The sequence below is a fragment of the Schistocerca serialis genome, chromosome 3 (assembly GCF_023864345.2).
Source record: "Schistocerca serialis cubense isolate TAMUIC-IGC-003099 chromosome 3, iqSchSeri2.2, whole genome shotgun sequence".
Taxonomy (NCBI): domain Eukaryota; kingdom Metazoa; phylum Arthropoda; class Insecta; order Orthoptera; family Acrididae; genus Schistocerca; species Schistocerca serialis.
Genome location: NC_064640.1, coordinates 984,186,246 through 985,339,678, shown reverse-complemented (window position 1 = coordinate 985,339,678; position 1,153,433 = coordinate 984,186,246). Strand labels below are relative to the sequence as shown.

Sequence of the window (1,153,433 nt, the reverse complement as noted above, 5' to 3'; positions counted from 1 at the left end):
AAGAACACCGTGAATTCATTGTCCCAGGAAGGGGAAACTTTATTGACACATTCCTGGGGTCAGATACATCACATGATCACACTGACAGAACCACAGGCACATAGACACAGGCAACAGAGCATGCACAATGTCGGCACTAGTACAGTGTATATCCACCTTTCGCAGCAATGCAGGCTGCTATTCTCCCATGGAGACGATCGTAGAGATGCTGGATGTAGTCCTGTGGAACGGCTTGCAATGCCATTTCCACCTGGCGCCTCAGTTGGACCAGCGTTCGTGCTGGACGTGCAGACCGCGTGAGACGACGCTTCATCCAGTCCCAAACATGCTCAATGGGGGACAGATCCGGAGATCTTGCTGGCCAGGGTAGTTGACTTACACCTTCTAGAGCACGTTGGGTGGCACGGGATACATGCGGACGTGCATTGTCCTGTTGGAACAGAAAGTTCCCTTGCCGGTCTAGGAATGGTAGAACGATGGGTTCGATGACGGTTTGGATGTACCGTGCACTATTCAGTGTCCCCTCGACGATCACCAGTGGTGTACGGCCAGTGTAGGAGATCGCTCCCCACACCATGATGCCGGGTGTTGGCCCTGTGTGCCTCGGTCGTATGCAGTCCTGATTGTGGCGCTCACCTGCACGGCGCCAAACACGCATACGACCATCATTGGCACCAAGGCAGAAGCGACTCTCATCGCTGAAGACGACACGTCTCCATTCGTCCCTCCATTCACGCCTGTCGCGACACCACTGGAGGCGGGCTGCACGATGTTGGGGCGTGAGCGGAAGACGGCCTAACGGTGTGCGGGACCGTAGCCCAGCTTCATGGAGACGGTTGCGAATGGTCCTCGCCGATACCCCAGGAGCAACAGTGTCCCAAATTTGCTGGGAAGTGGCGGTGCGATCCCCTACGGCACTGCGTAGGATCCTACGGTCTTGGCGTGCATCCGTGCGTCGCTGCGGTCCGGTCCCAGGTCGACGGGCACGTGCACCTTCCGCCGACCACTGGCGACAACATCGATGTACTGTGGAGACCTCACGCCCCACGTGTTGAGCAATTCGGCGGTACGTCCACCTGGCCTCCCGCATGCCCACTATACGCCCTCGCTCAAAGTCCGTCAACTGCACATGCGGTTCACGTCCACGCTGTCGCGGCATGCTACCAGTGTTAAAGACTGCGATGGAGCTCCGTATGCCACGGCAAACTGGCTGACACTGACGGCGGCGGTGCACAAATGCTGCGCAGCTAGCGCCATTCGACGGCCAACACCGCGGTTCCTGGTGTGTCCGCTGTGCCGTGCGTGTGATCATTGCTTGTACAGCCCTCTCGCAGTGTCCGGAGCAAGTATGGTGGGTCTGACACACCGGTGTCAATGTGTTCTTCTTTCCATTTCCAGGAGTGTATTTATCGTCCATGTTTCACTTCCATACTTTCAGAAACGACTTCCTGACAAATCTAACCTCAATGTTAACAAATTTCTCTTCATCAGAAACGCATTGCCAGTCTACATTTTACATCCTCTCTACTTCGATCATCATAAGATATTTTGCTCTCCAAATAGCAAAACTTATCTACTACTTTAAGTGTCTCATTTCCAAGTCTAATTCCCTCTGCATTACCCGACTTAATTCGACTACGTTCCATTATCCTCGTTTTGCTTTTGTTGATGTTCATCTTATATCCTCCTTTCAAGACACTGTCCATCCCGTTCAACTGCTCTTCCAGGTCCTTTGCTGTCTCTGACAGAATTACAATGTCATCGGCGAACATCAAAGTATTTATTTCTTCTCCATGGATTTTAATTCTTGCTCCGAATTTTTCTTTTGTTTTCTTTTCTGCTTGCTCAATATGCACATTGAATAACATCGGGGTTAGGCTACAACCCTGTCTCACTCCCTTCCCAACAACTGCTTCCCTTTCATGTCCCTCTACTCTTATAACTGCCATCTGGTTTCTGTACAAATTGTAAATAGCCTTTCGCTCCCTGTATTGCACCTCTGCCACCTTCAGAATTTGAAAGAGAGTATTCCAGTCAACATTGTCAAAAGCTTTCTGTAAGTCTACAAATGCTAGATACGTAGATTTGCCTTTCCTTAATCTATCTTCTAAGATAAGTCGTAGGGTCAGTATTGCCTCACGTGTTCCAACATTTCGACGGAATCCAAACTGATCTTCCCCGAGGTCGGCTTCTACCAGTTTTTCCATTCGTCTGTAAAGAATTCGCGTTAGTATTTTGCAATCGTGACTGATTAAACTGATAGTTCGGTAATTTTCACATCTGTCAACAGCTGCTTTCTTTGGGATTGGAATTATATATTCTTCTTGAATTCTGAGGGTATTTCGCCTGTCTCATACATCTTGCTTAAGAGATGGTAGAGTTTTGTCTTGGATGGCTCTCCCAAGGATGTTAGTAGCTCTAAGGGAATGTTGTCTACCCCTTGGGCCTTGTTTCGACTTAGGTCTTTCAGTGCTTTGTCAAATTTTTTACGCAGTATCATATCTCCCTTCTCATCCTCGTCTACGTTGTCTTTCGTTTCCATGATATTGCCCCCAAGTGTATCTATCTCCCTTGTATAAACCCTCTATATACTCCTTCCATCTGCTTCTTTTCTCAGAACTGGGTTTCCATCTGAGTTCTTGATATTCATACAGGTGGTTCTATTTTTTCCAAAGGTCTCTTTAATTTTCCTGTCTCTACTGAGATATGCCTCTACATCCTTACATTTGTCCTCTAGCCATCCCTGCTTAACGATTTTGCATTTCCTGTCAATCTCATTTTTGAGACGTTTGTATTCCTTTTTGCCTGCTTCATTTGCAGCATTTTTATATTTTCTCCTTTCATCAATTAAATTCAATATATCTTCTGTTACCCAAGGATTTCTACTAGCCCTCGTCTTTTTACCTACTTGATCCTCTGCTACCTTCATTATTTCATCCCTTAAAGCTACACATTCTTCTTTTGTTGTATCTGTTTCCCCATTTCTGTCAATCGTCCCCTAATGCTCTCCCTGAAACTATACAACTTTTGCATTTGTCAGTGTATTCAGGCCCAATATTCTTAAATTCTCACCTTTTTGCAGTTTCTTCAGTTTTAATCTACAGTTCATAACCAATAGATTGTGGTCAGAGTCCAAAGCTGCCCGTAGAAATTTCTTACAATTTAAAACCTGGTTCCTAAATCTCTGTCTTACCGTCATATAATCTATCTGAAATCTTCCAGTATCTCCAGGCTTCTTCCATGTATACAACCTTCTTTCATTATTCTTGAACCAAGTGTTAGCTATGATTAAGTTATGCTCTGTGCAAAATTCTATCAGGCATCTTCCTCTTTAATTTCTTACCCCCAGTCCATATTCACCTACTACGTTTCCTTCTCTTCCTTTTCCTACTATCGAATTCCAGTTACCCGTGACTATTAAATTTTCGTCTCCCTTCACTATCTGAATAATTTCTTTTATCTCATCATACATTTCATCAATCTCTTCGTCATCCGCGGAGCTAGTTGGCATATCAACTTGTACTACTGTGGTGGGCGTGGGCTTCGTGTCTATCTTTGCTACAATAATGCGTTCACTATGCTGTTTGTAGTAGCTTACCCGCACTCCTACTTTTTTATTCATTATTAAACCTACTCCTGCATTGCCCCTATTTGACTTTGTGTTTATAACCCTGTATGCACCTGACCAGAAATCTTGTTCCTCCTGCCACCGAACTTCACTAATTCCCACTATATATAACATAAACCTACCCATTTCCCTTTTTAAATTTTCTAATCTACCTGCACGATTAAGGGATCTGACATTCCACACTCAGATCCGTAGAATGCCAGTTTTCTTTCTTCTGATAACGACGCCCTCCTGAGTAGTCCCCGCCCGGAGATCCGAATGGGTGGCTTATTCTACCTCCGGAATATTTTACGCAAGAGGACGCCATCATAATTTAACCATACAGTATAGCTAGATGCCCTCGGGAAAAATTACGGCTGTAGTTTCCCCTTACTTTCAACCGTTCGCAGTACCAGCACAGCAAGGCCGTTTTGATTCGTGTTACAAGGCCAGATCAGTCAATCATCCAGACTGTCCCCCTGCAACTACTGAAAAGGCTGCTGCCCCTCTTCAGGAACCACACGTTTGTCTGGCCTCTCAACTGATACTCCTCCATTGTGGTTGCACCTACGGTACGGCTATCTGTATCGCTGAGGCACGCAAACCTCCCCACCAACGGCAAGGTCCATGGTTCATGGGGGCCCCTAGGCTTACACACTACTTTAATCTAACTTAAACGAACTTACGCTAAGGACGACACACACACATCCATTCCCGAGGGAGGACTCGAACCTCCGACGGGGAGAGCCTTGCGGACCGTGACAAGACGCCCCAGACCGCGCGGCTACCCCGGGGTCTTATAGTTTAGTAACTTTTTTTCCCCTATCCGTAATAAGAAAGTATAGTGTCTGTTCGATGATGGATGCTAACATTTTTCTTACACCAGTCAGCCTGTTAAAAGCAAAATTAATATGTTCATGCACCTTATAGTAATTACTGCTTTTATTTAGGCAGTTTTGGAATGGGTATGAAATATTGGTGGCCGTTTTTCTGCATATTGTGCTGAGTACCAGGCATATTTGGTCAAATTCTTAAAACCTAATAATGCAAACTGACAATGCAGAAATGACTGAAGTTTAACAATACTGTTCCGCTGATAAACCTGAAATGACAATGAGCTATCGGAAATTATGTTCTCTGACAATTTTCTGAAAAACACTTTGCACTACTGAATTTTTTTTATATGGAGGCTAAATCACACTATTACTTCCGGGTGGTATCCGAATTATATTAACAGTCTTTTCGCCGTTCTCCTAAAGACAGAGGTGTCGTTATGTCCAGACAGGTGTGTTTGGTTTTTTTCTTTGTATTAAGAACTTTTCATTGTAAACGACGCCTATGTCCAGATTTCAATTACAAATGGCCATCGATATCATTCTACTCTCGAACCGGCCCGGATAGAACCTTGGGTCGTAATCGTGTGTTTTTTCATTTATATAACGAAGTTATCTTTGTACTTCACACTCTTATCATTGTTCTATTTTGAAAAGTGCACTTAAGTTAACTTGGCACTGTTGTAACTAGTGGTGGCTGCCTGGTGTTCGTCTTTTAGTGGTTTTATTTCACATTAAAATGGTTCAAATGGCTCTGAACACTATGGGACTTAACTTCTAAGGTCATCAGTCCCCTCGAACTTAAAACTACTTTAACCTAACTAACCTAAGGATATCACACACATCCATGGCCGAGGCAGGATTCGGCCCTGCAACCGTAGCGGTCGCGCGGATCCAGACTGTAGCGCCTATAGCCGCTCGGCCACCCCGGCCAGCTTTCACATTAAGATCATATGTTTGTACATCGAACTTTATTTTTTATTGTTCAAGTATGGACGTTGCAGTTACTTTAATATGCCACTTTTGTAACTATTGTTGGCTGTATGATCTTTACAGCCCAAATCCAAAAATAAGGAAATAACAATAACAAAAAATTAAATTCAGAGGACTCTCTCACGTAGATCTCCCCAGTAACAGTGCATTGACTCTCACGAGCAGTTCTAAATCTTTCGAACAGTTTTTTTCCATACTTCTGCGAGTTTCATTTTGGCGCGTATTTCGTTCTTTGTGTATATCTTTCCTCCATTTACACAATTCACATCCAGATTTTAGTAAATGAAAGTGGCTTTGCACACGTCTTAACTTTAAGCAGTTTCTCTCCCCTTTGTTTAACCAAAAAATTGCAGCCTTTTCTTTGTCACTGAAAGCTAATATTGCACCTGTTTTCTTTGCGTTAAGTAGGTAATGTGCTCTTTTTCTGGACTTCAATTAGTACAACAATCATTGTTGGGACCACAATTCACGGACTCTTCAGAACTATTTCCAGTTTCTTTTAATTCTTCTTCGACAGTTTATAACGAAATGTTGACATCACTCGAATGAACGCAAAGAAATAACTAATAAAAAATACACGTACAGGTCTTCAGGAGAACTGCATGATTTCGATTACATGCCACAGCCTTCAGATTTTATATTTGCAAGATTGAAAACATTAACTGGATTCCACATTACTATGAAACTCTGGAATCTGCACAAAGACAAATGCTGGTAACAAACATATACAAAGAAGCACATAGAAAATTAATGGAGTTTTATAGCAACTGTTACCACTTTGCGATACCGCAAAGACAACTGCAAATTATTATGAAAATTGATTTAGTTACATATTCGAGCGATTAACAACTGTCAACAATTGTGTCAGAGAAACTATCAATGGAAACGGGCCGCGTTGCGCCGTGTTATATGTTTATCGATACGCCGTCACCCAAAGGTAAGCGCCTGCTGTGTCGCACGTGCACTATACTATAGCTACTGTAGGGGTGTAGCTGCCTGGCGAGCTATGAATTTGGCTATTTTCAACATCTTTTTTACACACCTGCAGTGCGTCTTAGCAGCTAAAATTTCGAGAGTGTTTTTCTTTCTCTGTATTCTTCCTGTATAAACAAATTCGCGACAGGTAACAAAATGTCAGATTGGACCGTTCCGTCGTCAGTTGTCTCGGCTGTCAGCATACCCAGAAGAGCAAAACAACATGTCACATACTTGCTTGCTCCTCATTCACCAATACCAGCTAACAGGAATTAACAAGTGGTATCAATAAAAGTAGTGAAAGGAAGATCTCTTGCTGACTCTAGAAAAGCCCATGACTCAGTCGATAGGGAGTTACTGTTTGAAATACCAACCAACTGGGTTTAGATAGTAAAACCGCCTAACAGAGCAAACGCTAGCAAACACCCCATCTAAAGTTAAAATTGGAGGTGATATTTCTAGAAGTTTTGAGATTAAAACTGGAGTTGGGTAGGGAGATGGCCTCTTCCCGCGGCTCTTTAACTGTATTCTAGAAAAAGTCGTAAGGGAATACAGAATGTCATTAGGAGAAACCGAAATCAATGAGAGTAAAGAGCTCAGAAATACATTATGCGCCGGCCGATGTGGCCGAGCGGTTCTAGGCGCTTCAGTCTGGAACCGCGCTACCGCTACGGTCGCAGGTTCGAATCCTGCCTCGGGCATGGATGTGTGTGATGTTCTTAGGTTAGATAGGTTTAAGCAGTTCTAAGTTCAAGGGGACTGATGATCTCAGATGTTAAGTCCCATAGTGCTCAGAGCTATTTTTTTTACACTTCATGCAGCAGAATGTTTAAATAAAAAGGCGATGATGGTTGGTTGGTTGATTCGCGTGAGGGGACCAAACGGAGATGTCATCGGTCCCAACGGATTAGGGAAGGAAGTCGGCCGTGCTCTTTCACGGGAAGCACCCCGGCATTCACCTGAAGCGATATAGGGAAATCACAGAAAACCTAAATCAGGATGGTCGGACGTGGGTTTGAACCGTCGTCCTCCCGAATGCGAGTCCAGTGTGCTAACCACTGCGCCATCTCGCCTGGTGGCGATGATGGAAGCACTGGAAACCACAAAGAGAAAAATACTAAGGATAATTTTTGGAACTAGCTAAAGAGCAAACAAAATACACTCCTGGAAATTGAAATAAGAACACCGTGAATTCATTGTCCCAGGAAGGGGAAACTTTATTGACACATTCCTGGGGTCAGATACATCACATGATCACACTGACAGAACCACAGGCACATAGACACAGGCAACAGAGCATGCACAATGTCGGCACTAGTACAGTGTATATCCACCTTTCGCAGCAATGCAGGCTGCTATTCTCCCATGGAGACGATCGTAGAGATGCTGGATGTAGTCCTGTGGAACGGCTTGCCATGCCATTTCCACCTGGCGCCTCAGTTGGACCAGCGTTCGTGCTGGACGTGCAGACCGCGTGAGACGACGCTTCATCCAGTCCCAAACATGCTCAATGGGGGACAGATCCGGAGATCTTGCTGGCCAGGGTAGTTGACTTACACCTTCTAGAGCACGTTGGGTGGCACGGGATACATGCGGACGTGCATTGTCCTGTTGGAACAGCAAGTTCCCTTGCCGGTCTAGGAATGGTAGAACGATGGGTTCGATTACGGTTTGGAAGTACCGTGCACTATTCAGTGTCCCCTCGACGATCACCAGTGGTGTACGGCCAGTGTAGGAGATCGCTCCCCACACCATGATGCCGGGTGTTGGCCCTGTGTGCCTCGGTCGTATGCAGTCCTGATTGTGGCGCTCACCTGCACGGTGCCAAACACGCATACGACCATCATTGGCACCAAGGCAGAAGCGACTCTCATCGCTGAAGACGACACGTCTCCATTCGTCCCTCCATTCACGCCTGTCGCGACACCACCCCCATCACACTCCTGGCCTTGTGACATGGCGAATAATCTTGTTGAACAATGCCACTGCCTTCGTGAAACATGATCGTCATAAAAGGGTTAAGTGGTCTGAATCCAGTGTACGATACTCCTTGGCCGTGATTGTGCCTTGCACGAGCTCCACTGGATCCACGGATGCCAAGGTGAATGTTTTCCAGAGAATTATGGAGCCGCCGCCTGCTTGCCTCCGTCCCGCAGTACAGGTATCAAGGAGCTGTTCCTCTGGAAGACGAAGGATTCGTGCCCTCCCATCTGCACGATGAAGAAGGTATCGGGATTCATCAGACCGTGCAGCGCTCTGGCACTGCGCCAACGTCCAGTCATGATGGTTATGTGCCCATTTCAGTCGTAATTGCTCTTGTCATGGTGTTAACATGCACGGATCGTCGGCTGCGGAGGCCCATCGTAAGGAGTGTTCGGTGAAGTGTGTGTTCAGACACACTTGCACTCTGCCCAGCATGAAAGTCTGATGTTAGTTCCACCACAGTTCATCGCCTGTCCTGTTTTACCAGTCTGCCCAGCCTATGACCTCCGACATCTGTAATGAGGGGTGGTCGCCCAACCCCACGACGTCTGGACCCTGATTTCGTCACGTGTTGAAGACACTCATTACAGCACTCCTCGAGCACACGAGTCGTGTAGTTTTCGAAATGCTCGTGCCGAGCCTGCGGGCCATCACAATCTGTCCTCGGTCAAACTCAGATAGACCGCGTGCCTTCCCCTTTCTACACAAGGACAGCACGCTAACTGATACTACATGCACCGTACGTGTGTCTGACTAGCAGTCATTCCTCGCCAGATGACGCTGGTATCGTCTGGACGGGTTTATATTGATAGTGGATCTATGGTCGTAATGTTCTGGCTGATCGATGTATGTACAAGTCCAGTCATGCACAAGCTAATCGACTGTTTGCATTATGTTCAATACGAATGCGTATGTGGTACATGGATGATGGTTCACTGGTACACTTTCAAGTGGCTTATCGGAAATACGTGCACAAATCTTCGACAACAAGTGTATCAGTCGTGGCTAGCCAATACCATGCTCTGCCAGGTCCCACGACTTGAACCTGAAGAATTTTTTTTGTGTGAGGATATTTAAATTCTTTGGGGTACTCCAGTCCTTTTGATTGTACAAACAATCCTGTTGGAAGAACATCCGCAACTGAACTCTATACCAGAGGATGAAGATACCGCTTCAGTTGTAAATTTATTTTATTATCATGACCGGTTTCGGGTTCTCATAAGCCCTTCCCCAGGTGTCGCAACTGTGCTGTGGCCCCCGAGCGCCACGGTGGACGTGTACTAGGCGCCGTGTGCTACCTATGAGCGCAGAACAGGGGGTCACGCCCTGTTCTGCGCTCGTAGGTAGCGAGGATCCAAACTGCAGATGTACACTTGAGGACAAAACAATTTGAGGGAGGGAACCTCTGGTCGGAGAAGGCAGCATGACGAAATACGGAAGTAAACTTCTCTACCGCTTTGTCTAGCATTACTGTTTTCCAGCTTATTTACGACTAAAATGCGTACAAGTTTACACGTACCGTGCTGTTTATTTACTTGTATATTCTGCATTTCCTGCACGGAAAGGAGGACCACGAATCTGATTACTATGAAGTCATGACGCAGGTTTCGTTTGCTTGTCCGTAAAGTGGCTCTGTTGTATCACATTTACATTGTCCCATGACAGAACGTGCTATGTATCGACGATAAACCCATTCATTACGAGTGTTTATTTCTCCCGATCGACGAATGCGGGAGACGGCAACATGAGGACCACACTAGGGATATTTATCAGGGGGCGTCAGAATCTTGTACGCCGGTGTTATGCTTGCACTGAGGTTGACGGTAGTCAGTTTCAGTACTTCTTGTAAGATACGGTACAAATGGTACGTTCATTGTGTCAGTGATGGTATTTGCAGTAAACTTCAAGTAATGTAGGTAAAAAAAGTACGGTGTAATGTGATTTTATTCCTATTACTTCCACTTCTTGTAAGATACGGTACAAAGGGTACGTTCATTGTGTCAGTGATGGTATTTGCAGTAAACTTCAAGTAATGTAGGTAAAAAAAGTGAGGTGTAATGTGATTTTATTCCTATTATTTCTGTAAGATGGCTTCTCCGCGCCCAGGTTCCCTACCTCAAATTGTTCAGTGGAGTATTTTCTGTGTCCTTGAACGCTTTACGGAAACATCCTGTACAAGCATACCTTATTTCTAGCTTCATATGCCATTATTTACACTGCTGAGGCGACACATTGTGACCATAGCTGCGCAACGTCAACCAAAAAGTTAATTTCGCTAGTCGTTAATCCGTTACTAACGAAGTTGCTTCGTTAAACGTCAAATCATTAATCTTTAGCCCGTATTAGTAAATTTTATCTTGTGGGTGTACTGAAACGTGCAAGTGAATCAAACGTATCACTGTTGTTTAAATAAAAAATATTTTGTTTGGGGAAGTTTAGGTATGACATCGAAGATAAGTAAAAAATAGTTTGATCAGGAGAACTGCCATTCACAAGACTCAGTATTTGACGTAAGATGAATATTTCTCTTCACCAACATGGCGTTTCAAGGCAGATCCGAAACCCGAGCGTTTCGAAGAATATAGAAAGCTACGGAACAGAGTGAAACAATGCATTCGCAATGCTAAAATCAGGCACGCTCGCTCCCTTGTATGCAGCGATCTGACGCCCACGACTCTATGGAAGAATCTCCGTAGCTTGGGGGTCGGAAAGGCAAAATCGGAAACCACTTTTCATGTGTCAGCTAACGAATTAAATGAATTCTTCTCTGCACCTCTAAATACCAGCACGGCTGATAATTACCGTCCACAAGAATCCCCAAACAGCATAACTAACAACGATACCTTCCATCTAAAACATGCAACAACAAATACGGCAAGAAAAGCAATAATGAGAATCTCTTCTGATCCAATAGGCAACGACAGTATCGGTATAACCATGATTAAGAATGTTGCCGATATCTTAGTACCTGTCTTAACTGACATATTTAATTTTCCCTCGTGAACGGAATATACCACACTGCATGGAAAAGAAGCATAATTCGACCCATCCCTAAGATCGAAAACCCGCAACTGCCTAGTGATTACCGACCAATTAGCATACTGCCTGCTGTTTCCAAAGCACTTGAATATATTGTTCATGACCAAATCACTGAACACTTGCTTGAATTCAGCCTATATGACAAATTTCAATCCGGTTTCCGTAAACATTACAGCACAAACACTGCTCTAATTAAAGTAACTGATGACCTGAAATATGCCATCGACAATAGAAAGGCAACAATATTGACGCTACTGGACTTCAGCAAAGCTTTTGACACTGTTAACTTTGACACATTGCTCAGAAAAATGCAACAGCTTAATTTCTCTGATAGTGCAATGAGATGATTTGAAAGCTACTTAAAAGACAGACAGCAATGTGTTGTCTGCGTAAATCAAAAATCTTCCTGGAAATATGTTTCCTCGGGAGTGCCACAAGGATCAGTCTTAGGACCACTTTTGTTTTCTTTACATGTCAACGATATTTCGTCGGTTCTGTCCTCCTGTAAATATCATTTCTATGCCGACGACCTCCAGCTCTCCCCAAGCGTCAGACCTGAAGATGTAAACACTGCAATCGCTCGGATGAATGATGATCTGTCTTCAGTAGTGACATGGGCGAAAAACCTGGGGCTTAAACTAAATGCAAAAAAGACACAAGTAATCTTAATAGCCCATCAGAAATTAATAAGTTCAGATTTCCGCGAACGGCTACGTCCTATTCTGCTCGACGGTACTCTAATACCATATCAGAAAACAGTGAAGAACCTGGGTGTAACTTTGGATGAGCATCTCAACTGGGCGGAGAATACAGTCGCAGTGTGCCGAAAGACATCTGCTTGTCTCTATGCTCTCAGAAAGTTTCGGAACATATTTCCACAGGACTTGAAACTCCAGCTCGTGCAAGCACTCGTTCTACCGAACCTCCACTATTGTGATGTGATTCAACAAGGCATGAGTAGTGAAAACAAAAGACGGCTAGAGCTAACCATGAATGCCTGTGTGCGTTACACCTGCAAAAAAAATGGCTCTGAGCACTATGGGACTTAACAGCTGTGGTCATCAGTCCCCTAAAACTTAGAACTACTAAAACGTAACCAACCTAAGGACATCACACACATCCATGCCAGAGGCAGGATTCGAACCTGCGGCCGTAGCAGTCACGCGGTTCCGGACTGCGCGCCTAGAACCGCGAGACCACCGCGGCCGGCTACACCTGCAACATTCGCCAATATGATCATGTTAGTGCTTCATACTCCGAGCTAGGGTGGCTGCGGCCGGACAAATTGCGTGACTACCACACTCTATGTCTACTTCACCGACTCCTCGTCGCGCAAGCACCCCAGTACCTTGCTTCAGAGATTAAAAACCTGTCATGCCATCATAATCGAAACACGAGGTCACTTTTATTTGGTATCCTAACTTTGCCCACTCACAAAACAAAAACTTTTGCAAACTCCTTCTCAGTTGCCGTTGTCCGCCTCTGGAACAAACTGCCCCTTACCTTGCGCAAAATTCAATCTCCTGCTGCTTTTAAGAAGAAGTTGAAGCATTTCCTACTATCATCCTCATAAAGTTCTCCACAAAATTAATGCACAAGGCCAATCCTCTCATCTGTCAAATAGCAAAGCTAGCGTCTCCTATCTTGCTCCTGAGATGCCTTCCTCTTCATCTATCTCTGTTAGCCACGCAATCTTCTTTTCCTTTATATTTCCTTGATTAAGTTTCATCATGTCTCTCTATTCTTCTCCTCCCTTCACCATGAGTCTCCCTCATACTCCCTGCTGCCAGCACTCCTATCTAAAATCTGCCTCTTCAATAATGTCTAATTATAACAGTACTTATGATCTACGAATATAAACTCTATATGTATATATTTTTCCAGGTGTACCTTTCTAATTGTTTATTTCACTTTTTGTACTAGATGTAGTTTAACATGCCTACTAAAACATATGAATGTAAAATAAGTAGAATGCCTGGTTAGATGTAAGAGAGGGCCTGATGGCCCTAATCTTGCCAGGTTAAATAAATAAATAAATAAAATAAATAAATAAAGTTTTCATCTGAGAGTGAGACTCGTTTAGGAGACAAAGTGTCTTTGTCAGCAGAAAAATTCGTTCGACTGCAGCACTAGAGGGTACAGATGTATTATATGTAATAAACTGAATTAAAACCTTTTCCCCAATAAATATCACATCGTTGAACGAGTCTTTCGATTTCATGTCCAGCCACATTTTTACTTGACTATGGTCTTTACTTTTTACGTATGTGTTACTACTAGGCTTCTCTTAAGACGTAAAAAAGTCTTCCTCTTCATCGTTGCTGCTTCCACCACCACCGCTTAAAGCATTTGTATTCTTTGAACTTTATTCGGCTTCGTGCCTGAAAGCCACATCTGCAAATTTTTCCATTCGTTTACTTACTACTTCCACTCGACTGTTGTCATACATACCCATGTCAACCGCAACTTTGGACGAAAAGCCGCAGAAAGTTGGCATTGTTCACCATCTAGTAGAGGTCCAAACCTTCTATCTATGCCACTTAATAAGCAACAGGTTAAATCTGTGAAATTCACAAGACCCCTAGCCTTTATATTCTTCAATTTAAATACGGTTGCCGCAATTGTCAGCGTGAAGAACCAGAGCCAGGCTTAAGTTTCTCCTTGAATTTGACAAAGGGAGCCACAGAATTTCGTCAGTTGTGGACCAGAATCTGATTCCATGATTTAGTCTCCACAGTCAATCCACTAACAAAAGGTAGTAGTACTGTATTCAACACGTACTTAGTAAACAACAATAAGCAGCCAAAACCTTGTTATATCTGGCGTTTCAAAAGTAAGTTCACATGGTTCAATTGGCTTTAGGCACTATGGGACTTAATATCTGAGGTCATCAGTCCCCTAGACTTAGAAGTACTTAAACCTAACTAACCTAAGGACATCACACACAACCATGCCGGAGGCAGGATTCTAACCTGCGACCGTAGTAGCAGAGCGGTTCCGGACTGAAGCTCCTAGAACCGCTCGGCCACAACGGCCGGCTGCAACTAAGTGTTACAGGGCCTATGCTGTTCCTGATCTATAGAAACGATTTAGGAGACAATCTGGCAGCAGTCTTAGATTTTTGCAGATAATGCTTTCATACACCGTCTTATAAAGTCATCATATGATCAAAACAAATTGCAAAACGATTTAGACAAGATGTCTATTTATGGCAACAATCACGCCGCGCCGCCGACGGGTATAATGTTCTGATGAGTTCAGGTTATGCTGGTGTGAGGCTATTCCGGGGTGCGCGCGATTGGTGCAAACAATCGAGTGCGAACGAGAAGCTCATCTACATCTACACGATTACTCTGCACTTCACAATTGTGCCTAGCAGAGGGTTCATCGAACCACTTTCAAGCTATTTCCCTACTGTTCCACTGTCGAAGAGCGCGCGGGAAAAACCGACAAGTGTTCTTCTTTCTGTGCGAGCTTTGATTACCCGTTTTTTATTGTGATGATCATTCCTTCCTATGTAGGTGGGTGCCAACAAAATATTTTCACACTTCGAGGAGAAAGCTGGCGATTGAAATTTCACGAGAAGCTCCTACCGCCACCAAAAGCACCTTTGCTTTAATGATTACCACCCCAGTTCACATATCGTGTCCACTACACACTCTCTCTTCATTCGCGATAGTACAAAACGAGCTGCCCTTCTTTGAACTCCCATCTTTGTCCTCCATCGGTCATCTCTGGCGCGGATCCCAGGCCGCACAGCAGTACTTCAGAAGAGGATGCACAAGCGAAGTGTAGCAGACACTTCAGTAGACCTTTGCATTTTCTCAGTGTTCTGCCAATAAATCTTAGTCTTTGTTTTGCTTTATCCACACATTATCTACACTGAAGCGCCAAAGAAAATTGTATACGACTGAGTATTCAAATACAGATACATGTTAACAGGCAGAATACGGCGTTGCTGACGGCAACGCCTATATGAGACAAGAGTCTGCCGCAGTTGTTAGATCGCTCACTGCTGCTACAATGGCAGGTTATCAAGAGCTAAGTGAGTTTGTGAACGTGATGTTAGAGTCGGCCAAGAGCGATGGGACATAGCATTTCCGAGGTACGGACTTTCCCGTACGGCCATTTCACGAGTGTACCGTGCATATCACGAATCCGGTAAAACATTAAATCTCTGAGACAGCTGCAGGCGGAAAAAGATCCTGCAAGAACAGGACCAACGACTACTGAAGAGAATCATTCAACGGGACAAAAGTGAAATCCTTCCGCAAATTGCTAGAAATTTCAATGCTGGGCCATCAACAAGTGTCAGCGTGCGAACCATTCAACCAAACATCATCGATATGGGCTTTCGGAGCCGAACGCCCAGTCGTGTACCGTTGATGACTGCACGACACAAAGCTTTACGCCTCGTCTGTGTCCGTCAACAACGACATTTGACTGTCGACCACTGGAAATATGTTGACTGGTCGGACGAGTCTCATTTCAAGTTGTATTGAGCGGGAAGACGTGTATGGGTATGAAGACAACCTCATGAATCCATGGACGCTGTGTGTGTCAGCAGGGGCTGTTCAAGCCGGTATAGGCTATGTGATGGTGTGGAGCATGTGCAGTTGGAGTGAAATGGACCCCTGTTACGTCTAGATACGATTCTGACAGGTGCCACGTACGTAAGCATCGTGTCTGATAATCTGCATCCATTCATGTCCATTGTTCATTGCGGCGGACTTCGGCAATTCCAGAAGGACTAAACGATACCCCACTCATCCACAATTGCTACAGAGTGGCTGCAGGAACACTCTTCTGAGTTTAAACACTTCCGCTGGCCACCAGACTCCCCAGGCATGAAAATTATTGAGCATGTCTGGGATGCCTTGCAAAGTGCTGTTCAGAAGAGATCTCCACCCTCTGTACTCTTAGGGATTTATGGACAGCACTGCGGGATTCATGGTGTCAATTCCGTCCAGCACTACTTCAGACATTAGTCGATCCATGCTATGTCGTGTTGCGGCACTTCTGCGTGCTCGCGGGGGCCCTACACTATATTAGGCAGGTGTGCCAGCTTCTTTGGCTCTTCAGTGTATGTCATCGTTCCCACTGAAGTTATTCGTAGTTGTAATCCCTAAGTATTTAGCTGAATTTACAGCATTTAGATTTGTGTTCTTTATCGTGCAACCGAAATTTAGCGTATGCCTTTCGGTACTCATATGGATGACTTCCCAGTTTTCGTTATTTAGGGTCAAAAAATTGGTACAAATGGCTCTAAGCACTATGGACCTTAACATCACAGGTCATCAGTCCCCTAGATTTAGAACTACTTAAACGTAATCTAACCTGAGGACATCACACACATTCATGCCCGAGGCATGATTCGAACCTGCGACCGCAGCAGCAGCGCGGTTCCGGACTGAAGCGCCTAGAACCACTCGGTCACAGCGGCCGGCTATTTAGAGTCAACTGGCAATTAATAAATTAAGGGCCTTGTGGCCAACTACGATTACGATCATTGCTCACGGTGACACGGAATGCTACCTGCACGCACGTAAGGCACAGCTCGGAGGCTTTTCTGTAAACTAAGAGTGTTGGCAGATCTGATGACGGAGTACAATTCTGGTGCAGGCATACGTGTTTCGAAGTGCATCATTTAGCGCACGTTGCTGAATAAGGCGCTCCGCAGCAAACGACCCCGACGTGATCACACGTTTGCTCAGTGACGTCATCAATTACGGTTGCAATGGGCACGGGATCATCGAGATCAGAACGTGGATAAAAGGAAACGTATAGGTTAGTCGGACGAAAAACGTTTGCTGTTACATCATGTAGATGGTTGTGTTCCAGGAGAACGGCTGAAACGTGCACCGCGCCGTGATCACAGGTGGACATTCACCTGTGCTCCCTTATGAACTGTGGTAATAATCGAAGGCACCGTCACAGCTGTAGACTTGTGAGTGGCCGAGCGGTTCTAGGCGCTACAGTGTGGAACCGCGCGACCGCTACGGTCGCAGGTTCGATTCCTGCCTCGGGCATGGATGTGTGTGATGTCCTTAGGTTTAAGTAGTTCTGAGTTCTAGGGGACTGATGACCTCAGAAGTTAAGTCCCATAGTACTCAAAGCCATTTGAACCATTTTTTGTAGACTTATGGGAATTTTTGCGGACCATTTGCATCCCTTGTTAGGGATGCGTAAAACCGACCGGTTAAGACTGATAACCGTAATTTAGTACTGAGTAACCGGTATTGTTCAGAATTTGTTTCGTCTCTGTGATAACAGGCTTTTTTCACTTTTTAGTAATAACCGGGTAAAAAGCCGGTATATCAGTTTGCCACAGCAGCATCGCTAAAATTGTTGGTTTTGCTAATGTTTTAAAATTGAAATATTGAATTATTGGGAAAACCGACAGCGCTATTTTAATAATAACGCTACAGTTAGGAAGTAGCAACAATTACAAAACGTAAGAAACGGTATAGCATTGCACAGAGAATAATGCGTGTGATGTTGCCGGGTCCAAAAGCAGTATAGCCGGACTCGGCGTCTTGTTTAGCGGGATATTTTGCCCCAAAACGCCGTACTGCCTGCTTGAAATACAAATAGATTCAGTTGGATATTTCCAGTCGCTTACTAATAATCAGATACAATCAGTTTCTGTGAGAACAACCTTAAACGTGCGTAAACTAAAGTATCAGTACACATCCTTATAATTTGCCAATTATGACAGCAACTAAGTTCTCAGTCTTCTTAATATCTGTCTTCTTCGTAAGATAATCTTATATCAAAATAAAATAAAAGCTCTTCAGTAAGCAAAATAAACAATTGCACGTTTTTCTAGGACAGAAGATGGAAAGATATCCAATAACTTTCATTTCATTTATAAACAAATAACAATAATATTTAGATAACTATTAATATTTCTCGTTTGAACCCACTTTATGGAGAACATTTTTCCTGGAAACCATTTCGTGAGACTCTTGACAGGGTAATTTTAAATTACACAACAACAGGATTGTTGTTGTTCTGCCAGTTTGCAAATTATTGCATTCTTTGTCCATTGGACGTTTATGAAACAGAACACCCGTTTGACGTTGGCATTATGCTCTGGAATTGCGAAGTTATATTCTGTCCATTTTAACAATTCCAAATAAAATTCTTCATTAGATACGTAAGGGCGACGAGCGAGTGTGGTGCAGAGGGGCGGGTGGGCATCGGCTGTTCGCCAATTTCCGCTCTGTCCCACTGGCTCTGCGTGTAGTGTGGTTCTGACTGTGTGTTAGGCCCATTCGGCCTACGAAGAAAACAAGACACAGACACGAGAGTAGTACTGGTTGGTATATCTATACTTTCTAACATCTATCGTGCTTACATGATTTTCTTGAAACCCAGGCCCGCGAGACGTACGTCAGAGCACGTGGCACTGCCGGTGTTACGAGTGCCAGCGGGGAGCGAGTAATTATTTCAGGCGAGTTTAATAATTCTTGACTGCGTGTTTAAATGCATGCAAGTCCTCGATAGGCCTTTAGTGGGTATCTCTTAAATTGAAATTGATTTCCCGTGGGCCTTGCACGGAGCCGAGCGTTCGCCAAGTGTGGTGGACAGTCCAACTAGTGTTACGTCCAATCAATCTAAAAGATCCTTACTTAACACATTAGAAGTGACAGAAATTTATGTTCACACGAAAATAAACCCTCATCCATACTCAACGAGCAACTAGACTTCAAAGAAAAATATTTCTATCATCTCCTTGAAGACTTACTATAGAATGTTCCTGCTGTACCGTTCCTTTTCTATCTTACTTTTTATGGAATGTCTTCATGATTGTAATAAACTTCGGGCACTTTATTCTAAACTCTTGCATGCTTAGGTTTTTATACTTTTTACTCAGTTTGTGGGTAGTGCCTCACTTCATACAATATGACGATTGTGCCCTAGGCTAGCTAAAGACCGCTATCTTTCTTTAGTTCGTAATTATTCATCTTTTATTTCTCCAAGTAATAATTGTAACTTCATCCTTATTGCTATTTTACGGACTTTTAGTGACTGTAAACAACTTCAGTCGCAGTATCGTTTAACTTTTGACTGCTTACGCATTTGTTTTAAGTTTGTGACAATTTAGATAGGTCCATGATGCATTATACTGAAGTGTTGTAACCTATATTTCTGTACGTCTGACATTTCGTACGCCTATTTTATGGTATGACTAAACAACTATGTTCAAAATTTTTTCAAACTTCACTTTTCTTATGCTTATTGTTTTATGTCTTGGAGTCAATGAGACTTGGTACCATAATTCTTTTGATGTAACTTACATGTCTTTTTCCCTTTTTGATGCTTTAGGTATCATACTTTGTTATCCTGTTAGTTGCTTGATTAATGTCATCTGGGGGATATGACACACATTACGATAGTCGTGTTACTTGCATGCCAATAGTTGGTAACAACTAGTCGCTGTCACAGCTTTGAAATCGGCTCCTGTGAATCGTTAGCTCCACGTCGCTTCGACGATAACGCCATCGGTCAAGCAGTATTTTCACTGGTATTACGATCCAAGAGCAATAAGCAATCACTTGCATGCATTTCTACATGTCGGCCTGCATGCCAGTACGTATTTGATATCCAGCCTCTGTTACATCTCCCATGTCCTCTCCTGCTGGATGGCACTTATCGACATGGCCACGACGTCTCCGTGGGAACATTTAGCGTCGCCTAACCGTCATATTTGCTGCCACACAATCTACGAGTTTACGATAAATCCTCACTGTTGGCTATCGATGTTCATGATTGGTTCTCTCTTTTATACGTATTTTTATCACAGATTGACGTAATACTGTTTATAGCCGTTACCTTATATAACATGAGGCACCTGTTTCTTTATCTGTTACTAACTTTCGAGTGACGATTTTGTGTATAGTTTATTGTAAAAGCTGTCTGACGCCTTGTATGCTGATGGATTTGGTATGCAGTGGGCGGAGCATCACGTATTTAAGCAACAGCAGCATTGCTTTCCCTAGCAATTAACATTCGTGAAGTCGAAGCGTCTGATCATTTCACAGCCGCCATCTACCATCACGACTACAATTTCTTTTCTTTTTTGTTATGTCAGAGGTATTTTTTTAATATTTTTACATCCCTCTAATTCTATTGTACATACATATTTCAACGTGAGGTCTGAAGATGGTCTAAAACAGACCGTAACCGGTAACCTCATAAAAAGAAGTTTCTTGCGATTGTGACTATTCATGCCAATTTTTAAGTAATAAGAAAGCTGCTGTACTCCAAGAGAAACGTTCTCAAAAAATTGCTAACTGCTGTTAGGTTTTTAATTTATTACTGTTACCATGAATTCGTTCCTCTCATTATTTCATAGAAATGGCAGAGAAATCTTTAATCTTTTAAAGCAAAAGAAACAACATTCTTCATTGCTATTTCCAGACCAGGGTTCGTGCCATTCTGTAACACAACGGGTGTCCGGCGATAACAGCGTGAAACTGCCGAATATACCAGGTGGCCGAGCGGTTCTAGGCGCTGCAGTCTGGAGCCGAGCGACCGCTACGGTCGCAGGTTCGAATCCTGCCTCGGGCATGGATGTGTGTGATGTCCTTAGGTTAGTTAGGTTTAATTAGTTCCAAGTTCTAGAGGACTCATGACCTCAGAAGTTAAGTCCCATAGTGCTCAGAGCCATTTTTCAACAATTTGTTTATAAATACGGTTATACCGCACATATATATGGTACACATATTAAATTTTTGTTCTTTAGCCAGTTCATTTTGTGGTGTCAAGCAAGCCTGTGTACTCGGCTCGCTAGACAAACATTCAAACGAATCTAATTAATGAGTTTTACTGCAAAAAGTAAATTACAATACTTAACTTCTACAACTACGCAGATGTGTCGCAAGCAAAGGGCGACTTATTGTCGTTGTTGTTGTGGTCTTCAGTCCAGAGACTTGTTTGATGCAGCTCTTCATGCTACTCTATCCTGTGCAAGCTTCTTCATCTCCCAGTACCTACTGCAACCTACATCCTTCTGAATCTGTTTAGTGTATTCCTCTCTTGGTCTCCCTCTACGATTTCTGCCCTCCACGCTGCCCTCCAATACTACATTGGTGATCCCTTGATGCCTCACAATATGCCCTAACAACCGATCCCTTCTTCTAGTCAAGTTGTGCCACAAATTTCTCTTCTCCACAATTATATTCAATACTTCCTCATTAGTTATGTGATCTACCAATCTAATCTTCAGCATTCTTCTGTAGCACCACATTTCGAAAGCTTCTATTCTCTTCTTGTCTAAACTATTTATTGTCCACGTTTCACTTCCATACATGGTTACACTCCATACAAATACTTTCAGAAACGGCTTTCTGCAAATCTATACACGATGTTAACAAATTTCTCTTCATCAGAAACGATTTCCTTGCCATTGCCAGTCTACATTTCATATCCTTTCTACTTCTACCATCATCAGTTACTTTGCTCCCCAAATAGCAAAACTCCTTTACTACTTTAAGCGTCTCATTTCCTAGTCTAATACCCTCGGCATCACCCGACTTAATTCGACTTCATTCCATTATCCTCGTTTTGCTTTTGTTGATGTTCATCTTATATCCTCCTTTCAAGACACGGTCCATTGCGTTCAGGTGCTCTTCCAGGTCCTTTACTGTCTTTGACAGAATTACAATGTCATCCGCGAACCTCAAAGTTTCTATTTCTTCTCCATGGATTTTAATTCCTACTCCGAATTTTTCTTGTGTTTCCTTTCCTGCTTGCTCAATATACAGATTGAATAACATCGGGGATAGGCTACAACCCTGTCTCACTCCCTTCCCAACCAGGGCTTCCCTTTCATGCCCCTCGACCCTTATAACTATCATCTGGTTTGAAATTGTAAATAGCCTTTCGCTCCCTCTATTTTTGAAAGAGAGTATTCCAGTCAACATTGTCAGAAACTTTCTGTAAGTCTACAAATGATAGAAACGTAGAAGATAGATTAAGGAAAGACAAATTTAAGATAAGTCGTAGGGTCAAAAAATGGTTCAAATGGCTCTGAGCACTATGGGACTCAACTGCTGTGGTCATAAGTCCCCTTGAACTTATAACTACTTAAATCTAACTAACCTAAGGACATCACACACATCCATGCCCGAGGCAGGATTCGAACCTGCGACCGTAACGGTCGCGAGGTTCCAGACTGTAGCGCCCACAACCGTTTGGCCACTCCGGCCGGCTTCGTAGGGTCAGTATTGCCTCACGTGTTCCAACATTTCTTCGGAATTCAAACTAATCTTCCCCGAGGACGGCTTCTACCAGTTTTTCCATTCGTCTGTGAAGAATTCGTGGTAGTATTTTGCAGCCGTGGCTTATTAAACTGACAGTTCGGTAATTTTCACATCTGTCAACAGCTGCTTTCTTTGGGATTGGAATTAGCATATTCTTCATGAAGTCTGAGGGTATTTCGCCTGTCTCATACATCTTACTCACTAGATGGTAGAGTTTTGTTAGGCCTAGCTCTCCCAAGGCTGTCAGTAGTTCTAATGGAATGTTGTCTACTCCCGGGGCCTTGTTTCGACTAAGGTCTTTCAGTGTTCTGTCAAACTCTTCACGCAGTATCATATCTCCTACTTCATCGTTATCTACATTCTCTTCCATTTCTATAATATTGTCCTCAAGAACATCGCCCTTGTATAGACCCTCTATATACTCCTTCCACCTTTCTGCTTTCCCTCCTTTGCGTAGAACTGGGCTTCCATCTTAGCTCTCGATATTCTTGCAAGTAATTCTCTTTTCTCCAAAGGTCTCTTTAATTTTAATGTAGGCAATATCTCTCTTACCCCTGGTGATATGCGCCTCTACATCCTTACACTTGTCCTCTAGCCATCCCTGCTTAGCCATTTTGCACTTCATGTCGATCTCATTTTGCCTGCTTCATTAACTGCATTTTTATATTTTCTCCTTTCATCAATTAAATTCAATATCTCTTCTGTTACCCAAGGATTTCTACTAGCCCTCGTCTTGTTACCTACTTGATCCTCTGTTAGCTTCACTACTTCATCCCTCAAAGCTACTCATTCTTCTTCTACTGTATTTATTTCCCCCATTCTTGTCAATCGTCCCCTAATGTTCTCCCTGAAGCTCTCTACAACCTCTGGGTCTTTCAGTTATCCAGGTCTCATCTCCTCAAATACCCACCTTTTTGGAGTTTCTTCAGTTTTAATCTACAGTTCATAACTAATAGATTGTGGTTAGTGTCCACATCTGTCCCTGTAAATGTCTTACAATTCCTGAATCTCTGTCTTACAATTATATAATCTATCTGAGACCTTCCAGTATCTCCAGGCTTCTTCCATGTATACAACCTTCTTTTATGACTCTTGAACCAAGTGTTAGCTATGATTAAGTTATGCTCTGTGCAAAATTCTACCAGGCGGCTTCCTCTTTCATTCCTGACTCCCATTCCATATCCACCTACTACGTTTCCTTCTCTTCCTTTTCCGACTATCGAGTTCCAGTCACCCATGACTATTAAATTTTCGTCTCCCTGTACTATTTGAATAATTTCTTTTATCTCATCATACATTTCATCAATCTCTTCGTCATCCGCGGAGCTAGTTGGCATATAAACTTGTACTTCTGTGGCAGGCGTGGGCTTCGTATCTATCCTGGCCACAATAATGCATTCACCATGCTGTTTGTGGTAGCGTACCCGCATTCATATTTTCCTATTGATTATTAAACCTACTCCTGCAATAACCCATATTTGATTTTGTATTTATAAGCCTGTATTCACCTGACCAGAAGTCTTGTTCCTCTTGCCACCGAACTTCACTAATTCCCACAATATCTAACTTTAACCTACCTATTTCCCTTTTTAAATTTTCTAACCTACCTGACCGATTAAGAGATCTGACATTGCACACTCCGATCCATATAACGCCAGTTTTGTTTCTCCTGACATCAACGTCCTCCTGAGTAGTCCCCGCTCGGAGATTAGAATGGGGGACTATTTTACCTCCGGAATATTTTACCCAAGAGGACGCCATAATCATTTAACCATACAGAAGAGCTGCATGCCCTCGGGAAAAATTACGATTGTAGTTTCCCCTTGCTTTCAGCCGTTCGCAGTACCAGCACAGCAAGGCCGTTTTGGTTATTGTTACAAGGCCAGATCAGTCACTCATCCAGACTGTTGCCCCTGCAACTACTGAAAAGGCTGCTGCCCCTCTTCAGGAACCACACGTTTGTCTGGCCACTCAACAGATACCCCTCCGTTGTGGTTGCACCTACGGTACGGCTATCTGTATCGCTGAGGCATGCAAGTCTCCCCACCAATGGCAAGATCCATAGTTCATTGGGGTGGTGGGGAGGGGGGGGGGCAGGGCGACTTACATAATAATAAATCTTCTGTATAAACAATTCCAAGTCTGTGCTACATAGAGAGGACAAGCGAAGTGAATGGAGTTCATGCGGCCATACAAGTGCCTAATCTTGAAGCTGCTATTGAACTGGCCATCGCCACTCTGTCGCGGCGCTTAAATCCTCTTCACACAGGGGCCGCTGCTGTCGCGGTATCGTCGTGGAGAGTGGTCTGTCAGCGTGGGATTGGCTGACGTCTTCCCATCTTCTCACAGCCTTCTCTTCTCTATCGTTCTCGACTGGCGTGCCGGCAGTTGACTTTACGCCGTAACACATTGAACAACAAACATTAACTATATACCATTAGGACACTGTTTTTAATCACCTGCGATTATTTCATCCCTTGCAACGCAGAACTGTTAGTCTTAGAGGGAAAAAAATGAATGGGACCATTTTTGTAGGAAATTTAATGCAGTTTAATTTTGTACAGAGAAACATTTTCGCTAGATGTCACGGATTTCGAGTTATTTAAGAGCTTTTGAGTTGTTCGAGAAAATCAGAGAGATGACTTTTAAAAGCTCTCACTCCCCCCCCTCCCCCCACCCCCCACACGCTCGCAATCCACCTGTCAGAATTTTTAGCACGTTGTTTACAGCACTCCCTCCAATCACCATACAAAAATTTGCACCTGCACTAATTTTTACCCAAATTTTCCTTCGTTGAGTGGATCGTTATTTCCATCAGCCGGACAAGGGCACGTGCTCGACGACTTGGCCGTCGCCCAACCTACAGACGTGGCGTGTATCGCACAGGCTTGCCAGACATCATTCACTTGCTATTATTCTCGGCCGTAATGGCTATGTTTGTGAACCGTGACTGTGTGGGATAATTATTTATTTTTAATTTCTGCTACCAGTCATTTGTTTACTTTATGTTTAATCTAACGTAATACAACAGGTTCGAACACGTTCAGGTCATCTTCAGGTGTTTATACATACAAATATACAGAGAAATGTTACTTAAAATTTTAAGTAACATTTCTCTGTATGATGTATAAACGCCTGAAGATGAACGGAACGTGTTCGAAACGTGTTGTATTATGTTAGATTAAACATAAAATAAAAAAGGTACTGGTAGCAGAAATTAGAAATAAAGAATTGTCATTCACGTGGCTTAATGCCACCTCCATTTACGGCCAGGAGATGCCAGTGAACAGACGGGGGTATTCAGACGTGAAGCGATGAGCTGTCACAGGCACGACTAATAATTAGCCCGTCGCACGCAGACCTGCTTCGCCCGCTACGAAGTATTCCTTGTCTCAGGTCGTCACCGTTGCTACGTCAGCCGCACGGTACAACCAATTCCGATTTAGATGAGGAGTGGGAGGGGTGCCCGCCGTGGCGCCTGTGCGTACTTCATCGACCAGTCAGGCGCGACGGTGGGGCGGTAGTTGTCACAGGGAATGCGAATCTTGACTTAACCTTAACGATCGCGAGGATCAACCTAAACTATCTTTAACACACAAAAGGAGCACTCTCTGTGTGTGCTACGTACCAATTGCTGTTAAGTCGAAAGAATTGTTGATGGCCTACTTCTGGGGCATTTGCGTCACCTCCGTTGCATTGAATTTGTCCGTTTAATATAGAGCTCTGTCTGGATAGACAGTCGTTTGCATAGCTTTTGTGGAAACACGGTTTCCAATTTTCCAAAGAAAAAATTCCGAACTGGATGACTACACAATATGGGAGCAATAACACCTACTCGACATGTATACGAGGTTTATCTCGAAACTAGGATTGTACATTTGTATGTTATTAACCGAATGTCTGCTTCATTATCGATCATAAAATTCTTCCAACAATATAAATAATAAATTACAGAAATATTACTGCGCTGACGGGGCTTTGTATTGCCCAACGACAAGTTCAGCCCATGGAAGGTTTGCTGAAACTGTGTTTCAGTAAAAGATTATTTGGATTACTAAAAAAAAAATAGAGAAAGGGTGGGCAATTGTTTTGGATCAGTGGCCACATTGTGGAAGAGGTGGTTAGCGAAGGGCTGCACCCTTTAAAGTAATTGCATTCATTAGTTAGCTTTACATTTCAGAAAAGGTATAAATATTCCATAAAATCAATAAATGTAAAAAATAAAATAATGAAATTTTTAATCAATTATTTATTGTGCTAATTTCATACCATCTAGAGCCGCAAGCACATTCAAATTTAAAATCAATTTAACTAGCGAAATTTATCTTATCACCCTTTTCTAATTTTTTTTAATAAGCAGTGATATTGATCGTTGGGATTTTCATCACAGCCTGCAGGTTAATGTCTGTCAAAGAGCATCAAGGGGCCTATATTGACCGTTGTTGTTCTTCAAGCTAGAAAACTTTGCTCATAAATATATAAATAAGAGAACATTTCCTAGCAAATTTCTTCATACCTAGAAATTTTTCAGCAGAAAAATATTTGTAAAAGTCGGCTAACGTCTCACACCATTAAATATGTCTTTCACAGTGTGATCTGAATGCATGACAATAAGCAATTAGACAATGCCTTTATGACCGTTCCTATCAGCCACCGCGCCGAGTGTCAACTTTGCTTGTGATATTAGTATCCACACTGCGCAGTCCGCATGTGTATTGACGTGGCCGTCCTAGTAGAAATCCTCGCTCGTGCATAGGGAAGGAAATTTCGGTTCAAGGCTGATTTTTCTAACTGTCTTGGCAGGCCACACACAAAGCCTTAGCGGGCCGCATGTGGCCTGCGGGCTGCCATTTGCCCGCCCCTGAAACAAAGCGATCGCATGAAAAGTTGGTCATCACATAACAGGCTTTCTGAAATCACTGGAACGTCAACGAATTACCAAACTGTTGGCTGAGGTTGGTTGGTTGGTTGGTTGGTTTAAAAGAGGGGAGAAGGGACCAAACTACGAGGCCCGCATGGAAGACTTCCACACATTCGTAGTCTCCTTAGTGACACACAGTTTGTTGTGCGTTCTGTTATGCCATTCCGTCTACCAAAGCCGAAAATCCCTGCTGCGTAAATCAGAACGCAGGTCAGGTTCAGAGACACCCATCCCCAGAAGCAGATTCCACGTTGCCTGTTTGACCAGCCTGTTGGCAGGTTCGTTGCCTGTGATACCGACGTGTCCTAGGGTCCACACAAACACCATTGAACGATGGGACCGATCCATGGTGTACATGGACTCCTGGATGGACGCCACCAAAGGATGGCGAGGGTATCACTGGTCGATAGCTTCTACAAGCTGCTCAAGGAGTCAGTACACAGAAGAAACGACTCCTCAGAGCATGAACGGATATACTGAAGTGCACGAGATATGGACACCATCTCTGCAGAAAATACACTGCAGCCATCGGGCAAGGAATGCTGTTCAATATGGCCTCTGTGGACAAAGGCATAGCCAACATAACCATCAGCTATCGAGCCGTCGGTGTAAACCATTTCAGAGCCCCAGAACACTTCAAGAATCGAGAGAAGACAGCATAGAGCCGCAGCGTTAACGGAGTCCTTAGGGCCACGCAAAAGGTCCAGGCGAAGCTTCGGCCCACAGCTACACCGCGGAGGTGTAGGTGAATGGACCTCGAGGAGAGGTGGTACAGGCAAGGACTCCAGTTCAGACAGAAGCGATCGCACGCGAATCGCAATCGTTGGCCCTGACCTGGGCCGCCTATGAGGGAGGTAAACCGCCGTGGTTGGGAAAAGAAGACGGTAATTAGAATGTTCAGGACAGCTATGAATGTGTGCAACGTAACTGGCGAGCAGTTGGGCACGTCTGGTCTTCAATGGAGGGCATTCAGTACAAATGTCACCGGACTCGTCCTGAATGCTCCTGTCGCTAGTCTAAGTCCGCAGTGGTGCAATGGGTCGAGCAAACGCAATGCTGAGGGCGCCACCGAACCATAAATAAAGCTCCCATAGTCAAGGCGCAATTGAACAAGGGCTCTGTAGAGCTGCAGCAGCGTGAAGCGATCTGCACCCCAGTAGGTGTTACTCAGGCAGAGGCGGGCATTGAGGTGCTGCTAACACTTCCGTTTAAGCTGACGAAGATGAGGAAGTCAACTCAAACTAGCGTCGAAAACCAGACCTAAAAATCGATAGTCTACACTACAGTGATCGTCATTAAGGTAAAGTGCTGCTTCCGGATGAACAGTACGACGAGGACAGAAATGCATGACACACGTCTTCATGGCGGAAAATTGGAAGCTACAGGCTACAGTCCATGACTGCGCCTTATGGATGGCTCCCTGTAGGCGACGCTCAGCAATACCAGTACTAGAGCAGCAGTACGAAATGCACAAGTCGTCTGCATACAGAGAAAGTGAGACAGAGGGCCCGACAGCTGCTGCTAGACCGTTAATGGCCACTAAAAATAGAGAGACACTCAATACAGAGCCCAACAGGACTCCATTCTCCTGGATATGGATGGAACTATGGGAGGAACCAACTTGGACACGCAAAGTACAGAGCGACAGGAGGTTTTGGATAAAAATGGGGAGCAAGCGCTGGAGAGCCCACTCATACAATGTAGCAAGGATATGATGTCACCAGGTCGTGTCGTATGCTTTACGTAAATCAAAAAAGATGGCAACCAGGTGTTGGCGTCTGGAAAACGCTGCTCGGATGGCTGACTCGAGAGACACAAGATTATCAATGGTACAGCGACCCTTGCGGAAGCCATCCTCACACGGAGTCAGCAAGCCATGTGACTCCAGGACCCCAACCAACCCAACCGCCAACACATCTTACGTTCCAGCAGCTTATAAAGAACGTTGGTGAGGCTGATGGACCGATAGCTATCCACATCAAACGGAATTTTACAGGGTTTGAGCACCAGAATAATGATGGTCTGCCGCCACTGCGATGAAAAGACGCCACCGCACCAGATCCAGTTGAAGACGATGAGAAGATCTCGCTTGTAGCCAGATGAGAGGTGTTTAATCATCTGGCTGTGGATCCGATCAGGCCCAGGAGCTGTGTCGGGGCAATGTGCAAGGGCACTGAAGAGCACCCACTCTGTAAATGGGGCATTATAGGATTTAGTGTGGCGTGTAGTGAATGAGAGGACTTTCACTTCCAGCCGCCATTTGAGAGTGCGAAAGGCTGGGGGGTAATTCTCCGATGCAGAGGCTCGAGCATAGTGCTCAGCAAAGTCCTCGGCAATCTCGTCTGCGTCGGTAGATAACACGCCCTTTATGGTAACACCAGGAACACCTGTTGGGGTCTGGTACCCGAAAATACGTTTGATCTTTGCCCAGGCTTGGGAAGGTGACGTATGACACTCAATGGTCCAGACGTATTACTCCCAACATCCCTGCTTCCGTCGTTTGATAAGTTGGCGAACGCGGGCAAGGAGCCGTTTAAAGGCTATGAGGTACTCCAGGGAAGGGTGCTGCTTATGCCGCTGTAGAGCTCGCCGACTCTCCTTCATTGCTTCAGCGACTTGCAGCGACCACCAAGGGACTGCCTTACGCCTCGGGCACCCTAAAGAGAGAGGATCTCGTTTTCTGCCGCAGAAACAATTGTTGTATTCACCTGCTGAACAATCACATCGATGTTACCGTGTGGGGGGATTCAATGGTGACAGCAAAGGTGAAACTTTCCCAGTCCACCTTGTTAAGGCCCATGTGGGACAGTGACAGGAAGATGGGGAAGTGGTCACTACTACACAGGTCGTCATGTGCTCTCCAGTGAATAAATGGGGGAAGTCCTGGGCTGCAAATTGTTAAATCTATGGCCGAGTAACTACCATGAGCCACACTGAAATGTGTGGCAGCCCCAGTATTTAAGAGACAGAGGTCGAACTGAGACAGTAAAGTTTCGACATCTCTGCCTCGGCCAGTAAGCACGGTGCCACCCCACAAGGGGTTATGGGCGTTAAAATTTCCCAAAAGTAGGAAAGGTTTTGGCAATTGATCAATCAGTGCAGCTAATACATTTAAGAGTACTGCACCATCTGGAGGACGATATACATTGCAGATAGTTAGTTCCTGTGTCGTCCTTATTCTGACAGCCACAGCTACCAAAGGGGTTTGAAGCTGCACAGTTTCACTAGAGACTGAGTTTAGGACAAACGCAAACTCCACCTGACACTTGCTTGTAGTCGCTACGGTTCCTGTAATATCCCTTATAGCCATGGAGGGCAGAGGTCCACATTGTCGTGAACCTGGTTTCCTGGAGGGCAATGCAGATAGGAGTTGTAAAGCTTAACAGTTGCCATAGCTCAGCCAGGCGGTGGAAAACACCGCCGCAATTCCACTGGAGGATGAGGTCGTCGTGAGACTGAGAAGGCATGGAACATTCAATAAGGCAGTTTACGCCTCACGGCCACCTACTGCCACCGACTTTTTGCCTGAGCGGTCTATATCCATTGTGTCTGAGGGTCTGGCGACACCTAGGTCCTCAGCAGACGCCAGAATCTCCTCCCCATCCTGAGATGCAGAGCTTGTAGATGGTGGTGTGGGTGCCACCACAATTTCCTTGTTCTTAGGGGTCTTGTTTTTGGATTTCTCTCGCTGCTCCTTGGGTTTTCCTGGTGGGAGGACTTCACTGGCTAAGTATCCAGGACTGAAGATGAGCGTGAAGCCCTACAACCAACTGCTTTTGATCTTCAGCAGCTGGTGGATGTCATCTTTCCCACTAGCAGGAACCTGGGAAGGGAGTGACCCTTCCTAGGGTAGAGAAGCTGAAGAAGACTTATGCTTCTCCAGCTTAGAAGTTCGGACTGACGTCCACGATCGTAGGTGGGATGTTGTTCCCAAAGTAGATGGTGCAGGAGCAACAGGGAGGGAAGTACCCCCCACCATTAGGAGGGCGGGTGTAGTCTTCCAGCTCTGAGAGGTGACTGGGGATTGCGGAGCCGATGGTGCCAGAACTGTTGTAGCAGCAGCATAAGACGATGTCATACGTATGGGATGCAGGCGTTCAAATTTTCTCTTAGCTTCAGTGTAGCTCAGTCTGTCTAGGGTCTTGTACTCCATGATTTTCCTTTCTTTCTGGAGAATCATGCATTCTGGCGAGTGGTGCTCTCTGCAGTTGACACAGTTAAGAGGCGTGACACATGGACTGAAAATGGTTCAAATGGCTCTGAGCACCATGGGACTTAACTGCTGAGGTCATCAGTCCCCTAGAACTTAGAACTAATTATAATTAACTAACCTAAGGACATCGAACACATCCATGCCCGAGGTAGGATTCGAATCTGCGACTGTAGTAGTCGCGCGGTTCCAGACTGTAGCGCCTAGAACTGCTCGGCCACTCTGGACGGCGCACATGGACTACTGGGATTGATGGGCATCCACAAACTCGATGTGTGATGCTGGAAGTACAGCGGTAAGACATATGGCCGAACTTACAGCACTTAAGGCACCGCATCGGGGAGGGATATATGGCCTTACATCACAGTGGTCGAGCATCACCTTGACCTTCTCGGGCAATGTATCACCCTTGAAGGCCAAGATGAAGGCACGGGTGGCCACCTGATTATCCCTCGGACCCCAGTGGACTCGCCAGACGAAATTTACACCTCGCTGCTCATTGTCAGAGTGCAAAAGAAAGTCCCCTGGTACCCTGGACCATATTTAAGCTCTTATGGGGCGTGATGGCTACAGAAAGATCCCCCAGCTTGTTGGTTGGTTGGTTGGTTGGTTTGGGGAAGGAGACCAGACAGCGTGGTCATCGGTCTCATCGGATTAGGGAAGGATTGGGAAGGAAGTCGGCCGTGCCCTTTCAGAGGAACCATCCCGGCATTTGCCTGGAGTGATTTAGGGAAATCACGGAAAACCTAAATCAGGATGGCCGGACGCGGGATTGAACCGTCGTCCTCCCGAATGCGAGTCCAGTGTCTAACCCCAGCTTGGCACAGGCGATTAGCGCCCGTGACTGGACAGAGGATGCTGTTCTGATCAAGACTGACCCAATCCCTCCACCTTCCCAAACTTGTCCTCTAAATGCTTAACAAGAAACTGATGCTTCATCGTCATGAAATATTCTCCATCAGCTATCAAACATACAAGGTACCTGAGTGAATAAGATCCGCTGCCATACTTTGCCTGACGTTCCTCCCATGGTGTGGCCAGGGAGGGGAACGATTTGGGGTCGTACTTCTGGGCGTTGAATTGAGTTTGTGAACGCTTAGAGACTGCTAGTGTTTCACCACCAGAAAGAGATGATGGACTAAGCTACATTGCGTGACATCCGCCCTGATGCCACCCACTCCGACTAGGGGGCCTCCCCACGGGCGCCATTCAGCCACAGCAAAGGCCACCTGGCAGGATGGCCATTGCTGGGAGTCCCGATGCCCCAGGGGGATAGGCATCTACCCCTTGGCATACGTTGGAGTTCACGGCCCAGGCATCAGCTGAGCGATCCCTGTGTGGTCAGGGGGCCACAACCAACAGGGTACATGGCGGCCCCACCATAACAGACTGGCCACCATGCTGGATATCAGGTGCAAAGAAGTCCATGGTCATCGACGACGCAAAAAGCGACACTGCATAGTGCATGGTGGAAAACTCACCCAGAAGGGTGTCCTCGCCAAAGAGATGGAGAATGAGTGGGACTGAAATGCGACGACGAGAAAGTGGGATAAAGATCTCAATGCACAAGAGACACGTTGCACCATGTAAGGCGCCCTTCCCCAGTTGGCTCGTGCTTCGGGAAAATTTTGAAGAATGGTCAAACCCTACAGGTGACCATCACATAAAGGCCAAAACGTGCGAAATTCCTTTTAGTCGCCTCTTACGACAGGCATGAATACATCGGGCCTATACTTACCCCTGGACCTGCAGGGGGGTGTTGGCAGAGGATGCTAACAAGTATCACATTAGGCGAACTGGGTAAGCATCCGATTGCCAAGGAACTTGATCCAGCTCTCAACTACAACAAGGGTGTTTTATCCTGCAGACAGACAATACACATCTTTACCCAAGAATGAAAACGAGACAGAGTTATAGACGTGGAAAATGGTCGATGATGAGCTCTAGACTAAGGCCCTATTTTTACTGACATTATATTCAGCTTTTTTATCTGAACAGGTGAAACTCTACACCATAATCGGATGAACTGTTTGAAGTGTTAGCACAGTGCCATTGCGTATAACATTCACGGTACGTGTGGGAACTGACCAAGCGGCACATACAACAGGAACATTTCGTGAAGCGGCAAACAAGTGCGTAAATAATCTGGTCTATCATGGAGTATGGAATCGAAAATGTAAGACATTCGTCAAAGTAAAGAAGATATAGGAGACCAAAATTAAAACGCGAATCCCGTATATTGAATGTGCTTGCAAGTGTTAATGCAAGAGTGATAGACAACGACGACGACCTAATGGAACCTGGGCAATGACAATATAAAAGTGTCGAAACAGCTTGAGGGCACATCGACGTAGACCGTCAAGGATGAGAATAATTATGATGACAATGATGGGACAGACCTGTAATCTCCTCTGTAACGACCAACATAGGTGAGAGACTAATTCTGACAAACGTCCAACGTAAAGGCAGATGGAGAGCAGACAAGCAAATTACCCCAAACTACAAAGAAACAATCGTCTCCAATGAATGAACACCTAAGCAGAAAGGCAAAGAACACGAAAAAGTCAAATTTAAGGCCATCAGACCACGTTCCACTGGTCTAAACTGAGGTAGAACGTGACCAGTTAGCACGTGACATGGACTTTGAAGTGAACACGAAGGAACCAACAACTCTGACCATGACATTTTCCCAATCTACACGAAAATGATAATACAGGATTAATAGTGCAGACCCTCACCGCTAAGATGGAACGCTTATTATAGTGGACCACAATGTTTCACGATAAACGTGGAGGTCTTGAGACTATTAGCACTGGACAGGCAGAATGTCTGCCTGTGCGAGACACACATTTTAAAGATTCTGATATCACTTTGCTAAGAGGTCGCAGCCTCCACAGAAGGGATGCCTATAGTATTAGGCGGGGGGGGGGGGGGGGGGGGCTTGGAGCTAAAGGAGGAGTGTCCATCTTTGTCGATGATTCATACGACTCCTGACGTCTCCCTGTCACTCCAAATTTACAATCAGTTGTTGTAACTGTAACAGGCTATGTGCATCACAGGGTAGCCACTTGTGCCCCCTGTCTTGTACCATTCATGAACCAGGAGACCAAGTTGCTCTCGCTATCCTCAACAGTCAGTTCCCCTACTAGTTCCTCTTGTGTGCGCATCTTAACACAGTAGTTCTACAGGGCTCCATTTCTGCCTCTCTCCATAGGTCGAGTAGTTCAGTGCATATTTTTATCCATGATTCTATATCTTCAGAATATGGGCAAGAGCACCCACTTCAGTACTGCTATTAGGCTGTTCTTCACCACAGATCGTTCAGTATGCTGGATGCGAAGTGGTCGAGGACCATCTTTTAAACTGACTGATGCTAAGAAAACAAACAAAAAACAAACAATAACAGACATACACACACACACACACACACACACACACACACACACGCACACGCCCGAGGGAGAACTCGCGATGGGCCGCGCAATCCGTCCGTGACATGGCGCCTCTAACCACGCGGCCAACCCGCGCGGCGCTTAGAAGCTTAGTGACCCATTACTTGTCTTAGAAGATGGACTGAAAAAACACAAACTTACTTTCATAGTATGTGTAGATTAACATAAAGCTTTTGAAAATGTTGACTGGAAAACACTCATAGAAATACTGAAGGCAGCAAGGATAAATTAGGAAGACAAACTTTATCCACAACTTGCGTACAAACCAGACTGTTGTTATAACAGGAGAAGGACACAAAATTGAAGCAGCAGTAGTTGAGAAGGAAGTGAGACTAGATTGTACTTAGCACACAGCGTTATTCGGTCTGTGCCTTGAGAAAGCTGTAGAGGGAACCAAAAGGAAATTTGGAAGAGGAATTAAACTTTAAGGAGAAGAAATGAAAGCTTTACAGTGTGCCTATGACATAGTAAATGTGTCAGTTAAATCGAATTGATGGTGTCTAGAAAAGAGATTATGGGATAAATAACAACAAAAGCAATAAGAGTATAGAATGTAGTCTAATTTAATCAGGTGATTCTGAGGAAATTAGGAAACGAGACATTAAATGTAGTAAATGAGTTTTGTTATTTCGGAAGCAAAATAACTGGCGATGGTCGAAATAGAGAGGATGTAAAATGAACACTACCAATGGCAAATAAGTCTCATATAACTAAATTTTCCCTAAGTCTCAACCTTATCTACGATATCTCTTCAGCTTCCGGCATTATCATATCAACCAAAGCGTTTCTGAAGGAGAGAGATCTGTTGACATCTAATATGAATATATGGTCCGGTCACAATGTGACAACCGCATATATTCGACGTCAACGCGCAATGAAAACTCAGAGACGGCAGGTGGCGGTGCCAGCACTAGCCGTGGAGGGTATATAAAGCGCGTCATGGGAACACGGTAAACAGTGCAGTTGTTGTCGTAATGCGGAAACTAAAGTGTTTATATGACGTCCAAAAGGGTATGATCAGTGGCTATAGGGCCAACGAAACGGCTAAGTTTGTAAACAGTTCGCTTGCTGTTGTGGATAAAGTATACGGTACATGGCGAAATGGTGTTACCCATAATTAGTGCCGAGGCAACGGTGGTGCACCACGGACCACAGGTGAAAGGGGTCGACGATGGCTACGGAGGTGTCTATGGGCGAATAGTCGTGCACCTGTTGAGCAGCTGAACGCCCAGATGAACCGAGGGGCTATCGGCAGTGTTTCCTCAAAGGCCGTTCAGCGATCGTTGCTGCGTATGGGCCTCTGCAGCAGGCACCTGATTCGTGCACTCGAGCTGACTGCTGTTCACTGGCGACGAACGCTGGAATTTCCGACCAAATACCGCAACTAGCAAATAGCTTTTGGCGTGTACGGCCCTGAAACAATCGTCGGAAGCTTCCACGTGGGAGGAGAGAGCGGTAAGGTCTGAGGGAAGTTTTCGTGGCATTCGCTTGATGATCTCTCGATTCTGGAAGGCACAACGGGTCAACACAAGAATATATCCATCATTCTGTCCCGTGTCTATCGGCACCATGACATCTACCAATAGCACAATGCAACGTATCACACAGCTCGCAATGTACGTGGGTGGTTCGAAGAGAACCAGGATGACTTTACTGTACTCCCCTGGACACCAAACCCGCCCGGATTTAAACCCAGTTGACAATCTGTGGGACCGCCTCCATCGGACTGTTCCTGCCACGGATCCTCAGACGTGATATCTAGCGTTGTTGGTCACGGCACAAGAGTCGGTATGCTCCAAATCCCTGTCGGTACCTTTCAATTTGTCACAACGTGACTGCACCGTGTATTAATGTAACGAAGTCTTTTTTAAAGGTTTTTGTTTGGAGCGTAGCCTTGGACAGACGTGTGATATGGACAATGAACAGTCCAATCAAGAAGAGTAGAAGCTTTTGAAATGATGTGAAGATCGGATGGGTAGCTCGGATCACCAATGGAAAGGTTTTGGATTTAATTGGTGTGAAAAGAAATTTATGATACAACGTGACTAATTGAAGGTATGGATTGATAGGACACATCCGGAGGCATCACGGAATTTTCAATTTGGTAATTTGGGCAAGCATGGAATTTAAAATTTGTAGAACGATACCAAGGCTTCATTCCAAAAGGCTAAGCAAGTCAAATGGCTGTAGGTTGCTGTAATTATGCAAAGATGGAAGGGCTTTCACAGGCTAGTCTAGCGTGAAGAGGTGCATCAAATCGTTTTTTGGACTGAAAAAATAAATTCGTGCAACGTGTGAAATTCTGTAATCACGGACACGCGTGCGGCTCTGCTGAGAACTTTGCAGTCTTTTAGGTCGTGAGGGCACAATTTCTTCGTATAATTAAGGAGAACAATAACATAACAGGGAGAAATCTTTAACTCTATGTATCTTTCCACCAAATCTTCAAGTATACAAGAACATATCAGGAAGAAATCAAATCATGTGTGAAATAGTATCCTAACAGAGCTAAAATGAGGGACAGTATTCACCAGATCAGGAAAGGACCCACTGCCGGTAACATGACGGAGCATTTCGCTCGGGTGATAGCTAGTGTCAGTCAGCACCCACCTTTTAATTTCCATTGGAAGATCATTGAGGGGAGCACGCTTGTCTCAACGATAAAGTTTATAACTTCTGTTTCTCTGTCGGAGCTGTATTCGAAATTTTATGCAGCACGGATCACGTTCAGCAAGCCTCGACAAAATCCATTACAACATACCGTTACATCTCACCAGAACTTCTGACGAAATTCTCCGCGACCTTTTTAACTTCAGCTATGGAACAGGATAGTTTCCCACTCAGGAGGAAATGAAATTCCTTTCATCGAATCTAGAAAGTATTGTGCGTGCCAAAACAGCTATCGCAATCGCTTCCTCATCGGCCGTATAGGAAAGACCTTGAAGTGATAAACGTCCTGGTTTCCTTGATCTCAGAAACGAAGCAGCTACTTTATCGTATTCAGTCCGGGTTCATGAGATATTCGACTACTGAACACCTGACGCAGTCAAAGTTGGCAGTATGAGAAGCTTATACAATGTGTGGTCTCGATAGTTGGTTGACACTACGAGAGTGGGGGAACTACACCGACCAGAGCTCCCTCTAGCCGACGCTGTGGAGCTCAACGAGCACCGCTCTACTTTCTGCCCAGCTGATCAAAAGCAGACAGCCTGGAAACATCGCTTCAACTTAGCTTGCTATTGAGACTGTGTATTTGCGCAGACCTGGACTTTGGCTGTACTTTACGTGCTCATCAGGTAAAAGTTATGTAGTATGCTTGTATATGTTTATACACCAGTAAAGGTGCTATAACTTTACTTGCAGTACCGAAGTGCTTTACCTCCCCAGCTTTTACTCGCTTCCTTCATTCGGCCTATGTTTCAGATCAAAGGAACAGACCCACGCTCCGCCTTCCAGGCGGGATACAAAAGAAATGGCGACGAGCATGGGATAAAATTTTTTTACTTATCTACGTTTTTTTGCTCTGTACTGCTTTATTTTTTCGTAATTTTCCTTGTGAATCAGTGTATGAGTGCTTCCACCCTTCGCTATAAGACTTTATTTCGTGTCAAAGATAGCTTCGCTACAGGAACAGGCTTCGCTGTCCGATCTTGTAAAGTTTCAGGCTCAGCAAATGACGCAGCTGGTTGCTGGACTGGTCACACTACAAGCTGCAGCTACTACGGTCCCGGCTGTACCACGGCCGAAGCCCACCGCGCTGCCATTTCATGCCTTCAATTCGGACGTCGAACGCTGGCCAGAACACATCGCCCAGTTCGAGGCACACTCCGCTGCATACAACATACCAGGTACAGAGTGGCTTGCCTCTTTCATTGCCAACGCGAGTGTAGTGTTATACCGTGTGCCCAGAGACTAAAACTTAAGCAGAAGTGATTGATGCATTGAACTTCCACTTCCGTGACAGTGTAAATGTAGTAGCTGCACGCTTCAAATTCTTTCGTCTTCGGCATGGTCCTACTCAGTCCAATAAATCTCGGTTAGCGGACCTTCAGGGACTAACATCTGATTGTGACTTTAATCGCTCCTGTGGACGCTCATATGCGTATATCATGATTAGAGACACTTGTGCAGAATGTGGCGGACCATCACACCCGCGAGCAAATCGTAAGATTTAAAAACCCGTCTTTGCAGGAAGTAGTGGACTTGCTAGACAGATAAGATACATTAGATACGGCTACTTCGGCGTTTGACGTGACCGCAGGTGTGTGTACTGTTAGCGCTGCACAACACGTGCCCAGACCCGGCACAGAGCGCCACACCTCGCCACTCGCGCGCAACTAAACAAGTTTCCAACCAGGCACCCACTAAGAAACTGAAATCTTGTCCGAACTGTTTTCGTGCCCACCCACGGAACAGTTGGCCATCCCATCAAGCACAGTGTTCTTTTTGTAATAAGAAACGACATGTACAAGCTGTGTGTAGCAAGAGAAACTCTAATTCACAGCCTGTTTCCCGTTCGCGTGATGCGCGTGGGCATCAGCACAGTGGAAACCGCCGTGATCATGATTCACATCAGCCTATGGACGTTAATGCCATTTATTCAAAGTCTTCTGCTTCACGTGCTTCTACAGCTCGTCGTGTGAATAAACAAGATTCGCCAGACACTTCCTCTCGCATTCAGCACAATGCGAGGAAACTTATTGTGCCTTTGAACATTTGTGGACGTTCTGGTCTAATGCAGCTGGACACTGGTGTGTCTGTTTCTTTACTGAACAGATCAACGTATGACTTGCTTGGTTCGCCCCCGCTTCATCGTTTGCATTCCACGTTGACTGCATTTACTGGACAGGAAATCTCAGTGCTCGGCGTGTGTAGTTTGCAAGCCACGTATGGTGCAACGACACGTACAGTGTCTTTCCATGTGCTCCACTCTAGTGATGCTACGAAAATTTTTGACATGGACGCATTTGAACTTCTTGGCCTCGCAATTCAAGACAATGTACTTTGCATCAACGCTAGTGACCGTGCAGACAGTGTTGGTGCACTATGCGATGATTTTGCTGAACTCTTTTCTGATGGCCTTGGTTGTGCCACGGATTTTGCTGCGCATGTTGTAGTTAAAGACAATGCCATGCCTATTTTGCGGCACGCATGCCCGGTACCACACGCACTGCACTACACCGTAGCTGCTGAACTTAAGCATTTGCAAGACAGTGGTGTCATTGAAACTGTTTCTGCTTCGCACTGGGCTTTGCCTATAGTGTGCGTGAAGAAACCAAACGGTTGTCTCCGTATTTGTGCTGACTTAGAAGTCTACAGTAAATCCACAGACAGTGGTAGCTACGTTTCCCTTACCGCGTCCTGAAGACATTTTTGATAAACTTCGAGCGGGAAAATTCTTTTCCACGATTGACTTGCGGGACGCATACTTTCAAATTCCGCTCGACGAACAGTCGCAGCGCTATTTTGCGATCAACACCCACCTTGGATTGCTCAAGTCCCGTCGCCTTCTGTTCGGTTGTGCTTCAGATCCTGCTATTTTTCAGTCCTACTTGCAGCAGTTGGTTGCCACTGTCCTTGGTTGTTCCGATTATCTGGACGATATTGTCGTATCAGGTCGCACCCCTGACGAACATTTGCAGAATTTGTGTGCCCTATTTACTGTCCTTTTGCCGGCAGGACTCAAGCGTAACAGTAACAAGTGCAAAATTTTTCAAACTGAGATTCAGTATTTAGGACATACGTTTAACGGAGAGGGTATCCACCCCCACCGTCACATCTCCGTGTGATTAGAGACTTGCTACCACCCAGGAACTTGAATCAACTTCAATCTGTGTTGGGTAAAATTACATATTATGTTCGGTATATACCAAATGCGGCGCAGATTGCCGCGCCTTCGCATCGCCTTCGGTGTAAAAACCTTCCTTTTGTTTGGTCTTCGGAATGTGATGCTGCTTTCTGCAAGCTCAAATCTGCTTTGTTGAGTGATCGCTGTTTGATTCCTTCGATCTCCCCAAACCAGTTGTTTTGGCTGTCAGTGCATCTTCTCACGGCGTCTGAGAGGTTGTCTCGCACCGCATTAATTCTGTAGATCACCCGATCGCTTTTGCGTGTAAGTTGCTCAAGTCAGCCCAGCAAAACTATTCTTAAATCGAGAAAGAAGCTTTATCTATTGTATATAGAGTGGCCAAGTTTCACGAATTTTGTACGGTCGCAAGTCCTATTTGGTCACCGACCATAAGCCTTTGAAGTCATCTTGTCACCCGTCAAAGCCAGTTCTAGACCGTAATACACAAAAGTTGCGACGTTGGTCTTTGTTTTTGTCTAACTACAATTATGAAATTCTCTTTCGAGCTACGGCCCAGCATGGCAATGCCGATGCTTTGTCTCGTCTACCTATTGGTCCTGATGACGACTTCGAGTCTTCTGAATTGTCAAGCTCGTTTATTGGTTCGCAAGATAAGGAATTACTTGATGGTTTTCAGGTGGATTTTCGTCGCATTGCTTTCGCGATAGCCGCCGATGCTTCTTTGCAGATTGTTTTAAAGTATGTTCGTACTCACTGGCCTCCGTCTGCTACGCAGATTAGTGATCCCCTTGTTCGACGTTACTTTGCACAACGTCACAACTTGGCTGTACACCGTGGTGTTATTTTGTTACGAACTGACAATGATCAGTCTCGTGTGGTTGTACCTCGTTCATTGCAGTCGGAAATCCTCCGCTTACTGCACGCCGGAACCAGATCCGTTTGTGGCGTCCTCGGTTTTCTGCCACTGGTTGTTTTCCGGCAGAATTGGACGCTTCGCGGCTAGCCCGTGGCCCCACCGACGGCGCCTCCGCCGCCGCTGGCTGTGCCACCGCTGGTCTGGCCTGCTTCTGCCGGCGCCACGGCCCCGCCGCTGTCGCCACGGCCGCCTTCACGTTCCTCCGCAGTGCCGGAGCCGATGTATGCTGAGGCTGAGGCTGCCATCACGCCGCCGCCGCCCACGGAGGTGGTTGCTCCGCCTCCTCATCCGGGCATACCCAGTGGCGGTGCGCGTTCCGGGCACGTTTTCGAAGGGGCGTTTTCCTCGCCCCCTTACGAGCAATTCGGGGACACGGTTGGGCAGCACGGCCCGGCAGTTCCGCTGTCCGCCCCCTCAGTTGCGCCGCTCCTGGGTCCCTCCAGCCGCCGTCGGAAGCCCTATTCCATGAAGGAGCACCGTTTCAGGCGGGGAGGGGTGTGGTATAGATAGCTACAATGTCACGGCGTAGGTTGACACTACGAGAGAGGACGAACTACACCGACCACAGCGCCCTCTAGCCGATGCTGTGGAGCTCGACGGGCGCCGCTCTACTTCCTGCCCAGTTGATCGAGAGCAGACAGCCTGGAAACCTTGGTTCAACTTGTGGTGTCACCGCCAGACACCACACTTGCTAGGTGGTAGCCTTTAAATCGGCCGCGGTCCGTTAGTATACGTCGGACCCGCGTGTCGCCACTATCAGTGATTGCAGACCGAGCGCCGCCACACGGCAGGTCTAGAGAGACTTCGTAGCACTTGCCCCAGTTGTACAGCCGAATTTGCTAGCGATGGTTCACTGACAAATTACGCTCTCATTTGCCGAGACGATAGTTAGCATAGCCTTCAGCTACGTCATTTGCTACGACCTAGCAAGGCGCCACTATCATTTGCTATTTCTCTTGTGATGCATGTACCGTCACACCGATGTTCACCAATTATGGATTAAAGTTAAGTATTCCAGAAGCTACGTACTTTTTTTACTAGACTCAACTCCTTTAACTGTTCCAGACCTCACGCCAGCCTGCGTGAGCTTAAACGCGTGCCTTTCGGCTATCTCATAGTGGCTTGGCTGTCTTGCCAACAGCCGGCCGAAGTGGCCGCGCGGTTCTGGCGCTTCAGTCTGGAACCGCGAGACCGCTACGGTCGCAGGTTCGAATCCTGCCTCGGGCATGGATGTGTGTGATGTCCTTAGGTTAGTTAGGTTTAACTAGTTCTAAGTTCTATGGGACTAATGACCTCAGCAGTTGAGTCCCATAGTGCTCAGAGCCATTTTTTTTGTCTTGCCAAGTCACAACACAACTTAGCATGGTACTGAGACTGTGTATTTGCGTAGACCTGGACTTTGGCTGCACCGTACGTGCTTATCGGGCAAAAGTTACGCAATATGTTTGTATACGATTATACACCAGTAAAGGTGCTATAACTTTAATTGCAGTTCCGAAATGCGTTACCTCACCTGCTGCTACTCGCTTCCTTCATTCGGCCAATATTTCAGATCACAGGAGCAGACGCAGGAGCCGCCTTCCAGGCGAGGTACAAAACGAGGCATAGTATCCCGAAACGGCTCCGAGCATTTGTCTTCTAGACTCATCTTCAGATATTTTAGGATTATTTTAGCTATATTATTGGTAACGTGTTATTAAATCATTTTATTCGAGAGGAATGCGTTCCGCAAAGTGATATTTTAAATGCTTCCCTGTTTTTAATATCTATAGAGAGCATTATGTTCACCTTTCAGTGTTCGTTAATTGTGGATTCGTTTTTGATTTTCTGCTCTTCTTGAAGCCTCTCACCAAACCCACGTCTGTTGCAACGATAAAAATAAGAGACTGTAAGAATAGGAAGGATAGACTGGTTTTAAATTGTATGCCCAAAAAGGAGTGTGTGTCTAACAGTACTCAAGGATAGTCGCACTAGCTGCTGTATCTGATTCCTTGGCAGATGAACCACACGTTCCTGTAACTCTCCCAATGAGACGAAGTCGACCACTCGCCTTCCGTGCCACAGTCCTCACGTGCTCGTTCCATTTCGCATCGCTTGGAAGCGTTATGCACAGATATTGGCTGTGTCAAGCACGACACTAGTAATATAGTATCCGAGCATTACAGGTTCGATGTTCCTACTCGTGCGCATTAACTTAAGTTTTCTACATTTAGGGCTAGTTGCCATTCATCACATAAAATATAAATTTTGTCTACGTCATCCTGTACCATCGTACCATTCATCTTCGAGATTTTCCCGTACACCAATGTGTCATCAGCGAACAAGAGCAGATTTCCGCCAACTCCGTCAGCCAGGTCATTTATGTACATGGAAAACCATAGCGGACCTGTCACACTTCCCTGTGGCAATCCTGACGATTCCCTCGTCTCCGATGAACACTCGACATTGAGGACAACATACTGTGTTCTTTTACTTAAGAAGTCTTCCAGCCGCTCACATATGTGGGAACATATTCCGTATGCTAATACTTCTGTTAACAGTCTACGGTGGTGTACCGTGTCAAATTCTTTTCGGAAATCTAGGAATATTAAATTTGTCTGTTGCACTTCATTCGCAGTTCGCAGTATATCATGTGAGAGAAGGGCAAGATGAGTTTCACAACAGCGATGCTTTCTAAAACCGTGCTGATTCTGGGATACAAGCTCTTCGGTCTCTAGGAAATGTATTATATTCGAACTCAGAACATGTTCTAGGATTCTGCAGCAAACCGATGTTAAGGATGCCGGTCTGTAATTTTTCGGGTCCTTTCTTTTACCCTTCTCATGTACAAGAGTCAGCGGGTTTTTTTGCAGTCGCTTGGGACTTTGCCCTAGGCGAGAGAGTGGTAAGGGACCAATGTCGTTGAGTACTCTTTGTAAAACCGAAATGGGATCTCATCTGTACCTGGTAACTTATTTGTTTTCAACCCTTTCAGTTGTGTCTCTACGCCAGGGATGCTTATTACAATGGCGTCCTTATGGGACTCTGCGCAATGGTCAAACGACGGTATGTATGTACGATTCTCCTGCGTGAATCGTTTCTGAAACGCGGAATCTAAAACTTCAACTTTCGTTTTGCTATCTACAGGGTGAAAAGTATTTAAACCGACAAACTCTGGGAGGTTGTAGGGGACATCAAAGCAAATATTTTTCCCTAATGTCATTTTTTCCTATGAGGAGTATTTAAACCGGTAGAGTAAGATTTCTCTGGCGGCAAATTAATTAAACCAACAAACACTTTTCCATTTTTTATGACCAAGAGACAACACATTAACACAACCCAATTTCAATCACAGTAGATTTTCAAAAATGCCTCCATTGACACGTAAACAAAGGTTACACCGTCGGATCATGTTCTGTCTGACACGGGCAAAAACACCAGGAGTATCCTGAATTGTTCCTGCTGCTGCTACTATCAGGGCAACCACATCCTCTTCTGATGCAACAGGAGTTGCGTAAACAAGGTTGCGCATGTCTCCCTACACAAAAAAATCCAGAGGTGACATATCTGGGGATCGAGCAGGCCATGGTACAGGACCAATTCTGCCAATTCACGTTTCTGGGAACCGTCGGTCCACGAATCGACGCACACGACGACTTAAATGTGCCGGCGCCCTGTAATGTTGGAACAACATGCGTTGTCTTGTAGGGAGCGGCAGGGATTGCCAGCTATTCTGGCAATCCTCTGGCGAGAAAATTGTAATAGTGTCTGCCATTTAATAGCCTAGGTAGCAGATACGGCCCAATTAAGCAGTCCCCAACAACACCGACCCACACATTAACGAAGAACCGCACTTGATGGGCGCTAGTAACCGTGGAATGTGGGTCATCATCACTCCAAACATGCGAATTGTGCATGTTGAAGACTCCATCACGCCCGAACGTTGCTTCATCGGTAAACAACACAGAGGATGGATGTGTAGGATGCATTTCACAGCTGGCAGAAGTGGCCGTGCGGTTCTGGGCGCTGCAGTCTGGAACCGCGAGACCGCTACGGTCGCAGGTTCGAATCCTGCCTCGGGCATGGACGTTTGTGATGTCCTTAGGTTAGTTAGGTTTAACTAGTTCTAAGTTATAGAGGACTAATGACCTCAGAAGTTGACTCCCATAGTGCTCAGAGCCATTTGCACCATTTTTTTGCATTTCACACTGTTCCAGGTACCACTGCGAAAACTGTTCTCTGGGTGGATAATCAACTGGTTCCAGGTTGTGGACACGCTGTACGTGAAATGGACGTAAAAATAGCTCTCGAAGAACTGTTCTCACATTCGTCTAATTCGTCCCCATGTTACGTGCAATTGCACGAGTGCTGATTGAAGAATCTCGCTCCACATGCTCCAAGACAGCTTCCTCAAAAATCAGCGTTCTTACCGTGCGACGGCGTCCCTGTCCAGGTAATCTGCTAAATGACCCGATCTCACGCAGACGTTGGTACACACGTTGGTACACAGCAGCAAAGGTCGTATGATGCGGGATACGGCGATTAGGATATTGTTGTTGATAAACCCGCTGTGCAGCTCGTCCGTTGTGGTGCGCTACGTAGTACGCACCAACCATATCAGTGTACTCACTCCAGGTGTATCGCTCCATTAGTAAACAGAGACAATGCACTACTGCACTGGTGGACAGCAGTTGCCTACAACTGAAGATCGTAATACGGCCTCTAACAACTGAAGAGAATAATGCGGCCTCCACCGGTTTTAATAATCCTCGTAGGAAAAAATGACATTAGGGAAAACTATTTGCTTCGATGTCCCCTACAACCTTCCAGAGTTTGTCGGTTTAAATACTTTTCAACCTGTAGAACAGCCACACCAGATTGGCTAACGAGTGACTGGATGAAGCCTTACACCCGCTTAGCCGGCCGCGGTGGTCTAGCGGTTCTAGGCGCTCAGTCCGGAACCGCGCGACTGCCTATGGTCGCAGGTTCGAATCCTGCCTCGGGCATGTATGTGTTGATGTCCTTAGGTTAGTTAGGTTTAAGTAGTTCTAAGTTATAGGGGACTGATGACCACAGATGTTAAGTCCCATAGTGCTCAGAGCCATTTGAACCATTTGAACACCCGCTTAGCGGTTTTACATAGGACCTTAATTTTGTCGGATTCTCTGGCATATCTTTTACAAAGGTTTTACGGTGGTAGTTGTATGGTTCGCCCATAGATCTTGTCACAGACGCAGAAATCTCTACTAATCTCTGTATGTCGTCATTTGCGTCTTCTGTTTCGAACCGAGAGTGGGATAACGTTTGCTTCTTCATTTTCCCAATTTCGTCACTAAACCATGGTGGGTCTTTTCCGTCCTTGATCCACTTGCTAGGCACATACTTGTCCAGAGCGTGATTTACAATCTGTTTAAACTTTTCCCATAATTCTTCTATGTCTATCATACTGGAAATACATAATTACAATCTAAGTGATATGCTAAACAGATTGTAAATCCAGCTCTGGACAAGTATTAAGGACAGAAAAACCCCAACGTGGTTTAGCAACGAAATTCGGAAAATGCTGAGGAAGCGAAAGTTCAAAAGAGAACGTGCAAATGATGACGGGCAAAGGATAGTAGAGATTCGTCTGCTCTAAATTATCTGAAGGCTTCATTTGCTATGAGGTTCTATCGTGTCACGCCAACAGTACAATGGCAACGCATGATAAAAGTTTTCCGTTTGATTGCTTAGCTTTCATTTTTTCGTAACCAGAGAAGAGTATGAACTGAAAACCACAACGGAAAATCAGTAGATCCGTTTACTGGTAAGCAACTATGGTTTCCACTTAGGTTTGCGAAGTTTACTCACACATTGTTGACCATGTTCGACGTCAGCATTCACACCTCTAGCCACTGTGGAACTGCTAATAGGATAACACAGAATTTGGAGTGCTTTGATCTCCATGTGGCAGCTGACCAATGCATCTCATTCGCAAGTCCGTTAGCACGATTCACTCAGGGATCGTAAACTTACAGTAAGATTAATCAGCGTCTGCGCTGACGCTTATAAACAGTACTTCTCCAACGCCACGCTTTCACGAAAGGAAAAATCACCCTGCGAATAGAAGAAATTGAGCTATGTTTAACTTTATTTGATGAGGGCATTATGGTGTGTGTGTGTGTGTGTGTGTGTGTGTGTGTGTGTGTGTGTGTGTGTGTCTGTATGTTTAGATCTTACGGGCGCACAACAGCGAGGAGAGGTCATCAGCGCCCTTACACTTATCAAACAAACGAATGTGGAGGTACACTAAAATTGTTATACACTCATGCACGCGAAATGACCACACATTCACTGTATCTCGCATGCCTTAAAATCAGTTAGTAGCTATACGAGTACATGAAATTAAAACAGAGAAAAAACAAAACACAGAAGAGCTAAAAGAAAAGCACAGGGAAATGTGACTGGCTGACCACTTACAAAAAACTTGGGTGAGCCAGACACCACTTTGAGACATTAAAAACCATCTCCCTAAACTCTTGTTAAAATGTTTGACAATTCTCGAAACTTTAAAACTTGAACCACATTCGTTTGAACACTGATTAAAATAGACGGCAGATCTGTCGGCAAATCCGCCGCAGTCTGCTGGTCGGAAAATAAAGCACAGTCCCATGAAATGTTGCGTTCAGTGATTTGCACGCCACAAGCACCACACATTGGAGGGTCCTCTGGCCGGAATAAGAATCTACGTGTGATGGGGCTGTGGCCTATGCGAAGACGAGTAAGGGCCCTGTCCAGTCGACGTGGCTGGAAGTAAATAACCCATGGTGGAGTTGTGTTCTTTATTACACGGAGTTTGCTATCGGTCACTTCCAGCCACTCGTCTTCCCAGTGACGCAGGACTTCGTACCTCATTGGCGAGCTGATAGCGTGCAGGGCGATGACACACTGAAATACCTGAGGGTCACGACGCGCCTCCCTGGCTGCTCGATCCGCCCTTTCGTTTCCGGCAATTCCTTTGTGCTCAGGTACCAAGCAAAAAGACACATCTTTCCCCAGTCATAATTGGAGGATGGCACGCTGAATATCCTGGATGACTTTATCTGCTGTTTACAAACATTGTAGAGAGTAAAGGGCGCTCAGAGAACCTGAACAGACAAATTTAGCACTGGTAGAACGTCTCATCTGCTCCAGTGCCCGAAAGACCGCATATAATTCTACGCCGAAAACAGTAAATTCTTGAGGCAGTCGGACCTTGAGGACACGATCCGGGAAAATGACAGAGCAACCAACAGAGTCCCGCTGCTTAGACCCATCAGTAAAGACAGCAACATAGTTGTGATGCCCATATGAAATGTCTGAAAATATGACATTGAAAACAGAAGCAGGAGTGAATCCTCCTCTGTACTGCACTAAGTCTAAAATGATGCTGGGCCGCTGGAGTAACCAGGGTGGCAGACGGTTAAAACCCTCGATCAGGGGTTGTACTTGCTCAACACCGAGTGACTCCAGCAAATGCCCCACGTGGATCCCAAACAGCATTGTTGCTCGTCGACACTTGGAGAAGAGGCGTTCAAGAGGCAGACGAGCAACAGTATAATGTATGGGTGAAGTCGGACCTGCAAGGATCTTGTATGCCTGATACCCCATGAGAAGTTGCCACTGGATGGTAAGTGGCGGTTCCTCGGCATCAGTACAGAGGCTGGGTATGAGACTGGTCCTGCAGGCACCTGTGGCCAGCCGAATTCCCTCGTGGTGGACAGCGTCAATGATCTTCAAGTAAGAAGGCCCCACTGATCCATACACCGTGCACCCATAGTCCAGCCGCGAAAGCACGAAAGCCCTATGAAACTGGAGGAGAGACACCCTGTAAGCTCCTCAAGACGTGTGGCTAAGTCAGTTTAAGAGATTCGATACCCTCAGGGTTCAGGCTTTCAAGTCTCTCATCTGTGGCAACCACGAACATTTCGACTCAAAACTGAAGTCCAGAAACCACAGTGAATCTCTAAAATGTGCAAGCCAAGCAAATTAAAAATACGACGAGAACGATTAAAACGAACACACAAACACACTTAGCATCAGAAAACTGAAAATCCGTCTTTGCAGGCCACTCTTCTAACCTCCACACTGTAATTTGCAACTGATGGTCTGTTGTTGCAACACTGGAAGAGGAACAGAAAACAGCAAAATCGCCCACAAATAAGGAGCACTGTACAAGACTCGTTACCGTAGATGTGATACTGTTTATGGCAAATAGGGTGACACTTAAAACACTGCCCTGAGGGACACCGTTTCCTGCTCTAAACGATCTGACAGCGAGGCACCAACTAGGGTCTGAAAAAACCGTTGAAACAGGAAAGACCGTATGAAGATGGGGAGGTGGCCACGAAAGCCCCACTGACGCAGCTGTGCGAGAATACAGTGTTTCCAAGTAGTATCGTATGCCTCACTGATGTCTAAGAATATACTCATATAGTGATGGTTGTGTAGGAAAGACTGCTGAATAGCCGCCTCCAGCAGGGTCAGGTTATCGACAGTGGACCGAAATCGGAATCCGCACTGAAAGCGGATAAGGGGTTATCTGGTCTCTGACAACCAGACCAGACCAGACGACGATTAACCATTCGATCCAGGTCTTTGCTGCGCAGCTCTTTAAGGTGGTACTCCTGTAACTACAGGGAGATGTACAGTCCTTTCCCAGTTTCAGGAGAGTGATCAGAACCGCCTTCCACCACGAGTTGGGAAAGGTGCCTGTCCGCCTCTTAATATTAAAACATTTGAGAAGGATTCCCTTTGACGCCTCCGGCAAATGGCGAAGAGTGCAGTACCGGATCTGGTCGTGACCGGGTGCAAAATCATGAGTCTCAGACGGTGACGATTCGAGCTCCTACATGGAGGAAGCAGAGCTGTAGACCTCAGAACAGTGCGATCCGATGTCCAACTGGCCCCTTTCTGCAGTTGCACGGTAGCGACGAAATACCGGATCCTGACTTGCATCAGTTGTAGTTTTTGCTCTGGGCGATGTGTCTGGCCGTCATTTGGAGACACCCCTGTTTCAATATAGTTGCTATCGGCAAACGACTATGTTTACAAGAAATCCTCTGCATGGCTTTCCATACTTTTTCAGAACAAGTGGAACGGTTGATGGAGTCCAGGTACACTTGCCATGCTTAATGATGCGTCGAGCCTTGGCTCTCGCGATTCGAAAGGCTGTGTGGTTATTCACTGTTGGGCGGCACGTCTTTCCCAATTCGACGAACGACATTCTTCAGTCCACGAAGGTTCAACTCGCCTCCTAAGAGGACCCAAAGCCTGTGGTATGGATAGGTCAGCGGCATGATGGATCACATGCATGATGTTGGCCACTCATTCCTGGACGCTGTTATCGTGGTCAAACACAGCCAACTGGCTGAACAGCGCCCAGTTAGCCCTGCTGATCATCCATTTTGGTGGCGTCTGTTCCAGCAATCCTCCATCCAGTAGGTGGATCCACAGTGTGAAGTGGTCACTGGAATGAAAGTCATCAGTTACATCCCACTGTGCTGAGCCTCCAAGGGCTGGAGAGCAGAAAGGGAGGTCGATGGTGGAGGATGACCCAGAAGCAGCGGAGTAATGTGTGGGACTTCCTGTGTTAAGACTGTACAGCTCCTGAGCCATCGTGAGGTTCTCCAACATTCAACCCTTGGGGCAAGTATAGTGTGAGCCCCATAACAAACTATGGGCATTGAAATCACCCAGTAGGAGAAATGGGCGGGGGATTTCCTCAATAAGGCCTGCAAGACCCTCAGAGTCTATTGCATCCTGCAGAGGTAAGTACAGGGAGCCGATAGTGATTGCCGGACTCTCAAGAACTGCAATGGATATGGCTTGTACGGCAGTAACTAAGGGAAGAGCAGAAGAGTAGTGTGTGTATTGACAAACACAGAAACACTTCCCTTGGCTTGTTCCCCAGTCAGGTCATCCTTACGGAGGAGGATGTAGCCCTATAGCACAGGGGCATCAGTAGCTTTGAAGTGCATTTCCTGTAAACACAAGCACAGAGATTGGGCCTATGCCAGGAGTTTCAGTTCCTTCATATGAGTAATGAAACCATTGATGTTACACTGCAGTATGAGAGCCATTTGTCATGGTGCTTGGACATTCACCCTGACTTTCAGTTGGGGTGGGAATCCACACAGTTGGAGTTTAAGCTTTGGGGCAATATGGTTGCCCCGGGAAGATTTCACAGTCCATTGGCTCTGAAGCAGAAGCAGCAGGGCCATCAAGTTGAATGACAACATGGTCTGATGGTTTACCGATGTTTTCACCAGTGGCGGAAGCTTCCCATTTGGATTTTTCGACTGGCAGGCAGCGCAACAACCCAGAGGCAGCGCCGGATTTTTTAGAAGACTGCCTTTGGAGGTACCGTGGGCTTCACAGTGGTGGTAACTGTGGCCTTCTCTGATGTTTTCAGAGGGGCTATGGGCTCAGAAACAGCTGCAGCTAGACAAGTAAGCCGGCTGGGGTGGCTGAGCGGTTCTGGGCGCTACAGTCTGGAACCTTGCGACCGCCTCAGGCATGGATGTGTGTGATGTCCTTAGGTTAGTTAGGTTTAAGTAGTTCTAAGTTCTAGGGGACTGATGACCTCAGAGGTTAAGTCCCATAGTGCTCAGAGCCATTTGAACCATTTTAGACAAGTAAACTGACAGATGCAGGTACTAGTACTGACACTAGAAACCTCCATTCGTGTAGAAACGTTGGCTGTCGAAATAGGCTTTTCGAGGGTGAAAGCAAAAGAGGTAGAGAATGTGGGAGGCCACATGGCCTTATAGGTCTTCTCCATATGGGAGGCGTTTGGAAGTCGTAATCTCCTGCATCTTCCGCTTTCCAAGGAAGACACTGCAAGCCTTACTCCCGACAGAGTGATCCCCAGAGCAATTTACACCCTTCGGAGGGGAGAAGCAGCCAACGTCATCATGGGCAGCCTTGCCACATTTACCCCAAGTGGCTTCACCCTTACATCCTAAGGTGGTGTGCCCAATGCACTGGCACTTAAAAAAGCTCATTGGCTTAGGGACATATGGGCATACACTGTTGAAGGTAAGGATTAAGGAGTCAAATTTCATCAGAGCGCCATTTTCAACATATTTTGCAAGTCAGCGATCCCCTTCTGAGCCCAGTCGTCCTTCAATTCCTCCTTGGGAATATCGACAAGATCTCAACAGGTCGCAACATCTTTGCTATAGCTCAAGGTGTTGTGGAGCTCCGTTTCTGTGGCGTATTCACCAAGACATTTAGCTTCCTAGAGGTTTGTTGCCTTTTGAGAATTATCAGTTTCAACCACCAGCGAGCCATTGCACAGTCGTTCGACGGATTTCAGTGAACCTGCGATGCCCTCCAAACCTTTTCGTATATAAAAGGCGAAATTTTGTCGAAACTGTTCTCTTTCCGTTTCACAATTAAAAACCTATTCTGACTGGCAGTATGTGGTCTGTTGCTATGCATGAACAAATTCTGTGTAACACCTGAATCTGGAGTACTGGCTACATGAGCCTTGACAGGGTGACAGTATCTATCTGTGGCCCACCCATTCCACTGGGAGGTGGAAGAGGAAACTTCGAAGGTTCCATCTAGGTCCCACGAACAGCTAGGGAAATAGAAGTCCACTCAGACGTAACGCCACGTGCCTAGGTAAGCCTTATGCAACTGACGTGCTGCAGGTTCCCCAGAGATTGCCCACTAATGACTGTTCCACCTGAACAGCCACGCATCTCATCAGCGGATAGCACACCTTGAGATTGAGTTTTATATACACTCCTGGAAATTGAAATAAGAACACCGTGAATTCATTGTCCCAGGAAGGGGAAACTTTATTGACACATTCCTGGGGTCAGATACATCACATGATCACACTGACAGAACCACAGGCACATAGACACAGGCACCAGAGCACGCACAATGTCGGCACTAGTACAGTGTATATCCACCTTTCGCAGCAATGCAGGCTGCTATTCTCCCATGGAGACGATCGTAGAGATGCTGGATGTAGTCCTGTGGAACGGCTTGCCATGCCATTTCCACCTGGCGCCTCAGTTGGACCAGCGTTCGTGCTGGACGTGCAGACCGCGTGAGACGACGCTTCATCCAGTCCCAAACATGCTCAATGGGGGACAGATCGGGAGATCTTGCTGGCCAGGGTAGTTGACTTACACCTTCTAGAGCACGTTGGGTGGCACGGGATACATGCGGACGTGCATTCTCCTGTTGGAACAGCAAGTTCCCTTGCCGGTCTAGGAATGGTAGAACGATGGGTTCGATGACGGTTTGGATGTACCGTGCACTGTTCAGTGTCCCCTCGACGATCACCAGTGGTGTACGGCCAGTGTTCGAGATTGCTCCCCACACCATGATGCCGGGTGTTGGCCCTGTGTGCCTCGGTCGTATGCAGTCCTGATTGTGGCGCTCACCTGCACAGCGCCAAACACGCATACGACCATCATTGGCACCAAGGCAGAAGCGACTCCCATCGCTGAAGACGACACGTCTCCATTCGTCCCTCCATTCACGCCTGTCGCGACACCACTGGAGGCGGGCTGCACGATGTTGGGGCGTGAGCGGAAGACGGCCTAACGGTGTGCGGGACCGTAGCCCAGCTTCATGGAGACGGTTGCGAATGGTCCTCGCCGATACCCCAGGAGCAACAGTGTCCCTAATTTGCTGGGAAGTGGCGGTGCGGACCCCTACGGCACTGCGTAGGATCCTACGGTCTTGGCGTGCATCCGTGCGTCGCTGCGGTCCGGTCCCAGGTCGACGGGCACGTGCACCTTCCGCCGACCACTGGCGACAACATCGATATACTGTGGAGACCTCACGCCCCACGTGTTGAGCAATTCGGCGGTACGTCCACCCGGCCTCCCGCATGCCCACTATACGCCCTCGCTCAAAGTCCGTCAACTGCACATATGGTTCACGTCCACGCTGTCGCGGCATGCTACCAGTGTTAAAGACTGCGATGGAGCTCCGTATGCCACGGCAAACTGGCTGACACTGACGGCGGCGGTGCACAAATGCTGCGCAGCTAGCGCCATTCGACGGCCAACACCGCGGTTCCTGGTGTGTCCGCTGTGCCGTGCGTGTGATCATTGCTTGTACAGCCCTCTCGCAGTGTCCGGAGCAAGTATGGTGGGTCTGACACACCGGTGTCAATGTGTTCTTTTTTCCATTTCCAGGAGTGTGTATATATATATACACTCCTGGAAATTGAAATAAGAACACCGTGAATTCATTGTCCCAGGAAGGGGAAACTTTATTGACACATTCCTGGGGTCAGATGCATCACATGATCACACTGACAGAACCACAGGCACATAGACACAGGCAACAGAGCATGCACAATGTCGGCACTAGTACAGTGTATATCCACCTTTCGCAGCAATGCAGGCTGCTATTCTCCCATGGAGACGATCGTAGAGATGCTGGATGTAGTCCTGTGGAACGGCTTGCCATGCCATTTCCACCTGGCGCCTCAGTTGGATCAGCGTTCGTGCTGGACGTGCAGACCGCGTGAGACGACGCTTCATCCAGTCCCAAACATGCTCAATGGGGGACAGATCCGGAGATCTTGCTGGCCAGGGTAGTTGATTTACACCTTCTAGAGCACGTTGGGTGGCACGGGATACATGCGTACGTGCATTGTCCTGTTGGAACAGCAAGTTCCCTTGCCGGTCTAGGAATGGTAGAACGATGGGTTCGATGACGGTTTGGATGTACCGTGCACTATTCAGTGTCCCCTCGACGATCACCAGTGGTGTACGGCCAGTGTAGGAGATCGCTCCCCACACCATGATGCCGGGTGTTGGCCCTGTGTGCCTCGGTCGTATGCAGTCCTGATTGTGGCGCTCACCTGCACGGCGCCAAACACGCATACGACCATCATTGGCACCAAGGCAGAAGCGACTCTCATCGCTGAAGACGACACGTCTCCATTCGTCCCTCCATTCACGCCTGTCGTGACACCACTGGAGGCGGGCTGCACGATGTTAGGGCGTGAGCGGAAGACGGCCTAACGGCGTGCGGGACCGTAGCCCAGCTTTATGGAGACGGTTGCGAATGGTCCTCGCCGATACCCCAGGAGCAACAGTGTCCCTAATTTGCTGGGAAGTGGCGGTGCGGTCCCCTACGGCACTGCGTAGGATCCTACGGTCTTGGCGTGCATCCGTGCGTCGCTGCGGTCCGGTCCCAGGTCGACGGGCACGTGCACCTTCCGCCGACCACTGGCGACAACATCGACGTACTGTGGAGACCTCACACCCCACGTGTTGAGCAATTCGGCGGTACGTCCACCCGGCCTCCCGCATGCCCACTATACGCCCTCGCTCAAAGTCCGTCAACTGCACATACGGTTCGCGTCCGCGCTGTCGCGGCATGCTACCAGTGTTAAAGACTGCGATGGAGCTCCGTATGCCACGGCAAACTGGCTGACACTGACGGCGGCGGTGCACAAATGCTGCGCAGCTAGCGCCATTCGACGGCCAACACCGCGGTTCCTGGTGTGTCCGCTGTGCCGTGCGTGTGATCATTGCTTGTACAGCCCTCTCGCAGTGTCCGGAGCAAGTATGGTGGGTCTGACACACCGGTGTCAATGTGTTCTTTTTTCCATTTCCAGGAGTGTATATATAAAGGTCCATTCCAGCCTTGCGATCCGGATGGTCAAGCCAAGATCCCCATTCCCTGAGACACACAACTTTCCATCGCCACGCCGCACGTTGGTCGCTGAAGCATGTCCAGAGCTTAATGTGACAGAGGACTGGCAGCGCTTACCATTCTCCAGCTCAGGAACCCCGGAGTCGCCAAGCCATATCCTGCAAACGAATTCTGAGCCCCTGAGGGATTATCGACGGAGCATGAGCCTGGTTGGAAGAGTGTGGAAGAGGAAATCAAGTGTTGCCTCATCGAGGGAATACTGATGGGATTTCCTTGAAATGATTTAGTGAAAGCACGGGATACATAAATGTCGATAGCCAGACAACAGCGTTAATAAACAATAAAAATAAACAATACAAACAAAAACTGCCTTCTGTTATGCACTCTACATTTCTTTTCAGGGTATATTTCCTGATGCAAGTAAAGACCTGTCTATCAAAACAGGATGTAATTTGATGTACATGCAAATGTCTCGTAATATTGAGAGACCTGGAATTAATCGAAGCATAAGAGCCCAAGCTCGTTTCCATCTCTGTCTCTCGTACTGCCGTTGCAATCAATTTTTGTTGCCCTTCACTAGATGTTTCTTAGTTCGAGTCTCTCTGGTTGGCTGGTTGGTTTAAAAGAGGGGGAAAGGGACCAAACTACGAGATCATCGGTCCTTTGTTCTTAATAAAACAATGCCACAAGTGTGACAATAAAACAGACGATATATATAACACAAAATGGAAAGAAAGCAAGACCACAAGAACGAAGGAAAGGCAACGAAAACTAAAATGAACAAAAGAGGACAAGAAAACAAAAGAGAGGTGCAAGAAACAGTTAGAAGAGAGTAAAACAAGGAAGCAGATTACAGTGGCTGTCAGACCACTCTGCAACACATTAAAGCCTCCACCCTAAAAGCGCTAGGGTGGAGGACACAGAGGGACAAAGGACATGCGCTAAAACACAGATCCAATAATAAAATCAACCCTCACGGAGGAAACGTAAAACCAAATCAGCTGATGAGACGTTGTCTGTTAAAATCAATGATAACGAGTCCGGCAACCGAAGATGAAGTCGCACAGCAGCCAAAGGAGGACAGAACAGAAGAATATGGGCCACTGTCAACTGGGCACCGCACCGACACTGAGGTGGGTCTTCACGGCGCAGGAGGTAGCCGTGAGTCGCCCAGGCATGCTCCCAAAGCTGAAAAACCTTCTGGCGTAGCAACGAACGCAGGTCAGTTGCGGGGATGCTCACCTCTAATAGTGGTTTCTGTGTAGCCTGTTTGGCCAGCCTGTCAGCAAGTTCATTTCCTGGGATTCCTACGTGACCAGGGGTACAGACGAACATCACTGAATGACTGGACCGTTCCAGGGCATAGAAGGACTCCTGTATGGACGCTACCAAAGGATGACAAGGGTAGCACTGGTTGATAGTTGTCAGGCTGCTCAAGGAGTCAGTACATAAAAGAAAAGACTCCTCAGAGCATGAGCGTAGATACTGAAGTGCACGAGAAATGGCCACCAGCTCTGCAGTGAATACACTGCAGCCATCGGGTAAGGAATGCTGTTCAATATGGTCGCCGTGAACGTAGACAAAGCCAACGCGACCACCAGCCATCAAGCCGTCGGTGTAAACCACTTCAGAGCCCCGGAACACTTCAAGAATCGAGAGGAAGTGACAGCAGAGAGCCGCAGCGTTAACGGAGTTCTTAGGGCCACGCCAAAGTTCCGGGCGAAGATTCAGCCTACAGCTACATCACGGAGGTGTACGTGGATGGACCTCGAGGGAGAGGTGGTACAGGCAAGGACTCCAGACAGAAGGGACCGCAAGCGAACCGCAATCATTAGCCCCGACCTGGGCCGCCGATGCGGGAGATGGACTGCAGCGGGCGGGAAAAGGAGACGGTAATTCGGATGCTCAACAGAGCTACGAATGTGTGCCACGTAACTGGTGAGCAGTTGTGCGAGTCTGATTTGTAATGGAGGGACCCCAGCCTCCATCAGTAGGCTGGTCACCAGACTCTTCCTGAAAGCTCCTGTCACTAGTCGAACCCCTCAGTGGTGCACAGGGTCGAGTAAATGCAACGCTGAGGGCGTTGCCGAACCATAAACCACACTCCCATAGTCAATTCGGGATTGGTCAAGGGCTCTGTAGAGCTGCAGCAGTGTAGAGCGATCTGCACCCCAATTGGTGTTGCTCAGGCAACGGAGGGCATTGAGGTGCTGCCAGCACTCCTGCTTAAGCTGACAAATATGAGGAGGCCAAGTCAGTCGAGCGTCGAAAACCAGTCCTAAGAATCGATATGTCTGCACAACAGTGAGTGGATCGTCATAAAGGTGAAGTTCTGGGTCCCGATGAACGGTGCGACGCTGACAGAAGTGCATGACACACGACTGAAAACTGAAAGCCGTGGGCTAGAGCCCATGACTGCGCCTTGTGGATGGCTCCCTGTAGGCCACGCTCAGCGGCACCAGTACTGGAGAAGCAGTACGAAATTCAGAAGTCGTCTGCATACAGAGAAGGTGAGACGGACGAATGTCGCTATGGATCGGAGGAGATTCTCTGTGGTTCACGGCGGCTATCTCAGTTGGTGAGAGCTCACCATCTGCAGCATGGTCGACAGGACCGATTGCGGACCTTTGGTACAGAACCGAGTGGCTGGTCTGAATAAGAGGCTCAGACGGTTCTGCGACCGTGTAGGCTGCAGATTCCTCGACTTGCGCCATAGGGTGGTGGGGTTTCGTGTTGCGCTAAATAGGTCAGGTGTCCACTACACACAGGAGGTGGCTACACGGGTAGCAGGGGCTGTGTGGCGTGGACTGGGCTGTTTTTTAGGTTAGACAGTCTCGGGAAAGATCAAAAAGGGCTCCAGTCTCAAAGGGTACAGGGTAGAGAAACGACGAGAATCAACCAAGCAACAGTCGGCACTGTAGTTGTAAATCATATACAACCGCTCACTTGACGAAAGGTCTGTTACTAAAGACTGGAAAATTGCACAGGTCACACCAGTATTCAAGAAGGGAAATGGAATAACTCATTGAATTACAGAAACGTATCACTGACCTCAATTTGCAGTAGAATTTTGGAGCATACACTGTATTCGAACATTATGAATCACCTTGAAGAAAATGACTTATTGATGCATAAACAACACGGATTCAGAAAATATCATTCTTGTGCAACACAGCTAGCTCTTTCTTCCCATGAAGTAATGAGTGCTCTCGACAAGGGATCTCAGATCGATTCCATATTCCTAGATTTCATGAAGGCTTTTGATACTGTTCTTAACAAGCGACTATTAATCATATTGCGTGCTTATGGAGCATCGTCTCAGTTGTGGGACTGGATTCGTGATTTCCTCTCAGAGAGATCACATTTCGTAGTGATAGACGGTAAATCTTCGAGTAGAACAGAAGTGATATCTGACTTTCCGCAAGGTAGTGTCATAGGCCCTCTGCTGTTCCTGATTTACATAAGTGATCTAGGTGTTAATCTGAGCAGCCCCCTTAGGTTATTTGCAGATGACACTGTAATTTACCGTCTAATAAAATCATCTGACGATCAATTCCAATTACAAAATGATCTAGAGAGAATTTCTGTATGTGACGAAAAGTGGCAGTTGGCACTAAACAAAGAAAAGTGCGAGGTTATCCACAGGGGTACTAAAAGAAATCCGATAAGTCTTGGGTAGACGATAAATAGCACAAATCTAAGTGCTGTCAATTCGACTAAATACCTACGAATTATGAGCACCTTATATTGGAAAGACCACATAGATGATATTGTGGGTAAGGCGAAACAAAGACTGCGCTTTGTTGGCAGAACACTTAGAACATGCGACAAACCCACTAAAGAGACCGCCTACATTACACTTGTCCGTCCTCTGCTGGAATATTGCTGCGCGGTGTGGGATCCTTACCAGGAGGGATTGACGGAGGGCATCGAAAAAGTGCAAGGAAGAGCAGCTCGTTTCGTGTTATCGCGCAAATGGGGTGAGAGTGTCACTGATATGATACGCGAGTTGGGGTGGCAGTCACTGAAACAAAGGCGCTTTTCTTTGCGGCGAGATCTATATACGGAATTTCAATAACCAACTTTCTCTTCCGAATGCGAAAATATTTTGTTGACACCCACCTACTAAGGAGAAATGATCATCATAATAAAATAAGAGAAATAAGAGCTCGAACGGAAAGATTTATGTGTTCCTTTTTCCCACGCGCCATTCGAGACTAGAATGGTGGACAAGTAGTATAAAAATTGTTGAATGAACCCTCTGCCAGGCACTTAACAGTGAATTGCTGAGTAACCATGTAGATGTAGATGTAGACGGATGGCCCGACAGCTGCTACCAGGCCGTTAATGACCACTAAAAATAGAGAGACACTCAATACAGAGCCCTGCAGGACACCATTCTCCTGGATATAGATGGAACTATGGGAGGCACCAACTTGGACACGGAAAGTACAGAGCGACGGGAATTTTGGATAGAAATCGAGAGCAGGCCCCGGAGACCCCACTCATACAATGTGGCAAGGATTTGATGACGCCAGGTCATGTCATATCCTTTTTGTAAATCAAAAAAGACAGCAACCAGGTGTTGGTGTCTGGAAAACGCAGATTCGAAGGACACAAGAGTATCAGAGCGACCCTGGCGGAAGCCGCCCTGGCGTGGAGCCAGTAGGCCACGTGACTCCAGGACCCAACCCAACCGCCGACATACCATACGTTCCAGCAGCTTACAAAGAACGTCGGTGAGGCTGATGGGCCGATAGCTATCCACATCAAGCAGGTTTTTACCGGGTTTGAGCACCGGAATGATGATGCTCTCCCGCCATTGCGATGGAAAGACGCCATCGCACCAGATCCGGTTCAAGATGACGAGGAGATGTCGCTTGTAGTCAGATGATAGGTGTTTAATCATCTGGCTGTGGATCCGATCAGGCTCAGGAGATGTGTTGGGGCAATGTGCAAGGGCATTGAGGAGCTCCCACTCTGTAAATGGGGCGTTACAGGATTCACTGTGGCGTGTAGTGAATGAGAGGATATTCCCTTGTAGCTGCCGTTTGAGGGTGCGAAATGCTGGGGGGTAATTCTCCGACGCGGAGGCTCTAGCATAGTGCTCAGAAAAGTGTTCGGCAATCGCGTTTGCATCCGTAGATAACACGCCATTTATGGTAACACCGGGAACACCTGTTGGGGTCTGGTACCCGAAAAGACGTTTGATCTTTGTGCAGACCTTGGGAAGGTGACGTATGGCACCCAATGGTCGAGACGTATATCTCCCAACACTCCTGCTTCCGTCGTTTGATAAGTTGGCGAACGCGGGCATGGAGCCGTTTAAAGGCTATGAGGTGCTCCAGGGAAGGGTGCCACTTATGCCACTGTAGAGCTCGCCGACGCTCCTTAATTGCTTCAGCGACTTCCAGCGACCACCAAGGGACCACCTTACGCCTCGGGCACCCTAAAGAGAGAGGATCTCGTTTTCTGCCGCAGAAACAATTGTTGTAGTCACCTGCTGAACAATCACATCGATGTTACCGTATGGGGGGATTCAATGGTGACAGCAAAGGTGAAACTTTCCCAGTCCACCTTGTTAAGGCCCATGTGGGCAGGCGTCCATGGGCCTGACGCTGGGACAGTGACAGGAAGATGGGGAAGTGGTCACTACCACACAGGTCGTCATGTGCTCTCCAGTGGATAGATGGGAGAAGTCCTGGGCTGCAAATTGTTAAATCAACGGCCGATTAACTACCATCAGCCACACTGAAATGTGTGGCGGCCCATGTATTTAAGAGATAGAGGTCGAACTGGGACGGTAAAATTTCGACGTCTCTGCCTCGGCCAGTAAGCACGGTGCCACCTCACAAGGGGTTATAGGCGTTAAAATCTCCCAAAAGTAGGAAAGGTTTAGGGAGCTGATCCATCAGTGCAGCTAATACATTCAGGGGTACTGCACCATCTGGAGGAAGATACACTCCTGGAAATGGAAAAAAGAACACATTGACACCGGTGTGTCAGACCCACCATACTTGCTCCGGACACTGCGAGAGGGCTGTACAAGCAATGATCACACGCACGGCACAGCGGACACACCAGGAACCGCGGTGTTGGCCGTCGAATGGCGCTAGCTGCGCAGCATTTGTGCACCGCCGCCGTCAGTGTCAGCCAGTTTGCCGTGGCATACGGAGCTCCATCGCAGTCTTTAACACTGGTAGCATGCCGCGACAGCGTGGACGTGAACCGTATGTGCAGTTGACGGACTTTGAGCGAGGGCGTATAGTGGGCATGCGGGAGGCCGGGTGGACGTACCGCCGAATTGCTCAACACGTGGGGCGTGAGGTCTCCACAGTACATCGATGTTGTCGCCAGTGGTCGGTGGAAGGTGCACGTGCCCGTCGACCTGGGACCGGACCGCAGCGACGCACGGATGCACGCCAAGACCGTAGGATCCTACGCAGTGCCGTAGGGGACCGCACCGCCACTTCCCAGCAAATTAGGGACACTGTTGCTCCTGGGGTATCGGTGAGGACCATTCGCAACTGTCTCCATGAAGCTGGGCTACGGTCCCGCACACCGTTAGGCCGTCTTCCGCTCACGCCCCAACATCGTGCAGCCCGCCTCCAGTGGTGTCGCGACAGGCGTGAATGGAGGGGCGAATGGAGACGTGTCGTCTTCAGCGATGAGAGTCGCTTCTGCCTTGGTGCCAATGATGGTCGTATGCGTGTTTGGTGCCGTGCAGGTGAGCGCCACAATCAGGACTGCATACGACCGAGGCACACAGGGCCAACACCCGGCATCATGGTGTGGGGAGCGATCTCCTACAATGGCCGTACACCACTGGTGATCGTCGAGGGGACACTGAATAGTGCACGGTACATCCAAACCGTCATCGAACCCATCGTTCTACCATTCCTAGACCGGCAAGGGAACTTGCTGTTCCAACAGGACAATGCACGTCCGCATGTATCCCGTGCCACCCAACGTGCTCTAGAAGGTGTAAGTCAACTACCCTGGCCAGCAAGATCTCCGGATCTGTCCCCCATTGAGCATGTTTGGGACTGGATGAAGCGTCGTCTCACGCGGTCTGCACGTCCAGCACGAACGCTGGTCCAACTGAGGCGCCAGGTGGAAATGGCATGGCAAGCCGTTCCACAGGACTACATCCAGCATCTCTACGATCGTCTCCATGGGAGAATAGCAGCCTGCATTGCTGCGAAAGGTGGATATACACTGTACTAGTGCCGACATTGTGCATGCTCTGTTGCCTGTGTCTATGTGCCTGTGGTTCTGTCAGTGTGATCATGTGATGTATCTGACCCCAGGAATGTGTCAATAAAGTTTCCCCTTCCTGGGACAATGAATTCACGGTGTTCTTATTTCAATTTCCAGGAGTGTATATATTGCAGACAGTAATTTCCTACGTCGCCTTATTCTTACAGCCACAGTTTCAAGAGGGGTTTGAAGGGGCACAGTATCACTACAGACTGAGTTTAGAATAAACGCAAACTCCACCTGACACTCGATTATAGTCGCAACGGTTCCTGTAATATCCCTTATAGCCGGAGAGGGCAGGGGTCCGCATTGCTGCGAACCAAGTTTCCTGGAGGGCAAAGCCGATAGCAGTTCAAAAAGATTTCAGGCTTGCAGCCGGTTGTCGTAAACTTCATTGCACGATATTTCGGCTAGACAACTACCAGCCATCTTCAGGTGAGCTGAACGAGGACTGACAAAGGCGCTCTCCACTCCATCTTATACAGTGTGAGTCACCTAACGTTACTGCTGGATATATTTCGTAAACCACATGAAATATTGACGAACCGATTCCACAGACCGAACGTGAGGAGAGGGGCTAGTGTAATTGTTTAATACAAACCATACAAAAATGCACGGAAGTATGTTTTTTTAACACAAATCTACGTTTTTTAAATGGAACCACGTGAGTTCTGTTAGCACATCTGAACATATAAACAATTACGTAATCAGTGCCGTTTGTTGCATTGTAAAATGTTAATTACATCCGGTGATATTGTAACCTAAAGTTGACGCTTGAAACCTCCGACGTTCAGTTGCGTGTTGTAACAAACACTGGCCACGGTCGGCGAGCAGCATCTTCAGGGACATGTTTACGATGACGACCATGTTTACGAGTGTGGCTGTAGTGCACTGTTGTGGTTTGGTCTAGCTCTCGCATGTCCGCATGTGGCGCTTGCTGCTAATGTTATTCTGCATTCGTCTCCGCACGCAGACCAACTGTAGTACACCGTGTTACCAGACGTCTGTGATAGTGTAGTGTTGTAGGAACTATGAACATGGTGTATTCGAACTCTGAAAAGGCGGAGATGATACTCATCTATGGCGAGTGTCGACGAAATGCAGCTGAAGCCCGCAGGGTGTATGCAGAACGGTACCCGGACAGAGAGCATCCAACGTGCTGCACATTGCAAAACATCTACCGCCAACTGTATGCAACAGGTATGGTCGTAGCACGCAAACGGGTCCGTAACAGGCCCGTCACAAAAGAAGCGGGTGCAGTTGGTGTGTTAGCTGCTGTTGCCATGAACCCACACATGAGTACACGGGACATTGCGAGAGCCGGTGGACTGAGTCAAAGTAGTGTCATGCGCATACTGCATCGTCACCGCTTTCACTCGTTTCATGTGTCGCTACATCAGCAATTACATGGTGATGGCTTTAATCATCGAGTGCAATTCTGTCAATGGGCATTAACAGAGAATGCGTTGAAGTTCTACCTGTTTACCGATGAAGCGGGTTTCACAAACCACGGGGCAGTGAATCTACGGAACATGCATTACTGGTCCGTGGACAATACTCGCTGGCTCAGACAGGTAGAGCGACAGCGGCCGTGGACTGTAAATGTATGGTGCGGAATCACTGGCGACCACTTCATTGGTCCTCACTTCATTGCAGGGGCCCAAACAGCTGCAACATACATCGCGTTTCTACAGAATGATCTGACAACGTTGCTCGAAAATGTCCCACTGGAATCGCGTCGACGTATGTGGTATCAGCATGATGGTGCACCTGCACCTTCCGCAATTAACACTAGGCTGACCCTTGACAGGATGCTCGACGGGCGTTTCATAGGACGTGGAGGACGCATAAATTGGCCAGCCCGTTCTCCTGATCTTACACCTCTGGACTTCTTTCTGTGGGGTACGTTAAAGGAGAATGTGTACCGTGATGTGCCTACAACCCCGGAGGATATGAAACAACGCATTGTCGCAGCCTGCGGCGACATTACACCAGATGTACTGCGGCGTGTACGACATTCATTACGCCAGAGATTGCAATTATGTGCAGCAAATGATGGCCACCACATTGAGCATCTATTGGCCTGACATGTCGGGACACACTCTATTCCACTCCGCAATCGAAAACGGAAACCACGTGTGTACGTGTACCTCACCCCTCATGGTAATGTACATGTGCGTCAGTGAAAAACACCAATAAAAAGGTGTTAGCATGTGGACGCAATGTGCTGTTCCAGTCTCTTCTGTACCTAAGGTCCATCAGCGTTCCCTTTGGATCCCTACGTAATTTGGTGCTCTCCGATACACACGATCGAACAGCGGAGGAGTGGTACTCAAGCGTCAACTTTAGGTTACAATATCTCCGGATGTAATTAACATTTTACAATGCAACAAACGGCACTGATTACGTATTTGTTTATATGTTCAGATGTGCTAACAAAACTAACGGGGTTTCATTTAAAAAAACGTAGGTTTGTGTTAAAAAACATACTTCCGTGCATTTTTTTATGTTTTGTATTAACCAATTACATTAGCCCGTCCCCTCACGTTCGGTCTGTGGAATAGATTCGTCAGTATTTGATGTGGTTTACGAAATATATCCAGCGGTAATGTTAGGTGACTCACCCTGTATAGTGCGCTGATAGTACTGCCGCGCAAGCGTTGCTGTTACGGAGACAGAATGGCCACACCGCCCAGCGACAGCGGCCTCGCTAGTGGAACTGCAATACTCAGCTGCCGTCGGTATTGTCGCTGTCTCCGCGACTGCAACGCTTGCGTGGCAATACTATCAGTGCACTATATGAGACGGAGCAGAGAGCGTCTTCGTCAGCCCTCATTCGGATCTCCTGAAGATGGTTGGCAGTTGTCCAGCAGAAATATCGTGCAATGAAGTTTAGGACGACCGGCTGCAAGCCCGAAATCTTATTGAACAGTTCATTCGCTGGGAAAATTTGTAATTTTACAATGCAGATAGTTGTAAAGCGTAGCAGTTGATGTAGATCAGCCAGGCAGTGGAAAACACCGCCACAATTCCACTGGCGGATGACGTCATTGTGAGACTGGGAAGGCATGAAACATTCAATGAGGCTGTTTACGCCTCAGCGTCACCTGCTGCCACCGAAGTTTTGCCTGAGCAATCTATATCCGTTGTGTTTCAGGGTCTGGCGAGATCTAGGTCCTCAGCAGACGCTAGAATCTCCATCCCATCTTCAGACGCAGAGCTCGTAGATGGTGGTGTGGGTGCCACCGCAATTTCCTTGGTCTTAGGGGTCTTCTTTTTGGATTTCTCTCGGTTCTCCTTGGGTTTCCCTGATTGGATGACTTCACTGGCTAAGTCTCCAGGACTGAAGATGAGCGTGAAGCCCTACGACCAGCTGCTTTTGATCTTCAGCCACTGGTGGTTGTCATCTTTCCCACTAGCAGAAACCTGGGAAGGGAGTGACCCAAGTGACCCCTTCCAAGCGAGAGAAGGCGAAGAGCTAACCTTCTCGAGCTTTGAAGTAGGGATGGACGTTCCCGATGGTTGGGGGGGTATTGCTCCTGGAGTAGATGGCGCGACAGCAACAGGGAGGGAAGTGCCCCCCACCATGAAGGGGGCAGATGTAGTCTTCCAGCTCTGAGAGGTGACTGGGGCTGGCGGAGCTGATGGGGCCAGAACTGTTGTAGTGGCGGCATAAGACGATGTGATACGTACAGGATGCAGAAGCTTCTCTTAGCCTCAGTGTAGGTCAGTCGGTCTAGGGTCTTGTACTTCATGATTTTCCTTTCTTTCTGGAGAATCATGCAGTCTGGCTAATGGTGCTCTCGGCAGTTGACACAGTTAAGAGGCGGGGCACATGGACTATTGGGATGTGATGGGCGAACACAATCTCGATGGGTGATGCTGGAAGTACAGCGGGAAGACATATGGCCAAACTTCCAGCACTTAAGGCACCGCATCGGGGGAGGGATATATGGCCTTACATCACAGTGGTAGACCATGACCTTGACCTTCTCGGGCAATGTATCACCCTTGAAGGCCAAGAAGAAGGCACCGGTGGCTACCCTTGGACCCCGGTGGCCACATCAGACGAAATGACCCCTTGCCGCTCTAAATTGGCGCACAGATCCTTGTCAGACTGCAAAAGAAGGTCCCTGTGAAATATGGTACCCTGGACCATATTTAAGCTCTTATGGGGCGTGGTGGTTACAGAAACATCCCCCAGCTTGACACAAGCGATTACTACCCATGACTGTGCAGAGGATGCTGTTTTGATGAAGACTGACCCACATGTCATTTTGGACAATCCATTTACCTTCCCAAACTTGTCCTCTAAATGCTCAACAAAAAACTGAGGCTTCAATGTCATGAAAGATTCCCCATCAGCTCTCAAACATACAAGGTACTGGGCCGAATAAGATCTGCTGCCACCCTTAGCCTGTCGTTCCTCCTATAGTGTGACGAGGGAGGGGAACAGTTTGGGGTCATACTTTTGTGCGTTGAATTGAGTTTGTGAACGCTTAGAGACTGCTGGTGTTTCACCACCAGGAAGAGATGATGGACTACACTTCACTGTGTGTCATACACACTGATGCCACCCGCTCTGACCAGGGGCCCTCCATACGGGCGCCACCAAGCCGCAGCAAAGGTCACCTGGTAGGATGACCATTGACGGGAGTCCTAATGCCCCAGTGGGGTGGGCATCTACCCCTTCGCATACATGGGGAGATAATGGTGCAAGCATCAGCAGAGCGATCCCTGTGTGGTCAGAGGGCTACAACCAGCAGGGTACATGGCACCCCACCACAACTGACTGGCTACTGTGCTGCGTATCAAGTGCAAAGAAGTCCATGGTCATCGTCGATGCAGAAAGCGACACTGCATAGTGCAACGTGGAAAACGCACCCAGAAGGGTGTCCTCGCCAAAGAGATGGAGAATGAGTGGGACTGAAATGCGACGACGAGAAAGTGGGATAAAGATCTCAATACACGATGGACACGATGCTCCATGTAAGGCACCCTTCCCCAGTTGGAAAACTTTTGAAGAATGGAGGTCAAACCCTACAGGGGACCATCACATAAAGGCCGAAAAGTGCGAGACTCCTTTTAGTCGCCTCTTATGACAGGCAGGAATACCTCAGGCCTATTCTAACTCCTGGACCTGAAGGGGGGGGGGGGGGGGTGAGTCTCTCTGCTGGAATGAATGCTACACCTCAGTCTTCACTGATGGTATGGAAGGAAATATGCTGACAGATTGCAATAACTGAAGAGGGTGGGATTGCTATATACTTTTCCTCCTCTCCCTCACTGTTCTCAACTTCAAAATTGTGATCTTATGGCCTGTTCCATACTCAAGTGAGAGCCCACCATTGCACAGTTCGTGTGATGTTTCTTCTACCCACAGCTTCTGCAGGTTGTTCCAGGAATGATTGTCAGTATTCAGTGATACGACCAGAACGATGACGCGAAGCAACGAAGTGCAGTAAACATGGCCTCTAAAATGCATACCCTAAGGGCTACTTCACCTTCGATACTGTGAAACACATCTCTCCCACTGAATAACAGCTCATAGCTGTAAATGTATGCATTTTAGAGCCCACGTTTACTAGACCTTTTTGCTTCGAATCATCTTCTTGTCATATCCCGGAATAATGACCATTTCTCTTCAGACAGCCTGTAGTTCTAAGCTACACTCCTGGAAATTGAAATAAGAACACCGTGAATTCATTGTCCCAGGAAGGGGAAACTTTATTGACACATTCCTGGGGTCAGATACATCACATGATCACACTGACAGAACCACAGGCACATAGACACAGGCAACAGAGCATGCACAATGTTGGCACTAGTACAGTGTATATCCACCTTTCGCAGCAATGCAGGCTGCTATTCTCCCATGGAGACGATCGTAGAGATGCTGGATGTAGTCCTGTAGAACGGCTTGCCATGCCATTTCCAGCTGGCGCCTCAGTTGGACCAGCGTTCGTGCTGGACGTGCAGACCGCGTGAGACGACGCTTCATCCAGTCCCAAACATGCTCAATGGGGGACAGATCCGGAGATCTTGCTGGCCAGGGTAGTTGACTTACACCTTCTAGAGCACGTTGGGTGGCACGGGATACATGCGGACGTGCATTGTCCTGTTGGAACAGCAAGTTCCCTTGCCGGTCTAGGAATGGTAGAACGATGGGTTCGATGACGGTTTGGATGTACCGTGCACTATTCAGTGTCCCCTGGACGATCACCAGTGGTGTACGGCCATTGTAGGAGATCGCTCCCCACACCATGATGCCGGGTGTTGGCCCTGTGTGCCTCGGTCGTATGCAGTCCTGATTGTGGCGCTCACCTGCACGGCACCAAACACGCATACGACCATCATTGGCACCAAGGCAGAAGCGACTCTCATCGCTGAAGACGACACGTCTCCATTCGCCCCTCCATTCACGCCTGTCGCGACACCACTGGAGGCGGGCTGCACGATGTTGGGGCGTGAGCGGAAGACGGCCTAACGGTGTGCGGGACCGTAGCCCAGCTTCATGGAGACAGTTGCGAATGGTCCTCGCCGATACCCCAGGAGCAACAGTGTCCCTAATTTCCTGGGAAGTGGCGGTGCGGTCCCCTACGGCACTGCGTAGGATCCTACGGTCTTGGCGTGCATCCGTGCGTCGCTGCGGTCCGGTCCCAGGTCGACGGGCACGTGCACCTTCCGCCGACCACTGGCGACAACATCGATGTACTGTGGAGACCTCACGCCCCACGTGTTGAGCAATTCGGCGGTACGTCCACCCGGCCTCCCGCATGCCCACTATACGCCCTCGCTGAAAGTCCGTCAACTGCACATACGTTTCACGTCCACGCTGTCGCGGCATGCTACCAGTGTTAAAGACTGCGATGGAGCTCCGTATGCCACGGCAAACTGGCTGACACTGACGGTGGCGGTGCACAAATGCTGCGCAGCTAGCGCCATTCGACGGCCAACACCGCGGTTCCTGGTGTGTCCGCTGTGCCGTGCGTGTGATCATTGCTTGTACAGCCCTCTCGCAGTGTCCGGAGCAAGTATGGTGGGTCTGACACACCGGTGTCAATGTGTTCTTTTTTCCATTTCCAGGAGTGTATAATTGTTCTGCTCTCGAGCGCTTTTGTCGTAAACAAAACCTCCAGTTACTCTTCCTGCTTGCATTTTTAGAATATAGGTTTCTCATTTCTCATTACATTTATTGATGTGTTTATGTAGCCAACTAGTATTACATTGTAAGAAAAAAAACGACGACCCACGAAGGAATTACCCGACTGAGACGGAAATTGGCAGATGTGATGTACTTGTACAGACAAACAAATGATTAAAATTTCAGAAAAATTGGATAATGTATTGAAGAGCAAGAGCTTCACAAATTTACCAAGTCAAATGGTTCAAATGGCTCTGAGCACTATGGGACTTAACTGCTGAGATCATCAGTCCCCTAGAACTCAGAACTAGTTAAACCTAACTAACCTAAGGACATCACACACATCCATGCCCGAGGCAGGATTCGAACCTGCGACCGTAGCGTGACCAAGTCAGTAACCAGTTGGTTCACCTCTGGCCCTTATGCAAGCAGTTATTCGTCTTGGTATGACTGAGTTGTTTGTTGGACGTCCTGTTGAGGGATATCGTGCCAGGCTCTGTCCAATTTGCGCATTATATCGTAAAAATCATGAGCTGGTTGGAGAGCACTGTGCGTAATGCCCCAAACGTTCACAAACGGCGAGAGACGCGGTGATCTTGCAAGACAAGGTAGGGTTTGACAAGCACAAAGACAGGCAGTAGAAACACTCGCCGTGTGCGGACGGGCATTATCTTGCTAAAATGTAGACCTCGGATGGATTGCCATGGAGGGTAACAATATGGGGCGTATAACGCCGTCGATGTACCACTGCGCCGTAAGGGTGCTGCGGATGACAACCAAAGGAGTCTTGCTATGAAAAGAAAAGGAACTCCAGATCATTATTCCTAGTTGTCGGAGCGTATGACGGGCGACAGTCAGGTTTGTATCCCAGTGCTGTCCAGGACGTCTCTCGACACGTCTTCGGCCTGCAATTTCATTGACTGAAGTGGAATTGTTTTCAGTGGTGAGTCCCCTTCGAACTGAACCCCGATGACCAGCTAGGCAATGTCTGGGGACGCTCGGACAGCGGTGGAATACAAAACTGACTGTCGCCTGCCGTATAGGCCGGCAACTAGGAGTTTGGGGGGTGCCATTTCATTTCATAGCAGAACACTGTAGTTTTCATCTAGGACATCCTTACAGCACAGCAGTCGTCTATGATATTCTTGGCCTCGTTTTGTTGCCCTTTACGGTAAGCAATCCTGGGATTACATTTCAGCAAGGTAACGTCCGCCAGCACACGGCGAGGGTTTCTAGCGATTGTCTTCGTGTTTGCCAAACCCTATCTTGCCCAGCAAGATTGTCGGATCTGTTTTCAATTGAGAACGTCTGGAGCACTGTGGGCACGGCCCTCCAGCCACTTCGGGATTTTGACGATCGAACGCGCCAATTGGACAGAATTTTGCACGATATCCCTCAGGATTACGTCCAACAGTTCAGTCAATCAACTGCTTGCGTAAGTGCCAGAGGTGAACCAACGCGTTACTGACTTTCTCAACTTGTGAAGCTCTTTCCCTTGAATAAATAACCGAATTTTTCTGAAATTGTAATCATTTGCTTGTCTGTGCACGTGCATTACGTCGACCGATTTTCGCGCCATTCAGATAATTCAATTTTTCTGAAATTGTAATCATTTGCTTGTCTGTGCACGTGCATTACATCGACCGATTTTCGCACCATTCAGATAATTCCTTTGTGGTGCGTCGTATTCTTTACTTTTTATGGTAAGAATAGAGGTCCAAGCAATGAATTAAAATTTATACCGAGGCAAGGAATTCAAACCAGGTTTCCTGCTCCCTTGAAGATGCGCAGATTACCCTACCATGTCACCCTCCCTAATACAGACTAAAATTCGCGCTTCAGCACATTTAGATGTTCCACTTCTTAACTCAAACTATTATTTCAGTGGCTCACCAACACTGGATTAGAAACTTATCATTGAACGAAATGGGAGTAAATCATTGCTTCATCCTGCACACATAATCACAGATTAAGCTGAGATTAAGTACGTCTCTGGAATGTAAAATTTATCTCTTTTTTATTTTTTAAATTTATTTTTGTCATATAGCTTATTTTTCGTTTTTGGCACATAGCTTCACTGCTGGCGATCTAATAGAAAATCACGATACTCTAAGGCATTTATCCCATGTGCCCTGCTTTGACACAGAGTGAGGTGATGCATTCAGACACAGTGCACATCAAATTCCTCTTCCACTGCCCAAATATATGTTTTCCATAGTGTCGCTAAATCACATATGACGGACGGCATGAGTAGTAGGGTAAGCTGCGTTCAGGTGCATTTTGTTTGTGTTGCATACATTCAGGGGAAGCATACATTAAGGGCAAACTTGGCTGATTTATGACCTTACGCTATTGTTATACTAACTGATTTCTTACTCCCTGGCGGTTGATTTATGATTCCCTGGGCATAATCTCTCCTTCTGGGAAACCTCCCCACACCTCCCCCCACACCCCTCCCCCACTCCCCCTCGCTGATATATGCACACTTTCAGACCTAAGGTATTCGAATAGCACCCTTCCACTATCAATTTGAGTGATTAATTAATTAAATTTATATCCTTTTGCATGGGACAGTTTGCCTTGGTGGATACTGCTCCTTTCTGGAAATATTGATTGAATGGCTATTTGATGGAAATCGATTTCATTGCATGGAATATTGTACGGACAGTTTCTGGTACTCAAGACAATGTGAGGAATATTGTTTATTTAGAAGTTTGTGGGATGAAAGGCAGTGTATGGAATGCAGTTTCTTCAAAAAAGCAATATGGAATATTTAAACAAGTATGGCCCTTTTTTTATTCTGATAACACAAGGAATGCTATCACAAAGTACTCACCACATGTAATTACACTGTCACAGAACGCACTGAACATACCTGAGGAGGGAAAAAAATCTCTCGATCACATCACTGAATGCCAGATCAATCACACAACTTGCCTTCGGTCAGGGACCACTGCACCTGCAGGACTACGTTAATCCTCTGCAAATGGAGCATCAGATAGCGGTAACCCTTTGAAATTTGATACTGGACGCCACCTACCTCTCCATCACCCTCTCCCTATCTCTGTGTGAAGTGGTTACTTGCTGTTTGTGTGAACCAATGTATGTAACCAACACAGACCAAGATGTCCACCCCACATCTCCTCCCTGACACACTCTCCAGCCATGCTGGTAGCTGCACGCCCATCCACCAGCTTTCACACACTCACTGTACCGAATGTTCAGAGGTTGGAGAGGCTGTCACCGAGCAGTCAACCGATCATTTTACATGGAGAGAGTAATCGTCCAGCACAAACACTCATCGTATTGAATCTTCTCACCCACTTCTGTCTCTGCTCTACCAGCTGTTCAGAGGGAGCAGCGACGGCCGCCACCAGGACTTGTCCCCATGGTTGCGGGCAAGAGTCGACTAGCCGACCAGCTGAAACTTTTGCTTTTACCTGCTACTCGCGACAACCTTAAGCCGGAAATTCCCTTTCGTTCCAGTCATTGGCTACCTCTGCTACGCATCCAGACGGCCGGCAGAGTCAGCCTTGGAGAGTAGCCACGTATTTATCAGTGTATTTACAATTAAATGTTACGATTGCAGCCCAAATATCGTGACATTCGACAATGAGCGAAATGTCAGAAATACCTCCTCCTTACGACTGTGGCTCTCGAAATATCAATTGCACACGTGAATCTGTGTCTTCCTTATGGCTGGACAAAATTTTCTGCCACCTGGCGGCAAGTCATTGATATCAGATTGATGGACTAATTAAATTGATCACGAGAATCCCTTTGCATGATGAGTAATTTTTTTCCAGCAGTCAGATTACACTTGCCAGGTAGATCAAATGGGAATCTCTGGTGGGAAGAGGATGTTTTCCAGGAACACTATTGAGAACTGACATTTGAAGCTGACCACAGAAGGGATCTACTGCAGCTAACATACATTTTACATAAGGACAACGAAGATAAGATACGAGAAATGAGCGCTTATAATGAGGCGTACAGGCAGTCCTTTCGCTCGTTCTATTTGCTAGTGGAATAGTATAGGGAATGATAAGTATTGGTACAGGGTACCCTCCACCACACACCGTATGACGGCTTGCGAAGCAAGCATATAGATGTAAATGTACATTTAGAGTACCTATTGAGATGCCACTCCATTTATACACAAACCTCATGGAAAAATATGGTCTCTTATTTATCGTGCTGGTTGTCTCGCGGAAAAAATCTTTGTGACAGATCCTAATTTTCTCATAACAGTCACTTCGCGAGGTGAATGTGAGAGGTTGTAATATATCTGACCACAACACTTAGAAGAAGCGGCATAGAGCTCATCTTTCTTAGAGTCTCGCTCACCTGCCGTATTCTCAAGAATCTTCAAATCTTCGATACATTGCGTTTGAATCTACATGATGTACACAAGTATGAGATGTCCCCCTCCAAGTCAAAACCTCTGCTAATTACCACGTAATCCTATCTGGTTGTGACAGCATTGTTCCATAAGTTAGAAGTTAGAAGGATGTCTAGTCCTCCATCCGTCACTAACTTGGTAGAGGGCTAACACAACAACAAAGATAGCACACTAACGTACAGGGGGGGGGGGGGGGAATCCACAATCATGGAGATTATACGCGGACTGCACAAAGAAATACACAACAATAACACCTATAACTCACTGATATCGAATGATGGTCAATAAATATCACCCTCTACATATCCTGATCTACTTTATCGTATTTCTGTGATTACTACATTAGAAATACGACGGTATAATAGTGTCAGGGACTTCGTCGATCTCTCTCTCTCTCTCTCTCTCTCTCTCTCTCTCTCTCTCTCTCTCTCTCTCTCTCTCTCCCTCCCTCCCCTCCCTCCTTCCCTCCCTCCCCCCCCCCCCCAAACCGCTCGTTGTGTATAACATCCAACGGAGGAAAACTACGAACTACATTCCTGGAAATGGAAAAAAGAACACATTTACACCGGTGTGTCAGACCCACCATACTTGCTCCGGACACTGCGAGAGGGCTGTACAAGCAATGATCACACGCACGGCACAGCGGACACACCAGGAACCGCGGTGTTGGCCGTCGAATGGCGCTAGCTGCGCAGCATTTGTGCACCGCCGCCGTCAGTGTCAGCCAGTTTGCCGTGGCATACGGAGCTCCATCGCAGTCTTTAACACTGGTAGCATGCCGCGACAGCGTGGAAGTGAACCGTATATGCAGTTGACGGACTTTGAGCGAGGGCGTATAGTGGGCATGCGGGAGGCCGGGTGGACGTACCGCCGAATTGCTCAACACCTGGGGCGTGAGGTCTCCACAGTACATCGATGTTGTCGCCAGTGGTCGGCGGAAGGTGCACGTGCCCGTCGACCTGGGACCGGACCGCAGCGACGCACGGATGCACGCCAAGACCGTAGGATCCTACGCAGTGCCGTAGGGGACCGCACCGCCACTTCCCAGCAAATTAGGGACAATGTTGCTCCTGGGGTATCGGCGAGGACCATTCGCAACCGTCTCCATGAAGCTGGGCTACGGTCCCGCACACCGTTAGGCCGTCTTCCGCTCACGCCCCAACATCGTGCAGCCCGCCTCCAGTGGTGTCGCGACAGGCGTGAATGGAGGGACGAATGGAGACGTGTGGTCTTCAGCGATGAGAGTCGCTTCTGCCTTGGTGCCAATGATGGTCGTATGCGTGTTTGGCGCCGTGCAGGTGAGCGCCACAATCAGGACTGCATACGACCGAGGCACACAGGGCCAACACCCGGCATCATGGTGTGGGGAGCGATCTCCTACACTGGCCGTACACCACTGGTGATCGTCCAGGGGACACTGAATAGTGCACGGTACATCCAAACCGTCATCGAACCCATCGTTCTACCATTCCTAGACCGGCAAGGGAACTTGCTGTTCCAACAGGACAATGCACGTCCGCATGTATCCCGTGCCACCCAACGTGCTCTAGAAGGTGTAAGTCAACTACCCTGGCCAGCAAGATCTCCGGATCTGTCCCCCATTGAGCATGTTTGGGACTGGATGAAGCGTCGTCTCACGCGGTCTGCACGTCCAGCACGAACGCTGGTCCAACTGAGGCGCCAGGTGGAAATGGCATGGCAAGCCGTTCCACAGGACTACATCCAGCATCTCTACGATCGTCTCCATGGGAGAATAGCAGCCTGCATTGCTGCGAAAGGTGGATATACACTGTACTAGTGCCGACATTGTGCATGCTCTGTTGCCTGTGTCTATGTGCCTGTGGTTCTGTCAGTGTGATCATGTGATGCATCTGACCCCAGGAATGTGTCAATAAAGTTTCCCCTTCCTGGGACAATGAATTCACGGTGTTCTTATTTCAATTTCCAGGAGTGTATAAAAACTTCACAAGTGTCACCTGGTATAGAATTTGATAAGATATTAAGTACTATCTCTGCCAACTCCCCTCCCTCCACACGTGAAACCGCACGTGCGCCACCCCCACCCCAACCCCAACACACATACACACAAATAGGGCAGTTGCGCTAGGTGTGCACAGCTGTACTACAATTGGAAAAACAATTTTAGAATGCGTGGCAATAAGTGATGTCAAGATCACATGAGCAGAAGTGACAAAATCTGTGAAATTGCAAAAATACTGGAACATACGTATAAATTGCGGGAACATACACCCAGATGCGGAAAAATATATGGAGAATGTGGGAGTACTTCCATGTCTCGTTGCAGAAAAATTCTCAGTATGTGACAGCAAGTGGAATACTTGCTGACATGGAGGTAAAGGGAAGCAGGGAAACCGTTGTTTTTCGTGTACAGCGATAAGACGGCTGGAACAGATTTTTTAACGTCTGGATTACCTCCAAATGTAGAGCATAGATTTATTTATGTCGGATTACAAGCCCAGGTGTGATCCCAGAGTTACTGGTGACCACCTTAGACATATTTATAAAGTGTTGTTAGCTGAAGAGCATTGTATTACAAGCTTAGGGGCTGCAGTATCACAGCTACAGAATGGATCGCATGTTCAGCGTTGTGAAAGACTGCTTACGTGTTTCAAACCCTAACAAATAGTATTTACAATGTGCTCCTCTGTACACACTACCAATCCCAACCGTGGGATGTCAGCTAATAAATACCTTCCGCGAACAGTTGCTGAATTCCTGCTAAAATCATTATGTTTTACATCTTTTGAGGTAATATGGATACATACAAGTTGTCTGCTGCCTTTGACGGTTTCCTGGATACGAGAACCACCTGCTTCTAAATTGACACAGTTCTGCGTTAAAGGACGATAGACATTAGATGGAGTACTCGGTTGAGAGGGGTTATAACGCAACATGATTTAATGGTGGATTGATGACGCATTCTAGAGAGAGCGAGATGTTGGGGCAGGTTATTTATCACACATTCAAGTATTTTTTTCCGTTGTTCTCTCGGGGTGTACCAGTTGTGTGGTATAACCTCTGTTCGACTCGTACACAACTGTGTGTTCCACGTGTAACTTAGAGCGCTATGTACCTGCGACCATTAACAGCAGAGGACCTCCAACGGATGTGTGATGAATCATGTCCACCAAACTTATGGAGACCTGCTTCAGCACCCTGCATTAGACGACGAAAATATCTGTGAAGTACTCCATTCCTCTGCCACATCTTTGACATAAATCGAGTCTTCAGTTTCATAACAGCAATTATTCTAAATTACTGACAGGGATCTGTGAGGTACTGCAATCCCTGTGGATACATTTACTTCATAGACGTCGTGTGTGGATGAGACTTCTGTTAACGGAGTTAGAGCAGCCCGGTTTGTAATTTCACATGCCGAACACCGCTGCTATGCGCTTGTCTATTTTCTCATAAAATGTCGCTGGTTAGTACGCTCCCCCGAATCAATCAACCTCGCAAGATGTTTCATGCATTTTCCGTTGCTGATTATTTTATAGCACTGATGCGAGCATATCATAATTTCAGGGCTGTAACCCGATGTGAACAGTGGGCGCTATATACCTCTGGAAAGCTATGTAGTGCATGGATCGCAAATACTTTCTTCCCTTTGGTGTAGAAGATAGTGGTTTTGTAATCTTAAAGTTTCTCACCATAAAAACTTGTAGGGTGAATATATGTCATTTTTTGGAAATATGTTTCCACCATTGGAGTATTAACACCGTTTCATTGCACGTGACTAATATATCGGAAATCACACTGATTTAACATTATAACATGCTTATGTGCAGAACCGTGTAGCCTTAACAGTTTATGTTTATGTTATACGATCATTTCTCTCTTCCCAGTACCTTCTTGGTATGGAATCAAACACTACAACAAACCTATAGAACTGATAGCGCCAGTGATTTATGTAAAATATTTCAAACTCCTTTTGTCTGCGCCTCCATTATGCATAACTCACAATTTTGTTCATCTTCTTACTCGTCTGTTATAACACCATAATATTCTCAAATGAATCAGGCTCGTATCTACTATACACCAATAAGGAGCGCTAAACTCCTCAGCATCCATGCATCTATAGAGAGCATGACGTGAACAAGATTGGTACGGAACAGTCTTCGCAGAACGGCAGTTACAGTACTGGAATGAGAATACCGGTCTGTATCACTAGCGTCGGTCAGTACAGGTTTAGAACACGTGTTATACTCTTTAAGAAAGCAAAATATTGAAGTGTATTGATGATGTGAAACTCAGCTCTTTCTGTTCCTTCACAAGACATTAAATGTAGTGGCTATAGTACTCTCTTACTTCCGGTCAGTTCCAAATTAAATCGGCGTCTATGTTGCAAGGAGGGTTAGTTAAAGACAGACGAAGAGTTACTAATTGCATAGACATGACCTCTGTTTTGCTCAGGGACCTTAGCCGATAGGTTCAACGAAGCGGTACCCCGGTTCGAAATAGAGGGAAGATTGCTAGATCTCTGATTCTCCGACATTATCCTGCGAATCCCATCCACATAGGGGGAGACGGCAAATCATAAAAAAATCTTACTGAACGTATGTGTAATGTGTTTCGCCTAAGGAACGTAGTTTTTGCACCGTCCCTCTGCTAATGGTTATTTCCTACACTAAGAAATAATGATGTAGGCAGTGTGACAGCGTTCGCAATATGTCCTTATGTATATGACCTTTTACAGAGTTGAGAAGGGGATGGGGTTTAGCAATGATACAAAAAGTGTGTAAGTGTGTAAAATGCGTTAAAATTAGGGAAAACCTGAAAAAATTACGAAAACCGATGCAAAATACGTAAAACTGATGGAACTACTATAAAAAAATGTGGAGGGATGAGAGTACTTAAAATACCTGGGTGTACGAAAATCATTCCATTCCTCCATCGGTGGAATTGACAGTTGATGGTGCATACTATCTGTGCTCTATGAGATACCTCCCTTTTCCACATATGCTTATGCATTATAAGCCATAGAAATAAAAGACGCAGTGTCCAATGAATTGGCGGTCATGATGACCGCCATGTAGGACACCGGAAAGTGATCACATACCTGATTGCAATATGCATCGCCAGTGCGAGGAATCTGTGCTGTGGGTCTCTGTGAAAACAGAACACCGAGACATCTGCTTCCTTGTCTCTGTGGAAGATAAATTAGATATAGAGGCCATGACGTTCAGACAGCTGTTTGGATACGCTCCACAACGCCGCAAACTCCTCCATATTCCGTATATTGCGATGTCTTTCACTTATTTGTCAATAAGAAACACCGCATCTGTCTTTTATTTCAACCATTATGTGTGTTGTGGGAGCAGATTAGTTCACAGTGCGCTATGTTCAGCTTCCTGCAGGAGTCAATGGGTCGAAACGTGTTAACGTCAGTGTGGTTGATAGGCTGTGGGATATGGTCGTCCTACAGCACAGGCGACAAAAATTGATACATGTCTGTGCAAGCGACTTCCATCAGTGGCCATCTCCTCCGATGGACCTATATGTACATATTTAATATGAGCATTGTCCGTAGTTTCACTATGTTGTATAAGGGGAAGGGGGGAGGGGAGGGGGGGAGGAGGGAGGGAAGGACGGAGAGGGAGAGGGGGAGAGAGAGAGAGAGAGAGAGAGAGAGAGAGAGAGAGAGACTGTGCTGTTGGTGAAGTCCCTGACACCACTACACTACCGTATTTCTACAATAGTAGTCATAGGAATACGATAAAGGAGATCACGGAATATAGTGGGTGATATTTATGGACAATCATTCGATATGTAAAAATAATACGTATTATGCTTCCGAAGTTCTTTGTGCAGTCCGCATATGCTGTGCATGGTTGTGAATTTTCTCACTTACTAAATAGATAGAGTGACAGCTTAACAGATAGACTAATTTTATATTTACATCTATATACGTACTTCGCAAGGAATCGTACGGTGTGTGGTGGAGGGTGCTCTGTAGCGCTACAAGTCATTCCGTTTCCTATTCCACTCGCAAATAGAGCGAGGGAGAAAGACTATCTGTATGCTTCCTTATGACCGCTAATTTATCGAGTCTTATCTTCGTGATCCTTATGCACAATGCGTGTTGGTGGCGGTAGATTCCTTCTACAGTAATCTTCAAACGTCGGTTGACGATAGCGTTCCATGAAAAGAAAATTGACTTCCTTCCAGCAATTCCTATTTGATCTACCTGGCAAGTGCAATCCGACTGCTGAAAAAAAAAAAAAATACTCACCGTGCTAAGGGACTCTCATGATCAACTTAATTAATTAGTCAGTCAATCTGATATCAATGACTTGCCACCAGGCGCAGGAAATTATGCCCAGTCATAACGACACAGATTCACGCGGGCAATTTATATTTCGAGAGCCACAGGATATATTTCTGACACGTCACTCATTGTCGAATGTCACGATATTTGGGCTTCAATCGTTACATTTAATTGTAAATACACTGACAAATACCTGGCTGATTTCCTAGGCCGATTCTGCCCGTCGTCTGGGTGCGTGATAGAGGTAGCCAGTGACTGGAACAAATGGCATTTCTGGCTTAACGCTGTCACGAGCAGCAGGTAAAAACAAAAGTTTCAGCTGGCCGGCTAGTCGGCTCTAGGCTGCAGCCGTGGACACAAGTCCTGGTGGTTACCCTCGCAGCTACCTCTGAATAGCTGGTAGCCAGCATGTTAGTAGAGCAGCGACAGAAGTGTATGCATGTGTTGTGTGAGAACATTCAATATAACAGGTGTTAGCACTGGACAATTATTTCCTTCGTGGAAATTTAGCGGTTGACTGCTTGGTACAGTCTGTCGGACCTCTGAGCATTTGGTAAGGTGAGTGTGTGGATGCTGGAGGATGAGCATGCACCTGCTAGCATGGTTGGCGAGCGTGTCAGGGAGGAGATGAGGAGTGGACATCTTGGTCTGGGTGTGTTTACGTACATTGGTTCACACGAACAGGAAGTAAGCACTTCACACATAGAGAGGGAGAGGCAGGAAGTGAGTGTGGTACCAAATTTCAAAGGGATACCGCTATCTTATGCTTCGTTTGTGAATGATTAGCGTGGTTCAGCAAGTGTGGTGGTTCCTGACCAGAGGAACGCCGTGCAACTCATCTGGCAGTCGGTGACGTGATCTGGAGTTTCTTTTCCCCTGAGAGATGTTCAGTGTGATCTGTGACAGTGCAACTAGGTTTCGTGAGTGCTTCATGACAGTATTCCTTGCTCAATCAGAATAAAAAAGCTCCAGAATTGTTTAAATATTCTGATGTGTTGGTAAATGTGCCAACACCTTGTAGATAGAGGCGGCCTAAATGCACGCTATCTAAGGCAGACGGGCGTGAATTCTAGAACAGGATAAGTATTGAATGCTAATAAGAAAAGTATGCAGCTCCTCGAATACTTATCTTTTATTTATCCTTGTGGTACATCGCTCTTGATAATACAAATAAGACTATCTTCAGATACGGTTAATGGCGCCTTGCTAGGTCGTAGCCATGGACTTAGCTGAAGGCTATTCTAACTGTCTCTCGGCAAATGAGAGAAAGGCTTCGTCAGTCTAGTAGCTAGCAAAGTCGTCGTACAACTGGGCGAGTGCTATATCGTATCTCGAGCCTTGCCTTGTGGTGGCACTCGGTCTGCGATCACACAGTGGCGGCACGCGGGTCCGACATGTACTAAATGGAGCGCGGCCGATTTAAGCTACCACCTAGCAAGTGTGGTGTCTGGCGGTGACACCACATTCCTCCCCCGCAAATCGGCGAACGGTTGTGTTATAAGGCTTCCGCCCGCCGTGGGGAGGACCCCATGTTGACGTATGCGATGAGGTGGGGAGCCTAACAACAGGCGAGGCTGTGCCACCCGCACCCGGCCATTCGGTCCGAGGGGAGCTAGGAAACGCCTGAAAACCTAGTCCAGGGTGCACGTCAACATGCGGTGTTTGCGCCCGTACAGAGACAGGAGGGGCCGAAGGGTCGACCTCCATTGCGTCGGGGTACCCGACGCGCGATGACGTCATGCGGTCCGGAGCGGGCAAGAGGTCCATGGCGGAGGACAGTTGGTCACGGGAAGCGATCGGCGGCGCGTGACCCAGGGAGGCGCTTGGCGGCTGCAGCGAAGCGTCGAATGCGGGCAAAATGGAAGGCATCGTCGGTAACACCTGGGGATGAGGCGAGCCAGTAGATGGGTCCCCAGGGCGCTGACCGGACGGCACCGTCGCTGAAAGCAGACGGGGAGCGGCAGAACCCGTGCGACGACAGAGGCGCAGCTGATTGAGATGCCGACGCACCTCGCCAGAGGCCCCCAAAACCAAATACATCGCGCGGCCGAGGCAGCAAAGAATGCGCCCTGCGAGCCAACGCCGTGAACCGCGATAGGTGCGATAGAATACAATGCCGCCTGGAGCAAAAGCAGGAGTCTGCCGCTGCACAGGAACCTGATGCGGCGGATGCAGCAAAGACATCAAGGTTCGATGAGGACGACCGTGGAGCAACTCAGCTGGCGAGCGACCATCTCGGGGCTGAGAGCGATACGAAGACAAAAAGAGCAACAACGCATCCTCCCGAGAATGCGACTCTTTCAACTTCAACATCTGTGACTTGAAAGTCCGGACCAATCGTTCAGCGGTACCGTTTGACTGAGGCGAAAACGGCGCGGATGTCAGATGTTGAATACCATTGGCCTGGCAGAATGCCTGAAATTCTGCGGACATGAATTGTGGGCCATTGTCGGAAACAATAGTCTGCGGAAGACCTTCAATGCAAAAGATAGCAGACAACGCTTGGATGGTGGCAGATGACGTCGTGGAAGACATCCGGACAACAAAAGGAAAATTACTGAAGGCATCTACCAGAACCAACCATCGAGCATTCCAGAATGGACCAGCAAAATCAATGTGCAAGCGCTGCCAAGGGGAAGTGGCTTTTGGCCATGCAAAGACTTTCCGCGGCGGTGTGGATTGTTGTTCGGCACACGCCATGCAAGAAGAGCACATATTCGTAATCGCAGCATCGATTCCGAACCAAGTACAGTGCTGACGAGCAAGTTGTTTCGTTCGCACTATACCCCAATGTCCTTGGTGAAGAAGCCGTAAGACAGAGGACTGTAACGAACGTGGTACCACGACTCTCGACTGATCATTATCAGAACGCAACAACAAAACACCACGTCGTACAAAAAGTCTCTCCTTGTGAGCAAAAAATCGGCGAACCAACGGATCCTCGATCCGAGACTTTGACAAAGGCCATTGCGTAGCAACAAAACGCAAAACGGTAGCAAGGACAGGGTCAGCAGCTGTGGCTGTAGCTACACGACGAAAATCAATCGGAAACGATTCGACCACTTCATCGGTTTCCGCATCAATGAACATGCAAGCAAGTTCGGAAGAATCGAATGCTTTATCCTCAGCAACAGGCAAACGGGACAACGCATCGGCGTTTCCGTGCTTAGCAGTGGACCGATACAAGATATCGTAGCGGTTCTGCGAGAGGAAAATAGACCAGCGAATGAATTTCTGCGCTGTACGCGGAGGTACAGGCTTGTTCGGATGGAAAAGCGACGTCAAAGGTTTGTGGTCTGTGATGATGGTAAAGTGACGACCATACAAGAAATCATGGAACTTTGTAACACCAAAGACGAGAGCCAAAGCTTCTTTCTCTATCTGTGAATAATTTCTTTGCGCAGATGAGAGCAATTTGGACGCAAAGGCAATAGGGCGATCATGCGAGCCAACTTTGTGCGCAAGCACAGCACCGATCCCGAAATCCGATGCATCTACCATCAACAAAAGGGGTTTCTGGGGATCGAATGGCGTAAGGCAAGTATTAGAAAGCAACGCCGATTTCAACTGGCGAAAGGCGCGTTCGCATTCCGTCGTCCAGACGAACGGAACACCCTTACGGCGTAAGCTATGAAGCGGAGCTGAAATAGAAGAGGCATTGCGCAGAAAGCGATGATAATAGTTAATTTTACCCAACACACTCTGTAGCTGTTTCATATTCTGTGGCGAAGGCAATTCTTGTATGGCACGGAGGTGCTCTGGACTCGGATGTATGCCTTGGGCATTGATGACATGCCCCCAGTATGGTAAGTCACGAGCAAAAAACACACATTTGTCCTTCCGCAAGCGAAGACCATGTTGGCGCAATACCTGAAATAATGTTCGTAGGTGTGCTAAATGCTCGTCGGCTGTCTTTCCGGAGATCACAATATCGTTCAGATAGTTCGCAGCAGTAGGGACCGATGCACAAACAGTTTGTAAATATTGCTGAAACAATGCAGGGGCGTATGCACACCCGAATGGCAGTCTTTTGAATCGATACAAACCAAGATGCGTGTTAACCACCAAGACGCGCTGGGATTCGGCGTCCACTGGGATTTGCAAGTACGCATCTGCTAGGTCCAACTTCGAAAAGTATTTACCCGGGCACAGTTTATCAAAAAGATCTTCCGGGCGGGGTAAGGGAAAAGTTGCAATCACGAGTTGTGGATTCACTGTTGCCTTGAAGTCCACACAAAGTCTCAGTTTTCTGGAAGGTTTTGGCAAAATTACTAAGGGTGAGGCCCAGAGAGAAGCTTGCACACGTTCAATTACACCCTGTGATTCTAGATCGTTTAATGTTCTTGCGACCTCATCACACAATGCGTGAGGAACATTGCGCGCTCGGAAAAATTTCGGTTGCGCGTTTACTTTCAGTTCCAAATGTGCTTCATAGTTTTTAGCGCAACCAAGGCCCGGTGCTAAAATATCTGCAAATTCTTCACACAGACGAGAAACACTTTCTGAAGGCACAGTCTGATTCACTGATAGGACCTGATTTACTATAGACATGTTAAACAACTGAAATAAATCTAAACCAAACAAGTTCACTGCAGAAGAAGAACGAAGAACGTAAAATGACACAAGTTTTGTTTGTCCCTTGTATGTTGCAAGAAGGCTGCACTGTCCCAACACAGGGATCTGCTGTCCTGAATATGTTTTTAACTGAACATTTGCGGCACGCAACGGAGGTTTGCCCAGTTGTTTGTACGTGTCGTAATTGAGCAGCGAAACTGCAGCTACGGTATCGAGCTGGAATGGTATGACCTTGCCATTAAAGTCCAAATCTACAAAAAGTTTATTGTCCTGCCGACGACAAGAGCGACTGTCTCGTGCAATTTGAACTGATACAGGCACAGCATCACTCGCTAATTGACGTGATTTCCGGCGACGTCGACGCACACTTTTCGTGGGACGAACACAGTCACTGTTAGAGAGAGTGGCACTGGACGAAGCGGAATTAACTACATGAATGTCCATGGGTGAAGGTCCACGAGCCTGAGTGTCCTTGGTTCGATTCCGGCGCGAAGCAAAGGGCCTGGAATGGTTGTGATTGTCTGATCTGAGCTTTTTCTGGCAAACACTTTGAACATGTCCTTTCTTATTACAGAAAAAGCAAATAGCTTGGCGTGACGGGCAATTGTCACGCGATTGTCTAGTAGAAAACCGCGGGCATGATTTCACTGCATTTGTGGGCTGGCGCGGCACACCTGGTTTAAAGCGTGGCGGCAGCTGTGCGGACGTGCGCGAGGGCAGTTTATCGGGTCGCGCAGCGCGCCCGGCAGGCCGGTTAATGTTACACACGGCTGGCGAAGTTGCAAATGAGTCCTGAGCACAGTCAAGTGTGTCTTGCCTATCCAATATGTCTATCACTTGTTGAAGGGAGGGATTAACTAGTTTCAAAATTTGCTCCCGTATGCGAACATCAGAAACGTTCTGTGCAATTGCATCACGCACCATAGTATCTGAATAAGGAAGGCCACAGTCACATTCAAACGCACAATCCCTAGTAAGGCCTTGCAAAGTTGCAACCCACTCCCTATTAGTTTGACCGGCGGTACGTTTTGTACGAAAGAACGTATACCTTTTTGCAACGACATTAACTGTTTCTTTGAAATAGGCGTCCAATGCCGACAAAATTTCTACGTAGGACAGAGTTGCTACGTCGCGTCGGGGAAACAATTTCACTATCACACGGTACGTTTGCACCCCTACACAAGACAATAAGTGAGGCTGCCGCTCGTTACCTTGAATTCTGTAGGCGGCGAGATGAAATCCAAACTGGCGCGACCACTCAGTCCATGTCTCGTGCGTCGCGTCAAAATCGCGAAACCGCGGTGCAACTGCAGGATGTGGCTGCGGGAGCAGTGAAGCGGCGGCGGCCGCATCGGTTTGCAGCGCACGTTGACCCTGGACGAGCTGTCCAAGGGCATCCAATAACGCCTGCGTCTGCTGATTCTGCAAGCGATAAAATTCGGACAGTACATCTGGAGATTGTGGCGAAGCCATGACACAAATAAATCAGAGCAAGTTACTATCAAAATGACTGCAACGTGGGCGCGTCATCCCATCCTCGTCGCCAATGATGTGTTGGTAAATGTGCCAACACCTTGTAGATAGAGGCGGCCTAAATGCACGCTATCTAAGGCAGACGGGCGTGAATTCTGGAACAGGATAAGTATTGAATGCTAATAAGAAAAGTATGCAGCTCCTCGAATACTTATCTTTTATTTATCCTTGTGGTACATCGCTCTTGATAATACAAATAAGACTATCTTCAGATACGGTTAATGGCGCCTTGCTAGGTCGTAGCCATGGACTTAGCTGAAGGCTATTCTAACTGTCTCTCGGCAAATGAGAGAAAGGCTTCGTCAGTCTAGTAGCTAGCAAAGTCGTCGTACAACTGGGCGAGTGCTATATCGTATCTCGAGACCTGCCTTGTGGTGGCGCTCGGTCTGCGATCACACAGTGGCGACACGCGGGTCCGACATGTACTAAATGGAGCGCGGCCGATTTAAGCTACCACCTAGCAAGTGTGGTGTCTGGCGGTGACACCACATATTCCACATTGCCTTGTCACTCACAAATTGGTTAAAGAAACTGTATTCCATACACTGCCTTTTATCCCATAAATTTTTTAAATAAACAATATTCCCCATATTTCCTTGCCTACCAGAAATTGTTTACACTATATTCCATATGCTGCAGTCGATTTCCCACCAACCAGGCATTCAATAAATATTGACAGAAGAGGTCAGTTTCTACCGAGGCAAATGTCCCACATGCGAGGATATAAATTTAATTAATTAGTCAATCAAATTGATAAATTCGGATGGTGCTATTCGAATAACTTAGGTCCATAAGTGTGCTTGTATCATTGAGGGGAGTAGGGGAGAGGTGGAGGTTTCTCAGAGGAGTGTGGTGGGAGGTGTGGGGAGGTTTCCCAGAAGGAGGGATTATGCCCAGGGTGTCATAAATCAGTTGCCAGGGGGTAATAAATGAATTAGCAAACAATAGGTGAGGTCATAAATCAATCAAGTTTGCCCCTGAATGAATGCATCCTACATTAACAAAATGCACCACAGAAGACTAGTTAGCCTACTACTGCCATGGTGGTGTTTATGAAAAAACACACCGACGAATTCGTTTCACAGGCTTTACCTATCCGAGTTTTTGTTCCAACTCGAACTCATTAGTGCTAGGACATTCAAAGTGTATTTATCTTCAAAACAGATATGTTAGATATTTAGCCACCATTGTGTACTATCGTAGGGAAATGCTATGTTCCATATCACTTGCTAACTTACCTTTCATTTCTGTTTGTATGCTTGTCTCCACTACAAAACATACAGGGTAAACAAAGAGTTATCCTTAACTTTCAACATCCCTTATGCATAGACATATGTGTTGTATGGACATGGGTTCAGAAATGCTTTATTTCCACATTAGAATTCATTTAATACTTCTCCTAATCCCATTAATGGTGGGAAAACGCAGAAACAGAACGTACCAGCACTACATGAAACGTTTTCTTAAATGATTTATTTAAGGACTCTTCTTGGTTATGTTTGGTTAAAATGTAGAGTAACTTGTAATTCTTAGGTTTACCACCAGTGCTTGTTCTTCCAATGTAACGAAGGTAATGTTGACATACGACTCACTTCATTACCTGTCTTGACATGTGACTAACTTCATTGCTCAATTAGAATCAAGTACATGGCATGAACTGTTTTGTGTTCATCATTGACTTGGTTTCCTGCACAGTGTAATGGAAGTATGTTCAAATGTGGAGTTGTCAGATGTCAATTTTGCTATACAGATTAGCATATGATAATGGCTATGGCGCTTAACTTTTGTATAGGGAGCAATTTCCAGAACGACAGTGCCCAGATAAGAGGACATTTGAAACAAATGATTACGTCTTAGGGAGCATGGGACGTTTAAGCCTGATACTCGCGATTTGGCGGACCTAGAAGGACGAAGACATCTCATAGAGGAGGAAGTTCTTCATGCAGTTCACGTTAACTCTAATGTCAGCGCCGGCTGCGGTGGTCTAGCGGTTCTAGGTGCTCAGTCAGGAACCGCGCGATTGCTACGGTCGCAGGTTCGAATCCTGCCTCGGGCATGGATGTGTGTGATATCCTTAGGTTAGTTAGGTTTAAGTAGTTCTAAGTTCTAGGGGACTTATGACCACAGATGTTGAGTCCCATAGAGCTCAGAGCCATTTGAACCATTTTTTTTTTTGTAATGTCAGCATGAGACAATTAGCTGCAACAAGCAGGCCCTAATGCTGACCGCATGGCTGACAGGAAAGCGCTGCTGTATCCATACCATATACAGCGTATGCAGGCACTGTTGGCAGCTGTTTTTCCTGCATAGGAACACTTCTGCGAATAGGTAATTCAGTAATATCTCAGTCCTCACCTTAGTGCAAATGTGCTGTTTACGGAAGAGTTTAAGAGTTGTAGACATTGAATTCTAATACGGAAATGTAGCATTTCTGTACCCATGTCTATGTAATAGATTTTCTTCTTCTACCTATGAGTAGTACTTCCTGGATATTTGGACATGTTTCACACCCTGTATTTAAACATCGCATGTATACTCTCCAGATACGTCTAAACTTCTCAGTGAAACATTAAATAAAAACCAACGGTATTATTATCGTTCCTTAATCATAACAGTAAACATGAAGAATGAGATGACTATGCTGAACTTCGTACACTGATGGAAAAAAGTCAAAGCCAAAAAATAATTAATGTAAAGTAATGAAATTTCGTAACTACATTTGCCAAGGTAACATATTTACATGATTAACATCGCAAGATCACAGGTTAATGTAAGCAGGAGACAAGCCATAGCAAATGTGAAATGCTCTTAAAATTAATAACGGGCAGAATGTTAAATGCAAGCATGCAAACGTGCATGCATTGTGTTGTGCAGCTGCCGCATGTCAGTTTGTGGGGTGGAGTTCCATGTCTGTTGCCCTGGGTCGGTCAGTACAAGGAGGGTTAACACTGTCTGTCGATGGTGCTGGAGTTGTCGTCCGATGATGTCCCATATGTGTTCGATTGGAGACAGAGCTACTGATCGAACAGGACAAGGTAACATATCGATACTCTGACGAGCATGTTGGTTTACAACAGCGGTGTGTGGGCGAGCGTTATACTGTTGGAGAACACCGCCTGGGAGGCTGTTATGAGTGGCAGCACAATAGAGCTAATCATCAGAGTGACGTACTAACTTGCAGTCAGGGTGTGTGGGATAACCACAATGGTGTTCCTGCCGTCATACGAAATCGCACACACAAACCATAGCTCTAAGTGTCGGTCCAGTGTGTCTATCACACACACACAGGTTGACAGCAGGCCCTCAATTGGCCCCCTCCTAACCAACACATGGCCATCACTGCCACTCAGGCAAAAATCAGCTTTCATCAGAAAACACAACAGACTTTTACCCTGCCCTCCAATGAGCTCTCCCTTGACACCACCGAAGCTGCACACAGCTGTTTCGGGGTCGGTGCAATGTACACCGAACACGATGGTTTTCCCTCTCGGTAGTGCCACGTGGCCGACCGTTGCCCAGTCGTCTTGCGACCGTGCTTCTCGTGACTACAGCTGCCAGTAATCTCTGACAGTGGCTACATTCCTGCCAAGTCTTTCTGCAGTATCGCAGCAGGAACATCCAGCTTCTCGTAGCCGTATTACACGCCCTCGTTCAAACTCAGTGAGGTGTTGATAATGACGTCTTTGTCGCCTAGCATCAACTCACCACGTCCAGTCTCAAATGTAACTAAGGCTCAAGACCGTTACAGCGTGTATTTAAAGCAAACCTGATTTTCATCCTCATAGTGGCACTACTAGCGCCGCTCTTATGCGACTGGCGCGAAATCTGAATAGACATCATGGATGTAGAAATACATCTACCGTCTTTCGTTTACGCCGCACAACTTGTTAGTGTTGTGATTTTCATCAACGCATTTTATCACTTGTGCAACGTTTCCCATGCCTCTAGGACTGCCTAAGGTATCGGCAGATAATTCGTGCAGATCCCAGGGTAGTACCTTTTTGTAGTTAGGTGTTTTATAAAGGCCAATGGTTTTCAAGCGCCAATTAAGATATTTTTGTTCTACTCTCAATGTTCCGGGAGTCACTTGGACCACTTTCACTGGTGAGTTAAATTCCTCCCATAAAATAAGATTTTCCAGTTTTTTTATCAGCAATTCTGCTGTCACCAGTGATGGCTATGTCAGCGATCCACACTTTCTACCTACCCACAGTTGCGATGTCTGTTGTACCGTGTTTGTCTGAAGGCACAGGTCCCACACTATTTTGGCGTGCTCGCTTTCGATAACTTTTTCTGTTTTGTGGTCTCACCAGTTCGTTGCCACCGGCACATAGTAACTTTGGCGTACGTTCCAATGGATTATTTGTGCCACAGGGCTGTGCCCCTGCTTCTAACAAATCTCAGTTGTCTTTTTGCAACAGCTCAAGATGTAGTCGATTGTTTCTCAGATTCTATGCAGAGACTGCACTTTGGGGTTCCTTCTGACTTTCCGATTATTACTGTTTTCATTATTTTTGTTTGACATTTTTGGCCATAAAGTCGACTTTCAGTGGTTTATTGCTTTCGTAGGACGAATCATATCGAAAGAACAGTCATTTGAACACTTTATCAGTGCTTTTAATACTTACACACTTTTTATGATAAAGGACTGCTGGTAGATTATATGTGATCAGCTATTTTAAGACATTTTTGGTGGTTTTGAAACATCGTATAATCCTGTATAGCAATTCTGCATAATTCCTGGTGAAGAAGCCTAGATTTCACTTTATGCAGCTCCATATTTTCGGAACCATCCTTAGTGATCTCAGAATAACGTGGGACCACACAAGATTTGCATTTTTCCAGTATCTGTTGTGCGTACCCTGCATACTTTTTGTAGGTACATAATACACATCGAGTATTGTAGTAATTTAATAATACGGACGATCAGTATTCGGAATACATGTTCGACTTTGCTGAGACATTCAAACCTGGTATACATTTTTAATATTTCGATACTGTGAATTCGCTTTACGCCCATTTCTAAAGACGACAGTTAGTTGGGTTTCTATCTTATTAGTTGATTCATTGTAATATACGAATACGTTTATAGTATGAATATATTAGACGGTATCTTCCAACGGATAGCGTTGAGCATTTCTGAAGCTTTCACCAACATAGCTGCAAGAAGGTCCCCTCACACCTGAACTGACTTTTACAAATGTAGAAATAGCTACACTGCCTGACAAAAACAGCAAAGCACCAAGAAGGGGAGACGGAAATGAAATTAACCTTCACAGATTCAAACGGTAAGTGATGATATTTCAGTAATTACATAATGGAGAACAATCAGCTCAGGAGTCCACTCAAAGTGTAAATTGTTGTGAAAACATATTTGACCTCTTAACAACAATTAATCTTGAGCAAATAGGGAGCATCGTGACAGATAGAGGGATTGGTGACCACAAGGTCGTTGTAGCAAGACTGTATACCGTTACATCCAAATCCATCAAAAATAAACGCAAAATATGTCGATTTAAAAAAGCAGGTAAAAATTCACTTGATGCCTTCCTAAGAGACAGTCTCCACTCCTTCCAATCTAACTAGGTAAGCGTAGACTAGATGTGGTTTAGATCCACAGAAATAGTATCGAAACCGATTGAGATGTATCTACCAAATAAATTAATTAGAGATGATACTGATCCCTATGGTACACGAAACAGATCAGAACACTGTTGCAAAAGAACAGAAAAAGCATGCTAAATTTAAAAAAAAATTAAACGGAAAATCCCCGAGAATGGAGAAGTTTTGCAGAAGCTTGAAATTTAGCGCGATCTTGAACGAGAGTTGCTTTTAACAGTTTTTACAACGAAACTGTCTCGAAATCTGATAAAAAACCCAAAGAGATTCTGGTCATATGTAAAGTATACCTGCAACAAGATACAATCAATGTAGTCACTGTGTGGCAGCAATGGTAATATTACTGATGACAGTGCCACTAAAGCAGAGTTACTAAACATGATTTTCTGAAATTCCTTCACCAAGTAAGACATTATAAATATTCCAGCATTCGAATCAAGAACGACTGAAAAACATGAGTAACTTACAAGGGGAGGCCGCCAATTGTGAAATTCAGATTCGATTCATACTGCGCATAATAAAAGCTCATGGCCAGAGGTGTAATGTGGCAAAGCACCAAGATGCACTTCTCAGCCGTTGTCGAGAAAATCGACAGTTAAAAGTAACCGTTGCGGTGAAATACTCTCCGCTTATGCATCTTGGTGAAAGCGGATCGCTCTCCAATCGTACCGCCTCCATTTTTCCGTTTGTTTAACAGGGTGTACCAAAGCTCTCGCGTCCGCACTGATATATATATATATATATATATATATATATATATATATATATATATATATATATAATTCCCGCAATCAGTTGCAACAATTATGCATATAATAAGTTATTGAAAGTCGTTTGTCGTGGAAAAACTGGCGACTTCGAACATCATTATGTTTTCCGCAAACAAAGTTGTATTTCACAAATGTTATTAATTGTCTTCATAATGTTAACCACGTATAGTTAACGGAAGACGTAGAAACGATATTCCGAAACGAATACGTATAGCGTAAGTCAAACGTTCGAATTAGAACAGAGACCCCACGAACATGAATTTGCTGTGGCAGGTATGAAATATAAACTCCGTTACTTGCTCGTTACACTTGAAGGACAGATGTTGAATTGGCCGAAACGAGCCGCCGAGTAATAGCGTAGTTGCCTGCCTACTTCGAAAGAATGTACAGGGTGTTTCAAAAATGACCGGTATATTTGAAACGGCAATAAAAACTAAACGAGCAGCGATAGAAATACACCGTTTGTTGCAATATGCTTGGGACAACAATACATTTTCAGGCGGACAAACTTTCGAAATTACAGTAGTTACAATTTTCAACAACAGATGGCGCTGCAAGTGATGTGAAAGATATAGAAGACAACGCAGTCTGTGGGTGCGCCATTCTGTACGTCGTCTTTCTGCTGTAAGCGTGTGCTGTTCACAACGTGCAAGTGTGCTGTGGACAACATGGTTTACTCCTTAGAACAGAGGATTTTTCTGGTGTTGGAATTCCACCACCTAGAACACAGTGTTGTTGCAACAAGACGAAGTTTTCAACGGAGGTTTAATGTAACCAAAGGACCGGAAAGCGATACAATAAAGGATCTGTTCGAAAAATTTCAACGGACTGGGAACGTGACGGATGAACGTGCTGGAAAGGTAGGGCGACCGCGTACAGCAACCACAGAGGGCAACGCGCGGCTAGTGCAGCAGGTGATCCAACAGCGGCCTCGGGTTTCCGTTCGCCGTGTTGCAGCTGCGGTCCAAATGATGCCAACGTCCACGTATCGTCTCATGCGCCAGAGTTTACACCTCTATCCATACAAAATTCAAATGCGGCAACCCCTCAGCGCCGCTACCATTGCTGCACGAGAGACATTCGCTAACGATATAGTGCACAGGATTGATGACGGCGATATGCATGTGGGCAGCATTTGGTTTACTGACAAAGCTTATTTTTACCTGGACGGCTTCGTCAATAAACAGAACTGGCGCATATGGGGAACCGAAAAGCCCCATGTTGCAGTCCCATCGTCCCTGCATCCTCAAAAAGTACTGGTCTGGGCCGCCATTTCTTCCAAAGGAATCATTGGCCCATTTTTCAGATCCGAAACGATTACTGCATCACGCTATCTGGACATTCTTCGTGAATTTGTGGCGGTACAAACTGCCTTAGATGACACTGCGAACACCTCGTGGTTTATGCAAGATGGTGCCCGGCCACATCGCACGGCCGACGTCTTTAATTTCCTGAATGGATACTTCGATGATCGTGTGATTGCTTTGGGCTATCCGAAACATACAGGAGGCGGCGTGGATTGGCCTCCCTATTCGCCAGACATGAACCCCTGTGACTTTTTCTGTGGGGACACTTGAAAGACCAGGTGTACCGCCAGAATCCAGAAACAATTGAACAGCTGAAGCAGTACATCTCATCTGCATGTGAAGCCATTCCGCCAGACACGTTGTCAAAGGTTTCGGGTAATTTATTCAGAGACTACGCCATATTATTGCTACGCATGGTGGATATGTGGAAAATATCGTACTATAGAGTTTCCCAGACCGCAGCGCCATCTGTTGTTGACAATTGTAACTACTGTAATTTCGAAAGTTTGTCTGCCTGAAAATGTACTGTTGTCCCAATCATATAGCAACAAACGGTGTATTTCTATCGCTGCTCGTTTACTTTTTATTACCGTTTCAAATATACCGGTCATTTTTGAAACACCCTGTAGATGCGGTACCTAGCGCAACTTATAACATCGTCGAAAATCAGTGCAGATGTGAGAGCTTTGGTACATCCTGTTAAACAAACGGAAAAATGGAGACCGTACAATTGGAGAGCGATCCGCCTTCACCAACATGCATAAGCAATTCATTAATGTTTAAATTACAAAAAACTAATAATAAAAAAAATTGCATGGCGCGAGATTCGATCCGGCGACCTTCGGATTACGAACCCGCGCGCTTATCAGAGCACCACGACGCTGTAGGTAAATCATTCGTCGTTGAGAGTATTTCTCCGCAACGGTTACTTTTAACTGTCGATTTTCTCGACAACGGCTGAGAAGTGCATCTTGGTGCTTTGCCACATTACACCTCTGACCATGAGCTTTTATTATGCGCAGTATGAATCGAATCTGAATTTCACAATTGGCGGCCTCCCCTTGTTAGAAGCATATATCCTTGGTGTAGTGAACGAGCTTAAATATATACATATAATAAAACTAGATATGTATATACATCTGAGTGTAGATATGTATGTATAAGTGCTCCTCCCAGGACTCTTGACTGAAGTAAGAAAAATCTGACACACGAACTCCTGCCTCAAGAGGGCCAACTTAAGGCAATTTATAACGCTCTAGTTCTAATATTTGTGGAGATGCAGACATGGGTTTTTAAGTTAATGCCATATAGGCTACCCTTAACGACAGTTGTATTGTTTGGGAATACTATCCACCTGTTTTGCAGCGCAGTTTGCACATCAGGGACAAGAAACTCTTTTCCAGCCCCCTGCAGTGTATGCTAACCAGCACAACAGACGTGTTGTGTTGGAGTAGTATCAGCTTGCTTTATTGGCCTGCTTTGCGTGACAGGCTACATCCCATGGCAAAAAATGGTGTTAAAATGGTGCTGTACCAACCCGCTTTATCGGCAAGGAGATGGGGGGAGAGAGAGAGGGCGAGAGGGATATATATATATATATATATATATATATATATATATATATATATATATATATATATATATGGAGAGGGGAGGATGAGATGGACTGAAGGAGGGGACAGTAGGGGATGGATAGAAAGAGGGATGGGAAGAAGAGATGGGCTGAGAAGTGGGAGGAAGAGATGGACGGATAGCGAAGTGAAGAGGTGACAAATAGAGAGGATTGAAGAATAGATGGACCAAGAGATGCGTGCTTTACATGTGATGTACATGTACACTGGTGAACATGCTGGGAAAAGTCTAGTACATATATATGTATATGTGTATGTGTGTATGTCCAGTATCTCCTCCAAAACCCCTCTATCAATTTCAGGCAAATTTGGCCCGGAAAAAGCAGATCTCACAATTATCATAACTGTGGGGTTTTAACTTCCTAGATCGAAAAAGGAGCAAAGATAAGGGCAGAAACTTGTTTATCATCTGACATGTCAGGGACAAGAAACCGTTTCCCACGCCCCACATGTAGGCTACCCTGCATGACCACTATATCAAGTTGGAGTAGTATCAGACTGCTTTATCGACTTGCTTTACATGGGGGCCTGTACGGCAGGTGCAAATAAATTATTTTCAGGCCTCTGATGTGTAGCCTGTACTGTATGACACAGGTATTGTAGGAATAGTATTGGTCTGTTTTACTGAACTGTATTGCATGGCTAAGCATGCTGATCAGAATGGTTGGTGACAGGTGAAATGTATAGAGAATGGGTTGGACAGAGTGAGAGGGAAGAGGAAATGGACAGAGAGAGGGGGTTGGAGAGATGCATGAGGCAGGAGGAAGATGTAGTTGGGTAGTGGCAGGTGGGAAAAGAGGAGGGGAGACAGACATGGAAAGAGGGGGGGGGGAGGATGATGTAGTGAGAGGCAAGGGGCAGGAAGATATTATCAGACAGAGAGGGTGGAGGAAATGGACAAAGAGAGGGGGAGAATGAAATGAAGAGAGAAGAGGAGTAGGAGGATGAAATACACACAGAGAGGAGGAGGAGGAGGAGGAGGAGGAGGAGGAGGTGAGTTAAAATTAGCAGTTGAATGTATATGTGAGGAAAGCAGCAGGGAAAAGCTAGTACTTATGAATGTAAGAATGTATGTATGTGTAGATGTATGGTCCACATCCCCTCCTAAACCTCAGGACTGATGTCTACCAAACTTGTTACACTTATCACTTACTGCCTGGAAGTCTTAGCTGTCTGGGGGGAAGAACGGCCTACCTATCAAAGTGGTGGGGAGGAAGAAGGTGAAAAAGCAGAGTAGGACACAATATGTGAATACCAATACTTTAGCCATCCAGTATTTGAGAACAAGACCACTTAGACACTTTCAACAACATAATTTCAAACGTTAACAAAACCTTTTCTCGCTAAGAATCCCCACAGAATGACGAAAGGAAAAAAATTTATCACTTACTGCCTTTTCGCTGTTCATACAGAAAGCCTGCCGCTTGAAGCATGTCGTCTTAATTTATTGCTTCTTTATTACTAACTGTATTTGTGACACCTTTTGCAGACAGTATTTGTGTATACCAATAAATGTACCAGGAAAATTGTATCGTTGTAATATACATAGTTCAGGAGATAACATGTCAATCATGTAACAGCGTGAAAATGAAACAGCGGGGCGAAATTCGCTACACACGAAATATGAGTAAAAACACGTGTGAAATTGTTAAATACGTATCAAATACATACGGTCCAGTCGCACTATGTTACCACCGCTTATGTTCGACGTCAACGTGCAATGACCACTCACAGATGGCAGGTGGCAGCAGTAACAGTGAAGGATATACAAAGCGTGTTGGGGGGACGCGAAAGAAGCAAAGAGCCATTGTCGTAATGCGAAAACGGAGCGATTTACCTGACGCCTAAAAGGGCAAGACAATTGGCTTTCGTACTAAGGGTGGCAGCATTTCCGAAACGGCTAGGTTTGTAAACAGTTCGCTTGCTGTAATGGATAAACTATACGGTGCATGGAAAAATGGCGCTACCAGAAACTGGCGCCGAGGCAACTCTGGTGCAGCACAGTCCATAGATGACAAGGATGAGAGATGGCTGCGGAGGGGTGCACAGGCAAACAGACGCGCAACTGTTGAGCAAGATGAACCAAGGGGCTACCAACAGCGTCTTGTCAACAGCAGTTCAGTCAATGTTACTGCGTAAGGGCCTCTGAAGCAGGTGCCTGGTCCATGCACCGTGCTGACTGTTGTTCATCAGCAACCGAGGCTGGAATCTGACGCTAATACTGCAACTGGATGCCCACTGATTGGTCTTTTCAGATGAATCACATTTTATGCTCCATCGGACAGATGCTTGTTTCTCTATATGGCGTGGAACGTCTGAAGGCAAAATGGGAGGACGTATTATGGCCTGGGGAATGTTTTCGTTGTACTCACTGGGTGATCTCGCCATTCTGGAAGGCACAATGGGTCAAAAAGTATGTATCTATCCTTGGGGACCATGTCCACTCCTACACAGAGAAGTTGGCTGGAAACAAATGCCATTGGGGTAAGAACCACAAGTCTGTCATTTGCGTGAGCGTGATAACTTGACGAGAAAAGGGGGCGGGGGAGAATGAGATGGACGGCCAGTGAGGGGGAAGGAGGAGATGGGCGCAGATACGTTGAGGACGAGATGGATAGCCGGAGGGGTGGGGGAAGTGGACAGGGAGATGGTAGAGGAAAACATCGAGAGAGGGAGGGAGGGAGAGAGAGAGAGAGAGAGAGAGAGAGGAAAGAAGAGGGGATGGAGAGAGACAGGGGACGAAGAGACAGGATGCAGAGGGGGAGGAGGAGATGAACAGACAGAAGGGGAGAAGGAAATGGAGAGAGAAAGGAGAGGGGGGACAGGCAGAGAGAGGGGATTGGACAATGTGATCTGAGAAAGAAAACAGGAGGAGAAGAACAGGGAGAGATGAGGAGGAGATGAACAGAGAGGGGAGGGCAGATGGCAATGGGCAGAGAGGGGCTGGAGGAGATAGAGAGGAGAATGAGGAGATGGAATTAGGGAGGAGAGGAGGACATGGACAGGGGGGAAGGAGCAGGTTGATAGAGAGAGGGGGGTAGGAGGGGGTGGACAGAAAGAGGAGGAAATGGACAGGGTGGGGGGGGGATGGAGGGGGCAGGAGATTGAAGGAGAATGGCTGAAGGAGGAAACTGACAGAGAGGGAAGGAGGAGATGGACTAATTGAAGTATGAAATAAATATGTTCTTGTGGTACGCAGCTAGTCACTTAATAAAGGCAAGGTTTGCCATCCAAATTGTGCACCAGTTATGTTCCTCTCAAGTATGCTGATTCCATAGCTCCTTACTTAGCAGCCATAGACAACCACTCGCTCGTCGAAAGATCCGTATCTAAAGACTGGAAAGTTGCAGAAGTCACACCAATACCCAAGAAAGGAAACAGGAGTAATCCACTGAATTACAGACCCATATCATTAACGTCGTTTTGTAGGAAGATTTTGGAACATACACTGTGTTCTAACGTTATGAGTTACATAGAAGAAAAAGATTTATTGACCAATAGCCAACAGATTCAGAAAATACCGATCTTGCCTCCATATTATTAGATTTCCGGAAGGATTTTGACATCGTTCCTCGCAAGGGACTTGTAATCCATTTGCATGCCTACGGACTATCGTCTCAGATTCTTGAGTTCTTGTCGAAGGTCACAGTTCGTAGCAATTGACGAAGGGTCTTCGAGTACGACAGAAGTAGTATCTTTCGCTCCCCATGAAAGTGTAATACGCCCTCTGCTGTTCCTAATCTACAGTACATACCGATTTAGGAGAATCTGGGCAGCCTTCTTAGACTGTTTGCAGATGATGCTGTCACTTACCGTTTTGTACAGACGTCAGATGCTCAAAGCCAACTGCAAATTCATTTAGACAAGGTATATGTGTGATGAGAAAAGTGGCAGTTGAATCTAAATAATGGAATGTATGAATTTATCCACGCGAGCACTCAAAGTAATCCACTAAATTTCGATTATACGATAAACCACGCAGATCTAAAGGCTATGAATTTAGCTATATACTTAGGGACTACAGTTACGAATAACAAACTGGAACGATAACACAGAAAATGTTGTGGGGAAAGTTAACCAAAGACTGCAATTTGCTGGCAAAACATTTATAAAATGCAACAGGTCGACTAAAGAGGCTGTCGACAATGCGTTTGTCTGTCCTCTTGTGAGTATTGCTGCGCGGTATGGGATCCGCATCAGATAGGATTGACGGAGGACATCGAAAAATTTTAAAGAAGGGCAGCTCGTTTTGTATTACCGCGAATTACGGGAGAACTACGGAAATGATACGCGAATTGAGGTGTCAATCATTAAAACAAAGCCGTTTTCATATCACGAAAATTCCATCACCAACTTTCTCCTTCGAATGCGAATGAATCTTGTTGGCGCCCACCTACATAGCAAGAAATGATCTTAATAAAATTTGGGTAATCAGAGGTCGGGGTGTTCAGAATAGAACGGTAGAGTATTAGATTGAAGGTGGCAGTAGATTGCAGAGTAATGACGTAGATGTTGAGTCAAATTTGCAAGAAGTTTCGCATTATGAGCCGCCTTATCAGTAGGAGCTTACGTCCCCTCTAACCTGAAGGCAGCCATTGATACGATCCGGAAGGGTGTCACAAAGCCGTTGTATCCACCCCTGAGGCAAGCTGCTCCACAAATGTTGTAGCAGGTCCGCGATATATCGAATACAAGCACTCGGACAGAGTTGAGGTCACAGAAAGAAATTCGTTATCGAAAACGAGCATGCCAAAATACTGTGGTAGTTCTGACTTTAGACAGATCGAATGTTGTGGCATAGTACAACAGACATCTCAATGCTGGATAAAAAGAAAGCGTGGATCATTGAAATTGTCATACCAGGTAGAAAGCAGAATCGACGAGAATAAACTGGAAAAACTTACCTGATATGAGGACTTGAAAATTTAACTTCTTAAACTCTGGCGTAAACCAGTGATAGATTACCCCTATTACACTGAAAAATTTCTTAGTAGAAAATGTTCATGTAAATATTATTAATAACAAAAATAACGTAAGTGTTACGTAAATTCTGACTTTTGCTCACCTTCAGTGCAGTCATGTGACTAGGGTACTGCAAAGCTGCGAATCGCACTGCTCCGCACTGGCTTGAGCAGTCTCGGACGAAACGATCCCGTGACGTCACCGCACGGGCCGGCTGCCCTCTCAGCCCTTCAAATCACCCCGGCCGACGACGGCTGGCACCGCACTGGAAAATTCATGGAGGTAAGAATAGAGGGAGATGCCGTGACGTCACAGCTGTGAAGCTATGTGAAGCCGAGGGTAGCCATCTCAATCCGACCAAAACTTTGCTGCTGTAAGCTTGTGTGCATAGGCTTGTCGCTCGCTTTTGGAAGGATTTTGCGCTATTATGGTGACTTGTGTGGTGTTCGGATGTACGAATCGTTCTGATTGTGATGCGAACTCGAGGGGAATAACATTTCATGTGTAAGTTGTCTCGTTAAGTGTGATTTTACAACTTCATTGTGAATGAACGTGTGCTACATCGGTAATTGTACTATAGCGTGTTTTTCTCCTGTATGATTTTAGATTTCCTAAAGATGAAAGTCGGAAAGCTCTGTGGGAGAATGCCGTGAGGAGGAAGAATTGGCGTGCGTCTAAATGGAGCACTATATGTTCTCAGCATTTCCGAGAAGAGGACATAAATCGAACTTCCCTTTCAACAGTAAGGCTCCGAGAAAATGCTGTACCATCAGTTTTCCCAACATTTGCAAAAGATATGTTAATTCAAAGAATTAAATTCTTAGTTTTCAAGTTCACGTTTCAGTATAATACGCACGTATCGTCGATAATCGAAGTGTTGAGTAACTCACTTTGTCTTCATCATGTACCAAATTAAAAGCTAACACTACATTAACTGGCGTAAAGTATAGGCCTAAACAGGACACTGTGTAGATTTGCCATTCTATGTACCGTATTTCAGTAAATATTGGTGGTAATGAACAGTGTTTCCCAGTAGTGTAACGTAACTGAAATGTCCCAGTACGTATTACAAACAAGATGTAATTATGGGGCTTTGGAGGGAGGGTATAGCTAACTTAGTTTTCAGTTTCTATTATTTAGTTTGTGATACACGTTTATTACTGAATTAACAAAATTGTATCGTTTACATTGAAGGCTAGCTATTCGTAATATTACATTAAAAACTATTTTTAATCAGAAGAAACGCGGAATTTTGCCTTTACGAGATTTTATTTTAAACAAAAACTTTGAAACAACCAATCTGATGACGTTACATGCGTATATGGTGCAATTTGCGACTGTAATACACGCAGCGCTATAGCACACTGGCAATGTTTTGGTCAGTGTGTCATGGCAGCGAGCCACGCCCCCATGGCTTCAAAACGTAGTACGGCTGGGATACGTAGCGCCATCTCCGCTTATTCTTACCTCCATGGGGAAACTGACTGTCGGACGAAGAGAGACCATGACGTCACTGCGCAGACCCGGCTGTTCCGCACAGTATTTTACCTTTTATTCCTACAACTGGGGACATTTACTTAATTTTATCGCTAATTTATGTAATTCTATTTCACAAATGAAATTTTCTTCAACAATTTAAAAAAAATACATCTACTAGACTTTTTATTAATTTTAGTATACCACGGTTTCTGAAACTACGTATAGTTTTTATAACGTCTGAAGCTAGAATATGACGAAGATGATTGTAAGAAATACTAATGTGGCGTCTTAGGTGTATCTGGATTGAAAAGAATGAAAAAGAAAAAACAGTGTTGGCGTTTGTCATTATGCACTTGTAAATATTTGCTTCTGTTGCCGAAAGTTATAGGTTTGGCCCCGTTTGTATATAGGACTTTAAATAACGATCTTTTTCCCAACGCTGTATGCATTATGGCCAAAGAAAAAATTGTTGAACTCAGTACATAAGACGTGGTTATACGCAATCGCCGGCCGGAGTGGCCGAGCTGTTCTAGGCTCTACAATCTGGAACCGCGCGACCGCTACGGTCGCAGGTTCGAATCCTGCCTCGGGCATGGATGTGTGTGATGTCCTTAGGTTAGTTAGGTTTAAGTAGTTCTAAGTTCTGGGGGACTGATGACATCAGAAGTTAAGTCCCGTAGTGCTCAGAGCCATTTGAACCATATACGCAATCAAATGGTTCAAATGGCTCTGAGCACTATGGGACTTAACTGCTGTGGTCATCAGTTCCCTAGAACTCAGAACTACTTAAACCTAACTAACCTAAGGACATCACACACATCCATGCCCGAGACAGGATTCGAACCTGCGACCGTAGCGGTCCCGCGGTTCCGGACAGTAGCGCCTAGAACCGCTCGGCCACAACAGCCGGCACGCAATCAAATATGTAACATACGAAATATCGCACGGAATGTGAAACAAAGCTAATCTGGCCACAAATAGATAGTGAACATTGCTCATGGTCATTGTTAAAGGACGTCGAATCGATATAGCTGAAAAATTCTTGTTTAAAAAAATAGATGCAGATTCGTTCGGTCAGAAAAATTGATCTCGAAATTCACTACTGTTGACAAAGAGTGAAAGATATTATTTTGGCTTGATTTACGAAATGAGAGTGCCTGCTTTTATCAAATGAAATTATGTTTACTGACGACTCTGTGTCAAAACATCTACAAATATATCCAGATGTATATTTACTTGTGTGCCTACTATGGTGTAGAACTATTATTAATTTCATTAGATGCATCTGGAGCCGTCATTCAATTATAAATCAACCGATTTTATTGCTTCTATGTATACAGTCATACAATAATAGGTTCCCTGTCTTTTATCGATTTTCGTTATCTTTTCTGTGGCAGTTTTCCTCCCACGTACAGATCTGTTCTATTATTTCACGAGCAATCTAGTTCGTTGTCAGACAGACAATCTCTCTTTCACAACGTACTGTGATTTTTGTGTTTTTACGCACAAACATGCGTATTATGTCTGAAACCTTGGAGTCTCACTTTACAGTTTAATCCAAAGGAGCGTACACTTTGCAGACGCACTCGCAGAAAAACTGGCATTCTCTATTTTGCAAAATATTGCTTCTTAATTCGTTGCCCTCTTTCCTCACATGGCCCACTTTATTGCCTTATCTAATGATACTAATCTCCTCGGCCCTTTCCATGCACACAGTTTAAGCTGTTTTCATTCTTGTAACCAGGATGACGGCAGTTGTACGACATTATGACGTCTTCATACTTCTAAAATAGATGCTTTGTAAGACAGCTACTCCAACAAAATCAGTAGCACTAATGAGGCGCGAATCGTTAATAAATTCCAGCAAATTGTTGCAGAAACATTAAATAAGGTCTTTTGTAAAGATGGAAATGGGAATGAAGTCCCATGCTTCTTGACAGAGCGTAGGGGAACGATGCGGGAGACCCGCACCGCCGTATTAGGCAACGTCCTAATGGAGGTAGTTTGCCGTTGCCTTCCTCCGACCGCAATGGGGATGAATGGTGATGATGACGGCACAACACCACCCAGTCATCTCGTAGCAGGTGAAAATCACTGACCCCGCCGGCAATCGCACCCGGGACCTCTAGCTCGGGAAGAGAGAACGCTACCGCAAGACCACGAGCGGCGGACTTTTGCAAAGATACTTTGTTTTATTATGTCCCAAACGGAAGTTATGGTACAAGAGACTTTCATGATTTTCTTACCATATACAGGGTGGTCCATTTATAGTGACCGGGCCAAACATCTCACGAAATAAGCTGCTACTACTACCACTACGTGATCAGGCCCAGTGGACCGCACGCATCTACAAGTTACCTCCTCCACTGTATTCTGTCCATTGCTGCTATCCGCCATTCGTCCACATCTATTGACATTTGTTTTAAATCTTCATGGAGTCCATCCCTCCAACGCTTCTTGGGTCTCCCTGGCGGTCTCTTTCCTGTAGGTGTGATATCCAGGAGCTTCCGAGGCCATCTGTGATCCTCCATCCGGGCCACATGGCCGGCCCACTGTATTCGTTTGGCTTTGACAGTTCCTGCTATGTTGGGCTGCTGGTATAGTTCCTCAAGCTCTTGGTTGTATCTGATCCTCCATTCCCCTGTATCTTTATCCAGAACCGGACCGAAGATCTTCCGAAGCACTTTTCTCTAAAAAACAAGGAGCTTATGTAAGTCATGTTTCCGGATACTCCATGTCTCACAGCCATATAGAACAACAGGCTGGATCAGGGTTTTGTACAGTCGAATCATGAACTGTTTGGAGAGAGATTTGGACCGAAGCAGTTGTGCTAGGCTGTGGTAAGATCGGTTCCCTGCTTGTATTATGGCATTGATCTCTGCTTCACATGACGAGTTCTCAGTGAAAAGTTCAAATGGTTCAAATGGCTCTGAGCACTATGGGACTTAACATCTTAGGTCATCAGTCCCCTAGAACTTAGAACTACTTAAACCTAACTAACCTAAGGACATCACACAACACCCAGCCATCACGAGGCAGAGAAAATCCCTGACCCCGCCGGGAATCGAACCCGGGAACCCGGGCGTGGGAAGCGAGAACGCTACCGCACGACCACGAGATACGGGCTCAGTGAAAAGTGCCCCTAGGTATTTGAATTCTTGCACTCTCTTGTAGGAATGGTCCCCAACCTGCAGTGATTGTAGATGATCAGCAGTCTGACAACGACCAGGCGTCATAACGAGGTACTCTGTCTTAGCTTCGTTTATGTTTAGCCCAAATTTGCTGGCAGCCTCCTTTAGTGCTTTGGTCATTTGCTCCAACTCCTCTTCCGACCTAGAGAGTAAACAGATGTCGTCTGCATAGGCTAAGTATGCCAGTCTCTTTCCTTCGATTTCAATCCCTTCGTTCTCTTGGAAGGTCTCGCGTACGATCTTCTCGAGGGCAAAGTTGAACAGGATAGGGGACAACCCATCTCCTTGCCTGAGTCCTGTCACAATTTCAAATTCCTCAGTTACGCGATTTCCCATCTTCACCTCTGCATGTGTTTCGTTTAGACAGATCTTTATCAGATTGATGAGTTTCTCTGCTATGCCAACCTCCCTTAAACAGTTGAGCAGGCTCTTGCGATGTATGCAATCATAGGCCTTCTTAAAATCAACGAATAAAATATGCAAATCTTTACCATATTCACCCAGTTTCTCAGTGAGCTGCCGGAGACTGAAGATGTGATCTACTGTTGACCGTCCTGGCCGGAAACCTCCCTGGTACTCCCCAATCACCGATTCTGCCACTGGCTGAATTCTATGTATGAGGCAATTGGACAGGATCTTATAGCAGATGTTAAGCAGGGCGATTCCTCGATAGTTGTCACATTTCAGTTTGTCGCCCTTCTTATGTATTGGACAAATCAGAGCTGTTTTCCATTCTCCTGGTAGTTCTTCTTTGGTCCATATTGCCTGTATCAGTCGGTGTATTTTTTCTGCAAGTTTCTCTCCTCCTGCCAGTATCATTTCAGCCTGTATTCCTTAAACAGAATAAAAGGTGTCTGATTCTGGTTTTTATCTCATCCAGGGTAGGTGGGGGATAGTCTGCATCGGCTGTAATTGGGTACTGGAAATCAAACTGCAGTTCGGGTTCATCGCAATTTAGCAGCTGTCGAAAGTACTCTTTCCATCTCTCAGCTATGTCCCTATCGTTCGTCAGGCTCTTATCACGGGAATCTTTGACAAATTTCTGCTAGGCCTGGTGACCTTTGCAGAGGTACTTCACCCTCAGAAACATTTCCCTCGTCTTTTGTCCTCTGAAGTCTGTTTCTGCTTCAGTGATGATATTCCTTATGTATTTCCTCTTTGCTCTTCTCAGAATTGCTTGTGTAGTCTTTCGGACCTCCTCAAATTGTGCTTTGGCCTGTGCCAGATTTGTCCTCTTCAGCCATTTGTTCCTGGCTTCCTTTCTCCTTTCCAGGGATCTGCACATTCCTTTCCAAACCAGATCTTCTTGCCCACTGGGTTTCTCATGAGTGTTGCCTTTGCTGTATCCCTAACTGAGCTCTGGATGTTTCCCCATGTTAGTTCGAGGTCCTCATTCGCGTCCCCTTCACTGAGTGCTTCAAAGCGGTTACTAAGTTGCAACTGGTATCTGGTCTTCGTTGCCTCATCTTTCAGTTTTCCACATGGTACCTTTCCACACTTTTTAACTTAGGGCCCGTTCTTCCTTTACACTGTATGTTTAAATGGCCTCTGACCAGGAAATGATCGAAATAGGCGTCAAACGAAAAAACTACAAAGAACGAAACTCGTCTATCTTGAAGGGGGAAACCAGATGGCGCTATGGTTGACCCCCTAGATGGCGCTGCCATAGGTCAAACGGATATCAACTGGGTTTTCTAACATAGGAACTCCCATTTTTTATTACATATACGTGTAGTACGTAAAGAAATTTGAATGTTTTAGTTGGACCACTTTTTTCGCTTTGTGATAGATGGCGCTGTAATAGCCACAAACTTACGGCCTACAATTTTAGACGAACAGTTGGTAACAGGTAGGTTTTTTAAATTAAAAAACAAAACGTAGGTACGTTTGAACATTTTATTTCGGTTGTTCCAATGTGATACATGTACCTTTGTGAACTTATCATTTCTGAGAACACATGCTGTTACAGCGTGATTACCTGTAAATACCACATTAATGCAATAAACGCTCAAAATGATGTCCGTCAACCTCAATGCATTTGGCAATACGTACAACGACATTCCTCTCAACAGCGAGTAGTTCGCCTTCCGTAATGTTCCCACATGCATTGACAATGCGCTGACGCATGTTGCCAGGCGTTGTCGGTGGATTACGATAGCCAATATCCTTTAACTTTCCCTTTCTCTTTATTCATAGCAACTCCAATATCAGCGAAAACGAATGAAGAAACATGTTGTAAATATTTTTCACACCGTATTTTGTTTTATATTCTCTCTAAATCGATTGTCGATTATTGTATCAGTGCCTTATAGCTTTCACTTATGCAAACTGTTCTCAAATTAGAGTAGGTTTATTGCCGCCAAATGAACGAACCTGTTCCTTTGTTAATTATTATTGCGCTGTAGACATTATGTTGGCAGGTTTTCGTATCACCCCAATTCATCATGTTCTGATGTTAGTGCAGTGACAATTGTTTAATATGAAAACGCGTAATTTAAACAATCCGTTGATATGAAATAGCACTGTGGACCCGGAGTAATGGCATACTCAGTTTTCCTTTAGCACGAAACAAAATGGTCTGGTATGACACTAATCTGCTTATAAGTAAAATTATATATTCAGTACATATTTTATACAGTTGCACATCACTCAGAAGGTTTGTTCTTATTTTAGTTTGCTAGATCGAACTGAATAAACAATGCTGTTTTTGGGCAGGTTCAGACACTGCCAGTGTCAGCACGTCATTATACTACTCAGTTTTCCAATTCGGTTCTGGATGTGTCGAAATCTAGTTTACGTGTCTAACGACCCAGAAATCTATGCGAATACAACTTATCATTTTGCTTAAAATGAAGATATTTAAAGAGTAATCAAATGTATCCAACCAGATATATTAGCAACTGCATGTGCACATTTTAGCAGCAAATTGCATTTCAAAAAATTGCTTCTAACATATTCTAGAGCATTTATTTCGCAATCTTAGCGTAAAATGAATTTCTTTTAACAAAGAAAAATATTTTGGGCCCACCAGTTTCGTGTTAAAGGCTTTTCACGCTATATAGGGAAGTCCCACACAGAGGTGGCCAGAGCATCCCTAGAGCGTTAAAGCTTGGTACGCAGTGCGGGATGTATGTTCGATAGGCGGCGCAGCCATTCCAATTCGGCGGTCTCAGCAGCCCAGTGCTGTGGGCCGACTGTGCGGCCGCGTCAGCTGAGAATATCAGCCCGCGGGCTGGACCGGGCAAGCCCGTGGGCCGCCGTGCGGGACTCCGATGTGAGCGATGTCAATAAATTTTGCCAAGCCTGTTTAACTACGGTGCAAAAGTTCGCTGGTGGGCCCTTACACACCTTCCACACAATCCCTATTCCTCCCCATGCGATTTCCATATTTTGGAGCCTTGAAGAAATAAATTCGACCCCGTCGATTTCCTTCGTTGGAAGAGGTGCTGGTATAATCATGGTTCCGTAACCAACGGCAAACATTCTTCCATGAAGGCACTGACCATCTTGTCTCACTGTGGGATAAATGTATTAACAGTTACGGCAATTATTTTTAAAATAATGATTAGTTTATTTACTTTTTTCCCATATGCCCCTTTTTCAGTTGACTAGCTCTTATATGCACTGACGGAAAACTAAATTCCACAAATAATTACTGTAGAGTAACGAAATTTCGGAAATACATCTGTCTAGGTAACACGTGTAAGTGATTAACATTGCAAGACCACAAGTTCATGTAAGCGTGAGATAAACCATAGCAAATGTGAAATGCGGGTACATTAATAACCACTTTAACCACCAGAATATTGAGTGCAAGCATGCAAAAGTGCATGAATTGTGTTGTAAAGGTACTGGATGTAAGTTTTTGAGGTGGAGTACCATGCCTGTTTCACTTAGTCGGTCAATAAGGGGACGGCGAATGATGTTTGTGAATGACGCTTGAGTTGTCGCTCGATGATGACCCATATGTGCTCGACTAAAGACAGAGTTGGTGACCGAGTAGGCCAAGGAAACATGTCGACGCTCTGTAGAGCATGCTAGGTTACAACAGCGGTATGTGGGCGACGATTATCCTGTTGGAAAACACCGCCTTGAACGCTGTTCATGAGTGGTAGCACTAATCACCAGACTGACGCCCAAATTTGCAACCAGGGTGTGTGAGATAACCACAAGGGTGCTCCTGCCGTCGTACGAAATCGCTCGCCGCTCCCCCCCCCCCCCCCCCCCCCCCCGTACCATAACTCTAGGTGTATGTCCAGTGCGTCTAGCACACAGTCAGGTTGGTTGCAGGCCGTCAACTGGCCCTTAACCAACACATGATACCGAGCAAGAATCAGCTTTCATCAGATAACAATAGACTTCCACTCTGCCCTCCAATGAGCTCTCGCTTGACACCACTGAAGTCGCAAATGACTGTGTTTTGGTGTCAGTGGAATGCACGCTACAAGGCGTCTGCCTCTGAGCGGTTTGCCGGCCGGTTTGGCCGAGCGGTTCTAGGTGCTTCAGTCTGGAACCGCGCGACCGCTACGGTCGCAGGTTCGAATCCTGCCTCGGGCATGGATGTGTGTGATGTCCTTAGGTTAGTTAGGTTTAAGTAGTTCTAAGTCGTAGGGGACTGATGACCTCAGATGTTAAGTCCCATAGTGCTCAGAGCCATTTGAACTATTTTTCTGAGCGGTTTGTTGTGTCACTGTGGTGCCAACAGTAAGATGCTTTAGAGCCATACGCTGAACACGACGGTGTTCCCTCTCGATACTGCCACGTGGCCAACCGGAGCCTGGTCGTCTTGCGACCGTACATTCTCCTAACTACCGCTGCCAAGAATTACGCACAGTGGCTACATTCCTGCCAAGTCTTTCTACAGTATCGCAGAAGGAACATCCAGCTTATCGTAGCCCTATTACACGACCTCGTTCGAACTCAGTGAGGTGTTGATAATGGCGTCTTTGTCGCCTTAAAGGCATTCTTGACCGACATCAACTGACCACGTTCAATCTCGAAGGTAACTAACGCTCACGCTCTTTAACACCGTATATTTAAAGCAAACCTGATTTACATCCACATAATGGTGCGACTAGTGCCACTCTTATGCGACTGTAACAGTGATGGTGTCTCTCCAGCCGTAAAGTATCAACTGAGTTGACAGTTGATGGCTGGAGAGAGACCTGATATCACCCCCCCCCCCCCCCACCTCCCACTTACTACCCCCGAATACCATCGACATCGAACGGCACAATAATCCAAATCTCCTATTATACTTTCAAACATTAATCTAAGGTGAGAGGACGTCCGTATTTTCTGGGGCTAGCCCTCCCTTCAAGTGACGCATGACACATGATATGCGAACACTAAACCAGAGAGACTGATGGAGTTACGGTATCAAGTTGCAACACGAGCGCAAGCCAGCGCTCGACGTAGATGAATCAGAGCCCTGTTTTTTTTTTCGTTTTGTACTCAGTAGCGGCTGCTTCTGTTTTGAGATAAGTAGGGACAATGTGTCTACATTCGTCAAAGTCAGTAAAGATTTATTAAGTTATTGTTCCGTACGCTTTTGGAAACAATTCGGTGTTTTAATTCTTCCTCTCATTTTTCCCCCTTGCTCAATTTTTTCGCTGTTTGATTTGAAATTAAATTTCTGCCTTATACCGTCCCTAAAATTTTGCCGAAATAGGCGGCCGCCTAATCTTGCCTTATGGTGGAAGCGGCCCTGTCAGCTACTATGTTGAAGAGTAGACTTAAGATAAAACACTCACGAAGTTTAAAAAGTTAATACGGCATTGATATAAATGTTACCAGGTATTCTCCCACACCATCTCCTTTTATCCACAAGATTCTGGGTGCAAGTCTGCACCATGGAACGAGATTATATGCAACTGACGTTTACAATTAGGATATACCAAAAGGTGGGATCTTCTAATGAGTAATTAGATGCCTCAAACAATTTCTTCAATATCTGTTTAACATAAAATTAGAAACCACGGTCACTTGTCTACTAGACAAACAGCAACTCACTGTACTTGGATTTTTCAAGTTCTGTCAATCGCTATTATTTGCGACGATGTGGTCTCGGCGTTTAATGATCACCCTAGGCAGAAGACGCTGCACAGGGCGGCGGATCGCGACCCGTCAGTGGATTTAGCATGCGACCGTCATTTGATTGTGGGCAACGACCTGACTTTGATGCAGCAACTAATATTTAACATGGCCTTACGGTTGGCTTATGAAAGCTAAGAGGCTTGTATACATGGCAAACGGGACACGGGTAAGTTGCTGTTGGGGCATGGTGATACGCCAAGAATTCAGAAGACTCAGTTCCTCAATTTATCAGGTGACGGTAGAAGAAGAAGTTAACTCTCGCAGTGCCAAATGAGGGGAAGGACATTACTTTGTGCCCACCTTTTCAAAATATCGTTAATTAGTATGGTACTTTATATTTTAAAATTTTGAAAAATAATTGATTGTTTTCAATGGTTTCTTGTATCATATTCCGCAACTGTTTCAAATTTTTCAGTAAAATTTCACTCAAAAATTTCCGTCTTAGGAGTGAATGTGATTAGTCAGAACAAATGTCATTCATATTTTCAAGTTGAGGCTCTTCTAACTCACATTTATAACATTAGAAGCTATGTTGTGAATGAAAATCAATGACAACGAAATTTGTATTTTTTAATATTTCTTGCGGTGGGCATGAAATACCCATCCACTCGGTCTGAACATTACAGAAACTACGTTGGTGTAGCTAAGATATGCTGAAAGATACTTTCAGGCTCTGTACCCTTCCTACAAATCAGTACGTATTTAAAAAATGTATTCATAAAAGTAAAACACATTCAAAGAAATTTTTTTTTTTTTTTTAGGTTTTTGTGGTGGTGGGCCCAAGTACCCACCCTTGGCGTTACGCGTTACGTAAAATTCGTTGGTATTGCTAGGGTTAAATGATCAACACGTTGCGTGAATCAGCGAGCGAGAGTCGCCCCCCCCCCCCCCCCCCCCCCACCGCCACAAACACACTTTTACTAAGCCTCCAGAAATGTCTACGTTTAGCTAGTGAGTTAATAGAAAATGGTGTAAAAGGCGTACCGTATAACTGCATTTGTTTTCCATCAGTGTGACAGTTCGTCCTTGGGCCTACTTAGTAAATAGTCATGTAGGATTCTTCCTACCCGTTTTGCCGAGAAGCTCTCGAAGTTTGTTCCTCGCAGAAGCAGTATTGGTGCCGTCGGTTTCGCTCTAAAGTGACATTCTACTTCTTGTGATTCTAAGTGATGAAGCAGGAAGCTATATTATTCGGAATATCATTGAAAAGGGACGCTATTATGATATATTTATTTACTAAACACAATTAATAGTGATTAACTGAAAACTAACAATTTCCTGAGAGCTTGGTCTTACGACAGAACTAAATCGGGAGGTACCCTATAGGCCACTGGCGACGATGTTGCGCAGCCTGTACCTCTTGATATTTCGTAGCCATGCGTTTTGTTAGCTTAAGCATCATTCATTTATTTATTAAGATGATCGATTTCTGGCATAAAGACATTGTTGAAAGAAAGTGTTCATTACCTGTAAGCTTCTAATATCTGTATTGGATAAAAGCGACTTTTATTGTCGTTGTTGGTGTGGGCTTCAGTCCAGAGACTGGTTTGATGCTACTCTATCCTGTGCAAGCATCTTCATCTCCCATTACCTACTGCAACCTACATCCTTCTGAATCTGTTTAGTGTATTCATCTCTTGGTCTCCCTCTACGATTTTTACCCTCCGCGCTGCCCTCCAGTACTAAATTGGTGATCCCTTGATGCCTCAGAATAGGCCCTAGCAAACTCTACCTTCTTCTAGTCAACTTGTGCCACAAATTTCTTTTCTCTCCAATTCTATTCAATACTTCCTCGTTAGTTTTGTGATCTACCCATCTAATCTTCAGCATTCTTCTGTAGCCCCACATTTCGAAAGCTTCTATTCTCTTCTTGCGTAAACTTTTTATCGGCCACATTTCACTTCCATACATGGCTACACTCCATACAAATACTTTCAGAAACGACTTCCTGACACTTAAATCTATACTCGATGTTAACAAATTTCTCTTCTTCAGAAACGCTTTCCTCGCCATTGCCAGTCTACATTTTATATCCTCTCTACTTCGACCATCATCAGTTATTTTGCTCCTCAAATAGCAAAACTCCTTTACTACTTTAAGCGTCTCATTTCCTAATCTAATTCCCTCAGCATCACCCGACTTAATTCGACTACATTCCATTATCCACGTTTTGCTTTTGTTGATGTTCATCTTATATCCTCCTTTCAAGACACTGTCCATTCCGTTCAGCTGCTCTTCCAAGTCCTTTGCTGTCTCTGACAGAATTACAATGTCATCGGCGAACCTCAAAGTTTTTATTTCTTCTTCATGGATTTTAATTCCTACTCCGAATTTTTCTTTTGTTTCCTTCACTGCTTGCTCAATATGCAGATTGAATAACATCGGGGATAGGCTACAACCCTGTCTCACTCCCTTCCCAATCACTGCTTCCCTTTCATGTCCCTCGGCTCTTATAACTGTCATTTGGTTTCTGTACAAATTGTAAATTGCCTTTCGCTACCTGTATTTTACCCCCGCAACCTTCAGAATTTACCGAGCGAGGTGGCGCAGTGGTTAGCACACTGGACTCGCATTCGGGAGGACGACGGTTCAATCCCGCGTCCGGCCATCCTGATTTAGGTTTTCCGTGATTTCCCTAAATCGCTTCAGGCAAATGCTGGGATGGTTCCTTTGAAAGGGCACGGTCGACTTCCTTCCCTATCCTTCCCTAATCCGATGAGACCGATGACCTAGCAATTTGGTCTCCCCCCCCCCCCCCCAAATCAACCAACCAACTTTCAGAATTTGAAAGAGAGTATTCCAGTCAACATTGTCAAAAGCTAGATACGTAGGTTTGCCTTTCCTTAATCTATTTTCTAAGATAAGTCGTAGGGTCAGTACTGCCTCACGTGTTCCAGCATTTCTACGGAATCCAAACTGATCTTCCCCGAGGTCGGCATCTACCAGTTTTTCCATTCGTCTGTAAAGAATTCGTGTTAGTATTTGCAGCCGTGGCTTTTTAAACTGATAGTTCGGTAATTTTCACATTTGCCAACACCAGCTTTATTTGGGATTGGGATTATTATATTCTTCTTGAAGTCTTAGGATATTTCGCCTGTCTCATACATCTTGCTCACTAGATAATAGACTTTTGTTAGGCCTGGCTCTTCCAAGGCCGTCAGTAGCTCTAATGGAATGTTATCTACTCCCGGCGCCTTGTTTCGACTTAGGTCTTTCGGTGCTCTGTCAAACTCTTCACTCAGTATCATATCTCCTACTTCATCTTCGTCTACATCCTCTTTCATTTCTATAATATTGTCTTCAAGAACATCGCCCTTGTATAGACCCTCTATATACTCCTTCCACCTTTCTTCTTTCCTTCTTTTGCTTAGAACTAGGCTTCCATCTGAGCTCTTGATATTCATGCAAGTGGTTCTCTTATCTCCAAACGTCTCTTTAATTTTCCGGTAGGCAGTATCTATCTTACCCCTAGTGGTAAGCGCCTCTACATCCTTACATTTGTCCTCTAGCCATCCCTGTTTAGCCATTTTGCGCTTCCTGTCGATATCATTTTTGAGACGTTTGTATTCCTTTTTGTCTGCTTCATTTACTGCATTTTTATATTTTCTCCTTTCATCAATTAAATTCAATATCTCTTCTGTTACCGAAGGATTTCTATTAGCCCTCGTCTTTTTACCTACTTGACCCTCTACTACGTTCACTATTTCATCTCTCAAAGCTACCCATTTTAATTCTACTGTATTTCTTTCCCCCATTCTTGTCCATCGTTCTCTAATGCTCTCCCTGAAGCTCTCTACAACCTCTGGTTCTTTCAGTTTATCCAGGTCCCATCTCCTCAAATTCCCACCTTTTTACAGTTTCTTCAGTTGCAATCTACAGTTCATAACCAATAGATTGTGGTCAGAGTCCATATCTGCCCCAGGAAACGTCTAACAAATTAAAACCTGGTTCCTGAATATCTGTCTTACCATTATATAATCTATCTGAGACCTTCCAGTACATCCAGGCTTCTTCCATGTATACAACCTTCTTTTATGACTCTTGAACCAAGTGTTAGCTATGATTAAGTTATGCTCTGTGCAAAATTCTACCAGGCGGCTTCCTCTTTCATTCCTTAGCCGCATTCCATATTCACCAGTCACCCATGACTATTAAATTTTCGTCTCCCTTCACAATCTGAATAATTTTTTTTTTATCTCATCATACATTTCATCAATCTATTCGTCATCTGCGGAGCTAGTTGGCATATAAACTTGTACTGCTTTGGTAGGCGTGGGCTTCGTATCTATCTTGGCCACAATAATGCGTTCACTATGCTGTTTGTAGTAGCTTACCCGCATTCCTATTTTCCTATTCATTATTAAACCTACTCCTGTATTATCCCTATTTGATTTTGTATTTATAACCCTGTATACACCTGACCAGAAGTTTTGTTTCTCCTGCCGCCGAACTTAACTAATCCCGCTATATCTAACTTTAACCTATCCATTTCCATTTTTAAATTTTCTAACCTACCTGCCCGATTAAGGGATCTGACATTCCACGCTCCGATCCGTAGAACGCCAGTTTTCTTTCTCCTGATAACAACGTCCTCCTGAGTAGTCCCCGCCTGGAGATCCGAATTGGGGACTATTTTACCTTCGGAATATTTAACCAAGAGGACGCCATCATCATTTAACCATACAGTAAAGCTGCATGCCCTCGGGAAAAATTACGGCTGTAGTTTCCCCTTGCTTTCAGCCGTTCGCAGTACCGGCACGGCAATGCCGTTTTGGTTATTGTTACAAGGCCAGATCAGTCAATCATCCAGACTGTTGCCCTTGCAACTACTGAAAAGGCTGCTGCCCCTCTTCAGGAACCACACGTTTGTCTGGACTCTCAACAGATACCCCTCCGTTGTGGTTGCACCTACGGTACGGTTATCTGTATCGCTGAGGCACGCAAGCCTCCCCACCAACGGCAAGGTCCATGGTTCATGGGGGGGGGGGGGGCGACTTTTATTAGCAAATGTTAATTAAGCAAGACTACTTTCTTTGTGTCATAATAACATATCTATTTATTTTTATTTGTTTCTTAAGTAAAGACCAGCTGTCTGTTATTATATAGCAGGTCCTACATTGTGTGATTTTACACGTTCTGTCATACAAATTCAGTTTTTTACTAGCCCATTTCTTTTGATTTGTTGAAAAGTTTATAAAAAATAGGCTGTGCTTTCCCTACGTACCTCGCTGTTGGCGTTACGGGCGTTCTCATGTCTAGCCACAGCGCTTCACAGCACAGTCCACAGACAACGTCATTTGTTTCACCGACTCCAACAACCAGCGTGGTAACTAAAATCTTACTCCTAACTGTTTGCGTTCTGCAGATGCGTTCTATAGTACTGTCACTAGCAGTGCCTGGTACAAATTTTCCACCGTTTCTATTATCTCAGATCCAGTCGAGACAGTACTCATAATTTATTCTTGTGCATTCGCGGAAACCTCTCCTGACCCAAGGTATAGTACAATACAGAAAAAAATTCCTTTCTCTTCTCAGATTCTGGAACCTCTTTCAAGATCGTATAACTCCTATAAACTCCGTTTTTGGAAATTTGTGGTAAGTTCCTATGGGACCAAACTGCTGAGGTCATCGGTCGCTAGCCTTACGCACTAAGGACAACACCGACACCCATGCCAGAGGGAGGACTCGAACCTCCGACGGGGGCAGCCGTGCGAACCGTGGCAAGGCGTCCCAGACTGCACAAACTCCGTTTCCTCAGAGTTTTACCACCCTATGCCTTAGCCACGTAAATACCGACATATTCCCACATTACAATCGTCTTCGTATTCTACTTATCCTATCCTGAATGCGTTATGTCTTCCCAGACCAGGACTCGGTGCTGGTATCTACTCACCCGTAACTGTAGTCTACCAAGTCACGTGGTCTGCGACTCGCATTCAGGGAGGACCGAGCTCCCAATTCCTTTCCAACCACCCGAATTTAGTTTTTCGGTGTTTTTCCTTGTTGTGTAAATCCAAGGCCGAGTGATTCTTTTAAATGATAGGGCCAATTTCCTGCCCCATCTTTGCTCATTATGAACGTGTTCTCCACAAAGGAAGAAAAACCATGCGTCGTATTGTTTACCAGGAGAACACTAGTGATAGGTTCAGTTGGCTACAGGGAAAGGGTCTTCTTCTGCCAACAATGGCCTCTTTCCGGTGGTGGTGGGGAGAGTTGTCTCAGGAGTATCTGTTGGGGCAGGTGTCACGGTTGTGCTGAATGATCACGAAGCAAGAAAGATACAGAAATCCGGTGCTGGTACATAGATTACCCCTCTCGAGTACCGCCAAGAGGGCCGCCGCACTTGACTTCTTCATCCGACAAACGGATCACCGTGAACAGTGCCTGAAAGGTTGCGCCATCTCCTCTCCTCTGCTCTGCTGGTCACATACTTCCCGTGAAAATGTTTTCCACCACTAGAATTCGGAACGAACAGCTCTAGCTTGCATTAGGTGCCTGGGCTATGGGGCCGGGCTCTGTGTTCCATCTCTAACGACATCGTTGTCTGCCGGACATTAAAGACAAATCTTCATTCCTATCCTCCTTGTGAATCAAGGCTTCACTCTCCTGCCCTATTTTGCATTTCGACGAGCCTAATCTTCGTAATCCTTGCACCATTCAATACCATCTATTACGTTCTGCTCACATGCTTCACAAGGTCGAAACACCCTCTGCCTCCTTGTACACATACGAGTAATAATCCACCTAATCATTCTGCATCCATTGGGGGGGGGGGGGGAATCCATTTCTAGGTTTGAAATATATCCTGTCAGAAGTACAGCGGGCTGCGGTCAGCAAAACGCCGCCCCCAGCCTCACCACGTACAAGGCCTTTCAATTTCTGTGGAAAGTAATAGGGACTGCGCAGTAGATAACTTGAGGGGATCCCGAGGGATTCTCCTGCCCCGGCGGCTTGTGTGAACAGGCCAGAACCGCACGCCAATGGCGGACAGGGCGCCAGGATTCGCGTCACGTCTCACATTACGAAGGCCGTCTTTGTGCTGTGGCCTCGCTGAGAGTCATGGGCGGAGACGGCGCCGCATTCAATCGTCTTCCGATGAGTACACCAGGATGACGGGCAGTTTCGCAAGCGGAAGCCACTTGGTAGCAAGATTCCGCTCGCCCAGGAATGCCGCGCAGTGAGAACGCGGTAACAGCAATGGGCGACGCGATAAGCTGGCACGGAATCTTTCTGTTCGCTCTTCGGACGCTATGAATTTTATGGCATGCAATAACATAACTCACAACGACCACAGATTCCTGAAGCTACCGCTCAGCAGCCTGTGTTGACACTAAGCTGGAACTCAGAGTAATGAAAATCTCTCTCTCTCTCTCTCTCTCTCTCCCCCCCCCCTCTCCCTTTCCCTCCCCCCACACCTCCCTCACAGTATTACACGATATCAAGTTACGTGTGAGATATTTCAACAGTGATTCAAAGGACATACGATAACTGCGCCCAGTGAAATTTGCACCTAACCAGAAACCTGTGAAATCTGCACCTAGTTTACCTAGAAACTAGCTGCATCCCAATCCTCGCTCACCCGCTCCCTACGCCCCCAGTGGGGTGCTGTCAACTCCTGTCCGAGCCGTGTCGCCTTGCAAGTGACCAACATAAACAAAATATCCTACTTCCGGAAAAAGGAGCAACAGCGCGATAAAAAATTTTCTACATCATGTTCTATGATATTACCTCTTGCTACGCATATGACCGTTGTTCTATTTATTTTAACTTTTATAACCCAAATTTTCTTCTTTTATGAAGCATATCTACAGTTATATAACTTCTGTAATTCACACTTAATGCCTGGCAGAGGGTTCATCGAACCACTTTCACACTATTTATGTACCGTTTCAGTCTTTAACAACGCGAGGGAAAAATGAAGACCTAAGTCTTCCCGTAAAAGCTCTGATTTCTCGTATTATTACGATGATTATTTCTCCCTATATACGTGAGCGTCAACAAAATGTTTTAGCATTCGGAGGAGAAAGTTGGAGATTTAAATGTCGTGAAAAGATCTTGCCGCAGCGAAGAATACCTTTGTTTCAATGATTGCCACTCCAACTCGCTTATCATATCCGCGACACATTCTCCCCAATTTCGCGATAATACAAAGCGTGATTCTTTGAAATTTTTCGATGTCCTGCATCAATCGCATCTGGTAAGGGTATCATACCGCAAAACAATACTCCATAAGAGGATGGACAGGCAATCTATTTGGTGGATTTGTTCCATGTTCTATGTGTTCTGCCAATAAAACGCAGTCTTTGGGTCGCCTTCCCCACATTATCTATTGGAACGCCAATTTAAGTTGTTTGTAACTCTTATCCTTAGATATTCAGTTGAACTGACAGCCTTTAAAATTGTGTGAGTTATCGTGTAACCTTGTAGTACTAATGTAAATGATTTCACACCTTCACGCGACCTTCCATTAGAGCCAGTTGCAGCTTTTCTAACCAATCAGATACCTCGTCTAAGCCATTTTGTAATTAGTTTTGATCTTCTGATGACCTTACTAGACGGTAAATGACAGTACCACCTGCAAAAAATCTAAGATGGTTGCTCAGATTGTCTCCTAAATCATTTATATAGATTAGGAACAGCAGAACCAATATAACACTTCTTAGAGGTAATTCAAATTCATAATGTTCGAACACAACACTTGCATGGTCTAAAATCCTACTAAAAATCGACGTCAGTGATATAGGTCTGTAATTCAGTGGATTACTCGTATTTCCTTACTTGAGTACTAGTGTGATCTGTTCATCTTTCCTGCCTTTAGGTACGAATATTTCGTCGAGTGAGTGGTTGTATATGATAGCTAAATATGGAGCTATTACATCATCGTACTCTGTAAGGTACCTAACTGAAATGCAGTCTTGCCAGACTTGCCTTTATTGATTCCAGTTGCTTCATTCCACCGAGGGTATTTACTTCTAGGCTAGTCGTGTTGGCAGCAGTTCTTGATTAGAGTACCGGGATATTTACTTCGTCTTCTTTGATAAAGGAATTTCAGAAAACCGTAGTTGAGGACTTTGCTTTTGTAGTACTGTCGTCGGTAGTATCACCATGCAAATTCTATCATAATATGAAAAATAGTTATGCTTTCCCACCTTATAAAAATTTGTTGTGATGTTATGTAAGTTGTGATGCATACTCTTCTTACTTAATATACACTTAATACACTTAATATAAAGTTTTATTTTCCACTTCATAATAACGACGATGATATGTTGAGCTACCCCCGTAGTATTGTGCCTGCACAATTCTCGCAACACTGCAAAGAGAAGTGATAGAGATATTACTGTCGGTGGTGTTGAGAAACAGCTGAAATCGTTAAAGTTTAACAGAGTTTCAGCACCTGATGAAATTCCTGTCATATCCTATTCAATATTTCCGTCTGAGCTACTTCCCCTTTTAACCATAATCTATTACGGATCCCCAGAAGAAAAAACTGCCCAGTGGTGGGGAGAAAGCACCCGGATAAAAGAAGTATATCAGAAGTCAACGACAAAACTAATATTATTGAAATTATTTGTTGTAGAGTTTTAAAACATATGCTTAGCTCAAAAGTAATGAGCTATTTCCTCCATAGCAAACAGCATCGATTTCGAAAACATCGACCTTGTGAAAACTAACTCGCTGTTTTTTTTTTCCATATGACTTCCTCAAAGACATGGATCAACGCAGTCAGGCAAATGCTGTATTTCTCGATTTCGGAAAAGCATTTGTCTCAGTACCTAATCTATATTTACTATAAAAAGTACGATCGTATGGGTTATAAAGCGAAATTTGACTGAATTTAGGAGAGCACGCATTAAGTTATCTTGGATGGAAAGTCAACAGAAGTACAAGCAACTTAGAGTGTGCCTCTGCAAAAGGTATCGGAACCCCTGTTGTCAGTGTTGTATAGTAATGACTTTGCAGACAATATTTCAGTAACCCTAAACTTTTCGCAGATGTAGTTACCTATAATGAAGAAGCAGAAATATTCTGTTAGATCTTGATAGGATTCCAGAGTGATGCAAAGATGGGAAACCTGCTTTAAATCTTCAAGTAAAATTGTGCACTTCACAAAATGAAAACGTGGTATCCTAAGACTACAATATCGGTTCACAGTAGGAATCTGCAACTCATAGCCGCGCGTTCTGAGGCGCAACGATCGACCACAATAAAATGGAGTTTCTTCTAAACATCTATTGGAGACACTTTTTGGGTGGCAGATGTGCCTAATTAACCAACTATTGAACATGCACCTCTCAAAGCAGGCACGGTAGCTCATAGTGCTCGGTCAGAGAGCTGGCTGGTCTCTATAATAAAAAAAACTGAGAGGATCAACAACGAACTTCAACGGATGTCACGTACCGGTTCGCGCGGTTCCCCCCGTCGGAGGTTCGCGTCCTCCTCGGCCATGGGTGTGTGTAGTGGCTTAGCGTAAATTAGTTTAAGTTAGATTAAGTAGTGTGTAAGCCTAGGGACCGATGACCTCAGCAGTTTGGTCCCATAGGAAATTACCACAAATTCCCAAATTTTTGCGACTCATATACGTACCTTTGCGTAACAGTTTTCAGGGGGTATGAAACAGAATGGTCACACAGGCTCAGTCGCAGGTAACGCAGGTGATAGACTTCACTGCATTGGTAGGATACCAGGGAAATACAGCCAGCCTACAGAGGAGACTGAATACAGAAGGCTTGTGACACTCATCCAAGAATATTGCTCCAGTGTGTGAGACCTGTGCCAAACAGGAATAAGAGGAGAATGGAGCGAAAAAGAGAAAGGAACCACTAATGGTCACAGATTGGTTTGACCAGTTGCAGACTGTCACGGAGATGCCGATGAAACTGAACTGGCAAACGCTTTAATGTCGAGCCAAACCATTCCGAGGAAGCATAGTCAGTAAATTTGAAGAACCATCTGTAAATGATGTAGTACAATCGCCACGTATCGGCTCCGTAGGGATTGCGAGGACAGATTTAGACTAATTATAGCGCCCACTGAGTTGTTTAAACAAGCATTCTGAGGAGACTGAATACAGAAGGCTTGTGACACTCATCCAAGAATATTGCTCCAGTGTGTGAGACCTGTGCCAAACAGGAATAAGAGGAGAATGGAGCGAAAAAGAGAAAGGAACCACTAATGGTCACAGATTGGTTTGACCAGTTGCAGACTGTCACGGAGATGCCGATGAAACTGAACTGGCAAACGCTTTAATGTCGAGCCAAACCATTCCGAGGAAGCATAGTCAGTAAATTTGAAGAACCATCTGTAAATGATGTAGTACAATCGCCACGTATCGGCTCCGTAGGGATTGCGAGGACAGATTTAGACTAATTATAGCGCCCACTGAGTTGTTTAAACAAGCATTCTTCACGCGTTCCGTACGTGAATGAAACGTTAAGAAACTTTAATAACCGGTACAGTGGGAAATACATTCTACCACGCACTTCACAGTGGTTTGAACGGTATGGCTGTAGATGTAGAATAATTGTTATAAAGAAAATTGATTTCATATTTGTGAGTCACAGACCAAATCTCCCCCTCCCCCCCTCCCCCACCCACACAGGCAGCGCTAGGAATGGGAGAGGAAGCTACGTACAGCTCATGCAACCTATAGAGGATGAACGAGAAATCCAAACAAAATTTGGAGGTTGTTCAGGGATATTTCCTGAGTGTTTTAGCACGGGGGACCCGTGGTCCCGAGGGTCGTTTCAAAGTAATAACGTGATTATGACTTGTTTGGCTTTGTTACCAGGATTATCTTTGTTTCTATGAAAATACTTTAATAGTGAAAACCCTGTAACATCGAATCAACAAAACGTAATAACGCGAAAGGATCCAGTTATTCGTAGACGCCTATGTACAGATGCTAATCTACTGTTAAGTTGTTGACGTTGCCGCGGGAACAGCTGAACATATCGTCGTCGTGCCGGTTTTCCATTGCATTCAGTGAACAGACAGCAGATGCATATCGGTCTATTCTTCATCAGCAAGCCAACCCATACTGTTGTGTATTACTTAACGTACAAATAACGCTACTGGGAAAACCAATCTGAGATCGGACCGAGCAGTACTGAACTCGAGCTTGAGGGCGCAGAGTAAAGCGGACATTATTGCAATCAACAGCAGGTACCGTGTGATAACAGATCAATTTTATTTTCGACCATGACATACAGCGCACATCGTCATCATTTTCATATTGTGTAGATATTTTCAACGCAATACCGATGTAATGGGTAAGCAATTAAACGGTATGTAATTACTAATTACTCTGCAGCTACCCACTGGAGACAAAGGGTACATTACACCAAAATACTCGGAAAATATCCTTCGACAACTATTGAAATTTTGTCGGTGGAACTCTACTTCACCCTGTATACGTGCATAACGGCCTTTTCGTTAGAATGACAACGCATCTTACGTACATTACACGTACTCCATGCTGCTCCAAGGGTTTCTGCCATATTTTAAACATACTCCATGAACTGGTCGTAAGTAAGGAAAAAACAAATATTGGGTCTGACAAAAAATTTAGAAAAATCATAATTCAGATTGTAAAATGTGGGCGTTACAGTTCTTGTTAGAGCACCTCCATCCTTCCTCATCAACGCATCACATAAGGGCGGACCGTTATGGGTCCTCGGCGCTTCTACATGCCGTGAAAGCCGCAGAGTTGGGACCGGGGATTAGCGGACCCTTCCTGGACCTCATTTAGGTGCGCATTACAGGACACGGATTTAGATTGTGGAATAAGGTTTCCCACAATCTAGGGGCGAATAGTTTCTTTGTGTGGCTACTCCTCATACAGTTGAGTCTCGTGGGATGTTAATACAGCGCGTGCTTGGCAATCTAGAAGTCGAGGAATCGAATCCCGGTCGGACCACGGAAATTTTCAGTCTTCTTTTGACCCAGTGCAACGGACATGGAAGTCCATGCCACAATCCGAAATCTGGCACCTGTGCAACACAATGCATTCACGTTTGCATCCTTGCTTGCAACATTCTGGCGGTTACACCAGTTATTAGTGTACCACCATTTCACATTTGCAGTGGCTCGTATCTCACGTTAAACTGTGATCTTGGAATGTTAATCAGTTAAATATGTTACCTAGACAGATGTATCCCCAAAATATCTTTACTCTACATTAATTTTTGTAAGTGTTGCGATTTATTTCGTCAGTGTACTTTTTACTTGCATGCACACATCACTTTGACGTATTTGCTACAAATACGTTTAGTTTATTTTATTTATTTATTGTTCCGTGGTACCAAATTAAGGAGAAGTCTCCATGGTCATGGAACGAGTCAATATATGAAATTATAACACGATAGTAGAAACAGATGAAATGAAATATTAAAAAAAAAAACATATTCAGGCGACAAGTCGTAAGTTTAAATAAAGAAAATCAACAATGTAACACAGGAATTAGCTTAATTTTTTAGCTCTTCCAGGAGCTCCTCGACAGAATAGAAGGACTGAGCCATGAGGAAACTCTTCAGTTTAGACTTAAAACAGTTTGGGCTACTGCTAAGATTTTTGAGTCCTTGTGGTAGCTTATTGAAAATGGATGCAGCAGAATACTGCACTCCTGTCTGCACAAGATCAAGGAAGTGCATTCCACATGCAGATTTGATTTCTGCCTAGTATTAACTGAGTGAAAGCTGCTAACTCTTGGGAATAGGCTAATATTGCTAACAACAAACGACATTAAAGAAAATATGTACTGTGAGGGCAATGTCAGAATTCCCACACTATTGAATAGGGGACGACAAGAGGTTCTTGAAGTTACACCACATATAGCTCGAACAGCCCGTTTTTGAGCCAAAAATACCCTTTTTGAATCAGAAGAATTACCCCAAAAAATAATACCATACGACATAAGCGAATGAAAATATGCGAAGTAGACTACTTTTCGTGTTGAACTGTCACTTATTTCAGATACTGTTCTAATGGTAAATAAAGCAGCATTTAGTTTCTGAACAAGATCCTGGACATGGGCTTTCCACAACAGCTTATTATCTATCCGAACGCCTAGGAACTTCAACTGTTCCGTCTCGCTTATAACATGCCCATTCTGTCTGATCAAAATATCGGTTCTTGTTGAATTGTGAGTTAGAAACTGTAAAAACTGAGTCTTACTGTGATTTAGCATCAAATTATTTTCCACAAGCCATGAACTTATTTCATGAACTACATTATTTGATACTGTTTCAATATTACACACAAGATCCTTCACTACCAAGCTGGTGTCATCAGCAAACATAAATATTTTTGAATCACCTGTAATACTAGAAGGCATATCATTTATATAAATAAGAAACAGCAGTGGCCCCAGCACCGACCCTTGGGGAATGCCCCACTTAACAGTGCCCCATTGGGACTGAACAACACTACCACTCTCAATATTGCGGAGAATTACATTCTGCTTTCTGTTCTTAAAGTAAGAGGTGAACCAATTGTAAGCTACTCCCCTTACTCCATAATGGTCCAACTTCTGCTGTAATATTTTGTGGTCAACACAGTCAAAAGCCTTCGTTAAATCAAAGAAAACACCTAGCGTTCGCAACCTTTTATTTAATCCGTCCAAAACATCACAGAGAAAAGAGAATATAGCATTTTCAGCTGTTAAACCATTTCTAAAACCAAACTGTACATTTGACAGCAAATTATGTGAATTTAAATGCTCCAGTAACCTTGTATATACAACCTTCTCGATAACTTTAGCAAACACCGATGGCATAGAAATAGGTCTGAAATTGTCAACATTATCCCTGTCTCCCTTTTTATAAAGTGGCTTCACTACCGAGTACTTTAATCGGTCAGATTACCTCTCACAAATGTACGATGTGCTGGCCACCAGATGCACGACAAATATTTACGTAGCAGTCAGACTCGTCCTATATTTTCTTTTCGAGCATGTGTTGGAGGTACTGCGTTCCCTGCTATTGCTGTGTTGCATCGCTGTTCACCCAGAGATGTTGGCAGAGGAGGCACAGAGACCAAGTCCTTAAAAAAAAAAAAAGAAAAAAAAAGCCATGGCGTGAGATGAGACTACCTTGGAGGCCAATGGTGCAGTGCGAAGTCTACATCATCCTTCAGATATCGTGGAGGCAGCTAGAGCGCTCATTGTTAAGAAAAGTTCTTACATGCAGGTGCCATGGTGCTCTGTGCTGTTGAGAAATGAAATCTTCGGCGGGTTCTCGCAATTGTAGCAAAAGGTCTCCAGCGAACGAGATGGCGGCGCCAGGGGATCCCTAATGGCAACCACATGAACCAAAATTTAAATTAAGAAGGAAGTAACAATAGGGTTTAACGTCCCAGTGACATCAGAGTACATTCAAATCCACTCAAAGTTTCTACCTGCATTCATGTAGAAGATAGTCTCGTGAAATCGGACACATCTTTTCGAAAAGGCTTGTATATAACTTGAAAAGAGAGGTATGGTGATGTAGAAGTTAATAATGATTCAAATAAAAGCAATTAAATTAATGCCGCCAGGTTGTGTGGTAAATTTGAAGCTAAACGCTGCTGGTAAGGCAGAATTTCAGTCACATTATGCCATATATAAACCGCAATGGAGGCTACATTCTGCTGGGTTAACTATTCCGGCCTTCGATTTTCGGTTTTCTCCGCATACCTAGTGAATCTAACTGATGTAAACGAGGAACGAACTACATTTCAGAGTCATGTACGATCACGAAACACACCATTCAGTTGAACCTTCAATGGCAACGTTCCTCAAGAATGTGTCCTGATGCGAAACTTACTTCCAGATGTACACTGGCAAGTAGAATACGTCGTCACAGAGGTCTCTATGGACACTTTAAGTTTGTTGTCAACAGCGAAGGGTTGTTTGGCAGCACTTCCTTATCTCTCTCGAAATAAGAATTTCTTGGTTACAAATTGTTTTATCTATTTATTGGCAATGACGCGTTTCGCACTTGTGGAGCATCTTCAGATTAACCTAGGTGTGTAAAATAACGCTGTGAGGCACAAATACATTAAAAACAGGGGGATGGTGGTAGTATGAGGCAAAGTTCCAGGCTGTGTTGCTCAAAGGGCTCTAAGCACTATGGGACTTAACATCTGAGGTCATCAGTCCCCTAGACTTAGAACTACTACAAACTAACTAACCTAAGAACATCACACACATCCATGCCCGAGGCAGGATTCGAATCTGCGACCGTAGCAGCAGCACGGTTCCAGACTGTAGCGCCTAGAACCGCTCGGCCCCAGCGGCCGGCAAACCTGTGTAGCTCTCTCTACAAGTAGCAATAACTGTGAACGTACGTAAGAAGTAATGTAGTGAGCCAACATCTGTCCTTTAATGCCGTAGCATCCTATGGCATTAAGATAAAAATTATAAGGAAACATCGTCATATCGTCATTAGGGAAACAAAAGCGTAAAAGACCTGAAACTGAGAATAAAATGCCAAAGTAAAACTAAAAAAATCTGCTGGAAAGGGGAACTGATGCAAACAAAGAAAAATATTTAAAAGATCTTACTTAATATGGAGCCAGCCGCGTTTCGGTCTAAAAAGCACGGAGCCTTGCGTATAGACGGCGAAACATAAATTTAATGCGGTCGGGAACACACGATACGTCAGACCTCGCAGCCGGCCACAGACAGCCGTAAAGACAAGATTATACCACCGAAGTAACAGACATTGAGGGTAGATGGCGTTGATTAATCAATGAACTTAAGAAAAGCGGTTGCACAGCTAATTCTGTATGCAGGAAACAATAAATTAGGTAAACAGTAAAATTATCAAAATTAGTGAAGACATGGTGATAAAATAAATGCAAAGGCACAAGCTGTGTAGGCGAAATACGTCCTGTATAAGGAATGAAATTGTTAAAACTTGCCTAACAATAAAACTTAAAATGAGAGTCAAACATAACAAGTCCGAACATCAAAACAATTAGAACATAAAGTAATTAATAAGGTAGCATCACATTAGCGGTAAGGAACTATTGATGGGTTAACATAGCGGGCATCATAATGTTGTGGTCTTCAGTCCTGAGACTGGTTTGATGCAGCTGTCCATGCGACTCTATCCTGTGAAAGCTTCTTCATCTCCCATTACCTACTGCAACCTACATCCTCCTGAATCTGTTTAGTGTATTCATCTCTTGGTCCCCCTCTACGATTTTTACCCTCCACGCTGCCCTCCAATACTAAATTGGTGATCTCTTGATGCCTCAGAATATGCCCTACCAACCTATACCTTCTTCTAGTCAAGTTGTGCCACAAACTTCTCTTCTCTCTAATTCTATTCAGTACCTCCTCGTTAGTTATGTGATCTACCCATCTAATCTTCAGCATTCTTCTGTAGCACCACATTTCGAAAGCTTCTATTTTCTTCTTGTCTGAACTATTTATTGGACACGTTTCACTTCCATACATGGCTACACTCCATAGAAATACTTTCAGAAACGACTTCCTGTCACTTGAATCTATACTCGATGTTAACAAATTTCTCTTCTTCAGAAACGCTTTCCTTGCCACTGCCGGTCAACATTTTCTATCCTCTCTACTTCGACCATCATCAGTTATTTTGCTCCCCAAATCGCAAACCTCCTTTACTACTTCAAGTGTCCCATTTCCTAATCTAATTCCCTCAATATCTCCCGACTTAATTCGACTACATTCCATTATTCACATTTTGCTTTTGTTGATGTTCATCTTATATCCTCCTTTCAAGACACTGTCCATTCCGTTCAACTGCTCTTCCAAGTCCTTTGCTGTCTCTGACAGAATTACAATGTCATCGGCGAACCTCAAAGTTTTTATTTCTTTTCCATGGATTTTAATACCTACTCCAAATTTTTCTTTCGTTTCCTTTACTGTTTGCTCAATATACAGATCGAATAACATTGGGGATAGACTACAAACCTGTCTCAATCCCTTCCCAACCACTGCTTCCCTTTCATGTCCCTCGACTCTTCTAACTGCCATCTGGTTTCTGTACAAATTGTAAATAGCCTTTCGCTCCGTGTATTTTACCCTTGCCCCCTTCAGAATTTGAAAGAGAGTATTCCACTCAACATTGTCAAAAGCTTCTACCAGTTTTTCCATTCGTCTGTAAAGAATTCGTGTTAGTAATTTGCAGCTGATAGTTCGGTAATTTTCACATCTGTCAACAGCTGCTTTCTTTGGGATTGGAATTATTATATTCTTCTTGAAGCCTGAATGTATTTCGCCGGTCTCATACATCTTGCTCACCAGATGGTAGAGTTTTGTCAGGACTGGCTCTCCCGAGGTCGTCAGTAGTTCTAATGGAATGTTGTCTACTCCCGGGGCCTTGTTTCGACTCAGGTCTTTCAGTGCTCTGTCAAACTCTTCACGCAGTATCATATCTCCCATTTCATATTCGTCTACATTCTCTTCCATTTCTATAATATTGTTCTGAATATTGCCCTTGTATAGACCCTCTATATACTCCTTCCAGCTTTCTGCTTTCCCTTCTTTGCTTATAACTGGGCTTCCATCTGAGCTCTTGATATTCATGCAAGTGGTTCTGTTTTCTCCAAAAGTCTCTTTAATTTTCCTGTAGTTTTACATACAGGCGCTAAAAAAGAAAGTTGCTTGAAGAAAATGTAACTGCTTTCTGGCATCTGCGGCTGAGCCACTCTTCACTTTTTTCTGTTTTTGCAGCTCTCGAGGGTACGAATCTCTTACATTTTTCCACCTCTTTTGCAGCTGCATTGCTGAAATAAAAAGATTTCTTTTCTGATTTCAGGTGTTTTGCATCAGGAAATACATTCATAGATGTATATTACACATATAGATGTGGAGTTTCCACCATCTTAAGCATAGTAAAGGACACTTGTCAAAATATTTGGAATGTTTTCAACGAGTCTAAATTTTCGATGCTTACTGAAGAGGACTGGTTGAATATTGCAGAAGGTTTGAAGACAAATGCAGATTTTCCAATCTGTATAGGGGCAATAGGTGGTAGACACATGCGTTTGATGAAGGCCCGGCATAGTGGCTCACTTTACTTTAACTACAAACACTTTTTCTCATTTGTGTTATAAGCAGTTTGTGATGCAAATTATAATTTAGTTTACATAGATGTCGGGTCTTATGGCAAAAGTTCAGATTCACAGATCTTCAAAAACATTACGCTATTCAATAAGATAAGAGACAACAAAATGAACATTCCTAGACCGACACCAATATGTGCTGGAGGAGAGCCACTGCCATTTACATTAGTTAGTGATGAAGCATTTGGTTTGACCGAATACATGGAAAAACCCAATGGTGATTTCCACCATTGGGTCTTTGCATATATTCTGTCAAACCAGGTCATCAAAAAGGTATATAATTATCGTTTATCACAAGCGAGACTTTTCATAGAGAGTACATCTGGAATACACAGCAAGAAATGGAGAATATTCCATCGTCCACTCAATGTTTCAATTGATTTGGCCTCAGAAATAATAAAAGCATGCTGCATATTACATAATTTCGTTCGTCGTAGAGATAGGTATACATTCGAAGACACACTGAACATCGCTGGACTACATGGAGTCGAGGAAGCCCAAATGTCGAGAACAGGGAGCAAATCAGCCGCTGTTATGAGAGATAAATTTGCTGAATTCTTTGCAAGTGAAGAAGGTGCAGTTAAATGGCAATTGAACAAAATTCGATCTGGGGACTTCTAAGATTTGTACATAATAATATAACATATTGTACATATACATACCTTTTTGACTTTTCGAATCTGTTGTTTCGTTCGCAAATCCTGCAATAAACAGTTCACACAATTCTTCCCCTGTTCTGCGTTTCACAATCCTGTTGCCGTATTCGCTACATCTAGAGCCCCAAATAGCAGGACGCATTTCTACCTCATAAATGAAACGCTCAGTATCAAAACTCACGGTGCTGTGAGAAAGACTGATACGCTAATAAAACGCCATGTGTGAAAGGTAACAGGTGTGAAAACACCACTGCCAGCAGCGGGGAGCCGCTCTTGCACAGATGGTCGCGCGGTTTCCCCTGCCGCTGGCGTACGAATCGCCACGTGTGTAAATCCCATCTATTTGCATCACGCCGGCCGTTGTGGCTGAGCGGTTCTAGGCGCTTCGGTCCGGAACCGCGCTGCTGCTACGGTCGCAGGTTCGAATCCTGCCTCGGGCATGGATGTGTGTGATGTTCTTAGGTTTAAGTAGTTCTAAGTTTAGGGGACTGATGACCTCAGATGTTAAGTCACATAGTGCTCCGAGCCATTTGAACCGTTTGAGCCATATTTGCCCTATGGAATGCTGACCGCTGCCGCCGCGCTGTTCAGCAGCGCTGCCGGAAACCGCACGTGTGTAAGGGGCATAAGCTCAGAAGAAATCAACTGGGGCAACATCTACGGGGCGCGGGTAACTTTGTGTGAATTCCCAAGGGACCAAACTGCTGAGGTCATCGGTTCCTAGACTTACACACTACTTAAACTAACTTATGCTAAGAACGACACACACACCCGTGCCCGAGGGAGGACTCGATCCTCCGGCGGGAGGGGCCGCGCAATCCGTGACAAGGCGCCTCAAACCGCGCAGCCACTCTGCGCGGCGCGAGGTAAGTAAATTGGCTACAATTCACTTGCGAGAAGTGGGAGGACGCATTAGACTTTAATCTGTAAATCACACGCAGCATTACGGCGCGTCCCCGTGCACGCATTGCGGCAGACGAATTTCGAACGTCCATTCTAGAGTCTGCTGTGATAGTGCAAGGTCATTACAGACGAAACACAAGCTCGGATGATTTTGATGGGGAGAAGGTGCCGAAGGAACCAAACCGGCATTTACCTGGAGAGATTTAGGGAAGTTACGGAAAACCTGAATCTGCATGATCGGAGCGGTTCTGACCCATCATCCCCCCGAATGCCAATCCATTGTGCTAACAACAGCACCCCTCCCCCCGCTCGACCATTGTAACCCATACTTTGTAACTCAGCTGATTTCATGCGATTTTTTTACAGTAACCCTCCGCAATGTTTGACCGTCCTTGTCCGTCAGTGCTTGTTTTGGTTTAGCTTTGATTGTTTCTTCCTGTTTTACCTTCACAATCACATCATCAACAGTAGACTTAGGCACCTAATGGATTTGTCACTCAGGTGACATCCAATAATTAGTCAACGTCCGAAGTCAGTGAGCTCTCCTTACCGTTGTTACTGACGACACAATGCTCTCTGCTTCCTTTTATCTAGCGGGTCCACCTCCCGTCACATCTAGTGGTCAGTTCCACATTACATACAGGTGTCCGAATGCCTTTGATCATATAGTGGATAAGCAATAACCACTCCTTCCATATTTAGCTTTTTCCTGAGGACACTAAGGGGAATACAGCCTACTCTCGAAAAATACCCCCAGATCGTAACATCACCTCCTCCGTACTTCAGACTCCAGCGATTCGCCAAACACAAACCCTTCCATCACATTCGCACTCGGTATAGCGTGATCCATCACTCCAAATCACTCGTTTCTAGCCATCCACTGTCCGGCAGCGTCGCTTTTTACCTCCCTTTAAGCGTTGCTTAACATTGACCACAAATGTGTGAGCCGGCCGCGGTGGTCTCGCGGTTAAGGCGCTCAGTCCGGAACTGCGCGACTGCTACGGTCGCAGGTTCGAATCCTGCCCCGGGCATGGATGTGTGTGATGTCCTTAGGTTAGTTAGGTTTACGTAGTTCTAAGTTCTAGGGGACTGATGACCACAGATGTTAAGTCCCATAGTGCTCAGAGCCATTTGAACCATTTGAACAAATGTGTGACTTATGAGGAGGTGCTAGATCATTGTATCTCACTGTTTTCGGCTCCCTACGCACAGTCATTGCACCAGCGAGTTGTTCTTCTCGCTGATTTCATGCGACGCTCTTGCACAATGTTCGACGTTCCCTGTCCGTCAGTAAAAGAGGTCAGCTGTGGTTGCTGCTTCGCGTTCCACGTCACAGTCACACAGCCAGCTCTCACCTTGGGAAACCTCAGAAGGGCTGAAACGTCGCTGATGGTTTAGGTCCGAATCCTGGTGGAATAAGATTTTTAAACAAAGGTGCATGTTCTATGTGCATTTATGTGAAGCGTAAAAAAAGAAAGAAAAGTATTTAATTTGTAATTTTTTCATTCTACAATTTTGAATAACAATTATTTATACAATCGGTAACTAAGAATTTTTGTTTGCAATGAAAACTGGATTCTTGTGTGGAATATACAAGGTGATCCAGCTGCCCCTGCCAATGTCATTTTATGCAGCCCACACTGTTATATTAGGTCTTCAGAAACCACGCACGAGATTTTCATATGCTCTCGCTAGACGAAAACTATTAGCCCTAAAGAAAAAGTAAACAGGATCTTATTGTAGGAAATTAATTTAGTTAAACATCGTATTGGAATAAGTTTTCGCTATAGGCCGTAGTTTTCGAGTTATTAAAGAAAAACATACATAGGCGACCTTCAAACGCACCTCCACCCCCACACACAGCCCCAACAGAACAGGATTTCTAATATGTTGTTCACGGAACTTCCTCCTACCTCTCTACAAAAATATGCTACTACACGAATTATTTTCCACATTCAATCATTTTTGGTCTTCATCGACTGTCCTTTTACGCCACCGGTTTAGTCAAGCACTTAAACTACTGGCCATTAAAATTGCTACACCACGAAGATGACGTGCTACAGACGCGAAATTTTACCGACAGGAAGAAGATGCTGTGATATGCAAATGATTAGCTTTTCAGAGCATCACATAACGTTGGCGCCGGTGGCGACACCTACAACGTGCTGACATGAGGAAAGTTTCCAACCGATTCCTCATACACAAACAGCAGTTGACCGGCGTTGCCTGGTGAAACGTTGTGATGCCTCGTGTAAGGAGGAGAAATGCGTACCATCATGTTTCCGACTTTGATAAAGGTCGGATTATAGCCTATCGCGATTGCGGTTTATCGTATCGCGACATTGCTGCTCGCGTTGGTCGATATCCAATGACTGTTCGCAGAATATGGAATCTGTGGTGTCACCGCCAGACACCACACTTGCTAGGTGGCAGCCTTAAATCGGCCGCGGTCCGTTAGTATACGTCGGACCCGCGTGTCGCCACTGTCAGTGATTGCAGACCGAGTGCCGCCACACGGCAGGTCTAGAGAGACTTACTAGCACTCGCCCCAGTTGTACAGCCGACTTTGCTAGTGATGGTTCACTGACAAATTACGCTCTCATTTGCCGAGACGATAGTTAGCATAGCATTCAGCTACGTCATTTGCTACGACCTAGCAAGGCACCATTATCATTTGCTATTTATCTTGTGATGCATGTACCGTCAGACCGATGTTAATCAATTATGGATTAAAGTTAAGTATTCCAGAAGCTACGTACCATTTTTGCAAGTATAATTACTTTATCTGTTCCAGACCTCACGCCAGCCTGCGTGAGCTTAAACGCGTGCCTTTCGGCTACCTCCTAGTGGCTTGGCTGTCTTGCCAAGTCACAACAGAATCGGTCGGTTCAGGAGGGTAATACGGAACGCCGTGCTGGATCCCAACGGCGTCGTATCACTAGCAGTCGAGATGACAGGCATCTTATCCGCACGGCTGTAACGGATCGTGCAGCCACGTCTCGATCCCTGCACGAATAGTTCGACGACGTTTGCAGCAGCATGGACTATTAGCTCGGAGACCACGGCTGTGGTTACCCTTGACGCTGCTTCACAGACAGGAGCGCCTGCGATGGTGTAGTCAACGACGAACCTGGGTGCACGAATGGCAAAACGTCATTTTTGCGGATGAATCCAGGTTCTGTTTACAGCATCATGACGGTTGCATCCGTGTTCGGCGACATCGCGGTGAACACACATTGGAAGCGTGTATTCGTCATCGCCATACTGGCGTATCACCCGGCGTGATGGTATGGGGTGCCATTGGTTACAAGTCTCGGTCACCTCTTGTTCACATTGACGGCACTTTGAACAGTGGCGTTACATTTCAGATGTGTCACGACCGGTGACTCTACCCTTCATTCGATCCCTGCGAAACCCTACAGTTCAGCAGGATAATGCACGACCGCATGTTCTCTACGGACCTTTTTGGATACAGAAAATGTTCGACTGCTGCCCTGGCCTGCACTTTCTCCAGATCTCTCACCGATTGAAAACGTCTAGTCAATGGTGGCGGAGCAACTGGCTCGTCACAATACGCCAGCCTCTTGATGAACAGTGGTATCGTGTTGAAGCTGGATGGGCAGCTGTACCTGTACACACCATCCAAGCTCTGTTTGACTCAATGCCCAGACGTATCAAGGCCGTTATTACGGCCAGAGGTGATTGTTGTGGATACTGATTTCTCAGGATCTATGCACCCAAATTGCGGAAAAATGTAATCACATGTCAGTTCTAGTGTAATATATTTGTCCAATGAATATCCGTTTATCATCTGCATTTCTTCTTGGTGTAGTGATTTTAATGGCCAGTAGTGTAAACATTGTAAAATTAACGTTTCTGTAAATTGTACCTAACAGTTTCGTGAATTTTAACAGCATCAAAGAAACAGTTACATTGTTCTACTCCTCAGGCTTTCTGACTACGGAACTATTGTGGTTGTAACGGCTAAGTTTGGATCGAATTATCAACGCAACTAGTTCTACCGGACATTTATTACATTGCCCTCACGGCCACATTTAAATTGATAATGTTAACGAAATAGCCGACTATGCTGGTGTGTAGTAGCCCAATCAATAGAGACGAAACAAGTTCGAATATCGGAACAATTCGGGTAGTCGGAAATATTAGTGAAGTCGTAGGTAGGAGTACAACGAACAATATACTGAAAATTCTGGCTAGTGAGGGATGACTGTGGGGTGGAGGAGGAGTTTGAAAGTCACGTGTATAAGTTTTTCTCGAATAACTCGAAAACTGTGGCCTCCAGCGGAAATGTATCCCAGAACAGAACTTAACTTCATTAAATTTTCTACGAAAAGGTCCTGTTTATTTTTTCTGTAGGGCTAACCGTTTGTGCGTAGGAAGCGAAAGAATATGAAAATGCCGGCCGCGGTGGTCTCGCGGTTCTAGGCGCGCAGTCCGGAACCGCGCGACTGCTACGGTCGCAGGTTCGAATCCTGCCTCGGGCATGGATGTTTGTGATGTCCTTAGGTTAGTTAGGTTTAAGTAGTTCTAAGTTCTAGGGAACTGATGACCACAGCTGTTAAGTCCCATAGTGCTCAGAGCCAATATGAAAACGTCACACGTGATTTTTGAAGGCCAGATGCAACATAGTGAATTGCGTAAAACTACATCGATAGGGCCAGCTGAATCACGTTGCATAATTAGAAATTCAGTGATGCGTAAAAGTCATGAGATACCTCCTGATCGTGTCGGACCTCCTTTTGCCCGGCGTAGTGCAGCGGCATGGACTCAACAAGTCGTTGGTAGTCCCCTGCAGAAATATTGAGCCATGCTGCCTCAAAAGCTACGAGATTTTTACGTACTTTTACTGCAAGCAGTTTAGCTATTTAGTGATGGAAAACGCAATTATAGCTTTTAAGTAACTATAGAAAGGAATTTTGTGAAATTTGACATTGGAAGCCTTGCGAAAGTTGGTAAGTTTATGCTCCACCCATTTAGAGCGGCGATATGTGCAACGACGGACAATCTTTCCTCTGCTCAATGCTACATCATTTAATTCGCTCGAAGTTAAGGAACTGTAGAACTTTTGCAAATGAGTCCGCATATTATAACTAGATTGTCGGGTGTTAGTCATGAGCTACGACCCAGAGCGTAACAAAATTTTTCTTTGTAAAACTTAGTGCAGAACTCCTTAGAAGACACTCAGAAGAGACGCTGCATCCGGAAGCTTTCCGTGGCGAACGGATGGCGCATTCGGTTACAGTAAAAGACGTCACATACTTTTAAAAGATGTGCACGAAATACGAAAACAGCGTTAGCAAGATCTGATTGTAGCTGTTGTTTCAATCGTGGGGTGTATTAAATACAGCTTCACGTTAGTCTGTGTGAGAAACGGACAACAGAGGATAAATGCATTTACTTTACGAACAAAGAATTCACTTTTTTGGAAAGCATTGCGAGTAGTGAAGATATCACCATACGTCCACAGTACAACGAGATGTAGGTCGATGAGGTTATACGGAGAGCTATAAAGGGCGTACAATTTGCAGCTGACACAAACGTAAGGGCTGTGATGTTTGTATGAGTATCAACTAATTTTAGCGTCTGAAGCAGACATACTTCATCTTTATGCAAGATGATGAAACTGCAAAAGTTTAAACAATAAGGATCCTAGCTGGACATTACGAAGATAAAAACATTCTTTATAATAAAGTAGAAAGTGTGTGATCATATTAACTAGAAAATACCTTTTTGAAAGGGACGTGTGTGAACAGCGACTGCAAATGTAAGTGCATGTAAACAGCAAGGAAAACACAATAAAATTCTGTTTCTGGTCGGTGTGGTGAAGTTATGTAACTGTGATTTGGTTTTCATAGGAGAGGAGTGTAGAGTCGTTTTCCAAATTAGTTAAAATGTTCTTTCGGGCTAGATCTGGACCCGAGATCTATGGACATCGTCTAATAAAATTCCAACAACTGAGCTACCATGTAATTGAGGTGTATTTAGATAAAACGGCAATTTTTACTGGAAGTTTAATTTCGTTGAATGACGCTATCCGTCGTTATTACAATGGGAGATAAGTTAATGTTAACAGATTTTGAATTGAGTTAGTGAACTTGTGTGTCGACGTGGTTGCAATTACCCGGTACAGTGGAACTACATTTTACGCACCTTCTCATTCTCTGGAACACTCAAAAACAAGTTTTCAGGAGTTTTTGTAGATGTATTTGTACAATATGTTACTACACGCCATTTGTAACCCATTCCGAAACAAGACGTCGCTCTGTGTGAATTAGCATTACGAGGGTAAGAGCAGCGAGCCAGCGAGCTAGCCTGGCCCGGATCTTGGGGAAAGGGGTCGTGGGGGAGGGGGGGGAGGTTAACCGGGGTATGTTTCCTGGACGGCAATTTCAGCGGCGCCAAATTCATATTCCTGAAGAAAAAAAAACTTGTTTTACAAAGGCCCTAGCATCGAATATTTATATGTTTTTGAAATGAACCCCTTTTGGGTTTTGTACACTGTATAAGTTGATTTCGGAAAGAATCATAAGTTGAATTTTGAATGGGTCTCTGCCAGGGCAATCTTCATTGCATCAAGAAATAAAAAACTTTCCCACAGACAAAAAGGGACTGCGCTATAGGAGCTGAGCGGAATAAATGCAAAAAGATGAACACCAATCGCTGTTTTGTTTATGTGGTTGATTTGGTATGCGAATGATAAGCGTTTTTATAATTATTAGCGAAATCCGTGGTCAGACTACCAGAGTGGAAATAAACGACTCATGGGTATAACAGGTAAGAAAGATTACATATTGTCTTCCCGGTGTATCCAAGAAAATGAAATTTTGACAGAAAATTTTGCCGGAAGGCTACACTACTAAGGACCAATTGTACAGTCGCCGGTTAGCAGCAGCTTAAGTTCTATTCTAGAAATAGCGCGGAAAACGCGTTGTACGAACACGTAATAACGCCTAACCGGGAAATAAACGCCGGGTAACTGAACCGGTGATTCTGGTATGGTTAGTGAAGTTAACCGGAGAATAATTTTTGACAATGGCAGGAATATTTACATAATAAGTGATGACAAGATTGTTTGTTAGAACCAGGAAGGAGACATTACACAAATTACACTCCTGGAAATGGAAAAAAGAACACATTGACACCGGTGTGTCAGACCCACCATACTTGCTCCGGACACTGCGAGAGGGCTGTACAAGCAATGATCACACGCACGGCACAGCGGACACACCAGGAACCACGGTGTTGGCCGTCGAATGGCGCTAGCTGCGCAGCATTTGTGCACCGCCGCCGTCAGTGTCAGCCAGTTTGCCGTGGCATACGGAGCTCCATCGCAGTCTTTAACACTGGTAGCATGCCGCGACAGCGTGGACGTGAACCGTATATGCAGTTGACGGACTTTGAGCGAGGGTGTATAGTGGGCATGCGGGAGGCCGGGTGGACGTACCGCCGAATTGCTCAACACGTGGGGCGTGAGGTCTTCACAGTACATCGATGTTGTCGCCAGTGGTCGGCGGAAGGTGCACGTGCCCGTCGACCTGGGACCGGACCGCAGCGACGCACGGATGCACGCCAAGACCGTAGGATCCTACGCAGTGCCGTAGGGGACCGCACCGCCACCACCGAACAAATTAGGGACACTGTTGCTCCTGGGGTATCGGCGAGGACCATTCGCAACCGTCTCCATGAAGCTGGGCTACGGTCCCGCACACCGTTGGGCCGTCTTCCGCTCACGCCCCAACATCGTGCAGCCCGCCTCCAGTGGTGTCGCGACAGGCGTGAATGGAGGGACGAATGGAGACGTGTCGTCTTCAGCGATGAGAGTCGCTTCTGCCTTGGTGCCAATGATGGTCGTATGCGTGTTTGGCGCCGTGCAGGTGAGCGCCACAATCAGGACTGCATACGACCGAGGCACACAGGGCCAACACCCTGCATCATGGTGTGGGGAGCGATCTCCTACACTGGCCGTACACCACTGGTGATCGTCGAGGGGACACTGAATAGTGCACGGTACATCCAAACCGTCATCGAACCCATCGTTGTACCATTCCTAGACCGGCAAGGGAACTTGCTGTTCCAACAGGACAATGCACGTCCGCATGTATCCCGTGCCACCCAACGTGCTGTAGAAGGTGTAAGTCAACTACCCTGGCCAGCAAGATCTCCGGATCTGTCCCCCATTGAGCATGTTTGGGACTGGATGAAGCGTCGTCTCACGCGGTCTGCACGTCCAGCACGAACGCTGGTCCAACTGAGGCGCCAGGTGGAAATGGCATGGCAAGCCGTTCCACAGGACTACATCCAGCATCTCTACGATCGTCTCCATGGGAGAATAGCAGCCTGCATTGCTGCGAAAGGTGGATATAAACTGTACTAGTGCCGACATTGTGCGTGCTCTGTTGCCTGTGTCTATGTGCCTGTGGTTCTGTCAGTGTGATCATGTGATGTATCTGACCCCAGGAATGTGTCAATCAAGTTTCCCCTTCCTGGGACAATGAATTCACGGTGTTCTTATTTCAATTTCCAGGAGTGTATATGGACGAATATGAAGATTCCAAGTACATATAAAAATTTCTTACTACTACTACTTTTCGATCACATGCATGAGAAACTGGAGCATATGAATGGAATGTGAAACTATTTCCTAACATAAAACTATTTACTTGTAATAAGCCTAATAGGAATTTGATATTGGTACTTCGTGAACTATATTCTGCCGTGTTGTACAGGGCGAGTCACTAACTATTGCCACCAAGAATAACTCCGAAAGGATGATAGGAGCTGAAAAGTTTGTGGGACACAAGTCGCTTAGGACGACGGGGCCGTAATACGACGTTGGTTGTTTGTTGCTAGGTGGGGTCGCGTCAGAGATATGAAGGCCAACTTTGTTTTTTTTTTTTTAAATGGGATGCTTTAATTTGGTACTTATTTTCTGGCAGCGGCTATAGAGCCGAATCCATTTATGTGTAACAGTAAGGTCTTTCAAGGTCAACGAAGGTCATAAAAAATGGTTCAAATGGCTCTGAGCACTATGGGACTTAACTACTGTGGTCATCAGTCCCCTAGAACTTAGAACTACTTAAACCTAACTAACCTAAGGACATCACACACATCCATGCCCGAGGCAGGATTCGAACCTGCGACCGTAGCAGTCGCGCGGTTCCGGACTGCGCGCCTAGAACCGCTAGACCACCGTGGCCGGCTGGTCATAAAAATGGCATGAACGTCCATTTACAGGAGGTGTTCGAAGTTATGACCATGGAATCAATGCAGTGCTGCAATCTTCTTATCATGGATTGAGTGGTATTCCTTATCATTTCGGCACTGACGAAGCACATGCTCTGACAGTTCTGTCTTGCATATTTTCAGGTATAGTTGGAACGTCTTTATAAACAATGTCTTATACGAATCTCCACAAGAAAAAAATCCACAGGCGTCAAGTTCGGCGAACGAGCTGGCCATGACACATCTCCTCCGTGACCAATCCAACGATTTGGGAATTGTCTCTGCAGCTCATTTCTAGCCATCAGCGAAAAATGTGCCGGACACCCGTCTACTTGGTACCACATTCTCTTTCTTGTTCGGGGAGGTACTTCTTCCAATAACAGACGTAATTATTCTTGCAGGAATGTGGTGTACTTCCTACCATTAAGATTTCCTTCGATGAAGTAGGGGCCTATAATTCTGTCCTCCAGAATCCCGCTCCATACATTCACCGACCACGGGTTTTGGTGTGCAACTTGCCGCAGCTAACATGGATTTTCAGTTGCCCAATAATGCATGTTATGCAAATTAACATTTCCATGGTTTGTGATTGTAGCCTCGTCAGTAAATAAAATGAAATTAATGAATGTGCCATCCCTCTGATTCTGAAGTTGATCCCATCGGCAGAATTCAGTGCGACGCATACAATCCGTGTCAGTTAATTCTTGGTAAAGACTGATATGGTAAGGATGATATTTATGGCGATGCAGAACACGAACAACACTTCTCTGGCTCATGCTAGTTTCCCTTGTGATTTGATGCGGACTAAGATAAGGATCTCGAACAACAGTGGCAAGAGTACCAATTTCCGTTTAATCGCTAGTAACTTTCCTATGCCGGATATGTTTCCAATGCGTTAAAGATCCAGTTATTCTAAATTTATCATACACATATTTAAATGTATGATGTGTAGGGTGAGTATGTTGAGGACATCTTTCAGCGTATAAGTCTCTAGCTCTCGCTGAATTTCGTTGGCATTCTCCGAAAATGAGAAGCATATCGATTTGCTCCTCGAAGGAATACATCATTCACATTCGCTTGATTCAACGGTACAAGTCTTACCGTTCCTATCAGTGTTGTGCTGAGAAACCGTCGAATGGTGTTTGCATGTCAATAGCACGTTAGATGGAAACGCCGTAATCGGCGAATATTTACTATTTGCACAATATACGAGAGAGAATTGTCATTGCATGTGCTTCGATAAGTGCCGACGTGAAAAGGAATACCACTCTATCTATGATAAGAAGATTGCGGCACTGCATTGATACCAATGTTATCACTTCGAACACCTTCTGTAAATAGACGTTCATGCCAGCTTTGTGACCTTCGTTGACCTTCAAAGACCTTACTGTTACACGTCACTGGACTCGTCTCGATAGCCGCTATCAGAAAATAAGTACCAGACTATAGCATTCCATTTAAAAAAACAAAGCTGACCTTCATATCTCTGACGTGACCCCACCTAGCAACAAAAAACCAACGTCATATTATGTCCCCCGTTGTCCTATGCAACTTGTCCCACAAACTTTTCAGCTACTATCACCCTTTCGGAGTTATTCTAGGTGGCAACAGTTATTGACTCACCCTATTTCTGTTAATAAGGTAGATAAAAATGACAATTTGTGCGAAAACAGTCACGCTTATTTGGCGTGTGCTACAATTGTGCAATACTAGAAAGGCCTATTTCGTTTTAGCTAGCACACGGTGACAAAATAGACGTAATCAGGTCGAGAAACCACACCACTCTTGGGTACTGTTCGCAATAACAGCTTTTTCGGTATCAGACAACGACATTTTGATTTTTGATGTAGCAAAACGTTTGACGAACTTTGATGAGGTAATAGATTCTTTCACAGAAAGTAAAGCACGAAGTGTAAAGCTGTAGCGAGATTAAAGGGAAAAAATGCTGCGACCTAAGAACTGAAGAAATGTGTACTATCTTCAGAATTAAATTTTCACTCTGCAGCGGAGTGTGCGCTGATATGAAACCTCCTGGCAGATTAAACCTGTGTACTTGACCGTCTTGCTTGTCTCTTGTCTTCACTGGTTTTGTTTCCTATATTTAACTTTGTCACACAGAAGAGAAAGTTATGAGCTAATAGGAAAAGAAGAGTGCAAATTTTCTGAAGAGTTCTTATTCTCCCGTTCACAGATAATGCCACCCAGTATTAACCCTGAGTTTTTTACGGGGGTAGAATGTCAAACCGGCCGACTGGAAGTAGGAGAGACACCATAGGACATTTTAATTTCCACTGTCTTGAATATAGGATTGACGACTTCCATTACAAAATATACACGTTTGAATTCTACAGAGTAAAATACAGTGACGTGGTATGGAAGAATGCTGTGTGAAAGGACGTGGCACAGCAGTTTGGCACACTTAAACCAAATAACATGTCTTATATTTCCTCGAACAAAAAAATGGCTCTGAGCACTATGCGACTTAACTTCTGAGGTCATCAGTCGCCTAGAACTTAGAACTAATTAAACCTAAGTAACCTAAGGACATCACACACATCCATGCCCGAGGCAGGATTCGAACCTGCGACCGTAGCGGTCACTCGGTTCCTGACTGTAGCGCCCAGAACCGCACGGCCACTCCGGCCGGCTTTCCTCGAACATACGTGTTTTATGTATAAAACTCTTCAGAAAGATGTGTGCTACAAAATGAACATATTTTTGAAAAATAAATTTTTTTAAAACTTTTGACGTCCTATCTCAAACGCTCGAGTGGGAGGTGGAGCGTCACTATCAAGTTTGTGCCCCGGTTCGGAAATTCGGTAGATCCGGTGCTGGAGCTATCCAGTGACGTCACAGGCATCACATGACTCGAATGGAGCGTTTTAGCGGCCGTTCAAATTATTTGAATTTCATTTCCGTTTTTATATAAGAATACTGAAATTCAAGAGGAAAAAAGGAAGGAGGAGCATAAAATGACGTAATTAATCATTTAAGACAATTTCCAGAAAAGTCAAATACCCTATTGCGGAAGTGTTTCTGGTGCTGGACATCGTGCATGAACTGATCTCTCGATTATGTCCCATAAATGTTCCATGGGATACATGTTGGGCGATCTGGGTGGCCAAATCATTCGCTCGAACTGTCCAGAATGTTCTTCAAACCAATCACGAACAATTGTGGCCCAGTGACATGGTGCCGGCCGAAGTGGCCGTGCGGTTAAAGGTGCTGCAGTCTGGAACCGCAAGACCGCTACGGTCGCAGGTTCGAATCCTGCCTCGGGCATGAATGTTTATGATGTCCTTAGGTTAGTTAGGTTTAACTAGTTCTAAGTTCTAGGGGACTAATGACCTCAGCAGTTCAGTCCCATAGTGCTCAGAGCCATTTGAACCATTGACATGGTGCATTCTAATCCATAAAAATTCCATCATTGTTTGGGAACATGACGTGCATGAATGGCTGCAAATGGTCTCAAAGCAGCCGAACATCCAGAGGTCCCAGTACGTTCCACGTGAACGCAGCCCACACCACTACGGAGCCACCACCAACTTGCACAGTGCCTTGTTGACAACTTGGGTCCATGGCTTCGTGGGGTCTGCGGCACACTCGAGCCGTATCATCGGCTCTTAACAGCTAAAATCGGGGCTCATCTGATCAGGCTACGGTTTTCCAGTCTCCTGGGGTCCAACCGATATGGTCCCGAGGATAGGAGAGTTGCTGTATGCGATATCGTGCTTTTAGCAAAGGCTCTCGCGTCGGTCGTCAGCTGCAGTAGCCCATTAAGGCCAAATTTTCGCCGCGCTGTTCTAACGGATACGTTCGTCGTACGTCACAAATTGATTTCTGTGGTTTTTCACGCAGTGTTGCTTGACTGTTAGCACTGACAACTCCACTCTAACGCCACTCGTCTCGCTCGTTAAGTGAAGGTCGTCGGTCACTGCCTTGTCCGTATGAAAGGTAATGTCTAAAATTTGGTACTTTTGATACTGTGGATCTCGGAGTATTGAATTCCTTAACGATTTCCGAAATCGAATGTTCTGCGCTTCTATTTCCAACTACCATTCCGCGTTCAAAGTCTGTTAATTTCCATTGGGTGGCCATAATCACGTCGAAAACCTTTTCACATGTATCAGCTAGCTCCGCCACTGCAGTGTCCTTTTATACCTTGTGTACGCAATACTACCGCCATCTGAAATCGTACACATATTCCATGACATTTGTCAAAAATGGCTCTGAGCACTGTGGGACTTAGCTGCTGTGGTCATCAGTCCCCTAGAACTTAGAACTACTTAAACCTAACTAACCTAAGGACATCACAAACACCCATGCCCGAGGCAGGATTCGAACCTGCGACCGCAGCGGTCGCGCGGTTCCAGACTGTAGCGCCTAGAACCGCTCGGCCACTCCGGCCGGCTGACATTTGTCACCTCAGGATAAGTAGACGTGCGTTTCTCACAAAAAAAATAATTACTGAAACAGGACTCGATATAGCGATTGCCAGTCACGTGCGGTTTGAATGTTTTACGCTTCACGGAAGTGCTCTTAGAACATGCACGTATGTCATACAGACTTGGTAGTTAGTCGCACACTTTCCAGTCTTTGGATGAAGATATGTCTACTCCACACCCAGGCAATCAACTGGGAGCGAAGGCTTTGTGCCTTTGTAGCCATACCGTGACTGGACTGAAAGAACTGGTGCTACTTACATATTGAGGAAGGAAAGTGTTCTTTCTTGCCGTAATTTCCATGATTTACGCTTCCTGGTTGCTCAATATGTCTGGAAAATATCTAATTACATTGTCATATGCAATTCAAAGTATTTGTCGTTGATGACATGAAGTAAATACAACTTTATTCAAGATAAGTGGTCATGGAATGCTCTTTCATAACGACGGAGGATAACAGATTTTGTATTACAATGAAATGAGATGATGACCCAGTTCCCGAGCGGAGAAAAGTGGCTAGGTAGCGAACCTGGGACCCCACGATCTAGAAGCAGTGACACTAACCACTTGTCTATTTTGTTTCGATTTGTTATTGCGTTGTTATTTCGTCAGTGGTTCTGTGCAGATGTAGCATGACTTCCTTCAAATTCCAACGATGAGAGTTTCTTCGAGATGTCTTATTACAGAGCGTGGTCAATCCCCTTACCGAATCCGCTGAGCTACTATGGTGGCAAACACCACACCCTCAGCTAGGGACTATGTTAGAGTGAAACGATGAGAGGTGTGTTTATAACATTTCTGAAGCAGGAAGGAAAGTTGGAGGGTAACGCCCCACCGACATTGGAGTGTTTAGAGACGCCACAGTAACTTATTTGGCTGAGTATTGTATGGGAAATCTACCGTGATCTTCTTGGAGGAACCTGAAGTGACATAGGAAAAAAAATTGGGGATGGGTGAACGGGTATTGAAACGCTACTCCTACCTAATACGATAGAAAGAAGGATTTAGCGTATGGTCGATGATGAAGTCATTAGAAACCTTGCACAAATTCAGATTGCGAAAGGGATTTGAAGGTGTACTTCCCAAGGGAACCTTCCCCACACTTACATTTAGAAATTTAGGAAATCCACGCAAAATCTAAATCTGCATGGCCCAAGTGTGTTGGAACCCTTGTCATCCACTGTCGTACCCAGTGAGGCACTTCGTTCGCCCCTTAATGACTTTGCTGGCGGTTGACCACTTTTATCTATTCAAAGCTTAGAGACAGCCGTGAACTCCCGTAGCTCAACGATTTACCCGACAGATTCTGAAAAGAAAATTCTGTTTATGTGATCAGAGGGTTTCATATTTACAGCGAAAGACACAAGTCTTCGACTCAGTACATTTTTAGGAAATAATTTTATTTTGACGTGCAAGTACAAGTGGCGTGGATATGATTTGCAGTTTCTCGTTGACAGAAGTTACATTCGCTTCGCCAGTATCTAATACATGTCAACAATGCACGCACGATATTTTAGTTTCGATCAGGCCTGGTCAACATTTGGGCTCCCACCCAACTCTACTCAGCGCCCCGTTTTCCCCCAACGTTGTGCAATCCGAGCAGATGTGTGAATGAGACTAGTTATATGCTGAAGTCTGCACCGGTGCGAAACTTCGGAAGACGTGTACTGAAACACAGTGCGGCTACTTGTAAGCGGCGAACATTGCAAGACACACTGGAAAGCAAAAGCATTATGTCCAGTGCAGGCTAGTGGCGTTGCAGGCATGTGACGCGGTAGCAAAAGTATGTAAGCGGAGCGAATACTGTCAGCGGATCACCCTAGCGAACACATAGGCTGCAAATGGAGAAATCCATTGAGAGAAGCGACTTTGACAAACGGCAGATTATTATTACGCAGAGTCTGTGAACAAGTATCTCGATAACGGCGAAGCTGGTCGAATGTGCACTTACTACGGCCCTGAGCATCTACAGAAAGAGCTACGGCAGTGACACTACCACTAAGCTCTAAATGGCTGGACGTCTGACTCTTCATACAATGTTGGGAGGATTTTCTGCTCTGTAAAGTAAGCTAGATAGTGATCTGTGGCATCTCTGCCGAAAGAGCACAATGCTGGTGCACGCTCAAATGTTTCGGAGCACACCATCCGTCGTCACTGTTGACCGAGGAGCTCTGCAGCAGACAACCCCTAGGTGTTCACGAGTTGACACAACAACATCGTCCAATACGATTGCAGTGGGCACGGGGCCATCGGTATTCGACCGTCGATCAATGGAAACTTGTCTGCTCTTCGGGTGAATTACATTTTTTCTACACTAGATCGATGGTCGTCTCCATAAACGCTATCTTCAATGTGCAGGGCAGCGCACCTTGGCCACAGGCTGCTGGGAGCAGTATTATGCTTTGGGTGACATTCCCCTGCACTTGCATGGGCTCTATGGTAATATTCGAAGACGCGATGACAGCTGCGAACCACCTGCATCCCTTCATGCCTGAAATCTTCCCCTACGGTGATGTCACCTTTCAGCAGTATGTAAGTGGGCGGCATCTGTGTTGCCAGCGCTGTGTAGCGCTTTGTGTTGCATCTCTGACTGCGCTTTCTTTGTAAGAAACTGTGCCTGGTTGGACTCGTTGTTGGAAGTTAAACGCCAGTAGTGTTCTGCAGTTGGAAGTTAGTCGCCAGGAGTGATGGAAGTACTGTTGGGCAGTTGGAGGTGAACAGCCAGCAGTGATGGATGTTAGATGTGAGAAGTTAGCATTGATGGAGGGTAGAGGTCTGAAGTGTTAGCGTAGGCTAACGATCTGTACATGTTCGACTTGGAGATTGAATATTATTCATGATTATATACCTTTATACTAGATGTCAATGACGATTTATATTCGTGTTTGAACTGTATGTCACATTATTAAGGTAAAAAATACATTATTAGGTTTGCAACAAAATCTTCCCTTTCTAACCACATGCCTATTAGTAGTTAGTGGCTTTAGTAGTTAGAATCTTTTATTTAGCTAGCGGTACTGACGCTCGCTGTTTTGCGGTAGTTCGCGTAATGAAGATTTTTGTGAGGTAAGTGCTCAATCAAATATATAGGTTATTAAGATTTTTTTTTAGTCAGGGCCATTCTTTTGAATTAATTATTTGAAGTCAGGTTGTAATTTTTTCGAGGAGGCAGATTGCGTTGCGCTAGAATATTATTGGTGAGTGTTGGCACGATAAGAAAAAGTAAAGAGAAAGTAGGCTCAGTTCAGTTTTACTCAGCGATTTCAGAATCAAATAACGTAGAAGTTTAATCTTCTCTGTCATTCTGTAATTTGAGTGTAGACACACTAATTTAAGTGAAGTTTCAAGTATAATTGTCCCTGTCTCGGAGACAGAATCGTGCTTCCGTGGTTTGAGGAGCATTATATCGTTGATACCTCGGCGACCAAATTCGCCTGATGTAAATCCATCTGGCTGGCTATCGGGGGTATCATCGCGTAGACAAATCAGCGTGCCATTATTTACTCGAATTACGTGATCTGTGGGCAGACCACAAACCTACTACAAACTGTCGCATCCCTGATATGGAGAATCAGTGATGTGTTTCGTTCCAAAGACGTACAAATAGCCTGTTAAGCAGGTGCTCATCATGTTTTGGCTCATCAACGTGTTTCAACAAGGATGATTTTATCACTCTGGATTTCAACTTTTCAATTTTGCTGCCAAATCAATAAGTTTATACACTTTTCGATTTAAGAATATGTAATGTATTCTAACTATGATTTGTGATAGTCAGGCGCATGGAGTTACGCAGATTAAAATCTGTTAAACTTGAATGATGGTGGAACTTTACTTTCATAATAGAAGAAAAAAGAAAACGCTCGCACCCATCTGTTGAGCCAAACATTGGAATAACTTTAGCGGCTTCTCTGCGCAGTCGAGGATATTGCTCTTGGGTAATATTTTATAAAAGTTATGTAAATTCTTGACAGGTCGTTGCAATGTACGTCTATCAGCTCAGATTGGAAGTAATGAGGAACATCAGCTGTCAAAAGCAAGAAAAGTCTGACATATAAGTCGAAATCTGTCCTCACTCGTGCAATATCTTTGAATCTCTATGGGAACTCATCGTGAAATATTGCATTACAGGCTGAGTATAAGCTCAAATTGGTCACGGATGAAGAAGGAAATCACCTGTGTCCACGTTCAAAGGAACCAATCAAACTACGAAACTACAGAAAACCTAAAACTAGAATCGCTCCATACAGGAGTCAGCGTTCAAGAACGCCTAAAGCATTATATTAGCAAAAACTGTAGTGTGCTCCGTTTATTTCTGTGACCAGAATGAGAAAATCGACCAAAGTATGCAAGGTAAAATCTGAGGGTTATATGAAATTGACGTAGATGAAAATGCTGAGGGGTCAGAAAAATTTGACCAATTGCCTAACAGCGTGCTGGTCCACATTTGGAACGCAATGCAGCAGCAGTTCTATGTGGCATCAATTCCAAAAGTCGTTGCTAGGTTTTAGGCACCAGGTGTCTACTCATTTCCCGTAAATTACCGGCCGGTGTTTCGTCGGCGCGGAGCTCGTTTCCGCTAACGTCTCACATGTTTTTCATAGGCTATAAATCAGACGAATTTCGTGACCAAGACATCAATCTGAGTTCAGTATTAAGTTTCTCAAGCCATTGTAGTACGATTCTATCCCACGCTACAGAACGTCCAAGCGTCCGACCTACACGTTGTGTAATGAGACGTGGACGTTCAATACTTAATAGCATACTTGTGTCAACGCTCGCCATCAATCACTTCCCATAGATTCTCAAGACAGTAGTATCTGTGCAGTCGATGAGCTTCGCCATTTTCGAGTAGCTTGTTTCCAGGTGTCCAAAATTAAAGTTGCGGTTTCAAAACGCTGTAAAAGAACCCCACTGCTCCGAATGACGTCAAATTCTAACAGCATATTATTGACGCATGGGGAAACGTCATGGAAAAAAATTTACAACAGATGGCGCTGTAAGCGTCAGAATAACACCAACAAATTAGTAATTGGATCCTTTTACCGACCACCCAACTCAGATGATACAATTGAAAACTTGAGTTTGATTTCAAACAAGTACCCGACTCATACAACTATATTTGGTGTTGACTTTAATTTACCTTTAATTAAGCCTCGATATGTTGGCGAAAATGCATGTTTAATTCCGGAGGTACGAATAAAACATCATCCGAATTGTCCTAAACGCATTCTCTGGAAATTATTTCGAGCAGTTAGTTGATGAGCCCATGCGAATTGTGAACGGTTGTGAAAACACACTTGAGCTCTTAGCAACAAATAATCCTGAGTTAATAACGAGCATCAAAACGGATAGAGAGATTAGTGAACACAGTGATGTCATAGTGAGACTGAATATTGTAGCCCCCAAATCCACAAAAAATAAACGAGAAATCTACCTATTCACAAAAACAGATAAAAATCCACTTTACGCCTTCCTGAGAGAGAATCTCCACTCCTTCCAAATTAACAATGTAAGCGTAGACCAGATGTGGCTTGAATTCAAAGAAATAGTATCCGCAGCAATTGAGACATTTATACCAAATAAATTAACAAACGACGGAGCTGATCCTCCTTGGTACACAAAACGGGTCAGAACACTGTTGCAGAAACAACGAAAAAAAAAAAAATTTAAACAGACGCAAAATTTCTAAGATAGGCGATCTTTTATAAAAGCTCGAAATTTAGCGCGGTCTTCAATGCGAGATGCTTATAACAGTTTCAACAACGAAACTTCGTCTCGAAACCTGGCAGAAAATACAAAGAGATTCTGGTCGTATGTGAAGTATGCTAGCGGCGAGACACAATCAATGCTTTCTCTGCGCGATACCAATGGAGATACTATCGAAGACAGTGCTGCCAAAGCAGAGTTACTAAACACAGCCTTCCGCAATTCCTTCACCATAGAAGACGAAGCAAATATACCAATATTCGAATCAAGAACAGCTGCCAACATGAGTAACGTACGAGTAGATATCGTCGGAGTACTGAAGCAACTCAAATCACTTAATAAAAGCAAGTCCTCTGGTCCGGACTGTATACCGATTAGGTTCCTTTCAGAGTATGCTGATTGAATAGCTTCATACTTAACAATCATATACAACTGGTCGCTGGACGAAAGATCCGTACCCAAAGACTGGAAAGTTGCACAGGTCACACCAATATTCAAGAAAGGTAGTAGTAGTAATCCACTAAATTACAGGCCCATATCATTAACGTCGATATGCAGCAGGATTTTAGAACATATATTGAGTTCGAACATTATGAATTACTTCGAAGAAAACGGTCTATTGACACACAGTCAACACGGATTTAGTAAACATCGTTCTTGTGAAAAACAACTAGTTCTTTACTCGCATGAAGTGTTGAGTGCTATTGACAAGGGATTTCAAATTGTTCCCCAAGGTAATGTTATAGGCCCTTTTCTGTTCCTTATCTACATAAACCATTTGGGAGACAATCTCAGCAGCCGTCTTAGGTTGTTTGCAGATGACGCTGTCGTTTATCAACTAATAATGTCATCAGAAGATCAAAACAAACTGCAAAAAGATTTAGAAAAAAATATCTGCCTGGTGTGAAAATTGGCAATTGACCCTAAATAACGAAAAGTGTGAAGTCATCCACATGAGTGCTAAAAGGAATCAGTTAAACTTCGGTTACACCACTAATCAGGTAAATCTAGAGGCCGTAAATTCAACTGAGTACCTAGGAATTACAATCACGAACAACGTCAACTAGAAGGAACGCATAGAAAATGTTATGGGGAAGGCTAACCACAGACTGACTTTTATTGGCAGGACAGTTCGAAAATGTAACAGATCTATTAAAGAGACTATCTACACTACGCTTGTCGGTCCTGTTTTAGAAAACTGCCGCGCCGTGTGGGATCCTTACCAGATAGGATTGCCGGAGTGCATCGAGAAAACTTCAAAGAAGAGCAGCACGTTTTGTATTATCGCGAAATAGGGGTGGGAGTGTCATTGAAACGATACAGGATTTGGGACGGATATAACTAAAACATAGGCATTTTCGTTGCTGAGGAATCTTCTCACGAAATTCCAATCACCACCATTCTCTTCTGAATGCAAAAATATTTTGTTGACGCCGACCTACATAGGGAGAAACGACCATCATGGCAAAATAAGGAAAATCAGAGCTCACACGGAAAGATAAAGGAGTTCGTTCTTTCCGCGTGCTATGTGAGATTGGAATAATAGACAATTCTGAAGGTGGTTCGATGAACCTTCTGCCGGTCACTTAAATGTGGTTTGCAGAGTATCCATGTAGATGTAGGTGAACAGAAGCGGGGCACACGGCTGTTCCTTGGTTTGCGTCCGAGACACCAAAAATGACTGTCTCCACAAAAGATGGCGCGCTGCTGTTGATGTTCTTTTACAAGAACGGTGACTCTGCGCCAGTAACCCAGCAGAAGCTGCGGACACTCAAGAGTATGAAAAAAAGGAATGGTCCGATGTCTACTTCGGGTGTGGAAAAATGATAATAAAATTCGAAAACACAGGTTCTTTTGAGGTGCAGTGTGGCAGAGGGAGGAAAGCAATTGATCCGACGTATGTCGAATGCCCGTAGCATTGCAGTAGGGGTCAATGGGTGGTGTGCAAACATGCAGTGCTTGGGAATTCCGTGAATGTTGGACATGCCAGCAAGCAGGACGCATAAAATCCTACGAAGCATCCAGCATTGCCACCCATACTAAATCACCTACGTTCAGGGGTTGGTTCCTGCTGACCTACCACAAACACAAACATTGGCTCTGGAATTTCTTGCTCGCATGGGAGTGGACAATGAATGGCAATGGAACATTCTTTGGACAGACGAAATGCATTTCCATCTCAAGGGACATATCGATAATCAGAAGTTCAGAATAAGGGCAACGGAAAATACTCACGCACATCAACCGGAATCCACTTCATTCTGCAAAGGTGTCTGTGTGGTGCGGGTTGACGGCACCGATTATCGTATGGATGCATTTTTTCGAGAAGATGACTCCTGCGGGTGTTGTTACCCATACTATCAGTAGTAAACGCTGTCAGTCTTTTGCCCACCAATGTCATTCCAATCCTTCAACAGCGCGGATGTGTGGATAAGATAATTTTTATGCGAGGTCGCGCTCTTTTGCACGATGCGCAGCCAGTGAAGCTGTTGCTGCAAGACATTTCGGAATTACTAGAATTATCAGCCGTCATTTCCCTACAACGTAGCAGTCCAGATCATCTGAACTTAATCCGTGTGACTTCTGGCTATGGCGGTTATCTGAAAGTTGTTGTGTTCAGTGCTCCAATTACGAACGTAGCTGAACTGAAGGCACGCACTGAGCAACGCATTCTGAACGTCACCACCGAGACACTCCGATCTGTTGTGGAACATGCTGTTTCTCGATTTCAGAATGTGGAAGAAAACGATGGACAGCATATTGATCAGGCCTTGCGCCGATCTCACGACAACTAGAGCCCAAAATCACTTCGCTTGTTATGCAGTTTCTGGCCTCAGGACAATTATAAACATACACTCCTGGAAATGGAAAAAAGAACACATTGACACCGGTGTGTCAGACCCACCATACTTGCTCCGGACACTGCGAGAGGGCTGTACAAGCAATGATCACACGCACGGCACAGCGGACACACCAGGAACCGCGGTGTTGCCCGTCGAATGGCGCTAGCTGCGCAGCATTTGTGCACCGCCGCCGTCAGTGTCAGCCAGTTTGCCGTGGCATACGGAGCTCCATCGCAGTCTTTAACACTGGTAGCATGCCGCGACAGCGTGGACGTGAACCGTATGTGCAGTTGACGGACTTTGAGCGAGGGCGTATAGTGGGCATGCGGGAGGCCGGGTGGACGTACCGCCGAATTGCTCAACACGTGGGGCGTGAGGTCTCCACAGTACATCGATGTTGTCGCCAGTGGTCGGCGGAAGGTGCACGTACCCGTCGACCTGGGACCGGACCGCAGCGACGCACGGATGCACGCCAAGACCGTAGGATCCTACGCAGTGCCGTAGGGGACCGCACCGCCACTTCCCAGCAAATTAGGGACACTGTTGCTCTTGGGGTATCGGCGAGGACCATTCGCAACCATCTCCATGAAGCTGGGCTACGGTCCCGCACACCGTTAGGCCGTCTTCCGCTCACGCCCCAACATCGTGCAGGCCGCCTCCAGTGGTGTCGCGACAGGCGTGAATGGAGGGACGAATGGAGACGTGTCGTCTTCAGCGATGAGAGTCGCTTCTGCCTTGGTGCCAATGATGGTCGTATGCGTGTTTGGTGCCGTGCAGGTGAGCGCCACAATCAGGACTGCATACGACCGAGGCACACAGGGCCAACACCCGGCATCATGGTGTGGGGAGCGATCTCCTACACTGGCCGTACACCACTGGTGATCGTCGAGGGGACACTGAATAGTGCACGGTACATCCAAACCGTCATCGAACCCATCGTTCTACCATTCCTAGACCGGCAAGGGAACTTGCTGTTCCAACAGGACAATGCACGTCCGCATGTATCCCGTGCCACCCAACGTGCTCTAGAAGGTGTAAGTCAACTACCCTGGCCAGCAAGATCTCCGGATCTGTCCCCCATTGAGCATGTTTGGGACTGGATGAAGCGTCGTCTCACGCGGTCTGCACGTCCAGCACGAACGCTGGTCCAACTGAGGCGCCAGGTGGAAATGGCATGGCAAGCCGTTCCACAGGACTACATCCAGCATCTCTACGATCGTCTCCATGGGAGAATAGCAGCCTGCATTGCTGCGAAAGGTGGATATACACTGTACTAGTGCCGACATTGTGCATGCTCTGTTGCCTGTGTCTATGTGCCTGTGGTTCTGTCAGCGTGATCATGTGATGTATCTGACCCCAGGAATGTGTCAATAAAGTTTCCCCTTCCTGGGACAATGAATTCACGGTGTTCTTATTTCAATTTCCAGGAGTGTATTTTTCCCATCCGATGTGGTAGGAACTCGCCGTGGTAGATGGGGTTGTCTAACTAAGAGCGCCACAACTGTTGACTGCCGAATCTGTGCAGTCATGCACATTTAACTGTACGAATGGTGGGAAACTCAAACCGTAGCCGTCGTACTGCGACTGATCTGTCATTACGTTAAGACGCTTTCAGCGCCATCTATTTGTAAAAATTGCGTTACATTTTTTCTTCCACTACGTTTCTCCCTGCGTCAGTAATATGCTGTCCAAATTTGACGTCATTCCGAGTTGTAGTTCTCTTCTCAGAGCGTTTTGAAACAGGAATTCTCATTCTGGACACCTTGTAAGTACAAATGTTGAAAACGACATTCGATGGCACCCCAGTCTCCTCAGAGCCACCGATACAATCCGAAACGTTAGTAAGTCACGTATGGTTAACGTAAGAGGCTAGTTGGATTGCGTCAGAATTCTAGGCTCTGAGTGTCGCGAGTAAGCAGAGTTCTTAGTGTTGCGGTAGCGTTAGTGTTTAGCAGAGCATCCGGAAATGGCGACGCACGCTGCCGTGTAAGGGACAGCGCTCACAATGCCGAGCCGTTAGACGCTAATCATCTACCAGCCATCACAAGAGGCTCACTGAATGACAAGGAGGAAGCCCGTAAGATAACAAATAAGCTCTGACATCAGACATGTACTCCGCACAAGTGCCCAGAGATCGTCGTTATCTGTTCGTTGGTCGTCCATATAGTAGTCAGTACAGCACCCTGAGTAGTTTATTTCACTTCCCGATCCGTTTTCTCATACCCAGCTCAACCACCACTTCATATCCTATAGAAAACTCTGACCATACCGCTCTACTCACGAACCATTAGGAACTACTTCTTCATACATAGTCTACTTAAGTGGTATATACTTAACGCTCTACACCAACCATCGTAGGTGGTAAAGACAAGAAAATTTATTACTTCTTCACTACTACCTCTGTTCACAAAAAGCTTCACAGACGGTAAGCCCATACACAACTGAATGTACCTGCAAAATTATATTATTTTACGATACACAGTTCAGGAGATACAACGGCGTAAATAATGATCTGCGTCAAAATGAAACTGCAGGGCGAAATTCGCTTGACATATAGGTGAAATGTCCGCATAACCCGCGTCAAATATGTTAAATATATGTGAACATTTTTGAAATGTGCATACGTGGGCAAAGCCACGGGTAAAAAGCTCATCCTAAACCCTTCAAACAATTTCAACCAAATTTAGTACACATATTAGCTATAATCTGAACAGAAATACTGTGGGGTAAGAACCATCAGCTTTTTACTGGGGTGAGGGTATTACGTGGTGAAAGAAAGGGGAGGGAGGAGGTGGACAGACAGCGAGGGGAAAGGAGAAGACGGGAAAAGATAGGGGGGCGGGGGAAGAGGAACTGGACAGAGGGAGAAGGGTGGGGGAATGGGCAGATACAGGGAGAGCAGGAGATGGACAGGGAAGGAAAGACGGGTGGACAGCAAAAGGAAAGAGGAGGAGTTGGACAGAGACAGTGGAAGGAAGAGATAAGCAGAGGGAGGAGCAGATGGACAGAGAAAGGGAAGATGTGGAGATGGACAGACAGGCGGGAGAGGATATGCACAGGGAAAGGAAAGATGAGGAGATGGACAGAGAGAGAGGGTGGAAGAGGTGGAAGACGTGGACAGAGAGAGAGGAGGTGGAAGAGGTGTTTTACACTAGTACACATCCAAGATCCAGATGGTACAGCAACTGAAACCTCATGATCCACAGCAACGTTCTGAATTTGTTCTTCGGTTTCTGGCAAGGATCGAAGTTGATGACATGTGGTTGTGCAATATTCTATGGAGTGACGAGGCTCATTTTACATTGCAGCGTGCAGTGAATACACAGAACTGCCGAATTTCGGGTACCGTCAAACTGCGTGTTGTGCCTGCACTCGCTGTATGTGACTGTGTGGTGCGGATTCAAATGGACATATGTCCATCCGTTCTTCTTTGAAGAGAATACACACTGAGGGCCTGTCAGGTGTACCGATACGTCTGCACTTCATCGAGACCTTTTTGCGCAGGATGCGATTCCTGCATTGGAAGAGAACAACAGTGTGGAAACAGCTGTTCTCGTGGAAGTTAGGGCAACACCTTATGTCGCTCGCCCAGAGAAATATCTGCTAAATGCAACCTTCAACGAAAGCGTTGTCTCCAGAGGTTTTCCAGATAGATAGCCTGCAAGATCACCTGGTCTGAATCCATGTGACTTTGGCCCCTGGGATATCTAAAAGAGTGCGCTTGCCACGGACACGTTTGGTGGCTAGTATAGAGGAACACGTTGCTCAGGTTCCACCGGTACTGCTGCGAGCAACTGTTGATCACGTCGTTTTACGGATCTAGCATCTCGTCGACATCTACAGTGCTTATATTGAACAAATTTTGTAAGAGGTGCTCAATAATAAAGTCAACAGTATGCCTTCCTGTCTTGTTTGACTCTGTCTGCTCACGTCCCGTTAATAAGTCATTACATATGGAATCATTTCTGTGCGTCTTTGTTGCATTCACAGCGCTAGATTTGCAGCTTGTGGCCAAAATTGGAACAAACTTTTTTATAGCGTAAATCGCTTCCGCATTAACGCATGAGCATATCTACCAAGTTTCTCTGCCATACGGTGATTCCAGCCCACACTGGACCTCCGTTAATAGCTGCAACTTTTCTTATAACTACCCGGTACATACCCGGGCAACGCCATGTACTGTGCAAGTCCGTAAATAATCATGCCGACCCTGCGTCGATGCGGGGAAAAGGCACAAGCACTGGCATTCGCGTCAATCTACAATCCTGGAAATGGAAAAAAGAACACATTGACACCGGTGTGTCAGACCCACCATACTTGCTCCGGACACTGCGAGAGGGCTGTACAAGCAATGATCACACGCACGGCACAGCGGACACACCAGGAACCGCGGTGTTGGCCGTCGAATGGCGCTAGCTGCGCAGCATTTGTGCACCGCCGCCGTCAGTGTCAGCCAGTTTGCCGTGGCATACGGAGCTCCATCGCAGTCTTTAACACTGGTAGCATGCCGCGACAGCGTGGGCGTGAACCGTATGTGCAGTTGACGGACTTTGAGCGAGGGCGTATAGTGGGCATGCGGGAGGCCGGGTGGACGTACCGCCGAATTGCTCAACACGTGGGGCGTGAGGTCTCCACAGTACATCGATGTTGTCGCCAGTGGTCGGCGGAAGGTGCACGTGCCCGTCGACCTGGGACCGGACCGCAGCGACGCACGGATGCACGCCAAGACCGTAGGATCCTACGCAGTGCCGTAGGGGACCGCACCGCCACTTCCCAGCAAATTAGGGACACTGTTGCTCCTGGGGTATCGGCGAGGACCATTCGCAACCGTCTCCATGAAGCTGGGCTACGGTCCCGCACACCGTTAGGCCGTCTTCCGCTCACGCCCCAACATCGTGCAGCCCGCCTCCAGTGGTGTCGCGACAGGCGTGAATGGAGGGACGAATGGAGACGTGTCGTCTTCAGCGATGAGAGTCGCTTCTGCCTTGGCGCCAATGATGGTCGTATGCGTGTTTGGCGCCGTGCAGGTGAGCGCCACAATCAGGACTGCATACGACCGAGGCACACAGGGCCAACACCCGGCATCATGTTGTGGGGAGCGATCTCCTACACTGGCCGTACACCACTGGTGATCGTCGAGGGGACACTGAATAGTGCACGGTACATCCAAACCGTCATCGAACCCATCGTTCTACCATTCCTAGACCGGCAAGGGAACTTGCTGTTCCAACAGGACAATGCACGTCCGCATGCATCCCGTGCCACCCAACGTGCTCTAGAAGGTGTACGTCAACTACCCTGGCCAGCAAGATCTCCGGATCTGTCCCCCATTGAGCATGTTTGGGACTGGATGAAGCGTCGTCTCACGCGGTCTGCACGTCCAGCACGAACGCTGGTCCAACTGAGGCGCCAGGTGGAAATGGCATGGCAAGCCGTTCCACAGGACTACATCCAGCATCTCTACGATCGTCTCCATGGGAGAATAGCAGCCTGCATTGCTGCGAAAGGTGGATATACACTGTACTAGTGCCGACATTGTGCATGCTCTGTTGCCTGTGTCTATGTGCCTGTGGTTCTGTCAGTGTGATCATGTGATGTATCTGACCCCAGGAATGTGTCAATAAAGTTTCCCCTTCCTGGGACAATGAATTCACGGTGTTCTTATTTCAATTTCCAGGAGTGTATTTCGGGGAAGAGTGAGAAGTGTAAATTTCAGTGACCGGACGGGAATCTGAGTAGCTCGAATAGAAATTCCGTGCCTCAGTTCCTGCTCCATCCTGGAGTGATTCGAGCGGTCTGTAGCAAACATTGTTGGAGAGGTCCGCACTGCAATTACAAACGGGTTTCGTCGCCTGGAAGAGCCAGATCACCCTTTGCGACACCATGGGCAATTTAACATGTAGCGTGACATGTAGCAAGCAAACACAAAAAGTGCGGTTTAGGAGAAAGTAAGAAACGAGTGCCGGCTGCTTATAGCGCTGAAGCAACGCGAACTAATTAAAACGTATTTCCCGTAGAGGCACAAAATCAACAAAGCTAGCGGGCAGTTTTATGTAATTATAATATACTTTCACGTTTCCATGCGACTGTCTGGCGATACCTGACATTTGCGAAGAAAGCTGCAATACGAAATAATTATTATTCGAATAAATAGTGATGAGCCGGCATCATATCTAAATATCTGGTGGTAACAATTAGACTGCCAAATTAAAAAATAGTAAATCATTACAATAGCCGAAAAATAAGGAAACTTGAAAGTCCAGTGTCCATGTTTGAAGCTCCGTCTGTTATACAAATTGAAATCTGTTAGGGAGATCACTGAAGCCAACATTATGTGGATCTAGTAGGCCTAAGCCCAACACTGACTGCAGAATTTCAGTTTGAATATTTAAACGAAGAGTCTGAACGCAAAATTAAAATGAACGACCGAATGCTACTGAAGTGTCGCAAAAACTTAGAGGATAAATCTGAGTATCAAAGAGGTAAATGGACATGGGGTTCCATTTATTAATGCTTGTGACAGTTGAAAAAGATAGTTTAAATTCACGTGCAGTTTTTATGGCTAACGGAGTTTTTTCGTGTTTATGTAGAGAATCAAGAACCATAAGTTTAAATATTTTTCTGACCGTTTTGTGTTTACAGTTTGTGGAAAGGAACGTATTTTCCGGTTATAAACATTTGCAGTCTTATTTCTAGAGTGTTACTGCCGACTGTCAGCTGAACTGCTGCTAAATATTAGCAGTTAACTACAAGAAGAAATAAGCGCTCTTTTCGGTACCACGCAGAGCTGACGCAATAACTCTGACACTTACGTAATTCATGTGGCAGTTTTACAGGCGTTAGTACCCTACGTACAGTCACCGGCAACTCCCAATGAAAGCAGAGGAAGTTAAAGAAGAGTGAAATAATCGATGGGATTAGTGCCAAGGCGACCTGCACCACATGTGGCTAAATCTAAGAAAAACAAGATTTTTCTGGGAATCGTTTGACAAACAGTGTTATACTCTGTCAGTTCTTAGTTCAATACGTCCTCTACATATCACAAAGAACTTGAAAATACATAAACTGAAAAACATTTTAGATTATTTTTCAACATAAACTTCATTATTAATGAAATAAATCAGTGTTAGAAATGCTGAATTTAGAGACACAATCTTCAAAGTACTGGATAAGCTTTAAAAATAAAAATATGTCCAGTAATAAACTTTATGAGTATGTTCGTTGGAGTCTGAACAGTTTTGTGCTGTTAAAGCATCTTAAAACTTATGATAAATAGTTTCAGATAAAAGATCTCCTAGGTTGCACATCTCATAGTTTCATTTAAGCAATGCTTCTTCCTTTAAAAAACAACGATAGTAGCTCACTGTGGGAATAATATTTACGCTTATTACTTTTAGGTTCATGGTCTGATTGTTCTTGAAGTCTACGTTCTTCATTGATACAATTTATGGCCTTGAAATACATGACTGAATGACTTACATCACTTTCGTCGTTTGTAAATATGACTTTTTAATCTTAATTTTTTTCTCTGTCACACTAAATTCTGCCACTGGATAAGTATGTCTCTACACGAAGAAACAATTTTCGGTACCATCATACAGCTCACGATATAGGTTGAAGAGTGTATTATTTTTGTCCTGTATTGAACACGAATCTGAAAATAAAACCAACTTCCCTTTATGAGTATTGTTTTCTGTTTCCTTCAATACGGTTCACGAGAAGAACGTGGCTTCGGACGACAAAGTGAACGCTTTACTTTCTGGTCGCAACTCCAAAACAATACAGTTCCTTGCTTGAGACGGAATAGAAAACCCGTTAGTATTCAGAACATCTTCTCGTCTGCGAATGGCTACAAACAGGTCCTGTATGGTTTTCAAAGAAATCTTACACTAATCTTCCTACAAAATAGTGGTAAGTGCAGCTAAGTTGATGGAGGTGTATCTGGATACTCACCTTTCTCTCCGAAGTAGGCCACAAATGTTCAACAATATTGACATCTGGCCAGGGGAGTTTCGACAATTCCTCCTCGTGCTCACAAAACCATTCCCGGACGATGCGAGCTGAGCCGGCCGAAGTGGCCGTGCGGTTAAAGGCGCTGCAGTCTGGAACCGCAAGACCGCTACGGTCGCAGGTTCGAATCCTGCCTCGGGCATGGATGTTTGTGATGTCCTTAGGTTAGTTAGGTTTAACTAGTTCTAAGTTCTAGGGGACTAATGACCTCAGCAGTTGAGTCCCATAGTGCTCAGAGCCATTTGAACCATTTTTTTGATGCGAGCTGTGTGAACAGGACCCTCTCCTCTTGGAACACAGCATTACCATTGGGGAACAAACATTGTACCATGGAATGGACGTCACCACTCCAAATGGTCACATAATCCTTGACAGTAATGCGAATTTGCAGAGTAATCGTGGTACAAATGAAATACCACGATAGGCTTGCTCAAGTCATCGCCGAACCCCCGCCGTGTTTCATTCTTCGGAAGTGAATCAGCCAGAAGTTGGAAACAGTGTGAAACTAGACTGATCCGACCAAATAAGTGTCTTGCATTGGTCCATTGCGCAGGTTTTATGGCTTCGGCACGACGTTTTTCTGTTACGGCTGAGTGGTTTTGGAATTCCAGCTCGGCCTGCAAATCCGTGCTTAGCCGTCGGCACACGGACCGTGCTGTCCAACGAGAACGTTGAGTTCAATGTGCTGCTGAATGCTCAGAAACGATGCGACTCGTGCACACGGTACGTGGGCCACAACGTGGTATGCGCGATCGCAACGAGTTCCAGCGGCAATTGTCGGCTGTACCTGGCTCGCAAATCACACTCTTTACGAATAGAGCGCGCGTGAGATTGCTATTGTGGCTCTATTAAAACGTACTTTCATGCCTTGTCCGTATGCTAGTCATCTTGCTCTGTCTGTAATAGATATAAATAAAAACTTCAAAGTCGGTGAAAATGTTATAAGGCAAAAAGGAAAGCACCACGTCCCGCTCAATGAGGACATTGGCTTATACGAGGGCAGTTCAATAAGTAATGCAACACATTTTTTTCCTCGGCCAATTTTGGCTGAAAAAACCGGAAATTTCTTGTGAAATATTTTCAAACATTCCCGCTTCGTCTCGTATAGTTTCATTGACTTCCGACAGGTGGCAGCGCTGTACGGAGCTGTTAAAATGGCGTCTGTAACGGATGTGCGTTGCAAACAACGTGCAGTGATCGAGTTTCTTTTGGCGGAAAACCAGGGCTTCTCAGATATTCATAGGCGCTTGTAGAATGTCTACGGTGATCTGGCAGTGGACAAAAGCACGGTGAGTCGTTGGGCAAAGCGTGTGTCATCATCGCCGCAAGGTCAAGCAAGACTGTCTGATCTCCCGCGCGCGTGCCGGCCGTGCACAGCTGTGACTCCTGCAATGGCGGAGCGTGCGAGCACACTCGTTCGAGATGATCGACGGATCACCATCAAACAACTCAGTGCTCAACTTGACATCTCTGTTGGTAGTGCTGTCACAATTGTTCACCAGTTGGGATATTCAAAGGTTTGTTCCCGCTGGGTCGCTCGTTGTCTAACCGAACACCATAAAGAGCAAAGGAGAACCATCTGTGCAGAATTGCTTGCTCGTCATTTGGCTGAGGGTGACAATTTCTTGTCAAAGATTGTTACAGGCGATGAAACATGGGTTCATCACTTCGAACCTGAAACAAAACGGCAATCAATGGAGTGGCGCCACACCCACTCCCCTACCAAGAAAAAGTTTAAAGCCATACCCTCAGCCGGTAAAGTCATGGTTACAGTCTTCTGGGACGCTGAAGGGGTTATTCTGTTCGATGTCCTTCCCCATGGTCAAACGATCAACTCTGAAGTGTATTGTGGTACTCTTCAGAAATTGAAGAAACGACTTCAGCGTGTTCATAGGCACAAAAAGCTGAACGAACTTCTCCTTCTTCATGACAACGCAAGACGTCACACAAGTCTTCGCACCCAAGAGGAGCTCACAAAACTTCAGTGGACTGTTCTTCCTCATGCACCCTACAGCCCCGATCTCGCACCGTCGAATTTCCATATGTTTGGCCCAATGAAGGACGCAATCCGTGGGAGGCACTACGCGGATGATGAAGAAGTTATTGATGCAGTACGACGTTGGCTCCGACATCGACCAGTGGAATGGTACCGTGCAGGCATACAGGCCCTCATTTCAAGGTGGCGTAAGGCCGTAGCATTCAATGGAGATTACGTTGAAAAATAGTGTTGTGTAGCTAAAAGATTGGGGAATAACCTGGTGTATTTCAATGCTGAATAAAACAACCCCTGTTTCAGAAAAAAAAATGTGTTGCATTACTTATTGAACTGCCCTCGTATAATTTCCATTACAAATAGCGCGATACAAGTTTACATTAATTCTCCGTGTAGGATAAACATTATCTCATCATTCTCACTTTTTAATGAAACCCTAAGGTCACTGTTACTTGATCACTGTTCTTATTCAGTAGCAGAATCTCTACATGTGAATACAAAACCTAAAAAAAAGGGCAGACTATCTTATTGCAATTGGTGCAGGGTGTCCTGTCGATTAAGCCAATCGAACAAACTCATCCCTCAAATATAGTGTCCTTATATTTAATCTAACATCGAATATTATAGTATATACTTATACTAAACTAAGAAGGAAGTATCAGAACCTTCTGAAGAAGTGAAGCTTTGCTACAAAAATTAATACGCTACTCAGTTTTTTATTTTGATGCTCCTAGGCACACGTTCGGAAAATACAACTTACTGCACAGCTTATCCCGATAGCAATGAACTCTTCGCCATTTCTACATTTATCAGACTCATATATGAATTTTTACAAACAATAATGAATTTTCACAAACAATTCGATTCGTAACCTCCAGTCTGAAACAATACACTTAAGTTATTCTGAGAGAACCGTGAAAGTGCTCTAAAAGCCTAACAGACAGATGTTCGCCAGATATACAATACAGCTCAATACAGGTCTTTTTTCACAGAATGACAGACAGTGTATATCTAATTTTAATACAATCATTGTTTCTTTCTTTTCTTTCAGAGTCTGAGACCAGCGAAAGTGAGACGTACTAACTCTCTACATCAGCTGTATGAAACCTAAGCAATGCCAAATGTTTGCGGTCCACAAAAGTTCTGAAAACATATCGAATAATTAAATGAGTAATTAGTTTGTTCTACGTAAGAATGAAAAAATATATAAGGTGCGTTATGAAATGGATTAGCTTTTTGCGAATCTGTATTGACGTCATTTATTTGTCACAAATGAAAATTGATGTAGGACCGGGCCTCGAACCAGGATTTTCCGCTTACCGCAAGTGTTCGTCTCAACCACTTTTTTTTTACAAAGCAAACAAAAATACTCTGGTGTTCTAAAATAAATGACGTCCTTCTGCATAAAATTAAAAAATATATTTGTTGAAAGTGTAAATAAGCATACTTTTTTGATATCAGGCGAAAAATAATGATGTGTAATTACCATCAATAAAACAAAATAAAAAGGGAATTATAGTAATTAAAGGAAACGCCCTCCTGGCAGAACAGACAAAATGGCATCCGCGTCCCGCCAACTTGTGAGTAGTCGCACACTGAATCCCAAGGCAGTCAGGCCTGTTCCAGGCACGTCTTCACGAAGAATATTGCATTTTGCCGGTACATTGGACCGAGTCCTGGTATTACACAATCACACCGAAATCACCTTTCCATACCTGGGACACCTCAGCTGCAGGGCGGATTGAAGAAGGCACTACCCAAAAAGTTGGCATAGCACTGACGGTATCGCGGATGGTGCACGAGAAAAGTAAAGCGATCTTGCAGGAGCGTTCAAAAATCAAGAACACTCTTATCACCTTCACGGAAAAAATAAGAGATCGAGAGGCCTTTTATCCAGATCACAGCATTGGTCTCGGTACGTGGCAAATATGTCTCATATGGGAACAGAAGAGATTTCGGTGTAATGGCATGGGGAGCCGTACGTAGAAGAAAGGCAAGCATCTTCTGAATCAGCTGCCACACCTCTGTAGAAGATCCACACATCAGTCGATGTTCGTCCGTATCGAGCGTGTGACAACGAGGACACAGCGACGAATCTGTCATTTTTATGGCATGTAGACAAAGCTGTGTCACGTATTTTCCATTAACGACCAGACACCAGGTCGCACAAGCGCTCGTGTCCAGGAGGATATGGTGCTCAGAACGCCAAACCACGGGCTGTGCGATCGTAGGATGTCGGCTTTCCACTACATTCCGAGTATAATTTCTCATCATTAGGCGGTAAACATCACGTGCCGTAGGGTTCTTGGTACTAGGCAAGTCGGCACGGACATAACTGTATTCAATGAAAAAGGTCCTGACATGTGTGAGAGAGGGAGAAATATGGGCTACTGCAAAGGGTGCCACTCGAAAGGGTTCGTCAGTCAGGCTTCCCGATAATTCGGTTCGGCGGCAGGTCCACGATTTAACCACCGTACTTACAGAAAGGGCAGCTCCTCTCGCTTGGACGTTGACAAGGCCGAGGCCGCCATCTCGAGGAGGAAGTGTCAGCGTGTCATAGCGGACTTCGAAGATAAGACCCGCGCTTACAAAGTAGCCGAACGCCGCCTGAAGTCTGTGTGCCATTGCCTTTGGCATCGGTAAAATCTGTGCTAAATGGGGTAGTCGCGATACTACGAGGGCCGTTCAGAAAGTAACCTCCGGTTGATTTAAAAAAATACACCAAGTTAAATAAAAATATTTTAATATATACATCTTACAACTACATCTTTGCACTATTTTTCTACGTAGTCTCCATAGCGATTGAGGCACTTATCGTATCTCTTCACAAGCTTTGAAATTCCTTCTGCATAAAAATCCCCCGCTTGTGCCTGGAGCCAGCCTGTGACCGCATCTTTGAGCTCTTCGTCGTCATCAAACCGCTGTGACCCGAGCCATTTCTTCAAATGCATGAAGAGGTGATAATCACTTGGCGCCAGGTCTGGGCTGTAAGGTGGATGGTTGATAACGTCCCACTTGAAGGACTCAAGAAGGGCCGTTGTTCTGCGAGCAGAGTGAGGACGGGCGTTATAGTGCAAAAAAACGATACCGGAAGTCAGCATACCACGGCGTTTGTTCTGTATAGCCCGTCGTAACTTTTTTCTTGTTTCACAGTACACGTCTTGATTAATGGTCGTACCACGTTCCATGAATTCAACCAACAACACCCCTTTGGCATCCCAAAACACCGTTGCCATCAGTTTTCTGGCAGAAAAATCTTGCGAGGCTTTTCTTGGTTTGGTAGGCGAATTTGAATGTGCCTACATCTTTGATTGTTCTTTTGTCTCAGGGTTCACGTACTTAATCCAGGTTTCGTCACCGGTCACGATTCTGTTTAACAATGGTTCTCCTTCGTCCTCATAACGTGACAGAAAGTCTAATGCAGATGCCATTCTTTGAGTTTTGTGGTGGTCGGTAAGAATTTTGGGCACCCATCGTGCACAGAACTTACGGTAACCCAATCTTGCTGTCACTATCTCGTACAAGAGAGTGTGGTGTCACCGCCAGACACCACACTTGCTAGGTGGTAGCTTAAATCGGCCGCGGTCCATTTAGTACATGTCGGACCCGCGTGTCGCCACTGTGTAATCGCAGACCTAGCGCCACCACCAAGGCAGGTCTCGTGATACGAGAGAGCACTCGCCCAGTTGTACGAGAACCTAGCTACCGCCCAGTTGTACGAAGCCTTTCTCTCTCATTAGCCGAGAGACAGAATAGCCATCAGCTAAGTTAATGGCTACGAACTAGCAAGGCGCCATTAGCCATACAGTGATTGTACTTAAAGTCTCCTGTGTATCGTCAAGATCGATGTACCACCATGAGTGAGTAAAGTTAAGTATTAAACCTGCTCCGTACTTTTCTTCCTAACATTAATTACGTATCCTGTTCCAGTACTTCACGCCCGTCTGCGTTAGTCTAGCTTGCCTTTTCAGCCATCCCAACTTCACGGTGTCGGCCCAGATACCGACACAACAGAGAGTATTACAAATCTGTGGAAAACCAGTAGACAACTCCGACATTGAGAAACGTCGATTTTCACGAACTTTTGCATCAACTGTCTGAACGAGTTCGTCAGTCACCAATGATGGTCTACCACTCCTCTCTTCATCATGAACGTTTTCTCGTCCACTTTTAAATAAACGTACCCATTCACGGACAACTCCTTCACTCATAACTCTTGGTCCGTACACGGAACAAAGCTCACGATGAATAGCTGCTGCAGAATATCCTTTGGCTGTAAAAAACCTTATGACAGCACGCACTTCACATTTGGCGGGGTTTTCTATTGCAGCACACATTTCAAACTGCCACAAAAACTAAACTAGCGCAGGTACGACGTTCACTCGACCACGGCTTGATGCCGACTGACCTGTTGAGTGCGTGAACGCACAGATGGCGTCGCTACTCCCCCCACAACCCGCACTGTGACCAATCGGAGGTTACTTTCTGAATCGCCCTCGTAGATGAGTGTTAACAGAAACCGCCCTTTGTAACATGTCCAATGCTCTCAGGAGGTTGCCACGAACGTTCGTGCGGATAGCTTGAAGCAGGCGTTTATAGTTACATAAGATCGTGAGCTGTATATCACACGTGAAGGTGATCCCCAAACATTTGAGCTTGTCCACTAATGGCAATGGAGCCACACTCTCTGCTGGAAGACCCCTACCGACGGACATGGCACTAGATTTCGTCAGGTTCACACGGCTGCCCGCAGCAGTCCCGTACTGGTTGATCCATGCCAGTGCCTCTCGCACTTCATCCTCCGATAGAACCAAGAACACCACGTCATCTGCATAGGCGCGACAGATGGAGGCATTCTCCCTCATTGTTATCCCTGTCAGCCGGCTCCTCAAACCGTGTAACAGTGGCTAAAGGGCGATAGCGAAAAGCAGCATCGACAGCGGACAGCCTTGACGGACCGACCACATGACATCAATAGGGCCCGCCACGCGGCCATTGGCCAGCACTCGCGACGTGGCACCTCGGAGGAGCCGCAAGACGATGTGTATAAACCCGTGGGGAAAGGCCATCCGTCGGAGTACGTTTCCTAGAAAGGCATGCCTCACTCTATCAAAGGCGTGGTCGAAGTCCACTGTCACTAAGGCAGGTCGTGGCCATGGCTATGACGTCACGGTAATCGCTGAGTGCCGTCTGAATGCTGCTGTCACCACCAAAGCACGTTTGATCCAGAGAGATAACTTGAGGAATGACGCGCCGAAGGCGAGCGGCAAGAATCCGGGTAAAAATCTTGAAGTCACAGTTTAACATGGTCAACGGCCCATAATGTCCAACTCCCCGATCTCCCGCCGGTGGCTTGGGGACAGGGATAAGCAAGCCGGATAAGCAAGCCTTCTACGAATTCGCGTGGGAGGGGAAGGTCAGGGTTCATCAGTTCTTCATACATCGCAGTCCAGCGTGAGCCCATGGTGTCGTGGAATGTGCAGTAAAACTCCAGCGGGAACCCGTCTGGACCTGGGGCTTTATTCGCCGCTCCCTTATGAAGAGTATCCGCGACGTCATCAGCCGTAATTGTCGCTGTGAGAATCTCCGCAGCAGCCTCATTCAGGGTACCCGTCGTTGAACAGGGGACATCAGTCGTTACCGCTATGTTCTGGTCCTCTGCTGCATACAACTGGTTGTAGTGATCCACAAAGGCTTTTACGATGTCATTCCGGGACGTCAATCGACGACCATCTGACATGTCGAGGGCGTTGACCAGTTTTGTCTGACACCGCTGCTTCTCTGGGATAACGATGCATGGACGGGGGCTCTCCGAGTACACAATCGTGACATCTTGCGCGTACTATCGTGCTTTCAAGGCGGTGACGCATAAGAGAAATTATTTTCGCCTTAATACGTTGAATTTTAACCTGTTCCTTGAACAGAGGGGGCATCGTTTGAGAGTTCTCGGAGAATTGTGAAATGGTATTCCATGGTACGTCGTTGCCACAGCATTTTGTCGCGACCGTAATTCATCATCGGACGACGTAAACCAGACTTTGTGCAGTCAAACTCAAATGGCTCCAAGCACTATGGGACTTAACATCTGAGGTCATCAGTCCCCTAGAATTAGAACTAATTAAACCTAATTAACCTAAGGACATCACACACATCCGTGCCCGAGGCAGGATTCGAACCTGCGACAGTAGCAGCAGCGCGGTTCCATACTGAAGCGCCTAGAACCGCTCGGCCACAGCGAACGGCTTGGTGCAGTCGATCCACCACCGTAGTGTTGAAGGATACGCTGGAAGGTGTCTCACACTGTTGCTCCACGTCGTTTCGACGACCTGGCTGCATTCCGGGTCCTTGAAATGAGTGACATTCAGCTTCCACAGCCTTTGACCGCGCCAAACCTTCTGCCTCTGAAGCGAAACAGTCCAAATGTAGGCGATATGGTCGGAAAAGGTGGTAGGCCATAACTCAGCGTCAAACGTTGTAATTACGATTCGTTGGGAAACGTAGACACGGTCAAGACGACTTGCTGAATGGCTGGTGACGTACGTATATCCGGGTCGATCACCATGCACACGGGCCCAAGTATCGCTGAGGTTCAGTTCATGCACGAGCAGTTTGAGTTCCTGGCAGATGGTGAAATGAGGATGTTGGTCCTTCTGGGATAACACACAACTGAAGTCGCCGCCAAGAATAATATGGTCGTAGCGGCCTACAAACAAAGGAGCGGCCTGTTCTGAATAGAATCACGACCGTTCTCGTCGCTTGGCCGTGCCCGAGGGAGCGTAAACATTGATGACTCCGACACCGTGGAAAGTCACAGCAAGATCCCTAGCCGATGGTAGGCAAATCACGTCGTCTACCTCAATGCATTCCTGTAAAAGAATAGCTGTCCAACTGCCTCCGTCAGCAGACGGCGTGAGGTAGGAAACATAGCCATATCTATTAGGAAACGTCGCCAGGCGAACTTCCTGCAAAAGGGCAACATCGAGGTCCGACGCCCTCAACATTTCACAGAGCAATTGTAGCATGACAGGGGTGCCAATGGTGTTGACATTGATGGAGCCAATCCTGTAAACTTGTCTTGGAATTCGGACGACTGGGACGCTCATGGAGGCACGAAGAGCAGCAGCGAACAGGAACGTTGTCCCAGTAGGCTACATATCCCCATCCAGTAACCCTGTCGATTAGCAGTCGTGGATTGAAGCAGCAGCATTCGCTGCTGTCGTCATTGTGCTACCACGACAACGAGAATTTCGAGATCATATCTAACATGCTGCAATGTACTACAAGCTTTAATTGTAGCTATGTTACTAATTGAAATTTAATTATAACAAATTGTACCAAGAGGACTCTCACAAAACGGAAGTTACAATAATTCTCTTACCACGAATATGACTAATTCTCTTACCACGAATATGACGTTTCTTATCATTTTATTATAACGAATCATACAATTAACGGAGGGTTTTGGAGACCTCCCCAGTTTTCTGGTGCTCGGAAACGGCATAATACATTCGGGCTTCAACTGGAAGCCAATATGGCGCCTCACAACTCTTCACAGAAGGGAGCTGGCGTGCATGTGACGTACGTGGCGTGCTACTACCTCATTGGTCAACGTTCAACCGCACGTTCAGAATACCTGACATGCCAGATATTGCTCTGCACGTTCGGAAAGACTTCCCAGCGTGCTATTCCCCGCTATGACGTCAGAAACGCGGCGCGCTCGACGCTCAACGTTCGATAGCACTGCCCGTGTGCCTTTATGGAGCACCCTTCCTCTGACTACGACTGCCTCTTGCCTCTTCAACCATTTTTTTTTTTTTTGCGGTGTTACCATATTTTTGTCCAACCCATATAGGTGAAGGCAGTGTTTGCGTTGTACACGTGGATGCCAGGACTGAATTTCCAAAGTTGGTTTAAAGATTATTTCAGGCAATGGCCTTGGAGGTGACCATATTCGTTATAAATCATCCATTACTAAATACGAGGGTCGCTCCAAAAGAAATGAACACTATTTTTGTAAAAATACATTTTTCATTCTGCATGTATGAAAGTTTTACAGTGTGTAGATACATCCATCCCGCTTGTTTTCAAACTTTGTTCAGCCTGTTCCCGTGAGTGGTGCCGTCACAGCATGTCTTCAAGATGGCTGCTACACTTGACGTTCGTCAGAAGCAACGTGCTGTCAAAACGAGACAGTGGGAAACATCCACAAGAGGTTGAAAATGGTGTATGGAGATGCTGCTGTCGATCGCAGAACAGTTAGTCGGTGGGCAAGCAGGTTACGTGATGAAAGCGTGCACTGCAATATTGAGGATTGTCCTCGCAGCGGCAGGCCTCGTACTGCACACACTCCAGACAATGTTCAGAGAGTTAACGAATTGGTGGCTGCTGACAGACGCATCACAGTGAACGAATTGTCACGCTACGTTGGGATAGGGGAAGGAAGTGTTCGCAGAATACTGAAAGTGTTAGCGTTAAAAAAGGTTTGTGCCAGGTGGGTTCCCAGGATGTTGACACAAAACTCGGATGGACAAAACTGAAACACTCGCCTTACAGTCCTGACCTGGCTCCATGTGACTATCATCTCTTTGGGAAACTGAAAGACTCTCTTCGTGGAACAATGTTTGAAGATGATGACTCCCTTGTGCACGCTGCCAAACAGTGGCTCCAACAGGTTGGTCCAGAATCTTACCGTGCGGCTATACAGGGGCTGGCCCAAGGCAGTTGAGAGGGATGGAAATTATGTGGAGAAATGAAAATATTGTTCCTAAAGGATGTATCTACACAATGTAAAACTTTCAAACATGTAAAGTAAAAGATGGATTAAAAAAATAGTGTGCATTTCTTTTGGAGTGACCCTCGTAGTACCCACACTCTTCACTTTTCGTAATCAATTAGAATATGTTGCAAAATGCGTAATCTATATCAGCTTTATCCTTATCAAGTCTCACAGACATATACTTTCGTTTTATTAAGCAATACATTCATTGCATGCTAAGAAGACAAATTTAAATGGAATCCTGAAGTCTAATGCGGAATTAATATATCATTTAAATTACTTTTGTGTGAAACACGGATAGGATACGTATTGTGATGACAGTTTTACACCACCCTCATAACATTCCATTTCATGTAATCGATACATCTCAACTGCTGAATACAAGAGTTTATTATATCTTGTTAGGACAGCCATAGTGAGAATAATCACTGACAGTTTCTTTATCTGATCCCTGATAGACAGCAACATACTTTCAACATTATTGTTATTGAGGTACTGCAACGTTTCGTCTTTTCTCATTGCCAAGATCATCATCATCATCATCTCTAATTTTCCAACCTCCTCGAAGCTCTGTCTCCTTTTGAAATGGTAAGTTTCATTTTGGAAATACCGAAAATGTCGCAAAAATCTTTCATGCGTGCGTTCAACAGTTTGTAGTTGTACGCTATACTCCAAAGAGTTCTTTCGTCTGCCTGTTGAAGAGCCGAGTCAGTCAAGTTTATAACCAAGAGTACACGCGTTCTCTGAAATTAAATCAAGTAAAAATGACTTCTCACTTTTATACTCAGTTACGCAGAAATTTTAAAAATTTTTACTGTTTCTGTGTTCTCGTCGACTCACGTATAACAGCACCGGGGACGGTAGGCATGCATAAATGCCTAAATGCCGCATACGCAACCACAACACTCCTAGAAATATGTTCTTTTGTTGCACACATTATTCATATCCACTATTTCTTTTTCTTTTAGCTATTCGATTTTACAAGATTTTCGTTGCGTTTATCTTTTTTTTCACAGCTTTCTGCATAATTTACATCACTTATCTATTAACATAATATTGAGCTTCGTCCTTTCTAGTGTTTGAATGTTCTAGCTCTCATTAATATAATTAACAACCAGATTACATTACTTTAATGTCATTATCATCATAACTCGCTGTGGTGAGCGTCGTGACCCCATGAACCAAGCGTCTCCATCCCGAACAGTTGCCAGCTTCTCTTAGTGCCTGCTCAATGTATAAGGCCCTAAAATGTTGAAATTGTTACTTATCGTTAAAATTTGATATTACATGTTATAAAATAAATAATCTAATATGTCATTCTGTTTGCAGCGTTTAAATTTACTACCTAGCACCTTCTGATACGTGATAATGCCAATGAACGTCATACAGACTCAAAGTAAGACGTTCCATGTAAATATAGCGCTTGGGACTTGCCACTCTCTACAAACCTCAACATCTGTAGATGACATTAGCTCTTCGAACGTCCCAAAAACTCTTTTTCCCATATGTGTGTGATAGCTGCATCGGGTACTAAGCTTCGAAATTACAGCTGCCTTCATAGCCAACGTCTCAAATGCACGATACGACGACGGCTGATAGCCCGTACGGAACCTGTGCTGACTTTGGCAATGGAGCAGTTTTCATTGCCAGAATTCTGGAGGCGTACAATTCCTGATCACCAGACTGTGCTCCAACGTTCTACAATAATTTCAACATCTCTTCCAAGTTTTCATGGATTACGAACGCGCCGTATGACGTCGTCGGTGGTGATGCGCCTGGCGGATAGAGTCTCTGAGCTGGGAATAGGAAGCCATATTCTAGATGAAGCAGGTTTTGTGACAGTTGTGTGTCTCCTGCAGGACTTTCTTCAAAAAGAAAAAAAAATGTGTGTGAGATCTTATGGGACTTAACTTCTAAGGTCATCAGTCCCTAAGCTTACACACTACTTAACCTAAACCCATGCCCGAGGGAGGGCTCGAACCTCCGCCGGGACCAGCCGCGCAGTCCATGACTGCAGCGCCTAAGACCGCTCGGCTAATCCCGCGCGGTGGACTTTCTTCCTGTTAGAAATTAATCCATAATTACAGAAAAAGAATCTAATGAAGAAACAAACATTGTAATATGCCAAAGATCACAGACACACGTTCGGAAATTTAGAGCAAGGCTGTGACAAGCCATCTACCCTAGGGCGCTGTCTGAGATTCTTGCATTGTTGCCAACGCTCACCGATGTTGACTTGGAACACTTGGCAGTTCGTGTATGTTGATGAACAGGGTTTACCCTTTAGTAGCAAGTCATCAGTCATTGAAACAATCGTGCTGCGAAAATGTCTCATACGTGGAAACTGTTAAATTAATACAGACAAGTGTGACTTCGACCTTTAGATAGAAACAAATGGCGATGAAAACTGTATGACGATATCATATGTTTCTAGTTCCTAAGACTACAATGATAGGCTTCACGACCGCAGATGAGTCGTTTTTACTGATGGTGCGGCTTTAACAGTTACAAACTGTACTGACAAAAGCTTTACGCTTGCGATGTCCACATACAGGGTGAGTCAGCTAACATTACCGCTGGATATATTTCGTAAACCACATAAAATACTGACGAATCGATTCCACAGACCGAACGTGAGGAGAGGGGCTAGTGTAATTGGTTAATACAAACCATAAAAAAATGCACGGAAGTATGTTTTTTAACACAAACCTACGGTTTTTTAAATGGAACCCCGTTAGTTTTGTTAGCACATCTGAACATATAAACAAATACGTAATCATTGCCGTTTGTTGCATTGTAAAATGTTAATTACATCCGGAGATATTGTAACGTAAAGTTGACGCTTGAGTACCACTCCTCCGTTGTTCGATCGTGTGTATCGGAGAGCACCGAATTACGTAGGGATCCAAAGGGAACGGTGATGGACCTTAGGTACAGAAGAGACTGGAACAGTACATTACGTCTGTGGTGTCACCGCCAGACACCACACTTGCTAGGTGGTAGCCTTTAAATCGGCCGCGGTCCGTTAGTATACGTCGGACCCGCGTGTCGCCACTATCAGTGATTGCAGACCGAGCGCCGCCACACGGCAGGTCTAGAGAGACTTCCTAGCACTCGCCCCAGTTGTACAGCCGACTTTGCTAGCGATGGTTCACTGACAAATTACGCTCTCATTTGCCGAGACGATAGTTAGCATAGCATTCAGCTACGTCATTTGCTACGACCTAGCAAGGCGCCATTATCATTTGCTATTTATCTTGTGATGCATGTACCGTCAGACCGATGTTCACCAATTATGGATTAAAGTTAAGTATTCCAGAAGCTACGTACCTTTTTTGTTAGTCTCTATTCCTTTAACTGTTCCAGGCCTCACGCGACCCTGCGTGAGCTTAAACGCGTGCCTTTCGGCTTCCTCCTCCTAGTGGCTTGGCTGTCTTGCCAAGTCACAACAACGTCCACATGCTAACACCTTTTTATTGGTCTTTTTCACTGACGCACATGTACATTACCATGAGGGGTGAGGTACACGTACACACGTGGTTTCCGTTTTCAATTACGGAGTGGAATAGAGTGTGTCCCGACATGTCAGGCCAATAGATGTTCAATGTGGTGGCCATCATTTGCTGCACACAATTGCAATCTCTGGCGTAATGAATGTCGTACACGCCGCAGTACATCTGGTGTAATGTCGCCGCAGGCTGCCACAATACGTTGTTTCATATCCTCTGGGGTTGTGGGCACATCACGGTACACATTCTCCTTTAACGTACCCCACAGAAAGAAGTCCAGAGGTGTAAGATCAGGAGAACGGGCTGGCCAATTTATGCGTCCTCCACGTCCTATGAAACGCCCGTCGAACATCCTGTCAAGAGTCAGCCTAGTGTTAATTGCGGAATGTGCAGGTGCACCATCATGCTGATACCACATACGTCGACGCGATTCCAGTGGGACATTTTCGAGCAGCGTTGGCAGATCATTCTGTAGAAACGCGATGTATGTTGCAGCTGTTTGGGCTCCAGCAATGAAGTGAGGACAAATGAGGTGGTCGCCAATGATTCCGCACCATACATTTACAGTCCACGGTCGCTGTCGCTCTACCTGTCTGAGCCAGCGAGGATTGTCGACGGACCAGTAATGCATGTTCCGTTGATTCACTGCCCCGTGGTTTGTGAAACCCGCTTCATCGGTAAACAGGTAGAACTGCAACGCATTCTCTGTTAACGCTCATTGACAGAATTGCACTCGATGATTAAAGTCATCACCATGTAATTGCTGATGTAGCGACACATGAAACGGGTGAAAGCGGTGACGATGCAGTATGCGCATGACACTACTTTGACTCAGTCCACCGGCTCTCGCAATGTCCCGTGTACTCATGTGTGGGTTCATGGCAACAGCAGCTAACACACCAACTGCACCCGCTTCTCCTGTGACGGGTCTGTTACGGACCCGTTTGCGTGCTACGACCATATCTGTTGCATACAGTTGGCGGTAGATGTTTTGCAATGTGCGGCACGATGGATGCTCTCTGTCCGGGTACCGTTCTGCATACACCCTGCAGGCTTCAGCTGCATTTCGTCGACACTCGCCATAGATGAGTATCATCTCCGTCTTTTCAGAGTTCGAATACACCATGGTCACAGTTCCTACAACACTACACTATCACAGACGTCTGGTAACACGGTGTACTACAGTTGGTCTGCGTGTGGAGACGAATGCAGAATAACAATAGCAGCAAGCGCTACATGCGGACACTGCGACAGCTAGACCAAACCACAACAGTGCACTACAGCCACACTCGTAAACACGGTCGTCATCGTAAACATGTCCCTGCAGATGCTGCTCGCCGACCGTGGCCCGTGTTTGTTACAACACGCAACTGAACGTCGGAGGTTTCAAGCGTCAACTTTAGGTTACAATATCTCCGGATGTAATTAACATTTTACAATGCAACAAACGGCACTGATTACGTATTTGTTTATATGTTCAGATGTGCTAACAAAACTAACGTGGTTCCATTTAAAAATCGTAGGTTTGTGTTAAAAAACATACTTCCGTGCATTTTTGTATGGTTTGTATTAAACAATTACACCAGCCCCTCTCCTCACGTTCGGTCTGTGGAATCGGTTCGTCAGTATTAGATGTGTTTTACGAATTATATCCAGCGGTAACGTTAGGTGACTCACCCTGTATACAGGTGGCGGTCGCATCGCGTACAAAAGGTATAAAACGGCAGAGCATTGGCAGAGCTGTCGTTTGTATTTAAGTGATTCGTGTGAAAAGGTCTCCGGCTCGATTATGGCCACACAACTAAAATTAAGACTTTGAACGGGGAATTGTAGTTTAAGCTAGACGCATGGAACATTCCATTTCGGAAATCGTTACGAAGTTCAGAATTCAAAGATCCACAGTGTCAAGAGTGTGCCGAGAATACCAAATTTCAGGCATTACCTATCAACACGGACAACGCAGTGGCCGACGGCCTTCACTTAACGACCGAAAGGTTGTCAGTGCTAACTGACAAGCAACACTGTGTGAAAAACCACAGAAATGAATGTGAGACGTACGACTCAAGTATCCATTAGGACAGTGCGGCGCAGTTTGGCGTTAATGGTCTATGCCAACAGACAACCGACGCGAGTTCCTTTGCTAACAGCACGACATTGCCTGCACTGCCTCTCCTGTCCTCGTGACCATATCGGTTGGACCATAGGCGGCGCGAAAACCGTGGCCAGGTCAGACGACTCCAGATTTCAGTTGGTAAGAGTTGAGAGTAGATTTAGAGTGTGGCGCAGACCCCACAAAGCCATACACCAATTCAAGTCACTGCGCAGGCCGGTGGTGCCTTCATAATGGTGTGGGCTGTGTTTACACGGAATGGGTTCGGTCCTCTGTATGTTTCGCTACCTGAAGACTATCTGCAGCCACTCGTGGCCGTCATGTTCCTCAACAACGATGGAATTTTTATGAATGACGAACGCCATGTCATCGGGCCCCAGCTGTTCACGATTGGCTTGAAGAACAACATTCTGGACAGTTCGAGTGAATGGTTTGGCCGTCTAAATCACCCGACCTGAATCCCATCTAACATTTATGGAACGTAATCGAGTGGTCAGTTAATGAAAAAATCCTGCACCGGCAACGCTTTTGGAATTGCCGACCGATATAGAGGCAACACGGACTACGTAGGGCAAAAGGAGGTCCCACACGATTTTAGGAGGCATCCCACGACTTTTGTCACATCAGTGTATGGTGTATTTTCGGGTGTTCACCTGAGATGTTGATTCCACTTTTCTGTACATTATTTCGATGAACGATTAAGCCGCCTTCTTCAGGTGCTCAGAATTGTTTTGCTACGCGTGATCGCTGTCTGGAAGTATGCACGTGGATATAATACAGCTCGTAACGCCTGAAGAAGGCGACTGTGGCAGTAGTCGAAATATTGTTGCACAAAAGTGCAGCCAACAACTCGGCTGGCCAACCGAAAGCATACTACATCTATCAGTCAGGTCGTGAAACCCTGAGATATTTTTAAAACGTTATTTATTGTGGAGCTTCATTCCCCTATCGATCGAGCGATCGGCGGGCACAATAGTTTAGGCATTGGATTTTCTATACGATGTTCAGCTCCAGACTGTAAGAAGAAAAATGTAGAAGTATGAGATTAAAATCCCCGTCTGATCATTCAGATTTTGGTTTTTATGAGTTTCCAAAAGCCACCTTACCTCTGCCATCCTCGTCCAGTGAGATGGATAGGTAGATTAAATATTAAAGTGCCATCGACGGTCATATCATTAGAAATGAAGCACAGTCTGTACTGGGGCAAGAAAATGGAAGGAACTTTTCCACGTAATTATACGGGAACTATTCCGGAATTTCCATTGTGCGATTTTAGAAAATTACGGAAAACGTAAATCTGGAAGGACAGACACGGGTTTGAACCCCGCTAAAACCTAGTGCGAGCCCAATACCTTAACTGCGGCGCCATTTTAATCGCTTTTTCCTTTCCGATCTTTCTCTGCGTCTGTAATGATCTGACTGTAGATGCGACGTTAAACCCTAATCCCACACCTTCGGCTCTTCTATTCACGATACTATAAACATTAATGAATACACACTGTTCTGACGGTTCGTAGATGCTACTAGCCAGTGTGATTTTTCAAGCTGTACCCTATATTCCGCTAGAAAATGAAACACCACTCTACAAGCATCCGTCAGTTGCAGCTGTAGTCTTTCCGCTGTGCAGGACAATGGCTGCAGCGTTACACTGATGAGCCATTACCTAATGACCGAAGATCTGCTACAGATATAAAACCGCTTGGGTGATACCACTGTCACCTAGCGAGGAATGACTGCTTGTCACACACACACACACACACACACACACACACACACACACACGATGCATGTACACTGAAGCGCCAAAGAAACTGGTATTGGCATGCGCATTCAAATACACACACCCACACACAAAACAGGCAGATGACGGCGCTGCGGGCGGCAACGCCTTTATATGACAAGTGTCTGGCGCAGTTGATAGATCGGATACTGCTGCTACAATGACAGGTTATCAAGATTTAAGTGAGTTTGAACGTGGTGTTACAGTCGGCACACGAGCGATAGGACACGGCATCTCCGAGGTAGCGATGAAGTGCGGATTTTCCCGTACGACCATTTCACGAGTGTACCGTGAATATCAGGAATCAGGCAAAACATCGAATCTCCGACATCGCTGTGGCCGGAAAAAGATCCTGCAAGAACGGGACCAATGACGACTGAAGAAAATCGTTCAACGTGACAGAAGTGCAACCCTTCCGCAAATTGCTGCAGATTTTAATTCTGGACAATCGACAAGTGTCAGTGTGCGAACTATTCAACGGCACATCACCGATATGGGCTTTCGGAGTCGAAGGCCCACTCGTGACTGCACGACACTAAGCTTTAGGCCTCGCCTGGGCCCGTCAGCACGGACGTTGGACTGTAGATGGCTGGAAACATGTTGCCTGCTTGGACGAGTCTCGTTTCAAATTGTATCGAGCGGATTGACGTGTACGGGCATGGAGACAACCTCATGAATCCATGGACCCTGCATCTCAGAAGGGGACTGTTCAAGCTGGTGGAGGCTCTGTAATGGTGTGGGGTGTGTGCAGTTGGAGTGACATGGGATCCCTCATACGTCTAGATACGACTCTGACAGGTGAGACGTACGTAAACATCCTGCCTGATCACCTGCATTTATTCATGTCCATTGTGCGTTACGACGGACTTGGACAATTCCCGCAGGACAATGCGACACCCCACACGTCCAGAACAGAATTGCTACAGAATGGCTCCAGGAACACTGTTCTGAGTTTAAACACTTCTGTTGGCCACCAAACTCACCAGACATGAACAATATTGAGCATATCTGGGATGCCTTGCAACGTGCTGTTCAGAATAGATCTCCAAATTTATGGACAGCTCTGAAGGATTCATAGTGTCAATTCCCTCCAGTGGGGTCCATGCCACGTCGTGTTGCGGCACTTCTGCGTGCTCGTGGGGGCCCTACACAATATTAGGCAGGTGTATCAGTTTCTTTGGCTCTGCAGTGTATTATCAGTGAGCGTGCTGTCCGTGTGTAGAATGGGGAAGGCGCGCGATCTATCTGAGTTTGACGGAAGGCAGCTTGTGATGCCCTGGATTCTCTGCACGAGTATTTCGGAAGCTGCACGACTTGTCGGATGTTCGAGGAGTGCTGAGGTGTCTGCAACACATGATAAACGTAGATGAAACCACGTCCAGACGTCGTGGGATTGGGCGACCACCCATCATTGCAGATGTTGGACGTTGTAGGCTGGGCAGACTGGAAATACAGTAGAGGCGGCGAACTGTGCCGGAACTAACGTCAGGCTTCAATGTTGGGCATAGTTAAAGTGTGTCTGAACACACAGTGTACCGAATGATACTAACGCTGGACCTCTGCAGACGACGATCCATGCATTTCCCAGTGCCAACACCACATCATCGGCAACTACGACTGAAATGGGCATTTGAACGTCGACACTGGACGTTGGTGCAGTGGCAGAGCGTTGCATGGTCTGATAAATTCCGATACGTTCTTCTTTATGCCGATGGGATGGTGCGAATCGTCGTCTTCCAGGGTAACGGTTCCTTGATACCTGTTCTGTGTGATGGAGACAAGCTGGGGGCGTCTCCATAATGCTTTGGGGATCATGCACGCGGGCATCCGTGGGTCGAGTGGAGCTTGTGCAAGACACAATGACGGCGAAGGAGTATCGTATACTGGTTGCAGGCCAAGTATGCATGTCCCAGTTTCCCTACGACGGTGGCGTTTTTCAACAAGATAATTCGACATGTCATAAGACCTGGAGTGGTTCGAGGAACAAGGTGGCGAGCTCTAAGTGATGTGCAGATCTCCCAACTCGTCAGATCTGAACGCGATCGAACACATCTGGAATGTGACTGATTGTGGCGTCAGAGCTCATTGCGCCCCCTCCCTGGAATTTACGGGAATTAGGTGACCTGCGAGTGCAGATATCGTGGCAGCTCCCTCTAGGGACCTACCAAGGCCCTATTGCTTTCATGCCACAACGCGTCGCCACTGAGATCCGTGCCAAAGGTGGACGTACCGGATATTAGGTAGGTGGTCATAATGTTGTGGCTGATCACTGTTGGTGTTTTGTTAGGCACACACCTTGCCGATGTCTCACATATGAATTGCTAGACCAGTATTGGCACAACTCTGTGCACAAGCATGAAGGTATCGCTGTAGCCATCTTAAAAGAGTCTCAGTGCCCATATTCTCTCTGAAAACCCTACTGGCGCAGAGAAAATTTCTGCATGATACTTTCCCACAGGGCCGGCCGGAGTGGCCGAGCGGTTCTAGGCGCTACAGTCTGGAACCGCGTGACCGCTACTGTCGCAGGTTCGAATCCTGCCTCGGGCATGAACGTGTGTGATGTCCTTAGGTTAGTTAGGTTTAAGTAGTTCTAAGTTCTAGGGGACTGATGACCTCAGAAGTTAAGTCGCATAGTGCTCAGAGCAATTTTTTTCCCCACAGGATATAATGAAAGTCAATAAGCTGTAGGGTCGGCAGAAATAATTTTATGTAAGTGCTGTCTCAATGCTTGTAGTACAGTTTATTTTTCACATAAAAACATAGTAAATACCTATGGTTCAATCTATATTTGGTCGACTTTCAGTATTAGACCTCAGCTGGAAAGCTACATTTTACTGAAAGGATGTATATTGCATTATTAGATTGTTTTCTAGTCTGTTGTCTATGCACGATTGCTGCTTCAGTACAGCCCTTGCATCCAGCTTTCGGACACTACCGGTATTCGAAAGAATACAATCGGTCTCCACAGGACACGCTCAACAACTTTTGTAGAGGTTGAATAGTCAACCCGTAAGACAAACGTGTTGGACGTCCTCTGAATACTTTTTTTAACATGTCGCTGTAGTAAGCCTTATATTTTACGAGTGTTCCCATTCGATAAAACTGAAGTTATAATAATGATATGTTCGACACGTGGGTTGCCAGATCGTCAAATCGTAGGTGAGCGCTGCAGTTACCAGTCATGATGAAGCCAATCTTAATTCCCACAGTATATATCTGTAGAAACCTGCCATCAACCACCAGAGTTTCACTTGAGACAGTATTTATGCAATCGCATCTATTCGAAGTTCTGGTAACAATTATGTGCGATATAAATACGTGTTAGCCTAAGTAGTATCTTCCTCTGTACTTACCCTGTACATGAGAGCATTTCCTGCTTCTAGATCTCACGCTAATAATTATTACATGTTTTTCTTGCTACTTTGAGTTTGCAGCGTCGATTGATACGTCAGTCACACTTCAACCTACATTACATTTTCTTGGAATGGAAGTGCAATATTTTCTGCCACGATTGTAATTGAGGATTTAGCGCAGATAGTAGCCACATCAGTGTCTGCAAGAGATTCAATAAATCCTTATCCTTATGTCAGAAGCACAAAGTGTTACGGTTTCTGTTGCCATCATATACGAATGTCAAACACCTTTGCGATGTTGCTATATCGTCTGTTGCCAAAACTTTTCGGTGTAGCTGGTCTTGTACTATATAAAGGTTGTATAGTATCTTACACATACGCACCACTCGGGAATATCTACGATATACTGATATACCTTAGTTGCGAGATCACTGGATCAGATAGTTAATTACATTTCGGATTTGTGACACGTACACTGGAAAATTTACGTGCAAGAAAAATATAATGTTCTCCAGAAAAGAATATGAAATCTGTACGGCGTAAACATGTCTTACTTACTGTGCTGCTACGTACCTGTATACTCAGAATCCCGCCATTGTTGTTCGTGTGTATTTTAGTGCCTTTCTAAAACGCCATAATTTGGAGAAAAGAATGGAGAGAGAAGCTATATACTCATTGGAATAGATTTTCGAATAACCGCCCACAACGGTTATTAAATTAACTGTAAAAGAAACTAAGTCTCTGTATTCGCGCCTATGCAGGAGCAGCAATGTTACCACTACTAAGTAATAAAAGTACACTCAAATGCTACTGAACTATAATGGTGTGGATACTGTTTGCTCTTTCACTGTGGTTGTTCGGTAAGGAGAAACATCGGATATGACGGTCGTGAATTAAGATTTTTTAGTAGATGACACTGGGGCAAAGAACCTTTCCAATCATTCCTCATATACGCAGTTAGTCAGTGCATAAAAGAAGACTTCCGTGGTGCAATAGCTACTGCGCGGAAAAGTACAACCGACCCCACACTACGTGATTGCTTTGTGGCGGAATATTTATGGCTCGTGAAACGTGATGTAGTGTGACTGAACTTATCTGGGAGGTATCAGAGTGATGCGCTGCTCATCTGCCTCGTATCGGCGCTGTGGTCCCTCTGTGTGCACGAGGGACACTTCCGAGTATTCGCGCCGGTGACTACGCATTTTGTTAATCGGAAGCCGGTCACAGTGCTGAGGTCAACGTACGAAGCCGATGGTATTCGCACCGATGCGGTTTTAGATCCAGGTGAGCGATAGTTTCTGCTTCCTGGGCTGCAAATATAATAGCACTAGACGAGATCATGATCATAAATAATAGGTCTTTAGTGTGTTTAAAAACAATAACATGTTAAAACTTTCACTGACGTAAACGTAAAACGTATTCCTGTAAAACACATACACACACACACACACACACACACACAGCGAAAGTAAATCTTGAAGTGCATCAACTCATAAAACTTAGGATAAAAGCGGAACTATGGTCAATAAACAGATAAAACACTATAGCAGAGGCGTTGTTGACTAGTCACTGTGCCATTTCCAATGTAAAAGTGTGGGTTTGAGTTCAGACCTTACACGACGTTTAAAAAGAAAGGACGATCAAAAAGATTCCGTTTGAGGCCGCTGCTGCAGCGTATATGCAACGTAGTTGCGACTTCGATTCGGGTATACAAGCACCGACATGTGTCTGTCCGAAGTGTGTGCGGTAAATGTGGAAACGTGAACTATGGCGCTGTCATTAACAAATGCGTCCGAGCGGGATAGACATTCATGGGAGAATGAAGAATGTATGGGGCAACATGTCTGTCGAAAACCACCGTTGTTGAATGGTGTGCCAGATTCTGTGCTGGTCGCGCTTCGACACAAGACGCAGGTAGATCTGGGATGTTAGCGTCTTCCATCACGGACTACGCCAACTCGAGTGGGAGACACTTGAGAGTTAAAAGGAATGGGGTACAATAGGTACAATGATCAAGCAGCTTCTCATAAACCACATCACCACATAAACCACGTCACCGGCCTATAGACGACTGGAAAGGAGTAATTTTTGAGTGAGGAATCACGCTATACCCTACGGCAATCCGATGGAAGAGTCTGGTATTGGTGAATGACAGGGGGTCGCCACCTGCCATCATGTGTAGTGCAGATAATGGGGTACACAGATGGTGGTGTTACAGTATGGGATGTTTATGGTGGTTAGGATGTGGTCCCCTTAATGCTCTTACGGGAACGCTAAGTGGGAAACGATGTAAACCTCCTTACAGCATTGTGTAGTGCGCACAGTAGAGGAACACTTCGGAGTCCGTGTTTGTTTGTATCATTACAATGCACCGTGCCACAAAGCAGCATCTGTGAGGCAATGGATGTGGACAATAATATTACTGAAATGGACTTATCTGCCCAGAGACCCGACCTGCTTTTCTCGGTTCGTCAAGCTGTCATAAAGGTGAAGTGTTGACGCACATTGTATTAATGTCCTCCAATAGTTGTTCGTATACTTTGGTGAAGTTTCCGAGATTCCTGCACAAAAGAAGATGAAGTAAATGTTTCAGAATGCGATTCAAGAACTTCCAACTTACAAGTAGATATCCTGGGCATAGCGCAGTAGCTTAAATCGCTTAATGAAGGCTGGGCCTCGGCCCCAGACTGTATACCATTTAGGTTCCTTTCGGAGAATGCTGATACAATCGCTCTCTTCTTAGTTGTCATATACAACTGCTCACTCTACGGAAGATAGGTACCCTAAAGACTGGATAGATGCACAGGTCCCACCAATTCTCAGGAAAGGAAATACGAGTACTCCAGTGAATTACAGAACCCCATCACTAACGTTGGTTTGCAGTATGATTATGGAGCATTTTGTGTGTTCGGACATTATGAATTACCTTGGATAAAATAATTTTTTGACAAACAGCCAACACGGATTTGGAAAATATCGTCCTTGAGAAATGCAACTAGCTCTTTATTCAAACGAAGTAACGAGTGCTGTCGACAGGGCATCTCAAATTGATGCCATGTTTTTAGATTCACGGAAGGCTTTTGACATCGTTCCTCGGAAGTGACGTCTAATAAAGTTGCGTCCCTGTTAGGAAGGACACAGTTCGTAGTACCTGGAGGAAAGTCATTGAGTAAAACGGAAGCTACATCTGGCGTCCCCAAAGGAAGTGTTATAGGCTTCTGCTGTTCCTGATCCGTATAAACGATATCGGAGACAATCTGAGCAGCCTTCTTAGATTGTTTGCAGATGAAACTGCAATTTACCGTTTTGTAAAGTTCTTAGACGACCAAAACCAACTGAAAAATGATTTAGGCAAGATACCTTAATGACGAGAAAAGTAGCAGTTGACTCTAAATAATGAATAATGTGAAGTCATCAACACAAGTAATAAAAGGAATCCGCTAATTTAGATTACATGATAAATTAAATAAATATAAATACTGTGTAGTCAACTGAATGAATACTTTAGGATTACTTAAATTGGAACGATCGCATTGATACTGTTGTGGTGGAAACGAAGCAAAGAATCCGATTATTGGCACAACGCTTAGAAGATGCAACAGGTCTATTAAAGAGAATGCCTGCACTAGGCTTGTCCATCCTCTTTTGGAGTAGTGCTGCGCGGTGTGTTATCAGCATCGGATAGAGTTGACGGAGGATATCGAAAAAGTTCAAAGAAGGGCAGCTCGTTTTGTATTATCACGAAATAGGAGAAAGTGCCACGGATATAACATGCAATTTGGGGTGGCAATCATTCAGACAAAGCCTCTTTTCTTTGCGGCAACATCGTCTCATGAAATTTCAATCACCTACTTTCTCCTCCGAATGCAAAAATATTTTATTGACTCCCACCTACATAGGGAGAAATGAACATTGTAGTAACGGGAGAGAAGTCAGAGCTCGCACAGAAAGACTGAATTGTACGTTTCTTTCGCGCGCTTTTCGTAAATGGAAATGTAGAGAAATAGCTTGAAGATGGTTGGATGAACGTTCTCCCAGGCACTTTATTATGAATTACAGAGTAGCCATGTAGATGTAGATACAGATAGTGTACCATTATTGATAGTCAGCTGTAGTAGTTCGGTTACATTGGGTTTGAGGATTGAGAAAGTTCTTTGTCTCCCTCCATCTATCCTGTGTCCAGAATAACTGAACCGGTATTTGTCTGAGAGATTGACACTTCAGTCCCAATCAAGATGTTCTGTATACCACAGAATTTTGCAATTCCAATGCATACAAGCATTTGAACGCACCACACTAACTTCCGAACTTACTGTCTGATAATGTGTTGACATCGGGAAGTGTTCTTGGTTGTATACAGGATGTTCTAGGTCGAATGGCCGGTATTCATAAATATGACAGGAGCGATTATCTGAAGCAAGAAACTTCGTATGGACATATGATCTATTCAGAGTGGTCTCAGAACGGATCACATTTAATGTAGATTATTATTATTTTCTGTATTATTCAGTATAGTGTCACTGGTATACCACACTAGTCAGTACTATAGCGGAAGTCGAGACGAACAGTTTAATATAGGACACTTGTGGTCTGTCAGTTCGGGGAACTACCTACAGCGAATTCGCGTCGCGCGAGATTTTCAGTATTCTCTCGCTCCTTTCGAGCGAACTATTGGTCGTGGAGAAAAGAATGAACAGGTCGTTTTTGTTGGAAATTGAATGTAGTTTAATTCTGTGATGTGACATGTTTTGGCTAAGGGTACAGTTTTCGAATTATTCAATACAGACGTACAAAAGTTAAATTTAATGTGTTCTGTCTCAGAAACCATTCGGAATAGAGCATATGTCCATATGAAGTTCTTTTCCAAAGGAACATTTGTATAATATCTGTAAGTATTGAACATTCTTCCTGGGACACCCTACTAACGTTTAAAAATCCCGAATCGACGTAGATGACACTGAGAAAAGTAATTTAATATAAGACACATGGGGCCGTAAATGTAGAGGAATACCCCAAAAATGGACGACAAATGTTCAACATGTGCCTTACATCGCCGCTCATGCATCGATCGACAATGCTACACTTCGCTTCTCTGTTTTCATTGTGAATGAAGAAGCTAAAAAACTGTAACGAAGTAAGACCTTTTATTATTTTGAGTTTTATCCATTTGGCCTTTTTTTTACAGACTTTATTTACTAAAGAAAACGTGGGTCATTTACTGGTAACTATGGAGTTCGGAAGCTTATACATATTTACTTGTAACGCACTACGGTAGATTTTTGTCGTACAGTGCCTTGCAGTTAACCATTAGAAAACGGGAGACCAGTACATAAAAAAATAAATCATATCTCAAATTAAACACATAACTGTCTAACGCAATGAAAAAAATTCTTCTTGCCAGCTGCAAGACTCGAATCCTGAGCTCCAAGCGCTGAAGTCACGCAAGTAGGGCCAGAGCCACAACGACGTGAATGCGTGACTGCCGTTGGGATGATCACGTGCCACAGACCGACAGGCCAACAGCAACACGTGCAGCGATGTACGGCATTTGTTGACGTCACATGTTCAACATCTGTCATCCGCTATTTGGATATTTCCCGACATTTGTGGCCCCATGTGTCTTACATCAAATTACTTGTTAGTGTCACTTACATCGCTTCGAGGGGGGCGGGGTTAAATAATGTATGTGTGTGTGTATGTGTGGTGCGCGCGCGCTTGAAACGCTATGTTTAGATCAATTTTTTAAATATTACTTAACAATTACCTGAAGAAAACATTTGAAATGTTTCCCAGCACAGCTCAACAGGCGATCCTCCTGCACAAAGTAACAAACTGAAATTATTTAAGAGTTAAGAAGCGATCACATGCATCAAACAGTGCATTGCAGTGAATGTTATTCCTACCTTTTCACGGGTCAAAAGTTAAGGTTAAAGGTGTTTTTCCTAAAACATCAGAGGCAAATTAATAAATTCTTTTAATGCAGTCTAGTTTCATAGGTTAATAGTTTAGAAATAATGTGATAAGAATTTGTGAAACTGTACTTTGACCTGACGCCTTTCTATGATCGCGCTGTAGCCCTCCTCGAAGGAGACCAGTCTCTTAACACAATGACGGCACACCGGTCTCTTGGAGTTGCGGCCGGTAACTGGTAACCAAAGTTGATTGTTCCGGTTCGCAACAGCTGATTTGACGCTTTCTTTGCTTTTTGACATGCAGCTGACAGATGTTAGGAGTAATTACTCTTCCCGTCTTGCTGCAATTCAAAACACTTACACCTTTACTGGTAGACAATACCCGCATCTGCTACTTTTAATTTGGGATTCCTGTTCTAAACGTATTGTCCGCACTCTTTAGCCCCATACCCTCAAGTTATCTTTGGATAGCTCTTTAGTGTAGCCCTTGTGTCACAAGATACTACAGCTAAAATGTCGACAGTGTGACAATGTTGCTTGGGTTTATTGATGATTCTGATAAGCTCAAGTTATATGATGTTCAGCTAATTGTACACCAAAGTTATTTTAGTTTTCTGCACTGGCCATTCAATCTTCGTTGATGCAACTGACAGAGTGGGTGTAACACTTTAAGAGATTTACTTGTAGTGACTTACACACTTCAAAAACGTGTAGAAACATTATCGACCTAAGAGGTAATTACGTTGAAACAGGAATTTATTTGTTGCTAAAATTCTCAATTTTGGATATTATCTCGATAAACTTTCTTCACGGCCCCGTAATCTAAATACGGAAAAAATTATGTCTGTCAGCTGGCATCTGAAAACACTATGTACACTGAAGTGATGGGATGTCTCCTAGTATCGAACTGCACCGCCTTTTGACCGGCGTGATGCAGCAACTCCAAGTGGCATTGACTCCACAACTTGTTGAAAATCCCCTGCAGAAATACTGAGTCATCCTGCGTCTATAGCCGCTCATAATTGCGAAAATGTTGCCGGTGCCGGATTCTGTGCACGAACTGAGCGCTCGATTATGTCCCGTGAATATTCGATGGGATTCGTGTTGGACGATCTGGGTGGCCAGATCATTCCAAAATGTCCAGAATGTTCTTCAAACCAATCGTGAATAACTGTGGTCCAATGACATGGCACATTGTCATCCATAAAAACCCCATCGTTGCTTGGGAACATGAAGTCTGTAAATGGCTGAAAATGGTCTCCATGTAGCCGAACATAACCATTTCCAGTTCATAATCGATTCGGGTGGACCAGAGGACAATTTCTACGGTTATGTCAGGCAGTGTTGCTCGTCTGTTAGCGCTGACGGCTCTGCGCAAACGCCGTTGCAAGTGAAGACTGTCGGCCACTGCGTTGTCCGTGATGAGAGGCAATGCCTGACATCTGGTATTCTCGGCGCTCTCCTGTCACTGTGGGTCTCGGAATACTGAATTCCCTAATGATATCCGAATTGGAACGTCCCATGCATGTAGCTGCGTTCATAGTCCGTTAATTGCCGTCGTGTGTGCATATTGACATGGTAAACCTTTTCACAGGAACCACCTGAGTACAAACTACAGCTCCTTCAATGCACTGCCGTGCAGTACTACCGCCATCTCTATATGCCCATGCCGCTAATCCATGATTTTGTCACATCTGTATACACTAGCAGTGTTCTTTTTTCTTATTGTTTTTATCCCTTTAAGTTCTTATGGCTTATTTTAATTTTCTGTTATTTGCTTTACTTTTTTCGAAACCTCTTATCAGGCCCTCATGTCTCTTCTATTTTTTCATTGATTCACTCTAGTCACTTAGTTTTTACGTCGGAATGAAAGACTGAAAAAAAAAATTGCTTCTCATTCTGCTGTTCTCTATCTGATTTAAATTCTTGTTCCTGGTTTCTTGTTATTTTCTTTTGCCATAGTACTTAAATGTAAAAGAAATCAAATTTTCCTTTTTTGTCATCAGTGTTTGTGTGTTATGACATACAGAACCAGTACGTTTTGGTATGCAGGCTTCTGTGGTGCTTAGTGAACCTAAAATTTTTCCTTGCATTTCTTTTCTCCTGGTATTTGCAACGTGTTATTTATGGTTTTACATTAAATTTGTCAGTATCTGATAGGTTTCACATGGATTATATAATAGTAAGACAGAGATTTAGGAGCCAGGTTTTAAATTGTAAGAGATTTACACTGGCAGATGTGGACTCTGACCACAATCTATTGGTTATGAACTGTAGATTAAAACTGAAGAAACTGCAAAAAGGTAGGAATTTAAGGAGATGGGACCTGGATAAACTGACTAAACCAGAGGTTGTACAGAGTTTCAGGGAGAGCTTAAGGGAACAATTGACAGGAATGGAGGAAAGAAATACACTAGAAGAAGAATGGGTAGCTTTGAGAGATGAAGTAGCGAAGGCAGCAGAGGATCAAGTAGGTAAAAAGACGAGGGCTAGTTGAAATCCTTGGGTAACAGAAGAAATACTGAATTTAGTTGATGAAAGGGGAAAATACAAAAATGCAGTAAATGAAGCAGGCAAAAAGGAATACAAACGTCTAAAAAATGAGACCGACAGGAAGTGCAAAATGGCAAAGCAGGGATGGTTAGAGGACAAATGTAAGGATGTAGAGGCTTATCTCACTAGGGGTAAGATAGATACTGCCTACAGGAAAATTAAAGAGACCTTTGGAGAAAAGAGAGCCACTTGTATGAATATCAAGAGCTCAGATTGTAACCCAGTTCTAAGCAAAGAAGGGAAAGCAGAAAGGTGGAAGGAGTATATAGAGGGTCTATACTAGGGCGATGTACTTGAGGACAATATTATGGAAATGGAAGAGGATGTAGATGAAGATGAAATGGGAGATACGATACTGCGTGAAGAGTTTCACAGGGCATTGAAAGACCTGAGTCGAAACAAGGCCCCGGGAGTAGACAACATTCCATTAGAGCTACTGACGGTCTTGGGAGAGCCAGTCCTGACAAAACTCTACCATCTGGTGAGCAAGATGTATGAGACAGGCGAAATACCCTCAGACTTCAATAAGAATACAATAATTCCAATTCCAAAGAAAGCAGGCGCTGACAGATGTGAAAATTACCGAACGATCAGTTTAATAAGTCACGGATGCAAAATACCAACGCAAATTCTTTACAGACGAATGGAAAAACTGGTAGAAGCCGACCTCGGGGAAGATCAGTTTGGATTCCGTAGAAATATTGGAACACGTGAGGCAATACTGTCCCTACGACTTATCGTAGAAGCTAGATTAAGGAAAGGAAAACCTACGATTCTAGCATTTGTAGACTTAGAGAAAGCTTTTGACAATGTTGACTGAAATACTCTCTTTCAAATTCTGAAAGTGGTAGGGGTAAAATGTAGGGAGTGAAAGACCATTTACAATTTGTACAGAAACCAGACGCCAGTTATAAGAGTCGAGGGACATGAAAAGGAAGCAGTGGTTGGGAATGGAGTGAGACAGGGTTGTAGCCTCTCCCTGATGTTATTCAATCTGTATATTGAGCAAGCAGTGAAGGAAACAAAAGAAAAATTCGGAGTAGGTATTAAAATCCATGGAGAAGAAATAAAAACTTTGAGGTTCGCCGATGACATTGTAATTCTGTCAGAGACAGCAAAGGACTTGGAAGAGCAGTTGAACGGAATGGACAGTCAATTGAAAGGAGGATATAAGATGAACATCAACAAAAGCAAAACGAGGATAATGGAATGTAATCCAATTACGTCGGGTGATGCTGAGGGAATTAGATTAGGAAATGAGACACTTAAAGTAGTAAAGGAGGTTTGCTATTTGGGGAGCAAAACAACTGATGATGGCCGAAGTACAGAGGATAGAAAATGTAGACTGGCAATGGCAAGGAAAGCGTTTCTAGTGAAGAGAAATTTGTTAACATCGAATATAGATTTAAGTGTCAGGAAGTCGTTTCTGAAAGTATTTGTATGGAGTGTGGCCATGTATGGAAGTGAAACATGGACGATAACTAGTTTGGACAAGAAGAGAATATAAGCTTTCGAAATGTGGTGCTACAGAAGAATGCTGAAGATTAGATGGGTAGATCATATAACTAATGAGGAGGTATTGAATAGGATTGGGGAGAAGAGAAGTTTGTGGCACAACTTGACTAGAAGAAGGGATCGGTTGGTAGGACATGTTCTGAGGCATCAAGTGATCACCAATTTAGTATCGAAGGGCAGTGTGGAGGGTAAAAATCGTAGAGGGAGAGCAAGAGATGAATACACTAAACAGATAGAGAAAGATTTAGGTTGCAGTAGGTATTGGGAGATGAAAAAGTTTGCACGGGATCGAGTAGCATGGAGAGCTGCATCAAACCAGTCTCAGGAATGAAGACCACAACAACAACAACAACATTAAATTTTGTACGAATAAGGTGGGCATCTTTTTTTTAATGATTCAACTGGACGTGTCGCCAGTGTGCTCTTCCTGTACTGTGTCCCTTCCCGTTCGCGCAGCCGTGTTAGCGGACAGGCCGCAGCGCACAAGAAAGCAATGCAGGAGGGAGCGCGTGTCGGGCGCGCCGTGCTGTTAGTATTCGTGCCGTCAATATCGCCAAGAGTCGCCGTTCACGAGATGGCGTCGTATAAATAGTAGTCGCCTATTTCTGTGTCCGCCGGAAGATTAGGCGGCGCTCACGCTGGGCGCTCCTATTCCGCTCGTTGCCTCCCGCAGGGACAATTAGCCTCTACCAACAACACCAGCACCTGCTGCCACGGACACAGCTCTCTTTGTCTACACTCTCCAGCTTCTCAAATTCTACTTTCCGCTTTGCTTTCACAAAGTGTTATTTTATCCGTGTCGAGTCTCAGTTACATCTCTGACTTTTTTTCCATTAATTGTGCCACACTTTCCGGGAGCATACAAGCAATATGTATCTATAGATATTATAAACTGAAGTACCCCGCGCCTTTTCTGTCGGTACGTGAACATTTATTTCAGGATATATTGTGGGATTCCCACTAATAGGTAGATTCATTCACAAGGAAGATTTGCATACACACTGACGGGAAAGAGTCGCAGCACCGAGAATTAGTTAGGCGGCGTAAATGAAGTTGCAAGTGTATTTCTACATCTGAAAAATGATGTCTATTTAAATTTCGCGCCAGTCGCCTAAGGGTAGCTCTAGTAGCGCCACTACGAGGATGCAAATCAGGATTGCTTTAAATACACACTGTAACGGTCGTGAGCGTTAGTTAGCTTTAAGACTGGACGTGGTGAGTAGATGTTCGTCGAGAATGCCTTTAAGGCGACAAAGCCGCCATTATCAACAACTCACTAAGTTTAGACGGTGTCGTTTTATAGGGATACGAGAAGCTGGATGTTCCTTCTGCAATAATGCAGAAAGACGTGGCAGGAATGTATCCACTGTACGTGATTGCTAGCAGCGATGGTCACGGTAATGTACGGTCGCAAGAAGAGTGGGCACCGATTGGCCACGTGGCATTACCGAGACGGAAGAACAACGTGTAAGGCGTATGGCTCTGTCGCATCGCACTGCATCTGCAACAGCAATTTGAGCAGCAGTTGGCACCACAGTGACACAACGAACTGTTACATATCGGTTACTTCGAGGTCAACTCCAACCCAGATTCCAGTGACCCCAAACCAGTGCCATTTGCGATTTCGGTGGTGTCAAGTGACAGCTCATTGGAGGGTAGGGTAGAGGTCTGTTGTGTTTTATAATGAAAGCTGGTTCTGCCTCGGTGCCAGTGATGGCCGTGTGTTGGTTTTTAGCAGGACAATTGAGGAGCTGGAACCAGCCTTTCTGCGTGCTAGACGCACTGGAACTACACCTCGAGTTATGGTCGGGGGTGCGATTTCGTGTGACAGCCGGAGCGCTCTCGTGCTTATCCCATGCAGCCTAACTGCAAATTTGTACGTCAATCTGATGATACGACCTGTTGTGCTGCCATTCGTGGACAGCATTCCAGGAGATGTTTTTCAGCAGGATAACACTCGCCCACACACCGCGGTTGTAACTCAACACGCTCTACAGAGTATCGACATGTTGCTTTGGCATGCTCGATCACCAGATCTGTCTCCAATCGAGCAGGTATGGGACATCATCGGACAACTCCAGCGCCATCCTATCCACCATTAACCGTCCCTGTATTGACCGACTCCATTCCACAAACTGACATCCACCACCTGTACAACACAATGCATGCACGTTTGCATGCTTGCATTCAACATTCTGGCTGTTACACCGGTTATTAATGTAGGAGCATTTCACATTTGCAATGGCTTATCTCGCACTTAACTTAACCTGTGAACTTACAATGTTAATCACTTAAGTATGTTACCTAGGCAAATGTATTCCCGAAGTTTTGTTACTCTACACTATCTTTTGGTGGTGCGATGTTTCTCCGCAAGTGTAGATAGACTGATTGACGAGCAAGGTTTGCATATGTAATTTATAATTACAGTAGTGATGAACGCATAGTATATGTTCTGTACCTAACAGGCGTTTGGAGTGATATCTCACGGCAATGATGTTAGCTACCAGGTGGTCATCTAGAGAAGAGGCAGTATCTGACGGGAAAAGCGGTAAAGTAAACAACCGCCACAACTCCAGAGATCAGCCAAGCTCTTCCAGACACATTACAAATTTGTCTCCCGCCGCGCTTTTCTGCCTGTTTGTGAAGGCTAATCCCGGGACCTACTTGTGGGATTTTGGTACGGTTCTCACTAATCGATCAATTGATTCCAAAGAAGGGTTGCTTATATGGGTAGTATGTAACAGCATGTGCTGCCTTATACACTACCGGTAAAAATTAGTACACTCTTTTCGAGGTTTCCAGTTCAGTCAAGATTTGCTGCAACAGTGCATATCGAGTACATGAAATGATTACTTTTACAGATCAGTGGCAGAAGCCGTTCTGAGGTACCATGTATCGACCCATGTTGTAACACGCATGTTAGTACGTGGTGTAGCCTCCACTGGCGGCAATGCATGTGCTGATTCTGGCATCCAGTCGAACGTACACATGGCCAATATTGTCTTGGGATACGTTTACTACGAGTGCTCGGCCTGTTCACGTAGTTCTGTAAGAGTTGTTGGTTGACGAGTCGCACGAGTGCCTTTTTATCCCATCATATCCCACACGTGCTTGCGTGGGGAGAAGTCCGGAGGTCGTGATGGACAGGGAAATTGATGCACGTCTTGCAGAGCATGTTGAGAGTTTTAATGGCAGTGTGTGGGCGATAATTATCCTGTTGGAACAACACATCACCTTCGTGTTGCAAGAACGGCAAAAGAATTGGTCTAACTGTTGTGTTGGCAGAAGAGCCAACACCGTGTTACGAGAGGAGGTCGAAATGCACGCGATGTCGCTCACGCAGGCTGGCGTGAGGAGGGAAGGACTATACTGACGTGAGGTCTGGAACATGACAAGGAATGAGAATTCAGAAAGCGGACGGAATTAGTTTGATATTAACTTTAATCCATAAATGATGAACGTCGCTCTTGACGGTACGTGAGTCACAATATTATCTGTTCAGAAGACATACTAACTGAATATGACGCCTTGCTAGGTCGTAGCCAATAACGTAGCTGAAGGCTATGCTAAACTGTCGTCTCTGCAAATGAGAGCGTATGTAGACAGTGAACCATCACTAGCAAAGTCGGCTGTACAACTGGGCGAGTGCTAGGGAGTCTCTCTAGAGCTGCCGTGTGGCGGCGCTCGGTCTGCAATCACTGATAGTGGCGACACGCGGGTCCGACGTGTACTAGCGGACCGCGGCCGGTTTTAAGGCTACCACCTAGAAAGTGTGGTGTCTGGCGGTGACACCACTCTAACAACATTCTGAACGTACCAAGCGCTGGTTAGCGTCTCCTCCACAAACATTATAGGTGGATGAGAACTGTAGCTTAACACACCCCAAACCATAACCCCTAGGATAGGGCCAGTGTGTCTTGGACTACACTCAGCAGATCTACGAAGTTAGCGCAAACGATCATCACTGGCGCGCAGGCAGAATCTGCTTTCATCGCTGAAGACCACGGCGTGGCATTCCATCTTCAAAGTCATCTTCTGTCGGCATCAGTCGAGCCATGCACGTGAGTGAAAGACGTGCTAGAGCTGTGCGTGCCCACTGCTGCCCTTACAAAACGACAATGGTGGCGGATGTCTGTGCTGCATGGACGTCCACAACCTCGTCTACGGGTGTGAGAATGTTCGCGTGACCACTAATACCAGCATCGTTGCACAAATGATGCAGCACGTCCAACTTGTGTGGTAATTATCCGAAAGAACAATCCCGCCACATGGATGGCCACAGTTTGACCCCTTTAAAAACTCGCTCAGGTGGCTGTAGGAAGCCCATGGTGCGTCCCCATGGCATGATTACCTGCTTACTTCTTACGTTTGCATCACACTGAACCTTCTGGCTGTGTGCATTCCCTATTAAACGGTCCGGGTTCCCGGGTTCGATTCCCGGCGGGGTCAGGGATTTTCTCTGCCTCGTGATGGCTGGGTGTTGTGTGCTGTCCTTAGGTTAGTTAGGTTTAAGTAGTTCTAAGTTCTAGGGGACTGATGACCATAGATGTTAAGTCCCATAGTGCTCAGAGCCATTTTGAACCTATTAAACGGTAGACACAGATGGCGCTCTGGTAGCTAAGCCGCTAAGCTAACTGTTGGCGGACGACGTTGAAACCATTATCACTACGTCTACTATCCCCCAAAAATCACGTCGCCTTTCCTGGCGTACTAATTTTTTCGGGGAGTGTGATTGTAATTTAGTCCCCCGCTGAGTTTTTCTATTTATGTGTGAAGGCTAATCCCAGGACCTACTGCACTGATTTTGGTACGGTTCTCACGGTTCACGAGGAAAGTTTGCTTACATTGGTACGCATTCGACAGCATGCGCTTCCACGTATGTTACAAAACGCTGTGCATAAAAACTGGATTTTTCCGGGGCTGATTCCTTGGATTCTGTTGGTGATAAAAAGATAGGTTCTGAATAGCTGTTGGGCTAGCGACCATATGTATACCCAAAAGAAGGATCGTCTTACTATAATCATCCTACAAAACAGGTTCAAAGTATGAATAATTACACGCTTCCTCCAGCATAAGACAATTGAGTAAACTGGTTAGTTCTTTTTCGCATTAGATGTGGTCTATGGTCCCATCTTAAGAGGCTTAAGGAGAACCATGTAGTTCAAGGCTGGTTCCTGAGAAACCCAAAAAACGTGATTTTTGGGTACCAAAACCGAGCCGCGGATTCTAGGATGGACATGCATAGAAAATAGTTGTAACTCTTATGATATATTCCTAAGTACCCGATCTCGAAAAAACGTCAAAATTTTCGTGATATCTTCACTTGTTTCTGAGATACAGAGGTTCAAATTTAACCTACTTGTACACTTGAAGTACAACGTAAGATCTAGACTCAGACGAAATCTAAATAATTAATAACCGCAGAAAATTACTCAAATTTTAATGGTATATTCTCTAGGCATTTATCTGGAAACGCCGTCTTCTCGTTATCAAAACTCTTCATCCACTATCGAGACTCAAAATAAAACATAATTTTTGGGAACCAAAACCTAGACGCGGATTCCAAGACGGCTATGGAGAAGTACAGTGAAACTGATATAATATTATGGTGAATAATGCGAAACTAGGTATGTTCTTGTAATCCCAGAGTCTGGAGATGTCTGTAGAAAAGCGAGCAGGTTCGGAGCAGAAATAGTAACTCGTTTGTGCTGAGGGGTACCGATCTCGAATTTGCAGAAGAGTTCAGACATCGACTTCGGTCCACTGAGGGTGCTCTGATGTAAAAGGAATTATTTGGTATGGCGCTGAATGTCACGTGTGTGGAAAGAAAAGGCTAACGGTGCTTCCCTAGGACTGGGAAGCATGGTGGCGTATAGCCTGTGTGAGTGTAGGCATAGCATAATTTTTTTGGGTGCTTACAGATATAAAACATATTTGCACTGTCTGTGTAAAATGTGCATATATTGTAGTGTAAAGTTAATGTGGCTAACGATGTGTATAATGTGTATATATTGCATTGTATAGTTATTATGGCTTATGTTATGGCCTGACTACGGAGGATGACTATGTGGCCTATAGTAAGAGTCTTTCCGCACTTGACGATATGTATGGTAGTTTGTATGATTTAATTGTCAGTGCAATATGGTGATCTGTGCAAAATAGCCCCTGAAAGTCTGGTTTGCAGAAGGAAAAAAGGTGGACAGTCCTTTGATATCGGAGGTATCAGTGATTTGGTGGGTAAATTCGATAAGACCGAATCATAATGCTCGATTGATTGACATCGTTTGTGCTTGGATATAGGAGCCTCTACATAGCGTTGAAGATGTTTGCCTATGTTGAGTGCAGGAAGGGTATCACGTTAGGTGTGCTGGACGAGTGAATTGGATGTTATTTTCATAAACCGGTTCTGTTAGGGTAAGAATTTCGGAGCATTCAAGCTGAGACATGTAGAAAGTGAGCGTTATCTGTTTCTGGGACTTTATACAATGCCCGAGAGGTCTACTTGGCCCTTATTTCTTTTTTTACAAAGCCATGTGACGTAAGAATAACATTAAGAATGTTTTAGATGGCGACTCGCCATGTATTGTTAAACAGGTGTCTCATGTCGCGCTACGAACAATGCACCCTGTGCTATTCTGCCATCGGCGGTAAAGACATCTGCTGCTCAGAGGTGTCTTATGTGAGCGCGTCTTGGAATTCAGTGACGTCAGTATAAGGGTGTGTGTATACACGAAAATATGGGCAGGCAACTTTGACCTGCGTTCGGTGGCGGCTCGAGATTGTGACAGCGCGCACGTCCTTGGCCGGTCGTGCTAGCACATGTGTCTAGGTGAACACGTATTGCGATAGGAATTTCTTTTGTGTCAAATATGAAAAGGGATGAGGCCACCTCATCTTGAGGGACCCGGGCGTGGGCCTGTGCGTGGTTTGACAGCTGACGGCCATGCCCCTTCGTTGGCGTTGTCTGTGCACTCTGTTGGACAGGGGTTGGCGGAGGGTTCCTGCGTGCATTGATTGCATTATTTTGGGAGCGGGCCTGTAGGCTGTGCTATGCGTTATTTGGACAGTTTACGAGTACTGAGCGTGTCTACACATTCCTGTGCTGCATTAGTTAGGATGAGTCTGCAAGTGTGAAATGAGATTATTTGGGAAAATTCGGAGTTGTTTGCGTGTCTGGAGAGCGTGGTTTAGAAGTGGTTTACAGGTGTGTGGACTGTGTGAGATGGGCTGAAGGATGTCTTTTGTATGAGTGTGATAAATAAAATTTCAAAAATAAATAGAGTGCTCTCCTTCCTTACTCTCCCCAGCGGCCCAGCGCAGCCTGAGTCATTCTCGCGCCTTTTTCCCCCTACAGACCACCATCTGGGGTTCTATGATGTAGAATCACGTGACTAATGCAGTAGCCAATAGGAGTGCAGCATTTTAGGGGTGCTACATGATGAATGAATGAGCATTGTGCTCCTATTGGAAAAATGTGAAAATACTCATTTGATAATTGAATATACAAATAGTACATTCATTTATGGAATATAATTAAAATTGAATTGGAATTAAGTTCTTAGGTAATTGATACATTAGATGCGTGATGTGGGTGTCGTATATCTTCAGATACATTCGCTAGGGTATTTGCAGATATCTGTGGCTCGGATATGAAACTGCTGGCTGGAGGTTGTGACGTCAGTAGTCGCGTGCTTGTGGGTCACAGACGCGAGAGAAATAGAACAGACGATCTTGGGACTGTGCAGTGGTTGTGTATCTTAGAGCATATGGTGAAGAAAATGTATGCAGCCATCTTGAATGACGGTACTTGCGTCATGATCCGACGTCACGCTAGCGCCCTCTGGTGGCGATGAGCCAGTTGGGCTCTGGACCTCTTGGTGGACACACTGGGTGGCGCCATCTTGGATAATGGTACTTGCGTCATCACCTGACGACCTGAGAGCGCCCTCTGCTGGTGGCGATCTGAACTAAGCCAGTTGGAGTGCAGACCCAGTGGCGAACATACCTGCTTGAAACTGGTCAAATAATAAAGAAAAGTGCTTTTTTCCAACGAATCCTTAGGTGGAGGAGTCGACTGAGGTTACTACAAGTGTCTTTTCTTTCGCGCCAGCAGCGAAACCCGAAGTAACCTATGTTCCCACCAAAACTGAAACTTGTCCCCAGTTCGTAGAAGGAATTGGCGGTTAGGTGACTTAGGTTAGTTTAGGCTGGCCAAGTGTCCTTTCTTCCCGCGATTTTCTTTCCTTAGTAGAAATAACTGGGGTGTGATGCATTATCTTGTTGGAATTTGAACTTTGTGGCATTTTTCCAGGGGAGGGGGCGTGGCACTTTCCCGCCAAAATTGAAACTTCTCGCCAAAATCCGCCATCTTGAATGACGTCATCCCCGCCACCTTGGAAGACGTCATCGCCGCCATCTTGTATAACAGTACTTTGGAATGGTGCCCCCTTTGTTCCAATATTCATGCCATGTTGTAGGAGGAATAAAGAGTGGAATAAAGAGAAGGAAAAATGAAAGCGGGTGTGAGTCAGTGACGATGAGAGACAGTCTATGAGAGTGTCAACTAGGAATGGAGATATAATGGCACTGAGAAGAGACACTAGCAGTTGGAAGGAACGAATTTGATTGTAGCAGTAAGAGAGAGCAGAATGTGACAGTGACAGTGAGAGGACACAGAATTAGTAGGATAGAACGAAGGAGACTTTGGCTTTGAGACAGGAGACCGCGACAGTTAGAGAGACACGAAGTGATAATGACAGAGTTGGGCTGAATGCGTGAATGAGGTAGAACAAGTGGGAATGGGTGGGTATGAGCGACTTACGGCATTGAAGTAGTGGGTGTAAGCGAGTTACAGTTAGGGGAGTTAGTGGGAGTGAGACGTGAGCCGTATGTTAAAAAAAAGCGAGTATGTTTTCGTGTTAAAATTTTAGGGAAAATTTTCAAAGGTGCCGAGAAGAGTAGATTGAGGCAGCTGGTACCCCACTTTTCAGTCAGTCTTATAATAAACAGGAGCTTTTTTGTGCTCAGATAGGGAAATTCTTCCGCTGGCAAAACACACGTTGCAGTCCTTAACGTGAGCACCACCTACGTTCGACGTTAGTGAGCAATAACCCTTCCAGCTGGCATCACTAACAGTGGGGGGCACATAAAGAGTGTCGAGGATACATAAAATAGTGCATTCATTGTCGTAATGCGGACATGGATCGTTTTATCCGCTGTCCAAAAGGGCACGGTAAATGACTTTCGGGCCAAGGGTGGAAGAATTTCTGAAACAGCAAAGTCTGTATACTGTTTGTATACCGCCGCGATTAAAGTATACCGTGCATGGCAAAATGGCGCTATCCAAAAACGGCGCCGTAGCAACTGTGATGCACTACGGGCCTCAGACGATAGGCGTGAACAATGGCTGCGGGGGTGTGTACGGGGGAACAGACGTGCAACTGTTAAACAGCTGACCGCTCAGATGAATCGAGGGAATACTGACTGTGTCTGTGAACGTTGCTGCAGGCGCCTGCTTCGTGCACCCGTGCTTATTGCTGTTTATCGGCCAATACCGAAACTGGACGCTCACTGAGAGGCGACACGTGGCTCTTTCAGACGAATCACATTTTCTTCTCCATCGGGCAGATGGCAAACACCCTACAACAATCGTCGGAAGAGTCAACTCTGGAGGAAGGAACGATATATTCTGGGGAACGTTTCGTGGCATTCCCTGGGTGATCTCGTCGTTGTGGAAGGCAAAATGGATCAACACGAGCGTGCATCTATCCTTGGGGACCTTGTCAACCCTTAGATGCCATTTGTTTTTTCAGTAGCACGATGGTATCTTCCTTCAGGACAACGCAACGTGTCGCACAGCTCGCAGTATAGTGCCTGGTGTATCCGGATTTAAACCCAATCGAGAAGTGGCGGCACACTCTGGATCGGACTATTCGTGCCATAGATACTCAGCCAAGACATCTAGCGCAGCTCGTCACGGCGCTGGCGATACCGTACGGAACCTCACTGACTCTCTTCCCGCACCTTCCGTCACAAAGCAATAACTTCGTGATGGTTTATTCGGTTCGTTAGCGCAAGTCCTTTTGTTCTGTGAAATTCCTTCACAAGAGTGAAAGAGCACGTAATATACAATCAACAAAACGTACTACGCAAAAAACAGGAATGTAACAGCTCTCAGACGAAACATATGCACGATTACCTTAGTGTGTTCAATCTGTTCATCGTATTGAACGAACGCATACACGACGTGCATATTGGCCAACTCATCAGTAAACCTATCCATACTGAGGGAGGAGAGTAAAGTGGACATTACAATTGCCTACAGCATTCCCGTGAACAGATTTGTTTCCAAACAAGACGTATAGTGCACATCGTTGACATTTACACAGTTGTTCAAATATTTGCAGTACTTTACAAATACAAAGAATAATGGGGCTAAGAGGTCAAACGAAATTGAATTACTCTGTAACGATGTACTGGAGACAAAGGGTTCCTTATACAAAACATTCAGAATACATCCCTGAACAACTTCCAGTTTTTGTCGGTGGACTTTGGGTATGCCCTGTGCATTATTTACGTCTTTTTTTCGATATGAATTTTGCTATCTTTGCTTAGCAGAAAGTCTAAAACATAACTGCATAAATGTGATATTCACAAGTAGCGTGTGTACATGTTGTTAGTCGCCTTCAGTCATAGTGCGTAACTTCTCGAAAATACAGATTACTTATTACAACAGGACTAGAAAATCAGTCTCTGGAAAACGATATTTTAGCACTTCTTTTTCACTTTCTATATCTTCCACTGATGACACACTGAGGAGACAGAAGTTACGGGATAGCAATATGTACATACACTAATCAGCTAGAACATGAGGACCACGTACCTAATAGCCGGTACGTCCACCTTCGGCGTGGATAACGGCGGTCGCAGGTTCGAATCCTGCCTCGGGCATGGATGTATGTGATGTCCTTAGGTTAGTTAGGTTTAAGTAGTTCTAAGTTCTAGGGGACTGATGACCACAGATGTTGAGTCCCATAGTGCTCAGAGCCATTTGAACCATTTTGATAACAGCGGCCACGCGTGGAGGCAAGGAAGCAGTGAGACCTCGGTAGGGAGCTGCCACCGTATCTCCTCACACAAGTCTTCTAATTCCCATAAATCCCGGGGAGAGAGCGATGAGCTCTACGCCACGTTCATTCACATCCCAGATGTTTTCGATCGGGTTCAGATCTGACGAGTTGGGGGCTAGCACATCAGTTGGAACTCGCCACTGTGCTCCTCGAACCACTCCATCACACTCCCGGCCTTGTGAAACGACGCATTATCTTGCTGAAAAATGCCTCTGCTGTCGGCAGGTATGATAGTCACGAATGGGTGTACTCGGTTTGCAGATAGTATACGATGCACCTTGGCCGTCACAGTGCGTTACACGAACTCTATTAGACCCACGGATGCGCACTTGAAAGTTCCCCAGAGCATAATGAAGCCGCCACCAGATTGTCTTCTTCCACAGTACTGGTGTGAAGGAGCTGCTGCCCTGGAAGACGACCGATTCGCGCCCTCCCATCGACTTGTGGTAACGGCAATGCTCTGCCACTGCGCCAACGTCCTGTGCAGACGGCCACGTGCCCATTTCAGTCGTGGTTGCCGATATCGTGGCACGTGAATGGGTCGTCGGCTGCGTAGGCCCATCGTTAGGAGTTTTCGGTACACCGTGTGTTCAGACACACTTGTAGTCTGCCCAGCAATAAAGTCTGATGTTAGTTCCGCCACAGTTTGCCACCTGTTCTGTTTCACCAGTCTGCACAGTCTACGACGTCAGATATCTGTAATAAGGGGTGCCCCCCCCCCCCCCCCCAACCTCTCGACGTCTGGTCGTGGTTTCACCTCGGTTTCGCCACGTGTTGGAGACACCGCAGCTCTCTTCGAACACCTGACAAGTCGAGCATTTTCCGAAATGCTCGTGCCGAGCCTCCGGCCCATCATAGTCTGCCTTCGGTCAAACTCAGAAAGATGATGCGGCTTCCTCATTCATCTCTTCGACAGCACACTCATCGATACTACATGCACCGTGTGTGTGTGACTAGCAGTGAGTCCTCTCCAAGTGACAGCGCCATCGCCTTGGCGGGTTTATATCGATAGTAGGTCGGTGGTCTTTACGTTATGGCTAATCAGTGTATACAGATGACGGTAGCATCGCGTACGCAAGGTACGAAAGTGCAGAGCATTCGTGGGGCAGTCATTTGTACTTAGATGATCCGCCTGAAAAGGTTTCCGGGGTGATTCTGGCCGCACGACTGGATTTAACATACTTTGAACACGGTATGGTAGTTGCAGCTAGACACATGGGAAAATCGGTTTCGGAAATTTTAAGGAATTCAGTATTCACAGTGTGAAGAGTGTGTCGAGAACACCAAATTTCAGCATTACTTCTCACCACGGACAACGCAGTGGCCGTCGTCTTTCACTTACAAACAGAGTGTCGGCGTTTGCGTAGAGTTTTCAGTGCTGACATACATAACACTGACAGAAATAACCCCAGAAATCAATGTGAGACGTACGACGAACGTATCTGTTAGGTGGAGTGCGTCGAAATTTGTCGTTAATGGGCTATGGCAGCAGACGACCGAAGCGAGTTCTTTTACAAGCTGCAAGACATCGTCCTCATCGCCTCACCTCGTCTCGTGACCATATCGGTTAGATCCTCAACGACTGGAAAACCGTGGCCTGGTCACCTGAGCCCTGATTTTAGTTGGTAAGAGCGGATGGTAGGGTTCGAATGTGGCGCAGGTTCCACGAAGCATCGAATCCCAGATGTCAACAAGACACTTTGTGAGCTGATGGTGGTTCCATAATGGTATAGGCTGTGTTTACATGGAATGGACTGGGTCCTTTGGTCCAGCTGAGTCTATCATTGGCTGGAAATGGTTCTGTTCGGTTACTTGGAGGCAATTTGTAGCCATTCATGGAATTCATGTTCCCAAACGACGACGGGAGTTCTATGAACGACAATGCACCTTGACACTGGTCCACAGTTTTTCACGGTTGGTTTGAAGAACGTTCTGGACAATTCAAGCGAATAATGTGGCCACTCACATCGCCCGACATTAATGCCACAGAACATTTGTGGGACATATCCGGGATGTCATTTCGTGCACAAACTTCTAATTTCGCGGAAAGGACTTCAGTCTCAAAGGGTGCACGTAGAGAACAAGAATAACGTAAGTACAGGAACCATTGATATAAGAGTTGTAAATTGCCGTAGTTGTGTTAGGAAGGTACGAGAGCTCCAACAGCTAATTAGACACTGATGCTCAAACTATTGTAGACACTGGAAGTTGGCTAAAGCCGGAGATAAGTTCAGCCGAAAATTTTGCGATGAACGTAATGGTGTTCCGAAAGCACAGGCAGAACACAGTTGGCAGTGGCGTGTTTGTTGCTGTTAGAAGTAGTTTATCTTAAAGCGAAATACAAGTAAATAGTTCCTGTGAGATAGTATGAGCAGAGGTCATTCTTGGCAACCGGAATAAAATAATAATTGGATCCTTTTACCGCTCGCCCCCCCCCCCCCTTACTCCCCAACTCAAATGATGCAATTACTGAAAGGTTAAAGATAACACGAGTATAATTTCAAACTCGTACCCGACTCATACAAGTATAGTTGGTGGTGACTTTAATTTACCCTCGAAATGTTGGCGAAACTACATGATTAAATCACGAGGTATGCATAAAACATCATCCGAAATTGTGCTAAATGCATTCTCTGAAAATTATTTCGACCAGTTAGTTCATGAGGTCACGCGAATAGTATAATATTTGTGAAAACACATTTGACCTCTTAGCATCAAATAATCCTCAGCTATTAACAAGCATCAAAACGGATACAGGGATTAGAGAACACAGAGCCGTCGTAGCGAGACTGAATATTGTAACCCCCAAACCCTCCACATACAAACAAAAATATACTTATTCAATAAAGCAGATAAAAATTCACTTTACGACTTCCTGAGAGACACTCCTTCCAAATAAACACTGTAAGTGTACACCAGATGTGGCTTGAATTCAGAGTAGTAGTATCGACAGCAATTGAAAGCTTTATATCAAATAGATTAACGAAAGACGGAGCTGATCCGCTTTGATACACAAAACATGTCAGAACATTGTTGCAGAAACAAAAAAAAAAAAAAAAAAAAAAAAAGCTTGCCAGATTCAAACGAAGGTAAAATCCCCAAGATTTGTGATCTTTTACAGACGTTCGAAATTTAGCGCGGACTTCAACGTGAGATACTTATAATAGTTTCCACAACGAAATTTTGTCTCGAAACCTGGCAGAAAGTCCAGAGACATTCTGGTCGTATGTAAAGTATGCTAGCGGCAAGTTACAATCAATGCCGTCTATGCGCAATAGCAATGGAAATACTACCGACGACAGTGTTGCCTAAGCAGAGTTATTAAACACAGCCTTGCGAAATTCCTTCACCAAAGAAGACGAAGTAAATATTCCAGAATTCGAACAAAGAACAGCTGCCAACATGAGCAACCTACAAGTAGATATTAGCGGAGTAGTGAAGCAACTGAAATCAGTTAACAAAAGCAAGTCTTCCGGTCCAGACTGTATAGCAATTAGGTTCCTTTCAGAATACGCACTTGCAATAGTTCCATACTTAAAAATCGTATACAACTGCTTCCTCGACGACACAACCAGTTCTCTACTTACACGAAGTGTTGAGTGCTATTGACAAGGTTTTTCAAACTGATTCCGTATCTCTTGATTTCGAGAAGTCTTTTGATACTGTACCACACAAGCGCCATGAAGTGCAATTGCGTGCTCATCAAATATAGTCTCAGTTACGTGACTGGATTCGTGGTTTGCCGGCCGAAGTGGCCGTGCGGTTAAAGGCGCTGCAGTCTGGAACCGCAAGACCGCTACGGTCGCAGGTTCCAATCCTGCATCGGGCATGGATGTTTGTGATGTCCTTAGGTTAGTTAGGTTTAACTAGTTCTAAGTTCTAGGGGACTAATGACCTCAGCAGTTGAGTTCCACAGTGCTCAGAACCATTACCATTCGTGGTTTCCTATGAAAGGTCACAGATGGTAGTAATTGACGGAAAGCCATGTAGTAAAACGGAAGTGATTTCTGGCGTTCCCCAAGATAGTGTTATAGGGCCACGGCTGTTTCTCATCTACACTCCTGGAAATTGAAATAAGAACACCGTGAATTCATTGTCCCAGGAAGGGGAAACTTTATTGACACATTCCTGGGGTCAGATACATCACATGATCACACTGACAGAACCACAGGCACATAGACACAGGCAACAGAGCATGCACAATGTCGGCACTAGTACAGTGTATATCCACCTTTCGCAGCAATGCAGGCTGCTATTCTCCCATGGAGACGATCGTAGAGATGCTGGATGTAGTCCTGTGGAACGGCTTGCCATGCCATTTCCACCTGGCGCCTCAGTTGGACCAGCGTTCGTGCTGGACGTGCAGACCGCGTGAGACGACGCTTCATCCAGTCCCAAACATGCTCAATGGGGGACAGATCCGGAGATCTTGCTGGCCAGGGTAGTTGACTTACACCTTCTAGAGCACGTTGGGTGGCACAGGATACATGCGGGCGTGCATTGTCCTGTTGGAACAGCAAGTTCCCTTGCCGGTCTAGGAATGGTAGAACGATGGGTTCGATGACGGTTTGGATGTACCGTGCACTATTCAGTGTCCCCTCGACGATCACCAGTGGTGTACGGCCAGTGTAGGAGATCGCTCCCCACACCATGATGCCGGGTGTTGGCCCTGTGTGCCTCGGTCGTATGCAGTCCTGATTGTGGCGCTCACCTGCACGGCGCCAAACACGCATACGACCATCATTGGCACCAAGGCAGAAGCGACTCTCATCGCTGAAGACGACACGTCTCCATTCGTCCCTCCATTCACGCCTGTCGCGACACCACTGGAGGCGGGCTGCACGATGTTGGGGCGCGAGCGGAAGACGGCCTAACGGTGTGCGGGACCGTAGCCCAGCTTCATGGAGACGGTTGCGAATGGTCCTCGCCGATACCCCAGGAGCAACAGTGTCCCTAATTTGCTGGGAAGTGGCGGTGCGGTCCCCTACGGCACTGCGTAGGATCCTACGGTCTTGTCGTGCATCCGTGCGTCGCTGCGGTCCGGTCCCAGGTCGACGGGCACGTGCACCTTCCGCCGACCACTGGCGACAACATCGATGTACTGTGGAGACCTCACGCCCCACGTGTTGAGCAATTCGGCGGTACGTCCACCCGGCCTCCCGCATGCCCACTATACGCCCTCGCTCAAAGTCCGTCAACTGCACATACGGTTCACGTCCACGCTGTCGCGGCATGCTACCAGTGTTAAAGACTGCGATGGAGCTCCGTATGCCACGGCAAACTGGCTGACACTGACGGCGGCGGTGCACAAATGCTGCGCAGCTAGCGCCATTCGACGGCCAACACCGCGGTTCCTGGTGTGTCCGCTGTGCCGTGCGTGTGATCATTGCTTGTACAGCCCTCTCGCAGTGTCCGGAGCAAGTATGGTGGGTCTGACACACCGGTGTCAATGTGTTCTTTTTTCCATTTCCAGGAGTGTATATAAACTTTATAGGAGACAATCTGAGCAACCGTCTTGCGTTGTCTGCAGATGATGCTGGCATTTATCGTCTAGTAAACTCATAAGAAATTCAAAACAAGTTGCAAAACGATTTAGAAAAGATATCTGTATGGTGCGAAAATAGGCAATCGGCCCTAAATTACGAAAATTGTGACGTCATCCACATGAGTGCTAAAAGGAATCCGCTAAACTTCGGTTACACGATAAATCAGGCAAATATAAAGGGCGTTAATTCAACTAAATAGGAATTAAAATTACGAACAACGTAAATTGGAAGGAACACATAGAAAATGTTGTGGGGAAAGCTAACCAAAGACTGCGTGTTATTGGCAGGGCACTTAGAAAATGTACCAGATCTACTAAAGAGACTGCCTACACTATCCTTGTCCGTCCTCTTTTAGTATGCTGTTGCGCCATGTGAGGTGCTGTTGCGCCTTACCACCTAGGACTGACGGAGTACATCGAGAAAGTTCAAAGAAGGGCAGCACGTTTTGTATTACCTCGAAATAGAGGAGAGAGTGTCACTGACATGATTCAGGATTTAGAATGAAAATCATTAAAACAAATGCGTTTTTCGTTGCGGCGGTATCTTCTCAAGACATTTAAGTCATCAACTTTCGCGTCTGAATGCGAAAATATTTTGTTGAAATTGAAATTTGTGGTAAGGTCTTACGGGACCAAACTGCTGAGGTCATCGGTTCCTAAGCCTACGCACTACTTAATCTAACTTAAACTAACTTACGCTATGGACAACACACACGCCTCCAAGGGAGGACTCGAACCTCCGACGGGGAGAGCCGCACGGACCGTGACAAGAAGCCCTAGACCGCGCGGCTACCCCGGCGTAAATATTTGTTGACGCCGACCTACATAGGGAGAATCGATCATAAAAATAAAATAAGGGAAATCAGAGTCCGCACGGAAAAATAGTTCGCACGGAAGGATACGCGCTGTTCGAGATTGGAATAATAGAGAATTGCTGTGAATTTGGTTCGATGAAGCCTCTTCCAGGCCCTTAAGTGTGACTTGCACAGTATCGATGTAGATGTAGATGGACGGCTCTAGAGGCAGCATGGCTCAATATTTCTGCAGTGGACTTCCAACGACTTGTTGTGTCTAGCCGAGCGGTCTGAGGCGCTGCAGTCATGGGCTGTGCGGCTGATCCCGGCGGAGGTTCGAGTCCTCCCTCGGGCATGGGAGTGTGGGTTTGTCCTCAGGATAGTTTAGGTTAAGTAGTGTGTAAGCTTAGGGACTGATGACCTTAGCAGGTAAGTCCCATAAGATTTCACACACATTTGAACATTTTGAACTTGTTGCGTACATGTCACGTTGAGTTGTTGCACGAAGCCAGACGAAAGGTTTTCTGACAGGATATTAGGAGGTACCCTATGACTTTTGTCACCTTAGTGTATGTCATACACATATTTAGTTTCTAATAGCTTTTTCATTTCTTTATTATAAATGGTGATACTGACAACATATACATTACCTACTTTCATAATGTAATATTAAGCTCTGTTCCCGTGCCTACAGAAAACAGTGGCTTAAAGAGAGTCCGCCTTTATACAAGAACACAATTTTTGTATTGTTTAATACTCAATCGTGTTTCAGTACAGTTGTGACATCCTCAGAGGCTGTATTTCTTTTAGTGTTCCTGAATTATATACATACATATTTTATGTAGGCTAGGAATATGTTACATCAAAGTTTTTATTTTTCAAATTACGTAAGTACTTTACCATTTTTACATTATGTGTATCCTTATGGCTGCCAGCAGAAATCAGACACAGGCCTAAAAAATACTGTCATCTGCAACACATGGATGTTTGGACAACGGCTCAATTGAATTTTCGTACAAAAGATAATTTCAAGACTATGTATTTCGGTAAAATAGTGGCATATGTCCCTTTGTGCGCTTTTAATTGCTATATTTGTTTTCCTGGGGTTGATTCGGTTTTAATCCGCTTGTAAAATATGTTTTGTGGTTGCTTTTACATTTCAAGTGATCTGTGGTCATCGGTAATCATTTTGTGAAACTTTACTTTGGATACCAACATGGTACGGATTTTAATTTAAAGATTATGATGCGTATTTTAACTGGATGCGCCTATGTTTTCTCCTGCTCTTTGCTGAAATCGTGATTTTTTTATGTTTCAGTGGCTTAAAAACTGCACAATTTGCGTTTCTGGTGAGCTCTTAACAGCTCGTTCCACTCTTTTGTTTTCGATTGGCTATCGTGAAATTTGAGTTTGTTCCAAAGCATTTTCACTTTGTGAGCGATGTGTGTGCGGGTGTGTCTGTGTGAGAGAGAGAGGTAGAGAGAGATAGAGAGCGAGAGAGAGAGAGAGTTCTATTGTACGTTGTTTGGTAGTTCGCTTATAGTTTTGATCAATGTTTTGTTGCTGCGTAGTCTTTGATCCATAATGACATCCAAAAGACTATTAAAAAGGGCAAAAATGTCGTCAATCGCTGCCGCCAATCGAAAAGTAGAGTGACTCAAATGATCTCATAGAGCGCAGCAGTGTCGTACACTGATCAGCCAGAACATTATGACTCCCTACGTAATAGCCGGCATGTCCACCTTTGGCACGGATAACAGTGGCGACGCGTCGTGGCAAGGATGCAGTGAGGCCTTGTTAGGTCGCTGGTGGGAATTGGTACCACATCTCCACACATAAGTCACCTGATTCTTATAAATTCAGGGGAGGGGACGATGAGCTCTGACGCCACATTCAATCACAGCCCAAATGTGTTCGTTGGGGATCAGATCTGACGAGTTGGGGGGGGGGGCTAGCACATCACATCTACTGGAACTCGCCACTGTTTTCCTCGAACCACTACACCACACTGCTGACCTTGTGACAAGGCGCATTATCTTGTTGTAAAATGCCACTGCCGACAGGAAACTTGATCGTCATGAAGGGGTATACTTGGGCTGCAACCAGTGTACGATACTATTTCGCCGTCATGGTGCCTTTCACGGCTCCAATCTCGAATAGACCCGTGGATGCGCACGTGAATGTTCTCCAGAGCATAAAGGAGCGGGCGCCTTCTTCTCTTCGTCCACAGTACAGGTGTCAAGGAGCTGTTACCCTGGCAGGCGACGGATTCGACCTTCCCATGTACATGATGAAGAAGGTATCGGGATTCATCAGACCGTGCAACGCTCTGTCACTGAGCCAACGTATGGTGCCTATGGTCACGTGCCCATCTTAGTCGTAGTTGCCGATGTCGTGATGTTAACATTGGCACACGAATGGGTCGTCGGCTGCGTAGGCCCACCGTTAGGAGTGTTCGGTGCACTATGTGTTCAGACACATTTGTGTTCTGCCCAGAATTAATGTCTGATGTTTGCTCCGCCACAGTTCGTCGCCTGTCCTGTTTTACCAATCTGCCCAGTCTAGGACGTCAAACAGAGTGGTGGCCGTCCAACATGACGTCGCCTGGACGTGGTTTCCCGGTGGCTTCGCCACGTGCTGAAGACGCTCACCACAGCACTCTTCGAACTCCCGACAAGTCGTCGAGTTTCCGAAATGCTCATTCCGAGCCTCTGGGCCATCACAATCGCCCAAGCTCAAACTTAGACAGATCGCGTGCCTTCCCCATTCCACACACGGACAACACGCTCACAGATACTACTCGCACCGTGTGTGTGTCTGACTAGCAGTCATTCATAGGTAGCTGACGCTGCTATCGCCTGGACGAGTTAATATCGATAGTAATCGGTGGTCTTAATGTTCTGGTTGATCAATGTATACAAATGGCGGTACTATCGCGTACACAAGGTACAAACGTGCAGAGATATTTGTACACAGGTTATCCAAGTGAAAATTGTGTAGTGAAATATGCGTCTACGCCACAGCAACCCTAAATTCACCAAGGAGCAGAAGAAAGCGTAAGTAATCGCTATTACAATACGCAGTGAAATATATTAATAAGTATAACAAATAATTATCCAAACCAAAGACACACACAGTTTTAACCAGTGTCCACAAGTCATATAAAAGCGGCAATAAAAACATTTTTAGCAGTAAAAAAAATCCATTTACAGCTCCTGACAAGTCAAATACAGCAATGTTAAACACAAAAAGGGCATATGTCACTATTTTACTGTAATTATAGGTTTAAAAGTAATATTCTATACAAAAATTTAATTTAGATGTTTCTGTAACGTCCCTGTGTTGCAGATGACATAGTGATTTAATGAAGACGTGTGGCTGATTTCTGTTGGCGGCCATAGGACGCACATAACGTAAAAATGCAAAGTACAGGGTGACGATTTTTGAAATATATGAAATACAATGTTCATAACTTCTGAAAGGTTTTGCGTTAGAACGTTCAAACTGCTCGGTTGGCTGCGCATACGCCTTGTTGCTGTCGGCCATTTGCACGTGCAAATGTCACCCTACAGCGTGCCTGCGCGTATAGCGCTTGTGAAGGCCTATTATGCGGGCAGTAACAGCCCAACTGCTGCTCAAAGGAAGTTTGCGACCGAATTAAATCTGAAGACAACCGTTACAAGAGTGCTAACAATCAAGAATTTGATTCGCAAGTTTGAGAGAACGGATAGTGTTTGTTCGTGATGACAATGTTGGCAATGTCGGTGGTCCAAAATGGATGAAAACATCAGAAAACGATGAGAAAATACGCTCTGTGTTTCAAACCGTACAAAATTCGAAGCATTCAGCCATTAAGCCCCAGCGTCATGAAACCGCAGTTGTGTTTCGCCAACACGATTGTCCACAGAATTGACGAACAGGATTTTGGTAGAAATGTGGTATGGTTTAGCGACGAAGACCACGTTCATTTGGATGGGTTTGTCAGTAAGCAAAATTGTCGCATTTGGGGGACTGAGATTCCGTATTTCGCGATCGTGAAGTCTCCTCATCCTCAGCGGGTGACTGTTAAAATAGTGTGCAATGTCCAGTCACGGAGTAATCGGTGCGATATTCCCTGATGGCAAGGTCACTACCGAACGGTATGTGAAGATTTTCGAACATGATTTCATCCCCATTATCCACAGAGACTCTGATTTCGACAAGATGTGTTTCATGCAAGTCGGAGATCGACCCCATCGAAGCATGGGAGTGTTTGAAGTCCTGGAGGATCACTTTGGGGACCGCATTCTGGCTCCTCGGTACCTAGAGGCCACTAGCATGGGTCTCGATTGGCCGCAATGTTCTCCGGATCTGAACACATGCGACACCTTTTTGTGGGGCTATATTAAAGACAAGATGTACAGCAATAACCCCAAAATCATAGCTGAGCTGAAAACCGCCTTTCAGGAGGTCATGGACAGCATCGATGTTCGTACGCTTCAGCAGGTCATGCAGAATTTCGCTGTTCGTCTGCGCCACGTCATCGCCAATGATGGCGGGCATATCGAACGTGTCATAACATAAATTCGAAATCTGTAGTGATGTTTAAATGTTGAACAAAGTGTGTTCACGCTGTAATTTGTAATTAATTCACGTTTTTTTCATATAGTTCAATAATTGTCACCCTGTACATAGTCAATTTAAGTAACAAAGTTTGATGTAACATATTCTTAACATACATAAAATCTGTGTGTACAAAATTCAGGAACAGTAAAAGGAAGGAAATCACTAAGGATACCACAACTGTGGTGAAACTTCTTTGGGTATTAACCAAAATTGTAATTGTGTTCTTACAAAAAGGTGTAACTACTTTAATTCATTATTGTTGATTAATAAATCTAGCAACAGACGGTATGTTGTAGAAACACCAACAATATAACAGATATAAAGATAGCGCTCCCAACCAGTCTGTTGTACAGGACGAACCATTTTAATTCATAATAGGTAATAACTTGGGACTGATGTGAGATACAGGAAAATGTTTGAGATAAAAGTTGTAGGTAGCAAAGAGAGTCACACATTGCTTATAGTGGCCGTGATCTTGAACGTGATTTTCAAGGTGATTTGGAGGTTAAAGAGATTTTTTAAAGTGAGGACCCTAATTTTTGATTTAATGTTTGTAGGAGCGGCAAATTTTACATACAAAAAGATAAATTATTAAACGTTATTGCAAGGTTTAATGAAGCAAATATGTTCTTAGTTGCGGGCCGTAGTGGCCGAGCGGTTCTAGGCGCTACAGTCTGGAGCCGCGCGACCGCTACGGTCGCAGGTTCGAGTCCTGCCTCGGGCATGGATGTGTGTGATGTCCTTAGGTTAGTTAGGTTTAAGTAGTTCTAAGTTCTAGGGGATTGATGATCTCAGAAGTTAAGTCCCATAGTACTCACAGCCTTTTTTTTTGTTTTTAGTTCTAATGGGGATTAACTCGGAACAGAGGCCAGATACAGCAAAGTACAAAATACAAACTGGAAGGGATATCTCAAGGAATGAGAGGCGAGGAGACTCACTCAACGACATGTAAATCAATGATCTAAGTTCTATTTATGTTTGTTTTGTCTTGTAAATACAAAAGTAACATTATACATTGTGATGTATTTATTTTCGCCAATAACCACATTAATTAAAACTTTCAATTCAAATCTCGCTTCACTTTTCTCAAATGCGATGTCACAAATAGGGGTTTCCATGAAATAAAACTCATCATTCGAAAGACTTTAGATAGTTACCTTTAAGATCATGGTTTCTGGTAACGATATGTGACCCCTTATTCCCCTTCCAGTTCTTATCTGACGTTGTATTTTGCTGTATCTTTTCTCTGTTCCGGGGTAATCTCTACTAGAAATAAAAGTATTTTTGCTTATTTGACCTTCATTGAACTTTGCTATGGCCTTGAACAACGAAGTATCGTTTTATAAGTAAAATTTGCCACTCTTTTCAAACCTTGGATCAAATATTGAGGTTCCCATTTAAAAAATTCTTTTTATCTCCAAATCATATTGAAAATCACATTCAAGATCAAGGACATTAGTAGCAATGTGTGACCTCTTTGCAACCTACATTATCTAAAACATTTTGTTGTATCTCATCTCTGTCCTGAGTTGTTCTCCATTATGGATTAAAATGATCCATCCTGTATACATATATAAAGCAGAATGTATGTGCATATATCTGGAATGCATGTGCATATATCTGGGATCTTCTCCCAAACCCCTAGATCAATTTCAGCCAAATTTGGCTCAGAAACAGCAGGCCTCATGAGTATCAGCACAATGGGGATTATTACCTCCTCACTCCAACAAGAGCAGAGATACTGGCAAAAAAGTGTTTTCACAGCCCATGATGTATAGAGTGCCCTGCATGGCAGGCATGTTATTTGGGAATAGTATCAGCCTGCCAAATTAGCCTACTTTGCAGGACAGCCTACTTGCAGGCGCAAGGAACGGTTTTCCAGGCCCCAACATGCAGGCTGCCCTGCACGGCAGATGTGTCGTGCTGGAGTTTTATCAGTCTACTTTATTGACCTGCACAGCATGGTGGCCTGTACGTCAGAGGCAAATAAATTATTTGTGCATCCTGCCTTGCATGACAGGTGTGTTGTAGGAGTGATATTGGTCTGCTTTGTTCAACTGTATTGCAGATGCTACATGTGCTAATGACAGTGGCAGTGGACAGGTTGAGAGGGATAGAGGAGGGGATGGACAAAGCGAGGGGTAGGAGGAAATGAACAGACACGAGGAGGGTGGGGTGCATGAGGCACATAGAAGGTGTAGATGGGTAGTCGGCAGGTGGAAAATGAAGAGGGGAAGTGAGAGGTGGAAAGAGAGGAGTAGGGTTGGGAGGAAGGGGAGGAAGATATAGTTAGAGAGAGGAGTGGAGGTAATGGACCACTAGAGGGGAGGAGGAGATGAAGAGACAGACAGCGAGAAGGAGGAGACACGGACAAAGCTGGTAGGATGAGGTGGACAGAGGAAGGGAGAGGAGGAAGTGTGTTCATTATATCTGCTGAATGCATACATTGGCCATGGCACTGTGAGATGTCTAGTAATGGCAATAAAAGTATTTGTACCGGTTGCTCCTTCTGTAAACAATCCTCAGTTCTACAGGTCTCTTTAATTACTGGTCCGTAGAGGGGCAGGCGTCTTCTACTGCCAGTCTGAGAATACACACAGCAGAAGTGAATGTTTGTACTCGCATTTGTCACTATAGCTTTTGCATCCCTTATGCCTGCCGTTGCCCTTAAAGTTCTCTTTGGTTGGTTTTTCATCCATGCGCAGTTACGCAGTTCTTTACACAGTGAACTCGATTCGGATTAAGTTGGGTTCTAATTCCCATCCAGTCAGCTTCTTCTAGATTTTCCTTCGTTTCCTAAAATTACTTTGAGTCGCTGCTGGGATGGTTCCATTCACAACTAGTGCTTTAGACGTCGTATCAAAGATGTAGACGGGAAGTTTAATCTCAGCTTTCCATCCTTCCATCTTGAGTACTATGTTCACTTAACAGAAAGGCAGTAGTTTCCGATGGCTGAAATTCTAAGAACGTATTTAAAAAAACGCTGAAATAACATCCAAAGGGATAGATGAGGCTCATACATCAGGCAGCTGCCGTCATCCACCACGGAACTGAAGAGTCTGTATTAACAGTGTTATAAAACAGTATTACTTTGCTTTCTTTTCAACTATAATTTATGGGGCTCTCATCTGTTCGTGTGCGCATATGAACTTCCTGTAGTAGTTATAACCATAGCTGGTACTAGGAGAAGCAATATCAGTTGCATACATCTTTTAATTTACGAGTTTTTGACAAAAAATAAAGCTGTAGACCTTACGCCAGAGCAACTTCCGGTACGATCCGTCACACTGCCTATGTGTGGCGGAAAACCCAGCTGCTGTGGTGCAGCGACCTCTTTCTCATCTTGTTTGCTGCTTTTTTCGCTTCAGAGCTCCGCCTATTGACTTTGAAACGTAAGTATTTGATATCAGTGTTGCTCCTGGAAGACTAATTCATTTTTTAAATTAACTTCGTCATTTTTTCCAGAGTGGATGTTGTTGAGATACCTGTGAAAATCCAGGGCCTTCGCGTCTACATTTGGCAGGCCGTCAGGCCAATTTTAATGTTTGCAGTAGTTACCGTTGTACAGCTTTCTTTATTTCCCTTTTTAACTATAAGTAAGACATTAAGCAAAAATATACTTTCGGAGAAGAATCGCAACATCAAGGAGTTGTGCGACATAAACAAAAGTTGCTAGGCTTGCTTCTGCATCTGAAAGATGATCTCTCTTCAAATTTCGAGCCAGTCGCATAAGAGTGGCGCTAGTTGCAGCACTCTGAGGACGCAAATCAGATTTGTTTTAAATATACGCTGTAATAGTCGTGAGCGCTACTTGCCTTTGAGACTGAACATAGGTGAGTGGTGAGTTGATGTTAGTCAACACTGCCTTTAAGACGACAAATACGCCACTATCAACACACCACTGAGTCTGAACGAGGTCTTGTAATAGGGCATCGAGAAGCTGGATGTTCCTTCTGCGATGTTGCAAGAAGAGTTGGCAGGAACGTAGCCAGTGTACACGATTGCTGGCAGCAGTGGTCACGGGAATGTACGGTCGCAAGAAGACTGGCTTCTTGACATTTGTGACTTCAGCGGTGTCAAGCGTGAGTTCATTAGAGGGCGGGTTGGAGATATTGTGTTTTCTGATGAAAGTTGGTTCTGCCTCGGTGGTCGTGATGGCCGCGTGTTGGTTGGGTGGAAGCCAGTTCGGGGCTTGAAATCAACATGGCTGCGTGCTAGACACACTGGACGTACACATGGAGTTACGGTCTGGGGTGCGATTTCGTATAATAGCAGGAGCGCTCTCGTGGTTAACCCATGCACTCTGATTCCAAATTTGTACTTCAGTCTGGTGATTCGACCTGTGTGCCGCCATTCATGAACAGCACTCCTGGGGTCTTCCCCAACAGGATAACGCTCGCCCACTTACGGCTCTTGTAACCCAACGTGTTCTACAGAATGTCGAGATGTTGCCTTGACCTGCTCGATCACCAGATCCGGCTCCAGTCGTCCACATATTGGACATTATCGAACGAGAACTCCAGCGTCATCCACAAACTGCATTAAGGGGGGTAGGACGTCAAACGGGACAACTTGGAGCAGGAGAGACACCACAGGAATTTTTAATTTCCACTGTTTACACTTTCAAAAATAAATTCGTAAAACTTTGTCAGAATGACCAGAAAGGATTCAGGATTTACACTTATAGTGGTGGAAGTTCAAAAATATAAGAAAATAATTTATTTTTTTACATTTGTATTTTACCTTTTTTTCACTTACCATTGGCTGCATTTGTTACTATAGGTACACTTTTCTTCATAAGTAAGGGAGATTCTTCGATGAATTTTGCACAGCATACAAACCGTACGTACAGGTGTATGAAACTCTAAAATTTTCCAAATCTATTAAAAACTGAGGTAAAAATTGAGATAATTAACTATAAAATTTGAGTTTTTTCTAAACATGAAGTTTAAAATGTAACAGCGCATTCATTTTCTCATAAATTAAATAATTTCTAGAGTTTCGTACACCTGTAAGTATGGTTTGTATGCTGTACAAAATTTCTTCGAAGAATCTCTCTTACTTATGAAGAAACGTGTACCTATAGCAAGAAGCGCAGCCAATAGAAGTGAAAAAAATGACGAACTTTCACATGTAAAAAAATTATTTTGTTATCTTTTTGAACTTCCACTGCTATGATTGTGAATCCTTAATCCCTCCTGGTCATGCTGACAAAGTTTTATGAATTTATTCGTAAAAGTATAGACAGTGGAACTTAAAATGTCCTGTGGTGTCTCTCCTGCTCCAAGACGGTCCTTTGACGTCCTACCCTCCTTAACCGTCTCTGTACTGACCGACCAAGCGCAACAAGCACGGAACTCTATCCCAAATACTGATATCCGGCACCTGTACAGCACAACACATTGGTGTTTCCACGCTTGCATTCAACATTTTTACGGGTATACCGGTTGTTAATGTACTATCGTTTCACATTTGCAGTATCTTACTCGCGCTTGCATTAACCTGTGATCTTGGAAAGTTAATCACTTAAATAATTTATGTTACTTAGACATATGTTTTCCCAAAATTTCATTACTCTACATTAATTATTCTTGGCGTTGCGATTTTTTGTCACTTTATTTCCATTAGAAGTGACAATAGTAATGTAAAGAAAAGCGGATACAAACAAAAATTTCAAATCATGTTATCAGTTATCCCGAAGAAGGAAGAGTAAAAATTTAGAAAACATACGTACGAACAGAAATTCTCTTTTCTCGGCCTGCTTCGCGATTTCATCGTACTGATTTCCGTTATGTCGCTTTATGTCTCACAGAATCCGCGCTTTTACTGTAAGTAAAGGGCGAAACGTTGCCTCTCCTGTGGAGCTAGCCTACATACAGTCCCACCCACGGTGGCTAGAGATCTTAGGCGACTTTGCACTCTTGTCTATCCAGAACGTAAGATAGCCTCTCTCTTCATTTACGACACCTACACTAAGCTGTCACAAGTTCATGAGACTCATCTGTCAGTCAATAGAAAATTGCTCAGAACGTCTGATAGGGATTTGGCCCCAATTTTGGGTTTATTACAGCTGCTGCACCACAAACATACTAAGCTGTAAGTAACTAAAAGTGGCATGGCAAACAGAAGTTCACTGTATATGGAGAACTGTATTGGGGCTGATTTAAATTTGACTATTTTGCAGTGTGAAGTGAATTGGGATATGGGAAACACTCCGTAAATCATTTGTCCGGTTCACATTGGGATTCTCGACACGTTAGTCCATGACCAGCCATTTCTTATTGTGAAACTGGTTGCTCATTACCACGTAGTGCATGTTTATGAGCTGTGTTCGTACCGAAGAGGGGCGGGATCCAGTTCGCGTTGTATCATGCCGATTCAAGTTTTACGCGGTTTTATTAGACCTCTTGAGTAAAAATTAATATGTATGGTTTTTATTGCAAGACTAACTTGATTCCTTCCTTGTCCATCTAAATTAAATCACGGTCATACAGGGGTTCGATGTCGATCGATTAAACGAGGTGGCTCAGTGGTAACACACTCTACTCGTATTTGGGAGGAAGGTGGTTCAAATTCGGAGCCAGGTATACCGATTTAGTGTTCCCGCTATTTTACTAAATCACTTAAGGCGAATGCCAGGATCGCTCATTTGACACGGAATGGCAGATTTTCTTTCAAATCTTTCCTATTTCCGAGCTATGCACTGTCTCTAATGACCTCGCCAACGACAGGAAATTAAACCCTACTCTTCCTTTCTTCTTCTCTAATGTCGTCTACTCTTCCACACTGATAGGCGTGAATACAAACTGTCTGGACTTCCGTAGTGTATAGTACGTAAGAGATCAGAATATCCTTCTGCCGTATCTCACAGATCAGAAATGCGCTCTAGCCCTCTGTAACAAAAACTGGGTGACTCTGTGACTCTCTCCCTAGTAACTTCCACTTTTACCCTAAGTAGGGTAGTAAGTACTGTACATACGGCAACTTCCAAATCCGCTAGCGTCTCTTGGAACATCACCTGTATGTATACCGTCATTGTTTGGTGATCAGTCCAGCTTCTAAATGAACCCCGACGACCAGAGAAGACCTACTTTTCATAGCTGGACCCCTTTGGTTGTCTTCTGCAACACCCTTACAACACAGCGGTACGTCGACGATATTCTACGCCCCGTTTTATTGTCCTTCGCGGCAAGCCATCTTAAGCTTACATTTCAGCAAGATAACGCCCGCCTGCACACAGTCTCTAACGCTTGTCTCCGTGTTTACCAAACCCTGCCTTGGCCAGCGAGGTCGGCGGATCTTTCCCAGGTTGAGAACGTTCGAAGCATTATCGGTGGGGCCTTCTAACCATCTCCGATCTAACATACGAACTGCACAGAATTTGGCATGATATCCCTCAGGAGGACATCCAGCAACTCTATTAATCAAAGCGAAGACGAACAACTACTTCCATAAGTGACAGAAGAGGACTAGCATGTTATTGACTTGCTCAATTTGTGAAGCTCGTTCCCATGAAAAAATTATCCAAATTTCTGAAATTACGATCCTTTGTTTGTCTGTACATGTAGATCACATCTCCAGATTTCCGTCCCATTCGGATAATTCCTTCATGGTGCGTCTATTTTTTCTTCCCATTTTTATTTCCAGGTACGTTCAATATGGCGGCTTGCTTTTCGTGAAAAAGTTACCGAAGCTTCATATGCCCAGGTGTTTTGAGTCCTACGCTTTTTGTAATCTTCTGTTTTCAACAAAATTAGCAGTATTTCATCAGTTACCTACTGCAGCACATTGCATCATCATCTGCCTGGCACCTAATGCCCCATAATCAGTCCCTAGCTTTTTTCACATTATCGCTACCGTGTCTGCGGTGATCTCATTGGGATGGCATCTCGTTTTTGTTCTTCCGTATCCTATTGGATCTGGTAGTCTTTTCGAAATCTGTCTTATCTCTAATTGGTTTCTGGTATTTCAAGCATTTATCAGTTTGATGTACGGTTGGTCAATGTATGGTCTGTCACATATCCCCGATTTCACACGCCTCTAATAATTCGCATTATATCAGGATCTGCGAAAACATTATTTCAAACTTTCGGTAATCACTAGAGGTCAAAATTTGTGGCCAACCTGCTCAAATTTTGCTTAATGCATTTGCTTAGATTTCAGTTGAAATTGACAACAATTGAGCTGGGCGTGTTTAAGAGATCTGAGAGTTTCCATGTCAATTTTCTGCATCGGTGGCATCGAAATACCCAACTACTCAATAAATATGAGCTTGCAAAAGATTTCCCTCTCGCTATCAAAGTGTTTCATGTTGTGGATCACGCCAAAAAGTTTTGTAACATTATTTTACTTATAGTTTCTGAGGGAAACTCTGTTTTAATGAAAATTGTGGTATCCCACTAAAATTAATTATTAGTAAGTGTCTTCAGTCATTTAGGAAAGCTTAAAAGAGCCGAATTACAATATATGTTCACCGGGTGCAAGTCTATCGATTTGACGTCACTGCGGCGACTTGCGCGTCGATGGGGATGAAATGGTGATGATTCGAACACCACAACACCCACCCCCTGAGCGGAGAAGATCTACGACCCAGCCGGGAATCGAACCCGGGCTCTTAGGATTAGCATTCTGTCGCGCTGACCTCTTTTTTTTCTAGATCTCATTTTGTTCTATATTGTTCGTTGGATCTGTTCGTCGCGGACGTCCAATGACACCCGTTCAGGTTCTTTGTTGATCCGTTCACTCAGTATTTTATTACAGAGGGTAGCTAACCCTCTGACCGAGCACGGTGAACTACGGTAGCCACTCCGCTACAGGCGGTGCGTTATGAACAGGTGCTCGATCGTGTTGAAAGATGCAATTGCCTTGCCCGAATTGCTCTTTAACAGTGGGAAGCAAGAAGGAACTTAAAACATGAATGTAGGCCTGTGCTGTGTTAGTGCCACGCAAAACAACAAGGGGTTCAAGTCCCTTCCATGAAAAACACGACCACACCATAACACCACCGCCTCCGAATTTTACTGTTGGCACTACACACGCTTACAGATGACGTTCACCGGACATTCGCTATACCCGCACCCTGCCATCGGATCGTCACATTGTGTGTCGTGATTCGTCACTCCACACAACCTTTATCCATTGCTCAATCGTCCAATGTTTACGCTCCTTACACCAAGCGAGGCGTCGTAGGTATTTATCGGCGTGATGTGTGGCTTATGAGCAGCCGCTCTACGATGAAATCCAAGTTTTCTCACCTCCGTCCGAACTGTCATAGTACTTGCAGTTGATCCTGATACAGTTTGTAATTCTTTTGTGGTGGTCTGGATAGATTTCTGCCTATTACACAATACGAACCTCTTCAACTGTCGGCGGTCTCTGTCAATCAACTGACGAAGTCGGCCTGTACGCTTTTGCGCTGTACGTGTCCCTCCACGTTTCCAACTCACTATCACGTCGGAAGCAGCGGAACTAAGGATGTTTAGGAATGTGGAAATCGTATGACACAAGTGACACCCAGTCACCTGACCACGTTCGAAGTCCGTGAGTTCCGCAGAGCGCCGCATTCCGGTCTCTCACGATGTCTAATGACTACTGAGGTCGCTGATATGGAGTACCTGGCAGTAGGTGGCAGCACAATGCATGTTTTTGGGGGTGTCCGAATACTTTTGACCACATAGTGTATATCTTTCCTTATTTTATTATTATGATCGTTTCTGCCTATGTAGATCGGCGCCAACAAAATATTTTTGCATTCGGAGGAGAATATTATTGATTGAAATGTCGTGAGAAGATTCTGCTGCAACGAAAAACGCCTTTGTTTTAATTATGTCCGCACCAAATCCCGTATCATTTCAGTGACACACTCTCTCCTATTTTGAATTTTCTCGATAAACGCCGTCAATACTATCTGGTAAGGATCCCACACCGTGCAGCACTATTCTAAAACAGGACGGACAAGTGTAGTGTAGGAGGTGTCTTTAGTAGATCTGCTACATTTTCTAAGTGTCCCGCCAATGAAACGCTGTCTTTGGTTAGCCTTCCCCACAACATTTTCTCTATGTTCCTTCCAATTTAAGCTGTTCGTAATTGTAATTTTTAAGTATTTAGTTGAATTTTCGACCTTTTATTCACCTGATTTATCGTGTAACCGAAGTTAACGGATTCCTTGTAGCACTCATGTCGATGACCTCACAATTTTCGTAATTTGGCGTCAACTGCCAGTTTTTGCACCATACAGATATCTTTTCTAAATCGTTTTGCAATTTCTTTTGATCTTCTGATGATTTACTAGTCGGTAAACGACGGCGTCATCTGCAAACAACCCAAGACGGCTGCTCAGATTGTCTCCTAAATCATTTATATACACTACTGACCATTAAAATTGCTACACCATGAAGATGACGTGCTACAGACGCGAAATTTAACCGACAGGAAGATGATGCTGTGATATGCAAGTGATTAGCTTTTTAGAGCATTCACACAGGGTAGGCGCCGGTGGCGACACCTACAACATGCTGACATGAGGAAAGTTTCCAAGCGATTTCTCATACACAAACAGTAGTTGACCGGGGTTGCCTGGTGAAACGTTGTTGTGATTGCTCGAGTCAGGAGGAGAAATGTGTACCATCACGTTTCCGACTTTGATAAAGGTCGGATTGTAGCCTATCGCGATTGCGGCTTATCGTTTCGCGACATTGCTGCTCGCGATGGTCGATATCCAATGACTGTAAGCAGAATATGGAATCGGTGGGTTCAGGAGGGTAATACGGAACGCCGTGCTGGATCCCAACGGCGTCGTATCACTAGCAGTCGAGAGGACAGGCATCTTATCCGCATGGCTGTAACGGATCGTGCAGCCACGTCTCAGTCCTTGAGTCAACAGATAGGGACGTTTGCAGGACAACTACCATCTGCACGAACAGTTCGACGACGTTTTCAGCAGGATGGACTATCACCTCGGAGACCATAGCAGCGGTTACCCTTGACGCTGCATCACAGGCAGGAGCGCCTGCGATGGTTTACTCAACGACGAACCTGGGTGCACGAATGGCAAAACGTCATTGTTTCGGATGAATCCAGGTTCTGTTTACAGCATCATGATAGTCGCATCCGTGTTTGGCGATATCGCGGTGAACGCACATTGGAAGCCTGTATTCGTCATCGCCATACTGCGTATCACACCGGCGTGATGGTATGGGGTGCCATTGGTTACACGTCTCGGTCACCTCTTGTTCGCACTGACGGCACTTTGAACAGTGGACGTTACATTTCAGATGTCTTACGACCCGTGGCTCTACCCTTCATTCGATCCCTGCGAAACCCTACATTTCAGCAGGATAATGCACGACCGCATGTTGCATGTCCTCTACGGGCTTTTCTGGATACAGAAAATGTTCGACTGCTGCCCTGGCCAACACATTCTCCAGATCTCTCACCGATTGAAAACGTCTGGTCAATGGTGGCCGAGCAACTGGCTCGTCACAATACGCCAGTCACTACTCTTGATGAACTGTGATATCGTGTTGAAGCTGGGCGGGCAGCTGTACCTGTACACGCAATCCAAGCTCTGTTGACTCAATACCGAGGCGTATTAAGGACGTTATTATGGCCAGAGGTGGTTGTTCTGGGTAATGATTTCCCATGATCTGTGCACCCAAATTGAGTGAAAATACAATCACATGTCAGTTCTAGTATAATATATTTGTCCTACGAATACCCGTTTATGATCTGCATTTCTTCTTGGTTTAGCAATTTTAATGGCCAGTAGTGTAGATAGGGAACAGGAAAGGGCGCATAACACTACCATGGCGAATGCCAGAAATCACATCTGTTTTACTGGATGACTTTTCGTCAATTACTACCAACTGTGACACCTGTAATAGGATATGACGAATCCAGTCATATAACTGAGACGACATTCCATAAGCACGCTAATTCACTACAAGCCTCTTGTGTGGTACAGTGTCAAAAGCCTTCTAGAAATCTAGAAATACGGAATCAATGTGAAGTTCCTTGTCAATAGTACTCAACACTGCATGTGAGTAAAGAGCTAGTTGTGTTTCACAAGAAGGATGTTTTCTAAATCCATATTGACTTAACAGATAACCTCACGTGTTATCTCTCTTTCCACAGTATCGTGACATCATTTTTCAACTTTTCGTCAATTACTACCAACTGTGACCTCTCTAACAGGAAATCACAGGAAAGCTGAGACGGGTGTTACGATTAATCTAGGAAAACCCCCAGTTGCGAAACGGGGCCAAAATTAGTTGGTTACTGTCAAGTTGCAATTTACAATTTCTTTATTGATTACTTCAACCAATAAAAGTCATTTCTTTATCACTTGGCCAGGAACAGATCCAAAAAAGCTAGTAGGCACGAGTGCTTTTTCAAAACAATTTACTTTACAGTTAACGGCCAATACATTTTAGTTAAAACCGACTTTGATAAAACATTTGATAACAAATCAAAATTTTCCAAGTAATGAAATTAAAAATTTACTTTACCGTTAATAGTCAAGCCATTTTACTTAAAACAGACTGATAAAGCATTTAATAACAAAATTAAAACTTTCCAAGTAATGAAACAAAAAACCACCGATTTGTATACAATTTCGTCGTAACGAACATGTAGGGAGCCAACTTCTTTTAAACTTTGGCACAACAAGATATTAAATTATAAGGGCTCGCTAACAGGGAGGCAGAACTAGCATTTTCAAAGGAAGCCAAGTAGATTAAAACAAACAAAGTAAAAGATACAGTCATTCACTTTTTACAATAACTAACAATTTTAAAGGCACGTAATTTTAAAAACCCACCAATGAAAGGCAAACTTAACCTTTTCAAACAGTGGCCAAAAACAGAGTGAAATACAACCATTTAACATTTTACAATAACTAACAACTTTAATACCATGTCCTGCCACCAAAATGACCTGGGATAGAAGTAATTAACCGACCGGGTTTAAGGGCGGCCACAATTGTCTCCCGAAGGATGCTTAGGCTAGAAGCGTACTAACAGACTCACAACGCCTCACATTCAGCAATCACATCGACCTCACGCGAGGCCAGGGGAGGAGGAGGAATCAAATCAAGAACCATAATCCCTGCCCAAATATACACTTCCTTCCAGGCAGTACTAATAAGAGGCCAAAAGATCACTGTCTATAATTACACCGGTGGCAGGGACAGGAAACCCGAACGCAGGAGGCCACAAGGCAGAAAAGACGCTGATTGCACAAACCAAAATTCTTCAATTATCATCTAAACCTTTAACAAACTTAACTTGCAGTTTATCAGAGAAACAGCAGGTGAACTGCGATGCAAAGGTTCCTCACACCCGACCGTGTACACGTCGCGAGCGTACCCAACTGGGCACAGTCACGCAGCCACGCGCTCTGTCACCGGAACCCTCGTCTTCTCTGCACCCACGGCGGCGAAATATCACTCCTCAGGTTAGGCGAGTTACTAGTCCATCATTCCCGCCTCCAGACGGAAAAATTAGACATCTGTTGCCGCTCCCACCAAGTAGTGACTCGGAACCACAGCCGTGGCCCCGGGTGCTCACAGCAAGAGCTTACAGCCTTCTCCCGTCAACGCGTCCCACTCGTCTCGCACCGCCAGGATCGAGAACAACAGCCAACTCTCGGAACAACAGCCAACTCTCGGAACAACAGCCAACTCTCCACCGCCACGCCACGCCACGCCGCGGTCTCATCGTACGACATTCTCTAATTCCCGAATTTAAAAACCGACCGACCGACTCGTCACCGCTAGACAACCAACCGGCCATCCCCCCAAAGATCATATTCCCTTACACAAGGCTAACAGGAAGCAACGACTCGAAGATCGATAAGACCAGACACGCCGCCAGAGGGGAATCTCAACAGAATCGTACGCAGCATAACGATAAATATGAAAGAATCAATCAACGATGGAATGGAAGGACTCAGAACAATCTTTACAGCGCGACATATGTTGAGAGCCGACACACAGCTCAGATACTAAGCGCCTACACATGTCAGCTCTCTATGAACTGTGTTGAGGTACTCCTGTGACCAGCAATATCCCAAGATCTCTAGGCGACAGAACGTGTGGGGGACCAGTTCGGACGTTAACTCCGTCCCAGTGCCAGTATCGAGTATTCCAAAGGCCACCGAGCGAGGTGGCGCAGTGGTTAGACACTGGACTCGCATTCGGGAGGACGACGGTTCAATCCCGCGTCCGGCCATCCTAATTTAGGTTTTCCGTGATTTCCCTAAATCGCTCCTGGCAAATGCCGGGATGGTTCCTGTCAAAGGGCACGGCCGACTTCCTTCCGTGTCCTTCCCTAATCCGATGAGACCGATGACCTCGCTGTCTGGTCTCCTTCCCCGATGCAACCAACCAACCATCCAAAGGCCAGGTACGACAGTTGTGGGCCAATTTGGCTAATGAGAGCATACAACGGATGTATGACACCCTTCCCTATCGAATCATTGCACGTATCCAGGACAGAGAAGGTGCAACGTCATTATGATATGTGTGTTCATACTGCCAAGTTCTTTGTAAATTTGACTCCATTTTGTAATCACCGAAACAACATTACATACCCACTCAACCCATGAAGTTTAGTTTAGTTTCCTCCTCCCCTTCCAGTTGCATCATATTTTTAGGCAGTGTACATTTCACGTAATGAACAATTCGAGTTCATATAGCGGGGCACAGACCAACAGTTTTTCTTCCTATCCATCGACAGCGAATGAAACAGAAAGAGTAGAAAATGGAACTGGCACGTAATGCATCCTCCTCACTCATCGTACGGTGGTCGGTGGAATGCTCATGTGTGATATCCTGTTCTATTCGTCAGCTTATACTCCAGCACTTCGTAACGTACTGCATTAAAACTTTTCGCTTGTGTCATCCGTTGAAGAGATAGCGTTTAATCATTGTCGTAGTAGAGCGATGCTTCAACAGCACACTGATCGACAAAGGTCTGAAACGTCGACGTCACTTGCGATTGTGGTACCAGTGCTCCAGTGCTACAGTACATACGAAACGGGTGACAGAGAGCCAAGCCTTCGCTTTCGCAGCATTTCCTTATTTCCATACTGAAAATGTGCCAATTCGTTTTACCGTTATTTCTTTCCTTAAAAATTATTATTTTGATTTTTCTTACTACCCATAGGTTCAACTAAAACAAGTAGACTGGCGGAGGTACATTAGACTGAATACCTTCCGTTGACATTCGTACCTTGAGAAATTAACTACTGAGTTACGTGCTGCACGGCGTCCTGAAATTTACAAGGGTTCGTATTTACTTTCAGGAACAATAGCGATTTAGAGCTGTGTTTCTTTTTGGCCGTGAAATATGCAGGTAAGGTCTGCGTAGCCTGCATTAAAACGAACGAGGTGAATGAGTGTCTTCGTTATCCCATCTCACTTACCTGTCCAATGTGCGAAGTATAGCGTAGCTGATCCATCCCAAAAATGTTTTTCTTATTTTTTGGACAGAACTTTTTATTATTACTTTTTATGATGAGTCATTAAAAAACAAACACAACCCTAAATTTTCACCCTTTGCCACCAATCCCTATTTTTTGAAAGCGATTTTAGTAATTTAATAATTCTCAACCCCGGTCGATAACTGATCAATTATCACTTGATCAGTTATCCCTGCCAGGTTTCTACCGGTGATACTCTTTCACCATTCGATAGATAGGTAATTGAAGAAAACGTACCAAAAGCAACGACTCGCATATCCCTCTCTGAATCGACGCAACTAGACCGAGAACTTCAACTACGTAGCACGCGTCATTCACCAAACAGACATTTAGACCTAGCGCACACCAGGATAAATGGCTCTGAGCACTATGGGACTCAACTGCTGAGGTCATTAGTCCCCTAGAACTTAGAACTAGTTAAACCTAACTAACCTAAGGACATCACAAACATCCATGCCCGAGGCAGGATTCGAACCTGCGACCGTAGCGGTCTTGCGGTTCCAGACTGCAGCGCCTTTAACCGCACGGCCACTTCGGCCGGCCCACCAGGATAAAAATCGATGCGTGTGCGTTTGGCCTTATTCATAATGCTGGTGAACACGTTTAGACACGAAATTGCCGCTATGTTTATATGCTCATGGACGAGCCGTGTATCGGCTGCAGTTGTAAAAACTGCGCGATCTACCGTAGAAACGCTAGAGCTAACAGTGGCCGATACTGCCAGACTTGCCTCTAAGCGTTTTATCACTCCCTACACAGTTTTCGGCCATTGTTATTGTTTGTGTCACCAGCTCCCGCCAACAATGGCTATTGTATTACACGTATACATTGTGCTACACGTATATATTATTCTTATAGACTAGAGATAATTTATATGGCAAAACAACGTTTGCCGGTTCAGCTGTAAAGCATATAAAGATTTTCAGAGGCGGAACGAAGTTCGCCGGGTATAGCTGCTATAATATAATATTATACAATATACAGGGTGTCCCAGCTATCTTGTCCATCCAAAATATCTCTGGAACAATAACAGCTATTGGAAAACGACTTTCACCGGTATCAATGTAGGGCTGGGGTCCATGAATGTACATATTTGGAAACATTCTAAAACGAAAGCATATGTGTTTTTTAACACAAACTTATGTTTTTTTTAAATGGACCTCCTATATTTTATCTTCAGCAATCCATAGCATGACAAAGCACATACACAATGGCGTTGATTGCATCGCAATATTCCCATTACATCCCGAGATATTAAAACGCGAAGTTGACGCTTGAAACACCCGACATGCGCTGCTAGCGCACGTCCTGAGGCTCAGGCGTGAACCCCATGCTGCCCGTAATCGCGATGTGATTGACATGTGTAATCACACCTCCATACTTATTAAGAGGTCCGAAACGAATAATACGGTCTGCTGCCACCAACTCTCATAAGCACATAATGGTTTCCCTCTTGCACGTTTTACGTATCTACGTACACAATATGAACCAGTACCGATCGGTGTACACCCGTCAGGTTGTCTTATTTATCCTGCACGCCCAAAATAAGGTTTACCTAATGCGTTATGTGACCCATTGTGCCTGTCGCGCAGGGCCTGGCTCTACATGGTCAAGTGTCCAACGTAGTTCCCACTACTGCCACAGTTACCACTTCGCCTTGTTTATGATTTGCGACCCATGCAAACTCCTGTACTCCACCACCCTCCGAGCATCCCATTTGTTGTTGCTTTGGCGTGCAGTACACCGCTTGCCAGTGTAGTCGTGCATCAGAGTAATCTAGTGACGACACGGAGGTAGTACACATTGTGAATAAACGTTGTGTTGTGAAACTTATACTGTACAGTATAATGTACACACATAAATATATGGTAGAAATGCTGCAGATCTATGGAGAATGTACGTTGACGGGAAATACGTTATGAGATTGCTTGTTTGTTGATAGTACTTTTAGCGAACATTATGATTATTAAGTTAATGTCTGTTTTCTGCCCTACTCTACATACCTGTACTGTACCCTGTTGTAGGTGGACGAAATACTCTTCAGGCAGAACGACTGTACAGAAGACGATTCCCTGACAAGCCATCGCCTTCGCGCCGGATGTTTGGTCGTCTCACATCTCGTCTACGTGAAGCGGGAAGCTTAAATCCAAGACCTCGACATCGTCCTAGAACACGCACAGATAAAGTTGCTGTGCTCGCTACCATAGCTGTGAATCCTCAAAACAGCACACGTCAAATTGAACGTGAAGTTGGTGTGTCGAAGTCAAGTGCACAGCGTATTCTTAAACGTCATAAATTTCATCCTTACCATGTTCATTTACACCAGGATCTTCATGGAAATGACTTCCGCAATAGGGTAACATTTTGTCAGTGGGCTCAACAAAAACTTCTGACTAATTTAAACTTTTCTGCAGGTGTTCTCTTTACCGACGAGGCATCATTCTCCAACAAAGGAATTGTCAATATGAGGAATATGCATTATTGGTCCGCAGACAATCCAAAATGGCTCCGTCAGGTAGAGCATCAACGTCCGTGGAAAGTTAATGTTTGGTGTGGGATTATTGGAGATACCATTATCGGACCTTTCTTTATAAATGGCATCCAAAATGGCAGACAATACTCCAGATTTATACGACACAATCTTCCTGTTCTCTTGGACACCGTAGCTCTGAATCAGAGAATGGTAATGTGGTATCAGCATGACGGATGCCCTGCACATAACGCCTTACGAGCACGACGACTTCTGAACCGTAAGTTCCCTGGTAGGTGGATTGGACGAGGTGGCCCAGTTAGGTGGCCTGCCAGATCTACGGACCTTACACCGCTGGATTATTTTCTTTGGGGAGCAGTGAAGGATGCTGTTTACCAACATGAACCAACAACACCAGAGGACATGAAGAAACGCATTATTGATGCTTGTAAAGCCATCAAAGAGGAAACAGTAGCACGAAGTAGGGCATCCTTCATGCAAGCCAATGGGCATCACTTTGAGCATGAGATGTGAACGCTATGTTTAGTATGTAGTGCTGGTATCACAGTGAAAGTTTCTACAAAGGGCCATTAAGAAACATTTGTTTGCAACAATTTCTCATTTAACGCATTAGATAAACATAACATTGATAATTATGTGATAATAAAACTAACTGGCTAAACATGTTTACATTCATCTTCTATGTCCTACCTGAACTTCCCAAATCAAAACATTTTTACCTTAACAACGGTAAAACTTTTAATCCACTTGCTCGTTTCACTAAAACCATCAACATGAATTTTACTATTACGAGTGAATGATTAACTGTAACTTGCGCTAGATCTACAGAGTAAAGTAAAGTTTTAACGTTGAACGGCATTACCTTTTTAGTAACGGATTAACGATTAGCGAAGTTAACTTTGTGACTAACGTTGCGGTACACAGATATGTTACAGAACCGCATCACCCCTAGCCTATGGGATAAATACCTGCTGGAATGTACGACGTTAATGCAGGATGGCAGCAGACCGTATTATTCGTTTCGGACCTCTTGATAAGTATGGAAGTGTGATTACGCATGTCAAACACATCGCGATTACGGGCAGCATGGGGTTCACGCCTGAGCCTCAGGACGTGCGCTAGCAGCGCATGTCGGGTGTTTCAAGCGTCAACTTCGCGTTTTAATATATCGGGATGTAATGGGAATATTGCGATGCAATCAACGCCATTGTGTATGTGCTTTGTCATGCTATGGATTGCTGAAAAAAAAATATAGGAGGTCCATTTAAAAAAACATAAGTTTCTGTTAAAAGACACATATGCTTTCGTTTTAGAATGTTTCCAAATATGTACATTCATGGGCCCTAGCCCTACATTGATACCGGTGAAAGTCGTTTTCCAATAGCTGTTATTGTTCCAGAGATATTTTGGGTGGACACCCTGTATAATATTAGACGGCTCTAAGCATTATGAGACTTAACATCTGAGGTCATCAGTCCCATAAACTCAGAACTACTTAAACCGAACTAACCTAAGGACATCACACACATCCATGCGTGAGGCAGGATTCGAACCTGCGACCGTAGCAGCAGCGCGGTTCCAGACTGAAGCGGCAAGAACCGCTCGGCCATAGCTGCCGGCTATATATATTTTCTAGTGTTTCTAATAAACTGTGTTTTGAAATCTGTAAATAATATTGATCCAAAGCGAACTTTCTGTAACTTTTGAAGCTAAATGGTGATTAATCCTCTGTTTTTCATCATTAGCCTCATCACGAATTAGGCTGTGTAGCCTGTTAAAAGTGCTACTTGGGCGTGGTCGTTCCATCATTACCATGTAATTCAAATGAGCGGCCACCCCCGCAGCTGATTTTTATGTATGTCTTTTGAAATACGAAGATGGTTCTTTCTGTCTCAGTGATTTATAGAATTTTGTTCTATAGTTCTTTATGTGCGCTGTTACAGTTTTTGCTTTAAATTCAGTTCGTAGTTCTCTATACTGCACCTCATGAAATCCAAAGATGCAGGTAAAAATAAAGCACGTAATGAGAATTTCTTGTTCAAAACAAGAAATACTTTCTCCAGCAGACTACAATACTGCACGTCTACAACACGCAATATGTGTCGCTCTAGTAGGGAGGCATTTTAATTTCAGTCAATCCAGAACAGCATCTTTTTCGAGTATATACAGTTATATTGTCTTTTAATGGAATACTGGAAATTTTCGAGTTTTGGCAGCCTTTGTAAGTGAAGGTAATAAAATTATACAATTATGCGTATCTCGATGACACGGAGGAATTAAAAACATTTGCTGCCAGTGGGCAATGATTTATATGAATGAAGCAAGTTGAAAATTTGTGCCATACTAGGATTAAAACTCAGGTCCCTGCATACTTTTTTTCTTTTTTTTTTTTTTTTAAGGACCCTTCCCGGCGCCCAAAGGGAGGTGTGAGGGTGAAGTGCGGAGAGGTCGCAACCCGAGGCCTGGCCACGATGTCCCGTTCCCACACTCCAGGGACCAAGGGAACCGTAGGAAATGTGGAGCAGAGGTACAATGAACATCGTTTATTTATTTATTTTTCTTTCCGTTCTTTTTTATTTTTATTTATTTATTTTTGTCATTAATACCACCGAGAATATCAGGAAAACGGCGTCACGCGAAGAGGAGGGCGCAGCAAGACGTCAGACTAAGAAGAACATTCCGATTACCAGTGAATATACCGGTTCTAAGTGTGGAGGACGCGGCGATCAACTCTTCATGATAGGAAGAAAGAGGCAATTAGAGAAATTAGAGAAAAACTGTATGTATTTTGGATTGCGGACAACGGCACAATGGCGTTCATTAAGGAACTGCCTAAAGTCAAGGATACTTCAAAAATGTTCAAATGTATGTGAATTCCTAAGGGACCAAACTGCTTAGGTCATCGGTCCCTACACTTACACACTACTTAAACTAACTTATGCTAAGAACAACACACACACCCATGCCCGAAGGAGGACTCGAACCTCCGGCGGGAGGGGCCGTGCAGTCCGTGACAGGACGCCTCAAACCGCACAGCCACTCCGCGCAGCCAAGGATACTTTTCTCGCCACCAGCAAACAAGTAGTGTGCTGCGTGTCCACAAATCCACCTTACAGAGTTCTTCTTTGCTTGCGGAAAGTACCCCGTGTGCAGAAAGAGGAGCAGTTGAGTAGGTATCTGATGGGGAGTCGTACGGGTAATTATGGACAACATCTGCCACACCAAGAACCAGACACCCCTCGCCGATCTGCACACCAAGCGGTGCTCGTCGGTGCCCATAACATCACAGTCGGCGCACAATGGAGGGTCTGCGGGGTGAATCCTGTGAAGGCGTGACCGGCATACTTGCTTCCCATTGACAGTAAGGTACCCTGCAGACTGGACGTCAGTGTCAAGACAAGAAGCGCACAGCGATCGCCAAATGGCACGCTAGTCGACGTGGGGAAGCTTCCCCTCAACCACATTCGGTAACCTATGCTGCTGAAGGAAACCATAGATCGCCTTCGTTGATGTCAATTGCGCCGGCAGTATCGCAGTAAGACGTAGCTCAATTCAAGGAATAAGCGGCGGAAGTAAAAGAAGGGATGCGGGACTTCCGAAAGTGTAGCTCTGTCAGGCTCATTAGACAGACCTAAACCGCCCCTGAACCACGGGAGGATGAGAGTTCCGTACCTTATCTTGAACAGCAAAGTTCAAAATGGCTCTGAGCACTATGGGACTCAACTGCTGAGGTCATCAGTCCCCTAGAACTTAGAACTAGTTAAACCTAATTAACCTAATGACATCACAAACATCCATGCCCGAGGCAGGATTCGAACCTGCGACCGTAGCGGTCTTGCGGTTCCAGACTGCAGCGCCTTTAACCGCACGGCCACTTCGGCCGGCGAACAGCAAGGCGTGGAAAAACAACGAACCCCATGCCGCTAGCATGCGGCGGGCCATGAACGGCGGAATAGGAAGTGTCTGTGCCACGTGGGGTATACGTGACGCCAAATTTACATTTACGTCTCGTGTGCGTTGCAGAAGATCGAGTGCTCGTAAATGATGATCTAAGAGCCCAGCCCGTAGTTGTGAAAGTAGACGTCGGCAGTTGAGGGCAATTGTCCGTCGCAGATCAGTTGCGAAATCGAGTCCTAAACATTGGATAGTATCAGTTACACGCAAAGGAGCAGCATTGTCCGCAGGAAATCCCGCATCTGTAGCAATGGTGCTCGATTTGCGGACGTTAAGGCAGCCACAGGAAGCTTTGCCCTAGGTGGTAACCCGTGCCAGTGACTACCCGACCTCAGCACCGCTACGAAGAACGAGGATGAGACCATCTGCATATGCAGTGCAGCTGAATACACGGTCACCGAGAGACATCCCAGAGAGACGTTGACCCGGAGGCCGCATAGCAACGGTCCCATGGCGAATGCATACAACAGTGCAGAGAGCGGGCAGCCTTGACGCACTGATCGACGGATCGAGATGGGTGGAGTAAGGCGACCATTGTAGAGTACACGAGACGTAGCTCCACGAAGGAGACGCACTACAACGTCGATGGAAGTCGGTAGTATCAGGGTAGCCCATATTGCGGAGCACCCCTTCCAGGAAGTCGTGATCGAAGCGATCGAACGCCTGGATGAAGAGCTACCAAAAATCCGGGCATACGACGGGTGCGAGTAAGAGCGATTATGCCCCGATAGCAACAGAAGACAATGCGGATGTTATCGGTACCTCCGAAAGAAGTACGATAGGGGGAACCATGTACCAAGCTGTCTGTTTAAGCTGCACAGCCAACAGCCGGGTAAAGATCTTTGTATCGCTGTTGAGTAACGTCAAGGGGCGAAAATCATATATCCGTGAGGTACCCTGAGGCTTGTCTTGTGGAAGGGAATGAGGAAACCATTGAGAGAACCGTCTGGAATCGGCACGGAAGATGAGATAAGATCCTGACAAATTACCGTCCACACTGGACCCAGAATGGGACGACACGTCCGATAAAACTGTAGTGGGAGGCCATCAGGGCCAGCCGACCTGTTCTGGGAGTCCGCCTAGGTAGCGTCATGGACTTCCTCCGCCGTGACCTTAGCAATCAGATTCATCGTCGCATCCACGGGAACCGAGCCAAAGAAGGGTCTGGAGACCGCCATTGGCAAGGTTCGGAGTATAGAGTAAAATAATGCGCACGGAGGGCAGACTTGATATCCTGTTGCGTATGGAAACGTTGCCCATTATCAGTCATAAGAACATTAATCCAATTCTTCAGACAGTGGCGTCGTTCCACCACTATGACACGATACGCAGATGGACGCTCTTGCACTAACCCATCGTGTGTGCGCAGCCCGGCCGTAGCTCCTTCAAGGTGGTGGTGAGAGACGACGTGAGCTGTGCCTTGGCACGATTCACCATCGCCTGCCGCTCTGGCGACTACGGTATTATGGAACATTCCCGGAGAATGGTGAAATAGAATTTCTGAGTCGGTCGCCACCACGCCGCAACCTACCTTCCGTAACTAATCCAGGCCTTGTGGAGAGCAGACTTTGCACAGAGCACCCACCATGACAGCATCACGGCGTCGACGATAAGTTGCACATATGGTCTCGATGAACTGCCGGCAGTCGAGTGAAGTAAGGTGGATCACGTTCAATTTCCATGATCCACGGCCGCGCCACATCCTTTGGCGGCAGGGACTGATGGTGCAGATATATGCGTCATGGTCAGAGAATGCAGTGAGCCAGACTTCAGCAGCCTGCACCCCACTGACAATATCGTGGGAGATGTATGCAGGGTGTAAAGTATTTAAACCGACAAACTCTGGGAGGTTGTAGGGGACATCAAAACAAATATTTTTCCCTAACGTCATTTTTTCCTATGAGGAATATTTAAACCGGTAGAGGAAGATTTCTCTGGCGGCATATTAATTTAACCGACAACGCTTCTCCATTTTTTTATGACGAAGAGACAACACATTATCACAACCTAATTTCAATTACAGTAGATTTTCAAAAATGCCTCCATTGCCACGTAAACAAAAGTTACATCGTCGGATTATGTTCTGTCTGACGCGGGCAAAAACCCCAGGAGTATCCTGAATTGCCCGCATCTCGTGGTCGTGCGGTAGCGTTCTCGCTTCCCACGCCCGGGTTCCCGGGTTCGATTCCCGGCGGGGTCAGGGATTTTCTCTGCCTCGTGATGGCTGGGTGTTGTGTGTTGTCCTTAGGTTAGTTAGGTTTAAGTAGTTCTAAGTTCTAGGGGACTGATGACCATAGCTGTTAAGTCCCATAGTGCTCAGAGCCATTTGAGCCAGTATCCTGAATTGTTCCTGTTGCTGCTACTATCCGGGCAACCAGATCCTTTTCTGATGCAACAGGAGTTGTGTAAACAAGGTTGCGCATTTCTCCCCACACAAAAAAGTCCAGAGGGGACATATTTGTGGATCGAGCAGGCCACGGTACAGGACCACCTTTACCAGTCCACGTTTCTGGGAACCGTCGACTGAAATGTGCCGGCGCCCCGTCATATTGGAACCACGTGCGTTGTCTTGTAGGGAGCGGGACGTCTTCCAGCAATTCTGGCAATGCTCTGGCGAGAAAATTGTAATAACGCCTGCCATTTAATAGCCTAGGTAGCAGATACGACCCAATTAAACTGTCCCCAACAACACCGACACACACATTAACGAAGAACGGCACTTGATGAGCGCTAGTAACTGTGGCATGTGGGTTATCTTCACTCCTAACACACGAATTGTGCATGTTGAAGACTCCATCACGCCCGAACGTTGCTTCATCGGTAAACAACACAGAAGATGGAAATGTAGGATGCATTTCACACTGTTCCAGGTACCACTTCGAAAACTGTGCTTTGGGTGGATAGTCAACTGGTTCCAGGTTGTGGACACGCTGTAAGTGAAATGGATGTAACAATTGCTGTCGAAGGACTGTTCTTACATTCGTCTGATTCGTCCCCATGTTACGTGCAATTGCACTAGTGCTGACTGAAGGATCCCACTCCACATGCTGCAAGACAGCTTCCCCAAATTGTAGCGTTCTTACCATGCGACGGCGTCCCTGTCCAGGTAATCTGCTAAACGACCCGGTATTACGCAGACGTTGGTACACAGCAGCAAAGGTCGTATGATGCGGGATACGGCGATTAGGATATTGTTGTTGATAAACCCGGTGTGCAGCTCGTCCGTTGTGGTGCGCTACATAGTACGCACCAACCATATCAGTGTACTCACTCCAGGTGTAACACTCCATTAGTAAACAGAGACAATGCACTACTACACTGGTGGACAGCGGTTGCCTACAACTGAAGAGCGTAATACGCCCTCCAACAACTGAAGACCGTAAAACGGCCTCTAACAACTGAAGAGCGTAATACGGCCTCCACTGGGTTAAATAATCCTCATAGGGAAAAATGACATTAGGAAAAATATTCGTTTTGATGTCCCCTACAACCTTCCAGAGTTTGTCGGTTTAAATACTTTTCACCCTGTACACTATCGCATCACCTGGAAGAATGGCTAGTGAAATGTGCAATATTCGTTTTGATGTCCCCTACAACCTTCCAGAGTTTGTCGGTTTAAATACTTTTCACCCTGTACACTATCGCATCACCTGGAAGAATGGCTAGTGAAATGTGCAAACCCCGAACGATCGCCATGACCATGCTCCCAAGAATCCACTAGGCTGAGGTGCTGGAGAACTGTCTCTAGCGCCGTGCACAGAGAGTAACGTGGTAGTTGGTCTATGGGTGCCTGGATGCAGCTGAAATCGCCTCCCACGATCGATGCATCCTGCCGGTCCAGGAAGAGAGGCGTGACTCTGGTACGGAGAACCGCAGGTTTCGAATCCACACCAGATGGGACGGAACTCGATGACCACTAGAGGTCTCTGCAACAGTCGCCACGCAAGCCGTGGCTGCATGCGCTCCTGGCCCCCAGTCTAACGTGAGGGCGCCACTGTGGAGCACGTGGTCCCAACGGCCAATAGTGACATACCCTGTCGTGAATGTAGGCGGCTGCCTCTCACGCAGCGAGGCAGTCTGGTATTCGCATTGAGTTGGTTGATATCTCGCTTACAGACGTCGTGTTTACATTGCGTGTGCTTACTTCGTGTTTATGAGTGGACGTTGTTTTGATTTTGTGTGGTTATCACTTGTGACCCCATAGCTTAATACTTTGTTGTTGATCTTGGTGTCTTGCTCGGTTGTCTGTCGCCATGCTTGTCCTTCCATTCCCATTCATCTTCTCGTTTATTCGTGGGCCACTCCCGTTCAGTCCCATCGCGTTTTCTTAGCGGCAACCCCGCGACTGTTCCTTACATGGCTACAACAGTCACTGTCTCTGAGAAGAATGTTCAAGGCGGCGACAAGAAACAGAGGGCACGTAGACATTGACGATCCTGAGATCCTGAGATGTGAGAGCCATGAGTGAGCATACCATCACGTAAGAGGATTGCCACAGTATTGGAACGAAGCTTTACCATCCCACTTTCCATTGTTGCCAGATGTATCCAAGATGGCGGCGATGACATCGTGTAGACTTGGCAACAATGCCTGACGTTATCCAAGATATCGGCCATGACCTCATCCAAGATGGCGGATTTTGGAGGGAAGTTTGAACTTTGGTGGAAAAGTGCCCCCCCCCCCTCGCTCCCAGAAAAATGTAGGGAAGTTCATATTCCAACAGGATAATGCATCACACCACAGTTATCTCTACTAAGCAAAGAAAATCGCGGGAAGATAGGTCACTTGGGATACCTTCACTAACCCAAGTCACCTGACCGCCACTTCCTCCAATGAACTGGCGCCAAATTTGAATTTTGGCAGTAAACAAAGGTCACTTGCGGTTTCGCTACCAAGCTAAGAAAATGGCGTGAAAGAAAGGACACTGTACTATCTCAGCACCCAACCGCCACCTCTTCCTAAGGATTCATGGGAAAAGGACTTGGACATAAGTCTTTATTTAACCAATTTCAAGCAGTACAGCCATCCAGTGTGCTCACCATGAGGTCTGGACTCCAACTGACTTAGTACACATCACCACCACCAGAGGGTGCTCTCATATGGTATACCTTCACTAACCCAAGTCACCCGACCGCCACTTCCTCCAATGAACTGGCGCCAAATTTGAATTTTTGCAGTAAACAAAAGTCACTTGCGGTTTCGCTACCAAGCTAAGAAAATGGCATGAAAGAAAGGACACTTATACTACCTCAGCACCCAACCGCCACCTCTTCCTAAGGATTCATGGGAAAAGGACTTGGACATAAGTCTTTATTTAACCAATTTCAAGCAGTACAGCCATCCAGTGTGCTCACCATGAGGTCTGGACTCCAACTGACTTAGTACACGTCACCACCACCAGAGGGTGCTCTCATATGTGATGTAATCTAAGTTGGCCACAAACAGTGTGTTCACCACGAGATCGGGACTCAAATACACTTAGTAAACAGTACTGGCACCAGAGGGCACTGTCGTCCAAGATGGCGGCCATGATGTCAGGTGATGACCCAAGTACCATTATCCAAGATACCGGTATACATTGTGTTCATCACGGGGCCTAGTAAATATTCACACCACCAGAGAGAGCTACCGTTGACTTGGAATGAATATTTGCGAGTGCCACACACACCTTTACGTGGAAGGAAATAGTTAAAGTCTCCACCACGATCCTCAAGCGACCGCCATTTCCCCTTACCAGCCCATGTTTTTGGGCTAACGTGCACTAACATGTTCTAATGTGCAGAGTGAATGACGTAATCCAGGATGGTGGGGGGGAAATGGGGGGAAAACTACTCTACCTATGATGGATGTAAGTTTTCATTTTGCAAGCAATTTCTCCACCATGATATCTAGACTCTGCACTAGTACACATTACTGCCACCAGAGGATACTGTCATCCCTCCTGTGACCTAATCTCAGATGGTGGTCTGTAGGGGGAAAATGGGGTGAAAATGACTCGGGCTGTGTGGGGCTGCTGGGGAGAGTAAGGAAGGAGTGCACTCTATTTATTTTGGAACATTTTATTTAGGGATGGAGTATATTTATCACAATGACACAAAACACTCATCCTGATGCGCTTGGGGTCACAATACACAGTCTGCAGACACGCAAACAACTCCTAATTTTCCGAAATAATTTCAGTACAGACATGCAGACTTCTCCTAAATATGCAGTACACAGATGTGCAGACAACTTGTAAATGTCCAAATAATGCACAGCGCAGCTTACAGACCTGCTCACAAAATAATACAACAAAGACATGCACAAGCACCGTCCGCCACCCCATGTCCAGTAGAGTGCACAGGAGGTTAGCGGCAACCCCTGCCAAGTGACGTGGCCATCACCTGTCAAACTACACACAGGTGCCCTCAGGCGTGAGGTGGTGACATCCCATTCATACTTTGTACCTGACAAATTCCTATCGAAATACGTGTTCACCATGGCGCTGTTGATGATGTGATCAGAAGGGAGCCAAGACTTATTTAAAGAGCATAGATGTTTCTAGCTGGGCTGCACGCATGGGTTCGTCGTTACCCTCCCTATAACTGTGGTCCAGCAATGGCTAATTTTGACTCAGTATTATTTCGTACCATAGGCAATCAGCTATTGACGAAGTATTATAATTAGTAGAAGGGGATGCGTGATAGGTCCTTGTTGGACATAAGGTTTATAAAGTATGTGTTTGTGTAAAGGAAATGACTATGTCCAGTCGTAAGGAGGGTATGGATTTGACTTGGAGTACTATGGTAGCAAAGGGAAGAGTATATCGAGCCATAAGAAAGATAGTTATATTTTCAGAGCCTTTTTTGACGGCAGGTTGTATTTCCGCTATTTGCCTCATTGTCGAATGACGTTCAATTGAGACTGCGATCGTAAAATGGGGGGCTTTAGTGATCGAGTGGAAATTTGAGAAGATTGTGTATGGAGGTGCGTTTGCGCTGGACCATTATTCCCTCCCATGTAAATTGTTCGGTTGACTGCTTCTGCACATTTCGCGCATTTATTTAGTTGACAGAAGATCGATTGTGGTGTGTGCATTTGGCATGTGGAAGACATGTTTGCCTATTGTCTAGAAATGGGAAAGACCTTACGTGGCTTTTAAATTATAGGGATGATTTGGAATCTATTACATCAGCGAGAACTGTATTCGCAGGTGGAAATATCATTTTTCATCTGTTTTTTTCTAGTTACTCAATGGTCTAGAGCACACTCTACCTAGCTAAAGTTTCAGGTTTGTAGACAAATAATTTCTAGTCTATATCTGGTCTAGTCTATTTCTAGTCTATGTTGCGTGAGCGATCAGGAGGCTACTGCTGTGTGCTCGATATCAGGAAGTACAGCGAAAACGATATAATATTATGGCATGGATATGCTTGTGTTCATGTAATCCCAGAGTCTGAAGATGGGTGTAGAAATGCAAGCAAGCACGCAAGTCTTTACCAGAAACAGTAGCGCCTTTGTACCGAGGGTGAAATGAGCCTGTCTTTGCCCATCAGTTCTGAGAGTGACTTCAATTCACTGAGGGCTTTCTGATGTAAAAGATGTGATTATGTATGGCATAGGATATGGATTGTATGTTTACTACATCGACACGGTACATGTTGATATATTGCTGAGTTGGAGATCGGTTTCACGCACTAATAGTCAAGCTCTTGGCCCCAGTGGGAGGACAGTGTAATTGAGTAGGTGTCTTTCCATATTTGACGATATGTATGGCACTTTGTGAGGTTTAGTTGTCGGTGCAATATGGCGATCAGCGTAAAATAGTTTATTGCTGCTGAATGTCATGTCTGTAGAAAGAAAAAAAAGGTGGATGGTGCTTTCTTAGGACTGAGGAGCATCGTGACATAAAGTCGGTGTGAGTGTAGGCATACAATAATTTTATCGGGTGCTGTACAGATATAAAAGATAACTGCACTGCTTCTCTAAAATGTGTATATATTGCATTGTAAAGTTACTGTGGTTTATGTTATGTAAAATGTGTATGTATTGCATTGTAAAGTTACTGTGGTTTATGTTGTGGCATGAGTAGAGAGGATGACTGTATTTCCTATCGTGAGGCATGTGTAGATTCAGCACACTGATAACCGCGAGGGTACGAGAGAGATTTTTCATGTGGAAAATTACGTGCACTACAGATCATGACATTTGTTCCAGAAGCACAGCCGTCAAGAGGAAATATTACCTTTGGATCGATCAGTGCCAAACTGTAGCAGCAATCATATTATTTAATTGTAGTTACAATGGTACATATGCTCCTGGCTTCCAATATTCATGTGAGTCTCGTATCTATTTGATGATCTGTAAACAACTTTGCAAGTTTAACTGTCAATACGATTTAGCAATAATTTAGCGATCTGTGCAAAATAAATTTACCGCCATAAGTCCCGTCTGCAGACAGGAAGATGAGGTGTATGGTACTTTGATACAGAGGGCATCAGTAATTCGACAGGTAAATTCGATAAGAGCCAATCATAATGCTCGATTCATTCACATCCTTTGTGCTGCGATATAGGAGCCTCTACATAGTGGTGGAAACTATTGTGTGTGTTAAAAGCAGGAAGGGTAACACTTGATGTACTGGGGTATCACGTTAAGACCGCTGGGAATAGTGCATTCGGTGTTATTCTGCGCTATTTTCGTTAACAGGTTCTGTTAGGGCAAGAATTTCCATGCATGCAAGCTGAGACAACACGAAAACCTCTACAAAAGCGCACGTTAAGTATTTCTGGGACAATATGCAATTTACTAGAGTTCTACTTGGTTATTATTTTAGATAGCAATGTGGCTTCAGTATAACATTGACAACGTTGCTAGATACACTTGTGATGGTAAGTAGCTACTAGTGGCGATGCGTCAGCCACACGACATGCATTGTCCATTAGAAAATCTAAGGAGAAAGCAGCTTGTGGTATTCGGGAACGGATTTCTGCAGCGCCTCCGCCGGACCACAGTTAGAGAGAGGATAGAGACAAAACCATGCGTGTGGCCCAGCTTGGAGCATTTGTGCTCTTTAAATAAGTCTTCACTCCCTTCCAATCGCGTCATCAATGGCGCCTATGTCAACATGTATTTCGATGGGAATTTGTCAGGCACCAAGTATGAAAGGGATGTCACCACCTCATGCCTAAGTGTACCTGTGTGTAGTTTGACAGCTGACGGCCAAATCAAAAAATGGCTCTGAGCACTATGAGACTTAACTGCTGAGGTCATCAGTCACCTAGAACTTAGAACTACTTAAACCTAACTAACCTAAGGACATCACACACATCCATGCCCGAGGCAGGATTCGAACTTGCGACCGTCGCAGTCACGCGGTTCCAGACTGTAGCTCGTAGAACCGCTCGGCCACTCCGGCTGGCGACGGCCAAATCACTTGGTGGGGGTTGCCGCTAACCTCCTGTGCACTCTACTGGACATGGGGTGGCGGACGGTGCTTGAGTGCGTCTTTGTTGTATTATTTTGTGAGCAGGTCTGTAAGCTGCGCTGTGCATTATTTGGACAGTTTACAAGTTGTCTGCACATCTGTGTACTGCATTATTTAGGAGGAGTCTGCATGTCTGTACTGAAATTATTTCGGAAAATTAGGAGTTGTTTGCGTGTCTGAAGACTGTGTATTGTGACCCCAAGCGCATCAGGGTGAGTGTTTTGTGTCATTGTGATAAATATACTCCATCCCTAAATAAAATGTTCCAAAATAAACAGAGTGCACTCCTGCCTTACTCTCCCCAGCAGCCCAGCACAGCCCGAGTCATTTTCATGACATTTTCCTCCTACGGACCACCATCTGAGATTAGGTCACAGGAGGGATGACAGTATCCTCTGGTGGCAGTAATGTGTACTAGTGCAGTTGGAGTCTAGATCTCGTGGTGGAGAAATTGCTTGCAAAATAAAAACTTATGTCTATCATAGGCAGAGTCGTTTTCCAGCCATTTCCCCCACCATCTTGGATTACGCCATTCACTGTGCACATTAGTACACGTTAGTGCACATTAGCCCGACAACATGGGCTGGTAAGGGGACATGGCGGTCGGTTGAGGATCGTTGTGGAGATTGTAACTATCTCCTTCCGAGTCCAGGTGAGCATGGCATTTGCGAAAATTCATTCCAAGTCCACAGTAGCACTCTTTGGTGGTGTCAATATGTACTATGTCTCGTGATGAACACAATGTATGCCGCCATGTTGGATAATGGTACTTGCGTCATCACCTGACATCATGGCCGCTATCTTGGATGACAGCGCCCTCTGGTGCCAGTACTGTGTACTAAGTCAATTTGAGTTTAGATATCGTGGTTAACACACTGTTTGCCGCCATCTTGGATGATATCACAGATGAGAGCGCTCTCTGGTGGTGGCGATGTGTACTAAGTCAGTTGGAGTCCAGACCTCATGGTGAACATGCTGTATGGCTGCACTCCTTGAAATTGGTTAAATAAAGACTTATGTCCAAGTCCTTTTCCCACAGATCCTTAGGAGGAGGTGGAAGTCAGGTGAATGAGGTTAGTACAAGTGTCCTTTTCTTCTCGCCATTTTCTTAGCTTAGTAACGAAACCGCAAGTGACTTTTGTTTACCACCAAAATTCAAATCTGGCTCCAGTTCCTTGGAGGAAGTGGCGGTCAGGTGACTTAGCTTAGTGGAGGTAGCCCAAGTGACCTATCTTTCCGCGATTTTCTTTGCTTAGTAGAGATAACGGTGGTGTGATGCATTATGATTTCGGAATTAGATCTTCCCGCCATTTTTCTGTGGGAGCTGGCAGTTGGCTGAATGAAGTTAGTCGAAGTGTCCTTTCTTTGCAACAATTTTCTTATGTTGGTAGCAAAACACCAAGTGACCTTTCTTTACCACCAAAGTCAAACTTGGTGCTGGTTCATAGGAAGAAGTGGCAGTCAGATTACTTAGGTTAGTACGAGTTTCCTTTCTTTCGCGCCATTTTCTTACTTTAGTAGTGATCAACCACTACAGTCCCTACATGACCGTCAGAGTATCGAAATTTGAGATCGTTAGTGTGGCACCGCACAGCTCGTCATTCGCCAGCTATATGTGCACAGTAGTACTGAGGAATGTAAAATGTATTCCGAGAACGTCTCGTGGCGGGAGAGGCATTTCATCCCGTATAAAACGTTCAACTTCATACGTCTTCGGTCGTTCCTGATCTAATGGAAAAGTTTATTTAGTTGTGGCTTGGCGGTAAGAAAACGCTCTGATGGTCAATGAAGTCGGACTCTGAGACAAGCCACTGCACGGAAGTAAGCAAACACGCGCTCGCTCGCAGCCAGCACAACAGGCGAGATGCAAAGCGTGCGCGCCTCACCACAGCCAAAGGCCGACTGCCCAGTAGGCAGATTCGCTGACCACTACGCCATCTGGATACAGTGATCACCCCTACTGAATGCACTACTCCAGCACGCCTTCTGTCAGACGAAAATTCTCGGCTTATACTACACACTACTGACGTACTGCCCCTACACATTAGCCTATTACTAGCGGCATCCGCGCGAGATTGGCCGAGCGGTTTAAGGCGCTGTAATCATGGACTGTGCGGCTGGCCATGGCGGAGGTTCGAGTCCTCCCTCGGGCATGGGTGTGTATGTTTATCCTTAGGATAATTTAGGTTAAGTAGTGTGTAAGCTTAGGGACTGATGACCTTAGCAGTTAAGTCCCATAAGATCTCGCACACATTTTAACTAGCGGCATCTCACCGATTCCCGGAAGAGTTCGAGTTTGCTGTGCATCTGCACTGAAACGCTGATTGTCTGTCATCACGTTCATTTGTGGGCGTTGTCTGTACTTTCAGACGCGCCCGAGAGAACAGACACCCCATATATCTGCTTATCCTATTGGTAGTTACCTAATTCTTGTTTAGTTGGCGTAGGTATTGAGGGAATTTTTCTCTTCGTGTTTAATTTAATAATTTTTATTTTTTAATTAATGGTTTTTACGATATTTTAAATACAGAGTGATTCCGTGATGATGTCAAAAACTTTCACGGATGATTAAGAAGGGTTAATGGGCCAATTCGAAGTAAGGGAGCCTGTTCCGGAAACGATCGAGTCGAAAGTTATAAGCGAACATGGTTCTTATTCTTCTGACAGTGGAACTCTTCTACTGTAAGATCTTTGCTTTCCACATTTTGTGAGGTGGTAGTATGGACCAAAAATAGAAAAAAATGTCCAGTAAATACAGGCTCTAAAGTGCATACTTTAAGAGGCATGAGCGATTATTCATATTTGCTACTGTGAAACACATCTCTTCTAGTGAACAAGTGCTCAAGGCATGGATTTTAGAACGTATATTTACTGGACATTTTGTTCTTGTTTTGATTTAGATATCTGCTCCCAAAATATGGAAGGGAAAGGGCTTACAGTAGAAGAGATCTACTGCAGACGCATCAGAACGATTTTCGCTTATAACTTTCCATTCGATGGATTCCGGAACAGGGTGCCTTACCTCAAATTGACACACTTACCCTTCTCCATCGTCCCCGAAAGATTTTAAAATCACAGAATCACCCAGGATGTAAATTTTATTTGCGGGTACATGTATCTGTGTGTACCTGTAATGTAATGCAAGAACTATACCAAGAGAAATAAATATCGATATAAAAATTAGAGGAAAAGGAAATGGAGATAAACGGACAGCGAAGTCGAAAGAGGAGTAATCGTTTTTGTGAGAGCGGTTGAGGATATGTTGCACGAGAGACGGATAAAGATACAATAGAAGAAATTAAAATTTTGAAATAGGGGATTAAAAATAATCTTAGATTGTAGGAGTTCGAAGAGCAACGGTAAAGAGAAACTGCCACCGAGTGACTATATCTGGTGAACTACACTTAAAAATGGCGAATGTTAAAATTTTGAGAGGTCATTCATATCATTAGTGTACAGAGCGGTGACGGGGGGGGAGGCGAGTTGAAGCGAGGACAGTCGCTGTCGCAGGTTCAAAAGTAAATTAAATCCGCGACCAGCTGCATGGAAATTACTATATTGAATATTATGCTAAAAATGAAACAAAAATGTACACGTTCCACATTATCTTTAACGTGTACTTGTACGTTTCTCTTACTTTACTTTGTGAGCTGTCATACAAAAATGACGTAATTGAAGTGTGGGATTCTCGGTTCTCTTGCACTTTTTCGCCTTAAAATTGCTTCTGTGTCCGGAGTATTCTTCTTGTGCACTGTAGACGCAGCGCTCAGTTTAGATTGCGAATACAGCGAGTTCCTCAGGGGCGTGTTCTTACTTTTCATTGCAGAGAACGATTGTTCGCAAGCACACGCGGAACCGAACACTGATTATTATTGTAGTCACCTGTTTGCGGAAACTAGGAGATGTGTCCTGAGCGACATGTCTATAGAATTCCAATATGTTTTTCTTGTACTGACATTTGTCTCTGTTTTGTCTGTCACATTGCAGGTCAATTATTTCTAGTTACAGTTCAAGACGAATAGCATCAATATTTGCTGAATATGGAGAGGAGAACAGATCAAAATCACATTCTTATACCGTCAGATCTTGAAAACGTTGCTCAAATTCTTCTTCATCTACATCTACATCTACATCTACACCATACTCCGTAAGCCACGTAATGGTGTGTGGTGGAGGGTACTTTCGGTATCACTATCTGATCCCTCCAACCCTGTTCCACTGGCGAATAGTGCGTGGGAACAATGATTATCGGAAAGCCTCTGTATTGGCTCTAATTTCTCGAATATTCTCCTCGTGGTCAATACGTGAGATGTATGTCGGGGGAAGTAATCTATTGCCTGACTCCTCCTGAAAAGTGCTGTCCCGAAATTTCAATAGTAAATCTCTCCGTGGTGCACAACGCCTCTCTTGTAACGTCTGCCAGTGGAGTTTGTTTAGCATCTCCGTAACGCTCTCTCGCCAGATAAACGATCCCGTGACGAAATGCGCAGCTCTTCGTTGAAACTTCTCTATCTCCTGTATGAGTCCTATATGGTAGGAATCCCAGACAGATGAACAATACTCTAGAATCGGGGGAACAAGCGCCTTATAAGCCACTTCTTTCGTGGATTAGTTACATTTCCTTAAGATTCTTCCGATGAATCTGAGTCTGGTGTCTGCTTTTCCCACTATCTGTTTTATGTGGTCATTCCACTTTAAGTCACTCTGGATAGTTACGCCTAGATACTTTACGGTAGACGCTGTCTCCAGCTGTTTGTCATCAATAGTGTAGGTGTACAATAGTGGGTTTCTTTTCCTATATATGCGCGATATGTTGCATTTATTTACGTTCAGGGTCAATTGCCAGAGTTTGCACCATTCATCAATTCTCTGCAGGTTGTTTTGCAAATTCGTACAATCTTCTGGCGTTGCGACTTTGGAATTGACAACTGCATCATCAGCGAATAGCCTTAAAGAGCATCCGACGCTCGTAGTTGTGTGGATCTGTCTTACGGCCTTTCTTAAAAACGGGAATGACCTGCGCTTTTTTTCTAGTCCATAGGTACCTTTCGGTGCTCAAGCGATCAACGATAAATCACTGCTAGAAGAGGAGCAAGTTCTTTCTCATAATCTTTATAGAAACTTATAGGTATCTCATCTGGTACTGACGCCTTTCCACTACTAAGTGATTGTCACCCTTGCTGAGCAAATATATCTTCCTACCATTCTTAACATTACTTGTAGGACCCGTCGTCATAGATGCTGTCACAGCCTTATGATCACTGATACCTTCTTCTACGTTAACTGATTCGGTAGGTTCAGGTCTGTTTGTTGCCAGCAGGTCTAAGTCGTTACCCTCGCGAGTTGGTTCTCTAACTATCTGCTCAAAGTAATTTTCGGATAAGACGTCCAGAACGATGCCACACGATTCCCTGTCTCTGGCACCAGTTTTGATGGCATAACACTCCCAATCTATACCTGGCAAGTTGAAGTCACCCCTTATTACAACGGCATGATCTGAAAAATTACTAATGATATTCTGCAAGTTCATTCTGAAGCATTCTACAACTACAGATCCTGACCCAGGTGGCCTATAAAAGCATCCGATCACCATTTTTTACCGTTCTTTGATATTCAATTTCAGCCAGATTAATTCACATTCGGAATCCGTGATAACCTCGATAGATTTTATCGAATTTTTTTTACTGCAGTAAACACCCCGCCACGATTGGCGACTGACGTATCCTTATCATAATCATTCCAGTCTGAACTTAGGATTTCGTTGTCACTGACGTCCGGCTCCAACCAGCTTTCTGTTCCCAATACTGTCTGTGCATCATAACCTTCAGTAAGCGATACTAACTCTATGACCTTTCCTTCGATGCTCCTGCAGTTTACTAAAATCGCATTAATCTTTTATATCTCTGATCTGCGAGGACCAAGATTCTCTGAGGTCGCTATGGCTGACTTACCAGGGAAATCGTCTTTGCTCCCAGAGGAGGGATTCTCTAACCTAAAAAAGCCCCATGTGCACGCCACACGTACTCAGCTACCCTAGAAGCCGTTCCTGCGTGCAAGCTTGACCTACTAAGGGGAACCCTACAATTCTGCACCCGATAGCGGAGTTCGAGGAATTCGCATCCGGTACCGTCGCAGAGCCGTCTGAGCCTCTGCCTTAGACCTTCCACTCTGCTCCAAACCAGAGGACCGAGTTCAACCCTGGGTACGATGCTACAAGTAGACAGCTTAGCCTACTCCCCGCGTGCGTTGCTAATTGCCTTCACCATATCAGCCACCGCAGAAAGGAGCCGAGGATGGCCTCAGAACCAAAGCGGTAGGCGTTATTTGTGCCGACACGTGCCACTACGTGCAGCCGGTTGCACCCACTGCGCTCGATACCCGCCGCCACGGCCTCCTCCACATCACGGTTGAGACCTCCCGGCAAAAATAACGAATGCACACTGGAATTCTTTCCCGCCTTGCCTGCTATCTCCCCGAGGGGCTCCATCACCTGCCAAACATTGGAGCTCCCAATGACTAGCATACCCATTCTTTGTACTTGTCCAGACTGGGCGAGAAAATCGACCACTGGCCGAGCATGAGAGACATCCGGTGCTAGCTCAGAGTTATCATCAACACTTGGTAGCACCTCGTACCTGGTGTTAAACGTAGGGAGCCAGCCGCACAGCCTGCTCCCTCTTTCGCCTTCCGCCCAGTGACACGCGAACCCACCACTGTCTGCCATCCACTCCAGAGTGAGAACTGACATGTCAGATGTTGTATATAGGAAGCCGCAGCGACGTCCAGGAACCCAGAGGATTCCAGTGGCACCAAAGGTGTCGCAGGTCTCTTCACTGGCGCCCCGACGTCACCGCAATTTTGAGCATTAGCTAGAAGCTTGTCGACGGTAGCCAACGCAGCTTCCTGCTGTTTACAGACAGCAGACACCTCTCCTTGTGTCCGCTCACAACAAGCACAGTTCAAAAATGGTTCAAATGGCTCTGAGCACTGTGCGACTTAACTTCTGAAGTCATCAGTCCCCTAGAACTTAGAACTACTTAAACCTAACTAACCTAAGGACATCACACACATCCATGCCCGAGGCAGGATTCGAACCTGCGACCGTAGCGGCAGCGCAGTTCCAGACTGTAGCGCCTAGAACCGCTCGGTCACTTTGACCGGCGAAGCACAGTCCGTAGCCATATCTTACTGTGTGTAAAATAGATATGTCTCAAATCGTGCTACTGACATCTACATCTACATGGATACTCTGCAAATGACATTTAAGTGCCTGGCAGAGGGTTCATCGAACCACCTTCACAATTCTCTATTATTCCAATTTCGTATAGCGCGTGGAAAGAATGAATACCTACATCTTTCTCTGATTTCCCTTATTTTATCGTGGTGATCGTTCCGCCCTATGTAGGTCGGTGTCAACAAAATATTTTCGCATTCGGCGGAGAAAGTTGGTGACTGGAATTTTGTGAGAAGATTCCGCCGGAACGAAAAACGCCTTTCTTTCAATGTTTTCCAGCCCAAATCCTGTATCATTTCTCCATATTTCGCGAAAATAAAAAACGTGCTGCCTTTCTTTGAACTTTTTCGATGTACTGCGTCAGTCCTACCTGGTAAGGATCCCACACCGCGCAGCAGTATTCTAAAAGAGGACGGACAAACGTAGTGTAGGCAGTCTCCTTAGTGGGTCTGTTACATTTTGTAAGTGTCCTGCCAATAAAACGCAGCCTTTGGTTAGCCTTCCCCACAACATTTTCTATATGTTCTTTCCAATTTAAGTTGTTCGTAATTGTAATACCTAGGTATTTAGTTGAATTTACGGCTTTTAGATTATACTGATTTATCGTGTAACCGAAGTTTAACGAGTTCCTTTTAGTACTTATGTGGATGACCTCAGACTTTTCGTTATTTAGGGTCAACTGCCACTTTGCGTACCATTCAGATATTTTTTCTAAATCCTTTTGCAGTTTGTTTTGATCTTCTGATAACTTTATTAGTCGATAAACGACAGCGTCATCTGCAAACAACCGAAGACGGCAGCTCAGATTGGCTCCCGAATCGTTTATATAGGTAAGGAACAGCAAATGGACTATAACACTACCTTGGGGAACGTCTAAAATCACTTCTGTTTTACTCGATGACTTTCCCTCAATTACTACGAACTGTGACCTCTCTGACAGGGAATCACAAATCCAGTCACGTAACTGAGACGATATTCCATAAGCACGCAATTTTACTACCAGCCGCTTATATGGTAGAATGTCAAAAGCCTTCCGGAAATCCAGGAATACCGAATCGATCTGAAATCCCTTGTCAATAGCACCCAGCATTTCATGTGAATAAAGAGGTAGTTGTGTTTCACAGGAACGATGTTTTCTAAACCCATGTTGACTGTGTGTCAATAGATCGTTTCCTTCGAAGTAATTCATAATGTTCGAACACAATATAAGTTCTAAAATCCTGCTGCATATCGACGTTAACGATATGGACCTGTAATTTAGTGGATTACTCCTACTGACTTTCTTAAATATTGGTGTGATCTGTGCAGCTTTCAGGTCTTTGGGTACGGATCTTTCGTCGAGCGAACGGTTGTGTATGACTGTTAAGTATGGAGCTAATGCATCAGCATACTCCGAATGGAAGCTAATTGGTATACAATCTGGGATACAAGACTTGCTTTTATTAAGAGATTTGAGTTGCTTCACAATTCCGAGGATATTTACTTCTACGTTACTCATGTTGGCAGCTGTTCTCGATTCGAATTCTAGAATATTTACTTCGTCATCTTTTGTGAAGGCATTCTGGAAGGCTGTGTTTAGTAAATCTGCTTTGGCAGCACTGTCTTCGATAGTATCTCCATTGTTATCGCGCAGAGAAGGTATTGATTGTTTCTTGCCGCTAACATGCTTCACATACGACCAGAATCTCTTTGGATTTTGGTCCAGGTTTCGAGACAAAGTTTCGTTGTGGAAACTGTTATAGGCGTCTAGCATTGAACTCCGCGCTAAATTTCGAGTTTCTGTAAAGGATCGCCAATCTTGGGGATTTTGTGTCTGTTTATATTTGGCATGTTTGTTTCGTTGTTTCTGTAACAGTGTTCTAACCCCTTTTGTGTACCAATGAGGATCAGCTCCGTCGTTTGTTAGTTTATTTGGTATAAACCTCTCAATTGCTGCCGATACTATTTCTTTGAATTTAAACCACATCTGGTCTACACTTATATTATTAATTTGGAATGAATGGAGATTGTCTCTCAGAGAGGCGTCAAGTGAATTTCTATCTGCTTTTTTGAATAGGCATATTTTTCGCTTATTTTTCGAGGATTTGGGGACTACAATATTCAATCTCGCTACGACAACCCTGTGTTCACTTATCCCTATATCGGTTTTGATGCTGGTTATTAACTCAGGATTATTTGTTGCTGAGAGGTCAAGTGTGTTTTCACAACCGTTAATAATTCGCGTGGGCTCATGAACTAACTGCTCGAAATAATTTTCAGAGAATGCGTTTAGCACAATTTCGGATGATAATTTATGCGTACCTCCTGATTTAAACATGTAGTTTCGCCAACATATCGAGGGCAAATTAAAGTCACCACCAACTATAGTTGTATGAGTCGGGTACGTGTTTGAAATGAAACTCAAGTTTTATTTGAACCTTTCAGCAACTGTATCATCTGAACTGGGAGGTCGGTAAAAGGATCCAGTTATTATTTTATTCCGGCTGCGAACAATGACCTCTGCGCATAATAACTCACAGGAAGTCCCTACGTCAATTTCGCGACAAGTTTAACTACTTCAAACAGCAACAAACACGCCACCGCCAAACGTGTTTATCCTATCTTTTCGGAACACCATTAGGTTCTTCGTAAAAATTTCGGCTGAGCTTATATCCGGCTTTAGCCAGCTTTCAGTGCCTGTAACGATTTGAGCATCAATGTTTTCTATTAGCCCTTGGACCTCTGGTACTTTCCCAACACAGCTACGACCATTTACAACTGTTATACCAATGGTTCCTGTATCTACATTGTTCCTGTGTTCGGCCAGCACCCATTGTGTCTGAAGCTCATCGTGTGTTTTCCCGAGACCCTCTAACCTAAAAAACCGCCCAGTCTACGCCACACAGCCCCTGATACCCGTGTAGCTGCCTCCTGCGTATAGTGGACACCTGACCTATTCAGCAGAACCCGAAACCCAACCACCCTTTGGCGCAAGTTAAGGAATCTGCAGACTACACGGTCGCAGAACCGTCTGAGCCTCTGATTCAGACCCTCCACTCTGCTCTGTACCTGAGGTCCACTATCGGTCCTGTCGACTATGCTGCAAATGGTCAGCTCTGCTTTCATCTTGCAAGCAAGACTGGCAGCCTTAACCACTTCTGTTAGCCGCTCGAAACCAGAGAGAATCTCTTCTGATACAAAGTGACATACATCATTGGTACCGACGTGAGCAACCACCTGCAGTTAGCTACACCCTGTGCTCTTCACGGAATCCGGTATGCATACGGAGTGCACATTGGTTTTCTTACCCTCATTGTCAGCCAAGTCCCTAAGGGGCCCCATAACGCACCTAACGTAGGAGCTCCCAACTACCAATAGTTCCACCCTCTGCAATTGCCGGATCGTGCAGGCTGAGTGGTTTCCTCTGAAACAGGACAGGCGACAGCATCCGGCTCAGCGACAGTGTCAGCCACAGACAGTACCTGGAACCTGTTTGTCAGACAAACCGGGGAGGCGTTACGTGCGGCCGCCTGGGACGTCTTTCGTCACCTGCTTCGCCCCGGGGCGACCTCCCACTCGACCACAGGTGAGGGGTCAGCCTCAGTGCGAGCAGTAACTGGGTTTGCCACCGGTGAGGACCGATCGGAGGACTCTGACGCGCTGGACGTCCGTTGGATCCCCACGACCGGCCCACAACTGTGGTGCCGATCCACTGCAGCCTCAAGCTGTGTAACTGAAGCGATCACAGCCTGAAGCTGAGAGCGAAGTGTCACCAAATCGGTTCCGTTCCGCACACAACAATCGCAGGTCCTGTCCATACCAAAGAATGTGGAAAACTAAACTACACAGATAAACGGACTATCGGCACGTGCTCCGCAACTCTAATGTAGACCCTGACGAAAACGTACGAACTGTGCCTAGTAATATGTAGATATTCAAGAACCTAACTACTGAAGCACTAAGTTTGAAAATATACCAAAGGAGAATAAAGTAACACTAAAAGTTGTTGTGCAGATTTCTCACTGTACTTTGAGACTACAAGCAATTAAACAGAAATAAATTTCTCTGCTGAAATTGATGTATTTACAGACACATGTTATTGGAAAGCCTGTTTGCCGAAAGGTTACTGCACGAGATAAATATTCAAAGTAGATTGCATAGATCTAAACTGTGTGCTGCATGCTAGCACAAAGAGTTCCTGGCAATGGAAGACGCCTGTGCATTGGATACTCACAAAACTTACCCACAAACAAAAATTAATTTTCTAACCACTAGTGTACATAGTAAAATACACTCGTACAGGTTAGTCGAAATGTCCAAATGTGTGTGAAATCTTATGGGACTTAACTGCTAGGGTCATCAGTCCCTAAGCTTACACACTACTTAACCTAAATTATCCTGAGGACAAACACACACACCCATACCCAAGGGAAGGACTCGAACCTCCACCGGGACCAGCCACACAATCCATGACTGCAGCGCCCCAGACCGCTCGGCTAATCCCACGTGGCACAGGTTAGTCCCTTGCAGAAGCTCGTGAACAAAAAACAAAGACTAAATTAATTTACAATTTATCAGCTAAGTGCTGATGCTGCTGTGCTGCGTGTCCTCTCGGCTCTTTAAAGGATACTAAAATTTGTGTATGAAGTTGGAAGCTTTTGTCAACAACAACGTCTTGCACAGAAGATAATTTAGCAAAACGAGCTGACTTTCCTTTTGCTAGCTGCGTACGTATCGTTTTGTGTAAAAAGAAAAGATTCGTCCCACAGAGCACTGAGGTGCGAAGACATTGTCGGTGTTATGGAGTGCCGACTGGCCACTGCTGCACAGAGTTGACCTTCCCACATTTCACACTTGGCGCTTCTCACGTGTTGTCGCGAGCGCACGGTGCACGCACACTTCCCTCACTCCCCACCATGGCGTAGCTGCTCTGATCGCGAATAAGAGAGTGAGCAGACGCCACTGCTCACGATCCTCCTCACCCGCTTGTCTCTCCCATCCTCTCCCGCCCCCACCCGCTGCCGCGCCTGTATTCCCACGTCCCACCCGGTCTCCATCTCTCCACCCTCCTTACCCTCTCCCAAGGTGGCTGCCGCCAGCTCCCCCTCCCTGATGATGCCCTCCTTCCCTCCATCTACCCCTCCTACCAACTTTGATCCTCCCTCCCTCTTCCTGTGTTTGCTCCTTTGGGCACCCTCCCTCCCTTCTCTCCCTCTTCCCTCCCTCCTCCATTTCTCCCCACTCCTCCCCCAGGCTTCCCCTCCTCTGTCCCTCTCCTCCTCCCCCCATCTCCCCTCTCCCCCACCTCACCCTTCTTCCCCTCTTGGCAGGTCCCCGGATTCGCACACGCTAAGTGGACATTCGCGCGCCGGAGATAATCGCCATCAGTGTCTCGTGTGTGCCGTCGTGTTTAATGTTCAGTGTTCCCTGTCGCACTCAATCGTTCACCTGTGCCATCGCCATCTTCAGTGTTTGTGCGTCATGTCAACAGTTTGTAGTGTGGTTTATCGTCGAGTGTGAACGGCTCCGTGTTTGTCTTTATGTGTCTACTGTTTTATCACCCACCGTTATGTCACTTATGTGTATTCTTTCTGTTGTTTCTTGATCTATTCTATGGCTGAAGAGGGGCGTAACATGCTGCTGACAACCTGTACGGGTTTGAAAATAACAATAAAGAAAAAAAAAAACAAAAAAACCAGTGCTCACGCTCACAAAATGCGAGTTGTTAAGCCCTGACCTGGTGGTATGTGGGAAGCCGCCATCCCAGCAGGCTGCCACACTGGCCCTCATCGTCAATCGGCCAAGCGGGTCCGATCTGGGACTGGCACACCTCTGACTCCAGTAAAAAAAAAAACAAAAACATTCACACCGTATTTATTTATTGGAGAAAGAAACAAATGCAGTACATGGTAACTACCATTATAAGCAAATTAAATCATCAAGCTACTCTACTCTTGACCAAAATCTAGCCTCTTCAACTGTACCTGGTATCGCAAGCAGAGCCTATTCCTCTGTGCAAGATACAGGGCATAGCTGACAATCCAGTAGGTACTCCATGGACTATTCTCCTCTGCATTCACAGTTGGTGGGATTCACAGGGAAGTGCCATTTCTAGATGTTACTCCTGGATCTTTCAACACCAGAATGAATACAGGTGAGTGATCTCCACGTGATCCAATACTGTTAGTCTCCAGTTGGGAGGGTTTCCAAAGGGAGCGAGTAGGTATAATACTTCTCAAGTCGAAAGACCCACAGTTGGTTTCTTGCTGTTGCTGCTGTTGTTTACAAGACTGAAGTGGTCTTGAGGGAACTTTTTCTGGGCCTCAACCTTGAGCCGCCGGCCGGTGTGGCCGAGCGGTTCTAGGCGCTACAGTCTGGAGCCGCGCGACCGCTACGGTCGCAGGTTCGAATCCTTCCTCGGGCATGGATGTGTGTGATGTCCTTAGGTTAGTTAGGTTTAAGTAGTTCTTAGTTCTAGGGGACTGATGACCTCAGCAGTTAGGTCCCATAGTGCTCAGAGCCATTTGAATCATTTGAACCTTGAGTCTGTTGGAACAGGCCCATGCAGTGGTTTGCTTTCCAGATGAGCATTTTTTTTTCTCCTAGATGGCAGCTACCTCATGACGAATATCTGGTTCCGCTATGCCAGTGAGCTGGTAGAGTGTTACAAGTGGTGTAGGTTTCAAACAACTTCTAATAAGCCTCACATTTCGTTTATTGTCTTGTTCAATATGTTTTCGAGGGTGGATTTGTACCAGATCACAGCACTGTAACAAGTTACTAGTGCTATCGCTCTCAGAGTTTGTGGCTCGAAGCCCCACGTGCTACCAGTTGTCTTCTGGTTTCCACCTTCATTCACATATTCTCGCAATGCTGCTTGAATGTTAGAGTACAATCCAGAGTCATTCCCAGATATTTTCGATGGGTCGTATTTACTAATGTTATCCGTTGATATGTGATGTCAGGTTTGCGTCGTGCCTGGTAGTGCTTAAGATGAAACGCACACAGTTGTGTTTTAGCTGGGTTTGGATCAAGTTGATGGTTAGAGTAATAGGCATTCAGCTCCCTGAATGCATCGGTCAGGTGGACTCTAACATCTTCAAAAGATTTCCCTTGACTCGCTAGTGCCAGATCATCGGCACGAAGGAAACTCCTTGAGTTTACTGGAAGTGATTGATCATTGACATTGATGTTAAATACGAGGGTCGTCCCGAAAATAATGCCTCCAATTTGTTTGTGGTGACTTTGGATGTCAGCGTCAGATGTCTTTGGTGTTTTGCTAATGCTTGAATCTTCCTGTTTCATTTGCAGGTGGTTCCGTTGTTCTGCGGTAGTTGGCGCCAGCGGAGGAGTGTTCCAAATGGAGTCTGATATGGACGCGCGTGTAAAACAGCAATGTGTGATTGAATTCGTCACAGCTGAAGAAATTGCGCCGATTGAAATCCATCGACGCTTGCTAAAGGGGTATGGAGACGATACGACAGACGTGATCAATGTGAGGCGATGGGTACGGCATTTTAAAGGTGGTGAAAAGGGTGTGCATGACAAGCCATGGCCCGGTCGACCCTGCACAGCTGTCATCCATTGCAATGAAGAGCGTCTTGACCAATTCATCCGTGCTGATCGGTGCATAACTACTAGAGAATTGTGTGCAAAACTGAATGTCGGCTGTCATGCCTTGGAAACAATGTTGAAACATCTCGATTAGCGCAAAGTCTGTGCGAGATGAGTCCCTTGGATGCATACCGAAAAACAAAAACCTCACCGAATGGAAATTTGTCAGGATCTACTGGACCGGTATGAAGCTGAAGATGACAATTTTCTGAATAGCATCGTCGCCGGAGGTGAGACGTGGTGTCACCACTACGAGCCGAAATCCAAAAGACACTCCATGGAATGGCGACATGCAAATTTTCAATTGAAGAAGAAATTCAAGACACAGCCGTCTGAAGGCAAAATGATGTGCACAATCTTCAGGTATAGCCAGGGTGTGGTTGTTTTGGATGTTCTGGAGCCTGGAGAAACTGTCAGTTGAGCACGCTACAAGATAACACTGACTAAGCTGAAAGCCTGAATTTCCAGACTAAGGCCAGAGAAGAAGAGCAAGTTTCATGTGCAACATGATAACGCCAGGGCCCACACCAGTTTTGCGACCATGCGACTCATTACAAAATTCGCCTCGATTGTTTTACAACATCCACCGAACAGTCCCGATTTAGCGCCTTGAGACTTCCACCCCTCTGAGCCTTTGAAAGACGGACTACCTGGAGAACATTTTCAAGACTTGGATGTTGTTATCAGAGCTGTAAGGAAGTGGTTAGCATCAGCTGGTTCTGATTTTTACAAGCGCACACTGCAGGCTCTGGTGCATCGTTGGTGAAAGTGCATAAAGAATGTTGGTGACAATGTGGAAAAATGACATTCCGTAGCTGAAATATTGCTCTATTTAGCTGTGCTGTTGTGATTTATGTATCTCCTGTAGTTTCCATGAAAAAACTTTCGGAACGACCCTCGTATCTCTGGTGAGAGAATGCTTCCTTGTGATAAGCCATTTCTTTCACATCTCCATCGACTACACTGACCATGGAAGTCAACATAAAATGGAGTAAACTTTGAATACGTTTAGTGAAGCTCTAACCTCTCGTTATCACGTAGATCTTCTGTGGCTTTGCACGACAGTTGACAGTGTCATAAGCATCCGTCAGGCCTATATAAGCTACTCCTGTAGTTTTCCAGATATCAAAGCTATGCTCAATAAAATGTGCGTGACTTAGGACCTGGGATGTACAGTTTTTCCTGGTCTGAAACCTACATGTTTTCGTATTAGAGCACGCTCTACAGCGTGAATCAAAAAATTAAGCTAATATACTCATACACAGGTTCCAGTTCTTCACTGTTACACAGCTCCAGATCAAGTTTTTGTTTAATTAGTCCTATTGTGGCTACGCTTTCTTTGTTTTTTCATCAGTTCCTCTGCATCTGTTCATGTAAATGACAGAATAATGCGGTCCCTCATTCTCAGCAAAACAAATCTCAATTAGTTTCCTTCCAGTCTTGTAATTCCACACAATCTCAGATTCCAGTTCCAGCTGAAATGACAAAGAGGATTGCTTTATCCCCACTCGGAAAACAGCACTCTCCTCGATTCTTATTTCAAACAAAAACTCTGTTGCAGTGCTTTTGGCACCAGCAAAATACACAAATAGCCTCAATACAGTGTATGGCACAGTTCTTTTAAGTACCGACGAAGATAAATCATCATCAGTTCGCATGTTCCTCAATTCATCAACTTCATTACTTCTAACTCCGTTACCATCTTAAGAACAAGGCTGAGCACTGTGTAGCCTTATTTAAACGAGAAACCCAAAAAGATGCATCACACAGTAACAACCTGCATTCTCTGTACAAACCAGAAATATCACATACTTCTTACTAACCCACAAGACAACACAAAAACCACAAAATCACTGTTTCAGCTTCTAACTTGAAAGGAGACCATAACTATACAAATTCATCTCAGATACTCTCATCATAATATTCAGTACAGCCACTAATAAAATAATTACATCTTTCACTTCTAAACATCCTTGTAGAGTTCTTAGGTATGTACCTGGATCGTGCCATAAATTATCCAAAATACTTCGCAAACCAGGGGAGTACCCAATCCCCTGCCAATTTGGTAAGGCATACATTGGGGAAAATGTTCGAACAGTAGAGAGGTGCCGGGAACATAGACGACGCGCTGAATTATACCAGACCACCAAATCAACCGCAGCTGGCTGTAGTATAAAAACTGGCAACTAAACCAAGATATTTACGCTATCTTCTTCCTACTACGATTGCACGATTAAGGATGCCATTGAAATTAGTTTCCAAGATGGTCTAATTAACAATGCCAGCAGTCTACAACTGAGTCGCGTGGAACCCTGTCCTGAGTCGAGAAAAAGCAAAGTGTTCCCACTTAGTGGGATTCACACCCGATCATACTGCAGGCTCTGGAGGCTGCCACTAATCCTACCATTGCTACCGCTCACCGCGTTGCTGTATATTGTGTAGCGACAGGAGTGGAGTGGTGGTGGGGATAGCGACCAATGTATGTAGGATACTGGTACGTGCAGAGCGGCAGTCATCAGAAACCACCTGAAGGAGGCAGTGAGTGAGTTTGACAAATTATAATTAGAATCTTACGGCGTGACCTGGCAGACATCCTAGAATTGTATAAGTTCGGAAAACATCAGATCAAATGTCAGGTACCTTTACGGGGAGGAAATGCTTCAAGAAATGAAGATATTGGACAAGCTGCAGAACTTGCTCTGCTCACTCACATTCCTGCTCAGATGTCGAGATGGTACTTTGATACCACATTTTGCCAAGATATCTCACCACATTAGGATTGCAGCGGCCATTCACATCACAAAACGAGCCAGCTTGGCGCAGGCAAGAGACAATCCACTATAATGGTCGCTACCTCAGTATCACCTAGAAAAACTACTGGGTTTCCATCTTTTGATAGTTTTAGCACTCTTTTTCCAGTTAATGGGAGTGGGTCGATGCTGTCACATGAACACAGGCGGTCAGTGCAGGAAGAAAATCAGAAATGTCTAAGAATGAACGTATTGCAGCACTACAAAAAAAACGCGCAAGAACCACCTAAGCTAACTGTGATCAAACTTTCAGGCAGAAGAATCAACGGGGCAGCAATGTCGGTGCTCGAGAAACGACCAAACTTCACCCCCACTCCTACATCACTACCGACTGTGGACATTACAAGCCGTGTGGAACAAGCCAACTACGCTCTGTCAATGAGACCGAGTAAATACACCGTAAAACATGCCGCGCATTCACCAGGACTGATCCACCGAAGAGCAACATTCAAAGGCGGAAGGAGCAGCCTTACTGAAGTTAATGTGTCGACCTGGAATTGTCGCGATGCCCACTGACAGACAGAATGTTACAGTTTCTCCAACACGAAGAATACAAACACAAACCTTATGAACTTTTCGATGACGCAGCACACAGTAAAATAGGAGATCTGTCAGATCTGCAGAGAAAAGCCACTGAGATTCTTCACAGTGTCTATGAAGCGAAAACTGCCAAGAAACTTCGACTACGAGTTGTTGCTCCGTCACGGCTCTACGGACTGCCAATAGTCCACAAAGAGGACATCCCTCTGCAGCGCAAACTTAACATTATAGCGGCAGGAAAATACGGACAGGCCAAACACCTGACTGCTCTCCTGAGTTCATCTGTGGGAAGATGCCAATATCACATCCAAAATTTCATTAATTTAACATCTAAAACTACTTCGACTCAATAACTGATCTTTTGGTGAGTTTTGATATCGTGTCCCGCTTCATCAGGGTGTCGCTAAAGGACTATAAGGAATTAATAAGCAAGAAATTAGAGACAAATTTGATGATAATCTTAGAGTTTATGCTCACTTCAATTTATTTCCTGCTCGAAAGAAATTTTTATAAACAGATGGGTGGCGTGGCCATGGAGATGTCCTCTGTCGCCGGTTGTGGCAAGTTTGTTCACGGAAAATTTTGAGAAGGTCCTGGAGCAAGCTCAACTAATATCAACCTGTTTCTCCCGTTACGTAGATGACACTTCCGTTGATTGGGCACAAGCCGAGCAGTCTAAGGCGCTGCAGCCATGGACTTTGTGGGGCTGGTCCCGGCGGAGGTTCGAGTCCTGCCTCGGGCATGAGTGTGTGTGTGTTTGTCCTTAGGATAATTTAGGTTAAGTTGTGTGTAAGCTTAGGGACGGATGACCTTAGCAGTTGAGTCCCATAAGATTTCACACACTTGAACATTTTATTTTTTTTACTTTTTTGATTAGGCACACGGACGGGACAGCATAGATGAATTTTTACGTCACCTTAACTCTCTTCATCCCAACGTGCAGTTTTCCATGCAGGTCGAATAGGACGGCGTCCTCCCATTTCTTGATGTGCAAATGCGACTGAAACCAGACGGCAAGCTGGGAATCAGTATGTGTAGTGTTCTTTGCACATCTGTTCGCAAGGTGCGATCCATGTGCTGCGAAGATAGCCTGGCAACGGAGCTGAAGCACCTGGACCCAGCATTCCGAAGAAAGGGTACAGCAGCAGGCACGTAAGGCATGCGTTCATAAATATTGTACCTAGATAACAGAAGGAAGAAAAAGAGGAGCACATGTCGCTAATATGTATCACTTTTGTTCGCAATGACCCCAGAAAATTAAGTAGAATCTTCGAACGACAAATGGTAAATGTGTATTTCGCTCACTTGATAGGCTCTGACACTACCGGGTTCAGTTAAGGATGATCCAGGCCTTTGAAAACCAGAGGTCTCGAAAATCTCCTGCTAATGCAGCAAGGAATGCAATGAGGAAAACGTTCGCACAGTAGAAGAGAAGTGCCGTGAGCGTAGACATCACTCTGAATTACTTCAGACCACCAAATCTGCGTAGATAGCCACAGTACAAACCTTGCAATACTGTAGACTGTAACAAGACCAAGATACTTAGGCAGTCTTTCTTCAAATAGAATTGCGTGATCAAAGAGGCCATTGGAATTAGGGTCCATGACAGTCTAATTAACACAGACAGCGACCTACAACTGATTCAGGCGTGGAATCTTGTACTGAGCCGAGAAAAAGCAAAATGATCCCGTATAGCGACATCCGCATCCGATGACAATCACGCAAACACTGGAGACGGATGTTCGAAGCCTGGAGCCACTACCCCACCATTTCCAGCGGCCAGCGCATTGCTGTACAGATAGAGACAGGAAAAGCCAACGCAGCAGCAGTCAGCAGGAGGTAATGAGTGTGTTCACCGAAATATCGTTGAGAATTTACGACGTGACCAAGGCAGACACTCGAAATTTCTACAAGTTAGAAATACGCCAGGAAAACATCACATTGCGTATTAAATATCCTTGCAAACAGTCTTAATCACCGCCAAAGTCTGGAGAAACGATAATATAATAAAGCATAAAATCTTCACTGTAACAGAAATCCTATAAAGCTGTTATTCAGCATAATTCCTTGGCTGATACAACTCATAGTGGATAAAACAACCTTAAGCACATCTCACTTAGACACAACGAGATTCTTCATTTCAACTTATTTCCCATAAATTAATTCTTGACATGTGGCATTAATTCAAACAGTCCCCATATTCAACAGCAATTCACTTTCACTAACCATGGATTTACATTTTCTTAATTTCCGAAACTTTCATTCCAAGATACAGTGATGAATATGTACACTTACAGACACAGGATAGTATAAAAGTAGGTGACAGTACACAAACGAAAAGATGAAATTCACACTGTCACACTTACGGAAATTGGGTTCGTCAAGATCATAATATGTATTCCCCTGGAGGTTAACATGTAATCGTCATATAAAATCACATTCGTTCACAGTTTAATAATACTGATTCTTTAATGATGAAAAAGGTAAAACATTCTTCCATATCATATGCTTAGGTTACTGAGACTAAAAAACAACCATTTACAAAAAGTAAAAACTAATTTTTCAGCAGACAAGAGCAAAACAATAACTTCATCCAGGCATGACTCTCAAAAAAGGAGGTTCCATAAAGCATATAGCAAATTACTTCAGCAAGGAATAAAACAGACTTTCATGAGCACACACAAGAACTGTGACAAGAAGATGTCACATGTGGGCGTGACAGTAAATCGTTCATTTGAAATTCGCAATTTTATTAGTATAAAGTGCATTTCATGCAATAAAATGTATAGAAAGGTGTAAGACGATTTACTGTGTTGCATATGTGGAACACTTAGCCTGTTTAGTGAAAACAATAAAGGAAACTTTTTGTGGTTTCACGCATTTCAGTCTACGAGAAACCGCTAGCACCGAATGATTCAAAAACATGAAGAGTCTGTGGAAAGAGCTCTTCAGAACGAACTCTCGCAAGGGAGAAAGTACGTCCTGGACACTAAACTTGCATTAAATACATTTTGAAACGTAGATTTGTTGTGTATGACAGTCACTGTACGCCAAGAAAGTGGTTCCGATTACCGTGTAGCGATGCACATTTCATATCGAAGTCAGGCCTCGTCAAATTATATAGTAGTATGTCTGAACGCGCCAAAGCTGTAACAACTGAAACAAGTGATGCTGGGAGACAAGACCAAGGAACGCATGACACTACTGTACTATCTGACTGTCATGGAAGGGAAGTAGCAACAACGAAGGCAGGTAGTGAACCATGTTCTACAGTTACAGGTTTCACTTATCCCAATGCCCTACAAAGGAAGTGCTGAAAGGCTGTGAGAAAATACTAAAGCATGGTAATGACTGTGTGTCAATTGTAGGTACTCGTGATGTGTGTACGAGAGAAAATTTGCAGCGACTGTTTTTAGCGACACTTTGTAAGAAAACTCCTGAAGTGAATTTATTCGTTGTTAGTGCCCCTCATAGACATGATTTCATGTAAAAGTCATGTGTCGGTCTTGAAATAAAACCTATGAAAAGACATAACATTCTCAACTCTTGAGAAAATCGGTAGTGATTGTGACAATGCAGCATTTGTTTTTGCTAACGATACTGTAAGGGGGCACTACACCTAGCGTGATCTTCAAAGGAGCGGAAGAATGATAACTGAAATTCTGAAGATCATGAAATCATGTACTGATGCGAAGATCATGGAATCACATTTGCAAAAATTCTGGTCAATAGTAACTAATGTCAGGTCAACTCCAGCAGAAGCCAGGTCAGCCCTAACAGAGCACCCTAACCCACAGGAGGTGACACAGTTTCCTGTTTACCTACACCAACCGCCCAGTCGTTAAGTGTTTGGATTCATTAAAGTGCCTTGCATTGTTTCCTCATAGGTTCTGTCTGAGGTTGTTGCTAAAAAATCGTGCATTTTAGATTTTATTCATTTCGTGTCTTCTGGGACCTAGAACTTATATTCAGCGGACATCAGTATGGTATTTATATGCCCGTACTTACGTCCACTCGTCATCTTGAAATTAACTGGTCAACTCATCGAAAGATAAGTTTTCATTAGTTCTTACTTTATCGCAGTTTAAGTGTGTGTTAGTGTTGTTTAGTTTTCTGTAAAGGCCGGCCGGTGTGGCCGTGCGGTTCTAGGCGCTTCAGTCTGGAATCGCGTGACCGCTACGGTCGCAGGTTCGAATCCTACCTCGGGCATGGATGTGTGTGATGTCCTTAGGTTAGTTAGGTTTAAGTGGTTCTAAGTTCTAGGGGACTGATGACCACAGAAGTTAAGTCCCATAGTGCTCAGAGCCATTTGAGCCATTTTCTAGGTATGTCACAGGAGGGGTGTAGGCCAAATGCTCCAGGAAACGCTAGGTGTAAACTACCGAGACATAAGAATGGTGAAAGTGACAGAAAATAGGGGAACTGTGCAGAGATTTTGATGAAGATCAGTTTGGTACGAGGGGGGAGCAGAAGCAGGAGCAGGAAGCACCCTGGCTAGGAGCTTAAAGTATAGTATAGAGTATGACAGTACAGTGCACGAGATGTAATGAGCCGGACAACATTGCGAGCGATCCGGCAACGCTGTGTTGTTCTACTCGTGTAAACCGTTGTGTTCACCCCCTCCTGATGCTCAGTCCGAGTTTGAGCTTCGTACAGTCACCTCGTCCTTTATGAGGGCGACGTTAGTGAAATTGTGTTTTTTCTGTATGTTACGAAAATGGGACAGCTGAATTTAGAACAACGTTATGACATCAAGTTTTGTGTTAAACGTGAGGAACCCGCGAGTGTGGCCAATGAAAAGTTGAAACAGGCTTATGGGGAATATTCGTCATCAAGGGCCCAAGTTTTTCGCTGGCACAAATTATTTTTGGAAGCCCGAGAACACGTTGAAGATGAACTTCGCTCAGGGAGACCTCCAGCTTCAAAAACGTCCAACATTTGTGTGCTCTTGTGAGATGAGACCGACGTGTAACAATAAATATGATGGGTGGCCCGTTAAATTTAAATACTCTCACTGTACATCAAAGTTTGATCGAAGTTTTTCACACGCTAAAGATTTCTGCTGATAGGTTTGCCCATGACCACGAATAGTTCAGTCATGCAATCACAGGTGACGGATCCTGGATTTTAGAATACGGTCCTGAGACAAAGCGGCAAATTCGGGAGTGACACACTGTGACATCTCCTCGACCGAAAAAAGCTCGAATGAGGAAATCAAAGATCAACACAATGCTGGTTTCTTTCCCTGATATGACAAACTATCTACCAGGTATTTCACAAAGATGTCCTTGAAAGGCCCAGGAAAACGGCTAACTGAGTGAGACCGGACAGTACAGACGAGTGGATGGTGCGTGATGACAGTGATCCATGTCACACGGCCATTCCGTCACGGAATTTTTGACTTCAAAAGACATTCATGTTGTTCAACAGCCCTCATATTCATCTGATCTGAGTCCTTCTGACTTTTCTTCTTTTCCAGAAATTGAAAAATGTCTCAAAAATACGTTATTTTCGGGCTCTGGAGAACATTCAAAAGAATGTGACCGACATGCTACAGGCCGTACCAGTTGATGCCTTTCAGCCCTGCTTCAAAGACTGGGAAGAACGACTCCACCGGTGTATAGCTGCCTAATGCAACTTCTTTAAAGACAATATTGTTGTTTGAAAAAATAAAAACTGCCGTAGATAAAAACTCAGTATCATTAATTTTCTCACACACCTCATAGTCTAGTTGACCCAGAGAAAACAGGAGGAGCAACCACACACAATCCTGTGGAGTTTGTGGAAGTTTTTCAGTGCTGTGACTAGCCCTGCTTTAATATACATATCAGTCGCGTAAACGAAGAGAGCTAGGTGGACTAGTTTTGACTGATACAAAGTCTCATAACTATGCTGAACTTGTTGCTGCAATTTTGAGATGGAGATACAAAAATTATACCGTGCACGTGAATAGGCTGGGAAAGCGCAGATTAGCTGAACGTCTTGCAGAAAGTATGACGGGAGCAACAAGCACACAAGGGCAAACCTCTGTCATTAATGGAATAAGAGGGCATGTTTTTCAGGTTAATGCCAGGTTATAGACGGACAATTTTGAAAGAAACTAGAGCAGGCATGAACGAGGGCTGCCCAGAAAGTAATGCATCGCATTTTTTTCTCAGCCGAAAACAATGGTACGAATGCGAAACGTTACGTATGTATTGTTTGAAGTCTCCTGAGTGCGCGCGCCAAGTTTCCGTCACTTCCGACACATAGCGTAGCTGCAGGACAGTCTTTTAATTTCTCACTGTAGCGAAAGAAACTGTGGGGAATATTCGGAAACGCTTGTGCAAAGTCTATGGACGACAGAAGTACAGTTAGTTGCTGGGCACAGAGGGTGAGGTCATCAGAAGGCGGTTCGGCGGAGTTCCACGATTTGCAGCGGTCGGGGGGACCATCCACGGCTGTCACATCTGACATGCTGCAGCGAGCTGATGTCATTCGGGAGTTAGGGATGCCATTCGTGGAAGACATTTTGAGGACGATGAGGAGGTGATTCACACAGTGAAGCAGTGGCTCCGCCATCAGGACAAGGACTCGTACCGACCTTGTTTCGCTCTAGAGCAAGACGGAGAAATAAGGTGTGTAGATAAAACACCATTCTTTCGTGTGTGTAATTATCATTATGTTCAATAAAGAATTGTTGAAGAAAAAAATGTGGTGCATTACTTTTTGGGCTACCCTTGTAAGTCTCCAGAGAAGTAAAATTAGTTTGATCCATCAGAACATCATGGGGCTAAACGTAATGTAGATGAGCTTGTCCTATGCCTAGAAGATGTGGGTAGTTCTGAAAGGATTCATTTTTATGCCTCTCTTAACACCTTGCGCCCACAAGGATTCAAATGTAAGACATTATAAAATGGCATCATTTTCATCTAGAGTGAACATGGGGAAAAAAGAGGAGTTGCAACGTAAAAATTGGACACAAAGTCAAAAATATTGAAACAAGCAGATCAGAACGTGCTTGTGAATTGTTACTGTAGAATACTTCCGTTACAATTGTAACAGTCTATACATCCTCCTCTAGGAAACATTTAGATCTTTATGAGAAATCTAGCTGTATTATTGAGCTACCTGACTGGTAAGAAAGAGTAAGTTGTGAAGATTCTCGAGTTAACTAACACTAGAGTGTCATAAAGCATCAGCTAACTTTACTGCACTGATAAATATTCACCGTCCTTGCAAGGTCCTGTGTTACGATTATATGAACAAAGCATAGTCTTAAATTTCCATAATTGTGAGCATGTTAGCACAGTAATGCGAGCAGTAGCATCGCCAGGCACCTACAGTAATCATTATACTTAGAAAAAGAAAATTGTGACTGTGGAAATAAATACTTCGTAATTAATTTTATAATTACACTTCAAGCTGAATGCATAGCTCATATGCCTCCAGTACTAATACCCGGAAAATATTCCCCTTCTTTTACAAAATTTTGACCCGTGAATGAAAAACAGCGAGATCAGTTTTCTATTAGTGAAATATCACGTAGTAAGCTCAATTGCATAGCGGAACAGAATATATGAAGGGACGTCTAATACGTGTTAGGGTAACACAAAATTATAACCGAGATAATCAATTATGCTAACACATGCAGCTGTAAACTGCACGTAACAGAAGCCAGTAAGGAGCATGAATCATAAAAGAACGAGCTCTCGATGAATTCAAGACTGGAGCACTTGTCTCTTAAGTTCTGTGTAGCTCATACCTTCCTTATATTGGGTGAGAGATGCATACACAGCAGAGACATATTGTATGCACCGAAAGCAGTTTGTCGTTCTGTTAATTCCGGGAAAGGCAGATTGTTTTCAATGAGCTGCCCTCGTATCAAATACGAACGTCGACAAAGAATAAGCAAGCAGTTGTAAATTAAGCATTAAATATCGCAAAGCTTAGAAATGTTTATAGGCATCGAAGTAAAGGATAGGCTTGAAATTAAATCCTATTATTTTTGAATAAGCAAGCACGAAAGTTCTCAAGCAAGCGATACATATGTCCTCTATCAGGCCACATGGACATACGACATAAGATATTCTCAAAAACAGCAAATATTATTTGATGGGTAAGAAAGGAACATGGAACACGACTTACTGAAAAAGCGATATAGGCGAAGTTCCAGCATGCTTGAGTAGCTGTGGATCAGCAACTTCTGTTAATCAGTACAACGACAAACCAGTCCAAAGTCTCAAATTTTACTTTTTTTATTCACTGGATGACTAGTTTCGGGCCGAGACCCATTTTCTAATCATTGTAACATAGCCAAAAATGGTATTTTCGAAGCTGTGGAAACCATGTCAATAATGTGCAACGAACTTTGGACTGGTTTTTCGTTGTACTGACAGCGACATTGATCCTTGTACACTTAACAGCACAAAAACTGGCCGGCAGAAATCGCAGCCAGAGCTAAAGTCCGTACAGCACTGACGTGAATAAAATGAAACATGCCATATTTTTTCTGTTTACCTTGCGAACTTGCTGACGAGAAAGTATTATTTCAAAAACTGTACGAAAATGATCTTCTCAGTATTACAGACCTGCTCCCAGTGACCACAAAATTCCTTCTGAAATAGTGTATGTAGAGATTATCTACAGATATAGGGCATGTTAACTGAATAGTTATAAGTTTCGAAATTAATACTGTAGCAAAGGAAACAATGTACAGTCTTTATATGTAATGTGCTTCAGCTTTGAATCCATATGATTTTCTTTATTTCGTCAGAATACACATTATTCTGACTTAGAAATGTTGAATCTGAAGTCCTCTTGCAAGCTTTCAAATAATTACGCACCCTCCGACTCAACGTTGAAATATTATAAGTTTTGGCTGGTTTCGTTGTCTAGGGGCTGGGATATGTAGCTGTCACGTTACAGGCCAAATACTGCTGAGTCTACAGTATACGATAGGAATACACACATGAATCGAATGTTCCAAAGTTTCTATCACTTGACAATTGCGAATTATGAAAGTAACATATAAATTTACAAATGAAAGTTTGCAATTAAATAAAATCTGCAGGTACTATCCTAACGACTTTAAATGATGAGTACGATAGTAAAAGTACTCTTGAGAATGCGGTATATTTCTGCAAAGCACTTATTGGTGTCGATGATTCAGCAATTAAATTAAATATAAGTTGAATAACAGGGCAACAATAGATTCCTACAGTTAGTAGGGCCCGGATTTTAATTACCTAAAAAGCAGTGAAATATGCAAGCATTTATGACCTAAAACTTACATAAATATGACAAAAAAATAATATATGACTTAATAGAAGTTTATTTAAAGCATTCTCGTTTGTTTATTTAATTTTTTATTCACCATAAACTAACACAAAATTCACTTCTCAAAATATTGTAAGTATAGTTCTTTCTTTCTGTAGGGTTTGTGGGTAATTTGCACCTATTTTTTGAATGTCTGAATGTTTTATTTCCTAAACACAAAGTACAGTGAAAAGATCTTCTATCGAAACAGTAAAACAATGTTTTTATTTCTACATAGTATTTAAAGCGTTTTACATTAATTAATACCGTATTTCAATCTTCAGTGTCTGCAAAGTTTCACTGGATCACAAGGTGCATTTTCACGTTTTCCATTGTCAAAGATCTACGGTTTTTTACCTGGAAAAGCTCCTCTCCACTTCACAAGACGTCACTGGAACGTATTTGAAGGCAGCCAGGTCACTGGAGTTCAGCTGTTTTTCAGTATCTTCAAATGTTGCGGCATTCCCTGAAAGACTGTCACTAATTTTGCACAGTGTAGAATATCCAGGATTTCGTTGGAGAACACTTTGCAATTTGGTTTTCACTTTGTCAGCCACATGACCACGAGCTCTACCCAACTCACTCTGCACACGTTGCACAATACTCAGGGCCTCACATAGCTGAGTGCCACCAGCTTCCAGTAGTTTGATGGCTTTTGATATCACTGAAAAATTGGCGTTGGTGTATGCCAAGTTTCGAGACAATGTATCTGTAAAAACTTCTTTCACAATTTTGATAGCACTTGATTCATCGCTATCAAGCTTACAGAAGCTTGTCTTTATTTGGGAGTAGTTGGTGTAGTAATACTGAGCAGCATTAAGCCAAGAACCCCATCGTGTAATAACAGGTTCAGGTGGGAGGGGCGTTGAAGGTGCTTGTTCCTTGAATTTCTACACCCGTAGCGGAGCCTTCACATAGGTTTTCTTGCCACAGGAAATTAATTTGTCCACGTCAGGGTAATTTGATCGCACCTCTTCGGCAACTCTGTGCAACGCATGTGCAAGGCAAGTGGCGTACACCATACTGGGGTAGAGAATCTGAATCCCTTTGGCTGATTTCGCCATATATGAAGCACCACCTGTTACAAGCAGCAATCGTTGTCTCTTCGCACACCATCCGACCACAGTAGCTTCAAAGAATTGTCAAACAAAATAGCAATCGTTGAATTGTTTACTCTATCGAGAGCTTCACACGTTAGTAGGAACATATCTCCAGGGCTATCAACTTTTAGAACACCAACAACAACATTTGCAATATCTCGCCCACTAATATCCGTAGTTTCATCTATCGACAGCCAGATCCTTTGCTCAGCAATAGTAGTTCGTACTTACTTGAGCACATCATTGTAGCTTACGGATAAATAGATCTTTCTCAGTGCAGATTCATCTGGAACTGGATGTGTTGTGTACTTCTCCAAGAACCGTCTGGAGCGTGGATTCTTCAGCTTTCCCACCAGGATGTTGCAGGACACCATCATCTCACACAAATCCTTGCAGAATGACTGCACGGTTGACGATTGACCTGTCTGTTCAAATAACAGCGTTTGCCTGCTGATATTTTCAGCACTTCGTTTCACACAGCTACTGTGTTTAGCGGTATTACAGTGTTGTTGCACATTGAAGTGCTTTTCTGCACTAACTTTAACTTCACACAGTTTACAAAATAATATTTTCCCATCGGTACTAAAGAACTTCTCTCCAAGTTCTCGAACATATCCTCGCAACTTCACGCTGTCGGAGCACTTTGCTTTAGGCATGTTGAACAAGGAAGAGGCTGTATTTAAACTGGTTACTGGGAACACCTGTGCGACTGCGATGAGTATTACGGCAAAACCCGCCTTTGTTGGCTCTGAGAGCGTATTGTCGACTCGGCGCAACAATGTTTTATGTTCGCGAAACGACTGTTCTGGTACACCGATTTTCTGCTACAGTCCTGAGAAATAAAGCTGTATACTAATTTATCTGTTTATCTTCCATAATAGCACGTTAAATATTGTCTCGTGAGCAACATATTCATTTTCTGATCGTGTGTCCCGTAAGATACGAGAGAAACGGTTTATGCATTTTTGGCAAAAGTTGACGGCAATATGACCCATTATATTAAACGTTAGGTCATACTTCCGTCAACTTCTGCCAAAAATGCATATGACCTATTATATTAAAAGTTCTCTCCCATTAACCATGGACATTGCCTTTGGTGGGGATGCTTGCGTGACTCAGCGATACAGATAGCCGTACCGTAGGTGCAACCACAACGGAGGGGTATCTGTTGAGAGGTCAGACAAACGTGTGGTTCCTGAAGAGGGGCAGCAGCCTTTCCAGTAGTTGCATGGGCAACAGTCTAGATGACTGACTGATCTGGCCTTGTAACACTAACCAAAACGGCCTTGCTGTGTTGGTACTGGGAACGGCTGAAAGCAACGGGAAACTACAGCCTTGATGTATCCCGAGGACATGCAGCTTTACTGTATGGTTAAATGATGATGGCGTCCTCTTTGGTAAAATATTCCGAAGGTAAAATAGTCCCCCATTCGGATCTCCAGGCGGGAACCACTCAGGATGACGTCGTTATCAGGAGAAAGCAAACTGACGTCCTACGGATCGGAGTGTGGAATGTCAGATCCCTTAATCCGGCAGGTAGGTTAGAAAATTTAAAAAGGGAAATGGATAGGTTAAAGTTAGATATAGTGGGAATTAGTGAAGTTCGGTGGCAGGAGGAACAAGACTTTTAGTCAGGTGAATACAGGGTTATAAATACAAAATCAAATAGGGGTAATAATGAATAGGTTTAATAATGAATAAAAAAATAGGAATGCGGGTAAGCTACTACAAACAGCATAGTGAACGAATTATTGTGGCCAAGATAGACACGAAGCCCACGCCTAATACAGTAGTGCAAGTTTATATGCCAAGTAGCTCTGCAGATGACGAAGAAATTGATGAAATGTATGATGAGATAAAAGAAATTATTCAGATAGTGGAGAGAGACGAAAATTTAATAGTCATGGGTGACTGGAATTCGATACTAGGAAAAGAAAGAGAAGGAAACGTAGTAGGTGAATATGCATTGGGGGTAAGAAATGAAAGAGGAGGTCGCCTGGTAGAAGTTTGCACAGAGCATAACTTAATCATAGCACTTGGTTCAAGAATCATGAAAGAAGGTTGCATACATGGAAGAGGCCTGGAGATACTGGAAGGTTTCAGATAGATTATATAATGGTAAGACAGAGATTTAGCAACCAGGTTTTAAATTGTAAGACATTTCCAGGGACAGTTCTGGACTCTGACCACAGTCTATTGGTTATGAACTGTAGATTAAAACTGAAGAAACTGCAAAAAAAGTGGGAGTTTAAGGACATGGGACCTGGATAAACTGACTAAACCAGATATTGTTGCGGCCGGTCCCGGCGGAGGTTCGAGTCCTCCCTCGGGCATGGGTGTATGTGTTTGCCCTTAGGATAATTTAGGTTAAGTAGTGTGTAAGCATAGGGACTGATGACCTTAGCAGTTAAGTCCCATAAGATTTCACACACATTTGAACATATGAACCAGAGGTTCTACAGAGTTTCAGGAAGAGCATAAGGGAACAATTGACAGGAATGGAGGAAAGAAACACAGTAGAAGAAGAATGGGTAGCTTTGAGGGATGCAATAATGAAGGCAGCAGAGGATCAAGTAGGTAAAAAGACGAGGGCTAGTAGAAAAAAAAATGTTCTGCAATAGCGGATTTGCTCGGCTGTTGTAAGCGTGTGTGACGCTTGTGTTCAATACACCGGTCATCCTATGAAATACAACAACACGAAGATTCTGGCTTGCACGTCCAGCTATTGGGATAGTGTTATTAAGGAAGCTGCTGAAATAAGACTATCAAGCAACCTTATTAACAGAGATTGTGGATTTTTTTAAAATGCTGCTTGGAATCCGGCTCTGTCTCTCATCAAAAAACAGAGGGACAGAATTAGTGCTACCTCACCTGTTGATTAATAGTAATTATCGGTATTTCTGATCTTGGTTATCTTTGGTTGTGTTGACACTTGTTCTGTGTGTGGTGTGTTCTTTGTTTCTCCTCTGTGAACCGAGGTATTAAATTTGCTTGCACATTTCTTATTCCTTGCATTTGTGCCTTGAGAATGGCAGGGTGTGCTCCTGTCGAAATATCGACGGTGTTCGACGACGTCACCCGGCAGTAAACCCGTAAGTTATTTGAACATTCAATTCGCCGGGAAAAGTTAAGGTATCACATTGTTTACCTCTACGGGGAGGAAATATATCGTTGCCTGCGGAGGTAGGATAAACTTCGCAGCAGTAGAGTAAGGTTGGAATGTGCATTATCGTTTTTATTGAAGTGTCGAAATAATAGTGTGGTTCCAACGTTTGCCAAGGTTGTGCATCATATTAATTCTCCTGCCGACAATCGCATCAAGCAACGTGCTGGTTTAGCTCTTGTTCGTGAAAGGATGCACAATACTCGCCGTCAATTAGATTTTGTTTCTAAGGTATTATTTCAGCTTCATTTAATGATGGCGTCTAATGTTTCTGAATTTTCTTGGGATTGGGTGGACGGTTCCTCTTGGTCTCAGTCTGACTGGGAATTTCAATCTGTAACTGCTCGTCATTCGGCGAAGTTTGAACGTTTCCTTGGCTCAGTGTCTAATTCTAATTCTCGACGTTCTGTGATCAATCTCACGGAGAAAACGTTTGACGACGCAGCTTTGTCTGTGCTGGGGAAAGGTTTGAACTTCGCACCGACGCTTAAGAGTTTGCCAGTCGTTGATTTTATTAGTTCTATCGAACAGGCTGTTTATAAACTACCTTCCGAGGCTGCGGAAGAGGTTAGGAGGGAAGCTTGTTGTGTGTTGACTGGGGCCCGTCCACCCAAGTGTAACATTACAGCAGCTGAGGCGGCTGCTTTACGTTCACTCAGAATGGATCCTGATATTGTTATTTTACCTGCGCACAACGGAAACGCCACCGTTTTGTTGAACAAGCACGATTACATTCAAAAGATGCAGTGTCTACTTTCTGATTCGGCGTATCGCAAAATCGGTGCTGACCCTATTAAGAGTGTTGAGAGAAAGACAAATAACCTCCTGAAGAAAAGTTCTTTGTCACAGGAGACTATCAAGAGTCTTAACTCTTACTGTGCTGTATCACCTAGATTATATGGCCTCCCTAAGGTCCATAAAGAGGCTGTCCCGTTGAGGCCTATTGTTTCTAATATTGGTGCTCCGACATATCGTGTAGCTAAACATCTTGCTAGTTTGTTGAGCCCACTAGTAGGTAGGTGTGAACACCACATTAAGAACTCTGCAGATTTCTTATGTCGATTGCAGGGATTGCGTTTGAATGACTCTGATATTTTAGTCAGTTTTGATGTGGTTTCTCTTTTCACTCGCGTTCCTCTCTCTGATTCGTTGCAGCTAATTGAGGTTAAGTTTGGTGTCGAGTTAACAAATTTGTTTCGACATGTGCTGACTTCCACTTACTTTTTATTCAATGGTCAGTACTACGAACAGACTGATGGAGTTGCAATGGGAAGCCCATTGTCACTTATTGTGGCCAATTTGTTTATGGAGGACTTTGAGGAACGTGCATTGGAGTCAGCGACCTTGAAACATGCGTGTTTTTTCAGATATGTGGACGATACTTTTGTTGTTTGGTCTCATGGTAGTGAGAATTTAAACCGGTTTTTGGAACATCTGCATTCAATCCACCCGAATATTCAGTTCACTATGGAGGTGGAAAAGAATGGACGCCTTCCCTTCCTTGATGTGTTGGTACGTTGGGGCATTCGGTTTATAGGAAGTCTACCCACACTGACTTGTATCTGCGAGCTGATAGTTGTCACCATCCAGCTCAGCGTGAAGGAGTACTTCGCACCTTGGTTCACAGGGCCCACGTTATCTCAGGCCCTGAAAGTTTGGCAGCTGAGCTATCACATCTCGAAGTCACCTTTCGTCAGAATGGTTAATGAGAGGCACATCAAACGTGCGTTGTGCCATCAGCCTTCTGTGCAACGGGTGGGTGACGATAGCAACGAAGTGGCACCTAAGTCTACGGCCTTTTTGCCTTACGCAGGAAGCATTTCCAACAGGATTGGCCGTATTTTGCGGAAATACGATGTGAAATGTGTTTTTCGACCACCTTCTAAGATTAAGGCCCTGTTGGCGTCCGTAAAAGATGATCTTGGTTTGAGTAAGGCTGGGGTCTATCGTATTCCTTGCAGTTGTGGCATGTCATATATTGGTCAATCAGGACTGTAAGACCGGTGTATTGAACATAAGCGTCACACACGCTTACAACAGCCGAGCAAATCCGCTATTGCAGAACATTACCTTGACACCGGTCATCCTATGGAATAAAACAACACGGAGATTCTGGCTTGTACGTCCAGCTATTGGGATAGTGTTATTAAGGAAGCTGCTGAAATCAGACTATCAAGCAACCTTATTAACAGAGATTGTGGATTTTTTAAAATGCTGCTTGGAATCCGGCTCCGTCTCTCATAACAAAAACAGAGGGACAGAATTAGTGCTACCTCACCTGTTGATTAATAGTAACTATCGATATTTCTGATCTTGGTTATCTTTGGTTGTGTTGACACTTGTTCTGTGTGTGGTGTGTTCTTTGTTTCTCCTCTGTGAACCGAGGTATTAAATTTGCTTGTACATTTCTTATTCCTTGCATTTGTGCCATGAGAATGGCAGGGTGTGCTCCTGTCGAAATATCGACGGTGTTCGACGACGTCACCCGGCAGTAAACCCGTAAGTTATTTGAACATTCAATTCGCCGGGAAAAGTCAAGGTCTCAGTAACGTACATGTTTCTTTATGAGGTATCATGATTCACCTGGCTACTATTAATTTCTATACAGACTGTGAAATCAGAATGAGATTTTCACTCTGCAGCGGAGTGTGCGCTGATATGAAACTTCCTGGCGGATTAAAACTGCGTGCCCGACCGAGACTCGAACTCGGGACCTTTGCCTTTCGCGGGCAAGTGCTCTACCAACTGAGCTACCGAAGCACGACTCACGCCCGGTACTCACAGCTTTACTTCTGCCAGTATCTCGTCTCCTACCTTCCAAACTTTACAGAAGCTCTTCTGCGAACCTTGCAGAACTAGCACTCCTGAAAGAAAGGATACAGCGGAGACATGGCTTAGCCACAGCCTGGGGGATGTTTCCAGAATGAGATTTTCACTCTGCAGCGGAGTGTGCGCTGATATGAAACTTCCTGGCAGATTAAAACTGCGTGCCCGACCGAGACTCGAACTCGGGACCTTTGCCTTTCGCGGGCAAGTGCTCTACCAACTGAGCTACCGAAGCACGACTCACGCCCGGTACTCACAGCTTTACTTCTGCCAGTATCTCGTCTCCTACCTTCCAAACTTTACAGAAGCTCTTCTGCGAACCTTGCAGAACTAGCACTCCTGAAAGAAAGGATACAGCGGAGACATGGCTTAGCCACAGCCTGGGGGATGTTTCCAGAATGAGATTTCCACTCTGCAGCGGAGTGTGCGCTGATATGAAACTTCCTGGCAGATTAAAACTGCGTGCCCGACCGAGACTCGAACTCGGGACCTTTGCCTTTCGCGGGCAAGTGCTCTACCAACTGAGCTACCGAAGCACGACTCACGCCCGGTCCTCACAGCTTTACTTCTGCCAGTATCTCGTCTCCTACCTTCCAAACTTTACAGAAGCTCTTCTGCGAACCTTGCAGAACTAGCACTCCTGAAAGAAAGGATACAGCGGAGACATGGCTTAGCCACAGCCTGGGGGATGTTTCCAGAATGAGATTTCCACTCTGCAGCGGAGTGTGCGCTGATATGAAACTTCCTGGCAGATTAAAACTGCGTGCCCGACCGAGACTCGAACTCGGGACCTTTGCCTTTCGCGGGCAAGTGCTCTACCAACTGAATCTTATTCTGGAAACATCCCCCAGGCTGTGGCTAAGCCATATCTCCGCTGTATCCTTTCTTTCAGGAGTGCTAGTTCTGCAAGGTTCGCAGAAGAGCTTCTGTAAAGTTTGGAAGGTAGGAGACGAGATACTGGCAGAAGTAAAGCTGTGAGTACCGGGAGTGAGTCGTGCTTCGGTAGCTCAGTTGGTAGAGCACTTGCCCGCGAAAGGCAAAGGTCCCGAGTTCGAGTCTCGGTCGGGCACGCAGTTTTAATCTGCCAGGAAGTTTCAGACTGTGAAATGTCTGTCATTAAGGTTTCACAAAGTCCGCCATCCTTGGCACTCCCGGCGTGTCTCCTTCAGTGTCACAGTCACCATGGAATTCGTAGCCACGCGGCCGATGGACCACGTGGTCCAGCCGATGTGCGGCATCACGCGCTTGCTAACGAGCCACGCCTTGCCGAGTCGCCAACTCTGAACTAAGGATATTTCCAGGGTCCCATAATTCACCCGTTACCTCACACTCTGAAACATTTGATGATGTGCAGTTAATTTGGAACGGAAGTTGCGTATGAATTTTAGCTAGAAATCAATGAGCCATTACTGGTTCAGGATGACGTCTCTGGAGTCGAAAACTTAAAATTTACTACCTCTATTTCACGTAATTTGTATTAGAGCCAGCCATGACAAAACATTCCGCCTAGTGAGCAAGACATACGAAAAGCGGAAATATCCTCAGACTTCTATAAGAATGTAATAATTCCAATTACCGACAAAGCAGGTGTTGACTGGTGTGAATATGACCCAGCTATCACTTTAGACTTTAGTAACTGATGGTAGCAAAATACTAACACGGATTATTTATAGAAAATTGGAAAAACTGGTAGAAGCCGACTTCGGTGAAGATCAGTTTGGGTTTAGGAGAAATGTAGGAACACACATGGCAATACTGATCCTAAAACTTATCTAAGAACATGGCTTAAAGAAAGATACATCGACGCATATAGCATCTGTAGACTTAGAGAAAGCTTCTGACGAAGCTGACTGGAATACGCTCTTTGAAATTCTGAGGGCTACAAGGGTAAATTACAGGGAACGAAAAGTTACATACCACTTGTGCGGATACCAGACTGCAGCTGTGAGAGTCGAAGGCCATAAAAGAAAAGTAGTGGTTGAAAAGGGAGTAATGAAAAGTAGTCGAACTGAAATGAGGCGATGGTGAGAAAATTAGATTAGGAAGTAAGGCACTGAAAGCAGCAGATCAGTTGATGATGTAGCCTGGCAATGCGTTTCTGAAAAAGAGAAATTTATTAACATCGAATACAAATTTAAGTGTGTGAAAGTTTATTTCTGAAAATGTTTGTCTGGAGTGCCTCTTGCACAGTGTAGAGTAGTATGGAGAGCTGCATCGAACCAATCTTCGGACTGACAATCTTCGGACTGACAATCTTCGGACTGAAAGCAGTCGCATCGTCATCAACAACAGCAGCATTTGAAACATTACGATGAGAATTATTTACACAGTTTCATTGGTATTAACACAGTAACAGACTGACAGTCCTCTAGTAGCGAGTTACATCTGGAAACACACTAATCATTCTCTATGTGGTGTCACCGCCAGACACCACACTTGCTAGGTGGTAGCCTTTAAATCGGCCGCGGTCCATTAGTATACGTCGGACCCGCGTGTCGCCACTGTCAGTAATTGCAGACCGAGCGCCACCACACGGCAGGTCTAGAGAGACGTCCTGGCACTCGCCCCAGTTGTACAGCCGACGTTCATAGCAATGGTTCACTGACAACTACGCTCTCATTTGCCGAGACGATAGTTAGCATAGCCTTCAGCTACATTTGCTACGACCTAGCAAGGCGCCGTATTCAATTGATATTGAGATTCTATTAATGTATCATCAAGAGCGATGTTCTACAAATGTGGATTAAAGTTAGGTATTCCAGAAGCTACGTACTTTTCTTTATAGCATTCATTACGTATCCTGTTTCAGACCTCACGCCAGCCTGCGTGAGTTTAAGCGTGTGCCTTTCGGCTTCCTCTCACTGTGTCTAGGCTGTCTTGTCTAGACACAACACTCTAATAGCTAATGACAGTACATGAACAATGTAAAACGCCTACAAAAATCGGTTTCAGTCGATTCACATTATTTAAGTGCCATGTCTCATTCGTGACCACGCCATTGCCCTTGTGGAGGAACGGAAGTTGACGAAGTGCGGGATACAGTATGGCGTTCCTGAGCGCACTGTGTGGCCATAAATCGAGATACTGCAGTATCTAATAAGCGTTTAGAAATGGACTTTGGCGCGTGTAACCTCCTTAGGAGAATGAAATTGTCAACAGGTCACGACAATTTTATTTAGACGCGGTGCAACTGAAAGAGACAACTGGATTTTCCGAGTCGACGGGTTGGGTTCGGTTCGGCACGGGCCCGCCTTAGTAAACGTGCGGCCATCAAGGGAAGGCTCCGTGCTGATTATCGATTCTACCGATTAGCGCTTGCAGAAAAATCGTGAAAGGTGAAACACGATATTTTCGCCCGAATCAGTACAGTCCTCAGCGATTGTAGATGGAATACAGGCCGCAAGGTGCCCGTTTGTACCTCAGATACACTCATCATCTCTCTGTGGACGTGAGTCTATAGCAGCTGCGGACTGGACGTTTTCCCGTGGCTTAGAGTGCTTCACAGGATATGTGGCAGATGTTGCTTCCCAGTACACCCGTATTATGTGCCGTACTATGGCCTCATCAGTGCGGCAACTACTACGTTGGTGCATAAGTTCGTTGCGTTTTCTGATTTGCATGTTGGTATTCCGGATGCTTTGGGATTATTTATCGATTGCTATATTTACTTGCAATTCGTTACTGCTGTTTGAGTTTACACGTTGTTATTTGGAGATGGTGAGTGGAGTTTTGGACGCTAGAAAATGGAGTGCCACGTTTGCGACATACCCTTCTATTCCAGCTCAAAAGAGGTGACAGCAGCGGAGGCAGCCACAAACATTTGCGCTGTGCGTGGGGACGAAGCCACTGGACAGCACGGCGAGAAAATTGTTTTCTCCTGTTAAGGAGGATCGTTTTGGCATTAATGACTCTCCACGTTTAGGAAATCTTCGAGGTTTGACAAAAATAGTTTAAACGCATTAATCCACAATCATCCACGTCATCCTACTCGAGAACTGGCAAATGTGATGAACTGTGATCATTCCACCATTGTGCGACATTTGCATGCAATAGGGAAGGCTCAAAAAGCGGTTGTATGGGTACTGACAGCATGCTCTAAGCCAAATCACCAAAGTCAGCGGGTGGCCATATGTGCATCTCTGCTTGCTCGTGATCAACTGGCTCGTGAACAACACTGACTATTCCTGCCCTGTATCGTTATTGGTGATGAGAAATGGTGTCTTTATCCTTACATAAGGAAAAGAAAGGAATCCACGAGCCAAAATAAGCAGAAACTCGCAGTACAAAGACTTGCGCGCATCCACAAAAGATAATGTTACGCATCTGTTGGAACAGTGACGGTGTGGCGTACTGTGTATTGCTTCCTCGAGCTGTAACCGTCACTGCTGCCATTTATTGTAAACATCTGAGACGCATTCCGAGAACAACGATCAGCAAGACTTCGTGAATTGATGATACTCCACGATAACGCACGCCTGCATTCTGCTAGACTGAGAAAAAGAGAAACAGTACAGGAGTTGGGTTGGGAAGTCATTCCGCACCCACCTTATTCATCTGATCTTGCGCGTCAGATTTCCGTCTTTTTCGCTCTCTCCGAACAACCTTAAGGAACTTCCTTTCCGGATGAAAATGCACCCTGAACATGACTCCACGAGTTCTTCGTCTGAAAGCCATGTGATTCTTACATTCGTAGAATCTAAAACTTAGCCCACAGTTTTATGAAGTGAAGGAGAATATATTATTAACGACTTAAGTCTCTGTTACGTGTATCTGTTGTGCGTATTAAATTATTGGTAAACGCAACGCACTTACCCACCAACCGAATATATCTTGAGAGAGTAATCTATTTCCAGCTGTACCAGTCTCCTATACACATGTCAGTGATGGAGCAACATTGGTACGCAGAACACAATGCTATTTTCTTCTCGGTTGGCCTCCTACTGCACCAGATCTAAAGCCTCTTGAAAATGTATAGTCTGAGACGAAGCAGATGATGCGAGAGAACTGGCCTGACCCCGCGCTAAGAGCCCGTGATGATCATTGGAACGTCACCCTAGCTGGCCGGTAGGAGACGGCAGAAAATCTCCTTCTCGTAGATTTCCGTTATTCGTTGAAATTTAAGGCCTTTGGACGTGCTGTTTAGTGGTAAAGGACACACATGCTCCGCTCTTTTGAGTTAGCTGCTAGACAGCCTACCATGCCACCGAGCTACGAAAGCATTTTGCTATACCTGGCAGGTTCAGGTACTTTTTACCACTCTCGATAACACATCACGAAATAAAATACCTGCACTAGGTCTGCAATGCTGCGAATGACGCGGAGCAATTTTCTTGCGTTTTTTAGAGGGTGCGTCCTAAGGATAAGAGTCAAAAAGGTAATAATCCTCTGCACTCACGTTACAGGTATTATTTACTTCTATGGGTCCTGCAATGTGATTGGCTCCTGCGTAACATGGTGAGTAATTCAAATTTCAGCCACGGTCATTTTTTGTTGCGTCAAGTGTACGGCGGACAAAATCTTGATAGGGACAAAGATCTAACATCTCATGCAATTAAAGCATCTGTGGAGCTGAGAAGTCATGTAATATAGAATTACGCCAACGAAACGCTACCAAGCAACGCTTTCACAATAAATCCTGAATACTGCTACTCGGAAGAGCCCATATCTACACTCCTGGAAATTGAAATAAGAACACCGTGAATTCATTGTCCCAGGAAGAGGAAACTTTATTGACACATTCCTGGGGTCAGATACATCACATGATCACACTGACAGAACCACAGGCAAATAGACACAGGCAACAGAGCATGCACAATGTCGGCACTAGTACAGTGTATATCCACCTTTCGCAGCAATGCAGGCTGCTATTCTCCCATGGAGACGATCGTAGATATGCTGGATGTAGTCCTGTGGAACGGCTTTCCATGCCATTTCCACCTGGCGCCTCAGTTGGACCAGCGTTCGTGCTGGACGTGCAGACCGCGTGAGACGACGCTTCATCCAGTCCCAAACATGCTCAATGGGGGACAGATCCGGAGATCTTGCTGGCCAGGGTAGTTGACTTACACCTTCTAGAGCACGTTGAGTGGCACGGGATACATGCGGACGTGCATTGTCCTGTTGGAACAGCAAGTTCCCTTGCCGGTCTAGGAATGGTAGAACGATGGGTTCGATGACGGTTTGGATGTACCGTGCACTATTCAGTGTCCCCTCGACGATCACCAGTGGTGTACGGCCAGTGTAGGAGATCGCTCCCCACACCATGATGCCGGGTGTTGGCCCCGTGTGCCTCGGTCGTATGCAGTCCTGATTGTGGCGCTCACCTGCACGGCGCCAAACACGCATACGACCATCATTGGCACCAAGGCAGAAGCGACTCTCATCGCTGAAGACGACACGTCTCCATTCGTCCCTCCATTCACGCCTGTCGCGACACCACTGGAGGCGGGCTGCACGATGTTGGGGCGTGAGCGGAAGACGGCCTAACGGTGTGCGGGACCGTAGCCCAGCTTCATGGAGACGGTTGCGAATGGTCCTCGCCGATACCCCAGGAGCAACAGTGTCCCTAATTTGCTGGGAAGTGGCGGTGCGGACCCCTACGGCACTGCGTAGGATCCTACGGTCTTGGCGTGCATCCGTGCGTCGCTGTGGTCCGGTCCCAGGTCGACGGGCACGTGCACCTTCCGCCGACCACTGGCGACAACATCGATGTACTGTGGAGACCTCACGCCCCACGTGTTGAGCAATTCGTCGGTACGTCCACCCGGCCTCCCGCATGCCCACTATACGCCCTCGCTGAAAGTCCGTCAACTGCACATACGGTTCACGTCCACGCTGTCGCGGCATGCTACCAGTGTTAAAGACTGCGATGGAGCTCCGTATGCCACGGCAAACTGGCTGACACTGACGGCGGCGGTGCACAAATGCTGCGCAGCTAGCGCCATTCGACGGCCAACACCGCGGTTCCTGGTGTGTCCGCTGAGCCGTGCGTGTGATCATTGCTTGTACAGCCCTCTCGCAGTGTCCGGAGCAAGTATGGTGGGTCTGACACACCGGTGTCAATGTGTTCTTTTTTCCATTTCCAGGAGTGTATAACGCACAAATTGCTAACGTTTAAATTTAATAGACATAAGAGGTTATCTGCTGTAGATACAGATCGAGCATATAAACAGCGGTAAGAACAAGTGCATGCGTCCAGTGTAAGAAACGTGAGAAAAGAAATGTCTTGTTCTGCAGCCACATGGACCATGGGATCTCAAATTCTAACTGCCTAGCTATCTGATTGGTCGGAAGGATCCTGCCTTCGAAGTTCATCGGGCAGTTTTGCATTACTAAACAACCAACGATGTGAATTCCCAAAGAGATGGAAACAATGAATATCCTTTCTGACATTCTAGTGTCTTGCAACTCGCGTAGTGATAAATTGTATGAAAGATTAAAGCTTTGAACATGGCTGTCTTTCAGCAAGCGTATATAAGTTTCAATGGAGAAACGACACAACCAACCGGTTGCAAATAACTGTTTAGTACATTGGCTTAGGTTTCGACACTTCTAACGATGTCTCCATCAGAATGAAATTTTAAATGTCGTAAAGTTACATTGCAAGAAGACAATAGATAATTTTAGAGCAGACATGCTCAAGTCAAAAATTAAAAATTAAAGTCTGGAATGTTTTTGATTTTTGAATTGAGCATGTCTGCTCCAAAATTTGATTATTGCCTATTCGCAGGGTAATTTTACGACTTTTAAAATTTAATTCTGATGAAGACATTCTTAGAGGTGTCGAAACCTAGGTCAATGTACTAAACTATTATTTGCAACACGTTGTGTATGAAAGATATTTCTAAGGGACAGCTTTCGACATTTATTATTCAACTTTTTTTACATTTTCTACTACCGTTTCCGACCTGATACTTAAACATCTTTCATAGGAATGCATTTCTCTCTTACTTTCTTTGATGATGATGTTAGTTTGTGGGGCGCTCAACATCGTGGTCATCAGCACCCGTACAAGCTCCAGTCTTTCCATTTCCAGTCTCGCCACTACCCCAGTGATGATGAGATTATGTTGAGGTGATGAGGACAACACAAACACCCAGTTCTCAGGCGGAGAAAATTCCCGTCCTGGCCAGGAATCGAATGCGGGACCCCCCAATCCAGAGGCCGCAACGCTAGCCACTAGACCACGGGCTGCGGACTCTTCCTTTCTTTGTCTTCTATTACAATTAATAATCTTAATTTTACTGTCAAGACCATACTAGCATGGTTTTATCATTGTGGACAAATGCGTTACTGAAATGTTGGGTCAGTATGCATGTAGCCCTCTGTCTTCTGGCTGTTCGTCACTGTACTCATTTTCACTCACTGTCAGATTTTTGGAAATCACAGGTACCGTTAATTAGAGCACAGTTTTGTTTTCTCGGCGATTCTATTTTTATGGGACTTAAATAAGGAAGTATTTTGTGATACATTGGTTTTCTCCGTTTCATGGAAACAGCAAAGAAGTGGAGGCTTGGTGTAGGGTCTTGTACCCCAAGGAAGCAAGGGAGAGAATGTTGTTATGGGTGATTGGTGTCCTTTTTCTACAACACAAATGTAGTGGATTACTACTGTTGTTTACATGAACTGGAAACTTTACTTAACTTGAACAAATTCCATCTTTTGTGGTACAAGTTCATCAGTAATAGTCCCACTATAGTCACTAATCTGGTCGCTATGTACTGTCGTAGCCTGTGATGAAATAAACCCGCTGTGCAAGTAAACTGATAGACGCCAAACTGGATGAGTGAGTGAGTGATTGAGCGAGGCTCTTCAGTCAGTGGCCTAAAAAGACCTAAATAAGTGCTGTCGAGAGGGCGTTGGCGGATTGTTGCTTGTGGGTGTGTCTCCAACCTCTCTCATGATACTCACGCTTGATCCAGTGCCTACTAATCGATCTTCGTACTTCATCTTTGCCGACCGGTGTGCTGGCGGCAGCCCAGTTTTTCCCCTGGTCGACAACTTTACGTCCTAAATAAAGATGTAGATCTTCTACAGCCGGCCGGTGTGGCCAAGCGGTTCTAGGCGCTTCAGTCTGGAACCGCGCAACCGCTACGCTCGCAGGTTCGAATCCTGCCTCGGGCGTGGATGTTTGTGATGTCCTTAGGTTAGTTAGGTTTAAGTAGTTCTAAGTTCTAGGGGACTGATGACCTCCGATGTTAAGTCCCATAGTACTCAGAGCCATTTGAACCATTTTTAACTGCCGGCCGCGGTGGTCTAGCGGTTCTAGACGCGCAGTCCGGAACCGCGCGACTGCTACGGTCGCAGGTTCGAATCCTGCCACGGGCATGGATGTGTGTGATGTCCTTAGATTAGTTTGGTTTAAGTAGTTCTAAGTTCTAGGGGACTGATGACCACAGATGTTAAGTCCCATAGTGCTCAGAGCCATTTCAACCATTTTGAACTTCTCCAGAAGAGGATTAAGTTTTCATAAAACAGTTAACTCTCCACAGATATAAAAAATGTTCTATTTACAGAGGTAGAAAGCCTTTGAGTGTGACTAACTACGAACGCTGCTTAATTTCCATTACTTTCTGGAGATGAATTCCCGAACTGAGATTTGTGTATGAGAATTCTTAACACACAATACAACAGTGGTCCAGAAGTTATATCTGCAAAATAATTAAATTGAGGTCCATCAGATTAACCAGAGACCATTGTTTCCAAGAATATCATAGATGATAACCTGTCACAAGGAAACCGAACTTCATTAAAATAAATTTATTAGTTTTGGATACAGGAACCACGCATGTCCTAAAAAGTACATTTGCATTGTTCCTGAGAAAAATTCTGTTGACCAGTGAAATAGATGTGTCTGGTCTTTGTCAGAGGACATATGATTACGACTGACTGCATCAGATATTTCGCTGTGGCGTGCAGAAGTGTTAAAGCTCTGCTACCATCGTGCCACATCATTTTGTGTGGGGCATATGATAAAACCGAACTGCCGCCGTATCAGATTTCGCTCACTGAGAAATCGTGTTATCGTGGGGAACACCTAAATACGCGAGTGATTTTTTTGTGTCACTTGATTCCTCGTTTTAGCACTGTCCACGATCCCGTTCCACATACGCACTTCGTGGTAAGTACACCGCTACATCAAGAACAACTCTTCCTACAAACTTCTGTTACCTATCAATCGTTAGATGGCTTAACATAACTCTAACGTAGACGGAGGAAACGTTTCTTTCCGGAGAACATCGGCCGCAGAGTAGATCATCTACAGTAAACACATGAATCGATGAAAACATGGATGTCACAGGAGAAAGTCTCCCGCGGCCAGAGGGACACTACAGCCAAACATCGAGAAATCAGTTACTCATTAGGAATAGCAAGCAATCTGTCACATCCCACTGGTTTGTGATCATACAGCGTAAGAACCCATGAGAGTGCATAATGGGAAGAGCCAGGCAGAACAGTCTTGGCGAAGAACACTTGGAAAGTGCTATTTGTTAGCGTATTGGACGAGTCAGTATGCCTCACTAGTCACTGCTAGTTCGAGATGGCATCTTTGCAGTGTTTGCCACTGCTGCCCTGTCCACACTCTAATATTGACGACGTCACCGATCTTTCCATCCTGATGGTCAGAGTTTCGTCTCACCTTGCTATGGACATTAGGACTATAGTACTGTAACCACGCAACCTATCCGTGTATATTCGGCTGCGGTGTGCGAGAGTGAAGGCGAATGAACACGAAACAGTTCGTTCGTCAGAAGTCTCCGAAGACGACGTACGCCGCGCGGGATTAGCCGAGTGGTCTTAGGCGCTGCAGTCATGGACTGTGCGGCTGGTCCCGGCAGAGTTTCGAGTCCTCCCTCGGGCATGGGTGTGCGTGTGTTTGTCCTTAGGATAATCTGGGTTAAGTAGTGTGTAAGCTTAGGGACTGATGACCTTAGCAGTTAAGTCCCATAAGATTTCACATACATTTGAATATTTTTAAGACGACGTACACTATCCTGCGTATTAACAGTCGCCTATGCAGCCTACATAGCCATATGCAACTCTCGCACATGCGTATAGGCCGCGTAGTTGCAGTGTGAGCAGGCGCGATGCTCTTCCTCTACGCTTCGTGCTGCGATAGAAGATAGCTCGCCGGCGTGAAAGAGAGATACCGAACCGTGTGGATAACGAGCAATGAACGACTGCCGCTCACTTCGCTTCGCTATGCCCTACTGTGGACCGCGAGCTGCGCCGATCACACGGAAGCAATTGCTGCTAGAGGGGAGTCGTTCGCGAAATGACAGGTCCAAACGAACGGTTCATTAACGGAAGGACCGAGGGAGAACCAAAGAACCATTTCCTTCTAGTTGGTCTGTTCCTAGTTCTAGTTCCATCGTTGCTCGTCCCCTCCTCAGTTCCATTCAGTCAGTCTCTTTCTTTGTCGGGTCATCAGTCGTTCCTCTTTCCAGCTTCACCTTTCTTCATTGATTTTTAGTTCTTTCTGTTCATTAAGTTCGCCAGTTGTTGCTCAGTTTCAAACCACTCTCGAAATTTTCCATCTTGTTCTTTGTGTACATCGTTCGGCATTCACAACCAGTAATTTATAAATTTATTATATGTTAATATTAACACAAGATATCCTGATTCGCTGGAACTCGTTTATTTTTATTTGCTAGTGCGTCTTTTCAAAACGAAGTGCCCATAATTTTCAGTTCGGAAATACAAATAATATTTATTCCGGAATTATTTTGTGTGTGTGTGTGTGTGTGTGTGTGTGTGTGTGTGTGTGTGTGTGTCTGTGTGTGCCTGTGTCTGTCATTATCGAAACAGTATGACTTTCACTCTTCATATTCTGAATCACAACTGGCAGTCTTTTAAAGGAATTAAAGGCAGTCGAGCAACCTAGAGTCCATTCTAAGTTTCGTTTTCTTACGTCACCCCTACTTATTTTAGTTAAAATTTCGAAAATTACTGATCCCACTAGAGGATAGGATACGTATCTAGCGTGGGAACCTCGTGGACTGTTCTTACCCCTTCCATTTTCTTCGTACTGAGGGGATTTGAAGGTTAGTGGCCGGACATCATTTCCCGAAAGGCAGTGCGACGCAATTCTCAAAAGAGTTGATAAACTGACTTTGACGGTCGGAAGATTTTTAAACTCTTAAGGACGAAACAATCCCTGAACTTCAGCGTGGTCGCGGGTATCTCAGTGAGTAGCATAGAAGTTTTGCAACCGTAAAGTTACTGGTTCGAATTTCACTAGGAGCAACTTTTCAGTTTTTATTGAAATTCTACATATGCTAACACACGAAAATGTTAATTAAAATATTGAATTACATTTTTATGAAAATAACGTTTCCATTCTTAAATTCTAGTCGTATGAGAATAAAATCTGATAAACATACAGTGTTTCATAGTCAAATTAAAGAAAAATGAACAGCGAACAACTACAAACGAACTAGTCGCAGAAGGGACTGGTCAGCATTGCACTATTTCTCAAAGATGAACGAGGAGATCTATGTCCCGCTCTGCGCTCTGTTGTCCGATTAGGAAGCCTGTCTGTCATCCTTTTCTTTTCTAATGCCTCATCTTGCTACAGGCCAGAACTGTTAATCGCACAGAACACGTGTCTCTCGTGTAATCTTGGCAAAATAACCTGGGAGGACCTTCTCTGTAAGCAGCTGACAAATATTTGTATTTCTCAGTAATTTGAAATTACAGATTTTCTTGTCTTATTTAGCGTTATTTGTAATGTTTTACACCATGCTGTTACCAACGAGAATGTTTCACTGTCTGATACAACACATTTCCATATCATATTCCTATCGTATCTCTTTCAGGGGGCATAGCGTTCAAAAGCTACAGCATCGTTTTCCCATTTGAAAATGTACTGCATATGACGAGGGTGTAGACACGATATCCGAGCAGTCTGTTACAGACAAATATGTGGTGAGTGTTGCAGCACGACACTTTAAACGTTGGATGACAATCGGTGAAAAACGCATTGGTCATAGAATAATATTTGAGATTAATTTCACAACTTTTCCTGTTTCCTTAACGGTCGGTCGCTACCTTCGCTATTCTCTGGTAGTATTCTCTTGCCTCAAGAGAAATTTTCCTGTAACCGTGCCCGTCATAATTCGGATTTCTCGTCGTGTTGCAGGTATTTCTGTCGAAATTCGCTGGATGAATAATATTGAGACAGGTGGGATGGTTACAGATGTATTCTTCAAACACAAATTAAACTTGAGGCAGCCTTTTGTAGTATGGGAGCTACTAATCCACAATCTCGGACTGTCTGCGGAAACAGCCATTTTCCACGCAGGAAAGGATATAAACTGAAAGATATTAAAAAGATAAAGACGTTCGTTTGCTCCAGCCCGTAACATATTAATGACGGAACGACAAGACGGGAGCGGACAAAGTAACTGCCAGGCTTCTGCAGGAAACAAAGTGATTGGAATTTTAAGTGATCTCAGGGGAAAACCACACGAAGGGAGAATGACATTTCTTAACTAGCCATGAGAGCTTTAGAGACTGGTTGCAAGGTGCTGAATAGGCAAAAGCACTCATCAGCTTATCGACAGCGCTTCGGTGGCCGACAGTCTTTAGCGTCGACCGCAGTTGCGCCTGGTGTCAAGTCTGGCGCCGTCGATGCCATTTCTGAATTCATAGCAATGCGGGGTTCTGCAATCTAGGTCAGAGCACGCGGCTAGTCTTTGATCGGAAATTAGGGGGCTGATAAGTAACATAGTCTTTCTTTTTATGAGATGGCTGAAAGGTCGATTTGATCTCGCCAACGTGAACTGTGATCGCTCTGGAAAAGTCGATCCCTAATAGCATATCAGAGGTTATAAAAGAATTCGGATTTATGAGGTCGACAATGGAAACTCAATGTTGCAAAGCGATGGCCTGTGTATAAACCACCACACAGGACGACCTCAAGTGTTTGACGAACGGACGTGACGTCGTCTCCACATAGCCATGGATACTCTGCGGACAACATAACGTGCAATTCATTGCCATGACTTTTGGTCAATCAGTGTATTTTAATTGGTTTGCACTAACCAACCTGGTGCACAGCTCAATAAATTATTGGAACCCTTTAAGCATAAATTAACCACATACAATTTAATTATCCTAAATGTCAACCCTCTATGTCCCTTCTATTAAATCAGAATGTGTTTGTCCGCATGGAAGACGCCTCGACAAGCGGATGTCAGATTTGCAGACATGACACTTGGTTCCCAAAAACATAGGTAGGGATAGAGATATACAATGTTGTATTGAATGATAGGTTAGACTCTTCTCCAGAGATCAGAAAAAAATACAAACTTCTCTGATGTTTGCTGCACATAATACCAAATGATTGGAAAATGTGATACGTAGGCTTCACAGGAAACAAAACACCACAGTCTGAATGTCAAGAAAACAAAATAACTGCATGACTCGGAATATAGTCTTTCATTTGTTTGTTTATAAGAAAACCTTTCTTGCTAACACTCATGATTTTATTCGTGACTGGTGGCAGAAAGTTATTTCATGTACAAATCCATTATTTTCACCGTCGCAGACATTCACAAACCATTTCTAATGGATCAGATAAAGTCATTTAGTAAAGGAAACAAAAACTACGCATGTTCTACAATAACATCACAGAATTTTTAGAAGCTGTGTTCCTGTTACTTATATGAAGTTATTTTACTAAGCGTTGACAGAAGAATTCGTGAAAGTAGTCGCAGGCATTGGTATATTTGATAACAGTGAACACTTTGTAGCTGAACATGCTGGGATTCAAGGATACTCGAAACTGATAATGTTTCCTTAACTGGAGACTTGCGTAACGTTAAAACAAGGATTATGTATGCTGCATAAAATTTGACAAATGGTAATAGCCTTACAGCTACAACTCACCATACCCTTAAGAATCCTAACTTCGCATTAGGTTCGTCTGATCTGTTACCAGAAGTCAAAAGTGAGGCTCTTGAACAATTTGATAAATTTAAAGTGCTCAGCGCTCAGAAGATAAAATCGTTGCGAAGAAATGTAAGAAATATGAATACAGGTGAACTGTTAGAGAAAAAACAGAAGTATCGGGAAAAAAGACGTTCCTACTTCTCTAGAACTCTTGGACAGTTACAATATGGGCACTTTAAAAATCATTTCGCAGATAACTGAAAACTGGACGATTATGGCACAATCGTTCAAAGTATGCTATATTTAAGAATTATTGGGATTTCTATAGCTTGCAATTGGGGCGTGAATTTAATTCAAAGTTTTTCACTAAAGGAAAACCTAAATATCAGTATTAGAAACAAGGCAGAACACATACGTTTAAACCATGCTTTTAGTATCGTTATAAATGAAAACAAAATATTTATATGCAAGTATTTTTATAACAACCTTAGATTTGAGTAACATGCATATCGGAAAGTATTAAAGAAAATTAAAAATGGTTTCTCATAACGTCTTATAAAGTGTAACTTACTTTACAATGACTTAAGGGGTACCTCACGCTCAGTAAGAGACTGATAGGCAGTGTTTCTGAGGATTGACTACACATGAGTATATAAATGGTGGAAAATCAAATTCGGTCTTCATCGTGATTCATGCACATTTAGTGAAAATATTTAAAGAATACTGAAATTTGTCTTCAAGGACTTTGAATGAAGAATTAAATGTTTCATTCTTTATTTTCAAAAAGGATAAATGTTAAATATTTAATGCATAAAGGATTGTATCAAATGACGAGAAAGAGGAAAAAAAGATTAGTAAGCCAGACACTTAAAGAATGACTAATGTAGACAAATTTTGTACACTTCTGGTGGAAACGTTTTTGTCTGCGTTTTACAAGTCAAAGATTAACAATTACAACTCTACGTAATTAAACTAAAATAGATAACTTATATTCTTATTTTTAGTAAGAAGCGGAAAGAAATATTCAGATGTCAAGAGCTGACTACAGGAAAAAAGAGGACTCTTGACGTAGTGCTTTATTCTGACAACATTTGTCAGTACAACATACATTAAGAAACTCTCTCTGTGGTGTTGAAAACATGCAGTATTAATCTGGAATCCTTGAGAATCTAATCAAAGTTTACATCCAAAGTGGTGGAGGTAACAGCCATTCAGAAGTTCTAAAAGCAGTCCGAGTCCGTATCACATTTGTTTATGTTTGAATAGCGAGGTCAGCAAAGAAAACATGAGCTGCTTCTAATGTTGCAGTTACAATAATTTTGTTGACTAAAATAGAAAATTACGCTGTAACTGGGATCCAATTTGACTTAACCTGTTGAAGAAGAGTAAGAAAAATTCTCACATTAAAAAAATACATGAAGAGAGAACTTAAAAATAAAATGGAAGGTACCACTCAAAAAACATTCAATGAGAGGAAAAGGATGTAGAGAAAACGACTAAATACAAAAAAAGAGTGAAAACAACTGAAGGAATGCTAGTGTCAATTTGGGAACAGAAATTTTGTTTTTGTTGTGACATTGTTCTTCGCAGGTTGCAATATACTTCTGTATCTTTTCTTGTGCACTCTGTTATTCTCAAAAATATCATTTTTGCTGTCTTTAGTCTTCTTTCTTTCTCTTTCGTTTTGCTCCAAACCTCAATTTCTTGTTGTGCAGTAGCGATAACCATGATACCAGTAGCGAATCGGACTTTTTGAATTTACATTAACTGCGCCGGTAATCTAATCGGATCTTATTTTATTTTAATATTTACTTTCTTTTGAAAAGGTACGAAACTTGTAAAAAAATTGAACGAATTTACCCTTTGCATGTGCTTATTTCTAGTTGTTATTTAAATCATTAAATACATGCAGTTTATGATGTGACTAATGTCTTACATTAATAGAAGCTGCGGTTACGGCACATAACGTCATATACCTTTGCAACGTACGCTATACAGCTTAAAATGCCAATTAAACTACTGAACTGTGTGACTATTTTTTCTTTCCGAAGAATAGTGTTTAAGCAGCAAACACTCTGTAATGATAAAACCGCACATTAAGCCATAGGAGCATTCTCTGCTGTTTATCGAATGACTGGAATATTCGGTTACGAAGCAACTGATTTTTATAATAGCGGCACATACCATCCATGTTACTGTGTTTCAAGGTCTGGATTATTTGCTGACCAGTGGTCTGCTGTAAGACGGCAGAGTTTCCCTTTAAGCTGAAGCGGCACAGTAACCCCAAAAGACAGATAACGCCTTTTCAGCCTACGCACTCTCCTAAGACCATTACCTACGCTGGCCACCGATATTCCACAAACATGCCCCTGTTACTGTAGTAAGTGTTCGTAGGGCCTTCAAGTGATAGAAGAAAGTTCAGAAACGTAGAAATTTCATCTACAGGTTTTCATGTCCTTACTCTATAGTTCTGCATTGAAAAGGTATCTGGAATTAGTTTAACAATGTGTACATTTGGAAAAATAGTTTAAACCTATTCTGGCGAAAGTTAACCCTATTCGAATGAAATTTTTTCATAAAAGTAGTATTTTAATCAAGATGTTAATATTTTTAAAATTGTTTAAGCGTGGAAATCACATTTGTTTATTGGCCTCTGGGCGTAACTGTGCAGCCAGCTACCATACGTATAACTTACATACACATGTAAATCGTTCAGACAGCACGCATATGCGCCAAAGCGTTGCCCAGGCACTGCCAAGGTTCAGTTTCTGCTCTGAACCTGCGTGAGTAAGCTTGTGGGTGGGGGGGGGGGGGGGTCGGGGGAGGGAAAGGTGGCGGAAGAGGAAACGTCGCTAGCAATATGTGCATTTGAGCTGGTGGAAGCACAAACTCAAAAAAAAAAAACAGGCTCCGAGCTCTATGGGAGTTAACTTCTGAGGTAATCAGTCCCCTAGAACTTAGAACTACTTAAACGTAACTAACCTAAGGACGTCACACATATCCATGCCCGAAGCAGGATTCGAACGTGCGACCGTAGCGGTCATGCGGTTCCAGGCTGCAGCGCCTAGAACCGCTCGGCCACCCTGACCCGCCACAAACTCAAATGCGAGTCGGACTTTGATGGAATCGAATGAATCGACCCGAAGTGAAAGGCTGTAGCCCACAATCGAAGCATTTAGTACGTTGATCTTCATTATAATGGAGTAATTTTCTTAGAATGCAATTATTTATTGTTCTTTAGTGTCCATATGAGTAGTCATTTTTTCTTTGAGTTTGTGTTCAAAGAAAAATAAATAGCGTTCAACATCTTGTATAAACAAATTTTTCAGTTTTAAGCTAGGAAGATAAGTGTTAAATAATGAGGTTTGGTAGGCCGCTGCCCTAGTTCGAATTATAACAAGCGGAGATAAGACATTCCACAGGTTTTTTAATGTGAATGAATATAAAACAGGTAGATCTGCGGTTGCGATTCTCCAAATAAACTGTGCGCGATCAGATATACCCCCAGTCGCAATACTACCCCCTGCTTTCATTGCTTACATCTGTCAACGTTATTCAACTCCCCCTAAAACCACCTGACACTTCTACTCCCCACTTCCAACGCCAACTTCTTTCCCCAGCGCTAACCCTCTCCTCCCCCCTCCTGATCTACTTATCTACACCAGTTCAGAAAAGTTTCCCTATCCCTAGCCCTCGTTTCTTAAATGCTGTCAAAAACATGGAATTCCTCCCTCCCCCACCACAGTGGCCTAAACATAAAATTCTCTATTTATGGATCCCACTCCTCCTTCCACAATGACCTTCAGCTTTTCAGATTCTGACAGTCCCTTTTCTCACAAACCTAATTCTAAAAAAACACATTTTCGTAGCACAGGCATCCCTGAACCACCTCCACTCCCTCTGCAGAATACTGTTACTATGCAATCCCCAGTACTTACACCTCATCACTCAAATTGAAATCCTGTCTCTCCAACACTTAGAACAACATTCGAAACACCACATCCACAAGCTCTCAAGCATGCTGACATTCTACTCCCACCTTGGAACACCACTATCCAACTCCCATTTTACCCACAATGTTCATCCTTGTCAACCCCTCAAAGCACGCAGACTCTGCCTAAATGACCTTCTCAACCTACCATATTCTCCAAAAACCCCTACCAACACTCCATGAAATCCAGAGCCGAAACGATCCCAGAACACTGTTTTTAACCTCTCCACCAAAATCCTCAGCCACACAGAAGTTTCAGTCCTATCCAAAGGCCTCATATTCAGTCCTCTCCCAGGTTTAACCATGTTGGATTTGTGAAAGACCTACTCTCCTTCTCCTGCTTCCTACAGTGGCAACACTTCTGTGCTACCAACTCCTCAAACCAAAGCCAATCCAATTTCAACATTGAACCCTCTTTGTCCCAGTTCATACCATTATCCAAACCATAACCCTCCCACACTCCCATCTAACCATCCCATGGTCAACTTTCAGGAATTTCTAACTTCCAACCTGGACTCACCATCCTTTCCCAGGTCCCTCCCTAAGAACAACAACCTTTCAACAGAAGAAAAGACTGCCCTACACAACCTAAAAACAGATCCTGACCTGATTATCCTCCTGGCAGACAAAGTTTCCACCACTGTTGTGATGAACTTGAGTGACTACCTGGCAGAGGACCTCTGTCAATTGTCTGACACCTCCACCCACAAGCTCTGCCAAATTGATACTGTCACAGAATTCCAACATAACCTCCTATCCCTGCTGAAATCTTTATGTCTTTCCTAGAACCTCTCCCCTGAACCCATCTTCCTACTCATCCCAACAACAACCTGTAAACTACCTTCTACATGCTCCCCAAAATCCAGAAACCTAATAATCCTAGGTTCCCCATTGTGGCTGGTTATAGTGCCCCCACTAAAAGATATCAACCACTTCCTGCACCAGCTCTCCACCATCCCCACACCCTTATCTCCCAGATCTCTACTCATCACTGTTGATGCAACCTCCCTACATACCAATATCTCTCATATTCATGGCCTTGTCATGACTGAACACTACCTCTCCCAACGCCCTGCAGTTTCCAAACCCACCACTTCATTCCTTGTACATGTAACCAACTATATCCTCACCCTCAACTACTCCATCTTTGAAGGAAAGTATACAAACAAATTTGTGGCAAAGTCATGGGCGCCCACATTGCACCCTCCTAAGAGAAACTTCATGGGCTACCTACACGAAACATTCCTAGCTTCCCAAATCCCAAACCCCAGGTCTGGTGCAGGTTTACTGATGACATCTTTATAACCTTGACCCAAGATTGACACCTTATCCTCATTCTTCCACAACCTCAACATCCTCTCTCCCATCCACTTCAAAAGGTCCTCCTCCACACACTGTACCACCTTTCTAGATGTCGATCTCCTTCTCTCAGATGACTCCATCTAAACATTGGTACACATCAAAGCCGCCAATCACCAACAGTGCATGCACTTTGACATCTACCACCCCTTCCACACCAAAAAATCCTTCCCATACAGCCAGGCGACCCATTGTAGACGCATCTGCAGTGGAGAACTCCCTTGCCCAGTATGCTGCAGGCAACACAAAGGGTGGCACAGCCATGGACACACACATTGCAACCTCCTTTGCCAAACTCTTTATGTGCCACCTAGAGGAATCCATTCCCCAGTCCCCAGCCACAGGGATCATACCCCTGTGGGAGACCCAGATGCAAGACCTACCCAATCCACCCACCCAGCACCACCTATTCCAGTCCCATTAGAAACCTTATCCTACCCCCATCAGAGGCTGGGCCACACATGAAGGTAGCTGTTATATACCAAATGGCCTATACATAAGGTAACTCAATGTTCACCACTCCCATTGGGTTGTGTGTGTGTGTGTGTGTGTGTGTGTGTGTGTGTGTGTGTATACATCACCATGTCCCAGTACCCTCACCCAGTTTGTTTCCCCACATCAGCTAGTTATGTGCTGTTGTATCATACATTAGTTAACGAAATCGCGTGCCCAGCCGTCTGACACCAGCCCCCTCCACCAACAATGGCTCCCCACTCTCCCAGGAGCCCCTTCCCGCCTCCCACCTCCCTCCATCCCTCACCACACCCCATCCCACAACGCCAACTCACCCCAGTTTACTCACCATGCGCCAGGAAAGAGCTGGCAGTCCACTGAGCACAATGTAGAGAGACAGGTGTGTGCTTGTGAGTGAGTGACTGTGTGTGTGTGTGTGTGTGTGTGTGTGTGTGTGTGTGTGTGTGTGTGTTCCCTACAAGCTTGAAAAATGAAGTGTATCTGAAAGGTAGTCAATTTGTTTGTGCACCTATCGACGACGCAGTGCTTCTGCCTTTCGGTGAGTCATCTCCTTTATTCTTAAATAATACATAATTCTGTTTTGTTTTCCATGCTTGCTGTTTGCTAATGGTAAAGATAAAAGTGGGTCATATACTGACGTCTCAGATCTAAGTCATGTAACACAGAAGGTTAAGAATCACAAGGAATGCATTGCACATAAGAATGCTTATTTAGGTTTATTAGTCCTTTGAAAAACATAAATTAGGCAACAGCTTAGCTCACCTCTCAGATAGATTATAGTAAGATAAAATGACAATGTAAGAAGAAATCGCTATGTTTTATCCAAAGTAATTGACTGTGTTAAGGTCTGTGGGGAGCTTGAACTTGCCTTATGTTGGCATGGCGAAACCGCGGGAGAATCTATCAATCATGAAATATTCAAGGTCCTCATAAATTTCGCTTCAGCTCCAGATGCAGTTGTAAAAGAGCGCCTTAACATTGCTACAGTCTTTAAGGGTGCATGCAAAGATACACAAAAGTATTTCTGGAGTGAATGTTACATGTGTGTCATGAGGAAATTAATAGAGAAATAGCTAAGGCGGAGTTTGTGGTTATGATACGTGATGAAACTTCTGCCGTATCTTCTGCATTTCAGTTGGTTGTAGTATTTCGTTATCTGTTGTCTACTGCAGAGTCTGTTAAAATATTCTAGATATTTTTAAATCCATCAGGTGACGATACTTCCTCCTTAGTAGTTTGCATTAAAGATGTCCTAAATGTTCTCTAAGCAAAAGAAGTAATATCTCTAAGTTATGATGGTGCTTGCGTCTAACACGGCCATCATGCAGGAGAGCAAACAACTGTAAGAGAATAGGATTTTCACTCTGCAGCTGAGCGTGCGCTGATACGAAACTTCCTGGCAAATTAAAACTGTGTGTCGAATCGAGACTCGAACTCGGGACCTTTGCCTTTCGCAGGCAAGTGCTCTACCATCTGAACTACCCAAGCACGACTCACGCCCCGTCCTCTCAGCTTTACTTCTGCCAGTACCTCGTCTCCTACCTTCCAAACCTTACAGAAGCTCTCCTGCGAACCTTACAGAACTAGCACTACTGAAATAAAGGATATTGTGGAGACATGGCTTAGCCACAGCCTGGGGGATGTTCCATTCTGGAAGGTTCGCAGGAGAGCTTCTGTAAAGTTTGGAAGGTAAGAGACGAGGTACTGGCAGAAGTAAGGACATTATGAAATGATTGAAATCAGTAGCTACTATCCCAATGACAATGTGTGAAGCAGAGAAGTGTTTCTCCACTTTTTCGCGGGTCAGAATGTTTCTTAGAATTATCCTGGAGGATGATAGGCTGCCTGTTCTTTCCATGCTATGTACTGAAAAGGAAATGATCCACAGGCTTACAGATTTCAACAAGGGAGTGGTAGATTCGCCATCAAAAAGGAAGGAAAGGATGAACTTTCACTACAAATATACTTCTGGAGGAGATTCATCAGGCTAATTACAAGGTAATTTAGATACACAGAAGTATTTTAGGTAATTTAGAAAATTAAATTATTTGGAATGTTAAACTGCATCATGCAATAAATGTAGTGAACCCCAGTTGAACCCCCAGGCATTTTAGGCACCAGCCCCTACTGCCCTTCCCAACAAGATATTTCAGAACGCCCAGTATCCCTCAATAGTATACACACAAGCCCCAGCCTCCTAATCTTTAAATTCAATGGTATGATTCATAACTAGACGATTATATCTCCTTCTACATGATAGTACACCCGGCTACAACAGATTTCTCCATTAACTAAACCAAAACGCGGTTACTACGATTTTCACCAACCTGGAAAGCATCATGACAATCCCCACCCTCAGAAACAGTTGCCCCAAAAACCCAAAGAGCAAATACTTTTTTCCCTCTTTCACTCTTTCTATTGCTAAACCTCAACTCACATATATTTATGTAAAATTCTCACAACAGTGTTATCAAGGGATAAAACTGAAAAGGATAAATCACATCCATACAAAATCAAATGAAAATTCGTTAATCACTTCCCTTGCAACCACTTTCTCTTCTCAAAACGTAGACCTCCACCAACTGCACTTCAGCTGAAATAAAATTAGCATATTACAAGTGTGGACGTTGGTGGATTCAAAGCACAGCAATTCATGTGGGCGGCCTCCTTCCTTCCACGATGAACGAATCCACACATAAAGACACATGCAGCATGACTGAGCACCTCGTGTACGTAATCGAGGAATTCCACATTCCCAGCAAGGGTAAAAGGTAACGAACGTCCCCTATGGAAATGACCGGTAGACAAAATCACATCACATCACATGTAGCGGGTCTTAATGTTACTTTATCACTAATATAATTGGTATTTAAGGTTGCTAAGCAAATAACGTCATAAGACGTCACCGTGCCCATATACTGTACGAGGTGTGGCTAGAAAAAAACCGGACTAGTACTGGTGAAACAATAAAACGAATGAAATTTAGGTAGTTGACGTTTTGTCTGTGCGTCGGAAAATGTTGAGTGTACAGAAAGAACAGCGTGTTAACATCAAATTTTGTTTCAAACTAGGAAAATCTGCAAGTGAAACGTTTGTAATGTTACAACAAGTGTACGGCGATGATTGTTTATCGCGAACACAAATGTTTGAGTGGTTTAAACGATTTAAAGATGGCCGCGAAGACACCAGTGATGACACTCGCACTGGCAGACCATTTTTTGACATCAAAGGGATTGTGCACATTGATTGGGTACCAGAGGGACAAACAGTGAATCAGCATTACTACATTAGCGTCCTGGCTACCCTACGTGAGCGAGTACGGAGAAAACGGAACGATTTGTGGAGAAAAAAGTCATGGATCCTTCACCAAGACAATGCCCCAGCTCACGGTGCGTTGTCAGTGAAGACGTTTTTGGCAAAACACAACATTCCCATCTTAGATCATCCACCCTACTCACCTGATTTGGCCCCCTGTGACTTTTTTCTTTTCCCTAAAGTCCAGTCAGCTTTGAAAGGAACTAGATTTGAGACTGTTGAAGCAGTAAAAGAAAAAGCGACGGAAGTAATGTATAGACTTACCGAAAATGATCTGCAGCGTTGCTATGAACAGTGGAAAATTCGTATGGAGCGGTGTAGAGACCGAGGAGGAGAGTACATTGAAGGAGATAACATGAAATTGTAAATAATTGTAAATAAATGTTTTTTCCAGCATCAGTCCGGTTTTTTTCTAGCTGCACCTCGTATAATCAGAAACCGATGCATATTGATGCATGCTCTTCGATCTGCAGCACACCGAACACATGTCACTGTTAGAAATACATCTGTGGTAAATTCCAGTTTTTGGATTACATGTTTGATGTGAGGTGACCAGGATAGCTCATCGTACCCTTATACCAGGGAATGTGAAGGGTCTTAACGTTACATTCCTTTCCTCGTTTATGTTGTGTGTTGAGTACATACACACAATTTAATAGCGGGGAGAAATTTAGAGAGTCTTTAAATACGTATTTATTGAACAATTTTAAGGATTTATCCATTCTCTGGAGACGTACTGTGAGAGTGTTACTAATGGTGTAGTATTATAAATCGAGAGCGTACTGAAGTACTTGTATACCTGGGTAGAAGTCAGTATCAAGTTGCTTTGCAGTAGGTTGAACAGTAGAGGTGACGCAACTGAACACTGACAAACCTTCCGTTGTCTTCCTTGAACGAAGAATTTTATTACTCTTAGCAACAATCAAGTATATGTCTCTCAGTAGGGAATAAATCTTGCGGATAATAGACAACAAATACACCCATTTCTCAGCTTGTCTGCCAGAAGATATAATGCCATGTGTGTCTTCGATATCCATAAAGACCGGTAAAAGATATTTCTTCTCGATAAGGGTGATCATGTTGCGGGTGTCGGCCTTAGTTGTTGGAGAAGGTGTGAAACCGACTGAAGGAATACTATTCACCGGGAAAGTTTCCCAATCATCGACATTTACCTCTGTGTCTTAGCCGTCAGCCGTGTGTTCCTGTCGTCTTCTTCTGCAGCGCCCTCTTTATTCATATTGCTCCTATAGCTGCCGATCGGACGTCCAGCGTCCGCGAGCGTGCAGTAAAGACGTGGACCCAGTAGTTGTACAACCAACATGAGGATGCATACATGAGACGCACGTGGCGATGTGTGCTTCTAAGACTAGTTCTAGCATTTAGTAGAACACCAGTAGAAACACTGTCAGTAATTTTGTTAATGTATCCTGTCGACACAACCGATAGGTGCAGAACAATGAGTTGAGGCAGATCAAGAACAAAATTCAAACCGTCCAGGAGAAAGAGTAATTGAATAAGGGACTTGAACATTAAGGGCAGTGGCCGTGGTGTTCGTGAATTGTTCTCAGACATTCACTTAGGAAATAAATTACCGTAAATTCACGCAAGTGGAAGCATGATCCACTAAGCAACGGGGCATGGACCGTGCCCTCTCTGTCTGCAGAAAATCGGCAATAGATGCGAGCGTGCAGAGGTCGACATACCAGATCATATTATATTACAGTGCCCTCGAAACTGTAATATTAGGGCAACGATGCTGCAGCTATGGACCTTCATTACGCATTAAGAAACGCTGTCAACCAAATATCCAACTGGAAAATGCTAAGGATCAGGACGCGAAGGAATGCACACACATCTCGAGAAAAAGTCATAATGAAGCACCAGAAAGGGAGAAAGAAATGAAAATAAACTCCACGGGTGAGAGGATATGTGATGTAAATAATTACAATATCGAGTCAAATTTACAACGAACTAGGCAGTATATGCCCACATATCAGTAAGACGTTGCAGCCTCTCTGGCCTGGATGCGTACACTGATTCTGTTAGTAAGTGTGTCATAGGTTGCGAATGGAAACTTGATAAACAACAAGCCGGAAGTCGAAAACATTTTGAATAATCATTTTTTAAATGTTGTGGAGAAAATAGGATCTAAATGTTCATTAGAAGAAGCAAGGCAGTTAATGGAAGAGGCCTTACCCACACCATTTGATACAATTGAAATTCCACCCACCTCTCCTTCTTAATTAGGAACATAATAAACTCTCAAGAATAAAATCTCACATGGAATTGATGGCATTTCTAGCAGGATAATAAAAGCTTGTTCCCAAGAAATAAGTGGGATTCTTAGTCATATATGTAATAGCTCTCTGAAGCAGGGTATTTCCCCACATAGACTGAACTATGCCACTGTTAAACCACTGCATAAAAGAGGGGCTATGTCTGATGTTAACAACTACCGCCTAATCTCTCTTCTGACTGCCTTATCCAAAATTCTTGAAAAAAGTAATGCATTGTAGAGTAGCTTCACACCTTTGTAAAAATAAAGTTTTAACAAAATGTCACTTTGGTTTCCAGAAGGGTTTTTCAACGGAAAATGCTATATATACTTTCACTAACGAAATATTAAATGTTCTGAGTAACCGGAAGTCACCCATTGGGATTTTTTGTGATATATCAAAGGCTTTTGATTGTGTGAATCATGGAATACTTCTAGACAAGCTCAAGTACTGTGGTATGAATGGGACAGTGCTCAAATGGTTTAAATCATACCTAAATGGAAGAGTGCAGAAAGTTGAAGTAAACAGTTCACATAATATGCAAAAAACTGGTGATTTCTCAAACTGGGGAACAATCAAGAATGGGGTGCCGCAAGGTTCAGTCTTGGGTCCTCTGCTCTTCTTAATAGGTATTAATGACTTGCCATTCTATATTCATGAACATGCCGGTGATAAAAGTGTAACTATCACACCCAACAGCCAAGAATTAACTGATGAAATTGTAAACGATGTTTTTCAGAAAATCATTAAGTGGTTCCCTGCAATGGGCTCTCATTAAACTTTGACAAAACACAGTATATACAGTTCCACACAGTAAATGGGATGACACCATTAATAAATATAGACTTCGATCAGAAATCGGTAGCTAAGGTAGAATATTCAAAATTTCTAGGTGTATGCATTGATGAGGGGTTGAACTGGAAAAAACACACTGATGATCTGCTGAAACGTTTGAGTTCAGCTACTTATGCTATTAGAGTCATTGCAAATTTTGGCGATACACGTCTGAGTAAATTAGCTCACCACACCTATTTTCATTCTCTGCTTTCGTATGGCATCATATTCTGGGGTAACTCATCATTGAGTAAAAGAGTGTTCATTGCACAAAAAAAAAATTTTAAAAAATGGTTCAAATTGCTCTGAGCACTATGGGACTTAACATCTATGGTCATCAGTCCCCTAGAACTTAGAACTACTTAAACCTAACTATCCTAAGGACATCACACAACACCCAGTCATCACGAGGCAGAGAGAAAATCCCTGACCCCGCCGGGAATCGAACCCGGGAACCCGGGCGTGGGAAGCGAGAACGCTACCGCACGACCACGAGCTGCGGACTCATTCCACAAAAGCGTGTAATCAGAATAATTGCGGGAGTTCATCCAAGATCATCCTGCATACACTTATTTAAAGAGCTACAAATCTTCACTGTAGCCTCACAATATATATATTCACTTATGAAATTTGTTATTAACATTCCGAACGAATTCAAAAGTAATAGCAGTGTACATGGCTTCAACAGTAGGAGAAAGGATGATCTTCACTACTCAAGGTTAAATCTAACTTTGGCTCAGAAGGGGGTAAATTATGCTGCCACAAAAGTCTTTGGTCACTTACCTAATAGCATCAAAAGTCTGACAGATAGCCATATAGCATTTAAAAGGAAATTAAAAAAATTTCTTAATGGCAACTCCTTCTACTCATTAGATGAATTTTTGGACATAGTAAGTGGGTAATTTATCAACCCCCACAAAAAAAATAAGAATATTGAGTGTCGTGTAATATTTTGTGTAATGTAATATCTTGTATAGACACCTTTTATTAACCTGACACGCTCCACATCATTGCGAAGTGTCGTATTGTCGTATTCATGATCTATGGAACAAGTACTAATCTAATCTAATCTAATCTGTGTCCTCTTTTGAGGCAAACTGACCCACAGCTTTTGTAATTGTTCCTTGATATCCTGGATACTGGCACTGAGATGGAGTTGACGGCTGAGCTGGTCCCACGCATCTCCATCGAGGACAGATCTGAGGATCTTACTGGCCATGGCAGTATCTCAGCATTATACAGACAGTTCATAGACACGTGACGGCTATGGACGGGCATTGTCCTTTCGAAAAAATAGTGCCACGATACTCCAGCATAAGAGGTAACACACGAGGACGCACTATGTTTGTGACTCAGCCCTGTGCCATCAGAGTGCCCCAATCACTACCAGCTGGCTCCAATCCCCATATCACGAGTAACACCTCTGTACCGCACCAAAATAGTGGAAGTGTGCAACCTGACCCGAGGTCGCCGCCATAATCATCGACCATGGTCACCCAGACTAGTGCAGAATCACGATTCATCGCTGAACATAATGCGACGACATTCGCCAGCAGTCCATGCTTTCTCGATCACTGCCGTACTCCACAGGCTGCTGTTTGTGCTGTGGAGTTAACGGCAGCGTACACGTGCGACGCTAATTCCCTAGCACGGCTACTGTTATCCCCTGACCAATGGTACCAGATGACAAAGAATGTTTCAGAAAATCTGTTACTTGTTCTCGATGGCAGGTGCATATGTGAAGGTGCGTGGTGCACAAAACGGTGACCCTCTCTTGTGATGGTCAGACGTTGTCGACCTTAACAAGTTTGCCTGCCCTCACGGTCCCATGTAGTCCAACATCGGGACACTGTCAAATATGAATATAACACATATGTGAATGGTTATATCGCTGGCCAAATGAAGACACACTGTTAGACACCTTTCAGACTGTATAAGGTGTTGATAACTCTGTCTCACGTGAGTGCGCGGCAGTATCGTGTCCTCCTGTCACAGATAATCGAAATTCTAATAATTTACATACACTCCGGTGGTTTGTTTGTATACGAAGATACGTTGGCATCCGACTATGAACTTCGCGTGCTTCACTTTTTTGTTTGTTATGCAGTGTAGCTGAAGCGTCAATCACTTCTCGGGTGGTTGTACTCCCATTTTAACATATTTAATACAGTTTTTGTTTCCTAATGTATTTAACACGTACATTTAACAGTTGTTTCTATTTTCTTTTGTATGTTGTAAAAGTTGTTGTAACAAGATTTGACATGCTACCTACTGTTGGTACAGGCATAACGTGCATCACGAAACTTAGCAATAGCCAACTTACACGGTACACGGAGATTCGTGTTCTACCGAATTACAGAAAATCATTGTTCTTCATTTAGCAAATGAAAATCTCATACAGGTGCTCTGACTCGAGTTTTACCGATGCCCACACAAAACCGGTGGCTTGTGAAGATTTTATTCAGAACTGATTTGTGAACATAACTGTAGGATTGACTCTCACTGTATTTTATTTTTCTTTGCAATCAAACTTTTTCCTTAATTTTGCTATTGGTGTTAGACTCCTATTATTAGTATTAATATTACTATTATTATTATTATTATTATTATTAGCGAATGTCCGCATTGGACAACGCTAAGCAGATGATTTTCGGTCTTCCTTAACGTTATCCTAATTTTTCCAATATTTCTTCATTTGCTCCCCAAAGGCCTTCTTTCTTTCTTTCTTTTGGTCCCTTATGTCTGTATGGTCCTGATTCCGTTTCTGGAGTAAACTTCCACTTGTTAATTTTTCTTCAGAATGTACCCCTGTCTGATTTGCGTGTTATGTCAATTTTTGCGTTTGGCAAATCGTTCTTAACTTCAGTTACCCAGGGTATTGATTCTATAAGTGATGTCACATAAACCAATAGACGTTCAGTTAGTTTGTTTCCAGGTAATCTCTCTAGGTGTCCACAGAACTTCATTCGTCTCTTTCTGATGTCAATTTCGATGTTTGATACTTTTTCTGTTGTCTCGATAGTTTTCAGTCTGTACCCATTTTGTGTGTATCGTGGTCGCATAATTTTTCAAATAATCTTCTCTCTACTTTCTTAATTTCTTGTATATCTAGTTTTCGATTCAATGAATATGTTTCACTTGCATATGTGACTGTCGGTTTTATTTCTGTGTTGTAGTGTCTAATTTAGTGGCTTTTGACAGACATTTTTCGTTACACAAATTTTGAACAAGTCTGGACGCTTTCATGATTTTCTGCAGTCTGTGTTTCGTGCTATTTTTTCAAGTCCTGATGGTTCAATAATTTCACCGAGATACTTGAAGTGTTTGACTCTGTTGATTTCACCATGATTTGTTTTAAATTTTGGAATATCTAATTTGGAAGAGATGAATTCAGTCTTCTCAAAGAAGATACGCTGGCCAAAATTCTGTGCACATTTTTTGAGGGTCTAGATTCTATGCTAAATATGGTACGTTCAATTTTCCTTGACCACTTCCTGGTTCGATTGGCTTCCAAAAGTTTTGTGTTCCTACTACTATTTCCCTATCTTTCATTACTTTCTTTAAAACTGTGTTGAATAAGAGGGGTGAGATCCCATTTACTTGTTTTACTCCTGTTTTAACTAAGAATAGTTCCGAAATTTCATCTATGAATTTAATTTTTGATTTGGTTTCTGTCAATGTTTGTTCGATCAGTTTTCCAGTTTTGGTGTCTAGTCAGCGTTCTTCTAGACTATTGCAAAGAGATTGTCTACCTATAGAATCGTATGCTTCTTTTTAAATCAATGAATGTGCAGACTGGTTTCTAACCGATTTCTTTAATTTTTAAAATAGTTTTAAAACTGAAGATTTGTGCCGTGTATCATCTGTTAGGTCGAAAGCCTAGCTGGTAATATGAAATTGTGTGTTGTAGTTGTTCTTGTGCCCTTGTTAGGAGACATGCGGATGAAATTTTGTAAGTGACCGGAAACAGTGAAATGCCTCTGTAGTTGTTTGCATCTGATCTTTCTCCATTTTTGTGCAATGAATGAATTAGCGCTCATTTCCAGTCCTCTAGAATATTTTCCGTCTGCCAAATTTCTTGGGTGATTTGAGTGATCTGTTTAAAGGAATTTGGACCAAAGTTCTTCAATAGCTCAGCTACAGTTCCATCTTCTCTCAATGACTTGTTATTGTTGAGCTTTTTAATGTGACTATAAATTTCTTCTTTAGTTGGCGCAAGTGAAATTTCATTCGTTTTTTCTTTCTGTAATCTGGGGAATCTCGTACTTGGCTGTGAGAAATTTAGAAGTTGTGAGAAATATTTGACTGATTTCTGACAATTTTATTTGTTAGTTAGTGTCAATTTTCCATTTTGTTTCCTGAAACAGAAGTTTATTGGAATATATCCTTATACTTTTTTTGCAAATGTTTTGTAAAAGTCGTGTGTTTTGTGGTTCCTAGGGCCTTCTCTCTTTGAGTTTACCTGTTCATTAAGATATTTTCTTTTAGTTTGTCTGACTATTTTAACCCTTTGTTTTCTGACTTCGAAATGTTTCTGTAGTGTGGTTTCTAATTTGTCACATTTGTAGTTTAAGAAGACTCATTGCCTCTCTTCTGTTGCGTTATCATACTCTCAATACCACCATGGGTGTATGGATTTTTTCTTTAATGGCATCAATTTACTTGCCTTCTGTATCATTTTCGCTTTGAAATGTCCCTAGTTGTTCGTAGATTGCTTTACCCATAATTCCGTAATTTTTGATTCCTGGATTTGTTTTTCAAATCAAATTTGGAAATTAGTGGTATTTCCTTTTGGCATTTCCTTTTTGGGGTGAATTTGATTTTGACTCAGGTATAATGCCCCTCTGCGGACTTGAATCTCGCGTATTTCATTTTGGAAATCATAGAAGGCCGTAATGTGGTCTATTTGAAATTCACATAGCTGAAGGATCGAGGATCGGCACGTTTTTTTTTTTCTTAGTTAGGGTTCTTTCTAAGCGATGTTAAAATGATTTGTAGATTGTTTTGTTGGCACAATTCGATGAGCCTGATGCCATTCCTGTTCGTGAACTTGTGTGCAGGGTATATTTCCGACTGTTTTTTATATTTCCTTTCTTTGCCAATTTGTGTGTTGAAATGATCTAGAAGAATTTATACGTCCTCCTTCGGAATTTTGGACATATCAATTTTCAAGTTTTTCCCAGAATTTTTTTTCAGTCTTCTCAGGTTCCTTTTTGTTGTCAGTGTTACTAGGAGCATGAACATTAATAATTGAATATGTTTTGTTGGTGAGTTTAATTCCCATGGTCATACGTCAGTTGCTGATTTGATTTACATCTGTAATAGTCAAGGATGTCCTTATTCACAATAAAGGCCATTCCAAATAACGCAGTTCCTTCGCATATTTTCTAGTCTGTTTTGCTTTTAAAGATATGGTAGTTGTTGTAGTCTGTTGTTTCCGAATCGGTGTATCTAGTCTCTTGAAGTAGAAGGAGTTTAATTTTCTGTCTGTTGAATTCCGTAGAAAGATTCTATAATTTGCAAGTTTGAATAAGTATTTGAACGTTAAAAGTGCCACTTTATATGTGAGATGTCCGTGAAAAGTTTCCAAAGAACTCCGACTTCCGTTGTCGTACGAGCCCAAGCTTACCAGAATCCGATAACTTGATTGCCGCCAAAGGGCGAGAGGATTGACCGCCTGGGGTAAATATGCTTTATCTTTATTATTACTCTTTCTTTTCTCACACGTTATGTCTGCTCAAAAATAAAAGTGACACGGACCTTGATCAAGCGTGACTTCCTTTTAACTGTACGGTATATGTTACATTGCGTTTAGGAACTTTTGGGTAATTGAACATGTATCAATAATTACAGACTTCTGTAGTTGTATATATAAGTTTGGATGTAGCTGTATTGCGTTGATGTACTGGTGGATATTGTGTGGTATGACTCCTGTAGTTGATAGTATAATTGGTATAATGTCAACTTCATCCTGATGCCACATGTCCTTGACTTCCTCAGCCAGTTGGATGTATTTTTCAATTTTTTTCTCCTGTTTTCTTTTGTATATTTGTTGTATTGGGTATGGATATTTCGATTAGTTGTGTTAATTTCTTCTTTTTATTGGTGAATATGATGTCAGGTTTGTTATGTGGTGTTGTTTTATCTGTTATAATGGTTCTGTTCCAGTATAATTTGTATTCATCATTCTCCAGTACATTTTGTGGTGCGTACTTGTATGTGGGAACGTGCTGTTTTGTAAGTTTATGTTGTAAGGCAAGCTGTTGATGTATTATTTTTGCTACATTGTCATGTCTTCTGGGGTATTATGTATTTGCTAGTATTGTACATCCGCTTGTGATGTGATCTACTGTTTCTATTTGTTGTTTGCAAAGTCTGCATTTATCAGTTGTGGTATTGGGATCTTTAATAATATGCTTGCTGTAATATCTGGTGTTTATTGTTTGACCCTGTATTGCTATCATGAATCCTTGCGTCTCACTGTATATATTGCCTTTTCTTAGCCATGTGTTGGATGCGTCTTGATCGATGTGTGGCTGTGTTAGATGATACGGGTGCTTGCCATGTAGTGTTTTCTTTTTCCAATTAATTTCTTCGTATCTCTTGATGGTATGTGATCTAAAGGGTTGTAGAAGTGGTTATGAAATTGCAGTGGTGTAGCCGATGTATTTATATGAGTGATTGCTTTGTGTATTTTGCTAGTTTCTGCTCGTTCTATAAAGAATTTTCTTAAATTGTACACCTGTCCATAATGTAGGTTTTTTATGTCGATAAATCCCCTTCCTCCTTCCTTTCTGCTGAATGTGAATCTTTCTGTTGCTGAATGTATGTGATGTATTCTATATTTGTGACATTGTGATAGTGTAAGTGTATTGAGTGCTTCTAGGTCTGTGTTACTCCATTTCACTACTCCAAATGAGTAGGTCAATATTGGTATAGCATAAGTATTTATAGCTTTTGACTTGTTTCTTGCTGTCAATTCTGTTTTCAGTATTTTTGTTAGTCTTTGTCTATATTTTTCTTTTAGTTCTTCTTTAATATATGTATTATCTATTCCTATTTTCTGCCTGTGTCCTAGATATTTATAGGGATCTGTTTTTTCCATCTCTTCTATGCAGTCGCTTTGGTTATCCAATGTGTAATCTTCTTGTTTAGTGTTTTTTCCATTGACGATGCTATATTTCGTACATTTGTCTGTTCCAAAAGCCATATTTATATCATTGCTGAATACTTCTGTTATCTTTAGTAATTGGTTGAGTTGTTGATTTGTTGCTGCCAGTAGTTTTAGAGCATCCATGTATAGCAAATGTGTGATTTTGTGTGGGTATGTTCCAGTAATATTGTATCCATAATTTGTATTATTTAGCATGTTGGATAGTGGGTTCAGAGCAAGGCAGAACCAGAAAGGACTTAATGAGTCTCCTTGGTATATTTCACGCTTAATCTGTATTGGATGTGATGTGATATTATTTGAATTTGTTTGAATATTAAGTGTGGTTTTCCAATTTTTCATTACTATGTTTAGGAACTGTATCAATTTAGGATCTACTTTGTATATTTCCAATATTTGTAGTAACCATGAGTGGGGTACACTATCAAAAGCTTTTTGGTAATCAATGTATGCATAGTGTAGCGACCTTTGTTTAGTTTTAGCTTGATATGTCACCTCTGCATCTATTATCAGTTGCTCTTTACGTCCTCGTGCTCCTTTGCAACAGCCTTTTTGTTCTTCATTTATAATTTTGTTCTGTGTTGTATGTGTCATTAATTTCTGTGTAATGACTGAAGTTAATATTTTGTATATTTTTGGTAGGCATGTTATGGGGCGATATTTTGCTCGGTTTGCTGTGTCTGCTTGATCTTTAGGTTTCAGATAGGTTATTCCACGTGTAAGTGTATCAGGGAATGTGTATGGGTCTGCAATGTAGCTGTTAAATAATTTAGTTAAATGTGAATGTGTTGAGGTGAACTTCTTTAGCCAGAAATTTGCTATTTTATCTTTTCCAGGGGCTTTCCAATTGTGAGTAGAATTAATTGCTTGTGTGACTTCATGTTGCAAAATTATCACTTCAGGCATTTGTGGTATCATCTTGTATGTGTCTGTTTCTGCTTGTATCCACCATGCATGCCTGTTATGTTGTACCAGGTTTGACTATATGTTCCATGTCTGTTATGTTTGGTGGATTATCTATTTTAATGTGTGTGTTATCTATTGTCTGGTAAAATTTCTTTTGGTTTGTGTTGAATGTTTGGTTTTGTTTCCTTCTATTTTCACCTTTTTTGTTCCTCCTAAGTCGTTTGGCCAATGCTTGTAATTTCTGCTTCTTTTCATCTAATTGCTCTATCGCTTCTTGTTGTGAGATTTTACCTAACCTTTTTCGTTTTTTTTTCTGACATTTCATTTCTTATAAATTATGTTAGCTGTCTGATGTCTTTTCTCAGTTTTTCTATTCTGATCTGTAGCCTGTATTGCCATGTTGGTTTTGTGGGTTTCTTCTGTGTGTTGGTTGGTTCTGATCTCTGCCTAGTGTATATATTTAGTGTATTGAGTGCGCCTATATAAACCAGTAGTTGTAACTCGTCAATAGTTGTATTTCCATTTATTTTGTAGTGTATGATTGTGTTGATAGTTGTTATTGTTGTTTCGACTTGTGGGTTATTTGGTGGTCGATGCAAGAATGGTCTAATGTCTGTATTTGTGTCTTTGTATTCTATATATGTCAGCTGAAATTTTTCTTCTATACCTAACATGTGTGTCACTTCGTGTTCTATTTGTGCTTGCTCTGGTGGCTGTCTTAAGATTTCGTTTTCCTGTGATTGTTTAATTGATGCTTGTTGTTCTTTGTTTGTTTGCTCTGGGATGTTTGAGTCCATTACTGTATTTTCTTCTTCTCATTGCACATTATTTTGTTCTAGTATTTGTTGTACTTGTTGTTTGATATTTTCTAATTCTGACTGGGGTATCCTGTTATTTTTGATTATTACACGGATCTGATCAGCTAGTCGTCGTTCTGTTAAAAATTTTAATTCAGGGTATCTGGTAATAAATGTTGTGTATACTTGTGATCTGTATCCAGTTGTGTTGGTTCCCAAGTTTGTTGCTTGGTAATAACAGAACATGAGGTGTCGGTTAACTTCATCTGACCATCTAATCCTCTGTCTTTGTTTTCTTTCTAGAGTGGTTGGAGGAAACATATCCCGCAAAACACCTCTATTTGGATTTAAATCATTTTCCGTGTGGCTAGCAGTGTCGTTACCATTGTGGACGGGCATAGGGTTCAAGCGTCGTCCCCGACCATGACAGCGCTTGTCCGAGGCTTCATTAGTTTTGTCCTGAACTAACTAATCACGCTAAAGGGGGGTTAGCCCTATTAGTGGTTTGTTCTTTTCGTTTCCTTTTACGACTGGCAAAACATACCGGAGGCCTATTCTTTTCTCGGGCTACCACGGGAATTATTATTATTCTTTCAATAATCTAAACGTCATATTCCTGAGCATACCTATCTGTACACGTTACGTTGAGCGAGTTTGTAGGAACTGCTTTAGGCAACTTGAGGACAGGTCGTGTAAATTAATAGCCTCAATAAACATCTGCGTTCACTGAAAGACGTGCCAGTGCGGACATGAACGCACCTTATTAGCTGTCTCCATATTCACCACTGCACTTGACTGACTGTGCTTACTGTACACGACTACGTTGACCTATTTGGTACTGACTGCTAACTTCCTAGTGATTTCAGTGCTCACTACGACACTTAGGAAAATATTTAATTACATATTTATTACTTAAGTGAACAAAGGCACTCAGTATCCAGTCATCTCAAAGCATACTACAGAAAGAAGGGCAAAAGTCCATATTATAGTATAATCTTCAGTTACGAAGGTAACGCTAATTTGGTTACAGAACGTTGCAAGGGTTCATATATGGTACTTCGCATTTCACAGTCGTTGTCGAATCTCGGCTGTTGAGCTGATATTTAACTGCATGGCTACAAGCTTGATGTAGTGGCCATTTTCAGAATGAGCAGTTAGACATATTAATTTGCAACAACTCAGTATAATTACTGATTTATTCTCCACGTGGACTGAATAGGTATGTCTTTTGCAGCTCCTCCAGACTTTGTGTTTTCACTTGCAGTGTGCTGATCTGGGGTAAGGTTACAAAAAGATTCTAAAAACAACGTATGCTTACTGTGATTAGCTATGGTTCACTGACCGTCAATGGGTGACCATACAAGCACTCCCCTGTAATATGTACCTGTAGCTAAATTGACTTTGGACAACAAACGGTGAATTAATATTCACAAAGACCATTTATGTTTTTATAGCAAATCCACAAACCACAAGTTCTGCGTGCTTGCGACAGAGAATAAAACTCAGAAGTCCGATTACAACGACGGGTATCAGTAATGTACCCAGAGTAGGCTTTATAACTTCAGGTTTCCGGTTAATGTTCGACCGAATAAGATTTTCAAGTACATTTATCAGTGAATACACAATACTTTCATTCGATTTAAACTTAGAATTCAGAACACCACAGAAAATATTAGTCTCGAACTGAAATAATTCGAAATCAATACACAATAGCCTGTACTGCTACAAACTCTAATTCTACGAACGATAGCTTGCACCAGATGGTGTCACTCTTGCAACTATCTATAAAAGCCACACTTCATTAAACATGTTTCTACAATCCGTCATCAAGATTCACACTAACAGGGGGGCATTACGCACTGGCTCTCTTCGATTTTCTTAACACTTACAGGATTTGAACAATGGTGACTGGTCGCTAATTTCCTAAAACAGTACAACACAGTTTTCAAAAAACTCCAGTAAATGACGTTCGAAGATTTGAGGGTATGCGAGAGTTGTTAAGTGTGAAACGTTTCCATTGTTTTAACAAATTCTAATTTTATTTTATATAGAGTTTCATCAACAAAAATCTAGACAGACCACTGTCATCTAAAACAAACTTGATCACCAGAAATTCTTAATTTTGGAATTAAACATATACTTACATTGTAATTGTTGCAATACTGGTGTTTAATTTCTGCACTTTACATTGAAAACCAGTTTAAACAATACATCAAAACGGCACAAACAAAATGTTCACCAAGAATAAATTAAAATCAAAGTTATTTTAATTGAGGCATCTAGTATCAGAACAAGCCAAATCACAGAAGGAATATTTTTCAGTATGGATGAAAAACCTCTAGAGACATCTCATGGTCACAAATATTTTTTTTTCATAGGTACATCCTCAATGGTTTAGTATTCAAGTTACTTTGTTTTGAGAAATCTGATGCAGAATGAACCCATTTTTTTGGTAGTTAAAGTTTTTACTTGGACATTTTTGTTGCAATTTTACATAATTTTACTCTTTTTTTATAAAACTGTACACTTTTTAATTACGAATTCTTGTGAGAATAGCAATTGAAGAAAAATAAAGTGATTATTTACTTTTATTTATAGAACTTAAAATAAACATTAACTTGAATTGGATAATAACATATTAAGGAGAATATCAGAAAACTGAAGAGAAGACAAAACGGGAATTCTCTCACTAAAGTTTTGCTGTTAGATCCTGAACACAATAAAAAGGGAAAGACCTGCAAATGATCAAGTGAGTGATATTGTTGTTTTAAGTCTTGAATTTCCTCTCATTTAAATTACGACATCACGCATTTCATGCGATCGGTTTACAGAGACTTCAGTGACTGTGCTGTAACTTCGGTACTTACCATTATCACTTGCGCATCTCTGTTTTCTTCATAATAATTATTTTGGTCTTAGTTAACGAAAAACGCCATTGAGAAGGATCCTTCAACACGTCCGCAGGCTGATATATCCAACCATTCAAATCCCAAACCACACTCAGATGAAAAAGTTCCATGATTATGGAACATTCATATGTTACATTATGTAATGTTTATATTCATTAGGGTATGTAAGTTGTCGGCCAGCTTCCTTCAGGAGAGGGCACGAGAGCCTTCTGATACTCATCCCAACCGAGTCACTGCATCCAACCCAGCGGGTGTGCAAAGTTTTATTGATAAGTGAGTTCATACTACCACTGTAAATTTGACTCAGTATTGTAATCGCTGTAATTACATCATATACTTGGTCTCTTATGGCCAACTGCAGGTGGTGGCTCACGTCGGCACCAATGATGTGTGTCGCTTTGGATCGAAAGAGATTCTCTCTAGTTTTGAGTGACAAATAGAAGTGGCGAAGGCTGCCAGTCTTGCTTGCGAGATGACAGCAAAGCTTAACATTTGCAGCATAGTCGACAGGACCGATTGCTGATCTCTGGTACAGAGTCGAGTGGAGGGTCTGAATCAGAGGCCGTGTAAGCTCTAGATTCCTCGACTTGTACCATAGGGTGGTTGTGTTTCAGGTTCCGCTGAATAGTTCCAGAGTCGACTGGACTGTGTGGCGTGGGCTGGGTGGTTTTTTAGGTTAGAGAGTCTCGGAAAAACACAAAAAGGGCTTCAGTCTTAAAAGATGCACACTGAACACAGGAAGAACGTAGATACAGGAACCATCGGTATAACAGTTGTAAATTGTCATAGCTGTGCTGGGAAAGTACCAGAGCTCCAAGCGCTAATAGAAAGCACTGATGCTCAAATCGTCACAAGCACTGAAAGCTGGCTGACGCCGGAGATAAGTTTAGCCGAAATTTTTGCGAAGAAATTAACGGTGTTCTGAAAGGCTAGGCTAAACACAGTTGGCAGTGACGTATTTTTTGCTGTTAGAAGTAGTTTATCTTGTCGCGAAATAAAAGTAGATACTTCATATGAGTTAATATGGGCAGAAGTCATTCTTGGTAACCGGAATAAAATAATGATTGGGTCCTTATACCGATCTCCCAATTTAGATGCTACAATTGCTGAAAGATTAAATGAAAACTTGAATTTCAAATACGTATCCGACTCAAACAGTTATAGTTGGTGGTGACTTTAATGTACCCTCTATATGTTGGCGAAAATAGATGTTTAAATCCGGACATACGCATAAAACATCATCCGAAATTGTGCTAAATGCATTCTCTGAAAATTATTTCTAGCAGTTAGTTCATGAGCCCACGCGAATAATAAAAGGTTGTGAAAATACACTTGCATCAAAACGGATACAGGGATTAGTGAATACAGGGCTGTCGTACCGAGACTGAATACTGTAACCCATAAATCCTCCAAAAATAAATGAAAAATACACCTATTCAAAAAACAGATAAAAATTCACTTGACGCCTTCCTGAGAGACAATCTCCACGCCTTCCAAATTAACAATGTAAGCGTAGACCAGACGCTGCTTGAATACAAAGAAATAGTATCGGCAGCAATTGAGACATTTATACCCAATAAATCAACAAACGATGGAGCTGATCCTCCTTGGTACACAAAACGGGTCAGGACACTGTTGCAGAAATAACGAAAAAAACATGCTAGATTTAAACAGACGCAAGACCTCCAAGATAGGCGATCTTTTACAAAAGCTCGAAATTCAGTGCGAGATGCTTATAACAGTTTCAACAACGAAACTTCGTCTCGAAACCTGGCAGAAAATACAAAGAGATTCTGGTCGTATGTGAAGTACACTAACGGCGAGACACAGTCAATGCCGTCTCTGCGCGATACCAATGGAGATACTATCGAAGACAGTGCTGCCAAAGCAGAATTATTAAACACAGCCTTCTGAAATACCTTCACCAAAGAAGACGAAGTAAATACTCCAGAATCCGAATAAAAAACTGCTGCCAACATGAGCACGTAGAAGTAGATATCGTTGGAGTAGTGAAGCAACTTAAATCACTTAACAAAAGCAAGTCTTCCGCTCCAGGCTATATACCACAGATTCTTTGCAGAGTATGCTAACAAAATAGCTCCATACTTAACAATCATATACAACCGTTCGCTCTACGAAAGATCGACACCCAAAGACTGGAAAGTTGCCCGGATGACACCAATGTTAAAGGAAGGTTGTAGGAGTAATCCATTAAATTATAGACCCATATCATTAACGTCGATATGTAGCAAAATTTTGAAGCATATATTGTGTTCGAACATTATGAATTTCGTCGAGGAGAACGGTCTATTGGCACACAGTCAACACGGATTCAGAAAACATCATTCTTCTGAAACACAACTAGCTCTTTACTTACACGGAGTGTTGAGTGCTATTGACAAGCAATTTCAGATCGATTTCGTATTTCTGGATTTCCAGATGGCACTGTACCACATAAGCGTCTTATAGTGAAATTACGTGCTTATGCAATATCGTCTCAGATATGTGACTGGATTCGTGATTTCCTGTCAGAGAGGTCACTGTTCGTAGTAACTGACGGATAGTCATAGAGTAAAACAGAAGTGATTTCTGGCGTTCCCCAAGGTAGTGTTACAGGCCCTTTGCTGTTCCTTATCTATGTAAACGATTTAGGAGACAATCTGAGCAGCCGTCTTAAGTTGTTTGCAAATGATGCTGTCGTTTATCAACTAGTAAAGTCATCAGAAGATCAAAATAAGTTGCAAAACTATTTAGAAAACATATCTGTATGTTACAAAAATTGGCAATTGACTCTAAATAACGAGAGGTGTGAGGACATGAGTGCTAAAAGGAATCCGTTAAGCTGTGGTCACACGATAAACTAGTCAAATATAAATTCCGTAAATTCAACTAAATACCTAGGAAATACAGTTACGAACAACTTAAATTGGAAGGAACACGCAGAATATGTTGTGGAGAAAGTTAACCAAAAATTGCGTTTTACTGGCAGAACACTAAGAAAATGTAACAGATCTGCTAAAAAGGCTGCCTTCACTACGCTTGTCGGTCCTGTTTTAGAATACTGCTGCGTGCTGTGGGAACCTTACCAGATGGGACTGACAGAGTACATTGAAAAAGTTCAAAGAAGGGCAGCACGTTTTGTATTATCGTGAAATAGGGTAGAGAGTGTCACTGAAATGACAGGATTTGGCGTGGACATTAAAACAAAGGCTTTTTTTTGCTGTGCAAGTTTCTTAAGAAATTTCAATCACTAACTTTCTCCTTAGATTGCGAAAATATTTTGTTGACGCCGACCTACATAGGAAGAAACGTTCATCAAATTAAAATAAGGGAAATTAGTGGTCGCACGGAAAGATATAGGTGTTCGTTTTTCCGCGCGCTGTACGAGATTGGAATAATAAAGAATTATTGTGAAGGTGGTTCGATGAACCCTCTGCGAGGCACTTAAATGTGATTTGCAGAGTATCCATGTAGATGTATAAATGTGTCACTCCTCAATACAATGTATATTCAGAAGGTGTCTAGCCCTGGCCACTATGAAAGTCTGTAAATGGTATTCAACTGGTAAATGTTGTGTCGGTATCTGGGCCGACACCGTGAAGTTGAGCTGGCTGAAAATGAACTCAAGACTAAAGCAGCCGGGCGTGAAGTCTGGAACATGAGAACTTATAAATGAATAAGAAGAAAAGTATGTAGATGCTTATTACTTATCTTTTAATTAGTCCTTGGAATACATCTCTCTTGAATACTCGTAAGCTATAGGCACTGATACAACTGGCGCCTTGCTAGGTGGTCGCTATTAACTTAGCTGAAGGCTATTCTGTCTCTCGGCTAATGAGAGCGAAAGGCTTCGTACAACTGGGCGGTAGCTAGGTTCTCGTACAACTGGGCGGTAGCTAGGTTCTCGTACAACTGGGCGGTAGCTAGGTTCTCGTACAACTGGGGCGAGTGCTCTCTCGTATCACGAGACCTGCCTTGGTGGTGGCGCTAGGTCTGCGATTACACAGTGGCGACACGCGGGTCCGACATGTACTAAATGGACCGCGGCCGATTTAAGCTACCACCTAGCAAGTGTGGTGTCTGGCGGTGACACCACATTCCTCCCCCGCAAATCGGCGAACGGTCGTTTGATAAGGCTTCCGCCCGCCGTGGGGAGGACCACATGTTGACGTATGCGATGAGGTGGGGAGCCTAACAACAGGCGAGGCTGTGCCACCCGCACCCGGCCATACGGTCCGAGGGGAGCTAGGAAACGCCTGAAAAACTAGTCCAGGGTGCACGTCAACATACGGTGTATGCGCCCGTAAAGAGACAGGAGTGACCGAAGGATCAACCTCCATTGCGTCGGGGTAGCCGACGCGCGATGACGTCATGTGGTCCGGAGCGGGCGGGAGTTCCATGGCGGAGGACAGCTGGTCACGGGAAGCGATCGGCGGCGCGTGACCCTGGGAGGCGCTTGGCGGCTGCAACGAAGCGTCGAATGCGGGCGGCGCCGGCGGGAGAACAAGCGGCGGCGGCGGCGGCTGCTGCTGCTGCGGCGGCGGCGGCGCGTCGCCATGGGGCAAAATGGAAGGCATCGTCGGTAACACCTGGGGATGAGGCGAGCCAGTAGATGGGTCCCCAGGGCGCTGACCGGACGGCTCCGTCGCTGAAAGCAGACGGGGAGCGGCAGAACCCGAGCGACGACAGAGGCGCAGCTGATTGAGATGCCGACACACCTCACCAGAGGCCCCCAAAACCAAATACATCGCGCGGCCGAGGCAGCGAATGAATTTCTGCGCTGTACGTGGAGGTACAGGCTTGGTCGGATGAAAAAGCGATGTCAAAGGTTTGTGGTCTGTGATAATGGTAAAGTGACGACCATACAAGAAATCATGGAACTTAGTAACACCAAACACGAGAGCCAAAGCTTCTTTCTCTATCTGTGAATAATTTCTTTGCGCAGACGAGAGCAATTTGGACGCAAAGGCAATAGGGCGATCATGGGAGCCAACTTTGTGCGCAAGCACAGCACCGATCCCGAAATCGGATGCATCTACCATCAACAAAAGGGGTTTCTGGGGATCGAATGGCGTAAGGCAAGTATTAGAAAGCAACGCCGATTTCAACTGGCGAAAGGCGCGTTCACATTCCGTCGTCCAGAGAAACGGAACACCTGTACGGCGTAAGCGATGAAGCGGAGCTGAAATGAAAGAGGCATTGCGCACATTCACTCACACCTTGTGATTCTACATTGTTCAATGTTCTTGCGACCTCCTAACGCAATGCGTGGGGAACATTGCGCGCTCTGAAAAATTTCGGTTGCGCGTTTCCTTCCAGTTCCAAATGTGCTTCATAGTTTTTAGCGCAACCTAAGCCCGGTGCAAAAATGTCTGCAAATTCGTCACACAGCCGAGAAACACTGTCTGTAGGCACAGTCTGATTCACTGATAGGACCTGATTTACCATAGACATGTTAAACAACTGAAATAAATCTAGCCCAAACAAGTTCATTGCAGAAGAAGAACGAAGAACGTAAAATGACACAAGTTTTGTTTGTCCCTTGTATGTTGCAAGAAGGCTGCACTGCCCTAACACAGGAATTTTCTGTCCGGAATATGTAGTTAGCTTAACATTTGCGGAACGCAACGGAGGTTTGCCCAGTTGTTTGTACGTGTCATGATTTCACTGCATTTGTGGGCTGGCGCGGCACACCTGGCTTAGCACGCGGCGGTCGCTGTGTCGACGTGCGCAAGGCCCGGTTACCGGGCCGCGCAGCGCGTCCAGCGGGCCGGTTAATGTTACACACGGCTGGCGAAGTTTCAAAAGATTCCTGAGCACAGTCAAGTGTGTCCTGTCTATCCAATATGTCTATCACCTGTTGAAGGGAGGGATTAACTAGTTTCAAAATTTGCTCCCGTATGCGAACATCAGAAACGTTCTGTGCAATTGCATCACGCACCATTGTATCTGAATAAGAAAGACCACAGTCACATTCAAAGGCACAGTCCCTAGTAAGTCCTTGCAATGTTGCTACCCACTCCCTATTAGTTTGACCGGCCGTACGTTTTGTACGAAAGAACGTATACCGTTTTGCAACCACATTAACTGTTTCTTTGAAATAGGCATCTAATGCAGACAAAATTTCCTCGTAGGACAGAGTTGCTACGTCGCGTCGGGGAAACAATTTCACTATCACACGGTATGTGGACACACCGACACAAGAAACCAAAAACGGCTGCCGCTCATTACCTTGAATTCTGTAGGCAGCGAGGTGAAAGTGGAACTGGCGAGACCACTCGTGCCAGGTCTCATCGGCTGCCACGTATGGTCGAAAGGGAGGTGCAACAGCGTTTAGTGGCAGCGGTAGCGAAGAAGCGGCGGCGGCCGCCTCGGTTTGAATGGTACGTTGACCCTGGACGAGCTGTCCAAGGGCATCCAGTAACGCCTGCGTCTGCTGATTCTGCAAGCGATAAAATTCGGACAGTACATCTGGAGAACGTGGCGAAGCCATTACACAATTAAATGTAAGCAATCAGAACACTTTAAATCGTCGCCAATGTCACAAACGAATGAATACAAACTCTTTTGCTCGTCGCCAATAAATGTTGTGTCGGTATCTGGGCCGACACCGTGAAGTTGAGCTGGCTGAAAATGAACTCAAGACTAAAGCAGCCGGGCGTGAAGTCTGGAACATGAGAACTTATAAATGAATAAGAAGAAAAGTATGTAGATGCTTATTACTTATCTTTTAATTAGTCCTTGGAATACATCTCTCTTGAATACTCGTAAGCTATAGGCACTGATACAACTGGCGCCTTGCTAGGTGGTCGCTATTAACTTAGCTGAAGGCTATTCTGTCTCTCGGCTAATGAGAGCGAAAGGCTTCGTACAACTGGGCGGTAGCTAGGTTCTCGTACAACTGGGCGGTAGCTAGGTTCTCGTACAACTGGGGCGAGTGCTCTCTCGTATCACGAGACCTGCCTTGGTGGTGGCGCTAGGTCTGCGATTACACAGTGGCGACACGCGGGTCCGACATGTACTAAATGGACCGCGGCCGATTTAAGCTACCACCTAGCAAGTGTGGTGTCTGGCGGTGACACCACAGTAAACACACAAAATGGGGCCAGTGGCTGAATGTTTGAACTTAATTACACCCGCCGCTGGAGCTCTGGAGAGGGAATGCTTGCATCTCCGGCGTAAATGTTCGTGGCAGTGTTCTCGTGCCGCGGTGGCGACTGCAGGAATCCCACGGCGTAACTGACTGCGCGTTATGTCAGTCATCTAGTACCACGCCTAAATGACTTTTGACGAATGCTCCTTTGTTTCTTTCGACAAAGCATTAACGATTTCACTCTCGTTCTTACGTATTGAAATTAGCGTTCCGCCTCTATGTTGACAGTTTGTTACGGTATAACATTTATTTCTTCCTTCCCTTAGTTCCACTAAATCACGTCAAGCCCGCCGCCGTAGCCGAGGCTGATAAATCACGTTTTCCCAGGGTGATGAAACTAAGTTACTGATCACCAGTCGTCGTACCTATGTCTATGAATAAACAGTGGCTCAAGGAGTGAGAACATATGACACTGTTCTAGTAATACATCTGTATTATGACGTTGATTTGGAGACCCTTTGGAGCCTGTTGAGAGAAGAGAGCGATGTGCGGCCACCACGTTTCATTCTTTTCATTCTCTCCCCTATCATCATCGACAACAAGCAATCATTAATCGCGTACGCAAAGCTGCTGAATCTGAAATACACAATCTGATCAGAGGTATCCAGACACTTATGTAATGTAGAATTCACCACCAGATGTCATCAGAGGTGGACACACCACTATTAAAGGAGGTGGAGAGTATTGTATTCTCAGTATAGGAGTAGTACCAACAGAAAGAGTCTGTCAGCAGAGTTCAGTGACTTCGAATGTGGGCTACTCATCAAGGACGTTTCAAAACTTCTAAAGCTGCCCTGTTCGCATGTTGGTAATGTGACTGTGGAGTAGAGACGCGGAGAAACAAGCACAACTAAACCAAGATCAAGCAAACTTCATATAATGATGCACAGGAACAGTCGAACACTGCTGTAAAAAGATCACATGAAATCAGCAGAAGGAAGTGAGTTCTGAGGCGAGTCCACTGGCGCCAAGGAGACGCATCGTGAGGCAACAATGACGAGGAATGCAGTATCACAATGTCCTGCGCCCTGCAGGAAGTACCTATCCCGGGAACTGCTAAGCCTTGGACGGCACAAAGATAAGATCCCTCAAGCGGCGTGAGGGAAGACACCATCCAGATCTTTTGTGCTTAAGAACACAGCACCCATAGCCGTCAGGTTGGCACCAAGTTAACTGAATTGTTGCTGTCTATGCTACCTGATTGGCTGAGGTGCAAAAACGGACAGTCAGATGTTGCCTGTTTCTGAGCTCCAATCCTAAAAAGCTCCGCGACTGTTTAATTATATTAAAACTGATTATGGAAGGGAGATTGTTGCATTATTAGAATCGACCTGATTGCTTGACACTCTGAAGAATCTCTGTCATTGGCGAGCAAAATCACGAACAAGACTCTCACGCGAAAGATAGAGTAAAAATTCTGCTTCTTGCTGGGAGTACTCAGTGGAACTTACTTCCATCCGATACTCACCAGCGGACATTTCATCAGAGAGAGGGACTTCGATTCCAGACTCAGAGAGAGAGAGAGAGAGAGAGAGAGAGAGAGAGAGAAATAAGTATGGTAAGCAACTGCATCATTCACAGTTCGAGTATAGGTTGTATAGAAAGGTTTCAGAAGGATGTTACAATTTTCACATTTATATTAGCATATCTGAGCTCAACATGTGCTCACTCAAGATAGTGTGTACATGTATAATTATTTCTTTAATTTCTTCTTTCCTCTCTGGTTGTTGTCATGGGCAGTTGTCATGAATAGGGTTTTACATCGAGGTGACAAAGGTGATACTATAGCTCCTAATATCGTGGCCGACCTCCGTCTGGTCGGAGTAGTGCAAAAATTCGAAGTGGCATGGACTCAAGTCGTTTGAAGTCCCCTGGAGAGATATTGAGCCAAGTGTTGCCAACGCAGGATTTTTTGCCCGAACTGTCCTCTCAATTGTGTCCCATGAATGTTCGGTAGGATTCATATCGGACAATCTAGGTGGTCAAATCATTCGCTCGAACTGTTCAGAATGTTCTTCAAACCAATCGTGAAAAATTGTGGCCCGGTGACATGGCGCATTGTTATCCATAAAAATTTCGTCCACGAATAGCCAAAAATGGTCTCCAAGTAGCCTAACATAGTCATTTCCATTCAGTGCTTGGTTCAATTGGACCAGAGGACGCAGTTCGTTCCATGTAAACGCAGTTCACGCTTTTATGGAACCACCACCAGCTTTCACATTGTCTTGTTGACAGCTTCAGTCTACGGCATCGTGGGGTCTGCGCCAACTCGAACCCTACCATCAGCTCCTACCAACTAAAATCGGTACTCATGTGACCAGGACACCGTTTCCCAGTTGCCTAGGGTCACGAGGCCAGGAGAGGCGTTGCAAGCGATGTCGTGCTCTTAGCAAATACTCACTTCGGCTGTCTGCTGCCATAGCCCATCAACGCTAAATTTCGCTGTGCTGTCGTAACGGATACGTTCGTCGTATGTTCCACATTGATTCTGTGGTTATTTCACGCATTGTTGCATGTTTATTAGCACTAACAACTCTACACAAACGCCACTGCTCTCGCTCGTTAAGCGAAGGCCGTCAGCCAGTGCGTTGTCCGTGGAGAGAGGTAACGTCTGAAATTTAGTATTCTTGGCACGCTCTTGACACTATGGATCTCGGAATATTGAATTCCCTAACGATTTCCAAAATGTAATGTCCCATGCGCCTAGCTCCAACAAACATTCCGCGTCCAAAGTCTGTTAACTCCCGTCGTGCGGCGATAATCCCTTCGGAAACGTGGCACGGACTCAAGTCCCCTGGAGAGATATTGAGCCAGGTGTTACCAATGCAGGATTTTTTGCCCGAACTTTCATCACAATTGTGTCCCATAAATGTTCGGTAGGATTCATATCGGGCAATCTAGGTGGCCAAATCATTCGCTCGAACTGTTCAGAATGTTCTTCAAACCAAACCTGAGCACAAATGACAGCTCGGCTAGTGCCCTGCCCTTTTATACATTGTGTATACTATCGCCATCTGCATGTGTGCATGTCGCTATCCCATGACTTTTGTCACTTCTGTGTATAGCGATCATTGTTTCATTGGTAGTTCGAAGAAATCCCTACTTTTATTATCCTGTGAGCTACAGAACCCATGTTTCACGTATATTAGGACAACCCCTGTTTAATAAAGTAATTTCAGTAATTTATCCTGTGTGCGACACCTGTAATTAAATTTATGTGATCCCGTGGGGAGCGATATGCTGATTGGTAAGGTCGCCTGGTACAGATCTTTGAGACATCCGCAGACGTGTTAAATGGTGTTAAGGTAAGGGAGTTGTTTTCGTGGTCAGGGTGTGTTTCCCTAATTGCACTTTTAAAGAGAAAGCTAAATACGGGAGGATATTAACACATTTTACACATTGCGTCCTGTGTACTGTATGGGAACAGTAGAGAGACAAAGATTGTAGCATCATCTGTGAGGCAATGTTTTGTGGACAACATTCCTGAAATGAACTGGCCAGCCAAGGGTTCCGACCTATTAGAACGTGCAATTCGCTTCAGTTCACAGCGCCCAACATCACTACCTTCTCTCACTGAGGAAGAATGGGCAGCCATTCCTCAACAGACATCCAGACACCTCATGGAAAGTGTTTCTAGCAGAGGTCAAGCCGTCATCAAGGCAAAAGGTGGACACACTCCACAATAATGTCCACCAACTGGTGTCCTGAAAGCACGCAACCTTCAAATTTCGAAAGGGGATAAGTCTAAATAGGTTTTAATGAAGACACCGAGGAGTCAATCTAGTCCATACGAGTTTTGCAAGAAAGTTCCAAGAGTGGGGTTAAAATTCGTGGTGATGCATACAGTTGATAAGATTCACTGATGACATTTCTGTCCTCAGTCAAAGTGAAGAAGAATGACAGGATATTCTGAATGGAAAGGGCAGTATAATGAGTGCACAATGTAAACTGAAGGATGACGCAGGTGATGAGTAGCAGAAGTGAGATTGGCGACAAACTTAACATCAAAGCAGAGGACTACAAAGTAGACGAAGTTAAGGAACTCTACTAAATAACACGTGTCGGATGATGCAAGGAGAACGTAAAGACCGGATTAGTCCAGGGCAAAGATGGTATTTATACCAAAATAAGTCTATTAATATCAAACGTTGGCCTTAACTCGAGCAACAAATTTCTGAAATTGTAGGTCTGGAACACAGCATTGTGTGGAAGAGAATCATTGACTGTGGGGTACCGAGAAAGGAGAGAATGGAAGCGAGATTTTGTACTATAGAAGGATGTTGAAAATGTGGTGGGCTGCAATTGTGAGGAATGAGGAGGTTCTCTCCAGGATCGGCGAAGAAACGAATACACGGAAAACATTGATAAGAAGACAGGACAGGATGATAGAACGTCATCAGAGAATAACTTCCATGCTACTAGAAGGAGCGGTAAAGGGTAAAAACTGCACCGGAAAACAGAGATTGTAATACATACAACAAGTAATAGAGAACGTCGGGTATATATTCTACTTCTCAATGGAGAGGTCGTCACAAAAGAGGAATTAGTGGTGGGCTGTATCGAATCACTCAGAGGACTGATGACTAAAATAAGATTTAATGCGTTTTAAGAGAAAGATGCAATCGACTGCAATTAATTGTTTTTCATTTTATTTTTTCTCTATTGATTTTGAGGCTTCTAGCCTCTTTATGAGAGGTATCTGAAATATTTACATGGAATCGAGGTGTGATATGTACAGTCGACAAAACGAAAATGTTCGCATGTCTTGACGGGTATCTTCGGCTGTGTACAGCTCGTGCCAATGATAACGCAACACACACTGGCAATGACGCAGTACCACATGCAACACTCTCTTAGCAGTGTATTTGTTACCTTATTACTGTCAAGATTTGATTTCTGTACCATTATGATTTTGTGTTTCCTTCAAACTGCCGGAAAAAAGCTCGTACACTCTTTTAGAATTTTTCGATTTACTCAAGATTTATTGTTGCATATGAAGTACATGAAATTATTACATTTACAAATCCATAGCACAAGCGGTTCTGACGTACCGGGTTCGTCCCATCATAGCCCACACGTGTTCGATTGGAGACAAGTCCGAAGATCCTGCTGTCCAGGGAAGTTGCTGCACGCGTTGCAGTTCACGTTGACTTTCACGGGAAGTATGTGGGATGGCATTATCCTGTTGGAACAACAAATCACCTTCCTGCAGGAAGAACGGCAAAAGAACGGATTTAACAACATTCTGCACTTAACGAGTGCTGGTTAGCGTCGCCTCCGGAAACACTAATGGTGAAGGAGAGTTGCAGCTTATCGCACCCCAAATCATAAGGCCTGGGGGGTGGGACCAGCGTCTATTGGACGAATGCAGCGCTAAACAGGTCTATATCGCACGAGCAAACGATCATCACTTGCGTACACGTAGAATTTGCGTTCATTGCTGAGGACTACGGCGCTCCATACCATCTTCCAAGAGATCCTCTGACGGCACCAGTCGAGTCACGCACTTCGATGCAGTGGAGTGAGTAGAAGACGGGCCAGGGGTGTGTGTGCCCGTAGTTGCACTGCTAGTAACCGGTTCGCAACAGTCCGTGTTGACACGTCTGGGTTCACAATACATCTTACCTGTGTTATAGCTGTACGATCTACAACTGCTGCCCTTGCAATACGACGATCTTGCCTGGCGTCTGTGCTGCGTCGACGTCCAGAACCTCGTCTGCAAGTGAGAGAATGTTTACGTGACCACTGATACCAGCATCGTTGCGCAGCTTAGGCAGTACGTCTAACCTGAGTGACAGTTCTCCAAAAGGACCATCCCGGCACTTGGAAGGCCACAATTTGACTCCTTTCAAAGTGGCTCAGTTGGCTGCAGGAAGCACGACTGCGTCTCTGTGGAATGGTTGCCTTCTTGCTTCACACACTGAGGCTTCTGTCTGTGAAGGGTTGACACAGATGGCCCTCTGGCACCATGTCACTACGCTATGTGTTGGCGGACGACGTTGAACCACTATCAGAACATTTACTATCTCCCAGATAACATACGCCGTTGTCGGAGCAAAATCCAGGTCGTCTTTCCAGGTGAACAATTTTTTGTCCAGCAGTATAATTACCGCATATTGTTATTGTTGTGTCTAGACAAGACAGCCTAGACAGAATGAGAGGAAGCCGAAAGGCACGCGTTAAGCTCACGCAAATTGGCGTGAGGTCTGGAACAGTTAAATGGAAATGAGAACTTAGAAAATGGACGCAGTTACTGTAATACTTAACTTTAATCCACATTTGTAGAACATCGCTCTTGATGATACACGCTTCACAATATTAATTATCAATTGAATACGGCGCCTTGCTAGGTCGTAGCAAATGTAGCTGAAGGCTATGCTAACTATCGTCTCGGCAAATGAGAGCGTAGTTGTCAGTGAACCGTTCCTTGCAAAGTCGGCTGTACAACTGGGGCGAGTGCCAGTACGTCTCTCTAGACCTGCCGTGTGGTGGCGCTCGGTCTGCTATCACTGACAGTGGCGACACGCGGGTCCGGCGTATACTAATGGACCGCGGCCGATTTAAAGGCTACCACCTAGCAAGTGTGGTGTCTGGCGGTGACACCACAGTTATATACACGGATTTGCCAGAATATTATGACCACCTACCTAAAAGCCGGTATGTTCACCCTCGGCACGGATAACAGCGGCGACGCGTCGAGGCATGGAAGCAACGAGGCCTCGGTTGGTCACTGGAGGGAGTTGGTGCAACATCTGCACACAAACACACACACACACACACACACACACACACACACACACAGGTCACCTAATTCCCGTAAATTCCGGGAAGGGGGACCATGAGCTGTGGCGCCACGTTCAGTCATATTCCAGATGTGTTTGATGTGTTCAGGTTTGACGTGTTGTGGGCCAGCTCATCAACTAGAACTCGCCGCTGTGTTCCTCGAACCACTCCGTCACTCTCTTGGCCGTGTAATATGGCATACTATCTTGTTGATAAATGCCACTGCCATAGGGAAACATGAATGTCATGAAGGAATGTAGGTGGTTTGCAATCAGTATACGATACTTCTCGGCCGCCACGCTGTTTTGCAAGAGCTGCACTGGGCCCACGGATGCCCACGTGAATGTTCCCCACAGCATAAAAGAGCCGCCGCCAGCTTGTCTCCGTCCGGCAGTACCGGTGTCAACGAGTTGTTCCGCTGGAAGACGACGGATTCGCGTCCTCCCATCGGCATGACGAAGAAGGTACCCGGATTCATCAGACCGTGCAACGCTCTGTCATTGCACCAACGTCCAGTGCCGACGGTCACATGCCCATTTTAGTCGTAGTTGGCGATGTCGTGGTGTTAACATTGACGCATGCACGCGTTGTTGGCTGCGGAGGACCATCGTTAAGGGTATTCTGCGCACTGTGTGTTCAGACACACTTGTATTCCGTCCAGCATTCAAGTCTGATGTTAGTTCCGTTACAGTTCGCCGCCTGTGCTGTTTTACCAGTCTGCCCAGCTTACGACGTCCGACATCTGTAATGAGGGGTGGCCGCCCAACGCCACGACGTCTGGATGTCGTTTCACCTGGTTTTCGCCACGTATTGAAGACACTCATATACTCATCACAACACTCCTCGAACACCAGACAATTCGTGCAGTTTCCGAAATATTCGCTCCGAGCGTCCAGGTCATTACAACCTGCCCCCTGTCAAACTCAGATAGATGGCGCGCCTTCCCCAATCTGCATACGGACACGACGCTCACTGATAGCAGATGCACCATGCGTATTCCTCACTTGCAGACATTGCTCGCAAGGTGACGCTGCTATCGCATGGACACTGGACACTGCTTACAATGTTCTGGCTGATCGGAATATACACATTTTGTCACTTAGTTTCGTCTGTTTGAAACACCGAGACTTTTCTACCTTGATAAAACTAATAAGAGCAAATCTCTACTGTTACCTGGTAGCCGCCTTCCAGCATTTCAGACTCTGGGGTTTTACGAATCGAGTACGGTTCGCGTCCCCTCGATGCAATTTCTTTTTATATTGCATTGTTTTTTGATGCGTTGCAAGCGTAACACAAATATAACCGATTTATGCCAAACGTGATAACACACTGCGCCAGAGATAGGTATATGCCAGTCATTTAGTGACAGGATGTGTCTGCATATTAGGGCACCGAGAGACAGCGTCCTGATACTCGTCCAGTTTTATGCTTTCAGTGCGCATGAAAGGGCAGCCAGGTGCGGCGTTCAACCTCGCCGTGCCCAGAAGTGGATAAAGCTGTGGCGCGAGATAGGTAACTGGCCAGCGCCGAGGATTGGGCTTAGGAAAGGTGATGACACCTCAGCAAGACAACTGCACGGAACGTCCGTTTCTAAGCGCCGTCCAACTTCAGAATGAGACCCATTTCCCTGGACGGTCACAAACTATTCGCACTGCTAATAGGATGATGATCTTAGAACAAATAGGACTGCTAATAGAGAAATCCTGTATGATGACCACAAAATTTATAGGCTAGCGTTCGTTGAATTGAATGTAGACCGTGACTGACAACACGTCATATTCTAACAAGGGAACCTCCCCATCGCACCCCCCTCAGATATAGTTATAAAAGGGCACAGTGGATAGGCCTTGAAAAACTGAACACAGATCAATCGAGAAAACAGGAAGAAGTTGTGTGGAACTATGAAAAAATAAGCAAAATATACAAACTGAGTAGTCCATGTGCAAGATATGCTACATCAAGGAGAATATGAGCTCAGTAGTGCCGTGGTCCTGGGGTTAGCGTCGGCAGCTGCCGAATGAGAGGTCCTTGGTTCAAGTCTTCCTTCGAAAGGAAATTTTAATTTTTTTATTTTCAGTTTATGTGACAAACTCTCATGTTTTCATCACTTTTTTGGGAGTGATTCTCACATCCACAAGAAAACCTAAATCGGGCAAGGTAGAAGAATCTTTTTACCCATTCGCCAAGTGTACAAGTTAGGTGGGTCGACAGCATATTCCTGTCATGTGAAGCACATGCCGTCACCAGTGTCGTATAGAATATATCAGACGTGATTTCCTGTGGAGGAATCGGTTGACCTATGACCTTGCGATCAAATGTTTTCGGTTCCCATTGGAGAGGCACGTCCTTTCGTCTACTAATCACATGGTTTTGCGATGCGGTCGCAAAACACAGACACTAAACTTATTTCAGTGATCAGGGACGTCAATGAACGAACAGACAGATCATAACTTTGCGAAAATAAAGAAAATAAACTTTTCACTCGAGGGAAGACTTGAACCAAGGACCTCTCGTTCAGTGCCTGCCCACGCTAACCACGGGACCACGGCACCACTGAGCTCCAATTCTCCTTGATGTTGCCTATCTTGTACATAAACTACTCAGTTTGTATATTTTGCTTATTTTTTCATAGTTCCACACAACTTCTTCCTGTTTTCTAGATTTATCTGTGTTCAGTTTTTCAAGACCTATCCACTGTGCCCTTTTATAACTAAATCTAAGGGGGGTGCGATGGGAAGGTTCCCTTGTAAGAAGACTCAATACTTATCTTAGTGAATGAGGCTCCAGTGGCAGTCTACCGGCCACAAAATGATTCAAATGGCTCTGAGCACTATGGGACTTAACTTCTAAGGTCATCAGTCCCCTAGTACTTAGAACTACTTAAACCTAACTAACCTAAGGACATCACACACATCCATGCCCGAGGCAGGATTCGAACCTGCGACCATAGCGGTCGCGCGGTTCCAGACTGTAGCGCCTAGAACCGCTCGGCCACATCGGCCGGCTACAGGCCAAAGAGAGCACTTTGCGACCCACAATAAGTGGCACAACATTCGCTTGATTGTTGCATCACAGTCCCTTGGTGGGGTGGTAGTCATCAGATGGGATAGGGATGCTTCATTGGATTTATGGTCACCTCGCCACGGATCAGTATGTGCACATCATGAAATATACTATGGTGCGGAGTGTGACGATGAACCATCCCATTGGAGTGACCCAGTTCGAGCAGGATCACTCACCAGTCACTCGAGTCGAATCGTGCAGCGATGGTTTTCGCAACAGGCTGACGCCGACCTGATCGACTGACTTGTTTGAGAGCCGTACTTTAATCCTATCGAAATTTTGTGGGCCAAAATGGAGCACCATGTCAACTTTCACTGGTCGACATCGCCGCTACGCACACCAGGCCAACTGTGATATCTAGTGTTAGATACACGGGAGGGTCTCGCGGATGATGAGACATATTTCCAAAGACTGACCACCTCAATGCCTCATTCGATGAGGCAGTTAATTGAGGCCAGTGGTGGGTGGACTTCATACTATTCTCATCCATGATGTGAAACGCTCCTCGTTTCAAATTACTCCACTCTCTATTACAACTTTTGATATAACTGTATGTTTGTTTATTGGAAATCTGCATGAAATTATTGTACTTTAAATTTTATTTATTAACTTCGTGCTAATTAACAATACATGTAAATTTGAATGAATCACAAATAAGCCAATTAGAATCGAAAGTAATGTAACTGAGTATTGTCTGTTCTATCGGACATGTCCAACAGAACGGATAACACTGAGTTATATTAATATAATCGAGGGTGACGGCTCCATGACATACGTTTCAGTTTGGATGCACAAATATCGTACGAACCTCTAAGAGAATAAAGAACTTGGGAGAAGGAGGTATAATGGATGACACCCTACAATGCAGTGTGCGATAAGTTGAGAGTTTGGATCGGATGGGAGGTTTGTCCTGGTGGCTGTGACGCCTAAGGCAACTCTTTTTGGAGAAGCGGAGCATCCGGATTCGAGTCTCGGTCCGACAAAACTTCCCAACTTTCGCCATTGCAATACTGCGCTGTCCTGTGCGGCTGGAAGTCGCGATTTATCACCTACCCCCTTTCCTTCCTTCCCACTTGAATCCAAATATGAATGATGCCCTAATGAGACACTCAGATAAAACAATAATATTGCAAAATGTAAGAACAGGTAACAGCGCAAAACAATAAGTTTGTTGTTGTTGTTTTTGGGGGAGGAGACCAGACAGCGAGGTCATCGGTTTCATCGGATTAGGGAAGGATGGGGAAGGAAGTCGGCCGTGCCCTTTGAAAGGAACCATCCCAGCATTTGCCTGGAGAGATTTAGGGAAATCACGGAAAACCTAAATGAGGATGGCCGAACGCGGGATTGAAAATAAAACAATAAGATTGACTTCCTTAATGCTTCTTCTACATTTTCTGCGTTTATTGTGAAAAAGAACTGCAGTCAGTGCATGTAAAAGCTCTTTGTCAAGTTAACATTAATCGGTAGCCCACTTCATTCACATACATTCACTGTGCTAATTTCTCTGTTTTGGTCTTCAGAGAAACGACCACAGCAGACTGTTCATTCAGTGTCTTCTTCTTCTTCTTTAGATTTCACATCTGAAGCACTGTTCTCTATTAATTTTGTATCATAGTGGAAGATTATGTTTCTTGTTTTTTTCTCTTTCTCTTTTTTTTTTCAAGAACAAAACTTCTGCTTCTATCTCATTTGATTCTGCCACAGCTACCTCGTCTCTGAATTGTTTCAAACGTTCTCTGTATGGAGACGATGTTAGCTATCCGTCACTTTCACAACGTGTTGATTTTTCTGGAGCTGATGGCTCTTGATGCGGGTTGTTGATTTTGGAAGCTGGCCGGATACCATTTGGACTCGCATATACTTCATTGTTGGAATCTTGCTTGGCAAACTCGTGTCTACTGCAAAGCCATTGTCTCCAATTATATGCCTTTTACATGTGAAGATTCCCGTTTCGCAGAGGCCGCTTATAGCATTTTACATTGTTATTACTCTCACGTAGACAGTTCCAAGTAACCTCATTATAAAAAAGACGTTACTACTTGACTTGTGTTATTCGTCCATCAGCTTTGTGTTTCTTGGAGATAATGCGTTCTAAACGGTCCGTGAATTCCATACAAAAGGCTGCATTTTACACGTGGAATGTGGTGATAAACAGATGAGATGGACACGATTGCCTCTTGCTTTGTTTGCCACACAAATGTGATATGATGCCCATTAATTACCAGCACAAAAGGATCATCACCAGAAGGCTTCACAAAGCTTAAAAAACTATCAAACCACTTTGTAAAACTATGAGTCTCAATCCAGCTACTTCGATGGCAAGCTTAAGTTATCCTAATATGAAATAGCGTGCCCTAATATGCCAAACTGTCGCACATGGTATCACATATTATAAATAAGCCATCTTATGCTAGAGATTTAGCCCAATTGTTATACTCATCGGTTTGAAGGACTGAACAGTACAACGTGAAGAATATAGTCGTATAACTATTGTTGCAACAGCTCTTCAGCTTCAGATATTAAAGCCCTGCAAGAACATACACTCAAAGAACTAGTAATTCAACACTTTTAAAAATCATGAATTCTCGAAAATATTAAACGGCGTAGTGAAATATTGTAACTGCTCTACACCTCAGGCGCTTTTAGAACTAAGTTCTGATAATAGAATGAAGGCTTTCACGACCTAATGACATAGCTGCTGGAAAACCTTTAGGGATGTGAGGTCGTGGTCCAAGAAACTCTTCTGTTCCTGACGTTTCGTCCAGGAGTGCCCAGGACATCCTCAGAGGCGCTCCTCCGCTGAGTCTTGCCGACTGACCGGTCGGACATCCCGAGAGCGACATATACAGGGTGGTCCATTGATCGTGACCAGGCCACATATCTCACGAAATAAGCGTCAAACGAAAAAACTACAAAGAACGAAACTTGTCTAGCTTGAAGGGGGAAACCAGACGGCGATATCGTTGGCCCGCTAGATGACGCTGCCATAGGTCAAACGGATTTCAGCTGCGTTTTTTTTAAATAGGAACCCCCATTTTTTATTACATATTCGTGTAGTATTTCTTTACGTACTAGACGAATATGTAATAAAAAATGGGGGTTCCTATTTTAAAAAACGCAGTTGATATCCGTTCGACCTATGGCAGCGCCATCTAGCGGGCCAACCATAGCGCCATATGGTTTTCTCCTTCAAGCTAGATAAGTTTCGTTCTTTGTAGTTTTTTCGTTTGACGCTTATTTCGTGAGATATTTGGCCCGGTCGCGATCAATGGACCACCCTGTATACTGTAGGAAAGAGGGTGTGGTCGATGTAACACGTGATGAGCAGAGATAATCCTTGTCAAAGATAAAACTTAACTATTGATTGTCTAGAGATTCTGCAGAGTTACTGTCCGAATATCGATATCTTTCATTGCCTTCTCTTTCCTATTAAAGTTATTCTGATGCTTATAAATTTCAACGTCTTCTCTACATAGTCGTGGATAATAATTTGACGTTGTAGATAAAATTTTTGTTTCAGAAAACTTCTCTTCGTTGTTTCGTGACTGAAGAGCATCCTCCGCTACAGCTGGTTTCTCTATTTTTCCTAGTCGGCAAGGAATTTTGTGCTCTTTCAGCCATGTATTTAGGCTCCCCTTGGTAGTTACAATATAAACTTTACCACACGTACACGGAATTTTGTATACACCACATGTCGACAGAAGAGAGTGTTTATCCTTCACAGATCGGAGTACTTGACTTATTTTCTTTGTTGGTCTAAAGACCGGTCTGATGTTATGTGTCTGTAAAATCTTATCGATCTGATCCGATACTTTTTTAATAAAAGGGAGAGAAACTGTATTTTTCCATCTTTGAGGTTCATCCTTGTCCTTCGTCGACCAAGGACCACAAGACCGAAGGACAAGGATGAACTACAATGATGGAAAAATACGGTTTCTCCCCGTTTTATTAAAAAAGTAACTGATCAGATAGGTAATATTTTACAGACACATGCCATCAGACCGGTCTTTAGACCAACAATGAAAATAAGTCAAGTACTCCGATCTGTGAAGGACAACCACTCTTGTCTGTCGACATGTGGTGTATAGAAAATTCCGTGTACGTGTGGTAAAGTTTATATTGTAACTGCCAAGAGGAGCCTAAATACATGGCTGAAAGAGCACAAAAGTCCTTGCCGACTAGGAAAAATAGAGAAATCAGCTGCAGCAGAGCATGTTTTTCAGTCACGAAACAACGAAGAGAAGTTTTCTGAAACAAAAATTTTATCTACAACGTCAAATTATTATCCACGACTATGTAGAGAAGCCATTGAAATTTATTAGCATCAGGACAATTTTAATAGGAAAGAGGAGGCAATGTGACTTAGCGACATACGGAAAAAAGCTCTGCAGAATCGATACACAGTTTTATCTTTGACAAGACGACAATCGATAGTTAAGTTTTATCTTTGACAAGGATTATCTCTGCTCATCACGTGTTACTTCGACCACGCCCCCTTTCCTACAGTATTTATGTCGCTCTCGGACGTCCGACCGGTCAGTCGGCAAGACTCAGCGGAGGAGCGCCTCTGAGGATGTCCAGCGCTGCCCTGGAGGAAACGTCAGGAACAGAAGAGTTTCTGGGACCACGGCCACACGTCGCGAAAGGTTTACCAGCAGCTAGGTTCTGATACTTCCCAACAGAGATGAGCATTTTCTTTAGTCAGAATCTGTCTCACATAAGCGAACTCTCCCATAATAGATGCGTTTCCTCTATATTGAAAAACAATTCCAATGATGATAATATCTGCAAGGTAATTTAAAAACGACGTCAAATCAGAACGTAAATATTCATTTTTCTAATTAAATTGTAATTGAAGTAAGACAAAATGTAGTGCATTCCGTCGTCTGGCATCTGTGGTTTCATACCCACAGACCACCGAAACTATTGAGTTCTATTTTCCTTGAAAATTAGGGAGAAATGAATCATAGTTTCCTTTGTAAATAAGTATTCTATGCTTGTCCTGTCGATTGGAAAATCGTGGAATTTCGTACCTGCTTATCTCATTTGTAAATGTCCAAACGGATTTTAATAAATATTTTCTGACAGAACCAATACGTTGAACTTACCTTTTTTACAGCATTTATGTAATTTTACGTACACACCAAAATTTATGAGCTCATCATCAAACATGTAGTCTCTCTTACTCAATTCTTCTGCGTCTGTTTTCCGATCTGTCTGCTAATTCTGTGAAAGATTTTATGCATTCAGACAACAGTTTCTCATTGGCAACGTAATTTGGTCCTGACTGCATTCGAAATTGGAAGTGTTAGTGAGTTTTAATTTTGCCGGATGAAAGGAAAAAAGATTTCTGTTGAGCTTGGAGCTTATATTTGAGAGCGTAATTTCGAAAAAAAGTATATCATTATTCGTTTGCTTACTCTCTCCTACACTTGAAATACGAGCTTTGCAAAAGATAAAATTTTTCTACAAGTCTGATTATCTAAACTCACTCCTCAAAATGATATCCTCTCACCCTTATAAAATAAACGCCATTAAAATAACTTAAATGAATTTTGTTTAAAATTTTGCGATACTGTTTTTGTTATCTCATACCGCAATAGTTCACTTATATGCACCAGTGTTGTGCTCATCAATAAAAGAGAATCTACTTCAGAAAAACCGTTGGTATCTATGACGACGGGGACATAAAGCTAGCCATATGGCAGAACCTAATTCTCATTCACCGTATGATGACCGGGCACTTTAACTTTGAACTACTTGCACAGAAACGGCAACAGCTCCTTCGGACGCATCAATCGCTGCCGGTCAAATCACGACATATTTCGCGATCGCTGTCGACTTCCTACACATCCATATAAACTGAAGCGCCGAAGAAACTGGTATAGGCATGCGTATTCAAACACACAGGCATGCAAAAAGGCAGAAAACGGCTCTGTGGTCGGCAACGCCTATATAAGACAAGAAGTGTCTGGTGCAATTGTTAGATCGGTTACTGCTTCTGGAATGGCATGTTATTATCATTTAAGTGAGTTTGAATGTGGTGTTCTAGTCTGCGCACGAGCTATGGGACACTGCATCTCCGAGTTAGTGATGAAGTGGGGATTCTCCCCTACGACCATTTCATGAGTGTACCGTGAATAACAGGAATCCGGTAAAACATAAAATCTCAGAGATCGCTGCAGCCGGAGAAAGATCGTGCAAGAACGGGACCAACGACGACGGAAGAGAATTGTTCAGCGTGACAGAAGTGCAACACTTCCATAAATTGGTGCAGATTTCAATGCTGGGCTACCAACAAGTGTCAGCTTGCGAACCATTCAACGAAACATCATCGATATGGGCCACTCGTGTACCCTTGATGACTGCACGACACGAAGCTTTACGCCTCGTCTGGGCCTGTGAACACCGACATTGGGCTGTTGATGACTGGAAACATGTTGCCTGATCGGACGAGTCTCGTTTCAAATTGTATCGAGCAGATGGACGTGCACGGGTTTGGAGACAACCTCGTGAATCCATGGACCTTGCATGTCAACAGGGTACTTTTCAAGCTGGTGGAGGCTCTGTAATAGTATGGAGCGTGTGCAGTTGGAGTGATATGGGACCCCTTACATGTCTAGATACGTACGTAAGAATCCTGACTGATCACCTCCATCCATTCTTGTGCGTTGTGCATTCCGACAGTCTTGTGCAATTCCTGAAGGACAATGCAACACCCCACACGTCCAAAATTGCTACAGAGTGGCTCCAGGTACACTCTTCTCGGTTTAAACACTTCCGCTGGCCACCAGACGCCCCAGACTTGAACATTATTGATTGCATCTGGGATGCCTTGCAACGTACTGTTCAGAAGAGATCTCCATCCTCTCGTACTCTTAGGGATTTATGGACAGCCCTGCAGGACTCATGGTGTCAATTCCCTCCAGCACTACTTCAGACGTTAATCGAGTCCATGCCACGTCGTGTTGCGACACTCCTGCGTGTTCGCCTGCGCCCTACACGATATTTGGCCGGGGTATCACTTTGTTTGGCTCTTGAGTATATAATATTTAAGTGGTATTACTTTCCAATGTTGTATATAGTACCTCTTGCTGGTATGATATGTTGCCTTCATAACACAACATGGGCCGTAATGGGGCGATAGCGTTGACGCAGTTTGTGAGGTGGCTGTACAAGACGAGAATGGCTGACGTAGGACTTAGCCATTTTCCATGCAAACAGTTTTGTTTTTCCGACCGTACATACGCTGCAGGATCGTGTCTTGTTGACATCTGTTGTCCTACAAAAGCGTGCACTGTCGAACAGGGTCCAATATCACGTCATACGACTAATTTCCCTAAGCCCCCGAAACTGTAATATAAAGATCACTTTGATATTAGTGAATTCCGAAATGATTTGATCATTGCCGGTCTCTCCCCATTTCAGTCTAATCTACCAACTTGAACGCTAGCGCATTCGCAAATGCAGATATCCGAACGTCGTATTTCTACAACTATATCTGATTTGTTCTGCAGTGATCTGTAAACGTTACAAAAAGGTGGGCGAAAAGCGGAAAGAATAGATAGTCTGCTGAGTGTGGTGAAAATAAGACGGAGATTTAAAAGCGTGAACAAAGGAGAAGGTAACGATTTCAGCAACGATGTACGAGAGAGTTTGACGACATATTTAGTGTTGAGTAATAGCAACAGCATTGGTTACGATGATGAGAGAGTACATAAGTAAGGAGTGTTGACAACCTGCAGTGAAACCTCTGAAGTGGAGTGTTATGTAGCTGGCGAAGTACAATGCTGAGTGGTCCTGGCGGGACCAGTAGACCACGGATAGCGCGTATTTGTAGAACACATGTAATGGGCAACTAGTGATGTACTAAAGTACAGCCCCCTCAGAGATCTACTGTGGCAAAGATTATATGGAAGTAAAGTTTGAAGGAGGCAGCAAGTCTCTCTCTCTCTGTATGTGTGTGTGTGTGTGTGTGTGTGTGTGTGTGTGTGTTTGATGATCTGAGCTTTTATTTTTGATATTCTGAATTGTTAAAAAAACTATTTACGAGGGTTGCCCAGAAAGTAATGCACCGCCTTTTTTTCCTTAACAATTCTTTATTGTACACAATGAGAATTACACACACGAAATAATGGTGTTTTATCAACATACCCTATTTTTCCACGTAATCTCCATCTCATTCTATGGGCTTCCTCAAGCGCGAAACAAGGGCGTGTGTGCGCGGTCGGTACCAACCTTTGTCCTGATGGTGGAACCAGTGCTTCACTGTTGAACTTCTTTTGCTGACTGACGGATGCAGCGTCAACTGCGAAGTTGTAATGCGTCTGTCCGCTCGAATGACATCAGCTCGCTGCAACATGTCAAGTGTTGACAGTCTCCCCGATCGTGGAGCTCCGCGGAACCGCCTTCTGATGACCTCACCCTCCATGCCCAGCGACTAACTGGACTTCTATCGACAGCAGATGCTCCATAGACTCTGCACAAGCGTTTGTGATTATTCCCCACAGTTTCTTTCTCTGCAGTGAGAAATTCAATAACGGCACCTTGTTTGTAACGTACATCACCTACAGACGCCATTTTGAAACTGTCCTGCAGCTACGCAATCTGTCGGAAATGACGGAAACTTGACGCCCTCACTCAAGAGATTTCAGATAATACATAGGTAACGTTCCGCATCCGTAGCATTCTTTTCGGCTGAGAAAAAAATGCAGTGCATTACATTCTGGTCAACCCTCGTACCTTTTGCAGTTAGTTGATGCTGTATCAGTGGTGGTGACGGCGGGAGGCAAAATATAAATGGGTTTGAAATCGGAGTAATTGGCAGAGATAAAGATGGTAAAAGTAAGTACACATAAGGCAAAAAATGTTCGGAATGTTTGAGCCTCAAGACATTTTTTAGTAATCCTTTCGAAATCTTTTACACAAGTATTGCAATTGTGTTACAGCGTATACTGATGGGGTGAAAGGAGACAGGGGTGTGGGGGAACTCTCATGGCTACTGAGGTACATTTCCTGACCATGTTATGAAATTCACCTGGCAAACCAATTAACATTCTACAGTGCAGAATTCTACGTAATCCTGAAGGCTCTGAGGCAGAAGAGACGGAACTGGCGGAAGAATTTTCTCAGCTGCTCCGATTCCCTCTGTGCTCTCCAAGCGATTCCATAGAAGTACCCAGGAGGGAGAGCGATTCAAATGATTCGAGACTACGAATTTTTGTGTCCCAGAGCAAGTCAGACTACAGTGAAATAAGGGAAAGCTAACACCATATCTAAAGGAGCCCATCAGGCATAAAATGCAGAAAAAATACTATCCCGAGCTTTTTCGCCACTGTTGGCCCAGAATGTCGTGAGGAATTGGATGTCACTGGAAATAACGAAAAATAAGCTACACTCTGTGAAATTAACTATCCAGCTGTGGTGGCCATCCTTCTGGTGAAAAAAATGGTTCAAATGGCTCTGAGCACTATGGGACTTAACAGCTGTGGTCATCAGTCCCCTATAACTTAGAACTACAGGGTTATTACAAATGATTGAAGCGATTTCACAGCTCTACAATAACTTTATTATTTGAGATATTTTCACAATGCTTTGCACACACATACAAAAACTCAAAAAGTTGTTTTAGGCATTCACGAATGTTCGATATGTGCCCCTTTAGTGATTCGGCAGACATCAAGCCGATAATCAAGTTCCTCCCACACTCGGCGCAGCATTTCCCCATCAATGAGTTCGAAAGCATCGTTGATTCGAGCTCGCAGTTCTGGCACGTTTCTTGGTAGAGGAGGTTTGAACACTGAATCTTTCACATAACCCCACAGAAAGAAATCGCATGGGGTTAAGTCGGGAGAGCGTGGAGGCCATGACATGAATTTTTGATCATGATCTCCACCACGACCGATGCATCGGTTTTCCAGTCTCCTGTTTAAGAAATGCTTCTGCTTTAGCCTTTTCCGTAAGATTTTCCAAACCGTCGGCTGTGGTACGTTTAGCTCCCTGCTTGCTTTATTCGTCGACTTCCGCGGGCTACGCATGAAACTTGCCCGCACGCGTTCAACCGTTTCTTCGCTCACTGCAGGCCGACCCGCTGATTTCCCCTTCAGAGGCATCCAGAAACTTTAAACTGCGCATAACATCCCCGAATGGAGTTAGCAGTTGGTGGATCTTTGTTGAACTTCGTCCTGAAGTGTCGTTGCACTGTTATGATTGACTGATGTGAGTGCATTTCAAGCACGACATACGATTTCTCGGATCCTGTCGCCATTTTGTCTCACTGCGCTCTCGAGCGCTCTGGCGGCAGAAACCTGAAGTGCGGCTTCAGCCGAACAAAACTTTATGAGTTTTTCTATGTATCTGTAGTGTGTCGTGACCATATGTCAATGAATGGAGCTACAGTGAATTTATGAAATCGCTTCAATCATTTGTAATAGCCCTGTACTTAAACGTAACTAACCAAAGGACATCACACACATCCATGCCCGAGGCAGGATTCGAACCTGCGACCGTAGCAGTCGCACGGTTCCGGACTGCGCGCCTAGAACCGCGAGACCACCGCGGCCGGCCTTCTGGTGAAAGAAGCAAGATGAAGTGACATTAACCTATCTCTGTGTTGTTGACTTATGGCTGGGGAACGACCTATCAGTTTGTGACTTGTATGGCGTATTGAGGTATAATCTGATAACATGGCAGCAGTAAATTTAAGTGGGAATCTATCCTTATTTTATTGACATCGACTCACCCTTCATACGCGTTTTCCAATTTTGTAAACCGATCTGCGTTCTGCCTGAACTCTTAGGTTAGAGATATAAGCGTATAGTGATTCACCTCGACGAGCAGACAAACATCTACGATATTTGGTACTAAGGAAATGTATTTCTTTTTCATTTACTGCATCCCACGATTTGTTTAGCATGATTAACCAGGTGTGCAAATCCAGTTCATCAAAATTTCGGATTTAATAATACCACGGTGTTTAATGTTACAAGTATGCTAAGTAAAAGCAACTGAGTCTCAATTATTGTTTTTGAAGATTCTGGAATGACTTCAGTCGAACGTCCAATCTGAAACAGTCGCCAATGGTGTATTGACGTTGTAAAACAAGTCCAAGATTTACACTGAGGTGACAAAAGTTATTGGATACCTCCTAACATCGTGTCAAACCTCCTTTTTCTCGACGTCGTGCAGCAGCTCGGCGTGGCGGACTCAACAGGTCGCTGGAGGCCCGCGCACAAATATCGATCTATGCAGCCTCTATAGCCGTCCACAAATGCAAAAGTGTTGCCAGTGCAGGATTTTGTACACAAAATGACCTCTCGATTATGTCCCATAAACGTTCGATGTGACTCACGACGGGCGATCTGGGTGGCCGAACCATTCCCTCGAATTGTTCAAAATGTTCAAACCAATCGTGAACAAATGTGATCCGGTGACATGGCGCATTGTCATTAAAAAAATCCATAGTTGTTTGTGAACGTGACGTCCTCGAATGGCTACCAATTGTCTCCAAGTATCAGAGGGCCCAGTCCATTCCACGTAAACACAGCCCCTGCCACCATCGAACCACCACACGTTTGCACAGTGCGTTGTTGACAACGTGGGATCTGCGCCACACTCGAGCCCTACCATCAGCTCTTACCAACTGAAATCGTGACCCATCTGACCAGGCCATGGTTTTCCAGTCGTCTAGAGTCCAACCGATATGGTCACGACCTAGGAGAGGGGCTGCAGGCGTTGTCGTGCTGTTAGCAAAGGCACTCGCGTCGGTCGTCTGCTGCCAAAGCCCATTAACGCCAAATTTCGCCGCACTGTCCTAACGGATATGTTCGCCGTACGTCCCACATTGATTTCTGCAGTGTACCGTTTTGCTTGTCTGTTAGCACTGACACCTCTGCGAAATCTCCGCTATTCTCGGTCGTCAAGTGAAGGCCGTCGGCATCTGCATTGTCCATGGTGAGAGGTAATTGCCAAAATTTGGTACTCCCGACACACTATTGACACTGGGGATCTCGGAATACCGATTTCCCTAACGGTTTCCGGAATGGAATGTCCCATGTGTCTAGCTCCAACTAGCATTTGGCGTTCAAAGTATGTTATTTCCCGTCATGCGGCCATAATCGCGTCGGATACTTTTTCACATGAATCGCCTAGGTACAAATGACAGCTCCGCCGAGGTACTCCCCATTTTTACCCTGTGTACGCGACACTACCGCCATCTGTAAATGTGCATATCGCTATTCTGCGACTTTTGTCACCTCATTGTGTTTATCACGTTGTTTCTTCATGTAATTTGATTCTTCCCTTAATATTAGGTGAGAGTAATTGTGTTTTCATATTTATTGTAAATGTGCACAGTATCATTATAAATACCATTTCTAGATGTTACATGTTTCATAATTAATATTTATGTTTGTTCTTAACAACATAACTATATCGTTTGTAGAAAACTTTTCTATATAAGTTTAGCAAACATTCTAGAAGTTTGTTACAGTACGTGTTGTGAGTTTACGTAGTTAATCTAGGGGTGACTGTTGTACCTAGAGGAGAGTGTACCTAGTGATACATAATGTTTCCTAGTCGGTTTTTCAGTCTTGTGACCGATTTTAGAATCACATGAAGGAACGTGCACTTAAGATCGGCATTACCTACTGTTTTTGTTGATGTGAGAGATTAGGTAGTGTTTTCTGCAGCTTTTGTAAATATTATGAGTCCTACATATTTATGTGCTGTATAATGTATTAAAGTTGTTTTGAGGATATTGTTAATTTTTCAATTACAGAGATTTATGTTGAGTAATATTCTGAATTTTCTTAAAACTAGTAACATAACGTGTCGACGGTTAAGTCAACTTCCACCGTCGTGCACCATCGTGTACCTTCAAACGGAACGTCTTCTACCTTGGAAGAAATGATACTTGCAAATGAACTAATTTTCTGTAATGTATCAGTTCTCCTCATCTAGAAAACAGAGTCTTGTGTTAGTTGCCAATAGCTTCTATTTCAAAATGATTCTAACTTGTAATTTTTTCTCTTACTTCTGCTAATTTTTATTTCAGTTACTGATTATTACTGCTAAGTATAGCAATAGTGTAACACATTGGCTATTAAACAGAATATTTACAAGATTTCCTCGATTGAATTACCTTTAAGTTCGAATAGAATTTTTTTTTTCCTGGGTACAAGACCGTGTATCTTGGAAGTTTTCCTTATTTGGAAAAACTTTGCTTTTCCGGCGTAGTTTTTGTAATTTCAGAAAGAGACTGTAGCATATACAAGTGAATGCTGTCTTTTAAAGATGGAATAAGAAAATATATTAATATTCTGTTACGAGCGAAAGTCACCCAACTGCAGCATACGTATTTATGCGGGTCTCAGATCTAGTTCGTCATTTGAACCTGTATTCATTTTTCGGTGTCCAAGTTAAAGGTGATTTGACTCTCTCATTAGAGTAAAAATGTGTGAAATGTGTGGATGAACAGCTGTGGAAGACGTGACCCGAAGTTGATATGTAATCGGAAGAGATATATTACAAAATGGTGGAACTTTTTTTAAAAAGAAGAAAGAACCTCCTTATACTGGTACACAAAGACTAACGTCTTTCACTGATAACTGTACTGTAGCTGAGAACTAATTTCTGATACCTTTTTTCTTATTGCGCAGTTATAATCAGTTCTTCAGTTACAGAGTTTTATGACGAGTGACGTTTTTAAAACTAGTTACATAACTTGTCGACGGTTAAGCCATACTTCCTCGGTCGCGTTGAAATTCTGTCACCGTATTCATGCGGTTTCTGCATGTGAAATGATAGATGAAATTTGGATAAAGTCACTTGTTTGTTCACGGAACGCAGCGGAAAATTCCGAGATGAGAATGGTAACTTTATCCGTGGGAATCGGTTACAGCAGCCTGATACGGGTCGGTAAGTGGAAATGGGTTGGCGGTCTCCGAGGAAATCTTGTGCCGTTGATTGCACGTCGTTTCGAATGACACGGCAAGGTTTCCGAAATTGCGAGAAGTTTAGGCCTGGCAAGTCAGCTATTTGGAGGATGTGTATCTTTCCGGTGACCGAAGTCGGACCGAAACAGCTACGGTGACTGCCAGTTTAGTCTCTAAGAGAAACTCTCACAAACTGTAATAAACCATTGACGCAAACATGTCTGTTAGGAAGGATACTTCAACAGAGGTAGTTCACATGTCTTTGTAGGATTTTAACGACTCGAAATTCTTATAGAAGTTGAATATATCACATTCGGTTTCACTGTATATGTGGATCCAAACTACGCTAATTTATTTCATGTTTTGATTATGTTAGGTTACTGTAACGAATGTAGTAAGCAGATTCGAAAGGGGGAGAGGGTGAAAATTACTATGTAGGGCACATTAAGCAAAAACTATCAAGCAGCTTGGGGCGTTTCATTCCAAAAACAAGGCTAAGTGGCGTTTCGGTAAATCGGGTTGTTAAGGACAAATGAAAATCTCAGTTGCCCCATTATAATACAGGGTGTCCCAGGAGGAATCGTCAGTATTCAGAGATATGACAGGAACGATCACTTTAAGCAAAAGAGGCTAGTAAATATGGGCTCTAAAATGCATACCGTAAGGTGTACGAGCAGTTGTTCTGTAGAAGAAAGATGTTTCATAGTAGCAAAGACGAAGGAGTGCTCATAGCTCTTCCGACGTGCATTTTAGAGCTCATGTTTCCTAGCCTTTTTGCTTCGAACTATCGTTCCTGTCATATTCCTCAGTATCGACCATTTCTCCTGGAACACCCAGTGGATTTGTAACAACTCCAAAGGTGAAAACTGATGATATCGAAGTGGAAATTGATACAGTCATTTTCATTTTTAAAAGGACCTTACTCCGAACCCTTATGTTCCAGGAACTAAGGAAAAATTTCTGCAGATAAATTTATTCGACGTTACAAGATGGGCTTTCCAATGTTTAAGGAACAGAATGAAATTGATATTGTGCCATTGCTGCAGTTGCAATGTTTTCCAATCTCCTTGGATAAAGAAGTCCAAATTCTTGGAATAAGGTCATTTTCATGAGGAAGTAATTCATTCTCATGGTCAAGTTACATTTTTAGAAGTGTTTTATATTGTTTCATTTTTTACTCATACATTTCCACAGTATTGTAACTCTAATAAAAGTTAATATAAAATGGTTTCACTGATGATGATCATCATCATCAGCTGCAGCAGCACTGCTACATACAGGACATATCATCAAATCATCTTAGAAATACCTATATTCATGCGGAATATAATCAAGTAAAAGTTGTACATTTTGCATTTTGTTTCTGTTAATAGCCACTGGTCCAGTGTAAGCATTTTCAAAATTAAAGACAACTTCTACAAATTCACCTTGTCGAGAGGCCCCTGCCCTGTTTGAACCACACCAATTTTGGTTAAATTCTGGTCTGTTGTTAAGATTATATCGTCTGTCGTCATGTCGGTAGTTCCTGTAATTTTTTTCTTGTGGGTCACGTGGTGGAGAATTTCTCCATGAGTCGTAACTGCGCGGTGGACCGTTGCGTCTGAAGTTATTATGTCTCCCTTGATAATAATTATTTTCGTTGCCATATTGTCTGTTTCTCTGATTGCCTCTGTGATAGTCATTACCGAGGAGAGGTGATCCTTCCCTGTAATTATTACTACTCTGCCAACGGTTGTCATACGGGTGGTGTCTGTTTTGGTCACGATTTACGTTGTAAGAATAGCCTTGTCGTGTCCAGTTATTATTTCTTTCATCGCGGAATTGTGACGGATGTGACCTGTAATTGTTGTGTTCCTGTTTTCGCGTCCCGCGATTGTCAGTGTCAATTTACAATTCTTGTAACAGTCCCTGAAAAGCTTCAATGTCGTCTTTGCTACGTCCTGCCAAAATAGTATGTCGTAAATGTTCAGGCAATTTGATTAAGTAAATGCGGATGAGTTCTGAGGGGCTGTATGGGTTTGACAGGTACCGATTCTTGTGCAACATGTCTTTAAAATATTTCACAAGACTGGAAAATTCAGATTGTTTGAAAAGTTCAATCATTATGATGCTATGTTTTAATTGGTCTTGTGTAGCTTAAGACCAATATGCTGAGAGGAAGGCATGATAAAATTCTCCTTCACTGTGACAATCGTGAATGACCGATCGCATTCTTACAGCTGTTTCATTCTCTAAGTAGCCACACATAAATTCTAATCTGTGCTGTAATGACCAGTTGGGAGGAAAACAATGAGAGAATTGATAAAGCCACGCTTGTGGATGAATGTCGTTGCCGGAATTCTTAAATGTTTTGAATTTACGTGTAGTAATGAACAGCTTATAGTCAAAGTCATCGTGTCGGCGAGTCACATATCGGTCATTGTTACGTCGTGTCGGCGGTTCCATCTCAAAATTCGGTGCACCTTGCAAATTTCTATCATAATTTCCGAAATGTCCTGTGTTATTATTTTGTGGCTTTTCCGTATTTCTAAGTCCCTCTTCCGATGTTGGAGTGCGAGTCTCCTCTGAAACATGTAATTCTTGTATTACTTGTGCCAACTGATCTTGTACTTCCAGGATTTCTCTTTGGTGTTGCGTACTAATTTGATTCTGATTTTGTTTGAATTTCCTAATTTGATCGTACTCTTCTGTGTCATTAAAGACTACCGGTCTTCTGTCTTTCAGATTATCATCTACCTTCGTAGATAAATTATTTAGCTGATCCGAAAGTTCGACTGCTCTCTCTGATAATGAACTGATTTCCTCGGTGTGTTTTTCTGACCCAAGTTTCAGAGTGTCCATTTGTGTTGAAAACGTATCTACTATGTCCTTTAAGTTTCCTTGAGTTTTTGCAAGTTGCGTAACCGAATTGGCTGCTTCATTATTCTGTAATGCATTTTCATGACGCGAAAAAATAGGTTGAAAATGCTCACAAATTTGTGTTTTTACGTCATTACAGACTTTTTGACATTTCGATTCGATTTTAAGTAACTCAGCAGTTAAACCTTCAAGTGTTTGTTCAAGCGTGGTGTCAAACTTTTGAAGATTTTGTTCATTGTGTCTAACTTTTGAAGCTTTTGTTCCATTTGTTTCTGATTTTGTTCAAGTGTTGTATCTAACTTTTGAAGCCTTTGTCCCATTTGTTGTATTAATTGTAATAACAATGCACTGGTGTCTGAAACATGTTCCTCAGTGCTATTGAGCAGTGCATTTGAACCGGCAATATTCGCATTTTGAAAAGCAGAAAATGTGTCTTGACTTATTTGAGAAAACGGTGATGACGCAAAACCTGAATCTACAGTATTTGCAAGATTGTGTCCTGTCATTTCGGATTCCTGAGGCCAGCTGTTGCCGACCGATCGATCGATAATGCTTCCCTGTTCACTAATTGTTTCACTGTCCACACCATTATTTGCCGCCCGCTCCATTTCCCTATGCACAATGTTGTGGATTGGCAAGAGAGCCAACCCACTATGAGAGGAAGCCGAAAGGCACGCGTTTTAGCTCACGCAGGCTGGCGTGAGGTCTGGAACAGGTCAAGGAAATTCGACTAGCAAAAAAGGACGTAGCTGTGGAATACTTAACTTTAATCCATAAATGGTGAACATCGCTCTTGACGGTACATGTTTTACAGCATCAATAGTAACTGGTAATGGCGCCTTGCTAGGTCGTAGCAAATGACGTAGCTGAAGGCTATGCTAACTATCGTCTCGGCAAATGAGAGCGTAATTTGTCAGTGAACCATCGCTAGCAAAGTCGGCTGTACAACTGGGGCGAGTGCTAGGAAGACTCTCTAGACCTGCCGTGTGGCGGCGCTCGGTCTGCAATCACTGATAGTGGCGACACGCGGGTCCGACGTATACTAACGGACCGCGGCCGATTTAAAGGCTACTACCTAGCAAGTGTGGTGTCTGGCGGTGACACCACACACAATAACCAAATTACTACTTTGAATGTCTGTTAATTCATTACACGGTGGTGCTGATAAGATACGCTCGTCGTCACTATCATTTCTGAATTTACTTTGGAGCCGAGTGTTACGTTTTTCACACGCCATAATTATCACGTATTTCACACGATAACCAGAAAAGCACAGTTTGAAGAGCAAAAATAAGAAAACACTTTGACATAGCACTGAAAATAATATCTAGTTAATTGCAAACGCAGCTGCGAAATACTTGGTGCAAATCTACATGCATGCCACAACGGTTTTACTGTACAACAATGAAAAAGTACAACTACAAATGAAATTCTCTCTACAATTATGCTCTAGCAATAAACAATAACTATACTAATTACACAAACTACAAGAAAAAAATGAGAAGATTCCAGTGAGGTATCCTCGGCTAAGGGTCGACATATGAATCCTCCCCTTAGAAAAATTAATGAATTACTGTGCTAGTAAACCCCTTACATTATTTGATTTTCAAACAGCTCAGCAGAACTGAACGTACTCAGACATTTCGCTCTTTACCTATTCCAATCAACACTAAACTGACACACAATAGCCGGCCCGAGTGGCCGTGCGGTTCTAGGCGCTACAGTCTGGAGCTGAGCGACCACTACGGTCGCAGGTTCGAATCCTACCTCGGGCATGGATGTGTATGATGTCGTTAGGTTAGTTAGGCGACTGATAACCTCAGAAGTTAAGTCGCATAGTGCTCAGAGCCATTTGAACCATTTGACACACAATATTTTTAGCGCAACGCAATCTGACTTTCAATAATCTCTACAAAAGAATGGCCCTGAATAACATTAACCTATACCTTTCATGAATCACTTACAAAAATCTTCGTTACTCGAACTACTGCAATACAGCGAGCGCCAACACTGCCAGCTAAATAAAAGATTCTAACTACTGAATGCACCAACTACTGATAGGCATACTTAGCAAATGAAAGATTTTGATAGAGAATAAACAATGTATTTACCTTAATAGTGTTCAAAAGTCAGAATATATATATCAGTTCATAACATCCAGTCTTACAAATTTACTGTCTCTGATGGACACACGTCCAGATCATCCGCTCTCAAAATTCCGCCATCTCTCTCCCCACATCCACCACTGCTGGCGGCTCACCTCCAACTGCGCAACGCTACGCGCTGTTCACATCCAACTGCCCAACACTACAATAGCGAATATTGCAACAATGCCAACCAGCCACAGACTGCACACAGCACAGTCAGTGATTTTCATACAGAGCGCTATGTGGATTTACCAACATAAAAACCTAAAAAGCCTCCTTACACATGTATGTAAAGTATAAGGACAGTATTACACGGTTTTGTATATGTTCCTTGCGGCTAACACAATTACTCGACTATGAACATATATGTAAGTCATTTACTGGAAATTATCAATTTGTGGGCTTGGCTATCACATATAGTATGTGCATTTTTGAACATGTCATGGCATTATGCTTCTGTGCAGACGCTATTGACATCTGCCAAAAGCAAACTAGTGCTTTTCATTTATTATAGTGTTGTTCTACCAAGAACCGACGGAAGATTCAGCTAACATGGTCTGCTAGAGGAATATTAAGTATGTTTTTGTAACGCACTTCTAATGACGTGTAATACTGCAACTTTTGAAGGCTTCTGAAGATGACAGATTAATCTTTTCAAACCAGGAACGTGAAAAAGAATTCCTAATTGAGCAACTGACTCTATGGTGGCTTGTGGAGCACATAGATGCAAATACGAGGGCGTACTTAAAAGTAATTCTCCCCAATGTCTCACGTGAAAAAACTTAACGCTTTCTACATAAAACAAACACTAATAACACTCTACATCAATGGTTCCCAACAGGTGGTTCGCGGACCCTCAGGGGTCCGCGACCTATGCCAGAGGGGTCCGCAAGATGCTATTAGAATAAAAAATATATTAAATATATTTCGTGTGATAACAGATATTTTGTTTTAGCTGCTTCCTGCATAAACAGTTTGAAGCTCAATATTTTTTCAATAATGAATATGTCAATGTTTTTTCCAAGTACCAAAAATAGAAAACTTATAAAGAGACTCTTAATTTGGCTTTCGTAGGTGCTTGATACTGTGATATGACAAGGTACCAATCATGCTCGATGAGGGGGTCCTCGAGAAAATTTTGTTGGGAACCCTTGCTCTACATCATTATTCTTCATGGCTCTATATTCGCACTCACCTGCCGCTAGAGATTTCCGAATCGCGGTGTGTAGCATGGCGGTATGTAACTGCATCGGAGCGTGAAAAACAGCGTGCTGTAATTGAGTTTCAAATTCGAAGAGTTCATCCACACATGGAGCACCTTCTCCTTCAGTATAACAATGCCATATCACACACGAGCGTTGAGACATCTGTAAAAATCCGACGCCTTGCGTTCACTGTCTTCGATCATACTGCATGCAGTCCCGACTTAGCCCCATCCGATTCTCATCTGCTTTCAAAACTTACAGAAAACCTTCGAGGACTTCAGTTTGATAGACGAAGCTGTACAAGCAGAGATGAGGTTGTGGCTCCGCCAAAAAGGCAAATATTCTACAGTGACGGCATCAACAAACCGGTCTCTCGTTGGGAGAAATGTGTTCGTTTTCGGAGTGACTACGTTGAGAAATAAATATCCAGACATGAAGAATGAAGACGTAGAATGTTAATACCTTTTGTGTTATTTAAAAAGCTTGAAGATTTTTCGCATAAAAGATTCAGAAGCACTACTTTACAGCACGCTGTCGTACATTTGGTGTGATTGTGGCGCAGTGTTTAAGGAATTGGGCTCGAGTCTGAGAGAAGCCGAGTTCAATTCTCCGTCCATCCATTCAGATATAGATTTCCCGATGGTCCTATGGATAGATTAACGCAAGTGTAGAGTGATTACTTTGAAAAAGGGCGGCTGATTTCCTGCGCCATTCTCTTCGAGTCAGAACTTGATTTTCATCCAGAGCCGATGGATGTTATTTCGTAATCCCTCCTCTTTTATTAAACCTTAATTTTTTATACTTTCAAGAACCAAGAAAAAATGTAGGCAGTGATTTTAAGTAGGGACCTATACTGGAACTTTCACCACAGATGTTCAAGGAAATGACAAGAAACATTTTAACAAGTAACAGCAATGACGGATACTATTAGTAACATTCCTATACTTCTCCTGTATTAATTTGTCCATGTCTGGATGGTAGTGATTCCGCAGTTGTTGTTCAGTTAACGAAAAGCCGCTCGAGGTGCTTTTATGTTTAGAACTTCATTAAGTTCAAATGACCAGTTTAGGCCTTTATATTAGGCCATTATCAAGTGTGTCTCAAACTGCCAAATGTTAATGCATAACATAATGGGCACCATGATTTTATAAAGGACAGAAGTATCTATATGACCATAATATTATGTATTAACATTTGGCAGTTTCAGATACACTTGCTAAACGGTGTAATACACTATGTGATCAAAAATATACGGACACCCCAAAAAGATACGTTTTTTATATTAGGTGTGTTGTGCTGCCACCTACTGCCAGGTACTCCATATTAGCGACCTCAGTATCATGAGAAATCGTGAGAGAGCAGAACTCACGGACTTTGAACGTGGTCAGGTCATTGGGTGTCACTTGCGTCATACGTCTGTACGCGAGATTTTTGCACTCCTGAACATCCCTAGGTCCACTGTTTTCGATGTGATAGTGAAGTGGAAACGTGAAGGGACACGTACAGGACACAGGCTTAAAGGTCGACCTCGTCAGTTGACTGACAGAGACCGCCGACAGTTGAAGAGGTTCGTATTGTGCAATAGGCAGACATCTATCCAGACTATCACACAGGAATTCCAAACTGCATCAGGATCCAGTGCAAATTCTACGACAGTTAGGCGGGAGGCGAGAAAACTTTGATTTCATGGTCGAATGGCTGCTCATAACCCACACATCACACCGGTAAATGCCAAACGACGCCTCGCTTGGTGTAAGGAGCGTAAATATTGGACGATTGAACAGTGGAAAAATGTTGTGTGGAGTAACGAATCGCTGTACACAATGTGGCGACCGATGACAGGGTGTGGGTATGGCGAATGCCCGGTGAACGTCATCTGCCAGCGTGTGGAGTGCCAACAATAAAATTCGGAGGCAGTGGTATTATGGTGTGGTCGTGCTTTTCATGGAGGGGGCTTGCTCCCCATGTTGTTTCACGTGGCACTATCACAGCACAGGCCAAAATTGATGTTTTAAGCACCTTTTTGCTTCCCACTGTTGAAGACCTATTCGGGGATGGCGACTGCATCTTTCAACACAATCGAGCTCCCGTTCATAATGCATGGCCTGCGGAGGAGTGGTTACACGACAATAACATCTCTGTAGTGGACTGGCCTGCACCGAGTCCTGACCTGAATCCTATAGAACACAAATGGGATGTTTTCGTACGCCGACTTCGAGCCAGGTCTCACCGACCGACATCAATACCTCTCCTTTATGCAGCACTCCGTGACGAATGGGCTGCTATTCTCCAAGAAACCTTCCAGAACCTGATTGAACGTATGTCTGTGAGAAGGGAAGGTGTCATCAAGGCTAAGGGTGGGCCAACACCATATTGAATTCCAGAATTACCGGTGAAGGGCGCCAAGAACTTGTAAGTCAGTTTCATCCAGGTATCCGGGTACCTTTGATCAGATAGTGTAGGTCGTAATTACAAGGGGCATCCAATAAGTAATGACATATATTTTTCTGTAGGTCAGTTTCAGTTGAAACAACGTTGAATTTATTGGGGGACATCGTGGAATATTCCCACTTCAGCACCTATAGTTTCACGAAGTTTCGATAGGTAGTTGCGCTACAGGTTGCCTAAAAATGGCGTCGGTAACAGAGGTGCGTACCTTGCACTGAGCTGATATTGAGTTTCTTTTGGCAGAAAACCAGAGCATCGCAGATATTCTTAGGCACTTGCTGAATCTCTACAGAGACCTGCCAGTTAACAAAAGAACGATGAGTCACTGGGCGTCTTGAGTCCTCGTCGCCAAATGTGGGATCTTGCCCATTCGTATCGTATAGGGTGCCTAAAGGAAGCTGCCTTCTCGGAATGCTACACAACAATTCAAGTAAATAACATTAATAGTTTTATTTCAGTAAAGCAGATTTGACAATAATTAACTCGAATGTACTACATGTTGTCGCAAGCGATGGGCGACATGCAATATAAATCAGAGTCCTTGGCTATATGCAAGGTTCCTACACGTCTGACACACTGTTTGTGGATCACTAATAACTGTTCCCGTACCACTTTCTGCTAGGCCGTGCTAACACTGCGAATCCTGTCCACTAACGTCAGGCCGAGGCTGGCGCTGATATTCACTTCTTGCAGAGATCGCTCCTATCGTGGCGCGGTCCTAATCAGCGCACCATTGGCCGACGTCGTTTCACCGCCTTCTCTGGTCTTGGGCTATTCTTCTTCGTTCCGTCGCTTGTGGTTACGTCAGAACAGGGCGAGGCATCTGTCATTATCGCCACTGTTCTTATCATCCACCCTACAGCCCAGACTTGCACCTTCCGACTTTCATCTGTTTGACCTAATGAAGAATGTACTCCGTGGGGAGCAGTACGTACGTGATGGAGAGGTGACTGATGCAGCAAAACATTGGCTCTGGCGTCGACTAGCAGATCGGTACCGTGCGGGCGTACAGACCCTCCCATCAAGGTGGCGTAAGGCCGTCGCATTCAACGGAAATTATGTTATTATTAGAACTTTGTAGCCAAAAGAGTGGGGAATAATATCGTGTATTGGAATCCTGTAAAAAACCAACCTGCTTTCGGAAAAAAAGTGTTGTACTACTTATTGAACGCTCCTCGTATATCACACGAAAAAAAAATCCTTTGCCACTTATTATCCGACTTCAAACTTGACTTTAAAACCTTCTCGAAAGTCTCGGAGTCCCGGGGACCGGTGTCTTCCCAGCATCAATGTCTGTAACAGACAACAATCGTCGATATCCTCGATATTCGAAATGGATGACCTGATACATACGTAATTAAGTTTGTACGGAACCCTCAATGCGCGAGCCCTATTCACGCCTAGTCATTTTTTTTGTTTTGTTTTCGTACTTGGAATGAAATATGTAGATCAAGTCTTCTTGTAATGTCTTTTAAGAGTTCAGTCTGGTGTTTTGCGATGTTACTAATAAAGACTGCTCTAGTATTTACAACTGCAAGACTGTCCCTCCAATTTTTCTCTAACTCGGTCGAATGTGATTAGTTAATTCTGTGAAAGAGTTTCTTCCCGTCTCGGTGCCACTTTACTTTTTCATGTTGTTGAAAAAAAAAAGATAGGAAAGGGAAAAATCTGTCATCGTGTCTCATTCCATTTTCCATTCCGAAGGGTTCTAAAATTTGCCTGTGGATTTTGTGTTTACTATTGTTTATTTTATGATCACAAGTGTTTCCAGCTTTTCCTATTCATAGGAAACTTTGGGCTAATTGTGGTCACAATAAATGACGTCTAAATGATTTTTTTTACTTATTTGAGAAACCCATTGCTTTTTCACCTTCAGTTCATTATTTCATGTTAACCAAAGAGAACTATTATTAACAACATTACTCAACTGATAAAAGGAGATCTGTAAGGATCAATAGCTATGTCTGCAGGTAATGTCGGTACCAATTCACGTGAATGCTTACTAATGTCTTACAGTCAGTAGTAAGAGCACAAGTGCACAGCCAGATTGGTCTCGACTGATTTAAGGGCCGTAGTCGTTCATCTACACGTACATCTACATGGATGCTCTGCAAATAACATTTAAGTGCCTGGCAGAGGGTTCATCGAGCCACCTCCACAGTTCTCTATTATTCCAATCTCGTATAGCCCGTGGAAACAACGAACATCTATATCTTTCCGTACGAACTCTAATTTCCCTTATTTTATCGTGGTGATCGTTTCTCCCTATGTAGGTCGGTTTTTTCGCATTTTTCGCACTCGGTGGAGAAAGATGGTGATTGGAATTTCGTAAGAAGATTCCGTCGCAACGAAAACGCCTTTCTTTTAATGGTGTCCAGCCCAAATCCTGTATCATTTCAGTGACACTTTCCCCCATATTTCGCGATAATACAAAACGTGCTGCCCTTCTCTGAACTTTTTCGATGTACTCCGTCAGTCCTATGTGGTAAGGATCACACACCGCACAGCAGTATTCTAAAAGAGAACGGACAAGCGTAATGTAGGCAGTCTCCTTAGTAGATCTGTTACATTTTCTAAGTGTCCTGCCAATAAAACGCAGTCTTTCGTTAGCCTTCCCGACAACATTTTCTATGTTTTCCTTTCAATTTAAGTTGTTCGTAATTGTAATTCCTAGGTATTTAGTTGAATTTACAGCCTTTATATTTGACCGATTTATCGTGTAACCAAAGTTTAACGGATTCCTTTTTGCACTCATGTGGATGACCTCACACTTTTCGTTATTTAGGGTCAACTGCCAATTTGCACACCGTTCAGATATCTTTTCTAAATCGTTTTGCAATTTGTTTTGATCTTCTGATGACTTTATTAGTCGATAAACGACAGCGTCATCTGCAAACACCCTAAGACGGCTGCTCAGATTGTCTCCCAAATCGTTTATATAGATAGGGAACAGCAAAGGGCCTATAACACTACTTTGGGGAACCCCAGAATTCACTTCTGTTTTACTCGGTGACTTTTCGTCAATTACTACGAACTGTGATCTCTCTGACAGGAAGTCACAAATCCAGTCACATAACTGAGACGATATTCCATAAGCACGCAATTTCACTATAAGTCGCTTGTGTGGTACAGTGTCAAAAACCTTCTGAAAATACAGAAATACGGAATCGGTCTGAAATCCCTTGTCAATAGCACTCAACACTTCAACACTTTGTGCGTTAACATGTGTAACATGTAAAATGTCGCAAGAGGTAAATTTTTTACCTCGACTCTTTAATCTGAGATAGTTTCCCCTTAATGCTCTTGATACTGAAGAGCAAAAAGATCTTTAACGTCAAATGACAAGGTAATTATTAGAGGAGATTGAAAGCAAGTCGAGACCATGGATTTTCACAGAAATGGTGAAAATATAGTGTTGGTGCTGCTTGCTGTATTGCTGTGAGACATATAGACATATAGAGTGTAGTTATCTGCCATGAGCAGGGTGGACAAAATTGCATTCGCATCCTCTGAATTGCAAATAGCTTGCTTTGTGTATACATGGCGTCCCAAGCCTTTTGGGTCTATGTTCGTCACTAGGTACTGCTGCTCTTGCATTAGCCGTGGTTGCAACTAAAACTTAGTGGATATAAGGTCCGTTATACTAAACACTGTTTCTTCATATAGACCCAGACATATATCAGCAGACATAACTGGCGGACCTTACATCCAGGGTCAATATCTGTTAGGTCAATATTACACTGAAGCGCCAAAGAAACTGGTAAGGGCATGCGTATTCAAATAGAGAGACGACGACAGTTACTTTAAGTCTTAAGATGGACTTGTAGGCTGAGAACCGTCTTGTAGAATACGCCTAACACTGTGTTTTTCATTTATAAAAAACTAAATATTCTATTACGGCCATCATTTCGTCACCTTAAGGTACTCAGCTCAGGATCATCGCCGGCCGAAGTGACCGTGCGGTTAAAGGCGCTGCAGTCTGGAACCGCAAGACCGCTACGGTCGCAGGTTCGAATCCTGCCTCGGGCATGGATGTTTGTGATGTCCTTAGGTTAGTTAGGTTTAACTAGTTCTAAGTTCTAGGGGACTAATGACCTCAGCAGTTGAGTCCCATAGTGCTCAGAGCCATTTGAACCATTTTTTTCAGGATCATCTGTCAGCTGTACAGTTTTGGACTTATAATTTTGGGACATCCTGTAACACACCTGCGTCAAAGTATTAACATGGACATCGAAAGTCATTAATATCGTCAATGCTATCGAGTGGGCCAGGAAATATTTTATGTTTTTTTTACGTTCATTGCTATTTTATGCATAATGACCAACTGTAAATATCCCTGAGAGTTTCATTTTCGTTCTCTCTAGGAGCTCTGGTGCTTTATCTATCTTTACAGTGTTCTTGTTACCAGCAAAAAGAGTTTTTCCCGATGTGTAACATTACCTGGACCGCCAGTGACGTATATCATAAATGATTTTTCTTTTACAGCTTTCCAGGCTGTTTTGATTTTATTTGCAGCATTATATGTTATTATGTCATTTGATGATTTTTTGAGATTATGAGACGTTCTTCTCCGTACTCACACAGCGTTAAATCCCACTTGTGGAATTTTCCTGTTGGTGTCATGGTATTGGTAAGCAGTCTGTTAAGCGCCTCCCATATTCCCTAATCCTCTCTGCGGGTGGTAGAATCAGGTTGCATCGGCCACTGACTCTGTTTATGGGCCCTAGCTCATCACGTAAGCACTTCAGTTTTCTGAGGTGCTCCTAAAACTGGCCCTGGTAGTCTTAGGAGACTGTTAATGATCTGAAACGTTGAAAAACTCACTGAGTAAGGTGATGAACTCTAGCCCGCCAGTTTTGTACTCGATACTGCTACAGTGTTCCTGAAACTGCTTCTACATGTCTTAGGAAATCGTTCCTTTATTTGAAACGTTCTAGGCAATACCAGAACAAAGTCTGAGGCAGAGATGTTAGTACCATAATCCGTATTCTACTGGTTGCTCTTTCCCTTCGTAAGTCCGGTGTTCCTATTCCAGCCAGGCAGTGCAGTTCGTCGAGAAGTATAGCATGTACGCCGCGCGGGGTAGCCGCACGGTCCGAGGCGCATTGCCATGGTTCGCGCGGCTGCCCCCGTCGAAGGTTAGAGTTCTCTCTCAGGCACGGGTGTGTGTGTTGTCCTTAGCTTAAGTCAGTTTAAGTTAGATTAAGTAGTTTGTAAGCCTAGGGACCGATGACCTCAGCGGTTTGGTCCCACAGGAACTTACCACAAATTTCCAAATTTATAGTATGTACGCAGCCTGTGACCGCAAGGGGGCATGTCTCCCGTACAGCGACAAGGTCTGTTTTGTCGTGACACGAAATACTCCATACTGGACATGCATATTCTGCTTTAGAGGTGTTCAACTACAGTGATGGAAAAGGAAAACGTTAATCCACGAACACGTTGTCCGACCGCTACAAAACAGATACTCCAATATTTCCATGTAGGATATGTCGACGTAAATGTCATCCTTATGCCAGCTTGATCTGAATATTTTAACTACAGGAAAACTCCGTTCCCACAGATGAAGAATGTCACGAGTAGAGTACGTGATTGCTATTAGGTGTGCCTAACTGTCCAGCCAAATCAATGTGACCATTTGTCAAAAGGCTGAATAACCAGCTTTTGCAGCGTGGACCGCTGCGCGATGTGCAGGAAGAGAGTGCATGAGGTACTGAAAGGTACCGACAAAGTGCCGTGGCGAGCTGCGCCAGGGTTCTCGGTTGAGGATCCGTGGCGCGAACAGCCCGATCCAGATGGTCCCACAGATTCTCGATTGGGTTTCAGTCTGTGGCGTTTGGTGACCAGAGGCGTACGTTAAATTGATCCTGGTGCTCTTCGAACCGAGCACGTACACAGCGAGCTGTGTGACACGTTGCAAAAAACAAAATTGCATGCAAAAAGAAATTTGCATGTAGGATGGATATGGTCCTCAAGGATACATGCATACTTGTGTTGGTCCATTATACATGGCATTCACTCGGGGGATGCCAGGAAAACATTCCCCGGACCGTAACACACATTTCTTCGGCCTGGAACATTCTGACAATTGTTGCAGGATCGTACAAAGGCCATCTGTCCGATGGTGGATCAAACGTGACTTTTCTGAAATAGCCACATGTCGCCACTCAGTGTGTGGTGTCTAGGAAACCTGCGTACTCGTTCCGCTAGACAAACAATCAACAAGTCGTATTACTGAGTTTAATCACAATAAGAAAAGATGCAATACTTAACTTTTGCAATTACAAAGATGTGTCGCAAGCAACTCGCGACATACTAAATAATCAATATTCTTTAGTATAAACAGTTCCAAGTCTGTGCTACATAGAGAGTACAAGCGAAGTAATTAGCGTTGATGCTTCTATCAAAGTCGCTAGTCTTGTAGCTGCTACTGAACTGGGCCGTCACCAGTCGGTCGCGTCGCTTGTGTCCTCTGCACATAGTCGCCGGTGCTGTTGCGTTGTCGTCCTGGATGGAGGTCGGTCAGCGGACGACTGGCTGACTTCTTCTCAAAGCCTTCCCTTCTCTGTCGTTCCCGACTGGCCCACCGGCGCTTGTCTTTACGCCGTAACACAGTGGACGTCCACTTGCGGTGTTGGCACGCAAATTCCAGTCTTCGTCGCCGATGAGCAACAGTCAGCATGGGTGCATGAGCCAGGCATCTGCTGCGGAAGCACATATGCAGGAACATTCGCTGAACGGTGGTTGAGGAGACACTGTTGCTACCCACTGGTTCATGTGGGTGATCACGTCTATTCGCCCATACACATCTCCACGGCCGTCGTTCACCCCTGTGATCTAGGGTTCTTTGCGTACCACAGCTGCCTCGTTACCGGGTTTGGATAGCTCCATTTTGCCATGAACGGTATCCTCTAACCATAGCGGTACGCGAACAGTTTACAAACTTAGGTATTTCGGAAATACTTCCACCCGTGGCCCAAAAGCCACTGATCGTGACCTTTTGGACATCAGATAAATAGCTCCGTTTCCGCATTACGACGACGACTGCATTGTTTCCTGAGTCCCTCCGATGTGCTTTATATACCCTCCACTGCTAGTGCTACCACCTGCTGTCTGTGAGTGGTTACTGCATGCTGACGTCATACACAGGTGGTGGTCACATTAACGTAACTGAACCAGTAGAGCGTCCTGGGAGGAGATCGCAATAGAACGCGCCGAGAGGACATGCACATGCAATTCATCACCATCTTTCGGACTGAGAGAGTTCGAATATTGGCACTTTCTACCGAAAGTTACAAGAGACAGTTGGTTTTGGTACACTGACAGAGGAACGAGTGCTGACAGTATGAACAAAGGACACAGTATGGCCTGAAGAGTACTCGTGGATCCTTCCACAAGAACTACGCCACGAAAAGAAGGTAGGATATTTCGACTGGCTTCGACGAATGACAACAACTGAACTCCGGTCAGTGTTTACAGGCAGATTGTCACTACGAACCGTCGAAAATAGATTACTGGAAATTAATGCCGAATAGCGTACTGTGATTTTGAGTGACGAATCTCGTTTCTGTTGATACCAACGTATCCGTATACGACTTGGTGAACGATTACAGGAACAGCGATTGTTGAGACTCACACCCCTCAGAGTGTGGAATCATGATATGAGGAGCTATTGGATATGACAACAGTACTGGTTCGATAATTCTTGAATGGAGACTGGATACTAGCCAGTACCTGTCAAGAATGGTAAACCCAGTTGTCATTCCGTTAAAGATAAAGGTATAAAATTGCATATTCCAGCAGGATAATGAAAGACCCCACACAGAATTTCATACCACAAATTCCTTGACAAATGAATGGATCCAATATTTCCTGCCCATTCCTGATAATTTGTCATTCAGTGTATGTCTGGAGCCGGCCGAAGGGGCCGTGCGGTTAAAGGCGCTGCAGTCTGGAACCGCAAGACCGCTACGGTCGCAGGTTCGAATCCTGCCTCGGGCATGGATGTTTGTGATGTCCTTAGGTTAGTTAGGTTTAACTAGTTCTAAGTTCTAGGGGACTAATGACCTCAGCAGTTGAGTCCCATAGTGCTCAGAGCCATTTGAACCATTTTTTTTTGTATGTCTGGGATGTGATGGGAAGACATGTACTTTTATACCATTTTCCAGCGTCCAGCCTGCAGTCTTCAAGGATTGGCAAAGGATGTGTCTCAATCATGGCTAAACAACTTTTGGAGGCTGTTAGCCTGAGTGTCACTACGAATATCTACACATACATAAAAATCCCGCAAGCCACGGTACAGTGCATGGCGGAGTGTACCCTGCACCAATACTGATCTTTTCCTTTCCTGATCCGCTCGCAGAGAGAGCGATGGGATAACGACTGTCTAAATGCCTCCGTAGGAACCCTAATTTATCGAATCTTATCTTTTTCGTCCTTGCGCGAAATATAGGTAGGCGGCCGTAGAATCGTTCGGCAGTCGTCTTCAGATGCCGGGTCTCTAAATTTTCTCAATAGTGTTTCTCGGGAAGATTGTCGCCTTCCCTCCAAACGTTCCATTTTGAGTTTCCGAAGCGTCTTCTTAACACTTGCGTATTGTTCGGACCTACCGGTAACAGAACTAGCAGCCCACCTCTCTCATGCTTCGATGTTCTCTTTTAATCGGACCTGTTGCGGATCCCAAACAGTTGAGCAGTACTCGAGAATAGGTCGCACTAACATCCTACATGCGGTCACCTTTAAAGATGAACTACACTTTCTAAATGTCTCCCAATAAACGGAAGTCGACCATTCGCCTTCCCTACCAGGACCATCACATGCTCATTCAGTTACATGTCGCTTTGCAACGCTACGTCCAGATATTTAAACAACGTGACTGTGTCAGTCAGGACAATACTAATGCTTTATCCGAATATCACGGTTTTTTTTCCTACTCATCTGCATTAACTTGCATTTTTTACATTTAGAGCAAACTGTTATTCATCACACCATCTAGAAATTTTGTCTAAGTCTTCTTGTATCCTCCTATAGACACTCATTTTCGACACCTTCCCGTACACCACAGCTCCATCGGCAAACAACTGCACATAGCTGCCCTTCCTGTCCGCCAGAGCATTTATGTGTGTAAAAAACAATAGCTGTCTTATCACACTTCCCTGAGGCACTCCTAATGACACCCTTGTCTCCGATGAACACTCACCGTCGAAGATAAAATACTGGCTTCTATTACTTAAGATGTCTTCGATCTGGGAAACTATTCCATACGCTCGTACCTAAGTTAAGTCTCCAGTGACTTCGTTCCCCCCGGAAGTCACACCTCACACAGATCTTTTTGATGGACGTGACTTCCGAATCAAATGGAATATTTCAGTAATTCTCAATGAATTACTCCCTCTCGCCAAACTAATATCTCTCATCTTGTCATATTCTGTCGAGAGCAGTGCTTACGCACCTCTTACACACTTACTAGTAACTTATTCCATGTCTCTGGCCGACATCGAGCTAGTCATCCATCTCTGCTGTTTTGAAGCTTTCTTGCACTTACACAGGCTGGATTCATCTTGGCTCCACAACACCAACTTTTATTATCAGATGTAATCCAGCTGCCGGCCGCTGTGGCCGAGCGGTTCTAGGCTCTTCAGTCTGGCACCGCGCTGCTGCTACGGTCGCAGGTTCGAATCCTGCCACGGGCATGGATGTGTGTGACGTCCTTAGGTTAGTTAGGTTTAAGTAGTTCTAAGACTAGTGGACTGGTGACCTCAGATGTTAAGTCCCATAGTGCTTACAGCCATTTGAACCATTTGTAATCCAGCTGACAAAGGAAGAAGTACACGTAAAAGAGCTACGTTGTCATAATTCTCCATCGTCGGTAATCTGCTGTCATGAAAAGAAATCAGCTATTTTGTTCGCATCACCTATTTACAGTACTTCCAGGACGAGCTTAAGGAAAATTTGAACCAGACTACCTTCGCAAGACCTGGATGAGTAAAGTTAGCCTCTAATGACTGGTTGCTTTCGTTTGATGTTGACAGGTCTTTCTTATCGTTGGACGCTACCCATTGGTTGAAGGTGAGTGCAGATGTGTAAGCAGGCACGATTCAGCGCACGTCTTTGCCAACGCCCGCTGTTGTGGCATGGGCGGGAGCAGGACTAGGGCTGCGAGGCAATCCTCTTGCCAAAAGGGCGAAGGAACTTCGTTACTACGGCTCGAGTTCTTGAAACTCAAGGACGTTACGGCCGCAGTTCACGTGACCGTCGACTACAGGTTCTCGATGTAGTCAAATCTAACGGCCACGTAACAGTGCTACCAGGAGTCCTCCCTGCGGCACAGGGTGTTGGCCGCGAGTCAAACAATACTCTTGCCTTGGTCACGAATATAATTCTTATTTATCCTCTCACTACGCGTTTTGGGATAACTGCATCATCGGATGAGTAAAAATCAATATACTCGTTAAGTCCCATGCCGTCTCCTACTCCATTCCGATATATCGTCAGTGGTGTTTCCTATCCATCTTGTAGGCGCATCACCGTGTTTCGGAGTTTTACTGTAGTTCCTGGCGTAGTCCTGGATGTTAAATATCCACGACAGAAAGTGATTGATCCTGTGCCTTGTTGATACCCATAGCGAATGTAAGCCGCATTGGAAACTGCAATCTCTTTAAATCGAAGGGCATATTTGAAACACGGGTTCAACGAAATGTAGCGAATGAATATGTCTTTGCCTGTATGGAAAAATGATTAGTTGCGCCGTCTGTCATTACATTTTGCGATAAGTATCTAATTGTGTTTTTGGAGAAATCGTCTTTTATTGTATCAGCTCAGTTTTCAGTGTTTCAGACAGGACTGTTTCAACTGAGCACGACTCGAACTGTTCCAACAGCTTACCTCACAGTTTGGGAAATCTCTGTTTCTGTTCGATCTTCTGATCGGCCTGCTATCTAGTGACTTTTGTTGGTACAATATCCACGACCTGGTTAGCGTTTATATATCATTGTAGATCTTTATAATAAAAATAACTGTGAAACGCGACCTAATATGCGCCGTATGTAACTAAACAATAAATAAGTGTTTGCAAATCATGTTTCTGTCAAATTCTCGAGCTTTCGCTCGTCACGAGATATAGTGACGCGTGACGGTATTATCTCCAAGACAGGTATTGTCGCTGTAATTCATTCCCGCGATAGGAATTGCAGTCAGTTTACCTGCATATATTTCGTTTTTAGGCATTTAATTTTTCATTGATTTTCTTCATTGTTTCATTTGAATGTAGAAATTTGAAGTAAATCTGGCAAGAACGTTTAGAGATTTTTGGTAACAGCCTTAATCTTTCATATATTACATACGTAAATGTTGCAAACCAGATTATGAAATCTTTTGTCTGTAGTGATCTTCCTTCTGTCTTGAAGGTGAAGTGTGCAAAATTTTCTCTCTCTCTCTCTCTCTCTCTCTCTCTCTCTTTTACTTTCAGGATTGGAATGGTGAAGGTTGCGCAAATTGCAAAACTGATGATATTTTTGATTTTGAAATAAAACGGTGAAACATGTTTTAACTGAGTAATAAGTGTTTTTAAAGAACATTGTAACCTACTATTGGGAACTGAAGGACAACTAATTAATTTTCATTTAATTAAAAGTAACTACGAAGAAGAAAAACAGAAAATATTAAAATTTATCTTCTAATAGAAGGTGACCGTTTCGTTAAATATAATCTCTGGTTGTATAAGCAACACGGAAGTCAGCAACTATACTACGACGACTTTAATACAAAGTACAAGATTTCACTATACGTACTTCTCCCACTCTGTCCGAAGAAGACAAAGAGAAAACTAATAAATAACTAACTAATATAAATAAGTAGTGATTTGCACATGGATTTATGCAGTCGACGAATTTTAAACTGTTATTATTCATAACGAGGTATCACCGCTCCCTGTAAGAACACTACAGCCCACAGATTCGGTTTTACCTCCGTTACACAGGTACGTAGTGATTTACAGAGGTGAAAGGGTATTGCGAAAGAGTTTTCAGATACACAAACTATGAATGTCATGCTAAACTTTTGGTTAGCATTTTATGGGACCACACGTAGCGTGTTCACCCACATCAGGTCGCAGTTGTCAGAATTTTTAGGAGCACGTGGCAACCGTTTCCTGCGCTGATGGCGGCGTGCCATTGTGGCGAGCCGCGGACTGCTTGCCAAACACTCTCGTGCCCTTGCTTCTGCTGCTGGAGGACTGCGAGGTCGACGAAACTGAGTCCCTGCACCGGAACAGGTCACATCTGGAAATATATGTTCTCTGTATGTTTCTTCGTGAGCTAAATGCAAGGCTATGGGACTGAGCACTATGGGACTTAACATCTATGGTCATCAGTCCAAATACAAGGACAGGAAGAAATGTTCTACACCTGACCTGAGGAGGCCTCAATACAAATGAAATTTTTTGTTGTTGTGTTCGTACGTGTTGTGCATTATCTAAAGTATAAATATAAATATGACCTGCGGTGTAGTTCTGTATAGACAGCCATTTATAGCAATGTGTTACGAATGTTTCGTCAAGCTGTTGAACTGAAGTACAACATTCCTACAAAATTCTCCATTTTGGCAGTTTATCGCAAGCTGAAATTCATCCAGATTTGTTGAAGGTTTAAAACGAGACATCTCGACAATTTTAACAATTCAGAAATGAGTGACTGAAATGAAACCTGTCTTACTACTCCTAAAGAGGACCGACGTTAAGAACTTCCCGAAACTGCAAGTACTGATGAAAATTGTGGTAGTGGACAAGTTGTGTGAAGTAGTTGATGCCATAGGCGTATTACGAGAAACAGTAAAATACTATTTAAATGGAGAGTTAATGATAACAGGACTTTGTACAATACTGGTTCCGAATTTAGTGTGTGCTGAGCGAAGCGAAATTCTGATTTGATTTAACAGACAATATCAGGACTGTTTTTAAAAAGCTACAATTCATTTTTTGCACTGTTTTCATACTGTGTGAAATATGGCTGCACCAGTGCACGTCACTAAAAACAACTGTAAAAACAGGGTGGCCCTCTACGAGAGAAGGCGAAATCGACTTCAGCTGGAAAACGGTCTCAGACTAAAGAACTTCTGGCAGCGTTTTTTGTGAACCTTCCAGAGTGAATACCCAGGGACTGAATTCACTCAAGTTCAAAATTTTGAACAAAGCGCATTAATCTTAATGGGAACTACGTCCAAACATAAATGCGGCTTTGATCTACAAACACGATATTTTAATGAAATCTGGTCGATAAAATAAGTGAAATGGAACGTTTCGTCTCAGATAGTAGACTGCGATGAGTACTTCAGTACTAAGGATACCGTATCATATAAGCAGGGAACAGCATACGTCGTTCGCTAGGACATCAAATGAAAACTTTTTCAAGGCATCTGGAAAAATAATTTTAACGTGAAATGAAGCTGGATTGATGCATTCTGAAGGTTTGTGGCATAGCGAAGTTGTCAGAGGTGATCCCTTAAGAAACTACCAAGAAAATTTTTCATTCAATGACTGAATGGCATTATTAGAGCACGTATGCAGTGTGTTGATGAGTAAAAACAGCAGAATGCCTGGGAAAAGTTAGTTGTCCCATAAACAACTATGATACACATGTGATAAACTACGATAATCAGGGCAAAGGCGCATCTACATTGCGAAATGGCTCAGTCTTCGTGCTTCAGCTGTTTGTAGGTTGCGTGAAATGCGCCACTTGACTCTGAATCACTCAAAGGGTCACACAGTAAGTCACCAATGTGTAAGACTGTCGCCGACCCGGTGGCCGTGCGGTTCTAGGCGATGAGTCCGGAACCGCGTGACTGCTACGGTCGCAGGTTCGAATCCTGCCTCGGGCATGGATGTGTGTGATGTCCTTAGGTTAGTTAGGTTTAAGTATTTATAAGTTCTAGGGGACTGATGACCACAGATGTTAAGTCGCATAGCGCTCAGAGCCTTTGAACCATTTTTTTTTTTTTGTAAGACTGTCAAATAGTGACTGATACGCACATGTATGATTAGATGGAGGCACAATTTCATATCAACTGCATGCTGATTATATGGATATTATTGGTTGCACTATATCCGTATGTGCGGGTGCTAGAGACCAGTTACCAAGATCGCAGAAGACACCATTTCCAATAGTTACACCTAACGTCGAGTGGACCTACGAGCCATGGTAATCAGACCATTACATAAATGAAAAACAACGGTGAAAGTATATTGTTCCACCGATAAAGAGACTTTGGAAGAAGTTGCACGGAACCTAAATCAGGACAGTTGAAAGGTTGCTCTTAATGTGCTCGTTGTGAAAAAATCCCATTGCCTTAACCATTGCTTCATTTCACCTAGTGTTGTTTATAAACTAGTCTTATTTTTATGCAGACTGCCATTATAGATGGGATCTGAGACGTGTTAACATGTGATCAGTATCACAGAAGAAAGCTGACGTTCGCGAGGAGATACGCTTGTTCAAGGTGGCCTTCGACAGAAGCACAAAGCCCTGAGGTTTACAGAACAATGCTCATGACTTCATAACAACATAAGAATGAAGTCAGGAATTAGACCACACAAAAAACAAGGAGAGAGTATCGCTCTAAAAACGTGTTATACACTGAGGAGACAAAAGTCATGGGATACCGATATACACATATACGACATGCGGTAGTATCGCGTAAACAAGGTATAAAGGGTAGTGCATTGGCGGAGCTGTCATTTGTACTCAAGTGATTCGCGTGAAAAGCTTTCCGACGTGATTATGCCCGCACGGTGGGAATTAAGGGATTTTGAACGCAGAATGGTAGTTGGACCTAGATGCATGGGACATTCCATTTCGAGAAATCATTAGAGAATTCAGTACTCTGAGATGGACAATGTCAAGTCTATGCCGATAATACCAAATTTCAGGCATTACCTCCCACCACGGACAATGCAGGGGCCGACGGCTATCACTTAACGACCGAGTGCAGCAGAGTTTGTGTCGGGTTGTCAGTACTAATAGACATGTAACACTGCGTAAAACAACCGCAGACATTAATCTGGGATATACGACGAAAGTGTTCGTTAGGACAGCGGGGTGAAATTTGAAATTAATGGGCTATGGAAGCAGACGACCGACGCGATTGCCTTTGCTAACAGCTCGACGTCGCCTGCAGCGTCTCCTGGGCTCGTGACCATATCGATTGGAACCTAAAATACTGGAAAACCATTGCCTTTTTCAATTTGTTTTTGAGCAGTGGTAATATCCCTAGTTTAAATTGCGACATCATCTGCAAAGGTGAGGCAATCTAATATTACTTCCACCTAATTTGATTGATTGATCTATATTTTGCTCTCGCCATTCTATAATTACCTCTCCCAAAACACAGTTAAGCATTAATGGAGAGTCCCTCCCTATCTAACACCAGTTTTTATATCAAATGGTCCAGAAACTTCTCCCATGAATTTAACTTAATCACTGTCAGAGTTGTATTATCTAGCCTTTGTTCCTTTAAAATCTAGAAAAGATATTCACGATCAACTGAGTCGTAGGCCTTATTACAATCCACAAATGTGCATACAATATTGTTACTAGAAATCTTTTGGTGGCTAAGGATTAGTTTAAGAATTTGTTCCTGACAGGATCTCTTTGGTCTAAAGCTGCTTGATATTCACCAGGTTTAGGTTCTAACTGTTCTTGGGCTCGATCAAGAAAACATTGGGAGAGAATTTTGTATGTGACCGAGAGAAGAGAGATTCCTCGGTAATTATTAACATCGGTTCTATCCCCTTTTTTATGTACTGGATGAATTAGGGCAGTTTTCCAGTCCTCAGGTATTTTCTCAGTTTGCCAGACATGCCCTATCAGTTGACTGATCTCCTTTATGGTGTTAGGGCCAGCTGATCCTAGTAGTTCTGCAATTATACCGTCTTATTTTATTGTTTTTAAGTCTCTTAATTTGTTTAGTTATTTCGATTTCGGCAGGATCTTTAGAGTTAGGGTTCATGTTATTAGTTTGCTGTGGTTGGAATTAATTCGCTGGTTCTGGACAGTTTAATAGTTTTTAAAACAATTAGTCAGTACCTTACAGTTTTACTGGTTGAAGAGCCAAACTTCCATTTTCATTTTTGAGGAAAATACTTTGAGGTTGGTAACCGGTTAGTTTTATTTTGAATGTTTTATAAAAGTTTCTTGTATTGCTCTTTTGGAAGTCTTTTTCGATTTCTAAAAGTTGGGAATTTTCGTAGTTTCTTTTAGTCTGTCAAATTAATTTAGAGGTTTCTTTTCTTACAGTTAGAAAGGTGTTGTACATATTTTCAGTTTTCTTACTATTCCAGTTTTTGAATGCCTCATTCAGAGACTTAATTGCTGTTTTACAATCCGCGTTCCACCAAGAATGTTTTTGTTTTTTTCGAAGCGGAATTAAATTTTGTGCTGTTTTGTTTTGATGAACTTTTCTTTTAGACTTTGCCCATTGTTGGATTGTTTTTTTGCCAAGTTCGCTTGTTAGATTTGGGGTTATTTCAGCAGTGGTAAATTTTGGGATAACATTTTTTGTTTTGAAGAATGTTTGAGGTTGAAGTTTGTAGCGTTGCTCTTGGGGGGGGGGGGGGGGGGAGGGGGGGAGGCAAAAAGAAAAAGAATTGTTATTTTATATTTTATTTTAAAAGAATGTCGAAAAAGTGAATATTTTGGTGGGCCACTTGGCAACAGAATCAGGGATTGATTACACTATTATAATAACACACGTTGAGCATTAAATACCTGAATGAGAGAAACGTTATCATTTCTGTGCATTTTTATATTCGTGATGTAGTCATACCCGGAACAACACTAAGGGACCAGAAGATTTATGGACTTTAAAAGAAATGCAACACTACACAATTAAAAAAGAATTGGCTCAGAAATAATAGGAAAACGATAATGTTCCTTCTGCCTCATGCTGCGTTCGGCCCATCAGCGTGATCGTAATTTCTGGTGATGAACTAACACAAAATAATTATCAACTGAATGAATGAGGAGATGGAAATAATCAAGCTTAATTTACTAATATAAGCACACTTATCTGTAACACATTTTTTTAATGCTACGTACCTTTTCATATTAAATAACAATAGATGACCATTATGGTTAAATACTTTATACATAACAGTCAAAATGTCCTCTTGATGCTGTCTGTTCGTAATCAGTTACAAGAAACTGATTGAAAAAATAACAATTAGCATATTCACTCAATATTTTCACATAAAATATAAAATACAGTTGCGGAGCGCAGCAAGTCCGCGTCCGCCTTTCATAGAATACAAACAGTAAAAGGTGAGGCGCCAAAAACCTCATTTGTCTTGAAACAACAGAATTATTTTTTATACCATTAAACGAGAGATTTACTGGCACCGCGCAAGAACGGCAAAGATAAAGAATAATAGACTCTGTCGCTGCTATGCGATGGTTCATTTCTTTTATTTTACAATTGTTCGATAACTTTAGGCCATCAGGCGTTTACTACATGAAATGTGAGTGTACCACAGAAGATGTTCAATGTAATTTCGAGGGATGCAAACACACCACCTCTCAGATGACTCAGACGTCTTATGAAATAGCACTTGGTTATAAACTTTATAAAACTTTGACAACTTGTGGGCTGGATTTTCGTGAAGAATTTGTCAACCTTTTTCCATTTTGGATCTGTATTATGAAGAATCTGAATCTGCCTACATAACTGAAGAAAATACTTTCTATGAATTGGATCTTTCATTAACAAAACTTTATAATTAGACATTTGTTCCTCCAGTTCGCTCACCCCTCATGGTAATGTATATGTGCGTCAGTGAAAAAGACCAATAAAAAGGTGTTAGCATGTGGACGTAATGTGCTGTCCCAGTCTCTTCTGTACCTAAGGTCCATCACCGTTCCCTTTGGATCCCTACGTAATTCGGTGTTCTGCGATACACACGATCGAACAGCGGAGGAGTGGTACTCAAGCGTCAACTTTAGGTTATGATATCTCCGGATGTAATTAACATTTTACAATGCAACAAACGGCACTGATTACGTATTTGTTTATATGTTCAGATGTGCTAACAAAACTGACGAGGTTCCATTTAAAAAAACGTAGGTTTGCGTTAAAAAACATACTTCAGTGCATTTTTTTATGGTTTGTATTAACCAATTACACTAGCCCCTCTCCTCACGTTCGGTCTGTGGAAACGATTCGTCAGTATTTGCTGTGGTTTACGAAATATATCCAGCGGTAACGTTAGGTGACTCACCCCGTATATGTCAGTCATATTCCTGCAGGAATAAGCACCATCGAGTAAGACGGGGATGTTGCAACTTGCGTGTAAGGAGGAATGATAAGGCTTGATGCTCTGAATAGACTTTAATTTTTCTTCCATAGATATAATAGTTAAATCGCCTAAAAGCCCATACAACGGCGAATGCCTCCAACTCCATAACCGAATAAGACTTTTCACACTCAGATAACACTCGACTCGCAAAGCTAATCACTTGGATTTGCTCGTGTCCATCTACTAATTGAATCTGGAAAAGACAAGCGCCGATACCCACAAAGGAAGCGTCTGCAGTAATGCAAAATTCCTTATCCATCTGAGGATGATGGGGATGTCACTGTTAAGCAAACTGTCTTTAATTTTCTGAAATCCGTCTTGGCATTCCGGTGTCCAATTCCAATGTGAATTCTTTTTTAAAAGGTTGTGAAGAGCGGGATTGTTCAATACCTGATTGGAAACAAAACGTCTGAAAAATGACGTAAGACCGATAAATCCTTTCAGTTGCCTTTTAGTAACAGGGGTTGGAAAGTTTTTTTGTAGCAGACAGTTTTTCCTGGTCAGGTTTAATTCCTTCAGGGGTGATGATGTGTCCTAAAAATTTAATTTCACTTTTTCCAAACTTGGATTTCTTAAGATTTGCTGCAACACCATACTCTCTGAAACGTTGAAATACCTTTTGCAGAAGGGCCACATGATCTTCCCAGTTTTTCGATGCTACAAGAGTGTCATCCACATAGACTGTTATCTCATCTAAAAGTTCAGGACCAAGTACATAGTCAAGGGCTGAAATAAAAATTCCGGAACTCACATTTAGTCCAAACGGTACAACTTTGAAATGGTAAGATCTACCTGCAAATATAAACGCAGTGTACTTCCTAGACTCCTGCGCAAGTTTTACTTGCCAGTAACTGCTTTTCAAATCAAGGGTGCTCAAATACTTAACTCCATGAAACTTCTGCAGATGCTCTTCAAGAGCCTCTGGTCTCGTCCTTATGGGTACTATAATTTTATTGATTAATCTTGCATCTAGGACTAGCCTTACGCTACCATCTGATTTTAGTACAGACAATAAAGGACTCGAATAAGGTGAATGAGATACTTCTATCACATTCCAGCGTAACATTTTCCTGATCTCGCACTTGACAGCTTCGCGTCTCGCATATGGAATGGAATAGCTTATTCTACAGTAGGTTGAATGGGGCAGGACATCCATTCGATATTCAAAGCCTTTATTAGTCCATATTTCTTAGAAAATACTTGAACGTAATGTGTTAACAAATTGTAAAGCTCATTCTTCTGTTGTTTGGATAGTTCAGTGGATTCACTAGCTTTACCGTATAATTCATTCTGACCGGGAATTAGGTCTTTATACTCATCTTCATTAAAACTTTCAAGATCTGTCATGTCTTCTGTCTGACTGTACCGTTGTCTTTTAGTCCATGGCCGTACTGCTATTTGAAGCACGCCAAAGTTTGTCTTCACCTTACTCCTTAACAAATTTACAGTTACTTGTTGCTGACTCCCTACTAGAGTACAGATTCCACACTCGATGTCAATTTTAGCTTTCGTCTGCCTCAAGAATTCCATACTCAGGATACATGGCACTGATAGGTTTTTAACAATAAGAAAAATGCACGTTACTGAAATAGACTCTATCTGGATTTGAAGTTGAGTCTGAAGATTTACACGTTGTGTTAGTGTACCAATTGCTCCCGAAAGCCGGCCGAGGTTGCCGTGCGGTTCTGGCGCTGCAGTCCGGATCCGCGGGACTGCTATTGTCGCAGGTTCGAATCCTGCCTCAGGCATGGGTGTGTGTGATGTCCTTAGGTTAGTTAGGTTTAAGTAGTTCTAAGTTCTAGGGGACTTATGACCTAAGATGTTGAGTCCCATAGTGCTCAGAGCCATTTGAACCATTTGCTCCCGAAACGGTGCAACCTTGAATTGGAGGTGATAAAACTTTGCATACAGAGGATATTTGCTTAAATAAACATAAAGATAAGACATTTCTATTAGCTCCTGTATCTACAATGGCTGTTACTGGTATGTTGGCAATTGATACTCTTATGTAAGCTTGAACTTGTTCGTCCCATACGTTATCATTGTCTTTCGCCTCAGTGTTTGCTACTACATCATCCCGTAAGTTTGTCTCTTTGTCATACGTAATTGCTTTAATTTCGTGTGGACTAAGGGACAGGGTGCCCCCATTCAAACCTGCAGCATCCTCTAGAAGACTCAAAGGTGCTGCTTTTAATTTTTCGCTCGACGCTTACTTTCCTGCTGATTTATATTTCTTAAAGTTTCTTCCGTCTGGAACTGGTGTTGGTTTTGTGGTGCGAACTCGGGTGGAAATGGATCTTGTTGTCCTGGCGTATTCGCTTGCGCATAATAAATTTGCGTATTATGCGGGCCTTTAGGCTTCAGACTTCCCGAAGGTCCGTTCGCTTGTTGCGTGAAGTGTATATTTTGTGGCTGAAAGGTATTTTGCTGTGGCTTGTGTTTATTGAAACCGTTACTGAAAGGTGTACGTTGGTCTCCACCTTGATTATGCCATTTATTTCCTTTCCACTGACGATTTGATTCGTAAGACTGATCGTTTCGACAATTACCGTTGATCGGTTGCGTGTTTCCATATTGCTGGGGCTGTGTATTATAAAGTGCATTTCCGTACTGAGGTGGTGACGAGTTACATATTGGATTGTATCTCTGGCCGTTATTGTACTTATTTTTGTATTTACTGTTAGAGTACGTAGTGTGTTTATTTTTGAAACCGTTGTGGGGTTGGTATTAGCCGTCGCTGTGACGCGCTTAGCTCGGCCACCATTGTTGCCTGCGTATTCGGTATTGTGCTGGCCGCCTGCACTGAAGTGGGCGTTGCCAACATCAACTCTAGCGTCCTCGTAAATCAGATCTAATGAGTCTAACAAAGATAAGAAGGTGTCCGTATCGTCCTCAGACACGTTTACTAACTTTTCTCTGACCGCAATCGGTAGCTTAGTTTTTAGAACCATAATTACGTCTTCGGCAGTGATCGGCGCATCCCAGAACTTGATTTTCGCTAAATACTTTTCAAAATATCTTCTCAAACTACCGCGCCAAAAGAAAAAGAATTGTTATTTTTTTTAAAAAGAATGTCGAAACAGTGAATATTTTGGTGGGCCACTTGGCAACAGAATCAGGGATTGATTACACTATTATAACAACATACGTTGAGCATTAAATACCTGAATGAGAGAAACATTATCATTTCTGTGCATTTTTATATTCGCGATGTAGTCATACCCGGAACAACACTAAGGGACCAGAAGATTTATGGACTTTAAAAGAAATGCAACACTACACAATTAAAAAAAAATTGGCTCAGAAATAATAGGAAAACGATAATGTTCCTTCTGCCTCATGCTGCGTTCGGCCCATCAGCGTGATCGTAATTTCTGGTGATGAACTAACACAAAATAATTATCAATTGAGTGAATGAGGAGATGGAAATAATCAAGCTTAATTTACTAAAATAAGCACACTTATCTGTAACTCATTTTTTAATGCTACGTACCTTTTCATATTAAATAACAATAGATGACCATTATGGTTAAATACTTTATACATAACAGTCAAAATGTCCTCTTGATACATGTTTTCTGATTGAAAAAAATAACAATTAGCATATTCACTCAATATTTTCACACAAAATATGAAATACAGTTGCGGAACGCAGCAAGTCCGCGTCCGCCTTTCATAGAATACAAACAGTAAAAGGTCAGGCGCCAAAAGCCTCATTTGTCTTGAAACAACAGAATTATTTTTTATACCATTAAACGAGAGATTTACAGGCACCGCGCAATAACGGCAAAGATAAAGAACAATAGACTCTGTCGCTGCTATGCGATGGTTCATTTCTTTTACTTTACATTTGTTCGTAACTTTAGGCCATCAGGAGTTTACTATTGAGCGCATATTAATGTTTGTGAGGTGAAAATTACTAATATTACAAGTTTTACTTTTATTCGCGTTATATAATGGTCAGAATCAATATCAGCCCTTTTCCTGAATTGAACATTTAAAATTTCTTTGAAGCTAGCGTATGAAATTGCTACATGCTGTATTTGAAATTCCCCAATAAATGTATTGGATGCCCACCAACTTTTTAGTTTAGAAGGGTTCTTTTTAAAATGTGTTGACATGTTTTTAAGGTTAAAATTTTTGCACGTTTCGACAAGTCTTTGGCCATTTTAGTTTGTCCAATTATGCGCAGGAAATTCACCCACCGTTTTCTTATATTTTTTCGCTTTACCTAGTTGAGCATTAAAATCTCCAATTAAAATTTTAACATGGTTTGAGGAAATTTTCGAGATCACGTTTTCTAACGTTTTCCAAGCTCCATTAACTTCTTCAGGTTTTTTACGGTTATACTTATTGACTGGCATATGGACATTAATTAAAGTGTATGTTTTATTTCCGTGTTTAAGAGAAATTTCCATTAGACTATTATTAATGGGTTTTACCTCCGTTATTGAATTTAAAATATTTTTGGAGACTATAAAAGCAACTCCCAGACGTGGTATATTATTAAATATTCTTCTATCATTTTTACTTTTAAAAAGACGATAATTGCGAAATCCATGGTGTTATTGTACGTCATACAAGTTCCTCGAAGTGCCAATTTTTGAATCTTCTGTTCTTTTAATGTATGTCCCAATTTATGAGGTTTACTTGGTTACAAAAGTGTTTGTATGTTAAATGTTGCAAAAAATGTATTTGTTTTGGTTTTAAGCTGGTCAGAAGACTCCGACTTCCTCTGTTGAATCACACTGTGTCTTAACCCGGCCGCCCCAAATCCGAAAGAACAGTTGCGCAAGTAATACCGGCGGTGGATTGACCACCTGGAGTAATGTCGTGATTTTATGTCACATAATTTTCTACCAAGTGTACAGTTCGTCTTTAGAAGTGATTTAACAACGGAAAATGCTATATTCTCTTTTCTCTGGGATCTACTGGATGGATTAAACAAAAGGTTTCGAATGATGTACATTTCTTTTGATTTAACTAAGGCGTTTGATTGTGTTGATCACAAAATATTGCTCCAGAAGTTGTACCATTATGGAATACGTGCAGTAGCTCACAATTGGTTCACCTCTTACTTTAACAACAGACAGCAAAAGGTCATTATTCACAGTGTTGAGAATGTCTGTAATGTGGGGTTTGAGTGGGGCACTGTCCACCATGAAATGGGGAGGGGGGGGGGGGGGTCAGTGTTGGCGCCACTCCTGTTCCTTATTTATATAAATGATGTGTCCTCTAGTATTACTGGTACTCTAAAATATTTCTTTATATTTCTGTTTGCTGACGACACTAGCTTGGTACTAAAGGATGTTATGCACAACAGTGGGCTGTTTCAAATAGTTTAGTTCATGACATAAGTTCATGGCTTGTAGAAAATAAACCAACGCTAAATCACAGTAAGACACACTTTTTACAGTGTGTAACACAGAATTAAACAAAACCCGAAATTTTAATTTCACAGAAGGGGCAGATGATTGGTGAAACTGAACAGTTCAAATTTCTAGGTGTTCTGATAGATAGTATACTGTCGTGGAAAACCCACGTTCAGGATCTTGTTCGAAGACTTAATGCTCCCATTTTTACTATTCGAACGGTATCTGAAGTAAGTGATCGTTCGAACCGAAAATTAGTCTACTTTGCTTATTCTGATCCGCGTCTGTCTTATGGTAGCATACTTTGGGGTAACTCTTCCCATTCTCAAAGGATATATTTGTCTCAGAAGCGGACGGTTCGGGCAATATTTTACTGTCATTTATTGTTAACAATATCAGCTTATTCCCAAGAATAAGCGGCTTTCACGCAGTTAATAGTAGGCAAAAATTCAATCTCCATTTGGATCGCACTTCCTTGACTCTTATGCAGAGAGGTTTACAATATACTGCTGCATCCATTTTCAGTAAGCTACCACAAGAATTCAAAAATCTTAGCAGTAATCCACGCGCCTTCAAATCGAAACTGAAGAGTTTCCTCATGGGTTGCTCTTTCTATTCTGTTGAGAAGTTCCTTGGAAAACTAAGCTGATTCCTGTGTTATATTGTTGACTGCGTTTACATTAACTTATGGCTGGTTTTTTGGGTCTTAAATATTTTATTTTGTCTGTTATTACTTTTATGTTGTAATTTCATGTACTGACACGTTCCATGTCCTCGAAGATTTGCTCTTCAATTTGGTCCTATGGAACTAGATGTGTAAAGTAAAACGCGGTCCTGTCAGAGTAGTGTGACTTTATTCGACTTCAACTAGCAGTGGAGAAGTGCGACGGCAGGACGCGGGGAACAGTGCAGTCGTTTACATGAATACATGGTGTCTGTACTTTCCGACTTGTTGGACAGTACAGACACCACTCATTCATATGACTGATTCACCTCGATGGACAATGAATCCACCATCTTCAGTGCTGATGTACGATTACCGATTACGTCCGATTTTCTGCGGGAATCTCAAAGTAGCATGGACAGGGACTGCGGATAAGTAGCATTAGGTGAGAATGTGGTTCGGCCGAGAGGCGTGCAAAACTAGTCCGTGTCAGGACGGCGCAGTGGTTAACACAACTGCACAGTAAGCAGGAGATCCCGGTCTGGCACAGATTTTCACTCGTCGCCGCTGATTATGCATCAAGTCCATATGCTGCTTACATCAATAGTCCATTTCTTTTCCTTTCTCTCCCCTCCACCCTCAATTTACATAAATGTGATTTATTTGACGTGCAAAAGGGCATTGGCATACGGGCCAAGGGTGGAAGCATTTCCGAAACAGCTGAGTCTGTAAGCTGTTCGAGTGCCATCGAGAATAAAGTATACCTCGCATGGCAAAATGGCGCACCCAAAACCAGCACCGAGACAACTGTGTAGTAACACACGCCATAAATGTCAGGGTTGAACGACAGTTTGAGAGATGCATACGCGCGAATAGACGTGCAACTGTTGAGTGACTGACAGCTCAGATGAATCAACAATTGCCAACAGTGCCTCCTCAGCGAACTTTGCTGCGTGGTGACCTCCGCAGCATGCGCCCTTTGCTGATTGCTCTTTATCTGCCACGAAGGCTGGAATTTGCTCGCCAGTACCTCTGAGTGGCGACAGGTGGCCTTTTCAGATGAATCACGTTTTATTCACCATCGGACAGATATCCGTTAGCGTGTAAAGCGTGGAATGTCTGAAAATACCCTGCAACAATCGTCAGAAGGGTTCAGGCCAGAGGAGGGAGCGTTGTGGTCTGAGAAAGGTTTTCGTGACATTCCCGGGGTAATCTCGACATTGTATAAGGCACAACGGATCAACAAAAATATGCATCTATCGTTGGATACCATGTCCACCCTTAAATGCAGTTTGCTTTTCCTCGGCACGATGGCATTTGCTGGCATGACATTATAACGTGTTACACAGCAGCGTATGTGAGTGGTTCGAAGAGCAGCAATAATGAGTTTACCGTACTCCCCTGGCCATCAAGGTTTCCGGACTGAAAGCCAATCGAGAACCTATGAGACTACCTCAATGGGCTGTTCGCGCCACGGATCCTGAACCTGCACATCTCTCGCTGCAAAACGTGGTTGTTCTGAGTTTTGACAGGTGGCCACATTAATGTGACAGGACAGTGTGTATCTTACATATCAGGTGGAATAGTTTTGACATGGTTTGTTCTCCCAATGATCCCACGAATTCTGAGAGAATCGTGTCCACTACAGAATCCGTTTTTTGACTTAGGTCTTTCAATGCTTTGTCAACTTCTTCTTGCAATATAATATCTATCACATCTTCATCTACTTTCCTTTCCATAATATAGCCTTCAACTCATTTCCCTTATGTAGCGCTTCTACATATTCCTCCCACCGTTCATCTTTCCCTCCATTGCTTAGTACTGGTTTGCAGTTTGAACTTTTGATATTTACACAGCTTCATCTCTTTTTACCAACGTTCTATTTAATTTTCCTATAGGTGGAATCTATCATTACTAGTTATACAAGCTTGTATGGCCTTTCATACGTCCTCTAGCCATTCTTGCTTAGCTGTTGGGCGCTTTCTGTCAGTCTCGTTTATTAGAGACCTATATTCCCTTTCGCCTGCTTCATTTGCTACATTTTTTTCCTTTTCTCCTTTTGTCAATTAAATTCAATATCTCGTATGTTGTATAATGTTTTTATTGGACTTCCTTTTCACCCATTTGATCTTTTTGTTTCTTTAAGTATGAGTTGTAAGGCCTGTAACATACCTGTTACCTATCTCCCGATGAAAATGAAATCCAAACAGCTGTTTAAAATGCAGCTTCCATAGCCCTTTGTAGTTGTGTAGGCTTTCTTATTGTCTTCTTTTTATTAGCATGTGTGTGGTAAATGTTTATACTAAAAATGATTGCAAAATTAGTTACTGAAACACACTTACATACATGACGTGTGGTGTCTCCTACAGAACGAGGTCTCGTGCAAAAGTTGGTACCTGAAGACGATACCACAAGTAAAGACAATCGCTGTCAGGCGCGTCAACGAATGGGAGACGTCGGAATAGAAACGCCCTCAAGTGTTTCGTCACGGTGCCGCAGCCGGAAAGTTATTTATGTTGGTCGCAGAGCCGCCCAGTCCACTTAAAACATTATTTGTTTATCGTTCATTTAAATTTTTATAATTTATTTGCTTTAAAATTTTCGCATATTGGTACTATATTTTCTGTAGATGTAAAGTTAAGTGTGCTATACTGGAGTTTGAAGTTCTTTGCATTGCATGTAATTAATGTATGTAAAATACTGTGTAAATTGTTTAATACGTTAAATAATTTTGTAATGATATTTTGTGTTTAAAAATAGTTGTGTGTATAAAATGTTGAAGTAAATTTAACAATTTAAGAAACGATCACACTTAGAAACAGTGTAAGAAGTAGGTGTTATCTAAAAGCCAGTGTACTTTTGTTTGAAACGAACGTGGCTCTAAGGGGGAATTGGGGCGCTATCTAGAGAAAGCGCGGGAATTACGTCACACAGTGTGTAGGCAAGCAGTGATTGAGGCAACACCTTTGTGGAGCAGGAGAAGCTTAGTCTGAAAATTTGCACAAAAATGCCTCGGATGAAGACTGCAAACGGCTTACGGCATAGCTGCGAGTTGTTGGGCTACTGTATGAAAAACTGAACGACACTAAGAAGAGAAACTGAGCCCATACAGAAAGATACTTGCAGGCTGTACTGTGGGTAGTGCAGCCGTCATAACTGTTCGCCATATCCAAGCTTACAGCCACGGGATAAGATATTTTTGTATTTTTAATTTTGTACAGCGTGAACCATTAATTTAAACTGTGTTTTAATAACCATTCTTGAATTTTAAAGAAACTGGTTCACCCTGTTATTTCATCCTAATCATACACCTATATAGGGTTCCTTCTTGGTGTTTGATTTATCCAAGTATCCTGTTTTACAGACTTATAAAGTGGCAACTTAATATAAAGATCATCATCAACATTAGTATTCTGCCGAAAGCAGATTTTCACATGGTAGTTCTTCAGACTGTCCAGTCTTCTGCCATCGTGTGCCATATAAAGAGGCACCATTTAAATTGTTTTTTACAGTAAAAGTTTGCTTACATAAAATTCAATCAGAGTGTAGCTAAGTTATTAGAATATGTTAAATGATTACACAGAGTTAGTTCAAACAATAACAGCTTTTGAAAGTAAATTCCAGTAAGAAAGAGGTTTTCTTGAAGTGAAAAGTTCAGTGTAAAAAGCGTGCGCAAAAATCTAAGTATTTAAGTTTTTTGATTATGGAACGTACTTTTCTAAAGGCCCCCCCTGACCAAATTTTTTTAGCGTCCTTGAAGCCATGTACTGGACTTTTTCTCTTTTAAAGCCGTAATGTATAAGGGTGTAGTTCAAAATAGTTTGACTGGAATAATATTTATTTGAAGAACCAAATCAAACAGTAGCCAGAAAGTAGGCAAAATTCATACTTCTGCTTTTCCAATACTTCACTTTTTCATTGCCTGGATAGGCTGGGGACCATTAGTACATGTCTTAAACCACTAAATGAACTTGGAACTGAGTTGTCATAGCTTCAGTATAATATTATTCATACTGCGTTTCTATCTAACTGCTGGGTAAGATCTTAGGAAAAGAAGTGAATAGTCTGATTTACTTGTCCATTAGACACAACACACGGTCAAATTCTGTAAAAAGGGTGACACTATTGATTAGCTTTTCCTATTAACAGGGCTTCATTTGGAAACTAAGCTAAATTTTAGTAAGAGGGTTATACGTGGCAACATAGAGACAGGGTTTCTGTTATTTAGGTAAAAGCATACTAAATTACAATAGTAGTGATAGGGTTATACATTCTCTTATGCAGTCAGCGTGCAATTGCCATCATCGTTTATGACGAATATACAGATCCGGCTGCGAGCGATTAGAACAGTGATACTGAACATAATATTATGTAAAAGATAATTAGACTCCGAAGTGAAACTACCATCCTGTTGTGAAGTACTAAATGTTACAAGTGGCAGCGACAGCATTAATTTCATCTCATCTGCATTTTTCTCCAAAGTTAAGTGTTTACCAATTTCAAGTTTTAATAAATTACTAATAATTTCTGCGAGTATTACCCGCTCGACCTTCTATTGAACTAAACTTGCTACAATACGCAACATACACTGAAGCGACAAAAGTCGTGGAATATCTCGTGACATCGTATCGGACCTTGCCGTAGTACAGCAACTCGACGTGACATACTCACCAAGTCGTTAGATGTCCCCTGCAGAAATATTTTGCCATGCCACCTCTATAGCTGTCCATAATTGCTAAAGTGTTGCCGCTGCAGCCTTTTGTGCACGAACTGACCTTTGAGTTATGTCCCATAAATGTTCTGTTGGATGCATGTCACTCGAACTGTCCAGAATGTTCTTCAAACCAAACGTGAACAGCTATGGTCCGGTGACATGACGCATTGTCATCCATAAAAATTCCATCGTTGTTTGGCGACAAATGGTCTCCACGTAACCGAACATAACCAATTTGAGTAGGTGGTCGATTCAGTTGCACGAGAGGACCCAGTCCATTCCATGTAAGCACAGCCCACACTATTATGGTGCCAGCACCAGCTTTCACGGAGCCATGTTGACGGCTTGGGTCCATGTCCTCATGGGGGTCTGCGCCACGCTCGAACCCTACCATCAGCTCTTACCAACTGAAATCGGGACTCATCTAACGAGGCCACCGTTTTCCAGTCGTCTAGGTTCCAACTGATAACTTCACGAGCCCAGGAGAGGCGTTGCAGCAATGTCGTGCTGTTAGCAAAGGCACTTGCTTCAGTCGTCTGCTGCCACAGCCCATTATCTACAAACTTCGCCGCACAGTCTTAGCGCTTGCGTTCGTCGTACGTGCCATATTGGTTTCTGCGGTTATTTCGCGCAGTATGGCTTGTCTATTGTCTATTAGCACTGACAACCGTCGGCCAATACGTTGTCCGAGGTGAGGTGACACTTTGACACTGTTGATCTCGGAATATTGAATTCCCTGACTACTTTCGGAATGGAATGTCCCATGCGTCTTGCTCTAATTACTATTCTGCGTTCGAAATCTGCTAATTTCCGTCGTGCGGCCATAGTCACGTGAGAAACGTTTTCACATGAATCACCTGAGTAAAAATGACAGATCCACCAATGCACTACGCTTTTATATCTTATGTACGCGATACTACCGCCATCTGTGTATGCGCATATCGCTATCCCATGATTTTTGTCACTTCTCCGTAACGATGACCCATTCCAGCAGAGAGTGATAACGCTTTGTATGAGGAGGTCTAAATAGTCAGCTGTTCGAAGAAAGACGATGAATGCCCTAAAATGGTATCTGTGAGCAGGCAGGTTTATGTGCTCCAGTGTTTGATACAGTCATGTATGAACTTCGAGGGCCTAAGTCAGGCTTGTATGCATTAGCAAGATTACGTGAATGTCTGGTTTTCCTGAGAAAATTTCTTGCACACTTCTTGTAGAGCCTGCATTGGAGCACTGTTTGGGTGAGCACGGCGAATAAGGTACGTCGCTCGTGAATGGAGCAGCGGGAATTTTCAGAGACTTACTTGTCTCGCGGAAAACTCACAGAAATGCTAAAAAAATTTCAAATGGCAAACACAAGGACGTCAAATATCTTGAGAAATCCTACGTAGGATTACAAGGCGAAATCTGTATAAGTATTTATTGTTTCCATACTCCATCTGTTAGTGGAACAGGAAGACACTTTTAAACGATACTGTGGAAATAACATTCAGCTACGCATTAAAATGCTTTTCGTAGTACAGATGTAAATGTATAGTAAGAGAACTGATTTTATTTAGAATGTTTGGACATATTTGTGATTCACTTTCACACTGACGGATCTGCTTCAGGTTGAACTTTACTATTAAAGTCGGGTCCAGGTTTTCGGGGATGCCAGTCAACTTACTTTTTCATGCCGGAGCCTATTCGGAACTACCGGTTTGTGTGGATGTCAAACTGCGCAGTTATTGTGATGTGTGCAGGGGAGCGGAATAAGAACAAGGGGCGCCTGTGAAGCTGAAGCCGTGGACAATGCCGTCTCGTAGCGTGCAGTGCAGAGACAGCTGTACGCCAGCTCACGCACTCTTCTCTAAATGCGGCCTCCACACGATCAATCTTTATTGATAATCGTATTTTGTCAGATCTTCAGTATATTGAGGCAAGCCTCACACCATTAGTGATATTGTTAGTATTGTCAGCCGACAAACGATTTCACGAGGTTAAGATCCCGAACACCCAAAAGAAAGTCTATTCCGCAATTGTATTGGCTATAGGTGGCAAAAAACAACGGAAAGCGGAAATAGGCACGAGAATAGTCTAAGAAATAAGCGAATAGTCTCATTTTAAGTTACTGACTAAAATCGGAACCGTGAATCCGAAAGATTTCGGAAACTATTTTCCGATGAGTTCTGCATCGGACGACATATTATTAATGTTGATGGGAAAAAAAGAAGCAAGGTACGTTAAGCAGATCGCAGTCGACGAGAGATGAGGAGTAACTTGGAGATTTCTGGCTACATTTGGGTCACTCGAAAGCTTGAAGTTTGGTGCTGTAATGACAGCAAACACAGTTAATAAAATTGCTAACCAAATTGTGAAGCAATTGTATCTGCCCTTCAAGGACAGATTCGGATAATTAACGTAAAACTTTTTTTTTACGTTTTGTCATAATTCAGCGAGACTAACACAAGGTTCACAGACATATATGCACATATACATCAACATATTTTGCATCATCCCTTTAAATCGAAATTCATGGCAGAGAAAACAAAAATTGGCTCTGAGGCATGCGTATACTATATTCATTTGAGATGTGTCCAGATCACCAAAAAAAAAATGAAAGTAATAAAATAAAATAAAAACATTTGCATAGCGAAAAAATCGTCCGTTCCCCATGTGAAGTTTTTCGCAGCACTCCCGAGTAACGACAGGTGATACGTCTCTTTGCTCGAATGCAACCTGGAATCCTTCATAGCAGACCATCGATGAGATCATCGAGCCAGCCTTGGTATGAATCGCCCCACTCTACAATGGAGGTTCTGCGTATGTTGTGCAGAGTTGGTGATTGTTGTTGTCCAAAAACATCTCGTTTCAGTCGATCCCCCGCATGTTGGATTGGGTTCATGACCGGCAAACAGGGAGGCCACTACATTCTGGTGCTCCAAGTATCCTGAATGAACGTGTTCATGAGAACAGCACGATGAGAACGCGAGTTATCACCACCGAGATGAAATTGTTGGCTATAGGATCCCACTATTAGTTTCAGAATCTCGTCCCTGTACCGTAGAGCAGTGAGGTTGCCCTCGATAACAACGAGAGATTTACGGTACCAAATATAATGACATTCCAGAATATCACTCCATCACTCCATCACCACCAACACCACCACCACCGCCACCACCACAACCTTGTTGCACACGTGGGACACGTTATTAGAAGCGTTCGATATTACCAGATTGTCTCCAAACACATTGTCTGCGATTGTCGGGGTATGTACAGATCCTAGTTTCGTCTCTAAACAAAAATATCCAGACGCCAATCCTAGGGTCTCCATTCTGCATGATCTCTTGTTCATCTTTAACGGAGTCCATGGTGTTGTGGTGTACAGTGCAGTGCTCGCCATGGTCGTTGGGAATGGATATTCACGTCATGGAGCCGTCTCCTACAAGTTTCATGCGATACGTGACGCCTGGTAACCCCTCTGAACGCCGAATTCGGCCCTGAAGCACCCAGCCCACCGTTCATTTGACTCACGAGTCGGTCATCCTAGCCTCAACACTTATTGTCAGTTGGGCCTGATTCCACGTCCGCACTACGTCACTTTGATTCCGGTGCCCACTTCAAGAGACTTCCATGTTGACAAGCTTTCTCCGCGCAACGTGACAATGCGGACCCGATACTTATCGCGATTGGACTTCATGGCACGATGGATATTCACTCTACTGTTCCACAGACGTGTCTGACGTATCCCTACTGATGCTTTACTTTCAAGACAAATGCTGCAATCATTCGGGTGTAGCATTTCACCCGTATGCATGTTTACAAACTACCTCAGGAGCAATCTTCCGATCGGTACAGGAACAATCACAATAGCAACACACCTGAATGACATATATGAATGATGCAAAACTATTGTTGATGTTTGTATGACGTAATTTTCGAAGTAGAAGCTTTTTCCTGCTGTGCTAAATAATTAAAGAGAAACTATTTTTTTGGTTAGTAAAGAAAGCAGTGCCACAATGAATCCTCGAGGTGACTATCCTAAATTTACAAATCCAGTTGACTACCCCTGCATAGTCCTAGAAAACCTGTTTTGTGTGAATGGTCAGTAACTGTTCACAGGTAGCATTTTTTTTAATTTTTTTTGCCAATATCTAACTTTGGAGATTGACTCCACAGAGGTGTTTTTCTGTAGCACTCGATAAATTCAATTATCATTTCTTTGTCCATTTTAAAAAGCAGAACATCTACTAAACGAACAAAGACGAATTAGAGACATAAACAAAAAAATGTTCAAATGTGTGTGAAATCTTATGGGACTTAACTGCTAAGGTCATCAGTCCCTAAGCTTACACACTACCTAACTTAAATTATCCTAAGGACAAACACACACACCAATATCCGAGGGAGGACTCAAACCTCCGCCGGGATCAGCCGCACAGTCCTGGACTGCAGCGCCCTAGACCGCTCGGCTAATCCCGCGCGGCAGAGACAGAAACAGAACACACTATAACGCCCTGGGGATTTTTCATGAGCCTTTGTCAACAGCCGAATGGCGAATAGTGTCAAACTGTCAATACCCAACCCACATACGCTCATTGCGTATTGTCAGTACCGAGAATATTTTTGTGGTTATCAGTATTGCACGTTAATATTTCTGATATTGACAATATGTCAATACGTGCCCTCAGTCAATAAATATGTTGACGGTTGGACAATTTTACTAAACGTGTCAGGGCCCCTTAACACACATTTGAAAATCATTCGAGATTTCTAGAAAGAGGTACTAAAATGAATATAAATGAGTCCCTCTTACCTCATATTACGTTTAAATAGTATAACGGTCCACTTACTGTCACAAAGGGCACACGAACAAACTCAAGGTTGGTGACAAAGTAAACATTGTTTCATAATATAGATTAACACACATTTTCCAAACTATTTTTCAAAACCCAGGAAAGTTAACAACAAGCGGAACCGATTTCTGAAAATGTTCTCAATGTTTCCCTCAGAAAAAATGCACAAGAATTGGATTTCGATTCGCCAAGCAACTGATACTTACACTACTGGTCATTAAAATTGCTACACCAAGAAGAAATGCAGATGATAAACGGGTATTCATTGGACAAATATATTATACTAGAACTGACATGTGATTACATTTTCGCGCTATTTGGATGTATAGATCCTGAGAAATCAGTACCCAGAACAACCACCTCTAGCCGTAATAACGGTCTTCATACGCCTGGGCATTGCGTCAAACAGAGCTTGGATGGCGTGTACAGGTACAGCTGCCCATGCAGCTCAACACGATACCACAGTTCATCAAGAGTAGTGACTGGCGTATTGTGACGACCCAGTTGCTCGGCCACCATTGACCAGACGTTTGCAGTTGGTGAGAGATCTGGAGAATGTGCTGGCCAGGGCAACAGTCGAACATTTTCTGTATCCAGAAAGGCCAGTACAGGACCTGTAACATGCGGTCGTGCATCATCCTGCTGAAATGTAAGGCTTCGCAGGGATCAAATGAAGGGTAGAGCCACGGGTCGTAACACATATGAAATGCAACGTCCACTGTTCAAAGTGCCGTCAAAGCAAACAAGAAGTGACCGAGACGTTTAACCAATGGCAGCCCATATCATCACGCTGGGTGATACGCCAGTATGACGATGACGAATACACGCTTCCAACGTGTGTTCACCGCGATGTCGCCAAACACGGATGCGGCCATCATGATGCTGTAAACAGAACCTGGATTCATCCGAAAAAATGACGTTTTGCCATTCGTGCACCCAGGTTCGTCGATGAGTACACCATCGCAGGCGGTCCTGTCTGTGATGCAGCGTCAAGGGTAACCACAGCCATGGTCTCCGAGCTGATAGTCCATGCTGCTGCAAACGTCGTCGAACTGTTCGTGCAGATGGTTGTTGTCTTACAAACGTCACCATCTGTTGACTCAGGGATCGAGACGTGGCTGCACGATCTGTTACAGCCATGCGAATAAGCTGCCTGTCATCTCGACTGCTAGTGATACGAGGCCGTTGGGATCCAGCACGGCGTTCCGTATTACCCTCCTGAACCCACCGATTCCATATTCTGCTAACAGTCATTGGATCTCGACCAACGTGAGCAGCAATGTCGCGATACGATAAACCGCAATCGTGATAGGCTACAATCGGACATTTATCAAAGTCGGAAACGTGACGGTACGCATTTCTCCTCCTTACACGAGGCATCACAACAACGTTTCACCAGGCAACGCTGGTCAACTGCTGTTTGTGTATGAGACATCGGTTGGAAACTTCCCTCATGTCAGCACGTTGTAGGTGTCGCCACCGGCGCCAACCTTGTGTGAATGCTCTGAAAAGCTAATCATTTGCATATCACAGCATCTTCTTCTTGTCGGTTAAACTTCGCGTTTGTAGCACGTCATCTGCGTGGTGTAGCAATTCTAATGGCCAGTTGTGTATTAAAGAACACTTTCACCTGAAACTTTACCAGTTTACCTGCAGTCAAATAAGATAAATTTACGATTTCTTGGTCTTGTTACTAACAGAAAAAGTTGTCTTTTTAATCTTTATACTGATACCACAGACTCTTCTTTAAAACAGTAAAAAATATTCAATATCTCCATCTCGGAACACAAATGAAAAAATTAGAAGAGACACCCTAGGGCAATGTCTCCAAAAGAAAGTAAATGTTATGTCATCAGCTTTGTCCTACTGCGAATACAACATTTACGTTGATGACCTACAGTTGTATCTAAGTGCAAAACCAATAAATCTCAAAACTGCTATTGAGAATCTGAATACCGACCTGTGTGCACTATCGAAATTGGGGCAGGATATAAGGTTAAAGTTCAACCGATGCGAATCCCAAACGCTACTGATTGGTTATTCAAGGTTCTTTAGGCCGAAAAATTGGAAATGCCTCACATCTTTAATCATAAATGGGACAAATATCAGCTTGCCTCCCTCAGCAAAGAGTGTAGGAGTAATAATAGATAAAAATGTAAATTGGACTTAGCACGTAAGTACAATGTGCAAGAAGGCATCAGCATCTCTCCATGCCCTACAAAATCGTAAGAAGCTGTTCCTTCTCGAGCTGAAAGAGAAATGTGTACAAACACTTATACTTCCAGTTATTGATTATAGCGACGTTATCCTGTAAGGCCTTTCTAAAGAAAGCTCACGGCGCCTGGAACTGGGCATGAATGTCTGTATTGACCATATTTCACCATCATATGCACAGCTATACTGGCTGCGTGCAGACAAGCGTACAGATTTCCACACCCTCTGTCTTCTCTACTGTGTTATTAATTAACACTGTCCCTTATATCTTTGCTCGATCTCAGCGCTCTTGTCTCAACAACACGGCGGAAACACCCGTTCCCATCAGAGTAAAATCCTTCCTTTCCTACGCAATCGTTCAGCCACATGGAAGTCGTTCTCTGGAATAACGTCCTGCATTATATTAGAGCTTCCAGCTTCAGTAGACAATTGATGACACACAAGCTAAAGCAACAATAAGGATTACCATCGTCCCCTGCGCAATCTTTCAAAAATTAAATTGTTTGTTTGTTTTCTTTTAGATGTGAAATAAAAGTAACTTACCCTTTGGAATGTTGTAGTAGACTGTTGTCTATGTTGACATGTACCCAAGAACATGTACCGTACATAAAACACCGTGATAACATGTGTTTATACACCGTCCAGTCACATTGTGGCCACCTGTCACAAGCCTGAATAAACACTTTTCCAGGGCGTGCAGGAAGAGTCAGTGACCTTCTGGACGGGACCGACAGGGATGTGTAGCCATGCTGACTCCATTGCCGTTGCGAGTCTCGCTAGGTTTCTCGGTTGAAGATTCATGGCGCGAACAGACCTAGACTGCGGGAAACTCATCCTGGTGGTCATCGAGCCACGTGTTTACACTACGGGATATGTAAGGCTTTGCATTATCCTGCCAGTAGGTAGCATCGTGCGAGGATAAACAAACTACATATAAGGACATGGCTTCCTAATAATAGATGGGTACTTGTGTTGATCTATTGTGCCTTCCAGAATGACTTGATCACGAAGTGAATGCAACGAAAAGATTCCCAAGAAAATAATTCTCCCAGACACGCTTTATATACTCGTACTCCCCTTTGCTAGTGCTTCCACATGTGGTCTGTCAATGGTTATTGCACGTTGACGTCGATAATAGGCGGTTGTCGCATTAATGTGACTGAACCGCGTATTTTACAGTTTACCAAGGACCTTATGGGATCGGGTGCCTGAATAATGGTGAGTTTCCCCAATCGCCTTGCTACCGCCGGCACTGTTCTTTTATTTCTAGGTATTGGTTTTTCTACAGGGGCTATCCAGCCTTGGACCTATCATTGTTTTCCACTATTTATGTCCCAAACTATTTGACAGTTACACCATCAGATTATACCTTCCGGTGAGCCCCTTATATTTGGTCCCGTATTTTAACTTGCTACTTAACTACATAATGTTCCTGTGATTTCTTCAGTTGTCGCACAGCGTTTAACTGTCTTTATTAATTCTTGCCAATTGACTAGGGATCTGGCTGCCGCACGCATCTTCCATTTCTGGCGTAACGCCTCTATAGCGGTTTAGTTTTCGATCTAAATTGTGACGAATGTTGGGTCTTCCATATAACCCCAGTGTTGATCATCTTATGACCTGAGACATGTAAATACCCGTTATAACCGTTACATTTTAAGACTGAGGACTTATGCTACAGGGCAAATATAATGGCTATCTAGATGATCAGCTGAAGATGTCGTTGTAGTGCCACAAAGCCGGTCATGAGTCCAATATAAAGTATTTTCATACAGCTGAAGCGGTGTTCTGTTTTTCAAGGTGTACTCAATATCTGTAAGTGATTAATAAACTCGTGTTCCAAATGCGCTCAACCCTGCACAACCAGACAGCGCCTTGCCAAACCGCAGAGCCCCGCCGGCCGCGGTGGTCTCGCGGTTCTAGGCGCGCAGTCCGGAACCGTGCGACTGCTACGGTCGCAGGTTCGAATCCTGCCTCGGGCATGGATGTGTGTGATGTCCTTAGGTTAGTTAGGTTTAAGTAGTTCTAAGTTCTAGGGGACTCATGACCACAGATGTTAAGTCCCATAGTGCTCAGAGCCATCTGAACCATCTGCAGAGCCCCATATAGTGAACCGTGTGAGCCCACTGTCCAGATCAGACACCTATATACGGCTGCGCAAGCTATGGAGCTTCAATCCAGCTGCCCCCAGAACGTTACAAGGAATACATGAACCTCCTTTGCTTGTGCAACCGATTTCTTCCGACAACGCTTACTGATGTCCCAAAGATGTTTCCGTTTGTACAAATCAGTAACTAGATACAGATGTGTATTCTTGCAGTGAACCTGCGAGGTAATAACACGTGACATACACTCTAACAAGGGGATTTTACGGTCTCAGAAATTCAGTTCGAGGTGAGGTTATTAGTATAACTCAATGAAGTCCACCATTAAAGTTGTAACGATTCCAAGAAAAAGGATCAAAATTTTTACGCGCATTCATTTACCAGAAAATTTACACGCTATGGCAGCAGAGCGAAGTGGCTGCTCCTGTAGCGGACTCGCTTGCCACTGGAACAGTCGGCTCATAGCTGTGATGCAAGGCGGAAGTGCTCGGCGCTCCGAGCAGAGCTCCGAGGGCATGTTTTTGTTTGCTTGTTAGCACCTGGTGCAAGTCGCTATATCCCTTTAAGTTCTGACCTGCAATGGCGTTATCTTTCCGCCGTGTGACTATAAAGATCACCTTACAGGCGGAATATGCACGACTTCGAGCGCACGAAGTGGAACAAATGGCTCTGAGCACTATGGGACTCAACTGCTGTGGTCATCAGTCCCCTAGAACTTAGAACTAATTAAACCTAACTAACCTAGGGACATCACACACATCCATGCCCGAGGCAGGATTCGAACCTGCGATCGTAGCAGCAGCGCGGCTCCGGACTGGAGCGCCTAGAACCGCACGACCACCGCGGCCGGCGAAGTGGAACAGTTCGTATGACTAACTTCATCTCGCATCTCAAAATGCCGTGTACATCAAACTGTGGACCCAAGAATTTTGAACTGATGTCGACGTTTCACCCAGGGACTGAAATTCAAACACCCTGACGACCAGATCGGAGCCGTTTCGATTGATGAAGCAGGCCTCGGCCTCTGCACTCTGCATGTTTTCGAACCGCAAGATGCGGTTGTATCTGTCTTTTGACCTCACACTGAAAAGAAAAAAGAAAAAAGAAAAAAAACTAGCGGACCTTAGAAACTTACCACATGTTAAATGGCATGAGTTAGATCAAACTTGAACTGAAGAAGCACGGGCCTTCTTATTGGATAACTGACGGTGTGATGTACGGCAGTCAGCCGCGAACTTGTGTTGGTTGTGGCCAGGAGGGCCACGTCTGGTGGAGTTGCCTCCTCAGACTTCTGAGGAGATGTCGCACCACCTGTGGCACTTACGCCACTGTTCCGAACGTGTCCGATGCTTCGGCCCTGATTCCTTTCTATGTGTCATTGTTGCCGGACACTGACGGGGAGGTGAGTCTTCAGATTCCCTCTCCATCACCCCAAGTGGAAACAATGCATTCGGACACACGTCAGAACCTGAGAAGCGATGTTCAGTAGCGATGGACATCGACTCAGACATCCTATTAACTTCTTTTTTTCTTTCTAGTTGATGCACTGCCGGATGATGACCGATCCTACTCCGATACAGAACAACGTGTTCAGAAGCAGAATTTACTGAGGAAGCGCAAGAGATGTAGTCGTACAGTCTGACTGTGATCTCCTCAGGATGGTGAATCTACGTCGGACGATGCATAGATCTGGGAAGGCCTGCTGTTGAGCGTGTCTCTTTCCCCACCTACCTCAGCAGTTTGGCCTTCACAGCTTGTGGCGCCTTGCCCTCCACTGTCCGTGTCCTTTGTTAACAAGCCGTCTCTGAAGGTAGCTGACATGCGGCGGCACCCTGACGATTCTACCCGTGGACAATGCACTGGTGCTGCTTCCGTTTCTTTAGCAGCTGACATAGAGGAGGAATCGGAATGGCGTGGGTGGGCAGTTGACAGCTTGTGCCCCGCGCTAACTCATCACAATGAACGCCGTGGCTTCGAGCGCCATACGTGGTCTGCCCCGGCCAGATGTCACTGATGGACCCCATGTCTGGACACCAGAGGTGTCAGAACAGACGAATCGCCTAGCTATGATCAATGTTGCTGCTATCCGTGCCCCACATAAACTGGCTATGCTCCACAATATACTTCGTGCGGTGCACTTAGACGTGGCCCTCTTACAAGACGTACATATTAATGGTTTTGTTAACCCATTTGTGTACATTCCTTTCGTTAACCACACGTCAGAATCAGTACGGTGTGGCGACCCTCTTCCGTGAAGGGCTACCCACCGATGATATACAGTATCTCCTGGCTGTGAAAGGCATGGTACTCACACTCTTCAGTGTCCGAATTAGTAACATCTACACTTCCTCAGGGTTAGAGAGGTGAAGGGAAGGCTCTACCTTCTTTGTGGAAGCGGTCTTAACTCTTTTCACATGGCAGCAATGTGCGTTGGTACTGGGTGACGATTTTAATTCCACCCCTCCACCCCAAAGATCAGCTGCCACGTCACTCGACTTGTGTAGAGCTTGCCACGATCGTCCACTGCCTTCACTTTATGGCCGGACGACCATCCCAGTCTCATGCACTACATTGCACATTCTTCCAGTCGCCTTGATCACTTGTATATCTCGTGCATGCCAGTAGAAGGAACCCGACTGACTGAGATTTGGCCTGTCGCTTTTTCCGACCATGAAGGGTATGTCTGCACTGTCACCCTCGACCACCAGTGTATGTGGCATGGAAGGGATGTTTGGAAGTTGAATGTGGCCCTACTGGCGTCTCCTGCCTGTCGGCAGCTTATCGAGGTGACTTGGGATTCATGCCAGTGCCGCCATGGCACTACCATTCGTTGTTGTCATGGTGGCTGTCCTACGCAAAACCTGCCCTAAGCTGGCCATGATGGCGCATGGCAGAGACTCGGCAGCTTGGAGGAAGCAATCCCTGGACTTTTATTACCAAGTGTTGAGGGACTGCTCTATGATGCCGTTTTCGCCTGAACGATGTACAAAAGTGAACCACGCCAGAGCACAGATCACAGCTCTCACACACTGCCACTTTGAAGGGATGGATGTGCGAGGCCAGACTTGTGACCATATGGCTTTGGAAGCTGTATTGATGTACCACTCGATGCTATCCAAGTGGGAGCTGCTAACAAGGCACCTAGCAGTAAAGGCATCCCTCTCGTATTTTATGGTGCTTTCCATCATTTCTTAGCGCCCACGTAGTGTTATCTGCAGAGAACTGATGTCCCTATGCTGAAGGTCACTGATACCTTTCTAGGGGGCCTCATTGTCCCTATTCACAAACCCCACAAGGGTTCCACACGTCTGTGACTATCACCCTTGACCCTGCTAAACAGTCGCATAAAGATCTAGGTGGAGTGTACAACATTAGGACAGCGCTCTGCCACTACAGTAATCTGATTGCCCTCACTCGAGTTCAACGTTTGCCCACTGCTTTGGGGTCATTAGACCTCAGCCAGACGTTTTATTAAAAAATGGTTCAAATGGCTCTGAGCACTACGGGACTCAACTGCTGAGGTCATTAGTCCCCTAGAACTTAGAACTAGTTAAACCTAACCAACCTAAGGACATCACAAACATCCATGCCCGAGGCAGGATTCGAACCTGCGACCGTAGCGGTCTTGCGGTTCCAGACTGCAGCGCCTTTAACTGCACGGCCACTTCGGCCGGCAGACGTTTTATTGGGTCGATCATTCATTTCTTACAGCTGTCCTCCGTCATATGGGATACCCAGAAATTACTGTCAAGGTAATCATTCACCTCCCGCGCTGTGTAACATGCCGGGTGCTGTGAAATGGTAGGCTCGAGGAACCGACCCTGATCACGTGCTCGATGCGACAGGGTTGCCCCTTGTCAGCACTGCAATGCTGCACACTTTCGCCGTAGGAACATTGTTATGTACCCTACAACAGCGACTGACGGCGATGTCGCTAGGTAGACATCGATTTTGCAGCATCCCCAACTGGATGATTTGGTCTTCTGCTATCAAAGTACCGACGATACACGGGCGCCGCTTGCATGGGTGGCTAACTATGGCTAGGCGTCAGACAGCACCCTTAATGTACGTAAATCGAGGGCTATGTATATTAGTACATCCCTGCCGATACCTTAAGCTGCCTCTTGCCTGTAGCACAAACTCTTCTGGTTCTGTGCACCCTGGCTCGCCTCATGTTGGCGACGATGGGTTCCTCTGTTAGTCAGGGGATGATCTTCCGAAGTTCACTACGAGTCCGTCGCCCTTCCCCAGGCTCCACGAGGTGAGAGTCCTTACCATGATCCAGATAAAGCTCGGGCCCTTGTTGTCAGCTCAGAGTCGACGATGTGGCGGCATTGCCCGACGTGCCTTACGGGCTTACTGCTCGATGCATACGATCCGGCGTCATTGGCCCCTGCAGCGACATTGTCGGACATCCCAGCGCCCTTCTAGCACACTGGACTCTTTTTTTTCTGGAGCACAGCTATCTTTCTGCCTCTTTGCCGCCTGTGCACCAGTTGTCGACAAAGACTGTCTACACTGAGATGCAACTGACCCGCGCCCCCAATGCAATAGAACAGAAATACCCCCACTACAGATGGCGCAATATATGGTGGGGGGTGAGCGCCCCTTTTCTTGAAACTGCTGCACCCTCTGGCTGGGATGTTACCGTCAAAGAGAAACAACCAAATAGTTCTCGTCCTCGCTTTGTGTCACATACATGGTGTCTTACACGGAAGATGACCACTTCATTTGTGGCCCAACAGCAGACGTCTGGCTCTTGGTCCAGCGAATTCTGGCCTCCTTCACACATGCTACTCCTCAGCGAATAAATACACACACGATGTTGTTTATGGGTGAAGTTTACTACTCGCAGACGAAGACTCACTATGTTAACTGGTTCCGCGAACTTGCAGTTCGATATTTTTTTGGCACCAGCGAGACTCGTATTCTCGATTTTTGAACTTATGCGAACGAACGAAATATGGCCATTGTTCGTAAGCCGAAATATAGTCAATTCTTTTCCATCTTCCTTCGGAGTGCTTTGTATGACCGGCCGTATAGTTGGTATCTCCCTGCAGTGAGCACTTGATCTGATGTACTATTTTTGATACTATGATCGCCATCGACATTCCCCTTTAATTCGAGAAGACTTGTATGGATTTCTTTACGGCTAGGGATGAAGAGAAACAACCAAATCGTTCTCGTCCTCGCTTTGTGTCACATACATGGTGTCTTACACGGAAGATCACCACTTCATTTGTGGCCCGACAGCAGACGTCTGGCTCTTGGTCCAGCGAATTCTGGCCTCCTTCACACATGCTACTCCTCAGCGAATAAATACACACACGATGTTGTTTATGGATGAAGTTTACTACTCGCAGACGAAGACTCACTATGTGAACTGGTTCCGCGAACTTGCAGTTCGATATTTTTTTGGCACCAGCGAGACTTGACAGGTTCAAGGAAAAAAAATTTCTTCTCTGTTGCATGCATTTGAGACCCTCCCCCCGCTTTCTTTTCCTCCTTTCTTAGTTTAGGTAGAACTGTTGGGGTAGACGTAGCTAGAACCCAACGCCTGAAGTGATACAGGTTGCATTTTTTTTTTTTTTTTGTCAAAGTGGCGGTGACAAATAGAACCTCTTTTTTATAGGTTCCTTTGTAATCAGAAAAGTGAGAAAGTAATTGAATGAAAGGGAAATTCAGGTTCGCTACTACTTCCAGGTAGCTTTTCGTATTTTTAATTTTTTTTAAAACTGTAAGAACTTTCAACTAAAGTTAATGACATAAAAATTAACAAATCATAAATAATTTTATTTTGTTTGTGAAATGACTGTTACAGCTAATTAACATAAAATGTGATTTACAATAGTTATTTTCTTTTTAAAAGTTGAATAATTTCAAATGTATTGATGATGGAGGTAAATTAAAGATTTAATTACCACTGTAACAAAATTTCGGGGAGGGTTTTATGTTTATGAAAATTTTTGAATAACACCTTTGTCAATTTAGTATTTTACATACAAGCAACAAAACGGTAATTATCATAAAAACATTGAAAACTAAGAATGTTCTGAAATCTTGCACAATTTTGAGAACGTTTTAAAAAAAAAGATCTGTCGAAAAACGTACTCCGATAACATTCATCCAGACTTCTCTTCGTCATGAAGCCTGAGAGAGCACCAGATCATTTCATTAAAAATTGGCGGTGATAGTTGAGTATGCAGTATTAATTTTAGCTCACATTTACTGTTAATTAGCTGTAAGAGCCAAGTCATAAATAACCAGAGCTGTTTGTGATGTAATTAATAATATTTTAGGTCATTGGCTTTGTTTAAAAGTTGTTGTAATTTTTCAAACAATTATAAAACAAAATGAAAAAGGCACCCCAAGGTAGGACTGAACTCGAGTCACTCTCATAGCAAGCGAGTCCGCAATAGATGCCACCATTTCGCCGTGCTGCCAGAGTGTATAAAGCTTTAGAGCCCTTTTTCTCCGAATCCTCTGGCTAGCACGCTGTACAATTTTTGTGAGTGGACACCAGTTGAGATATACCACTAACCAACCAAGTCTCATCCCGAACTGAATTTCCGAGACCGTGAAGTCCCCTTGCAAGACAAAAACCACGCAACATGAATGAATTATACGAATTGGACTGGAATCTATAGGTCCGATGTACATGTACAGACAAAAAATGATTACAATTTCAGAAAAAAGCAGATGATTGATCCAAGAGAAAGAGGTACACAAATTGAGCAAGTCAATAACATGTTGGTCCACCTCTAGTCCTTGTGAAAGCTGTTTTACGACCCGGCATTGATTCATACAGTTGTTGGGGGTACTCCTGAGGGATATCGTGCCAAATTCTGTCCGGTTGGCGCGTCAGGTCGACAAAGTTACGAGCTGATTGAAGGGTCCTACCGATAATGCTCGATACGTTCTCAATTGGGGAGAGATCTGGCGATCTTGCTGGCCAAGGTAGGGTTTGGCAAGCACGAAATGTAAGCCCAGGATAGCTTCCCATGACGAGATGCAAAAGGCATTCTATCGTCGACGTAAAGGCGCCGCGGATGACAACTAAAGGGGTCCTGTTACGTAATGAACTGCCACCTCGCTGTGTGGCGGCTGACAGTCAGGTTAGTATCCCACCGTCTCCACTTCTTACCTATTCTTGAGTTATTTTGTATCTGTATCGATATTTTTATGTCAATTGTAGTATTGCTTATGTGTAATGTGTTTGGCTACGCAAATATGTTTCAGTTACGTGAAACTTTCGAACGGTGTAGTTTAAATTATGCTTGTGGATTTAAATAACTAATGGAATGATTGTTATGTGATGTATTGTAAATGACTTGGTCCATAGTTAGGGAACGTAGGGTTGAATGTAAAAGATGTGGGGAAGCCCCGCAGCTACGGAAGTAGACTGGCAGAGTGGAAAAGGCGTGGTAGGAGCGCAAGTGGCAACTCGTCCTTTGTGACGGGTCAGGAGTCTGGGCTGAGCAGTGGTGTGGTTAACACGTCGCTAGAAGTAGTGGATTATTGTGGTTCATATTCCTGCAGTTTTGAGGCCACAAGAGCGTAAGGGCAGTATTTATGGGCCCCGGATGCTGAATTTGGTGATACCATTATCATGGCATTGTTTTTGGCCCTACAAAAATATTATTTCGACTCGAAGAAGATCAATAATAGGGCGAGGTCGACACTACTATGACTGTATCGCCGCCAGGTTAATAGCTACTGTAAATTGCGCCACCGTTGCATCAGCCTTCTAGTAAATTGTTTTGCATTTGGCACTCTGTAAATGGACCAGATATTTATGAATTTGCTTAAATTTAATACTAATCGTGGTGTTACTAAAAACTCAATCTTACACCCGTGATTATCCCAAATCACAAACCTGGACAGCATTTCTATCTTAGTAAATATAATTTCGAGTGTCTTAATTTATTATGAGAAAGTGGCTGAACTTGAATTTAACGTTGTGTTAACATTTTCAGAGCTAATTATAATTTTGAGTAGGTCAAAAGACTGAACATGAAAACACATTTGTTATTTAAAGAGTTATAGTTTCTTGTGCTTTCCTTAACTAATAATTAATGATAAGAATACCTGCCTTTTCTCATACATACTGGTGTAGAGTTGTGAATGAGCATGGTTCTTCAAACCATGAAAGTTTAAGGGTCCTCATGCACCAGCCTAGTTATTTAATGAAGTAATTCAAAGGTTCCTTCAGAACCAGTGTAGTTAGATTTGCATTCTGTTTAGTTGCTTCAAACCGAGTTTAAGAAAGAACTGTTTGTGTTACCTATTCGAATGGAAGTTAGTTAATGCATAGGCATAGAGGCCGGCCGCTGTGGCCGAGGGGTTCTAGGCGCTTCAATCCGGAACCGCGCTGCTGCTACGGTCGCAGGTTCGAATCTTGTCTCGGTCATGGATGTGTGTGATGTCCTTAGGTTAGTTAGGTTTAAGTAGTTCTAAGTTCTATGGGACTGATGACTTCAGATGTTAAGTCCCGTAGTGCTCAGAGCCATTTTTTTAACCTTAGTGCTTAGAGCCATTTGAACCATTGAGGCATAGAGACCCTGTATTAGACAATGAAGTTGTAGATTATGATCATTAGTAAAGTCCCTGATTTAGATTCAGAATCATTTCAAGCTTTTCCCTGTTCAGTATTGCTACTAGTTTCATGTGTGTTGGTATTTGGTTTTATAAACTGTTGCACCTAGTTCATTTAAGGTACTTGTTGTTGAGAGGCATATGTTGGTGTTTACTATCTCATTGGCCATTTGCTTATCTGACTTACTAGCTAGTAGCACCTTTACCTGCAAGGTTAGGATGCTGTATTGTAGTGTGAACAGACATAAAGAAAGAGTTTAGTGTGTGTGTGTGTGTGCCAAAAAAGGTTAGGTTAGCCTTAGCACTACCTTCTGCTTCATCATTTTGCTTGAAACAAGAATGCCTAATTAGGCTATCGACCTGTTTTAATATGTAATGTTACAACTTGCTTTTGTGGTGGGGGAACGTCTGTTCCTGAGCCACCGTTTGTTATTATCCCTGCTCGAGTATTTCGGAAACGAATCCCAGTTACATTGTTCTGTTTCCATTAGGTTATCCCACGGTAGGAACTTTCAAAAATTCCTAGCAGAGGTGTAATATTAGCATCGACTCCCGTTTAAAGGTGGTCGGTGATAGCGTTACATGCAGACACGTCTCCGCCGGTGATCGGGGCTCAGTTCAAAGCAGAACTCATTACCCAAGACAGTTGTACTCCACTCAATGAGAATCCGGGCCGGAGACGCCCCGAACAGCCGTGGGATACCAACCTGAGTGTCGGCCGCCATACGGCACGACAACCAGGAATGGCCTGCCATTTCTTTTCATTGCGGCACCCTTTAAGCACAGCGGTATGTTCACGATATTCTTCGCCTCATTTTGTTGCCCTATATGCCAAGCCATTCTGGGCTTGCATTTCAGCAAGATAATGCCCGCCCGCACAAGGCGTGAGCATCTATTGCTCGTTGCCATACCTTGACCGGGAATGTCGCCGGATCTCTCCGCTGTTGTGAAAGTTTGGAGCATTATGGCCAGGGACCTCCAACGAGTTCGGGATTTTTGACTATCTGAGCGCCAGTTGGACAGACTTTGGCACGATATCCCTCAGGACAACGAAGAAATCTATCAACCGATGCCAAGCCGTATAACTGTTTCCATATGGACCGGAGGTGGACCAATGCGTTTCTGGATTTTTGATGATTTGTTGTTTGTTCATGTCATCACATCCACCGAGTGCCATCCCATTCGGATAATTGCTTCGTGGTGCGTCGTTTCTCCCATTTTTTTGTTTTTCTTAGAGTGTAAATTTACCAATAAAAGCTGCGAGTATAATGGACAGCGTACAAACTTCATGCTGTGGTAAACAATAAATTACGTTTGTTTTTGAAAGCCAATTAAATTGGGTTTTATACTATGCCATTTCTTTTTGTAAGTGAACTGTTAGTATATTAATTTAGAGGAGCTGTCTCAACATCTGTGCCTTAAATGCTTCCTTTTAAAGCCATGCATCGACGTCACGCGAGTATCCTTTTGAGCCGCAGCAATCAGGTTCGAGAGCGCAGCAGCTGCGCTTAATCGATACACCGCCTCATCCGATAGCTGCACTCCTAGGAGGTAATTCGAACACTAACAGTACGTTGAATTGCGTACCTGATCAAGAGAGTGCAGCACCGGTCAACAGTTATGGAGCTGCTTCACGTGATTCTCGGGAATTAGTATATTCTTCTTTAGACTCTCGAATGGGACAAATTCCCATCCTTATGTTATTCCTTCATTTAGGGACACTGTGGTTTATTTGATACACGAGGGCCATATTTATGTGCAGAGTATCAACGCCGTAGCCTAAGGACTCGCACCACAAAATTTTGAAATAAAGGAAATCATTCTTGTAAATCTGTGGCGTGGGCTGTCTCACAGCTGTAATTATTTTGTCGGGGTATATTCAGCTCAAGTTTTCAATAGGTAGCTGATACGAATCAAAGCCACCTGCATCAAATTCCTTGTGGCAAGCTGTCAAACAGATAGCATTCAATCTGCAAAATCTAAAAGACTTTTAAAAGAACGATTAATAAATTTGGGTAGTTATATATGGGTTCGATTTCGCAGAAACCCTATTTTTTTTCATACCTAATTCCATTCAAACCAGGGTACACAATTTATATTTTTATTTCCCCTCACCAGACAAGTGTTCACCAGCTCTAAATAGCGAGGACAACTATTTTCTGATACTTTTATTCTTTAATGTGATGTGGAAACGTTCAACAGGTTTTAAGACACACTGAAGCGCCAAAGAAACTGGTATAGGCATGCGTAGCCAAATACAGAGATACTTAAACAGGCAGAATACGACGTTAGGGTCGGGAACGCCTATATAAGACAACAAGTATCTGGAGCAGTTGTTAGATCGTTTACTGCTGCTACACTGGCAGGTTACCAGGATTTCAGTGAGTTTGAACGTGGTGTTATAGTCGGCGCACGAGCGATGGGACACAGCATCTCCGAGATAGCGATGAAGTGGGGATTTTCCCGTACGACCATTTCACGACTGTACAGTGAATATCAGGAATCCGGTAGAACATCAAATCTCCGACATCGCTAAAGCTGGAAAAAGATCCTACAAGAACGGCCCCAACGACGACTGAAGAGAATCGTTCAACGTGACAGAAGAATTGCTGCAGATTTAAATGCTGGGCCAACAACAAGTGTCAGCGTGCGAACCATTCGACGAAACATCATCGATGTGGGCTTTCGGAGCCGAAGGCCCTCTCGTGCACCCTTGATGACAGCACGAGACAATACTTTGCTTCTCGCATGGGCCCGTCAACACCGACATTGGACTGTTGATGATTGGAATCATGTTGCCTGGTCGGACGAGTCACGTTTCAAATTGTATCGAGCCGATGAACGTGTACGGATATGAAGACAACCTCATGAATCCATTGACCCTGCATGTCAGTAGGGGACTGTTGAAGCTGGTGGAGGCTCTGTAGTAGTGGGGGAATGCATGCAGTTGGAGTGATATGGGACCTCTGATACGTCTAGATACGACTCTGATAGGTGACACGTACGTAAGAATCGTGTCTGATCACCTGCATCCATTGTGTATTCCGACAGACGTGGGTAATCCCAACACGACAATGCGACACATCTCACGTCCAGAATTGCTACAGAGTGGCTCTAGGAACACTCTTCTAAGTTTAAACTCTTCCGCTGGCCACAAAACTCCATGCCACGTTGTGTGCGGCACATTTGCGTGCTCGCGGGAACCCTACATGATATTAGGCAGGTGTACCAGTTTCTGTGGCTCTTCAGTATATATAACGTCTTTCAGAAAGCTTAGTGATTTGTGATGTCTTAGCAAAGTTTTCGACACTGTGAAGATTATCTCGGGAAATCTGAAAGTCAAATAAACAAACTCATTGATTAAAACAAAGATAATTTCTTTGAATATTTTTTGTTTTACTCATCATACTTACTATTAATTGCATGGATAGTGACGGAAAAAGTCGCAATACCAAAAAATAATTAATATAGAGCAATGAAATTTCGGGAATACATTTATCTAGGCAACATACTTCAGTGATTAACTTTGCACGATCGCAGGCTAATGTAATCGCGAGGTAGTCGTTGCAAATGTGAAATGGTGGTTCATTGATAACCGATGTAACCGCCAAAATGTTGAATGCCAGCATACAAACGTATATGGAGCGTGTTGTACAGGTCGGATGTCAGGTTGTGAGATGGAGTTCCACCCCTGTTGTACTCGGTCGGTCAATAAAACGGCGGTTAATGCTGTTTGTGGACGACGCTGGAATCACCGTCCGATGATGTCCCATATGTGCTCGACTGGGATGGTTCTGGTGATCAAGCATTCCAAGGCAACAGGTCGACACTTTGTAGGACACGTTGGGTTACATTAGTAGTATGTGGGCGAGCGTAATCGTGCTGGAAAACACCAGATTGAATGCTGTTCGTGAATGGCAGAACAACAGGTCGAATCAGCAAACTGACCTAAAAATTTGCAGTCAGTGTGCGTCGGATAATCACGAGAGTGCTCCTGGTGTCATTCGCAATCGCACTCCAGACCACAGCTCCAGGTGTGTGTACCATGCAGACAGATGGCTTGCAGGCCCTCAGCCAACACACTGCTATCACTAGCACCGGCGCAGAACAAGCTTTCTTCAGAAAACACCCCAGGCCTCCACCCTGCTCTCCAATGACCTCTCACTGAGCGAGATGGCGCAACGGTTATCACACTGATCTCGCATTCGCAAGGACGACGGTTCAAACCGGCGCCTGGCCATCCGGATGTAGACTTTCCGTGATTTCCCTAAATCACGGCAGGCAAATGCCGGGATGGTTCATTTGGAAGGACACGGCCTTCTTTTCCCCATCCTTGACACAACCAGAGCTTGTGATCCGTCTCTAATGACCTCCAATGTACTCTCACTTGACACCCCTGAAGTGGCAAACTGGGGTGATTTGGGGTCATTGGTATGCACGCCACAGGGCGTCTGGCTCGGAGCTGTCCTTGAAGTAACCGATTTGTAACAGTTGGTTGTGTCACTGTAGTGCCAACTGGTGCTCAGATCGCTGCTTCGGATGCAGTACGATGCGCCGGGGCCATAGGCCGAACACGACGGTCTTCTGTCTCGGTAGTGCCACGTGGCCGTCCGGAGCCCGGTCTTCTCGCGACCGTACATTCTCGTGACCACCGCTGCCAGCAATCGTGTACAGTGGCTGCATTTCTGGCAAATCTTTCTGCAGCATCGCAGAAAGAACATCCAGCTTCTCGTAGCCTTATTACACGACCTCGTTCAAACTCAATTAGATGTCAATAAAGGCGTCTTTGTCACCTTAAAGGCATTCTTGACGAACATCAAATCACCACGTCCAATCTGAAAGGTAACTAACACTGACGACTGTTATTGGGTTTATTTAAAGCAAACCTTATTTTCATACTCATAGTGAAGCTACTAGTGCCAATCTTATGGGACCAGCGCGAAATTTGAATAGACATCATGTTTTAAATGTAGTAACACGCCTACCAAATTTCGTTTGTCACACAACTCCTTCTTGTTAGTGTAATTACAGTATGTTATTCTTAAAATGGAAATACTGATTTTGGCATTGACAGGATTCCCAGTTTTCTTGTTTCTAAATAAAATGTAGTTGGTCACAAGGATGTTAGTAAATAGTGTGTTAGTGTTGTGAAGACCTGTATGATATCGATTCTATTAAAATTTTCCATCTCGTCAGTTCATTAACTCATAAATTGATGTGTAAAATTGTATATAATTTAATAACGGACCGTAAGTGGTAAGTTACAGGCTTTTCATTTGAAAATTGTTCTAAAATGCTGCTTTTGCGAATAGTTTTGACAAAATTTCTTGTTTACGGCCCACATCACAGTCTGAGCCTACAGATCTATAAAGGGCGTTAACTATAGCTCTTTACAACGTAGCACAGTGGTGCAAGTGGAGACGAGACTAAAAATTTGATATAAGGCATTGGTGGTCTTCATTGCCGACAAACAACCTCAAATTGGCTTATAAGAGCCTCCTAAGTTACAGAGAATCCTCACTGCATGGGATTTTAATTGCTTCCGAAGTACTAACCAAGATGCGAACCAATGTCCAATAAAAGGAGTCCACTGCTTCTTGAGTTACGTAAGAAAGACAGCTCCCTATCAGATGTTTAATGCAATGGAAATGCTGTTTATTTTAATGGAGATTAACTGTGTAAAAGTGTGAGGTCCTGCGCTGTTTATTTTAATGGAGATTAACTGTGTAAAGATGTGAGGTTCTACCCACTCGTCCCTTACAGTGTGCTTAAAGGAGCTGCTTTCTCGGATAGCTATACAACAGTTCAAGCAAATCACATTAATGGTTTTTATTACAACAGAACAGATTGACAATACTTAACTTTGGGCGACATGCAACTAATCACTGGCCTCCGCTATATACGATGTAGTTTGTAGTGCAGGTGTGCTACTGGCTGTGCTAGTGCGCGCCTTCTGCTGTCCGGCAGCACCGGTGCCTATATTGTCTTCGGCTAGAGGTCGGTGGTACGGTCCTAGTCCGCTGACGTCGTCTCACAGCCTTCTCTGCTTTTGCGTTCTTTCTCTTCGTGTCGGTGCTTATCGTTACCCCGGAAAATTCTACGTACAAGGGAACCTCCCCATCGCACCCCCCTCAGATTTAGTTATAAGTTGGCACAGTGGATAGGCCTTGAAAAACTGAACACAGATCAATCGAGAAAACAGGAAGAAGTTATGTGGAACTATGTAAAAATAAGCAAAATATACAAACTGAGTAGTGCATGTGCAAGTAGGCAACATCAAGGATAGGGTGAGACCAGGAGCGCCGTGGTCCCGTGGTCCCGTGGTTAGCGTGAACAGCTGCGGACTGAGAGGCCCTTGGTTCAAGTCTTCCCTAGAGTGAAAATTTTACTATCTTTATTTTCGCAAAGTTATGATCTGTCTGTTCGTTCATTGACGTCTCTGTTCACTGTAATAAGTTTAGTGTTTGTGTTTTGCGACCGCACCGCAAAGCCGTGCGACTAGTAGACGAAAGGACGTGCTCCCCAATGGGAATCGAAAACATTTGATCGCAAAGTCATAGGTCAACCGATTCCTCCGCAGGAAAACACGTCTGATATATTCTATACGACACTGGTGACGACATGTGCGTCACATGACAGGAATATGTTGTCGACCCACCTAACTTGTACACTTGGCGAATGGGTAAAAAGATTCTTCTACCTTGCCCGATTTAGGTTTTCTTGTGGATGTAATAACCACTCCTAAAAACGTGATGAAAACATAAGAGTTTGTCACATGAACTGAAAATAAAGAATTAAACTTTTCACCCGAGGGAATACGTTAACCAAGAACCTCTCGTTCCGCAGCTGCTCACGCTAACCACGGGACCACTGCGCTCCGGAGCTTAGCTTATCCTTGTTGTTGCTTATCTTGCACATGGACTACTCAGTTTGTATATTTTGCTTATTTTTTCATAGTTCCACAAAACTTCTTCCTGTTTTCTCGGTTGATTTGTGTTCAGTTTTTCAAGGCCTATCCACTGTGCCAACTTATAACTAAATCTGACGGGGGTGCGATGGGGAGGTTGGTTGGTTGGTTGGTTTGGGGAAGGAGACCAGACAGCGTGGTCATCGGTCTCATCGGATTAGGGAAGGATGGGGAAGGAAGTCGGCCGTGCCCTTTCAGAGGAACCATCCCGGCATTTGCCTGGAGTGATTTAGGGAAATCACGGAAAACCTAAACCAGGATGGCCGGACGCGGGATTGAACCGTCGTCCTTCCGAATGCGAGTCCAGTGTCTAACCACTACGCCACCTCGCTCGGTGCGATGGGGAGGTTCCCTTGTTAGTAACGGGTCACAAGCCCTTGCAGTCCTTGTTTCATCCGACGAAACCGGCTCCTGTAAGAACTGCCCAAAAATTGTAACGATGGCCTTTGTTGTTGTCTCAATACCGGTACGATATTCTGTATCGTCTGACAGCTCAACATTGTAATGCGGACGCACTTTCACGTCATCCGACTAGCCACGATACAGACTTTGACGCTCCTGCTGGATGTTGTTGACACATCGATGCTCAGGTCCCTGAATTACTTTAATCTTTTCCGCTGAACTATAGGAAAATTGCACAGGCCACGGAAGCTGATTCAGACTTGAACATTTTGCTAACATACATTCAACTATCTTGGCCTCGCTCATTGCATAGCATAAAGAACTCTGTAGTGCGGCGATACTCTTCTCATCGGCATAGCCTCGCTGTACAGAAAGGAGTGATTCTTGTTCAAAATGACAGTGGACCGTCACGTGTGTTGATCCCTAAAGCTTTCCAAAAAGAAGTGTTGCAGTTACTTCACCAAGGACTCCACAAAAAGAGATGGAGCTAGGCATGTGTAACTGGGCCCTGTACCCTGCACCCCGCACCCTGCTTCTCGGCTTTTAGCAAGATCAATGTGTAGTTTTTTTTCAAGGTCACGGGGTTCACTTATGAAAAAATACAGTCAAGTCACCAACAGGAATGACATTTTCACACACACCAAGTCCTTTACACAGTACATTAATTGGCTTATCAGGACCAGCTTTACGCCTACCATATCTTCTTACAACAAAAGGCATATTACCACTAAAAGAAGATGTAGCGACATCTCTATTATAAACTTCAAAAAACGTTAAAAGTAGGATGTGTAATTACATCACGATCGTCAAAATTTCAAGCTGCGGCGGGACTTTTGGTTTCACTGCCAGTCTGGACCAGACAGCTGCTGTGCACGACTCACGAGGTGCGTCGTTACAGGCGGAGCCGGCGCTCGTGCGCTACTCTACATAAAACTATTGACAATGTAAACATTACTACAGGGGCGATGCTAACGAAGAATAAAGTGATGTTGAAACGAATTGGATCGTCTACTGCTGTGGACGGACCTGTGTTTTCCTAGGAGGAGTACCCAATTCTAGTGTCAGTAAAGCTGATTCTTTTTCCCACGGTGGCGGATGGTTGGCTGTAGCCATTGCTCGTTGCGGAAGTATTAGTGAAATGGGTGGACTTGAAAGTCTTAACACAATGGTGGAGGAGAAATTTCTAACAAGGGAACCTCCCCATCGCACCCCCCTCAGATGTAGTTATAAGTTGGCACAGTGGATAGGCCTTGATAAACTGAACACAGATCAATTGAGAAAACAGGAAGAAGTTGTGTGGAACTGTGAAAAAATAAGCAAAATATACAAACTGAGTAGTCCATGGATCACATATGCAACATCATGGACAATTACACAACAGGAGCGCCGTGGTCCCGTGGTAGCGCGTGCAGCTGCAGAACGAGAGGTCCTTGGTTCAAGTCTTCCCTTCTTTCTTTATTTTTGCATAGTTATTATCTGTCCGTTCGTTCATTGACGTCTCTGTTCACTGTAATAAGTTCAGTGTCTGTGTTTTGCGACCGCATCGCAAAACCGTGAGATTAGTAGACGAAAGGACGTGCCTCTCCAATGGGAACCGAAAACATTTGATCGCAAGGTCATAGGTCAACCGATTCCTCCACAGGAAAACACATCTGATATATTCTATACGACACTGTTAACGGCATGTGCGTCACATGACAGGAATATGTTGTCGGCCCACCTAACTTGTACACTTGGCGAATGGGTAAAAAGATTCTTCTACCATGCCCGATTTAGGTTTTCTTGTGGATGTGATAATCACTCCCAAAAATGTGATGAAAACATAAGAGTTTGTCAATTAACTGAAAATAAAAAATTAAACTTTACACTCGATGGAAGATTTGAACCAAGGACCTTGGGTTCCGCAGCTGCTCGCGTTACCACGAGACCACGGCGCTCCTGCGTTCCCAGTGTCCTTGATGTTGCTTATCTTCCCATGAACTACTCAGTTTGTATATTTTGCTTATTTTTTCACAGTTCCACACAACTTCTTCCCGTTTTCTCAGTTGATCTGTGTTCAGTTTTTCAAGGCCTATCCACTGTGCCAACTTATAACTAAATCTGAGGGGGGTGCGATGGGGAGGTTCCCTTGTAAGTACTGTAATTGAAATCGGGGTCCAGTTTGAGCAAGTCACTAAAAATGTATAAGCACTCGATTTAAACGCAGTTCGAAGGAAGATATGAAGTTAAATAGCAAATGGACTGCGTAACCACTCGTTGATATCGGCGAATCGGTTTAATCGTAAGCATGAGTTAATTAGTCCCCAAATTAGCATATCGACATTCACAGATGAATTTATATGAGGAGGCAACCCTGCCTCAGACTGACACACCTCATCCTCTCGTCCCCTTATGCCACCGCCTTAGTCGTGCACTTAAAAATTGTAAAAGATACGTTTGCATAAATGTTATCTTACTATTTTGTGAATTTTAACGGCATAAACGTGACAAATAAATCGTTTTGCTGCCTTCTTACACCGAGATAACTGTGCTCATAAGTATTAAGCTTCGATTGAATTGGGAAAGTAATTAACTTTTGAATAACTTGTTCAAGAGTCTTTTCCTTTCATTGCCCACACATAATTTTATTTTCTTTATTGTGATTTCATTCCCCTGCCCCATACGTGCAGGGAAGGGCTGTCAGCGGCATTATTCGCCGCTCTTCAGCCGAGTGACATGACAACTAATACAAGAATAAAATGTTACATATAAGGCGATAAAAAAGGGGGACATAAAACAGAGTAAGGGGAGATAATGGAGGTAAAAATACACTGACATGGGGACGTTCTTGGGGGGGGGGGGGGGGACAATTAAAAAAGTCGACATAAAGTAAAAATAACACAGTTGGCGATTCTTAGAACACAAAAAAAGACACTGAAGGCACAGGCACAGGTTAAAAGTTGGCCACAGTATTAAAAACACTCCAGAACAACACACTTTAAACCCACTTGGAGCACACACGATGAAGAATAAAACTGCCAGGTGGGAGCTGCCGAGGGAGAGGCCTGAGAGGATGGAAATGGAGGGGAGAGCAACGTGCAGCGGGAGGGGAGAGGCGGGATGAAAAGAGTAGGGGCGTCAGAAGGAGCACCAAGAGGCAGGAGACAGGTGGGGCGCGAGATGAAGAGGGAAGACAAGGCAGGAGGGAGGGCAGAGACACTGAAAAAGAGCACAAGAGAGGAAGGGGGAGTAGGAGGGGAAAGCCACTCAGGAAAGGGAGGGGGTGGATAGGAAGCCCTGAGGAGGAGATAGGAGGAAGATGGAGTTGGAGTTGCTAGGAAGGGTATATGTCAGGGCGAAGCTCATCATCCGGGAGAGGTAGATGGTGGAAGTTGTGTAGGGAAAGGAGGCAGAGGGTGTGGAGATGAGAGAGGGTGGGACACAACAGTAGAGGCGTGGCAACGGGCTGGGGGTCGAGAGGAAGGGAGACACCAGGGGGTGAGGGGGATCAAGGTGGCGGACAATATATAGGTTGGAGATGTGTTCAAGGTAAAGGAGAAGGGAGGGGAAGGGGATGACGTCGTAGAGGACGCACATGGGGGATGGAAGGAGGATGCAGAAGGAGAGGCGGAGTGCACGGTGTTCGAGGATTTGGAGGGATTTATAGAACCTGGGAGGGTCAGAAATCCAAGCAACACTGGCATAACAGACAGTAGTTTCAGGAGGTGGATTTTGTTGTCAGCTTTGTGTTGGATGGTAAGGAGATGGGGACTCCAGGTGAGGTGGTGGTCGAGAGTGAGGCCAAGGTATTTCAGGGTAGGAGTGAGATGGATAGGACAGCCATAAATGGTCAGGTACAAATCATGGAGATGAAAAGAGTGGGTGGTGCAGCCTATGATGATCACCTGGGTCTTTGAGGGGTTGATACGGAGGAATCACTGGTTGCACAAGCAGTGAATAGGTCAAGGTGGGTTTGGAGGGTACGTTGGGACCATTGAAGGGTAGGACAAAGGGCTAGGAGGGCGGTGCCATCAGCAAATTTGAGGAGATGAACAGGGAACAGGTGGGGGAGTGTACAGGAGATAGAGGAGAGGGGAAAGGACAGAGCCTTGGGGCACGCCGGCAGAGGGATAGAAAGTATGGGAGTTGGAATTGTGGATAGTCATATAGGAGGGACGATGGCAGAGGAAGGAAGCAACGAGATGGACGAAGTTGATGGGGAGAGCATAGGTCTGGAGTTTGAAGAGGAGCCCAGGATGCCAGACACGGTCGTAGGCGTTCTGGAGGTTAAGGGAAACAGAGATAGTGGAATGACGGGAGTTATGTTGGAGGGAAAGAAGATTGGTAAAGTTAAGGAGCTGTTCATCGGCTAAGAAGGAAGGCTGGAAGCCACACTGGGTAAGGAGAAGGAGGTGGTGCTGGTTAAGGTGACGGTGAATACGGTGAGAGAGGATGGTCTCGAAGACCTTACTGAACACGGAGGTGAGGCAGATGGGACAACAGGAAGAGGTATCAGAGGGGGGTTTGTTGGGTTTAGGGAACAGCAGGATACGGGAAATCTTCCACAGGTCGGGGTAAAATCCAGTGGAGAGGAGGACATTGTACAAGATAGCAAGGACAGTCAGGAAGGATGGGGGGGGGGGGGATTCCTTGAGGTGGCAGTAGATGACGCCATCACGACCAGGGGCAGTGTTGCGTTTGGAGCGGAGGACGAGTGTGATGTCATGTGCGGTGATGGGAGTGTTGACGTCTGAGGGGTAACTGATCCAAGTACTGGAAGCTAGGAGCGAGCAGTGGGACAGAGGTGTCAGTGCAGTGAAGGATGGTGTGGAAGAGGGAATAATCAAAATGGGGATCGTCAGGAATGGAGAAAACCTCGGAGAGGTGGGAAGCAAAATGGTTAGCCTTACTGAGGTTGTCAGGAAAGGGTCGATCGTCATGGAGGATAGGGTAATGCTGGGTTGGATGGCTACCAGTAAGGCGGTGGAAGGCTGACCAGTATTTGGAGGAGTTGACAGGGAGGGTGGAGTTGAGGAGTGTGCATGTCTGGCGCCAGTCCGGCGTTTCTTTGCTGTGTGGAGGTTCTGGGTGTGTCGCTGTAATTTCTGGTGGCGGATGAGTGTATTCCAATCGAGGGTGCGGAGGAAGGAGCGGTAGAGCCTGCGGGATTCACGCAGAAGAACGACGACCTGTGGAGGAAGCATAGGGCGGTGAGGGTGGATGAGTTTGGTAAGGACATGGGCCTCCACAGCGTCAGTGGTGGTCTTCTGAAGGAAGGAAGAGGTATGGGTGATGTCAGCATGATGCTGAAAGGTGAGTGGATGGCTTTCGACCTGTAAGGCAATGGATTCCCGGTAGGCATCCCAGTCGGCACGGCGGTAGTCATGGACAGACTTTGAAGGGGCAGCTGGGTGGGTGGCTGCAGGGGTGTCACGGGCAGAGGAGATGGTGAGAAGGACAGGGAGATGGTCACTACCGACGGGATCGAGGACATCCACGGCGATGCGACCAAGGACGTTGGGGGAAGCGAGGATAAGATCGGGGGTGGAGTTACTTTCAGGACGGGTGTGTTGGCCCACACAGAAACGAAAGCAGGTGGTATAAGAGTGCGAGAGGATACACAAAATCTGACATAGGGTGCAAGCGCTGTAGCTTGACAGGATTTTGATGTACGAGGACGTACAATAAGTAATGCGACACTTTTTTTCTCGCCCTATTTCGGTTGCAAATGTTCAAATGTGTGTGAAATCTTATGGGACTTAACTGCTAAGGTCATCAGTCCCTAAGCTTACACACTACTTAACCTAAATTATCCTAAGGACAAACACACACACCCATGCCCGTGGGAGGACTCGAAGTTCCGCCGGGAGCAGACGCACAGTCCATGACTGCAGCGCCTTAGAGCGATCGGCTAATCCCGTGCGGCTATTTCGGTTGCGAAAATGCGGAATTTGCTTTGCTGCTTTGGGAAATATCGTGCAGAATTCCCGCTTCAGCCCAATAGTTTGATGAAGTTCCGATAGGTGTCGGCACTATACGTAGCTTTCAAAGCGTCGTCTGTAACGGTGGTACGTTCCGCTTCTTTTGGTGGAAAACGAAAGCATCGCAGATATTCATACGCACCTGCAGAATGTCTACGGAGACCTAACAGTGAACAAAAGTACGGTGAGTCGTTGAACGTGGCGTTTGTCATCATCGCAACCAGTTCGCGTAAACCTGTCCGGTCTCCTCAGGAAACTGAAGAAACGACTTCAGCGTGTTCGTAACCACAAATATGCAGACTAACTTCTCTTTCGCCATGACAACGCAAGACCTCACACAAATCTGGCCACCCGAAAGGTGGTCACTGAACTTCATTGGAGAGTTCTTCGTCATCCACCCTGCAGCCCGGATATCGCACCTTACGACTTCCATGTTTGGCCCAATCAAGCATCCACGCCGAGGGTAGCAGTACGGGGATGGTGGTTAGGTCATTGATGGAGCGAGACGATAGCTTAGACGTCGACCAGTAGAGTGGTACCATGCAGCCGTACAGGCCTTCCAACGTGGAGTAAGGGAGTCTCACTGAACGGAGAACATGTTGTAAAATAGGGTTTTGTAGAAAAAAGAGTGGAGAATAATATGGTGTACTGGGGTCCTGAATAAAACCAACATGTTTCCAGCAAAAATATGTTGCGTTAATCATCCAACGCCCCTTGTGTGTTGTAGCAACCGTACATGACACTATTATAGTTTTACTTCCAGAGGCAGTTGCTCCAACACACATAAAACATTAGTTTACCTTAGTAAAACTCTTTAATATCAAATGCTTTACTTGAATGCAATCCATGCCCACATGGATGGCAGTACATATTTATGGTATTGTCGCTGAACGCAGTGACTGTTCATTACTTCGAATAGTACTAGATGACAGTCACATATCACTGCACCTTTAATTATAAACTCTAGAACACAGTTCCGACTAAAAATACCAGCTCGTGCCGGATCTGAGCTATGGTGATGCTGTTATTACAATCAGCTGTTGGAGAGTGGGGCGAACGGCGCTGCACTCCGACATAACTGGATTTCCAGCAGTGGTGGGATACCGAACCTCCTGAGCGTATGTCTTCGCCTATGCCTCTCTTTCCTATCTACGTCTGGCAGCAACTGACCTTAGCTCGTGTTCCGGTCATGAGATAACAACTTAAAAATCTGGGACCGCTCTCTTCGGAGAACACCAAAGCTTTTGTAGGGCAATTTTAAGTTGTTTCTCGACTTGGTAGACCACAAGCGTCATATAACAAATTGGTGGTCTCGACTTTCTCTATACCACACTGGTATGTTGTAAACAGTTATCGCTTGCACCCTGTAGATTCAATATACGGCACGGCATACAGTTGTCATAAGTGAAAGACCTCCGCCCTGAGGTCTGCAGACGTAGAAGTTGTTGTAAGCGTACCTATTTCTCTATTTTTTGAATCCGTTCTCATATTTCTAGATGGTTCTTTAGTTTTAATTGTGTCCTCCATCTACAGTTAAATCGATTTTGGAATAAGCGTTAAACGTAGAGAAGTATAGTCTATCACACGGCAGCAGTATATGATAAATAGTACAATAAAAAGTAACCTTAGTTGTTCTGTCTGAGGGAATCTTGTAATTTCCCCCTGCTTCCTTATCCCAGTTGTTGTCCACAATAAGCAGTCTTTTATGAAAAACTTGAGAGGGTCGAAGATTACAGTAAACTCTCTAGTTTACTTAGCTTTTGGTGTAGAGTTGGCTAGAGTTCTTGTCTAGGGATTTTTTTTAATTTTTTTTATTTACACGTCAAGTTCCGTAGGACCAAATTGAGGAGCAAATCTCCAAGGTCATGGAATTACGACATAAAAGTAATAACAGATAAAAATTAATGTTTATGAACCCGAAAAAAGTCAGTCCATAAGTTTAAGTAAACTCAATCAACAATACAATAAGAATTAGCTTAATTTTTCAAGGAACTTCTCGACAGAATAGAAGGAGTGACCCATGAGGAAACTCTTCAGTTTCGATTTGAAAGCGCGTGGATTACTGCTAAGATCTGTGAATTCGAGTGGTAGCTTATGGAAAATGGATGCATCAATATAGTGTACACCTTTTTGCACAAGAGTTAAGGAAGTCCGATCCAAATGCAGGTCTGATTTCTGCCGAGTATTAACCGTGTGGAAGCTCCTTATCCTTGGGAATAAGCTTGTTTTATTAACAATAAATGATAGTAAGGAATATATACAGGGTGGTCCATTGATCGTGACCGGGCCAAATATCTCACGAAATAAGCGTCAAACGAAAAAACTACAAAGAACGAAACTTGTCTAGCTTGAAGGGGGATACCAGGTGGCGCTATGGTTGGCCAGCTAGATGGCGCTGCCACAGGTCAAATGGATATCAACTGCGTTTTTTTAAAATGGGAACCCTCATTTTTTTATTACATATTCGTGCAGTACGTAAAGAAATATGAATGTTTTAGTTGGACCACTTTTTTCGCTTTGTGATAGATGGCGCTGTAATAGTCACAAACATATGGCTCACAATTTTAGACAACAGTTGGTAACAGGTAGGAATACTTTCGGGGTTATTCTTGGTGGCTATAGTTAGTGACTCAGCATGTATACCCTGTCAATTCTGCTAGAAGAATGCTTCGTGAAGTGCATGATACGCGGTCTATCAGCATAGATGATGTTCCAAGTATCTACCAAACCGAGATCGCGAATGACAGCTCCGAGTTCTCAGCACGGTGAATGGTGAGGAATCTGGTCCTTGGGAGATTGAGTACCATTTAAAGCGCCCGATCACCATATCATCTAGCCTGCCTTGGCACAATTTCATTAAATCCTTAGCAAAGATCAGCAATCATTCACGGCTCTTATTGGGACACGAAGGTGTGTAAACAGTGAGGAGGTGTATCCCTTGGATCGTGCCATTCCCCTTGCATTCGGTAGGTAATGTACATCGGTGGCTACTAAACCGTCTTTGAGAAGAATTTTGATGCCACTGCCCGTATCAACGCATAGGATATTTCCGTGTATCCAGCGATGTCGAGGAAGCCATTAACGTATACCTTTCGCAATAGAGACACTTCAATGCCGACCGCATAAAGTGTGCCGCGCAACAATGACATCTTCGCACGCGACCGGACGGTGTTGATGATGTTAATAGTCGCGAATCGATATGGCTGTCGTTCATCCACTAAGGCAATGGTAATCGTTAGTGTGAGCAGTGGTAATGAGTTTTGTCATCCTAACACCACACTGTCGTCTCTATTATCACGCCGTCCGAGGGTGATTGGAGGTGTCGGGGGTGGCTGTAACTTTCCCTCTTCAGGTACCGTGCCTCCGAAATGATGTTCAGGAGAAGAAGAATCCATCACCTCAGTTCCGAAAAGGAAGCGGTATCGGTCGACACCTCCGTGAGCAGATGCGTCGACGACACGGCCGAGATTAGTACGATCGTGTGTATCTGAGACTGTCGTCAGACGGCGTTCATCGGCATTTCGTGTGCTTCCGCGGCGAACGCTGCTTGCGGACGAGCGTCTCCGTGTCAGAATGTGAGTGTAGATCGGACTCCTCTGTGCCTAGGCTGGTACGCGGACCAACGTCCATTGGTCCGTTATGTACGGAGACATCTTCCTAAGTGGAAGTTGCTGTTCGGGAGCTCTCTCTCCTCTCTCTCTGCAGCGAGTGGAAGCATGTGCCTTGTCAATAATATGTCCGTCTATCTGCGGTGGTAACCTATCCCCATACCCACCGCCACACGTAGTAGGTGTCGTCACTTGTGCATACATAATGGGTAGCATCTAAGGAAGAAATTGTTGTACCGCTTCCCCTGATGGAAACTGGGTGATACGCCGCTGCAAACAATCGGAGCGAACATGACCCAACTGTCCACATCCTGAGCATGTGTGCCGTTGTCTATCGTATATGATAACTGCACAACAACCGGCGATGTTTGAGTGTGAAGGAATATGCTTTGTGAGTTCGAGATTGACGTGTCTTACTCCACTGAGTACGGAATACTTTGTAAAGGTCCGCCACTTCTCAGCCACACGGCTAATGACAGTCCAGTATGGCTTAAGAGCCGAGATAACGAAATCGGCGGGTACCTTAAAAGGTAGATCGAAAATCCGGAGTGTTCAACGGCAACAGACCCGATATGTCCATCTGAGTGCCTAAAGTGCACCTTGCCGGCAGCGACGGTAAACACCTTCGTGCACACTTCTTCAGTGATCATCGTAACGTTGACCACACTGGCCGTGCTCGAAAAGTGAATACGAATGATGTCCTATGGATCTAGATGTAGTTCATCACTCGAGAAGTTATCCACTTCGTATGCTCGCGGTCGTGGATATTCGGCTTGGGAGGTAATCTTGATGGTGTTCTTCGTATAGGAGTTCGCCATGTTACTTCAGTGAACCTGTAGTAAGCGACTCGCAATCGCGGAAGTGAATAAACCCGCGCACGCCGCTAGACCGGCGGGGCGCTAAGCACACGTTCTTGCCGCTCCGTCGCCGACGGCAAGTTATGGTTCAAATGGCTCTGAGCACTATGGGACTCAACTGCTGAGGTCATTAGTCCCCTAGAACTTAGAACTAGTTAAACCTAACTAACCTAAGGACATCACAAACATCCATGCCCGAGGCAGGATTCGAACCTGCGACCGTAGCGACGGCAAGTTATCTCTTACCACTGTGTAACCGAGCCAGAAGTTACTGCTATTGAAATCCTAGGCGTCTGTGCAGTAATATATATGAAGTTAGCGGTAAATTATATTCGGGAGAGGGAGAGGAGAAGGGGAGGGATAAACAGTGAAAAACTGTGCCCCTCCAGAACCGAACCCTGGATCCGCACCTGGTAGTACAGTGTTACGTAGATGATGCACTAAGAAACAAGTCATCCAGTTCCAACATGATCTGAATGGTATGCACCATCAAATACATTTTAAGTTGGAGGATCATGAAAACTTATCACTACCTCTCATACGTCTTCGTATCTCCGTACGGAACGAAAATATTATGTATGACATCTACAGGAAGGACTCAACCACGAACACCATTATTCGTGAGTCATCTAACCATCCGAACAAGCACATGTTAACTGCAAAAACAAGCCGTCAATTCTCTCGACCGTCAGATTCAGCCAATGAAGCGCACCAGTATTAGCCATTAGATAACCGTTAATTACGAAACGAACAGCAAGAAACACTGAAAAGTACCATACCCAGGGACTGTATCCGTGAAACTGAGAAAACAGCGAAGGTAGGGTGACACCACACCAGCTTGCCATATCCCAAACAGAGTATGCCTTCAATTCAGACGGCATGAAACCCGAACAAAAAACCATACACACAATCCGGAATCTATAAAATTAAGTTAGGAGACTGTGACTGCCAATATATAGACCAAACAGTATAGACGTTTGCTGTCAGCTTTAAGGAACTACAGCATCCAAGTAATTCAAAATTTGCCTTAACCAGCCATCTTAAGGCCTGTAAGCACTCAGTCCCTAACATTAACAGAAACCTACCGAACGAGATGGCTCAGTGGTTAGCACACTGGGCTCGTATTCGCGAGGACGACGGTTCAAACCCGCGTCCGGCCACAGTGATTTAGGTTTTCTGTGGTTTTCCTAAATCACTTGAGGCAAATGTCGGTATGATTCTTTTGAAAGGGCACGGTCGACGTCGTCCTTCTCCATCCTTCCCTAATCCGATGGGACCGATGACCTGTCTGTTGTTTGGTCCCCCCCCCCCCCCCCGTCCCCTATCAGCCAACCAGCAGAAACCTCAGCATCCTCCGGCACATACCTAAAGGACGTATACTTGACATCCTTGAAGAAATAGAAATTTTGCTCTCTCTGATCCAGAACCCTGAGTTAACGCTAGATGAAGAAACCATGCTTAAATACAAGTTCATTCTAAGTAACTATGAATTTCTGAAACACTAAATGATGATTGCTTGTTTAAGTCTTCCAAGTTACCATTCTTTAGAGACTGATAAATTGTTTTAACATTGACACTCCCATGTATGTAACATAGTTCCTGCTATTTTATTTTAATGATTCAGCCATTACATTGATCCAACTTAGTTCTGGTTTAGACCACCTTTTACTTCTCGCTTATTTTTATAAAAGTTGGCGCACCGCTCTGTTTTAATGTCTTGATTGATATTCCCGTTGTGTTTATCAGTTTTATCATGACTAAGCCGGACGCTGTGGCCGAGCGGTTCTACGCGCTTCAGTCTGAAACCGCGCTGCTGCTACGGTCGCAAGTTCCAATCCTGCCTCGGGCATCGAACGTGTGTGATGTCCTTAGGTTAGTTAGGCTTAAGTAGTTCTAAGTCTAGGGGAATGATGACCTCAGATGTTAAGTCCCATAGTGCTCAGAGCCATTTGAACCATTCACCATGACTATACTTGTTATATTAAGACCTTGTTTTGGCTCTTAAAGACGAGACAATACATGTTTACCGATCTCAGCGGTTGATGTTTTCTTGCCACCCTTCACCTGTCTTATTGCACAACTTTTAGATATAATTATTATATGCTATCAGTACCCCGTGTTTTCGTTGCATTTTTATCTTTGACCTTTTTATTGCCATTCGTTCTGTCACGTTGACTTTTAGACATTTTCCCGGAACACTTATGTTTATGTATTATTATAGTATCTTAACGGTGACTCTCCCATATATCTAATATACTTCATGGTATTTCATTTCTGCGACTCTACCGTTGCACTAATCTTACTGTACTCAAAGTACAGGGATCCCATCCACTGCATGTACGCTTAGTTTCTTTACTCGCTTTCCCTAGTCCTGGTTTACACCCCCTTTCACTTCTCACTTATTTTTATTACGTCTGGAGCAGTCTCATATGATTGCACCGTTATCCTATTACGCGCATCAGCTTAAGCCAACTAAGCTTTTTATGCAAAGAGATTTTTGCTCTTTAAGGCTAGTCTTTGCGTACATGAGTACCGATGCTTACAGTTGGCATCTTTCTCCTACCACATCTCATCTCTCGTTGTCTTATTGCTGAGTTTTAGATATATTTTTATATACCATGAGTACCGCTTGTTTTAGTTGTATTCATATCTTATATCTCTTTAATCTGATGCGTTAGCTTTTAGGCATTTTTGCCGAATACTTACGTTTGCATGTTATATTCATTCTTATATTTGTAGTTCTATTTTGTTTCGACCTCGTGCCCCTCACTTAGGTAAGCGGACGGGGTAGTCAGACCCCGTTTCCCTCTGTTATGCGGGTATCTTCTTCGGTCCCCACTTTATTTGGTACTACATCAGTAGCTTCCGCCGCCTCGGTCACGAGGCTACTTGTCCGTCTGCATTAGCGACTTCCGTATCGTACTCTTTGCTTTTGCTGCGGGTGCGATCAGTTGCACTTGTTTAACGTGGGTGTGAACACCACGACTGAGTTGCCAGACCGCCACACATTTATGTGAGTATAACACTTCTCACTACTGTAGCTTTCATTTTGGTTTGTCAACTGCATAGTACTTGGGCGCTTGTCCTGTTGCTCGCAGTTGGTGGCAGCTGGAGATGAAGCGCTATGCTACGTAACCGGTCGTGCAATAAATTAAGAAATTACTGGTAACTGAAGAGGGTTTATTCTTTAAAGATACAGCATACGCACAACAGGGCAACAGCCTTGCCGCAGTGGATACACCGATTCCCGACAGACCACCGAAGTTAAGCGCTGTCGGGCGTGGCCGGCACTTGCATGGGTGACCATCCGGGCCGTCATGCGGTGTTGCCATTTGTCGGGGTGTACTCAGCCTCGTGATGCCAATTGAGGAGCTACTCGACCGAATAGTAGCGGCTCCGGTCACAGTAAATCATCATAACGACCGGGAGAGCGGTATGTGACCACACGCCCCTCCTATCCGCACCCTCAGCTGAGGATGTCACGGCGGTCGATGGTCCCCATAGGCCACTTGTGGCCTGAAGACGGAGTGCTATACGCACAGTGAGTAAAATTCCGTTACTTGCTATCCTCGTTGGTACTGTAGTTATAATGCCTAGAAACGTAAAGCAATTGCGGAACTGTTTCTGTTTTGAAAACCGTCTTCGACTGCGGACATACAGGCATTCTTTTTTGTATGTTACTTTCGTATTGCTTTGGCTCCAACTTTAAACGTATGTAATGAGACACCATTAACTATATATGACACCTTTCTTCACACCTTGGATGGCTTTAGATATTCATTTCTTGAGCTACTCAAACTTGGAAACTTGTACAGCGTTCTCGTCGTGTTTGTTACAGTGTGTTTGAGATCTTAGGTAATGGTATACGGAGTCTATCCAAAATAAGATTTCTAGTTTTCTTGCTTTCTTATATATTTTTCCATAGTTCCTTGTGCGAACCTTTATTAGTACCTTCTCATATCCTCTTGTCATTTACAGGCGGTTAAATGGTTGTGCTGGAAGGTGAATTTATTTTGGAAGTAGTTCAGATCTGCAATATGGCAAATATGAAGTTAATTATCTAAGAAAATGTTTGTGAAATTTCTTTGTTTTATATACGCATAGGTAATTGTTTTACAACTGTTTGAACAATAAAATGTTTTATAAATAATTGTCCGCAATCCAGCGGGGTCAGGGAGCATGAGTGAGAGCAAGGAGCTGGAGAGTGCCCACACAAATCAAACAAACTCTGGGTTGTTCATGTCAAAAAAGGGAAACAAGTGGAGTGACGTGAATACAAAGAAGTGTGGCCTGAAGAGTAGTTCTTCTTAATACCAATTTGATGATACGTTAAAGGGATAGTAATATCTATGAATAATATGTGCATCTGAGATCATCAAACCCAAAAATCTATAATCAAGGCATATTCTAGCAGTACATATCATTATCTATTCTAAGAAATGAAGCTATGTGTTGCTGACAGTAGGGGGACAAGGGTAGTGCCAGCGCAAGTTGCATTGTTGCCAAATTTATTCAAGATGGCGGCGATGACGTCATACAAGATGGCAGCATGTAGACTTGGCAACAGCGCATGACGTCATCCAAGATAGCGGATTTTGGCGGGAGAATAGTCCAATTGTGCTATGTCCACTAACCTAACCTCAAGAAAAAGTGGCGGGAAGTTTGAATTGTGGCGGGAAAATAGTCCACTAACCTAAGCCTCCAGAAGAAAAAATGGCGGGAAGTTTAAATTCCAACAGGATAATGCATGCAAAGACCGTACTTGTCTTTTTATTACTATTGATTATCATTCATTAACATTCATTATTATTTATTATCATTTATTATTATTTATTATTATTGACCTGCCTCCACTAGAAAATTCCCTTTAAATTCAAATTCCAACACGATAATGGCTGCAAAACCTTTCTTTTGTTTATTATTATTCATTATTATTTATTAACATTCATTATCATTCATTGTCATTTATTATCATTCATTATCATTTATTATCATTCATTATCATTTATACTACCTCCACTAGAAAATTGCGTCAAATTCAAATTCCAACACAGTAATATTTCGAAAACTGTACTTCTATGTATTATTATCATTTATTATTTATTCAAGATGTCAGATTTCCTCGGTGAGAAAGCCATTTTCCTTACATCCATAACAAAAATCTATCACAAGTTCAAATCCTCAACACGATAATTGATCACATGTACGAGCTTTCTCCGTCACTTATCTTTTTTCACTGGTAGCCTATCATAATCGCGTCAAATAATAAACTGCACTTATAGTAACGTAAGTCACGTCCCTTGATTTTGCAGGGGGGGAAGGGACTGAAGACTTTATTTCAAGCAGTACGGTCATCACTTGTTCGCCAACACAGTCAGCACACACATCTTTGATATCGCAGTGCAGTCACCACGACATCCGCGATCCAACTGAATTAGTTCAAATCCTCGCCACCCCCTGGCCAGCGCACGGAGACACTGCCTACGCCTGTCACATGAGGCGGCCGGCCACTAGCGTGGGGTGCGAGCCCAGCAATCGCTCCCACGTCGTAAACATGTTTTCGCTGGACATGATGGAACTTGTCGAGTTTGACGTTACAGCGGCCCCTTGTCCGCTCACCACATGCATTCGTCGCCTCCGCACGTTTCCCGCCAAAATTGGCTGCCTCGGAGCTGAATCACACAATGGTCGGTTGTTTCCCTGCAACACTTTTGGCGCCATGTTCAAACCTGTTTGCTCGACAGTGGAATCCGCCATGACTATATAACAGCACGTTTGGACCGCACTAGAACGCCCGCTAATTGACTCGTTCTATCGCGCGCATAATAACCGTACAATCGCTGCGCCGCCGCCCCGCTTACCTCACACACGCTCCATACACGCGACGGACATAGCCTTCTGTAAATACCTGGAAAATGACTTTATTTCAGACATTACAGTCATGCAGGTGTATCCCAACTGACTTCTCTATGCTCTCACAGTGAAACTCCAGACTGCAGCTGACGTACGCGCGGCCAGCTGAGCCCGCTCCATCGACAGCTCCGTGGCCGGCTGACGTCAAGCAACCGACGGGGCCCGCACAGCCCCACGGCCAGCGCACCAGGTAGGCGGCGAGCGGCGCCTCAGAGTCCGACTATGCAAACATCTATCAGCGCCCGCGAGCACTTAACGCTGAACATGATGGAACCTGTCGACCGCGTGCCGGACAAAGGATACGTTTGGCGCTAGAGTTTGACCGACAGTGGAATCCACCATGACCGTATAACAGCGCGTTTGCTCGTCGCGAGAACGCTCGCTAATTCACTCTCACCACCCCGCTATATTAAATAACTGAGTTTACAATTTCATATACGTATGCAAACGTGTTCAACTCGCTAATTTCAACTACTTTTTGAGGACCAGAACGCCTCCTCCTCCTCCTCCTCCTCCTCCTCCTCCTAGGAACCAGCACCAAGTTTGAAATCTGCCAGTAAACAAAGCTCACTTGCGCTTCCGCCACCAACCCAAGAAAATTGTTTCAAACGAAGCCACCAGCACTCAACCTCTTCCTACACGTTTCTGGTAAACAGACTCACCCTGCACTAGATCCACGGACCGAGGAACGAATTTACTTTATTTAGGAATGGAGTAATATATATATATATATATATATATATATATATATATATATATATATATATATATATATATATATATATATATATATCACACCGACATGTCCCACATCATACAGACCTGCAAAACACTCCTACATAACTCATTTATAATGTTCTAGACACACGCTTGCTAATTGTAAACAGTCAAAAATAACTCATAGCACAGCCTACAGACATGCAAACCGCTCGTAAATAACATAAAACATTTACCTCCAAATAGCCAAACAACTGCTAATTTTCGCAAATAATTTTAGTGCATAGGCTGACGGAAGGAAGAACGAGTGTACTTTATTTATTTGCTGCATACCTTTTCAAACTTTTACTTCTCATAGGTTTCGATATGTAAGGCTGACATAAAGGCAGTTTCTGAACTCCAGTAGTGCACTACACTTGGCAACACAACCACACCCATCAAGATATTCATTCCAATCCAGACCTGTAACTCCTCTACAGATAAATTTGTCCAGTTATTTGTCTACTCACTCACATTCTGACCAGATTGCCGTTATTGAGCAAAAACAGCTCAGACTGCACTGTGCTGCTTGGGGAAGTAAGGAAGGGCTGCACTCTATTTATTTGCAGCCCTTTTATTTAGTCGTGGAGTATATTTGTCACAAAACACCCGCACTGATCCCACTGTGGTCATCTGACACAGGCCACAAACACGTAAACAACTCCTAATTTCACCACACAATAGCAAACAGCTCTTAAATAATGCCGTACACAATATCAGCAGACGAGCTCTGTACTCTTAAACTCTCCAAATAAAACACTGCACAGTGCACAGACATGCTCGCAAAATAGTGCAATAGACGCGCCCAAACACCACCAGCTGCCAAATCGACCAAAAGTCTCTGCTCGGTCTCCCCAAAACATGAACTCAACACAGTCGCATTCGCACTTATCACCGGAGAAATTGATATCACCTATGCGCCTTAGGCTAGGCGCAAATTGAGAAGCGTATAGCACGTGTGACGTGACACGACACTACAGCGCGACACGCACGTGCTGCACGGGTCGCGCGGGTGCAGCGCATATTGCGACGCGTAAACCATACTTCGCACGCGCCGACTGGCGACGCTCTGCGCTGACTGAACCGAAGCGCGCGCAACCACTTATCTTTCACAAACGATTTTACAAAAACTATTCTCTGAAAATATATGATTTTTGCCTTACTTGTAGCGTTATATGGCAGCTTCGTGTCGAAGTGCCCATCACCTCGCTAATGACCATTCTTATTGTGATGTACACATTTTAGTAAGACACTACGCAAAACTCAAAAAATTTGCAACGAAAATTAGAGGTCGCTATGATTTTGCGTTTGGTGCGTATTACACCATATGTTGCTGCGTATGAAATTTAGCTAACATGCTGAATTTTTGTTTAGACTTGGGAGGAGATCTCTATCTGCCTCCGATCTCGAGAAAATGGATCCCATGTAGCGCGCTCACTTTCGATCTCACGCCCGCGAGAATGAAATACTCGCAACATCTCTCGTATCTACTAAACCGCTCGAGACATCGAAACGAAAGTTTGGCGAATGATAGCACACAAGGAGGAGAGTGTTTTGACAATTATTAAACACACGGAACTTTCTTATCTATGGCGATATATCACTACTTATACTTCTTTTTTTATTTATTTCACTCCAGTGACTGTAATTTTCTAAGAGTTATCGACAGCTAGCGAAACAAGAGCTTCCTAGTATGAAGATAAACATGAAATTTCTACTTTTATGTTACTGCAAACCAATACCATGAGGTTTTTCTTAAGCTATTGAGCTCTGTAATTGTCACTTACTTATTTAATGAGGCCCTACGTTTCGGAATTCTGTCTCAATAGCTGCTGTGAGATGAGTTTGGCAAATTACATTGTGACAAAGGAAGTACAATTAAACCAGTCACCAAGAGAAATGTGGCCTTTACTCATAAATGATGATGCTTCTTCGAATGAGAAAAGGTTAACAACTCACACAAAAACAGATTGGCAAATCTGTTGGAATTTTGGTGGAATCTCCGTAACCCATCGTATTTTTAACAATGAGCGAATGGAATGGAAACTTACCAAAGGATTTTATTCCTTCTCTTGATCTGAGCAGTATTAAAATAATGACGAGCGTTCCTTCAGACGGAATGATAGGCACATGGCAGATACTGTTTACTCACCTAGGGCTTGCCAAACTGACAATGCGTGATCGCGAATAAAATAGTTGTTATTGAGAAAAATAAACAATTGATCTGTCGCACAACACAATGGTCAGTGTATTGTCAGCAGCGAAGGATAATGAGCACAACAGGAATGCACAAGATAGCCATGTGTGCCTTGTGAGATGGAGTTCGAAAAACATTGTCATGAAAGTAGATCTGCCTTTGTCAGCAGCACATTTCAACAAATTAAATATATCTAATCATAACACTCTTTTAGGATATTCCTACTTTCGTAATAATACCGACCATTTTCTTCATTTGTGTAGCCTGTTGTTGTATAATTAGTTTATTAATGCTGATAATGTCCATGCAACAATTGAAATGCTTTTTCTTATCACGGCGAACCAATTAAAACATTGTTATTTGTGACTGCTTTTCGACTGTTTCTAGCTTGCGGTGGAAATATGTTGTTGACATGCATGTAGTACAGTGTGTCGTATTACATTATTACATACATATCAGAGTAATCACAGTGAAACTTCTATACTTCAGATCTTGGACGCTTTTTACCACAAGAACAAAGAAATCACACCTGTGGAGATTATCCCTTTCTAAATTTTTGTAACAGATCGTACAGATACGCTAGCTTACTAGGCAGCGAGAATGTAGCCTTGCCTTACTTTCCTGCCTTGATTCTTAATCACATGATTTTATAATATTCCTTGATTCCTTATTCACTACCCTCTGTCCCTTCTTGCGATCTGAAAACATCACAGAGGCATATGGTGCAATTCCAGCGGCCAATGGCTCATCAGTTACTGAAGTATACATTTTTCTTGACAGAAGAAAAACAAAACAAAACTATGCAGATATAAATAACAGAAAAGTATAACGTGCTAACGAAGAAAGCTGGAGCGTTTAAATGGCGAAAAACGAAACACTACCCAAAGGCAATAAAATTCAGTACACAGTAAGGCAAAATTTATCTTATTGGCAATACTACCACTGCTGATATGCGCCGTTCCGATCTGAGCATATGGCCGGGCTACTTTTCCGCTCCCCTCCTCAAATTTCCCACGTTGCTAGCGAGGCAAGCGCGACGAGCGGCGCGAGAAACTGTGCCACAACCACAACGCCGCGCGACCTGGCGCAGGCGCGTGTCGCGTCCCAGTTGCGTCGCGTCGCAATTTGCGCGGTCCCATTTGAACCTGTGAAGTTACGAAAATGCGCGCTGCGCTGCGTCGCGCCACACGCGCTATACGCGTCTCAATTTGCGCCTAGCCTAAACTGTGTACTGAATTTTATTGCCTTTGTGTATTGTTTCGTTTTTCGCCATTTAAACGCTCCAGCTTTCTTCGTTAGCACGTTATACTTTTCTGTTATTTATATCTGCATAGTTTTGTTTTGTTTTTCTTCTGTCAAGAAAAATGTATACTTCAGTAACTGATGAGCCATTGGCCGCTGGAATTGCACCATATGCCTCCGTGATGTTTTCAGATCGCAAGAAGGGACAGAGGGTAGTGAATAAGGAATCAAGGAATATTATAAAATCATGTGATTAAGAATCAAGGCAGGAAAGTAAAGCAAGGTTACATTCTCGCTGCCTAGTAAGCTAGCGTATCTGTACGATCTGTTACAAAAATTTAGAAAGGGATAATCTCCACAGGTGTGATCTCTTTGTTTTTGTGGTAAAAAGCGTCCAAGATCTGAAGTATAGAAGTTTCACTGTGATTACTCTGATATGTATGTAATAATGTAATACGACACACTGTACTACATGCATGTCAACAACATATTTCCACCGCAAGCTAGAAACAGTCGAAAAGCAGTCACAAATAACAATGTTTTAATTGGTTCGCCGTGATGAGAAAAAGCATTTCAATTGTTGCATGGACATTATCAGCATTAATAAACTAATTATACAACAACAGGTTACACAAATGAAGAAAATGGTCGGTATTATTACGAAAGTAGGAATATCCTAAAAGAGTGTTATGATTAGATATATTTAATTTGTTGAAATGTGCTGCTGACAAAGGCAGATCTACTTTCATGACAATGTTTTTCGAACTCCATCTCACAAGGCACACATGGCTATCTTGTGCATTCCTGTCGTGCTCATTATCCTTCGCTGCTGACAATACACTGACCATTGTGTTGTGCGACAGATCAATTGTTTATTTTTCTCAATAACAACTATTTTATTCGCGATCACGCATTGTCAGTTTGGCAAGCCCTAGGTGAGTAAACAGTATCTGCCATGTGCCTATCATTCCGCCTGAAGGAATGCTCGTCATTATTTTAATACTGCTCAGATCAAGAGAAGGAATAAAATCCTTTGGTAAGTTTCCATTCCATTCGCTCATTGTTAAAAATACGATGGGTTACGGAGATTCCACCAAAATTCCAACAGATTTGCCAATCTGTTTTTGTGTGAGTTGTTAACCTTTTCTCATTCGAAGAAGCATCATCATTTATGAGTAAAGGCCACAGTTCTCTTGGTGACTGGTTTAATTGTACTTCCTTTGTCACAATGTAATTTGCCAAAGTCATCTCACAGCAGCTATTGAGACAGAATTCCGAAACGTAGGGCCTCATTAAATAAGTAAGTGACAATTACAGAGCTCAATAGCTTAAGAAAAACCTCATGGTATTGGTTTGCAGTAACATAAAAGTAGAAATTTCATGTTTATCTTCATACTAGGAAGCTCTTGTTTCGCTAGCTGTCGATAACTCTTAGAAAATTACAGTCACTGGAGTGAAATAAATAAAAAAAGAAGTATAAGTAGTGATATATCGCCATAGATAAGAAAGTTCCGTGTGTTTAATAATTGTCAAAACACTCTCCTCCTTGTGTGCTATCATTCGCCAAACTTTCGTTTCGATGTCTCGAGCGGTTTAGTAGATACGAGAGATGTTGCGAGTATTTCATTCTCGCGGGCGTGAGATCGAAAGTGAGCGCGCTACATGGGATCCATTTTCTCGAGATCGGAGGCAGATAGAGATCTCCTCCCAAGTCTAAACAAAAATTCAGCATGTTAGCTAAATTTCATACGCAGCAACATATGGTGTAATACGCACCAAACGCAAAATCATAGCGACCTCTAATTTTCGTTGCAAATTTTTTGAGTTTTGCGTAGTGTCTTACTAAAATGTGTACATCACAATAAGAATGGTCATTAGCGAGGTGATGGGCACTTCGACACGAAGCTGCCATATAACGCTACAAGTAAGGCAAAAATCATATATTTTCAGAGAATAGTTTCTGTATAATCGTTCGAGAAAGATAAGAGGCTGCGCGCGCTTCGGTTCAGTCAGCACAGAGCGTTGCCAGTAGGCGCATGCGAAGTATGGTGTACGCGTCGTAATATGCGCTGCACCCGCGCGACCCGTGCAGCACGTGCGTGTCGCGCTGTAGTGTCGTGTCACGTCACACGTGCTTTACGCTTCTCAATTTGCGCCTAGCCTTGATTACGCTCCAAGGCAGGCCGCGCGCGCGTGCGGTCGGCGGGAAAGGGGATTCCAAAGTCTCCAGCCAAGTTCAGCTTCCGAGTGCTCGTGACAGCCGACACATGTGAAAGCTGCATTGTTCTTCTCACGTATACCGCTGGCGTCTCAGGTCTGGACCTGCCTTCACGTCTATTCTCAGAATAGCTCATAGCTCGTTAACACACTCGATTAACGCGGCCGGGATAACATTTACTGCTCGCATGCAACCGAGATGGTGACAGAAAAACCAAATCACTCTGATCTGCGCTGCAGGCGCGTGTAATCATTGAGAACACACTATTTATTTTTCTCAACAAGTTATTTAACCATACAGTGTATCTATCACGCTATCACAAAACACCAATCCCAGATGTGCCCTGCGCCATGTTGCACAGCCCACAGACACGCACCCAATCATAATTTCAGTACACACTACAGCAAACTGCTACTAAATAATACATCACACAGATGTGTAGATACGCTAAGTAATCGTAAACTATCATAATAACGCATAGCAGAGCCTGCAGATCCGCTCGCAAAATAACTCAGCAGACGTGCGCAGGTACCCCCACTCTGCACCCTGCCCACAGGATCGTGAAGTCACCTTTCCGTCTGATTTCAGACCTCGCACAGCCCCTGCTCGGCTTCCGCAAGCGTGAGTTGGCGCGGTCAACGCGCTCGTCAGCGGTCAAAGCACACACATACGTCCGTCCAGGACCGCGATCCCGAGCCGCGACCACCGAACGCGGGTGAAAGTCAACTTTATATCAACGTAGCATAATTCCAAAGCGCAACATCCATACGCTAGACACATCATAGCAGCAAATGTCTTTACCTCCTATGACACTGTAGCACATTGCACATTACACGGCCCTTTAACTAAACATAACTACACATCCCTGCTCTCGCCTCGTCGCGTAACTAGCCATCTAAAGACCTTCTCAATATTATTCCTACTTTACAACATTTTTTTTAAAGAATAAGATCTATTTTACACCTCCCACCGCACCTAACCTCACACCCGTCCCACCATCAACATACGCAGACGTCCTCAACCCTATCTTGTCACTCATATTGTAAGTAGGCTGTTTATGTTTTCTTATTGGCAACGTTACGTAGCGCTCTGTTTGAAAATCACTGGCTGTGCTGTGTGCAGTCTGTTGCTAGTTTGCATTGTTGTCTGCCATTTTAGTGTTGGGCATCTGGATGTTAACAGCGCATAGCGTTCGGCAGTTGGAGGTGAGCCGCCAGCAGTGGTGGATGTGGGGAGAGAGATGGCGGAGCTTTGAAATTTGTAAGACTGGATGTCATGAACTGACTTTTGAACACTATTGAGGTAAATACATTGTTTGTTCTCTATCAAAATCTTTCATTTGCTAACTATGCCTATTAGTAGTTAGTGCCTTCAGTAGTTTGAATCTTTTATTTAGCTGGCAGTAGTTCGAGTAACGAAGATTTTTGGTGAGGTAAGTGATTTGTGAAAGGTATAGGTTAATGTTAGTCAGAGCCATTCTTTTGTAGGGATTTTTGAAAGTCAGATTGCGTTGCGCTAAAAATATTGTGTGTCAGTTTAAGCTCAGTCACGTATATAAATGTTCAAAAGGGGATGTTTCATATGGCGACCCTGGAATCTACTGATTTTTTCTTGTAGTTTCTGTAATTAGTGTAGCTTTTGTTTATTGCTAGCGCGTAATTATAGAGAGAATTTCCTTTGTAGTTGTAGTTTTTCATTGTTGTACAGTAAAACAGTTGTGGCATGCATGTAGATTTGCAGCAAGTATTTCGCAGCTGCGCTTGCAATTAACTAGATATTATTTTCAGTGCTATGTTAATGTGTTCTCTTATTTTTGCTCCTCAAATTGTGTTTTTCTGTGTAGTCGTGTGAAATATTGTGACAATAATGGTGTGTGAAAAACGTAATACTAGGCTCCAAAGTAAACTGACAAATGACAGTGAAGACGAAAGCAGTGTGTTAGCGCCACCGTGTAATGAATTAACTAATGTTCAACATAGTAATTTGGTAATTGTGCATAGGGAAATGGAGCGGGCGGCAAACAATGGCATAGGCAGTGAAACAATTAGTGAACAGGGAAGCATTATCGATCAATCGGTCGGCAATAGCTCGCCTCAGGAATCCGAAATGACAGGACACAATTTTGCAAATACTGTAGATTCAGGTTTTGCGTCCTCACCGTTTTCTCAAATAAGTCAAGACACATTTTCTGCTTGTCAAAATGCGAATGTTGCCGGTGCAAATGCACTGCCGAAAAGCGTAGAGGAACAGATTCCAGACACTAATGCATTGTTATTACAGCTAATGTAACAAATGGAACAAAATCAGAGACAAACACAGCAAAAGCTTCAAAAGTTAGACACAATGGAACAACACCAGAGACAAACACAGCAAAAGCTTCAAAAGTTAGACACAATGGAACAAAATCTTCAAAAGTTAGACACAATGGAACAACACCAGAGACAAACACAGCAACAGTTAGACGCAATGGAACAAAATCTTCACACCACGCTTGAAAACACGTGAAGATTTAACTACTGAGTTACATAAAATCGAATCGAAGTGTCAAAAAGTCTGTAACGACGTAAAAACACAAATTTGTGACCATTTTCAACACATTTTTTCGCGGCATGAAAATGCGTTACAGAATCACGAAGCAGCCATAAAAGAACTGCAAACCATTGTTCATGAAAATCATGAGACCTTGCAAGCTAAAATTGACTCAGTTGCATCTACCGATTCGGTTACGCAACCTGCAAAAACTCAGGAAAACTTAAAGGACACAGTAGAAAGACACATGGAGGAAATTAGTTCATTATCAGAGAAAGTAGCTCAACTTTCGGATCAGCTAAATAATTTATCTACGAAGGTAGATGATAATCTAAATGACACAAAACCGGTAGTCTTTAATGACACAGAAGAGTGCGAACAAATGAGGAAATTCAAACAAAATCAGAATCAAATTAATACGCAACACCAAAGAGAAATCCAGGAAGTACAAGATCAGCTGACACAAGTAATACAAAAATTACATATTTCAGAGGACACTCGCGCTCCAACACGGGAGGAGGGACTTAGAAATAGGGAACAACCACAAAATAATAACACAGGACACTTCGGAAATTATGAAAGAAATTGGCAAGGCATACCGAATTTTGAGATGGAACCGCCGAAACGACGTAACAATGACCGACATGTGACTCGCCGACATGATGATTTTGACTATAAGCTGTTCATTACTACATGTAAATTCAGAACATTTAAGAATTCTGGCAACGACATTCATCCTCAAGCATGGCTCCATCAATTCTCTCATTGTTTTCCTCCTAACTGGTCATTAGAGCACAGATTAGAATTTATGTGTGGCTACTTAGAGAATGAACCAGCTGTAAGAATGCGATCGGTCATTCACGATTGTCACAGTGAAGGAGAATTTTACCATGCCTTCCTCTCAGCATATTGGTCTCAAGCTACACAAGACCGAGTAAAACATAGCATCATAATGATGAAACATTTCGAACAATCTTAATTTTCCAGTCTTGTGAAATATTTTGAAGACATGTTGCACAAGAATCAGTACCTGTCAAGCCCATACAGCCCCTCAGATCTCATCCGCATTTGCTTAATCAAATTACCTGAACATTTACGACATATTATTTTGGCAGGACGTTGCAAAGATGACATTGGAGCTTTTCAGGGACTCTTACAAGAACTGGAAATTGACACTGACAATCGCGGAACGCGAAAACAGGAACACAACAATTACAAGTCACATCCGTCACAATTCCGCGACGAAAGAAATAATAACTGGACACGACAAGGCTATTCTCACAACACAAATCGTGACCAAAACAGACACCATCCGTATGACAACCGTTGGCAGAATAATAGTTACAGAGAAAGATCGCTTTTCCATAGTAATGAATGTGACAGAGACAACCATAGAAACAGACAATATGGGAACAAAAACAATTATTATCAAGGGAGACATAATAACTTCAGACGCAACCGTTCAGCGCGCAGTTACGATTCAGGGAGAAATTCTCCACCACGTGACCGACAAGAAAGAAACTATGGAATCTACCGACATGACGACAGACGATATGATCGTAACGACAGACCTGAATTGCATCAGAACTGGCGAGATTCAAACAGAGCAGGGCACTCTCGACAATGTGAATTTGTAGAAGTTAGGTCTCCTAATCCCAATAACGACGCGCGCCAACAAAGGAACAGACAATGACTCGCACCGCAGGCAGCCGCGTGGTCCGGCTGGCTCAGAGAAAAATAACGTAGACGCTAACCTTGAGAAAAATGTTAGCATTCCTCACCGACGTATCCGCATGATAATTCCGTTCAAGTTGATCCTCTGCGTACTAGGAAGAGTAAGGGATTGCACCACATTTCACATGTAAAACCGTTTATTGAAGGATAATCTGCTTTTTAACTTTGTCTTTGCCATATAACTTTTCACGTTACATTACTAGTATGCTTGTCAGACTTAGAATCTGTTAACATGCAACAATGTTTGAAGTTAAATATCCAGTCAAGAACCAAGAGAACTTATTGAAACAGAAATTACGAATGCATTGTTATAGTGAACAGACGACACAGTGTTATTGTGTGTGTACATTCTTGCTTGTTAGTTGCACGATTATGTAATGACTATAAGGCTCACATACTTAGAACATTTACCAGTACTGCTAATGAGATTTTAATGCAGCATTTTGGTTTACTTGAAAATACATTCTGGATTTGACGTACTTTCTGTGAGATACCAGACGACATAGTGGTTAGTTTATGTGACAACTACACGGTTTTATCACGACGCTACTAATGAGTGAAAATTTACAATGTTGCTTTTGCGGTGTTTCCGTTTTATATCTGCACAGTTTTTCTGCATTATTCTGGAAAGTAAAACATGTTTTAGTAGTAGCTTTTGTGGTATAGCAACAATGAGACAGCCTTTTTCGTGGCACAACAATACGTTACTGTACAGTACTTTCTTCATCACGCCAATAAGCATAATAACTACGATATCTATACACAAAGCATTTCACTTTTGTTTATCATGAGGTAAGTACATTGACTTCCACAGAACTTAGCTTTCAGAGGACGATAACTATGACACTTCCACAGAGATTATGTTGCAACAAGATGCACAGTTTAGCTCTACAGTACACGTATTTGAGTGATTAAATTTGTACTTAAAACATTTATTTTTAAAGATTTTTGAATTACAAAGAAAGTTTTCCGTGATACATTTCATTCCATTGCTGTAATCTGTAACACCTGAGGGTATAATTACATTAATCCTCAGGGGGGTACACGCTTACTTTGTGTACCATGTGTGTGGCAAGCACAAGGAGCCCTATCTAATATGGTATTTGCTTATACAACTTTATACATCGGTACCATATTTCTCCAACACAGAATTACACAGCTACCTGATTATTTAACAGAGAAACAAACATTTTTTTTACTACATCAGTGGCACATGTTTACGCAATTACACAGTTGGTAACTTCACACTTACGAAATTGTATTTGTCTGTACTTTGTGAACTCTTCATATTTTTTCATAACCATTGTGATACTATGAGGGCTTTGAATGATGTATTTGGTATGGGATCATGATTTTTAAAGTACGTTTGAGGTAGATGACACTTTTGAAATGAGCAGAGAATTTTTTGTAGGTTTTAAAATATTCATAAAGCTACGACGATTTTGAGATGTGATTGATCTGTTATGATGTTATTATTATGACGACGATGTGTATTATGCTGTTGAGGTATGTTTATGATCAATGAGATGATGCTATATGAGGAATTTGATTATGCTACATATTTATTATGATGAAATATTGAAGAATGTCTACGAATATGTATATGTGTAATAAGGTAAGGAATAATGAGTAGTGGTTAGGGACGCTGATTTGTGAAAAAGGTTGTTGGAAACCAAGAATCGTACTTTAAGAGTTATGAAATGTATGTAAATGCGTGAATGTATCACAATGCCGACGAAAATTTTTTGGATACTGTTATATCAATAGGATTTTGTTTCTACACATTTGTAACGCAAATTCTCAACCTGTGGATTTTTTTTATGTGAGACTGCCACTATAGCGGAAACTGCTGTCGTAAATATTTCCGTAAGAAAGTTAAGTGACCCACCTGCACGTAATGCGTCGTGGGCACCCAGCTGTGTCAGATGCCTGGAGAAAAAGCCATTAGTGTGTGCCTTATCCGAGGCACAGGTAGAAAAAAAAGGGAAGCCATTATCCTCGCTATTGACATTCCTTTGTAGAAAGCATTGCAAATACGACACGCTCAAACTTGAAAACATATGATTATACTGTGGAGCTCTTAATTTATGATATTTACTAAAATGCCTAATGAAACGATGAGAAACATTTCACGGCTATTGTCTTGCTAGTTGAGAGAAATGCCATATGGCTTGCTTTATGTATTTATTTACTCATTTTGTTTAATATCTAGTTTCTAGCTGCACTGCAGCATTGGTTAAAATAAAATTTAATAGATGTACTAATATAGTTATTTTATGCCTACAGATCCAGTCAATTATAAATTTATGATCTACTTCCAAGAAAATGATGGAACATAAATAGACATTTCCCTTCACAGGAACTGCATAAATAATTTTTTAATGACTTGCTAACTTTCTTGCAGTGTAAGTTAAGGTGATGCATCACCCTAGTGTTAAGATGTGACATAGGTATTAAACATGGCCATTTTTACTGTAATATTTTTTCTGCTTGAGCTTTGTCATGTTTAGATACAAGTTATTGCATTTGCTGCTGCTGTTTGCCAGGCATAATGCTACTGAATTTGACTTTGTATTACGCTGTTAAGCCAGTTTTATTACGGATTTATTTTTCTTGTTTGCTGCACAGTGCCTTATATTAGTTGTAATATTGCAATTGCTTTGCCAATTTGAATTTTTTTTCATTGCTGTTTGTATTAATTGTTTTGTGCTGCTGCATTGCCTCGTCCCTTAGTTTAGCATCTGAGCTCAGTAGATTTAAGTTAGCTTAAGATGGGGTAGGCTATATAAGAGAACGAGTTGTGATGAATTGGAAGAAATGCATTTAGAAGCTATAAGAAAATGGTTTGGCCAAAAAAAGTATTTTGAAAGAGAATATGAACAAAAAAGTAGGGTTTAGGGACAACAGGTTTAGGTAGGATTTTCTTGGAAATAAATGATGAGGTAAGATAATGGAAAATAAATAATGAGGTAAGAAATATGTGAACATATAAATACTGAAAGCATGCTTGGATAGGATTTTTTTGGTGGAAACAAATGTTGAAATAAGACGAAAAATCTATGGAATGAAGTTTTGGGTTGGACTGCAGTACCAAATGTCACACTGAAAACAAACCCTGTCGTGTATTTTTGTGTTATTACACTATGTATATTTGTGTTTTTCCTGTCTTTATGTGTTTAGCTGATATGAGTTATGTTGTGGAATTTTTCTAATAATATGTTATTTACTTTGTAAAGATGTTTAGACATTATTTATTCTGTTTTGTTTTAATGCTCATGTGTAAAGTTGATGTTTCAAAAGTTATTCTTATCTTTTATGTATGTACTTATGTCATAATTCCTGTAACACTGATGTATATGTTATTTCGATTCTTTTGTAAAACCTGTACTACTAATGTTATCTGTATTGTTTTGTACCGTTGTAATTGTATTCTTATGTTATAAAATTGTAGTTGACACCAGTTCATCATATTATTAACTTGTAAGTTACATTTCACTGCACATGTTTCTGTTGGTCATAGTATATGGACAACATGTGAGAAGTAGGGACTGTTAGTGTTTGCATGTGTGTTAATAATTCAGCAAGGGACTGGATAACAGCATTGCTGGTTCTAAGGACAATTCCAAAAACTTTGTGAGTGCACAAGTGGTGGTTATGGACTTGCTATATTATCCGCAAGACTCTTCAATGGTGATTGTGCACGGGCACAGTCACAACAGATGGCTGCTGGCCATCTCTACAAGGACTACAGTGGGTCTGCATCTTTGATGACCCACCAATACCATTATTTCTACAAGGACTACAGTGGGTCTACACCTTTGCTGACTCACCAGTACCATTATTTCTACAAGGACTGCAGTGGGACAGCACCTCTGGTGGCCCACCAATACTACAATCTCTACCAGGACTACAGTGGGTCTGCACCTCTGGTGGCCCACCAATACTGTAATCTCTACCAGGACTACAGTGGGTCTACTCTGTGATGACCTACCTACCAATATTCTTCAAAACTTCGACTGACTCTGCGGTGGGTTTGCTCTGTTGTGGCCCATTACCTGCCTGCATGTCAAGAGTCAGCACTGTCTTTTCGTTGGAAGGACAACACTACTTCTTCAAGACTGCATGGAAATCCACTACTTCCGTGTGCATTTTCTTCTACTGCTCAGACTTTGAGAAAAACACTGCTATTTTACTGTGATGAACGATCAGGACTGTCTTTATGGACTGTGAGAAAATTTTAGCTTTTGACCAACATTGTATCAATAAGTGTGTGCATTTGATATCTTTGTTATTGTAATTATGAAAAATTTTATCAAATCATTATTGGCCACTGCCCAAAACAATTTGTAAAATTTTTTGTGGGTAGCATGGGGGCTATGTAAGTAGGCTGTTTATGTTTTCTTATTGGCAACATTACTTAGCTCTCTGTATGAAAATCACTGGCTGTGCTGTCTGCAGTCTGTGGCTAGTTTGCATTGTTGTCTGCCATTTTAGTGTTGGGCAGCTGGATGTTAACAGCGCATAGCGTTTGGCAGTTGGAGGTGAGCCGCCAGCAATGGTGGATGTGGGGAGAGAGATGGCGGAGTTTTGAAATTTGTAAGACTGGATGTCATGAACTGCTATATACATTATGACTTTTGAACACTATTGAGATCAATACATTGTTTGTTCTCTATCAAAATCTTTCATTTGCTAACTATGCCTATTAGTAGTTAGTGCCTTCAGTAGTTTGAATCTTTCATTTAGCTGGCAGTAGTGGCGCTCGCTGTATTGCAGTAGTTCAAGTAACGAAGATTTTTGGTGAGGTAAGTGATTTGTGAAAGGTATAGGTTAATGTTAGTCAGGGCCATTCTTTTGTAGGGATTTTTGAAAGTCAGATTGCGTTGCGCTAAAAATATTGTGTGTCAGTTTAAGCTCAGTCACATATATAAATGTTGAAAAGGGGACGTTTCAATATATCACCCCACAAACCATGCCCATCGATCAATTTACCATTCTCATCCCCTCTTTTCGAATTACAAACGTAGCCTCTATCTAAACACCAATCAACTCATCGTTCTCGCACTTTCAACAGTAAAATTAATTTTACACACACCCAGAAATACCAAACGCAAATAAACATTCAAACTTTTATACAGAGCATCAAGCACATACGACAATATTCAAAGCCTGGTCCACATTTGTTTTCCTGCATGGCTCTTGAATAAATTTGGCAACAATGCAACGTGCGCTGGCACCACCCTTGTCCCCCTACTTCTGATTTCGACTAAATAATGTGTTAGTTTATCTTGTTTGTTTTCTGTCCTCCTCATTTATTCCTGAATATGTGAAGTACACTAATTAAACCGATACTGTTGAGTCACGCTAATGTTTGATAGTGCAAGCAACAGCGAAAGACAGTAATTGTCAAACAGGGTGTTTCCAAGAGTGCTATTGAGAAATACATGTTCCAGTCATATTAATCTGAACACCGCCTATGTTCGATGTCAATGCGCAAATAACCAATCCGAGACGGAAGATGGCAGCACTAGCAGTGGGTATATAAAGCGTGTTGTGAGGACACAGGAAACAGTGAAGTCGATGTCGTAATGCGGAAACGTGGCGATTTATCGGACGTCCAAAAGGTCACAATCATTGGCTTTCGGGCAGAGGATAGAAGCATTTCCTTCCGCCCTTCTGCTCTCCCTTCCTTGCTTAGAACTGGGTTTCCGCCTGAGCTCTTGATATTCATACAAGTGGCTCTTCTAACATTCTGTGTGGTGTCTGTTTGTTCTATATCGTGGCTCCCTACCACTTTCGCGCAACGACGCTCTGAGCATGTTTTTTAGGGAATTGACTAGTTTGAACCTGGGAGCTGTTGCTGGTAAGGAGACGTCAGTCCACACATGACATGTAGTTTAGAAGAGTTCAGTGAGACTAGCGATGATATAACCAAATACTTAATGATTTCAGCGTCAGCTCCACTGCACTCCCTGTAAAAGAATCTTAATACTAACTAAATTTAGTGGAAGGGGTTCAAGGTTTTCCTATTTTTAGTTAGCTGGTAAAATAACGTCGAAAAACCAGTTAAGTTTACCACTGGAAATTTTATTCTACTCACAAAACGTTGTTTATAAATTGCACTACTGATAAAAGGAAATGTTTTAATACAGGATGGTAAAAACCAACTGCGTTCGACAAAAATGTGAACGAATATTCCCTGAATGGGTTTCCAAGTTCTACAATGGATCGAAGGATGACCTATGCCATATCACATCTATAATCTAGATTTAAATTATGTTTCACAAAAGAGAAAACTATCAAAATGGTCTACAGTGACCCTCAATTATCTTTTATTACTTATCTAACTTGTCGTAAATTACAGTGGCTGATGTGGCTTCTCAATAACTATATAACAAAAAAATCATCGCGTTTCAGATTTTTACTTCAAGTGGCAAATGTGAACACCATGAGCTTTAATTGACGATCGACACTAGTATTACGCAAAAAGGGGGTGTAGCAGATGAGACTTCTGCAGTTCTGAGTGAAGCTTTATGTGCTGTTATGCGGCATCGCGTGCGTTCATTACCTTGTCGGTGTTCATCAGGGGGCCGCGGTCAGCACAGCTCCGCTCACCTTGCCGTCTCGGAAGCAACTCTTTCCTAACATCTCCTTACTACAATTTACCGAAGTTAGTTTAAAAAAACTATCTGGCTGTGTTTTCATCTGACCAATCAGGGTCTCAATGTTAACCTTAAGCTCTGCCTACAAAAATTCTGTCTATCCAATGAGAAACGTTATACTTTTCGTGATGGGGCAATGTTTCTAAAGTTTGCAACGTAACAGAGACGCGAAAAAGTCTCACGCTAAAACTTGCAGCTGGTGTGGTCCTTTTAGCGTTATCATAAGATCTATACTGTTCTTCTGGAGGGCTCTATCTTTTAACATGGGCTGGGGGGTGGTCCTGACATAACAGAGACGCGAAAAAGTCTCACGCTAAAACTTGCGGCTGGGGTGGTCCTAGCAGTGAGCTGGCAACGTGGGTGTCCATCCCTTATCGTAGGGCCTTCAGCTTAACACGGTTCTGCTCTCGGCTTCTGTTCTCGTTTCTCCTCTCGGAACTGCGTCTGTCTCATGGTGGGGAGGTATGCCATGCATTTAGGCATTCTTGTGTTAGTCTGTGGTATTCCATTTGCTCACTCATTACTCATATTACTTTGGTTAATTTAATGTCATGATTTATTTGGAGCTATGTGACATACTACTGGATTTGCTTATCATGTCAGGGTTTTCATGGTAGGTGTTTGATTTGCCTGACACCTTACATATCACCACCCTTCGAACTTAATTTTTGTGCTGAAGTTAGGTAATGATTGAATCGTTGTCTAAGCCAGTCAAATTTATTCCGTTATCTAAATTTTCTTGCTTACTATTCAGCCACGTTATTCTGTTCTATGCTAGTTTGTGTTACTAGTTTATATTTTTTAATTATTTTCTTTCTTTATTTAGTTGTGAAGTTTGTTTTTTAAGAAGTTTCTTATCGAAAGTGAGGAGTCTTTCACATCGATTTTCTTAGAAATATTGTTTTTATAAATGTAGTAATTAAGTAAAATCTATTCCTAACACATTTTCTAAATATCATGTACAAGTAAAATGTTTTTCATTTCAACATTGTTACACTAACAAATAAGAATTATTTCCAAGAATTGCTTTGACAAAGAAATATACATACACAAGTATTGAGATATTATCCTAACAAATAGTACAAATGTTAAAAAAAAGGGAAAACATCCAACAAGATTATTTTTTATTCTTTGTTTTTATAAGGAGAGAATAAGTAAAATATAGTTATTCTTTTATTTTTGTGAGGGGATAATAAGTGGCATATAGTTTTAGTGTTTACTATACCTTACTTTTGTTCTTTATATAGTGTCCATTTCAGAACTAATGACATTTTTAATGATAGTCTATTTTTTACTTAAGTCCATAGTCAATGACTGTTATTTTGTAGTTTATTAGCTGTCTGGTGTGCTTAACTTATTTAGTTTTTCGCATGTTTCTTTTGCACAATTCCTACATCAGATAATTTGATTTCACAAATTCACACAATCCTATGAATGTTTAAGCATGAAGTTGGCAAATGTTTTTTGCACGAAGGTGATGGACTTGAGCGAGATGGATGTGGGCAAGTATTTGATGTACAGCTTCGTTCGTCGTTCTTTGTTGGCTTTGCAAGTGTGTGTTGCTGTTGTGGAGGTCCCATAATGGAATGGAGCTGTGAGTGCAGAATCTCGTGGTTTACTGGCTTTGTATGTGTGAAAGTCATCGTTATGTGTCGCTGAAAGCGGTCGTTTTTTGTTGTAATACTTCACAGACGACTAGTTTACAATAGGATAGGGATTTGGGAAGGTATGTCATCTATTCTTCACCCATCTTCTTTTTTGGTCTCAATCTTGCGAATCTTCAACTTCTGTTCTTCCTGCTTTTTCTCTGCTTCTTACTTGCTTCTTGGTTCTTCTCTGGGCAGGATATGGAAATATTTATTGATAACTAGTCGCTTTGAAGTTCTCCTCTTAGTAACAGTTTGATAAATTGTTTGGGCGTGTCATTTTTACTTTGTGGAAGTTTTCTTCAGTTTCGTGCATCAGCGTGCTGTTTAATAGCAGTAGTGTGACTTTTACACATATTTTTTTGCCAGTGGTGGCTTGCCCAAACCGTCTTCTTGTCGGGCCATTTTTTGCTCGCTCCGCTGAGTCTGGCGTCCCGGGATTTACGAGCAGTGAAAGTATGGTGTTTGCTTGTCAGTCCCAAGACCCTCTTGGCTTTCCGTGTTCTGTCACAATAGGGTTCCCCTTAGCAGGCAGATTTATTGCCCACTTCCGATACAAGAGCCCTCTGTTGGTCTCACTGTCCTTTCCCTTCTCTCAATGCTTCTGCCTTGTAGGAATCGTGTCTTGCTAATTACGTCCTTTTCTTTCTTGATACTTCTCGCGTTGCAACTTGTGGGTCATTGCATCTGGTCTTTGCTGGACTTTTTACAATGGTTCTTACAAAAAGTTTTACTTATATTCATCTAACATATGTATATTACCTACATTGTTTTACACCTTTTTAAAAAGCTTTACAAATTTTGGTGCCCTTTCTGTGTTACAATTCTAAGATATTTTGAGTCTTAACTTATACAAGAAACCTCAAATTCGTTTTTTATTTTTGTGTAGTGTCGTGGTGTATAGCATTTTAGTATTTCATGCTGTTAGACTATCTACGCTTTATCCCTTCACCTTAATCTACGGTACTATTGGTGTTATTTTTGTTTTTGTTTCTATTGAATCTGCTTTCTTTGTCCCACCTTCCTCTCTCTTCATACTTCTTTCTCCTGACGATCTTATCTGCAACACAAACTTGAAATATTTTGCTAATTATTTACTTGAACTTCTTGTAATTTTTCGTCGATTTCTTTATGGACTTCTAACATGAGTTGAGGCGATTCCCCCTTTTGTGCATACCATTCTAATTCTTCATCCTCTTTATCTCGCATCATTCTTAATTCTTTGTTTATAACTGGTATTTCTTCTAATTTTAGCTTTTGCTCAAAGAGAAGTGTGACATTCCCGAATGTTACGCTACCTTTCCCCATATCTATTATCGCTTGTCTCTCATTTAAAAAATCTGCACCTATAATCAAATCTACAGTTAGTTTAGGTATAATCACGAAGTTGGCTTCGATCTTTTGACCTTGACACGAAAGAGTTAACCTTGTTTGTCTCATAACTTCCGCAGCATTATTTCTAATAGGACTTCTTACTTTAATCTTACGTGTTTTCAGAACTGGCAATTCCTCATTGGCATTACACTGCATGAATAAATTTTCTGAGATCGCAGTCAGTTCACTTCTGCTATCAATTACAATATTGACTGGGATATGCTTTACCATGGCCTTCACAATTGGTTGAATTTGAAAGGGTTGGTTCTGTTCTTCTTCTTCTTCTTGCATCAACGAATCCTCCACTGAATCATACATGAGTATTTTTAGGAATTTCCCTTGTGAATTCGAACTTTCTGTAGGATAAGCTTCGACTGCTACTTCTCTCTCTTTTATTTCCTCTTCGCTATTTCTTCTTTCATTTACGCTTTCTTCAACATCCTCTACTTTTTCCTCATCCTCGTCTATCTTCTCCTTCTTCGTCGCTACTTCCACATAATCGCATCTAAATGCTCTAATTATCGCTTCATAACTTCCTTCATTATATACATTGTGTTGTGTGCCCACTCGTAACTTATTTTCAACTTCTGTCGACTGCGCATTATCCTCATTGAATTCGCTTTTCCGGGTTTCCATCTCAAATAGCTCTGCAATACTCATTACTTCGTCCTTTCCTCCTACATTCGTTGTGCATGCCTCTGGTAATTCATCTTCCTCGTCAGTATTTCCCAATTAATTTCGTCCCAACACGATATTGTTATTTTCTTGTCTTCGTTTTCATCTGGTCCCTGCGGACTTGTTTCTTCCTTCTTCTCTTCTCGTGATAAGATTTTTACTTCTCTGTTCAAGGTGCTGCAATTGTCCTGGGTCGGTGCGTCATTCTCTTTGGCATGGGCGCTTAGCTGTCAATTCGAACGTTTATCGGGGTTTGGTGGTCTTACCTCCACCTCTTCTATCTGTATTCTCTTTTCTTGTTCAGGTTGTTGATAGTGGTTTCTTTGTTGATAAATTGTCGGTCTATTGGTTCTCCAGTACCTGTTCCGGTTATCGTTATTCCCTCTGTAATAGTTGTTGCCGTTCCTGGGTGAATTATAGTTATTGCCATATTCTCTTCTAAATCCATAACCGGTTCTTTGTTGAAATCTATTGTCGTTTCTTGGTGCGAAGTTATCACATGGTTCGTAATTATTGTTTCTTCGTACTGTGTCTTGTGGATTCCACTGCTTTTTGCTTTCGTTTTCACGTGCGCTTCGTCTTTTTCTTGCGTCATCTTCCGAAAACATGAACTCTAGTTCCCTTAGAATACCTTTAAATGCTTCGACGTCATTGCCTCCGCGACCTACGAATGATTGCTGGTATTTCAATTCTAGCTTCATCGCGCATAATGTAATCAACTCTCCGTCACTTTATTGTACATCTAAGCATTGATTTTTCTTTGCCATTAATTCGAAAAATTTCACGGGACTCTTCTCTCCCGAATTTTCAAAATATGGGTTCTGTAATAATTCGTACTCCACTCTGTACTGTGCTTCGCTGGACCAATATCATGAGAGAAACTTCTCTTTGAAATCTTCGTACGATCGGCATGTCGCTGCAACATTCTACATGGTTTCTGCGACTGTTCCTGACATGTGTGCACATATAAAGTCTAATTTGTGTGCTAGCGTCCAGTGTTCTGGTAATCCTACTCGGAATTGATCAATAAAAGTTCGTGGATGTAATGAGTTTCCTTCTCGACAGTGTTGAAATTTTCTGACTGTGAGGAAATGATCGTTGTCGTACTTCGTCATAGTTCCATATGAAATTCGCGATTCTTCGCCACTTTTGTTTCTGATCATTTCTTCCGTCGTTCTTTCCGGTTGTGGTAGATCCATTGGATATTGTCCACTGTAACTTTCGCCTACCCTTGCGCAGTATCGTTGGAGTGGTACGCAATAATTTTCTTCCATCGGTTGTGAACGTGTAGCTGAATGCATTGCACTGTACTCTTCGCGACCTGGCTTTCCATTGTCACGTATGTTACTTTCCGCCTGTGATTGGAATCGCAAATGCATGATATCTTCGTTAATTGCTTGTTTTACCGGTGCTGTTACAGATACGGATGTGGTTGCAGACTTTGTGCTTGTTCGATCCTGTTCACTACGCTCTTCAATAGTTTGCAACAACTCTGTTCACAATTTCTGAAATTGTCGCTTCGTTTGCGCTTCTATTTTGACTATGCGGTTACCATATCTTTTCAGCGCTGCTTTTCCGTTTGTGTAACACACTATTTTCAACAACTTCACGCGCTGTACCTGCTGCTTGTCTAGTAATTACGTTTATCAGTTTCTCTAGTTTCTTGAATTGTCCGTGGGTGTTGTTACGTAATGTTTTTATCTCGTCCTGAATGTCACTACGTAATGTTTGTACGTCCACTTGTAGCTTGTCAATGTCTGTTCTCAGTTGATTGTGACCTGTTATTAAGTTTCCTATCACTTCTCGAGATTCTTTTGCCTCGTCTTCAATATGACTTAGGTGTAACTGAATTTTTTTGTTTTGTTCTTTAATCTCACGAATTTGTCTTGTGGTTTCTGCATTCTGAATTTTAATTTGGTTCGCAATTTCTTTATTTTATCTTGTCATGGTTTCCGTCATTAATTGTAATAATTCTGCCAGATTGGTGGGTCCTATTGCGTTTTCCTCCGACGTCCTACGCTCTGTGTTTTCGCCCAATTGTTGCTTTGCAACCGATTGCATTCAACTGTGCTGTGACACGTTTCTGCTCGCATTCCTTGTACTCTGTGGTGAGGGAACTCTGATTACTTGTACTATGGGTTCTACGTATTCAAGACGCAAGTTAGAATCATCATCGACTGTCTCTCTACTTTCCTGCTCCTCTGTCGTATGCTGACTTAAGTTTTCTATGCCTTGACGTACATTATCCTCGTTATGGTGCGTTATATTTCCTATTTCTCGCGATACTGCATCGTCTGTTGTACTGTCCTCTATTCTCTGTCCATTTTCATGCTGGGTCTCTACCTCAATTCGGTCAAGGTCTCGATTTGCCATTGCTAATCTTTCCGAATCCCTTATATTCTGTTTTAAAAGCAATTCACGCGCCCAACTTCGAGTCAACATGCGCTCATACGATCTCACGCGTTTCATAAACTTTTTGCACACACGACTTGACAATCAATTCACTTACTTGTTAGGTCAGAACCAACATGTCAATGATGTATCCGCCACCTGTGCGCTTGCATTGGAGAGAAAACTTAATTCTAACAATTTTTAAAATTCATAACTTAATTATGCTATTGTCTCTGCCAGAATGTCTCACTTTTATTGAATACTTTCTTACTATCTATCGCTGCAGCTACTGTTTTCGACTATTTATAACGTTCAGAAAATTTTTTTTATTACGAAAATTTTTCAACAGGATATTTTTCTGACATAGTTAGGCATGTGGTCGACCTTCAGTCATAGTATTTTACCATCCTGGCAGGGTCGCCATTTTCTAACATTCTGTGTGGTGTCTGTTTGTTCTATATCGTGGCTCCCTACCACTTTCGCGCAACGACGCTCTGAGCGTGTTTTTTAGGGAATTGACTAGTTTGAACCTGGGACCTGTTGTTGGTAAGGAGACGTCAGACCACACATGACATGTAGAGTTCAGAAGAGTTCAGTGACACTAGCGATGATATAACCAAATACTTAATGATTTCAGCGTCAGCTCCACTGCACTCCCTGTAAAAGAATCTTAATACTAACTAAATTTAGTGGAAGGGGTTCAAGGTTTTCCTATTTTTAGTTAGCTGGTAAAATAACGTCGAAAAACCAGTTAAGTTTACCACTGGAAATTTTATTCTACTCACAAAACGTTGTTTATAAATTGCACTACTGATAAAAGGAAATGTTTTAATACAGGATGGTAAAAACCAACTGCGTTCGACAAAAATGTGAACGAATATTCCCTGAATGGGTTTCCAAGTTCTACAATGGATCGAAGGATGACCTATGCCATATCACATCTATAATCTAGATTTAAATTATGTTTCACAAAAGAGAAAACTATCAAAATGGTCTACAGTGACCCTCAATTATCTTTTATTACTTATCTAACTTGTCGTAAATTACAGTGGCTGATGTGGCTTCTCAATAACTATATAACAAAAAAATCATCGCGTTTCAGATTTTTACTTCAAGTGGCAAATGTGAACACCATGAGCTTTAATTGACGATCGACACTAGTACTACGCAAAAAGGGGGTGTAACAGATGAGACTTCTGCAGTTCTGAGTGAAGCTTTATGTGCTGTTATGCGGCATCGCGTGCGTTCATTACCTTGTCGGTGTTCATCAGGGGGCCGCGGTCAGCACAGCTCCGCTCACCTTGCCGTCTCGGAAGCAACTCTTTCCTAACATCTCCTTACTACAATTTACCGAAGTTAGTTTAAAAAAACTATCTGGCTGTGTTTTCATCTGACCAATCAGGGTCTCAATGTTAACCTTAAGCTCTGCCTACAAAAATTCTGTCTATCCAATGAGACACGTTATACTTTTCGTGATGGGGCAATGTTTCTAAAGTTTGCAACGTAACAGAGACGCGAAAAAGTCTCACGCTAAAACTTGCAGCTGGTGTGGTCCTTTTAGCGTTATCATAAGATCTATACTGTTCTTCTGGAGGGCTCTATCTTTTAACATGGGCTGGGGGGTGGTCCTGACATAACAGAGACGCGAAAAAGTCTCACGCTAAAACTTGCGGCTGGGGTGGTCCTAGCAGTGAGCTGGCAACGTGGGTGTCCATCCCTTATCGTAGGGCCTTCAGCTTAACACGGTTCTGCTCTCGGCTTCTGTTCTCGTTTCTCCTCTCGGAACTGCGTCTGTCTCATGGTGGGGAGGTATGCCATGCATTTAGGCATTCTTGTGTTAGTCTGTGGTATTCCATTTGCTCACTCATTACTCATATTACTTTGGTTAATTTAATGTCATGATTTATTTGGAGCTATGTGACATACTACTGGATTTGCTTATCATGTCAGGGTTTTCATGGTAGGTGTTTGATTTGCCTGACACCTTACATATCACCACCCTTCGAACTTAATTTTTGTGCTGAAGTTAGGTAATGATTGAATCGTTGTCTAAGCCAGTCAAATTTATTCCGTTATCTAAATTTTCTTGCTTACTATTCAGCCACGTTATTCTGTTCTATGCTAGTTTGTGTTACTAGTTTATATTTTTTAATTATTTTCTTTCTTTATTTAGTTGTGAAGTTTGTTTTTTAAGAAGTTTCTTATCGAAAGTGAGGAGTCTTTCACATCGATTTTCTTAGAAATATTGTTTTTATAAATGTAGTAATTAAGTAAAATCTATTCCTAACACATTTTCTAAATATCATGTACAAGTAAAATGTTTTTCATTTCAACATTGTTACACTAACAAATAAGAATTATTTCCAAGAATTGCTTTGACAAAGAAATATACATACACAAGTATTGAGATATTATCCTAACAAATAGTACAAATGTTAAAAAAAAGGGAAAACATCCAACAAGATTATTTTTTATTCTTTGTTTTTATAAGGAGAGAATAAGTAAAATATAGTTATTCTTTTATTTTTGTGAGGGGATAATAAGTGGCATATAGTTTTAGTGTTTACTATACCTTACTTTTGTTCTTTATATAGTGTCCCTTTCAGAACTAATGACATTTTTAATGATAGTCTATTTTTTACTTAAGTCCATAGTCAATGACTGTTATTTTGTAGTTTATTAGCTGTCTGGTGTGCTTAACTTATTTAGTTTTTCGCATGTTTCTTTTGCACAATTCCTACATCAGATAATTTGATTTCACAAATTCACACAATCCTATGAATGTTTAAGCATGAAGTTGGCAAATGTTTTTTGCACGAAGGTGATGGACTTGAGCGAGATGGATGTGGGCAAGTATTTGATGTACAGCTTCGTTCGTCGTTCTTTGTTGGCTTTGCAAGTGTGTGTTGCTGTTGTGGAGGTCCCATAATGGAATGGAGCTGTGAGTGCAGAATCTCGTGGTTTACTGGCTTTGTATGTGTGAAAGTCATCGTTATGTGTCGCTGAAAGCGGTCGTTTTTTGTTGTAATACTTCACAGACGACTAGTTTACAATAGGATAGGGATTTGGGAAGGTATGTCATCTATTCTTCACCCATCTTCTTTTTTGGTCTCAATCTTGCGAATCTTCAACTTCTGTTCTTCCTGCTTTTTCTCTGCTTCTTACTTGCTTCTTGGTTCTTCTCTGGGCAGGATATGGAAATATTTATTGATAACTAGTCGCTTTGAAGTTCTCCTCTTAGTAACAGTTTGATAAATTGTTTGGGCGTGTCATTTTTACTTTGTGGAAGTTTTCTTCAGTTTCGTGCATCAGCGTGCTGTTTAATAGCAGTAGTGTGACTTTTACACATATTTTCTTGCCAGTGGTGGCTTGCCCAAACCGTCTTCTTGTCGAGCCATTTTTTGCTCGCTCCGCTGAGTCTGGCGTCCCGGGATTTACGAGCAGTGAAAGTATGGTGTTTGCTTGTCAGTCCCAAGACCCTCTTGGCTTTCCGTGTTCTGTCACAATAGGGTTCCCCTTAGCAGGCAGATTTATTGCCCACTTCCGATACAAGAGCCCTCTGTTGGTCTCACTGTCCTTTCCCTTCTCTCAATGCTTCTGCCTTGTAGGAATCGTGTCTTGCTAATTACGTCCTTTTCTTTCTTGATACTTCTCGCGTTGCAACTTGTGGGTCATTGCATCTGGTCTTTGCTGGACTTTTTACAATGGTTCTTACAAAAAGTTTTACTTATATTCATCTAACATATGTATATTACCTACATTGTTTTACACCTTTTTAAAAAGCTTTACAAATTTTGGTGCCCTTTCTGTGTTACAATTCTAAGATATTTTGAGTCTTAACTTATACAAGAAACCTCAAATTCGTTTTTTATTTTTGTGTAGTGTCATGGTGTATAGCATTTTAGTATTTCATGCTGTTAGACTATCTACGCTTTATCCCTTCACCTTAATCTACGGTACTATTGGTGTTATTTTTGTTTTTGTTTCTATTGAATCTGCTTTCTTTGTCCCACCTTCCTCTCTCTTCATACTTCTTTCTCCTGACGATCTTATCTGCAACACAAACTTGAAATATTTTGCTAATTATTTACTTGAACTTCTTGTAATTTTTCGTCGATTTCTTTATGGACTTCTAACATGAGTTGAGGCGATTCCCCCTTTTGTGCATACCATTCTAATTCTTCATCCTCTTTATCTCGCATCATTCTTAATTCTTTGTTTATAACTGGTATTTCTTCTAATTTTAGCTTTTGCTCAAAGAGAAGTGTGACATTCCCGAATGTTACGCTACCTTTCCCCATATCTATTATCGCTTGTCTCTCATTTAAAAAATCTGCACCTATAATCAAATCTACAGTTAGTTTAGGAATAATCACGAAGTTGGCTTCGATCTTTTGACCTTGACACGAAAGAGTTAACCTTGTTTGTCTCATAACTTCCGCAGCATTATTTCTAATAGGACTTCTTACTTTAATCTTACGTGTTTTCAGAACTGGCAATTCCTCATTGGCATTACACTGCATGAATAAATTTTCTGAGATTGCAGTCAGTTCACTTCTGCTATCAATTACAATATTGACTGGGATATGCTTTACCATGGCCTTCACAATTGGTTGAATTTGAAAGGGTTGGTTCTGTTCTTCTTCTTCTTCTTGCATCAACGAATCCTCCACTGAATCATACATGAGTATTTTTAGGAATTTCCCTTGTGAATTCGAACTTTCTGTAGGATAAGCTTCGACTGCTACTTCTCTCTCTTTTATTTCCTCTTCGCTATTTCTTCTTTCATTTACGCTTTCTTCAACATCCTCTACTTTTTCCTCATCCTCGTCTATCTTCTCCTTCTTCGTCGCTACTTCCACATAATCGCATCTAAATGCTCTAATTATCGCTTCATAACTTCCTTCATTATATACATTGTGTTGTGTGCCCACTCGTAACTTATTTTCAACTTCTGTCGACTGCGCATTATCCTCATTGAATTCGCTTTTCCGGGTTTCCATCTCAAATAGCTCTGCAATACTCATTACTTCGTCCTTTCCTCCTACATTCGTTGTGCATGCCTCTGGTAATTCATCTTCCTCGTCAGTATTTCCCAATTAATTTCGTCCCAACACGATATTGTTATTTTCTTGTCTTCGTTTTCATCTGGTCCCTGCGGACTTGTTTCTTCCTTCTTCTCTTCTCGTGATAAGATTTTTACTTCTCTGTTCAAGGTGCTGCAATTGTCCTGGGTCGGTGCGTCATTCTCTTTGGCATGGGCGCTTAGCTGTCAATTCGAACGTTTATCGGGGTTTGGTGGTCTTACCTCCACCTCTTCTATCTGTATTCTCTTTTCTTGTTCAGGTTGTTGATAGTGGTTTCTTTGTTGATAAATTGTCGGTCTATTGGTTCTCCAGTACCTGTTCCGGTTATCGTTATTCCCTCTGTAATAGTTGTTGCCGTTCCTGGGTGAATTATAGTTATTGCCATATTCTCTTCTAAATCCATAACCGGTTCTTTGTTGAAATCTATTGTCGTTTCTTGGTGCGAAGTTATCACATGGTTCGTAATTATTGTTTCTTCGTACTGTGTCTTGTGGATTCCACTGCTTTTTGCTTTCGTTTTCACGTGCGCTTCGTCTTTTTCTTGCGTCATCTTCCGAAAACATGAACTCTAGTTCCCTTAGAATACCTTTAAATGCTTCGACGTCATTGCCTCCGCGACCTACGAATGATTGCTGGTATTTCAATTCTAGCTTCATCGCGCATAATGTAATCAACTCTCCGTCACTTTATTGTACATCTAAGCATTGATTTTTCTTTGCCATTAATTCGAAAAATTTCACGGGACTCTTCTCTCCCGAATTTTCAAAATATGGGTTCTGTAATAATTCGTACTCCACTCTGTACTGTGCTTCGCTGGACCAATATCATGAGAGAAACTTCTCTTTGAAATCTTCGTACGATCGGCATGTCGCTGCAACATTCTACATGGTTTCTGCGACTGTTCCTGACATGTGTGCACATATAAAGTCTAATTTGTGTGCTAGCGTCCAGTGTTCTGGTAATCCTACTCGGAATTGATCAATAAAAGTTCGTGGATGTAATGAGTTTCCTTCTCGACAGTGTTGAAATTTTCTGACTGTGAGGAAATGATCGTTGTCGTACTTCGTCATAGTTCCATATGAAATTCGCGATTCTTCGCCACTTTTGTTTCTGATCATTTCTTCCGTCGTTCTTTCCGGTTGTGGTAGATCCATTGGATATTGTCCACTGTAACTTTCGCCTACCCTTGCGCAGTATCGTTGGAGTGGTACGCAATAATTTTCTTCCATCGGTTGTGAACGTGTAGCTGAATGCATTGCACTGTACTCTTCGCGACCTGGCTTTCCATTGTCACGTATGTTACTTTCCGCCTGTGATTGGAATCGCAAATGCATAATATCTTCGTTAATTGCTTGTTTTACCGGTGCTGTTACAGATACGGATGTGGTTGCAGACTTTGTGCTTGTTCGATCCTGTTCACTACGCTCTTCAATAGTTTGCAGCAACTCTGTTCACAATTTCTGAAATTGTCGCTTCGTTTGCGCTTCTATTTTGACTATGCGGTTACCATATCTTTTCAGCGCTGCTTTTCCGTTTGTGTAACACACTATTTTCAACAACTTCACGCGCTGTACCTGCTGCTTGTCTAATAATTACGTTTATCAGTTTCTCTAGTTTCTTGAATTGTCCGTGGGTGTTGTTACGTAATGTTTTGATCTCGTCCTGAATGTCACTACGTAATGTTTGTACGTCCGCTTGTAGCTTGTCAATGTCTGTTCTCAATTGATTGTGACCTGTTATTAAGTTTCCTATCACTTCTCGAGATTCTTTTGCCTCGTCTTCAATATGACTTAGGTGTAACTGAATTTTTTTGTTTTGTTCTTTAATCTCACGAATTTGTCTTGTGGTTTCTGCATTCTGAATTTTAATTTGGTTCGCAATTTCTTTATTTTATCTTGTCATGGTTTCCGTCATTAATTGTAATAATTCTGCCAGATTGGTGGGTCCTATTGCGTTTTCCTCCGACGTCCTACGCTCTGTGTTTTCGCCCAATTGTTGCTTTGCAACCGATTGCATTCAACTGTGCTGTGACACGTTTCTGCTCGCATTCCTTGTACTCTGTGGTGAGGGAACTCTGATTACTTGTACTATGGGTTCTACGTATTCAAGACGCAAGTTAGAATCATCATCGACTGTCTCTCTACTTTCCTGCTCCTCTGTCGTATGCTGACTTAAGTTTTCTATGCCTTGACGTACATTATCCTCGTTATGGTGCGTTATATTTCCTATTTCTCGCGATACTGCATCGTCTGTTGTACTGTCCTCTATTCTCTGTCGTTTTTCATGCTGGGTCTCTACCTCAATTCGGTCAAGGTCTCGATTTGCCATTGCTAATCTTTCCGAATCCCTTATATTCTGTTTTAAAAGCAATTCACGCGCCCAACTTCGAGTCAACATGCGCTCATACGATCTCACGCGTTTCATAAACTTTTTGCACACACGACTTGACAATCAATTCACTTACTTGTTAGGTCAGAACCAACATGTCAATGATGTATCCGCCACCTGTGCGCTTGCATTGGAGAGAAAACTTAATTCTAACAATTTTTAAAATTCATAACTTAATTATGCTATTGTCTCTGCCAGAATGTCTCACTTTTATTGAATACTTTCTTACTATCTATCGCTGCAGCTACTGTTTTCGACTATTTATAACGTTCAGAAAAATTTTTTTATTACGAAAATTTTTCAACAGGATATTTTTCTGACATAGTTAGGCATGTGGTCGACCTTCAGTCATAGTATTTTACCATCCTGGCAGGGTCGCCATTTTCTAACATTCTGTGTGGTGTCTGTTTGTTCTATATCGTGTCTCCCTACCACTTTCGCGCAACGACGCTCTGAGCGTGTTTTTTAGGGAATTGACTAGTTTGAACCTGGGACCTGTTGTTGGTAAGGAGACGTCAGACCACACATGACATGTAGAGTTCAGAAGAGTTCAGTGAGACTAGCGATGATATAACCAAATACTTAATGATTTCAGCGTCAGCTCCACTGCACTCCCTGTAAAAGAATCTTAATACTAACTAAATTTAGTGGAAGGGGTTCAAGGTTTTCCTATTTTTAGTTAGCTGGTAAAATAACGTCGAAAAACCAGTTAAGTTTACTGGAAATTTTATTCTACTCACAAAACATTGTTTATAAATTGCACCATTGATAAAAGGAAATGTTTTAATACAGGATGGTAAAAACCAACTGCGTTCAACAAAAATGTGAACGAATATTCCCTGAATGGGTTTCCAAGTTCTACAATGGATCGAAGGATGACCTATGCCATATCACATCTATAATCCAGATTTAAATTAAGTTTCACAAAAGAGAAAACTATCAAAATGGTCTACAGTGACCCTCAATTATCTTTAATTACTTATCTAACTTGTCATAATTTACAGTGGCTGATGTGGCTTCTCAATAACTACATAACAGAAAAATCATCGCGTTTCAGATTTTTACTTCAAGTGGCAAATGTGAACACCATGAGCTTTTATTGACGATCGACACTAGTATTACGCAAAAAGGGGGTGTAACAGATGAGACTTCTGCAGTTCTGAGTGAAGCTTTATGCGCTGTTATGCAGCATCGCGTGCGTTCATTACCTTGTCGGTGTTCGTCAGGGGCAGCGGGCAGTACAGCTCCGCTCACCTCGCCGCCTCGGAAGCAACTCTTTCCTAACATCTCCTTACTACAATTTACCGAAGTTGGTTTAAAAAAACTATCTGGCTGTGTTTTCATCTGACCAATCAGGGTCTCAAAGTTAACCTTAAGCTCCGCCTACAAAAATTCTGTCTACCCAATGAGAAACGTTACACCTTTCGTGGTGGGGCAATGTTTTTAAAGTTTGCAACGTAACAGAGACGCGAAAAAGTCTCACGCTAAAACTTGCAGCTGGTGTGGTCCTTTTAGCGTTATCATAAGATCTATACTGTTCTTCTGGAGGGCTCTATCTTTTAACATGGGCTGGGGGGTGGTCCTGACATAACAGAGACGCGAAAAAGTCTCACGCTAAAACTTGCGGCTGGGGTGGTCCTAGCAGTGAGCTGGCAACGTGGGTGTCCATCCCTTATCGTAGGGCCTTCAGCTTAACACGGTTCTGCTCTCGGCTTCTGTTCTCGTCTCTCCCCTCGGAACTGCGTCTGTCTCACGGTGGGAAGGTATGACATTCATTTAGGCATTCTTTTGTTAGTCTTTGGTATTCCATTTGCTCACTCGTTACTCGTATTACTTTGGTTAATTTAATGTCACGATTTATTCGGAGCTATGTGACATACTACTGGATTTGCTTATCATGTCACGGTTTTCATGGAAGGTGTTGGATTTGCCTGACACCTTACACTCTCTTTTCTCCAAAGGTCTCTTTAATTTTCCTGTAGGCATACCTCCGGAATGTTTTACCCAAGAGGACGCCATCATCATTTAACCATACAATAAAGCTGCATGCCCTCGGGAAAAATTACGGCTGTAGGTTCTCCTTGCTTTGAGCCGTTCGCAGTACCAGCACAGCAAGGCCGTTTTGGTTAGTGTTACAAGGCTAGATCAGCTAGTGAGATAAGCCTCTACATCCTTACATTTGTCCTCTAGCCATCCCTGCTCAGCCATTTTGCACTTCCTGTAGATCTCATTTTCGAGACGTTTGTATTCCTTTTTGCCTGCTTCATTTATTGCATTTTTATATTTTCTCCTTTCATCAATTAAATTCAATATTTATTATGTTAACCAAGGATTTCTACTAGCTCTCGTCTTTTTACCTACTTGATCCTCTCCTGCCTTCACTATTTCATCCCTCGAAGCTACCCATTCTTCTTCTGTCGTATTTCTTTCCCCCATTCCTGTCAATTGCTCCCTTATGCTCTCCCTGAAACTCTGTACAACCTCTGGTTTAGTCAGTTTATCCACGTCCCATCTCCTTAAATTCCCACCTTTTTGCAGTTCCTTCAGTTTTAATCTATAGTTCATAACCAATAGATTGTGGTCAGAGTCCACATCTGCCCCTGGAAATGTCTTACAATTTAAAACCTGCTTCCTAAATCTCTGTCTTACCATTATATAATCTATCTGATACCTTCTAGTATCTCCAGGCTTCTTCCATGTATACAGCTTTCTTTTATGATTCTTGAACCAAGTGTTAGCTATGATTAAGTTATACTCTGTGCAAAATTCTACCAGACGGCTTCCTCTTTCATTTCTCTCCCCCAATCCATGTTCACCCACTATGTTTCCTTCTCTCCCTTTTCCTACTCTCGAATTCCAGTCACCTATGACTATTAAATTTTCGTCTTCCTTCACTATCTGAATAATTTCTTTTATCTCATCATACATTTCAACAATTTTTTCTTCATCTGCAGAGCTAGTTGGCATATAAACTTGTACTACTGTAGTAGGGGTGGGCTGCGTGTCTACCTTGGCCACAATAATGCATTCACTATGCTGTTTGTAGTAGTTTACCCGCACTCCTACTTTTTTATTCATTATTAAACCTACTCCAGCACTACCCCTATTTGATTTTGTATTTATAACCCTGTATTCACCTGACCAAAAGTCTTGATCCTCCTGCCACCGAACTTTACTAATTGCCACTATATCTAACTTTAACCTATCCATTTCCCTTTTTAAATTTTCTAACCTACCAGCCCGATTAAGGGATCTGACATTCCACGCTTCTATCCGTAGAACGCAAGTTTTATTTCTCCTGATAACGACGTCCTCTTCAGTAGCCTTCTCCCAGAGATGCGAAATTGCGACTATTTTACCTCCGGAATGTTTTACCCAAGAGGACGCCATCATCATTTAACCATACAATAAAGCTGCATGCCCTCGGGAAAAATTACGGCTGTAGGTTCTCCTTGCTTTGAGCCGTTCGCAGTACCAGCACAGCAAGGCCGTTTTGGTTAGTGTTACAAGGCTAGATCAGCTAATCATCCAGCCTGTTGCCCCTGCAACTACTGAAAAGGCTGCTACCCCTCTTCAGGAACCACACGTTTGTCTGGCCTCTGAACAGATACCCCTCCGTTGTGGTTGCACCTACGGTACGGCTATCTGTATCGCTGAGGCACGCAAGCCTCCGCACCAACGGCAAGGTCCATGGTTCATGGGGGCGGGGGTCTTTACAGTATTATCTTTAAAGCAGACTATCGAAAAGATGGTACTGTCATAAATTCTGGTACGAAAAAAATTTAAGTACGATTATCAAAAATTTTGGAAATGAATCTACATCTACATCTACATGATTACTCTGCAATTCACATTTAAGTGCTTGGCAGAGGGTTCATCGAACCACAATCATACTATCTCTCTACCATTCCACTCCAGAACAGCGCGCGGGAAAAACGAATACCTAAACCTTTCTGTTCGAGCTCTGATTTCTCTTAATTCATTTTGATGATCATTCCTACCTATGTAGGTTGGGCTCAACAAAATATTTTCGCATTCGGAAGAGAAAGTTGGTGACTGAAATTTCGTAAATAGATCTCGCCGTGACGAAAAACGTCTTTGCTTTAATGACTTCCATCCCAACTCACGTATCATATCTGCCACACTCTTTCCCCTATAACGTGATAATACAAAACGAGCTTCCCTTTTTTGCACCCTTTCGATGTCCTCCGTCAATCCCACCTGGTAAGGATCCCACACGGCGCAGCAATATTCTAACAGAGGACGAACGAGTGTAGTGTAAGCTGTCTCTTTAGTGGACTTGTTGCATCTTCTAAGTGTCCTGCCAATGAATCGCAACCTTTGGCTCGCTTTCCCCACAATATTATCTATATGGTCTTTCCAACTGAAGTTGTTCGTAATTTGTACACCCAGGTACTTAGTTGAATTGACAGCCTTGAGAATTGTACTATTTATCGAGTTATCGAATTCCAACAGATTTCTTTTGGAACTCATGTGGATCACCTCACACTTTTCGTTATTTAGCGTCAACTGCCACCTGCCACACCATACAGTAATCTTTTCTAAATTGCTTTGCAACTGATACTGGTCTTCGGATGACCTTACACGACTGTAAATTACAGCATCATCTGCGAACAACCTAAGAGAACTGCTCAGATTGTCACCCAGGTCATTTATATAGATCAGGGTGTTTCTTCACAAAAGCATTTTATTTTCGAAGTTAAGTCACAAGAATAGTCTACTTTTTAGTTAAGCATGTTTTAAGACAGTATACAAAATTTCAGCTCTCTATCTTTAATAGTTTTTAGCCACAGTGTACCACAACATGAAATAAATTAACTTTCGGGAAATTCAAGTTAAAGTTAAAACTTGCTTTTTCTATTAAACTTGCATGGCACTAATGCATCCCAGGTCCATAGTCAGTTTGATTCCTGTGTTGTGGTTCGTTTCTTCTATTTTTCACACTTCTTCTTATTCTTGCTTTTTTGGTGGGTTCCAATACTGATTTTCTGCTTCAATATTTAGTCCACCAGGCACACCCATCAGTTCCATAACATTGAGTCTTGACACTGCACCGTCACTGTAGCATAAAACAGCTTCTGGCGCACCTCTTTTCAATGTATTTATTCCTACTAGAAGAGTTTTTGGTATCCGTTCCCACATACAGTTGTTGAAATTTTCATTTAGTCCTACCATATAAACATTTCTCTGATAATGTTGTGTCACTTAAGATCTCTATATATAGGTTTTATAACTTCCATTTTCGTAAATGGCAAAGAATGTTTATGGTTGCAGATCTCACTTTGAGTAGCAGCCCTCTGGTAGCCACGCCATGAATCACTGCCAGGCGAGCAGACATGGATCGTCATCTGTGGTGGAGGATTTATGAAAGGATGTAGCCCATGTAGCCTTTTTCATTCCCTCAAGGTCACTTTTATTTTGTCTTATGGCATGTCCATAATAATACCGCAACCCGTCTATTTCTTCGTCTGTAAGCCAAACACGTCCACTATTGCACTTACTATCAGCAAATTTCTTTCCCTTCAGATTCCTCCTCAAGTTCCTGAATCTTGTACTTAACCTTTTCTGGACATGTCCACACATTCCGTTTCTTTCATTTTTTGTGTCAGCATAAGGTTAGGATTCACAAAGTTTTTGGTACCCTTTCGAGTTTCCATTCTACATCTCCATCTACATTTATACTCTGCAAGCCACCCAACGGTGTGTGGCGGAGGGCACTTGACGTGCCACTGACATTACCTCCCTTTCCTGATCCAGTCGCGTATGGTTCGCGGGAAGAACGACGGCCAGAAAGCCTCCGTGCGCGCTCGAATCTCTCTGATTTTACATTCTTGGTCTCCTCGGGAGGTATAAGTAGGGGGAAGCAATATATTCGATATCTCATCCAGAAACGCACCCTCTCGAAACCTGGGCAGCAAGCTACACCGCGATGCACAGCGCCTCTCTTGCAGAGTCTGCCACTTGAGTTTGCTAAACATCTCCGTAACGCTATCACGCTTAACAAATAACCCTGTGACGAAACGCGCCACTCTTCTTTGGATCTTCTCTATCTCCTTCGTCAACTCGACCTGGTACGGATCCCACACTGATGAGCAATACTCAAGTATAGATCGAACGAGTGTTTTGTAAGCCACCTCCTTTGTTGATGGACTACATTTTCTAAGGACTCTCCCAATGAATCTCAACCTGGTACCCGCCTTACCAACAATTAATTTTATATGATCATTCCACTTCAAATCGTTCCGCACGCATACTCCCAGATACACTCCTGGAAATGGAAAAAAGAACACATTGACACCGGTGTGTCAGACCCACCATACTTGCTCCGGACACTGCGAGAGGGCTGTACAAGCAATGATCACACGCACGGCACAGCGGACACACCAGGAACCGCGGTGTTGGCCGTCGAATGGCGCTAGCTGCGCAGCATTTGTGCACCGCCGCCGTCAGTGTCAGCCAGTTTGCCGTGGCATACGGAGCTCCATCGCAGTCTTTAACACTGGTAGCATGCCGCGACAGCGTGGACGTGAACCGTATGTGCAGTTGACGGACTTTGAGCGAGGGCGTATAGTGGGCATGCGGGAGGCCGGGTGGACGTACCGCCGAATTGCTCAACACGTGGGGCGTGAGGTCTCCACAGTACATCGATGTTGTCGCCAGTGGTCGGCGGAAGATGCACGTGCCCGTCGACCTGGGACCGGACCGCAGTGACGCACGGATGCACGCCAAGACCGTAGTATCCTACGCAGTGCCGTAGGGAACCGCACCGCCACTTCCCAGCAAATTAGGGACACTGTTGCTCCTGGGGTATCGGCGAGGACCATTCGCAACCGTCTCCATGAAGCTGGGCTACGGTCCCGCACACCGTTAGGCCGTCTTCCGCTCACGCCCCAACATCGTGCAGCCTGCCTCCAGTGGTGTCGCGACAGGCGTGAATGGAGGGACGAATGGAGACGTGTCGTCTTCAGCGATGAGAGTCGCTTCTGCCTTGGTGCCAATGATGGTCGTATGCGTGTTTGGCGCCGTGCAGGTGAGCGCCACAATCAGGACTGCATACGACCGAGGCACACAGGGCCAACACCCGGCATCATGGTGTGGGGAGCGATCTCCTACACTGGCCGTACACCACTGGTGATCGTCGAGGGGACACTGAATAGTGCACGGTCCATCCAAACCGTCATCGAACCCATCGTTCTACCATTCCTAGACCGGCAAGGGAACTTGCTGTTCCAACAGGACAATGCACGTCCGCATGTATCCCGTGCCACCCAACGTGCTCTAGAAGGTGTAAGTCAACTACCCTGGCCAGCAAGATCTCCGGATCTGTCCCCCATTGAGCATGTTTGGGACTGGATGAAGCGTCGTCTCACGCGGTCTGCACGTCCAGCACGAACGCTGGTCCAACTGAGGCGCCAGGTGGAAATGGCATGGCAAGCCGTTCCACAGGACTACATCCAGCATCTCTACGATCGTCTCCATGGGAGAATAGCAGCCTGCATTGCTGCGAAAGGTGGATATACACTGTACTAGTGCCGACATTGTGCATGCTCTGTTGCCTGTGTCTATGTGCCTGTGGTTCTGTCAGTGTGATCATGTGATGTATCTGACCCCAGGAATGTGTTAATAAAGTTTCCCCTTCCTGGGACAATGAATTCACGGTGTTCTTATTTCAATTTCCAGGAGTGTATTTTACAGAAGTAACTGCTACGAGTGTTTTTTCGGCTATTATATAATCATACAATAAAGGATCCTTCTTTCTATGTATTCGCAATACATTACATTTGTCTATGTTAAGAGTCAGTTGCCAATCCCTGCACCAAGTGCCTATCCGCTGCAGATCTTCCTGCATTTCGCTGCAGTTTTCTAACGCTGCAACTTCTCTGTGTACTACAGCATCATCCGCGAAAAGCCGCATGGAACTTTCGACACTATCTACTAGGTCATTTATGTATATTGTGAAAAGCAGTGGTCCCATAACACTCCGATGTGGCACGCCAGTGGTTACTTTAACGTCTGTAGACGCCTCTCCATTGAGAACAACATGTTGTGTTCTGTTTGCTAAAAACTCTTCAATCCAGCCACACAGTTGGTCTGATATTCCGTAGGCTCTTACTTTATCAGGCGACAGTGCGGAACCGTATCGAACGCCTTCCAGAAGTCAAGGAAAATGGCAACTACCTGGGAGCCTGTATCCAATACTTTCTGGGTCTCATGAACAAATAAAGCGAGTTGGGCCTCACACGATCTCTGTTTCCGGAATCCATGTTGATTCCTGCAGAGTAGATTCTGGGTTTCCAGAAATGACATAGTACGCAAGCAAAATACATGTTCTAAAATTCTACAACAGATCGATGTCAGAGATATAGGCCTATAGTTTTGCGCATCTGCTCGACGACCCTTCTTGAAAACTGGAACTACCTGTGCTCTTTTCCAATCATTTGGAACGTTCCGTTCCTCTAGAGACTTGCGGTACACGGCTGTTAAAAAGGGGGGCACGTTCTTTCGCGTACTCTGTGCAGAATCGAATTGGTATCCCGTCAGGTCCAGTGGACTTTCCTCTGTCGAGTGATTTCAGTTGCTTTTCTATTCCTTGAACACTTATTTCGATGTCAGTCATTTTTTCGTTCGTGCGAGGATTTAGAGAAAGAACTGCAGTGTGGTCTTCCTCTGTGAAACAGCTTTGGAAAAAGGTGTTTAGTATTTCAGCTTCACGCGTGTCATCCTCTCTTTCAATGCCATTATCATCCCAGAGTGTCTGGATATGCTGTTTCGATCCACTTACAGATTTAACGTAAGACCAGAACTTCCTAGGATTTTCTGTCAAGTTGCTACATAGAATTTTACTTTCGAATTTACTGAACGCTTCACGCATAGCCCTCCTTACGCTAACTTTGACATCGTTTAGCTTCTGTTTGTCTGAGATATTCAGGGATGCTGCAACGGCCTTATGATCACTGATTCCCTGTTCCGCGCTTACAGAGTCGAAAAGTTCGCGTCTGTTTGTTATCAGTAGGTCCAAGATGTTATCTCCACGAGTCGGTTCTCTGTTTAATTGCACGAGGTAATTTTCGGATAGTGCATCCCCTAGGTAAGATGTGTACGTGACACCATATTTCTCCACTGACCTGTGAAATATCTTCACAATACCTTCACATTCCATCCTTTCACTATAACCACTAAAATTAATCAAACATTTATGATTTTCAGTTCTACTAGTACAGCCATGACAGTACTTGGTAATACATTCCAAATCATGACTTTATCATTGTCCATGGAGGTAGCTGTCACTACACCATTTAGGGTACTGTGGCCTCTTCTTTGCCAGCATGCATCCAGGGCCGGAGACATAGATGTATTGCTGTCATTCATGTCTAAACTTTCCTGAACAGCCTTTTTCGTACGGTCATTAGCTACTTCTTCTGAAGTCTGTAGAATAATGTTATTGTACCTGTCATGGATTTCAATTCCCTCTCCGAATATTTCTTTTGTTTCCTTTACTGCTTGCTCAATATACAGATTGAATAACATCGGGGATAGGCTACAACCCTGTCTCACTCCCTTCCCAACCGCTGCTTCCCTTTCATGCCTCTCGACTCTTATAACTGCCATCTGGTTTCTGTACAAATTGTAAATAGCCTTTCGCTCCCTGTATTTTACCACTGCAACCTTCAGAATTTAAAATAGAGTATTCCAGTCAACATTGTCAAAAACTTTCTCGAAGTATACAAATGCTAGAGATGTAGGTTTGCGTTTCCTTATTTTATTTTCTAAGATATGTCGTAGGGTCAGTATTGCCTCACGTGTTCCAACATTTCTACGGAATCCAAACTGATCTTCCCCGAGGTCGGCTTCTACCAGTTTTTCCATTCGTCTGTAAGGAATTCGTGTTAGAATTTTGCAACCGTGGCTTATTAAACTGATAGTTCGATAATTTTCACATCTGTCAATACCTGCTTTCTTTGGGATTGGAATTATTGTATTCTTCTTGAAGTATTTCGCCTGTCTCATATATCTTGCTCACCAGATGGTAGAGTTTTGTCAGGGCTTGCTCTCCCAGGGCTATCAGTAGTTCTAATGGAATGTTGTCTACTCCCGGAGCCTTGTTTCGACTTGGGTCTTTCAGTGCTCTGTCAAACTCTTCACGCAGTATCGTATCTCCCATTTCATCTTCATCTACCTCCTCTTCCATTTCCATAATATTGTCCTCAAGTACATCGCCCTTGTATAGACCCTCTATATACTCCTTCCACCTATCTGCTTTTCCTTCTTTGCTTAGAACTGTGTTTCCATCTGAGCTCTTGATATTCATGCAAGTGGTTCTCTTTTCTCCAAAGGTCTCTTTAATTTTCCTGTAGGCAGTATCTATCTTACCCCTAGTGATATACGCCTCTACATCATTATATTTGTCCTCTAGCCATCCCTACTTAGCCATTTTGAACTTCCTGTCGACCTCATTTTTGAGATGTTTGCATTCCTTTTTGCCTGCTTCATTTACTGCATTTTTATACTTTCTCCTTTCATCATTTAAATTCAGTATCTCTTCTGTTACCCAAGGAAATCTATTAGCCCTCGTATTAAGGGACTAAAAAGTTATAAAAACGAAACATATGAGAGCAAAGCATTATTTTTAATAGAGCAGACTGTGTGCCATGGGGACATCGTGCAGCCCCTTATAAATTCCTCTGCTTTGGTACTTTCTGTATTCCATTTTCCTGGGAATAAACTTTTTCTCGTTGAGAAAACTACAGAGAAATTTTAAGACAAAAATTAAAAAATCTGTTTTTTGACAGCTATTCAAGTACAAGTTTCCTTAAGTTGTAAAAGCGGTTGTTCATATTCTATATTAAAGACCTGGCAGATTATACTAAGAGTAACCTCAGACTTCTTGCCGATGATTCAGTTATCTGTAATACTGTTGCTCTTCAGGAAAATGAAGTCAAATATGTATTCATAATATTTTACCGTTAAGGTAGCGATACTGCTTTTCCAGGCCTGTTCTACCTATGGGGGAGGAGAGGGAGGCAGGAGTAGAGGTTGGAGGCTAGGGAGGTCTGGTTCTCAGCTGCTTTTAGTCTGTATCCACAGACCGAGGTGAAGACACATGCACAGCTCTTCTGGAAGGTTTTTTTTTAATTGTTGTGTGATATGACAGTGTTTCATCTGCCTCTAGAAGAAAGGCCGGGATGGAGGAGGAGGAGAGTAGTGTTTAACGTCCCGTCGACAACGAGGTCATTAGAGACGGAGCGCAAGCTCGGGTGAGGGAAGGATGGGGAAGGAGATCGTCGTGCCCTTTCAAAGGAACCATCCCGGCATTTGCCTGAAGCGATTTAGGGAAATCACGGAAAACCTAAATCAGGACGGCCGGAGACGGGATTGAACCGTCGTCCTCCGGAATGCGAGAGGCCGGGATGCACTCACAGCATAATGTAGTCATTGCTGTTGTGTTTTTTATGATAGTTGCTCGCATATAAGAGGATTATGCCTCTTTCCTCCTAAGACACGCTGGTAACGCTCATAAGAAAAACACGTCTAACCATCCTGGAATATTCACTCAATACTAGTTATCGGGCTGTAATAACATTAAGTTATTCGTGAAGTCTTCTACTCACCATGGCGTTTGGAACTTGCTAGCTGAATGTGTGCTTAAGGAATGTTGGATGATGTTAAGTGCTTGTTTTGTGGTATATTCAACGCAAGATTCAATGTTCTCAGTTCAATATTCGTTGTACTAAGCATCATAATCTCACCTGGAGAGTACACGATGGTAATTCTTTATGCTTCAAATGAGTGTTCATGTTTATTCAGTCACGTGTTTTAAATAAATGAACTGACATTACAGCAGTTGAGCTGTTAAGAAGAGCAACACCGTAGGCAGACACGCAGTGTGTTACTCCATGAGTCGCAAGTGAGCTGTGTAAAGTTCCACCACCGTCTGTACTTCCACCATCTGTACAGCAGGAATGCCTCTCTTTCAGCACTAACGTCCCTCAATGGTTGTGTGTGGGTATTCCTTCTGGACCAGGTTTCAACCACCCACAGACGTACCTAGAGCATTGTCAACAAAGCGTTTTACTTGGGTGGATGTTCCTAAATGACGGAGATGAAGAAGACATTCTGTGAGATAAGCAGAATATCTCATTCCTCCACAGCATATGGGAACACTAACAAAAAAACACTCACAAAACTATTGTTCAGTGCAGTGGAGTGTGTCTACTAGAAAGCCTTCAGGCAGTTTACACGAAAAAGTTGGTGTGTTGATTGTTGAGTTCTTCATCTGTGACGGGTAGTCAGGTACTTGGCTGTTGTCTGAGGAGTACGTTTAAGGGCTTGCAGGAAGCGTCCTGTTCTTGAGTCTGCAGACTGGAAACAGTATATAGTCTGTATCCACTCATCGAGGTGAACGCATGTGCCACTGCCTCCACTCTATCCTGGCGAGTGCTTTTGTGGTCGATTTTGATGGTAGTTGTGTTATAACAGTAAATTTTCTCAATTCCCAGTTCATGTGTTGCAGTATGATTCGTTGTTTATGAGTGGTGGCTTTTTCACGACAATTTCGCTGTGTAATTAGCGTAATGAAGTATTTTCCGTCAGTTGTGGTAGCGTGTCAAATTGGCCTTCTTACACTTCAGTGACGGTTTGCTGCTCTATCCCTTCTTACCATGTATCTGTGTATAAGTTCCTCACCATCTGTACACCTGTAGACCGGTAAGAGGCAACTGTTCGTACACTTCAGTGATAGTTTGCTATCCTATCCCTTCATACCAATTGTCTGTGTACAGCTTCCTCTGCGGATATACGCCTGTAGATCTGTGGGAGGTAGTTCTTCCAGCAGTAGCTGTAGGACAGTTTCCCGCCAATTTCGAGTGGTGTTGTGGAGTAGGGCACACAGAAAGGTGAAAATTCACATACACGCGATCAGAAAGCGGAACAAAACCGTTTTCAAGTGTCCTCAGTGGAGTCCCAAACACAAAGGCGAGCATCTCTAGTTTATTCAGTCAGGGGTACTGGAATAAGCGAATTTGTCTCCTGCACTGTGGATTGATCGGCCATTTCAAAAAACGTTAACAGCTCCAGCACAGGGAATAGTCTCTATGAGCTACAAAATGAGTCCTCAGCTGTATGCTTACGGGTAATGAACATTGTAAATACCTAGCTGTCTTACACCGACATTTCGTCAGTTGAACATATTTGCCACCAGTTTAATTAATTAAATTGAAATTTAAATAAATAAACAATATATTGCTCAAATTAACCGCCCATTTCCTGTCATGAGGTCCTGCCAGTCCAGCTGCTCAACTAATTAACAAGTTGAGGAGGGTAGGCAGCTGTAGGACAATCCATATATAAATGAAGGCAGTACCTTATATCCTTCCTCTCCAGCAGCTCATCACAGACTGAGTCATTTTCCCGCAAGTTCACAACGGGGGGTGGGGAAGGGAGGAGCGCTGTGTCCTGCAGACTGAGTAAATAAGGAATATGCAAACTGAATTTTATATTACATGTCCTCAGCAAAGTAATTGACATTGATTTGAATTTCGTGTTGTAGGATCGTTGGTTTAACACAAAGTATCATGAAAAAATGCTGGAAAGAAGAAATGCGAGGAATGCATGGATTAAAGAAAGGAACAATATGACATTGAAGGAGAGATACTATAAACTTCGCCAAGAAACGCAAAGAACACTGAGACTAGAAAAGGGAATACTGTAACAATATGATCAGATAAGCAGAGGATGATTTCCAACATCAAAGGACAAGGCAGATGTATCAAAATATAAAAAAATCCTTTGGTAAATTCAATAAATGAGAACAGTTTATAAATGATCAGTATGGGAAAATATTGACCAACAAAAGTGACATACAAAAAAGATGGAAGACATCTTTTCGCAACTTCTCAACTGCTATGACCCACACTCATACTTTAAACTGGAAGAACCTGATTCAATTGATACAGCTGATACAGTTACTACCCCATCGGTAAATGAAATAAAGCAAGCAATAAAGAAATTAAAGAATAACAAGGCTTGTGGTGAGGACAAGATTTGCGCTGAGTTATTAAAGAATCGAGGCCCATAACTGGAATTAGAAATACAGGCGTTAATAGAAACAATTTGGGAGACAGAAACCATTCATACAGATTGGAAAACTGCAATTGTGTGCCCCATATTTAAGAAGAATGCTCCACTTGTTTGTGATAACTACACAGGAATTGCCTTACTGGATGTCACCTACAAAATCTTATCGAGCTGCCTATTAAACAGGCTGATACCAATAACAGAAGAACTGATTGTGGACTACCAATGCGGTTTCCGCAGAAGCAGATCCACATTAGATCACTTATTCACCCTACGACAAGTAACTGAGAAGGCGTGGGAATTCAATGTAGATGTCCACATATTATTCGTAGATTTTAAAAAGGCCTATGATAGCATACACTGACAGACACTCCTAAATATAATGAAGGAATTTAAAACACCTTTAAAATTAATCAGATTAGTTAAAATGTGTGTAAATGAAACATTATGTCGCATAAAGACACCGGTAGAAGAAACTGAAGATTTTAAAGTGTACACTGGACTGAGACAAGGGGATGCCATTTCACCTGTTTTATTTAACCTTGTGCTAGAGAAGATCGATAGTAAATTTTCTAAAACCAGTCCACAAGGGATCCAGCTACAGGATGTGAACATTACAAGACTTGCCTATGCAGATGATGTAGCACTAATAAGTAGTTCCAAAAGAGAATTAATCAGAAAGATGCAAAATTACTACAAAATTGCTGAGAAAACAAGATTACATGTTAATGAAGAAAATACAGAATACCTGCTCATAAGTAAGAAAACCAGAAAAGATGCACCTCTGACTGTAGATGGATTCAATTTGATGACTGTTGACCACTTCAAGTACCTAGGAAGTCCTTTTAGTACTGTAATAACAACAGAACAGATTTAGAAATAGATGCCCGTTTATCAAAAGCAAACAAGACACTTTTTAGTTTCATCAAAATTCTAAGTAAAAGATCACCAGCAGTAACTTCAATATCCGCTTATATCACTCGAGCATTATACCTGTGATGTTATATGGATGTGAAACATTAATATTTAGAAAGAAAGATGAAGAAAAACTGTTAATATTCGAAAGAAAAGTACTAAGGAAAATTTTTGGACCTATATACGCCGAAAATAACATGGAATGGAGAATAAGAGGAAATGAAGAATTAAGAGGGCTCTACAAACACCGTAACATCGTCGAAGTGCTCAAGAGGAGAAGGTTGAATTGGGCAGGCCATATAGCAAGAATGACAGAGGATAGACTACCTAGAAGGGCATTCAGCAGAACACTATATGGAATGAGAGGAAAAGGGAGACCCAGAATCAGATGGCGAGATAACATTCGGGAGGACACAACTAGGATGAACAGCAACAGCAACTGGACAAACAGCGCATTGGACAGGCAGAGGCGGAAGAGGCTCATAGAGCAGGTGTATGGTTGATAAGGCCCTTGCCACATGTAAAGTAAAGTAAAGTAAAGTAAGTAAGATCCTTCCACATCATGAGCTCAGCACATTCTGAGAGTTTCCCACCAATTTCCTTATGGGGAGGGGTGAAGAAGCGTGGAGGGGGGAGGAGAGGACGGGAAAGGAGGGAGAAGTGGCTCAGAACTGAACTGGAGAGGGACTGACAAAAAAAAAAGTTCCAGGTTCGGCACCCCTTGTCCCTGGGTAGTGGTGGAAGAGGAGGGTTTCTCAGAAGGATGGACTGTTCTGAGGGGGTCATAAATCAACCCTCAGGGGGTCGTAAATCAATTAGCATAACAGTAGGTTAAGGTGAGAGGGAGGGTGATAATTTGCTCCTGTGTGTATACTTCCCCTGAATGTATACAACCCATTCAAACACAATGCTCCAGATCTCTCCTCACCCCAGTATTCCTATAATGACTTCAGTGGTTTCTTCATGCAGTGTTATTTGTCTGTGAGCACTGACAGTTCTACTCAAATGTTGCTGCTCTCAGTTTTTAAGTGAAGACTGTCAGCCATTTAGTTGTCCACGGGGACAGGTAGTACCTGAAATCTGGTATTCTCGGCACATGGTTGACACTGTGGATTTCGGAATACTGAATTTCCTAATCGTTTCCTAAATGAAATGTCCCATGCATCTAGCTGCAACTGCTGTGCCACATTCTAGGTCCGTTAATTCTCATCTTCCGGCCATAATCGTGTTGGAAACTTTTCACATGAATAATCTGAGTACAAATGACAGCTCCACCAGTGCACTACCCTTTTATGTATGTTGTGTTCGCAATACTAGCGTCTTCTGTATATTTTGCCATGACTTTTGTGGCCTCTGTGTAATGGTTTAATGTGCCTCTGTAGCCAACATTGCTATCATACACCTGTATGGCGACGCTCGACTCGGAGAGTGGTAAGCTGATTCAAATCTGCATTTGCACTGTCAGTATTTTCCCAGCGAGGGGAGAAAAAGTTGTGGTGTAAAGTTCCTGATTACTAGTATTCACACCAATATTCGGAAATAAATTCCAAACCTCTCTGCAGTATCTTAGAAAGTGAGGGCGTACATTGTTGATGGTGATCTGTCTGTCGGATATGGATGTTTATCTCGGTGGCATTCCTTTGTGCTATTTGAGAGCAGAAGACACTAGATATCACCTTCTGCCTTTTCTCCTCCTCATCATCATACAACACAAAATACCACAAACAATATATACAACTACCTACACTCTACACATACACATATGTCAACTCTCACAGATCCGCAAGGACACAAGCAAATATTTAAGGAAGAGGAACACCGTTTCCAACAAGTTGCTGAACACAACCCTTGGGATATCTCAACCATCAGAGCAACATGATATTTACATTATTGCATAGTGTTCATGAACATTTTCGTCCAGTTCGAGGAGAGGGGCAATTTTAATAATAATGTGTACATATAGTTACATTTGAGTTATGCTTTTGCCAATCTTCTCTTGATGTGGTTAGTGTTGAGTCTTGTACCATAAGAGTACACAATTATACATGAATTTTAGTATAATTGGAAATGATGGTACAGATTATCCAACTTATGATGGAAAATCAAATAAAAATTAATTGGTAATTGTGTAACTAAATTGTTTGACTTCATAACAATATAAAAGGGAAAACATATATTATCTAGAATTGAACATCCTTTTATTTCATCAACATTTTTGCTACATTTAACTTCATCTGTTACTGACAAAATAAGTTTAGAAGGACATATTCTTAATACAGGAAACAGAAATAGTAAAACAAATGAAGTACTTTATCCATTATCATTACACGTGGATTTTTTTAAAGATTATAAAGAAATTATGTTTGAAGGAAACTTACCTGTAGTTTTTACATGTAGTTAATCTTCTGGAGATCCAATTTTACATTGGTTTGATAAAAATGATGCTGGTATTGAAATAAAAGATACACTTCCTAAAGAAGTAAAAATTACTGTGGAATCTATGGAAATTTGGGTACCAGCTGTTAAATATGAACTAAATTATGAACTAGAAGAATGTGAAAACATTTTTAAAAATCTTAAAATTCCTATTTCTTTTTATGATCTTCAAACAGAAGAAATTGCTGGATTATCTGGTAAAAATAATTTTGAACGAGATATAACAAATTACTATAATTCTATAGAATTTGCTGTGCCATATTTTGTTGTATTTCAAACAAATCGAAAAAATAATCAATTAGTTCATTCATCATTATTTGATAATGTTAAACTACAGAATATATATTTAACAAAACGTAAAAATGAAGTTTTCCCTCAAGAAATGTGGAATATTAAGCCACCAAATAATTTTCTAAAAGCATATGATGTATTTCTTGATTTTAAAAGAATTATTTTACTAAAATCAGACATTGATATTAATCCATTTAGTCTTATAACTAATAACCTAATTTATGTAATCAAAATGATATGTGGAAAAATGTTATAACAACACAAAAAACAAATATGAAACTTTATGCAACTTTTAATGATAAAATTCCAAATGATACACTTGCTTATATTATTATGTATGGTAAAAAAAATTTTACTTATCATGCAAAACATAGATTACTTACTGAAAATTTTTAATTATTAACATTTGCTTCTATATAAATGAATGAAAAACTTAAAAAATCTATAAAAATGTTATCTTCATGCTTATATACATTTCTGAAACATTTTAAGAAAGACAGAAAAAATAAAAACTGAAAATTTTAAAACAATTTATTTTATTTATTTACTTACATTCACAATGTAAAATGTTTAAAATAATGTACTTTGTTAAATAATACATTTTAATTAATTTACTTATTTTCACAATCTGAAATTTTTAAAATAATGTCCTTTTGTTTTATTTTACTTATATTGACAATGTGATTTTCTAAAATAATATACTTTGTTAACTAATACATTTTAATTATTTACTTACTTTTTTAACTAATAAATGTTATTGTGCTAAAAATCGTGTTGTATTTTAAATAAATCACTTAGTTATTTTAATTAGTTATATTATTGTAAAAAATAGGTACTTAGTTAACGTTTCAGAATCGGTTTAGTTAATTAAATATACAGAATTTTTTAAAATTTTTAAAATTATTTGTTTTACTTGTAAAATACAGAATTTATTTTAGCATTGAGTTAGTGAGCCAGAACCTACAAAAACAATCTACTCAGAGGGCCTACAACAGTACCTTAGGTAACACAAGCGATCCCTTCTGTTTTACTCGATAACTTTCCGTCAGTTACCACGAACTGTAGCCGATGACAGAAAATCATGAATCCACTCTCATAACTGAGACGATATTCCACAAGCAGGGAATTTGATAACAAGCCACTTGGGAGGTACAGTGTGAAAAGCCTGAAATCTAGAAATACGTTAGCACTCAACCTTTGTATAAGTAAAGCGCTAGTTGTGTTTCAAAAGAACGACGTTTTCTAAATCCGTGTTGATTATGCGTCAACAGACCGTTCTCTTCTAGGTAATTCACAATGTTCTAACACAATATATGTTGCACTTTACGCGAAAGACAAAGGTCCCGAATTCGAGACTTGGTCCGGCACACAGTTTTAATCTGACAGGAAGTTTCATATCAGCGCACACTCTGCTGCAGAGTGAAAATTCCATTCTGGATATGAACGAATCGTAGGTTCCAATATTCCAGTGGTACTATTATCCCACTACACAATAAAGATAGCGTCCAAAAAATAAACAACAGCCTCTCTGAAGGAGCTGCACTTTTCAGTCTGTCTTTATCAGACATGCCAAAAACAAAAAAACGTAAATTTGGGCATACCGACGACCTGCCCATAGCTGTCGAAGCTAAGCGCATAGATTTAGAAGATGCTGACAGTCTCCTTTCGCTTGATCTTAAAGTTGTTGGGAAATTTTACATTGCCTGAAGATTGACTCAGCACAAGCAAAACAGAAACAACGTGTTTTCACTTGAGTAATAGGGAAGCCTCAAAATCTCCCAAAGTATACTTCAACAATCAAGTGCCTCCTCTTAATCAGTTTTCTAAGTACTTTGGCGTCAAACTGGATCGCACCCCGTTCTTTGGCAAACACCTAGGAGCAATGCTGCTAAATCCAACACGCGCAACAAATTACGTATAAATTGTATGGCAGCAGGTGGAGAGCGTATGCTTCGACGTTGCCCTCGGTCTTGTATACTCTGTCGCGGAATACTCCACGTCTGTGTGATTGAAGAGCAGCCATGTAAGGAAATTAGATGCCAAAATACAGAACGCGGAGCGTATCATCAGTGGATGCATTAAAAGTACACCCCTGCTATGGTTGTCCGTGCTGAGCAGTGCTGCCCAGCCTCCGGTAGACATAAACTGCTTCTTGGTTCTTCAGTTGAAGAGGATTCAAAGTGAACCATAATTCCTGGAGTGTAAGGACATAAATAAATGTCTTGTGACTAGGGCCTCCTGTCGGGTAGACGTTCGCCGGGTGCATATCTTTCGATTTGACGCCACTTCGGTGACTTGCGCGTTGATGGGGATGAAGTGATGATGATTAGGACAACACAACACCCAGTCCCTGAGAGGAGAAACTCTCCAACCCGGCCAATAATCGAATGCGGGCCCTTAGGATTGAGATTCTGTCACGCTGACCACATAGCTACCTTGGGCGGACTGTAACGATATTACTCATATGTCACTAAGGACTTTGAGGTCCAGAAAACCCCTATTAGCCTTAAGCCTTTTTTACACGCTGAACGAAAGTCTTCAAGAAGGATTATAGTCCACTGAATCACTCCAAGCGTACTAGGCCCGAACCATAAACTCGTACAAGATCTTGTCGTAGCGTGTTTAAATGATAAACGTAAACACAGAGTACCGCTACTAGCATAACAGTGCCAAAGTCGTGATTTCGCATTAGCGTGTCATTAATTATTTGTGAAATTTACACAGATTTAAAACTCCCGTAAAAATATTTACGAACAGTGCACTGTACTCACTTGCTCAGGAAGTTCATTGTGATAACGAAACGAACGTAAACAGAAACAAAACTCAACATGCGGTAAGTGCACCAGAAAGTAATATGGCAGACTCATCACTTAGCTGATACGTGATCGTAGTAGACAGCTACTAGCTCGCACATGCATAGTGAGACCACTAGTACCGAATTTAGAACTGGTCCATTCCTTTGTCCCTCCAATTATTACTACTAACGTGATCATAATGGAGAGCCTGTTCACACGACAGACGGCTGCCATTCACGTACTTGGTTGTTAATCGATTACAAGTTTGTTCATCGTGTAAAACAGGCATTAGCGGAGCAACTACTAAACACTGCTTTCAACATCATTGTGCACTGGTGGACAGAGCTGAGCCGACAACTTGACGATTCACTGGCCCACTTCCGACCCCACACGAAGACCTATTGGGTTCGAACTTCCCCGCCGAAAGGTGAAAGCGCTTACCAGTATTCGAACATCACATGGAGCCTACCAGGACTTTCTGTACAAATGGGGAAAATCCTCAGCCATTTGTGTGACTGTGGTGCACTGCGTCAGATAGCTGACAACATTGTGCGTGAGTGCAACATCAGGGCCTACCTGGGACCAAAACAGTTCCATATGTACTGAAGGATGCGGTACTTTCCTGGATAGATGGCTGCGACATTACCACAAGTGCAGTTTAAAACGTTCGCGGAATCACCACTAGATACCAGCGCTAGTACGACCAGTTTCCTGCACAATAATACACCATCCTTTGTGAGTAAACACGTGGCGTGTCAGTGATCTGTGATGCGGATGTTGCCCTGTTGTTGTTCCCGTGTAGTGATTTGCGAAGATGGAATAAATTGAGATTCGAACAGTGATTAAGTACTTCGTAGAGAAAGGTATGACAGCAAAGGAAATTTATACCAATTTTCAGGACACACTAGGGGACTTCGCAACTGTTGCTAAATGGACAAACGAGTTTAAAAATTTGGTCGGGGCAGCTTAGACGATGATCTACATAGTGGTCCGCCAAGATGTGCCATTATCCCAGAAATTATTGTAAAAGTGTGTAAAATGAAAGTGTGAGAAATTGTTGAAGCTGTAGGAATGTCATCTGAACAGGCATATCACATTTTAACAATGAAATTGGATATGAAAAAAAATTATCTGCTAGATCTGTGCCGCCAATATTATCGCCGGATGAGAAACGCATCAGAATGAAAATATCTGAATAATAATTTGACCCGTTTTCATAGCAACCAACAAGATTTTTTGCACGGTATTGTGATCACAGATGAAACTTGGGTCCTGTGCTGTACCCCAGACACAAGACAACAGCCAAAGCAGGAGAAACGTGTTGATTTACCACCACCGCCACTACTACTACTACTACCACCGCTACTACTTAAAATGGCAAAGACAATACGGTCTGCTGGGAAGGTTATTCGTCTGTTTTATAGGATGCGAAAGGGATTCTTCCACTGGTCAAACAATTACGGGACAGTACTACGCTAACCTTCTACACCAACTGTAGTGTGAGACACGCGAAAGAAAGCCAGGACTGGTAAGAAAGAAAGTTATCTTTCAACAATTCAATGCTCGCACATATAGAGGAGTTGTTGCCATGGTGAAAATACATGAACTGAGATAACCACTGGTGCCACAGCTGTCTTATTTGCCTGATTTGGCCTCATCAGACTTCCATGTCTTACCCATGCTTAAAATTTTCCCCGGTGGACGGATATTCTCTTCAAACGAAGACCTATAGCAGAAGTTGACGGGTATTTTGCAGGCCTGGTGGAATCTAATTTTTGAAATTGGATCACGGCATTGGAACATCGCAAGACCTGGTGCATTAGTGGTACAGTGACACTACATTGAAAAAGAAAAAAGTTTTACTGAGTAATTCGTTTCTTTCTATTCCATTCCGAAAACTTTTCAAATTATCGTTGTATAGCAGGATTATGCTTGCTCTCCACGTTGCTTGTTCCTTTATCCAGGCAACTTTATTAGCGTAAATTTATTGTTCATTTCATTGTTCTTTTTGTTACTTACCTTATTTTCCATTTTAATGTTGTTTTTATTGCTGACTTTTATGATCATTCAACTTCTCACTTTAATGTATATCCTACTTTTCCTGGCCATTTTACAGTTCATTTCATCACACATTGTGCTCCTCAATTTTACTGCATGTTTTATATCTATTTTGTGTTTTATATACACAAAACTTGATGTACTTGTTTTCTTAGCTGCACTAATGAAGTAATTTAAATGCTCAATGTACCAAGAGTTTATACCACATCAAAAATAAATATTACTTTTCCCTTCCTTTCGCGGACCTGCACACTTTTCATGAATCCAAATTTTGCATTTGCTGCATCTCAACATTTATTCCAGTTACTCTTCCTCAAACAGCTTCCTAAACCGTTCCTCTGTTTACGAATGAGTTTCTCTGATGGATTTCCAGCAGAGTCTTCAGAACATTTCCTTTTCCAGATTCCTTCTCGTTTTCTGTGGTAAGCTTTAGGGTGATCGTCAGCTCACAAGCTTCTTGGCTAGGCCTTGGAAGTTCTGCTTAGAGCTTTCACAATTTCTTTTGGATTCTGCGATATTTCTTGAATGGATTCAGCCAACTTTTCGCCTACGATGGCTTCTTCTGTACTGAAATTGTGGGACAATCACTTTCGTTCTACAAGGTCGAATGCAAGTTTTCTTAGGTCCGACATGCTTAAATCGATAATCTCTTAAAATGTAAGAATATGCTCTTCTAATTCGTTTCCAGCTTCTCTGGAAAATTCTTTACTGCGTCTAAAACTCTTATATTCTCGTTTTTGCATTTTTGTCGTTATTTTCAGCTTGCCTGTTGGCTTAGGCACATTTTATGTGAGTGCACATTTATTTAATCCATATCCATATTTGGATATACTGTTACAGTTAAATGCTATTCATTTTTGCTACAGTTTCCACGGATGTTGGATGCCGTATTGTAATACAAAATAATTATTTAATTAATAACTTTGGATAAAGAACACGTTAGAAAATTCACTGATAATGTTAAGCTATGTTTTTGAAGCTCACTATACCAACAAGTTTCTTAAATTGTACCCGTAAACTATCGGAAACTTACAGTGGTACATATTAAGTAAAGTCCCTGCTTTCTCTTTGTTAGTGTCCTACAAACCAACCAGAACGAATACTTCCATGACTGCTTGAAATTAAAGTTATTACGTATATATACAACCATAAATAGGACATTTTGTTGACACTTGCCTTATAACAGTAATCCACTTTGCCACGTACATAAAAAACTAAATAATCAAACAACAGATGGAAGCTACAACAAAATCAAAGCTGTATTCAGACCATCTGTTCCTCAACACATAGAACTTATAGTTGGCAATATCGCTCCAAGAATCACAAATTCAGCGCTGTCCTTACTAATTGGGTAGTACAAGATGTATGAATTTTGTAGTAGAGGTACAAATTAGGAGACGGCACTACACAGGGTATAACAAAAATGTACAGCAAAAATTACAGGACATATTATTCGCACATAGGTGAAGAAATTATATGAACAGCGGTCTTGAAACGCTTCATTTCCATTTTACAACTCATTTTCTCCATCTCATTAATCATGGGAAACACACACGATCAGAACGTACCAGCATACCACATGCAACTGTTTCCCACAGGAGATGTTCAGAATGCCCTCCGTGGGCATTGATACATGCATCATCCCACTGACGTCATGAAACTTTGGTGCCTTGATGTATCCCTAGAGTATTGCCTATGGTTTCGCAGCCTTCCATAATACGGTCACAATAAACAATACAGTACACTGATGTGCAGACAAGAAATCAATTTGTAAACTTTCCAAATAACACATAGCACAGCCTACAGACCTGCTCGCAAAATAATGCAACGGACACGCAAACAACGTGCGCAGGCACCATCTGCCGCCCCCTGTGCACTGGACCACACAAGAGGCTACTGCACACGCTCCCAGATGTCAGGATGCATCAGCAGCTGCCAAGCCACGCACAGGTGCTCCTTCGGGTCCCTCAAGCGTGAGGTAGCGGCATCCCTTTCATACTTGACACCTGAGAAATTCTTCTCGAAATACGTGGTCACCTAGGCACCGCTGCTGACACTATCGGACGGGGTTGAAGATTTATTTGCAGAGCACAGATGCTCCAAGGTTTGGCGCGTGTCGACGCCGCTGCCAGCCACCGCCGGATACAGCCAGTGCGAGCCATCGCTCTTACGCCGCTGCTGCCTACAGCAAGGAGGTGAAAGTTGGGTCTATTGTCGGGTATACAGTTAGAGTTCTTCAACTGTTATACTGACATCACAGAACTCCAAGGCGCACTCACGTCGGCCCCACAGTCCAGAAGCCTCTGGGAAGCATGTGTGTTTACCATTCCTGATGCGATACCTTTGGATACTGACGTCACAGAATAGCACAGGGTGCATTGTTCCTAGCGATCCTAACGGGACGTGCAAGCTGCGTCTTGCTGTGCACTCATATCCAGCGTGGTACATGTGTGCGCATGTAGAACCAAGACCGCTTGTGACAGTAACATATGGTAGTTGTCGGGATCGGTTTTTTTTTAACATCTGGTGGTTTCTAAGACGATTAAACCTCCCTTTTTGAGACACGGTGGTAGCACTTGCAAGAAAAACATATGAGACATGTCCACCCATCAATTATTTTCGGTCAGTATTGTTTCATATCGCCAGAAATCAGTCATTGCTTAAGTATTATACTTAGTAGTAGGAGGTGCGTCATAGGTTTGCCTTGAGCATCGGGCTTATAAAGTATGTTTTTGTGTTCTGAGATGTGCAAAAAAGGAAACGACTATGTCTAGTTGTAAGGAAGGTATGGATTTGACGTCGAGCACTGTGATAGCACAGGGAAGAGTATGTCAAGCCATAAGAACAGAACTGATATTTCTATTTCCAGAGCCATAGCCGTCAACTGGTTTGTATTTTCAATACTTCGCTCATTGTCGAATATCGTTCAGCTGAGACGGCGATCGTAACATTGAGTTGTAAGTACAGGGATAAAATATATACGTGACCGATTTCATAGCATGATGATTCTACGTGTGCGTGCTTGGCTCGTAGCGCCAGTGACCTGTGTGGGGATGATTCATGTTTCTCGTTAATGATAGGAGCTGTCCGAATGGAGAGACCTGTTGGAGTGTAGGAATGTAGATGGCATAACCGTGTTGTAATCTAGACGACTGAATAGCAAACTAATACTTAGTATGTGTTGGATAGCTTTCATGATTGTGTGGAAATTTTAGAAGATTGAATATGGAAATGTGTTTTCGCTGGACCGTTATTCCCTCCCATGTAAATTGCTTCTGCATATTTCGCGCCTTTATTTAGTTGAGAGAAGGTCGATGGTGGTGTGTGCATCTAGCATGTGGAAGACACGTTTGCTAGTTCTCTAGACATGAGGACATCTTAGTTGATCTTGTAAATTATAGGGATGATTTGGAATCTGCTACGTCACTGGCGTATTAGTGAGTGGAGATATCAGTTTTCTCTATTTTTTCGAGTTTCCGCGTAAATGCCTTCACAGACGTGACAAGTTTCTAGTCAGTCAGTGGTTTACAGCACGCCCCACCTAGCTAAAGCTTCGGGTTTGTAGAGAAATCATTTCCAGTCTTTACCTTCGAAATTATGTTGCGCCAGCTATCAGTAGAGTACTGCTGTGTGCTTGATATCGAGAAGTACCGCGAAAATGGTATAATATTATGGCAAACCATGTGTTCTTGTAGTCCCAGAGTCTGGAAATGCGTGTAGAAAAAGCAAGCAAGCAGGGCTGGACCACAAACAGTAACGCGTTTGTGCCGAGGGGGAACGAGCCCGAATTTGTAGAACAGTTCTGAGGGTGACTTCAGTCCGCTGAGGACGCTCTAGTCACCTGTTGGGGCTGGATAACTGCTGACCTCGTAGGGAAATATATAGTGCTGTGAGGAGTGTATACGGTGATGTCTGTCTTCACAGTATATGTACAAATGACTTAAAAGAGCTGATTTTGTATGGCGCAGGATACGAATTGTATGTTTACTACACAGACACAGTATTCGGTGATTTGTTGCTGGGTTGGAGATCTTTTTCGCACTCTAATATTCCAGCTCCTGTCCTCAGTGGGAGAGCAGTGTAACTGAATAAGAGTCTTTCCGTATTTGACGATATGAAGGCCACTTTGCAGGGTTTAATTGTCAGTACAATATGGTGATCTGTACAAAATATAATCATAATGCTGTATTCATTCACAAGACATCTTTGTACTAGGAGCGTCTACAGACTGATTCGAACAAGATGGAGACAAGGTATGAACAGTGTGTTCTGAGAAAGCAAGTATTCAAGGACAAGTGGAAGCAGACCATCCATCTCTGGCAGGGATGCCGTCACTCATTCACCACTGTGGCATTAGGACATCTTCAGACCTGTAGCTGTAGGACACCGAAAATTCTGGCCATTATTTTCTCTTCTGTACGACAGTGCTTCGAATTCTGTTTCTGTAATTGTTCTGATTCCCCCAACCCGTTTGTGCTTAGAGTGTCCTCTCTCTCGAAACAACAAGAATGCTTTTATGAGTAATGGTGTTTTCGCAAGCTTGCACAGTCCTTTAGCGGTGAGAACATTTAACGTATATTGATAGCAGGATGAATGTTTCGCATGATTGTCAGCCACGCTGGGTACGCGTGTACAGCTAGATGCAGCTTGCATGTCCCATTAGGATTGCTAGGAACAGTGCACCTATTCTGTGGCATCAGTGTCCGCAGATATATCAGCAACGGTAAACACACGTGCTGCCCAGAGGCGTCTCATGTCTGAGACCAGCGTGAGTACGCCTTGGAGTTCTGTGACGTCAGTATAACACTTGAAGAACTCTAACTGTATACCCGAAAGTAGACCCAACTTTCACCTGCTCGTTGTATGTAGCAGTGGCTTGAGAGCTGCGTACGGTGGTGGCTCGTGGCGGTGACGAGGCGCCCGCGCCCTTGGAGCATCTGTGCTCTGCAAATAGGTATTTGACCCCGTCCGGCCATATCAGCTGCAGTGCCTAGGTGATCACGTGTTTCAAGAGGAATTTATCAGGTGTCAAGTCTGAAAGGGATGCCACTGCCTCATGCTTGAGGGACCCGAATGAGCACCTGTGCATGGCTTCTCAGCTGCCGGTGCATCCTGACATCTGGGAGCGTGTGCAGTAGCCTCTTGCGTTGTCCAGCGGATAGGGGGCGGCAGGCGGTGCCTGCGCACATTGTTTGCGTGTCTGTTGCACTATTTTGCGAGCAGGTCTGTTGGCTGTGCTCTGCATTACTTTGACAGTTTACGAGTTGCTTTTGTGTCTGCATATCAGTGTACTGCATTATTTGGGAGGAGTTTGCATGTCTGTGTGCTGTGTACCGAAATATTTCGGTAATTAGGAGTTATTCGCGTGTCTGCAGAGCGTTATTTCAATAATTTATGAGTAGTTTACAGGTCTGTAGGCTGTGTGGCATGACCCCAAGCATGTCAGAGCATGTGTTTTGTATCTGTGTGATAAATATACTATCTAAACTCCATTCTTAAATAATTTGTTCCAAAATAAATAAAGTACACTCCTTCCTCTCTCAAGCGGCGCATTGCAGGCTGAGTCATTTTCACCTCCAGACCGCCATCTTAAGTTACATCACTGAACAGATGACAGTGTTCTGGTGGCGGTACTGTGTACTGGGTGAGTTGGCCTCTGGACCCCATGCCAACCACACTGTATCCCTCCATTTTCTTCCGCCATTTTGGATTACGTCATGGAATTGATGGTTCAAATGGCTCTGAGCACTATGGGGCTTAACATCTGAGGTCATCAGTCCCCTAGAACTTAGAACTACTTAAACCTAACTAACCTAAGGACATCACACACGTCCATGCCCAATGCAGGATTCGATCCTGTGGTCGTAGCAGTCGCGCAGTTCTGGACTGAAACGCCTAGAACTGCTCAGCCACAACGACCAGCCAAGGAATAGATGACAGTGCCCTCTGGTGACAGTACTGTGTAGTAGGTCAGTTGGACTCCGGACCCCATGGCGAATACGCTGGATGATGGTAGTGCCTAAAATTGTTTAAATAAAGGCTGGTGCATGTTTCAACAGTTGATGATTAGCAAGTGTGTTTGCAGGGTGTTTAGATGGATTATTATTTTGTCAGTTTATGAGTTGTTTGGCTCTCTGGACACAAATGTATTGCATGATTTACTGGTTGTTTTCAGGTCTGTATACTGTGCAGTGCATTATTTAGACAGTTTACAATTAGCAAGTGTGTCTGCAGTACATTATACATGGGTTATTTCGGAAAGTTAGGAGTAGTTTACAAGTCTGTAGGCTGTGTGGCGTGACCATAATCATGTCAGAGTGTGTGTTTTGTATCAGTGTAATAAATATACTATTTCTCAAAATCCACCCCTAAATAAATTGTCCCAAAATAAATAAAGTACATCCCTTCTTCTCTCCAACAGCACAGCGCAGGCTGAGTCATTTTCCCGCCAACCCATAGGAAGAGGCTAGTGGAGGTAACCCAAGGGGCCTATTTTCCCGCCATTTTCTTAGGTGAGTAGAGGTGTGTTGCATTGTCCTGATGGAATTTGAACTTCCCGCAATTTTCTTCTTCTAGGGGAGGGGAGGATGGAGGGTTAGGTTAGTGGAGGTAGCCCTATTGACCTATCTTCCTGCCAAAATTCAAATTTCCCGCAAAAAGCAGCTATCTTCGATGACGTAATCAGAGGACATCACAGCCGCCAACTTGGATGAGGTCATCGCCGCCATCTTGGATAACGATACTTTAGGGTGACACTCCATTTGTTCCCCTACTAACGTGTTTTCAATGTCCATTGCAAGCAGAGTAATATTATCATAATTACTTCTGTCCTTACGGAAGCCGTTTTATATTTGCGGGGGCACGTTCTCATGTTCCAACCACCATTCTCTGCGAAACTTGAGGGAGACGTTCGAATGTCTTACATATGCAGGACGACAGTGCAATAGGGCGATACGATGTCGCTTTACCAGGGTCTTTCCCAGGTTCAATATCTGAATCTTCCAGTCATCGGGAATGCCCCATCCCTCCAGACGTTCTTGAGGATGTTCACAAGAACACATTTTGCATCGTCAGACAAATTAAAAATTATGGAGTAGTTGATCTGGTCGTAGACAGGCGATGTGTCTAATGAGGACGTCAGGGCGCTGTGCAAGAGAGAATGGTATGGTTAACCGGTCTCGTAGATTGGCAGTGGCATCTGTCGCCACGAGATCAGTGGGTTCCTGCATGGCATTTGGAGGTGTTACAATGGCGGCAAACTCATCTATCCAGATCTGCAACCGCTTGAGAGGTACCAGTTTCCGTTTGAGCGAGTTCACCATCGACCAAATGCGTCCAACAGGAGTGTGCACAGATAGTTGTTCGCAGAACTTCCTCCAGTGGGCTTGAGAAAGCGCTTAATGGACGCATCCATCTGTTTGTAGGCAACATAGTTCTCCCACATGGTATGCTGCTTAAGACAACTGCAAGCCAGTCTCCGTTGCGCCACCCAATGTGAACATTCTGGGTCCCACTAGGGAACTGGGGATCAGCTGGTGCGAGTCATCATGGTCTTCTGTGGAATAGAATGCGGTGCTGCTACATTGACGTAATTCCTAAACATAATGTACCTTGCTGGCGTGGACACCACAGTCAGGTATGACGATAGCTGGCCATTTATTTGTGTGTCATACCATGACCAATCTGCATGCATAACGTTCCATTTACGAGATGGCTTATAGGCCTTCATAGGCTTTGCAGTGAAAGTTGATATAAGAAGAGCATAGTTATTAGATCCCATATGATAGGTAAGAGTAGTTCATATAACAAAATGACACCGAACACAGAGTCAAATCAATGGCTGAGAATCTCTGTCCAGATAACGGAAGAAACGTAGGGGATACATCATTGAGGGGGATAAGACTCAACTCATCGAGAATCTCAAGGGTCCCGTCATCCAACCTATCATTACAGGTAAAGACCCACAGTCTGTTGTATGCGTTAAAATCCCCACTGAATAAGAATGAAGGTCCCAACTGCCGAACCAGTGCGTACCATTCTTCAAAGGGAATATACGACCTTGGCTGGCTGTAAAGAGCCACAATGGTTTTGCGACCGATTGGAGTAGATAGCCTGGCTGCTATCACTTGAAGACCATCGATAGCCTCGTGGGATATCTGTTCCGGGGTGTGACACAGTCAATTATTAACAAAGAGGGCGACACCACCTCGACCATCTTTTCTGACCTGGCGGTAAACCTAGTATCCTCGAAAGCAGACAACAGAACCCAGTTGAACCACGTCTCTGAGATGGTAGCCACTGCTATCTTCCACGGCCAAAGCTCTTACTGAAGCACACATTTACTGGAAATCGCAGATTGTCCATTCCATTGAAGGATCCTAAAGCCCACCACAGCTGCTAGGCGTAAGTACGGTCATTAATCGTTGTTGTAGAGGTTGTATCTGTAGAGTGCCACGTGGCTGTGTCTTCACGTCTTCCAAGAGGTGCATGATAAAAGAGATAATCTTTTCGATGACATACTATCTACTATTACAAAGTAGCGGCGGTTGTTGACTGTAGTGTGGAGGATATGGGTTGGGTGGTAGTGGGGCTTGGGGGAGATGCTGTGAGACAGAATATTAGTGACGAATGTCTGAGAATCCCTGACGCCAGACTGGCCTAGGGACACTCCATTTCGATGAACCTTCTGTGTCAGAGGTAACACCCGATCTGTCTGTCAACTGGAAGTCATGTTGATGACGTGTGGTACGCTAAGGGAGAGAGCCTAACAGGGGCGACACTGGCGGCGGCGTTAGTTGCGTAGAAGGATCTCATAAAGCGACTACTGGTTGGGGTGAACACTTTGGAGGTAGAGGCGGGAAATCCAAGGGGTTTTGGGAGCTAGGAGGCTGGGGAAGAGCAGCGTAGTATGAGAGCTGGGGGCTACCAATTACCCTTCCCGACGTGGCGTGGGCTTTTTCACGTTGGACCTTTTTTTCATGGAGAGAGGCCGTGCATGAACGGTCCGTCACTGGGCGCGGACCAGTGCAGTTTAAACACGTCGGAAACGGCTCCCTACACGAATCCGCTGGGTGTGGACCACAGCACTTGCCGCATCGAGAATGACTTCTACATTGGCCTGCCCGATGATGAAAACGCCAACACTTTCGACATTGGATAAATGGAGCGACGTATCATTTCAGTGAACAACGCGTCTCCAGAAAAGCAACAGGGGAGGGCAGTGCCTGGGAGCGAAACACCACCAGACAGACTGGAATCGGTACCATTCTTTCAGTTTCAAATGGCTCTAAGCACTATGGGACTTAATATCTGACGTCATCAGACACCTAGACTTAGAACTTAAACCTAACCAACCTAAGTACATAACACACATCCATGCCAGAGACAGGATTCGAATCTGCGACCATAGCAGCAGCGATGTTCCGGACTGAAGTGCCTAGAACCGCTCGGCCACAGCGGCCGGATTCCGTTTGTTCGGGATGGGAATGATGTTCCGTAATGTATCGTTTGATAATTACGACAGGATATATGGTCTCCATTACGTCTATGATCTCCTTGTCAGTCAAGCTGATATCAACATCACGAATAATGCCATATGTATGGAGCAGGAAGTTGGTAATATAGACATCAAACTTACGATCTTTGAAAACAGAGTCTTCTATCAAAGTGTTTTGCAGCCGCAGTAGTTTTCAGTTTTATCTTGACTCTGTTTCTGACCGACGAACTAATTTCATCAATGTGATAGTTGAGATGAGAGTTATAAGAAAATAATAAATTGCCTACCGACATAAGGTGGAATTTGCCAACGTTCTTATCTAAGCTCCCCACAAAGACAATATAGGGGCCTGCATCTGATCGACTGTACCGATTTTATAACACTAGGCCATACGACCGCAGCAGTGGAAGTTAGCAGTTGACTCTGAGAACGTTCTGAGGTTGTCTGCATTGAACAATTCCTATAACGGGGATCCGAACCCGGTAACTCACGCATATCACAGTCTGGGACAGGAGGTGAGTCGACACACAGCCGTTTACTAATGGGACCACTTTCCTGCTGTTGACTTGCAGCTTCACTGGCTTCAAGCTCGAAGCTGGAAGGGTCCCTGGGATGGCTAACTCGCTGACTAACCTGATGCAACTGTTGTTGTAGGTGGTGATGTTGCGGGAGTTTCTGTTGTTGTACTTGCAACAGTTGAAACTGCTGCTGTTAAGCCAGTTATTGCTGCTGAAATTGCAACTGTTGATGATGGTGGTGCAGAAGCTGCTGTTCGGGTTGATGTTGTAGTTCCTGTTGTTGTTGTTGCTGCTGCTGCTGCTGATGCTGAAGAATCTGTGTATCCGAGAGTAGATCTCTGTTGGATCTCACCATGGTTGTATGGTTGTCGAACATCGGTAGCAACGGAACGTGTGTCGGTGCATGCTGATGGCAGATTTCTGGTGCCGAGTGTATGACCAGACCCGTATCAGGGGATCGGCCGTTTTACTGTAAACTATACAACACTACCGCCACGAACGTGTGATGAAGAAAACACACACGATATGGGGCCGCGCGGGATTAGCCGAGCGGTCTGAGACGCTGCAATCATGGACTGTTCGGCTGGTCCCGGTGGAGGTTCGAGTCCCCCCTCGGGCATGGGTGTATGTGTTTGTCCTTAGGATAATTTAGGTTCAGCAGTGTGTAAGCCGGCCGGAGTGGCAGTGCGGTTCTAGGCGCTACAGTCTGGAGCCGAGCGACCGCTACGGTTGCAGGTTCGAATCTAGCCTCGGGCATGGATGTGTGTGATGTCCTTAGGTTAGTTAGGTTTAATTAGTTCTAAGTTCTAGGCGACTGATGACCTCAGAAGTTAAGTCGCATAGTGCTCAGAGCCATTTGAACAATTTGTAGTGTGTAAGCTTAGGGACTGATGACCTTAGCAATTAAGTCCCATAAGATTTCACACACATTTGAACATTTTGAACACACGATATGTCGTACGCTACTCTGCACGTAAACGATTCTCCTCGAAAATCGACGGTATAAACAAGGAAATACGAGAAACAGCGCGAAGAGTACAAAGTGCCACACTCGTTCGCGAAACGTAAATAAAGCACGACCACACGGAGCGCATTAGGGAGAACGTCCGAATGCCGCGACAGGCGGAACCGAGCTGGTGTTCATTGCCACTGCAACGAGCCAAGTCTGTGATTAACTCTACGTATAACCCGTGGGCTTGCAACGGTCGTACTGACCGCTGGACCAGTTGATGTTACCTGTAAACACGCAATGACGTAGGTCACATGGCAACAGGGGTATGTAAAACAAAACACTAATGGTGCATAACGTAACCAGATGTCACCAAGGGTGCATGTTCCCCACGATTCCAATGATTCTAACGTTCTGTTCTTGTGTGTTTCTCATGATAGATGTGCTGGAGAAAATGAGCTGTAACACGAAAAGAGAATGTTTCCAAACCCATGTTCATGTGACATAATGTGATCGACTGCATCTGAGGAATGTAACCTGAAATTGGTGCCATACTTTTTGTTACACCTTGTAGGCAGCTCTCTCCATCTCTGTGCCAAAAAGTCTCTGGACATCTACTTTTTTTTTTTACAGCGAGTAAAACCTTCCGCTAAGTTCTTTTATGATGAAGGCAGAGTTTATTTCCGTTCTTCCTGAAACATAGAAAATAGTTGTCAGGGTTTTTGAATTTTGATCCGGCATGCAGCCGAGTTCTACGTTCAATATGATTCAGATTGGGACTGTGAGTAGGGTAATTCAGCATCTCAAGTTCACATGCTTCGTGGACAGGAGTTTCTGGGAAGTAGCACGACTGTGAAAAGCGATGAGTTCGGTAGTCGAGTAATAATGATATTCCTTTGCAACTGTTGATACGTATGTGGTAAGTGGTTGTTATCGTATGCTTTAGAATTCAGAAGTCTCTAGAAGCCAATTTTTTAATCTTACCAAAGATATGATTTAGTTTAGTGCTTCCCTTAACCTTTTTCTTCGTGATAACATCGCTATCAGTGAACTTCTACATCTACGTACATACTCCGCAATCCACCATACGGTGCGTGGCTGACGGTACCTCGTAACACAACTAGCACCTTCTCTCCCTGTTCCACTCCCAAACAGAACGAGGAAAAAATGACTGCATATATGCCTCTGTACGAGCCCTAATTTCTCTTTTCTTATCCTTGTGGTCTTTCCGCGAAATGTGTGTTGGCGGCAGTAAAATTGTACTGCAGTCAGCCTCAAATGCTGGTTCTCTAAATTTCCTCAGTTGCGATTCACGAAAAGAACGCCTCCTTTCCTCTAGAGACTCCCACCCGAATTCCTGAAGCATTTCCGTAACACTCGCGTGATGATCAAACCTACCAGTAACAAATCTAGCAGCCCACCTCTGAATTGCTTCTATGTCCTCCCTCAATCCGACCTGATAGGAATCCTAAACGCTCTAGCAGTACTCTTCTCAAAATTCTACCAATGAACCGAAGACGACTATCCGCCTCCCCCACAACTGCCATTACATGCTTGTCGCACTTCATATCGCTCTGCAATGTTACGCCCAAATATTTAATCGACGTGACTGTGTCAAGCGCTACACTACTAATGGAGTATTCAAACATTACAGGATTCTTTTTCCTATTCATCTGCATTAATTTACATTTGTCTATATTTAGAGTCAGCCGCCATTCTTTACACCAATCAGAAATCCTGTCCAAGTCATCTTGTATCCTCCTACAGTCACTCAACGACGACACCTTCCCGTACACCACAGCATCATCAGCAAACAGCCGCACATTGCTATCCACCCTATCCAAAAGATCATTTATGTAAATAGAAAACAACAGCGGTCCTACCACACTTCCCTGGGGCACTCCAGATTATACCCTCACCTCCGATGAACACTCACCATCGAGGACAACGTACTGGGTTCTATTACTTAAGAAGTCTTCGAGCCACTCACATACTTGGGAACCAATCCCATATGCTCGTACCTTAGTTAGGAGTCTGCAGTGGGGCACCGAGTTAAACGCTTTCCGGAAGTCAAGGAATATGGCATCCGTATGATACCCTTCATCCATGGTTCGCAAGATATCATGTGAAAAAAGGGCGAGTTGCGTTTCGCAGGAGCGATGCTTTCTAAAGCCGTGCTGATGCATGGACAGCAACTTCTCTGTCTCAAGGAAATTCATTATATTCGAAATGAGAATATGTTCGAGAAACCTGCAACAAACCGATGTTAAGGATATTGGTCTGTAATTTTGAGGATCCGTCCTTCTACCCTTCTTATATACAGGCATCACCTGCACTTTTTTCCAGTCGCTCGGGACTTCACGTTGGGCAAGAGATTCGCGATAAATGCAAGCAAAGTAAGGAGCCAATGCAGAAGAGTACTCTCTGTAAAACCGAATTGGAATCCCTTCAGGACCTGGTGATTTATTTACTTTCAACCCATTCAGCTGCTTCACAACCCCAGGGATGTCTATCAGTATGTCCTCCATACGGGAATCTATACGAGACTCAAACGGCGGTATGTTTGTACGATCCTCCTGCGTGAAAGATTTCTCAAATGCTAAATTTAGAATTTCAGCTTTCGTTTTGCTGTCTTCCGTTGCCAGGCCACATTGTTCAGTGAGTGACTGGATGGAAGCCTTCGACCCGCTTACCGATTTTACGTAAGACCAGAATTTCCTTGGGTTTTCAGCAAGATCTTTTGCTAAGGTATGACGGTGGTAGTGGTTGAATGCTTCGCGCATCGCTCTTTCTACAGCAGCACGAATCTCTACTAACTTTTGCCTGTCCTCATTCTCCCGATCTTTCTTGTACCGCAAGTGCAACTGCCTTTGCTTCCTGAGCATTCTCCGAATTGCGCTGTTAAACCACGGTGGGTCTTTTCCGTCCGTAACCCACTTTTTCGGCACATACTTGTCCAATGCGTGATTTACAATGTGTGTAAAATTTGCCCATAATTCTTCCACGTCCATCGTACCGGAAGTAAATGAAGTCGATTCATTTACTAAGTGGGATACTATCAACTGCTTGTCTGCTCTTTCTAGTAAGAATACTCCCCTAGCCTTCTTGACCGAATTTTTAACTTTCGTAACCATAGTCGTAATGACAACATAATGATCACTAATCCCTGTCTCAACACTGACACCGTCGATGAGGTCTGGTCTGTTCGTGGCTACCAGATCTAAAATATTTCCATTACGCGTTGGCTGTCGATTTAGCTGCTCAAGACAGTTTTCGGATAATGTGTTCAAAAGTAATTCACACGACGGCTTGTCTGTACCATCTGTAATGAATCCATAGACATCCCAGTCTATACTAGGTAGGTTGAAGTCGCCTCCGACTAATATAGCATGATCCGGGTACTTCTGCGATACAGAATGTAGACTCCCTTTGAATGATTCTAGAACTGTGACGGTGGAACCTGGTGGCCGGTAATAACACCCCACAATTAACTTTATTTCCCCTAGCCCTGTTAAACGTGTCCAGATAACTTCACAATTACACTCTACTTCGACCTCAGTAGACACAATATTTTTGTCAACTGCAATGAAGGCACCACCTCCTACGGTGTCTAATCTGTCTTTCCGATACACGTTCCAACCCTCACTAAAAATTTCAGAACTTCCTATCTCAGGGTTCAGCCAGGTCTCAGTCACAAGAATAATTTGCGCACCACACGCTTCCTGGAGGGCAGTTAATTCAGGAACTTTATTCCGAACACTCTGAAAATTTACTGCTAATATCTTGATAGCTGAAGTGTCTTTACACTGAGTGCGTCCTTATTTCCCTGCCTGCACGTCGACTGGTGAGTGTTCATCAGGACACCTCGCACTACTGCCTAGCCTAAAAAACCCCCATGTGCACGCCACAAGTACTCTGCTACCCGAGTAGCTTGACTTTGGCACGTATTATACATGTGAAGTTTCCTTGACGGTATTCCCCAACTTGTAACCTTCTACAATCATACTATTCCAGTCTAACTCACTTTTCTCCAGTCATTCATTATAAGTGAAAATACTTCTGTACTGAAACTTCTTTGCACATTAAAACTGTGTGCCAGACCGTGATTCGAACCCGGTGCTCTACCAACTGAGCTACGCAAGTACTATTACCCATCCTCACAGATCTACTTCCGTCAGTACCTCATCTCCTACTTACCAAACTTCACAGAATTTTTCTTTAGTATCAATCCTGGAAAAAAGCATATTGCGGACACATGGCTTAGCCACAGCCTGGAGAACTGCTTCTAGATTTAATTTTCGCTCTGTAGCGGAGTGAGCACGAATATGGTAGCTCATTCGGTAGAGTACTTGCCGCAGGCTGTTTCAATCTGCCAGGAAGTTTTATATGAGCGCACATTCCGCTGCAGAATGAATTGAATCTCGATACTTCTGTGTTGCTGATGCATGCTACCTGCGCGGACATATCCTCGAACACACAGCTTGACGTAATAGAAAACACGTGCCCGCAGACATTTAGTCACACCGTCTGGAAGACTGTTGTAATGTCACTCGGTAGCATAAGTTTAGATCCAGAGTTACAGGGATGACCTGCGTCACTAGACAAAGCCTACCTCTGCATTTATACTCTGTGAATTACTATGAAATATACCGCGGTGGCTATTGTTATTTTCCAAATATTAAGGTTTCCTCGCAATCCATTTACTGATGGGAAGTTTGACGAAATAACTGCTTGTATGCCTCTATTCGATTCGTTATTGGTGTACTTTTCTCTGTACGATCCCTGCTGGAACGATATGTATGGGGCTGAAAAGGATTTGGAGTTTTGTAAGTAGTTTTTCGACGGAGGACGGCGTCTTTGTTAGAGGACCTGCCAGTTAAGATGTTGCAAAATTTCTGTTCGACTCTACTGATACGCAAATAAAACTGACTGGATACTATTCATAGCACTCTCTTTTCTGTACAATCGACGTTTCCTGTCAGTAACATCTGATAAAGATCCCATTCTCTTCAGCTGCATTCAAGTATCAGTCGCGCAAGTGTTTTGTACGCAATTTCTGCTGTAGACGAACTGTAGTTTTCCAGTACCCTACCATTGAGTATTGACCAGCCATTCGTTTTACCTACAACTGAAATTATGTGATCTTTTTTCTTTGCATGTGTCTGAACATCGTTTCTCCTAAATCCTAAATTTCTGTGCGACATGACTGACAAAATTTGTGACTCACCAACCGTGTAATCAAAGAACACTTGCCTTTGCGTCTCTTGAAGTCAAAACTTTAGATTTCTCCACATTAGCAGCTATTTGTTCTAAGCTAACATTTTGTTGAGATCTAAATAATATTACAACTTTTACGTGATAGAATTAACTCGTGGATACATGCATCATCTGTGAAAAGACTGAGATTGGCACCAATACAATCCACTAAGTCGTTAATATGTAACACGAATAGTAATGACCTTATTACGCTCCCCTGAGACAAAACACGTATTAAGTCAGTGTCCCGTGTGTTACGTATTCCAAATGGATGCATTGTCTTTAGAAAGCGTCGATATGGTACTGAATCGAAAGATTTGCGAAAACTGAGAACTCATAAGCAACCTGATTTCCTGTATACATGGCACGAAGATATTGTCCGTGAAGAGCGTGTCTTAGTTCTCGATACATCACACTGTCTGAAACGATATTGCTTTCCATGGATTCTCGTAGAGATAGATGTGAGTAACATAGGACGGTAGTTCTTTGGATCAGCTTTACTTTCTTTTTGTGTGAGGGTGTGACATACGTTCTTTTCCAGTCGCTGGGAATGTTTCTCTGCTCAAGAGATCTGGCGTAAATTGTGGTCAAGAGTGGAGCTAATTTATTTGATTCTGTATAAGTATTGACAGGTAATCCATTGGGACTTAGCAGTTTAAGTCAGTTTTCAACAATACCATTTCTTGCATCAATGGTGCTATAGAATGAGTCCAAAATTTCTTGCCTTTTCTTCGTGAAGGAAAATTTTGAAGTCAGATTTCAACACTCAGGCTTTTGTTTTGCAATTTCTCATTTCGCTTCCTGTCTCGCCCAGAAGTGTCTGGAGGCAAATTCTTGTGCCACTGACCATCTTATCATATAACTAAAATTTCTTGGAGTTTTCGGAGTAGTCCAAAAACAACATTTTGGTAAGGTAATTGTTGGAAGCTTTACGCATTGCCCTTCTGATGATCGAGCACATTCTATCATCAAATGTTGGCCCACTATAAGAGATATCTTCAAACATTTTTTAACCACAAGAGCTTTCCCAGCGTTCTGGATACAGAAACCAGTTAAGCCCCTATCTAAAAAAATGCATTGCTACAGCACCCTCTACCGACCTATTTGCATTCTTCCTGCATTGTCCAAGCCCTTAGAATATACAGTCCACAACCAGCTGACAAACTACCCAACTACAAACAGCCTACTGGACGGATATCAATCACGTTTCCTTAAACATCGCAGCACAATATTTGCCTCAGTAAAGGTAATAGATGACCCGAAGCTTGCCATGGACGTACAAAGGCTACTATTATGTGCTTTTCGACTTCAACAAAGCCTTTGACACTGTCGACGTCGACATTTTACTTACCAAACTTAGCATCCTGAACTTCTCGCAAAATGCACAGAAATGGTTTCGCTCATACCTAACATCTCGCCAGCAGTGCGTCATACCCGTCTCCATAAAACCACAGTGGAGCCAGCAGTATATGGCCTCTCACAAGGTTCGCTAAACTCTTTCCATTATATATCAATAAAGTGTCATCAGTTTTGTCTTACTACAAATACCACATGAACTCTGATGAACTCCCGTTTTTGTTATTGTGATCTTCAGTCCAAAGACTGGTTTGATGCAGCTATTCTATCCTGTGCAATCCTCTTCATCTCTGAGTAACTACTGCAGCCTAAATCCTTCTGAATCTGTTTACTGTATTTATCTCTTCGTCTCTCTTGACGATTTTTACCTCCAGGTTCCCTACAGTACTAAATTGGTGATCCCTTGATAGCTCAGAATGTGTCCTAAAAACCGATTCTTTCTTGTAGCCAGGTTGTACCGCAAATTTCTCTTTTCCCCAGTTCTATTCAGTACCTCCTCATTAGGTACGTAACTACCCTTCTAATCTTCAGTATTCTTCTGTGGCACCACAACTCAAAAGCTTCTTTTCTCTTCTTGTTTAAACTGTTTGTCGACTGTGTATCACTTCCATACACGGCTAAACTCCATACAAATACTTTCTGAAAGGACTTCCTGACACTTAAATCTATACTCTATGGTAACAAATTTCTCTTCTTCAGAAACGCTTTTCTTGCCATTGCCGGTCTACATTTTACATCCTCCCTACTTTGGCCATCATCAGTTATTTTGCTCCCCAAATAGCAAAAATCATGTACTACTTTAAACGTCTCGTTTCCTAATCTGATTCCCTCAGCATCATCTGATTTAATTCGACTACATTCCATTATCGTCGTTTTGCTTTTGTTAATGTTCATCACACATCCTCCTTTCAAGGCACTGTCCATTCCATTCAACTGCTCTTCCAAGTCCTTTGCTGCCCCTGACAGAATTACTGTGTCATCGGCAAACCTCAAAGCTTTTATTTCTTCTCCTTGGACTTTAATTCCTACTCCAAGTTTTTTCTTTTGTTCCCTTTACTGCTTGCTCAATATACAGATTAACTAACATTTGGGATAGGCTACAACCGTGTCTCAAAAAATGGTTCAAATGGCTCTGAGCACTATGGGACTTAACTTCTGAGGTCATCAGTGCCCTAGAACTTAGAACTACTTAAACCTAACTAACCTACGGACAGCACACACATCCATGCCCGAGGCAGGATTCGAACCTGCGACTGTAGCGGTCGCGCGGCTCCAGACTGTAGCGCCTAGAACCGCTATGCCACCCCGGCCGGCACCCTGTCTCACACCCTTCTCAAGCGCTGCTTCCCTTTTGGGCCCCTCGACTCTTATAACAGCCATCTGGCTTCAGTACAAGTTGTAAATAGCCTTTCACTCACCGTATTTTACCCCTGCCTCCTTTAGAATTTGATAGAGAGTATTCCAGTCAACGTTGTTAAAAAGCTCTCTCTAAGTCTACAAATGCTATAAATGTAGGTTTATCTTTCCTTAACCTATCTTCTCTGAGATTTCGTATGGTCAGCATTGCCTCCAGTGTTCCTACATTTCTCCGGAATCTAAACTGATCTTCCTCGAGGTCGGCTTCTACAAGTTCTTCCATTCTTCTGTAAAGGCTTCGTGTTAGTATTTTGCAGCCGTGACTTATTAAACTCATAGCTCGGTAATTTTCACAACTGTCAACACCTAATTTCTTTGGAATTTTAATTAGTGTATTATTCTTGAAGTCTGCGGGTATTTCACTTGTCTCATGTACGTACTCACCAGATGGAAGAGATTTGTCATGGCTGGCTCTCCCAAGGCTATCAGTAGCTCTAACGGAATGTTGTCTACTCCCAGGGCCTTCTTTCGACTTAGGTCTTTCAGTGCTTTGTCAAATTCTTCACGCAGTATCATATCTCCCTTCTCATCCTCGTCTACGTTCTCTTTCGTTTCCAAAATATTGCCCCCACGTGTATCTCCCTTGTATAAACCCTCTATATACTCCTTCCATCTTTCTGCTTTCCATTCTTTGCTTAGGACTGGTTTTCCATATGAGCTCTTGATATTCATACAGGTGGTTCTCGTTTCTCCAAATGTCTCTTTAATTTTACTGTAGGCAGTATCTGTCTTACCCCTAGTGAGATATGCCTCTACATCCTCACATGTGTCCTCTAGCCATCCCTGCTTAGCCATTTTGCACTTCCTGTCGACCTCATTTTTGAGACGTTTGTATTCCTTTTTGCCTGCTTCGTTTACTGTATTTTTATATTTTCTCCTTTCATCAATTAAATTCAGTATTTCTTCTGTTACCCAAGAATTTCTACTAGCCGTCGTCTTTTTACCTACTTGATACTCTGCTGCCTTCACTATAACATCCCTCAAAGCTACCCATTCTTCTTCTACTGTATTTCTTTTCCCCATTCCTGTCAATCGTTCCCTAATGTTCTCCCTGAAACTCTCTACAACCTCTGGTTCTGTCAGTTTATCCAGATCCCATCTTCTTAAATTCCCACCTTTTTGCAGTTTCTTCAGTTGTAATCTACAGTTCATAACCAATAGCTTGTGGTCAGAGTGTTGTGGTTGGCAGGAGAGCCAACACCATGTTACTAGAGGAGGCCGAAAGGCACGCGTTTCAGCTCACGCAAGTTGGAGTGAGGTCTGGAACAGGACAAGGAAATTAGAATTTAGAAAAAAGGACATAGCTGGTGGAATACTTAACTTTAATCCATTAATGGTGAACGTCGGTTTTGACGGTACATGATTCACAATATCAATAGTAACTGATAATGGCGCCTTGCTAGGTCGTAGCAAATGACGTAGCTGAAGGCTATGCTAATCTATCGTCTCGGCAAATGAGAGCGTATTTTGTCAGTGAACCATCGCTAGCAAAGTCGGTTGTACAACTGGGGCGAGTGCTAGGAAGTCTCTCTAGACCTGCCGTGTGGCGGCGCTCGGTCTGCAATCACTGATAGTGGCGACACGCGGGTTCGACGTATACTAACGGACCGCGGCCGATTTAAAGGCTACCACTTAGCAAGTGTGATGTCTGGCAGTGACACCACACAGAGTCCACATCTGCGTCTGGAAATGTCTCACAATTTAAAACCTGGTTCTTAAATCTCTGTGTTACCATTATATAATCTATCTGAAACCTTCCAGTATCTCCAGGCCTCGTCCATTTATACAACCTTCTTTCACGATTCTTGAACCAAGTGTTAACTGTGATTAAATTATGTTCTGTACATTCCGTATTCAACTACTACGTTTCCTTCTCTTCCTTTTCCTATTATCGAATTCCAGTCAGCCATGACTGTTAAATTTTCGTCTCCCTTCACTATCTGAATAATTTCTTTTATCTCATCATACATTTCATCAATGTCTTCGCTATCTGCGGAGGTAGTTGGCATATAAACTTGTACTTCTGTGGCAGGCGTGGGCTTCGTGTCTATCGTGGCCACAATAATTCGTTCACTATGCTGTTTGTAGTAGCTTACCCGAACTCTAATTTTTTTTCGTTATTAAACCTACTCCTCCATTACCCCTATTTGATTTTGTAATTGTAACCCTGTATTCACCTGACCAGAAGACTTTTTCCTCCTACCACCGAACTTCACTAATTCCCACTATATCTAACTTTAACCTATCCATTTCCCTTTTTAAAATTTCTAACCTACCCGCCCAGTTAAGGGATCTGACATTCCACGCTCCGATCTGTAGGACGTCACTTTGCTTTCTCCTGATAACGACGTCCTCCTGAGTAGTCCCTGCCCGGAGATCCGAATGGGGGACTATTTTACCTGCGGAATATTTTACCCAAGAGGAGGCCATCATCATTTAACCATACAGTAAAGCTGCATGCCCTCGGGAAAAATTACGGGTGTAGTTTCCCGTTGCTTTGAGCCGTTCGCAGTACCGGCACAGCAAGGCCGTTTTGGTTAGTGTTACAAGGCCAGATCAGTCAATCATCCAGACTGTTGCCCCTGCAACTACTGAAAAGCCTGCTGCCCCTCTTTAGGAACCACACGTTTGTCTGGCCTCTCAACAGATACCCCTCCGCTGTGGTTACACCTACGGTACGGCTATCTGTATCGCTGAGGCACGCAAGCCTACCCACCAGCGGCAAGGTCCATGGGTCATGGGGGGAGGCTTGCAATGTCAATCACTGAAATGCGTTACCTAGACAAACGTATTCACGAAATTTCATTACTCTACATTAATTATTTTTTGGTGTTGCGATTTTTTTTGTCAGTGTATGCCAAACACAATATCACATACTCAAGCCACACACTTCATGGCATCGACCAATTCGCATGACGTTTGCACATGACCTGGTTTAAGGTAACACATACAAATTACGAAAGCTTAAAGGATAATAGACACTGACTAGCCAAAACATTATGACCATCTACTTAATAACTTGTTGGTCCATATCTTGAAAGCAATAAGTCGCCGATTCTGAGTATCATGGATTCGATAGTTTGTTGTACGTTTTTGGAGCTGTGTCGCAACGAATGTCCACGCACATGTCGTGTAATTTCCTTAAGCAGTGGGCCGCCGGTTTGTGTACGTGATGATGACGCCTTATAGCGGCCCATAAGGGTTCCATTAGATTCACATCAAGCAAATTTCGTGGCGAAGACATCAACTTGAGTACACTATCATCCTACTGAAACTACTGTAGCACGGATCTGGCTTTGAGACTCGGACAATTATACTGCTGGAGATGACATCGCTGAGGCACGCAAGCCTCCTCAATAACGGCAAGATCCATGGTTCATGGGGACGGGATCCGCGTACTAAACAAATAAACCAGAAGACAGCTATTGAGTCTCGAAACTGGCCTATGTGCACCATCAAAAAGGGCGCAGCATATAGGGTTAAAGCTCAATCCATCCACAACCCAAGTGGTTATTTTACGCTCATTAGCGCGAATTATCGAGAATACCTATCACCTTTAGCCCTAAATGGGACATATATCAGCTTCTCTATTTCAGCAAAGAGTCTAGGAGTAATAATAGATGAAGATCTAAAATGGACTGAGCTCGTAACTGCAATGTGCGAGAAGGCATCAGCAGCTCTCCATGCCCTATAAAAATGTAGCAAGATCTCTTGACATGAAAACGAAACATTTCCTCGACCTTGACGCTCTTGTCTGTACAACAATGCAGAAACATCCTTTCCCATCCGAGACCAAACCTATTATATTAGAGAACTGAATAAGATCTACAGCTTCAGAAAACAGTCAATGGAATATCTACGAAAGCAACAATAATAACTGCCATTATTCCTGTACGCACTCGTTACCCCTGTACATCCTTCTTTCCAACCAGGTCTTCCTAATTTCACCATGTCCTTTGCTAGCTTACCTTTCCTTTCCCCAACTCTCGCTATATCAGAAAACACCCATTTGTATACCTATAAATTCTTTTCATATCTGCCACTATCATTATTGTTATTATTGTCATTATTATTATTATTATTATTATTATTATCATTGTAACACACGTTACAGGTCTTTATCAGAAAACGCAAAGCATTTATGACTACTTGTTCTTATTGTTCTTCCAGTACCCTTTCATTTGTTCGCTAAAGGCTCTCTTCCTTTCTTCGGTCTTTGGGCTTTAGGTGCTGTCTTCTCTGACATTACTTTCTACTTGTGCATTTTGTGTCTATAGCCGCTTCTGCCTGTAGATCAATTTTGACTTGTGCCACCCAAGGTGTAGTGGTTTTGAGCCTCTGTGTGTATCTGAGTATTCTGTTGGTGAGTCTGGTCTGTGGGAATCTGCTGATGTGGCCGTAAAATTTTAGTCGCCTTTTTCTGATGTCCGCTGCGAGGTTCGACAACTTCTCTGTGGTGTCTCTGGAGTGAAGCCTGTACCCTTCATCTGTGAGTTTTGGTCCAATAATTTTCCTGATAGTTTTTCTTTCCTTTGTGAGGATCTACTCTAGGCCGCCCTTGGTGTGCACCGTCAGTCTCTCGCAGGCGTGTAGCACCTCAGGTTTGATTACAGTATTGTAGTGACGAATTTTGATGGAGGTGGACAGAAATTTTTTGTTGTAGGTACCCTGTGTTTTATATAAGGCCCTCTTCATCTTCAGTAATCTGGTGTTTTGCGTGATTTGCTTCCTAGGTATTTATAATGTGTTGCTCTGTTGATCTTGCCATATTTTGTGTTTTAATTCAGTATGTAGAATTTCGTGCAGAAGAACTCGGCTTTTTGGAAGGAGATCTGTAGCGCTACTTTTTCTGCACACTCTTTGAGTACTTCTTCCTGCCTGACTGCTGTGGTTTCGTTGTCTGCAAGTGGTGCCAGGACGTCCGCGAAGACTAAACAGTCAACTTTCAGTTCATCCTTGGAACGTCCTAGTCGCACTGGCTTCCGGTATCTTTGTAATATCAGCTCTTTCTCCCATTCCTTAATGACTTTGTCCAACACTAGGTTGAAGAGGAGTGGTGAGAGACCATCACCTTGACGCACGCCTGTCCTGATCTCAAAGAGTTCAAAGATTTCCCCCGAAAATTTCACTTTTGATGTCGTATTTGTCAGTGTCTCTTTGGTCAGTCGCAGTGTCTTGTTGTCCAAACCTTGTTCGTGTAGGATGTTGAACAATGACTTGCTGTCAACGGAGTCATATGCCTTCTGAAAGTTAACGAAAGTGCATATGATTGGTGTATTTCTGGGGGCTTTGATTTTCAGCATAGTCTTCAAATTTAAAATTTGTTCTGCTCAGGAGCAACCAGGTCGGAAGCTCGCCTCGTACTCGTCGATCTTGTGTTCCAGCTGGTCCTGTGTCCTTTTGAGTAGGCATGCTGAAAGGATCTTATATGTGAATTGTAGTAGGGAAATGCTCCTACAGTTGTTTACGTCTGTACGATCGCCTTTTTTATGTAATGGGTGAATCAGTGCGCATTTCCAGTCATCTGGCAGCTTTTATGACGTCCAGATGTCTGTGATAATCTGTGCGAGTTCTCTAAGTGAGCTTCGTCCGAGGTTTCTCAGTAGTTCGGTCACTATACCGTCTTCATTATTATTATTATTATTGTTATTATTATTAGTGGCAGCAGCAGGAGTAGTAGAAGTACAGCCAGTATTAACTTTGTTAGTTCATAGTGTTATTTACTCAAATTGTCACTGTAGACACTCAAATCATTTTAATACTATATCTCGTATTAAAACTGTCGTTTATTAACTAACGAGGATGTAAAAAAGGAACTAGATGTGTGAAACTCTGGTCCAGTCTGAGAGAGGGCATGGTGGTCCTAATCAGATTAGATTACATGAATAAATAAAAAATAAATAGTAGCGGAGTTACGCTTTAGACTCTCAATATTCTGAAACTACGCTGTTTCTTAAGAAGCTTCCTGATATTGAAGGTATACCAAGGAAGTAATAGAATGTAATTGAATTAAATCAGGCGATGCTGAGAGAATTGAGGTAGATTAAGAAATGACGCACTAAAAATAGTAGACGCATTTTGCTATTTGAGCAGCATAAGAACTGACAATGGCCGAAGTGGAGAGAATACAAAATGCAGACTGACAATAGCAAGAAATGAATTTCTGAAAAAGAGAAAATTGTTAACATTGAATCAAAATTTAAATATTGCGAAGTCTTTCGTAAAAGTATTTATCTAGAGTGTAAATGGTTCAAATGGCTCTGAGCACTATGGGACTCAACTGCTGTGGTCATCAGTCCCCTAGAACTTAGAACTAATTAAACCTAACTAACCTAAGGACATCACACACATCCATGCCCGAGGCAGGATTCGAACCTGCGACCGTAGCAGCAGCGCGGCTCCGGACTGGAGCGCCTAGAACCGCACGACCACCGTCTAGAGTGTAGCCTCGTGCGGTTGTGAAAGGTCGACTACAAACAGTTCACTTAAGAAATGAATAGGAGCTTTTGAAATGCGCTACAGAAGAATGTTGTAAATGAGATAGGTAGATCGAGTAGCTAAAGAAGAAGAACTGGGGGAAAAAGAAATTTATGGCACAATTTGAGTAAAAGAAGGTTTCAGTAGATAGGACACATCCTTAGGCATCGAACAGTTGTCGTTTTGGAATTGGAAGGAAGTTTCTTTTCGTGTGGGGAGATAAAAACTGTAGAGTGAGACCAAAACTTGAGTACACTAAGCAGGTGCAAATGGGTGTCGGTTGTGCGAGTTATGCAGATATGAAGGGGCCTGCACGGGACAGACTAGCAAGGAGTCTTCAGACGGAAGACCGTAACATCAGCCAAGGGCAATTTCCACCCTCTTTCTTTATTCTCTTACATAGTACTATTCTACAGCTTCGTCGACTATGCGTTTCGATAAGAACCATAGTTTCTCTCCACGTTCATTGTCTAAATGAAATGGTTTTAGCTCCTGGCTGGGGAATGAGATGTACATCTACATCTACATACATACTCCGGAAGCCACCACTACTAGTCGTTTCCTTTTCTGCTCCACTCGCAGATAGAGAGAGAGAGAAGAAAACGACCGCGTGCCTCCGTACAAGCCTTAATTTCTCTCATCTCATCTTCATAGACCTTGCGCGAAATATATGTTGGTGGCAGTCAGCTTCAAATGCCACTTCCTACATTACTTCAATAGTGTACCGCGAAGAGAACGACGTCTTCCCTCCAGGAAGGTCGCGAAGCATTTCCGTAATACTCGCGCGTTGATAGGATAGAAGCTACAGGTAACAAATCTAGCAGCCCGCCTTTCAATTGTTTCGATATCTTCCTTTAATTCGACATGGTGGAAATCCCAAACACTGAAGCAGTACTCAATAATGGGTTAAACTAGAGTTGTGCACGCGGTGTCCTTTACAGATGACGCACACTTTCCTAAAATTCTCCCAATAAACCGAAGTAGACCATTCGCCATCCTTACTATCGTCCTTGCGTGCTCATTTCATATCATACAGCCTGAAACTTTACATCTAGACATTTAAGCGATGTGGCTGTGTCAAACAGTACATTACTATTGCTGTTTCGAATAGTACGGGATTGTTTTTCTTACTCACTTGCGTTAACTTATATTTTTCTACACTATAAATTTTGCCTAAGTCATATTGTATCCTTACACAGTCACTCGATGAGCATACCTTCTAGGACATAACACTATCATCAGTAAACAGTCGGAGACTGCTACTAACTCTGGCCGTCAAATCATTTATGTACGGTATATAGACAATAAGAGCGGTGCTCATGCTCTTGACGATACCCTTATCTCTGCTTCTATTGCTTAAGAAGTCTTCGAGCCACTAACATACCGTTCTCGTATCTTCGTTAACAGTCTGCAAAGGAGTACTGCTTCAAACGCTTTCCGGAAATCTAAGATTATGGAACCTGCTTGTTGCCCTTCATCCACGGTTTTCGGGATATCATGGGGGCAAGCTGAGTTTCGCACGAGCGATGCTTCCTAAATCCACGCTGATTTGTGGACAAAAACTCTACCGTCTCAAGGAAATTTATTATATTCGAAATGAGAATGTGTTCAAGAATTCTGCAGCAAATTGGTGTTAAGGATGTTGGTATGTAATTTTGCGGGCCCGTTATATTACTCTTCTTACTAACAGGAGTCACCTGCGCTTTATCCATTTGCTTGGGACTTAGCGCCGAGCAATAGATTAGCGATAAGTACAATGCTGTAGAGCACCTACTCTTTATAAAACCGAACTGGGATTCCATCGATTTATTATCAACTCTTTCGGTTGTTTCTCTACACCAGAGATGCTTGGTACTATGTCCTCCACATGGGAGTCGAACGACGGTAGGTTTGCACTATTTCCTGAGTGAACGATTTCTTAAACGCCAGCTTTATAATTTCGGCGTTACTTTTGCTGAGTGAGTGGATAGAAGCGTTAGACCCACTTTGCGATTTTACGTAGGACTAAAATTTTATCGGATTCTCAGCAAGATCTATTGCTAATGTATGACGGTCGTAGTTGCTGTAAGCTTCGCGCGTCAATCATTTTACGCACGCACGAATTTCTATAAACTTTTTCCTGTCTTCATTTGCATGTTCTTTTTTGAACCGAGAGTGCAACAGTCTCCGCCTCCCCAGTAAGTTCTCAAGTTGTTATTAAATCACGATGGGCCTTTTCCGTCCGTAATCCACTTACTCGGCACACATTTCTCCAGGGCGCGATATACAATCCGTTTAAACTTTGCCCGTAATTCCTCGACATACATCGTCATGGTACTAACTGATATCCATTCATTTTCTAAGTGGGCTGCTAACAAGTGTTTATCTTCTCGTTCCAACAATATTACTCCCCTAGCCTTCGGGATGGATTTACTGAATCTAGTAACCATCGTAACTATGATGATATCATGATGACTAATCAGTGTCTGTATACTGGCACTGTCGATAAAGCCAGGCCTGTATGAAGCTACAAGGTTTACAATGTTTCCAAACCGCGTCTGCTACCGAACTAGCTGCTCCAGACTGTTTTCAGAAAACGTGTTCAATAGTACTTGGCCTATTCGTACCCCTTGCAATGCATCCATAGAGTCCCAGTCTATACGCGGTAGGATAAAGTCGTCTCCAACTAACATTACATGGTGTGGGTATTTCCGCGATTCTGCTTCTAGACTTTCTTTCAATGATTGTAAAACTGTGACAGCGGGTCCAGTGGCCGGTGAAACATCCGCTAATTAGCTTGAGTTGATCTAGGCTGGTTACTCGTGTCCATAGATACTGAAGCGCCAAAGAAACTGGTATAGGCTTGCGTATTCAAATACAGAGATACGTAAACAGGCACAATACGGCGCTGCGGTCGGCAATGGCTATATAAGACAAGAAATGTCTGGCGCAGTTGTTGGATCGGTTACTGCTGCTACAGTAGCAGGTTATCAAGATTCAAGTGAGTTTGAACGTGGTGTTGTAGTCGGCGCACGAGCGATGGGACACAGCATCTTCGAGGTAGCGGTGAAGTGGAGAATTTCCCGTACGACCATTTCACGAGTGTACCGTGAATATCAGGAATCCGGTGAAACATCAAATCTCCGACATCACTGCGGTCGGAAAAGATCCTGCTGTAACGGAACCAACAATGACTGAAGACAATCGTTCAACGTGACAGAAGTGCAGCCCTTCGCAAATTGCTGCAGATTTCAATGCTTGGCCATCAACAAATGTCAGCGTGCGAACCATTCAACGAAACATCATCGATACGGGCTTTCGGAGTGGACGGCCCACTCTTGTACTCTTGATGACTGCACGACACACAGCTTTACGCCTCGCCTGGGCCCTTCAGCACCGCCATTGGGCTGTTGATGACTGGAAACATGTTGCCTGGTCGAACGAGTCTCGTTTCAAATTGCAACGTGATGATGGACGTGTACGGGTATGGAGACAACCTCATGAATCAGGGGACTGTTCAAGCTAGTGGAGGTTCTGTAATGGTGTGGGGCGTGTGCAGTTGGACTGATATGGAACCCCAGAAACGTGTAAATACGATTGTGACATGTGACACGTACGTAAGTATCTTGCATGATCACCTGCATCCATTCATGTCCATTGTGCATTCCGGGGGACTTGGGCAATTCCAGCAGGACAATGCGACACCCCACGCGTCCATAATTGCTGCAGAGTGACTCCAGGAATATTTTACTGCGTTTAAACACTTCCAATGGTCACCAAACTCCCTAGACTTGAACATTATTGAGCATATATGGGATGACTTGCAACGTGCTGTACAGAAGATATCTCCACCCCGTCGTACTCTTACGGATTTATGGACAGCCTTGTAGGATTCATGAAGTCAATTCCTTCCAGCGCTAATTCAGACATTACTCGAGTCCATGCCACGTCGTGATCATGATGATGATGTTTGAATTTGTAGGGCGCTCAACTGCGCGGTCATCAGCACCCGTACAAAGTCCCAATTTTTACACAGTCCAATTTCTTTCACACTCCAATCTAGCCCCTGTCACGAATGATGACGATGATGATGATGATGATGATGATGATGAAATGAGGAGAACAACACAAACACCCACTCCCCAGGCAGAAAAGATCCCCAACCCAGCCGCGAATCGAACCCAGGACCCCGTGTTCCAGAAGCAGCAACGCTAGCCACTAGACCACGAGCTGCGAACATGCCACAACTTCTGCGTTCTCGCGGGCCCCTACACGAATTATACAGGTTTACGAGTTTCTTTAGCTCTTCAGTGTAACTTCACAGTTACATTCAATTTCGACCTCAATAGAGGCAGTATTTTTGTCGATTGCGATGAACACTCCCCCTCCTATGACATCTAATATGTCTTCTAGATCTATGTTCCATGCCTCTCTAACTATTTCAGAGCTTTCTACTGCGGGTTTCAGCCAGCTCTCGCTTCCAAGAATAATTTCAGTGTGACATGTTACCTCGAGAGCAGTAAATTCAGGAATTTTGTTAGGAATGTTTCGACAGTTTGCTGTTACAATTTTGACAGTCGAAGTGTCTTTACCTAGTATGCAGTCTGATTTTGCTCTCTGCTTACAGACTGGCGAGAGGGCCTCAAACTACCGGCTAGCCTGAGAAAAAACCCATGTGCACTCCACAAGAACTCTGCAGTGCGAGTCGCTACTTCCTTGCTGTAGTGCAAACCTGACCTATACGCCCCTTTTCAGTCATTTTACTGCACATATGAATTATTTTGCTTATTCTCTAACTCTCTGTACCTTTGTGCACTTTATTGACACAACTACAATATACAAACATCAAGAAAATTTTTGCATCACCTCGGTTCCGAGAGTTCCGAAGCCTGTGAAAACCACACATTGCGCGCACTATACAGTGAGACCTTCAGAGGTGGTGGTCCAGATTGCTGTACACACCGGTACCTCTAATACCCAGTAGCACGTCCTCTTGCACTGATGCATGCCTGTGTTCGTCGTGGCATACTATCCACAAGTTCATCAAGGGACTGTTCGTCCAGATTGTCCCACTCCTCAACGGCGATTCGGCGTAGATCCTTCAGAGTGGTTGGTGGGTGAAGTCGTTCATAAACAGCCCTTTTCAGTCTATCCCAGGCGTTTTCGATAGGGTTTATGTCTGGAGAGCATGCTGGCCACTCTAGTCGAGCGATGTCGTTATCCTGAAGGAAGTGATTCACAAGATGTGCACGATGGGGGTGCGAACTGTCGTTCACGATGACGAATGCCTCGCCAGTATGCTGCCGATATTGTTGCACTATCGGTCGGAGGATGGCATTCACGTATCATATTGCCGATACGGCGCTTTCCATGACCACCAGTGGCCTACGTCGTCCTCACATAATGCCACCCCAAAACATCAGGGAACCTCCACCTTGCTGCACTGGCTGGACAGTGTCTCCGACGATTGTCTGGTTGAAGGCATATGCGACATTCATCGGTGAAGAGAACGTGATGCCAATCCTGAGCGGTCCATTCGGCATGTTGTTGGACCCATCTGTACCGCGCTGCATGGCGTCGTTGTTGCAAAGATGGACCTCCACATGGATGTCGAGAGTGAAGTTGCGCAACATGCAGCCTATTGCGCACAGTTTGAGGCATAACACGATGTCCTATGGCTGCAAGAAAAGCTGGCTCTGAGCACTATGGGACTTAACTACTGAGGTCATCAGTACCCTAGAACTTAGAACTACTTAAACCTAATTAACCTAAGGACATCACACACATCCATGCCCGAGGGAGGATTCGAACCTGCGACCGTAGCGGTCACGCGGTTCCAAACTGACGCGCTTAGAACCGCACGGCCACACCGGCCGGCTGCACGAAAAGCATTATTCAACATGGTAGCGTTGCTGTCGGAGTACCTACGAGCCATAATTCGTAGATAGCGGTCATCGACTGCAGTAGTAGCCCTTGGTCGACCTGAGCTAGGCATGTCATCCACAGTTCCTGTCTCTCTGTATCTCCTCCATGTCCGAACAACATCGCTTTGGTTCACTGCGAGATGCCTGGACACTTCCTTTGTTGAGAGCCTTTCCTGGCACAAAGTAACAATGCGGACACGATCAAACTGCGGTATTCACCGACGAGGAATGGTTGAAGTACAGACAACACGAGCCGTCTATCTCCTTCCTGGTGGAATGATTGGAACTGATCGGCTGTCGAACCTCCTCCGTCTAACAGGCTCTGATCATCCATGCTTGTTTACATCTTAGGGTGGGTTTAGTGACATCTCTGAACAGTCAATGGGACTGTGTCTGTGATGTGTGTGCGTGTGTTGAACTGGGGACCTAGAAACGACGGAGAAGCTTCGTCCCGCCATAGCCGTCAGTGGTTCACAACCCCACAACAGGCCACAGGAGTCCACCCACCCCACCGCCGCCCCACACCGAACGTAGGGTTATTCTGCGGTTCGGCCCCCTGTGGAACACCCCCCCCCCCCGCCAACCCTCCCTCCCCTCCCCCCGGGAACGTCTCATACCAGTCGTGTGTACCCCAGATGTTTGCGTGGTAGAGTAATTATGTTCACGTACGTGGAGACAGTGTCTGTGATACAGTATCCACAGTAAACGTCTATCTTCAGGAGTTCTGGGAACTGGGGTGATGCAAAACTTTTTTAATTGTGTAATTTCTGATCTCAGTCTCTAACTGAGCATACTCAAAGAGGATTACCTCTATCGTGCTGCCGGCTGCGGTGGTCTAGCGGTTCTGGCGCTGCCGTCCGGAACCGTGGGACTGCTACGGTCGCAGGTTCGAATCCTGCCTCGGGCATGGGTGTGTGTGATGTCCTTAGGTTAGTTAGGTTTAAGTAGTTCTAAGTTCTAGGGGACTTACGACCTAAGATGTTGAGTCCCATAGTGCTCAGAGCCATTTCTATCGTCCTCATTTCTCAATTCGTGAACTCGTCAAGACACATTACCGTGACACATGACTCTCACGGCAAACGTGACACTTCCGTCGCATTTAGAGAAATACTGGAGAGTTAGTCTGCACAACAGCTATTTACTGGATATCGGCTTCACACACGGTGTCCTCTTCTGTTATCCTCGAGCCCTGGGCTTTGTGCAGCGTATCGTGAGTAATTCAAGAGCACGTCACAACACCATGGTGTAGGCCTACTGTGCTGTGTTGCGTATCTCACTCCTGTCTCCATATTACAGTCGCACTTTAAGAGGCAATGGCACAGTCGACTATTGATGTGTGCACGCTAAGCGTTGTGTACAATCTGCATTACTTTTTGTGGAGCTATCGTTAAAACTTCTTACCTCCTCTCTCGATGTGTCATCTGGAGGAAGTTGTGGCACCACCTTCCGATCATTTCCGTGTTTTTAAAGTTGTCTCGGAGCAAGATTACAAGAGTTTAAGAAAGAGCGCCGCGTCTGTCGGTGACTCTGTGTTCTAGGACTGTCACCGACTCACTGCTTTTAATATATGCTAAAACGTCTTACGGAAGTGCGGATCCGTCTGCAAAAATATAAGGATATGCATCAGCAGGATACCATTCCCAGTCTGCAAGATGAAACTCATCGCATTGTCGTTGTCTGTACCATACTAAATTGGTATTTAACGTCATCTGCACTTCGCATTAAAGAGACGCCTTGTGGCTTTACTTACATCATTTACAGTTTCCCGTTGGTGTTCTGTGCGATCCTGATCTTTTTGACGAAATCTGGTCTCTAAAGATAGTAGCGTTTCCCACGCCTTCAGCATTTAACACCGAAGTTTGTTATTCGGAAGAAAAATATCTGTTCGGTCATTCTCATGTCTGTGGTCGTGTGATGGGTTATCCTGGTATTGTGACCCTCAATGGGAGGAAGCGAATTCCGCGACTGTCAATGTAGTGCTGTGAATAACCTTGACACGTGGATGAAGGGACGGTTCTCACATCTCCTTCTTTATTAGTAATTCATATTTACCTGGTGTGCAGATGTGTTTTCCCGGTCTTGTTGACGGCGGATGACAACTTGCGAAAGTAAACATGTTTACGTCAATCAGGTAATTTATGTATCCTGGACAATTTCGGCACGAGTATGAAAAGAGTGTTTTCAGCGCGCATTTTCCTTCTCCTGTTGTGAGTGATTACCCGCGATCGCAGCAGGCACGTGCCAATAACAGGGGCGTAACTGGCTGATTGGGGAGCGCCGGTGTGTATTGTACACCTCGAAAGCGTCCCTGGCCACGGCCGAAGGACAAGCCACGCGCTTTCTTCCCCTCAGAGATTGGTGCGGCTGGCGGCTGGGCGGCTGTGGTAGGGGCAGCTGCGCACAACGCATTGCGCAGGCGCGCCGCTCGGGTGCGCGCCGGTGGTCGTAAACAGAGGTCAGAAAACGCGGGAAGGCGAAGGGAAGCGGTCGGCAAGTGGCTGCGCGGCCACGGCAGGGCACACGCATCCCTCGCGCTACCGGCTCTCCACTGCGTTGCCGGCAGCTCTGCAAGAAGGGCCAGCGAACGCGCTCACCACACAGACGCCCTCCCCCTGGCGGCCACTTGTAAGAACTGTCACCGCGCTGGGTTTTTAAACATTGACTCTTGAAAGGGGCCCCGTGGTGGCACTCCTTACACGCGGGGGTGTATATCTGAGTCGGCTCCGGAGTTCGTAGAGTCGACAGTGCTCTTCGGGTGATATGAGGCAGCGACAACTGACGCCGCCGACCAGGTGCTGCTAGAGGCTTTGGGGAACGCCAGCTGGGCTTAGCGTGTCCACCGGAGCAGTCACTGCAGCCCTACGTCTGCCGGCATCCTGTCTTGTCGTGTTGTTGCAGAGATGGTCGCCTAACAGAAGCAGCTGCTGGGCTCGAGGTAATTTCCACGTTTCTGTTGAACAATAGAGTAGCAGCTAATAAACTGAATGTAACATAAGAGAAACGTAACCTAAATTTCAATACTGCACCTTCTAGTAAGCTACATTGTTACGCGATGCTGTGTCCGCAGCTCTGTTGGCAACTTTTCGGCACGAAATGCATCATATTGTGCGTGTATTGTATGTTACCGGTACGTAGTAACATGACAACCACTTATTACTTTTACTATGTCCATCCTCGTTAAGTGACGGTTAGCATGAGTTCGGCTACTCAATATTGAATGAAAATTATAACACCTGCAGCCGTCACTTTTGCACGTCATTTATTTATGGAACACCGAAACTGGTTGCATAAATATATGACATGCGAAAGTGACGGCTGCACTTGTTCCAATTTTCGTATCACTTATTAGTTTGTACATATGCAGTTAGTGCATGCATCGACTCTGATCGTGCCTTAAGACGGAAATTATGTACCCCAGAATCAGACTGATCGAGCACCCGAGAAAGAGTAACTGACGGCACCACTTCCGCACTACGATCTGGATTCTAAGTATTCCTGTTGTTTGTGAGTTTCGTTAACTACTAATAACAACAATTTTACGTTTTTGTACACCTTACTCTTTTCTTTAAGTTCGTAGTCAAGTCAGCGGTAAGTACAGACGTAATCATCCATTCAAAGGAACGACACATGCTCCAATCTGGTGCTAACAAGGCTATGTGTGTGCGCGCGCCTCACGTTTGTTTTTCTCTGTGAGCACGGTATATGTGTGGGCTCAGAGTGCTTTCAGGACGGCACTGTCGTTACCGTGAGACTGGTGTGAATCGATTCCATTGTAATAGAGCGACATCCATGCATTTATGCAACGGGGATGTGTCTAAATTTGTCACCTTGCGAACTGTTTCTCTCTAACGCTACTTGGCTCTATGTAATACGATAAGGTAATTTACACATCTACATTTCCCATAAGCGAAGTGTACTGTCATGTTTATTCTGTGAACAGATCTCTAAACTGTAGGAACCGGGCACCATTGTCTTCTGCATTTACTGACACGCTTCTCCGGGATCGGATGATGGCTGAGAAGCAGTGTTCGTAACGATCACCGGCAATTACTGCTCGGTTTAGTAAATTTGTCGTATACGGAACCAGAACGAGTCTCGTAATAACTTTCTTGTAAAACGAGGAGTAGCAAAACGAACACAAACGTTGCAACAAAGTTACCTCTGTGTTGTCGACAGGCTGTCTGAAAAATGATGTGTAACTCTTTACTTTTAAACGTCCAGTTTATTGTTAAATTCAGCAGCTGAAATTCCTCGCTGTTACTCGTAAATAGTTTTATCAGCGGTTCATTTGCATGGGTGTGTAATAAGAAGCGTATGGTCTTTACAATTGCATCAGAGACGTGGTCTGTGGTAACAGTGAGTTGAAAGTAAAAGAAGAGATTAGTTATAATCATTTTACGGTATTTCTGACTTAATTCATTTGAACTTTATTCTAAGCTAAAGGTCTGTACTCGTCAAGCGAGGTGTCAATTAAATGACAGTTGGTGACATTTTTCATAACTGTAATGAAATGTCGGTGTTCCTGACGAAGCATTTTTGTTAAAGTCATTGCAGTCTGAGGGGTCTGTGGCTAGAACCTCCGCTCATCATCACAAAACACTCTATTTATTACAGTTTATGATATGTTTCGTATTCATCAGGTTTCTTAAACAGAGATACAGTATATGAGCGTAGTTGAGCTGTAAACTGGAAATGATAAATAATATAGGGACTGGCGGAATATCAGAACTACAGAGCAAAACAACTATAAGATGTGCTCTTCGAAATGTCCTAGAGAAGAATTTCGATTGCACAGAATGGCAATAAATGTACTCACCCTATGCTTTGAATCTGTAACGAAATTCAGTTTGAGCTCCATATCAGATGACGGGTTCTAGTATTTCGGATGTTGTTAATCCCGATAGCACCAATTTTCCAGGTGATATAGAGAAATGCCTAAAAATATAGCTGTATTACTTATTTAGTAAAATTTTATTATCTCATAAAATTGGAGTTTTTAAGCAGTTCATAAGCATTCTCAACGCTAGATTATCATATTGCAAAAATTACATCAATTTGATATGTTCTCACTCGAACTATAGTGTTGTGTCATTATTTCTTGAGATTTTCAGTGGCATCAACGTACCTTCTGCGGAATTGCATTATATTACGACATTGTTCCTACGCCACTCCACGGACCGAGCGAGGAGGCGCAGTGGTTACCACACTGATTCACGTTCGGGAGGACGACTCTTCAAATGCGTGATTTCTCAAAATCGCTCCAGGCATATGCCGGGACGGTTGCTTTGAAAGGCACCACCGATTTCCTTCCCCATCCTTAAAACAATACGAGCTTGTGCTCTGTCACTAATGACCTCGATGTCCTATTTCCTGACTTGGAGAAAAAGGAATAAATGAGCATGACAACCTAGAAAAGAACGAAATTGCAGTTGATAGTCCAGCGTAAATCGGCTTTATTCACAGGGATACATACATTGTAAACTGTACATTCCTGTACGTTGCAGTTCGACAATTTGGGAAACTGAACCAGCGCGATGTGCATTCAGCTACACAAGTGCTCGTCAATCACGCGAGTTACCATCTCCAGTCGAGTCCGAGCGCCAAATTAACCACAATTTTTCTACCATACCATTAAACCAAAGTATTAGGCAGATTTCCACGATCACTGAGATGATAATATCCCTGTTACTCCTAAAAAACTCAATATCTACATCTACATACATACTCAGCAAGCCACCGTACGGTGCGTGGCAGAGGGTCCCTGTACCACTACTAGTCATTTCCTTTCCTCACGTATACAGCGAAGGAAAAACAGCTGTCCATATGCCTCCGTATGAGCCATAATTTCTCGTATCTTATCTTCGTGGTCGTTACGCGGAATGTATGTTGGCAACAGTCGGATCGTTCTGCAGTCAGCTTAAAATGCCGGTTCTCTAAATTTTTTCAATAGTGTTCCTCGAAAAGTACGTCGCTTTTCCTCTAGCGATTCCCATTTGAGTTCCCGAAGCATCTCCGTACTACTTGCGTATTGTTCGAACCTACAAGTAACAAATCTAGCAGCCCACCTCTGAATTGCTTCTCTGTCTTCCGACCTGATGCGGATCCCAAACACTCGAGCAGTACTCAAGAATAGGTCGCACTAGCGTCCTATATGCTGCCTCCGTTACAGATGAACCACAGATTCCCAAAATTCTCCAAATAAATCGAAATCGACAAGTCCCTTTTCCTATCATAATCTTCACATGCTAGTTTCATTTCATATCGCTCTGAACGCTACGCCCAGATATTTAAAAAAGGTGACTCTGTCAAGCAGGACACTGTTCACACTGCATCACCCGACTTAATTCGACTACATTCCATTATCATCGTTTTGCTTTTGTTGATGTTCATCTTATATCCTCCTCTCAAGACACTGTCCATTCCGTTCAACTGCTCTCCCAGGTCCTTTGCTGTCTCTGACAGAATTACAATGTCATCGGCGAACCTCAAAGTTTTTATTTCTTCTCCACGGATTTTATTTCCTACTATGAATTTTTCTTTTCTTTCCTTTACAGCTTGCTCAATATACAGATTGAATAACATCAGGGATAGGCTACAACCCTGTCTCTTTCCCTTCCCAACCACTGCTTCCCTTTCATGCCCCTCTACTCTTATAACTGCCATCTGGTTTCTGTACAAATTGTAAATAGCCTTTCGCTCCCAGTATTTAATCCCTGCCACCTTCACAATTTGAAAGAGAGTATTCCGGTCAACATTGTCAAAAGCTTTCTCTAAGTCTACAAATGCTAGAAACGTAGGTTTGCCTTTCCTTAATCTATCTTCTAAGATAAGTCGTAGGGTCAGTATTGCCTCATGTGTTCCAACATTTCTACGGAATCCAAACTGATCTTCCCTGAGATCGGCTAATACCAGTTTTTCCATTCGTCTGTAAAGAATTCGTGTTAGTATTTTGCAGCCGTGACTTATTAAACTGATAGTTCGGTAATTCTCACATCTGTCAACACCTGCTTTCTTTTGGATTGCAATTATTATATTCTTCTTGAATTCTGATGGTATTTCGCCTGTCTCATGTATCTTGCTCACCAGATGGTAGAGTTTTGTCAGGGCTTGCTCTCCCAGGGCTATCAGTAGTTCTAATGGAATGTTGTCTACTCCCGGAGCCTTGTTTCGACTTGGGTCTTTCAGTGCTCTGTCAAACTCTTCACGCGGTATCGTATCTCCCATTTCATCTCCATCTACTTCCTCTTCCATTTCCATAATATTGTCCTCAAGTACATCGCCCTTGTATAGACCCTCTATATACTCCTTCCACCTTTCTGCTTTCCCGTCTTTGCTTAGAATTGGGTTTCCATCTGAGCTCTTGATATTCATACAAGTGGTTCTCTTTTCTCCAAAGGTCTCTTTAATTTTCCTGTAGGCAGTGTCTATCTTACCCCTAGTGAGATAAGCCTCTACATCCTTACATTTGTCCTCTAGCCATCCCTGCTTAGCCATTTTGCACTTCCTGTCGATCTCATTTTTGAGACGTTTGTATTCCTTTTTGCCTGCTTCATTTACTGCATTTTTATATTTTCTTCTTTTAACAATTAAATTCAAAATATCTTCTGTTACCCAAGGATTTCTACTAGCACTGGTCTTATTACCTACTTGATCCCCCGCTGCCTTCACTATTTCATCCCTCAAAGCTACCCATTCTTCTTCTACTGTACTTCTTTCCCCCATTCCTGTCAATCGTTCCCTAATGTTCGCCTTGAAACTCTCCACAACCTCTGGTTCTGTCAGTTTATCCAGGTCCCATCTCCTTAAATTCCCACCTTTTGTGCAGTTTCTTTAGTTGTAATCTACAGTTCATAACCAATAGATTGTGGTCAGAGTCCACACCTGCGTCTGGGAATGTCTCACAATTTAAAACTTGGTTCCTAAATCTCTGTCTTACCATTATATAATCTATCTGAAACCTTCCAGTATCTCCAGGCCTCTTCCATTTATACAACCTTCTTTCATGATTCTTGAACCAAGTGTTAAATGTGATTAAGTTATGTTCTGTACAAAATCCTACCAGGCGGCTTCCTCTTTAATTTCTTACCCCCATTCCGTATTCATCTACTACATTTCCTTCTCTTCCTTTTCCTACTATCGAATTCTAGTCATCCATGGCTGTTAAACGTTTCCCTTCACAATCTGAATAATTTCTTTTATCTCATCATACATTTCATCAATCTCTTCGTCATCTGCGGTGCTAGTTGGCATATAAACTTGTACTTCTGTGGTAGGCGTGGGCTTCGTGTCTATCTTGGCCACAATAATTCGTTCACTATGCTGTTTGTAGTAGCTTACCGCACTCTAAATTTTTATTCACTATTATACCTACTCTTCCATTACCCCTATTTGATTTTGTAATTGTAACCCTGTATTCACCTGACCAGAAGTCTTGTTCCTCCTGCCACCGAACTTCATTAATTCCCACTATATCTAACTTTAACCTATCCATTTCCCTTTTTAAATTTTCGAACCTACCCGCCCAATTAAGGGATGTGACATTCCACGCTCCGATCTGTAGGACGTCACTTTGCTTTCTCCTGATAACGACGTCCTCCTGAGTAGTCCCTGCCCGGGGATCCGAATGGGGGACTATTTTACCTGCGGAATATTTTACCCAAGAGGACGCCATTATCATTTAACCATACAGTAAAGCTGCATGCCCTCGGGAAAAATTACGGGTGTAGTTTCCCGTTGCTTTGAGCCGTTCGCAGTACCAGCACAGCAAGGCCGTTTTGGTTAGTGTTACGAGGCCAGATCAGTTAATCATCCAGACTGTTGCCCCTGCAACTACTGAAAAGGCTGCTGCCCCTCTTCAGCAACCACACGTTTGTCTGGTCTCTCAACAGATACCTCTCCGTTGTGGTTGCACCTACGGTACGGCTATCTGTATCGCTCAGGCACGCAAGCCTACCCACCGCCTTCAAGGTCCATGGTTCATGGGGGGGAGCAGGACACTGCTGATGTTGTATACGAACAGTACAGGTTTCTTTTTTCTACGTATCTGCATTAACTTACATTTTTCTGCATTTAAAGTTAGTCGCCATTCATTACATCTAGTACAAATTTTTCTGTAAGTCCTTTTGAATCCTCCTATAGTCACTCAACATCGACACCTTCCTGTACACTTCTGTATCGTCAGTGAACAACTGCAGATGGCTCCCAGCACTATTCGCCAGATCATAAATGTTTATTGAAAATAATAGCAGTCCTGTCAGACTTCCATGGGGCGCTTCTGACGATACCGTCGACTGCGATGTTTCTGATGACATGCAAATGATTAAAATGCAGATTTACGCAGAACAGAATCCACTCTAGTTTCAGACAAAGATGAAATTTTGTACTCTGCTGAAGCATTGCAAAAGTGACGTGGTATCATGAAGGACTTCTGCCACGGAGAATATAGCAGATTAATTGATGAGCGAGAGTCTCAGCGCCGGCCGAGCGTGGGTCCACCGGTACATGACAGTTTGTTAGTTTTGCGGTTGACGAGCTGTGACAGTCCAGAAGGCTCCCTCTGATATCGTCAGTTATGATCAACAACTCTTTAATCGGCGATTAGCCATCCACGTCAGAACTAAATGGACTCATTTCGTTTTCTGAATATTCAACAGCGCCTGAGATGGTAACATTTAGTGGTCTGTTAACACGCTTGGTTGATGCATGAAAGAGTACTATGGAATTAAAGAAAAAGGAAGAGTATGTTTTAACGTCTCGTCGATGACGAGGTTATTAGAGACTAAGTACAGGCTGGGAGTGGACAAGTATGGTGAAGGAGAAACGACGATGTCCTTTCAAATGAACCATTACGGCACAAGGCTTGAGAAATTATAGCAGAGAAAGCTAGATCTGTATGCTGGACTAGGATGTGAACCCTGTTCCTCCCGAATGACAGTCCAGTCCTTATCAAGCGCCCCACAGTGCTAGATATGAGTTTCGAGGAGAACGAAGAGGAACCTGCATGTGTACAAGTCACACCTCTCCATATATGTAATGTAACCAAAAGCTCGAATTTCTGCTATTATCTTCGCCGTAGTCGTAGACCAGTTAAGATCGAGCGGTCTCGGTGGTAAAGCGAGAACATTTGATGTAAAATACATCTCAATGTTGACACTAAGTAAGTAAAAGATCGTCTACAGTGCTCTACCATATCTTGATGGTGCATGATAAAATTAAACTCCACCGACCAGCCGCCGTGTCATCCTCAGCACACACAGGCCTCACTAGATGCGGATATAGAGGGGCATGGTGTCAGCACACCGCTCTCCCGGCCGTATGTCAGTTTACGAGACCTCAGCCGCTACCTCTCAATCATATAGCTCCTTAGTTTGCCTTACAAGGGCCAAGTATGATGGTGCATGGAGTTTTAGATAAACTGACGAAGGAGCACCAGTTGGTGCTATGCTAGCACGTAAAGGAATTCTTAGGCCTATCGGCACCTGCCAAGGGCATTGACAGCTCGTGGTCTTGTGGTTAGCGTTGATGACTCTCGACCACGAGGCCCCGGTTCGATTCCCGACCAGATCGGGGATTTTCTTCGCGCTGGTGTGTGTGTGTGTGTGTGTGTGTGTGTGTGTGTGTGTGTGTGTGTGTGTGTTGTCCTCATCATCATTTCATCATCATCGACGCACAAGTCGCCGAAGTGGCGTCAAACAAAAAGACTTGCAAAAGGCGGCCTAATTCCCCAGAAGGGGCATCTCGGCCAAAAATATCATACGCACATTTCAAGGGCATTGTACTTCTCCTGTATCTAAAGACTGCCGATTCGAATCCTGCTGGTGGGAGAAATTTGCATCGGCAATATTTCGAAAAAGAGAGGAGAGGAAGGTGTACATTTTCTGACCATCAGACCGTGTCCCTGTATCGAGGTAGAGGTAGAGGACGTCCCCCTTTCTCTGTGCCATCGCCATCAGCAAGATGGCTCGCACTCATCTCTCTCACCTAAATGGAAGATTTACGCTTAACCCAAAGTGTTTAAGGAAGTAAACTTTTCGTAGTGGTCTAGTGAAACTACCCACTGGAGTATACCAATCAACAATGAGATACCATATTAGATTTTTTTAAATGTACATTGCACTACACTATGCAAGAGCAGACAACCTGAGAAAACTTTTCGTACTGCGAGTACTAAAACCTTTGACTGTAGAGCACGAATAGCATTGTTACATGTGACAAATTTCTCTGTTACTGCGGTGTTCAAAAGATGGGCCAAATGGCTTTGAGCATTATGGGACTTAACATCTGAGGTCATCTGTCCCCTAGAACATCGGTCGGCGCACTGCGATGTTCCAGGCGTATTGTAAAACCATAAACGAATCTCTGAAGATGTGGATGAGATAAACGCCACCCGTTAATCATGATGAGGATTTGTCACTCTCTATTCGTCAATCATGTTCTGTTTTAAAATTCAGATTTGTGTAAGTTCCTATGGGACCAAACTGCTGAGGTCATCGGTCCGTAGGCATACACACTACTTAATTAACTTAAACTAATTTACGCTAAGGACAACACAGACACACTCTTACCCGAGGGACGACTCGAACCTCCGACGGGGGAAACCGCGTGAACTAACCAGCAGCGAATATTTCTGAGCAAAGGATTGTAGTTCATCTCCCCATCATTGTTGCTCCTACGAATGTTCTCATGTTCCCTGCTCAGCACGTCACGTGCGACGCAGTCAGTGCAGGCGCGCTAGTAAACAAGGAAGAAAGAGGATAACTTGATTCGGTAAGCGGTCCGTTGCAGCCTCGGAACTAATGTGATTTATTATGTCATGGACTGCGCTTCCGAGTCTTTGCCCGGGCGGAGGGGAGGGAGGGAGGAGATGTTCTTCACAGTAAGAGCTGCGAGTGTAAAAGGACGAGGACTTACAATTTTAGTGACAGTCGAGAACACGGGTGGTACTACCTTATTAACAGTAGAATGCCCTGGTCCACTATCGCTTCTGCGTACGGAAGTCTATAATTTTCGTGCTAAGGGATAGGAAAGAAAGACCTCTCTTTCCCAGCTAAACAAGAGCAAATCATATCAGTATTACTGTAATATTTTCTTTATGTCGTTATAAGACAAGGAGATCGACTGGTTTCGCACCAACACATTTTTCAGCAACTGCTAGGTATGTACTAATTACTGATCTACTTAATTTAAATAGTTTTCCTAAGACATTACAAGCGAATACTGGGTATTGTCCTGGGTACGAATGTTTCAGCATAGTATATACACTGAGGTGACAAGTCACGGGATAGCAATATGCACATATAAATATGGCGGTAGTATTGCGTAAGAAGGTATAAAAGGGCAGTGCAGTGGCGGGGCTGTCATTTGTACTCAGGTAACTCGTGTGAAAAGATTTTCGACGTGATTATGGCTGCACGTTAGGAATTAACAGTCTTTGAAAACGGAATGGTAGTTGGAGCAAGACGCATGGGATTTCCATTTCGGAAATCGCTAGAGCATTCGATATTCGGAAATCCACAGTGGCCAGAGTGTGCCGAGAATACCAGATTTCAGGCATTACCTCTCACCAAGGTCGACGCAGTGGCCGGCGATCTTCACTTAACGAGCGAGAGCAGCGGCATTTGCATAGAATTGTCAGTGCTAACAGACAAGCAACATTGCGTGAAATCAATGTGGGACATATGACGAACGTATCCGTTAGGACAGTACGGCGACATTTGGCGTTAATGGGCGATGACAGTAGACGACCGACGCGAGTGCCTTTGCAAGCAGCACGACATCGTCGTCAGCGCTTCTCCTCGCCTCGTGACTATACAGGTTGTATCCTAGACGAGTGGAAAACAGCAGCCTCGCCAGATGATTCCCGATTTCAGCTAGTAAGAGCTGATGGTAGGTTCGAGTCTGGTGCAGACCCCGCGAAGCTACGGACCCGAGCTGTCAACAAGGTGGTGGTGGCTCCATAATGGTGTGGGCAGTGTTTACATGGAATGGATTGGGTCCTCTGGTCCAACTAAACCGATCATTGACTGAAAATGGTTATCTTCGTCTACCTGGAGAGCGTTTGCAGCCGTTCATGTACTTCATGTTCCCAAACAACGATGAAACCTTTATGGATGACAACGCATAATGTCACCGTCGACAATAGTCCGTGATCAGTGTGACGAAAATTCTGCATAGTTCGAGCGAGTGATTTGGCCAGCCAGATAGCCCGACACGAATCTCATCGACAGTTTATGGGACATAATCGAGAGGTCAGTTCGTGCACGAACTCCTGCGTAGACAACACTTTCGCAGTTCTGAATGGCTATAAGGGCAGCATGGCCCACTATTTCTGCAGGGGACTTCCAACGACTTGTTGAGTCCATGCTATGTCGAGTTGCTGTACTACGGCAGGTAAAAGGAGGCGCGCCACGGCGTCAGGATCCCGGGGCTTTTGTCACGTCAGTGTATATAAATGCAATTATGTATGTATGTGTGTATGTATGTTCCACACGTCCTCCTAAACTACTGGATCGATTTGAGCCCAACTTGGTGCACATACCACCTACTGTCTGGAAGAAAGCTCTGTGGGGGTAAGAACCGTGTACCTATGAAAGAAGTGGGGGTGGAAAAGAAGTGTAGCCCACGACACGCAGATACCCATACTCTATTCATCCAGTATTAGTTCGCGAGAGCACTTAGTCACTTGCAACAAATTTTACACATAATTTCAAACCTTTTTCTCGCTGATGACCCTCACTCCCTCACGCCAGCAGAATGACGAGAGAGAAAATGTCGCTTAATACATTCTCGCTGTTCACGCAGAAAAACTGCCGTACGAGGCATGACGTTTTAGTTTATTACTTCCTTACCGCTAAAAACTCTACTCCCAACTTATTTCGCGGACGTTATCTACGTATGCCGCTGAATATACCCTCAAAACTGTACCATTGTACGAGACATAGTTAAGAGATAGGACTTCATAAACATTGAGCTGCCTGAAAAGCAAACCTCAGGGCGAAACTCGCTAGAGACAAATGTGAAATACGTGTACACATACATCTAAAATAAGTTTAATATACGTGACAGGTGAGTACATGGGTGAAGCCGCGGGTAAATAGCTCCTTTCAAACCGCTGGATCTATTTCAACCAAACTTGGTACAGATGGTGCTTACTATCTGGAAAGAAATACTCTGGAGTTGACAGCCACCGATCTCCTTTCGCGGTGTGGGTGACGAACAGAGAAGGGTGAGGGAGGAGGAGATGGAGAGACAGAGAGGGAGAGGGAAGAGAGGGACAGAGAGTAGGAGGCGGACAGTACGAGCGGGAATTCCGAGATGGATAGAGAGACGGGAAGGATGAGGTGGACAGAGAGACGGGGGAGGAATAAACACATACACGTGCAACACCAGGTACTCATATACGAGGGTTGGAACTTAAATAGTGGCAACACTGCTGTGGAGACACTGTGCAATGGAATCTACTATTTTCGCTGATAGCACACGCTGTTGACATACCTACCTTACCTCAGAGGGTCACCGGCTTGCGCACAATCGACGGAAACAGTCACTTGTGAGTGAGCGGTGTAACGTAACGGTGTCACTACGGTTTCGAAACAGGAACAGCGGAGTTGGATCAAGATTGAATGTCATCAGTGTCAACAAGGTCTTCAAGAGGCGTCGGGGAATCGGCATTGCCGAACGGAACAGTGGCACGTTGGGTAAAAGCCTTCAACGACGGTCGGCAAACTGTGACAGACATGCATCGGGCAGGTAGTCCTAGCGTCTCTGAAGAAGTGCATGCTGTTGCCGCGTTGGTGGACAGTGATCGACGACATACGATTCGTGAGCTCGCCAACGAAACCGGATTAGCGCATACGACTGTGCTTTGCACCCTGAAGGAACGCCTGAGCGCGCGAAAAATTGCATCGCCATGGGTTCCGCATGACTTGCCGGAAATGCAGAAATGGATACGTTACAACGCTGCTCAGACGCACTTGGAGCGCTATGAGCGCGAACTGAAACGCCAATCCAACGAATGGTGTCATTATGGATCGCCGCGAAAGTCGACAGTGTGTCAAAGCCCAGTATGGTGAAAGTTATGATGTTTCTCGTGTACGACTGTGATGGTGTTATCCTAACGCATTACGTTCCTCCACGGCAGACCGTCAATGCACAGTATTACTTTTCGTTTTTGGAGCACGACCTGCGACCAGCTTTGCGAAAGAAGCGGCGACACTTTCTGCGCAACCCACTCATCATTTTGCACGACAATGCGCGAGCGCATACAGCGTAAGCTGTGGCTGCTCTGTTCGGTCGATGGGGCTTGGAAGTACTGTACCGTCCACCATACGCCCCGGACTTAAGTCCTTGTGACTTTTATTTGATTCCGAAGATGAAGGAACCACTTCGTAGCATTCGCTTCAGATCTGTTCCAGAGATTCGACAGGCCGTAGGCCGCTCCATTCACACCAGCCACAGAACAGGCTCTGCTAACTGTGTACTACGCCTTCCACATCGCTGGCAACGGATTCTACACAACGCTGGTGACTACTTTGAAGGACAGTAACAGGTGGAAACATGTAACTCTTTTGTATCGGTTGTGAATAAATAGTTGCCACTATTTAAGTTCCAGCCCTTATGGGGGACGCTTGTTTTTTGCGTTTTCATGGCGAACTCTACTAACCAAGCGAAACGGGAACCATTATGTAATGCGGAATTGGCCACTAGATGTCTCGGCAGACGGATCCATCAGTCTGAACGGGGGCGTGGAGTATTGTGTTGTAAATAGGTATGCAGTAACAACAGAATCGATCGCTCGGAATAGTTCAGTGTCTATGACTGTAGACTACCCATTGGATGTTGCGAGCAGGGACGTTTCAACCCTTTTAAATCAGCCCAGATCGACTGTTGGTGATGTGATTGTGAAGTAGAAACGCGAAGTCAAGACCAGACTGGACAGAAATCCTCAAGCATTGCGGAGGCTGGTTCATAGCGATTGTGTAAGGAACTAAAATGAATGGGGTATAATGGTCGAGCAGCTCCTCATAAACCACACATTTCTAATAATCAATGCCCAGCGAAGGATGAGGTGGTGTAAATAGTGACGCCACTGGACAATGAATCCCTGGAAACGAATGATTAGGAGTAATGAATCACGCTACACTCTGTGGCGATTGTATGGAATGGTTCGGATTTGGTGAATGCCCGGAAAATGTTGCCTGCCATAATGTCTAGTGCCAACAGTCAGGTACGGAAGCGATAGTGTTACGGGCTAGGGACGGGTGGCGATCCGTGGTTAGGGCGTGGGCCCATATTGCGCTTAAGAAACCGATATGAACAGATGTTAAAGCATTTTGTACTGAATAAAGTGGAGGAGCAGTTCGGAGAAGGTGACTGTATCAGCACGACAGCGCACCCTGTCATAAATGAGCATCAGTGAAGCGGTGATCTGTGGATAACGACATTGGGCGCGCCTACCCAGAGTCCCGACCTGAATCCATTGGAACACTTTTTGGATGAGTCAGCAACATTACCTTCTCTGGTTACGGCTCGTGAGGAGAAACAGGCTGCATTTCCTTCGCAGACATTCAGACACATCGTCGACGTGAAAGCGTAGGGTGGACAAACCCCATATTAATGCCCACCAACTGGTGTCCGGATACTTTAGATCAGATGGTATATATGGTAGCAAGGAGCAGATACACTTTTCAACAATTGCATAAAATCAAATAAGAGTCTGCGATTAGTTTCTGCATGCCTTTTGTTACACTCTTCGTCATAATCGCAGTTTTAATTTAATTAATAAATAGTTTCGGAGACTGCAACCTTCAGATTCCACTTGATGCGTGTTTCTTCGGATACGTTGTATCATGTCAGATGTATATGCCACACATAAGTGATTTCTTGTAAGGTGTCTAGACCTGTTACGGGTCAACGTATGCGAAGAAACATAAGTGAAATCGAATCAGCTGATCGCAATTGCTGAAAGTAGTTGTTAATGAAATTAACATTGCTACCTTAACGTAACATTGAATAAATGACGCTTTTTAACTTTTGAGCTGGGAGAAGTTGGCGAGTCCCACCTTCTGTTCCCTGCGGGAAACGCTGTAAGGGATAGGAGAGAGCTATACCCTGCCAGAACGCCGACTCTGTCGTTTCCTACTGTGTGCTGAGCACCCGAGATTATTATGAGAGTGGAAAAGAAATACGTGGTCCACCACTCCCATAAAGCAAACAGCTTATTTCTGCCTCTAAAATAGTTTTCAGTTTGAGAAATTAGAACGAGGCGCTTCTCACGTAATGACCGTTTCGATAGGAAATATCTCGAAAGGTGTAGGTCAAAAATTTATGATGAGATGCAAACACAAACACACATCGTGCACATTTTTGTGCACCAGTGTCAGCTATCTGACATCCTCTGCTGCATAACTGCCTTCCCTAGAAACGTTATGCCTTACCGTCTCCGTCGGTAGCATCCATCTTGCTGTCGCATAAAAGCTTGTCACCTTTCCACCTCTCACTATCTCGTCGTCTCGGTCTTTCCATATCTCAGGGAATCGTGCAAAGAACTTCCTTTGACAGTTCTCCATGTATTCACGTGGCTGTGTGTCCCACCCTTCTGCATATCGTTTCCATTGCAGTTATAATTAACTCCTTCCAATTTGTATATCTCCGTTGCTCATTTAACCATTCTTGATTTTTCAGTATATTAGTCGTCGCCATAAGCTAAACTCGAAATATACATTTTCCTTTTTAGACACACTGGAAATTTAGATTTGAAAAGACTGTGTTATAGAAAGCATTCGAGGCTGTTTTTACTCTTATGATTACACTTTTGCTGTGAGCGTTATCAGTATTACTTTCCAGCGACATTTTGATGCCGTCTAACAACCACAAAACTGCGCCACCAGTCCTTTCAGCCACTGCAAAACTCAAGTTCTTAACACTTCAACACTTCATTTTCTTCAAAACGTTGAGAAGCTACTCACTTCGCGAGGCGTAGTACAGGTGTACTCTTAAGTACGAGGACTGGATAGAATTGAGCATAAATAAATGACAAAAATGTATTTTTTCGTGTGATATAGTTAGAAACTAAAAATTTTCGGATTTTTCGTTTCTTGTACTGTGAAACCTTGCTAGAAACTAAAAATTTTCCGATTTTTCGTTTACTTGTACTGTGAAACCTTGCTTCTTGCCAAATTTTATGATTGCATGTCAACGGAAAGCAGCCTACCCTGTATTTTTGGGAGTGCGTTTGCGAGCATGAAAATATGTGATGTATATCGCCATATCTTTTGATTGCATTGACTTAGAAGTTTAAGTTTTTTGCATCGACTAGGGAGCATCTACCTTAGTATATGACATAAATTTAAACTTGATATATTTTCCTTTTCTCGAGCAAGAAATGTCTTAACAGACAGGCAGTCGGATAATACACGACAAAATTAATTTTTGTTTCGTGTGACAGAATTACAAATTAACAATTTTGGAACAACAAAGCGATCCTACAAAGGTGCCTTTTCTACCGGTTGAAGTACGGAACGCAAAAAATATGTGAATGTCGTATGGCATTGACGGCCGGGATATTCCACAAGGTGGGTTCGGCCGCCGAGCGGAATGGGTTTTCTTCCTTCATAGACATTGGCCACTTCCACTGCGTATATCCGAGTTGTGTCGTATGTGTAGGTGAGCGTAAAGGGTGTGTGTATCGTATAGCGTTATGCTTATGTTGCATTATGATGATGATGATGAAACCCTGTGCCTTGTCCAAGGGGCCGCCGAGCTCAGCGTCGAATCATCATCAGCCGTTTCTAATTTAATCCGGGACTGGAGATTAGAAAAGTTGGCGCCCGGCTAATGGCTGCTAATTTTTCACCCACCACCAGGATCCTTACCTTCGAGTCGAGCGCCGCCGCCAAGCCGTGCGTTACCAACCTTGCTATTATGGGGCGGCCGAAGGTTCCAAGTGCCAAACAGTCTGGACACTACGGGCGTCAGTGTGTGGGCGCACGTTTCCGGGCGTAAAGACTATTCCAGGTCACAGCTTTCCACTATCTCAGTTTCGAAAGGGTTTCGTGACTTACTGATAGTATTGGTCCCAAGAATTCCAACGCCTTCCGCCCGAATGCTGAGATTGCAACCCCTTTCCTCATCTTGTACATTTGTGTAGCCTTTCCAAAATCTACAAAGCTGCGAAAGGACTCAAACGTTCTTGAAAAAGTAGTGACAATGGCTACCACACTAACGTATTAAGGTTCATATCTACAGGTATCTACAGTTAACTGGAGAACTGCAGCTAACTTTGGAACCCGGACTAGAATACATTTACGATTTAAATCAGTGTTGGGGGAACACCGTGAGACTTTTATTACACGAGCTGAGTGGATTTATACAGCAGTGGTGTGAAAGACAGGATCATGAATTTAAATGACTTTTCCTGGAACAAGGGCCCAACGTGTTTCCGCTTGCATCACCTTGTTTTGCTTGGCTGCTTTCGTATCGTGCCACGCTCAACAAAACGGTAGTGTTTACTCGCATCGCATCGCATCGCGTAACCTCGTGAGGAACGCTGCCGGCGACTGACAAGTATTAACGGCCTCACTCCGAAGAAACGAATGCCGACGAACCGTGAACTACACGCATGCTGAAGCAGGAAGCGAGTATTTGCTTCTGTAAGATTCAATTTCATTTAATTGTTTTTATTTGCGTGCAGTTTTTTCGTTGCATTTGCAGCTGCATAAAATAATAAGTCGACACCTATGCGAGATATAGAACCATAATGCTACGTATAAGAATGAGAAACAAATTTGGCGGTCTGGGACGTAGAGAGCATTGATTTCAATGAAGTTTTGTTTTTGTTATGTTGTTACATGTCTCTCAGTACCATTAGACAGGTACCAGTCTGGTTTGTGGAATAGTTATACGGCTTTCTAAAGTATTCGTCTTTGTGGGTTTCGTTCGAATGGAAGAACTCGAGTTGTACAGTAGTAATTTCTATGTTTTGAACGCTTTTTCTCCAACAAAAACGCATCCAAAACTCGTGAATGGTTGTAAATTATTTTCAGTAGTTACTAAATGACTCGCCAAATTCATGAGACGGTTGGCGTTTCCTTCCAAAGCTTCCTTCCTAACTTCGTTTATTCTGTGTTACGATATAAAAGTTCTTAGGTATGCAATTGTTTTTCAGTATATATTTGAAGCGTAAGCCCAAAAAGAAGTCGTTGTACCTGGTTGCATTTTCTATCTCGTTAAAAACATTTGGCACTTGGGTTCGTTCTCATTATTAGAAATAAAAAGTATATCTCTCGAATTTGCTACCATAGCTATGTTATCGCGTAGAGCGTATCCCTTTTGTTATACGGTGGTTCGCATCGAATATATGTTTTTTTCAGTTTCGTAGTGTTCAACGTACTATCAATAATGAGGACATTCGTGATGAAGCCGTAGCCCGTAATTGGATAGGGTGTGGGAAGGAACCGGATGTAGTATTGTCTAATGGTCCATTTGAATAACCACTAGATGCCGTTTGAGGGATCTTGGGAGAGATTGACACATAGTAAGTGTATATAAATCCCCCGTTTTGGACCTGCTCTTGTCCAGCACTGAGGTGGTCGCTTTAGCACACTGTGCTGCCATTGCAGTTTGTTGGAAGAACTGTAATGGAGAATATGTTGAATCAATAAAGGAGGTCGATTGGATCATAACGTGTCGTCGACATTTAAGCAAATCCAGACGGCTCATGGAAAAGGATTAGGGAAATAATCGGCCATGGTCTTCTTGAAAGAACCGTCGCTACTTTCACATCAAATGATTTTAAAAAAACATGTGAAAGTTAAATTACCGTGGCATGGTGAGGTTTAGAACAGTGATCCTCCCTAATAAGAGACAAATAGCGTAACCGCTACACCTCTTCATTCGATTAATTACGTTGTCATTCTCCGTGGCTGCTGTGGGATCTCGCACGTATACTGGGCTCTATGGCGGTGCCTAATTTTCACCCACTCACTACCTGAACGCAACTTTCCAACGATCACCTTTTTCTTAAATTACGATGGTACTAGGTAATTGCCTAACTTTCACAGATAGTAGTTGACGATTATGTCTGACATGGATCAAAGGATCGTGTGAATAGGAGTAAAGATACTTCTCTCAGGTTCGGTTGATTAAAACGAGTATGCAGCTCCGGTTCGTATTATTAGGTGTTCTCGGACACAAACAAGGTGTTACTCTACGCAGAGCTATAATGAGATATTTTTATAAACCTCTCTAAAATCTAAACATTGCCTCGAGAACGAAATTTTCACATCTCACCTGAATGTGCTCTGGTTCGGAAACTTTCTAACAGATTTTAGTTGTATTCCGGACAAGAACTAGAACTCATTGCTCGCCCTCAGAGCTTCGGTTATAGGTTTGCAAAAAGTGGTTCAGTAGTAAGTCGTGTCTGGATAGCTCACTCCATAAGAGGAGTGCCGCGGAAAATAAGGTTCCAAGCTGGAGTCAAAGAAATGGCTCTGAGCACTATGGAACTTAACGTCTGAGGTCATCAGTTCCCTAGAACTTAGAACTACTTAAACCTATAACCTAAGGACATCACACACACCCATGCCCGAGGCAGGATTCGAACCTGCGACCGTAGTGGACCCGCGGTTCCAGACTGTAGCGCCTAGAACCGCTCGGCCACACAGGCCGGCCAAGGTGGAGTCTCGGTGTGATACACACACACACACTCCTGGGAAGTTTCATAACAGCGCACAATGTGCTGCAGAGTGAAATACTGATTCTGCTTAACAAACATAGATGGTAAGATTTTTTTAAAAAAATGCTTATGCGTAAACGTACAATTTTTTATCTTTTGCATGGCGTAGCGAACTGAAGAACTTACGTGTTGCAAAACTTTTTTCTGAATAATTTTACTTCTCATTTTAATTTGACGGGCAGAGGTGTGCTAATGTCACTCTGAAGTAAAGGAAGTAACGACCCGAAGGTTGGTTCGGCATGTCCACGCTTTCCTGGTAAAATGTGCCCTTCTCCTCCATCGACCCGTGAACCGGCGCATCAGCGTGCTATTAGGCCACTCACGACGCAAGCAGGGATTTTGCCGGCCTCTGTGGAGTTGGGACAGCCTCGCTCCCTCATCTACATCTACACACATATTCCGCAAGGCGCCGTACGGTGAGTGGCGGAGGGTACCTTGTGACACTACTGTTAATTTCCTTTCCTGCTCCACTCGCAAATAGAAAACGACTGTCTGTATGCCTCTGTATGATTTCTAATTTTTGAATCTTATCCTCGTGGTTCTTACGCGCAGTGTAAGTTGGCAGCAGTAGAATCGTTCGGCAGTCAGCTTCAAATGCTGTTTCTCTAAATTTTCTCGACAGTGTTTCTCTAAAAGAACGTCGCCTTCCTTCCAGGGATTCCGATTTGAGTTCCCGAAGTATCTCTGTAATACTTGTTGTTCGAACCTACCGGTAACGAATCTAGCAGCCCGCCTCTGTATTGCTTCGATGTCTTCCTTCAATCCTACCTCGTACGGATCCCTAACACTCGAGCAGTACTCAAGAATAGGTCGCACCAGGGTCGTATCTGCGGTCTCCTTTACAGGTGAACCACTCTTTCCTAAAATTCTCCCAATAAACTGAAGTTCACCATTCGCCTTCCGTACCACAGTTCTTACATGCCCGTTTCACCTCATATCGCTTTGCAACCTTACGCCCAGATATTTAAACGACTTAACTGTATCAAGCAGGACACTATTAATGCTTTAACAGAACACTACAGATTTGTTCTTCCTACTCATCCGCATTAACTTAGATTTTTCCACTTTTAGAGCTAGGTGCCATTCGTCTCACCAAGTAGAAATTTTGTCTAAGTCACCTTGTATCTTCCTACAGTCATTCAACTTGGACACCGTACGGTACACCGCAGCATTAACAGCCAAGAACCGCAGATTGCTGCCAACCCTGTCCGCCAAATCATTTTTATATACAGAGAACAACAGCGATTCTATCACACCTCCGTGGGGCACGCCTGACGATACCCTTGTCTCTGATGAACATTCGCCCTCGATGACAACGTACTGAGTTATATTACTTAGGAAGTCTTCGAGACACTCACATATCTGTAAACTTGTTTCATATTCTTGTACCTTCGTTAACAGCCTTCAATGCGGCACACCGTGTCAGATGCTTTCCGGAAATCTAGAAATATGGAATCTGGATGTTGCCCTTCATAAAGTGAAGGTCGTGGATTCGAGTCCTGCCTCGGCCCCGAGCGCGGCTTTTAAATGTGATGTTACTGTGCATGTCCTGTATATCCATTACTATACAGTTCATAGCCTTTGTTTGCTTCAACCTTACATGTGAAATGAAATGAATAAGGAAGCGCATAATCTTTTGTGATAAAATAAATACAACATGTACTGTGTTTACCTAATACATATTACCGACGTACAGCAACTGACACAATCAGAAAAAAATTATTTAATCGCACTTTTACTTTGCCAACTGGGCCACCGGTGCCGTGTACTCACGGTTATATGTGCGCCGAATATACGGTACACGGATTATTCGGGCATCTGTTTAAAAGAGAGAAATATTTTTCTCTATCAAATAGTGCCATTTACATTGTTTAACCGACTGCAGCGTGACAACAGAGTACCGTTTCCTCTTTTATCCGACAGCCTGTTCAGTGTATATCGAAAACAGGGACATAGTTCTCCGATATTAATCGGCGTGTAGGTGTCAAGGAAGCCACTTAAAAGAAATGTCTAAAAAGAGATGGCGGAGAAGCGAAAGAAACTTGTGTTGGCATTAAAACAAAAATTAGTATTAATTGAAAGATTTGAGAAGGGGGGGAAACTGCTACAAAACTAAGTGCTGATTCTCGTATTGAAATGTAGACTGTTCAGGAAATCGAAAAGAGTAAGCAGAAAATACAGGAGTTTGTCAGAAAATGCAATTTTGGCTCTAGATCATCTGTACGGAATCTACATGTAATGAATTAGATGCTGCTCTTTTGCGGTGGTTTAGCCAAACATGAGCAGAAGGAGTCATTGTTTAAGACGCGATGTGTGCCGAAAAAGCTAATGTTTTTCATGAAGCTCTAGGGTTAGAAAGAGAATTTAGTACCTCATCTGGATGGCTAACCAGATTCAAACCACCCCAAGGAATTCGCGAACTTACCGTGCAAGTAGAGCGGCTTAGTTCAAATGTTGCGACAAGTGATTCCTTTCGGGAAGAGATCCGTAAATTTGTGGAAGAAAAGAATTTCACACCAGACCATATTTATAATGCAGGCGAAAACAGTGCGTATGGGAAATGTCTACCAACCGAGTCTTGCTTTTAACAGCGAAGTTCGTGCTCTTGCGTGTAACTCGTATAAACAACGCGTTACAACGTTGCTCTTCGCTAAAACCTCTGGGAACAACAGAGTGAAACTGCTAGTGATTGGAAAATAAAATAAAAACGAGCATTGAAAGATGTCACACCTAAGCATCTCTCTATACATTATTACAACGAAAAAGGAACATGGATAGTGAAATTTTGTACCACAAGTTCGGCGATTTCTAGAAGAGAAATGATTGACATAGAAGGCTGTTCAGTTGCTTCACAACGGCCCTTTACATCTTGGTGAGAAGACTCTCGCATCTGATGCTGGTCTCATCGTAACTAAGTTTTTACCTCCCAACATGATTGCCATTATAAGCCAACGAACCACGGCGTAATTGCATCGGTAAAACAGCGCTACCGGGCTGGTCTGCTGAGAATTATTTGGTGGAGTTCTGGAAGAACAGACAATTTTAGGTGCCATACACGGGATTGCTGATGCCTGGCAGGAAGTCAAGCCACATATACTATTCCGATCATGGAGGAAAGTTCTTCCAGATAGAGAAGAAGGTGATTTTCGAGGTTTGAGTGATAATGAAATAACAACTGCACAAATAATGAATCTGGCAACGGGTTTAAATGGTTTTGAAGATGTCGATTAAGAAAACTTGAATGAGTGGCTGAAGATTGACGCATGTCAGCGTTCCCTCCAGTACATGAGTGACGTAGAAATTGTGGCCGCTGCTTCACAACAACAAAATAAAAAAATAAAAAAGATGAGGACAGCGAATGTGAAGTGGGGATGAAGACAGTGACTTTTTCAGTTCATTGTATCGCATTGCATACCTTGATACTCTTGTAGATTATATGGGCCAGAGGCGAGTTTCAGTACAATGATATTATCGCTGCAAGAAAAATTCGAAATACCTTGTGAAAAAATGTCAGATTTTGTCAGAATCAGATGAACATCACAGACAATTTTAAGAAATAAACAGACCTACAGTAACTATGCAGGGAACTTGGATAAACTTTCCTCGATTATTTGTGTTTTTCGATTATTCGTGCATCTCCTCCCCGACATTATCCTGAGTAATCGGGAATATACTTCATTATCAGGCCATACAATGATCAAACAACCACAGTCCGTAGTCAAAATAAGTCCTTAAGAAACATTTACAAAACATTTTTTTCTGTATGATAGCAAATGCATGGTACGAAGTGCACAAAGCAATTGACTTGTTCTGAGTCTGCATGCCTAAAAGGTGGTAGAAATTTCAATTCTGGTGATCTAGCTGTATGATCGAGCAGTCAAGAAGAGAACAGATTAATGGAGTCCACACTACAGTGCTACTAAGAACTTTTAGCAAGCACTGGGTAATTGTAAGGATAGCTAAACTAAACTCCGTCCGAACGTGTCTCTGAATACCCAACGGTACTGACCGACCGCCGTGTCATCCTCAGCTTGTAGGCTTCACCAGATGCGGATATGGAGTTGCGTGATGTCAGCACATCGCTCTCCCAGCTGTTGTCAATTTTCGTGACCGGAGCCACAGCTTCTCAGTGAAATGGTTCCTCAGTTTGCCTCACAAGGGCAAAGTGCACCCCGCTCCCCGCTCGGCAGACCAGACGGTCGCCCATCCAAGTGCTAAAGTCCTCGTGACCTAGGACGGCGCTTCCGCGCATAGAGGTGGAGCCGAAAGGAAGCATGGGGGGGGGGGGGGGGGGGGGAGAGAGAAAACTGCGCATGCGCGGCAGCAGAGAGAGGGCAAACAAAGTCCATGTTGCCGAACTGCATTGCTGCGGGTAACAGTCAGGCTGATTTGAATATCGTACATTGTATTATACGATGAAACCTGTGAGGGGAATAATAAATATTAAAACCAATTTCGATCAATTGTCATGAGAGAAATATTAATTCACGTCATTAATTCACGTCGACTGTTTCACAGATTTACTCTGCGTGATGTTGGGAGGCGATAACAGCTGTCACAGCTTTGTGAAGGCGTGAAGTATAATTTTTCTCAAAATGACATTTAAACTGCTTGCAATAATTACCATTTATTGCAATTTGAACTGTATTACAAGTAAAAATTTAATAGACAATAAAATTAACTTCAAGCACAAACCGAAAGCGTTATATTTGCTTGACAACTGCTTCTGCTCAATAGAATTTTTAAAAATGTGTAAGGTGTGTGTGTGTGTGTGTGTGTGTGTGTGTGTGTGTGTGTGTGTGTGTTTGACGATAGTTAAATCACTGTGTAAATAAAAGAAAATTAGTGGTAGAAAAGACTAGTGTAAAAGACTATCGTAAAAATGGTCAGTAAGTTGTCATATTTTTCGTTGTTAACGGGTATTATGAGTGTAAACTAACACGTTCGATATTACAGCGAGATACCGCATTTATAATCCATTGAACAAGCAAACAATTAACCGTCATCTGCGAATAACTCCAGGAAATCTGACCGATAACATCGAAAACCACCGGTATCTCGAGAAGTAACAGTTACTGTCATTGTAGGGCCTTATCCAGTTCGTGCCTTGAAAATGACATAGGTTTACAACATGGTGGGAGATGCGTAACTTCTCCTTGGGCACTATGTTGAACATTATAGTCTGAATAATTAAAAGGATACAAAGCCCTAATAAAAAAAGGCTAGGAAGTTCTCATTATTATGTATACAACTGATGTGTTGACAAACACATTTTTCAAACCACCAGTCTTCGTCACTTCTATTTGAGTCTGCCTGCCGGAGTGTCCGTGCGGTTCTGGGCGCTACAGTCTGGAGCCGAGCGACCACTACGGTCGCAGGTTCGAATCCTGCCTCGGGCGTGGATTTGTGTGATGTCCTTAAGTTAGTTAAGTTTAATTAGTTCTAAGTTCTAGGCGACTGATGACTTCAGAAGTTAAGTCGCATAGTGCTCAGAGCCAACCATTATTTGAGTCTGTTTCCGAGCAATCTGATTTTAAATTTACAATGATAGGTTCAAGGCTTATATCCATCATCATTTCCCTGTCAAAATCTTCTTTCTGAAGCTTTTCAGCATGCCACACAACCTGTGCCCACGCTACAGGTGGGATGTTGTCTGTTGCCTCATTGTCTATTGCCTCATGCACAAGTGATTCACTGTATGTTATCTTCAATGTCTTGCTTTTTCTCCCACATAGCCTTAAAACCTTGTGCCCAATTAATTCCATGGGGCTACAATGAAAGTGACATGCGGGTAAACGCAAAACTGCGTGATACCATTGTGTGCTAGGAAGTCAAGTTTGTAAGTTCTGTCAAGTGATTTGTACAGTATAAATTAACGATCTGCAGGAGATCGGCACGAGTCTGGTTTATACGGTGCTTAATATTTTTATTTTTAAACCGGGGAAAAATATCCGCTTTTCTGGTGTTTGTACTTACTTTTTTCTCTATAAGAGTTGAATTATAACTGCCAATGACCGATTTCGAAGCAAGATATGACAGGAATTGTGAATCAAATCACGAAACTGACAGCGTTCATTGCCGAATGGTAATCACTGCTGTTTTTCTTGCATGTAAATACAAGTTTATTCTCAGAAGTAAAATCAGAAGAAGAGTCACCATGCAGAATAATTATCCGAGAACCTATCCCTATGAGAACTTCAAAACCGCCAGTACCATCACTCATTTTCCAGCAGATCTTCTTGGAATGATTCTAACTGACCCATTTTTCCTCCTCCTCTTGTATCGTGAATCTTGATATGGGCTATAGTTCATGCTGCACCTAGGTCACTTCTTTGAACTAAAACTCTCTTCTTAACATATCTGGAACCAGTCTTTTAAAATTCTTTACCTTGGCTAAGCGCTTACCATTGAAGCCTGCATAACTGTAACACGATTGCCGCGCAGGATTAGCCGAGCGGTCTAAGGCACTGCAGTCATGGACTGTGCGGCTGGTCTCGGCGGAGGTTCGAGTCCTCCCTCGGGCATGGGTGTGTGTGCTTGTTCTTAGGATAATTTTGGTTAAGTATTGTGTAAGCTTAGGGACTGATGACCTTAGCAGTTAAGTCCCATTAGATTTCACACACATTTGAACATTTTTGTAACACGATTTTGTTATGTCTGGCATTCATCATTCACGTGGAGCACTTTAAAACATCGTTGTTAAAACTTTCTATTTGTGTTACAGGTTCCTTGCGATTTCGATGCTTTCCAGGCGACACGAAACCAACTGTTTGTACAGTTCCTACAGCTCTGACACTTCCCTTTACAGTTCTCTTTACAGTTCTCTTGGCCAACACCACATGGTTCTAGAGTCCTTTCTTGTGTTTTTCAATGTCAACAGTAGGAGACCTGCTTTTAAATTCACGTTTGAAAAAGTTATAAATGAGGAAAATAATCCGCCTCACCTGCTTGTGAAGCACTTCACGTTTATTGCCGACACCTGACTTTCTTTTAATCGCACTTAAACATTCACAAGATACACATTCACAGCTGTACTACTGCAAGAAAAAAAAGGAAACCAAAAAATTTATAGTTGAATGGATAATTCAGTTTTTGCGAAGTACAGCAACAGTGCAGCATGTAGGAGTGAGATTCTAGCTCTCTAGCTGCAACTCTGTGCTAGCCGTTAGGAAAGAGGACGAATATTATTGGCCGTCAGTGGCTAGTGGAGGGGGATGTGCAGAACGGCTCAAAATTTGGCTGCCGCCTTACATGACGCGAACAATAGTCGAGCCCAACAGCATTTAACTTTGGAGATCTAACGGGAACCACTGTTACCACTGCAGCAAGGCCGTTGGCTCTAAGGATGATAAGAGGATGGAAATGACCATCCCAATACTAGCCAGCTGCCCCTAGGTCAGTTCAAGCCAACAGGACGGTTCTTTAATTATAAGCCTCAGTTAATTGTTTCTGCGATTGTGATCGATTTCAGTTAGGTTCCCCCTCTGTCAACCTCGCTGTCTAATTCATGAAAAACTAAGTTCAAAAACAATGGTCTTTGTTTCTGGTGCATGCTCAGAGGAGTTATCTTCTGTGACTCTATGGTGTCAAATAATGTTTGTGTTTTTGGTGGAGCTTGATGACTTACTAGATGTCAGACTACAAATACAAAGCATCTGGACCATCTGCAAGCGTTCTGATATTATTTGATGCCCTTCTGGGATGGTTTTCGGTCGGTACAGCCCTTACGAAATTGCACGATGGGTTCTCAGGTAAATTAAATAGGAATCCTTAGAGAAAAGGCAACGTTTATCTCGCGAAATCGCGTAGAGTAAATTTACAGACTCGATATCCGAGGCAGACTGTTGGTAAATTCTGCTGCCTCCATCGTACGTCCGTGTAGATATCACGAGAGTAAGGTAAGAAAGAGTAGGGTGCCTATGGAGTCATATAGACAATTATTTTTTCCCCGTTCCTCGCAGGAATGCAACAATGACAGGTAGTGGCTAGTAATGGCATAAATTATCTTCTTCCATACGGTGCACATTGCCTGTTTGCGCTTTATCTCATCATCATACATGATTAATACAGTCACGTTGGTACAATACAAGGAGTAATGCCATAATAGCTATGTACACCACTCGCCATTAAAGCTGCAACACTATCAAGACAGAATGCAACAAACGTCAAATTGACATTACGTTTGCTACAAGCAAAGCACTTCTGCATAATAGCACCGAGTAGGTAAGTAGATTAAGTTTCACCGGTATACAGTGGTCATATGACTGATAGGGAGTGTCGAGTTAAATTCTGCCAACCTGATGTGAGGGGACTGTTTGAAAAAAAAGAAAAAGGAGTCTGACAGCCAGCTCAGCTACAGAGGCATTCTGTCTATAGAGCAGTGGTCTAGCCTTTCTGAGACCATTACTCTCGAGTGCAATCATATTGGTTAGTACCCTTCCCCCCACCCCCCCCCCCCCACCCCCCTGCTTTCACTCACCACCATCCTCAGCATTACCTAACTAAACTTCAGAATGGAAACGAATTGTCTCTGAAAAATTTCACTTTTAAAATCACAAAAGATTAATGGTATTTAGATATTATATATGTTTATTAAACCACGAGCTACTGAGTCAATGAGCCAATTGGTACTGCTTATTTCTTACAACCTTTCTTTTTTATGGAATGACTAGGTGAGTATGTGACATTGCCTGAGTATTTATTTATTCCACTCTTCTGTTAGTCCATCTCCTACTTCCTCCTCTCTCTGTCCATCTCCTTCTTCACCCCCTAAACGATCACCTCCTCAACCCCCTCCCCCACCTCTCGTGCCCCACTCTATGCTAACCTCCTCGTCCCCCTCTCTCTGTCAATCTGCTCCTCTCCCCTATGTCCATCTGCTCTCCCTCCTCCTCTACCCTCTCTTCGTCCATCTCCTACTCCCCCTTCTCTCTATCTCCTCCTTCCCCTCGCCCTGTTCATCCCCTCCTCATTCCTTTCTCTGTCCATCTTCTCCTCTTTCCTCTCTCTATCCGTCACTTCCTCTCTCCCCTGTCTCTGTCCATTTCCCCATCCCCTTTCTCTGTTATCTCCTCCTCCCCTCTCCTCTCTCCACGTCATCACGCTCACCCCAGTGGGATGCTGGTGGTTCTTCCCCTTCACAGTATTTTTTTCCAGACTGTAACTAATATTTGTACCAAATTTGGTTGAAATTATTCCACAGGTTTAGGATGAGCTATTCACCTATGGCTTTGCCAGCATACAAACAGATCAAATATATTTTACATATTTTTAACATACTTCATACGTATCTATAGCGAATTTCACCCTGGAGTTTCATTTTCACGTATCTCAATGTTTATGACGTCGTATCTCCTGAAATATGTGGTGTACAGTGATGTAATTTCGCAGATACATCCAGTGGTATATGTGGCTACTGCCTGAGAAATGTGTTGCAAATTGAGTCAGAAGTAAAACAGTAGTAAATGAAAATGTAATGCACGATGCGGCAGTTTTTCTCTGTATTTCCTGAACTGCACGATACAGTAAACTTACACGTCTGGCATGACGCGGCCGTTTTTCACGCATCTCAGTTTTTATGACGTCATATCTCCTGAACCATATGTCGTAAAATGATATAACTTCTCAGGTACATTCGGCGACGTATGTGAATTGTGTCTGCTAAATATACTGGGAACAGATTTAGTAGTAAAGAAATAAACACATCAAAAAAAGTTTTTAATCATCCCGGATCCCAGAACTCCTGATGAGAGACGTTGACTGTGGATATTGTATCACAGACACAGTCCCTTTGACTGTTCAGAAATGTCACTAAACCCACCCAATGATGTAAACAAGCATGGATGATCAGCGCCTATTAGACGGAGGGGGTCCGACAGCCGATCAGTTCCAGTCATTCCACAAGGAAGGAGGTATACGGCTCGTGTCGTCTGTACCTCAACCGTGCCTAGACGGTCAAGACCGCGGTTCGACCGCGTCCGCATTGTTACGTTGTGACAGGAAGGGCTCTCAACAAAGGAAGTGTCCAGGCATCTCGGAGTGAACTAAAGCGATGTTGTTCGGACATGGAGGAGATACAGAGAGACAGGAACTCTCGATGACATGCCTCGCTCAGGCCTCCCAAGGGCTACTACTGCAGTGGATGACCGCTACCTACGGATTATGGCTCGGAGGAACACTGACAGCAACGCCACCATGTCGAATAATGCTCTTCGTGCAGCCACAGGACGTCGTGTTACGAATCGAACTGTGCGCAATAGGCTGCATGATGCGCAACTTCACTCTCGACGGCCCCCCAGGGGGTTCACAGTCCTTTCGTGAGTACGTGAGTGGCGAACACGGGGCCCCGAGCTATTGTAGCCTTCCTTCTTTCCCGGACTGAGTTTCCTTTCTCTTCCCCTCCTCCCCTGTTCATACTCCTTCAGCTCCACCCTCTCCTCTCCCTCTCTTGGTGTCTTTGTTTATGTTGGCCCCATTATCCTCCTGGTTATGTCGCCTTTGCGATTTGGTTTTGTTGAGGAATTACCACATCCTTCTGGCATTCTCTGGTCCCCCTCTGAGCGATTTGCGGAAGAGCACCTTACCTAGTGTCTCCAGCGTGTGCCCTCCTAGTTCCTTCCATCATTCCCTTCACGTTGTTGTCTGATGCTAGGTTACATAGCCAGCACGGTGGCCAGACTGTGTGGTGGGGTCGCTATGTACCCTTTTGGTTGAGCCCCCTAAAAACGCAGGGATCACACTTCTGATACCTGTGCTGCGACCTCTTCATGTAAGCTTGTCATCCTGGAGCATTGGGACTCCCGGCAATGGCCGCCGTACCAGAAGGCCCTTGCTGTGGCTGGGTGGTGCCCGTGGGGAGAGCCCCTGATTAGTGTGGGTCGTATCAGGGTGGACGTTATGCAAATGAAACGCATAGAGGTCCAGAACTCTGGCCGTTCTTCTACGGCCGTCTCTTTCAATGGAAATGATTCTTTTAGTGCTGCTTCTTCTGCCCCTTCTGCCTTCCCTTCCATAGCTACCCCCTGGGAAGATGGTCAGGCTCGTCAGCTAGGGGCGAAACCTTTCCCCAGCTATCTGGTTTGCATCATGACTGATGGGGATTCTTTCACCAATACCAATCCTTTATTTTTTGTTGAACACATAGAAGACAAGTTTGGCGAAGTGGTCAGGTTTATTGTTGATCAAAACTGTTTCAGCTGCCCAGTCTGCGGCCCTTTGTGCCTGTGACCATCTTGACACAATTCCTGTGTCCATTATCCCCTCACCAGTCTTTGAATATAGTTCAAGGTGTGATTTTTCACAGGGACCTCATCCTTCAAACTGAAGAGGATATAAGGGACAATCTAGGACAGCAGGGTTTTCACTTTGTTCGTCATGTTCAGAAGGGCCTGAAGGACATTCGAATTGATACTGGTGCCTTTATCCTGGCCTTTGAAGGGGATACCCTCGCTGAGACGGTCAAGATTGTGGTTTATCGATGTGATGTGAAGCCGTACATCCCACCACCTATGAGATGTTTTAAGCGCTTGCGTTTTTGACACGTCTTCCCACTGTTCACAGACCCCTCTCTGTGGTGACTGTGGACGTCCACTCCATGACGGGAGTTCCAGTGTTCCTCCTACTGTGTGTGTTAATTGTCGTGGCAATCATTCTCCACATGCACCGGATTACCTGGCTTATAAGAAGGAAAAGAAGATACAGGAGTATAAGTCCCTTGATCGTCTAACCTACACTGAGGCTTCTAAGAAGTATGCACGTCTTCATCCTGTGTCATTGACGTCTAGCTATGCTTCAGTTACATCTTCACCCTTTCCTCCCCCTTCCTTATCTCAGTCCCGAACCCCTCTCCTCCCCCCTCCCCCACAATTCCCACACCCTCCCCTCTGGGCGCCTCTCCCCCTTCCCAGCCGGAGAAGTGTCCCACTTCTTTGACATCTGCCAGTCAGGGGCACCCCTCCCAGGGCCCCTCTTCCTGGACCTTCCAGGCCAAAGGTCAGCTGCCATATGACGACCACGAGAACCATGGTCTGTGGGCTCCCAGGTCGCCTGCTCTCTTTGTTCCAGATCTTGCTGCAGCTGGCTCCTTTTTGCAGCACAGCTTTTCTCGATCTCAAACAGAAAACAAGAAGAAACGTAAGTCCCGGGACAAGTCGCCAGAGGTCCCATCCCCACCTTCGCAACTTGCCTCTGACCTGCTGTTCATGGATTTCGCCCCCTCTTTGTCGGTGACAGATGGTGACCTGGCGGCATTACTAGCTTTAGCCTGTTCACCCCTTTATTTGAATCATCTTTCTGTGCTTATCCAATGGAATTGTAATGGATATTACCGTCACCTTCCAGAGTTGAAATACCTTATTTCGTTTTACTCTGCAGTTTGTGTGGTTCTACAAGAATCTCATTTTACTGATGATCACTCACCGACACTCTGTGGGTTCTATGTTTTCTGTCGAAATCAGGTCGGCCCCCTGCGGGCTTCTGGCGGCGTTTGTATGTTGGTCCATGCGTATGTTGCTAGCATGTGGATTCCTCTTCAAACTACATTGGAAGCGGTTGCTGTTAGAGTTCACCTGGACTCTGGGGTCACAGTTTGCAATCTTTATCTCCCTCCTGGCAGGACTCTTACACCTGCTGCCTTAACTGCCCTTCTTCAGCAACTTCCTCCTCCCTTCCTCCTCCTCAGGGATTTTAATGTTCATCATCCCTTGTGGGGCAGTGCATTTCCATCAAGTTGGGGTTTTCTCATAGACCAGTTCCTTGCAGAACATGACTTGTACCTTCTTGATGATGGCTCCCCTACCCATTTCAATGCTGGTCATGGTACCTTTTCCGCCATTGATCTTTCTCTTTCTTCTCCCTCCCTTCTCCCTTCATTACACTGGTCGCCACACGACTACCTTCGCTTTAGTGGCCACTCCCCGTTGATTCTCTCGCTCCCTTCCCGCTCCCTGATGGACAGGTTACCTCGTTGGTCTTTCCAATGCGCCGATTGGCATCTATATACTGCACAGGTCGTTTTTTCTCCTTCTTTGCCGGGTTGTATTGATGACGTCCTACGTGACGTGTCTGAAGTGATTGTTCGCGCTGCTAGCCATGCTATCCCTCGCTCATCTGGACCATTTCGCCGCTGGCAAGTCTCGTGTTGAGTACGGCCATTGCCATCCATGATCGCTGTCGAGCTTTGCAACACCTTAAGAGGCACCCATCCACTGCCAATCTTATTACCTTTTAACGCCTTCGCGCCAAAGCCCGTTACTTAATCAAACGAAGGAAACAGGTGTGTTGGGAACGCTTTGTTTCTTCTCTCGGGCCTACTGTCCCTATGTCATGGGTATGGGCTACACTTCGCTCTCTCCAACGTTGCCATTGGCAGTCTACCCTCCTGGGCCTGGCCCACCCATATGGCCTTTGCATGGACCAGTTGATTCTCGTGGAACATCTTGCGACCCATTTTGCAACAGCATCAGCATCAACCTCCTATCCAGTGCTTTCCTTCAGCAGAGACTGTGGGCTGAAGCTTCCGCCTTATGTCAGTCAGAATCTTACAACAAACCTTTTACTGAATAGGAACTTCCATTCGCACTTTCTTCTCGTGATGCAACCCCTGGCCCAGACTCCATTCATAATCAATTGCTTCAACATCTCAGTGCTCCACAACGACAACATCTTCTCCGGGTGCTTAACCGTATTTGGCTCTAGGGTGACTTCCCTTCTCAATGGATGGATAGCATCGTGGTTCCCGTCCTTAAGCCTGGTAAGAACCCCCTGTCTGTCGAAAGCTATCAGCCAATTAGTCTGACAAACAACGTTGTTTTCAAGTTACTTGAATGGATGGTAGCCTGTCGGCTCAATTGAGTCCTCAAATCTCAGGATCTATTGTCCCCTTACCAGTGTGGCTTCTGAGAGGGACGGTCTCTGATCGATCATTTACTTCACTTGGAATTTGCAGTTCGGCAGGCTTTTTTCCAGCGCCGCCATTTGGTTGCATTATTTTTCGACCTTCGCGAGGCCTATGACATGGCTTGGCGCCGTCATATCTTTCTTACACTTTACTTCATGAGTGTGGTCTTTGGGTCCCACTCCTGATTTTTATCCGCCAGTTCCTGTTCCATCGGTAATTCAGGGTTCAGGTTGGTACTGTTTTTAGTTCTCCATGGACCCAGGAGAATGGCATCCCAAGGGTTCCGTATAGAGTGTACTTCCCTTCCTCATTGGTATAGATGGACTTGTGGCCTCCGTCAGTCCTACTCTGTATGTGGATGATTTCTCCAATTGGGTTAGTTCCTCTTCGATGGTCTCTGCAGAGCGGCAGCTCCAGGGTTCTATACAGCGTGTCTCTGCATGGACGCTCTCACACAGGTTTCAATTCCCTCCTTTAAAATTGCGGGTGCTCCACTTCTGTCACTGTACTACAGTCCACCCCGATTTGGAGCTCTACCTTGATGCACAACAATTACCTGTGGTTCGACAGTTTCGTTTCCTGGGTCTTCTTTTCGACAACAAGCTCACTTGGCTGCCTCATATCAGACTTCTGAAGATAGGATGTTTCTGTAAACTCTGTGTCCTTCACTTCCTTGCCCACACCTCTTGGGGTGCAGATCGTTCCACTCTTCTCCGCCTTTACCAGCCTTTGTGCTGTCTTGCTTGGACTATGGTTGTCAAGTTTATAGTTCAGCTGCTCCTTCCACACTGCACCTTGTGGATCTGGTCCACCATCGTGGTATCCATTTGGCCACTGGTACCAGTGTCTTCAGCCGGCCGGAGTGGTCGTGCGGTTCTAGGCGCTACAGTCTGGAACCGATCGATCGCTACAGTCGCAGGTTTGAATCCTGCCTCTGGCATGGATGTGTGTGATGTCCTTAGGTTAGTTAGGTTTAATTAGTTCTAAGTTCTAGGCGACTGATGGCCTCAGAAGTTAAGTCGCATAGTGCTCAGAGCCATTTTTGAACTGGTGTCTTCCCTACTAGCTCTGTTGACAGTCTCCTGGTTGAAGCTGGGATCCCCCCACCCCCTTTCTGTTTGGCGGTCCCAGTTTCTGGTTTCTTATGCAATCGCTGTCCATTCCTCTCCCACTCATCGTTCCTGTTCTACCATGTTACCAGACCAATGACTTCACCCATCTGATTCCCACCCTCGGGCAGGTTTACCGGTTGGGCTCCGCCTTGCGTCTCTTCGCCGTGATTTTCAGCTTCCTTCTTTGTTCTGTCTCCCATGTTCCTTCCCCAATACCCCCCCCCCCCCCTCTTGGTTAGTTCCTCGGCCTCTGATTCGGATGGATCTCCGCCGAGGTCTGAAAGATTCCGTTCCCCGATGGTGTTCCATTGTTTTTCCGCCGAATTTTATGGGCGTTTCGGGATGCTGTTGTTTTTTACACCGATGGCTCTAAATCTGCTGAGTGTGTGAGGTATACCTTCATGTACTCTGTTGGCATGGAAAATCATCTCCTGCAAACTGCATGTGGAGTGTTTACTGCTGAATTGATGGCGATTTTCCAGGCCCTTACCTTTATTAAACAGTCCAAACTCAACCACGTTTTGGTATGTACAGACTCAATGAGTGGCCTTCAGGCTATTAACCAGTGTTCCTCCCGCCATCCCTTGGTCTCGGCCATCCATAACCGTCTCGCTGATCTTCACCATGCTGCTTGTTCCTTTGACTTCCTTTGGGTCCCTGGCTATGTGGGTATCACAGGTAATGAACTTGCTGATCGTTTGGCTGGGGGAGCAGACACTTACCCCCCTTCTTTGTCACCCCTCCTGCGGCGGATTTACGGCTTCATTTCAAATCCCACTTCGCACAATCATGGGCCAACTCTTGGCAGGATACCTCCCTGTCTAATAAACTTCGTGCAATAAAGGTGACACCTGTCCTGTGGCATTCTTCTTTCTGCCTCTCCCGACAGGACTCGACCACCCTGTGTCGTCTCCACATCAGTTGTAGAGCCTTCCAGTCAGTAGCCCACATTTTGGTGGAATGGCCCCTTATTTTGACTCTGTGTATTGATTACAGACTTCCCCACACTTTACCTTTAATGTTGGCACACGATTCCCAGATGGTTGAACTGGTTCTCAGTTTCCTCTGTGAAGGTGGTTTTTATTTTCAGTTTTAAGGTTTTTAATCTCCATCTGGAGTAGGGGCAGGGTGGTGAGGGTTGGGGTGTCTCCCACTGTAGGCTGTGTTTGGCGATCCCTGACTCCCCTCCCTGGCAAAGATCCTCTTTCCTCTCCATTTTACTTCTTTTTTATCGCCTTTTAGATTTGGTTAGTATCCTTTCACAATACGCACTTTTACATTCTAGCAGTTGAACGCTTTTGAACAGCAGGTGGTCTTGCCTATACTGCATCAGAGGTTGGATATTTCCTGCCTCTAGCATAGCCTTGGGGTTGCCCACTTGCTGACTTGCCTCCTTTTGTTTTCACCATCGACAACATGACTGCACTTTTACGCTTTTTTTTTAGCCTTTTATTTTTTATCGTTATGACTCTTCTGAGATGTAAATCACTCCGAATGGACCACCTTTGAAACAAAGGCCTGATGACTTTTCTCTTTGGTCCCTTCAACCCCAATCAACCAACCAACCAACCAACCACTCTGGGCGTCCATGGCAAGGCCCATCTTTGCAACCAAGACACCATGCAGCGCAGTGCAGATGGGCCCAACAACATGCCGAATGCACCGCTCAGGATTGGCATCACGTTATCTTCACCGATGAGTGTTGCATATTCCTTCAACCAGACAATCGTCGGAGACGTGTTTGGAGGCAACCCAGTCAGGGTGAACGCCTTAGACACACTGTCCAGCGAGTGCAGAAAGGTGGAGGTTCCCTGCTGTTTTTGGGTGGCATTATGTGGGGCCGACGTCCGCTGCTGGTGGTCATGGAAGGCTCCGTAACGTCTGTACGATACGTGAATGCAATCCTCCGACCCATAGTGCAACCGTATCGGCAGCATATTGGCGAGGAATTTGTCTTCATGGACGACAATCCGCGCCGCTAGCGTGCACATTTTGTGAATGACTTCCTTCTGGATAACGACATCGCTCGACTAGAGTAGCCGGCATGTTCTCCAGACATGAATCCTATCGAACATGCCTGGGACAGATTGAAAAGGGTTGTTTATGGACGACGTAATCCACCAACGACTCCGAGGGATCTATGCCGAATCGCCGTTGAGGAGTGGGACAATCTGGACCAACAGTGCCTTGATGAACTTGTGGATAGTATGCCACGGCGAATACAGTCATACATCAATGCAAGAGGACGTCCTACTGCTACTGGGTATTAGAGGTACCGTTGTGTACAGCAATCTGGACCACCACCTCTGAAGGTCTCGCTGTATGGTGGTACCCCGAGCATTGTGTGGTTTTCATGAGCAATAAAAAGGGCGGAAATGATGTTTATATTGATCTCTATTCCAATTTTCTGTATAAGTTCCGGAACTCTCGGAACGGAGGTGACACACAACTTTTTTTGATGTGTGTAATAAATTAAAACGTCATTCATCATGCGGCAGATTTACTGCATGAGCACCGAAAATGTAGTAAGTAATAAACTTTTTTCCTTTCGTCATTTTGTGGGGGTCGTCAGCTAGAAAAAATTTCATAAAGATTTGAAATTATGTGTAAAGTTTGTCGCGGGCCTCCAGGTGCTCTCATCCTCAAATACTGAATGACTAAAATATGGGTATTGGCGCGTCGTGAGCTACACTGCTTTTCACCACCATCCCTTTGATAGGTGGGACCATCTTACCCCACAGCGATGATTTATAGTCTGTAAGTGATGTGTGTACAAAATTTGCGTGAAATCGGTGCTGTGGTTTACGAGGAGATCTTGAATATACATACATAAATACGTGCATCCATTTTTGTAAAGTGTATGGATCAGGGGTTCTGCAGTATCTCTGGGTGTTTCCGTAATTATCATTTTCGTTCCAGGAATATTTAGCTATTGAGGAGCTTCACCCTTTGACAGTGGACCCATAGCAGGTACGAAGCATAGAGTGAAATTCTGAAGTTCACCGCCGCCGTGTCGTGGGGGGATTGCCTGGCAAAAGGAGTCCAGCTCAGCTACATGAGCATCACAGTAACACACACACTTTCTAACTCGTGTGATTTCATGAGGTGGGTTCATGGAGAGGTCTTTCAAATATCGTCCGTATGTGAATCGTGAGACTGAAATAATAAATGATTTGTCACTCGGCAAGTCATGTTAACACATGTGACCAGCCTGTCTTCAACGGTAGTAATTGTGATGTAAGAGTATGTCAAAGCACAAACAATTTCTACCAAATATTACGTGTGACGGATTAACTTACTTGGGCCTTCACACGTTTTATTGTTCTGTCGCTGAGGGTAGTCTCTTAAAAGCGGTTTATTAATTAAACACGAGTAACAGAATCGTCTATTTCCCACCAGGTAGACACTGATTGTAAGTATGAAACATTTACTATAGACGACATTATCTTCATGCTTTTAAATGAAGCAATAGTTATTACTTGAAAGGCACGCCTCCAAGCGAGAAAGCCTAGCGACGAGTTCCCTAAATCACTTCAGGTGATTCCTGAGAAGATTCCTTAAATGGTCGAGAGTTTTTTCTCACGTTTGATTAATATGAGCATTGCGTCTATTCTTTAATGTCCCGGACGTCGACGAGACGTTAACCTCTAATTCCAATGTCCAGGTTCAATTGTCGCACTGTATTACACTGCTCCAAACATACTGCTTCAGAAATTTCTACTTCATTTCTGAGTTTGACGCCAGTGAATTTCTGTTGCAGGGGGAACTATTTTCCGCCAATGCCGACCTGCTCTTATTTTCACCTTGTTGAGATGGTGCAGTGGTCAGACAATGGAGTCACACTCAGGAAGACAAGATTCAGATCCTTGTTTGGTAATACAGATTTAGGTTGTCCATAATTTCGATGTATGACGGATGCCGTGATGATTCCTTCTAAAACGGAGTGATTGTTCTCTTTTTCATTGTCTTTGACCAACCAGACCTTGTGCTCCATCTAGAATGACGTCATCGTTGATGGGATGTTCAGTCCTAATCTTTCTTTCTTTTTCTTCAACCAATGTGTCTCATGTTGCTAAATAGCCAGCAGAAGTTGTCCACCTCTTGTGCTGTGTCTGTCATGACCTTGTAGCTAAACTGGTTATTATTCTAATTCCAGTAACTATTAATTTCTTTTACACTGTTGTGTTTATCGTTGATCCTAAACGTTCTCTTACTGTTTGCTACATGAACAATGTTGTCTTCGGGCCTTAATATTGGCAATTGTTTCACTTTCGCGTTTCTTCCAGTTCTTTCCTTTAAATTCCTTCACTGGCTCATGCAACCAAAACAGAACATAAGGGATTACATAATTCATCCCTGTCTTACACTGTTTATATCAGTACGAGCTTAACTCTCGTGATGTCTTCTTCTGGCTACATTCGTGCCATTTACGTTTCGCTGTAGAAGCTCAATATACGTTGACGGTATTTTTGTGAGTGGGAGAAGCTCTTGTCAGTGTAAGGTACAGATGGAGCTTCGAAAGAACTGACAGAAAGTTTCAGAGCAGCAACAGAATTGCAACACAAATTGATGAGAATGACAGTTACACTGACAGCAATGTTGCTAACGCTGAAAGTAAAATACCAGGAATTAATAAAATAAATCAACTGGATGTCAGATGAAGAAAGGGGCATAACGGACAAAACAGAAGAACAAACGTCAGACAGAGCATCAGAAATGAAACTAGACAGCTGACGCTAATACATGACGGTGAGGATACAACATAATTAATAAAGAAGCAATGTCCCTGCTTCTAAGCCGGAGAAGCGTCCAACTTCTTTGGCTCCTCTCACTTGCAAGTGGCCCTTGGGTTCCTCCCTTCCCAGGTTTCCACAAGTGGGAAGGATGATGCTTGACAGTGGCATAAGTGCCCACAAGCAGCTGGTCGTAGGGCTTCGCGATCCTCCTCTGTCCCAGAGACTGAATCGGTGAAGCCCTCCCAGCCAGTGAAACCCAAGGATCAGCGAGAAAAGTCTAAGAAGAAGACCTCTGAGACAAAGGAACTTGCGGTGGCACCCACCCCACCACAACCTACAAGCTATGTGTCTGAGGATGAGGTAGAGATTCTGGCGTCCAATGACGACCTAGATCTCGCCGGACTCTCAGACACAATGGACGTCACTCACACGGGTACTCAGTCAGTGGCAGCAGGTGACCCAGCTGCGTAATCTGCCTCCTTGGTCCCTTCACGCCTTTCTCGGCCATGGACAATGTCATCCTCTAGTGCAACTGCAGCGGTTTTTTCCACCATCTTGCTGAGCTCCGATAACTTCTCAGCCTTCACCCTTTCCTCTGCATTTCTCTTCGGGACACTTGGTTTCCAGCGATGCGAACCCCCGCCCTCCGTGGCTATTGGGGTTATTATAGGAACCGGGCAGCTTATGAGAGGGTATCTGGTGGCATCTGCATCTACGTCCTTCACTCCCTTTACAGCGAGTCTGTCCCTCTACAAACACCTTTAGAGGCTCTCGTTGTTTGGGTGTGGACGCCTCAGGCTGTTATGTCTGCAGTCTCTTTCTTCCACCAGACGATGATGTCCCACAGCATTTCCTGGCTGCGCTGATAGCCCAATTGCCGCCACCCTCTCTGTTACTGGACGACTTCAACGCCCATAACCCTCTGTGGGGTGGATCAGTGGTAACAGGCCGAGGCAACATTGGTGAGCAAGTACTGACACAGCTCGACCTCTCTCTTTTAAATAATGGTGCCTTCACACATTTCGGTGTGGCGCATGGCAGGTACTCAGCCACCGACCTTTAGATCTGCAGCCCTAGCCTATTACCATGTGTCCAATGGAGTGTGCATGATGACTTGTACCGTAGTGACCACTTTCCGATCCTTCTGTCACTGCCAAAGCGTCACTCTTCTGGGCACCCCTGCAGATGGGCTATGAATAAGGCTGACTGCGACTTGTTCACCTCCATTGCCACCATTGAGCCTCTTTCCAATGACGCCATTGATGCGGTGGTTCACCCGGTCACCACCGGCATCGTTACTGCTGCAGAATCTCCCATTTCCTGTTCTCCTGATCGCTGAGGCGATTAAAGATCACCAGCGGGCACTCCAGCATCACAAGTGGCATCCCTCATTGGAACACCTCATCGCCTTTAAACGGCTCTGTGCGCGAGCCCACTGCCTCATTCGCCAATGCAAGCAGGAGTGCTGGGAAAGGTATGTCTCCACCATTGGCCACCGTACCTCTCCATCGCAGGTTTGGGCCAAGATTAGACGACTCTATGGCTATCAGCATACTGGTGCTTTCACTGAATGGAGCAGTCTGTAATGACTCTGACACAAATGCAAACCGCTTAGTGGAGCATTTTGCTTAGAGTTCCGCTTCTGCAAATTACCCACTGGCCTTCCGCTCCCTGAAAAGGTGGTTGGAACGTTGGAGCCTTTCATTTCACACGCACCACCCTGAATCGTACAATGCTCTGTTCAGTGAGTGGGAATTCCAAAGTGCCCTAGCTGCTTGCCCTGATACGGTTCCCTGGCCAGATCGCATCCACAGTCAAATTCTCAAACACCTCTCAGTGGACTGCCAGCGATGCCTCCTAGATCTTTTCAACCGTATCTGGGTTGAGGGTGAGTTCTCGTCGCAATGGCGAGAAAGCGTCGTAATCCCCGTGTTGAAACCTGGCAAGAACCCACTGGAGGTGGACAGCTACCACCCCATTAGCCTCACCAACGTTCTTTACAAGTTGCTCGAACGCATGGTGAGCCGGAGGTTGAGTTGGCTACTTGAGTCTCGGGGCCTTTTGGCTCTATCTCAGGGTGGGTCCCGGAAGGGCCGCTCTGCCGCCGATAATCAGGTGTGCCTGGAGTCTGCCATCTGCACAGCTTTTGCCCGCCATCAGCATGTGGTTGCCGTCTTTTTTGACATGTGGAAGGCATACGATACGACATGATGACGTCACATCCTCTCTGCGCTTCATGGTTGGGGTCTTCGTGGTCCACTCCCGATTTTCATACAAAATTTTCTGACGCTTCGTGTCTACTGTGTGCAAGTTGCAACCTCCCATAGTTCCTCCAGAGTTCAGGAGAATGGGGCACTGCAAGGATCTGTCTTAAGTGTCTGTCTCTTTTTGACTGCAATTAATGAGCTTGCTACAATTGTGGGAACTTCTGTCAAATCTTCCTTGTATGCTGACGACTTCTGCCTAAATTATAGCTCCACTGGCATTGCAGCTGCTGAACGGCAGCTGCAGGGCGCTATCCCAAATGCGCAGTCTAGGGCTGTAGCGCATGGCTTCCAGTTTTCGGCTGCCAAGGCCTGCATTATGCATTTCTGCCGGCGCGCACTGTTCACCCTGAGCCACAGCTTTATCTTGATGGCGGACTTCTTGCTGTGGTAGAGACGCATCGGTTTTTGGGATTGGTTTTCGATACCCGATTGATCTGGTTGCCTCATATTCGCCAGCTTAAACAAACGTGCTGGCGGCATCTTAACGCTCTTCGTTGCTTAAGTCACACCAGTTGGGGAGCCGATCGGTCTACCCTTCTACGGCTGTACCAGGCGTTAATTCAGTCCCATCTAGGTTATGGGAGCCTGGCTTACAGTTCGGCGTCCCCTTCTGCATTGCGATTGCTGGACCCCATCCTTCACAATGGGATCCGACTCGCCACTGGAGCTTTCCAGACAAGCCCTGTCAACAGCATACTTGTGGAGGCAGGTGTCCCTCCATCGCGGTTCCGGCGCCAGCGATTACTGGCCGCTTATGCTACACACGTTTGTAGCTTGCCCGGGCATCCCAATTATCGTCTCCTGTTCCCTCAGTCAGTCGTCCATCTTTTGGAACGGCATCCATGGTCAGGGTGTAAGATCGCGGTTCGCGTCAGAGCTCTTCTCTCTGGGCTTGAGGTTTTCCCTCTTCCACCTCTTTTCCGGGTCCCTCTGCGTATACCCCCGTGGTGTGTGCCCCGCCCGTGCCTTTGGCTCGATTTGGCACAGGGCCCGAAGGACTCAGTCCCTCCTGAGGCCCTCCGCCGCCGCTTTCGTTCAATCCACGCCGCGTTTCAAGGCTCTGACGTTGTCTATACTGACAGTTCGATGGTTGCTGGTCGTGTCGGTTATGCTCTCACTCTAGGGGATCATTATGAACAACACTCATTGCCGGCTGGCTCCAATGTTTTCACTGCCGACTGGTCGCCATCTCTCGCACCCTAGAGTATATCCGCTCCTACTCAGGTGAGTCCTTCGTTATCTGCAGTGACTCCCTGAGCTGTTTACGAGTTATTGACCAGTGTCTCCCTCTCTTACGTCTGGTGATGGCTATCCAGGAGCCCCTCCATATTCTTTCCCGTTGCGGCCGCTCTGTGGACTTTGTGTGGACCCCAGGTCATGTAGGCATCCTGGGAAATGAACGTGTTGACACGCTGGCCAAACAGGCTGTCAGTGCACCAGCCTCGGAGATTGGCCTTTCGGAGAGTGACCTCAGGTCAGTTTTGCGGCAGAAGGTACTTCGCACGTGGGGTGAAGAATGGCGCACTCTTCCTTCACCCAACAAACTTCGGGCCATCGAGGAGGCTACCGGTGCGTTGCGCTCCTCCTTGCTGGTCTCTCGCAAGGACTCTGTTGTCCTCTCCTAGGTGCGCATTGGTCACACCTGGATAACGCACAGCTACGTATTGCGCTGCGAGGACCCACCTTTATGTCGCTGCGGGTCAGCTTTGACTGTGATCCACATCTTGTCGGAATGCCCACTTTTAACTCCGCGCAGGCAGACGTTTGCGCTGCCTGACACGCTTCCTGCACTTTTATCAGATGACGTTACGATGGCAGATTTAGTTTTGAATTTTATTCGTGCAGGGGCTTTTATCGCTTGATCTAAGGGTTTGTCCTTTTTTGTGTTCAGTCTGGCCTTCGGCCTACGGTTCTAGACTGGGGTTTTTAGTGCGTTCCTCGATGGTTGGCTTATCCTTTTTTGTTTCTATGGTCGGCCAACCACTGTAACACTCTGTGTGATTTTAATTCCTTTCGTCTGGTCTCTGTCTGTGTCTTTCTGGTCCAGTGTCGTCTCTTGTCATCTCCATTGTTTGTTTTTATTCCTTGTGGGGGGTTCAAGTTCATGGAAAAAGGGACCGATGGTCCTAGTAGTCTGGTCCCTTCGATTCCACAAACCAACCAAGTCTCTCTCCCTCCCTCCCTCCCATCCGCTCCCTCCAGCTCTCCTTACACACACACACACACACACACACACACACACACACACACACACACACACACACACGCCGGCTGCATTGCTGACCACATACAAAGGAAACAAATTAAGGAACATAAACACTGTGTGGAGTGCTGAACTTGTGAATCCACAGTTGTATTTTTCTTGTGAAGTTTTACAAAGTGAGGTGAAGTGGAAATAACGCCATCGCAGCGTAAGGAAAATGGTTTCAGCGAAAAGTTGGCAAGAGTGTATGTGCAACCAAGACAGAAATTGTGGACACGGATAATCCAAAGCGAAAGTAGCCTACGTACTGAACAACAGCAAAACACTCTTGAGGAAGTTTGGATGTCGCTGTCATCCTCCTCCTCTCAACGGAGACGCCGAAGATGTAACATTTTGCAAATCGCCGTAGATCACGAACAAACTATAATCCATAACAGAACAGAGGCCTCAATCCGCGCCTGGCCTTTCAAAGGCAGTACTCGTAACGACTAAGTCACATGCACAACTTGAGTGTGCCAACTTTTATATCGGTCAATTAGAAGCCCTGCTCTATACCTTCTCCACTAGCACTCCTGACTTAACACTGTTGTTAAACTGACTGTGTATGTGGGTAGTTCATTCGGTACGAGCATTGCTTGCCAGAGGCAGCGCTCCTTGTTCGAACTCCCGATCCAGCACAAAACTTTAATTTACCACGAACTTCCATAACAGCGTACATTCCGCATCAGAGTGAAAAGTTCGTGTTGGAAGTTAGACGAGATGCTTTCGAAAGCTGGTAAGTAGTGATTTGGTGCCGATATATCTATCCCACATTAACGTCGAATATCGGCCTTGTGGAGTGGATGGAGATGCGGATGGTTGGTGGACTATCGTTATAAACAATGCCACGGAATAATACACTCCTGGAAATGGAAAAAAGAACACATTGACACCGGTGTGTCAGACCCACCATACTTGCTCCGGACACTGCGAGAGGGCTGTACAAGTAATGATCACACGCACGGCACATCGGACACACCAGGAACCGCGGTGTTGGCCGTCGAATGGCGCTAGCTGCGCAGCATTTGTGCACCGCCGCCGTCAGTGTCAGCCAGTTTGCGTGGCATACGGAGCTCCATCGCAGTCTTTAACACTGGTAGCATGCCGCGACAGCATGGACGTGAACCGTATGTGCAGTTGACGGACTTTGAGCGAGGGCGTATAGTGGGCATGCGGGAGGCCAGGTGGATGTACCGCCGAGTTGCTCAACACGTGGGGCGTGAGGTCTCCACAGTACATCGATGTTGTCGCCAGTGGTCGGCGGAAGGTGCACGTGCCCGTCGACCTGGGACCGGACCGCAGCGACGCACGGATGCACGCCAAGACCGTAGGATCCTACGCAGTGCCGTAGGGGACCGCACCGCCACTTCCCAGCAAATTAGGGACACTGTTGCTCCTGGGGTATCGGCGAGGACCATTCGCAACCATCTCCATGAAGCTGGGCTACGGTCCCGCACACCGTTAGGCCGTCTTCTGCTCACGCCCCAACATCGTGCAGCCCGCCTCCAGTGGTGTCGCGACAGGCGTGAATGGAGGGACGAATGGAGACGTGTCGTCTTCAGCGATGAGAGTCGCTTCTGCCTTGGTGCCAATGATGGTCGTATGCGTGTTTGGCGCCGTGCAGGTGAGCGCCACAATCAGGACTGCATACAACCGAGGCACACAGGGCCAACACCCGGCATCATGGTGTGGGGAGCGATCTCCTACACTGGCCGTACACCACTGGTGATCGTCGAGGGGACACTGAATAGTGCACGGTACATCCAAACCGTCATCGAACCCATCGTTCTACCATTCCTAGACCGGCAAGGGAACTTGCTGTTCCAACAGGACAATGCACGTCCGCATGTATCCCGTGCCACCCAACGTGCTCTAGATGGTGTACGTCAACTACCCTGGCCAGCAAGATCTCCGGATCTGTCCCCCATTGAGCATGTTTGGGACTGGATGAAGCGTCGTCTCACGCGGTCTGCACGTCCAGCACGAACGCTGGTCCAACTGAGGCGCCAGGTGGAAATGGCATGGCAAGCCGTTCCACAGGACTACATCCAGCATCTCTACGATCGTCTCCATGGGAGAATAGCAGCCTGCATTGCTGCGAAAGGTGGATATACACTGTACTAGTGCCGACATTGTGCATGCTCTGTTGCCTGTGTCTATGTGCCTGTGTTTCTGTCAGTGTGATCATGTGATGTATCTGACCCCAGGAATGTGTCAATAAAGTTTCCCCTTCCTGGGACAATGAATTCACGGTGTTCTTATTTCAATTTCCAGGAGTGTAGTAATGCAGTCAACACTCTAGAAGGTTTATTTAAATCCCACAGTACTTTACTGGGCACAGTTCTCTGACATAAGAACAGCCTTACTCAGGCACTGACAGGAGGACTTCTACTTTAACGGTGGATGCACCACAATGGCTCTGAGCACTATGGGACAAACGATAAGTAAGAGAAAAAAAATCCTCTGACTGGTGCTGCTTGAAACACAAACCCATAAATTCCTTGTGTTACAGTGAGCCTCTCAGACGCAAGGCTTTACACTTTATGACGCTGCTGGAAATTTTTGCATGTGAAAGAAAGAAAAAAAATTGAAATTTCTCTAGTTTTTAAGTAAAAAGTAATTTTAAACAACACGATAGATCTGTTAACCTTGTATGAAGGTGTCCACTGAGTTTGTGAGTGAACTTTTTGTTTTCATTTGTACACTGAAAGAAAATAACATACACTCTGTGTGATCATTGAATGATGACTATATACGTAGCGCTAATTGAGGCTTCCTTTTGCCTTCCATACTGCATTCATCGAAAGAGACCGTTTTGTACTGATACGTAATTTGATAGTATGGCCAGTCTCGCTGCACTCACTGCGACCTTCAGTGTCGAAATAAAGGGGAGAAGTCGAGGGACCCGATATAAAATTCAGCAGCGCTCCTTATTAGCTAGAGTTTGATTTCGTCGCGATGACCATTTCGCGAGCTGGAAGGAAGTAATGTGTTGCTTGGCTCTTCTTGCAGCGTGCGTTCTCAGAATTTTTGACTGTAAACCTCTCCGTGACGCACAATGCCTCTCCTACAGCGTCTGACACTGAGCATCTTGGTGGCGCTCCAGCGCTTACTAAACAAAACCGTGCCCAGAGTGACTGCTCTTCCTTGGATCGTTATCTTCTCTGTTAATCCTAGCTGGTAGGGATCCCAGACTGGTGAGCGATACTCAAGAATCGATCGAACGACGGTTTGTGAGCTTCTTCTTCCGTGGATGAATTAAATTAGGCTTCTTACAGTAACTCCGAATCTGGCATCTACGTTGCCTACAATTAATTTTACATGGTCCGGACTCCTGAATATTTTATCGTTTAGGGTTATTCATTGTCGTTCCAGCAATGGAATAATAATGGGTTTTCGTGAATTTTTGCGAAATGCGTTGCATTTATTTATATTGAGGATCAATCCCAGTCCTTGCACAAAACGTCGATCCCATGGCGGTCTTCTTGCATTCCGCTATTGTTTTCTGCAGATGCACATCACTCACAAACAGCCTTGCGGAGTTTCCGACGATATCAGTCAGATGTTTTATGTACGTAGTGAATAGCAGGAACCTTATAACACTTCGGTGGGGTATGTCCATACCTGTTTTCACATCTGACGATTTCTCCGCGTTTAGCGAGACATGTTAAGTTCTATGTGATAGTCACCAGTCCAATCACAAAGCCCGCCAACATCCCATAAGCATAATGAGATCCAACTCCTCTATGATCGTCTCTATGCGGCACTGCACCGCTGAACTGTAGTTATCCAAAAAGCAGAAATTGTTTACCAGAACGGTGTCAACAGGTGTAGGGTTATTTATGATTAATTTGTTTTTTTCTTTATGAGTCATTTTGTCATAGCAGCAGCCGTATGCTGTTCTTCAGCCGATTGATATTAAAATATACATACACGTTTTTGGGGTAAACCAGTTAAAACACAGTAAGAGACGATTTCCTTTGCAATTATAAAAAAAAAACACAGATGAAGAAGACGTGGTTCGTGCTGTTGTGTAAATGAAGATGCTGCTTCGGGCAAGTCGTGAAAACAACAACCGATAAGTCCTGTGAGAGTAGGAAAGAATGATGAAGGGATAAGGGATGAGCAGCAATCCGGGTTTCAGCCAACGGGGGAGGAGGATGTGGCGGAAGGGGGGGGGGAGGAGGATGGGAAGTGGGATGATGTTTGGCTGGGAAGTGTGTTCCAGAAATGGGCGCTGGAACTGGAAGGTGCGAGGATGAGTATATGGTCAGGATGGTTGTAGGATTCGGAGAGGTGGGGGTTGGAGTTATATCTGAGGAAAGAGTATGTGGTGCCACATGGGGTGTCGCAGCTGGGGGGATGGGCGGTTGTCACGACGGATTTATGGGTTATTAGGAGCGAGCTTATTGAAGTTTTCTTGGTATGGGGGGGAGGGCGAGGAGTACAAATGGTGGTATAGGGAGGTTCGGGAATAAATTGATGTTTTAATCTTCCAGGCTATAGGATATACAGGTTTTGCCAAGATGTTCAAGGAATTTGAGCAGCCGGCCGAAGTGGCCGTGCGGTTAAAGGCGCTGCAGTCTGGAACCGCAAGACCGCTACGGTCGCAGGTTCGAATCCTGCCTCGGGCGTGGATGTTTGTGATGTCCTTAGGTTAGTTAGGTTTAACTAGTTCTAAGTTCTAGGGGACTAATGACCTGAGCAGTTGAGTCCCATAGTGCTCAGAGCCATTTTGAATTTGAGCAGGAAGCTGGAAGGAGACTGTTAACAGCCACGGAAGGGGAGGTGTATTGCATGGTGTTCTAGGTCCTTGAAGCTTTTGGGAGAGCAGAGTTACAAACTGTGTTGGTGATGGTGAGGGTGATAGAAAGGTGTAATTATGGTCATTCGCAGTGTGCAACCTGTATATATGTGAAGTCGAAACTAGCAGATTAAATAAAGTGCCATACAACTATTGTGTGAAATCATAATTCTTCGAGAATATAACTTCGTTCATATGGGAATATTTCTCCAGGTGTTCAGTTTTGTTTTCTCAGTAGAATATGCTGAATCTCCTTAGCGGACTATATGTTTGTAACTCCGCGAAGCATATACACATAAAAATGTTGGTTCTGTTAATGAATCCTGTTTCATTGTCCTCAATGCGCTGTGGTCATGGAAACGCACGTTAGTCTCTCTATTTCTGTAGAGAACCAAAATATAATAACTTTCTGTTGTGTGTATTCGTACTTGTTTCGGATATTTCACTATTGGAGACGCCGTAGTTTTCGAGTTATTTGTGTGAATAAGCGAGGTTCCCGCAGCCCATTTGCATGATTATTTGCCACGAAGCGAGAAAAACAGTAGGTCCCTCCGGTGTGACAGCGAAGACAGATGGCCGGCATGCTCGGTGCCGCCGTGTGGCGAACAGTGCGTGCGACTGCAAACACGACCTTTCATCACTTGCGTTACAGCGGCCAACGACTTACTCACCTGCTCAATGGTTTTTCTTTAAAGCGTCTTACGGAAAATTTTGCACGCGCTTTGTAAATACAGTGTGCTAAGTTTCGGCGGCAGCGGAAAATACAGTTTGTGAAGTGGAACACATTTTATCCGTACTGTAATAGTTTCTCTACTGGGCACAAACAGTAGAAAGTTGTCCATGTTTAGTAGACGAGTAGCTAGATCTGATTCTAAATATTTGCTCTGCTTACAGCTTGAGGAGATCGGTGCAATGATGCCACACGCCCATGTTTCTTACCGAGCTAGGTGGCGCACTGGTTAGCACACTGGACTGAACGACGGTTCAAACCCCCGTCCGGCCATCCTGATTTAGGTTTCCCGTGATTTCCCTAAATCGCTTCAGTCAAATGCTGGGATGTTTCCTTTAAAACGGTACGGCCGACTTCCTTCCCCATCCCTCCTTCAGCCAATGGGACCGATGACCCCTCTGTCTTTTCCCTTACCCCGAACCAACCAACCAATGAACCAACCCACCCATGTTTCTTATTTGTATGCCACTCTGATTTCCATATGGATGTTACGTTCTACTTACGTCAAGATAGAGGCAGTACTACATATATACTCTGTAAGCCACCAAACGATGTGCGTACTTCTGGTGCCACAAGCCCCAATCTCCAGCGCCGCCAACCCCCTAATTTCCCCCTTCTATTCGCGAATGGCGGATGGGAAGAATGAGTGTCGGTTAAGCTCCGTATCAGCTCAAATTGCTTTAATTTTCACGTCGTGGTCATTTCACGAGGTATATGTGGGGGAAATTTTCATCAGTTCACTTCAGAGATGCATAACGCCTGTCTGGTAGCGTCTTCCACTAGAGTTTGTCATCTCTGCAACACTATTGCCCCGACTAAACGGTCACTAGATGAGTCTCACTACTCGTCGTTGGCTCTATTCTGTCTCTCGAATGAATCTAGTCCTTTAAGGGTTCCATACTAGAGACCAGTATTCAACAACAGGACGAACGATTGTTTTGTAATCCACATTCTTCGGAGATGAATTAGATTTGCTTAAGATCGTCTCAATGGGTCTCAACCTGGAGTCTGTTTTTGGTACTATTTGTTTCATGTGGTGATTCCACTTTAGGTCGCTCCAGGTGGTTACTCATAGGTATTCTGCGGTAGTTACTGTTTTCAGTGACTTGTCACCAGTAATGGAATTATCGCCTATTTATCTGCAATATATTTCTTTTACACCCACACAAAAACTCTACAGGTCACAGTTAAGCTCCTGGCAGAGAGTTCATCGACCCACTTTCAAGCTATTTCTTTACCGTTCCACTTTCAAACAGTGCGCGTAAAATGCATACTTAAATCTCTCCGTGGGAGCTCTGATTTTTCTTATTTTATTAGGATAATCAATGCTCTCTATGAAGTTGGGCGCCAGCATTATATTTTCGAATCCGGAGGAGAAAGTTGGTCATTGAAATTTCGTGAAAATATCTCGCCGCGACGAAAAACGATTATATTTCGATGATTGCCACCGCAACACGCGTGACACTTGACACTACCACCCCAAGTTGGCGATCATACGAAACGAACTGTCATTCTTTGAGATTATTCAATATCTTGCGTCAATCCTATCTGGTGTGGCTCTCATACCGCGCAGTAATACTCCAGAAGAGGTCAGACAAGCGTAGTGTAGGCAGTCTCTTTAGTAAACCTGTTGCATGTCCTGCAACATATCTTTGGTTCGCTTTACTCATAACATTATCCATGTGATCGTTCCAGTTTAAGTTATTCGTAATTGTAATCGCTAAGCTTTTAATTGAATTCGCAGCCCTTAGATTTGTGTGAATATCATGTAGCCGAAATTTAACGGTTTTCTTTTAGTACTCATGTAGATGACCTCACACTTTTCATTATTTAGATTCAATTCCCACGTATCTTACCATACAGATATCTTGTCAAAATCATTTTGTAGCTGATTTTGATCTTCTGATGACTTTACTAGACGGTAAATTACAGCATCATCTGCAAAAATCTGAAAGGCTGTTCAGAATGTCTCCCAAATCGTTTATATAGACGGGGAACAGCATAGCGCCTATAAAACGTCCTCGGGATCGCCAAATATCATTTATGTTTCACTCCATGACTTCTCGCCAGATGCTACGAATTGTGACGTTTCTGACAGGAAATCACAAGTCCAGTCGCACACCTGAGACGATATTCCGTAGGTACGCAATTTGTTTAGAAGTCGCCTGTGAGAAACGGTGTCGAACGCCTTCTGGAAATCTAGAAATATGGAATCAATTTGAGAACCCCTGTCGATAGCGTTGGTTTGTATGAATCGATGCTGACTGTCAACGTATCATTTTGTTCAAGGTAATTCACGATGTTCGAACAGAGTATATGCTCAGCCTAGCACGGAGAGCTGAAGCAATTAAAGGGAATTGCATGTCTGATTTGTTAAGCTGGTATTAACGACCCGTAGTTGTGTGCTGATCATTTTCATTTCGACAACTAAAGTCCAGTGACACCTTAGACAGAGGTTTAGCAACGGTAGGTCACAAGTTCAATATCCCAGGTTGTAACAACGCCATATTCTTAGGTCTAGTTGTTTAATTTTTTCTAGAAGTATATGCTTATTTTCACTCTTATTTTTTCATTTGTCCTTCGTTTAAGTTAACATTTTAATCTGTACAAAAGAGGGAGAAGAAGAACTACTATTTATTCTCATATAATTCGCCTACCATGAAGCAGAAGTACAACCAGTCAAACAATATTTAGAACCTCGACTCTAATGCAGAAAAAAAAGGAATTGCATATCAATCAATAAATCCTATTTTACATTTTCTGAAATGGTTCTGGAAAAGTCGAAATGATTTTTCAAATGTAGACTAGACTGCATTCTGAAGCGATTCTAAATTCGTGAATCTGTCTTTTGTAGTGTTCTTATGGAAGGGTTCCTTTGATGACGGGAATGTTTAATTTCTCGATCTATTACGTCATCCATCTACGTCGGAAAATTGCGATGACGTGCAGTCACTTCCAACTATAGGCAGCCGGTTCAAACTCCGCGATTGAAACAATTTCCATCACACAGTGTTGGCTGGTCAGAGTAGCAACGCTGACGACGTGCAGAGAACAATTGTGAATCTGTCTGGACTGCAAACAACGGTCGGGTGTCGCAGGGTCTTCTCTAAATCGAAAGGTTTTCTTAATGTATGTGAATGACATGTCAGATCAGAAGCTGATGACTCAAACGTGATTGTGGAAGTCGTGGGACGGAATGTAAATGTTCCCGAATAGACGTGTAACTGTTGAGCAATCGATCGCCTAGACGAACCAACAGTGTCTCCTCAACCACAGTTCATGGAACGTTGCTGCGATGCACGTATCCACGCTGACTGCTGTTCATCGGCTACGAAGCCTGGAATTTGCAGGCCATTACCGCAGCTGGACGTCCATTGAGTGGCGACAGGTGGTCGGTTGGTTGGTTGGTTGTTTGAGTTGGGGGAGAGCACCAAACAGCGATGTCATCGGTCCCATCGGATTAGGGAAGGATGGGGAAGGAAGTCGGCTGTGCACTTGCAAAGGAACCATCCCGGCATTTTCCTGAATCGATTTAGAGAATTTTTCTTCTTTAGGGCCAGCAGCATAATATATTATTAGAGTGGACACGACAGATAGCTGCTGATAATAAGTAATCTTTATCTACAAGAGGCTGTTTCGGCTTTATTGCCATTTTCAGATATCTGCAATTACAATTTAGGTGAAAACAGGTATGGATACCAATGTCATTTACACTGAAGTGACAAAGAAACTTGTATATGCATGCCTATTCAAATACAGATATATGTAAACAGGTAGAACACGGCGCTGAGGTCGGCAACGCCTGTATAAGACAACAAGTGCCTGGCGCAGTTGTTAGATCGGTTACTGTTGCTACAATTCCAAGTTATCAAGATTTAATTGATTTCGAACGTGGTGTTATAGTCGGCCCACAAGCAATGGGACAAAGCATCTCCGAAGTAGCGATGAATTGGGGATTTTCCCGTACCACCATTTCACGAGTGTACTGTGAATATCAGGAATCCTGTAAAACATCGTGACAGAGGACACCGCTGCGGCCGGAAAAAGATCCTGCAAGAACGGGACCAACGACGACTGAAGAGAATCGTTCAACGTGACAGAAGTGCAACCCTTCCACAAATTGCTGGGAACCGAAGGCCCACTCGTGTACCCCTGATGACCGCACGACACTAAGCTCTATGCGTCGCCTGGGCCAGTCAACACCGACGTTGTACAGTTGATGACTGGAATTATGCTCCCTCGTCAGACGAGTTTCGTTTCAAATTGTATCGAGTGGATGGACGTGTACGGGTCTGGAGACAACCTCATGAATTCATGGGCGGACTCTTCAAGCTGGTGCAGGCTCTGTTATGGTGTGGGGCGAGTGCAGTTGGAGTGATATGGGACTTCTGATACTTCTAGATACGACTCTGACAGGTGACACGTACGTAAGCATCCCATCTAATCACCTGCATCCAGTCATGTCCATTGTGCATTCCGACGGACTTCGGCAATTCCAGTAGGACAATTATACACCCCACACGACCAGGATTGCTACAGAGTAGGCCCAGGGACACTCGTCTGAATTTAAACACTCCTGCTGGCCACCAAACTCCCTCGACATGAACATTATTGAGCAAATCTGGGATGCCTTGCAATATGCTGTTCAGTAGAGATCACCACCCTGTCGTACTCCTACGGATTTATGGCCAACCCTGCAGGATTCATGGTGTCAGTTACCTCCAGCACTACTTCAGACATTAGTCGAATCCATACCATGTCGTGTTGTGCAACCACTAGAACATCGAAATATGATAACCCAGACATATATAAAATTTCATGTGGGAAAGTGTAAAAGCTTTTGCATGGGTAAAAGGCAAGAAATTTTAACGTGAGGTATAAAGAACACATTAGAGAGAGCGAATGTATAATCAGTCGAGCTTATTTCTACATTTGAAAAATCAAAATCACACTGCTGATATGATCTAAAATGCACTACAGATTCTGCACGGAATACCAAAAGGTTTTGCAGTGAACATTCTTGAAGAATTAGAAATCCATATGTACATGAGAAAATACCCACATGAAATATTAATCGAACATTCAGAACTTAGACTCAAGTGCTACCTTAAAAACTTTATTGAAATTTTAGAACACGAAAATAGGTAAATCGGAAGTAACATATGCAACAACCAAAGACAATCGTAACAAATTTTAGTTAATAAAATAATATCGCTGTCCATCTGCACAATCTTCGTAAAAATATAGCGTCGTAAGAGTGGAACGTTCAGACTGCTGTCACGTCGTGATTAACATTTTATTTTCAACATCTTGACATCATTTACCATCTTATTAAAGCAGTGACAGTTATAGAACAGTCCACTAACGATGTAATATGACGTCACATCAGTCTAGTCCAGTGTGCCAACCACTCCGCCACCCCGCTCGAAAAAAATGGCTCTGAGCACTATGGGACTCAACATCTGAGGTCATCAGTCCCCTAGAACTCAGAACTACTTAAACCTAACTAACCTAAGGACACTCATGCCCGAGGCAGGATTTGAACCTGCGACCGTAGCGTCACGCGGTTCCAAACTGAAGTGTCTAGAACCGCACGGCCACACCGGCCGGCTCCACCCCGCTCGGTGACAGGTGGTGTTTTCAGATGAATCACGTTTTGTGCTCCACCGGACAGTTGCTCATTGGTGTGTACGGTGTGACACGTCTGAAAGCAAATACCCTGCAACAATCGACGAAAGGGCCCAGGCCGGAGCAGGGCGCGTTATATTGTAGGGACTGTTTTCGTGCAGTTCTCTGGGTGATCTCGTCATTCTGGAAGCCACAATGGATCAATGGATCTATCTTCGGGTACCATATTCAGGCTTTTGACAGTTGGTCAGATTAATACGATTGGACAGTATATTAATGTTAAGTTTAGTGATGACCGAATGCTGACGCTGAAGCAGGAATAAATAACAGGGAAGACAGACTGACGTGGACTTCATGTGATGAGGAAATTGTACATTGTCATCAGTCTTTTCCGTACCAGGCTAAGTCTAATGACGAAAATGTCTTTTCACCACAAGAGTACCAATTCCCAACCTTCCAGTCGGTACTACCCTACCATCGCGAATTGCTAGGATTACGTACATATTTCTCAGCCTGAGAAAGAAGGTCGGTGTTACGTAGATTACAAAAAAAACTTAGTAATTGTATTTAGCGTTTTTACCAGTGAGTAGATTCCATTCCTGAAATGAGATTCTCAAAGGTCTCTTAAATCCACAGCTACCATAACGTATTCTGTAGATTCAGAATTTATCCACTCACAAATTTCTTTAAATTTTGAGAAACGGGGAAGACAAAGTGTACAATAGCTGGTGAATAGGGTGCATATTCAAAATTTTCGTACTTCAGACGATTAACTGAATTTTTCGTCGGTGCTTGGCAGAACATGATGATAACATTAAAAAGGAAAGCACTTCTAATGTTCTGTAAAATTAAATTTATTTGGTTACGAACCAGCTTTCGGCTTCTTAGGCCAACTTCAGGCAGCAGATTAAGCTATTTCAGTTTCGTATCTTCTGTACCAATAATATCTATGTAAGTAGCACATCATGTTTATCTATGTTTGCGACAGTCAGTTGTCACCTAAAGATGCCCTAAGAAGCCGAAAGCAGGTTCGTGACCAAATAAAATAATTTTGCACAACATTAGGAATTGTCTTTCTTTATAATACTAATTCGTGCTTCACATCCCTATCCTTACCCATTGCTAAAGCACCTTTATGGGATGAGACGTTGGTTCACCACTTAGCGCCAGAAACGAAGCAGCAGCCCAAGCAGTGCATGGTGGCCTGTGGCCACCCACCAAAGAAGGTGAAGCCGGTTTTATCCGACAGTGTTTTCTGGAATGCTAAAGTGATTATTCTTTGCCTTTTACAATAGTAGTATTTTCTGTTGCTGCATCGTTTGTAGCGCCAAATGGTAACCAACGCCTTATCCGCAGTAATAAAGCCGCGCGAAAAATCAGCTGAATACTTTTTTAAATGGGCTCAGCATCACTCACAAATTTGTTTTCGTATTTTCTTTTGGCCTGTGTTCAAGAAATGAGGGACCCATCATATAATGTTATCTACAATGTACTCTGTTTTTTCTTCTGACAGATCTATGATGTCATCACTTTCTCGGTGGTTTAATCTGTGTTTGCAGTTTTTGGGTGTCCTTCAAATGGACAACTACCGTCACTTCTAAATTTGGTCACCGATTTATTGACTATTGAACATGATACAACATACTTATTTAGCCTTTGTCTACTCTGGATGCATTTCCACAGCCGTAAAAATCCAACACAAAGAATATCACGTTTGTTGGGCACTCCAGTTAATCTATTTTAATGAAGCACACGTAACACGACTACTTTAAAAATCTGTATAAACGCAATTAATAAACATGTCTGGTCGACACTTCACTTGCGGTGTAGCGCAACGTATACGAACATCAAAAATCATTGAAAGTAGTGCCATCTTTGTGTCACACAGTAAACTTGTCACGTCGCACTATTACCTGCCTCGGTCACTGAGATGCGTCTGTGGAAGAGATGAATTTGCTGCGTGCCGACTCAGATGGTTGTCGAAAAGTAATTTATAACATTAGAAACGCACTGTACACAATTTATTTCCGACTGGCGATGCGGACGGACTCCGCGTAACCGTTAACGTTCTATGAATCTGAGCACTTAGCAGTCTATAACCGAGACGTTAGGTATTAAAAGCATAACAGTTTAGTGAACACGCTTCCTCGGTGATAAGCACTGGTTACTGTTCATAACAGAGACGCACAGGGAAGATAAGCGGGCAGCTGTGTCTGTTGCGACACGCGGCCACTTGAGACAAGAAGTTTACTCCGAGTATCGGAAGCGGGGCCGGACATGTATTCTCTGCGTCTGCTCAGCTGCTACACAACTCAGCCCGAGAGTCTTCTAATTACCAGACTGGCAGGTGCGTACTGATCGCTGTGCACTATCTATCTAACACCGCTCAGTAACCAGTCATTTGTTATACAGAGTTCCAAAAATAATGTACCCCTACCGAAGGAAATGTGTAGCTGGAGATTGCAGCAAGTGCTGAGCGGACTGGAGCTATACGCGTTATTAAGCGAAAATGAGAAATGTAACAGCAACACGTCTCAAGGTCCGTGCTAGTCTCCTCCCTGGGGCAGGAATACGGAATAATAACAGATAAGAGCGCTCACAACATACAGCTGATCAATTAGTTCCAAAATGATGCGCTGTACCTCAGACAATCGTTCCGTTTTGTCGCGGCAACGGTAACCTTTTCGACGATAGACGTACGGATTTATACGTTTTTGTATCAGAACCTGTGAAACTTGTTGCCAGCATTGTAGGAATCATTCGGAAGAAATGTGTGATGCAGCTATCCACGCTAGTCTCTCCTACGCATGTCTTTTCGTATACCCCGTCAGTCCGAAAAGTTACGAAACGGGATCGCTAAAAACAGAGAAAGGTCAATACGCTGGTTTCAGAACGTTCTATATACAACAATGTGGCAATGCTAGAAAAGTCCTTCTTCAGGATGTTGTTCAACTCGCACGTCACATTGTATTCAATGTCGGTTATGTTGTCACAGAGTTGATTCTATATGTGAGTTTACACTGTGTACTTTGTCGTAATTTGTATTGATAACAGGAAGTCTCGTCATCCATGATGAGTTTTTGCAGATGAGAACTCTCCGTGTATTGAATTTCAGTCAAGTCACAGCAGACGTCCACAACGTCGTTTTTGTTCAGGAGTCGAGGTGCTCGACACTAACTTTGCACTCACATTTCTATTCTTCAGAACACTTTGGGAATACTTGATTTATAGATATTGCTCGAATGCGATTTATGACAGAACAATGTTGACACACTACGGTCGCTCGTAACTGCTCGGAACTGTATGGTGGAAAGCACATCTGTTATTTGCTGTTAGTTCACGCTGGCATCGTAGTTACTGCGCTGGCGTCGCTTATACGCCAGGAGTAAAATCAGTTTCGGAACCTTTTGGACGGAGCGTGCGTGCATAACTACTGTCTACTGTCCTCTTTACTCATTTCCAAAATTTAGCTTGACAATATTACTTACACATGCAGTAATGTTTCTGAATATTGTGAAGAAAGGTAGTAGGAGTAATCCACTAAATTACAGGCCCATATCATTAACGTCGATACGGAGCAGGATTTTGGAACATGTACTGTGTTCAAACACTATGAATTACCTCGAAGAAAACGGTCTATTGACACACAGCCAACACGGATTTAAAACCATCGTTCTTCTGGAACACAACTAGCTCTTTACTCGCCCGAAGTGTTGAGTGCCATCGACAATGGATTTCAAATTGATTCCGTATTTCTGGATTTCCGGAAGGCATTTGACACTGTACCACAGAAGCGACTTGTAGTGAAATTGCGTGCTTATGGAATATCGTCTCAGTTATGTGACTGGATTCGTGATTTCCTGTCAGAGAGGTCACAGTTCGTAGTAATTGACGGAAAGTCATCGAGTAAAACAAAAGTGATTTCTAGCATTCGCCAAGGCAGTGTTATAGGCCCTTTGCTGTTCCTTATCTATATAAACGATCTGGGGAAAAATCTGAGTAACTGTCTTAGGTTGTTTGCAGATGACGCTGTCGTTTATCGACTAGTAAAGTCATCAGAAGATCAAAACAAATTGCAAAACGATTTAGAAAAGATGAGTACGAAAAGGATTCCGTTAAACTTCGGTTACACGATAAATCAGTCAAATATAAATGCCGTAAATTCAACTAAATACCTAGGAGTTACAACTGCGAACAACTTAAATTTGAAGGAACGCATAGAAAATGTTGTGGGGAAGGCTAACCAAAGACTGCGTTTTATTGGCAGGACACATAGAAAATGTAACAGATCTACTTAGCAGACTGCCTACACTACGCTTGTCCGTCCTCTTTTAGAATACTGCTGCGCGGTGTGGGATCCTTACCAGATAGGATTCACGGAGTACATCGAAAAAGATCAAAGAGGGGCAGCACGTTTTGTATTGTCGCCAAATAGGGGAGACAGTGTAACTGAAATGCTACAAGATTTGGGATGGACATCATTAAAACAAAGGCGTTTCTCGTTGCGGCAGAATCGTCTCACGAGATTTCAATCACCATCTTTCTCCTCCGAATTCGAAAACATTTTGCTGACGCCGACCTACATAGGGAGAAACGACTACCATGATAAAAGAAGGGGAATCAGAACTCGTACGGAAAAATAGGTGTTTGTTCTTTCTGCGCGCTATATGAGATTGGAATAATAGAGAATTGTGAAGGTGGTTTGATGAACCCTCTGTCCGGAAATTAAATGTTATTTGCGGAGTATCGATGTAGATGTAGAATGATATTAGTAGGACGTCTGTGTAAGGTAAAGAAAGTGTACCTCATTGTTTAGAGACTTTAAGTATATTTTCAGAGCTGCAAGCCTAGACAACTATACAGCACAGCATCGGCTATGTGGTCATATACGGGACAGTCTATCTCTGACCTATGTATCCACGCTGCAACGGAATTTCTCTGCAGTAGCTGACAAGGCAGTCTCACGATTGGTCATGCAGTGCGCATCTGATATTTCTATCAGGAAGTTCCTTCGGGAGCGATGATTGAGTTGAGTCTCTCTCCATAGTTTCCTCTTCACAGTAAGAGCGCCAGCAGTGGACATGGTCACATCTAACTCTTGTGAAATGTCTGTGACAGAATGGCGGAAACTATGTGCCTCTCAAATTATACTATGGTAGAATTCATTCCCTTCGTATTGTGAGCCGCGCGGGCTAGTCGTGCGGTCTGAGGCGTCTTTTCACGGTTCGCGGGGCTCCCCCGTCGGAGGTTCGAGTCCTCCCTCGGGCATGTGTGTGTGTTGTCCTTAGAAAAAGATGGTTCAGATGGCTCTGAGCACTATGGGACTTCACATCTGAGGTCATCAGTCCCGTAGAACTTAGAACTATTTAAACCTAACTAACCTAAGGACATCACACACATTCATGCCCGAGGCAGGATTCGCACCTGCGACAGTAGCGGTCGCTCGGCTCCAGACTGAAGCGCTTAGAACCGCTCGGCAACTCCGGCTGGCTGTTGTCCTTAGAGTAAGTTAGTTTAAGTTAGATTAAGTAGTGCGTAATCGTAGGGAACGATGACCTCAGCAGTCTGATCCCATAGTCCTTACTACAAATTTCCAAATTTCCTTCGCACTGTGACGAAAACATACCCATAACTTCATTAATTTAATTCCTTTTTTCTTTTATTTGACTGGAATTATTGGCCTTCTTCAAAAGGTCAGTAATTACTGATAACTCAGAAAATTGTTCGCAGAGTCCGTTACACGACATCTGTACACAAATGTATCCAGTTGCGCACAACGTATTCTTAAATTAATTTTGCATTACGCACTGCATTACGTACTTAGTCATTTACACAGGTGTTGGGAAGATTGAATTGAATAATAATTCAAATGAAAGTCGTTATTTGAGCGCTGTGCAAATGATTAAGTACGGAATACACAATTTTTCACAGGCCCTCGATCCCAGTAAAAAGCAATAATGCTGATGCACTACGTCTACATCTGTAAACGCTGGTTATAGAGCCTGGGGCCACGCAGATCACTGTCAGATCCTATTTCACACGTTTCCCCACGTATTTTACATGGTCACTCGTGGAAACCGTTCCCATCAAATATTTTTCCGACCAGTTGCAGATATAATTTATGCAGCTTCACACAGATGAATGCAAAAGAATGTGACTTATTATGATAATTTCACCAGTCTTCAAGACATTACTATCGCCTTCCGCCCTTTCAGTTGGAACTGCTGTGATGTTTCGAGGATAGCCGTATTTTACGAGAAATTCAACAGTCTATCACTCCCTGAAGCCGCACAAGCAATTTTGTAGAAAGCGTGCTTAGAAGATAGAGAATCTGTGGTACGTGTGTTGGTGCGCGCGCTTTGTGTGTTTGTGTGTGTGTGTGTGTGTGTGTGTGTGTGTGTGTATGTGTGCATCAAGTTGCATGCCACATCACGCAAAATATCGTGCTACTCATCAAGGAATGGCTCGTGTAGCTAATAGGCGGCTACAGTATTGTGCACTTAAATGAGACTTATGACTGTTTTGAATAGCTTACTCACTGAATGATTTTTTTCCTTGAGACAACAGTAGCTACTGGCGCATAGATAAAGTCTGAGGCAGTGTGATCGGCGTTACGTATAGCTGTCGTCAGAAGAATACAAACGACAAAACGCACACGAGCAATAGGTAGTTACAAAATTTTCATAATCTGCCCATTGTGGATCTGGAACCCGCTGCCGTTTCCTTACCTAGAATACGTCTGAGTGAAGAGGGTTACCAGAAATAGCCAAAAATTTTGAATTATTTCGTTGGTGATTATGGCAGTTGATCACCATAGCTTTGAATCGTCGAAGTGTCGGATCTGCAGGATACTTTTCTTTATACGAATCGTTAAATGGTCTGTTTTTTGTGTTTCAATCTAACAGAAGTTAGTGCAATAAAAAAGATTCAGTAGATTAGTGAAGAACCGTTTATACAATTAATGTCCTTTATTTATTTATAAATTCCTTGCAGATACCATTTGGTAATGGCTATGTCGTTGAAACAGACTGATAGTGGACCAATGAAAAGGATAGCTGTAGGCGGAACAATGTTACAAAAATGTTCAAATGTGCGTGAATGCCTAAGGGACCAAATTTCTGAGGCCATCGGTCCCTAGACTTACACACTACTTAAACTAACTGAAAGCTAAGGACAACACAGACACCCATGCCCTAGGGAGGACTCGAACCTCCGGCGGGAGGGGCCGCACGATTAGTGCAAGGCGCCTCTAACCGCGCGGCCACTCCTCGCGGCAACAGTGTTAAAATCTAACATGACTTAGGGACCAATGAAAATGAAAGTTTTCGACGTAATCACACTTTTGTAGAAAACAGAAATGTACAGCAGTAGCCGCGCGGTTTAAGGCGCCTTGTCACGGTCTGTGCGGTTCCCCCCGTCGGAGGTTCGAGTCCTCCCTCGGGCATGGGTGTGTGTGTGTGTTATCCATAGCGTAAGTTAGTTTAAGTAGTGTTTAGGCTTAGGGACCGATGACCTCAGCAGTTTGGTTCCGTGAGACCTTACCACAAATTTCTAAATTTTTTACACCAGTATCCTGCGCGCTTTTCGTATATCTTTGGTTCATAACAATTATCGAATGGTGGAGTACTATTATTCTGCAGTACAACACTTAATCGCTGTAAATGTTAATAGGATCATTTGACGCACGGATTTACAATTCCTTCCAAATTTAATATCTTTGTTGAGTTAATACAACGCGAATTTTATGCAGTTTTCGTGTTAGAATTGTTGTAGAGGGATTCCAAGGAGAAATGTGCAATAGTCAGCGGTGTGACAGGAACGATGAGTCGAAGCAAAAATGTCTAGTGAAGATGGACTCTAGAACGCATCCCTTATGAGCTATGCTCACTACTTCATCTTCGATACTGTGTAACAAATCTTTTCTACTGTCAGCTCTTCACTGTCCATTTATGGGATGAAGTAGTATGGACTAAAGCAAGAAAAAATTGTCTAGTAAACATGGGTTCTAAAATCCATACGGGCACTTGTTCAATAGGTGAGATGTTTTTCATATTAGCGCAGACGAACAGGTGATTATAGCTCTCGAGATATGCATGTTTACTACACTTTATTGCTTCGATTGATCGTTCCTGTCATATCTCTCAACACTGGTCAGTCATCCTGGGACACCCACTACTCTGCCCGCATCTCGTGGTCGTGCGGTAGCGTTCTCGCTTCCCACGCCCGGGTTCCCGGGTTCGATTCCCGGCGGGGTCAGGGATTTTCTCTGCCTCGTGATGGCTGGGTGTTGTGTGCTGTCCTTAGGTTAGTTAGGTTTAAGTAGTTCTAAGTTCTAGGGGACTGATGACCATAGATGTTAAGTCCCATAGTGCTCAGACCCATTTGAACCAACCCCACTATTCTGAGACTTTTGCTTTACGTGAAAAGGGAACCAGTTATGCTGTAACACTAATTTCCGAACGATATTATTTTTGGGCTAGGTAGTAACAGCACTGACATCTACGGTAATCGTAATAAATTGCAAATAAGAATAATGGAGATCATTTATACGCTTTCTGATCACAGTCCTATGTAATGCGTAATTGACGACTAGATGTCACGAGAGGCGGACACGCCAGTGTGAAAGGAGGCGGGGAGCGTTGTGTTGTCATTAGATGAGCAGTAGGAGGAGGAGCCTGTCACCTCGAACTTTGACGTCTTAGTAAGAAATTCATTTTGGTTATTTCAACCCTTCTAAAGCTTCCCAGATCGACTGTTGGTGAAATGTAAACGCGAAGGAACAACCGTGGCTAAACCAGGACGAGGCAGAACTCCTGTACTGACGGACAGACAACACGGAGCATTGCGGAGGGTGGCTGTAAAAATTGCACGGAATCAGCGGAAGGAATGACGCGTGAGTTCCAAAGTGCTACCAGAAGTCCAAATGGGCACAATGACTATGCGTGGGGAGTTAAAAATGTGGGGTACGACAATCGAGCAGCTCGTCCTAATCCCCACATTCCAAGTGCGAACAGCGACGCCACTGGACGGTAGTGAATTGGTTCAAATGGTTCAAATGGCTCTGAGCACTATGGGACTCAATTGCTGAGGTCATTAGTCCCCTAGAACTTAGAACTAGTTAAACCTAACTAACCTAAGGACATCACAAACATCCATGCCCGAGGCAGGATTCGAACCTGCGATCGTAGCGGTCTTGCTGTTCCAGACTGCAGCGCCTTTAACCGCACGGCCACTTCGGCCGGCGGTAGTGATTTGGAGTGGAAGGAGGAACGTCCTGTTGACAAAGAGGTCATTACAGATGGAGCACTAGCTCGACCGACACTTGCCCCAAGCAGTTTAGGAAAAATCACAAAAAACCTAGATGTCGATGGCCGGGCAGGCATTTGAATTGTAGTTCTCTTTGGAGCGATCAATCGCGCTGTACCCTCTGGCATTCCTACGGAGGGGTTTAGGTTTGACGACTTACTGCAGAACGATACCTGCCATCGTGCGAAGTGCCAATAGTGGGGTACTTTTCGTGGTTAGGTTAGGGTCCCTTACTGCGCTTACGAAAACGCTGAGCTAAATGTGGAAGGATATGAACACATTGTACAGGGGAACAGTTCGGACATGATAATTGTTTGTATCAGCGTGACAATGCACTGTGTCACAGGGCAATCTTTGTCGGTAATGATATTCGTGAAGTGGACTGGCGTGTCCAGACTGCCGTGGGACATCTCTGGGATGAGTTAGCACGGCGAGTTGCCTCCACATTGCGGCGTTCCACATCACTAACTTCTCTAGTTTCGACTCTCGAGGAAGAATGGGCTGCCATTCGTCCACAGATATTCAGACGCCTTATTGAAAGTGGCTTCATCAGAGCTGAAGCCGTCATAAAGGAGACCGATGGACACTCCCGTGTTAATGTCCACCCGTAGATGTCCAGATACTTTTGATCGCATACTGCATAAACTGCTCAAAAAAGATTTGCACAACCTGCATGTCTGCGGAAGTGTACGACCGTAGATTCAAAGGAACGAGGGAATGAAAATATAAGCCTCTTAGAATAATAAAAAAAAAGAACTCTATTCTTAAAATTAAAGAAATAAAAATGTAGTCTGCTCAAATTGCATATATTTACGCAACTGTGAAATCAAAATATATTGACGGGTGACATACAATTCCATGTCGCTCCACGCCGTACATTGTAACATGTTTACACGTTTACACACTCCTTTGCATTCTTGCATCCTGTCCACTAGGTATTCGAGGCATTGCTGCTCGAGCCTTTCCCACTCTGACTGCGGCTCTCCTGAGGTCATCCGTGGTGCCAAAATTAACTTCTTCCGAGCATTCGTAGTAGGTGAATATGGATTTGGGGACAGAAATGAAAGAGGAAGCCGCCTGGTCGAATTTTGCACAGAGCACAACATAATCATAACTAACACTTGGTTTAAGAATCATGAAAGAAGGTTGTATACATGGAAGAACCCTGGAGATACTAAAAGGTATCAGATAGATTATATAATGGTAAGACAGAGATTTAGGAACCAGGTTTTAAATTGTAAGACATTTCCAGGGGCAGATGTGGACTCTGACCACAATCTATTGGTTATGACCTGTAGATTAAAACTGAAGAAACTGCAAAAAGGTGGGAATTTAAGGAGATGGGACCTGGATAAACTAAAAGAACCAGAGGTTGTACAGAGATTCAGGGAGAGCATAAGGGAGCAATTGACAGGAATGGGGGAAATAAATACAGTAGAAGAAGAATGGGTAGCTTTGAGGGATGAAGTAGTGAAGGCAGCAGAGGATCAAGTAGGTAAAAAGACGAGGGCTAGTAGAAATCCTTGGGTAACAGAAGAAATATTGAATTTAATTGATGAAAGGAGAAAATATAAAAATGCAGTAAGTGAAACAGGCAAAAAGGAATACAAACGTCTCAAAAATGAGATCGACAGGAAGTGCAAAATGGCTAAGCAGGGATGGCTAGAGGACAAATGTAAGGATGTAGAGGCCTATCTCACTAGGGGTAAGATAGATACTGCTTACAGGAAGATTAAAGAGACCTTTGGAGATAAGAGAACGACTTGTATGAATATCAAGAGCTCAGATGGAAACCCAGTTCTAAGCAAAGAAGGGAAAGCAGAAAGGTGGAAGGAGTATATAGAGGGTCTATACAAGGGCGATGTACTTGAGGACAATATTATGGAAATGGAAGAGGATGTAGATGAAGATGAAATGGGAGATATGATACTGCGTGAAGAGTTTGACAGAGCACTGAAAGACCTGAGTCGAAACAAGGCCCCCGGAGTAGACAATATTCCATTGGAACTACTGACGGCCGTGGGAGAGCCAGTCCTGACAAAACTCTACCATCTGGTGAGAAAGATGTATGAAACAGGCGAAATACCCTCAGACTTCAAGAAGAATATAATAATTCCAATCCCAAAGAAAGCAGGTGTTGACAGATGTGAAAATTACCGAACTATCAGCTTAATAAGTCACAGCTGCAAAATACTAACACGAATTCTTTACAGACGAATGGAAAAACTAGTAGAAGCCAACCTAGGGGAAGATCAGTTTGGATTCCGTAGAAACACTGGAACACGTGAGGCAATACTGACCTTACGACTTATCTTAGAAGAAAGATTAAGGAAAGGCAAACCTACGTTTCTAGCATTTGTAGACTTAGAGAAAGCTTTTGACAATGTTGACTGGAATACTCTCTTTCAAATTCTAAAGGTGGCAGGGGTAAAATACAGGGAGCGAAAGGCTATTTACAATTTGTACAGAAACCAGATGGCAGTTATAAGAGTCGAGGGACATGAAAGGGAAACAGTGGTTGGGAAGGGAGTAAGACAGGGTTGTAGCCTCTCCCCGATGTTGTTCAATCTGTATATTGAGCAAGCAGTAAAGGAAACAAAAGAAAAATTCGGAGTAGGTATTAAAATTCATGGAGAAGAAATAAAAACTTTGAGGTTCGCCGATGACATTGTAATTCTGTCAGAGACAGCAAAGGACTTGGAAGAGCAGTTGAATGGAATGGACAGTGTCTTGAAAGGAGGATATAAGATGAACATCAACAAAAGCAAAACAAGGATAATGGAATGTAGTCTAATTAAGTCGGGTGATGCTGAGGGAATTAGATTAGGAAATGAGGCACTTAAAGTAGTAAAGGAGTTTTGCTATTTGGGGAGCAAAATAACTGATGATGGTAGAAGTAGAGAGGATATAAAATGTAGGCTGGCAATGGCAAGGAAAGCGTTTCTGAAGAAGAGAAATTTGTTAACATCCAGTATTGATTTAAGTGTCAGGAAGTCATTTCTGAAAGTATTCGTATGGAGTGTAGCCATGTATGGAAGTGAAACATGGACGATAAATAGTTTGGACAAGAAGAGAATAGAAGCTTTCGAAATGTGGTGCTACAGAAGAATGCTGAAGATTAGATGGGTAGATCACATAACTAATGAGGAAGTATTGAATAGGATTGGGGAGAAGAGAAGTTTGTGGCACAACTTGACCAGAAGAAGGGATCGGTTGGTAGGACATGTTCTGAGGCATCAAGGGATCACCAATTTAGTATTGGAGGGCAGCGTGGAGGGTAAAAATCGTAGAGGGAGACCAAGAGATGAATACACTAAGCAGATTCAGAAGGATGTAGGTTGCAGTAGGTACTGGGAGATGAAAAAGCTTGCACAGGATAGAGTAGCATGGAGAGCTGCATCAAACCAGTCTCACGACTGAAGACCACAACAACAACAACGAGCATTCTCAATAGGAGTCATATCGGCAGATATCGCAAGACATTCCACTCAGTAGGTTCTCTCCTGAAGGAAAAAGTGTGAGAGATGTGAGCAGTATGACAGTGCATTATTGCATTTAAAGATAAACTTATCGTCGAAATATTGTTTGTCGGACTGGACAGTAGGTTGGGGAACCCTGTCCCGATACTTCACAACCCGCAATTTATTCTAGTCAGCGATTAGAGTTGGCTAACATCTGTACAAGATACCGGCTCAAAATATGAATAGCCCATCTCCCTGCTGAACTTGTAGGTCTGTGTGTCTGAGGTGAGATGTGTAATGGTAATTGCCAGCCCCATGTTCTTCTACGGGGCTTTAGGTAAATCCTGCACTCGCCGGACTCCATTTATCGCTTGGAGTGCCTGTGTTATTCCGAATAACGACGAAACGTTCCTTTGCACGTGCATGCATGCATGGCTGTTTTTTGCACATTCTGCTGTCTGTCCGTCTGTTTGGACCCCTTTTTCTGCTGAGGTGCTGAAGTCTACGGCCATCTATGTTACATATGCTGATACTAACAAACCTGCAGGGTACTTCCTGTTCACCTAGAAATACAAAATTTATCAAGAAACCAAGTTTCACAGTAAACGTAAAGAAAAATAATAACGAAATTGTTAATTTTTAATTATATGACATAAAAAATACTTCTTCCCATTTGCTGTCTATCTGTCCGCCTGTTAAGACGACTTTTTCTCAGGAACAGGAAGAAGTATCAAATAGAAATTTATGTCGAATACTCAGGTACCACACAAGCGGCTTGTAGTGAAATATGGAATATCGTCTCAGTTATGTGACTGGATTCGTAATCTCCTGTCAGAGAGGTCACATTTCGTAGTAATTGACGGAAACTCATCCAGTAAAACAGAAGTGATTTCCGGCGTTCCCCAAGGCCCTTTGCTGTTCCTCATCTATATAAACGATTTAGGAGACAACCTGAGCAGCCGTCTTAGGTTGTTGGCAGATGAAGCCGTCGTTTATCGTCTAGTTAAGTCATCAGAAGATCAAAACAAACTGCAGAACGATTTAGAAAAGGTAACTGTACAGTGCGAAAATTGGAAATTGACCATAAAATAATGAAAAGTGTGAGGTCATCCACATGAGTGCTAAAAGGAATCCGTTAAACTTCGGTTACACGATAAATCAGTCAAATCTAAATGCTGTAAATTCAACTAAATACCTAGGAATTACAATTACGAACAACTTAAATTGGAAGGAAAACACAGAAAATGTTGCGGAGAAGGCTAACCCAAGACTGCGTTTTATTGGCAGGACCCTTAGAAAATTTAACATATCTACTAAAGAGACAGCCGACACTACGCAAGTCCGTACTCTTTTAGAATACTGCTGCGTGGTGTGGAATCATTACCAGATAGGATTGACGGAGTGCATCGGAAAAGTTCAAAGAAGAGCAGCACGTTTTGTATCATCGCGAAAATGGGGGTGTCCCAGAAATGATACAGGATTTCGGGAGGACATCATTTTTGTTGCGACAGAATCTTCTCACGAAATTTCAATCACCTACTTTCTTCTCCGAATGCGCAAATATTTTGTTGACGCCTACCTACATAGGGAGAAATAATCATAATGATAAAATACGGGAAATCAGAGCTCGCACGGAAAGATATAGGTGTTGGTTTTTTCCGCGCGCTGTACAAGATTAGAATAATAGAGAATTGTGAAGGTGGTCCGACTGACCCTCTACCAGGCACTTAAATGTGATTTGCAGAGTACCCATATAACTGTACATGTAGAAGTCAATGCAATCGAAAGATACGGCCGCCTGCAGTGACTCCTTTTTTCAGGAACGGGTAGAGGTATAAAGTTGGTTACATGACGGTATAAATAATTTAAGCTTCTAAGTCAATGCTGTCAGAAGAAACAGCCATATATGTCGCTTATTTTGACACTCGCAAATCCAATCATCAAAACATATAGACGAACAATCTATCAATCTATATACATGTCGTTCCTAGTGGTGAAGCGGTACCGGCACGGTAGCTCAACGTTTTACGTCGTTCGGCGGGCTGCCCTCTGTAAAATAAAAAAAGGAAATAAAAATATAAATAAATGAAAAAATAATGAGTGAGGTAGTCAAAGATCTTCTTGAAGAAATGTCCTGTGACGTCCGCCCAAACCAAAAGACGAGAACAATGGCGAAAGAAAGGGAAAAAAAAGCGATACAGCGTGTGCCCGGAAAGCGGGAGGTAGAGGAATCGAATTTCTGTCGGACCACAGATTTTTCAGTCTACGTTTTAACCTAGCTTTCACCTCTCACCGACTTGAGGAGTCATCGGAAACGACACATGGTTCGGATTCCAAGTTGTTCTGGAGTATCCCTATCCCCGCTTGGTTACCTGGGGTGGTTTAGGGACATGGCAGTTGCCGAAGTGGCGTCCAGTAGAAAGACTTGCACCAGGCCATCGATCCGTGCGACATTATTATTATTATTGTTATTATCATCTATGTACATAATTAAGTTTGTACGGAACCTTCAGATCTCGAGTCCTACTAGCATTTTTCCGTTTTTTTAAATAAAAAGGGACTGATGCTTATTACCTGATCACCAATTTGGTTAAAGCTCATAAACAAATGAAATGAAACGATAGTGGCCCGTTGTCTCTAGTCAGTTCGAAGACGTGTTCTTATAAAACCAACAACACCTTAGAAAGATGCTTATTTCTGAAATGACTCACACTGACGTAGCTTGCTAAGTCGAAAGGAGAAACGTAAATCAATTCCCGATTTTCTGTTTCATCTGACCTTTATCTCGTCAAAAGCAAAGTAATTCTAAGCGTTTCCTTAACCTCTAGCTAAAGTACTGTTGCCATTTGAGGAGAAAGCTCCTCACTAGTTATTCTTCCCGCTAATATAAAAAAAAAATGCTCAGTTACTTTCTACCAAAATAAGAACCGTCGCCACGCGTAGTGGCCGCGAGGTTTAGGGCTTTATGTCACGAATTGCTCGGCCCCTCTCGCCAGAGTTTCGAGCCCTCCCTCGGGCGTGTGTATGTATGTATGTGTGTGTGTGTGTGTGTTCTTAGCGTAAGTTAGTTTAAGTAGTGTGTATGTCTAGGGACTGATGACCTCAGCAGTTTGGCCCCTTTGGAATTCACAGACATTTCAACGGTTTTTTAAGAACCGTCAGTGAGTCCCTTGTACGTTATCGGTAGCTCGTAACTCGCTTTCTCGACGCAGCGTCGTGTAATAACATGCAAGTAAACATCTCTTCTGCTCGTCTTGAAATGCAATGAGTGCAGACGGTTTTTCCTTACATGCGTTACGTCAGATACATCAATGAAAGCTGACTGCTATTGCTGGCTACATGATAAAATTCTTCGAATGTTTGAGGTTCGCTTTTAAAACTCCACGCAGCCGTTAACCTTATTTGTGACGACCAACAGATGCCTCAGCCACCGCTCAACGGCACAGCACAGCGTGATAACGCGGACTGCAGCATACAGAGCGTCATTATCCGTATTTCATGAAACAACTGCACAGCAGATAGCACTTCACAAAACACAACAAAAAGCTTCATATTATCAACTTACAACCGATGGGATGAAACAACAGCGAGCGCATTTATCTGGGGGCATTTCCAGATGATCAGAGTTAAGGACGTACAACCACAGACTAAAACATCAAGAAAGTGGCCCAATGGTACTGGACGATCGCAGACTGAAAGTGAACGAAATACATGACGCCATACGCATATCTGAAGAAAGAATATGATATCTTTTACTTGAACTGGGAAAAAAATTCAGTGCACATTGGGTGCTGCATTCGTCGAATGTGAACCAAAAGCAAATACGAAAAGTAACAGTTAGATGATTTAAAAAACAAGCCCAGGAACATGGATTTGTTGCCGTGGGTCTAACAATACACGCCAGAAACGAAACTACAGTGAGGGAAGCGGACGGTAGCCGGTAGCCCAGCACCAAAGTAGGCGAAGTTGATTTCGTGTGCAGGAAAAGTTTTCTCCAGTGTTTTCTGTGATCCTTCTTACCGATTAATTCGTAATGTGTAAAACATTAGCGACAGTACGCAAGTCTCCGGCAAAAACTGCATAACAAGATACTGGAGAAGGGGTACGAATTGCGCAAGGAAAACAACTAAGTCTTCTATCATCTGCACACAAAGTTGCTTTGATAATTGGTGCACTGAGGAGGTTTAAGATTAAAGGAAGATTAGGGGTTACCGCCCCTTTGACTATGTGGGTATCAGAGACGGATAGGATGGCATGACGGGGGAAGGCTAGAGTAGAAAACAGCCTATGTACATTCTGGTACATGTTTCAAGAGAGTTGGCGAAACTATGGAAGAACTAAACCTGAATGGACGGACGAGAATTCGAATACAAATGCTGGTATATCCACCCTAGGTGTACAAACGCCAATAATAATGAAAAAGAGAATAAATAAAATTAAACCTAATTCTTATGCCTTACTGGGAAATTGCTCATCGTATAAGTTTGTATTTCTCCTTGTTTGCTTCTGTACCTTCCAAATTCATCTCAAACTGAAACAGCTCACTGCATAAGTATTCGCACGATACATAAGACATTGTACATGTTGCAAACGAATGAGAACATGCATCCAGTCATTGTCGTTAGTCACCGAGACTAGTTACTCACGTAGTCAGTTACATGTTTCATAGATGTGGAAAGAGACAGTATACAGACTATTTGTTAATGACTACATAGTAGCCATTTGCAGGACACTAAATAACACAGTGGCTTATAAAAATATTAGTATTGTTCACTGTTCGTGTTACAAGTGAAATGAAATTAACAGCATAGTAAATGTACTTTTAAAAAAAAGTATCATACATGATGCTAGTGTGTAGTTAAATATTCGGTTATAAAATAGGAGTGGCTGACCCGTGCGTGTTAAAGAGCCGCTCACGGGACGGCGGTGGTGCGCCCGGCGAATTAACAGCGAGGGTCGGTGTGCCGGCCTGACTGGAAGTGCTTTATATGTGGTTTCCCACATCCAGCCACGTGAATACCGGGCTGGTACCCAAGTCCCGCCTCAGTTCACGATTTTCAAGTATTTAGAAAATTTTCGCTCACTTTCTCCACGAATAACACTACAGGCAGACATTTTGGGTACACACATTCCTCCCCAGGGAGTAACGAGGTGACGACAGGAAGGGCAACCAGCCGCCTCTTAAACTAATCGGACCCATTAATAACCATGCTGACCCTGAACATATGCTGGATAAAGTAAACATAGCTTACAGCATTACGAAGCCAACACCAGCTTGCACCGTGCCTTGTTGACAACTTGGGTCCATGACTTCGTGGGGTCTGCGCCACACTCGAACCCTACCATTAGCTCTTACCAACTGTAAATCGGGATTCACCTGACCAGGCCACGGTTTTCCAGTCCTCTAGGTTCCAACCGATATGGTTACGAGCCCAAGAGATGCTCTGCAGGCGATTCCGTGCTGCTAGCGAATACACTCGCGTAGATCGTCTGCTGCCATAGCCCATTAACGCCAGAATTCGACGTAATATCTTAAAGATTCGTTCGTCGTACGTCCCACATTGATTTTTGCGATTATTTCACGCAGTGCTGCTTGTCTGTTAGCACTGACAACTCTACACAAACGCCGCTGCTCCCTCCCTAACGATTTCCGAAATGGAATGTTCAAAAATGGTTCAAATGGCTCTGAGCACTATGGGACTCAACTTCTGAGGTCTTCAGCCCCCTAGTACTTAGACCTAACTAACCTAAGGACATCAAACACATCCATGCCCGTGGCAGGGATCGATCCTGCGACCGTAGCGGTCGCGCGGCTCCAGACTGTAGCACCTAGAACCGCTCGGCCACACCGGCCGGAAAATGGAATGTCTCCTGCGTCTAGCTCCAAGTACCATTTCGCGTTCAAAGTTTGTTAATTCCCTCGTGGGGCCATAATCACGTCGGAAACCTTTTCACATGAATCGCCTGAGTGCAAATGACAGCTCCACCAAAGCACTGCCCTTTTTTAGCTTGTGTACGCGATACTATCGCCATCTGTATGTGTGCATATCGTTATCCCATGAGTTTTGTCACCTCAGTGTATTATCACTAATTTATTTATTTCGTTATCCGGTTGTTTAGTGCCCATGATGAACTTACAGTCATTACGAAAGTTGCTCTCAGTTCTCCTTTTCTCGTTTAAGTCAGATGCTTCTAGAACCACGTTCATCTGATAACATGACATCTGTTGTTTGTTTCCCATCTCGAAAAGTCCCAATTGGGACTACTAGATGTCTCGGTTTTCCGCATCTTCCGGTTGTATACCCATTTCTTGTAGATCTCTATTTACGTTCATGTAACAAGGAATTCACGTTTTCTGTTTTGAGGCAAATAGTTCGAAGGTTTCGTCCACTTCGAGTCACTTTCGTGACCATAAGACCGAACTCTGCACTTGCTCGTTGTATACGTACTTTTTCTATTTTAGAATATACTTCTTGTTTCAAGTTTTTAAAATGTCGATTTCATTTTTGTAATTTTGACCCATTATAGTGCAGCTCGTGGTCTCGCGGTAGCGTTCTCGCTTCCCGAGCTCGGGGTCCCGGGTTCGATTCCCGGTGGGGGCAAGGATTTTAACCTTTCCCAAGACGACGGAGTTGTCGTGTCGTATTCGTCATCATCATTCATCCCAACTACGGTCGGAGGAAGGCAACGGCACACCACCTTCATTAGGAGGTGCGGTGCGCGTCTTCCGCATCGTTCCCTTACGCTCTGTCAAAAAGCATGGGACTTCATTTCCATATTGTGTAATATTTTCCTTTGTTTTGCGTCTAAAGTCGCTGCTAAACAGTTATCAGAGTGCGTAAAACACTTAGATATATATACACATAACTGTCATAGTGTTGCTATTGCTCTGCTGTTTAGCCCCAAAACTACTTCAATGCACCTCTCGGGATCTAGTTTACCCTGTGCAAATCTTTTCATCTGCACGTAACTGCTGCATTAACTTATAACCTTCATTATTAGTATTTCAAACATTAATCGTAAGAAACCTACTGGCAGATGCTGACTGTGTGCAGTAGTGGGACGCGATCCTGGGACCTTTGGCTTTCGCGGGAAATTTCTGTACCGACTGAGGTACCCAAGCATCCGGCCTGACAGCTTACCTTGGGACCTTCACAGAAGTTCTCCGGCATTCCTTGGGGAACTAATGGTCCTGGGAGAAAGGATACTGTGGTGACGTGGTTTACAAGGGGACCATAGACCTGTTAATCACGGATTGTGGTGTGTCTTAGACAAGCTGTAGAGGACATGCCCTGAGTACCTAGCTTGCGAATTTTCATGCGACGACTCCTAGTTTCCTAAAAATAGATGTTCTAGTCTTGTATGTACCTCCTATACCATAATGCTAGTCAAATTCCGACCAAGCGAAAGTAGCGCAGCGGCTAAGGTTCACAGTTACCACGCTAGAGGTACAGGTTCAACTCCTGCCGGTGTACTTTTTTTTTTTCAGTTTCATCGTACAGAGTGTCATAAAATAGTATATCACATGAATAATTATTCAAAAATAGTCATTTTCGCCGCAGTTGAACCTGTACCACTAGCGTCATACCTGTGTACCTTAGCCGCTGTGATACTTGCGCTTGTTCGGAACATTACTAGCGTTACAGGTATTGGTGGTACGCGTAAAATTTCATCATCGATTTTCGGAGAAACTAGAGCTGTCGAGTGAAAAGACAGGTCTGTCTACAACAATGACTCCCAACCTGGCTGTAATTAAACATGGAGGGGTAAAATGACAATTTCTGAGTGGTAAAAACAAAACACATTCGATGAAGATTTAGTGACCGCTCTAAATTAATTTGTTAAAAATAATCTGTTATGAAAATTAACTGGCATTTGGTACCCACAGTTCAGCAGAAGCCTATTCTAGGTTCTTCCACGAAATGTGGTCTTCAGCGATACAAATCAGTATTTCTCCTCCATATTTTATAATTCAACTATCTACTTTCCATCATAAGTTTGTCTTCTCAATCTTCAATTATTTCTTGGAATCCAGAAACGAACTTCCTCTGGCCATCCTACTACCATCCTTCCTGGGTACTATTCAGCCCACTTCCTTTTTTTGTTATCGCTATCATAGCTCCCTTTCCCAATCTAAACTGTTTCCTAATCCATTATTAGATTTCCTGTCTCTTCCAATAATTTGCAACTGTTATCACTCCATTAATCTATGAGGCACCCTCAAATTTTGACTGGTCTTCGCGATAAAAGATCACGCCCCACTGTCACGAGTCGCAACTGTTAATACGAGCGGTTTGTTGACGTTCAGTTTCATATATATTAAAAGCTAAATTTTGAACATCTATTTAGTTTGCCGACAGTATTCTGTTCAGCTTAACTCTTATCTATTGCTTTTGCTGTCCATCCAATGGTAGTAATCACTTGCCACCAGTGACAGATTCCCATAGGAATTATTTTTTTCAGATCTAGAAAACCGACCTGGGTTGTAAGACCAGTGTCATTCGATGAAGGAATATTTTCAAGTAGTGAAATTCTAGGCTAAGTAGTATTTCTTGGACTTCGCAAATGCAACACACTATAAACAGATTTTCATACAACAGAACTGCCATTGTTTCAGCGACCAGTTGTTCGTTACCAGCTATTGCAATTGGAAGAATTCTTTAAGAGATACCGGTTCTATTCCGAAAGATTTACAGGTGTGAAACTGGACTTTCGACTACGGTAATAATAAAAACAAAACAAAAGAACAGAATGAGCTTGATACACGACTTCCGATGTGCAATGGCGGGCACAAAACCAAATATAAAGAAAAGGATCGTTAGAAATAAGTTGAACCAAACACCCCATTGACACATTATGTATCCAATGTTTAATTAGACCCTAAACTTTGTCTACGGCGTTGGATGCCATTTGAGCTCGTTCAGGGGTAATGCTCTCAGAAAAGCTGGGAGTCACCACACTATAACATCAGTACCTGTGATTAACAGGTCTGTTTGTCTCCTTATTAGCTAGAGTGTTTCAGTGTACAGCAGAATGCCGTCGTGCTTGGAGAGCTCGGTCGGCAGAGCACTTGCCGCGAGAGGCACACAGTTTTAACCGGCCAGCACCCACTCCACTGCAGGGTGAAAACTCGCTCTAGGTTCTGCACAGTAATTTACTTCATTTATTAGAAGGTGAATAATAGACGAAATTGTGGAAAGTGTCGGACGTGGCCTATCACTAGGCACTATCCCGTCGCTTTCAAACGTGATTTCGGGAAAATCGTAGAAAATCTAAATCTTGATTAACAAGCGTAAATACTATGTGCGTAAAGCGTTTTTCCCTGCTTTACATCTAATTACCTTAGCAGAGTTACGTTGGCCTAAATTGATTGTGGGGGACTGCACGAATTTGTCAAAACGTAGGTTTTTAAACTGACTTTTAAAATGTGCAGTTTGTCACAACAGCCCTCAGATATTGTGAGGGCCTATTGAAAGTGAGTGCTACACACTTCCTCGTACAGTAGAGTATTGGCTCTGAGCACTATGGGACTTAACTGCTGAGGTCATCAGTCCCCTAGAACTTAGAACTACTTACACCTAACTAACCTAAGGACATCACACACATCCATGCCCGAAGCAGGATTCGAACCTGCGACCGTAGCGGTCGCGCGGTTCCAGACTGTAGCGCCTGGAACCGCTCGGCCACTGCGGCCGGCAGTAGAATGTTGTCTACCTTTTCGAACAGTAGTAAAAGATGAACTCACAACATAAACGTCCTTCCTCTGCTTTGTCCTCGCCGAATGGATGCTGCTATTCCTCTAAAATAAGTTTCCTCTAAAATAAGTTTATGTCTACAGACACAAATATCATATGGGGACAGAGAGACTGCAGTGGAAATGCAACATCTCCCTGGTAGTTAAATATACAATGTGAGCAGAATAATTGTTTAGAACTCTATCCAACAGTTGTTCCTTAATTTTACCCAATATCGTGTCACACCATTATCACCTGCCTTCCAAAAATTCAGTTTAATTTTCTTTCTTTATCTCTGCAGTACTTCCTTGTAAATGGTTACAGCTGAAGCAGAATGTCTTTACTTCACTCGGACGTGCGCTGTACTTCCATAGTTTATCCCGAGATAATCGAATTTTTTTTCCATTCACACGGCCTACAACTGACTTTTCACGTGGGTTCTATTTATCGCTAGCAACGTATTTATTCATAATGAGGGCCAGTGACACTGTTCTTACATTTAGTGGTAAGATGGCCCAGTGGATAGCCCGTCAAAAACTGGACACACACCAAGCATGCACTGAACTGTCAGAAAAGAAGCGAAATAGAAACATTGAACTGCCCAAGCTCGAGCTGTGCAACATCGAGCGAATTGACAGTGTAGTCACTGTGTTGGAGCGCGGAGGGCGAGATCCGTATTGAAATCTCCCGCATGCCCTATATTTCACAAAATTGTGAACTGTCCGTCCGGTCATTGACGTGTCAGTCCGCTCTATTCAAATTTATGTCTGTGCTTAGTGCAATGTCCGTTTGCAACTACCATGTGTAACGAAGGGATTTTTTTACAACTATGTCTGCAACGCTGTCCGTCTGTGCATGAGATCTGCCTGGCACTGGTTTATCCGTGAACACTGGACTCGCATTCGGGAGGACGACGGTTCAAATCCGCGTCCGGGCATCCTGATTTTTTCCGTGATTTCGCTATCGCTTAACGCAAATGCCAGGAAGGTTCCTTCGAAAGGGCACGGCTGCTTTTCTTCCCATCCTTCCCTTATCTGAGCTTGTACTCCGTCTCTAATGACCTCGTTGTCGACGGGACGTTAAACGCCAATATTTTTCTCCTCATACCTTCTCTGACGTTCCTTCGCGTTTCTGCATCACAATCACATCACCGACGGTCGACTTGGGCAGCCTTAGGAGGGCTGAAATGTCGGTGAATTTGTTACTCGTGTAACATCCCGTGACTAGTCCACGTTCCACGTCAGTGAGCTCTCCTTACCGCTGTTGCTGACGACACAACGCTCTCTGCTTCCTTTTATACTGGCGGGTCCGTCTGTCGTCATCTCTAGTGGCCGATTCCGCATTACGTAGAGGTGTCCGGATGCTCTCCATCGGAGAACACAGAATATTCGGACAGATATGAGATATGAGTGGATACTTCCTAGCAGGCAGGATACAGACCGTCGCTCCTATTGTGAAGACGCCGTAAGAAACTTGTCTAGAAATTCTGTGATGCTGACAGATGATAAGCGACTTGAGTGCTGACCCCAAACGTAAATAAAAGTAATGTCAACTTTTTCAAAATCTTTATGCAGCAATTATAGCAGCTCATATACAAAACACTGCAGCTGTTTAATACAGACACAGAAAAGAGAGCACAATCGTTTTTGCTCTTCCATTTTCAAAGACGTGTTTAGTCTTTAAACGTTCACTCCGTTCTCTTCCACACACTACATCTCTCTATGCTTCCCGGTTCATTGCCAGAATTGCTGCCCGTTTCTTTACATATGCGCCTTCTCGAAAAAGCAGGGCGTTCTTGGTGAATACTATTTGTGTGTCTAAACTTCTCCAAATTGAAAAGTTTTGTACTTATTTCTGTCGTATGACAGGTAATTTTTTAAACTGATTTCAAACCAATAATCGTTACGGCAACGTGAAAAACTGTATTTTCAGGATATGTATCGTTTAAGAAACAAAGTACTATACAGCATTATTCGGCAGACCAAAGTCAGAAAATAAAAAAAGAAAAATTTATTGTAGACGGTGATTCGAACACACAATAGTCTAACCACTTCATCAACAGGGCAGTACAGCTACTGTGTATTCAAGAAAAATACTTGTCTTTCATGTGATCACAATGTTACCAAATTGCCCTTCTTTGTCGCCCGTTTTCTACCGAAAATATATACAGAACGAAGTTTTGTTAGATACACGGTATCCGAGGGGAACGGTCGGTATTCAGGGGTATGACAGGAACGACCACCCGAAGGAAAAAAATCTAGTAAATATGGGCTCTAAAATACTTACCTTCTTCATCTTCGATACTTTCAAACAAACCTCTTGTACTGAAAGTTCTTTGCTTTCCATATCTTGGCAGGAGGTGGTATGGACTAAAACAAGAAAAAAATCCAGTAAACATGAGCTCTATAATTCATACCTTAAGAGCTATGAGCACTTGTTCATCTTCGCTAATCTTCTCTTGCCGGCCGGGGTGGCCGAGTGGTTCTAGGCCCTACAGTCTGGAACCGCGCGACCGCTACGGTCGCAGGTTCGAATCCTGCCTCGGGCATGGATGTGTGTGATGTCCTTAGGTTAGTCAGGTTTAAGTAGTTCTAAGTTCTAGCGGACTGATGACCTCAGATGTTAAGTCCCATAGTGCTCAGAGCCATTTGAACCATTTAATGTTCTCTTCTGCTGAACAAGTGCTCATAGCTCTTAAGATATGTATTTCAGAGCCCATGTTTCCTCGATAATTTTTGTTGTATTAATCAATACTATCTCGTCCCAAAATACGAAAATCAAAGAGCTTGCAGTAGAAGTGATTGGTATAGAAGATGGAGTGCTCATAGCCCTAAAGGTATGCATTCTAGAGCCCACGTTTACTATACTTTCTTGCTTCAAATGATCGTTCTTGTCATATCCCTGTATAATGAACATTCATCCTAGGACATCCTATACTTTTTGTGCCGTTAGTATGCAAGGAATGGCACTATGGTGTCCGAGTGTTGGTTCACCCAGCAGGACGGTTTGCTTTGACTGCACTCTCAGGTGAGGTCGCAGATGCCAACCCCTCCCGCCCCCCCCCCCCCCCCCCCCGGCCCCGGCCGCCGTCCTTGAACAGTCCTGCTCCTCAGACCGCGCGTAAATATCTCAGCGTCCACGGCATCAGTCGCATCATGTATATATACGTGGGCGGAATCTACTCTGTAACTTGCAGCGATTGCCTAGAGAAGATGCAGTACGAAATGCGAACGAGTTCCGTTTGTAAATAGGCCGCGTGCTGTTAGACTACCAGAAAAGATGCTGTATTGTCAAAAGTTGGAACAATGTCATCGGCAAACTTCAAAGTTTTTATTTCTTCTCCATGGATTTTAATACCTACATCAAATTTTTCTTTTGTTTCCTTTGTTGCTTGCTCGATATACAGATTGAATAACATTGGGGAGAGGCTACAATCCTGTCTCACTCCCTTCCCAAACACTGCTTCCCTTTCATGTCCCTCGACTCTTATAACTGCCATCTGCTTTCTGTACAAATTGTAAATAGCCTTTCGCTCCCTGTATTTTACCCCTGCCACCTTTAGAATTTGAAAGAGAGTATTCCAGTCAACATTGTCAAAAGCTTTCTCTAAGTCTACAAATGCTAGAAACGTAGGTTTGCCCTTCCTTAATCTAGCTTCTAAGACTAGTCGTAGGGTCAGTATTGCATCACGTGTTCCAACATTTCTACGGAATCCAAACTGATCTTCCCCGAGGTCGGCTTCTACCAGCTTTTCCATTCGTCTGTAAAGAATTCGCGTTAGCATTTTGCAGCCGTGACTTATTAAACTGATAGTTCGGTAATTTTCACATCTGTCAACACCTGCTTGCTTTCGGATTGGAATTATTATATTCTTCTTGAAGTCTGCAGGTATTTCGCCTGTCTCATACATCTTGCTCACCAGATGGTAGTTTTGTCAGGACTGGCTCTACCAAGGCCGTCAGTAGTTCTAATGGAATGTTGTCTACTCCCGGGGCCTTGTTTCTACTCAGGTCTTTCAATGCTCTGTCAAACTCTTCACGCAGTATCACATCTCCCATTTCATCTTCATCTACATCCTCTTCCATTTCTGTAATATTGTCCTCAAGTACATCGCCCTTGTATAGACCCTCTATATACTCCTTCCACCTATCTGCTTTCCCTTCATTGATTAGAACTGGGTTTCCATCTGAGCTCGTGATATTCATACAAGTTGTTCTGTTTCCTCCAAAGGTCTCTTTAATTTTCCTTTAGGCAGTATCTATGTTACCCCTAGTGAGATATGCCTCTACATTCTTAAATTTGTCCTCTAGCCATCCCTGCTTAGCCATTTTGCACTTCCTGTCAATCTCATTTTTGAGACGTTCGTATTCCTTTTGCCTGCTTCATTTACTGCCTTTTATATTTTCTCCTTTCATCAATTAAATTCAATCTTTCTTCTGTTACCCAAGGATTTCTACTAGTCCTCATCCTTTTACGTACTTGATCTTCTGCTGCCTCATCCCTCAAAGCAAAGCAAAGAAGGGAAATCAGAAAGGTGAAAGGAGTATATAGAAGGTCTATACAAGGGCGATGTACTTGAGGACAATAAAATGGAAATGGCAGAGGATGTAGATGAAGATGAAATGGGAGCTATGATACTGAGTGAAGAGTTTGACAGAGCACTGAAAGACCTAAGTCGAAACAAGGCCCCAGGAGTAGACAAAATTCCATTAGAAGTACTGACAGCCTTGGGAGAGCCAGCCATAACAAAACTCTACCATCTGGTGAGCAAGATGTATGAGACAGGTGAAATTCCCTCAGAATTCAAGAAGAATATAATAATTCCAATCCGAAAGAAAGCAGGTGTTCACAGATGTGAAAATTACCGAACTATCAGTTTAATGCGGCACGGCTGCAAAATACTAAAGCCAATTCTTTACAGACGAATGGACAAAAACTGGTAGAAGCCGACCTCTGGGAAGATCAGTCTGGATTCCATAGAAACGTTGGAACACGTGATGCATTACTGACCCTTCGACGTATCTTAGAAGATAGATGAAGGCAAAAAATGGCTCTGAGCACTATGGGACTTAACATCTTCAACTTAGAGCTGCTTAAACCTAACTAACCTAAGGACATCACACACATCGATGCCCGAGACAGGATTCGAACCTGCGACCGTAGCGGTCACGCGGTTCCAGACTGAAGCGCCTAGAACCGCGCGGCCACAACGGCCGGCATAGATTAAGGAAAGGCAAACCTACGTTTCTAGCATGTGTTTTTTCGACAATGTTGACGGGAACACTGTCTCTCAAGTTCTGAAGGTGGCAGTGGTAAAATACAGTGAACGAAAGTCTATTTACAATTTGTACAGTAACCAGATGGCAGTTATTAGCGTCGAGGGGCATGAAAGGGAAGCAGTGGTTGGGAAGGGAAAGAGACAGGGTTGTAGCCTATCCCCGATGTTATTCAATCTGTATATTGACCAAGCAGTAAAAGAAACAAAAGAAAAATTCGGAGTAGGAATTAAAATCCATGGAGAAGAAATAAAAACTTTGAAGTTCGCCGATGACATTGTAATTCTATCAGAGACCGCAAAGGACCTGGAAGAGGAGTTGAATGGAATGGACAGTGTCTTGAAAGGAGGATCAACAAAAGCAAAACGAGGATAATGGAATGTAGTCGAATTAAGTCGGGTGATGCTGAGAGAATTAGATTAGGAAATGAGGCACTTAAAGTAGTAGATGATTTTTGCTGTTTTGGGAGCAAAATAACTGATTTTGTTCAAAGGAGAGAGAATATAAAATGTAGACAGGCAATGGCAAGGAAATCGTTTCTGAAGAAGAGAAATTTGTTAAAATCGAGTATAGATTTGAGTGCCAGGAAGTCCTTTCTGAAAGTATTTGTATGGAGTGTAGCCATGTATGGAAGTGAAACATGGCCGATAAATAGTTTAGACAAGAAGAGAATAGAAGCATTCGAAATGTGGTGCTACAGAAGAATGCTGAAGATTAGATGGGTAGATCACGTAACTAATGAGGAGGTATGGAACAGAATTGGGGAGAAGAGAAATTTGTGGCCCAACTTGACTAGGAGGGATCGGTCGGTAGGACATGTTCTGAGGCATCAAGGGATCACCAATTTAGTATTGGAGGGCAGCGTGGACGGTAAAAATCGTAGACCGAGACCAAGAGATGAATACAGGAGCAGATTCAGTAAGATGTAGGTTGCACTAGGTACTGGGAGATGAAGAAGCTTGCACAGGATAGAGTAGCATGGAGAGCTGCATCAAACCAGTCTCTTGACTGAAGACCACAACAACAACAGCACTGCAAGATGACAGGTTAATGTAAGCGCGAGATAAGCCATCAAAAATGTGAAATACTGGTACATTGATAACCGGTATAACCGCTAGAATGTTGAATGCTAGCACGCAGACGCGGATGCATCGTGTTGTACAGGTGCCAGATGTCAGATTGTGGGATCTGGTCGGTAAATACAGGGACGGTTAATGCTGTTTGCGAATGACACTGGCGCTGTCGTCCGATGATGTCCCATATGTGCTCGATTGGCGATAGATCTGGTGAACTAGTAGGCCGAGGCAACATGTCGACGCTCTGCAGAGCACGTTGGGTTACAACAGCGTTATATTGGCGAGCGTTATACTGTTGGAGAACACCCCCTCGACCTCTGTCCACGAATATCAGTACAACAGGTCGAATCACCAGACTGAGTTACAATTGTGCAGAGTGCATGGGATAACCACAAGAGTGTTCCTGCTGTCATACGAAACCGCACCCCAGACCAAAACTCCAGGTGTGGATCCAGTGTGTCTAGCATGCAGACATGTCGCCTCAAATGGCCTCCTCCTAAACACCACACGGCCATGTCTGGCACTGAGGCAGAACCAGTTGTCACCAGAAAACACAACAGACCTCCACCCTGCTCTCCAATGAGCTTTCGCTTGACACCCCAGAAGTTGCGAATGGCGGTGGTTTGTGGTCAGTGGAATACACGCTACAGGGTATGTGGCTCGGAGCTATCCTTGAAATGACCGATTCCTAACAGTTCGTTGTGTCACTGTCGTTCAAATGGTTCAAATGGCTCTGAGCACTATGGGACTTAACTTCTGAGGTCATCAGTCCCCTAGAACTTAGAACTACTTAAACCTAACTAACCTAAGGACATCACACACATCCGTGCCCGAGGCAGGATTCGAACCTGCGACCGTAGCGGTCTCGCGGTTCCAGACTGCAGCGCCAGAACCGCGCGGCCACTTCGGCCGGCGTCACTGTCGTGCCAACTGCTGGTCCAATTGCTGCAGATGCTCTACGATGCTTTAGAGGCATACGCCGAACACTGTAGTCTTCACTCTCGGTACTGCCACGTGATCGTCCGGAGCCTGGTCTTCATAAAAATGGTTCAAATGGCTCTGAGCACTATGGGACTTAACTTCTGAGGTCATCAGTCTCCTAGAACTTAGAACTACTTAAACCTAACTAACCTAAGGACATCACACACATCCATGTCCGAGGCAGGGTTCGAACCTGCCACCGCAGCGTTGGTTCGGTTCCCGACTGTAGCGCCTAGAACCGCTCGGCCATCCCTGCCGGCCTGGTCTTCATACGACCGTACATTCCCGTGACCAGCTCTGCCTGCACTCATGTACAGTGGTTGTATGTTTGTGAACTCTTTCTGCAGTATGGCAGAAAGGACATCCAGCTTATGGTAGCCCAATTACACGATCTTGTTCAAACTCAATGAGGTGTTGATAACGGCGTCTGTGTCACCTTATGGGTTTGTTGACTAACATCAACTCACCACGTCCAATCTCAAAGGTAATTTACGCTCTCGACCGCTGCAGAGTGCATTTAACGCAAACCTAATTTGCATCCTCGTAGTGGTACTGGTAGTGCCACTCTTATGTGACTGGCGCGAAATTTGAACAGACATCATCTTTCAGATACGGAAACACTCCAACCATCTTTAGTTTATGTCGCACAAATCCTCGGTGTTGCAGTTTTTTCCGTCAGTATATATTGGGAATGGATGTGTAATTGTTCAAACTTTAAAAGAATTGAAGAAATGTGCCCAGAACAACTGCGCGAAGAGAAGGAAAACAAATCGGCGTCACAACCGCAGATGCATACTACCGATAATACGTTTCTTCCGCTCCATTCAATCGAGACAGACGACAGTCTGGAAATATACTCCCTTCATGTATGAAGCTGATCGTGTTAAAGTCACGGCCATAAGTTATAGGCTCATAAGAAGTATGCTCAAAAAGGTGTTTGCTTCGGTGCCAGCTTCTTTTTACATAAACTTGCGGGATAGTACACTTAAACAATGAAACACTGGACAGTTTAACCAAAAGTAGAAGAAAGTAGGATAAATACTGAATGATATATTTCCTTACTAAAATGCTTAGTTTAATAAATAGTAGAATGTAGAAGAACTAACAGATCAGTAGAATTCGCCAAAGTGAAGAAATAAGAGCGTTATGGTCGTCTTGCTTAACTGGCGAGAGGTTGCAGCAGAAAGGCTGGAAAGTCGCAACTAACAGACATTTAAGGAAAGATGTCGATTACACTCTAAGACAAAAATAAGGAATTATCCGAACGGGACGAAAATCGGCATATGTGATGTACATCTACTGACAAACACATGATTACAATTTCAGAAAAACTGGATGACTTATTTAAGAGAAAGAGCTTCACAAATAGAGCAAATCAATAACGCCGTGGTCCACTTCTGGCCCTTATGCATGCATTTATTCGGCTTGGCATTGATTAAGAGAGTTGGTGGATGTCCTGAGGGATATAGTGCCAAATTCTGTCCAATTGGCGGGTTAGATCACCAAAATCCCGAGCTGGTTGGAGGGCTCTGCTCGTAATCCTCCAAATGTTCTCATCTGGGGAGAGATCCGGCGTCCTCGCTGGCCAAGGTGGAGTTTGGCAAGCGTGGAGACAAGCAGTAGTAACTCTCACCGTGTGTGGGCGGGCATTATCTTGCTGAAATGTAAGCCCTGGATGCCTTGCCACGAAGAGCAACAAAATGGGGCGTAGAATATCGTCGACGTACCGCTGTGCTGAAAGGGTGTGGCGGATGACAATTAAAGGAACCTGCTATGTAATTGTGGTGTCACCGCCAGACACCACACTTGCTAGGTGGTAGCTTAAATCGGCCGCGGTCCATTTAGTACATGTCGGACCCGCGTGTCACCACTGTGTAATCGCAGACCTAGCGCCACCACCAAGGCAGGTCTCGTGATACGAGAGAGCACTCGCCCCAGTTGTACGAGAACCTAGCTACCGACCAGATGTACGAAGCCTTTCTCTCTCATTAGCCGAGAGACAGAATAGCCATCAGCTAAGTTAATGGCTACGAACTAGCAAGGCGCCATTTGTATCAGTGCCTATAGCTTACGAGTATTCAAGAGAGATGTATTCCAAGGACTAATAAAAAGATAAGTAATAAGCATCTACATACTTTTCTTCTTATTCATTTATAAGTTCTCCTGTTCCAGACTTCACGCCCGTCTGCGTTAGCCTTGCGTGCCCTATCGGCTACCGCGTTAGTCTAGCTTGCCTTTTCAGCCATCTCAACTTCACGGTGTCGGCCCAGATACCGACACAACAGTAATGAAATGCCACCACTGTTGTCGGCGGGCGACACTCAGGTTGATATCCCGTCGCTATACGCGGCGTCGCCAGACAGTTTTCGCTGGTCATTGGGACTCATCATTGAAGAGAATCTAATCCAGTCAATGAGATTCCAGGCCGAAGAAATGTCTGAAGACTCCCCAAACAGCGGTGGGATACCAACCTGACTGTTGCCTACATACGGCCCGACAAAATGGAGTGATCGCCTGGGATGCATTTCTTTTCATGGCAGGCACCCTTACAGCACAGCGGCACGTCGACAATATTCTACGCCCAGTTTTGTTGCCCATCGTGGCAGGCTGTCCTAGGCTTACATTTCGGCAAGGTAATGTCGGCCCGCACGTGGCGAGAATTTCTACTGCTTGTCAAACCCTTCCTTGGCCACCAAGGTTGCCGAGTCTCTCCCCAGTTGGGAACGTTTGGAGCATTATGGACAGTATCCTCCAACCAGCTTGGGATTTTGCCGAATTTCATACTACACTACTGGCCATTAAAATTGCTACACCACGAAGATGACGTGCTACAGACGCGAAATTTAACCGACAGGAAGAAGATACTGTGATATGCAAACGAGTAGCTTTTCAGAGCATTCACACAAGGTTGGTGCTTGTGGCGACACCTACAACGTGCTGACATGAGGAAAGTTTCCAACCGATTTCTCATACACAAAAAAAAAAAAGGTTCAAATGGCTCTGAGCACTATGGGACTTAACTTCTAAGGTCATCAGTCCCCTAGAACTTAGAACTGCTTAAACCTAACTAACCTAAAGACATTACACACATCCATGCCCGAGGCAGGATTCGAACCTGCGACCGTAGCGGTTGCGCGGTTCCAGACTGTAGCGCCTAGAACCGCTCGGCCACCTCGGCCGGCTCTCATACACAAACAGCAGTTGACCAGCGTTGTCTGGTGAAACGTTGTTGTGATGCCTCGTGTAAGGAGGAGGAATGCGTACCATCACGTTCCGACTTTGATAAAGGTCGGATTGTAGCCTATCGCGATTGCGGTTTATCGTATCGCGACATTGCTGCTCGCGTTGGTCGAGATCCAATGACTGTTAGCAGAATATGGAATCGGTGGGTTAAGAAGGGTAATATGGAACGCCGTGCTGGATCCCAACGGCCTCGTATCACTAGCAGTCGAGATGACAGACATCTTATCCGCATGGCTGTAACGGATCGTGCAGCCACGTCTCGATTCCTGAGTCAACAGATGGGGGCGGTTGCAAGACAACAACTATCTGCACGAACAGTTCGACGACGTTTGCAGCAGCATGGACTATCAGCTCGGAGACCACGGCTGTGGTTACCCTTGACGCTGCATCAGAGACAGGAGCGCCTGCGATGGTGTACTCAACGACGAACCTTGGTGCACGAATGACAAAACGTCATTTTTTCGGATGAATCCAGGTTCTGTTTACAGCATCATGATGGTCGCATCCGTGTTTGGCGACATCGCAGTGAACGCACATTGGAAGCGTGTACTCATCTCGCCATACTGGCGTATCACCCGGCGTGATGGTATGGGGTGCCATTGGTTACGATGCCCAGGCGTACCAAGGCCGTTATTACGGCCAGAGGTGGTTGTTCTGGGTACTGATTTCTCAGGATCTATGCACCCAAATTGCGTGAAAATGTAATCACATGTCAGTTCTAGTATAATATATTTGTCCAATGAATACCCGTTTATCACCTGCATTTCATCTCGGTGTAGCAATTTTAATGGGCAGTAGTGTATATCTCTCAGGAAGAACATCCAACAGCTCTGTCAATAAATGCCAGGCCGAAAGCTGCTGGCATAAGGGGCAGAGGTGGACCAACATGTTACTGACTTGCTCTATTTGTGAAGCTCTTTCTCTCGAATAAACCATCAAATTTTTCTGAAATGGTAATCATTTGTTAGTTTGTACATTTGCATCACATCTACGTGGTGCTTCTTTTTTTTCTTAGAGGGTTTATACGGAGAAATAGAGGCATATTAGCAAAATTTCTCTCACAGTTTATTCGTATATACAAGCGGCAGAAAGTTTAACTTACGGTACAATAGAAGCGCCGTTTTCCACAAAAGTAATCTTAGATGTAGATTTAAGGTTGGAATGATGCTATTGTTACTATTAGAGTCGGTCACTGTTCCTAATGTAATGTTCTGCAAAATAAGTTAGCCAAGTGCGTCGTTTCTGACCTATAGCGATTAGCTACACACGTTGCGAGGCGTGGGCGAACTACCATCGAGTGTAGATTTCGAACAACGTACCCTGCCCACGTGGATCACACTGGAAGCATACCCTCCCAAGGGAGTCGTAGCTTCGTTGCCTCGTGAAATCTTGATGCCCGCCGGGACCACGTGTCTGACGCGTCACACTCAGGAGAGAGCAGCGGAAATGAGGAAAATTCACAACCGGCGGAGGTTCTATAAAAGGCACATCTCTAACAGGAAGGGAAGTAGCAGAGCCCAAATGGCTAGAAACAAATGAACATAATTTTAAAACAAGAAGAAGTGATCTATAATCCATCGAGGTTATTTATCTGTAAAATTCTGCATATTTAAAAATCGATGTTTGAAGATTAACGAATCTAAAGAAAAGTAGCTGAGGAAACGAGACGTCTAACAAACAAATGAGCAATAGGTCGATAAAAGTAATGTATGAGACAATATTTGGTAAAAAGCTGAAAGTATTCTTGAAGTAGAATTTATAGAGTCATATTCCCCATATGGAAGTTTCTGTGTTGTAGGTTTTTCGTTTATTCGTCATCGAAATGCAAACGTGACTGATAGTTTAGGTGGTGTTATAGGACTGCATCATTGTCCATAAAACAATGTAAAGTCGTATGGTACTGTTAGCTTGGAGACTCAGAAGGGCGAGCTCATCCGCTTAATTGGAAAGTTTTTTCTGTCCTTCGCGACTACGGCACGTGTCCGGTGCGAAGTATGAGAGTTGTGTGTTTAAGTGCAGTGTGATAAGTGTAGGTGATTGTAGTAGGCGTGCGTGCCGTGTGGTGTCATGTTTTGTTGGATGATGATGAGAGGCTGTCGGCACATGGCGTGCTCCTCAGGGACCGCCCAGCTTAATGTGCCCCTCCGATGGAGGATCTCCATCGACAGTGTCTCATGTCCCCCGCTAATGATCCACGACATCAGCGTATGGTCTGATGATCCAAGTACTGGCCACGCCAGATCTAACAACAACTTTGTAGTCAGACGAGGCAAGGCATTGCCATCATTTTTGGCGTTTCCAGACTACAATAATCCTAACGGCAAGCCATGACACAACAACTCAGATCCTGCAGCGCACAGTGTGAACATCATTCCTACAAAGTTGGGTACCCATACTGTAAATAGTGTTCCATCTACACTGGCTCAGGTAGCGGAAGTTTAATTGTAACTACTCTGCAAAAACTACAGGCAGTGCTATATGTGATTTCCAACATCCTGACACATCCTTCGGTCCTTCTTCATAGTGAATCACGCACTCTTTCAAATACACTGGCTCCATTCGGACTACGTCACAAGTGTTAATCGCACGTTCTTAAACGTCTGCACATTGTCGCTGTGTTGTGTAAACACAGTAATCTCCCTCCCCCTTCCTGATTCCATCTATTGTCCACATTAAACAATTTCCAGTCCAAGTAATTAATAAGCAAAGTCTTTAATGAAGATTTGAGAGGAGCGAAGGTTACAATAAACTTTCAAGTTTACTTAGCATATCATGTTGAGATGGCTCCAGTTCTGCTTGTCTAGGGGTATCATTCTTGAAGCTTAAAATCTAATCTCAAGTCCTCACGGTTGGTTTGAACTAAATAAATTTGAAGATTGTTGTTGCAGAATTTTTTACGTAAATATAGTTTCCACTGATTTTCTCGTATTTTAGTATATCATACAGTATTTTGATTTTTCACATTAACAAAGCCGAAATTACAATGTCCGCCCGATAATACGTCCGATCACATCAGAGGCAACCACACTCTGCGGAAAAAAAACAATATTGAAAAGGATTTAGAATTTTTCTTAACAAATGATTTTCTACTAGTTTCCGTTACATTATTAATTTCTTTTATTATTTCATAAGTGAATCCAGAAATAAACATATTAAACAGTGCAAGATTGCATAATTAATAATAGAAATTTTAAGTGTACCAATAATTCGTAATTTCAAATGTTTCTAAGAAAACTTGTTTTAACTGTACATTCAGAACTAGTACTTATCGATTATAACATCGAAACTAAAATATTTTATAAAGTAATTCATTTTTATAAATACTTGCTTGAAATGAATTATATGAAAATTTTCAGAAAAGCAACTGTTCAGAATTCTAAAAATAATACTGGTATCGAGAACTACTGTCGAGGAAAAGTTATGCTGTAGGAAGATCTCGCTTTACAACACCAATGCCTTTAAATGTCACTGTAATCAAATATGCAACGAATTCAGGTTTCTTTTAACTCGATTTTCTCGACAACGGCTGAGAAGTGCATCTTGGTGCTTTGCCACATTACACCTCTGGCCATGAGCTTCTATTATGCGCAGTATGAATCGAATCTGAATTTCACAATTGGCGGCCTCCCCTTGTTAGTGTTATTTATCATCACTTTGTAGTGGACCTCGGACGTTTTACACAAGATATAATAGAAAACCTTAAATGCGAACTCGCGGCGAATATATCAAATATTGAGTTTGCATTCAATTTAGACGGTGACAAGCTAAAATATCTCACTTTTCGAAACAGTGCGCGATCTCAAACTCGTAGGATAAATTACAAAACGTCTCACTGCCACACTGTCCACCGGAAACGGACACATATCGCGAGACGTAATGCTTATGTAACTACAAAACTGAGTTTGACTGTGTAACGGGACATCCTCCTCTAGCACTACCTTTCCTCAACAGTAGTTTTCGATACCAGTATTACTTTTCGAATTTTGGACAAGTCAATATTATCTCAGTTGCTTTTCTGAAAACTTTCGTGTAATTTTGTACAGTGTATGTTATATTTCAAGCTAAAATTTATGAAAAGGAATTACTTTATAAAATATTTTATTTTCGATGTTATAATTGCAGAGTACTTGTTCTGAATGTACAGTAAAATTATTTTTTTTAGAAACATTTGAAATTACGATTTATTTTCACACACAAAACATGTTATTGATTACGCAATCCTGTACTGTTTACTATGATTATTTCTGGATTCATTTATGAAATGATAATAGAAATTAATAATGTAACGAAGACTAGTAGGAATTCATTTGTTACGAAAAATTGTAAGCCCTTTGAAATATTGTTATTTCCGCATAGTGTGATAGTCGCAAGCTTGCCTCTGATGTGATCGGACGTATTTTTGTATAACAGGTGCGACCAATGTAATTTCGGCTTTGTTAATGAGAAAAATCGAAATACATATGATATATGAAGATGGTATCTGTTCCTGAAAGAACAGATACCGTTGACGACCGTGCAGCTTCTTTAGAATGAAATGATGATTAAATCGAAACCCTTAGCTGCCGAGAGGTGTTGATATACACCAATGGGGACAGCTGAAAATATGTGCGCCGACCGGGACTCGAACCCGGGATCTCCTGCTTAATGGCAGACGCTCTATCCATTTTTTTTAATCTCATTTTTGTTCGCTTTCGTTCGTTGCATATGCTCGGGGCGGACGTCGTAAGACAACCGTTTAAGTTCGTTGTTGATCAATTAACTCAGTTATTTTTTGTTACAGAGGACAGTTAACCCTGTGACCGAACACGCTGAGCTACCGTGCCGGCAGCCCATCTGAGCCACCGAGGGCACAGAGGATAGTGCGACTGCAGGGACTTATCCCTTGCACGCTTCCCGTGAGACCCGCATTCCCAACTGTCCACAACCTACATTCGTAGGGTTCCTAATAGATATTTGCCCATTCACTCATTGCTCGCGCCAGACTGACGACTCCCGTAAGAGTTCGGGCAAAGTGTGCTCATTCGATTTAATTATCATACCATATGATATACTAAAACGTTAGAAAATCAGTGGAAACTATATTTACGTAAAATAATCTGCAACAACAATCTTCAATTTTATTTAGTTCAAACCAACCGCGAGGACTTGATGTTAGTTTTCCAGCTTCAAGAATCAGACAAGAGGAACGGTAGCCATCTCAATACGATAAGCTAAGTAAACTTGAGAGTTTATTGTAATCTTCGCTCCTCTGAAACCTTCATAAAAGACTTTGCTTATTAATTACTTGGACTGGCAATTGTTTAATGTGGACAATAGATGGAAGAAGGAAGGAAGGGAGAGATTACAACTGTCTCGTTCCTGGGTTTCACCCAATCGTACGGGATCCGCTAGTTTCATTATCCGACAATTTTTTTCCACTGAATAAAGTTTGTGGGTTGTTGCTCTTACAGCAGTCACTGTCGTCGGTTAACCAAGGGAGTAAAGTAGTGTGCCGTGTCTCTGAATGGTGTACACTTTGTTCTGTGTGCTATCGTATGTTAACTGTTTTTTTTTTATTTGTCCGGAGGCCCGTGACAAAAAATAATACAATTTTATACTGCTTTGCGCTTTACTGTGCTGTTATTAGCACACTTAACAAATAAAATCCTATTATCAAAAAGTTTGGATTCTGCGACATGCGACGCGTTTTCAAAACTGTCGTAAAATGTAATATCCTAGAACTACTTTATACTAGCTAAAATGTTTACGAAGTATTTGTAATATAAATCACTGATAGAAAAAGTCAGGAAGCATCTAATTGAGACTAACACCGTCAGAAACTTTCCAGAGGTGTCAAAAATGTATATGGTGGAACCATTTTATGCTCTTTAAAACCTTTGTCTTTTGCTTCGTGTCGAACACATTATTATAAGAAAATTAAAAAATAGAATTTTTTTGAGATTCAGGCAGTCAGAAACGCTGAAAGTGATAATGCGCGTGCGATGCTCGCCTCGAATAAGTTTTATTGTTTTCTTTATTCAAAGTCTTCTTATTTAGTACTTTTTTCAAGTTAATTGTTTTAAATATTTGTGATAATAAACGAATCTATATTATAAATATAACTTTTTTGATATTTACAATACAGTAATGCTATTATTAATAACATTCGTTAGAATGCATCTTTGAATAGTATACAGCTTACTAACTTTTTCTGTCAACAGTTTACATTTCTAATAATGCATTAAAAAAACACTAGCTAGTATAAGGTTGTTCCCGGAAATTTTACGACACGTTTGAAAGTGCGTGGGCGTTGCATGTCGTCCCAAAATCCAAACTTTTTGATTATATACTTATGTTTGTTAAGTTGTGAATAACAACTTATTAAAACACCAACTATTAGGTTGGTGCAGAAGTTCGTAGCGTTTTTGTTCTACATGTTGATATTCCTGTTGCTATGGGTTTATTTATCGATTGTCGTTTTTTATTTGTAGTTCATTGTTGCTATTTGTAGTTCATTGTTGCTATTTGTAGTTCATTGTTGCTATTTGTAGTTCATTGTTGCTATTTGTAGATCATTGTTGCTATTTGTAGTTCATTGTTGCTATTTGTAGTTCATTGTTGCTATTTGAGTTCGCATATTGTCATTTTATCATTTGGAGACAGTGAGTGGAGCTGTGGACGCTAGAAAATGGAGTGCCAAGTGAAGAAATCGGAACATTTCCGACATATTCTTCTGTAGAGGAGTGACAGCATTAGAGGCAGTCAAAAACATTTACGCCTTGTATGGGGAAAATGTCATTGAACAAAATACGGTTTTCTCGTGTTTGGTAGGATCCTTCTGACACGAATGACTCTCCACGTTCGAGAAAACCTTCGGGGTTTGATGAAGACGTTTAAACACATTCATCCACGTCAGTGTTCTCGAGAATTGGCAAATATGATGACCTGCGATCATTCCACCATCGTGCGACATTTGCATGCAATGAGGAAGCTTCAAAAATCGGGCGTATGGGTACCACATGCTCTAAGCCAAAATCACAAAAATCAGCAGGTGGCCATACGCGCATCTCTGCTTGCTCGTTATCAACTGGCTCGTGAATAATGCTGATTATTACTGTCCCGTATCGTTACTGGGGACGAGAAATGGTGTCTTTATGCTAACATCAGGAAAAGAGAGGAGCGGCTCAGCCAAAACACAGTACCAAGTCCCCGTACAAAGATCTGTGCGCATCCACAAAAGATAATGTTACTCGTAAGCATCTGGTGGAACAGCGACGGTGTGGTAAACAGCGAGGTGTAGCCATCACTGCTGATATTTATTTTCAACAACTGAGACGTCTTTGAGACGCAGTCCAAGAGCGAGGACCCGGCAGGCTGCGTGATGTGGTGCTACTCAGTGATAACGCCCGCTCGCATTCCTCTAGACCGACCAAAAAAACACTATACAGGAGTTGGACTGGGAATTCATTCCGCACCCGCCCTATTCACCGGAACTTGCGCCCTCATATTTCATCTTTTCTGCCCTTCTAGGAACTTCCTCTCCGGACGGAAATGCGCTCCGAACACGGTTCGACCAGTTGCTCGTCTCAAAACCACAGTCGGTTGGCAGACTGTCGTAAATAGAGAACGAGAATATATTGTTGGTGACATTGTGCTAATGTTGTGTTTATTAAATTGATGATAAAACGCCATGAACTTATGCTACAACCCAATAATATGAAATACCTTTTTTCTGTGGCATAAATTGGGAACTCGCCCTGCATTAACATAAAGGAGAGTGGGAAACCGCCGAAAACCCACAATCAGACTACTTGTTGTACCAGACGAACGTGGATTCGGTCCGGTTGTGTCTCATCTCTCTCTCTCTCTCTCTCTCTCTCTCTCTCTCTCTCTCTCTCTCTTTCTCTCATAAGCTACCGAGCTGCGCCTTAAGCTGTACAAGAAGATCATCAGGCAGTTTCCCTCTGCTGTGACAGAAACATCCACTGAAAATCGATGAAACAAAATTCTGAATAACCTGTATAACAAACGGAGTTCACGTCAAGTTTCTTAAAGGTTGACAATTAAGAAATAGGTTCCATTATTTTTCCATATGATGAGCTAGAAAATTATGCGCATAACTATCCTTAAGCTGTGCAGCATCTTGTGTGGAACTACATAAAATGGAAGATGCATTAATGTCGGTATTGTTGACTTCGTTACAGACAGCCGACCACTGTGTTCCGAGATGGCTTCTTTGCTGCTTCGTAAACGGGTGATCACGGGCTCATGTCTCGTCCCGCTTCGGTCGAAGCTGCAGGTTTTAAATGTGGCGGTACTGTGTTTCTACTCTATAGTTACAGGATGCGTACTTTAGCAATGCGATTGCGAATAAGAAAACAAGAAAAATGTATTGAAATAATTTAAAATGTTTTACATTAGAATGTGATGTGTGAACTAAAAGGTCGCTGACTCCAGGACGAATCAACGGGCTGTGTGATTTGGAAGCTGAATGCAAATAAACGAATAAACCGTTCTGATATTCCAGTTGCTCAATGTCCTCTGCCAGGAAAGAAAAAAAGGAAGGAATGTCTGGTTTTAACACCACGTCGAGTACGGTGTCATTGGGGACGGAGCACATGCGCAGACGTGGAAAGGATAGGGAAGGAAATCGGTCGTGTTCTTTTCGAAGGAACGATAATAGCATTTGCGTTAACCGGTTTAACGAAATCAACACTTGTGCTTATGGGAACCAAAATAAGGTGTGTGTGTGTGTGTGTGTGTGTGTGTGTGTGTGTGTGTGTGTGTGTGTGTGAGAGAGAGAGAGAGAGAGAGAGAGAGAGAGAGAGAGAGAGTGAGAAAGAGACACAGAGAGAGAGCGAAAGAGAGAGTCAAAGAGCAGAAGAAAAAGCAATCGCTCCTCATCGTCCCCAAGAGATCCGGCAATGTCTTGGTCGCGTTATATCAATAGTTTTTTAAGTCAGAAATGCGACACTACACAGCAGAAATGAACGAAAAGCAAAGAATGAACATCAGAGACAGGTTCTGCCTGTTGCTCGGACACGGAAATAATGATAAAGTTGGCCATATTTTAGTGAGCTAGCAACGGAAACTGTTGGTTAGTGAGGTTATGTTGGATTCTACTAGACTGATGAGCTAAAACATTATGACTACTTGCTTAGTGCCGGCCGGAATGGCCGTACGGTTCTAGGCGCTTCAGTTTGGAACCGCGTTGCCGCTACGGACGCAGGTTCGAATCCTGCCACGGGCCTTAGGTTAGTTAGGTTTAAGTAGTTCTAAGTTCTAGGGAACTGATGACCTATGACCTCAGACGTTAAGCCCCATAGTGCTCAGAACCATTTTTTTTTTTTTTTTTTACTTGCTTAGTAGTGTGTTGGTCCACCTTTGGAACGCAACAGTGATTCTGCGTGGCATGTATTTCAGAAGTCCTTGGTAGGTATGTGGCAGCAGATGTCTACACACAGGTCATTGTTCCCATAAATTGCGGGTCGATGATTTGTGGCATCCCAGATGTGTCCCATCACAGCATTTCGTGGCTGACACATGAAACCGTTTGGAAGATGACTCGAACAAGAAGGGCACGCAGGCAGTCCGCAACTCTCCCTGGCGCGGTGCATGCTCTGAGCAGTCATTCACGTGGACGACGGCGTGTCCGAACACATCCACCGACAAGGTGCCACCTTCCACTGTCCGACCTCAATCATCTCGTGTCCACTGCAGTCGCAGTTGACGACGTCGTCGGGTCAACATGGTGAAACGTAGGTGTCGTCTACTGCGAAACCCCGTGTTCGACAATGTGGGCCGTACAGTGTGCTCCGAAACACTTCTTCCCGCATCAGCATTCCACTCTGTCGCCATATCTGGCACACCTATCACCCTCTACAGAGCTGACAGAGACGAGTAAATTCAGTACTTTGTCGCCTATTCGTAATTTCACTGTCCTTCAACCATTTTCTGTAAATGCTCACGACAGTAGCTCGCAAAAAAGGTGCTATTAGTGGCCCCTTATGTCACTAGAGTGATTCTCCATTTGTCTCTGATCCACTCATATACTTTCCTTGCTCGTCACGTGTCTGCATCGCAACCGGACGGCATTAATATCCCCTTGACCTGTTAGCATAATGCCTAGGCTCGTCAGAGTAAGTTGCTTCATAATTTCACTTACTCGTGAAAATTTCGAAGAATTTATATTAGGTGTTTTTCTTTGATGTAGCAACTTTTTGACAGTGGAACCATTGGAGACTAGCCGGCCGCGGTGGTCTCGCGGTTCTAGGCGCGCAGTCCGGAACCGTGCGACTGCTACGGTCGCAGGTTCGAATCCTGCCTCGGGTATGGATATGTGTGATGTCCTTAGGTTAGTTAGGTTTAAGTAGTTCTAAGTTCTAGGGGACTGATGACCACAGCAGTTGAGTCCCATAGTGCTCAGAGCCATTTTTAGCCATTGGAGACTATTTGATCAACCTGCTGTTTAACTTTTAGTGCAAGGGGGGTGGAGGGAACAGAATAAGTCCGGATAGAGGTAAAGAGTCGGGGCAGGGGGGAGAGTGAGTGGAGCCTGCGAGGATATTCGTGCGATTTGTGCGATTTGCACGTTGTAGTAAACCGTGAAATCATCGCTGAATTGCAGGGCTCCTTCATCTTGCTTATATCGTTAGGTGTTTACATCGTATGTCGTCTTGTTCATATCGCAGTGTTTTTGCCACGAATAGCTATTGTCAGGTCACTCCAGAGATGTCACATCAGCTTCTTTGGTTTGGTATTCGAGCTTGTTTCGTAATGGCACGGCTTGTCCATTCTGTTACATATTCATTCACATTTTTGTAGCCTTATCTAATCCTTGTAGTACTCATTCTCTCGGATTCACGTTCTCTCGTCCGAATCCGCCCTCTTTCAAGAACAATCGAGTGAGTTAGCAGAATGCGCCAGATACTCAGGAGAAACACGGTGTAAATTTCTTCATCCCCGGCCCTTTATCCACAGGTATACTGACTTAGGTTCTCCTAGATCACTGTAGCGAATACTGTGCCGGTTCCGTTACAATACCATGTCCGATTTCCCTTCCTATCATTGTCACATTTGAGAAAGTGTTTCGCATCTTATAACATCGACGTTGGCGGCACACTAAACTCTGACTTTTCATTCTCTTCATCTCTCTGTCCCATTCTTTTTTTCCTATCGATAGCATCCTTTTCCCCCCTCAATAAACCTCTTCCTTAAAACATCTGCTCTCTTTTTACTCAATTGTAAGAGCTCTATGGAATTTTCTATGATTTTGCTGGATGTTTCCGCTTTCTTTCTAATGTCTGTTTCATTAAGTATCGATAGTGCATTTCAAAAGAAAGCTAATGACTGTAATTTAATTTTATGTGCTAGCGGTAAATCCGAAAGTGTGACCCACAACATTTAACTGCTATCCATGGGAGATTCTCGCTGTCTACGAGGCCTATCTTGTAAGCTAGACAGAGGTACCCATAATGTAGAACCGAGCAGTGTTGGGCAGTGGTAACACTGCAAACTTATTTGGGAGAACGGCGATTCAAATCACCGTCAGGCTATCAATTTGCAGTTTTTCTGTGAGTTCTCGAAATCGCTTAAGGGAAGTGCCGCCATGGTCTCTTTGAATTGGCACGGCCGATTTCTTTGCGCACCCTTTGCAATGAGACCGTGTATTCGTTCTCCCATCTTTGTCGACGGGACTGTAAACCCCAGTCTTCCTTCCTTTCCCTAGCGTGTAGAACGTGATAGTTATAACGGAAAATGTGAGATGATGATATTCACATGGTGTATCAGAGTTTGAACACTTTGAGGAATTCTGTTTCAACAGTCGTAACATACAAGGTATTCTTACTGCAAAGATCGAAATACCGAAAACCTCTCGAAGATATAATGACTATTAGCAGCTGTCGATCAACATGGAATAGCACCATACTCGTAACCATACAGAAAGAGCACTGCCGAACAATCATTGGAATCAGACGTATCTGTCAAATATCTGGTGTTATCCATCTGGAGCGGTATCAGAGGAACTGATTACGAAAATTAAGTTCTGTGGAAGGCAGACGCAGAGTCAGAACGAGTGAGGGAAAATTCTAACAAACGGTAGTTTACTCACGAAGGAGGTGGACGATAGAACGTCCACAACAAAATTAGATTAACTGAAGAGACAGAGCAGATTCAAAGAGGATCTACACGCTTGTCATAGATCTCTTTCGTCGGTTCGAGAGCGTCACAAAAATATGGAACTATCTTTAATCAGAGACGATACAGGAAAGGCGCTGTGCGTCACGAGCAACGGTGTTGTCAAAATTTCGTTCTCCAAGTGTGTGTGAAATCTTATGGGACTTAACTGCTAAGGTCATCAGTCCCTAAGCTTACACACTACTTAACCTAAATTATCCTAAGTACAAACACACACGCCCATGCACGAGGGAGGACTCGAACCTCCGCCGGGACCAGCTGCACAGTCCATCTAATCCCACGCGGCCCGTTCTCCAAGTGCTCAGTCCGTGAATGGAAGAGTGTGATACTGGCATACGCACAGTATGGAGGATTGTAGATTATTGCGGTAGTTTTTAGTACTGTATCATGTTGTACCAAATGATTGATACAGCATTCTCTGAACTACGAAGGCTAATGACGTTTAAGGTAAATACATCAGATGAATTCGCAATTGCGAATAATGGCTACCATCAGGTGTAGAATGGTATGACGACAATGAAAATTTGCGCCGGACCGGGACTCGAACCTGGATTTGCCGCGGTCGCCTTACCATTTTTTTCTCTTCATTATTGTTCGTTGTATTTGATGGTAGCGGATGTCACATCACATCCGTTGAAGTTCGTTGTTGATCCCTTCACTCATTTTATTTATTAGAGAGACCAGCTAGCTGTCCACCCGTGCACGACTCACGGCCACACGCAAGCTTCCCTCTGTACTCGCACACCCATTATGTGTATTCCCGTCAGATCAGACGCTGTGCTTGCAAGCCGCATGCCCGGTATCGGCAGATAAGTGCCGGCACTGCAATATCGTATTTAAGGTAAATTGTCTGTGAACACCTGGAAAACACTAACAATTTTCATAAAATTTACGTGGTTCTAACTAAAAACAGTGAACTCTTAGTAGAATGAAAATTATCGTACAATAGGAGTGTTTCTTACTGAACATTTTGATGTACAATTTTTTTGTAAAGTAAATTATAAGTTCTAATTGCCTGTCAATACTTGGAATCTATGCTGTGAATAAATACCTTGAGTAGATGCTACAAACGCTATGGACACATTAACAACAAGTCCATCTAAAAAGTAGAATACAATAATGTCATTTTAGCCACAATTTTTTATTCTATAAATATTTACGTGTGCTATTCAAAATTAAGGTTACGTTTCTACGACTAATGAGTATGTATTTTTCTTCCTGTTAGTAGTACATTAGTGTCTGTCTAATTTACTCCAAATAGTATCCTGAAACATCCCAAATAATTTCAATCCTCTAGTAAAAATAGATTTTCTATGAATAAAATAAACATGCCAGAAAACTTAATTCTCAGGAAATTCAATTAAGAGACATACTTGAACTGTGGCTCACCTCTGTTGTTCCTAATACCTTCCAGCTGCATATGCTCTTGGTGTACATGTCGCTCATCCTCTCTTCCTTTCCTTGTTTCTCCTTGTTATTCTGGCCTCTTTAGGACCCACTTCTCATCTTTGGCCACTCTCATGGAATCGGCTGCCATCCTCAACCCAGGATATATTCCTAGCAGCTCTAGATCTTCACACCAGTACCAAAACACTTTTTTGTAAGCATAATAACTTTATAGAACGCCAAAATAGCAAACACGCAAACTAAAGAAATGATTATAAGCAAAACAACGCCGAAAACCAAAACTATAGAAGGAAAAACATAAGACCATTGCAAAGTGTATTTTCTAACAAGGCTGCGAACTCGAGTAACCGTTATATAGTTTATCTTTCTCGAATGGGAGTCTAATGTCTTTTGACGTGCGAAAGCAGCGGAAATATGAGTGTGGCCGAAGACCGAGAGGTCTTTAAGTTGGTTTTTAAATAACTCCCCGTTGCCCAACTCAATTCTTTTAACTGCTATTTTGTTCAAAAAGCTGTAAGCATATTTTTAAGATGAAAAAGAAAAAAAAAGATGCTTTAAAGCAGATTCACAAGCAAGTGACCTGAAGAGATTTTTCTAATACAACCAAGTTTCATCGAGAAACGATCCCATGTCACTAAAGTAATTCTATTCATCATACGTAAAAGTTCCGCTTTCTGACCCGAGGCGGGCCAATCGCGCCCAACCGACCGCCATGTTATCCTCTGTCAGTGGCGTCACTAGATGCGCTATGGGTAGGCATGTGGTTAGCACACCGGTTTCTCGGACGTTCTCGGGTTTCTTGGCTTTCGAACCGCTATTAATCGGTCGATCAGTTCCTCAGTTGCCCTCACGACGCTAGTATCACCCCGTACCAGTCCGCCCCCAAGGAAAAAAAAAATCACTGGTAGTCCTGGGAATCGAACCCGACCCCCTGCAGAGCAGTCTCATTAACCACTCAGCTATAGAAGCGGACATTCGTTCCCTGTAAGTAACTGAAATACAGAGACAATCCATTCCTTTTCTTACAGTTCTCTTTAGTATCGAGTATCTCTGTACATCAAAATCTAGAGAGAATGAAGGACGCGCACTTTCTTCGAAAACCACACTCTCCATTTTGCTACTGCAGGAAGGGAAGTCTCTTATCTGAAGTGACTGACACATTCGTTGTCGGTTGCTCAGTAAGCCCGAGAGAAGCGCCCCCTATCGCCTGAATATAGTAAATAAGGGGAACAAAGTTCCGCCAACGAAAACATGAGCAGAATCTTGAGTGATGCCGTAGCGACTGTTTTGGTAGGCGAGCGTCCAGCAAGGCTCCGGCAGACGCAGCTGCGAGCTCTCCGTGACCAGAAAACGTCACCACCATCCGGCGCACAACGCATAGCAAAGCCCTCACCTTCAACAAGTACGTACGAACGATTACAAATGTAATCGGATGGAATGGCAACGGGCTTGTTAATACCATTACAACGAATCACGTAAAGTTCACAGTGACATCAGTGCTTTGAATTGAAACAGCGACTCTTCTCTGAGTACCTGTTGGTTGACCTGACAGACACACACTTCAACCCACAAGCAGACAAAAACAAATATTAATCTGTTTATGAATCTGCAGGTTCGAAATCGTTGGCGTATTCTCGACAAATGTCAAGATGTATTCAGTATACAGCAGCGAAAATAACTATTTTGACAAGCACATTTTAACGAGCGAGGTGGCGCAGTGGTTAGCACACTGGACTCGTATTCGGGAGAACGACAGTTCAAACCCGCGCCCGGCCATCCTGATTTAGGCTTTCCGTGATGATGCTGAGGTCCCATACTCCGAGGGGCGTAGGCGACGAAGCGGGAGACTCGCACCAAAGACTAGGCAAGGTCCTAGCGGAGGTGGTTTGCCATTGCCTTCCTCCGACCGTAATGGGGATGGCTCAAATGGTTCAAATGGCTCTGAGCACTATGGGACTTAACATCTATGGTCATCAGTCCCCTATAACTTAGAACTACTTAAACCTAACTAATCTAAGGACAGCACACAACACCCAGCCATCACGAGGCAGAGAAAATCCCTGACCCCGCCGGGAATCGAACCCGGGAACCCGGGCGTGGGAAGCGAGAACGCTACCGCACGACCACGAGATGCGGGCCGTAATGGGGATGAATGGTGATGATGAAGACAATACAACAACACCCAATTATCTCGAGGCAGGGAAAATCCCTGACCCCGCGCCGGCCGAAGTGGCCGGGCGGTTCTAGGCGCTACAGTCTGGAAACGCGCAACCGCTACGGTCGCAGGTTCGAATCCTGCCTCGGGCATGGATGTTTGTGATGTCCTTAGTTTAGTTAAGTGTAGGCAGTTCTAAGTTCTAGGGGACTGATGACCTCAGCAGTTAAGTCCCATAGTGCTCAGAGACATTTGAACCTGACCCCGCCGGGAATCGAACTTGGGACCCCGTGCGCGAGAAGCGAGAACGCTACCGCAAGACCACGAGCTGCGGACAGGTTTTCCGTAATTTCCCTAAATCCGTTCAGGCAAATGACAGGGTTGTTCCTTTGAAAAGACATGGCCGACTTCCTTCCCCATCCTTCCCTAATCCGATGGGACTGATGAACACGCTGTTTGGTGCCCTCCCCCAAACCAACCAAACAACCAACAGACAAACACATTTTCATAAGAAAAACAACTTATTCAAATGAAAATCTTTATAGCTGTTATGTCACTTCATTAACAGCGCTAACTGCTATAATATCACAAAACAAGGAACACTGTGTTCCATAACTGGCAATATCACAGGTAGTTTTACAAAATTATTGTAGTTTGACAGAAAGCATGTTACAGATTAAAAGACTTGTGGAACCTGAATGAGCGTACGTAGCCGTTGGTACTAGGATGCTTAATCTTCCGCCTTCCTAACAGACCCACATCGTGATGGTTTGTAGTCAACGAGATCAGCTAAACGATGCACGAGGATTTTCTGCAGTTCTTTAACCAAAGATTGCAATAACTGGTCGCAGCTGCAGAATTGCCTTAGCCTTCGACTGAGTTCCTTCCACAGGCCTTCAATCGAATTGATATCTGGGCTTTGGCTAGGCCACTTAAGGATCCTTACTCGTATCCTTCTCAAAAAGCCTATGATACGAGCAAGGTGTGCTTAGGATCACTGTCGCCTTGAAATTATCAGTTTCGTGCCATTTTATCTATGCCATGGGGCAACATACGCGTTTTCAAGGTTTAATGGTAGTTGAAACGAACCATAATGCGTTCAATAGGCACTAGAGAGACGACACTTGAACGCGAGAAGTATTCCCACACAATGACGTTCCCGCCATAATGGGTAACAGTGTTTACTAGTTACTGGAAATCGTTTCTTGCATTGACCGGTCTTCGAACATATCGAACCCCATCGGAAGAAAACAAATTAACCTTGCTTTCATCGCTCTAGAGCACACACGACCACTGTTGTGGTGCCCAGTCGTCATGCGCCCTGGCAAATTCAGTTCGGACTTTCCTATTTTTTCTCAGGCTTTTTGCTTGGGCGCCGGGCATGAAGATTAGACTCTACGAGGATCCGTTTTCCAGTACTGATCGATATTTCCGCGGTGTAGAATTCATACAGCTCTCTTTTTGTGTCAACAGCAGTCTTCTTTGGGTCGTCGTTTGACATCCTCCTTATGAGATTCTTCGTTCGGAGTGTGCCTTTGCTGGACATATCCGTGCTTTCTTTATTATTTGTGACACTTGTTAACCGTTTCTTATAATTCCAAACACTCACAATTTTTCTGGACAAACCAAAATTCCGAACATCTGACTGAGACTTGCCTAGCTGTTGGTCATCGATAACCGCATTTTTGAGGTCCGCTGAATACTCTTTGACCTTCGGCAAGTTGCTAACGTAAACGAAAGTTATTCGACGTAATACTGGCCATAGGCATTTGTTTTCCGACAGTAAACAACAGCCTCAAAATACTTTTGGACCGACCACAACAACATTGTCAGTGTTGTGCTTAACGCCACTGCGCTGAATCGCGATGCGTGCGTTTATATGGACGCACAGTGAGCCGAGACAGGCTGGCTAGACAGGGAAATACACGACGGACGCCCTAGCGGCGAAAATGGGTTTGTCAAAATACTTAATTGCCGCTACTGTAATATTCCGGCCATTAACCCAAGGAAAACGAAAGGAGTATAAAGTCGCGTGCAATCTACTCCATACGAAGGGGAGAATTCAAGACTACGTCGATAAGACTAGTGTGGAGTGTTTTGGTTGTCTAATTGTGATGACACAAGGCGTGTACGATCACGTGTCGAGCAAAGATTCTATTACAATGGACACATTTCTGTTCCACAGATCCACACTGATGTGTGCATGTCATAGAACAAGAACACATATTCAAAAAAAGAATATTTTCCTTTCACAGATCCTAAGTGAAATGGTACTCGTGGATGTGTAATATGTCAAATATCATAAACATTTAAGAGGTAATAAAAAAGTTGTCACAAAGTATCTAAATATACTATAGACAAAGATACATACGATAAGTCTTAGGTCATTGTAACCACACATCATCGAACGGAAAATTAGTTTGCAAAACGTACTTACATTATCACATTACTGCCACGAAGATGCATTCGAATCAAATTTTACGCAAGACTCACTTTATTTAATAAAATTAGTAATAAATACACTCATTTCCACAAAAAAACTTTCAGCTACTAAAGATAGGACGTTCATACTGACGGGACATGCACATTAGTATGTTCTACAGAAATGATTAGCATTACAGGCACCTCGGTTCAGCATGTACCCTGTTGCCCTGTAGGCACGGGCTCCACTGTGGGCCCTGATAAAGTTTTCCATGCGTGATGGCATTGGCGCGAATGGCGTCCTGTGGTGTAGCCATCCGTGCTGCATTCACCTGGTTCCAAAGTTCGTCTGTGGTGGTCGGCATTGAGTCCCAGCACTGTACCTATCGTTTCACCATCTCCCACACATTTTCGGTAGACGACAAGGAGGGTTGGGGAAAAAGGCTGGCATCCTGTGACACAAAGAAGGCGTTGACTTGCTGAAAATGGCGTCTGGGGTGTTGTGCAGAACGCGTATGGCTACGGGTCACAAGATATCATTCACGTAAGTCTCACTGGACACAGTCCCCGGACACGCTTCGACTGAGATTTGTGGTTGTACCAAATATTACCTACCTTATACCATAAGGTAGTCCATGTTTCCGATGCATACGAAAGGATGCTGAGGACGCAAGTTTGATATGCAAGAATTTTGGTGGTCAAAGAGAGTTTGTTGTTTTTCCAAACACGTGTAGAGAGTTTGCCAAAAGTTGTCGCAGCTCTTCCAATGCCAAACAAGAACGTCGCCTTAATGCTTTCCACATGCGGTGCCTGAGATCCATCCTCGGAGTGACGTGGAAGGACCGAGTGACCAACGAAGCAGTGCTATCTAAAACTAACTGCAACAGTATTTCAGCTATCTTGAAGCAGAGACGACTCCGCTGGCTGGGACACGTCCACCGTATGGATCCTGACAGAATACCACGTGAGGTGATGCTTGGAGAGATCTCTGTAGCAAAAAGACCTGTAGGACGTCCTGTATTGAGGTTCAAGGACTCCTACAAAGACATGGAGAGCTTTGGAATCGACACAAACAGAAGGGAGGCACGGGCTAGCATGAGACCAGAGTGACGTGATGATATATCATCTGGAATGTCGAAGCATGATGAAGGCTTGTTAGACAGATTAAGACAGAAAAAGCTTCGCAATGCTACCACTGCTCCTGCCTCAGCAGCCAGATACACTTGTGATAATTGCGGCAAGAGATGCCGTGCTGCCATTGGTTTGACAAGTCATATGAAAAAATGCAACCCATAAACACACAGACACTGCAACAATCATCTACCAAGATGTCATGGCCGTATATATATATATATATATATATATATATACACCATAAGGCCTTGAGCCGGCGCTGTATGCCTTATGCGAGTGCAGTCACTGTGATGGCGCTGCCCCTGTCTGTGGCGAACAAAAGTGCGGCCATCATTTTCAAACAAACAGAACTTGGATTTCACACGAAAACACTGTTTGATGTCATTCCTGTCCCCAGTTCTCCAGCGAAGTCATTCCACACACTATTACAGTCTAGCATATTTCTGCACATTCGTCAAACGTAGGCGGAGAATGGAAGACGCGCACGTAACCCGTGCAGTAATAAACGACGATGGACTGTTACCCCCTAATAGTGTACGATGTGTTACACTGTTCCACCATAGCCGGGGAGGACTCAGATATGTCCTCCAATGCCATTAGAATGAGGTGTCGATCTTCTGGGCTGATGGTCTGGGTGGGGCAACCTGCCACATCTCGTCGAGTTCTACGGCCTTCCGTGAACCATTCTGCACACACCCATTGCGCTGCCGAAATACGTCGTCCCACACGAGCAGCAGTTTCCTGGACGCATGCATCACATTCTTTTATCTCAATAATACGTCCTCTTTCAAAGTCACTGATTTTACGGTATGGCTGGCGCATACGTCTGCGAGGCTTCCTTCACGTCTGCTCAAGTCACACTGATCCAGTACCTTCGGTTTATAGCGGCAACGAGAGGCGCACGCACATTTTACCGGTAGTTGATGTTACGCCCCGATATCCATGTTGACTTTGAACCGGCGGGCCGACATGATTCAAATGCTAATCATTTCTGCAAAAACATACTAATTTACATGTCCTGTGTATATGAACAATCTATCTCAAGTTGTTCATTGTGTTCTGTTGTTTTCTTAACATGAGTGTATATTAACTGGTTTTAGTAAGAAATTCGACAGTGGACTAGAAGTTGTAGGCCACCAATAAACCATTTAGGTTCCTCTTAAAGAGAAGTTTATTGGTAGCTAAACTTTCTATGGCTACTGTCAGGACATTGAAAATGTGTGTTCGTCATTAATGATATTGTGACTCTTTGATGGAAGATTAAGTTGCTAGAAGATTCGAATTGCTCTAATGGTAGTTAACCGCAAGGCACAGTAGCTAGACACCCGAGGAGAAAGAGTGCGATTACTAAATTTACATCATTATTTCTTTATTTACACACCAAGTTCCGTAGGACCAAATTAAGGCGCAAATCTCCAAGGTCATGGAACGTGTCAGTACAAGAAATTACAACACAGAAGTAATAACAGATAAAAATTAAATTTATGGACCCGAAAAAAGTTAATCCATAATAATCAATATTTCAAGGAATTCCTCGACAGAATAGAAGGAGTGACCCATGAGGAAACTCTTCAGTTTCGGTTTGAAAGCGTGTGGATTACTGCTATTATTATTGAATTATAGTGGTAGCTTATTAAAAATGAGTGCGGCAGTATACTGCAACACCTTTCTGCACAAGAGCTAAGGAAGTCCGATCCAAATGGAGGTTTGATTTCTGCCGCGTATTAACTGAGTGAAAGCTACTGATACTTGGGAATAAGCTGATATTGTTAACAAGGAATGACAGTAAGGAATATATACTGAGAGGCCAATGTCAAAATTCCCAGACTCGTGAACAGGGGTCGACAAGAGGTTCGTGAACTTACACCAATTGTTGCCCGAACCACCCGTTTCTGAGCCAAAAATATCATTCTAGAATGGGAAGAGTTATCACAAAATATAATACCATACGACATAAGCGAATGAAAATAAGCAAAGTACACTAATTGTCGTGTCCAATGATCACTCACTTCAGATACCGTTCGAATAGTAAAAATGGCAGCATTAAGTCTTTGAACAAGTTCCTGAACGTGGGCTTTCCACGACAGTTTATTATCTATCTGACTACCTAGAAATTTGAACTTTTCAGTTTCACTAATCATACGCTTACTCTGTGAAATTAAAACGACAGGTTTTGTTGAATTGTGTGTTAGAAACTGTGAAAAATGAGTCTTACTGTGATTTAGCGTTAGTTTATTTTCTACAAGCTATGGCTAAATACAGACTAACATGTGCAGCACAGTACTATAATATTGTGCTAGGCACTCCATCATGTCCATGAAAGTCCTTAGTCTGCAGTGATGTAATTATGTACTAAATCTCCCCCTTGTCTGTATCACCAGAGGAGTATTTCAGACATCAATCTCGCAAAGGCATTTGCCAAGAGACTTATGGTTCCCTGTAGAAACTAAATTTTTATTTAATTCACCAGCAATGCTCAGAAAATGATTGTTAAATACTGTACATATATCTGATTCATCAGTGACAGAAATATTTTTACTACGAATTGACTTTATATCGTCGACCTTGTGCTGCTGACCAGACACTTCCTTCACAACTGACCATATGGTTTTAATTTTATCCTGTGAATTAGCCATTATATTTGCTTACCACATACTCTTTGCCTTCCTAAACACCTTGCAGTACTATTTGTAATGGGCTACTGTAGCTTGATAGTGACTACTTCTAACATTTTGATATAATTCACGCTTTGTTCTAGATGATGTCCTTATCCCACCAGTCAGACGCCCTGGCTGTCTTTTACTGCAAGTACCCCGTTTAGAACGTTCTAATGGAAAGCAACTCTCAAAGAGCGTGAGAAATGTGTTGAGGAAAGCATTATATTTGTCTTCTATATTATCGGCACTATAAACGTTCTGCCACTCTTGTTCCTTGGCGAGGTTTAAGAAACTCTCTATTGCTGTTGGATTAACTCTCCTAAATAGTTCGTAAATTTATGTGACATTTGTTGAAGTACAAAATCCTTTTAGTGTTACAAATGTGTGCATTATGTTCTGAAAGGCCATTCACCCTTTTACTGTCAGAATTCCCATCTAGTAATGAAGAATGAATAAAAATATTGCCTATGACTGTGCTACTGTTCCCCTGCATCGTAGTTGGAGAAAACACAGTCTGCATCAGATCATATGAATTTAGATCTGCCAACATCCTTTTTCTTGCACCGTCATATACAAAATTTACATTGAAGTCACCACATATAACTAATTTCTGGTACTTCCTATAAAGTGAATCAAGAACCCTCTCTAGCTTGAGCAGAAATGCTCTGAGGTCAGATTTAGGGGACCTATAAATAACGACAATTAGAAGTTTAGTTTCACTAAATTCAACTGCCCCTGCACAACACTCAAGTATCTGTCCAGTGTAATGCCGTGATACGTCCATGGACTCAAATGGAATACTGTTCTTTACGTACATGGCCACTACCCCACCCCGTAAGGAACTCGTTGAAAAACAGCCAGCTAATCTGTATCATGGTAAGGGAAGCCTCTGAATTGTCAAATTATTTAAGTGGTGCTCCGATACACCAATAATTTCAGAGTCAACATCTGTAAGCAGTTCGCTAACTTTATCTCTAATACCTTTTATATTTCAATGAAATATGCTAATTGCTTCTCTACTTCGAAACATGACGTCTTCTGAAGTGAGCGCTTAGTTAGAGGGACTTCCTTTAAGCAGGTATACCTATCAGCTGATTTCAATCTAAAAATGGTGCAGCTCTAACAACATCTACTACAGGAATTTTCCCATGAGTGATCCCACCACTACCCACTACACTGTCACCTATAAGCTTAGCCAGCCTCCCCCTCCCATACCTATTGAGGTGCAGGCCATGCCTAGTGAAACCCCATCTACTGATAGACCCAACTGGCACCACTGAGATGTGACCCATGCCCTCTGCCATCAGTGCCCTCCCCAGCCCCACGTTAACGTGCCTAACAGCCGCATTAAGATGAGGCCAATCATGACGATGAAACAGTTGCATGAAATGCACATTAGTGCCACCAGTTTGAGTAGCCATCTTCATCAGATCACCACCTACATCATATTCCCCGTCCCTATCAAGATTGTTCCCTGCTCCACCCACTATCACTACCTGATCGTCCTTCGTAAAACTCCTACATAACTCCCCTATGTTGTCAGTCACCTGAGCCAACCCTGCACTAGGCTTCACAATGCTGGTGACCTGGTACTCACTCCCCAACACTTCCTGCAACTGCTGGCTCATACCTCTGCCGTGTGAACTACCTAGCAGTAGAAGCTTCTTCTTTCTGTTAGACTTTGCAACTGACCTAGGCCTGCTAACTGCTGAGGACTGCTGCATGTTCCCTACACCTACAGCTACAAGATGCTCCTCTCCACTCAGCTCTGACAGTTGGTCGAATCTATTGCATATACGCAAAGTATAACAGTCTGAATACGTCCTCCTCCTAGATGCCTTCTTGTCAACGGCCAGTTCCCTTTCCCCAGCACCCTTCACCCTCCTCAACCATCTAGTTCCTCCTTTACGTGTTGTAACTGCACCTGAAGGGCACAGATCTTACGCTCCTCCTTCTCTATTAACTTATTTCTACTACAGATTCTGCATTCAGGAAAGCATCTCGCTAGAATGCCCATTGGCTTCCTCACTGCATATAACCCCCCCCCCCCCCCTCATGAAAATACTTTGAACAAACCCCACACCGTAACCCACTATTCACAAACCTACGACAGACCCAACATTTCTCTGTCATGGTAAATTTTTACTGTTACTGAAAAAAAAAACTATACGTCTACGTAACTTAAGTTCAGTTACAGTAGTAGAACTATGTATAGAACTAACAACAGTGCTCTCGAAATTCTCTCTATCCTAAGAAAGCGACAACGTGTATTAATACTAGTAAACCACAATTAATACCAATACCAACAAAACTTAACAAAAATTATTAGCTAAAACTAAAAATTCAAGCGGCCACTGGAACACTCAACGAAGTTAAAACACTGAATGAAAATTCAACTGAAATATTTCACTAGAAACAATAAGAAACGTCAGCTGAAAACTCAAGCACCAAATTTACGAAAAGACTTCAACACGCAGAAAACAACTGATGAATGCATACGTCGGACTTACTAACCAGTTGTTCCAGTGTGACGACTGGAGTCCGCTGAACGGCTAGCTTAGCGGCTATCTTGTCCTACGTGCCTAGGTTTCTGTATGAATAGTTTACTTGTTTTGATGTAAATCTGCTTATCAGTCTGTAAAGTGAGGTATAAGAGCTTCTCGTCCAGGTCGTGAAGGCCCAAGGGATGTCTACCGGCCGCCTTGTGGCGGTATGCGGGTGTGGTGAGAAGGAGCATGTGGTCAGCACACCAATCTGCTGGCCGTTTTGCAGACGTTCCAGACCGTGGAGCCGCTACTGCTCGGTCACATGACAACTCTGTTGGCATCACGAGGCTGACTGCATTCCGTATCAGTCCTCCGACAAAGGAAAAAATCCCTGGCAGTAATGGGAATCGAACCTCCGTCCTCTGCATGGCAACCACTCAACTACGGAGGCGGACGAGTCGTAAGAAAGGCCAGTAGTTGTAGTCCGGCTCGTTCCTTCTATTTCGTGGGTAGTAACGACGTCACAAGGAGACACATTTGTGGTAAGTGAAGCTCGGAACAGAAATACCAGTTTCCCAAAGCTGTTCGATGCATCTCTGAAAAATTCTCGATAAAATCGACTTTGAAGTTATCGAAGGGACTTTAATACCCCAAAACACGATCCCTAATTCGACAGGCTGCGTGGCAGTGTGGTAGAGTGCTAACCTGGCACATAGGAGGCCTCCGTTCGATTCCCAGCTGACTGACGCAAGTATTTAAACAAAGGTTCAGCTTCTATGAAAATTGCTGTGAAGTGTAAAATACGTGAAGACAGGGAGAAAATGAGTAGCATGCAGCTGGTTCGAGTCTTGTTTCGGTCATTATTATTATTATTATTATTATTATTATTATTATTATTATTATCATTTTTTTTGTTCAGTTAACACAAACATAATTGTCATTATTATGAAAAATATACGCCTTCTTATGTCTAATTACGTATGGAATTATAAATCGAGTTTTGATTGTAAACATAAATTCTTAATTACCCATCTTTTATAAAACATTGTTAATAAAGATTGTTTCAGTTAAAAAAACCAAAAAAATTATCTTTTCTTTTCTTTGTACTCTACACTTCACGGAAATGCTTGTTGAACATATAATACCGCTTAGGTAACAGGCAAAGGTTCTACCATAGAGCCATGCTGCATGTTGAAACATTGATCTTACTTCAGGGTATTAAGGCGCTCGGGTAACTTCATAGTCGATTTTCTCGAGAATATGTTGGAGTTGCATTGTCATGCTTTGCAGGATTGTTATCTGAGTTCTGAAGTTCACGTGCCATAACTATAAAAAATTACTAAAATATGATTGGCGCTTGGTCTCCTTGTCAGATCGACGACTCCGAGCTGTTTTCATGCCAGAGACGTGGCAACACTCTAGCGTGAGTTGTGTAATCTGAGTCACAACAAGTAGATACTTTATTTTGTTTTCACTCTGCCACCCGTTGCGCATTGATTAATACGGAGTAGAGGAAACACCACATGAATCTGTCAGGGACTGAATTGGTACATCTCGTGGACTGTGTGGAGAGTAAAGTTGTATTATTTTTCATGCAGTAAGGAAAAATGTCAGCGATAATGGCAGAGGTAATTCTTGACTCTGACACAGACGAAATTTGATCCATAATTTTCCAACTAGATGACTGGGAATGCTGTGGAAGGTATTGAATTTCATCCACGAAATGTCAAACGATACCTGAACACAGGAAGAAGCGTGGATGACGACGTACTTCTTACGGGCGTCATCGCAAGCGTACAAAGCTCTTGCTCACTTCAAATGCTCACATTCTCTCTGTGAACGTTACAGTGGGGTTAGTGGAATATTCTGAAACCACCACAGAGCCGTTACCACTTTCAGCGATAAGGAGGAGGAAAGCAGACGCACATACTGGTTTGGGAGTACCATACGTCTCCTCAGTTGCTGGACCTCGTGGTCTTGTGCTGAAACGCGTGCCTGGAAAACGAAAGGTCGTGCAATCAAATCCCGGCCGGACGATGGATTTCTGAGTCTGCATTCAACCTAGTCTTCACTTCTGTATGATGCGAAGATGCGCCTGGCGGGATAGTGACACTTAAGTCGCTGACGTGGCTGGTTGATTAGGGGGGGAGGGGACTAAATAGCGAGGTCATCGGGCCCATCGGATTATGGAAGGACGGGGAAGGAGTCAGCCGTGCCCTTTCAAAGGAACCACCCCGGCACTTGCCAGAAGCGATACAGGGAAATCACGGGAAACCTAAATCAGGATGGCCGGACGCGGGTTTGAACCGTCGTCCTCCCGTATGCTGACCACTGCGCCACTTTGGTCGGTGCCGACGTGGCGTTCAGTGAAAAGACTCACAACAGGTGACTCGTCAGCTCACTCAGTCTTTTTATACAGCGCACATCCCAATCCCAGTCTATTCCATCACTTCAGCTGTGATTATACACAGATCTTTTCCAGGCTATATACCCAAAGCGTTCTGTGACTTCCATCTTCTCTTTTGAGGTTTCCGTTCCTAACAAGACATACTTCCCATAAATAACTTCAATTAATGTTTTTAAAGATATTCTTAACACTTACAGTTTTTATCCTGTTGATATTCAAATAATTGCTGGACTTCTCATTTTTAGTTATTAACTTCACGATCACATGTTTCTTGTGAGACGTTTGTGTCTTGTGCATAATTAGGGCCTATATTACGAGTTACTATTCCAGTGCGAGAGTTTCTATGAAACCTGTCTTTCTCTGTATATCTGTTGGAGAGAAAAGATCGTAAAATACAATCCTGATATGTAGCAGTTCGCATTATAATGGGCGGTAAAAATTTTCGCTTGCGGGGGGAGGGGGGGGGGGAGTTCCTGCAGCGTAAATGCAAGCCAGCGCGACTCCGATGCGGGTAAGTAGGCTCCGACATGTAGGTAAGTTTCAGAGTGGCCTTCGAATTGAAAATTTTGATACCCTTTGTATGAGCCAGTCACTTACCCATGTTGTTTTTGAATTATTACCTCTCGATTGGAATAAAGCGATCTGACTGACGTAACAAGATGTGCAGGCACTCCAATTTCTTTCAAACTATCCCATAGATCGCCACGCGCTTGCGCTCTTAAGGCTACAAATATTACGAACGTCCACATGCAGCGAAAGGAAAATTCACTGCTGTGAGGGATGACATCGTAACATATAATTTTCTACCTCTACCGTTACAGTATCGTCTGAGTGAATGGGCTATCATATTCTGAAAAATCATTCGCTCAGTGTACGACCAGGAGCGCCACTAAGTAATTTCGAGGGAGCGACGAATTTCCAGTTTGTTTGCAGCTCAGTCATGCCTCGTGAAATCTGCGAGTAGCATCTGATAATATTACTAATTTAGTACGTGTGAAGCTTCGTTCGACTGACTAACGTCATGTACATATTTAATGCAATTTATTCAGCGACTGTTGCGCTGCACAATTATGAAATGACAGTGTAATTCTCTCGAATCGGCTCATACACCGAATACCGTGATAGTTATTAATAATTATTCGCAAAATTTTAGACTGACGAACCAGAACGTTAAAAGCGTGGCGACCCGCCTGTGGACGCAGTAGAACAGCAGTTCTCCTGAAGTATTATTGGTACGTATTTTGCACCAAATATCTGCCCATAAGTCACGCAGTTTACTCAAATTAGCAGCCGGTGGTTTGTGGAGGCGCGAAGCTGGTGCCCGGTGGCGTTCCAGATGGTTTCCATCAGGTTCAGATCAGGAGCATTTGGTGGCCGAGACATCAACGTGAATTCAAATCACGCACCTCAAACCACTGTCGCACGTTCAGTTATCCTGCTGGAAGAGGCCATCGCCGTCAGAGAAGACATGAAACGTGAAGGGATGCAGGTGGTCCCCAATAATGTTGGCGTGCTCCACTGCTGTCTGGTGCCTTATATTACTACCACTGGTCCCACGGAAGCCCAGGAGACTGTCTGTCATAGCATAATCCCGTGTCCACTGCAGTCGTAACTAACGATGTAAACTACTGGCCATTAAAATAGCTACACCACAAATACCTGCGGATGATAAACGGGTATTCATTGGACAAATATATTATACTATAACAGACATGTGATTACATTTTCACGCAATTTGGGTGCATAGATCCTGACAAATCAGTACCCAGAATAACCACCTCTGCCCGTAATAACGGCCTTGATACGCCTGGGCATTGAGTCAAACAGATCTTGGATGGCGTGTACAGGTACAGCTGCCCATGCAGCTTCAACACGATACCACAGTTCATCAAGAGTAGTGACCTGCGTATTGTGACGAGCCAGTTGCTCGGCCACCATTGACCAGACGTTTTCAATTGGTGAGAGATCTGGAGAATGTGCTGGCCAGGGCAGCAGTCGAGCATTTTCTGTATCCAGAAAGGCCCGTACAGGACCTGCAACATGCGGTCGTGCATTATCCTACTAAAATGTCGGGTTTCGCAGGGTTCGAATGAAGCGTAGAGCCACGGGTCGTAACACATCTGAAATGAAACGTCCACTGTGCAGAGAGCCGTGAATGCGAACAAGAGGTGACCGAGACGTGTAACCAGTGGCACCCCATACCATCACGCCGGGTGATACGCCAGTATGGCGATGACGAATACACGCTTCCAATGTGCGTTCACCGCGATGTCGCCAAACACGGATGCGACCATCGTGATGCTGTAAACAGAACATGGATTCATCCGAAACAATGATGCTTTGCCATTCGTGCACCCAGGTTCGTCGTTGAGTACACCATCTCAGGCGCTCCTGTCTGTGATGCAGCGACAAAGGTAACCGCAGCCATGGTCTCCGAGCTGATAGTCCATGCTGCTGCACACGTCGTCGAACTGTTCGTGCAGACGGTTGTCGTCTTGCAAACGTCCCCATCTGTTGACTCAGGGATCGAGACGTGGCTGCACGATCCGTTACAGCCGTGCGGATAAGATGCCTGTCATCTTGACTGCTAGTGATACGAGGCCGTTGGGATCCAGCACGGCGTTCCGTATTACCCTCCTGAACCACCGATTCCATATTCTGCTAACAGTCATTGGATCTCGACCAACGCGAGCAGCAATGTCGCGATACGATAAACCGCAATCGCGATAGGCTACAATCCGACCTTTATCAAAGTCGGAGACGTGATGGTACGCATTTCTCCTTACACGAGGCATCACAACAACGTTTCACCAGGCAACGCCGGTCAACTGCTGTTTGTGTATGAGAAATCGGTTGGAAACTTTCCTCATGTCAGCACGTTGTAGGTGTCGCCACCGGCGCCAAGCTTGTGTGAATGCTCTGAAAAGCTAATCATTTGCATATCACAGCATCTTCTTCCTGTCGGTTAAATTTCGCGTCTGTAGCGCGTCATCTTCGTGGTGTAGCAATTTTAATGGCCAGTAGCGCAGTTGGGTCAATAATTGGAACACGTACGTGTCGTCTGCTGCTGAGCCGTATGTTCAGTAATGTGCACTGAACGGTGTGTGGATCACTTGTGCAGGCAGCTGCATTTTGTTGTCAGTTCTGTCAAAGATGGCCACCTTTTATGCTTTACAGTGCGATCAAGCCTACGACCTCCACGTTCTCTAATGAGGCATAGACGTTGACCACTCTATCGCCCACTTGTGATTTCACCGTCTTTCAGCCACTTTTCATGCATGTTCTTATAACAGATATACACGAACATCCGACCAATTTCTCCGTTTTCAAGACGCTCGTTCCCAAACGATGAGCCATTACAATCTGCTGTTTGTCAAATCTCTTACGTTATTGGATTTGTTCCATTCTCTGCCCGTATTGTTGGAAGAATGATTACCCATTCGTCTCTGTTCGCCTTGAATAGTTGCCTTGTCGCTTCTCATGCTCACACCGCCAAGAATCTGCATTCAATTTCGCGATGGTAGTTTGTCATAATGTTTTGGTTCTTCGGTGCATTTCTTAAAAGGTGACCCCGGCCTACTTTCGTCAGTATTTGATGTGGTTTACGAAATACACTCCTGGAAATTGAAATAAGAACACCGTAAATTCATTGTCCCAGGAAGGGGAAACTTTATTGACACATTCCTGGGGTCAGATACATCACATGATCACACTGACAGAACCACAGGCACATAGACACAGGCAACAGAGCATGCACAATGTCGGCAATAGTACAGTGTATATCCACCTTTCGCAGCAATGCAGGCTGCTATTCTCCCATGGAGACGATCGTAGAGATGCTGGATGTAGTCCTGTGGAACGGCTTGCCATGCCATTTCCACCTGGCACCTCAGTTGGACCAGCGTTCGTGCTGGACGTGCAGACCGCGTGAGACGACGCTTCATCCAGTCCCAAACATGCTCAATGGGGGACAGATCCGGAGATCTTGCTGGCCAGGGTAGTTCACTTACACCTTCTAGAGCACGTTGGGTGGCACGGGATACATGCGGACGTGCACTGTCCTGTTGGAACAGCAAGTTCCCTTGCCGGTCTAGGAATGGTAGAACGATGGGTTCGATGACGGTTTGGATGTACCGTGCACTATTCAGTGTCCCCTCGAAGATCAGTGTGCGGCCAGTGTAGGAGATCGCTCCCCACACCATGATGCCGGGTGTTGGCCCTGTGTGCCTCGGTCGTATGCAGTCCTGATTGTGGCGCTCACCTGCACGGCGCCAAACACGCATACGACCATCATTGGCACGAAGGCAGAAGCGACTCTCATCGCTGAAGACGACACGTCTCCATTCGTCCCTCCATTCACGCCTGTCGCGACACCACTGGAGGCGGGCTGCACGATGTTGGGGCGTGAGCGGAAGACGGCCTAATGGTGTGCGGGACCGTAGCCCAGCTTCATGGAGACGGTTGCGAATGGTCCTCGCCGATACCCCAGGAGCAACAGTGTCCCTAATTTGCTGGGAAGTGGCGGTGCGGTCCCCTACGGCACTGCGTAGGATCCTACGGTCTTGGCGTGCATCCGTGCGTCGCTGCGGTCCGGTCCCAGGTCGATGGGCACGTGCACCTTCCGCCGACCACTGGCGACAACATCGATGTACTGTGGAGACCTCACGCCCCACGTGTTGAGCAATTCGGCTGTACGTCCACCCGGCCTCCCGCATGCCCTCGCTCAAAGTCCGTCAACTGCACATACGGTTCACGTCCACGCTGTCGCGGCATGCTACCAGTGTTAAAGACTGCGATGGAGCTCCGTATGCCACGGCAAACTGGCTGACACTGACGGCGGCGGTGCACAAATGCTGCGCAGCTAGCGCCATTCGACGGCCAACACCGCGGTTCCTGGTGTGTCCGCTGTGCCGTGCGTGTGATCATTGCTTGTACAGCCCTCTCGCAGTGTCCGGAGCAAGTATGGTGGGTCTGACACACCGGTGTCAATGTGTTCTTTTTTCCATTTCCAGGAGTGTATATCCAGCGGTAACGTTAGGTGACTCACCCTGTATATATAAAACGGCGATTCGGCGTAGATCCCGCAGAGTGGTTGGTGGGTCACGTCATCCATAAACAGCCCTTTTGTCTGGTTGAAGGCATATGCGACACTCATCGGTGAAGAGAACGTGATGCCAATCCTGAGCGATCCATTCGGCATGTTGTTGGTCCCATCTGTACTGTACTGCATGGTGGTGTGGTTGCGAAGATGGACCTCGCCAACGACGTCAAGAGTGAAGTTGCTCATCATGCAGCCTACTGCGCACACCTTGAATCGTAACTCGACGTCCCGTGGCTGTACGTAAAGCATTATTCAACGTAGTGGCGTTGGTGTCAGTGTTCCTCCGAGGCATAATCCGTAGGTAGCGGTCATCCACTGCAGTAGTAGCCCTTGGGCGGCCTGAGCGAGACATGTCATCGACAGTACCTTTCTCTATCTCCTTCATGTCCGAACAACATCGCTTTGGTTCACTCCGAGACGCCTGGACTCTTCCCCCTGTTGAGGGCCTTTTCTGGTACAAAGTAACAATGCGGACGCGATCGAACCGCGATAATGACCGTCTAGACATGGTTGAACTACAGACAACACGAGCTGTGTATCTCCTTCCTGGTGGAATGAGTGGAACTGATCGGCTGTCGGACCCCCTCCGTCTAATAGGCGCTGCTCATGCATGGTTGTTTACATCTTTGGGTGGGTTTAGTGACATCTCTGAACAGTCAAAGGGACCGGGTCTGTGATACAGTATCCACAGTCAACGTCTATCTTCAGGAGTTCTGGGAATCGGGATGATGCAAAACTTTTTTTGATGTGTGTAAAACCAAACTATACGGAAGATTACATAAAGAAACACAAGAAGCTCACCAGTTTTAAAGTTCCCGTTTATAAAGACGAATGAAATGGGAAGTAGATTTCTCAACAGATTTATGCATGCAACATTAATGTGACGACCTGTCAGAAGCGTGAATAAACACCTTTTGCAGCGCGAGACGTGCAGGAAGAGTGTCAGTGAGATTCTGGAAGGTACCGACAGAGATGTGGAGGCATGCCGATAACTGTGCCGTGGGCAGCTGCGCCAGGTTTCTCTGTTGAGGACCCGTGGCGCGTACAGCACGATCGAGGTGGTCCCACAGACGATTGGGTTTAAATCCGGGGAGTACACATCTCCGCAGCCGCCGTTGATCCCTGTCATCTATTGCCCGTGGTGCACCACAGTTGCTTTGGCGCCGGTTTTGTTTAGCACCGTTTTACCGTCCACGGAGTACTTTAACCACGACGGCACCCGAACAGCTATTTAGGATATGCTTCGACTCTTGGCTCGAACGCCAATGATCGTGCCCTACTGCCCGTCAGATAAATCGCCAGTGACTGCACTGTTTTCCGCGTCCTCCTCGACACACTGTGTATACCCTCCATTGCCCGTGCTGCCACCTCCCGTCGCTGAGTGGATATTGCACCTTTACGTCGAACGTAGACGGTGATCACATTAATGTGGATGGACCGCGTAAGAGTTGCTTTAAGAGAAAAAATAATTCTTAATTTTTAAAATATTGTAAGGTATAACTGTTGTTTGCCGGCGGTCTTGCCGCAGTGGTAATATCAGTTGCCGTCAGATCACCAAAATGATGCGCTGTCGGTCTTGGCTAGCACTTGGATAGGTGGCGGTCCTGATCTGCGGAAAGCTGCTACTTGCTCGAGAAGAAGCGCCTCCAGTCACGAAAACTGACAACGGCCAGCGCTGGGCTGATGACGTGGCCGTGCACAGGGCTGTGTTTGAACACGACTCGAACTGTTCGAACAGTTTACGCTACAGTTCCGAAAATCTCGGGTTCTGTTCGATCTTTTGATCGGCCTGTCATCTAGAGACTTTTGTTGGTACTATCCCGACGACGTGTGTTAGCGCTTTTGATTTTAGTAATAAAAATAAATGTGGAATACGGTCTGAAATATCTTCTAAAATGGGCCGGCCGAAGTGGCCGTGCGGTTAAAGGCGCTGCAGTCTGGAACCACAAGACCGCTACGGTCGCAGGTTCGAATCCTGCCTCGGGCATGGATGTTTGTGATGTCCTTAGGTAGGTTTAACTAGTTCTAAGTTCTAGGGGACTAATGACCTCAGCAGTTGAGTCCCATAGTGCTCAGAGCCATCTTCTAAAATGCAGGTCATACATATCAACGGCAACTAATTTATAAATAAAAGATCGCAATAATGATTCTGTCGAATTCTCGAGTTTTACTCCGTCCCGCGATATAGTGACGTCTGATTGTTTTACTTCCGAGACGGGTCTTAGGGCTGTAACTCATTCGCGCGAAAAAAGTTCGTCACTTTATAACGATCTGTTTCGTTTGTCCAGCATTTAATTCTTAATTACTTGTTTTGATTGTTTCATCTGAATGCTGTCGTATTGTTTTCAAACTGATTAAAAAATGGTTTAAATGGCTCTGACCACTATGGGACTTAACTTCTAAGGTCATCAGTCCCCTAGAACTTAGAACTACTTAAACCTAACTAACCGAAGGACATCACAAACATCCATGCCCGAGGCAGGATTCGAACCTGCTACCGTAGCGGTCGCGCGGTTCCAAACTGTAGCGCCTAGAACCGATCGACCACCCCGGCCGGCAAACTGATTAAAATCTGATAAAGTTTTTATCTGTTGTTCTACTATATGGACAGGGATTTAATTGCTCATTTGCTAAAAAATACTTTGAAAATCATTACCGTACCTCATAAGCAAATAAAATATTACACTGGATTCAGTCAGGTGTTATCTTTTGGAGGAAAACGTATTCGTCTTTGTCTGTTACCTTAACGCAAAAAAAAAACGTGCATAAGTGTTTATATATCCATACATATCGGTGGTGTATGAGAACTCGTCAGTTTGTACAAACGCAGTAGTAGTTTGTGCTGTGGTAGGATTTAACGCTATTTCCTCAAATGTTTCACGAAATTGTCAAATTTTAAGCAGAGCCATAACTTATTGTTGTTGCTCGTTCGTAGTTTCTTGCGTATGCCTTGCACTCGCACCGCGCGAGTCAATACGTCATTGTTCGAACGAGCTCAATACTGAATCGAACGCTGAGGCGTACCGGAAAATTTCGAGCCTGTTCGAACGCGAGTATCGTTTGGCCAGCCCTGCCCCTTCATATCCGCAACCAGTGGCGCCTATAGATTGAGGATGACACGGCGGTCGGTCGGTCGGTCGGTACCATCGGGTCTTTCGAGGCCTGTTCTGACGGAGTTTAGTTTTAGTTGTAGATGTTCTCGGATGATAGTATTTCACATGCTGTTGGTGTATGTAAACTGTCCCCTCGAATGATGCAGTAGTCAGTTGGGTAGTTTAATGGGGCGCGCGGTGTGTGCCGGCAGATGAACGCGACGCTTGCTGCGGCGGCGGCGGCGGCGGCGCAGGGTGGGTGCGGGCGGCGTCCGCTGGGCCCTGGCCGGCAGCTGGCCATCACACTCACGTACGTGCTGGGCGTCGCGGGCAACGTCGCCGCGCTGCTGATCCTGCGCGGGCAGGCGCGCCACCGCCGCCACGCGCTGATGCTGCGCTGCCTCGCCGCCAACGACCTGGTCGCGCTCACCGGCATGCTGCTGCAGCTCTACCTCAAGCTCTACCTGCCCTGCGAGTACTTCTCCGAGTACTGGTCCTGCGTCGTGCGCGTCCTCTGGCGCCTCTTCGGGCTCGGCTCCGGCTGCGTCGCCATCGTCATGGCTGTGGAGCGCTGGCTCGCGCTCACGCACCCCTTCTTCTACCAGATGGTAAGTACCTGCACGCGTTTCGCGCTTCGCTTCCGACAGTGGTGACGGGAGGAAAATCGTCAAAATGTTTCAAATGGCTCTAAGCACTATGGGACTTAACATCTGAGATCATCAGTCCCCTAGGCTTACAACTACTTAAACCTAACTAACCTGAGGGCATCACACACATCCGTGCCCGAGGCAGGATTCGGACCTGCGACGTAGCAGCCGCGTAGTTCCGGACTGAAGCACCTATAACTGCTCGACCACGGAAAATCGTCGCCAAAACCTTTGCAGCCTCCATTATTGTGTGCTGTGCTTTCGAGGTTGCCGAACAAATCCTGGAAACACTCGCATCTACAAAATGTCTGAGATTTAAAGATTAACGGCCACGTAAAACTAGTCGTAATAAAGTCAGATGCCAGGCTGAAATTCATCGGGAGAATCTTCTGCAAACGCTAGACTGAAATTCATTGGGAGAATCTTCTACAAATGTAGTCCACCCACAAATGCAGTAGCTTACAAAACTCCTCTCCGAGCAGTAGTTCAGTATTTCTCGTCCACCTGGGATTCGTACCAGAAAGAATTGGTGGGGAAAGCTCATAGGATGTTCATCCAATTCCAGCGGCAGACGATAAAAGAGAAAGTAGAGTGGTGCTTTCGTCGCGAGGTAGCGCGTTGAAGTACACCGTTTCGTTTGTGATCATCTCATAAGAAGTGACTTATTGTGAATTTCCTCTGTGCTCTTTAGTTTGCACACCTAAATTTGGTGCGTGTTTGTGTATTTATCAGACACAATTTTTCATTATACGTAGTAACTGGCTGGAGCATATGTATGCTGTATTTAGTGTGTCGGTTGGTTGGTTGATTAGGGTAGGGGACCAAACAGCGGGGTCATGGGTCCCACCGGATTAGGGAAGGGGAAATTGGCCGTACACTTTCGAAAGAACCATCCCAGCATTTGCCTGAAGCGATTTAGGGAAATGACGGAAAACCTAAATCAGGATGGCTGGACGCGGGTTTGAACCGTCGTCCTCCCGAATGCGAATCCAGTGTGCTAATGACTGTGCCGCCTCTCTCGGTACTGACTTCAGTACTGGTAGGAACCGCGATTGCTCTGTTCAGATGTAAACCAAGTTGGTGACCCTATGCTCACAGCCACGGGTTGTGCTGACTTTGGTCACGGATCTTGAGGCTGTATCCAATTGGCATCACTGTGTGGGGCCGGACGTGGAGATGAGACGGAAGTCCAGCACGTAACGCGTCTTCACTGATCGGCGCACTATTGCGGCCACCTGGGTGCTGACCGCACTGAGGTTGACTCTTCACCTGTTGTCGAGTGTGAGGTCGTCCCAAGGTGCTGCATTTCAGGGGGCCCACCAGAGTGCTGAACAGGTTTCAGGTACTGACTGTGTCTGATAAACACGCTGAGCCAGATACAGTCACTTGCGTGTTTCAGGGGAAGCCTCTCGGCCTGCAAGGTCTTGGCAGTCACAGAAAGTGGGATTACTGGTACTTGGGAGCTGCAACGTTAGCCATGTAATGGGACGCCTTACGATTATGGCTGCCAAGGACGGGAAGTAATCCAATGTGCACTCTGTGTGCGTACTGGGAGGAGTCATTCCAGTGTGGAAAAGATCGTTCCGGATACTATGAGGCGCAAAAGATGCAGCCAGCTGCAGATGGTGGCTAATATCGGTATGAACAATGTGTGTCACTTGATTGGAAGAGATTCTCTCCGATTTCGGGCAGCTAGCTCAATATGTAAAGACTGCCAGTCTTCCTTGCGACGTGACGGCGGAGCTTACCGTGTGTAGTGTAGTCGATAGGACTGACTGCGGACTTTTGATATAGAGCCGAGTGGCGGGTCTCCATTGGAGGCTCAAACGATTCTGCGAACGTGCAGCGTGCAGATTCCTCGACTCCCGTTGTATGGTCGTGGGTTTTCGGGTTCCGTTAAATCGGTCAGGGGTCCACTATACACAGCATGTGTGGAGGGGACTGGGCGGTTTTTTAGAGTAGAGGTTCTCGGGAAATTACAAGAAAGGCGTCAGTCTGAAAAGGTTCAGGACAAACGCAGGAAGATAGTCCTCGTAACAGTCGGTATTCTGTGACTCTTCGCCTTCTCCCGGCGTACTTCATTTTCAAATAGTTCACAGATGAACTGCCGGACACTGACATCCGGCAATTCACCCGTGAACTATTTCCACAATCGGTGTTGTAAATTGTCGAAGCTGTTTTGGAAGACAACCAGATCACCAGCGCTAATAGACAACCAAAATAAATTAATAATTGGTTCCTTTTACCGACCCCCATACTCAGATGATTTGCATAGCAGTCAAAGAAAAGTGAGTCTCATTTCAAATAGATATCCTACTCCTACACTTATAGTTGGTGGTGACATATTGGTGAAAATATTTGTTTATAGTTGATGGTAGGCATAAGACATTGTCCGAAATCGTTCTGAATGCTTTTTCAGAAAATTATCTTGAAAAATTTGTGCAGGAGCCCACCCGAAGTGTAAATAGTTGGCAAAACATATTTGACCTATTAGCAACATATAACCCTTGGCAAATAGGGAGCATGGTGATGGGTACAGCCATTAATGACCACAAAGTCGTCGTACATCTACATCTACATGAAAGCTCTGTAAATCACATTTAAGTGCCTGGCAGAGGGTTCATCGAACCACATTCACAATTCTCTATTATTCCAATCTCGTATAGCACGCGGAAAGAACGAACTTACCAGGTGATCAAAAAGTCAGTATAAATTTGAAAACTGAATAAATCACGGAATAATGTAGATACAGAGGTACAAGTTGATACACATGCTTGGAATGACATGGGGTTTTATTAGAACCAAAAAAATACAAAAGTTCAAAAAATGTCCTACAGATGGCGCTTCATCTGATCAGAGTAGCAATAATTAGCATAACAAAGTAAGACAGAGCAAAGATGATGTTCTTTACAGGAAATGCTCAATATGTCCACCATCATTCCTCAACAATAGCTGGAGTCGAGGTATAATGTTGTGAACAGCACTGTAAAGCATGTGCGGAGTTATGGTGAGGCATTGGCGTCGGATGTTGTCTTTCAGCATCCCTAGAGATGCCGGTCGATCACGATACACTTGCGACTTCAGGTAACCCCAAAGCCAATAATCGCACGGACTGGGGTCTGGGGATCTGGGAGGCCAAGCATGACGAAAGTGACTGCTGAGCACACGATCATCACCAAACGACTCGCGCAAGAGATCTTTCACGCGTATATATATATATATATATATATATATATATATATATATATATATATAGTTCTAATAAAACCTCAGGTCATTCCAAGCATGTGTATCAATTTTTACCTCTCTACCTACATTATTCTGTGGTTTATTAAGTTTTCATATTTATACTGACTTTTTGATCACCCAGTATATCTTCCCGCAGGAGCTCTGATTTCCCTTATTTTATCGTGGCGATCGTTTCTCCCTATGTAGGTCGGCGTCAACAAAATATTTTTGCATTCAAAGCAGAAAGTTGGTGATTGGAATTTCGTCAGAAGATTCCGTCGCAACGAAAAACGCCTTTCTTTTAATGATGTCCAGCCCAAATCCTGTATCATTTCTGTGACACTCTCTCCCATATTTCGCGATAATACAAAACGTGCTGCCCTTCTTTGAACTTTTTCGATGTACTCCGTCAGTCCTATCCGGTAAGGATCCCACACCGCGCTGCAGTATTCTAAAAGAGGGCGGACAAGCGTAGTGTAGGCAGTCTCCATAGTAGATCTGTTACATTTTCTAAGTGTCCTGCTAATAAAACGCAGTCTTTGGTTAGCCTTTCCCACAACATTTTATATGTGTTCCTTCCAGTTTAAGTTGTTCGTAATTGTAATACCTAGGTATTTTGTTGAATTTACGGCTTTTAGATTCGACTGATTTATCGTGTAACCGAAGTTTAACGAATTCCTTATAGCACTCATGTGGATGACCTCACACTTTTCGTTATTTAGGGTCAACTGCCAATTTTCGCACCATTCAGATATCTTTTGTAAATCGCTTTTCAATTTGTTTTGATCTCCTGAAGACGTTAATTGTCGATAAACGACAGCGTCATCTGCGAACAACCTAAGACGGCTGCTCAGATTGTCTCCCAAATCGTTTATATAGATAAGGAACAGCAAAGGGCCTATAACACTACCCTGGGGAACGCCAGAAATCAATTCTGTTATACTCGATGACTTTTCGTCAATTACTACGAATTGTGACCTCTCTGACAGGAAATCACAAATCCAGTCACATAACTGAGACGATATTCCGTAAGCACGCAATTTCACTACAAGCCGCTTTCTAAACCCATGTTGACTGTGTGTCAACACAGTTTTTCTTCGAGGTAATTCATAGTGTTTGAACACAATATATGTTCCAAAATCCTGCTGCGTATCGACGTTAACGATATAGGCCTGTAACTTAGTGGCTTACTCCTACTACCTTTCATGAATATTGGTTTGACCTGCGCAACTTTCCAGTCTTTGGGACGGATCTCTCGTCCAGCGAACGGTTGTATATGATTGTTATATATGAAGCTAATGCATCAGCATACTCCGAACGGAACCTAACTGGTATACAGTCTGGACCAGAAGACTTGCCTTTATTAAGTGATTTAAGTTGCTTCATTACTCCGAGGATATTTATTTCTACCTTACTCATGTTGGCAGCTGTTCTCGATTCGAATTCTGGAATATTTAATTCGTATTCTTTTGTGAAGGCATTTCGGAAGGCTGTGTTTAGTAACTCTGCTTTGGCAGCACTGTCTTCGATAGTATCTCCATTGCTATCGCGCAGAGAAGGCATTGATTGTTTCGTGCCGCTATCATACATCACATATTACCAGAATCTCTTTGGATTTTCTGCCAGGTTTCTAGACAAAGTTTCGTAGCAAGATTGAACACCGTAACATCCAAATTGACCAAAAATAAACGCAAAATATATCTATTTAAAAAATCTGATTAAAATTCGCTTGACGCCTTCCTAAGAGACAATCTGCACTCTTAATTTAATTATACAAATGTACACCACATCAGGTTTAAATTCAGCTAATAGTATCGACTGCAATTTAGAGATATATACCAAATCAGTTCATAACAGATGATACTGATCCGGAAGGCACACAAATCAGGTCAGAACTGATGCCGAAGCAACGGAAGAAACATGAAAATTTAAAAAACGCAAAATGCCTAGAGACTGGTGAAGTTTTAGAGAAGCTCGGAAATTAGCGCAATCATCAATGCGAAATGCTTTTAATAGCTTCCATAACGAAACTCTATCTCTAAATCTATCAGTAAACTCAGAGATTGGGGTTATATGTAAACTACAACAGCGGCAAAACGTAATCAGTAACGTAACCGCGCGATAGAAATGGTAATGTTACTGATAACAGTGCCGTATCACTAAACTCGGTTTTCCGAAATTCCTTCACGAAAGGATACGAAGTAAATATTCCAGAATTTGAAACAAGAACAACTGCCAACGTGATCCCCGGTGTAGCGAAGCAGCTTAAATCACTTAATAAAGGCAAGGCCTCTGGTCCAGACCGTACAGCAGTCAGGTTCCTTTCAGAGAATACAATAGCTGCATACTTAGCACCCAATCTCTTCGTGCGTCGAAATATCCGTACCTGAAGACTGGGAAGTTGCGTAGGTCACACCAGTACCCAAAAAAGAAAATGGGAGCAATACATTGAATTACTAACCCCTATAACTAACGTCTATTTGCGGTAGGATTTTGGAACGTACACTGTGTTCGAACATTATGAATTGCCAACAGGGATTCAGAAAACAACATTCTTGTGAAACACAACTAGCTCTCTATTCTCACAAAGTAATGAGTGCTGTCGACAGAGGATGTCAAACTGATTCCATATTGTTAATGTTATTAGAAGGTTTTGACACCGTTCCTCACAATCGACTTCTAATGAAACTGTGTGCTTGCGGAGTTCGTCTCAGTTGCGCGACTGGAGTCGTGATTCTCAGAAAGTAGTAGTTGACGGAAAGTCGTCGAGTAAAACAGATTTAGGAGACAATCTGAGCAGCCCTCTTAGATTGATTGCTGATGATGCTGTAATTTATCGTCTTGTAAAGCCATTGTAGTATCAAAAAAATTGCAAAATGATTTACACAAGCTATTTGCATCCTTCCCCTTGCGGAGTACTGCTGCTCGGTATGGGATCTGCATCAGATAGGATTGGCGGAGAATACAGAAGTAGTTCACAGGACAGCTCGTGTTTTACTATGCGAATTAGGGGAGAAAGTGCCAGGAATATGATACGCGAACTGGTATGGCATTCGTTAAAACAAAGGCGTTTTTCGTTGCGGTAGGAGCTCCTCATGAAATTTCAGTCACAAACTCTCTCCTCCCAGAGCGCAAATGTTTTGTTGGCGCCCACCTACATAGGAAAAAATGATCATGAAAATAAAGTAAGAGAAATCAGAGCTCACACGGAAAGATTAAAGTGTTCGTTTTCCCGCGCGGTTTTCGCGAATGGAACAGTAGAGAAATAGCTTCAAGGTGGTTCGATGAACCCTCTGTCAGTAATCTTGTAGATTTAGATGTAGATGTAGATGTAGAGAAGCTGTGCATTACGATGTGTATTACTGTTAAAACTACGAGAGCGTACGTTTCTGGAAGTGTCAGCCAACATATTGACTCCTCTTACCTACAAGTATACGTCCGCCTCACTGCCATGCGGAGGTCCTGGACTCGGTTCCCAGAACTGCCAGTGATGTTTCATGTTTCTGTGGTAGGAGGACTCTTACGGGGGGCACTAAGCTTCGTGAGTGCAATCGAGGAGACACTCCACCAATTAGTGACTTTTTCAGGATCAAGAGACCGAACAAGTACTCTCCGCCACAAACTGTGATTTTGCATGCGTAGTATACATGTTTGTAACTTGAAGGCCAGGGATGACGATGGCTCAATGTGAAGTCGTAAGGCTGTACGTCATATCAAGAGCAATGGGAAGCCTGCTATACGAGGTGGATACACCGCAAATGTGAATACGCAGTACCTGCTGAAGCGTCCCTTTCGCCTGCTCCTGGGAGCGTCTGTGACGTGACACCAGTTCGTACTCGCCGCCACGATCAGTTTCAAGAAGCATTGTGTGCTAATTGCAGGTATGGAGCACGTGAAGAAATTGGTGGTATGAATAGTATAATTCGTGAAGCTGCACACATTATTCCACTGTCGGTTGCAACAGTTTTTGATGGAACCGAACGAAGAGTGTGGATAATTTATGTATTACTGAAATGTAGTTGCTGGCCGTGGTGGCCGAGCGGTTCTAGGCGCTTCAGTCCGGAACCACGTGGCTGCTGCGGTCACTGGTTCGAATCCTGCCTCTGGCATGGATATGGGTGCTGTCCTTAGGTTAGTTAGGTTTAAGTAGTTCTAAGTATATAGGAGACTGTTGACCTCAGATGTTAAGTCCCATAGTAGTTGGTCAAGTCAAGGAACATGCCTAGAAAGATTTTTCGATTTAAAACCCGCTATTGATGAATTTATGAAGGAATTAGGAGTGTATGAACCAAAATTAGAGCACCAAGAATTGATTTTAGACCTCGCATGTTATGTGGATTTGACTGCATACTGCCAACAGTAAGACACTGCAAGGTGAGAGACTCGACAGGGATGTATTCAAAAAGAAAATCGCATTCTAGAAGAGAGAAGTTCTTCCAAAAATAGTCCAGTTACCTAAGCACACTGGTGTTAAGGAAAACACCAGATCTGAAGACTGCATTGTGGCCTTACAAAGAGTTATAAGGATAGTTTTCTAATCTTTCGAGGACAGTGGCAACCTTACATCTGTTTTCGAGACGGTTTGGCGTTTCAGTTTGCCACTACGTATGTGCGCATGTAACTGATTGCTCTGCAGTGTAATTTCTGTTTTAAAAACAAGTCCTTTTACTTTAAAACTTTCCAGTATGTCAACATTGTTTTCCTCAGGTAGAGCTTCCACGTCTCCATAATGAAGTTGCTAAAGTGCTACAATATTTCCATCAAGATATATGTGTGAAAAACTTCTTTTTTTTTTTTTTGCTTACAAAACTAAATAGGTCACTATTACGTGGCAACCTGACTGTTATAATCTGTGATATGCAGATGAGGAATAAAATAATTAGCAAGTATGATGCCATGGTCAGATGCCGTTGTGGACGTTGTTTTAAATTTACATACAAATTTACTCACAAACAGCTGCATTTCATTGCAAGTACTAAAACTCTGTATTATTTTATTCCTGGGCATTCGTGTTAATGCCAATCTCGATTAAACTATTTGGTCATAAACTCACTGTATTATACGTTAATATACGAATATGGATAAGACGTCGGATAACTTGGAATTTGTTCTTGTAGTAATTCATGCATTAATTTATTTTATTTTGACCTCTCATATTAACGCCAGTCTGATTAAAGTATTTGCCCATATATCGACTTTAATACATGCAAACAAAAACAAATAACATCTCTGAGGAAAGTAGGGCGATGTCATATATTTTGTCAAGATCTTTGTAACAAGCAACAGCTGTATAGCACATGCTGGACGCTGGCAAAGTTTCGTTATCACAGTGTAAAAGTATACAGATTGTGTAAAAGTGTGTGAAGCGGTGTACCAAGCGGCCATCAAAATGGAAGCACACAGATAGACAATAACAGAAAAAAGCCGCCCGTACTGTCGCAGTAAGTACACAATTAAAAAATTGCGAACAGCTACTGGACTTGCGGACGTCTTTCATACCACCGACAAATAGCGAAGGGTTACAGCGGTGACATCACGATTCTGCCGAAATGAAGAGAGTGGAACCGACCGGAAATTGCCGCACCGCAGTACTAAATGAAATGCGGCGCTTTACCAGGTATTTCCGAGAATGACCGAGCAAAGCCGAGAGGGGCCGAACGTCGGTCCCCACGCGGTGCACACATCCAACACGCGTGTAGTGTGGCGAGCGCTGCTGCAGATACATGTACGCTGGATTGTATTCATTTTCTCATTTTCATACTAGTTGCGTAAGAATTAGGCACGAGACGAGTGTAGCTTGGGATTAATGCAGCAGTGTCAAGCCGCTCGATCGACACTGAACACTCTTCTTGCCTTCAGGAAGTGTACGTGAGGGATTTGCGGTCCCTTGGTGGGTGAGTGGACGCAACTTCTGAAAGATTAAAGTACAAATGGGTTTGTTACAAGAAAAATTGCTGACAACCAAAAGCGCTACTGTGCTGAGAAAAGCATGAAGTAGAATGCATTTCGTACAGCCATAACAGACATTTCGAATTTAACAAATGATATCTGACTTGCGGGAGTGGCCTCCTACATTACACAACAGTTTGGTACAGTCTTAAAATATATAAAAAGGTATAAGTAACAAAACTGCACAAACACCTGAGAACAGATAATTATGCTAACTTGTTCTTAGGATCTTATTAATGCATACCAGTGTATCCAAAGAATGAAGTCGGAGTCTCCCCGTTTTTCCCATTACAACGTTTCCAGTACTACTGGAATACGTTTCGGCACTAGCGGATTGCGGTAATGGTCTCTGTCAGAAGCCCAAGTAACTATATGCCGTGCAATGAAGTTTAAGGACAAATTGCGAGCACTTACACAGCTCACAGATTCGTTATAAAGACCCGCGACTATAAATTCCTATATTTCATTAACATTACTGACAAATTAAAATCGTGCTTAAACTTTTGACAAATATGAATCTCAGCCTATGCTCCATCATGAGTAAAGTTATTTATTACCCTTTTTTGGTTCGCTCGTTTACCTTTTTTTCTCCGTAACACAAAATCATCTTCTATCACGGTGGCGATTCTTCTGGAAAATCGGGAATTCTCAAGGAATTACATTTTGCCTAGAAAAAATCAGTGAATTTCAAGAAGTTTCAGGAATTTCATAAAATCCGAGGGAATTCTGTGTTTTTCACTTACCACAGAAATTTAATTTTATTTAGTTTTATAGACCACAAATTTTAAAATACTTAATATTTCAAAATGTGTTAATTATATGAATAGGAGGAGAGTGAACCAAGCTCCCGCCAGTCATCGCGATTTACGTATCTCGATGTTTCCGTGCAAACCACTTCAGAGGAATGGAAGAAAGAACTGTTACGTCAGCATGATCATATCCGGTTTCTTCCCACATCCGTGTTCGACACATCTGGCGCTAACTCCGTATGAATTATCGGTGTCTGAAGACTACAGTTAAACTACTGCTTATAGCTACTGTATATCAGCTGAGGGGAAAGTAAAGTCATTATGTATTGTGTGGTATCGCCCATCCCCTCTAATCCCCCACTCACAGTTAATTTGATTTTTCAGGAGCTCCTTGTGACCCCACGTTCCTCTCCATACCTATAATTCTCAGGGGATTTATTGTTTCAATTCTGAGTATCCACTGTGTGTATATTTTTCAGGTCAGAATTTCAAGTACCCTCAGACACTGAAGTAGCGCCTCATACACCGCCGGCCGAAGTGGCCGCGCGGTTCTGGCGCTGCAGTCTGGAACCGCGAGACCGCTACGGTCGCGGGTTCGAATCCTGCCTCGGGCATGGGTGTGTGTGATGTCCTTAGGTTAGTTAGGTTTAACTAGTTCTAAGTTCTAGGGGACTAATGACCTCAGCAGTTGAGTCCCATAGTGCTCAGAGCCATTAGCCTCATACACTCACACACGGACATTCATGAAAAACCTCAGGAGCTACTTTCGGCTGACCCATTATCAGAAACGTCTCAGTTCCGCCATTTCTGCGCAGGCAGTCTTCATAAACATGTAGCGGTGTCTAAAACAGTTCTGCGGTAAGGAAGATCCTGCTGTACACTCCTTATCTCCCGTCTTTTGTCACTGCGCACTCGAGCCGGGAGGAAGTATTACTTAGACGTTTCTGTGAAGACATGATTCCAATAGTTTAATAGCAGTCCTTCAACAGCTGCAGGACGCCAATCTTGTAGGAGACCGCACTGGGGATCCTTGAGCTCTTGTCTCCCAACTTTTACACTTCCTTCACTCATTCCGACGTAAAGAAAAGAACAGCTAGTTGTGGAGTACACTAGGCTGTGACCTTGCTAAAGGAGTCATCCGGCATTCATCGCAGGTGATTTAGTGATCTACTGAAACCTAAATCGAGATGCAAGGGCTCGAATTCAAATCACACTCCTCAAAAATGCGAGTCCATTGTTCTAACAACTGAGTCCCCTCGCCCTGCAGAGTTTAAAGTCCCATCAACGTCGACATCAGGGGCATTAGGGACTGAACCAAATCTGTTGAACGCGGATGTGGGAAGGAGCAGACTAAGAACTTGTTGTCGTAACAGTTCTTACTTTCATTCCTCTGAAATGGTTTGCACGGAAACCCCGAAATGGGTAAATCGGGACGACTGGCGGGAGTTTGGTTCTCTCTCCTCCTGGATACGATAGTATAAAAACCACAGTATGACACGGCGCTTTCATTATGCGTGAGGAAAAACAAAATCAGCACTTCATATCATCAATAAGTGACTAGTTTACTGGATAAGAACTGAAATAGAGGAAAGTATTCGAAGTGAAAACGGTAAGGTACTTCATCATATTACAGATATCAGCCACCTATATAATTCACCAAGGAGCAATTTCGAAAGGAATTAATGGTCAGGGAAAAGAAATAAAAACTTTGCGATCTATCGATGATATTGTAGTTCTGTCAGAGACAGCAAAGGGCTTGCAAGGGCAGTTGAATGGAATGGATAGTGCCTTAAAAGAGATTCTAAGATGAACACCAGCGAAAATAAAACAAGGGCAACTATACGTAGTCGTATTAAATCAAGTGATCCTGACAATCAGATTAGTAAATTAGACACTAAAAATACTCGATGAGATCTCCTATTTGTGCAGCGAAATAACTGACGACGATGGCCGAAATAGAGAGGACATAAAATTCAGGCTGGCAGTTGGGAGAAACGCGCTTATGAAAAAGAGGAAATTGTTAACATCAAAAATAAATTTACGTGTTGGAATTCTTTTCTGGAGATATGTGTATGGAGTGTAGGCATCTACAGAAGTGAAACGCTGATGATAATCTCTTCATACAAGAAGAGAATATGAGCTTTTAAAATGAGGTGCTACAGAAGAATGTTGAAAAATTGAAGAATAGATCGAATAGCTAATGAGGCGGTACTGAATCGAACTGCTAAAAAAGAAATCTGCAGCACAAATTGACTAAAAGAAGGGAACCGTCGACAAGACACATAATGAGGAATGAGAATTTCCTAATGGAAGGAAGTGTGTGTGTGTGTGTGTGTGTGTGTCTGTGTGTGTGTGTGTAGGCGGCGGGAAGGGGGAGGGAGGGTAAACCTGTAGAGTGAGACCAAATCTTGACAACAATAAGCAAGTTCAAATGGCTGTATTATGCAGTTGTTGTGTAGAGATGAAGAGGCTTGTTTATGATAGCGTGGAGAGCTTTATCAAACTCGTCTTCGGACTGAAGACAACAACAACAACAACGACAACGACGACGACGACAACAACGACATATAACTCGCTCAGGCAAGAGAATAAGGATTTCACTCGGATACAAGTTTCATGAATAGTAGCGAGTAGTACAGCTGTCCTACATTTAACGAGGATGTTGGGCATTAGGGTACACACTCTGCAATTGATCGGTTTTAATATCGGTTGGTTGTTAACTGGTTGACTTCCCAGGAATTACTATCTTAATTATCACGTTGTTATGTCTTCACATAATTAAACTAAATTATTTTGATTCAAAGCAGTCCGTTATTATTGTATGGCAGCAAAACTCCGTGATAGGTTGCATGAAAGTTAAAATCCTGGCCTCGATGTTTCTGTCATTAGCAACTAGTTAAAAGAGAGTCTGGCTGTAGTCTGCGGGCACACTTTACTGCTACCACCTTTGTTGTCCTAATGTTTTGTTTTCTAACATTTTAATGAAGTAAAATGAGATTTGTAATTTCTCGTCTTAGTACGAAACCGATGTAGCGTTTTAAAACGCGCAGTGACAGGGGCTTTTATCTGCCCTCGCACAGTGACTGACGTGATTATTTCCTGTTGCGGACACACGGCCGGCGCGCCACGCAGCGAGAGGCACTGCCAGTTGCCGGGCCGGCCTGCGCTTATCGGGCCCTTGTTGTCTCAGACGTTATCGAACGTTCAATTGTGCCGTTTCGGAGATACGGGAGGATGTTTAGACTACTTGTCGGTGTTTTCTTGCATTCAGAACTTTTCAGCGCCATCCTCCTTAGCGACTGGCACTTTCAGCGCCTCTGAAGCAGTTTGTGTACTGACTTTCCTGTTCCTTGCAGTTTTAAATCTCATCCGGGCAACATTCTTATATGAATGTACCAGGTGGTTACAATTAAAATGCACCCACTCACAGAAGTCCAGTATGGACCGTAATTATCGTATGGCAACGAAACTTGGTAGATATGCTAATCCGTTAATGTGGAACCTATTTACACTGGAAAAAATTAGTTCTAATTTTAGCCACCAATTGAAAACCTGGTGCTGTGAATGCAAGAAAGACGTATAGCAGTGTTTCAATATGTATTACATTAGGAGCCGGCCGCAGTGGACGAGCGGTTAAAGGCGCTGCAGTCTGGAACCGCAAGACCGCTACGGTCGAAGGTTCGAATCCTGCCTCGGGCATGGATGTTTGTGATGTCCTTAGGTTAGTTAGGTTTAACTAGTTCTAAGTTCTAGGGGACTAATGACCTCAGCAGTTGAGTCCCATAGTGCTCAGAGCCATTTTATTACATTAGGAAAGTGACGTGGGCACAAATGGTGAAGCAAGTGAGAAAAGCACAATTTTGATTTTATTTTTAAGCGCCGCTTTCTCCATTTGTTCACCAGAAACGTCGACGAGATGCTGTACACCGCCAGGCTTGCACCTGGAGCCCAAAACTGGAGCTAACTTTCGTTCCCAGCGTAAATCGGTTCCGCATTAACGCATTACAATATCTACCAAGTTTCGCTGCCATATCATAATTACAGTCCACTCTGGACGTCTGTAAGTAGCTGCATTTTCTACATTTACATCTACATCTACACAGACACTCGGCAAGCCACCGTACGGTGCGTGGCGTAGGGTAAGCCGTACCACTACTAGTCATTTCCTTTCCTATTCCACTCGCAAACATAGCGAGGGAAAAACGATTGTCTGTATGCCTCCATATGAGACTCGATTTCTCATATATTTTCTTCGTGGTCCTTACGTGTAATTTATATTGGCTGCAGTTAAATCGTTCGGCAGTCAGCTTCAGATGCCGATTCTCTAAATTTTCTGAATAGTGTTTCTCGAAAAGAACGTCGCCTTCCCTTCAGGGATTCCCATTTGAGTACCCGAAGCATCTCCGTAACAGTTACGTGTTATTTGAACCTACCGGTAACAAATCTAGCAGCCCACCTCTGAATTGCTTCGATGTCTCCCTTCGATCCGCCTGGTACGGATCCCAAACTCTCGAGCAGTACTCAAGAATAGATCGCATCAGCGCCCTATATGCTTTGCAACGTTATGCCCAGATATTTAAACGACTTGGCTGTGTCAAGCCGGACAGTAGTAATACTGTATCCGAACATTACAGGTTTTATCTTCCTACTCATCCGTATTAACTTACATTTTTCCTCATTTAGAGCTAACTGCCATTAATCACACCAACTGTATAAATTTTTTTCCAAGTCGTCTTGTATCTCCGTACAGTCACTCAACTTTGGCACCTTACCCTACACCACGGCATCATCAGCAAGCAACAGCAGATTGCTGCCCACCCTGTCAGCCAAACCATTTATGTATACAGAGAACAACAGCAGTTCTATCACACTTCTCTGGGGCACTCCTGTCGATACCCAAGTCTCTGATGAGTACCCGTCATCGAGGACAACATACTGGCTTCTATTGTTGAAGAAGTCTTTGAGCCACTCACATATCCGGGAACTTACTTCATATGCTCGTACCTTCGTTAACAGTCTGCAATTGGGCACCGTGTCAAATGCGTTCCGGAAATCTAGAAATACGGAGTCTGCTTGTTGCCGTGCTTCCAAAGTTCTCAGTATGTCATGCGAGAAAAGGATAAGCTGAGTTTCGTCCCAGCAACGCTTTCTAAAAGCATGCTTATTTGTGGATATAAGCTTCTCAGCCACAAAAAAGTTTATTATATTCCAACTGAGAATATGTACAAAGATTCTGCAGCATACAGAAGTTAGGGATATTGGTCTGTAATTTTGCGGTTCTGTTCTTTTATCCTTCTGGAGTCATCTGCGCTTTTTTTCCATTCGCTTGGGGGCTTTATGCCGGGTGATAGATTCACGATAAATGCAAGATAGGTACGGAACCAATGCAGTCGAGTACTCTTTGTGAAACTGAGTTGGGTTCCCATCTTGGCCTGGTGATTTCTTTTCTTTCAAATCCTTCAGTTGCTTCTGTACGTCAGAAAGGCTTTTTACTATAGCTTCTATACAGGAGTCTGTCCGATGGCCAAATGCGGCATGTTTTTATGATTCTCCTGTGTGAACAATTTCTTGAACGTGAAATTTGAAACTTCGCCTTTCGTTTTGCTATCTTCAACTGTCACACAAGACAGTTCAACAACTGACTGAATGGATGCCTTAGACAGGGTTTATTTATTAAACAATCGGTATCAAAAATTTTTGGACATATTTTAAGGGAGTAGTAGTAGTAGTAGTAGTAGTAGCAGCAGCAGCAGCAGCAGCAGCAGCAGCTTTATTCATCCGTAGATCTCTTTTTACAAGAATATAGGACATGTGAAAGTATTTACAAATTTAGATCATTCTAAAATAAGCTAATTCGTATACACATATATTTACAGACTTCTAGTTAGAGACAATCATTAGGTTTACTTCTGGTATCCAATACTTTCTTTAAAAATAACTTATTAAATAATGTAATGTCACATTGTTCACTCATCTCTCACTATCAGTCACTGCACACACACACACACACACACACACACACACACACACACACACACACACACACACACACACACACACTGGCGATCTCTGGGCCATTTTCTGTACCGCAACTTCCCATTTGCTACCCTGAAAACCTGAGTCAGCATCCCTCGATAATGAGTGAGTTGTTGAGCTCAGAAAGAGGAAAATATGTTAGTTTTGTGCCATGCATAGCTTGGAGGTAAGTATTTCTAGAAACGAAAAAAAGAAGGAAAAAACATAAAGTGAAGGTGTTATGTGGAATGTTGGATATTTTATAATCATTATTATTTACTTGTATAACATTTTCTATCAAACCCCTACTCTGTTTTAGCTAAGTAATCCTTCAATGTATAAAATGTATTGCATAACAGGTACTTCTTAACTGCCTTTTTAAATAAGTGTATTTTTGCAATTTCTTTAATCTCTTTTGGTAATTTATTGTACAGTTATATTCCTTGGTAGAAAATGCTGTTTTGAGTTTGATGATTATGTTTTCTTGGTAAATGTAAGTTGAGTCTATCTCTTGTTGCATGGTCATGGACAGAGCTGTTTGTGCAGTAATTACCAATGTTATTTTTGATGTGTACAGCTGACTGGTAAATGTATTCACATCGAGCAGTTAAAATCCACAGTGTTCTGAACAGATCTTTACAATGAGCTCGACTAGTGTGCATTTGTTCTTCAAAAAAGAATGGCATAGCCAAGAACTGAGTGTACATATGAATAACATGTAACTAAAAGACACTGCATGTTACACACTGATGATAGGATTCTATGGGCGTAACATGCTGATGACATTCTGTTTGCAAGTACCTTTGTGTGTTCGCACCACTTCGACTGGTGAGAATCAATATTCACATCCAAATAAAGAACAAATGTGGTTTACAGTTTCCAACGACGCTCACGTTTGCATTTTTTGCACAATGTTTCACTGTGTGAGTTCTTTTAAAACCTGAATGCGGCAGGGATGAAATACAGGGAACGACAGGTTATTTACGACTTATGCAGTAATGAGACTCCATTTGGGAGAGTGGAAGGACATGAAAGTGAAGCAGTGGTTGAGAATGAAGTGGGACAGGGTTGTAGCCCACAACCGATGTTATGCTGAGGAAGCAGTAAAGGAAATCAAAGAAAAATTTGGAGATAGAATTAAAGCTGATGTAGAAGAAATAAAACCTGTGAGGTATGCCAATGACACTAATTTTGTCAGTGACAGCAAAGGACTTGGAAGTTCAGGTGAACGGAATGGACCGTGTCTTGAATGGAGGCGAAAAGATCAACATCAACAAAAGCAAAACAAGGATAACGGGATGTAGTGCATATAAATCAGGCGATGTTGTGGGAATCACGCGAGGGGCGTTCAACAAGTAATGAAAAACATTTTTTTTAAGCAGGTTTGTTTTATTCGGGACTCCACTACATGCCACTCTTTTGGCTACAAAACCTTGTTTTTGAACATAGTTTACTTTCAGTGGCCACTTTACTGTGAGGGTGTGACGGAGCAGTCGCCTTGCTGCATCAACAACCTCCCCATCATCCACGTGCTGCTTCCCGCGGAGAGCATCCTTCATTGGGCCAAAGAGTTCGAAATCGGAAGGTGCGAGATCCGGGCTGTAGGGTGGACGAGAAGAACAGTCCAATGAAATTTTGTGATCTCCTCTCGGGCGCGGAGACCTGTGGTAGGCCTTCTGTTGTCATGGAAAAGGAGAAGTTCTTTTGCATTTTTGTGGCAACGAACATGTTGAAGTTGCAAGGGTCACAGCTGTGTGCGGCCGGCCGGCATACGATGACAGACGCTTCGCCTAACGACTGGCCGTGCTTTTTTCATTGCCAGGTCTCTGGAGATATTCGGCAAGCGCCTATGAATATCTGCGATGCTCTGGTTTTCCTCCAAAAGAAACTGAATGACAGCTGTCTTTTTAGAACGCACTTCCGTTTTGAACGCCATTTTTGAAGGCTGCTCATAGCGCCGCCAGCTACCGGAACTTCATGAAACTATAGGGGCTGAAGTGGGGATTTCCACGATGTCCCACCACAAATTCAGCATTTTTTCAGTCGAAGCTGACAGAGAGAAAATAATTGGAATACTTTTTGAATGCCCCTCGTATTAGGAAACGAGACATTAAAGTTAGTAGATGAATTCTGCTGCTTGGGCAGCAACATAACTGATGATGGCTGAAGTAAAAATGATACAGTATTCAGAAATTCAGTCTGGCTGTAGTACGAAAGGCATTTCTTAAACAGAGGAATTTCTTAACAACTAACTCAAATTTAAGGATTAGGAAGTCTTTTGTGAAAGTATTTATATGGAGTGCAGTCTTGTACGGAAATGCAACGTGGACGATAAACAGTTAAGACAAGAAGTGAATAAAAGCTTTTGAAGTGTGGTGCTATAGAAGAATGCTGAAGATTAGTTGGGTAGATCGAGTAAGTAATGAGAAGGTACTGAATCGAAATGACGAAAGAAGAAATTTATGGCACAATTTGACTGAAAGAAGGGATCGGTTGCTAGGCCACATTTTGAGGTACCAAGGCACAGGCAGTTTCGTAATGGAGGGAAGTGTGGGGGGTTAACATTGTAGACGGTTACCTAGCGATGAACACTGCAAGCACATTGGATGGATGTAGGTTATAGTAGTTATACTGGCATGAAGAAGCTTTCACAGGATAGCCTAGCACGGAGACCTACATCATACCAGTTTTTGGGGTAAACATTACATCAGTGTATCAGTGCTCCAGTGCTGCGAACGGCGATTTCATGTGACTCGCAGCCTCTACGCTATCCAGTATCTGATGTAGTGTTGGTGATGAGCCCATTTAGGTTCCCGCTGCCCCTTTCATCTACGTATATATGTACATGGATACTCAGTAAATCACCATGGCAGAGGGTTCATCGAACCCCCTTCACAATAATTCTTTATTATTCCACTTTCGAACAGCGCGCGCAAAAAACGAACACCTATACCTTTACGTGCGAGCTTCGATTTCCCATATTTTATTATAATGATCGTTTCTCCCTATGTAGGTCGGTATCAACAAAATATTTTTGCATTCCGAGGAGAAAGTCGGTGACTGAAATTTTTCTAAGAAGATCCCGCCGCAACGAGAAGCGCGTTTGTTTTAGTGATGTCCACCCCAAATTCTGTATTATATCCGTGACAATCTCTCCCGTATTTCTCCATAACATACATCGTGCTGCTCTTCTTTGAACATTCTCGATGTACTCGGTTAATCCTATCTGGTAAGGATCCCACACCGCGCAGCAGTACTCCAAAAGAGGACGGACAAGCGTAGTGTAGGCAGTCTCTTTAATAGATCTGTTGCATATCTAAATGTTCTGCCAAAGAAACGCAGTCTTTGGTTCGTCTGTCTCACAACATTTTCTATGTTTTCTTTCCAATTTACGTTGTTCGTAATTGTGATTCCTAGGTATTTAGTTGAATTTACGGCGTTTAGATTTGTTTGATTTATCGTGTAACCGAAGTTTAACGGATTGTTTTTAGCATCCAAGTGGATGACCTCACACTTTTCATTGTTTAGGATGAATTGCCAAGTTTTGCACTATGCAGATATCTTTTGTGAATCGTTTTAGACTTTGCTTTGATCTTCGACGACTTTACTAGACACTAAACGATAGCATCTTCTGGAAATAACCTAATGCGGCTGCTCAAATTGTCTCAGGAACAGCAAAGGGTCTATAAAACTACCTCAGCGAACGCCAGGAATCACTTCTGTCGTACTCGAAGACTTTCTGTCAATTATTACGACTTCCTCTGACAGAAAATCACGAATGCAGTCGCATAACTGAGACGATATTCCATAAGCCCGCAATTTCATTACAAGCCGCTTGTGTGGTATGGTGTCAAAAGCCTTCTGGAAATCTAGAATTACGGAATCAGTTTGAAATACCATGCTAATAGCAGTGCAACTTTCCAGTCTTTGGGTACGGATCTTTCGTCGACCGAGCGGTTGTATATAATTGTCAAGTGTGGCGCTGGATAGATACGCATCTGTTTTCCTACACCCGTGCTGTTATTCCGTGAAATACACATCTCCTGGGTGTTCTACTTTTCTGACAATTGAGTTAAATTGAGTGCTGGATCTCAGGGCTTGCATTAATTGCAATCTGTTCATAAAAATTTCCAACACCCTTACGTAGAGAGCGTAAACAAGTCCTTTATCGAAATAAGCGTGTGGGGTACCTTACAAACTGAAACGGAAGAAGGCAAATAATGATAAAATCGCATGTCATTTTTGTCCATAAATACTTCGGCTTTTAGCTCTCATTGAAAGAAAATTGTTAAATGGAATAATTTTTTTTAGTAGACTGTATTCAGCTCGTAGGAGGTGTTCACATAAGCTATAAACTCATGGAAAATTTCAGAATGTTCTCTTCTAGCTTTTCCACGTGCCTGAAGTCCTCGGACCACGCTTTTCTTTAATCGTCTACACAGCGCCTGTTGAATGGAAGGTCTACTTTGATTGAAATTATTCTTGTAGTACGTAAATCCCTTCCTTCTCAGCCTCCCGTCCCTTCCCATAAACCTTGTACCCGTACACGGCAGTGTACGTGATATGAATTCATCAACAGGTTAACATGTACGGGTAACTTCACACTAAATATTATTCCAATAATCCTGGCCAAGAGAAATATACTAGTATCAGACATCGATCTTAGTTTGAGGAATAAATTCTTGAGGGTGTAGATTTCGAGCACAGCATTATACGGTAGTGAAATATGGACTGTGGAAAAACTGTAACAGAAGAGAATCGGAGCTACAGTTGAATGTTGAAAATTAGGTGGAGTGATAAGTTTCTCCTCGGAATCGGCGAGGGAAGGGATATAAGGAAAACTATGATAAGAAGAAGGGGCACGATGATAGGACTGCCGTGGCGCAGGAGGGAGCTGTAGACTGTAGAGGGTAAAAACTCTAGAGGAAGAAAGAGAGTGGAATACACTCAGCAAATAAAAGAGGAGGTAGGTTGTAACTGCTACTCGGAGATGAAAAATTGGCACAGGAGAGGAATTCGCAGCGGGCTGCATGAAACCAGTCAGAAGACTGACGACGAGTATGAAGTATTTCGTGATAACATGTCGTTTTCTGTTATTTTGAAATGAGAACCTTAGCACAAAAGTTGACCAAATTTTTGGATACTGTTTTAGATGTCCAATCTACTATTATCAAGCCAGATGGCTCACGTGTTAAGATGCGAGACTCTTATTCGAGACGAGTAGGATTCATCTGGGCACCCTCTACTACTAACATTGCCAAATTCAGAATAACATGGCGACCCCGTGAAGATATGAACTAAGACCAGGGAAAAGAAGAAGATGCTCGGCAAAGGTAAAACTAACGTTGGAGGGACGAATACTCCACGACCTTACAGTGTGCTGCTAGTAATAGTCTTTTGCTTTCCTTCTTCCAGAAAGCATTATCCTCCAAAAGAAATCATGAGCCGGCGGAGGTGGCCGAGCGATTCTAGGCGCTTCAGTCCGGAACCGCGCGACTGCAACGGTCGCAGGTTCGAATCCTGCCTGGGGCATGGATGTGTGTGATGTCCTTAGGTTAGTTAGGCTTAAGTAGTTCTAAGTTCTAGGGGACCGATGACCTCAGATGTTAAGTCCCATAGTGCTCAAAGCCATTTGAACCATTTTCAAGAAATCGTGATTTGGACATTTTCCAATGTGGGGAAAAACATGTTCTTACTCTCGATATGATGGCTTGATTAAAATTATACCTTTTCAGGCCGTCTGAAGGACTGTCTGCATGATAGAAATGATGTCGATATAATATTGCCCTCGCAGACGCATAGTGCAGCGAACTGAAACTATTTGACACATTCAACGCAAACGCGCGGCTCCATATAGCATGCAACCTTGGTGTATCTTCCTACGGATTCATAACGCTTTCTCGAGGAGAACCTCTCTGTCTCACGAAGATTTTGCAGTACTTATGAGGTAGAACGAATGGGATAGTGCCTACCAGGTATCCATTGTGCATACTGTTCGTGGATATTGAGAATATTCTCCAAATGATGACATTGTGAAACTGGAAATTGCGTTGTTTGCCAAAGAACCTATTGAAGCTGGTTCAGCGTTTTCATTCGTGCAGTTTGCTGCACTTTAAGGTAATCATAGGGCACGGTATAGTTATGTGTCAAATATTTCATTTAGACATTCTGAAACGCTTAAGAGATGTTATAGATGTTGGATTTAATTGATCTAGCTTGTATTCTTCATGATTTTCTTGTTACTATTGTAAATGTTTTAATTTGGGCCTGCAGAGGACCATTTGCCTCTTAACTCTAATAAACTCATCTGCATTTTTCTTCTTTCTTCATAAATAATCCTCAAGACTGTCGCTCTTGCTGTTACAGTTCTCTGAGTTGCCGCCTACGGGCGAGGTTTAGCCATTCTCAGGCATACGAGTTAGATGTACACGTGCAAATACGTATAATGAATTTTCCAGAATGAGATTTTCACTCTGGAGCGGAGTGTGCACTGATATGAAACTTCCTGGCAGATTAAATCTGTGTGCCGGACCGAGAGATTTTCACTCTGGAGCGGAGTGTGCACTGATATGAAACTTCCTGGCAGATTAAAACTGTGTGCCGGACCGAGACTCGAACTTCATTTTTATAGTGAAGTTGCCTTCTAAAAGTCATTATTCGTATTTAGATCTCGGAATATAATGATTGATCCTGTGTGTCAACAACTATCCTTAATGGAAGACGTTCACTCATTCCAACATGTCATTTGCTTAATGTCTATGTCATTCGAGTAAACACTTGACGATAAAGCATAAAGGTGCATCGCTGGCAGTAAATACAGTGGAACAAATTCTTCATTTCTCTGGTCGTAGTGACCGCAGATGCTGTTTAATTGCTTATGGTGCTCTAGGTACGTTAATACAATCGCTAGACAGATCTAAAATACATTAAGTAATAATATTGTGAATTGTTTTGGAATACAAATGCTAAATGGTTTTGTTTTCTAATGTCAAGTTCATATTTGAATGTAATTGTGCTACAAAAACAAGGGCTTACTTCTGCAAAAGTAAGATAGCCTTATCGTAATATAAACACTTCTGTTCTTCAGATTAAAGAAATGATGTCTTTGAAACGCAGAATATTTTGTCTGTACGCAAAGTTACGACTCTTCTTCCAACCGAATTTCCGGCTGGAATAACGTTCCCCAGCGTGCAGCTTTAGGAAGCACGGATACCGGATATGATCAAATATAGTTTTAACTGAGATTTTTTGAATTTACATCAGTTCTCGTGCACACATTATCGGAAGGAATTGGTATAAAGCGAACTGATTTAGGCTCTGATATTTGACAGCGTCTCAGGGTTGTACTCGTGCGATGTCTCAAAATAATCACGTGGGGCTCTCTATCACACGTACTATTTTGGGCGCACATATCGAGGACGCTTTCTGTATGTCATCTCCATAGCGCTGGCGTTCGCACCGTTTCTCTAAATAGTTTCAGCCGAATGAAAGTGTGGTTTCACAAGGAAGGCAATCGCCGAACACTATCCCATCGCCAGTCAGTGATCCGTTGGTAATAACACCAATGCCCTTGACACAGATAAAGATATTTCATTTCCTTCGCTTTGAGCACCCTCCTGTTACTGCGTTAACTAGCTGTCGTCTATTCGTTTAAAGGTGTTTCTTGGGATTTTCTCACCACTGTTATGTGATCTGTAACTAAGAAAACAATGGTATCCAAAATAATTCACCTGTGTGTAGGTCTTAATTCAGACGTAAACGAGAGGGTCATAGCATGTTTTCGTCGTTTCCTGCTCACTTGCTAGACACCATCTTAAGTAGTTTCTGTCCTATAACGCCATAACTAGCATCACAGCCACACGTTGACTGTAGACAGGAGAACGAACCGTTAGAACCTATTCAGTTTGCTGCTGTGGTCTGTGAACGATGTAGGAATTCCTCTGTTCTTTTTAATGAGGCTGAGGAGGTCCTCTGGTGGTTAGAGCTTAGATAGCAGGCACTTTTATTTCAAAATTTTAAATGATTTTTTTTCATGTCATATAGAACAGTCACTACAGTGTTTAAGATACACATACTCGTTGTGATAACAGTTATCGTAGCAAAATTGTTGTAGACGTTCGCAGCTGGTAGCAAAGACAACCGATTGATCCAAATGCGGTGTTAATCGTCTGTAATCGTCTCGATCAGTGACTTTTCTCTCACCATATTATTTAATTCAGAAGGGAAAAAACATATATGTTTGTCTGCGTGGACATCTTCCGCATCAGCTCTTGAAATCGGTTATTATTTGTTTTCCCTCTTAAAGCTTAGTGCAATTTAATTAAAGAGAACCCTACACCGGACGCCTATCGTTTTTACCTATACAGCATCTTCTGTGGTCATTCTGCAAAATGGATACCTATGTTTGAACATTTTTGGTTGTTTTAGATTAAAAACAGCATGTTGTTTATAAAGCTGGTGTCCCATTTACTTCCAGTGTTTCTGCCTCATTGCATGTTCTCCAATCCACTGCTTCTTCACTCTATCTAACCAGAGGTTGATTGCGAAAGAATTCGTTTCACACGTACACGAGGCGGCTGTTACCATTCTGCACTTTTCCTTGCCCTGCAGTTGCGCTATTTACACTTCACCTCATTTTTGACGTTAAAACACTGAAGCTGTGTGTATCCCTACTCAGGAAAATATTACAGTTTTTATGCCTGTTCGTCTGTTTTCATGTTTTTGCCAACTTTTGAAACTTCCTTTTTTTAACAATATAATTCGAGCGCTTGCGCGTGCTCGCGTTTGTGTGTGTGTGTGTGTGTGTGTGTGTGTGTGTGTGTGTGTGTGTTTGAGTTAGTGCAAATTAGTGAAAATATCTTGTATGTTCGGCGGGGATGTGGGAAGAGGTTGGGGAGAGTGAGGCGGATGATTGGGAATTGTGTTTTCTTTTTTTAAGGGGGTGGGGGAGGGATGGTGAGTATACGAAAGAGACTGAGAGGCGACAATAGTGACAAATGGAGTTTGTGGTTATATGTGTATGTTTAATGTTATATTAAGTGGTCAGTCAGTTTAAAGAGTCTGTAGTTTATCAGGTTGGTATGATCATTTATTAGTTGTTTCTGTTATGGTTTCCTGAATGTGGTATTTCTTCTAAGATGAGGTGTTTTTTGTTGTTGTTAATCCTTATGATTTCTATGTCTTTTGTCTCTGGTAGTATTTTTATGTTAGTGCTCGTGTAAGTGTTCTGCAAAAGTTGCATGATTTGTCCTATACTTCATGCCGTTACATGTTCTTTGTATCTGGTGTCAAATGTCCTCCTCGTTTCAAATGGCTCTGAGCACTATGGGACTCAACATCTTAGGTCATAAGTCCCCTAGAACTTAGAACTACTTAAACCTAACTAACCTAAGGACATCACACACACCCATGCCCGAGGCAGGATTCGAACCTGCGACCGTAGCAGTCCCGCGGTTCCGGACTGCAGCGCCAGAACCGCACGGCCACCGCGGCCGGCTCCTCCTGGTTTGATCTATGTATCTTCCATCATATATATATATATATATATATATATATATATATATATATATATATATTGCATTTTAGCTGGTATATTCGCGCGCGCGAATAGTATTATTAAAAAATTGTAGTTTCACAGATTGGCAATGCTCACAACCTACACGAAAACAAACGAACAGACATAAATACTGTAATACTGTCCTGAGTCAGAAGACACACATAACTTCAGTTTTAATTCCAAAAGTAAGGTGAAGCGTAAGAATTGCAGAAAAATAAAAACCGCCTAGTGTATGTGTGAAACGAAGTCTTTCTACATCAACCTCTGTTAAAAAAGAGGGAAGAAGCATGGTTTGCAGAATATGCAAACAAGACGCAGAAATACTGTAAGTAAATTGCACACCAGCTTTACAACCAATGCTGTTTTTAATGTAAAATGAAAAAAATGTACAAACATATGTATCCATTTTGCAGAATAACCACAGAAGATGCTTTATAAATAAAAGTGAAAGGTGTCTGGTGTAAAATTCTCTGTAATTAAATTGCAGTAAGCTTAAGAAGAAGAAACTACCATTAACTGCAAAAATCATATCTTTAATGTAAAAAATAACAAGAAATGGTACGTAAAACAGGAACCAAATTAAAAATCTAGGTGCAGAAGAAATTCATGCTGTTCTGGGAAAAAAGATTCGAGAAGAAAATGGCAACTTACTCGACGAGAGTGTTGCAACAAATAGTAAAAGCACCAAATATGACCAAAATACGGCATTAAATTCATTTACAGTTCGGTATTTCATAACTGAGTTTAGTAACAGGCTTATTTGCTCCTATACATAACACAGCTGGACACAGAAGTGGCAGCGGTGGGATACGGTGCAGGACGACTAAATGCAGCAGTTCAACATTCCCAGGCGCTAGCACACATCGAAAGTTCCTGCGAGATTTTCGTCATGTAATCTCGATATCTGGCCATTATTGCAGGGATGTTACACAACAGTTTTTTCGCGAAAAGGTCACGCAGTCATCTGGCTGGATTAAAATAGGGCAGTTTACTTAACCAGATCACTCACCGAAATCACATAAGAACTAGTCACGAACAATAATGACTCGACGGAATGGCCTATTGTCGTCCTGGAATGCTACGTAGCTGGAGTACACGAATAGGCGTGGGTGGTCATCCAGTAGACAACAAGAAATAGAGTGTTAAATGGGAAGTAATCCGTAGGGTGAGACCTGCTGTAATAATAATTTGTTTTACAACGATTAAGAAGCCAGATACCGTACGTCGCAGTCAAAATTAGAAAATATAAAACTAGACCCAGAATCGAAATGGTGTATTCTAACGCAAAACTCTAACCCTGCACCAGCTGTACAGCACAACTACATCCGGCATTGAAAGAAGATATTGGACGCTCATTTGGTTGGAGTGTTACCAGATTGTCTTTCTTGACGACCATTTCCTGACAAAAGTATTATGGAACTAAATTTTGTGACACATTTTTGTACATTTGGTATGTAAGAAGGAGTAGCGTCCGAGAGCGCGCATTTTGGTTCTCCGGGTGTCCCTCCAAAGAGTCGTCAGGCGCGTTTTTTCTGATGTTTCGGAAGTATTTACAATTTAGATTTTGCAGTGTGTAGCTGGAGTCAGCCGAAACGAATACTGCTCGTCACTTCTTTCATGCGACGCCCACTCTTTATGGAAAGCGTCGGTTAGTTTCCCTTTACTAACAAAATAATTTTTAAAGCTGAATTTTACGTGCCCATTCGATAGAGCGATCCCACATGAGTCTAGTGCGGTATTCAAGAATGTCTAGCACTCCAGCGCGCTGCACAGTTGCACTGCTCAGTCGTTGTAGCTCTTCGTGTTTCACCCTAAATAAACTAAACTTCGACCGAACAGCCCTCCGAAGGCCCAACAGTACTGCAGCTGTCGGGGAAGACGTCGTGCGTGTAGGGATGTAGGTGTTCCACAGTAATAAGTATATCGTTCATAGTGTCTTCCATTAATACCACTCCCGTGGACGCCCAGGTGAATACAGCATAAGACTGCCACCACCAGCCAGCATCCGTGGCACAGTGCAAGTTTCGAGAAGCCGTTCGCTGGAATGACAGCGCATCCGGAAACGACCATCGATCAAATGGTTCAAATGGCTCTGAGCACTATGGGACTCAACTGCTGAGGTCATTAGTCCCCTAGAATTTAGAACTAGTTAAACCTAACTAACCTAAGGACATCACACACATCCATGCCCGAGGCAGGATTCGAACCTGCGACCGTAGCGGTCTCGCGGTTACAGACTGCAGCGCCAGAACCGCGCGGCCGCTTCGGCCGGCCGACCATCGATCAAGTGTAGCAAGTAGCGTGATTCATCCGACCAGACGACAGGTTTTCATAGATCTACGGTCCAATCTCGATGATGCCATACCCACTGCAGTCGTAACTAGTGATTTCTTTCGGTCAATATTTTAGCACTTAAGGCTCGTCCGTTGTGCAGTCCACTGTTGTACAGTGTGCTGAACGAAGCAGTTGTGCCTGCACCAGTGCTGTACTCTGTCGCCAGATTTGCCAAAGGTCGCCTTCTGTCCTGTTTTACGGAGGCGGCAAGCCCTCGACCTCCACGTCCTGTGATGAAGACTCGGACCTGGTCGCCTACCGTCCCTCAACCACTTTCCACAGCACACGAACAGCCGACCAGCTTAGTCCTTTTACCAGCTGCTCATTCCCAGGCCACGGAACGGGACAATCTGCCAATTGTCAGAGTCACTTTTGTCAGAGTGTTTCCTCATTTTCGGCCCATATCGTCGCTAGAATGATTCCCATCGGTCTCTGATCCACTTAAATACTTTCCTTGCCGCGTTATGTGCCGGTAGCCCCCCTCCGTCTGGGAACGTCTCATACCAGACGAGTGTTTGCGTGGTAGAGTAATTATGGCGTACGCGTACGTACAGACAGTGGACAGTGTTTGCGCAGCAATCGCCGACATAGTGTAACTGAGGCGGAATAAGGGGAACCAGCCCGCATTCGCCTAGGCAGATGAAAACCGCTTTAAAAACCATACGCAGGCTGGCCGGCACGCCGGACCTCGACACTCATCCGCCGGGCGGATTAGTACCGGGGACCGGAACGCCTTCCCGCTCGGGAAGCAGCGCGGTAGACCGCGCGGCTAGCCGGGCGGGCATAGCGAAAGCTACTTACTATCATTGTTATTTACTCAGTTGACCACTGCATTCGCATGTGGAGCGGGAGAAAATGGCTGATGGCATTTCTCTGTATACAGCATAATCTCATGTAATACACGTCTTACCTGCACAAATTATATAATAGAGGCTGTAGAATATTTACATAGCCCGTGTAAAACACTATTTTTTTATCCATCAAAGTTTGCGAAGCAATCATCATCTTTCTTCTACAGATTCCCAGTTAAGTTGCCCGAGTGGTTCTGTTACACTCCCGTATGGGCTGCACCGATATTTTGTCGTGCTAGAAGCGTGCCTCTGAATACTTAACGTAGTTTGACACCATAAGGACCTCAAACACAGAAGCAGTTCTGTTAGATAGGTCGGACTAGACATTCATACGGAGTTTGCCTAACCAATGTACTGCAGCACTCCTCCCAAAATTCTCGCATCTAACCATGTCCACGCCCCTTCCCTTCTACACGAGGGCCCTCGACCCTATCCTACTTCTTCCGCTAGCTGCCACGGTCATATCTCTTTTACAGTGTTTCAATTAGATTTATATGCCGTTAGCCCATTTTTGTGTCATATCTTTTTTTACTTTTACAGGGGTGCTCTTTTATATAGCACACCAATGAAGACAGGATCTTAAGGATTTCTTATACTTGATACGGGCTGGTGACGAAAGAACCGTTGAACAGGTTTTTAAACTTCCTCCGAGAGAGTGGGTTCTATTTGCATCTGTAAAGTTTTGACTAACACATCGGGCGTGGGACGGTTGTGGAAGGGACGTCTCCCGCTGCATGCTGAGCCCTGGGGGACACGCGACTGCACCAATTCAGTTACTGACCCGATTGTTTCCCTCACCTCATTTCGTTACTTTCGTTTTTACTGATGTGTGACAACGGCCTTGCCGCAGTGGTAACGCCGGTTCCCGTCAGATCACAGAAGTTACGCACCGGTGAGCTTGGCAAGCACTTAGATGGGTGATCGTCTACGTCTGCCAAGTGCTTTTGGCAAGCGATGTGCTCTCAGCCCTTGTGAGGCCAACTGAGGAACCACTCGACTGAGAGGTAGCGGCACCGATCACGAAATCTGACAGCGGCCGGGAGAGCAGTGTGGTGACCACATGCCCCGCCGTATTCGCATCCGGTGACGCCTCAGGGCTGAGGATGACACGGCGGCCGGTCGGAACCGTTGGGCCTTCAAGGCCCGTTCGGACGTTTTATTTCTCGTTTTATTGGTGTTCATTACGATTTTGTTTGCCCTTCCGCTTTTACTGTTATGGATCTCTTCTCAAAATGACTAGAAGAAATTAATTATTTCGTTATTGTCGTATCCCTTCATCGAAGAGGCGGGGATCATGCTTTGGTGAAGTGCCTCTCGGCGCAGTTGTGCCATGGGCTACCTACAGAATGGTACGGTCCATATACTTTTACTTCTATTCAAATCATTCCTTATTTCTGACATCAATATTACTTTCAGTACTTCGATTTTACCACTCCTACATACTATCACAATTCGATCAAAGTCTGCTTGATATCACTAACTCTAGATGCGCTATCCTCAAAACGAGAGCCTGATGACCTTGCTGTTTGGTCCCTTAACCCCAACCAACCAGACATTACCTGCTACTGATTTCAGGTGTTCATTTCACTTGAAATCGCATCGTAGTGTGATGCCTAGGATTTAAACGAAGTGTAACGGCCCTAGTAATGTGTCGATAATAATGTAATCTTATACAGCCAGGTGTTTTGTACTTTTGAATAGAACTGCCTTTGTGTGTTCAAAAGAGGCACTGGTTTCGTAGGCGCGCTATTTTTCACGGCCCTTCCCTCTGTCTTCTACTGCCATATCGCATGTACGTTTCCGTACTGGTCTCTTCACTATATCTCTCGTAGGGCCTATCTCTTGCGTGCAGCTTTATCTGAACGGTCAGTCGTCTGTTAATTCGTATGATTCCGATCGGACGCTGGAGGTCTCGACCATTAAGAAGTGCTATTCTCGTTGGCAGAAACTCACTACATTATTACCACAGTGGCCGATGGCTCTCGCAAGTCTCAACAACTTTTCTAACTGGTTCAGCTAGTGTTTCTTGCAGCAGCTACCATTCCACGGTCAGATCCCGGTCCGTCAACATTTTCGTCAACTATCACTACAGGTTAATTGCATTGAAGGTTCAGATTACGTTAAGAGTTTGCGCTGACATCACTTCGTGTCATTAGATCTCCTTTTACAAGGTGCAGTTACATTAATGTGACAACCACCTATGTTTGACGTCAACGTGCAGTAACCATTTTGCGCGCGCAGATTAACCCAGGCGCTACCAACAGTGTCTCTCCAACGATCTTTCAGTAAACGTTGCTGCGTTTAGGCTTCCACAACTGACGATGAAGGCTGGAATTTGCATACCAATACCACAACTGAGTGGCGACAGGTGGCCTTTTCAGACGAATCACGTTTTGTACTGCACCCTGTAACAATAGTCGGAAGCAGTGTTACTTAAACATCGATAAACTATCGATTGATCGATAGCATCAGCACTATCCTCACTATCAGTAGTCTGGTTTAACTATCGATAGTCCTATCGTCTATAATGTAATTCTTTTTCAACTGGCGCCTGAAATATTTTCAGTTCCTCCATGGCGTTTGGAGTGCAGACGGAAAGTGGATTGTATGGAGATATTTAATCAACATCAAATATGGTGGCGTCTTAGCCAATCTATGTGGTTTATAAACTATGTTGGTCGCTGTGGGGGGGGAGTCGTCAGAAAAGGAATTTTCTTGTTTGTCTTCCAGCGATGACAACTCACGGTCCTGTGCTCCTCGTACCGACCAGATGCTTATGGTAAAAAGTGCACACGTAAATAACATGTATGGGGATTATACAAATTGTGATCTTCAAATGTGTGAACTTGCTTACTTGTAGCAAGGAATGCAAATGCAAATAAGGTTGTAATACTTTGCAGTTATTAGGGGAAAAAGTGACATTTTAAATATTTATTAAGTGCTTGTGATTTTGATTGTACCGTATAATGCACTTTAAAATAACTACAATTATTGACGTTATTAATTAAACACAGCTGCTACTGTCCTGTTTCTGAGTCCTCATTATACTTACAACTGTTTTCAGTTGCACATGTTAATGTTTAACGTGATTCGAAAACACAAAAACGCAATCATAATGCCGCTATGTCACTTCTGCTTTTTTAGAAGCACAAATAATATTCATATGTTGGTTATCCGAGCTGTGTTCGATGTTCGATTAGCAGAGCTTGTTTCTCCAAGGACACACCAGCTTCCGCAAAACTGAATACAGTAAAGCAAAACCCGTCGAGCGTCAAGTTGTTTTATTTGTATGGTGGCTGTTTCACCCTGTTTTGCCCACTGCATCAACTTAACAGTACAAGATTGTTTCAAAGAAGAAACGTTTTCCAAAATTGTATTGAAAACGAAGGCTATTGTGACTTGCTTTCATAACTCTACACTAGCGAGTGACAAACTGCGCAATGTTCAAAAAAGAGCAAACAAAAAGAACTGAGACTGATACAAGAGGTGCCGACCCGATGTAGCAGCTCATGCCACACGCTCAAAAGAATTTTCTAAGTACGAAGTGAGCTTGAGATTGCGATCAATCAAAGTTCAAAAGCACTGACTACCCTCACAGCAGAAAGTTGCTTAGCTGTACAAGAGATAATAGTTGTTCTCGAACTTTTTGAAGTAGCAACAACAACAATCTCAGGGGAGTCATATACATCACTGCTTCGTTAATTGTACCTCTTATACGAGGTATTTTTGCAAAGTTTTCAGACTTGGAAAGCACCTTAACAACTAATGAAGGACTCAGTATTCTGGATTGCTTGATTAAAGCAGTTAATGAAAGAGTGAAACCATTTAACATATTGACTGTTAATATGCTTGTGACATCATTAGATCTGAGGTTTAAAAAACTTGTTTCAGGACATTTCAGGGGGCAGAAGGTGCTGCACAAGTACTTCAGATAGAGTATGCTGGTATCATCGCGTCAATTACAAGAATAATACCTGAAACGGAAGCATCTATGAGCAGTGTTAGTACGTCTACTGATACGTCTACCAGTTTGAAATTGGCTGATCTACCTTTTTTGTTGCCCAATTAGCAACAGCGTAACATCGATGTCGTTACACTGGTCAGTGAATCGATAACTGACTTACATCAATATTTTGAAAAACCTCTAATGGACTAGCTTGTGTTTTGGAATACAGTGCAAAGTCTAATAGTATGTTGAGTGTAACGGCCACTAAATTTTTGTGGTGTCCAGTGACTTAAGTTCCTGCAGAGAGGGTTTTCTCGAAGGCAGGATAAATAAACATTGAAAAACGCTACAGAGTAAAGGAGAAGAATTTAAACGTCTTACTTATATCTTTTGATGTTGTATTTTAAACAACAGACTAAAGGACAAGAATTTTAATACCTTACTTTTTATAAAACAATATTTGCATATCTTGTATTGTTGTATTTTATGCAATGAAAATTCTTAGAAAGCTATTTTTCATTTGAAATACCTGCACGATACAATCGATAGTTAATCAACACATCGATAGTTTTTAGAAATACTGTCGATAATATCGGATGCGTCAACAATCGGTGTTCAAGAATACTAGTCGGAGGAGGGAGCGCTTTGGTCTGAGGAATGTTTTCGTGGCATTCCCTGCGTGATCTCTTCATTATGGAAGGCATAGTGGATCAAGCATGCACTGTGTGCATCTATCCTAGGGGACCGTGTGCTCCCCTGCGTGCAGTTTGTATTTCCTCTGCACGATGGCATCTACCAGCAGGACAATGCGACGTGCCACACAGCTCAGTGTTCGTACGTGGTTCAAAGACCACCAGGATGAGTTCATCCCACTCACCTGCCCACCACACTCGCCACATTTAAAACCAATCGACAATCTGTGGGACCACCTCTATCGGATTATTCGTGACATGGATTCTCAACCGAGAAACCTAGCGCAGGTAGCCACGGCGTTGGAGTCTCTATTGGTACCTCCCTGGACCTAAATGGCTCTCTTCCTGCCCGTCCACGATGCCAGACGTGCTTCTACAGTCAGATGGTCACGTTATTGTGAATGGAGCGTGTATTTCATCCTCATCGAGCAATTCATTTAATTTCAGTGTATTTAATTCATTTCCTGTTGTTGTTTCCCTACGAGATTCAGGATGCATCGTGGAGTTCGAATTATTTGAGCTGACAAACGTAACTCCGTGTTAGCACTCATCGCATCTAGCGGCGTTGTTTCCTAACAGTGGACGCCATCTGTTGCATTTTACCGATGCCCTAAATGAGACGTGAGCGTGTCTGAGTGCCATGCAGTGGATCCAGCTTCAATTCCCGGTCGTATAAAGGATTTCTTCTCGGTGGGACAACTGCAGAGGGTTGTACACAGCTTTGTGAAGCCAACTGACGAACAACGTGAATGAGAAGTAGGGGGTCCAAGGTCAGGAAGGCTGAGAATGCGTAGGAGAGCGGTGTGCTGTCCACTTGGGAAATGATGACTGGACGGCCTGTCAATATAGTGGGTCCTCTGGGACTAACCGCGGAGTTATGTTTTATTATTATATTTATTGTTATGACATCACTGTGTTTTAGTGATGCGCTTCCAACCATTACGCGTGCTTGGTACCATCTATGGGCACAGGTCACAAATCCGTTTGTAGGGTGTTATAGGAGTAGGCCTGCACCCTGGATGTGTACTACCCTCAAAAGGTGTGAGGTCTAGGAGCACTCTCTAAGACTTGTACTTCTGCCAGCATGCGTAGCTAGAGGCGCTTTCGGTGAGTTTCTCTATAGCACAGCACAACTACAGGATACAGTGTCAGTGCCCGTAACCCGCACGCCTAAGGACATAACTGATGAGAAGGGCAGTTGTCGTCCAGTCATTCAGACCTTTCAATAATTAATACAGAAAGGAATTGTAGACATCAGCTGCGAGTGGGCACTGAATTAAATCGATGGGGAAAGTTGAAAATCTGTGCCAGACTGGGATTCGAAGCCCAGTCGCCTGCTTACCAGACAGATGCACTAACCACTGTGCCATCTAGACAAACTGGCCATCGCAGCTGCACGGACTACCCTACCACACCTCAACTTGTCCACACGCTACGCATGTACTGCCCCTTCTCCATTATTGTCATACCTCGCGGCATTTCGCCGAGTCCCTTAAAGAGTTGGAGCCTAGTGTGCATACGAAATGAAGAGAGAATTGGCCGACCCCGCCTTAATTATGTATTCGGACATGTCCGAAACAACAGGCACCATATACATATGTAATTAAGGCGCGGACGGCCAATGATCACTTCATTGCGGATGCACATTAGACTCGAACTCTTATTGGAGTAGGCGAAATGTCGCGAGTGATTGGCGGGTAAGTGGCGGAACACTCGTAGCATGTGGATAAGTTGAGAATTTGGGTGTGACGGGACGTGCGCTTGGGTAGTCCGTGCAGCTGTGTGTTCGGAGGGCGCAGTGGTCAGTGCATCTGCATAGTAAGCAGGACACTGGGGCTCGGATCCCAGTCTGGCACAAATTTTCGACTTTCCCCATTGATTTAAATCAATGCCCACTCGCAACCAATGTCTGTAATTCCTTCACGCCTTAATTCTTAGTGGCTACTGGATCAAACCGATGTCTATATTCTTGAAAGCGTCCGAAAGGACACCATATATATATTACAATAATCATTATGGAAAGAAGGTAGTTGAACAGTTACCTCCTCGTGAAACATTGTAGACTGAACACTAGCTCACTTCAGGAAATGTGGCGGAAGGGATCGGCTGTGGCTAGATTGGAGGAAGTAACCAGACTTCCAATGTAAACAATTTGCGGAAAATATTGAAGGGAGGATGGCTAGGAGAGGATTTGGAATCCACTCTACCAATATACATCAGTATTTCTAATAATCGTTCCGTCTAGGGATTCGTTGATGTTTCGAGGAACAGTGCCTCTCCTGTGAAAACCCCTACCTGACATCGTGTCACACTGGTGGAGCAGGCAAATTTGGCAAGGTGCGCGAGCCACGACTTAAGAGCTTGAAGCCAGCATCCCACAGACGCCCCGTCTCTTCCTCATATTTCTATAATTCATTTAAGCATACAGTAGCTACCTGCTGAAGTCATCGCAGATACGGACTGTGACCTACACAGAAGGGAACCTCGAAGTAAGTTACATGTTATGTGTCGCAAGATCTTCCATAAAAATGCCGGTCACAGGACTACAGACAACTGCTCGCATGACAAACACTATGCTCTCGACATCAAATGTCTCTGCATGTCCACATCTTGTGCTCTTCAAAATGTTCCTGTCGGATGATGTACTCTGTATACTCTCCACGCTGATACTTGTTGTTGCCCCAGAACTGAAATCTGCAGCAATTTGCGGAAGGGTTGCAGTTCTGTCACGTTGAACGATTCTCTTGGTTGGTCCCGCTCTTGTACGATTTTTTCCGGTCGCATCAATGTCGGAGATTTGACGTTTTACCTGATTTCTGATATTCACGGTACACTCTTGCAATGGTCGTACGGGAAAATCCTCACTTCATCACTAGCTCGGAGATGCTGTGTCCCATCGCTCGTGCGCCGGCTATAACACCACGTTCAAAGTCACTTATGTCTTGATAGCCTGCCATTGTACCAGCAGTAACCAATTTAACAACTGCGCTCGACACTAGTGGTCGCATATAGGCATTGCCTACCGCAGCGCAGTATTCCGCCTGTTTACATACTGTGTTACTGTAACCGTGTTTGGGCCGGCCGGAGTGGACGAGCGGTTCTAGGCGCTACAGTCTGGAACCGCGCGACCGCTACGGTCGCAGGGAATCTTGCCTCGGGCATGGATGTGTGTGATGTCCTTAGGTTAGTTAGGTTTAAGTAGTTCTAAGTTCTAGGGGACTGATGACCTCAGAAGTTAAGTCCCATAGTGCTCAGAGCCATTTCAACCATTTGTATTTGAATACGCATGCCTATACCCGTTTCTTTGGCACTTCAGTGTATTATGCGGCCGTCCAAACAGACAAAAAATTGGATAGGTATCCACAATAAAGATTTCTGTGATATTTGATCCCTTCGGCTATTTACCGCAATGTACTCTTTTTTTTCATTAGTTTGTTTCCAGTCTCTGTACGTGCATTCAACTCTCCACATGATGTAGGCGCGTTCTTCCCGATGGTAGGAGAGTGTTCATAGCTTTCTGGCTGAAGGGCGTGTATTACTTATAAAATGTGACCATCTTGAGACCATATTACACCATGATCACAGGCGGTGGCGCTGAACGGAGCAGGTATCGATACATTCGTGGATCCACGAAACCTGCTGTCTTCACCCCTGCCACTTGCCATTGTAATGTAATAAGGCCTGAAGATGTCACATTTTGATCGAAACCGATTACCAATTACAATAAATATTTTATTTCCGTGAAGACTGTTTTTAATTCGGTTTCAAAATTGCCTATTTTCATTCGCTTGTAACATGCAGCATTAGATTATGAGTTAACTGTAACCATTCGCTAACGTTATTTTTGGTTCATAAGCGGGTAGTTCGCCCAATGTGTTGTGTAAATTCGCCAACGGCCTGTCGGCCCTTATTCAGGAGTCTGGGAATTCTGACATTGCCCTCTCAGTATACATTTTCTTTAATTTTGTTTGTTGTGAACAATATCAGCTTTTCCCAAGAATTGTCAGTTTTCACTCAATTAATTTTACGCACAAATTAAATCTGCATTTGCATCGCACCCCATTGACTCTCCTGCAGGAGGCCCATGAGGGTCTGCGGGTTAGAATAGGCCCCAGATACTCCTGCCTGTCGTAAGAGGCGACTAAAAAGAGTCGCACATGTCTCGGCCTTTACGTAACGGTCCCCTGTAGGGTTTGACCTCCATATTTCAAAATTTTCCCGGGGAGTGAGCCAATTCGTGAAGGGCGCCTTACATGGTACATCGTGTCCATCGTGTGCTGACACCTTTCGCATCGTGCGTCGACGTGGATCTGCACTTCCGCTCATCTTCCAGCTGCTGGGCGAGGTCACCCTCCAACCACTGTGCAATATCGTTTTTTGCGCTGACGATGGTAATGGCCTTGTTGGCACCTGATATCCAGCGCGGTAGCCAGTCCGTTGTGGTGGGACCGCCTTAGCTCTTTATTCACATGAAGTGTTGAGCGCTATTGACAAGGGATTTCAAATCGAATCCGTATTTCTGGATTTCCGTAAGGCTTTTGACACTGTACCACACAAGCGGCTTGTAGTGAAATTGCGTGCTTATGGAATATCGCCTCAGTTATGTGACTGTATTTGTGATTTCCTCTCAGAGAGGTCACAGTTCGTAGTAACTGACGGAAAGTCATCGGGTATAACGGAAGTGATTTCTGGCAATCCCCAGGGTAGTGTTATAGGCCCTTTGCCGTTCCTTATCTGTATAAACGATTTGGGAGACAATCTCAGCAGCCGTCTTAGGTTGTTTGCAGATGACGCTGTCGTTTATCGACAAATAAAGTTATCAGGAGATCTAAAGAAATTGCAAAGCGATTTAGAAAAGATATCTGAATGGAGCGAAAATTGGCAGTTGACTCTAAATAACGAAAAGTGTGAGACCATCCACATGATTGCTAAAAGGAATTCGTTAAACTTGGGTTATACTATACATCAGTCTAGTCTAACAGCCGTAAATTCATAAAAATACCTAGGTATTACAATTACGAACAACTTAAATTGGAAAGAACACATAGAAAATGTTGTGGGAAAGGTTAACCAAAGGCTGCATTTTATTGGCAGGACACTTAGAAAATGTAACAGATGTACCAAGGACACTGCCTACGCTACGCTTGTGTGTCCTCTTTTAGAATGCTGCTGCGCAGTGTGGGATCCTTACCAGATAGGACTGACGGAGTACATCGAAAAGGTTCAAAGAAGGACAGCACATTTTCTATTATCGCGAAATATGGGAGAGAGTGTCACAGAAATGATACAGGATTTGGGCTGGACATCATTAAAAGAAAGGCGTTATTCGTTGCGACGGAATCTTCTCACGAAATTCCAATCACCAACTTTCTCCTCCGTATGCGAAAATATTTTCTGAACACCGACCTACGATCACCACGATAAAATAAGGGAAATCAGAGCCCGTACGGAAAGAGATAAGTTCGTTCTTTCCGCGCGCTATACGAGATTGGAATAATAGAGAATTGTGAAGGTAGTTCGATGAACCCTCTGCCAGGCACTTAAATGTGATTTGCTGAGTATACATGTAGATGTAGATGTACCTGTTGGTTGTAGCCCCCTGGCCACACAGGGATGGCTCTGCTGATGCCTGCGCCGTTAACTCCCTACGTGTGCCCACCCCCCTCGGGCCTCGGACTCCCGGCAGTGGCCCTCCTGCCAGGTGGCCTTTGCTAGGCTGGCTTGTCCCGTGGGGAGGGCCCTGGTCCGAGTGGGTAGCATCAGGGCGGATGACACTCTATGAAGCATAGTATATCATCTCTTGCTGGTGGTCAAATACCAGCAGTCTCTAAGCATTCACGGGCTCCATTCAACGCACGGAAGTACTACCCCAAATCGTTCCCCTCCCTGTCTACACCATGGGAGGATCGTCAGGCTAAGGATGGCAGTGGCTCTTATTCGCCCCGATACCTTGTATGCTTTTGAGAGCTGATGAGGAATCTTTCATGACGATGAAGCCTCAGTTTTTTGTTGAGCATTTAGTGGACAAGTTTAAGGAGCTGGAGGGATTGTTGGAAATGAGATCTGGGTCAGTCTTGATCAAAACAGCATCCTCTTCCCAGTCACGGGCGTTACTCGCTTGTGACAAGGTGGGAGATGTTTCTGTAACCATCACACCCCATAAGAGCTTAATTATGGTCCAGGGTATCATATTTCACAGGGATCTTATTTTGCAGTCTAACGATGAGCTACGTGCCAATTTAGAGTGGCGAGGTGTACATTTCGTTCGACATGTCCACCAGGGTCCGAGGGATAATCAGGTTACCACAGGTGCCTTCATCTCAGCCTTCGAGGGTGGTACATTACCCGAGAAGGTCGAGGTGATGGTCTACCACTGTGATGTAAAGCCCTATATCCTTCCCCCAATGTGGTGCTTTAAATGCTGGAAGTTTGGCTATATGTCTTCCTGCTGTACTTCCAGCGTCACATGTGGAGATTGCAGTTGCCCATCACATCCCAATACTCCATCTGCCCCGCCTCTCATCGGTGTCAACTGCAGAGTGCCCCATTCGCCTTGCTCGCCAGATTGCAGGATTCTCCAGAAAGAAAGGAAAATCATGGAGTACAAGACCCTGGACCGACTGACCTACACTGAGACCAAGAGGAAATTTGAACGCCTACATCCTGTATGCACGACATCATCTTATGCCGCTGCTACGACAGTTCTAGCCCCATCAGTTGTGCCAACCCGTGTCACCTCTGAGAGGTGGAAGACTGCACCTGCCACCTTGATGGTGAGGGGCACTTCCCCCACTGTTGCTCCTGCACCACTTACTTCAGGAGCAACCCCCCCCCCCCCCCCCCCCAACCATCGGGGAAGTCCGTCCCCACTTCCAAGCCGGAGAAGCGCACATATTCGGCAATTCTCGCTAGGAAGCGCTCCCTTGAGTCACACCATTCCCAGGTTTCTGCTAGTGGGAAAGATGACACCCGCCAGTTACTGAAGAGCCCAAAAGCAGCTGGTTGTAGGGCTTCAGCTCATCCTTAGTCCCAGAGACTCAATCAGTGAAGTCCTCCCAGCCAGGGAAGCCCAAAGAACAGCAAGAAAAATCCATAAAGAAGATCCCCAAGACCAAGGGAATTGTGGTGGCAACCACATACCGCTACCTACAAGCTCTGTGTCTGAAGATAAGGTGGAGATTCTGGCATCCACTGAGGGAGGACCTAGATCACGACGGAACCTCAGACACAATCGATATAGACTGCTCAGGCAGTAAGTCGGTGGCAGCAGGTGACTCTAAGGTGTAAACTGCCTCATTGAATGTTCCATGCCTTCCCAGTATCACGATGACTTCATCCCCCAGTGGAATTTCGGCGGTTTTTTCCACCGCCTGGCTGAGCTATGGCAACTGTTAAGGTTTATCCCTGCTTTCTGCATTGCCCTCCAGCAAACCTGGTTCCCGGCAATGCGGACCCATGCCCTCCACAGCTATAAGTGATATTACAAGAACCGTAGCGACTATAATCGAGTGTCAGGTGGAGGTTGCGTTTATGCCCTAAACTCAACCGGTAGTGAAACTGAGCCCCTTGAAACACCTCTTGAAGCCGTGGCTGTTAGAATAAGGACGTCACAGGAAATAACTATCTGCAATGTAGAACTTCCTCCAGATCGTGCAGTACCCCTGAATGTATTAGTTGCACTGATAGATCAACTCCCTAAATCTTTCCTACTTTTGGGAGATTTTAATGCCCATAGCTCCTTGTGGGGTGGCACTGTGCTTACTGGCTGAGGCAGAGATGTCGAAACTTCACTGTCTCAGTTCGACCTCTTCCTCTTGAATTCTGGGGACGCCACACATTTCAGTGTGGCTCATGGCAGTTACTCAGCCATTGATTTATCAATTTGCAGCCCAGGACTTCTCCCATCTATCCACTGGAGAGCACATGACCTGTGTGGTAGAGACCACTTCTCCATCTTCTTGTCACTGCCCCGGCGCAGGCCCAAGGATGCCTGCCCTGATGTGCTTTAAACAAGGAGGACTGGGGAAACTTCCACCTCTGCTGTCATGGTTGAATCTCCCCCACACGGTAACATCGACGTGATAGTTGAGCAACTGACTACAACAATCGTTTCTGCGACAGAAAACGCGATCCCTGGCTCTTGATGGTGTCCCTGGCGAAAGGCAGTCCCTTGGTGGTCTCCGAAAGACGCTGAAACAATTAAGGAACGTCGGCGAGTGCTACAGCAGCATAAGCGGCACCCTTCCGTGGAGCACCTCATAGCCTTTGAACGGCTCCATGTCAGCGTTCGTCAACTTATCAAACGACGGAAGCAGGACTGTTGGGAGGGATACGTCTCGATAATTGATGCCATACGTCACCTTCCCAAGTCTGGACAGAGATCAAACGTGTTTTCGGGTACCAGACCCCAACAACTGTTCCTCTTGTTAACATAAATGGCGTGTTATCTACCGACGCAAATGCGATTGCCGAGCACTTTGCTGAGCACTATGCTCGAGCCTGACTTACTCCTCAGCCTTTCACACTCTCAAACGGTGGCTGGAAGGGAAAGTCCTCTCAGTCACTACACGCCACAGTGAATCCTATAACGCCCCATTTCCAGAGTGGGAGCTCCTCAGTGCCCTTGCACATTGCCCTGACACAGCTCCTGGGGCAGATCAGGACCACAGTCAGATGATTAAACATCTCTCATCTGACTACAAGCGACATCTCCTCGTCATCTTAAACCGGATCTGGTGCGATGGCGTCTTTCCATCGCAATGGCGGGAGAGCACCATCATGCTGGTGCTCAAACCGCTAGATGTGGATAGCTGTCGGCCCATCAGCCTCACCAACGTTCGTTGTAAGCTGCTGGAATTAATGGTATGTCGGCAGTTGGGTCGGGTTCTGGAGTCATGTGGCCTACTGGCTCTATGTCAGGGCAGCTTCCGCCAGGGACGCTCTGCCACTGATAATCTTGTGTCCCTCGAGTCTGCCATCCAAACAGCCTTTCCCAGACGCAACACCTGGTTGCCATATTTTTTTGTGTTGCGAATAGCGTATGACACGACCTGGCGACATCATACCCTTGCCACATTATATGAGTGGGGTCTCTGAGGCCAGCTCCCGATTTTTATCCAAAATTTCCTGTCACTTCGTACTTTCCGTGTCCAAGTTGATGCCTCCCATAGTTCCCCTCATACCCAGGAGAATGGGGTCCCGCAGGGCTCTGTATTGAGTGTATCCTTATTTTTAGTGGCCATAATGGTCTAGCAGCAGCTGTAGGGCCATCCATCTCACTCTCTGTATGCAGACGACTTCTGCATTTCGTACTGCTCCACCAGTACTGGTGTTGCTGAGCGACGCCTACAGGGAGCCATCCACAAGACGCAGTCATGGGCTCTAGCCCACGGTTTCCAGTTTTCGGCCGCAAAGTCGTGTGTTATGCACTTCTGTCGGCGTCGTACTGTTCATCCTGAACCAGAACTTTAGTTTAATGTAGTGGAGGCATATCGATTCTTAGGACTGGTTTTCGACGCCCTATTGACTTGGCTTCCTCACCTTCGTCATCTCAAGCGGAAGTGCTGGCAGCATCTCAATGCCCTCCACTGCCTTAGCACCAACTGGGGCCCAGATCGCTCTACGCTGCTGCAGCTCCACAGAGCCCTTGTTCAATCTCGCCCTGACTGTGGGAGTCTGGTTTATGGTTCGGCAGCAGCTTCAGCGTTGAGTTTACTCGACCCAGTGTATCACTGTGGCGTTCGCCTAGCGACAGTAGCTTTTAGGACGAGTCCGGTAACCAGCATCCTGGTGGAGGCCGGAGGCCTTCCATTGCAGGTTAGGCACGCACAACTGCTGGCCAGTTACGTTTCACACGTTCGTAGTTCCCCTGCGTATCCGAATTACCATCTCCTTTTCCAATATATGGCAATTCATGTCCCGCATCGGCGGCCCAGGTCAGGGCTTCCAATTGTAGATTGTGTCCGATCCCTTCTATCTGAACTGGAGTCCTTGCCTTCACCATCTATACTCGAGGTCCATTCACGTACACCTCCATTGTGTACACCTAGGCTGCCGCTTCGCTTGGACCTTTCACATGGCCATAAGGTCTCAGTTAACCCTAAGGCTCTCCGCTGCCATTTCCTCTCGATTCTTCACATGTACCGAGGCCATGAAGTGGTTTACACCAATGGCTCGATGGCTGATGATCACTTCGGCTTCGCGTATGTCCACAGAGGACATACTGAACAGCATTCCTTGCCCAATGGCTGCAGAGTTTTCACTGCCGAGCTGGTGGCTATGTCCCGTGCTCTGGAGCACATCCGTTCATACCCTGGGGAGCCGTTTCTTCTGAGTACTGACTCCTTGAGCAGCCTAAAAGCTATAGACCAATGCAACCATCGTCATCCTATGGTAGCGAACATCCAGGAGTCCATCTATGTCCTGGAACGGTCCAGTCGTTCGGTGGTGTTTGTCTGGACCCCAGGTCACGTCGGCGTCCCAGGCAACGAACTTGCCGACAGGCTGGCCAAACAGGCTACGCGGAATCCGCTTACGGAGATCGGCTTCCCTGCAACTGACCTGCGTTCAGTACTATGCCGCAATGTTTTGCAGCTTTGGGAGACGGAATGGCATAACCTCAGTACGCACAACAAACTCCGTACCATTAAGGAGACTACGAATGTGTGGAAGGCCTCCTCGCGGGCCTCTCGCAGGGATTCTGTGGTTCTCTGTCGGCTCCGCATTGGTCACGCTTGTGTGACACACGGCCACCTCCTGCGCCATGATGACCACCTCAGTGTCGGTGCGGCGCCCGGCTGACAGTGGCCCATATCTTGGTAGTTGTCCTTCTTTGGCTGCTCTGCGACGGACTCTTCAGCTACTGGGCTCGTTGTCATTAATTTTAGCCGACAACGCCTCATCGGCTATTTTAGTTTTACGTTTTATACGTGACGGTGAGTTTTATCATTCTATATAAGTTTTAGCGCATGTCCTTTGTCCCATTGTGTTCTCCACTCTAATGATTTTAGTCTGGATGTTTTAATGTGTCGTAGAGTGGCTGGATTTTCCTTTTATTCTCGTGGTCGGCCAGCCACGGACATCTGCCCTCGTGTTTTTATCCCTTCTATCTGTTTCTTGCTTCTCTCTGTGGTTTTCTTTTCCTGTTCTGTCCATAGTAGTGTTGGTTGTCCTTCTGTCGTTATTCTGGTTCTTCCTTTCTTCTGTTGCTATGTTTTACGTCTCCTTTCTTTGCTTCTTTCCCTTGTATAATTATTTTACCAGGAACAAGGGACCGATGACCTCGCAGTTTGGTCCCGTCCGTCCCCTCTTTAACCTACCAACCAACCAACCAACCAAACAAACAACCAAACAAACAACCTGAAGGGAGGGGTACAGCTTTCTGTATCATCCATTCGATGAGCTGCCACAAGAATCAAAAATTGTTAGCAGTTATCCTCGCACTTTCATGTCTGAATTGAAGAATTTCCTCGTGGTTCCCTCCTACTACGCAGGGGAGCGCCTGAAAAAAAAATTGAGCAAATTCTTTGCTTATGTTGCTGATTACGCTAATACACACTCAGTAACGTGTCGTCTGCATAGGATTCGTGTAAATTTTTTGTTACTTATATTAACTTCTCTGATGTAATGTTATGTATGGACTCGTTCCATGACCATGGTGACTGGCTCCTCCGTTTGATACAACGGAACTATACGTGTAAAAAAAGAAATAAAATAACTTACGGACGATGGATTTGCAGTCAGATCCACAAGGAGTCAAAAAGGCGCTGTGAGGAAACAAACACATATCTTTCTTAGGCTATAGTTTCCCTGTTACAAGAACCGAAAATGCTGCTAGCAAGTGAAGGAAACGCATAGTGCTTGATTAGGAAAACACAGGACAGACACAGAAAATAATGATCACTGCGACAGGCGGTAGGGTGTAAGTGAATTTCCGCCTGTCATTGCCTCGGCACCATTGAGTTTTCGTGTACCGAGGTAACTTTCCGCAACTTCCCATATATTATCCTGTCTACGTCTGGAGACACGATGCGGCGAGTTTGTAAATCGATTGTTAAGCGTTGGCAGTGATGCCAGAGATCTTGTGCAATCAGCATTCTTCGCAGCGGATATCGCTGATGTGCGCAGTGGAATTAAAAAGGCGCCGCAAACCATAGCTGAATGACATGTTCTGCGAACGGCCGGAAGCAGCACTAGTCCTGTGCCCACCGCAGAAAGACTGACGAATAGAGTCACATCCACCCTTCTCACGTCGTGTGGGATTTGTATCCTTGAGACTACGTGATATCGCATCGTTCATTACTTTTTTTTAGTTTTTTAGTTTTTTCTTCGAGTGTGTTGAGACACTGCACTTGCGTTTGGGAGGACTGCGGCACTAATCCCCTACCATATGAAGGTTTCTCTAAATCGCTTAATGTAAATGCTGGGATGGTCTCCCTTCGGAATGGAAACGGATGGTCTTTTTCCCCATTCCCCTCCATTCACAGCCTGAGCTCTATACATAATATGCCCGTCGTCAACAGGATATTAAACTTTAACCTCTCATCCTCCTTCTCTTCGTGTCAGAACCATATACCAAGGCAGAGCTGCGAATCATTCACCGGAATACTAAGCCGTTTAGACAACATTTTTCCAGAAACGAGCCACATGAAAGGTAGTCAGATTTTCGATAATTTTGTCATCGATGCCACGAACTTTACTTACCAAAACTCAGTCTTATATACAGGTAGGAAACCTGCATTGCTGTTATAGGCAGTAGTCCTTGCGTCGAAGTTGCTGTCAGCTGTGTATCTGTACTGCATGGATAAGTCTTATGAGTAACTGAGCAAGGGAGTATTGTGTTTGTCTTATTATGAGGAACATTCCACCAGAAAGAGGGTGCAATCCGGTGCTGATACATAGTCCACTCATATGAAGTTGTACCAAAGTGGTTGCCGAGCAAAAAATTCCCCATTCGATAGAGTGACTCGAATAGCCAGTGTCCTCAAATCATGAGACACAGTGGAGGGGTTTAGGATCTGACTCAGGAAATGGAGCTCGGTCGCGTTAGTAGAGACTTTTAGACACAACCTCTCTTTTCTGACCAGTTAAATAATGGAAATGAAAACATTTACCAGGGAGTCGATTAGGATTCCAGCCGGCTATTTATTAAACCTACAGAATATTTTGAAAGCTTGTAATTGGCGTTCACACCATAGGAGTCATATTCATTACATATTCCCACCATGTGGTGGGTTAGAACAGCGAGACCAGCACAGTATTTGCTTTACTTTAGAGTGGCACTTTTAACAAATGACCCGGTTTCACTACCACGTCCCACCATCAGACCATCTTATGATCAAAACCTTCGCAGTATTTACAAAATATTTTTCTCTGTGACAACTGAAGTATAGTAAGAAGTACAACCTTAAAATACTCGTGGCGCACAATCGCCAAACTCGTTTACAGAAGTAGGTACGTCTTATACTAAAAGTAAAGAACTGTGCTATGTAAATAGGCGCAAATTACTACCAAAAGTGTTAAGATTACCCCACACGTATAGAGACATTTAAAAATAAAAATCGCGTAAAATATGGAATATAATTAACAGTACCTTGGTAAAGAATGCAATCATGGATATTCTCACTGTCTCCAACGTTGAAGCACCTGAGTATGGGACTAACTTCGACTTCCTGAGTGATATTCCTTGTACTGGCTCCAGCCGTGATGTTCTTAGAGAGGTGAAGGTAATGGAGGTTTGTGCAATGGAGGTTTGTGCAATGGCAGAAACTAGACTAATGGTTTAATAAATAGACGAGTATACGTCGTTTGTAAACAGAGTAACGCAGGATGCTTCAACAAAATAAATGTGATCTAGAATTTTGTTGAGATGATTAGGGGCGCAGTTGGAGAAGCAGGAAGGAATGTAGCAACCGCAGCCTGTTAAAAGAATACTTCTTGTATTCTCCGGAAGAGAGTTAGAGAAACCGCAGCATAGCCGGACTGACATTTGAAGAACGCTCCTTCAAAATGCCAATGCCATGTTTACAGTTATCTCGTTCGTTACTTGTTTTTGGAGCACAAACTAATTTGAAAGGGGAACGTTGACGGTTTGAAAGAACAGTAAGAGTATCTTGTAAACATTAGAGCCACATTGCCGTAATATAAAGTTGAAATTTTGTGGTCAAAGATATGCAGTCGAGAAAACTGTGGATAACAGGAGAAAAATCACATTTATTAAAGAATCTTGCCACGTTAGGGACGTGATGTTTGCAGTCATTCTAAGCCATCCAGGATTAGTTAACTGGTGACTCAGGGAGCGGGAAAGTCCAGAATAATTGAAATTTTGTGGTATAACTTGTATGCGGAGATGCAGGTAATGGAACAAGAGTTGGGGTAATGGGTAAATCAATTATATAAGCGAAGAACGGTGACTATCGAAACTCCATGGGGACTGAATTACCTCCAAAAGTCTGTCAATGTAAAGTGTTAAAGACACGGAAATTTTCAGCTCTTCTACGGGAATCGAATGTATAAAACCGTTTGGAGATCATTAGGAACCTGCGTTTTCCAACTGAGCCAAGTGACAAGTAAGGGCCTGGTCCAATAAAAGCGCCGCCACCGTGCGACGACTTAAGAATGATCTTTCACTGGGTTTTCCATATTTGCCAGCACGAATACTAACTATATGAGATCACGTTCTCTTTACCCAAATTTACAAACGTTTAACATAAAAAGGTACAATTTTGCATGTATTGCCTGGAAGAATGAGGCAGCACCTACCTTCATTATTCTTATATATATAGCAGCAAAAGACGAAAAATTCGTTATGAAGTAAACCTATTTCACTTCTAAAAACAAAATTATCAGCGTGAATGAGAGCAGTCTGTCGTACTTCAGATGACAGTAACGACAGCATTTCGCTGAACCGCCTAAGGAGAAATAAGAGGGATATTATGCTTGCGTAACCTCGAGACTGTAGAATTCTCTGCTTAGTGTAGCTCCAGTTACTTCTTTCAGATAAGTGAAATTTTGGTTGTTGGCAAACTTTAGAAATAATGACTGTGAAATAGGTTGCTCCCTGAATGTTAGACGGGCAAACGCAGATTTAAGAACGGCGATTACGTATGGTATAGGAACACAACATGGCCAGAATTACGCTGTTTAGTAGCTTTCTCAGCGTAGCTTGAGAAACGAATAAACTGCAGCACAAGGCCCTGCAAACAAATTTGGGAGCTATGACGTCATCTGCAGCGAATGTGCTGTTGGTGGAGGCGTTGAAACTCAACTAAGGCTACGTCAGGAATACATAAGTGTTAAGTGGCTACTACAACCAATGTAGCATACAAACAGCGTTATTTGGTCCTCGGCTGCAAGGTTAACGATGGAACAGTGGGTTGGACGCGGCGCCAGCTGTGAAACTGTATTGCTAATGGCAAGTGTCGAGTGATTGTTTCGAGATAAGTGTGGAGCGTATTTGCTTTCGCAATGATGTCATGCTAGGGATGAATGAACAGTAGATTAAGGAAATAGGTGATCGACTTTCTTTACTTTTATGACGAGTTTATCGTACACTGCTACACTACGTCGGCGAACATTCTTAAGTTCGGTGGGTACACTACCGTACTGAGAAAGTTCAGAATCTTACAAAATCATATAAACTTCATGAAATAAGTAGAGGAAGAGACCATTCAGACGAGAAAACGATATTCGCAACATGAAAATTAATTTGCTGTAAATGTCATTGAAAACGGGGAAAAATGAAAATGGCGGTGTAACCACTTCCAACAATTGCGCGAGCAAACGATATGCCATATATTGTGTCATACTGTGGCAGTACGTCACTTTGAGGGATATCATTACACTTCTAAAACCGTGAACGAAGTTCAGAAAGGTTATTTGCAGAATTAAGTGACTCAGCCGAACACTCTGTGGATCGACTCTGGAAACAGTGTAAAATCCGAGAACGTCCAGATTCGGTGAAGGATGTCAGAAACCTGTAAAGCACGTTGAGTCATGTCTGCGTGTGACATCGAGCATTCTCTGCAAAATGACGTTCTCTACACATCGCAAAAGTGGCAAACAATATGTTGTGGAATGTGATGGACGTAATGATAAGCATTCAACAAACCACTCGCAATCGCTCGAGTGGCGCGCTAGAACTTCGGCTGATGGCACAAAAAGTGCAGGATTGTTCCACTCGCCAGACAATACAAACATCTGCTGCGTCCATCATTGCTGCATAATGTGAAACGTGGACTGTAGAAGGATGTAAAGCGATGCCGCTCATGCGTCTGGTACCATAGAATATCGACATGCCATCAAACGCAACTTTTTCTGTGGACACTGTAATTGTAGCCCAGCTTCACTGAGTTGGCTCCGAGTGGATCTCTTGGACAATGATAAAAATTCATCATCAGTAGCATCTGTGAGGATGTTCTTCATCTACATAAATACTCCGCAAGCCACCGTATGGTGTGTAGCGGAGGGTACCCTGTACCACTGCTAGTCATCTCCTTTCTTGTTGTAAAATAGAACGCGAGAAAAACGACTGTGTACCTCTGTACGAGATCTAATCTCTCTGATCTTATCTTCTTGGTCCTTACGGAAAGTGTACTTTGGTCTCAAATACCGGTCCCTAAATTTTCTCAATAATGCTCCTCGAAAGGAACGTCGCCTTCTCCCCAGTTCCCGAAGCATCTCCGTAATACACGTTGTTCGAACCTACCGGTAACAAATCTAGCAGCCCGCCTCTGAATCGCTTGGATATCTTCCTTTAATCCGACCTGATGCGGATCCAAAACACTCGAGCAGTATTCAACAATGAGTCGCACCACTATCCTTGACATATGAATCACACTTTCCTAAAATTCTCCCAATAATACGAAGTAGACCTTTCGCCTTCCTTCATGCTCATTCCATTTTATATCGCCTCGATATTTAATCGTCGTGACTATATCAAGCAGCACACTTCTAATACTGTTCTCCAACATTATGGGTTTATTTTCCTGCTCACCTGCATCAACTTACATTTTTCTGCATATAGAGTTTGCTGCCATTCATCACACAACTAGAAATTTGGTCTACTTTTATCTCCTACAGTCATTCAACGACCTCTTCCCGTACACCACAGCATCATCAGCAAACAGCAGCTGACTGCTGTTTGCCCTGACCGCCAGATCATTTATGTATATAGAAACTAACAGCGGTCCTATAACACTTCCCTGGGGCACTCCTGACGAGACGCTTGCCCCAGATGAACACCCGCCGTCGAAGACAACATACTGGGTTCCGTTACATAAGAAGTCTTCCAGCGACTCACATATTTGGGATGTTTACTTGTACCTTCGTTAACAGTCGGCAGTGTGGCACCGTGTGAAATGCTTTACGGAAATCTAGGAATATGGAATCCGCCTGTATCAACGAATACTTCTCGAACCACGGATGGATAACAAAGCCAACGACGCTTTATTCTGCGCACACCGAAACAAGCCTCATGTAGCCCCACAATATGACCCTTCACAAAGGCCTCGAAATATATCTAACGGGAACTTTGGTCCAGTTTGTTCTGACTTCACACGTAATCTATAGCAGCGTGGACTTAATCAACGCTACTGAGCTGAGAGCCAATGAAGTCGCATTCGAGGGGATCGGAGGTATGAGAAATACGGTTTGCTAGATGAATATTTGACTAATAGGACCCATAGCGTTATACCGGCGATTGAGTGTTCTACAGAAATGAACATGTCATCGGATGTGCCCCAAGGAAGCACAATCGGAGCGCTGAAGTTGTCAAACTGTAAGACTTACTTAGCGATTAGGTTGTCTACGGGAAAGTTTCGTCGTTGGACGAGCGTAAGAGAATGCAGGAAGCCTTATACAAAATTTCCACTCGGTTTAATGGATGGTAGCTGTCTTTAAAGGTGTGCAAATGAATTATAATGACCGAAAATGAATTATAATGACCATAACGAAGAGAAAGAATCCGATAGCGTCTGCTTCCAAGATTAATAGTGAAAATCTCGAGCAACTCACATTGCATAAATACTTAGGGGTAATATTAAGAAGCAGTATGAATTTGGACTATCACGTAAAACCAGTATCAGAGAAGGCTTAGATTTATTGGAATAATTCTAGGATGGTGTAGTACATCTGCAGAGGAAATCTCATTCAAGACGCTAATGCTAACAGTTCTAGAGTACTTTCCCTGTGTTTGGAGTCCTTATCAAGTAGGGGTGGCAACAGAGATCACCACTACGGTCGCAGGTTCGAATACTGCCTCGGGCATGGATGTGTGTGATGTCCCTAGGTTAGTTAGGTTTAAGTAGTTCTAAGTTCTAGATGACCTCAGAAGTTAAGTCCCATAGTGCTCAGAGCAATTTGAACCAATTTGAACAGAGATCAAATGGTTCAAATGGCTCTGAGCACTATGGGACTTAACTGCTGCGGTCATCAGTCCCCTAGAACTTAGAACTACTTAAACCTATCTAACCTAAGGACATCACACACATCCATGCCCGAGGCAGCATTCGAACCTGTGACCGTAGCGATCGCGCGGTTCCAGACTGTAGCGCCTAGAACCGCTCGGCCACTCTGGCCGGCGAACAGAGATCGAACGAATTCTGAGACGCACTGCTAGGATCGTAACAAATGAGTGTAGGCCACACGGAAGTGTAACAGAAATGCTAGGGGAACTTGAATGAGAATCCTTGGAAGAAAGACGACGTAGTTATTGAGAAACACTCTTGAGTAAATTAAGAGAACCTGTATTCGAAGTAGGCTGTGCAGCAATTTTGCTGTTATCAACATACACCTCGCGTAGGGAGCACGAGAATAATGTAAGAGCGATTGAGGAACGTACAGATGCAAAGACATAGTCATTTCTTTCTCGCTGATTATGTCAATGGAGTAGGACAGAAAATCGATAATATTAGCACGAAGTATCCTTCGTCATGGACTGCACAGTAGTTTGCGGAGTGTATACGTAAATGTGGACACCCTCGTTTGATCATCGTGGTTTATGTTTCCCGTTGCTTTCCTCTGTCACTTGAGACGTATGTCTGGATCGACTGACCGAGAAGGCCGAAACTGATTTTATACCCCAATCTCCTCCTAATCGAGATGCTGAAACATTTCTAAAGTTGTCGTCATTGGTGCATTAAATACTTTTATTAATTTCTTTTCTTTTTCTTGTGTTACGAACAGTGACGTCTGTATCTTGATACCGGGTTCGTGACTCCTATCACATTAAGATCTCATACAGGATGATTTCGTGATGATGCTACAAACTTTCAGGAATGATAGAGAAGGGTAAATGTATCAATCTGAGGTAAAGGACCCCTGTTGGGAACCGACCAAGTAGTAAGTTATAAATGAAAATCGTTATGTTACCTCTCACAGTGGGTCTCTTATACTGCAAGCTCTTTGTTTTCCATATTTTGGGAGGAGGTAGTATAGCCGGCCGCGGTGGTCTAGCGGTTCTGGCGCTGCAGTCCGGAACCGCGGGACTGCTACGGTCGCAGGTTCGAATCCTGCCTCGGGCATGGGTGTGTGTGATGTCCTTAGGTTAGTTAGGTTTAAGTAGATCTGAGTTCTAGGGGACTTATGACCTAAGATGTTGAGTCCCATAGTGCTCAGAGCCATTTGAGGAGGTAGTATGAACCAAAACAAGAAAAACATTGTCTAATAAACATGGACTCTAAAGTGCGCACTATGAGCACTTGTTCATCTTCCATGTTTTGAAGCACCTCTCTTCTACTGAACAAGTATTCATAGTTCTTAATGTTCACATTTTAGAGCCCATCTTTACCAGACCATTTTTCCTTGTTTTGATCGATACTACCTCCTTCCAAAATGAAAGCAAAGAGCTTGCAGTAAAAGAGGTCCACTGTAGCAAAACGATTTTCACTTATAGCTTTAGACACGGATTTTCCCGACCAGTCTCCCGTACCACAAACTGATACATTTACCCTTGTCTATAATCTCTGAAAGTTCGCATCATCATCACTGATTCACCCTATACAATGTTATGGATAAACAAAAAATTTTCTGCTATTAAATTGTTTTCTGGATATTTTACTTTTTCTGTCACTCGCATCTACAGCCGAGGTCACTTACGCACACTTGTGCGATTCCTCTCTGCTCGGAGGTAATCGGTTCGAATTATGGGGTCGAAAAATGTTCATCGTCGGTTTTTAGCCGGCAAGGGGGTGCGAGATGGTAATGTGGAGATCCTAACCACCAGACTCCACGTCACTGCCATGGGTTAAACTCCATTCTCCCGCAACGTCTCGGGGACTGAGGGCATGTGACACTGTCGGCGGTGATCTGTCCAGCCATCTGTTACATAATGCTGGGTCACCCACATTTTAATATTAAAAAGGAATACACTACGTGCTAGCAATGATTCAGTCATATTCATTCTCCCATCAGCATCACCAATATGACACTACAGCTTGCACGTTACAGTCATTACCGTCGTAAAGAATTCGATAGTACCTAGTGAGGTTAGTATGGTTACCGAATGTGAAATAATGTAGGTGACGTTAAGTATCAAAGATGGTAATAGGACGTTTCTTTAGACCATCTGTGTCAGGAGGCGTAGTATTAAGAGTGCTTCATGGAGAACTTGCGCAATGTCGTGAATAAGTTTCCTGATCATGCTATTGTAATAGGGGGAGATTCAACGTGGCAGCTGTGAAATGAGTGAATCATGAGATCAAAACTAATACCAGAGACAGTGATTCTTGTGGTGTTGTCCGAAAATTATTTCGATTAACTAGTTAGAGATCTTCTTAGTCTTCTAACAACAAAGAGATCTTAATTTTAGGAATGAGTTAACGTAGACAAGTGCATCAAGTATCGTAGGGCTGTATGATAGCATCCTACAGGTGTTACAAGGAGTGTTGAGAAAGATAGAAAATAATTTCGCTTGGTAGGAGTGACAAGATATAAATTGCAGGCTTTTAAGTTCAAAAAATGGCTCTGAGCACTATGGGACTCAACTGCTGAGGTCATTAGTACCCTAGAACTTAGAACTAGTTAAACGTAACTAACCTAAGGACATCACGAACATCCATGCCCGAGGCAGGATTCGAACCTGCGACCGTAGCGGTCTTGCGGTTCCAGACTGCAGCGCCTTTAACCGCACGGCCACTTCGGCCGGCGCAGGCTTTTAAGTAATAAACATCTAATGTTCAATTCTGAGAACGAAGATGTGGAGCACAAAAGGATAAAATTCAAAAATATCTTGCAATTCTCATTAGACAAATATATTCTGAACAAGGTTTTACGGTATGGGAGACAGAAAGTTGCTGCGGAAGCAAAGAAAGCGTCATTGTAGATTTAGGCGAAGTCAAACTCTAACTGACAAACAAAATATATATGGTGTCTGTTCTATTGGACATGTCTGAAAGAACAGACACATTTTGATCCCACAGCCATTATGAATCAAGCCACAAAGGAATGAATGACATTAGCTGCTACTGGGCCTTGATTTAAATCAATGGGGAAAGTTGGAAATGTGTGCCACACCGGGATTCGACAACATGAAAACCCACGCTGGAGCTATTACGGGAATGGCCGAAATGCCGCGAATAATGAGGATAATGGGAAAGGGACGCTACACCTATAGTGTGTGAATAAGTTTAGAAGCAGGTCTGACGGGGGGTGTGTTATGGTAGTCCATGCAGTTGCTCTGTCCACTGTGTCCGGGTGGCGCAATGGTTAGTGCGTCTGCCCAATAAGACGACGTAGGAATGTCTCATCAGAAACACTGAAGGAACCAAACAAATTGGAGCAGCATTCGATAGAAGCCGTTCACAAATCCTTGTCCGGCCTTCGTCATTTACCTATACCATGTTTTCCCTGTGCCACATAGTACAGTGTCGAGACTCTTGATTCAGTAATATTATGGCACATTTTTTAGAGCTAATGTTGCACATCTATTGAATTCCGTGTCATTTTTTGTTAATGATCGTTTTGAATCGATGTTTACTTATTCTTCTCAAATTAATTAAATGCATGAGAACTGCGACTGCTAATTAGAATGAAAAAACATATATGTAATTCTGCGTCAGTGACAAAGTTTTATTTCACTCATTTTACATTTCGATACTTAACCATCATCTTCAGATAAGTGTCTTTTACATGATTGTTTTTAGTGGTAAGTATCGGCCATTTCGTGTAGCAGCATGTGAGCGGCCGAGAAGCTAGGTTTGATTTATACTGTTAAAAATTAAGTGTACGATTAATTATAATTAAGTGAATTATTAACAGTGTAAGCCACAACCTAACCTCTCGACCACCTCACATGCTGCTGTACGAAATCGCCAATGCTTGTCACGAATAACAATCAATGGATGAAAGCAAACTTCGAGACTGACGCGTTATTACATACATATGTTTAATTCTTCTCACATTCAGTTGTGATCGATGCTCCTATTAAAAAAAAAAAAAAAACAGGTAATGCAGATAAAAAGCTGAAAATACGTATTGCCCTGTTATTGTGGAACGTTCGATGAGTTTGAGGTTAGTATTCCCTCAGGTCTCGGTATGGTCGACTAGGGAAGTTCTGTGGTTTCCTCATGGAACTTTTGTAACAGTCTCATTTTACCATTTGGAGAAACAGCGGAAATGAAAATTAGGTTGTCCAAAACCAATATTCGACCAAGGATCATTTTGATTGTAAATACAGCGGTTTGTGACTGACTTTCCCAATGAAAAATTATCAGAATATGATGCTCATCTTCTTGTATATGTGTAGCATTTTTTACTACTCGAACCAATAAACTGTACGTATCATATTAACTCCCAAAAACATACTTTCATGTATACATGGCATGCGTGTGTCTGGAAAGAATTTCCGGTATTGCTCCTGCACCCGAAGTGTTAGAAACATGGAAAATTTCTGCTATAAATCACGTCTACAATGCCTGTTAACAAAGTGTGAGTACTGCACGGAAATTGGAAGCTTTTATGGCACTGTTTCTGATGAGATTTTATCACAGGCCTATTGACACCATCGGTGCAATTTGAAACGTTTCTGACATGTTACATAGCTGTCTGAGGCGGGGCACTGAAACGCACACACGTCCTGGACACTCTACTCCTGTGTTTACAGTAACGTTGCATAATGCGGATATAACAAGCCTAAGGATTGAGCGTATCAAGTAGCATCGTTAGGACGAGTTCTTAATATTCTTCTCAGCATCAGACCTGATCTAAATTCCCAAATGTTGTTATCTGCGTAACTCTTGAATTAATCAGACAGAAGTGGCACTTCAGGAAGCACCTTCTAGTTCGAGAGTTATGTCAGACGTCGGAGAACGGTTGGAGAAGCATTCAACGATGCTACTGTCGCTACTACCTTGTTATGTGTAAATGTATAAATTTCTAATTAAACAACTAGAACTATGAACTGGACAGTAAAGTTAAGGTAAGCTTGTGAAATAAAGTTAGCATTTCGGCTCAGAGTTGTCGACAGCATCATTAAATATTTATTCCCTTAAACAATATACGTGAACCATTTTCATATCTCGTTGTTTGCCTGGATGCTAAATGTTTGGGTGAGGCTTATACCTCTGAGCAGGTTCCAGTAATCAAATGAAAAGTCATGGATGACCGTTTCCTCAAGATACATCCAGTTCTATTGTGCATTTTCACGATTCATTCTCTAAAGATTTATTCTAAATTATGAGCTAGGCAATTACGACATGATTTGCTCAAAATACTGTTTCTTAAAAGAATGTGAAATATTGTGAAAATTGTTTGTGTTCACTAGTGTAATACAGCAAAGGCATTATTGTGAGTGAATTTTGGGTAAATAGTATACGTCGTTATTATAAGACACCGAAGTTATAAAGTGACGGTAAATCATCTTGCAAACATAAGACAAGAATAAATTGCACACTTCTAGAGGTTGTAGAGGGGACTTCTTAGGTCAAGCTTTACATATGTTCAGATGGCTCTGAGCACTATGGGATTTAACTGCTAAGGTCATCAGTCCCCTAGAACTTAGAACTACCTAGACCTAACTAACCTAAGGACATCACACACATCCATGCCCGAGGCAGGATTCGAACCTGCGACCGTAGCGGTCGCCCGGTTCCAGACTGTAGCGCCTAGAACCGCTCAGCCACCCCGGCCGGCCTTTACATAGGAATCCATGACCAGAAACGTCATCCAACGACGGTACAGAGCATCAAAATTATGGGCGCCGGCGCCTGTAAATGTATGTATGTAAGTATGTATGTATGTATGTATGTATGTTTATATAGGATGATCCCGTAATGATGTCACAAACTTTCTAGGACGATGAAGCAGGATAAATGTATCAATTTGAACTAAGTGTCCCTGTACCGGGAACGAACCAATCGAAACTTATAAGCGAAAACCATTCTGATACCTCTGACATTGAAACACAGGTGCTGGTACTGTTATTGATAAGATTATAGGGTAGACAACTATCGGCCAAAAGAAGGAAAAACTGTCCGGTAAAGATGAGCTCTAAAATGCATAGCTGGGGAGCTATGAGCATTTACTCATCTTCGCTACTGTGAAACACATCTCCTCTATTGAACAAGCGCTCAAAGCTCTTCAGGCATGCGTTTTAGAGCCCATGTTAACCAGGAATTTTTCTTGGTTTTGTCCATGCCACCACCTCTGAAAGTTTCTACCCTACAATCTCAGCAACAACAGTACTAGTACACGTATTCCACTGTCAGAGGTATCAGAGCGGTTTCCGCTTGTAACTTTCGACTCGTTCGTTTTCGGTGCAGGGACCCTTACCTCAAATTGATACGTTTATCCTTCTCCAGGATCCTAGAAACTGTGTAACATCATCAGGGAATCTCAGGGTGACAATTATTGAACTTTATGAAATAAAATCGTCCTAACTTCCGAATGGTTTGGGTTAGGACGTGCAAACCGCACGGTTGGCCGCGGGGCATGAAGGGGATTAGTATGTGCATGCATGGTTTAGTTCAGCGACTAAGCCCACTTTTATTTGGATGGGTTAGTCAATAAACAAAATTGGCACGTTTGGGGGACTCAGAATCCGCATTTCGCTATCGAGAAGTCTCTTCAACCTCAACGGATGACTGTGTGGTTTGCAATGTCCAGTCACGGAATAATCGGTGCGATATTCCTTGTCGACACGGTGACTACCGAATAATACGGGAAGGTTTTGGAAGATGATTTCATTCCCATTACCCAAAGTGATCCTGATTTCGACAATATGTGGTTCATGCAAGACGGAGCTCGACCCCATCGAAGCAGGAGAGTGATGTCCTGGAGGAACACTTCGGAGACCGCGTTCTGGCTCTGGGGTACTCTGAGGCCACTGGTATGGGCCTCGATTGGCCGCCACATTCTCCAGGTCAGAACATACGCGACACCTGTTTGTGGGACTATATTAAAGACAACGTGTACAGAAATAACCCCAAAATCGTTGCTGAGCTGAAAAACGCCTTTCGGGTTATAGACAGCATTGATGTTCCGACACTTCAGAATGCAGAATTTCGGTATTCGTTTGCGCCACATCGTCGCCAATGATGGCAGGCATATCGAAAATGTCGTAACCTAATTCGAATTTCTGTAGTGACGTTTACACGTTGAATAAAGTGTGTGCACGCCGTAGTTTGTAACTAATTTACGTTTTTTCCATATAGTTCAGTAATTGTCACCCAGTACATGTATTTACATGCGCCGGTGCCTATGACTTTGACGCTCTATAGCGTCATTGGATAATATTTCCGGACATGGGTTCCTAAATAAAATTTATCTATTGAGTCCCCTGCACAATCTCTAGACGTGTGTAACATGAATTTTGAAACGGCCTGTATGTAGAGTGAACAATTACTACGCTATCAAAATTTCGGAAATTATTCAGGGATATTTTCTGAGTATTTTGGTACAAGGGATCGGTGCTACCCGTTGGTCAGTTACAAGTAATCTTATTATGATTCATTCGGTTTGCAAAAAATGGCTCTGAGCACTATGGGACTTAACTTCTATGGTCATCAGTCCCCTAGAACTTAGAACTACTTAAACCTAACTAACCTAAGGACATCACACAACACCCAGTCATCACGAGGCAGAGAAAATCCCTGACCCCGCCGGGAATCGAACCCGGGAACCCGGACGCGGGAAGCGAGAACGCTACCGCACGACCACGAGCTGCGGACCATTCGGTTTGCAACCCCAATTACTTTTTTTCTGTGAAAATACCATTACAACAATGAAGCCTGTAATATTCCATTACCAAAATGTACAGCGCAAAACCCTCGTGTACAAGGGTACTGTGACGTGGTTGCCATCTTAACTAACCTAAGGACATCACACAACACCCAGTCATCACGAGGCAGAGAAAATCCCTGACCCCGCCGGGAATCGAACCCGGGAACCCGGGCGCGGGAAGCGAGAACGCTACCGCACGACCACGAGCTGCGGACCATTCGGTTTGCAACCCCAATTAATTTTTTTCTGTGAAACTACCATTACAACAGTGAAACCTGTAATATTCCATTACCAAAATGTACAACGCAAAACCTTTGTGTACAAGGGTACTGTGACGTGGTTGCCATCGCTGCAGGAACAGCTCAGTGTAGTGGCGTTGTGCCGCTCTTCCATTGCATTCAGTGGGCCCATACACGAGGTGCATATCGGACAGTTCAAGAAATCGTTCACACGTACAAACGCACCGTCTTTTGACCATAGGACAGAGTCCCGTATGGACGACATACTAATAAGCATCCCTGGCGTAGAGAAACAACTTAAAGATTTGAAAGAAAATAAATCAACAGTTCCGCATGGAATCCCAGTCCGGTTTTATGGAGAGTACTCTGCGGTATTGGCCCCTTAGCGACTGAGAAAAAGCCCTGGTCACTCCAGTGTATAAGAAAGGTAAAAGAACGGACCAGTAAAATTACAGACCAATATCCCTAACTTCGGTTTGCTGTAGAACCGTTGAACATGTTCTCAGTTTCTAGTATCATAAACGCTCCTGAGACTGAGAAGCATGTGTCCACAAATCAGCACATGATTTCAGAAAGCATCGCTTGTACGAAACTCAGCTTACATTTCCGGAAAGCATTTGACACGGTGCCCCATTCCAGACTATTAACGAAGGTACGTGCATATGGAATAAGTTTCATAGACGAGTGAGTGGCTCGAAGAATTCCTAAGTAATAGAACCCAGTATGTTGTACTTGGCGGCAAATGTTCAGCAGAGAATTGGGTATCGTCAGGAGTGTCCCAGAAAATTGTGATAGGACCGCTGTTGTTCTCTGTAAATATAAATGATTTGGTGGACGGGGTGGACAGCTATCTGCGGTTGGTTGATGATGATGCTGTAGTGTACGGTGAGTTGTCGAAGTTGAAAGACTGTAGGAAGTTATAAGACGACTTAGACAAAATTTCTAGTTGGTGTGCTAGCTCTGAAATTTAATGCGGATGAGTAGGAAGATCAAACCTGTATTGTTCAGATGCAGTATTACTAGTGTCCTGCTTGACACAGTCAAGTCGTTTGAATATCTGGGCGTCACGTTGCAGAGCGATATGAAATGGAACGAGCATGTGAGAATTGTGGTAGAGAAGGTTAATTGTCGACTTCGGTTTATTGAGAGAATTTTAGGAAAGAGTGGTTCACCTGTAAAGGAGACCGCATTTAGGACACTGATGCTACCTATTCTTGAGTACTGTTCAAATGTTTGCGATCCATACCAGATGGGATTAAATGAAGACATCGAAGCAATTCAGAGGCGGGCTGCTAGATCCTACGGAGATGCTTCGGGAACTCAGATTGGAATCCCTGGAGGGAAGAGCGTTTCTTTTCGAGAAACACTTTTGAGAAAATTTGGAGGAGCGGTATTTGATGCTGACTGCCGAACGATTCTACTGCCGCCAACATACCTTGCGCGTAACGAGGACGAAGATAAGATTCGAGAAATTATGGCTCGTCCGGAGGCATATAGATAGTGGTTTTTCTCTCGCTCTTTTTGTGAGTGGAACAAGAAAGGAAATGGCAAGTAGTGGTACAGGCTATCCTCCGCCACGTACCATACTGTGGCTTGCATACTACCTATGTGGATGTAGATGTAGGCCTGGGTTTTGGATTGTGATAACATTTTCGATAAAGGACAGGCAAATGAACACGAGACAGACGAAAAAAAGTAAGTAAACATTTTATTATTTCAAAAATATCTCCATAGCTATTTACACGGGTATCTGACTGTGAGGCAAGAATATTTCCGGTTGTCTACGGAACCATGCTTGTATCCAGGAGCGCACCTCTTCGTTCAAAGCAAATCGACGGCCATTTTTTTTTGTGGTTTTAGGGCGCACAACTTCAATGGTCATTAGCGCCCAGACTACGTTAGGAATGCACCGCGAGGCACAAGTTTAAAACAGCAACTAAAAGGGAAAACACGATAAAACACAGATTGACAGGCATAGGATTAAAAAAACAGCATAATCAAATGTCAGACAGGTTTGTCAAGTTGATAAAACGAGGAACGCGAGCAGCTGCTCCTGGGTCATCCGCTAAAATGGCATCTAGAGTACATGACAGGCCAAGATCAAGACGCAGTGTATTAAAATCCGGACAGGACGTTAAAATGTGGCGGACCGTCAGCAATTGCCCACATGGGCAGAACGGCGCCGGCGCAGCCGTCAGCAGATGGCGATGGCTGAACCGGCAGTGTCCAATCCGTAACCGGGCCAAAACTACCTCCTCCCGCCGAGAAGGGCGTGAGGAGGACGTCCAAACCGCGGGAAGAGGTTTCAAGGCCCGAAGCTTGTTGTCCGTAAGTGCAGTCCAATCGGCATGCCACAGCGATAAAATGCGCCGACAAATGACCCTGCTACAATCTGATGAAGGTACACAACAAGAAGCTGTCCGAGGCTGGAGGACCGCAGCCTTGGCCGCGGCATCTGCAGCTTCGTTCCCAGGGATTCCGACATGACCAGGAACCCACATAAAGCTAACCGGAGAACCGTCGTCCACCAGCTGCTGAAGAGAGCGTTGGATCCGGTGCACGAAAGGGTGAACCGGATACGGATCACTGAGGCTCTGGATGGCGCTCAGGGTATCGGAGCAGATGACATAAGCAGAATGTCGGTGGCGGCAGATGTAAAGAACAGCCTGGTAGAGGGCAAAGAACTCAGCTGTGAAGACCGAACAATGCCCATGGAGCCGGTATTTCAAACTTTGTGCCCCGACAATAAAGGAACACCTGACCCCGTCATTGGTCTTAGAGCCATCTGTATAAATGAAGGTCATATTAATGAACTTCGAACGAAGTTCCACAAAACGGGAGTGGTATACCGAACCGGGGGTAACCTCCTTTGGGAGCGAGCTGAGGTCAAGGTGAACGCGAACCTGAGCCTGGATCCAAGGTGGCGTGTGGCTCTCGCCCACTCTAAAGGTTGCAGGGAGTGAAAAATCAAGGTGTTGAAGGAGGCGACGAAAGCGAACTCCAGGGGGTAGCAGGGCAGAGACATACAACCCGTATTGACGGTCGAGAGAGTCGTCAAAAAAGGAACGATAAGACGGGTGGTCGGGCATTGACAGTAGCTGACAGGCATACCGACAAAGCAGTATATCGCGCCGGTAGGTGAGTGGCAATTCACCGACGTCAGCATGAAGACTCTCGACGGGACTAGTATAAAACACTCCGATCGCAAGACGTAAACCCCGATGTTGTATGGAGTTGAGGCGGCGTAAGATGGACGGCCGTGCAGAGGAGTATACGAAGCTCCCATAATCCAGCTCTGAGCGGACGATCGACCGATATAGGCGAAGTAGGACGGTTCGATCCGCTCCCCACGACATACCACTGAGAACACGGAGGACATTTAGAGAACGGGTACAACGGGCAGCCAAATATGACATGTGGAGACCAGCTAAGTTTCCTGTCAAATGTAAGACCTAAAAATTTTGTTGTCCCCACGAATGGGAGAGCAATGGGACCGAGTCGTAAGGACGGTGGGAGAAACTCTTTGTAGCGCCAGAAGTTAATACAGACCGTCTTCTCGGCAGAAAAACGGAAGCCATTGGCGACACTCCAGGAGTAAAGACGGTCAAGAGAACGCTGAAGACAGCGCTCCAGGAAACATGTACGCTGCGCGCTGCAATAGATGGTAAAATCGTCCACGAAAAGGGAGCCTGATACCATAGCTGGGAGGCAATCCATTATTGGATTGATCGCTATGGCGAAGAGAGCGACGCTTAAAACTGAGCCCTGTGGCACCCCATTCTCCTGGCGAAAGGTGTCTGACAGGACAGAACCCACACGTACCCTGAACTGTCGATCCATTAAAAAGGAACGAATAAAAAGAGGGAGGCGACCGCGAAGGCCCCATGTATGCATGGTGCGGGGAATGCCCGCTCTCCAACAGGTGTCGTAAGCCTTCTCCAAATCAAAGAACACAGCCGCGGTCGGGCGCTTCCGCAAGAAGTTATTCATAATGAAGGTCGACAAGGTAACCAGATGGTCAACAGCAGAGCGGCGCCTACGAAATCCACATTGTACATTGGTAAGTAGGCGTCGAGATTCGAGCAGCCAAACCAAACGAGAGTTAACCATTCGCTCCATCACCTTACAGACACAGCTGGTAAGCGATATGGGTCGATAACTGGAAGGCAAGTGCTTGTCCTTCCCCGGCTTAGGAATCGGTACAACAATAGACTCGCGCCAGCATGCGGGAACACATCCCTCAATCCAGATGCGATTATAAGTACGAAGAAGGAAACCTTTACCCGCAGGAGAAAGGTTCTTCAGCATCTGAATATGAATAGAATCAGGCCCTGGAGCAGAGGACCGTGACCGGGCAAGTGCATTTTCGAGTTCCCGCATGGTGAATGGGGCATTATAACTTTCACGATTCGAGGAGCGGAAGTTAGGTGGCCTAGCCTCCTCTGCCTGTTTTCAGGGGAGGAAGGCTGGGTGGTAATGAGCGGAGCTCGAAACCTCTGCGAAAAAGCGGCCGAAGGCATTGGAGACATCCTCAGGGGCCACAAGGACGTCATTCGCGACTGTCCAGCCAGAAACTGGTGAGTGGACCTTAGTGCCAGATAGCCGGCGCAGGCTACCCCAGACAACAGAAGAAGGAGTAGTAAAACTGTTGAAGGTGCTTGTGAAAGCAGCCCAGCTGGTTTTCTTGCTTTCTTTAATAATACGACGACACTGCGCAAGTAATCGTTTATAATTGATACAATTCGCCACTGTAGGGTGGCGTTTAAAGGTGCGTAAAGCACGTCGACGAGCACGTAAAGCGTCTCTACATGCTGCGGTCCACCAGGGGACCGGTACGCGACGTGGAGAAGAAGTAGTGTGAGGGATGGAATATTCAGCAGTAGTGAGAATGACTTCCGTGAGGTGTGCGACCTGACTATCGCAGCTTGTGAAGGTTTGATCCTGAAAGGTCGCCCTGGAAGAGAAGAGCCTCCAGTCTGCTTTGGAGATGTTCCAACTAGTTGAGTACGGAGAGGGGGTATGATGCAGGAGATGGATAACACGGGGGAAGTGGTCGCTCGAATATGTATCAGAAAGTGCATACCACTCCAACCGGCGTGCAAGTTGGGTAGTACATATAGAGAGGTCTAAATGGGAATAGGTGTGAGATGTGTCCGAAAGAAAAGTAGGGGCGCCAGTATTGAGGCAGACAAGGTTGAGCTGGTTGAAAAGGTCTGCTAACAGGGATCCCCTTGGGCAGGATGCTGGAGAGCCCCAAAGGGGATGGTGGGCATTGAAGTCTCCAGTTAACAAAAATGGTGCAGGTAGCTGAGCAATAATTTGCATCATGTCTGCCCTGGTAACGGCAGACGACGATGGAGTGTAAACGGTACAAATGGAAAATGTAAAAGTGGGGAGAGTAATTCGTACGGCAACTGCCTGCAGGCCGGTGTGCAATGTGATGGGATCGTAGTAAATATCATCCCGGACCAGCAACATAACCCCTCCATGAGCCAGAATACCTACCACAGGGGGTAGGTCAAAACGCACAGAGGTGTAGGGTGCCAAGGCAATTTGATCGCATGGGCGTAGCTTCGTTTCCTGGAGGGCTACGACGAGCGGACGGTGCAAGCGGAGCAGCAACTTTAAGTCCTCTCGGTTGGAGCGAATGCTGCGAATATTCCAGTGAATAAGTGCCATCGTGAGAAGAAAAGGAAGATGAAAGAAGGGGTCACCTCGAAGGCCGCTGAGGGCCTGGCTTCGAGCGAGCACTACCGCCGCTATCAGTAGGCGGACAGTCATCGTCAATTGGTTCTATAGGTTCATCGGCCATCTTGTTAAGATGGCCGGGAGGGGGAGTTTCTTCTGGGGGTGAACGGCCAGATGTTCGGCTACCAGCGGTGCGGCTAGGCGAAACGGATGACGGCCTGGGGCGGCAACCGATGGGTGGCGCAGGAGAAGAAATGCGCCGTGGCGGAGTAGGAGAACTGTGCTTCCTATGAGCCTTCTTGGAAGGTCGTTTAGTGGAAGTACTGGTCGACGGCTGTAAGTTAGAGGTACGTAGAAAGTCTGCACGGGACGGTTCCTTCTTGAAGGCCCGTGCATCTGACTTCTGGGTCTTCGTCTTGGCAGAAGCTGATGAAGGTGCTTGTGTCTGAGGGGTGACGGGAGGAAGAGGAGACGTCGACCGCGCGATCTTAGCACTGGCCGAACGGACGACCGTGATGCTGAAGGTCAGATCGCATGTCTGCGTCGCCACCTCCCTGGTAGTCCGAGGAGAGGCGAGGACAGTACTGTATTTTCCCGCTGGGAGCAGCGTGGGCTTCCTACTAGCAAATAGCTTGCGAGCAGCCGAGGTAGACACTTTCTCTCTGACCCGAATTTCTTGGATACAGCGTTCTTCCTTGTAGATGGGACAGTCGCGGGAGGACGCTGCATGGTCACCCTGACAGTTCACACAACGAGGAGACGGAGGTGGACAGTCACCCTCATGGGCATCCCTGCCACAAGTGACACATTTATCCGCATTGGAACAAGACTGGCGAGTGTGATTAAAACGCTGACACTGGTAGCAGCGCGTAGGTGTCGGGACATAGGGGCGAACAGAAATAACCTCGTAGCCCGCTTTGATATGCGACGGCAGCTGAACACTATCAAAGGTCAAGAAAAGTGGCTGGGTCGGTACAAGGTCATTGTTGACCTTTTTCATGACCCTATGGACAGCCGTCACGCCCTGCTCAGCGAGGAAAAACTGAATCTCCTCGTCAGTCAATCCGTCGAGTGATCTAGTATATACCACGCCACGAGACGAATTCAATGTGCGGTGAGCCTCCACCCGGACAGGGAACGTGTACAGGAGTGTGGCCCGAAGCAGTTTTTGTGCCTGAAAGGCGCTCTCAGTTTCTAGTAACAAGGTACCATTACGCAACCTGGTACAAGACTTGACAGATCCGGCTATGGCATCGACGCCCTTCTGGATAACGAAAGGGTTGACAGAGGAAAAATCCTTGCCGTCCTCAGATCGAGAAACTACGAGGAACTGTGGGGCAGGCGGTAGTACTTTTGTCACTGGTGGCTGGTCAAGTTTCCGTTTGTGGGCAGAAGTCGAGAGAGAAGAAGAAGAGAAATCCATTGCGGAGGAATCCCCCATGATTGCCAGCGTCTCCGATGGCGGGCTCCTTCCTTGTGGGGACCCTCTCAGAGGGCACTCCCGCTTTAGGTGAATGTTTACACCTCAGGTCACACCTCCCGAGAACCAGACGGAGGGACCAATCGGCATGGTCAGAAGGTATCAGCTCAGGCAATCACACCTCCCTGGGCCTGGCCTTTACCAGGGGGTACGTGCCTGCCTTACTTGTCTACCCAGGGCGGGGAATTACGCGTTACCCCGCCACCGGCTACACGTGCGAACGGGTGGGTCGGCCTTCAGGCGCGCACAGGGAGGAAGGAAGAAGAGGAAAAAGAAGAGAGAGAGGGAGAGAGAGGACAGACTGTCTCAAACGCCGAGGCGGAGATCAGAGAAGGCAAGGGAAAGAAGGCAAGGGAAAGAAGGCAAGGGAAAGAAGGCAAGGGAAAGAAGGCAAGGGAAAGAGTAAGGAAGACAGTGAGATGGATAAGAACAAAGAAAGGAACCAACCAAAGGAAGGAAGAAACGAGAAGAAGTGAAAAACCAAAATGACCGCAAATATAGGTCGTGGAACCGTCTGTCGCCAGACGCAGGAGCTAACTACCCCCTTGAGGGGGAGGGACTCCATTTAGTCGCCTCTTACGACAGGCAGGAATACTTCGGGCCTATTCTAATCCCCGGACCCGCAGGGGGGTCTACGGCCATGAATATCTTTCTTCAGGCCTCAAAAAAATGTGGAAATGGCATGGGGAGACACCAGGATGTGTAAGGCCATCAACATGGTCGAAGGTCTGAATCAAACAAAGTGGAAGAATTTTTGCAGTTTGTGCAGTTGCTAAAACTACAGAAGAGACAACAGCTGAATAAAATGATCAAGCTCAGCAATTAATAAACAAGTGCTCCAATGTTTCGTCTGGATATGTTTTTAACAGTATTCTTTAAGTTATCTTAGGGCCGTGGTAACTGCAATGCAAGCATCAGTGCTAAGAGAATCAACATCATCTTTAGGAAGAAACTGAACTTCAAAGGGAAATACAGCATTAAGAACAGTTATGATTAGGAAATAAGTTAACAGAGTTTAAGATTCCAAAGTACACTAAATTAGTCTCTTTTGTTGTACACTGCTTGTTCTCGAGCATATCTGTGGAAAACTATATATGGACACGGTGTCACAATCAATGTATTTAATCATCATCAATCCAGGAGAACAAATGAGCATAATTAGTGCAGTGTTTAAATAAGAATTATTTTTGCTTCCAAGGGAGCAATTATAAGAAGCAGAGGGCAAGTTCTTGGACAATATGAATAACTGGTATACTAACAGAAAATAACTATGGAGGTGAGAGTTCCATCAGTAACTTCCTAGACCTCAACTTACAGACAGAAAACAGCTACCCGTCCCCTTTCTATCCCCAACAACTCCCTAGAACGCTATGTCCGGGAACTCTTACGTGATAAAAACAATAGCCCCAAGTCATGACCTCGAACCCGTAGATAGATCGGAAAGGAAATACTGTACTTTATCTTTTATAGGTAAAATTGCAAACAGAATAACCCGCATTTTAGAGGCAAAGGTTTCCTCTGTTTTTTTTTTTTATGTCCCATAGATACTGGATAGATGTTTCTTCAGTACAAAAGATAAACACCTATCCAGCATGAAAAGTGGGGTTTATAAGATGATCTGACAAGTGTGCCAGTCCTCCTGTTTTGGACAGACTGGAGTTCTGTCTCCACTCGGCTCACAGAATACCAGACAAGTTGCAGATTAAAGATGGCAGAGGCATCCTCTGCCGAACATTGCTTAAGCGAAAACAAATACATAATACATGTAGAATACCTACCCATACAGAGAAATAGTGTAAAGCCCACTCATTTAGAATTATTAGATTATCAGAAATTAAGAAACAGATAGGAATATTCGCACATTTACCAGTGGTTGTGCAAATTCAATTCAATTATTCACCCTTCGTATACAATATTACAAGCTCTACACAGGATAAGGATCTTGGTGCCTTCATTCATAAACAGATAATGCCACAAATTCCTGTACCTGTATACACAGCTCTACTCCAGTGTATGTTTATTCATAGTTAATGTAATTGCTGTTCTAATGCATTTTGTTAAATACATACGTACCTGTCAAAATTGTCAACAGAGATTTCTTTTATAATTTAAGTCGGGAATCGGCAGATTAAGAACTTGACGTGTCTGTCTTTGCTTCGTTTCCATCTTTCGTATCAATTGTGTACTAGAAAATGGGCTTAATAGCCGAAAGCCAGGTCGTACACTTATGAAGTTTGTGAAACAAGGCTAAAAATGTGTTTCGTTCAGTTAATACTATATACAGTGTTTGTCCGAGAACCCACTGTTGAATCAGTTAAAAAAACAATTAAAGTTATATTAAATAGGTTCACAAATACAAGGTAGTATATATTGATTATCAACTTCCAAGTTAGAGACAGAAAGATGGATTCAGTGGAGCTCATTTGAAAGAAATCGTAATTGTATTACAAAATTTATTACAGAATTTACGAATATATTGTCTCGTGAAGAAGTTTGTGGATTCTAGAGCCTTTGGCAGGAGTGTTGCTTTGAAATGTGTCCTGCCTCAGTAATGTTGGAATGGAAATCAGCCACAATAAGCTATATATGTAAATAAATATATCGAGTGATAAAATGAGCTCACTGGTGGACGAAGTACAAAGCATTGTTTTCATGAAAAAAGAAAGACTTACTTCAGGGATCTTCCAATCCCATATCCGTGCCAGTGAACGACACCAGATTCATAGTGCCAGTGTAAGCACTTTAATCAGCCTTTGTGTCTCGTCAATTACTTAGGATATTCTTGCAGTTCTGCCCCCTCCAACACCAAAGTAGCCGGAGATGCTTTGAGTCGAGGAACGCTGGACTTTCGCACATCTTGAGAGTGGGTGGTGGGGGGAGGGGGTAGAACGACTTCTCACCCATCTGGCGTCACATATCCTTCCTTATTCAGAAGCCAACATATCGCATCGCTATGTGTCATCAGAAACCCGGGTCACTCTCCACTGATTTCAGACACTTTTAATATGTTTGTGCATTCACAAGCATTAGAACGGTGTGTACAAGATGAATCGTAAGTACCTGCACAAACTTCTGGAGCAGATGCCTCATACGAAAACAAGAAAAATGTCCACATAAACTTTTATCAGAAAATACTTGGTTTTTCAGTTATTAATTAAACTACATTTTCCGAAGTTCTTTGGTCAGAAAACAATCACAAATGTTACACATATTCTCCGATTATTTCTACATATACTTACACTACGCCGGCCGGTGTGGCCGAGCGGTTCTAGGCGCTACAGTCTGAAACCGCGCGACCGCTACGGTCGCAGGCTCGAATCCTGCCTCGGGCATGGATGTGTGTGATGTCCTTAGGTTCGTTAGGTGTAAGTAGTTCTAAGTTCTAGGGGACTGATGACCTCAGAAGTTAAGTCCCATAGTGCCCAGAGCCATTTGAACCATTTGAACTTACACTACGATAGCATACGCGGGTACACGAAAATCCTCGTGGTACAACTCAGGTTCAACACCAGCTGCAGTTTAAGTGAGCTGGAGTGGCACGAGAGTGGCACTCTCATATGTTCCCCCCGCCTGTCATGCAGGTGTTGCCCAGACGCCTTGATGAGATTTGCTACAGGATATGCCCCTGCATATGAGAGAAGGCACATGGGTTATGCATGATGGGGCTCCAACACATCTGAATTACAGTATTCGAGATGTGCTGGATGTTATCTACCTTGATGGATAGATAAGTAGGGGAGCACCAGTTGAGTGGCTTACGCGTTCCACCCCGACCTCAATTCTGTGCGTTATTATCTGTGGGACCACCAAACACGAATGGGTTACGCAGCAGACATGTATAATGTAATAACACTTCATCAACGTTTCATGGAAACCCGTGGGCCTATTCGACAACTTCAGTTTTTCTTTAAATGTTTTAGTATTTTTATATACGCTGTATACTCTAGGAGAAAAAGACTTGCACCAAGAAAGGGCATTCCAAATTGCGTGATATTTGGGACGGAGGAACAGCATATCTTCATCATAATCTTCTTCTTCCTGGTGGCTTACCGTCGGAACTCGGACCGCTTTTATGATGTCCAGCCATTGTAATTAAGGTTTTCTACGTTGTCTCTGCCTTATACAGTGAGATGATGGGCTGAGCTGACGAATGAGTTGGGCGTGCCCGTACGATCTGTCCATACCGGTTAAGTCCCCATTCTTGCATCTTCTCATTGCTTGAAGCCGCTCCAGCTAGCTGTCGAATCGTTGTGTTGTCGACATGGTCAAGCTGAGAAATGTCTAATGATCTAAGTATCCACCTTACCATGACAAGGAGTGAGTGCTTAGCATTTCGAACTGCGAGCCAACACTCGGTACCATATAATGCAACTGGCCTCACCATTGTGCAGTATAGCTTTGATCATAGGCGGATAGGCTTTTTCTTATCACAAAGAACACCAGTGACGTCTCTGAATCTCATCCAGGACGCTTTGATTCATGCTCGTACATCCTCATTCATATAGAGCTTACTCTGTAGTCGATAGCCTAGGTATCGACACGTACGCGCCATAATGTGAGGAGCTAATATGTAAAGTTACAGGAGATAGAATCAGTTCGAGCTACCCGGTCATGTGGACATTTAAATATAGGCCAACTATTTGCAAACGAAGGAAGATTGGGTTTAACGCCCCGTCGACATCGAGGTCATTCGAGATGGAGCACAGGTTCGAATTGCGTCAGGGAGGGGGCAGGAAATCGGCCGTGTCCTTTCACAGGAATCATTCCTGCATTTTCCTGGAACGATTTAGGGAAATCACGGAAAACCTAAATCCGGATGGCTGGACGCGGATTTGAACCGTTTCCCTCCCGAATGCGAGTCCAGTGTGATAACCATTGCGCCATCTCGCTCGGTTCTTTGCAGACGGTCATGACATGTTTGGACTTCAGTTTCAAGATCCTTCCTGGTATCTGCCGCAAGCATCACATCATAAGCGTAAAGGTCGCGCGTTATGGTATCCATTATGGTAACAAAAAGAAAGCCGGCCGTGCGGTTCTAGGCGCTGCAGCCTGGAACCGAGCGACCGCTGCGGTCGCAGGTTCGAATCCTGCCTCGGGCATGGATGTGTGTGATGTCCTTAGGTTAGTTAGGTTTAATTAGTTCTAAGTTCTAGGCGACTGATGACCTCAGGAGTTAAGTCGCATAGTGCTCAGAGCCATTTTTGAACAAAAAGAAACGGGGACAGAGCTGAACCTTGACGAAGGCCAACTGTCACACGGAGTCTCTTACTCCCAAAGAGAATCGCACTTGGCTGCTGGTGTCATTGTACAGCATTTTTATCCATTTTATGTAATTTTATAGATACTAGTGATCGCAAACACTACACCAAAAGATTTAATGTAGTACTCGATCAAATGGCTTCTCAAGGTCAAGAAAGCCAAAATGTAATGACCTTTTCTCGCGGAATTTGTCTATCAGCTGGCGCGCAGTAAAAATTGCACCCATCGTGCCACATTGCTTCACAATGCCACATTGATTTATGCAATGAAATTAGTGCAGTTTATGTGAATAGTTTTTATTTACTACACTATGCCGCTGCGATTAGATTTGTTCCATAACAGAGTGACACATTTAGGAAAAAAAGGAAAGATACCCTAGTACCTTCCACAGATCCTAAGTGAGGCAGCCATCATGAGTGCGGAATATATTCAAAAATCTTAAAAAATATTTTCATTTAATAGGCAACTACAGCACTTGCAAATTTAAAATCCACTGACGACGAGCATATGATAATTCTAATGTGATTGTAGCCGCGCAGCGTCAAAGAGAAGTGTCAGTTAACAGCAGTTTTTTTACATAAATCACTTTGCTGTACTGAATACGCACAGAAGTCAGATTTTACTTAATACATAATTTGATATTATTAATAATTGTAGCCATTAGTCGGTTCTGTTAAGAAATTCGTCAGGGGAGTAGAAGGATTTTGCCACCAGGAAGTACTTTAGGCTCCTCTTAATCTATACTTCATTGGTAGTAAAACTTTTCAGTGCTGCTGATAAGTTATAGAAAATGTTTGTTGTTCCTGAACAGTGGGCACCTTTCTGGGCCAAAGTATGTGACTTTACATCTTTGTGAAGATTATTCGCCGGCCACTGTGGCCGAGCGGTTCTAGGCGCTTCAGCCTGGAACCGCGCCGCTGCTACGGTCGCAGGTTCGAATCCTGCCTCGGACATGGATTTGTGTGGTGTCCTTAGGTTAGTTAGGTTTAAGTAGTTCAAAGTCTAGGGGACTGATGACCTCAGATGTTACGTCCCATAGTCCTTAGTAGTGGTGGGCAGGAAATCGCGTATCTGTTAGAAATCACAGTGACTGAGAAGTCACAGATATCACAGTAGCAACTTTATAGAATCTAACTGCGACTTCAGTCACAGTTAGCAGTCGCAAATAGTATTTCACATTCAAAGACGTGAGCCATCTATTGGTCGAATTTAGCACTGCTTTCTGCGATTTCAGTGACAAGTCGCAACTAAGAGTCGCAAGTAGCAACTAAAAAGCGCGGTTAACAGTGGCATCTGTTGGCCGAAGTTCGTACTACGTCCATCTCTGCGGTACGCTATGGAGTCTAACTGCGATTTCCGTGACAAGTCGCAACTAAGAGTGGCAAGTAGCAACTAAAAAGCGCGGTTAACAGTGGCATCTGTTGGCCAAAGTTCGTACTACGTCCATCTCTGTGGTACGCTATGGAGTCTAACTGCGATTTCCGTGACAAGTCGCAACTAAGAGTCGCAAGTAGCAACTAGAAAGCGCGGTTAACAGTGCCATCTGTGGGTCAAAGTTCGTACTACGCCCATCTCTGCGGTACGCTATGGAGTCTGCGATTTCCGTGACAAGTCGCAACTAAGAGTCGCAAGTAGCAACTAAAAAGCGCAGTTAACATACTTTTCCTAGTGTCATCTGTTGACCGACGTACGTACTTCGTTATGAGAGCCTTGTGCCTCACGAGATCGATGTGCTGTGTGTGCATATGAAGGGCTTATTTCAGTAGTGGTACAAGTCCATTTTTGTTAATTTTGAGATATAGAGTCGTAAAGTTAAATGAGCGCTGAAAAATCTGCAGTTGAGATACCAGAAATATTCAAGCATATGGCTTCTTGCTAGAGATGAACCTTTATTTATGTTTGTTTGGATCACTAATTTCAGAAGCATTATAGACAGAAAAGTGTAGGTAATGGACTTGTACCACTATTGAAATAAGCCCTTCATATTATATGACGACATGCACATTCAGCATCAGTTATGGTTGGTCAAATACTGCTGTGACTCTGAATGTATTATATTAATAAGAAGCAACATTGCCTTTTTCTCCTGAAAATATCAAGTAACGTAACAAATGTGTTTGATTCTGCTTCCAATATGACAGTTTTGGTTAATACTCCACATGCCTACAGGACTTTGCAATGTTAACACAGCAGAACTCAGACATCTGTATAAGTGTAGAGAAATGAAAACAGTCATATGAATGCTTCACTTTTGTTCCGACACAGTTCAAGACTCAGGAGAAAAGTTTTACACCTGGTGTTCTACATGGCAACTTCACACACAAGAACTTTTTGCCGACACCACTACCACCTACATAAGTAAGCTTTTCCTGTGTCACTTTCAAGTAATGCACTTAAGCTATTCCTGATTTAACTGGAAGATCTGTACTTCCCCACTTTCATAACAACAGCCTCAAAATGCATATTGTAGACTTCGGGATATGTTACAGGTCAGTGTCACACCAAGATTGTGGTGAAAGGGGGGGGGGGGGGCACGTCTGTATCCAACAAGTGTTTACCAATAAATAAGTGGCGGAAAATTACGGGTATAGGACGGCTTAACATGTGGAAAATGAGATTTTTATTATTCACTCAATGTATTTAACATTTATTATTCCTTTAAAATCGCACAACAACTTCAATAAAACACTTTAATCAGTCGCACACTTATTTCATAATTATTTCACTTTTAAACTGCAAATCCTCTAAGAGCTGTCTTGAATCTTCATGAGTCTCTCTCAACAGCCTTGATGTGGATAGATATGTACAGCAACCAGTAATCAGTCAGAACTGCGTCTGCAAAAACACAAGGATTATTAAACAATTTTTGCTGTCACTAATTACTAGCAATATAATTGACAGAGTAGATTGCTAATATTTGCTATATCACATTTGCTAATATTTGCTATATCACATTTGCTAATATTTGCTATATCACATTTGCTAATATTTGCTATATCACATTCGCAAGAACGATCTCACTGAAGTAGTTAAGTCCATCAAAACGCTTAGAAACTAACCTCTCGTCTGACGAAAACGGTCTAAAGACTGGCAATTTCTTCAGATCTGTTGACAATGATATTTTGAATTATCTCTTTACTGAGTGACTGAAATGTAGTTCAGGTACCTATGAACATAACAATATGTTAGAATTCATTTTCTAAACACGAACTATTACGGTACTGTGCGGCTACTTCCATATTAATTACACTATTAATATTTTCACAGTTGTTTCTTTAATACAAAATTAAAGCCAACGGAAGAATAAACGTAAAACATACTTACCAATGACAGGTTTGTTGAGATGCAATTTTCTGTGTGGACAGATGGAACTTTTTCAAACGGTGGTACGTCGCAGAAATCGCAGGAATCGCAGAAGTAGCAGAAGTCACAGAAATCGCAGAAGTAGCAGAAATCGGAGAAGTAGCAGAAGTCGCAGAAATCGCGGAAGTAGCAGAAGTAGCAGTGGCGGAGGGATACGCGACTTAGGTTCCTTAACTGCGACAAATCACAGTTAAGAATAACAGATACTGAAAAGTAGCATTCACAGAAATCACTGATATCGGAAAATCTCAGTTTAGCCCATCACTAGTCCTTAGTGCCATTTGAACCATTTTTGAAGATTATTCTTATTTCTAGTATTGATTCCGTGAACTGAGCTGTTGGCTCAGATATACAGGGTGGTCAGAAACAGTCCGAAAGTTTATAAGGGTATTGAAGGAAACTTTGTGCTGTGAAATAATAGTTAAGTAAAAAAATTGACACGTTGCGTTTTTCCGTGTTATTTAATACTGAAGTTAGCCAATCAGGTCGTCGTGCGCACAAATTCAAGCAGCCTACCACAGACAGTGTCGTCAAACGTGTTCTTCGTTTGGTTTCCTCGGACCAAACAAACATAGCTTTTGCCCACCTAGCTTAATGTATCACCTCCGAAAAAGACGCGTTTTAACAAGGTCTAACTCAACTCACAGACGCCCGTGCGCTACCCCATGTACAGGGTGTGGTAGATAAGTAATGAGACAGGCCGACGCGCGGCGCCCCAGTCGCTCGCAGGGCGGTCTCCACCTGTACGTCACGTGGTGGGGGATCTGAGCTAACAATAGAACCGGTTCGCAGTCGCGTCGGAGCTCTGGTGCAGTGAGGGTGAGCTTCGCGTATTACGTTGTTTGTGTGCCCGTGACACTTGTGAAAACGCTGAAGATGGATCGCTCGATAGAACAGCGGTATGCAATCAAATTTTGCTTTCGCTTGGGCAAAACTGCTTCGGAAACTTCTGCTATGATTACGGAGGCCTACAAAGAAGACTCCTTATGAAGAGCTCAAGTGTTCCGGTGGTTTAATGAATTTAAAAACGGGAGGGAATCCGTTGAAGACATGGAACGATCTGGACGCCCTTCAACGAGTCGTGTGGATGAAACGGTGGCCAAAGTGAAAGAACTCCTGGACTCCGACCGTCGTTTAAGTCTCAAAATGATCGCCGATGAGGTCTCCGTGAATAAAGTTACGGTTCACCAAATTGTTACGCAAGATTTGATGATGAGGAAAGTTTGCGCAAAATTGGTTCCCCAAGTGCTCACCGCCGAACAAAAGCAACAACGAGTGGACGTTTGCCGTGAGATGTTGAATGATTTGGAAAATAATCCACACTTTTTAGACAACGTAGTAACAGGCGACGAATCGTGGACATTCCAGTACGACCCGGAGACGAAAGCCCAGAGCTCGGAGTGGCACACACCGGCATCCCCGCGGCCGAAGAAAGCAAGAATGTCAAAGTCCCGCATCAAGACAATGCTGATTGTGTTTTTCGACAAGCTGCGGTTAATTCACAAAGAGTTTGTCCCTCAGGGGAAGACTGTCAATGCCGAATTCTACAAAGAAGTCCTTCAGCGATTGCACAGAGCCGTCAAACGGAAGCGACAGGACCTTGCTCAACGCTGGCGTCTCCACCACGACAACGCTCCGGCGCACACAGCGTTCCTCGTGACCTCCTACTTGACCCGAATTGGAGTTGAAGTTTTGCCACAGCCACCATACAGCCCTGACTTGAGTCCTCCTGATTTCTTCCTATTTCCTGAAGGGTCATCGTTTCGACGATATTCCGAACATCCAACGTGCTGTCACGAAGGCACTAACTGGGATAACTCAAACGGACTACAGTGGGGCCTATGAAGCTTGGAAAACGCGCTGGCAACGTTGTGTCGACGCCCAAGGCGAGTACTTTGAAGAATATTAACGTTTTGTACAAATTGGATCAATAAATTTGTTTTTCTAGACTGAGTCTCATTACTTATCTACCACACCCTGTATGTGTTAGATCCCAGAGCTTATACTATCGGCTATGAAATAGTTCTTACCAGTTATTAAGAAATGTCATAGTGGAAGAAAGATGTGTGTGTTGGTCACAGTAAAAAAATTCACTGCAATAGATATAACAGTAAATAAGCAGGACGATGAATTTTTTCTGGGCCATCACTAACTGCAGCTGTCCGCCTTCGTAACTCATGGTGTGCGTGTCTGACTGCTATACAGAGAGGTACTTCCAGGGATTTGAACGGGTTGCCGTCAGCCTCATGATGCCAGTTGAGAAGTAGCGGCTCTGAGGACAGGAAACAAGTGGGCCAGCCGTGTTCTGACCCCACGTCCTCCATACCGCACTGGCTGAGAATGGCACGATGGTCGGTGGATCCCGATTGGCTCTTATGGGCCAAAACGCAGAGCTTTGCTTTGCTTTTTCCACTTGCAGCCAAACCGTTCTGGAAGACCGCATTCTGGTTGTGGAGCGGTGGGTAAGGCGCTGGACTTGCATTCAGAAGGTGCGGACTGAATTTCAAGTCCAGCCTTTAGAAATTTTTTCCATAGTTTCCCTATAACGAGTAAGGTCAGTTCTGGGATGATTACTTTCATACTGCCTGTTGTATCGTCCGTCATTCTCGTTCAGTCCAAAGTTGTAGTCTGTTTCCGATTTCCTCATCGCCGACTGGGACATTAAATTCCCCCCCCCCCCCCCCCCCCCACTAATCCTGACAGAGGAGCAGAAGGTATTCCATCTACGTTGACGCAAAGAACTAGTGAATCAGTTGAAAGATAACGCCCTTCTCTGTATGAATGGAATATTTACAGGTGGCATTGTCGTTATTTATTTATAAGATATAAAAATGAGTACTAAAACTGAAAATAGATATTTGAAGGTGAAGATGGTCCATGGAAGTTCTAAAATCCAGCACTGTGTAGAACCTAATGGCAGCCATGGCATTCATTGAAGAGAGTTAAACATGTCAGCAAAACTCTCAAAATGCAGTTCATTTTCTGGGAAGTGGACCACAGGAAAACGCCAGCCTCAAGTGCAAACAGTGCTTAAATACAGTATTTCTCAAAGGCCGTAATCTTACAGTTACTCCCTAGGGAGGCTAAAACTTTTAGCTTGTATTTGAAAAGAGTAGAGTTCGATTCCCCTCTCTCAGTTCTGATCAATTTTTCCGTTGTTTTCCGAAGCCTTTCGGAGACAACAATGTGATTTGCTCAATAAGATCATGGTCAATTTCTTTTCCCAGCTTATTCCAATACAAGCTACTGCTGCTCCTCTAATGATACTGATGTGCTCTGGACGTTAAAATAACTGAAAAGTGGCTATATTTGACGTCTTTGTAGGAACCTCTGTTATACTTTCAAGTCTGAAGTAAGTCACTCTAAAAGAGAAAGGGAAGAGGCTCCATCAGCTGGGAAGCGAACCTAGAACATTCTGCATTCTATTCATAAAGAGCTAAACTATCGAGTCGCGCTCTGCATTAAACGCAGAAAAATCCTTTACATCGCTATACGTGAAAAACATGAAATTTTCTTAAGTCTTAGTTCCGGAAAAGTTAACGAACAGGGTTTTTTTCCACATGTTTCTTGCTTTCAGCCCTTTTTATTGGTGACTGTCACTGTTTCGGTCTTGGATGGTAGCTACAAGGAGGGGGGGGGGGGAATTAGATTTTAGCGTCCCGTCGACATTGGGATAATTAAAGACAATGAACTGATTTTACATGGATGAAAAAGGAAGCGGCCACGGTCTCACATTGTCGTGAAGTGATTACATAAACCACTGAAAACCTGTATCACGAAGGGAGGAGTCTTGAACCTTGCTTCTGTGAAATTCAATGTCAATCATTGCGCCTTCCATCGCGGTAAAATAGCTGTAGCAGAGACTGGAGCAGCAGTTGATGGAACTTAGGGGACGACTGTATTTAGAAGCGAGCTACGTTGACAGGAGCGGTAGGGCAGTGTGAGGGCTGGCTGACCGCAGACGCCACGGCTGGGGGCCTTGGAGGTCGTCCTTGTGCCACACACGCTCCAGTACACCCTGCGGTCACTTCTGCCCTCTGCCTGCATGCTAATGAGATGAGCTTTGCGGAAACATGCTAATAGTCGTCTCTTGCCCGACTTGTCACGAGGAAACGAGAACAAGGACATTCTGGTGCAATGAGATGTTGTGGGGAAGTCGCGGTACTTCCACCAGAGTACTAACTTGGACAGAATTGGAAGGAAAATCAGCATTGGCCGTATTTTGTTGCTTTATTGTCGGCAAAATCGATTTTCGGTCAGTTAATGCCTACCAATTTTAACTGTATGTTACATCACTGAGGATGGTCACTAAGTGACAGAAAATCGATTTTGCTGACAATAAAGCAACAAAATACGGCCAATGCTGATTTTCCTTCCAATTCTATCCACTATTTGGTCGTGGTGCACACAACACGCCATGGAGTCGCCAATCAGTACTAACTTGGAACCTATTACATATGCAAATTCCGGATAAGAAGCTCAAAAACAATCAGGAATTGTACTTTTTCTCGATATTTGGCTGTCTACTTCCAGTTTCAAAGTCACAGTTGTATAATGATTGCTCGACTGGAGCCCAGTACTCAGAACTGGGTGTGGTGACAATTTGGAGAATTACACACTGTTTCCTTCTAACGGAGCTGTTTCGATATTACTTTCGTCTCATCTGTGAACAACGTGTAATTGCAGCAAGTGAATTACTGGTCAGTGCTTCTATTTCTTCTTCGATAGCCAGTCCGTTCTGGATATTGGTGACCATTGCAGCCATATCACATTTATTTCTACAAAAAAGTTTCTCGCTCGCGTAGGAAGTCCATGTCCGTAAGTTTTCGAGTCAAGATGTTCTTATTCTTTTTCCTAGTCCTCCTCCATTAGCTACCTTTCCTTGAATAACGTTCTGCAGCAGTTAATACCTATTCCTATTACCCATTCATTGGGCGAACCAGTGTAGTTTTCTGTATTTTACTGTATTTAGAACTTCTCCTTTCTTCATTTTGAAGGGAATATCGTTTTCCTTGCCTTGAAAATGGAAATTAGTGTTAGTTGCCTATAGCTCCTATTTCAGAATGCTTTTAACTTGTAACTTACTTTTTATAGTACGTCTTAATTTGATTTTACTTACTGATTGTTGTTGTTTAGTAGAATATTAATGTAACACGTAGACTGTTAAATACACTATTGACAGAATTTTCTCGATTTCAGCACTTTTTAATTTGAATAAAATATCTGTTCCTAGGTAAATGAACTTTTACCATGGAACAGATTTTCAAATCTGGTAAATCTCGCCTTTCCGCAATATTTTTTTGTAATTTCAGAAAAACATTGCAGAACACGAAAATTGAATGCTTTCATTTCAAAACTGTATACGCAAATATATTAAACTTCCGTTGTCGGGCTGACTAGAGGCGGAAGTCTGAAAAGTGTATCAAGGTACAATACAATCCCCTAATTATCACATGTACTTGGAATACATAAATAATATAATAATTTCATTATATTAGGGGAACAATGTCATTATATTAGCGGGACGGGAAAGTAATGTAGCTTTTTGTGCTACATTGAGACAGGTAAATAGTTAAGTTTTTATTTTTAATCAGTGATGTAACCACTCTCGTTATCAATAGACTTCTGCCATTTGGTATGCAAATTTTAATGCCTAATTGATACGAAATAATTGGTTTTTGAGCAAAATATCTGTAAACGGCATTTTGGACGTCATCCACATTTCCAAATTTTTTGACACTTAGAAAATGTAGCGATCGGAATAAATGGAAATCCTGTGGTGCAATATCGGGTGTGTGTGGTGGGCGAGGCATTACCTCCCACCAAAATTAATTAATTTTTTCTGTGGTTTATCTTGCACAGTCGGTCTTACAAAATCTTGTTGCAGAATAACGCCTTTTCTGTTGACAACCACTGGACACCTTTCAGTTACAGACTGATTTACTCGATCCAGTTGTTCACAGCGAAGGTCTACAGTCACAGTTTGTCTCGGTTTCAGCACTAAAAATCAACTACCCAGTGAATATTTCACCAAACACACAAAAGGGTCTGTTTGCGGTGTAAACCTGGCTTGAATGAACTTCTTGACAATTCATTCGGAGACAGCCACTGACTTTTGCGTTTAAGACCCATGTGTCATCTCCAGTGATCGAGCGATCAAAAACCGCTTCTGTATTATGCCATTGAAGCAGTAAGCTGCATGTTGCGGATCAGTTAGCTTTGTTTATCTTTACTAATCTGCTGCAGGTGTTCTCGGATGGCCGATAAAGGATTATCAACGATGTTTGACAGTTCTTCGATTGTTTGACACGGATTTCCTTCCATTTCCACCCTTAACGTGTCATTGTCTATAGTTGTTGGTATCCGTGATCGATACGAGTCGGAAAGACATTCTATATGTACCTCTTGTGGTATTGGCAAGCCACTTCATCATATATCGCCAAGAAAAATTTAAGATTTAATTATTTACGAGTAAACAAATCACTCTAACCTTAAAGTGTCTTTGGCGTGACTTCAAAATACACAATGAGCTGACATATGACAAACGAATGTAGACACCCGCAAAAACGACATTACTTTCCCCATAATATTTCTACAGTCAAAAGTAATTTCTGGGCAGTATGGATAAAACTGCGGTTAAAGGCTTGCCACTTTCAAGAATTTAATTTTATAAAAATAGTCAGGAATTACTAAACGAAGTAGACACTAGTGGCCACCATAAACGCTTCTTTCAAATTGTCGTCACTAAGTGAGAAACAACCTACTCTTTGCCAGGAGTAATGACGACTAACTGTATCCGAGCCGTACCAAACGCGATAGCCTTCTTGTAGAAAGAGTTTTTGGTAATTCTCTAATTTTATTGCAGTGTACGACTCAAATATACACTAACGGAAAAACATTGCGACACCGAGAAGTTGTGTGGCGTAAACGAAAGTTGGTAAGCGTGTTTCTTCATCTATTCAGATTTCGCGCCAGTCGCATAAGAGTGGCGCTAGTAGCGCCACTATGAGGATGAAAATCAGGTTTGCTTTAAATACCCGCTGTAACGGTCGTCAGTGTTAGTGGATATTAGTGAAGAATGCCTTTAAGGCGACAAAGACGTCATTATCAACATCTCACTGAGTTCGAACAAGGTCGTGTAATAGAGCTACGACAAGCTGGAAGTTTCTTCTGAGATACTGCAGAAAGACTTGTGAGGAAGATAGCCATTGCTGGCATTGTTGGTGACGAGAGTGTACGGTCGCAAGATGACCGGCCACGTGTCACTACCGGCCACTGTGTTCGGCGTGCGGCTCTGGCGCATCGTATTGCATCTCCAGAACAATCTGAATAGCAGTTGGCACAACGAACTGCTACAAATCGGTTACTTGCCAGACGCTCCGTAGTGAGCGTTCTGCTGACCCCCAAACCACCGCAATTGGCGATCACACTTGTGTCAAACGAGAGCTCTTTGGAGGACAAGGGGAGGTCTGCTGTGTTTTCTGATGAAATCTGGTTCTGCCTCGGTTTCAGCGACGACCGTGCTGGAGGCTAGTTGAGGGTCTGAATCCAACCTGTTTGCGTGCTAGACACACTGGACCTACTCTTGGAATTATGGTCTGGGGTGCAGTTTCGTATGCTGCTGGAGCACTTTCGTGGTTCTCCCACGCACCGTGACTGCAAAACAGTACGCCAGTCTGGTGACTCGACCTCTCGTGCTGCCGTTCTTGAACAGCATTCCAGGGGGTGTTTACGAAAAGGATAACGCTCGCCCACGCAGTGCTGTGGTTACCCAACATGCTGTACAGTGTGGCCTGCTCGATCGCCACATCTGTCTCCAATCGAGCACATAAGGGACATCATCGTACGACAACTCCAGCGTCATCAGCAAGCAGCGTTAACCGTCCCTGTATTGACCGACCAAGTGCGTGTGTTGTGGGTGAAATCTTATGGGACTTAACTGCTAAGGTCATTAGTCCCTAAGCTTACACACTACTTAACCTAAATTATCCTGAGGACAAACACACACACCCATGCCCGAGGGAGGACTCGAACCTCTGCCGGGACCAGCCGCATAGTCCATGACTGCAGCGCCTCACACCGCTCGGCTAATCCCACGCGGCCGACCAAGTGCAACAGGCATGGAACTCCATCCCACAAACTGACATCCTGCACTTGTACAACAAAAAGCGTGCACGGTTGCATGCCTGCATTCAACGTTCTAACGGTCAGACCTACTATTAATGTACCAACTTTTCAAATCAAATGGATCAAATGGCTCTGAGCACTATGGGACTTAACATCTGAGGTCATCAGTCCCCTAGGCTTAGAACTACTTAAACCTAACTAACCTAAGGACATCACACACATCCGTGCCCGAGGCTGGATTCGAACCTGCGACCGTAGCAGCAGCGCGGTTCCGGACTGGAGCGCCTAGAACCGCTCGGCCACAGTGGCCGGCATACCAGCTTTTCACATTTGCAATGGCTTCTCTCGCGTTTACATTAACCTGTGATCTTGCAGTGTCAATCACTCAAATATGTTACCCAGAGAAAAGTACTTCCAAAATTTTATTACTAGACATTAATTAGTTTTTGGTATTACAATTGTTTTCCGTCATTATATTTTCCCAGAACGTTCCAACATACGAGTCGATGGGTTTTTGAAAGCTAACGTTTCCTACCATGTTGTGCGTAAAGTATAGGTAACTGCTGTTTTGCGGAGAGTGATCTAAAAATAAGTGGCCGGTGATAATGTCAGTAAAAGTGCCTGCGCTTATCTGACACTGGGCAGACGTGTTGCCTGAGAGCAGGCTGTCTATCTTCAGCTCCTCAGACGATCAGTTGCACTCTCTCCTCCTGCTTTGAAGCTCTCTCACCACCTCGCCACTCAGTAGCTGCCCACAACTAGACCCTCTAACGAGCAATGCTTGTACTCACACGTGTCTTGGTCATTCCTCAGAAATTAAATACACAACTTCCATACTGAGTTTCACGTTTGAATGATGAAATTTTGCGAATGATCGGAAGCAGTAGATTCTTACTTACTGCCACTTCTATAAATTGCTTTATTGCTGCCTGGAACTAACAGCGGATAAGTCAAGGTGTGTATCGGTGTTAGGGAATTGACCGTCTCTTGCTGGTGAATGTTCTAATTGTTTAGATATACAAATTTTCCCAAGAGAAATGGTCAGTATTCAGGGAAATGACAGCAACAGTTATTCGAAGCAAAAAAGTCTGGTAAACATGGGCTCTAAAATGCATTCGTTAAGAACTATGAGCACTTGTTCAGTAGAAGAGATGTGTTTCGTAGCACCGGAGATGAACTGCTCAGACTTATTAAGCTATACCCTTTATAGCACATGTTTACTGGACCTTTTTGCTTCGAATGATCGATCCTACCATATCCCTAAATGTTGACCGTTCCACATGGGACACTCTGTGCTATGAGATGAAACGTAGAAATGACATACTATAACACCTGAAGCTGATGAATAATTTATTTCTATAAAATGAACAAAAAACCGCAAGAAACGTAAAAAAAAAGTTTCTTGCGCTTGTGTCTGTTTACGTTCATTTTAAAGTAATAATAAACCGCTTTTCTTCGAGACAAATGTTCTTAAAAATTAATAATTTATTTCTAATTTTACGACCGCTTTCGGTTGGAGACAATTTTACACTAGAGTTTTTGTTTGGATCAGGTGTCACAAAACAGGTCGTATAATTAAAAACAAATTATTCACCAGCTTCACATATAATAATGTCATTTCTACGAATTATCAAAGCTGTGGAACACAACTAACAAAAACTATTATATCAGATGAAAAACTGTCCCAGAACACAACAAAGGCTGCGCCGCTTGAGAGTAACTTAACCCTCTAGCAGCAGAAGAAACAAAAGGTCCCTGACAATGCCTGGAATAGCTAGGTGGAACCAGTACGAATAAAATAAACACATGTCTCTGTTGAGACAGACGGACACGTGGTTAACTTTTATAATGTGTAGTCGAACGCTGTGATCTACTTCGCTTGGCATTCAATACTGAAATATGATGACTGTTCGGAAAGTAAAGAACGAACGATAGCGAAATGGAAACCGCAGTGAAAATCCGATGAAGCTTTGCACAGATGTGTTGGGCAGTGGCTCTAGTATGCCCGTAGATAGCGTCACATCGCTCTTCTCGGTTGTGAGCGCAAAAAGATGCCTCGAACGATAGTGTCTCCCGCCTGCTGAGAGATTTTGCCTGCCTTAATGTAACCCCACATACCGTAAGTGCCGTTCAGTTCCACGTCATGGCAATTCTCGGCCGTACAGTGCAGCGTTTTCGGTGGGAACTGCTTGATCACTCACCATACACCACTGTCTTGGCTCTCTCTGATTTGCGTCTCTGCTCAGATGAACCGCTGGCTATGAAGACAACATTTTGGCACAGACAACGAGCTTCAGTACAGCATAGAAAACTGCCATGAAGCACAGGAGGCTGCCATCTATGACGAGGGTATTGTAAAGTTGGTACAACGCTACGACAGATGTCTAATTCAGATTAGCGACTATGTTAAGAAGTAGCTGTGAGGTGTAGCTAACTGTTGCAAATAAAACAGTTTTTATTTGCACTGCGGTTTCCATTCCGCGTCAGATCGTTCCTTACTTTCCGAAGAGCCCTTGTAGATTGTCACACGTTTCCACGTTTCTCACTCTGGAAACATCCCCAGGCTGTGGCTAAGCCATGTCTCCGCAATATCCTTTCTTTCAGGAGCGCTAGTTCTGCAAGCTTCGCAGGAGAGCTTCTGTAAAGTTTGGAAGGTAGGAGACGAGGTACAGGCAGAACTAAAGCTGTGAGGACGGAGCGTGAGTCGTGCTTGGGTAGCTCAGTTAGTAGAGCTCTTGCCAGCGAAAGGTAAAGGTCCCGAGTTCAAGCCTCGGTCCGGCACACAGTTTTAATCTGCCAGGAAGTTTCTTGTCACACGTTGTTTCCAACTTCCATCTTTAGAGAAGCTGTACTATCTCGTTGAAATAGCACCTCGATAGATACGCCGTCACGTAGCACACACAGAGAAAGAGATCTAAACGCACACTATCCTCTGTTCGGATACCAGTCAAACTGAAGTTCTTGTGAGACCAGCTAAGCAAACGAGATTACAGATGTTACGAACCAGCAGTCTAACGACAGGGTGGCGTCAGATGAAACACTATTCCAAGCAACGTCGAACGCTGGGGCGCTTGGAAGTACGTACACTATGTGATCAAAAGTATCCGGACACCTGTCTCAAAATGACTTACAAGTTCGTGGCGCCCTCCATCGGTAAAGCTGGAATTCAGCATGGTGTAGGCCCACCCTTAGCCTTGATGACAGCTTCCACTCTCGCAGGCATACGTTCAATCAAGTGCTGGAAGGTTTCTATGGGAATGGCAGCCAATTCTTCACGGAGTGCTGCACTGAGGAGAGGTATCGATGTCGGTCGGTGAGGCCTGGTACGAAGTCGGTGTTCCAAAACATCCCAAAGGTGTTCTATAGGATTCAGATCAGGACTCTGTACAGTATAGTCCATTCCAGGGATGTTAATGTCGTGTAACCACTCCGCCACAGGTCGTGCATTATGAACAAGTGCTCGATCGTGTTGAAAGATGCAATCCCCATCCCCGAATTGGCGTGAAAGTCCCCTCTATGAAAAACACAACCACACCATAACACCACCGCCTCCGAATTTTACTGTTGGCACTACACACACTAGTAGATGACATCCAGCGGCGCCGGCCGGAGTGACCGAGCGGTTAAAGGCGCTACAGTCTGGAACCGCACGACCGCTACGGTCGCAGGTTCGAATCCTGCCTCGGGCATGGATGTGTGTGATGTGCTTAGGTTAGTTAGGTTTAAGTAGTTCTAAGTTCTATGGGACTTACGACCACAGCAGTTGAGTCCCGTAGTGCTCAGAGCCATTTGAACCACATCCAGCGGGCATTCGCCATACCCACACCCTGCCATCGGATCGCCACGTTGTGTACCGTGATTCGTCATTCCACACAACGTTTTTCCATTGCTCAATAGTCCAATGTTTACGCTCCTTACACCAAGCGAGGCGTCGTTTGGCATTTACAGGCTTTATGTGTGGCTTAAGAGCAGCCGCTCGACCATGAAATCCAAGTTTTCTCACTTCCCGCCTGTCATAGTAGTTGCAGTGGATCCTGATGCAGTTTCTAATTCCTGTGTGATAGTCTGTATAGATGTCTGCCTATTACACATTACGACCCTCTTCAACTGTCAGCGGTCTCCGTCAGTCAACATACAAGGTCGGCCTGTACGCTTTTGTGCTGTATGTGTCCCTTCATGTTTCCACTTCACTATCACATTCGAAACGATGGAACTAGGGATGCTTTGGAGTGTGGAAATCTCGCGTACAGACGTATGATACTAGTGACACCCAACCAACTGACCATGTTCGAAGTCCATGAGTTCGGCAGAGCGCCCCATTCTGGTCTCTCACGATGTCTAATGACTACTGAGGTCGCTGATATGTAGTACCTGGCAGGAGGTGGCAGCACAATGCACCTAATATAAAAAACCTATGTTTTTGGGGGTGTCCAGATAATTTTGATCACATAGTGTAGCTTAACCACCTGTAAATTGGTCTCACGAGGCATAAATCTAATTTTTACAGATGAAGCTAGGAACTGGAGCCTCCATTTTGTGGCTACATCTTTAATACAAAGTTTTTACGAGGTAGGAGGAGGGGGTGTGATCAGTCTGCGGCTTAACAGAAAATATTCTCCTGTGCCCACTTCTTCACCTCAGAGTAGAACTTGCAACAAAGTTCATCAATCACTTGTTGTGTGTCTTCCAATTTCCGTCTTCCCGTACTGTTTTTGCCGTCTATAGCTTCCTCAAGTACCATAGAAGCTAGTCCTTGATATCTTCCAATATCTGTTCCGTCAGCCACACAAGGCCACCAAAAAGGGCAAAGTCTGAGTCCAGCTGCATACAGTGCGGAAGACTTGGCAAAGTTTTAAACAACACTCTTACTGTGGCCAAATATTTGTCATAAAAAATAATTGTAAGCAGCACCTTATTTCTCCCTAACGTATTTGTCTGCAGATGTTCAGTGGCTTTATGTGGCTACTGTGTTATAGTATCCTCACTTGGCGTGTATATGTACTCCTGATTACAGAGATACAATGCTGTCAATGCCAACCCCAGCGGTAGTGAGTGTTTAGCGAGCATCTGTGTTGTTTGGGTAGCAGCAGAGTCTGCCCGTCCAGGGCAGCGTTAGGTCTGTGTTGTTAGGTATGACTGTAGAAAATATAGGAAGGGAGGTGATGCAAACCGTGCTGGGTTATTGGCACGTAGCTTACACCTTTTGGGCAGCAAAAAAAATGGCTCTGAGCACTATGGGACTTAACATCTGCGGTCATCAGTCCCCTAGAATTTAGAACTACTTAAACCTAACTAACCTAAGGACATCACACACATCCATGCCCGAGGCAGGATTCGAACCTGCGACCGTAGCGGTCGCGCGGTTCCAGACTGAAGCGCCTAGAACCGTTCGGCCACACCGGCCGGCTTGGGCAGCATCAAAAAGACCGTATGTTTAACATTCCTATGCAACTGACGTTTTTTCTTCAACAGCGGCATTCGCCCTAATTTCCTGAGGTCTATTGAATTTAGGAAGTTAGCTGAGAGTGTAGTTATCAGAAGCTGTATGTCGTCACGTCTCCTCACCTCGACGGCCGAAATAGCGTAATGAAAATTTATTTCATGGCCAGGATTCCAACCACTACCTCCAGGTCTATCGCAATCAGATTAGCGTGTGTGAGCAAGCTCCATTACGAAACTACTTTCACAATTAATATACACAGTCATTGCATATCTGGTTACTTGACTGCACCCCAGTTTCGTACTCTGCTTTTTATTTAAAGTCAATAAACCTCGGTTGTTGGAATTAATGTCCTTCCGTAAAAGAATGCACTCGTGAAAGGGATTTACCCTCGCTGATTATGACATGGTGACTGAACATGTTTTCTCATCGAAGCACAAGCGGTGTGAGCAATATTCATCTTGTTGACAAGCGCAGGTTAATGTAGTTAATCTATTGCAAATGTTTAGAGATGTCCCAGCTTCTCATCTAAAAGCAGGTGATTCATCAGTTATGTATTCGTAAATTTCTTGCAGTTTCAAAGAATGTTTATGTAATTAGCGATTCTGGTAGCATATGACAGGTATTTGGGGCTCCTGGTATTTAGAGGCAAAGCCAAATCATTACCAGTTTCGGTGGTGCGCGGTCTGGCCAGCTCCCTGGAAGGCTCTCACTTTGGTGGGAAATGTTGAGGTAGTAAAGCTAACAGCATCTGTCCAGCCACCTCAGGTAGGCATGCTGTAGGTATGCAGTGCGTTTGGTAAGAACCTTTGATATCAGTCACAGCAACATAGTCTTGATGTGGGACTCTGTGCGCGCTGGCCTTTGTACGCGTATGAAGCTGTTAACTCTTACGCTTCTGTAAGAGCTATACCGTTGTAGGTAACAAGTGGACTTTTTGCAAGTTAGCATAAGATAGCGTTACATGGCAAGAAACTAATCTTATGTCACCTGGTAAGACCCTTTCACGAAACATTAAGTGAAATGTAGGCTATGTGAAAGTTTGCTTGTCTCTTTTTGGAGCGCATATTCTCGGAATCTTTTACGGGAAATCTCTACGTGAGGCACAACGCCGTTTTTCTGTTGCGTCACCCACTGGAGTTTGTTGTAGCAATTTTGTGATGCTTGTGCGGTAACTGAGCAAATACGTGGCAATTCACGTAGCTCTTCTTCGCGTATTCTCTCTCTCTTCCGTTAAACCATTCTGACAGGTGTCTCACACAGACGAACGATACGCAAGGACTGGTCGGATAGTATTTTATAGGTATCTCATTGGTGGTTTAACTATACGTAGGTATCTTTCATAGAATGTCATACAGTAGCTTGGTACTTTGCGTTTGGAGAAACATTGGGGATAAATGCAACCTAAGAACCGTAGAGTACTCTCTGTAAAACCTAATTGGGTTTCCATCCTGACCTGGGGATATATTTGTTTACAAATCTTTCAGTGGCTCCTCTATCGCAGGGATTCCTGTTACTATGTCCACCGTACGGGAGTCTGTGCGACGATCAAACTACGGTATGTCAGCTGCGTGAATGAGTTCTTAAACGTGGAGTTTAAGACATAAGCTTTTCTTATGCTGTCTTCTATTGCCACACCAAGCTGGTTGATGAGTGACTGTACAGAAGCCTACGCACCGCTTAGTGATTTTTCGTAGAACTGGAATTTTCTCGGGTTCTCGGCGAGATCTTTCGCTAGAAGTTGTATGCTACGCACATCGATCTTTTTACAGACGCACTTATTTCTACGAAATTTTGCCTATCGACATTTCCACGTTCTTTTTTGACGCGAGGGTGCAACTATATCTGCTTCCTCAGAGTTTTCAGAATTTTGTTATTAAACTACTACGGGTCTTCGCCGTCCGTAGTCCACTTGCGCGACACATACTTTACCAGGGTGTTTAAACTTTGCCCGTAGTTCCTTTACGTACGTCATACTGGAACTAAATTATGGCCATCTATTGTCTAATATAAACAACTGCTTATCTGCTCTTCTTAGTAAAATTTCCCTCCTAGCCTTCTTGGTGGATTTATTATCGTAGTGGCCTACGTCGCTATGACAGAATCATGATCACTAATTCCTGTCTCTGCACTGACACTGTCGATAAGATCAGGCCTGTTCGTAGCTACGAGGTCTAAAATATTTCCATAGCGAGTAGATCGAACTAGCTGCTCAAGATGGTTTTCATAAAACATGTTCAAAACTGCTTCATACTGTCCGTCTGTACTATCTGCAACGAATGCATAGACAGTCTTTACTCGGTAGGTTAAAATTGCCCCCAACCGGTATTGCACGCTCTGTGCCTTTCCGCGCAGCCCGCATCTCGTGGTCGTGCGGTAGCGTTCTCGCTTCCCACGCCCGGGTTCCCGGGTTCGATTCCCGGCGGGGTCAGGGATTTTCTCTGCCTCGTGATGGCTGGGTGTTGTGTGCTGTCCTTAGGTTAGTTAGGTTTAAGTAGTTCTAAGTTCTAGGGGACTGATGACCATAGATGTTAAGTCCCATAGTGCTCAGAGCCATTTGAACCTTTCCGCGCAAACATCTGATGATTGACTGGAGTTCACCTAGACAATTACTCGTTTCCAGATAACTTCACACGTAAATTCAATTTCAGTCTTGATAGATACAATATTTTGACGACTGCAAATGAAGACTCCCCCATCCAGTGTCGTCTGTTACGGGTTTTCGACATACGGTCCATGCCTTGTTAAATATTTCAGTACCTTCTACCACGTTGTTTATCCAGCTGTCAGTTGCGACAACAATTTGAGCGCAGCAACTTTCCTGGAGGGCAGTAAATTCTGGAACTTTGATACGAATGCGTCGGCAATTTACTATCAAAATTTTGACAGTCTAAACGTCTTTACTTTGTACACGATGTGATTTTGTTCTCTGTGTATCGACCGACGAGCGCTCAATTGAGGTTTTGAGACTACCGCCTAGTCTATATAAAAGTGACTCGCTAGTAGCTGCTCCATGTGTGTAGTGCTCAAAGGAAGTCCAATACAGATCCAGAAATGTGCAGAATGGACGGTGCCTTTGTTTGAGACCGTCCACTCGTCTCCAAACCAGAGAGTGAGTGCGGCCAGCAGTCTTCACAAATTCCGCCAGACTCTCCGCCTCCGATACCCCCCTTGGCGCAGCCTGCAGACGGCTGATCTCGGCCAATACTATCTTCAGCTGCTCAGCAACTGCTTCCATCTCCTCCTGCGTCCGCACAAAGCATGTACACACCTTATTCATCCTGCTACTACTAATTCAAAAATGAAACTGTAAAACCACACAGAAAAAGCTAAATATGTAACTTTCTACTCTTCTGATGTGTCACAAGAGGAAGCTAGCGTCAGACTGAGCTGTCTCCACCGCTCGCTGGCAATTCAAAACGGGAAACGTGCGCTACAGGCTGCGTTAATCGATATTACATATTTACTAAACGCGAGGTTACACCTCTTAAAGCCGGCCGCGGTGGCCTAGCGGTTCTAGGCGCTCAGTCCGGAACCGCGCGACTGCTACGGCCGCAGGTTCGAATCCTGCCTCGGGCATGGATGTGTGTGATGTCCTTAGGTTAGTTAGGTTTAAGTAGTTCTAAGTTCTAGGGTACTGATGACCACAGATGTTAAGTCCTATAATGCTCAGAGCCATTTGAACACCTCTTAAATACACAAACGCAATAAATTTGATGATTAAACTATAAAAACGCACAAAGAAAGCCAAATATGTGTCTTTCCTACTCTCCTCATATATAACAAGTGGAGGCTAGTGCCTACTGTTATGTCCGGAAACACGCTCAAAGCAATGACGATATCTACGAGGTCATTTATATATTTTGTAACAAACGTAAACATGGCGCGTAAGAGGCTGTAATGTGATTTTTAATTAATCGTGCGATTAGCTAATTTCGACTACTTGTCATTGTCAACCACCTGTAAAACCAACACGGAGAAGCACTACGTTGTCTGGATACATCGCCATGTATAAATAACACTTTACACACCTCACATTAAGATAAAACATTATCTTAAGATCAGGTGTGTAAAGTGTTATTTATACATGCCGATGTATACAGACAACGTAGTGGTTTTACAGGTGCTTGACAATGACAAATAGTCAAAATTAGCTTAACGCACGATTAAATAGAAATCACTTTACAGTCTACTACGGACCATGTTTACCTCTGTTAAATATCTGGAGCGTGTGGATCCCCACAAACACAAAATTTTGATGACTATCATATTACAACTCTCAGCGGTATACCCGACATTATTTTCGCTTCTGACGGTGTCTCTTCATTGCAAACGGCGTGTTAAGCACTGATTGATTGGACGTGTTTAGCTCATCAGTTATCTATGAACCTAAGTAAAGCTGTCACCAACCTGAAAGATGGCTTGAACATCACAGTGCTTTGCTAGGCAGAATTTTATTGGGGGATGTATGTCGTTGCCTTTCTCTGACCTTAGAACTGACTTACCCAGCCAATTATAGGGGAATCTACAGTTTAAAGTGGATCCTGAACCATACTGCAACACTGCATTTTTCATATAAACAAACGTTGTTTAGAGGTGAAAGACGTGATAAGTGAAAGTCAAAAGCCCTAGAACTATCCAGGGGCTGAACCGGACACCTTCGAACCCGTTGTCTGGCACGTTACCAATGGTCCAAGTTGTACATTGCTTGTCACTCCACGATAAGGAAAATTGCTTACGGCAGCCTCTTCCATATCCCGTAAAGTATTCTGATTACTACAGTCCGTTCTGTTTGTAAGTAACAACCGTTACGGCTACAAAATTTTTTCTTCTTTTCCAGATTGTGACTAAGAAACGAGTGCAGTTCTTTGTTTCAAAGGCATTAAGAATCTTCAGTCTATGGACGTCCAGTCTATTCTCGGTATGATACACTACTGATAGGTTACCCAACTTTACATGTTCCTGTATTCGGTTATTCATTTATCAAGTCATTAAGCTATGACTGCAGAGTGCTAAAAAAGAGGTAACGAATGTTAGAACTCTCAGAGAGGGCAGATCTTCGATTGTATTTTATCTCCTTTCGACTGCTAGGGAACTGATGTGTTGTAGGGATGGCTTTAATCGCTGAAACAATCGATTTTCGGTTATAGCGTTTTTTTCAACGCCTGTATAACCGGAGTGTTAAAACCACTCAAAATAACCAGTTTTTGAAATAACCGATTTTCGGTTTTTTATTCTTATTACCTCCTGTAGTAAACGTGAATTTCGAACAAAAACTGAAAAAAAATGACTCCCTCAGTTCCATGACACCTAGAATCAAGATACTAAATTAAATAGGCAAAGAAAAGAAAACTTAATCTGCCCACCTTTCGTTGCTTTGCTCGAAGAATAAGTGGTCGACTGCTACAAAAAATCAGCAGTGTTACCCTATAGATTGTAATTTTTTAAAACTCTGCTCAAAAATCATGTTTTAATCGAGGATCATACCACTATTTGGATATTACAAGTAGTCAGTGCTAAAGCGTCAAAACTAAAATTGAAGAGTTCTATTTTTCGTGTTAATTTGTCTGTTTTCAAGGGCTACAAGCAGATAAAGGTGTGTTGTGTAGACACAGGCAGCGGGTCGGCTGATATCTGTAACGGCGAATGAACTGCCTTATATTATGTCACAAGTTTGTTACGGTTCCTCCCGTTTTTAATCTTTTAAAACAAGGGGAGCATTGTACTTCATTGATACCATTCTTCGTAAAATACTTCCAACCAGGGATGGTGCCATTCTGTAATACAACTGATGTCCAATAACGACAGTGACACACTACCACACAACATATGGGGCAAGTCTTGCACATTACATGCACACGCGTGCTATCTAATAGACCACGCTACATAGTAAAAGATACATTATCATCTTAGCAATACTGTACCAATTCTTGTGCTATGTGTCTGTTTTTCCTTTCTGTCGGCAATGTTATTAAAACAGCACGGCCGCCTTTCCCATTTTCTATAATAACGCAATATTTCAAAGCAATGCAAATTTTACGATTAAAAATTACTCGTTCTCTGAAAAAGGTTTATTTCAAGACGAAAAATTTTAGCATAGCAGCTATGGATAATTGATATTTCGGTTTTTTACCCGGTTGCTAGGAAAAAATAAAAAAAACATCTGTAGTAATCGAGACCTAACAAATACCGAAAAACACGGGTTATTCAGAACTAAAATACCAGCATTAGTTTCAACCGGTCGGTTCCTAATGTGTTGTTGCGTACTGTTATCTTCCTAAATTCAGATTTGGTTCAAATGGCTCTGAGCACTATGGGACTTAACTTCTGAGGTCATTAATCCCCTAGAACTTAGAACTACTTAAACCTAACTAACCTAAGGACATCACACACATCCATGCCCGAGGCAGGATTCGAACCTGCGACCGTAGCGGTTGCGCGGTTTCAGACTGTAGTGCCTAGAACCGCTCGGCCACCCCGGCCGGCATATTCAGATTTCTGTTCATACGTATGTATTCTGTGGTGGTGTTTTGTTTGATGTCTGTTTAGGAAGGTCACGGAGATAAAAAATTAATAACCGAATAGTTTTAGCATTCGAGGAGGTAGAGTCTTCTGTTACCGAGTACTTGCATAAAAATGATGATAAACAGTCAACCAAAACTGTAATTAGTCGTCATCTTCATTTTGTTCAGCAGAACTGTCCACATCGTGCTGCTGGCATCGCATCATCGTCGTCCCACGCTGCTTCTGGTTGTTTGAGTTCTCGTTGCCGTTAATCAGCCTGTTGATAATTTTCTATTTTGTGCGCTTTGCTGCAGTGACGTGACTTCTGTTAGACAACGCAGACGTCCTGCACAGTATTCTGTTTGCAATGGATTCGTATTACTGAGTACACGTTTCTTCCTCATTGAGTTACAATGTGTCTTCAAAATATCGCAGACATTGTAGTTATATTATTCACTCTCGTTTAATTATTCAGCCTGTTTCCTGCCTAGCTGCGAAAATGTGTCAGTTTAAAGTGCTTCTTAGTTATGATTTTCTGTTCCACCTGGATTCCTACATCTTCATCTTCTCAGATTGTCTAGTCTTTTTATTTCTGTAGATTCCTTCAAGCATATTTCCTCGATCCCTGTACCTCGGAATGTCATTTCTAGCTCTTTCATTCTAAATACTTTTAACTTCTTTTCGCGCAGGCAGTAGAAAACCTGCTTTTTTAAACCACCGACAGAGATTCTGTAAGCAAACTTTTTCTTATTGCTTTCGTTACATTTTGTGTGTTGAAATACACTGAGGGGGTACGAAAGTCATGGGATACCTCCTAATATCGTGCCGGTCCTCCTTTTGCCCGGCGTAGTGCAGAAACTGGACGTGACATGGACTCAACAAGTCTCTGGAAGTCCCCTGCGCCCCATAAAAATTCCACCCTTGTTTGGGTACATGAGGTCCACGAATGGCCTCCAAGTAGCCGAACGTAACCATTTACACTCAATGATGAGTTTGGTTGGACCAGAGGACCTACTCCGTTCTATGTAAACACAGCCCACACCATTATGGAGCCACCAGCAGCTTGCACAGTGCCTTGTTGACAACTTGAATCCATGGCTCCGTGGGATCTGCGCCACACGCAAAGCCTACCGTCAGCTTTTACCAACTGACATTGGAAATCATATGAGCAGGCCACGGTAGGGTTCTACAGATATGGTCACGGGCCTAGGAGAGGCGCTGCAGGCGATACTGGTGCCATTAACAAAGGCACTCGCCTCACTCTCATACCATAGCCCATTAACGTCAGATTTCGCCGCACTTTCCTAACGGATACGTTCGTCGTGCGTTTCACATTGATGTCTGCGGCTATTTCACGTTGTGTTGCTTCTCTGTTAGCTCTGACAACTCTACGCAACCTCCGCTGTTCTCGGTCGTTAAGTGAAGGTCGTCTTTCACTGCGTTGTCCATAGTGAGAGGTAATGCCTGAAATTCGGTATTCTCGGCTCACTCTTGACATCGTAGCTCTCGGAATACTGAATTCCCTAAAAATTTCGGAAAGGAATGTCCCATGCGTCTATCTCCAACCACTATTCCACGTTCAAAATTTAATTGCCGTCGTGTGGTCATAATCACGTCGGAAAAAATATAATATATATTTGTTGTGTTATTTAGTTGTGACATTACACTACAAAAACGTTCCACTTTGAGCATGAAGTCTACATCGCCTACATTTCAGTGACGTAACTAGACTATGTAGTTCAAGTTGAGACATTTAATCCTGCGAAACACGTCACGAATGAAGGAAAGGATACTGTTGATTTTATGAAGAGTGCTTTTGTTTCCTTTTTTTTTGTTTTGGTTTTAGGGCGCAAAACTTCTATGGTCATTAGCGCCCGGTCCGTGACTTAGGAAACAGTAAAAAAACGAAATTGAAAACCAGCAGCAATGGGAACCAAAGTCATAAAATTGGAGAAACTAAAAGCAGAAGGAAGGCTTAAAAATCCACTACAGAAAGGGGTTGGTTGTCCCCAAAAAAAGCTTCAAATGACTGTCGTCATTTCACTGGCACTAATAAACTTGAGAACGCGGTCGGCTGAGCGCGTGTCATCTGCTAAAATCGACGATATATCAGGCGATAGCTGTAGACGGGAGCGTAACGGATTAAAATAGGGGCACTCAATTAAAAGGTGTCTTACCGTCCACAGCTGAGAGCAGTGGGGACAGAGTGGGGGACGATCGCCGCTTAAAAGATGTCAATGGCTAAAAAGACAGTGCCCTATCCGGAGTCTACTTAAAATTACCTCCTCCCGACGACGCGTTCGGGAGGAAGAGGTCCAAGCACAAGGAAGAGCTTTCATGTCCCGCAATTTATTATGGGTAAGTGTCGACCAATGCGTGTGCCATAAATGAACAACACGTCGACATAGAACGCTCCGTAGATCGGCGAAGGGAATCGATTGAATAGCTGGCCGAGGAAGAGAGACTGCAGCCTTGGCTGCAATATCGGCCGCCTCATTTCCACAGATACCAACGTGTCCCGGGAGCCAGAGGAACGCCACCGAGACGCCCCCCAGGTGGAGCAAGCGCAGACAGTCCTGAATCCGGTGGACCAGAGGGTGCACAGGATAAAGAGCTTGGAGACTGAGGAGAGAGCTGAGAGAATCTGAGCAGATAACGTACTGTATCCGCTGCTGGCGGCGGAGTAGTGGACAGCCTGGAGAACAGCGTAAAGCTCCGCAGTATAAACCGAACACTGGTCGGGAAGCCGAAAGTGATTTGGGGTGTCGCCAACAATATAGGCACTCCCTACACCTAACGATGTTTTCGAGCCGTCGGTGTAAATAAATGTGGCGTCCGTCATTTGTGCACATAGAGCAGCAAATGCCCGACGATAAACAAGTGAAGGGGTACCATCCTTGGGAAATCGACAAAGATCACGGAGCAGGCAGTTCCGGGGACGGAGCCAAGGCGGTGCTGTATCCCAAGTTGTCAAGAAGGTTTTAGGAAAGCGGAAGGAAAGAGAATGGAGCAGTTGACGGAAGCGGACTCCCGGTGGTAGTAGGGAGGAGGGGCGGCCTGCATACCCTACATCAAAGGAGGCGTCGAAAAAAAGGTCATGGGCTGGATTAGCAGGCATGGAAGACAGTTGGCTAGCATAACGACTCAGAAGGACTGCTCGCCGATTGGACAGCGGAGGTTCAGCAGTCTCAACATAAAGGCTTTCCACAGGGCTGGTGTAAAAAGCTCCAGACACTAAACGTAATCCACGGTGGTGGATAGAGTCGAGACGCCGAAGAATAGACGGCCGAGCAGAGGAGTAGACTATGCTTCCATAGTCCGATTTCGAGCGCACTAAGGCGCGATAGAGGCTTTTTTTTTGTGGTTTTAGGGCGCACAACTGCAATGGTCATTAGCGCCCTTACTACTCTAAGAATGCACCGCGAGGCACAAGTTGACAACAACAACCAAAAGGGAAAACACGATAAAAGACAGACTGACAGGCATAGGATTAAAAAACAGCATCATCAAATGTCCTTAGAGAGGTTTGTCAAATTGATAAAACGAAGAACACGAGTGGCTCTCGCCCACTCGAAAGGTTGCAGGGAGTGAAAAATTAAGGTGTTGAAGGAGGCGACGAAAGCGAACTCCAGGGGGTAGCAGGGCAGAGACATACAACCCGTATTGACGGTCGAGAGAGTCGTCAAAAAAGGAGCGATAAGACGGGTGGTCTGGTATTGACAGTAGCCGACAGGCATACCGACAAAGCAGTATATCGCGCCGGTAGGTGAGTGGCAATTCGCCAGCGTCAGCATGAAGACTCTCTACGGGACTAGTATAAAACGCTCCAATCGCAAGTCGTAAACCCCGATGTTGTATGGAGTTAAGGCGGCATAAGATGGATGGCCGTGCAGAGGACGATCGACCGATATAGGCGAAGTAGGACGGTTCGATCCGCTCCCCACGACATACCACTGAGAACACGGAGGACATTTAAAGAACGGGTACAACGGGCAGCCAAATATGACACATGTGGAGACCAGCTAAGTTTCCTGTCAAATGTAAGACCTAAAAATTTTGTTGTCTCCACGATTGGGAGAGCAACGGGACCGAGTCGTAAGGACGGTGGGAGAAACACTTTGTAGCGCCAGAAGTTAATACAGACCGTCTTCTCGGCAGAAAAACGGAAGCCATTGGCGACACTCCAGGAGTAAAGACGGTCAAGAGAACGCTGAAGACAGCGCTCCAGGACACGTGTACACTACGCGCTGCAATAGATGGTAAAATCGTCCACGAAGAGGGAGCCTGATACATCAGCTGGGAGGCAATCCATTATTGGATGGATCGCGATGGCGAAGAGAGCGACGCTCAAAACTGAGCCCTGTGGCACCCCATTCTCCTGGCGAAAGGTGTCTGACAGGACAGAACCCACACGTACCCTGAACCGTCGATCCATTAAAAAAGAACGAATAAAAAGAGGGAGGCGACCGCGAAGGCCCCATGTATGCATGGTGCGGAGAATGCCTGCCCTCCAACAGGTGTCGTAAGCCTTCTCCAAATCAAAGAACACAGCCGCGGTCGGGCGCTTCCGCAAGAAGTTATTCATAATGAAGGTCGACAAGGTAACCAGATGGTCAACAGCAGAGCGGCGCCTACGAAATCCACATTGTACATTGGTAAGTAGGCGTCGAGACTCGAGCAGCCAAACCAATCGAGAGTTAACCATTCGCTCCATCACTTTACAGACACAGCTGGTAAGCGATATGGGTCGATAACTGGAAGGCAAGTGCTTGTCCTTCCCCGGCTTAGGAATCGGGACAACAATAGACTCGCGCCAGCATGCGGGAACATGTCCCTCAATCCAGATGCGATTGTAAGTACGAAGAAGAAAACCTTTACCCGCAGGAGAAAGGTTCTTCAGCATCTGAATATGAATAGAATCAGGCCCTGGAGCGGAGGACCGTGATCGGCCAAGTGCGTTTTCGAGTTCCTGCATGGTGAATGGGGCATTATAACTTTCACGATTCGAGGAGCGGAAGTTAGGTGGCCTAGCCTCCTCTGCCTGTTTGCGGTGGAGGAAGGCAGGGTGGTAATGAGTGGAGCTCGAAACCTCGGCGAAAAAGCGGCCGAAGGCATTGGAGACATCCTCAGGGGCCACAAGGACGTCATTCGCGACCGTCAAGCCAGAAACTGGTGAGTGGACCTTAGTGCCAGATAGCCGGCGCAGGCCACCCCAGACAACAGAAGGAGGAGTAAAACTGTTGAAGGTGCTTGTGAAAGCAGCCCAGCTGGCTTTCTTGCTTTCTTTAATAATACGACGACACAGAGCACGTAATCGTTTATAATTGATACAATTCGCCACTGTAGGGTGGCGTTTAAAGGTGCGTAAAGCACGTCGACGAGCACGTAAAGCGTCTCTACATGCTGCAGTCCACCAGGTGACCGGTACGCGACGTGGAGAAGAAGTAGGGTGACGGATGGAATATTCAGCAGCAGCGAGAATGACTTCCGTGAGGTGTGCGACCTGACGATCGCAGCTGGTGAAGGTTTGATCCTGAAAGGTCGCCTGGAAGAGAAGAGCCCCCAGTCTGCCTTGGAGATGGTACAACTAGAGGAGCATGGAGAGGGGGTATGCTGCAGGAGATGGATAACACACGGGAAGTGGTCGCTCGAATATGTATCAGAAAGTGCATACCACTCAAACCGGCGTGCAAGTTGAGGAGTACATATAGAGAGGTCTAAATGGGAATAGGTGTGAGATGTGTCGGAAAGAAAAGTAGGGGCGCCAGTATTGAGGCAGACAAGGTTGAGCTGGTTGAAAAGGTCTGCTAACAGGGAGCCCCTCGGGCAGGATGCTGGAGAGCCCCAAAGGGGATGGTGGGCATTGAAGTCTCCAGTTAACAAAAATGGTGCAGGTAGCTGAGCAATAAGTTGCATCATATCTGCCCTGGTAACGGCAGATGACGATGGAGTGTAAATGGTACAAATGGAAAATGTAAAAGTGGGGAGAGTAATGCGGATGGCAACTGCCTGCAGGCCGGTGTGCAACGTGATGGGATCATAGTAAATATCATCCCGGACCAGCAACATAACCCCTCTATGAGCCGGGATACCTACCACAGGGGGTAGGTCAAAACGCACAGAGGTGTAGTGTGCCGAGGCAATTTGATCGCATGGGCGTAGCTTCGTTTCCTGGAGGGCTACGACGAGCGGACGGTGCAAGCGGAGCAGCAACTTCAAGTCCTCTCGATTGGAGCGAATGCTGCGAATATTCCAGTGAATAAGTGCCATCGTAAGAAAAGGAAGATAAAAGAAAGGGTCACCTCGAAGGCTGCTGAGGGCCTGGCTTCGAGCGAGCACTGCCGCCGCTATCAGTAGGCGGACAGTCTTCGTCCATTGGGTCTATAGGTTCATCGGCCATCTTGGGAAGATGGCCAGGAGGGGGAGCTTCCTCCGCCGGTGAACGGCCAGATGTTCGGCTACCAGCGGTGCGGCTAGGCGAAACGGATGACGGCCTGGGGCGGCAACCGCTGGGTGGCGCAGGAGAAGAAATGCGCCGTGGCGGAGAAGGAGAACTGTGCTTCCTAGGAGCCTTCTTGGAAGTACGTTTGGTGGAAGTACCGGTCGAAGGCTGGGAGGTCGAGGTACGTAGGAAGTCTGCACGGGACGGTTCCTTCTTAAAGGCCCGTGCATCTGACTTCTGGGTCTTCGTTTTGGCAGAAGCTGATGAAGGGGCTGGTGTCTGTGGGGTGATGGGAGGAAGAGGAGACGTCGACCGCGCGATCTTAGCACTGGCCGAACGGACGACCGTGGTGCTGAAGGTCAGATCGCATGTCTGGGTTGCTACCTCCCTGGTAGTCCGAGGAGAGGCGAGGACAGTACTGTATTTCCCCCCTGGGAGCAGCGCGGGCTTCCTACTAGCCAATAGCTTGCGAGCAGCCGAGGTGGACACTTTCTCTTTGACCCGAATTTCTTGGATACAGCGTTCTTCCTTATAGACAGGACAGTCGCGGGAGGATGCGGCATGGTCACCCTGACAGTTCACACAACGAGGAGACGGAGGTGGACAGTCACCCTCATGGGCATCCCTGCCACAAGTGACACATTAAGCCGCATTGGAACAAGACTGTCGAGTGTGATTGAAACGCTGACACTGGTAGCAGCGCGTAGGTGTCGGGACATAGGGGCGAACAGAAATAACCTCGTAGCCCGCCTTCATGCGCGATGGCAGCTTAACACTATCGAAGGTCAAGAAAAGTGTCCGGGTCGGTACAAGGTCATTGTTGACCTTTTTCATGACCCTATGGACAGCCGTCACGCCCTGCTCAGCGAGGAAAGATTGAATCTCCTCGTCAGTCAATAAGTCGATGGAGCTAGTATAGACTTCACCACGAGACGAATTCAAAGTTCGGTGGGCCTCCACCCGGACAGGGAACGTGTACAGGAGTGTGGCCCGAAGCAGTTTTTGTGCCTGAAAGGCACTCTCAGTTTCTAGTAATAAGGTACCGTTACGCAACCTGGTACAAGATTTGACAGATCCGGCTATGGCATCTACGCCCTTCTGGATAACGAAAGGGTTGACAGAGGAAAAATCCTTTCCATCCTCAGATCGGGAAACGACGAGGAACTGTGGGGCAGGCGGTAGTACTTTTGTCACTGGTGGCTGGTCACGTTTCCGTTTTTGGGCAGAAGTCGAAAGCGATGGAGTAGAATCCATTGCGGAGGAATCCCCCATGATTGCCAGCGTCTCCGATGGCGCGCTCCTTCCTTGTGGGGACCCTCTCAGAGGGCACTCCTGCCTTAGGTGAATGTTTACACCTCAGGTCACACCTCCCGAGAAACAGACGGAGGGACCAATCGGCATGGTCAGAAGGTATCAGCTCAGGCAATCACCCCTCCCCGGGCTTGGCCTTTACCAGGGGGTACGCGCGTGCCTTACATGTCTACCCAGGGCGGGGACTTACGCGTTACCCCGTCACCGGCTACGCGTGCGAACGCGTGGGTCGGCCTTCAGGCACGCACAGGGAGGAAGGAAGAAGAGGAAAAAGGAGAGAGGGAGAAAGAGGACAGACTGTCTCAAACGCCGAGGCGGAGACCAGAGAAGGCAATGAGAAGGCCAGGAGAAGAAGGCAATGAGAAAGCAAGGAGAAGAAGGCAATGAGAAAGCAAGGAGAAGAAGGCAATGAGAAGGCAAGGAGAAGAAGGCAAGGAGAAGTCAAGGAGAAGTCAAGGGAAAGAGTAAGGAAGACAGTGAGGTGGAGAAGAGCAAGGAAAGGAACCAACAAAAGGAAGGAAGAAACGAGAAGTGAAAAACCAAAAAGACCACAATTATAGGTCGTGAAACCGTCCGTCTCCGGACGCAGGCGCTAACTACCCCCGTGAGGGGGATGGACTCCTTTTAGTCGCCTCTTACGACAGGCAGGAATACCTCGGGCCTATTCCAATCCCCGGACCCGCAGGGGGGCGCGATAGAGGCGGAGAAGGACCACTCGGTCCGCTCCCCAGGAGGTACCATTCAGGACACGGAGGGTGTTAAGGGATCGCAGACAGCGAGCCGAAAGATAGGAAACGTGGGAGGACCGGCACAGTTTTCTGTCAGACATAAGACCCAAGAATTTAGCGACGTTTGAAAACGGAAGGTTGACAGGACCTAGATGTAAGGAGGGCGGAAGAAACTCCTTACGTCGCCAAAAATTAACACAAACGGTCTTACTGGGAGAAAAACGGAAGCCGGTTTCGATGCTCCAAGAGTGGAGGCGATCGAGACATCCTTGAAGACGTCGTTCAAGAAGGCTGGTCCGTTGAGAGCTGTAGTAGATCGCAAAATTGTCCACAAAGAGGGAGCCCGAGACATCAGGAAAGAGACAATCCATAATTGGATTGATGGCAATGGCAAACAGTACAACACTCAACACGGAGCCCTGGCGTACCCCGTTTTCTTGGGAGAAAGTACGGGAGAGAGTAGTGTTCACCCGCACCCTAAATGTGCGCTCTGACATAAATTCGCGAAGAAAAAGGGGCAGCCGACCTCGAAAGCCCCAAGAGAACAGTGTGCGGAGGATGCCGGTCCTCCAACAGGTATCGTATGCTCTCTCCAGATCAAAAAATATTGCTACTGTTTGGCGTTTCCGGAGAAAATTGTTCATGATATAAGTGGAGAGAGCAACAAGATGGTCAACTGCAAAACGATGCTTTCGGAATCCGCATTGGGCAGGTGTTAGACTGCGGAATTCCAGCCACCACGCTAAACGGTAATTCACCATACGCTCCAAAACCTTACATACACTACTCGTGAGAGAAATGGGGCGATAGCTAGAGGATACCATCCGGTCCTGGGGCGGAGGAGCGAGAAGAAGAGAGTGCATGTTGGAGTTCCCGCAAGGAGAAAACAGTATTGTAGCTTTCGCGATTTTGAGAGGAGAAAGCAAGAGGTCGCACTTCCGCTGCACGTTTCTTCGGGATAAACGCTGGCGGGTAATTTGAAGAGCTCGAAATCTCAGCAAAGTGCTGACCCAGCGAGTTAGAAATTGCGACGGGGTCCGCTAATGTGTCATGCGCGACAGTGAGCCCAGAGACCGGGGAGAAACTAGGCGCGCCTGAGAACCGTCGATGCCGACTCCAAACTTCCGAGGAGGGAGTGAAGGTGTTAAATGAGCTAATAAAGAATTTCCAGCTTGCCTTCTTGCTATCGCGGATGACACGACGGCATCGCGCTCGGAACTGCTTATAGCGGATACAGTTGGCCAAAGTAGGATGGTGGAGGAAAACGCGGAGAGCACGTCGCCGCTCACGTATTGCATCACGGCATGCCTCGTTCCACCAAGGAACTGGGGGGCGCCGGGGCAATTCGGAGGTGCGTGGTATTGAATGTTCCGCAGCTGTAAGAATAACGTCGGTAATATGTGTGACCTCATCGTCGACGCTGGGAAAGTGACGGTCATCGAATGTCGCTAGAGACGAAAAAAGTGTCCAATCGGCTTGGGCAAACTTCCAGCGTCGCGGACGCATGTAGGGCAGTTGAGGCTGCAGTCTAAGGACACATGGAAAGTGGTCACTCGAGTGTGTATCATCAAGGGCGAACCATTCGAAGCGCCGAGCTAGCGGAACAGTACCGACCGAAAGGTCCAAATGAGAGAAATTTGTCGTGGAGGCAGACAAAAATGTAGGGATCCCAGTGTTGAGGCAAACTAGATCTGCTTGGTGGAAGACGTCTAGCAATAGTGAGCCACGTGGACAAGGATGTGGATATCCCCAAAGCGGGTGGTGGGCATTGAAGTTCCCAACCAGCAAATATGGGGGTGGAAGCTGACCAAGAAGATGAAGGAGATCAGCTCGTGCCATTGGTGTGGACGATGGAATGTATACAGTACAAAGAGAGAACGTGTATCCGGAAAGGGAAAGACGGACGGCGACAGCTTGGAAGGAAGTGTTTAAATGGATTGGGTGATAATGGAGAGTTTCATGGAGAAGAATCATGAGTCCTCCATGTGCTGGAGTGCCTTCAACAGAGGGGAGATCATACCAGACGGACTGAAAATGAGGGAGAACAAAGCGGTCATGGGGACGCAGCTTTGTTTCCTGAAGACAAAAGATGACCGGCGAGTAGGATCGTAAGAGGATCGACAATTCATCCCGATTGGCTCGAATACCGCGGATATTCCAGTGGATAATGGACATAGGGTGTACGGAAAATGGAGGAATGTGACAAAGGTCACTGTCAACTCAACGACTGCTCAGAGCTTGTGACGGACAGCATGGAATGGCATTCAGCCGAAGGCAGAAGATCCTGATCCATAGGTTGGTCAGGAGCAGCTCCTGCCACCAGCGATCGGCCGGTTGATCGGCCGCCAGCAGTGCGCCTCGGCGACACAGAAGACGGCCGAGGGCGATTTCCGCCAGGTGGTGCTGTAGATGGGACACGCCTTGGCGGAGAAGGAGAGGAACTGGGTTTCTTTGTAGCCTTCTTGGAAGTATGATGTTTAGAGGAAGGATGAACCGATGGTTGGGAAGTTGCGGTACGTAAAAGCTCTTCACGAATATGCTCTTTTTTCGAAGTCTTGGTGTCTGACTTTTGGGCTCAAGATTTAGCAGAACTCGACGAAGGGTGAGCCAGAGAGTGGGCAGGCGAAAGTGGTGAGGTTGAACGGGCGATCTTTGCGCTGGCCGATCTGACGACCGTGGCACTAAAGGTGAGGTCGCAAGTCTGCGTGGCCACCTCCTTTGTTGGCTGAGGAGAAGCAAGGACAGTGCTGTATTTTCCTTTCTAAGGCACGGTGGGCTGTCGACTGGCGAATAATTTTCGAGCAGCAAAGGTCGACACCTTTTCCTTTACTCTAATTTCCTGGATGAGCTTTTCGTCCTTAAAAACGGGACAATCTCGAGAGGAAGCAGCGTGGTCACCCATACAGTTGATGCAGCGAGGGGATGGAGGTGGACAAGCACCCTCATGGGCATCCTTGCCACACGTAACACATTTGGCCAGATTGGAACAGGACTGGCTGGTGTGATTGAACCGCTGACACCGATAGCAACGCGTAGGGTTTGGGACGTAAGGGCGAACGGAAATTATCTCATAGCCTGCTTTGATTTTCGATGGGAGTTGAACTTTGTCAAATGTCAAGAAGACAGTGCAGGTTGGAATGATGTTCGTGTCAACCCTTTTCATAACCCTATAAACAGCCGTTACGCCCTGGTCAGACAGGTAGTGCTGAATTTCTTCGTCAGATAATCCATCGAGGGAGCGTGTATAAACGACTCCATGCGAGGAATTTAAAGTACAGTGCGGTTCCACCCAGACAGGGAAGGTGTGTAGTAGTGAGGTACGCAGCAATTTTTGTGCCTGGAGGGCACTGACTGTTTCTAACAACAGGGTGCCATTCCGTAATCTGGAACAAGACTTTACAGGACCGGCATCTGCGTCGACACCTTTCTGAATAATGAAAGGGTTGACCGTGGAGAAGTCGTGACCTTCGTCAGACCGAGAAACAACAAGGAACTGTGGCAACGATGGAAGAACTGACTGTGGCTGAGACTCAGTGAACTTACGTTTGTGAGCAGACATAGTGGAAGGTGAGGAAACCATTGCAGAAGAATCCCCCATGATTACCGGCGTCTCTGATGGCGCGCTCCTCCCTTGTGGGGGCCTTCTCTGAGGGCACTCCCGCCTTAGGTGATTGTTCACACCTCAGGTCACACCTCCCGACGAATGGACGGAGGGACCAATCGGCACTTTCGGAAGGTATCAGCTCGGGTAATCACCCCTCCCTGGGCCTGGCCATTACCAGGGGGTACGTACGTGTCCTACCTGTCTACCTGGGGAGGGGAATTACGCGTTACCCCGTCACCGGCTACGCATGGAAGTGCATGGGTCGGCCTTCAGACACCCACAGGGAGGAAGAAAGGGAAAGGAAAGAAGAGAGGTCTCAAACGCCGCAGCGGAGAAAAGGGTAAAGAGAAGAGGTAAGGAAAAGAGAAGGACAAAGGAAGGATGAAGACATACAAGCAAGGATTGGTTGGTTGGTTGTTTGAGGGTAAAGGGACCAAACAGCAAGGTCATCAGTCCCTTGTTTCAAATAGACTCCATTCTGCTAACGGGACATCTCAGTATAGTCAGAAAAATAAAACAGAAAAAGGGGAAACGTAAAAGGGCAGTCACGTTGTCATTAGTAAAAACAAATGAAGGAAGTTGGCAAGAGAACGGACCCAACACTATGCTGAAGCAGCATAGGCAAGACCACCTGTGTCTTAAAAGGTACAACTGCTACAATGCAGAAAGTACGGATGGGAATAGAAAAACTAACCAAGCCTTAAAAAGAAGGGGTAAAAACAGAGTAAAAGGGAAAGAAAAGAGGATTCCGGTCAGGGAGGTGAATCGGGAATCTCTGAACACTGCCTACAGTGGGAGACACCCAAACACTCACCGCCCCACCCCAACACCAGAGGGAGATTAAAAACTTTAAAACTGAGAATAAAAACCACTCTCCCGGAGGAAACCTAGAACCAGAGAGACCATCCGGGAATCGTCAGCCAACATCAAAGGTAAAGTGTGGGGGAGTCTGTACTTAGCACGCAGAGCCAAAAGAAGGGGGCATTCAACCAAAATGTGGGCCACTGACTGGAAGGCTCCACAACCACATAGCGGGGGTGGCTCATCACGCAAAAGGAAACCATGGGTCAGCCTGGTATGGCCAATGCGGAGACGACACAGTGTGGTCGAGTCCTTGCGGGAGAGGCTAAAGGAAGAACGCCATGGGCCTGGATTCACCTTAATGGCACGAAGTTTATTAGACAGTGGAGTAGCCTCCCAAGAATTGGCCCATGACTGTGCAAAGTGGGATTTGATGTGAAGCCGTAAATCCGCTGCAGGAGGGGTTACAGAAAACGGGGGGTAAGTAACTGCTCCCCCAGCCAAACGATCAGCGAGCTCATTACCCGGGATACCCACATGGCCCGGGACCCATAGGAAATCAATGGAACAAGCAGCACGGTGAAGATCAGCGAGATGGTCATGGATGGCAGAGACCAAGGGATGGCGCGAAAAACACCGGTCAATAGCAACAAGGCCACTCAACGAGTCCGTACATAACAAAACGCGGTTGTGTTGGGATTGTTTAATAAAGGTAAGGGCCCGGGAAATTGCCATCAATTCCGCAGTAAACACCCCACATGAGGGTGGCAGTAGATGATTTTCCGTTCCAACAAAGGACGTGAAGACATACCCAACATGATCAGCAGATTTAGAGCCATCAGTGTAAAAAACAACAGCATCCCGAAACTCCCATAAAATTTGGCGGAAAAAGGAACGGAACACCACCGGGGGGATGGAATCTTTCGGACCGCGGCGGAGATCCATCCGAATTCGAGGCCGAGGAACTAACCAAGGAGGGGTGGAGGGGAGGGAGCGAGGAAGACAGGACAAAGAAGGAAGCCGAAAATCACGGGTAAGAGACGCAAGGCGCAGCCCAACCGGTAAACCCGCCCGAGGGCGGGAGTCAGGCGGGCGACGTCCATGGTCTGGGAATAGGATAGAATAGGAAGGATGAGCGGGAGAAGAACGGATAGTAAGGGCATAAGACACCAGAAGCTGGGACCGCCGAACAGAAAGGGGGGGGATCCCAGCTTCAACCAAGAGACTATCAACAGGGCTCGTAGGGAATGCACCGGTGGCCAAACGGATACCACGATGGTGGACTGGATCCAGCACGTGCAGCGTGGAAGGAGCAGCTGAACCATAAACTTGACAACCATAGTCCAAACGTGACAGAACTAGAGCACGATAAAGACGGAGGAGGAGGGAACGGTCCGCACCCCAAGAGGAGTGGGCAAGGAAGCGAAGGACATTGAGTTTTCGGAAACATCCTACCTTCAGGAGTCTGATATGGGGCAGCCAAGTGAGCTTGTTGTCGAAAAGAAGACCTAGGAAACGAAACTGTGGAACCACAGGCAATCTTTGTGCAGCGAGATAGAGCTCTGGATCAGGGTGGACCGTAGTACGGCGACAGAAGTGGACCACCCGCGATTTTAAAGGAGAGAATTGAAACCCGTGTGAGAGGGTCCATGCAGAGGCACGCCGTATAGCCACCTGGAGCTGCCGTTCTGCAGATGGCATCGAGGAGGAACTAACCCAAATGCAGAAATCATCCACATACAGGGCAGGGGCGACCAAGGGACCGACAGAGGCCACAAGTCCATCGATAGCAATGAGGAAAAGAAGGACACTCAAGACAGAACCCTGTGGGATGCCCGTCTCCTGGGTCCGTGGAGAACTAAAAGCAGTACCAACTCGAACTCTGAATGACCGATGGATCAGGAACTGGAGGATAAAAATCGGGAGTGGGCCCCGAAGACCCCACTGATGAAGGGTTAGTAAGATGTGATGGCGCCAGGCCGTGTCATAGGCCTTGCGAAGGTCAAAAAACACTGCAACCAAATGGCGGCGCTGGGAAAAAGCCTGCCGAACTGCGGATTCCAAGCGAAGCAAATGATCGATTGGAGATCGTCCCTCTCGAAAGCCACACTGGTAAGGGGACAATAGATCCCGAGATTCGAGGACCCAAGTGAGCCGACGGGCTACCAGCCGTTCAAGTAACTTACAACCAACATTGGTCAAACTAATTGGCCGATAGCTGTCAACAGATAGGGGGTTCTGACCAGGCTTAAGGACAGGAACCACAATGCTATCCCTCCACTGAGAAGGGAAGTCACCCTGGAGCCAGATACGGTTAAACACCCGAAGAAGATGGTGCCGTTGTGGAGCACTGAGATGTTGAAGCAGCTGGTTATGAATGGAATCTGGGCCAGGGGCCGTATCATGAGAAGAAGATAGAGCAGAAAGAAATTCCCATTCAGTGAAAGGTTCGTTGTAGGATTCTGACTCACAAGTGGTGAAACATAAGGTGACAGCTTCAGCCTGCTGTTTTTGATGAAGGAAAGCAGCTGGATAGGAGGCCGACGCTGATGCCACTGCAAAATGGGTCGCAAGATGTTCTGCGAGAACTAATGGGTCCGTACAAATGCCATCTGGGAGGTGAAGGCCTGGGAGGGTGGACTGCCGATGGCAACCTTGGAGAGAGCGAAGTGTAGCCCATACCCGTGACAGAGGGACAGTGGAACCAAGGGAAGAAACGAATCGTTCCCAACATATCCGTTTGCTCTGTTTAATTAAATAACGGGCTTTAGCGCGAAGGCGCTTAAAGGTAGAAAGGCTGGCTACAGATGGGTGCCTCTTAAAGTGTTGCAAAGCTCGACGGCGATCACGGATGGCAATGGCAATGGCCGTACTCCACCACGGGACTTGCCGGCGACGAAATGGTCCAGATGAGCGCGGGACAGCAAGGTTAGCAGCGCGAACAATCGCGTCAGACACGTCACGTAGGACGTCATCAATACAACCCAACAAAGAGGGAGAAAACTCGACCTGTGCAGTATATAGAGGCCAATCGGCGCGGTGGAAAGACCAACGAGGTAACCTGTCCATCGGGGAGCGGGAAGGGAGCGTGATAATCAACGGGAAATGGTCACTATCACAAAGGTCGTCATGTGGCGACCAGTGTAATGAAGGGAGGAGAGAGGGAGAAGAAAGAGAAAGATCAATGGCAGAAAAGGTACCATGACCAGCACTGAAATGAGTAGGGGAGCCATCATTAAGAAGGCATAGGTCGTGGTCTGCAATAAATTGGTCTATAAGAAGACCTCGTCTAGATGGAAAGGCACTGCCCCACAAAGGATGATGAGCATTAAAATCCCCAAGGAGGAGGAAGGGAGGAGGAAGTTGCTGAAGAAGGGTGGTTAAGGCAGCAGGTGTAAGTGTCCTGTCAGGAGGGAGATAAAGATTGCAAACTGTGACTGCAGGGTCTAAGTGGACCCTAACAGCAACCGCTTCCAATGTAGTGTGGAGAGGAATCCACGTGCTAGCAATGTCTGTACGGACCAACGTACAAACGCCACCAGAAGCCCGCAAGGGTCCGACCCGATTTCGACAGAAAACACGGAACCCACGGAGGGTCGGTGAGTGAGCATCAGTAAAATGAGATTCCTGGAGAACCACACAAGCTGCTGAGTAGGACGAAAGAAGGGATTTCAATTCCGGAAGGTGACGATAGTAGCCATTACAATTCCACTGGAGAACCACAGAACGATGGTTTAAATGAGGGCTGAACACGCTAAATCCAGTCATACCGCCGGGTCCCCACCCGTCACCGACAAGGAGGGGGCGACATCCATAAACGACAGGTCAGAATCCGGTTGTGAAGCCGGGGAAGGGACCTCTGGTGACACCAGAGGCTCTTTGTCCCGGGACTTATGTTTCTTCTTCTTTTCAGGCTGAGATCGAGGAGGGCTGTGTGGCATAATGGAGCCAGCTGCAGCAAGATCAGGAACAGAAAGAGACCGGGCGACCGGGGGGCCGATAGACCGCGGCTCTCGCGGTCGCCGCGCTGCAGCAGACCTTTGACCTGGAAGGTGCCGGGAAGGGGCATCCCGGGAGAGGCGCCCTTGACCGGCAGACGCCGAAGGAGTGGGACACTTCTCCGGCTGGGGAGGGGGAGCAGCGCCCAGAGGAGAAGGTGTGGGAGCCGCAGGGGAGGGGGGAAGGAGAGGGGTCCGGGATGGGGGTAAGGAAGGGGGAGGAAGGGATGAAGATGTAACCAAGGCGTAACTAGATGTCATGGACACAGGGTGCAATCGTGCGTATTTCTTACGGGCCTCTGTGTAGCTTAAACGATCGAGAGACTTATACTCCTGTATCTTTTTTTTCTTTCTTATAGACGGGGCAATCTGCTGAACGAGGAGAATGACTACCACGACAATTTACACATACAGGAGGGGGAACACAGGGACTCCCCTCATGGAGTGGACGTCCACAGTCACCACAGAGAGGGTCCTGGGTACAGCGAGAAGACATGTGGCCAAAACGCAAGCACTTAAAACACCGCATAGGAGGTGGGATGTACGGCTTCACATCACAGCGATAGACCATAATCTTAACTTTCTCAGGAAGGGTATCCCCTTCAAAGGCCAGGATAAAGGCACCAGTATCAATACGATTATCTTTAGGACCCTTCTGAACACGCCGAACAAAGTGAACACCCCGCCGTCCGAGATTGTCCCGAAGTTCCTCATCAGTTTGAAGGATGAGGTCTCTGTGAAAAATCACACCTTGTACCATATTTAGAGACTGGTGAGGGGTAATGGACACGGGAATTGTGCCAAGATGGGTACAGGCACGAAGGGCCGCAGATTGGGCAGCCGAAGCAGTTTTTATCAGTAACGAACCCGACCGCATCTTGCTCAGGGAGTCCACTTCGCCGAACTTGTCTTCAATGTGTTCCACAAAGAATAAAGGTTTGACACTGGTGAAAGTATCTCCATCAGTCCTGGTGCAAACTAGATAACGGGGGAAAGGTTTTGCCCCTAGACGACGCGCCTGACCCTCCTCCCAGGGGGTAGCCACGGAAGGGAAGGCCGAAGGGGCAAGAGAAGCAGCACTTGAGGAATCAGTACCACGCAGAGAGACGGCCGCAGAAGAGCGGCCAGAGTTTTGGACCCGTATGCGTTTCATCTGCATAGCGTCCGCCCTGATACCACCCACTCCGATCAGGGGCTCTCCTCACGGGCGCCACCCAGCCACAGCAAGGGCCGTCTGGCACGGCGGCCATTGCCGGGAGTTCCGATGCTCCAGGATGACGAGCAACCACTCCAAGGCATGCATGAGGAGGTCACAGCTCAGGTATCAGAAGTGTGATCCCTGTGTGTTCAGGGGGCTCAACCAAAAGGGTACATAGCGACCCCACCACACGGGCTGGCTACCGTGCTGGCTATGCACCCTAGCATCAGACAACGACGTAAAAGAAAAGGTGGAATGTACTATGAGGGCACACGTCGGAGACACTAGGTAAGGTGCTCTTCCCCAAATGGCTCACACTACGGAAGAGAAATTTTGGAATGGAGGTCAAACCCCAGAGGGGGACCAAGGAACGCCAAAAGGAGGAGATGATTACGCAAAAAAAGCCGGAGTGTAGAACCAACAGAACCAGGAGGATAGCGGGGCCAACATAAGCAAGGACACCAATAGAGAGAGGAGAGGGCGAGGGGAAAGGGGTAAGGAGGGGAAAGGAGGGGAAGGGAAAGGAAAGGAAATGCAGCCCGGAAGAGAAAGAAGGCTGCAATGGCTCGGGGCCCCGTGCTCGCCACACACGTATCCACGAAAGAGTTGTGGACCCCCTGGGGGGTACAAGCAAGGAAGGCGATGAATGCGGTACATTTACAAGCGTCCGTCTCCGGACGTAGGCACAAACCATACTCCCAGAGGGGGAGAAAGGGAAGGAAAGAGCCAGAGGTGAGGGGGGGGGGGCGAAGATGGGGGATGGGGAAGGATGCGGAAAGGGAAGGTATGCAGCCCGGAAAGGAAGGAAGGCCACATTAGCTCGGGGTCCCGTGCTCGCTACGCACATATCCACAAAAGAGTTGTGGATCCCCTGGGGGGTTTTGTTTCCTTTAGCAGGGATACAAAAAAAAGGATGCTTTGTGTCTTATCCTAGAGTGGTTAAAACGTTATGCCCTTTTCGAAATTGATAGCCTTCAGTACTGATGAAATGAATAGAAATGGCTGGACATGGTGCCTCTGCATTCTCTTGGCTACCATCATTGCTTCGTCAGGAACTCACTTTAATCAAGATTGTACACAGACAATCTTCCCATGCTTTCTGGTCACACAGTATTGTTGTTTTTGTTGTTTTCAGTTCAGAGACTGGTTGATGCAGCTCTCCATGCTACCCTATTCTGTGTATGCCTCTTCATCTCCGAATAACTAGTGCAACTTACATCTTTCTGAATCTGCTTAGCGTATTCATATCTTTGTCTCCCTCTACGATTTTCACCCTTCACGCTTCCCTCCATAACTAAATTGCTGATCCCTTCATACCTCAGAATGTGTCCTACCAACCGATCCCTTCTTCTTGTCAAGTTTTGCCACAAATTCCTCTTCTCAATTCTATTCAATACTTCCTCATTAGTTATGTGATCTATCCATCTAATCCTCAGCATTGTTTTGTAACACCACATTTCGAAAGCTTGTATTCTGTTATTGTCTAAAGTGTTTATCGTCCATATTTCACTTCCATACATGGCTACACTCGATAAGAAAGGAGTTTTTGACACTCAAATCTATACTCGATGTTAACAAATTTCTCTCTGTCAGAAACGCTACCCTTGTCATAGCCAGTCTACATTTTATATCCTCTCTATTCCGACCATCATCAGTTATTTTGCTTCCCAAATAACAAAACTCATTTACTGCTTTAAGTGTCTCATTTCCTAATCTAATACCTTCAGCATCGCCTGATTTAGTTCGACTACATTCCGTTATCATCGTTTTGCTTTTGTTGATGTTCATCTTATATCCTTCTTTCAAGTCACTGTCTATTCCACTCAGATGCTCTTCCTGCTTCTTTGCTGTCCCTGACAGAATTAAAATGTCATCGGCAAACTTCAAAGTTTTTATTTCTTCACCATGGATTTTAATTCCCACTCCAAATTTTTCTTTTGTTTCCTTTACTGCTTGCTCAATATACAGAGTGAATAACATCGGGGGTAGGCTACAACCCTGTCTCACTCCCTTCTCAACTACTTCTTCCCTTTCATGCCCCTCGACTCTTATGACTGCCATTTGGTTTCTGTACAAATTATAAATAGCCTTTCTCTCCCTGTATTTTACCCCTGCCACCTTCAGAATCTGTAAGAGAGAATTCCAGTCAACTTTGTCAAAAGCTTTCTCTAAGTCTACAAATGCTAGAAACGTAGGTTTGCCTTTCCTTACCCTATTTTCTAAGATAAATCGTAAGGTCAGTATTGCCTCGCGTGTTCCAACATTTCTACGGAATCCAACCTGATATTCCCCAAGGTCGGTTTCTACCAGTTTTTTCCATTCGTCTGTAAAGAATTCGCGTTATTATCTTCTAACAGTGACGTATTAAACTGATAGTTCGGTAATTTTCACACCTGTGAACACCTGCTTTCTTTGGGATTGGAATCATTACATTCTTCCTGAAGTCTTAGGATATTTCCCCTGTCTCATACATCTTGCTCACCGAATGAAAGAGGCTAGTCATGACTCGCTCTCCCAAGGCTATCAACAGTTCTAACGGAATATCGTCTACTCCTAGGGCATTGTTTCGACTTAGGTCTTTCAGCGCTCTGTCAAGTTCTTCATGCAGTATCATATCTCCCATTTCATCTTCACATACGTCTCTTTCCATTTGCATTATATTGCCCTCAAATACATCGCCCTTGTATAGACCCTCTATATATTCCTTCCACCTTTCTGCTTTCCCTTCTTTGCTTAGGACGGATTTTCCATCTGAGCTCTTGATATTCAAACAGGTGGTTCTCTTTTCTCCTGAGGTCTCCTTAATTTTACTGTAGGCAATATCTATCTTACCCCTAGTGATACATCCTTACATTTCTCCTCTAGCCATCCATGCTTAGCCATTTTGCGCTTCCTGTCGATCTCATTTCTGAGGCCTTTGTATTCCTTTTCGCCTGCTCCATTTACTGCACTTTTATATTTTCTCCTTTCATCAATTAAATTCAATATCTCTTCTGTTACCCAGGATTTTCCACTAGACCTCTTCTTTTTACCTACTTGATCCTCTGCCTCACTATTTCATCTCGCAAAGCTACCCATTCTTCTTCTACTGTATTTCTTCCCCTCTGTTCTTGTCAAACGCTCCTTAATTCTCTGTCTGAAACTCTCTATAACCTCTGGTTCTCTCAGCTTATCCAGGTCGCATCTACGTAAATTTCTATCTTTTTGCGCTTTCTTTAATCTACAGCTCATAACCAATTAATTGCGGTCAGAGTCCACACTTGCCCCTGGAAATGTCTTACAAGTTAAAACTTGGTTCCTAAATCTCTGTCTTACAATTATATAATCTGTCTGAAACCTTCCAATGTATCCAGGCCTTTTCCATGTATACAACCTTCTTTAATGATCTTGAACCAAGTTTAGCTATAATTAAGTTATGCTCTGTGCAAAATTCTACCAGGTGGCTTCCTCTTTCATTCCTTACCCCCAGTCCAAAATCACCCACTACTTTTCCTTCTCTTTAATTTCCTACAGTCGCATTCCAGTCCCCCATGACTACTAAATTTTCGTCTCCCTTTGAAACTATCTGAATAATTTCTTTTATCGCATTATACGTTTCTTGAATCTCTTCATAATCTGTGGAGCTAGTTTGCATATAAACTTTTAGTACTGTGGTAGGCGTGTGCTTCGTGTCTATCTTGGCTACAACACTGCGTTCACTATGCTGTTCGTAGTAGATTATTCGCCTTCATATTTTTTTAATTCATTATTAAACCCACTCCTCCATTACAGTTATTTGATTTTGTATTTATAACTATATTCACCTGACCAGAAATCTTGTTCTTCATGTCAGCGAACTACACTAATTCCCACTATATCTTACTTTAACCTATCGATTTCCCTTTTTAAATTTTCTAACCTACCTGCCCGATTAAGGGATCTGACATTCCACGCTCCGATTCACAGAACGCCAGTTTTGTTTCTCCTAAAAACGACGTATTCCTGAGTAGTTGTTGCCACCCAGAGATCCGAATAGGGGATTATTTTACCTCGGGAATATTTAAAAACGACGTATTCCTGAGTAGTTGTTGCCACCCAGAGATCCGAATAGGGGATTATTTTACCTCGGGAATATTTTACCAAGAGGACGTCATCAACATTTAACCATACAGTAAAGCTGCATGCCCTCGGGAAAAATTACGGCTGTAGTTTCCCGTTGCTTTCAGCCGTTCGCAGTACCAGCACAGCAAGGCCGTTTTGGTTGATGTTACAAGGCCAGATGAGTCAATCATCGAGAATGTTGCACCTTCTACTACTGAAAAGGCTGCTGCCCCTCTTCAGGAACCACACGTTTGTCTGGCCTTTCAACAGATACCCCTCCGTTGTGGTTGCACCTACGGTACGGCTATCTGTATCGCTGAGGCACGCAAGCTTCAAACTTCTCCACCAACGGCAAGGTCCATGGTTCATGGAAGATGGTGGTGGTGGTGGTGGTGGTGGGTAGTGTTTAACGTCCCGTCAACAACGAGGTCATCAGAGACGGAGCGCAAGCTCGGATTAGGGAAGGATTGGGAAGGAAATCGGCCGTGCCCTTTCAAAGGAACCATCCCGACATTTGCCTGAAACGATTTAGGGAAATCACGGAAAACCTAATCAGGATGGCCGGAGACGGGATTGAACCGTCGTCCTCCCGAATGCGAGTCCAGTGTGCTACCCACTGCGCCACCTCGCTCGGTTTCTTGGAAGAGGCCACACAGTGGATACTCTGCTATTGTGTTTAATATTTCATCAAAACCTTATACAGTCATTTTGGTGAAACTGAAAAATTCCTCTTCATGTTTGCGAAGTTCACAAACAAATGTAGCAACCACGCCATTTGTGGAGTGGAAACGTAACATAGGTTGTGTTGTTGTGGTCTAGTTTCATGCATCCCTCCATGATACTCCATCCTTTACAATTTTCTTCATCTCCGAGCGACTACTGCAATTTACATCCTACTGAATCAGCTTGCTGTATTCATCTTTTGGTCTCCCTCTACTATTTTTACTCCCCACACTTCCCTCCAGTACTAAATTGGTGATCTCTTGATGTTTCAGAGTGTGTCCTATCAAGCGATCCCTTCTTGTCAGGTTGTGCCATAAATTTCATTTCCCCCGTATTCTATTAACTAGCTCCTCATTAGTTACGTCCTCTGATCTTCAGCATTCTTCTGTAGCACTACATTTCAAAAGCTTCTATTCAGTTCTTGTCTTAAGTGTTTATCGGTCATATTTCACTTCCACAAATGGCTACACTCCATAAAAATACTTTCAGAAAAGACTTCCTAACACTCAAACTTAGATCCATTGTTAACAAATCACGCTTATTCAGAAACGCTTTTCTTGCCACTGTAACTCTACCTTTTATACTGTCTCTACTTCGGCCGTCATCAGTTATTTTATTGCCAACTAGCAAAACTCATAACGGAGGACGCACCCAATAAAATTTCGTCCTTCGTTTCGCTTGCAATGACAGAGGTACGCATTTGCAGACATATGAGCTCTGACCATCTGCAAATGACGTGTGCTCCACCGCAAAGCTGGCTGGTGTCGTAGCCGTACTTACTGTGGCGATAGTCAGCAATTGCTCTTGGCCGTGACTGCTGTATTGCGTCTGTAACCTAAAGGTGGGTGGAAGCACATGACGAGCAGTCACTTGTATACCGATCCTCCTAATTCAATGCCTTCACATTCCTTCGATTTTATATTTCGCCATCATTTTGTGGACCGAAACTTTTATTTATCGATTTATTTCGTGTTTCGGTAACTTCAATCAGAATTTTGGTGAATTTTAGGCTGTACTTATGTTCTTTTTACCTTTGTATAATGCATAAAGTATTGGAGTCCATTCCAAGAGAGCGTCTTTCACTGTCATGTCGTTACAGCAGAACGATATACTGATTTTAACGGCATTAATGTTCGTCAGAAGATAAGTCCAGTGGTACAGTTAGATGTCTGCACTGTAAATTTCCTCGACCTTAGAAAGTTTAGTGAAGTCGTATTACAAGTTTTCGTCACATGTTGCCCATAGTTCGTTTATCTAATTATGGTAATTAAGCATATCGTTAAATCACGTTAACGTGTTACACTACTCTATGTAATATGCGTTGCATTGTGTACTTGTAAACGTATTCAAGCTATTGTGATTTTATACCCAATATAACTTATCGTTGTAAGGAGTCAGAGCATGAAGCGGAGATCCCAATGAATTTAGTGTCCTAGAACAGCTTTCATGTCACTTTGTAACAGCTTTCTGTTATTATGTAAGTGACTTTTGCTTATGCAAGCAAAACAGGAACGACTCTCACATAAGGCAGCTGGTCGTACAACGGAAGCAAAATGTACGTGGAACTGTGCAGAATATCGGTAATATCGGTAATATTTTCTTTATCTCCTGCAAATGTCAACAGCGCATCTACCGTCTCCAGGACAACGTATTCAATCCAGTATGGTGGCACCCTGTCACGAGTAGGAAATAATAATGATTTAAACAACAATCATCATTGTTATCAGTTGTGTGTGTAGCAAGAAGTAAACTAAAATAGTGAAATTGGCACTGTCATTTAAATTTAGGCCCCGATGTAATTATTGCTGATATTCGCAGATACATCGGTGGATATTCGTATAGGCAAAATATTCACCTGCAAAATCAATATTACTGCGACTACTCGCTTCTAGCTATAGCACATATTCATATTGAAACCTTTCGCACAAATACTCAGAAGATATGCTATATGTAAGGCTGGTAGTTTACAGTGGGTATGAAGGGACGAAGAGAGGTGCACAGGATAAACTAGCGCAACCAGTTGCATGAAACCAATTTCGGACTCAAGACCACCATCAACACAAAAACAAAAACAACAACAACAGCATCAACAGAAAGTGGGACTCCATTACGCCGGCAGACTTTGACCTACCTTTTAGCACACTTCCTGGAGATAAATACTTAACGGTGGTTTCCATAACCTGTAAAATACCATTAAAAAGTATATCGCCACTTTAAGAGGAACACAGTTATTCGAAATATTAGCAAACAAAAATACGAGTATTCGCCATATAACGATATTTCTGCTCTTTTATTTCTAAAGAAAGGAAGAAAAATTAGGTTTTAACATCTTGTTGACGAGGAAATGATTACAAATGGAGCACAATCTCGGACGGGAACAGAATGACCAAGGAAATCGACCGCGTGCTTTTGAAAGTAACCAAGCCGATGTTCGCCTTAAGCTATTTGGGAAAAACACGGCAAACCTAAACTGGAGGTCCAAATAGATTTTTTATTTCATTTTTGAATTTTTATATTTTGGCTTTGGGTTACAAGGACCATGCAGCCAACAACGATTATAAAGTGCCGAAGAAACATCATCGCAAAAAAAGCAGAATAGCACACAACTACGAAGTCAGCATACAAACACATTCATAAAGTAAAATAAAATGCAGTTAACAAACACCAGACAGCCGGCGGCAGTAATAGAAGACATTAGAGCAGAATTGCAGACAGCACTACACAGCAACATTATGACAAACATGCATGTGCTCTTATAGTAAAAGAGCAAACATGAAAGGGCAAACATCGTACATCATACAATAAGTACAACGTTAGCTGAAGCACAAAACTGCAAATACTGTAACATCATAACTGAGACGGGTGTTACGATTAATCGCCGGCCGCGGTGGTCTCGCGGTTCTAGGCGCTCAGTCCGGAACCGCGCGACTGCTACGGTCGCAGGTTCGAATCCTGCCTCGGGCATGGATGTGTGTGATGTCCTTAGGTTAGTTAGGTTTAAGTAGTTCTAAGTTCTAGGAGACTGATGACCACAGATGTTAAGTCCCATAGTGCTCAGAGCCATTTGAACCATTTGTTACGATTAATCAAGGAAAACCCCCAGTTGGGAAACGGGGCCAAATTTAGTTGGTTACTGTCGAGTTGCAATTTACAATTTCTTTGTTGATTACTTCAACCATTAAAAGTCATTTCTCTACCACTTGACCAGGAACAGATCCAAAAAAGTTAGCAGAAAGTCATTTCTCTACCACTTGACCAGGAACAGATCCAAAAAAGTTAGCAGGCATGAGTGCCTTTTCAAACCAATTTACTTTATAGTCAACGGCCAAGCCATTTTACTTAAATCCGACTTTGATAAAACATTTGATAACAAATCAAAATTTTCCAAGTAATGGAATTAAAAACTTTACTTTATCGTTAATAGCCAAGCCATTTTACTTAAAACAGACTGTGATAAAGCATTTAATAACAAAATTAAAACTTTCCAAGTAATGAAACAAAACACCAATTGGCATACAATTTCGCTACCGAACATGTAGGGAGCCACTTTTAAATTTTGGCACAACAAGGTATTAAATTACAATGGCTCGCTAACAGGGAGGCAGAACTAGCATTTTCAAAGGATGCCAAGTAGATTAAAACAATCAAAGTAAAGATACAGTCATTCACCTTTTACAATAACTAACAATTTTAAAGCCACGTAATTTAAAAAAAAAACCACCAATGAAAGGCAAACTTAACCTTTATAAAGAGTGGCCAAAAACAATCAGAGTAAAATACAACCATTTAACATTTTACAATAACTAACAACTTTAATACCATGTCCTGCCACCAAAATGTCCTGGGATAGAAATAATTAACCGACCGGGTGTAAGGGCGGCCACAATTGTCTCCCGAAGGATGCTCAGGCTAGAAGCGGACTAACAGACCCACAACGCCTCACATTCAGCAATCACATCGACCACACGCGTGGCCAGCGGAGGAGGAGGAATCAAATCAGGAACCATAATCCCTGACCAAAAATACACTTCTTACCGGGCAGTAGTAATAAGAAGCGGAAATGATCACTGTCTACAAATACACCGGCGACAGGGACAGGAAACCCGAACGCAGGGAGCCACAAGACAGAAAAGACGCTGGTTGCACAAACCAAAATTCTTCAGTTAACATCTAATCCTTTAACCAACTTAACTTGCAGTTTATCAGAGAAACAGCAGGTGAACTCCGATGCAAAGGTTCCTCACACCCGACCGTGTACACGTCGCGAGCGTACCCAACTGGGCACAGTCACGCAGCCGCGCGCTCTGTCACCGGAGCCCTCGTCTTCTCTGCACCCTCGGCGGCGAAATACCACTCCTCAGGTTAGGCGAGTTACTAGTCCATCATTCCGCATCCAGACGGAAAATTTAAAGACATCCGTTGCCGCTCCCACCAAGTAGTGACTCGGAACCACAGCCGTGGCCCCCGGGTGCTCACAGCAAGAGCTTACAGCTTTCTCCCGTTAACTCGTCCCACACGTCTCGCACCGCCCCGATAGACCACGCGGCTTCACGGAACAACAGCCAACTCTCCACCGCCAGGCCACGCTGCGGTCTCATCGTACGACATTCTCTAATTCCCGATTTTAAAAACCGACCGGCCGACTCGTCACCGCTAGACAACCAACCGGCCATCCCCCCAAAGATCATATTCCCTTACACAAGGCTAACAGGAGGCAACGACTCGAAGATCGATAAGACCAGACACGGCGCCAGAGGGGAATCTCAACAGAATCGTACGCAGCATAACGATAAATATGAAAGAATCGATTAACGATGGAATGGAAGGACTCAGAACAATCTTAACAGCGCGATATATGTTGAGAGCCGACACACGGCTCAATAACCATGTGAGAAGTGTAGCATGCAGACAGACATTCTTAAGATAAAAGAAAAACCCTAAATGACAAACATAATACAGCCAACGGTATGTACAATAGTGCCAGTAGAACAGTGGCACAAAATGAACGAGACAACAGAAATGAAAATGTAATATACAAATAGCGGCCTGTGCGCAAATTAAAACACAAATTTACGCACCCGATTACGAACCGTACTGATGCCATGTTTAAATAAAGACCTCGACAACTCATAAAATAAATTTGGCTGCCGGTGGCTTTCCAATCGTCTGTGATCAAGTCATATTTATCAGAACGCTGGGCCGCGCGGAGTGGCCGCACCGTTTGAGGCGCCATGTCACGAATTGCGCGACCCAACCCGTCCGAGGGTTCGAGTCCTCCCTCGGGCATGGGTGTGTGCGTTGTTCTTAGCATACGTTAGTATAAATTAGTTTAAGTAGTGTGTAAGTCTAGGGACCGCTGACCTCAGCAGTTTGGTCCCTTAGGAATTCACACACATTTTCAAATCGGTCGAGTAAAATAGGAACACTGGTGGGGAAAGGGTAACATCTCGCAACAAATTTCTTATACAAGTCTGATTATGCATTCGTGTACTTGGTTCATGACAATATGATGTGGTTAAGATCCGTTACTGCCATTGTGCCTTTATCGCAGTGTTCAGACGTGATAATCTTCAACCGATATACACTATGTGATCAAAAGTATCTGGAAACATACGTTTTTCATATTAGGTGCATTGTACTGCCACCTCTGCCAGATACTCCATAACAGCGACATCAGTAGTCATTAGACATCGTTAGAGACCAGAATGCGGCGCTCCGCGGAACTCAACAGACTTCGAACGTGGTCAGGTGATTGGATGTCACTTGTGTCACACGTCTGTACGCGAGATTTCCACACTCCTAAACATCCCTAAGTCCACTCTTTCCAATGTGATAGTGAAGTGGAAACGTGATGGGACACGTACAGCACAGAAGCATACAGGCCGACCTCGTCTGCTGACTGACAGAGACCGCCGACAGTGAAGAGGGTCGTAATGTGTAATAGGCAGACATCCATCCAGACCGTTGTTGTTGTTGTGGTCTTCAGTCCTGAGACTGGTTTGATGCAGCTCTCCATGCTACTCTACCCTGTGCAAGCTTCTTCATCTCCCAGTGCCTACTGCAACCTACATCCTTCTGAATCTGCTTAGTGTATTCATCTCTTGGTCTCCCTCTACGATTTTTACCCTCCACGCTGCCCTCCAATACTAAATTGGTGATCCCTAGATGCCTCAGAACATGTCCTACCAACCGATCCCTTCTTCTGGTCAAGTTGTGCCACAAACTTCTCTTCTCCCCAATCCTATTCAATACTTCCTCATTAGTTATGTGATCTACCCATCTAATCTTCAGCATCCTTCTGTAGCACCACATTTCGAAAGCTTCTATTCTCTTCTTGTCCAAACTATTTATCGTCCATGTTTCACTTCCATACATGGCTACACTCCATACAAATACTTTCAGAAATGGGCTGGCCGCGGTGGTCTAGCGGTTCTAGGCGCGCAGTCCGGAACCGCCCGACTGCTACGGTCGCAGGTTCGAATCCAGCCTCGGGCATGGATGTTTGTGATGTCCTTAGGTTAGTTAGGTTTAAGTAGTTCTAAGTTCTAGGAGACTGATGACCACAGATGTTAAGTCCCATAGTGCTCAGAGCCATTTGAACCATTTGAACTTTCGGAAATGACTTCCTGACACTTAAATCTATACTCGATGTTAACAAATTTCTCTTCTTCAGAAACGCTTTCCTTGCCATTGCCAGTCTACATTTTATATCCTCTCTACTTCGACCGTCATCAGTTAGTTAGCTCCCCAAATAGCAAAACTCCTTTACTACTTTAAGTGTCTCATTTCCCAATCTAATTTCCTCAGCATCACCTGACTTAATTCGACTACATTCCATTATCCTCGTTTTGCTTTTGTTGATGTTCATCTTATATCCTCCTTTCAAGACACTATCCATTCCGTTCAATTGCTCTTTGCTGTCTCTGACAGAATTACGATGTCATCAGCGAACCTCAAAGTTTTTACTTCTTCTCCATGGATTTTAATACCTGCTCCGAATTTTTCTTTTGTTTCCTTCACTGCTTGCTCAATATACAGATTGAATAACATCGGGGAGAGACTACAACCCTGTCTCACTCCCTTCCCAACCACTGCTTCCCTTTCATGTCCCTCGACTCTTATAACTGCCATCTGGTTTCTGTACAAATTGTAAATAGCCTTTCTCTCCCTGTATTTTACCCCTGCCACCTTCAGAATTTGAAAGAGAGTATTCCAGTCAACATTGTCAAAAGCTTTCTCTAAGTCTACAAATGCTAGAAACGTAGGTTTGCCCTTCCTTAATCTAGCTTCTAAGACTAGTCGTAGGGTCAGTATTGCCTCATGTGTTCCAACATTTCTACGGAATCCAAACTCATCTTCCCCGAGGTCGGCTTCTATTAGTTTTTCCATTCGTCTGTAAAGAATTCGCGTTAGTATTTTGCAGCTGTGGCTTATTAAACTGATAGTTCGGTAATTTTCACATCTGTCAACACCTGCTTTCTTTGGGATTGGAATTATTATATTCTTCTTGAAGTCTGAGGGTATTTCGCCTGTTTCATACATCTTGCTCACCAGGTGGTAGAGTTTTGTCGGGACTGGCTCTCCCAAGGCTGTCAGTAGTTCCAATGGAATGTTGTCTACTCCGGGGGCCTTGTTTCGACTCAGGTCTTTCAGTGCTCTGTCAAACTCTTCACGCAGTATCGCATCTCCAATTTCATCTTCATCTACATCCTCTTCCATTTCCATAATATTGTCCTCAAGTAAATCGCCCTTGTATAGACCCTCTATATACTCCTTCCACCTTTCTGCTTTCCCTTCTTTGCTTAGAACTGGGTTTCCATCTGAGCTCTTGATGTTCATACAAGTGGTTCTCTTATCTCCAAAGGTCTCTTTAATTTTCCTGTAGGCAGTATCTATCTTACCCCTAGTGAGGTAAGCCTCCACATCCTTACATTTGTCCTCTAGCCATCCCTGCTTAGCCATTTTGCACTTCCTGTCGATCTCATTTTTGAGACGTTTGTATTCCTTTTTGCCTGCTTCATTTATTGCATTTTTATATTTTCTCCTTTCATCAATTAAATTCAATATTTCTTCTGTTTCCCAAGGATTTCTACTAGCCCTCGTCTTTCTACCTACTTGATCCTCTGCTGCCTCCACTACTTCATCCCTCAAAGCTACCCATTCTTCTTCTACCGTGTTTCTTTCCCCCATTCCTGTCAATTGTTCCATTATGCTCTCCCTGAAACTCTGTACAACCTCTGGTTCCCTCAGTTTATCCAGGTCCCATCTCCTTAAATTCCCACCTTTTTGCAGTTTCTTCAGTTTTAATCTACAGTTCATAACCAATAGATTGTGGTCAGAGTCCACATCTGCCCCTGGAAATGTCTTACATTTTAAAACCTGGTTCCTAAATCTCTGTCTTACCATTATATAATCTATCTGAAACCTGTCAGTATCTCCAGGCTTCTTCCATGTATACAGCCTTCTTTTATGATTCTTGAACCAAGTGTTAGCTATGATTAAGTTATGCTTTGTGCAAAATTCTACCAGGCGGCTTCCTCTTTCATTTCTTAGCCCCAATCCATATTCACCTTCTACGTTTCCTTCTCTCCCTTTTCCTACTACCGAATTCCAGTCACCCATGACTATTAAATTTTCGTCACCCTTCACTATCTGAATAATTTATTTTATTTCATCATACATTTCTTCAATTTCTTCGTCATCTGCAGAGCTAGTTGGCATATAAACTTGTACTACTGTAGTAGGTGTGGGCTTCGTATCTATCTTGGCCACAATAATGCGTTCACTATGCTGTTTGTAGTAGCTTACCCGCATTCCTATTTTCCTATTCCTAATTAAACCTACTCCTGCATTACCCCTATTTGATTTTGTGTTTATAACCCTGTAGTCACCTGACCAGAAGTCTTGTTCCTCCTACCACCGAACTTCACTAATTCCCACTATATCTAACTTTAACCTATCCATTTCCCTTTTTAAATTTTCTAACCTACCTGCCCGATTAAGTGATCTGACATTCCACGCTCCGATCCGTAAACCGTCAGTTTTCTTTCTCCTGATAACGACATCCTCTTGAGTAGTCCCCGCCCAGAGATCCGAATGGGGGACTATTTTACCTCCGGAATATTTTACCCAAGAGGACGCCATCATTATTTAATCATACAGTAAAGCTGCATGCCCTAGGAAAAAATTACGGCCGTAGTTTCCCCTTGCTATCAGCCGTTCGCAGTACCAGCACAGCAAGGCCGTTTTGGTTATTATTACAAGGCCAGATCAGTCAATCATCCAGACTGTTGCCCTTGCAACTACTGAAAAGGCTGCTGCCCCTCTTCAGGAACCACACGTTTGTCTGGCCTCTCAACACATACCCCTCCGTTGTGGTTGCACCTACGGTACGGGCATCTGTATCGCTGAGGCACGCAAGTCTCCCCACCAACGGCAAGGTCCATGTTTCATGAGGGGGGTGAGAAAACTTGGATTTCATGGTCGAGCGGCTGCTCTTGAGCCATACATCACGCCGGTAAATGCCAAACGACGCCTCGCTCGGTGTAAGGAGCGGAAACATCGGACGATTGAAGAGTAGAAAAACGTTGTGTGGAGTGACGAATCACGGTACACAATGTGGCGATCCGGTGACCGGGTGTGGGTATGGCGATTGCCCGGTGAACGTCATCTACCAGCGTGTGTAGTGCCAACAGTAAAATTCGGAGGCCGAGGTGTTCCGGTGTGGTCGTGTTTTTCATGAAGGGGGATTTCACGCCTTGTTGTTTTGGGTGGCACTATCACAGCACAGGCCTACATTTACGTATTAAAAAATGGCTCTGAGCACTATGGGACTCAACTGCTGAGGTCATTAGTCCCCTAGAACTTAGAACTAGTTAAACCTAACTAACCTAAGGACATCACAAACATCCATGCCCGAGGCAGGATTCGAACCTGCGACCGTATCAGTCTTGCGGTTCCAGACTGCAGCGCCTTTAACCGCACGGCCACTTCGGCCGGCTTTACGTATTAAACACCTTCTTGCTTCCCACTCTCGAAGAGCATCTCGGGGATGGCGATTAAATCTTTCAGCACGATCGAGCACCTTTTCATAATGCACGGCCTGTGGCAGAGTGGTTACACGACAGTGACACCCCTGTAATGGACTGGCCTGCACAGATTCCCGACCCGAATCCAATTGAACAGCATGTTTAGGAACGCCGATTTCGTGCCAGGCCTCACCGACCGACATCGATACCTCTCCTCAGTGCAGCACTCCGTGAAGAATGGGCTGCCACTCCCCAAGAAACCTTCCAGCACCTGATTGAACGTATGCCTGCGAGAGTGTAAGCTGTCATCATGGCTAAGGGTGGTCCAACACCATACTGAATTCCAGCATTACCGATGAAGGGCGTCACGAACTTGTAAGTAATTTTGAGCTAGGTGTTCGAATGCCTTTGATCACATAGTGTACGTGCGCGGGGTAACGCCCATGGCCTAGCCTCATGCGAATGGTAGAAACGACCTGACATCTACGAAGCTCCACCGAGGCGAACCATGGTCGAGAAGAGATGTTCGGTTGTATGGCCGCCCTCACAGCTCTGAGAGACATGTCATTCACAGTTCCAAGCGTGATAAGCATCCTTCCGTATTGCCGATGTGAGATCCGTGTAAGGGATCGGCATTGGGCGTAACTGGCCTTCTGTAATACTCCTCTTGGCAAGGCGGTCAACAATTTCATTATGAAGATAGCCATGATGTCCTTTACTCCAGAGTAATTGAACGGTAATGCCCAAGGTTTGCGCGTCTGTTGTGGCCGCCAAGATGTGCAGAACATACCTGTTGATCTGTTTATCAAACACTAGATGTTGCAATTTCTGCAGCACACTTTGAAACTCCGTAAGAATCAGGACGAACTTGAATGTTCGGGTACCGTACTTAATAGCTTCCCTGACGGCTAGTAGCTCCGCCATGTAAATAGAAGATTCAGGTGGAAGTGCAAACATCTGGTAGGCTCCACTAGAAGGGCAAAAGAAAGCGTATCCCACACCCTCCTCGTATTTAGAATCGTTCACACAGATGTGAGCGTACTGCGACCATTGTATGCTGAGGAAATGCTCCAGGTCCCGAGTGTTGCTGGTCTCCGTTCGGAATCGGACGGCAGGTATGCCACTGGGGCTGGAGTGAAGAATACACTAAACGAAAAACGAAAACAGGGAAGTTTTGCGTGCTGTAGAATGAGTGGAGAGGGAGAGAGAGAGGGCGCCATTTCTCGTAGCTGCGAACTAGTAAAGGAATTCTGGTCAGTGGACGTCCATGAGGTGGCAGTGTGAGTCTCCAGAAACATACCACCACCTTAAGAGAACCACAATCTGATATCGAAGATCGACTGAGGAGAAAAATATCAGACAGCACTTGCCGTCTTATGGACAACGGCATGTGGGATGCTTGCTCCATGAGCGCGTTCGTGGACGTTGATTTCGTGGCTCAGCGGACAAGACGAATCACTGTATAATGAGTAACATCGCGCTTGCGCAATGTTGATTGCGTTGCAGTGACGTAGACAGTACTACCATAACCTAATGAAGAGCCGGCCAAAATATTATACAGAGTGAAGAGCTTAATCGGTTCCGCTCCCCACTATGTTTGGGCAAGCATACGCAAGATATTGCTGTCGAAGTAGATGCCAAGGAACTTTGCTTCTACCCGAACAGGAAATGTGTACGGGCCAAGATAAAGTTCGGATGCGAAATTATTACTCCATTTCCTAGTGAATATTACAACAACTGATTTGTTAAGTGACAATGTGTGCTCATTTTCGAACTCCCGTGCGACCATTTCACATGCGTCGGTAAACCATAGGTGTGTTACCAAAAAGCACGACAAGGGAGCGTAAATATAGACGTGGTCCCTGTACTGAAGAACTTTGACGGTGGCGCTAAACAAAAGTCTCTAGGTCGGCAACATAAAGGGCATATACACTCCTGGAAATGGAAAAAAGAACACATGGACACCGGTGTGTCAGACCCACCATACTTGCTCCGGACATTGCGAGAGGGCTGTACAAGCAATGATCACACGCACGGCACAGCGGACACACCAGGAACCGCGGTGTTGGCCGTCGAATGGCGCTAGCTGCGCAGCATTTGTGCACCGCCGCCGTCAGTGTCAGGCAGTTTGCCGTGGCATACGGAGCTCCATCGCAGTCTTTAACACTGGTAGCATGCCGCGACAGCGTGGACGTGAACCGTATGTGCAGTTGACGGACTTTGAGCTAGGGCGTATAGTGGGCATGCGGGAGGCCGGGTGGACGTACCGCCGAATTGCTCAACACGTGGGGCGTGAGGTCTCCACAGTACATCGATGTTGTCGCCAGTGGTCGGCGGAAGGTGCACGTGCCCGTCGACCTGGGACCGGACCGCAGCGACGCACGGATGCACGCCAAGACCGTAGGATCCTACGCAGTGCCGTAGGGGACCTCACCGCCACTTCCCAGCAAATTAGGGACACTGTTGCTCCTGGGGTATCGGCGAGGACCATTCGCAACCGTCTCCATGAAGCTGGGCTACGGTCCCGCACACCGTTAGGCCGTCTTCCGCTCACGCCCCAACATCGTGCAGCCCGCCTCCAGTGGTGTCGCGACAGGCGTGAATGGAGGGACGAATGGAGACGTGTCGTCTTCAGCGATGAGAGTCGCTTCTGCCTTGGTGCCAATGATGGTCGTATGCGTGTTTGGCGCCGTGCAGGTGAGCGCCACAATCAGGAGTGCATACGACCGAGGCACACAGGGCCAACACCCGGCATCATGGTGTGGGGAGCGATCTCCTACACTGGCCGTACACCACTGGTGATCGTCGAGGGCACACTGAATAGTGCACGGTACATCCAAACCGTCATCGAACCCATCGTTCTACCATTCCTAGACCGGCAAGGGAACTTGCTGTTCCAACAGGACAATGCACGTCCGCATGTATCCCGTGCCACCCAACGTGCTCTAGAAGGTGTAAGTCAACTACCTTGGCCAGCAAGATCTCCGGATCTGTCGCCCATTGAGCATGTTTGGGACTGGATGAAGCGTCGTCTCACGCGGTCTGCACGTCCAGCACGAACGCTGGTCCAACTGGGGCGCCAGGTGGAAATGGCATGGCAAGCCGTTCCACAGGACTACATCCAGCATCTCTACGATCGTCTCCATGGGAGAATAGCAGCCTGCATTGCTGCGAAAGGTGGATATACACTGTACTAGTGCCGACATTGTGCATGCTCTGTTGCCTGTGTCTATGTGCCTGTGGTTCTGTCAGTGTGATCATGTGATGTATCTGACCCCAGGAATGTGTCAATAAAGTTTCCCCTTCCTGGGACAATGAATTCACGGTGTTCTTATTTCAATTTCCAGGAGTGTAGTAAGGGACTCAGTATCGCATCCTGCTGGAGGCCACGATACATTAGCCGGGGTCGATGCGACATATTGTCATGGTCGGCCCGACTGGTTTTGAAGCCCGCTTCTCCTGAATTCGAGTCCACTATGTCCACGTTACTTGGAGCACTCGATATATGTAAATGTCTTTCTTCGGTTTTCTGTTGTTTTCGTTGCTATGTGAGCCGGACACGTCCTTCGCGCTGTTTGGTACTGAAGTTGTGTTTTTACCGGATCTAGAAGAGCACAAGCTACTTTGCAGAAAACTTCACATAGTACGGAAAGTATGCTTCTAGTGTTTGGACAGTGGGGAAAAAAGAATTCTGCCTGTCACCTGTTACATGTTTGCCAGCCGGCGCGCGCCACGCGCCTTATCGTCAACAGACTTCGGAAGCGATGAAGTGCGATGTAAGGCATCTCTGCCGTTCACTAGCACAGCCACAAGTGACGCTGCTGCGCGGCAGAACGAGGAATGCCGGGCTGTGCTCTAGAGGCATGAAGTTTCCTTCTAGTATTACTAATCATCGGCACAAATAAAGAGAACGAAAGAATGGAGAAAGAGTAAAATGAACCGAGGTACATCCCATATGTTCACGCCTTACGTGACTGGAAAAAAGAAAAAAAAAAAAGACAGAATGTTCTCTAAATAATCAGAACACAGATACCTGCCTTCACTACCAAAGATTTAAACGCGAAAACAGTAATTCGGCTTTATAACCGACAGTGCAAATTACCCTATTGTGCGAATGCATGTCTGAAGAACGGCCATGCAAAATAACATCAGTCACTCACAAACTCCACAGAACAAATGCTGTAAGTGTTGCTTAATTGTTCCATGGTGAACAAGAACTTCAGAAGTACACGCAATACTAAACGGGAAATGCTTATAAAAAATGACAGAGAACGGTAGTTGAATGTTAAACAATACAAACACTATACGAGACTCAGATATGTGGCCACAGTACAACTGCAAAGGTGGGATAATTACAGGGTGATTCAGCTGCCTTTGCACCCCCCAATGTTATGAGTGGCCTTCAAAACCCACACACGAAATTTTCGTATCCTCTCGCTCGTTACGCGTAAAGCTTAAGCCCTATAGAAAAATTAACGTAATCCTTCTTGTAGGGAATTTAATGTAGTTAAATTTTTTACTGGGATACGTTTTCACTAGATGCCGTAGTTTTTGAGTTATTAAAGAAAAGCGTACAGAAGTGAGCTTCAAACCACATTCCCACACTCAGCCCCCACCGGTCAGGATTTCTAGTATGTTGCTCATTGCATTCCCTCCTGCCACTATACAAACATCTCCTACTATACGAACTATTCCCTATATTCGACCTTATTTGGCCTCCATTGATTGGGCTGTTACGCCACCAGCATCGTCGGCTATTTAGTTAACATTATTAATTTAAACGTGCCCGTGAGGGTAATGAAATAAAAACAAAACCAAAAAATGGTTCAAACGGCTCTGAGCACTATGGGACTTAACTTCTAAGGTCAGAAGTCCCCTAGAACTTAGAACTACTTAGACCTAACTAACCTAAGGACATCACACACATTGATGCCCGAGGCAGGATTCGAACCTGCGACCGTAGCGGTCGCGCGCTGCCAGACTGTAGCGCCTAAAACCGCTCGGCCACCCTGGCCGGCGAAATAAAAACCACATTTGTAAACATTATACTAAAGCTAATTACGTCGACAATTCGATCCAGACTTAATCTTTACAAGCATAGTAGTTTCGTAGTCAGAAGACCTGATGAAAACAACGATATAGTTGTTTATTTTATGCTATTAAAATTCGCAAAATTGTTACATTAAATTTATACAAACGCCGATTTTACAGTTTGTAAGTGCTTGATTAAGCCCGTGGCGTAATAAGGCCAGCCAGTGAAGACTAAAAAAGGTCGAATTTGGTAAATAATACGTGCAGTCGCGAATATCTGTGCGGTGGTAGGATAGAGTGCCATTGGCAACATACTACAAATCCTGACCGGTAGGGGCGGAGTCCGGGAATAGGGTCTGAGGCTCACTTTTGTACGTTTCTTTGAATAACTCGAGAACTACGGCCTTTAGCGAAATCATATGCCCGTAGAAAATTTAACTATATTTAATTTCCTATGAAAGAAGGTCAAGTTAATTTTTCTGCAGGGCTAATAGTTTTGCGCGCAGCGAGCGAGAGAATATGAACATCTGGCACGTGGTTTTTGAAGGTCAGAAATAACATTGCGGGTTGCATAAAGCGGGATCGTTAGGGGCACCTGAATCATCGTGTATACACTCCCGAGAGCAATGGTTTCCAACCATGGAGGAAAACAGAAAAAGAAAATCTCAAATAGAGGCGCTTACCAAACTATGGTAAGACAACAAATGAATAAAATAAAACATGAATACAACTCAACAGACGTACTAAGGGCACTAGGGAAAGCCCAAGCACCCGCTGAAAGTGAAAACATAGTGAGTGTATCTTCCGTACGTAGCAAACACACTGGACGAAGAAACTACCATCAAAGTGTTAACTCTTCAGTACCACAGCGCATCAATAAAATAAACTGATTGTCCATATGTTTTATGGAGCAAAGATATAATTGTGGCTGCCACGGGCCGGCTTCATCAACATTCTTAGGACAGCACAGGGACATTGCAATTCTAACTCTCTTTAACTCAGATTCAAAGTCAAACCCCAGTTCAAACCATTGTCTAGAGACCTTAATTTGTAAGCAACATTTTTACCCAGTGTGAGACATAATTAAAAGAAAATTATTACTCAACAAAGCAAATTGTAGATCCCGCCGTAATGGTTACTTAGTCGCGTGACTGGGTACAACTACGTTCCTGGTCAAAGTTGTGTGAGTTGTTACAGTGCGGTGGACTCTTGGGAAGTAACTGCGTAAAATACACTCCTGGAAATTGAAATAAGAACACCGTGAATTCATTGTCCCAGGAAGGGGAAACTTTATTGACACATTCCTGGGGTCAGATACATCACATGATCACACTGACAGAACCACAGGCACATAGACACAGGCAACAGAGCATGCACAATGTCGGCACTAGTACAGTGTATATCCACCTTTCGCAGCAATGCAGGCTGCTATTCTCCCATGGAGACGATCGTAGAGATGCTGGATGTAGTCCTGTGGAACGGCTTGCCATGCCATTTCCACCTGGCGCCTCAGTTGGACCAGCGTTCGTGCTGGACGTGCAGACCGCGTGAGACGACGCTTCATCCAGTCCCAAACATGCTCAATGGGGGACAGATCCGGAGATCTTGCTGGCCAGGGTAGTTGACTTACACCTTCTAGAGCACGTTGGGTGGCACGGGATACATGCGGACGTGCATTGTCCTGTTGGAACAGCAAGTTCCCTTGCCGGTCTAGGAATGGTAGAACGATGGGTTCGATGACGGTTTGGATGTACCGTGCACTATTCAGTGTCCCCTCGACGATCACCAGTGGTGTACAGCCAGTGTAGGAGATCGCTCCCCACACCATGATGCCGGGTGTTGGCCCTGTGTGCCTCGGTCGTATGCAGTCATGATTGTGGCGCTCACCTGCACGGCGCCAAACACGCATACGACCATCATTGGCACCAAGGCAGAAGCGACTCTCATCGCTGAAGACGACACGTCTCCATTCGTCCCTCCATTCACGCCTGTCGCGACACCACTGGAGGCGGGCTGCACGATGTTGGGGCGTGAGCGGAAGACGGCCTAACGGTGTGCGGGACCGTAGCCCAGCTTCATGGAGACGGTTGCGAATGGTCCTCGCCGATACCCCAGGAGCAACAGTGTCCCTAATTTGCTGGGAAGTGGCGGTGCGGTCCCCTACGGCACTGCGTAGGATCCTACGGTCTTGGCGTGCATCCGTGCGTCGCTGCGGTCCGGTCCCAGGTCGACGGGCACGTGCACCTTCCGCCGACCACTGGCGACAACATCGATGTACTGTGGAGACCTCACGCCCCACGTGTTGAGCAATTCGGCGGTACGTCCACCCGGCCTCCCGCATGCCCACTATACGCCCTCGCTCAAAGTCCGTCAACTGCACATACGGTTCACGTCCACGCTGTCGCGGCATGCTACCAGTGTTAAAGACTGCGATGGAGCTCCGTATGCCACGGCAAACTGGCTGACACTGACGGCGGCGGTGCACAAATGCTGCGCAGCTAGCGCCATTCGACGGCCAACACCGCGGTTCCTGGTGTGTCCGCTGTGCCGTGCGTGTGATCATTGCTTGTACAGCCCTCTCGCAGTGTCCAGAGCAAGTATGGTGGGTCTGACACATCGGTGTCAATGTGTTCTTTTTTCCATTTCCAGGAGTGTAGTTTGGTGAAGAGGAGCGAGGACTGCTCAGAAGAAGTGCTGTCAGAGAAGACGATGTGCCTATAAGATATTAAAATTGAGTGTGTCGACTGTATGCAATTTACGGAAATAACGATACGACACCGAGGAGGGTGGGAATCTACTAGTATTTGTCCCAAATATCAAACGTAGCGTTATCACAACAAACATTATATGGATAAAATTCATAAATGAACTATAGCGCAGGAATTCCTGCGAAAATATGTCGAATATGCTGCGTCGTCCGAACAAGACACAGCCAGTGCAAAAGCACCACAGGCGCGAAGATGCGAGCTGCCGCCAGTGCCATAGAGACTCGCCACTTGCGCGGATTCTACCAGCACCACGGGCGGCGCCGTGGATCAAGATACCGACTTCGCGTCGGCCATTTGCCGGCCGAGTACAGTCCGACAATAACCAGACGACAACGGACAGAAGCCTGTTCGAAAGATAGAAGAGCAGCGCTCGCCCACTTGGTTATAGATCATCATCCAGGGCTGACTTAGACAGGGAACGTCGGTTTCTGAACTCTTAGAAGTGAACAGACAGTTGTTGTAAATTGCATTTGCTATGTACTGTGAAGTTTAAACATGTTTCAAATGGCTCTGAGCGCTATGAGACTTAACATCTGAGGTCATTAGTCCGCAACAACTTAGAACTACTTCAACCTAACTAACCTAAGGACATCACACACATCCATGCCCGAGGCAGGAGTCGAACCTGCGACCGTAGCGGTCGCCCGGTTCCAGACTGTAGCGCCTAGAACCGCTCGGGCACCCCGGCCGGCTGTGAAGTTTACCTACGATTATTTCCACTTAGCCATTGAGGGCCTTTTTTGTTATATTACATGCAGTGTTGCAGACTTAATAATTCGACAAGTCACAAACACGAAGAAATAAATATTTTTAACTAATTTGTGTGACTTTGTTACTGATTTGTTGGAGTGTTGTAGAACCTTCGTTCTCCTGTCCTTTTACCTGACGCCGGGGCATAGCTTTGTAGTAGTGGCAGGGAGAAATTGTCGTAGCGGTGTACTGCACCAGAAGCCGTTTCACGAACTCACAAACTCGGCCTACCGTAACAACAGTGGCAACTCGACCTCCCCAGCAGTAGCGACCAGGGCTTACAAAAGAATATCAGGACATTTGATACTAATGTAAAAACGTTACGTCATTCATCGCATAAAGCTGGACTTGAAGGTGCGACTCGCCTGCTTTCGTCTTGGTATGACGGTAACAAACTGCACGTCATATTACTGTTGCTGATAACGTGACCCGATTTCCAGTTAATTGTTATTTTTCTGTGCTTATCTGTGACCAGAATTTACAAGGTTTCTGATTCAGAAACACTGATACAAGAACGAACTTAGCCACTTATTCATAATTAGGTTAGCAGAAAAGCAAAGCTCAAACTACTCGTATTTAGCCGCGCGGAGTGGCCGCGTGGTTTAGGGCGCCATGTCACGGACTGCGCGCCCCGTCCAGCCGAGGGTTCGAGTCCTCCCTCGGGCATGGGTTGTGTGTTGTTCTTAGCATAAGTTAGTTTAGGTAGTGTGTAAATCTAGGGACCGGTGACCTCAGTAGTTTGGTCCCTTAGGAATTCACACATTTGAACATTTCAAACTATTTCCTCACTTCTACGCAGGGGCATCAAAATTTAAGTTACAGTTGTCCCGCGCTATGCGCAACAAGTTTGGCGCATTGTTCGAAGAGAGCACATGATCCAGGTTTCCTGCACACACTGTTCTATTGCGGTACGGATAACAGGTGTGTCACACTGTAGAAGTGAATCGTCGCTGCAATAGGAAACGTATTCCAGAGATGAAGTACGCATGATAGCAAAATTCGTGTGAGCGAGACGTTTACAATGCACTCAAATTCGCTGCAAGGTTCTACCGGTACATGGACCAAATGCAGTTGTAGTGAATGGTCACACGGACGTGACAGACGCTGATCGGGCACCGTGCCATTTCCATCTTTACGGCAAGCCGAAAGAACCTGTGGGGGGGAAAAGAGCGATCGATCAGAGTTGGCAAACGAGCTCCAAAAAACAAATGATCACCATATCAGGCGCCGGGAGTCGAACAAGGGTAAAATAGCAGTGCAACACCAACAGTACTCCAGAGTGCTTGGAGTCCAGGCACCCTACAGTAAGCATAACAAAGTGGCTCACAGCACCTTAAGAAGACTACTGGGGCGGTCGTCGGAACATTGTGCAGAGAATGGAATTAACAAGTCGAAATTTGGAAATTGTGATAAGTTCCTATGGGACCAAACTGCTGATGTCATCAGTCCCTAGGCTTACACACTACTTAATCTAACATAAACCAACTTACGCTAAGGACAAAAGACACACCTATACCCCAGGGAGGACTCCGAAAGCACAACATTGGCCACACGGGACGTGCTCGCAAACGCAGCCATCTCGAGCGCCAGTACACAAACCTTGTTTCAGGAAACGGATATTCGTGAGACAGCTACAGTAAATACGTATATTAGTGTCTCTTTACCCGGAGGAAAATAAAGTCAGTATATACGAACATATGCTCGGATTACGGAAGGAAATCGACTTTTTCCAAAGGAACCATCCCCATAGTTGATTTCGATGCTTTAGAGAAAGCATGGAATGTCTCATTTTGAATAGCTGGAGGCGGTTTGACCCGGCTTTCTCACGAATGTGGGCCTAGACTTTTAACCACAGTACATCCTGAATCAGAAGCAGCACAAAAGAGCCGGTCGCTGTGGCCGAGCGGTTCTAGGCGCTTCAGTCCGGAACCGCGCTGCTGCTACGATCGCAGGTTCGAATCCTGCCTCGGGCATGGATGTGTGTGATGTCCTTAGGTTAGTCAGGTTTAAGTAGTTCTAAGTTCTAGAGGACTGATGGGACTGATGCCTCAGATGTTAAGTCCCATAGAGCTCAGAGCCATTTGCACCATTTTTTTTGTACCAAAGAAAAATAAATCGAAGCTATCTGGCAGAATTTCTATACCAGTTTGTCTGATGTTGCGATAACTTTGTTACAGAGTCTAGAAGATGGACGAAGAAAATTTCAAACATTGCGAGAATGTCAATTGAATTAGGGCGTTTAATGTACTGAAGGGAGAACTTTGACAACATTCCAATTACTCGTAAACAAAATTTCTTTGACAACGTATCTGAAGAAGCAAGTAAAGATTCGAAAATTTATCAGTGATAAACCTTCATGGCTGACCAGGGACGTGGAGCTCAGAATATCTACCGTAGTCTCTAACTGTTACACTACTAAAATACGTGTTTTGGATGTCATCAAAGAATCCGTTTTTACCTTTTTTGTCTCCATGCTTTTCAAGTTTACCTAAGGCTTTCACTTGTACATGATCAGTGGGGATGCACACAATCACTTTTTATGTACAATGCCTGGAATGTTTTAGGAACGAAGAAAGGAAGGAAGATTAGTGCTTAACGCCCCGTCGACATCGAGGTTATTAGGGACGGAGCACAAGCTCGGAATGTTCTAAGAATGGGGAATGAAATCGGCCATGCCTTTTACAGAGGAACCTTCCCCCGCATTTTGGTGGGGCAATTTAGGGAAAGCACGGAAAACTTAAATCCGGATGGTCAGACGCGGATTTGAACCGACGTCCTCAAGAATGCGAGTAGCATGTGCGAATCACTGCGCCACCTAGCTCGGTCTGGGGCACTATTTTGCCTCCTCTACACACCCACCAAGTTTCATCAAGATTGTTTACTGACACTTGGGAATGTTCCCTTCTTAAGGGAGGCGTCTGTCTGCTGTTACCCTCAAGAAGAAGCGTAACTAGAACGGTTTTATGAACCAGATCCTCGTCATTCCCGAGGCCCCAGTTTCAAATGTTTGCGAATGTGTCGCGCATAAGCGTTTTACACGCTACGTTTTGGTCTTCTAGCTTGCCTCTGGCCCAGATACAGCTGCAGATGTGTTGTCAGGCGAGTGCCTGAGATCCTGATCGTTCACTATTTAATAAACTCTCTCATTTTACAAGAGCTTCCAGTCTTAGTGTTTTGTGGCTCCTCATATACATACACTTTCGAACGCACTGATATAATCCCTGAGGCATCTGAAAGACATTTCCGGACGTGAGACGTCACTGTATAGGCCGCAAATGGACACACAACACGGGAACATTCAAAATCCAGAAACATTAAGAATTACCGAGAATCGACATTACGGCTTTCTGAATTGTACGTGCGAAGTTTATTGAACAATCTCGAGTACTATGATTATTTGATGCACGATTGGTTTCAGCTCTAAATAAGCAAGCTTGTGTGCAGTATTCACAAAAACTTGACAGCCAGCATTTGTACGTGACGACTTTGGTCAAAAGGCGCCGATTAAGACGTTACAAATATAGCTATTATATAAAACATTTGAAGATTGTTTATCGAGAAACGGAAGGGGTCACGAAACAAATATAATCAGTGCGATGAGACCTGCCCGATAACGGTGACTTAGAATTCAAAATGTAGCTGAGGTTCACTTTCAACCGTCAAAACCGAAGATGTTCGATACTTGTGGCTACTACCGTAGTCTTCTCTGCTCGTCATCGATACCGGTGGTTCGCAATGGTTGTCAATGCGGGCATACTGCCGAGCAGTTGGGACGTTTCGCCAGTTGCGAAAGCTGTTCTCCGGAGGACGTCGGCCTATCTATTCTGTGCTGTGGCCCACTGGCGCCTGCACTGGTCACACGGTCTGCGCGACCATTATGTTGCCTGGGCGGTAACGCAGATGCGGCATCGGGGCCTCCAACTTATTTTACGTTACTTGCAGAAGTTTATCTCCCGAGAGACGTGGACAGTGGCAATTTCCGCGGAAGTTGCTGCTGGTACTCAACTGCGTTATCAGCAGTTGTGAGGCACAGAGCGGAGCTGGGAACTACGGGTCCATGAGGTGACGCGCTGCGTCCGGAAAATGCATTCGTTTGCAGAATTCTGCCTACATATGCTTCACAACGATGATGCGTAGAATAATTTCATAGAAAAAATACACTGTATTCAAATTTACAACGAAATCGATGCGCAAGATTTTACGAGAGTCAGTAGCTAACAGCCATATATCAACTTATTTGTGGATAGACTGGGTGCAAGTACAGGGAAATTGAACCGGTTGTGAGTTCCTCGTTCATTATAAACTGTGTTTAAAAATATGCTTGGAAAAGGAAGTACTCATAAAATGCGATGATACCTTGAAGATATCCAAAGTGTCTATGGAAAAACTGTTATCTTTCAATGATATTCCCGCCATTTGGCTGCTCAAACTTCTTTATTTCATATCACTATCATCATTTCGACCTTAAACTGAAACCAAGTACAACAATACTGGGTATAATTTGACACTGTTAAGTGAAATCATCGTCAAGATCTATTGAAATGGGTGTACTAGCGTGTACATAAGTCCAAAATCACCGAAATGTATAGCAGACAGGTAGCACACATATTTTCCAGCCATATAACAATTGAGCCACAGAATGAATATCAATATTTTCACCGCACGTGTAATGACTGTAGTGATGTTCATTCTGTGGCCTAATTTTTCTATGGCTGGGAAACATGTTTGCTGCCTGTCTGTCATACATTTCGGTGATTTTGTACTTATGTCCACGCTGGGACACCCAGTTCACTAGATCTTGACGATCACTTCACTTGACAGAGTCTAATTATATTCAACATTGTTATACTTGGTAATGGCTTAAGACCGAAATCGTGATAACAATATAATATATAGAAGTTTGTACAATGAAATGGTGGAAATATCATTCAAACAATATTACATGACTGTGGCCCAAAAGTATGAAAAGATTATCAAAATCATTTCCGTTTCAACTAAATAAACGCTTTTCAGAGTTTGAGTTTCCACTCCGAGTAAGATCGTAAGACACAGTGCAACACAGAAAGGATAAGTGAAAAACTGGTCTGAAGTACTTTAGAGACACCACGAAAAACTTAGAGGATTATCACGCCAACGAACCCCCCTACTTCAGAGGAATAGTATTACCAGCAGCTTTGTAGCGTTCACACTCCATGGCTTGTACATATCAATGTACAGTTGTCTCATTTAAATACTCAACAAGCTAAAATCTTTTGCAATAGTATTAACATCTAACACAAGTAGCACCTACAGTCAATCAAAGATCCCACAAGAGGCTAAAACAACTAACTGGACGAACATGGCATTATATTTCTCCATCATCTGCTACATCTACAAAGTCCTGATCTCCTCCAAGCCAACGTCGCCCAAAACTTAATCGTTCTCTCCTAGACGTCGAACGCCATGCGGTCCATATTCATTTCCGCATCCGCTTACCTAACACTGCATGAATCCTTAGCACACCAAAATCCCATCCTTCCTCACCCAGATGAACACTTACGTTCATACCATAAATATTACAGTCTAGACTCTCTAGAGCAGCGGCATAATCAGAATGTCATCGACGACATAATGGGAATCGATTTTATTATCCCAAACACTCATTCCGTCAGTGTTGCTATAGGCAGAAAGAGCATTTACATAATGGAAATAGCAAAAAGCAAACAGCGCGTATCTCCACGTTTCCGCGCAAAGGAGTGTATGGGAAAAAAAGCGTGGGTTGCAAAAAATATAGCGAAGCGAAGACGGCTGGTACGCAGCGATCGATCTTTAATCACCTCTGAAAAAGTCACCAGGAAACAGAAAGATGGAACATATTGATAGCCGAGCGGTCGAGGGCGCTGCAGTCATGGACTGTGCGGCTGGTCCCGGCGGAGGTTCGAGTCCTCCCTCGGGCATGGGTGTGTGTGTTTGTCCTTAGGATAATTTAGGTTAAGTAGTGTGTAAGCTTAGGGACTGATGACGTTAGCAGTTAAGTCCCATAAGATTTCACACACATTTGAACATTTTTTGAACATATTGATAGCCTGTGTTCCTGAGACGATTGTTTTGGTGCATCGCCATTCATAGTGACCGGGGCGATTCCAGTATGGAAGATATGATGTTAGATTTAGCACCTGACTGGATGGAAATTAATGTGAAGAAGAGCAGCAAAAGACTGGTTGACAAGGTTACTTCATCGCCAACAGAGAAGCTAAGGAGTGGTATGAGTGCAGAGGATTTGGAAATATTGCTCATGCAGACTTTCCTGAGGACTGATCTTTCATGATTTGTTCTGCTATTTTTGTATTTAGGAACATATGGATTAAACTATTGTTCTTGTTTAGACTTTCTGAATAAATTTTTGAGGATTAGGGTTCATGCTCTGCAAGGTTACACTGTTCGTTATACTTTTTCTTTCTTCTTGATTTTCCAGCTTTGGGCTATTAGAGCCACTTGCCTGCATTTTGAAAATTCTGTATCAGCACTGAATTCAGTTTTGACTTAGAAATTTCTCTTATTTGATAAATGAAGATCAGTTAAACAGTTACGGCAGTAATATCGAACTTCAAAGAACCTGTATTAGTGACAACTATATACTTTCCCTCCTTCCTAAGTTGGTTCCGGTTTGTCCACATTAATTCATTGTTGTGCATAAAATGAGGAGTATCCCGGAATTATTTACGGTTCCGTCATTATCAGACAGTACCATTCCGTAAGTAAAACCATTGAGTCTTACGTTTTGAATGTGTTATGGATGCAAAAACATAATGCTACGATAATAACGCAGCTTACATTATGAGACACTCCAACTTTTCACTGAATTCCGATCGTGCCCGAACTTGTCATAATGTGTCTCGATTTCGATGTGAATCCTCAAGTTCATAATACTGATTATGCAAGTAGAAGTCGTGTGATACTGAGAGTAGCAAGATTCATTGTGGGCTCCATGACACGCATCAATTTTCATTTTTTTTATTTGCACGCTTTTAAATTTGACTTTCAGCTAATCAGCCATTCAGGTAGCTAACCATCTTGTTTAACGACGTCTGTTTTCTAGTATGAGTCAGCAGTCCCTACTACACACTCATATACATTGACATACATACTTTCGTTATCTTATATCTGTCTGGACGCACAATAAAGTCATCCTTACAAGGGAAGTTAACGGGAACGTGATGTGGAATGAGATTTGTAAAGTCATAACGTGGTATTTCATATGGCGAAGAAGTTGCGAAAATGGACACCAGAAGAGACCGCATGATATTTTCGCGATGTGCTACGAAACGTGAACAGTCGCGATGCAGGATCGGTTTTTATGTCACTGGCAGAACCCAGCAGACGTAATTTTGTAATAGGCCTAGCTCTTTCTGAGATCCAGGTGCCATGCTTGGTGGCTTTTCTGCTACAGCTTGCGTGTTAGGAGAATACGCTGTTATAAGGCACAGGCGCGTTACTGTTGTATAAAACCGCGTCAAGTTTTTAGTTCTATCTACGGTAATGATGCGTGGGTGTCTATAACTGCTATGGTACCCCCGAGTGGAAACGTACGCATGGAATACAACGCCAGATTACTTTCGGGGTCTGTTTAACCCCTTAAATGCAAAATTGGGCACAAACGAAAACATTCGTATTGCACTATCTTACTCCGTCTACACACTCGCCAAGATTCATCATGACCGTTTATTGACACTTGGTAATGTTCCCTTGTTAGTGAAAGATAACCTCCAGGTCCAGGCAGAGAATGTGCGAATGCAAACCAGTGGCTGAGTGTAGCGGGTGTCATTGAACAATACGCAGAAAGATGAGAACTATCGAGAATAAGTGTCAGTTAGTGTAACTAGAACACTGTAAATCACTCAGAATTAAAATAAGCAGTAGTTTACATGTAACATGAAGTCAACAGAAGAATCTAAACTGCTGGTTTAGAAAAACGCATGCATCCTTAGTAGGAGCAGAGTAGCTCGTTGAGCTATAGTCTGTTCTGTCTCTCTCTCTTTCTCTGGTAGTTTAGTCATGAGCGTATGAGCTAAAGCACTGCAACTTCTTCTTTGCTGCACTCTCTCTCGAACACTTCCCAGGTTGTAATCCACGAGTTCCCTCCAACACCAGAATTCAATAGAGTCTATTCGACGACGTTCAGCCTTTATTGTGGTCCAGGTCTCGCATCTGTACATCATAACTGGAAAGACTATAGCCCTTACTATACGGATCTTTGCTGTTAAAGTTATGCGTCTATCTCTTAAAACATCGTCCAGATTGAACATTGCCTTTCTGCCAAGTAACCCTAGCGTCTCTTTACTTCGTGGCTGTAGTCACCATCAGCAGAAATCTGGGAGCAGAGATAAAAGAAAATAAAAATTTATTATTTAAAAACCACATATCATCTAACTGAGTGTACCGTACTAAATTTTTAATGTCGTATACAATACGAATAATATACACTCTAAGACGGAAAAAAGGACGCACCACGAAGGAGTGATCCGAAAGGGACGGAAATCGTAGATGTGATGTAGATGTACAGCCAAATAAGTGATTACAATTTCAAGAAAATTGATGACTTATTCGAGAGAAAGAGCTTCACAAATTGAGCAATTCAACAACGCGTTGGTCTATGTACGGCAATTACGCAAGCAGTTATTCGGCTAGACACTGATTAATAGTGTAGTTAGATGCCCTCCTGAGGGATATCGTGCCAAATTCTGTGGACCAACTGGTGCGCATTAGATCGTCAAAATCCCGAGCTGATTGGAAGGCCTTACCCATAATTCTCCTAACGTTCTCAATTGGGGACGATCCGGCGAGCTTATTGGCCAAAGTGAGGTTTGGCATGCACGAAGACAAGCAGCAGGAACTCTGACCGCGTGCTGTCGGTAATTATCTAGTTGAAATGTAAACCCAGGATCGCTTGCCATCAAGGACAAAAAAACGGGGTGTAGGCCTACCGCTATAAGAGTGCCGCGCCTGACAACCAAAGGGGTCCTGCAACGAAAAGAAACTCCTGGTTGTATGGCGGACAGTAGTCAAGATGATATCCCATCGCGGGCATCTGCAGACGCGTGTTCGGCCTGGAATCTCGTCGGGCGGAGTAGAACTGTTTTCATCGATGAGTCCCGCTTCGAAGTGAGCCCCAATGACCACGGAAGATGTGTCTGAAGATGCCCCGAACAACGGTGGCATACCGATCTGCCTGCTGCCCGACAACCAGCACTGGTGGTACCTTTGGTTGCCATCCGCGGTGCCCTCATAGCGCAGTGGTACCCCATTTCCTTGTCCTTCGTGGCAAGCCATCCTGGGCTTACATTTCACCGAGATAATGCCCGCCCACACACGGCAAGAGTTTCTACTGCTTGTCTTTGTGCATGCCAAGCCCTACCTTCGCCAGCAAGGTCGCCGAATCTCTCCCCAGTTGAGAATGTTTGGAAGACCCTCCAACCATCTCGGAATTTTGACGATTTAACGCGCCAGTTGGACATAATTTGGCACGATGTCTCGCAGGACGACACCCAGCAACTCTGTCAATGGATGGTAAGCCGAATAATAAGCTTGTGTAAGTGCCGGAGCCGGACCAACGCGTTACTGAATTGCTAAGTTTGTGAAGCCCTTTCTCTTGATTAAATCATCCAATTTTTCTGAAATTGATATCATTTGTCTGTCTGTATATGTACATCACACCTACCAACTTCCGTCCCATTCGGATAATTCCTTCGTGATGGGTCTATTTTTGTATTAGAGTGAATTTCAACTTCGTCTAATAAGTGAAAGTAAATAAAAGATAACCACGAGAAAGCCGAGGCATTACAATAACTTGCCAGCTGTGCAACCGTAATGTATCCACCACTCAGTATTTCGCTGGTAGGAACAAAACAAATACATGCCGCATTATGTTATTTCACAGTTTAAGGCCATGTTGGCTATGATAGAGTAACTGACGATCAGACCTAGAGTACAACGGAATTCACCACTAGATGGCGGTCCGCAATAAATGCCATCAATTAAAAATAACTTAATTTGGTCCCACGTTTGTATAACATTACGTTTAACAAAGTAAGCACCAAGTAACGATAACAGCAAAATTACACAAATTATACTTAAAGGGAGACAGCTTTACGTCATACAAGATACATAACAGAACTGCCTTTAGAGAAAAACTACAACGTCGGCATTTACAGAGAAACCAAATAAGATTTGACCTTAGCAGTTGGTTTCACTGCAAGCGAAATATGACAGAAATTAAGGATAATATAACTAGAAACTGTAAAGCAAGCTGCCACACAATGTACAATAGCAATGTGAAATACATTTCACAAATAAAAGTTTCTTTTAAAAACATGCGCTAGTCCAAAAATATATATATAAAATATAATTTTATTTATAACATTTACGTATTTACATCAACGTGCTATCACTGTATAAATAAAATTGTAGTTGGTATACAACCATTAGACACCAGTTCTGATAACACATAGAGCCGCTAGCCATTTAAAGGAAGTTATCAGCTCTTACACTTATCGGACGATTATGTTACACAAACGCAATGATATTTTATTTATACATTCTGAATACGTCGGCATGAACAGCAAAATATAATTTTTTTTAATCATCGTGATATTATCTGTCATGTACTACTAGGTTTGTTGGTTACATATATACCACTACCATGGATTATAAGTGTTTTGTTACTATTATTCTCATAAGACCTGCAACATGTACAAGTGGAATTTCTTTTATTAGTACCAAGTTGTTATTGAGTTTTTATATATGCTCTGCTGTGTTTTTATATTGCTTTAAGCCTGTAACCTCTGCATATTTTGTTTTATAGATCTGAATATGGCAATTTATATTGCCGAAACTAGTAATCCACTTACGTGGTAACGTAGCGAGATTGGAAAATAAATAAAAGTTTTCCTAAAAAGACTAAAATGAAAAATTTTTTGATCGCCTCGTGCACCGACTGCCCATGTTACCTAACCAGCGCGAACTTATTGTTCCAATGTCATAACTAATACAGTACACATCACAGATTCATAGCTTCTTTTTAAATCTTGCCTAATTGAGTCTAGGAAAACATATCTACTTAATTTAATGGCAGACCGAAACTATGTGTCAGAGTGACCGAGGAGGAAACGAAAGTATATAATGTATGCTTAAAAGGTGCGAGAAAATGATTATGCTTTGAAACCTAGAAATTAGAAAACAATACAGAAGCATAATCGATTAACTGGACCACTTGTGCACTGAATGTAACATTTAATTCAATTTATGGGTGATATAGGATAAAAGATTCTAAAGATTTCGGTTGTTAATGCCATGTAAAGGACCAATGAAAAAAAAAATTGAAACGGTCTTGATGTACAGAAGTGGCGCATATCAGATATTTTCAGAAACAACAATAGTTAATTTACTCCTGCTTAGAATCTATAATATAATCCCTAAACACCCTGGGAATGTATCTTGTGTGAGTACACGGAACGTAAATTCCTGAAAGCACTTTGTGTTGTAGTTGTGTGTAGGCTCGGAACTCCCTGTTAAAATCTCCAAGCGGGAAATTTTTTCATGTTGTGCAGTCTCCGTAGTGTTTTTTCCAAATTGTTTGCACACTAGTGTCCAAAAGTAAAGCAACTATTTCCTCGTTCTGTGTCTAATTCACGATATAATCATGCGAACTGTCAACCAAATGTCCGTGCGATCGTGTTCTGCACGGAAGATGGCGTTCCGGCCAACGGACAACCACGACACGATGACGTCAGGGCACCTATGAAACGAGGTAGTGTTTGCTGGGTATTCCTACACCCACACTCGCTGTGTACACAGTCACAGCCGGTGCAGTGTGACACAGAGAAGATGCCTACCAGACTCTGCGGTGGAGGGCCGTAGGACACAGGACAGTCGCAAACTGATTTTGCTCGATGGCTTAATGTGAATCGTTCTGCTGTTTCTCGGATCTGGCGACAGTTTATAGAGACCGAAACTGTTTCCCGAAGGCCAGGACATGGCAGATCATTTGTGACATCAGACAGAGAGGACCGTTATTTGACTGTAAGGGCACGACGGTACCACCTTAGTACTGCACGGCAACCGGCATGTGAGCTCGCGGCATCCACTGGACGTGTTGTATCGAGACAAACGGTGTACAGAAGGCTTCAACAGAGTGGCTTTTAATGTCAGAGGCCTGCTGTACGTGTACCTCTGACGCGTCTCCACAGAAGGGAACGTCTAGAGTGGAGCCATCAACGTGCCACCTGGACGGTCGAACAGTGGGCCAATGTTCTTTTCGCAGATGAGTCCCGATTTGGTCAGGAGAGTGATACTCGAAGGAGTCGCATCTGAAGGGAACGTGGAACTAGATTTCTGGAACCAAACACTGTGTACTAGCCCGATATCGAGGAGGATCCCTAATGATGTGGGCAGGGATTATGTTAACCACACGAACACCTCTTCAAGATATTGTACGGGTGAATCGGCAAGGTTTAACTTCTGTCAGGTGTCGTGACGAGATCTTGGGAATTCATGTGTGGTTGTTGCGAGGCGCTTTGGGCCCAGACTTCGTATTGATAGACGATAATACTCGACCTCATAGAGCACGGATGGTTGATGTTTTCTCGGAAACGGAAGGTACTGCACACATGGCGTGGCCTGCTCGCTCTCCTGATTTGAATTCGACAGAGCATGTCTGGGGTGCACTAGGGAGACGGCTTGCATCACGTCAGCATCCACCAACCACTCTCCAAGACTGCGAGCAGCTCTGCAGGAACAAGGGGCGTTATTGCCTCAACTTGAGATTGATGACATTATTTACAACATACCCCGTCTTTGTCATGCCTGTATTGCTCCCAGAGGTGGTCACACCCATAATGAGCACATTAACCAGTTGTCGGTAGGTGTGTGCAAATCCGTTAAGTTATAAAAAAAGGAAGAACATTTTTGTCTACCGTTATGCATGTTGTAGTTATTTACGTTCTGTATTCTTTACATTGTTTGTACTTTACTACCACCTTTGCGTACTGTTTTGTGGCAAAATACAAGAAACCTTGTAAAATTTCCGTTTAATGCTTTAATTTTGTACACAAGTGTATTTAAAAGACGCCGGTATTCAGCTTTGACCTATACGCTGTGGGGATCTTGTCCTCCAATGAAACCAGTCCGGTTCGAAAACTGGAACGTCTGTTTGTGTTTGCATTAAGAACTTATCTTTGTAAATGTCGCTGTTGTCCAGCTTTCAATTATAAGTAGCTGTGGATGCCATTCTGCTCTAGAACCGGCCCGCTTCGAACTTTGGGTCGTAATTTTGTGCTTTTTTGATTTGTTTAACGAACTTATCCTTGTACATCACACTCTTATAATTGTGTTATTTTCAAAATTGCGCTTGAGTTAACGTGGTAGTGTTGTAACTATTGCTGGCTGTCTGGTGTTCGGCTTTTAGTATTTTTAATTTACATTAAGAGATTTATGTTTGTACATCGAACTTTGTTTCTTGTTCGGCTGTGGACATTGCAGTTATGTTAATATGGCACTTTCGTAACTAGTGTCGGCTGTATGGTCTTTGCTGCCCAAAACTAAAAAACTAAATAAATAAAAAAATAATGCACCGATTTCCAATGATCGCGCTGTCGACGGGACGTTAAATTCTAATCTTCCTTCTTTCTCTCCTTTGTGCATTCCCTCTGAACTGCTGCGACACTACGCTGCAGTATGCTTGGTCCATAATATGGCGCTATAATTGGCCTTTCCTAAGGATGTCCTGCAGAACGAATGGTAATGTCAGAATGTCTTCTGTTATTGGTCTTCGGGCTGAAAGGCATTTTGTTTGATCCGGCAAAAATATTTTTGTTTCCTTAGACCCTTGTACTGGCGTCCATCTAAGAGGCTTCTTCCTTAATGAAGTTACTTCGATAAGAGGGACTTCAGATTAATGTATACATTACTCTGAGGGTACACTAAAATTTGAATTTTCTTAGCTTTTCTGGTGCAGCACTTTCAACATAAACTGCATTTATTTTGTGGATCGAGTATTACACCAGAGTGCGAAAGTTAAGCTAAAACAGAAAATGAGGAGACTGATAGATGAAAACTAAGCGAACACTGTAAATTATATCCAACACCTCACTGTAATCCGGCGTTGTGATATCTTGTATAGGAAACACATACTCCTTGCTCAAATACGCATCTGATTAAAATCTTTCCGATTTCTCCATAAATTTCTTTATTTCACTTGTTACGCAAATACTGAAACATGTTTCATTTTTACCTGCACTTCGCAGCATAACATGACTGACTATGAGTGTAACATCCATGAAAGTTCATCTTTGTCGCTGGATCGTAACAGCAGTTATCAGAAGAAACACACTGTCGCCCGACGTACCTGCCTAAACATTTCGGACGATACGGCTTGTTTAGTGGCGTGAACTCAGAAAAAAATTCTAGACATTATTAGTTGTGCTAGATTCTTCATTTGTTGCTAGGTTCTTCATACACAAATCATTAAAACAAAATAAACAGTTGCTCAATCACCAAATAAATATTGGAAACTAAACTTTATATAAAATAATTGACGAAATTAAATGAAAAAGAAAAGAGCCTTTTCCATCCCTCACCCTCTCCCACTTAAGCCTCCCTTCCATCCAATTTCATTTCACTTCTTGCAACTCACATTCTCCTCCAACTCACACTCCATCGCACTACTTACTATACACTTATGTCCACTCATCCCGACTTCTCCCTCCCACAGCCAAAAAAATCTCCATCACTATTCATTCACTTCTCTTACACAATATATAAATGCATAGCAACATAATTTAATAGAATTACACACATATAATAATCTCAAGATAAAAAAGGGTATAGGTCAAAGAAAAACTAGTAGCAATGTTATGTTGACAATTTAAAAAAAAAAAAAAAAATACCACAATACTTACTTAAGGTATTAAAAGAAACAGAAAATAGTGCTGTGCTAAAAAGTGTGCTGTGTAAAACACAAAAAATGCATAGTTCTGCAGAGCAACTAAAACTTAGACTACAACTATCATTGTCTAAAGAAGAAAAACATGAACAATGTGCTAGCAGACGGCATTTCCCGATGTAGGCGAGAAATCAAGCGGAAATCACCGTAAGTAAAGGCCAACATATTGTTAACGAACTGTTTTTCGATCGTAAAGCGCATCAAAACGTAAATAACTTTATACAGACCACTGATGATGCTTTATCTCAATAAAGCGAAACGCGCCTGCTCAAAAAAGAAAACACGCACTTTTTGTAGTTGTAATGACAGAACAAAAATACCTGCAAGAACGTGGTAGATTCTTATACAGTTCTTGACTTAGTTTTCCTTAAACGCTTTTAGAGAATCTTGTCTACAGCATTTTATGTGTAACGTTGTATCTGACAGTAAACTATAACTACTTCTGTCGTAAGGTCCAACCGTGACACAGTAAAGTTTTCCGTGTTATTGAAATGTTCTTCTTTACCCTTGACTTTTTGGTGTTTGGTTGTTTCTGCTGGTCCATCACCCTCCAGTAAATGTCCTGTTTTCATTCTCATTCGCTTAACATAAATTCTTATTCACATATACATCACGCTTGCCTCGTGTGGCATGAACCTATTCCACATTCAAGGTCCTTTTATTAAATGTCAGAGTTTGTTTATAAAAAAGACATTGAGCTGTGCTCCTGCACACGGCTTTGATCAGTATCTCGTGTGTACAATTAAACAGCAGTCTGCGGGATGAGCGATGTCTTCCGAGGAAACTGTTGGAATTCCAAATTGCTCATAAAATTCGCCCGAATAATCGTTGCAGGAAGGGTGTCTGATGCCCTCATATGCCTTTAGCGGCGTGATGTAGCCGATTCATTGCCAATGTGCCGCATCATAGGTGTGTGGCACGCTTCTCTGTCAAAAAGATTTCGATATCATTTTCACTGATTCTGTTAACAAGCCTGTTGGCTGATTTCATTTCCAATCCACGCCTGCCTGAGCTAAAATGTCCCCTTTAATGAGCTCTCTGCCTGCAGGACATTAAACTCTTATAGGTCAAAGCTGTAGGCTGGACAGAAACAGCATACAAACATACACAGCAAATAATTTATAACCATCAAAGAAATTAATTAGCAACTCTACATAAACAAAATAATGCATTCTCAAATATGAAACACTAAAATAATTGAATTGCTGATTAATTGATTTTCAAAAATGGATTGAGTAATCATTCAGGTTTGGCAGTACGAAGAAGTCGATGGAAAGTGACGTTTGTTTCCCATTTAATAGCTGTTCGGGTTGATTCTTCTTGTGCTTCTTGGGCGGCAGCATTTCAAGCAAAAAGTATGGCTCATCAAATTACCAGCAAGAGTAGCGGACTTATATTTTCAAATATATTTATGTGTACAATCTGTATTTTAAATACAGAAATACGAAACTCAATTAACTGGTGAATTTCATATTTGCTTCCTCCTTGCCACTGCTTACACAGAACACAACTTTTTCAAATAACTAGTGGTCGTTCTTGAGGGAAGCCACTTGCCTGCGTATAAAACAGCCTATATTACAGGAAAATGTCTTACCAGAAGAAACTCGTAGCGGTTGTTATTCCATACGTACAGAAGATTATTGAAGGTGGTGATGGGTTCTATTCAGGAAACTTGGCTCCTCTTTCAACCATTAATTGGCCAAAAACTGGGTAAATTTGACAACAGAATTTATCAATTACATAAGCATTGACTCATAAGTCTGTGTAGTCATTAACTTTTGTTTAGCAGATGGCACTCTGCTTCCAGTTACCACATCAGAGTAACACCCGAGCAAACAAATACGGTAAGGTTCATTCGACGAGAAACAGACTTACTGCATGCAGAACACTGCAATTGTTGTGGTTTATTCATATTAGTTGACAATTCCAAACCGAGAAAGGCAGCTCTGTCGGTTCTAACTAATGGCCACTTGTCAGGATGTGTGTATGTAAATAGCGGTATGAGCTAAAAATGTAGCTGCTAGTAGTAGTAACGTGTGCGATTGTCGTGACAGGAAATTTTTTTACAGGGACGATTTGGACAAATCCAAGGATTATGAAGTTCACAACGACTCAGATAAGGAATCTGAATATGTTCTTGTGCGTAAGTGCGCTTGAGAAGTTGTTGCTATTATGGTAAATGTGAATCATTCTGTAACCAACTAAACAAACATTAAGTTGTCTCGTTCGATTGTTTACGTGACAGCGTAAGGACATAAATTTTTGGGGATATACATCCTTAATACCATAGATTACTTTCTGAGGTGCTTATACTACATTATTCCAGAAAGTGGTGATGGAATTATTAGTATCATAAACTGAAACACTTCGGAGCTTTTAAATTTGTATTTTTGAGAGGAACGCACGTAAAGTGCACGCCTTGCAAGTAAACAGAGTTAACTACCCATTGACGTATTATTAAAAATAAAATTTTGGATATTATTTACTATTTTAAAAACGTCGTTACTCCAGAAATATTTGAAAAGAACCACTTAGCCGAATAAAAAATTACAGTAGATGTACTTAAAATATATTATTTATAAGATTTTACTGTGTACTTAATCAAAACAACCAACTTTACCCTAATCATTGTTTACAGCCAAGGACTTCAAAAATGGTTCAAATGGCTCTGAGCACTATGCAACTTAACTTCTGAGGTCATCAGTCGCCTAGAACTTAGAACTAATTAAACCTAAATAACCTAAGGACATCAGACACATCCATGCCCGAGGCAGGATTCGAACCTGCGACCGTAGCGGTCGCGCGGTTCCAGACTGAAGCGGCCAGAACCGCACGGCCACTCCGGCCGGCCCAGGAACTTCAACTGCTTCCCATAAACGAATTGAAGACGAAGGAATTGCACTTTGTACGGCTGTTACCTTCTCCAGAATGTGAAAGACGAATGGCGTGGTCCTGGATGGGTCGTAAAAAGGAACGGCTGTGCTCGTTGTACGCTCTATCGCATTGCGTAGAGATCACTGACCGCATCACGCCACCTGACATATGACACCAGAGAAATAAAAAAAAAGCATTCAGTCAAGGAGAACGAAGTAAACAACATGTAGCATTAGGTGTTGGCTGAATTTATCATGCAGAAGTAATATTTTGATAGTTAGCTTTCTTTTTTCTTTAAAGTTCTTGACTTTGGATCCCCAGGGGTACCCATTCTCCAACTCCTCTTAACGAGTAAATAACCACAAGTGCCATAACCCGATTTCCCAAAAACTTCCTTCAGTAGAAGAGGGATCAAAATAAGCGAACACGTATCTCTGCTTATACGTAGATACTCGACCGTTTCTTAGAAAAGTTTTCAATTTGCTTATGTGCCTTTTAACGATTGAGTAGTTCAGTCGGAGCTTCGGCGCGGTGGGTAGAGTCGCTCTACTTCATATTTTTGCGCCCCATGTTCGGGACGCGATTATTACTTCTATTTTTGTTTTTGTTAATCTATCCATGTCCGTAGAATATTACTTCAGAAATTGTTTCGAATGTGTATTGAAATGACGTTCTTATTCATCTACTAATTGTATGTCTGCTGAATGAATTAAAAAAAAAAAAAAGAAACAGCAAATGAATGACAAAATGTTTGAAATTGTTTTCGGTGGTAATTCTTGTTGTATCTTTGATTCAATCCATTGCAAGCGCCAGTTTTCGGAAAAGTGATCCGTTACGCGCCGTTTGCCCCGAAATTATTGCCAACGCTGAAGCGATGTTGACGACGTTCCTTTTCCGAGTGAGACTCATACCAAGAAACGTGCCTTCGCGCGACGTCGTGTTCGGAATTTCTACGTTTCGAATGTTTCTACGATCGGTATCTTCCAAGGGAATTCACCAAATCCTCCTGAAGAATAAACATAAGAATAAAGTATAGCAATTAATATAACAACTGATATAAGAATGAAATATAAGAATATGATAATTTAAAAAGGTACCCCTGAAAATACCACACACACATACTCGTATGTGGTATGATAAATTTATGACATCGTGAAACCCAGTTGTAATTTTACAATTAATATAGGTCGAGGCTGTTTATGTTCATTTTAAAGTACTTTTTGCCAGACCGCTGTTCTCCACGAGAAATGTTCTCAAAAATTACTTATAAATACAATAATAAAGTTTCGAACACGGGGCACAAAACTGGGACGTCGGCGACGCTAGCCAGTGTGGCATCATTTCGGCTGAGATAACTGCGCTCAAAAAATCATCTTAAGTACGTCGAAAACTTTGATCGTCATCTCAGAGGCGGTCGAGTATCAACGGATAAGCCAAGACACGTGTTCGCTTATTTTGGCTCCTCTTCCACTGAGCTAAGTTTCTGGAAATTCGAGTAGTGGCACTTGCCGTCTTATTCTCGTAAGCTAGGTCAAGAAAAATTATTACAATTTTTAAAAATTGTCATATAAGAGTCACAGAAAACATACCCATAACAACTTAGCTATGCAGTTACCACAGTATATTCCGCAAGGTCTCATCACAGCCATGCACGCGTTATAATTATGTAAATGCCTGTCAAAAAAGTGAAGCACTCAGAAAAAATGGTCGAATATCAATGTTGGCGGTATGTGATTTAGAGTTGCAGTTCTCTGTGAGAGGTAGAACGGCTACCAGAGTGCGTTATGTTGTTCGTGTTTAGTGTTGTTATCGGGTCTGGTATGGCACACAAGGGACGTGCACGGTGTCAGATGTGAATGGCGCGGAGATGTCGGGGTACTCGTGTGAGGCACCATCATTAGCATATGACAGAGCGTGAAAGGGGCCTCATTGTGGATTTCTGTTTGGTCAGCCGGCCGAATCGTGCAATATCCACATTTGTGGAGTATTCGGTAACATCGAATAAACCCCAGAGTTTCTACGATCAGAATATCTTTTCCGGCGTAACATCAAGCGCTGGCACGTCGGCCCGAAACGTTGCAGCCGAGAAGGCTGTGAGACGACGTCAGCCAATAGAACGCTGCTCAGTCAACTCGCTTCCACTGATCTAAGCACTATGTTCCTACACCAATGAAACGTTGTTGACAATATCTTTAGTTTAAAAGCGATTACATACGAATCATCTGCTGTGGAATCCCACAAAGACACTTATTTTCCTCACATGTGCTCTTCACTGTAACTAGCTCTACAGATTGCTGCATATTCTGTTGTGCTTTCACGGAGCAGATATAACAATGACACACACGTGCTTGTATGATACACGGATGTCCAACGCTGTATCATCTTCGATATGGTTCACCGTTATTGACCCCCTTTCGATAGAGAATACAAAATCAGCACTCGAATGTCAAAAGAACCTCGCTCTAATTCACATTCCCAGCCGGTAGGGAATCGCACCCTACTATTCGTTAAATTTTCTTGAATCGGCAGTATTTCCCATTCTTTGCACACAAAGGCGACAGAAAGAATCTCCGGAACCTGCTATGAGCCTTGATTGACGCACGACGTGCATTCTACAGAAACAGTGTTTGTTCGTGCCTACAGTGGTACGGTGATTATCTCGTTATGACAGAACAGCTCCCGTATGAACGCATGTCCCAACTGTGTGGACATGCCAGCCGGATAATCGGATTAATAAATGAAAGAAGAATCAAGGTTAACTATAGCACGTACTTTTCGTATACTCGTACTGTATGATTGTGTCAAATTATACGCCGAAGAGCCAAAGAAGCTGGTACCAGCTTAATATCCTGTAGGGCACCCTCGAGCACACCGAAGTGCCGCAACACGACATAGCATGGAGTCGACTAATATCTGAAGTAGTACTGCAGGGAACTGACCCCATGAAACCTGCAGGGCTGTCCATAAATCCGTAAGAGGACGAGAGGTTGGAGATCTCTTCTGAACAGCACGATACAAGGCATCCCACATATGCTCTATAATGTTCCTTTCCGGGGAGTCTGGTGGCAAGCGGAAATATTTAATCTTAAAAGAGTGTTCCTAGACCCACTCTGTAGCAATTCTGGACGTTTGGGGTGTCGCATTGTCCTGCTGAAATTGTTCAAGTCCGTCGGAATGCATAATGGACATTAATGGATGCAGGTGATCAGACAGGATGCCTACGTGCGTGTCACCTGTCAGAGTCGTATCTAGACGTATCAGGAGTCCCATATGACTCAAACTGCACGCACCCCATTCCATTAAAGAGCCGCCACAGTCCCCCGCTTACCCGCAGGGTCCATTGACTCATGAGGTTGTCTCCATACCCGTACACGTCCATCAGCTCGATACAATTTGAAACGAGATTCGTCCGACCAGCAACACGTTTCCAGTCATCAACAGTCCAATGTCGATGTCTACGGCCCCAGGCGAGGCGTAAAGCTTTGAGTCGTGCAGTCATCCGGGGTACACGAGTGGGCCTTCAGCTCCAAAAGCCCATAACGATGATGTTTCGTCGAATGGTTCGCACACTGAAACTTGTCGATGGCCCAGCACTGAATTCTGCAGCAATTTGCGGAAGGGTTGCACTTCTGTCATGTCGAATGATTCTCTTCAGTCGTCGCTGGTTCCATTATTGCAGGATCTTTTTCCGGCCGCAGCGATGTCGAGGATTTGATGTTTTACCGGATTCCTGATATTCACGGTACACTCGTGAAATGATCGTATGGGAAAATCCCCACTACATCGGTACCTTGGAGATGCTGTGTCCCATCGCTCGTGCGCCGACTATAGCACCACGTTCAAACTCACTTAAATCTTGATGACCTCCTACTGTAACAGCATTAACTGATCTAACCACTGCACCAGACACTTGTTGCCTTATATAGGCGTTGCCGACCGCGGCGCTGTATTCTGCCTGTTTACATATCTCTGTATCCGAATACGCATCGCCGGCCACTGTGCTCGAGCGGTTCTAGGCGCTTCAGTCCAGAACCACTCGGCTGCTACGGTCGCAGGTTCGAATCCTGCCTCGGGCATGGATGTGTATGATGTCCTTAAGTTAGTTAGGTTTATGCAGTTCTAAGTCTAGGGGGCTGATGACCTTAGATGTTAAGTCCCATAGTGCTCAGAGCCATTTGAACTATTTTTTGAATACGCATGCCTATAGCAGTTTCTTTGGTGCTTCAGTGTAACAGTTGTTAGAGTCAGTTCCATTGTAGCCTCGTCCGTGCACAGTTTTTGCTACTATCTCCACTACCAATGGGCTCCTTGCGAATTGCACGTATTCCGAGTCACAGACATTACAAGAGGTGGCGAATGGAAGTATGCTGCGTCAGAGGTTCTTCCGGAAGCGGTCGAGTATTCTTTTATGTCGCGCCCAGCGCCGCTAAAGGACTGTAATGACTCTGTTAAACTTAACGGTGAGTCAGCTGGTTGTCAGCTGAACAATATCGTAGTTGCCTCCTGTATGTAATGGCTCAATGATCCCGCGCCTAAAGCGGAGGCGGAGGCGCAGGGTCGGTGTGAGAGAGCGGGACAGCATTCCACCCGAAGAATCTGCGCCAGCTCTCTTCAAGCAGTCCCACGCCTGCGGTCGCGCGCAACGACGGGCGCCGTAAGTCGTGAGGAATCGCGTTTGTACGGTTCGACCAGTAGTTTATCAAATTAATGCTCGGCTAAAGATTCTGAGTGATTTCGTCGTAAGCTGCTTATTGTTGGTGTGGTCTTCAGTCCGAAGATTGGTTTGCTACGGATCTCCGTGCTGCTCTATCCTGTGCAACATCTCCGAATAACTACTGCAGCCTATATTCTTCTGAATCTGGTTACTCTCTTTACGATTTTAACCCCCATATTTCCCTCAAATACTAAACCGGTGATCCCTTGATGTCTCAGAATGTGTCTTATCAGCCGATAGTTTCTTTTAGTCAAGCTCTGCAACAAATAGTGAAACCCTTCTACCACTCTCGTTTCCTAATCTAATTCCCACAGTATCACCTGATTTAATTCAACTGCATTCCATTATCCCTGTTTTGCTCTTGTTGATGTTCATCTGATATTCTCCTTTCAAGACGCTGTCCGTTTCATTCGACTGCTCTTCCTAGTCCTTCGCTGTCTCTGATAGAATTACTGTGCCATCGACCAACCTCAAAGTTTTTATTTTTTCTCCCTGGACTTTAATTCCTACTCTAAACATTTCTTTGGTTTCCTTTACTGCTTGTTCAGTCAACAGATTGAATAACATCAGGCATAGACTACAACCCTGTCTCGCTTCCTTCTTGACCATTGCTTCACATTCATGCCACTCGACTCTTATATCAACCATCTGGTTTCTCTTCAAGTTGTAAATTGCTTTTGGCTCCCTGTACTTCACACCTGCTTCCTTCAGAATTTCAAAAATAGTGTGTCAATGAACATCGTCAAAAGATGTGCGAGTCAACACTGTCAAAAGTCTACGAATGCTACAAACGTAGGTTTGTCTTGCCTTAACCTATCGCCTAAGGTAAGTCGTAATGTCACCAGTGCCTCGCTAAATTTCTCCGAAATCCAAACTGATTTTCCCCGACGTCGGCTTCTAACAGTTTTTGCTTTCCTCTGTAAAGAATTCGTGTTAGTATTTGCAATCATGACTTACACTGAAGTGACAAAGAAACTGGTATAGGCATGCGTATTCAGATACAGACATATGTAAACAGGCAGAATACGGTGCTACGGTCGGCAAAAGTCTATATAAGACAACAAGAGTCTGGCGCAGCTGTTAGATCAGTTACTGCTGCTACAATGGCAGGTTAACAATATTTAAGTGAGTTTGAACGTGGTGTTATAGTCGCCGCACGAGCGATGGGACACAGGAACATTAGGAATCCGGTAAAACATCAGATCCCCGACATCGCTGTGACCGGAAAAAGATCCTGCAAGAACGGGACCACCGACAACTGAAGAAAATGTTCAACGTGACACAAGTAAAACCCTTCCGCAGATTGCTGCAGACTTCAGTGATGGGCCATCAACAAGTGTCAGCGTGCGAACTATTCAACGAAACATTATCGATATGGGCTTTCGGAGCCGAATGCCCACTCGTGTACCCTTGATGACTGCACGATACAAAGCTTTACGCCTCGCCTGGATCCGTCAACACCGACATTGGACCGTTGATGACTGGAAACATGTTGCCTGGTCGGATGCGTCTCGTTTCCAATTGTATCAAGCGGATGGACGTCTAAGGGTATGGAGACAACCTCATGAATCCATGGACCCTGCGTGTCAGCAAGGCACTGTTCAAGCTGGTGAAGGCTCAGTAATGGTATGGGGTGTGTGCTGTTGCAGTGATATGGGACCCCTGATACGTCTATATACGACTCTGACAGGTGACACATATGGAAGGATCGTGTCTGATCACCTGCACTCATTCATGTCCAATGCGCAATCCGACGAACGTGGGAAATTCTAGTGGGACCATACGACACCACACACGTCCAGAATTGCTACAGAGTGACCCCAGGAACACACTTCTGAGTTTAAACACTTCCACTGGCCACCAGACTCACCAGACGTGAACATAGTTGAGTATATCTGGGATGCCTCGCAACGTGCTGTTCAGAAGAGATCACCACCCCCTCGTAGTCTTAAAGATTTATAGAAAGCCATGCAGGATTCATGGTGTCAGTTCCCTCCAACACTACTTCGGACGTTAGTCGAGTCCATACCACGTCGTGTTGCTGGACATCTGCGTGCTGGCCGCTGCAGTACGCGATATTAGGCAGGTATACCAATTTCTTTGGCTCTTGAGTGTATTAAACTAACAGTTCGGTAATTTTGACTCCTGTCAGGAACTGCTGTCTTTGGTGTTGGGATTATAACTTTATTTTTGACGACTGGGGTATTTTGCCTGTCTCATACATGTTACACACTAGATGGAAGAGTTTTGTCATGACTGGCTCTCTTCAGACTATCAGAAGTTCTGACGGAATGTTGTCTAGCCCAGGGGCCTTATAATGAATTAACCTCAAATAGACACATAAAACAAAATTGAATCACCCCAAGAAAATTTTTGCATCATTTGTGTATACCATGAAGACATACAGCCTTGCATATAGCCCGATGTATAGCAAGCATACTCATTTCACAGAATGGCGGTGACACAGTATGTGTCTTTGTTCAGAAAACAGTGTAGGGCTTTTGTAAATAGTATATTAACGTTCTGCGGATATCTACGTATCGTCGTACATGAATTGTTGCTTTATGTCAGCAAGAGAAACTGTGGACCTGGAATCGTTTCCAAAACGCAGATAGTGTTCATGACTTGCTCTTGCTGGTCCCCTTGTGTACAAAAATGGTTCAAATGGCTCTGAGCACTATGGGACTTAACGTCTGAGGTCATCAGTCCCCTAGAACTTAGAATTACTTAAGCCTAACTAACCTAAGGACATCACACACATCCATGCCCGAGGCAGGATTCGAACCTGCGACCGTAGCGGTCGCGCGGTTCCAGACTGTAGCGCCTAGAACCGCTAGGCCACTCCGGCCGGCCCGTAGTGTACAACCGCCTAGATAACCGACAGCTGCGACTTCTAGCTCGCATAAACCGCGACCAGACTGCCACCACAATAAACGATGACTTTGTGAGTGCCACTGGGACGCATGTTCCCAACCAAAATAACGAAACAATGTTTCTGTACTAGACGGCTATGGAGATTCCCGGCCCTTACACCTAGACACCATTGTGGACAGCACAGATGGGCAAAAAAATCACAAAGGATGGACAACGGAAACTTGAAACAACGTTCTCTTCACAGATGTATGCCGTGTGTGTGTGATAACTATATGAGCGTCGCCACGTGTGCTGAAGGAACCCGTGCCGAGAGACGTACCGCCAAACGGAAACAGCAAGGTATCGGAGCAGTGGAGTCACATAGAGGCGTCGGACGCCAGGGCAAACACAGCGCATCACAGTACAGGAATAACATCCTCCCACTCATCGTTGAACCGTTTCATTGACCTCTTCCGGGAGGAATTCAAATTTATCGACGCCAACTCCCGAGTCCATCGTTTAGGCATAACCAAAGATGTCATCAACCGTCTCGGTATTGCCCGAATGGACTGGCCTGCAAACCGAATCCCATGCAACGTTCTTAAGATCGACAGAAAAGAGCTGTTTTTGTGTATCCTGATTCACCACGAAATTAACAGAAGTTGCAGAGGATTACCACTGAAGAATGGAATAAATTAGACCAGCAGTGGTTGAATGATCTCGCCCGTAGCATCGCACGTAAGATGCGGACAACCATTTGGACATATTTATCTGTACTGAATGGCGTTATTATACAATGGGCTTATCACAGGAAAAGTGATTTTGTTTCAGTTAGATTATAGTCGAAGTGATTTTTGGGTTTTGACTATCAATATAATGTAAGATTCATTACTTCTGAGTCACCATTTCACTATTGCACATAGTGCCTTAGAACTTTCGTTTGGCTGGTGATACATAACTTTTCTGTGTGTGAATTTTAGTGCTTGTGTGCCGACTCTGTAATCGAGGTCGCTGAAGTATGCCAGCTCGATACTACTCGAATCCTGGTGATGTAAAATATTTTTATCACCAGTAACAGTGAGGGAGGTGGAGACCACTATCTCACCACTGCCCAATAACATTATGCGTTAAATTACAATCCAATTTCCTGTCACTGTGTGACATTGCAAATCGTAATATACAGTATCTATCGGGGGCGGAAAATCCGTGCCGGACCCCTTGGTGCTATTTAAGAAGAGTAGGATATATACCGGCACTTTGTTTCAACATATTCCTCTTTTCCATTCTGTACTCATGCGTGATATCGCGTAACAAATCAGCGCGCGTGCACTCATCAAACATCTACATGATGCAGATACTTCATAACAGGACTCCTGCAGTACTTCCAACGTTTAATCGGCTGCGAATGAGACTGACTTCAATTCTTGAGGATATACGTCCACAATTGTTCCTTGTCAGATTCTGTGGCTTTCTAGGAACATGTTCCTCTGTATTTTATTTCTGATGTTGTTTGTTCATCAGCCAGTTTCTTAATAGTCAAGAGGTTTTCCATGGAGTTGAATTCAGGACTCTCGGTTTCTCCTGTGTTCTCCTTACACTTTATGAAAAGGACGGTACAAAATTTTGTTTAGATATCGTAGGTTGCAGAAAATTATTCATCAGCCAAAATTGCGACCGATATTCTTCCCCATTATACCTATTCTGACTTTAATCGCTGTCACAGTTACATTTACAGAGGAAGATATTTCTCGAGAAGTCTGGCAGTGTTGACGATTTCATGTGTATGTACGCTATTTCGACTATTGATGAGGTTATTATACAGCGTATTCCATTTATCTTGACCGCCGTGCAGGGTAGCCGCGCGATCTGGGGCGCCTTGTCACGGTCCGTGTGGCTCCCCGCGTCGAGTCCTCCCTCGGGAGTGGATGTGTGTGTTGTCCTTAGCGTAAGTTAGTTTAAGTTAGATTAAGTAGTGCGTAAGCTTAGGGACCGATGATCTTAGCAGTTTGGTCCCATAAGACCTAACCACAAATTTCCAATATCCAACTTATCTTGACCACCCTAAATAACAGTTTGTCCGAATGTAAATTCTAGTACCTCCCGGCGCGGAAGTCGAACACGCGCCGGAACAAATGGACGTGGCCAGCCCGTAGAGGGCTCCGCGTCCGCGGCGGCTATTCCGCGCAGCGAGGGCGCCACCGCTACACCACGTGCAGACCGGCCAACAGCCGCTCCCTCCGGTTCTGCCCTAGTCCAGTCACTCTAGTACTCGCTCTGGATTGCGTCTCTATCTCGGCAGTACTGCGTTCTGGTCGTTGCTCGTTGTTGACATTTGCCTGGATGGTTCCGAGTTGATTTACTGTTGGTGTTTCGTGTTGTGGTTTCTACAAGCCTCCGTTGTTTATCTGTTCCTGGTTGTGTCGGTCATTGTCGGTTGTCGTTGGTCTGTCGTCCGACTCGTCCTTGTGTTTACCCGGTGGTGCGTGCTCCACCGCCGGCGGCTTCCCCGCCTGGCGGCTCCGATCCGCAGCCCAAGGCGTTCGCATGGTTGGTTTTGGTTACTACACAAATTACAAAATGTTCCAAGCAAATGTTCATTAGCCGTCAGGGAGATATATATCAGCATGATTGCCTTCCTTGTAGCTTTGTTTTTGACAAAGATATGAACAGCGGTATGACTTTCTTAAATGGCACCCACACTGGCCCAACATGCCGAAGGGACCGCTCAGGATTGGCATCAAGTTTTCTTCACAGATGAGTGTCGCATATGCCTTCAACCAGATAATCGTCGGAGATGTGTTTGGAGGTAACCCTGTCACGCTGAACGCCTTAGACACACTGTCCAGCGAGTGCAGCAAGGTGAAGGTTCCCTGCTGTTTAGGCGCGGCATTATGTGGGGTCGACGTACGCCGCTGGTGGTCATTGAAGGCGCTGTAACGGCTGTACGATACGTGAATGCAATCCTCCGACCCATAGTGCAAACATATCTCGGCAGCATACGTCTTAATGGACGACAATTCGCCCCCCCCCCCCCCCCCCCCCGCTATCGTGCACATCGTGTGAATGACTTCCTTCAAGATAACGCCCGCTCGACTAGAGTGGCCAGCATGTTCTCCAGACACGAAAAGGACTGTTTGTGGACGACGTGACCCACCAACCATTCTGAGGCGTCTACGCCGAATCGCCGTTGAGGAGTGGGACAATCTGGACCATCAGTGCCTTGATGAACTTGTGGATAGTACGCCACGACGACTACGACGACTAAAGGCATGCATCAATGCATGAGGACGTGCTACTGGGTATTAGAGGTATCAGTGTGTACAGCAATCAGGACCACCACCTCTGAAGGTCTCGCTGTATGGTGGTGCAGCAGGCAATGTGTGGTTTTCATGGGCAATAAAAAGGGTAGAAATGAAGTTTACGTTGATCTCTATTCCAATTTTCTGTACACGTTGCGGAACTCTCAGAACCGAGGTGATGCAAAACTTTTTTTTTCACTACTAACTGAGAGTTTCATGTGGCTTTGAAGTTTCCACGCAGGTGTTATTCGTTACCCTTACGAATAACTACCAGTGGCGAGCGCGAAAGAAACGCGGAGCCGTGAAAAGAGCCTTTACACAGGCCAAAACTGTTCTGCAGATTGGGAAAATCTCCTGCTAGAAACAGTGGGCTATATTTCACTTACCTGTATGATGTGTTCACAGAAAAACTTCCGTGGTCGAAGTAACCTAGTAGTTTGCGCTGTGATGACACTAGCTTTGGTGATCTTAGCCTAAGAAATTTGCCCCAGTTTATCAAAGATACTGAGAACTGGAGGACGAGTCATAAGGCACTGAACTGCGCCTGGTAAAATGATCCAGTGGTTTCAACAGAGTGCACTAGAGCTGCTGACGTATTCCTCGCTGTCCACTGACACGCAGATGCTCTCTCTCATGACAGTAGCGGCTTCCCGTTCTTTTCAAGGCACAGACCTGCCATGAATAAAATTAGGACTAATCGAGATGCGAGGGCAACTAATAGCGTGTCTGGAACCAACAGGGGCGATATCGACACAGCAAAAAAATTACGCGTTCGCTGTTGATGTATTTGTTTGCAATATCTGCCCAACGCTACGTGCTGCCTGTGCAGACTTGCGGGATGCCTGTTGTGTCTGTTCTAACAGCCGCCTGAAAACCGTCTTCGAGGTTCCGTTAGACTGCTTCTAATATTTCTCACACTTATGCCAAAGCCAGTCGTATCTATCTTCACAGTGGTGTAGTGGCTAGCACACTGGACTCACATTCGGGAGGACGACGGTTCGAACCCGCGTCCGGCCATCCTGATTTAGGTTTTCCGTGATTTCTCTAAATCGCTTCAGGCGAATGTCAGGACGATTCCCTTCAAATGGCACAGCTGACGTCCCCATGCTTCCCTAATCCGATGGGACCGATCACCTCGCTGTTTGGTCCCCTCTCCCACATCAACCAACCAACCTGGAGCTAGGTGGATGGGAACTTCGCGGATGAATGACTCGGCTTAGGACTGTTTGCAATGAAGGTTGGAAGACTCGACTGGCAACTGCGGCTTATTCCTAATGGATCAGCATCCCATGCCCTGCGTGACTCAGCATAGAGTTTTCGACGCTGTAAGAACTCTGACTTTGTAATCCCTACATGTATTCTACACTGAAGAGCCAAAGAAACAGTTACACCTGTCTAATACCGTGTAGGGCCCACGCGAACACGGAGCAGTTCCACAACAGGACGTGGCATGGACTTGACTAACGTCTGAAGTAGTGCTGGAGGGAACTGACACCGTGAATTCTGCAGGGCTCTCCATAAACACGTAAGAGCACGAGAGGGTGGAGATCTCTTCTGACAGCACGTTGCATGGCATCCGATGTATGCTCAATAATGTTCATGTCTGGAGAGTTTGGTGGCCAGCGGAAGTGTTTCAACTAAGAAGAGTGCTCCTGGAGCCACTCTGTAGCAATTCTGGACGTGTGGGGTATAGCATTGTCCTGCTGGAATTGCCAAAGTACGTCGGAATGCACAATGGACATGAATACATATCGATGTGTTTCGTTGAATGGTTCGCGCGCTGATACTTGTTGTTGCCCTAGCACTGAAATTTACAGCAATTTGTGGAATGATTGCACTTCTGTAACGCTGAACGATTCTCTTCAGTCGTCGTTGGTCCCGTTGTTGAAGGATCTCTTTCCCCACGCAGCGATGTCGGAGATTTGATGTTTTCCCGGATTCCTGATATTCACGGTACACTCGTGAAATGGTCGTATGGAAAAATCTCCTCTTCATCGCTACCTCGGAGATGCTGTGTCCCATGCTCGTGCGCCGACCGTAACAGCACGTTCAACTCACTTAAGCCCGCATCTCGTGGTCGTGCGGTAGCGTTCTCGCTTCCCACGCCCGGGTTCCCGGGTTCGATTCCCGGCGGGGTCAGGGACTTTCTCTGCCTCGTGATGGCTGGGTGTTGTGTGCTGTCCTTAGGTTAGTTGTGTTTAAGTAGTTCTAAGTTCTAGGCGACTGATGACCATAGATGTTAAGCCCCATAGTGCTCAGAGCCATTTGAACCATTTTTTTGAACTCACTTAAATCTTGCTAACCTGTCATTGTAGTACCTTTAACCGATCTAACAACTGCGCCAGGTACTTGTTGTCTTATGTAGGCGCTGCTGAGCGCAGCGCCGTATTCTGACTGTTTACATATCTCTTTATTTGAGTAAGCATGCCTGTACCAGTTTCTTTGCCGGCCGAAGTGCCAGAGCGGTTGTAGGAGCTACAGTCTGGAACCGCGACCGCTACGATCGCAGGTTCGAATCCTGCCTCGGGCATGGCTGTGTGTGATGTCCTTAGATTAGTTAGATTTAAGTAGCTCTAAGTTCTAGGGGACTGATGACCTCAGATGTTAAGTCCCATAGTGCTCAGAGCCATTTGTTACTTATGTGACGCCCAGTGACTAGATCACATTCCAAGTCACTCAGCTTTCCCAACCAACCCATCCTGCTGCTGCTGCTTCTCCAATGACAACACAATAGTCACCGCATCCTTCTATACTCGCGCGTCCGTCTCTAGTGACATCTACCAGTCAGTTCCACGTTACATAGGTGTCTCCAGATGCTTATGATGAGAGCGAGTATAGCGCTTTCTACAGGCTGTGCAGATAAATAAAATCGTTACAAAAATATTGCTCGATTTTTGTCATTGTAGTCACACCGACAGCAAATCTGAAATGATCTCATTTTCTCGTACGCGTAACATTAGACACAGTAATTTCCGGATCGTGATTCCCTTACTGGAACTGATGCATTTTCCTTCCTTCACCTTCCAAGCAAGTGTGTATCATCGCCCCAGAAACATATTTAGTAAACTTTCACATCGCTTCGTGTCTCGTTCTGTTACGCGTATACAGAGTCCTAATTATTCGTCACAACAAACTGAACTAACGACGCTTATCTCGATGAAGTACTTTTCTCTCAACTGAGGCGCACACTTCGCTTGACCTAGCTGCTGTTACATTCTCAGTGTTTTCTGTTTGCAGAGAGCGTCCTCTAACGATGTTTGCTCCAAAAATGTTTATGTTGCAGCGTACTTCATTAGTTGAACGCGTATACATGCGGCACAACGAGAAGGCTGATTATTGTACGGGTGTCGGGGAAGATACGAATCTGCCTTACTCTCAACAGTAAAAGGTTTACCAACCACAGATATCATCCTTATGCCTTGCTACAGCTAGAACAACGAAAACACAGACCCTATCGAAGTACGTCCGACAATATTCCGGAAACAAAACTATATCGTAGAAAATTAATTGTGCACAAATACTTCCGTATCAGCTGCCCCCCGTCCCTTCCTCCGTGAGTCTTTCCATTTTTTCCGTTATCGAGACAGTCGCGTTAGATATGTGATTTATCATTGGTGTTTTAAGTGAAGTTCTTGTACAAGTAATTTTTTTCTTTATCTTCCTGTAGTCCGAAGTCACTGCGGAAAGAAAGCTTAACAATGATGATCATTAATTTCTTGCGTAGAATGCCTTGCATCTAAGTTGTTCTTCGTTGACAGTGATGAATGTAGATAGAGTTATTCATATCGCATACTTAATTGTGTAACAGCTGTTTCTTTGTGGCTCTTTTCATTTAACGTATCGTAAGCTAAGGTTAGCTTCTTATTCGTTTCCTCACATATCTGGACCACATAAATTCGTCTACGTACTGATGTGTGTGTTCTATCTCAGATATTATGGTTAGGCGCAGCAGTCCCAAATTCCGTGTCATACTGCATAAAATATGTTTAAGTTATGTAATTCCTAAACTTCAGTCATCGAGGTTATTGTCCTTTTTGTAAAATACACTCCAGAAAAGTAAGTAAAATCGCGCTTTTATGTACAGTGTCTCTACTGATACTACTCTGTTTCACATTCAAACAGAAAGTCTGTTGCTTTAGCGTCTTAATGGTTTCTCGATGGTTTTGTTTCAGATGATCATATCATTCCGTTTGGCTGTAAAATTCGTCATGATATATTACGTCTCTTTCAGTCCTCGAGTGTTATTTCGTGGAATAATTTACTATACGAATGGAATGGTTGCTTGTCCCGCGAAATGGGGGATAGGCACTTCTTTATCCTGCCTAGCTTCAAAAGTTATTTCTACATTACATATAGCCCATGTTCATTTTATTTACTGTAACTCGTTTGTCTAGGTGTCTACCTATTGATTTAATTACGCCTCTGATGCAAGTAGATGTAAGGAGAGAAGGAAGACCGCTATTCAGACTGCTCCAAAGCCCTATAGCCAAACAAAGGCCTTATAACGAACAAAGATTTAGAGTGCAGTGTAATCTAAAGAGACATTGCGTGAATATCCCATTTTAAACACGTTATTGTAAAAATAATATTTTTAATACTCGCATCGCTTCTCTTTTCCTGTGTAAGAGACTTACGTAGTCTTCATTACTTATCTCAAAAAAGCTGTAGTGCAGCACTGTAGATTTTCACAATTTCTTTTCATCAGTTTTTCAGGTGTCTCTAACTAACAACCGCTGTCCTATTTCCTCATTCTAATTACAAAGGACAATCAAATAAAAAACAGACAGGTGGAAGAAAGTAAGTAAACTCTTTATTATTTCAAAAGTTACATTATCCCACTGTGAGACAAGACGGTCAGTGCCTTCACGGAAAAATGTTTCAGACTGCGTACGGAGGCACGATTGTACCCAGGCGTGCTTCTTTCCGTCTGAAGTAAATCGACGGCCACGAATATATTTCTCCAGGATTCCAAAAATGTGGAAATCGCATGGGTAGAGATCTGGACTGTATGGAGGATGTGTTAGGGCTTCCCAGCGACATTTCTGCTGCGTAGTCGAAACAACGTCGGTAAAATGTGGGCGGGGATTGTCCTGCAACAGTGTGTTGTCATCCGACAACTTTCCGGGACGTATAGACTCGAGGGCGCGCTTCGACTTTTGCAAATTTTCCACGTACCGCTGTGAGTTAATTGTGGCGCTGTGTTTCAGAAAATTAATGACCAACGGGCACTTGAAGTGACAGAAAAAGATCGTCGTGACTTTCCTATAGCTGGCGTGTACAGCTGTGGATTTTTTCGGTGGGTGTGAATCCGTGTGCTTCCATTGCTGGCTCTGACGTTTGCTCTCCAGACGACACCACGCTTCACCTTCCGCCACAATAAGGGACACAAAACGATGTTCTTTAGTTCCAAGTGCTGCAGAGATGTCGGTGTTTTGTTCACTTCCGCTCCTCCGTCAGGTTGTCGAGAATCCACTACGCACTGATTTTCCGGAATTTCAGATGCTCTGTCGTAATGGCGTGAGCGGTACCGTGATGGTAGCATCCATCGCAGCAATTACAGAATTGAATGACATCGTGAGCCTTTCCTGGCCGACTGTTGCCTTTCAGTGTCACCCGACCTTCTCTAAATCGTTTAATCCACGCGAACAGAAGCGCACGTGGCATACTATGCTCGCCATACGCAACACACATTTGGACACGAATTTCACTTCCTGACAGTCCTTCCGCAGTCAAAACCGCACTAGACCTCGCTGTTCGCCTTTCCCGGCCTCCGTAGTGGGGTTGGACTCGCTGACCTCACGTTGACCACGTCTAACACACAAAATGCTCAGCGGGGAACGTTCACACTGTTCCTTCCTGTTTCCCAATAGGTGGCACTTCTAGACACACACCTACCTGCACTACCAACGTCCGCACTATGCCCTTTATATAGTCTATGTTGTTTACGTTTGACTACTCCTTATAATTGTGCATCATGTAAATTCTTACTCGTTGATGAAATTGTTGGTGCGTTCCGTGAAAATATAATTCTTTCTTAGAGGCAAACAAAGTACCTTATTCAGGCAATGAGTATTACGATCAATGCAAGAATTTCGCATTGCTCTCCTGCGCAATTTCGTACTGTTTAATGCTGCCTTCAGCCGCCGTATTGAGAAGTGTCAACTGCGTATGTCTAATGTGTGATGAGTTCTTGTGCATTGCCGCGCAGAGTGGCCGCGCGGTTTGAGGCGTCGTGTCACGGGCTGCGCGGCCACTGCCGCCGGAGGTTGGAGTCCTCACCCGGGTATGGCTGTGTGTGTTGTTCGTAGCATAAGTTAGTTTAAGTATTGTGTAAGTCTAGGGACCGATGACCTATGCAATTTGGTCTCTAAGGAATTCATACACATTTGAAAATTTTATTTTTCTTGTGCATTGTTGTTCTGCACCAGTATGCAGGGGCGGGAAGAGGTTGAAACCCGGTCCTTTTTATAGCCTATCCCTCTCGAATAGCACCAAGAAGTCCTCCGAGCTTAGTATTCGCGTCTGGCGGACAGATCACCATCAACAGTGTAGGATATATCCCCACTCTACGAGACTCTGCGAAGAGTTATGGACTTAAATCAAGGAAAGTGACACATAGCCTGGTGATCACGAACTTCATGTAACCACTTCTTTTGTACTTGACGACCGAACACTGATGATGAAAATATCTTTCACCACCGAACTCCAGCTGGGTACCAGCAACTGTAGGTTCACCGCTGTAGTGTGAATAGCGACCATGGCTGTGGTGTTACATCTGGCCAGCCCACCACTTCTGGAAGCCAGTGAACTTGGAAGCAGCTGGCGCCATCCTGCTTGGAGGTGTGACTCAAGCAGCCATTTTGAACACTGATTAATCAAAACTAATCGTGGAGGAGTAGGTGAAGAGAATGGGCAGTACCACAATCGTGGCAACGGGAAGAGCCCAAATTCCACTCCTTAATAGTGATGAAGAATGCATTCGAGAACAGAAAATTAATATTACCCACTGGAATCGGTAGGAAAGTGTGCATCGGTGTTCAGTATCGAGTTCACATGTCATTAAGAATCAGTTAAAATAAAAGTTACTACACGAAAATGCGATCAATGAAGTCCCTACTAGGTTGAGACGGGCGCGAGAAAGAAATACTGGAAATAGCGGAGCATGATGGCACATTACCTGGCCTCTAGACCAGTGTTTCCCAACCCTTCTGAGGCCATTACCCCTGAGTGCAATCAGATATTACCTAGTACTCCCCACCACTAACATCACAAACATCAGTGCCTAATTAAACTATAGAATGAAAAAAAAAATGAGTTTGAACACTTTTGTTTACAGAATGACGAAAGATGGTTTCTGTAGGTGTTTCATTATATCATAAAGTAATGATTCTGCTTATTTCTAACAATGTCTTTTTATATAAAGGTGAAGCAGTGCATTGCTAGTGCTACTTGCAACTCCTCTTCAGAAAAGAAAGCTATCCACATTGGGAGTAGACACTTGTTACAAAATATGCTTCCTCTGCACCACTCCTCTCCCTAGCGACTCTTGCTTCACTCACTCTCTATACCTTCATTTAAAAGCAGCCGAATTAAAATGCGCGCGGGACACTTACTGTTCGTAAATTACTTCATTGCTGGACTCCTTACTTCTGAACTGGTAGAAATTGGAAGACCTTAGGCTGCCAGAGCTTTATATCTGACAACTAATATTAATAATAATAACACTGTGTTGGCCCTGCAGCACTCTAGGAACTATTGCATAGTTACTGTTGCGCCGTGCCATCAGATAGATGGCTTATCTGTTGCCAAATGAATAATGAAGCAATTTGAGGTCCATTCGGGAAGTACCTGCAACCCAGAGATTGCGTTTTGATGAGATATTAGGGCAAATGTAGTGTATACCTCTCAGTTTCACTGTCGTAGATGCAAGGCACAAAGTAAAAAGTTTGTGTGTAAAAAGTGAACTATGTGGGTAGAAGATGTTCATACATTCCTTTCATCAGCTTCAACTTCAACCAAATTGTATCACGGGTTAATGCTCGTGCTTGCAAAAAAAGATAAAGGCTGGAAACTTAGTAATTATTATTAGAGTCTTACGAAATAGTGATAATAATAATGATCTTTAAAAAGTGATGTAGTTTCATGATCGTAACAAAATGGAATTCTTTTATTTTTACCACTTAGAAAATTTCATTTTACCCCCAATGGGGTAATTATCTCCAGGTGGGGAAGAACTGCTGTAAGCTGTAGCATCTGGCCGTGTTGTACCAACGGCGGCTGCTGGTTGTCCATGAGGTCCTGTGTGAGGGGCACGGACGCTACGTGTTCACTGTCCGAGGACACCAACAAAAGTGAGGCCGCTTGTCCCAGCACGAAACACCAGACTGTCAGGATAGCACTGTTTTCTATTTCCCCTCTAAACGGCCGTTCCTACAGAAAGCTATATCCGTCTGACGAGAGAGATCTGAGGGAGCTCTCAGCCATTACCTGGCTGGTACTTAACGCCATCTACCTCCCAGCAACGTATCCCTGCTTTCCTGGCAACCAAGGAGCTTCTTTAACGGTTCCCGCCACCTAGATGACTACCGATCGGCCGAAGTGGCCGTGCGGTTAAAGGCGCTGCAGTCTGGAACCGCAAGACCGCTACGGTCGCAGGTTCGAATCCTGCCTCGGGCATGGATGTTTGTGATGTCCTTAGGTTAGTTAGGTTTAACTAGTTCTAAGTTCTAGGGGACTAATGACCTCAGCCGTTGAGTCCCATAGTGCTCAGAGCCATTTGAACCATTTGACTACCAATAATTAGAGTTTGAAAGCTGTTACCTTAAGATTAACTTGGTCCAGAATAACTCCTGCACAGGAGAGCAATGTTGAGTAATTTCCGTTTCACTCTCTTCTCGGAGACACACAGAAAATAGGGAGTCAGAGGTATCTATTTTAATTTATAGCTTAATTTCCTAATAAAATAAAAGTAGTATCACAAGGTGGCTTGAATATTTATTCTCTAAGAAAATCGCTTGGGGTTAAATGTCTCAGATTTCAAAATTATTATCGGTGCTTCTTCAGCAATACGTTTATTCGTAATTACTTCGTAATGCTTCATATTTATACACAGAATGCCGCTAGCATGTGTGGATGTTCGATCCATGAATCAAGTAATATTATAGGGAGTTCCGCAGTAAGTCAATGCTTTAATATTTATGGCTGTAAATTCTTTTTTTGTAATATCGCTAATCATTCAATGCTGATTACGCTGGTGTACACGGACCTGCAACAACAAACAAAAGTTACTAGTCTAAACATCAGATAGCTCTTTTTCCCGTGCTTATTAGTCATGTGTCTTGTATAAGTTGCTCTGCCTATGCATCTCAGAATCGGCTACGACGTCCTCTGAAAACGCGTTGTTCCGTTAGGGAAAGTTGTATCGCCTAGGCCTCCGCCAGCCGAATGGAATGGGAAAAAAAGGACTTAAACCAGTTGCGACGCAGGAGCGTCTCCGCTTCTGACCCGTGTCGTCGAGCCTAGCGCTGCACTACACCACACTGCACAATATTTTTAAGCCCTTCATGACAGCACCAGTTTCCATTTTCTCTTGAAAATGTAGAAATGTTCACACTTCATTTCCTCTTTTCTAAGTAACCTATGATGATCATATAGTAATCGTAGTTGAAACTTGTGTTTGCCAAAGTTCTCCATCTTTATTCTCCTAATGACGTGATGGCAGCCTAACAGCCCGTCACCAGCTACCAACTAACTATCCGTATAAACGTTTCTAACAAATTAAGTTTCTCGGATCATCCGCTCTCAAAAATCCAAGCCCAGTTTGTTTCTATTGGCGAGTAATGCAGGTTTATACAGGATTCCCTAAGAGTGTGGGGCCAGGTGTATATAGAGCGAATGTCGCGGACCACTGTTCTGAAAGTCAAAGACATACACGCCTTCACCAGCCTATTAAGTCCTCAGCTAGCAAGCAATACATATTTCTCGGCCGTACTGCGCTAACTCCAGTGTTACGCGTTCCCTCTTCAGGTGACATTCCATCAGACCCTACAAACGCTTCTCCGCGGGGACAAATCAATTTTTATAAAATGTTTTCTTCAGACAATTAAATTCTTGAGACTGTAAATATTCATGTATGTTCGTTTATCACGTAATTAGAACATCACGGAGTAGGAAGTAGCAACAAACGAATTCCCTACACTCATTCTTTAAATTGCTGGCATCTTTGGAGCGGACGACAATGCAAATCAGGAGACTTACGCTGATACTGTTGTGAACGTAGCTCTAACATCGAGAACTGCAAAATGCAGCCGTCTCTAATGACCTCGATGTCGACGGAACGTTATATACTCTGTCCTTTTTTTACTTCATTTTTGCACGATTCGGTAGATCGGGAAGAATAAATAAATAAACAACATGATGTTCCTACTGAATCATGAAAAGGGCCATGTTTGTAGATACTGTTTGGCGAACACACACTTCATTTATTTAAAACTATATGCAAGGTGAGCCCTTCCCGCAAGCACGATATCACCGTTCTTCTACTTCCTACAACATTCTGAGTGGGCAATTCACTTGGTAAAAGCGCTACAATGTAAATTCCACATTTATTAATGGTTTTGTGATATTGTATATCCTGAAATTTGTCAGTTACTGATCAGCTCGACCACTCTGAAAAAGCTTCAAATTATTCAATTTTTACATTGTCAGTTTCCATGTGCTTAAAAGAATATTACAGTAATTCCCAGTTAAAGCACTGTGGAAATGCAGCACGAGTTCGATTTTTTATTCATTGTTTTCATCCCTCTTGTGGAACTATGTACCAGTAACTGGTACGCTGCTCTTTTCCATGAAATTGTTTCCACATACGTGCGCAATGTGAATATTGATGAATTTGTGATTGTTTGGACTGTCACGGTGTTGTCACTGCTACGATGATGGACACTGTAGCTAGCATCTCGGTTGTACTGACAGTTATGGTGGCACAGAATCAGATGTTGATGCTGAAGCTGATGAACACCGGTGCTGCGCAAGGTGGCAATGTTGTACTGTTGTGAGTGGATGTGAAAAAGGACGACAGAACGGGGGTATGAGTGTTTTGAGGATATTTAGGCCCTTCGGGTTGGTCATAGGGGTTTGATCCTCGTGGTATTTCTGCTGTATGCTTGAATCTTCGCTTGAACAAAGGCGAGTTGGACAGAAAGGAATATGAACATATTCTTGTGCGTCAGATATCACATGGTTGGAAATTTACCACTTATCACAGCGAACTTAAAACTGCCGGCCGAAGTGGCCGTGCGGTTAAAGGCGCTGCAGTCTGGAACCGCAAGACCGCTACGGTCGCAGGTTCGAATCCTGCCTCGGGCATGGATGTTTGTGATGTCCTTAGGTTAGTTAGGTTTAACTAGTTCTAAGTTCTAGGGGACTAATGACCTCAGCAGTTGAGTGCCATAGTGCTCAGAGCCAACTTAAAACTCAGTTGACAGTCAACAGCTGAATGAAAGTAAAATAAGCGTAAGTAAGGATGTGCAAAAACGTTCAGTGAATTTCAAAGTTAAGTTTTTCCAACCGTTCTGACTAAAAATCGTAAGAAGTTCTGATATTACGTAAAATTAGTAAGCAGATCGTAAACATTTATCCAGTCACTCGATGACCATATTGGCATCTAAACGGGAAATGAATGAGCAGAGACTTAAAAGTTTAACTAAGTCTTCCGAAACTGTTTCACTGCGAAAAATCGCAATACGGTTCATTCTTTCAAGCATCGACGAACGCCGAAATGACGGATATTAACATAAATGATTGCAGATTATAAATCAAATAAAAGTGCTCAATAGTGTACAGGCTTCTGGACCAGATGAGGTACCTGAGTCTACAGAGATTATTTGAAAGCACTTACTACGCTTGTAACAGTAGTTTATCGTAAGTCACTTGATCAAAGAAGGGTACCTAGCGACTGGGACGAAAAGGACATTTCCGTTTTCAAGAAGAGTTCTAGGACTGATGTAAATGATTATTGGCCTATATCACTGATGTCACTCTGTTATAGAATTATGGAACATGTTTTCTCCTCACATGCTGTGACGTTTTTCGAGAGCAGAAACCTTCTCCATGAGAATCCCTGTATATAAAAGGCAATGTCCTCACTCACTGACTGACTCATCATTGCCCAGCCCAAACCGTTAAGGACAGAAATTTGATATTTGGAGAAGCTGTGGATCTTATACTGTAGGCGTCGTTTAAGAAGGGATTTTTGGAAATTACAACCCTAATGGGGTGAAATAAGGGATGAAGGTTTAAAAAAAAAAAAAAAAAAAAAAAGAGACGTCGTATGAAGGCAATTTTGAAGTTAGATATTCGAAAGTTGGTATTTGGTTTCTCGGTCAGAAACATAGTGGATGGAAGCTTTCCTTGAAAATATATCATTATTAAAGAAGTACTAAAGTATGTTTAAAGCTACATCTATGAACATTCATATTTGACTTCTCGGTTACGAATAAAAAAAGTGTTTCAGTGGTTTTGGAAATTGAACCCTTAAGGGGGTGAAATAGGGGATGAGATGTTTTATGAAAATATTTTATAATAAAAGCGTTTTTAAAGCTGAATCTATGAAAATTTAAATTTGGCTTCTCACTTATAAATAAAGAACTACGTATTTCACTTTTTTGGAAATTCAATCTCTATGGCTGTGAAACGGAGGGATGAAGGTTTTTATGAAAATATTTTATTTTTCAAGCATTTTTGAAGCTAAATCTATGAAAATTTGCATTTGGCTTCTCTGTTAGAACTAAAATATACACATGTCACTAGTTTTAGAAATTCAACCTCTAAGGGTAAAAGTGACTTCACTGACTCATCATCGCCCATCCCAAACGGCTAAGGGTAGAAACTTGAAGTTTGGAGAGGGTGTGGATCTTATATTGGAGGGATCGTTTAAGAAGGGATTGTCCGAAACTCCATTCCTAAGGGGGTGAAATAGGAGGGAATGAAAGGCTTGTAGAAAGTATGTTGCTGTCAAGGGAATTTCGAAGCTATAACTACGTAAACTGGTCTTTGGTTTCTCAGTCAGAATACAAAAAACAGGTTTTTTAGCATTTTTGTAAATTCAACCATTAAGAGGTTAAAATAGTGGGAGAAAGTCTTTTTTAAGTAAATAATTACCGAACTACTAAAGGATTGTTACGGCTACATCTATGACAATTGGTATTTGACTTGTCGGTTAGAAATAAAAAAACTACATGTTTCAGTGTTCCTGGAAATTCAATCCCTAAGAGAGTGAAATAGAGGATGAAAATTTTAAAGAAATATTTCGTTACATTAAAAAATTTAAAGCTAAATTTATGGAAATAGGTATTTCACTTCTCGGTTAGATATCAAGAAATATTTGTTAGGGGATGGAAGTTGCAATGGAAATTACTACACAAGAACGCAAAAGGCATGACTAACAAAAAAATTGGACTCTAGCTACCAGAATCGCTTTTTGTCGGAAGTACATTTGAAAAAGACAGTACTTATATGGCCTTAATTAGCGTGGAAAGCTTAGAAAGTGTTGCAATTTGTGAACATAAAAATTCGATTAAATTAAAACAAAAAACTCTCTGCAGGCCATACAGTCTACTCGAGCGAAGCAGCGGGCGCTAAGCTAGTCATGTAGAGTCCGCCGAGTTCTTGCCAAACTCAGCTCACTGTTAAGAGATAAGGCAGGAAACTGTAAGAATTTTACAAACAGCAAAACCACACAGAGCCAATATCACACAGGAAGAAAGGCAGGCAATAAAGGAGCTCAGAAATAACAAGGATATTGTGGTCCTACATGCGGACAAAGGAAACGCTACGGTTCTGATGGTCACTTCTGAATACTAAAAGAAGATGGACGAACTGCTAAGCGATCCCATTTACAGAGTACTAAGGAGTGACCCGACGGCGAGGATAGGCAGAAATACGAAGGCCCAAGTAAAGGACTTTAGAATTGATCCTGACACAGCCAAGAGACTAATCACCAAGGTGCCTGTTCCTGCTAGAATCTGCGGAGTACCTAAGCTCCATAAGGAGGAGCATTGTGCAGCGTTGACTACTGCGAACAGTTGAGGAACATTTGGGATACGGTGGTCTTTTGTATCAGCGTTATAATATGCCCTGTCATAAGGCAGCAAGCGATTTATGAACAACAACATTCCTGAAATGGACTGACCTGAATGCAATGGAACACCTCTGGGATCGGTTAGAAAGTCAAACAACACTACCTCTTCTGGTTTGGACTCTTGAGGAGGAATGAGCTGCTATTCCTCCGCAGTCATTATACACTTCTGATTCAAGTGTCCCCAGCAGAGCTCAAGCCGTTAAAAAGACGAAGGGTGGGCACAACACGTATTAAATGTACACTAATGGGCGTCTGGATACTTTTGATCGGATAATGTCCCTCTTACGAGATTTTGAACATCTTACAACATATTACAACTCTGCGAAGCCTACCACTTGACATCCATTTTCTCCCTCATCGTCTGAAACTTTGGAATACTGCTGCACGTTAATGATCCGAGCAAGCGCATGCAATTCCGCACAGATGATTCTTCGTTGCTCTGTTACGCGGCGATGCGGAATACGAGGCGAGCAACGATTTCTTGTGAATCGCACGACAGATTAAAAGTTTCGTGGCGAAAAAAGTGTGAGAATCATTGCCACATATTTTAGTTGGCAATACCATACGACTCAATATGCTGAGAGAACGTTTCATGCTGAGAGGACGTTACGAGAGCCATTAATTTCACATGTAGCTATTTATCCACTAGAATATGTCGGAGGAGGTGACATTACAGTTGAGACGTAGGAGTGTCGTGTGACGTCGTGCGCCGCGGCTGCACTTCCGAATTCTCGGCACGTGCTCGCCGCGGCCGCCACAGGTTGCCAGGAAGTGTCCGAAAGGGCGTGCGCTTCTTGTACGCCTCGTGCTGTCTCGACACGATCAGCGTAAAATAGGCGCTTCGCCCCGTTAAGTCCTATACGATCTCTTGTTAGTATACCTTGACGAAGTGGACGGGATTTCTGCAATACCCACGTGTCGAACATTGAATGACCGCCTCGGGCGAGGTGAGGTGCTGTAAGGATGGAGGAAGGATGTCTGAGCTTCCCGAACTATAGTGCCCGCCGGTTACTCAATACCACTTTACAAATCTAGATTGGACCTTACAAAATGTCCGAATTTTTCTGCGTAATTTTCTTACCACGCGTCCTACGATAAAAGCACGCAGACCCTTCTCGTTGTATTTTTATACCACATATTCGCCTCGGTACCGAGCTTCAAAGGAACGACACAATTCTAAACTTATCAAATAACTGCAAAATAGACAGGTTTTAGCATTATAATTTTAATTGTACAACTGTTTTAAAACGATAAAGGTACATGCCTCTAATGGTAAATGCTTAACATCAAGACCCCCGCCCCTACCCTCAATGGAATTCTCGTTTCTGCTAAGCCGTCGTAAAAATGACAAAAAATGACTTTTCCATTGTAGTTGCTTTTAACTGTCGACGTTTGGCAACCACAAATACACCTCCCTTTCTTGCATTCAACGGGTACTTCTTTCAATACACATACGTAGCAAAACGTAATTATGGATCTATAGAATGTGTATTTTTAAATATATCTAGTTATAACTAATAAAATATCATTACTTACATGCTCAATATGAATTTAAAGAATTAAAATTACTATGAACGAAAAAAAAACATTTAACAGAATACAGAATTATCCAAAAAAGGTAATGCGTGGACTTCTTTGGTCATACTCCAATTCAGATTATGTATCAGTTTCTTCATCCTCTACAGCGATGATTTCATCGGTTAGGATATCCCCATCTTCGTAACCCGCTTTAGCATACTCCTCGTAGACGTCCGACTCGGGCGCATTCTCGAAAGTCGGAATTTGGAATTGGCCGCAGACGTGCTGTTACCTGTGACTGTTTGAAGTCGGACAGAGAAGGATTTGTCGTAAATTGTGCTGACTTCCGTCTTCCCGTGCCCAAAGGGAATTAAAGTAGTATCACACCCTCTTACTGTACGAAAGGAAATGTATTCTGTGAGTTGAAACAGCATGACGCTAAGGAGTACAAAACGCTGGAGATATTTTGCCTCCCACTCCTCACTATTTTGGGAGGAGATTTAATGCTTTGGGCTATTCTCGGATATCTACGTCTTCCCCTGTGATGGTAAAACTATCGAAGGCAGCATCCTTTGGATGTAGGGGTGTTCATTACCATCGGTTCGCTTTCTGTTACCACAGATGAGCACTCTTAGCATAGTTCAAATGACCTGCTGCGTGGAAGTAGAAAACCTTTTCTTGGCACATTCGTCATGCAGGTTCCAATGATCATCCGTTCATCTTTTATTAAGTTTTTTTATTAGAGTGCACAATCGTCAATACTTGCATAGCTGTATGAATACAGTGCTATCTGAGACAAATACCGCTTTCAACAGCCTAGTGAGAGGTGGGGGATAGGTAATACTGACCGCTTCGGGTCTTCCAAAGATAACGACCAATCTGGCCAACCAGGTCTTTAAAATTAGCAGAAATGAATATCCCATTCATAGGATTGGGCTTCTTGGGGTTGATAAACGTAGGCCATTAGAGGATCGTACCACTGTTGTTGTTCAGGAACATACCATTGTTGTTGTTCAGTCCTAAGACCGGTTTGATGAACCACTGCACGCTAGTATATCCTGTGCAAGTATCTTCCTCTCCGAATAACTACTGCAACCTACATCCTTTCGAACCAGCTGTCTGTATTCATCTCTTGCTCTCCCTCAGCAATTTTTAACTCACACACTTCCCTCCAATACTAAATTGGTGATCGCTCGGTATCTCAGAGCGTGTCCTGTCAACCGATCCCTTCTTTTAGTCAAGCTATGCCACAAATTTAATTTTTCCCCATTTCTGTTCAGTACTTACTTATTGGCTACATAATCTGTCCATCTAATCTTCAGCATTCTTCTGTAGCCCCGCATTCGAAAAGCTTCTATTCTCCTCTTGTCTGAACAGTTTGTTGTACATGTTTCACTTCCTTACAGGGTTGCACTCCAGACGAATATGTTCAGAAAAGACTTTCTAACACTTAAATCCATATGCGATGTTAACAAATTTCTCTTCTTCAGAAACGATTTTCTTGCAATTGCTAATCCACATTTTATATCTTCTCTACTTCGGCCATCATAAGATATTTCACTGCCCAAATAGCAAAACTCTTATACTACTTTTAGTGTCTCGTTTGCAAATCTGATACCCTCAGCATCGCCTGATTTAATTCGACTACATTCCATTACCCTTTCTGTACTTTTGTTGATCTTCATGCTATATCCTCCTGTCAAGGCAATTTCCATTTCGCTAAACTGCTCTTCCAAGTACTTTGCTGTATCTGAAAGAATTACAATATCATCGGCAAACCTCAAACTTTTTATTTCTTCTCTCTGAACTTTAAAATTCCTACTACAGATTTTTCTTTGCTCTCCTTTAGTGTTTGTTCAGTGTACAGCTTGAATAACATCGGGGATAGGCTGCAACTCTGTTTCATGCCCTCGACCCTCATTACTGCCGTCTGGTTTCTGTACAAGTTGTAAACAGCTTTCTGCTCTCTGCGTTTTACCCCTGCTACCTTCAGAATTACAAAAAGAGTATTCCAGACAACAATGTCAAAAGCTTTCTCTAAGTCTACAAGCGGTATAAACGTAGGCTTGTCTCTCCTTGACTTATCTTGTAAGATAAGTCATAAGGTCAATATTGCCTCGCGTGTTCCTAAATTTCCCCGGAATCCAAGCTGATCCAACCTGAGGTCGGCTTCCATCAGTTTTTCCATTCTTCTGTAAAAAATTCGTCTTTGTGTTTTGCAACCATGATTGATTAAACTGATAGTTCGGTAATATTCACAACTGTCACCATCTGGTTTCTTTGGAATTGGAATTATTACATTCTTCCTGAAGGTGCTTAACCTGTCCCATACAACTTGCACATCAGGTGGAAGAGTTTTGTCATGGGTGGCTCTGCCAAGGCTATCAACTGTTCTAACGGAATATCGTCTACTCCTAGGGCATTGTTTCGACCGAAGTCTTTCAGTGCTCTGTCAAATTCTTCGCGCAGTATCATGTCTCCACGCTGCCCCCCAATGCTAAATTTGTGATCCCTTGATGCATCAGAACATGTCCTACCAACCGGTCCCTTCTTCTTGTCAAGTTGTGCCACAAACTCCTCTTCTCCCCAGTTCTATCCAATCCCTCCTCATTAGTTATGCGATCTACCCATCTAATGTTCAGCATTCTTCTGTAGCACCACATTTCGAAAGCTTCTGTTCTCCTCTTGTTCAAACTATTTATCGTCCATGTTTCGCTTCCATGCATGGCTACACTCCATACAAATACTTTCAGAAACGACTTCCTTACACTTAAATCTAAATCTATACCCCATGATAACAAATTTCTTTTCTTCAGAAACGCCAGTCCACACTTTATATCCTCTCTACTTCGACCATCATCAGTTATTTTGCTCCCCAAATAGCAAAACTCATTTACTACTTTAAGTGTCTCATTTCCTAATCTAATTCCCTCAGCATCACCCGACTTAATTCGACTACATTCCATTATCCTCGTTTTGCTTTTGTTGATGTTCATCTTCTTGTTGTTGTCGTCTTCAGTCCTGAGACTGGTTTGATGCAGCTCTCCATGCTACTCTATCCTGTGCAAGCTTCTTCATCTCCCAGTACCTACTGCAACCTAGATCCTTCTGAATTTGCTTAGAGTATTCATCTCTTGGTCTCCCTCTACGATTTTTACCCTCCACGCTGCCCTCCAATGCTAAATTTGTGATCCCTTGATGCCTCAAAACGTGTCCTACCAACCGATCCCTTCTTCTAGTCAAGTTGTGCCACAAACTTCTCTTCTCCCCAATCCTATTCAATACCTCCTCATTAGTTACGTGATCTACCCACCTTATCTTCAGCATTCTTCTGTAGCACCACATTTCGAAAGCTTCTATTCTCTTCTTGTCCAAACTAGTTATCGTCCATGTTTCACTTCCATACATGGCTACACTCCATACAAATACTTTCAGAAACGACTTCCTGACACTTAAATCTATACTCGATGTTAACAAATTTCTCTTCTTCAGAAACGATTTCCTTGCCATTGCCAGTCTACATTTTATATCCCCTCTACTTCGACCATCATCAGTTATTTTACTCCCTAAATAGCAAAACTCCTTTACTACTTTAAGTGTCTCATTTCCTAATCTAATTCCCTCAGCATCACCCGATTTAATTTGACTACATTCCCTTATCCTCGTTTTTCTTTTGTTGATGTTCATCTTATATCCTCCTTTCAAGACACTGTCCATTCCGTTCAACTGCTCTTCCAAGTCCTTTGCTGTCTCTGACAGAATTACGTCATCGGCGAACCTCAAAGTTTTTACGTCTTCTCCATGAATTTTAATACCTACTCCGAATTTTTCTTTTGTTTCCTTTACTGCTTGCTCAATATACAGATTGAATAACATCGGGGAGAGGCTATAACCCTGTCTCACTCCTTTCCCAACCACTGCTTCCCTTTCATGCCCCTCGACTCTTATAACTGCCATCTGGTTTCTGTACAAATTGTAAATAGCCTTTCGCTCCCTGTATTTTACCCTTGCCACCTTCAGAATTTGAAATAGAGTATTCCAGTTAACATTGTCAAAAGCTTTCTCTAAGTCTACAAATGCTAGAAACGTAGGTTTGCCTTTTCTTAATCTTTCTTCTAAGATAAGTCGTAAGGTTAGTATTGCATCACGTGTTCCAACATTTCTACGGAATCCAAACTGATCTTCCCTGAGGTCCGCTTCTACCAGTTTTTCCATTCGTCTGTAAAGAATTCGCGTTAGTATTTTGCAGCTGTGACTTATTAAACTGATAGTTCGGTAATTTTCACATCTTTCAACACCTGCTTTCTTTGGGATTGGAGTTATTATATTCTTCTTGAAGTCTGAGGGTATTTCGCCTGTCTCTTACATCTTGCTCACCAGATGGTAGAGTTTTGTCATGACTGGCTCTCCCAAGGCCATCAGTAGTTCTAATGGAATGTTGTCTACTCCCGGGGCCTTGTTTCGACTCAGGTCTTTCAGTGCCCTGTCAAACTCTTCACGCAGTATCTTATCTCCCATTTCGTCTTCATCTACATCCTCTTCCATTTCCATAATATTGTCCTCAAGTACATCGCCCTTGTATAAACCCTCTATATACTCCTTCCACCTTTCTGCCTTCCCTTCTTTGCTTAGAACTGGGTTGCCATCTGAACTCTTGATATTCATACAAGTGGTTCTCTTCTCTCCAAAGGTCTCTTTAATTTTCCTGTAGGCAGTATCTATCTTACCCCTAGAGAGACAAGCCTCTACATCCTTACATTTGTCCTCTAGCCATCCCTGCTTAGCCATTTTGCACTTCCTGTCGATCTCATTTTTGAGACGTTTGTATTCCTTTTTGCCTGCTTCATTTACTGCATTTTTATATTTTCTCCTTTCATCAATTAAATTCAATATTTCTTCTGTTACCCAAGGATTTCTACTAGCCCTCGTCTTTTTACCTACTTGATCGTCTGCTGCCTTCACTACTTCATCCCTCAGAGCTACCCATTCTTCTTCTACTGTATTTCTTTCCCCCATTCCTGTCAATTGTTCCCTTATGCTCTCCCTGAAACTCTGTACAACCTCTGGTTCTTTCAATTTATCCAGGTCCCATCTCCTTAAATTCACACCTTTTTGCAGCTTCTTCAGTTTCAATCTGCAGTTCATAACCAATAGATTGTGGTCAGAATCCACATCTGCCCCTGGAAATGTCCTACAATTTAGAACCTGGTTCCTAAATCTCTGTCTTACCATTATATAATCTATCTGATACCTTTTAGTATCTCCAGGATTCTTCCATGTATACAACCTTCTTTTATGATTCTTGAACCAAGTGTTAGCTATGATTAAGTTATGCTCTGTGCAAAATTCTACCAGACGGCTTCCTCTTTCATTTCTTCCCCCCAATCCATATTCACCTACTATGTTTCCTTCTCTCCCTTTTCCTACTGACGAATTCCAGTCACCCATGACTCCAGTCATCTCCCTTCACTACCTGAATAATTTCTTTTATCCCGTCATACATTTAATCTATTTCTTCATCATCTGCAGAGCTAGTTGCCATATAAACTTGTACTACTGTAGTAGGCATGGGCTTTGTGTCTATCTTGGCCACAATAATGAGTTCACTATGCTGTTTGTAGTAGCTAACCCGCACTCCTATTTTTTTATTCATTATTAAACCTACTCCTGCATTACCCCTATTTGATTTTGTATTTATAACCCTGTATTCACCTGACCAAAAGTCTTGTTCCTCCTGCCACCGAACTTCACTAATTCGCACTATATCTAACTTCAACTTGTCCATTTCCCTTTTTAAATTTTCTAACCTACCTGCCCGGTTAAGGGATTTGACATTCCACGCTCCGATCCGTAGAACGCCAGTTTTCTTTCTTCTGATAACGATGTCCTCCTGAGTAGTCCCCGCCCGGAGATCCGAATGGGGGACTATTTTACCTCCGCAATATTTTATCCAAGATGACGCCATCATCATTTAACCATACAGTAAAGCTGCACGCCCTCGGGGAAAATTACGGCTGTAGTTTCCCCTTGCTTTCAGCTGTTCGCAGTACCAGCACAGGAAGGCCGTTTTGGTTATTGTTACAAGGCCAGATCAGTCAATCATCCAGACTGTTGCCCCTGCAACTACTGAAAAGGCTGCTGCGCCTCTTCAGGAACCACACGTTTTTCTGGCCTTTCAACAGATACCCCTCCGTTGTGGTTGCACCTACGGTACGGCCATCTGTGTCGCTGAGACACGCAAGCCTTCCCACCAACGGCAAGGTCCATGGTTCATGGGGGTAGCTTTTCTCCAAACGTCTCTCTAATTTTCCTGTAGGTGGTACTTACCTTTCCCCTAGTTATACCAGGGTGGTCAGAATCAGTTTGAAAAGTTAGCAGAGGGTACTAGGATCGAAAACTTGGATCTTGACTGCAGACCACCTATGCACAATACACTAAAATTTCACAAAATTCGAACCTTTCGTATGGTACGCCCCCCGCCCCCTCCTCACTTTTCTTTTTGACTACCTGCCAACTGGACTCTACTATGCAGAGCACATGAAGGTGTTCACCACATTCCCACATCTTCTAGGTGAGCTGTCGCAATACGTAGATGTTGTCCACAGTCGACAGCGCTTTCTGACTCCGCCCTGATATTCACCAATCACTTCTTCTGCAAATGGCTGGTTTCTGTGCGGTCTACGGTTGGATAAGATCTTACTGCAGACTTCAGTAGGGTGATTCCTCTGCAGTTGGCGCAGTCCAAGTTCGTTACCTAACGTTGTCAGCAAGATCTCTGAATTTGAAATAGATAATCTTCTTAATAGAGAAGTTTTATTTGCTCACATCGCAATAAACACATGTATAGACAACTAGTTTCGGCAGTTCAAACTGCCATATTCAAACCTGAAAAAAGTAGTACAAATAATAAATGAAAAGCACCAGTTTGCTTTTGATCTACAATATTACTATTATTGCTAACCGGTTTTCGGCTTACAAGGCCATCTTCAGACATTTACTGAGTATTATCACCAAAGAAGTTAAATGTTAGCAGATAACATTGGAAGAGAAATAACACATCTAGAGTGAAGTAGAAACATACAGTAAGTAACATCTTTGCAATGAAATAGTAAAAACTGAACAGTACATAAATAACAATGGAGTTGACAGGAAAACCTTTAGCACAAAATAGGAATAGCATACCTACATAACAGTTTCTATTAATAAACAAAACTAATAAAATAAGATAAAATTAGTACTAGACGAGGCTGCATCAAGAGGTATGAAAAATGGTGAGTGACACACAACCAATTAAAAAAGAGACAGTTGTCAATGTAAATACAGAATACATAAGGAACTTAAGCAATATCAATAAGATAAACAGAAATTAATAAATGCAGGAAAATGGAGGTGTTTGAGAGAACCTACAGTTTGGGAGTGTGGTGGTACTGCACTTTAACATTAACATTATAATCAAAGCAGTGGCTGTGTACCAGTTTTCATTAAATAAAGTAAAATATGAACAGTATTTGATGAGAGAACTAAAAGGGGAGTTAAACATGGACAGTAATACAAGTACAAGTTAAAAGGATACCCTTAACTATTGAAACTACAGCCTATGTGGAATACAAAGACAACTGCAACAAATAAAACAAATTAATGACTACAGGAAAATGGAAATATGTAGGAAGAGAGAGTGTGGGAAGTAATGAACAACAAAGATGATTATATGAAGTTTAGGAGAGGGGAAGTGTTGAGTTGTGTCCGGTCATTTAGGATGAGATCTGGGCTGTGAGCAAGATGTTTGTTAATTTCCAGGGCTTCCAGCAGGTTGAGTTTATGGCCTTTGTTTGCTAAGTGAAGTACATGGGACACTGGCTGGTAGTTGTGACCCTCACTCAGTACATGCTCAGCAAATGCAGAGTCTGAATTCTGCAACCTCCAGCTGCATTCATGTTCAGCCAGCCTAGTTGATATGTCTCTCCCTGACTGACCAATGTAAACTTCGTCACAATCAGAACAGGTGATTTTGTATACCCCACTGTTTGCTAATAACTGGATCTTTTCTTTGCTATTAAAAACACACTGGGTTGTAGTGTTATGACATAGTAGGCAACCCTATACATGCAGGATTTCAGTGCTTTGGCTGCATTCTGTAATACCGGACCTAGAAATGGTAGTATACACCATTTCTTGCAGACAGTCGATGGGGAAACAGGTGGGGCATAGAGAAGGGGTATGATTTTCCGTTTTTGTTTCCTGTGCAAGATGTGGTCAATAAGAACAGGATTGTAGCCATTGGCTGTGGCAATAAATTTTATTGTATCTAACTCTGCTTTAAAATCATCTCTGGACATGGGGATAGATATGACACGGTGTACCATTGAGTGGAAAGCTGCATGTTTGTGAGCTATGGGGCGATGTGAGCAAGAAGGTATTATTGTGTCTGTAGTTGTTGTTTTTCTGTAAATTTTGGAACAATGTGTGTGTGTACTCATGTCAATGGTGAGATCTAAGAAGTTTATGGATTTGTTGCCAACTTCCATAGTGAACTGGATATGGCATTTCAAACTCTGTGGACCTAGTAAACAAGTTAAAAGGTATATCTGTCTCACGTGATAAATTAGTATCCTTTGATGTCAGCAGTTTGTTTTCTAACATACCAATAGTAGAATGCATTGATATTCTGACAAAGCTGATGCACAATTCTAATGTCAATCATGTGGAATTGAATGACTTGAGACTGGCCACGCAGACATACCTTGCACAGAACTATTTCCAGTTCCAAGGCACTCTTTATAAACAATTAGATGGCTTAGCTATGGGCTGCCCTCTTAGTCCACTGTTGGCTGAAATATTTATGGACCATTTTGAACAAAATTTTCTAAAAACAGAACCTTTGAGTGCAAACATCAAATACTGGCTTAGATATGTAGATGATGTCCTGTGTATGTGGACTGGTACTACAAGACAACTCAACATATTCTTGAAAAACCTAAACAGTCAACATAAAAATATCCAGTTCACTATGGAAATTGGCAACAAATCCATAAACGTCTTAGATCTCACCATTGACATCAGTACACACACACATTGTTTCAAAATTTACAGAAAAACAACAACTACAGACACATTAATACCTTCTTGCTCACAACGCCCCATAGATCACAAACATGCAGCTTTCCACTCAATGGTACACCGTCTCATACCTATCCCCATGTCCAGAGATGATTTTAAAGCAGAGTTAGATACAATAAAATTTATTGCAACAGCCAATGGCTAGAATCCTGTTCTTATTGACCACGTCTTGCACAGGAAACAAAAACGGAAAATTATACCCCTCCTCTATGCCCCATCTGCTTCCCCACCCACTGTCTGCAAGAAATGGTGTACACTACCATTTCTAGGTCAGGTATCACAAAGTGCCAAAGCACTGAAATCCTGGATGTATAGGGTTTCCTACTATGTCATGAACACTACAGCCTAGTGTGTTTTTAATAGGAAAGACAAGATCCAGTTATTAGCCAACAGTGGGGTATACAAAATCACCTGTTCTGATTGTGACAAATTTTGCATTGGTCAGTCAGGCAGTGACATATCAACTAGGCTGGCTGAACATGAATGCAGCTGGAGGTTGCAGAATTCAGACTCTGCATTTGCTGAGCATGTACTGAGTGAGGGTCACAACTACCAGCCAGTGTCCCATGTACTTCACTTAGCAAACAAAGGCCATAAACTCAACCTGCTGGAAGCCCTGGAAATTTACAAACATCTTGCTCACAGTCCAGATCTCATCCTAAATGACCAGACACAACTCAAAACTTCCCCTTTCCTAAACTTCATATAATCATCTTTGTTGTTCATTACTTCCCACACTCTCTCTTCCTACATATTTCCATTTTCCTGTATTCATTATTTTGTTTTATTTGTTGCAGCTGTCTTTGTATTCCACATAGGCTGTAGTTTCAATAGTTAAGGGTATCCTTTTAACTTGTATTTGTATTACTGTCACTGTTTAACTCCCCTTGTAGTTGTCTCATCAAATACTGTTCATATTTTACTTTATTTAATGAAAACTGGTACACAGCCACTGCTTTGATTATAATGTTAATGTTAAATTGCAGTACCACCACACTTCCAAACTGTAGGTTCCCTCAAACACCTCCATTTTCCTGCATTTATTAATTTCTGTTTATCTTATTGATATTGCTTAAGTTCCTTATGTATTCTGTATTTACAGAGACAACTGACTCTTCTTTTATAATTGGTTGTGTATCACTCTCCATGTTTCATACCTCTTGATGCAGCCTCGTCTAGTATTAATTTTATCTTATTTTATTAGTTTTGTTTATTAATAGAAACTGTTGTGTAGGCATGCTATCCCTATTTTGTGCCAAAGGTTTTCCTGTCAACTCCATTGTTATTTATGTACTGTTGAGTTTTTACTTTTTCATTGCAAAGATGTTACTTACTGTATGTTTCTACTTCGCTCTAGATGTGTTACTTCTCTTCCAATGTTATCTGCTAACATTTAACTTCTTTGGTGATAATACTCAGTAAATGTCTGAAGATGGCCTTGTAAGCCGAAAACCGGTTAGCAATAATAGTAATATGGTAGAACAGAAGCAAACTGGTGCTTTTCATTTATTATTATAATGTTGTTCTACCAAGAACGACGGATGATTCTGTTAATATAGTAGTACCAATAATTTTTTTTAATATTTAAAGGCTGTAATAATCGCCATTCGTTATAACGAAAAAAATTCTTTATCAAATACACGTATCGCATACCATCTACGTACATTAACCATTGTGCAATTCTATGTACTGTACTGTCATCTAGTCATAAACACATCTTGGAGCAACTTTAATATAGGGAAAAACAATAATGGGAAATTCAACATCAACATTATAAATAGCACATGCGAAAGGTGCACATACCTCGTCGAAGAAGACGTACCAGTATTGCGTCATATATCATATCATAACATAACCATACCACTGGTAACCACTCACAAGAGTTGCTGATAAAATACATTTCCTTCACCGGATATTACATATTGTGTCTGTATTAAGAGCTGACGGCACACTGCCAGCCAATGGTTAAACGGACTGTATGTTTTTACGGGGTACCACCAGATGGCAACGGTCTTCCACACTAATAACTTAGGAACGTAATACATACATATTTTTCGTGTTTGTATATTATGTAAAAAGATAATGTAAATCTACAGTTAAAATTTAATCTCTTTCCATACAGTTTCTTATATTAAATGATATAAAATGGCAGTACCAATCAACTGCGACAGGGATACAGTTTAGGAGCGTTGTAAATACGATGTATACTAGTCAGACAATTTATAAGAGCAAAGTAAAAACATTTCATAAAATTCTACGTTTAAAAGGTGGACTAAAATGGTGACGACAATGAGTTTGTCAGGAGGTAGTTTGCCTCAGTGCACATACATCAACAGTAACCTGAAGTGGGAAGTTTGCTAATATCGCGTCGGACCTCCGTTTGCTCGGTGTAGTGCAGAATCTCGTCGTGGCACGGACTCAACAAGTCGTTGGAAGTCCCTGCAGAAAGACTGAGCCATGCTGCCTTCATAGCCGTCCATTACTGGCGCAGGAAGTTGTGTATGAGATCAGCTATCGATTATGTTCGATGTGTTACATGTCGGGCGATCTTAGCAGCTAAATCATTCACTCGAACTGTCCAGAATGTTCTTCAAACCAATCGCGAACAATTGCAGCCCGGTGACATCGTTGTCTGGGAACGTGAAATCTATGAATGCAAATCGTCTCCAAGTAGGTGAACATAGCCATTTCCAGTCAATGATCGGTCCAGGTGGACCAGAGGACCCACTCAGTTCCATGTAAACACAGCCCACACTATTATGGAGCCAACACGAGTTTGCACGGTACCTTTTTGACGATTTGGGTCCATGGCTTCGTGGGATCGACGCCATACTCGAACCGTACAGTCAGCTTTTCGGGACTCGTCTGACCAGGCCACGGTTTTCGAGTCGTCTAGAGGCCAACCGATATGTTTCCGAGCCGAGGAGACGTGCAGCACGCGATGTCGTGCTGTTAGCAAAGATACTAGTGTCGGTCGCCTGCTGTCATAGCCCATTAACGCACTGTCCTGACGGATGCGTTTGTCGTACATCCCACAATGATTACTGCAGTTGTTTCACGCACCATTGCTTGTCTGTTAGCACTGCTAGCCTCTGCTCTGGGTCGTTAGGTGATGGCCGTCGTCTACTGCGTTGTCCGTGGTGAGAGGTAATACCTCAAATTTGGCATTCTCGGCGCACTCTTGACAATGTGTATCTCTGAATAATAGAATCCCTAACGGTTTACAAAATTGAGTCTCCTATGCATCTAGCTCCAGCTACCACTCCACGGGTATAATCTCGTCGGAAATCGTTTCACATGAATTACCTGAGTACAAATGATAGCTCCGTCAATGCATTGTCTTTTATACCGTGTATAGCCGACCGGTGTGGCCGAGCGGTTCTAGGCGCTACAGTCTGGAACCGCGCGACCGCTACGGTCGCAGGTTCGAATCCTGCCTCGGGCATGGATGTGTGTAATGTCCTTAGGTTAGGTTTAAGTAGTTCTAAGTTCTAGGGGGCTTATGACCTCAGCAGTTGAGTCCCGTAGTGCTCAGAGCCATTTGAACATTTTATACCGTGTATAAGCGATCCTACCGCCATCTGTATTATAAGCGATCCTACCGCCATCTGTATATGTCCATATCGCTATCGCATGGCTTTTGTCATCTCAGTGTATAGCGGTAAAATTAGAGTTAATGCTTTTTGAGATGTTCTATTTATACGGAACACACTAAAAACATTTTTCTGCTACTTTTTCCGATCTTAAGATAGAATTTTAAATTGCCGAAACTAGGTGTTTATGTATGTATTTTTTGCAATCTGGCCGAATAAAACCTCTGTAGTAAGGAGATTACATTTTTCGCAGTCCATATTGTCACCTTTCTTTTGCATATGGTAAATGACCGCTGCCTTCCAGTCTTTTGTGATCTACTTCACAATTCAGATCCTCTTGATTAGTTGGGGAATTCCCTTGTGGAGTCTCTCCCTCCAACTTGAATGACTTTTACCTGGATTGCGTATTCTCCTGGACTTTCGTTCTTCTTCAGCTTCGTCGTTTGATCTTTTTTCTTTTTTTTTCTCCAGTGTATGTGGCAGATAAACTGAATCTACAATCTTAGCAGGTTGAAATTCGAACAGATCTTTAGGTTCATCACTGCTGACGAGCTCTTTGAAGTACTGTTTCCACCTCTCAGCAGTGCTAAACTCACTGGTTGGATTATTCTCCTTAGCGAACTTTCGGCAGCTCTGGTACCGCTCTTAAAGAAGTTAACTTTACGGTGATCTGTAGCAAGGCATTCCTCGTGTTGTTCTCCTACTTCGACTTGTGTTTTGCCTTGTGCAAAAGCTGCGCGTCTACACATCTCTCCTTAGCTTTTCTTGTAGTAGCTAATGCCTTAATGCATTCGCCCTCCAAAGCAATCTTATTGTCCTGGATATGCTTGTTGATGATTGCATTTGCGACCTTATTTCCAGCTTCCTCGACTTCTTTCCGTACTTCTTGCAGAATTTCAATGTGGTTGCTGAACTAGAGCTGAAATTTGCCTTTCTTTCTAGTTTCTTTGACAGTATAGGCAAGGTGGCGTACCACTTTCTTAAGATTGTTTCTGACGCTGGCTTTCGATTGTACATATAGCCACCGTTTTTACTAGGAAGCGATCACTCTTGCACTACACACGCGTGCTGTGTTTACAACCATCATCTAGTTCTTTGTTTTGGCGTCAGCTGTAATGCGATCTATCTGATTAACTGTTTTACCGTTTGATCACACCCCAAGTTCCACTACATCTACATATATAATCCACTAGCTACCAAGCGGTGTGTGGAGGAGGACACAATTCGCCTCTACATCTACATATATAATCCACTAGCCACCAAGCGGTGTGTGGAGGAGGGTACAATTCGTGACAGTCATATTCCCCTCCCCCCCCCCCCCCCCCGCCCCCACCCACTGTACCACTTGCGGATCGCGCGAGGGAAAAACGGCTGTCTGAACGCCTCAGTTCGAGCTCTAATTTCCCTTATCTTTTAATGGTGATCATCGCGCGATTTGAAAGTTGGTGGTAATAATATATGCTCTACATCCTCGGTGAAGATCGAATTTCGGATTTTAATGAGCAGCCCCTTCCGTGTAGCGCGCAGTCTATCTGTAAGTGTGTCCCGCTTCAAACTTTCTATGAGATTTGTAACGCTGTCGCGATGGCTAAATGTACCACTCACGAATCTTGCCGCTCTTGTTTGGACCTTCTCAATCTCTTGACTCAGACCCAACTGGTAAGGGTCCCATACAGACGTACAGTACTCTAAGACTGGACGAACTAACGTATTGTAAGCTATTTCCTTTCTTGAAGGACTGCATCGCTTCAGGATTCTACCAATAAATCTAGAGTTCGCCTTACCCGTTACTTGTGTAATCTGATCATTCCATTTGAGATCATTTCGAATAATCACACCCAGATTCTTGATGGATGTTACCGCTCCCAATGACTGGGCATTTATTTTGTACTCATACATTAATGGGGATTTTCGCCTTGTTATACGCAGTAGCGTACACTTACTAATATTGAGAGATAGCTGCCAGTCATTACACCACGCATTTATTTTCTGCAAATCCTCATTGATTTGTTCACAACTTTCGTGTGATACTACTTTCCTGTAGACTACAGCATCATCGGCAAACAGTCTAATGACGCTGTCAATACCATCAACCAGATCGTTTACGTAAATCGTAAAAAGCAGCGGACCTATTTCGCTGCCCTGGGGCACACCTGAAGTTAGGCTTGTTTCTGTTGAAGTCACCCCGTTCAGGACGACATACTGCTCCCTGTCCGTTAGAAAACTTTCTATCCAACAGCATATGTCATTGCACAGACCGTATGCGCGCAATTTTTGGAACAAGCGACAGTGCGGGAGTGAGTCGAACGCCTTTCCAAAGTCGAGAAATATGGCATCAACCTGGGAGCCGCTATCTAGAGCCTGTTGTATATCATGCACAAAGAGGGGCAGCTGTGTCTCGCATGACCGCTGTTTCCTAAAACCGTGCTGGTTTCTGCAGATGAGCTTCTCAGAGTCTAGAAAAGTCATTATGTCTGAAAACAAAATATGTTCCATGATTCTACAACAAATCGATGTCAGTGAAATCGGCCGGTAATTATGTGCATCCGATTTTCTACCCTTTTTATAGATTGCTATGATCTGGGCCTTCTTCCAGTCCCGTGGACTTTTCCGCTGATCCAATGATCTCTGTTAGATGATGGATTAGAATGGTGCTATATTTGCGGCATAGTCAACATAAAATCTTACGGGGATATCGTCACGGCCAAATGCCTTCCTGGCGTCTAAGGATCTTAACTGTTTTGTGTATGTAATTCCGCTGGAAATTTGTACTGTTGTGTAACATCCCTTTCATGTTACAAAAGCGATGAACATGGTGCACTGCGTTGCTGACTTCATGAAAACTGTGTCCTCCAGTTGTTGAATGTATTAATGTCTTCTCTCCCTCATAGCATTCATATCGTCAAGTACGACTTTTCATTTGCTGCTCGGAATGACATCCACCGCCCTACGTCCAATTCTGCATAGAATTCGTCCTACCCTTCGGGTGTGCTTTCTTCTGTGGGCGCATTTCGATTCGCAAGAGATATTTTACATCCCTTCGTCTCCGTTATTAGCACTTCTATTCCAGGGGTCACTGACGGAAACCCAGATACTGCCACAAAATTTCATACCTAACTTGTATGCTGACTCACAGCTTCCATAAAAAACTGTATACTTTTCAACATCAATGGTACCAGTGTCCTCCCAACGAACTTCCTGTAAAGCGTCTAAATCCATCCTGTATCTTTCGATCTCTTTGACTAAAGGAACCGAGACACCTGGTTTGTGTAATCTACGAATATTTCATGTTTCATATCGTATACCTTATCGTCGAACTTTTCATCTATTTTGTATTATGAAATTACAAAGCTCTCTTGTATTCCGTTTACCGTTACCACGTTTTCAGTGATGGAGTGATAACCCATCGCCAACCGCGAACTTGGAGAACCACGGTTTTTTATTTCCCCTAGACGAATTGCTTTCTCTATGGCTGTCGAAGTTCATCTCCTCTGTCTTTAAAAATGTGCTAGGACGAAGGGTAATGAGCAGGAAGATGAGGCACTGTGAGACACACTTCTTCTGGCCCATCGACTAAAAGCTGTCCGGCTTGTGAGTAGCTATGCTACCGGGGCATAGCATATAGCAGGCCCCTGCGCCCGCACGGACAGTGCGATGTGGTTGGAGAGGAATGTAACTCCCCCGATCAACATAAAATCATACTCCCATTCATTGGGTGGAGAAGATCAACAGGAAGAAAAGAATAATTATTTTATTCATGCACAGCATTACATGCTGAGGGAAAATTTGAGTACTTACTTTAAATAGAGAGTTCATGTCTCTCGTTTTCAGGCGTGGCGGATAATCTAGTGTTCTTTTAAGGGCTGATCATCCTCGCACAGAGAAGATTTCCCAAAATGTCTATGGTTGTCTAAGAACAAGTGTTCTAGGTGAGCAATGGAAAGTATCCTTATTGCCTATTGATCTTCGTAAAATAGCGTAGTACTCTCACCTTCATTGCGAAATTGAATGTCTGAAAACCGCACCCCAGCTCATAAACAGAAGCCGATTATAGACTAGAATTATTTCCATGCTCGGAGACCGTGTTCTTTCGCAGCTTGAATACACCAATTAGAGTGTCTGCCTCGCTCTGTGGGGAAATGCGTGATACAGCGTTGTAGCGAGTAGTATACTTGTCAGGCGTTTGTAGTCTGGATAGTTCGGAAGAGCAGCACGTACAGAAACCAGTTAGACTCGCATTATGTACTGCGTCCGGCAAGTTAGTGGAAGAAGCTGTACAACAGCGCAACTGTTTATTGTTTAAAGTACAGGTATGTTTACTTCAGCAGTTTCGTCATCATAAACCGCTATGTACACAAAGTGTCAAGTTACCGTGAGTGACAATGTTTTTTCATCTTTAATAATGGGTCGTATAACACGATACCCAGTAACGGTGAATTCTCCGTTTAGATGTTCGTGTGAGCCGCCTTCCCCGTATGTAATGTGAATAACGTCAAACAGGACAAATAGTGGATATTTTCTGTTCTTCCTGTATAAATTAGATTACTAGCAAGAATTTCAAGACCTTCCTCCAACTCACTTGTTTCTTGCTTCTTCAGTCCATACAAGGAAGAAATGATAGACTGCAGAGAACCGAGGATTATGAGAATTGTATGTAAAATAACATCAGTATGGCACTGAATCATTAACGTGAAACTGTAATTTTTTTAGTCGATTTTTGTCGCTGACGCACTTTAGAACCGCATAAACTGTGTAACATGTCTCAAATCGCGTATTTTCACGAGCTATTTTCAAGCAATCTGTGTAGAATATATTTCGATAACATCGCTCTCCTATAATGACTTTTGCTGGAGTTCATTATCTAATGCCGAACTCAAACTGAATTTAATTTTGTATTCTGAATACAAGTGGCATAGTCTTGTTGCCTATCCCTTTGACATGTAATATGTTGTAACTTTCTCAACTAAAGTTAGCGAAAGTAAAATTGTGCCTTCTTCTTTCCAACATTTTTCCTCGTTTCCTATTCCACAACGAGTTCCACGTTTAAGTTAAGCGTATTAGTATAAGCAAGCAATTGAAAAAGGCTAGAACTTTGGAAAGGTATGAAACATCGGTCGGGCAATCCAAGTTTTGGTTTTCCGTGGTTTCTCTAAACCACGTAGGACAAAGGCTCGGATGGTTCCTTTGAAAATCACATCGCCTATTTGCTTGACTACCCTTACCTATCCCAACTTGTGCTCTGTCTCCAATGGTCCCGTCTTTGACTGGATGTTATTGTGGTGTCGCCGCCAGACACCACACTTGCTAGGTGGTAGCCTTTAAATCGGCCGCGGTCCGTTAGTATACGTCGGACCCGCGTGTCGCCACTATCAGTAATTGCAGACCGAGCGCCGCCACACGGCAGGTCTAGAGAGACTTCCTAGCACTCAGCCCAGTTGTACAACCGGCTTTACTAGCGATGGTTCACTGACAAAATACGCCCTCATTTGCCGAGACGATAGTTTAACATAACCTTCAGCTACGTCATTTGCTACACCTAGCAAGGCGCCATTACCAGTTACTATTGATACTGTGAATAATGTACCATCCAGAGCGACGCTCATCATTAATGGATTAAAGTTAAGTATTCCACCAGCAACGTCCGTTCTTCTAAATTCTAATTTCCTTGTCCTGTTCCAGACCTCACGCCAGCCTGCGTGAGCTAAAACGCGTGCCTTTCGGCCTCCTCTAATATTCCTGGGTTGGCTCTCCTGCCAATCCACAACAGTTACTTTATTAGTTGTGCAGTATTTCTTGTCAGTCGTTTCCTATGAAGGGAATAACATTTGCCGTCAGTAAACAACAGCATCATTCGGTATGGGGAATAAAGCTCGTCCGGAAAAGGCCGGGAACGGGAATTACGGCCGGGCTGTTTTGGAGGAACCATCCCAGCATCCCGTCACCCACCTGAAATGATCTACAGAAACCAAGGGAAAAAAAAGCAGCACACATGGACGGTAATTTGAAACCCACTTTTCCGAAAGGTGTCTCCAGTTTTGTCCAGTTACTTTTCGTTTCTTTTACTCTGCCGACAGAGATCTTTCACTCTACAGACAGAGATGTTAATCTCTGAAGTGAGTCTTCGGGAGTGCACCTAGGCTTAGCGATTATAGAAAATCAGTCTTCTGTATTTCATAGCTCTCGTGGCGCTCTGTATACGATTGGACGATTTATTCTTCTGACTATTTCTGTACTTAACCCATTCCTTAATTAGACCCACAAGCAGGATGTTTCGGTGTTTCATTTCCATTCCCCTTTCGACTCAACTTCAAGCGTTCTGAGAAAGGTCTTCATACAGTGTTGTACTGTGTAAGTTAAAGAGTAAGTGAGAGGAATGTACATAGTTAGGAAACCAATGACTATTGTATATTACTTATGTATAACAGAATTTGCGTATGGGCTGCCAGATGAAACTAATTCCTTTCTGTCTTCCATAAATGTCAGTTCCTCCTCCCCGATTTCATTATCTTTATAGTATAACGCTGCAAACAGGTGAACGTTTTGTGCTATGTAACTTCCTGTCAACGGCTTAGCTTCGCAGATAGAAGATATAGTTTTCAATGAAAATATGTTATAATATACGCACGAGCAGTATATATACAGTCAGTACATCAGAAATGAAAGAATGTTGAGACTAACCAAAATTGATTTATGGAACAGTGTTGAACTAACGACACATCAGCTGAATAAGGGTTCAGCAGCAATACAGGACAATGACTAGGCAATTTAGGTTAGAGAAAACAAACAGAGGTTACATAGGGTTCATCGAACCACCCTCACAATTTTCTATTATTCCAATCTCGTATAGCGCGCGGAAAGAATGAACACCTATATCTTTCCGTACGAGCTCTGATTTCCATTATTTTACCGTGGTGGTCGTTCCGTCCTATGTAGGTCGGTGTCAACAAAATATTTTCGCATTTGGAGGAGAAAGTTGGTAATTGGAATTTCGTGAGAAGATTCCGTCGCAACGAAAAACGCCTTTCTTTTAATGATTTCCTGCCCAAATCCTGTATCATTTCTGTGACACTCTCTCCCATATTTCGCGATAATACAAAACGTGCTGCCTTTCTTTGAACTTTTTCGATGTACTCCGTCAGTCTTATCTGGTAAGGATCCCACACCGCGCAGCAGTATTCTAAAACAGGGCGGACAAGCATAGTGTAGGGAGTACCTTTAGTAGGCCTGTTACATTTTCTAAGGGTCCTGCCAATAAAACGCAGCCTTTGGTTAGCCTTCCCCACAACATTTTCTATGTGTTCCTTCCAATTTAAGTTGTTCGTAATTGTAATACCTAGGTATTTAGTTGAATTTACGGATTTTAGATTAGACTGATTTATCGTGTAACCGAAGTTTGAGTTCCTTTTAGCACTCATGTGGATCACCTCACACTTTTCGTTATTTAGGGTCAACTGCCTATTTTCACACCATTCATATATTTTTTTTTAAATCGTTTTGCAGTTTGTTTTGATCTTCTGACGACTTTATTAGTCGATAAACGACAGCGTCATCTGCAAACAACCGAAGACGGCTGCTCAGATTGTCTCCCAAATCGTTTATATAGATAAGGAACAGCAAAGGGCCTATAACACTACCTTGGGGAACGCCTGAAATCAGTTCTGTTTTATTCGATGACTTTCCGTTAATTACCACGAACTGTGACCTCTCTGACAGGAAATCGCAAATCCAGTCACATATCTGAGATGATATTCTATAAGCACACAATTTTACTACGAGCCGCTTCTGTGGTACAGTGTCAAAAGCCTTCCGGAAATCCAGGAATACCGAAACTATCTGAAATCCCTTGTCAATAGTTTTTAGCACTTCATGTGAATAAAGACCTAGTTGTGTTTCACAGGAACGACGTTTTCTAAACCCATGTTGACTTTGTGTCAATAGACCGTTTCCTTCGAGGTAATTCATAATGTTCGAACACAATATGTGTTCCAAAATCCTACTGCATATCGACGTTAACGATATGGGCCTTGTAATTTAGTGGATTACTCCTACTACCTTTCTTGAATATTGGTGTCATCTGTGCAACTTTCCAGTCTTTGGGTACGGATCTTTCGTCGAGCGAACGGTTGTATATGATTGTTAAGTATGGAGCTAATGCATCAGCATATTCCGAAAGGAACGTAATTGGTACACAGCCTGGACCAGAAGACTTGCTTTTATTAAGTGATTTGAGTTGCTTCACTACTCCGAGGATATTTACTTCTACGTTACTCGTGTTGGCAGCTGTTCTCGATTCGAATTCTGGAATATTTACTTCGTCTTCTTTTGTGAAGGCATTTTGGAAGGCTGTGTTTCGTAAATCTGCTTTACCAGCACTGTCTTCGATAGTATCTCCATTGTTATCGCGCAGAGAAGGCATTGATTGTTTCTTGCCGCTAACATGCTTCACATACGACCAGAATCTCTTTGGATTTTCTTCCAGGTTTCGAGACAAAGTTCCGTTGTGGGAACTGTTATAGGCGTCTCGCATTGAACTCCGCGCTAAATTTCGAGCCTCTGTAAAGGATGGCCAATCTTGGGGATTTTGCGTCTGTTTAAATTTGGCATGTTTGTTTCGTTGTTTCTGCAACAGTGTTCTAACCCGTTTTGTGTACCAAGGAGGACCAGCTCCGTCGTTAGTTAGTTTATTTGGTATAAATTGCTGTCGATATTTTTTCTTTGAATTTAAGCCACATCTGGTCTACACTTATATTATTAATTTGGAATGAGTGGCAATTGTCTCTCAGGAAGGCGTCAAGTGAATTTTTATCTGCTTTTTTGAATAGGTATATTTTTCGCTTTTTTTCCGAGGATTTGGGGATTACAATATTCAATCTCGCTACGACAACCCTGTGTTCACTAATCCCTACATTGGTTTTAATGCTCGTTATTAACTCAGGATTATTTGTTGCTAAGAGGTCAAGTGTGTTTTAACAACCGTTTACTATTCGCTTCTTTTCGGCGATGTATGTTTTTAACTATTAAGGAAGTGCGTTTTATTCTTAACTATGCACGATTCACTGCTGCGTAACGGTAAACGCCAGACGTAACATTTAGCATATCTTTTCCTCAGCTTCATTGGACTTCTTGTAGCTGTTAGTAACTTCATCATCTTTTCAAATGCTCTTTTTCCCATAGATATTGTCCTCCTACTTTTCTTCTGTTCAGCTTCCGTTCCATGTTATTAAAATGCCCAGGTACATAACGAATTTTGTATGTTCTATGTTTTTTTTTCGTTTGTTCTCTCGCTTCCCTCTTGCTTATTATCAGCACGTTTGTCTTTCCTATACTTATCTGCAATCCATGTTCCTCACCTCTTCTAGCAAAATGCTTCAATATCTGCTGTAGCTCCTCTTCTGATTCCACCAGCACTGCTCGACGATCCGCATATTTTATAGTCTTCATCCTTTCTACTCCAATTGCAATGCCTGTTGCGTCCTCTATAGCCTTGCCTATCAGTTTTTCTCCATATATATTCATCAGCTTCAGTGATAGTGAGCATCCTCGCCCTGCACTCCTTCCAGTCCTCATCTCTTCCTTCTCGTCACTCCCTACTCGAGCGGTCACCTTCTGCTTTCTGTATAGCTCCTTTCTTAACCGTCTATCTTTCCAGTCTATACCAATATCTTTTAAAATTCTTAGCTGTGTTCCTCAGTTGATTCTTTCGAGTGCCTTCTCCCAGAGGATAAAACATACACCTCCTTGTTCATTTCAATCATTCTCTCTCCAGTCGTCCTGAGACAAACTATAGCGTCTCCAGTTTCTGTACACCTTCTGATCCCGATTTCGCAGTATATTCGTCAGTTGTCTTTTCAATTCTCCTTAGTATGACTCTCGTTATAGCCTTTGTAGTACGACTGATAAGACTAATTTTCCTATATTCTTTGCATTTGTTTGCGTTGCACATTTTAGGTAAAGGTGCTAGAGTGGTCTTCAAAAAATGGTTCAAATCGCTCTGAGCACAATGCGACTTAACTTCTGAGGTAATCAGTCGCCTAGAACTTAGAACTAATTAAACCTAACTAACCTAAGGACGTCACACACATCAATGCCCGAGGCAGGATTCGAACCTGCGACCGTAGCGGTCGCTCGGTTCCAGACTGTAGCACCTAGAACCGCGCGGCGACTCCCGCCGGCCTAGAGTGGTCTAAAGTAGATTTTAGGCCCAAATTCCTTACTCATAATTTTGTTTACTACCTCAATCAATCTGGCTATTCAATTTGGAAGTAAGATTTTTACTGACTCAGATGGTACTCTGTCACAACTAACTCATCCGGTTACGGAATTATTCCAGAGGGAAGTAGTTTGGTGATGCAGGTAATTTCGTAGTACTTTCCTGTTAGCTCGCTGCGACCAAACCTGTTGGAGGCGCAGTGCACTACTTGAGCTTTCAGTTCCTTGGGATATCATTGTTGACAGCACAAGATATTGCTGAGTTAGCAGCAAGCGCTCTGTCGAGAAAGCAAAAAGTTAATATTTGTGTCATTAATCGCCGTAAGATTGAATAGCTATAGCATTGCGTGCACAGTTGCAGAAAATTTGAGATAAGAGCAAAAAGAAAATATCATTTTGGTAGCCAAGAACGTTATTAATCGCACTTATTTTTGTTATTTACGTGACGAAATCTTCAGTTTAACTGTTATGTGGAAATTCTTAGCTTCATAGTATGTGTAAAGTTGACGTTTACGCACGGTCCACTGTTTTGCATTATAATTGGTATCGTTGTGTTTACTGAACATAGAGGACTAAGAAAATTGCTAGTTATATAATTTTTCGTGCGGTAGCGTTTTCGCTTCCTGCGCCCGGGTTCCCGGGTTCGATTCCCGACGGGGTCAGGGATTTTCTCTGCCTCGTAATGACTGGGTGTTGTGTGATGTCCTTAGGTTAGTTAGGTTTAAGTAGTTCTAAGTTCCAGGGGACTGATTACCATAGATGTTAAGTCCCATAGTGCTCAGAGCCGTTTGAGTTATATAGTTAGCTTCACGTTCATGTAATTATTTTTTCATTTCGGCCTATCACGAAACTGTCTAAATTGGATTGAAAATCCTCTAAGAGGAATGCAACCATTATCACAGTAATTATGAAATAGACTTTAAAAACTTTTTAAGATTTCTCAAAATTATTCACTGGTTTCTTGTGAATTTCTTTATCGTTTCTTGTAATGACGCGTTTCGGGATTACCTCATCATCTGATCACTTGATAAATAATTTGTTTTTACGTGTGGTAGATGCTGCAAGAGTCTTATAATGGTCATTACAATGGAACAACATTCAAGAGTAATAAAATATAAATCTCCGATACTAACGATAGAGTATATATGTACAACACGACTTCGCCTTCTTTATCAGGTCATCAGATGAAGGGATAATACTCAAACGCGTCCTGACAAGAAACAATAAAGAAATTCACAGGAAACCAGCGAATAATTTTGAGCAACCTTACGGAATTTTTAAAGTGTGTTTCATAATTACTGTCAATCTTAAAATACTTTCTTCGTTTCTTGGTTCAGAATGTGCAAAAATAAAAGAAAGGATAAGTGAATTCATGGTATCGGTGAAACTTTATGCCAATTATCGATTTATACAGGTACAAAGAGAGGGGAATTCTTCTGCGGCATTCGAAAGGAAAGAAATGAAATCCCACTATGAGGCCCAGAAGACCACGTGACAGTCGACCGACCGCCTTATCATCCTCAGACATGCAGTGTGGAAGCGCATAGCGTCAGGACATCACACCCCGGCCGTTGTCGACGTTCCGGCCTCTCAGTTAAGTAGTTCCTCAGTTGACATCAGGACTCTGAATCCACCCCAGTCCAATCCTCCCACCAAGGAATAATCCCTAGCATTACCGGATATCGAATCAGGATCTCTCACATGAGAACCTGTAGCGTTCACCACTCCGCTACGGAGGCGGATTCAACAGAGGTAGAAGCAGTAAATTTGCCTACTAGGAAGGCGTTTTACACTAACATCTGTATGGAAATCCAGCTCTTTAATTATATTATAAGGATGCAAGAAATGAGATCTGGATTAACTGTTACCACTATAAGAAGAGTTGCCTATCAGGTAGCAAGAAGTGTTAAGAGGAGAGAGATATCCAAACGCCGGCGGTGACACTGGTAGAAAGTGGTGGTGGGCTTGTTTCAGGAGGAGATTCTTCAGAATCTTGCTGCCTATAGAGCTTCAATGGGTGATAAGAAAGGTTATTGAAGACTTTTACAACGAATCAGAGGAGCTTATAACTAAACTAACCATCTAGGACAATTCTGACTCAATCTGGAACTTGGATGGACCGGGCCGTGTCGTTCATTAACCTGGGAAAGTAGTGATGGCATTAGGAAAACAGTTATGTTTCTAAAAGAGCTTATGCAGAACTAGAAGAAATTAATTCCCTCCCTGCATACTGTAAAATGGATGGAACTAAGAGCCAAGTGAACGTTTTAATCGATGTGGTGTGGGGATACAATAGCGAAATCGTAGAAAAATGTATCTAAACTGGGAGACAGAATAGTTCTAACCGCATCGTCAACTTGGAAGGTGTTAAAGGTTTCAGTAAGGCCCTCGGAAACAGATCAAACGGTTTTCTATAGGGAGTTACTAACAACTTCATTTGAAATCGCGTAATAAAAGTATTGGTGCCATAACTCGGAAAAAGGGCTCTACATCGGAGTAGCGTAGGTGCACTCGAACTGTGGACATCTGGCTCGTATCGTAGCGATGGGTAGAACTTACGTCGCCCGAATCTGACCGGCAAGTAGTGAAGACGACATGGTGCGCCGTACGTTTTCTGAAGCCCAGTGCCCTGGATTAAATTCCAAGCGTCTCCTGAGCGCCGTGACGTGAACGCATAAAACAACACTGGCGCAGGGCTGAGCATCGGAAGGGCCGCTAAACTCCCCCACAAGTGTTTTTTTTTTTTTCAGAATGATGTGCTGTATGTCGTCGCTGTGTTTCCACCTTCCTCGAACACATTCTACAGTCACTCGCTAGAGTCATTCAGAATGTACCTGGCAAATCGTCAATAGGCCGGAGGGAAGCTTTACACCCAAAGATGACTGGTTATTGTAGGAAGTTCGCTTTTGTTCCTATTCACGTGGCTAGAGCGAAGCAGACCTGCAGTGTCAAAAAACCGTTACAATTGGGGAGATAGCACGTAACCAGGCTGTATAGCTGAAAGAAGCAGCAAACAGGTTGATGGAAGATTATGGATGTAGTAGAGTGTCGAATAACGTTAATAGTAGCACTTGCTTTGATCCAGTGGAAATCGTGTTTTTAGAACACATAGCGGCTAAATGAGCTTAGGGAAACGAGTCAGGTGCTGACAGGTCTCCCCCGATATTTGCAGGTATGCTTCCCACTGATGTTGAAGGGCAGTGCACACAGAATTATCACTGCAGACAGCTCTCTCAAAGTGGTCCAGCAAACATTCAGTCGAGTTTAAAACTGAGGAACGTTAGGAACTATGGAAATATTCAGGAGTCCTTTCCGTACGTTTGAAGCTATTTCCAGCCACTTCTAGTCGTGTAGCAAGGCGCACTATCTTGTTAGAATATCCTATCTCCCTCAGGGAACGCAATCAATATGTACTTGCGATTGTGTCCACTGAGAAGGCATTCGTGGCCAAACATGTCCAGAGTGTCTCCTAGGTAGATTCTTCAGACCGTTACGCCACCCCCATGCCTTTTGTTCTCCCAGCACCCATTGCAAAGTGTTAATCCTACGTCTTTCTTCGACGGGGACACACCATCCTATGAACTAAGAATCCACAATAACTACAGAGTACTACCCGCTGGCAGTTAGCAGCAACTTATTTCCAATACTGTCGAGCAAAGAGAAATCTTTCCCGACAATTCTCTGTCCTTAGCACTGGTTTTCTGTGGCGTTCCGCAGATCGTTTAATGCGTTGGTATGGTGGAAGATTGTAATCTTCATGTTTAATCAGCTACGAGTTTAGTTTATTGTGGGTTTTCGTAGGCTGCCTAGCATGTGAAACCGATTGGTTAGTTTCTGGCTGAGTGTCAATCAAAAATATTTTAGTGTGTAGAAGGTGTGTGGAATGGTTATCAGTGTCGAGGTTGAATCCTCAGAGACGGAAACTATAGTTGATTACATCTTATACTTACTGCCTGCGTTTTGTTTACATTTTTTGTAGAGTATTAGAGGTTACACCCGAAGGAGAAGTTGATAACGTGGAACAAGAAGAAGTGACGCAAACCTTGGTGTTTCGGGTGGAGCTCTAGGTAAGCAGTGTCGTTCTCTGCACTATAACGTGAAAGGTCTTTACGAACTTGCAACGAAGCAATTTGTCTATCGAAGGAGAAGAATCGTGAAACGATCGACGTTAGAAATATTACCGTTACCTTTGCAGATTTATTGTTATAGGCACAAAATTATGATATCCACGCGTATCTCCTCAGCTCTCCATGACAGTAGCTCGAATGTTTGTTTAGGCATTCTGGAGTAGGCCCCGCCGTTCTCTCCAGCGAGATATAAACATCCACTGCCAAGCCGACCAATTCTTCCATCACCGTTTCGAGGGGAGTCGGCCTGCTTCGAATCTGGCGCCCACATCGTGACAACTGAAGCTTACATTCCGTTTAAACCACTTGTAGGGTACTATTTTTGTCATCGTTGGACTCTATCTGCCTCACAGAATGTACAAGTTCATTCTGAGTTGTTCATCGCGCTTACTACATACTACATCGAGGCAACCAAGACAACTGTTCTCATGCTGCCTTTTCCTATTAGAAAAAGAAAACACGTTACTCTCAAGTTGCCTTCTCCTTTACGGAAATGAAAACATAATTTACGTTTACTACCGGAGGATAACAATTTTGCTCATTTCTTAACTTGCATAAAATCCCTTGTTACAGATACAGTCCAGAAGCAAAAATGTTTTGACGCGCCTTAACTGTCATCCAAAGCCTCTGATTTTGCGATGACTTAATTTATGCCTCTGATAATAAAATATAAAACAAAAATTGTTGAAGATTCGTGCCTATCTAGTTTCCATCGCAGTTCGCAACTTCCTATGCAATTCTTGTGTTTTAACGACTTTTTATTCTGTATATCTAGACCATGTTCCGATGACTGCTTCTTTAATTTTATGACCAAAATATAAATATAGCGTGAATTTTCCAGTGAAGCTGTCACTGTCACCAAATTTTTAAGTTTTCTTCATAGACAAAAACTTGATCCGAAGTCCACTAGACATCAATGCCCGTGTAAATTTTCTAAAGGGTGTACTTTGCTTTGTAGCACCACGGACAGCTAATCTACACATCCACTAAACCAACAATTTTGCTTCTAAAAAGAATTTAACCTCTCAGCTGCGCTATCCTTCGTGATGAAAAATTTGTGATGATTGTCTAATTCGTAGAAAATATGAACTATCCGCATATTAAAAATGTGAATATAAGAAATTATGAAATGTTTCTATGGTGACATCTGATATACAGATGCACATTTACATTGTATTGTCACTGACTACATTTATCGTCTGTTTCACTATTCCAGCATTATTCATCTCACTTTCTATTTGTTTAATGTTTTACACCGTTTCGTTACTCATTGCTCGATTCTTAAACTTTCTCGTGAAAAAATCTTGACGTCACTGTACTGGCCATTCTGCAAAGTTAATGGGTAAATAAAATAATAAATCACAGCTTCCGAGCTTTGACGGAGATATTCCCTATTCTACTTTGAAGTCTAGCAAAGCGATAAGTTTCGAAGGCTGTTGTTCCCAACAGCCTCCGTGTTGGGATAATGCTAAATTGGTTTGGTATTTGGAAGTCAACTTTCCAAGTACTTGTAATGATTCAGAAAGCGTTGTGAGTTTCCCGTGATCACTGAAACTGCAGGGAAGAGTTAAAGATCCGAGAAGCTTTTGTAGCTTCTTAGAGGTCTCATTGTTTGAAGGATATGCTTCAGCATTCCACGTGTTAGCTGTAGCCCTTAACTTCGAATCCCGTAGACCACATTTCAAATCTTATCGAATATAGCAGAGTATTTATTTGTAATAATCAATTAAAATATAATTTACTTAGCTGCGTGGCGTTCTCACGTTCCATAGCAAAACGTAGTGCTAGTACACACAGGAAGAGAGGCGTAGAGAGGCACTCACTCGCTCTGGGGCTCCCAAAACCGGATTTCCTAAATGGATTCCCCAATACCGCTTCTGATGGTCATCGTAACACTAAAACATATATTCTGTAAATGCGGTTCTAGTTGCTAGATTTCCTCTTCCAAAATCGATTTCCGCTCCCATGTAAATGTACAACCGTTTTTGAAACGTGCTTTCGTTGCCGGCTCACATACTGTTTTTAAGCATTATCGGCTAATCTGGACGCAGTGGATTTTCGTGCAGTGAAGGAGAAGCAGAAATATGAGACTGAGGACGAAGCTGTCGTCCTCCGATATTTAATGAAGAGAGACAGCCATTGTGCTGATTAAATAAGAAATCTGAAGAACTGATTTCCGGAGGCCACTTGTATAAACGCGTAGCATCATTGGTCACGCTTGGGAGAGGTGTGGTGTGTGTGTGTGTGTGTGTGTGTGTGTGTGTGTGTGTGTGTGTGTGTGGAGGCTCTGTGGCAGAGCAGCGGGAGGCAGGACAATGCGATGGGCTGCTGCTTCGCTTGGGAAGGCACTCTGCAGATGTCAGTGTTACGGTCTGCCGAAAAAGCACCAGCCCCCCAGTGCTCCATTCCGAAAGTTCCAACGACTAAGGCACTAAGTGGCCGAAAGTGCTTCCTCAGATTTTCCTTATTCTATGAGCGCGTCTGTACTCCCGCCCCGCCTTTATACTTCAAGACCATCTCAGAACCATTTTCCTAAATAAAAAAAATGAAGAAAAGAGATGGGATTTTCCTAATCCGAGTGTCGGCTGAATTCGCTAATACGGTGAACGGTTGCGCTCGTCTAATAAGGGGAAGAAATTTTCATCCGAAGTATTTCGCCGGAAATTGAAAGAGAGATAATGGTGTGCAGTTCATGATCAGACTCTGCCTCAAATCCCGAGATACGCTGCAAACACATCCGCAGTGAGTAATGGATTGAGGGCTTGTGATTGTTCTGATGGCGCTCCATTCCTCAGGTGGCTCTTCGGGTTTATCGGTCCCCTTTTGTGCCATTTGCTTTGTGTGAGCACTAGCTTTCACCTCTTCCTTCTGTCATTAACATCAACAACGCAAACTCAATGCTACATTATGTATACCCGCTGTAAGATATTGTGCAGTGCACGTTAAAATGCACAACGTGCCAATATCAGCCGCTTATTATGACATTCCATTTTCTTGGTGACTGTCCGTGTATCCCTGAGTACACGTACTAATCCGTCTTATTTTATTCTCTCAATCTCTATTCCAGATATACAGGGTGGGTAAAACACGAGGGATATTCGAAAGTACGGTCTGATCGGCCGCGAAATGGAAACCACAGTGAAAATCCGATGAAGCTTTGCGTAGATGTGTTGGACAGTGTCTCTAGCATGCCTGTCGATTGCGTCACGCCGCTCTTTTGAGTTCTGAGCGCACAGCGAGGACGTAAAGATGCCTAGAAGATAATGTGTAACTGCCTGTAAGAGATTTCACCTGATTTCATGCAGCCCACATAACAAACGTGTATGCATTTCCTTCTTCATGCACACTGCAAAGGGAATGAGGAAGCTCCTGCGGCGTTTTCGATGCGAAGTGTTTGATTACCCACTATGCAGCCGGGACTTCGCTCCCTCTGATGATTGGTTGGTCGGTTAGTTTGGGGGAGGGGACCAAACAGCGAGGTCATCGGTCCCATCGGATTAGGGAAAGATGGGGAACGAAGTCGGTCGTGACCTTTCAAAGGAACAGGAACTATCCCGGCATTTGCCTGAAGCGATTTAGGAAAATCACAGAAAACCTAAATCAGGATGGCCCTACGCAGGTTTGAACCGTCGTCCTCCCGAATACGAGTCCAGTGTGCTAACCTCTGCACCACCTCGCTCGGTCACTCCCTCTGACGTTCATCTCTGCTCACATGAGCCGCTGGCCACGAAGTCAACATTTTGGCACAGACAACGAACTACAGACTAGCGTAGAGAAGGGATGGAAAGTACAGGCGGCTGCCTGCTGTGATGAGGGTATTCGGAAGTTGGTACAATGCTACGACAATGCTATCTCAGTCGGAGCGGGGCTATGTACAGAAGTACCTGCAAAGTGTAGCTAACTGTTGCAAATAAATTTTTTATTTCCACTGTCGTTTCTATTTCACGATCAGTTGCACCTTACCTTCCGAATAATCCTCGTGAAATTGGCCTGGAACATATTTCATTCACCTGAAGACAGGCAACCCAAGTTACATATTCCACAGCCGGGGCAGATGATGTAAGTTGGGTTGCGTACCTAAAGATGCATGAAATATTTTCCGGGGCAGTTTTATACTGCTTACCCTGTACGATGGAGGTAATAAAACTGTGCCATGCTTTATGTCAAATAAATGTTCCCTTAAGTTACCCAACGCGTTTTCGTTAGATCAGAGTATTTTTTTTTTTTTAAGATTCCCAGTGAAATAACTTATAGCTACCATAGAAAATTTGTGCCAGACCGGGATTAGCACCTTTATTTTCTGTTTTACGATCAGTCGCCTTAACATACCACCGCGGTACGTTGGTAGCAGTGTTTGGGGATCATAGGTGCAAACATCAGTCACAATGAACATTTGAGTCAGGAGTGAAATTTGGGAATTTGTGGTATAGACTATGGGACGAAACCTCTGAGGTCATCGGTCCGTAGGCTTACACACTAATTAATCTAACTTACGCTAAGGACAACACACACACCCATGGCCGAGGGAGGACTCGAACCTCTGATGGGGGATGGCGCGCGGACCGTGACAAGACGCCCGAGACCACGCGACTACCCCGCGCGGCAGACACGGACAGTTATACTGCTGAAAGATAACATCGCCGCTGGGGAAGACATCAAGCATAAAGGGATGTAGGAGGTTCATAGCTTCGAGCACTACCACAGGTCCCATGCAAGTGCAGGAGCCGGCCGGTGTGGCCGTGCGGTTAAAGGCGCTTCAGTCTGGAACCGCGTGACCGCTACGGTCGCAGGTTGAATCCTGCCTCGGGCATGGATGTGTGTGATGTGCTTAGGTTAGTTAGGTTTAATTAGTTCAAAGTTCTAGGCGACTGATGACCTCAGAAGTTAAGTCGCATAGTGCTCAGAGCCATTTGAACCAAGTGCAGGAGAAAAGCAGTGCTCCCACGAGTCCGCGTCCGTGACGCCGCCTTTCGCCTCGATGACGGCGTTTGTGCAGATGCCCAGTCACGTAGTGTAGGAAAACTGTGATTCAGCCAAGCGACCGGCACGTTTCCATTGATCGACTGTCGAATCCCGATGATCCCGTGCCCATTGCAGTCGTAATTGACGATATCGTTGGGTCAACATGTGATCACATAGGGGAGGTCTGGTGTGGAACTCTGTGTTCAACAATGTAGGATGAACGGTGTGCTCCGAAACACTTGTGCGTGCACCAACATTGTGCTCTTTCGGCAGAGATGGCAGACATCAACACATATCCTACTTTACACAGCAGACAAGCCTCCGGAGCCCACGTTCTGTGAAGAGTCGTGGACGTTCAACCATTTGGCGCCTAGTAGTAGTTTCACTGTCCTCCTACCTCTTTCCGCAGATGCTCACGACAGTAGCAAGTGAACATCCGACCAGCTTCGTCGTTTTCGAGATACTCGTTCACAGGCTCTGTGTAATAATAATCTGTTCTTTGTCAAAGAAGCTTATCTCAATGGATTTCCCCATTTGCAGCCCATATCTTCCCCGTCCGTGTCCGTTCCGCTTCTTTTTTGGTATTTATACTTTGGGCATTGCATCACGTGCCCACAACGCCACCAGGCGGCATCCGACGTCGCGGTGGTCAGTGGTCATACCAGAAAAGTTGAAGATGTGACAGCACTCAAACTTCACGAAGAGATGTTTCGATGCGCCAGATAAAGAAAGCCTCTCCGACGGCTGCAGTCCACCTCTATTCAAAGACGACCTGCACTTTCGCTTCATACTGACACGAATTATTCGCAGAAGAATGGAAAAGCTTATGCAACACGAGCTTGGGAAAGGTCATTTTGGGTTCTGGAGACATGTAGTAACAGACAAGGCGATACTGACGTTAGAAGATAGGCAAACATACGTTTTAGAGAAAACTTTCGACAATGTTGACTACAATATATTATTTGAAATTCTGATGGTGGCAGGGATAAAATACAAGGAGCGAAAAGTCATTCACAACTTGTACAGAAACGAGACTGGAATATTAAGAGTCAAAAAGCAGAAAAGGAAGCAGTAGTTGAGAACGTAGTGGGACAGGGCTGTGGCTCATATCCGACGTTATTCAGCCTATACTCTCAGCATACTAAGGCGAACTTTTGAGAGCGAATTAAAGTTGAAGGAGAAGAAACAAAACTTTTGCTCTTTGCCCAATGATATTGTAGTTCTATTAGATGTTGTAGAAGACTTAGGAGGGCAGCTGTACAGAATAACTTGCGTGTTGAAAAGAAGTCAATATATGAACGTTAACAAAAGTGAAGCAGGTTTAACTGGATGTAGTCGAATTTAATCGAGTGATGCTAAGGGAATTACTTCAGGAACTGGGCCACTAAAATTATCTGATGTGAATATAAAATTATGGTTGGAAATAACAAGAAAAGCATTTCTGAAAGAGAGAAATTTGTCATCTAATGTAAATGTAAGTTTGAACATTTTTATTTTGAGGGTTGCATTGGACGAAAGTGAAACGTGGGCGGTAAACAATTGAAACAAGACGAGGAGAAGCTTTTAAATTGTAGCGATACAGAAGAAGATTAGATAAGTAGATTGGATACAGATGTTGAAGTTCTGAATCGAATTGGGGTGAAAAAGAAATTTATCGCGAGACTTGACAAGAAGAAGGGATCGGTTAATAGGACATATTCAGTTGCATCAAGGTATCGCCAATTTCATAGTGGAAGGTAGTGGATAAGAGGAGAGAAAGGCTAGGCGACAGTAAGCAGTTTCAATTCGATGTCGGTTGTTATAGTTACGGAGACATGAATCGGTTTGTACAGGATAGGTTAGAGTAGAGAGCTGCACCAATCAGTTTTCGAACTGAAGACCAGAACTAACCAATATACTCAAATAGCTTCTTTGCAAACTTTTTGAAGATGCTAGCGTATTTCACGTTTTGGCTTTCGGCAGCCGTGCCGCCTCAACTCTGACAGATAAATTTTCCACATTGCTAAACTTGCGAACCTAAATTATGGCGACGATGTGTCCGAAGTCGTCTATCTGAAATTGTTGTTGTTAGCACCCTCTCATATAAATGTTTTGCTGTGGTTGTTTATATTACTTGTAATTGAACAAAATTACTTATAGTAGGCACTGTTCTCGATGTTTGTAAAGTCATTTTGCGACCAACTTAATTGGTGTTGAAACTGTTCTTAAAAGGGTGTTAAACTTGAAGAACGTCACCTAGAAATAAAATTACTTTATTCCCGCTGGTTAAGTAGACAGTCATAATGAAACGAAATGATGTTGAGGCTTTTGCAAACTTATCCATACTTCTGTACCATAGAGTAGCGTGAAAGATGGATAAGACTTCTGTGCTTACAGTTCGTTCTTACCCAACGCAGACGTTTATATGAGGCAGTTCTTTCACAAAGACTACGACAAATATTTGATGATGTAAGTGTTCGTCAACAGCAATTTACACTGCTTAATCAGCTAAAGATGTCGAGAGAAGTGTATCTGTAGTAAAATCAGAGCAACAGTAAAGCTACAGTGTCGGACAAAAACATTTCATTAGCGAGGAGTTCGTTGCCACAGAATGGGTTCGCCGGGTCAGCGCCCTATGTTGTCACACGAGACCAGCCTACAGACTTCTTCCTGGCTTTCAGCGCAGGCGTCGATCTCAAGTTGCACGGAAAATATTGCTATTGTGTTGTCGCTCCTTTTCCGTCCTCGCTCCGATCGTCTCTTCCTCGCTCGTTTTCATTGCAGGCATTGGCTCTGCCACAATAATTTTATACGGGAACAATGTGTACGATTCCAAAATACGTCGTACATACGCAAAGCAGTACATCCCTTAAGGTATACTGTACTGAACCTAATAAATCGAATGTGGCTTACACAGTGGGGCTATTCAATATGAAATATGTTGCCTTCAATAAGAAATAAAAAATGAGGTAACGTATTCAATGACAAGTTGTGATTTCAGTTGTAGGTCGTCCATATCGCATGGCCTTAGTGCAATTGAAATGCTGTTATTCCTTCTACAACTGGTACGTTATGTCTCGCCTACATGTCTGATCGTTGTAAATGGCTGTAACGTGTGCGGACGAAGCTTACTGTAGTGTTTACGTATTTAGTTACGGTTAAAAGTTGAAATTGTAGAAAAGGGTGGCGAAAGGATGTCTTCTAAAGCAGTCGCCAAAACTGCTGCGAATTTAAGCGATTCTACTTATAGGGGGATTAATTACGAACGCAAAGCACGTTTGCAACTGGAAACTTCCACAGTTCTGAATTATTCCTCCTTACCTCAACAGACCATTAAGAGTTTAAGACCACATTGTTGAGTACCACCCAGACGGTACTAACAAACTGGGTTTTGTTACCAATCATGTCATATCACATTTTACGAAGGTCCCCCTTGCAGAGTTTTTGGCATTAACTGCCAACACTTGATAGGTGGGCATCACTGATTTTATTTTTTTTTTTTTTTTTTGCTTGCTCTTTCTTAAACCCATTTTACGTTCACCCAATCTTTCGAGAAGAGTGACGGGGTCACTATGAGTAGAACTTTCATAGTGTGATCTCACGGAGAGAGAAATTAGTGGAGGTTTTACATCACTTTAATTCCACTCATGAGGACGTTCAATTAACTTTAGAAACAGAGAAAGATGGTTGTCTGCCTTTTCTCGACATTTTGGTTACACGGGGAATTCAGTTTATCGTAAACCCTATTAATACCGATTTATGTATTCAATCGTCGAGTTGTCACCTCTCGTCGCAAACTAGGAGTGTGCTTGAAACACTTTCACACAAAGCACACACAGCCTCGACTCCAGATACTTTCCCTAAACAGCTCGTCCAGCTAAAGACAGTGTTCAGTGAAAAACAGAAATTCTACCCAGAAGATTGACAGGGCATTATCAGATAAAGCCAAAAACCAGGATGCGGGTAAAGAGTGGAGCACGCCAGCAAAATCCCTATTATTTCTTCCCTTTATCGGAAATATTTCGTTCAAGATAGCCATAATTTCAGACTAAGTGGTTTTGCACCCACCACCTAAGACAGCAAACCTTCTGAAGGACGATTTGTTTTTGCGGAAGGCAGAAATTCGCTAAATACTTTGCAAATGTAGTGGCTAGACCATTACATAGGCTAGACCAAGCACATTTAGAAGAAAGCTGATTCGAGCGTCAACGCTGACATAGCCTTCTGTGTCCAATTAAGTCTACTGTTGCTGAACACTGAACATCCAATGAATCACGATGAAACAATAATTTTAGCCACAAGAGCATCTCTTTGGGAATCCATTATTAAAGAATTCGTGGAAATATGCACGGTGGAAAATCTGCACTGTGATAGCGGGTAGCAGTCAGATAATTCCTGGAACCCCACCACTTCCACGATTTGCTCTAAACGAAGATCAAACAGTGGTCGATGGCCACGACGAGCGGCAACTCGGAGGACAGCTGAGCTCCGCAATCAACCAGCGAGGGCGCTGCTTGCTGGATAGTGTGGTCGGTCTGACCAAAATGTTAAAGCATACGCGGAATACTCACAGCGCGTTAATAAATTGCGGGAAGGGGGTGTCTTCGTCAGCCTTCGACGGTCACCTGAGCACGACGGACAGGTGCCCAGCCGACCACTGGCCACAAACTTAATGTAGCAACTAATATTGCTGTTCTCAACCTACGGATGTATCGTCATCAGTGTTTACCTTTACTCTATAAGACAGTGTCAAAAAATTCCACACCAGCAAGTACTACATGATGGGCTAATGTTGTTCGTGTTGGGTGTCGCTACCGGGCCTGACAGAATATACACTGAGGTGACAAACGTCATGGGATAGCGATATGCACATGTACAGAGGGCGGTAGTGCCACGTACCCAAGGTAAAAAAGTCATTCGCGAATTTGTCATTTGTACTCAGGTGAGTCATGTGAAAAGGTAGCCGCACGACGGAAATTGACAGACTTTGAACGCGGAACAGTAGTTGCAGCTAGACGCATCGGACATTCCATTTCGGGAATAGTTCGGGAATTCTGAGATCCACAGTGTCAAGAGTGTGGCGAGAATATCAAATTTCACGCGTTACCTCCCACCACGGACAACGCAGTGGCCGACGGCCATCACTTAACGACCGAGAGCAGAGGCGTTTATGTGTTGTCATTGCTAACAGACAAGCAACGCTGCGTGAAATAACCGCAGAATTCAATGTGGGACGTACAATGAATGTATTCGTTAGGAAAGAGCGGCGGAGTTGGGAGTTAATGGGCTATGGCAGCAGACAACCGACTCGAGTGCCTTTGCTAACAGCACAACATCGAATGCAGCACCTCTCCAGGGCCTGTGACCATATGATTTGGACCCTAAACGACTGGAAAATCGTGGCCTGGTCAGATGAATCCCGATTTCAGTTGGTAAGAGCTGATGGTAGGGTTCGAGTGTGGCGCAGACCCCACGAAGCCACTGACCCAAGTTCTCAACAAAGTCCTGTGCAAGCTGGAGTTGGCTCCAGAATCGTGTGGGCAGTGTTTACATGGACTGGACTGGGTCCTCTGGTCTAACTGAATCGATCGTTGACTGTAAATGGTTTTGTTTGGCTACTTGGAGACCATTTGCAACCATTCATGGACTTCATTTTGCTAAACAGCGATGGAATTTTGATGGATGACAGTGCGCCATGTCAGTGGACCAGAATTGTTTGCAATTAGTTTGAAGAACATTCTGGACAATTCGGGCAAATCATTTGGTCACACATCCAATATATTTATGGGACATAGTCGAGAGATTAGCGACAACACTCACAGTTATGGGCGGTTATAGCTGCAGCATGGCTCAATATTTCTGTATGGCTGCAATATTTCTTCCAACGACTAGTGGAGTCCATGCCACGCCGAGTTGCTGCACTACGCCGGATAAAAGGAGAGCTGACACGATAATAGGAGGCATTCCATTACTTTTTTCACCTCAGAGTAAGAGGGGCGCGAATAACGTCGGATGTTGAGTCATCACTGTAAAGCACACGGGGATGCCACGTAGTCGTAGGGGGAAGCGTTATCGTCACGTGACACAGTTTGAAATGGATGTTATTGTAGGCCTCCAGTCGGTCGCCCCATCTATTCGTGCAATATCCAGATTTATGGGGCATTCAGATGTGACAGTAGCCCATTGCTGGACTGGATGTGAACGTTAGGGCAGCTGTGCTCGTCGTCAAGGTTCTGATTAGCCGCCTTTGACCACCACTAGGGAGGATCGCAGTACTGTGCACCGAGCACTTCGTAACCCCTACACATCAGCGCCTGCCATTGTAGAAGAAGTAAAGGACAGCCTGCAACATTTTGTGTCATCCCACACCACTGGCTGGTGATCTGCGTAGGCTGTCGTTAACAGCACAACACAAGCGGCTGCTTTTGGAATGGTGCCGTGACTGGAAAGCGTGGCCTGCTGATGAGTGGCGTCGCGTTCTGTTCAGTGATTCTGCACTACCCCAGATGAGCACAGTCGGCGAGTGTGGCGGCGACCGGGCGAGAGGTCACATTCTTCCACTGTTACTCCCGGGGACATGGTACGGAGCGCCATGGGGTACGACTTATGTACAGCGCTGTTTGTCTATGAAGGAACTCTGACGGCACAACTGTACGTCACGGACATGCTGCGTACTCATGTGTACCTCTTTTGCGACAGTTTTTTTTGTCATAAATCTTCTACTGGTTTGATCGGCCCACCACGAATTCCTCTCCTGTGCTAACCTCTCTTCATCTCAGAGTAGCACTTGCGACCTATGTCCACAATTATTTGCGGGATGTATTCCAATCTCTGTCTTCCTCTACAGTATTGTGGCGCCATTTTCCAACAGGGCAATGTTGGTCCACACACGGAATGTGTTTCTATGAACTCTCTGCGTAGTGTTCAGGTGCACCCGTGGCTAGGAAGATCAGCAGATCTGTCTCCAATAGAATGCATGGGACCAACTCGGACGTCAACTGTATCACAGTGCCAGTATCCGTGATATCAAAGAGCACTTGTAAAAGATGCGTGCCAGGCTGCCTCGGGGGAGAATACAAAGGCCTTATGAACCGAATCAGTGTACACATCCGGGCCAGAGATGGTGCAACGTCATAAGTGGGTTCATTCTATCAAGTTTTAATAAATTTGATTCGATTTTATAATCACTCGAATAACGCCACGCATTCGCTCAGCCTGTGAAGCTTCATTTCCTCCTCCTCTTCCGAGTGCTTTACTTTCTTTTGTCGGGCGATGTAGTACCAGTACGCCCATAATGGCAGCTGTTTCGTTTAACATCTTCGTCCAGTGAATGATTCTTTGTCTACAGTGTAGTATGCGCCGTTGTGGAATATCTTGGCACATAAAACTGTGTGCTGGACCGGGACTCCAAGACGGAGTCTTTCAATGCATTTAACAACTGTGCTGTCCAGATACGGCTTACAAGCCGCCCTCACAGTTACACTTCCGCCAGTACCCCTCTCCTACTGTCTCCTCAATAACCTTTGTCTCAAGAGTCCAGCAAGCTATGCAGAAAAGCTCCTATGAATATTGGAGAGTAGAAGATGGCTTAAATCGAGCTGTGCGCACAGATTTAGTCTAACGGTGATTTCATTTTTTTTTTCTGTTCATGTTCTTCTCCCTTATTTAATAAATATGTGGCTTGTCAATCGCATAGCCAACTATTTATCATCATGATTCAACGTGTTAATTCAATTCGCTTACTCCAGCAAACAGTGTCTCGTGTCGCACACTAAACTGTTTGACAGCGGATGAAGAAATGTAATGCAGTTCTTGTTACCATGAGTATTGGGACTTCAGGAGAGCACATCATCGTCTAGAGATTAACTGAAGCCTTCGATACTGCTTAGCAAACTCTCATAATCAAACTATCACCTTTCAGCCTAACATAGACTTCAGACTACGCTACAGATCAATTAGTCACCACAACCTGCATTCCAAAAACTAATTTGGACTTGTTGTTAGTGTTCTGTTTCTGTTTTCGCATGTATGAGTTCACACACCACATCCTTGCGTTACAGGTCGAAGCTGATATCCATTATCGGTAGCTTCAGGTGACTCACCCTCTGCGCAACACGACTCCCAAAATAGTTAACCCGTACACATGGAATTAACATCCAGAAATTTACATTCTCTTTTTTTCCTCGCGTATTCTCTACTTCTCCGTGCTGCTCTATTGCGGATGGGCTCTGTTGTCTATGAGTATTACTGCATAGTGGCTTGCAGAGCGTCTCTGTGGATGTGTGTAGATTTAGGAATCCGTTGGACCACTGGAAAATTGAACTTATCCCTGAAATACCTTATCACAATACCTTTCTCCTGTTACTGACACTGCTGGGAAGATGCATATTGGTGCGCGCAATGACCATTGTACTGGGTCATAAAACCAATGCAAATCCACCGCAACTATTGCATCACAACATCATTCGAACATCATACATGTTCCTCGTTCTCTCCACACTAGTTTCTGTCGAAAATTGCTCGTTACGTAGGTATGACATTGATCTGGAAACAACTCCTTGGTTAACGCCCATTGGTCCCAATTACGATGTTCACTAAACTACTGCATTTTGGTATGGTGTTGGTTGTGAGTAAATTGAATACGCCATTTAGGTCATCCGATTATACAGTCCGACATTTAACGGTCGTCTTGAAACGGCTCTGGAGAAGATGTAGGTGCTTGATACACTAGCAACGTTCGACATCCGTACATACAAGGTGTAGAAGTATGAAACCGGAATCTCTACAAATTGTGCTAGCCGTCAGTGTAGGGCCGTTGAGACAGCGTTTGCAGCGCCATCTGCTTGCTGTAAAGGCTGACAACGAATGTCAACACACAGCAACCCAAGTTCCATACATGGGTATCTGTTTCAAACGCGTAAACATGTCGAGTTTTGTGCCTACGAACTACGATTTGCGGATAGCATTGGTTTTCTGTTAACATTTGAAGAAAACGGCTGCAGAATCGCATCGAATGCTTGTCGAAGCATTCGGCGACCATGCTCTTGGGAAAACACAGTATTTCGAGTGGTTCAAAAAAGTCCAAAGTGGTGATTTTAACGTGAGAAACGACGAGCTCGGGAAATCACCGAAAAAGTTCGAAGACAACGAACTTCAGGCCTTATTCGATGAAGATGATACTCAAACTCAACAGCAACTCACGGAACAATTGAATATGATGCAAAAAGACGTTTCTCTTCGGTTGAAAGTTATGGGAAAGGTGCAGAAAGTGGGAAAATGATTTGCGCATGAACTGAATGAAAGACATCAAGCAAATCGAAAGACCACTTCTGAAATTCTGCTCGGCAGATACAAAAGAAAGTCGTTTCTGCATCGAATAGTGACAGATGATAAAAATGGATATATTTTGAGAATCCTGAGGGTCGTAAATTTTGGGTGAATCCAAACAAACCATCGACATCCATTGCAAGACCAAATCGCTTTGGAAAGAAGACAATGCTCTTTGTTTGGTGGAATCAGAAGGGTGTCATCTATTATGAGCTGCTAGAACCTGGTGAAACCGTTAACACTGATAGCTACCAACAGCAAATGATCCATTTAAATCGAGCATTGCGTGAAAAACGACCGGAATTTGGAAAAAGGCAACACAAAGTCATATTGCTCCATGATCACGCCCCATCACACACAGCAAAACCGGTTGGGGAAACGATCGAGGCGTTCAGTTGGGAAATACTAGGGCATGCGGATTATTCTCCAGACTTGGCTCCGTTCGATTATCATCTATTTGCATCACTGGGACACGCTCTCGCTGAACAACGCTTCAATTCGTATGAAAATGTACGAAAATGGCCCGCTGACTGGTTCGCTTCAAAAGAAGAACTGTTTTTTTGGTGTGGCATTCGTAGCCTGCCGGGAAGGTGGGAGAAATGTATAAATAGCAGTGAGGATTATTTTGAACAACAGACGCGTAATTATTACAACTAAATTCCGGTTTCACATTTCTACACCTGGTACTCGCATTACAAATTGAAGTCGCCCGCCACAGTTCTCTGTCTGTATGTGATGGCTAATCTCAGAACCTGCTGTAAGGAATTTGATACGTTTTCACTGTGAGAGAGAGAGAGAGAGAAAGAGAAAGAGAGAGAGAGAGACGAAATTATGCTCTTTCGCCATTTGAATTGTAGATCCATCAATTCTACATGTAATAATAGCATTCTTCAGTCACGTGATCACATTTCTGAGCCGCACTCATGACGACTTTTGCAGTGGATACATCTCAAGCTGATCAACCGTTCATCAGTCGTAGCAACTCATGTCTATGTCATTCGTGGCTTGCAGACCGACTGAGCAGCTTGTTCGCTGATATCCGAGTGCTGTTGCTCGTAATGCAAGGTCATACATTTTCGTTAGTACCTTCTACAAGTAAGTACATGGCGATATATCACTGTAACGGATGACATATGCGGAAATTTCGTCCCGTGATAATGTTCAACCGGTGTAACTATGGAATTCAAAGACCTGATGCTCACTGCAGTTCCTGCAGGCTATTTTTACTTTGCTACCAATTATTATTTATGACGAAGTCGTTATTTCTGGAATAATTTAAAATACCACTTGTGTAGGGACTTTTAAAAGAATATTTGCTCATCTGTTCCAGTAATTCAAGGATGTAAGTGTAGAGAGTCCAATGAGACCTTTTGTGTGTACGGGATTGGTTTATGTTGACAGCAAGAAAGTAGATTCTTACATGAACATTGAGAGTATTATACTAGAATACAACGTATAAAGTTACAGACAGCAGTAATGACAATCGCTCTGAAGCCGTCTTACACCTCCGTCCAAAAGGAGTCCTTAGTCTTTTGAAGATTTCCGGAATTAGCCGTGAGTTACGCAGGCCATTTTTGAAGCATCAGAACTGAACCGCTTGGTGTAAAAGTGTGCTACGAGAAATGGAAGCCTGTCAACGAAAAACCTGCTTAACCCTCTTAGCCCATCACATATTCGCCTGATCTAAAAGCTTTGGTTGCCCTTAAAAACAGGAGAGGAAGTAAGCCGCTTACTCCTTGTTGACTTGTTACGCCAGTCTCCTCATCGCGTTTAAGTACAGCTAGCTTTAAGAGCGCCAACCGTGACGACATGATCCTCACAATGTATTCCAGGAAACCAGGGCAGCACAGATCTGACGAAATTATTGGCGCCGACTTCTTATTTCTGAGCTACCCACTCCGAAAGGGAAACGGGGTGAAATGTTATTTACATTTATTTAAACTCGTGAAACCGTGTTCAAAGTTAAGCTGCTCTGTTATTTGTTGTTTCTGGAAGATGAGATGCAACCAGCAGCTACAGCCGTGTATGTCTACAATGCAAATGACCTGATATTCAATAAAAAGAAGAGTTCAGATGTAATTAATGCCAGATAAGCAAACTGTAAAAATGCGGTGCAGTCTATGGTGAGAAAATTGTTATGAGAAGTGAAAAATTTATACTGAACGATTTGCAGCATCGACAGCCTGCTAGAACGGCAAACGAACAAACAGTAGCCGATAAAATCCACGGAAACTGCCGAAGATTGGAAGGAATGACGAATAGAGTTTAATACACTATGTGATCAAAAGTATCCGGACACCCCCAAAAAGTACGTTTTTCATACTAGGTGCATTGTGCTCCCACCTAATGCCAGGTACTCCATATCAACGACCTCAGTAGTCATTAGACATCGTGAGAGAGCAGAATGATGAAGCGCTCCGCGGAACTCACGGACTTCGAACGTGGTAAGGTGATTGGGGGTCACTTGTGTCATACTTCTGTACGGGATATTTCCATACTCCTAAACATCCCTAGGTACACTGTTTCCGATGTGATAGTGAAGCGTAAACGTGAAGGGACACGTATAGCACAAAAGCGTACAGGCCGATATCGTCTGTTGACTGCCAGAGACCGCTGACAGTTAAAGAGGGTCGTAATGTGTAATAAGCAGACATCTATCCAGACCATCACACATGAATACCAAACTGCATCAGGATCTACTGCAAGTACTATGACAGTTAGGCGGGAGGTGAGAAAACTTGGATTTCATGGTCGAGCGGCTGCTCATAAGCCACACATCACACGGGTAAATGCCAAACGACGCCTCGCATGGTGTAAGGAACGTAAACATTGGACGACTGAACAGTGGAAAAGCGTTGCGTGGAGTGACGAATCACGGTACACAATGTGGCGATCCGATGGCAGGGTGTGGGTATGGCGAATGCCCGGTGAACGTCATCTGCCAGCGTGTGTAGTGCCAACAGTAAAAAATTCGGAGGCGGTGGTGTTATGGTGTGGTCGTGTTTTTCATGGAGGGGGCTTGCACCTCTTGTTGTTTTGCGCGGCACTATCTCAGCACAGGACTACATTGATGTTTTAAGCACCTTCTTGCTTCCCACTGTTGAAGAGCAATTCTGGGATGGCGACTGCATCCTTCGACACGATCGAGTACCTGTTCATAATGCGAGGCCTGTGGAGGAGTGGTTACACGACAATAACATCCCTGTAATGCACTGGCCTGCACAGAGTCCTTAACTGAATCATATACAATACCTTTGGGATGTTTCGGAACGCCGACTTCGTGCCAGGCCTCACCGACCGACATCGATACCTCTCCTCTGAGCAGCACTCCGTGAAGAATGGGCTGCCAATCCCCAAGAAACCTTCCAGCACCTGACTGAAAGTATGCTTGCGAGAGTGGAAGCTGTAATCAAAGCTAAGGGTGGACCAACACCATATTGAATTCCAGCATTACCGATGGAGGGCGCCACGAACTTTTAAGTCATTTTCAGCCATTTGTCCGGATACTTTTGATTACATAGTGTATCATGTTCACATCGAAGTCATTGGCGACAGGGCACGAGCTCAAAAGGGAACGAATAGGAACAAAACATACTGTATCCATGTTTAAGGAAGTAATCTTGGTATTCTCCTAATTTTATTAGAGATAAGGTGGGAAACTTAAAGCAGGATATCTGGACAGGCTATTTCAACCTCACTCCTTACGAATATGAGCCCAGTAGTTAGCCGAGTTACTGCTGTGCTGAATACTAGCACTGTGAAAAGAGTACATGCAGATCTCAGTATGGTCATTCTGATTAAGTCTTTTAAAACACTAATTGCTTTCCAGTGCTATGCTTCAACACTGTCCACGATCTTAACCTGAGTTAAATAACTTCGCATACAGGCCGCTGCTACAAAGTACATAACAAGCCGCTAAGGGATTTACAAAGAAAATTACTGGCCGTTTCCAGATTTATTAAACATCTCCAGTATATTTAATCAGCTTGATCACTGTCCGGTAAATAACTAACGAGAAACTCTGATACGCACCTGACACCTCCAGTGCACATCACAGACGTCACTGAATTTTTAATAGTTACTAGAAGGAACCGTCCTGGAATATCTACAACATATACTAACCCTACAAAACAATAGAGTGTTCAAACACAGTTTTTATGAACTCAGAGTTTCCATCCTGCATAGCATAGCCACAGCATAGCCATTCGAATCACTACATTTTCTGCACTCTCTCATTGTCTCAGGTAAATAAGAAATTTATTTGTCACGTTCTTGGGTATGTTCATTTTTCATTTGTCATTAGTGTGTTTTACACTGAAGCGCCAAACAAATTTGTATAGGCATGGGCATTCAAACACAGAGATATGTAAACAGGCAGAATACGGCTCTGCGGTCGGCAACGCTTATATAAGACAACAAGTGTCTGGCGTAGTTGTTAGATCGGTTACTGCTGCTGCAATGACAGGTTATCAAAATTTAGGTGAGTTTGAACGTGGTGTTACAGTCGGCGCACGAGCGACGGGACACAGCTTCCCCGACGTAGCGGTGAAGTGGGGATTTTCCCGTACGACCATTTAAAGAGTGTACCGTGAATATCAGGAATCCGGTAAAACAATAAATCTCCGACACTGCGGCAGCCGGAAAAAGATCCTGCAAGAACGGGACCAACGACGACTGACGAGAATCGTTCAACGTGACAGAAGTGCAACTCTTACACAAATTGCTGCAGATTTCAATGTTCGGCCATCAACAAGTGTCAGCGTGCGAATCATTCAACGAAACATCATCGATATGGGCTTTCGAGGTGGAAGGCCCACTCGTGTACCCTTGATGACTACACAACACAAACCCTTACGCCTCGTCTGGCGCCGTCAACACCGACATTGGACTGTTGATGACTGGTAACATGTACGTCGGTCGAGTCTCGTTTCAAATTGTATCGAGCGGATGGACGTGTACGGGTATGGAGACAACCTCACGAATCCATGGACCCTGCATGTCAGCAATGGACGGTTCAAGCAGGTGGAGGTTCTGTAATGGTGTGTGCCGTATGCAGTTGGAGTGATGTGGGACTCCTGACACATCTTGAAACGACTCTTGACAGGTGACACGGACGTAAGCACTCTGTCTGATCATCTGCATCCATTTATATCCATTGTCTATTCCGATGGACTTGGGCAATTCCAGCAAGACAATACGACACCCCACACTCCAGAATTGCTACAGAGTGGCTTCAGGAACTCTAGTCTGAGTTTAAACACTCCGCTGGCCACCAGTCTCCGTTGAAACACTCCGCTGGCCGCCAATCTCCCCAGACATGAAAATTATCGAGCATACCTGGGATGCTTTGCAACGTGCTGTTCAGAATAGATCTTCATCTCTCCTACTGTTGCGGATTCATGGACAGCCCTGCCGGATTCACCGCGTCAGTTCCCTACAGCACTACTTCAGACATTAGTCGAGTTCACGCCACGTCGTGTTGCTGCACTTCTGCGTAATCGCGGGGCCCCTACACGATATTAGGCAGATGTAGCAGGTTCTTCGGCTCTTCGGCGCAGAATGAATGAAAAACTAGAGAATTAAATAATTAAAAAGAAGTGGTATGCTCGTATCAATTGACTTCTGGCATGGTGACTTCAATCTAGAAAATGGCAACTGGCCAAGTGATGGCCGAGAAGTGTCTGTTTGGTGATCCAGACGGTACTGAGTCGTGCCGTCGGACTTACTTGATAATTACTAGCTCCTGGTCGTCTGCAAGAGCTGCGATCGGTTCTGTAGGTGATTTACAGACGCGGCGATATGTAAGTAGGGGAAAGATGCTGTAGATGTGTCTGGTTTAGTGGTACAATCCTCATAAGTCCGTGTGATAATGGTTCAAGTTTTGCCCTGGAGTGTTTGTAAGAAATAATGGGACCTTAAATTGGGGGAAGGGAAAGACATTCGACTGAAGACACAACCGTAATTTCATATTCAGAGAATTGTAGCTCGTGGAAGTTACGGTAGATCAAGATACTGCGAGAACAGAGACGCAGCATTGGAGGATCTAACTATAATTGCATAAACGTCATGCTATACTTTGGATGCTTAATTTGTTTCATTTTATTTGCGCATCTACTTTACGATGCTGTAATTTTCACAATAGTCGTGTATGATTATGATATCGCGTTGTTGTTGTTGTTTTTGTTGTCTTCAGTCCAGAACTGGTTAGGTGCAGCTCTCCATGCTACTCTATCCTGTGCAAGCTTCTTCATCTCCCAGTACATAATGCAACTTACATCCTTCTGAATCTGCTTAGTGTATTAATCTCTTTCTCTCCCTCTACGATTTTTACCGTCCACGCTGCCCTCCAGCACTAAATTGGTGATTCCTTGATGCCTCAGAACATGTCCTACCAACCGATCCCTTCTTCTAGTCAAGTTGCGTCACAAATTTCTCTCCTCCCCAATTATATTCAATATCTCCTCATTAGCTATGTTGTCTACCCAAATAATCTTCAGCATTCTTCTGCAGCACCACATCTCGAAAGCTTCTATTCTCTTCTTGTCTAAACTATTTATCGTCCATGTTTCACTTCCATACATGGCTACACTCCACACAAATACTTACAGAAACGACATCCTGATATTTAAATCTATACTCAATGTTAACAAATTTCTCTTCTTGAGAAACGCTTTCCTTGCCATTGCCAGTCTACATTTTATGTCCTCTCTAATTCGATCATCATCAGTTATTTTGATTCCCAAATAGCAAAACTCCTTTACTACTTTAAGTGTCTCATTTCGTAATCTAGTTCCTTCAACGTCCCCCGATTTAATTCGACTACATGCCATTATCGTCGTTTTGCTTTTATTGATATTCATCTTATATCCTCCTTTCAAGACACCGTCCATTCCGTTCAACTGCTCTTCCAGGTCCTTTGCTCTGTCTGACAGAATTACAATGTCATCGGCGAACCTCAAAATTTTTATTTCTTATCCATGGATTTTAATTCCTACTCCCAATTTTTCTTTTGTTTCCTTTGCTGCTTGCTCAATACACAGATTGAATAACATCGGAGATAGGCTACAACCCTGTCTCACTCCCTTCCCAACCACTGCTTCCCTTTCATGCCCCTCGACTCTTATAACTGTCATCTGGTTGCTGTACAAATTGTAAGTAGCCTTTCGCTACCTGTATTTTACCCATGCCACCTTCAGAATTTCAAAGAAAGTATTCGATTCAACATTGTCAATTGCTTTCTCGAAGTCTACAAATGCTAGAAACGTAGGTTTGCCTTTCCTTAATCTATCTTCTAAGATAAGTCGTAGGGTCAATATTGCCTCACGTGTTCCAACATTTATACTGAACCCAAACTTATCTTCCCCGAGGTCGGCTTCTACCAGTTTTTCCATCCGTTCGTGAAGAATTCGCGTTAGTATTTAGCAGCCGTGGCTTATTAAACTGACAGTTCGGTGATTTTCACATCTGTCAACACCTGCTTTCTTTGGGATTGGAATTATTATATTCTTCTTGAAGTCTGAGGGTATTTCGCCTGTCTCATACATCTTGCTCACCAGATGAAAGAGGTTCGTCATGACTGGCTCTCCCAAGGCTATCAACAGTTCTAACGGGATATCGTCTATCGTCTACTCCTAGGGCATTGTTTCGACTTACATCTTTCAGTTCTCTGTTAAACTCTTCACTCAGTATCTTATCTCCCATTTCATCTTCATCTATATGCTCTTCCATTTCCATAACGTTGTCCTCAAGTACATCGCCCTTGTATAGACGCTGTATATACTCCTTCCACCCTTCTGCTTTCCCTTCTTTGCTTAGAACTGGGTTTCCATCTGAGTTCTTGATATTCATATAAGTGGCTCTCTTTTCTCCAAATGTCTCTTTAATTTTCCTGTAGGCAGTATCTATCTTACCCCCAGTGATATATGCCTCTACAACCTCATATTTGTCCCTGCTTAGCCATTTTGCACTTCCTGTCGATCTCATTTTTTAGACGTATGTATTCCTTTTTGCCTGCTTCATTTACTGCATTTTTATATTTCTCCTCTCATCACTTAAATTCATTATTTCTTCTGTTACCCAAGGATTTCTACTAGCCCTCGTCTTTTTACCTACTTAATCCTCTGCTGCCTTTACTATTTCATCTCTCAAAGCTATCCATTCTTCATTTACTGTATTTCTTTCCCCCATTCGTGTCAATCGTTTGCTAATGCTCTGCCTGAAACTCTCTACAACCTCTGGTTCTGTCATTTTATCCAGGTCCCATCTCCTTTAATTCTCACCTTTTTGCAGTTTCTTCATTTGTAATCTACAGTTCATAACCAGTAGATTGTGGTCAGAGTCCACATCTGCCCCTGGAAATGTGTTACAATTTAAATGGTTCAAATGGCTCTGAGCACTATGGGACTTACCTTCTGTGGTCATCAGTCCCCTAGAACTTAGAACTACTTAAACCTAACTAACCTAAGGACATCATACACATCCATGCCCGAGGCAGGCTTCGACCCTGCGACGTAGCGGTCCCGCGGTTCCAGACTGTAGCGCCTAGAACCGCTCGGCCACTCCGGCCGGCGTTACAATTTAAAACCTGGTTCCTAAATCTCTGTCTTACCATTATATAATCTATCTGAAATCTTCCAGTATCTCCAGGCCTCTTCCATGTATACAACATTCTTTCATGATTCTTGAACCAAGTGTTAGCTATGATTAAGTTATGCTCTGTGCAAAATTCTATCAGGCAGCTTCGTCTTTCATTCCCTACCCCCATTCGATAGTCACCTACTACATTTCCTTCTCTTCCTTTTCCTACTATCGAACTCCAGTCACCAATGACTATTAAATTTTCGTCTTCCTTCGCTATCTGAATAATTACTTTTATCTCATCATACATTTCATCAATCTCTTCGTCGTCTGTGGAGCTAGTTGGCATATAAACTTATTCTACTGTGGTAGGCGTGGGCTTCGTGTCTATCTTCGCCACGATAATGCGTTCTCTATGCTGTTTGTAGTGGCTACCCACACTCCTGTTTTTTTTATTCATTATTAAACCTACTCCTGCATTGATATGATATCGTATCACACATAATCAATTAAGTGGGTATTAACGTCTGAGAACCAATAGCTGCACACAGGTACAATGTGTCTCAGAAACGTATGCAGCAGAATGTGTACGCACAATATAAAATTGGTCAGTTTTTGCACGTGATTTATTCGCCTTATACTTGTCTATAATGAATCAATGATTTAAACTCCAAAATTGAATATACTCACCCTGAAGAACGGAATATATACGAAAATAGGTTTAACCGCCATAGACATTAGAAAAATACTGCATGGAAATACACTGAAGTGATTATTGAATTGGTATCTATACAACGTACGTGACTCCAAAGTCGGCTAAGCTGAAAACTTTAAAAATAAATTGACTACCGTAAAATTATCGGGTCTAATAGCTAAGAAAATTTTTTTGTATTATCATAAACGGCACTAACAACGTATACGAATCTGGTTAGTAATATTATTTGTAAACTTAAAAGTATCTGTTGCATATCATTGTAAGTAGACAAGGTACTGAATGTCATATACGTTAAAAGAACCACCATCGCACTTCAAATTGAATGATCGAAATAGTGGGGAAAAACAAGATCTCTCTCTCTCTCTCTCTCTCTCTCTCTCTCTCTCTCTCTCACACACACACACACACACACACACACACACAAAACACACACACACACACACACACTGTGTATGTGTGTGTCTCGTATTTCACAGTGGCCAACGAATGGTATCTCTCGTAGTACATACCTTGTAAGTTCGAGTGCTTGTTTTCGTTTGAACTGGCCTATAATGCCTTTTCCGTTCAGAGTTTATAGTGTGGTAAGTTAGTACTAAAAGTATCCCTTTCAACATTCAGCCAAAACGTGCCTGTCATCCTGCCAACATTGTACTCGTACATCGTACTACTTTTGGCTGATAATTCTCCTGAAGGAGAAATGGACGAATTCAGGCCGTGATGCTAGGATTGTAACCAGTCGGTGTAGCCAACACCAATGTGTAACAGACATTCTCTGGAAACTTAAATTAGAATCTTTGGAAGAAAGAAGACGTGGTTCTCTCGAAACCCTGCTGAATACATTTAGAGAAATTATATTCTCAGAAAACTGCGCGACTATTGTGCTGCCACCACTGCTATCTCAAGTTGTATTACTAGAATAAGATAACAGAGATTAGCTTACGTACAGAGGGATATAAACAAGTATTTTCCCCGCGTTCTGTACACTAATGGGATGGGATAGAGCATGGATAATATTTGACGCTGCACTCTCCCCTGTAGACTGTACAGTGACTTGCGGAGTTGCCTATAAATGTAGATGTAAAAGTAAATTAATTGTAAAATGTTTGAGTAACCTGACTTGAAAGCCTTTCTGAGACGTGTATTTTGGTTTGAAATATAAATATTTATCTTATACATTTTCTAGATTTTTGTTTGGTAATAACGCTTTTAACTTACAAACGCTTTTATTGAAACTTTCATAACTGATTGTACGTCGTACTACTCTGATACAATGAGAGAAAACAAAAAATAATTAATGCAATTTCAGCCAACTGTGATAAGGATAACAACAATTTTCTCTTCCGTAACTAAGAACGAGAATGTGGGAAAGAAACTATGAAGTAAGTTCGCTGGCCGCTCTTGCTTCTTCCTGCTAAGACGAAAACAAGTATCAGCAGCAGCTCAGCCGTGTGTACAGGGAGATAAGAATCGTTATCGAGGCAGCTAGACTGCGATACGGCCAGCGTGGGTGCGCCTGGCGATTAAGACTGGCGAGACCCCAAGCGAGTAGATTATTGCTGTTTGCAGGGGAAGCAGTTCTTAATCCCGAGCCTTCGTTAACGCCAAACTCACCACAATAGGCCCACTTCACAACGCCACACTACGGTAATTAAAAGTTCTTGTTACGAGAGAAGTTTCCCCAACTTGGCGTCCGCTGGGCAGCTGCCACAGCGCTGACACAGTTATTGCCGTCTCGCTATCAGAGCCACTTCTCTCCTACACAAATACATGTTCATTCGTCATCTCTGCTTGACTTAACTGCATTTTTATGTACCCAAATCATCAGCTACTGAAGCGCTAGTTAAAACTACAGTATGCTGCCATGAATCGGAGTAGCTAGTTTCGACTGGTTGGCCATTTCTCCTCAATTGCTTGTTCTTCACTCTATCCACACATTCTACGTGTGTGGCCCTTTATCGCAAGCCTTTCCATCGTTATATTTTAATAATTTAAAGGCTCTCTTTTAGGTATCAAACTTCACATCTCCAGTGTCTCCTTATCTCCCTGATACCCTCTTTCAATCCTTCCCCCCCCCCCCCCCTGGCACACACACACACACACACACTCAGTCACGCCGTCAATTGCCCATTCTCTCTCTCTCTCTCTCTCTCTCTCTCTCTCTCCATATATATATCTCACACACTCCCCAGATCTCCCTTTCTCTGTCAGCTTCCATCTCTCTCATTTACCTCTTTCAGTCTCTCCTTACCCCCACCTCCCGTGCTCCTCTCTTTCACTACATCATGTTCTATTCCTCCCTCTCTCTGCCTCGTTCACTCACGCTGAACTTCCCCCCTCCTCTCTCTCTCTCTCTCTCTCTCTCTGTCTCTCTCTCTCTCTCTCTCTCTCTCTATCACACACACACACGCGCGCACACACACACACACACACACACACACTCCCTTCTCTCCCTCCCCTGCTCTCTCTCCTTCTTGCACTCTTTTTCCACTCTCTTTTCTTCTTTTACCATTCTGTTAGTCAACAGATCAGAAAAATTAAAACGTACTGTCATTTAAAAAAAAAGTGATAACACTGCTGCTCTTTCTGTATGATTTCGTTTGGTGAACCAAACAGAGCCTTAAGTTTTGTTATCCTGTTTCAGGGTAGGCTGCGCTGAGAAATAATGGTTAAGAAAAAAAGTTCAATATATTGCACCGATTCTGATTTAATTAGCATTGAAGTGAGCCAATCAGTGCGTTGCGTGTGCAAATTCAAGCGGCCCACAAGAGATGGTGTCGCCAAACCTGTTCTCCGTTTGGTTTCCTAAAAGCGAACAAGAGAATGATACAAAAATTCGACATTTGACAGTAGCATATTTTTTCAGTTTTTGTAACACTTAACAACAACATATAACAATTAACACTGTGAACTTCCAACTATACATTTTTTATGCCTTCAGCCCGTCTGAAACGTTCAAAGAATACTGGAGTAAATGTGTGACAAGGCCTTAACAGGACGTAAATTTGAAAAACGAATAAAAACAGAAAATAGTTACGAGAGTCTGTTACATTGCAAAACTAATGATGCAACCCGCCATCTTAGCAATGTGTTTCAGACTTTGGCCATATACACACACTATCTAAGATTCGAGAACCTTATTTGTCGGAGATATGGACTAAACATAAGTCTTCTCCTTGAACATAGTCCATGTCGCACATGTATTAGTTCTTTCTTTATTTTCATGCTGGCTGTCATCTGTAAATATGGTAAGACTACTCGCACCTTGTATTAATCGCTGAAGAACTTGCAACGTTGTACAGACACATTGTTTCCAACATACGTTTTTATGTATTAAATCAATGAATGTGGACGTAAACTGATCCTATACAAAAAGCTACACAAGCCTTATTTTTTTTTTTTTTTTTTTTTTTTTTGTTTTAGCATCTTGGTGATTCGGAATTTTTATTTTTGTTCCATATTACAGAGCTAACGTAGTGCTCTTGTATCATATCATTTATACACCATAAGCGAAATATGTGACAACGCCGGTCCGCTTTACTTAGTTTCGAGAGTGAGGAAAACTATTGTTATTATTATTATTATTATTATTCAAAATGGTTCAAATGGCTCTGAGCACTATGGGACTTAACATCTGATGTCATCAGTCCCCTAGACCTTAGAACTACTTAAACCTAACTAACCTAAGGACATCACACACAGCCATGCCCGAGGCAGGATTCGAACCTGCGACCGTAGCGGTCGCGCGGTTCCGGACTGAAGCGCCTAGAACCGCTCGGCCACACCGGCTGGCTAGTTCCAGACTGAAGCGCCTAGAACCGCTCGGCCACACCGGCCGGCTATTATTATTAATGCCCAGGACCTCAGAAGACACAGAGAAATTCGTAGAGGAAGAACCGACAGAGAAGCATACAGACTCACTACCCTCGACACGAGAGGAGGTCCACAGACGCATGCCTACTCAGAAGGACACAGGACCAGCTGGACCACAAGATCGACGAGTACCAGGCGGGCTTCCGACCTGATCGCTCCTGCGCAGAACAAATCTTCAATTTGAAGAATACGCCGAGTATCAAAGCCCTTAGAAATACGCCAATCATATGCACTTTCGTTGTCTTTAAGAAAGCGTATGACTCCGTTGACCGCTAGTCATTATTGAACAGCAGGCCGGGGTGGCCGTGCGGTTCTAGGCGCTACAGTCTGGAACCGAGCGACCGTTACGGTCGCAGGTTCGAATCCTGCCTCGGGCATGGATGTGTGTAATGTCCTTAGGTTAGTTAGGTTTAATTTGTTCTAAGTTCTAGGCGACTGATGACCTCAGAAGTTAAGTCGCATAGTTCTCAGAGTCATTTGAACCATTTGAGCCACTGTTGAACATCCTATACGAACAAGGTTTGGGCAGCAAGACATTGCAACTGATCAAACAGACACCGACAAACACGACATCAAAAGTTAAATTTAGGGGGGAAATCTCTGAACCCTTTGAGATCGGGACATGCATGGGTCAAGGTGATAGTCACTCAACACCCCTCTTCAACCTTGTGTTGGACAAAATCATTAAGGAATGGGAGAAAGAGCTGAATTTACAAAGATGCTGGAAGCCAGTGCGACTAGGGCGAGCCAAGGATGAACTGGAAGTTGGCTGTTTAGCCTTCGTGGACGACCTGGCACTACTTGCAGACGACGAAACCACAACAATCAGGCAGGTAGAAGTACTCAAAGAGTGCGCAGAAAAAGTAGGGCTACAGATCTCCTTCCAAAAACCAGAGTTCTTCTGCACGAAATTCTACATACTGAATTAAAACACAAAATATGGCAAGATCAACAGAGTAACAAATTTTCAGGTGCTCGAACCGACAGGAAAGGAAAAGACCACGCAGAACACCAGGTTACTGAAGATGAAGAGAGCCTTGTACAAAACACAGGGTATCTACAACAAATAATGTCACGCTACACGCCAAGGGCGACCTAGAGAAAACCCTCACAGAGGAAAGCAAAATTATTTGGAAAATTATTGGACCAAAACTCACAGACGAAGGATACAGGCTTCACTCCAGAGACACCACGGAGAAGTTGTCTAGCCATCAGCGGACATCAGAAAAAGGCGCCTAAAATTTCACGGCCCCAACTCACCAACAGACACACAGAGGCCCAAAACCAATACACCTTGGATGGCACAAGTCAAAATTGATCTGGAGAAAGGTCTGTAGACGCAAAACACACAAGTGGGAAGTAATGTGAGAGAAGACAGCGCCTGAAGCCCAAAGACCGAAGTGGACTGCAGCTAGGAAAAGGGCCCTTAGCGCACAAATGAAAGAGTACTGGAAGAACACGAAGAACAAGGAGTCATAAATGCTTCACGTGGTCTCATAAAGGCCTGTAACGTGTGTAATAATAATATTATTAATTTTATTATTAACAAAGTACTTGCATCTGTCCCGTTGCTTTTAGGAAAACATTACTTAATTCTGCGGTTGGACGAGGCATGAGTCCTTGAAGTTAGTGCATTGCAGCAACGATGTAGTTTTTATATCTTTCTGTTTCTCGTATGTAATACTGAGAATATGTAAGAAATGGTCAATCCCACGCCCATACTGACAGATCTGAGAGACATGAGTCGTGTACTTTTTGTGTGAAACGATATCATATGACAGCTTAGTGACAGAAATTTATGTTCTCCCTTCCAGTTCACAGCGTGCTGTCAGATAATGTACAATTTGTGTTGAGATACGTGATAGAGCTGAACAGCAGAGGCTCTGTGACGTGTCGTATCTGCATAATATCCTGTCACTCAGTCCGTCTGGTAAATGCGAAAGACCAGTAGAACAAATTGCACGAACAGTTCGTATTTTGTTAGCGTGTATAAAGTGAGCTCCTTAGCAGATCATAATTATGTGCAGCATCAGAACTCGAACCTAGGCCTTCACTTTCGTGGAGAACACTCCCTCGTCGGTTTTATTTTATTTTCATCATTTTCATAAACTGAGTGTAAATAGCATACCTTATTTTGATATGCTTAAAAGGTCAATGAAGTAACGATGACATAAAAGACTGTATATGATCATTACACCAACGTTGATTTCAGGTGTTACGTGTATTCTTTTATGTTCATCATATTCATAAACTTAGTGTCAGCGGTGTACCTTATTTTGATAGGCTTGAAAGGGCAATGAAATAACGGTTTCATAAAAGTCTATATACGCTCATTACACCGACATTTATTTCAGGTTTTATTTCTAAAGGTCAAATGAAGTTTTTCCCTTCAGTTAGTATTGAACACCGCAGCATCTTGAAATAAGTATAATTCTGATTCATATGATTCATTTTGTGGAAAGACAAGTAGGATTTTACAGATTTGTTTGAACGAGATGCTAGGACGCATAATCGCAATATTTTTCGATTATATCGTTTTAATGTCGCACAAAGTCAATACAACAAGTCCAAATTTTGTTTTTGAAACTCAGACTTACATTAAATCCAAAATTTATAAAAGGGAAATAATGATCCACTGCTACGAGATCATCTGTGACGTCTGGTACCTATAAAGAGAGTATATGTGTTTTGCACGTAGGTACGTAACTGCAGTTTCTTTTCTCTGTTGGTCCATCATGGACAGGGGCCATCGGCTGGTTAAGTAATTGTGAATGGCAATGAAATACACCAACAGCCGAGTAACTTAAGATGTTATTTTATTTTATTTTATTTTGAAGGCTACCAGTTTCAGCATTTCACTTTGCTATCTTCAGGCCCCTGCATAATAAAAGAATATAAATGTTGTGTATATCAGCATGTACAAAGCAAGCTTACAGAAAGTGAAGGGTAATCATAACAGCACTTAAAGCTACAAATGAAAGTAGTGGCTTTAACCAAATCTCTGTGTACATTCAGCACAATAGACTAAAACATGTGCACATATTTGTTAGTGACGTTAAACCAAATCTCTCTTTACATCCAGTAAATCAGAGTAAAAGATGTGTACATATTTGTTAGTCATAAAGCTATTTAACACCACAGATTTACAAGAGAACATTCAAAAAACATTAAAAAGATCAGAAATAAACAGTATACAATCAGGAGCTCCGTTGAAACAAAGCATGTCTTTTTTATTATATAAAATCCTGTAAAATTCTTATAAATAAGGAAATTCCTTGTAAAACCCAGTTTCTTTCGTACGTAATGTTCCCATTGATAAGAACATCTTAGTGTAGGAACAGTTTCCATATTCTCTCATCACAAACATTTCCCGCCTGTATTGTTTCTGATTTCGTACAGAAATATTCGTGAAATTTATAAACGCCGAAATGCAGGAGTCGTCACTGTGAAAGTGTTTGTTTTCTACAGTTGCAGTCTGAACACTTTCCATAAATTAATCAATCAGTTGTTTCAAAGAAAATGCCTTTTATGCAAGCTGCAGATCCAAATTTTTATTTTTATTTATGCACCCGGACGCGTATCGCCTTTTTTACAAGGCATCTTCAGTGGATGTCCTGAAATATTACACGATTTGTCCATTTTTACACATAGGTTATGGTTTCATATCTACGTTATAGATTTAAAAACAGTTCCTCAACGTTTGTTTATGAAATGGAAAGGTACTTACAGGTAACATCTAATTCATTGCATCTAAGCAAACTGCTTTTTCTCATCTGCCAACCAGGTGGACATCTTACAGTTCACTTTCAGTTCACTGTTTACGTTACACACCACTGTAACTGCCATCTTTTTAATACAGAGTTTCATTTGTTTTTCTAAATGTCCAACATTCTCAGTTTCCTGCATTCAACTGTTCCTCGAATGCGAAAAAAAGGTTACAGCTCAGACGTTGATGTGAGGTGCGAGGTGGGTTAATGATGTCACATTGGAACAAAATTTCACCGTGGACGTGTCCCCCCTCTTACCTGCATTTCACCCCTTCTTGTGATGCCTGTGCCACGGAGGTAAGAACCGTGACGCCCAACGTTCAAATCACGCGGTTTTCTTATCAGTGGCCGAAGAAAACATTCCAGACACACCGCCGCGCCGCTCACAAGCGGCAGGGGGTGGCATACCCTGTCCCTAGGGCCTCCACTCCCCAGTGCGATCAGCAGCAGGAAGACGTTCTTCACACTGCTGACACACTTGGGCATTTCAACCCTCGTCTAAGGCAACTGTTCTGCTGCATCCCCGTCGAACGAAACTTTCGCGTACAGACTGGAACCGTTCAGAACCATTCGACGAAATTTGAACGTGATATGAAGCAGCAAGGGTTGCTTATGCTTTTCAGCACCCCTATTTTGTGTCCTCCTGTGACGTGATCGTGGGAGGATGCGACATTGAGACATGCACGAATAAAATGTCAAAGGGTTCCTCTAAGACTCCTGCCCCCAGTTCGGCAAAACCATCGGTGGTACCCGCCCACATTTATTGAGAATTTTAAAAATGTACCTGTACAAAGAGAACCCGTGACGAAGTCCTAGGAATCTGGAGACCGGCAACCCCTTCGACACTCTTCAGTCCTGGATGCCTATCAGACGCAGTGTAGTGGCGAAAGAACCAGGGACCCCCGTCACGGATTCTGTCTGTACAAGTACACTTTTAATGTTCTCAACAAAGGTGGCTGGGTGGCACCGAGGCTTTTGCTGAACTTGGGGGTCTGAAAAGGACCCTTTGTCGTTTTATTCACGCACGTGTAAAACTCACAACCCCCAGTGATCACGCCGCACGAGGGCGAAATAGGGGGGACGGAAAAGCCTAAGCACCCTTTGCTGATTCAGACCACATTCAGATTTCGTAGAATAGTGTTCGAGGGTACCCGGTGGTCCCAACCTGTGCAGGAGAGCGAAAATGGCGGTCGCGCTGCGCTCCAAAGGAGTCAGGACACGTTTAACGGGGAGGCAGCACCGAAGTGTCTTTACAGAAAGGTTGAAACGTCCGAGGGCATCAGCACTGCCAAAGGTTGCTAATAACGTTATCCTGTTGCTCATTGCACTGCGAACTGTCGTGTGCGACCGCGAAATATGGGAATCGACGCCCCGGGGAGCGGAGTGCTTTCATTGAGTCCTTTATGCCACCCCTTGTGACCTTTTCGTGCTAGTTCCGAGCAGCAGTTTTTCTGGTCTGTTTTCCACGGCACTCATAAGAAAACCGCGTGATTTCAACGCCGGGCCTCACCGTTCTGACAACTCCCGCGCAGGCTAGAAAAGAAGGGGTGAAATGTGGCTAAGAGAAACTGTTACGACCTTTCCTCTGTTTAGCTGAGCATAACTGTCGTGAAATTTGGTGAGAATATGACACCATTACCCCCATGACACTACAGATGAACTTGTGAGCTATGGCCTTTACTTCGCACGTGTCGACACCTTGCTAATTGACGCGTCGTCAAGTCCGAAGGGCGCCACGCTTTTGCGCCATTATAGAAGAAGGCGGCACCCGCTTTTGACCCAAATTCCAAACCTAATGGGTGGAAATTACGGGGTTTCGAAAAGGTGTTCATTTAATTCTTTTGTACAGTGTAGCTACAATGTAGTCCTGCAGTCTGGCAAAGAGGCGATCATAGAAATGTCAGACATCGCCTCTGGAAACTAGTGTTCCATGTTTCGTCTTGTCGCAATCGGTCGAATGATTTTTACGGTGATTTAAACCGAACCAGATGTCATACCAACACGCTCAACGGGCTGACGTCTGGCGATCGCGCTGGTCGGGAGAGTGAACGAACAACTTGGAGGCCCAGAAAGTAAAATTTGCTGTTATAGATAAGCTAAACTTTACACAGTTAATTCGTCAAGTTGCGTCTTTCGGTTCACCATGGCAAGTGGTCCATACGGTCCCGAGGAAACGTGACGAGTAGCACAGTGGAAATCTGGGCGCAACATCTGTCGTAATTCGCACTACGGGTGCAGCGTTATCACCAAAAGCTACTCGTCTGATGCGTGAATCCGTATGCCGCTGCCGTTCAGAACAATGACTAGCAGCACGCGTACTCAAAAAATGGCTCTGAGCGCTATGGGACTTAACATCTGAGGTCATCAGTCCCCTATAACTTAGAACTACTTAAACCTAACTAAACTAAGGACATCACACACATCCATGCCCGAGGCAGGATTCGAAACTGCGATCGTAGTGGTCGCGCGGTTCCAGACTGAAGCGCCTAGAACCGCTCGGCCACCCCGGCCGGCCAGCACGCGTACTATTATTGAACGGAAACAACGCCGATACTCAACTGATACCTCGCGTCCAACATGTTATGCACCTCTTCGGAAATGCCATTCAGCCTCCCGCAGGCTCCAATGCGACTTCACTGTAATACATTACCTTGCACAAACTGTGTTTTTGAACGCCTCCTGTCAGTCTTACAATGTTTACTAAGCTGTTAGGCTGCTCTAAAGAACGGACCAATATTTCAGAAATATAAATGCAGCTGTTATGTAATCAGCGTATTTATTAAAGGACGTCTTCTGTACACCATGAGCTGCACTAAAAATGCTTATTTTCCAAAATCTGTTCTCGGGTTTATAACTCATAATCAGTGTCATCTGACAGAACGAACAACTGTATATACTTCGATTTCTACAAAGTGAAAAGTGTGTATATAGTAGCAGTAATCTACAGATGACGATTATTGAATTATACGAAATAAAATCGTCATAATCTTTGAACGGTTTTGCGTTAGAACGTTCAAACTGCGCAGTTGGCCGCAGGGCGTGATGGGAATTAGTTTTCGAAAGCGCACGCGCCTTGTTGTCGGCCATTTGCACGTGAGAGCCCAACTGCGGCTCAAAGGAAGTTTGCCACCGAGTTCAAGCTGAAGACAACCGGTCCAAGTGTGCTAACAATCAAGAAGTTGATCCGCAAGTTTGAGAGAACCGATGGCCTTCGAGATGACACCGTTGACAATGTCGGTCGTCGTAAAATGGTGAAAACGCCTGAAACCATCGTGAAGACACGCACTCTGTTTCAAACCGGCCACTGGAAATCGATCAGACGAGCTGCAAAACAGGTGGGAATCAACCGAGAGACACTGCGACAAATAGCTGTTGACGACCTGCAACTCTTCCCATACAAAATTGGAACCCATCATCCATTAAGCCCCAGAGCCATGGAACTACAGTCGCGTTTCGCCAACACGATTGTCCACAGAATTGACCAGCAGGACTTAGAGGTAAATATAAACTCCTGGAAATTGAAATAAGAACACCGTGAATTCATTGTCCCAGGAAGGGGAAACTTTATTGACACATTCCTGGGGTCAGATACATCACATGATCACACTGACAGAACCACAGGCACATAGACACAGGCAACAGAGCATGCACAATGTCGGCACTAGTACAGTGTATATCCACCTTTCGCAGCAATGCAGGCTGCTATTCTCCCATGGAGACGATCGTAGAGATGCTGGATGTAGTCCTGTGGAACGGCTTGCCATGCCATTTCCACCTGGCGCCTCAGTTGGACCAGCGTTCGTGCTGGACGTGCAGACCGCGTGAGACGACGCTTCATCCAGTCCCAAACATGCTCAATGGGGGACAGATCCGGAGATCTTGCTGGCCAGGGTATTGACTTATACCTTCTAGAGCACGTTGGGTGGCACGGGATACATGCGGACGTGCATTGTCCTGTTGGAACAGCAAGTTCCCTTGCCGGTCTAGGAATGGTAGAACGATGGGTTCGATGACGGTTTGGATGTACCGTGCACTATTCAGTGTCCCCTCGACGATCACCAGTGGTGTACGGCCAGTGTAGGGGATCGCTCCCCACACCATGATGCCGGGTGTTGGCCCTGTGTGCCTCGGTCGTATGCAGTCCTGATTGTGGCGCTCACCTGCACGGCGCCAAACACGCATACGACCATCATTGGCACCAAGGCAGATGCGACTCTCATCGCTGAAGACGACACGTCTCCATTCGTCCCTCCATTCACGCCTGTCGCGACACCACTGGAGGCGGGCTGCACGATGTTGGGGCGTGAGCGGAAGACGGCCTAACGGTGTGCGGGACCGTAGCCCAGCTTCATGGAGACGGTTGCGAATGGTCCTCGCCGATACCCCAGGAGCAACAGTGTCCCTAATTTGCTGGGAAGTGGCGGTGCGGTCCCCTACGGCACTGCGTAGGATCCTACGGTCTTGGCGTGCATCCGTGCGTCGCTGCGGTCCGGTCCCAGGTCGACGGGCACGTGCACCTTCCGCCGACCACTGGCGACAACATCGATGTACTGTGGAGACCTCACGCCCCACGTGTTGAGCAATTCGGCGGTACGTCCACCCGGCCTCCCGCATGCCCACTATACGCCCTCGCTCAAAGTGCGTCAACTGCACATACGGTTCACGTCCACGCTGTCGCGGCATGCTACCAGTGTTAAAGACTGCGATGGAGCTCCGTATGCCACGGCAAACTGGCTGACACTGACGGCGGCGGTGCACAAATGCTGCGCAGCTAGCGCCATTCGACGGCCAACACCGCGGTTCCTGGTGTCTCCGCTGTGCCGTGCGTGTGATCATTGCTTGTACAACCCTCTCGCAGTGTCCGGAGCAAGTATGGTGGGTCTGACACACCGGTGTCAATGTGTTCTTTTTTCCATTTCCAGGAGTGTAGTTTGGTTTAGCGACGAAGCCCACTTTCATTTGGATGGGTTTGTCAATGAGCAAAATTGGCGCATTTGGGGGACTGAGAATCCGCATTTTGCGATCGGTAAGTCTCTTCACCCTCAACAGGGTGTGTTGTGCTATGTCCAGCACGGAATAATCAGTGCGGTATTCCTTGACGGCACGGTAACTACCGAACGGTACATAAAGGTTTTGGAAGATGATTCCATCCCCATTATCTGAAGTGCCCCTATCTCGACAAGATGTGGTTCATGCAAGACGGAGCTCGACCATATTGAAGCAGGAGAGTGCACTTTGATAACCTGGAGGAGCACTTTGGGGACCGCATTCTGGCTCTGGGGTACCCAGAGGTCCCTGTCACAGGCCTCGATTGGCTGCCATATTCCCCGGATCTGAACACATGCGACTCATTTTTGTAGGGCTGTATTAAACACAAGGTGTACAGTGACAACCCCAAAACCATTGCTGAGCTGAAAACAGCCTTTCAGGAGGTCATTGACAGTATCGATGTCCCGACACTTCAGCGGGTAATGCCGAATTTCGCTATTCGTCTGCGCCACATCGTCGTCAATGATGATAGGCGTAACCTGAATCCGAATATCTGTAGTGACGTTGAATAAAGTGTGTGCACGCCGTACTTTGTAACTAATTTACGTTTGTTTTCATATAGTTCAGTAATTGTCACCCTGTGAGTCTACTTACAGTATGTACTTCTGTAGCAATGACATGCGTGTCATTTAATACGATAGGATCTGAAATCTGTCCTATCATATAGTATACAGGTGGTCATGTATGTTACTGCAGTCAAATATTAGGGAGGGACAATTCTTGACGAAGTTTGACGTAACTGTTGCATAGTGTAAAATTAGCCATTTTGACGTTGGTACGACGATTGAAAGGAGGGACGGTGTTACGATCTTCGGTGGTGAAACAATTTTGGAAAACCGAATTCAGTATTTCGCCCTTGTCTTTGTCATCTTCCGTTTCGGTGCGAGTATGGTCACTGCTAATTGTGGAATGTTCGTTTTCGAATTACGCTGTTTCGCTAACCGTAATGGACATGATGTTCCCACATTTCCATCGAAAATAATAACAATAATAATAATAACGCATGGAGATTTGTACTAAACAGCATGCGCTTGTCAAATTCAATGTTAAAAGGCATAATTAGTGGTTCCACAGTGGTAATACATACAAATGGTAACCGACTTTGGAAATTATTTGCAAAGCACGTTGCTAGCCCTCTTGGTGACGTAAGACCCTAATGGGACGTAATGGACTTGAACGTGGCAAGAATAACAGTTGGTACCAATGAATGGGGCGATTGGGGAGGGTACACAGAAAACGAGAAAACGAGAATCTAGTAGACGCAGTGGTGCGAAACAATCTCGTCCACGACGTGCAAACGGCATCTTTAAAAACTGACCAATGAAAACGATTGTACTTCCGTTTCTGTGTTCGTAGTACGCAAGTGCAGATGTTTTGTAGAAGACCCACTGTAATCGCTGTATGGCGATTAAGACGCCAGATACCGTGCCACGCACACTACATGCCACTGATAATGAGCTATAAACCCGGAAACCGGTTTTGGCAAATAATAATTTCTAGTGCATCTCATGATGTCCTTTAATAAATATATGAAACCTACCGAGCACCAAGAATTCAAGCGTATTTATGTTCTGAACATGTTTACTGCAAAAGAAGGCTAGGAACTCGTGTAAAGGTAGTGCTGACACATCTGCTGAAGAATTCGCAATAATATAAAGAAGTGATGATTGTTACTCGACTCTACTCTGAATGAATTCCTATACTCATTCTATTGCAAATTCAGAACGGAGCCGGCTAGTGCGAAACTACACACCTGTTTCTGACGTAGTGAAACTGATGTGCGTCGAAACTCTGCTGCTAAAGCAAATTACGAAATGTTCATATAGAATCTTTGTGTTCGAGTTTCCAATTACACAGGAACAGAATGTCTCAGTGACATTTAGATACACCAATGTGTTGAGATAATAATCTGTAGATACTTATCTTGTCTGTATCGGCAACTTACTAATAAACTGCTTACTGTTGAAATCGAACATTATCGTAGAGGGTTCCGATAAGGTTCTCCGTAGCTGTAATTCACTACACGCTAACGATAACGTTGAAATGCTATCAGTATCTAAGCTCCTGATGATTCACGACATCCTGCGAAACGTTGCAGACTTAATACCAGATTAAGACTCGATAACAAGCGTTTGCGTCAAAAAAATTGATAAAACGTCTTTGTGTTAGTGATAAGGAATTAATTTCATTTCTGAAAGCACTCCGTCTTCAGGCCACAAATGGCCCATCGGGACCATCCGACCGCCGTGTCATCCTGAATGAGGATGCGGATAGGAGGGGCGCGTGGTCAGCACACCGCTCTCCCGGTCTTTATGATGGTTTTCTTTGACTGGAGCCGCTACTATTCGGTCGAGTAGCTTCTCAATTGGCATCACGAAGCTGAGTGCACCCCGAAAGGACAGGAGGAAAATAGTGCACTCACAATTTTCCATCTTGAGTTGGTAACACCAGATAGGTATTATTTTATACACAATGCTTCGCTTGCTAAGAATAATGAATGTAATCATAGCCGATCGTGCTGAAAATTAGAGTAATCACCAACTAATTAGAATGCTATTTATCACGAAATGTACCATTACTCAGAGATTAAAATATGAACTGTTATAACGACTGACAGGCACGAAGTAAGAGATGCTGGTAGACCTGTTATACGTCGTGGTATCAAATCAAGTAAACCGTTAATGTATCTTTGGTGCACTTTCAGGCAAGCTGGTTACATCTGGCTGAATGGTCGAATAATACTCTTTGTTCGAACATGCTGGCTTGACAGTTGCCACCATGTCATTTCTTATACATATTCGCTCCACAGCACTTCCGGCTAAAATGGGTCGGCCAAAGCATAAAAAAGATCTTCTGTAGTACAATGAAATATTTCGTGTTTCGGATAAAGAGCGAAATTGCAAAACATTTGCAATAGAGTAATGAAGATGGGTTGGGGATGTAGCCTGTATGCCGTCCAAGAAAAGCAACCTAATCATCTGCGTTCCTCTCATTTAATTAAAAAGCATCGACCGGAATAAATGTTAAGCTCGACGGGAATTGGGTAGGCATCCGAATGCGATCGTTTTGAAGGCACCATATCATCATTTGCTTTGATTCGGGGAAGCCACTGAAACCTAAATCGGCGTGGTCGATCAAGAACTGAACCCACCTCTCCCATATACGCGAACAGTATCTGTGCTACCTGTCTCACAGTTTATTGATGGAATCACATACTATCCGACATGCCCTGTCTTACAGTGAACTAAAATGACAGATTTGAAAGCTGGTGACAAGTAATAAAAATTTCCAAAGAATGTCTACTCTATGAGCAATTTGAGTGAGTCCGTTGACATATTGAGAAAGATCTGGGAGCGTAATCGTGATGTCGTCACACCTGGTCATGGTGGCGTGCCTGTAAGGCCCTTATAGGAGGAAGAATGTAAAAGATCTCGACGTATTTGTCCGCGGCTAGACAGAAAGCCACACACATGCAGCACTCTGTCTCCGAATGCCTGAAAACTGTGGACTTTTTGACGTCCCTCCTCTACCGTGGGCACCTTCCTAAACACTTTTATACGTAGTGGGTGCTTCGGATCTCCGTACTTGATTGTTGAATATACCTCGTGCGTTTCGCGAGGTCTCGTTCACAGTTGCCATTTCCCGTTATACTCATGTCTACAAAACAATCTCAGATGATCCTTACTTTCCGTGCATGGGTGCTCTAATTCTCCTGTCCCATATTTCTTCTACCTTCCCTGAAGGACCGTCATCTCTCATCTCCACTATCTAGCCTAGTTTCAGCCCTACATTAGGGTTTATAAATTAACAAATCTTCGCAATCCACATAACAATATGATGAACGGTTACAATATGTGCACTCAGTGGTGCCGCGGCAATGTTTTAACACGTAAGACAAGGTTGTGCATTCAAATTATACCGGGAAACGCGGTATGGGTCCTTTATGGCACTTGTCGTGTATTGTGTTCCTCTGTCAATGGAATTCAGAACCTCAACAAGAGTTGTAATTCCGTTTCCTCGTATGGTATCGCACGATGCGTAACAACACTTGAAGTGGTCACTACAGCAAAAATCTATTAATACCAGTATTGCTGGCTCCTGTTTTGATCACAACCTGGGTAGATTCTTCCTACACGCCGGTCAGCGGCCTGAAGATGGCGTAGTAAAACGCTGAAACTGGTTGCCAAACAAAATAAGGTTGGAAATTTGACGGCTGAATGGTGTTTAATTTGACATCCTCTATCGAACTGCCGAGTCCCGCAACCATCTCCAAAAGATGGACATACAGAGAACTGATGTACGTGGTTGTCTCTTCTCCTCCTATCAGAAGTTCTTCTTCCTTTCACTGAGCTTTTTCCCAGTTTCTTCTTATCAATCTTCTTGACCTTTGCACGTTGTGTTTCCTGCAACCTCTGTTAGTGACCGATCTCAGTTCGAATTCTGTCTTTATCCAAAATAACCTTCGGATGGACCCCAACGATGACCGTGTATGTTTTTATTTCCTCAACCCATCTTTTGTTCCCATTTAATGAGGAGATGTAGGTGAAGGGTTTTTGTGTTGACCTACTCTCGCTCACACTTTGTAACGTGCCCGTAGAATTTGTTTTACCTTGTGCATCATCTCAGTCCAGTCCTTTGCTTGTCCTTTTCCTAATCCAAAAATCTTCCCTAAATTTTTTCTTGTTTTGTTTAGTATTTACCCTTTGTGCCTGTCATGTTTCTGTGGATTATTGTGGCCTGGCGAGTGTTTCTGTAATCGCTACTGTGGTACATTATATCACATTTTCATCGTAAGAGATTACATCGTATCCGTTGTTTAGTATTAATGCATATACTACTTGCATTGTTTCTTTTGTATCCCGCCTGGAAGGCGGCGCGTGGGTCTGCTCCTGAAAACTGAAAGGTTGGCCGAATGTAGGAAGTGAGTAGGAGCAGGAAAAGGTAAAACACGTTGGTACTGCGTTGGTGAATTATAGATGTTGACTGTAGGCAAAAATGAGTTAATAAATGGTTACATAGCTTTGCAATGATGAGCAAGCCTCGTACGTAGTGCAAGTCGGTATATGAAGCGAAGTATGCCAGCCGTCTGCTCTTGATAAAATGTGATTAATCTGGAGCGGAGCTCGTGGAGCTCCACAGCGCCAGCTAGAGGGCGCTGTCGTCGGTGTCTCGTAGTGCCAACTTATCAACTTGCACCTACGCCGTGGCATCGTTGCTATCGATACAACAGTTTCTCTCTCTTTCTTAGCGTCTATCCCGTCGTAAAAGGTCTGCTGTTTTTGAACATTTTTTTTTATTTATCTTCGTGGCCGGATACATGTCCTGTCGTACCTAGGAGATTGAAATCGTGTGTACCATCTGTCAATTAAACACGCAATTTTTTTCTTCAATAGTCCTTTAGTATACTGTTTCGCAGCTACAAATTTTTATGAAATGCATTGTAATCATAGTACAATAGATCTGGTTCAATAGTCCTTTAGTATACTGTTTCGCAGCTACAAATTTTATGAAATGCATTGCAATCATAGTCCAATAGAGCTGCTTCTTTACATAAATCTGTATTTATTGTTACCGGATCCGAGCAAGGCTCCTTTTCAAGCATTCCCCAAATATAGTCAAGTTGTTATCAGCGCATATATCTATATACACTCGTATAAATGTATATTATTTGCTTGTATTATAATTTTTTACTCACACAATAAGGTCGTAAATGGTATTTTTTAAATGTGATGAACTTTTGTTTGTTATATACCCTAGACAAAGAAAACGACGCACCGCGAAGGAATGGGACTGACGGAAGTCGGTAAATGTGACGTACATGTACAGAAAAACAAGTTATTACAATTTCAGTAAATCTGGATGTTTAATTCGAGAGAAAGGGCTCCACAAATTGAGTAAATCAATAACACGTCGGTCCACCTCAGTCCCTTATGAAAGCAGTTACGGCTCGGCATTGACAGAGTAGCTAGATGTCCTCCCGAGTGATATCGTGCTAAATTCTATCCAATTGGCGCGTTAAATCGTCAAAATCCCGAGCTGGTTGGACGGCCCTGCCCATAATGCTCCAAACGTTCTCAGTTGGGGAGAGGTAAAAATTTTAAAGCAGACTGTATCTTTGACAGTTAGATCGATAATGTAACAAACATGCACAAATATAACAAAACATAAGTACATTATATTTGAACAATACAATTTACGATCTTATTGTGAAAGCAGAAAATCATAATGCAACCAAATCTCAAGCATTTGTGTAAACTAGCTGACAAATATGGCACTGTCCGGGTATTCATTTAGTCAGTTTTCCGTTAGAAATGTACAGTTTCTGTATGTTGGGCGTTGCTGTTTCGCGTGCCTACAACGCGATTTTGTTAACGTCTCTATCGCAACGCCTCTTCGTAGCTCTATTTTTTCCGCTTACAGCTGTTTGCGATTTGCAGTTCAATGGTTCAAATGGCTCTGAGCACTATGGGACTTAGCATCTGAGGTCATCAGGCCCCTAGAACTTAGAACTACTTAAACCTAACTAACCTAAGGGCATCACACACATCCATGCCCGAGGCAGGATTCGAACCTGCGACCGTAGCAGTCGCACGGTTCCGGACTGTAGCGCCTAGAACCGCTCAGCCACCCCGGCCGGCACACGCATCCATTTTTAAAATGTGTATGGATATGCAGATACATGTACTGATGAAAACGCCATAAGATTGCGGTATAGTGGGCTATCATGACAATACATTGCACAAATTTTTTCCGTGTATTATCGCATTAACTGTTTGTATATGGTATTTCCTGAGGTTGAGATTGACACCAGCCCAACATTTACCTAAACAAGCTTCGATAACCGTCTAAAAATCACACTCATACCGGCCAGTACAGCAGACCAACGATTGTTAATCTGCTGCTGAGTATGCCTCACATCACTTACTAGTAGTTACAATAGTTAAATTATCTGTTCTACCATACTAAAATGGGATTTTAAGTCGTAGATTGTAGATCTGTTCTCTTTCCAGTTACATGACATTACACCGCACCACTCACGGTGGAGTGAGCGGAAGCAATAACACGGTCATCTAAATCGTCTAGGTGTCAGGCTAACAGTTTTATTCGTGGAATAGTCATAGCAATAGATCATTTAATTTGTTTTTGGTTTCTGTTTACAGACCCTTTGGTTCTGTAACTACGGTGTTAATTAATTCCTGTCTCACCTGTGTGTTTAGTCAAAATTGGAAAATTCACATCGTAATTTTCTGCCGCAGCAAATACCAGAAAAAAAACGCTTGAGGTTAAACTGGTGAGTGGTTGTACAGGCGCGCGGTGCTGCTAGAATCAGAAACGATTTCCTGCGCGGGCTTCCGGGCAGCAGATGGGCCTAGCTACAGCTCTTCCGCTTGCCTTTGGCTCTGCCTGTCTCCGCAACGCCGTCAGCACACTAATTGACGTTATCAAGCTCTCGACGAAGCGAGAAGCGCTTGCGGTAGCACCTGCAACCAATAACGACTGACTACTCCGTTATCAGCCCAGCAAGAGAGCACACACGAGTCAAGTGATTTAACCACCAGCATCTATCAAGGCTAGTCATGATATTCGACAAACGAGTGGAATATACTGTGACGTATTTTGAAGCAAACGTAAGGAGCAAGATGGAGGATCTGTATGGTGGAGGAAAACAATGTGATGATAATATCGAGCAAAATTTTCCAAGTAACCACAGACCGGAATTGCACCGTTCCGCTAGTGCCATGAAACCACAGCCAGTCAGCTTCGCGCGCGCGGAAGTTAGTCGATGAGTGGGCGTGTTTTGAAGCCGCGACAAACATACGCAACATGCCAGAAATGATCGAGACGGTGCACCAGTCACTTCTTCGACAATGCCAGCTTTGTAGCAGTTTTAGGATTTCGATAATTTGCTGTAAAACATTACGATTTGCGAAAAACCGATTGCTCAAAATTTTAATTTTTCTTTTCGTTCCCACCATTGTTTTAGTTCACACTTACCTGCTGTACTTGTTAGAATAAAAGTGCATTCGTGCTCTTTGTACATTAGCAAAAATGTAGCCTTTGGATTTCATTATCAATAACGATGCACCTCAGAGCACCATGTCTCGACAGTTTCACTACAGCGTAATTTCTGCATTGCACCTTATTATCTTAACATATTAGCACCATTACGGTATTTTTAGCATAGTAAACATACTAATCAAGGTATAGTCAATAAACAAAATAGAAAATTTGCGTCTAACGTAACCAGATATGGATAGGAATTTAAAGTTTTCTAGCTTTGACTGTTGAGCTTAAAAAATCATCTTTAGCTTATTTCCTTAGTAACTGCTCTGTTTAGCACAACAGATATTAGGTGTGGCAACTTAGATCGAATGCACTCGCTTGTATACGGTCTGAAGGATGAACATTAAAAGTGGTAACAGCAAATTAGATCGAGGTCTTTGAAATGTGGATTTACAACAGCATGGTTAAAATACAATAGTCAGCAAGAGTAACTAAAACCGAAGTACTGCGAAGAATACGCAAACAGCGAGAAATGTTGGCAACGATTAAAAGAAAAAATACTGCATATCTAGGACACATATTACGGAACACCAAATATATGCTTCTACAGCTGATAATCGAAGGGAAGACTACGTGAAAAAGAAGAAAAGGGCGAAGAATAATATCTAGGTTAAATAACATAAAGCAGTGGACATGGTTATCAAGCGCAGAACAACTACTACATGCTGTATTTGATAGAATAAAGATGCATCATGTGGTCGCAAACATCCATTAATGGATATGAAGATAAGAAGAAACGCTTAGAATCTACTTAAAACTGTATAACGTCTGAAAAAAAAAACACAGTCTAGCGCAAATGATGGTTGAATAGTGTAGTTCAAATGTTCGAATGTGTGTGAAATCTTATGGGACTTAACTGATAAGGTCATCAGTCCCTAAGCTTACACACTACTTAACCTAAATTATCCTAAGGACAAAGACACACACACCCATGCCCGACGGAGGACTCGAACCTCCGCAGGGACCAGCCTCACACAGTCCAAGGCTGCAGCACCTCAGACCGCTCGGCTAATACCGCGCGGCAATAGTGTAGTAACACCACTTTAAAATCCTTTATGCTTTGGCCAAAATATTTGAACATCCTTGATGAAGTTCGCCCATAGTGGGTGATGTATAACGAGCGATCAAAAAGTTCCGTTTGGGGCAATTTCAGCAACGTATATGCAACACAGCGCGACTCTGATGCTGGTATACAAGCACCGACATGTAGTCGTAGACAAGGGGTTAGTGTGGGCTTCGAGCGGAAACTTTTTGAGCACCCCGTGCGACCTGTTACTTAGTACTGCTGGTGGCCGAGAGGATATCCTGGGTAGTCGAGCTCCACAGTCACACTCAGAGATCCAGATTGCTTGTAGATCTAAGGTCCGCACATGTGATACAGATGAGTGTTTCGCCGTCGTGAGGCTCGTTGCAGTCCACTTCGTTTACCGTAGGGACTGCAACCAGCGGCGTCTCAATCTTTCTCGATACTGGCACTTTTTTTTTTTCACAGGACACCAAGTTTATATCAGTGTATCCACTTGCAGCAAATATCCTGTTCCTTCCTTCTGTCAAAGAATCAGCATGCATTCAGTAAAAACCATTCCTGTGAAACATTGTTAGCGCTATTCGTACGTGATAGCCGGCCGGAGTGGCCAAGCACTTCTAGGCGCTACAGTCCTGAACCGCGCGACCGCTACGGTCGCAGGTTCGAATCCTGCCTCGGGCATGGATTTGTGTGATGTCCTTAGGTTAGTTACGTTTAAGTAGTTCTAAGTTCTAGGGGACTGATGACCTCAGAAGTTAAGTCCCATAGTGCTCAGAGCCATTTCGTACGTGATATCTTGCGTACAATAGATGCTGATGAATAGATAGATTTCTTCGTACATGATATCTTGCATACAACAGATACTGGTGAACAGGTAGATTCCCCCTTCTTAGATTTCCAAAAAAACGTTTACCACTGTGCCATATCGTCGATTACTAACCAAGATACCATGGTACGAAATGTCGTCGCAAATATGTTGTGGTTGTTTGAATATTTGACCAATAGTACCTAGTACGATGTGCTGGTAAATGAGTGTTTCACAGAAACAAAAGTGACATCGAATACGCCCCAAGAAAGTGCGAAAGGACCGCTGATCTTCTCAGTAAACACAAACGATTTATAGAAAATTATTATCAGTTCCATACGATGGTTTACTGATGATACTGTTCCCTACAGGAAAGTACGGTAACAAAATTCAGAACGGCAAAATTCTCATTTGGTGCACCGAATGACAGCTCTATTTAATGGCCGTAAGTTTTAGATACTATCGGGTTCTTTCTCTTTGTTACAGAAATTACCGTATTACAAGGTTAATGTTGCACATCTTGAGCGTGTCACGCTGTTAAGTATCGAGGGATAGCTCTAAGAAGCTATTTGAAATGGGACGATCATGTAAATTCAGTTTAGGGAAGTTGACTGGAGAACTTAGACTTGTTGGAAGGGTTCTGGAAAAAAATGTCACAGGCTATTCTTTTTATGATAATACAGGTTAATTTTCTGAACATTTGGAAGATTATATTCCAGAGTGAAACTACATCCTTAAAAATAATCGATTGTTTACTTTTTGCCATATTCTTCTTGTATTCATTGCTTGATGTGACGATAAATGTTAATTTTGTGGAAAAATTTAAAATTATTATTTTATATATATATATGTTATATGTTATATGTTGTCGTCTGGAGATCACGGATAAATTAGCAGTAGCAGATAATGCACTGGGTCAGGGAACCACCAAATTAATCTCTGTGCCACTGAAACTTTCTCAAGATATAATCACCACCGTGCCAGGATGTACAGAGAGGCCATAGAAATTCAAAAGCACAAAAACAACTCTGACAGAGAAGAAGACTTGAAATTACACAATTTATGGGCCCAAGTGGTAAATAAAACAAACACAGCGAACTCTTCTACATTAATTGATCAACTGAAGACATAAAGTCTGTAAATGAGTCGGCGACCGTGTTATGACGCTTTGTTTGTTAGAGTCCGTCTCGATTGCATAACATGGACAATTCAGCATTACCGGTTTCGGCCCCTGCCATCTTGCGATCTGTTCCAAATAGAAAGAAGTGGAGCAGCAACGTAAGTTGAATTTGTAGAAACAATTTCTACAAAAGGCATAGTGATACACAAGAAAAATAAAACTTAAAAAATATTAATAAAATTAACAGCCATGCATACCAGCCATACATACCATAAAAATAGTCTGATTTAAGTATCAAATACAGAGTATTTTTGCAGTGGTGGTTGATTATTAATTATCGTATGACTTGTTTGGCCGGGAGACACCCAGTGGGGTTCACTCGTTTAATTGCAAAGTTTTTTCCATTCTTCGCGCGCAGTGACACCTTTTCTTCGCGAAGTGTGAAAGCTGTGTGTTAAGTGTATCTGTAGGGCGTTGGTGACCGGAATGGTTGTTTGTAGGGTGGCGTCAAGTTTGTATTGTATGATGAAGAGAGAAGGAAGTGGATGAAACCCGGTGCCAGCAAATAGCACTGAGGGGACCGCCGGACCGAACGTCCACAGCCGACGGACGATCACAATCAACAGTGTAGCATGCCCTTACTTTTTGAGACGCTAAAAAGAAGTTTGGAATTTAATGCAGGATATTGACGCAAAGTCTGGTGATGAGGCAATTTATACGACCACCTCTCCTCCCTTTGCCGGCCCGATACTGGCAGAAAAATTCTTATCATGTGTTCATAACGATAGACATCAAACGAGCTCAGGGGACACACTGCTAGGATCGTAACAGATACGTATAGCTGATACGAAAGTGCAAGAGAAATTTTCGGGGAGCGTAAATGGGAATTCGTGTAAGAAATACGACGCTGTTCTCACGAAACCCTGTTAGGTAATAGAAAATCTGTATTCGAAGAAGAGTGTTCTACCATTATGCTGGCACGACCGCGTATTCAGCGCTGGGATCATAAAACGATTAAGGCACATACTGTGTCTTTGGACTATTTTCATGTTCACCTCTTTTTTGTGCTGTATAAGAAAAGGACTCTACAAAGCACAATACAGTCATTCATAGGTCTTCCAAAGTGACACCAGGGGAGTGTGCGGCTACTGTTGGACATTTTAGGCCCTGTGACACACCACACGCCACGTTGTCTTGCTGGAAGTTTTCATCCATTCTGCTGAAGACAGCCAACATGTACGGGTGTGTTTAAACCTAGGAGTGACTTGGGAACCAAACTGGTCAAAAGCACATTGTACGTAGTTATAGTGTTCCAGCTCCTGTCTGCTGCTTGCTGCTTTTACTCTTGCAGTAGCGATTTTAGGCGTTTATTCCAAGTGTCATTGATAAGAACCGTACTTCTTCCACCAAGGCTGACGCAGCACTATAAGGAAGTTGTTGTTTTTAACCTGTTTCTGTGCCGTAGTATGACATCGAATCTTATGCTTGACAGTAGCACATAAGCCTTAATTGCAACAGCACAATAAAAGCAGTTACGCCCAAAAGCGGAAAATGACAACGTTTAAAGAATTTATAGACGCTGTGGATTTTCGCTACGAGAAGTAGATCATTAACTCCTAATCTTACGATTTAAGTTCCAACGGCTCGGACCCAAAATGTGAACGCGATCGCCCGGCCTTCGAGCCATTCCAGGTTTCGGCAAATCGGTCCGACCTTGTAACAATGGCGCACGACTTACGGAATGTAAGTACATGTGTTTTTCCTGAAATATTTGATAAGCGACAGCATTTATTATCAATCAATAGAATAGAATATAAATCAATAGCTTTTATCTCCAATTCCTGAATACGCTCACAATTCACATAATTAGCACTCTTACAAAAATCAACAACACAAATCTTCAAGGGTGTGATATCATTCCAAACATACGGGCACATGTAATGGAAGTTTGGATCTCTTGAAGTCCCACATTGTTTCACTACTACCTTTTAAATTTTTTATTTTATTTGTTTTTTATTTTTTACGTGCGAGCTTCTCCCGACTGACGTACCACGGACCAGACCTATGCAGTTCACATTTCTCCCGAAGGCCGTACCGTGCGCCAGGACCGTGAAGTACCACGCGCTAGATTCGTAGTAATTACATTTGGCCCGGATACCGGACCACGAGTCTCACAACTGGTAAGGGGTTAAATTTCCCGTGAGTAGCAGAGCGTGCGTCAAAATCCTCCACCTTATATCTTGCTGAATTTCTGAAAACTTCAGTGTAACACAATGTATGTGTACACCTACATCTATACTCCGCAATTCACCTTACAGTGTGTGGCGGAGTGTACGTTATGTACCGCTGTCGCTTTCCGCTTTTTTTTGTCCAGTTCTAAATGTTTCGTGGGAGCAACGATTGCTGGTACACCTTCATGGCCTTCTCGCGAGATATACACTGGAGAAATCATTATATTGGTTGACATTTTTTAGGAAAGCACGCTGTCGGAACTTTAATAATAAATCACACCGTGATGGAGAACGCCTCTTTTGCGGCGTCTGCCACATGATTTTACTGAGGATCTCCGTCACTCCACAGCGCTTAGAAAATGAATCTGTAACGAACATGCTGCTCTTCTTTGTATCTTCCCTATTTCTCCATCAATCCTACCTAGTATGGATCCCAGACTGCCGAGCAATGTTCAGGTATTGGTCGAACGAGGGTTTTGTAAGCTGCTTGCTTTGTGGGTGAATTTCATTTCCTGAGGATTCTTCCAACGAATCACGGTCTGGCATCTGCCTTACCTGCGGATGGTTTTATGACGTCGTTCCACTTCAAATCGCTACGTATGCATTACTCCTACAATTTTATGGATGTGTCTGCTGCCAGTCATTGCTATGCAATCGTGTAATCGTACAATAACGGGTGTTTCTGCCTGTTCATGCGCAATAAGTTACATTTGTTCATGTAGCGGGTCAGTTGCCAATTCCTCCACCATGTATGGATCCTCTGTAGGTTTTCCTGTGATTGGCTACAGTTTTCTAGCTTTGCATATCCTCTGTATGCAACAGCATCGTCCGCGAAAAGCCTCGTGGAACTTCCGACGTCATCCACTTTGTCGCTAATATATATTGTGAAATGTAATGGTCCAATAACACTCCCCTGAGGTACGTCCGAAGTTACTTTTACAACTGAAGACTTCTTTCCAATAATCATGACATGATGTCCTATGTTTGCTATAATCTCGTCAGTCCAGTTATGCAGCTGGTCTGAAATTCTGTATGCTCGAATTTTCTTCTTAGGCGGCAGTGTGGAACTTCTGTTCTCCTCAATCCGGCAGATAGAACGTTACTTTCAAATCTGATTAATTTGCTCTTTGTTTAATCTGTTATGGCATCATAGGAGACGCGACGCCGAACACGCTAAAATGGCAGTAATCAACCATTCACCGTGCGTGCTGGGCTATTAAACGGCCCCTTGGTTGTCCGTATAACGAGAGCCTGTTAAGTATTGCCAAGACGATACGCACTTGGCCGTCAGTGGCAAGACAATGACCGCAAGGCGACGGCCGTGGAACACCTTCCATTCCCAGGCGGCCTTGTAGTCCCTTCTCAGCGCTTCTGTCACACTGCCCAGAGCTCTGTCTTCTTACAGAAGTGGCAGAGGTTTCACTAAAGCAGTCGTTACGACTGTTATAAACATCCTCACGAAACTTTTCATACATTTTCACACAAACTGAGCAAAAAGAACAGTGGTTGGGATATTTGCCTCGTTCTCGGAATGAGCGAGATTTAAATTTCTAGCCGACCATCCAGTTGAAAATTGTACTGAATCTATTTAGCTAAATCCCCAAATATTGCCTTCAAAACGGCCAGGGTGTTTTATATCTCATACATCCTTCCTGCCCTGACCCAGTATCCAATCTTTAATATCTTCCACGTCAATGAGCCCATTAACTTTAATATTTCTCCACATACGTACACTGACGGAAAAAAATCGTAGCACCAAAAAATAACAAACGTAGAGTAATGAAATTTCGGGAATACATTTCCCTAGGTAACAAAGTGATTAACACTGCTCGGTCACAGGTTAATTTACGTGCGAGCTGAAGAGTGAAATGCTGATACGTTAATAACAGGTGTAACCGTCAGAATGTTGAATGCAGGCAGGCAAATGTGCATGCATTGTGTTGTACAGGTACCGAATGTCAGCTTGTGGGCTGGAGTTGCGCTTGGTAGGCGAATAAAAGGACGGTTAATGCTGGTTGTGGATGACGCTGGCGGTGATGTCCCGAATGTGACTGATTGGAGACAGACCTGGTGATGGATCAGGCCAAGGTAAAATGTCGACAGTCGACAATCTGTAGACAATGGTGGTTACAACAGTGCAATGTGGGCGAGCGTTATCCTGTTGGAAAACATCCCTTAGACAGTACAAGTGGTCGAATCACGAGACTCACTTACAAATTTGTAGTCAGGGTGCGTGGGATAACCACAACTGAGCTCCTGCTGTCATACGAAATCGCACCACAAACCATAACTCCAGGTGTAGGTCCAGTATGTCTAACACGAAGACGGATTGGAAGCACGCCCTCAACTGTCCTGCTTCTAACCAACACGTGGCCACCACTGACAACAAGGCAGAACCAGCTTTTGTCAGAAAACACAGTAGACCTCCATTATGCCCTCCAATGAGCTCTTGCTTGACACCACTGAGGTCGCAAATGGCGGTGGTTTGGGGTCAGAGGAATGCACGCCACAGGGCGTCTGGCTCGGAGCTGTCCTTGAAGTAACCGATTTGTAACAGCTCGTCGTCTCACTGTGATGCCAACTGCTGGTCAGAATTCAGCTGCAGATGCAGTACGATGATTGCTACGTTCGCTCGCGTAATTTAGCAGATCAGTTAAGATACGATAGGTGCTCGAGTTACGTCAAACCAGCCCTGTGAAAACGGCTGTCATCATCTTGAAAGACGGGAGTTTCCATAGCATACTCATCATAAAGATGTAGAAAAAAGGACTTCGCCTGGTCACAGAGAATGCTGAAAAAAATCGCAGTTGATGTCTACGGTAACCTGAGTGAATCGGTCCTAGGAATGGCACGGAAAACACCCCCAAAACATCGCAGAAACATCTACAACATGAACCACATCCTACACACGCTGCTTCATGCCGCCGTCGTTGTACTCGACGTCTTGCCTCATCTGAAAAAAAGGCAAAATCTTGACTCGTCAGACTACGCTACGGGCATCCAATCACCTACTGTCTATCTTCTGAATTCTTTCGCCCAACAGAAGACGTGAAGCTTCGTATGCCGCTGTGAGACATGGCGTTTAGGGAGGTAGCCGACCCCAAATATCCATCGCATTTTCGTTCGGAGCCTGCTTGAGAAGGACGTGCAACCACAGCCTGAGAAGGACGTGCAACCACAGCCAGCAGAAATGTATGTCGAGTTTTAAACCGGTTGTCATTGACAAAGCGTGACACTTGCATCCGCTTCTGTCGATTACGACTTTTTACGAACACCTTTCTTAATTACATTGCTGCGAGTGGCACAATTCAATGTAGACTATTTCACTAACGGTGTTGTCATGGGCACGACGTCCAACCTCGATTGCTCCTTTCTACCATTCTTTTATGTCTCCACGTCATCTTACTACACCGACTCCGTTGAACCGCCAGACATTTATACACCACTTCACCGCCATGACTTAACGTTAGCTTTGGATGATCATATGACCGTCTGCTACCAATTCTATTCCACCTGTTGCTCTCCAAAGCGACCAGTGTGTTCTATTAAGTGGATAACTAGTATGTTGTTCGCTCAGTTTATCGATATATCGAAAATGTTGCGACGGAATGTGACATCAGTGTTGCCTTCATTAAACGAATTTATGAGGGGCGATGAAAAAATTACCGTTTGAGGGCGTCACTGCATCCTAAATGCATCGTAGCGTTACTTCCGTTGGGGTGTATAACAAATACCAATATGTAGGCAACGGATTAGTGTGGCTGTTGTGACCAGACGAAACTAAAGTTGTCCTACCATAACTGTGGGTTCTTTGATTGCTCTGTGAGACGGCTCGTCCAACTAGAAGACGTGAAATATTAGGTCACTTTGTTACATAAATGAATAAAGGATTTACTTAAGTTTCACACAGTTCTTTGCCACAGGATTGCTTGATGATTTAAACTGTCACTGTCTGTGAAAGCATCACTTGGCGCACTAAATAACACCAGTCCCTGTATGTGCATCTTTTCAGAGATGATTGCGAGACCCTGCTGTTCGATACAGGATGTCAAACCAAACATCTTTTAGTCGTCTAGTTTCCAAACTTTTCTTTTGCTACCAGTTTCGGTGATTTACTACGCCACCTTCAGGCTCCTGACTGACGTGTAGGAAGATTCCACCTCGGTTCTGGTCATAACAGGAGCCAACATTCGAATTCTGATATCTGTAGATTTCTGCTTGCTATACCGATCACTTCAACCATCATCTGCCGACTGTCGGCGTAGTAAATCGCCGAAACTGGTAGCAAAATAAAATAAGTTTGGAAACTATTCGGCTGAATGGTGTCTGATTTGACTTCCCAATTAACAACTGTTCTCTTGCAATACAAAATGCAACATTTACGAAAGCACATTTCATCAGAAACTTTGTCACTGTCCTACACGATGATGTCGATTGATGTAGCTGAGGTCACTCTCACACCCTGACGTCAGCGCGAGGACGCTGCTATACTGACAGGGAGTGCGCCTTGTGGAATATCTCTCATTGGTTGCTGCTTATTGCAGCGAGTCCTCGATGATGTCTGTGGTTACCGACTTTGGTGTGGCACCGCTATCTCTTAACGATACCACAGTCGCATTCTCTGCGTGCGGCAAATGCGGGAGCGTCAGCTATGGCGACGTTATTACCAATTAGGACCAAAGTCCTGTTATTTTTTTCTTCGCTGCGGAAGACATATGCCGTTAGATATACAGCGGAGAATGAAGAATGTGTATGGCAGAGCACGTCTGTCGGAAACCACCGTTGTGGAATCGTGCATCGAGGGATGCTGCTGCTCCACGATTCCATGTTAACTTACGTCCTCATATCGCAAATCTCGTAACGCAGAAGTTGCGCCAACTCAGATGGGAGAGACTCGGCCAGCCTGCCCCCTGATCTCTCTCCCTGATAATGTAACGACTTGGCTCGCTTAGAAAGCGCCTCCATGGTCGACGATTCCTGTCGGACGATGATGTGCAGGAGGACACCGTGTTTTATCAAACTGGTGCGTCGGTAGGATGATTTTCTCAGTACTCGCGGTGATTTTGTCTGATTGGGATATCGATTCCGGACTGTACGGCCTTAGAACAAAAACTTTTTGATAGCTCCTTATAATAAAAGAGATCTCCGTTACAGCTGAAAACGTGGCAAAGTGGCAATACCATTGTGGGATTTTAATGGGAATGAACCGCGTTTGAATGATTATTCTCTCGTGCTGACTCTGAATAACTCCAGATGAATAAGCCAAGCGTTGTGACTCTGTGATTACGATAGCGTTTTCGCATCTGGGAGGAGCAGTGTTCAAATCCCCGTCTGTTTATCCATATCCCAATTTTCCATTGTTTCCCTAAATGACTGCAGAGCTAATGTACCTCCCCTTGCGCCTCCGTTGTTACCAGACCTGGATATCCAACAAGAACATATCAAAATGGAAAGAATATTAGTGACAGTAACGTAGAGGAGTTGCCGGTACAAAGCACATCTCGTGCAGGAATTTGCCTGGGGAAGCGTCTGCTCGTGTGCAAACATTGTCGGTAGCATTGTTTGTGTAACATACTTTCGTTAAGCTAAGACTCCGTTTTAAGTGGGCCCTGGTGGAATAGCTGACACGAGCTGCGTCATCTTCACAGTATTTCACTACGGAGCCCAGCGGTAAGCGCTCCTGCTCTTGTGGCACCAAATGGGAGGCAAATGTAGGTCGAATCTGCTACGCCTGCTAACCTCTTTCATTCGTTGCGGCTGGTCTTCCATATCTAGCTCCGATAGCGAATATTCAAAGACTTAGAATTGAGAAGCACGGACCCATTTCGCCAGTACCAGAAGGCCTTCGACTTCCTTTCCACCGAAATAAAAGTACCAAATCTGGGATGACTAAACGTTCATCACATGCGGACGCCAAAAACCAAGAAACAACGAGAAATCAGTTCAACCGTGGCTACGAATTAACATGTCGTCGACGTCTAGGTTATTAGAGACTGTGCCCTAGGTCAGTCGTAGAATGAGAAGGGTGAGAGCGAAGTGGTCATTGCATGTTCGAGGAGTCATTCCGACATTCACTATACGTGAATTATGAAGACCACAGAGCTCTTAAATCAGCATCGCTAGACTTGAATTTAAACCGGACTGTTCCCACTGCGAGTGTGGTACATTAAAACACTGGACTATTTCCCTCTGGGGGAAGGAGGAAGAGGATACAAAGGAGAAAGTCTGCCAGTGTGGTGTGCCATCTTGACTATAAAGAGTAGTGAAAAGTGATCCAAACGCTGGTGAGACTTTCTTGGGTTACACAGGTCTGTGTGCGTCGAAAAGCAAGAAATAGACAACTGAAAAGAAAACAGCTTGATCCAACTACTTGTTTCATAAAACCTGAGTATAGCATAGAATAACTATGAAGGGAATGTAATAATTTGAGAAGCTTACCCATAAAAATATCGCTTGAATTCTTGAGACCTGCGATGTTTCAATTTTTTGTTGGTGCTAAAAAAGTAAAAAAAGTGAAAGAAATTGTATTCATATTCATGTGTAAATGAAATAACCGTTATTCAGATCAATGTGACGTAGTGCTGAGCGATGACAATCATGTAACACAAAAGTGATGCTGAATGTGCCTCAGGACGTTGTTATAGAAGCAGCGGAGATACTTACGTTTATTAACTTCGTGTTACCTACTACAATCACTTCAAGACCTCTTTCAAGTGAGATTTCATGGCTAGCTCTGGAGTTTGGATTTTTCTATAATCCAGTTATTAACTAATATCTACACATCTAAGTTGCGCTCTTCACCGTCGGAAGATAACGCTATATTCCCTTACCTTATGCATCTGTTCATTCCTCCTGAATTATTACTGTGAATCCTCCTGGTTGTTCCTGAAAGGTATCCACATACTTCAGTACGCCTTTTCTCTCAGTCTAGATGATGAACGTTGATTTTAATTCAAAAGATCAGATATTTCCTCAAACGTTAAATTTTAGCTATATCGACATCAATATTACTTTTAAAATCAAAGATAAACAAGTAGAGAACCGACGAAGGATCAGCAAAGAAAGGTAAATTACCAATCGTGATTAAAATAAATGATTACCTTTCTCGGCATTTCAGCTACCTGACTGAAAAAGAGTTGCTATTTCGCAGGGACGTATCTTTTGATTCCATGCCACGACCCGTAGAGGCTGTGATTACATCCTGTAAGTAGTTTACACAATACTGCAATGTCAAGATCAGATGTTATGTACGATTCTTCAAGCATAATCATTGTGTATTGTCTTGTAAGTTGTCTATGGTATAATGAGATTTCTCTTGATCAACCAATTTTGGTAAACATCGGTATAAAATAGAAAAATATAGTAACAAACTCCGTTCGTTCGAAGATTTTAATGGAACAAAAAAATGGATTCAAATGGCTCTGAGAACTATGGGACTTAACTGCTGAGGTCATCAGTCCCCTAGAACTACTTAAACCTAACTAACCTAAGGACATCACACACATCCATGCCCGAGGCAGGATTCGAACTTGCGACCGTAGCGGTCGCGCGGCTCCTGGCTGTAGCGCCTAGAACTGCTCGGCCACCCCGGCCGGCTTAATGGAACAATTATATTTTCAAATAATAAAGGAAGGACGATTAATTTGTAATTTTCCGTTGACGAGGAGTTCATTATGCACAAGACAAAAGCTCAGATAGCTAGTTGTTGATCTGAACCCAGGTCATCCCAAATACAAGTCCAGTACCTTAACCGCAGCGCCATTACTTACAATGAGATAGTTACAGAACTCTTACTGAGAACGTTTCCGAAAATTGTTCGAATTTATAGTGATCTCTCCAAATGAGATAAATGCACTGCCCGACATGGGCTAAGTAACAACGAACACTTGCTAAGAAAAAACTGCCAATTGCTGCAGAACAACCGACAAATACTACGGAACACCCGAAGAATAATAGTAAAATATATGTAGAAGGCGAGAAGTGTTTACTGCAGCGAAGCCTGCGCGAACGCTTAGTACGCATTCGACAGTTCATGCAGTACGGTGTTTGACGAAGGTGGTTGTGGAACCGATTAGTGCAACATACCGTGTGGCACGGCAGCATGTCTGAAAGACAGCATTTAAATGTTTACGGTCGTGCGCGAGCAGTCGGACGACTCGAAACCGGTCAAGTATCACTACTGTGTCCACATTAATAAGTCTGTCGAAAAGTGCTATTTCGTGATTAGAAAGGCCGCTGAAGGTGGAAATGCTATGCGAAAACATGCAGGTGCTCGTACCGTAGGCGGACCACCACACCGCAAGAGCATCGGTACGTAGCCCTATTGGCAATGCAGGCCTTGTATCCGCTACCGGTACACATGTCTCTACCAGAACCATTTCGCGGCGATTAAATCAGGCTGATTTGCATGCTCGGAAGCCTGTTAAAGGCATCCCACTTCAACTGCGTCATCCTCGAGAAAGAGTTCGTTGGTGTAGGAAGCATGTTGGTGGAGTCAGCAACAGTGGTCCAAAGAGATGTTCTCCGACGAATTCTGCTTCACTGTGGCAAGTGATTCTGGCCATTAGTTCGTGTGGAGAGAGAGAGAGAGAGAGAGAGAGAGAGAGAGAGAGAGAGAGAGAGAGAGAGAGAGAGAGCGAGCGCGCGCGGGGAACACCTTACACACCACAGAATGTTCATGAAGGAGATCGGTATGGCCTGTGTATTATGGCGTGGGCAGGCATTATGAACAATGGCCGACACGGGTGCGTATCTTTGCTAAAAAAAAAAAAAAAAATGTTCAAATGGCTCTGAGCACTATGGGACTTAACATCTATGGTCATCAGTCCCCTAGAACTTAGAAATACTTAAATCTAACTAACCTAAGGACAACACACAACACCCAGTCATCACGAGGCAGAGAAAATCCCTGACCCCGCCGGGAATCGAACCCGGGACCCCGTGCTCGGGAAGCGAGAACGCTACCGCGAGACCACGAGCTGCGGACACGTAGCTTTGCGCGAGTACCGTTACAACACAGGGAGATTACTGTGGATCATGTCTGTCTGTTTAGATCCCGACTTTCTGTACCCACCACTGAGGTGTCGGACACACTACAAACTGAACATATTGAATCTATGGAATGACCTAACTACTCCCCGGACCTAAACCCTATAGAGTATGTCTGGGATGCTCTTCGCAGACACGCTTCTCAATAAACACCCACTTCCTAACCGTGAAAGATGTGAAAACCGTCTTGAGAGAGGAGAGGGACAATATCCCCCCAAGGGCTCCTCAGCAGTTTGGTAGCCAGTTTGAGTAACACGTGCAAAATGTGCATTAGTGCCGTAGGAGGGCATATTACTTACTGAGAGTCTGACATCGACCTTTATGATCGGAGTCTCACCTGTATCGAACATGACCGTTATTTATATCTGTTATCCTACTTTCCCACGTCGTGAAATCTGTACCATTTTTCGATACAAATATACCATTCCACGTCTATTACGAATGTACTGTGTTTCATGCCGTCCAATACTGCGTGTGATTACTCCTGTCTAACAATATCTCTGTTCCTTAGCAATTGTCATGCATTGAAATAGTGGTCCAACATATCCCCCCAGTGCATTCTGTTCGTTAATCGTGTATTGCTTCAGAGAAATAGTGTCTCACAGATTCGCTCGACTAACAAACTGCGTGATATTGCGAAACTCTCCGACAGATTAAAAGTGCGTGCCCGGCCGCCAAGCAGTTTTAATCTGTCAGAAAGTTTCATTACTGGGCATACTCCACTACGGAGCGACATATTAATTCTGGGACCAAACACTAGACTGGATGTTGACACGAGCGATTACAGTTCGTCTATGAGTACAATAAATAGTTCTCTGGTATGATGGTCGTTTCGTGTTTTCAAGCGATGTTACCAAGTCCCGACGTCTGTGTTTCTGATGAAGCGTGATAGTGATCACCACGAGAGGATCGATCTATGAAAAACTTTGAGTGTTCTCCAGTGGTGTTCAGATAGAAAAGATGTAATACACAAAGCGGTGAATATTACGTGAAATATATCACTGTACAGACTTGGCACAACTAAGAGAAATTCCATCCCATTGTACGTAGGAACTGTTACACGTGTCGTCCCACGCAAAGACCATTTCGCAATAAGAGCAGCGTATTGTCGGGAAAGGTAGTACATTTAAGTTGGTATATAAGTTCGTAGCGTTTCTCCATTAAGTTTAATAAACACAACAGAGACACGTGACAGAGACGTTAGTTATCAATAACATATTATTCTTCACTATTTACAACACCATGCCAACGCTGGGGTAACTTTTCGATTCCATGACTGGAGAAATAACGTGGTTGCGAGGCGAAGAACGCCTCGAGCTATGTTTGGAGCGCATTTTCAAAAAATGTTCAAATGTGTGTGAAATCTTGTAGGACTTAACTGCTAAAGTCATCAGTCCCTAAGCTTACACACTACTTAACCTAAATTATCCTAAGGACAAACACACACACACACACACACCCAAGCCCGAGGGAGGACTCGAACCTCCTCCGGGATCAGCCGCACAGTCCATGACTGCAGCGCATTTTCATCCGGAAAGGAAGTTCATTGAAGGTTGTTCAGCAGAGAGCGGAAAAGGTGAAAATCTGAGGGCGCAAGACCAGGTGAATAAGGTGTGTGCGAACTGACTTCCCAACCCATCTCCTGTACAGCGTTTTTGTCAGTCTAGCAGCATGCAGGCGTGCGTTATCGTGGAGTATTATCACCTCACGCGGTCTTCCTGGTCGTTGTTCTTGAGCTGCGTCTGCAAGGCGCCTCAGATGCTCACAGTAAATATCAGCAGTGGTGGTTACACTCGGGGAATCAATTCGTAGTACACCACACACACCGTCGCTGTTCCACCGGATGCATAACATTATCTTTTTTTTTTATTTTTGGATGGGCGCAGGTCGTTCAACGGGCAGTCGATGCTTTGTTTGGACTCATTTCTTACGTTAGCGCAAAGACATTATTTCTAGTCACCAGTAACGATACTGGCTAGGAATGGCCGGTGTTGTTCAAGCAAGCAGAGATGCACATGTGGCCACCCGCAGATTTTTGTGATTTTGCCTTAGAGCATTCGATACCCATACACCCAGTTTTCGAACTTTCCCATCTGCATGCAAATGTCGCACTATGTCGGAATGATCACAGTTCATCACATCTGCCAGTTCTCGCGTACACTGATGTGGATCATTGTGAATTAATGCGTTTAAACGGTCTCCATCAAACCTAGAAAGTATTCCTGAACGTGGAGAGTGATTCATGTCAAAACAATCTTCCTTAAAACTAGAAAATCATTTCCTTGCCTTACTCTGTCCAATGGCATTATCCTCACACACGGTGCAAATGTTTCTGGCTGCGTCCGGTGCTTTAACCACTCTATTGAACTCAGACAGAAGAACATGTCGGAAATGGTCCGATTTCCCCACTTAGGACTCCATTTTCTAGCGTCCACAGTTCGACTCTCTCCAAATGAGAAAATACCGATGTCAGAACTTGAATAGCAATAGTGAATTACAAATAAAAAAACGACAATCGGTAAATAAACCAGTAGCGACCGGAATACGGACATGCAAAACAAAAACGTTACGGACTTACGCACGAACTTAATAATCGTACAAAGTCGCCTCCAGCTGTAGTGAAATGGTGCCAACTATTTGACCAAAATGAGATTTTCACTCTGCAGCGGAGTGTGCGCTGATATGAAACTTCCTGGCAGATTAAAACTGTGTGCCCGACCGAGACTCGAACTCGGGACCTTTGCCTTTCACGGGCAAGTGCTCTACCATCTGAGCTTCCGAAGCATAACTCACGCCCGGTCCTCACAGCTTTACTTCTGCCAGTAGAGCACTTGCCCGTGAAAGGCAAAGGTCCCGAGTTCGAGTCTCGGTCGGGAACACAGTTTTAATCTGCCAGGAAGTTTTATTTGACCAAACCCACAGATGTGAGTGATGCCTATCTGGAAGGCCATCGACATCGACCACAGACAACAATGTCCAGACAATCGAGAAACTGATTCCCAACAATCGCAGAGTGACTATCGTAGACACTGTTCAGGAGAATCGCATCTCAATAGACAGTGCTCATTCCATCTTTTGAGATCGTCTGCATTATCGCAAATTGTGTTCACGCTGGGTTCCACGATCGTGTACCATGCGAATTCCACCTTTCCGTCAAGCTAAAAGGACATCTGTGGGAAAACAGTTTTTTCAATGAAGAGGACGTTCACACAGTAGTTCTCGAATTGCTGTGCACGAAGCGAGGTGGCGCAGTGGTTAGCACTCGCAATCGGGAGGACGACGGTTCAAACCATTTTGAATTAGCTTTTCCGTGATCTTCCTAAAACGCTTCAGGCAAATGCCGGGATGGTTCATTTGAAAGGACACGGCCGATTTCCTTCGCCATCCTTCCCTAATGCGAGCTTGTGCTTGTCTCTAATGACCCCGTTGTCGACGACGTTAAACGCTAATCTCCTCCTCCTCCTCCTCGAATTGCTCCATGATCAAGGAACAGACTTCTATCGTCTATGGACTGTACGATTGACAGAAAGTTCTGACCGTTGTTTGCAGAGACTACTGCAAAATGGTGTCATGTATCTGCCGCACTTTAAAATGTAGTGCAGTATTCAGCACAAGTTACTTGGCCTGTTGTAGAAATATGTAATTCACTTTTTGAAATCCGTTCGGCTGTCGCTTCGTCTCGTTGACTGGGTTCACACTGTCACGTACAGAGGCGCGTGTTCTACCGTCGGCCGCTTACGCGGCTAGAACCTCGAGCCTCTAACGAAGCAGCTGTCGGCGGCGTCGCAAAGTCCCGAGAACACCGCCCACCCCGCACCCCAATTTACGAAGCATTCACTGCAGCAGCAGACAACCAGATATAGCTGCCCTAAGCAAATCGGCAACGCTCGTCAATACCGTTCTCCTCCTATCAGAAAGTGAAAACAGTTCTGCGCGAATTGCTGAAATCATCAAGAGCTTTTTAGTTGATTGTCAATGCACTGAATGGGAGTGGTAGTTTGGACTCCGGTGATACGCGACGGGAGGTCTGCTAACGCAGCTAGCCAATTCACATAGCATTCACTGCAGTAGCAGAGTAGTTTTTCTTATTTAGAAACGTAAATGAAGAAGTTCTTACGAACTATATCGACAATAACCAGCTGTGCCACCAACGGAAATAGTAGACTACTATCGATAAAATGTTCTCGGTTTTCTTTCTACATCTAATTTGAATTAACCTCAAACTTTGGGCAATCCGGCTCATTCTTCACAAGCGAGAAACTAATTGTAAAATAAATAGACTATCTCGTTTCGTCTTTGATGCCCAAGTAATAAATGCCATCACGACGTCGTCATGATGTCAAGAAGATGGACTGAGTTAGAAGCGATATAACGCGATCACTTGCACAAAAAACACGCGAGTTCCGACGGTAAATCAAATGTCGACTTCTTTACCTCATAATGAAGTCGATTACTGGGCAAAAAGAAGAAAACATAGTCACTTCCTTGCTTTTGAAAAAGGTGACGACAGTATGCCTAGAAAGCTGGACAGTTTACTAAATTTCACACAGTAAGTAACACGAAAACCTTTTAGCCAAGAATTCCACCATGGCAAATTTTGCTGCTACCTGACTTCTCTGGTTGAAATCGTCACTGATAACGTTTTTCAACTAAAAATGAAGCGCCGTTGGTGCGATGTTAATACATCTTTATCAGTAAGGAAGGAATGTACAGAAACCTATTTATTTTCAAAACAGAATCACAAGCACGCCAATAGCATGTCCTGAAACTGTCTGCAGGTGAAACAAGAGTTTCTACAGGCCACAACAATTAGTGAAGCTAGTAAGGATGTACAGTGACGAAAAAGAATCCGCAACACCAAGAAAGGGCTGTGCGACATAAACGAAAGTTGGTAGCAGTGTTTCTACAGGTTGGTGGAAATAAAAGTGGCCCGGAGAACAGAGTTCCAGGGTGCAAAGAAACACAGCCAAGGAAAGGAAATACAGCCGATGCTGAAAGTGACCACCATTCATTTCTTGGCACTTTTGAGCCAATGTCAGCAAGTTGATCAAAGCGGAACGAAGCTGGACTGCTCGGATTGCTGCATTCTCGTCTGAAATGTTTTGCTACAGTTGTTGAAGACTATGAGGCTTGTTTATGATGAGCCTTAGACTTGAGGACTCCCCGCAAAAAATAATCGCACACTGAGAGGTCAGGTGATCTGGGTGGCCAGCTAACAACCTCTGCTAACAACTCCACTCACACAGACAGCCCGCATTCAGAGGTGTACAAATTCCCATTGCAGCCTGCTTGCCCCTAGCTCCTCTGCAACCATTCATGCAGGTCAGCTTGCCGCGACGTAAACACAAGAGTACGCATGTACTGAGGCATAGTGGGTAATGCGAGCGACTTGGGCTCCCGCAAGCCCGGGCTACCTGGGTTCCCGCAGGCCTGCCAAGCTTCACGGGACCCGCTCAGCTTGCTACGCCTGACAACAGGTTGCGCTGTCAAGTTACCGTGACTAGAGTAGCCAGGTAGTTAGCCCGCAGTACATTTATCGCAACGGTGGGAGCAGCACAATGAATAGGTCGGACTTTAGTGAGATTGAAAAAAAATTGACAACTGGCGAATACATGCTGGTAACGAAACAGAGCACAAGTGCCCCATAGGAAACGTTTTCGTGTGTTTATGAGGCCGCTTCAAATAAATCGGTAGGTGTGTCTCAATGCAAACTATGTAAAAAGCTCTTAAGTACTTATTTAGGAGCCTCGAGTATGTTACGACATGTGTGCAAATTTGACAAGCAGTTCCTTCACTCCGTAAATATCTTGAAAGAGGACAAAGATTTAGTGGCCGAAAAGGGCGTCGAAATGTGTGCTAAGGACCTGAGACCATTTAGCAGTATAGAGGGAGAAGGATTTCATGGTAACCCGCAAACGATGTCAAAATCTTTTGTAAGGTACTCTTTTCCATGCACTGTCCGAAATATTATGTAGACAGTAATGTTCCTCTTGATGGTCAAGTGTGCAAAATTTCTTCAAGATCGGAATAAAACTGTAGGTTGGTGTAGAGGTGTGTAAGTAAAGTACCCTCCGCCATGTACCATTCAGAATTTTAAGCAGACAGCGCCCTTCATCCTGCTTTGAACATCAAGTATGCCAAATTTCATCAAGATCGGAATAAAAACGTTCAATTTGTCGAATTCCGTTAGGTAAAGTAACCTCTGCTATGCATCCTACGAAATTTTAAGTAGACTGTGACCTTCCTCTTGGTTTCAATGTATAGTGTGCACAATTTCATCAAGATTGTATGCAATACAAACACACGGACACAATGAAAACACACTTTCAGTTTTTCTCAAATTTTCCAATTTTTCGGTCGATTTTCGAAAAATTTTATTTCATAAAAACCTTGTCCTGAGAATTACGAACACAGCAAAAAAAAAAAAAAAAATTTGCCGAATTGGCCCAGCCGTTCTCGAGTTTTACGCTTATCAACGCATTTGGCAATTCATTTTTATTTATATAGATAATAAGCCCGAAATATACGCGTAAAAGAAGAATGTACAAATAAAACCCAATATTTTTTGACCTGAAATTAATATATATATATATATATATATATATATATATATATATATATATATATATATAATGTTAGGGTTTGTCTTTTGGTGCTCAGGTAAAATAAAAACTTTCAATTAACGTTCATAGTACGACAATGAAACGCGCAGACTAAACGGCTGCGTAGCGCAGCTCGGCAGTAATATGGGCAGGCAAGCAAGTTTCCCGCAGCCTGCCCGGGTTGGGTTGTGCTTGGCTTGGCTGGGAGTGAAGCAGCCTGCCCGTTCTGTTGACAACGCGCGGCGGCCTGCCCGCCTGGCCACCGGGCAAGCATGGGCGGGTTAAAAGCGGAACATGTACACCTCTACCCGCATTACGGTCTGAACCGGTGTGGATCACGTGGCGGGCGTACATATGGTGTGCGCATTACAGCGTGTGGTTATATGCATAAATACACGTTCGATCGTATCCACTCGCCCGGGCCACTTCTATTTGCCCTACCATGTACGCCTAAAAGATCATGTCAATTCAAATTTCGCTCCAGTCGCATAAGAGTGGCGCAAGTAGCGCCACTATAAGGATGCAAATCCGGTTTGCCTTAAGTACATGCTGTCACAATCGTGAGGGATGATTACCTTTGAGATTGGACGTAGTGAGTTGATGTTAGCCAAGAGTGCGCGGTGGCCGAGGGGTTCTCGGCGCTTCAGTCTGGAACCGCGCGACCGCTACGGTCGCAGGTTCGAATCCTGCCTCGGGCATGGATGTGTGTGATGTCCTTAGGTTAGTTAGGTTTAACTAGTTCTAAGTTCTAGGGGACTGATGACCTCAGAGCCATTTAGTCAAGAATGCCTTTGAGGCGACAAAGGCACTCTTATCAACGCCTCAATGAGTTTAGAGCTCTTGTAACAGGGCTACGAGCAGCTGGATGTTCCTTCTTCGATACTGCAGAAAGACGTGGCAGAAACGTAGCCACTGTACATGACTGCTGGCAGCGGTGGCCACGAGAATGTACAGTCGCAAGAAGACCAGGCTCCGGATAGTCATATGGCACTACCGAGAGGGAAGACCATCGTGTTCGGTGCTCCTTACTGCATCTGCAGCAGCAATTTGACCAGCAGTCGACACCACAGTGACACAAAGAACTGTTACAAATCGGTCACTTCAAGCACAACTCCGTGCCAGACGCCCTGTAACGTGCATTCTACTGGCCCCAAAACACCGCCATTTGCGACTTCTGTGGTACCAAGAGAGAGCTCATTGGAGAACAGGGTGAAGATCTGTTGTCTTTTCTGATGAAAGCTGGTTCTGCCTCGGTGCCGGTGATGACCACGTGTTGGATTAGAAGGAATCCAGTTGAGGGCCTGCAACCAATTTGTCTGCGTGCTGGACAAAATGGTCCTACACCTGGGGTTGTGGTCTCGGATGTGATTTCGTATGACAGCGGGAGCATTCTCGTGGTTATCCCACCTACACTGACGGCAAAGCTGTACGTCAGTCTGGTGATTCGATCTGTTGTGCTGCTATTCGTGAACAGCATTCCAGGGGGTGTTTTCCAACAGGGTAACGCTCGCCCACATACCACTGATGTAACCCAACATGCTCTACAGAGTGTCGAATGTTGCCTTGCCCGATCACCAGATCTGTGCCCATTCGAGCAAACATGGGACATTATCGGACGCCAACGCCACCAATAACTGTCCCTGTATTGACCGACCAAGTGCAACAGGCATGCAACTCCAACCCAGAAACTGACGTCCGCCACCTGTAAAACACAATGCATGCACGTTTGTATGCTTGCATTCAGCATTCTGGCGGCAACATCGGTTATAATGTACCAGCATTTCACATTTACAATGACGCCGCACTTATATTAACCTGTGATCTTGCAATGTGAATCACTTAAATATGTTACCTAGACAAATGTATTCCCGAAATTTCATTGCTCTACATTAACTGTTTTTTGATGTTGTGTTTTTTCCCGTCAGTGTACTTCTATGATATCGGCTACTAGGCAGTTTCGATAGAAATCTAATGTTGTTGGTGCCAACTGAAAATTCATTATTAGAGTGAGAATAATCCATACAATTGCAGCTGGCGACATATTCGTAGATGGGGTGGGAAAAACAACAAGTGTTTCAAAGCAGGGATATTTGCAAATTAACTGAGTTTTCGTTATGTCTGCACAATTTTACTTGTATTGAAAATGGAAATTTGGGTCAGGTTCCAATAGCTTCAGTTTCAAAATGTATTTAACTTGTAACTGGTTTTTGATAATACGTCTGCTTTATTTGATTTAACTTACGGATTATTGGTGTGTAGCAAAGTAGCAATGTAACAGATAGATGACTAAAAAAAGTACTGAAAAGATTTTCTCGACTGCAACGATTCTGAATTTCAACACAATATTTGTTCCTAGATACATGACCATATTGTACCTTGAAACATGCTTCACTTCGGAAAAATCTCACTTTTCCATAGTAATTTTTGTTATTTCAAACAAGACGACAGCATATAAAAAGCGAATGCCTTCATTTAAAAACAGAATAGGAAAATATATTAAACTCCTATTACAGATCTGGGTAAAGGTACAAGTCTAAAAAAGTATTCCAAGGTAGAACACTCATCGTGTACTTCGGTGTGTCATTACGTCTGACTTAAAGAGAGGAGCAAACGTGTTTAGTGACCAGATGAATCCAGCACAAAATTATGCTCATGATAAACAGCGCGAGTTCATTGTCGATCGTTCTGCGAGGCACCGTTCGTGAGAAACTTGTACGGGGCTGTTTGCGCAAGTACTTCATACTGGGAGTGTTTTATCAAAACCTCCAGCGCAGTGTGCAATACGAGATGTAGTGGCAAAATGATGCGAAACGAGCAATATAGCGAATAAAAACCGCAACTATTCAAAAAGAGTTGGAAAACCAGAAAACATAGCTCCAGTGAAGGAAAGCCTGGAACAAAGTCCGTCGAAATCTCAACGACAATCTGTGCAAGTGGCAATTGAGAACTCGTCGTGTCCAAACGCCATCAAAAAGTATAAAATCCATGTTTGACCATCAAATATCGATAGGTTTCAGTCACAGACTATCGTCGTGGATTAAGATTAAAACAGTTTAAGCCACAACATCACATCTGTCATTACTCAAATAATGGTCACGTCTAATGTGTAGAGCATGTCTTGAATTCTAGTATACAACAGAGGACTTTTAGAAGCAAACGGACTAATAACAAGCGTAAGCAGAGCAGTACTCTGACATAAAATATTTTAACCGTAATCCGTGAAAATGGTCTGTGACTGAAACCGAGGAACATTTGGGTTTAAAATAAAAGTACCTGATGCTCAAACATTCATTTTATGTATTACTTGACGGCTGTAGATAGTCACCTTCCAAAAATGTTTAATACCATCAAAAAGGGCCTGCGTCTGCATCATTACAAATTTATTGTTGTGAATGAGTTAATAGCGTCCAGACGAACTATCGCGTGTTGAGTTCTGCTGCTCGTTTGTGAGCGAAGTGGAATGAGAACTTTTGGAACCTCGGTTCTTTCCTTCTTTCATATGAGGTTTGGTTGAGCCTATCACTGTCTATACACTGACAGAATATGCTACATTATGCATCAGAAAATCCCCGTATGTACTTTGAAGAGGCGTTGCATAATCTTAGAATTGGTGTTTGGTGCGCAATATTTGGTATTTGCATCGTAATAAGACTCTGCAGCAAACAGTTAGTGCTAACTGGTATATCCAGCAACCGTTTACTCCATATGAGGATCACGTCACACAAGATGAACGACTGTATGGATATTTTCAGTGAAACGGGGCAACAGTACACACTGCGTTGTCAGCCCTGTCACGGTTTCACAGATGTGAGGAGAGGACAATCGGATGATCATTAACAAGGATACATCCCGCATCCGTCTTATTGTAAATATTTTCCGAGCCACTCTTATTTTGTCCATCTGTGGCAGTAATGTAAGTATTTAATATACATAGGGTGGAGAAAAATATGGAAACAACAAAAAGCTCAATACACTACCATGCCTAATAAGGCGTATCAAACCAGTTGGCATTCAAACGAGCTTCCAGTCATCTCGGAATGTATGATTTTCAAGAGAATCTACTTTCTGCAAAATATTGACGAATTCAGATAATGGTGATGGAAGGGGATAGCAGTTATGCAAACTGCTCTCCAATGTAGACCACGAAAGCTCAGTGGTATTGAAATCTGGTAGCTGTGCTGGCCTGAGAAGTTGCGACAATTCATCATCGTGCACTTCTAAGAGACGATAAAAAATTTTCCTTTCGAAGGCCACACTAACCCCTTGCCTACATGTCGGTGCTTATATACCCGCACCAGAATCGCACTGCGTTGCATATACGCTGCAGCACCGTCCTCAAACGGAAACTTTAAAAACCAGTCCTGGACGTTGCGAGCTGTGTGTACGGGGAACCTGTCGTCTTGGAATACAGCATCACCACTGAGAAGGAAACTTGTATCACGGGATGGACCTGATCAGCTATAACGTAATCGTTGGCGGTTATGCTGTCCTGCTCAGAAACCATAGAGCACATGGAGTACCACCCCCCGACATATATAACTCTTGGGATGTAAACTCGAAGCCGGCCGGTGTGGCCGAGCGGTTCTAGGCGCTTGAGTCTGGAACCGCGCGACCGCTACGTTCGCAGGTTCGAATCCTGCCTCGGGCACGGATGTGTGTGATGTCCTTAGGTTGGTTAGGTTTAAGTAGTTCTAAGTTCTAGGGGACTGATGACCTCAGACGTTAAGTCCCATAGTGCTCAGAGCCATTTTTGTAAACTCGACCAGAGGTGGGAATCTGTGTGAAGCAAGACTTATCCAACCAAATTATTTTCTTCCATTGCTCCATGACTTCGGCGCCCCGTTTCCGCGCTACTGGCATTTGCATCACCGATGAGTGGCTTTAGAATTGCAGCTCGCCATGCAATTCCGTGTTTATGGAGATCCCTTCGTATTGTTCTGATGTTGACAGGGTTTATGTGTGCTAAATTTAGTTCTGCAGCAGTTTTGCGGGTGTCGTCTTCTCATATTTCGTCACAATCCTCTTCGATGACCGTCTCTCACTATCACTTAACACAAACTTCCGTCCGCGTTATGACTGAGTGGACGATGTTTTTCCGCTTTCCTTGAGTGCAGCACGAATCTTCGATACGGCGTCTCCTAAAACGCTAAATACTTCGACTCCCTCGGTTACTTAGCTCCGATGTAAAGCACTCACAACTACAGAGTACACTCTTCTGACCACGACTGACACTTGCACACGTACCATTCGTGGTAAAATACAACATCTCAACCTGCAGGCTTGCCTAACATCTCCGTTTGTGTTCGAGCATGCATTTCGCGCTGCGTTCTCATATTGTTGTCCAACCCCTGTAGGTGTGGCACTCGAGAAATGAACCGCTCTTTTCTCTGTTTCAGCACGTGACGTACCACATGATAAAACAGTCCATCTTCATCCTGTGGGCCGTGGTGCTGGTGCTGGTGTGCCTACCGCTCACCGGATTTGGAATCTACTTTGAGGACGGCAAGTGTGTGCGCCTGAGGAAGGCCAAGGCACCCGAGGACGTGGCCTACGCATACCTCTACTTTACTTTCGGTGAGTGCTTCTCTTCATTTCGTCACTTTTGTACTTCTCGTTGCACTGCTCTGTATCCTCAGTAGACATTTTAATGACATAGACAAAAGCAATTTGCGCACCACTGAAGTCTTCTCATTTTGGCGAACCTAAGCATCTCCGAACCCTTACAGACTCTAAGTCAAAAAAATTAGACAAAAAAGCGTCGCACAACGGAGGAATTATCCGAATGGGACGGAAATCGGTAAGTGTGAAGTACATGCACAGACAAATAAACGATTACAATTTCAGAAAAAATTGGCTGAGTTATTGAAGAGAAAGAGCATCACAAGCTGAGCACGTCAATAACGCGCTTGTCCACCTCTGGCTCTTACGTAATCATTTGTTCGGCTTGACACTGAATGACAGAGTTGTTCGATGTCCTCCTGAGAGAAATTCTGCCAAAGTCTGTCCAATTGACGCGCTGGATCGTCAAAATCCCGAGCTAGTTGGAGGGCTCTGCCCATAATGCTCTAAACGTTCTCAACTGGGGAGAGATCCGGCGATCTTGTAGGCCACGGTAGCGTTTGGCAAGCACAAAGACAAGCAGTGGAAACTCTTGTCGTATATTCTGTAAGGCTACCGCGGGTGTCCTGCTGTGATATGAAATGGCACCCCAGACTATCACTGCTGGTTGTCGGGAGGTATCGCGACCGACAGTCGGGTTTGTATCCTACCAGTGTCTGGAGCCTGTCCAGAAACGTCATCGGGCTGTAACTCATTGACTGGAGTAGAATTGTGTTCGGTGATGAGCCCGCTTTGAACTGAGCCCTGATGACCAGCGAAGACGTGTCTGGAGACGCCCCAGGAAGCAGTGGGACACCAAACTGACCGTAGCCCGCCATACGGACCGACAATGATGCTATGGGGTGCCATTTCTTTCCATAGCAGGACCTCTTTGGTTGTCGCCCATGGCAAGCTGACGGCACAATGCGACATCGACGACATCCTCTGACTCGTTTTGTTGCCCTTCGTGGCAAGCCAAAGGGGGCTTCAGTCTCAGGAAGATAATAGCCGCCTGACCACAAGGAGAGTTTCTACTTTCCAGAATGAGATTTTCACTCTGCAGCGGAGTGTGCGCTGACATGAAACTTCCTGGCAGATTAAAACTGTGTGCCAGACCGAGACTCGAACTCGCGACCTTTGCCTTTCACGGGCAAGTGCTCTACCAACTTCTTTTATTTTTTTTATTTTTTTTTTAAATCTCATTTTGTTCGTTATAGTTCGTTGCAATTGTTCGTGGCGGACGTCCCCTGACGCCCGTTGAAGTTCGTTATTGATTCATTCACTCAGATTTTTTTTATCACAGAGGGCAGTTAACCCCCTGACCGAACACGCTGAGCTACCGTGCTGGCATAAAATGTTTCGTTTATTTCGAATATCTGTGATGATGGTTGGTTGATTTTGGGGGAAGAGACCAAACAGCGAGGTCATCGGTCTCATCGGTTTAGGGAAGGAAGTCGGCCGTGCCCTTTCAGAGGAACCATCCCGGCATTTGCCTGGAGCGATTTAGGGAAATAACGGAAAACCTAAATGAGGATGGCCGGACGCGGGATTGAACCGTCGTCCTCCCGAATACGAGTCCAATACAACTGAGCTACCCAAGCACTACTCACGCACCGTCCTTACAGCTTTACTTCTGCCAGTACCTCGCCTCCTACCTTCCAAACTTTACAGAAGCTCTCCTGCGAAACTTGCAGAACTAGCACTCCTGAAAGAAAGGAAGTTTCATATCAGCGCACCAGCCGCTGCAGAGTGAAAATCTCATTCTGGAAACATCCCCAGGCTGTGGCTAAGCCATGTCTCTGCAATATCCTTTCTTTCAGGAGGCGAGGTACTGGCAGAAGTAAAGCTGTGAGGACGGGGCGTGAGTCGTGCTTGGGTAGCTCAGTTGGTAGAGCACTTGCCCGCGAAAGGCAAAGGTCCCGAGTTCGAGTCTCGGTCCGGCACACAGTTTTAATTTGCCAGGAAGTTTCAGAGTTTCTACTGTTTTTCTTCCCCCTTCCCAAACCGTACCTTGGCCAGAAAGATCGCTGGATCTCTCCTCAATGGAGAACTTTAGGAGCATTAAGGGCACGGCCCTCCAAACAGCTCTGGATTTTGATTGGATAAAATTTGGCCCGATATCCTTTAGGACACCCAGCAACTCTATCAAGTAATACCAAGCAGAATAAATGGTTACATAAGGGCCAGAGATGGACCAACTGGTTATTGACTTGCTCAGTTTGTGAAGGTCTTTCTCTTGAATAAATCATCCATTTTTTTCTGAAAGTGTAATAATTTGTTTACCTGCATATGTACATGACATCTACTGATTTCCATGCCATTCGGATAATTCCGCGCGACAAGTAAAAATCGTAAAAAGCGTCTGGCCATTAGCATAATTCAGAAACTTACTCATCATACACATTCTCAGTTGAAGAGCTTTCGAAGGACGAAGAATCTGAGAGAAGACGCACTGAATCGCATTATTTACCAAAAGTTTTGGAGACACCTCACGGAGATTATTAATTTCAAAATTTCTTGCATTCGTTGATTTTCGGGAGAATTTCTAGTGCTATTTGACATTTGTGATTGCCAAAAGCATTCTTGTAGACGTTGTCGACTTCCAGAGCAAGATTCACTGCCTCCTGATGACGTTGTGGGCATGTGACGCGGAAAATTCTCCCATCGGAGCACAAAAAAAGGCGAATATAGTCCTGTTTATTAAAAGACTCTGATTGAAAAGTGGGGTCCCAGCTGCGTCATATTACCTTCCTCAGCACCTTTAAAAACCTTCCCAAAAGTTGGGCATCCGAACATATACGCGCTTTTTATACTGAGTGAGAAGGAAACAGTGTGAGTGGGAAAGAGATGGAAAAGTAATAAATACTGGAAGACAGTAGACAGTGGTTGTGGAATAAAATGAGCGAACGTTTACGAGTAGGGTAACATTTAAAGCTCTGTAACGGCATCTAAGCAATATATCGGAAAAATGACAGCCATTTGCTGGGCATAGCCGTCTTGTAATCCGCTGCTCCAAAAATTATGTTTTTTGGTCTTTCTCAGGAACCGCTCATGAACTAAATGGTGCCTCCATAAGCCCCTTGGAGCCCACTTCAGACCACATTTTATTAAAATTATTATTTTATGGCCAACATTGGACCACTTTAGTCAATATTATGAATTAGGTTCTTCTGTTTTCTGTTGGCCCAATACTTTTCATCCTTTCAAATCGTGCCCTTCTCTCCTCATCCGAAATCACCCTTCCCATTCTCTGTTTGTTTTTATTGGTAGTGAGACATGTTTGTCCTGAAGTATCTTGAGCGCGTCTGTCTTGCCTTTCAGATCCTCCATCGTAAGCTCTAATTTCATCATCATTGATCTCTGAGATTCACCAAATGCCGCTGTTACTAATCCATAGCTTCTCATTTATTCTCTTGCTAATTCTGTTTTCTGTTGTCCACATGAAATGTCCGGTGAAAGACATCGTTTCTTATTCATTGTACTTGTCACTGGTTCTATTTCTTTATAAATTGTTTAATTTGAAGCTATTCTCCAAATTCCGTCTTTTTGGTATTTTGTATTTGTAACTGTTCTGATTATTCTTCGTTCTATTTCAAGTAATCATCTAGTTATTTAAAACATAGTTACGCTAGCATATGTTATTTTCTGTTGTGTGACTGTTTTGTACTTTTTCAGTTTTGTGGCTATTGAGAGGCATTGTTTGTTACATATGATATTGGTAACATGATGTGTTTTAATCTGGTTGTTTATTCTACTCTTCCATGATGGTTTCTCATACAGGTAGCGTGTTATTATTTCTCCCGAGTATTTAAACTTTCCAGAAATTTTTATCTCGTGTTCTCCGATTCCAATTTTGTTTGCCAGTGGCGTTTCCGTTAGGATTATTTCTGTTTTCAAATGATATTTTAAGGCCAACGCTCTGGACTATTTCCTGTAATGATTGTATTTGTTGTTTGGTTTCTTGAATGTTGTTGGCGACAAGAATGAGGTCATCAGCAAATCCTAAAAAGTTCAACTTTGTCATGTTCTTGTGTTCCAACCTTAATGTTCTTTGGATTGTCCTTGTACCATTCCCTCATTATGTATTCCAGGACACAATTAAAAAGAAGTGTTGACATTCCGTCTCCCTGCCTTAAACCAATTTTTACCAAGAATGATTTAGAAAGTTCCCCTCTGAACTTAATTTTCGAATTCATATTCGTTAAGGTAAGTTCTATCAGTTTAATTAATTTTGAGTGGAGTCCGAAATGTATCAAAATTTTGAATAGTGAGAGTCTACGGATAGAATCATACACTTTCTTAAAATCTATAAATGTAATTGAGGGAGCCTTTTTTCGTTTGCGGGAATAAGCCATAGTAAATTTCAGTTTAATTATTTGTCCGGCACAGATTCTCCAAGATCTGAAGCCTCCTTGGTATTCCCCTAGTTCCTTATCCAGTTGTTCTTTGATCCTATTGCGTAAAATCTTGGAAAAAACCTTGTAGGTACAGTCCAAGAGCGAGATTCCTCTATAGTTATCTGGATCTCTTTTGTCTGCTTTCTTATGAAGTAGGTTAATTATAACTGTGGTCAGTTCTTCTGGGAATTTTCCGGCTGCCCAGTTTTTTTGTAAAATAATATGTTAAGATGTCTGAGTTGTTTTACTAGCATACTTTCACATTTCTGCAAACACTCGATGTTCACCACGTGCTTTGTAGTTTCTCATTTCTTTAAGTACAAGTTCTATTTCTTGTACTGTAGATGGGTGTATATCTTTTGGATTGGTTCTTACAGAGTTGCTTGTGTCTATAGTTGAAAGCTTTTCAGATTCACCACAGTTCAAGAGCTTGTTGAATGCTTCTGCCATGATTTCTACGTTTTCTTTGTTATTGTGAGCTATTCTTCCACCTTTATTTCTCATCAATAGTGTGGGAGTGTTGTAATTACGTAATTGTTTATCAAAGGCTTTGAAATAATCTGTGGAATTGGTTTTGTAGTAGTTTCCTTCAATGGAACTCAGTAGATCCTTCTGATATTGCCGCTTTGTTTTTCTGATAATTTGAAAGAATTTTTTTTCTTATGTATCTGAGATTAACTACATTTTCTTCTGTTTTGTGAGTTTGAAATTTTATCCAAGCTTGACATCTTTCATCATGAACTTCATCGCATTCCGTAGTTGACCATGCATGTTTTTTACGTTGATTTGCTGGGGCCGATTCTTCAGCATGTTGTTTTAAAATTGATATTAGTTCCTCAAGATTATCCGTTTCTATTGTATTACACCATATTTAATGCAAAAAGAACCAACTGATTTGCTCCATTTGCCTAATCTGGAGGACCTTTGTGTAGTATTCAGACTTGGGCCCTGTACTGTAGGACAGTAACAGTAAGACGATATTTCTGATGGGTGTACAAACGGTCCCTATACCAAGGGCTATCTGAAACACTGAAGCCTACCTTTTTGTCGCCAATAGAACCCGAGTATGAGGTCCGGTGTTTTGGAAGTTATTATGTAGCAGAACAGAGACAGTGGGGAATCACGACTATACAGGTGATCATTGACACAAGGGGCTTTGGCAACAGGCGGGTTGTTATGCTCCGTCGCTTGGAAACGAGAATTTCGGAAATGTTGATGTTCAACTCGTTGTAACCTACTGTCATGAGCATCTATGGAAAGTGGTTGAAGGACGATGAAACCTCGAGAAGGCAGCAAATAGTTGGATGATCGTCCCACATCACAGAACATAAAGGTCGGAGGCTTGGCCTCTCTGTGTGCCATAAGGAGTATAGGTGGCGATCTGTGGTAGATCTGACGAAAGAGCGCAATGCTGGTGTTTGTACAACTCCTCAAAATCACAGACCAATATCCTTAACATCGGTTTGTTGCAGGTTTCTCGAACATATTCTCCGTTCGAATATAATGAATTTCCTTGAGACAGAGAAGTTGCTGTCCATGCATCAGCACGGCTTTAGAAAGCATCGCTCCTGCGAAACGCAACTCGCCCTTTTCTCACATGATATCTTGCGAACCATGGATGTAGGGTATCAGACGCATGCCATATTCTTTGACATCCGGAAAGCGTTTGACTCGCTGCCCCACTGCAGACTCCTAACTAAGGTACGAGCATATGGGATTGGTTCCTAAATATGTGAGTGGCTCGAAGACTTCTTAAGTAATAGAACCCAGTACATTGTCCTCGATGGTGAGTGTTCACAGGAGGTGAGGGTATCATCTGGAGTGCCCCAGGGAAGTGGGGTAGGTCCGCTGTTGTTTTCTACCTACATACATGATCTTTTGGATAGGGTGGATGGCAATGTGCGGCTGTTTGCTGATGATGCTGTGGTGTACGGGAAAGTGTCGTCGTTGAGTGACTGTAGGAGGATACAAGACGACTTGGACAGGATTTTTGATTGGTGTAAAGAATGGCAGCTAACTCCAAATATAGATAAATGTAAATTAATGCAGATGAATAGGAAAAAGAATCCTGTAATGTTTGAATACTCCATTAGTAGTGTAGTGCTTGACACAGTCACGTCGATTAAATATTTGGGCGTAACATTTCAGAGCGATATGAAGTGGGACAATCATATAATGGCAGTTGTGGGGAAGGCGGATAGTCGTCTTCGGTTCATTGGTAGAATTTTGAGAAGATGTGGTTCATCTGTAAAGGAGACCGCTTATAAAACACTAATATGACCTATTCTTGAGTATTGCTCGAGCGTTTGGGATCCCTATCAGGTCGGATTGAGGGAGGACATAGAAGCAATTCAGAAGCGGGCTGCTAGATTTGTTACTGGTAGGTTTGATCATCACCAGAGTGTTACGGAAATGCTTTAGGAACTCGGGTGGGAGTCTCTAGAGGAAAGGAGGCGTTCTTTTCGTGAATCGCTACTGAGGAAATTTGAGGCTGACTGCAGTACAGTTTTACTGCCGCCAACTTACATTTCATGGAAAGACCACAAAGATAAGATAAGAGAGATTAGGACTCGTACAGAGGCATATAGGCAGTCATTTTTCCCTCGTTCTGTTTGGGAGTGGAACAGGGAGAGAAGTTGCTGGTAGTGGTACGGGGTTCCCTCCGCCACGCACCGTATGGTGGATTGCGGAGTATGTATGTAGATGTAGATGTAGGTGATGAGGACAACGCAAACAACCAGTCCTCGGGCAGAGAAAATCGCCAACCCGGCCGGGAATTGAACCCGGGACCCCATGATTCAGAGGCAGCAACGCTAGCCACTAGAGCACGAGCTTGTAACGGAAATGCATATCCTCCTATTTCCATCTATTGTGCTATAATTTGTTTTCCTTATTTTTGTTACCTGAATATATGACATTTCTGTGTCTTTACATATTGTAATTGTTTTACTATTTGTATATATATATATATTTATGCATTTATGTCGATATATAATTCGTTTGTTTCGTAAATATTATTTGTATTTTTACGCTGGGTCTTGCCTAGGGAAAACTGCTATCGAACGATTACATCGATAGGTCGTGTGAAGACTCAAAGTGTGTAGGATCTTTGGTAGTGTTAACTCTGCTGCGTGGAGTGCGGGCAGAGCTGTAGGAGTCTGGCTGGAGTAGCGAGTGGAGCAGGTGTGTTGTGTGACGCTCCCGCGAGTTGCCGCGCTTTCGGGGTTTGGCAGCATGTAATTGAGCTCGACTCGCGATGATAGTTTCTGACATGGTGTCGCGGACGGGAAGCATTAGCTGGCGCACATCAAGAGCCCGTTTCGCCTGGTGACCGTGTCGAGAAGAAGGCGCGCCAACATCCAGCTTCTGCAACAGCGACGGCCGACAATGAGTGACTGTCGCCACTTCCTCGATCGACGGCTTCAAACCTTCAATCAACCAACAAGGAAGACTAAAAGCACGTAAAGTTTCAGAACTGTATGGCAGACCTCAGCTTTTCAAATTGTTCCATTTGCCTCGCAAAATTACAGCAACTTAGCATGAACCTTTGTTGCTCATTGTCCCAATTGCATTGCCAAGCAGGGTCCCTTCCTTTTCCGAAATGAACCCGAATGTCGTTGAAATTCAAACGCCAGCATAATTCCATTTCACTGCTTTAATTTCAAAGTTCAATTTAAGTATTCATAGCTGGCTACAATAGTTAGATTACACAAGCACAAATTAAGAGTGCGAGTTTTGTTACCATATTTTAGCTTACCTGTGACTGCAGCTCAGCTTGGTACGTACTAAATTTTACTATTGTTAATTGTTCAGAATCGTTTAGATTCAAGTTCAAAGTTAAATCTCTTCTTTCTAAATTGCGTAGATTCAAGTAGCTTTAGAAATGATTGTTGAGGTAGTCCAAGACTAACTGTATTTCGATGTGCTTCAGAAAGAAAGCTCACTATTAACTTCAGTCACTAAATTAACTTTCGATTTTCCGGTTTCATTAATTCTTTTGCTAAATTAAGTGTAGCGAAATTTATTACTTCCGACAAACTTTCAGTTTTCACACTACACGTGTCAACCTTCAGTTGCCACGCTTCTAGTGCTAATTATATGTGTAATAACCTTTCCGTTTCAGTTATTATAGTAATTGTCCATAGGACTGGCGACCGTAATTTCCCCCAAATCTCAAATATCTAATTACCGCTAGTTGATTGTTAACGTAACGGCCGCACATTTACTTTCTTTATTAACTTTATCCCTATTTCAAAATTAATTTCCACCAGTTTCACTTGCATTTTTCCTTTCATTGAGATGTAACCCTTTCCTCCCTCTTTACCGACAGGTTAACTTCGGTGACGATTGCTTTTCCAAAATTCCCATTAGGTAGACGCGGTTTCATTTTTCACTGTCATTAAGGTCGATAAGTGAGGGGGAGGTTACACGTGGCGACCTGGTGACAGGACAATCTTCAAATTTGAGGTTGTTCTGGACACGAATTTTGCATTGTACAAATCTCGTAACAAAGTACTGGTTACGAAATGGTCGATACGTCAGCGAGAATATTAGTGTGAGGAATCCTAATTAGATTTGAGATTTGGCATTTATATTGAAAATTATTAAAATGAGTGAAGGCAACAATTACCAAAATTTGGTAGGCTTGGATAAGGAACAATCGGCCGAACAGTGGGGAACGCGCACCGCGGTACCCATTGTTCAGGGACAGGCGGCTAGCATGAAAGATGCGACCGCCGAAACGCAACAAAGAGCAGAAATGGAATTCCACACTTTAGAAAATGTTTCGGAGTCGGAAGTGAAAATCAAATGCGAATCCCTTAATGACGAATACGGGGGGACAATTAAAGAGGAAGCCGCTACTGAAGTAAAACCGGTAGTTTCCGGGAATTTAACTGATTTATTGAATGTTTTGATTAACGAAATCAAGAGTCAATCGGCCAAGCAAGAAGCTCAGTCTGAAAAAATTGAACGAAAGCTAGACAGTCACAACAAAGCTATTAATGTTGTTAACAACAATGTTGGAGTTGTTAACACAAAAGTTGATAAAATCAAAGAAGATATTGTTGTGATTAATAGCGAAATCGGTAATCTTAAACAGGAAATGATAGGCGTTCAGGAGGAAATTGCGAGCATAAATACTCGCTTTTATTCCGAAATTAGCAGAATCGAGAAAAGTGTAGGAGAATCAGTTGCTCCGATCATCGAGAATAAGGTGACGGAACAAATTCAATTAGTGGAAAAAGAGGATCAAAAGAAGGTGGAAACTTTAAAGGCTTTAGTATCCGAAGTAGATACCAAAGTGACGAAGCAGGCTAATACCTGCGAAGAGAAAAAAAGGGAAGTAGAAACCCTTGCGACAACCACTTGCCAAGTAATTACGAGAGTGTCGGAATTAGAAAAGAAACTTGACGAAAAACAGAGCTATGTGCCAATCTATGCACATAGTTCGGAATTGTTGACGAAAGAGGAGCGGTTCGACCCCTTGAAAAAAGGCGGTATACACGCGACGGATTTCATTAAGAACTGTGAAAGAGTTTTACCCAGATCATGGACTAATGAGAGAAAAATTAATGCGATTATTGATGTGTTGGCTGGTGATGCCAAGCGTTGGGACTTAAACCTCAACATTACGGACCTGACTTTTGACGAATTTAAAAATTTGTTTCTGGCTGAATACTGGTCAGAGCAAAAACAGCAAAGTGTCTGGCGCGAATTTGCCGTATCGAGGCCTTTCGATGCGAATTCGCGCGGTTCGATGAAGGAGTTTTGTGAGGGCTGGATCCGCAAGTTGGAATACTTGCGTGATCGCCGCACGGAATCCGAAATAGTCTGGGAACTCTACATGAAGCTTCCAGATGATACAAAACGCTACGTAGGAAGCAATTACAGGACAATCAATGATTTCCTGGAAAGAGTTGAGGACGAGGACAATTGGCGCAATAATCGCGATACTGGTAGAGGCCGTGGTAACAACAACGGGTACTACAGCAACCACAACAATGATAACTATGGGAATAATGCATACCGCAATCTTGGCAGCAATAACAATAATGGTTCGGGCCGTAATGACAATCGGTACAATGCGAATAATAACAGGAATGACGGAAACCAGTATCACACTAGCATGATACGGGCTTCGCAGAATAGTAATAACGCCAGAGGGTCTGATCAGCCGCCTCAGCAGCATCCGGGGAGCGTATCTGCTGGGACGAGACAGGGAAACCATTAGCCGCGCCGGTGAGGGGCCGACCGGGCGTGGAGAAATTTTGGCGGCCCAATAACAGTAGAAAACCGAGGTGTCGTCGTTATGAAAATTCCGTATGGAATAATCAACGGCGGTAGAGTGTGCCAGTATTAGGAGAAAGGAGTGCGCCCACAAGTAGTAGATCAGCTGTAGACACGGCAGTAGAAAAGACATTCACTGTCAGTGAGAACAATTTAAGTAGTGTTCCGGAAATCGATTATAAAATGGCAGCTGTAACACCCACAGCAGAACTGGAGATTGAGTTTAAGAATGAGTCGCAACTGTTGAGAGAATCTCAGATGTCGGATAACACGTCCGTCATCGAGCGAGGGGATGCAGAGAGGGATGAAGTCTGGTTAAGGCAGTTCGGTCGCTTATACGACGAACTAAGAGATTATAGGGGCCTGTACGGGAGAAGTGTTTGTGGGGAGCGCGGGCAGGATTTGCCGCGTCTCGTCCCGCAGGAAGATAGTGATTGTGAAGTGATAGAAAGTTCTGGCCCTAACCGGCAGACTTTACTAGAAATAGTTGATGTTAAGGGGGAGCACGAGCAAGATGCGTCGTGTTTCGTCCCGCAGGAGTTGAATGTTGAAGTAGTAACGGAAAGTTCTGGCCCTAACCGGCAGACTTTACCGAAAGTTGTAGTGGTAGAAGTAGCCGACCCATCCGACGCGAACATCCAGTTTAAACATTGCGAGAGTATTAAGGAGAAAGATTACGAAAATTTTAGTGATAGCCGGACACGATTGGTAGAAAAGCATGTGGATTACAGCGTGTATGAGGTTAGAGCTGACATTATATGGTCAGACGATAGCAGTGTGGGTTGCGCAGATCTAGCGGAAGTAATTGCAAAGACTACTGGGCACATTCCTCCAGGTAGATTGGCAGATGAGATCAATCTGGCCAAAGAGGAATCAACGAAGGTGACAATTAGTGAAGTGATAGCAAAGCAACACTCACTAGTTGACGAGTTACAGGAAAAGGTTTCGGTATTGGAGGCGAAGCTACAGACTAAGCCTCAGGACAAACGTGTTGAAATTAAAACTGTATGTGAACAGAGGCTGAAAAAGCCGCCAGATAAGCCGAATTTAGGATGAAAGCCGGATGGTTTTTCTGGAATGACCTGGATATAGACGAAGATTTACTGTGGGAAAATAATGAAACAGTCGAGGACAAGTTTAGACAGATAGTAGTGTCTGTTAATATGCACGACCTACAACTAAACGTGTTGATTGACACCGGTGCAGAATTGAGTGCTGTATCTGGGAAAATATTTGAGTTACTGAAAGACAGACCCGGCATCGTAGTTATGCCAGTAACAGGAGTGAAAATTATCGGTGCTACTGGGAAGGCCAGTAAACCGGTCACAAAACAGATTTTTGTCAACTTCGAGATATGTGGGGCACGATTTGAGCAAGAGTTTGTCGTCGTGCCAGACTTAACTACGGAAGTAATTATCGGGTTAGATTGGCTATTAAAGTACCGTGCAGCGATTAATTGCGAAAGCAAAACTTTGACATGTACGTCACTAGATAAAACAATAGTAGTTAGTTTTGACGAGGCAGGAGACGGTGTGCATAGGCAATACCGGCCTATACACATTGTTAACTGGCCGGATGACATTGACGTAGGAATGAGTTTGAACTACTGTAATGTGAGGAATCTCGGCATTGACAATAGTGTAGAAAGTGAATCGGAAAGTATTGTAGACGGTGTGTCAAACGTAACACACGAACAAAGACGAGGCCTGTATGAAGTAATAATGAAGAATAAGAGTGTGTTTTCAGACAAACCGGGACTTGTGGAAGGATATAAATGCACATTGCATGTGATTCCGCACGAACCATTCTTCGTGAGACCGTATGCTATACCGCTGTCCAAAAAGGAAGCAGTGCAACGGGAGATAGATAAGATGATCGAATGGGGAGTGATTGAAAGAAGTACGAGTCCATATAATAACGGTTTGGTCATTGTAGCAAAACGGGATGGTAGTGTGCGTATTGTGATTGACGCACGCACGTTGAATAGGGTCGTTCAACGTGAAACAGACAGACCAGAGAGTATGGAGGACATTTTGCAACGTTTTCATGACGTCAAATTCATGACTAGCCTCGATCTGACGGCTAGTTACTGGCAAATAGAACTCGAAGAAGAATCTAGGCCATACACCGCCTTCTTGTTTGCGGGCAGGTGTTATTAGTATAGAGACCTGCCGTTTGGACTTAATACACTCCTGGAAATTGAAATAAGAACACCGTGAATTCATTGTCCCAGGAAGGGGAAACTTTATTGACACATTCCTGGGGTCAGATACATCACATGATCACACTGACAGAACCACAGGCACATAGACACAGGCAACAGAGCATGCACAATGTCGGCACTAGTACAGTGTATATCCACCTTTCGCAGCAATGCAGGCTGCTATTCGCCCATGGAGACGATCGTAGAGATGCTGGATGTAGTCCTGTGGAACGGCTTGCCATGCCATTTCCACCTGGCGCCTCAGTTGGACCAGCGTTCGTGCTGGACGTGCAGACCGCGTGAGACGACGCTTCATCCAGTCCCAAACATGCTCAATGGGGGACAGATCCGGAGATCATGCTGGCCAGGGTAGTTGACTTACACCTTCTAGAGCACGTTGGGTGGCACGGGATACATGCGGACGTGCATTGTCCTGTTGGAACAGCAAGTTCCCTTGCCGGTCTAGGAATGGTAGAACGATGGGTTCGATGACGGTTTGGATGTACCGTGCACTATTCAGTGTCCCCTCGACGATCACCAGTGGTATACGGCCAGTGTAGGAGATCGCTCCCCACACCATGATGCCGGGTGTTGGCCCTGTGTGCCTCGGTCGTATGCAGTCCTGATTGTGGCGCTCACCTGCACGGCGCCAAACACGCAGACGACCATCATTGGCACCAAGGCAGAAGCGACTCTCATCGCTGAAGACGACACGTCTCCATTCGTCCCTCCATTCACGCCTGTCGCGACACCACTGGAGGCGGGCTGCACGATGTTGGGGCGTGAGCAGAAGACGGCCTAACGGTGTGCGGGACCGTATCCCAGCTTCATGGAGACGGTTGCGAATGGTCCTCGCCGATACCCCAGGAGCAACAGTGTCCCTAATTTGCTGGGAAGTGGCGGTGCGGTCCCCTACGGCACTGCGTAGGATCCTACGGTCTTGGCGTGCATCCGTGCGTCGCTGCGTTCCGGTCCCAGGTCGACGGGCACGTGCACCTTCCGCCGACCACTGGCGACAACATCGATGTACTGTGGAGACCTCACGCCCCATGTGTTGAGCAATTCGGCGGTACGTACACCCGGCCTCCCGCATGCCCACTATACGCCCTCGCTCAAAGTCCGTCAACTGCACATACGGTTCACGTCCACGCTGTCGCGGCATGCTACCAGTGTTAAAGACTGCGATGGAGCTCCGTATGCCACGGCAAACTGGCTGACACTGACGGCGGCGGTGCACAAATGCTGCGCAGCTAGCGCCATTCGACGGCCAACACCGCGGTTCCTGGTGTGTCCGCTGTGCCGTGCGTGTGATCATTGCTTGTACAGCCCTCTCGCAGTGTCCGGAGCAAGTATGGTGGGTCTGACACACCGGTGTCAATGTGTTCTTTTTTCCATTTCCAGGAGTGTATATCTGTGTCCGTATTCATCAGGGCCCTAGATAAAGTGCAAGGACCGGCTTTGAGTTCAAGATTAACTGTATATGTTGACGACCTATTGTTGGCCAATGCGACTTGGCATGACCATTGTGACCTGTTAGATGAAGTTTTTAGAGCATTGCGCCGTGGCGGAATGACTCTAAAGCTAAAGAAATGCGAATTTGTGAAGCAGGAACTGAAATTTTTAGGGCATGTAATTATCACTGCTGGTATTACAAAGGACCCAGAGAAACTAGAGGCAATAAGGAATTGTCCTCCACCCAAGTCTAGGAAACAGTTAAAAAGTTTTCTAGGGCTAACAGGATTTTACCGTAAATTTGTAAAAGGACAAGTGTTTAATGATGAAAATTTGAATAACCTCATACGCAAAAACGTTCCGTTTGTGTGGACTGACGGGTGTCAGGCCGCTTTCGAGAGATTAAAAGACGAGTTTTAAGATCTAACATACTATTTCATCATGATTTATCGCTACCCTTCCATCTGGGAACGGATTCGTCGAATTATTGGGTGGGGGTAGAACTGTTTCAAGAAGTTGGTAAAGGAGAGGATAAGGAACACCGGACGATAGCGTTCGCGAGTCGAACTTTATCAAAAAGTGAGCGAAACTACACGATTTCTGAGAAAGAGTGTCTCGCTATCGTGTGGGGATTCAAAAAGTTCAAGGGTTACCTATGGGACCGTAAGGTGATTATTCATACGGACCATAAGGCGCTCACTTATCTGAAGGATTGTAAACTACTTCACGAAAGACTGACCAGGTGGTCGCTGTATTTACAGCAATTTAACTATGACATCTGTTACGTAAAAGGGACCGACAATTGCGTAGCGGATGCGCTGTCGCGTTTGCCCGGTCTAATCAAGAGATATTGAAAGATGAGTCAGATGGAGTGGTCAAATTATACTATTTTAAAGAAGTTGAGGGACGTAAATTAATAATGAACATCTGTAAGAATCTACGTCGTCATCAGAACGAGGACGGTTGTTTAAATATGGTGAAAACCCGATATGACGAAAGGAGTCCAGAAGGAGAAAAATTAAGGAAGTATTACAAGATATACGATCATATCTTGTACAAATGTAAGAGTGAAGATAGTAATATTTGGCGGGTATGCTGGCCCACCAAATACGTCACGGAAATAATTGACTACTACCATTTGGCGTATGGTCACTGTGGACCAAAGAAATGTACGGAAAAGCTGAGTGAAGTAGCGCATTTTAACAACATGTTAAAACGCGTTACTGACAGAGTGAAAACTTGCGATTTATGTCAGAAGGTGAAGGTTACCAACTGTACGAGTCGTGGTCCTATGCAAAGTATAAGGCCTAACGACACCTTTGAATTACTGTGTGTGGACTTGTACGGACCTTTGCCCAAGTCATCAGGAAACTTCGCCTACATTTTAATAGTGCTAGAAGCTTTTTCCAAGTTCATCAAACTATACCCGATTAGGAAAGCTACAGCCAAAGCGGTCTATAGCAAGCTTGTGAACGATTATTTTGTTCATATTGGTAAGCCCAAGGCGATTCTATCAGACAATGGGGCACAATTTACTTATAAGTTGTGGAATGAAGGCATGGAAAGTAATGGGGTCGAGGTGATCCATATTTCAGCTTATTGTCCGGCTGGGAATCCCGCTGAGAGGTATATGCGCGAGCTAGGCCGACTTTGCCGTACCTATTGCCATCACAACCATAGGGCATGGGGCAAATATGTAGCAGTATTTGAGAGGATTATGAACACCTTGAGACATGTATTTACGGGATTTTCTCCAGAGGAAATCCTGTTGGGTGACAGAAGTAAAAGTTTAGTGGAAGAGATAATCAAATTCCCTCCACGGATTGACATTAGTATTTGTGTGAAAAAAGATCGTTTACGAGAAGTAATGAAGCTAAAAGCCGATGCTCGCATACGTCGTCATGACGCTAAAGTGCGTTTTGCTAAGTTTGCAATCGGAGACTTAGTACTTGTAAAAGCTCATGAGAAATCGAGCGAGATAGACAATGAAATCTCTAAATTTAAGTTTGTTTATAATGGACCATATAAAGTCATTGGTATACCTCACACAAATGCTTATTGCTTAGAGTATCCAAGCTCTGGAAAACTATTAGGTATACGGAACATTGTAGACCTGAAATTGTACCAACCTAGGATTGATTAATACCACAGAATGGGTAATTTGTACAGTATGTAAAATAGAGTGTAAGATTTAACGATTTGCTAGATTGCCATGCTTTTGACTGACCAAGGTCATTAAAGAAGTTGTAATTAATAAGTAATTAATTTTGATTAATCAATTTAATTTTAATCAATTTAATCATGATCTAATCAACTGAAAAATCCAAGCTGCTAGTTTAGGTTTCCAGCTGAGTCACAGTAGATTAAGGAATGTAAATATGATTTTGTAAATAGCTGTAAGATTCCATAAATATGTGATTTACTAGTCATTGCCGATGTACTTAGACGCTGTTTTAAGTTTCAGGCTAGTACATGCGTGTGATGATGGACAGTGTTGAGTTATCCACTGTGATAGTGTTTATGGACTCCTTGAGATTACTCGGGAGTGAGTTTTACCGAAAGAATTCAGTGAAACGGACGTTCTGGAAATGCCGTTACAAGGGCGAGAGAGATCAAGCGTGCCGCACAGGCGGGCGCAACAATACTCGCGGGGCGGAACCGCTGTCGGCTCTTGTGCCGCTGTCGGCTCTTGTGCCGCTGTCGGCATTCTTTGTACTTGCGAGTACGGAAGGCGGAGTTGTTTTTCTTCCCGGACAGCTGATATGAAAGAATTCTGTTGTCAATATTTATGTTTTTGTCGACCTGCTGTATATTATTTTCTTGTTTAGCGTTAAGTGCACACTCATGACGAGAATATTAATTGTGAAAAGTTTATATAAAATACGTATTCTATGTAATTAATTATAAATTTGCGTATTTTGATATACCTGTTTTCTATGACCATGTAATCTGATTAATTTTGTAAATAGTATTCCATTTCTTGATACTGCTAGGAATTTAGATTTTTAGAATAGCTAAACCATTTTCTATGTTTTCTATGAATTTTAATATGTTGTCAACCTGTTTTATTTTGATCAAGATGACAGAGTGGAATAAGATTAGGAGTGTCTCCACTCAATTATTATCGTCTAAAAATTGGTTTATGGTTAATTAGGCGAATGCTAAATTTTGTTGATGTTTTGAGCATATGCATTTCCGCTGTTTCTTTTTTTTTTTGGACATTTTCTGAGTCTGTTTGCGTTACACGAACATCCTCAGACAATGTGGGGCACGTGTAACGCCGGAAATGCATATCCTCCTATTTCCATCTATTGTGCTATAATTTGTTTTCCTTATTTTTGTTACCTGAATATATGACATTTCTGTGTCTTTACATATTGTAATTGTTTTACTATTTGTATATATATATTTATGCATTTATGTCGATATATAATTCGTTTGTTTCGTAAATATTATTTGTATTTTTACGCTGGGTCTTGCCTAGGGAAAACTGCTATCGAACGATTACATCGATAGGTCGTGTGAAGACTCAAAGTGTGTAGGATCTTTGGTAGTGTTAACTCTGCCGCGTGGAGCGCAGGCAGAGCTGTAGGAGTCTGGCTGGAGTAGCGAGTGGAGCAGGTGTGTTGTGTGACGCTCCCGCGAGTTGCCGCGCTTTCGGGGTTTGGCAGCATGTAATTGCGCTCGACTCGCGATGATAGTTTCTGACATGGTGTCGCGGACGGGAAGCATTAGCTGGCGCACATCAAGAGCCCGTTTCGCCTGGTGACCGTGTCGAGAAGAAGGCGCGCCAACATCCAGCTTCTGCAACAGCGACGGCCGACAATGAGTGACTGTCGCCACCTCCTCGATCGACGGCTTCAAACCTTCAATCAACCAACAAGGAAGACTAAAAGCACGTAAAGTTTCAGAACTGTATGGCAGACCTCAGCTTTTCAAATTGTTCCATTTGCCTCGCAAAATTACAGCAACTTAGCATGAACCTTTGTTGCTCATTGTCCCAATTGCATTGCCAAGCAGGGTCCCTTCCTTTTCCGAAATGAACCCGAGTGTCGTTGAAATTCAAACGCCAGCATAATTCCATTTCACTGCTTTAATTTCAAAGTTCAATTTAAGTATTCATAGCTGGCTACAATAGTTAGATTACACAAGCACAAATTAAGAGTGCGAGTTTTGTTACCGTATTTTAGCTTACCTGTGACTGCAGCTCAGCTTGGTACGTACTAAATTTTACTATTGTTAATTGTTCAGAATCGTTTAAATTCAAGTTCAAAGTTAAATCTCTTCTTTCTAAATTGCGTAGATTCAAGTAGCTTTAGAAATGATTGTTGAGGTAGTCCAAGACTAACTGTATTTCGATGTGCTTCAGAAAGAAAGCTCACTATTAACTTCAGTCACTAAATTAACTTTCGATTTTCCGGTTTCATTAATTCTTTTGCTAAATTAAGTGTAGCGAAATTTATTACTTCTGACAAACTTTCAGTTTTCACACTACACGTGTCAACCTTCAGGTGCCACGCTTCTAGTGCTAATTATATGTGTAATAACCTTTCCTTTTCAGTTATTATAGTAATTGTCCATAGGACTGGCGACCGTAATTTCCCCCAAATCTCAAATATCTAATTACCGCTAGTTGATTGTTAACGTAACGGCCGCACATTTACTTTCTTTATTAACTTTATCCCTATTTCAAAATTAATTTCCACCAGTTTCACTTGCATTTTTCCTTTCATTGAGATGTAACCCTTTCCTCCCTCTTTACCGACAGGTTAACTTCGGTGACGATTGCTTTTCCAAAATTCCCATTAGGTACACGCGGTTTCATTTTTCACTGTCATTAAGGTCGATAAGTGAGGGGGAGGTTACAAGCTACGGACACAAAGGCGGCTGGGGGCAGTATTATGATATGGGATGAATTCACCTGGGCCTCCATGGGACCTGTGGTAGCAAACAAAGGTGTCATAACAGCAGTGGACTACGTGAACATTATTACGGACCATATGCATCCCTTCATGGTCGATATCTTTTCTGATGGCACTGACATCTTCCAGCGGGCTAAACGTCCATATTATAAGGCCAAAGTCGTACTACAGTGGTTTGACGAGCATGCCGATGAACTCATGTTGCTCTCTTAACCGCCAAAATTCGCACGGTCTGAATCCGACGGGTGACATCTGTGACGCTATCGGGAACTAACTATGTGTACACAGACCACCGGCCCGTGATTTACTGGAATTGCGTCACCTGTGCGTAGACATCTGGTGTCACATACCTCTGGAAATCTGCCTAGGATTTGTCGAATACATACCACGCAGAATCGCTGCTGCGTTGTGTTCCGAAGGTAGGCGAGCACTTAGTTAACCAGGTGTGATCATGTTTTCGCTCATCTGCGTGTTTCAAGCAGAAATGCTTGTTAACTCTAAGGAAATAATCAATGTATATTTAACTTTTGTTTTAGTTAGGAGGTTCACGTACTGTATAAGTGAGACTGCTGTGATTAATACAATGTTATTATATATGGTTGATATGATTTCACATATTTGTTATTATTCACGCATGGACCAATAGGACCACGAGAGGTACAATCAATCAACGTCGCTTTTGGTGGTTGGCCTTCCTTTGTATCCAAATTTGTTGCACCCTTTCGGAATGAAGCCTCTTTCTTTCATCAGAACACGGTGTTCCAGTCCGTTTTCTAATTTGCCTCTGACCAACTTTCCAATCAAATATCTTTTTATTGTAACGCCTGCCTGAGTTATACCGGGTACTTTAAGATCCTCCTTAATCGCAGCGATCCATTTAATTGGCTCAGTTTTGGCCTTACGTCTGTTTTCGTAAAATTCTACTATATGTTTTGGCAACCTAGTGGGTGCCATTCATTTTAATGTACTCATAAAATTTAAGTCTTCGTTTTCTCATGTCACCATGTATGCCTGTGTGTTCTTCTATTTCCTTATTACTTCTCAGCCTACAAGTTTCTCCATCAGTAATTTTGGGCCCTAACATTTTCCTAGTAATCTTTCTTTCATTCTTTTGAATTTCTTCAATATCCCTCTTTCTATTTAAAATTAAAGTTTCTGTTCCATAAAGACATTCAGGTTTGATTACAGTACTGTAATGCCTAAGCTACTGAATGTAGAAAGTGATTTTTATTAAAGTATTTTATGTGAATCTGAATGCAGCTGCTATTTTTTGCTATTTTAGCGGTCGCGCGGTTCCAGACTATAGCGCCTACAGCCGCTCGGCCACTCCGTTGAAAAACTTTGGTACTTGTTTGTTGCATGTTATATATTCCGTTTCTTCGAATGATATTTTTTGTCCAACTTTTTTAAGAATTTAATTTTTTTTAAGCTGTAGTAATAGCTCTAGTTAAAACTGCCAGTTCGTCTCCAAAGGCGAGACAATCGACTCTACTATTACTTCTATCTAACTTGACTGATTGATCTATAGTTGACTCGAATTTTGTTCTCGCCCTTCCGTAATCACATTTTCCAAACCACACTTCCACACTTATGGGGAGAGTCCATCTCCATGTAGGACTCCAGCCTATATACCTAATGGTTCAGAAATTTCTCCCATGAGTTTAACTTTAGAGCTAGAGTCAGTTAACGTTTCCTTCATCAGTGTTAGAGTTTTATTTGCTGTAGCTATATTATTTGACATAGTGTCACAGTGCTTTGTACCCACATAGAAAAACTGAAAAAGCGTTGTTTTAGCACACTACAAGTCTTTCATATGTGCCCCAACAAATTCTGCAGATATCAAGGCGATAATCAAGTTCTTCCCACTTTCGGCGCAGCATCTCTGTCAATGAGTTCAAAACGCTGTTGATGTGAGCTCGCAGTTCCAATAGATCTGTTGGTAGAGCAGGCGTAAACACTGATCTTATACATAAATCCACACAAAAATATGGTATGAGTTGAGGTCTGGAGAGCATGACATGAATTGCTGATCAACCCCACCTCTACCGATACATTGGTTTCTCAATTTCCTGTTTAAGAATTCACGAACATCATATTGGAATTGTGGTGGAGCGCCATCCTGTCCGTAGATGAAGTCCACGCTGTCGGTCTCCGCTTGATGCATGAACCAGATTTGAAGCATGTCCGGATACACGTGTCCTGTAACGGTCTTTTTGGAGAAGAAAAAGGAGTCGTAGACTTTAGGCCGCGAGACTGCACAGAACAATCGCACATTCTGCCTGTTCACTGTGCTATTCACAAAGAACGTTGCTTCATCACTGAAGATGAGTATCTCACAAAACCCACCCTCTTCCATAAGCTATTGCAACTGTGCCGGAAATTTAAAGCATCTGATTTTGTCATCGCGAGTCCGGGCTTGAAGCAATTGCGAGCGATCAGGCTTCAGCTCTACTTCCTTTGTTCGTCGACTTCTGTGGGCTACGTACGAAATTATAAAGTGTCGTTTCACTGTTACGGCAGACTGCTTACTGTTGCACTCTCGTGAAGGAAATCTGAAGTGCGGCTGCAACAATAAAAAACTTTATCAGTTTTTCTACGCAAGTCTTGATTTTCGTGATAATATGTCAATTAATGTAGCTACCTACAGTGAATTTATGAAATCGCGTCAATCTTTTATAATAACCTTGTATAAACCATTATCAAATAAACAGAGAACACCTAAAGAACGTATTTCTAAACAACAGCTGTACTAAGAGACCTTTATTCTCTACCGGTCTCGGTCTCTTAAACCATCGTCACAGAAAGAAAAGGCAAAAAACATCAGGTGAAAAAGCAGTTCATCCTTCTCTTAGATGTTTCGAAAGTCCTTAACATTGCAATGAATATACATGACAATCTATCGCGTATTATGAGCTTAAATAGCGTCAGTGGGATAATTCTTTATGATAGTTCCCTTATATATGGTCGTGTATTATTGTAAAACCATTCTGATGCTGGTTAAGACCATGACATGTGACAGATTGTCATGTGTACTTATTGTAACTCTGAGGACTTGCGAAACATGTAAGAGAAAGATAAACTGCTTTTTCATTTGATGTTTTTGCTATTTATTCCTGTGATGTTGGCCTGAGAGACCGAAACTGGTAAATAATAAATGTCTATTTGTTCAGCTGATGGTTAAAAATGCAGTTCCTTAACTATCTGATGGCTGTAGAAAGTCATCTCGCTAAAATATTAGGCAAAGAATAATTCTGAAAGAAGCCACCGCTCGCAATTTGTTCATCGAAATGATTTCAAATTAATTCAGCGTCTGTTAGCAAGGTCAATGTATCGCCTCTTTACGTAACAACTGAAACGCAGTGTCATGATTATCTTGGTCAACCGTTGCGTTGCAGCTATCAAATAGCGTAGCAATTACTAGTCTGTCTGAGACACGATGTATACACATTAGGTTAATGTGTCTCACATTACAGAGCCATCTGCCAACAAAAGGTTGGCCTCAGATTTATAAATCCTCCGTTCTCATCCTGGAGGATGTCGGAAATCACAGAAATAAAAAATAAAAATCCACAATACTATATTTTCCCATGCGAAATTTTGCTCATGGTAGAAGATGTACACAAGTATTATGTGTTTGGATATGGAACTGAGGTGTAATTCCACCAGTTTCCCTAAAATTCTATTCGCAACTTATTTTTGACAGTTTATGTCGCTGCTGTTTGAAGATAATAGAGACAAGGGATACAAAGTAAAATTAGGTTTTAATCATCCTACTCAGGACAGCGTATTTGCCAGCTTGATAGCTGACCCTTCGAGACGGCGTAAATGAAATTTAGGGAGAGGGTTTTCCTGCGCTTACTTCAACCACTAAAACGTAGATCACCACTAAAATATATCTCCGTTTCTCTTGCGCTGTCTTCTTCGATGCCACTGAGGCAATGGCTGGTGGTGTACGTACCCGTACCAACATCTACAGCATACTCCAAAAGCCACCTAATGCTATGTAGCAGAGGGTACTACCTGATCCCTCCAACCCTCTCCCACTCTCTAATAGTGCACGGGATGTAACCGCGACCGAACCGTTCGCGGGGTTGCCGAGAACGAAAGCGCGGCGGGACCAAACAGGAGCGGCCCGCGAACAAACAAAACGAACGGGAAAGGACGGGCAAGAACAACGACGGACGACCGAGCAAAACCTTACGAACATCAACACGCAAGAAGCAACGGGGTCACAAGCGAAAACCTCACGAATCGACAACGTCCACGTAAATGAAGTAGAGTCAACAAGCTGTCTGTAGGCGAGATGTCGATAGACTCACGAGAATATCAGACTGCCTCGCTCAGTTTTTTTTTTTTTCCTTTATTGAATTTCGATTCCCCCCGAATGGGGGCATACTGGCACCAGCTTAGTACGCTGGACTTCAGAAGACAAGAAACAATAAAAACAGGCGATAAAACGGGATTTAAATTGTAAAACGGCGGAAAATTGTGGAAAGTTAAAACATAAAACAAAGGATGGGCGATGCTAATTAAAGACACAGGAAGCAGTAGGCATCCCAGTTGGCATGGGAGTAATTATGGACAAGTTTAGGAGGGATGAGGGCGAGGAATGGGCTGGGGATGGCGACCATTAGAGATAGTGAGGAGAATGGGAGCATGGTCACTGCAAATGAGGTCAAAGACATCTGTGCTGATACGCCCAAGGAGGTTGGGAGAGGCAACGATCACATCAGAAGTGGTGTTGGATTCGGGTCTCCCTGGAGGGTGGTGATAAACCAATGCTACTGCTAGAGGTCGGCAGGAGCACGGCTGTGGATTGTGGTAGGCGGAAACCACATAGGTGAAGAAGGTGCGGTCAATGTGGGCCAAGAAAACGTACGGGATGGGGGTTCGAGGGCAGACATAAATGGTGGCACAGGTGACAGTAAGGGTGAGGAAGAAGAGGCTGAGGGTGAGATGCTCAGCAGGATTGTTGAGGAGAGGTTGGGGCCGAACAGGGAGGTGCTTGAGGTGGCCAATGGCAACCCTGCCACGCACCAGAGGGTACGGGTTATCGGTGCAGTGAAGGGTGTAAGGAGCTGTGGAGATTGAGATACAGGGTTGAAGGAAGGTTTCATTTAGCACGAAGGCATCCATGCGATGCTGATGGAGGGTGTGGAGGAAGAGGAGTTTGTGGGTGGACAGAGAGTGGATATTATGGTACAGGATAAAGTAGTGTTGTCGTGACATGGAAGGGGAGAGTTATACAAGGGTGGTGAGGGGGATGAAGGTAAAGTAGGCCTGGTTGTGGGAGTAGGTGGCATAGGTGGTAAGATGGAAGATGGAACGGGCAGCGAGGGCGATTTGGGAAAGGGTGTGGGAGCGTCGGAAGGGGTGGATGTTTTGGAGCACAATGGTGATGAAACGGATGATGTCCTCTGCAGTAGGGGGAGGGCGGAGCGAGTTGTTGCAGTGGACGGGGTCACTAATGGGACAGTAAGGGACGGTGAGCTCGTGGGTGGCTGGAGGAGGCTTCGCTTTACACTTCCTGGAGTAGGTAGGATGGGATTCGTTACAGGTGTTGCAGGAGGGGGAAGAGGTGAGGTTGGGGCAGTTTTTTAAGAAGCTTTAAGCTTTGCAGTGGGGACAGGTAGGGTAGTTCTTGTGGGCGAAGCTAATGTGGTCGTTGTACTTGAGGCAGTGTTGGCAGAGGTAGGATTGGACTGGGGAACTGGGGGGTCCACTTTGTGATGGCAATTGTATATGAAGGCTCCCTCTGTTAGGAAGCGGTCAATAGAGGAAGAGGATTCGGTGAATATCCACATTAGATAAGTCGGCCCGGCATCATTAATGATGCGATGGGCCTAGCAGATTTCGATGTTGGGCCGGGAATCGAGTTCCGCCGACGCCTCAGCCTCCGTGACCACAGGGCCGAGCCCCGTGATCGTGGCGGTGGAGGCCGGCGGATGTCGAGTGGGTAGAGGCCGACTGGGAGAGGACAGGGTGTGGTAGGAGGTCAGAGTGGCTTGTCAGCCAAATCGGACGTGTGGGATTCGGGAGAGGAGATCGGTGCAGAAAGAAGTATCGGGGGATTTAAGGAGGACCGAGTCCTCGCGAGGAATAAGAGGGGAGACGGGGGCACTGGGGAAGTATTTACAGACGGCTGGGGTGAGGTTGCGGGCATCGAGGGTCGGGATCGGAGAGGACAGAGTCACGGGTGGCAGGTGTGGTAGGGGTTGAGGTCGGGGTCGCATCCACGGGGGTGAGTGGGTCACGGGGATCGGGGGTTTTCTCTGTGGAGATTGCGGGGGAAGGGTCGTCGTTAGGGCATTTGGAAGGTTTCGTGGGCAGGACAGGTTGAAGAAGGGCTGGGGGATGGGTTGCAGGGGGAGATGGCGGGGGGAGTTTCCCCCCGAGGGGCAGATGACGCAGAGGGAGGGTGCGCGGGTGGCACAGAGACCGTGGAGCGTCGAGCCGAAATCCGTACCGGAGCCTGTCGGACGTGGTGCAGGGACTGGTGGGCAGTCTGCAGGTGGCGAAGGGGCGACAGCGACAAGGGAGGGAGAGTTGGGGGTAGCTACAGCCGAAAACGGCGCAGGAGCGGTGTGGAAAGGGAGGGAAGCAAGGACAGGAATGGGGGTGGCGAATGAGCTCCGTGTGACGGTGGTCGGAGCAGCTGAGGGGGAGGTGAAAATGATAGAGATGGTGGGGTGGGACACGGTGGTGGAGTGCGAGAGGGGGGCGAAAACCGCGACGGAGGTGACGGCGGCAGTGACAGTGACGGCGGCGGCGGCGGCGGCGGCAGGAAATGAGAAACGACGTCAGCGGTGAAGGGCGGCGGCGGCGGTGAACGAGCTGGCAGCCCCTCCGGCAGACGATGAAAGCGGTCCGGTAAATCCCTCCGGGCAGCAGCTGGACGACGTCGGCAAGAAGGTGACGGCCGACAATCCTCAGGCGGCGGCGGTGGCGGTGGGGGTGGTCAGGCAGGCGGCAGCAGCAGCAGCGAGCACTGGGCGGCGGCTATGGCGGACGGACGACTAGGGCCGGCACACATACACACAACAACAGCAACAGCAACAAAGCTTCCACCCTGAGGGTAGTCCAGGCTCTGCAATCTGTCGTCTTCGAAGGAGAGGATCCTACCCTCTAGGTCTGCCCTCGCTCAGCGAGAGGCAGGCGCTTAAATGCATGATAGGGTACGTAGCTGCTGGCCGCTGGGACCACGTACTCCACCGTGGCGCCCTCACATTATGCGTGGGCCAGGAGTGCGCGCAGCCACATCTTACGGCGTGACGGCTGCAGAGCCCTCTAATGGTAATCCAAGTCCGTGCCGTGTGGCGCGGATTCGAAACCCGCGGCGCTCGGTGCCAGATGGGAAGAATGATTGTCGGTAAGCCTCTGTATTGGCTCTAATTTCTAGAATTTTCTCCACGTGGCCAATACGGGAGACATATGTGGGAGGAAACATCTACCAGTGGAGTTCGTTATTAGCATTTCCGTAACATTCTCTCGCCAGCTAAACGATCCCGTGACGAAACGCGCCGCTCTTCGTTGGATCTTCTCTATCTTCTCTATAAGTCCTACCTGATAGGGACCCTAGATAGATGAACAAATCTCAAGATTCGGGCGAACGAGCACTTTATAAGCCACTTCTTTCGTGGATGAGTTACATTTCCATAAGACTCTTCCAGTGAATCTGAGTCTGGTGTCTGCTTTTCCCACTGTCTGTTTTATACCGTCATTCCACTCAAAGTCGCTCTGGATAATTACGCCTAGATATTTTACGGCAGACGCTGTCGCTTGCTGTTTCTCATCAGTAGTGTAGCTGTACAGTAGTGGATTTCTTTTCCTGTGTATGCGCAATATGTTACATTTATTTACGTTCGGGGTCAATGGCCAAGGCTTGCATCATTCATCAATTCTCTGCAGGTCGTTCTGCAAATTCTTACTACCTTCTGGCGCTGCTACTTTGGTATAGACAACTGCATCATCTGCGAATAGCCTTAAAGAGTATCAGACGCTTTCTACTAGGTCATTTATGTATATTGTGAACAGCAACGGTGCTATCACACTTTCCTGTGGTACTCCAGATATTACGCATTTTCCTTTGAGTATCTAGAGAAACGGTTATAGTTATTGCTGGGAGTCGTAGTGGAATCGACAGCTTGTATCTCCCGATGGTGTACCAGTTTAATTATACAGAATGTGATGCCTTCTCTCGCCGCGAAAGGTCACTCCTGGCAAAATTCTTCGGGAGACTCCTTCTGCCCCAGACTAGCCGCGCGGTCTGTGACGCCTTGCCACAGTTCACGCGGCTCCCCCGTCGGAGATTCGAGTCCTTCCTCGGGCATGGGTGTGTAAGTTAGTTTAAGTTATATTAAGTAGTGTGTAAGCCTAGGGACCGATGACCTCAGCAGTCTGGTTCTATAGCAACTTATCACCGCCCAACACCCCTAGACTATCTATCTATGTAAGGGGCAGTCAAATGAAAACCGAACACCCACCAAAACAGGACCACGGTGTGGTTCCATTCAAAAGGAATCACCATATGCGTTAAGACACTTCTCCCACTGGGACACGAGACGATCAACTCCTGCTTCGTAGAACGCAGTCCTTCGCTGACGGGTCCACAACCGCACCCACTGTTGCACGTCCTGGTCCGACTGAAACGACGTCCACACATGTGTTTCCTCACGGAGCTATCCAAGGAACTCATCATCAGAACAGCTGTGAGACAAGGTGATGCCATTTCACCATTCCTTTTTAATGTGGTCATGGAGAAAGTAATTCGGGATATAAAAAGGGAAGGCAAAGGCATGGAGCTAAATGGAAGAACACAATTATTGGGGTATAGAGACGACGTTGTAGCCTTAGTGAGTGAGAGGAAGAGAGAGCAGAATGCGAGGGGGACTTGGCAAAGAATGCTAGTAAGACTGGACTGAGGATTAGTGCGGAGAAGACTGAAATGATAGAAGTATCCAGAGACGGTTCTAATAATAACACGTTACAGGTAGGGATATCGAACATAGCTAGAGTGGAAAATCTTTAATGCCTTAATACCTGGTTGAACAGGCGTAATAACCTAAAATAAGAAATGAATCAACGTATTGCTAATAGGTCTAAAACTTATTTCAGTTTCGAGCAGATAACGTCGACAAAAAAGTCAGTCAGTTAAGACCATAATGCTGTGAGTGCACCAATGTTGTTATATGGAACATAAACCTTAAGCACCTCAGAAAAAGGCGAAGAGAATAAGTTGATCTTTGAACGGGAGATCATGAGGAAGGTCTTAGGACCAGTCCACAAAGAGAACACCTGGAGAGGTAGAAAGAACCGGGAACGATACGACGTGATGAAACAACGGAACATCGTTCTGAAACTGAAAGCGCAGATAATAGGCCTAAGCCTGGCACGGCACATTGCCAGGGGGCCAGACGCTTGCCGGGCCAAAGCTGTGCTTACGGGAAAACCTGATGGAATCCGTTCAATTGGAAGACCAGGGAAGCGACGGAAGATGAACTGCAGAAGGACCTTCGGCAGCTGTGTGTTCATGAGACCTGAATCCAAAGTCCACAAGATCACCATCTGTGGAGGAACGTTGTAAGATCGGCGGATGATCCTCGGAGTCTGTGATCGCCGATATGTGAGAGTATGTATGTATGTAACGCAAGCAAATATACCCAATTCTTAACACACCTCGCAGCTACCAATGATCTTCTTCAGTTACCAGTTTCTTTAGGAAAGTGATAATTTAAATAAATAATGTGTTGATTACAGTAAACCGTTGATCAGTAACACCCTTCCTCCCGGATAGACGCGCGCGCTAACGTGAGGAAGCGAGCTTGACTCGGATGGAATCTGCGTCGCGGACTAAACGGTGAGGTCTGAGGAGCACGCCTGCCTGGATGAGGTTCTCAGGCGGTTTCCCACATCTCACTAGGTATGTACCGGGCTGGTATCCACGTCCCTCCTCAGACAGAAGCTACGCCAACATTTAGACAACATTCTCATACTTGCACGTCAGATTTACTCTAGACGCAGACAGATGGTTACACAGTACCTAGCCGGCCGCTGTGGCCGAGCGGTTCTAGGCGCTGCTGCTACGGTCGCAGGTTCGAATCCTGCCTCGGGCATGGATGTGTGTGATGTGCTTAGGTTAGTTAGGTTCAAGTAGTTCGAAGTCTAGGGGACTGATGACTTCAGATGTTAAGTCACATAGTGCTTAGGGCCATTTTTTACACAATACCTATATTCCGTCCTGGAGTGAGGGGGGGGGATGATAATGGACTAATGACCATAGATGTTTTGTCTCTTTCAACTCATAATCATCATCAGTAGCTCCCAAATTTCGACAATTACGAAATCCTGTATCAACATTGTTCGGTTAACATATTTATCAATAAATAGGTTTCTGAAAACATTATAACTACCTCAGAACACTTCCACGATTAATTTAATCAAAGCTGTATCTTTTGTAGCATAAGGGGAAAACAAAAAGTTTCCATTCGAAGGCCACACTTACCACTTGCCTACATGTCCGCATCGGAGTCGCGCTACGATGCATATACGCTGAAGCAACGCCCTCTGGCGAACATTTTTGATCACCCCTTATAGCATAAATCACAAAAATTAAGGTAACTGCCTGATGGCCATCAACAATGAATTTCCATTATCATAATTTTGTCATTATTTCAGTGTTTGTTTTCTGGTTAAATGTATCTTTTTTATGTTTCTAATTTATTGTGATTGATGGGGCAAATTGTTATGGTTCGCATGTTGTGATTTGAAAGGAATATGTTAACAAAGTGAAATATTTTATATTTAATTGCTTCAATTGGCTATAAGGATACAGGCTAACATTTGAGTATCAGAAGTTAGTTTTCTGGGTGGTGTATCACGTAAGTCTATCGAGGACTTCAGTGGGAACCAACAGATGTGAAGTATTCAGTTATAAGCCCCCATATTTTACTTTCAAAGACAACGACCAAGAAATCCTGCGGACTTATCTAACATTACTGGCGACACTCCCACAACAGGATTACTTCCTAACAACTGCAGTGGTAGTCGTAGTGTTAGTAGTAGTAGCAGTAGTAATACTTGTTTTGTTCATCCGTGGACCACTTTTACGAAGATCAGGACATACCGTAGTCGATTAGATGTCTAGGGATAACGTTGCACCGCGAGACCGCTACGGTCGCAGGTTCGAATCCTGCCTCGGGCATGGATGTGTGTGATGTCCTTAGGTTAGTTAGGTTCAAATAGTTCTAAGTACCCGTGGTCTAGGGGTAGCGTCTTTGATGCATAATCAAAACGTTTTCGGTCCTGGGTTCGATCCCCGCCACTGCCTAAATTTTGATAAATAATCAGCATTGGCAGCCGAAGACTTCCGGCATAAGAAGTCAGCCCCATTTTGCCAACGGCCTTGTCAAAGAGGGCGGAGGAGCGGATAGAGGTTCAGGGCACTGTCTTGTCCTAGTGGTGGGAAATTGCCCCTAAAGGCGGAAGAATCAGCAATGATCAACGACATGAGGATGCAGAAGGCAATGTAAACCACTGCATTAAAGACACGTAACGTGTATCCACAGGACATGTGGCCTGTAATTGAAGAAGTGTCATGATGATCTCTCCATTGGCAAAAGATTCCGGAATAGTCCCCCATTCGGATCTCCGGGAGGGGACTGCCAAGGGGGAGGTTACCATGAGAAAAAGATTGAATAATCAACGAAAGGATAACGTTCTACGAGTCGGGGCGTGGAATGTCAGAAGCTTGAACGTGGTAGGGAAACTAGAAAATCTGAAAAGGGAAATGCAAAGGCTCAATCTAGATATAGTAGGGGTCAGTGAAGTGAAGTGGAAGGAAGACAAGGATTTCTGGTCAGATGAGTATTGGGTAGTATCAACAGCAGCAGAAAATGGTATAATAAGTGTAGGATTCGTTATGAATAGGAAGGTAGGGCACAGGGTGTGTTACTGTGAACAGTTCAGTGACCGGGTTGTTCTAATCAGAATCGACAGCAGACCAACACCGACAACGATAGTTCAGGTATACATGCCGACGTCGCAAGCTGAAGATGAACAGATAGAGAAAGTGTATGAGGATATTGAAAGGGTAATGCAGTATGTAAAGGGGGACGAAAATCTAATAGTCATGGGCAACTGGAATGCAGTTGTAGGGGAAGGAGTAGAAGAAAAGGTTACAGGAGAATATGGGCTTGTGATAAGGAATGAAAGAGGAGAAAGACTAATTGAGTTCTGTAACAAGTTTCAGCTAGTAATAGCGAATACCCTGTTCAAGAATCACAAGAGGAGGAGGTATACTTGGAAAAGGCCGGGAGATACGGGAAGATTTCAATTAGATTACTTCATGGTCGGACAGAGATTCCGAAATCAGATACTGGATTGTAAGGCGTACCCAGGAGCAGATATAGAATCAGATCACAATATAGTAGTGATGAAAAACAGGCTGAAGTTCAAGACATTAGTCAGGAAGAATCAATACGCAAAGAAGTGGGATACGGAAGTACTAAGGAATGACGAGATACGTTTGAAGTTCTCTAACGCTATAGATACAGCAATAAGGAATAGCGCAGTAGGCAGTACAGTTGAAGAGGAATGGACATCTCTAAAAAGGGCCATCACAGAAGTTGGGAAGGAAAACATAGGTACAAAGAAGGTAGCTGCGAAGAAACCATGGGTAACAGAAGAAATACTTCAGTTGATTGATGAAAGGAGGAAGTACAAACATGTTCCGGGAAAATCAGGAATACAGAAATACAAGTCGCTGAGGAATGAAATAAATAGGAAGTGCAGGGAAGCTAAGACGAAATGGGTGCAGGAAAAATGGGAAGACATCGAAAAAGATATGATTGTCGGAAGGACAGACTCAGCGTACAGGAAAGTCAAAACAACCTTTGGTGACATTAAAAGCCACGGTGGTAACATTAAGAGTGCAACGGGAATTCCACTGTTAAATGCAGAGGAGAGAGCAGATAGGCGGAAAGAATACATTGAAAGCCTCTACGAGGGTGAAGATTTATCTGATGTGATAGAAGAAGAAACAGGAGTCGATTTAGAAGAGATAGGGGATCCAGTATTAGAATCGGAATTTAAAAGAGCTTTGGAGGACTTACGGTCAAATAAGGCAGAAGGGATAGATAACATTCCATCAGAATTTCTAAAATCATTGGGGGAAGTGGCAACAAAACGACTATTCACGTTGGTGTGTAGAATATATGAGTCTGGCGATATACCATCTGACTTTCGGAAAAGCATCATCCACACAATTCCGAAGACGGCAAGAGCTGACAAGTGCGAGAATTATCGCACAATCAGCTTAACAGCTCATGCATCGAAGCTGCTTACAAGAATAATATACAGAAGAATGGAAAAGAAAATTGAGAATGCGCTATGTGACGATCAGTTTGGCTTTAGGAAAAGTAAAGGGACGAGAGAGGCAATTCTGACGTTACGGCTAATAATGGAAGCAAGGCTAAAGAAATATCAAGACACTTTCATGGGATTTGTCGACCTGGAAAAAGCGTTCGACAATATAAAATGGTGCAAGCTGTTCGAGATTCTGAAAAAAGAAGGGGTAAGCTATAGGGAGAGGCGGGTCATATACAATATGTACAACAACCAAGAGGGAATAATAAGAGTGGACGATCAAGAACGGAGTGCTCGTATTTAAGAAGGGTGTAAGACAAGGCTGTAGCCTTTCGCCCCTACTCTTCAATCTGTACTTCGAGGAAGCAATGATGGAAATAAAAGAAAGGTTCAGGAGTGGAATTAAAATACGAGGTGAAAGGATATCAATGATACGATTCGCTGATGACATTGCTATCCTGAATGAAAGTGAAGAAGAATTAAATGATCTGCTGAACGGAATGAACAGTCTAGTGAGTTCACAGTATGGTTTGAGAGTAAATCGGAGAAAGACGAAGGTAATGAGAAGTAGTAGAAATAAGAACAGCGAGATACTTAACATCAGGATTGATGGTCACGAAGTCAATGAAGTTAAGGAATTCTGCTACCTAGGCAGTAAAATAACCAATGACGGACGGAGCAAGGAGGACATCGAAAGCAGACTCGCTATGGCAAAAAAGGCATTTCTGGCCAAGAGAAGTCTACTAATATCAAATACCGGCCTTAATTTGAGGAAGAAATTTCTGAGGATGTACGTCTGGAGTACAGCATTGTATGGTAGTGAAACATAGACTGTGGGAAAACCGGAACAGAAGAGAATCGAAGCATTTGAGATGTGGTGCTATAGACGAATGTTGAAAATTAGGTGGACTGATAAGGTAAGGAATGAGGAGGTTCTACGCAGAATCGGAGAGGAAAGGAATATGTGGAAAACACTGATAAGGAGAAGGGACAGGATGATAGGACATCTGCTAAGACATGAGGGAATGACTTCCATGGTACTAGAGGGAGCTGTAGAGGGCAAAAACTGTAGAGGAAGACAGAGATTGGAATACGTCAAGCAAATAATTGAGGACGTAGGTTGCAAGTGCTACTCTGAGATGAAGAGGTTAGCACAGGAAAGGAATTCGTGGCGGGCCGCATCAAACCAGTCAGTGGACTGATGACCCAAAAAAAAAAAAAGTTCTAGGTGACTGATGACCTCAGATGTTAAGTCCCATAGTGCTCAGAGCCATTTTAACCATTTTTGAACCACTTGAGAATGAACTATCGCTCGAAATCTGTAGCGGTAAATAAAATATAAAACTCAACTCTGGTGGTTTGTTGCTACAAAAGTAAGCATTTAATGCAATTTGTTGAGGCTGCAGAACAACATACACAAGAAATATAGACATTTACGTTATCTCATGTCTAGTGTGAGAAGGATCGGGCAGAGAGTGTGTCGTTTACGCAAACCACGTAAGACTTAAATCAGTACGGCCAATTGAGCTAGAGTCTCTATCCTTCCGAATACAATGGCAGTCTGTTTAAAACACAACAACCTCATTCAGTTTATTCCTAGCGCACTGTATTGTCATGTTAATACCATCTTGCAATAATTTATTATAATGTAAAAGCTAGTGCTGAACTGTAAATTCAGTTTTCAACTACAGTAAATGCGCTTATAGTAGACACATTGTTTCATAATGTAAAACGCTGCTGCTACACTGTTTATCAAAGCACGCACTAGTGGCTGGCGACGGGGTCATGACGATGATATTTGGTTTCCAGTTGTTCGGACGCCCACCTATACGTCTTTCGTTTCTTTATCTCTCGACACACAATATTGGCTAAGCAGTATCCAGCCACCCCGACGAGATCTTAATTAACTCTAGAATGCTATTGATTTCGATTGGACGAGCACATTTCCCTTCAATAAGCCCCCTCGTTTTGCGGCCGGGAGGGGCACGCCGCACGCCGTCCTCGGCAGTCCAGTTGGCTCAGTCATTCCGCCAGCTCAAGTGACCTACGCCGCTCTTCGATCAGTTAACCATATTTCGTCCCGAAGCTAAAGCGTCGAATTTACGAAGATATAGGTGTGTGGGTAAATGATGATTCTTCGAAACGACTAACGTGCACTATTCACGAACAAAATGAACTCGTCGATTCGACGAACGTTTAGTAATGAGCGACCAATTTGCAGTTTCGATGTTTGATGAAAAGAGCACTTCGGTATCAAGTGGGTTGCAGTACGTAATCCACAACTTTCATTTTCTTTTTAGGTCCTGACGAATTACACAGAACTGAGAGAATGTATGCAATGGAATCAGATGTTGACATATCATCACCTGCTGATTCTGACGAAGACTACAACGTGAAGAAAAACACATCATTTGCGATGATACTATCCACTCTGCATCAGATTGAGATGAAGAAACACTCAACTCAACGGTGACCCATACTGAGAAGGGAGCGTCTGTTGCGAAAAGCAAGAAGAAAGCAAAACAGTCAACTGTTCGTCCCAAAAATACTCGACCGAAAAATGTGCAGAACACAAGTAACGAGAATGGTTCGAGAAGGAAAATTACCTCAGGAGCTTCCCAGTCGTTAGCAACAATTCCGTCCTCTGGAGACAACTTCCAATACATCTAGGTGCCATCCAAATGCGAGCTAATGTCTAAGACAGGAATGGCGTGTCTGAATTTCATGTTCTCTCTTGCAGATGGCTCGCTGAAAGAAAAGATATTGTAGGGCAACATCGGCACGTGCAGCAGAGAATAAAAACGTGTTGATGTTACGAACGTCTTTAAACGGTTCCCGAAACAAAAGGAATAGTAACTCCATCCCTCCTCCAGCAATTTTCAACGCAGGTCAAGGAGCCGCACCCCAATTCAGCACTCATAGTCTAAGAGACTATGAGCAGAGGCTGCAGCTATAAGCTGTGAAGAATAACCAAAAACAAGTGTGTAACGTGTGATGCGACTGTGTGCGGGGAACATAACAAGACTGTGTGCAATACGTGCCATCAGAAGCCTGAAGAAATTCACAGTGTCGGGATGAATTACCTGTCTCCCAGAGGGTGTCAGTCGATTTTGTACAGTTTCTCAACGTATCATTTGTAGTCAAGAGGCCAACTGCGATATGTACCCATATTCTTTAGTCAAGCTTTGATTTATTTTTTGTCTCTTTTCCGGGTGCTGTATTCGATTTTATGTCGGCTATTCTGATACGTACTTTCTCTGTTTCCACATTTTTCGTCGAGTTACTTTTGATTCGTTAGATAAACTGATTAAGTACTTTTCTTCCTCTGTTGTTTGTGTAACTACTGTTTGTATTTGATACTCTTGACACGTGATCACTCACATTATGCAAGAGTTTATGCAGTTTTCTTTTGGATACTTATTCCATAGTGTTCCCGCTCGATGAAAAACATGCAATGCCAATTTGTTTGTGAAGCTGTGCAGTGCGAGTTTTTGTGATTTGTTGGAGAGGGAAGACCGTGTATACCTTGGACTGTATTTTTCTTTAACTTTCCTTCAATAAATGGTTTATAATTCTGTCGTTGCGTAGCTTTTAACCATTTTACTGGCCAAAAGTACGTGTGGTACTCGAGTCGACGAAGGTGTAGGGATGGAAGCGTTTGGAATCGTAATAGTATTCCACGGTGAATGTCACGAGCTGCACTGCCGGGAGGTCACGTCTTGCGGCCAGACACACAGCGGCGTCATTTCTCGCTGCCCTAGCGGCATAAATTATGCGGTGGTTCACGTGCTAAACCTTCAGTATTAAAGATCCGCCCACTCATCTTATGCTGGCGGTTACTTCTAAAAATTCTATGAGGTGCACCTGCACGCTAGTAAAAGTCTCTTTCTGGATAGCGCCTTCCACCATCGGAGAGTGTTTAAAAGAGGTGTCCCATGTTTTCGCACAACAAATATTGGTCGAAAATAGAAAACTTTTCTGACAAGCATATGCCTAGAAACAAATAACTGTTGACATATAGGTCACTTTAGTTGTGCCGAGGGTCCTGAGTGCCTAGCCGTAAAACAGTCTTCCTGTTAAGGCTCACTGCTTATAGTTGGTTGTGTTTGTTTCTGTACATAGTCCGCCGACTGTGATGCTCATGTCAATTGTAGGTAGCGAGAACAGCAGTAAAGTGGAGGGACTACTTCGTGTCACGCATGGCGTCATAACCACCGTCACAGTTTACTACGTGCTGTTCTGCCAGACAAGAGAAATTCAATAGTTATTCTTCGCTTTCTAGGTTGCTGTTTGTTGTAGCCACAAAATAATTTTGGCGTCCAACATAAAGGTAGCAGGAAGCGGTGTGTAGCAACCGACGTGTAAAAGGGCAAAAATGAACTCCACCACAAGTAATGTTGACAACACAATAAGAAACAATTAAGAATCATTTATTTAAGTAATATGGGTAAGGGGCGATCAAGAAGTTTCTGATGGTAGGCCGTACAGCCCAACATCGGTATGCCAATCAGGCAAAATCGCCGTGAGCATTGAGGCAATCATCCAACCAATGCACCAAGTTGAAGATACCCATTTGGTAAAACACCGTGTTCTGCTGCTTGAAAAAATCCATAACTGCCTGAAGCTCATTCTCGTCGACCCTTCAAGGCCTTTTCCAAGGGACCGAAGGCATACTAATATTATGGGGGAGGGGGGGGGGGGGAATCAGGACTATAAGGCGGCTGCTCGATTGTCTCCCACTTGAGTCGAATCGCGAGTAGCACCCAAGTAGGCGCACCATTCCACAACGGTGGTTTTCGACACACATGCTGCTCCTTACACACTGTTCATTCACCAGTGGATGTATATCGGTGTTTGTCCTTCGGTATCCAAGAAAAAACTAATAACACATTGGTTCTGTGTGGAAACACTTGGTAATAACGTCACCATAACGTTTCCTCATTCACCGCACGCGCGTTGGAAAGACACGAATGCCACACTAATCTGTTGTCTACCTGTCGGTGCTTATATACCCGCATTAAAGACGCGCTACGTTGCATATACGCTGCAGCAACGCCCTCAAAACTGCCTGATCGCCATTTGAAGAAATTCTCGGTGTTAGTGTGATGCTGATAAAAAGGTGTGGCACTGATGTTAACGTTCTGAACATCGGTCTAAACCTAACTCCAGTGTATGAGGACTGCCTAACGCAATAATAATTCCAGTCTAGTTCCGCTGTCGATGATAGCATCTGACTGTTGCCTCTATTAATAACGCACACTGCGGCACACGGCGAATACTGCGACACTCTGCGATGACCGCTCGACGATAAGTGGTGTTAACTGCTGACAAATGTGACAACTGTCCAAATGTTCGCCACTCATTTTCTTTCACTGATCCATATATTTCTCTCAGAACTTTATTTTCAACAGTGACGAGTTTATTATCCGTTTTTTTTTTATTTTTACTGATCTTATGATGTTATGTATAGCTCCTAGACATCTTCCCCTGGCTTGAATTCTCGTTAGGCTCTGTTGTTCTACACACATGAAAAACAGAATTGGCCGCGCGGGATTAGCCGAGCGGTCTCAGGCGCTGCAGTCATGGACTGTGCGGCTGGTCCCGGCGGAGGTTCGAGTCCTCCCTCGGGCATGGGTGTGTGTGTTTGTCCTTACGATAATTTAGGTTAAGTAGTGTGTAAGCTTAGGGACTGATGACCTTAGTAGTTAAGTCCCATAAGATTTCACACACATCTGATATCAACATAAACATAATTTCCGCTCTTTTTATTGCTCATGAAAACCACACACTGCATGTTGTACCACCATACAGCGATATACAGCGAGACCTTCAGAGGTGATGGTCCAGATTGCTGTACACACCGTTACCTCTAATACCCAGTACTACGTCCTCTTGCATTGATGCATGCCTGAATTCGTCGTGGCACACTATCCACAAGTTCATCAAGGCACTGTTGGTCTAGATTCTACATCTACATCTACACCCCGCAAGCCACCTGACGGTGTGTCGCGGGGGGTACCTTGAGTACTTCTATCGGTTCTGCCTTCTGTTCCAGTCTCGTATTGTTCGTGGAAAGAAAGATTGTCGGTATGCCTCTGTGGGAGCTCTAATCTCTCTGATTTTATCCTCATGGTCTCTTGCGAGATATACGTACGAGGGGGCAATATACTGCTTGACTTCTCGGTGACGGTATGTTCTCGAAACTTCAACAAAAGCCCGTACCGAGCTACTGAGCGTCTCTCTTGCAGAGTCTTCCACTGGAGTTTATCTGTCATTTCCGTAACGCTTCCGCGATTACTAAATGATGCTGTAACGAAGCACGCCGCTCTCCGTTGGATCTTCTCTATCTCTTCTATTAACCCTATCTGGTACGGATCCCACACCGGTGAGCAGTATTCAAGCAGTGGGTGAAAAGTGTACTGTAACGTACTTCCTTTGTTTTCGGACTGCATTTCCTTAGAATTCTTCCAATGAATCTCAGTCTGGCATCTGATTTGGCTCTGAGCTTTATGGGACTTAACTTCTGAGGTCATCAGTCCCCTAGAACTTAGAACTACTTAAACCTAACTAATATAAGGACATCAGACACATCCATGCCCGAGGCAGGATTCGAACCTGCAACCGTAGCGGTCGCGCGGTTACAGAATGTAGCGCCTAGGACCGCTCGGCTACACCGGCCGGCTGGCATCTGCTTTACCGACGATTAATTTTATATGGTCATTCCATTTTAGATCACTCCTAATGCCTACTCCCAGATGATTTATGGTATTAACTGCTTCCAGTTGCTGACATGCTATATTGTAGCTAAATGATAATGGATATTTCTTTCTATGTATTCGCAGCACATTACACTTGTCTACATTAAGATTCAATTGCCATTCCCTGCACCGTGCATCAATTCGTTGCAAATCCTCTTGCATTTCAGTACAATTTTCCGTTGTTACAACCTCTCGATGTACTACAGCATCATCCGCGATTCGGCGTAGATCTCTCAGAGCAGTTGGTAGGTCACATCGTTCATAAACGGCCCTTTTCAATCGATCCCAGGCATGTTCTATAGGCCGGCTGCGGTTGCCGAGTGGTTCTAGACGCTTCAGTCCGGAACCGCGCTACTGCTACGGTCGCAGGTTCGAATCCTGCCTCGGGCATGGATGTGTGTGATGTCCTTAGGTTGGTTAAGTTTAAGTAGTTCTAAGTTCTAGGGTACTGATGCCCTCAGATGTTAAGTCCCATAGTGCTAAGAGCCATTTTTAGCCATGTTCGATAGGGTTCATGTCTGGGAAACATGCTGGCCACTCTAGTCGAGCGATGTCGATGAAGGAAGTCCTTCACAAGATGTGCAAGATGGAGGCACGAATTATCGTCCATGAAGACGAATGCCTCGCCAGTATGCTGCCGATATGGTCGCACTATTGGTCAAAGAATGACATTCACTTATCGTGCAGCCGTTACGGCGCCTTCCATGACCACCAGCAGCGTACGTCGGCCCCATATAATGCCACCCCAAAACAGCAGGGAACCTCCAGATTGCTGCACTCGCTGGACAGTGTGTCTATAAGGCGTTCAGCCTGACCGGGTTGCCTCCAAACACGGCTCCGACGATTGTCTGGTTGAAGGCATATGCGATACTCATCAGTGAAGAGAACGTGATGCCAATTCTGAGTGGTCCATTCGGCATGCTGTTGCGCCCATCTGTACCGCGCTGCATGGTATCGTGGTTGCAAAGATGGACCTCGTCATGGACGTCGGGACTAAAGATGCGCATCATGCAGCCTCTTGCGCACAGTTTGAGTCGTAACACGACGTCCTGTGGCTGCACGAAAAGCATTATTCAACATGGTGGCGTTGCTGTCAGGGTTCCTCCGAGCCATAATCCGTAGGTAGCGGTCATTAACTGCAATAGTAGCCCTTGCGCGGCCTCAGCTAGGCATGTCATCGTCAGTTCCTGTCTCTCTGTATCTCCTCCATGTCCGAACAACATCACTTTGGTTCACTCCGAGACGCCTGGACACTTCCCTTGTTGAGAGCCCTTCCTGGCACAAAGTAACAATGCGGACGCGATCGAACCGCGGTATTGACCGTGTAGGCTTGGTTGAATTACAGACAACACGAGCCGTGTACCTCCTCCCTGGTGGAATGACTGGAACTGATCGGCTGTCAGACCCCCTCCGTCTAATAGGCGCTGCTCATGCATGGTTTTTTACATCTTTGGGCAGGTTTAGTGACATCCCTGAACAGTCAAAAGGACGGTGTCTTTGATATAATGTCCACAGCCAACGTCTATCTTCAGGAGTTCTGGGAACTGGGGTGATGCGAAACTTTTTTTGATGTGTATGTAAGGTTTTGTTGGTTGATGTTGACACCGGGGTACGTGAACGTGTCTATCTTTTGAAGTGTTAGGTTGCTGATTGGTAGATGGTTTAGCCATAATTGAGCTCATGTTCCTATTTCCATGAACTTTGTTTTACTTTCAGCTATACTTAGACCTACTTTCTTAGCTTATACATCAGTATAGTTCCCATTTTCTCCAGATCTTCCATCCTCTTTCCTATCTCCACAATATCAGAACATTTATCTATTTCCCTATGATGACTCCTGCTCATTCTAGTGTTACTTTTCCTCAGGGTGTTTTTGAGTACCAAACTGAACAGGGTTGGTGATATAATATCTCCCTGTCTCATTCCTGTTTTTACGTCACACACGTTAGTTAGCTTTATCAGCTTATCCGGGTATCCCACACTCTGCCATTATCCTCCACATCTCCTCTCTCATTGCACTGTCGTATGCTTTGTTGAAGTCTATTAGCATACAGGGTGACAACTATTGAACCATATGAAAAAATCGTAAATTACTTACGAACTATGGCATGGACACACTTTATTCAACATGTAAACGTCACTACAGATATTCGGATTTAGGTTATGACATACATGTTCGATATGCCTGCCATCATTGACGATGATGTGGCGCAGACGAACAGCGAAATTCTTCGTGACACGCTGACGTTTCGGAATATCGATGCTGTCGATGACATCCTGAGTGGTTGTTTTCAGCTCAGCAGTGATTTGTGGCTTATTGCTGTACAACTTGTCTTTAATGTAGCCGCACATGGAGGAGATACATGTGTTCAGATCCTGAGAATATGGCGGCCAATCGAGGCCCATGCCAGTGGCATCTGGGTACCCCAGAGACAGATGCGGTCTCCAAAGTGCTCCTCCAGGACATGAAACACTCTACTGCTTCGATGGGGTCGAGCTCCGTCTTGCATGAACCACATCATGTCGAAATCAGGGTCATTTCGGCTAATGGGGATGAAGTCATCCTCCAAAACCTTCACGAACCGTTCGGTAGTCACTGAGTCATCAAGGAATATCACATCGGTTATTCCGTGACTGGACATTGGACAGCACATAGTCGCCCTTTGAGGGGGAAGAGACTTCTCGATCGCGAAATACGGATTTCCAGTCCCCAAAATGTGCCAGTTTTGCTTATTGCCGAACCCATCCTAAAGAAAGTGAGCTTCGTCGTTAACCCGAACCATGCATACGCATACTAATTACCGTCATGCAACGCGGCCAACTGTGCAGTTTGAACGTCCTAACGGAAACAGTTCAGAAGTTATGACGATTTTATTTCATATAGTTCAATAATTGTCACCCTGTATCCAGCTTGTGCTCCTAGTTCTTATATAGTATTTATCTCTGTGTGGGTATTTGGTCGGCTGTCGACTAACTCTTTCTCAACCCCACTTGTGCTACATCTAATATTTCTTCATTGTGTGGATTGAGCCTGTTCATTATAATTCTTGATGTTATTTTATAGCCGGCCGGTGTGGACGAGCGGTTCTAGGCGCTTCAGTCTGGAACCGCACGACCGCTACGGTCGCAGGTTCGAATCCTGCCTCGGGTATGGATGTGTGTGATGCCCTTAGGTTAGTTAGGTTTAGGTAGTTCTAAGTTCTAGGGGACTGATGACCTCAGAAGTTAAGTCCCATAGTGCTCAGAGCCATTTGAACCATTTGTTATTTTATAGCACGTGCATAGTAGATATATACCTCTACAGTTCTGCCTCAGCATTTTGTCTCCCTTCTTGTATATGGGACATACAGCAAATGCTTTCCATTCCTCTGTCACCGAGCGAGGTGGCGCAGTGGCTAGCACACTGGACTCGCATTCGGGAGGACGACGGTCCAATCCCGCGTCCGGCCATCCTGATTCAGGTTTTCCGTGATTTCCCTAAATCGCTCCACGCAAATGCCGGGATGGTTCCTTTGAAAGGGCACGGCCGACTTCCTTTCCTGTCCTTCCCTAATCCGATGAGACTGATGACCTCGCTGTCTGGTCTCCTCCCCGAAACAACCCAACCCCATTCCTCTGGCATTACTTCTTTCCTCCGCATCTCTTTTATCAATTCGGCTAACGATTCATATGTCTTGTCTCCCCCTTCTTTGATGAGCCTTGCTGATATTATGGCTATGCCTGGGGCCTTCCCATTTTTCAGTCTTTTTATTGCCTCCTTCACATCCATCAGAGTTAGTTCTTCGGCTAATGGTTATACGCTGTGGTTGTTTTCTGCCCTGTTTTCGTTGTCGCAGGTGTCTACCGTGTTGTTCAGCAGTTCTTTGAAGTGTCTCCTTTAGTTCTCTATATTTCCTTCATTTGTAGTGATGCGTTTTCCATTCTCACTCATCATTATCACAGGGTTAGCTCTGTTCTCCTTTCTATAGCTTCTCATTGTTATGTAAAACTCTTTACTGTTGTTTTGGCTGTAGTCGTCCTCTGCCTTCACTATCTGTTTATTTATGAATGATATTTTCTCTCGCCTGATTGCTTTCTTCATTTCTCTCGTGGCTCTCCTGTATTTTGTTTGGTTTTCGTATTTGTCATTGCTCATCATTGCCTGCCTGGCTGTCTTCCTGCCCTGAACTGCTTTTGTACGTGTTTCATTGAACCATGGTTTGCACTTGATATTGCTATTGTTGTTATCTCCAAGTAATTTCTGTGCTGTCTCTTTTATAACTATTGTTATCTTGTTCCATTTTGTAATGATTTCTTCACCTTCTTTCCTGTTGCTTTTGTTATTTAATTCTGTGAATCTATTTCTAAGCTTAACCTTGAAGTGTTTCAACACTTCCTCTTCTTGTAGCCTACTCACATCTATCCTTTGGGCTCTTTTGTCACTGTTGCTCTTGCTTGGTTGTTATGGTAATGGTTGTTACATCTTTATTAGTACAAGAGAACGGTCTGATTGTACCTCAGCCCCTCTTATTGTCCTAACGTCTGTTATTGCCTTCTTATGTTTTTTCTCTATCAACACATGGTCTGTTTGGTTCCTAGTTAGCCCATCCGGTGATGTCCATGTTGCTTTATGTGTATCTTTATGGGGAAATGATATACTGACTATTTTCATGTTACTAGCCCTGACGAAGTTCATGAGCCTTATACCATTACCATATGATTCATTGTGCAAGACGAACATATCTACACTATGCGATGAAAAGTATCCGGACACCCCCAAAAACATACGTTTTTCATATTAGGTGCGTTGTGCTGCCACCTTCTGCCAGGTACTGCATATCAGCGACCATAATAGTCGTTAGACATCGTGAGAGAGCAGAATGGGGCGCTCCGCGGAACTCACGTGGTCAGGTGATTTGGTGTCTCTTACGTCATACATCTGTACACGAGATTTCCACACTCCTAAACATCCCTAGCTGCACTGTTTCCGATGCGATAGTGAAGTAGAAACGTGAAGGGACACGTACGCCACAAAAGCGTGCAGGCCGACCTCGTCTGTTGACTGACAGAGACCGCTGACAGTTGAAGAGGGTCGTACTGTGTAATAGGCAGACATCTATCCAGCCGGGTTCCCGGGTTCGATTCCCGGCGGGGTCTACATCTACATCTACATCTACATTGATACTCCGCAAGCCACCCAACGGTGTGTGGCGGAGGGCACTTTACGTGCCACTGTCATTACCTCCCTTTCCTGTTCCAGTCGCGTATGGTTCGCGGAAAGAACGACTGTCTGAAAGCCTCCGTGCGCGCTCTAATCTCTCTAATTTTACATTCGTGATCTCCTCGGGAGGTATAAGTAGGGGGAAGCAATATATTCGATACCTCATCCAGAAACGCACCCTCTCGAAACCTGGCGAGCAAGCTACACCGCGATGCAGAGCGCCTCTCTTGCAGAGTCTGCCACTTGAGTTTATTAAACATCTCCGTAACGCTATCACGGTTACCAAATAACCCGGTGACGAAACGCGCCGCTCTTCTTTGGATCTTCTCTATCTCCTCCGTCAACCCGACCTGGTACGGATCCCACACTGATGAGCAATACTCAAGTATAGGTCGAACGAGTGTTTTGTAAGCCATCTCCTTTGTTGATGGACTACATTTTCTAAGCACTCTCCCAATGAATCTCAAACTGGTACCCGCCTTACCAACAATTAATTTTATATGATCATTCCACTTCAAATCGTTCCGCACGCATACTCCCAGATATTTTACAGAAGTAACTGCTACCAGTGTTTGTTCCGCTATCATATAATCATACAATAAAGGATCCTTCTTTCTATGTATTCGCAATACATTACATTTGTCTATGTTAAGGGTCAGTTGCCACTCCCTGCACCAAGTGCCTATCCGCTGCAGATCTTCCTGCATTTCGCTACAATTTTCTAATGCTGCAACTTCTCTGTATACTACAGCATCATCCGCGAAAAGCCGCATGGAACTTCCGACACTATCTACTAAGTCATTTATATATATTGTGAAAAGCAATGGTCCCATAACACTCCCCTGTGGCACGCCAGAGGTTGCTTTAACGTCTGTAGACGTCTCTCCATTGATAACAACATGCTGTGTTCTGTTTGCTAAAAACTCTTCAATCCAGCCACACAGCTGGTCTGATATTCCGTAGGCTCTTACTTTGTTTATCAGGCGACAGTGCGGAACTGTATCGAACGCCTTCCGGAAGTCAAGAAAAATAGCATCTACCTGGGAGCCTGTATCTAATATTTTCTGGGTCTCATGAACAAATAAGGCGAGTTGGGTCTCACACGATCGCTGTTTCCGGAATCCATGTTGATTCCTACATAGTAGATTCTGGGTTTCCAGAAATGACATGATACGCGAGCAAAAAACATGTTCTAAAATTCTACAAGAGATCGACGTCAGAGATATAGGTCTATAGTTTTGCGCATCTGCTCGACGACCCTTCTTGAAGACTGGGACTATCTGTGCTCTTTTCCAATCATTTGGAACCCTCCGTTCCTCTAGAGACTTGCGGTACACGGCTGTTAGAAGGGGGGCACGTTCTTTCGCGTACTCTGTGTAGAATCGAATTGGTATCCCGTCAGGTCCAGTGGACTTTCCTCTATTGAGTGATTCCAGTTGCTTTTCTATTCCTTGGACACTTATTTCGATGTCAGCTATTTTTTCGTTTGTGCGAGGATTTAGAGAAGGAACTGCAGTGCGGTCTTCCTCTGTGAAACAGCTTTGGAAAAAGGTGTTTAGTATTTCAGCTTTACGCGTGTCATCCTCTGTTTCAATGCCATCATCATCCCGTAGTGTCTGGATATGCTGTTTCGAGCCACTTACTGATTTAACGTAAGACCAGAACTTCCTAGGATTTTCTCTGCCTCGTGATGACTGGGTGTTGTGTGATGTCCTTAGGTTAGTTAGGCTTAAGTAGTTCTAAGTTCTAGGGGACTGATGACCATAGATGTTAAGTCTCATAGTGCTCAGAGCCATTTGAACATCTATCCAGACTATCACACAGGAATTCGAAACTGCATCAGGATCCACTGCAACTGCTTTGACAGTTAGGCGGGAAGTGAGAAAACTTGGATTTCTTGGTCGAGCGGCTGCTCATAAGCCACACATCACGCCGGTAAATGCCAAACCACGCCCCGCTTGGTGTAAGGAGCGTAGACACTGCACGACTTAACAGGGGAGATACATTGCGTGGAGTGACGGATCACGGTACACAATGTGGCAGGGTGTGGGTATGGCGAATGCCCGGTGAACGTCATCTGCCAGCGTGTGTCCTGCCAACGGTAAAATTCGGAGACGGTGGTGTTATGGTGTGGTCGTGTTTTTCATGGAGGGAGCTTGCACCTCTTGTTGTTTTGCGTGGCACTATCACAACACAGGCGTACATTGATGTTTTAAGCATCTTCTTGCTTCCCACTGTTGAAGAGCAATTCGGGGATGGCGATTCCAACTTTCAACACGATCGAGCACCTGTTCATAATGCGTGGCCTGTGGCGGAGTGGCTACACGACAATAACATCCCTTTAATGGACTTTCCTGCACAGAGTCCTGACCTGAATCCTACAGAACACCTTTGGGATGCTTTGGAGGGCCGACTTCGTGCCAGGCCTCACCGCCCAACATCGATACCTCTCCTCAGTGCAGCATTCCATCAAGAATGGGCTGCCATTCCCCAAGAAACCTTCCAGCACCTGATGGAACGTATGCCTGCGAGAGTGGAAGCTGTCATCAAGGCTAAGGGTGGGCCAACACCATATTGAATTCCAGCATTACCGATGGAGGGCGCCACGAACTTGTAAGTCATTTTCAGCCATGTGTCCGGATACTTTTGATCACATAGTGTATACGAGGTTGCCATTGGTGTTCTTGTCCTGTTTTGGAATTTAAGTTCAAAAAATGGTTCAAATGCCTCTGAGCACTATGGGACTTAACATCTGAGGTCATCAGTCCCCTAGAACTTAGAACTACTTAAACCTAACTAACCTAAGGACATCACACACACCCATGCCCGAGGCAGGATTCGATCCTGCGACCGTAGCGGTAGCTCGGTTCCAGACTGTAGCGCCTAGAACCGCACGGCAACCCAGGCCGGCGGAATTTAAGTCTCCCGACACAATTTTGGTGTTATACTGTAGTAATCTGCGGCACATTTGGTCTAAGGTGTCATAGCATTCGTCTTCTGTGTCTTCCTCCTTGTCCCCAGTTGGAGCATAACACTTACTAATGATATATTCTACATTTATCTTTGATTCTGATGTAGCATATCCTTTCATTGGCATTTTCTAGTGTCATCACAATGACCATTATTTTATTATGTACCGCAAATCCTGTCCCAAATATATGGTGGCCATGTTTGCTTCCGCTGTATGTGGCTGAATAGTTTTTCTCTCTGTGCTTGGGGGCTTAATATCCATCTTGTGCTCTGTTGTCTGCCTCGATAGCTGAGTGGTCAGCGCGACGGAATGCCATGCATGACGATTCCCAGCTGGTTCGGAGCTTTCCTTCGCTTAAGGACTTGGTGTTGCGTTGTCTTCATCATCATCTCATCCCCATCGACGCGCAAGTCACCTAAGTGGCGTCAACTAATAAGACTTGCACCAGGCGACCGGTTTACCCGACGAGATGCCCTAGCCACACGACCTGCGCTGTGTTTAGTTCTACATCAAGTATTTTTGTCTACCCTGCAGCGTGTAATGTTTTTACATTCCATGTTGGTATTCGTAGTCCTTTATTCGTAAGCTCGGGTCGTTTCCGTAACATTCATTCCAATCCGAGGCTGGGTGTGAGTGTACGAAGCTTCACATCAACTGCAGGTCCTAGTGTATACGATTTTACAAAATAGATTTAACTTATTTGCCAGTCAATAATACAAGAGGATTAATTATTCCGGGAACAACTGCGGTGTCCTGTCAGATATCACTAGAACAGAAAGAAAACATTTTCCTGGCTCCACAGTTTTAAAACGGAGTTAAGCTGGGTATCGCCAGGCTAATAAAATGGCAAACACACGAGTAAACGTTACCAACCACATCTGTCGACCTTTCACGTGAAGGTATCCCTATTCGCAACATGAATTTGCTGTATGTGTGGTCACCAATGACTCGTACGTCGTAATAGTAAGTCATTTACACTCTCCACAACTCAACATCGTAAAAAGCTACTAGAAAGCATACACTGAGTTGTAATATATGACATTGCCCTGCTGGTGACTGAATGTTAATGCAATAACAACCTCAAAATGAATGCAACCATCCTCTTCGTTATCACTTAGCTTTACACGGCAAATGAATCCACTAACGCTGAAGCAGTTCACTTCTAAGTTTTCGGTTAACATTACTGATCGCTGTTACAACAGTGTACTTCAGCAATAATGTCCTCGAAGCCGATTGAAACTGAAATGTGGTTAGGTAGTATTTCAACCAAACATAGATCCAGTGCAAAGAAAAAAAGTTCTAAATGATTCCGAGCAATTTTGCATGTTAAGCAGTGCTTGTACGTATTCAGACCTGCCACGCAAAATTTTCACAGGGACATGCTGCATCACAACCATTATCAATACTCAATATACGAGTCAATTTCTCTGTCTGAGAAAGAAATTACTCCCATTAACTCAACAGAGTGATCATCGGTATAAATGTCGCCAACAGCCTCTTCCGAGTGTGGATGAGCGAACTGAGGTCAAGGCAGCCGTTTGCCCTTGGGTGAAAAACCGCCCCTTAAGGTGAATGAACCAATGCGTCTTTGTTACCATCACAGAACATAGAAGGCAACGGGACACAACTCCATTAAAGATCTTAAGGATATCCAAAGTAGAATGCAACAATGGAAGTTTACAAAAACTACGAGTTAACTACTGGAAGGTAAGATAAGGCGAGTCATCATCAGGTAAAATCCCTCTAAAACCCCAATGAAGATAGGAACACTGAATGTACGAACAGTACTGAAAACGAAAAAACTGGTTGAAACGAAGGACCAGATCAGGAAGAATGGAGTAGATATACTAGTTCTATGTTAGACAAGATTGGGAGGAAATGAAGATTTCTACGGTGATGAGTTTAGAGTAATTTACAATGTGATGATAAAAATCGCGGGATAGCGATATGCACATATACAGATGGCGGTAGTATCGCGTACATCAGGTATATAAGGACAGTGCATTGGTGGAACTGTCATCTGTAATTTGTGTGAAAAGGTTTCCGACGTGATTACGACCGCACGTCGGGAGCTAACAGACTTAGAAGGCGCACTTATATTTAGAGCTAGACGCATGTGACATTCCGTTTGGGAAATCTTCAGGGAATTCAGTATTCCGTGGTCCACAGTGTCAAAAGTGTGCCGAGAATACCACATTTCAGAGATTACTTCTCACCACGGACAACGCAGTGGCCGATGGCGTTCACTTGACGTTTTCGTTGAGTTCTCAGTGTTAACAGACAAGCATCACTGCGTGAAATAATCGCAGAAATCTATGTGGGACGTACGAAGAACGTATCCGTTAGAAGAGTGCGGCGAAATTTGGTGTCAGTGCGCGACAGCAGCAGAGAACCGACGACATCGCCTACTGCCCCTCTCCTGTGCTCGTGACCCTAGACGACTCGAGAAGCTTGGCCTGGTCACATGAGTCCCTATTTCAGTTAATAAGAGCTGGTGGTAGGGTTCGAGTGTGGCGCCAGCCCAACGAAGCCGTGGAGGCACTGTGCAAGCTGGCGGTGGCTGTGGGCTGGTCCCCTGGATGTTCGGCCACTTGGTGACCGTTTGCAGCCGTTCGTGGACGTCATGTTGCCAAACCACAATGGAAATTTTATGGATGACAATGTGCCATCTTACCTGGCTACAATTGTTCGCGGCTGGTTTTAAGAACATTTTCGACAGTTCGAGCGAATAGTATGGCCATCCAGATCGTTCGACATGAATCCCATCGAATCTTTGTGAGACATAATTGAGTGGTCAGTTCGTGCACAAAACCCTGCATTGGCAACAATTTCACAATTATGGACGGCTATAGAGGCAGCATGGCTCAATATTTCTACAGGGGACAATTACGATTTGTTGAGTTCATGTCTCGTCGAGTTGCAGGAGGAGGTCCGACAACATATTAGGAGGTTTCCCATGACTTTTGCCACGTTAGTGTAGAGTGGTGGTGCGGAAAGAGGAAGGCATGGAGTGGCAGTTGTAACAAGAGAAAAATGGTCAAATAATGTCCGCAATATTTACCATGTCAGCGATTAGTTAATGATGGTAAAAATAAGTAATACACATGTGTATTTGATAATAATTCAGACGTAATTCCCAGCGTCGGTTCATGACTTGGAAGAAATGCAGACTATGTATGAAGATGTTGAAGAACTATTAACACTGACTAAAGAAAACGATAATGTTGCACTAATGGGTAGTAGGATCCCACACAGGCACTAAGATAGTAGGAGAAACATTAAAGAGGTGAAAATTTGGCAGATTTCTGCAACCAAAATTATTGATGATTACGTGCAAATTATCTGGAGTTCCTCTTAGAAGGATGTACACTTGGTTGACACAAAAGCTAAGACGATTTCAGTTAGATCATATACAAATGAAGGCAAAAGAAGTAGATAAAATCATTCCGCAGCTATTCAGGTCGAAACATAGCTAGTGACCATACACTTGTGATATCCAAGTGCAACATTACATGTAAAAGAACCAAGAGATCAGTGGAAGAGAAATGAAGAGTAAATGGTGTGAAAGAAGAAGTAATGAAGATGGCTTTTGAAGAAATAACCAATAAAATAGTTATTGGAAGTGTTGAGCCAATGCAGCGGAATAATATCAAGATGGAGGTAATTGAAGGAATATATGGGGTTTTAGGATAGAGGAACACGGAACCCAGAAAATCTTGGGTGACAGAAGAAATACTAAATCTAATTCAGTAAAGGAATAAGCTCAGGAAGGGAAACAATTTAGATGTGTACAAAAGAATTAAAAATCACATCGCAACCAGAGAAGAAAAGAGAAATGGGCCAAAAGCATTGCTGAAGAGATACAAGAAGATCAAGAAAAGCCGGCCGCGGTGGTCGAGCGGTTCTAGGCGCTCAGTCCGGAACCGCGGGACTGCTACGGTCGCAGGTTCGAATCCTGACTCGGGCATGGATGTGTGTGATGTCCTTAGGTTAGTTAGGTTTAAGTAGTTCTAAGTTCTAGGGGACTGATGACCACAGATGTTAAGTCTCATAGTGCTCAGAGCCATTTGAACCAGATCAAGAAAAGGGAAAACAGGAGCAATTTTGTAAGAAAACAGAGCCCTTCAGTACAAACGTATAACACAATCATTAGTAGTTAAAATAATGAGGAAATATTACTCATAGACAATGATGAGATATATGCTCGTTGAAAAGAACGGAACTGCTGTACGATGATAAAGAATTCAAGAACGAAAGTAATCTAATCGAGGAAATCAACGATTGTGAAAGAGAAGTGCAATGTCCTCCAATCATGAGACACGATAGGTTTATTTATAAATATATAAATCTTCTGCTACCAGTCACGATTTCTCTTTATTTTACTTTTCGTACTGGTTTGTTTATAAATCGTGACTGGTAGCAGAAGATTTATTTATTTATAAACAAGCCTATTGTTTCTACAGTCGCAGGCTTTCAAAAACCATTTATAATGGATCAAATAAGATCATGAGACATGAATTTGAACATGCCCTTTGAAGTCTCAAAGTAAGAAAAGCAACTCGTGTCGATTGCGTTCCTGCAGATCTGCTGAAAAAATTAGTTAAAAACTTGAAAGACCAATTATTAAGCGTGATAAATGACTGCTACGAAAGAGGAATAACGACAGAATACTTCACACAATGCGAAAGAATTACCATGCCTAAAATAGGGGAGGCAGTTGAGCGAAACTGTTATAGAATACTATCAATGTTATCGCATATCAGTGTCATCACGTGTAATATAATACTTTCCTAGCACAGCATAAGAAAAGTTTCGGATGCCTAAATTATCATATCAGCGATGAAATAAACTCGTATACTTTCAGTAAATGCCAAAGATGAAATTTGATCGCTCTAGATAGGTACTTAGCGTTATATTCTGCGAGAGCCATCATTTGCGGTAAAATTGTCGAGCCGTATCTGAGGACAAGGGAGCGACAAAATGACAGGACGCTAAGAACTGGCCAGCGAGGCAGTGACATTGAGAGGGGCACAGGAGACCGCCTGATAGGAATATAGAAGCGGCGCGGGCGCGTCTTCACGTGACACCCATGCGGAGGCGATAGCGTGATTCACGCTTTCAAGGCCTAGGTCCTAGGACAACGGCGGATTCCAAGACGCAGAGAGGACCAAATGTAGCCCGTAGGCAGCGCCGAAACAGTTACGGTAAACAAGTCACAAATGCGTCAGACATCATTAAAGAACCACATCACAATGTACAATCTGCTACTTGTTCGTCTTACGAAAACAAAACTTACACAGGAAGACTGTAACCTCATCCTACGGACACATTACTTTAACTCTAGTCTTGCGCAAGGGACTTTAATGCATCCTAACCCGGCGCATCCATGTACATCCAGAACTGTACTCACCCTTTCCTTATACCCAGTGCAGCTTCCGCCCCAATTACGCTACAGACGTTCAGCTTCTTAACCTAATCCACTTCCTTTCCCTACGACTGAACAAACACCGTTACGCTATCTTTGCCTCCCTAGCCCATGAAAAAGTCGCTGACCTTGTATGATATGCTGGTCTCGTTTCTATGCGTTTCCAAACAAACATATCCGCCTTATAACTTCTTTTCCTACCTACCGCTCATATTTAGCCACCAACAGCTATACCCAATAGCGCACTTTCCAGCAGCGCTCCACGAATGGTTCTGCCTTGATGTCTGTATGTGCTCAATACAACTGATCTACCCTGCTGCGTGGCCTCATCTATTGGATTTAGTACGCCGACGACATCATCTTCCTTTCCCTCCACCTAACCTTCCTGGCTATCCAAGGATCCCTCCAGATTCACCTTATTAACTTCAACCACTGGTGTAACCTCAGCTGTCTCGAAGTCAGCCCGTCAAAACCTAGGCAAAAATCGTAGACACAGTACCTGTCGTTTCTATCTCCCTGTTTTCCAGTTACGCATCCATAGCCAATCCATTAGTGTTACTAATACATTAACACACACTGTATTAACCCTCGACCGCTAACTCGGCACCCATCTACCAACCATCCAACAGAAAGCTAATAACAATAATTACTAAAACCATTAACAAGCCGAATATTGGACTCGCCGGAGATGAAGAGATTGGCACAGGAGAGGAATTGGTGGACGGCCGCATCAATCCAGTCAGAAGACTGGTGACAAAAATAAAACACCTTATTAAGGGAAAATTTGTTGGAAGAATTTGGATGGCTGGATTTAACCCTTTCGGTACTACGTTGTAGCTCCATTGTCGAATCATTCTGTGAAGATGCAAGCCTATCGGATAGTTGTTGAATATATACAGCTTTATAGAAACATACTTCTGGATTTTAGTTTAGCTCAAATTCTGTTTCTTGTATGGAAACATACCATCCAAAATGGCTCTGAGCACTATGGGACTCAACTTCTGAGGTCATTAGTCCCCTAGAACTTAGAACTAGTTATACCTAACGAACCTAAGGACATCACAAACATCCATGCCCGAGGCAGGATTCCAACCTGCGACCGTAGCGGTCTTGCGGTTCCAGACTGCAGCGCCTTTAACCGCACGGCCACTTCGGCCGGCAAAAACATACCATCCGGATAAAAAAGTTGGTTATCTCGGACGTAGAAATAAAGTAAGATAAGTGGGGATGGGTGGAGAAAAGGAGAAGTCAGGAGCGGAATTGTTCAAGCAAAAACTACCTCCAACAGATCCTACGTTTGAAGTGTGGCATGTTATGGCTGTGAAACCTGGACTCTGGGAATTGGTGGAGAGAAGAAACTAAATTCATTCGATACGATATTGCAGTGCCTGTGTTATTCCGAATTACGGTTGAAAGTTCCTGCAGGCACTGCAATGTCGTATTTATCCGCCAAAACGGCGCGAGCGACTTTCAAATAAAATTTCTGTCCTGTATGGGAATATACATAATGGATGTACAAGCACATGGTTGACGCCACGAGTCGTGCTCGGATAGCCAAATGGTAAGGCGACCGCTCGCGGTAAGCGGGAGCGGGAAATGTTCCAATAAGTTGCCACTCGAATTCAAACATGCTCTTTCAAATCGAAACTGAAGAGTTTCCTCATGGCTCACTTCTTCTATTCTGTCGAGGAATTCCTTGAAAATGTAAGCTGATTCTTGTTGTATTGTCGATTGCGTTTACTTAAATTTGTGGATTGACTTTTTTCGGGCTCATAAACATTTTGTTTTTAGCGGTTATTACTTTTATCTTGTAATTTCATGTACTGACACGTTCCATGACCTTGGAGATTTGCTCCTCAATTTGGTACTACGGAACTTCACGTGTAAATAAATAAAAATAAATAAAGTGGACTGAGTTGGTTAGAAACGAATGGGGGAGGAGAGAACCCTATGGAAGTCAGTTGTCGAACAGCTTACTGGCCAGGTGCTGAGACGTGAGAGATCCTAGCACATAGCAATAGAGAAGTATGTTAGTGGGAAGAGACCAAAAGGGTGACTACGACTGACGTACGTAGACCAAATGATGGATGATGTGACGTGCAAGACCTACGCAGAAATTTAGAAGAATTTGGGAACGCCTGAGGAGTGAAGATCTCCTGCTAAGCATTCTTAGGACTGATTACTGCAGAAGAGAAGTAGTAAATTCAGACTTTGGTATGAAATGAGGAGGAGCAATGGACATCAGCTTATTCCTGAATGTAGATAAACCTTAGATCGTCCGTGGAGGGGAGACGACGCTGCACTGGACATCAACGCTGGTCCTTCCCACACAAAACAGAATTGTACCAAATGAATGGGCGTATAACACTAGTCTGCTGTGACACGTTATACGCCACTCTTGCCTAACTACTGAACAATAAGTCCTGTCACGTATAACATTAGTCTGCAGTCATACAAACTACTGTTACCCTCTGAAAGGATTTTGAGTTTTGACCGCGTCTAGTGGATGAAGGTATCGGACTATAATTTTGAATATGGTGCAATAAACAGAAAAACAAAACTTTGGGGGTTAATGAAAGTAGAAAAATTCACATACGGATGAAAAAATGAACGGTTGCCAGCCCAATTAGGCACATGAATTTGGAAATATATGTTTAAAAAAATTGAATGTTAGTTACTGAAGTTAATTTCATTAATATTTCCCTTTGCATAGCACACAGGATAGAAGTGGACACTAAGCTGTGGGTGGCAGTAGTTATCAATAATGTACAAACTAGTAATCATAGAAAGCAAAAATTGTACTAAACTTATACTAATAACAGTTACATCTACATCTACATGATTACTCTGCAATTCACATTTAATTGCTTGGCGGAGGGGTCATCGAACCACATTCATACTATCTCTCTACCATTCTACTCCCGAACAGCGCGCGGGAAAAACGAACACCTAAACCTTTCTGTCCGAGCTCTGATTTCTCTTATTTTATTTTGATGATCATTCCTACCTGTGTAGGTTGCGCTCAACAAAATATTTTCGCATTCGGAAGAGAAAGTTGGTGACTGAAATTTCGTAAATAGATCTCGCCGCTCGCCGCGACGAAAAACGTCTTTGCTTTAATGACTTCCATCCCAACTCGCGTATCATATCTGCCACACTCTCTCCCCTATTACGCAATAATACAAAACGAGCTGCCCTTTTTTGCGCCCTTTCGATGTCCTCCGTCAATCCCACCTGGTAAGGATCCCACACCGCGCAGCAATATTCTAACAGAGGACGAACGAGTGTAGTGTAAGCTATCTCATTAGTGGACTTGTTGCATCTTCTAGGTGTCCTGCCAATGAAACGCAACCTTTGGCTCGCCTTCGCCACAATATTATCAATGTGGTCTTTCCAACTGAAGTTGTTCGTAATTTTAACATCCAGGTACTTAGTTGAATTGACAGCCTTGAGAATTGTACTATTTATCGAGTAATCGAATTCCAACGGATTTCTTTTGGAACTCATGTGGATCACCTCACACTTTTCGTTATTTAGCGTCAACTGCCACCTGCCACACCATACAGCAATCTTTTCTAAATCGCTTTGCAACTGATACTGGTCTTCGGATGACCTTACTAGACGGTAAATTACAGCATCATCTGCGAAAAACCTAAGAGAATTGCTCACATTGTCACCCAGGTCATTTATATAGATCAGGAATAGCAGAGGTCCCAGGACGCTTCCCTGGGGAACACCTGATATCACTTCAGTTTTACTCGATGATTTGCCGTCTATTACTACGAACTGCGACCTTCCTGACAGGAAATCACGAATTCAGTCGCACAACTGAGACGATACCCCATTGGCCCGCAGCTTGATTAGAAGTCGCTTGTGAGGAACGGTGTCAAAAGCTTTTCGGAAATCTAGAAATACGGAATCAACTTGAGATCCCCTGTCGATAGCGGCCATTACTTCGTGCGAATAAAGAGCTAGCTGCGTTGCACAAGATCGATGTTTTCTGAAACCATGCTGATTACGTATCAATAGATCATTACTTGAGCCAGTACTGAAATGTTAATGCAAGAAGTGCAGGCCTAAAGATAGACCTGAGGGGCCTCTGTCTTAACTGACAAGTAAAAACCACAAATAAAGATAAATGATACTACAATTACACTGTTCATATCCCTCTGCTTATATTTGTTTTCCTTAGCAGCAATAATATTCCAATCATCTTTCTAATATGAGAAGAATGTGGTGGGGACCCATAAATTGGTATAGTATCACTCGTCAAGCTCTATGATTATTTCAGTTGCAAAATTTTATTTAAACAAAGTCACTACTTAACTTCACTTGGGCTAGTTTATATTTTACTTTTCACGAAAATTATTCAACACTGAGCTCAATTAACTTCAAAAAACATCATTCATGATAGTAATCAAGACTAAATTATGTTTCAAACGAGTTTAACTTATTTACCTTCTTCATCACCCGTGAAGCAGACATTTTAGACAGTAACATATACACAATCTGGCACAGTTTTTTTGCAAAACGGTATTTTGCAATAAGCTGAGAGTACTTTAGCAAAATTCTAACTAAATTCACTTTTGTTGATCCTTGCACATTTGACAAACATAAATAAATCTCTGGTTTATTTGAAACGGGATACTCGGTTTTATAAACACTTAGGGAGGGGGGGGGGGATCTGCGTTGGTTCATGATCAGGATAGATGATACGGTTCAAAACACAGATTTATAGCATTTGGATTATTATTAAAATTCCTCACACAAATTAACTGGTCCATGCTCTGATACATATCCGTATGCATGAAGTTGGTATAGCGTCGAAGTTGTGGCAAGCGACGTGGCGGCTAACTCTACTCATGGCTCTTGATGTTTGAATACTTATGAAATTTCTTCTTGGCGACGGTTATTCAACTTATTAGAGCCATTCCATATTGCCGAGTGTACCAAGCATCAGCCAAATCCACATCCGTGGCAAAATTCCGTGCAAAGCTGACTCCAATTGCCTCTCTTGGCACCGTCGATGTATACCGTGCAACGGCTAGCCACCGACTGCGTACTGTTCCCACCAAGGAGCCGCCCAGTTCGACTGCCAAAACCACCTTTTACATAGCGCCATGCTACTTCCGCTGAAGAGAGACTTCCCTACGTCTTTTACATTTTACAATACTAGCGCCCTAAGCTTGAACCAGCTTCCAATATACATTCTTTCTCTTATAAATAAACACATACTATAAAAATTCATTATTTTAAACAGTCATTTATCTTACTTTAAATTTCCTGTCACTAACCAATGACCTTAAATAAACACATACTCTAAAAATTCATTATTTTAAACAATCATTTATTTTTTCCATGTATATATATATTTTTTTATTTTCGATTATTCCCTTTTGAGAGAGCGATTGAACTTGAGTAGTCATGATTTCTTCTTCTTTCTTCGTTATTCCCAAATTCTCTTCATACGTTCACTATGTTCTCTCTTGCGATCTCCGACCATCTTTTTCCCGTTCTGTTCTCCTTATGTTCTTGTTTAAGTGTGTGTTTCTGTATGATGTTTCTAAACTGCTCTCTGTTGTTTATGTTGTCTTGTGTGATCCCCAGTTCTTTAATGTCTTCTTCTGCTTCAGTGATCCACTTTGTCTTGTTTTTGCTCTTGTTTACTATCTTAAAGATTTGTCTTATGAGCCTGCTTTTATTCATCCTGCTGATATGTCCATAAAATTTCATCCTTTTCTTTCTAATGGTGTCTGTTATTGTTTCTATGTCTTTGTAAATCTCTCTAGTTGGCCTCTTCATCCAAATTCCTTCCCGAAACACTGGTCCATATATTTACCTCAGAATTTTTCTTTCCTGCTTTTCAATTTCTCTGATCTTAGTATGACCATGAAACACTGTAGCTTCTGCAGCATAAAGTGCTTGTGGTAGGAATACTGTGTTGTGATGCCTTAGTGTCGCATTGACAGAAATAGATTTCTTATTATAGTGTTTCCAAGTGAGCTTATATGCTTTTTGTAATCTGGAGATAATACCCTTATTGGCTATTGAGTTCTGTCCTGATGGTTGGATTATCTCTCCCAGATACCTGAAGAGGGCAACATGTGCCACTTTCCCGTATTGAGTAGTAATGGGGAGATTACCTACAGGTTTGTTTTCCATATACTGTGTTTTCTCGTAGGAGATTTGTAGCCCAGTTTTCTGTGAGATTTCGTGTAGTTTTTCCAATGCAAGTTTGACTTCCTCTCTATTGTTCGTTATAATGGCAAGATCGTCCACGAAAGCCAGACACTGCACCCTAATTCTCTGCTCTTTTTTAATTCCAAGCTGAATTCCTTTTATTTCCTTTTCCCATGTCCTCACAATTTTTTCCAGAACAATGTTAAACAGAAGTGGGGACATTCCATCTCCTTGGCGAACACCAGTATGAATATGAAATGCTTCTGATGTTTATCACATGAATTTAACCTTGGAGGTTGTATCTGTTATTGAATACTTGACCTTGTTTTGCTGTCAATCCTGAACTCCTCTAAGGTGTGAAATAATGTTTGTCTGTCTAGCGGTTCTAGGCGCTCAGTCCGGAACCGCGCGACTGCTACTGTCGCAGGTTCGAATCCTGCCTCGGGCATGGATGTGTGTGATGTCCTTAGGTTAGTTACGTTTAAGTAGTTCTAAGTTCTAGGGGACTGATGACCACAGATGTTAAGTCCCATTGTGCTCAGAGCCATTTGAAACATTTTTGAATGTTTGTCTGTCTATTGAATCGTAAGCCTTTTTAAAATCGACAAAAGTTACCACAGTATTTCTACATCTTCTCATTTGCAAAATTGTTTTTAAGTTCCATATCTGTTCGATGCAAGATCGACCTTTGCGAAACCCTGCCCGATACTCCCCTATTAATTGGTCCGCTTGTTCCTCGAGTGTGTTTAACAGGGCCTTTGAAAGAATTTTGTATATTACAGGGAGCAGTGAAATCACCGGTAATTATTTGGATCGGTTTTTACACCTTTTTTCTGGAGAGGATGAATTAATGCACATTTCCACTCTGCAGGTATTTGTTCAGTTTTCCAAATATTTGATATAATTCTGTGGGTTGCCTGTGTGAGATTATTGTCATTTAATTTCCATACTTCTCCTATGATTCCGTCTTCCCCTGGAGACTTGTTGTTCTTCAAAGAATTGATTATTTCCTTTACCTCTTTAAGTGATGGTGAATTTGAATCGGGATTGGATGTGGGTTTTTCGAAATATATTTGTTCTGTCGGAGGCTCGCAGTCGAGAAGTGAGTGAAAATATTTAGCTAAAATTTGACAGTTCTTTTTAGGGTTGGTTTCCAGTGACTTTAAATTTCCTGTCACAAATGAATGACCTTAACTACCAAAGAATACACACTCCAATATCGGAGATACACAGTTACCTAATATAAACTTTCTACTAATCGATATAAGTGTTACAGATAGAACGCAATTCCACATAGGCGACACCTGGTCAATCCTTGCTTGCAAAGTTTTTCTGGTTAGAGCCGATGACAGTGGACTGTAAACGTGTTATGTGCTCTGGTGAACCACGTTTTTGCCCGTATGTGAATAATATACGGCATCGTGTCGTTGTAGACCTCGAAAGGTTATCCGGCAGGTTTACGACGCACGGTAGTGCAAGTGGTACGCGGCTCAAGAACTAGGGGACCTTCAGGTTTCTCCTTGTTAACGAGTACCATAACAGATTTTAAAGCTGATAGTCTGGGAAAAACTGTGAAAAAAGTTGATCAATCACAGATCTAAAAGAGTCCCAAATTTCTAGTGAGCTGGGTCCCATTGAAAATCGCTTATGCTGCTGTGTAGTGCTTTCCACCTGCAATAGGGCTGCTCATAAAATATAGGTATTTTCCGAGGAATGTCGATAAATAACGGCGACGCTTCTGTTCCCGATGTATCGATATGTCTGTCTCGAAATGCCAATGTCGGTTGCCGATATGTTTATTTTATATTATACTTTAATCCCAATGTTTGGTAAGTATTTGAAATTGTTCTTTCGAAATTGTAACAGAGCGTAATTTTACTTTCGCCAGGTGAAGGAGTCTGACTACTTTTTGAGCTTTCATCACGTCCAGTCTTTCACTTTGACTGTGTGAAGCATGTATAGGTGGCACAAAGAAGAAGTCGAGTTGCACTGGGAGGTGGCGGTGTGAATGAAAAAACAAGATATCTGATGTGAAGAAATAGCACACCAGTTACGTTAAAAACAATTTTAAGGCAACTAGAGTGCTATTTCTTCACATCGGCATTCTTCAGAAACAGTTGCTGAAACTGATGTATAAAAATCTAAATGACAAGTTGGTCTTTGCGGTGGGCGGAGGCATGTGAGGGGAAGTGCTGACGTAGTCAGCGCTACCAACAGAAACTACAACTTTTAACTTCACCATGCAATTTTGACACTACAACTGAGAGGTCACTGGCGTTTGCAGGAATGAAAAATCGTGAAAGACGACTTGAATTATCCCGGACAAGTCAGATACGTGACGAAACCGAATGTCGGACCCATCGGACACCTTTTATTGTGCCACTTACATGCAGTTACCATTATTAGCGAAGTGGCTATCCAAGTGTCAACTTGCATCGTTTTCCTTTCAATTTTGCTCTAAGAGGGATAAGCAGGCTGCTAGCTTGTTGATGTACAGAATATCTAATAATAAATCAATACTTAAATATACAGCTCTAAGGCCGCTACCTCGACATTTTTTCGATATAGCGATGTATTGATACCTCTTCTCGATAAATCGACGGCAGATAATGAAATTATTTTGAAATATCGATGTACTGGATCCCCGATGTTTTGAAAAATATCAACAGTTTTAACCTGCAACCGCGTATATGTTGAACACATGTTTGTAGATTTATTTCTGAAGTTGGAGAGACTGAAAAGCACAATAAATTTGAGGTCGAGTATTAATCTGGTTATTTTAGCTGCAGTCTTGTAGTTCTACTTATCGGTCTCAGGAACGTATGTGGAATATGCAGAACTCCAAGGGACTGGGTTCTCATTATAGGCCTAGTGTTGCAAGCCAAAGTTGTAGTTGCAGAAATCTTCCATTTATTATGTTTTTCACTTTTTAATACACCGTTTACAAAGAATATCATTAAAGCATATTGTAGTCGAAGGAATTCAAATTTTCAGTTCGAATAATTCTCACTATGATTACTCCACAAGCTCTACACAAAAACTTTTGCAAAAAGCTCCGTCTTGGAACACTCTCCGTGAGATCTCTACCACGTTACAGTCATGCGTCTCTCGGAAATGTTGGCGCCAAAACAAAGAAAATAATACAGAAGAAAAACTTACTATAATACTGATTTTAAATTTTACCATTTTTTGCCATATTTCAATACTCATATCTTTCCATCACATTTTCGATTAACAAGTATCTTGTGTTGGCCATTTCTTACAGCAAGTATGTATATACTGTAGTAATAAGCAAAAAATTGCGTTTTTGTATGCTTCACATGAATTTTTATTACTATACACAGATCCGTTTCGACTTTTTAACAAGGCATGCTCAATGGGTATCCCGGAATATTAGATGATTTTCAGTTTTCACATAGTGTTTTTTAGATTTAAAACAGTACACGTAAATATCTCACAATAAAATGAAAAGGTACTTACAGTAAACATCTAATTCATTAGTTGAAGATCATGTAGCTTTCCCCCATTTGTAAAACCTGTTGAAAGTCACATTTTTTAGTGTAAAATCATTGTCATTTAGTAACATTAATTCGAATTTTAGGAAAATCGGGGAAGTTGGCATCACTTACAGAACCAAATGACACACTAGACACCGAAAATGTCAGTCGAATTAATGTTATGTTACGAAATTACAATGACTATACGAAAAAATGTGACTCTGAACGGGTTTTACTTTTGGAGGATATATGAAAACAAGAAGTCGTGTAATATTCCCGGACACCCACTGGGAATGCCTCGTTAAAAAAGCGTGAAGCTCTACTGGATGTATTAATACAAATTCATGTGCCTGCAAAAAGGCGTTTTCTTACTAACTACTACATTTTCAATTACTTACAATTTTGAAATTAGGATTTTATATCGCTTCTGTTTATTTTTGCCCAAAAATTGTTTTCATCGGCCGAACAACATGGTTTCCATACAATTCACAGTTTCAAATAAAATAGCACGAAGAATGTGCAGGGTTTATCAAAAAGAATCATCCTATTTAAAAAAAAATCGTAACTATGTTATTTGAGGTACGCGCGTGAACAGTGTACTTCAAAAATGGCTCTGAGCACTATGGGACTTAACATCTGAGGTCATCAGTCCCCTAGAACTTAGAACTACTTAAACCTAACTAACCTAAGGACATCACACACATCCATGCCCGAGGCAGGATTCGAACCTGCGACCGTAGCGGTCTCACGGTTTCAGACTGAAGCGCCTAGAACCGCTCGACCACGCCGACCGGCAACAGTGTACTGTTGGAAAGAGCAAACTGTTGTGGATTGGCAAGACAGCCAACCCACTATGAGAGGAAGCCGAAAGGCACACGTTTTAGCTCACGCAGGCTGGCGTCAGGTCTGGAACAGGACAAGGAAGTTAGACTTTAGCAAAAAAGGACGTTGCTGTTGGAATACTTAACTTTAATCCGTAAATGGTGAACATCGCTTTTGACGGTACATGTTTTACAGCATCAATAGTAACTGGTAATGGCGCTTCGCTAGGTCGTAGCAAATGACGTAGCTGAAGGCTATGCTAACTATCGTCTCGGCAAATGAGAGCGTATTTCGTCAGTGAACCATCGCTAGCAAAGTCTGCTGTACAACTGGGGCGAGTGCTAGGAATTCTCTCTAGACCTGCCGTGTGGCGGCGCTCGGTCTGCAATCACTGATAGTGGCGACACGCAGGTCCGACGTATACTAACGGACCGCGGCTAATTTAAAGGCTACCACTAGCAAGTGTGGTGTCTGGCGGTGACACCACACAAACAGTCGAGCTTTACATGGTTGCCGTTCCGTAGCACCAGTTCTAGTAAAAATGTGTTGGAACAACAGAAGGCGATTTGTATTCTACGTTTTGCGCAGTGCCGGTCAGTAACAACCATTCAGTGTGACTTTCGTACTAGGTATGGTGTGCATCCTCCTACAGCACAGAGCATTAGACAATGGCATGAACAATTCCGAGAAAAAGGTTGTTTGCGTAAAGGCAAATCGCTGGGCAATCCCCGACTGTCCGAGACAGACGCCGACCGCATCCGCCATAGTTTCACAAGGAGATAACCTAAACTATCATAAGGACAAACACACACACACATGCCCGAGGGAGGACTCGAACCTCCGCCGGGACTAGCCGCACAGTCCATGATTGCAGCGCCTTTGACCGCTTTTTTTCTTTTTTTATCAAGTGCTCTACCAACTTTTTTTTTTGCTTATGTCATAGGTCCCTAAACTTACACACTACTTAAACTATAGATCTTAAATTAAATTTCCCTGGGACATTTAAGTCTCTAATTTATCTACGATAACTTTGGAAGCTGAAGAAGTAAATCAAAATTTATGCTGAGACCGGGGCTTTTTTTTTTTTTTTTTTTTGCAATTTGGAAACCATAAAATATAAAATCAGCGTAAAGGCCGCCCTTTTTTCTTTTCTTTTTTTTTGTAACATGAATAAAGTAAATGACAATCCTAGTCACGGGCGGGAGTGAAAATGAATTTATCATCTGCATCACAATCCCTGCATCACGCGGTGTCGCATCATAAATCTGGCAGAAAGCCATATAATCTTGATCATTTCTGCCATTGTGGGCGGTATGTATTTATCCTGCGTCGACCATTCGAAGGACCACCGCTCGGCTAATCCCGCGCGGCGAAATCCGCTCGCCGTGCAGCGCTACACCTCAGCATATCCCGATGACCGTCTGGCGTGTGTTGCGTCGGCGTTTACACATGAAACCATACAAAATTCAGCTACTGCAAGCTCTTCGTGAAGGTGACAAAACAGCAACGTGTCGAGTTCTGTACTTTCGTTCTTGGCAAGACAGAGGATGACAGTTTTCTTCCACGCTTAGTGTTTAGTGATAAGGCTACATTCCGTTTAAATGGAAAGGTGGAACGTCATAATGTGAGAATATGGGGCACAGAACAACCACATGAAGTTGTACAGTATGAGAAGGACTATCCAAAATTTAATGTGTTTTGTGCAGTTTCAAGGGAAAAGGTGTATGATCCAATTTTCTTTGTTACAGGAATCACATATCTCGATATGCTTCAGAACTTTCTTTTCCCACAGTTGGAGACTGAGTCGAACGTTTTCATTTACCGACAGGATGGGGCACCGCCGCACTGGCATCTGGAAGTGCGGGAGTTTTTAAATCAAAGGATTTCTGAACGATGGATCGGTCTCACTGGACCAAATGATTCAGCCATACATTACTGGTCTCCAAAGTCACCGAACCTGACTGTATATGATTATTTCTTGTGGGGGTTTATGAAGACTCGGTTTATGTGCCTCCATTACTAACAACAGTGAGTGAACTGAGGCATTCCATAACAGCTACTGTAGAACCTGTAGCTCAAGACAAGCTCGCTGCAGTGTGGGAACAATCTGAGTACCGCACTGACATATGCCGTGCATCTCAAGAGGGGGTGGGGAGGGGGGGCACATTGAACACCTATGAAAAGATATGAAAACAAACTTTTTGAGTTTCCCGCTCATCAAAAAACACAATTCACTGTATATGTTTATTAGTTTCAGAAACACAGACGCGCCAAGTCGGACGATTCTTTTGATACTCCCTGTACTTTCTGTGGTGTCACCGCCAGACACCACACTTGCTAGGTGGTAGCTTAAATCGGCCGCGGTCCATTTAGTACATGTCGGACCCGCGTGTCGCCACTGTGTAATCGCAGACCTAGCGCCACCACCAAGGCAGGTCTCGTGATACGAGAGAGCACTCGCCCCAGTTGTACGAGAACCTAGCTACAGACCAGATGTACGAAGCCTTTCTCTCATTAGCCGAGAGACAGAATAGCCATCAGCTAAGTTAATGGCCACGAACTAGCAAGGCGCCATTAGCCATACAGTGATTGTACTTAAAGTCTCCTGTGTATCGTCAAGATCGATGTACCTCAAGGATTAAGTAAAGTTAAGTATTAATCCTGCTCCGTACTTTTCTTCCTAACATTAATTACGTAGCCTGTTCCAGTACTTCACGCCCGTCTGCTTAGTCTAGCGTGCATTTTCAGCCATCTCAACTTCACGGTGTCGGCCCAGCTACCGACACAACACTTTCAATGAATTATTACGTAAACCATCTCAGAAGGGACATCTTTGTCCTCGAATGCTCGGAACCGCACGAAACCATGCCTAGACCAACACTAGAGCATGTGTTATTTCCTTGCAAAACTGCCGGCGCCATCAGACGGTGGAATGGTGTAGCTGCACCAAGTGCTCGTGATGCGGGAATGGTACGGCTGCGGTATGAATATGTCTCTGAAGTGTTGGCATGCGCTCTTCTGTGTAAACTGTGTACAGTGATATCATGAAGAGCATGAATCCTACGAATGTGGTCCAAATGTCGGGGACAAAGTTGCTACGTGCTGAATATGGACATGAAGGCTGGGCCGACGATAGAGAGTTCTTAGTTACACTATATATCATAATAATTCAGAAATATAATGGGAATGACACAGAAGTAGATGTCGATATGCTCGACAGATAGGATAGGAAGATGCTGGACCTGAATGTGACTGTTGAAGCAGTACATGTCCAGAGCAACAGGAAGCGTCCAGTCAAAGTGAGCACCAACTATCTCCACACAAACAATCGAGGCCCACTGTATTAGAACATATTGATGACAGGCTACTAGAGAACTCTTGTGAAGACTACTACATTCGTGGCTTAGCTTCCTCTAGCAGACTAATGAGTCGCTATAAGTGCATTAAAAGTAAATCAAAATGCAGATTAATTCTAAATTATGTAACTATCAAAAGGCCAGCAGGAACTCGTTTCAGAGGAAACAGACTATCGCAATTGAAAACTATAAAAGAGCATTTAATATCGCAGTTTGATAGAGCAAGTTCGTATGGATCTACAGTTCACTATTGACATCTGCAAATTTGGGCACTAGAAGCGTTTAAAATGGTTGGATTGGAAAATTTCAAAGCTTCGATTTCTTTTATCGACAATCTTAAAGCTGAATCTGGAATTCATGTAGGCATATTACCACATTTGTCACATGTAAGGAAACAGAAAACGATGGTAGCATACGCCAGAAGACACTACAACTTGTGGAGGAAGTGAACATGTTTATGACAGAGCAGAGTGTGGAGAAACGAAACGTTTTGAATTGCGACCAGAGTCAATTCCAGTGTGACATGTCTTCATCATCAGCACTGTCTCACAGAGGAGAAGTCACGCGGGGTAGCCGTGTGGTCTGGGGCGTCTTGTCACGGTTCGCGCGGCTCCCCCCGTCGGAGGTTCGAGTCCTCCCTCGGGCATGGATGTGTGTGCTGTCCTTAGCGTAAATTAGTTTAAGTTAGATTAAGTAGTGCGTAAGCCTAGGGACCGATGACCTCAGCAGTTTGATCCCATTGTCCTTACCACAAATTTCCAATTTTCACAGGGGAGAGAAAAATACAGCTAGTGTGATGCAGTCTGTAGATAGGTCTACCCACAGCTACACAACTAATGTTGCTTTATCAGTGACAGTCAGAATAACAAACAAGCTATGCATTTGTTTTCAAGGGGCAGAAGGCCGAAGCACAAAGCACTTTCGGCCCAAATATTTCAAAGAAACTAAAACAACCGACCCACGAAACGTTCATGTAGAGGCAACCGAAATTGGAAAAATGCCTAAAGAACACGTGAAACGTTGTCTAACTTTAGTCCTTGGCGAACATGCAACAAGTGAAAAGAGCCTATTGCTGTGTGATTTCTAGTCAGGTCATACAGGTCGTGTCCTTCTAGATGCAAGTTTTCCAAACGAAGATGTTGTGCTGAAGATGTTACCACCGAAAACAACAAAATATTGCCAACCCCTTCTTTCCGCAGTATAAGCTCTGTATCAGAAGGACTGCTGATTTTTTAAGACTACAATGTGCCAACTCACAAGTGAAGATACACGGTCGTTATTTCATCAACAAACTTCACTCTGTCATTTACAGTCAATCTTCTGCATCAAAGTGTACGCCTATGTTGCAATACGCTTGGTGAAGGACAGGCTATGATATTGACATACCCGTATCATCATTTGAAAATGTAATTAGTGTGGCTTTTCATATTATACTGCTGGAATGCAAAGTGATTTTGAACGTAAAAACGTGAATTTAGTGAGGCGTGCACTTTGTTTTAACTACTTAGTTAAAATCCTGCATCTGCACTATGAGGACTTACGTAAGCACTATGAGGTGTGTAGGATATGTCTGTTTCGCGCTATTATAATTACTTTAAGCAGAGAGTTTTGGCACTGTTGATTGGAAATGACATTTACTATGGAAAATTAAAGTGTGACATAACTATAGTATTAACAATAGCGTTAGTTTAAGTTTTGCACAAAAATGCGTTAATTGTAATAACACGCGGTTGAATTACTGTCTAGGACCCAAGACTTGCATATGAGTGACAGCTTTAATGCTATAAACCTGCAGTATATGTCGTCAGAACATCGATACCACTTAATAGCTTTAACGATCCAACCACGTCTCGATAAACTTTTGGTGTCAGTGCCGTATTTACGAGGTATAGATCTCTAGGCTGAACTTGTGGTGCAGGCCCTGCCAGAGGAAATTTTTTTAAAACTAAATCACAAAAATAGCATTTTAGAGCATTTTTCAAATTAAAGGCTTCATCGCAGCATTTAAGGTATAGTTATTAATTGTATAAAAGTTTACTATACATATGTGAGCTCCCTGCCGCCGTTGGATAAGCAGTAAGTAGCACTCATAGCTCACTTATTTGTTTCATAGCTTAATTCTCCTCCTCCCCCCCCCCCCCCCCCCCCCGTCCTGAACCATGGACCTTGCCGTTGACGGGGAGCCATGCGTGGATCAGCGATACAGATAGCCGTACCGTAGGTGCAATCACAACGGAGGGGTATCTGTTCAGCAGTTGCAGGGGCAACAGTCTGGATGATTGACTGATCTGGCCTTGTAACACTAACCAAAACGGCCTTGCTGTGCTGGTACTGCGAACGGCTGAAAGCAAGGTGAAACTACAGCCATAATGTTTCCCGAGGGCATGCAGCTTGAGTCCACTTCGGTAAAACATTCCGGAGGTAAAATAGACCCCCATTCGGATCTCCGGGCGAGAACTACTCAGGAGGACATCGTTATCTGGAGAAAGAAAACGGGCGTTCTACGGATCGGAGCGTGGAATGTCAGGTCCCTTAATCTGGCAGTTAGGTTAGAAAATTTAAAAAGGGAAAGGGATAGGTTAAAGTTAGATATAGTGGGAATTAGTGAAGTTCGTGGCAGGAGGTACAAGACTTCTGGTCAGGTGAGTACAGGGTTATAAATACAAAATGAAACAGGGGTAATTCGGGAGTGGGTATAATAAAGAATAAAAAAATTGGAGTGTGGATGAACTACTACAAACAACATAATGAACTCATTATCGTGGCTAAGATAGATACGAAGCCCATGTCTACCATAGTAGTACAAGTTTATATGCCAACTAGCTCCGCAGATGACGAAGAGATTGACGAAATGTATGATGCGATAAAAGAAATTATTCAGATAGTGAAGGGAGACGAAAATTTAATAGTCATGGGTGACTGGAATGCGATAGTAGGAAAAGGAAGAGAAGGAAATGTAGTAGGTGAATGTGGAATGGGGATAAGAAATGAAAGAGGAAGCCACCTGGTAGAATTTTGCACAGAGCGTAACTTAATCATAGCTAACACTTGGTTCAAGAATCATAAAAGAAGTTTGTATACATTGAAGAGGCCTGGAGATACTGGGAGGTTTGAGATAGATTATATAGTGGTAAGACAGAGATTTAGCAACCACGTTTTAAATTGTAAGACATTTCCAGTGGTAGAAGTGGACTCTGACCACAATCTATTGGTTATGAACTGTAGATTGAATCTGAACAAACTGCAAAATGGTAGCCGGCCGAAGTGGCCGAGCGGTTCTAGGTGCTTCAGTCTGGAAGCGCACGACCGCTACGATCGCAGGTTCGAATCCTGCCTCGGGCGTGGATGTGTGTAATGTCCTTAGGTTTGTTCGGTTTAGGTAGTTCTAAGTTCTAGGGGACTGATGACTTCAGATGTTAAGTCCCATTTTTTTTTTTTTTTTTTGGATAAACTGATAGAACCAGAGGTTGTAGAGAGTTTCAAGGAGAACATTAGGGAACGATTGACAAGAATGGGGGAAAGAAATACAGTAGAAGAAGAATGGGTAACTTTGAGGGATGAAATAGTGAAGGCAGCAGTCCTTGGGTAACCGAAGATATATTGAATTTAATTGATGAAAGGAGAAAATATAAAAATGCAGTAAATGAAGCAGGCAAAAAGGAATACAAACGTCTCAAACGTGAGATCGATAGGAAGTGCAAAATGGCTAAGCAGGAATGGCTAGAGGACAAATGTATGGATGTAGATGCATATCTCACTAGGGGTAAGATAGATACTGCCTACAGGAAAATTAAAGAGAATTTTGGAGAAAGGAGAACCACTTGTATGAATATCAAGAGCTCAGGTGCAAACCCAGTTCTAAGCAAAAACGGAAAGCAGAAAGGTGGAAGGAGTATATAGAGGATTTGTACAAGGGTGACGATAAATAGTTTGGACAAGAAGAGAATAGAAGCTTTCGAAATGTGGTGCTACAGAACAATGCTGAAGATTAGATAGATAGATCACATAACTAAGGAGGAAGTATTGAATAGAATTAGGGAGAAGAGAAATTTGTGGCATACCTTGACTAGAAGAAGGGATCGGTTGGTAGGACATATACTGAGGCATCAAGCTATCACCAATTTAGTACTGGAGGGCTGCGTGGAGGGTAAAAATCGTAGAGGGAGACATAGAGATGATTACACTTAGCAGATTCAGAAGGATGTAAGTTGCAGCAGGCACTGGGAGATGAAGAAGCTTGCACAGGATAGAGTAGCATGGAGAGCTGCATCAAACCAGTCTCTGGACTGAGGACCACAACAACAACAACAACAGTGTAAATTCGCGTCGTCGTCGTCATCTGTTTCTTTTTAACGGCTTGTGAGATAAAAGAGAGAGAAAAAAATTGTTAGCGATGGATATGGACTGCTCCTGTTGTGCACGGATTCAGGGGGAATTGGCCACTGTCCGTAAGCAGCTGGTAGCTGTGTTGGCCGTGGTCGACAGTCTCCAGGCTGTTGCCCTGGGCCACGGTGACATTGGGACACACGAGGCGAGCGCTATGGCGCCTCTGGAACCTGTAGCATCGCCTACGATTTCTGATGCCACTACGCCCTTGGATTCGGATGTCCCTGCCGGTCGACACTTGCCTGACGGCGATTGGCGAACCGTGGCGGGGTCGCGAATCCCTTGGCGGAAGGCGAAAGTTGGTGCTGGCCGCAAGGCTGTACCCTTACGCCTCCGTAACAGATATGAGGTACTGCCCACTACTGAAAGTACTTCTCATCGAGCAAGGGCGGCCTCGCCTGTTGCGGCAGTGGCCGGTCTTCCTGAGAGGTGCGGAAAAGCACAGAGGGTGGGTTTGCTTGTCATTGGGAGCTCCAATGTTAGGCGAGTGATGGAGCCCCTTGGGGATATGTCAGTTAAGGACGGGAAGAAAGCTAATGTGCACTCCGTGTGAATTCTGGGTGGAGTCATTCCTGATGTGGAAAGGGTCCTTCCGGATGCCATGAAGAGTACAGGGAGCAGCCAACTGCAGGTGGTGGCTCATGTCGGCACTAATGACGTGTGTCGCTATTGATCGGAAGATATCCTCTCTGGTTTCCGGCGGCTATCTGAGTTGGTGAAGACTGCCAGTCTTGCTAGCGAGATGAAGGCAGAGCGCACCATCTGCAGCATCGTCGACAGACGGATTGCGCACCTTTGGTACTGAGCCGAGTGGAGGGTCTGAATCAGAGGCTCAGACGGTTCTGCAAACGTGTAGGCTGCAGATTCCTCGACTTGAGCCATAGGGTGATGGGGTTTCGGGTTCCGCTAAATAGGTCAGTTGTCCACTACACGCAGGAGGTGGCTACACGGGTAGCAAGGGCTGTTTGGCGTGGACTGGTCGATCCTTTAGGTTAGGCAGTCTCCAGTCTCAAAGGGTTCAGGGCAAATAAATGACGAGAATCGACCGAGCAACAGTCGGTATTGTAGTTGTAAAATGTTGTAGCTCTGTTGGAAAAGTACCAGAGCTTCAAGCGCTGATAGAAAGCACTGAAGCTGAATTCGTCATAGGAACAGAAAGCTGGCTAAATTCGGAGATAAATTCTGCCGAAATATTTATAGAAGCGCAAACCGTGTTCAGAAAGGATAGATTAAATAAAGTAGGTAGTGGTGTGTTTGTGTCTGTTGGTAGTAGGTTTCTTGTAGCGAAGTTGAAATACATAGTTCTGCGAATTACTATGGGTAGAGGTTATACTCGACAGCCGTACCAAAATAATAACTGGCTCCTTCTACCGACTCCCTGACTCAGATGATATAATAGCTGAACGGTTCAAAGAAAATCCGAATCTCATTGCAAGTAAGTACCCCACTCATACAGTTAGAATTGGTGGAGACTTCAATCTACCCTCGATTTGTTGGCGAAAATACATGTTCAAAGACGGTGGCGGACAGAAAACATCTTCCGAAATTGTACTAAATGCTTTATCTGAAAATTACTTTCAACAATTAGTTCATGAGCCCACACGAATTGTAAATGGTTGCCTGAACACACTTGACCTCTTAGCCATAAATAATCCTGATCTAATAGACAGCGTCATAACGGATACAGGGATTAGTGAACACAAGGTCACTGTAGCGAGGCTCAAAACCGTATCAACCAAAATCACTAAAAATAAACGCAAAATATACATACACTACTGGCCATTAAAATTGCTACACCAAAAGAAATGCGGATGATAAACGGGTATTCATTGGACAAATATATTATACTAGAACTGACATGTGAACATTTTGACGCAATTTAGGTCCATAGATCCTGAGAAATCAGTACCCAGAACAACCACCTCTGGCCGTAATAACAGCCTTGATACGCCTGGGCATTGAGTCAAACAGATCTTGGATGGCGTGTACAGGTACAGCTGTCCATGCAGTTTCAACACGATACCACATTTCATCAAGAGTAGTGACTGGCGTATTGTGACGACCCAGTTGCTCGGCCACCATTGACCAGACGTTTTTAATTGGTGAGAGATCTGGAGAATGTGCTGGCCAGGGATAGCAGTCGAACATTTTCTGTATCCAGAAAGGCCCGTACAGGACCTGCAACATGCGGTCGTGCATTATCTTGCTGAAATGTAGGGTTTGGCAGGGATCGAATGAAGGGTAGAGCCACGGGTCGTAACACATCTGAAATGTAATTTCCACTGTTCAGAGTGCCGTCAATGCGAACAAGAGGTGACCGAGACGTGTAACCAATGGCACCCCATACCATCACGCCGGGTGATATGCCAGTATGGTGATGGCGAATGCACGCTTCTAATCTGTATTCACTGCGATGTCGCCAAACACGGATGCGACCATCATGATTCTGTAAACAGAACCTGGATTCATCCGGAAAAAATGACGTTTTGCCATTCGTGCACCCAAGTTCGTCGTTGAGTACACCATCGCAGGCGCTCCTGTCTGTGAAGCAGCTTGAAGGGTAACCGCAGCCATGGTCTCCGAGCTGATAGTTCATGCTGCTGCAAACGTCGTCGAACTGTTCGTGCAGATGGTTGGTGTCTTGCAAACGTCCCCATATGTTGACTCAGTGATCGAGACGTGGTTGCACGATCCGTTAGAGCCATGCGGATAAGATGCCTGTCAGCTCGACTGCTAGGGATACGAGGCCATTGGGATCCAGCACGGCGTCCCGTATTACCCTCCTGAACCCACCGATTGCATATTTTGCTAACAGTCATTGGATCTCGACCAACGCGAGCAGCAATGTCGCAGTACGATAAACCGCAATCGCGATAGGCTACAATCCGACCTTTATCAAAGTCGGAAACGTGATGGTACGCATTTCTCCTCCTTACACGAGGTATCACAACAATGTTTCACCAGGCAACGCCGGTCAACTGCTGTTTGTGTAAGAGAAATCGGTTGGAAACTTTCCTCATGTCAGCACGTTGTAGGTGTCGCCACCGGCACCAACCTTGTGTGAATGCTCTGAAAAGCTGATAATTTGCATATCACAGCATATTCTTCCCGTCGGTTAAATTTCGCGTCTGTAGCACGTCATCTTCGTGGTGTAGGAATTTTAATGGCCAGTAGTGCATTTGAAACAGCAGATAAAAATTCGATTGATGCCTTTCTAAGAGAGAGCCTCCATTCCTTCCAAGCTAATTATGTAAGTGTAGACCAGATATGGCTCAAATTCGAAGATACAGTATCGACAGCAATAGACAGATTCATACCGCATAAGTTAATAAGAGACGGGACTGATCCACCATGGTACACAAAATACGTCAGAACACTGTTGCAGAAGCAACGAAAAAAGCATGCCAAATTTAGAAGAACGCAAAATCCCCAAGACTGGCTAAGTTTCACGGAAGCACGAAATTTAGTGCGGGCGTCAATGCGAGATGCTATTAATACACTCCTGGAAATGGAAAAAAGAACACATTGACACCGGTGTGTCAGACCCACCATACTTGCTCCGGACACTGTGAGAGGGCTGTACAAGCAATGATCACACGCACGGCACAGCGGACACACCAGGAACCGCGGTGTTGGCCGTCGAATGGCGCTAGCTGCGCAGCATTTGTGCACCGCCGCCGTCAGTGTCAGCCAGTTTGCCGTGGCATACGGAGCACCATCGCAGTCTTTAACACTGGTAGCATGCCGCGACAGCGTGGACGTGAACCGTATGTGCAGTTGACGGACTTTGAGCGAGGGCGTATAGTGGGCATGCGGGAGGCCGGCTGGACGTACCGCCGAATTGCTCAACACGTGGGGCGTGAGGTCTCCACAGTACATCGATGCTGTCGCCAGTGGTCGGCGGAAGGTGCACGTGCCCGTCGACCTGGGACCGGACCCAGCGACGCACGGATGCACGCCAAGACCGTAGGATCCTACGCAGTGCCGTAGGGGACCGCACCGCCACTTCCCAGCAAATTAGGGACACTGTTGCTCCTGGGGTATCGGCGAGGACCATTCGCAACCGTCTCCATGAAGCTGGGCTACGGTCCCGCACACCGTTAGGCCGTCTTCCACCCACGCCCCAACATCGTGCAGCCCGCCTCCAGTGGTGTCGCGACAGGCGTGAATGGAGGGACGAATGGAGACGTGTCGTCTTCAGCGATGAGAGTCGCTTCTGCCTTGGTGCCAATGATGGTCGTATGCGTGTTTGGCGCCGTGCAGGTGAGCGCCACAATCAGGACTGCATACGACCGAGGCACACAGGGCCAACACCCGGCATCATGGTGTGGGGAGCGATCTCCTACACTGGCCGTACACCACTGGTGATCGTCGAGGGGACACTGAATAGTGCACGGTACATCCAAACCGTTATCGAACCCATCGTTCTACCATTCCTAGACCGGCAAGGGAACTTGCTGTTCCAACAGGACAATGCACGTCCGCATGTATCCCGTGCCACCCAACGTGCTCTAGAAGGTGTAAGTCAACTACCCTGGCCAGCAAGATCTCCGGATCTGTCCCCCATTGAGCATGTTTGGGACTGGATGAAGCGTCGTCTCACGCGGTCTGCACGTCCAGCACGAACGCTGGTCCAACTGAGGCGCCAGGTGGAAATGGCATGGCAAGCCGTTCCACAGGACTACATCCAGCATCTCTACGATCGTCTCCATGGGAGAATAGCAGCCTGCATTGCTGCGAAAGGTGGATATACACTGTACTAGTGCCGACATTGTGCATGCTCTGTTGCCTGTGTCTATGTGCCTGTGGTTCTGTCAGTGTGATCATGTGATGTATCTGACCCCAGGAATGTGTCAAGAAAGTTTCCCCTTCCTGGGACAATGAATTCACGGTGTTCTTATTTCAATTTCCAGGAGTGTAGTTTAGTGCATATGGAGTATCGTCCCAGTTGTGTGAGTGGATTCGTGATTTCCTCTCACAGAGGTCACAGTTCGTAGTGACAGACGGTAAATCATCGAGTAGAACAGAAGTGATATTTGGCGTTCCGCAAGGTAGTGTCATAGGCCCTCTTCTGTTCCTGTTTTACAAAATGATCTAGGTGATAATCTGAGCAGCCCCCTTAGATTGTTTGCAGATGACGCTGTAATTTACCGTCTAGTGAAATCATCAGACGATCAGTTCCAATTACAAAATGATCTAGAGAGAATTTCTGTATGGTGCGAAAAGTGGCAATTAGCACTAAACAAAGAAAATTGCGAGGTCATCCACATGGGTACTAAAAGAAATTGATAAATTTTTGGTATACGATAAATCGCACAAATCTAAGGGCTGTCAGTTCGACTAAGTACGTAGTAATTACAATTACGAGCAACTTAAATTGGAAAGACCACATACATAATACTGTGAGGAAGGCGAAAGAAAGGCTGCGCTTTGTTGGCAGAACACTTAGAAGATGCGACAAACCCACTAGAAAGACAGCCTACATTTCACTTGTGCGTTCTCTGCTGGAATATTGCTGCGCGGTGTGGGATCCTTACCAGGTAGGATTGACGGAGGACATTGAAAAGGTGCAAACAAAGGCAGCTCGTTTCGTGTTATCGTGCAATAGGGGTGGAGTGTCACTTATATGATACGCGAGTTGGGGTGGCAGTCACCGAAACAAAGCCAGTTTTCTTTGCGGCGAGATCTATTTAAGAAATTTCAGTCGCCAACTTTCTCCTCCGAATGTGAAAATATTTTGTTGACGTCCAACTGCGTAGGGAGAAATGATCATAATAATAAAATAAGAGAAATCAGAGCTGTAACGGAAAGATTTAGGTGTTCCTTTTTCCCACGCACCATTCGCGAGTGGAATGGTAGGGAAATAGTATGAAAATAGTTCGATGAATCCTCTTCCAGGCACTTATGTGTGAACTGCAGAGTAACCATGTAATGTAGATGTGGATGTATTATTTAATGAATTGAGAAGAGTAAAATGTAAAAAGAGTTGAAATCATTAACGTATTCATCACGATTTATTAATATGTGAACGACTATACATAGTCCACCAAAAGTTGATACTCGTTTTCGTGCAAAAATCATTTCTTTCAAATTTAAAAACAACGTATTGTAACTGTAAGCAATTGGTAGTAATAGAAATGTTACAGCGAATAAACTATTTTGTATAAAAATTATGTAGTATTTTTTGAAACGAATTTATTTAATTCACTTTGGAATATCCCGGTAAAACGCAAACGGTGGGAGCGTGAATTTGCTATGACGTCACCAGTCAGTAAGCTGTCTGAAGACGCTATGTATCTTACTTAAGATATACTGTACGTTTTCCGATGTACCTCGTTAACTTATAAATGTATGTGTAAATGTCTCTTCCGTAGCTTAAAGAGATCACGAGTCCGCGCCTGTCGACGATAAGTCGAAACTTTTACGGATCCTGATGTGGCTGACACCAGGCGTGGGGTAAATCACTTAAAACACCAAAAATTCCATTGACAGTTCTCTCTAAAACCTTAACGACTTTGGCAACCGAATTGCGACGCTTTCGCCCGAGTGCATCTCGGATGCGGTGTTTAGGGGCGTAGGATCAGCACACGCACCTCCGTTTTCGTGATACGGAGTGGCTACTACTCGGCCGAGCAACACTCAGCAGTACCGAGAATCGAACTCGGATCCTCCGCGTAATAGACAGACACGCTGACCACTGAGCTGCATCCCGCCCCCCTTAATCCTATTAGACGCGGAGTGTGTAGTGCCCGCTACCTGCAGCCGGCGCTGCTGTTGCAGGCACGGTGCTGTGCGCGTGCATCGTGGTGTGCAACCTGGCGGTGATCCGCGCGCTGTGCCAGCTGGGCTGCCGCGGCCGGCGCCGGCGCCTCGGGGTGCGCATCCTGCGCCACGCCAGCCGCCACGGCGAGCCGGGCGCCGCTTCCGAGATCATGTACAACGCCGCCACCACCGAGGAGGTCGCCTTCGCGCGCCTCATGGCCGTGCTCTGCATCATGTTCGTTGTGTGCTGGGTGCCGCAGCTGGTACGCTCTCTCTTTACTTCCCTTCACTTTGTAGCGCACTACCGCATTATTTATCATCGTCTGTGCTTATACAGTTCATTTCGAACCTTCGCCTCTTCTAGAATTGTACACAAGTTTTCACTCTTCTCCCCTCGAGCTTTCCATCCCAGCAACCCATTCTCTGCAGTTCTCCGCCAATCTAAATATCTCTCTTAACCATTTGAGTACACGGTGTTGCCGAGTTACATATTTATTTCAATTTTCTTAGTCCGTATCCTCGTGCCCTCTTACTCTCTCCGTTTCCTTCCACCCTCTCTCCATCCGCTTCCCCCTCCCTCTGTCCACCTTCTCCATCACCCATTCACTGCCCGTCTCCTCAAGTCCCTCTCTCCGTGCGACTTCAACTCCTCCCTCACTCTGTCTATCTGCTCCTCCTCGGTCTTTCTCTGTCAGTTTCCTTCACCTCCTCTATCCATCTGTTTTCCTCCCTCCCACTGTCCACCTTCTCCATCACCCCTGCTCTGCCCGTGTCCTCCAGCCACTTTCTCTGTGCGTCTTCTACTTCTGTCTCTGTCTATCCGCTCCTCCTCGCTCTTTCTCTGTCAGTTTCCTTCCACACTCTATCCAGCTCCTTCCTACTCCATGTGTCCATCTTCTCCATCACCCGTGTTCTGCCAATGTCCTCCAGCCCGCCTCTCTGTGCGTCTTCTACTCCTCCCTCTCTCTGTCTATCTGCTCCTCCTCGGTCATTCTCTGTCCGTTTCCTTCCCCCTCTGTCCATCCGCTTCCCACTCCCATTGTCCATCTTCTCCAACACCCCTGCTCTGTCCGTGACCTCCAGCCTTTCTCTCTGTGCGTCTTCTACTCCTCCCTCTCTCTGTCTATCTGCTCCTCCTCGCTATTTCTCAGTCCGTTTCCTTCCCCCCTCTGTCCATCCGCTTCCCACTCCCTCTGTCCATCTTCTCCAATACCCCTGCTCTGCCCGTGTCCTCCAGCCCCTCTCTTTGTGCGTGTTCTACTCCTCCCTCTCTCTGTCTATCTGCTCCTCCTCGGTTTTTCTCAGTGCGTTTCCTTCCCGCCTCTGTCCATCTGCGTCCCACTCCCTCTGTCCAGCTTCTCCTTCACTTCTCCTCTGTCCATTTCCTTCAGCCCCTCTATCCATCGGCCTTCCCCCCTCCCTCTTTCCGCCTTCTCCATCACCCCAGCTTTGTGCGTTTCCTTCACCCCCTTTACCCATCTGCTTTCCCCCATCCCTGTGTCCACCTTCTCTGTCACCCCTGCTCTGCCCGTGTCCTCCAGCCCCTCTCTCTGTGTATCTTCTACGCCTCCCTCTCTCTGTCTATCTGCTCCTCCTCGCTCTTTCGCTGTCCGTTTCTTTCCCCCCTCAGTCCATCCGCTACCCACTCCCTCTGTCCACCTTCTCCAAGACCCCTGCTCTTCCCATGTCCACCAGCCCCTCTCTCTGTGCTTCTTCTACTTCTACCTCTCTCTGTCTCTCTGCTCCGCCTCGCTCTTTCTCTGTCCCTTTCCTTCCCCCCTCGGTCCATGTGCTTCCCACTCCTCCTATCCAGCTTCTCCATCATCCCTGCTCTGTCAGTTTCTTTCACCCCCTCTATCCATCTGCCTTCCCCCCTGCCTTTGTCCACTTTCTCCATCACCCCATCTTTGACCGTTTCCTTCACCCCTTCTATCCATCTGCTTTCCCCCATACCTCTGTCCACCTTCTCCGTCACCTCTCCATTGCCCATGTCCTCCAGCCCCTCTCTCTGTGCATCTTCTACTCCTCCCTCTTTCTGTCTATCTGCTCCTCCTCACTCTTTCTTTGACCGTTTCCTTTCCCCCTTTGTCCATCTGCTTCACACTGCCTCTGTCCACCTCTCCATCACCAGTGCTCTGTCCGTTTCGTTCACCCCCTCTATCCATCTCCTTTCCCCCCTCCCTCTGTCCACCTTCCCATCATCCCGGCACTGTCCGATTCCTTCACTTCTCTATCCATCTGCTTTCCCCCCTCCCTCTGTCCACCTTCTCCATCACTCCTGCTCTGCCTGTGTCCTCCAGCCCCTCTCTCTGTGCACCTTCTACTCCTCTGTCTCTTTGTCTATCTACTCCCCCTCACTCTTTCTCTGTCCGTTTCCTTCCCCCCTCTATCCATCTGCTTCCCTCTTCCTCTGCCCACCTTCTCCGTCACCTCAGTTCCGCCTGTGTCCTCCAGCCCCTCTCTCTCTGCATCTTCTACTCTTCCCTCTCTCTGTCTATCTAATCCTCATCGCTCTTTCTCTGTCCGTTTCCTTCACCCCCTCTATCCATCTGCTCTACCCCCACCCTCTGTCCACAATCTCCATCACCCCTGCTCTGCCCATGTCCACCAGCCTCTCGCTCTGTGCATCTTCTACTCCTCCCTCTCTCTGTCTATCTGCTTCTCCTCGGTCTTTCTCTGTCCGTTTCTTTCCCCCCTCTGTCTCTACGCTTCCCCCTCCCTCTGTCCACCTTCTCCGTCACCCCTGCTCTGCCTGAGTCTTCCAGCCCCCCCCCCCTCAATCCGGGCGACTTCTACTCCTCCCTCTCTCTGTCTGTCTGCTCCTCCTCGCTCTTTCTCTGTGCGTTTCCTTCCCCTCTCTGTCCAAGCGCATCCCCCTGACTATGTCTACCTTCTCCGTCACACCTGCTCTGCCCGTGTCCTCCAGCCCCTCTCTCTGAGCGTCTTCTACACCTCCCTCTCTCTTTCTACCTGCTCCTCCTCGCTCTTTCTCTGTCCGTATCCATCCCCCCTCGTTCTGTCTGCATCCCCCCCCCCAATGTCCAACTTCTCCATCACCCCTGCTCTGCCAGAGTCCTCCAGCCCATCTCTCTGTACGTCTTGTACTCCTCCCTCTCTCTGTCTATTTGCTCCTCCTCGGTCTTTCTCTGTTCGTTTACTTCAGCCCCTCTATCCATCTGCTTTCCCCCCTCCTTCTGTCCACTTCTCCGTCACCCCTGCTCCGCCCGTGTCCTCCAACAACTCTCTCTGTGCATCTTCTACTCCTCTCTCTCTTTCTGTCTAACTGCTCCTCCCCACTCTTTCTGTCCGTTTCATTCCCCCCTTTGTCCATCCACTTCCCACTCCCTCTGTCCACAATCTCCATCATCCCTTCTCAGGCCGTGTCCTCCGGACCCTCTCTATCTCCATCTTCTGCTCCTATCTCTCTCTGTCTATCTGCTCCTCCTCGCACTTTCTCTGTCCGTTTCCTTCCCCCTTCTGTCCATCCGCTTCCCACTCCCTCTGTCGAACTTCTGCATCACCCCTGCTCTGCCCATGTCCTCCAGCCCCTGTCTCTGAGCGTCTTCTACTCCTCTGTCTCTGTCTATCTGCTCCTCCTCGCACTTTCTCTGTCCGTTTCCTTCACCCGCTCTCTCCATCTGCTTTCCCCCCTCCCTCTGTTCACCTTCTCCATCACCCCTGCTCTGTCCATTTCCTTCACCTCCTCTTACCTTCTGCCTTGCCCCCACCCTCAGCCGGCCGAAGTGGGCGTGCGGTTAAAGGCGCTGCAGTCTGGAACCGCAAGACCACTACGGTCGCAGATTCGAATCCTGCCTCGGGCATGGATGTTTGTAATGTCCTTAGGTTAGTTAGGTTTAACTAGTTCTAAGTTCTAGGGGACTACTGACCTCAGAAGTTGAGTCCCATAGTGCTCAGAGCCGTTTGAACCATTTTGAGCACTCTCCCTCTGTCGTTCTTCTCTGTCACCCATGCTCTGATCGTGTCCTCCAGCCCCCCTTTCTGTGCATCTTCTACTCCTCCCTCTCTCTGTCTATCTGCTCCTCCTCGGTCATTCTCTGTCCGTTTCCTTCCCCCTCTGTCCATCCGCTTCCCACTCCCATTGTCCATCTTCTCCAACACCCCTGCTCTGTCCGTGACCTCCAGCCTTTCTCTCTGTGCGTCTTCTACTCCTCCCTCTCTCTGTCTATCTGCTCCTCCTCGCTATTTCTCAGTCCGTTTCCTTCCCCCCTCTGTCCATCCGCTTCCCACTCCCTCTGTCCATCTTCTCCAATACCCCTGCTCTGCCCGTGTCCTCCAGCCCCTCTCTTTGTGCGTGTTCTACTCCTCCCTCTCTCTGTCTATCTGCTCCTCCTCGGTCTTTCTCAGTTCGTTTTAGTCCCCCATCTGTCCATCCGCTTCCTCCTCCCTCTGTCCAACTTCTCCATCACTCCTTCTCTGTCCGTGTCCTCCAGCCCCTCTCCCTGTGCGCCTTCTACTCTTCCCTCTCTCTGTCTATCTTCTCCTTCTCGCTCTTTCTCTGTGCGTTTCCTTCACCCCCTCCATCCATCCGTTTCCCCCCCTCCCTCTGTCCACCTTCTCCATCCCCCCTGTTATGTCCGTCTCCTCCAGCCCCTCTCTCTGTGCGACTTCTACTCCTCCCTCTCTTTGTCTATCTCCTCCAACTCGCTCTTTCTCTGTCCGTTTCCTTCCCCCCTCTGTTCATCCGCTTCCCACTCCCTCTGTCCGCCTTGGCCATCACTCCTGCACTGCCCGTGTCCTCCAGCCACTCTCTCTGTGCATCTTCTACTCCTCTCTCTGTCTATCTGTTCCTCATTGCTCTTTCTCTGTCTGTTTCCTTCACCCCTTCTATCCATCTGCTTTACCCCCTCCCCCTGACCCCCTTCTCCATCACCCCTGCTCTGTCCGTTTCCTTCACCCCCTCTATCCATCTGCTTTCAGCCCTCCCTCTGTCCACCTTATACGTCACCCCTGATCTGCTCGTGTCTTCCAGCCACTCCCTCTGTGCGTCCTTTACTCCTCCCTCTGTCTGTCTATCTGCTCCTCCTCGCTCTTTCTCTGTCGGTTTCCTTAATTCCCTCTATCGATCTGCTTTCCTCCCTAACTCTGTCCACCTTCTCCATTCCCCTGCTCTGCCTGTGTCCTCCAGCCCCTCTCTATATGCATCTTCAACTCCTCTCTCTCTCTCTCTGTCTATCTGCTCCTCCTCGCCCTTTCTCTGTCCGTTTCCTTCTCCCCTCTTTCCGTCCGCTTCCCACTCCCACTGTCCACCTTTGCCATCAGCCATGCTCTGCCCATGTCCTCCAGGCCCTGTCTCTGTGCGTCTTCTACTCCTGCCTCTCTCTGTCTGTCTGCTCCTCCTCGCTCTTTCTCTGTCCGTTTCCTTCCCCCCTCTGTCCATCCGCTTGCCTCTCCCTCTGTCCACTTTCTCCATCCCCCTGCTCTGTCCGTGTCCTCCAGCCCCTCTCTCTGTGCATCTTCTACTTCGCCCTCTCTCTGTCTGTCTGCTTCTCCTCGCTCTTCCTCTCTCTGTTTCCTTCCCCCCCCTTTCTGTCCGCTTCCCTCTCCCTCTGTCCAATTCTCTGTCACCCCTGCTCTGCCTGTGTCCTCCAGTCCCTCTCTCTGTGTGTCTTCTTCTCCTCCCTCTCTCTGCCTGTCTGCTCCTCCTCGCTCTTTCTCTGTACGTTTCCTTCACCCCCTCTATCTATCTCCTTTCCCCCCTCCCAATGACCACCTTCTCCATCACCCCTGCTCTTCCCATGTGCTCCAGCCCCTCTCTCTGTGCATATAACACTCCTCCCTCTCTCTGCCTATCTGCTCCTCTTCGGCGTTTCTCTGTCCGTATTCTTCACCCTCTCTGTCCATCCGCTTTACCACCTCCCTCTGTCTACATTATCCATCCCCCCTGCTCTGCCCGTGTCCTCCAACCCCTTTCTCTGTGAGTATTCTACTCCTCCCTCTCTCTGTCTATCTGCTCCTCCTCGCACTTTCTCTGTCCGTTTCTCTCGCCCCTATGTTCATTTGCTTCCCACTCCCTCTGTCCGCCTTCTGCATCACCCCTGCACTGCCTGTGTCCTCCAGTCCCTCTCTCTGTGCGACTTCTACTCCTCCCTCTCTCTGTCTGTCTGCTCCTCATCGCTATTTCTCTGCCCGTTTCCTTCCTCCCTCTGTGCATCCGCTTCCCACTCCCTCTGTCCACATTGTCCATCACCCCTGCTCTGCCCGTGTCCTCCTGGCCCTCTCTCTGTGCATCTTCTACTCGTCCCTCTATCTGTCTATCAGCTTCACTTCGCTCTTTCTCTGTCCGTTTCCTTCACCCACAATATCCATCTGCTTTCCGCCCTCCCTCTGTCCACCATCTTCATCACCCCATCTCTGCCCGTGTCCTCCAGCCACTGTCACTGTGCGCCTTCTACTTCTCCCTCTCTCTGTCTATCTGCTCCACCTTGGTCTGCCTCTGTCCGTTTCCATCACCTCCTCTATCTGTCCACTTTTCCCCCTCCCTCTGTCCACTTTCTCCAACACCACTGTTCTGACCGTGTCCTCCTGCCCCTCTCTCTGTGCTTCTTCTACTTCTACCTCTCCCTGTCTCTCTGCTCCGCCTCGCTCTTTCTCTGTCCGTTTCCTTCCCCCTTCGGAGCATGTGCTTCCCACTCCCCCTGTCCAGCTTGCCCATCACCCAAGCTTTGTCCGTTTCCTTCACCCCTTCTATCCATCTGCTTTCCCTCATCCCTCTGTCCACCTTCTCCGCTACCCCTACTCTGCCCGTGACCTCCAGCCCCTCTCTCTCTGCATCTTCCATTCCTCCCTATCTCTGTCTATCTGCTCCTCCTCGTTCTTTCTTTGACCGTTTCCTTTTCCCCTTTGTTTAGTCGCTTCCCACTGCCTCTGTCCACCTTCTCCATCACCCCTGCTCTGTCCGTTTCCTTCACCCCCTCTATCCATCTGCTTTCCCCACTCCCTCTGTCCACCTTTCCATCACCCCTGCATTGTCCGTTTCTTTCACCCCCTCTATCCATCTGGTTTCCCCCCTCCCTCTGTCCACCTTCTCCGTCACCCCTGCTCTGCCCGTGTCCTCCAGCCCCTCTCTCTGTGCACCTTTTACTCCTCTCTCTCTGTCCATCTGTTCCCCCTCACTCTTTCTCTGTCCCTTTCCTTCCCCCTTCTGTCTATCCGCTTCCCACTCCCTCTGTCCACCTTCCCCATCACCCCTGCTCTGCCCATGTTCTCCATCCCCTGTCTCTGTGCGTCTTCTACTCCTCCCTCTCTCTGTCTGTCTGCTCCTCCTCGGTCTGCATCTGTCTGTTTCCTTCACTCCCTCTATCCATCTGCTTTCCCTCCTCCCTATGTCCACCTTCTCCATTACCCCTGCTCAGTACGTTTCCTTCACCCCCTCTATCCATCTGCTATCTCTCCTCCCTATGTCCACCTTCTCCATCACCCCTGCTCTGCCCGTGTCCTCCAGCCCCTCTCTCGGGTGCGTCTGCTACTCCTCCCTCTCTCTGTCTATCAGTTCCTTCTCACTCTTTCTCTGTCCATTTCGTTCTCCCATATGTCTGTCCACTTCCCCCGACATCTGTCCACATTCTCCGTAACCCGTGCTCTGCCCATGTCCTCCAGCCCCTGTCTCTGTGCCTCTTTTACTCCTCCCTCTCTCTGTCTATATGCTCCTGCTCGCTCTTTCTCTGTCCGTTTCCTTCCCCCCTCTGTCCATCCGCTTCCCACTCTCTCTGTCCACCTTCTCCATCACCACTGCTTTGCTCGTGTCCTCCAGCCCCTCTCTCTGTGTAACTTCTATTCCTCTCTCTCTCTGTCTATCTGCTCCTCCTCGCTCTCTCTCTGTCCGTTTCTTTCACCCCCTCTATCCATCTGCTTTCCCTCCTCCCTCTGTCCAACTTCTCCATCACTGTAGGTCTGCTCGTGTCCTCCAGCCCCCCTCCTTCTGCGTCTTCTACTCCTCCCACTCTGTGTCCATCTGCTCCTCTTCGCTCTTTCTCTGACCTTTTCCTTCCCCCCTCTGTCCATCCACTTCCCACTCCCTTTGTCCACCTTCTCCATCACCCCTGCTCCGCCCGTGTCCCCCAGCCCTTCTCTCTGTGCGTCTTCTACTCCTCCCTCTCTCTGTCTATCTGCTCCTCCTCGCTCTTTCTCTGTCCGTTTCCTTCCCCCCTCTGTGCATCCGCTTCCCACTCCCTCTGTCCACCTTCTCCATTACCACTGCTCTGCCCGTGTCCTCCAGCCCCTCTCTCTGTGTATCTTCTACTCCTCTCTCTCTCTGCCTATCTGCTCCTACTCGCTCTTTCTCTGTCCGTTTCCTTCCCGCCTCTGTCCATCCGCTTCCCCCTCCCTCTGTCCACCATCTCCATCACCCCTGATCCGCCCATGTCTTCCAGTCCCTCTCTCTATGCCTCTTCTACTCCTCCCTGTCTCTGTCTATTTGCTCCTCCTTGCTCTTTCTCTGTCCGTTTCCTTCCCCCCTCTCTTCATCCGCTTCCCACTCCCTCTGTCCACCTTCTCCATCACCCCTGCTCTGCCCATGTCCTCCAGCCCCTGTCTCTGTGCGTCTTCTACTCTTCCCTCTCTCTGTCTATCTGCTCCTCCTCGGTCTTTCTCTGTCCGTTTCCTTCTCCCACTCTATCCGTCCGCTTTCCCCCCTCCTCTGTCCACCTTCTCCATCACCCCTGCTCTGCCCGTGTCCTCCAGCCCCTCTCTCTGTGCGTCTTTTACTCCTCCCTCTCTCTGTCTATCTGCTCCTCCTCGTTCTCTCTGTCCATTTGCTCCCCTCCCTGTCCATCTCCTCCTCTTCCGTTTCTTTGTCCATTTCCTCCTCCCCCCTCAGATTTGTGTCCACCTCCTTTTTCCGCCTCTGTCTGTCCATCTCTTCCTTCCCCCCGTACTCTCTCCACGTTATCATCCCCTCCCCGAAGAGAGTTTGCTGGTTGACATAAAAGTTTTCTGGGTTTGGTACCGCGTCATAATGTAAAAATTGCTGCTCCTGGAGAAAAAAGAATACGAACGTTTCGGCCTCGATTGCAGGAGTAATCTTCTGGGTCTTTTTTTTTCAGCAGCAGTAGTTTTTACATTATGACGCGGTACCAAACACAGAAAACTTTTATGTCGACTGACTCTAGCCACGGAAGCCTACGCAATTATAGTTTGCTGGTTCTTACCACTACAGTATTTCTTCCAGATAGTGTACCGCGTTTGGCTGAAATCGACCCCTGCGTTTAAGAGGAGGTTTTTATGCGCTTCTTTGGCCGCATACGCACAAGTCACATATACTTTACATATTTCACAATTGAAAATCCGGGAGTGCCTATCTGCGAATCAGCATCTCAGCTATATGGGCAATATTGTTACATATTTCACACATGTTTATATCCATATTCACCTGTATCTTTAGCGAATTTCTCCATGCAGTTTCGTTTTCGCGTAGCTCAATATTTATGACGTCATATCTCCTGAACTGTGTGTCCTAAAATGATGTAATGTTTCAGGTACATTCAGTGGTTTATGTGATCACGGTCTGCAAAATGTGTTGCGAATACAGTTTGCAGTAAATATGCAATAAATTAAAACTTAGTGCCTGGTGCGGTAATTTTACTGTACGATCAGCGTAAATGTAGTAAGCGATAGACTTTTCTTTTCATTCATCATTTTTTAGGGGTTGTCTGCGAGAAGAAGTTCCGTAAAGGTTTGAAATTATGTGTAAAGTTCGTTGCAAGTAACTAAGTGCTCCAGTTCTCAAATACTCGAGAATGAAGTCTGAGATTCGCGCGCCGTCAGCTGCACTCCGTTTCCACCCCCACCCCTATCCCTTTGATAGGCAGGTGTTTCTTACCAGTATAACGATTCTTGTATGTCACATGTGCATCAAGTTCGGTTGAAATCGGTCTATTGGTTTAGGAGGGGATGCAGAACATAAATACATACATACATTTTTATGACATGTATGAGTTAATTTGCTAATACGAGTTGCCAACCTTGAAGATAATAGTTGTTTTTAATGACGAGTAGGCTCTATTGACCGCTATTAATCTCCAGCACTTTTTCGAGGTAAAATTAGATGCCTCCAATGTTACCCACTATTATCTCTTACTGAAACTAATTAGGTCGCCTCACAATGAAAGACCGAGCGTGATGGTGCAGTGGTTAACACACTTGACTCGCATTCGGGAGGACGACAGTTCAAACTCGCGTCCGGCCGTCAGATTTAAGTTTTCCGTGATTTCCCTAAATCGCTCCAGGCAAATGCTGAGATGGTACCTTTGAAAGGGTACGGCCGATTTCCTTCCTCATCCTTGACGCAATACGAGCTTGCGCTGCGTCTCTAATGACCACAATGTCAACGGGACGTTAAACCAAATTTTTCCTTCAGAGTGAAAGGTTCATCGACTGAGACAAGGGTAAATTGCTAAATCCAAATCATCAGACCGCTCTGACTGTCTCGTAGACCCAGCATCCTTTCATGGGATCGACCAATTGCGGGGACATCGACGCCGAAAGTTTAACAACAAATAAAATTAGACAAACATTTCCGCTCACTTACATCTACCACATACAAAGAATACCGCGCAGCCCCGCCTCCTTGACGTGACTAATGCACGGTTGTGCGGCGGGGCTCAGCTTGGATGTAAGCGAGTTCCAGTCCTGATGGTGGATGAAATTTTCACTGGTGGTATTTGGCCAACAAAGGAAGGAGAGATTGTGGCGTAAAGTTCACGATCACCAGTTCCTGTAACAACGTCCTGCATTAAATTCCAAACCTATTTCCAGTCTCTCGTGAAGTAAAGGCATGTTTTACTGTTGATAGTGATCCGTCCGTCGGATGGTCGGTTGCCCCCGTGGTGCTACTTAAGAGGATTAGGCTATGTGCTGGCAACGGGTTTCACCCTCTCCCTTGTCTCATCATCATCATACAACACAAACTTAACACTATAGTCTACGCGCACCTATTACACTCACCTACATTCCACAGATACAACTCTCACATAACCGCAACAAAAGAGGCCAATGCGCACGGGGGAAAACACCCTTTCCGCTAGGCGGCCGATCCCACCCCGTGGGATATTCTAGCCAAAAATGCCATACGACATTTATTTTCTTAATTACGGCACATGCTGGAAATAAAGCGACAATGTAAAACGTCTGTGAAAAGTTAAAAGAAAAAGGCTAGTTACCAAGAAGGATGAGTCTGCGTGTATGGGGAAATGTCGTCGTTGAGTAATTAGAGGATGACTTAGCAACATTTCTAGTTGGTATCATGAATGGCATCTTGCTGTTAATGTAGAAAAATGTAAGTTAATGCAGATGATAAGGAGAACATTCTTGTAATGTTTAGATACAGTATTAGTGATGTGTCACTTGACACAGTCACGGTGATGTAACTTTCATGTGCATCGTTGCAAAACGATGTGAAATGGAAGGGGTACGTAAAGACGGTTATAGGGCAGGCGAATGGTCGACTTTTGTTTGTTCGTATACACTACTGGCCATTAAAATTGCTACACCAAGAAGAAATGCAAATGATAAACGGGTATTCGTGGGACACATATATTATACTAGAACTGACATGTGATTACTTTTCACGCAATTTGGGTGCATAGATCCTGAGAAATCAGTACCCAGAACAACCACTTCTGGCTGTAATAACGGCCTCGATACGCCTAGGCATTGGGTCAAACAGAGCTTGGATGGCGCGTACAGGTACAGCTGCCCATGCAGCTTCAACACGACACCACAGTTCATCAAGAGTAGTGACTGGCGTATTGTGACAGACCAGTTGCTCGGCCACCATTGACCAGACGCTTTTAATTGGTGAGAGATCTGGAGAATGTGCTGGCCAGGGCAGCAATCGAACATTTTCTGTATCCAGAAAGGCCCGTACAGGGCCTGCAACATGCGGTCGTGCATCATCCTGCTGAAATGTAGGGTTTCGCAGGGATCGAATGAAGGGTACAGCCACGGGTCGTGACACATCTGAAATGTAACGTCCACTGTTGAAAGTGTCGTCAATGCGAACAAGAGGTGACTGAGACGTGTAACCAATGGCACCCCATACCATCACGCCGGGTGATACACCAGTATGGCGATGACGAATACACGCTTCCAATGTGCGTTCACCGCGATGTCGCCAAACGTGGATGCGACCATCATGATGCTGAAAACAGAACCTGGATTCATCCGAAAAAATGACGTTTTGCCATTCGTGCACCCAGGTTTGTCGTTGAGTACACCATCGCATGCGCTCCTGTCTGTGATGCAGCGTCAAGGGTAACCGCAGCCATGGTCTCCGAGCTGATAGTCCATGCTGCTGCAAACGTCGTCGAACTGTTCGTGCAGATGGTTGTTGTCTTGCAAACGTCCCCATATGTTGACTCAGGGATCGAGACGTGGTTGCACGATCCGTTACAGCCGTGCGGATAAGATGCCTGTCATCTCGACAGCTAGTGATACGAGGCCGTTGGGACCCAGCACGGCGTCCCGTATACCCTCCTGAACCCACCGATTCCATATTCTGCTAACAGTCATTGGATCTCGACCAACGCGAGCAGCAATGTCGCGATACGATAAACCGCAATCGCGATAGGCTACTATCCGACCTTTATCAAAGTTGGAAACGTGATGGTACGCATTTCTCCTCCTTACACGAGTCATCACAACAACGTTTCACCAGGCAACACCGGTCACCTGCTGTTTGTGTATGAGAAATCGGTTGGAAACTTTCCTCATGTCAGCAGGTTGTAGGTGTCGCCACCGGCGCCAACCTTGCGTGAATGCTCTGAAAAGCTAATCATTTGCATATCACAGCATCTTCTTCCTGTCTTTCGCGTCTGTAGCACGTCATCTTCGTGTTGTAGCAATTTTAATGGCCAGTAGTGTAATTTTAGGGAGCTATAGTTCATCTATAAAGGCGACCGCGTGTAATAACACTACTGCCATCCATCCTGTAGTACTGCTTCAGTGTTTGTGACATTCGGAAGGTAATATTAAAGGCTCTAGGTCGGATTAAAGGAAGACATCGAAGCAATTAAGAGACTTGTTGCTAGACTTGTTATCGGCAAGTTCGACCAACACACTGCTATCAGGGAAATATTCCGTGAACTCAAATGGGAATCCCTGGAAGGAAGATAACATTCTTTTCACGAAACACTGTTGAGTATATTTAGAGAACCGGTATTTGTGGCTGACTGCAGAACGATTCCGCTGCCGGCAAGACACGTCTTGCATGAGGACCGCGAAGACAAGATAAGATAAATCAGGGCTTGTACGGAGGGATATAGAGAGTCATTTTCCCCTCGACCATTTGGGAGTTGAACGGTAAAGGTAAAAATTTTTAGTGGGAACAAGTCCCCTTCGCCATGCACCATATGGCGGCTTGCGGAGTATGTACATCGATGAGCTAAAACATTACGACCACATCTTGTTTGTCCGTCTGTGGAACAAAATACATCAGTGATTCTGCGTATCAGTGATCCGACAGTTTTTTGGTAGGTTTGCGGAGGTATGTGGCATTAGATGTCTACGCACAGGTCATGTAGTTCGCATAAATAACGGACCGCTGATTTGCGTTCGTGGTGATGGCGCACTGTAGCACGTTTCTGGCTCCGAGACATGGACAGTTATACTGCTAAAAGACGACATCGCAGTCGGGAAAGACATCGACCATGAAAGGATGCAGGTGGTTCGCAGCTGTCAGCGTGCCTTCGAGTACTACCACAGGTCCCATGCAAGCGCAGGAGAATGTCTCCCGTAGAAAAATAGTGCTCCCACCAGCCTGCGTCGATGCGCGCTGCACGTTTCGAGCCGCCGTTCACCTCGATAACGGCGTTTGTGGAGATGATTCAGTGTAGCAAAAATGTGATTCACCCAAAGAGCCGACACGTTTCCCTTGATCGACGGTCGAATCCCGATGGTCCAATATGCATTGCAGTCGTAATTGACGATGTCGTTGGGTCAACATGTGAACACGTAGAAGTGGTCTGCTTTGGTGCTTCATTTTCAACAGTGTACAATGAACGGTGTGCTCCGACACACTTGTGCGGGCACCAGCATTATACTCTTTCGGCAAAGATGCCACAAATCGCCAGAGCAGACATGCCTCGAAACCTCACGTTCTGTGAAAAGTCGTGGACGCCCAACCACGTAGCACCTAGTAGTAGTTTCATTGTCCTCCTACCTCTTCCCGTAGATGCTCACTACAGTAGCATGTGAACATACGACCAGCTTCGCCGTTTTCGAGATACTCGTTCACAGGCTGTGCGTAATAATAATCTGCCCTTTGTGAGAGTCGTTGTTGTTGACAAGTGATAAGCAAGAAAAGGCAAAGTTTAGTGAGTTCGTTCTCAGCGTGCAGATGGACGGTAACCATTACCTTTAACGTTCAGTGACCAGTGATGGGACTACGTTCCATTCGAGCGAAAAAGTGAACCGGGAACACAGTAGTCATACAAAGTATACCCTAGCCGACCTTGCGAGAGACTCTCCAAAGCTGCTTGTGTTTTGCGCCGCCCCCCCCCCCCCCAAAAAAAAAACAGACTGTTCGTTTTGGTTGAAAAGACGGCTACAGGAATTACATACTTGGAACGTTGGAGATCGGACTTTTTCCACAGTTGCGAGAACATGCCGAACATTCGATTTTTCAACTGGACTATCGCTCTGGCACTTGCATGTAAGAGAGGTTTTCTGAACAATGAGTTGCCTCGACGATGGATCAACCGTAAGGGGCGCATGTATCTCGCATTGCACCATTAGCCTCCCAAGGTCACCTCACCTCACAATATGTGATTTTTTTGTGGCAATTTGTGAAAGACTCCGTTTATTTGCCTTCCCTTCCAACATCTTTGGGTGGACAGCGACGCCCATAACAACAGTAGTGCGTATAGTGACTGCAGACATGCTCGCAAAAGTTTGGGACGAGTGTGACTACTGTAAAAAAAGGTAAATTATGGTTTAACGGCCGGCCGGGGTGGCCGTGCGGTTCTAGGCGCTGCAGTCCGGAACCGCGGGACTGCTACGGTCGCAGGTTCGAATCCTGCCTAGGGCATGGTTGTGTGTGATGTCCTTAGGTTAGTTAGGTTTAAGTAGTTCTAAGTTCTAGGGGACTGATGACCTCAGCTGTTAAGTCCCATAGTGCTCAGAGCCATTTGCACCATTAAATCTGGATGACTGGACGGGGATTTCCACCGTCATCCTTTCGAATGCGAGTCCAGTCGGATAGGTGCTGCTCCACCTCGCTCGGTTTTAACTATCTTCTGGATTTTTTTGTGCATACGGTGGAAGATACATTCAACATCTGTGAAAAGTAAATGAACACTTCGATCCTAAACGTAATTGTAAAAGGCTACCAAAGGTTGTATTTGCATACATTTAAAAGATATACCCTTATAAAACTAGCCACGCGGGGTAGCCGCACGGTCTGAGGTGTCGTTTCACGGTCCGCGCGGCTCCTCCCGTCGGAGGTTCGGGTCCTCCCTCGGGCATGGCTGTGTGTGTTGTCCATAGCGGAAGTTAGTTTAAGTTAGATTAAGTAGTGTGTAAGCTTAGGGACCGATGATCTAAGCAGTTTGGTCCCATAAGATCTTACCACAAATTTACAATTTTTTACGTATAAAACTGGTTGAGTCTTTCGATAAAAAAAATACTTTGTAGTCCTATGCGTAAGATTAAGTTTCTGTCTCCATTCATATGGACGATATAAGCTTATGAAATCGGTAGCGTGTATTAGACGCTGCGGTAGGTTGACAGATCCACATTGACTGTGTGATTATCCAGTTTCATATCAATTCGCCGTTCTCGCTCTTTCCTGGCGTTTATATTTCAGCAAAGCCTTTGACACTGACGACTTCGACGTTTTACTTGTCATACTTAGCAGCATAATTTCCGTACCAAGTGCAGTGCAGTGGATTGGCTCATACCTGACGTCTCTCCATCAGTGCGTCATGTCTGGCACCGTAAAGTCACAGTGGGGGCAGATAGTTTCAGGCGTCAACCAGGCTTCCGTTTTAAGTCCTCTACTACTTTCATTGTACGTAAATGATGTGCCATCCATCTGCTTTGTCCAACTGCAAATACGACATGTATACTGATGGTCTCCAGTGCAAAATCAATAAACCTGAAGACAGCTATCGAGAATCTCAAAACTCACCTGTGTGCACTATCAAAATGGGCCCATAATACAGGGTTAAAGCTCAACCCATCTAAAATCCAGGTGCTAATGGTTGCTCATTCTAGGCTCATTAGCCCGAAATATTGGGAATCTCTACCTCTTTAGCCTTAAGTAGGACAAATATCAACTTCTCTCCTTCAGCAAAGAGTCTAAATAATAGATGAAAGTAGAAATTGGACTGAGCACGTAACTGTATTGTGCAAGAAGGCATCAGCATCTCTCTATGCCCTACAAAAATATAAAAAGCTCTTCCCACTTGATTTCGAAAGAAACTAGTACAAACGCTTATACCTCCAGCTATCGATTCCAGCGCTGTTATCTTGCAAGCTATTTCTCAGGAAAGCTGACGACGCTTCTAAACTGCTATGAATTCCTGTGTTCGTTGTATCTGTGATGTATGACCTATTGATCACATTTCACCATGATATTCACAGCTGTCCTGGCTGCGTGCAGACAAGCGCAGAGCTTTCGATACCCTCTGTCGTCTCTACGGTCTTATATCTTTCCTCAACCTTAACGCTCTTATCTGAACAACATGGCAGAAATACCCGTTCCCATCAGAGCAACATCCTTTCTTTCTTTCTCCATCGTTCAGTCACTCTCTCGAAGTCCTTCTCAGTAGCAGGAACCCTACTCTGGAATAACTTCCTGAATTATATTAGATACCTGAATAACATCTGCAGCTTCAGAAAGCAGTTAAGGACATATATACTAAAGCACTCTCACTCCGTCGTCAGGCCACGAGTGGCCTACCGGGACCATCCGACCGCCGTGTCATCCCCGATGGAGGATGCGGATAGGAGGGGCGTGGGGTCAGCACACCGCTCTACCGGTCGTCAGATGGTATTCGTGACCGAAGCCGCTACTATTCGGTCGAGTAGCTCCTCAGTTGGCATCACGAGGCTGAGCGCGCCCCGAAAAATGGCAACAGCGCGTGGCGGCTGGATGGTCACCCATCCAAGTGCCGACCACGCCCGACAGCGCTTAACTTCGGTGATCTCACGGGAACCGATGTTAGCACTGCGGTAAGACCGTTGCCATATATACTAAAGCAACAATAAGAATTACAATTGTCCCTGTACGCACTCGTTACCCTCGTACATCCTTCTTCCCAATCAGACCTTTATCCTTTCTCAGTCTCCAATTTCCTTTCCTCGGAACTCGGTATATGAGAAAACATCTGCCTTGTACACCATTAAATAATTTTTATATCTATCACTACTGTTATTTTCGTCATTATTATTATCATTATTATTATTATTATTATTACTATTATCACTGTTATTTTGCAGCAGCTGCAGGAGTACAAGTACTGCTAGCATTAAGTTTATTAGTTCATAGTCAGTATTACTTATTCAAAATTGCCGCTTCAACCACTCAAATCATTTTAATACTCTTTTTTATATTAAAATTGTTATTTCTTAGGAAACTATGATGCAAAAGAGATATTGTACATGTGAAACCCTCGTCCGGTGTAAGACAGGGCTCAAGAGAGGGTCTGATGGCCCTAATCAGATCGAGTTCAATAAGTAAATAAATAAATACATAAAATATAACGTTGTACAGGGGCCACTGCTTATGTGATTTGCCGAATTTCTTTTACTTAACTTAGTGGTCAGATGCCCTGTCGCGTCATTTGTCAGTTGACCTAAGTGAAGTCGAGTGCGCCATTTGTCTGTGAATCGTATGGTATTTTCTGAGGCAGAGATTGTGGGGCGACTCAGCATTTGCCTACTAGAGCCTGGGAAACTTCCTCAAAACCACACCTGGCTTCGACCCGGATCTGGCTCCCGTCCTCTCTCGCAAGCTGGCATGCAGCGCGTTAATCTATACGAACCATAATTATTTAATCCTTTACCTAGAAATTTTTTTGGAATAAAAGACAGTAATGTATGGTTATTTTAGTTAATGTGGTAATCAGAAGTAACAATTTGAATTGTATATTTCTCGCCGTTTCGTTTTACAACGTGGGGTCAACTGGAAATACAGGGTTACTCATAATTACCTCCAGGGCTCGCGAAGACGACTGTGGAAAAACTACAAGGCACAACGAAAACAAACATTCATCATTGGATAAAGCATCATTCCAAGTTGTTAACTTACGTTAGAGGTGCTCAGGCTCCGTTTGTGAAGCGGCAAACGTCAGTATGTGCGTGCAATTCTGTGACACGAATTTCCTGGGAAAGGAGCGATAGCAGCTTTGTAAATCTGTTCTTTGTGTTGCCCAACTAATTCGATGCGACAATGCTGAATGGAGCAGAGGGTTAACAGTGAAACTTTAAGCCAGCACAACCTACAAGTGCCAGCTGTAATTATAGGAATTTCGTAAATCATTATTAGGCTTTCCTGTACCACGGGGACATTGATACGTAGCAATAACATGCAGAAAATTGCCACCAGTTCTCTGATAACCTGTCATGGGACACATATGCCCGGGTTTGTTTTTGCAAACTCATTTGTCGTAAACATTCATAATGCTTGAACCCCGCAGACAAAACTGCGGAGGTTGTTCTCTAATACGCCGGTGTGCAAAACCTAAGGACTAAAGTGACTTTCGCACGATGTGTCACTGCCGAGCAACATAACTCGATGAAACTTGGACCATACACAGAAAGATCTGCTACAATAGAGTACAAAAGATAACTAAATGAAATACGCAATGAGATGAACAGAAATGACACTTTTATTCAAAGACAAAAATTATACTGACGTCATTATGGTGCCCTGGATATTACAAAGGGCGGTACATACTGGTAGTTGTTAATAGGCTGTGTGACGACGGGATGGCATCGTGGCCACAAGACTGATACAGAGTTCTAGGAGCGCAGTTGACGCCCGCTATACGGTCGTTGCCGGCCGGAGTGGCCGTGCGGTTCTAGGCGCTACAGTCTGGAACCGGACGACCGCTACGGTCACAGGTTCGAATCCTGCCTCGGGCATGGATGTGTGTGATGTCCTTAGGTTAGTTAGGTTTAATTAGTTCTAAGTTCTAGGCGACTGATGACCTCAGAAGGTAAGTCGCATAGTGCTCAGAGCCATTTGAAACATTTTTATACGGTCGTTGGTACAAGTGTACGTCTCCTCAACGCATCCCACAAGTCGGAGGGAACGCGCGGGCCAGTCCTTTCGCCGAATATCGTCTCGTTCTCCACCTGCGTTGTTCGATGCTCGCGCATTGTCATCCACAACAACGACATCGGGGCGAATGCACGCCTAGAAAGACGCACACGAGAATAGAGTTCATTGTCATAATAACTTGGACCGGTGAGTATACCGTGCTCATATATCTGGAGGCGTCCACACACTGTAACACGTTGACCACCAAAATGATCACGATCGACAATGTTCGTGGGTGCTTACATACCCTCATATGGCGAGAAATGCGAACTCGTAAAGCACCGAGGAGCAATGTCGAACATGATCCTTTTTGGTGGTCCACGTGTTATGGTGTGGCGAGACATCCTGGTGGAGGAATGCAACGCCTTACCAAACGTACTCGTTACAAACCGTTTGGCCACAATGGATGCACGTTCTAGAGCACTGCCATCCTTGGTGATGACGCACCCCATTAAGAATCGTGTCCCACCGTTTGTTATGTTCAGAAACAGTGTCATTCCTATTCGTTTCTATACGTATTCCTTTCAGTTAGCTGTACCGGCGGTTCAAGTTTCATCCAGCTGTGTTATTTGGCAGTGACACGTCATGGGAAAACTACTTTCGTCCTAAAGTTTTGCACACCAGAGTATTTTACACGTATTTTGGTATTAGTGACCCGTAGTCTCCCGTCGCTTATTACAGAGTAGTGCAGTTATGTTGTATTCGCTGTATTGCCCAAATTACCTTTTTCTGTAAAGAAGACCAAATATCTTCAGTTCTAACATCCAATACAGGAGAATCAGTTTTCTAGTTGCCGCCTGTACTAGTACTGCCGAAAAAACAAACCCGAGACAGGACCGAGCAGAATTGAATGTAAGCTTCAGGGCGAAAAGTAAAGAGAGCGTTACTGTTGTCAGCAGCACGCACCGGGAGTGCACTCAACAATTTTGTTTCGAAACAACACTCAGCTCATGCCGTCGACGTTTCCAATGTTGTGCAGATATTTTCAGTGCAAGACAGACGCAGAGATAAAGGGGGGTACGAAATCAAACGAAATGCAATTATTCTGTAACTAGCCACTGGAAACCACGGGTGTCTTACACCAAAAATACTCAGATAATATCGCCGAACAATCTACAAATTTTTTTCATAGGAGGTAGAATTCACCCTGTATGTCAGTGTACATCTTATTTCGGAACTATCGAAAGTAAAGGGCTTCATTTTAAAAAGGCGTATTTGTTTCACCAAGCCGTTACATTAAAATAGAAAGAGTATCAATACATGCAACTCTCTTCACCGCATGAGGAACTACCGCTTGTTGACAACCTTGTTTCGATATTTGTTTTGTCGTCGGCAAATATAAGTGGTTCCTATGTTATGTGTATAGGACGCGTAATATAATTAGTTAATTATAAATGTTTCTTGATACGCTGAAGATGTCGATAAACGTATTTCCGTACGCGATAGTATGTGAAGAGCCAAGTATTTTTCTGTACACGTCAGTACTCATTATCGTTTTGTCTACTTAAACAACTATGTCCATTTTCATTATGAATTGTTCGTATTTTTACGGCGTTGTATAGTCCCTGGAAGAAGAAATACAATGTTTGACAATAGTTTTTTAAACTTTTTACAAACAGAAGTACACTGAAGCGCCAATGAAACTGGTACAGGGCATGCGTATTCAAATACAGAGATATGTAAAGAGGTAGAATACGGCGCTGCCTATAGAAGACAACTGTCTGGCGCAGTTGTTACATCGGTTACTGCTGCTATGAGTACAATGGAGAGATTATCGAGATTTAAGTGAGTTTGAATGTTGTGTTACAGTCGGCGCACGAGCGATGCGATACAGTATTTCCGAGGTATCGCTGAAGTGGGAATTTTCTCGCACGGTCATTTCACGAGTGTACCGTGAATATTAGTAATCCGGTAAAACATCAGATCTCCGACATCGCTGCGGCCGGAAAAAGACCCTGCGAGAAAGGGGCCAACGACGACTGAAGAAATTCGTTCAACGTAACAGAAGTGCAAATCTTGCGTAAATTGCTGCAGATTACAGTGTTGGGCCATCAACAAATGTCAGTGTGCAAACCATTCAACGACACATCTTCGATATGGGCTTTCGAAGTCGACGGCCCACTCGTGTACCCTTGATGATTGCACGGCACAAAGCACAAACATTTACGCCTCGCCTGGGTCCGTCAACACCGACATTGGACTGTTGATGACAGGAAACATGTTGCCTTGTCGGACGAGTCTCGTTTCAAATTGTATCGAGCGGATGGACGTGTACAGTTATGGAGACAACCTCATAAACACATGGACCTTGCATGTCAGCAGAGGATTGTTCAAGCTGGTGGAGGCTCTGTAATGGTGTGGGGCGTGTGCAATTGGAGTGATATGGGACCCCTGATACGTTTAGATACGACTCTGACAGATGACATGTACGTAAGCATCCTGTCTAATCAACTGCATCCATTCATGGCTATTCTGCATTCCAACGGACTTGGGCAGTTCCAGCAGGACAATGAGACACCCCACACGTCCACAATTGCTACAGAGTGGCTCCAGGAACACTCGTATGAGTTTAACCACTTCCGCTGGCCACCAGACTCCCCAGACATGAGCATTATTGACCATATCTGGGATGCCTAGCACCGTACTGTTCAGAAGTGATCTCCACCCCCTCGTACTCTGACGGATTTATGGACAGCCCTGCAGGAGTCTTGGTATCAGTTCCCTCCAGAACTACTTCAGCCATTAGTCGAGTCAATGCCACGTCGTGTTGCGGCACTTCTGCGTGCTCGCTGGGGACCTACACCATATTAAGCAGGTGTACCAGTTTCTTTGGCTCTTCAGTGGAGAACTACGATAAATATGAAGTCCAAGAGTGTCTCACAGTGCACGTTTCGCCCTGTTCCGGGCGTTTACTTGACATAGCAGACGAAACTAATTTCTGTCGTCTCTAACGACATTCATATGAGCAGTTTTGAAAAAGAGTACACACTGTAACCCATAACATTCGTGCTACTTTCACCGTATTCCCATTTTCCACGCTCCCGCATTCCATTGAAAAAGTGCTTCTATTAATAAAACGTAGTCTCTTCGGCTGATAAACACGTTACGAACATCGACCCTGCTGACAAATACTAACCCTATTGCATTCAGCCACTTGCCGAAAACCCTGCGTCGATATTGTCAACGATTCTCAAATGGTTTCCAATTACACAACCAAGTATTGGTGTCAAAAATACACATCTTTCTCCTTTTCCTCTGTTTCTGCCTCTGAAATACACACACACACACACACACACACACACACACACACACACACACACACACACACACGCACGCATACATAAACGCGAGTCAACCGTCAAGCTGCTTTCTTTAAATACCACGGCTTGACGTATGACAGATATCCCAGAGCGAGCGGTGGCTGACGTCTCACAAACAACGCTGCTGAACTGAAGAACATCAGTTACCGCGTCTCTCCCTTTATTGTAGTTAGTTTGTCATTGTCGGCTTGAATTTTTGTGACGCTTGAATTACACCATTACCACAACAAATATCTTATTTTACAGTCTCAATACTTCTATCTCACTGACTGGCATACAAGTCTTCTTCCTTAAATTTTAAATCCTTGTTGGCAATGAATCTCATTAACGGGACTGCCGAAAATTTAAAACGAAGTAGAAATCAAGGGTAATAAGCTGTCCTAGGTGATTACGCCAATGCTAACAATGTAGTTTAGGTCGTCAGAGATTGCGACTTGGTCTGCCTGAAAAGGGCACCAAATAATTGAAAATTATAAGACGAAAACAATGATTTGTCTGTTGTTTCAGTAGGAAGCTTCTAAAAAAAATTCATATTCACATTCATTTATGACGTGACTATGGCCCCACGACTGGAATTAACAGACTTCAAACGGATGAAATTACAAAGACGGCTAGAAGTACTTAAAAATCCATACATGGATACAAATTATAAAAATGAATGTATGTATATGTGTATGTATGTACGTATCGATTTCAACCAAACTTGGTACACATATCACCTAGTGACCGCTGTGGGGATAAGAACCACATACAATCAAAGGGGCGGGAGTGAAAAGGAAGTGTAGTTCAAATTCGCAAACTTTATTTGAGCCGTTTCTGAGAATGAGAGGAGTTAGTGATTGCAGCTTTACAAATAATTTCAAACTTTTACGAAACTTTTTATCATTGACAGCGACCACAAAATTATGAAAAATTTTATCGCTCACTACATTTTTGCTGTTCACACAGTAAAACTGCTGCATCAGGAATGACATCTTACGCTGAGGCGACAGAAGTCATGGGATAGGCTGGCTCTGAGCACTATGGGACTTAACATCTATGGTCATCAGTCCCCTAGAACTTAGAACTACTTAAACCTAACTAACCTAAGGACATCACACACATCCATGCCCGAGGCAGGATTCGAACCTGCGACCGTAGCAGTCGCGCGGCTGCGGACTGAGCGCCTAGAACCGCTAGACCACCGCGGCCGGCGTCATGGGATAGGGATACGCACATGTACAGATGGAGGTAGTATCGCGTACACAAGGTATAAAAGGGCAGTGAGTTGGTGGAACTGTCATTTGTACTCAGGTGATTCGTGTGAAAAGGTTTCCGACGTGATTATGGCCGCACTGCTGGTATTAACAGACTCTGGACGTGAAATGGTAGTTGGAGGTAGACGCATAGGCAATTCCGTTTCGGAAATTGTTAGGGAATTAAATATTACGAGATCCACAGTGCCACGAGTGTGCCGAGTATACCAAATTTGAGGCATTACCTCTCACCACGGACAACGCAGTGATCGATGGCCTTCACTCACCGAACGAGAGCAGCGGCTTTTGCCTCGAGTTGTCAGTGGTAACACACAAGAAACACTGCGTGAAATAACCGCATAAATCAATGTGCGACGTACGACGAACGTATCCGATAGGACAATGCGGCGAAATAAGGTGTTAATGGGTTACAGCAGCCGACAACCGATTCCAGTGCCTTTGCTAACAGCACGTCATCGCCTGCAGAACCACTCCTCGGTTATTGACCGTGTCGGTTGGACCCTACACGACTAGGAAACCTTGGCCTGTCAGAGGAGTCTGGATTTCAGTTGGTTAAGAGCCGATGGCAGGGTTAGAGTGTGGCGCAGATCTTATGAAGCCATGGACTCAAACTGTCAGCGAGGCACTGTGGAAGCTGGTTGTGACACCATTATGGTGTGGGCTTTGTTTACATGGAGCGGGCTGATTCCTAAGGTCCAACTGAACCGATCATTGACTGGGAATTGTTACGTTCAGCTACTTGGAGACCATTTGCAACCATTCATGAACTGCATGTTCCCAAACAACGATGGAAATTTTAAGGACAAAAATGCGCCATGTCATCGAGGCAAAATTGTTTGCGATTGGGTTGAAGACTTACCTAGACAATTTGAGCGAATGATTTGGGCAGCCAGATCGTCCGACATGAATCCCATCGAACATTTATATGAGATAATCGAGAGGTCAGTTTTTGCACCGGCAACACATTTGCAATTATGGGCAGCATCGCTCAGTATTTCTGCAGAGGACCTACAACAACTCGTTAAGTCCTTGCCACGGCGACTTGTTCCACTACGCCGGGAAAAAGGAGGTCCGATACGGTATTAGGACGTATCCCATAGGCTTTTAAAGTCAATGTGATTTATTTTACTTCTTTACTACAAACCGTACTGACGACATAATTTGCAGACAGCATTCACGTCTACCACTGAACGTGTCTACAAAAGTATATCATGTGCGACACATAGTTCAGGAGATATTAGATCATAGACTCTGTGATGCGTGAAATACTGCCACATCATGCATGACGTTTTAATTTATTACTTTTTTGTTACTAGCTCTGTTCAAAAAACATACTCTTACATACCATTGGATGGAAATGCAAAATTATATTATTGTACGTGTCATATTTCATATGATACGACGTCATAAATATTGAGTTGCGCGAAAAAGGAAAGAGGAGAAGATGGACAGAGAGCGGGGAGAACAAGAGGTGGAGAGAGAGTGGAGGGAAGAGGAGATGGAATTAGAGGTGGAAGGAGGGGAAGGACTGAGGGAGAGGGAGGAGACCAACACAAGTGGGCGGAACAGATGGACAGAAAGAGGGGGTGGAGGAGATGGAAAGAGAGGGGATGAAGGAGGATATGGGCAGAGAGATGTGGAAGAAGGAGATGAACTAATAGGAGATTGGAATTAATATGTACCTGGGCAATGCCAGATACTCAGCTAGTCCACAAATAAAATTACCTTGTGCCGCTACAGAAATACAACCTCAAAACTTAAGTCAATACTGTTATATAAAGCAGACTTGATATTGTCAAGGATATCAGTGTTTGTTCTTGAGTGGCTAAAAACAGTGACAATTGTGTGGAAGCGCTTACTTCTTCCGATCGCCAATAGATACAAATCAGTAGACATTTGTTTTGTATTAGCAGAAGAGCCAACACTGTGTTACGAGTGGAGGCCGAAATGCACGCGTTTTAGCTCACGCAGGCTGGCATGAGGAGGGAAGAACTATACTGACGTGAGGTCTGGAACCTGACAAGGAATGAGAATTCAGAAAGCGGACATAATTAGTTTGATACTTAACTTTATTCCATTAATGATGAACGTCGCTCTTGACGGTACATGATTCACAATATTATCTGTTCAGAATACATTCTTGAAGTAATTATAGTAACTGAATATGGCGCCTTGCTAGGTCGTAGCAAATGACGTAGCTGAACGCTATGCTAAACTGTGTCTCTGCAAATGAGAGCGTATGTAGTCATTCCTGAAAAGAGATTATTAGAAGAACATCAACAAATCTAAAAGAGAGTGGTAGAATGTTGCCATATTATATCTGGTGATGCTGACAGATTAGGGAATGAGATACTAAAAGAAGTAGAGGAGTTTTGTGACGTAGGCAACCGCGTAAGTGCAAATGGTCCAGGCAGAGAGGAGTAAATGCAGACTGACAATAAAAAGAAAAGAGTTTCTAAAAAGTGAGAAATCTCTTAACCTCAAACATAAATTTACGTTTTAGGGAGACTTCTCTGGAGGTATTTATTTGGGGTGTAGTTTTGTATGGAACTGAAACGTGGATAATAAACAGTTCAGACAAGAAGATAATAGAAGTTTTTGAAACTTGGTTCTACAGAATAATGCTAAGTCGAATAACGAATGACGAGGTACCGAATTGGACTGGGTAAAAAGAAATTTGTGGCACTACTTGACTGAAAGGAGAGATCGGTTCATAGGACACATCCTGAGGCATCAAGAAATCGTCAGTTTGCTGATGGAAGCATATGAAGTAACAATCGTAGAAGGGGACCAAGGTTTGACCATTATAAGCACGTTCAAATAGATGAAGGTTGTAGTCGTTATGCAGAGATGAAGAGGCTTACAGAGGATACAGAAGCGCGGAGAGCTTCATCAAGCCAGTCTTCGTACTGAAGATCTTAAAACAACATAATTGCATCGGAAACATTTTCACATTAATACCTGAGTACAAATGATAGTTCCACGAATGCACTGTTGTTTTTTTTTTTTTTTTTTTTACGTTGTTCATGCGATACTACCACCAATGAAATCTTAATTTCTTAATAATTCCGATGTTACAGCGTGTGCAGCGACCATCTAAGTGATGTTTCTGAATGGATGTGAGGAAAAAACCTATGAAGGAGTCTTACAGTTTGTACACAATGGCGACATTACAGTCACGCCGTAATCCGTAAATATTAAGACGATCCTCTGCGACATGTGATCGGCAAGGTTTAGAACGTACTTCACGGTGTGAATGGCAGGTATTGGCTAAATTGGTGGAAAGAAATTGGCCGTGTCTCTTTCAAGTGAACTATCGCGACATTTTTCTTAATTAATCGGGAGAAACTATAAAAAACCTAAATCTGGGTGACAGAGCGGGGATTTGAACATGGTCCTCCCACAGTCAATTCCAGTGTCTCAACCACTGAGTCAACTTACTGCTATTAGAGCGAGTGATCCCGTGCAGTGTGAACAACGTTAACACTGAAGCAGAGTTCTACTGTAGCACGATGGAAAAGAAGGATTCGATATTCTGCTATGATTTAGCTAATGGTATTAATAAACGGGTTGGAATCATGTACGCAGAACGACGTCCACAATATGACATTTCGTCCGAAAAAGAAGTTCAAAACGTTCAACAGGTTATTTCAGCGGCTTTGAATAAGAAGGATTGATTTCAAATGGCTCTGAGCACTATGGGACTTAACATCTATGGTCATCAGTCCCCTAGAACTTAGAACTACTGAAACCTAACTAACCTAAGGACAGCACACAACACCCAGTCATCACGAGGCAGAGAAATTCCCTGACCCCGCCGGGAATCGAACCCGGGAACCCGGGCGTGGGAAGCGAGAACGCTACCGCACGACCACAAGCTGCGGACGATTGAATTCACACAGTCTCCCCCCCCCCCCCCCCATCGCATTTTTTACTCACTTCATGGCAATATCTAATTTCAACCTGCAATGAACTATAGATTAGTCGAGGAAGTCCAATAGCGAGGGCTGCATATCCACATGAAATTAATCGTTTGGATTTCTTGATGTGGGGCCATTTAAACGTATAGATGTAAGCCTCAGCGATCGACAGCGTAGAGACGTTACAAGAATGTGTTTTCTATGTTCATGATTCTTAGTGCCGGCCGCGGTGGTCTAGCGGTTCTAGGCGCGCAGTCCGGAACCGCGCGACTGCTACGGTCGCTGGTTCGAATCCTGCCTCGGGCATGGATGTGTGTGATGTCATTAGGTTAGTTAGGTTTAAGTAGTTCTAAGTTCTAGGGGACTGATGACCACAGATGTTAAGTCCCATAGTGCTCAGAGCCATTTGAACCATTTGATTCTTAGTGTGACAACAGGTGGTACCCAACAACTCCTGAAGTGTCAATAGATACATGGCTATCATAGGGCAGAATAGGCTATCACAGGAGAGAACAGCCTGTACACCAAAAAGGTTTCGTTCCTGGACATGTGTTTGTAGGACTTTACTTCTAGTTTTGACCGAAACTATTTTCTGTAACAATATGAAACTTGTAGTTTTCACCAAGCCGTTTTTACGGACTATAAGACGCACTTCTTTCTTCGAAAGATTGCCTCCAAATTTCAGATGCGTCTTATACTCGAAATTAATATTAAAATGTCCTGTGTTTGATCTAAAATTCCCCCCAGTCTTAAAAATGACCATACATTCGATGCCGCGGGAAACCTATCTCTATCTGGCAACACTCGATTCAACTGACAGCAGCAGGGCACCGATGTGACGGTCGTGAGTTTCAGGAATTCACAAGCTTGCAAACACTGGCTCCCTTCCGTCCACCATCACAAACCCAGAACACTGTGTAAGCCTATGGTGCGTCATTGCAGTCTACGGTGCCAGTGAACTTGACTTGCAAGTGGTTAATGTTATCGGTAACAATACAATATTTTTGTTAGTAGCTAGTTTCGTAATGATAAGAAAAGTGTTCGTGTGACGCGGGATATAAATTGAAAGTAGTAGCACATACGGAAACGGAGCAGCTGAGCGGCATTTCGGCCCTCCACCAACAGAAAAAACCATACGCTATTGGCGGGCTAGTAAAGAAAAACTGAAAAAAATGAAGAAGACTAAATGTGCAAATAGAGGACTGAATGCAAACTGGCCAAAACTAGAAGATGACGTATTGAAATGCATTCAAGGACATCGGCAAAATGGTAATTTTCAGGGATTTTAAAGGTCAGTTCGGTTGCATAAACTAAGAATTTTTTAGTCTGGCTCTGCTGTCTAATGATAAAAATGGTAAAAATGTTATTTTAAAAAATGCTTAAAAATTGAGGTGCGTCTTATAGTCCGTATAATACAGTATGTTCTGTACAATACGAAACACTCTGGTTTAAACAACCTGTGCAACTCACAGACGCCACTTCCCACATTTCAAGAAATATATGAAAAATTGTGACATTTCTAAATGCAATGTATCATCTGCACTGAAAATCAGTCATCCAAAGCATAAATAAAATATCAAAACACATTTCTGGATTCTGAATTTGTGATAGGATTACGAACATATTTCAAATATACTCTCACGATCAGAAAAAAAGAACACATTAATGACTAGAGATAGAACACTCATATTCACAGTACATTTATAAAATGTTCTGCAGAAATGATTAGCATTCGACCCATGTTGGCCCGCTGATTCGAGGTCAATATCTATATCTATAAACGGAAGGTAATGCATCAGTACGACTTGGGCAGACGTGCAGGATGCCTAGCGGACATACACGCGAACCGTACCGTCAAATCAGAGATTTTGAGAGGGTGCGCATTATCGGCATGAGAGAACGTGATGCATCCATCCGGGAAACTGCTGCTTGTGTTGGACGAAGTGTTTCGCCAGTGCAACTAGTGTGTGCAGAATGGTTCACGGGCGACCGTAGAACACAACGAGATGGGCCAGGTCGCACCACCCAGACCACCCCCCGAGAAGATCGATATCTCATAGGAATTGCATTGCAGGACAGATCGGCGTCCTCATTGGCTCTGGCACAGCATGAAATAGTGTAACACATCGTACACTATCAGGGCTGACTGCATCCACACAAGACATACAGCGCCAACTCGAGGCCTTGTGGTGTGGGGTGCTGTTGGGTACAGCCACATATCGTAGTTGGTGCGTGTCCGGGGCACTATGACCAGTGTGACCTACGTGAATGACATCCTGCGATCCGCAGCCATACTCTTTCTGCGCAACACCCCAGACGCCATTTTTCAGCAAGACAGTGTACGGCCCCATGTTGCTGGACGAACATGTGTCTTCTTGGTGTCACAGGATGTCAGCCTTTTGCTCTGGCCTGCCAGATCACCAGACTTGTCGCCAATCGAAAATGCGTGCGATATGGTGAAACGACGGGTGCAGCACTGTGACCCAGTGCCAACCACCACAGATGAACTATGGCACAAAAATGGTTCAAATGGCTCTGAGCACTATGGGACTTAACATCTATGGTCATCAGTCCCCTAGAACTTAGAACTACTTAAACCTAATTAACCTAAGGCCATCACACAACACCCAGTCATCACGAGGCAGAGAAAATCCCTGACCCCGCCGGGAATCGAACCCGGGAACCCGGGCGTGGGAAGCGAGAACGCTACCGCACGACCACGAGCTGCGGACAACTATGGAATCAAGTGACTGCAGCACGGATGGATATACCACAGGACGCCATTCACGCCTTATAAGCATCGATGCCATCACGTATGGAACGAGTTATCAGGGCCCATGTGCGGGCTAACAGGAAACATGCTGAACCGAGGTGACTGAAATGCTAATCGTTTCTGAAGAACATACTGATGTGCATGTCCTGTGAATATGAGCGTCCCATCTCTAGTCGTTAAAGATGTTCTGTATTTTCTAAACATGAGTGTACAAAATTATTGTCGTACTTGACTGTGTCGCAAATAACGTCACTTCCCCGAACAGCAATACATTGCATTAATCGATGTGTGTTCTGATTAATGGCGGCTTCTCGGTGCTCCCTAGGAAGCGAACGACATTATTTTTTCGTAATGCTGCTTTCACCGCTGCAAGGGCGTGGGAGAGGGCTTCTGCTGGATGCCGAACCCGTGATTATGAATTATTTCCACAGTCTATGATTAGCGAATATCGAAGTTCATCCATCTGGCCATATTTGTCTGATCGCAGTTTGTCTGCTAAATATTACCTCATCGCCATTCAGACAAGTTTGGCCATCCCATTTGTACTCCCTCACACCCAGAAACACCTGTCGTTGTACTCTCAAACATGCTGTTGTTTCCTATGTTTAGATGACGCCAGAGGATAGTAGCGTCTGAGGTGTGTGTGATAAGTTGGTGCACCACTGCAGTGGTAGCAATATACTCAAGTTTCATATCAACTGTTTTATGATCCTACGAGAGTCATTAATTTGTGTGATTTTGTTCTAATTTTTGGAAAGAAGTGTCTACGTAACCGATTTCGACAGTTTATAAATTATTTCAAAATATGCGACTTAAACAATAATTTCAGAATTTTTTTCTTTCGTGTTTACCGGAATCCTAGAGCATATATAAGTCACAAACAGAGTAATAATACGGACGTGACTGATGAGCATAGCTCCCCATTCAGTAAAAGTCAACTGTTTTTTGATGCTTGATAACGCGCTATTAACTGTCAAAATGTATTAGCTACTCCCGACACTTCCAGAATAAACGCTATTATACAATATCGTAAATTCCTAATCAGCTGGCTGCGATATCACGTATAAAGCACAGCAAAGTTATTGAAAGACACGCGGAAAATCTGCCAAGTCTTAACGATCTTGAGTGTTCTTGCCGGTTTCATTATAACGAAGTTTTCGAAAGGAAAGCTTTAGGGTGTCACAAATATTGTTTACATTATCTGTTATTAGAGTATCAAGAAGTAGTCGATTCACAGCAGTGCTGCGGAAGTGTGTTTCAGTAAAGTCGCTGCCGAAGATCTCAGAGACGTCAATATCGCTCGTTAAGATCAGGCTTATGGGTAAATAAAAGCAGAATTACTCAGCCATTGAAGAAGACCATCAATTTTAAATCAAAGCCGTTATTGCCATCCACTAGAATCACCTCAGTTATATTAGAAGGAAACACGAAATAATAAGAACCTTTTTCAGCTGACGTAGTGTCGTATACCTAAGCAGAAATTAACTTCTCGTCGTGGCAATTTATCGGGAATTTGTGAGAAGTGTTTGCTCTAGTGTGCAGCCACTATGCGATGATCAAGTTCACACTTCGACCGGGCGAGGTGGCGCAGTAGTTAGCACACTGGACACGTATTCTGGAGGACAGCGGTTCAAATCCCCGTCCGGCCATCCATATTTAGGTTTTCCGTGGTCTCCATAAATTGCACTAGGCAAATGCCAGCATGGTTCCTTCGCAAAGAGCACGGCCGATTCTCCTCCTCAAGTGTCTGTAATCAGGGGTTGTTCTTCGTCTCTAATGACCTCGCCGTGGATGGTGCATTAACCTCTAATCTTCCTTCCTTCTTTCCCTTTCGCATTTCGACTCTCAATCTAGAGCGTCTAAAGTTTATTGCACTACAAGTATAATACGCCTCAAGCATTTTGACGTTGTGAACTATCAGTAACTGCTTTCAGTTAATCATACATCAACAGAACATTCTATTTTCAGTTACAGTATTGTAGTAGTCTATTTAAGTTCGACATATTTCGGAGCTGCAACTTCTCTTTCAAGGACCGCTTTTGTGAGTCATATTTTTTTCTCCTTTTCTTTGGGGAGGGGGGGGGGGCGGAGGGGAGCGGGTGGGACGATAATGACTGTTGTTCACTAAGGCTGAAACAGTGATATAATGGGCTATAGGAAAGCTATCGTCAACGATGTTAGTAAAATAATATTTTTCACCCTCGCAAAGAAAGTGAAAGAGATCTAAAACCTTGGTGTCGTTCCTAGAAAAAAAGTTCGGAAAATAACGAACCAGCCGAGACAGATGATGCTGAAAAATCTACGCACCACGTGTAACGTTACAGAGCTTCTGTTGTTTTTTAGGAGCAGACCGTCTGGAAAGATTTATAATTTGAGGTATCCAAATTCGCAAAAATTAAAAAAATGTTGAAGACGTAATACTCTTCTCTAAAACGAGTTCCGCCAGTAGCGAACGGTTGTGCTGATACTGTCTCATCTGGCTTGCAGCTGAAGTTGTAAATGGTCAGATAAAGACTCAGTTGAGTTCAGATATGTATTGTGGACATACCTTTCCATTTAATCCCATGCTATTTCGTCGCGGCCTCGTCCATCGCTATTACTTCACCAGAACGAAAAATGCTCCTATCGTAGCACAAATAAGTTTAATATGTCATGGGCGGAGTTAGGGTTGAAAAGAAGGAAACTATCTTTTCGACTCATCTGCCAGCTTCAGAGACACTTCAATCGAAACATCTTGACATATTCGCGCGTTTTACTTGGTAGTGCTAGTACCCATGTCGCTTAATATAATGTAACGTGTCAAGTAAAGTAACGTGATACATGATGTCATGTCGTACAACACTCTGGTGGCCAGAGAAAGTGGGAGGACTCATCCTCCTGCTCACAAAACCAAAAACCAATCCCGGACGACGCGAGCTATGTGAACTGTGGCGCTATCGTCTCGGAGCACAGCATCACCGTGGAAGAACGAACATTGTACCGTGGGATGGACTGGATCGCTCAGGACGGTCACGTAAGCCTTGACAGTAATCCTCAGTAATGCGACCTTGCAGAAGTACCCACGATTCCCATGGAATACCACGATATTGCAGCCCAAATCATCACCAGAACCCAACCGTGTTTCATCCTTGGAACATAAACTCTCCCAGAAATTGGAAACAGTGAGAGACAAGCCTCATCCGACCAAATGATTTTCTTCCATTGCTCCATATTTCAGGTTTTATGTCTTCGGCACCACGTTATACAAATCCTCAGTACTGTGCCTCTTAGAACAGTAAACACTTCCGCTCCGTTGGGCGCGGAATCACCCAGCATATGAACACCAACAAGTTGCCCGCTTTCGAATTCACTTAGCTGCGACATAATGCTTTCACAACTACACAGAACACTGTTCTGACTACGAGTGACGCTTGTGTGTTGAGGACATTTCAGAGGTGCCATTCGTGGTCAAATACAAAAGCGCCATCTGTAAGCTTGGTTAGTACACGTATCTGTGTGGGGTCTTGCCCACTCGTTGCTTACAGGGTGCGTAAGGGATGTTGCGTTCTCGGAATGCTACACAACAATTTAAACAAATAACATTCAAATGGCTCAAATGGCTCTGAGCATCAGTCCCCTAGAACTTAGAACTACTTGAACCTAACTAACCTAAGGACATCACACACATCAGTGCCCGAGGCAGGATTCAAACCTGCGGCAGTAGCGGTGGCACGGTTCCAGACTGAAGTGCTTAGAACCGCTCGGCCACATCAGAAAGCAAATAACATTAGTAGTTTTATTTTTAGAAAGCAAATTGACAGTACTTAACTTTGATTACAGCAAATGTCGCTAGCGAGAGGTGACATGAAAACAGTAGAGTTCTTGCTGTACACCAAGTCCAAGTAAGCACTTGAAACGTACCACGACTAATCCCGTTGCAGACTGGGCCGATCTGAGCGGCCGAAGCTGGCAGGGGCGGCGCTTATATTCCCTGCTTCCAGGTGTCGCTCCTAGCTCTGCGCAGTCCAATTCCGCGCACCATTGGCCGACGTTTCCTGACCTCCATCTCTGGTCTTCCGTTCGTCTTCGCCGTTCCGAAGCTTGTGGTTACGACAGAAAAATCTACGTTTAAGTTCAAGTGTGCATTTCCCGCGGTGTTTCCCTTTTTTTCCCAACCCCTGTAGGCGTCGTTTGGCGGTCTACAGGACAAGCATATCATCCGCAGACCTAAGCCTCGACCATTTTTGTGGGCTTACGAAACCAGAGGAGCAATCATTCGTAGCCATGACGACATATCTTGAGGCCGAGTCTACCCCTGACCAGTTATCGTGAATCCCCCATCCCCAAGAAAAATACCCCAGATGATCGAACTTCGTGCCCTCGTCGAAACGCTGGCTCCTCAGCTACGAAAATAGAAGATGCCTTCTTAATTTCATATTCTTTTACTTTCGGCTATGCACATACAGAATTTTTCGGTTTTTACAAGTGAACTGTGTGGCAAATCGGAATTCGAACCGGAATAATTTTCTTTGGAGACCATGTTCTTCCGTTTGAGCCTTCTGAGACTGCATCATATACTGACTCTGAACTCAAATTTGTGTAGGGTCATTTTGCACAACCGCGAAATCCTTCAGATGATGACGGCTGAAAGGATAAGGAACATATACAAGCTGAACATCAATAAAACTGACAAACTGCAGGGGCGGATTTCTGACTGCAAATGGAGGAAAAAAGATCCTGCGAACACGTGTCCGGAAATGCATCGTTGGCACGTTAGATGGCGCTGACGAATGACAGTTCCTCTGACCACGTGCCGTGTGTTTCTTGTGTGTTGCAGGCTGTGTGATTGACACAGTGTACTGTGAAGAGGATGGATGACAAAAATCCCGTAATTGTGATGATCCGGTGTAAAATGCTTCCCGTAGAGGGAAATGCGCTGCCGATACTCCTTGCAGGTGACAGAGATACTAACGGTTGTCATGCACGACACACATAATCGTACTTTGGCGTACACCATGCTTGGGGGGGGGGGGGGGGGCACTTGCCTGGAGCTTGTACTCAGTATCCTGTAGAACGCAGTCCTCCAGATCTGGTGTATGCACAGTTCGCCGTCTCTCCACTTTCGTCTGTGTGAAAGAACCATGCTCACACAAACGCCCAAAAAGGGCTTGAAATGTTGTGTGATGCGGTTGGTGTCTGTGAGGGCTCTTGTCGTGGTATAGCCGTGTTACCTCTCGACCGTTTCCATCTGCTTGGTCGTACACAAACGTCATCTCGACTTTTCCCAACATGAATACCGGACCATTATGCTGCTACGTCAATCACACCGATTACAACACAAAAAGAACAATGGCACGTGGTCACACTAACTGTCATTCGTCAGCGCGATCTACCGTGGCAACGATGCATTTCCGGACACATGTTCGTAGGACCTTTGTTCTTCCATATCCAGTCAGGAACCCATCGTAACAATGTGTCGATTTTATTAATGTTCACCCCGTACACGTTATTATGAACATATGCTCACCACGCAGAAAATTAGTGACACTAGTGAGCAAGCACAGGTGAATCATTCAGCCTTTACACATGGTACAATGATCGAGTCACGTGCTCAACTTCGTGCACACTGCCTCTGCGTGAGCATAAGGCAGTAGCGATCGGTGAAACATTTGTGTATCGAGAGGACATTGTACGTAAACATGGACGTGACAGAGTGACAAAAAGGAGCAATTGTGTTTGGCCGGGTCCATGGCCATATGGTATGGGAAGTCGCTGGATTTCTTGGTGCTTCGTGGTATACTGTTCAAAGTGTCTACAAGCAGTGGTGTAACACATGTCATCACGAAGTTAGAACAGTGGTCGGAAAAAGATGCTGTCTGAGAGGTACCGGAGACGCGTTTCTCGAATTGTGAATAAAGATGGCTTCCAACCCCGACAGGAACTGCTGCAGGCACTGAATGAAGGTCCATTCAAACCTGTTGGCGAAAGAATGTTGCGACGGGAGCTACATGCAGTGAACATTTCGAGCTGGTCACCTCGCAGAAGGCCATTGCTCACACAGGCGCGTTAAGACGACAGAAGCAAATTTCATCGGGCTGGAAGAATATGTAACTGGTCTCCTAAACACTGCCCCAGCCTATTACATCACAATAGGCGTGCAAAATCACCTGACTTGAACCCCTTAGAAAATCGATGGGACATGTTGGAACAGCGGGTAAAAACGCGGACATCAAATCTAGGGGCGGAATTACGCGGTTTTAAGTGATGCTTGTAATGATTTCGGTAGGGGTGACTAATTTTTTTATTTATGGCTGCAGATGTGTGGTTTCAATGACAGAGACTGTATAACTCACACTATGCAGCACCATGTACAATGCATTCAAGTGGATGACAGGTTGTCAGTTAGCCAGGAGGTGGTGTTAGAAGAGACTTCGAGTCACCTACTCACACATCGCAGCATGGGCTTTCACTCTCGTTCAAATTCATCAGCCTGCATCCAGAATCCATCACAGACAGCGTAAATATGTGTTTCCTGCATGTCTCTGACTATATCATTCACGCACTCCCATTGGTGTAAGACCAAGGGATTGAGAACCTGTGACCACGAAGGACAGTCAATTAGACCACCTCGTCCGATCTATGGGGTACGGAAGATGTATTCCAGATGCCTCCGAACAGAAGGCTGCATGAAGAAAATAAAATGGCATCTAGTATGAAAATCATGGCCATGATTCCCAATCCTTGCACTCCACCGCGGGTGGACCAAAACATCCCGAAAAGCTTCCACTATTCACAGTCTATTCCAATGACACTTGAACCACCTGCATCTGGCTGACCACGAAATACGCCTAGAGGTCCATCCATCCCTCCAGCTTCATAAGAATCATCCCTTCACTATGTCAGGGTCTTAGCGCCGTTCTCCTTCCCTTTCCAAGAACTTTGTTCAGGGTCCTCATCTCCGTCTTTTCCATCCCATTTCATTCCAACACACTCCGCACAAAACGCTCATCGTCTCCTGCTCACCCCTAATCTTTTAGAAATTCGGCTTTTACCTTAAGAAAATCTCTACAAGATTATTGCCGTTTTAACTTAAACCTTTATGTCATTTAACATCTTCTAAGTCCGTCCCTGGTAGCTGAATGGTCAGCGCGACGAAATGTCATATCTAACGGCCTGGGTTCGATTCCTGGCTGGGTCGGAGATTTTCTCCGCTCACAGACTGGGTGTTGTGTTGTCCTTATCTTCATCATTTCATCCTCATCGACACGCAAGTCGCCCAAGTGGCGTCAACTCGAAAGACTTGCACCAGGCGAACGGTCTACCCGTCGGGAGGCCCTAGCCACACGGCATTACCAACATCTTCTAAAGTACGAATGCATGGTTTAACGGCGATATGTACTGATAAAATTCTCTGGAGCTACCTACAGCGTAATGTGATTTAACCCATTCAGACTCTGGTTGCAGTTGTGTACATTAACTTTTACTGTGTCTTAGCTGCAACAGAAGTGTTTTTCCCAGTGGAAACCTGAGGTACACATTTGTGGATGTTCAACTTTTTAATCATGCGAAAACGGTGCCAACTGTGGGGCATCACAGTGAAAATATCAGCAAGTCAATGTAGCACTTCGCAGCAACTTGGACGACCAGAATGCGCGGTTGTGGTTGGTTCGCTGTATTCCACTGTATAGTTGAATATTATTTTTATTTTGCATGGTAATTATTACATGATCGTTTTAATGTTTACTACAATAGAGAATATTTTATAATTATTTATTTTATTCCATAAAATGAAACCAAGTGTACAAAGCATGTTTTGAAAACGCTTACATATTTTTGTATAAATCTTGCATTTAGAACCATTAAAAAGCCACCTAAGAGCTTTACCACATGGAAACATTTCCCTTCCTCCAGAAAAAAATTCCTGTCTGAAAGGATTAAAACCCAAGAGCTTTCAGCAGAGTACTTATCTGTTATTACACGGATTAATAATTTCTGCGATAGCGTAATAAAAGAAGCAATCGTGATAAAAATTTTGTGACAACACCCTCAGTAAAGACGGCGGCCTGCTGCTAAGCACGGTTGAGGACTCGGTCATCGAAAGGTTGAAGCGTAGGCGGCGGGCGCGCAACGAGAACATTGCCTTTTATGGCGCTGGAGCGAGCACCAGTGACGTCACAGAAGGCAGCGCGGCTATGTAAGGGCGGTAGCAGCAAGCAGAAGACAGTCACCATTTGACAGGCAGAGAAGTACTCTACCGCAAGCTAGAGGATTTTAAACCATTTGACGCGGCTGGAAGCTCGAGAGAATATTATCACCATGTAAAGTTTTTAAATCACTTTAATATTGTTCATTAATCTCTCTCGCTGAAGAGCGGATATGTTACCACTCGCAGCCCAACCCTCGCTTGTGTAGGTCGAGAAGGATGAAACAATGATAAAGAGAAAAAAAAAGGAACAAACGTTACGAACATTCATTAGTCCCCTTTTATTGCTATTCTCTATGGAACTGTGTGGTGTAGTTTGTATCAAATGTTGATATTTACCCTGTACACTTTTTTGAGGGTCCATAAAGGGCATCCCGATCGTACTCATACGCATCTGAGCATACTTCGTATAAATCTGAACGGCTAACACACTGAACTCAAGTTACTCACAGGGTGGCATAAGAACGTATCACACGTGAGAAATGTAGCTACACAAAACTATAGACCTCGTATGAAGGGATAGCACGAAGAAAAACGAAAGAGAAACGCTTACCTTAAAGAACAACTGTAAACAGATGCAGTGTCCGACAAAAAGACCTGCTGTATTTCAAAAAGTAACTACAAACAAACAACGATATAGAGAAAACACTTTCATTTGTGAACACTATCTGATTTTTAAAATTATGTCCGGTTAATGGTGTCCTCTGTTATTGACACATTGAGGAAGCCTTTCCCGGAAGTTGTTCCTAGTTTGTGTCATCTCCGGTGAAATGGCAGCCACTTCCAGGGTGAGTGCGTCCTTAGGTGTTTGCAGGGATATGGGGCGATGTTTGTACACTTGAGCTTTGAAGTGTCCCTAAGGAAAAAAATTACAGGGTGATAAATTGGGTGACTTTGATAGCCAGGTGATATCTCCTCTCGAAGATCGGTTGGTCGGTTGATTTGGGAGAGAGGGCCAAACAGCGAGGTCATCGGTCCCATCGGATTAGGGAAGGATGGGGAAGGAAGTTGGCCGTGCTCTCTCGAAGGAACCATCCTGGTATTTGCCTGAAGCGATTTAGGGAAACCATGAAAACCGGGTTTGAACAGTCGTCCTCCCTCGCAAAGACAGAAGACGTCTAGGAAACAGCTCAGAATTTCTAGAGGTGCATGTGAAGATCTGTGTGCGGGATCTTCAGACACTCCTATCAGACAGTCAGAGGGCAACTGCCTGTTTAAGTGCTGAACGCTTTGGAGATTACTGGACGGACGCTCTCACAACCGCCACATTTCCCGGCGTTGTTTCAGTCCGCAGTCGGCCAGTAGATTTTCTTTCCAGTACAGAACTTGATGGTCTGAAGTCAGATACCCAAACTCGAATAGTCCTTCTATCAGGAACAGGATCGTGTCGGTCATGTTCGATCCGAATGCGAAATGGCTGCTGACTAGTAATCACAGAACCATCATTACTAATACAGTCCACCACAACAAGAGCACGATGCTCACCTAGCCAAGCCGTAGCACCTATTGAAATGACAGTCGTACTGCAATCGACAGATATCGCCTCCATGTCGGTATCACCTCTACACAGCAGCCTCTCCACGAAGTGTAAGACGACGCGACGTACCGCAGTAACAGCACCTCACCTACAACGACTGCTGAAAGCTCCGATGTCTTCCAACTAATTCTGCCTATCAATATTTTCGCAAACGCATCCGTACTGAGCGACGACGAGACTTCTGTTACTTGGTACGTTTGCACGTATTCCTCGGCCATGTGAGGCATACTGGAAATAGATGGTGCGAGCGGCAAAAAATGAGAAGTGCAGTTGGCGCCCACCGAGAAGCGAGATGAGTGCACAAGTGACGGAGAAATACAGGAGCCGGCGGGCGGCGTGACATGTGTAGTTTACTTAGCAGCGGCCGGCCCGCGGGCCATCACTCAGCGCGCAAGTGCTGCCCTTCACCACTGACCCCGTTTACGCTCTCCATGTGCAGCCTTTACAGAAAAAACTTCCTCATATGACTTGTTTGACAGACAACATTAATAAACGCAGGCTCTTCTTTCGGTTCTGGAGAGTTTCTCATTAGCTTCTGACAATACAGAGTGTTTCACAATTCCTGTTACAGGTTGTAGGGGGACGTAGCGGGGGACTTAGTAGATATACACTGCCGGAGAAAAAAAAATTAGTACTCCTGAAAAGACGACGTCAGTTTTGATCCGACGACGGCGTATGCCACCTGGGGGATAGTAGATGTACTGATAATGGTTTCAACGTCGTCCGCTGACAGATAGCGTAGTGGCATAGTTACAAGAGCGCCATCTGTGTCTACCCTTTAATGAGGAATGCTCACAGCCAGAAGGCTCAGTGTGGTGCAAACGTGTGAAGCGAGCAGCCAACCGGAAGATGCGCAGGTGCTTCCTCAGCCGACTGAGCGAGTTTGAAAGGGGTCAAATTGTGGCCTTCCAAGTGGCGGGATGGTCCTTTCGGAAAACTGCCACACAAGTTGGACGTGCTGTATCAACTGTGTGACGTTGCTGGTATCAGTGATAACGTGAACGTTCTCATACCCGTAGACGAGGTTCTGGATTTCCGCACAGCACAGACGCCAGCCAGAATCGTCATCTTGTAAGGACAGCAGTGTCAGATTGTACAGAGAGCTTGTGGACCCAGATGTGTCAACACAAAGTGTTGGGAACTGGTTATTAGCAGCGGGACTACGGGGAGGTACACCTCCAGCCCCTCCCGTCCTCCACTCGCGCCACTGCATCGACGAGCACGGCTCGACTCGTGCCGTGAGAGGATCACTTGAAGGTACAGTGGCGCGCCACGGTCTTTAGCAGATTCTGCCTGCACGCAACTGATGATCGTTTGCGCAAACGCCATACTGGTGAGCGCTGTCTCACAGAGTTCACTCGCCCGAAACACACACTGGTCCTCGATGCGATAGTCAACAACTCCCGTTCACCTTTGTTGTTTCTGAAGAGGGCACTAACCAGCGCTCGGTTCGGTCAGAATGTTTTCAGACAGGATGGCGGTGTGTAGTTCCAACTGGTTAGTGCTCACCCACACACTGCCTGTGAAACTCGACGTGCTCTGCAAGACGTGAAGTAACTTTCCTTGCTAGCACGATCTCCGTACTCATCTCCAATCGAGCATGTGTGGGACATGGTGCGACAAGAAGTGACTCGTACGACTCGTCAACCGACAGCTCTTGCAGGACTGCGTGAACAGGTCGAGAAGTCGTGGAATAACGTATCCCAGAACAATATTCGCTATCTGCTCGGTCGACTGTACGTCAGAGTCAGCGCCTGCATTGCCGTCCGTGGAGACTACACTACATACCAATATGGTGTTTCAGCGTGGGTCGATACGTCGTACTTCAGAAGAGCTTCTGCTATAGATATGTAAATGTAATTATTTCGTGTATTCCGTACGAACTCGTGCGGCAATAAATCTTGAATGAACTGAAAACCTCTAAAAGGGTGTATTAATTTTTCTCCGGTAGTTTAGTTTTGATAGGAAACCCATATTCGGAAATGTACCGTTTGGATATAAAATAAGTTTGAAGATCGAATCGCTTTCAAATCTCCCGCTTCACAGTACTCACGCAATATGAGAACTGGGCGCCGTCCTCGGTCACTGTTGTAATTATTACATCACATTCCATTTTCGTCCGACTACAGCAACGGCTGAGACAAATGGTTCAAATGGCTCTGAGCACTATGGGACTCAACTGCTGAGGTCATTAGTCCCCTAGAACTTAGAACTAGTTAAACCTAACTAACCTAAGGACATCACAAACATCCATGCCCGAGGCAGGATTCGAACCTGCGACCGTAGCGGTCTTGCGGTTCCAGACTGCAGCGCCTTTAACCGCACGGCCACTTCGGCCGGCTGAGACAAAATGGTGCATCGATAACAAGGAAGGTTGACTGTGATGCTTCACAGACGGGCCGCACTCTCGAGTTTGAACAGGACGTCCCTCGTCACATACAAGAGAACCCGGCAACGAGTACTGAAACATTGCCCATGGCAAGGGCTCCCATCAAGCATACAAGTCAGAGCTCCTTATCATCGCAGTGTACGTGCATATTTGAGAGTGGTCCGATCTTCAAATTTATTTTACATGCAAACGGTACATTTCCGGATATGGGTTCCCTAACAACACGTTACTAAGTTCTCTTTACAACCCCTAGAGGCCTGTAACAGAAATTATAAAACACACTGTTTGTTAGGTTCAGCAAAGACACGTTTACGTCTACGTATTCTTTGTAACTGTCACAAGTTTTCAAACACGTGCCTTTTTGTAATAAATGGATACGTTAAACATCTTGATGCCACAGGAGCGACATTTGTCGTAAAGGTTTCCGGTGTGCATTTGATTTGAAGTGCCTTGTTTTATTGGCACACGAGAGAGAGAACGCCTATGAAAATATACAGGGTGGTCAGAAACAGTCTGAAAACCTTGTAAGGGTGTTGCATGGGACGCCGTGCTGAGAAGTAATTGTTGAGAAAAAAAGTCGATACGTTGAGCCGTTTCCGAGTTAATTATCGTTGAAGTTAGCCGACTTTGTGACAGCAGCACTCCTATATTACGCTAAATGTATCGAGAGAGAGATAAAAGAAATCAGATGCTGTCAGAGCATCTGTAGAAGTGTGTCCGTAAGAACTTCATGAGTTAGGCCAGCACTTGGAAAGAAAATTGCATCGATATGTGGAAGTATCCACAGAAAACTTCGAGTTAAGCTACCTTTGCAAGAAACTGCATTACTGCATCTAAAATAGTTCCTTAGAAATAATTTTTTTGTAATCTGGGAAAGACTTCATGCTCACCCCGTATTTTGTCCGATGAGAGTATCTGTGCCAACAACCTACAGAGGGCCAGTTCGAGAACTTTATTCCACACAAGCGGCTTACAAAGTGTGTCCCAAAAGTCATAATTTTTTGTTGCAGCCCGACAAGTCGCAATACTTTCGAGCCATTCAGCTTAGATGGAAAGGATAGGTGTGTGTGTGTGTGTGTGTGTGTGTGTGTGTGTGTGTGTGTGTGTGTGCGTGCGTGCGTGCGTGCGTGTAGAGGGGGGGAGCAGTGGTAGCTTGTGATGCCAGGATCGCTGATTTAGTACACTCCTCTTCTGAAACCACGTCATGGCGGCTAATCTGAAAAGGCTGAAAAGACTGCAGAGAAGGGTCATCCGCATGTAAAAAATCATCACCGCTACCTGGCTGCTGAATCACGACAATACCCAGCCACACATGCCTCTGCGTCCGTGAATTCCTGGCGAAGCATAGTGGTTTGATGGCCCCTCTGATTCGATGAACCCTCTGCCAGGCACTTACATGTCATTTACAGACTATCAATGTAGACGTAGAGTATACATGTAGAATTTCCAGAAAAAGTTGGGCAATCAAGCTCTGCACAACACTCGACAAAAAAGCTGGTGAAACTTACGAACTACTCAAACAAGCCTACAGGCAGTCAGCTCTTTCGTCTGTGCAAATGGCTCTGACCACTATGGGACTTCTGAGGTCATCAGTCCCCAAGAACTTAGAACTACTTAAACGTAACTAACCTAAGGACATCACACACATCCATGCCCGAGGCAGGATTCGAACCTGCGACCGTGGCGATCGCGCGGTACCAGACTGTAGCGCCTAGAACCGCTCGGCCACACCGGCCGGCCGTCTGTGCAAGTTACGAGGTGGACGAAGAAGTTTAAGCGGAGTCAGGAAGGGGTGGACGATGACCCCGCTCTAGACGAGCATCAAGAAGCCAAACCGATAAATCTGTGCCTCGTGTGCATGGGTTATTGAATGCTGAGTGTCGAATGGGTGTTTGGCTGCTAGCTGACACTTCGAACATTCCGAAAACCGTTGTGCATCGCATCGTTACGAAAGAATTAAACACACAAAAAGTGTGCTCTAAGCCGGTTTGCGAGCTGTTGACGGACGAGCAAAAGGTCAGTCGAGTGCTGATCGCGAGTGAACTAAGGGACCTGTCGGAATTAAACCGGATTATTTGAACAGATGTATTACCGGTGATGAAGTGTAGACATTTCACTGCGACCCAGAGGCGAAGCGCCAGAGTGCAGAATGGCACATCACGGCTTACCCGAAGCAGAAGAAGATGAGGATGAACGAATCCAAACTGCTGATTGTCTTTTTCGACGACAAGGGTGTGATTCGCAGGAAGTGTGTACCACAAGGACAGACCTTCAACGCTGCCTACTGCGTCGGTGTTCTCTGGAAAGACTGCAGAAAAGGGTCACCTGCATGTGAAAAGTCATCACCACTACTTGACTGCTGAATCACGACAGTGCCCAGCCACAGATACCTCTGCGTCCGTGAGTTCCTGGCGAAGCATAATGCGACAGCGCTGCCGCAGCCACCCTACAGTCCCGGATACCTTTCGGTGAAGAACGTACTCAAAGGACGCCATTGACAGCATCGAGGCTGCCAAAGCGGCTGTGATATCTTTAAAGGAGACTCTCGTCGAGGCCTTCAGTGGGGTCTACCGAGCATGAAAGAGTCAAGGGAAAAAGTACACTGCCGGAAAAAATAGTACATCTCTGTAGAGGTTCCAAACTTACTCAGTAGTTACTGCTGCAACAGTGCATACAATTACATTTGCAGATCAACAGCACAAGCAGTTCTGAGGTACCAGGTATCTATCCATGCTGAAACACCCATATTAATACGTGGTGTAGCCTACACAGGCGGCAATGCGGGCGCAGACTCAGGCATCCAATCGACCCTACAGATGGCGAATATTGTCTTGGGATACGTTATGCCACGCCTACTGGACCTGTTCGTGTAGTTCTGAAAAGCTATCGGTTGATAAGTCACACAGGTCACTTCTTGTCCCATCATACGTCACACGTGCTCGATTGTAGACAAGTCTTGAGGTTATGCTGGCCAGGGAAGTTGCTGCACGTCTTGCAGAGCATGTTGAGTTTCACTGGCAGTGTGTGGGCGAGCATTATCCTGTTGGAACAACACATCTTTTTCTTGCAAGAAAGGCAAAAGAATGGGTCTAAAAACATTCTGGACATACTGAGTGCTGGTTAGGGTTCCCTCTACAAATACAAAAGGTGAACGAAAGTTGTAGACTATCAGACCCCAGACCGTAACGCCTGGGGTGGGGCCCTGTGTGTCTTGAGCGAATGCACTCTACATGACAGTGCTCAAAAGGTCTACATCGTACCCACAAATGATAATCACTTTGGTGCATGCAGAATCTGCTTTCATCACTAAAGACCACTACGCGCCATTCCGCCTTCCAAGTGACCCCCTGACGCCACCAGTCGAGCAGTGCACGTCGATGATTGGTTCAAATGGCTCTGACCACTACGGGACTTAACATCTGAGGTCATCAGTCCCCTAGAACTTAGAACTACTTAAACCCAACTAACGTAAGGACATCACACACATCCATACCGGGATTCGAACCTGCGACCGTAGCGGTCGCGTGGTTCCGGACTGAAGCGCCTAGAACCGCTCGGCCACACCGGTCGATGATGTGGTGTGAGTGGAAGATGGGCCAGAGGTGTATGTGCCCGTAGTCCGAGTGCTAATAACCAGTTCGCAGCAGTTCGTGTAGACAAGACTGGGCTCACAAGCCCTCTTATCTGTGCTGTGGTAGCTGTACGATCTGCCACTGCTGCCCTTACAGTACGACGATCCTGGCGGGCTTCTGTGCTGCGCGGAAGTCCAGAACCTCGCCTACAGGTGTGAGAATGTTCACGCGATGACTGATACCAGCATCGTTGCACAACTGACGCAGCACGTCCAACTTGTGTGGCAATTCTCCGAAAAGATCATCTCGCCACTCGTAAGGCCGAAGGCCGCAGTTTGACACCTTTCAAACTCGCTCAGTTGGCTGTCGGAAGCACGAGTGCGTCTTCGTGGCATCGTTGTCTGCTCGCTTCACACATTTGCACCACACTGAGTCCTCTGGCTGTGAGCATTCCCTATTAAAGGGTAGACACAGATGGCGCTCTTGTAGCTGTGCCACTACGCTATCTGTTGTAATTGGTTGTATTCATGTCGGATCTTGAGCCAGACCATATTGTCATCTGGACACAATATTTCGGCGGTCCACCTGGCCGCCATCTTCAGGTGAGTAGGCAGTCGCACTGTCTCACAGGAACTGAACTCGTACAACATTTTATGTCCTTCAGTATGACAATGTTCCACTATTGAAAATTTTTCTGGCTGAAATAAACACCCGTGACCAATATGCTCCACGCAATGATCACGGACTGTACGAATCATTTGTCCGATACAGGCTTTCCCGCAATGGCAAGGGATCTTGTAGACCCCGGGCTTTCTGAAAAGAAAAATCTGCAGTGGCAGAACATTGTCTTACTGAAGTACATAAAATGTTATACGATGAGTCACAAGTCGTTGCCCCTGCGTCGCGGTATTTGGACTGTGTAGTGAAAGAAGCCATTGAAATCTGGCTATCTGACAATATTATAAACAGAGATAAGGGGTATCCTTTTAAGTAAGTCTTGGAATCCTGTTCTATTTGACACTAAGAAACAACAGTCCCTGTTTCGGTTATCAAAACTGTCAGTAGTGTTTGATATCGATTTGTTGTTTCTGCAAGCTTACACCATTGGTACTCTGTTGTGCCTGTCGCTAGTGGGCAGTTACGTTCGCGCGCGCGCGGTGCACTCACGGTCGGTGCAAAATAGGAGCCGCTGCGGCGTGTACGATTTATCGCCCTGATTTCTACCTCACCATTTATGGTCGCCCCATCCAGCTCACCCCCACCCTGAGATACCTTGGCCTCACCCTCGACTGTCACCACACCTGGACCCCTCTCCTCCTGACCGTCCGGCAGAAAGCCCATTCCCGCCTCCGCCTCCCGAAACTCCTGTCTGGCCGGACGTGGGGATAGCATCCTTCCACCGTCCTCCACACGTACAAATCCCTCATCTGTCCTATCCTCTGTTATGCCAGCATTGCCCGGATCTCCATACCCACCTGCTTTTACAAGGCCCTCCGAATCCTCGAACGCCACGCACTCCGCCTCGCCTTCCGTATCCTCCTTTCTTCCCCTACGCAGCTCCTGTACGACCTCATTCCCTTCCCCCACCTCCTCCTTTTCCTTGAACATCTCCGCATCCTTTGCACTGTCTACAGGCTCGATCCTCCCCCCCCCCCTCCTCCCACTCCCCGGTTTCCTCCTTCCTCTCCACCCCCCGCCCGATGCCGCACCTCTATCGCTGTGTCCCTCGCTCTCTCCACCTCCGAACCCTCCGTCTCCTTCATCAGGGCAGTTTGCAGCACCTCCCCCTCCCGGATGTTGAACTTCGCCGTGAGCCGTACACTTCCTTCCAACTGTAACCTTGTCTTGTTTCTCCCTCCACCCCTGGGCCCCCTTTTCGCTCTCCCTCCTTCTCCCAGAGTGGATTTTCCTCGTTCCCTCCTCGACTGCTTCCCTCCCACGTCCTTTCCTCTTCGGCTCGCCCCCCGCCCGTCCCCCTCCCTCTCCTCCCTCCCTTCTTTCCTTCCCCCTCGTCTGTACGCCCCTGGCAGATCCTCTCTGTTTGGTCATCGTCATCAGTGTAGTACGCCAGTGTCGCGTTTGGTGCCGTTCTCCTGTGCGTCGAGAGCTGCTATTCTAATTGTGTGCCGGACTTGCACGTAGTGTTATTGCCAGTGATTGTTACGTGCTACGCCATCCGTCGATACTTTTACGATACAGTGTGTGGTTTTGTTTTGTGTGCACTCATTTTTTTACGATTTTTATCTGCATTTTACAGTCGCCCGCTTTTTGTCTGTTCGCTTCCGTACTGTTCCTCCTTTTTTATGTATATGTACACCATATTTTCTCCTTTTTGTTCCTTCAGATGTCTTCCTTTGTATAATTAATGTCTTTCGGCTGAAGAGCAGCGCATACGTTGCTGCCAGCCCGCCACAGATGAGGCATCGAAATACAATAAAGAAAGAAGGAAAAAAGTGTCCGATTTCAGTTCCAGCGAGATAGTGCGACGGCCTACTCACCCGAAGACGGACCGCCGAAATATCGTGTCCAAACGACGATACGATCCGGCCGAAGACCCGACACGAATACGACCTACAGATATTGTTAATAAATATTTTTTAAAAATCTATTTTACGACTTTTGGCACACACCTCGTATCGTACGGCGTTCTCCCCGTCGCTCCACCCCCACCTCCGGATATGCTCACCTTTGTCAGTTTTCGAGAACCTGTCAGTGCGGTTCACATCTGCAGACCCCGTTTCCCCGGTGTTCCAGATGTCGATCCCGATGACGCAGCTGGTGGAGGGGTCGCGGTACAAGCTGTTCTTCGACGTGGCGGAGTGCCTGCTGGCGCTGCACTTCATGCTGGACCCGTACGTGTACGTGCTGCTGCGCCACCGGCGGCGCGGCACCTGCGTGCCCGGGCTGCTGAAGCGCGTCTTCCGGCGCTGCTCGACCAGCACGGCGACGGCCAGCGCGTCGCTCGCGCTCACCGACCACGAGCCCGCCTCCAGCGCCGGCCGGCCCAGCCTCGCCTGCGCCGCCACGCCGCCCCCGCCGCCGCCCCCACCGCCGCCGCCCCCGCTGCCCGTGCCGCAGCCCACGGCTGTCTAAGGGCGCCTTGCGAATCTTAGTGAGCAGCAAGCTGGAAACACGTCTTTGGCTCATCACCTGCAGTGAGGAAACCAGCTCTACCTACTGCTGCGAGCTCGCATCTGTAACGAGAATCGCATCGCTGAAACTCGCGAGTGTGAGCTATTACAATTCTTCGTGGTGTTTGTTAGCAGGGTGCGGCTTCTTCTTGCCTGTTTGTTTTCTGCTACATCGGGTGCGAAACCCCTGTTAAGAGCCTTAGGAAACAGCGAAAAGCTTCCTTTAACGTGATTTTCTCAACGGTAACTCGATGTTCCATTCTCGTGTTTTAATCTTTCATATTATCTCGCCAGAAGCTACGAATAGCGGCGCCTTCTATGCGTATTGCAGCTACTGGTAATTATCGACGTCCTCGACTTTGCTGTGTAACGTGTATTGCCAATGCGAGTAGTAGCGCTTTTCTTAATATGCCTATTTCATTAGTGTGTCGGAGATACGACACTGTTCCGTGTGCAAACAGTATATCCTGAGATAGTTGCTGATCCGCGTGAACCGTTCCATCCGAGATATTTTCGCCAGTCCTTTCGCAAATAAATGTTCAGAATGTTTTGAGGGCTTAACTTACGTAAACAAAGTGCTATAACTACAGCCATTTTTAAATCTAATAATAGAGTGAATCGTTAGGATTTGAAATTAGTAGCGCAATATAGGATAGAAAATTAGTAAAGGAGTCAATAATCGCTTGTAGGACTTACGTAAAGGGTTTTGCCTAGATGCCAAATTATTTTATCGTTCGAGTTTTTCTTACGACGCTCTTCGACAGTCGGCATACGCGCAAGGAGCACATCAAAATTGATATGGTACAAAATACAGATCCAGTGAGCACATGAGATACCGTGATGAAGAAACAAAAATTATAGATACGACGTCTCTTGTCAAAGCGTACCGTACAGTGTACAGAAAAGTGTTAAACGGAATATTGGGACATCTAACTGAGATAGTCAGTTGCCGCAACCCAACTGGGTGTTAAAGAAATAAGTTTAGTGCCAACGTAAAATGACACAAAAAGATTAAATTATTATCTTTGTATCATTTTATTTTGACATTAAATTTGTGTCTTTATAGTCCGCTGGTTTGATAATCTGTAATGTAACTGTAGGTAATTGGGAGCGGCCGTGGTAATTACGACGGTAAATAATCACTCGCACTCCCGTCACTTACTATGAATACCTTTATTCTCACGGCGCATACACAAAACGTGTAGCTCACAGCGCGTACTACTGAGAACTCATCTGACGAAGATACAATTTTTCTTGCTGCGATAGGGCAGCGATATTATTGGCGGGTAGAGCCAGTGGTACTACGTCCGTACATAACTATAGTGTCACTTTGTGGTTTCTTCGTAGGATTTCAGGCAGACGTCACGATTTGCAGTTTTTCTCGTATCCACGGTACCCTCTGCCAGAATACGTTGCATCTATATTTTTGTTTCTCTGTTACTTTATACCTTCTTATGACGTCACGTGCTAACTAATCCCGTTCGTTACAGCATTTCATTTTGGTGTGCTCCTTAGATCTGCTCCCCACATATACAGATGTGATGACAGTGACCGCTGAGACGCAACGTAAGGAAACATGAATCAAAGTAATTTGCGATCCATCCAAAATTCTGTGTTGCCTATTAGTGAAAGACGTAAAAATGAAAAATTCGTTACCTCCGTAATCACCCAGCGATTTAGTGGGATAAGTGAAACGAACTCTTGACGTTGGCGCTATGAAGATATGTATCTCTGGGAAGGATGAGATTATAAAAAAAAGTCAACATGCCGAGTATAATAACCCCTTTAATAATACAACGGGTTAGAAAATGCGAAAACAAATAACTTTGCGCTTATGTTAAGTTGTCCATGAGCCGATTCAGTACTCGTAAGAGCGTCAGCATGCGTACAAAACCACCTCTAACGATATACCGGTTGTATATGGTTCCGCAAGTTTTACAGAAAATTGGTGATTTAAGATGAAAGGTCTATGAATGTTGTAAATTATTGTTCTCTTTATGTATATCAGTGCTGAGTGCAAGAACACTTCCTCCTCCTTTGTGACACACAATTTCCTATTCAGTGATCGTCTTTTCGCCTCTGCCAATTTTGTTACTGTTGTCCTCACATGTTAGCCACAAATTGATTCTTTCTGGCTCTGCAACTGACAATTTTCCCTTAATGTAAAGTACTTTAGTCGGACTTAAGGCTAAACTCGTGTATGTTTCACGAAGAAATTGAAAACAAACCTATTAGTCACAGCTGCCTTTCCTCCTTTATCATTATACAATTCTTGGTCCAGTTGCGAGAAAAATCATGTCCACTTTTTCCATAGGATCAGTATCATTGATTCGTGTCAGGACACATAAGGAAGTTATAAGAATTTTAGAACGACAGCAATCAATCAAGTGCGTTACTACAATTTTATTTCATAACTGTTTTCAAGCATTTAGTGTTAATCTTTTTTTATTAAATTACGAACTGTTTCAGAATTTTTCGTGTTTTAATTCTCTTAATGGTATAAAATAAAACTTATGGCCATATACCCGACTGGTTACAGCCAGCCGGAAAATATTACTCTCACGTAACACGCGCGAAATTCCATTTCTCCAAACATAATAAGAATAGTTTCTTACTATAAGGTCTCTCTTTTTAACATTCAACAGTTATACAAATGTCGCTCCAGTTGCGTACTTTTTTCTACCATCATCCACGTCTCTTTTGTTTTATCTGTAATCGGAGCCAAACCACAGAAATGCTTTGTTACTGGTAACCACCCCATGCGCGGCGAGTACAGTGGATTTGTATGACAAGATACATTACGTTGTACTGTTGTGATGTCATTTCTATCTCTTCATTCTGCTCGTTCACAGTAGAACTCGAGCTCCACAGAAAGTTCTTCTTGAAGCATCTATCACACGTACACCTAGTAATTATAAACTTTTGGCCGAATCATACACTCATACACGTTTCATTGTTTTCTTCTGATACATATCTATTCTGTGCTCAACAGGGTATTCGGTGATTGAGAGTAGCTTACATAAAGGATAGAAGTCTGTCATTATCTCGCAGATTATACGAAGCAGACTGCTGTGACATCCACCCCTCTACCAAAAAACCACCTCTTAGCGGGTAATCGGCGGATTGTTTGGACGTGGTTTGTCATCTGTCTAGTCGACAGGAATATCTCATGTTTGCTATAGGGTATTCTGTTACTCTATTGATTTGACCAATGCAGTTGGCTCTTGCTTTACTAAGGGACCTGGAACTGAAACAAAAGGAGAGTGGCAGACCAGGAGACTAGAACTTAACAACAGTTACACCTATTCAAAACAATGTAGGCTACAGTGACAGACAAAATTTTAAATTTCAATGAGTATTCCCACTTAAAAATCAAACTAGATGTGAATCCCAATACTTGCATTAGGACTAAAGGCTTTACAGTTATCTCTACTCATTGATTTAGATGTACTTCCATCATGTATAGTCCTCACTGCTCTTATGAAATTCTTTGTGAGTCCTAACTGTTTTCACTCTCTTCATCTCTCAATAATTCATGTGTTAAAAGTCAGCACCAACATTGGAACTGACTCTTTTTTTTATGAAATTGTGAACATATCCCTTGCATGCTTTGATTTTCATAATGATCTGGAACTGATACATTTGTGACCTGTGCCATACGGAAATTGTTGCTGTATAATAGCGCAAGCCTGTTCGATGCTGTATAAGTCGAATGCTGTTATACTTATTATTTGATGTCTTGTCTTCCATCTCATTTTATGGTGGAGTGACTTCTCGACAAAAATGGTATGTGGCCAGTATACTTTCCCTTGAGTTGTTGTACTTAATTTGCTCAATTACAATTCAGGTTTTCTCTTACCTTTGAACAACACTGTAGTACCATTACACTCTCTTGGTAGACCACAGTAACACAGCCTAGCTGAAAGATGACCATCAAACATTTGCTTCAGTTTGCTACACCAGGTTAGTGTAGTAAACTCTGACCACCAGAATTCACTTGCGGAACATCGGATCTGTTGATTTTGGCACTTATATCAGACATCATGAATTTTAGTTCTGTCAGATGGTTATATTTCACATTTTTTTGATCACTGAGAGGTGGTACTGATTCATCACGTAATGGTTCAGTTTATTTGTGCAGTGCCACATGCACGGTGCGGTGTATTGGTGAAGATGGACAGTATTGATGTGGAAATTTATGATTGATTGGAATTGCTTCAAGAACAGCATTCTGCTCTAAAATACAATAATTAGATTATTGAGATATACAAGATATGTTATGCTTGTCATTATATGGTATGACATTTAAAGTGCAATTAATATTCAGTAAGTTAAGTTCACAATTACTGATAAATGTACAAACTGTTCAGATAATGGAGTGCAGCAGCAGTGACTGTATTCTTTGATTCTTTTTTGTACCATTACTTGGATATGTACTGTGTAGATGACTTGTATTTTCCTATGAACTTGAGAACCTTTCCACCACAGTCTACCTTTTTTTCTTTTTGTGACTTGAGCACTGTCAAAGAGATGTCAGTCCTTTGATGATAGCCAGGTTAAACAGCCAAAACAGTGGACAGCAAGTGCTTGTCACATAATGCAAATTTGCTGCAACAGCTGAATCTATTAACAAATTAAATAATACCACTTTTGTAAAATGAAATGAAATATCTAAGCTTTAAAAATGCAAAGCCATGTCATGGCTAGAAAAACTTTGCTGATTACAGTACTGATCAGTACCAATATGCAGTGCCAACATGTACTGTGTATGTGGAAATGCCAACAGTTTTGTACTTAAAGAGGTGGTTTGATAATAGCCTTTACAGTTTATGGGTATGGCAAAAACTGTAACAAAATATAAGAAGGAATAAATAAGACAGTGTAAGAATCATGTACAAATTTTAACATTTTCCATTATCTGGCATAAAAATTACTGGTATGCTGCACACAAACTGCTTCTGAAAACATCATACTGCTTTCAAGAGAATTTGTTTGTTAAATTAGTTTTACAGAAAATTGGTGATTTAAGATGAAAGGTCTATGAATGTTGTAAATTATTGTTCTCTTTATGTATATCAGTGCTGAGTGCAAGAACACTTCCTCCTCCTTTTAGGAATGGTCACTCTGCCTACAGATACTGTAATATTGCTAAAATAATGGCATTTCTATTGCATGGTGTGTATAACGAGAGTTGTAAGGTATCACAGCTACAAAAATAATATGACAAACATAAGCTGTCTTCAGTAGAAGTTTCACATTACTAAAAATACTTTTGACTACTTCCATAGGAGACTAATACTTCCATCAGAACTTTGCACAGGATGTATATCCAACATCATTGCCTTATACTAATTCTACACATGTTACAGTGTCTCTAATGTATCATAATAGAATTTACAACACAATTTCTATACCAAAGAAAAGCTGAATATTCTCCTTTATAACAAATACTTAAAGGCCTACTCAGTTTTCAGAATAGTTGGCTGTTTGTAGGCTCATTGTGTGAAGAGAAATATTACAATATATTATGTTAAAAGAGACAGTTTATAAAATAAGTAGCATGCAATGAAAGCTATATTGGAATCTAAATTGAAAGTTCAGTTTAGGAATCTGCTTTATGCTGCCTTACATTTTCTTTCACAAAAAGAGAAAAAGTCAGTCCTCCTGAAGAGATAAAATCTTGTGGGAAGAAAAGATTCATGAGATGGAACAGCAGGTGTTATACCATCTGGAACATTGTTATTCTGCTGGATAGTAGCTGGTCATGTGTTACACCAATGAACTCATATCCATTGTTACTGATATCTTGTAGGAGACATTCTAAGCTGACAGCTTACTCTACATATCTCATGCAGAAAAGTTTAATAACAGAGAGCAGTTATATCTCTTGGCAGTTCACAAAAAGAATGAGGTCTCTAATATTCATTCTATTAAAGCATATATTCTGAAAAATATTACACATGTATTATAAAAAGTTTTTTTCCTATTTCTGCATGAATGACACTTCATAGTTTAGGAAGTTTTTCTCAAATGACTAATAGAGAATTATGACAATTTCTACAATGAAAAATGAGTTAATAAGTTTAATTTCTGCTCCAAACACTCTGCTATTCATAGTGTAATCTAACATCAGAAAATCTTTCAAATCTGATGTTAATATATTTGATAAGTAAATAAAGCTTATGTAACATACATCAGAATTAAATTTTACTGAATGTGAAACATATTCCATTATGATTTTTAACAATGTTACATAACCTTACTTGGAATTACTTGATAATAATTCTGATTTCGAACTAAGAAACAACATACGTCTACATTCAAGCACACTCATATTTTATGAGTTGAAAGGGTATGTGGAACCAAACTGTCTCACCTCTGTGTGTTTCCAAAGATATCTTTGTATGTTACCAATAATAATGCAGCACTGTTTTCCAAATTCTTAACTTAATATTTTTGCACAATTCAATTTTAGAGCCAGTTGATAAGTTTATTAACTTTACACAAAGTGTGAATGAAAAATGCCGAACAGTTTGCTGTACTATACAATAAATCTTTAAACTTTCTTCAGAGTTGCTTGACATGTGAAATGATTTAGCTATTATGAATGGTTTACTAGTTCCCTTATGCCTTCTGGGAGAGAGCATTTGTTAAAAATGTCTAGAAATTAATAGTTGGACTTCAAGTAATGGCACATTGAGGCACTGCTAGCTTTGTGTTGTTTGTAGAAGCTTACCAAAGTTTAATGTGAAATTCAGTTTGCAGAAGATTTGTTACTTTCAGTGTCTGCAAATGTTAGTATGAATGCCTGTTATTGTATGACTGAATCAGATTAGTTGTAAAAATATTACACCAATGCTCTTTTTTCCTTTTTCTCCTTCACAAATATATTTTCTGCTGTTTTGGAACTATTATGTCTTTTATGGACTATAACAAAACACTACTCAGAACTAATACTCATTTATTTTTACTAAGATAACTTGATAACACCTTTTAATCCTCAAAAACAACTGAAGTTTTTCCAAAGGGTGTAATAAACTAATATGATTACTTGGAAGATTATGACATTTTAATTAACTTGATGCAAGGAATGTAGCCCTTCAGTGGTTATTATGAAGTAACACTTCAATAGTAAGCAAAAAATACAGATGACAATAATATTATAATAACATAGTTAACAAAAATATTATAACTTACTTATGTTAATGTTTGTACCACATGACCCGTTCATTTTGACGGAAGTTATTAGAAGGTAGTCATACAGATCAGTTATATGTACCAAAATTCATTATCTTGAGCTAAATAATAGTGACATACTTTCAGTGTCATCCAATCTGTGGCATCACATCATGACAGATTATGAATAACGTAACCCCGTCATCCTGAATGCTCATAAAAAGGAGTGATGGAGATTGAGGTAATAAACTGATATGTTGAATGAAGTTTATTACAAAATACACTGTTCTGTAAATTGACAACCAGATTTATTTAACTGTATTACTTTTTACATTATGTTAATAAAATGAACCCCCTACTGCTGTTACATCAAATTACGGTTTCAGTTAATCTTAATAGTATCAGTATTTTTTGTTGATAAATACTCATACTAATAGTGCCCATGTAGTTTATTGTCATTTTTATATGATACATGGCAGTTCTCATGGATAATCTGATCCATTTTTTTTCTTTGTAAGAAATACGTTTTTGTGATGGAAAAATTATTAGGCTAGCTGTAAGTATGATTGGCAACAGTTATGTTAATCACAATCAAATGAGTGCATTAGGAGTAAGATAGTTCATTTCAGATATAAGGGTAAGCCAATCAATTGCAAGTGAGATCTACTTTTTAAAAAATGCTGTAAAATTTTAGCTATAAGACTTCTTATTTTCATTTTAATTACACCACAATTCCCATAATCTACAAATTAGGTGAAATGTTTTAAGCCAATGCACAATGTTCACTCCTATTATTCTCCAGAAAACTTGTACCACATACCAGCTAAAACGTATTTCTGTTTTATCTATGTTACAAAGAAATCAATACACTCATTTTCAAGGCATGTTAGTCTTTTATGTGGGTAATATGTTATGTTCTGTATTTGGGCATTTACACGCAGTTAATCAATTTTTGGCCAAAGTAGATGTGAAGAGATGACCTTTGCTGGATGTATTTTCTCCCTTCTTTCCTTAATGAGACTAGAATGTAATATTTGTTGCAAGAGTTTCACATTGTAATGTAGATTATGCAAGTAGTGTTCTAGTACATGACTATGATTAAGCATATACCACTCTTGTTATGAAAGGATTACTTCTTATTAAAAATGATAACACTTTTATCACCTTAACACACAATGTATTAAAGTTTGCAGGAAATGCAATGTAATATGACAAACAAATCATCTAACAGAATGGAATTTTAACTTTTATGGTGTAGAGCTTTCTCTTCCTCTACTATCTCTGCTTTCTCCTCCTCCTCCTCCTCATCCCTCCTTTTCTTTCTCCTCAGTACCACCATATCCTCCATATGCCTCTTCTTTTCTAAAAAAGTATCAAACATTTCTAGGACAGGTCTGAAACATTCTATTCTTTATGCAATTAACAATATAAGAATGAAAAAATATTCACTGAATAAAAGAAAATTAATGTTGTTAACCATTTATACGACAACTATATTAAACCTATGTCATGTATTGTTTGGAAATAAGTGTAAAGCTATCTATGACACTGTATGTATTAACTTGGGCTGACAGTTTTTAACTATTATTCACATTTATCAGCAGCATTCCAGTCTGATAACTACACAGAAAAAAAGTCTAGTCTGTAGAATGGCCATATTGTCAGAAATAGTCATATAAAGTAACTCAATACTGACTCCTCTGTAACTGTAGAAGATCCAATTTTAAACACCACTCCTGCAATTTAGTTTGAAAAATATCATATGTTTCTTGTCTTTATGTATACTCATAATAATGTTAAGATATTAATCTTAGTCTACTGTCAAATTTATTTTTATTTCATATAAGTATGTGCCATTTTGTAACCAAAGATAAATACTTTAACATAAGAATGCACATTAGAGAATGGTAATATTAATACTGAATTTCACTGTTTGGTCAATTTTACTTTTCTACTCCATTTTCATAGAAAAATTGTGTAAGCTGCATTATACATTACACTTGTGCTATTTATCATTCTTAAAATTCTTGAGTTCTTCTAGTCAGTTGTGCAGAATTTTCTGCAATTTTGTCAGAGCCATCTATATCCATATGTGAACATCACATGTGTAATGTGTATAATAAAACACAGGAGCATTTGCTTCTTATATTGTTGTATGTGGTTCTATTTTTAACTACTTTTGCAGAAATAAATCTAGGTAGAAAGTATTCAGATAAGTTAGATAAATTTTTCTAGCACAAAGCATGTTAATCAGACCATGACAACATTTTTTTAAAAATGAATCATATATTATGTGTGTTTCCTGTGAGAATGAAATGTCTGCTATACCAAATATTTATTAATAAATATCACTCTGTTAAAGCATTGTAATTATAATTTCATGAGTGCTGTAACAGAAATAAAAAAATGATAAAAATAATGCTGTATTATTATCTTAAAAGCCCATATGTATCCCAGAAATTCTTCTCAAAATATAGAGTAGATATTATGACAATTAGACCAAGTCACATAAGTGCAGTAATGCACTCACTGCAGATAATTCTCGAAAATAATAAATTTGATTTGATATTTTATCTGACCATATTAAATTACATTCTGTACAAAAGTTGTGCTGTAATGTAGAACAAGTCAAACAATGCACTATAACATGGAGAAAAAGTGAAGAAAAATAAGCAATACTGTAAACAATATACATACAAGATATAAAATATGACCTTCCAGGTTTCAAGAAAACAATACTACAAATAATATACATATTAGGTATGCGATAATACATGTATTAGCATAAAATATCACATCATCATTCATAATAAAAAATGGCTCTGAGCACTATTGGACTTAACATCTATGGTCATCAGTCCCCCATTCATAATATGATACATCTTTTATGTAATATGTATTTCTATAAATTCCTTTAAATTATATACAGTGTGATTTATGAAGAACTCTTTCAGTGAATGCCACAATTAGTTCAGAAAAGTTTTTGATGTTAATATCATCAGTGAGGAGATTTAGATACTTCTAAACATCAGTACACCAAGGATCTTGTATAGATGCCTATAGGATATCTGATTTGTAATACCACAGATCAACCTCACAGCTTGTTTTTGCAGTTTAAAAACTTTTCCAATTTGGAAGCATTTGCCCTGAAAATTATACCATATGAGATCAGACTACAAATATGTGAAACATGACAGTATTTTTATATCCCTCCTGACGTAGGACGAAATAGTGCTTAGATGAAGAGTTTAGCCTTTTGAGCAGGTGATCAATATGTTCGTTCCATCTTAATTTATTATCCATTGGCATGCCAAAAAAGTGTTGTACATTAAGTTCCATTTATTTTATGACTATTGATATATATTACAAGAGCTTGTTACTTCCTGTCTGAAAATGCATTAGATTTGTTTTAGAAAGTATTTTCAATACTTGCTATGTTTCAGCAGTAATCTGCATTGAGAGTTTCACACTTTTGATCAAGATACTTGTACAATTAACAAACATTCTATATTTGCCCAACAGTACCACATTTGATACTAGAAGTAATTAATGTAAACTGTGAAGATCAGTGGCCCATGAAACACCATACTGAGTAGTTCTCCAAAATGATGTTATTTTGTCAACTGCAACCATTAGAGCAACTCTTTATTCCCTTTATGTAAGTAAGATTTTAGCCAAGCTAGTGATTAGTCTTTTATGCCATACTGTGGGAGTTTTTGTGCTAATGTATTATGTTTCAAGCAGTCAAAAGCTTTAGCAAGATCACAAAAAGTCCCCATAGGATACCAACTCCAGTTCAGTTCACCTAGAATTTCTTTTGTGAGACTGAGTATTGTTCCATCTGCGGAGAGCCCTTTGCAAAAACCAAACTGGGAGGTTGTCAGTAAGTCATTTTGTGTTTGGTGTTCATACAGCGTGTCACACACAACCCTCTCTAATATTTTTTAAAGAACTCACAGCAGAGAGATAGGCTGATAGTCAGTGATTACATTTCTCTCAGTGCCTTTGTGTATTAGCATCATTGTAACACACTTTAATCTCTAAGGAAATAACATGCTTTTCACAGACTGATTACATAAGTAACGCTGTTAAGTTGCTGATTAAGCCACCAGATAATTTGGTATAGTGTCATACCCAGAAGTGCTGGTGCTTTTTATGCATCTGATGCCTTTTATTATTTGATTAAGTTTTGTGTATTTGAAATGCAATGTCATCATTGGTGTGTGTTGGGGAAGATTAAGTAGTTTTATGTATCGTGAGAGGGCCTGCATCCTTTGGTTCTCTATATTTTTGGTTATGGAGAGGAAACATTTATGAAGTTCAGAGACTGACCGTTTCAGATTACTTTGGTCTGTCCCATTTTCTATGAACTGTGCTACCCTTGATTGTTCTAATTTTTTGTATCTGTTTGTTTCAGATTTTTATGATTTTTCATATGATTTTTGCTTTGTTTATTTAAACTGTTCATTTGCTGTGTATGATGCAATGTTTTGGCCTTCCTGATTACACAGTTTAAGGTTTTACATTATCTCATGTATAGTGTATTTTCACTGCTTTGGGTGTACTATTCCTCCATTCTGTGTGAAGTTCCTCCTTCCTGGCACATGATATTCTAATTCCAACTGTTATCCAGTCTTTCTGTCTACTTACATATATTTTAATTTTGTGTTGCATCCATAACAGATATGCCAGATGACACTACATTGAAGATTCAAGACTTGGTTAGAGGAATCAGCACTTGATTTGTAAACAGCCAAGTAACACTGTCAGTAGTCTGCATTCATATACACTGCTATCATGGCTATCCTCTACATTGTGGTCAACGAAACACAAAAAATCGAAACTCTCTGTGTCTGCTTACTCATCAAATAGCTCAAATGTAGCTGATATTTGTTTCATAAGACATTCATTAGGTCACATATCACTACCATACCACTTGTTCTGGAATAGCTATCGTGGATTGCTGCTTAATGTACTACTGAAATTATAATGATAATTCAAAGATGGCTTGTGCCTCAAATCTTCAAACACTAACAATTGAAAAAAAGATTGTTTATCAATGATGATTCCAAAGTGGCACTCATAAGATCTCAGAATATGTTATCTGAATAACGAAAACAAGAAAGTAGGGCAAACACAAGTGATACGAGGTATCATTATTTCTGTGCTCATTATTTTTTATTACTATTGCTTTAGTGGCACTGATGTTGAGGATGAAGATCATTTTCTGTCTCCTTAATAATGTAACTATTGGCCAAATAATAATGTAATAAGATGGTGAAAGCAGGTGATACCTGTTATATCTCTGATAACTCTGTGGGTAATACAACCAACAGTACCGTGTGAATGAACAACTATATTAGATTTCACAGTAAAAATATCTCCAGGTCATTTGGAACAGCATAGAAAGGAAAATCCATCATAAAATACAAAACATAACATTACAAGTGACAGTCTAACATCTGGTATAAATGTACGCATATTGTACTTTGAGAAAGGCCGGCCGGGGTAGCCGAGTGGTTCTAGGCACTACAGTCTGGAACCGCGCAACCGCTACGGTCGCAAATTCGAATCCTGCCTCGGGCATGGATGTGTGTGATGTCCTTAGGTTAGTTAGGTTTAAGTACTTCTGAGTTCTAGGAGACTGATGACCTCAGAAGTTAAGTCCCATAGTGCTCAAAGCCATTTAAAACATTTACTTTGAGAAAGCAGTTTAGCCTTTTGATACAAGTAATCAAATATGTGAGATATGATGATAAAATGTTTCAAGTAGGATTCCATCAAAATCCTACTTACAGTCAGAAAGTAGTTTTTTCAATCTCAATAACTATATACACTAGACTTATAACAAAAATGGTTGCAATTTGCTTTTATTCAACAAAATAAGTTAGTGAAATAATTTCCACCTATATTTCAAATGGCTAATTAAATTCATGGAAATGTAAATGTTCAGTCATCACTAGTGCAGTAAAGTTTGTAGTACTTAAAAAGTACGGAACAATTAGCTGTGTGGCAGTTTGGTTTAGATCCTACACCTAGTGTCTCTCAGTGCAAATGTTGCTAAGAAGGGGAACTTTTTTGAGGGTTCCAACTGTGAACATGAAATGATAAAGAAATGAAATCCACATCAAATACGAGACTATAATCAAAACATTTTAGTAATGAATTTATTTCGAATTATCACATTTTTTCCAGTTGTCTCAAAACATCTCTGGATTCACAGTGTAAAAGCAGTACATCTTACTTTAGATGTCACACTCACTAAAGGCACTTGTGTTATCACTGTTATTCTTATCAGAAGACAGATATCTTCTTATCCATTTCTCTGATATTTTGATAATTTCTGACATACCGAAAGAAGTGATGTCACAGACATTCAGTGTAGCTGTGTTGTGTGTGTTCTTTTCGTAACTGAAGTGTTAAACAAGCTGTAGTCTTCAGTTGTGTTGTGTTCTGCTTCTTCAGAGCCTCATTTTCACACATTAGCTACTGCAACTGCTTACTTTTCAACAGCAGCTAGTTCTTAAAATGGACCAGGTAAGAGTATGTATTGATTTCCAAACAATTTAGTACTTTAAGTCATCAGTGCCTGAATTAATTTTTTGTTAATTTTTTACATTGATTACTTTCAGCTTGTTTGTTACATTGAAAAGAACATTTAAAGTGAAAATATAATATACCGTGCCATATATATGTAATGCTAAGCACTGTTGAGAGAAAATGAGACATGCATATCAAAAGATTACACATTTTTGTACTGAATGAAATAAATTAAACATGAGTACAAATTAAAAATCAAAAACAAAAAATTACATGGTATGATAGCAGCAAAACATTCTACACACTGTCCCAAATTACATAGCACTGGGTACGTGCTGATGTCTTACTGTTTGTTCCAACACATTGTCTTCTTTTTTGGGATCTCATATTTTTGCAATCAGGTGCTTCATTCCATCAAACTGGATCCTATCTACTTTACTCCTGCAGTACAGGGTATGCTCAAGCACTCCTCAAGTAGAGATGCACAATTTCTGTTTGACACCTTTTCATTTTTTGTGGTAGAGTATCAGTACATTGTGTACAGTGGCATCCAATAACCAACTGAATTGCCCAGTACTATTACCTGTTATGGATATTTATCCTGTACTGATTCACATTTTGACACATTCAATCGGTTCCATGCATTTTATTGTTGTATTCTGTCAGAATGGAGCATTGAGGAACCTTGATGTGTTTCCTTGACTGCTGGAAGTATCTTTTAAAATTAATTATTGGGTTCATGCCAGTTATATTTGATACTGAGAAAAAATGGAACTGCCATACTGTTTATACAGAAACAGACCATTTTTCCATTGTATGGCAGGGTGATTAGTATCTCTTCCATCTTTCTGTGTTTCTTTCTTCTTTGGAAGGGGGTGTTTGGGGGTCTCCAATTTTCTCTCTCTGTCCAACTGCCCCCAATTAAAAAATTAAAAGGTGTGACTAAGTTGTCAAAATAGAAGTAAAAATTATTAAAATGCTCATATTTAGTGCTTATCGTTACTCTTATATAACAGTAAAAATGTAGCATGTGTTCCTTTGTTGCATATAATTTGGCATAAATATAAATACATCTTAAGGTAGTCTGTGAATTGTTGATTTTCGTTTTTTCTTTTGATTTGACTGAAATGTTTTAGAGTTTGACTAGATACTCTGATGGCAGGTGATATCCACTGGCTGTTGTTCCTTCATATGACATTTATTTTTGTAAGCTTTTTTGTAAAACACATCTCAAATAGAAACATGAAAGTACTAGAAAAAGTGTTGTACGAGTCATCGGTTGTTGTTTTTGAAAATATGTTTTCCCATGTTTCCTTGGCTAACATCTGTATAAAGATATTTACTTTTTCTGTGCAGAAGTGCCTTTTATATTCCCACTTATATTTTATTACCTTACATAACTATCTTCAAGGAAATGACCTTCCTGAAGATTTACTGGAAAGCACTACAGGTCTTTCTCATATTACACTCAAAATATCTCTTCCAAATTGCTTGGAGGTGTATTTATTTACTTTCTTATCAAAAGTACTATTTAAATGATGTAAGAATGTAGTAATAGCTCTTTGATACTATTGACTGAATTTTAATCTGCCAGGCAACAGAATAAACCTTGTGAGAAGCCATCAGCATGCTTGGGCTCATGGTGTTTTCAGTTAGGACTCCAGTACTTTAGTAAGCTGATAAATTGGAAATCTTACATATTGTTCAGTCAGATCTAAAAATCAATCTGATTCACAGCCTATTAATAATCTCATACTGGTACCTTTAGCTATCACTATGTTCTATACATCACTATTCTCTGTTCATTAATTAATGCTTTTCATTTTCCATTCCAGTAAATTGTCTGTCAGTTAACTCAATAAAAAAACAAATTAATTCAGTTCTGTAAAAAGGCAAGATATGACATCACCTATAATAACAGAGTATATTAAAAAGAAAATATCTAAAATCAAATATTCAGAATTCTTGGATGAGCATTCTGTAAGAAGTTGAATTGGAAGTCACATAGTACAGAGCTTCCCAAATGACTAAGTTAAGTAACATTTGCTTTGTCTGACTGAAGATTTTTGTGGTGAAAGCACCAAAAAATTCAACTTATTTTGCACACTTCCATTCATTAATAACACATGAAATAAGATTTTGGGGCAGTTCCATGCCTAAACACAATGTTCTCATTGCACGTCTTGGATAATACCTGGTGCACATCCTCAGATCTCATATAGGCAACAATTAAAACAAACAGTTGCACTAGGCAGTTTAACAAAAGCATCACAGTACATATTTTCTCTTGTTATTCTTTTCTTAAAAATAAGTTACAATTTGAAAATAACATTCATAAATATACCACTAGGAATAAAAGGGGCCTCTGCTAATCACAATTTACACTTACTCTTGCACAGAAGGGCACAAAGAATGTAGTCATAAAAATATTTGAATTAAAGATATCATTAGGTAATGAAAAACTATTTTAAAACAAATTGAAATCATTTCTACTCTACAGTTCTCACTCTTTAGATGAATCTTTCAAATATGTGATATACCTGTATGGATCATTGTTGGGTATTAAATTTAACTGTAGATTTAAATTACTATGAAATCTACACATATGAATATTTAGCATGAAACCAACCACAGAAATCATCAAACTGAAATGGCTTGCATTCATCAACACTACAGATGTCTGTTATGTATGTGTGACCACACCAGAGGGGTACCTGTAGAGAGATCAAACTAACATATGGGTGGCAACCATTTTAGCAATTACAGAGGTAACAGTCTGGATGATTTAGCCTTGTAACATTGGCCAAAATGGCCTTGCTGTGTTGGTACTGTATATTGCTGAAAGCATGTGGAAACAACAGTAATTACATTTCCCAAGGGCATATTGCTCTAATGCATAGTTTAATGATTATGGCAGTAAAATATTCTAGAGGTAAAATAACCTCCCTGGCTATGGATCTGTTTACAGGTTACCTGGAAATAGCTTTCATGGAGCCTCAGCTCAAGGTTTTTAAATTACATCTTTCTCATCCAGATTCATGGGGCATGAGCCCCTCAGTTTTCATGAACATCTCAACTATTCTTCTGTCATAAAACTCATGCCTTTCATTACATTCAAACCTTCATGATGTTAAAGTCCCAATTTTTCTTTTCATTATAGCTCTAGACTTCATAACAGTAAATTTATTTTTAATTTACAAGTACTTTTGCTCATTGAAATTTCCTTCATCATTTTGTATCAAAAAAAAATCTTGGCTACCATTTTAGCTCCATAAGCTTGAGACACTTTTCTGAAAACTGTGTGTGATTATTAAAAATGTTAATTTTTGGAAAACTGTGCTGATCAAGAAAAATGGAAGTTACTGATACCTATGTTCAGTATATTTTGCACTATACCAGCCCTAACAAAGAAAGAAGGACTAAGTGCAAGAATAAATGACAACTTATTTTTAAATCAAGCAGTTGTACTAACTTAGATACTATATCATTACCTAACTATGGTAGTTGAATTTGATGTGAATCACAGTGGCTCACTGGATTAGAACATCAGTCAGAGTTAGGATGAATCCTTGAACCAGAAAACTCTGACATGTTTCCTGATCTCTGCCTCAGAAGCAGGACACAAAAACATTTACAACATGAATACAAACATGGCAAACTTTATATGAATCTCAGGCAGACAGCACACAAGACTTCCAACATATGGAGCTGGTATTTCTGATAAGATCATCTTACAACAAAATTAAGGTAAATAATAAAGCATATGGATGCTTTCCCATCATTAACAAACCACATCACAGGCCGTGCATACCTTTTAGAAGATGAAAATGATTGCAGCTGAATGGTCAAAGCAAACCATTCATTTGATGTAAGCTTCACTAACTAAAGGAACTTCCTTTAAAACAGAACCACAGCACTAACAGGAACAGTTGAAAAATATTTATAAATTGAACACATTATAAAGAACATATAACTTATTTTTCAGTCTGTTACTACAGCCTTTTGATTAAGGGAGGTGGATTTCAATGCAAAAAGAGCTAAGAAAGAGTAGTTAATATGAGATGTTGTGTGGATGCGACAGCATTTCTAATAATTTCAAAGGAAATGCTTCTGTACACTGTACTTACTACATAATAGTTTTAGACATAAAAAATCTTTAATGAACACCGGCATCATTAATTAGTGCATTATTTGCTGAAATAAATCTCAGTAAAACAGTTAAATTGGTATGCTTGTAATTTGAGTTGGAGACAGCACAAATTTTTATCAGTATCACTGTAATTGAGCATAAATTGACTACAAAAGAAATCTCAGTTGAAGTGGTAGATTCAGTGTTTGTCAGTCTTTCACAAAGGTGTTTTCTGAAAAAACTGTCACAGATGCAATTTTGACCAGAGTTAGTACTGTAATTATCAAATGCAATATAGTTTATTATTGTATTCCTCAATAAATAGTCAAAATATGATACAGATTTGTATAGTGCCGATGTTGTTGTTGTTATGGTCTTCAGTCCAAACACTGGTTTGATGCAGTTCTCCATGCTACTCTATCCTGTGCAAGCCCCTACATCTCCAAATAACTACTGCAACCTATATCCTTCTGAATCTGCATACTGTATTCATCTCTTGGACCCCCTCCACAATTTTTACCCCCCACACTTTGCTCTAGTACTAAATTGGTGATCCCTGGATGTCTCATAATGTGTCCTGACAGCCGATTCCTTCTTTTGGTCAAGTTGGGCCACAAATTTCTTGTATCCCCAATCCCATTCAGTAGTTCCTCATTAGTTACATGACTGACCCATTTAATCTTCAGCATTCTTCTGTAGCACCACATTTTGAAAGCTCCTATACCCTTTATATCTAATCTGTTTATCATCCATGTTTCATTTCCATGCATGGCTACACTCCATACAAATACCTTTAGAAAAACCTTCCTAACACATAAATCTATATTCAATGTTAAAAGATTTCTCTCCTTCAGAAAGGCTTTTCTTGCCATTGCCAGTCTATGTTTTATATCCTCTCTACTTAGCCATCACTAATTATTTTGCTGCCCAAATAGCAAAACTCACCTACTATGTGTCTTGTTTCCTAATACAATTTCATTGCCGTCCCCTGATTTAATCTGAATACATTCCGTTATCCTTGTTTTGATTGTGTTGATATTCATCTTATATTTTTCTTTCAAGACACTGTCCATTCCATTCAACTGCTCTTCCAAGTCCTTTGCTGCCTCAGAATTACAATGTCATTGGCACACCTTTAAAGTTTTTATTTCTTCTCCCCAAACTTTAATTCTTAATACAAATTTTTCTTTGGTATCTTTTACTGCTTGTTCAATGTACTGATTGAATAACATTGGGGATGCGATACACCCCTGTCTCACTCTCTTCTCAACCACTGCTTCCCTTTCATACCCGTCCTGTCTGATTTTTGTACAAGTCGTAAATAGCCTTTTCCTCCGTGTATTTTACCCCTGCTACCCGCAGAGTTTCAAAGAGAGTACTCCAGTCAACATTGTCAAATGTTTCTCTAAGTCTACAAATGTTGGTTTGCCTTTCCTTACCCTTTCTAAGCAGACATGTCTGCTTGTGTCTGTGTATGTGCGGATGGATATGTGTGTGTGCGCGAGTGTATACCTGTCCTTTTTTCCCCCTAAGGTAAGTCTTTCTGCTCCCGGGATTGGAATGACTCCTTACCCTCTCCCTTAAAACCCACATCCTTTCGTCTTTCCCTCTCGTTCCCTCTTTCCTGACGAAGCAACCACTGGTTGCGAAAGCTAGAATTTTGTGTGTATGTATGTGTTTGTTTGTGTTTCTATCGACCTGCCAGCGCTTTCGTATGGTAAGTCACATCATCTTTGTTTTTAAATATATGATAGTTCAATGATTTTCACACCTGTCAGCTCTTGCCCTCTTTGGAATTGGAACTACTACATTCTTCTTGAAGTCTGAGGGTCTCTCTCCTGTCGCATTATCTTGCACATCAGATGGAAGGGTTTTGTTATAGGTGGCTTTACCAAGGCTATCAGTAGTTCTGACAAAATATTGTCTATCCCTGCAGCCTCGTTGCAACTTGGACCTTTCATAGCTCTGCCAAATTCTCCTCACAGTATCGCATCTCCCATCTTTTCCCCATCCACATCCACTTCCCTTTCTATAATATTACCTTCAAGTTCATCTCCCTTGTATAGAGCCGTTATATACTCCTTCCACCTTTCAGCTTTCCCTTCTTTGCTTTTCCATCTGAGCCCTTGATATTCATACAGCTGCTTCTCTTTTTCCCAAAGGTCTATTTAATTTGCCTGTAGGCAATATTTATCTTTCCCCTAGTGAATTATGCTTCTAAATCCTTACATTTGTCCTCTAGGCATTCCTGCTTAGCCATTTTGCCCTTCCTGTCGATCTCATTTTTTTAAAGTTTGTATTCCCTTTCACCTGATTCATTTGCTGCATTTTTTTAATTTTCAGTTAAATTCAATATCTCTTGTGTTATCTGAGGATTTCTACTAGGTCTTGTCCTTTTATCTATTTGATGCTCTGCTGCCTTCACTACTTCATCTCGTGAACTGTATTTCTTTCCCCTGTTCTAGTCAGCTGTTGCCTAATGTTCCCTCTGAAACTCTCAACAACTTCTGGTTCTTTCAATTTATCCAGGTTTCATCTCCTTAATTTCCTACCTTTTTCTAATTTCTTTAGTTGTAATGTACAGCTGATAACCAATAAATTGTGGTCAGAGTCCACATCTGCCCCTGACAACGTCTTACAGCTTAAAATCTGGTTCCTGAATCTCTGTCTAACCATTATATAATCAGTCTGAAACCTTTCAGTGTCTCCAGGCTTCTTCCATGTATACAATCTTCTTTTATGATTCTTAAACCAAGTGTTAGCAATGATTAAATTATCCTCTGTGCAAAATTCTATCAGGTGGCTTCCTCGTTCATTCCTTCCCCCAGTCCATATTCACCTACTATTTTTCCTTCTCGTCCTTCTCCTACTATTGAATTCCAGAGCCCCATCACAATTAAATTTTCAGCTCTTATAATACCAATACCAGGGGGAAAAACATTGATAGCATCCTATCTCTAAGGGAATAATGTGTAAATGAACACCTAATCAACATTAAGACAGAAATTCGTCAGCAACATTAGAAACACAGAGAAAATTCTTATGCAAACAGTTATAAGGGAAAAAAATTAGGGCAGCAGCAGCAGACTGATTTGTAATACATGAGAGGCTGCACAAAGACTGCTGATTTTCCAGCTCCGACCAACATAATTGTTTAAATTTTGACTACCAGAGGTGGACTAAGGAAGCTGACTAAAAAATATTCAAGTTTACAGATGCAGACTGAATAACGTAGCATTTGGACTGTTTGAATACCCACCACCTCTAACTCAATAAACACATTGTCTGAACTAATTGAGTGTTTGCCCACGACTGTCTATGGATTTGTGCACGATACCTACAGAAAGATGCACATAGTATAGAAATTACGAAATGGTAAAATACTCCATGATTACATCTTCTATAATAATATAAAAAAAACAGCAAAAGGAAAGAATACAAAAACATATGATGCAGTGAAGGTATTTTGATTATCTATAAGCTTTATAATCAAAAAATGCCAAAGTGATAGGTATTATTTTCTGCTCTGGAAGTTTTATTGTGCATATGGATTTCCAAAGACCACCAAGAATTTTCTAGTTAGATTTTCTAATTTGAATATCTTACAAAGTAGCATGTTATTTTGGACACTTAACATTTTTGCAAGCAGGAAAATCAAGGTTACACATTTGTAACAATTGATCAAATTTTAAGATAAAACTTCCTCAAATTGACAATTTTGAATTAGTATAACTTTTTAAATATACAGTTTTCAGAATAAAGTAAGATGTTCATTGGAAACATAAAAAAGTGTGCTTTTAGACACGGTAGTTCGAGCCTAAAATAGACAACTGTTAGTTGATTTGAATTATGAATAGCATATGGTTTTAATGACATAAGTTTAAAATATTTCATGAAAATTAATTATAATTTTATAATCAGTAATCTGAAAACTATAAACTGAATAATAAAGTTTAGTGAAATATAGCATAGATAAGAATTTAACAACTTTGATGTTTCTTGTTACACCCAATGAGTGGTCGTGACCAGATGTGCTGTAATCCAGGTGAATGGTTGCTCGAAACATGCATTGAGCCATCGACACTGGCCACTGGCTGATTGGAGCAGTATTATGCTATGATGGAGAGGGGGAGGGAGGAGGGAAGGGGGAGGGGAGGGGCATTCACCCAGACTGAGACCCATGGGAGGAATCCAAGGCACTATGACATCAGTGGACTACATGAAAATTTCCAGAATGAGAATTTTCACTCTGCAGCGGAGTGTGCGCTGATATGTAACTTCCTGGGAGATAAAAACTGTGTGCCAGGCCGAGACTCGAACTCGGGACCTTTGCCTTTCGCGGGCAAGTGCTCTACCAACTGAGCTACCCAAGCACAACTCACGCCCCGTCCTCACAGCTTTACTTCTGCCAGTACCTCATCTCCTACCTTCCAAACTTTACAGAAGCTCTCCTGAAGTTTCATATCAGCACACACTCTGCTGCAGAGTGAAAATCTCATTCTGGAAACATCCCCCAGGCTGTGGCTAAGCCATGTCTCCGCAATATCCTTTCTTTCAGGAGTGCTAGTTCTGCAAGGTTCGCAGGAGAGCTTCTGTAAAGTTTGGAAGGTAGGAGACGAGGTGCTGGCAGAAGTAAAGCTGTGAGGACGGGGCGTGAGTCATGCTTGGGTAGCTCAGTTGGTAGAGCACTTGCCCGTGAAAGGCAAAGGTCCCAAGTTCGAGTCTCGGCCTGGCATACAGTTTTAATCTGCCAGGAAGTTTTACATGAAAATTAATACTGATTACCTGCATTCTGCCATGCTTGATGTCTTCCCTGACAGCAACAGCATCTCCCAGCAGGGTAACTGCCCTTGTCAAATATCAGAACCATGCTACAGTGGTTTGAGGAGCATGGTAGGGAACTCATGTTGATGTCTTGACTGCCAAATTCCTTTAATCTAAACCTGATGAAACACATCTGGGACACTTTCAGACACTCGCTCTGTGTACACAAATCAACTGTCCAAAATTTATGGGAATTACATGATCTATTCAGAGACATCTGGTACCAAATACCTCCAGAAACCTACCAAGGACTTTTCAGATCCATAAAATGAGAACTGTTCCTGGTTTTTTTTCCCTAAGGTGGACAAACACGCAAGTACGCAAGTGGTTAAGGTTTGGCTCATCAGTGTAAGTGTGTGTCAGTGTGTGTATGCATGTATGTTTGTGATGAGAGAGAGAGAGAGAGGGAGAGGGGGGGGGGAGGGGGGAGGAGAAGAAGGAGAGAATGAGTAGTAGATTTCAAGGAGGGAGGTGTATGAGTGGATGGGAAAGAGAGAAAGGGAGAAATATGTATGGGGACATGGGGGTGCAAGGTCAAGGCTAGGCTCTTCTAGCTCATGTGCATCCTGGTAGGCAGCCGGGCACCAATGGGTACAAGTGTCAGGTGTGTGAAAACAGTTAACGCATGGGTGGCAGTAAGGCTGACAGGCCATAGCTTATATGACTGTTCCACAGAGTATGAATGCATGTGGTTTGCCCATCCACAGAATGCATGTAATAGGTCTATCTGGTGGGTATCTTATACTAGCTGCCCCTGCCTGTGAGTGATAACCTTGTCTTGCTAGCAGAATCTCTGGATGGAAAATAAAAGCAGAGTACATGATTACTGCAAATACATAGAATGAGAGAAGCTAAAGAATGGGATTAATGGAATTTTAAGTGAGGAATATTAAAACAGAGGATATCCTACAGCAACCAGATGCCACCTATGTAGTTTACAGAGTCTGGTGATGGTAGGGAGGAAGAGCATCGTTGAAGAGGAATTGCAACAGTAAATGATATGCTGGAATGACAGTTTCCTGTGTAGCTCAGAGCAGTTGGTTTTGGGCTACACATAATGCAGCCTCGTTTGAAGAGAATTATGTTGTAGTATGCAGCATGTTCAGCAGCTAGTTAGTTATCATATGTACTGTGTACACAGCAGAGTAATTGCACCACACTTGTGGATGTCCTGGCTGCTTTTACTTCTACCTTTGATTGGGTAGGATATACACATGACGGAGCTACAGTTGGAGGTGGTGGATTGGTATATGATTAAGGTTTTACATCTGGGATACCCTCAAGTAAATGTCTCATGATGGTATAGCAATGAGTAGGATATTGTGTGGATTTCACATTCTGTAAAGGTGTGACAGTGATTTCCTGCACCCTATCAAGACAGCTGCCATCCTACAATTGGAAAAAGATTCTTAATGTCTTTTGAGGAAACTATCTAACCTACTTCTTACTCCTATCTGGTAGTACCACTACACTGAACCCATCACTCTCAACCACCCTACCCATCCCACTCCCAATCAATGCCTTATTTCTCTTTTTAGACCCTGTAAAGCAACCGACATGTTTTTTTTTTTTTTTCTTTTTTTTTCTCTTAAGTGTCTTTGATATTGATCTTCAAAACTGTGTTATGATAACTACTAAGTGAATTAAACAGTTAATAATGATTCACCACAACACAGTCAGATTTACTTTTTAGTTGATTTATCTTTATTGTACTAAAATACGATGATAAACTTTTAAGTAGTAATTTTGCCAGGCAGTAAAACATAAGTCAGCAGTTCGCATAGTCTATGAATATTCTGTCAAAATTTTACAAGTGACAACACAAATAACTAACACCTTGACTGCTGAAGCGTGACTGACTAATAAAGTGAATGACAAAGTTTTGCACTGACTGAATATTCATCACAGACTTAATAATAGCATGGTGATGACTGAAGGTTCACTACCTAACTGACATGGAGTGTTACAGGATGATTATGAAATGCTGACTAACACATAACATCTATACTGTTTAACTGCTCAGCCCTAACTATGACTTTGTATGGAATGCCTGCATAAAGACACACATGCTACAATAACTAAAAAATTGTAAAGTACTCAGTATTTACAGCTTTAATAATAATATAATTACAACAAAAGTAAAAAAAAATACAAAAATACATTAGTCAGTGAAGCTATCTGGATTAATTGTAGTCTGTATAAGCAAAAAAATGGCAAAATGATATGTATTATTTTATGAAGCAGAGGTTTAATGTGCATGGGGATGTCCAAAGCCTACAAGAATTTTCAGAAAAGTTAAATTTTCTAATCTGAACATTTTAAAAACCAAAACGTTATTCTAGGAAAGTTACATATTTTTATAATCAGAAAAATCAGTGCTACAAAACTATAAAAGTACATTATGTTTTAAGATACAAATGCACCAGAACAGAATCATTTTGAATAGTAGTAATACAGAGTTTCCAGAAAAAGTAAAATGTTAGCTGCAATGTGGAGAATGGGGGCTTTCAATTAATGTATTTTAATCCTAAAGAATTATTAGTGAAATAAAATTTTGAAGATAAAATGGTTTTAGTGACTGTAGTGAATCATAAATTTAGAATATTTCAAGAAAGAACATGTTTCCTTAAAAAGTAATTAGACTGTTATCATCAGTGGTCTGAAACACATTGAATTATAAAGTTCACTTAAATACAGCACAGACAGAAATGTGACAGTTTCATGTATTCTCGCAATAAGCATTATGTGTAGAAGACACCAGGGGAATACTGACACCTTAAGAGATTTTTTGTTTTGGTTTGGAATCCTGTCACTTGCATGGAAAAATTCATGGTGCACTGTGTGACCCTGGAATGTTAGATATGTATTATTTTATGAAGCAGAGGTTTAATGTGCATGGGTATGTCCAAAGCCCACAAGAATTTTCAGAAAAGTTAAATTTTCTAATCTGAACATTTTAAAAACCAAAACGTTATTCTAGGAAAGTTACATATTTTATGAGAAAAATAAAAGAAAAAGGATGTTGAATATCTTCATAACTGCATATCCATTTTCTCAAGCCTGCAACCTTTTGGTGTTGCCCTGAGTATCTGGGTAATACTGACACCCTTATAGAGTATGAAATACAGACATAATAAAACTAATTTTCTAAGAAATCAACAAATTTCACCATCTTAAAATATAGCAAAATACATACATAGCATGTTTTGTTTGAAAACAGTGTTCAAATTGGAAAAAAACAGCAGCTTCAGCTTCATCAAAACCTAGAACACTGTTGTACTTGCTTGATGGTTTTCTTGTGGTTATTTCGGGATTTCTCTTTTTTAAAACCATTTATCCAGTCTTCTTCAGTCATTTTGGTTAATTTATTGAAATTTTACTTAAGCTGTAGTTTTTTGGCAAGTTCATAGGCAACTCACCACACTCAGACAGGGAAATGCCATAGAATAATAGTGCCAATCATAATTCTGTTTTGAATAACCCAGGTACAAAACGTGTCTCATATACACTCCTACCTTCTTTTACTGCATTACAGACATGGGCATTTCCTATCCTATCAAATCTAAGGCACTTACGAAAGCAGCTGTGTTATTTACCAGGCAAGCTGTGATTACTGTGCAGTATTCCATGAGTATACAATGCCAACCATTTGTTTATCTATATGAATGACCATTGCCAATCTGTAGCTAACTAAAAGCTCTGCCAACCAGGTGTTGAACATACTGTGGCCTGCATTAGAAGACAATGAGTAAGAATGACAATTAAAATGCATTAGGGCTCTTTGTGCCTATACAATGGCTATTGCAAATCAGTGTTGCATGAGAACAACGTTTTCAATTAAACTATTAATATAGGGGCTCAGCAGTTATCAGTGAGTTATATTACATTACAGACTGTACTACAACAACATGATTCACTTGTAAAAAAACCTTGAACTAGATGATAATATTAACAAATAACTGAGGGCTGCACATTAATCCTCTTTCCCAATACAGGACGGGTAGACGTGGGAACACTGAAATTAGTGAAAACCACATTTAATGAATATTTCCTAATTTTAACAAGAAGCATAAGAACTAAAAGATAACAGTGACTCCCTGGACTGTTAGCTAATTAACAGCAAATAAACTGTGTGATTAACATAGTCTAGCACAACAATGAAACTAAATTCCACCTGGTAGAGCAATTAGTATTGTGTGCTCTGTGATAAAGTTCTTGAATTATGCACATCTTCCTTGAGCAAACTCTCACAAATGCCATAAACTTGTAAAATACTGTAAATTATATCTCACAATAAATAAATAAACTAAAGGCCTAGGCTAAACAATTGAAGGCAACTCTATGCCAATAGCTCTGCAGGCACACAACTCCTTACAGTAAAAAGTTTAATTTATAATATATAAAAGATAAAGCTACATAAATTCATTTACATACAGCAGTAATTAAAAGTTATGCAAACTGTAGACATGAAATGCCACAAAAAATCGATGTACATAAATTCAGTTAAATACAGCAAAATTAATAAATTATAGTGTACTTTTTTTCAAAGTGCTAAAGGTTAAACATAAGATATTTGACATACGACAGTGCGCAAAACATGTATTCCTTGTTGTATACATACACTGAAACACCCAAAGAAACTGGTATAGGCACGTGTATTCAAATACTGAGATATGCAAACATGCAGAATACAACACTGTGGTCGGCATGCCTATGTAAGACAACAAGTGTCTGGCGCAGCTATTAGATAGGTCAGTGTTGCTACAATGGTAGGTTATCAAGATTTTAAGTGGATTTGAATGTGGTCTTATAGTCGGTGCATGAACAATGGTATACAACATCTCTGACATTGTGATGAAGTGGGGATTTTCCCATGCAACGATTTCATGAGTGTACCATGAATATCAGGAATCCAGTAAAACATCAAATCTTTGACATTGATGCAGCCAGAAGAAGATCCTGCAAGAGCGGGACCAATGATGACTGAAGAGAATCAGTCAATCTGACAGAAGTGCAACCTATTCACAAATTGCTGCAGATTTCAATGCTGGCCACCAGTGTCAGCACGTGAACCATTCAACAAAACGTCATCGATATGCAATTTTGGAGATGAAGGCCCACTTGTGTACCTTTGATGACTGCACAATGCAAACCTTTACACCTCGCCTGGGCTTATCACCACTGACATTGGACTGTTGATGACTGGAAACACGTTGCCCGATCGGACAAGTCTCATTTCAAATTGTATCGAGCGAATGGACGTGTACGGGTATGGAGACGACCTCGTGAATCTGTGGTTCAAAATGGCTCTGAGCTCTATGGGACTCAACTGCTGAGGTCATTAGTCCCCTAGAACTTAGAACTAGTTAAACCTAACTAACCTAAGGACATCACAAACATCCATTCCCGAGGCAGGATTCGAACCTGCAACCGTAGCGGTCTTGCGGTTCCAAACTGCAGCGCTTTTAACCGCACGGCCACTTCGGCCGGCCTGAATCTGTGGACCCTGCATGTCAGCAGGAGACTGTTCAAGCTGGTGGAGGCTCTTTAATGGTGTTAGGCATGTGCAGTTGGAGTGATATGGGACCTAGACACAACTCTGACAGCTGACAAGTACGTAAACATCCTGTCCGATCACCTGCATCTATTCATCATGTCCATTGGGCATTCAAACGGACTTGGGCAATTACAGCAGGATAATGCAACACCTCACACATCCAGAATTGCTACAGCGTAGCTCCAGGAACACTCTTCTGAGTTTAAACAGTTCCGCTGGCCAGCAGACTCCCTAGACATGAACATTATTGAGTATATCTGGGATGCCTTGCAACATGCTGTTCAGAAGAGATCTTGTACTCTTACTGATTTATGTGCAGTCCTGCAGGATTCATGGCATCAGTTCCCTCCAGCACTACTTCAGACATTAGTCGAGTCCATGCCGTGTCGTGTCGCTCTACCTTTGCGTGCTCGAGGGGGCCGTACATGATATTGAGCAGGTGTACCAGTTTCTTTGGCTCTCCAGTGTATGTTACACTAGGAATAGTATGTTATTAAATTTGCAGGCGATTTGTGTGTACAGAAGGTGGGAAATTTAGTACACAGATCTCTGGCAGCAACAATGACTGGGCATCAAGCTGAACTGAGCTTGGCTGAAAGTTAAGGGTATGCCATTCTGTGCTGTTTCAACTCTATGCCGGAGTTCATCAATAATAGTGACAGTCAAATGGTGGCATTTCAATCTCTTGGCAACCCATGACCAGAATTTTTAATTGTTGAGGTATCTGGAGAAAGTGATAACAAGGGAAAGAGTTGAGTGCTTTCTGTTTTGAGGTATATCAGGACAACATGGCAACATATGGTTGTAAGTTACCTTCTTGAAAGATACCATTGTGGAGACCTCAAAAGTAATGCACAGCAACCAGCCCTAATGCATGTAATATCTGCTGTCAAAATTGCTAGTGGTGTGCCCTAGTGTTAATGACAAAAGCAATCTGTCAATTTTTGTTATGTTCAGAGCCTCCACACATGGACACTTCTATTGTGATGCAGAATGCAGAACAAAAACCTGTCTGAAAAGGTAACATGGTGTCACTTCTGTGTCCAATGATCCTGTCACACTGTTTGCATTGATACTTGATACAATCAAGCACATTTTCTGACCCAAGGTCAGTAACAGGGCTGTATGATCTTGTACAGCCACGAGTCATGGGATTGTGAATAGCATGAATAACACATTATGGAACAATAATGCACAGTCTCAATGGCTCACAATCCTGCTGCTGTTGAATTCTGACATGTTGTGTCAGATGTTTCTCCTTGTAAATAAGCAATATTAAAATGTGGTTAATGAATAAGAAACCTACTGTGTAATCTTCCCTCACATAAATAGTGTAGTGGTATTACTTCTAACTACTTTTTACAATTGTACTGAAATGCTAATCACTTGCATATTCAAGAATGTAGTATACATCAGGCCAATTTGAAGTTTGTTACATGCTATGTTCTTGGAGTTGCAGTTGTAATTCTCATCAAATTTCTAAACTTAAATATATTTTATATAAAGTTTTCAAACTCAGAAACCCTCTTCCAAGATGACAAAACATTTAATATGGCATATGTTCATTCCTAACATGCATACAGAGTATGCTCTCTATGAGGTAATGCAAGATCTCTGTGGGCAGTTAATTCCATCAGTGAGAAATATCTGTATGGGGATCTAGAAGAGATCTGGTGGTTCACAGATTGAAAATTTCCTCTCCATTGTACTCAGAGATTTTTTATAGAATTCAAATCTGGAGTCCCTGCTGCTCAGTCCATATGGTGGATGTAGTCACCTGCAACAAATTCATCCATTAAGTGGCTTGTTGTAGGTTGGTATGATGATCCATGAAAGGAAGTCTCAAACAATTGCACCTCTAGAATGAGAAATTAATGTAGTTGCAGTGCCTCATCTTCATATATCAGGATATTAACAGTATTCATCTGACCACTAATATATATATATCTACTTTCTATGATTTTCTCATGATTTCACTTGCTAAAATTTCTCCTCCAGATGAACATGTGATGAAAATCATTCTAGAAACTGAAGCAGAATTCATGAGAGAAGAGCAAATTCTTTTATTTGTTAACAGCAAAATCTCAGTGATATAGAATCTACAACAAATAAGCCCTATTTTGAATTGTTTGAGTAGCAGACACTTTGCCAAATTTATCACATACAGACCAACCTACATCAGCATCTGATGTAGTTTGTTGGGAAATTTCTGTTTCTGTTAATTCCCTGGACCTGAACTAGTATAAGTTGGTAAGCGTCCGAAGGCTTTGGTCAGTCATTAATTTTTGGTAACAGCCATCATTACCTAGCTGATAATACTGGGTGAGGTAGCCACTTTCGTCTGTTGTGTTAGTGGTTTGTACTTCACTCTGTACACTCAGTTCATGCAAATAACCAGGCCGAAAAACTGTGTGCTGTGGGATTTTTGGCTGAAAGGAAAGACCATCAGATCATTTACTTCATTATAATCAGTTACAGCTTTGGTTTTGGAAGGATACTGCGGTAAAGTGCAAGAGATAGGGGAAGAATATTAAATATGTTATGACGTTGTCAAAATTGCTATTGAAGAAATAATTACAAGTACAGTCACATCTGGTATAAGCGAGTAAGAGTTGGGCGCGCGCACACGCGCGCGCGCGCACACACACACACACACACACACACACACACACACACACACACACACACACACACAGACCATGATGACAGTGAAACCATATGACCTCATCTCGTGAAATATGAAGTACAAAAGCTTCAATAAATGCCAAAAACAGACTGCCATTCATTGTGTTGTAAATATTATTTCTATTTCATACAGTTCCTTTCCCTTGTGATAAGATTTTTACAGAATATGTCAATACATAACACAATTTCAGTCTGAATTACAAACAACATGTACGCTATATACACTTCCATCTGTGATGTCTACTTTCACAGATTAGGGAGCCTGCACTGCAAGAGGCAGATGGACTTGTTCCTCCTCCATGGTTCCTCAGCCTATAGCAGCCTACATGGGAGCCATTCTCATTTCAGTCCCTCCCCACAACCCCTTGTGGAAGTCAGCTAGCTTACAGTTCAAACATTGTGTATTTATACGTTAATGATCAAATGAACACTATAATGAAGTAAAATAGTCACATTGTCAGTATCATTTGCAGAACAGTCACATCAGCTGAAAATCTCTCCCACAATATTACTATGATTACTATCTTGATATGTTTTGTATATTTTCCTTCTCTCTTATATAGAGAGTCCAAATATAAAAAAAAAATGAAACTACTCAATTGATAAACATAGTCCAAATTATTATTATTAATACAAGTTAATTAAACATATCCAAGTCATAAAACAGCCATTTTCCTTTACTAATACAACTTTGTGTTTTTTTTTGTGAATTCATGAAGGCTCTCTTTGAATTATTATAAATCTTTTCTTACATAGAAATTTCTGAGTACAGTATTGGTATACCTTCTCATAATGATGATCTTACTGTTCTGAAAGTTAGGAGTGCTATGAACTGTTTTAAGTGTTTCTATTAGCAGTACTGGGACTTGTGTCTTCTGAAAGTTTTTATTATGCATTGTCACTAACAGAAACTTTCTGTATCATCACAAACATATTTATAGTACTGGTCTTGAGTATTGGGTCTTTATAAAGTTTAAATTATGCATAATGTGGAGACAGAAGTCTGTAATATTATGTCCAGTTAACACATGAGATGAAGAAATAACAGTTTTTGATAGGAATAGAAGTGGGAAATTACACAATTAATGGCACATAAATTGTAAGAATTTTGATTCAATGTTTTGATGTGTCATATACGAATTTACTCTCTGTAAACAGTGAATCATCCATGCTTTACACCCTTCTACATGAAGTATCACCTGGAGTTACAATTATATTAATACAATGTTCCTTATTCTACAATAAAAAAAGAACTAAAGCATGATTCAGTTTTTTTTAATTGGTGGTATTACCCATATGGGAGACATTTCACTTCAAGTCCAATGAAATATGATTAAATATTAGTAATAGAGAAGCAATTTGTACTTTAAGAAATTATGTATGAAGTGAGTAAGGTTGCGGCTTCATAGCTCATTGCCTTAATAATTTAGCATATGATTTTCCTTTAGATCATGTAAGTCAAATTTCCTTTACACCCATTTATTGTGAATGGAAAAATTTTCTTCAATACTATACAAAACTGATTTACATCACCCACAGAACTTATTCTTTTTTGTACTACTGTCACAGAGCAAAAGTAACAAATATTTTAATTTGCCAGCTTTCTCTTAAATGATTACATGTCTTAACTACCATATACATCTACATCTACATCCACACCCTGCAAGCCACTGTGAAGTACATTGCAGAGGATACTTCCTATTGTACGAGATATTAGTGCTTCTTCCAGTTCCATGTAAAGAAACAAAAAGATGAATGAACTACTATTTCCTATTTTTCCTCATTTACCACTTTTGTTTCAGAAGATTCTAGAAACTCAAGTAGTTCTGGGATTCAGATTCATCTTGTTCTTGTCTGTTACACTGTATACAGTTGTGGAATAATAGGTTTCTAATAACTCTAATAACTAATGATTTATGTAACTGTATGATCTTCACTGCTTACAGTTTATATGGATGCAAATTTGTGTCATCTATACAGATAACTGCTGTTGTAATTGTTGCTTGGTAAATTCTATCACATATCTAGTACACTGTAAAATTCTATTAACCATTTTTTAATTTTTTTCCTCATAACATTATTAGTATCCAAATGTATTGCACTTAAGACCATCAGTAAGGAATAGGATAGTATGGTCTGCATTAACATCTTTTTATTTTAGGATAATACTCCAGTTTACATCACTGCAGGAGTTTCAGGAGGTCTCTTTTTTGCACTTTTTGTGATAGTCATCTTCACATACTGGCAGCTCAGTAGGTAAGTAACCAGTAAATGTAAATGTATACAAACACATTTAAATTATTATTTGTAAATGCTTTTGTCATTTTTTATTTTGTAACTTGTATCCATATATCAATTTATGGACAGTCAGTTTGCTACATTTTTCACTTGTTATGAACCTATAATAATAAACAGATTAGTTGCCTTAAACATCACCCATAGATTTTTGCATTTAGATTCTCTGTTATAAGCAGAATCTTTTCAGAAGTGAACAAGATTAGTCTGCTGATTCTGAGCAGCAACTTAGAAGTAGATTTTATTGTATTACTGGTTGCTTCAAAAATTGTAGACTGTTAATTTCAGTACATAGTAGCTTCCAAAAATTACATAATTTCGTGATTTCCACCAACATGAGATGTGCAGACCTACAAACCTTAGTTATGAAACCATAGCACACAACTGAGATAATATTTGGTTCATAGTTAACAACAAAAAAGGTTACTGATATAAAACAATTTCATGACCACACTGATTAAAGTGAAAAGAGTTACTACATGCTCCAAATGGGCTGTAGGTTATGAAGAAAAATAAAATACATGTCAAGTTTTAATTTTTCATCATATAAATTGCATCTAATTAATCCTTATCTTCATTTCAGAAGTAACTTAGAAACAACACTTAAAACACAAATACCCCTATCCACTGCTATTAAATTCTAAGATTTATGGATTAGGTAAAACTTTTTAGCCCAGAAGGGACTCGTTAAGTATTTTATGTCAAAATTTCCTTTTTATGGTACCACACTCTTTTAAATAAAAGAAATTAGTCTTACATTTTTCCAGTGATTAGGTGCAGTTCTTGAAGTGAGATTCCCAATATTTTACAAACATACCTATAGTTGCCATAAACCTTTCATCAAGCTCTAAATTTTTCCGGTTAGAAAATTTCTTCATGTATGAAAACAGGCGTAAGTCAAAAGGTACCTACTTTGGTGAACAGAGTAGATGATCCAACAATTTATACTTCAGATTTGCGTGTTTTCCCATTACCTAACTAACTCAATGGGCAGGTGGACTGTTCTGATGAAAGGTAACATTTTGATTTTTAAATATAGGCCTCTTCTTATACAATATTTTATACAGTTGTTCCAGAAGACTTGTGTAGTGGTTGTCAGTTATTGTTTTCCACTTTGGAAGATAACCTTTCAGAGAAATCCCTTTAGCATCCCAGAAAACACTGAATGTAAAACATTTCTTTGCATGGCTATCTTCCACAACAACTCTTAAAATAAGTTATTATTAGTTTCTCCATTTTAAGCTTATTGCAGTTTAAGTAAAGAGAACTTTACACCAAATGCATTTTACTTTTACTTATAAATCATCTTATGTGGTCATTCTCCAAATGGATACATACATTTACACATTTTTGGTTTTTTAAATTAAAAATAGTGTTTTGCATAAAAAGTTGGTGTGCAATTTACTTATGATACTTACGTTAACCAAGAGGGAGGAAGCAGGGTCTGGAGAACAGGCAAACATGGGGCAGGAACACCATAAGTAAAATGCACAACTTTATATACAAAATACTGTTTTTAATCTAAAAAATGAAAGATGTACAAACATATGTATCCAGTTTGCAGAATGACGATTGAAGATGCTTTATAAATAAAAGCAAAATGCATTTGGTCTAATATTCTCGTTTATTAAATTTCAGTAAACTTGAGATGGAGATACCAATAACAACTGACCATGATCTTTCAAGCAGATGAAATCAGTGTCACCACTTTGCTGTAGTCTTCTTGTAATGAAGTTCCTCACTCACAATAACAATTCAGCATACAAAATCTGTTAGAATTTTATTTTAAATTATCTAAATATTTCTTAGAAATCCAGTTTCACATTTATTTTTTTGACATCATTCAGTGTGTGTGTCACCTTCCTTCCACAAGCCCTTCTCACAATTTATCTCACTTTTAAAATGTACTTTATATCTGAAGAAATAAATCTCGGGTGAACAGCCTGGTATGATTGTGCACAGGACACAATATTTCGGCAATCGACCACGTTGCCACCGTCAGTGCACTGATGTACTGACCGGTGGTGGGCCGGCGCCAGGTATATATAGGACAATCTCCCTCCTCCCTCAGGTGCTTCCTACAAGTCAGTGTGGTCCGCGCCCCACGCGTGGTCCAGGTCCGGCGTCCGTTTTCCCACCATCTGGGTGCCGCGTCCTACATCTTCTCGTTTAGAAGGGACTGCCGGCACCACTCTCGTTATTCTTCCCTCCTCCCCCATAGTCAGTACACTCTGGGAAATATCCTTTTTCTTCTCAATCTGGGTGATCGTGGGTTCCCATGCCTCGCTAAGGATGTAACCGCTGTCACGATTTAGTTGTGGCTCCCTTACTCTAATCTCTACAGCTTCTTTGATAACACAGTCCCAGTATTTGGAAGTCTGTGTCAGGACTTTGGTTTGGTCGTAATCCACGCTGTGGAGTTCCTTCAGGCAATGCTCAGCGATTGCCAACTTACTGGGCTGTTGCAGTCTAGTGTGCCGTTGATGTTCTCGGCATCGGTCCTCAGTGGTACGAACGGCCTGACCTATGTATACACTCCCGCATTGGTGAGGTATCTGATAAACCCCTGATTTACGTAGACCGAGGTTGTCATTGACACTACCGAGAAGGTTCTCGGTTTTGCTCGGAGGACGGAAGATGGTTTTCACTCGGTGTTTACGTAAAATGCGTCCAATTTTTCTGGATAAGGCCCCACAAAATGGAATAATAGCAAGGCCGCCTCCTCCTGAGGTTCATCCTTAGTTTCCGCCAGTGCTGCAGGTGTGGGATGTAGAGCCTTCCGAATTTGCCCTTCCTCATAACCGTTCCTCCGAAACATGGTCTTCAGACAGTCCAATTCTTGTCGGAGTCTGTCCCTGTCAGAGATGGTGTCAGCTCTGTGTACAAGAGTTCTGAGCACGCCATTCTTTTGTGCCGAGTGGTGGCAGCTATCCGCACGTAGGTACAAATCGGTGCATGTCTTCTTCCTATACACGCCGTGGCCCAAAGTGCCGTCAGCTTGTTGTCTAATCGAAACATCTAGGAAAGGGAGCATCCCCTCCGTGGTGAACTTAATATGCTCGTGTCTGGAGTTGATATGTGTGAGGAAGTCTGCCAGTTTATCTCTTCCATGTGGTCAGATAATGAAGGTATCAGCCACATATCTAAAGAAACAGACGGGTTTTAGATGTGCTGATTCGAGAGCTTCCTCCTCGAAATGTTCCATTCTTTAAATCTCTTTTTGATATGCCCGTGGTGTTAGCTATTACAGACACCTTCACTATTTTTTATCCAATTGGTCATGATTTTCTGTTCTCCAGTTGCTTTGTTTATGTATTTATTCATTACAGAAGAATTCAAGATTTGTTCTGAATTATGGAAATATGTTACACATTTGGTACAAATGAAGATAGTCTTTTTCTCTGAAAGGAATTTTGTAGTGACCTTCATAGACTCCACATCCAGTATCCAGGTGTACAGCTGTAAGGCAGGTCACAGAAGCCAGTAGCTGCTAGGACTATCAGGGCCCGCCACTCACGGGTGCATGTGTAGCCTCTCCTCCGTGCATGCCACCAGTCAACCAACAGCTTAAAGAGTCAGGCCTGACTAACCTCACCCTCAGTTACATATTGACATTCTGACTAGAATTATTGGACTAGTAGTGTAGCCACTCTCCAGCATATCTTCTTGTACAAGTTATTTCTAGATGTAATAAAGAGTTTTGTCTGTCATTTTCTGTGCATTCTTGTAGTTAGAACAGATTGTTTAATACTATAATAACACTTATTATTAAGCAAAACAGCTCCCCTTTAAACTTATGAGATATTTGATCACTATATATTAGCAGTCACTATTTGCACCTTTTGTGTTATGCCTTTCCAGGTGAAAGTAACATTGTAACTTAGTGTTATATTGTTATAAATATATACATCTTTGTTCAGACTGTGTTCTGTTTATGTTTTAAAATTAGTTGAACAGTTTTAAAAATATATATTGAAAGCAATGTAAGTAATTTCTCACTCTTTAATATTCTTTTATGTGACTCATTACAACTAAGATTTCCAGAGTCTTTGCTGTCTTTTTTAAGGATTAACAGGCTCTTTATATTCTTGGCTGCACCAGACTAGAGATGGGCAAAACTGTTCTTTTCAGAGATCGGATCAGAACTGTTCACTCCCTGAAATGAACTAGCTCTTTTTCATGACTCACCACTCATTCACACCGAGCGAGGTGGCGCAGTGGTTAGACACTGGACTCGCATTCGGGAGGACGACGGTTCAATCCCGCGTCCGGCCATCCCATCCTGATTTGGGTTTTCCGTGATTTCCCAAAATCGCTCCAGGCAAATGCCGGGATGGTTCCCGTCAAAGGGCACGGCCGACTTCCTTCCCCATCCTTCCCTAATCTGATGAGACCGATGACCTCGCTGTCTGGTCTCCTTCCCCAAAACAACCCAAAACAACTCAACCCAACCCCACTCATTCACAACAGAAAATAAATGGAAGGCACATTGCCCTTTAAACTTGGTTTATTCCAGTACTATACCCGTATTTTGATCTTATTTGACCCTATTTTGAAGTAACACAGATAATGAGTAAGAATTTTCTATTTTTTATTGAAATTTCCACGATATGACAAAGTTTTTGATTATTGATTTATTTTGCACTATCGTGGTTTTTTGGGTGATCGGAAAATGTTGTAACTTGAGATTTATATTAACAATATATTTGGCTATAATGTATTAAAATTTCATTAACCTCGTACAAATATATCGCAAGCCATATATTTTTAAAGTGATCATTTCCTTCCGAAGACGCCTAAAATCGCAAAATCCGTACTACAATAAGAAAAAAATATATAAATTTGACTGTAAGACCAAAGTGCTGCAAATAGCCTTCTGCAGAGTAAAACAAGGAAAATATTGGTGTATCACTTTTGCTATACATTTATCGGTTCGCTCGTAATTAAAGTGTAAATTCGAGTGACCATAATAAAAAATCCTATAGTAAGAGGAGCCGTCAGGAACCTAATCTGATCAGTTTAAACAAATAAAAATAAAATAAAAACAAATGATGTATACATAACATAATTATGTAATACACATAACGGTATTACTACGAAGAACAATATCCAGTAGAGACGAACTCCGATGCAGAGGCGCTGAGTCAAGCAGGTCGAGCCGTGAGCTGTATTACTGCATGAGCTAAGACCGCAGAGACCAGAGTGACACCTGAGTTGCTTTGCTCAACGCTCTGGCTAGAGTCGGGAACGGTGGGGTGAGCATTGAGCGGGGGAGTTCCGAGGGTGGGGGGAGCGGTGAACTGCCACCACTCACCCGCTCGGAGACAAATCGTCCGTTCTCTTGCGAGCAGGTTGTTGCAAGTAGTTCTTATGTTCTCCGCTAGGAGGCTCTCTGTCCTGTTGCTCGCATCAACTGCCCAGAGGGCAGGCCGTGCGACTGAAACGATCACCGACGGAGTGCTATGCTAAGTTAAGGTGCGCCAGACACTGCACGCGGCAGAGGAAGCACAGAGAGGGCACGACATATGTGAAACACAAAATCCAATGGGGCACTGCACAATGCAGGCAGCCAAGGCAGAAGCAGGGTAGAGGCCGGCGCTGGCTGTGTTGTGTGGCGTGCAGTGTGCTCTGACCAGCAGAGGCCCCACTGGTCTGCTCCGACTGTCTCTCTCTCTCTCTCTCTCTCTCTCTCTCTCTCTCTCTCTCTCTCTCTCTGCTGTGGGAACGTTTGGAGCTACCATTCCTTTTTTCTGAATCACTGATTGTTCACTCCTTTGAAAGATTCAACTCTATGAATTAGTTCAGGAGCGGATCCCCCATCTCTACACCAGACCCCTCCTCCCCTTACATTATGTCAATGTTAAAGTGTTGAGACACTAACACAAAATATGCAATAGGTGTTTGCTCATAACTGACAACTTGTCACAGTGCCTAAACTGATTTTCTTTCTTTCTTCTTTCTTTCTTTCCTTTTTTTTTTTTTTTTTTAAAAAAAGTAAAAAATCCCAAGAGAGATGGACTACTTCTGTGATCAGGCTCACAGAATGATATGACACTGACTGGCTACTGTTGCATCCTCTACCAAATGGCAGTGTTTGCATAGGGTACGAAAGGGTGTGGTGACATCACATTGCACTCCCAGCTACTGTCAGGGTTTCAGACTTTGGAGCTGTTACTTCTCATTCAGGTAGCTCATCAGTTGACCTCATGAAGCTGATTGTATCTTATTCCAGTACTTTCACGAAGGGAAAATTCGTGGCAGTACCAGGAATTGAACACAGGCCATCTGCTTGGCAGTAAATAAAACACTCTGCTATGTAGGCAAAGCGCTGAGGTTTAAGCTCAAGAGATTACTTTTGAAGCAATTGCTCAAGCTGCGTGAGACACCAGAACAATTCAGTACCAGATCATTCTTATTTGGCCTCCAGAAACCAACTGTTGTTACTCCATAATAACAATGCATTATATATTATATATTTCATTATGCTTGTAATGCCTTTCTAAACGAGCATGGAATATGTTCAGCATTGTTTTCATAAGAATGACAAGCTATCAGGACATGAAGAGAGGAAACAAAAACTATAATTCAAAATGTGAAGAGCAATCAGTGCAAATGTATCTAAAATTAAAGACACAATGTCTGATAATTTGAGGAAAACACTTGACAGAAATCTGTGTTTCGAAATGATCTTTCTGATTACAGTTAATACAGTTTTCATTTCAAATGTCACAAATACAATGAAGATCTCTTTCTCTCTCTCTCTCTCTCTCTCTCTCTCTCATACACACACACACACACACACACACACACACACACACACACACACACACACACACACACACACACACACATGCACACTATAAAGCTATATAAATTCCATATGATCAGAAATGAAGTGATGAGTTGTTTTGTGCTATAAGAGTCAATGCATAGGACACTGATTAATAGACATTGCTCATAATGCTATACATAATGCAGATTAATTCATAAAAACAAGAAATACTGTTTCCACTAATCCATTCAGTGGAATGCAAATAGAGGAAGGTTTTCTTTATTAGGAAATTAATATAATTATTTAATTTTGGATACTATGGTGGAACTAGTGTTCTTGATCATTTATATAAATAGTTGTCTCGTGTTTTAAATAAGAAACCTTTGAATGTTAATAAGAGATAAGAGATATCTTTACTGAAAATGAGATATATAATAAGACAAGAGCTGTATAGTACGAGTTACTGCTTCACATTATATGCAGTTAATTAAATACTTCTCAAACAAAATCTGTTATGGAATTGGAATCTTCAAAGATGGACATTGATTTACTATCAAGTGAATGAGCGACTTTTTACTATTAGGCTTACCTTACTGCACTTTTATTCTTAAAAAAGGATGCACATTGACCATGCTAACATAGTCAGCTAGAAGTGTACAATTTAAAGGAGATATTATGAGTAATGTCATTAGTGACTCAGTCTACTCTATAATTGTGAAAAAATTCCCTTTCCCAGTTTCCACCTAAGACAGATGACTGTGAAAGAGCTATTTGATTTCAGTGTTTCTTGGCATATTCCACTGATGAATTCTTCTCAGGTTATCAGCAGAGTGGTGGCATCGTCTTGTTGCAATATTTCAATTAGTTTCGTATCCATCATCTTCTGGAAAAGTGTCGGGATGCTGCGTTCTGCATATCTATATAGCTGCTCGGCCATCATCCGATACTGTAGGCTGGCCAATCACATTCCTCCGGAAGGAGGGTACCACGTCGGTGGTGGTGGGGGATCTGTGGCGCAGACCGGCATTGAGATCCGGTGGCTATCCCATCTTTCTGTGGATGCCACTGCCTTCAGATTGGAGCGTTCCTGACGTATTTTGTCAATTATGGGATTCCATGCTACACTGAGCTGAAAACCGCTATCCCTGTTTACTAAATTGTTGTGCAGACGTATCTCCACTTCCTCTTTGAATATCAAGTCCCAGAAACCGTTGGCACTGCACAGATTCTACATTTTTTCGAATTAAAAGGTGTGTCTCTCAATAATGCTATGTTCTGCTACAGCGGACTTGTTCATCTGTACTAGTCATAAGTACAGCGCTGGGAGATACATTGTTGTGCCTGCCCGATATATTCCATCCTACATTGGCACTCAATACTGTAAATGCCTGGCATCTGCAGCCCCAGTTGGTCTTTGATTGAGCCAAGTATATCTTTGACTTTTTTTGGTGCGCAAAAGATGGTCGTTGTTTCGTGCTTCTTTAGTATTCTTGTGATATTGGCTGTTGGCAGTCCAGCAAACGGCAGAAACGCCACATGTTTTGTTTTGTCTTCTTCTTGTTTCTCCTCCCACTTCTTGTCTGCATGCAAGGCATGTTTTATTTGTGTCTCAGTGTAGCCATTCTTATGGAACGTTTCCCACAGATGTGCTAACTCATGCAGCAAACTCTCACTGTCACAGATCAACCTGGCTCTTTGTACTAAGGTGTTCAGTACTGAGTTACATTGTGCTGGATGGTGGTAGCTCTAATCATTGAGATATAAGTCTGTGTGCATCTTCTTCCTGTAGACAGAGTGTCCCAATGTACTGTCTGGATTTTTCTTGATCAAAATATCCAAGAAGGGAAGGCAGCCATTCTCTTCTACCTCCATGGTAAATTTGATGCTGTCATGTATGCCACTGAGATGGCGTAGGAACGCCTGTAGTTTTTTCTTGCCATGGGGCCACACTACAAAAGTGTTGTCTACATATCTGTAGAACACCTTTGGTTTATGGTGGGCGGTGTTCAGTGCCGCAACTTCAAAGTGCTCCATGTACAAGTTGGCAATACCTGGGGCCAGGGGGGAACCCATGGCAACACCATCCACAAGAAGAAAGCCACCAACAAACAGTGCCAAAAGTTCCTCAGACTTCCGGGCAGACATCAACAGGAGGAGAAAGCCAGCAATATTAAGACTGTCATCAACCTGGCAGGGAGAGTGCTGGATGAGCCAACAATCTCAAGCTCTCAGAGAGCTTCTTTTCAGTCCTTCTTCTCCAAATCCAAATCCCTTTCAATAATGTCCAGCTTATTGCAATGTGAATAACATACAACCGACATAGGTCTGTATACCTTGCTGCTACTATCTACTAGACTCCTATCACTGAAAAAATTTGGGGGGAGTGAATCATGTGTGTTACGTGTCTGTAAATTGTGCAAAGTTACTTCTGAGTGTGATCATATTTTAACTATCAGTGTGTTACATTTTCTGAGATGGAAATTGGGAACCAGCCAAGAATTTGTTTAAACGAGTATGGTAAACCATTTAAAAACCACACCACACTGATTTGTGCATCAACTATCTGCCACATGGATTCACTTCAGTTCTCGCTCACCTTCCTACCTCACAAGCTAGACCATTGGACATTACGCTATATGAGCAGGTATTGCTTGTAGTACATGTAACACTAGGATTTTCTTTCATTCTTTTTATGTACACCATGCTACCTCAAGTACTGTCTTTTCCTCTATGAAGGAGGATGGTAGACACAAAAAATAATCACAATATTTATAAATGGTGGAAGTTTCAGTTGCAGTTGCACATAAGATCTCCTCTTTATGATAATATGAAACTGATTTAAGTATGTACAGAAGTTACAATGACAGGAAAAAAAGCATAACACCAAAAGGAGTTCTGCTGCATAAACAAAAGTTAGTAGGCATGTTTCTACATTTGAAAGATGACGATTATTCAGATTTCACAATAATTGTATATGCAAATCAGGTTTGCTTTAATACAAGCTGTAATGGTCCTGAGCATTAGTTGCCTTTGAGGTTGGATGTGCTGAGTTGATGTTACTCAAGAATGCCATTAAGCCAACAGAGACACCATTATCAATTACTCACTGAGTTTGAACAAGGTTGTGTAATAGGGCTATGAGAAGGTGGATGTTCCTTCTGCAGTAATGGAGGAAGACTTGGCAGGAATGTAGCCAATCACAGAAGACCCGGCTACGGGTGGTCATGTGGCACTGCCAAGGGGGAAGCCCGTCATGTTCAGCATATGGCTCTGGTGCACCATACTGCATCTGCAGTACCAATCTGAGCAGCAGTTGCCACCATGGTGATACAATGAACTATTACAAATCAGTTGCTTCAAGGACATCTCCAAATCAGATGCCCTGTTGCATACATTCCACTGACCCAAACAGCTGCCATTTGTTACTTCAGTGGTGTCAAGCAAGAGCTCATTGGAGAGCAGGGTGTAACTTTCTGATGAAAGCTGGTTCTACCTCGGTGCCAGTAAAGGCCGTGTGTTGGTTATGAGGCCAATTGAGGGCCTGCAACCAACCTGTCTGCATGCTACACACACTGGATATACAACTGGAGTTATGGTTTGGGGCGAGATTTCATATGACAGCAGGAGCACTGTTGTGGTCATCCAACACACCCTGACTGCAGAATTCTTCATTAATTGGTGATTTGACCTGTCACGCTCACATTCACGAACAGTATTCCACGAGTGTCTTCTGACAGGATAACCACTGCTGTAATCCAGCATGCTCTACGGTGCGCCAACATGTTGCCTCCGCCTGCTCGATCACTAGATCTGTCTCCAATCGAGCACATATGGGACATAATCGGAGAAGAACTCCGGCGTCATCCACAAACAACATTAATGGTCCCTGTACTGACCTATCGAGTGCAACGAGCACGGAACTCCGTACCGCAAGCTAACATCTGGCACCTGTACAACACAATACATGCATGTCTGCATGCTTTCATTCAACTGTCTGGTGGTTACACTGGGTATTAATGAATTAGCATTTCACATTTGCAACGGCTTATCTCACCATTAGATTTTCCGCGCGGGGTAGCCAAGTGGTCGGAGGCACCTTGTCGCAGTCGACCCGGCTCCCCCCGTCAGAGGTTTGAGTCTTCTCTCGGGCACGGGTGTGTGCTTTATCCTTAGCGTAAGTTAGTGTAAGTTAGATTAAGTAGTGTGTAAGCTTAGGGACTGATGACCTCAGCAGTTTGGTCCCATAAGACCTTACCACAAATTTCCAAATTTTTCCCTTATATTAACCTGTGTTAAACACTTAAATATGTTGCCTAGACAAATTTATTCCCAAAGTTTCCTTACTTTACATTAATTGTTATTTGGTATTGAATTTTTTTTCCATTAGAGTATTTGTAACTTTTACATAAAAATGGTCGTATTGTAATACCTTTCTAGTGTCCATTGTGTTAGTAAGGGATAGACGAATTGATTCATCATTCAAGTGATCTTGATGTTTCATTTGACCACAAGCACTTATGCTCTCATACATTTATAAACTTCTTCTACCTGTTTCATTTTCATCGGCCCATGGCCACAATCTGATGTGATATTTTCTGTTCCTTTCTCTGCTTTGGTTCTGTATCTTTCCTTCCCTTTTTCTGTGCTTGCTTCCATTTTATTGTTAGCAGGAAAAAATTAAATTTGGTATCCCACGAGGTACAGCATTGTGACCACTCCAACTTTAAACCTGCTTGAATTATATACCAAAGTCATTACTAACATATCATGCTAGACTTTTTATTTGCTAATGACCTATGTATACTAACAGAAACCACAAAATCATCCACATCAAATGCAGACAATGAGACAGTAGAACAGTCATGTAATTGATTTACAAAAGAAAGTTTGCCAAAAACCAACCTGATGGCTATTAATCTTAGTATAGATCAAAGGCTCCAGAAATATTTTTATAGCTTACTTCACAAATGATACATTCTATATATAAAATTCTTTTATGTCCACATCCACAGATAATTAAAATGTAATCATCACATTGATAAATTGATCATAATAAGTCAATCTAGCTTGCTTTGCACTAAGAAAACTTCCTCACTGTGTTAACCACTATATACAAATGTTAGCATATTTTGAGGTCTTTCATATGCCATTCTAATATTAGATAACCTTCCAAGTGGTTGCTGTTACGATCTATGAAGTCTTTACAGCCATAAAATGGGCCATGCAGATTTTATGTAGAATTCTCAAACGAGCCAGTTTCAGATCCCTCTTCAATGACCTTGGAATTCTTGCACTTACATGGCTACACTTTTACTCTTTAAAACTATATTTTAGTAATGAATTTCCCTATCAGTTGTGGAGATCTTCAGATTCAAGGTTTGCATGTTCCTACCAACACTGTAGGAAACAATGTTTCTTGTAAATATGTCATTATCAAACAGTACATAATGGCTGATTGTTAATATATTATTTTCTTTGAGGTAATTCATAATGTTCAAACACAGTATGTTTTCCATAATCCTTCTGCAAATGGACATTAGTAAGATGGGTCTACAATTCAGCAGATTACTCCTATTTTATTTGTTAAGTACTGGTGTGACCTGAGCAACTTTCGTCTTTAGGTAGTGATCTTTCATTGAGCAAGTAGTCGTATTTGACTACTAAGTATGGAGCTATTGTATTAACATACTCTGAAATAGACCTAACTGTTACACACTCTGCACCAGAGGTCTTGCCTTTATTAAGTGAATGAAGCTACTCCATTACATCAGGGATACCTACTTTCAAGCTACTTCTATTAGCAGTTGTTTGTGGCTCAAATTCTGGAATATTTACGTTATCTTCCTGTATGAAGGAGTTTCAGAAAACTGTGTTTAGCAGCTCGGCTTTAGGGGCACTGTAGTCAGTAATATTACCATTGCTATCACACAGTGAAGGTATTGACTGCGTCTTGCCACTAGGATACCTTGTATATGACCAGAATCTCTTATGGTTTTCTACCAGATTTCAAGACAGAGTTTCATTGTGTAAACTATTAAAAGTATCTCACATTGGAGAATGTACTAAGTTTCGAGCTTCAATAAAACATTGCCAGCCTACAAGATTTTGCATTCTTTTAAATTTGGCATGCTTTTCCTCACTGATTCCACAACTGTTTTTACCTGTTTTGTGCACTATGAGGGATCAGTACCAACTCTTCTTAGTTTATTTGTTATATACAGGGTGATTCAAAAAGAATACCACAACTTTAAAAATGTGTATTTAATGAAATAAACATAATATAACCTTCTGTTATACATCATTACAAAGAGTATTTAAAAAGGTTTTTTTTCACTCAAAAACAAGTTCAGAGATGTTCAATATGGCCCCCTCCAGACACTCGAGCAATATCAATCCGATACTCCAACTCGTTCCACACTCTCTGTAGCATATCAGGCATAACAGTTTGGATAGCTGCTGTTATTTCTCGTTTCAAATCATCAATGGTGGCTGGGAGAGGTGGCCGAAACACCATATCCTTAACATACCCCCATAAGAAAAAATCGCAGGGGGTAAGATCAGGGCTTCTTGGAGGCCAGTGATGAAGTGCTCTGTCTTGGGCTGCCTGGCGGCCGATCCATCGCCTCGGGTAGTTGACGTTCAGGTAGTTACAGACAGATAAGTGCCAATGTGGTGGCACTCCATCCTGCTGAAATATGAATTGTTGTGCTTCTTGTTCGAGCTGAGGGAGCAGCCAATTCTCTAACATCTCCAGATACTGTAGTCCAGTTACAGTAGCACCTTCGAAGAAAAAGGGACCAAAAACTTTATTGGCTGAAATGGCACAGAAAACGTTCACCTTAGGCGAGTCACGTTCATACTGAGTTGTTTCCCGCGGATTCTCAGTGCCCCATATACAGACATTGTGACAGTTGACTTTCCCGTTAGTGTGGAAAGTTGCTTCATCACTAAACACAGTCTTTGAAACGAAAGATTCATCTGTTTCCATTTGAGCAAGGATAAAATCACAGAAATCGATTCTTTTAATCTTATCAGCTGCAGACAGTGCTTGAACCAATTTCAGACGATAAGGTTTCATAACTAACCTTTTTAGTAGGACTCTCCATACAGTTGATTGTGGAATTTGCAGCTCTCTGCTAGCTCTGCGAGTCAATTTTCCTGGGCTGCGAACAAATGCTTGCTGAATGCGTGCTACATTTTCATCACTCGTTCTCGGCCGTCCGGAACTTTTCCCTTTGCACAAACACCCATTCTCTGTAAACTGTTTATACCAACGTTTAATACACCACCTATCAGGAGGTTTAACACCATACTTCGTTCGAAATGCACGCTGAACAACTGTCGTTGATTCACTTCTGCCGTACTCAATAACACAAAAAGCTTTCTGTTGAGCGGTCGCCATCTTAGCATCAACTGACGCTGATGCCTAGTCAACAGCACCTCAAGCGAACAAATGTACAACTAAATGAAACTTTATAGCTCCCTTAATTCGCCAACAGATAGTGCTTAGCTCTGCCTTTTGTCGTTGCAGAGTTTTAAATTCCTAAAGTTGTGGTATTCTTTTTGAATCACACTGTATATCTCAATTTCCAATGATGCTATTTCTTTGAATTTAAACCACATCTGGTATACATTTACATTGTAAGATTGAAAGGAGTAGAGACTCTATCTTAAAAAGGCCTAAGTGAATTTTTATTTGATTTTTTAAATAGGTATATTTTGCATTTATTTTTAGTGCTTTTGTATGTTACAGTATTCAGTCTTGCACCAAAGACCTTGTGTCCACAAATCTCTGTATCCATAATGATGCTCTGTATTTGCATAGGATTATTTGTTGCTAAGAGGTCAAGTTTTGGTTTCATGACTGTTTATACTTCAACTGGGCTCATGAACTATTTGCTGAAAATAATTATTGGAGAAAGCATTCTGTACAATTTTGGACAACCTTTTATGCCTACCACTGGCTTTAAATATGTATTTTTGCCAACATAGGGTAGATTGAAGTCAGTACCAACTATAGTTGTCTGAGTGGGGTACCTAGTTGAAATGAGACTCAAATTTTCTTCCAACTGTTCAGTAACTGTATCATCTGAGTTGGGGGTCAGTAATAAAAACCAATTATTAATTTATTCCCATCATCAATAGTTATGCAATAAGCATAACACCAAAAGGAGTTCTGCTGCATAAACAAAAGTTGGTAGGCATGTTTCTACATTTGAAAGATGACGATTATTCAGATTTCACAATAATTGTATATGCAAATCAGGTTTGCTTTAATACAAGCTGTAATGGTCCTGGGCATTAGTTGCCTTTGAGGAACTACTGCAGGGTAAACTACTCCTAACAGCACTAACCATTCCCCTGGCAACTGTTGTAATCTATCCTTTCTTAAGACCATTAGATCCTTTGTAAAAATTTCAGTTGAATTTATCTTTCAGTACCTATAATGTTTTGGGCTTCAGTGCTTTCTATTAGCACTGATATTTCTGGTTCTTTCCACAACTACAACAGTTTACAATTACAGTACTGTTTGTCACAAGGTCTACCCTTGTCCTGTGTTTGCCCTGCACCCTTTTACACTGACTCCATATCTGTAGTTTCCTGAGACAATCTAACCTCTAAAACCACCCAGTCCTCTCTGCACAGCCACTGCTACCCATGCAACTGTTTCCTGTGTGTAGTGGATCCCAAATCTATTAAGCAGAATCCAAAACCTTACCACCCTATGGCACAAGTTGAGGAATCTGCAGCATAGACAATCACAGAACTGTCTGAACCTAAGACTCTAACCCTCCATTCGGATCTGTACTGAAGGTCTGCAATCGCTCCTGTCAATGATACTATAGATGGTGACCTTCACCTTCATCTTGAAAGCAAGACTGGCAGTCCTTACTGTTTCAGATAGCTGCCCAAAACTAGAAAAAAATCTCTTCCATTCCAAAACACACAGCATTGCTACAGCCATGAGCCACCACCTGCAGCAACTGCACCCTATGCTATGCTCTTCATGGGATGCAGAATCACCAATTCCACACCTGGGATGACTCCTCGTGGTATGCACACAGACTGAACACTGGAATTCTTACTCTTTCTCACAGCCATATCCCTAAGGGGTCCCATTATGCACCTAACATTGGTGCTCCCAACTACCAGTAATCCCATCCTCTATGACTGACCAGATCTTGCAGGCTGAGAAGCTTCCCCTGAGAGCAAGTGACTACAACTGGCTCAGGATCTTTGTCAGACACAGACTGAACCTGAAACTTGATTTTCAGACAAACTGTGGAGGCCCTTTGATCAGCACCCCAGAAAGCCTTCCACTGTCACCCACTCGACCTTGAGTGAGCGGTCAACCTCAGTGCAGGCAGTACCCAGGGTGGCCACAATAGTGGACTGTTCCGGAGGATACTTGGGAGGTAATGGATGTCACTTGGAGCCCCACATCTGTCGCCCTCCCTCCCCCCCCTCCCCCCCCTCCCCCCACCCCCCCAATCAGTGATGCCCATTGGCAATGCCCTCATGCTGTATGACTGAAGTCACTACTGCTTGGAGCTGTGAGTGAAGAGCCAGCAACTCAGCTTGCATCTGAACACAGCAATCACAGTCTCTATCCATATTAAAGATGGAAAAAGTATATTCTAGAGAATTATTAAAATGTGGAACTGTGCCCAATAAATACAGAAACGTGCAAGAAATTTATGAGTTTAAACTAAAGAGCACACATGAAATTCCAAATAAATAACTTCTTATTAGAATCTATGTCAACTTACAAAGAAAATGGTGTGCTTCAATTCAATTACTGCAGGGACAGAATCTACCACTCAACTGAAGGATCTAAAAACTGTAACTTACTCTTTAAACAAAAACACACTTGGCACAATGCAGAGTTGTATTGTGCTCTACACAGTTATTAAAATGCAGAACTGTACCTGATAAAGACACAAACACACAAGGTATTTAAGAGTTTAAATTAGAGAGCACACAGGAAGTTCCAAATAGGTTGCTTCTTAGAAGCTGCGTCAACTCACAAATGAAATGGTGCACTTTGATGAGCTGCTGCAGGGATGGAAGTTACTACTCAACTGTGGTTATACATTTCACAAGAACTTTTATTGTTTAGAATTGTAATGATCTTCCTTATTTCATATTTGGATGTCAGTTTAATTTCCATTTAATTTAATGTCCTCTGTATCACTTCTTTGTTGTACTATCTTGCTTCCTCCTCTAAACTATATGCACAAATTTTCTCTCTTATTTTTCAAAAGTAATTGTTAAAAATATTTGCTACATGTTAACTGTCTTTTCCAAAATACTCCCTTTCTCTTTAACAGAAGTAATGTCAACTTCTACAGCTTCTTTTCCTGTCTGCCCTTTAACAATATTCCATAGTGGCTTTATTTTATTGTCTGATCTGTCAGTTTCAGACAAACATGTATGTTCCTGGATTTTTAACGTTTTTCTTAATATTTTGTAGTACTTTTTGTAATCTGAAAGAATTTATGGACCATGATTTGTTGTGACTATTTTGTAGGTGTCCCTTTTTCTTGTGAAGCTACTCTGGTACTTGCAGTGATCCAAGAGTTTGTTAGTGACTTCCCAGTACTAAATTTAAACATCTTTTTTAGGAAAATTACTTTGGAAAAGAGGCACATACTCACTAAGAAATATTATTAGAGCTTGCATTGTAAACTTCACCACAATTTATGTTTTTTAAACTTCCTTTAAAAACTTCATTTGTTTTGTCATTAATTGCTATTCGATGAAGAGACTGTTTTCCAAGAAGAGTTTTATATCTTGCATGAGTACATTTCTTTCACATTGAAGACTCTTAGTATTTCTACAAGAAGAGTTTTATTTTTTCCCAAGAAAATTTGTCATAATGATTTCTTGAAGAGATTACTTTATTTCAACAAAAAAAGGGTGACTCAGTAGGTAGGAGCGATAATGCAAATTATGAGGCCAGAGATTCTGTCCTCAGCTGGCTCAAGTATTTTTTCTGACATTTATTGGTTCTTTCATGCCTGGTAATGATTTATTACTGTGAAAAATATGATCTGTAGGGAAATGTGGGGAAAATGGCCATTCTAAGTGAAATTGAATTTTCATGAAGCCATGGCTATTAACAGAAGCTCGTAGCATATACATCTTGAATTTGCATACTTTAAGGTATCACACCAAGTATTTATAGCCAAGGTAAAAGTATATTTTTCAGGATATATAAACTTGTTTCTGAATGCTTAAGTAGTGGCCCCTTTTCCCTACCTAATGGCGTAAAGTTTCCAGACCTGTTTAGTTCAAAAAATGAGTAGGCTTATAGTTTTTTTTCAACATTGGTTATTATTAGGAGAACAATGACACAGTTGAAAAAGAAATGTGTTGCAATACAGTTTTGGCACTAAAAGGTCAACAAATGAGAAGTATTAATTAGTTCTAATGATGTAAACAGAGAAATCAGTGACTAACTGTGGGTTACTATTTCAGTCTAATTCTGTCACAATTTATCCATTCAGAAACAATATCAAGCGAAGTATTAAATTTGCACATGAAGTTGTCATCATCCTTATCACATCCAACATACAGTTCATGGGCCCAGTATTTTACAGCTTTGACATCTTAACCATCCTTCATTTTCTTTAGATCTAGAAAATACTTCCTTGCAGTAAAAGCAGTCTCTGTCATTGTGTGACCTTTGCCTGCTTTGTTTCTTCATCTTCAGTGTTGACGTACTGCATTTTAATACTGGCTGAAAAATGAGGGTTGGAAGTTCAACACTGACTACTATAAATGATGTAGACAACAGTTGCACAGTAGTGTTTTACTGTTCTTTACTTTCACTGTTCACAACCGCCCAATATTACACAGAGATATGGCCAGTTCACTATTGGTAAATTTCAATATGCCTCATTAATACTTTCCAGGCAAACATCAGCATACTGCTACAATAGTTTGCTGTTGAACATCTATGAGCAGTAAAAACCTAACCACACAGTTTACAGTTCTTTCACAATAATACAGAACGTGTGACACTATTTCTCAAATAAATTGAACAGACACTGTCATTGTTTTAACACACATCCTATTGGTGTTACACTATTTCCACTGTATTATTGCTACCCTAACTGATACAGACTTCCCCTCTGAAAATCAGCCGTGGACTGACTGTCTCAGGACCAAAAATTGGGCCTTTATATATCCTCACAATAATAGGTACTGAAACTATACATTGTTAGATGTTTAATTTACAGAAATTACAATTAAAACATAACTCAATCAGTTAACTGAATACATTGCAATATACCACCTTTTTATGTGTTCCTTCTGTCAAAAAGGTTAGGCCAAATTATTTCTTTAAATAATGAAATTAACAGATATAGTTACACAAACTATACTTTTGACAAATCTAGTAATTATTTTAGAATAAAATAAGGGCTGGCTTTGCTAATATGTTTTCAAATAGAGCCAAATAAATACTTAAAGTATTCTGGTAGTTCTTCTTCCAAATGTTTATAATTATTACAGAATTTGGATAAGTATTTGCTGAAGGCTCAGCAGTTTCACAATGAGGAGAACCAATATTTGAACAAGGCACAATATTGGCGTCCCTATCCAAAGGAATATCAGTAATCTCAGCTGCAGTATAGTCTTCACTGGTAAACACATTAGGATCTAGAAGAAAAAATCCACACTTCCTGAAGCCATTTATTGCTGTTATTGGAATGGGTGTACAAAGAAATGCTTCATTCCAGAGTGCACTTATATGAAACTGTGTAATAGTTCTACCTGGATTATTGTGAACAAATTTTTTAAAAGCTATTGTGTTTTGGATTTTGTGGTTATAGTGTGAGGGCAAGTGCACAAAAGTTGTATGATTTTCTCTGGCCTTATCAATTAAACCTGTGTTCTTAGTATGGGTAGAATGACCAGCTAAGATTAGTAGAACTGGATCTTGAGCAATTGGTTTTGGATGTTATAGAAAATATTCAAACCAATCCAAATAATTTTCACTCTGTATCCACTTGTCAGGGTGGCATGCAAATTCAGTTCCTGGCAGAGCCCAACTTTAAGGTTAACCTTCATTTTTTGCATAGGGAAGATTACAAAAAGGGGAATGAAATTTCCTCCTGCAGACACGCACACTACAAATTTTACAGCAAACCTTTACCAGCTAATGTAATGGCTCCAACTTGTCATCTTCCTTTGAGAACAAACACTTTGCTGTTCTTGGACTGAACTGTCAGGGAACTGGTTTCAGCTGCATTACAAATATGATGAGCCAGATGAAATTGTTTATCTTGCAATGTTTTAAGGATAACAGAAAACTTGTCTACATTCACTTCATTACGTGCATGTACTCTAGCCATAGAGCCAGATTCTGACTTTCTAAGACTAATATTAAGATGGTGTTCTCTAAAGCACTGCATATTATATGTGGATTTATATTTATATTATATTTAGCATATTATGTGGAATACTGAAATTTTTCCTGCTGTTGAAAAAGGCATGTTATCATTCTTTACTGCTCCAATTGGCTTTCGCATCACAACAGGGTCCCATTTTTGTTGCTATGTTTTCTGGATGTATTTTCTTGGCATCTTGAAGCTCTAGCAATCCCCTACAGAAGAGCAGAAAATGACTACCAGTTTTGTGCATAAAACAATCTGTAACATTTTAATTTCAGTTGTTATACTATGCATAAAATATGGAATTAGATAAGTCTCATTGGGATAAACAGATTGAAAATGAACAGTTGGGAACAGTGGCCCTCTGTCCCAATGTGTAGCATGGCCAATTTTCCTGACTGGATGGCATGTCTGTATCAATGGTTTACACATGAAACATTATGATCCTTGATTTTATTTGTAAGCCAAAAGGCACTGCATGAACTGTGGTATTGCAAAAATCTAATGCTCTACATAAATGTGAAGCAATTAAAGTAATATGAGTGACTTACCTTACATCAAATGACTGAAAAAACTAACCATTTTCACAGAAAGGTAACTGTGCAAGCTTCCTCTGTCAATGTCACTGACAGCACTAATGGTGTCTATTACACCTAGTTTGGCCACTTGTCAGGAGGAAGTATCACTGCTGAAGAAGTCAAGTAAGCAGTGGTCTTTTTTCCCAACCTGGCCACTTTATCCTTTTTCCCCTACTATGGTACATAGTACACATTAAACTATACGTATCCTAGTAACTGGCAGAAGAAGTCAGTTCAAAGGCCAGAGGAAAGCAAGGACATACTATCTCCAATAGGATTGTGCCTAATAATGTAATTTAGTATTCAAACCAATATTTTTATTGATGATAGGTTTATCTTAGTATTTTATAAACCAGAGTGCATAGTGAAATAAGGCCTATTACTATTTTCCCATAAAAAGTGTCTGTATACCAACATAAAGGTGAATCATTTCATAGTTGCATTATTTCTGCTAATTTTATAGTTCCTCTAGGACCATTTTAAACTATGGAGAGTAAAGAGTAAAGCTAATAACACAAGCAGATCAATATTAAAAACAGTAAGTTTAGAATACAAGAATACAGACAACATCTGGAAGAAATATTGTGTTACTTAACTTGTTAACCTATACCACTTCTGTTGACTTGTAACTATGACAGTTGGTTTCATCTTGTATCAACTCCCACCCACCACCATCTCATTTTTATCAGCTCAACCTCTTTCACTGGTGATAGACCCTTTTCACACACTGTGTCATTATCTTCATATTACTTAATATCCAGTTTAATATAATAGAGGGAAACATTCCACGTGGGAAAAATTATATATAAAAACAAAGATGAGGTGACTTACCGAACGAAAGTGCTGGCAGGTTGATAGACACACAAACAAACACAAACATACACACAAAATTCAAGCTTTCGCAACAAACTGATGCCTCATCAGGAAAGAGGGAAGGAGAGGGAAAGACAAAAGGAAGTGGGTTTTAAGGGAGAGGGCAAGGAGTCATTCCAATCCCGGGAGCGGAAAGACTTACCTTAGGGGGAAAAAAGGACAGGTATACACTCGCACACACACACATATCCATCCACACATACAGACACAAGCAGACATCTTTTCTGCTTGTGTCTGTATGTGTGGATGGATATGTGTGTGTGTGCGAGTGTATACCTGTCCTTTTTTCCCCCTAAGGTAAGTCTTTCCGCTCCCGGGATTGGAATGACTCCTTACCCTCTCCCTTAAAACCCACTTCCTTTCGTCTTTCCCTCTCCTTCCCTCTTTCCTGATGAGGCAACTGTTTGTTGGGAAAGCTTGAATTTTGTGTGTATGTTTGTGTTTGTTTGTGTGTCTATCGACCTGCCAGCGCTTTCGTTCGGTAAGTCACCTCATCTTTGTTTTTATATATAATTTTTCCCACGTGGAATGTTTCCCTCTATTATATTGATATCATTAATTTGAATCCAACAATTACGTTTGTTATTGTCACTGTTGCATTTCGAAATCTTTTCTGTCGTCTTATTTTAAAAAGATGTCTGCTTGTGTCTGTATGTGTGGATGGATATGTGTGTGTGTGCGAGTGTATACCTGTCCTTTTTTCCCCCTAAGGTAAGTCTTTCCGCTCCCGGGATTGGAATGACTCCTTACCCTCTCCCTTAAAACCCACTTCCTTTCGTCTTTCCCTCTCCTTCCCTCTTTCCTGATGAGGCAACAGTTTGTTGCGAAAGCTTGAATTTTGTGTGTATGTTTGTGTTTGTTTGTGTGTCTATCGACCTGCCAGCGCTTTCGTTCGGTAAGTCACCTCATCTTTGTTTTTATATTTAATATCCAGTTTGTTGCTTTTAATTGCTTAGTTTTCCACAAGATCTGTCTGGAACATCTCCCACAAAACAATGTGTTCTGAACAACTATTTACTTTCAGTTTAAGCTTTCATAGTTTTATTAATGGACATCTTCTGTACATGAGCTGCACTAGAAATGCTTTATTTGTCAGAACTATGGTTCAAATGGCTCTGAGCACTATGGGACTTAACTTCTGAGGTCATCAGTCCCCTAGAACTTAGAACTAATTAAACCTAACTAACCTAGGGACATCACACACACCCATGCCCGAGGCAGGATTTGAACCTGCTACCGTTGCGGTCGCGCGGTTCCAGACTTTAGCGCCTAGAACCGCTCGGCCACCGCGGCCAGCTATTTGTCAGAACTGGTCTTTGTGTTTATAACCCATCCTCAGTGGCATCTGATACAATTGCATGTGCGTCAATTTCTACAAAATGGTAACTGTACGTATGTAGCAGGAACATTAAGTCTACGTACATTATGCATTTTGTTGCAATAACATGTTTGTCAGTTCATAAAACAGGATCTGAGATATGTCCTATAACACAGTACACAATATTCATATACATAACTGCTATCAAATATTATGCAGTGACAATCTCGATAATATTTCACATAACTATCATGTAGAGTAAAAGTGGAACTGACTGGTCAAAGAGTCTAAATTAGCTGTCTTTTGTTATTTCCAAGATCATTTATATGTGTGATTATGTCTTATGACAGTTATGACAAACATTATCAAGAATTATAACTGCCTAAAATTTGATAGCAGTAATGTACATGGCAAAGTGTATACTATGTTCTAGGACATATTTCAGATCCTGTCACATTAACTGACAAGCATGTCATTGCTGTAGAATTGTATAATGTAAGTAGACTTATATTACTGCTATATATGTACAGTTATCATTTTGTAGAAATTGATGCACACACAGTTGTTCATACCTCTGTATCAAATGCCACTGAGGATGAGATACAAACTCAAAATCCAGTTTCGGCAAATAAAACATCTGTAGTGCTGCTCATGGTGTATTAAAAATGTCTTAATAAATGTCTGAAAGCTGCAGAGCACCAAACGTTCAAGATTTTTTCATATTTTTATTTTAATCCATGCTAATGTATTTTTGAAACGCTGAAGTGAAATGTTTTTAAATCCTATTCATTCTTGTTTGTTTGTTAGTTACATTTAAATTTCTTCTGCAAGGAATAACATTCTCCAATGTGTTGTATTAATTTATTGTATTTTTTAAAAATAATATTGATCCATTTTATTTGCTAACATTCATTATATTTTTCTATAGCTGTGAAAACAGGGGCTACCTCAATAAAATATTGACCACATTTAATTTGTGAGAGTGTTACATGGTCACAAAATTATATTATTACTCCATTAAACAATGTCAGGTTTTAGGTTGCTGTTTCTTGAAAATATTAGTGTGCTGACTCAATAATTAGACCTTAAAATGTTTTAAATATGGTGTCTAATGTTGTGCAATAGTTATATCAAGTGGATGGGCCTTTTAATGTATTTATATGTTGACTGTTCTAACTAGTGGTTTGAAGGGTCACTACACTGTCTGATTTCATAACTGGAAGAAAAATACACTTGTTCATGTGAAACCAAATCCAGTATCTGATTTTGAGTTTCAGTATATTTTTACTTGCAGGTTAATGAAGAGGTTCGAAAAACTGCAGCAGAAGGACAATAAAGTATACCATTACCTGAGCCCAACCATACAACCAGATGAAGAATTATCCAAAAGAGGATTCTCCATGTACACAGGGTATTTATCTGAGATTTATTCACATTACTTTAATATGAATTGATAATTACTTTTTCCATATTACAAAATTATAATGACTCTGATTTTTCCTCAAGTGAAATTCTGATTTAAATAATGACACAATAAAATGATCTTGAATTAGAGATATTAAATGTTTAACATCAGAAGCTTCTGGACCATACATTTGCTGCTTGAATGTCCAGCACTGTCCTACCTTACATGGTGTTGCATTGTGTAGACACTGGACTGTCTCTGTGAGGTGGCACAGTGTTTATAACATAACACTTAAATTAAACAGAAGTTGAGTTTATCTGTCTCATCATATTTATGTTCATATTCCTTAGTTTCTCTAAATCACTTCATGCAAATGCAAAAATTGTTACTAGAATTGGCCCTGGATGGTGCTTTTGCTCATTCATCTCTAAATAAGTGAGTTTGGTTTGTATAAGGAAATAGTTGATGATGAAATACCAAAATCTGACCTTTATTCCCTCCTTCCTGGATCTAACAAGGGGAATTCCACATCACCCCCCCCCTCAGATTTAGTGGTAAGTTGGCCCAGCAAATAACCCAACAAAAAGTGGTCAAAGATCAAGCATAAAAACAGAATGAAGGTGTACCAAACTGTGAAGAAAGAAGCAAAATAGAAGCAGTGAACAGTCCAAGCTCAAGATGTGCAACCTTGAATGAATTCAAAGAGCCACGGTGTTATGGTTATGTGATCACGGTGTTGGACTGCAAAAGGGAAGATCCATGTTCAAATCTCCCTTATGATATCCATTTGTGATGGCGAGCTGTAAGGAATGGACCTCTACACACATGTATCTCCTATGTTTCCTACTCAAGTACCACATATTATGACTCTTGCATTCTGTTTTGAAAGTTTTGGCTCTTGAATTCCTTTGCTGTAACATAGTTCGTGTTCATTTATTTGTTGTTTTCATATGTGTGAGAGATTTATGTGCCATCTCACCTGCTCTCACTATTCATCACATTTACCTATGACAGTAATATATTCTTAGCACATGACTTATATTCTATAACTAATATATAGTTTGTCAGTTGCCAGGACTACACAAGGAGAATGGACTCATCAATGACTGGACAGACAGATCATAATTTTGTGAAAAAAATGTAGCACGAGGGAGATTTGAACACAGATCTCCCATTTTGCAGTCCAAAACCATGATCACAAAGCCACAATGCATGGTTCTTCCAAATCACTTGAGGTTGCACATCTTGAGCTTGGACTGGTCACTGCTTCTATTTTGGTTCTTTTTTCACAGTGCAGTACATCTCCTTGCTGTTTTAGTGCTTGATTTGTGTTCAGGTTTTGATGGGCCATCTTACCGCTAAACCTGAGGGGAATGCAATGGGGAATTTCCCTTGTAAGCAAGCTGAAAAAATTATCTTAAAATATGCATGAAAATGTTTCTATACTTCTTTAATTTTCAGTCTCAGTTTATCATTATGAAGTAAGGAAAAAAAAGCATCGCCATTTAAAGCATGACTCCAGTGGTCTAATTGCTTCTCAATGTTAGGATCACAGAGCTGTTCAGTCAGTTAACTGGAATTACTTACGAGTTCATTATTGTTGTGAATGTAGAAACTGAATAGTAGTATTAATTCAGCCGAAACATTAATGGTAGCAGAAAAATGTTTTCCTGCTATGGTTCCTTGCCATTGCATGCTAAGATTATTAAGTACTGGTATGATAGAGTGCTCTATAACAGAGATATGGCAACAAAATAAGAGGCAACAAATGACATTTATTAAGAGTATGTGACAAAATAGTATTTAACTTTGATGTGTGGTGCTTGATGTCCTAAACCTAATACAGTGATATCTAACCAAAAATGTTCTCTCTTTGAAGGCTATGGTATTTTAAGTTTCAAAGATAGTAATGTCTGCAGACACATTGTTACTGGTGTAGTTCTCTGTCAATAGCAACTGCTACCTCAGGAGGTAGTCTTGAGAGTACTGTGCTGAGCTAACTGCAGGCATGGAATGGTGCTGGGTAATTGCTGTTGCAGAACTGTCTAGTTGTCTGCAGTGTATTATGTTTTGGTGCCTGTTGGTGGAAAATTCCATGTTGGGCAGTACAAAGTGAAAGCAAAATAGTCCACAGTTGACAGTGTTCCCTATTGGCTGTCCCCACTATTGGTAGACACACAATGTGCCAGAGGAAGTGGCATGGAAGCAGACAGAAGTTAATATTTGTGAGCACCATATGGAGATGCAATGTGAGTGGTTTTGCCTTTGTGATGGCTGTCTCTCACAATATTTGTTGTGTACCTTTTGCTTGGTACACAGCAATTACATTGTCAGTCATATATCTCACCATTAACAAACTTTTCTCACCTACACTATTCACAATAACAAATGATAAAATACATAGATAAAATTATTTAACTCATATATGGTGGGATCATGGTTCTCAAAAAATAACATATTCTGTAAACATTTAAATATGCAGACTAAACAAAGGTTTAATATTTGCACATGAATATTTTTAAAGAAATGTTCCACAAGCAGATGGATAGCATTACCCTCTGTCAGTTTTGTACAATGAGGTGCTCTCATCAAAGTGTAAATGATTGTTTATCAATCTGTACATACCAGTTGCAAATAGACAGTTTTGCAAACAACTGTGATCAATCTTAATGTATCATAATCAATTATATTCAGCAACTTCAGGAAGGAGCTTCACACAAAGGATAAGCAGTGTGGCAGTATTCTTATCCAGATTACTAAGACATTTTATGAAACTAAACAAGACAGAACACTTCAGGTATCTCAGTCATTCCATAAAGAAATTTTATGATAATCTGTAGCAGATACATTCCTTATTAAGCATAAAGATTATGAACTTCATTTAATTTTGAAGATTGGAAATAATATCTTTCAGTGTTGAAGATTAGATGAGTAGACTGCATAATTAATAAAGAGGTACCGAACTGAATCCCAGAGAAGTGTAATTTATGGTAAAAAATGACTAAAACAAGGAATCTGTTGAAGACTGTGCATAGGAGGTGTGCGCTACAATGATAGATTTGCCTAGGTACCTAAAAGAACAATGGAACTTTATTACACAGTACCTTATGCAAATATAACAGCAAACAGCTTCCAAAGTAATACCACTTAAGATTGTTCTGACCTGATAAGAGTTGACACTAAACACAATGACAGTTTCTTGTATCTATGAGCTGCACCTTTATGGTATGTAGCCACTGAATTAAGTACACTGTTCATCTTAAATTCAGTAGCAGTTATGTGGCTGCAGTACTCACAAAGACTTGGTGGTTTGGATGCAGTATGTGAGGTTGTAGGCTCCAGCTAGTTGGTGCTATGTTCTGATGACTGGAGCCCTGACTGTGGGACTGCTTGTGCAGTTGGTTCTTGGCCCAGAGAACTGCAGCTATGAGTTGCCAATGTCAACTGACTGGTGAACATCTGGGTGGCATCCTATAAATCCATCTGGTGGAAGAATACCAGGAAATTGTGATAATGCCACATGGCTCTCAGAGGCCAGCTAGTGCTGGTGACAGCAGCACTGTATCCAGCAAATGTAGCATCACCAGATACAGCAATGGCTGCTGCAGGCATGATGTGCTGTGATCTAATTGCAGGTACCTTGGCAGGGCAGGAACCTCCAGCACTCTGCTGTGTGGTTGATGGCTGGATCAAGTATAACAGCAATATGTAATACCACATTGTTCTAACCTGATAAGGGTTGACACTAAACACAATGACAGTTTCTCGAATCAATTAGCTGTACCTTTATGGTATGTAGCCATTGAGTTAAGTACACTGTCCATCCTAAATTCAGTAGTACTTAGTACAGTTGGATTGAACAATTATTTTGGGAGCCCTCTTGAATTGTATATGGTTGCAAAAACATACTCAACTTCCTAGCAACAAATAATCCCAAAAAATTTGGAGTATTGTGATGAATACAATGTTAGTGAGCACAAGGTCATTGTATTGAGACTAAATAACCCACATCCAAACCCACTACAGATAAATGCAAAATATATCTATTTAAAAAAGACGATAACAATTTGCTTCATGCCTTCCTAATAGGCAGCCTCCACTACTTCTGAACTAACTATGTAAGCATAGACCAGATGTGGCCTGAATTCAAAGAAATAGTACTGACAAAATTGAGAGATTTATATCAAATAAGTTAATAAGTGACAGAACTAAGCCACCACGGTACACAAGACAACTGAGGACACTACCAGAAGCAATGAAAAAAGCATGCAAAATTTGAAAGAATGCAAATACCTTACATTTGCAAAGTTTTAGAGAGCTTGAAATTTAGGGCAAACTTCAATGTGAGATGCTTTCAATAGTTTACACAATGGAACTCTCTCTCAAAATCTGACAGAAAATCCAAAGAGATTGTGATCATATGTAAAGTGCACTTGTGGCAAGACACAATCAATACCGTCAATGCCAAATAGTGATGGTAATGTTGAAACTTCCTGGAAGATTAAAACTGTGTGCCGGACTGAGACTCGAACTCGGGATCTTTGCCTGTCGTGGGCAAGTGCTCTACCAACTCAGCTACCCAAGCACAACTCATGCCCCGTTCTCACAGCTTTAATTCCGCCAGTACAATAAAGCTGTGAGGACGGGGCGTGAGTCTTGCTTGGTTAGCTCAGTTGGTAGAGCACTTGCCCGCGAAAGGCAAAGGTCCCGAGTTCGAGTCTCGGTCCAGCACACAGTTTTAATCTTCCAGGAAGTTTCATATCAGCGCATACTCTGCTGTCGAGAGAAAATTTCATTCTAGTGATGGTAACGTTACTTATGGCAGAGCCACAAAAGTGGAGTTACTAAATACAGTTACCCAAAGTTCCTTCACCAAAGGAGACAAAGTAAATATTCCAGAATTGAAATAAAGAACCACTAGATATCTTACAACCACTTGCTTGACAAAAGATATGTACCTAAAGATTGTAAAGTGGCACAGGTGACACCAATACTAAAGAAAAGAAATAGGAGTATTCCACACCTGTACCACTAATGTCGATTTACTGTAGGATTTTGTTCAAACATTGTGAATTATGTCAAAGAAAACAATATACTGACAAACAGCCAACATGAGTTCAAAAATACAATTCTTTTGGGGAAAAAAACCAGCTCTTTCTTCAAACGAAGTAATGGGTGCTATGAACAGGGAACTAAAATTGATTCAATGTTTCTGGATTTCCAAAAGGCTTTTGACACCAATCCTCACAAGCACCTTATAATCAAGTTGTGTGCCTATGAAGTATCATCTCAGTCGTATGCTGGGTTTCTGATTTCCTGTCACAATGGATGCAATTCATAGTAATTGACAGAAAGTCTTTGAGTAAAAGAGAAGTGATATCTGGCACTCTCCAAGGAAATGTCACAGCCGTCTGCTGTTTCTAATCCATACAAATTTTGTATAGATTAGAAAGAGCAGAGGGCTGTAACAATTCCTTGGGGAGCATCATTTAATGATTTAACAGACAATATGAGCAGCCATCTTAGACTTTTTGCAGATGATGCTATAATTTTCCATGTTGTAAAGCTATCAGAAGATCAAGACCAATTGGAAAATGATATCTGTATAATGTAAAAGTGGCAACTGACTCTAAATAATGAAAAGTGTGAGATCATCCTCATGAGTACCAAAAGGAGTCTGTTAAATTTTGGTAACATGATAACTCACACAAATATAAAGGCTACCAATTCAATTAAATACCAAGAAATTACAATTACAAACAGCTTATATTGGAGTGATCACATAGATACTACTGTGGGGAAGAAAACAATCAAAGACTGCATTTTATTGACAGAACACTTACAAGATGCAACATAATGAGATTTTCACTCTGCAGCAGAGTGTGCACTGATATGAAACTTCCTGGAAAATTAAAACTGTGTGCCAGACCAAGACTCGAACTTGGGACCTTTGCCTTTCGTGGGCAAGTGCTCTACCAACTGAGTTACCCAAGCTTGGGTAGCTCAGTTTGTAGAGCACTTGTCCGTGAAAGGCAAAGGTCCCGAGTTTGAGTCTCGGTCCGACACACAGTTTTAATTTTCCAGGAAGTTTCAAAATGCAACATGGTTGGTTGGTTGATTCAAAGGAACCATCCAGGCATTTGCCTGAAGCAGTTTAAGGAAATCACAGAAAACCTAAGTGAGGATGGCTGGATGCAGATTTGAACCATCATCCTCCCAAATGCGAGGCTAGTGTGCTAACCACTGTGCCACCTTACTTGGGGATGCAACACGCCTACTAAAGAGACTACCTACATTACACTTTTAAGTCCTCTGCTAGACTAATGCTATTCAGTATGGGATCCTTATCAGATAGAATTGACTGACAATTTGAGAGTGGAACAGCAGAGAACTAGAGTGAAAGTGCTTTGATGAACCCTCTGCTAGGCACTTACATGTGAAATGCAGAGTAGTCATGTAGCTGTAGGTTCAGAATCAGTTGATCTGACACATCCTAAGGCATCAAGGAAAAATCGACTTGGCAAGAGATGGAAGAGTGGGAAATAATTGTTGAGGGAGATCGAGGCTTGACTACAGTAAGCACAATCAAGTGCATGTAGGTTAGGGATGTGTATGGTTCTGTTGTCAGTTGCTGTTAATTATGATGATATGAACTCTCCATTTCACTCTACAGAAGCAGCTCCAAAAAACGGTATTGTCACATGAAAATTACTGGAAAAAGTAGTGACTATCTGCAGGTGTTTTCCTTGAGAAACAACTCTCCATCACAGCTATGAGATGGAGGTAAAGAGGCAACAACTGACTTCTTAAAACACTCTGTAGATGACTAGATACATTTTGTGACACAAACTCTTCAAAAATTTATAGTGATCAAGTTCTTTACAGCAGTTGTTTCTACAATAACACAACAGAGTTCTTCCATCACGACTGACATTAAGAGCCCACACTCACTGTAGCTTTATAAACTAACTGAGAATTTGCAAGTTATCTCAGGAAAATTCATTTAATAGCTTCCTTCTTGAAAACATAAAATTCAGTTAAAGTTCCTTAAAATGAAAAGAACTTGTTCACTAGGCATGTTGACATTATATGAGAAACAGTTAATAACATTTACAGTGCTTCAGCAACTCAAGTGGGTAGATTCTTCCTAAGCCTACCATCTATCATGTTGAAAAATCTTCTAACTTCACACACAACATGGTTTCTGAGGCAGAGTGCAGACAAGTACAATGATGGAATCTCTGTGCCACAATGACTGGTTTCAGCTGACTTTTGTTCATTGAGGAGTACAGCTTTTGTCTGGCAGAGTGGGTGGCAAATGGGACAACTACCTGTAACTCACTAGTGGCTGCTTTGACCTTCAGCAAAATTTGGACCATCTGAACAAATAGATCAGTCATAGCATTCCAAGTTGGATCTCTCTTTTGATTTATAATTTTTTTTAACATTCAAGGATAATCTGCAAAACAAAGACACAGGAATTTGTTAAAGATGTGGCACTGTTAGCTGTGAGCTCTGAAAGAACTCATAAAGACATCATTTTGGCCAGATTAATACTTAAAATTGCTCCAAAACCACACACCTGAACAGCAAAATACCTATACTGATGGATTAAAACATAGGTTAGTTAATCTAAACAATTTTCACAACATTTAATGAAATTATCAATTTTAGAATACCTGGATCAAATTGAAAGATATTTCTCCATGGACATGGAGGCTGTTTGCTGTATATGAAATACACAGTACTGTTGAGTCACAGCTCTCTACTGTCATTCCTTAGTGGCCATAACTCATAAAAACACTGGTATCTGCAAAGTATGTGATTAATTTTTAAGAAATTTTGCAAACTTGCTTTCTTGGTACACTCTATATAATGGCAACATTATTTTTGCTACACAAGCTTCCTTATCAGCTCTAATATGACATCACAACAGGCTGTGATATCACTGAGATGCACTCAGCATGAACAATAGACAGAACAATCGACTGTGCATCTAAAAACTGGTGGTGGCTGGAAGGAACCCTCACTTGCTTCCCCACATGTTACACTAGTTATTCAGAGATGAAGAGTCTTACATATCATCTAATAGAATGGAAAGCAGTATCAAACTATTCCTTGGACTGAAGACATCAACATCAATATCTTCTGATGGAAATTGAAGATGTGATGTACCCATTCAAGTACAATACAGTCTGTTTCCACTTATAAAAATGCACAACCAGTGAGTTTTGGTTAGATAGACAAGGGCATGAACACAAGGCTTACTAAATATGATTATATGCACTCTTAAATGCTGTGCTCCTGCCTTGCTAGGCATTCAGTCAGGTTCTTTCATTAGGACAAGTGAATACAAAGCCACAAAACATGAACACTGAAACACCAAAGAAACTGGTATAGCCATGGATATTCAAATACAGAGGTATGTAAACTGGAAGAGTACAGCACTGCAGTCAGTAACACCTGTGTAAAACAACAAGTGTCTGGCACAGTTGTTCAATCAGTTACTGCTGCTACAATGGCAGTTTATCATGATTTAAGTGAGCTTTAATGTCATGTTATAGTTGGTGCATGAGCGATGGGACACAGCATTTCCGAGGTAGCAATGAAGTAGGAATTTTCCCAATCTCCAACATTGCTGTAGCTGGAGAAAGATCCTGTAAGAACAGGACCAATGACAACTGAAGAGAACAATTCAACGTGACATAAGTGCAATGCTTCTGCAAATTGCTGCAGATATCAATGCTGGGCCATCAACAAGTGTCAGTGTGTGAACCATTCAACAAAATGTCATCAATATGGGCTTTTGGAGCTGAAGTCCCACTGTGTACCCTTGAGGACAGCATGACACAAAGCCTTACACCTCACCTGGGCCTGTCAACACTGACATTGGACTGTTGATGCCTGGAAACATGTTGCCCGGTTGAACAAGTATCGTTTCAAATTGTATTGAGCAGATGGACATGTACAGGCATGGTGAAAACCTCATGAATACATAGACCCACCATTTCAGCAGGGGACAGTTCAAGCTGGTGGAGGCTCTGTAACTGTGTGGGGCGTGTGCAGTTGGAGTGATATGGGACCCCTGAAATGTTTAGATACAACTCTGACAGGTGACATGTACGTAAGCATCCTGTCTGATCACCTGCATCATGTTCAATGTGCATTCTGATAGCTGATGGACTTCGGCTGTTCCAGCAGGACAATGCTGGAATTACCCCACACATCCAGAGTAGCTCCAGGAACACTCTTCTGAGTTAAACACTTCCGCTGGCCACCATTGAGTATATCTGGAATGCCTTGCAACATGCTCTTCAGAAGAGATCTCCAACCCCTCATACTCTTACGGGTTTATGGTCAGCCTTGCAGGATTAATGGTGTCAGTTCCCTCCAGCACTACTTCAGATATTAGTCAAGCCCATGCCACATCATGTTGCAGCACTTCTGCATGCTTACAGGGGCTCTACATGATATTAGGCTGGTATACCAGTTTCTTTGACTCTTCAGTGCAAAATGTTTGCTTTGTCTCTCTCTCTTATTTCCAGGTGCAAACCACATAAGAATTCGAAATTCTCTGTATTTATCACCCAGTGATCCCATTCCATCTCAGACCTGTTAATATTAGCTTTTGCTTCATTGGAACTTGCACAAATATCGTTTTTTAGGGCACAGCTCTGAGGTTTGTTGTTTTGGACCTTGCTTTGTTTCTACTGTTCTTAGTTTCAGTTACACAACTAACCTAATGAGAAATATGTGTGCTGAAGATACACTGCAGTTATAGCTTAAAAGAAAAATCTTTAATATCTATCTCTCTGTCACTTTTTCTGGGACAAAAACAAACAAGGTAGCAACAACAATCTGAAACATTTACTTGCACACACATTTCTTGGTATTTGCATCTGTTACTTCAATCTATAGCAGAGATACTGATGTTTTAAAACATTGCCTTATAAACAAAGAATTGCATCTTGAACACTCACTTAACACAAATATATGGAATTCTTATATACCACACCAGTGAACTTCCCCGTACCTCACTTCCTTGAGGATTAAGTTTTACTCATCATATGTGCTTTTAAGATAATCACTGAAACATGTAGAGACAACATGGCATTAAAGAACTGATGATTCTCACCATCCCTCGTTTTGGGATCCAGAGTGAGCCAGTTCTACATTCAGCCAAAATTGAGAAAATTTCTTGCAGTTTACTTTAGCAGATCATACCAATTAATCACCACAAAAAAGCAGAAATTTCTGCATAAAGTGCAAGTACTTCATATATTCTTGCTTAAGCAAAAATGCTTTCAGTTTATATTTGTAACTATTGCATGTTATATATGTAGTAAAACTTCTCTACTGAGCATCTGTTAAAATGATAACTGTTGTAAGTAAGATGTACATACAGACAATCAAGGAATGGGAAAGACAGTAATCAGTAATGTCATTACCTTCTGATTATCTTATTATAAGTGGCACACAACTTTTCATATTTGTTTTCTATCTACCTTTTCATTAATTTAACTGAAATTGAGCAGTTGTTTCAGTTATCATTCCATAACAAAAGGCACCTCTGGGAGACAGGATGCAGTACAGAAGGAGTTAACACCAGCACAGATTGTTTCCCAAACAAAGATTTCACTCTGCTGCAAAGTGTATACTTTAATAAAATTTCGTTATAGACTGAAACTGTTTACTGGAATGGACTTTCAACTTAAAATCTCTAAAAATTATTATGATTATCATTTGGCACTCATTTTTTGTACACAACAGCTAAAAGATACAAAAAAAATTCCTCAGTACAAAATTGTAAATAGTAAAAAATTTACCAACATAAGCCTATTTAAGCTTAACACATGGCTTCTTCTTCAACACTCTAAGAGGTGCTGTAGTCAGAATCATCTCTCTCATGTAGAATAAAAGTGCAGTTGAGTCAGGATAGCTTGAGCATTTATTGACCTCATTGCACGTTGAAATGACAATGCAGGATGCTTGGCAGGATAGCAGGTATGTAGAACCAGGTGAAGAGCTTTAGTAGAAGTAGTGAGGAAACAATAATGAATTTATTTATTACAATCAGTACAGCAGCCAAAATGTCATCTTACTGCTGTAGCACACAGCGGAATAGGCTGTTCTTGGGCAGTTGTGTGTACTTAGCTCAGCACAGGTCTCAGGAGGTGGCCAGCTCATGGAGTTGCCAAGCGAAGTAGTGAAGAAACAATAAGTGAAGCAGGCAGCAGCTGCTACAAAGCACTGTCAGCACCTTATTGAGTGTAGTGCTGTGTCAGCCCAAGTAGTTGGCAGGCATACAGTAACAACAGGCTCCATAGTAAGCTGGTCATGTCATTTGGACCAGATGCATGAGCAACTAACAGCCTGGGTGGGCCCAGTACAGGGAACATCCAAGCACAGTGGTGAAGAATCCACTGTAGGATACAGCATCAGCTGCCCATGGATGCAGTCCAGTAGTAGCACAGTGTGTGCATGCAAGGCAACCAGAAGTCAGCCAGCAGATGGCCCCCTGCTGAATGGCACAAGTTCAGCTCACAGCAGCACTAGGAGTAGGCACAGCCCATATCCCCATGGCTAGTGGAGGCAGTATCTACTAGCAGTAGGCTGGATGAGCTGCATCAGGTCAACAACTGTCATGTAGTACCTCTCAGAACTGGCTGTGCATGATGACAGGCACTGTATAGCTTGGGCAGGTAGTAGTTTTGGCCACTCAACCCTGGCCTGTTGTGACAGGACATCAATCCTCATCACATAGGCCCCAAAAATGGCACACTGCCAGGCTTGGACATGGTATAATTCAGATAACCACTGAAATGGGCCAGGCCTCCATACCATGCTGTTTCAACAGTGTTCCAGCCCTACCAACAGCAATGGGGACTGGATGTATGGTTACTAGTCTTGCTCTAGGACGAGGGTGGAGGCCTCCAACATATCAGAATAGCCTCTTTACAGTATCTTGTGTGAGAATGTGGTGACAACTTTCTGTTTGCTTGGCCACAGGTTATAGCTACCAAGCTGAAAGGTAGTGGTGCAATAAAAGCCAGAGATTACTATTGCTTGTAGATGGTAGCAGACTTGCACAAAAGTTCCTTCATACTGAAATACATAGAAGAATATTGGAGAAGACAGGACTATTAATCAACAAAGCATGGCTCTTCTGGGTTCTAAGATCCCATAATGAGCTACAGAACAGAACAAGAGAGATATTAATAATGCAGATTCATAATTGTCTACTCTTGCTCCATCCTTTTTCATCAGGGATTCTAGATGCCTACTCATACTTTTAAATTTATACAATGAAAAGTAGCTATCCTATGGCACCCTATATACCCTAACTAGAAATGTATGAGTATTATAACTGACTGTTGCCTCTTATTCATTGGTATTTTTGTTAGCATCTGACAGGAAAAAGCTTTTTCTAGCTTCATTTGATGGCATTTTGACATTTTAGTGATTGAGTTTCAGTAAAACTACAATTGATTTATTTTTGTGACTGAAAAGAATAGTAATTTCCTTATTATATTTTTACATGGTTTTTCTTTATTTGTTTGGTTTTCTATTATGGTCACAAAAATGTGGATTACCCTCTGGAGATATTTAGAGCAATGAAAGCATTTTCTCTCTCCTTCCTTTTCACCTCCTCATGTTAAACAGTAGCTGTCATCTCCTTGTCTTTCTTTTCTTCTCAATGTCGATGTCAGTAGAGCTGTAGAGATGGAGCACAAGCTCAGGTTGTGTTAAGGATGAGGAAGGAAATCCACCATGCCTCTTGAAAGGAGCCATCCCAGCATTTGCGTGGAGTGATTTATGGAAATCGTGGAAAATCCAAATCTGGATGGCTGGATGCAGGTTTTAACCATCATCCTGTATACGAGTCCAGTGTGCCATTGTGCCACCTCACTTGTTTTTTTTTTTTGTCAGGTTGATGTATTAAGTTAGGACTTGCCCCATTAGGAAAACTCATTATAAAGGATTAGAATAGTGGCATTAAAAGCATTAAGGAGTAATTAATTGTTATCAGATTAGAAGGTGATTTTTAGAGTAAATCTCCAAATTGGTAAATATATAGAGAATGGGAAAATACTAAATTTATGGAGATCACTGAGATCATTTTGCATTACTGCAGATAATTTTTGAGTTTTCAATATCAGTGAAATAATGTTAACTGTATTAACAAAGAAAAAATGGTTGTCGGAATTCTGCTATCTCCTGTACTGTAAAAAGATAAATAGATGAAAAACCATAGCTGAGAGCACAAATATGTTGCCCTTATTATCTAGTGCAAAGAATTCTTTCTTCTATTGGAAAAGCTGAGTAAGTACTACTTTGAAAACTGTATTTGCCCATACTATTCAGAAGCACAATTTTCCGCCTCTCATTTCCATCAATGAGCAGAGAGGTGTGAAAGTAATGGAGGAAACTGCTAGAAATCAGGATAATATAACCTCATTACAATATTGTGGTTTACAATTCTGACATAACTGCCTCTGTAGTGAGTGTCAGTAACTTCTTATGATGTGAGTGTGATCATTCAGAAAGTGGTGGTTTTATTTCCTAAATTTTAAGAATTTTCAGAGTAGATACTGGCTGCTACGCAGAGTGGAGTCTGCATTGTACAATTTCTGACAATTTACTTCTGTACCAGTATTATGGATTAAGTTCCAAAGTTCTCCATAGTATCATATGACCTGACGGTATAGAAATGTTGTAACCTTTAATCACCAATAATTGCGTGGATATTCAAACACACTCACTTAGAAACAATAGCTGGTTACATGATAACAACTCAGTATCTCTTATTTGACTGCCGTGCCATGACATGCGGCCGGCGCCGTTCGTAGCTAGGTTGCGCTCCCGTGCTCAGCCGAGTTGCGGAGCGCCTCTATCGCCGTTTGCGCGTACTGTCGTGGCGGCACTGTTAAATGTCGTGGCACTGTCACAACACTTGTGAGGACCCGAGAAGATCCCATGGAGAGACACGAGAGTATGGTCGAAAATGTCCAGGACGGAAGCTCATGCATGGAACGTGCCTCCTGGACGAGATGATAGGTGAAAAGTCCAGAGCAGCATCCATAGGTGTCGTGGACCTGGGGGTGTGCTCCAGCGAGATGGGTCCCGGAGAAGGCGGCGTCACGACTGGGGCCGGTTCCGGCATACTTGGAAGTGGTAGCGACGTCGGCTGCATCAACACCTATGGTAGATCGACAGCAGCAACAGGACTGGCTTCTCGGGCTGGTGGAGGAAAAGGAAGGGGCAGTGGCACCAGCGTGGCCACCACTCGTGGGCGCATCTGGTCATAATGGCGAACAACCATGCCGTTGTCCGTACGTATTTCACAAAGCCGGCGGCCACGAAGAGCCTTGACCACCCCTGGAATCCATTTAGGGCGAGATCTATACCCTTGTGCCCACACGTCGGTGCCCACCGAGTATTTTCCCACACTAGGGGACACAGCACAATGCCTTACAGGGTGAAGCAGGTGCAGTAGAGTGCACGATTGGCGGCCATGCAAGAGTTCAGCAGGGCTGCGATCACCCAGAGGCGTGAAGCGATAAGAACTCAGAAATTGCAGCAGAGCGTCATCTGTGGAAAAATCACTAAGGAATTTGTTCATCTGGCTTTTGAAAGTGCGGACAAGGCGCTCGACCTCCCCATTCAATTGCGGATGGAAGGGCGGTGCTGTAACATGATAATCCCTTGTCCAGTACAAAAATCATGGAAGGCCTGCGAAGAGAGCTGAGGGCCATTGTCCGTGACGATCATGGATGGAAGACCTTCTAGCACAAAGATTTTGGACAAAGCCAGCGTCGTTGCCGCAGTGGTGGGCGACGGACATCGAACAACAAACGGAAACTTCGAGAAGGCGTCAATCAACAGTAGCCAATAAATACCAAGGAAGGGGCTGGCAAAGTCAGCGTGCAACCATTCCCATGGCTGCACTGTATCAGGGCACGGATAGGGCATTGTACGAGGTACAGCCAGTTGTTGAGCACACTGACCACACACAGCAACCATGTGGGCGATGTCTGAATCAATACCGGGCCAATAAACGTGCCTGCGGGCCAGGGACTTAGTCCGAGAAATACCCCAATGGCCTTCATGCAATAGTTTGAGAACATCTTTGCGAAGAGAGGCTGACACCACAACCCATGGAGATGCGCCATCCGTGGCCAGAAGAACAACACCATCACAAAGGTGCAAGGCATGGTAGTTGCGAAGGGGATCCGATGCCCGGCCCACCCCGTTGAACAAAACTGATCACCTGACGCAGGACCGGGTCCCGCACGGTAGCCGACACGACATGCGAACCTGTAAGTGGAAAACCCTCGACCGCATGACATTCTTTCTCATCAATGTGGAAACGGAGTAGTTCATCACAATCGAAAACCGGGTTGGGGCCCATCGGCAATCGCGAAAATGCGTCAGCGTTGGCGTGCTGGGCTGTAGGGGCAATAGTGAATCTCATAGTGAAAACGAGACAAGTATAAGGCCCAACGTTGCAGGCGGTGAGCTGCCTTATCTGGAAGCGATGCCGATGGGCTTAACAGAGAGACCAGCAGCTTGTGGTCAGTGATGAGGTGAAACTTAGAGCCATACAAAAAAACGCTGAACTCTTTTAGAGCATAAATGATGGCGAGCACCTCCTTTTCGATTTGAGAGTAATGCCGTTGCACATCGTTGAGGGTCTTGGAAGCATAGGCAATGGGTCGTTCTGACCCATCCTCATACCGATGGGCGAGAACAGCCCCTAGGCCATACTGTGACATGTCAGTCGCCAGAACCAAGAGCTAACCCGGACGGAATGTGGCAAGACAAGGCGCCAACTGCAAATGAGCCTTCAGGCAGACAAAAGCCTGCTCACACTCGTCGTACCAACAGAAAGGGACGTTTTTGCATAACAGCTGATGCAGAGGATGAGCTACCCCGCCGCGGATGGAATGAATTTGTGATAATAAGCAATCTTGCCTAGAAACGCCTGAAGTTCTTTGACCATAGTTGGCTGGGGTAGAGCATCAATGGCCGCAATGTGCTGACGTAGAGGATGTATACCCTCACGGGACAAGTGGAAACCAAGATACACAATGGAGGGTTGGAAGAACTGGGACTTGTCCAGATTGCACCTCAACCCAGCCAAATGCAAAACTTGAAACAGTGAACGCAAATTGCGAAGGTGCTCCTCAGTGGAGGCCCCTGTGACAACAATGTCATCCAGATAGTTTATGCAGCCGGGAGCGGAAGCCGTGAGCTGTTCCAAAAACCGCTGAAAAACGGCCAGCGTGCTAGCGACACCAAATGGTAACTGCTGGTACTGATACAACCCACAAGGAGTGTTGATGATGAGAAATTCCTTGGAAGAAGCATCCAACGGCAACTGATGGTACGCCTCCGATAAGTCAAGTTTGGAAAAGAACTGGCCCCCAGCGAGCTTGGTAAATAACTCCTCGGGATGGGGAAGAGGATAAGTGTCAATGAGGCTCTGAGCGTTGATGGTGGCTTTAAAATCACCACACAATCGCAGACTCCCGTTTGCTTTAGAAACCACCACGATTGGCGATGCCTATTCGCTGGAGGTAACAGGAAGGAGAATCCCTGAAGCTGTTAACCTGTCTATCTCAGCCTTGACAGGTGCATGCAATGCCACAGGAATAGGGCGTGCTCAGAAAAACTTAGGGCGAGCTGTAGGTTTAAGAGTAATGTGGCCTTCAAAATCCTTGGCATGATCCAGACCAACAGAGAACACGGACAAAAATTCAGAACACAATCCATCCAGCTGTTGATACGGAATATCCTCAGATATGAGGTGCACATCATCATCAATGGAGAACCCAAACAACTGGAAAGCATCATAACCAAACAGGTTTTCAGTGCCCGCATGATCCACCACATTAAATGTGAGGGGCCTAACAACAGACTTGTAGGCAGTGGAAGCATCAAACTGGCCAATGATAGAAATTTTCTGGTTATTATACATTCTCAGATTTCGTGTAACTGGAGACAAGGGAGGGGAGCCCAACTCCAAATACGTGCGAGAATTAATGAGAGTTACTGCAGAGCCAGTCTCCACTTGCATGTGAATGTCTTTATCCAGAACACGAACAGTAACAAACAACTTATTTGTTTGAGAAAGCACACAGTTAACATCCATATCCGATGCCTCATCCTCATCGACAGGAACTTTAGGGGACTGACACACAGAAGCAATGTGGCCTTTTTTCCTAATTGAATTACACGTGGCCCAACGTTTTGGACATGCGGCCCTGTCATGCTGTACGAAACAACGTGGACAAGAAGGAAGTGCGGAATGAACCTGCTTCTGTGGTTGCAGTTTTCGCTGCGAGCACTGCGGCCCAACGCAACGTTTTTTACGTGAGTGAACTGCCGCCACATCTTCGTTCTCCTGTGAAACAGGCAAATTGTCCGTGTTGAAAGTTGACTGTACAGCGCCTACATCACACCACGCGTCTATTTGCACGCCAGCAGTGTGAGACACTTCAAAGGATTGAGCGATGCTTAGAACTTCCGACAACGACGGGTTTGGCAGTTGTAGGGCACGTTGCCAAACTTCTTTATCAGGAGCAAGCCGTAGAATAGCATCCCTAACCATTGAATCAGCATCAGACTCATGATGAGTGTCCGTGACAAACTGACATTTCCTACTCAGACTGTGTAGTTCCGCCGCCCAAGCCTGGTAAGATTGATGGGGCTGTTTACGACACCAGTAGAATTCCACGCAGGCGGCAACGACGTGGGTGTTTTTTCGGTAATAGTTAGACAATAAGTCACACATTTCTTGGAAGGACAGAGAGGCAGGTTCCCGCAGAGGGGCTAACTGAGATAGCAGCTGATAGATCCATGGGGAAATCGAAGATAGAAATAACGACTTACACATAGGAGTGTTGACAATGCCGAAAGCCAAGAAGTGTTGCCGCAAACGCTTCTCATAATCCTCCCAGTCTTCAGCGGCCTCGTTGTAAGGAGGGAATGGAGGCGGAGAAACAGAAGACAGACGATGAGTAAGCGACAGCGACAACGCCTGAATAGCAGCCATCAGCTGTGTTTGTTGTGCCTGAATAGCAGCCGTCAGCTGTGTTTGTTGTTCAATGAGCACTTGCATAAGCTGTTCCATGTCTGCCCTGTCACGAACAGACAAATCCACAACACAGTGAAAATATCCCAACCTCGTTGCCAAAAAGTGTTATAACCTTTAATCACCAATAATTGCATGGATATTCAAACACACTCACTTAGAAACAATAGCTGGTTGCATGATAACAACTCAGTATCTCTTATTCGACTGCCGTGCCGTGACATGCGGCCGGCGCCGTTCGTAGCTACGTGGCGCTCCCGCGCTCAGCCGAGTTGCGGAGCGCCTCTATCGCTGTTTGCACGTACTCTCATGGTGGCACTGTTAAATGTCGTGGCACTGTCACAACAAGAAAACTGTTAATAATGATCTGAGCAATGTATGAGATGCTGAGCCATGATACTGTCTTGTAGCTTTGCAGCAGGGGCAGGTTTTATGGTGGAATCATGTGTTATGCTCTATTAAGGAAAGGTATTTAGAGTATGATGAATTTTCCATTTATATATGGAAGGAGAAGATTAATCAAGCTTATCAAAATATTAAACACTAACCACTGACATTAGATATGATCCTGTGAAAAATTTCTAGCTAATAATGCTTAAATGAACCTATATGAAAGTCACATATGCTGATGTAAGGATTGACATTCAGCAACCTACTATGCAAACATTATCTGTCTGTATTAATATCTTTATTGAAACACTCATGTCAAATGTCATAGACTGCCATATTGCAGTGCTCCATGAACTCAATGTAATTAGCTCTACATAAATAGTTGCCTGTATTTAAAAGGCATAAATAGGGTATATACACAAAATTATACAAATGTAAATGTGTAACAAAACTTTGCTACAATTTTTTGTCATTTTCAGGGATAACATGGATGCTGAAGGTGTACAAAGGTCTTCTAGAAGAAGCAGCAGTTCTGAAGATAATCGATATAGCATCTCAAACTTAGTGTTTGCGCATGAAAGGTGATGAATTTTAGTTGTAGTGTAAGACACATAGCACACACTTGGCATCACTGTTTTGGCACTGCAGGCTCTCTAGATTGGGGAGGTGTGGAGGTGTATTAGGTGGAGTGGGTGACAGGAATAAGAAGGAGGTGGGTGAAGGTCTTTTCCTCTTTCTTATATGTACTCCTTTCATCAATTAAATTCAGTATCTCCTGTGTTATTCAAGGATTTCTATTAGGCTTTGTCTTTTTACCTATTTGATCCTCTACTGCCTTCACTATTTCAACTCTTAAAGCTACCAATTTATCTTCTACTGTTTTCCCATCTCCTGTTCCAGTTGCCTAAAACTCCTGAAACTCTCAACAACCTCTGGTTCTTTCAACTGTTTTAGGTGCCATCTCCTTAATATCATACTTTTTTTTTGCATTTTCTTCAGTTTTAATCTACAGTTCACAACCAATAAATTCTGGCCAGAATCAACATCTACCCCTGGAAATGTCTTGCAATTTAAAATCTGGTTTCTGATCTATGTCAAAACAAGGCTCTGGGAGTAAGGTGAAATACCATCAGACTTCAAGAAGAATACAATTATTCCAGTTCCAAAGAAATCAGGTGCTGATAGGTGTGAATATTACCAAACTATCAGTGTAATAAGTCATGGTTGCAAAATACTAACATGTATTCTTTATATTAGGAGAATGGAAAAACTAGTAGAAGCCAGCCTTAGGGAAGATCATTTTGGATTCCACAGAAACATAACAACACATGAGGCAATACTGACCCTATGACTTATCTTAGAAGATAGGTTAAGGAAAGGAAAATCTACATTTCTCTCATTTGTCGACTTAGAGAAACCTTTTACTAGTGTTGATTGGAATACTCTCTTTGAAATCCAGAAGGTAACAGATGTAAAATACAGGGAATGAAGGGCTTTTTACAAATTGTGCAGTAACCAGATGGCAGTTATTAGAGCTGAGGGGCATGAAAGGGAAGCAATGGTTGAGAAGGGAGTGAAACAGGGCCTATTGCCAATGTTATTCAATCTGTATATTGAGCAAGAAATGAAAGGAACAAAAAAATTTAGAGTAGGAATTAAAGTTCATGGAGAAGAAATAAAAACTTTGGGGTTTGCTCATGACTGTTATTCTGCCAGAGGCAGCAAACAACTTGGAAGAGCAGTTGAACAGAATGAAGAGTGTCTTCAAAGGAGAATATAAGATGGACATCAACAAAAGCAAAACCAGGATATTGGAATGTAGTCTGATTAAATCAGGAAATTAAATTAGGAAACAAGACACTAAAGTAGTAAACAAGTTTCATTATTTGGGTAGCAAAATAACTGATGATGGCTGAAGTAGAGAGGACATAAAATATAGACTGGCAATGGAAAGGAAAGCATTTCCGAGGAAGAAAAATTTGTTAACATCAAATATAGATTTAAGTGTCAAGAAGTGTTTCCTGAAAGTATTCGTATGCAGTGTGGCCATGTGTAGACGTGCAACATGGCTAATAAACGGTTCAGACAAGAGGAAAATAGAAGCTTTTGAAATGTTGTGCTACAGAAGAATGCAGCAGATTAGGTGGCTAGATCACATAACTAATGAGGAAATACTGAACAGAATTGAGAGGAAAGAAATTTGTAGCACAACCTGACTAGAAGAAGAGATCAATCAGTAGGACACATTCTCAGACACCAAGGGATTACCAGTTTAGTATTAAGGGGTAAAAAATGTAGAGGGAGACCAAGAGATGAACAAAGTAAACAACAGTGAACCAAATGGAAACAAAGTTTTATAGAGGTGTTGAGGGAGAGAAGTGGGGAGAGAGAGAAGTCATGGGAACAGGGACAGAGTTCATCATGGGATAACCACTAGCACAGACTGAGACCAGCTGAATTGTTGGAAGGAGAAAAGAGGATGTGGGGAGTGCAGGTTCCAGGAGCCAGAAGTAGTGAAACAGCCATTATTCATTACTAGTTTCTCCATGTGCTCCATAACTGTTTGTTTCATTAGCAAAAGGACTGTTCCTGTTGTTCTGTAGAACTTTATTTAGTCCGCTAACAGTTTCAGCTTTTTGTTAAGCCATTCTCAAGTCTGTACACAAACATATGGGAACCTTGTTTTTCCATCTTCAGTCATCTATATGTATACATCCATCACATGTATGGCAGTTATGAATCCACTTGAGAATGGCTTAACAAAAAAGCCAAACCTACCAGTGACAACATACATTTCTACAGAGCAACTGGGTCACATTTTTCATTGGTTAAGTAAGCCATTATTCGACTTAAGCATATTTTAGTAAATAGCCATAGGGTGATCACCTTTGATCTTCCCATTGTTATGGTCACTTATTTAAGTAGACAGACCACAGCTGGTGATGCACACAATATGCCCACAGAATGGGCAGAATTTGAAATTAGATACAGCTGATTTCACAGATTGTTCTGTCACTGATGGGGTAAGATACATCTGCAACACAACTGGCAAAGGTTGTTCTGATTGGGTGAATGGGACAGGACTTGCATTTGTGCCTGACCGGTGATATGACGGGCATATGGTACGAAAAGATGGAAGATACTAACCACATCCTCCATCAAGGCTACCTCTCATCTCACTATGAAATGTGGAATATCCTTCCCAAACTCATATTCACTAATGCTCCCCTCCCCCCCCCCCCCCCTCCTGGTTGCTACAATGGTATTCCAGCCTCCCCCTCCATTATAACACATCTATGGTAAAAACCCATGTGCAAAACTTTCATCATGCACCCTATCACACACCTTATTCCAGTCACATCATAGGCATGTCTTACCCCACTATAGGCAGGATCACCTGTGAAAGCATATATGTCATCTATCAAATCTGCTGCAAGTTCTTCATAGGTTTTACACTGATGAGTGAAAATTATTGTGGGAAAATGATTGTGACCACTGCCCACCATGAGATTGAAATCCAACTGGTGGTACTGCAGGAATGGGACATGGGAGAAAAGTATACAAGCAGAGCAGAGATGAATGGGGGTCCCATTGCAGCAAAGATACAAGCAGAAAATAGGGAAAGCCACTGAAATAAGTGACTATGACAAATGGTATGTTGTTATGGCCTAGAACTTAGGAGCAAGCAGCTTGGAAACAGCAAAGCTGACCAGCTGTTCATGTGCTACTGTCATGAGCTTCTATAGAAAATGGTAGAAGGATTGCAGAACTATGAGCAGGCCACAAGGTGTTGGAATTACATGACTTAGCACTGAACAAGGAGATTGGAGGCTTTTCAACTATGTGAAACGGGATGGACAGTAGTCTGTGGCAGATTTGGTGATTGAATACAAAGCTGGTGCAGGCTAAATTATTTCTGAGCACACTGTTTGGCACATATCGGGTTCAGCAGCACATGACCCCTATGTGTTTCCATATTGACTCTACAACATCTCTCAGTTATGACTGCAGTAGGCACAGTATCATAGAGGCAGGTTTGTGGATCGCTGGAAATGTGTCACACGTCTGATGAATCACATTTTGTGTTACACTAGGTTGATGGCTGTGTCCAGATATGCTTTCATCCAGGTGAACAGCTACTCAAAACATGCACTGTAGACAGACACCAACTGATGGAGGCAGTATTGTGCTTTGGGGGCACATTCACCTGGGAATTCATATGGCCAGAATCATGTACAATGGTTTCTGGAGCATGAAAATAATCTCTTGTTGGTGTGTTCATCATCAGATTCACAAAATATGAACACTGTGGAACACATGTTGGTCTCTGTAGAGTGCCAGCACTTTGCTGACAAATCACTTACCCATAATTTATGGGAATAACATGAGCTGTGGCATAAGCATCTAGTGTCACATACCTAAGGAAACCTACCAAATATTTCTTGAATCCATTCCAAACACAATCACTGCTATAACGCATTCTAAATGTTGAGCAACTCACTGTTAATTGGCTGTTCATAATATTTTACTCATCAGCATACGTTAGCTTAACAAAAAATCAAATGCTTTTCTGAAGGAATAGCCACTGTCATACTGTGAACAAGAGCACAGCTGATCACATGTAGAGGCACAGCACAGCATGCCTGACTTCAAAGGATGCTTCACAAACTGTGCCATCTGGATACCCCCCACCCCTCAGTATCAAGTTACCTTATGTTAATGAATAGGAATTGTACCTTCAACAAATTCTTTGATCTCGTAGTCCCATTGGCCTCAGTGATCATTAGCCTCTGCCCCACTGTCCCACATCCATTTCCTCCCCCATTCCAAACCAGCTTCCCAACATTTAACTCTACATTAATTTATCTGTCTTTTAATTTACACCAACACTGCACCTACCACTGACTCCTACTTTCCTTGTATCCTAAAATCTCCCATTCCTCTCTCATTCCCCACTAAAAGTCCATACCTCCTATTTCACTGTCACACCACTTCCCTTATTTGAATGAAAGTGAAATCATTGCTGACACATCTCTGTTATATTTCCTAGCTGTCTCTTCCTTAAATACCCCTTGCCTTGCCTTCCCTTCATGTCTCTCTTTGTTCATGTTCTCTTTATGCCTCTCATCTGTTGCCTCCTACACTACCCATCATCCAAGATGGGTTGATTTATCAGCAAGTGTATTTGAAAGATTAACTACAACTCAATATTTTTATCATTATGTGCACCCAAAATTTGAAGCATTCTGCATTATTCAGTAACCCATATTATTGTTGCACTGATCATTAAAATTACTCTATTTGTGGTACAGAGCTGAATATACTGTGTTTTTACAAAATTAAGCACTAGTCTATTTACAGAAACTCATTTATTAATTGTTTGAAAAAGTTATTGAGAATGTTTGTGGCCAGTTGGTTAATTTATAACATTTTTGTCATCTGCAAAAAGTATCAACTCTGTGGAGTGCATGTCAACTATAAGGTCATTCACATACACAAAGAATAGGTGACGTTCCAAAATCAAACCCTGTGGGCCTCCATTTGTGATTTCTTCTCAGTCATAGAAATTTGTATTCTTCTGGCATTATCCAAAATATGCTAGCCCACTTTTGTGTTCATTTTGCCAAATGTGATTCAAATCTGTTGTTAATTCCATAAAATTAAAGCTTTTCAAGGAGAATATCATCTTTGCATGAATGACTGTACCATGCCTTGATGTGCACAAATCAAGTTTGTTTTTATAAATATTTAAGTGTAATATTTGAAGACAGTTTGATCTTTCTGGGTACATTAGCATTCTGTCTATATGAGTTCTGTGATATATATATATATATATATATATATATATATATATATATATATATATATATATATATAAACAAAGATTCCATGACTTACCAAACGGGAAAGCGCTGGTAGACAGACACAATAAAAAAACACACAAACACACACACAGAATTTCAAGCTTTCGCAACCAACGGTTGCTTCATCAGGAAAGAGGGAAGGAAACTCTTTGCCTTTTAATATGTCTGCTTGCGTCTGTATATGTGTGGATGGATATGTGTGTGTGTGTGCGAGTGTATACCTGTCCTTTTCTCCCCCTAAGGTAAGTCTTTCCACTCCCGGGATTGGAATGACTCCTTACCCTCTCCCTTAAAACCCACATCCTTTCGTCTTTCCCTCTCCTTCCCTCTTTCCTGATGAGGCAACAGTTTTTTGCGAAAGCTTGAATTTTGTGTGTATGTTTGTGTTTGTTTGTGTGTTTATCGACCTGCCAGCGCTTTCGTTCGGTAAGTCACCTCATCTTTGTTTTTATATATAATTTTTCCCACGTGGAATGTTTCCCTCTATATATATGGCATGTGACGAGAGCCTCCCGTCCGGTAGACTGGTGCAAGTTTTTCGATTTGATGCCATTTCGGTGACTTGCGCATCAATGGTGATGAAATGATGATGATTAGGACAACACAACACCCAGTCCCTGAGCGGAGAAAATCTCCGACCCGGCCGGGAATCGAACCCGGGCCCTTAGGATTGACAGTCTGTCGCACTGACCACTCAGCTACTGGGGCGGACAGTTCTGTGATCATAATTTAGTTTTCTGATCACTATTTTTTTTAAATATTTTCTTCTGAATTTTTCACTGTGTGCTCAATGCTCTAATTTTTGCTGACTACAGTTGAAAAATTTCCATATAACTACATTTTATCTGTCATGTTATTTAATAACTGCACCTGCGGTGTACAATACGGCTCAAGTGTTGACTGTAGTGTATAATAATTTAGTTGTATTAGTCGATACAGATTCCAGTGTTGTCAAGTGTTTGAACTGCCATATGAAAGTTAGTTCTGGCCTGCATTGCAGTTACTGTAATAGATGGTTTCATTGGACATAAAGCAGTTGTGTGGGAAACGGTGATGTAAATGAGCATCTTTTGTGGTATTGCAATGTCTGTGCATGAGACAAAACAATAGCTGAACAGGAGAGAAAAATCATGGCCCTTAAGGAGGAGTTTGACGCTGATAGCAAGGAATTGAAAAGGTTAATGTGAGAGAAGTAGAAACTTGGAAGTGCTAATGTCACACAAAGAGAACAGTTACTGACAGTTTGCCCTGTTATATGTGTTAGATAAGCAAGAGTCTGCACCAAATGTAGATGCAGCCAAGGCAGAACAGGCATTTAATATACAAATGATCACTTCAGAGAGAGTAAAGTCCAACTGTTGTAGTAGTCATGGAAAGAGTGTGGAGTAATAGCTGCAAGAAGATTTAAGAAACAAGTAACAAGTTAGCAATTTCTTCAAACCAAATGCAAGTTTTATACAAGTGATAGAGGATGGGGGTTCTTTGTGCAGATATTTTGAGAAGGAAAATCATATGGTGATAGTGGATGGGGCAAGAAACAAAATGGACATGGGTCAGGGCAAGACATAGTAAAGATTGCTTCAGCAACAAACCATACAAATGTTGAGATTTTTTAGTGTTTGTGGAACTGTAATAGGTTCTTGTTGAACATCTCTGTCAGTTGGATCAAGCTGGAGCAACATGGAGTTTAATCAAATACTTCTATCAGTTATGGGGTCAAACATGTCTTTGATTGTTGTTGATGTTTTTGGCAAATGGAATTTTGTGGCTCGTTGCTTACATCTCGGTAACACATGAAAATAGAAAGGGAAATACTGTTATTTATAGGAGTATTCTGGTAGTCTCTAGTGTGAGGACAGCATCTTTTCTCATGACAAATGTAGATTGTACACTGTTGGTATTAAAAGCAATATAACAAAAACTTTTGTGACCAAAACTCATGTAGACTGTACAGAGGCACATATTTCTTTTTTTTTTCCTTTAATCAAATTTTTATGTTGTCCACAAATTGCAACAACTTCTAAGCTTTTCATGCTAATTAAAGTGATGGAAACATGGTCTTTTCTGAAAATATTTCTGACCAAAATGTGATTCTGGTAGCTGAAGTCTAAGGTTTTTGTTAATCATGCCTTTTGCCTGCTTGTGGTGATATTTCCATAGAAAATTTTGTCCCCTAACACATATTTCTTCATAACTAATCTAGAAGTGATTTAACAATTTTCATAAATTTAGTTTTAATTTTTTTAGTATAACAAAAAAATTTAAATGATGCCTACAGTATATGATCCACACCTTCTCCTAATGTCAAGTTTCTATGCTTAGCAGTTTGAACTGAGTGATGTTGGATCAGTGAAACAGTCTGGCACTATATCACCCCAAAATAGTGAAACATATATTTTTTTCATTTTCAACCAAGAATCCAAATACCAGTTTTCATAGATTTAGCTTCAAAAATATTTTCAAAATAAAATACTTTCATAAAACATTTACCTCTCACCCCCATAGGGCCTTACTTTCCAAAAACACTTCTTTTTACAACCAAGAAACCAAATTCAAATTTTTATAGATTTATTTAGCTTTAAAAATGCTTTCATAATAAGATATATCATAAAATATTTCATTCCCTATTTCACCTCCTTACGAGCTGAATTTAGAAAAATACCAAAACATGTATTTTTTTATTTGTAACTGATAAGTCAAATACTAATTTCTGTGGATATAGTTTAAAACACTTTAGCAGTTCTGTAACAATGATTTATTGTCAAAAAACAAATTCACCAACTATTTCAGTCCCATAACGATTACATTTCTAAAAATGCTGAAACACGTATTTCTTTATTTCTGACTAAGAAAACAAATACCAAGTTTCGTACGTCTAGCTTCAAAATTGGCTTAATAATGACATATTCTCAAAAAAACCTTTCCTCCCCTATATCACCCCTTTAGGGGTGGAATTTCTAAAAATCCCTTCTTAAATTTCAAGTTTATGTCCTTAATGGTTTGGACTGAGTGGTGATGAGTCAGTGAGTGAATCAATCAGTTGGGACATTATATTCTCTGTCAGAATAGGTCTGTCGGAAGATCTAACAGTAACAACCAACCACCACGCCATCCTCAGCTCATAGGCATCAGTGGATGCAGACACTGAGGGGAATGTGCACAGCACTTGGCTCTCCTGGCCATTGTCAGTTTTCATGGTCAGAGCCACTGCTTCTCAGTCAAGTAGCCTCACAAGGGCTGAGTGCAACCCACTTGCCGACAGCACTTGGCAGCTCAGATGGTCATCCATCCAAGTGCTGTCCAAGCCTGAAAGTGCTTAACTTCTATGATCTGATGGGAACTGATGTTACCATTGCTGCAAGGCCGCTGGCTCAAACAATACGTAGAGATGAAAAAATAAAGTCAATGAACTTCCAATGTAGCCACAAATCCTATAGTTACAATACATGTTTCAGAACATTATTTGACCACTGAAATAGGAATCTGGGTCAGGTATGTGGAGAGCAGGAATTGCATCTTATATTTTGAAGGGGTGCATATATAGAAATATTAATATCCTTAGATTTTGCAGCACTCAGTATTTTGAAGCTTGAACTTCATAGAATTCTATTCAAGGTAAATGGGATACTCACAATATACTTGACTCCATCTGATAATCATGAAGTCTCTGTAAACAATGACTGGAACATTCTACCAATTGTTCTATTGAAACTTCCTGGCAGATTAAAACTGTGTGCCTGACCGAGACTTGAACTCGGGACCTTTGCCTTTCGCGGGCAAGTGCTCTACCAACTGAGCTACTGAAGCACGACTCACGCCCGGTACTCACAGCTTTACTTCTGCCAGTACCTCGTCACCTACCTTCCAAACTTTACAGAAGCTCTCCTGCGAATTCTGGAATTGTTCTATTTCTTGATGACAGAAATCCAATCCTCGGTCACAGAGCAGTTCTAGAACCATTATGTTACCATTTGCAATTGCTGCAAATCAGTTTCTTAATTGCCAGGGCATTGTTGTCTGTGATCAGTGTCAATGGCTTTCCTGCCTGATCAGCATCACTCATGTCTGTACCGCCTTGGAAAAACTGTTGGCACCATTTCACCATGGCTGGACACAATATTGCGTTTGGTCCAATACCACAAGAACTTTACAGTGAAGCTGTGTGTTTTAGACATTTTGTCCACAAGAATTGTATTGTACTGTGTACTTTAGCCTTGGAGTACATGTTGAAACACTGTGTCATTTCACTCCCATACTGTGATAGACCTGCTAACCATACCATACCAGAACTACATCTGCAAGAAACTCAGAACATGTAATCTCTTCTGATAATATGCTACTCTTGTTATGCAATGGTCTCAGCATGGGAAGATATTTGTAACTTACTGTTTTGGAGACCCCCCTCCCCCCAATATTTGTTGACTGTATAGAGTTACATAAAGTTATTGTGACTGCTTTACATTTTTGGCAGTGCTATTTGTTGGAGAAACTGCTACTCTTAGAGCTCTGCATATTTGACAATGAAGGTATGAGCACAACTTATTGTGGTTTGTGAGGAATTCATTCTTTGCCAAGATAGAACAGCCTGAAATTGATGGACCTTAAACTCAGTTGTAGTTCTTTTTGTCCGCAGTACCAGTCTAGTTCTTTTCAATCCCACATGTGTCTGCTCTCAGTTAATATCTATGTTCCCAAAGTGATTTAGGTACTGACCAGTGCATACTGCTTTCTTCACACTTGTTTTAGTTGACTCTGGATTTTCATTTTGATTGTACTGCATAGAAATGAGTCAGTTAGGTCAGATTAGATTAGATTCAGTTTACTGTTTCATAGAGCCAATAATGAGATGATTCCTGTGGGTATGGAACATGTCAGAAAGTATAACATAAAAAACATACAGAATTTGAATATAATATTCACTACCCTGATCATTTGTCAGGAGATCATCAAAATGGGTGAATATATTATAGTAAACTGGAACTGCTAATATTTACAGAATTAATACACTGTCAGAATGAAACAGCTATGCACTTTTAATGAATTTATGATACACAAAACGCATAATCTTGACAGTTGTGACAAACTGCTGTCAAAACTGAAATCTAACAGACATTTTTACTTAAACTGGTGTAACAATCCCTGTTAAGATATTCATTTATAGAGTAGGAGGAGTTGTCTATCAAAAAGTCTTTCAAACTCTTTTTAAACTGTGCTGTATCTGAAACCAGCTTTTTAATGGTTGCTGGCAATTTATTGAATATGTGTGTTCCTGAATATATGGACCCCTTTTTAGACCAAGGTAAGTGATTTTATGTATTCATGTAGATTGTTCTTATTGCTAGCATTGATCCTGTGTATTGAGCTATTAGTTGAGAACAGAGATATGTTACTTGCAACAAATTTCATTAAGGGATAAATATACTGAGAAGCAGTTGTTAGAACACACAGTCCTTTGAAGAGGTTTCTACATAGAATGAGATTTTCACTCTGCAGCAGAGTGTGTGCTGATACGAAACTTCATGGCAGATTAAAACTGTGTGCCAGACCAAGACTCGAACTCGGGACCTTTGCTTTTCGCGGGCAAGAGCTCTACCAACTGAGCTACCCAAGCATGACTCACGCCCCATCTTCACAGCTTTACTTCTGCCAGTACCTCATCTCCTACCTTCCAAACTTTACAGAAGCTCTCCTGCGAACCTTGCAAGACTAGCACTCCTGAAAGAAAGGATATTTCAGAGACATGGCTTAGCCACAGCCTGGGGGATATTTCCAGAATGAGATTTTCACTCTGCAGTGGAGAGTGCACTGATATGAAACATCCTGGCAGATTAAAACTGTGTGCTGGACTGAGACTCAAACTTGGGACCTTTGCCTTTCGCGGGCAAGTGCTCTACCAACTGAGCTACCCAAGCACGACTAACGCCATGTCCTCACAGCTTTACTTCTGCCAGTACCTCATCTCCTACCTTCCACACTTTACAGAAGCTCTCCTGCGAACCTTGCAGGACTAGCACTCCTGAAAGAAAGGATATTGCGGAGACATGGCTTAGCCACAGCCTGGGGGATGTTTCCAGAATGAGATTTTCACTCTGCAGCAGAGTGTGCACTGATATGAAACTTCCTGGCAGATTAAAACTGTGTGCTGGACCGAGACTTGAACGCGGGACCTTTGCCTTTTGCAGGCAAGTGCTGTACCAACTGAGCTACCCAAGCATGACTCACGCCCCATCCTCACAGCTTTACTTCTGCAAATACCTAGTCTCCTACCTTCCAAACTTTACAGAAGCTCTCCTGTGAACCTTGCAAGACTAGCTCTCCTGAAAGAAAGGATATTGCAGAGACATGGCTTAGCCACAGCCTGGGGGATGTTTCCAGAATGAGGTTTCTACATGATGTTCTGGCACCACAAATGATTCTTATTAAACACTTTTCCACACTAAAATCTTTGGTTCATTTTCATGGTTTACCCGAGAATATAATCCTATATGACATAATAGAATGAAAGCAAATAAAGTATACAAGTTTTTTATATTTATATCTCCTACATCTGACATAATTTGCACTGCAAATACAGACTTTTTAGGTGCTTCAGCAATTCTGAGGTATGAACTTCCCCTACTGAATTTATTATTGAGTTGTAATCCAAGAAATTTAACACTGTCAACCTTTTCGATCTGTGTGTCGTCATATGTTATACACATGCTCGAAGGAAATATCTTACAGGTTCTGAACTGCATATAGTAGGTCTTTTCAAATTTTAATGACCGTGAATTAACTTAAAACCTTCTATTGATGCCAATGAAAATTTGATTACCAGCCCTTTCTAAGTCTGACTTGACTTTCTATTTATGACAGTGTTCGTATCATCTGCAATCAAAACAAAATTAGAATATGACACTGTAACAGATGAGAGGTCACTAATGTGCACAAGAAAAAGCAATGGACCCAAGATGGAACTTCGAAGAACACAGCATGTAGTTAATTCCCAATCAGATGAAGACTGACTGCTTGCTGCACAGGTATTCACCTTCCATTTCCTGTTAGTTAGATAAGACTCAAACCATCTCACAACACTGCCAGTGGCACCACAACATCTACTTTAGTCAAGTGAATGCTGTGAGTCACACAGTCCAAGGCTTTTGACAGGTTACAGAAAATGCCAGTAGCCTCTAATCTGTTGTCTAATGAATTATGTATGCTCCCATTGTATCAGTAAATAGCTTTCTCCATATCATAATCCTTAACAAACCCAAACTGTGACTTGGACAATTTATTATTTTCAGTCACATGCTTGAAGAGATGTTTGAACAGAATCTTTTAAAATACTTTTGAAAAGGCCAGAAAAAGTGAAATTGGTCAACTGTTGCATGATATCTCTTTATCCTCCTTCTTGTAAAGAGGTTTAACATCAGCATCTTTTAGCCAGTCTGGAAATGTTCTGCTTATAAGAGATTGATTAGACAAGTAACTTAAGATAGAACTCAACTCACATGAGCACTCTTTGATTAATTTGTATGTCATCACAACCACTAGAATACTTAGATTTTATGATGGATGCTCTCCTTTGGGAGATGTGGGTGTCATTTCCATTTTACTAAAGTTATTTGTAATACTGGTCTCGGACACTCCATTGCACTGTTTATGAAGCCTGATAACCCCAACCTGTCAGCAACAGAAACAAAGTACTTGTGTAAGAGGTTTGCAGCACTGCATGCATATGTTAACAATGTTTAATTTACTTTTAGAGCTATCTGTTCCCCTTCCTTTTTGTCCCCACCTGTCTCTGTCTTCACTATATCCCATACAAACTTTATTTTGTTGCCTGATATAATTATCTCATAATTATCTTTTTCTCATAATAAAGCTGTTACAATTCCTGTATTACTTGCTTCAATATTTTGCAGTAGTCTTTGTAACGCATTACAACGTTAACATTACAGCTGTTCCTAGATATTAGATACAATCTTTTTGTTCCACATGATATCTTTATTCCCTGTGTAATCCATGGTTTATTTTTAGAATTGTATTTGATTTGCACTACTTTTAGGGAAAAACAATTTTCAAAAGAGGAAGTACCTTTATTAATGAATGATTTGCATTTTCCATTTTAGTCAGAAGAATTGTTAACATCTATCCACTTCATGTCCTTGAGCAATCTTCTAAAATTATCAGTTTTTGACTGATTTATTACCTTCCTGTGCTCAGATCTAATAGACTTTTTTATATCCTGACAAGTTTCAACATTTAACACAAGATGCTGCATGTCATTATCAGATAGCCCATTTACTATTGGTTTTGTGGTACGAATTTTTTTCCTAGATTTGTGTACAAAGATATTATCAATAGCTGTCTCAGAGCATTTACATACCCTAGTTGCAAATTTCACAGTAGGCATTAAATTGAATGACAGTGTTACTGATTGCAATAATTGTTCACTGATGAATCCATCACCAGCAACTGAGAGATGGGACAACAGAACTTCCAGATTTTTTATGAAGAGGTTAAAGTTTCCTGAAGGTGCTCTGTATATACTTACTATTATAAAGAATTTATTATGAAATACTACTTCTGCTGCACAATCTTCTAAGTGCTGCTATGAGCAAAATTTATTACTATCAATATTCAAAAGTTTCTTTCTCCATATTCACTCTACAGAAGTAAGAAGGTAACTTGAAACCTGTAACATTTATCATATCTATACTAGTGGTCACATGATGTTCAGAGAAGCAGATTATATCAACTGATTTGCTCAACTCTAATTCTTCAACACAAATAAGCAGCTCATTAAGCTTACCCCTTAGTCCTCAGATATTCTGATCCAATGCAGAAAACTGATTTTGTGTACTGGCTGAATTAAAACTGGATGAACCTAATTTTTCTGTCAACTTTTGAATATCTCTAGTTTCAATCATAGACCCTCTACATGAATTGTCTACATTAAAATTTTCTGTTTCACTGCCTGTTTTACCTATGTGAATGTCATTTTCACCTTTCTCTGAACATCTTTTGTTTCTGCCCTCCCTACCATAAAAATTGCTGTTCTGTCACTTGTAACCAACGGTACTTTACCACTTGTGATAGTGACCCCCCTCCCCCCCCCCCCCCCCATGTTATTTGCTATTATTAGTCCAGTCAGTTTTCTGTTCCCTTTCCCGTTGAGGTGAATGCCATGCCTAGTATAGTTCCAACTGCTGACAGAGTCAACAGGATCCACACTGACATAAGGCCCCATACCTGATTGAAGCAGCTGTTCCACCTCTAAATTAAGTGTCCTATCCAATGTAGTGGCAGCCACCAAGCCGAGAGGATGCGCAGCAGAGCAGCAGCAGCACCTGGGTGATAAACTGTAAATTAATTTAGCCTTTTTTTTTTTTTTTTTTTTTTTTTGGCGTGCTTCTGCAAAGAAGTGAACTGTATGTGTGTATTTTACTGTGTACACTAGTAGTTGGAAAATTAATCATAGTTTTTGTTTTTGCTTAAGTCTTGTTAATATCCTTGTGTAGGGTGGCTTCCTAGTATAAATTTTCCATGTAGAGAAATTTATTTCTGGTTAATAGCTTGCGGTCTCAGAGTTCAGTGAGAAATCTGCACACCAACTTTTAGTGTTATTTTATTCTCCTTTGGGTATATTTTCAAACACAGTAGTGCCATTTAGACCATATATATATTTTATACACAATACAATATCGCTAGGGACTGTGCTTGTTGTGAGCAGACACAAGGAAATTTTGGCCGCTGTCTGTAAACACCTGGTAGCTGCATTGTCTACTGTCGACAAGCTTCTAGCTAATGCTCGAAGTTGCGGTGACATCGGGGCACCAGTGACGAGACCTGCGACACCTTCGGTGCCACTGGAATCCCCTGTTGCTCTGGATGTCACTGCGACTTCTGATACGTAACATGTGACCAGTACGTCCTCCCCCCAGTGTGGGTGGCAGACAGTGGTGGGTTCATGTGTCACTCGGCGGAAGGCAAAAGAGGGAGCAGGCCACACAGCTGGCACCCTACATCTTAGCAACAGGTACGAGGTGCTTCCCAGTGTTGATGATAACTCTGACCCAGCACACGATGTGTGTCCTGTGATGCCAGCGGTCGATTTTCCTGCCCAATCTGGACAAGTAGAGAGGGTGGGTATGCTAGTCATTGGTAGCTCCAATGTTAGGCAGGTGATGGAGCTCCTCAGGGAGATAGCATGCTAGGTGGGAAAGAATTCCAGTGTGCATTCGGTATTTTTGCCGGGAGGTATCATCCATGATGTGGAAGAGGCCCTGCACGTTGCTATCAAGCGCACTGGGTGCAACCGGCTGCACGTAGTGGCATGTGTCGGCACAAATGACACCTGCTGCTCGGGTTCTGAGGCCACCCTCGGCTCCTTTCGATGGCTGGCTGATTTGGTGAAGGCAACTAGCAACACATGTGGAGTGCAGGCTCAGCTGTCTATTTGTAGCATTGTACCCATGGCTGATCATAGTCCTCTGGTTTGGAGCAGAGTAGAAGTTCTAAGCCAGAGGCTCAGATGGCTCTGTGATGGTATCAGATGTGAATTTCTCGACCTCCGCTATCAGGTGCAGAATTGTAGGGTTCCCCTTAATAGGTCATGTGTGCACTACACGCAGAAAGCGGCTACTAGGGTAGCGGAGTACGTGTGGCATGCACATGCGGCTTTTTTAGGTTAGAGGACCCCTCCCTTGGGAATAAACACGATTTGCCTGTTAAATCAGCCACAGCGACCTCAGAGAATCAGGGTCCTGGCAGATCAGAGATAGAAAAGATTAATATGATTTTAGTAGGCAGGAGCATCCAAGGAAAGAACCTAGAATTCGTATTGCTTATTGAAGGTTATAATGCACAGATAGTATTGGGAACAGAAAGCTTGTTGGAGCCAGACGTCAATGACAACGAAATCCTAAGTTCAGAATGGAATGTTTATTGTAAGGATAGGTTAGTCGCCAATGGTGGCGACGTGTTTATTGCAGTAAAAAATTCGATAAAATCTAGCAAGGTTATCACGGATTCCGAATGTGAATTAATCTGGCTGAAATTGAGTATCAAAGAATGGTCAAAAATGGTGTCGGATGCTTTTATAGACCACCTGGGTCAGGATCTATAGCTGTTGAATGCTTCAGACAGAGCTTGCAGAATATCATTAGTAATTTTACTGGTCATGCCATTGTAATAGGGGATGACTTCATCTTGCCAGGTGTAGATTGGAAGTGTTATGCCATCAAAACTGGTGCCAGAGACAGGGAATCGTGTGACATCGTTCTGGATGTCTTGTCTGAAAATTACCTTGAGTAGATAGTTAGATAACCAACTTGTGAGGGTAACGTCTTAGACCTCCTGGTAACAAACAGACCTGAAAATATTGAATCAGTTAATGTAGAGGAAGGCATCTGTGATCATAAGGCTGTGACAGCATCTATGATGACGGGTCCTACAAGGATAGTTAAGGAAGGTAGGAAGACATATTTGCTCAGCAAGGGTGACATCATACGAATTTCAGAATATCTCAGCAGTCAGCATCAAATAGTCGGTGATGAGGACGAATATTCCCTAGACAAATATGTTCTGAGTAAGCTTTTAAGGGATGGGAAACATCCACCATGTTTTAAAAGCCGTGTTAGAAAAGCACTACGTAAACAAAGAGACCTTCATCACAGATTCAAGAGAAGTGAAAACCAAGCTGACAAACAAAAGCTGAACAAAGTGAAAATGAGTGTAAGGGGGAGCAATGAGAGAAGCATTCAGTGATTTGGAAAGTATGACATTGTCAAGCGACCTGAGTAAAAACCCTAAGAGATTTTGGTTGTATGTAAAATCAGTAAGTGGCTGAAAATCATGTATTCATTCTCTCAGCGACTACACCGGCACCGAAACGGAAAATAACAGAGAGAAGGCCAAAACACTGAATTCGGTCTTCTGAAGTTGTTTCATTGCGGAAGATCGTAAACACTGCCCCTCCTTTCAATCGTCATGCGAATGTCGAAATGGCAGATATTGAGATAACCGATCGCGGAATTGAAAATCAGGTACAATCGCTTAGTAGTGGGAAGACTTTAGGACCAGATGAGATACCTATGAGATTCTATAAAGATTATGTGAAAGAACTTGCTCCATTCTAACAGTAATTTATCGTGGATCGCTTGAGCAATGAAAGGAACCTAATGACTGCAAAAAAGCGCAGGTCATTCTCGTTTTTAACAAATACCATAAGACAGATCCACACAATTATAGACCTATATCGTTGACATCAATCTGTTGTAGAATTATGGAACATGTTTCATGTTCAAGAATTACGACGTTCTTGGAAAATGAACAGCTCCTTTATAAAAATCAACATGGATTCCGCAAACAGAGATCCAGCGAAACTAACCTCACTTAGTTCCTCCATGAGATCCACAGTGCAGTGGACAATGGCGCTCAGACTGATGCTGTGTTCCTTGATTTCAGTAAGGCATTTGACACCGTCCCACACTGCCGTTTAATGAAAAAAATATGAGCTTACGGAATATCGTAGCAGACCTGCGACTGGATTCGAGACTTTCTTGCAGATAAAATTCAACAAGTCACTCTTAACGGAACTAAATCGACAGATGTAAAGGTAATATTCAGAGTACCAGATGGAAGTGTGATAGGAAAGTTACTGTTCAGCGTCGGGTGCTCTTTAAGGCTATTCGCAGATGATGCAGTTTCTTATACCAAATTAGTAACGCCAGAAAATAGTAAGAATTTGCAGAACGACCTTCTGAGGATTGATGAATGGTGCAGACTCTGGCAGTTGACCCTGAACATAAATAAATGTAACATATTGCACATACACAGGAAAAGAAATCCACTACTGTACAGCTGCCCTATTGATGACAAACAGCTGGGGACAGCGTCTGCCATAAAATATCTAAGCGTAAACATACAGAGTGACCTTAAGTGGAATGACCATACAAAATAGATAGTGGGAAAAGCAGACACCAGACTCAGGATTCCTATCAAGTAGAACTGATAAAGGAGACGAAGAAGATCCAATGAAGAGCGGCGCGTTTTGTCACGGGATTGTTTGGCTGGCGAGAGAGCATTACGGAGATGCTAAACAAACTCCACTGGCAGATTTACTATTGAAATTTTGGGACAGCACTTTTCAGGAGGACTCAGACTATATATTACTTACCTCCACATACATCTCGTGTATTGGCCTCGAGGAGAAAATTCAGGAAATTAGAGCCAATACAGAGATTTACCGACAATCATTCTTCCCATGCACTATTCGCGAGTGGAACAGGGTTGGAGAGATCAGATGGTACCGTACCGAAAGTACCCTCCGCCACACACCATTATGTGGCTTGTGGAGTATGATGTAGATGTAGATGAAGAGTTTAAACGAGGCCTGTCATAGTGCCTCAGAACAGATACAATCCCTACACCAATATGTCTCATTGCTGAAGCTAACTTTACCAGGTCACCCTGAACTGACTAATTACATTCTCTATCTATGCTGTTGCCCACCCCACCCACTGTTACCACGGTGTCTTCCTATGTGAGATCTTTGCAAAGTGAACCTACATCCTCCATCATCTGACCTAGACTTGGACTATTTTAAAAAACTTGTGACCTGGCAACCTGACACTAGTTCATCCTGCAACAGCTGACCACCTCTACCACATCAACAACCTAACAACAAAATGTTTTTCTTCTTCACAACTTTTTCTTACTTCTCAAACATTCTTTGAAAGTTTTTGTGTCCTATCTACTCCTCCATCGACTTGGGGCTCATCAGTTTCCAACTGTGACAACAGATCAAACCTGTTTTCCACATTGACAACAACACTGTCTGAGAAAGTCTTATTCCTATTTCTTTGATAACCTGTAACTTCTGAATCCTGTCCATTTGCAATCCCAGACTATATTATTTGATGCATTAACAGATCACTCACATGCTGGGTCAAATAGTTGATAAATCCAGCTGTGGAATTATGGTAAGCTGCCTCTATTTGTCTCAGATCTCGCCCTTCTGCCTTATATGTCATGTATAGTCGGTCAGTGTAATTTGTTGGCTGAATTATGCCATACATGGTATGCAGCTTTCATGTCTCACTATTTCTAGATAAAATGTCTTTTTGGGTCTGTTCTACGAGACCAATGCTACATTTAGTTACAGGAACTTTGTGGGATCCTGTAGTTATAACTTTTTTCTTGGAGTTGAGTTCAGTTCTTAGCAACATGTTTATCCTCCTGTAGCACTTTCATTATGTTTCTCTATATCAAAGTACTTGTAGTTCACCCCATCTTCTAGACCTTTAATACTAGTCCCATCATGTTTGTGAATGTGCTTTGTCTTCACAATTTTCCCTATAACCATACCTAGTTTCAAACATTTGTAAGTCCCAACTAGCATGCAAATGCCATTACTAAATGTTTTAATAATAATAATAATAATGTTGAGCATTTTATTCAGTGTCTAGTATTTTTTATGAACGGTTTCCAGTCATCACAATCATTATTATTATTATTATTATTATTTTTATTTAGACGTCAAGTTTCATAGGACCAAATTGAAGAGCAAATCTCCAAGGTCATGGAGAGTGTCAGTACATGAAATTACAACATAGAAGTAATAACAGGTAAAAATAAATGTTCATAAACCTGAAAAAAGTCAGTTCATAAGTTTAAGCAAACGCTATCAACAATACAATAAGAATCAGCTTAATTTTTCAAGGAACTCCGCGGCAGAATAGAAGGAGTGACCCACGAGGAAACTCTTCAGTTTCGATTTGAAAGTGCATGGATTACTGCTAAGATTTTTGAATTCGAGTGGCAGCTTATTGAAAATGGATGCAGCAGTATACTGCACACCTTTTTGCACAAGAGTTAAGGAAGTCCGATCCAAATACAGGTTTGATTTCTGCCTAGTATTAACCGAGTGAAAGCTGCTTATTCTTGGGAATAAACTAATACTGGTAACAAGAAATGACAATAAGGTATATACATATTGAGATGCCAATGTCAAAATACCCAGGCTCATGAACAGAGATCAACAAGAGGTTCGTGAACTCACACCACTTATTGCCGGAGCCACTAGTTTCTGAGCCAAAAATATCCTTTTAGAATGGGAAGAGTTACCTCAAAATATAATACCATATGACATCAGCGAATGAAAATAAGCAAAGTAGACTAATTTTCGTGTCGAACTATCACTGACTTCTGATACCGTTTGAATAGTAAAAATGGCAGTATTAAGTCTTCGAACAAGATCCTGAACATGGGCTGTCCACGACAGCTTACTATCTATCTGAACACATAGAAATTTGAACTGTTCGGTTTCACTAATCATATGCCCATTCTGTGAAATTAAAACGTCAGGTTTTGTTGAATTGTGTGTTAGAAACTGTAAAAACTGAGTCTTACTGTGATTTAGCATTGGTTTATTTTCTACAAGAAATGAACTTTGGTCATGTACTGCACTACTTGAAACTGAGCCAATGTTGCACACCACATCCTTTACTACCAAGCAAATACCATACGACATCAGTGAATGAAAATAAGCAAAGTTGAGAGTTACCCATAATACTAGAGAGCATATCATTTATATAAATAAGGAACAAGAGTGGCCCAAACACTGATCCCTGGGGCACCCCCCACTTGACAGTACCCCACTCAAACCCCACATCACAGCCGTTATCAACATTGCGAATAATGACCTTTTGCTGCCTTTTGCTAAAGTAAGAGGTCAACCAATTGAGAGCTACTTCATGTATTCCGTAATGACCCAACTTCTGGAGCAATATTTTGTGATCATCACAATCAAATGCCTTAGTTAAATCAAAAAATACGCCAAGCATTCAAAACTTTTTGTTTAGCGCATCCAATACCTCACAGAGAAAAGAGAATATAGCATTTTCAGTTTTTAAATGGCTTCTAAAGCTGAACTATACATTTCATAGCAAATCATGTGATATAAAATGATCAATTATCCTTACATACACAGCCTTTTCAATAACTTTTGCAAACACTGATGGCATAGAAATAGGTCTAAAATTATCTAAATTATCCCTTTCTCCCTTTTATAAAGCGGCTTTGCTACTGGGTACTTTAATTGCTCAGGAAATTGACCATTCCTAAAGGAAAAATTACAAATATGGCTAAATACAGGGCTAACATATGCAGCACAGTACTTTAATATTCTGCTAGACACCCCATCATAACCAAGAGAGCCCTTAGTCTTCAGTGATTTAATTATTGACTCAATCTCCATCTTGTCTGTATCACAGAGGAGTATTTCAGCCATCAATCTCAGAAAGGCATTTTCCAAGAAAGTTATATGATTTCCTGTAGAAACTAAATTTTTATTTAATTCACCAGCAATGCCCAGAAAATGATTGTTAAATACTGTACATATATTTGTTTTATCAGTAACAGAAATATTTTTGCTGTGAACTGACTTTATATCATCGAACTTGTGCTGCTGACCAGACACTTCCTTCACAACTGACCATATGGTTTTAATTTTATCCTGTGAATTAGCTATTCTATTTGTATACCACATACTCTTTGCCTTCCTAATAACATTTTTAAGTACCTTACAATACTGTTTGTAATGGGCTACTGTAGCTTGATTGTGACTACTTCTAACATTTTGATATAATTCCCACTTTGTTCTACATGATATCCTTACCCCACTAGTCAGCCACCTGGACTGCCCACTACTGCTAGTACCCCATTTAGAATGTTCTAATGGAAAGCAACTCTCAAAGAGCATGAGAAACGTGTTAAGGAAAGCATTGTACTTATCATCTATGTTATTGGCACTATAAACATCCTGCAACTCTAGTTCCTTGACAAGGTTTAAAAAACTCTCTATTACTGTTGGATTAACTTTCCTACATCGTTTTTAATTAAATATGACATTGGTTTGAGTACAAAAGCCTTTTAGTATTAAAATTTGTGAATCATGGTCTGAAAGGCCATTCACACTTTTACTAACAGAATGCCCATCTAGTAATGAAGAATGAATAAAAATATTGTCTATGGCTGTGCTACTGTTCCCCTGCATGCTAGTTGGAAAAAAATAGTCTGCATCAGATCATATGAATTTAGGATATCTACCAATATCCTTTTTCTTGCACCATCATATACAAAATTTATATTGAAGTCACTACATATAACTACTTTCTGGTACTTCCTGCAAACTGAATCAAGAACCCTCTCTAGCTTGAGCAGAAATGCTCTGAAGTCAGAATTAGGGGACCTATAAACAACAACAATTAGAAGTTTAGTTTCACTAAATTCAACTACTGCTGCACAACACTCAAATGGAATACTGTTTTTCTATAAGCAGTTCACTAACTTTATCTTTAATCCCTCTTAATGTTGATGAAATATGCTAATTCCTTCTCTACTTGGAAACATTACATCCGTGGAAGGTGAGCCCTTACTTAGAGGGATTTCCTTTAAGCAGGTATACCTGTCAGCTGACTTCAATCTAAAAAAGGTGCAGCTCTAACACCAACTACTACAGGAATTTTTCCATGAGTGACACCACCACCACCACCACCACCACCAACTACACTGTCACCTATAAGCTTAGCCAGCCTCCCCTTCCCATACCTATTGAGGTGTGGGCCATGCCTGGTGAAACCTGATCTACTGATGGACCCAACTGGCACCACTGAGATGTGACCCATGCCCTCTGCCTTCAGCACCCTCCCCAGCTCCCCGTTAATGTGCCTAACAGCTGCATTAAGGTAAGACCGATCATGACCTGAAACAGTTGCACAAAATGCACATTAGTGCCACCAGTTTGAGTAGCTATCTTAACCAGGTCACCACCTACATCATATTCCCCGTCCCTATCAAGACTGTTCCCTGCTCCACCCACTATCACTGCCTGATCCTCCTTCATAAATTTCTTACATAACTCCCCTATGCTGTCAGTCACCTGAGCCAACCCTGCACTAGGCTTCACAATGCTGGTTACCTGGTACTCACTCCCCAACACTTCCTGCAACTGCTGGCCCACACCTCTACTGTGGGAACTATCTAGCAGCAGAACCTTCTTTCTGCTAGACTTTACAACTAACCTAGGCCTCCTAATTGCTAAGGACTGCTGCATGTTCCCTACATCTACAGCTACACGAGGCTCCTTTCCACTCAACTCTGACAATTGGTCATATCTATTGCATGTACGTAAAGTAAAACTGTCTGAATACCACCTCCTCCTAGCTGCCTTCTTGCCAACTGCCAGTTGCCGTTCCCCACCACCCTTCACCCTCCTCAACCTATTTAGTTCCTCCTTTGCACATTGTAACTGCATCTGAAGGGCACAGATCTTACGCTCCTGCTCCTCTGTCAACTTATTTCTACTACAGACTCTGCATTCCCAGGAGAGGATCTCACTAAAATGCCCACTGGCTTCCCCACTGCATTCCCCCCAGTGAAAATACTTTGAACAAATCCCACAATAATCCACTACTCACAAACCTATGACAGAGCCCACACTTCTCATTCACGGTAAAATTTTACAGTTACTAAAAAAACCATACGTCTAAGTTACCAAAGTTCAGTTACACCAGTAGAACTATTTAAGAACTAGCAATCATGGTCTCGAAATTCTCTGCCTACTAAGAAAGCAACTACTCGTATTAATACTGCTACACCACAGCTAATACCAATACCAACAAAACTTAACAAAAGTATTAGCTAAAACCAAAAAATTCAAACAGCCACTGGAACACTAAGCAAAGTTAAAGCACTGAATGAAACTTTTACTGAAATATTTCACTAGAAACAATAAGAAATGTCAGTTGAAAACTAAGACACGAAATTTACTAAATGACTTCAATGCACAGAAAACTCTAATAAACACAGAGAGTGAATGATTACAAAAGTTTATTAAGTCATTATTATCTATTTTTCATGACCATCTAAACATTTTAACTGGGTTCTGAAGTTGAGTTCACAATAAACTACTGATGTCATGCAATACTGCACACTTACTAACAAGGAAAACTCCCCATCACATCCCCTCAGATTTAGTGGTAAGATGGCTCAGTGGATTGTCTATCACAAACTGAACACAGACCTAGCATTAAAACAGGAAAAAGGTGTACTGAACTGTGAATACAGCAAAATGGAAAAGTGAGTGGTGGAAGGTCAAGAAGTGCAATATAGAGCAATCTATAACAGCAACAGTGTGGTGATTAAGTGCCGCGCAGAGTGGCCACATGGTTAGAGGCACCATGTCATGGATTGTGTGACCCATCCCGCCGGAGGTTTGAGTCCTCCCTTGGGCATGAGTGTGTGTGTTGTTCTTAGCATAAGTTAATTTAAGTTAGTTTAGGTAGTGTGTAAATCTAGGGACTGATGACCTCAGTAGTGTGGTCCCCTAGGAATTCACACACATTTGAACATTGTTTAAGCCAGCATGGTAGCTCAGCGTATTTGGTCAGAGAGCTCGCTGGTCTCTGTAGTAAAAAAACTGAGTGAAGGGATCAATAACAGACTTCAATGGATGACGTGTGACGTCCACTATGATCAAATACAATGAACAATAATAAACAAATAAAAGGTAGTCACAATGTTGGACTACCATGCTGGTGACCTGTGTTCAAATCTCTCTCATGTCTTTTATTTTTATTTTTTATTTTTTTGCACAATTGTATGATCTGTCTGACTGGTCATTGAAATGTTTGTTCTCTGTCTGTAGTCTTGGCAGTTGTCATACTCTGGTTACAGAATATAAGCCACATGGTAAGAATACGTTACCATTACAAGTAAACATTATGAATGGTGAGAGCATGTGAGATACCACATAGACATCTCACAAAAATGAAAACAACAAATAGCTGGGTGTGAATTATGATATAACAAAGAAATTCAAGAGTCAAAACCTAAAAAAACAGAATGCAACTCCAAGTATGATAACAACATTTGTTTTGACAGAGCACAGAGAAGCTGTGTGATTGTGAAACTGTTATGTTCATTTGTATCAGGCTATGTAACAAACTATTATGTTTTCATCATTTCCTTGAGAGTGATCACATTCAGATTTGTATGTATGCCTAAATTGGACAATGATGCATATCTCACTCACTTACCAGGTGTACAAATTAGATGTGTCAGTAAGAGATGCCTATCATATGACACGTGTACTGTCACTAATGGTGTGTATGACATACCAGATGTGTTTTCTGGTGGAGGATTCGTTTGACTTGTCACCTTCTCATCAAACTTTTGTAGTTCCCATTCACAAGCCACTTCCTTTCAACTGCAAATAGAGTGGTTGTGCAGAATCAACTGTCATTATAGGGCCCTTCCTTATATCTCGTTGTTGCAAATGGATGTTACACCATAACACAGACACAAATTTGAAAACAGAGGAAAAAAAATTACCACTAGTGATATTTGAACATGGCTTGCCCACATGGCAGTTCAACACCATGACCACTTAATCACCTCATCATTACTACTATAGGTTGCTGAATATTGCACTTCTAGTCTTTCAACTATTCACTGTTTTTTTCTCTTTTCTCTTTTTCCCCCCTAGAATACCTTCTTCCTGTTTTCGTGCTTGATCTGTGTTCAGTTTTTAATGGGATATCCTTTGAGCCATCTTACCACCAATGGGGAATTTCCCTTGTCAGTTTCAGAAATGTCTTCATTAGATTATATATGCATACATCCACCTGTGTAATGATGCATCTCGTGTATTTTCAGGCAAAACAGAGATACTGAAAGAGAGCAGAGTTCTTCCAGCAGCAGCAGTAATGGTGGAGACCAAAATAGCACCTCAAACTTAGTATTTGCTCATGACAGGTACTGAAGCTTTGGTGCATTTATGATTATATAAAACTGGTTCTACTTGAGAAAGTATTTGGTACATTCCTCCAAATACAGAAGAAAATTTAGTATTCAGGGTGCATAACTACTGAATGACAATCCTACCAACTTCAATCTCAAATTGACAGTGTATCTCATAGATTTGTGAACTGAAGAAATATTTATTGTAATTTTGAACAACCCTCAGATAAGAAGCTGTGAAGCACCTGTTCAAATATTAGACAAATCTATATCATATTTTACTTTTTATATAATATTATTATTCATCATTCTGTTTAAAATAAGTCATTCTAATAGCCAACACAGAACATTGTTATGTGTTAAGGAACAACTATAGTTGAGTTATCCTGAAACATTAAAACAAATTTAGATCATATTTCAGATTTATACTTATCATTCATGATGCTCATCTCAGCAACATATTCTAATAACAAATAAAGAATATTATTATATATTAAACAACAGCATATCCTACAACAGATGAATGCTATATTTAACATGTAATGCTGATTATCACATCTGAATCAAAGTTAAGTGAAAAACTTTGGAAAAAACTGTAAATTCTGTTTCATTTTCCTTTCTGAGTGCATAACAAATAAGACTGCAATGTAATTGTCAAAGATTTTACTTAAAAATGATTGTATCACACTGTAAGTGGTCTTTGTAAATGCATATCACTGCACATTTTAAAATGCTATCTTATCCTAACTAGATCTTTAAAGCGTAGGACAATTTTACTCAAAGTAATAATTGTATACAGTCCCTGATTTGTTTAAGGATACATTTTTCTACTCTAATATGAATTCACATGCAAGAATTTATTGTGCAACATGTTTCACTTATTGGTTCATGAAATAATTCTGTTGTTTTCAATGATAATTCACTGACAGATGAGTCAAACACTTTGTTAAATCACATGAGATTTAATTTTCATTCCATGCACTATAGCTGT

General features: G+C 43.6%; 2 protein-coding genes, 1 long non-coding RNA gene, 5 other non-coding genes and 1 pseudogene across 8 annotated transcripts; 3 read left to right on the top strand and 6 right to left on the bottom strand.

The window, feature by feature from the left end:
* Positions 1-283,180: 283,180 nt before the first annotated feature.
* Positions 283,181-283,257, bottom strand: Trnas-cga (transfer RNA serine (anticodon CGA)). Its single transcript has one exon. It is a non-coding gene; the product is annotated as a tRNA-Ser (tRNA).
* A 224-nt stretch (positions 283,258-283,481) lies between these two features.
* On the bottom strand, positions 283,482-283,558 carry Trnas-cga (transfer RNA serine (anticodon CGA)). The gene has a single exon. It is a non-coding gene; the product is annotated as a tRNA-Ser (tRNA).
* Positions 283,559-283,782: 224 nt separating this feature from the next.
* On the bottom strand, positions 283,783-283,859 carry Trnas-cga (transfer RNA serine (anticodon CGA)). The gene has a single exon. It is a non-coding gene; the product is annotated as a tRNA-Ser (tRNA).
* Positions 283,860-284,319: 460 nt separating this feature from the next.
* Positions 284,320-284,396, top strand: Trnas-cga (transfer RNA serine (anticodon CGA)). Its single transcript has one exon. It is a non-coding gene; the product is annotated as a tRNA-Ser (tRNA).
* A 358,323-nt stretch (positions 284,397-642,719) lies between these two features.
* LOC126471349 (prostaglandin D2 receptor) lies at positions 642,720-1,049,714 on the top strand. The gene is made up of 4 exons (XM_050099470.1): positions 642,720-643,115; positions 922,208-922,385; positions 1,000,409-1,000,653; positions 1,049,376-1,049,714. Exons 1-4 carry the CDS (start codon positions 642,720-642,722, stop codon positions 1,049,712-1,049,714), a joined length of 1,158 nt encoding a protein of 385 aa, XP_049955427.1.
* LOC126469635 (uncharacterized) lies at positions 718,067-718,748 on the bottom strand. The gene is made up of 3 exons (XR_007586033.1): positions 718,679-718,748; positions 718,414-718,520; positions 718,067-718,189 (listed from the first exon to the last, which is right to left on the bottom strand). It is a non-coding gene; the product is annotated as an uncharacterized LOC126469635 (long non-coding RNA).
* LOC126471680 (5S ribosomal RNA) lies at positions 1,017,478-1,017,594 on the bottom strand (annotated as a pseudogene).
* A 22,182-nt stretch (positions 1,049,715-1,071,896) lies between the features above and the next one.
* Trnas-cga (transfer RNA serine (anticodon CGA)) lies at positions 1,071,897-1,071,971 on the bottom strand. The gene has a single exon. It is a non-coding gene; the product is annotated as a tRNA-Ser (tRNA).
* A 10,838-nt stretch (positions 1,071,972-1,082,809) lies between these two features.
* On the top strand, positions 1,082,810-1,152,770 carry LOC126469634 (uncharacterized). The gene is made up of 4 exons (XM_050096760.1): positions 1,082,810-1,082,919; positions 1,107,194-1,107,310; positions 1,126,271-1,126,372; positions 1,152,359-1,152,770. The coding sequence occupies exons 2-4, from the start codon at positions 1,107,198-1,107,200 to the stop codon at positions 1,152,462-1,152,464; spliced, it is 321 nt and encodes a 106-aa protein (XP_049952717.1). The 5' UTR covers positions 1,082,810-1,082,919; positions 1,107,194-1,107,197; the 3' UTR covers positions 1,152,465-1,152,770.
* Positions 1,152,771-1,153,433: the final 663 nt, after the last annotated feature.

What these genes read in the sequence shown, in the direction of transcription:
- LOC126469634 (XM_050096760.1), top strand. Translation starts at nt 1,107,198, where the DNA reads ATGAAGAGGTTCGAAAAACTGCAGCAGAAGGACAATAAAGTATACCAT. An exon ending in GGATTCTCCATGTACACAGG is followed by an intron (nt 1,107,311 to 1,126,270) that starts GTATTTATCTGA and finishes TGTCATTTTCAG; the next exon opens with GGATAACATGGATGCTGAAG. An exon ending in TTAGTGTTTGCGCATGAAAG is followed by an intron (nt 1,126,373 to 1,152,358) that starts GTGATGAATTTT and finishes GTGTATTTTCAG; the next exon opens with GCAAAACAGAGATACTGAAA.
- LOC126471349 (XM_050099470.1), top strand. Translation starts at nt 642,720, where the DNA reads ATGAACGCGACGCTTGCTGCGGCGGCGGCGGCGGCGGCGCAGGGTGGG. An exon ending in ATACCTCTACTTTACTTTCG is followed by an intron (nt 922,386 to 1,000,408) that starts GTGAGTGCTTCT and finishes CTGCTGTTGCAG; the next exon opens with GCACGGTGCTGTGCGCGTGC. An exon ending in TGTGCTGGGTGCCGCAGCTG is followed by an intron (nt 1,000,654 to 1,049,375) that starts GTACGCTCTCTC and finishes CCGGTGTTCCAG; the next exon opens with ATGTCGATCCCGATGACGCA.